Genomic DNA, 1,023,312 nt, shown 5'->3' with positions numbered 1-1,023,312 from the left:
CCCTAACCCTAACCCCTAACTCCTAACCCTAACTCCTAACTCCTAACCCTAACCCTAACCCTAACTCCTAACTCCTAACCCTTAACCCTAACCCTAACCCTAACCCTAACCCCCCTAACTCATTCTTTAATAAACAATAGATACATAAATAATACTACCTGATATTATAGAAAATAACAACCTAAACTAAGCTATCTACGTTAATTTATAATATATAACTCCAAATATTAAAAGAAAGGAAAATTAAGAAAAGAGAATATAATATAAAGAAATAAGAAAATCTAAAATTTAAAAAGAAAGAAAGTAAGTAATAAAAATAATAAAAAAGAAAAGTAAAATAAAATAAGGAAATTAAACTTAAATAAAATCCAGTTCCTAAGCCAGGATAATAATATACTAAATAAAGATATACTATTTATATAGTTAGAAAAGGAAAGGAAGTTAACCTTAACCTAGATAATGAACCTAATATATTAAAATTTAATTAGAAACTTAATAATATACTAGTATAAATATTCACTAAATTAAGAGTATCTATAAAAATATAAAGAAGTACTATCTAATATAATCTATATTTAGTAATAAATAAGATCCTAGTTAGAACTATTTTAAAATAACTAAATTAATATTTTAATAATCTAAACTATATATTAACTTTAAAAACAGTTTAAGACTTAAAAGCTATAAAAATCAGAAGACAAGTAGACTATAATATTTAGAATATAGATATTAAATTATAATATAATAAAAGAGAAAACTGTATATAGTATAGTAAGGCACTCAAGTATGCTAAACTTATAAGATAAAAAGCTATTATAAAATAAGATAATAATATCTATATTTAGTTATATATAAAAGATAAAGTAAAAAACCTAACTACTCTAAAAAAATAAATCTAGATTAAAGTAGACCTTTAAAGGTACCTAGATTATCCTAACTATTAGTAGATATTATAGATATCTTATATATAATACTATTACTAATAATATAAGTAAGATAAAGAAATAAATAACTATTTTCTAATATAAACTAAAGAATATAAAGAATAGAGACCTTACTTAATTATTAATACCTTAAGATACTAACTTACTAGAAGGTATAAAGGGATTTAAGTAGTAAAACTTATAATAAATATTAAAGTAAGAGAACAAGCTTTAAACTATATTTAAAACTTATATTATATAGCTTAATAAAGACTAAAAGTTTATAATAAAAAAGACTATAAGGAAAAAACTTTAAATAAAGAACTTTATAAAACTATTATAAAAATTAACTAATTAGAAAAAGTATAAAGTAAAACTTTAGATAAAGAAAAATTAGTATAATTAACTAGTAAAGATATTATAGTAAATAAATAAATTAAATAAATAGAAACTAAATACTAAAATAAACTAACTTACTAATGCCTAGATAATATTAATTACTATAATAGTAAATATAGCTATAATTACCCCTAGATAGGAAAAGATTATTACTATCTGTAATAAAGTGCTAAATAAGTGATAGAGTAAGAGAAAATAAACTTCCTATAAAAGCTTTAAGAATAACTATAAAGAATAGTTAATAAACCTGCCTTAAACTAAAAGTTAAAATTAAAAGTAAGTAGCTAAGTATACTTATAGATAGTAAAGCTAATATAAATTATATTTCCTTTAATATAGTAAATAATCTTAAGCTATTATAGAAAGATAAGGAAAAACTATATATAGTAACTAATAGAAAAGGAGGAACTTATAATTATAATAATAGATAAATAACCTAAAAGATTAATTACTTTAAGGTATTTATAAATAAAAAAAATTAAAGAATTAACTTTAATATTATCCCTATTAGTAAATATAACTTAATATTTAAATATCTATAGCTAAAATACTATAACTTATAATTTAACTAAAGAACTAGCTAGGTAACCTATAAAGATTACCCTTTAGATAATAAAAATAATTTAGATAATAATAATATAAGATCTTAAACTTTAATTAAAGAGAGCAGTAAAGTCTAAAGTAATAAGATATTACCTATTTTAAAAAAAATATAATATAAGTATTATAAAAGTAGAATAAAATATATTAAATAAATAATAGTAACTCTTAAAGGATAGTTTAAATAACTAAACTATAATCTTTAAAAGATAAAACAGATTACTAAGCAGGAAGCTAATAAATAACTTAAGAATATACTAACCTAATACTATATTTATAAGAAACTATTTTAAAAAGAACTTAATATTAAGTTACTATAATATATAAATTATAATATTAAAATTATATTAAAGGATAGAAAAAACCTGAAATTCTTCCCTATCTATAACCTATCCTGAGATAAGCTTGATATACTTAAGGAATAGTTAAATAATATACTATAAAAAGGGTATATTAGACTATTAAAATCCTTAATAAGATACCTAGTTATATTTATACTAAAACTTAATATAAATAAACTTTAACTTATAGTAAATTACTAATAGCTTAATAAGATTATTAATAAGAATAGAATACTATTACTACTTATTACTAAACTTAAGGATTGACTATTTAGTAAAAAATAGTTTATAGCCCTTAACTTTAAATTTATATATAACCTTATTTAAATTAAAAAAGGCAATAAATAGAAAATAGCCTTTAGAATAAAATATAGACTATTTAAATACTTAGTAATACCTTTTAGCTTAACTAATATACTTATAGTATTTTAATATATAATTATAAATATACTTTAAAAGTACTTTAATATCTTTATAGTTTACTACCTAGATAATATCCTTATTTTCTTTAATATAGAAAAAGAGTATATAGAATATATCTATAAAGTCTTAAAAGCACTATAAGATACTAATATACTTATTAAACCTATAAAAAGTTATTTTTATTAATTATAAGTAATATACTTAAGATATAAAATCTTATATAATAAAATTAAAATAAATAAATAAAAAATTATAGCAGTTATTAAATAGAAAATACCTACCTTAATAAAAGAAATATAATCCTTTTTAAGATTTATTAACTACTACTAACAATTTATTAAAGACTTTAGTAAGATTACTATATTACTTATAGAGATTACTAAAAAAGACTGTATCTTTTAATAAAATACTAAGGCTTAGAAAGCTTTTAAATAGCTTAAGCTAGCTATTACTAATAAACCAGTTCTAGTTATATTTAACCTAGAATAGCAAGTTAAACTTAAAACTAATACTTTTAATTTTACTTTAAGAAGATAAATTAGATAATGTAATAATAATAATATACTATACTTAATTACTTTCTATTTTTATAAAATATATAAAGTAGAACTTAACTACCTTATCTATAATAAGGAATTCCTAGCTATTATTAACTATTTTAAGGAATTTAAATACTACTTTAAAAGAAATAAATACTCTATAAAAGTATTTACTAATTATAAAAATATAGCTTACTTTACTATAATATAAAAGCTAAATTAATAATAATTACATTATACTAAATACCTATATAAATTTAACTTTATAATAGCATACTATAAAGGCACTAATAATAAACGCATAGACACTATTAGCCAAAGAATAGACCTTAATACAGGTACTATTAAGATAAAAAAGCAGCTCTTAAAACTTAATAAATAAGGAAAATATCAGTTTATATAACCTATAAAAACCATTATATAAATAGCTATTAATAGCAGCAACTAGTTAATATACCTAAATAAACTTAATAAATACTAGAAATAAAAATTTAACTTAGTAATAAATAAATATAAATAAAGAAGAAAAGCAGACTAATAAGAAAGGATTAAAAAATAATACTATATACCTTTTATTTATAATAAACCCTATATCTTAAATAAAGTATTAAAAGAGTATATTAAATACTTACACTAAACTATTAAACACTAAAACAAGCTTAATAACTAATAATTCTAGCTTTATATTTATAATAACTACTTTAAAAACTAGCTAGAAAAAGTCAATAACTAGAGGCACTATAAAATATATTACCTAAAATAATATATCTATAAAATAAGTATAATATTAAAGCAAAAACGTGACTTTCTTTATAAATTTTATTTATATCCTTTATATAAATACTAAAGTATTAATAAAATAATAAAAAGACTATAAGAATAAAGGTATAAGGTAAAAAGAAAAAATATTAAATATATTATTAAATAATATAACTTATATACTAAAATAAAAATATAAAAACATAAACCTTACAGATAATTATAACCCTTACTAGTATTATAATAACCTTAAGACTTAATTATAATAGACTTTATTATAAAGTTACCCTTATTAAAAGAACCCTTAACTAGAATTTTCTATAACAGTATTATAGTTATAGTTAATTAATTTATAAAATTCTTATACTACCTACTATATAAAGAATCTATAGATATAAAAGAACTTTCTTATATCTTTTACTAATATATTATTAATATATACAGGTTACCTACAGAAATTCTTTTTAATAAAAGACTTATATTTATAGTAAACTTTTAGTAATTACTTATAGCATAACTTAGACTAAACTATTAACTTATAACCGCTTTTTAACTATAAGTTAATAGATAAACTGAATAAATAAATTAAGTACTTAAATAGTACCTATAGTATTATATTAATTATAAATAGAATAATTAAATTAAAAAACTCTTAATAGCCTAACTTGCTTATAATACTATATATAATAAAAATATAAAGCTTATACTAGCTTATACTAATTTTAAATTTATACTAAATATATACTATAATATATAACTAGAAAAATCAATTAACCTAGCTACTATACTTAAAAGTAATAACCTTAAAAACCTATATAAAGAAATAAAGATAGAACTTGAATTTATTAGGAAATATATAAAAAACTACTATAACCTAAAACAGTTAAAGGGACTAACCTTCTTAAAGGAAAATATAGTCTACTTAGCTATAAAAAATATCAAGATAGACTAACTAAATTATAAATTAGACTATAAATTTATTAGACTTTATAAAGTACTATAAAAAATCTTAAAAAATAACTATAAACTAGACCTACTACTAAAGGTTAGGCTCTATCTAATTTTTTATATTTTATTACTTAAATCAGCAGTAGATATAATATAAATTAAAATAAGTAATAAATTATAAAAAATCTCAAGACTAAAAATCTATAAAGTAAAAGTAATTAAAGGCATATATAAAATTAATAGTTAAAAAGAATACTTAATAAAATAGAAAAACTACTTAAAAAGTAAAAATATATAGAAACTACTAAAACACCTTATTAATACTTAACAACTCCTAAAGAAGTTTTACTAGACCTAAAATAAAGAATATTACTAAAAACAGAATTCTAGTTAATAATATTAACTACCTTATAAGACTAAGCCTTAAAAATAACTAAAAATTCAGCCTTATTAATAAAAAAACTACCTTATTCCTTTAGTAACTATATACTATAAGTAAATAACTTATTACCCTATTCCTTAAAATAACGCTTTATTTTTTATATATAAGCAAGACAAGCTATAGCCTCCTTAAAAGCCTACTTAGCCTTAGCCTTATCTTTTTCTAACTTTTTATATTCTTTTATATTCTTAAAAACTATAAAATTAATATAAAGTTAACTAAAAAACGCTTTACTATATAAAAAAACTTATAAAAAGTTATAATACTAAAACTATTATAAACTACCTTAGCCTTAATATAATTTCTATATTAATTAGCTTAATTTTTATTAGCTTTATAAATAAGACTATAATAAAAATAATAAAAATATAGTATAATATAATTACTAAATATATAAATATATTAAGTAAAAAAACTAGATTTAGAGGTTTTAGTATATTTAGCTTTAAAAATATAACCTAATATAATAATTAGTAAAATATATAGGAAAATAATATAAGTCTAAGTTAGCATATATTAAGATAAATTAATAGATAAATAGATAAATATAGTCTTAAGGATAAAACTTAAAAAAAAGGAGAGATTATATTATAACCCTAGCAGTTATATTATATATTATCTATAAATTTCTTACTAATTATTAAAGACTAATAACTTCTATCTTAATCTATAATAGAAATACTAATTATACTAAGACTAAGGATCTACTATTACAGTCTAGGACTAATATTTAAATATTTTAATCTTTAAACCTTAATATATTAATATATTACAGTAGCTAATATATAAAGATACTTATTTAGCACTTCTATAAATTCTAGCTTACTAAGCTATTAATAAAACTTCTTTATTTAATTAAGCTTAATATATATTAAATCTACTATTAAGAGATATAATACTTTAATAAGCTTAGTATCACGCCTTATATAATCTGCTAATAATAAACCCAAATACGGCTTAGTTTAATATAATTAGACCCGACTATCACATTCTACTAAACTTATTAAGGCCTTCTTTATATTATTATTAATACTTATAATTTAAATAGTTAAGTAAAAAAATAGATATAATATTAATAAAGTTAAAATAATAAAAAGGATAGGACTAAATAGTCTATTTCTTAAGTTAAAAGACAAAAAGTCAGTACTTATTTATTAGCCTAGTTTAAAGTCTTAGATTATAATCCTTAAGTATATCTTAGTAATAAGGAAAGTCCTAAAACTTTTAATAATCTTTAAAAGGAAAATAATCTAATAATAGCATTTTCTAGAGAATTTAAACTTCCTAAAAGCCTAGAAATTTACTAGTAGTAAAAAAGGCTAAATAAATAACTATATAGCACTTATTTAGCTTAAAACAGTATTTATTCTATTAATAAAGCCTAAAAAGCTAAAAAAACCCTATTTTCTTATCCTTAATAGTTATAGAAATTATATAACTAAAGACTTCTTATTTAAGTATTATAATAATAATATATTTATACTTTTCCTTCTAGTACACTCTTTTTATATCCTTTAGCTGCTAAATATTACAGTCTTTAAACTATTAAAAAGGGTATATAGGAAATTCCTCTTAGATCTTACTTCTATTACTAATTTAAGCTATATTAGTAAGATTACCTTCTTATATACTTATAATAAAGCTTAGGAAAAAAGCTATTATAAAATTAAATACCTTAGCTAGCTAGAAAGTAACCAGACTATAGCCAGTTAATCTAGTAAAAGTCCTAATAAACCTAATAGTCACTCAGACTCTTAAGATACTAGCTCTTATTATTATAGCTATTTCCCCAGTAAAAGGAAAGAATTCCTATTTTCTAATAATACCCTAATTATCTATATAGCTTTATCAGGCCCTCCAAGCTATCCTAAGCATTATCTCTAATAACCTAGCTATTAAACTACTTTTCTATAAAATTAGCAGTTAATTAAATAATTATAACTTCCTTATTAAATACTAAAAAAGAAATTATAATAATATAGTTAAAATAAAAAGAATATCTATTAAAAAAAAGAAAGAAAGTTATATATAACAGAAACGCTAAGTTTATAAAAGTTCTAGCGATTTTAAAAGCTTATAAATAGATATAAAAAGTATTATAATTAAGAAAAATATTAAAATATATTTAAAGAATAAAATTTAAAGATCTTTATACTTAGTTTTATCTAAATATTTACTAATATAAATTTTATTTAATTAGAAAAATATAATAGTAGTTAATTAATTATATTTCTAATAATATCTTGTTTTTAGTATTTTATAGAGGGTGGCCGGTTTCTGGGGGTGGCCGGTTTCCCTATATCCGACATTAGCTAAAAAGTACAAGTGGGCCAATATTGGACACATCTGGCTAGATCGGGCATCGGGAGGTTCTTTCCTTTTGCGGGCTAGGCTATGTATGTTGTGTATGTTATCTTAGACCAGCGTTGTCGTCGGCCGCCCATGCGGGGTGATTGTGACAGGATTACATTAGTGTGCTTAGATTGTCAATTCCTTAGATAGTCAGGCGCCGCTCTGATGCTTCTGTTAGTCAGTATGTGTTGGAACTTGGCAGATGGGATTGGGAATAGTATTCAGCTGTCACATAGCAGCTGCACCAACACGGCAAAATGGATTGGATGACGCTTACATACTGCTCATGCATATGCTATCACATCGTGGATTAACTTGGCGAACAACCTACCGCTGGCTGCTATTTAGAACTTCACAGAATTGGCAAGGTCAGTTACCTGAGAGCAGTATTACTTATTCTGAAGACACATTCCACGCCTCGACATCTGTCCGAGACTCTACCTTTAGCTTTAGCTTTACACAGTCTTCCTTCATAGATTCAAGTCCTAGACCTACGACTCGCCCACGGGCAGAGCTGTTAGGACTACTCCAACTGTATGAAGAGTTAGAAATAGTGAATTTACAATATTCTGATAAGAAATATCTCCTCTATAACGAAATCCATCTTTAAGTAGTAAGCTGTATCAGAGACAGCCAGCCACGAAGCCCTTTAGCTGTAGGGAGATTCTTTAGAAAGCTCAATTGGGGTCCAGTGTCTTAACACTTTTCCACTAGTTTCAACCCAGCGTGGCTGTCTTGTAGGGCATGAAGTCGAAGTTATCACATACCATCACTGTCACACTGCTGGACAACAGCGCAGTAATGATAATTCAGCTGTCCACTATCAAGTAACATCGATCGGAGCGCAGTTGGATGATGTACGGCGGTATACTGTACGTTCGCTGCACATATCTGCACCCACGCTCGCTAGAACAACCACTAATTCTTCGTTAGTAGCGGCCTTAGCCGCTGTGGCAATGGCCATTTTGGGCCTAAACGCGCTAGTGATGTCTCAAACGAGCAGCTGAAGTGACGGAACGGGCTAGTCTAGTGGCTTCCCGCGGCGACTAGTGAGTCTAGATCGTTTAAACTTAGGCAGTGGCTAGCTGATGGCTCTAAAAGATCCAAATATGGCTTCATTGAAAGACATTCAGCACAGCGCCGTGAATGTTGGCAAAGCGAGACCTCCGATGATCCAGTCACGACTCGTATCAATGGCCGTCACATGGCTTAGTCTCAGTCAGCGCCGGCGCGAAGAGCTTCTGGCTGCAGATACCTCATTTCTACCTCCGAATTCCAGTTTTGCGCAAGCGAGGCTTTTGATTAATCTCGGAGCCATAAATACCGGCGATACAACCATGAATAAACTGTTCATCACTCATATCAATCTTCACATTTAAGCAAGAATATTTCTTATATCATCATGGATTTCACCGGCGAGACCTTTCCCATTACGGGCATCCCCTCAGATGCTAAGCGTAAGACCAACAATATTCCCTACGCTCCGGGTCTTCCTTGCCGCCGTGAGATATCCCACTACTTCCCCTCCGATAATGCCTTCACACAGAAACAGTGGACTCTCATGGTTCTCGCCCTTAATCGCTTCCAGGAGCTTGAAGTTGATAAGAGGCTGTCTTACTTCCAGGTCGCGGGCATCCACGCATACCCTCTGAAACCATGGGATGGCGCTGCACCTCCTAACCAAGATCCCGAAAATGCCAAGAAACTGCCTCCTGGTGCTAATCCCTACGGGGGATACTGTGAGCACAACACCATCACCTTCGCGACGTGGCATCGACCCTATATGCTGCTGTTCGAGGTACGTACAATAATTTCTCTTGCCTTTACGACCGTCCGTTGCTGATTTGTAATTTAAGCAACTTGTGTGGACTCATATGAAGGACCAAATCAAGGACTGGGTGAAGGAGCGGAAGCTCGACCCCAGTGACGCTCCTGAGTGGGAGAAAGCAGCTAATGAGTGGAGACTTCCATATTGGGACTGGGCTGGTAAGAAGTACAGCAAGAAGCACGGACAAAAATACGCTCTCCCAGAGATCTTTCGCTTCCCGGTAATAACTACCTATCCTCCCTACGACACCAGAGGAGAGACAGGAGTCACGAATCCATTCTATGAGTTTAAGAATCCCATGAAAGACGACAAAGGTAACGCAAGAGCATTTGGAGACATGCCAGCAGGCATGACTCAGTGGAATATCCCGGACAATGTTGAAAAGGGAGATGAGGGAAAACCCGATGTCATACTGCCAGTAAGGCTCCGTTCCATTTCTATTGCCTCCAACTCATCTAAATAATGTCTTAGTGGAGCAAATGCTCAGCGACAAGTCGCTATGGTCTACGAAGCGACGATGGCGTAACTTGGACGGGCCTTACCGGTTTCAATAACTTCGACGAAGCCAACAAGACTTTGAGCACGTTTGAGGAGGGCTGGTATCCTCCCTATAAAGAAGGAGATGAAAGGCGGAAGAATTTTCGGGGTCCCGGCACACTGTCCGATGCTGTCAATCGTCTGTTCTCCCCAGAGTATACGGACACCTGGGAGACCTTTTCCAGCACCAAATGGTGGAATGAGAGTGCTCGTGAAATAAGCACTGGCTATCTTTCGCTGGAGTATATCCACAACAACGTACATGTAGGTTATCACCGCTCGCAACCGATTGATGAGGTATTGACTTGTTGAACAGAACCTTACCGGCGGTTCAAATGCCAAGCTTCGTGATCCAAAGAAGCCTGACCAGAAAGGAGGATGGGGTCTTGGTCACATGTCAGATGTTCCAGTGTCGGCATTTGACCCCATCTTTTGGCTCCATCATTGGTGAGTAGAGCTTCTCGGACGAAACTCACTACTTGCTAACACTACTCAGTAATATCGATCGCTTGCTTTCCATGTGGCAGTGTTTGAACTGGGAAACCTGGTTCAACGGGGTCCGTACCCAGCAGTATGTTAAGGACAAGAAGAAGGATGATCCTCTCCTCCCTTTCCACCGCGAGAAAACCAATAATCCGGCGACTGGGTACTGGACGTCAGATGATGCCCGAGACTGGACTAAGTTGGGCTACCAGTATGATGATCTCATCCCTCAGCCAGGCGCAATTGATCCTGAAAAGGAGGTTTTAAAGGAGGATCAGTTCAAGATTGACCTTAAAAAGCATATCGAGGACCTCTACCCCAGCCCTCAGAAGTATTCCAGGAAAGTCTTCGAAAGCAAAGACAAAAAGGAGCAGATCGAGTTCTTCGGGCGCGATAACGTTAAGCATCAGACCTGGAACGACTACCTTATCAATGTGGTTTACGATCGGTATGCTCTGAATGGAAGTTCCTATTCTATCCAGTTCTGGCTTGGCGGCAACGGCGATGATCCCGACACGACGTTCCGAGACGAAGAAAACTTGATCGGCCAGGTGTACTCATTCGCTGGAATGGCTCCCTCCGCTGAGACTTGCTCCAATTGCGCTTCCCAGAAAGACAAAAAGGTACTCTCCCGGGCTCAAGTTCTTCTCACCATTCCCATCATTTCCCAGGCGCTCGACAGCGGCTTCAAACACATCGATACAACTGAGGTAGGCAAAGTCAAAACTTATCTCCAGAACCACCTGCGATGGAAGTTTGTGCAGATTGGAGGTTTTGAGAGACCTGCCGAGGACTTCCCGAACACTACTATCTCTGTCTTTGGAGGAACTGGCAAGCCTCAGACTTCTCCAGACAACGACGAAAAGGGGATCCCACCTATCTATGCTGATTATGAAATCTTGTATGAGGCCACGCAGGAAAAGACTTGCGGACTGACTAAGAAAGATCCTGTGCTTGGAGCTTCTCAGAAATTGAACTTTCGGACTTTTAGCAATTAGTTAATTTAAGGCAGGGTATTTAAAACTGTTTAAAGAAAGTAATAAAGTCTGTAGCTAGTTATATCTTTTTATATATAACTTTTTATATATAAAAAAAGCTAATAATATTTTTTATTAAAGTAATAAAATTAAAAGTATTTATAAGTTTTTATATAATTATTTTATTTTAAGAAAGTAATATTACTTTATTTTTTAAATAACTTTAATAATAAGTAATAATTCCCTTTCTTTAATATAATTTTATTAATTTCTTTATATTACAGACCAGATCTCAGACCTGAACATCTGTGCCAGGAAGCACTATAGGCAGACTGGTTAGCTTATTGATTTGTGTTTTATATAAACGTTTGTCCGATACTTTTGTCTAACCACATTAGGGTCGCTATTGTCAGGAGAGTAAGGAACAGCTAAGCATGCAGTCAGAGCTGACGGGGATAGTCGGCAGATAAGCCCGCTGCGCTGTACAGAACCCCGCAATCCTCTAACGTCACATTGCGGATCTGACTTCCGCATTCTCATCGCCATTAATGGGACAAGCTATAAGCTCTTTAAAAGGACCCTCATTGTTACAAAATGATTTATAAAACAAATTGTAGGTTTCAACCTTGAAAAACCAGAACCATCCTTTCTACGCCGCTACAATGCCATCCTCAAAGACGCCGTTAGAAGTTGATGATGTCACCATCACCAGCTTCACCGTTACCGACATCAGATTCCCCACTAGTCTAGACGGAGTTGGATCAGACGCTATGCATGTTGGCACGAATGGGTCGCATCCATACATCCAACTTCATACCAATCACCGTGATTTGATCGGTGAAGGCATTGTCAGTCCTGTTATGGTCGACACCTTCAGAAATGCTACTAATGGTCACATAGGCTTTCAGCAACGGTCGCGGAAGCGAGCTTATTTGCATGGCTCTTGACATCTTCGCTAAACGCGTAGTTGGAAACACAATGCATGAGTTGACTCGGAACATGGGCAAGACCTGGCGATATATGGTCTCCGACTCCCAATACAGATGGATCGGTCCTGAGAAGAGCGTGACGCATTTGGCTGTTGCTGGCGTACTAAATGCCGTCTGGGATCTCTGGGGCAAGATATTAGGTCTTCCTGTGTGGCAGATCGTATGTGAGATGAATCCTGAGGAGATTGTCCGCTGCATCGATTTCAGGTATATCACCGACGTCATCACACCAGAAGAGGCTATCGCTATGCTTCAAAAGACTGCTAAAGGCAAAGAGGAACGCTTGAAGGAGGCATTCGACAATATTGCCGTACCAGCCTATACGACATCCGCCGGATGGATGGCGTTCTCTGGCGAAAGGATGAAAGAGGTACTGCATGAGACATTGGCGCAGGGTTATAAGGTCTTCAAGTTCAAAGTCGGGACCAGCATCGAGGCTGATAGAGAAAGATTGTCTGCTGTGAGAGACGTCCTGGGTTACGGTAATGACTACCAGATCATGATTGATGCTAATCAGGCAAGTGATCACTCCGCTTCATGACAGCTATCACTGACGTCGGAATAGGTATGGAGCGTGCCTGAGGCCATTGAGTACATGAAGCATTTGGTGGAGTTCAAGCCTGTTTTTATTGAAGGTATGCCTCAACCTCCCTCAGTCAACTAGACATACATTCCTGATCCCTTATAGAGCCAACAAATCCAGACGACGTGCTCGGACACGCAGCTATTCGCAAGGCGCTGAAGCCGTATGGCGTTGGTGTTGCAACCGGCGAGGCAGCACAAAACAGAGTCACTTTCAAGCAGTTACTGCAAGCTGAAGCAACTGACGTTGTCCAAATCGATGCTGTTAGACTTGGTAGCGTTAACGAATGTCTTGTGAGTCCCCAATAGTTACAGTTGATTCACGTCCCAAGCTAATGATTCTCGTTCTAGGCGGTCATGCTGATGGCCCTCAAGTTCAATATCCCATGCGTTCCACACAATGGTGCAATGGGCTTGACAGAACTCACGTCCCATCTCAGCACGATTGACTATGTTGCTATCAGTGGGCGCAAGTCAATGCTGGAAAACGCCGACAGCCACCGCGAGAACTTGCGACATCCCTCAAAAATTGTCAATACTCACTACGTCACGCCATTATCACCAGGCTACTCTACAGGCTACACTGATGAGGCGCTTGAAAAGTATACTTATCCTGATGGCAAGTTCTGGTCATCTGAAATTGGGTTGAAGATTATCGCGCAGCCCACGGGTGGCGAGCTCTAACATTTGATTCGTGACTATCATCTATTCATTGAGATGTTTTCACACCTTGGTCTCTTTCATAGCAATGTGAAATAAAATGCGGACGACCAGATAAACAACCGATATCAAGATCATGAATCTTTCAGACTCTTGTTCGAAGACGTGTCTTCCTCCTTATCTCCTTAAGTATTGCCAAAACGTCAGAGATACTGGAAACATTCCATTGACTCAAGTTATCGATGGCCAGAGTTTGGAGACTCTCTATATCAGGAACAAAGTGCCGGAGGTCAGGATTGAGCGATGATAATGTCAGTATGATCACCGCCCCAAGCGACCTGATTCGGTGATTTAGTATAAGACATTGTGACCTGATAGAGGATACTTACGACAGTGCGAAAGTCCATGTGTATTGACTTGGAGCGCGAAGAATCTTAGAGGTGTGGTAAAGATATAAACTGCAACTTTCGATGCAAATCCCTGCCTTTTCGGCAATCACACTCGAGACGTGTGGGCTCGTGTGCGTTGTAACATGAAGAACAAAAGGTCGGTAAATAATATGCTTGGCGGCATAATAACGAATTCTCAATATCGATATCCTATCATTCTCTATTTCTTCAAAATTCAGTGGTGGTCGGAACGGCTCGGGGATGGCTGCGTGCCATAGGTCGAGTTGACGGTGCAGTTCTTCACAAACAGAGGTGATTGAAGTTAGCTCGTCGATAGAGAACTCTTCTGGTGTCATAAGTGAGGTTGATGAAAGAGACGTGTTGAGAGTATTTGGTCTTCTTGGGTACAGGGAGTTGTGTATACGGTTCAGAAGCCGTCGAATGGATATCTCGGCTAAATAGGCTGTCATGTGAAGATCATCTAAGTTCCCACATTGCGGTAGGTTTGCATCATCTGTCAATTGCTGAAGACTGCTTCTGGGGAGCTCTAGCTCAGCAAGTCTGTCGCATTCAACGATGAAGCAAGACCAAAACAACCGCAGTATATCGACCTCTGTATTGAGTGTTTGCTTTTGGCAATCCAAGCTGGTTTTCTTAGCGATTAGCTAGTTTATGGTACGTAGTACTGACCTTGAAAGCTTGAGTTGTAAGAGATTAGTAGCCAAGTATATGAGTCGCCAACTGTGAAGCGGACGGACAATATATGCAAAGTAGACACTCGCCAAGACAAGTGCCTGAGCTAATGTGAGGTCGAAGGAAAACAACCATAATGAGCGAAGCATTAGCGTTGGTAGAGCATATCTCATATATTCTGTACTATTGGGTGAAGTTTGTGGATGGCATGATCTTATCGGTTGACCGGAGACGGCACCTAGAGCAAAGACTGTCATGCATAAAGCTGACTCAGTGCTCGAGTTTGCTCCCTTATCCAGGAACCTTTCGTAGATTTCTGTAAACTCTGCCTGGTCGAGTACTGGATGGCTAACGTGCACCGACGAGAAGAAGGTGGCAACTAGGTGGTCAAGCACCGATCGATCAACCTGAAAAGGTGGCAGCGGATTCTGCGACTGTTCTGGAGACAGCTCCGGTGGCAGAGGAGTCTGGGTCTCTAGGAGGAAGAATAGGTTTGTTGGATACTCACCCACTAGCATTTTCACGGCTGGGAGACCTAGGAGGTAACTTGAAGAGGTCTTGTGCTCGGCCGGAATATTCATCGGTTCGGATGCTACGTCCAGCGGCTCTCTTAAAACCGAGGAGAAATGCAGAGGCTCGTCTTCGGCGGCTTGGGTCCCAATCGCGGAAGCACTGATTATTGATCCACAGTTTGCATTTGATACAGCGCCTGGCGATGAACTGACCCGAGACGCTGGCTGAGAATGGTTCTGGGATACCAAGGCTGTTAAGTGCTGTTGTTGCTCACCCAGCATGTCTTTAATATCTTTCAACCGACTTATGATTTCTTTTGTGCCCCCAGAAGCATCGATTCTGTAAAGCAATAGTTAGACTCTACGTCTGGAGCAGGTGGTAGCATGGCTATACCTTTGTGAGGGGCCATCATCGTAATGACAGTCCGCTCCTGACCTGGTGCAATTATTGCATCTTGGCTTGGTGGCGTCACATCGCCGTTTCCTACTGCAGCTCAGCAACTTACGCCTCCGTCTTCGATGGCACACAGCTTACCGATGGCGGCAATAAGTACATGCCAACGCGACTCTCTGCCGATTGAAGCTCATGTTCAATTATGGAACGTGAACACGGTTGACAAAAAGAATAATACAGTAAATAATGTATGGTGAAAACAATTGCACCCCGCACTCAGCGGGGCGGATTTACAATACACCGGTTATGCATCAGCAGTATTGACTGTTATAAATTCTCTTTTGTGTTTATATGAGGAATGCATAGTGAGAACGATAATGGCCTATTGGAAAGACTAACAGGACTAAGATGCTGGACGTTGAGCAATATAGAAATGGGAGATCTGAGTGGAAGGACTGATTGCGATGTGCCAGAATTTGATACGATCCTGATGAGCTACCTTGTCGCCAAATTTTACATTCAATGCAGGCCTTGGCAAAATCGTTTATTAGAACAGGTTATTGCCCTTTTTAAATCTGAGCATATTCTGTGTCTTTCTCACCAAGTGCCAGTAGGTTAAGTATCTTCTTGTCTTGTGTTATTATTTAACTGCTCAGATAGGGTACCCTATATTACAATTACTAAACTCACTCCAGTCACTAAATTGCTTTAGGCCAGTTAACACCGTTCCGGTTACTAATACCGCCTATACCCGCCTGTACCCGCCTTCTGCTTGCGCCGGCCTGTGTCGAGTTATCTTCTAAGCCTTGAACGTGTTAAACGTTCCCTATCAAGCAGTGCTGAGGTTGAGGACTTTCTTTTTATTAGCAAGATATTTAGTATCTCAGTGTATTACATGTAGAAGATTAGAAGTAAGTTACGCTCTTGTATTAGAAGAAAACTGGGCTAACATAAGGAGGGAGACCCTTATAAATCCCATGGGGCAATGTCAAACACAGGCTGGACTATGGTTTGTACCTTTAGCGGGTTTTCTCCATTTAGTGTTATGTCAACCAGGTCGAATAATCATGACTTGTGTATACCCCTAACTTGCGTAATCAAGTCGATAACAGTCCTTGTAAAAGGTATATAATCAAGACCTAACTCCCGCCCAGCCGTCTCCCCATCCACACCATGAGACTCATCGGGAGCCTGCACCTCACTCGATACATTATCTGCCCAGGCATAATTCCATGTAATGATGCTGGCAGCCTTGCTGTATGTAAATCTCTCAGGAGATGCTGGAATGTATCGCTTCCCGCCGGCCTCAGGCCGCAAAAGTGCCTCCACGTGAGCTTTCGCAAGGTCGCGAACGTCGATCCAGAATGGCACCCTCGCAACTGGGAGCGGACTCTCGCCGCAGGCTATTTTGAAGAGCATTTTGTTTGACTCATTCAGCGCGTCGACGTTCGTAACGGGATGTCGTATGGGACCAAACGTCATAGGCGGGCAAAGGGTGACTAGGTCGAAAGAAGGGTTCTCTTTAGCCATGAAGTCCCAAGCTTTGAGTTCTGCAAATTTCTTGGATCCACGGTATGCTATTACAGCACTTGTTTCCGGGCCAATCGACTCTTCGTATGACAGAGGGTTCCAGTCATCGCCGGTATAAGTGAAGTACGGTGGTGCCTTGCGCCCAGCATCAAGGACGGATGCAAAGGAAGACGTGATGACGACGCGCTTTACTTTCGGCGAAGTAGCTGCCGCTTTGAGGATGGAATCAACACCATTGATGGCTGGTATAACCAACTCCTTCTCATTATCTCTGGTGTCATACGTGAAAGGCTAGATGAGATCAAAATCTGCGCAACAATATGCTGGTCTTTTATAGCACGTACACTTGCAACATGAATAACCGCATCAATGCCCTGGATGGCCTCCACAAACCCTCCCGGATTCTCAAAGTCGTCAATCTGAACGAAATCAAGTTTCCCTTGAAACTCAGGCCTCGCATCAATCATCGCCTTGCCTTTAGATAATGATCGAGTAGCCCCGCGGACTTTTATACCACGCGAAAGAAGTTGGTCGACGACATGCGCGCCAATGAACCCGGTGGCACCAGTGACCAACACGTATTGTCTAATGAGTCAAGGTCAGTCAGTCGTTTTATAATAGTGTGAGAGAACTGTGTGTTTCGACGAACATTGCAGGAGGCGAAGACATCATCTTAGACAGGATTTGCTCAATAGTATCAATGATAAAGGAAGAAAGGATTGCAAGTTATCATTATAATTTTACATAATGTGGCTTTATTATCTTTACCGTGCCACTATCCGTATTACTTGTGTCTCACCACATGATGAGCTCTCATGTCTTGACTTTCGGTTCAATGTGCCGCCTTACCCCGCCAGCTAGCCGATAATAGAGACGCGGGAGCTCTGCCGCCTATCCCCGCCGCCAATAACGCTTGCCCATACCGAGACTAATACTAGACTAGCTTGTGTCGAAGCGGTTAATGCTAGCCGGATTTCGTTCCTCCCTCGCTACTATCACGCAGTCTACGCCGAAGCGTGTATCAGCCGATGGGTTGTCCGATTAATTTCCCCGCACAACGCCTCATTAGCTCAAGGTTCCCCAGATCATACCCCAGACCCCAAACTCAATCGTCTGGAAACCGGCAAAGGCGCCTGATATAGAGATGGCGTCCCTGTGATTATTATAAATGACAACAGATCATCGCTTCCTCTGTTATTCGATCTCATCGTCGTCCTCTCACAACTCTCTTCTCTTCACAAGACTGATACTCAATGGCTTTGGGTAATCTCAGGGGCACGCCACTTTTGGTGTGCGTGACACTTGTCAATGCTGGTCAGTGACCCGGCCACTCTATGATGAGCTCTATGCTGATGCGTTAACGTAGTCTCCATGTCATGGTTTGGTTACGACCAGGTAAGCTTGCCCATGTAGTATCAGGTCCATGGAGTCAGTCATTGACGGTCCATCAGGGAGTTTTCTCATCCGTTCTCATCTCAGCCGACTTCAAGTACTGGTTTCCCGAGACTAAGGTCGCGAGTATCTCTGGAATCGTTTCCAGTTGCTTCGCAGTAAGTAACAGGCTTACCTCTGAACCAGTGCATGTGCTCAACTACACGATAGCTGGGCGCCTTCTTTGGGGCAATCTTTGCCTTTATTTGCGGTGACAAGTTGGGGCGCAAGAAGACCATCTGGGTCGGTCTCCTCAGCAACCTAATCGGCGCTGTTCTACAAATCGTGTCATGGCATCTTCCTCAGATGATAGTCGGGCGTGTCATCAACGGATTCGGTATGGGTATGTCTCCAACGTTAATCTTCTCCACGCAAGTTGAAACACAATCTCACGTCTTGGCTCGCAGGCGTTACCTCATCAACCTGTCCCGTCTATCAGGCTGAGTGCTCTAAGCCTCGCGTTCGAGGTAAACTCGTTGTCGTGCAGTCCCTTTGTAATACCGCCGCCTTTTGCCTCGCCAATTGGATGAACTACGCCCTCGGTGTTCGAAGCGGCCCTATCCAGTGGCGTTTCCCCCTCGGCTTCCAGCTTCTGTTCCCCTGCGTCATCGCCGTTGCGCTGCTCTTTGTCCCCGATTCTCCTAGATGGCTGATGCTCAAGGACCGACACGAGGAGGCTCTTGTGGTCATAGCACGACTTGCTGGCAGTAACGCGACCCCCGAGGATGTCGAAGTCGTGACAGAGTTCAGATCAATCCAAGCGACAATCCAGCAAGAGCGCAATGAGACCGTATCCATGATTGATATGCTCAGGTGTCGTGACAAGACTCAAAACCTTCGCAGGATCCTACTGTCGTGTGGTACACAATTTATGCAGCAGTTCTCGGGTGTCAACGCTCTCGGTTACTACCTCCCTACCATGTTACAGCAGGTTCTTGGCTACAGCGCACGCCGAAGTCGCCTTCTCACTGGCGTTAATGGCACGATCTACCTATTTGCCGCTATCTGCTGTCTGTTCATTATTGACCGCTTCGGTCGCCGAAAGCAAGCCTATACCTAGCCCAGGAATACCGTTAACTTACTGACCCTCCTAGGATGATGCTTTATGGAGCAGCGACAATGGGCTCGTGCTACATGATTGTATCCATGACTCTTCTCGGCGCTAAGCATAACCCAAGCATGAAGGAGAGGGTACGTCGTGGATCAGAGACACCCAAATTGAAGATAAACAGCTAATATCTTCCGTAGCTCGGTGAAGTCACCACTGCCTTCTTCTTTATTTACTACTTCTGTTATGGTACTAGCTTTGCCAAAGTCCCGTGGGTGTTCAACTCGGAAGTCAACTCTCTCGGCTGGCGCACGCGGGGAGCTGCAGCGGCCACAGCCACTAACTGGATGGGTGGCTTCATCGTCACTCAATTCACCAAGACTGGCGTTGACAATCTCAATTGGGGCTTCTTCCTCTGTAGGTGTCTAGTAGCTGTGCCACCGAACAAACAGCTGATTAAGGACAGTATTTGCTGGCTTTTGCTACTCCTACTTCCCGATCGTTTATTTCTTGTATCCCGAAACCGCTCGTCGTACCCTCGAGGATATGGACCAGATCTTTATACAGAACCCAGGTCTGATCGTTTGCCGCGTTCCAGAACTCACACAGCGAGAGCGTCCTGAGACACTGATTACTCTTGAGCAAAAGCGAGTTGAAAAGGCAGAGGTGGCTCATGTATCCTATGTGGAGTAAGTAAGTTACTAAATACAGGACTCTTCTACTGTGGAGAGGCTATCTCATTTAGTCCCTAAAAGAGATATACTTTGCAGGACCAAATGTAGCCGTCCAAGCACGAATTCTCTTCCCAAACATATACATAGGTATCACGATAAGAATCAGAAAATACTGCAGCCCAACCATCTGTCCAAATGCCTAGAACGACGTGTTAGCAGCAGGTCGTAATAAGCTGATAGGGATATTAGATAGGCATCTTACATTCTGTACGCCTGTTCCCTCCTGCCACTTTGTTGTGTAAAGTGCCAGAATCGTTCCAACCGAGTTTCTGATGATGAAGATGACGACGAGAGCCTCACCTGCAAGCTAAATGAACATGAATCAGCCAAAAGATGTAGATTGAGTTGCCTTATTATCACTAACCTCTGGGTAGCAATCCACAGCATATGTCACAGCCACATTGGACACAGCGGTGAGGCCAAAGCCCTCCATTGCATAGCCAAATGCGGAACCAACCCAGTTGGTGTGGTGTGCTATACAGAGACCGAATGTAAGAACACCCATGGGGCCAATTACGGCTGGGACAATGATCGCTGGCAGTCGGTATTCTGGTTCATGTCGACCTCGGTTACGTTTTGTCATTCGAATTGCAATGATGTCAATGAGTTTGCCTCCTATGAAGAACGCAAACACGGCACCAATGAATCCAGACACTCCCAGCATACCAACCATGCCAATATGCCAATTGTATGGCGGTTTTGTGAAGGTTGAAGATGCCGTCAGTTGAACAACCAGGTTCCTGTAGGATATCGTATTAGTTCTAACAAATACCCCAAGTTCATTCAGCTTCTTTAAAGACAAAATAGAAATGAAGAGAAACTCGGAACATATGAACGTTGTTAGGTGAGGCCTACCAGCCAACGAAAGCACCAACTGTTAGTCCTGTCCATAAAACAGGTGGATAGGCTACCAAGGTGAGGATTCGTAGAAATGTACCGACAAAAGAAGCGTTCGAGTCATAGCCACGAGTGAGACTCAGCTGAGATAAGAGGCCTCTCTTGACCTTATATGATTCAATCGGAAGACTAAAATCCACCTTGTCACGAGGATATTGTGACTCGCGAATCGTGAAAACACCAACGATGAAGGTCAGTCCCGCTGCGATGCTAAGAATACCGCAAGTCCACCGCCAGTCGATATCCTGCGTCACCCAGGAGCAGATAAGCGGACCGAGGAAGAAACCTGAACTCAGCGCCATATGAAATATCATCATACAATGGCCGCGCTCATGGATGAAGAACAGGTCTGTGACAAGCGAAGGGACTGTTGCGTCGGATGCCGAAGCTGCGAAGCCAGAAATGATTCGAGCTGCAAGAAGGCTTCCGTAGGAATGCGTCTCGAAAGACCAAATATTACAACCCATCAGGAGCAGAAGCGATACAAGATATACCGGGCGCTTTCCAATAACACGCATCAAGGGAACCCAAATAATGTTTCCGACTCCCAGCCAAAGCACATTGAAGCAAACGAGGTATCCCGCTTCGGTGGGGGTTCGATGAAACTCTGCAGAAAGAGGCTTGATGGCGACGGTGAAGTTGGATGCGTTCATGGTGGCAAGGAACGTGAAAAAGCACACCGTCAAGTAAGTCGAGTACTTCTCAAGAGCTGACCAATTCTGTATAGTTTGGATCGCATGGCTGTCAGATACAAATTTCCTAAAGTTTCAAGCACAGGATAGACATACAAGGGGGTCATTGGGATCATTGGTAGGTCGAGGAAACAAGACAATACCACGACTGTTTGACTTGACAGAAGAGGCCGCGGCAGCTAGAGTCTTGAGGTCGTCCCCTTCACGGTGTTCACCATGAGCGGTTTCGTTATCTTTCTCCATGAGTCCCCCAGTAGAGAAAAGTGCACTGGTATCGATGTCTGAGTTGTGGGCTAGAAGTGTTATTTGCAGTTGAGACTTGTGGCTGTGAGCTTGTCCCTGCAGAGAGAGCCTGGAGAAAAGTGCACTCGAGTATAGAAATATAATCAAGATGAGAGTGTAATGTTGTGAGTTGCGTAATGTGAATACAAGTAGGACGTCAGGGAGGGGCCAATACCCTGTTTTTAACTGCGACCGCTGGAGACCATATCTGCCTAACACAACGCAAGTCAACGAAATAACAAAAGCTTCAAGGAGCCCCGCAACTACCGCCGTGATCTCCCAGACATCCAATCTGGGGAAATCCGGGGAAGCGCATTCCCGGATTGCGGGGAAGATTAGATTTGCAACCGGAATATCCGCGTAGGGTGCCACTTAACTTACCTCGATAGTGAGCCGGGCCACAAAGGTTTTCGGAAATCCCGACCTGACTCTCTTCCACGTCTAGAGCCTTGTAGCTATGTTAAGCGGAGTAGGTTTCCTCGTTATCTTTTTTTATATTGATGCCTGTGTGACCATTGGCCGTAGTCACAATCTTTATTTACCTTTACGTCGACTTCTAGGGATAAAGACCACTGTTCTTTACAGTCTAGAATCTATTTCGCCCAGCCTTTAAACCATGCCAGAAGACATCGAGATGAATCACGGTAGTAACAATACCAAATTTGGCCTTATTATTAATGGACAGAGGACGCCTGTGCCGCGCTCATTTCCTGTTCTTGACCCAATCAGCCAGAGAGAAATTCATTTAGCTCCTTCTGCAGATGAGAGCGATGCCCTCGAAGCAGTCAAAGCCGCCGAAGTGGCCTTTGAGACATGGCGGGACAGTACTCCACTTGAGAGACGTACAATCATGCTCAAGGCCGCCGATATTATCAGAGAGCGCAGTGACGAGATCGCTGCGGCAATGGTGCAGGAGACAGGCGCCAAAAAGAGCTGGGCATCATTCAATATCGAAACCTGCGTTCAGCTCATCCACGAGGCTGCTGCGATGGCAACGCAAATTAAAGGCGAGCTTTTGCAAAGTAACAGCAGAGGTGTGTCTCCCATTATTCCAAGGCTGCCAGTGATCTATTCCGCTTGTTGAGATCATGTTCTGAGCCCGGGTTCAAATTCAGGAACTACTGCCATGATATTCAAAGAGCCGTGCGGTGTGGTTCTAGGAATCGCACCTTGGAATGCTCCGATTGTGAGTAAATCAATATGTGTCATGATGGTATTCTGACTAGAGCCACCTAGATTCTAGGAACGCGAGCTTTCGTGATCCCGATTGTCTGTGGCAATACAGCGGTGCTGAAAGCATCTGAAGCTAGCCCATACACGCAATATCTTATAGTAGATGCTTTTTTGGAAGCGGGGCTGCCTGACGGTGTCCTGAACTACATATGTTGTCCACGCAACGTGGCGCCATCGGTCACGGAGACTATGATCGGCCACTCAGCTGTTCAACGCGTCAACTTCACTGGCTCAACAGCCGTTGGTCGAATGATTGCTACTGTGTGCGCAAGATATCTGAAACCTGCCATTCTCGAAGTGAGTTAACAATACTGGTTTCTGTTCCAGAACGGAATCTAATGCTTTGATTCCTGGCAGCTCGGAGGCAAGGCACCGATGGTGATTTTGAAAGACGCAAATCTGGAAGAAGCTGTACGAGCAGCCGCCTTTGGTGCAATGCAACACCAAGGCCAAATTTGCATGTAAGAGAACAAAAAACGAGCCTCCTCCTCTCCTCAAACGCTGTACTCAGACTTGCTTTTAATTTTAGGTCTACTGAACGAATCATTGTGCACAAATCGATATTTGCAAAGTTTTCAGAACTTTTCGCTATCAAGGTCAGTGATAGCAGCTCTGAATGTGATGTCTACCTAGCTGACCCGTAATGTCATAGATCAACTCAATGCGTGCTGCTGACCCATCCAAAGATGGCACCGCGACCCTTGGCTCTCTGATCAGCCCGACAGCCGGAACCCGTTTCGAGAAGTTGGTTACAGATGCACTCTCTAAGGGTGCCAAAGTGCGAGGCGGCAAACCCGGGTTTGAAGGTGCAGTCGTCCAACCCATCGTGCTTGAGGGCGTAAGCAAAGGGATGGATGTCTACTACCAGGAATCTTTTGGGCCCATGGTGTCACTTTTTGAGTTTGAAACAGCCCAAGAGGCTATTGATCTTGCTAATGACACAGAGTATGGTCTCGTTTGTTCTGTCTTCAGTGAGAATATCTCCGAGGCTTTGGCAGTTGGCCGCAGGATCCGCAGCGGATCCTGCCACATCAACGGAGCAACCGTTCATGGTGAGTCTATAAAGACTCGATTCAAGAAAGCCTAAAGTACTGACAATTCCTGACTTAGATGAGCCTCATCTCCCACTTGGAGGGCAAAAGGCTTCTGGCTATGGCCGTTTTGGGGGCTCGGCATGCATCAATGAATTCACTGAGGATCGAGTGGTAACAATTAGTGCAAAGGGCGGCTTCTTTCCTATCTAGATTCTAAGTTTCTCTTACCTAACTGCTTTTTACAGCTAGCTAAGCATATAATTAGTAAGACATCATAAAGGAACAAGCAGAACCTAATCCTCTATTATTAATTTATCTTTATATTCCTTAGTTCTTAATAAGTTTTCAAGTAGAAGTAAAGAATTAAACTGTTCATAAGCTGGTCTCTTTACAGCTTGGCTTACAGGTCTATGGGGAACAGATCACTAATTCCTCGGATTCTCCGAAACCAGACAGGTTTGCTTTTCTTGTCGCTCCTTATTATTAAGCCGAAATCGCCTGACTAGTCCGCCTGGCATCGTTCGTAGCTTGCCGCTGTAACCGAGCCCCCGCAATCCAACACCACACTAGTCAACATAATGTAGAGGCTTACCTGGACTCTGGCCATCGTTCACTTGACGCGTGTCTCTATCGTGGTTCTTGGGCTCGGAATTTCCGGATTACGGGGAACTGGACGAACTTATGGTCCGTGGTTGCTTGACTGGCTGGAATTCCGGTAGAAGCGAGCTATCGGCTCATTGGCCTTTGTGAGGCACATGCGTAGCATACCAGCCATTTTGTTTCCATTATGGCCTACATGGGTCGCAAGTAGGTATACGTATTTGTATATATATGTGTGTTGACCGATGCAGACAGGCCATCTCACGTGAAAGCGTATTATTACCCTAAGTTGATCAGTTGGTTTACTTGACTTGACGCAAAGACAATGAGCGACTACACGACAGCAACGGCCATTCTTGAAGCTCTTGAGAGCGCTGGAGTTACTCATTTATACGTCAACATCGGCAGTGACCATCCGGCATTCGTGGAAGCTATCAGCAAGCGCCAAACGGAAGGGACACAAGGAAGCTTGCAAGTATTTACAGCGCCCAATGAGTTCGTGGGCCTTAGCGCAGCCCAGGGCTTCTTCCAAGCCACAGGTCGTATGCAGGCCGTGCTAGTCCATGTCGATGCCGGTACTCTGGCTATGGCTGGCGCTATACACAATGTTTCACGGGCGCGAATTCCCGTGATTATGATTGCAGGCACTAGCCCAGTCACGGAAGAGGGAGAATTGACGGGCACACGAAATGTTAGTATAATTCACTTCCGAAAAGGCGTATCCATTTACTAAGTGGCATGCTTGCTTCTGCACTTACAGGAATTCATTCACTATCTTCAAGACACGATTGATCAGCGCGGCATCGTCCGTGGCTACACAGTCCTAGATCAAGAGATCAGGACGGGGAGAAACGCCAAGCAACTTGTGCTTCGTGCGGCACAATTCTCCAAGAGCGATCCGCAAGGGCCTTCTTATTTGATAGCCTCGCGTGAAGCGTTGGAAGAGAATATCACACCATATACCGTGGATGAGAGAATGTGGAAGCCACTGGCACCTCGTGGTCTTGCGCCGGTGGTTGTGGATGAGATTGTCGCAAGTTTGATCTCGGCAAAATCTCCGGTTGTCGTCACTACTTATCTTGGCCGTGATACCGAGGCTGTAGCAGAGCTCATCAAGCTTTGCGAGTCGCTCGGAGTAGCTGTACTGGTATGTCACACCTGCTTGGAAATTAGAAGCCTTCACTGACTGGTATTCGTTGCATGAAACAGGAAGCTTTGCCCGCTTATATGAACTTCCCGCATGACCACTGTCTCTATGCTGGTAACCACTGGAGTGAAGGGCTGCCCAACGGTATCCTGGATAATGCAGATGTCGTGCTTGTCCTAGACTGCGACGTTCCGTGGATCAAATCTGTGTTCCGTCCTTCCAAGGATGCAAAGGTTTACCACATTGACTGTGACCCTCTCAAGGTCAACATGTCTCTGTTCCACATCGATGTAGAACTCTCCTGCCAAGCAGACATGACTACAGCATTACGGCAGATGAATAGTGCCATTTCTACATCCAACTCTATATCCGCACAAGTGGTTCAGGCTCGGGTTAGTAACGTCACCTCCATACATGACACCTACATCGATAAAGTCAGGTCATTGGAAGTACAGCCTGCCACGGCCATCACTCCCCACTTCGCCTTGTCCAGGCTGCGCGAACACCTCACTCCGGATACCATTGTCCTGAGTGAAGCCATTTCCAACTATCGGCCTACATGTGATGCGCTCATGCGCTCGCAGCCTGGGACGTACCTGACCTCGGGGGCCACCGCTCTTGGTTGGCACGGCGGCGCCGCCATTGGGGTTGCTATGGCTCACCCAAGTCGACTGGTTGTGGCTGTGACAGGTGATGGTAGCTTCATGTTCAGCATTCCATCCACGGTGCACTGGATGGCGAGGCGGTACAATGCGCCATTTTTGACTGTCATTCTGAACAACCGAGGTTGGAAGAGCCCGATGCTGAGCGCCTTGGCGGTTCACAAGGACGGGTACTCAAGCAGGATGGTCCAGGCAGACGATCTACATGTTACGTTTGACCCCAGCTGTGATCACTCACAAGTTGCGGTGGCAGCGGGCGCTGGTTGGGGAACAGTTGTCAAGGAACCGAATGAGGTGGATGCAGCAATCGCTAAAGGCATTGAAGTTGTCCGTTCTGGCAGAGCAGCTGTTGTCGATATCTGGCTGCCAAAGTTCAACATTGTCGACCGAGTTGGTTAGTTTGCCTTCTGTCTGGAAAATGTAGATATGATAGATAGAGTCAGAATAGGCAATGCCCTCAAAGTGGCTGTAAGAGGTCATAGTGGAGCAAGAGCCCATTGAGACAAGACCAACAGTTGAAGCCAAGCCAAGACAGTAGAAGGAACTGGTGTTCTGAGTTACTAGGTTCTTAGTTATACTTATATAATTCTTCAGATCGTCAAGTTGTGTCGCTATAAGGTGTCTGAATATTGAACTTATCACCACTGGAAGCTTTCCTCAAAATACTCAATAGGCGGCAACGATGGCACTGTCCTTGCCGCCACCACGCATCTGCTTTCATCGGCCATCTTGGCAGGGCCGCTTGTGACTACTGCGATGCTTCCTTCATAGTCATCCTCCAATGCTCCGTCAATAATCTCTTCGACGTTCAATCGCTTGGACCTCCATTCCGCGAGTCGGTATATGGTTTCATCGCATGCTATTCTGCCATCAACATCGCCGGCTGTCAGATAGATGTTAATCTCTACCCGATCGTTACCAAGAATATCACTCAAGTCAGTGTTCAGAACATCAACGGCGAAGGCTGACTGTCGCACAGCCCAGTGTACTTCGATCCTTGATGGCTTGCTCGAGAGTGTCGCGAGTTTGTGAAGATATGACAACGGGACCGCTATTCCGCTTCCACCGACGATGAATAGAGCTTTTTCGAAGCCTTGAAGAGGCAGAGTCTTTCCGTACGGGCCGTCAATAGCCACACGGGCCGTCGCCGGTTTCGGTCGTTCTTCTTCGGCATACGCCCTTAGTCGCGAAGTGAAGCTATCATATGGCCGAATCAAGAAGGTCATTTCTCGTTGGGACTTCCCGGATGCAGGTCCCACTTCACCAGAGGATCCATGGTTCAGCAGCGGTGCGTCTTCTTCTAAAGTATCTGTGTCGCATCGACCGGATCCCGAGATAGTCGCTACTGTGAAAGGATGGCTTTCCCAAAAGTTCCGTTGATTGAGCACCATGATATAGTAGAATGTGCCTGGCTCAATACTGTAAAGACTTGAACAGGTTGGAACTGTCACACGGATCATGTGTGCGTCTTCGTTGTAAGTGATGAGAGCCTTGGTGTCCCAGAATTTCGGGTTAAAGGCCATGATGCGCATGCCACGAATGACCCGATCAAGGAGCCAAATTAGTGCTGGAACCCACACAAGAGGATCATAGGCACCACTAAATATCGACACGTGTCTGGTAATCCGTTAGTCTGTGATGTAGTCCGAGTTATCACTGTTGAGCGTACCCGAGCATAGTGACGAGGATCCAAAATGATAAAATGATGTGCGTGATGAGAAAGAATTCATAATTTCCACGCCGTACACAAAACATCGATAATGCCACTAGCAGACAGATGAATATTGTGGCCTATGGAGTCGTGAGTTAATGGCAGCGTCGTGGGATAGACTACTTACAAGCTCCCCAGTCCACCAAAAGGTAAATGTCCATATTTGACAAAAGTACTTCCACCCACCACCTTCAAGAGTCAGTAAACATATCTACGAAGCTGTTACATTACCTTACGTTGCAGAATTATTATAGTATATCCGATTGAGTGTATCACAGCCTGTACTGTAGCGATTCGGCCAACCCATCGATGGAAGTTGTTATAAGTCTTGAAATCCCAGTCTGTTAACCAGATAACGAGATTATTCCTCATTCCGAACAGCCATATAAATGGAAAGTTAGCGAAGGAGAGTATCCCAGTTCTATCAGATACGTGTCGCAGTACTTGTGTCCAGATAGAAGGGTAGCTAGGCATTAATAGGTCAATATGTCTTTCCAAATCGAGCAGTTGGGAAACTTACTAGCCATAACCTTCAAATATCTCGTATCCGTGTATAGTACATGCTATGTTGAGGACCACGAAAAGAATCAGAGTTAATGTCTGTATCCTGGGAGGCAGGGTACCCCAGCCCCCATAGTCTTGTACACAGCGTCTGCCAAGAGTTGCGGGTAGAAGGATATGACGCTTTAGCCAAGACGTCTTTCGACCTGGACTGGAGAACGATTGCCCCAGGGCCCGGTTCGTGATACCTACTCCGACTACCAACGCCCAGAATATCCCCATGGCCCAGCCGTAATAGTTGTGGTAGTCCCATATGTAATCATGAGTGTCCTGTTGGATCCGTTTAGTAAAGAATAACTGCCGCTTTGGGTTGGTATACTAACCAGCGTTCTGACCCATAGATCATAGTATGACTGCGATGGAAGCATCGAAACTCCATACACATGGGATCGATCCGGGCTTGTGGCATTGAATCTTGTGATACCCTCGATGTCGTGATCTGTAAGATTATTGATGATGCTATGTGGTAGAAGATAAGAACCGCTGATATCGTGACAGGTCAGGTTCATTGAGGCTGTCTCCGCCCGCCAAACATCCTCAGTGCAATGTATTTCCCAGCAAAGATGAAGCGAAGTCTGATAAATGAGACTGGTGCATTCCTGCACCGTGAAGAAAACACCCGGAGGGGCATCGGCAAATCGGAGAGTCCGAAATGTTTGTCGACAAGCTTTTCCGCAATGGTCTGGGGTCGCTAAACCCTTAGCATGGCAGAGGAAGCTGATAGAGAAGAGACATAATGTGTTGCGTCCCCAATACCGCATCTTGGGCTTTGGGTTGGTTGAAGGTTTTAGAAATCATGATAGTCACATTGACCAAATCGTTATCAGATGATCAGATAATCAGCTCAGTGGGTCGGTATCACGGGTTTATCAGTTATTCCGATAGTCTTGGGTTCGAGGCGCTAAAAACAGGTGATCAACTCTTGGCAGCATGGAGTGAGAGCTTATTGCACCCTGACTTCTGTTGGAAGCTATTGAATACAACAACTATTGCGCCAAAAGATCACCACATTCGTCACATTAAGTCACATCAAAGTCAGCACTGAGGACGCATGTAACTGGTTGAACTTGACACCAGCCTCACGTAGTCTGAGACGAGCTATAATGATTGTATTAAGGCAGTTGTAGCTATGCTTTCGGGTAATAATATGGTAGCAGGCAATTTTTGGAGACCAGGGAAAGAGAATGTCCGAGTGGCAGTATCATCCCCGAAGCCGGGAACTTTCTGTCTGACCTAGCATAAAGGTCTTACATTCTCAGTTGGCATTATCTACTTTCGGTACAGAGCAGCCAGCTTCTGCAGGAATGTTGCAGGCTCTTGCTGAGTCGCATTTGCGTCTCTTGGCCCAGTCTGGTCTGGAACATCGACAACCTCGCCATCAAGTCCCTTGTTGTTGACGGCGTTCTGCTGCTTGCCAAGGTAGAAGTTGGGCATGAAGAGAGAGGCGATGAGAGGAATGCAGGACAGGCAGATTGAAGCGATGGTGATATGGCCGTTGACGATGGCGTAGGCGCGGATAGAACCTTGACGGATGGGATCGAAGAAGTCATACTTCTTGAGAGTCTTGATGTTGCCGTAAATAGTGGCGATGGTGGTATCATCAACATCGGGCATCTCGACGTGCATTTGAGCAACCATCTCTTCAGTCCAGATACTTGTCGCAACAGCACTACCGATACTGGATCCGAGAGTAGACCACAGAGTAATGATGGAGATGAGAGAAGCAACGTCATCGTGGGGAACAGAGGCCTGGACACCAACTCGAGCACCGACGACGTTGAGGGAAGAAAGGCAGAAGATGAGCTGAGCAGCGACAAGACGAGCAGTGTCCTGGGTCATCATACCATTAGGGCTGATGAGAAGACCGTAGCCGAGAATTCTGGCAGCAGCACCAAAGATCATGAGGCCCTTGTAGCGATGGGATACCCGATGGATCAATCCAACGACGGGGCCGACCAAGCAGAGACCCATGGTAGTGATACCAAGGAAGATGGTCCATTGATATGTAGTCCACTCCTTGATGATGAGGATATATGACGAGAAGTAGGTGTTGCGAACAGAAGAGGCCATCTGGTTAAAGATATGAATGATGACACCAGCGATAAAAGCACGGTTCTTGACAATGCGCTTGGTCATCATTGGCTTGGGAGCAAGATACATCTCGTACAGACCGAACAAGATAAGAATAACAAAGCCGACGACAATCATGGCGATCATGCTTGGGTTGTTCCATCCTCCCTTTGCGCTCTTGGCCAGTGTGATGGGCAGAAGGATCAAGGAGAAGGCAAAGCCAAGCAAGATGAGTCCAACGATGTCGATGTCAATTAGACCACGGTACGCGAGCTTGGCCCAATAGGTCAGGTTCTTGGGCGTGGCCTCGGAGCGACCCAATCGAACGTCCTTGGAATCAGCCATGGTGACCATTCCAGCCTTCTCACCACGTCGCTGCATGGTGTAGAGAGTAAGAATGGCGGGAATGAGAAGGGCGGGAACAAGGATGGCGAACATGCCGAGACCCCAGCGCCAATCTTCATAGAAGCCATCAGCGATGAATCCGTTGACAGGCACAGTGACAATGAAGGGCAGAGAAAGGCAAGCACTGAAAAAGCCTCGCCATTCGAGAGGAGTCAAGTCAGCCACGATGATGTCGCTGAGAAGATCAAGACCAGACTTTCCGACTGAGGTGAAGCAGATACCAACAGTGTAGGCAGTGAAGCCCGAGGCGCTAGCAGCGACAGCAAAGCCGACAGCGTAGAAAGCAAGGACCACAACGTAAGTGGTAGGTCGAGAAGTAATATCAGCAAGCTTTCCAATGAAAGGCTTGCTAATAGCACGAATGATCTGACCAGCCGTATTGACAGTACCGAGCTGACTATGAACACCAAAAGTCGAAGCCGCAAGCGTTCCAAAGATAGTAGTCGTAATACCCATGTCAAGGGCGTAGGCGAACATAGTAAGACCAATGGAGATACCAAGAAGCCAGAGAAGGATCTTGCCCTTCTTGCCAGACTGGTAGAGCACCTTGTTGAAGGCCTCGACCCTTCCTACACCGATCTCCTTATGGGTATCATCGTCGGAGATGGGCGAGTTGGACGCGTCGTAGTCTTTTTTCTCGTTGAGCTCGAACATTTGCGACGGCGTGTTTTGGGCGGCGGGGGGCTGCTCAGTGCTGCCCTCGGGGTGCTTGGGTGCTGACATTTTTGGGGGACGGGACAGAAAGAAATGAGCTGTAGATCGCTCCAAGACGGCAGATCAACGTAGCATTAAAAGAAGGGGGAAAAGTGAAGCGGGTGGAAGAAGAGAATGAAAAGTCTCCAACCTGCGGCGGTAATGTCGTCTGGCCTGACTTTTTTACAAACAACTGCCAGAAGCTGTTTGGTCGCCCCCATTTCGCAGAGGAGGAAAAAGACAGAACCAACAGACAGTGTGCAGTGCAAGGTACCGACAGATTACAGGACCCCTCGTTCGCCGGTCCTCGGCTCGCCTACAACGGCCGATAATAGTGCTGATTCTTGGGCATGAGTGGGGTATAGCGTATAGCCAAGGCGTGGGAGGACCAGAAACAGGTGAGTCTTTTTTTCGTTTGTCCGGCGAGTCGAAGAAAAATTATCAGATCTTGTTCATATCCACTTGTGTTGGTTGGTAGCCAAGATTATCAACTGGTCGCCCATCTAATCAGATGGTCGCGTGCAGTAGGGATCGGCCGTGGTGTGGGACGGGCTGCAGATCTCTACCCTGCCGGGGTAGAGGCACAGTGTATCACATATTTATACAGACGGTAGAATATCCCTGGCCCCATGTGGTTTCTGGTCAAGATTCCAAGAAGAGGGATCGCGCCGACGCTTCACATGCCTTGGTTGGTTCACGGGAGAGGCAAAGTTTTCTTGACAAATCAGGGGGTTCTATCAATCACAAGCTAAGATTCTAAGAGTGGCCAATTGCTTGTCCATCATGAAGATCTCTTGATCCGTTCCTTTCCGATGTTCCAGGCTTGAACTCAATTAGAAGACATCCCGTTCATGCTTCAGCTCGTGACGTGTTGCTTCGAAGCTATGATGCATTAACTTTTACCTAAATTGAGACCCTATACCTAGATCAATACCGACGACTTGGCAGCGGTAATGATTCAGGGTTGCAAAAATAACGTTTACGCCGTTCATGTAACATCAGTACGCCATTTTCCGACAGTCTTCGCCTTGGCAAATGCAGATCTTTGTTCACTTATCAATCTATGCACGTAAATTTCATCTAATCATCAGAAGATCTTATCAATCTATGCTACTCACTCCGTTGTCGCAGTGGCAATCCCAAGTAAATGTAACGTCCTGGTCGCGTGACTGGAAACCTGAGTGAAGAAGCATCAAATTAAGTAGATTTAGGTAGGAAGTCTATGGATATGAACTGAAGGATTTGCTTGTAAAGACTATGACTAGATGGAAATCTTTGCTGCATCGCACAAAGATCTAAACACACTGCCTTGACTGGAATACAGCTCCGAGATAGTGTCAAACTCAACTACTCTGCCGCTGTCCATCACGACAACTTTGTCACACGTAGTAACAATTGTATCTAGTCGATGAGCTACGGTAAGAACAGTTGCGTCTCCAACCACTTCGTTCAGCATGGCTTGAAGCTTCGCGTCTGCTCTACCATCGATAGAGGCCGTTGCCTCGTCCAGAATAACAATCTTGGACTTGCGAACGAGCGCTCTAGCAATAGAAACGAGAGATCTTTGTCCTTGAGAGATGTTGGAACCGTTTTCGTTGACCTCTGAGTCTAGATTCAGACTTGATCCCTCACTGCTGGACTCAGAATGGTGCTTCTCGCTTTCTCCTGATTCTTTGTCTTGTTCTTTCGAGGATTGGCCTAGGCCCACGCGGTCGAGGCACTGTTGCAGCCACGCGTCGTCGTATTGTTGGAAGGGGTCGAGGTTGTAGCGGATGGTACCGGCTAGGAGAACGGCATCTTGGCTGATGACTGAGAGGCTTGATCGGAGGAGGTGCAGTCCGACGGTGTGAATGTCGACGCCATCGATGAGGACTCGACCACTCGTAGGTTCCGTGATTCGCAGCAATGCAGAGATTACTGTTCGAAGGTTAATACTTGGTTAAAAAGGAATATTCGTGGCACTCACCCGTTGTCTTGCCAGCGCCTGTACGGCCTACAATGCCGACCTTTTCACCAGCCTTGATGTCCAGGTTGACATCCTTGAGTGCAGGCTCCAGACCGGGACGATGACTGAGGGTGAAGGATTGAAACCGAACATGGCCAGCATGCGGCCATTGGCGGGCCTTGAGCTCCCTGTCAACGTCGTTGACCTGATGCGCTGGCTCTTGCTCAATATTGTAGGCGTAGTGCAGCATTCTCTCCACCGAGTTCATGTTGTTCTCGATCTCGGCACTCTGACGAATCATGTTGCCAAACACAGCCTGAGCCGTGACGATGTAGGACAAGACTACACCACCAGACGAAGGATCAATAGTCCCGCGAAGTCCAACAACCAATAAACCAGCAGCCAAAACAAGAGTCGCACCACAAAGGTCCAGACGGAGGTTCAGCCACCGCTGACACGATACGGATAGCCAATAAGCCGTGTTTTCCGTGTCAATCTTACGCGCGTTATCGTCAACGAAGCGAGGGACTGCGCCAAAGGCCTTGAGAGTGGGAAGACCCGATAGAGACTCGCCAAAATGCTCATAGATACGACTTCGAAGCAGATTGTTGAGGCGACGGAGTTCCCGTGATGATGGGCGGTAGTACATGCCCGTCCAGGTGTAGATGAGAAGTAAGGTGGCTGCGATAGCTAGAAAGGCCGGTACAATGATGCTGACGACGATGATTGTGCCCAAAACCTGGACAAAGGTTGAGATAAACAGACGCAGAGTCTCACCGACCACGTTATCCACTGCATCAACGTCTTTGCTGAATCGATGCGTGATACGGCCTTGAGGCGTAGTATCGAAGAAGGCTACAGGCGCAAGAAGAACCTTGGACATAGATGCATGATGAAGCTTGTTGGAGCACCAGAAGCAGAAGAGTGCAAATGTCGCGCTCATGCAGAACAGACCGAGAGATTGGCCAGCGCCAAAGGCGGCGTATCCTCCCATGTATGCATCCTCAGTTATGGTGGTGTACTGGTTCTTCTGCCACCAGCTGAGCCAGAGCGGCGAGACGACGCTGGTTCCTTGGTAGATAGCGATTGAAAGAATGAGGAGAGGCCCTGTGAGCCAGGCGTTGCCGAATTGCGCGTAGCGGATGTAGGTTCTGCCGCTGACTGAGCCGACGACTCTTTCTTCAGTTTGCATCACTTCTTTTCCGCGAGTCTCGGTGACCTGCTTGGCTTTGGTTTCGGATTTGGCTGTATCAGTCGGTTTCCCCTCCATGGCGGATTGATCAAGAGCCGCCTTCTCTGAATCACCACTACCAGCAGTTTCGGAGTCGGAGTCATGCTCCAAGACTAGAGAAGAAGACCCTGCGAATTGAGAAAACGCTCCCTTCTGGCTGTACAAGTGCTCAAATGAGCCCTGCTCAGCAATGCGGCCCTTTTCCATGTATACAATGTGATCAGCTTGTCTAGCAAAGGGAATCGAGTGTGTAACCAGGACAATAGTGCCCTCATTATTACGACGTGCCTGGTTGACAACCATGTCAAATACGCGAGCACCAACGTGAGCATCGAGAGCTGAGAAACAGTCATCAAGGAAGAGTAGTGGGCTTCTGCCGTATATAGCTCTCGCAAGACTAATACGCTGCTTCTGGCCACCAGAAAGCGAAACACCATTCTCGCCCACGACCGTCATGTCGCCATCAGGTAAAGCTTTCATGTCCTGATGGAGACAGCAGCGTGTGAGAACTTCATTATACCACGCGAGGTCGAGAGGTCTACCAAAGACGATGTTCTCTCTCACCGTTTCGCTGAGAAGCCATGCTGTTTGAGGGGCTAGGGCAATTTGAAATGAAGAAGTCGTGAGGCTGAGCTGATAGGAACGTGCTTGGATGAGATGCATGTCGCCGAGAAGTGCCTTCAAGACGGAAGTTTTCCCTGATGCGACGGCTCCAACAATGCAGACCAACTGATTGCGCTTGACCAGCAACGAGTCGATCAACAGTCTTTGGCTTTGACTGAGCGCTTTGCTCTCTGACTGTTCCTGGGCTACATCTTTCTCCTCTTCGGCTGCCAGGAGCTGCGAGTCATCGTGATAAGCGAAAGTGGCATTCTCGATCTGGATCACGGTATCTGACACTTCTTTCTCTTCCGAAGAGTAGCCAAAGCTTGTTTGAGGGCTGGATGAAGGTGCATCTGGGTCCACATCAGAAGCAAGCATGAATAATGCCAGTCGCTCCAGTGCAGCCCGAGCATCAGCAATAGCCGACAGCGCAGTTGGAAGAGCCTGAAGCGGTGTTCTCAACAACATGAAATATGCGAGGCCAGAAAACACAACGCCTGCATCCATGCCATTTTTGCTAGTCGCTCCGTAGCAAACAATGCTGACGACCGAGGCAAGAGTCGGCGCCGTGTAAGAGACCGCAGTGTTGAGAGCCCTGAGCAGCATTCTCTTGCGGATATATACTACCTCGTCAGACCTCAGCTTTCCGATCTTTGAGAGCAAACTCTCCTCGTAAGCGTTTGTTTTGACGAGGCGGATAGCGGCAACTGCTTCAACGACTGCTTTGACTCGGGCATCTGTGAACGGCATGCTGCCTCGTCGCAGTCGAAGTAAGCGGCCCATCATGAATGACTGGAGAGGGTACAGCAACGCAAGTAGACCGAATCCCGGCAAAGCGCTGTACCCCATGGTCCAGACAGTTAAGGCGAAGCAGAGCAGCATTTGGAAGATACTTGTCCACGCGACGTGGAAGTAGCCACAGCAAAAGTCAACTCGCGTCACATCAGCGCTGATGAGACTCATAAGCTTTCCAGTACCGAGACCATGTTTGAGCTTGGCCTTTTCGGTGAGCTGTGTCGTAGCTCTGCGATAAATGACGTGCATCAATGCACCGCGGAGCAAGACGCCAGTCGTGTAAGATCGATAGAAACCATGAACGTTTGAGGTGACTGAGAACACGAGAAGAAGAAATAGCCCAACGACGTAGCCAAAGCCTGAGCGAAGACCTTTTTGCGATGAGTCTGATAAAGTGGCGATGAGATACCGGATGAGAAGAGGTGATAAGATTTGCGACAAATCTCCAGCGACTTTGAAGAGTCCTCCAAGCCAGAACCATTTGAAGCATACATCGTTGAGAGCCAATGTCAAGACAGTTGTGTCAGTGGTATGTCTCGCCCAGAACGGCCTCCATGAGATCGGATTTGATGAAGTGACAGGCTTTCGTCCCCGATTTGTAGCGAGTCTTGCAGCCCAAGCTTCTTCCAGACGATTTGCATGATCTTCAGCCAACCTGTCGCTCGGCATGTCATACAGATCATCTGCTTGAAGAGGTCGTGTGTAACCCGTTCGCAAAAGACGTCCTAGCCAGTTGAAGGTCAAAATCGACAGCCAGTTTGCCTGAAGCTCTGGCGTAGGAAGCTTGTCTTCATTTTGATGCTCGACATTGCCTGCTGTAGGGACTTTTGGCGCAGTGATTCTCTGCTGTATTGGCTTGGCTGATAGGAAGGGCACTCTTCTGTACCACTTCCTTGGGGGGAAGCTCTTCCCGTCGTTGTTGGTCATGGTGGTTGAGACCAAACTTGCTTCTCGAACGAGTCTCACTCGGCAGATGGCTCTGTCACCAAGGTCTAGGCCGGCTAAGAGCCAGCGTGCACTTCATGCTTGTAGGTCCGTATTCGGAGGGATCTCCTAAAGCGGGATCCAAAAAACTGTGTGGATACCCGCTTGTGTAGGAAGGTGTGTAGATCAGCAATAATTCCATTCAGGGTTACATCGCAGGTTATGCGCGATGGGGCTACTGTAAGTGGATGCAAAAAACGGACGACGCTGTCTTTGCTTCCATCACCTTCCTCAAGCCGTTGATCTAAGTGGCTGCCTCTTAGCATCAGAACCTGTTTAGCCTGTTTCGTTCTCACATTGAAATACGTAACCGCTTTCCGATTACATAACTTGCCGCGGTGGGTTCGAACCGAGGAAATTAAATAAGCTTACGGTCGGCTTCCTCATTCGGGTTTAACCCCGGCACTTGATCCCACTTAAAAGGGGAAGAGAAATGCCGATCTCCACACAGTTTTGGGGCGAGTCCTGCCTGTTACGAGTCGACCTATCAGAGGCGGCGTGTGAGAAGCACGGCTCGGTGCGGTGAAACAAGCATAAAAGTTTTGGTGGCATATGACGTTGGTGGGGTTTTCGTTCTTGTTTAGCACGGTTTCCCTACCGAGGATCTTCGTCGGTTCCTGTGTACCTGTCATTCTCATAAACATCTCGTGCAAAATCAGTGTAAATATTACAATTGAACTGCCTGAACATGGCACATGGTAGGGATCATCCGCGGCCATGTAGACAGATGTAATAATGCATGTGAGACACAGAAGCTTAAGCTTGGCTAATGAGCTACCCTGGATTGAATCATCTGGGGGCACGCATGTCATGTCACAACGAACTGCCTCATCGGCCGCAGTTGAATGAGATTTTGAATGAAACGTAGAAGGGAGACTAGTAACTCTTTTGAGCATGATCATCGTATCGAGCCGGCCAAACAGAGTGAAGGTAATTAGTATTAAAATTCCTTGTCTACTTCCATCTCTTTGTTGATAAGACTTCTATGCACTCGTAAATCCAGCAATCACTCCTCATAAATCATCATCGTTATCTTTGTGAGTCCACTTGGTTATCTTGTTGTTGTCTTGGCTTCCTTCTAACAGCACTTATAGACGTTGTCGCCCAGCATGACTACCGACCGCATCACTTCCGTTGCTCCCCCACGTAACCCGACGCCACCAAAAGAGGCTTGGGATACTTCTAAAGAGACCTCGTTCAGACTCCCCGACGGCGAAACCAATATCTGGATTGCTAATACTGGGCATGGCGATGGAAATGACTATCTCGTTGGATCTGGCGACACGACATTGGCGCGGTGGTCAATGGATGGCCGAGAGACCAGAATATCGCCAGCCATGGTCAATGACAACAGAGCTCAATTCGGTCCTGTCTTTGAGCTAGAGATTCTGAACTCTGACGTCACTGATCCTCGTTCGCCTTTCGCATCTCACGGCAGACAGCAAGACCTCGCATTGACCTGGGCATCTATCTACGCTCTGTGGCTGCACCCAGATCACAGAGACGATGATTTGATAGCTATCTCTGTTGACAGCCAAAGAGTTGGCGAATACATCAAGTGCACGGGCTTGGGTGTGCTATCGCCATTCTCACCTACTACAACTCCTCGCGAGACTATTTACTGGCTCTCCCACGATGCATTCTGGCAAGGCGCTGGAGCACCCGACTCACAGCACTGGCTTCAATCACGACCTGAAGTGACATCATTCCCAGGCTTCAACGGCACAATGGGCGTTTTCGCGAACCAATTGGGCTTCACGCGCAAGGGCAACGTCTGCACCGTTCATCCCGTTCGACCTCCCAAGCCCAAGCCTGGCACTGTCATCTACTCCCGCTTCATCGTCGAGCTTGGTCAGCAATTACAAATCCGACACATCGACGCGTCCAATTCCGTTCACTTCGAGACATACAAGCAATGGCAAAACTCCGACCGAGTCAACAAGGCATGGAAAGAGCGTGGACCAGACGAGCATCATCGAGCATACCTTGCCAAGCAACTCGAAGACCCCCATACCATGTCATGTGTGTTTGAGTGGGACGGAGAACTCGCAGGCTACACCGAGATTGGATGGGTCTTGGAGGACAACGCAGCCTGCTTCTTTAGGTCCAACTGCAACATCACTGTGGGCGAGCACGACCAGAACTCACACATTATAGTCGGTGAAGAGCGCTTCCGCGGCGGCAAGCGGTATCAGGCTGTCGCCACGTCGATCAAGCACTGCTGCTTCCTGCGCGATCCTCGCACTAAGCAGGTGATAGCCGAGCCTGAGTACGATCTTAACCACGTTCAGATCCAGGACAGGTTTTTGCCGCAGGAGAGGAAGAAGCGTTTCCACCTGCCGCACAAGACGGCCATGCTGTTCGCCCTGCAGCGTGAGCGATTTTTCCAGGAGGCGCATTTTGTCTAAAATTGGGGGGCGGCGCTTTAGTTCAGTTAGCATGGTAGATCGACAGATCGGACCGTTCAAGAATTGAGACATTCTCGTTTTTGCAATTGTCATTTCCATGACGTAACTTCGCATTTGCCGTGATGAGTAAGAATTATCTGATGCAGCTATCGCGATTGTGGCCAAGATCTTCGGAGAGATAACGTAAAGCTTGTTAAAGTTGGCGTGGCTGCATTGAGTCACCGGGGCTAACCGAGCTTATTTTTGTTTGCACTGTAGGTAACCGTAATCTTATCAGATCATCAAACCCCCACTGCGTTACGCTGACCGAGATGAATTATGGGTGTCAGCAGGGATCGGACGTTTCACCGAATGTGGACACTGTAGCTACCTACCACTTTTGGCTCCATACGCCATGACACACTGTGCTGAACGAAGGTTCCTAGCTTCATTGAGATGGACATCGTCATCAGTCTGGTTGACTGCCGTGCTAAGATTGCCGAGCGATAACGGCCGACGTAATTTGGTGGTTTGCGACAGAGACCCTGTGTCTGTTTGATGACCTGGTAAACACCACGGCAGAGTATCACGAACTACCAGACAGCTGTAACACGGTGTAAGACAAGGATACTATCAACATCATGGATGACACAATGTCCATGACTCGGCCTCCCGTTACGCAGCTTCGGCCACTGCATACTCACCAGCAATCGACAGAGGCTTCTCAGCCAATCAGCTGGACCAGCTCTGTTGAGCCAAGACCTGATGAAGAAACCGCCATCAAGGCATTTGTGAAGCTTGTATCTCATCTTGTCGTTCTCGATGAAGGGGAGAACTTTTGCATTCAAGACACTAAGCGAGGTGGTTTCATCTTTGCTCAGTATTCGAGTTCCGAGGGAAACGACCTTGGTAGCTTCCGTTTTGTTAAACTTGAAAGTCATCAGGATATTCCATCTGATTTCTCTATCGGCGACGGCAAGGTGAGTTAATGCTAGTTCAATAAGTCAGCGGTCATTTGTATTCTGATGTTCTGGACAGACCCTTCAACTTCACTTTGAAAAACACCATGCCCAACTTAAAACGGATGCTAGTATCATTCCCGAGTCTGCTCTGAGGTTTCTTGGTTGCATGCTAGATGACATTCTTACCGAATCCGAATGGACCCAACCTTCTGTCCTCAACTTCCCCCCACGATCCGAGCCCCTCTCCCTCACTCACGAAGATGAGACTTTGACAAACCATGGTGCGAAGGCTTCACTTCTTCATCACCAGTTTGAGAGGCGCGCGTCTGAGAGTCCCGAAAGAGTCGCTATTGACTACCTGACGGACCTCGAAAGTGGCAAGCGCGTGATCTTTACATATCGTCAGATCGCAAACGCAGCAACAGCGTTGGCGGGCAGGATAGCGAAGGCCTGCAAGGAATCGACGCAGTCTCTCAAAACAATCGCGGTGCTCATTGGCCCATGTCCAGAACTCTACATCTCCTATCTAGCAGCTCTAAAGGCGGGAGTAGCCTTCTGTCCCATCGCCGTGGACGCACCCAGAGAGAGAAAGGACGCTTTGATGGCAGATTTGAAGCCATCTGCATTACTCACAACAACGAATTTCTTGGGATCGGAGTCGTCATGCTTCGTCGATTTCTCGTTAGAGGCTATCGATGTGACTCCTTTCCTGCAGTCTTGCGATACTGAACCAGAGCAGCAGCCAACACCGGTACCAATGAGTGCGAACAACCTAGCATACATTCTCTACACATCAGGAACAACTGGACTGCCCAAAGGAGTGGCTGTCAGCCATCTCTCAGCCTCATGCACTGTCTCTGCCTTGAGCGCTCACTACGGTTTTCCCCTCGCGTGTTCTACATCAAAGCCTGTCAGGTGGTTCCAAGGTGCTGCACCGACCTTCGACATCTCGCTATTCGAGATCTTTTGGACCCTTAGTACGGGCTCAACGCTTTGCTGTGCGCCTCGAGAATTCACTCTACAAAACATCGGCAAGGTTGTTTCTACCTTGGAGGCTGATATCACCAATATCACGCCTAGCTTCGCCAGCTTACTAGATCCCTCTTCAATCAGTGGACTCATGGTCGGTGGTGAGACCTTGAATGCTCGGCTTCTCCAGAACTTTGCTCCCTACAACTCAATCGCGAAGGAGGCAACTAGCCAAGTGCCAAAGGGCATTTACAACGGATACGGACCTACCGAGACGGCTATCTACTGTATTGCACAGCCTCATGTGCCTGAAGGTCAGCGCGGGTCTGTCATCGGAACGCCATTAGCAACTTGCGGTGTTCTCATTGCCCAGAACCAGTCAACTCCTCAAGCTGGCGGTAGCTTGATGCCGCTCCCCATGGGTGCAGTGGGAGAACTTATCATCACTGGACCTCAAGTGAGCAAGGTGGGCTACCTGAACCGGCCAGATGAAACAGACGCAGCATTCCGAGATGACCCTCGATGGGGCCGCGTCTACAAGACTGGTGACAGGGCTCGAATTGTCTGGGACAAGACCGGTTCTCCCATGGTGGAGTTCTTGGGCAGACTCTCTGATGATCAAGTTAAGCTCAGTGGACGACGTGTGGAGTTGGGTGAGATTGAGAGTGTTCTGGCCACTAAGGTCCCTACTGTCAAGGAGACTCTGTCCTGCGTGTGGAAGCAGGGTGCAGAAGCGGGTTCAGAGAAGGTCGTGAGTCTGGTTGTCCTTAATCCAACTGAGGACTTCGAGTCTGTATACCAGGCGTGTATGGAGGCGTCTCAGCATCATCTCCCTGACTACATGAGGCCTTTCAAGATCTTGCACGTCGACGCTCTTCCCAGATCTACTTCCGGCAAGGCAGATCGCAGAGCAGCTTTGGCGTTGGTCAACGGGATGCTAAAGACCGAGCTTGATGACCGAGAATCTACCAATCGCGGTATGGTCGAGAGCATTGAGCCTCTGACAGATACTCAAGATGCAGAGCTTGAGCAGGATCTCATCTCAATTGTGGAAAATGTTCTGAGTGACTCGTCTACCTCAGGTCCATCCATCACCGCAAGGACAGTCCTTGCTAAAGCAGGAATCGACAGTCTTCGTGCGATGAGGATCTTGCGGGACATCAGGAAGCGCTGGCCAGGTTCCGAGGACCCTCGACTTCAGCCGTCACTGGCACTTCTCCTCGACAACAGCGCGACCATCCGTTCTGTTTTCTTCCCCGGCAGTCAAGAGACCGATGCTTCAACCACCAAAGCTGGCAAGCAAGCCAGGACAAAGGCTCAACTTGAGGCATTCTCCACGAAGCACACATCCGAGGTTCTGGAAAAGCTTGGCCTCAATGGGTCCGGAATAGAGATGATTCTGCCTGCAACTAGTACCCAGAGTCAACTGGCAGTGAGCTTTGCCATGGACAAGCGCAACTACATCAGCCACACCACACTTAGACTCAAGCCTGATGTCTCAGTACAAACTCTCAAGGACGCCGTTGAGGCGACGATGTTGAGACAGCCCATCTATCGAATGGCAATGCTCCCTTGTGACGACGACCTTTCACCGTTCCTGCAAGTAGTTTTGACGCCAGACGCATGGCAGAGATTAAGCAGTAACTCTGGTCGGATCACCCACAGGAAAGCCAGCCCCGGCAGTATCTCTGGTGATGCGCAAGCCTGGCTGGACCTTGCGGAGGAAGATCTCAGCCTCGAGTCGCATAGGATGTACCATGTACAGATCATTGATCCCGAAGAGGCTGGAAGTGGTGGTCTTCTGATCTTAAGCGCTGCGCACTGCATCTGCGACGGGCCTTCACTTGAAGTGCTTATGACAGACATCGCCCGTCAATACCATGGCCTTCAGCCGCTTCCACGTCAAGGGATCTTCGACGCTGTTTTCGATTGGGCATCCAATGTCAATCTAAAGACAGACCAGCTGTGGCAAAAGGGTCTGGAAGGATGGGAAACTGAGCCGCTTGGAGCCATCAGCGGTAACAACGTCAAGCCAACTTCAACCAAGACTCGTCAACATGCTATGGTACAACACACCAGTCCGATTCTTTGGGAGCTTCTTGAGAGTAAGAGCAGATCACTGGGAGGCTCTCCGCTCACGACTCTTCAAGCCTCTTGGGCCATGCTTCTGCATATCCTCTCCGAGGCAGACACTGACGATGTCACCTTTGGCAGCGTTCTTTCAGGTCATGATCAATTTGTCCACGGCCCAACATTTTCTGTTGTACCCTGCCGAGTTGCCTTACCTGAAGTGCAGACTCTTAAGCAGCTCGTCAGCAGCTTGATGGACCATTCCAGATTTGCCCAGAGTCACAGGCACACATCTTTTGGCCTCTTCAACACACTCCCATACAACACCGCACTAGCCTTGCAAGCATATCCCCAACCGGAAGATGATGGATCAGATAAGGCACCCTTGCTCTGGACTGAGATCTCAAACCCTGCTATACGTTACGACTTTGCCATGTTTGCTGAAGTCTTCCCCACGAACCCGAACTCGCCTGATAGGGATGGGAGATTCGATGATGTCGTCTTCAAGCTGACGTATCGCGACGAGACATTCTCAGAAACTTCTGCAGCATGCATTGTCAAGCAGTTTGCCGCACTCACCGAGACTATTTTGAAGTCACTGCCTGATGACCTGGTACAGAGTCTGCCGGCGCGCATTGACAAAAGCCTGTTGTCTGCTGAGGGGACGATCCCAGTTGTGGAAGAAGGTTTGGATGAGGCAGCCAGAGAGGTTGGCGACAGGGCTCAGCTTCTGCACGCTCAGTTTGAGGATCAAGCTGCATCAACGCCGGATCTTCTTGCACTGAGCTTCTACTCGTCACTCAACTCTGCTCCCGTTGAAATGGGCTACGCAGAGCTTGATGCCAGAGCCAACGGTCTGGCGAACATATTGCGCGAGCAAGATATTGACATCATTCCAATCTGTATGGAACGCAGTGTCGAGTTATACGTAGCTGTCCTGGCCATTCTTAAGGCTGGATCTGCATGGTGTCCAATCGACACAACATCTCCAGTTCAACGTCGAACGTCTCTCATCGCTCGAGCGCAGAGCAAGGTGATCCTTACAACAACTGAGTCTCTTGCCCTCGTAGAGCCTTGCCTTGCTCAAGACGCCCTCAAGGATGTACAAGTCATTCTAGTTGACAAGTACAATGACCACACCACATCTGTTCGAGCCAAACCACGCGACGGTGTCTCCAAGATCACAGGGCAGGACTTGGCATATCTTCTGTGGACTTCCGGAACAACAGGTGAGCCCAAGGGTGTCATGATTCAGCACAGTGCTGCAGCCCAAGCGATGCGCGACCTGCAAGTCCTCGTCGAGCACGATGATCGTGAGCAGGTCAGAACCTTGCAGCTCTCTGCCTACAGCTTTGATGTCTTCGTGCAAGACCTCTTCTATACCTGGGGCCTGGCTGGAAGTGTCATCAGCGGTACACGAGAGCTGGTCTTGGGCACATTTACGGAGTTCATTTGGAAGTCTCGTCCCACTCACGCTCATCTGACACCTTCATTCGGAGCCAGTATTGCAGTACAGGAACTCAAGGGTTCAACTCTTCAGTACGTGACGTTTATTGGCGAGAAGCTGACGGAAGACGTCGCTGAGGCCTGGGCACATCCTGACGTAACGACTCGCGCATACAATACGTATGGCCCAGCTGAGAACGCCGTTGTATCTACGATGAGACAGTTCTTTGGAAGGAGTAGAGACACGGCTAAGGCTGCCAATGTTGGCTTTCCACTGGGTCACTGTACAGCGTACGCTGTTCGTGAGGTTGAGACCTCCCAGGGCACCAAGCGATGGGAGCTTGTTCCTCGGTACGGAGTTGGTGAGCTTGCTTTGGGCGGTGCACAAGTAGGCAAAGGATATCTTGCAAATGAGGCCAAGACTACCAAGGCTTTCATCCAGGGCGGCCCGGGCATCGACGAGCGTATTTATCTCACTGGAGATCTTGTGCGATTGAACGACCATGGCTTCGAGTTTCTTGGTCGAAACGACGATCTCGTCAAGATCACTGGCATCCGCATTGAACTCAGTGAGATCAGTGCAGCGTGTGCAAGTCTGAAGGACGACAACGCCGCCGTTGAACATGTCGAGACATTGTATCTTCAGCGTCCGGGCGCACCCGCTGGTAACAACAACAAAGTCGTTGTCACGTTTGTCTCTGTCAAGGCTAGCAACGTCGACACTTCTGAGATCAGATCCCAGGTGTTCAAGCGAGCTAAGGACCTTCTTCCTGCGTACATGGTGCCTGGACACGTTGTTGTTCTGGATACAACCATGCCGAGAACTGCCTCTAACAAGGTTGATCGCAAGGCGCTGCAGGCTATCTACGCCGAGTCAGATCTGAATGTGCTGGCTGGCAGAGATGACTCGACACAATCGCAAGGGCAGAGAAATCAGGCCAAGCGACAGTGGACGAAGGATCAGTTACCTATTCTGCAGACAATCGCCGAGCATTTCAACATCCCAACGGAGAAACTCTCTCCGGATGACAGTTTGGCAGGTCTCGGTCTCAGCTCCTTACAAGTTACGAAGCTTGCTTGGTTGCTGAGGCGAGAACTCAAGTGTCAAGTTGGAGTTCTGGATCTCATGAGATGCGAGTCACTGGGAGAACTGGTCGACGTCATACTCAGCCGGATGCCAAAGAAGGCTGAAATAGACCAGTCTACTCAAGCAGGCGAGGCAGAAGCATCATGGCTCGCGTCTATGAAGAATGCGCTTACTGATAGCATTAAGGGTGACATGCGTCCGCCTGATACTCAGTTCATCCTCCCCGCAACACCCATGCAAGAGTCCCTCATTGTTGAGACCATGCTCGAGCCACAAGCCTACTGGGCCCATCGTATCTTCGATCTCAGCCACTTAGACGACGTCGATGAACGCCAGTTGAAGAGAGCTTGGACTGCCACAGCTAAGCGCTTCGACATCCTGCGAACAGCCTTTGTGCCCTTGACGCAACTAGACATCGATGGCAGCGACAACACGGTTTCTTGGGCTCGTGAGAAGGGTGTTCACTCTACGATCCTCCAGTTGATTCGCGAGAATCCGAGCTTGCATTGGTATCAGATTCGCTCTGAGGAGAACAAGGGCCTCGGTGAACTGGCTAAGAAGCTGCAGCTTGAATTGTCTCCAACGACTACCATTGAGACACCATGGGCTGTTACCTTTATCGAAGACACCAAGAAGATGATGCTCAGTATGCATCATGCCCTCTACGACGCCGTAGCTTCCGATGTCTTCTTGGAGACTGTCACGAGCTTGTATCAAATGGAGTCTGTCGAGGATGTTGGCCGAGTTGTGCAGTTTGAGGCTGGCCTCAGCCTGGGGCTGTTACCGACTCCGCTGAAGAGAGACGAAGCAGCTGCGCTGTGGAGTCGTCGACTGGACGAGATCAGTAAGACGGCCAGTGGAAGCATGTTGAATGCACCTTTCCCTGATCTCACACAGTCCCGGCAGAAACAGGTTCAGAAGATACTCATGTCGAGGAAAGACATTTCCGCTCCATTCCTCCAATCTAATTCGGTAGTTACACTTCCAACACTGCTCCAATCCGCCTTTGGCTGCGTTCTCGCCTCATACCTTGAACTCGATGCCGTTGTCCTCGGTCACACTATCTCTCAAAGAGTCCTCCACCCAGATCTCGCACGAGTTGTTGGTCCCGCGATAGCAACCCTTCCTCTCATTGTCCGCTCCAACGCTCCTTCATCCGAGAAACTGTGGAAGGAGATGGCCTCCGAGTCAGCACAGATGTTCCAGAGCACACACAATCTTCATCCCGTGGATATCAAGAAGATGCTCAATCGAGGAAGCGGTAGTAGCAACGCACCATTCCCAGGTCTTTTTGTCTACCACCCTGCATCAGATGACAACCAAGCTGAAGCAAGTCAGTCCATGTTCAAGGAGGTTGGCCAGGCATTGTCGCTCAACGTTGAACATCCCCTTGCGCTGAACATCTTTGAGGCGAATGGAACGATTGAGCTCACTGGAGATGGACGTCGCATTTCTCAGGCTCAGTTGGACCTTTTGTTGGATCAGATCCTTGCCCAAGCGCAAGCCATGACCGAGGCTCCGAAAGCACCTTTGACTCAGCTACAGAACAGAATGAGCAAGAGTCTTCTATCCATCAGTGGCGAAGCTTCCAGCGAAGAGACCGAAGCTGTCAATCCGTCGGAACACGTTTCCTTTCACGCATCAGAGCATCCAGATTGGATCGCCGCTGAGGAAGTTATGTTTCAATCCTCAGATGACGAAGAGGAGATTTCTTCAAAGACCATCACGTATGCCCATCTCGACAAGCTCACCAATACCATAGCTTCGAGATTGATCCAGCATGAGGCTCGTCTACAGCCTGATGACCCTGTAGCTATGTGCCTTGGTAGAGATATCAATTCCTTGGCAGTCACTCTGGCCATTTTCCGTGCTGGATTCGTGTATCTTCCCGTCGATGAGGAACTGCCTTCAGCTCGCAAACAGCTCCTTATTCGAGATGCGGGTGCCAAGCTTGTCATTACAACCGATGAGCTTTTCAAAGACTTGGGACTCGGCGATGCCAACGATCCTCCTCTGCTGTTGCTCCCTGACGCGAATGATGACATCAATACCATTCTGTCTTGGCCGGTATCTGAGATCCCATCGCCAACCAGCACTGGCGGTTATCTCCTCTACACCTCTGGATCTACTGGTCGTCCCAAGGGCGTTCGAGTTTCCAACAGCAACCTCTGTCACTTCATCTCTGCATTCAGCACTCGATTGATGGAACACTCGCCTGCTACTGCAAGGCTAGGCGGTACTGGGAAGTATCTCAACCTGACTTCCCGCGCCTTCGATCCTCATCTGACACAACTGTTCGTGCCCTGGCATCTTGGCCACCGGGTCGTCATTGGAAAGGACCGCACGGCTATGATGGCGAATCTGAAGGAGCTGATCAATGAGCTGAAGGTTACGCACTTCGGATCTGTTCCCTCGGTGTTGAGCCAATTGAGGCTACGACCTGAGGATGTTCCATCTGTGAGAGTAGTTACTACTGGCGGAGAGAAGGCTTCGAATGAGCTTTTGAACACCTGGGCCCAGACGCGAGTCTCAGATACAGCGGACGATCGGGCTGTTCTCTTCAACTTCTATGGTCCTACAGAAGTAACCATTGGATGTTTGGGCCATGCTGTGCATCAAGACTCCAACGCTCGGAATCTTGGCCTTCCTCTACAAGGCCTTGAAGCTCTACTTCTATGTCCCAACACCGATGATGACAATCTTGTCATTGCTAGAAGAGGTCAGCCAGGTGAACTCTGCATCGCTGGTCCTCAAGTGGCAATGGGCTATCTCAACCGTCCTATCGAACAGGCCAAGAGCTTCCAGACTATTTCTCTCCCCCACGGCACCAGCAAGAGAATCTACCGAACAGGCGATATGATGAGGATGATGAACGACGGATCGCTTGAGTTCCTTGGCAGAGCTGACCAGCAAACTAAGATTCGCGGACAGCGACTTGAGCTTGACGAGGTCGTTGGCTTCCTGAAGCAAGTTGCCGCTGACAAGGGTGACTTTGACTTTGCAGCTGCGGTTGCTTCCACTGGAGGTGATAGCTCGAATCAACAACAACAGCTGCTTGGCTTCATCGCTAGGACGACTAGTAGTCCCAAGAGTCCGGCTGAACAGGAGGTTGAGCTACTTGAGGTCCAAGATGAGGAGTCGGCTTCACTGCTCGAGATGATCGAGCACGAGTGCCAAGATAAGCTCCCTGCTTTCATGGTACCAACAATGGTCTGGGTTTCCAAGATCCCATACCTCGCCGCCTCTGGCAAGGTCGATACCAAGATCTTGGCACGTTTGGCAAAGGACTTCGTAGCTAGTCAGCAGGATCACGAGACTTATGGCAGCACCTCGGGAGACGTGTCTGGATCTGCGGCTGGCTTGACTGTAAAGGAGTCGATTGTGGTCGCGGCGATTGAAGAAGCCGTTGGTGGCAGTGTCAAGGCGTCAAGCACCAGCGGCATCCAACGTCTTGGTGTCGACAGTCTTTCAGCGGTGAACTTAGTCTCTCTTTTGAGAAAACGCGGCTTTTCTCAGTTGAGGATGACACACCTCCTCTCTTCATCGTGCACAGTTGCAGATATTACAAGACTTGCCGATGAACAAGAGAGTGGCAGCCCGAATAAGAGCACAGCTCTGTCCACACCTCCATCCACGGACGATCTACACATACCGACTTTCAGCGCATCAGACCTCGGTCCCCTTCCAGGAGGTCTAGATTTAACTAACATCGAAGCCGTTCTTCCTTGTCTTCCTCTCCAGTCTGCTCTCATCGCGCGCTCCCTCGTTTGGCTTAGTGCCTTCAATGAAAGAGAGAACACCGAAGGACACAACGTACCATACGTGGCACAGTTCAGCTACCGCCTCAGTCCCAACACAGACATCAACAGATGGAAGAAGATCGCTGAAGAAGTCATCGCATCGGAAGCGATGCTCCGAACTTGCTTCCTTCAACGTGAAGATGATGGCCAGATCTTCCAGATCGTTCTTCGGTCGCTGCCATCTTCTCCTCTTGGTGATCATGGGCATCCAGCGGATATTGTGTCTCAGATGAATACACGACCTCCCATCAGACTACAGCTTTCCGAAATCAATGGAGACGAGACCATCGTGACACTCAACATCCACCATGCATTATTCGACGGTGTTGCTATCGAGTCCCTCAAAAGCAAGCTTGAAGCGGCCTACAACAGCCAGACGTCTCCAATTGCTGCAGCCAGTAGCTTAGCAGCCTTGTCCTCCATCTCGAATCACTGCAGCCTATCGAACGAGCAGCTCGATGCTACAAGACGATCGTGGCAACAACAATTGCAGGGTGTTCAACCATGCCGAGTTGGAGCTATTGATGATAACAACGCGAGTAGTACCATGGCTCGTCAGACTCTTTGTCTTGGGTACACTACTTCCGAGCTTAACGCCAGACTCAAAGCTCACTCCGCCGGGCCTGAAGGAACGGTATCGGCGTCTTCCGCGTTCCAGCTGGCTGTCACCTTGTGCCTCGCCCAGCTCACCAAGAAGTCGTCTGTTGTCTACGGCTTCATTATGTCACTTCGGCCATTGCTAGATGGTGTTGCCAAAGATGTTGATAACTTTGTTGGCCCATGCCTCAACACTCTCATTCGAGCCGCTACCATCAACAGCATCGATGAGACTCTGCCCCAGCTGGCTCAGCGAGTTCACAAGTCTCACCTTGATGTCTGCCACGGTGCCATGCCACTTGCCAGCGTCGACAAAGTACAGCGCTGGTCGGGATCAGAGGACAAGCTTTTCGACAGTCTCTTGAGTATCAATATCGTGTCTGCCAATGAATCCAGTGGCGCCAAGCCAGGACAGATGACCGCTTTGCCTACTAGTAGCAGTACCGACATGGCTTTAGCGTTTGACGTGGATCTCCATGCTGATGGAAGGATCATGTTAACACTTTCTTCTGCTGGAGCTTTGAACGTGGAGCAGCTCAAGGATGTTGGCCAAATTTTTGAGAAGGTTGTGTACAGCTGCGCTGACAAGACTGTCAAAGTGTCGGATGTTGCTACTTCACCTCTCACTGCAAAGACTGTACCAGCCCAAGTTTCTAATGGCTCTCGAAGCGAGAATACCTCGACAGCTACACCAAGTTACAATCAGGCACTATCTGATGTAAAAGCTGCCCTCAGTCGCTTCGTCCATCTCAATCCATCTGACCTGTCATCCAAGCCCGATTCAACATCACTGTATCAGCTCGGTCTTGACTCTATCACCGTCCTTCCATTTGTCAAGTCGATCAACAAGTCACACAATACCAAGCTGTCTTCTCATGCCGTGATCAAAGCACGAACCATCAAGGGCGTCGCCCAGCTTCTGCAGGATGCAAAGGCAAAGTCTGCTTCAGCTGACACCATCAAGTGGCAATCCAGCAGCGAGCGTACCGGCAGCAAGTTAAGTGACACTGAGCTCTATGACAGAAGCATTGAGCGTCTAGCTAAGAGTCTCATGTTCATCGCAACACCGCTTCAAGAGGGCATGCTTAGTGCATCTCTCGCCACTAATGGCGATGCATATACGTATGTCCATGCCGTCCAACTTTCGAACTATGCTCTTGCGCATGATACACCCAGTCTTGACAAGTTCTTCGCTGCTGTGAAAGACACTGTCCAAGCATGTGAGATCCTCAGGACCCGATTCATTTTCACCGATGACGATGAGTCGCCTTGGGTTGGTATCGTTTCTCCTACTGAGCAGAGCGACCGTGTCAACTGGGAGGTTCAACCAACAGTGCCTGGTCGAGTTCATTTGCGAATCCATCATGCTCTCTATGATGCAGCATCTATCCAGTCTGTCTGGAGTATCCTCCAAGACCACTACCGTCGACATCTCAACAATGATCTCACTGAAGGCGTCGACGAGCCCAAGCATCTGTACAGACCGTTTGCAAGGACTGTTGCCTCTGCACAGCGGACTTCAATTGCCTATTGGACAGATTCCATTCGCGACTACACGTATACACCCCTCGACTTCCCCAGCGATGATCTCAAAGCATCATCTGCGGTCCATTTCAGCTTGGATACGAGCAAACTGTCGCTTCTCCAGTCTAGATGCCAAGATCTCGGCGTGACCGTCAAAGCAGCACTTCAACTGTCCTGGATCAAGGTCTTGTGCGAGTCCCTCTATAGACAAGGTGACGTTGTGTATGGAGAGGTTGTTTCAACGGATGCCGATGATGATGTTGGCATCGTTGGCCCCGTCATCAACACGTTGCCTATGAGAGTGCAACTTGGTGATCCCGACGGCTGCATCAGTGTCTCGCAGGCCTTAACACTTGTGCAGAAGCAGATCGACAGTGCAAGAGGCACCAATTCAATGGCTTCACTGAGGAAGGTCCAGGCGCTCTGGAGATCCGGGCATGATAAGGCAGATGCACCAGCAGCCCTTTTCCAGAGTCTGTTCGTATTTGACGGAGTTCTTGGGTCTTTTAATGCCAGCGATGACTCAGAGAAGCTGTTCAAATCCGTGCAGGTTGAAGATGGTGACGCGACTGGGCCAGCCTATGATGACTACCCTCTGATCGTGAGCTTCCATATCAGGGACAATATCCTCAATGGAAAGCTCAGGGCCAAGCTACTTCAAGAACAGGTTGATTCACTGGGCAAAAGTCTGAGTGCAGCCTTGGACCACGTTCTGGATGAACTTGACATGCCTGTCGTTGACACCAAGTCCCTCAACACAGTCAACAACGCGCCACCTCAAGAGTCAAAGATCGATGCGACGGAGCCTGATATGAATGGCTCGACTCCAACAGCGGATGCAGCATTGAAGCTTGTCGAGGCGGTTGTTGGTACAAGGCGAGGTGGGAAGAAGATCGGTTACAACACGAGACTCATCAGTGTTGGACTGGACTCGATATTGGCCATTCGACTATCGAAGCTTCTGAAACAGCAACTTGGACTTAGTGCCAGTGTCCTTGAGATCATGAAGGGTGCCAGTGTTCGCGACATCATCACCCGCCCAGCATCTTCGCGCAAGCCAACAAAAGATGGCGCCCGGCATCAACCGGAGCCTCTTCGAGAAGGTTTGAAGTCGGCGATAGCTAAGGCCCTTGGACAGCCGGAACATCTTATCAAGTCTATCGTCCCAGCTTTGCCCGGTCAGCGCTCCCACCTTGAGCTTTGGTTGCACAACGGGAAGAGATTCTTTGAGGCCCCGTGGGTTTACAGACTACCGGATGCCTTCGACAAGGAACAAGTTGCGGCCTGTTGCTCTGAGCTTGTCAAGGCCCACGATATCCTCCGAACCACCTTTGCAACAGGAGCGACCGCTACCGAACTGTACCAAGTCACTCTGTCAGAGCAATGGTCAGCCCGCTCGCGCTTCAGAGCCCTGTCAGACTCGTCGAAGGCTGTCGAGGAGCTGATCGCGGAGCATGTGAGCCAGGAAAATGCCAAGGCATCTGAATTGAAGGAGCCTCCAATCCGCTTCTCTTTCTTGGAAGCTGCAGACGGCAAAGCGGTTGTCTTGAGACTCCATCATGCACTTTACGACGCATGGAGTATCAAGGCGATTGAGCACGACATCAACGATCTTCTCAGCAGGGGCAAGATCCTACAGCCGCGTCAATCACTGGAGCAAGTTGTTCAGAGTGTCAGAGCAATCAGACAACCTGACGTCGAGGAAGCATACTGGAGGCGACATCTTTCCGGTGCTCAAGAGACGGTATTGGGTCACAGCGCTCAGCATACTGTTCTATCAGCGCATGGCCCTCAGTTCAAGACGAGCTCCAACACCACCCCTCAGAATAGCATCAAGTCGCTGTTGCAGAAGAGTAGCTCAGAGGTCTCTGCAGCTCTCATTCTGTCCTACGCAAGGACCCTCCAGCACTTCACTCAGCGAACCAAGCCTACTTTTGGTCTCAACCATGCTTCTCGATCTCTTTCATCACCTGATGGCACGCAAACCCTAGATCTGACTGATGCGAGCATCCCAACTCTTTCTGTAACGCCATTCTCTATTGACTTGGAGTCCTCGACTGAACAGCTACTCGGCTTCATCCAGGGCCATCTCGCGCAGCTCAATTGCTTCAGTCAGGCAGATGGTGTTCGAGAGCTGGGTCCCAAGTTCAATTCGCACTTGAACATCATCTACCGACGCGACCATGTAGTATCTCAGAACGGGGATTCCACAGATAGGCCTAAGGTTCTGGAAAGGTATAGGCTCCCTGGGCCACTCGCTTCTGACTACTTCACCGCTACAGAGCCGTCATCTACGGTTTCTACCATTGACGGACTTGGCATTGCTCATTTACCTGATCACCATTGCTTCTTTAATGTTATTGTTAGCGAAAGTGGTGATGTCACCGTTTCTGCGAGTGGCGATAAGTTACAATTCAAAGGGGAATCTACAAAGGCTGCTGCGTTAGTGGATTATTTTCTTACTGAGCTTTCTAAAGTTTTAGCACGAGAGGGTTGATTAATAATTCGGTTCCATGTAAACGTCTTTAATGTAATTTTATTTCTTTTTTCCTGTCAACATCTAGATTAGTTATTTATTTACATAAAAGCACAGCTGTTCTAACACAATTATTGTCGTCATACCCTATATCTGACGCGTCCTTAACGCGTTGACGCGCTCACCGCTTAACGAAAAAGGCTGACATAATGGCAGCCGACAGCCTAATTGGCCATACTGCCAACGCTAACCGTTCAGCCGGTTATTCACGGCAGATTTCCCCACACTCACCAAACACGAATTCGGTAGTCGGAGGCTCACACTCCGCGTCGATCATCGTATTCATCCCCAGGCGCGATCCGAATACCGCATCAATAACAATTAAGCTTCAAAGTCTCATGATCATACCCCGGACATGATCTGGTCTGTTGTGGGGAGTCAAGGATTTTGGTATTAGCCTGTAATTGAAGGGTCACTTGGCATCTGGAATTCATGGCTCTTGGTTCAGCTAGCCTCGGCTCTCATGGAGTTGAGTCGAGGCCATTATCCGGGGAAAGAGAATATACTGATAGATGATAATGAGACTCCAGTTACTGAAGTGGTACAATCGCTCTTCTATAATATAAGTAGACTAGTTGTTGAATTACAAGCTCGTTGCTTTGCACGAATTTGACCTGTATTCAAGCACATATCCAATTCTTGCACGCGTTTCTTAGGTCTTGACTGACATCAAACATACGGTCTAATTCTTTTAATCTACCGTATTCATGCAAGGAACAAACAAATAGCATATGCTTGCATAGAAACACGTTTTCTGTCTGCTGATTTGGCTATGCCGAGCCGGCTAATAACCCCGGACCTGGTTTTAGCCATCTAGGATAAGAGAGAGTGCCGCGAGATGTGAAACGACCAAGACATCGATTTAGCCGGGAAACATTAGGTAATTGACATCATGAACAGTTTTGATATATAATATGAGTTGAATCGCTGAATTTAGAGAGATGTTCTGGCTCATCGCAGACAGATCTAAGTCTCGTTCTTCAGTCACTATCACAAGCTGCAAAAATGCGTTTCAGTCTCATCCCCACAGTGGCCTTGGCCGCTTTCAATGGCTTCGCCGTTGCCAACCCCGTTCCGTAAGTCATATACTATGAGAATGGCCATAGCATCGCTCACATACAGCCAGTGATGTCGAGGCACGACAGGCCACTGGCCTCCATGCTGCCATGAAGGCCGCTGGCAAGCAGTACTTCGGTACTGCTCTCACCGTGCGCAATGATCAGGGAGAGACCAACATCATCAACAACAAGAATGAAATTGGCTCCATCACCCCAGAGAACGCTATGAAGTGGGAGGCCATCCAGCCCAACCGTGGCCAATTCAACTGGGGTCCTGCTGATCAGCACGCTGCCGCCGCCACCTCGCGAGGTTACGAGCTGCGATGCCATACTCTTGTTTGGCACAGCCAGCTCCCATCGTGGGTTGCTAACGGCAACTGGAACAACCAGACTCTGCAGGCTGTGATGAGAGATCACATCAACGCCGTCATGGGACGTTACCGTGGAAAGTGCACTCACTGGGATGTTGTCAACGAGGGTAAGTTAAACTTTCATGATGAGGCTCTTAGACACTTTGGGAAGGCTAACCAATCATTTAGCTCTCAACGAGGATGGAACCTACCGTGACAGCGTCTTCCTCCGCGTCATTGGCGAGGCCTACATCCCCATCGCCTTCCGCATGGCCCTGGCAGCAGACCCCACCACCAAGCTCTACTACAACGACTACAACCTCGAGTACGGCAACGCCAAGACTGAGGGAGCCAAGCGTATCGCCAGACTCGTTAAGTCCTACGGTCTTCGCATCGACGGCATCGGTCTGCAGGCTCACATGACCAGCGAGAGCACTCCTACCCAAAACACCCCTACCCCCTCGCGAGCCAAGCTGGCTTCCGTCCTCCAGGGCCTCGCTGATCTGGGCGTCGACGTTGCCTACACTGAGTTGGACATTCGCATGAACACTCCTGCTACCCAGCAGAAGCTCCAGACCAATGCCGATGCATATGCCAGAATCGTTGGCTCTTGCATGGATGTTAAGCGATGCGTTGGTATCACCGTTTGGGTATGTTTATCGCTTCACATGCTTGATTTCTTTCGTACTAATCGCTTGCAGGGTATCTCTGATAAGTACTCTTGGGTCCCCGGAACTTTCCCCGGTGAGGGATCTGCTCTCCTTTGGAATGACAACTTCCAGAAGAAGCCCTCGTATACTTCCACCTTGAACACCATTAACCGCCGCTAAGGATCAGTGGAAATACAGCAGCTAGATACCGTACATAGGCCCTTTATATCAGACTGCTATTTCTCCAATGTCCGTGGCCAATCTAACTTAGATACAGTCTTGTCCTAAAAGAGAACTTATTTCCGATTCTTCTTACCCTTGCTGGTTTATTGGGCTCTTGCGGGAAGTGGAGCCCACTCGAAGTCTTGGTTCTAAGCTTTTCCATATCCTGTTTGTTATGCATGTTGGTCCTCCCTTACATACCCACTCACACCAAAATCCCCCCAGCCTCTAATAGCGAGCCACGTATTTGTAAATGCACACATCGGCTGTTGAGTTCGTAAGATCAGTCTTTGGAGAGTCAACCCTTGTCTAGTCATAAATGATAAGAGAATCTCAGAAAATGATGTTGACAACGTTAAAAACGCGCTAGGCATGCAATGGGGAAGCGGGGATCACATTATTTTCCATGAGTTCCGATTGCAGTTCAATAAAACCTCACCAAGATCGGTTAGCTGGATGATCTACTGTTCTCGTTCTCATGCTATCGCCAGTAAAAGCATTGCTTCATTGTAGCCACCATGCTTAGTGTCTCGATTCTAGCTGGAGGCGTCGCTGCTGTATGTCTCAGACACGACGGCTTTTCCTCTACGTTCTAAGCTAATTATCGCCTAGACGACAGTCCTCTGCATTGGATACGTGGTGTATAACATCTTCCTGCACCCGCTGCGTAACTTTCCTGGTCCGCTTCTCTGTCGGGCTTCGCCATTGTACCGTCACTACAAGTTCTTGCGTGGAGAGCTTTTGTTCGAGACTGAACGTCTTCACAAGCAATATGGCCCTGTTGTGCGCATCCGGCCTAACGAGCTGTCTTTCATAGACCCAGAGGCATGGAGAGACATATATGTCGCTCATGGAGGCTCAGCTCGGCTTGGCGATTTCGCCAGATATGACAGATTCTATCAATGGGCTGGCCCAAGCGCTCCAGAGACCTTTGTCTCGTTAGATAGGCCGTATCATGATTCTATGAAGCGGCAGCTCTCGCCAGCCTTCTCAGAACGATCGCTGCAGTTCCAGGAGCCCATTATCCAAGGATATACGGATACACTCATCCGCAAACTGACTGAGGCCTCCAAGGATGGAAAGCCTGTCAATCTGCGCGAATGGTTTAACCACTACACTTTCGATATCATCGGAAACCTTGGCTTTGGATCCGACTTTGGGGGCCTTGAATCTGAGCAATACCATCCTTGGGTCAAAGCAGTGAGCCAGAATGTTAGAGAGTTTGCCATTATGCAGGTATTGATGTACCTGGGGCTTCAACGAATTGTCCATGTTTTGTCAGGCAGTTCCCTTCTGAGGGGAAAGATACTGCACGAACACCTTACAAGGGAGAAGGTCGAGGCTCGCATCAAGGTGGAAAAGCCAAGACTGGACATCTTCCAACCCCTTCTTGACCGAAAGCCGCCTCTGGTATGTCTTTCACCTTTCTTGTCATTTTACAATCGGCGCACTAACGAGACTGCCATTGAAGACATTTGCTCAGCTTATGGAGAATGCCACGATATTGATCACAGCAGGCTCCGAGAGCTCTGTTACTTTGTTGGTAGCCGCAGTCTCTCTGCTGACTGACAATCCAGCCAAATTGCAGAAACTGTCTGAGGAAGTTCGATCAACCTTCAAGAACGAGGAGGATATCACAATAGTGTCTGTCAACCAATTGCCCTACCTCGCTGCCTGCTTGAATGAGGCCCTACGATGTTTTCCTGCAGTCCCGCCTGCGTTACCAAGAGTCGTCCCCCATGGGGGCGCAGTCATCGCTGGCCATGCTGTGCCAGAGAATGTGAGTCAAGAATGTGTCTGTTACTTATCCATGAAAGCTGATCGAGTTAGACGGTTGTCGCTGTTGCTTCGTGGGCCACCAACCACTCTGAGCGACACTTCAATAAGGCTCTCGAATATCATCCTGAGCGTTTTATGAAGGACCCCGAATTCTCTGAAGACCGTTTTGATACGTTCCAGCCCTTTGGTTTGGGGCACGGAAATTGTCCTGGTCGCAAGTAAGTGTCCTTATCTTAACTCACCATCCGATCGTTGAGCTGATCTTGTAGTCTCGCCTGGGCTGAAACACGCCTGGCATTGGCGCGCCTCGTTTACAATTTTGACATTGAGTCAGTGCCGGAAGGCCGAGGGTGGACTACTAAACAGAAAGCGTACATGCTGTGGGACAAGCAGCCGTTTTGGGCAGTACTCAAAGCTATTCGGTAAGACAGATTGGCCATAGAGATCCAACATCGCATAAAAAATCATAATGGCCAAACAAGGCAAATTTTTCTTGATTTTCGTGATTTTCTCCTTGTCTTCAAAATTGTACTTTTATATGTTACCTGGTGAATTGGTGATAATTGTAAATGGCTTCTGTAATTATTTTACCTTGGTGTATCAGAAGAAGCACTTGACATGTCACGTTTTCACCCCTGCAGATTTGATCGACCTCGGTATGAACATGTGATATTTAATGCAAACTTCAGTAAACTAATTCAGTCACGCTAGCCGCCCAATGTCGTTATATGTCGTGAAATAAAAATGAAATCTCTACCACCATGGTTTCCAATCCCGTGTATTGGATTACATCTCCGCAAAGATCTGTCTGCCTCCAACCGGAACATAATGAGACCACAAAGAAGGCCATAGCCAGAGAATAAGAACAACAGCCAGGAGGAGCCCACAGATGATGATCGCAGCGATCATTGCGCTATAGCCGTGACGTCGTGACTGGGTCTTCTTGACGTATCTGCGACCGCGCATAAGGTTGAGCCAAGCGATGCTGCCAGCGTGAACATCCTCCAACGCTTTGGCGAGTCGGGGGCTCAAGGTAGCCACGTTGGCGAACTCGACGGCAAGCTTGTCCTCGTACTCATGGAAGATCTCAGCCGAGGCGTCAACAGCTTGCTGGAAGTCCATGCGGGTGTCGGAGTTCTGTTGGATAATTGCAGCGATGTGGCTGTACTCCGTGATTTGGGCATGGTCCGCATTGAGCTTGTAGAGGTCGAGAATTACGCCCATATTTCGGCCGCTGTAGCTGAAAATGTTCTTCAGAGTATCCGGTGACCATTTGCGCAGACGGAGTAGGTCGTCGGTAAGGTCTGGTCGCGTGAATGGCACGATGAGAAACATGAGACCCATTGCGGCGTTGGTTTGCCTGTAGGTCAAGTATTCCTCCACAGAGACCGGTTCTTGTTCCACTTCAATCTTGCGAAGAGCCTGGGTACAATGGAGCCAGAGATCTATTTCAGCCTTTGCGAGCTGGAGGAGTTCGCTGTTCCAGCCCTCATGGCTCCAGAGCCTGAACAAATGGTCGAGGCCTTGATCTCCCTTGAGAGGACCTGTCACCCGGGCCTTGATGTCGTCAAGCACATCGCATGTATACTTCATGTCAATGCTATTGTCGATGAGATCATCTAGAAAGACCCAGGCCGAATAAAAGTCGGCAACGACTTTGATCCTCTCAGCGTCGCCACCGGGGTAGACCCAGCTTCCGTAGAGACCTCCGCATGCGGCAAATTCGCCATTGCGCGAGATAACTTCATTTTGAGAGACTTCCTTGAGTGAGCGGTCACAGCTCTGTCTGGAGTACTGGAATATGTGGGCCGTCTGAGGATGCTTCCAGCTAGTAAAGCGGGTAAGCAGCTCGGGTACCTCACACTGATCTTCGGAAGATGCCATAGCGGAAGGTATAATTAAGTGTGAAGTGGACTGCAAATGGATAGTCGATCTGGACTGAAAAGCAAAGTAGAGAATAGTGGCTGAGAACGATGAGTTTTAGGACCTGGGCACGGACAGGAATTCCTTTATCTGGCCTAGATAGCTCGGCCAGCTAAACCCTCTTTTATTCTGGTGATATTCCCGGCCCTCGGTGTTTGGAATCATATCATATTCCACGACATATATCAACTAAATGACACGTATCAAGGGAGACTATAATCGGCTCCCTTCTGTTATGTTGTATTGCTAAGTTTGCAAGGAATAAATGCCGCTACTGACTGTCTGTTGGTGATCGCGTATGGACCTTTGGTACAAGCGAAGCCAGGATGGAGCGCACGTTGAGCCAGATGTGGGAGGTTTGCCCGCTTGCCGCCAGAAGCGTAGCGGGCCACGCTGTCACGCATGTCTAGATCATTTTCTTAGCGTGCCTAGAGCACTCGTGATATGACCGGTCATCAGTAAGCGGGAGTTACTGGCGAGGTAACCATATCTAAAAGTTGTAGCGGTGACGTTAGATTGCCACTCGGATCAAGCAACTTGACTACCCTGAAGCGGAGCGGGGGCTGTTAGTACAGAGCATCTTTTACAGTCTGTCATTCCACCGTTTTTGCCATTGGTGATCTCAGACTTGCTTTGATCAACAGGCCAGGTGTTTTATCACGTGTAGGCAACGGTCTGCGCCATTTTCTGAACGTGTTGGCTGTGAAGTGCATAAGCATCCTTGAGGGTACGGTAACAGCCGAAGCATGCATCCACATCAGGCCTCACGAACAGGTCTCAAAAAGATGGTCCATGCTCCGTTGAAGCCGGGCCAATCCGAGGCCGTCGGGTCCCCCCTCTCCTTTTTGCGTGACGTGTTCGTCTCAAGTACCAGGGACTTGGACCAAGTGTGACAAGACATTACCAGAGCCACGGAACCGGTAGAATTCCCGGCCAAGCGGGACGAATAACATGCCAGACATTCGGGTAGCAGTTTAATCTATAGAGGACTCCTACTATATCTCTTGGTGAGAGTTTAATCTGGCGGTTTTACTTATCCTGACATAGAAACTCTGTATACTAACTAGTTGCAGCATTTACTTTACGTAGGAAATCCTTTTTTGCAAGAGCTAATCTCATTCAAGACTGAGCTGCTCTTGTCGCAGCGCGAAATGGCTGTTTGCAGAAATATTAACGCTAATATCGGAAAAGGAGGAATTAATTTCCAGTCAGCCACTAGTCTCTTCGCCAACCACCACGATTTGCCCAAAGGGCCTGAGCCACATTATGATCAAATTTCTTCCCATATCAAACCGAGCCAACCAACATACACACGACCACGTCGTCGTGTCGATACATATACTGGATGGTGGACCAACAGAGCCAACAGCCCTTGGAAGGCCAAGACCGAGATGCCCGCGGTGGAAACGAGGTCAATGCCCGAAGTGGGGAATTCACTTTCAACTGCCCCTCGATGACTGACTTGAGGGCGACAGACGGTCTTCCCTTGGGAGCTAATGTAGGCTAAACTTGTCCCATGTCAAGAGCACGTTGCAGCGAGCTGACTTGGTGTTTTTTTTCTCCTCTCAGTCTCAGGCTCAGTCTGCGGCCAGGTCGGTCTCTTCAGCAGAACATGCCTCATCAGCGACGTCGAGTTTTATCCAGGTCGAGGATTGGGATGATTCGGCTTCTTTGACCGACAGTGTGCAGACGTTTCCTGAAGAGTTTGGCCGTACCTATCATGCTTATCGTGCTGGATGTAAGCAACCCAGATTCCTTTGCAGTTTTACAACATTTGACTGACCATTCACTCCCATATAGCATATCTGTTCCCTAATGACAATACAGAGCAAGAGAGACTCGGAATTATGGGCGAGTGCTATAAGATGATTATGAAAGGCAAGCTGTACCTGGCACCGCTCTCTACTAGAAGGCCACCAAAGAATATTCTCGATGTCGCCACTGGGATAGGCGACTGGGCTATCCAGATGGGTGACATCTTCCCCAACGCCACAATTATCGGCACAGACCTATCTCCCATTCAACCAAACGACGTGCCTCCGAATGTCTACTTCTACGTCGAGGACTCGTAAGTCTCTTTCTGCAACATCCGCCCTACCCGATCAATCATTCTGACCAAGATACAATAGAAGCGACGAGTGGATGTTCAATCAGAAGTTTGACTATATTCACACGCGTAGCACTTCTGGATGTTGGTCGGATTTTGAGACGCAGATAGCCCAGCAAGCCTTCAATGCGCTTGAGCCCGGCGGCTGGTTTGAGTCGCAAGAGACGGACTGCATTCCCCTGTGCGACGACGACACTCTTGATCCTCAAGGCCCAGTTGCGACATGGTGCAATGACTTGATAGCGGCGGCGGATAAGCTAGAGCGCCCGGCCATCTTTGGCAAGAATCTCAAAGAGATCTACAAGCGGGTTGGCTTTGTGGATGTCCACGAACGTATTATCAAGATGCCTATCAACGGCTGGGCCAAGGACCCACGGCTCAAGCAAGTGGGATGGATGTGGGCTGATCACATGCTCGATGGACTATCTGGGTTCTCTTATCAGCTCTTGAATAAGGCCTTTGAACGGACCAGTGCTCAGATTGAGGTAAGCTAGCCACATAGCTCAGCAGGCTATAATGCTATTCCAGACGATGCTTTCAACTGCTAACTTGCTTATAGGTGTCTCTAATTGATGTTCGGCGAGATCTGGTGAACCCGCGCATTCATGCCTATATGCCTCTTTATGTCGTCTGGGGAAGGAAGCCGAAGAAATGAATTATAAAATGCAAAGTGGATAAGGTTATATCAGGCGTTTGAGTCTCGTTTCTCTCGGCGACACTGGAGTTTGTGTATCAGTTGTGTTCAGTCTGGATCTATAAGTATTTAGGTACCGCTACTGCTAGATTGATGCTGAAAAGATGTTTTTATATCCGCAGGGAAGAGCCCTATTTAACACCGTTAAGAACAATATTTAAATTTATTAGTGTATAGGCTAGAAGACATAATTACGAAAAGGCTCAGTCTGAAGGCAAGCCTTGAGATACAGGTTGTCCAAGACTCGCCCGCACCTGGCTTGGGGAAGATCAAGACATAAATATGTTAACATCAGGACGCTTCCTCATGCTGTGTAATCATTCGTTGTTCTAGTAATATATGGATCTATTTTAGCCTCGTGTCTTTTATAATCTATAGTCTATGCAAAAGCCACTGATTCTCTAAACCTTAAACAAAAGCACCCCAATTCCCAATGTGTAAACATCTAAGAGTCAAAGATGGCTCCATATGCTGGGACACCTCGTGTTTGCATACCAAAAACAACCTTTTCAGTGACCTTGGGGTTCGAGATGATATAAACTGCCTCTGCGTCAGACTCCACCACAAGTTGGTAAGTCTCACGGACAATATCCGGGTAACCTCGCTCAGTGGTGTTCCATATAACTGCATTTGGATCAGCTCGCTGAACTGCACCGACAACAGTTGGTCCGTATGTCTTCTCAGGATCGCGAGTAGACCAGAGAACACGGCGAGGGGTCTCATCGGCATGGAGAAGAGAAAGACAAGGCCCGATACCAGATCCAGTAGCGACGATGACGATTCGACGAAATAGCTTTGATGTATAGAGAAGCCCATGAAGAGGCGCACCGCGAACCCAGAGCTTTCGCTCACTGTCATTCATGATCTGTTTCTTGGTGAAATCTCCAGCATTGGAAACAACAACGCTGAAACCTTCAACCTTGCCAGACTCCGGCTCGATATCAGGAATAGTAGCAAATGCATGCCACTCTGTCATGGGCTTGTCGCTGATCTTGAGACCATAGAAGGGCTTCATTCCTCGGTACTTGAAGTGAAGACGAGTGGCGTGATCGCTAAGTTTCTCGGGGTACACAACCCTGCGGCGCAGTCGGGACCATGATGCGATCGTGCATGAGGTCGTAACACAGATGCACCAGAAGTTGGGAGATCGCACAAGAGCATAACCAATAGACTGGTTCCACTCATGTGCCGTAACACGAGCTGACACAATGTTGTGTACCCAAAAGGCGAGCAAAGATACCCAGCCGGCGAATCGATGGAAAGATTCGAAATGATTGTGGAACTTTCGTCGATTACTGGGATAAGCTGCGATGAGAATGATGAGGAACATGGCAACCACGATCCAACTGGTGATCATGTTGACGAGTTTGTACTTTTGTCTGTCCCCAGCCCATTCCTGAGTGGCAAGGATGGTATAGGCCATGTACCAAGCAGTAGCAGCAACTCCAGCACCACTATGGAAACCTCCGTAGTGAAAGACCTTGGCTAATCGTTTCCGAATAGAGAGCGGCCACGAGTGAGGAGCCAGCACCACAATTTCGTAGCAAAGGTTCACGAACTCCTCTTGTCGAAATAAGATGCATACCATGAGGTTTGCAGAGGCTGCGCTGGCGGCATCTCTTGATAAGATACTAGCTTTAGAGGTAACGAGAAGGGCAATGAATACTGCCATGTTGGTGATGAAGATGAACGCGAAGATTCTTCGGTAAGTAGAAGCGTGTTTGTCTGACGAGAATTAGTACGGTTGCTTGACAGATGGTGAGCCGAAGCACTTACATCGAAGGTCGCGTGTCATTTCTGAGCCCTTTTGATCTGGCAGGGTGACTGGAGGTAGAGTAACCGACACATTCTCTGTTTTCCCACCCAAAGGTTCTTGGGCGTTCGTATCGTAGTGTGAAACTCTCTGTAAAGAAAGATCAGACATTGAATCATTGAGCGAAAGAACTGTCTCAAGTTGAGGAGACATGGCTGTGAACGTTATTGAGGAAGTGATGTGTTGTTGATGGTGATGCCTTCGGTTTCACGAATGGAACTCCGAGTTATATAATGGTCATCAACGTCAACTTACCATGCTTCATCTGCTCGAAAAGAACGAATATTCCAACAAACGATTGTTACGTTTCACGCAATAGACTCCATTATGGTCAGTCGTATCCATAGCTCCATTACGGATTGTGCGTGGGAGTCCAATTGACAACGTCATTAGTGAAGCTACGGGTTTGAGCGATCTAAGCTTTGCGCAAGAGACAGACTTGACAAGAGCTATGGCTAGCATGTGTGTCCAACAATAGCAACGTGGCGTATGGGATCACCGAGCTCGCATTCGCTCTGGGTTCAAAGAGCACAGCCCCAATACGTTTTGTGATTGGATGATGGCATGTTGAGCGCTTGAGTTGGCCAAAGACATTAGCCTTTTTGGCACTTAGCGCTTATACAAGTCTGCGAGCTTCACCTTCTTCTAATGCCCTCTAGGCTCTAGACCCTCAAGCCTCAGTGGAAACTGTCTGGTGGCTGAAAGAAAGCATCGTGACGCAAGCAGTAAGGAGCCCCTCCTTTCACTCAAAAACGGAAAGGTGTAGGTCATCATCTGACCGTTACCTCTTAATGTGTTGCTGCTAGCAGAGATTGGAATGCCAGCTAAGCTTGTAGTAGCTAGTGATTCAATGGTCGAGCGCCACAGATACTAGCGAGTAGCCCCAAGAACTACGCGAGTTACGTTACTTGACTTTATCCTGAAGCAGAGATGTTGTATTAGCAGATGGATTATAGATTGGGTGTTCTAGAAGGGGTAGAGAATAATCGTTCGTGCCGTGCTCTACGAAAGAAATAAAATCTGTTGCAATATGCCACGCTGAATCACGGAACCCTCGTACTGGTATGTGGCGTTTCCACTATAAAATAAGCACCGAGGATGTGACGTCAACATCAACTATAGCTTTGACACATAGCTCTGCTGCGGTCGAATGGATTCCGTAAAACTTCATACTATTCTGCACCCACCGAGGTCTACTATCAGAACTAATGTAACCAGGCTACTATTTTGCTTCCTAAGCGTCATGTCGTCGTCTACAGGAGGGACTGCCATTCTCGACCCGCATCTGCTTCTGAAAGGTTTAGAAGACCAGCCATGGTTCGAGAAGAACATTCCCCTGCTGAACATACCCGATAAACAGACCCTGGAGGCATACTACTACCGCTGGCAGACCTACAAAGAACACCTTGTCTACACCGGAACAGAGTATGGTTACATGGCCAGTGAGTTCTTGTACCCCGTCAGCTATGGCGCACCGTATGGTGGTATCGTGGCTGCTGCAGGTCATCATATCACCGAAGGCCGGTGGATACATGATACGAGATATGGTCAAGATATCGCAAAGTATTTGCTCGTTGGACCAGGCCAGTTCCCAAAACCAATGAGAGACGATGTCAACAAAGATACCTCCGACTGGGCGCACGAGTATAGCTGAGCGAAGAAGCAAGTAGTTCATGTATGAGGCAGAGAATTGCTGCCGATGGGATGGTCCTTCATGGCCGTTTGCAACATCGCAGACTCTAACTGCGGTTGAAAATGTTCTCCACGATTATCTAGCGCAGAAATACACCACTGCAGAGGACTACTATGAAATGCTGCATCGATATGCTCGGACATAATACAAAAACGAGCAACCTTATGTGGCTGAAGCTCATCATCCTGACGAAGACAAATGGATGTATGATGGCTACGATCACAGCGGAGATTATAACCACTCGACCTTTGTTGATAATGTTTTAGTTGGCCTGATCGGGATAAGAGTCCAGTCTGGTGAAACAGTAGTGGTCAATCCCTTGACTCCGTTAGAATGGGTTTATTTTGCAGTTGAGAATGTGGCGTACAACGGCCACTCTATAACTGCATTTGGGACAGAACAGGTTCAGTCTACGACCGAGACGAAGGCTTGAAAGTTTACGTTGATGGTCAGCTTGCTGGGAGTTGCGAAACAATCGGTCTTATAAAGATCAAGGTCGGTCCATCTGTTCCAACACCAGTTTCCTCCCAAATAAACATAGTAGCAAATAGCCAGCGAGATCCTCGACTTCCCCTCGCTTTTGCCTCATACACGTCTCCAGCGGATGATCCTATGCAGGCCATCAACGGAATGATCTTCCGAACAGGGATTCCACAAAACAGCCGCTGGACTTTGTATAATAGTCCAAATTTGAAAGATCATTTCGGAGTCGACTTACGCAAGGATCAAGCTGTCGATAATGTGCTGCTCTTCCTCTACGATGACTCTGATGGTGTTCGGAAACCCTACCAGTTACGACCTTCAGTACTGGACAGGTAATGCGTGGGTGAGATTCCCGACCAGGCTCGTACTCCGATAACAACCAGCTCAAATGTCGAGACCAAGATCGTCTTCTCTTCCATATTGACTTCTCGACTGCGTGTTGAGGCACCTAATGCTGGGTCAGGTGTTGGATGGGGGCTATCCGAATTTGAGGTTTGGACATCAGGGGAATAGTCAAGCTAGCAGCGTAGTTGGCCTTTGGAAACCTTAGAAGCTATTTTATTCAAAATAATTACTTTACTTTTGAACTGCTGTTGAAAAGCACATGGTTGACTTAATGATGCTCTTTTGCTCGCCCTGCACATGAGATTGGCGCAAGATAAGATCTGATTATGCTTATCTTAGCGCGATTATCCTTATCTGAAGCCAGCCACCAAATTAATCTGACTTCAGCTGGCTTATGTTCATCTCTTACTACACCGTACCTCGTTATCATGCTCCCTTCAGCGCCATTAGCCTATCGTCTCATCAGGCTTGAATAGACCTGTGATAAATTAGCCCTAGTTGGAATTTTCCATCGGCCGACCGCTGTCCCGTGCCAAGCCGCCTGATCGGCTCAGCCCGCCCAACAGCTAGCCTAATGAAGCCCTTTCTTTGAATCATGCTCAATGCACTTGACATGAGCGAGAACCTTGCCGATGGCATTGCCAGTGGCTCAAATTCTCTCAGTATCGTATCGAGTACTGTAGATCTAAAAAGGAAACGCGAGAATAGCACTGCTTCACTAGCCATATCAAGGGAGCCTAGTGTGTCATTCCATGTCGGCAGCGAATTGCGACAGACCCCACAGTCTTCATTCTTATCATACGTATGGGGTACTGGCCTTGATTCTGATTGCGTGTCGTGCGGAAAACAATTCCTTCCGGATGGTGAACCTCCAATACGAACCATAGCCGCCGGGAACAGCAACCAACAATCATCTGTCATTGATATCACTCAGGAGCCAGTATCACCGTGGAATCTGAGAATCTTCAACAGACACCTGTCTTGTATTAAGGCTAAAAAGATCAACTATGTACCCATTTCACATGCCTGGCACCCCACAGTGGCTACTGCGCAGGACCTTCGTCTAGAGAGCATCGAAGTTTCCAGGGTGGTTTACCAAATTCCTTCCAGAACCCTCCTGGCACTTACAGCCAAGTTTCCCGGTTGCGAAGTCTGGCATGACTACTTGAGCGTTCCACAATGGCGCCTTGAGGTTCAGGAACAGCTCCTTCTTCTGATACCGGAGATATATAACCATGCTGCGAAAACAGTCATCCATCTGGACGACGTCAAGGCAACCCATCTCGCAGACCAAGTAAAGGACTCTCCCTACGATAAGTTTATTGTCGATCTTGCAGCCATCATTCGGTCTCGGTGGTTCGACCGTATGTGGGTGACACTGGAGTACATTCAGAGCAATGACGTCCTCATTCTCACGGAGGACTACACACTATCTCAAGCCTATGCCAGGGATTTATGTCATCATCTAGACACTGCGCACTCGAAATGGGTCAAGAAAAGAAGCAATTCGATTGTCACAGAGGACATTTGGAGCCAAAATACGACTTTAAAACGGATGACTTCATGGATAGACATGGAAGCATGGAAGAATGAGCGGGAAATGCACCGAACTCTCGGGTGGGCAATCGGAATTCTGGGCCATAGGAAGTGCCAGTACACAAGAGACTACTTCTTGGCTCTAGGGAAGATGCTTGACTTCCGACCAGAACAAGATCCTCTTGTTCTCATCGAGAACCGCTTTGTATACTTCTTTTCTTTGGCGACATTTGCGCTACAGCAAGGCGATTACCCCCCCCTATTGTTCATCCCGTCACCAAGTGAAGAGATAGACCCCCGAGCACCATGGCTACGTGGATATTCGACGGGAACATGGAGGCTCTGGGACATGGGCAGGTGTCATAGGAAAGCGATGTCTCAGTCAATCATTCGGGACGACAAGATCCAGCCGCAACTCCAGACGGTTGGTATCATCGAAACCTTTGAGTACTACGACTTCGGAGGGGACGCAGAATCAGTCGTGGACTATATTTTGTCCAAGGTAGTCCGGGCTAGCGGCCAGGAGCCCCAAGCCTTATGTGAGGCTATGGAACGCATATTCCCTCGGAGCGAACATAAAGCATTAAACATGGAATGGAAAGATGAAAGACCTGGGGATGCTTGTACCTCGACAGCCAAGTATCATATTGATAAGATACAGGCATATTTGGAGAAGTACGGGCCGTTGCTAGAAATCAAACCAGGGGAAGACGTGACTCAGCAGAGGTTAGAGATTGCAAAGAAGCTCATAAGGGTCTTGAAGTTGAGCAAGGAAGGGAAGCACGCGCGAGAGTCACGTCTGGAGCTTGCAGCCGGAGAAGCAGACTGGTTCCTGCGAGAGTACGGAACTCCAATGGAAGGTATTAGTCAGATCAGATGTAAGATTTGTGGGCGACGGGCTGTGTTCCGACTTGTTGTGTGGGGGGAGCCTACCCCAGGCGTGGCCCAAGTTTATAGGATTCCTGGGCTGCTTTATGATGAGAATGTCCCTGATGGTATCGGAATGGTGGTGGAGCATGATAGGATACTTGGAAAGATGATATATGGGACGCCGGCTTGTGCATGTAGTAAGTTCGAGTTTGTTGAACTAGGCTCAGCGAATCTTTAGCCGACACCGATTAATACACAAAAACAAATTCACTTAACGTATAGGCGCGATAGTTCATTATAGTAAGCTTGGATTCCTGGACGTTTAACTATCAATGACTATATAATTATTCATTGTATACAAGGTACTTTTCTCGGGCGACAATCCTCTACGGTCTGAATTTAAATGAGCTTAAAGTCAAGCTCTACAGAGGGAACTCCCTGAAAGCCGGAAGGCATCGTGTACGTGAAGTTCCAAAACTCAAAATCCCGAATAAGACTGTCCGCACCACCATACCCTCCAGCAAATGAAAGTGCGTATGTAGAATTGATGTTGCCGGAAACCTTCACCTCCAGACCCTGGATGTCATCCCAGCTAGCGACAGTACGCTTCTTCTCAAAGGTACCGACGACAAAGGTGAATACAGAACTGGCATTGCCGTAGGGGTACGATAAACTGAGCTTGCCGGGCTTGACGCGGGATTGGAGAGCCATCTCGGTTGGGTATAACTGTGATCTTGTTAGCTTTGGGTTTCTGCGATAAGGCTCGGGACCCATACAGAGATGAATGAGATCTCGTTTCCAGTATTCCACTGGACCACTGCAGGGTTGAAAGACTCCTGGGACTGAGATGGACCGCCAATAACAATTTCGTCATAGGACTCTGCGCCAATAGTAAGATCCTCGGATAACCAGGTAGTAATGTTGCGCGATGCAGTATCGAAGGGAGGATAGTAAGCGCTTCCCGTAAAGGTATGCTCGCCCTGGAACTTTGAGAGCTTTCGGAGTGTCTTCTTCGGGATGAGTTTCTGATGTGTCTTGTCGAGAGCGGCGAAAAGAGGCGCCCAGGCGTAGTCAGCCATGTGCGACATGACTTGAGGCTATACACTACGTCAGTAATCCAGCAGCCGCCGTAAGGACCAGGGATTGAATACGTGAGAAGTCAGGGAGGAGCTCTCTTTTCCAGTCAAAGTCCAGAACCACAGAGCCATTAAGCTAAGGTAGCGGTTCATATCGTAACCGTAAGCTCGATCCCAGGGACCAGCTATGTTCTTCATACCGGGGTGCCACAGCTGGGAAACAGCATCCCAGGTTCTCTCAACCATTCGTGGCCCGTTCTTAGTCATTACTGAGTCCTTGGGTAAGTACTTACTCCACAAGATGAGACCGAAAAGAGACACGCCGGTGTAGGTTCCCGAGTTGAACTCGGAGAGGGTGTTGTGCTTGTTGAAGAGATCGATGATATCTTGAGCGTACTTCTCGCCACCAACAGTCATGTTTCGGTCATTGAGACGACGGCCGGTCCAGCCAGAAACAAAGGCACGCATGATAGACTGGTATCACCGCGGTTAGAGAACGTGTAAAGCAGAAAGTACCTGGCCAGAAATACTTACAGGGTTACTGTAGGAGGGGTAGAGGTTGTCCTTCGTCTTGTCGAGGTGTCCGAAACGGTACTCGTCGCCCTTGGTCGCGTTATGCAGGGAGTGTAGAATCAGATTCTGAGTGCTCTTGCTGAGCAAGTGAGGAAACTCTTCCATACACATGACTAGAGTCGTGCCAACGAAACCGCGCCAGTTGGGGTCCCAGCTACCGTAGATCTTGGGAGGATAAGCTGGGCTTCCAACGTAAGGCTCTTCAGGCTCCTGCTGATAGTCTCCATACCTAAAGCAGTGTCAGAGTTACACGAGTTACGCGATTGGCTGCTAGACATACCATTCATCAGCAGGGACCTTATACTGAGCATCAATGGTGTTTCTGATGATCTTCTCAGCCTCGGCGGCATCTGACCCCTCGTTTCTTGCCAAAAGACCAAAGGCATACCAGACTGAGCTGCGTGTCTCATGGCGGAGAGCTACCGAGGCGCTGAAGTCGTATAGGTAACCTGCTTTCTTATCGTAGAAGGTATCCATCCATTCCATTGACTCAGTGAAGAGCTGTTGCGCATTCGGCGACATGGATTTGACATAGCTACTTGCAGCATCTCCATGACCAATTGCAAGAGCTGCAAGGCTTATGATGGATGAGAAACGCATGACTGCAACTCTGTCTTAACCTGTATGAGTGGATAGAGACAAAAAAAAGGTGCGAGGAGGCCATGCCATGTTATAAGCCATACTATTATACATAGATAGAGGCTAGTTGCGCGAGATATTAACCCCATTCTACCATGAAAGCCGAGTTCGGCATCATGCCATGCGAGGGTCTGCCGATCAACATCTTCGAGTTCAGACCTTCCAATTTCCACGTATCGCAATGATAAACCCAGCTCGGTTCCCCGATGCTAGTACATGAACCATGTGGAGGGGCTGGTTACCCCGCATAGACTACGGCCTTATCTGGCTCACAAGACCGGTCTCTTGATTCAAGATATCCTATCTAATCACGGCGTTCACCGGCGCTTTAGCCGAACCGGTCCGCAGTTGGCCGTTGATTGTGCATCTGTATTATCGCGCTTGTATCCGACCTGTCTCCGCGATTGGAGAGGCAGGAAATATGGGGTTACAAAGACCCGTTCTGAACAGGGGATCTGCATATCACAATGCTTACACAACATGTGAGCGTTGTGCCGACTTCCCGATAAGCTATCGTTCGAGAATTAAGATAACGTGCTAGGGTATGAATATGCTTATATCTCGCGTGACCCCAGAAGCAATGATGAAACATCTGCAGGGCTGGTTCATATCCTGACATTTGCGAGCGTGACATTACAGGGAAGAGAATCGCGACTTTTGCTCGGCGACAATGGCTGCACCAGAGGATCAAGGTATTACCAGCGTGAAGCGGAGTCTGGATATTTCGGACACAAAAGCCGAGATCAACGCCGATGAACTTCGTCTGGCGCAAATGGGTTCGTCGAATAACCATTATTTCTGAGGCTCGGCCACACTGACTCTTTCAACCAGGTCATACCCAAGAGCTCAACCGACATTTCAGTACCCTGAGTCTGATCGGTCTCGCCTCTACGACAACTATCTCATGGACAGGATTGGGTCTTGGACTTATCACCGAGATTGGAGCTGGAGGCCCTGGCGCGGTCATCTACGGCTTCATCCTCGTGACGATCCTGCAATGTTTTCTTGGAGCGTCACTCGCCGAGTTTGTGTCGTCTTATCCTACTGAAGGCGGCATGTATCATTGGATTGCGGCTGTGGCCCCAAGAAGAGCAACTGGTATTCTAAGTTTTCTCACTGGTTGGTTCAGTGTTCTCGGCTGTAAGTCATCTCCTGCGATTAGCAGAGTTTTGGCCACTGACAGTCCCTAGGGATCTTCACTACTGCATCCACCAACATCATTTACGCCCAGATCCTCATGGCGTTGATCGCGCTATACATATCCGACCTCGAGATCCAGGCCTGGCAGACTTTCATCGTCTACCAAGGCTTGAACTTACTTACCGCTGGCGTTGTCATGTTCGGCAACAAGATCATCCCCGCCCTGAACAAGTTCTCGCTTTTCTACCTGCAAATCGGCTGGCTCGTTGTGCTGGTCACCGTTGTTGCGTGCGCCCCAACACACCGTGATCCCGAATTCGTCTTCAGGACTTGGATCAACACGACTGGGTGGAACAACAATGCCATTTGCTTCATTACTGGTCTGGTCAACCCTTTGTACTCTCTTGGCGGTCTTGATGGAGTGACGCATATCACAGAAGAGATGCCCAACGTAAGTTCTACTGATCCTTCTATATTCAAGAGCAGCCACTGACTGGAAGCAGCCTTCAAAGAATGCTCCCCTCGCCATCGCCATTACCTTGATCATCGCCTTCTGCACTGGTCTTACGTATCTCATCAGTCTGATGTTCTCGATTCAGGACTTTGACCAGCTGACATCTGGCAATACCGGCATGCCACTCGCAGAGCTCTTCCGCCAGGTCACCCAGAAGACTGGTGGTGCGTTCGGCCTATTGTTTATCCTATTCATTGCTCTCGGTCCCTGCGTAATCAGCTCGCAGCTCAGCACTGGCCGGATCTTCTGGGCCTTCTCCCGCGACGGAGCTATTCCGCTCTCTAAGGTGTAAGTATATAAGAATGCGAATTGAGAGATTCATTACTAACCTTATGTCAGCTGGTCCAAGGTCCACCCAAGCCTGAAGATCCCGTTCAACTCCCAGCTTGCAGTCACAGCTGTCATTGCTGCTCTGGGATGTTTGTATCTCGGTTCATCGACCGCATTCAACTCCCTTCTGGGAACAGCCGTCACTATCAACAACATTTCCTACATGTTCCCAATTCTCACCAACCTACTTACAGGCAGGAAGAACATGCACAAGGGTGTATTCCACATGGGTTCAACGATCGGACCCATTGTCAACACCGTGACAGTTTGCTGGCTTACGTTTGCCATCATCTTCTTCTCATTCCCTTACGTTATGCCAGTCGAGGTTGCGAATATGAACTACACTTGCGTTGTCGTGGGCGGTCTGGCAATCCTGATTGGTGCATGGTGGTTAAAGGCCGGCAAGGAGTACACTGAAAGAATGATGAAGGCGAAGGAAGTATAGAGTATAGGAACCCTTGGGCTTTTGTTACTAGTAGTGTAAGGAATTACAAGGAATCGGCAGCAGGCATATTATTCCCTGTATATGACTACCCAGGAACACGTCAGGACAAACTTTAAAAAGTGCAGTAGTTGTGAAACCTGAAACCTGCTTGAGTACTTAGTGCTTTAGGTATTCTGCATATATTCTGCATATCCTGGAAAGGCGTTCTCTAGCGGTCCCGCTTCCCTCGGCATTCCGGCTAATAAATCTCTGTACTCCTGCCCAAGCCCTTCTTCTTCAACAAGTGGATGAAGTTGAATGCTGTAACCCGACTCAGAGTTCCAAAATGAATCACGACAGAGCTCTCTGGGCGTTACCGCATTCTCAATCCCGGGCCAATGTCCCTTTGCCTCCAAACTCTGACCTGCCTCAAGATATTTCTTGATTCCTTCGGCATACATCATAGAGTATGCAATGTGGAGTTCGCTGATACCGTCAAATAGGCCGTCGCTTCGTGCCAGATGCCATTGCAGGAGCTCTGTAGCAACCTCCATCGCCAGATCCATACTTGTGTATTCAGTTCCTGGTATGGGGTCAGGACTATCAACTTTCGCCTCCTGTAGTAGTCTACCTTTTAATACTGCGAGTTGTAGTGGCAGTATCGAAATATTACCATGGCTGAATGGTCGACTTGCATCGGCCCCTGCATCGAGCAGCAGCCGAACGGCGGGATGGTGCACTATGCTTGCCGCCTGCTGGATCATTGTAGAGCCATCGGGATGATAGGTTTCATCGACGAAGCAAACGAATCTAGGGTCCATCAGCAGCCGACGGAATTGTTCCAAATAGTGTGTCCGCAGCTGAGGTTTCTTCGTCTCTTGGCTACTGGGCGATGTCCCTAAGCCATGTCTAACGGTCATGTAACAGAACCTAGTAAAGCTCCTGTACAGAGTTTCAATATATACCTGATCCGGCTGCGAATGACTGGCCAGGATATTCAATATGTCGTCTACTTGAACTGGACCGACAAGGAGGAGTTGTAGTGGTGTTAGCCTCGTCATAGAGCATTTGGCCAGAAGGTCGGCACCATATTCGACCAATAGCGACAGCATCTCAGGCAATGGTCTCCCAAAAAGACAAGTTTGGATCGGGTTCATGATGGAAACACCACCAAGCGTGTATGATTTGTTGACATCAACTCCTCTTTCGAGTAAGATACGTGCCGCCGTCACATTGTGACGAGCAACGGCCACCCCAAGAAGATTATAGTCATCGGCCAGGCGGCCATCTTCCAATTCATCAAGTGTATAATATTCGGTCAGTCGGGACAGAGTGTCGCGAAGAGCTTCCTGGTGGTTGGTGCGCCCGAATGCAGAGACGATTAAAGGGGAACTAAAAGGTTCCGGCCCTCTGTACCGTATGTAGTCTGCCGAACATACATCCAAAGCATAGTTGAACATCAAGAAGTCGGTTAATGTACGCGTGGAGGTCATTATGAGATCGAGCTGAGATAGACCGTCAGCGGTAAAGCCCAAAATTCCGTTATCATGACATAGCCGGACAGTCCTTTCGATGGCTAGGCCATAGTCTCGACCGTGAGCAATGTACCGAGTAAATGGCCTCTCTGCTGCTTGCAATGTAACAACATCATCTATTGGGCCTTGGAAATAAGGCAGAAGATCCTCCAATAGCTCCCAGTAAAAGTCCTGGATAACGTTATGTAGCCACTCAGGACTAGGTGATTGCGCTTGTAATGGTAGTAGAATACGCGCAAGGGTCCTATTTCGTGTCTGTAACGCCCATTGCATTGGCGTCCCATAAACTGAAAGGTCATGAGCATCCCATTTGATTGCATGCGTGCGTGTTTCAAGCGAGCAGCCATGCTCGACGAGAAGCTTCGCAACTGTGGCGAGGTCATCAGCCTGGAAGAAGATTGCCAAGTGTAGAGGCGTTATCAACTGGAGACTAGCCGCTGACAGAGGCACTTTATGTTTGCTCAAGAGTTTGAGAATCGAAACGTGGCCTCCGAGACATGCAAAGTGCGCGGCGTTGAAACCCAATGCTGACTGTGCATCTGGAGGAGTGCTTGACAATAGCTCCGCCACAAGGGCCTCCTCCCCAAGCCAAGAAGCTGCATGCAGTGGAAGTAAAGTATCCGTTTTGGCTTCACTAAAAGCAGAGATAAAGATCCCCTCTGCCATTGAAAGGAGTGATATGGCGTCATGGCCAAGGATTCTTTGTCGCGCATCTTCCAGAGCGCTCCGGCTGTGGTGAAGGATTCTTTCCGACAAGTACTTCTCAGTGGGGACCCCTTTCAGAGCCATCTCTAAGGTCTTTCCTTCGTCGGCGCCGCTCAAGTCTTGCGGTTGAATGTCAACAGCCTCGCAAACTCGGTGATATACAAGCCCTGCCTTCTTGAACCCTTTCGAAGCTGCAGTTCCCAGCCACTGGACAACCTGAGCAATGTCGTGTGACCCTCCAAAGCCAAGTGTATAGCACTCAGCGACGGTCATAGCGGAGTGGCCCGAGGAATGAGTTTCGGTGCTATCAGATATTGCCATGCCTTTGAGCTCGGCAAGGATTTTCCGCTGCAGCAACATCGGTACCTGAGATAACATAGTGCAGTATCCAGAAATGTCTGCCTGTTCAATTAACTGTTTTGAGTATCTTAGTCATGGTTGCTTCATATATCTCCTTAGGAGGGAGTCGCATCACTTACATCGTAAAAGGACTTGCTGGTTCCCCATGTTCCTATTGAAGAGTCGTCATCAACATCAAAGCCCAGTTTGGCGAACATGGCCCCAAGATCTGTAGGTGAATCTGTTGTTACTTGCTTTTCCTCGCATCTGCACGTGTCAGTACGTCTTAGTAGTGTGGCATCGTGTCTCAAAGGATAGAAGTGTGGCCACTCACTTGTCACATGAGAGCCCAAACGCTTCCACTAATTCGCTCATAGTACTCCTTGTTTGCGGCTGGTCCCTCAATGAACCCTCAAATAACCGTAGAAGCCTCTGGGAAAGGTGGTGTTGGTTCAAGCTGTTTGCAAACTCGGTCCCATAAGTTAAAAGGGCATCGCCAGGCAAACTGTCAAGAAAGTCCTCCATCATATCGGCATTATATTGCCTTCCATTTAGCCCTGCCCACGCCGGATCAAAGTATCCCTGGCCATTCTTCATCACTTCCCATACAAAAAGGCCAAATGAGAAAACATCTGTCCTCAAGGCAGCCTGTATATTATAGCCGGGGTCTTGAAACGTCTGGCCTCGCCTGATTTCGGGAGCCTCTCGGAGACGTGTCCCAGGTCGACAAGGCACTCTCCCAGCAGGATCGTCACGGGATGCAATAATAGATTGTCCAAAATCCGAGATCTTCACCACCCAGGCATTCTTGCCGTTAATTTTCGTTGAGGACTCGAATACAAGTGCATTGTCGATTTTGACGTCAGCATGGCAGACTAGCAGCTTATGAAGAGCATCTAAGCCACGGGCGCCCTGCAACGCAAGGTCGAACAGCTCATCATACGAGAGGGCATCATTGTTCTGGACCAGAAATTCACGCAAAGTGCCGAGATGTGAATACTCTATGACGAGAGCTAGCGAGGGTACCCCGTTGATCTCGTCCAGGCAGAAGCCCTCAAGGCTCACTATATTGTCATGGCTCCTGACCTTTTTGTGTCCAAGAATGCGCAACTCTTGAACAACCTGCTCAAATCCTTTGCCCAAGATCCTTTTTGAATCTTGAGTTTGAGTCGGTTGATGGTTCTCCCATTGCATCAGACTTCGTTTAACCGCGACGAGGTTCTTGGAACGTCTGATGGTGCCAATCTCGACAGTGGCATAACCGCCTCGTCCAGCAACCCTGGTAGTAGTACCATCGAAATACAGTTGCGCAGAAGTATAGAGCTCAAAATCAACTGTCGACAGAGCATAGACAAAGTCCAGTGCCGTCGAAGATATGCTCGCTTGGTTAATTGGCTGTTCATGACTCGGGAGGGCGGAAGTGGAAGAGGTGCGGAAAGAGAGGGCCATTTTGCGGTATTACAGAGCGGACGAGAAATAAATGCAGAGCATTGGGTAGAGACACGGTCATAAGCGCTTCTTATCTAGTTATCCACGACATGTGGCTTGTTGGACCAACGTGCATTGGGCAGTTCAACATCCAAGCCACCACCCATCCTGCTTGATTTACCAATTATCTAGACTTCTTGACCGCTACTTAGATATCACGCCTTAAATACTTGCCCTCCACTAAATCTGGGTGCATGACATTGTTTGCACAATCAACAAGCTCAAACAAGTCGTCGGGGTGCACCTTTGTAATGCGGAATTCCCCTCGTGGTGCACGGTAGCCTGGTTGTACAATCCAGACAGTCTCTCCAATTTCGAAAGGAAACTTAGGCAAAAGTGAGCGTCTGATAGGTAACTAGTGATACGTAGCGCTTACGGGAACATTGTTATTGTAACGAGCCACATGGGCTTTTCTGTCATCATCATCGTCTTCATCCTGGACCTGTTGCACATTTGAATCCTCCTCTGATTTGCTGGGTGCGTCTTGAATTGGGGCTGTGGTGAGGCGAGCCCCTCCACCTGTTTCGGGCTCGGCTGTCTTGTCTGCGTTTTCAGTCATGATGATCCTGTGGGGACTATCACCGCTGGCTATTCTGTCATAAGGGCCAGAGGTACGGACTTTTGCTCCTATATATCTTCACCATCGCATCAAAAGTCCTTTATACAGATAGACAGAATATTAATTGCAACACAACAGGCAGCTCAAACGAGAAAATCCCTCAGTAACCCCGCTCCTTGGCGCAGACATGGAGAACAGGGCGACAAAGTGCATTGCCGAGAACCAACGGTAGCCTATTGTGTGAGACAAGGCAACGGTGGTGTTGATGGTGTGGTTGCACAAGGCCTGGGGGCTGAGTCGTAACCAGGCTCCAACCCGCAGCTTGCAGGTCTGAGGCCCTCTACCATCCTATGATTGCTTAAGCCGCAATCTGGATTTCGTTTCTGTCTTTTATTCCTGGTAGGTGTCAGCACGTTTGAACAGCAGTACATATCATCACTTCCTGGAGCTCTGGGTTTGATATATTCAACCATTGTATTGAATGATGAGCAGTACCATGTGTAAGTCCGCTCTGCCTACTGTACCATTTAACCCTATTTCGGTGTCCCTTGTTATCTTATCAGCCAAGAAAGTAGCTCACCGATCGTACTATTGACTCTTTCCCCTGCGGGGCAAATGCTGACATGGACAACAGTAGAGGATTATCGCCAGGGTTACCCTCGCCTGGCCAAGTTCTTGACGTTAGATAAAAACTTCTCTATTCTCAAAAGATATGACTTCTTGCACATGAGAAGTATTCTAGACCTACAAGATCAATTGTCAGAGCTTGAAGATCGGCTGAAAGCCTGTGATGACGTCGACCGGGTACAGCTAGGGCTCTGCAGCCGTAGGCAAGATGCCAACACTACCAGACGTGACATCCTACAGCAGATCCGCTCAACATTAGAGGTCTATGGTTGGTCTATAACAAACCTGCCGCCATGCTTGAGTACTAACAGGCCTCAGACAAAGCCATCCAAGACTACAATAGCATGCTTCAGCTCCCCGAACCACAGAGAGCACAACGGCAAAATGTAGAGAACTGGGTTTTGGGAAATAAACCACTAGTTCGGTCCGAGAGCGGATGTTTTCTCAACATGTCCAACGACACAGACTATGTGGCTCTTGGAGTGGCCCAGAGAAGTGACAGATCTGGGCTGGAGACGCTAGCGGAATTGGCATTGAGGACCTTTCCCAGTGTCAGAAGACTGGTATGTTTACCTAGGGACTGACGGAGTGAAACCAAATTGCTGACATTACAGTAGTTCTCTACTAGTGAGGTAAGCAGTGCCAGACTAATTGACCTCAGGCTCTGCGAGACTAACAACATGACCTAATGATACGTATAGACCAAGACTCAGGACCCCAACATCTTCCTATTTTCCACTGTCCTTCTTGATCGCGTTATCAAAGCCTTTGTGGCCCTGTTTGTTCCTCTATGGTTGGTTCTTCCCACAATTATCCTCCAGGCTTCCTCTGGAAGCCTCCCTAGATCTATAGTTTTCGCCTTCTTCATTTTTGGGACGTCTATCATGCTCTTCGCTGCTGTCGACTTGACAAAACACAACTTTCTAGTTGCTCTGATAACGTAAGTCTACTATGTTACTTCTCTCGCATTGCTGTGGAAGCAAGTGCTCACTAACATGATACTTTCTGGCCAGATACGCTACACTCCTCGGTGCATTCTTAGCAGAATCCCGCTAGAAGGGAGAATCCTTTAACTCGGCGTGCATGGCATGATTTTAGCAGATAGTGTCTATAACAGACTAGTGTGGCGGCCTGAAAGTGCATAGAGACACTAAAGACACAGTTTTGACATATCTGCTATTTTAGCTACTTGCAGCAGCACATTCCCTTAGTGGACACAGAACTCTCTCTCGCACCAGCTTTTGTGATTCCCAATCTTCGAGAGTCTTCCAGGATCTATTCTCTATACAGACTTTAACTGCTTCAGCATACCGCGTACCTGCTGCATGCGCAACTTTAGAGGATGCAACCTTGAGAAATAAGCTGCGAAGCATTTCGGGGTTACTGATATGCGTAAAGTTGTTCTTCTTCGTATCCAATGTAGGGATTTTGAGCCAAGAACCTATTTCTAGTAGGAGGATGCCCTGTACCATCAAGGGAATTTATTAGACAGAGGTAATTAGGCTGAGCAATCAACATTCTAATGTACTTACCAGTGCATATATGTCATGATGTTTTTCGAATCGTGCCGATCTCCCCCATCGCTCTGGGTGCCTGTAGATATTGTTTTCCGTCGCGAAATCTACTGTATTTCTTGTTTCTGCATCTGCCGGACGAGAGCAGTCGAATCCAACCAGAAACGGGTTCTCAAAGTCCCACTTGCTAGCTGAAGAATTACTTCCATCGCCCTCTGGTAGATCAAATAGAATGATATTCTCACTCTTGATGTTCTTGTGATACCAGCCAATTGAGTGTAGATGTAGGATAGCTTCGCAGATGATTTCAGCCAGCCGCATCCGGCGATCTAAAGGAACGTACTTGACTTGTCCAATTAACTCTGCAAGAGGTATCCACCTTCGGTCCTTGAACCTCTCAGCGATAAGATGAACAAGTCCAAAGCGAGGTCCAAAGAGCGTTTCGTGAGTGAAGCCGGAGATCTCGAAGCAGCGGAATGCTGGGCTCTTAGATTCGGCGAGAAGCGCTATGATGCGCTTGATTTGATGTGACATACGCCCACAGGCATCGGGGTCTTCATCGAGGTAGTAGATATACTCGACCAACACGTCACGGCCGGCCTGTGTTCCATGTCTTATCCGCTGGTTTAAGCTTGCTGTGTCGCTAAAGCTCACGCGAGTAGGATTACCCAGCACTTTTTCGTCGTCAAGCAGAGTAAGGCGCATGGCAATTTTGCTCCGGATGTCTTCAAGAGCAGTAGAGCCGGTGTCACCCAAATTACTTAGCGTGCATGTGTCCATCGTCGCAAGTGAGTCTCCCAGAAAGTCTACCAGCTTGGAAGAAGCTGCCCTAAGTCCTTCCAGGGCAGCATGAGATGTCCCGGGCCTTACCGAAAATGCGTCTCCTGAGGCAAAAACAGCAAGCTTGAGCTCAGCGAGTAGTTTCTGAGCTTCAGTCCGCCCATCTTGGGAGAGGAATGGTAAGGCTTCGGTTCTCTCCTGTTCATACGCCGCTTCACAGACATATGTTCCCATCTTGCTTATGTCTCGTGCCTGCGAGGTAACACGGTCAATAAGCTGTATATCTTCGACGGATGCTGGTGAGTCTCGGGTAAGCCACCGAAGTAGACTCGGCAGCATTGACCCATCGAGAGGATCGAAGAGACATAACCGAAGATACACGGAGTTGATGGATTGCGAGACGGTTTGAGGGACAAGCTCTGAGGCCTTGTCACCATTAGTCAGTCTTGTCAACTTGATTGGGCCCTCTGAAGCATCTCCACTTAGAGAGACCAGGAACGGTTGTCGCTTCAAACCAGCTTCGGCTATTACCATACGACTCTGGAGGGCGGCAAGTGTTACAAGCCCTTCGTTAGACATTGCAAGATTCATCTCTCGCATGAGAACCTTGGTGAATGACGGCCATTTCTTCATTCCCGTCGGCGTCCAGTTATCCTTGTCCGTGGCAGCCAAGAACTCGATTTTATGAGAGGTGTGAGGTCGCGCAGCTTGCCCAGCATAGCAACAGTCGAGAATAATGGCCACGTCGCCCAGGGAGAGAAAAAGTTGGGGCTGAATGTTGGACCAATCGAGCGTTGGACCGCCGGATATCTTGCTTCAATATGTACATGGTTAGCTAGTGTCTGTTAGGTGCGGCCGATTACCTACGCTGCCCAAATACAAGGACTTCTCGCCTGTGTATTGCTCTCTCCTCCGCCATGCCCACTGTAGAAGACGATGAGGAGATCGTCTGACCCTCCAAAGTTCTTGATGAACTGAGCGACACATACATTGAGCGAAAGTTCGGGGTCTTGAGATGGTATTTTGAAAGGCCATATGGCGTAGTTGAAAGTCTGGCTAAACATGTCCTTGACTTCTGTAACTTCCCTGTCAAAGTCGATTCCAAGGTCATGATCCTTCCATGTAATTATTAGCACATTTACAGTGGCATATCTCTGTGTCCTGAGAGGTCGGTATTCAGTCAGCTTGTCGCCGATGGTCTGCTGATAGGTATTTAATAAAGCCATTGATGAGATGCGCGTTTGGGTCGATATTGAATGGTGTTTGTTCTTAATGTACTTTGTGCGATAGCTGGTGAGAATTGACCAATTGCAATCTTTATTACAGCTTAAGGTTTATTAATATGGGTTGCATTGGAACTTAGTCTCCCTCGTGCCAAACAGCCTGATTTATGCCCGAAATTCTCCTAGGACTAAACGGCACGGAAGATTGTTGCTTCCGCAAGCCACCTAAGCCGATGTCATCTAACTCAAGTATGACATTAGGTAGAAAAGACCCGACATCTCTTATTGGGCAACTACTTTACAGTAACATTTCAATAGACCATGTCTTGCAATATATAAATCCTATCCAACTAATGGTAGCACTTGATCATCGCGCTCTTTGTTGTCAACCCAGCTAAATTTACTTGACCATTTTCAAGGTCGTTTCCATTGGAGTCTCAAATGTTACGGGTCGTGCCAAGCCATATACAACAAGCAGGAGACGCGCGTGATGGTTTTGGGCTCGTATTCAGCCAGCCACGAGGCCTCAACTTGATAAGGATTCATTTACGTCTGCCCATTAAGTCAAGTGCCCTTGACATACTGGAGTAAACTGTCTTACCGCTGTTGCCAGCCAGCCACTTCAGTCGAGACCAGTCCATGACATCTCGAATGGGGAAACTGCCGTGGCAATATATTAATGCAAGTCAAGGATTGTGACATGTTTTAGTTTCAGCATACCCACAACGACTCTCGTACTAAGTTATATCGCGCTATGATACGCTCCTTGGTGAAACACCAATCAATAGCCTCATGCAGGTTCTAGCACTAGGCTATATTGGGTCGTGTTCGTGGGTAATAATCCCTGCAAACGCCTGCCAGCTTGCCATATATAAGTCGAACTCACGAATGCAAGATGGATGTGTTATTTGCAGTTGATATTTGGGGCTGAGAGCTTAGTCCGGCAGACAGAACATAGTAAGAAAATGGCAAGGACTTATGATACTGGTCATTCTAAGAATGCAGAAGGGAGAAATGACGCAAATGTAAATCGAAGAGAAGCCACAAATCAGGAGATTCCAGGTTAATAATACCCTTAAAATCTTGGCATACTCGCTAAACTAATTCGAAATAGCCTTAAGCACATGTTGAAGACTCAGTGCAAACGGTTTAGTGTTGTATCCCTTTGCCCGAAAGTCTGGCACGGCAGTCAACATGCCATGAATGTTATCCGCCGCGTCCACCCATTTTCCTTGGTTCATGTAGTTCTTGGTACTCTGCCACCAATCCTCCATTGGAATTATTCCGGTGTTGAGCTTCACGCTGAGGCCCTGCACGCCCTTGTCGATTTCGCTTATGGCCGCGTTGAAATCAGCGATGGCGGCTGCCTCCTCAGGTGTGAGAATCTTGATTGCCTTTTCCAGCTTGGGGCCAAATTGGCCAGGGTTCAAGGGCTTTTCTCCACGATGGGTTCTTAGTGTTTCTTCAGCCGCTTCGTTGGCATCTTGGATTGTATTGAGGGTTGCTGGCCCTTCTTCAGCCAGCTTCTGTGCGATCTTGATCATCTCAGACATGGTTGCTTTGTATCTGGCGATGTGAAAAATGTTAATGGGCCTTGGTCAAAGTAGGTAAGTGTAATAGAGGGGACTAAAGATGGTGACGTACAGTGGGCAGGTTAGAAGGCAAGAACATCAAGACAGGCTTTCATCCACGGGATTCAGCTTTTGACTAGACTTGTAAAGTACGTTAGATTTGCAATGGCAGCAATACAAAGAATCAAGTGGAATGGCATGGCCCTTATATATCTAACTCTGCCGTACTCTCTATGCCTCTAAAAGGAACGTTAGACCATTCCTTCATGTTGCTTACCTCTGATTCAAGTTCAGAACATCTGCCCACCTACCTCAGAAGCCACATTATGCGTGTGTAATTAGGTTGCTCGAGACTAAGCCTTAAGAAGATAATTTAAACGAATCACAAGAGGTGGAATCGGTAATCATTGCATTGAATGGACTTCGAAAGGTATTCGCTGATTCAGTGTCTCACTTCAGCAACTCAATGGAGTCTTGCTAAGCTACACACGCGCTCTTGACACCTATGAGGTGTGTCAGCATCGTACGCTTGCAGAACAAAACGGCATGCAAATCCAATAATTATACAAACATATGACTCGTCGCTGCGGATTGAACAGATTGTCATTGGTGAAGACGGTATCATCAGCCAGCCACCTTGCGACTTAACAGGAGAAACAACAGCCAGTGTCTCAACTCCACGGACTAAGCTAGTTTAGATTGCTGTATTGCGTCTCTCAGCTAGCCACTAATAGAAGGGTTTATATGTTTTAATTCTCACTAATCGGGTTATGAAATTGGCCTTTGGTGTAAGTTATACGCATGTGGCACGCTGCGTAGAAAGATTAGACGCCTGACCAATCCTCTAACCTAGCATGTAGTTTAATCAATAAACATAGAGACTTTTATGCTTACTACTTAATATAGAACGGTATGGCGATCCGTGACTTAACTTAGGTACCTGAATGTATATTGATGTATAACAGGGTTTATTGTCGAAGTCGGAACTGAGACACGCTTATCTATTCGAGCAATATATAGATAGAGCATGCAGCTAGCTGAGAAACTGAAGACATTTAATTGACTAGGACCAGGCTATTACGTTTATATTCTCGCCAGTCCTACAGCGCAATGTGATAGAACTTGCACACGGCTAGTATAATAGTGACTGCAGTAAGCCACAGCGGCTAAATAGCCTGGTGTCAGCCTGGTAAGAAACGATAGCCTACCTTGACGTTTTTTTCCAGATATTATACAGGTAACTTAAGAAGTATAGGCATTTAACAGAATTTAAGAAACTATTAGTTATTTCCTATACTAAGTAGAGTGGCTTTTATAAACTACGTTTACTTAAATGGCAGCTATATTTAATACCTCTTATACAATTCCTAATTAGGTACTGGGCAGAACAGTACACCTACCTGCAGTGTCTTGGACCTATTGACAATAGTCTGTGTCCTTCAGGCAATTTCTTCTATTTTAAGGCTATATCACATAATGGATACGGGCCGCTTTGACTCGGCTGCATCCGATAGTCACATTCAGTACCGACAATCTGTGGGGTCAAACAGGGGTATCAATAATCATCTGACAGCTACGCCACATAACGACCACCTAGCGTTAACAAGGGTTCAAGCTGTCCAGCTTTGCTATCGGTGGTTGGACCTGTTAGGGAGACCATAAAGGTGTCACGCGGTTAGTGAAGAACCCGGTCTTGGAGAAGAACTATTGAAAATACCCTACCTAGTTGGAGAGAGAATACTGACAATTCGACATGTACGGAGATGGTGAGGATGCCACCAGGGCGGTGGACACGGACTTTACTTCCTAATTTCTCGCAATGATAGTATTACTTCTACGTATAAAAGACACCTTTTTGGGCTCAGTTTACATTCCCTCTGTACAAGAAGCCATCCAAGGCCTTCTGGAAACTGATACCAGCCCATTCTATCAATCTGCACTTACTTCTATCTCTACTAAAGATAAACCCATTCTGATATAGCTCCATCGTTTACAATGGATGAAGAGTCGGCAATGAAAATGGTAGCGCAGGCGGCGCTGGTGTCTCAGGTATGACAGGCCCTATCCCACGATGCGATGCACAGCATTGACTATAAGCAGAAAGTTCGAGAGGCACTTCAGGCTTCTCTGCCTGTTGCTACCGAGCAATTGATGACGGTCCAGATTCCTGGTACTATTATCGATACAACGTATGTTGGTCACTCACCATGCTACGCAATTTAAGAAGAAGATTAACAATCAACAAAGTGATCCAGGTCCGTTCGTTTGGAACTCGAAGGAAGAATCTGATACGCCGCATCGCATCAAAGTCAACGAGTCTCGGCTGGTGGACAACATGGTTCCCCTGAGCAAAGTTATGGTTCGTTTGCATCACTATTACCAATAGAAAACAACAATACTAATCATAGACCGAAGATGGGCGTGACTGGAAAGAGCGTCTCTAGAAGTTATGCTGCTGCTCTTGACATGCTGATTCCTGAGGATGCTCCAATCGAAACCGACAAATCGACAGCTACAAAGACTGCTGCTGCCGATCGATATGTTGCAGCAATGAGATATCTGACATCAACAGCTCCTAACTCCAGCAAGTCTGTGATTGACGTCTATGTTGAGAAGCAACAAGCCTACTCTGAAGCGATGAACAAGTGGGAAGCAGCCAAAGCTAAGGCTCGCTGTAAGTGTTTCCGTGATAACGATGTCATTTGAACTTTCAAGAACGCTTTGCAGTCTAACCTATTTTGTAGCTGATGCCAAGGAACGATTTCCCGGTAACGTCAAGGAGCAGCAGAGATTCTATGACGATTGGAATCAGGAGACTTTTCGCAACGTGAGTTGAGCTTGATGACTCATTGTCATCGTGTTTCACCATATCTGACGAATCAACAAAGTTCAAGAATAATGCTCAGGCCAAATACATGGACTGTGGGTTGATTCGACAAGAAGTCTTTGCCTCGCGATATACTGATCTGCTAACCAGGGATCGTAAACGGTAGCAAGTACAAAGTATGCTGCATCCTCTCCACAGCTTATCTGATTTAGTCTGCGCTTCCCTATCGTGTAGCTTACTGATTGCCTAGGTCGATTACTACTTTGGCATCGTCGACGTCTCATCCGCAATGAAGAGGGTGGAGTCGAGCAAGGAAGCTGCTCGTAACCTTGTGGTGATCGACCCCGATGGCTCCACAGAATGGCAAGAGGTTCACCTCACGCCCGCCAACTGGTAAGCACATAAAGGCAATATCTTCAGGGGCCTAACCCGGTCCAGGGCAACACTTTGTAAGGAGAAGGTCGATCAATGGCAGGCACAGAACGGCCAGCTGAGTCGCAAAGACTTCGAGTCTGAGATCAAGCGCTTGAACCGACTGTTACTGTCTTACGAAGGCCTTAAGAATGCAAGTCATTTCACTAAGCCCATGCGGTAAAGTGGTCAAGACTAACTTAACTCCAGTCTGTCGACCCGGATGAGACGATTCGAAAGCAGATTAAAGCAGCAGCAACAACCCAAAACGGAACCGAGAACAAGACTGAAGGAACTAGCGACGGAAATACCGAAGGTGGTAGCGAGGGTTCCAAGTCGATTGACAAAGCGGCCGCCGATACAGAAGGGAAGTTGACCAAAGCCTACAAGGAACTTTATGATGCACAGAACGCATTCCCACCAGATCCTCTCGTAACTCGAGCAAAGCAAGATCAACTTCAGGATGCCCTTGAGGAGAATGGGAAGGAAAATCTGCAAAAGAACAAGGATCTTGCCTCTAAATTATCCAACAAGAGCAAGAAGGAGAAGGTTCTTTGGATTAACAGCATGATTGCTGACGTTAACAGCCAGCTTGAGCTACTCAAAAAGGGACTTGAGGAGTTCCACAAGGCTAGCACATCGGCGCCAGCCATCACTGAGATTATCAATAGAGATGTTAAGGACCCCGGCCAAGACAATGGGGGAGAGCTCATCTCAACACAGTACGCAGAAGCTGATGGCCAGTATGCGGATCCTAGTCAGTGTATCCTTAAAAGTGTCACCCGTCGTATACTGACCATGGATCTCTAGAATTCAATATACCTCGCAAAGGAGTCGCCGTTGCGCAGCCAAACAAAGTTGAACCAAACAAATGGACAAAGGTATATTGACTACATCACTCTCAAGTAAAGGAAGACATCTTTGACCTTCATGCAGATCAGTCTGAGCGTCTCTTCATCCTCCCAGTCGAGCTCCAAGGAAACATTTGCTTCCACCACGTCAGCCAGCGCTAGTGCTTCCGGATGGTGGTGGAATGCTTCCGCCAGCTTCAACCACTCCGAGGCGTCCATGTAAGCAATAAAAACCTGACATTCAGTAACCTGGTCCAATTACTCACCTTATCGCAGGAAAGCTTCCAACGCAACTTCCAACTGCGCAGTGGACATTAAGTTCGAGGCTCTTCTGGTGACAATTGACCGTGCTTGGCTGCATGGCGAACTGTTCTCAGACCCCGAACTTAACACTGGCGATGACGTGAAGCTGTCGCCTGGCGCCCTCGACCTACACAAGCTTATCGATCAAAAGAACGACAAGGCTTTGGCCAACTATCCCTATTTCCCGTCGTACCCTACTGCTTTCATCGTGGCGTCTAATGTCGAGCTCGAATTCCGGGGCGACACCTCGGCGCTGGAAGAGGCCGTCGAGTCCTCTCACACTGATGCCCAGGTCAAAGTAGGCTATGGACCATTCAGTCTCAGTGCTAGTCACAGTCAGGACAAATCGAGTGCCAAAACAAAGATGGAGACTACAGCGACGGGCACACGCATTACTTTGGAGGCCCCCGCCATCATTGGCTGGGTTAGCCAGCTTGTGCCCCAGTTGCCGCGCCCTAAGGGAGGAAGTTCGTTGATAGGCCCGATGGTTTGAGTGAAACTTCCAAATAGGTTCATATTATTTCTGTTGATGAAATACATCTTTGACTGTGCCTTATGAGACTGTCTGCACAAAGAGAATATAATAAATTGGCACGGACGACATTTGGGATGAGTAAGCTACTTCGATTGACTGAGGGCTCATCTAACTAATGGTAGTATGTTCCCATCGCGCTCTTTAGTGTCTACCCAGTTACCGTGAATCTGGTTCTTAGTCCGGAATGGCAATTGAATAACAGCGACGGGCTTTTCAAAGTGTCTCGTATCCAACACAATCAGGTCACTGCGGTTGACGTCCGTTCTCTGAACCATGGCCAACACCCAACCATCTCCCTCTTTCGCACTCTCAGAACGAGGTATGAAGATTGGTTCTTCAGCTGCAGCATAAGGTCCAGGATCAAAAAACGTACGTCGGTTGCTGCCCTTCTCAAGCATGACATAACCATTGAGGCATAGCGGTACAACTGGCGGTGCAGTATTTGGTCGATTTGGTAGCAACACTGGTATGAACATGCGGTCGTACGGACGCGTGAGAAACCTTTCATCGATACGCGCAAACTCGCTTGGAAGATCAAGGATGATTTCAGGATCTTTCACCTTGGTCCCGGTCGGTTGGTTGACATCGATCTCCCAGCGAACATAGTCGGCTTTCAGATCTTTCATGTCGGGCTCTCCTGGGGGTTCAAACCAGGGAAGGGTATTATAGAAAACGCGAGAGCTTTCAAAGTAAAGCTTCCCATCCTCGTCTTCCCAAGATCCAGCGGTGTGTATGGCAACAGAATTTTCCCAGTGATAGACCCGTGACTCGCCCTTACTCCAGCCCGATGGTAGATCATTAGGCCTTCTTGGTACGACGATGAATGTCGCAGGGCGATCGTAGCTGAACAGCCAATGCTGACCGCCTGACTCAATTCTGTCCAAGTTGGCTTCAAATGGCCACAGGACTAGAATTAAGTAATTGGCTGTTATAGCGCAGTCATGGATAAACGCGCACCAAGGCGATTCAATCCACTGCTCGTCTTTGATCTTTCCACTTTGATCAAGCGAGAAGATTACGATTTCCTTTGTAGCTAAGCCCTTTGCTTCATAGCCGAAGCAGGCCAGCTCATTGGTAAATGGGTCGACCTTTGGATGAGCAGAAAATGTTTTCCCCGGAAAGGCGAGGGGGTCGAATCCAAGGGTTTTGAGTGTATCGGGGTGAATCTCATATGGCTGAGACACTTCTTTGAGAGCAAGAAGTCGACCAGCCCAATAGATTACATTCGTGTTTGCTGTAGATTCAATGGCTGCACGTACACAAGGATGGTGCGTAAAGGGATTTCGGTAAAGACCAAAGAGTCTTTTCTTTGCCTGCCTCTCTAGCTTGAGACGCTCCGTTTCGACATACCTGTTCTTCATATCGACGCGGCCATCTTGAATGCGCAGCGCACAGATATTGCCATCACCCTCAATAGCGGGATTATTGGGCATCAAGGGATATAGGGGATCGACCATCATACGGTAGAAGGTGCCGTTGATCTCCTTCGGTATGTCTCCATAGACTACCATATCAGCTACCTCGCTCTCGAATCGGCCTGGCACGCCATGCTGCGAAAACTCCAAGACCTGTCTCCATACCGAAGGCAAGCCAAAGAAGGTATTTTCGTTGTTTGTTTGAGCGTCTTGCGTCATGTTTGAAAGGTTCAAGGGGTAGAAGAGGTATGTAGAAGCGGTTGAAAAGAAGTGTCCGATATGGAGAAATTCGATGTTCACTGCGGTGATCTATATGTAGTCAAAACACGTAAAGAATACAGCTGTTAGTTTTCAGGTTAAGCTGTGCAAATGCCGTACTAAAATGCCGATCAAGTTTCTGCTACAGTATGGTTGCATGCATAAGACTGACGCCGGTATGGAATGTGCTTACGGCTTCCCCCAGAATGCTAATCACAATTCGTTATTGGCTCGGCTCTGCCTACGCGGATAGCACTATGGAGCATCCGGCCGGAACATATCATATATCGGAAACCTTCAGAGTCGAATTCGAATCTTCCGCCTTCCGGAGTTTTTGCAAGTGCCGCTTGACCAGACAGTCCAGGGCTATCTCTATATGTTATAGGGGCAATTCTCCATTGCCGCGCCCTTCTACTAGAGCCTGAGGATTAATCACGTTGATGATAGAAATTCTGGAGAGTGATATGAAGTTACAGTAGATTGTGAAGTCTACACTCTACAGTATCGTCTGCTTATTACGATGCTATTAAATATGTATCTTATTGCTTGAATACACTATTACGCAGCGGCAACTGCACTTTACGCGGCAATTGAGTTCTTTCCCCAGGTTCTTTCCCCGCATTCTCTTCCGATTTCTGATCCACGACTTACGATTTCCGGTTTCCGGTTGATCGTCACAGGTCTCAAGTCTATATGCATCCTTGATACCGATGATTGATGTCTCGAAAAGGAAAATCTGCCTCGGGAGCTATACCAAGTCAGGCATCGCTCCCTCGGCAACGGGCCCATTTTAACCCCAATAGTACGTAGTAGTCGTCAAAGCTTAATCGTCTCAATATCGCGGGGAAGGTCCAATTATCCGACATTAATTACTGAAACCTTATTTCCCCAGACTTCTCGATTATTACCAGCGATTGGGAGTCCAGAGCGTTGGTGGCGTTGCCTCCCTTATTACAACAGAAGAGGACATTTACAAACAAGAGACCTGCATCTCTTTACCTATATAAAAGCCTCTTCATGAATAGAATCTGAGCAAAGTCACCATTCATTCCAATTTATTTTCTTGAATCGAGCTGTGCTGCCATCAAGGCAAGAAGTGAACACAGAATGCGGCAACATGAGAGCCCAAGGCATGTCCAATACCCAACCCTGGTATCAAGTTCTGGAAGCAAAATCGGGCTCTAATACAACCCAGTGGCATCGAAGAGCCAAAGGTGCCTGGCACCATTGATATGACAGTCACAGGTATGAACCGGTGTTCAGAATCCATCATGTAGAAACTAAAGTGAATGAATGTTCAGACGACAGTCAAACTGCATACGGTCTTTCTTTGACACCGACTCCCTCCGCGGACCTGAATGATCCGCTCAACGTATGTATCATCTTTTGTCAAATTATAACGACGATGTATACACGGAGTAATGACATTTTCCCGTTAGTGGACCCCAAAAAAGAAATACACGATCCTATTCCTTGTCTCAGCGTACTCATTTCTAGCAAACGGTGCTTTGATCGGCCCGAGTGTCTATGTCAACCTCCTTGCTCAGCAGTTTGATAAAACACCCAGTCAGACATCGCAGCTGGTGAACAATCCAAATCTTCTCTTCGGCTTGGGTAAGAGCAATCCATTCGAATCGGTAGCCATGCTAATGTCAGGACTTTGATCTTTACTGAGTAGGCTCCCTCGTTTTCGTTCCCTTGTACCAGAAAATCGGCCGCAGACCCACGATGCTATTATCGATCATTATCGTGAGTTCTGAGGCTCCCGACACGAAATAAAATACCTGACACGTGGAATAGTTCTGCGGTGGCCTGCTAGGCTGTGCTCTGTCCAAGTCAGACAATGTCCTAATGGGCTTCCGAATGGTTCACGGTTTCGGCTCATCAGTTTGCGAAGCATTGCCAGCGCAAGCTGTGGCCGATGTTTTCTTTTTCCATGAACGAGGAAAGGCCCTGGGCTGGTATACCTGTCAGTACTACTTTCCCTTTTAGCTGTTCGTCTTCATCTCCAAAGCCACCACCGCTGACATGTTGGGTCAAAAGTTGCGCTTGTTACCGGATCTCTAAGTGCTACCGCTGCTAGCTACATGTTATCTGGTGGATTGTCGTACAATCTATTCTTCTGGAAAGAATTTGCTCTCGGATGTGTTCTCTTCCTGCTCACCCTGGCGTTCTTCGAGGAAACAATGTATCTTGAGGAACGGCAACCTCCTTCACTGTCCAGTCAGCGATCAATTGACGCCGATTCCATCAAAGACGAACCCCAAGCAACCTCGGAGTGTATGGAATCTAGACTTGAGGAGTCTGTTACAATTCCACCAAGGAAGACCTACTTGGAGCAGTGCAAGATCTTCGGAAAGACAGACCCCAATAGCCCGGTGTTCATGATGATGGTAGGACCCATTCAACAAGAACTGCCATAGATCAAGTGCTGACAGGGTATTTCCAGATCCGATCCTTTACTTACTTCATTGTACCCCAGGTGTTCTGGGTCTGCGCTACCTATGGTAAGTACTTCCTCAGTAACAAAGACACATTTAGCTGACTTGGTATAGGGATGGTCATTGGGCTTGCTGGTCTCGCCTTCACTTCCACTTTCCCAACTATTGTTACCGCTCCTCCATACTCCTGGCCAATTGTAAGATACCCTTCAGTCAACTCTTTGTTCCTGCTGCCCTTCAGATGAATGGGCTGATACTAAATATGACAACAGGAGAATACCGGCCTCGTGGCAATATCGGCATTCATTGGCTATTTGTTAGCAGCAGGACCCTTTAGTACTGTCCCGGATCGAGTCTCTGCTTGGCTTACCCGCAAGAACAATAACATTCATGAAGCCGAGTACCGACTTTGGTGTTTAGTGGTTGTTTTTTTCATCTCCCCAGCAGCACTTATACTATATGGATATGGTGCAGGAAACCACTTGCATTGGTTCGCACTCATATTTGCTGTGGGGATGTTCCAGTTTGGTATGTGTAATGAAATGGCTTTCGAGCGCAAGCACTAATAAGACGTGTATAGGAGCTTTCTTCTATCTCACTTACACGCTCGCATACGCTATGGACTCTTATGAGGCCAATATGCCTGAGATGCTGATCGCGATGAACATTGGCAAAATGTCTATTTCTTTTGCCTTTGGATACAAAGTGATCGATTGGGTCCAGACCGAGGGCTATATTACGGTTTTTGCAGGCATATTTTGTGGCGCACTCACTATCAACAATTTGTTCGTCTTTGTCTTCTTAATTTTCGGAAAATGGTTCCGACGATGGCTCAGCACCACTGCTCTTTCGAAGATGCACAGGGAGAGTCTGGGATAAGATGGCGAAGCTATGGAGATGTCAATGAACAAGATTGGTTGGCATAAGTGATTTCTCGGTTAGTCTTCATCTTTAGGTTTCTTCAGCTACACCAACATGACTATGTTTTGAACATATCTATGATGCAATGACTTTTTAGCCTCTTCGTCTGGAATATTAATAGGCGTATAACATGACTCGTGCATACAATGTAACCATATTGACAGGGTTCGACCTCGTATCACGACTCTTGGCAAGGAGTTCATTTCTGTTATGGGAACACTCACCGTATAAGGGGCTCGAGCGCTATCTCCCCTTTGACATATTAAAGCACGATCAGCTGAAATAACATATACACAATCATTCTTCTCTTTAATTACACTTCAAAATGCGCTTCAATCCGACATTGGCTTCTGTGGCCTATCTTGTCTCTGGCGTTCAGGCGCATTTGCCCCACTACGGGCATGCGCGAAACGCCAACGCTTTGACCGTCTCTTTGGAGCCTGTGTCTGGGCAATCGGCTCAAGTCAATGTCTCTATCAAGAACGACGGACCTACGGATCTGAGTCTTCTCAAGATTGGTACCATTTTTGACGAGCGACCTGTCAAGAAACTATCATTGAAGGACCAGAGCGGCATGTAATCATCCCAACACGACAGCCAAGTTCCTAACACAAGGCAGGAAATGAGGTACCTTTCATGGGTATTGAGTTGAGCCTATACTATGATGGACTCAATACCAACCACTTTGAGACGGTCGAAACTGGGTCCTCCATCTATAGAATTGTGGACTTGTCCACCATGTACGATTTGAGTGTAGGTACATACTCTGTATATGCCGAAGGTAGTCTCCCCGCTGCTTCGAAAGAATCTAGCAAGCAAATACCCGTTTTCTTCAAGTCCAAGGCTCTCTCGACGACGATCACCAAAGCTTCGTCAGCTGAGGCGAAGCAAAAGGCATCGAAGCGTGCCATTCTCCAGGAGGACTCTTGCACTGCTGAGAAGCTTAAACTCACTGCCAACGGTATAAAGAACTGCGAATCGCTTGCCCGGGCCGCAGCGAAGGATGCATCTGACGTTCACTCCGCGAGGTTCGTTGAGTACTTCAAGTCAAACGAGACCAAGACTCGCGAACATGTCACAGGCCGACTCCTTGCCGTCGCTGAAGAGTGCTCCACTTCAGACAGTGGCAACACAAGAGTCTCTTGCCGCGATGAGATTGGATACTGTGAGAGCGACGGCCCTTTGATCGCTTACACTACCTGGGTCAACGGCTATGTCACCATGTGTCCGCTATTCTACGATACGCTACCCCCTTTGCCGCAAAGGTGCCACAAGCAGGACCACGCCACTACGACGATCCACGAGATGACGCATGCTAGAGCCGTGTATGAGCAGGAGGTTTCGACTCAGGATTATGCTTATGGCTATGAGAACTCTACTGCATTGGATCCTCTGTCTTGTCTTTACAACGCTGATTCGTATTCTCTTTACGCCAACGGTACGTTCACTATGCTCCACGGTCCTGTTCCTGAATTAGATGTGCTGACAGTCCTCAAGCGGTTTACATGGATTGTTAATAGTGTCAGGTATGACACAAAGCGTTCCACCAATGGCGGAGCTAATTCCTGTCTGCTAGGGTCATAAATAAGCACCAATTATGCAATGAGTGAAGTTTCTTGAGGGAAAAGCTATGTCACTATTTCTAATATGATAGTAAAATCCAAACGCGAAAAGATCATGAGGAGACTGAAGGCCATGATGCCAATGTGTCTTCATTATACACACAAGTCTGACCACTCATCGTCCTATCCAAATATGTGAGGGGGTAACTGCCTCGTATTTTGCCGCTGGTATTGTCATAGAGTCACGAAGAGCTTGACGAGCCAATGTCACACAGTAAACAGTTCAAAGTAGTTATGATAGCCTGCTATTGAGTGTGATATGTAAAAAGAAAATATGTAACATAGAAGTATAAAAGTCCTTAGTTTTTCCCTTTCACCCCAGATGATTGATCCGGCAATTTAGTTTAGTTGACGTGGGCGTTGAAGTTCGTGACAGTGAGCTTAGCATTGCTTCCACTATTGATTGGTTAGTATATGTCTATCAAGGTGAAGCAAGGTTGGCTTACGTGAAAGGCTCGGTACCGAATTGGAAGGCTGTAGTTGCAACGTTAATGAATGGGTAGGTAATAGAGTGCGGAGATACATACTGAGAAGATACTGCCTGCTGGCGGGGTAGCTCTGGCTGTTGGCAAGGTAGTTGAAGAATTGCTTAACATCAGAGTTGAAGTTGTTGACGGGGCTGGGGGCGACGAAGCTGAAGACCTTCATGCTTCCGTTCATGCCCACCCAGAGATCCCAGCTACGACCCTCAATGGTGACGGTGGTCTGCTTAGATCCAATAGGCTGAACGTTACCATATCGGCCGAGCCTATCCCAAAACGTATTAGTCACCCTCCAATATCCGATGTTAGTCAGGGGCACTCACCAGATCATGAGCTCATAGTCACCACTGGAGGTGCTATGGTTGGGGTCAGAAGCCGTGAAGAGATCGTAGGCAACGTTGGCGCGGACGTTGGTGCCGCTGTAGGACCAAGCCGCAGCAGACTGCATGTTGCTGATGGAGCTGACGATGCGCTTGGTGCCGATCTGGAGAGCAGAGTTGGGGTACGCCTTGACGTTGTCCTGGCCGCCGGACCAGGTCCAGTCAACGTGCCATCCGGCGCCATTGCTGTTCGACCAGTCGATGTAAGTGCACTGAGATCCAGAGCCGGAACCCTGACCCCAGCGGTTGTTGTTGAACTCATAGCCGCCATTGGCGTAGTAGGAGTATTGGTCGCACAGAGACTGGGCGAGGGCGAGGGGGGCGAAAAGCCCGGCGAGGAAGACAAGAGAGCCCTTCATTGTGAGTTTGGTCTGAGATAGAGTGGTTGTTCTTGGAAGATGGACAATGAGTTACTATTGATTTGAATCTCTGATGAAGGACTATATTCTCGACATCTTATGCCTTCCTCTATACTCATCTCCCAATGGAGAATTTCTTTACATGCTATACCGAATTGAATCACGGAAGTTTCTCCGTGAACATATCAAGGCCTCGATCTGGAGCTCATTCATCTCAACTCACAGTAGTGGCCAGTTACGATGAAGCTGTCGTACATTCAAAGAACATAGTCGGTCCTTTTCCAAAGCGCAAGGCTCACTTTCTTGCAGACTAACGGAGCTTTTTAAACATGAGCCGACGGAATTCTCACCATCTTGGCCATAGCTCTGCTACCTACGCTGGAACCGAGAGACACCGAAGTGAGATGGACCCCTGCGACTGTCAGTCTGAAACGAACGCAGATTAGTACACCATTTGTCATCGCCCTGGCTTCTTGGTAGCGTTCTCCACTAATCTCGGCACTCCTTGGTGGAATCGGGGGTTGCATCCGGAGCTCTGGATAAACTAACATGCTCGTTCCAGCTCGTTCATGGCAGTTTTCCCGCGGGAGTGATGCCATGGAGAACAAGCCCCCCTGGCTTATATATGGGACTCCTGCCAGACTTGGCGGTCGACTCCCTAGTCGGCCTATCACGAGGTCTACCAAACGGAGGTTAGACTCCGTTCTGGAATGGGACAAGTTCAGAGTGTGGGGAAGCGAGAACAACTTCAGGAACAGGTTTGGGAAACGGTCCAACGGGCCGGGAAAAACGTCAATCATCCTGTATTTGGAGGTCAACCCAACTTCATAATCGGCCCATTTATGCCAGGTCAAAGTCTATTCTGCTGTTCCTTGTATGGTCGCTGATATGATAGTTGGGATGACGATAAGGCTTATCATCAAAGCCACGCAGCCACGTTTCAAGCCACGGAATGTGGGGGATTGCGTGCTCTACCCGGGAGCAAGAATTAAGTTATATATTCCAGAGGAACGCTTCTCTTGTAGACACTGTTGAAATCACCCTATACTCGTTTTATCAGCTGTTACCAACTCTTTGCCAAGAAACGGTTAAATTCACAAAATGTTAACGTAGCAGTCTATTTCACCTCCGCACCTATTTGCATCTGGTATGTAGATCGTTGTTGTCATTGCATTCAAAAACTTAATTCCTACAGGCGCGCATAGACTCACAACACGAGCTCCGGAAAAACACTGTTACCATGATTGGCAAATACTTGGTCGTGTTATACATTTCAAGTATGCTATAGCCATCACGCCGTCTTTAACAATTCTCCCGTTGCAGCCTCGCCCCATCAGGAAAAACTCCTCCGAAAACGAGGCAGCTTATCGATAAGCACAAGAGAGCATTCAGCTCGGGGTAATCACCCAAATGGTACGCAGTTTGCGATGTCAAAAGTTCCCGGGAGAATTTAAGGTAATGCCTCTAATTTTACGCTTGTTTGGCAAAGATTGCAGGCGAAATTTCAGTGCCAGCGTCCAAGAAACAGACCTCCTCAGCAATTGATGGAAAATGATCTACCGGCTAATAATGAAACTATTGCTGTTTCGAAACATCCCCATGCAAGTCTCAGTGTGACAGGGGATGTAGCCCTCGGACCCACAGACTCCGGATCCCTCATTCGACCATTGATGGACATTGTCGGCTGTTTAGAGAAATAGATTAACTACCGGGTGAACTTGTTTGGAACACGCATGACAATGATCTGTGCAGGATGGCTCCTTTGGGAAACCCCTGGTGAGGAGTCTTCAGGGCTGGCACGGGTGAAGCTTCGGCAGCTGGAAATCAGGGCAACGTCTAGTGATACGAGAAGTAGTATATAATGATCTTCAATTCTTCACCTTCAAGAGATTCAATCCTTCTTCTTCATCACACAAGGATCTGCTAGACAGAACCAACTACTCTCTTCTCTTCTTCTTTTTCTTCTCCACCAGGAATCCCCAAGAATAGGCTCGGTCCTTTCGTTCACGATGAAGTCTCTTCTCACCCTCACCCTCGCCCTCTTCGCCTCTGCTGGGCTCGGCGACGCTGCCTCAGCTGGCTGTGGCAAGCAGCCTCCCTCCAGCGGCGTCAAGACCATGCAGGTCAACGGCAAGAACCGCGAGTACACCCTCCAGCTGCCCAACAACTACCAGAACAACAAGCCCCACCGTCTCGTCTTCGGCTACCACTGGCGCAGCGGCAACATGGGCAACGTCGTCCAGGGCGGTTACTACGGTCTTCGCAACTTGGCTGGCGACTCTACCATCTTCATTGCCCCCAACGGTCTCAACGCTGGTTGGGCTAACCAGGGTGGTGAGGATATCACTTTTACTGATCAGATGCTTGCTTTTGCCAAGCAGAACCTCTGCATTGATGAGAAGCAAGTTTTCGCCACCGGTTTCAGCTACGGTGGTGCCATGAGCCACAGTGTCGCTTGCTCCCGACCCAGTACGTCATCACCCTCATACCCTCCTAGCCCTATATATACTAACTCTTTATAGACGACTTCGCTGCTGTCGCCGTCATCTCTGGTGCTCTCCTCTCCGGCTGCAACGGCGGCAACACTCCCGTCTCTTACCTCCACATCCACGGATCCGCCGACAACGTTCTCAGCATCCAGCAGGGCCGCCAGCTCCGCGACAAGTGGATCGGTACCAACGGCTGCCAGCAGAAGCAGGTCAACGATCCCGCTCCCGGTGCCCAGAACTACGTCAAGACCTCTTACACTTGCAGCCGCAAGCCTGTTACCTGGATCGCACACGGTGGTGGCCACGTTGCCGACCCTACTGCCAACGGCCAGAAGTTTGCCCCTGGTGAGACCTGGAGCTTCTTCAACGCCGCTGCTGGCACTAGCGCTAAGCTCCGCTGTTAAATAACCTGAGTGTTTGCAGACTCTGAGGACAGCCAACGTGTTGGCTATCTGCAAGTCTTACACTCGAGAAATGGGGAGGGAGATCTTACATTCCTTGTACATTGCAACCTGGTGGAAGTATTATTATATACAAATGGTCCAGTCCTACCGAGGGATCCGGCACATCCTTCACTGTACATAGTTTAAGCACCTTGGTGGACTCGGATGACAATACATCACAGTATATACTCGCACAACATGAAGACCCGTGATGATGAGATTTAAGAACATGTATAAGTAGTGTGAAGCATTGTGTTCAGCGACAAAAGAAATTATGCAATTTGAGGCTTGATGCCTGTTGCTCTTAGTCCATCCCGAAAGTCCACCCTGCTACTTTGAACATTCACTAAACGCGTAGCATTTCCTGTCATAAAACACCGAGGCCTGTTTCCCTTTACCTGACGTGACACCAAGGCTCTTGAGGTTCTTCCCATACAGCTGACACGTCATATCCTCGCCATACCCAAAGCTCAAACACTGCTTACTCTTCAGGCAAGTTTCGGCGCAAGTGCTCACATTCTTCACGAAAGAAGCAGTCCCGATGATGGACTTGGAGGGGACACGGGCCTTTGCCACATTTCTCTTGCAAACTGAGCGTGGTGGGGTCTTGGAGTTGGCGACAGCTGAAGGAGTGCATGCTGCGGCAGACTTCTTGGATGTTGTGGTTGCTTTGGCCGGGCTGACTTTATTAGCAGCAGCTTGGGTAGCTTTGGTGTTCTTTGTAGTAGCAGTTATAACACTCGAAGTCTTGGTTGGCTTCTTAGCCTTGGTGGTGGTAGGTTTCTTGCTGGTAGTTGATGTCTTGGGCTTCTTGTTCGAGTTACCCTTCTTATCACTGCCACTGGAATTGCTCTGGGCCGTGCCCTTCTGTTTAGTGGACGTCTTCTTGTCAGTATTCTTCTTGGATGTTGGGTCAGACACGGGCGCTGGCTGCGACCCAGCACAATCAGCGAATAGACCACTACCACCGCAGTCCATTCCAGATCCAGACATACCGCCCTCGTCATCAGATCCATCATCGCCAGTTCCGTCATTGACGTAGCCAATGCAGCCTTCAGCGATGGGGTCACTCTCCATGGGATCAATGAGAGGAAACTTGTTTGTGTTGTCACCAAGTGTGATAAACGCCTCGAGGGTGTTTTCGAAATGGATGTTCCAAGCGATGCCGTAGCACTCGCCATCAACATCAGTGACAATCTCGCCGTCATCAGTGACTGTTGCGCTGACCTCGAAACTCCCTTCTAGTACCACTGACGGCGTATCGACAACTCCTCCCTTGGCTGTCCACAATCCTTTCAAGACATTGAGCTTGACGCCAACACTAGCAGGGAGGCCTAGAGAGGCTTCCATCTTGAGCTCACCAGTAGCTTCAGTTCTATGCGTAAACACCGGTGTCAGACCATTGGAGTGACTATTGCTTGAGTCTAGCAGATCAATCAAGATGTCAATGTTTTCCCACTCAACTGAAGCTCCGATAAGTAGGGTGCCAGTTGCTTCAATAGTCATCCCAGCTTGAACATCGAGACCGATATAAGGCCCAACAGTGCATAGAAGCGGAATGCCAAAGTTCCAGGGAGAGAATTCGGCGACAGGATATGTCCATTCCTTCTCATACGTGACGAAAGCCTTGAGTCCAAGGTTGAGTCCAGCTTTGAACTGAGCGTTGAACTGGATCTGAGCTTTTGTTATACCATGGATAAGGCTGGCTTCAATGGTTCCGGTAAGTGAAGCCTTGCCGCCAAATCCACACTCTACGCAATAAAGGATCAGACCGTAGGACAAGTCGCGCTCTGAAAGCGTGGCGTTATCCCAACGCTTATGATGACCGTTTGGGTCGGCGACTTCGCCTTTTTTATATGAATCATCCTCTTCTCCGCCTTCTGAACCCCATTCAATGAGCTTCGCGGCATTTGGCCATGGCGCGTCTTCATCTGTCCCAAGGAGCTTTTCGTTATTGAGATACTGAGACCATTCGTGGGACCAAGTCTCGCTCAGGCGCTTTTCAAGCTTATGTGGCTCAAACATCTGTATCAAGTCAGTTCAAACTCGAACAGTTGGCAGCGATGATTGCAACTCACGGCTCTTTTATCGATCGCCCGCCGGACATTTAGTGTTCCGATTTTGCCGAAGTCGAGCTTGAAGCTCTCGTATACATCTCCATATTCAGTGGTAGAGCCCTTAGCAGTGAATGCTTTTGTGGTATCGTTGAACGTGATGGATTGAGAGAGAAACAAGTCATTGGCATGATCTTCGCCGCACCCATCCACAGATGTGATGAAGATGATCTTCCCAGCGCCCTTCCACTGCCCCTTGGCATAATTATAGGCAGCGGAGTTCGATATCACACCGCTCAATACACCCTTGGTACAAGATACACTCGAGATAAAGACGGAGTGGTCAAGAGGAATGACGGGGTATCGAAAGGTAAAGTTGGCCTGAGAGAAGATGGCGTTGTCGCGCTTTCGCATGCGTTTCGACCCGGGCTCTGAGTCTGGTGTCCCAGCCCAGGCTAGAGTGACTTGTTTATCGAGGTTGAAAATTGAAAAGTCCTTTGGGTCAACCTCTGGGGGAATGATGGGTTCGAGAGTTGTGCTGTTATCGCTAGTACTTGTAGCGTTGGCATCATCTCGACGGTTGAGAATTGGAAGGTCGTAGCTTGGAGCGGCAGACGCAGTGAGGATGAAGAAAGGAAGGACAATACAAGAAGCGAGATGCTTGGTGAGGATCATGATGAGCAAATAATGCTTGGATGCACCAAAAAGCTGATGCACGGGGGTGAAATGGAAGAGAAAAGGAAATATTACGGGCAACATGCAGAACAGCGCGAGACCAGGACGGGGGAGTCTAATAGCACCTCAGGAAGCCAAGGTCATTCCGTCACATCGCGATGACCCCTGCAATATTGCTGAAGTGGTCAGAATCACAGTGACCAGCATTGTGACTATTCCCAAAGCCCATCACCAGTTCCATTCGTATTCATGAGCGGTACGAGTACGGTGTGACGGACAAGCCACCTCTGAACAACCCGGTCACTTCGTTCTTCCTTGCGATAACTATACAAGTTAATATCCATCAAAGTCTAGACTCCAATATGCATTTTGAAAGCAGCATCTTCTAGTTCAATCTTCCTACTTTAGCTTTCACGACCCTAATGCATATCTACTTCACAGTCAGAGTGTGGCCAAAGAAAATGTCACTAATCGAATTCCAAGCGTTCCCCTGTGTGCAGCAAAGCCATCCCTGATCTGAGACTGGTCACTACGGACGTTGGTATGCATGGCTGAGCTAGCATTGTCCCGGGCCGCCACGTGCGGACCGTGCCCGAGGCAAGGACCTTTATCGCCGAGCCCGAGTTCGCCTACGAGTGGCTGAGATCGAAAACAACGAATCGGATGTATCGACGAAGGGTATTTATGCATATAGCGATGAACTATCGATGTAATAAATGGTGGCCGTCAACGTGGCGCAACTATTTTAAGGTTGTCTAGTCATTGCTTGGGACGGGAGGTAAGCTTAACTACTCCCAGTCTGGTGCTCACCTGGAATGGGACGCTGAACCGGGTAAGTCAAAAAGTTGGTTTGAATAAGCCATTGCTTTATTTGCCAAGCTTGATCGTTTACGGAATTTGGTTTGCTTTGTAATGGTCGTAGACAAGACATTGTGCTGGGTAGCTGGTATGCAGCCCGAACTAACTTTATAAGAGTGTTATTTTAAATTTGATAGTCACCACAGCTGATGGCTCACATCACGCGCCTCACACACGTGAAAATGCATGCGACCTAGAAAGTCACTAATGAAGACTAACTGAGCTTCTTATCATATCGTAGATAAAACTACACTTCTTGTTGGAGAATATCTGTAGTCTCCGGTGTGAATGGACAAGACCTGGGCTCGACTCAGGCTCGATGCCCGTTATAGATGATATTTACAGGGAATCATAGACTTCACAGACAGTAGAAGAATAGTTATTTACCATTAAGATAATGGGAGACCTTATCTATTGTGTTCTCCAATAAATTGATGCGAACCTTTGAGCTGGTGGATTCCTTGATAGGTCTGATTCCTTGATAGGGTAGCCGACCCTTTGCTATCATGCCGCTAATCACTGATTGGCTCGCAGTTTATTTCTAAATCTGGCCAAGACACGAAACGTGGCTGACCACATTTTGAGAATATGGGGAAAATCGAGCTAGACGAGGTATGGAAGAAAGACTACTTTCCCATGTTCACATTCCGAGGCTAGGGGTATGGACAACGCCATCGCGGCCGACCCTTCTTCTCGAGAAATTTTGCGCTAATGTACTTTTGTCTATAATATTTCTCTCCGTTCTTTGGAAAAGGGGCATTGCCGTTTGCAGATCGCCGTAACCGTGTAAAGGCTGCGAGTCTTAACATTCTGGACTTCTAGACTGCGTTTTAGGGAGTGGCGAAAACGGCATTCATATACATGGAAATCGTAAGTACTAAATGCTCAGTTTCCAGATAAACTCCTTGTATATAATGACTGGTGCTAGGTAATTCTTCTATATATTGAACAGCACACGAATACTTCCCCTCTCCCCAATCATCACATATTTGCGATCCGCCATGAAGACCACTCTCCTCTCCGCACTCCTTCTCCCCCTTCTCTCATCATCCGTCTTCGCGGTCGACGACGATGATGTGACCTGCCAGACGAAACTCGGCAAGGAGTCAGTCGCAGATGTCCAGACTGTCACTGTCACCAAGACAGACAGTGTAGCCCCTACAACAACCAACACCATAATTCCAACAGTGGTCAAGAAAGCCAATCAATGGTCAACAATCACAGTGTTCTCTACAAAGACCTTTACCGTCACAGGCAAAGGCGGCACCGACACTTTCAGCACTACCACTACGCTGTTCAAGGTGGCCACTGTTGTCGTGACATCTACTTCTACTAAAACCAGCACAAAGACAGGCACAAGGACTTCAACGTCTACTACTCAGATTCCAACTACTGCCGGGTTCAAGTTCATCTCAGACACCGTGAACTCGAGATCCCTGAATGCGCAAAAGCGTGACAGATTGTTCCAGAAGCCTCATGCTCGTGCAATAATCAAGCCAGGAATAAAGGCTTTCAAATTCCCTTCAAAAGTTCAGTGTAAGTTCTCTCCATCGTTCATCCGAATCTCTACGGACATTTGATTGACCTCTTTGTACAGGCACCAAACTCCTTCCAAATGCCAACACAAAGGTTGTCCAGAAAACTGGCACTCCAGTTACCAAGACTGTCAATAGTATGCAGACAACGACTATCGTCAAAACAATCTCTACCACTACAACTCTCATTCCCAAAGATGTATCTGTCACCAAGTCCTTCACCACTTCCATGAAAGTCACCACCTACTCCACCAAGTGGAAGACAACAACAAAGTCTGCCACCGCCACCAAAACAAAGGTCATTTCCGGTCCCACCCAGTACGCAGCCTGCAACGAAGCCAACATGTTTGGCCCCGACTTCAACAGTGCAAGCACAGGCTACTATGTCACCAACGTTCTCAATAACGGCCCAGGCATCCCATCTGACTTCCAGATCGTTGCGAATGGTGCCAGCAGCGCTGAAGAGTGCTGTGTCTCTTGCATGCAGTTCACTGGCTGCGAGACTTGGAGTTTCCGTGCTGCTAACCGGAACTGTTTCCTTTTGTACCACGCTGGCTCGACGTGCAAGTCACAGAGCAATCATCCCAACTACTTCATGTCTAAGAAGGGCGCTGATACTGGTGCTGGTTTCGTTGTAGGTAATGGGAAATGTGGTTTTACTTATAGTGGTAACAGCGATGGCTCGGTGTTTGCTGTTGATGCTTAAGTTCACATGTAGATCGTTTCCTTTGTTATAACAATGAGGCATGGCCAACATATAATAGCAAGAATAAATTGAATTCACTCAAGTATACCATATCTACTTGATATCATCGAGTAACCCGAGTCTTTATACACCAGTGAGAACATACAGCTCTCCAGTAGAGTCACTGGTTAGGAACAGCCTTCCGGACTTGTCAAATGCTAGGCCTGCTGGTCTGAAGCAGCCTGAAGGACACTTGGTATTATCCGTGTTCCACATCAGCGGCACTTCAGCTTTAGGGTCGTTAGATTCCGGCACTGGCTCGCCGTTGGCAAAGTCCACCTTGCTAAGGCGATAACCATCACCAGGGTTGCGGTTCCTGAAATCAATTTGTGAGTACTTGTGCAACATGAATCATATCTGGGGCACTTACCAGCTTCCGTGGAATGCAATATATGCCGCACTACCGTCAAGAAATTTGATGTCCAATGGCGCGAGATGGGATCCGAATGTAATTCTTGGGGCTTGCTTCTCCTGGCACTCCTCATCTGTGAATCCCAGATCTGTCTCGCCGTCTGGTGTACCAGCAAACTGCTTGCCGACCTCAGCTCCGCCGGGGTAGTCCTTAATATTGGAAGTGTCGTAGATGGAGAAGCATCCGGGGTATCCGTAGTTGGCGCCATACCGAGCGCTGGAAGTGTCGTTGGGAAGGCCGTGGAAGTTGAGTTCCTCACCAGGATTGGTGTTGTGAACATCGACGTCGCCGCGGTAAAGGTTATCGACTGAGTTCTCAACGGACCACTGCAAGCCGAGTCAGTCAACAGCCTGTCACTAAGCCAAACATGATGGCTAAGAGAATTTACTTACGACGTTGCCCGTAGAAGGGTCCTCTGCCCAGCCGACACTGTTTCGAAGACCCCAGCCAAGTACCTCCGCCTCACCATACACAAGAGGAGCATCCGCCGCCAACAGCTCGTCAATCTTGAAGACTCTCACCTGACTGCGCACAACATCTTTATTCACAGTCTCGACGTCCAAATTGCCATCGGATCCGCCAGCCACGAGCAGCAAATTAGGATTTGCAGCAAGAGGGATCGTGAGAGTGCGGGTGGAATGAGTCGAAGTAGCACTCATACCCGTGATGACGGTTCGACGAGACCCTACAGTGCCTTTGGAGGCATCGTAGTCGTAGGCATACACCTCGCTGGGAGTAGATACGAGAATGGTTTTACCATCGGCGGTCAGAGCGATGCCGTGGTTTAGCTATGTTTAAGCCTTCTTGTTACTATTACATCCTCGCTGCTGAAGAACATGCAAGGTTGGAGAAACGTACATTCGCATTGGAGATTAAGGCTTTGTCAGAGTCGATGCAGACATCTAGGTCTTTGCCATCGTCGAGGACAACCCTCCTCACGCCCTTGCTGCCAGCCTCGGCAATCAAAAGATTTCCCTCGGTATCGACAACGAGGTGTCGAGGGCGCTGCAGGCCGGTGCGTAGGAGCTTGAACTCGACGCCATCAGCGGTAGCGATGCTGGCCGTGGGGGTGAGGCTGCATTGTGCAGAAGTGAGGCCAACAAGAGTGGCACCGGCTGCTAGGAGTAGCTGCGATAGACGTGTCATTGTGGTCCTTTGAGGGAGTATTCGGTGTCACAAAAAAAGGGTGCGCTGTTTTGCCGGAGGAGGGCGACTAGTTGAGAAATATATATTGATGGGGGTCAATCACTGCCTTATGCATCACCACTAGCATCCCGCCCTCCCCTACCATTCACGGCAACAAATCCATGAGTGACATCATCCCATTCTTCAGAGACCGAGACGGGGCGAGAGAGAAAAAAAGTCCCTACTCAATTCAACACTTTGTCCCGTTCCCTACCCTTGCAAGACGTGACATCGTCCAGATATTGCCAAGACCACCTTCCTAGCCCTTCCCTTGAGGATTCTCCACTCGGGCGATAGTGAAAGCGAAGCAAGCGGCGTGCGATATAAGCTTAAATGCTTATAATGTTAAGCTGTCAGCCACCCGAACCCCCCCAGCCTAGCGCTGCTAAAATCGCACCCCAAAGACACCTTTTCTCGACTCGACAGCTCCACATAGTGTGCGAAAGAATTGTATTTATACATGCATCCAGAACTTGGCCTTGGAACCCGCTCCATTCTTTGCTTTATCTAACTTCTCAAGATTGCGCTAATCCTTGTTCACTTGCCAAATCAGGCAACTATCGGCCGGTGCTCCGAGAGCCCAATCAGGCAGGCATTAACCACGACTCCGGTGGAAGCTTCTCTATTAAAGTTTTTGACTCCGGCTATTCTCTTGCTTCCCGGCAATATTCCTTAATATGAGACTTAATCTACGGATAAAGAGAGTATTATACGTCACCACATCCTCGGTAATATTGTCTGACAATGCCTGTCTCGACTAAGTTCTCACTGCTGAGTCAAGCTCTCAGCCACAAGCCTCAACTGCAAATAACGCAGAGTTCTAAAGTAAATCAACCGGCTCAACGAGTTATACCTCATAGTGTACATATACTATCCAATCAGGCCATCATTCTTCTTCGTCACATGGCACGATATCTCTCATACTCACACTCGTCGCGTTCTCCTGTCCACTGTTGATCATTTTATTCCCAGACTTACTCCTACCCTATGCAGTATGGTTGAGTAATTCACGTCATTGGTGGACGAGCTTCCATTGCATGGTAACTGAGATCTATAGAGGTCTCAAGGTCTGCCATGGACTTGTCTCGTTCGAAACGATGGACCAGTGCTGTAGACAGTCTGTGGAGATAGCTCGCTTGGCTTTCACTCCCTTGTTGACAACTTTCAAGTGCATTTTGTGCCAGGTCAATGGATCGTGCCAAGTCAGAAGCTTTTCCCAATCTTTAATATCTATTGGTGAATATGCTTCCGGTGCACGATACGACTTCTATCCGCATGCGATCTCTTTCTGGAGTTTGGCTCAGTACTCTCTTCAAGATCCTGATGGCTTCGTCAAGATTTGCCAATCGTCCTGTCTGCCGATATTTTGTAGCAAAGCTAGACCCTAGAGTGGCTAGGCATCTTGGCTAATCTGTGGATGCCATCGGTGTGGCCTTCACAGCCTTTTGGGCAAGCTTGATAGAATCATCAAGACCACCCACTGACCCTGACATAAAATAGCAATTACCTATGGCGGTACTGAGATTTTGGAAAGCATGTTCTCGAGATGCGTCATCGTATTGGGCCAGTGGAAGATTAGTTTTTACAACCTTTATCGCCTCCTCATGGTCTGATACTGATCTAGTTCTCACGTACCGCTGGCTCAGTCGGTTTGCAAGATGAAGAGATCTCCCTAATCGTCGTTGGTGATCGTGTACTGGCAATGAAGCATTTCCGCAAGAGTTGATAGGTACTGCGCTTTATGGGAGTAACCGTCTGGTAGGCTGTTGACGGACTGTCTCACATGCCCTAAACTAAGCTCAAGTTCTTGGACAGTGACGGAGCCAGTAAAAGCGACCGAACCAATCAGAACACGGCCGAAATGGTCTACGTACTCTGGTATATCCGGGTGAACATCTGGGCATTCTTTGACAGCTTCTTCAATGGCCTTGTGAGAATTTCTCCAGGTATCATGATCGTTTATATCAACAGGTCATATAGCATCTAGGATAGAGTATCGAGATAAAATAGCCGGCCTAAGCAACCCTTTGGGGCTAGCTCCGAGGCTCGACCAGCTGCTTTGATAGCATGCTCAATTGTGTCAGGGAGACCTGAATGGCAAAACTGATCCCCCAGTGTTAGGGTAAGGCTGTAGTCATAGTGCGGTAAATTGGTATCGTGATCTCATGCGACAAGTATGACAGTTTCAGCCATATCCGCTGCCTCTTCAATTGTATGTTTCTCTCTGGTATCGTGGAAGTGGTTTCGCAACACCAGTGCGATGCTGTGCATATACATTGCCAGACCAAGGTCATGCTGATCTTCGGGGCTGTTATCCAGCTCTTGCTGCACCGTGTTGCCGTACACTGCCATCGTCAGCTCAAGCATCAAGAGCTCAGAGTTAGCAGTGAGTAAGCGCAAATATTCAATCAAAGGTTTTCCAAGATATCAAGTCCTAAGATGTAAGAAAGATACAAGAGGAGAGTCTTCAGTCAGAACGCATTGCAGCCTAATGTATCGTATAAATTGATATCACGTGTCTTACTCCTACCAATAGAAAGCACAAGCTATAAATAAGTATCCTGAGAGGTTATGTAGCCAGGACTCTGCTGTAGTTTACTTCTCGTGGTTAACATGTAAGACTCAACAAAAGATCTTCCTCCAGCTCAGTTCAATACTGTATACATTAACTTAACCTGATGGGTCTGGTGAAAGAAGGCTCTGCAGTGACCGCTTGGCCTCAGCGACAATGAAGGCCTGGATCATAGTACAATTGCACTCTGAATGCTGCAGTAATAGACTTCTGAGATCCAGGACTTCCTCGCTCAACCTATTGCAGCGGGCCCTTAACATGGCATTCTCCCCTTGCAATTTCTCCACATAAGTTTCCATTGCCTCTGCTTCATGGTGTTTACGGTTTCGATATTTGCGCGCAATGTTTCGATTCCTCTCTCGAATACGTGAGGCTCTATCTTCTTCAGAAATCTGGCTCTGGTCGCCATTGCAGGAGTAGCTTTTCTTTTCGACAGCTGTAGACTTGCGTGACTTGGGCTTTGCTTGCGGTTGGGGTTTGGACGTTTCGCACGAATATTCTTCTTGAGCAGGCTGGACATTGTCGTGAATGCCGTATTCTAAATATGGTGTTGCTGAGGAACCCTGGCTGTGGACTGAGTTTGCGGGAGCTTCTGTTTGCACGTCCCCAGAATTATCTAGCCATCTCTGACAGAACCAAGGATCGAGCTGAGTCATATCATTTGGAACATTGACTAGTGCACTTGATGGATCAAGGCCTTGGAAGCCGAGATGAGTATCGGGCGGTGATGGAAAGGCAGGGTACCCCGAGGACTGATGCCACGTATTTTCGACAAAGCCAGACGGAAAAGGATCCATGGTAGTCGCTATTTAGCCAGCTCTCTTAGTTTCCATCCAAACTACACAGAGATAAAAGATATACTTACTATATGATGTACTTTGATACTGTTTGTGTTCCATGTATAAGAAACTTGCAGCTGTGTAGATCAGATATTCGCAATGCTCTGCTAGTGTCCGCGCAGCCACTAAGGCCAGCCCTTTTGTATTCCCTCCATTACGCTCCCCATCAGCAGTCATGTTATCTCCTTACTCATCTCCGGTATCTGAGATGGAACGTCACACTAAGCGCAAGGGCTATGCCAGGGGTTGGTGGTCTAGACCGTCGCTTTTCCCGACTCGCATCTCAGGACGCATTCTGGACAGAAAGCGGAAACATTTTTAGCTTGCAGCTGAGAGAACCTGTCTCACTGTCATATGATGATGGCAGTAAGCCACAAATTTTTGTCTTCAACGATTCCACTTCCGAAAATGGACAGAGTCCGATGCAGTGTTGCCAATGAAGCTAAATCCCCGTTTAAACTCTGAAGTCAACCACGTACTCGGGATTCAGGCAACGATTTAGGGGTAGTCATGGCGTTATAACCATAAGCAGCCACATGCTCACAGGGAACTAGATTATTCGGCGAACAGAGCACTGCCGCAAAGTCGGGGTTTAGGCTATCACGCCACCCGGTAATTGAGATTTCGATCCTCACATGACTTGTCACTTGATCAATCGCTTGATAAGAATAAAATGCTCAATTTTTCGGAGTTGCGACTCCGTTGTACGGGACTCGGCGATGCAGGAAGCTTGAGAGAAGATACTGGAACTCAAGTATCCATAGCAGTGAAGCAATTATGCCTCCTTGGGCTTGCCCCAACGACATCAATTGTGCCACGTTAAGTGACAGAATCGGGAGTTTGGCGATACTCTAATTAAAGTCTTACGATGCTTTCAAGTGGCTTGGCTCTACTGCACAGGGTCATCTTGGGACGTCCAATCATCGTTTTAGTATTAGCACTCAGCAAAAAATCAGCTACTCCCGGCAAAGCTGAAAAGGCCAAGATACGCACTCTTTACAACAGTAAAAGAGTCAGCTTGAAGCATAAAGACAAGGGAATTCAGAGCAACTCAAACCGGGCATAAGCCCACGCATACAGTCCTTTATATAGTTCTTCATACAGCAAGCATATGGCTCTTAGACGTGTTCTGAGTGACCATCCTTGACTCATAACTATCCGATCCTGGGCAGAGGTCAAAGCTTCACCAGTGCCTCGATCTTAGGTGAAAGGAACAACAACAGGAATCGGGAGCTATGGTATGCTGGGCTCTTCAAAAGCAATGCCGAACATGAGATCGCAGCACCCTGAACGCCTCAAATGAGAATAGTCGTCAGCTCCGCCATGCCTGGGGATGACTCGACAGGGATGGGAAGTGTGGCGGTCGGCGATGGAGGGGAGCCTGGGAAGCAACGGGCAGTTAATAGGTATGTAATTGGTTATAGAGGACTGGAGTGAAGGCTACGTTTAATCTGCACAGATCAAATAAGGTCACTGAGTTAATCTGGCTAGATCTTGATTTCCATAGCTAGCACTTGTTGTAAGGCCATTTTCGATGAAGGAGAGGGCATTCCCAGTTGGATTTCGCTGTTTAAGCTTTTGGGTCCCGCTTCGTGATGACGTGTCCTACGGCCCGGTCTGGACCTCAGCCCAGCACAACCCAAGGACCGGTCTAGACCTCTCTTCACAGCCAGAATTGATTCGCTGAAGCGGGGAGACGGAACTTGCCGCAAGCCCGGCTCCCCGAAGCCCTCATGTTGAAATACAATAAGCATACTTGTAGGAGGATTAACCCTGTCAAAGGGTCGCGAACGTACGATCGATCGCCAAGTCTCAAAATCGGTCGACATGGCACGCGGTAGACTACGCCACTATCTCGGGACAGGGCTGGGCCATTGAACTGGGTATTTTAATTGCTGCGGTGCTTCAAGTCGCTGCGCACCACTACAACGATTCATTTAATAGCCAGGCGGTGCCTGTTGTCTTGAAATCCGAACCACTAGCAAACCGATTCATCTGGCAGAGGGCCATACCAGTATAAACCGCTTGATCAAACCAACAATCAACCCAGCAACTACCACCTGCAGCTCCAAATGGCCGCTCTGGAATTTGGTCGAGCCTCCAACACCCTGCATCAAAGCGCTGATGAAAATCAGCCGCTAGTAGGTCATCCCTCAGATCCTTACCGTCATCTACCCAGCACTGCTTCTGCTCTAGCTCATGATCGTGCCACCCATGTTGATCAAGAACATGAACTATACTGACTCACACCAATCAGATGCCTCTTGACCTAGCAACTGAGCAGGGTAAGTGGCCACCTCCTTCCAAGTTGACACTTGTGTCCTTACTCTTTAACAGCAACTGCCCAAACCCTCCCGTGGGACGTGGATGAGTACTTATCTGAGTACTTATCCAACTCGTCCAGTTCACCTGAGCTTCCTGATTATGTGCAAGCTTGCTACCCTTTCAACTACCTGCCGAGCCCTACAACAATGCCAAACCACGACACCGACATGTTCTCTTATACCAACAGAACGATTGAAGGTTCCTCTGCGATAGACCAACGGGCTATGTCAGCAACCCAAGCGGTTCAGGTCCCACAGATGACCGATATCCAACTTCGAGCCGCTTTACGGAAGCCTAAGAACCGCCGATACAAGGTGACCACGGACACACCAGCACACATCCGAGAATGCCATCACCTCGCCGAGAAGCAGTACCGCACCCGACTCAAGGCGCAGTTCGAGAGTCTTCTAGCAGTGCTGCCGGCGTCCAGAACAAACACCCTAGCTGATAGAGACAGCTCGCCAAGCTCAGGGCAGGTCTTGAGTAGGGGTCAAGTACTTGACCTTGCACGGGAGCGTATTCTCGAGTTGGAAGAAGAGATTGGAATCATGAGGAGCATCACATCTAATGGATATCCCCTAGCGTGATGTGTTCTGGTATAGCACTTCTCTCAAGTAAGGGATTCAAAGTCTTCATAGATTGGATGTTAGGGATCTTTGGACAAAGGCTTTTGGTAGTGGGGGATTACTATCTGTTCCCGCAAGTCTAGAGGACTTGTATGACTGCTTTTGTGATATTAAGGCTGGTTGGACTAAACAGAGCGATGCCTACGATACGGATGAGGAAATACCTGGAAACAACATGGGAGATTTTAAGGAATATAATTAATATGTCAATGAGGGACCTCCTCTAGAATCCAGGAAAGTTGAACCTCTCCTCCGGCTTTTGGGCAATTGCACCCTCTTCTCGCTCCAATGCCCCAAGCATACTGATATTCAGACGGTGAAGTAGCGGGTTCTCCTTCAGCAACGCTGCCTAAGCAATTATATCCTCCAAGTCCTGTTCAACATCATAGTACCTGCCCCTCAGCACATCCTTTGCAATGCCCGTTGCGAGAGCTACACATGACATGCCAGCCAAGTGTGGCGAGCCAGTAAACCTTTTCATCCACTCTTCAAAGCGGCCCATAATTTGAGAGAACTCTCCAAGCGCAAAATCTTGATGGTCATCTAGTGGTGTAACGCGTTCCGTCAGCATATGTTAAGAAAATTTGATAGGACAAAGTGTTCACTGACCTGCTGTCTTCATGCCCGAACGCACCGCGCCTGGATGGATCGCGTATAGATTGATGTCAGATGATGGAGCAACTTCATCAACCTCGGCCTGGAGGACGCTCGTCAACTTGATCAGAGCAGCCTTGCTGGTGCAATAGCTAATGTTGAATGGGAAGTCTACAGTAGCCGCCTTGGAAGCAATATTAATCACGCAGCCTCGGCGTCTCTCAATAAAGCTAGGTAACACCAAGCGCATCAGGACGAGTGGTCCGTTGAAGTTGATCGCCATGTCCCGAAAGAAGAGAGCAGGATCCTGCTTATTGAACTGTGCATACACTTTAGCTTAGTTCTTATGTCTGGGAAAATACTTGGGGCAGGACACATACCACGCGGACACCAACAACTCCAGCACCATTGATTAGAACATCGATGTCGCCTACAGTGGAAACGGCCTGTTGATATATATTAATGACCATCCCGTGGCGCATTGCTGGACACAGCATACTTGTTTCACCAGCTCCTCGCATTCATTGGGGTTCCCGACGTCGCAGCGATAATAGTTCACTGCATCAGCACCAAGATACAAAAGACGATCTTTGGTAGAATCTGGTAGCGAGAGCTGTATGTCGGATAGGAAGAGGCGGGCACCAGCAGTAGCAAAGCATTCAGCGGTCGCACCAGCAATGGTGCCCAGAGCACCTACTAAGAGTTAGATAACAAGAACAGTTTTTTTTCGACGAGCATAGCCTGTTTCCAAGCCGTGTACCGGTGATTAGAACATTCTGTCCCTTTAAGGAGTTTCTGAATTTTTCTGGATGAAGGAAAGGATAGATCTCATTGTGAATGCGGGGGGGCTGCTGTCCTGGCATGTTGATAGCAATTGTAACGTTGGAAGCTGAGAAGTATGGGGACAGTCTGAAGGCCTTCACATTACATTAGAACAACCAAGTCAGGTCTTTATAGCTTGTGCATCCCTAATCTAGTGCTGACAGCTGGGTTACTTAGCAGTTACGGATGGTGTTCACGGGGGTAGGATGCAACCAGGTAGAGTTTCCGAACACTGGGCCAGATCCGATAACCTTCCGACCCGGCGATACACCATCTTGACGAAATGACAGGTGATGGGCGGATAGGGTGTAATCTAGGCAAATTCACAACGCGTATCAGTGTACGTGATTTGAAAGTACCTTGTTTATCTAGACGCGTTACTTATCTAGTCGCCTCGGGTTTGCCTCGGCCTTGCCGTTGCCAACCAAGATTACCTCCTCGATATTCTGCACATTAATCCTCCCTTCTTCATTACTCTCCAGCGATTATAGAACACATACGCTTGACGGCTGGATGCTGCGATTTTTGATACAATACTCGCTTCCTCTTGAAAAGAAGGAACTTGCACCAGTAACCTCCGGTATGGATCTTGACATGGATAGCTTTGCAGCTCGTGCTCAAGAGGTCAATGGACAAGGCAGATACACTCCATTTGATGTTGAGGCCCTGACTTTGGATGACGTAAGCATGTATAATATTGACGAAAGTGCTGCGATTTAAGAGAAGAACAACATGGCAGAGACAAAGACAGGGACATAAAGGTTCGCCAGATCAGGTTAGTTGATAGGTAATTTAATGATATGAACGGTCTTGAAAATTTCTAAGCTACTCGTGAACAGAATAAAACGTTACCTCGGCAATCATCGTCCTAGCGGGAACAGTGACAGATATAGGAAAGCCGCCATAGTCAGGATCCTCGTTAGGCATCATGGCAAGGCTGCCACTCCTAGTCTCATCCCCATTCAACACACGAACTGTTCGCAAACTACCATTCTCTTCATCATCGACAGCCTTTTCCTCGAATTTGAGGATCCCGGTAAACGCTGCATTCTGCGACGTACTCTTTGCGCTGACATAGAACCCCCACCCGATCAAAAGGAAGTTACCTATCCCTCTTCGAATGACCATACCTGACCCTGGTCCTGCCTTTCCAAAGACAAATCATCGATCGATTGTGATGTCGAAGGGCCAGCTGATGCGCTTGATCTGATGCAGGTAACGGCAAGAGATTGAGTTTAAAGGGCCTAATTTATATAAACAATCTATCATCATTCCTTGAGCTTAAAGTATCGCGCAAAGAACATGGAGTTGGCAGCAAGAATGACAGGGACCACGCTAACCATTTCTCCTAAACCAGCATACCGAGGCGGAATCCTGAACTCAACCCAAGCGCCGCTAGCCATCGTGATCGCCAGGATATTGTAAACAGCAGACCATACAAAGTTGAAGTACATGCGCTGGAATGAGACTTTGCTGATATCAAGAAGGAAGGGAATCCCTTCAAGACCGTTCAGAAGAACGACATCTGCTGCACCCTGTGTCACATCGCTGCTAGTCAAACCACCTCCCATCTGAGCGCCAACATTGGCTTGCGCTACGGCGATAGCGTCATTCGTGCCATCGCCACAAAAGAGGACACGTTTGCCCTGATCCATCAGTGAAGCCACATAGTCTCTCTTCTCAGGCGGAGTACGCTCACCAACCACGTTCTCGGGGGAGATACCAACAGATGCTGCCACAGCTTGGACAGCCTTAATCTGGTCCCCGGAAACAAGGTGAACGTTGATGTTGCGAGACTTGAGCTCAGAAATAACTCGCACTGCTTCTGGGCGGATCTGAGCTGAGAGGCCAAAGACGATAAGAGGAACAGAGTTGCGAGTCACGACAAGAGTAGTGAGACCACCATGCTGAAGGCGCGACACATCGTCCAGTCTATCAGCTCCAGTCCATCGAGCATTGCCGGCTCTGAGGGTTGAGTCCAAGTAGTCAGCCTCGACTCCAGCGCCTGGAACAACTTGAACATTGACCACCTCGGGCATGGCCTTGACGGACTGTCCTTCTAGATGCTTCTCGACGGCAGCTGAGACAGGATGTTTACCTCCAGAAACAAGAGCCTTGGCCAAAGCAAGGTTATCTGCCATATCCCCACTTAGATTAACCTGCTCAGTCACAGCAAGCTCGGCCTCGGTGATCGTACCAGTCTTGTCAAAAACAACATCGGTAGTCTTGCGTGCTCCCTCGGTAGTATCAGCCGATTTGATGATGATACCACCTCGAGCTGCGATACCACCAGCGACGACGAGAACCATGGGAACTGCAAGACCAAGAGCGCAGGGGCATGCGACTGCGAGGGTAGCCACTGCGTAGGTGATAGCGTTGCCGACACTCTTTCCAGCATCGTAGTTGAGAACCTCCATACCACAGGCGATCCATATGATAAGGACAAGAACAGCTACAGTAGCCATAGCGGGGACAAACCAGCCAGCGACTTTGTTAGCGAGGTCTTGAATCTCAGGTCTTGACTTGGCAGCCTCTTCCACAAGCTGAGCAATGTCGGTAACGGTGTTCTTCCCAGGAAGACGCGTCAACTGAACAGTGACAGTACCATCTCCATTAACAGTACCCGCAATTAAGTCACTGCCCTTCTGCTTAACAATAGGCAGTGTCTCTCCCGTAAGCATCGACTCATCTACCTCAGTCTTGCCAGAGAGCACAACACCATCAGTAGGGACTCTCGAGTGAGGCAGAACCTTGAACACGTCTCCGTACTGAAGAAGACGAGCGTCAATCTCACGATCCCCTTCCTTCTCGACGAGCACAGCAATGTTGTTCTGCTTAGACCTGAGAGATACAGCTGAAACAGCTTGGACACGAGCGAAAGCTGCGATGAGGCGACCAACGAGGATGAGCGTGATAAGCATGGTGCTAGTCTCGAAGAATTGCCCCTCGTCAAGAGGTTTACCCGCCATTTCAAAGCTAAACGCAACAACAGAGTAGACGTAAGCAGCGGTGATACTAATAACGACAAGCATGTCCATCTCAACCGTTCGACTGTACCAAACAGCAGATATAGCAGGGCGGTAGAACTCGGGGATAGCGATGCATTGGACAAGTGTACCCAGGATTAGAGAAACGATCCCCTCGGTCTTGTTGTCGACGAGGTTCTCACTCCATGAGACCACTGCGACGGGGATAGTGAGGGCAGCGGCGAGGAGGGTCTTTGTGAGTTGATCCCAGAGACGACGGCGGCTGTTTTCGAGTTGAGGGTCTCCACGGGGTTCAGCCAGGCCATCGCACTTGTCTTTAACTGACTCCAACAGGTCTCGGGCTCCGATTGTAGTCGGTTCATAAGAGAGACGCACTGTCTTCTTGTCAAGCGACTGAACATCCGTGACGCCCAAAGGTGGATTGTCGATAAGCCCCTTGCTCTGTGCAGTCGTAGCCAAAACGTCGACGTAGTAATTCCCGCCGATGATCTTGCTAAGCATAAAGCCACTTGCCCCAGATACAAAGCTGAGTACCTCTCCAGCATTGGTGATAGATGCATCAACGTCGAACTCTCCTTTGCCCATGACAAAGTTGACCTGAGCATTAGAAACACCAGTCATACTGCCAAAGATCCGGAGCAACTTGTCTGCACAAGAGGTACAGTCCATACCACTAACAAGAAAGCCCACTGTCTCAAGATTCGCAGCGTTCTCAACATCAACCTGCTTACTCCCTGCCCCAGAGGGTTTGAAAGTGGGGATAACAGGTGCAGCCTTCTTCTTTGCATGTTTGCTTCGATGCTTTTTGGTTGGGGTCGTTCGGGTGCTCATGCAGCATGTTTCGAGGGATGTCATTCCCTGCTCGATGGCGCTTCGGCAGATGCAGCGGATTTGTTCGAGGTAGCTGCTGTACTGGTTGAAAGCAGCTTCGAGATGGGTACCGCAGGCTGTGTCGGTCTTGTGAAGGCCATGGTCATGTTCATGGGGCTGGTCCTGGGAGCCTGTTCCTGTTAGGTATCCGGTGACGGTGTGCTAGGGAAGTAAGGTACCTTCGTGGTCGGGATTGTCGTCACAGGCTTTCTTGCACTCGAGGGCGGCAATGGCATAGATGCACTTCTCTACAGTGATAAAAGTATCAGATGAAGTTGAAAGGCGTCGTAATTGGGGGAAGAGATCCTACCACTGCAGTGTTCCTCGCTGCCGCAGCAAGTCGAAGCTTGTGAAGTGATGCTAGAAGCATCGGAGTGACTGTCACAGCATCCTCCATGTTCGTGCCCGTGATCTTCGCCTTCAGCATGAGTATGGCCATGTTCATGTTCATGGGATCCATCATGCTCAACCGAAGGAGAGTCGATTCCATGATCAGTATGCGTGTGGCCATGGTCCTCTAAGCCGGCACTAACACGCTCAGCCTGAGACCCGCAACAAGATGCACCCATGGTTTCGTAAAAGATGGAGTTTTTAAAAGGGAGTAGTAAAATACAATACAAGGTGTGATTCTAGAGAACCACAAACTGGAGAGAATTTTATCTTCATTAAATACTCGAAACATCGTGAGTTGCAACTCACGCTGAACCTGTTTGTTCGTGTTCCGCGGATGGCTCCACCACCGCTTAAAGTCGCCGCGCTCCGTTTCCGCGCCGCGATACTCCTCGCTAAGCCATTTTGGATTGTGAAACAGGAGGCGCGGGGACTTTTTGTTTCCAATCAGTCATTTCGTACAACATGCTGAGGATAACCTCGTCACTGCATTTACGTCATTGAAGCATTGGAAGGGTTATTGAGAGAGACAAGCGCTGGGTATATTGCTAAAAGCTTGTCGGGCGTTCATAAGTCATAATCATATAGTAATCATCACGCTGAGATGATCCGTTGCGCCTCTGCTATCGCGGCCTTGACTTGATCGACCGTCCTGAAGCATGCACAAGCAGTCGTCATGTCGACTTCCTTCGGACACACCTCGGTTGGATGTTTCGTTGTCGGTAGTGACTCTGTATTCGAGCAGCTCGTCCCCGTCTCGCAGTTTTCGTGACCTTCGGTGTGAAGTTGACTCTGTCTCGCCGCCAACCCTTCACCCAGTTTCACAAGACAATCCAACTCCCCTTTCAGACTCGCTTGAAGAAAAGCAATGTAACTCGGCCCCTCGAGGGAAAGCTCTACGATGTCCCGAGCATCTGGTTGTTGTCCGACGACAAGACGGATCGGTGTACCAACTGAGGACTCGGTTCGTTGCTTCTGTACGTAGAAGAAGTCGCCGTATGAGGAGCCGATGCTGGATAGAAGAGAGCCCAAGAGATAAACGTTTCGTGATGTACGTGGGCTCTTGATGGACTGGAAGCAGACTGTGCATTCAAGGATGGTCCTTGCTGAGGCGAGAGACTGCTTCAAGACTTTGAGGGTCTGGAAGGTCTCCAATGAGCTCTCGATGTCGGAGAAATGCTGGTTGACCAACTCGATACAAGAGCATTTCTGAGAAAAGGTCCCTGGTGTCGCTATTCTCTCAGTGTTTTGAGATGTCAGCGTCATGTCCATCGTCTTCTCCGTGGTTCCTGGGTAAACCCCATTCTGGTCCTGCTGCATCGCCGTCCCATTAAACAAATCCGACGGCAACGCTTCCTGTCCCTGCGCATTGTCCTTCTCCGTCGAAAAGCCCATATCAAAAGACGGCAACGGCGTCCCCAAGTCATCAAGAAACTGATCCATAAAGTTCCCCGTATCCATAACCTCCGGCGACGCAGCCATGCCCACCACGCCACTCCCTCTATACCCCAGCGGCTGCCCTCTTCTCGGCCTCCCTATAGTCCTCATAGGAGAGTATTCGCACGTCAAAGCAAAGTGAGAACATCGTTCGCATAAAGGAGTGTGGCGAGAACATCGGACTTTTCGCTTGCCTATACGTCATTTCATCAGCTGATGATGGAGGTACAAAGAGGGGAAAGAGAGAAAGAGACTGACGGCAGGGATCGCAGGCGCGGTGCTGGGTCTTGTCACTTATACTATGAGGGTTCATGCCTGCGGTACTAGACTAGGGAGCAGATCATATATAGTATAGTAGCGCGTGTTGTGCGTTTGCGTTTGCTGGTTGGTTTTTTTGGCGACAGGTGCGGCCATCAAGGTTCTCTCCCGAGCTACTTTTGCCAAGCGGAAAACCTGGGAATTGAATCCACGCCGCGGGGCGGACACTTTTGACGGATGTGATTGGTGGTGTGTCCCACTTTTCTTAAACTGCTATAACTTCCTTACCCTGTATTCCCACTTCCCTTCTTCTTCATCAAGCATAAGGTACCTAGCGATGGAACATGGTTTAATTTAAGGCTATGTTATGAGGGTCTGTTGTAATGTAATTACTACTGCTTTTTAGATACAAACCAAATGTCTTAAATACTATTGCCGGGCTGGACTTGCGGCAATATCCCAGCCTTGACAAGGTCGTTGACAAGATCAAGCAGCATACCATCACATCCCCCCGCTGCCATGATCCTAACAGAGACCGGCAGATACTCTGCATGTCTGTTGATGCTGCTATGATACTTGACTTGCCCAATTGGGATCGAAAAGTCGGGATTCCCAGCCATTGGTGAGATGAAGCCTGTGTTCAAGCCAAGCAGCACACCAGTCAAATCGCCAGAACCCATCGCGCTACCATAATCACTCCTGTATTCCGGCGTAGCATCTTTAAACATATAAAGCATAAGACTTTCGGAACATGTTTCAGAGTTCTCAGGGAGCATGACCTCATCCCACCAAGTCTTGAAAATGGTCTTGTTTGCGATTGCTTCGTCAAGAAGCGGAGGCAGAGTGTCGGACCAGCTCCAACTACCATTAGTAGAAGGATTAACAAACGGTGCACGTCCATCGTGCGCAGCTGCATAGTCCTTGAAGAATGGATCCCGAACAAGACGAGTCTGTTGTTTGGCTGAGATTACTGCCCATGTTGAACCGACAAACTCCTGCAAGTCGCTGGGTGTACCAGCCGGATGACTGCGAGTCCACTCTTCCGTGTGATTAAACGTTGAGAGGTCGGCTGAGAGAAACTCGACTAGCCTATCGACAAACTGAGCGATAACGCGGTCCGAGTCTGAAAGATCGACGTCCTTTACCGACGGGAGACCATACGTAAGAACCCGTTTCGGATATCGTGTATAATTTGTCGTGAGATTCGAGTACATAACCCTGCAAGCAGTCGCCCAAATCTCTGTATCGCGAGCCAAAAACCCAGCTGTATCAAACTCAGGACCCAACGGTATAGCACGCGACAAGTCCACTAAACCGTGCGTCGGGCGGTTTCCGAAAATTCCGTTGTCCTCGGCTGGTACCCGAATGGACCCTCCCGTATCAGACCCCAAAGCTAGGTCCAACCAATGGTAGGAGGCCATACCTGCCCCCGCTCCAGACGAGGAGGATCCAACTTCTTGATACCCGTCGCCTCTGGGGTTGAACGGAGCTTGATAGTCGATGGCGTCTCTGGCATTTTCCGGTGCAGCGAATTGAGTTGTCTTCATTTTGCCGACCAGGATGGCCCCGGCATCAAGTAGATGTTGCACTGCGGGTGCAGTGCCTTTGGGTTCGGGGTAGAGGTCATAGTAGGCGCGGCTTCCAGCTCCAGTCTTGAGGCCTTGGACGTCATAAATATCCTTCACGCCGATACGCACACCGGCAAGCGGGTATTTCTCACTTGCAGTGTAGTAAATCCTTGAGGGAACACCGATCGTTATAGATGAGGAGCCAGGTAGGGCAGCGGGGAGTGGAGCGAAAGATCCGCTCGAGAGGGGTATAACGCCCTGGGTGAAGGCACCTTGAGTATCGAGATATAGGCGGTATGGCGTATGTAGAGATCCAGTTGAAGGATTCAAGATGTAAGGACCGCTGGGAACGTCGAAGGAGGGATCGATTTCTTCCCACAGTGATGACATGTTGCCCTGATATTGGTACTTCAATAGACCGGGAACATCTGTCAAGTCTTTCTTCACGTAGATTGCTTCAAGCTGCGTGAGCCCACGTTTCCACATGAAAGAGGAATAATAACGCACCTTCCAAGAAACCCTTGTTGAAAACATCGTCCTTGGCTAGCCATGCCTTCACGATGTTGTTGAGAGTAGACTCATCGAATTGATTATCTTTTGCCTCATATATCGTGACCGGGATAAGGTTGACATGGCCATGGTTGTGACTGGAAGACAACGGGAGAACTGCCACCGGCTCAGGGTGGACGAAGTAATAGACCCCATTGACAGTCACGGTCGCGCCAAGGTTGGCAAGGATGGCACGCGCAACCCCATAGAAAGTCGCGAGGATGAAGAATGACAACGCATGCATGGCTTTTACTGTAGAAGGTATGTATCTCAATTGCAAGTGAGGTCTGTGGTTGAAAGTGTCTCAAGGCCTGATAACAAAGGCGGTCGAAGTAAGGAGGGCGGTAACTTTTTATACATCTGATTGGAGCTCAAGTTCCACTTTCTTGTAGCTAATAAGCCTCCATTCACGAGCAGTTCCATAAACCAGAAGATCTCAATTGGCCCTATTCCGAATTATTACGTGCAAGCTGAGTTTCTGAATTGCTTCAATAGCAACAGCAGCATTCTCAATTCCTAAGGAAACTCAGGACTCTCAGAGCAATTCTAGTTAAGCTATCTAACCGGTAATTGCGCCTAGATAAGATATCTCAAGGCGCAGATCTGGATCCTTCATAATCACTAACCCCAAACGCGTAACGCGGCGGGGTTAGTAGCTGATGAGCCGCTGAATAAGCCGTCAGCATTACGAAGTAAAGTCGAGTATTTAAACATAGGATATGGACTGAGCGAAGTGTTTTACGAGGACTCATTCGATTACTACTACTCTCTCTATTATTACTCCTGTTTGTCAATATGTCATCAGAACGTCGCTGGGATCAACGCCGCTTTCGGCTCGAGGAGTCGACAACCCTCAACGACGGCAAGCGCACTATCTTCATCGAAACCATGACTCCGGGAACTACTGTACCGCCTCACTTCCATACACGCTTCTCAGAAACATTCGATCTCATCGAAGGGTCTATCTCTGTCTATAAGAGCACGGATCCCAACCTGGACGCCCTAGAAGCCTCCGCTCAGTCACTAGAAGTGGGCAAGCCGCAGACTGTCACACCAAACCTCTTTCACAAGTACCTTGTCAATGATGATGGAGGCGCTGTCTTGCGAGTAATCCTTGAACCAGGCGACGCGGACTTTGAGAGGCTGCTGAAGATCATGAACGGGCTGGACGCAGACGGCAAGCTGGCGAAGATGGGAGATAGCTTGGTGCTCATGGCAGTTGTTATGGAGCTTAGCGACGCTCACCTTGTTGGTCCTGCGAAGGGTATGTTGGATGGCGTGAGAAGGGATAATAAGGACGAGATTGAAAAGCTCAAGGCTGAGCTGTTGACGGCATATGACACTGAAGAAGCACTGCAGGGGCTACTCCAAGGGCAGTAGTAGTAGTATTGTAGATTTTCCCATTTATCTATGTCGCATATCGATGACTTTAATGACCCCCACCATATCCCCCTCCGTCATAACCTTCTCCGTCATAACCTCCTCCGCCAAAACGTCTTGGAGGGCCACTGCCATCAGCAGGAGTAGTACGACCGGAAGCAAACTTTACTGTAATACAATTTCCATCAATTCTAAATTTTGGTTGTCAGATTTTACGTATGTGATAATGTAGTATGCGATACTCACTCCTTTCCGTTCGCACCGCTTATTGCAAGGTCAGCTTGAGAAGGACTATCAAAGCTCACATAACCAAAGCCTCGAGAGCTGCCAGTGTCCCGATTACGCATGACGATCTATTTCATGGGTTAACACATTGTATGGTTATTTTCAAGAGGTAATCAAGCCCTTACCACATCTGTGACGATGCCAAACTGTTCAAAACAGGAGCGCAGAGTGTCATCAGTGGTGTCACTTGATAGGTTTCTAATATTATCATCAGGTTAATAAGGCGACATTTTCAATTTGGGTGGGTCTTACCCAACATGGAGAGACATTTCGGCTCTTACTGGGAGATGGTAGTCCGTAATTTATGTGTTCTTTTGGTTCTGGGAGTGAAATGCTTCCGGTTCTCTGGTGCTTCGTCTTCTGGTTTATATACATAAAATATGAATAGCAGCAACTCCTTGTCCTCTTCCCAGGCATGAGGAAAGACCGGATCTCTTACGCCAATAAGCCTGGCACGACGCAAAGTCACTAAGCTGGATCTAGTATGACTGACCGTGGCTCATAAATGAGCCAATAGTCTAGCGTGGATGGTTTCCATCCGCGGTTAGCTTGATGGCCTCCATGCACACCCCATGCATGTCTCAGTCCAGCTGAGGACGGAATGTGAATCTTTAACTATTAGAGAAGCTTGAGTGGCGAGATTCATGATCGCCGACCAACTTTGAGAGTCAAATGACCCTGTGGCTGACATCCGAGCGCTTGATTGCTTCAGAGACCTAATGTTGTCCGTTAATATGCTGATTAAATAATTGATCGATCCCAGATAAGTAAATGCCTCTTTCGATGCAACAGTGAGGGAATTTTAAGTTTACTAGCACCCCTTGAGAGGAAAGAGATTGGTTATACTATTGAAATAGCGTTCCAGTCAGCCTTGGTGAAATGAGGTAGTAATGAGCATTAGACAGACTCTTCGTCTTTCTAGGCAAAATTGACCACTGGCAAGGTTTGATTCAGCGCGTATTCTCGCAAGTTCGAATCAAATACCTGCTCCATTTCCGTAAGACCTTCAATACTTTTCCATCCTCCCTCTCCAATGCCTTGATTGACAATAGTGTTGTTGATCATAGGCCCAAGCTGGGACGAACAACTCCAGTCTTCCTGCCACATCCCAACCCTGATAAACTCGCGCTATCCATCACAGGAGCTTTCTTCAAGAACAAGTCCAAGGCCGACATTGTCAGGACTAAGCTTTTGGGGTTCAGCCGCATTCTCTTTGCGCAGGTACAGTGGGGCAAGGAAGTACTGCGAGGATGTCTTTATCGGCTTGCTGAAACCAACCCTGATCTCTCTGTACTTCCTTCGACCGCTCAGCTTTCCGGGGAAAATGACATCTCGCGTCATCAGGTACAACACGGCATAATAACTCAAATTAATGCTGCATGTCTGACCGTGACGCGTAGCGGAGCCAATAATGTAGCATCGCTGGAGTCCATCTCTGGTTAGCCTACGCATCCCGCTCGTGTCTCAGCCCGGCTGAGGATTTGCTGTAGATCCTCTACTATCAGGGCTAACTATCACTATAGCAATGGCGATTCTGAGTTCTTGCATGGGTTGAGATTAAGCTGTGGCTGGGCTATCATTCAATCCGCAACAGTTTTCAACTGGTTGTCATCCAGATGACCTCTCTGACAAGTCGTTTTTCTTACCGTGAACTCAATTCTCTTCATCCAGGGATATGTTAATATAGTTTGAGGAGTTTTAGTTTATAAACAGGCATCACTAACACTATTTTAATACTCTTCTTTACAAATTTGCAGTATAAGTAACAGCCATGAATATATAGGCCCATTAAGCCGTGAATAGCCTCACCTGAAATTCACCAATTTATTTCTACCTCGACCCCCCCTGTCGCTCTGGTGCAAAGGTCACCTTGATCCTACGACCATTGATTCTAGTTTTCCGTTTTATTAGCTAACTATCTATTCCCTCGGTATAATTGAACTCACTCAGTGTTGTCTAAGTACTGCTTAGTGATCGCGGCGGCTTCTGGGCTATCGAAAAACACGAATGCGTATCTTCTGCTTCGGCCGGTAGTGGCGTCGCGTATAACCAGCTAATCAAACAGTTAGCTTATGCCTGCTCGAAAAGCCTCGGTGAACTGGCCGCCTTTTCAACCTCATAACGCTCACTAAACGCATCCAGAAGATCATCCTCTGTAGTATCCCAGCTCAAGTTACTGTAAAGCGACAAGTTAGAGAGTTGTTTGTGTCATTACAGGGATAACTGACGCGACGTGGAGTTTCTTGGCAGCCATGGCATTTGTTGGACTTGCGTTATTGATAAGATATGGAACGCCTTCTGACTGTGAATAGACTACTTACTACACTAGAGAGACAGAAGACCACTCAGCATTCGAAAAGTGAGGTAAATCCGAGCATTTAACAGAGTCGGCCATGATCTGTTCCTTCTCTTCCTGCAACTCTCCTCTCAGGTTCTCACCTAACCGCCCGTTTTCGTCTGCGCCAATGCCATTCTGCTCTTCATCATGCACCCCGTATTGGTCCAGCTGACTTGTGCAATTCCTGGGAAAGTTGACCATTGAGGATGCATGCCGTACAGCATATTCGTGCATCTTAGAGTCAAAACTTCGTTCAAGCTCCGTAATATCTTCGGTACTGTTATTGACCGTCTTACCAGTTCCTTGCTGTACGATGGTGTTACTGATCAATGGACCAAGTTGAGAGGGCAAGCTATTATCTTCTTGCCACCTCCCAACTCTGATGAACTGACGTTCGCCGTCTGTGACTGTCTCTTCAACAATAATTCCATGGCCCTCAGTGTCGTCGGGGCCGAACTTGATCACTTCTTGATACTTATCTTTGCGAAGAAATAGTGGGATAAAGAAGTAGCGATGGGCTTCGTTCAATGGTTTGCTGAATGACAAAGTGAACACAGCATAGCCATCTTCTCTCTCTCTGCGTGGTATAAGGCTCAAGTAATCTAGGTCTGCTGAGTTGGACTCAATGTTCTGAGTGATCCGGAAGAATGATGGCAACTTGTGCATATCCGCAATCCCTGTAAATTCCACAGGAATGAGGAGACATCTGACTCGGAGAATGGCCCGATGAAACGAAACATAAGGATCAGTCTCTGGCGGTGTAATAGACCGCTGACTCAACAGAGCCAGGCAGTCAAACCTGTCGGATTTGAATGAATCCGGTTCTGTCATGGAAATTCTCGGTCCCTCGCCATTAGCTACTAATAGACCAGGAATCATCGATCCCGAGAAGCTCATCCAGGACCACGAAGGCAGTACCATACTCTGCGTGCCCATTGTGGCGGGCTTCACTCGAGCAGGTTGTTCCCTTGCTATGTCCGGCACCCAGAGGAGATCCTGCATCCATGTCTCAAGCCATATGCCAGCAAGATAAGTATCACCAGTCGACTCCGCAACAGCCCTCGCAATTCCGGAAAATGCAACAAGTCTGTCTTCCTCGAATGTCAGATGGCAAGCGGAATACTGCTCAACAAGCAAGTTCCAATACTCGCCACCATCGCTGCCTGTAAGACTGTCAAAGCCATGGCGACGTGATATGTGCGGGACACCTAAAGGAGAGGTCTCACTTGCAATGAACGGGCCTGACGAGTCGCCCTCGCACTCCCAGTACAAATCCTCATTTCCGAGGCAGAGAATTCGTCGTGACAGACATCGCTCTTGCACAACCCATGCCCTTTTGTTGATAGGTGCGTTGTTAACGTCAAAATTGTAGCTTCCTGTGTTTTCTACCCTGACAAATGCGTAGTTATTCGCACCGGACATAGAGTCTTGACTCGACGAGTCTCCTTGGGATACCACAAGACTCTTTAAATAGGTAAAAAGGGAATTTGGGCCATTTTCTGTCAATGCAGGGCGCTTATACGACTGTGGCCGAGGTCGTGCTATGGTGCTGGGTCGGCAGTCGCGAAAGACAGTGGAATCGGAGAATTCCCAAAGTATCATTAACGTGAGAAAGGCATAACGGTAGACATCGAGCATGATGGGAGCTTCATGTCGGAAATCGGCGCCGTTATCGTCTTGTATGATACAGAGGGAGTCAATCCATATATACCGCATCGACATCGCACGACATATATCAAGCATGTCTCTATAGTTCTGGGGTAAGATGCCATCTGGCTGAGAGTCACAGTACGCGTCATAGTTCTTTCGCAGGAGCGTCGGGGTGTTCTCAGCCCATCGATGTGAGAGCGCAACGTAAGGAAGTCGTTCTTGCCGAGTCTCGATTATGCGCCACGTTGTTGAATCGCCGGTGCCAAGATCAAGTAACCTTGTAGGCATTTTTGCATCTAAAGGCGGTGTCGCTCGAGCCAGGCATGAAGGGTGGTTCTTGTCGCAGACTCCAATCCACCGATTCGCTACCTCGGCTGCCGATTGAGCAGTATGTTGGGCTGGAATGGGGTTCTTGCTTTCTATCTCTGTGTTTCTTTAGTCGACTCTCCACTAATACCCAGGATAACTTTATCACTCACCTTCAAAGAGTTCTCTTGATGTCTTTGTGATATTCAGCCGAAGCCTCGTCGCTTTCAATCCAGTACCCTCGAGGCAGACCCAGATGTTAAAGAAGTCGTCTTCGATATCGAAATGGGCATAAGTTATCGTCGCTTGAAAGTCGGCTACTCTTTCATCGCTTGGAGACGCGATTGGCGATGATCGGATCGCCCGCCAGCAGCTCCAACAGAGAGGACAATCAGCTTCCAAGGACGCCACAAACGTGTCCCAAGACGAGTGTAGTGAGAAACGCCCTTTCATGAACCATTGTGCTTGCGATAGCTGTTTGGGGTCTTTTCTCTTTTCCCACGTGCCGGGCTTCGATGATGGTCCATTATGAACTATAGGAGCATCACCAACCCCATCTAAGGATGGGAAGTCAGGTAAGGCTTCTTGACAACTTTTGCAAAGACTCATAATGATACTAAGGAATTCAGAGACTTAATTCGAGATCTTACTCATTACACAACAACGAGAGGGGTCATGGTGGGTGATTCTGTTATATATCATCTCAACTCGGGATCAGAACTCATGATATGACCCGATTTCCGCCATGCTGATCGGAAGGATCTGTCGCTGTAACACTGCAGCTAGGCGCGCGCTTATCACAGAACAATACCTTCGATGCCGTCGGTCCATTTCGGCCTGCCAAAGCTACCCATCGCTCTTCCTTCACCATATACTAAGAGGGTAAATTGCCGGAGGCAGATGCAGAGGCATGCAACAATTACAAGATCACTTGTCGCTAGGAAGACTTTCCATTTTCACCCTTGTCAAGATCCCCGACGTCTTTTTATCGGTAAGCCATCGCGGGGCTGCCCTGGCCAATCAAGCCCTTCTAGACTGGATGCATGAATGCGACCCTGTGGCGCGTCCTGGTCGGGAATAACGTATCATGACGCGATATGCCCGAATGGACTGAATGCGTTGCAGAGGATTGCCTACCCTGTATGAGAACACTGAGGAATTCATTGGCTGAACGTGACGCGATTCCGGAAACGCGACAGAACAATTCCTACAGAGGATTATCGGTTGCAAATTATTCCAGGAATCAAAATGATAAGCAAATGATCTGAAACTGTCAATAATCGAGATAGGCACTGGCAATGCATCTTTGCGAGCAACACTTCATAACCCCACAAAACCACGCGACAGCACAGCCATCCCCAGAAGATGACAAACAGCAAGCACAACTAGAGCGCATCTTTGAGATAAAACTTTAGAAGTATTCATTGAAACACGCCTATTCCGATGTCAGGCATCAATCTGCCCATAAGCTACAAAGAAACTCATGCATGGGGCAGGCGTTACAGCGCTTGGCGAAAAGGAAATCGAAGAGGATCAAGATAATAAAAGTGATAGTTAATCGACAAGCATGCTGCACGGTTGTCCACAGTCGATAAGAGGCAGTCTTGTGGGGCGTCTAAAATAACCAATTAAAGTGACTCAGCGTCTCACGACCCACTCTTCTCAAGAACAGGAGGTCTCGGCCTAAAATGCCCCGAGCCGGCCGAGTACGCTGTGGAGGATCGCCAACCCTGCATATTTGCTCTGAGGATCTTGGTAGCTGGATGGAAAGCGATTGCTGCAATGCATTATCTGTCGCTGATGATTATAATGATCGAGTTGTTCCAGTAATAGGAAGTGATCATTATAGTCCAGCACTGTCAACAATGGAGATCAATATCTTGTCATGCATGCACTCTTATAGATATATAACTAGATCCAGCCCGCAGAAACAAACCAGGGTTTAAAGCAGATAATGTCACATCGATTTGATTTACACTCTATCCTGGATCAGTTTTTAAGCATAGATAGTATTTTATTTATAAGGAAGACTAATTATAGATACTAGTCCTTGTCCTTCTATCTGTGCTTACCTATCATTAACTTATACTTAAAAAGTTTATATAAAAGAGTTTAAATAATCTCACTATACTACTTAAGGCTTGTCTGACTAGTAACCCAATACTCTTGTTTCCTGTTATGATTGACCAAGCTAACTAATTGCTGTACTATAGTATAGTAGGTCTGTCCCACGCCATCGCTTAGCAGTTAAAAGCCCTCTTGCACTGATCGACTATTACATTATTGTCAGCAACTACTCTCACGGGATATCAGAATAAGGGGACTTACTGGCTCTGTTGAAGCAGCTAGCACAGCGGCAGCTCAGTGCGCAACCAGTGTTCCAGACAGCAAGGCAAAGGTGATAGTCCTTCTGGTTACAGGCTCTGGTCTCAAGGACAGGCGCAACGGATCGCGCCTCAGACGAGCTGTCGTCCTCGAAGCCGATGGCATCGTTCCAGATCTTCTGCCACACGGGGTCAGAGGTGTCGACTACTCCGGAGAACATGGAGAGGGAGGGCTCTTCGTCGGTCTTGGGGGCGGCCATGGCCAGGGTGGCAAGGTTGAGAAGATAGATGAACTTCATGATGATAGCAGTAGTGTTGAGTCTTGGGATGATGTGCTTGTTGAGTTGTGAAGTACTTGAGTGATCTGGAAGACTACGAGCGACAGCTTGACTCTTTTATACCTTTTTTTACTCTTCTTTTTACCCAAGACCCTCGTTGCTTGTTAGGTCATGGCAACTCTATTATCCATGGGAATATCCACTTGAGGACTGTTGGTTCTGTCTTTTTGATAGTATTCACACTCCCCTGATACGAGAAACTGTGAAAAGAGCCTGTCTCTGCATATAAAATGTTGTTGGCTGTGATCGTGCGGCGTAGTCTATACTCCCCAGCCTATCCTACGCCACTTTTCACTGCGAGGCTTTTATAGTTGTCGGACCAGCAGGTTGACTAAGCAGAGAAAGTTTTTATTTCAAGGTGAGTATATATATCAATGTTCAACGCCTTCTCTCAGAGTGTAGTCTGTGATACTAGAAAGGGCTTGAGTAGGTTGTCAGTCGTCACGACACCCCTGCTAGTCATAAATGACTTTGAGTGGCCAGTTATGCTTACATCCTGTTGTGCCTCTGGCCCCTGCCATGCATATCTCATACCACACTTCCATCAGCATGGATTTTGCTCCTAGCCAAATGTTTCTGGGGCCTGCATGCCCAAATAGGCTGGAATTCGGATACACACGCCCCGGTTCTTAAATCAAACCCTCGCCAAGAACATATACATTTTCATTGCGGCGTTTATGTTCATAGCTGCCAGCACCAACAGAGTTGAGTCACGGTAATATCATCGCGATGATCAGATCATTTTGTCATGGACTTTAATCCGGCTAGCTTTTCCACATGCCATTCACTCACACTTGGACCTCGGATACAGCAAACGACCAGCGTCGTTATTTTCGGGTCATTAAGTTCCTTTTCCAATGCGAGATACATGCCGCGTACCGATGGTGACCCAATCAACACTACGGACGTCAAGAGTAAGAAACGGCATAGCGCCATATCGACCAACGGTCAGCTGAAACCCCCGCATTACAACGCGACAATCCAAGCCCAACAAGGCCAGGAAACCCGACAGCACTGACTCACAATAGGTGGGCATTCCTGTTCTCCACAGCATCTTGACACTTAGGGTAGTCCCCCCGACTTTAGTTCATACCAATGAGAGACTCGTTTGGACTCGGTTCATGCTGGCTTGTTGCGCCCCAATCACCGCGCAGCGCTTCTATAGAGCAGTCACGCGTTGTTGGGGAGGCTGACCTTTAGCGTGTTTTCGGTTCTGGCGTCTGTTTTTCGGCGAGGTTACAGTTTGCTCCTTTCCCCATGGGGACCTTTTCCGCCATGTGAATGATTCTGGGGATAAGCTAGCAGATCCTTAGCATTTTTAGAGTGGTGGAGCCCCAGAGTTTCCATTCGAGCGGCAGCAGACAATCGGTATCAGCTAACTACGTTAGATCTGGATCGCGAGACTGAGATAAAGTATTAAACCTCCCAAAGTCGCTCCTGTCGATCAGTTCAGATCATCAATCGGTCTGCATATCCAGTTTCAAGCAGTCATCATGAAGCCCAAGGTTTTCCAGTTCCTCGTGGGAGTGTTTGCGTCCTTTGGATCGCTGCTCTTTGGTTATGATTTGGGTGTCATCGCCCAGGTTATCGCCTCTGGGTCGTACCAGAGAGAATTCAACACAACTCCTACCGATTCTGATACGTAAGTTCCAGTGTTTCCTCATTCCGCGACCTCGATGAATCTGATTTTGCAATTCTAGAGGTGCTGTGGTCGCGCTCTTCACTGCCGGCGCCTTTTTTGGCGCCATGTTTGCCGGCCCTACGACTGAATACACCGGACGACGATGGACCATCACCATTGGCTCTTTGATCTTTATTCTCGGTGGATCTCTGCAAACCGCAGCTCCCGCGATCTCATACCTCATGGCCGGCCGATTCTTGGCCGGCCTTGGCGTCGGTTTCTTGACCATGATCATTCCTCTGTACCAAGCCGAGATTGCTCACCCCTCCATCAGAGGCCGAGTCACCGCTCTCCAGCAGTTCATGCTGGGCATTGGTGCTCTGATCGCAGCGTGGACTGGTTGGGGAACCTTCACAAACTTCAGCGACAACCGGCAGTGGCGCATCCCCCTCGGCATCCAGATCATCCCTGCCATCATCCTCGGCGCCCTCATCTTCGTGTTCCCAGAGTCTCCCCGCTGGCTCATGGACCAGGGTAAGCAGGACGAAGCGCTCAAGACCCTTGCGCGCCTCCACTCCAACGGGAACGTCGATGACGCCTGGGTTCGCGCGGAGATCGAGCAGATTCAGGAAAGCATCGCCGACGAACATGCCAACGGCGCCAAGTCGTATCTTGAGCTTTTCAGGGATGTTTCTTGCTTCCGTCGTCTCTTGATTGCGTGCGGTCTCCAGGCTTCGATTCAGATGACTGGTGTTTCGGCGATTCAGTACTACTCTGTTACTATTTATGGACAGGCTGGTATCAATGCCGCTGATACCCTCAAGTATCAGGCCATCAACTCTATTATCGCGTTGATTGCCCAGGCTCTTTGCATCGTTTATATCGATCGCTTCGGTCGTCGATGGACGCTTATCTGGGGTAATCTGTTCAACATGCTCACCTTTATCATCGCCACCATCATGCTTGTTGTGTATCCCCCGGGTTCCGGTAGCGCTGCTCAAGGTTGGGGATTTATTATCGTTACTTGGGCGTACAACTTCTCTTTCTCAGCCACTTGCGGACCTCTCTCCTGGATCATCCCCGCCGAGATCTTCGACACCCGCACCCGAGCCAAGGGCGTTTCTCTTGCTACAATGACCTCATTTGCCTTCAACACCATGATCGGTCAAGTCACTGGTATTGCGATGGGTGCTGTTGGCTGGAAGTATTACCTTCTCTTCGTCATCTGCAACTTCACTAACGCCCTCTGCGTCTGGGCTTTCGTTCCTGAGACCAAGCAGCTTCCTCTGGAGGAGATGAACTATCTCTTCACCAACGCTCCTTGGTTCATTCCCTTCGTCGACAAGAGCGAGTACACTGCAAACTTGCAGGCTGATCTTGCTCGCAGGGCTGAGGCTATTGACGAGAAGCTTGCTGCTCAGCATGAGACTGGAGAGCACGTTGACAAGATCTAATGTGGAGTGTTGGACGGGATGGATAGTTAGACTTAGTTCTTGGCTTTTCATCAACTAGGATTGGCAGTAGAGTTGTCCATGCAATATAATCTATGATTAATGCTCATGCTTATGACAACGCTATGGTAAACTGTCGCGGTTCAAATGCCGTTTCACCTCTTCCGCTCTATCAGCTCCAATAAATCTCCAAGCGCCCCCCGTCTTTGTAAAATCGAGTATACTTAATTTCTCAGGAACCCTTGACACTAAGGACTCAAGCGTCTCGTCGCCCTTGGGGATTTGAGTAAAGAACAAACGATTCCATTGCTTGCCCGTTCTCTCCTCTTCAATTCGTCGCCTTCTTTGAGACTCTTCTAACGTGCTCTTGTGAGCATATACCTTTTCGATGTTATGTTGCTTGATGGCTTGTGTCACTTTGAACCAGGCCCGGCGTGATTCCCATGGTGTTTGCTCTTCTACGGGCGCGACCTTGAGAGGTGAAATTGGGATCTTGTCGACGTGAAATTCTTCGAGAGTCGTTTTGGATGAGTCTTCAACTTTGATCTCGCCGGTCCATTGACCTGTGATGCGATACAACGGGTGATCCTTGTCATTCGGAGCAAATACCTCAGCGACGACCTGGTTCTTCTGACCATAGCCAAGTCTTCCTTTGCCGTGGAATCCGATTTTCGTCAAGTAGCCGCTCGAGCTGGCGATGTATGCTGGGCCCTCCATCTCTGGATATGGATTGCCGGTCGTAACGCCCTTGACCAATATTGTTGGCATGGTCATGAGGCTTTGCTCTTTATGCTTATGGTCTTGGATAATTGCACATCCTGTCGGGCGCACGGTGACGCCATTGACGAGACTGAAGGATGTTTCCTGGCCTGCGAAGCCAATCGATGACATGCCACGCTCCTTATTGTATACAGAACACGCTGTTACAGGCGGGTGATGTGATACCTGCTCAATGACCAGTTCCGACTTCGACCCAGACTTGTCGGAAAATGAGCCGAGGAATAATTCACCAAGGAACGGGTTCAGTGGCTTCTTGGCGGCATCCGGAGAATCCGCATTGACAAGCTGTTTGAGACTGCAGATGTAATTCTTTGCCAGTAACAGAGCCCTCACTCCAGCATCGGGTTCATCTGCAGGTTGAAGAAAGAGGTCATGATGACAAGCCCAAGCAGCTGGAATCTCAATGGCTGATCTGGGAGCGAGGATGAAGGGAGGGGCAGTGACGTTTGACAGGTCCCCCTTGACAGCGGCGAAATAAGTGAGCACGTCTTTGAGACGGAAAAGATTTCCGGAATCGGTACCGACGTCAGCCATTGATCTTGGAGAGAAAGGTGGTATATCCGGTGGTGTTTCTGGTGGTGGTGATGCCAAGGAATTATCTGGTTCGTTAGATTGATGCATTCTCTATAACAAAAACAACTTCAACAATGGGTTATTAAGATGAATTGGAAGACAGATCATGGAAATAACGGGATCTGAGATTAGGTGCTGGATATCGATGATCAGGGTCTTGACGTCATTGACATTGGCCTACGTATCGAGAAGCGGTTAACGGCACAGCCCACTATCGCACTCGCTAAGGAAGAAGCGAAGTGACCAATCACGCGCTAGAGAGTTAGGTTGGGCCCCGCTGTTTGCGCTGAAGGAGGCCATCATTTCATGTGCTTTTGTTCTTCTCTACGTAGTGACTCTTTCTCGAGCATGTGCAATTCGTCACACAGCCTCATTTACACGCAAGCAGAGATAATTCTGCCTTCGCGGCAATGCCACATTCAGAACTACGTAGTTGGCATAACTAAAATGCTCATCAAAATACCTTACTTTCTCGTAAATCTTGACGTAACCCACGCGTCTCAGATCTCCGACGGAACAGACTTGACTCCCGGGATATCCAGCTTGTTGCTAGAACCAGGTCATGCTTACATCTCGCTACACGCCTACAGTGATGGCTGAGGCTATCCAGATTCATATATGTTTGACAGGCTCAATAATGCGTCCGCAGGATAAGATTTGTCGCTGATCAATCTGTCGGCAAGCAACGCAGTTTGTTCTGTAGCTTCCGCTGCGGATGCCAGTGTGTAGGCGGATCAGATAGTGTCATGATAGGGTGCTTTACATCGCGCTCATACTTATTTCAGCCTTTCCGCCTATCTCAGCTTGGCCGCGATAGACATGAAGATTGGCGCAAGCGGCATGATAATCGGGATAACTGTAGCCCATGGTGATAGTAGATACCAGTGATTTTGCTACACTCAGATGCACAGTACGCCTATTGAACCGAACAGAGGGATGAAGATATGTCACACAAGTAGGGCCATGAATTTGCATAGCTGCAGTAAATGATTAAGACATGGCCAACGATATTTTGTGGTTCCTAAGCCAATGCCTGTTGAATGCGTAGATCATAAGATGAGGTGTGTTAAGAGGACAAAACCGGTACGCAAATGAGTAACAAAAGATCTTCATTATAGCTAGGTACTCTAAACATAGCAGCTAGTAAGTAAGTTGTGGAGTTTCTAATATTTGCTACAAGTAGTGAGCCCCTTGAAAGAAACTCTTAATTAATGTACTCAAAAGGCGATAGAGACAGAACTAAGAGACAACCACGCCTCAGTGGTCTCAAACTCCACCTCAATCGAGACCGTAAGCCCTTCCTCTGTAGAACTAATCTCCCTAGAACACACAGAAATACCAAAAGTCTCTCTCTTTCCAAGCTCCCGCTCCTCCAATACCTTTTCGCTGCCATCATACACCGCCACAGTCTTGATAGTTGCAGCTTCCGATGCGAAATCGACCATGAGCTGGTCTAGAGACTTGCCAGGAATGTCGCCATATATGGGCAAATACATCCAAGCGGATAGATCAGTGGCAGATGGGGGCCTTATGGTCATGCTGCCTTGAGTCTGAGATTTCTTGTAAGAGGTGGTGACGGCACTGTCGCCGCGAGCTGAAAGCACAGTAGACATGGTGACTTGCTGATTTTGTGTTGGCGGTTTGGTCTTGTTCACCATTGTCGGGGCTTTCGGTATGATACTTCAACGTACTGAGGTTTCTTGAATAATAAAGAAGAACTGTAAAGTGAAGAGTCTATGTACTATCTTTGTTGAATACTCTGAGTCATCTCTGCAAATCCCGCAGCCCTTGTATGTGACTACTGCTTAAAGGGGGCGCGCTAGGGGCACTTCTTCCTTCAGCTTCGGCTAACTAACCTGGCCTTATCATGACTCCCCGCTTCTGGAAGAAGTAAGCAATGCGGCTGATTTTAGCGCCACAATCCAGAACTGAACCTCTCAACTCTAGATACAATTGCCAACGGTCGATTCTTACAGGAAGACTTTGGGAGTGCTGCGCTTCCTAGAGATAGATTAAAATAATTTGCTGATCGTGGTTATTGGGTTTAATTGATAACATGACCAGACATCCAGGTTTCGAAAAATCATCTTCAACCTCGGCTGTTTTCCAAGGTAGAGTTGCTTCTTTTTCTTGGCGTTTAGGTTCTAGTAAAAGTTTCAGGACTTGGTGGCGTTTCAATTTAAACCAAACAGAGAGCATAAGCATAACCGCAACTTTACTTGATCTGGAAACATTCGCGAAGAGTGTTCAGTCCAAGACTAGCCAGTCGCATCTCAAGCAGTCAATGATGATCCTCTCATTACCAATCGTGAGACTGGCTGAGCCGAGGATCTCGGTACTGATGATGCTTTGCGGTTTCTATTTCTGCTTCTTTTCTTCCCTGTGCAGGAATTGAGATTGTCTCCTTGTGTAGATGAAACGAGGATGGTGGGGAGAGGCAACAGTCGTGAATGTAAGAAGTGCGAAGTGATGAGTATATAAGACACGGCATGGTGCTCTGCTTACCACGGAAAAGCCCCAGTATCAAGAGGCTCAACACCGGGTTTGCTTTCTTTCTGCATAGACCTTTATTCTCCTTCACTATGAAGTTCTCTTCCTTGATTGTCGTCACCAGCGCGGCGGTGCACACGCTCGCCCATCCCCAGTTTCTCTCCACCCGCGAGTTTGTTCCTCAGGAGTGGATTGCTCCAACTGCAGACGCCTGTGAGTTCCCACAATGGAGACTATCACTAGCATCTATGTCTTATACTGACTGTTCGACAAAGCTCGTGGTCCCTGCCCCGGCCTCAACACTTTGGCCAACCATGGGTACATCCCTCGCGACGGCAAGAACATCACACTCGACATTCTCAAGGACGGTATGCTTACCGGCTATAACATTGAGAACTTGGATGCTGTTATCCTTTTCACGCAGGCTATCAAGACCAGCCCCAAGTACCCCAACACCCGCAGCTTCGATCTAGCTGACCTTGGTCGTCACAACATCCTCGAGCATGACATCTCTCTCAGGTACATCATTTTCATTCTCCTACTTCAACAAGTACTGATCTTCGCAGTCGTTCCGACGCATTCTTTGCCGATCCGAACCCTTTCAATGAGACCGTCTGGGCCGAGTCCCTCACATACTTCCCCGACGATCTGATGACAGTTGAGCAAGTCGCGAAGGCGAGAATGGGCCGCCTGGCTACATCCAAGAAGACCAACCCAGAGCACTCCCTGTCTAAGCTAGCTGACGGCTTTAGCTGGGGCGAGATGGCGTCCTTCTTTGAGATTATGGCTGATGGTACCACCGGCACGGTGGAGAAGAAGTTTATCGAGTACTGGCTGAGTATGTTCTTTCCCTCTTTTGGTATAACAAGGCTGACAAGATGTTTTTTTAGAGAACGAGCGCATGCCGACCGAGATTGGGTGGCAGCGACGACCTACAATCATGCGAGGAACTGAGCGTATCGAGTTCACGAGGAAGCTCATGCAGGCCGCTGGCGTTGCCCGTCGCGATATCAAGACTGATGCCTATGGCCGCAAACTGGTTTTGTAGATTAGCTGTCAGTGGTATGTGAGCGTAGGACGTACAAATGGGTTCAAGGGCGCTGGCTCACCCCTGGCTCAATTGGCAAAATAGTAGCGAAAGTTTATGCAGGTGGTATGACGGTGGTTAAGTAGAAGCTACATTCTATATACACTACAATTTTCTTATACTTTATAGAACGGACCAAGTATGTTGGAAAGATCACAGCTATTCTTGTCTCACAAACGCTTTGAGGTAACAGAATTAGCTAGTGGAAAGTCGTCGACCGAAACAAAGCCCCTGCTATGTCCAAGTATTTACAGAAAAGTTCATAAACACCGTTTGAAGAAAGAAAACAAGTAAAGGCACCTAAAATCAACTGAATATCCAGCTTCACAATGCCGAAAAGCATCGCAATGGCGTCTTCGTTACTCAGAAGCTAATCGAAGGCGGGCCAAATGAAATGCCAATTCCCTCCCTTTCAACATGTACTTGGTCAGCCTGTGACTCAAAACTTAGGTGGAGGCTGCTTCATCATGACTGGGCCATTATCATTATCGTACCAGCATTTCCGCTACTCAGTAGACAACACCTAGGCCATCTGGCGAGTGCGGATCATTGGAGTGATATCGATGGAAGCCAGGCCAGCTGCACTATGATCAATATGTCTCACCTTGAGTACGTTGTCGTACCCATTGAGGGCATCCAAAAGCGAAGCTTTCTTTCGATGGGGAACAGTGGAGGTCTCGAGCTGGAAGTCGAGGCTGGACGATCCCTTCTGGCCGGTAGCATTAATGAAACGGGGCAGGTAGCACTTTGACGCTTCCTTGGTGGCATCGAGAGCAGAAGGGCCCAGCTTATAGACTGTATCCTTGATGAAGTCAAAGATGCCATCGGTGTCACCTGTCTCGCCATTGATGGGACTCAGCTGCTGTAATTTATACAGAGGCATAGACATCAAAGCCTGTAGAGCTGTATCGACTATAACAGCACGCTGGAGGAGAATCTTGGTAGCTTGCTCGTGCTCGCTGGATACTTCGAAAACAGTAGAATCGGCGGCCAGTTCACCTTTGATCAGGCTTTCGATTGCCTGAGTAGTGATGGGCTTGGCCACGTTGACTGCAATATTGAGGATAGGGCCAAGCCAGTCGAAGTTACCCTCTTCCTCATTCACTTGTCGTGTTGGACCCATAAAACCCTCGGTGAAAGCAGCTTCTTCACCACCAAGTGAACTCTCCAAGATGTCCACTCCCAGGCTTCGGCGCGGCCGATTAGAGGGAAGCCCCTGCTTCTGAGTAGGTCGGGGTCCCTGTTCTGTTGTACAAGTCTTGAACTGTACTCAGCAAACGTAGTAAACAATTTCACCAGCAGCATCAACAAACACCCAATCCGCCAAACAATCTTAGTGACTATAACTGGCTTGCCAATCGAGACCCTATCAATCTTGGCACGTACAGGTTAAGAGGTATACGCGAACAGCATCATAACAGCAATAGGGTAGCGTACTGTTAATTCCGCCCTTAAACCCCTGTCTATGGCTACTGGCGCTACTGATAGAACTGGGATAGCTCGGCTTAACATCTGATACGGTAGCGAATTAAAGGCCAACACTGTGTCCAGGAATGACAGCGCGTAAAATCGATAGTCTCAATGCAGGCGAGCTTTTCTGGAATAGCAGCAGTGGAAGTTACACTGTAGACTTTATACCATGTATTTGCACGAACACCTTGACTTCCACCAAAACTTTAGCCTTTACAATAGCTAAAGAAGCACGCCAACACGGTGTTTCGATATATTCTGCTTCGTACTTGACCGTCTGCCCTCTTTGCTTGAACCTCTTAGAACTAATGTCTGCCCCTACGCTTCACGTTATCTATGCCGGTCGTGGCGATGCTATGATCCTAGAACATTCTGTCGGCAACCAGCGGAACTTTTTCCTCGTCGACGGTGGTCCAAGAAACTATGAATTTGGTGTCAATACCGAAGCTCCATATCATCGATACCTTGCGTCCGCATGCCGCGAAATCATGGGCGATGGCAAAACCTTCGCTGGGGTTGTTTTCTCGCATCCCGATGAAGACCATTTTGGCGGATATCTTCAGGCGTTGGATGAGGAGCAAATTCCATTCACGGATAATGTCTTCATACCAACTCCCAGTTCTGAGGCAGAGACGGCCAACGCGCGAATACACAACCTCTGCATTAATAAGAATATGGACTCGGCAACTATTAGTCCTCAAGATTCACTGGGATCATACTTAATCCGTCCCATAAAGGCTCTCTTCCCAGACATGCCAAGAATTCTCTGGTACTATAGAACAGCAAATCGGCTCATCACAGACCAGGGGGAGTACAACGAGAATCTGTCGACAAACAAACGCAGCATTCTGATGTATACCGCCATAACTAACTCCAACAATGAAATGGGAATATTCTTTACGGGAGATAGTCACGCCGACATCATCTCTCATCACATGTACCAACTGTTTCCGCACGAGGCGAATCGCCGATATGCAATCTACAAGATCCAACACCACGGGAGCCGTGACGACAACATGAAAGATCTATATAAGCCGTATTTCTCAAAGGGTGCCAGGGCCCTGAGCTTTATCTACTTTCTTTTGAAGGTACAAAAAGGGACTGCTCATATGCCTTTTATACAAAAGAGCAAGACGATGGCCAACGCCGCGGCCACACATCTGTCCACTCATATAAAGAAATTTACCAAGAAGGAATTTTCAGATCTCGAGACAAAGGTGAAGCGGATTCAGGAAACGCAACTGAAGTATTTGTACAGGCCAGCCGAGAATCAATTAGTCATTGTTGATGCGGATGACGACCGACCTCCGTTTCTTCCTCATATACAGAAGTATTACGACGCACTCGACAATGCGATGAAGCCAACTGCGGGGTGGGACTATTTCTTGACCAAGCGGGCCACTACCGAGTTCCTTACATACATTCATGTCCGCAGGGCTTGCGACTTCTATTCATTTTTCTCTTCAGACGTGTATGTGGTGAGCGCCAATCGAAAGTATTTTCACCCACGGTCTGAGACACTTGTTGGACTAGCTCTGGCAGTTCTTGAGAAGAACCGTACTGCCCGGCTGTATGTTACCAATGGGAAAAGCCTCGACATGGACGAGCTTTCCAGGGTTGCCAGCGTCATGGGTCCAGCATCAGTTCACGATCTTTTTTGCTCAGAGAATCTCAGGGTCTCATATCTGAGTCACAGTACCTACATGTCTCTCAGTGGCGCGTCGCAAGGCAAGAATAGCACCATGATTGTGACTGAGCGTGACATGAACGATTCCACACAGGAGATTCAGTTCAACGACAACGATGCCCAGCACAGAACGGATCTGCATGTCCTGCTGGAACAGACCGACCCTCATCGCGTACTCGACACTCACGAGTACCAGCTCAAGGTCTTTGCCAACTTCTCTTGGTCTTACCTTTACCTACAACATGATGCGAATGGCTTCAACTGGGCCATCTCGGATCCCAATAGCCCAAAGTCCGTCTGGATAGACGAAAGAGATATGAAAGTCGCCAAGAAGTTCACAATCAATTGTCGAGCAGAAAAGTTTGGTCTCGCCTCCCGATGGGTCACAGTTGAATTCGTTGGTCGTGATGCTGCGCAAGCGAACTTGTTTGGCATCACGGATATCCTTTCCGGCATGTCCTTCTTCGAAGAGAACAGCGGATCGATACGATTCGACAAAAGGCCTTCCTATGCTTTCTTAGTAGGAGTGTCTTTCGTTCTTCAAACAAATTCCATGCAATCAGGGACTTGGTCTGGGGAACCGAAGCTAAGCCCAATAAGCTCCTTGCACCAGACCCAAATACCTTATTCTCCACCCCAATCCACTGAGCCAACGATGGTTTCCCGCTCTGAAATGCCTCTTCGACAGGCATTCGAAGTTCTTGGTGACCCAATGAAGGACGGCAACAACCCGGATATTATCGATACGCTGAGCAGGCTGTTGCGAGACAGAGCTACTCTGATAGCCATAGTCGAGAGAATTCCCGCAGTGCTTATCAAGGCTGGATTCACTAGCTTCAAAGCCGATCTCGATAAGTCCAGAGCCATCGTCGACGCTCACCCACTTGTTGGAAAAGCTGTCGTCAGTGCCGTTCTGTATCAACCAATGGCTGGAAATGGTGAACAAAACTTCTTCGATATCAATATGGCTGGACTTGACTTCGAACTGAGAAACATAGCTATCAAGATTGACAAATGCTGCTCATCACAGGTTCATCTCACTGTGGAATCCGAGGCGGTCATGAAGAGAACAGGTCTGGAGATGAGGATGGCTTGGAAGTCGTTAGAGAACGACACAATCGTCTCTTTCAGTACCGGTCTTACATCTATCGAAGATCTCGCCATGGCTTTGGTCAACGATGAGGGAATAGTAGAGAAGATCTTACAGGGGAATATTCCGTTAAAGACCAAGCCCCTCTCTGGCACTTCTGCGCCGTCCATGGGGACTTTTCAGGGGCCTATAAAAGAAATCGGCTTCACTGTCCGGCAGCCCATTGACCAAACTGATATGTACGATCTAGCAGACATCTGGGTTCGCACCGGGTTCCCAGACTGGAAGACCTTCTTACCAATACCTGATTCGTCGAAGGAGGTCAAGGGGGATGTTATTGTTCGGATATTGAATCCCTTTCGCGTCAAAGCATCAAGAATTACAACGAGTGTGCACTTGGATATCCCTGTTCGAAGCGAGCCAGAAACGACAATCACAGCCCAGTTTGACGCCATTCCACTCACACGATTGGGCGATTACGACTATCGATTCCGGATTACATCTACCAGTCATGGGGTAACCATATCCGATATTGTCAAAGTTATTGGCCTTACCAGCTTATCCGACAAGATCAGCAACATACCCTTCTTGGGTAATGCATTCAACTCCGTGCAAGTCAGACAGGCCGGTCTTTCTGTGGACAGGGTCAAGGGCAAGTGGGAATTCCAAGAATGGGACTTTGAGCTTTACGTTCCGATCCTTGACCTTTTACCTGGCTCATTGTCATTGGTAGATATGGTTGTCAAAGTTGAAAACTTTGGAAAGCAAGAGATCCAAGCGAAGGGAGAAGCCACCTTTCGAAGTACGGCATTGCAGAAGGAGGTTGAGGTCTCGGTTGGCCTTCCAACGGCACAAGACCTCGGCTTCATTGTTATATCGTCTCCCGACTCCCTTACTTTGGCCAATGTATTCTCTATGTTTGGGCTAGGCGACTTGCCAGAAATTCCATTCCTATCTGGTAGTACTGCCTTTGAGCTGTCATACTGCGATGCAATGTTCAAAAAGCCTAAGGATGGTCCCATCACAATGTTAGCCTCCACTGCCAAGTTTCGAGTCAAGGAGTTGGTGGTTGAACCTTTTAACATGCAAGATATTGCGGTCTCGCTATCCTGGCAACGAGGCAAAGAGAATAACACCGAATCAGCCGTTTCCTTTGAGCTTTCGGCCTTGCTGCTGAACATCAACTCAGTGATAACGGTCAAGTATGACGGTGGAAAGAAGGAAATGGCAGCTTCCATCACCCCTATCGCAGAATCACCTATGAAGGTGGCGGATGTCTTGCGTTTTCTGATTCCTGGCGTCGACAGTCCGCTTCACTCAGCATTAGCCAGCCTGGAAATCAAGATTGTAGAGATGTCTCTGGATGTCAGGACAGGCTCCCCGTCTTCATTCAAGCTAGAAATGAAGAAGGATGCAACTCTCCAACTTCCCTCAGCGGCAGACACAGATACCTTTACTGTGGGCTCTATCACAGTAGAGTATAGCAAAGTGGCGAACAAGCTCGATATCTTTGCTGCGTTTTCAATTGGAGGTATTGAAACAAATATCAGCCTTGGTGCCTTCACAAACTCAACGACCAAAGAGCGTTCTGTCGAATTCGAAATCACGTTACAGAAGGGCCAGAGAAAACTCGGCCTCATGACTCTCCTCGCCGCAGTAGGAATCAACGACGTTGAGATACCGCGACCAGAAGGATGCCCGGAATTTACCACTGGCATGGCCAGCATCAATGGAAAGTTTGTTGATAAGGATAAAATAGGCCTCAAGTTTGCAGAGCTGGCCGTGCATGTTGAGATGGCCAGTGTTACTCTGTCTGATTGGGATATGTCTATGGACTACATCTACGTTGACGTTGACTATAACAAGGCACGCATTGAGAAGCCTTTCTCAGTCTTGGTTTCGAGCAAATTCATAATTGCTGGTTCTGCAGAGATGATGATCAACTACGCTGATGATAAGGATGCATTGGAGCTGGATGCCAAACTGCGTCACGCCAAGGAGGGGGAGGAACTCAAGATCAAGTCTATTTTGGAGTGGCTAGCTGGCGAATCGATCGAAGACGCTTTACCCACCTTCGTTTCGGAGGCAGCGATTAATCTCGAGAACTCAAAGTTTGGAATGTCTCTGAGTCGCCACAAAGGGGAGGGAAATTCCGTCATCGCTGTCTCGTTGAGCATCACCTTGGGGTCTGTTACTCTGCAACTTGCAAGAACCAGGACTCGACCACATGATGCAAAGAAAGAGGATAAACTGCCATGGAAGACGATACTCAGACTTGCAGTCAATACCCTTCCGCGACCACCTCCATTGCCACTTATCGGTCAGATGGAACAGCCATTTTCTACTCAGATATACTGGACCAACAGTGACATCTCGCTTGGGGAGGTTGATAAGTTGAATAGTCTCGCTACTTTCAAGGATCATCAACTCCTCCAGTCAACCCGTGCTACGGCAGCTTCCGCTTTTGGAAATGGCCTATCATTCATGCTGCTTGAAAATGGAGATGTCATACTTGCTTCAAAACCCAGGAAGAGCAGGAAGAAGGACGACCCTTCAGGCAAGATGATGGCGATTTCGGAGGAAGAAGAGAACCCGGAGGCCCCGGAGATGAAGAAAGTCGACAAGAGAGTCAATGGTGTCAACATCACAAACATTGGCCTCCAATATGATGCCAAGCGACAAAGAATCAAAGTCAAGTTCACGGCACGTATGACTGTTGGGCCTTTCGATGGGGAGCTGATCAACTTCAGCATGTCCGTCAATCTACCACGTGGAGAAAAAATAGACTTGGGCGATTGGAAGAATCTCGACATCGATATGGGTCTCGATGGACTATCTCTTGCCATGACCGGGTCCAACCTCAATGTCGCTGGGACCTTGCACCGCATCAAGGTCGAAGAGGAGGACATCTCCATTACAGGATTCGAGGGTGGTGTCAGCGTCAAGCTCAAGAAGTACCAATTCGTCGGGTTTGGCTCTTACAAGAACGTCAAGAGGCAGCAGGAAGAGTTTGTCTCTCTCATGGCCTACGCGATGCTTGATGGGCCCATGGTCAAGACAGGTCTTGTTGAACTCTCGGGCATCAGCGGCGGCTTTGGATTCGGTTCGAAGCTCGAGATACCATCTATCACTGACATTCACAAGTTCCCGTTGCTTGTATCCCCCGATGTCGATCCGATGATAATGTTTGAGAGGCTTCGAGGGACAGGAGACACAAAGTACATGACCGAGACAAATGGTGCAAACTGGGTTGCAGCTGGTGTCACCGGCACGGCTTGTGAACTCATCGCCGTCAAAGCTGTCTTGACTATCCCACTTGATCCTAGTGCCGGTGAGCTGGCTATCGTGGGTATAGCGTCGGCTCAGTTCCCCCGCGATGCAAAGCCCGGTAAGGCACTTGCAGCCATCAGGATCAATTTCCAAGGCAGCATCGATATATCGCGAGGCTTCATGCTTTTTGAGGGAAGGATTGCTGATGGCTCGTTCATCTTATTCGATGACTGTGTCCTTTCAGGAGGATTTGCTGTCGGGGCGTGGTTCGGCCCGAGTCCCCAGGCTGGAGATTGGTGCATCACCATGGGAGGCTGGCACCCCAAGTTTCAAGCTCCAAGTCACTATCCATCCGCCCCTCCTCGAATGAGACTCCAGTGGAGTTACGGGGACACTAAGTATCTTACCCTCGACGGCCAGGCTTATGCAGCCGTGACTCCCGATGCTATCATGGCAGGATTGGCAGTGCAAGTCAAGTTCGAAAAGTGGTCGTGCGGTGCTAACTTCGACTTCCGTACTGACCTTATCCTTTGGCTGCATCCCCTTCACTATGATGTTTACTTTCATGTATCCGCAAGTCTGTGGTACGAGGTTGATGCCTGGATTGCACGCAAGAAGCTTCACATTTCCATGGGTGCCGACTTGTATATCACCGGACCGCCATTTGCTGGCACAGTCGAGTTCGACGTAAGCGTTATGGTCATCAAAGTCAAGTTTGGTGATCATAGAGCCGAGGACGATGTGCTGAAGTTTGATGAATTCATGTCAGTCGTACTCAGGAACGACAAAATCAGCCATGTCTTCTCACTTGAATCTGGAGGTATAGTCCCGACACAAGCTCCGACACAGGCACAGACTCCAGACTCTACTTGGATAGTTCGTGGAGGGACGTTTGCGTTTAGTATTGCCTCTCGAATGCCTACGACCAGGATAGAATTTACTGGGGCAAAGGATCATGATAGAAAGACTGGTAAGACGATTTTCGCTCGACCTATGCAGCTTCCTGCAACTTCAGCCGGTCTCAAAGCCAATATGGATGTTTCTGTCACCAATAGCAGCGGATCTTCGGTGCACGGCTTCACCTTCGAGATCATATACGAGCAGCTACCTAAGTCACTATGGGGCCCGTTCAACAGCAATCCCAATAACATGCTGTATGGAGCTTCCGAGAGCACAGTGACGCATGCAACGGGGCTGAGTATCCAGGCTCCAATGGCTCGATGGTCGAGCAATAACCCTCGAGTCATACAGTTCAGCAAAGTCGGGCGGTCGGAGCCTGTCCATTCTTCCTTCAAAAATGACCCAACTCGAGATAATGGCCTGGACGCAACACCGAGAACGAGCGGAGAAAATCCGGAAGCGCAATTCTACAACGCTAGAGAGGCACTTATGGGAAGTGGTGAACGAGAGGAGGAGCTAGAGGCTGTCAAGAAACGAAACGCTCGGAGGTCATATATTGTCGGTCAATGGATGGCTATCCGGAAGCTCAAGACCTCGGCTAGTCTCAGGAGTGGCGTACCTTTCAGATACGCCAAAGACTTGGCTCACTTCTCACATGTTGCTCCGAGAATTTCACTAGAATAGGCCCTATTATTGATGCATTGTACCAGTAGCTCTGAGTTTAGAAAAGTGATGAAAAGGTAAACCTGCATTCAGAGCTCAAGCCAAGTTCTATCTCTTGATAGAAAATTCAAGTCACAGGTCTCTCTCAACTACAAACAACAACTCTGGCTCATACACCATCGAAAGATTTCCAGCGGCCGCAGTAACCAACCCCGATCAACCCATCATCAAGCTTCATGGCCATGACTAGCTTTCCACCATATACAGAGAGTCCAAATGGACTTCCTCGTCGAACCCCATTGCTATCGAATAATTGCCTAGGAATCAACCCCCAGTAACACAGAAACATCTTGCTGTCTTCGTCCTGCCACAAAACTACGTCATCCCATTCTCCCATATCATTCCACCCGAGAGCCTTGATGTCGGAATCTGGTCGGGATGATGGCTGTTTAGTGAGATTTAAACTCTCGTTGCGGTGACCGAGTTTGCCGTGTGTTGGATCGCCATCAGCAGATATGATGGCATAGTCCTTTTTCATTTTTCCATCTGGAGCAGCAAAGTGGACAGACATGAATCTATCGTTCTGATAACCATAATGGACGGCCGATATACGCGAACTCAGGCGGGCCACATTTGCTGGTCCTTTCTTAGCCCATATATCTACCCATTGATTGGATCTCGCTATCATCTTGCCATCTATTGATCCATCAGCGGCGATCCAAACGACTACCTCTATCAAGCGGGCGGAACTGTCAACCCCACGGTGATCGCCATCAACCACGGCTGAGAGACTCGTGCATCGATAGGCAGTTCCGGGGCCAGAAAGAAGCGTGGCTGTATCTGTCCCTGTCCAGCTTCTTGTTGTGCTAATGTGCTTGATAGAGCCATCAGGCCCAACGCAATAAACGTTGATAATATCTTCAAATGGAGTGTTCCTCCGACCAATGGTTGCGGCTAACCCAGCTCGAGGTTCAGCTATACCGTCTTGCTCCTGCAGAATCCGTCTTGTGTACCATTTTGGCTCAACCTGTTGCCAGGAACCGTTGCATACTGCTCCATTCTTGGTCATCCAAAAGATATCAAGCTTGTCTTCGTGTGCCGATACAGCGACTATAGCACCCGGTAGCGGGGTTTCTTCCGACTTTATAGGCACCGTCTCTTGTTGCCACTTCCCATCAGACGGATAACGATATGATCGCTCAACGGTACATTGCTCCGAAATCCAGAACATGTCAAGATGTCCCTCTTTCCGAGAGACGAGGGCAATTGAACTGTTGGGAGCCTGGCTGACAGCGGAGGACTTTGGAACGCGCTCCAAGGTCCATAAACCTATCTCTTCCCACTTACGCCATGTATCATTGGAGGCCTTCTCCATCACCGGTCTGCCTTGTCCCCGTATTCCCGAGTTCCTGAGCATCCAAAAGCTTTCCGTAGCCCGGAAATTGATGATCCATTCATACGGCATCCAAAAGAATGAAATCGACTCCATCATGCTTTGGACCAGCACTCGTCTCTTGATATGATCAAAGGCTACTATGAGTGCAGCCTGTGTCGTGTGTTCTTTTTGCGGACCAGCCAGTCGTCTCGCTCTTGGGATCATTTCTATCGTTGGGTATCCCTGATCTCCAGACTGTGCGGCTTTGACGAACTTGAACGAGTCCCAGAAAAGATGAAAGGCAAAGATGACTGGATACCCTTCTGCAATACATAACCTGACCTTGGATAATGTCAGGGCTCCCAGGACTGCCAACTCATGATCTTCCAGCATGTTCACCTCTTCCGATGGGTAATGGTCGAGACGATAGGGCTCAAGAAGAGGGCCGTGAGAAGCTTCATCGTAGGTAATATCTGAGGGCCGTTCGTTTATGGCCCAGCTCACATCAAAGCCATAATCAAAGTCCTCCTCAATTACCCAAGGAAACTTGGATTCTAGACAGGCCCCGTAGAGATTCACAGCTCTCAAGGCCTCGCGGATGCCCACTGGCCTGTTATAAACCCGGCGCGGCCATTGCGTATGGTTTCCCGCATCGTACATTTTCGTGACGGCTCTGGCATTGTAGTAGATGAACCGTCTAGACGGCTCGGTGACGAGGTGGCGGTTGTCGCCAGAGAAGGCCAGAAACCGAAATGCGGCGCAGACAGCATCGAGAACAGGGATCTCAGTGGGCGTCGTGTATCTTTTCAGAGCCACTGAGTCACTGGCTAGGAGGCTGATAGACGTGAGGGCATTTCTGTCTTTTGGTGGGCCACTGTAGACGTATGGCTTGTCTTTGGCGTCGAAGCCATCAGGCTGATACCAGTTTCTGACCATAGCTATCGAGTGTCGCTGAATCTAAGGTTTACGATATGGCTAAGGTGGATGAGTCGGTAGTACGCCATTCTCAATAAAAATGCAGAGAGTTTCAGTGCTTCAGTGGCCTTCGGATAAGATGACCAGGGTCTTCTGCAGTGAATCGATAGTGTGAGAGTCTGGACCATGAGCACCCCTCACAGTGCGCTCACGGGGGTTCTTACACATGGCAAAACATCCTGTTCAGGCTGCGTGCATTTGCTACGGGAGATGGGGAAGTCCGAGCGCGCGACCAAGTGTAAAGATAACATCCGAGCACATACTGATCTAGTCTCTTGGCGACTACTCGGCGATCTTGAGGCCTCCAATCGAACATGTCTGCTTTACCAGTCTTGTCTGCGGCCCCCGGCCACTCAGATTATGCCCTTCCATGCCGTATTCCTCCTCGACCCTAACCGAGACATCATCACTAATCTGATCCGAAAGCACGACATTGCTCAGAAGAAACCCAAAGTTTACCTTCCTTGCCAGATCTGGTACCCGCAGCCGTAGCTTGACAGTGAAGCAGGGTTTGTCCCCCGTAACGTAAGCGTTGCCTGACACCCAGCGAGCAGAATCCTGGCCAAACAATGTTACCCTTGGTGGAGTGACTGCTTTTGTATCCACCAGCTCAGCGAGTGGGAAGGACACATTGATTCCTTGGAAGTTGTCGCCGCTTAGTGGCTCAACTTCTGTAGGGTTCAGAACAACGATTAGATCAACAACTCGCGATCCATTGTCTAAAGAATGCTGTTTCAAAACCCTGCAAGATGCCATGATGGTGCTTGTATGAGCGTCTTGAGATACCTCCTGTGTAGACGTCGTAGTGCGGACAGAGAAATGAGTTGCTTTGTCTGAGCTCTCAGCGACCATCGGCCTCACTGCCAACGTCTCCTTCTTATCGAAAGCCCTGAATCCAAGCTTGATAGAGCCAGCGCTGGGCTTCAGGTTTGTCACATTCATGGCCGTAAGGTTTTTTGACTCCTCTGTGCGAGACTTCAGACTCAGCTGGAACGGCTCTAGTGGTTTTTCTCTTCCTGCATCAGCTTGATCTCCTGTCATCGTGATAGACAACTCTTGAGTCTTATCGCCTAATGCAAAGGATAGAAGAGCAGACGATCCAGTTGCAGGATAATCGCCCCCTTGGCTCTTAGCAGCCGGAACATATATTCTCATGACCTCGGATGGATTCAAACATCTCGTCTGAAAGTTGAACGCCTTTGATGACCCTAGTTCCTCCACGATGGGCGGAACCTGTACGTCTTCAATACCAGTATTGGAATTCTCCGGAAGAACACCAACTGGCTCAATCTCAATCCTTTTTGCCTCTAGGATCTTGCCTACAGCGAAGCACTGCTGGTGAGGCGCTTGAGTTATCGTCAGCCCCGAAAGCAGGTCGCATGGCCTGCAGTTGAAGATGAGCAGCAAAGCTCTATCAGTGAGCTTCTTATTCACTAGGAATTGAGGAGATGGTGCCTCAGAACTCCCGGTCCTGACGCGAGGATCGTCAAAAGTCTTGAGAAGCGTGCCGCAAATGATGACTCCCCATCGAGGAATCCTTGGATGCTTGTACCGAAGCTCCACCCTGCGAAGGTAAAGGTTGATGGCCCATTTAATCTCGCTTCTGGTGTAGTCTTCATTCACAGTGCTGTGGCTCCCGATGCTCAAAGCGCCGTCGACGAGAGTATCAACCCAGAGCGGATCAACATGGAATGTGAGGATGGCTTCAGTGTCGAGGATGTCAGGCTCGGGAAACATAAAGCTGTGTGGGACAGCCTGAAGTGTGAGAAGCTGATTATAGACAAAGTCGAGGACTTTGGCAAGAAATAGTCCTTCTTGTGTAGGTTCCGCGAGTTCCCTTGCGTACCAATCCTTGTCATCGACCAAGATATCAACCTCTTTTTCTAGAAACTCGCGTACGGCATCGCCATCTGTCTCTGCGTCAGAACCAGGCATCGTCGTCTCAAGGTTCGACCTATCGAGCTTCTCTCGCGCTCTCTTCCATCGAGACTGGGACTCAATCGCCAGTACAGACTTCGAGTCCACCGGACCCTGGGAAATCCGCTTGAGCTTCTCATACCAGTCAGGCAGGGTATTTTCCTGCGGAGCCTCAGAGTTTCCACCCAAGAATGCTCCCGATGAACCTTTTCGCTGTAGTTGAGCGATCTTCATCCGTAATGCAGATATAGCCATGGTGAATGCCGAATTCTCTATCGCCAACGATCGGCCAAGACTCCATGCAGCCGAGTACGTGATGTCGATGATACCAGTTGTTTTGTCGATGATTTGCAACCCGGAACCATGACCTGATGCTTCAGCATTGTCCAGCTCATCTCCTCGAGGTTGCTGAGGTATCAGCGGACCCCGAAAGAGAGCTGCAGTCTGCTCTCCCGTTTGGGTCCGGTGTTTGACCATGGTGTAGCCAGCTTCCAGACGTCGTCTAAGCCATTGATCTGTTGACGGTTCAAGAATTCGCGACAACGGCCTGACGTTTTTCGATATTTTTTCGATCACACCTTTAATTTCAGCGTCATTTCCTTTTACCCATGTGAACGACCACGAGTACAGTGAGACCAGAGCTGTCAGGTCGGACTCGCCGGGCATACTCAAGCCTGGGACTCCCATGAGAGAAACAAGATGGGCATATGCAGTGGTAGGAGATTCAATATCCAATGGGCCAGATCGGTGACCTAGAGCAATGCTGAAAGTATCTGTGGTCGAATCGCGTGGTTTTGTAGAGCGTGATCGTCGGATATGCGATAAATATGAGTACCGCGCAATGGCTGGCTCAACTTCACGGTCACCCATCTGCTTGGAGAAATACGCCCGGAATGCCGACGAGCTAAGGAAAACAGTATTGATGCCATCATCCAAATTTGTATCGAGGTCTTGGCTGGATAATGGGACTCGAGTGGATGAAGACTTCAACTCTTTGACCTGCTTCTTACTCAAACGAAGTGACAGAGTTGGAGATGGCGCAGGTCTTGCCTCCATGGTGGGGAAAGTCTTGATCTCATCTTCCGTAAAGACCAGCAGAGCAAACCATGGTATAAGCGATCCATCGAGATGCTTTTTGGAGATGTCTTGATCGTTGTCTGGATTCAGCTCCCATGGTATATGAGGGTCATTGAGCGTGACTTGAGGCAATACTTTGGAAGGCACAGACTCTCCTTCTCCAGGGTAAATGGAGTGGATTGAGCCAGCAGGGAGTTGATATTGACTTGGTCCTTCGACTCTGAACTTCTTATCTGTAGAGAGAGTCTTCCTCCCTTCCCCATCCTGCACGATGACCTCCTGCGTGACTGTTACTTTGTAATCCCCTGGGGCAAGAGAAGGTTGAAAGGAGGAGAATAATTGTGCCTGGCCAGGCTTCAATTCCACCAAACTCGTCATTGTTGCAACTTTGCTCCGTTTGCAAACTGGTGATTTAGTAAAATGTTCAAGACGACTTGAAGGCAATATGATCCCTTCACATGTCGCAGCGTTGACCTCCGACTCTTGAGGATAGCTCTTGTGACGTGTCACACGTTGACCGTATAGACCCTGTTTCAGCCCCCCCACCAAAATCAATAGTGCGCAAGCTATTGAATGACAACATATCCACTAATATTGACACTGTGCTTCTAGACTCGACATTCGTACGTATACACGAGGCCGCATGTGAGTTGTGAGGAAGAACCAGCTGATGTGAGGTAAATGTCAACGTTGAGCCATTGGTACAGTCTGCGGAAGGCTTCCAGCGAAAAGAGAGTCCTCAGGTAATTATTCTCCCAGCCATCGAGACTCGTTAACATGTCGCGGTCAATCAATTGCATTGGCATGAAAGTTGATGCCTATATCCTGAACAATTCAGTCGTAGGAGATAGCTTCTTTCTGGCCCCGGTTCATCCACCACGCTATGAGAGCCTGTCGTCGGGCGATTTCCACTCGCGGCCAGACGTTGAGGATCCCATTGAGCTGAGCAATGCTTCACCCTGGAGCGTCAATCCGCGGATAGCAAATATTGAAACGGGCCAAGTTCTCAAGTCCAAGCTTGGTATATATCTTCACTGGTGTCTGCCAAAGCAGTTCAGGCTAGGAACCACAGATGGAGATGTGAACCAAAGTCTGGATAGCACTGGGCCAGTGCAAGTGAGTCAGAAGCATCTGTACTAATACACCACTCGCTAATATGTACAGTATGAAGCGGTGCCCGACAGATGGCTTATTTTCCGCCACATCGCAGAATCCCAGCCAGATACTCCGGCTCTAGAAATATTTCTAGTAGAGGGTAACAAAGTCCGAAGTGTCAGCCAAATCCTCGACGAAGGAGGCAATCCCCAGTCAGTTTCATCACCATTCATTGATAGGGGCCTTCCAGCGGAAGATCAAATCAAAACAGTTTTGGGGCAGGTCTCACGTCTTCCGCAAGATTGGATCGGTGTAGAAAATGATCCCGCCCATTATCGCAGTCCCCTCACCGTGTTGGGATCGGGCAACCCTCTGTTCGCAGACTTCATACCTTACAACTCAGCTGTCTTTAGCTTCCATGATGACTTGACAAAGGAGGGTGGCGAACCCGGCTCAATCGAGAGCGCAAAGATCAATTATTCTGTCTACGGCTTTTTCGCCAAAGACGCCCTCGAACTTGCGTCTGACTCCCAAAGCCAGTCATCAACGCCGGTCTTGGTATGCTGGGGATCGCTTCATTCTGTCCATTATCAGAGGGATGTTGCACCTAGTAAGATCAAGGCGGCAGAGAAGGCCCAGTTATTTGCGGACACGCAGCCAGTTGGCGTAGGAAACGACGTGATGGATGCTTGCGTTGCCTTGTTAAGAGGTTCTTCAGCAGAAGAAGCATCCATGGCCGAAGCCTTCGAGAGTCTCAAGAGCGATGCATCTCTACAGCAGTCCAACTCACAACTTGGCCGCGCATCAATAGCTGCTACTAACTTCAAAGGTACACATGGGGGATTTTGCTGGCGTGTCAAGAAACAGGAAGAACAAGGAGCTTCGTTTGGTAGTCACTCGTCTTCACAAGTACAGCAGCCAATCATACCAAATGCAGAGCAAAACGGAGTGCTACGCCAGCTGAACGTGATGCAAGACTATCTGGATGCTCTCTGTCGTCGGACAAGGTACACAAGACATCTGGTATTTTGTGAATGGTGGAAACACCGCAGCCTAATCGGTAACCACGACGGTCTTTCTGAGCTGCGCAGAACTCGATGCACTACAAGAGCTAAAAGGCTACTAGAGGAGATGCAAAGCCTCACCGTCTTAATAAGGTCAGCAGAGATCCAGATCCTGTCGGTCTCGGATAGGTCACTGCCCTATGGACCGTTTGAAAAGGAGGAGACCAGCAAGTTCTTTTCCCATACCGACCCTGCATTCGTCCTCAGAAACATGGGCAGCGGGTGGCCAGAAAAATGGGATTCTAAACCCACCACCATCGACACTGAGACTTTTAACTCGTGGCTTGCTACAAACGCCGAAACCCTCAGAAAATGGACAGAGGCTACACCTTTTGTGAAGGAAGGGGCGCCAACTACCGAAGCTCGTATTACTGATCTCTGGGAGGACATCAACGATCATCGTGGGCTCCGCAAGCTTCCGATCGAGCTTCGTCAATGTTTGACCAATACTATGCTGGCTTTTATCAAGGAGATAGTAGCAGAGACACCAGGCAAGCATACGCTGTTACAGAACCCTTCGTGGAAAGAATGTTGCTGGGACGGTCAGCCATGGCTTCCGCTGTTTGTGGACTGGGAGGTAGAGTACGTCAACATCCCCAGCAGAATGTGGCAATTGACATACAACGATGACGGCACAGTGCAGTATGGCCTCGACGCTGACCAGAAGCTATCGGATCTGACACTAGGCTCTCGTAAGTTTTCTGGACGAAGCATTCTGCAGCCAGCTGGTCAGAAGCTTATCCTGGGGCTACTTGATATGATGCACCGTACAGTCCCCGTTGCATCTGGCGATGTGGATCCGGTGAAGGCCTTTGCAGAAGAGTTCCTCAGTGGCCAGAATTTGCTCTTTGGTCGACTTGACGGGTTCACCGATCATCTTCTCACTCTTTGCCAAGGAGCCCATGCTATACCCACGAGAGAGGGGGCGCCTACTCCAGAGGAAGAGATATTTGCAGAGGCAGAATCTCTCAATATCTTTTACGGGGGTCCAGCGGACTCCTCATCCGGTGGTCTTGATGTTACCCCCTACGGAACCTGCCACGAGGGCTTATCGTATGAGACCTTGATCAGCACTGATGCCGTAGATCACAAGAATCGGTTCTTTCAACCGGTGACCCACGGCCAAGCACGACTGACGCAGTTCAACATTGTTGACCGTTTTGGACAGGTCATATGTGCCCACGACCCGCGACCAGAACAACCAAAAGCAACCCTATATCCTCACATTGGGTCTTCGCTACTGTGTGAACCAGACGGTGATGCTTCACCAAACACAGCATTTGCGACCGAGAATGAAGCAGATGATTGTGAATGGTTTCAACTTGGTCCACGAATCAATCAAGATGCTCGGATGCACGCTGAATTTCTGTGTGGAGGAGCCGAAGGCGACACTGCTGTTTTTGCATGGCTGCTCATCAACTTCCATAATCAATCTATACAGGTCTATGATGGGGACAGGACTTTCAAGGGAGAGGCCATGCTTCCCTCTGGGCCCAACGAATCGGTCCATTGGCATTCCCTCATTGGGGTTGACGTTTCTTCTGACATCCTTCCACATATGATGCGCGACGAACATGACTTCCGGCTTCAGGCTCGGCTGGATAAAGTTGACTTATCGGCACTGAAAGGGTCCCAGCAGCCGATGTCGTTGAATGATCTGATCGCATCAATGTCACATGCACCCTTCATCATTGGCCTCTGGGAGACTATAGTTGCTGCTCAGGATCATATTCAAGCACCCCCATGGCAGCAATTCGCCCAGTTCCCTTCAGCTCTTGTTGGCCGTCCCGTTGCTCTCGCACACCTTTCATTGGGGATCGAGCTTGCAACCCCACCTATGCAGAGCCAGGCTTTTGCTGATTATGATGAAGATAACAACGACAGCGTTTCTGGGGTTGGCCTGCCTGAGACTGGAGACGCCGAACTCACTCGATACGAGTTTGGTATCAAACTAGGCGACATGCTGGGTCACCAAGATGGATTGATAGGGTATTTCACAGCTCCAGATACTGGCAAGGCTTGGAACCTTGTCACCGACTATGCCATCAACGATGCGACCTTGCCAAACGTTAGGCACTCGGGTGATGCACCTCCTCTCACGCTGTCCCCGAGCTATCCGCCCGTGCTGTCTTCGGGTACGCCCTTGCCCTTCAATATCACCAATGAGGCAAGTAATTACCAGAAGCGGAAAGCTGAGGCCTTAAAGTCCTCTCTCGTCACTGTACTCCTGGATCCCTTCCTTCCAATCCATGTACGCTCAGGGATACTTCCTGCAGTTCAAGCCCAGCTCAACCGCAATGACGTAGAGCAAGATCTTCGAAATCTCGGCGTTTGGTTCCGCTCAGGCCCTGTTATTATCGGATCTCGTGGCTCAGATCCCGTCTCCTCAAAAGACGGCAAAGTGCGAATACAAGTTATCAGTGATGGAACCGATCCGAAGGCCCCTCTTGTACCCGTGCATACCATGCCGACCACGACGTCTGGTGCCGAGTGGCAGTGGGTACAGCCTGTAGTGGATGAAACCAAAGGGGAGAGGGATGTTGATGATTTGACTGGTGAAGTGAGATATGTGCATTTGGGTGTCACGAATCCACTGAGAGAAGGATTCGATGCCACAGTAGGAGCGGATAACGAGAAGGCTAAAGAAGATGATATCGAGGTGGCTGTTGCTTTGGATGGATATCTACTGCTAAGGCCGAGCAAGAATAGCGTCTAGAAGCGGACATGGGGTTGTGGTTCAGTATGAAGAGACTTGACCAGCTCTTTAATGATCCTCTCAGCGTCGGTTACACCTGACTTGAAGATACTTGGCCAGAGAAGGCTTAAAGTAGCCCTCATAATAATCCTCACTGGGTTGTAAAAAGACGATAACAGCAATATCATTGCCATCGCCTATCATTATCAATGAGTTCATATACAAGTATACAGGGAATAGGCAGTTATTGATCTGCGCTTGTGAGTTAATTACTTATGAGGAAGTCTCAGTCATGCTTGAGAAGGTATAAAACAAAACAACCACTATTGTCAGTCTCAAACTTATCAACAACCCATACCAGCATCAAATTCTCATCAATTAATCGGCAACAAATATTGAACTCGCCATGAAATTCTTGTTTTAGTTTTCGCATTCACCTCCCGAAATGGCGCAGCATTTTTTGTTATCCCCTGAGTCCTGTCTCTGTCAATACCAGGACGAGCGCAATGCGTACTACGGGGCATTTTTACCCCCGTCCCTACGCCCATAGTCCCCACGCCGTCGCACGGCGAGCGTATAGGGCATACAAACGACGGGATATGGCAAATCGCCGCCTGCAGGATCAGCTGTGGGACTTTGGCGTAGGACTTGGCCACTCATATGAACTCTCTCGCGCAGAGGTTAGAGCCCTGAGGGATATCGTATCGCGACTAATTGCCACGCGAGTGAGATTCATCCGCAATTTGCCTTAGGCATTTTGCACCTTAGCGCGTCGACAAGAGGTTGAGGACTTACTCAAGCCACACGTTGCCAGACTCGAGACATAGATTGAGCTCTTTTTGGGGTGTCAATCCTTCAGCGAGGCGGACCTTTTTCGGTAGCTCAGAAGGCGAGCGCACGGTGCCCGCGTGACGACGTGGTACTATACACTACTTTAAATTACCATAAGTTATCATAAAATGTATAAAGTTCTTCATTGCATATCATAAAAAGATGAAGAGACTTAGTTAAAATTATTGTAAAACCAGTTCGAGTACCAATTCCCTCCTACAACCCTCTTGAGCTCCTCCTCTGTAGGCTCAGTCGCAACCCCGCAGTCCAAAAGCTCCGTTTGGAACGCAGTAACATTCACACGACCAAGTTGCTCAACCTTACCCCCCGTGAGCGAGTTCATGACTGTCAGCGATGTCTCGAATCCTGATCCAGCTTGGGCACTGTTGAGAACAAGAACAGATCGACTGGTATCTCCATAGCTCAGTGACCAGCAGGAGCCACACAACGAGGAGTCAGGGCCATCAACACCTTCGTAACCAGCTATTTGGTAGGTTACTTCGCCCAGTATTGCCCAGTCTTGACCTTCGACGATCCGCCCGCCTTTCCAGCATGCTAGCTCGGTGACAGAGGCGGTATCATCATCGTAGAATCCGCTGTATGTAACTTTGGAACTGAGCAGGAAAACAAAGACGCATGGATTGTCCCTTACCAATAATTGCAGTGCTTAAAGATACGCAGGACGTAATCGTAGCCAGTTTGGAGATATGTAAACTCCAAATATTGCAACAATAAAGATCTGCATCTGCAGAGGCCATCTCCTGATCTATCTTTAAGAGCTGGCTCGGGCCCTGCAGCGATATGCATTCCTTTATTTCTTCAATGGAGCGCAAGCAGCGGTAAGCTTTGGGCCATCATCACCAAAAGTTGTCGACGTTGAGCTAGCTGCATAAAGCTCGCTTCTCTCATCACATTGGATCCACAATGTTTCCATCTCTACAAACAACTCCTCAATTCAATACCAACTTTCATCTTCCAGATACAAGTCATCCTGAAGTACTTCCATCACGCATTCGCCACCCTTGCCTATGCCACATTGGCCTCCTCCGCAGCAACACCCGCATAACCTGCCGCTGGTGCAGTAGCCATTTGTGGCGATCTTGGCATTCTTAGTATTGCACCAGGAGACCTGCCCGAGGGCGTAGCGCCTTCTGAGCTACGCTTCTGCGCCGACCATCCTATGGGCTGTAACCGAACCTTGGATCCTCTTGAGGGAGCATCTCTGGCCCCAATGGAAGAGGAGGACTTGGATCCTGACACGACGGCTGCGCCTTCTGCCAGCCTATTTGAAGAAAGAGCTTGTTACTACCAAGCGCCTTATGGTTGCTCTTGGGGCTATTGCCGGAAGCAACGTGGAAAACCGAGGAGTGGCAAGTGGTGCTGGACTGCCTCAGGTATGGGAGGTGGTCCTTGAAGAACATGTGACAACAGGCTTGTCAAGTCGCTTTCATTCGCGGGCCCTACGCCAGTGGTGACAAGGAGAATCACATGAGAAGCTGGTATCCCACCCCCCTGCCTCTACAGTTCTATTGATGACAAGACTATCCACTACAGCCCTTAGCACAGTCAATATCGCCACAAAAGGTAAGCCCACAAGTACTTCTGACGAAGTACATAGGATATTGCATTTATCAAAGCCGAAGTCTCAGATAGAATGCCGGCCCAGGTAAGAGATTTAGTTTCGTGGAAGTTTGATCAACGTCCTCATGTGATGATATATAGTTATTCCATGAACAGGCGGGCTGAGAACTTAATAGTCTCGACGCCAACACCAGAACCAAGCCACAGGCTGGAACTTAAACTCATGCTGTTATTAAACCCTTGACAAAGTTTATGCTAGTTCTTAGTTAAATGTCCAAGCTGAGAATGATCCTGGACCATTGAAATAAAAGGAAGTAATGTAGGAGGTACGGTTTAAGGCTTATCAATCACTAGATCGCATAAATAATTCGATATAACGCCCATACAGAAATATCTGAGGTTCAACATATAATAGAAACAGCATGACTGATTTGAATTGCTTTCCTACGCCGAGGTCTAGGCTTGTTCTCTGAGACATGGCGCTCTAGTGTAGAGCTGAAACTCCAAGTCTAGAAGCGGGACAGGCCGTACAAAGGGAGCTAGTCAAACTATAGATTCACAGCGAATTGCCATTGGACGATTAGCGAGCAATGTGATGTGTGGCAGAATCTTTGGGCCTAACAGCGACGACTTATCGGTTTCTCTATTGAAGGTACTCGGCTTTAGGCTCCGTATATGAACAACCTTCACGCGATAGAGGGTTCACGCTAAGGACATGCCATCACCGCGATTTTACCTCAATGCTCCTAGCTCTATGCAGGCTCATGAGGCCAGGCGGCCTCAATTCCTATCAAAGGACATCTGGCGCCCACAGCCCTTATCTTATTCACCGCTGTGTCAGCCATGTTCGATAGATCGATTGCCTCTTCACGCAGGTCTTACTTCGATGTGATAAGAACGATCCAGAACTTATTACCCCGCTCATTGATATTGTAGGGTGTTCTTATTAGGGAATAGAAGCATAAGTCGACATGGTCATACCCAATTACCAGTTATCAGCCATGTTCGATAGCTCAATCTTGTCTTCACGCCAGTCCCGCTTCAATGCGATAGAGCGGCCTAGAACCTATTCCCTCATGCGCTGGCATCGTAAGATATTTCTAACATAGAATGCAAGGGTAGGTCGACGTCGTGACGTTTACTTACTTATGAGTACATCCGCCCAGCCGGTGATAGAGAAAGACATAAAATGGTGCTTTATCCCTCTTGTAAGCATTTATGCTACCTTTAACAGCCACTTTATCTCAATTCAAAGAATTACCTTCATTACAATGTCTGGATTCTCTTCCTTTCCCATCACCGGAATCAAAGCCGACGGCCAAGTCCATCCGCGCCCTGAAATCAACGCTTGGGCAAGTAACAACCCTATCCAATTTTCACTCTACATCCGAGCCTTGCAAATCTTCCAGGCCCTACCCTTTGAAGATGTCAAATCCTACTTCCAGATCGCGGGCATCCACGGCCTTCCTGCTATTCCCTGGGACAATGACCCCGTCCCAATGGAAGCAAGCAAGTCTTACAACAATAACTACTCGTCGTCGGATGGTACCCCTGATTTCTACTGTCCGCATAACTCTATCCTTTTCCCCACTTGGCATCGCGTGTATGTGCTCTTGTTTGAGCAGCGACTCTGGGAGATTATGAACTCAGATATCGTGCCTCAGGTCACTGGCGATCAACAGGCTGTATGGCAGGAAGCGGCTGATACCTGGCGATTGCCATATTGGGATTGGGCTGCGGATCCCAGTGTGCCATCTGTTGTTCGAGGAGATACTGTCTCCATCGTTGAATTCGATGGCAAGACTGTTATGTCTACTTCCAACCCGCTCTACCAGTTCAGCACCGGTGCAATCTCAACCTTCAAAAACACGGGTTCGGTTCCTCTGTTCAATGATCGTTCTAGTCTTGGACAATGGACTATCTTCAATGACCCCCCAGTAAGTCGTCTACCCAGCATAACGCTCATCGGCCATTACTCATCTTACAGATGGACTATACCTCCGGGACCAGCCGCTGGGGCCTTCGTAACGATAAACATAGCAAAGATATCTTGACCAAAGAGGAGGCCGCTGGTATTCAGAACAATCACTTGGTTGATCTGGCCCTACAAGACCCCAATTGGGCAGTTATCAAAGCGACAGTCAAGGATCAAAAGGGCAAAACGATTAACATTCCTACCGGCCTCTGTGGTTCAATCTTGGATCAAGTCAGTCGCCTCTTCGTTCCATCCAACTTTGATAACTATGCCGAGTTCGCTACTACTGCACATAGTGGTAAGACGGAGCCAAATGGATGGCTGTCTCTTGAGATGATCCACAACTACATCCACGTCATGGTCGGAGGTCTCGGATGGACCTTGGACCCGACTCGGAAAATGTGTAAGGGCACTGCTCAGAATTCTTATGGCCATATGTCCGATCTTGGCATGGCTGCGTACGACCCCATCTTCTGGCTGCACCACTGCAACGTGGACCGTCAGTTTGCTATTTATCAGAACAACAATGGAAAAGATCAGTGGTTCACAGGGGCTACAAAGGGTACTGATCCGACCCCCTCGGATAACCTCTATCCATTCCATACCGATACCAAGTTCAACCACTGGAACTCTGATGGCGTTAAGGATTGGACCACGCTTGGATACACGTACCCGGATCTGGCGCCTGAGACTAACTCGTCTGGGCCTGCGCCTCTTGAGCTTGTTCAGAAGCGACTTACAGAGAAATACGGAGTCTTGCGAAGAGTTCTCCACGAGGTTGGTTCCACACAGAACATTGAAGGTCTCGAAAATGACTATGTCATCAACATCATCTACAATCGCTTCGCCTTGAACGGCGTCAGCTACAGTATCCACTTCTTCATCGGCAAGGAAAGTGACATTCCCGAATCTCCCGAGGACTACAAGCTTAGCGTCGATTACATCGGCGGCATCCACACATTTTCCTCCAACTACTGGACTCGCGGCAACGAAAACGGCGTGAACTGCGAGAACTGCCAGAAACAGCAGAAGGCTCATCAGCTGTCCAAGGGTCAGCTCCCCGTTACTCTTGCTCTCCTGCAGCGAGCGCTGCACGACGATAAGAGATGGGCGGAAATTAGCCACCTTGGAAAAGACCATGTTGTTGAGTACATGACTAAACATCTCCATTGGAGAGCGGTCGCTGTGAGTATCGCTAGTTTCCTGAGGTCAAGCTGGACTAACAAGAGTGCGCTCCAGGTGCCAAACCAACTCCTTAAGACAGATGATTTGCCGGACCTCAAGGTCTTCTTCAAGGCTGGAAAGGCAGAACATCCAGAGGATGCAGCAAAGCCATCCAAGTACTTTGGCTATGAGCATCAATGGGGGGTAACGAAGGACAAACTTGGAGGAGCCAAGCCTGAGTAGACATGTATAACGATGCCTCCATGGGAGCCATATACAGCAGTCTAGAAACCTGCCTTTGTCAACTATGTCCAGCGCCCCTGCACTTTGAAGGTATCTTTAAGATTATTATTAGATTCAGTATAAAAAAGTGAGAATTTTAAACATAACTTCATAAACGACTGCCCGATTCGGCATGACCAACCGCCACACGGCAGCCAGGTGAGCTGAAAATGCTACTACAACCACTTGTAGGCGTGGCCACAATCCCTAGTTACCTTGACGTACCGCCCAAGTCACCCGAGTCCCATCCAAAATTGAACGACCAACGCAGCTCGGATCTCATTCTTGTAAGCCGGGAGACCGGCAGCATAAGCCAGAGGCTCAAACGCCTTGCCAGGGACATTGCCCCCATATACGTAGACTTGATGGTAGGGAACAAAGTAGCGTTATTCAGATCAACAACGCGCTGCTTCAGTATTGGGGTTTATGTATTAGACGCCTCCACGCTTCATCTTGATAATGGCATCGACCACCCATCGGCCCTGAATCTACACTGTTGTCGGACCGTTACTGAGTAGGGTCGAGGCCTGGGCACTGTAGATGGAGAACATGTTTGGATAGCTGGGTCCCCTAGCTGGGTCATGGAGCCGGTAGACACGTCCTGCCAAAGTTAGGGGACTAATTTCATAACCCCATACGAAAGAACTCACGAATCCGGTGGCGACGGCGATGACGTCGAGTTCGTGATGAGTCCCGTCTTCAAGGGTGATACCAATCTCTGTTAACTCGCGGAGCGGGTTGTTCTTGATATCCACGACGTGTACTGAATCCCTATTAAACTGTTCATAGTATGTCTCTTCCAGACAAGGACGCTTTACATTCACAGATCCTTGTTCGCCGTGACCACGTTCGATAATCTCGTATAGGCATGCCTGTGAACAGGGCGTCAAGCCTCGTACGAACAACCAATATAAAACACTAATAATCGAGTTTCCGTATGTGGATGTTGGCTGAGTCTACCGTAGGCCATTTATCGCAACTGGCTCCCTTTTCGAAACTCCTTCATCTCGGGTCGTCGTTTAATGTATATTACTTCTTGTGCTGAACCGTCTCATAAGCCGACTTTCCTCACTCAGTCACTTACGTCTCTTTACCCGATGTTTAGATTTTCCCTCACTCTTTCGCTTGGCTTCCTCAAACTTCTTAGGCTTCAATGTAGTCTTGAGCTGACGATTTATGCTATATGATTCGAGAAGAGCAACCAAGCTGTTATAGCCTTCTGTGTGTTCAAGTTCTCGGCTGATGAATAATTGCAGCGGCGAAAGAGGCTTGAAGGTTTTGCCTGTTGTCATCGGATCATTCGGATCAATCCCCTTCTGAAGCAGAATCTCAACCATGCGTATGCAAGGATCGGGCCGCTCCGGTAACGGACATGGAACAATGGGCATCAACGCGGCGAATAGTGGTGATCTGTCGAATATTTCGAAATAGTCGGGGTCATGCTCAAGCTTTTTCTCGAGGTAGAAGGGGAGATTGTGCTTCAGTAGCTCTTCTCTAAATGGCAGTCTTCGATCGTATGGCGTTAATGCGTCCACAGTAACTTGGGATGTCTCTTGCATGTATTGGAGTGATCTTTCATACTCGTCCAAATATTTCACAACCTGACTGCCATCGTCTGGCGCTCGCGCTGCTAATGTTGCATATAAGAATGCTTCGTGGAGATCCCGGATACACTGGCCCGTGTTTTGTCCTGCAGCGTGTCTGACGATTCCTGCCAATTGAGTAGTGGCGTATGTCGTGGTTTTCATGTGGGCGAGGAATGCTCCCAGGATTGATAGCCAGATGCTATGTTTGGGCCTTATGCGCTCATCGATATAGTTGCTTCCCTCCTTAGTGCCCAGATAATCCTTCACTGTCCGATGAAGAAACTCGACACGTCCATTCCTCACTTCGAGCAGGCCCTTTGTCATGGCATTAATCCTCCTGCCGGCTTGTTCCCGCAGCGTCAAGATCTGCCCGTGGGAATAAGGGTATATCGGGCATAGAATGGCGTACTGAAGTTTCTCAAATCCCTTTTCATAATGCCAGTAATGGTCGAGTAGCAAAGGGTTTACCGCTTGTGCAGTAACCCTCAACATACCAGCCATTTTAGGATGGTAAATCGGGTCCACGGTTTCCAGAATGTGCTTGAAAAGGTCCTCGAGACTCCTCGGCAGGCTGTCCAGTCGCTCTTGCATGTCCGAAATAGTGTCGTCATTGGATAGACCCTCTCTCAGCGACTTAGTAACGAGAAATGCCCAAAGGAAAACACCTTCCGCGCGGATAGCGACGGCTTCAATAAGCGCCTCTCTCTCTAATGCGTCCGTTCCACAAGTACTTGTGATCCACCGCGGATGACTTTGCAGCTCGTCTCGTGCAAAATTGTGAATGTCGTTGTGTGTTAGTTCGTGTATGTATATCAGTTTCGATAGCTCTGATCCAAACGCGTCCTTGAAAACGTTCCATGGACGACTAGATAGACAAAGCTTAATGTGTGATGAACGAGAGAATGCTTTGAGAATCTCGCAAAGCTCCAGCATGTCGCCGTCGAACTCGTCCATACCGTCGACACAGATGCATACCTTTGCAGGAAGATCCCTAGATTTCGCCAAGTTCTGCAGAGCCGCCGACAGTTCTGCCAAGTTCCATGGTTCGTCGTGATCAAGTAGCCTTTCCTGAGAGGCGTACAAGACGGTGGCCCATCGTTCTGGGGTGGCAATAGGGATACACGACGGCAGTCTCCGAAAGATGTCGTAGAGCAAAGATCGGTAAAGACCCTGCAGGGACTTTTGCATTGGGGTTCCGGCCGCCCAGAAATAATGCGACGCGGTGACGATGGGTTGAGGGTAAGCCCACTTTTCTAGATATCTTCTAGTATTTCGATGGTCGGCAATAAACTTCATCAGTGTTGACTTCCCAGAGCCAGGTTTGCCGGAAATCCAGAAGATACCGTCTCCTTTAAGTAACCAACTTGCGACTTTTGATTTAAACGCCCATTGAAAAGTCTCTCTGTGTGCTTCGTGAATCGTGTCATGCCGCATAGGCCAAGAATCGTAGCGCACGGTCTTGATGATTGCATGCTGTGCCGAAACGTTTCGTTCAATAGTCAGAATTTCTCTGACTGATTGACTCAAAGCCTCTATCTGATCATCAGAAAAGACAGATTCTCGACTTTGGCCATCTCGGCCTTTGGCTTTGATGAGGTCGGTCTCTCTCAACTTCAAGTTGTTGAGCCTTTCCGAAATATCGTCTAAAGCATGCGAGATGGACTTCATGTTGGTTTGTTGATCTGTTTTTAACCGATAACTTTCCAGGGTCAATGATTCCATAGTTGTGTTGGTATCTGAGATCTGTTGGCTGAATGGAATATCATTAGCAACGTAAACAGGCAACTAATCATGAAAGCCCACATTCATACACATTAAGGGCGGGAACTTGTAAGAGACTACTAACCAAATGATTGCATTGATCTGCAATGACATTATCCGTTGTGCATACTCGAGTCGGTCTTTCATGGCAGTAATCTTTCCCTCTCTGAGTTGTTTCCTGAAGGCGGCCTTGATAGCTCCACGAAGTCTGGACTTTGAATTCTTCGTTTTATAACTCTGAAGATGCTGAAGGAGTTCTTCAGAATCGGTTCTGCATTTCTTAGAAATATCTTGAAGCTCTGCAACATCGACAGTATACTGTTTCCTGCTCAATATTCCACTTGCCTCCCGAGGCTTTGACAAGCCTTTGGCTTGGTTTTCTAGTCTCGCGCTGAGATTGCGGAGCCTCTCACAAACGTCCTCGAGGGTGCAATTGTCAAGCGTAGCACATTGCGTGGACTGAAATATTTCTTTGCTGGTTGATATGACTTTCGTCGCAAAGTCAACAAAAGTAATCACCCCGCTCGCAATGCCAAGCACAGAGACAGGATCCATGGTATATGAGCTAAGAAGACAATATAAATGAAGGCTCTATAGGAGTATTAATTTGAGAAAGTCGATTAAAATATTAGGGCTCTGATTAACCTATATGTAGATTTTGTGTTTGCTTGTGAATTCACAAGGCAGATTTCTGAGGCTATGGGTTGCATCAGCTGCTCTTTTATCCACGTGGACAGATATTACTGGCCAGACGTCATTACTGCGATTTCAAGTGCCTTATTGTTAGAGGTGCTAGATGCCGGAGACAGTACAAACTGTCAGCACTACCTAATGTACTGTAGTTTGCAAACCCTTGCTCTTGAAAAGTCCAGACAATTTACTATCTCAAATGTGATATCTTAGAAAAAAAGCCCAATACAGTATAATCAGTTGCCTTAATGTTGTGAAGCGACCTGAAGGCCCTGATGATATGACCTGTTTTCGCTAGGGCAGCAATAAATGTGCACTTTCTCTAGTCACGACCTGAGGCGTTCTTATCATGTACTTATCTATCTGCGTCTGTTGGCCTGCCACCCACGCATAAAGTAAGCACTATCATTGTCAACTGCTAATTATAATAAGTAGCAAAGCGCGATAGATATTTGGCTCATTATAGTGTCTTGCGGGCGGCTCATGATTACAGTTCAGGTAGTCTAGCTTTCATAGACTACTGAACTACTTTTTCTAACATTATCCTTGATCTCGCAGCTCTATTAATAAACTGTGACTTCTTTTTCGTTTTATCTATCTTTATTCTATTTCTAATACTAAACATTATATAAAACCTGTAGATTATATAACTATATCCTCTTCTTAGGTATTTTTTTTTTTAATTACTATTAGCTTTATTTAAGGCTATTAAGCTTTTAACTTTTTATATAATAGCTTAAATAGTAAGGCCCTTATAATAAGCTAGAATTATAAAGCTTTAAATTAGTTAAGGTTTATTTACCTTAAGTAATATAACTGCTGCCTTAACTAAGCAGTATAAGTACTGCCTATAGGTTTACCCCTTAGTAGCTATATCAACCTTCTTCCTTTACCCTAGTTAAAAGACTAAGATATCTTTAATTAACCCTTATAACCGGGCCTAGTATACCTATTATAAAGTATATTCCCTGACCTAACTTTCCTTTTACTATTAGTTATAGTTACTAATATCTATTATAGCTACTAATATAATGCCTATATAAAATAGCCTGTAGCTATATAATTAAGCCTATTATATAACTTACTATAACCTTAATATAGCTATTAAGCCTACTATAAAGGTAGCTAATAGAAAGGAATATTATTATAACCCTAGCAGTTATATTATATATTATCTATAAATTTCTTACTAATTATTAAAGACTAATAACTTCTATCTTAGTCTATAATAGAAACACTAATTATACTAAGACCAAGGATCTACTATTACAGTCTAGGACTAATATTTAAATATCTTAGTCCTTAAACCTTAATATATTAATATATTATAGTAGCTAATATATAAAGATACTTATTTAGCACTTCTATAGATTCTAGCTTACTAAGCTATTAATAAAACTTCTTTATATTAATTAAGCTTAATATATATTAAATCTACTATTAAGAGATATAATACTTTAATAAGCTTAGTATTATACCTTATATAATCTGCTAATAATAAACCTAAATATAGCTTAGTTTAATATAGTTAGACCTAACTATTATATATTAATAGCTTCTTATTTAAATTATATTATATAATACTAAGTAATATAAATATAATAGCTATTAATATTAACCCTACCTAGCAGTATACTATACCTAATAATAATACTCCTACTTTATAGGATATAAATATAAATAATAATTTTAATAATAGCGTTAACTTTAATATTAAATAGCTATATTAGTAAATAACTAATATAAATATTAAAATAAATAACCTTTAATAAGTACTTACTAAAGTAACCTAGCTATAGGCTTAGTAGGCTATTAACTAGTAGAATGCTATTTAGGAAATATATTAACTTATTACTACTGCTACTAGTAGTAAAAAAGCAGGTAAAATCCTTAAACTTAATATACCTAAACCTTTTAATAGAAACCTAATAAAACTATCTATATTCCTTACTTAGTACTAAGCCTTTATAAGCTACTTTCTAAACTAGTTTAATAAAGATAGTAATAGAGTTATATATACCTTAAGATAACTTAAAGGGAATATAGTTTAATAATTTTAACCTATATTAGAAGATATAACTACTAAACTAGAATATAAACTATTACTATAAATATTCTAGATTTATAAAAGCTACCTAGCTTTTAAAGAGATACTATAATAGGCTTTTAGATTAATTAATAAGAAAAGCTAGGTAGAATAAAAAATTAAGATCCTTAAATAAACTAAGTTAGTATCTAAGTATAGAATTAAGTTCCTTTAACTTATTACTAAGCTAGGATAGAATTAGGATCTGCTTATATTATTATTCTTTAATAGACTTAAAGAATCTATTTAAGTAGAACTCTATAAAGAAGAAAGACTTGAAATACTAATTAACTATATTAAATAAGCTATTTATATTAATAATATATAATTCTAATAGAGAATCTATAATAATTAAAGTAATTAAAGATAATAAGGAAATAAACCTTACTATAATACTAACTAAAGGAGATAATAAAACTATAATACTTTATATAGAATTAAGTTAAAGCCTATAACTATTAAGGTAATTAAGAAAGATAAATCTAAGATTACTTACTAAAACTGTAGTAAGAAGAGATACTATAATTAAGAATATAAAAACCCTATTAAGATTAACTAGAAATACTAACTTATACCTAAAGGTAAGAAATATATTAATAGTATTAATAAAAAGAAAAAACTATAAATAGTAACCCACTCTATTAATATAATAAAAAAAGATAAATATAATATATAAAGAATACCTTATATATAAAACCTAAACCTAGGTATTACTATATATAACCTATTCTTTAATAAATAATAGATATATAAATAATATTACCTGGATATTATAGAAAAATAATAACTTAAACTAAGCTATTTACTAGTTAATTTATAATATATAACTTAAATACTAGAAAAAAGGAAAATTAAAAAAAGAAAATATAATATAAAGAAATAAGAAAATCTAAAATTTAAAAAAAAAGAAAATAAGTAATAAAAATAATAAAAAAGAAAAGTAAAATAAAATAAGAAAATTAAACTTAAATAAAATCTAGTTCTTAAGCTAGGATAATAATATACTAAATAAGGATATACTATTTATATAGTTAAAAAAAGAAAGAAAGTTAATCCTAACCTAGATAATAAACCTAATATATTAAAATTTAATTAGAAACTTAATAATATACTAGTATAAATATTTACTAGATTAGGAGTATTTATAAAAATATAAGGAAGTACTATTTAATATAATCTATATTTAGTAATAGACAAGATCTTAATTAGAACTATTTTAAAATAACTAAATTAATATTTTAATAATTTAAACTATATATTAGCTTTAAAAATAGTCTAAAACTTAAAAGCTATAAAAATTAGAAAATAAGTAGACTATATTATTTAAAATATAAATATTAAACTATAATATAATAAAAAAGGAAACTATATATAATATAGTAAGGTATTTAAATATACTAAACTTATAAAATAAAAAGCTATTATAAAATAAGATAATAATATCTATATTTAATTATATATAAAAGATAAAGTAAAAAACCTAATTACTTTAAAAAAATAAATCTAAATTAAAGTAAACCTTTAAAAGTACCTAGACTATCTTAACTATTAGTAGATATTATAAATATCTTATATATAATACTATTACTAATAATATAAGTAAAATAAAGAAATAAATAACTATTTTCTAGTATAGACTAAAGAATATAGGGAATAAAAACCTTACTTAATTATTAATACCCTAGGATACTAACTTACTAAAAGGTATAAAAAGACTTAAGTAATAAAACTTACAGTAAATATTAAAGTAAAAGAATAAGCTCTAAACTATATCTAAAACTTATATTATATAGCCTAATAGAGATTAAAAGTTTATAATAAAAAAGACTATAAGGAAAAAACCTTAAATAAAGAACTTTATAAAACTATTATAGAAATTAATTAATTAGAAAAAGTATAAAGTAAAACTTTAAATAAAGAAAAATTAATATAACTAATTAGTAAAAATATTATAGTAAATAAATAAATTAAATAAATAAAAGCTAAATACTAAAATAAACTAACTTACTAATACCTAAATAATATTAATTACTATAATAATAAATATAGTTATAATTACCTTTAAATAGGAAAAGACTACTGCTATCTATAATAGAGTGCTAGATAAATAATAGAATAAAAGGAAACAAACTCCTTATAAAAGCTCTAAAAATAATTATAAAAAATAATTAATAAACCTACTTTAAACTAAAAGTTAAAATTAAAAGTAAATAGCTAAGCATACTTATAGATAGTAAAGCTAATATAAATCACATTTCCCTTAATATAGTAAATAATCTTAAGCTACTATAAAAAGATAAGGAAAAACTATATATAGTAACTAATAGAAAAGGAGGAACCTATAATTATAATAATAGATAAATAACCTAAAAGATTAATTACTTTAAGGTATTTATAAATAAAAGAAATTAAAGAATTAACTTTAATATTATCTCTATTAGTAAATATAACCTAATACTTAAATATCTATAGCTAAAATGCTATAACTTATAATTTAACTAAAGAACTAACTAAGTAACTTATAAAGATTACCCTTTAAATAATAAAAATAATTTAAATAATAATAATATAAGATCTTAAACTTTAATTAAAAAAAGTAGTAAAGTCTAAAGTAATAAAATATTATCTATTTTAAAAGGAATATAATATAAGTATTATAAAAGTAAAATAAAATATATTAAATAAATAATAGTAACTTTTAAAAAATAGTTTAAATAACTAAATTATAATCTTTAAGAGATAAAATAGATTACTAAGCAGGAAGCTAATAAATAACTTAAGAATATATTAACTTAATACTATATTTATAAAAAACTATTTTAAGAAGAACTTAATATTAAGTTACTATAATATATAAATTATAATATTAAAATTATATTAAAGGATAGAAAGAACCTAAAATTCTTCCTTATCTATAACCTATCCTAAGATAAGCTTAATATACTTAAAGAATAGTTAAATAATATACTATAAAAAGGGTATATTAAACTATTAAAATCCTTAGTAAGATACCTAGTTATATTTATACTAAAACCTAATATAAATAAACTTTAACTTATAATAAATTACTAATAGCTTAATAAGATTATTAATAAAGATAAAATATTATTATTACTTATTATTAAACTTAAGGATTAACTGTTTAGTAAAAAATAGTTTATAGCCCTTAACTTTAAATCTATATATAACCTTATTTAAATTAAAGAAAGTAATAAATAGAAAATAGCCTTTAGAATAAAATACAGACTATTTAAATACCTAGTAATACTTTTTAGCTTAACTAATATACTTATAGTATTTTAATATATAATTATAAATATATTTTAAGAGTATTTTAATATCTTTATAGTTTATTACCTAAATAATATCTTTATTTTCTTTAATATAGAAAAAGAGTATATAAAATATATCTATAAAGTCCTAAAAATACTATAAGACACTAATATACTTATTAAACCTATAAAAAGTTATTTTTATTAGTTATAAGTAATATACTTAGGATATAAAATCTTATATAATAAAATTAAAATAAATAAATAAAAAATTATAGTAGTTATTAAATAGAAAATACCTACCTTAGTAAAAGAAATATAATCTTTCTTAGGATTTACTAACTATTACTAATAATTTATTAAAGACTTTAGTAAGATTATTATATTACTTATAGAGATTACTAAAAAAAACTATATCTTTTAATAGAACACTAAGGCTTAGAAAGCTTTTAAATAGCTTAAGCTAGCTATTACTAGTAAACCAGTTCTAGTCATATTTAACCTAGAATAGTAAGTTAAACTTAAAATTAATACTTCTAACTTTACCTTAAGAGGATAAATTAGATAATATAATAATAATAGTATACTATATTTAATTATTTTCTATTCTTATAAGATATATAAAGTAAAACTTAACTACCCTATCTATAATAAGGAATTCCTAGCTATTATTAACTATTTTAAGGAATTTAGATATTACTTTAAAGGAAATAAATACCTTATAAAAGTATTTACTAATTATAAAAATATAGCTTACTTTACTATAATATAAAAGCTAAATTAATAATAACTATACTATACTAAATACCTATATAAATTTAACTTTATAATAGTATATTATAAAGGTATTAATAATAGATATATAGATACTATTAGCTAAAAAATAGACCTTAATATAGGTACTATTAAAATAAAGGAGCAGCTTTTAAAACTTAATAAATAAGGAGAATATTAGTTTATATAACTTATAAAAATTATTATATAAATAGCTATTAATAGCAGTAACTAGTTAATATACTTAAATAAACTTAATAAATACTAAAAATAAAAATTTAACTTAATAATAAATAAATATAAATAGAGAAAAGAAGTAGATTAATAAAAAGGGATTAAAAGATAATACTATATACCTTTTATTTATAATAAACCTTATATCTTAAATAAGGTATTAGAAAAGTATATTAAATACTTATATTAAATCGTTAAATACTAAAATAAGCTTAATAACTAATAATTCTAGCTTTATATCTATAATAACTACTCTAGAGACTAGCTAGGAAAAGTTAATAACTAGAGGTATTATAAAATATATTACCTAAAATAATATATTTGCAAAATAAGTATAATATTAAAGTAAGAATATAACTTCTTTTATAAATTTTATTTATATCTTTTATATAGATACTAAAATATTAATAAAATAATAAAAAGACTATAAAAATAAAGGTATAAGGTAAAAAGAAAAAATATTAAATATATTATTAAATAATATAACTTATATACTAAAATAAAAGTATAAAAATATAAACTTTATAGATAATTATAACCTTTACTAGTATTATAATAACTTTAGGACTTAATTATAATAGACTTTATTATAAAGTTACTCTTATTAGAAGAACCTTTAACTAGAATTTTCTATAATAGTATTATAGTTATAGTTAATTAATTTATAAAATTCTTATATTACTTATTATATAAGGAATCTATAGATATAAAAGAACTTTCTTATATCTTTTACTAATATATTATTAATATATATAAGTTACCTATAGAAATTCTTTTTAATAGAAGACCTATATTTATAGTAAACTTTTAATAATTGCTTATAGTATAACTTAAACTAAACTATTAGCTTATAACCGCTTTCTAACTATAAGTTAATAGATAAACTAAATAAATAAATCAAGTACTTAAATAGTACCTATAGTATTATATTAATTATAAATAGAATAATTAAGTTAAAAAACTCCTAATAGCCTAACTTGCTTATAATACTATATATAATAAAAGTATAAAGCTTATACTAGCTTATACTAATTTTAGATTTACGCTAAACATATATTATAATATATAACTAGAAAAATTAATTAACCTAGCTACTATACTTAAAAGTAATAACCTTAAAAACCTATATAAAGAAATAAAGATAAAACTTGAATTTATTAGGAAATATATAAAAAATTACTATAACCTAAAACAGTTAAAGGGACTAACTTTCTTAAAGGGAGATATAGTCTACTTAGCTATAAAAAATATTAAGATAAACTAACTAAGTTATAAATTAGATTATAAATTTATTAGACTTTATAAGGTATTATAAAAAATCTTAAAGAATAACTATAAACTAGACTTATTACTAAAAGTTAGGCTCTATTTAATCTTTTATATTTTATTACTTAAATTAGTAGTAGATATAATATAAATTAAAATAAGTAATAAACTATAAGAAATCTTAAGACTAGAAGTCTATAAAATAGAAGTAATTAAAAGTATATATAAAATTAATAGTTAAAAAGAATACTTAATAAAATAAAAAAACTACTTAAAAAGTAAAAATATATAAGAATTACTAAAATACCTTATTAATACTTAATAACTCTTAAAAAAGTTTTACTAGACCTAGAATAAGGAATATTACTAAAAATAGAATTCTAGTTAATAATATTAACTACCTTATAAGACTAAGCCTTAGAAATAACTAAAGATTTAGCCCTATTAATAGAAAAACTACCCTATTTTTCTAGTAACTATATACTATAAGTAAATAACTTATTACCCTATTCCTTAAGATAATACTTTATTTTTTATATATAAGTAAGATAAGCTATAGCCTCCTTAAGAGCCTACTTAGCCTTAGCCTTATCTTTTTTTAACTTTTTATACTTTTTTATATTTTTAAAAACTATAAAATTAATATAAAGTTAATTAAAAAACACTTTACTATATAAAAAAACTTATAAAAAGTCATAATACTAGAACTATTATAGACTACCTTAGCCTTAATATAATTTCTGCACTAATTAGCTTAATTTTTATTAGCTTTATAAATAAAACTATAGCAAAAATAATAAGAATATAGTATAATATAATTACTAAATATATAAATATATTAAATAAGAGAACTAGATTTAAAGGTTTTAGCATATCTAGCTTTAGAAATATAACCTAATATAATAATTAGTAAGACATATAGGAAAATAATATAAGTCTAAGTTAGCATATACTAAAATAAACTAATAAATAAATAGATAAATATAGTCTTAAGGATAAAACCTAAAGGAAAGGAGAGATTATATTATAACCCTAGTAGTTATATTATATATTATTTATAAATTTCTTACTAATTATTAAAAACTAATAACTTCTATCTTAATCTATAATAGAAATACTAATTATACTAGGATTAAGGATCTACTATTACAGTCTAGGATTAATATTTAAATATTTTAGTCCTTAAACCTTAATATACTAATATATTATAATAGCTAGTATATAAAGATACTTATTTAGTATTTCTATAGATTCTAGCTTACTAAGCTATTAATAAAACTTCTTTATATTAATTAAGCTTAATATATATTAAATTTACTATTAAGAGATGTAATACTTTAATAAGCTTAGTATTATACCTTACGCAATCTGCTAATAATAAACCTAAGCATGGCTTAGTTTAATATAGTTAGACCTGACTGTTATAAATATAAAGAGTTATATATAATAATAATTACTATTAAAAAGAACTTCTTATTAAAGTACTAATTTAATTTTATTAAAATAGCTATTTTTAATTATAATTTAATTAAGTTAATTTATTATATAAGCCTTTTTAATTTAATTAATATAACCTAGGTTAATAATAAGCTATTAACTTTTAAGGATTTAAAAAAAGACTTAAAAGAAAGTTATTTCCTTTAATTAAATTAAGTAGCCTTTTTTATTGCCTTTATAGGCTTAAATATATATAAAGAGTAGCTTCTTAATATAGCTAAAAGGGTCATTATAGTAAAAGGAGAGCTGCTTTTAAATTAATAATAGGCTAATTATAGTCTAAGACTATAATAGTAAAAGGGCAGTATATCTATATATAGAGTTAAATAAAGGCAGGGTAATAGCAGGGTTTTTTAAAGGTTCTATAAAAGTCAGAATTAAAGGAATAAGGTTAACTTTTATATAAGTTAGTTAGTAAAAGCTAAATTAACCTAAAGTTAATAATAACTCTATTAATTAAATGCATATACCTAGGCATATAACTAACTGCCCTTATATCTGAACTGCAGATAAAGTGAAATCAATAATGAAACAGTGGTTAAACTAAGGCTCGGGCATCTATATATGAATCTTCTCGGTGAAAACGGCGAGACATGCGCTTCATCGAACTTGGCTAGCCGTCGCAATACCTCTTTTGATCATTGAACACCTAAAAGATTACATTTTAGGCTGGATTTGTGCCATTAGCACTGGACATGTCGCAATTAGGGCATTTCCGGACGAGGAACACGATGTACCTGAGCGGGCGCTTTAAGGGTAATACTGTATATATACTAGGGGGAACAGGAAGCCAGAAAATAGCTTAAATCAAAGCTATTCTCCCTCTCTAAAAGTAAAACCCATTAGTAAATCTCCCTCTTTTGAAAAGACCGGATCCTTCATGTCGAAAGTTCCGCCACCAGGAAAGATAAACCGCCCCTGCTGATTCAACGCGTCCTCCAAACTATACGCCATGCTCCCTAACCAATGCTCAAACATCTCAATGCGAGATGAAATCCTCTCTTCCAAAGGCCACTTCTTCCTATCTGCTGCCGCCTCTTGGATCCATTTCTCCCCCTCCTCAGCTATCAACCTTGGCTATATCTTTAACAATATCGACATCGACAAGGGGCTTCTTTGATTCGACGCTGACTAGCAATCTCGCATCTGTCTCGATCGCTCTTAGCTCGATGGCGGTGCTCCATTGGATCTTGCATGCAAGTTGAAGCTCTGATGATCCTACATTGGATTTGACTGTACGTTGGGTATCCGTCTTGAGCTCCATTGTGATATTGATCTTACCAGTGCCGACTTGTGGCTCGACAACACACGAGAGCTCAGCCTTGTTATACCAATGTTTCTTCACAACCAAAGGCCTGAGATCTTCCAGTTTATCACCCCCCATTCCGCAAAGTTTTCGTCCACGTCATGCTATGCCAATTGAGCCCCAGTACCTCTCTCCATGTTCAGGCTCGCATCCTGCGGTCTCTTCAAGACCCACTCCTTATCACCCCTGAATTGGACCTTGAGGGTGTAACCATCGGATTCGGTGCAAGTGTTTCCAATGTGATTGGCCATTCTCCAGGGACCAGACATAGCGGGCTGAAGCTTCTCAGCTAGATATTGGTCAAGGAAGATCCCTCGCGACATTGCCAAGGTACCGCCGATCCCGCCGTAGAACCAATCGCCTGACCACTGAAGGTCTTGGTTGGGCATCTTTCGGGAATGCGTCATTTCTGTGAAGAGAAAAGCGTTGTGGTCACTCCTTTCACCTCCGTCTTGGATTTTCTTGCCATCAGGTCGATAATTGATGGTCTGCAGTCTGACTGAGGTTGGAGGGAAATGAGGCGCTTTCTCGGACATGTCCTCGAGACGTTGCTCTGTCGTCTTCCCATCAGATGGTGCATCTATTTTTACAGTGTAACCAAGTATATTACGATCATTCCCCTTGAGGAGAACTGATTCCAAGTGCGTACCCAAAAACATGCGTATTTCGGCCCGGCACGTAGCCTTTTGGGTTTCTGGCACGCCAGGGGTATTGCAGTGGTCCCAAGCAACGTTGAGTATCTCAGGAGTTCCGAAGTCAATCAATAGCTGACTCACACTGTAGGATCCAGGAAGCTCAATCGTGTTCCTTATCTTATCTGGTACAGTAGCCATTCTCTTGAAGGGAAAGTCCACAAAGAACGCCAGGGACCATCCAGATACATCAACCTTGACTTGCGTGGGTTGGCCAACGGGGAGCGGGAAGCCGTCTTCATCAAACTCGGTCTTGCCGCTGGGCTGTTCGGAGTAGTAATACGTACCGCTCTCGAAATTGAGGTAGAAGATGAGGGGATGGGCAAGACGAAGCGCCTGGATTCTGGTGTAAGCATTTATCCCTGAGCAGATTGGAAAGTCAAATCTCTGGGCCATGTCTATCTTCGCAACGAAGTAATTAAACGGGAAAGCATATGATTCATGAGGGTACTGGGCCCTGGCCAATGAGTTGGCCCTATCAAAGGCCCAATAATTAACACCGTCCTTGTTTTGGTAACAGGCCTCCGTATTACAACGTCACTATTCCAACTTCGGGATCTCTCCGGCCGAGAACGGAGCAGATGGAAGATCGCCATCCAAAAAGCTTCCAACCAGTCCTGCATAATACTCTGCATACTGAAACAAGTGTCCATGACCACTACTGGGAAACATGACAAAGTTGGCTCTCGAGAGCTGCCTCGCAAGAACAAAAGAGTTCTGCGTCGGGACAATGAGATCATTGTCACCACAAGTAACAAGCGCGTCCTTCTGGATAGTTTGTAAAAGAGCATATGGAATCGGGTCTGCATCCCAGGTAAGATACGCCTGAGTCAGATTGAGAAGAGGCTTTCCTGTAGTGAATAGCGCGATTTCGGGTTCGCCATTCTTGCCAGCGACGCTAGCTCGTGATGAAGTACTTCTGTTGAGCCACGCAGCGCCTTCGTCTCCTGTAGTGGGAGGAAAGAAAGCACCAATGGTGGCTGGGCCAGGAGTCGGGCTGAAGACGATAGACTGGATCTCATTCATAGGACGCACCAGGCCAGGTCCAAGACTGGGACCAGTACCAGCGAGGATCAATTTGCGGATAATGTCAGGGGAATCGAGGACAAGTTGTTGCGCAATATATCCTCCCATAGAGAAGCCCAAGACGTCAACTTCCTTGACACTAAGCTTCAAGAGGAGAACGTTAAGGAACGCGAGGAGATTGGTTGCAAAGCCCTTGATGCTTGTTGCGACAGGTCCCTTGCTATGACCGAGTCCAGCGTAGTCATAAGTGATAAGCTGGCGACCTGATGCGGTGATGTTGTCGATAAGCTCAGGATCCCAAGTATCGATGGTAGATCGGACATGGTTCAGCATGAGAAGTGGAGGTTGAGAGCTGTTTGACTTGCCGATGAGACGATAGGCGAATTCGATCCCATCGGCAGTAATGAATAAAGTTTTAGCAGATTCTTGGGTCGACATATTGTAATGATTCGTTTTCGGCAATGCAAGAAACTAATACCACCATTAGGGAGGGAGCTCTGGGTCTTTAAATACGCTCATTGTCGTGCCGCTGCTGTCGTAGGTCTAGTGCTTGCTAAGTATTACTTCGTTTTCCACTTACATGAACGTCCGTGCATAACAGCTCCGTCAGCTTGCGGTGAGACATGTAAGAGGCCGCGTTGCTGACATGCCGGATTATATGCGGGACTCTCACTAAGCATATCAGTAATCAGACCGATGCCCGGTTACTTATTTACTCGGCATATGGAGTTTTTATCTAATGCCCCGATATCTGGACTTTTGCGCCGTGGAATTTCCCTGGTTACTTTGCCACGAGATACGACCAATGCGATTGATAGATAGACGGTTCATACAAGCTTCCAGTGACTACGCAGTCAAGGTTCACCCCTTGATTGGTTGTCCAGGAGCAAAGCGCTGTCAAACCCTTTCGATCAACTCCTAGTAGAACTGATGATTAAAATCCTCGCTTCCATTGACTCCCCTGAGGATATCCAGTACCTAATTCGCGCCGATCCCCATGCTTTGTACGTTTTCCTCGAACACAAGCAGCCTATCCCCCAGTCGCTTCGACGGAACTTTTACCAAGTGTCTTGTAGTCAAAACCTTAAACAGGCGCTCATTGTATATCGTTTACGGAGAAATGAGTACGATTCACGTTGCCAAACACGGCCTCAAGGTGAGAGGATAACAAAACCGCTCTTGGCATCACCACCAGAACGATGTACAGGAAAGAGGTTAAATCTAGGGGCCTTCAGTAAGCTGTCTCGGCTGACTCGTGAATCATAGAATCTTGAGGAACATTACGGAACATTACTGCACGAGAGCAAGGGAAATGCACCCTGGAAGTTCCCCAAGCGGTCACAAGCATTTACGCATGTTGAACCTAGACATTGGAATGCTGCAAGAGGCATATCTACTTTTCGAAGCATATCGACAAACCCTCTGGTTCAGCACCAACCTGCTCCAAGATTATGGTTCTAGCGACAATAGATCCGACTTCAACATTCCCTGGAACTTCGCCTATCGGGATAAGCTTCTTTGCGTCAGGACCTTTCAGACATTCTTTGTATTCATATTTCGAGAATACGAGAATCTCTTGAGTCAGGTCCATAGCCGCGTCAGTGGCTAATACTATCTTTCTGGTTTGACTCGGATTGGTGCATCCAGCGACGGGAATTCTTGCACAGGGGCCCACGAGATCGACTTCAATTCGCAGCTTATCTTTCCTCGCTGGGCTGTCTCTGGCTGCTGAACATCCAAAACATGAGTTAGGTTGCACAAGAAAAATATATTTCGTGTTTTTCTATGTAGTATCTCGACCTTAAAGCAGGCTGCCAGAATTGCCCGATGGTGGTGGGTGCTGATCTTGAACACTCGCTCAGGACACTTTGCTACAGGGAATGGCGAGGAAGATTACGAGCACTTTACTAGACGGTAGAAGTGCCCATGGAAGCTCAGTACAGGCTTACTGTCTATTTTGATCAGTTTCTCCCCTGAGCTATTGGTTGTATGAGACCCTGTGGTGCTGGTTGAGCTAACAATATCTAGTCACAATTTCCCTCTAGCTCTGATCGAAGGAGATTTGCTTTTTTTTCTTTTCTTAATTGAAGCTGGCGATCGAATTGACGCTCATGCCCAAGAGAAGTGTTCAGAATGCAAGTACACACCCGCGGAATCTGCACCCCCAAGGATATCCAAGTTGAGAGATGCCACAGCGTTTCGAACATCATTCTGCATCGTATCCGGACCACAGACATATACACCTAGCGAGTCAGTCGATATCATACCCCTTGCCAGCTCTTTCAGCATTCCTGGCAAGTCGGGTCGCCCGTATAGTTCGTCAAATGATATCAGACCTTCTGTCGCTCTTTCATTTCCCGACTCTTTGTTGCCAGGCGCGACGCTACTGATAGACGGGAGGCTTGACTCTGCTATACCTCCGCTGGTGCGATGGATCTGCACTTGCAAGTCCGATATCATTTTGTCTGAGTAGTTGAGCAGCATGTCGCTCACAACTTGTCGATACCAGCTGCAGCTCTCAGCATCTCGACTTGCCAGTATCACGTGAAGTGATGAGAACGGAGATCCCCCTCTTTCGCCCTCTTTACACTCTTCATCGGCCCGACGTGTCTGGGACGCAATATACTGCTCGATGAAAGGCAAAGTCCAGCCAGCTCCTGACCCTCCCGCGATGACAACAAGATGGTTGCTGTTCACAAGGTTCTGTGTGTTGACGCCACCATATGGTCCATCAACCAGCACCGAAACTTGAGCTCCCGGGTTCTGTAAGGCATACTCATAGAGCTTCGCTGTGAAACCTCGATGTCGCTTGAGGTAAAATACTAGGAATGACTGATCGTTTGAGGATATTTCTGGTAGGGAGCAGATGGTAAATGGGTGCGCTGACAAGGCTTGTATAAGTCCGAAATCAGTGAAGCGCAGGAAGCAGTGCTGTCCAATTTCCCATGTGAAGTTAGCGGGGATAGTGACACGGACGAAACCGTTGTCCTCCACTTTGATATGAGCTTTTGTTCGAACTCCATACTCGAAGCAGGTTCGTAGCCATGGGTAGAGGTAACATGGAACATATACAGCAGCTGTTCCTATGAAATAGTGCCTGCAATCGAGTCAGTAACAGTTATTGGCAAGGGCAGATGTAAAAAGCTTACCAGGATGTTAGAGTGTAGTCGCAGTGCCAAAAGAAAGTAAGCATGAATATTACAACAGCAAGGAAGTGCGTTGCCTTGAAGAATTCATATCCCAATAGCTTTCTAATTTCTCTATAAGCCAGTTGTCAGATCGGTCGCCGTGGTAAACTTACCGAATGGCACTGTGCGACGCAAACGTCAGCCAGGCCTGGAAGATCAAGGCGACGATACCAGTCCAATAGAACAAGAGGCTCATCTTAAAATGCATCTGCATATCGTGAAATCTGATATGATACACAATAAATGGGAATGTGTGCATGAGAGCAAGTACAAAAAAAGTATACGCTATCCATCGATGGAACACTTGGAGTCTCTCGTGTGAGACGCCTGTTAGCAGGGTAATCCAGTTTGTCTTGGTTGCAGTAGCACTATGGTGCACCCGTCAGTAAAGTAAGAGGTCAGATCAAGTGATTCTGGACTAACAATACAAATGGCATGCAGCCCAAAGCCAGCCAACCTGATCTTGTTCCCAGCGGTGGCGAGCCGCCAAAGTCTAGCGATGGCCAGTAGTACGGCTGAGGGATCAAATCCATGCCTATCTCACGTTAATAATCGCTCCTGTTCGAGACTGTTCGTTTCACCTACAGAAAAAGAAGACGGCTCCAGCCAGACCCAATAACAGCACCCCTACGGAAGCCGAGTTGAACCCAAGTGATGCAACATGGAATCCACGATACGAAAGATATCTGATGGTAGCGATCAACATACGCCAGAGTCTCGGTCCACGGAATCCCGGAGACGCAAGGCCAAGAACATAATATGATATAAAGTGACCAATTGTGAATAGTCCAATGCCAGTCATGAAGAAGGCTACTGTTGGCAAAGCGTAGACATGGTCTGCGATGTACCTTCTTGTTGTTAGACAATAGGTCTTAATGAGGTGTCCAATCAGTTTAAAGGGCTGAGCTTACCAAAAGTGCCATCTTTTCATGTACCATGTGCATTGCGCTTCGGTGAAGCCATCACAGGTGAATGCACGACTCCCAGTCAACTGGACCGGAGCCGTGAGCCAGGCTGCTGACTCCATAGAAGAAAGAGTTATTGCAGAGGACTTCCAGCGAGCAAGTCAAAGATGACTGGCCGAAGCGATGAAGGATTGTCGTGAGGGATGACGATCTTTTGACTTCTCGTCAACGAAGAGAGTCGATACAAACTGTTGTCCACAAGCCTAAGATGTACTAGTTGAATTACTATATGAAGGCGACTGAAGGGATGTAGGAAAGTTTATGGAAAAGAATATGGTGGAAGCATGTGGCCAAGACATCTATCGCTCGCCTGGCTGATACAAAGTGATGTAGATATGTATTACCCTTGCCCGAGTTGCTGTTTTATCGTATACAAGGGTCCTGTGCCGAGTTCCGTAAGCATTAACTCTCATTGGACGATCTCTCAATAAAACATCAACTATTCCCACGCTATCATCGCATAAATCGGCACTTGAGTAAGTTTGAGCAGGCTTGAGCAAGTTTATTTGCGGCGATAAGATTATTCCCGACCGCACTATACCCGCGACCGCGGTGATATAAGCTTCATTGAAGTAATCGTAGTTTTACACATCTGACTACAAGCAAGCTATTGTTTTATTACAAAAAATGAAAATGGACATGACTACTTCGACGGGCAGTTCAATGCCCATGTCAACTTCCAGCTCCAGCGCTATGGACATGGAGCAAATGAACATGGTCTTCTTCACTTCCACGACGACACTCCTTTGGACAAAGTCTTTCGCACCCGAGACAACAGGACAGTATGCAGGTGTCTGCATTTTCCTCATTGCCTTTGCCACTATTTTACGCATGTTGCTTGCGTTACGCGTCAACTTTTACAGTGTCAGGGATGGTCTCAGACGAAGGCGAACGAAAGGTCTACTAGTGGAATCCCGAGGTAGTGAGACTGTCAATCGGCCATGGAGAGCGAATGAGGCGATAATATTGGGAGCGATAGATGTTTTGATCGCCGGCGTGAGCTACTTGCTGTAAGTGCTTTTGGTCACTAAGCCAAGACTCTGACTAATATTTGTCTAGCATGCTCGCAGTCATGACTATGAACGTTGGCTATTTCCTTTCCATCTTGGCTGGGGTGTTTATCGGAAGTGTTTGCTGTAGTCGCTTCTCAGTAAACCTGAGTCTACATTAGACCTGATCTTGACAGAAATGAGAATCAGAAACACGAAAGAGTTTTACGCGTCACGGATAGCATCTTTCTCAAATGGCATGGAGCGTGAATCAGTGTTAGACCCGATTTTTCTCTTTGTGCAACCGCGCATTGCATTTCTTTGTGGTAGGCTTCGCTACCTCAGCCCTCCCACTGTTCCTTTCACAATCACATCGCACACCAATCTCCCTCATCCCGTCAGCTCATCCCTCTCAGAATGAGCAACGCCTCTGCTGATCCCGTTGGAAGCACCTCCTGGATCGGAACTGATGCCTACGATCCAGGCGACGAGCTGCACGATCGAGCCCTGGCAGCCCTCGACAAGCTCAACTGGGATCATCTTTTGTCCCTTTCCTCAGCGCTCAACAATGGAGTTCCTTGCACCTTCAGCCAGAAGTTTTCCATCGGCCACTTCAACATGGTTCGCCGCATTGACTTCACCGACGGCACCAGCTGGGTTGCCAGGGTGAGACTCCCAGAGCTCCGCACCGTGTTCGGCGACCGCGAAGTCCTCGATGTGGCCAGCACTCTCAATGTTGAAGTCTCGAGCATGAAGTTCTTCAAGTAGGTACGCTCGAGCCACGTATTGGGAAGTCATACTAATAGAGACTCGCAAATAAAAAGGGCCAAGACCTCGATTCCCGTCCCTGCAGTTCATTCCTACAGCGTTGATACGAACAACGAGGTTGGCGCCCCGTACATCCTCATGGATTACATTCACGGAACTGTCGCCACGGAATTACGAGATGCAAATGAATACGAGGGTGGACTCTTCGGCATGCCAGACCAAGATCGGGCTTTCAGAAAGCAAATGGCTGAGATTCAAGCAACACTTTCTTCCTTCAAGTTCAGTCAGATCGGGAGCCTCTATCAGAATAAAGAAACGTCCGACTTCTTCATCGGCCCAGAGACAGAGACTGGCAAGGGACCTTGGAGCTCCTCACTGGAGTATTATCAAGATCTCTCAAACCACGCTCTCCAAGTCTGCGTTCAGCACGCGTCGCCCGAAGTCAAAACAGCTTCTTCATTCGCAAATCCGATCCTCTTCAGACATCTCATGTCCCTATATCGTCAACAAAAGCCCAGCAAAGAATCCTTCAGCCTTGTCAATCGCGACTTCGGAGCCCACAACCTTCTGGTCAATGAGAATTTCCAGATCGTCGGCGTCATCGACTTTGATGGCGTGATGGCGGCCCCCATCGAAGTTGTCGCCCAGTACCCAGTCTTGACGGGGCTGAATCGAGAGCCCCCAGGGTGTGTCGAGACGAGACCCGCGGCTATCGAGCGCATCGAGAGAACGAAGCCGAAGCTCATGGAATACAAGGAAATGCTGGCGGCCGCGGAACGCAAACTCGGGAATGACGATAAGGGAGCCACGCCGATTGCGGACCTGTTGCTGTCAGATGCTGCGAGTGTGTTTCAGGGCCTGGTGAGATATCAGGGCCACCAGGTTTTTGTCAACGATCAGTGGATGGAAGCTTACCTAAAGCTCATCCGAGACCATTTCCAGAAAGATGGCTCTGCAGGTAAATGAGGCAAGAGAGTCGCTAGGTTTTGGCCGGGTTAGGGCGTATGTTCGATGAGTAGCATACTGTTTTCGAGGTGATGTACAGTCAAAATGGTCACTTGGACTGGCAACAAGGTACCGACCACTGTAAGTGGAGCATCATGTCCCAAGGCAGAATTTTAGACAGGCGCTGTGTCCTCTATCACGGGGATCATGGAGCCAGTCCCTAGTCAGTCTAGCAAGCATTAAGAGAAGCTACACATTATCATGCGGTGCAAGGTTTGGAAAGCGAAAATGCTGCCTCGGCGTTTGTGTATAATTTCATGCCCGGTCACTATGTATAGCTGGTTACTTGGCTGTATAAAAGCACGGGAACATTGGGATTTAAATAGACATGCTGTCTCAATGTCAAGGCCTCGCTGAACTGGCTATTGTGGTATCACCACCCCACAGCTCTTGTGCATTTTCCTTAAACAGCTGATCTCGTAGCTGCACGTTTCCGTTTGTCAGATCAAGAAGATGAGAAGTCCAAGGCTTGATATCGAGTCCCTCGAATCTAGTATGTGGCCAATCTGAGGCATAAACGAGTCGAGACGGCGCTGCTTTGAAGAGCTCAAGGATGACAGGATCAAGGTCAGTGTACAAGGGTCCTGGGGCTTTTGAAAGGCGATAGACGGCAGACACCTTGACCCAGGCGTTATTTCCCTCCAAGAGTCGCAGCATTGAGTCAAATCCAGATAGAGAGTGCGGATCGAGCGCAGGCCCAGAGTTGTTCGTTTTTGGGGTATCTGGGTGGCCCAAGTGATCAATGGCAACTTTAACACCGATATCTGGAATCACGGGCTCGATCCCAGGTATATCTTTCATGGCGATGTAGATCTGCAAAACCCAGGGAAAAGGTCGAATAGCATCTGCATACCTCTGCATCATATCTCTGAGCTCTCTGGCCGGCGGTGCATCGCCCGTCGACTGAAAGTTTAACCGAACGCCACGAACGCCGAGGTCATTCCATTCTTGAAGTTGTGCAGTTGAGGTGTTGGCGACGTCAAACACGATGACACCGAGGGCCCTGTCCGGCCCGAATGCCTTGAGAGTATCAATGAGCAAGGTATTGTCATTCCCGTAGACCGACGGCTGAATCAAAACCATGTGTGAACAGCCGAGTCGAGTTTCTTCGATGGTAGCATCCCATGCTGTGTATGTACTGAACTCGTATGATCCCGGGATAGGCGGGAAACGAACTTGGTCCAAGACGTGGAGGTGAGAGTCCCAGGACCCATTTGGCATGCGGCTGTCAGGCTTGAAGTCGCACGCCTCAGAAGAGATGGTCCGAGCCGCGACTTGTGAGATAAATCAGCAATACGCAAGGAAGGTCAGGATCCGATTGAGACCGTACATAGTGAGCATAGCTAAACGGTAATAAAGTGATAAAGCGGTGACATCGGAATTCTAGACCTCGCAAAGAACGAGGTATTTAATATGCATCAGTCAGCGTAGCAACGACCCTCGCAAATCCATTATTCCAAGCCGTCGTCCGCCGCCGTCGAATAGAGTTGATCTTGGTGGCAGTTGCAGTATGGTGGAAACAGTGGGGATCTCCACGGTAGTTGAGGACGGGGTCTAGATCTGTCTTCCGGCTGCTGTGACGCCAATTCGTCAAAGAACGGTCAATCATAAGCCTTCAGTACTGGGCAGCCAATAAGCAAGGCGCAAGGCTCCGGGGAAGCATTATTTGAACCTATAGCAAGTCAATCCCTGTGGTATTCACAGGAATCTGCTGTTAAATTGTCCAGTTCTGGTGCTCGGCATATTCATACGATCTGATGATCAAAACCGCAATAGCAGAGCAAACATGGCGAAAGTACATGTTCGGCGAGCTTTCTAGGGAGTGGAATTTCCAGAAATAGCCTCCTTTATATCTTTACGTGTGCAAGAGATGCATACCACTAGCCACTATTGAGTAGGCCAATTTAGCAATTCGAGAGAGTCTAGGTTATCATCCCATTTCCTCCCGCGACTCTCCGATTGTGGAGTTACGAGTTCAAGTAGGTGATTGGCCAGATAAGAAGAGCTTATCTATTGGCTGAGGACTAACCGCCTGTAAGCTTTTTGCTCCTTCGTGTGACGCTAGGGCCTCCTGTGTCCTGTCAGACCAGATTCTCACTCGGGTACTGCACACGAGATGTCTTTGGAATCTTCCAAATTTGTCATACAATTCCTTGATTTTAATTTATAACTATCCCGAGCTGATCTGACTAGTTTCTATAGATGCTAAGCCCAAGAAGATGTATCTGTATATATTAATAGTTAACTCAGTACCAAAGATCGTTTCTTAGAGACAACTACTCCACAAGACTAGTCCAGAAACTGCACGTTACTCTCCGCTAGTCTTCAGCCCTAAATTGCTGACTCGACCCCATCCCAGGTGCCGATATAAGAATCCTGCTCGGTAATCACTGGGTCGACCCTCTTGACACTGCCGTACTCTCCTCCCTCCCTTCTCATGGCGACCAATCATTCCCCTCCCCTCGTTTCTGCAGGGCCCTTGCTCCTCCCCGTCCAACTCATCCCACGACGAAACGCAAGATCCAAGCAGCGTTTTTATCGCCGCAGCAAACCGAAAGTCCGCAGTGGTTGCTTGACGTGCAAGACACGACGCGTCAAGTGTGACGAGGGAAAACCAGCGTGTGCGCGGTGTATTCGTGGGGATTTTGTGTGCGATGGGTATGAGACGCAGCCTACAAAGCATGAGGTTGTTGTCATACCACCCGCCCAGGTCGTGCCGGTGAAGTTCCTGCCGCTGGCGCCGTCTACGCTGCCTGGGCTCGATAGACACAGTGTACCGTACCTCGATGCCTTTCGGTATCACGTGGCGCCGGAGCTCTCGGGGAGCTTTTACATGGATTTCTGCGAGGGGACGATTCTTACTGGTGTGCATCAGGATGACTCCATTCGTCAGCTTGTGCTAGCACTTGGCGCCTTAACCCTTGCCATCGCCGATGACGCGCGAGACACAAAGCAGTCTATAGCCCAATCGAAACCTTCACCGCTAAAGGTTTGGGGCCCAAGCAGTATCAAGAACAGAAATCACGCTGCGTCGTTGAAGCATTACCTCAAAGGCGTTCAAAGCCTTCGTGAGCGATTAAAGCTTGACCCAGCGCATGTGTCTGTACGGACCATGACAGTCATGACTATCCTGATGGCCTTGTTTGAGATCTTGCAAGGGAATCACCGGTCAGTGGACAGTATACTGAAAAGTGTTACCGCTTTGTTGAACGAACATCTTGCACAGCAAAGGAGCACTGAAGGTAGTAAGGATGAGATCACGTCGGTTCAGCATACGTTCCTCTGCTTTTCGATGATGTGTCAATACTCCCGCCAAATAATATCAGCCATACCGATCTACAGGCAGATAAATACAGTCTCTGCCACAGAACCGCCAGTGTTTGGGGTAGATTTGCCAAGGTCCCTTCTTGGTCGGTGGAGATTATTTAACAGTGCCATGATGGCGTATATAGGTCAAGCCCACGACGTAGTGGCACTGAAAGACCCTGAATTCATCAAGTCATTTCATCTACGCGGCCGAATTCTATACAAGCAAGCGCTGTCGTGGCGTGAGGTGATCCGGGCATATCTCAAGAGTGACCTGGACGAGGACCATCTTCACCGGCTGAAGCTACTGGAGATACACTGCATCATATCAGAGATCCACTTGGATTGTATTCTTATACCGTGCGACTTGTCTTATGACCGGTATGAGGAGACGTTCAAAGCTCTGCTTGACGACTGTACGGCATGGTTGAAGCAGCAGGTACGAAATGGTGTTCCTCGTCACATCACTTTGGGAGAGGGTATACTGCTTCCACTGTCCGGTATCGCTCGTCTATGCCGAGTCCACGATGTTCGTATGGAGGCACTCTATCTCATACAGAGTGTCACCTGGCAAGAGGGTGCTTGGGATCCTCAGTTTCTAGCACTGGGGGAGCTTGGTACAGTGTTAATGGAGGAGCGAGGGCGGGAAGAGACTGGTTTCATACCAGCGTCTTCAAGGTGGCTTTGGGTGAGCAACGTGGATGGGGAGAATGAAGGTGACGGTCCTCTTGGGCTTTATATTTCCCGGTTTTTGGGCGAGGATGGGCAGCCACTGGTACGGGTGATATCATATGATATCTCATGGTGGGATGAGGTATGTGACATTTCGGGCTGTAAGAAGGATCATGCTACAAGATCAAGAGGGGTTTTTCAACCTAGGCCTAACACAGTACAGAAAGTATTCATGTCAGAATAAGTCTGGGAAGTGACTACATTAGGAGAGCAAGAGCATACGGGCTGTACAAAATGGATAAGATTACTAATAGACTAAGGGCGTGTTTAGTAATTATACTCTGCTGTGCTGTGATCTGGTGAAGGCCGGACTGAAGTGATCTAGGTTCAGATGGACAGGGCGCTCGTTAGAAATAAAGAGAAAGTGGTCATTATTAGACTTCTGTAGCCCTTTCTGGATAACTCGGACTACGAACAATCCGTTGTATCTATGCATGGCTTGACTCTCACGTGAATATCCAAGAATACACTATCTTCAGATTTCATATTGATAAACAGAGCCGCCATGTTCGTAGCTAACGCGAAACTCTAGGTAGAAATAATTCTCTATTTAAGTAGCATCCTTTCAATGTGTGTGAGGCGCGTGATGTGAGCCATCAGCTGTGAGGACTATCAACTCAAAGTAACACTCTTATCAAAGTCTGTCCGGGAAGTATACCAGTTACCCAACACTAAGTTCTGTCTTCCAGAATAAGCTCTCAGCCACAAGTCTCAACCGCCAACAACACGTCTAGCTCACAACGTTTAGATTGGTGAACAGTGTGTCTAACTGCCCGCTTTAAAGAACATACCACCACATTCACCTTCGCACTGGAAGAACAAAGACGCTGTGTCATGAGTTAATACAGAACTACAAGTAACTTACCGTTACAAGAATAATTATTCAAAGGCCCCCGTGCCTAAAGCCAGTTCCTTCTTTATCTCACTTCAATTACCACAACATATCTACAGCCATACACCGTTGTCTCTCCCAATACTTCCCAACACTACTACCAATTAAAAGACTAAAAAATGTCCGACGAACCCTATCTTAACGCAGTCACCGTGCTTGAACGCTTCATGCCATATGAGCTTGGACGTCAGCTGCAGCGCTTCCACGACGACCATCCCGGTTCGCTTCCCATGCTCACAGACAAGGACTGGGAATGGATTCGCGACGTGTGCACAAAGCCACCAACCCAGCCAGGCGAAGAACGATACCCTGCTGAGTGGGTTACTAGCGCAGAGCCAATCAAGCATTTTCTGCCTCGTTGGCGCAGATATATGAGATATAAACATCCTTATAAGGGATATAGGTTTGGGTATCGCAGGAGATTCAAGCGTAACAAAAACCAGGATTCTAGACTGAAACCGGACGATAACCTTGAACCCGAAGGACATAAAAGTCGCCAGGATGAAACTACCGAGATGAATCAGGATGCGGGAAGTGAGGTTGCACGCGAAGCTGACTCTGAGCAGGAGGGCGTGGGTCAGTAGGAGTGACATGATGCTGCGGCACGCTGGGAGGTATATCAGCTGTAACTCCAGCTCTGGGGAGTTCATTCAATATGATGCTTGTACAAACGAACGATGAATACTATCGCCAAAAATCTGCCAGCATGCGACCATCAAGACTGGCATCACGGGTTTAGGCTTTTATTCAGGACCATGCTGCGTTCAACAGAGGCGATGTTCTCCTAAGCGTATTGAGAATTTGAGATAGACGGAGAAAAATACTAGAGCTTTTTGTTCTCGACCGCAGACAATGTATTTATTATGTAAGATCTTATTTATCTCAGTCAAACATGGCAAGACAAGAAGCATTCATATGCCCACTTTCTTTGCCAACTGTCTATGTGACTCAAATCACCGTTCCGCATCCTCTTTCAGACTTCTCAGGCTGAGTACCATGTACCTGGTACTCAAAGATCAAAGTAGCAGATGTTCGTACGGTACTTATTCCCAGAGTGCGTCACGACAGATCGTCCACACGTCACAGTCTGCGACTTTCCATTGAGAACGCTCCCTTTCACCGTAAGACTCTGTCCACTGCCAGACTGAATCTGGAAAGCAAGCGTGTCGCCGAATCTCAACGTCTGGGGACATCCGAACCGCTGACAGAAGTTCCTGAGCTCTGAGTTGGGGCACTCGTCGCTTCCTTTCATACCGGTGGGACTCTTGGTAGAGCCATCGACACCTGTGGCCAGTGCCCATGGACCACAGCCGATACCAGGTGTGTTGCCAGTGGTGGGGGGGATGACGAGGGAAAAGTAGCCGATTTCGAGGTTGATCTTCGCAGCGCCTACGGTGGATGCTGCGAGGGCGAGGGTCCCGGCGAGACTTGGGAAGTGCATGATGAAGATAATCTTGAGATAATTAGCTTGAGACTTTTCCAGTTGGGGAGATGGACAAACTGGGGAATTCTCTAGAGGAGTATGATAAACTGTAAGGTAAATGGAGCTGGTGTTGAGCGTAAGGACGAAGAAGCCGAGAGTCTCATGGGTTTGTGACGGCCTTTTATAACCGTCTGGGCCTCTGCAGTGCCTACGTCTTGCCCAAATAAAGACTCAAGGGAGAGAATGGACCGAGCTGAAGCGGCCGACTGAGCATCATGCCAAGCTTCACAACACATAGAGTCATGCTCCCGAGAATGCAGAGCATCATATGCACTGCATGAGCTCCACTATGGGGAGGGTATAGACCATTATAGAGAAATGCTCAACCCAGTAGGAGTTTATCTTTGTATTTTATTGACTCTCTAAACCTGTCCAGACTGAAGACCCAGTTGTTCAGGAGATTGAAGATCTTTAGGGCAGTTGTCTAAATAGAAGGGAATATCCTGTCGACGATTGGGACATCGATAAACATGCCCATTCAATTCAGTCAGTTGAAGGAAGGTTAACTGATGGATACACCGCTGACTCACCTGCACTGTCAGCATTTCACGCGGTTATGTAAGGATGCCAAGCCTCGGCACGGCTCGATGCATCTCTAGAATCCAATCATGAAGGAATGACCAGAAAATAAAGAGGGACTCGGAACAATTCACCATAACACTTCAGCATGAACTTTAGCCTATAATTTATTATCCGGGTGCCAGACGTTCTAGACCGTCTCTATTCATATCATGCCAGGTCTGTGGCAAATCTTTGCCCAACCGCTTCTTCACTCACTTCCCAACAGACCTCTGCTTTGCTAGCATTTTGCGCCCAAGCCGCAACAATCTCAGGATCTTTAGTAACTTGACAGTCATTCATGAAAACACCATCAGGCAGGTCTGGTGCCAACGCGGCAGTAATACCAGTTGCACAACCTCCTTCAGCCGTCTTCGTAAGCGCCTCATTTGCATCTTCAAGACTCCTCCCCGTAATTCTCTGTGCCATATCCATCAATACTTCAGGCTTCATATGACTATACATCCCACTGTCCATGTTCCCTGGCTGCACGGCAAAGGACCGAAGTCCCTTTTGCGCATACCGCCGGTTAAGTGCTACGGAGAAGAGAATCTGAGCTCCTTTGGACTGAGCATATGCCTCAGCTGGGCTGTAGCTCTTGGGGTCTATGTCCTTGAAGTGGGGATCATGGAATGTTGGTTCGGAGTATTTGTGTCCGAGGCTCGAGATGTTGACGACTCTTGGGGAGGACGATGTCAACAGTCGAGGCATAAGCATGTTTGTGAGGAGAAAGTGCGAGAGATGGTTGATTGCAAATTGACTCTCAAACCCATCTACCGTCCGCACAAGATCATTGGTGATGACACCTGCATTGTTGAACACTCCGTCGATTGCCGTGATGTCTCTGTCGGAAAGTATAGCCTCAGTAGCGTTACGAACGCTTGCCATAGAGGCTAGATCTGTTTCAATAAACTTTACATCGATTGAGGCGTCAATCTCGTGGATCTTGTCGATTACAGGTTGGTACTTGGCTTTGGAGCGGGCGATTAGAATGAGAGTTCGGGGAGACGCGGTTGCTAGGGCGTAGGCTGTCGCTGAACCAATGCCATTTAGAGAAGGTCCTGTGATAAGAACTAGAAACGCAATCGGTCAATGAATAGATCGTCAAGCCGAAGACTGGGAAGGCTTACATGTTTTGTCTTTAACACGTTCCGGGAGGGCTGTGACAACCTCTCGTCCAGTTGTTGCTGCACCGAACTGCGCCATGACACTTTGACAAAGGGATCTCTTGGTCCGCTGCTGAGCTCTCTGTGCTAATACAACAGGTTCCGGGCATCCGATTCTTATTTATAGCCTCCCGAAATACAGGTTCCGGTCAACTGAGCGCCTGTCAGACCTGGCTGAGTACCCCATATTATTCTTCAACGGCCGGATCTAACGCCGGAGCCGCATTGCTAAGTCCGTTTAAATCCCCAACCTGCATTCTACATAAATAGCATCAAGACTTGATAGCTTAAGTGGTTTCTCTTTTTAATTAGGAAAATAAGCTAGCCCTTTTAAAGACAGAGAAGCCCAGTAATAATAGACTACACTGGAAAACCTGCAATAGAAGAAGATTACATCAATAATGAGAATTACTAAGTATGTTCTTCTGAATAATCAGCTTACCTCCTTCTCTTGTCTCTTACATCTCATTGATTTGCTTAGCTGGCAAGTCGGCGTCTCGAAAAGACCTCGGGATCTCGTCACAGCTTTGCATCTTTGTAACTGTCAGCTTACGGTATAATATGATACTCAAGAAATGGCCAAATCGCTCTGTATATAAGTCTGCAGAATCCTTCGTTCAGGTCAAACAATAGCAGCAACCGCATCTTCATTCAGACTACCATCATTCAAACTCCCATCGCAATCTCAAGAGATTATAACAAACCTCTTAAAATTACTCCTTATGGCGACCTCAACACCCATTCTCATTCTCACTATTTCCCTTGCTCGTTATCTCCACGGATACGGCGCAAGCGAAAGTCTTGCAGAACAATGGTCCGAGAGCAAAGTCCCTGCCTCGACATCATCCCGCTTCACCAACATCGGCTTTGACCTCGACGAGCAGGGCGCCAACCTTGGCGAACTTGAGTCGCAGCTCAGAGAGAGGGAGTGGAGCGGAATAATTTTCGGATGGTGTTCTCGTGGTAACATTGAGTTCACCGAGCTATTCGAGTCAGTCGTTACTATCTGCGTTGATTACATCGTCGAAACAAAGAAGGGGGATACATCGCAGAAGGAACCCAAGCTGATCTTCTGTCGCGGGCCGGATGACTTTGTTAACGCGACGCTGCGCAATTTCCCAATTAAGATCAAGGGATCAGACTAGTCCTTTGCTTAATACACTCGTTGATTCGCATTGCCAGAAGACCAGTCATCCACTCTCTAGGAGAGTGTCAATCGATATGGTTGAATTGAGTGTGAGGTGCATTACCTATATAATCCAAAAATACGGAGACCCAATCGCAATTCCCTCACTACAGCAGGCTTGAGCCTGTTCGTCTTCCGTAGTATAGTGGTCAGTATGCAAGCTTGTCACGCTTGAGACCCGGGTTCAATTCCCGGCGGGAGAGATCCAGCCACCTGCGATACGCAGGTTTTCTTTTTCTCCTTTTCGTCAATTAAGTAATTCGCATCATGTCAATAGTTGTGATTTGTTTTTGCAAGGCCATAGGAACGCCGCTGCCGCCATCGGCCTAGTGCCTGGCAAATTTGGAATTGCTCTTACTAATACTCGAGCTTGTGTTTCTTAACTGAAGAGCTCTAACCTTTTAGGGGGTTCTTCAGGCTGACCACGTTTATAATACTTCCTGTGCTGTCCTTCTTCAATTTGATCCTTGTGATATTTAAGATAACTAGCGATAATCTGGTTGCGTGTGCTCCGGGATCTTTTAACTGCTGCCTTATAGTCCTTCTTACATTTTACAGCTCGACTGTTTTCATGTCTGTAGATCTAGCCAAAGAATGTAACTTTATCCCAGTGCGTCTTATCATTAAAATTGAATGTCTGATGAGGCGAAAGAGCTGTCGCAATCGGCGCCAAGTACTTGCCATCTCACCACATGTTCACAGAGCAACAGCCACGTTATGATCACCGATTCTATTCTTTGTTCCTAACTGTGAACCTGCCAGTATACCTGCGCGACTCAGACTCGTATACTGGGACAATATTATTACACAACCAAGCTTCCTCCTCTTATCATCATTGCCAGATCTAGGCTGCCATTCCTGCAAGGGCGTTGGGCTCACCAAGAGCACCCTGGGGGAATCGAGAGTTGAAGCCAATAACGGACTGAACGCTGTGGAAGGTGGATGTCTTGATAGAGAGCTTCTGGTCAGAAACGAGCCATCGAACACCCTCGCTGCAGGGGGGAGTTGTGAGAGAACCCTCATATCTATATCGTTGTTAGCGTGGCACAGATGGAAGTAGCAGTGTTAAGACTCACGTCTGGAAAGATCCTGCAGCAAGAGTGCTGACCAGCTCAGCCATGTTGAGACCCTTGGTCTTGGTAAGAGTTCCAGGCTCAGAGATCTCACCAACCGAGCCAAAGACAGTCTCGAGAAGGTTGGAGGCAGTAGTAGCAGCGGTAGTGGGAGCATTGACATGGAAGAAAGAACCTCCAACACCCGGAAGTTGTCGCTTATCCTTCTTCTCGGTCTCACTCTTGCGAACGACCTTTGTGAAACCATCACGCTTGCGAGCAGCAGGTGTCGCAGTAGGAGGAGCAGGAGCAGTAGCGTTACCAGCAGGGCTTCCACCAGTACCATCGTCAACATCAATAAAGACACCAACGACAGCGATCTTGGCATCAGCGCTCTCCCAGACCATGTGCATCTCCATAGCCATACTCTTTCCAGCATCGAGATGTTCACTAGGCAAGTGGAAGTGGAACTGCTGTAGAGTGAAGCTGTTGTTCTGGAAAGACATTGTGCCCTTTCCAGCGACGACTTCGACGGTTGTGCCGAGGTTCTCGAATTCGGCACCCTCGAGCATATCGGGGATTTCGAGACTGAGCTGGCTGGCGGGGACCATGGCGTTGGCGCCTGCGACCATGTCGATGGGAGATTGGTTCACGCCGGTAGAGCAAAGGGCGTTGGCCTGAGGGTCGAGAGCATTCCAATTGGTAGGGCCCTATCATTGTCAGCATTGTCACCAATATTTTGATCTCAAAGACTTACGATCTTGCCAGTGTAACCGAAGGTGTTAACCTCAACCTTGCCGCCCTCAGCTCTCGGCTGCAAAAGCGTACCATAAGCACAACTCGCAATAGCCTCCGAGGCAAAAGCACTCAAGAGAAGAGCCCTCAAAGAAATGGAACCAGCCATGATGATTATCCTTGACTAACAGAAAAAAAAAAAAAGAGTAAAGCTCGGCTGTAAGTAGTGACTGAAACAAATAATATTATCCACTTAACAAAATAGAGGCCAGCCTCAAAGAAGAGAAAGAATTAAACAGTCTAGGAAACAAAGAACAGAATAATCGAACGATGATGAGTAAAAATCAGCAGGTTGCGCGGATGCATTGTTTTAATAGAAGATCAGGGTGAGGTATAGTAAACAGGCTCTAATGGTCGAAAATAGCATCGGCGTGTTAGTGTTGTTTCGTGAGGTATGCTTAAGGTAACCTTAAACCTTGACGTGTGGAGGTGGGGAATAGCGTGATTCACGCCGCAGGTCTTGTCGCGACGAGGAGGGTGAGACTCTCCCGGTCTCGGATGCCAAGAATGGGAGGAAGCCTTGGGAAACACACCAAGAGGGATGATGGGGACAATATATACCTTACTGACGATATCATCATGGTCTGGTGATGATGAAAGCCAATTGATGAATAGCAGAGATCAAGACACGCATATAACAACTCATCAAATTGACTCTAGTCATCCCATGTCATAGCTTCAAGTCATGATGAACCCGCCAAGATGAAACATCCCTTCTCTTATCGCCCGGATAAGAACAAACCTCCCAGCGCTAATTAAAAAAAAAGACTCGCGTCTAGACTCTCCCCTCCAACCATAAAAGTAGCAGGTCCCGTTGCAAGGGGCGCAACCTCAAACGGCCTCGCTTACCGAACTTTTTAGTGGCGTACCATTCAGGGCACGATGACACGCTAAGCCCAGGGGCCCAGGGGAAACATTATGGTTATGATTATAGTTAAAGATAAGAATCACGGCAATCGGTACGATTTCAGTTAGGTGTGAATGGTGTTTGTTGTAATTATAGCTACTGTCGAAACAGAAGTGATGCTCCGATATAAACGCTATCCTGTTTTGATTGCCGAAACAGTGAACGGTGTTTGGTACGGGAAATTGGGGGTTTCTGAATGAGGTCTCGACTTTTTAGTATCTCACTGGGCGGGGTTGCGAGGCTTCTTTTGTCTTGTTGTCCGGATAATGGAAATACTCAAATGCATGTGCTAATGGTATCTTGAGCTTATCGAACAGGTAGCACTCTGCCAGGCACACGATCTTCCGATCGCCAGGAACGCATAGCCCGAGAGATCATGGAGGACGAAAAGTATGCAAGATAGAGAGGGTGGCTTAGCAATCGGCAATCGTATTACCTGCATCCGATATCATTCGCGTCTCCGGGTTCATCTGTTCCGATCATGACCGCGCGTCATCCACAATCATCTTCAGAATCCATATCTTATACCCTATACTATTACATCAATTTCTGGCTCGTGACCTGACCTTTGGCTTTTATTTACAGTCCTGAGTAACATATGCCAGAGTAATAATAGTTCAATCATATAGGGCCTGCCATTCCATATATTCCTTTTTGATAATGTAAGAAGGGTTCTCCATTACCGGCGACCGTATATCAAGACAAAAAATATCCCAAACGAGGTTAAGATTTCCACCACTGCATGTAGAAACCTGACTGGACTTTCCGATATCCCAGTCTGATTAATTAATACACGCCTCATTCTGATCAAGAATCATTTCCCAGAGTATTACATCGAAAGTAGCTGCGACCATGCTATTGGAATTGGATTTGTCACGCGTTCCTGCAGGAATTGGCCAGTAGCAGCCCCCCAACGCCGACAGACAAATGTGATAACTTAAACTCATCGCATCGCACTCCTCGCTGGATAGATATCATATGTACTGAAGCCAAATTGCTGTCGTCTTCCTGCCGCTCAATCAGTCGCATCGTATGCCGGCGATCATAAGCTCAATTTCGTGCGGCTGAGACATCAAGAACCTTGTCGGTGTGGCTCAGTTGGTTAGAGCGTTGGTCTCATAGCACAAAGCTGATGATTTAATCACAGATTAGAGTAATCCAAAGGTCGAGAGTTCGAGCCTCTCCACCGACAACTCTTTCTTTTGTCTTTGCTAAGACTTGATTCATTTTTGATCAATACGCAAATGACTTTTTTATCTCATTCGCTGATTGTCAGACGCTTATCCCATTCTAGTTTTGTTATCAGCTCTGTTTGTTCTGTCGCATATTGACAGGACTACCAATCCCTTATGTGTTACGCTTAAACCTCAACGCGTAACTGTATCTTGTAGACAATCCACCTGCCTGACCTAAGTTGCTGCTGACGCAGGCAGCAATGGCCTTGTTCACTCGTGAAAAAGGAGAAACTGGGGTGAGGAAGAGAATGCCAGGACAAGCCAGCCATGGCATGGATTTGACAGGGATACATCAATGCGACAGTGACGCTAACACTCATCAGCCAGGAATATGTTATGAACTGCTAAGGTACCGGTAACTAAAGGTCGCTTTGCGGAATTCTTGCGTCCTCTCAATTCCGCGTTCACGACGCCACATAATACTAAACCTCAATTGTATAAGCCCGCGTTTTAAAAGCAATCAACACCTTTGCCGCGTTTCCAAGTCATCAACGTTCATCCTGACTCCCATCTAGTTACAGTTGCTCGCTACGGAGTACAATGCCTTCATTCCAGACCCTCCCACCGGAAGTCACCGTCGCAATCCTCAGATATCTCAATCCATTCGACCTACTCTCCGTCCTCCAGACTTTCAACAAAGCACTATTCAGCGCAGCAGAAATCGCATTCAAACCGTATAAAGAATGGACTCGCAACGCCTGGAAAATGGTAGCATTGTTTCCCCCGCAAAGCAGCCATAGCACCCGCCGCCTTTGCCCCTCGTATCCTTCCTACATCCCGCCCTTGGACCATGATAATGTCTCAGAGCGCGAGGAAATTCCCAGGAGGGATTATGAGGATCTTTCACTGGATCGTGAAGGTGGACCGTATATTCGATGCTCCCCGCCTGATCTAGTAACTTGGATGAAGCTCAATGGCTCATTCGAGTGGCTTGAGCCCCTGGATAAGGAAATGGCGGAGGAGATGCTGCCACATACCGGAGTTGAAGGCGATCGGCCTGTAGCGCCAAAAGCTGACGTCGATGCTCTCGTCAAGCAAGTCAGCGATTTGGGTCTTGTGCTCCCCACAGGATTCGAGGCATTTGTCCGAAGCAACAGACTGCACCACCGTATTCCGAGCACTTCGGCCTGGTACTTCCGGCTCTCAAAGCTCATCAAATGTCCAGCCGCCATTGACGATGACCAAGGAGGCTATCTATGCCGTTTTCATTTCGACCAGCAACACTGTGCTTTTGCATACCTGTATCTGAGCCCATCGGGTGGTCATTGCGTTTTGCTATCGCAGGTTGACGTGTACGCATGCTTCAACGATGACGACGAAATCAATGGAGGGCAAGCGGATGGGGATAATGCTGTGGACGAGGGAGGAGATGCGCATGACGACAGCGAGCTTACAAAGGAATACTTCTCCCTCGCTGGCCTTTCATTTGAGGAGTATCTTGTGACAGTCTACTTTGAGGGACTGCTCAGTTTTGAGGCTGATACTTTTGAGGGACTGAAGGATTTTGTTAAGCATGTTTATCGCTCGCCTAGGGACGTTGAACATCTGCGTGAAACGAGTAAGTCGTACAAAGAATCTTGTGAGGACAATATGCTGATCAAGTCCAGATGAAGCGATTAAGGTGTTCCTCGATGCGCAGAAGTGGAAGGGTGTAGAGCATTACAGGCAAAGCATTAGCGATTAAGCTCCCGTCCTCTTTCTCTTCTTCGCTCATCGCTCTTTGGTGATCACGCAGGGACATCGCTGATGAACTTCAAATACTACCGGCTGGTGAATTTTAATATTTGAAGAGCAAAGTTGCTATCACAAAGGTTACAAGACTTTCTGACTTTGTCCTTGGACTCAGATGTGCAGCGAAATCGGATGGGACTATTCCCAACGTCTTAGCTTGTATCGGAAGTAAACCCAAGCTCGAATCCTTTGAATTGCAATACTATGAGGCAGTAGGAGTTTTGAAGACCACGCGCATGTTGTTGTCGCCGTTTTCAGTCGCATGTGATATTGAGTGCTGATTGTGATTGTTGGTCGGTGGCTTGCTGATCATTTGCTACAAGTTTTCTTGTTGGTTGTTGGTTCTACCCCCCCTACTTGCTGCCTGGCCAGGATGTTCCATGTTCCATCGAGCGGTTACATCAGCTGACTCTCTGTCCTAGAAGTGTAAAAGGTTGCTGAAACGCGGGCCGCACGGTCAGAAAGGCATTGATTGAGGTGCCTTGGCGGTTGCGGCGGCCATGGGGTCGATGGCATTGCAGCCTTCACAGAAGCTGGAGATATCATTGGAAAGACAACTAACACATGTTTTAGAAGCATTCTAGTATCTAAGCACTAGTCGCTAAAATGGCAAGCTCTGCGATAATGGCGTTGATTCTCGACTTAATATTTTGTATGTGCTAATTTTATATGTTTGAGTACACACTTCATGTAGCCGCCGATGGACCAGCCTCAGCATGTTGAACGCCATGAGTATGGCGGTAATAAGAAGCGGTTACCCATTCAGTTTGGATGCATATTGGAGAGTTGTATCATCCAAATTCCTCTCTTTTCCTGTTATTGTTGTCTACCTTGTTTGAGTCTCTATTCACGATCCATAGACTGGATTGGTAGTTGTCTGTATACAACCCCCCTTCAACAATGGGCAACTCAACCATTTGTATGACTATATACATATTCAAAGGAAACCCAGTCGACGCTTGGTACAAGCGGCACGTTCTCATGTACTTCACGTCGCCCGAGAACAAGAACTTCCACGAGACCGTCCATGCTCAGCGTGACGATGAGCTGAAGCCTTGGAGGGTCGACAGAATCCATAAGAAGGTTATCTGGGCCGACAGTGCGACGTACATCACCCACGTCAACGCTGGGGCTGTCAAGGTTCGGAAAGGTCACGAACTTGATCCAGTCAACGTCATGGCGGCCACTCCGTTGACGGGTCGAGATGCTGACTGGAATTGTCAGCATTTTCTCCTCGAGGGGCTTCAAGCACTTGTTTCTCATGGATACCAGACACAAGAGTGGTATGACTGCGTTGAGGGGGATCTTATGGACAAACTGCTGGATACTAATGTTGCCTAGCTGGGGATAAAGAGAACTAGACCCGGTTTGTTGGATACACCGTTAGATGTTCTGAGTGTTTCTTTGTAAGTGAGGAATTGCATGTTGGAGACGGGATCACTTGTACGGGATGTCATTCTAGTTAGAGCGCTTTATCTAGGAGAGTGAGACTATAAAGCAGACTAGTATGTACTCCAGATCATACCGCTCGTCAAACAGAGACGGAACGTGACTCCCCAGTGTTTTCCAATCAACATTATCCAGACCACGCAATGCAAACACATAATCCCAGTACACAGGGTACCACCCTGCCCACTCCCAATCCAGAATAGCGACTATCCGACCGTCGCGTATCATAATGTTTCTCGACGAGATATCGCCATGTGTGAAGACGATGGGATAATCTTCACCAAGCTGCTTCGTCATCTGAGCCCAGTGTAATGACTGCTCCTCGATTCGTTTCGGAGGCCGAACAAGCCACTCCTGAAACGATTCAAGATTTGTGAATGGGCCACCGGACCGAGTCATCATGCTGGGAACGACCGCGCCTTGTCCGTCGAAGCGACCGATGTAAAACCCCTTGAGAGCACGCAGTTGTCCCAGGTAGTCTTTCAGCTGACCTAAAATTGCAGTGCGATCATGCGGTTCGAGGGATGGCCAGGCCTCTTTTAATGTCTGGCCCTCGATATACTCCAGTTCGATGCGATCCCAGTCGCTGCTGATGACCTCGGGGACAGGAATGGTGGTATTTTCCTTAATGAACTGTAACACCAGCGCTTCATTTGGCTTTTCGTTGACGCCCATACCGTCAGGGTGAATTGCGTACTTTGTCACGGTATTGCCATGCCGGACGATATAGCGCTCGGTGCACTTGTATATCACTTCGCCTTCTGGATATGGCGCTGCTGTTCTTTGTGGCGGTGGAGAGTCGCCGTACATGGCGATTAGTTTATCCCGCCTAAGCATTTCTTGCAGTCGTTTTGACATTGCTTTTGCTTACAAAGCTTGCGCAGGTCAGAAGTGATTTATGCGATTAAAGATGGCGGTTGTCAAAAGAGGCAGAGTGAGTGAGGAGTGGAGTTTATGATCATAGAGGATTACAACCAACAGCAGAAAATCGGGTACGTTCCTGCTAAGTGAATTAAACGGGTTACTTGCAAACAGCTACAAATTCGGCTCTGTACTCAACGATAATACAGTAGAGAAGGTCAAATCGGTCCATGGTGTTAAAACGGATTGATAGATTATAGACTTTCTCTACAAGAAGAACAAAAAAGAATATTGACAAGACTGGGATTCGAACCCAGGCCCCTTTCGAGACTGCGAATCGTCACTGGTTTGAATGAAACCTGAACACAGCGCCTTAGACCGCTCGGCCATCTTGCCTTGTGATTGGATAGTACTCGACTTCCAACATGGGTACATAGTGCTACACTAATGTAGCCAGGTAACTGCTAACATTGAGCATTACTTGTCTTTAATGACTTGAAATGTTTCAAATGCTTAGCATGACTTAAATTAAATAAACCTATGGGATTTATATAATCAGTCTTTTTTTTAAGCTATAATATTAAAATATTATTTTATATTCTTATTATTATTACTAGAGCATGAATGAAATCTCGACTTTGCTTGATAACCCTTCCCAAGCAAGCGCTCAGAATATGCCTACTTATAGCTACTAATATTATAACTTAAATATACTAAACTATAAGAAATTTTAAGGATTATAATAAACACACTCACTCTGCACTGTCTATCGTTGAAATGCTGTTACAATATTGATTATAGTCGAATGTCGACCAGAATTACCCTACAGTAAGCGACAGGGAATCGTGCACGCGATATTCGCGCTATTTTCGCGTCTGAGCACTAACGCGAATCGCGCGCGACCACGCCATCTAATGAGACAGTCACTACTTGCCTCCTTTACGGTTGCATCTGTCGCTGGCGACAGTCGGCAAGTCGCCAGAGTCATATTTCCACGCGTTTATTGCAGGTCAATTTCACTCTGGCGTCTTGCTGAGAATGTGAATCATTTCGCTCACTCTGAACACATTTATTGATCAACACGCGTCAACATGCAATATGAGAATCAGATAAAATATGTATAATACATAATGAAACATTCCTGTGCAACGCTGTTATACGCGTGCATAATGCAGCCATAGTAGCTAAAGTCATAGGCATATCGACCCAAGATGAGAAGAATAATTAAGAAATAATGCAAAGAAATCGCGCGCTTGATGTGATGATTATCATCGTATGTTCCATGATTGATCATACTCTCATAGAAGCAAGTGCTTCTGATTACATGGCAGATACAGCAGCGACCTAAACACCAGGAGGAGTGAAGCCAGGAAGCTTGGGCCAGTTACCAAGCTCTCCAGGATCACCACCAATTCGGACCCAGATGGCGTGTGAGGGAGTAGGCCCATCGAGCACAAACATCTGGTACCAAGAAGGAGGGCTGATGAAGGCATCAGGGGGAGCTGTCACGGTGCAGGTCTTGCCACTGCAGGAGAACTCAGGGAACAGGGTGCGCTGACCCATGCTGACACCATGAGTAGCACCAACAGAGGCCATGAGAGAGACACGCATGTTGGTAGCGCCCTCCTCAAGATCAGAGGTGAGAGTGAAAGTGTAGCTCTCACCGTAGACCCAATCACGGTCGGTGAGAGTGAAGTTGGGCTGAGCAGCACCAGAGAGGAGATAATCAGGCCAGAAGTACTCGATACGCTTCTCCTGAGGGTGCTTGCCCTCATCCTGAGGGTCAGAACCAGAGACAAGAATCTTTCCATTGCTGAGCAGTACAGCTTCAGAATGGTACATGCGGGCGATGGTGGTGTTGGCAAGGACTGTCATGCGCTGACCGAGAGGCTCCTCGGGGTTGTACATGACAGCGTTGAGGTTGGAGTTGTCAGCAAGACCGAAACCACCACGACCGACTTGGGCGCCACCGAGGATGAGGTAGCGGCCGTCAGGGAGAGCGACCATGTTGGGCATGACACGCTTGGAGGGCTGTGACAGTTAGTATGATTGGCAGAGACGAGGGATAGAGAATGCTTACCATACGCTCAATGACCCAGTCAGCATCAGGGGTATCAGGAGCCATCAGGACACAGTTGTCGAGAGCCTCATTGCCAGGCTCATGAGTAGTACCACCGCAGATAAGAACCTCGACAGGATCGGTATAAGGAGCCTTCTGGGGTAGAACCATCATAGTACCCTGAAGAGGATAGTTACGACCAGTCAAGGGGTTGTCAACCTGACCAGGCATATCAGGCAACTTCTTGATAGACTGGAAGTCGACCTGAGAAAGGATACGAGACTCATTGAACTGGGTGAAGAAGATACCACCAGAAGGCAGAATGGCCATGTGAGGGTATGAGTTGGTTCGGCCAATGTTCTCAGCACGCTCAAGGTAGTCAAGGTAAGTCGACTTGGTTACACCAGCAGGGTGAGGTAGAACCTCGGCGGAGGGAACGATGGGAGCATCAGAACCAGACTCTCCACCCATAGCAAGAATGGAACCGTTGGAGAGAACAATGGCAGTGGGGTACCAACGGGGATCAAAGAGACGCAGCTGCGTGTAGTCCTCTTCCCAGACGTTGGTGCCATTGTCGACTCCTTGGGGTGAATCAGGAGTGAAGAAGCGAATACCGTAGACGGACTCAGCAGACCATCCACCAATGTTGATAATACGACCAGCCTTATCAGGAAGAGTAAAGGAAGCAGAGCAGAAGACATCAGTCTTGAGAGCAAGCTCACGGTACTTGTTGGTAGAGTAGTCAAACTCAAAGGAGCCCTCAGTATTATCCATAGACGTACCATGCTTCTCCACAAAGACAACCTTGTCGTTGATGCCAACGGAGCTGATGAGCGGGATGATGGGGGAGGTGGAGAAGTGATCATACCTACCCGCTGCAGGCCCAGAAGCGTAGTGGAACGTGTTGAGCGACGTGCCCGTCCACTCGTAGTAGCTGATGTGATTGCCCGCGCCGCACGTGTAGTTGCGATTGCCGGGACAGGCCATGCTGCAGAAGCTATCATCCTTCCAGATATCGCCTTTAGCCTCAACTGCCTTGAGATCGCCGCAGACGCACTGGCGACCGTATTCAACGCCACCAGCGGAGTAGCCGAACTTCTGACAGCGCTTGAGGCACGTTGGGACGGTCATGTTGCTGGTGGCGTAGCTGCCCGAGTCTTCGTACAGCCACTCGAGCACATAGGGGTTGTTGTTGTCAAAGACACAGCCCTTGTACTCCCAGTCTCCTGGGAGGTCATCTTCTTGAGCGACGGGAATGGGGTACACTTCAAAGTCACCGCTGGAGTAGAGGGATAGACGATTACCGGCACCGCACATCTGGCTGTCATCGCCCTTGCAGGCCATGTTGCAGTCAGATTCCTTAGTCTTGGACGCAGCATTGTTGAGGGCGTTACCGCAGTAACACTCCTCAGCGTACTCAAGACCAGCGATCTTGAAGCCGTTCTCAATGCAGGTGGCGATGCACTTCTGAGGTGTCTGGGAAGAGGAAGTGCCGAATGGGGAAAGGGCACGGCCGGGAGGGTCAATGTAGCAACCGGCGTAGGACCAGTCGTCTGGGAGATCAGTGGCGACGGGGCCGGTAGTAGCGGTTGCAGTACCAGTGACAGAAGCAGTCTCTGATGGTTCACCGGAGGGCACAGCGGTACCTCCGGCAGAGGACTTGCCAAAGACAGTGAGTCTATCACCAGCTCCACAAGGCTGATCGGCATCGCCAGTGCAGGCCATGCTGCAATCGGCCTCGGGAGCTTTGGTAGTAGGCCTCTTGCTACCGCAGACTAAAACAGTCAATCACCATTCACAGACAATTCACTTATCGGAGGACTTCACTTACAGCACTCCTGAGCATACTCCATGCCAGCGAAAGCGTAGCCAAGGCCTACGCAATGGGCCACGCACGTCTCAGCGGTCAGACCCTCAGTGTCATAGTGCACAGGCCCATCGAGCGCACGCTTCGAGACGCTGTCGACATAGCATCCTAGGTACTCCCAGCCGTCTCTGGGGGTTTCAGGCGGTGTCAGATCCCTGCGGACGATGACACTCGCGGAGGAGGGCAAGTGAAGGAACGCTGCACCGAGTGCAGCAAAACGCAAGAGTGACATGGTGGAAACAAGGCAGCGAAGCGGCGTATAACGAGAGACTGTAAATAAACAAGAACGAATGTGGTTTTTTCCAAGGATTAATTACCATGCGGAGACATAGAACAATGCACAAGTGAGATTGCGGCACCTTGACGTTATATCACCTTCAGACCGGCCGCTGGGCGACAGCGGAAATATTCTCAGGTATATCACCTGCCCACATCCCTTATTCCTTTCCCTTACCCCGTAAGGGTATCTCGTGTTCATTAGCTTACTGTCAGACCATTTCCCTCTCGCTTTTGCTTTCCAAGAGTAATAAGATGCTGACTGCTAAGACGAGAAACCACATGCAAAAAGATGTGAAGTAACGGTGGGTGCTGCAACAGAGCTGAAAAAAAGTTGCATATGCACGTCTACGGGCGCGTCGAGGACGGCCTTGTGATTAGGAATATTGGATACAATCAGGCCAGTCTGCACCCACGGGGTCTAGATTGCCGAGCCAGACTTGGCAAGAAGCCGAGATAACCTTGGCAGAAATGGTGAATCAGACATGATAATGGAGGAGGCTGCCTTGCTGGCCAGCGCATCCACAAAGTCTGACTCTGGCCCTTTTGATCGACAGGGTCAGGGCCAACAGATCGAAAAGCGGCTGACAGTGGAGAGTTGCGTGTGTCTGTCTGTCTGCTCCATACGTTTGCTTTAGTCTAATCTCCCCGATCTGGTGTGGCTTGCGGTCAACAAGAGTGCATCGAACCCCTGCTGTGCACCTCGTTCTTTATCTTGGCGACCCTCCGAGATGCTCGAAGTGGACGTGCCGATGCTACGCTGTCCACTAGCCGAGGACTAATAATGTAACCCCCCCATTGACTCTAGGGCCTCTTGGCTACAGCGTTCCAAGAGTGTAAACACGAGAACGCAATCAAAAGTTCTGCTGCAGAGACAAGGGGCAAAGACGCTGCATTTTCTTAGCTGCAGCGTTATCAGACTTTTCCCAGCGCGTAGCCATTTCGCTTGGCGGATATGATCCAATATTTCGTGTGATGTCCTTGTAGTGGTTGTTTCTGATTTTAGTGATTGCTAGCGCCTGCGACAGTGCCCTACCTAAAGCCGACGCTAAACCGGAGATTTTCGCCTTGTGAATCAATATTTGCTTCGCTCTATGAACTATATGCCCGTTCACATATACACTTCACATCAGTGGCTTGATGACCCGGGCGTCCATTACCGCGTGGCTTATCAAAGTGAGATTTCTCAGTTTATCGCATATTATGCCATTGGGCTAATTCATCCGCTCCCCTAATGCACGCAGTCAGCATTTTCAGGGGCCATGTAAGCACGGTCTGCACGAGCGTATCTGGAACTCTATCCGATGCTGACCCCGAGATCGAGAGAGCCACGTTTGAAATAAAATACAAGTGATAGATAACGAATTTTCGCGATACATCTAGAGTGCGAATTTAGACTCAAATGATCCCCCCCGTTCGATGTAAGATTATAGGTCGAACACAAAGCATGAAAAAAGATAGCAACTATAGACATTATTCCGTAGATTATGACAACACGTGTCGGCGATGCAACCACTCAGCATGCTCCCTCCTGCCACATCCTAACCGACTTGACAACCATACCGCGATCCTTGACGGGTCCCCAGGTCGGAAGCCATGTATCATTCGCCTTCCAAAAGTCACGCATAGGGGTCTCGCTGCTATCAGCCCAGGGCTTATCACCGATTGCATCTCTGGGAAAAGTGGATTGGTTAGCCGAGACATTGTCTTGCCCCGCACGTAAACGAGAGATCGTGAGCGAGATCAAAAAGTGGTTCTCGGTGTAGGGAAAAATTGGGGAGAGAGTAAGACTTACGGGAACCAGCCGTTGGTACCGCCGACTGCGACGTTGAGGATGAGGTAGAAGGACTCGTCGAAGGGAGTGTTTTTGCGACCGGTGCTGCTCCATGGATCAACGGGGATGGAGCCGTTGATGGACTCGCCGGCGAATTCGCCGTAGGTCCAGAGGTTCTTGTTCTTGGTGAAGTCAAAGAATTGCACTTGCTGTGAAGCGTCAGTATCGTCAATTCACTGAAATTTGCGAAGTGACTTACTCTCAATCGACCATCGAGCCAGGTAAAGAGATACTTCTCACTCCACTCAAGACCGTAGACGTGAAAGTCCTCGGAGTAAATGACCCTCTTACCTCCCCATTCACCATACGCTCTCCTCCACCGATCATTCTCCGTAGCAGTGCCCCAATGCAGCGCCGACGAAACAAGATTATTCCCCATGGGATACTTCCTCGCGTCATTGCCTCTACTCTCCGCAATGTCAATCTCACCTGACTTGGGCCACTCACCGTAGACATCATCCTGCGGCATCATCCAGATGGCAGGCCACATCCAATCACCCTTTGGCATACGCGCTGTGACCTCAACGCGACCGTACTTGATCGTCTTCTTACCCTTGGTGTTGAGACGAGCAGAGCGCACGGGGTTGATGATTTGACCGAGGGTGGCGTTGCTGCGTGCTGCGCAGGGCCAGCGGTCGTTGGACTTTTTGATGTCTTTGGCGGTGCATTTTCCCCAGGTTTTGCTGTTGGTGGTCATGTTGACGGTGAAGCCGTTGAGGAGCTGGTCGCGGGTTATGTCTGTGCTTTCGAGCGTCATTGTAGGGACGATGTGAAGGCCTTGAGCGTCGACGTATGAGTTTGCCTCATCGTCTGTTGTCCAGTCAAAGGCGCCGTTTCTAAAAAGGTTAGTAGGCGATTAAGTAGTAGTGAGGGAACATACCCGAAACCGTTCATTTGAACTTCATGATTCCAGTTGTTGAGGTTCTGGAAGGTATCGTCCATGACGAGACAGTACTGCATTTGTTAGTGGTGATCGCCTCACTAGGTGAATCGTCTCAGTGAATGGAGACTTACTTCATGATTGGGGACGCCGGTGGTCTCCTTCCAGCAGAGATAACCACCAATTCCTGAAAACAAGTTAATAATTGAAGGTCTGTTATGATGAACAAACTCACCAAGACCGATGAAAATGCATGTGTAGAAAATGGTGCTGTCCCAATTCCACTGCTTCTTCTTGTCCTCTAACCAAGGCTTCTCAAACTCGCCCTGAAGACGACTACTCTTGAAGCGCCGACGCGGACCAGTAACTAAAAGGCGTTAATCCCGATACAACAACAAATGTGAAATGTACTCACTCTCATAAGAAGATGCATTTCTCTGCGTCAACCGTCGCGAAGCAACAGATTCCGCAATAGGCGTCGCAGCAATGGGCGTCGCAAATGGATTCTCAGTAGACTCAGCTCCAGGCGTCGCAAACGGATTAACCCGCTGAGACGAAGAGTCCTCAGCGGTCGTAGCAGTCCTCGAGCCTTCCATTACAGCGTGTCAAAAAAGTGGAGTATGCCAATGTTTGAAAAGGGAAAAAAAAAGACCAGGGAAGTATGTACGAGGAGGTGATTCAATTGTTCAGTTAAATGAGCCTCATGAAACTTTTATTTTCTCTTTGTCATTATCCCGACTCTGATAGAGCTGAGACAGAGACTCTGTTGACTACAATACAATACGAGTACCAAGACGAAGGCGATGCAGGGATCGTTACATCTGGGTCTGGAACGAGAGAGTAAGCTCATATCTCCTGGGGTGATTATTGATTATGCATCTCGTCCTGATACCAGCCGCGCTGAAATGCACGTACAGCGTGGCAATCATGAGCAACAAATTCTAAATCTGTTGAGACATAACGGCATCGCCAAAGGTTCTCACGTCTTTGAGCACTAGCCTAGCACGTTGATATCTCTCCGAGCGCTAGGAGATAACATTGTGTCATGCCAAAACGCCACATTTCGTGTCTTACAACCATGATTCGTACGTAGACTTGTTAATAAGGCTCTGCGGGCCGCAAGCCTCAGCGGTCAAACTAACAAGAACCTTCCGCAACGGTCTAAGTGGTCCGTTTGTGAAGGCAGGTTTTTCACCCATGCGATGCTACCCCTACAACATGCCGCTAGACATCAAAGCGGAAGCTAGATCGTCTGCCCCTAGAACAACATCCATGGAAGCCAAACGTTAAAACCCTGGCACCCCTGTTAAGATTTACAGGGGACGGGACGTTATCAAGATTTTTCCCTCATCCTTCGAGATTAACCGCCCTCCCCCTTCGCTAACGGGTTACGGCCCGCGGATAACGCTATTCCCTAAACATGAGCACCCTCTGTTGCTATCTTGGCCCTGAAACGTGCCTTTGCTTACACGTTACAATCTCCAAGAGTTGATCACTGCTTCCCATTGGAGGCTCGGCTTGGCGATATCAGGATGCCTAACCTTATTTTCTAATATTAGACTTAACTTTTGACTTGTCTTGTCTTGGGTGGCGCCGGAGAAAAAATCGCAGCCTAGTTTAATTAGACGCCGCACTGATACAGGACGCTTCTGCGACCTTGCTCGTAAAAGCATCTGGATATTATCCACTCTCCCTGTTCCCCTGGCCTCTGATATCGTGGCCACGGGCTTGTCATAATCACAGGCCCCGTCGTCAGCTTCACTCTGTAACATAGAGTTTGCTTTCACTTCTGCTTTCTAATCACGGTAGCGGGTACTGTATCCTGTTGCTCGGTCGTGGATGACTTGGCATCAGCTCGCTAGAGGTGATTCAAACGGAGTCTTCTCGGACCCGGGCGAGGGGGGCGAAGGGGGGCTGGGATTTAGATTCTGCAGCAACGGACAAGGTGCATGAGGGTTTTGTGTTACGTGCTGGCAATCAGGAAATGCATGGTCCCAACAAACGTGCTACGAAAGATACGAGGATAATGGGCCAGCTGAAAAAAACAAAAAAAAACCAATATTGTGTTTGAAGTTGCAGTAGCAGTTCTTGATCGGGTCAGATTATTGTCTGACGCTTACAGGAGATTCGAGACTCGAGACTTACAGCAGAGGTTTCATCTAGGTCGCCGGATAAGCCGTGTGTAGGAAGTATTCATAACTTAGTTTTCCCACGGCTAATTCTCTCTGCCTCTGCCTCCTCCTCACCTTGGACAAACAAACATCCCTTCTTCTTCTACCACTCCCCTCCCCACCCTCTTCCCCTGTAGAAGCAGAGAAGATCTTCACCTTCGCTTTTCCCCCTTCACTCTCGTTATTTTCCCCCTCTGTTCCGTGAGAGAGAGAGAGAGAGACAACTCCCACGTGAACCATGACTTCCGAAAAGTCGCCAATAGCTTCGGAAAAGTCTGCCTCTCGCTTCATAGAGACTGGTGTTCTCCAACCGCCGAGTCCTACTACTGATGCTGCTACGCTCAAGAGGCTTGAGGCTGGTGATCATGGCGCCGTCAAGACGACGGAGTATTTCACGAGGAAGAGTCCCCCGTCGAGATCCGCTCATAGCTCATATTCGGGTACGCCTGCTGCAATGCAGATTCCCGACGCCGCGGCTTCGGATCTACCTGTTGTAAGTTTTTTGCTGTCCATTTGAGTGGATTTGTTTCATATTGTTGGCATCATTTTTCATCCCTTGCATACCGATCCTACTTATCCCGATTCATTCATGTCGTGGCACGGTAAACATCGTGCTACCCGCAGCCTGCAATGCATCATTGTCGTCACAATACTAACACAATAAGGTCGCGAGGTATATCGCCCGTCGCGCAACGCTTCTAGGATGGTTCGATGAACCTGCTGCTACTGCCATCACAAGCGGCTGGTCGTCAACATGTATTGCCCTCAAGAAGCCTGATGGCACATACATCTACAACCCAGATGACCCCAGCCCAGACTTGGCCGCTGCTGTCAATCGCCTCAATGAGAGTGCTATCGTGTCGATGGCCTCTGAGGTCACCAACTCGGTGCTTGACAGCATCAAGCCTGACCAGGCGAGTCTTGTGAATGAAGACACTGGCGCTCGCATCCCCATCATTCCCAGTCTTGCAGATGTTCATGAGACACTTGTGCACTTGACAAGTTCATGCATTGTTGTTCAAGAACGATGTGTCCTCATCTGGGCTCACGAAGCGAGGACTGTTCTTACAGTGGCTCACAATGTTGAGAAGCAGATGCTCGGATTCGTAAGTATACCTCTCCTTCAACAGTGAATTCTCTAACATCTGTCGCAGATCGTTGGCCCCAACATGCCTCGTGGTCTTCACGCCCAAACAGAAGATCAATCCGTCAATGGTATGCCAACTCCCGTCCGCGGTGCCATTGATGAGAGAAATGAGGTTTACCAAGCCGCCATCAAGGTTGAGGAGGGCGGTGAAGGAGATGAAGACGTCGAGGGCCAGGAGCTCAAGCGTCCGACTCTTCTTGTTCACTCGTTCCGAATTGGTATTGTCATCTTGCTGGTCATTCTCACGCAGAGCGTGGGTGTTTCAAGGGTGAGTTGAAACAATAGGCTAAGTGATGAATACGGACTGACATTGAGTAGTTAATTCGGCAATGGTCTTGGGATGGCGATTTTACGCGCTTTGCCCTGGTTGCTGTCATTCCGCCTCTGTGCGTTTTATCATTGGTAAGATCGCCGCTTCAATCTGAAACTAGTGTTTTGCTAACCATCTTAGTTCTTCTTCATCGTGGTCGTCAGTAGTGTCTTCCAACTACTTCTGCCCGCTGGAATCTGCTTGAGGAACTCGAAATTCCACTCTGGTAAGTCTTTCACTCACGCGACATACATCAAGTCTGACCTTTGCAACAGCCATCAAGCCCAACCCTAAGCGCTACAGGGACTACCAACTTCCTCACATCACCGTTCAGATGCCTGTCTACAAGGAGGGTCTCCGAGGGTAAGTTCAATCTTCCTCAACTGGTAATCTCACTCTGACTCACTCCCCAGTGTCATCGTCCCTACCATGGTCTCCGTGATGGCAGCAATCCAACATTACGAAAACCAAGGCGGCACCGCCTCAGTCTACATCAACGACGACGGCATGCAATGCATCCAACCCGAGCTCGCCGCCGCCCGCAAGCAATACTACCGCGAAAAAGGCATCGGCTACTGCGCCCGCCTGCCCAACAAGAAATCCCCCAAGTCCAAGTCCTTCTTCTCTTGGTTCAAGCGCTCACCCCCCGTCGACCCTGAAGTCGACAATCAAGACGAATCAGAAGTCAGTCCCCAAGGCCGCGCCAACGAACTTGGTTTCGTGCGCAAGGGCAAGTTTAAGAAGGCTAGTAACATGAATTATTGCCTTGCTTTCTCGAATAGGGTCGAGGATGAGATGTTGAGGCTTACGGAGTTGGAGTGTGAGAGTAGAGGGTGCTCGTATGAGGATTTGAGTGCGGAGGATGATGATCGGTTGTATGACCAGGCGTTGCAGAACATGGTTGATGCTGATGAGGGGAAGACGTGGGCGGAGGGGAATATCCGAATGGGTGAGATCATTCTTCTCATTGACTGCGATACTCGTGTCCCCATCGATTGTCTTCTCTACGGCGCTCTCGAGATGTACGAATCTCCTGAAGTAGCTATCCTCCAGCACGGTTCAGGCGTTATGCAAGTTGCACATAACATCTTTGAGAACGGTATCACCTACTTCACCGACATTGTCTACACAGCTATCAAGTATGGTGTCGGCACTGGAGATGTCGCGCCATTTGTTGGCCACAATGCGTTCTTGAGATGGAAGGCTATTCAGAGTGTTGCCTTTGTTGACCCGTCCGACAAGGTCACTAAGTGGTGGTCTGACTCGCATGTCTCCGAGGACTTTGATATCAGTTTGAGAGTGCAGATGGCTGGTATGGTATGTCGATTGGCGACGTATCATAATGGTGGCTTTCAGGAAGGTGTGTCGTTGACGGTTTATGATGAGTTGAACAGATGGGAGAAGTATGCTTATGGATGCAACGAGCTTGTCTTCCATCCTTTGTAAGTCTGACAGTTCCAACTTGTCCCGGATCTTTACTAACTCTTTCGCAGCTACAAGTGGCCATACAAGGGTCCCGTTACTCGACTCTTCCTCCGCTTCCTCTGGAGTAACATGCCAGTCACCAGCAAGGTCTCCATTCTGGCCTACATCTTCACTTGTAAGTCCTCAACCTTCACCTCACTTTGGTATCCTTCTGATGATTTCATAGACTACGCTATCGCTGCTGGTATGCTCCTCACTCTGGTCAACTACGTCCTTGTCGGCCTCTTCTTCCAAGACCTGGACCAATTCTACACACCATCATGGGGTATCTGGGTCTCCCTCCTCGTCGTCTTCAACGGCGTCGCCTCCATCGCCACAAGCATGACCCGTCACCGTCTCAAAGAAAAGTCCTTCTGGGTCGCCATCCTCGAAGCCTGCAAGTGGCTTCCATTTCTTCTCCTCTTCTTTGGTGGTATCAGTATCAACTGTGCAAAGGCTCTTCTCTGCCACGCCTTCTCGGTCAACATTGAGTGGGCGTCGACATCCAAGGAGCTGGGTCCTACAGGTATCTACATCGGATTGAACAAGATGATGCACCGATTCAAATGGACTTTCCTTATCTGCATTGTTCTTGCAGCTGGTATGATGTATATGGCATTTGGTGCGCCTTGGGGTTGGACTATTGCTCCTGGAAAGTTCTCTGCTGGTACATATGCCATTGTCCCTTTGGCTGTGCAGGTCTCCTGCGCATTTGCTCTGCCGCTTTTCCTCGGCTTGACTTAATGGAGTATATATGAATGGTTGGATGGATGGGTTATGGTAACGACTTTAGATATACGAACTAGTTAGCTTAATAGATTTGTCGTCAAACATGTCGACTTGGTAATGCAGACTCTGTGCCATGCTGAATTACTCGAGTCAGAGGTATCGATGCCTGAAACACTGCCAAGTTTCGAATACCGCGCGCTCTCGAATGCTTGAGTTGCACTAGCGTGGTGATGATGCATCAATAAGAAGCGTAATTGGTTTAGTGGTAAAATTCTCCGTTGCCATTCGAGTAACGTCGGGGAGCCCAGGGTTCGATTCCCTGATTACGCATTGATAACCACGTCTGAGACGTGTCAACACTTTTGCCAGTGTTGCCTTTTGCCTTTGTTGTTGATTTCTGGTATATATTATTGGCGATGGTTGCTTGTGCTATGTGCTGGTTGTGTTGTGGCTGGTAGCTTCTATTTTAGCATTCCTTCTTACCCACAACCCTTCCCTCCTGGATAAGCAATAGCGTAAGAACTATCGGACATACAGTCAGTGTTATTTATTACTGCTTTTTCAACCTGCCCGTGGCCTTTAGTGCTCTCTTTAGTATGTTGTACCTGAAGTTTGTTTACGCCCTGTCTTCAAGCAGTATGTCACGGATATATTGAACTCTTAGTGCCACTATAAATCCTGCGCTACTGCCCCCTAAATAGAGATGCCAACATATTACATATTATTATAAAGAGTCTCTTGTTAGGTTAGGAACTCAAGAGGCTCCCGGCCTGGAGACTATCCTTTCCCAATGACAAGCTGGGATCAACCCTGCTATTAACCACAAAGGTATACAGGCCGCGCTGAAATGCTTGACTGGCGTGGCCAATACATTAAATGAACTTTTTTGGCTTCGTGAATCCTCAAGTGAATCTGGCAATTTGTAAGAATGGCATCTTATCAGACTCAACGGGATAGAACTTAGCATTCCAATTCCCTTATACCCTGTCAATCACCTAGCAATTTTCTCCAGCCATATTGAAGAACTGCTTCAGCAAGCCATAAACCTAGCTTGAACTGGTTGTATCTAAGATCTTACTATGACTGAAGAGAGCTGGTATCTCTTTCTGTTTCCTTCCTCCCATATGCTTCTGGCAGAATGAGAGGCTTGCACTTTGTCCTTGGTCACCTTTTCTCATGCAGGTAGAATATTTGAAGGCCGCTATGACGATTAATAGCGAGACACGTGGCTACAAGATCGCAGTCTCGTCTTGGACATTTGAGTACAGCAAGCCCTGCCTCTGGGAGCAAGAAGACACGAGACCTAAGTTTAGGGTAACAAAATAAACTCTATAAAAGGTATCCTAGACTTATCTTAAATTTATCTTAAATTTATATTAAGTTACCTAAGTCTTTTTATCAGTTAGGTTCAAGGTCCCGAGTTTTATTTCCTCTCCTAGCACTGATATTCTAGTTGGGTTAGATAATGGAATTTGGGGGCCAATTTGATTTTACTGGCCCGATAAACAGCCACCACTGATAATCGTCAGCATGCAGAATGACGTACAAGCCACGAATGCATAATATATATAAGGCTTGATCTGACTGTCGTTTTTAGCTACTCTACGGCATCTTGAATAAAAGTCTTATTGCTAAATCTGTTCATTTTCAGCCATACTATAGCCAGCAAGTCGTTCTACAAGGAAGCCAGGTTAGTCTAAGAAATGTTTCTGTCTTCTATCAAGGTTGATAAGATCTCGCTGACATCTCCAGACCACTGTCCTGCGAAAGTCTTAACTATGTCTTTTCGACCGCATCCCTTGCCCTTTACTAGCAAAGACCCCAGAATGAACGACGCAACGGGGGAAAGAGAGGCTGCGATTAGTGACCCGTGTCTTTTCCCGTGCTATGTTGCCTCGGAACCAGCATATGCTCTTGCGAGAAAGATTAAAGAGAAGAAGCATAAGAGAGATGAGGCCAAAGCGGCTGAGAAGAAGCTGAACGACGTGGAAAGTTCTAAGGGAAAGGAATAGCCTATAGCAGGAATAATTTGCTTTAGTATGACTTGTTTAATTGATGTGTAATTGTTGTTCTCGAGAAAAGAGAGAGAGGAGCAAGCAACCTTAAGTCTATGTTAAGTTTCTGGCATATCTCAAAACAGGGAATTCGTGAAACATGTAAGACATGACGTGTGAGACCTCTGCATCGGGCTTGGGCCAATCTGCAACCCCGCTTTCTTGCGTGACTTGAGATAAGCGATATATGAAGACTAATTCGCGTCAACTCAAATGTCGCGTAAGTAAACGTATCTTGCCTCTGCCCTTAGTAACCTATAAATTAAGTATGTGCCTATCAGTCCGTGTTATATGAATAAAGGCCACCAGCTGGGTACACCATTCGTCTTCAGACCCTACAGGCCTCAGTGTCATTTTGTCACCTTGACAGGTATATATAGCCTTACCGTTAAAGAAGCACCCTCCACCAGGTACAAGATCAAATTTGATGTCGACACCCAGTGACAGTACGTTAGCCTCGGCCGCCCCTGACCCCTTGGCGAAGGTGAGGCACAATGTCCCTGAACCACCGCCTCCTGAAGCCATTGAGATGACACCCGTCGGTTTCCCGTTCACGACAACGCTAACCAGTGTTTCCCTGTCCAGAAGCGTCTGGATGGATGTACGCGATTGTGAAGCCGTCATACGTAAAGGTGGTTTATTTGCCGTGGAATTCGAGCGTGACTGTTCCGCTGACCCGCATATCCTTAAAAGCGGCTCGTAGGATAGTTGTTACAACATCTTCCATGAACTTCGGAGTCGTCGGGATATCGAGACTCCAGGACTTACTCAAGCGTGAGTCCATAGGAACCTCCGAGCCCTTGCAGGAGCCTTTGGCTGTTGGTGGGCTAGGACGCCAGGTTGGGCGGGGATACTTAGCAGTGGTTGTTGAGCACTTCTTCTTATTGTCCCCCTTTCTAGGCCGTCTCTAGCAGCATTTATTATCTTCATATTTATATAAAAAGCTGATCTCAACTTTGTCTTTGTCCTTGTCCCCGGTTAAGTGAAGAGTATAAAGAATGCGACCACGTCTGAGGCATAAGGAATGGTAATGACACCTTCTGATCCACTGTCTGAGCATCGGTAGGGAACTCTTTTCAAGTGACCTGATCTACAAGATTCAGGCCAACTCCTGATTCCCCTAGGTGGATGCATATAGCTTGATATTCTGACCTGGTTCAAAGGATGTTGACAACTCCCTTATGGTAAATGGAGAAGTACCTCCCAGTTAGAGTTCTTCCCATATAGGAAATGAACAATACAGTTAAAATAAAGTATACTGTCAGACTCTCGACTTAATACAATAAAGTCTTACGCAGCATCATTAGGATAGTACAACTAGTCAGTAAACTAGCAGAGCTCTACTGTTTCCGCAGTTTTGCCTTTCTCCCTTATGTATTCCGACAAGTTCCTCGCGCTTGATAACCCGCTGACATAACACGTTCCGACAAGGACATAGTGGTTGTCAACCCGTCTAAGAACTGTCGGTTGATTAGCTCCGTTTAGCAAGCACACCAGGTCCCCGGTTGCGGTATGGAGCGGAAACACGCCAACATATCCACCCTGCGTTTCTGACAGCAGCTGTTGCTCAAAAAAAACGTCGTTTACAATTTCGATGAGAGTCTCATCCCAGTCAGATACCTTGTGTTTTTGATTAATATTTTTAGAGGTAAACAAGTTATAGGACTTACGTTGAGATCTGTTAAGAGTGCATATAGATATTTCAATCTGTTGCCTTTCAGTTGACTTTCTTCCGGGGTTCCGGTATTGCTTTCTGTAATCAAGTGATGCATCAGCATTCTAGCAAAGCTAGTGTGATCTTGAAACATCATATCTGTCGTTATATCGGATTCTTCATTATCTTTATGCCTCCCAATGGTCCCATACCGCAGTGCAGTATACAGCCCTTCAAGAGGATGGCACCCCGTTGGGTACTTATCTCGGCCCATTATATATTCCATCGTCCACGATACGGCATGTACCGCTTCTTTGGAAGTACTATTGCGGTAAAGTTCGGCAAAGTGGCTTCGCAGCGGGCCACCTGCTACTATCTCGTCAAGGAGGATACCGGACACCACTAATTTGCTTCCTATGATCTCAGCTTTTTGCATTCCACCAAATATCTCATCCAGGTCTCGCCCATTTTGCGGGAACGTTCGGATTGGATGCCCAACCTTGTCAAGGTCCTCCAAATGGGTCATCCCTGGATAGTTGGGGGCCCAGGATGGAGTATCAGGGTACATAAACCATCCATGCCCAATACCCGCATCGGTTAGAGGCATTAGCTCTCCTCTTTCAAGTTCGACGTGGCCAGATCCTTGCCGATGCGCTTTCAAATACTCTGTCAGGAAGTCGACGCATACGTGGCCAATTGACTTAGATTGCCGATAGTCAGGCACAAGGCCAAGAGGGCAGATACCAAGGAAGCCATAAAAATGGTCTTTGGGGTTTGTAGCTCTGAGCGCACTTGAGTGCCCCCAGTTGTGAGTGGCTTTCATGTTTATGTTTCCTCTTACTGAGATGCCCATTGTATCATCCAATATTTCTAGGCCCCTCACTTTTGCTCTGCTTGAAGCCAACTGTCTCAGATGACCAAGATAGTGCTTATAGAGACGTTTTAGAAAGCTCCATTGCTCTTGCAGCACAAAATGTGGCCGCTGTTCAGGAACGGCGTTGAGCAGCCTATAGGCCCAGGAAAGAACTGAATGAAGAGACGACCAAGACATGGAGCGGTCCCCACAGGCAAATATAGGTCGACTGGCAAGAACCATCTCCTGGAAAGTCCATACTCGCAACCAGTATGACTCAGTCAACATCCTCACCGTGAAATATGTGCCAGTCTCAGTCCAAACGGTACCTGGAATTTCCTGATAGAGGAATGTATGATCTTGTAGCCATTGAAGATTCGCGGTATTTCGAACCGATAGAACTTCCTTCTCTAGCCTCTCTGTAAGGTCTTGAAATCGTGGAACCGCACCCTCTGACTCATCTATCTTCGTGATGATGTCCCGTAGAGTTCGCGTCAGACGGGCGGCAAGTTCTCCAGTAATAAGAGGCAGATATTCCTCTGTTTCATCAATTATGCGTAAATACATTGCACAAAGGTACTCGTGGAATGTTTCGATCTTCAGGGACAAGAGCCTCAATTTTGAAGACCATGACAAATGATCAGACCTTATGCGTCCCGGAGTTCTCAGTACGCCAGCAATGCCATCGCTTGCATCATGTATGCATTTTGTCGGCCATGCATTCCACGATCGGGCTAGTATCTCAAACAGAATACTCGCGTCGCTTGTATTCCCAGCCTCCAATTCATTTGTAGCTTCGTCGACGACAGAGCCAAGCATGTCAAGTTCTGTATTGAGAGAATCTGCCACCTGGCAAAGTGTGGCATCCAGTAGAGGGTCCTTGCGGTCAGCCCCATGAATACTGCGGTTATAGGCTATGGTCTGGACGGCTTCCATTCCTCGCATAACTGTTTCAGAGGGCAACCCTAGCCAGCAGAGTACGACATCGGCCAGAGAATATATGTCGCCCATCAAAGGAACTTGGTGGTTCTTTTCTTCTTCACTCTTCTGATTGATGCATATCGCATCTGCCCAAATTCTCAGTCTTCCTTCAGTAGACTCTATATGCATGGGGGCGTATCTTAGGGCGTTTGCTAGGTTTCGCGTGACTTGTATGGAGTGGCCATTGACAGTAATGGCCTCGGTGACTCCAGGGTTACCCCATTCATAAGAAAGCGCATGGAAATGCAGTGACTGATCCAAATCTACCACTTCCAGGCGGAATTCTGTGTCTGGCTCTGTAGAACAAATGTCAAGTAGACGAATTTGACGTCCGTAAATATTGAGGTTATCATATATAGAAGAGCTTGGCAACAAAGCCATAATGACCAATGTCAAGGCCAAAGAGAGAAATACAGTATAAAAGTTTAAGAAATATTCAAACTGGGAATTTATCAGGAAAGATAGTGATATCAGAAATAAGGGAAAGCATGTGAATTATAAACAAAGCTCTGAGTGTTTGAAACTGCCTTATGGGGAAGCCTTGACTAAATGGTGGTGGCGAAGTGCATAAAAGGCAGCAAATGGAAAAATGGCTTAAAAGTTAGAGGTTTTAATCTATATCTATGTCTCAGAAGCGCTGCTATAATATGCTAAATATATACATAATTATTATAAAGGTAGCCTTAGACTAACTTAACCTATTACTCAGTTTCTTAATTATTAACTGCTTCATGCTTGAGGATAAAAAAGGTCAAGTGGGGATCACTTTAGTAAGTGTAGCGTGCTAATTCCGCATCAGGTGGAAAAGGGTGACGAAATATGAACGACTTGACCAAACACACACTTCGATTCTTACCAGGTTTGGAGGCGTCTAAGCTCGCACTCGCTCTCGTCAGCGCTAACAAAAAGTCCGTAGGACACAGCTAAAGTCCGATCGCTCAGTAGGCCAAAACTCCGTTTTGATTGGAACGTTTTTTGTTGAGCGTGACTTAGCGACTTGGAATTATAACAATCTTACATCTTCCCCAGATACAATCTCATATCATTCTTTTTCTCTTCTTCAAACTATCACTATTCGTTATTGGGAATCGAATATGGAGTCTTTTAAAGTTATCGTCGTTGGCGCTGGGCCAGTCGGCATGGTCTTGGCTCACGCGCTACAGGTCTCTGGCATCGACTACGTCCTCGTTGAGCAGCGCTCCCAAATTCCCCCTGATCCTGCTTACGGGTTATTTTTGTGGCCTCATATTATGAGAATCTTTCATCAATTAGGCATTATTGAAGCCGTCACAGCTGTCGCGCAGCCTATGGTTGAAGCGGTTCATAGATCAATTGACGGCAGTGTCATTCATCGCTCCAGAGGTTTTGAAGAGCTCGGCGCATTGTAAGTACTGGTTTAAATGCTGCTGGGAACTTACTGATTACTGCAAGATTCGGATACCCTATGGCTATTTTTAACAGAGGTGATTTTGCCTCAGCGCTGATGAGCAAGCTTGAAAACAAGGACCAACGCGTCAAGACAAACAAGCGCCTCACCAACGTCATACACCGCGACAATGGTGTAACAGTCGAATTCGCAGACGGTACCACAGAAGATGGATCCATCATTATTGGCTGCGACGGTGTCTGGAGTAGTGTCCGCGACCAAATGAAAGCTAAGGCACCAAAAGGTCTTTTCGACGAGAACCCCAACCCATTTCAAGCCCTCCACGCCGGCGTATTCGCTAAAGCTCTCTGCCCCAAGGAACTCGAGCATGGAAGAAATATCAATGTGTACCAGGAAGGGTCTCACGTTCAGGTCTTTACTGGTCTGAAAGAAGCCCAGATTATTGTGTATCATCGCATTCCGACTTCGAGAACGAAAACGTTCTTTGGGCAGAATGACGCTGAAGAGGCGGCGAAGCCTTGGATGGATGTTCCGGTTGGAGATGGAATTACATTCGGTGATTTATGGAGGAATAAGATTGCTGGAGGTAGTGCCAACTTTGATGAGGGTGTTTTGCCATGGTGGCATTGGGGACGCATGGTTCTTGTCGGTGATGCTGCTCATAAAGTAAGTCGCATATCATTTTGACTGACTTCAAGCTAAAATTGTACAGATGAACCCCATCAGAGGTGCAGGAGCATGCTGCGGCATCGAAGACGCCATCGCCTTGATCAATGGCCTCAGTCGGCTCCTTCACTCAGACGCCAACCCATCAGACCGCAAGCTCCGTCAAGCTTTCCTCGCATATCAGTACGAGCGAGAAGCTGCCGCGAAGCTATGGAATGACATTTCAGCACTGAACCTGGAGCTCTGCATCGGTGCTAATCAGCCTGCACTAAAAGCTCAAGGCGTTGCTGATTACAGAACTATTCCTCTCGTTGCTGACGGACCTATCTTGCAGAACATTCCGTTTGACGAGAAGAAGGGTTTCGTGCCATGGACGAGAAAGATTCGCAAGTTTAGTGATAAGCCTAAAGCGCGCCTGTAGTCTGGAGTTGGCGGTTATGGGGCTGCAGAGTATACCAAGAAGCGCGCGCTTAGGAAGATTTGGCAAGACATGTTCAATCACTTCTATATACGGATTAACAATGCAACTATATGAGATGTTAGGGGCTTAGACCGGATGAACACGTACCTCGTGATAAAAAACACCAGAACATTTTCACTCTCTTGGTACCTATAATTAGATAATGGTACATGAAACAACGCATGGCCATCTGTGGCTTGAAAGGACTCATTCGATAGGCTTATCTTCAATTTCATGCGCAGTACAAGTCAATAGTCTGTCTTGGCACTGAGGCTCAGTGGTGACGCCTCCGGATTCGGACCAACCCGAGGCCGGAAAACAGTTAAGCCACACAAAGCTGAAAAGCAGGCTGGCGGTAATCAACAGAACGAAACGGGGGAAGAGGAAAGATGCAGGTATTTTAAGGGGCATTTGTCCTGCAATCAGCCTCGGGGTGATTTCTTTGTTTGTTTGACATCTTGTTGGAAAGCCCGGTATGGCTCTTTTCACTATGCAAAGCCTCATCATCAGCGCCATTTTCTCAGGTGTCGCCCAGGCAGAAACCAACAGCACTTCTGGTAATACCACCATGGTCGGATGGGTATCCCCTGCGCCTCGCCGAAGCACCTGGAGCATAATCTGGAGCTGCCTATCAATCTTCATCGTCTGTTCATGGAAATGCGTGCACCTCAATATCCCCACGCACGAAGAGATCCAGGGCGAATGGCATACGATGCAAATCTGCAAAGGCATTCCCGATATTTCTTTCTGGCCCAAGGCACCCCTCCGACGTAAATGGAGACGCAAGATTGTCTGGATGACATTCATTGCCCTGGCGCCTGAGTTTGGAGTTGCACTGGCCGTAAAGCAGTACATGGAAGCCCGCCAGGAATTGAAAGAGTTTACGAAAGCTCTGCCTAATGAAGTGTTGGTGAAGCTGCTTCTGACAAAGACTATGAGGGTCTAATATGAGTTAGCGCAAAGAAATATACCATGACTCACGCATTTTATGTTCACATGGGGGGTATTGTTATTTACGGACCCTCACCACAATCGTCAACAGCGGAGCAGGATTCTGCTACAAATGTCCAGCCAGGCAATCAAGCCCAAGGAGCGAGCCAGGAATCTGGTTCCACGGGGCATAGATCTCTTACAGCTAGGATGGCTAAATCTCTATGTGAGTCATCGTGATTCCTATATTCTTTCCCCCACATTCCGTGTACTTCTGTCGACACAGACTTATCTGAGCCAACGAGCTGACTCCCTCACAGCAGATATTCAGCCTGATATGTTCCGAATTCCTGAGTCTGAGATCAAGGATCTAAGCAAAGCTGATATCATCACAAAGGCGTTTGCTATCATCCAGTGCACATGGCTCGTTGCGCAAAGCATTTGTCGAGTCGCACAAGGATACGCCATATCTCTACTGGAGTTGGTGACGTTGGCATTCATATTTTGCGCCTTTATTATGCATATTTTCTGGTGGAGCAAGCCTTTCGATGTTGAATCGAGACGGATCATCATAACGATACTGCCTAATCCGGAAGACACAACAGGCCTAAACACTTTATCCATGGATGACATGACAGTTTTAAATAAGAAATTGTTTCAGAAAAGAATCAAGGATTTATCCATGAATGGCTTTTGGCAACTCATTCATGATACAGGGGAAATGGTCTTTTACCAGCGGGATCGTCCTTTTGCATTTCTACCGTCGATCTTGCTTTACATCGCCTCGACTACATTCATCGCTATCCACTTAACCGCTTGGAATTGGGAATTTCCCTCAACAGTAGTCAGATCTCTCTGGAGGTGGCTCAACCTCGGGACGCTAGTGATTTCATTCTCCCCGATGGTTACTCCGTTTATCTTATGTGCCATTGTTATCTTGATTGACTTCCGCTCGGGGTCTGACTCTGACTTGGCCCAGGCGCCTTATGAATGGGTGGGAGGGATGCTCACTGCAAGCAGCATGATAATTTACATTGTGTTAAGGCTCGTGGTTCTGGGGTTGATCTTCTATTGTCTATCGTCGATGCCAGAGCATGCATATGCCACTTTGGACTGGCTGGCGTGGGTCCCGCATTTCTCATAGGATCCTACGATTGAGAAGCTCGATATAGGCAATGATGGCGCAGTGGAACTCGGGGGTTATAAATACCTAAGCCATGTGATGGTGGAACTGAACCGACAAGTGATAAGACTCTATCACTATCAATTCAAAAATAAACACAAAAGAACAAAGTTCCTTGTCTCCACCAGGTCCTGCCAAGCGGGGACATTTAACATGACGATGTTCCGCCTGACGTTATCACCGCGGCAGATCAACAAACCTTCGCCATAAAACACGCCAAGATCGTCACCAGACTCAAATTGCGATGCTGCCAAAAACCCCATTTTAAGTGCGTATCACATCCAATATGATGCCATCTGCAGTGGCACGTGGGGACGTTGCAGCAAGGGTCTTGCCTGACGGTGAGTCCGTAGCCGGTTTCACATTTCCACCAACGAGTCATGTTCAATCCGGCGATTACAAAGATTCGGTATCTCCACGAGCACAATGACCTTCCAGAAAAAGAATGCCAATGAACTTTATTCATCTCTAAAAGTGATTTATGCTCGGGCCGACAATTGACTTGCATGGGTGAAACTCCAACCCGCAATCGATCATAACCATATCTGGAGATGTTACAGGGGTATTCACAATACGAAGCGCCTTTTTCGAAACTCTGCAGGGGCCATAGTTTCAAGATCTGGTTCAACGTCATGCATATTCCCTTTTAGTATCCGATAAGACCAGTTCCCCAGTTGTTAAAGTTCAGCTGCCTCAACCTGAAGCCCTGCCAAGGCGGTTACTTCCTATGAGAAGACAAGACGAACGTCTTGCTTCTATTGGAGCGAGTTTTGTGTTCCGGTTACGTTTTGGTAATTCATTAGAGTTCAACTGCCGACTATAGTATGTCTAGTATGATATCGGCCCCCACGACTTGGTGGCCTGTGGTTATATAGTCTTGCGATGTAGGCTGATTGAGTTTCGTCTGAACCATCGACCATCTTGTAACATTCATTTTTCGCTGCTGGTCACGCACAGTCTTTTCTTTATTCTTTGAGAAGTCATTCTTTCATCATGTCTATCCTTGCAACAGCGTTGCTGTCTCTTTCCTTTTCCATGGTCATTTCTGCGATTCCGTTGGTTGAGCGTCAGGATAATGGCACGGCCCCGGAACCGGCTCCGGCTGACCCTGGAGTCGACTGCTCTCCATCGTCGTCTACTGGTCTGAAGCCAGAATGCTGGAAGGCTTGTGAGTAAATGATGATATTGTGGAGTGGCTATGAAGCTAATGGGAGTAGTGGACATGGAGAAGTACATCAATGACTGGGTCACCGAGAATGGAACCAAGGCCAACTGCGACGAACTTGGTTTCGCTCAGTGCTACCTTCAGTTCAACGTAAGCCCACAGAAGACTATGGCAAGTACAAAAGGCTGACAGAATAGGGCTTCACTGGCCTTACCTGCAACTTGATCACCAGCGACACCTGCCCCCCCTTCAACACCAAGGATGTTTCCAAATACGACTCCAACCAACAATTCTATGTACGTCACCCACTTCCCTTCCTCTTCCTAAACTCACAGATACAGGCCCTCTGGAACATCTACACCGTCTACCAATTCTTCAACCAATACTCCCGCGCCCTCAGCAACGGCGCCTCCCTCGCCGGCCAGACCATCGACGCCATCGTCGCAAAGGTTGCTCCCCCCGTCGAAGCCAACACCCCCACCAGTGGCCTCATGAACATCCTCGGCTCCACCCTCGGCATCGTCTCCATCTTCACTGGTCTCGTTCCCGGCGATGCTGGTACAGCTGTTGGTTTCATTCGTGCTGGTCTCGGTGCTGCGTTTGATCTCTCCGGCAAGCTCGGTGAGACTTTGACAAAGACTCAAACAGCAAATGACCGATTCATTCAGCTCGGTGATATCGGCTCTGGTCTTGCTAAGCTTGTTGAGGCATATCAGAACAACCTTCTTGAGACCGTTAAGCTTGTGCAGGGCGATCCTGCTATTTTCATCGCTGCTTGCCAGGACGGTGGATTCTCTCAGCGTGTTACTACCTCTCTTACCATTCAGGCCAATACTCTCTACCACCAGCTCCAACTCTTCATTCTTTCCAGCGCCCTCAAGGCCAACGGTATTGTCTCGGCCAAGAGCACTGGCCTCAACGCTCAGACTCGTGCTAGTGAAACTGGCGGCGCCATCTCCTGCGATGCTCTTGACCCAGCCGGTAACTGCAACCAGTGGTGGATCGACGGTGCCGACACTTATGCTCTTCACAACCCCAATGACTGGCGAAACAACCAGATAGAGCTCACCAAGGCTATTGTTGATGAGGGCTGGGCTACTCTTGCCGATGTCTTCAAGGTCGAGGACTGTGCTGGCAAGGAGCCTACCTTCAACGGCAAGGAGCTTGGCGTTACCTGTCTCGTAAGTAGACATACAACGTGTGAAAGACCGGATTATTAATAATATTGACAGGCTACTCACAACTGGTGCGAGTGGAACTACCAGGACTCTCCTTCACTGTCGCGATCTGAGCCCCAGTGGAAGAATTGTGACAACGATGACAAGTGGGGAACGCTCTGCGGAAGCTTCCAGAACGGACTCGAGAGTAAGTCAACCGGGTTCCTGATTGTTTGCATTAAATGTGACTAACAAACCTTGAACAGTTCCCGAATCATACCTCGGTCCTCTCCTCAACAGCGACCAGACCTGGTGCAAGCGATAAAATGCACATCGCGCAACTCAGCAATCACGACGATAGTCATGTCATGTGCCCAGGCCTGCTTTCAAGGAGGCCTTCTCACATGGGGTAGTTAGGCGACCGTCAGTCGCTGATGGACGTTCCGTGATGTAAGATAGAAGGGGGTCAGATGTAAATGGCGTTTAGTTGGAGTTAGTAGCTGTAAATTTCCACTTTGCAAGTTGGTCAAACAGAAACCCGAAGCTCAGTCATATCACCCTTTGAAGGTCGTAAAATATTTAACCCTGTCATAAGTTTCTTAGCCTGCGTAGCCCACTTCACAAGGTGCCGATATACATATGCAACAAGCGTGGGTATTGACCTTAGACCAGCTTGACTGAATAAAGGTTCAAGGCCCTTAACCTCCTTAGAGGTAAGTATTGCTTGATGCTCAAAGCTCACAATGTCTCAACGAGACATATCAAGAGAGGTAAGTATATGAGAGGATCCCGGCTTCTGCAAGTTTACACGGAGTAAGTCTCAGCACGAAAGAGATCACTGGTAAAAACGACATATATATGTTCAGTTGTCTAAGTAAATAATATACAGAGCATGGGAATAGACGACAAAGTGTCGGCCCTAAGTTCCAACCAGCCAATTAAGAACGTGAAACACACTTGCTACCAGAGCAATGCCAAGCCGACAAAGACATCTAGCACTTGCCAGCCTTGGTAGGCTCACACTCGCCGTTGGACTTGTCGCAACCGTTGTAGCCCTGGCACTGGGTCTTGGGGTAGCAGTTGTTGGAGTAGGTGGCCTGTCAGTCTTAGTCAGTATCATTACTCTGGGGTATATGTCGAAATGACTTACCTTGTCGCCGAGGTTGGTGTTGATGCCGATGAGTTCACCGCCATTGACAGCAGTGACGCCCTCCATGTGGACGGATCGCTTGCAGTTGGAGTTACCCTTGCAGTTACCGCAAGAGCGGTAGACTTTGCCGTAGTCGTTGGCATCTGCAAATGTTAGTGCGAGTCAAGCAGGCGATGGACTTGACTTACAGAAGTTGACAATGTTAACATGGCCGCATCCATTGTGCTGGATGATCTTATCAGCAGCCTTATAAGCACCGCCACCAATAATGTTGGCAGTTCCACTACCCTTGATAGAGATAGCATCCTCGCAAACATCCTCAAACCAGACAAATTCAAGGTTACAAGCACCAAGACAGTGCACACCCTCCTTCTGGTTCGCACCAATGACAACGTTGCGCAGAGTAGCACCGTCCTCGAGAACAAACACAGCGTCCTTCTCGCCGCCTTCGCTTTGGCCGGAGCACTTGACGCCGCGGTCGTAACGAACCCACTTAGCGTCGAAGACTTGGCCCTTCTTGAGGTATTGGGGGGCGCTGAGGGACTTGGTGCCTGTGGCTTTGGGGACGCCACCTGTGTAGCCGAGGCAGGCCATTGCGGCGGGGAGGGTTGTGAGGAGGGTGAGAAGGCTGGAGGCGTGCATTTTGGCGGTGCTGAAGATTGGAGAGTTGGGTTGAAGAGAAGCCGGTCAACGGTTGGTGAATGGGAATGATGGAAGCGAATGGCAATGCAAAGAAATGAAACTGAGCTGGTTGGATAAGAATGACTTAAAGGGAACTTGTTTCTCTTCTTATACACGATTCGTCATCTAGTGTTCGCGATCAATCCGCCCGAGTACGATCTACCCATGCCATCCCAACACCACGGTCCCAGCAAGTCACCGACCAATTCTAATTCGCCTATCCTCCTCCCTCAATCTCCATCAATCAGAACAAAACAGCATCGTCCGCTTTACACAAATAAAATAAGGTGCTCAGCTCCTTGTTTCAGGACAATCCATTTCCTCCATTTAGGTGACGGACAGCCCAACTCTGATAGGCTAGTCCCCCCGGTCGCATGTTTAGGGATGCGCGTATCTGACTTAAGCTTATTTCGGGTTCGGGTGACTTAACCGCTTTGAAGAGTTGATGCCCGGAGATGGAGGCTATGCTGGCGAGATAACTGCTAAAATCCGTCATTTTGTGGAGTGCAGGTGTTGAGTTGTTTCGAATCATCCGTTAAGCTTATTGGAGCGGGAGGTCCTAACGGAGATGACTGCGAATTTGATTGGTGGTGAAATTTGTAGTTCTGGCACCGTTGAGAGCGCGACTTCCGATACGAAGCGGAAGGCTGGCTCCGGTGATGTTTTTAGGGAGTCAGAGGAAGATCATGCTCGGTGAGCTCTTCGCCGAACAATGAACGCGAGATGGTGATATGAAGTCATGGAAAAGGCCACCTGGAGAGCACCTGACCAAAACCCAGGACCGAGCTGCAGAGTGGCCCATGAGCTCGCAGTATTCACAAGTCTACCAACAAGGCTGCAGCAATTTGTGAGCGATAAGCCGGTCTCAGAGCGGACCGGTCCGAGGAATTCACTTCGATAATGTCATCACTACGCGTTGAATCGGGGAATAACTGACACTAAAGCGACCCAAGAATGTCTCGATCACGCTACCAAGCGCCCGGGACGCTCCTCTATGGCGTCAAGGCTGCGCCCGAAGATACGCTTACCAAACGGCTCACCTCTTGAAATGCAAAGATTTGAGGTAGAAATGCACCACTTACCCGGTTTGCCGCATTCCTGATGATGAGGCTTACAGTGCCGCATTTCATTCGCAGATGAAGATCATCTGGGCAGGTCTGGACAGCAACTTCGGCGAATCAGCGCCATGCTCACACCACAGCATTCCAGTGCCTGACTCTTGCACCGGACCTTTGATCAGTGTGACCTCGAAAGTCAGCTGTCCAGAAAAATATAAGGGAACGAGATATCGTCTTCTGCGATCTTACAAGAACACATCTGTCATTTTGATCTAGCCCTCTTAGATTTCACGAAAGTCGGAATACTGATATCATGGCACTCTTGCGTACGAACCCGACACCTATTCACCAAGTTCATCCGTATTTCCGGATCATACTCCTAGTCACTCTTCTAAACTGCGGCTTGACAATCCTCTTTTTCTCTCATTTGATCTTCTTTACAAACCTTACTAGATCTCATATTCCCCTCGATTCAATCCCATCTTCAGTCAAGCATGCTTTTCGACCATTGGCCAGAAGACCTGATATCTCGAAGTCATGCGTTGAAGGACACCGAGAAACCCTTGCTTCTGGATTTACCATCGAGATCAAATGCAACATGTATCGACGAGGAGTTACATATGATGAAGTGTCCTCGTACAGAGAATGCGCGGCGATCTGCGAGTCACAAGATATTGATGTATGCTCATACCATTCACCGTCAAGACGCTGCGTCGTATCAAGCCTTCATGGAAGAGATATTCCCCGAGACGGTGTCTATTACATGGTAAAGGTCACTGAGAATGATACGGAAGACGATACTATCGACCATGAGGACCCCTTCGAAGAGGAGCCAGCTGAACACATAGATGACTGCCTTGACCGCGTGGCTCGTCTTGAAGCTGAATTGGATCATTGCCGTTCTGAGACCAACCCATCAATGCCCTTGTGCGGTGTCCAAGGCATTGCTATCCACGGTCGCATCGATATGGTAAAAGCCACTGGCGTCGATGCCTGCAAATCTATTTGTCTCGCCAACCCATCATGCCATGCTTACTCTGCGTCCGACGACCCGGGAGATTGGTGTTATATCTTTGACAGACCGCACGAGGGGCTAACGACAAATTATCATCGCCATTTGCATACATATGATCGCGATTGTTAAAAGATTTACATTTGTACACATAGAGAGCAACTTGTTTCAATTGTCGGTGTCGGAATGCGTTAGCCGAAACCGCAGCCGACATCCGCGGAAACGGAAATACGGCATCGTGGTGGAGCACGCCTGTCAAAGTTTGGGCGATTACTAGCGAAAACCCCGCAGTATAATAGATCAAGAACACTTAATTGATCAATTCTTTCTGGAAACATTCTGTCCAAAAGACACATACTGTAACCAAAGCCATCTCGAAATCATGTCAGCCTCGGATTCAGTTGTCTATCACTACCTCGCCATCGGCAAGCTTGGCCGTGGTGAAGTCGTCAAGTAAGTCTGGCCAGGTCACGCTGGTCCCGTGGCAGGCGTGGATATACATTGATAGCTACTAACATTTGTGGTCAGGCTGTTCATGATTGACGCGGGCATCAAGTTTGAACAGCGCTTATACGCCCGTGATGCTACTTGGCCTGAGACCAAGGAGAAGCTGAAGAAGCAAGGTCTGACTCGCACCGGACAGCTTCCTTCGGTAGAGTACAAGGGAAAAGTCCTCACTGGAGTCAGTCGCCATCTGTCATTCGGATTATTATGAAAGAAGCTGACTGCATCTGGGTAGCACGTCCCGATCCTACGATATCTCTCACGAGAACTCGGTGCATACGATGGCACAACCAATGACGACAAGTACTTGGTTGATTTAGTGTCGGATATCTACGTTGACTGGAGAGTAAGTCCACTTCCAATGTCTACGCCTTTCATAGATGAAGCTAACAGGGCAATTAGGCCCAATGGGTAGCCAACCTCAAGGGCCTCAACCCTGATTACAAGGAAAAGGACGCTCCTCAATACTATGAGCTCCTCGGCCAGTACTACGCCGAGCGTGAAGGGCCATATCTTCTTGGAGACACTGTCAGCTACGCCGACTTCGCGGTCTATGTTTCTCTTGACAACGATATTCGAACAAAGACACTTCCGGTATGTTTTGTGATTGTTAAGTGAATAATGTCGATCTGACATGAGGTACATAGGAAACCCTCCCCGAGTCCATCGTCAAGTTCCGAAATGCATTCGAGGCTCGACCCAACATTGCCGATTACATCAAGCAGGGCTAAGGCATAGATGATCCTTAGACAATTTTTAGATAGTCCTTAGAATAATATTTAGATAATCTTTAGACAGAAGACATGCGGATGCATCTTTTGCTTCAAATTTAAGTCGTGAAGTCGCTAAAGTCCCTGAGAGCCCAAGTAGGCTAACATGACTTCATAACCCGCCGTAGCATTGGTAGAAAGAGTAAGACCATGGCCTGTGTCGGGCTGTAGGTGAACCCCGATATGAGACGCTGCGGGATTAAGGCCCTTAAGCGTCTCCATATCGTAGGTGTTGTTGCAATCACCATCGCAGAATGGGTAATCATTCTCGCCGATGAAGTACTAGTAATATCCATCAGCCTAATATCTATACTCCAGTAAGTGAGGATTACTTACCTGGAGGGGACCCTTAAACTCAGTAGAAGGCTGTGTAAGAAGACCAGAGGATAACTCCCCAACTGTACCAGTCTGCTTGATCTTCTCAGCATACTCAAGGGCCTCAACTTCAAAAGACCCCTTCTTGAGGAAGATCTGCTGGATGCTGCTCAAACTGGCCTGCACGGCATATCCAGCAGGACGATCGCCAAAGCGCTTGGGGTCATGCTGTCGCGCAAACTCAAAACCGAATGTATTAGCACCGACCTTACCACTTTGGTTGTTGGGAAGGAAGCCAGTTAAAATGGCGCCGTCGCTGAGACTACCGTGGAGAGAGAGAAGACCGCTTGTTGTGGCGGAACCAAATGAATGTCCTACGTGAACGACTTTCTTGGGCTTGTAATCGTAGAAAGACTTCTGGGGACGTTTGCCGGTAGCTTTGGACGACTCAAGTAGCTTTCCATCTCTAGCGAGAATAGTGAGCTCTTTCAGGATTGCGACCTGCAATCCAAGCTGGACCTCGTTGTATCCGTCGGCTTTGGTGGACTTGCCAGTTCCGAGACGATCATAAGTCAGGATAGAGTACCCCTTTGCGAGAGCAGCATCAACATAAGAATACTTCTCAGGCTTGAGTTCAGGGTCCCAGTATCTGTCATCGCGGTTAGCTAAGGGTCTATCAGCATATCTTCGGGCGCTACTTACCGCTTGTCGAAACCTAGACCATGGGTGGCGATCTGCAAGACATCCGACTTCTTGCCATCGGCAGGAATGCAGAGCTGAGCGCTTATAGAATAAGTCCCGTGAACGGGAAGGACTTCAACGCTCCTGTTGGCGTGGGACCAGGTCGAAGTGTCCCAAACAAAGTCTACAAGGTCGATGTTGCTTTCGACTTTGACGGAGTTGTAGTGGGTGTTGTTGGCTGAGGCCGTAACGGGAATCTGGAGTTGGACACAGTTCTTGGCGTGGCCTGTAGGAGTTGCGAGTGCAGTCGAAAGGGTAGAGAACCCGACCAGGAGTCCAGTAACCTTATGCATTGTTATCAATGTGGCTGTCTTGGTAACAGGTGTGGTGTTTGTTGAGTGACGATGTCCTAACGTATGCGAAAGTTGTTATTTTATAGCTGTTGAAAACCATCATGAGCTCCAAAGTGCGTCATCTCAATCTCTAGCGAATGTAAATGGAATTTGGAATAATGATCTAGCCGTATTCTGAACCTGGCGTATTACAGCGTATAGTGGGCGTAAGTCAGACGTATCTCCACCCTGGGGGTTACATATGCAGCTCCGCCCCCCTGGACTGCATGACAAGACCGGAAGATCCGGGGAACACAACAAGGCCACTGCCTCCTAAAGAGCTTGAAGGGAGGAGAGGAATAGCAGCTGACACTAAAACATGGTGAAATATTTAGGATAGATCGAATGCCAGGACGTCTTCTGGAATTATGTTCTTGCCTCAAGCTTACTTCTCCACCCTCTTCATCTCAACATCAAACGCCTTGACTTGATACTAACAGCCTTCCCATCATTTCCATAATTGAACTCAAAGTGATTCATAGAAAGGCCCTTGTAAATAAAGCGATTGAGCATATGCCAAGTAATGCACGTCACATCCTTGACCTTAGTCAAACCTTCAATCATCTCTGCTTCCTTGTCACTGAGTGTCGGGAACACAGATCTCCATGCAGCCCGAGAGCTGTTCTGAATACCAGTAGGGTATAGCCGAACACTCTTGATGCCCGAATCAGTGGTATCGCTGTATCTTCCAGGCTGGAAGCGGTTCAAGTTGGGTAGGACGTCGAAGCCTCGGGCGGTCCAGTTACTCAAGACTAGACCAGGTTCCTCATCCAATGAGAGGGTAAGCCAAGACCCCGTGTTCTGATCGATATAGTTTCCAGAGAACCGATCCTTGGCTTCATCACGAGCTGCCATGTCCATAGCTGGAATCAGCGCCTCGACGATATTGAGAGTCGCGAGCTGCGCCCAAACACTCGAAACCTCTGGCCCCGCGCCAAGGATAGAGACAACAAGGCCAGTGTCAGGGATCATAGCCATAGCGAACTGATAGCCGCTTAAAGTACCGCCCTTGGTGTATAAGTCGATGATGCGTCCGTCGGAAGGTAGGTTGTCGACACGATGAATCTCTCAAGGCGACCCGACTGAAGCGCTCCAAGTTGATGTAAAAGTGTCCGGCTTGAGCTGGCGGCGAGTGTTTGATGGAGAGAGAGCTTTGTTTTTGAGGATACTGGTCATGAAGGAGAGCATATCGGCGGTGCTAGAGCCCACGGCGCCGGCACTTAATTGTGTTAGCGAGGACGGTGCTTCTGGAAGGGAAATACTTACGAAGCAAAGACCCCAATGTCGGCGCCCCAATCAGTGCTTCCCGTAGGAATCAACATATTTTCCCAGTTCTCTGGGGCGGTACGGGAGTATGTTTGCTTCAGGCCTAGAGGCTTCAGGACCAAATCTTTGATGGCGGTGTCAAAGGTCTTGTTAGATGCTGCCTCGAATACAAGGTTGACCAGACTGATTCCTGCATTGGAGTAGCCTGGTTATTGGCTAGGTTGGTATACGGGAGGACGGTAAGACCCGAAGATATCGAGGAAGTCTGTAATCGTTAGCCACGAACAGCCGAGGACATGATTGTGGACATACCCTTGCGGGTGTAGACCTGAGCTCCAGGGAGACCTTTGCAAGATGGGACCTTGTTCTTCCTCGACAGCTTGGGTGGGCCAAGAGCTTTGCAGTCAAACGGAAAAGCAGAGATATCAGTCGTCACTACTATCATTAACACCTAGGGTATTGCGTTTCTCAGGTGAACTTACTATCCTCCAAGGCCAGAAAGATGTGCCGCAGCGTCACCGACAGTTATGTCAGCCCAGTCAATAACATCAAACTCCTCACCAGAATGGGAGCCACTTTTATGAGCAAGCTCTGGGATCCACTGAGTCACAGGATCATTCATGCTCAACACCCCGTCCTCTGCCAGACGCAGAGCCGCCAGGACGGTGATTACTTTTGTAATGCTCCCAATACGATAGACCGTACCAGCATTGATCTTCTTCACACCTTTCTTACTGTTCATGATGGTAGGCGTATAGTGAAAGTCGAGCAAAGGTTCATCCTCTTAAGTGGACTTAACGCCAACAGATACACCAGAGACATTGAACCCAGCAGTTTGTCCCTTCAGAACAGTATTGATGGCATCGACGGCATATTGGACAGTAGGATGTTGACTAGCTTGTCGCGGCGCAGGAAGAACAGGTCTATAAGGTGGACAATATCATGGCGTAGCGTTAACGACTTGCTGAATCAGAGAGTAACGAGCGTAGGTAAAGACTGAGAAAGAACATTGTGAGGTATCTTTCTAGGCAAAGGAGTAGCTGCCACGGTGATTCGATCATCTTTTGAAGAGATGTAGTAGGCTCTCTTTATTTATCTCCATGATTTTAAGCAGACGCCGTTGTCTTTACCGGAATTCCGTCAGCTCAGGTGGTCTTAGTGAACACAGCCCAAAGCACGCATTTACAATATTCCGGTGGCTAGGTGGCATGATTCTCATGATCCCTGTCCATTACACGCTTTGTCGTTTTCTTCCGTAGTCGGTCAATCTTGCCACATTGTGGCTCTTAGAATCAAGTAACGTTATATTGGCACAGGAATACATGGATGTCGCTGGCCCTTGGCCATTTCCTCGTATCCTTGTTGCATCTGTTATTTCATCATATTTCCTTGTAGAGGATAGGAACGAGCATCACAAGCGAGGACGTCGCCTCTTCATCGTTCTCACTAAAATATGCCGTTTAGACGTGGCTATCAGAATTATCAGGGCTTTTGTTCTCGCTATAATAGTGCAATCAATCCAGTGTTGACATGTACTTAAAACGGTAAGGGAATCTAACTGGCTGGGCCTTGAAGTATGTACTTATGCCTCTATATTCAGAGGAAGAAACGAATGTATACGCATATAGTATGGTGCTGGAGATGGTTCAATCCAAAGTATACCCATCGGGCCTCTTACGGAGCATCAGACACCAGAATGGAGTCCAGGTGGTAGCCTGTCGAACCAATGGGACACCTATTTGAAAAGTCAACGCCAGACTTGACCAGCACCAACCGTGCATCACACGTCCAAAAGTCTGCTGTTCCCTCGTTGCCGAACTGGCACTGAAGTGTTTGGATGCCACCTGAACTGACGATAGCGCAATCGATAGGAACAATACCATTCTCTTCGCCAACCGTAGCCTCAACAGCAATGACCGAGCTAAAGTCGCCCCCTATGCCGTACTCAAGGACTTTCCCAGCTTCAGGGCCATTGCCTATCTTGACTTGGCCGGTACGTTGGCTGAAGGTGAAGAATAGGGTAGAGCTGACGTCGGCGGTGAAGGTTAATTCTTCTACGTCGGGCAATGCCGAGTCTCGGAGTACTGCGAAGCCTATGCCGCCGGTGTCTGCGAGGGCAGGGTCATCGTTGCTACGGGAGTATAAATAGATCGATTGGAGTGTCTCAGGCCCCTCGGTGGTGGTCGTAGCTGCAACAGTGGTGGTTGTGGCCTCGGTCGTGGTCTCAGCAGAGGTAACAGGGTTTGTGGTCGTGGTGATATCGACAAGCGCCGTAGTTGTTGTTTCGACCGAAGAAACGCTGGAGGTTGTTTCGACAATCGCAGTTGTTCCAGTCTCGGTCGAGGACTCAGACTCGGTCGGGCCGGTAGTGGTCTGCGTGGCATCGATAGAAGCAGTGGATGTCGCGGTCTCACTTTCGGTCGCTGTCTCGCTAGCGGATGCCACAACAGTTGACGAGGAAACAATCGATGAAGGACGACATGGGCCAGCGTTAGCCAGACAGGCAGACAGCAGGACAACTGTCCCAGTAAGAAGAATGCGCATTGTAACGAATGACGAGGTTAAGGCTGAAATGAGCGACAGAAAGTGAGCAAAGATGAAAACGAAGACAAATCGCAGAAAAATACATTCTCCATTTAGTCTTATACGAAAATTGCCCCCTTTGTTTGTTGACTTAGGCTCAAGGTTGATCGCCCTAGTGCCAATCTAGTTGAGGCTACTGATTGTGGCGGCCATTCCAGCCAGTCAATTGCAGTGTGACTGATAGTGGTAATTACCCTGAATGCACTAATTGGCGCTATCGAATAACTATAAGTAACCCTAAACCACAATGGCCATCGCTCCAACATCAGGTCCTCCAACTAACCGACATCAGTTACCAACTCATTCTTATGTTAATCATAAGTCTCTGAACGACAATGGCCACGGAAATATAACCGACTGCGGAGAACAACCATGATAAAAACACAAGCCGTGAATCCAGCGCCTTGTATACAACCGAGGAATTCGTATGTCGCTCCTCCCAGGATCGTAATCGACTTCCAAAGAGACATGTTTGTCGAGATCATTCTGGTCAAAACCCCCACGATCAGTCTGCGCACGCTGAAAAGACGTGAACACGTAACAATCTTCATCACGATTAAGGCTCATTTCAGAATCAGTCTGACTGCTTTCGTCATCGGAGTCTTCCGGCTGGACAAAAACAGCAACGCCTAGAGGTCCAGGGCCGAGCAAAGTTGCAGTGCAGAGTAGTTTGCCCTGCACTATGGCTTCTTCTACCTTATCGACCATACTGAGCAGCCATTCTTCTGCAGCTGTTGAGGGCACTTCAAGGTCGAGGATTTCGTCCAGCCTGTCTGATAGAACCGGGTATTCAGATTCCAGTTCCTCTGCTAGCCATTCAAGTGGTCGCTTTGTTTGCTGCCGATGCCTCTTCTTTCCGCGAGGCTGAATATATCTGTAAAAGCTAGTCGTTGGGATCTCGTCATCGAGCCGCCATATGTAGCCCTTAGTTTGTACACCCTCTTCAGTTATCACAACATTTGCAAAACGACAACCCTTATTAAAGGTAAGTTTCGCATTTTCCCAAGGACAATCCAACCCGTAGAAGAAGTGCTTGTGTAAGAACTCGGTGATGGTCATTTCCCTGACATCGAGCTTGTCCCGAGGATGATTCCGCAAGATTTCTCCGTTCATCAGAACAAGTGTAAGCAATGATAGACTGAGACTGTGGTTATCGCGTTGGAGCTGCGTGCTGTTCAGGCGTTTTGTATACTGGCAGCAGTTCGCGATGATGGCTAGTCTATCCCACTCCCGTTCTATTTGGCGACTTGTTATATCCTCGATAATGGTCGGAGACATCGACACCGGGGCTGAACCATCGCTGATACGGAGCGAAATCTTATATCGCTTAGCTCGGGAGATAATAGTCGTTAGATGCGGGGGCACAGGCTGGAAATTTGAATAGGCTAGGCAAAGCTCCGTTGATTTTTCATAGAGGTCCTTGGAACTAATCAAAAGTTCTCCGTCCAAAGATTCAAAGTGGTCAGATGACTTTTGATGGTTGAGTGACGACGAGTGGGTAATGAGGAGCTTCATATCATTGCTCGCTCGATAATTCTCTTGATAAGTCCATCCTCTGGAGAACCAAGTATCGGAAGTGATATAATGTAGAAGTTCAAAGGCGTCTCGAGTGCTTTTCCGATATGCCCATGATGACGGCAAGTATCTACCCCGTCGTCTCGTCACAAACCTTCCCGAGAGAATGTCTTTCAGTAGCTGGAGTTCCTCCAAGGTATTGATGTTCCGTGACAGTAGCGCAACTGGGTACTCGCTCAGGCTATAGACTCGGTCCATTGCCTGCATACCTATCTCTTTCTCTTCGCCTTCTTCTTGAATAATGCAGTGCTTGTCTATCCAGAGATACTTGCAGTTGACATAATTCATGTATTGCTTGATCCGGCTGAAGACCGTGTTTCTCACGGATGACGGTTCCAACTGGCCAGACTGAATATTTTGAGCCAAGTACCCGCCATGAGGGACACCGACTTCTTCCGGTGACGACTTCCAAGTGTACGACAGAGCTACGTACTTTCTCGGTGCAAAAGCATTAATTGTTTCCAGATGTAATGTAGGTTGTGTTGAGCTGCTGGTATGATCTTGATCGGTGAAATACAGGCACTTGAGTTTCTTGAGGAACTGCAGAGACTTCTGCTGAGGTACATTGGCAGATTGAATGTGAACTAACTGTGTCGTAATTCTTGGATGTGCGTGCCGCGCTTTGATTTCTAGAAGCGATTTATCCAAGTCGTTGCCATCCCAGAAACCTTCATTGGAACTTAAAGTGTTGGTCTGTGACATTGTCCAATAACTTTCATGAAAGCCGCAATTATGGTGCTAAATATTGTCGAGCAGTGGACATAATTCTTTATCTTTGACTTGAATTTAAGAGTGACAGAATGACAGTTGGAAATGTGATTTGCCTAAATATGTAGTGGCTGTGCAATTAGGCAGCAGTGGGTGGCCTCAAAATCCGATCGTGATACGGATTGGTTGGCAATTGTGGCTTCTGACAATGCATACAATGCCTAAGTCAGATCATGACTAGTTGGATATACCACGAGAAATTGCGAATCTGCGGTGAAATATATCAGCGGCGTTGCTATGAATTTTGTCATTATGGTATGAGCTTCATAGAGGTAACAGGCCCAAGTCCGTGGTGCAACTATTGATTGAGCTGCCACCTCCTATGAAACACCGCTTCCAAGGCCTTCAGATAACCAAGACCATCTAATAGACTCTTACATACAAAGCCATGTTTACACCGATCTTCAATATGTCTTATCGCTACCCGTAGATTACATGCGCAACAGAAAGCCAAGCTATCAACACCGGAACGGGCAATATAGTCCAAGTGATGTTTCGCAACATCAATCATGATATTGGAAATCGTCTCCAGCGCGGCCTCAGAGCTCTTCACCCATCCCTCTCTGTCCACCTCTAGAGAAAACGACCCCGCCGTTGTTAATATCTTCTTGTGTAGAATGTACAGAGACCTATTCATGAGTAAGAAGGAGGATTGCATATGCTGAATTTGTTCATACCTGATCACTGTTGCAATAGTTCCACAACGCAGACCCGGTTCATGTGGTGTCTGTGTCATGAACACAGACATCCGCTCTTGCAGGTCTTTGTCCAAATACTGTAATTTCACAAGTCGCGCTTCAGAGTCGCCTTGTTCAGACTGAACCGTCTCTTTCAGGCAGCGGTCAAGCATATAGATGACTTGCGCCTGTCGACCGAAACTGCTCAGACCGGAAGAGTTCTGAATGGTTGAAGAAGACATGGTGCAGTACGTTGGAATGTATTCACCGTTGGATTCTGTGTCAGATGGTAAAGGAACGTCGGGAGTGGGGCAAGCTGCTATGGGATGTCGACATCCGGTATTGCTGTATTCTAGCAAGATAAATCTGAAATATGTCAGCGCGTTATCTATCACCAATGAGTTACCGGCTGTTCTATATGGAGACACTATACCTTTCCAGCACGATAATGGACCACCATAAATTCCATTCTGACGTGGCTTGCAATCTCGTCTCTTCCTGAACAGTGCCTAGCTTCTCATATGCAGCATCAATGCCAACAACCTGTGCCATTCTGATGCATGCAGCAATAGAGATGTAAGCTGGGTCAATCTGGCCACTAGCATACTCATAAGCCGATAAGATAACGCCGGCCTGAATCAGAGCAACGCTGGCATGCATCATAGCCTGAACTTGAGCGTACAGTGTTTTCACTGTCACATGTACCGCAGAATGGTGGAACAAAGGATCGCCCAAGTCTCTACCAGACTGTAGAGTGACAAGACATATCGCGAGCAGCAGAACTGAAACGTCAGCTCCTGGAAGTCCTCGCCCGCTTAACTCGATATGCTCCTGCAGCCGCCGTGGTGCTATGATAGGTAACCACCTCTGGAAGTTGTCAAGGAAACGTTTCCCGGCCTGAAGGGGAGATTGGCCGACTACTTTGTACACGTAGTGCATGTGATAAGCCATCGTCTTGTCTAAAGTGATAGTGGAGACGGTCATAGGGAATAACGTAAGAGACCATGGCTTGAACACCTCTGCTACATCGTCACTCATTGGCGGTGTATCGCTCTCGGTATCGTACCCGCAGTCGAAACCACGTTTGAAGCAGTAGGAGCAGGTAGGTAGCTCTTTGCCGCATGCTTTCTTCTTTGCTTTGCATATCCGGCAAACCCGGGGTGCTCGTTGCGGTGAAGTCATGGCCTGCGCGGGACTTAAACGCTCAGCAAGATGAGAAATCTGTTTTCGGCCGCCGCTATCACCGTCTTCGGTCTTAAGAGACAATATTTGAAAGGATTAGAAATTGAGTTAGCGAAGGAGGTTCTTCAGCTCCAACATGAGACCTTATGATAGTGGAGACCTGCGGCCGCCGCTTTGCCCACGTCTGGTTTAGTGCAAATGGTCCCGACGATCAAGCCCGGATATAAACTAGGAGACTCTTGGCAACGAGACTGTTTCTTCGGCTTACAGTGCCGAATACTTGCTCATCAACTGAGAAAGATCTTAGAGGCTTTCAACAAAAAGCCAGCTAGCTGCGTAAAGTGAACAACACCAAGACCTTCTATCAAGGTACTCATGAGTAATAAACCGAAAGAGTCAAGATATATCAGGAGGCTTAAATATTGCGATCATGCTGTTGATAGAATTGAGAGCAGTTCTTCATTGTACCAATCGACATCAATCGAGTCACTAATTTTACACCTATTCTCCCAAAGTTTCAACGAAGACACCTGCTTGGATCTCCCACTATGGTGACCTTTAATAAGAATCAGCCAGACTCCGAGCAAAGCGTAATGGCTACTGAACCATTGGCGGTTAAAGAACCGGATTCAACCCGACAATGGTGGCATTGGCACGAGCCTGGTGCCAGCAAAGAAGAGAAGTGGCTAATCTTCAAGCTAGACGCCGCGATTCTCACTTACACTTGCTTGGTAAGGCAAAGCCACTTCTAGATCAACGAATTGTCGCTAACGCACACTAAAAAGACGTTCTTCGTCAAGTATCTGGATCAAACCAATATCACGAATGCTTATGTATCTGGAATGAAAGAGGACTTAAAACTTCGTCAGTAACACACTACTGCAAAATCACCGATATTTAGAGGCTAATGGTTTTCTCAAGATGGAAACGAACTCAACTGGCTGACGACCGTACTTCAACATCGGCATTATCATCGGGGCACCGTTCTCAACAATGATGCTCACCTTTATCAAGCCGCGCTGGTGGCTCCCTGCTTGCACGATGGCTTGGTCACTGCTCGTACTGGGAATGCACAAGGCTGATACTGTCAAGACTCTATATATCTTGCGGTAAGATCCAGTATTATAGATGTCGTAGTAGGGTCACTTATGCCTAAATCTAGGTTCTTCACTGGTCTTTGCGAGTCGGGTGCTATGCCTGGATCATTCTTCATTGTATGGCAACTGAACATCCAAAACGAAAATGCTTACAAGAACCTCGACAGATCGGGAGTTGGTATCGCAAGTCGGAGATCAGTAGGCGGACTACTCTCTTCTGGTTCTCATCGGTGGGCGGACAGATGTTGTCTGCACATATCCAAGCTGGACTGTAAGACTCACTTCACCTGACGGGTACAGACTAACATACCTCAGATATAGGAACATGAATGGTCGTCTGGGTTTAGCTGCGTGGCGATGGCTGTTCATCCTCGACTTTTTGATCAGTGTCCCAGTCGTCATTCTTGGCCTTATTGTTTGCCCTGGTAAGACAGAAGCGTACATCATACTATTTGCGCTTGGCCTAACACGTCACTGGACAGATGAACCGAAGTCCAAGAAAGTCTGGTGGATTACTGAACAGGAGAGGCAGCGATGTATCCAGCGAATGGCCGATGAAGGCCGAGACGCTGGAAATTTTCACTGGGATCGTGCACTTATCAAGCAGGTTCTGACATCTTGGCAACTTTATGCGTTTTGCCTTGCATGGGCGTGAGCAACCCTCCTCTTGTTAACTTGATTGACACTGCTAACTGACCATAGGTTCATGGAACTCACTTGTGGTGTAAACCTTCAGCGATGGATGACACTGTGGATCAAGTCTCTCCGAATTGATGGAAAGCCCAAGTACAGCACCGAGAAAGTCAACGCGATTCCTACGGCGGTCGGATGTACAGTACGTCATCTCATTCAGACTCATCTTCTTCATGCTAACCATCATTCTGCTAGGGCCTTGTCTGGATGCTTCTCAGTGCATTCATTGCAGATAGCTATCAGAATAGGGCTCTCCCGATCTGCATTCTGGGCTGCGTGCAGCTGTTCAGCTACATCGTGCTTTTAGTTTGGCCAGACAACGAGTCCTTCTTGATGGCAGCTTATTACCTTGCCAGTGCATACAGCGCGCTGTCCCCGCTGATATCTGCCTGGTTGAACTCCAGTTGCGGCGGGAAGAGGCAGCTTCGCGCCCTAACAACGGGACTGATGATCTCTATTGGATAGTGAGTTTCAATGACATCCCAACCAATTGGTCAATCATCAGAGTGACAAGTGACAGCTGACAACCATATCCAATTAGTGCCGTTGAAACTGTTGCTCAGCAAGAGATGTTTCCTATTTCACAGGCCCCGGAGTTCAAGCAGACTCACGGATATGCATTTGGGGTTGCATGGATAGCCGTCATGATTGTCTGGTGCTCTGCGGGTCTCCCGCTATTAGAACGATATTGTTCAGCTGGCCAAATGAGATCCTCGAGTTAAAAGAAGAAAATGAATTAACGCTTGTTGAATTTCATATGCTCCTCAGCTTCCTATGCTTCATGTGTATTCGCCCTGGTCCTCCTTCAAGCATATCTCCATGGCCCTACTTGCTGATTGGAATGCTCTAAACGAATTCAACGAAGACCCTCGGGAAGACCCTGAGGCCAGCGACCGAGTCATCGTGGGGTTGCTGCTCAGTATGGCGAGATACTGCTGATGGTTTAAGTACCTCGAAGAGTACGATGGCGAGTTGGTCGATCTGCTTGACGCTAAACTGCCCAGATTGTTTATCCGAAAATCGCCATGCAATGGAATGGCCTGCGGGAGCTTTTGAGTCAAGTTATCTCTTTGCTCTTTGAATACAAACTTTTCAGCTGTCCTCTGATAAAGTTGGACACTCTCGAGATTTCCGTTCTCCTCTGGATGCGAATCAAGCCCCGCGTGACGGTTGAAAAAGTAGGTGATAAAATCTTTTTTGACGGTTCGTGCTGGACTTATTCTGATCTTGTCGATTGTCTGCAGATAGAGCCCGCAGATAGGTTCACCACCATCATTTCCTGTCTTTGAGACATTCCGGAAGACCGGAGATGAGCGGGCAGTTATATGGACAATCATCTCACAAATAACAGCTAGGAAATGCGTAGGAGATAGTCCGGATATCTCGTTTTCGTCCAACCAAGACCGGAGGTTTGCACCATTTGATTTCACATTGCTCCAGAATTTCTCATTGCTCGAGAATTTCTCATTGCTCCAGATAAAAGCAAAGAGAAATCCAGCCTCTTTCCATATATCATAACGCCCCTGTTGATGCAGGGGTCGGCAAATGTTCTGTACAGCTTTACTGACATTCTGATGTAAAAAGAGGCTGTCAAACTGAAGAGCACCGCTTGGCAGCCCTTTTCCAACCAGCTCAATCCACGTCTTACATAACCCCAAGCATGCCCTCATTGCATTCATAAACAGCAGATCGTTTGTGTCTAACCTGTCGACAAGATCATCCGGCTCGCCGGTCTGTTCTAGGAGGCGAATAATAGACCACATGTCGAGAGAATTGCTGGGGTTTTCTGATAGTTTGTTTTTATCTCTGCGATGTTGTGGGAAAAGCTTGTCAGTGTTGCTTCTTGGAACTCGATTTTCTTGTTTATCGAGGGTCTTGCCCGATCTTTCTAGCCAGTAAATGGCGTCCTCAAAGAGGTAACAGCAAGTTAAATACCCAACTCGCGACATGTTGATATAATTTTCAAAAGAAGCCCGGACGAATGTCTCCGAGCGTATATGAACTGGCCCTGCTCCATACAGTTTTGTGGTCTCCAGTGTCTGCAGTCGGCTAAGAGAGATCTCATGAAGGCTTCTTTCTGTGTCGCATGGAAAGCCATCGCTTACGGTCTGTGGCTCCGAATGGTTGGTTGAGGGAGGCACTTCAGAAACAAATCTTCTCCCAGAGTATGAACGCTGCTCATGGCTCTCAGGATCCGTAGCACACTCTCTGCCAGTCTGAAAGCCGACTTCAGTCTCGTCAATCGTGTCGAGAGCATCCGGCTCGAAATCAAAGAGTTCTTCCAGTGGAATGAGTGAATTGGGTGGATTGGTTGGATACGGGGCCTCTGCCTCCTCAGTGATGGATCCAGGAGGCTGTATCCTCTGTTGGACTTGTCGAGGTTGCTTGTAAAAGCCCCAGCGTTTCATGGCTTTGGAGAATTGGTTGATACTAAATTACCTTTGGTCAGGAACACCGGAGATGATACTAAGCTTGACTTACGACAACGAAAACCCATGAGAATCTTGAAGATAGTCCAGCACTTCTGCGCGCGTCTTGTTTTGGTCTAGATAAAGCTGCTGAATGATGCGTTTGTATGCGTCAACAGCCTCATTTGGCACGTCTCGGGCCCGATGCGTTGGCCCGTAAACCCATTTCAAGTCAGAGAAACCCATATTTCTACAAGGAAAGAACTATAAACTGAGGCGCGAGGCCAGAAATGTACAAATGAAGTGTGTGTATGATCACGGTGAGGGAGAGATAGGGAAAAGAAACCAGAGCCCAGGTCACTTCAGCTCGCTTTATGCTGGATGATTTGCCCATTGAAGCTACGTACCGACGGATCACGTTCTTCAATGTCGATTGGTTTGGGAGGACAACTGAAGGCCGCTATGCCAAAAAGAGGAAGTTCCAATGATGACGCCAAGAGGGTTGTTGGTGAATTGACGGCGCTAATCCTTAAAAGGAGATTCAAAACTCATCATTCTATTTTATGAATCGTGCACATTTCCTTTATGCAACCTCAATCCCATTATGACGCCCAGCATCTAGGTTGCCAAGTCAATGCCTTACCTCGTATCGGCATCTAAAGTCTGCTGTATCCTCTGGCTAGGTAACCACTTCTCTGCCGGGGTAAACCACCAAGTTAACAAGGCTAGGATCGTAGTGCCAGCCATGATGATGGGTGCATAATTCAGCGACTCGGCCGTGACTGGAAAGACATATGGCGAGTACAGTACAGCTACCACCCAGCCATTCCAAAAGACCGCAATGACTTGAAAAGGTTTGCTGAGACGCCCTAGACTCCATGCTGGCTTGGGGAAATTCTTGGGTGTTAGGAAGAGTCGCGCAAGGGCGATGAGACCGTATGCAGCTGCTGATGGCACGCCAGCGGCGGATACCAGGGAGGTGAATGCTACCGCCGATGGTAGGATGGTGCAGGTGATGATTGAGGCGACACCCCAGACGACGTAGACAGCGTTACGAGGTTGGCCCCCTTCTACCTTGGACACCCAACTAGACCAAGGCAGAACTCCATCTCTTGCCACCGCAAATACCAGTCGAGAAGCTGCTGTGACTGCGATTGCGGTGTTCTAGTACGAGTAAGCTACATCGTTTTCCTGTATGGTGTGACCAGGAAGACTTACAAACCAGAGTGCCAGTATGCAAACAATGTTCATGACGATATGTCCACCCTCACCGAGGATTGCAGCATATACTGAGACGAATGGCTGAGGACCGCCATAAGAGAAGAGTGTTTTCGCATCGGGCTGTAATGGTTTTAGCAAGCAGCCCATACACTCCAAATGAGCGATCACTTACCACGCAGAACAAGAAGAGAATGACCACGATAAAGCCGCCGATACCACTCACGACAGTACTCCAGAAAATGCCCCTAGCGGCTGCAACTGAAGCGTTCTTGGTCTCTTCAGCTACATGACCAGATGCATCAAAACCAATCAAGACGCCAGCAGTAGCAAGGTACGAAAGACACCAGTTCCAACCAGGTGGGGCTCCAGTGCCGTTATACGTCGTCATGAAAGCATCGTGTGTTGATCGGAAGCCAAGAGTGTTGCTTGTAGCGATGGGGAGCCAAATTAAGTTGAGGATGAAGTCGAGAATCACAATGCCACTCGACAACCCGAAGATCCACTTAAAGTATCGAGCTGCTGGGGTTAGAAGTGCTACAGAACGTGGTGAAAAGAGACTTACGGGGGAGTAGGTTCCAGATGCAGGCTAATGCGAGCATTATCTCGGTAAGGATCCATTGGACCGCTCGAAACTTGACGCTTGAGGAGTCGGATGGAAAGTCTGTGTTGAAGACGACAATTTCCTGAGAATGTCAGGCATATCTCAACCTGTTGTTCCAAAGTGACTTACCGAGAGCATGTAGTTCACAGCAGCTTGTGTGTTGCCTAAGTATCACAAATGTGAGAACCCATCAAAGTGGCATAGAGATTCATACTCACTAGCGCAGAAGGTCGTCCAAGCAGTCGTAGACCACCAAGCAACAACAAAGCCAAACAACCTGCCATAGCGAGGACCGCCAGCCTCAGCAGCCCAGAGATAGATGGACCCAGCTAGGGGCAGGGAAGAGCAGATCTCGGCGATGACTGCGGCGGTTATGAAGGTGAAGACACATGTCACGATGTAACTCGTCCTTTCGGAGGGATTAGTTGAGTGACGGAGACGTGCGGAGCAGGACTCACCAGTATGCTAAATTACCGCCTGCCGCGATGCCAGTTGAGAAAGTAACGCGCACGCCTCCGATGAAGTAGAGGGCAGCTGTGTCGTATTAGAGTCTGTTGGCGCGGTTCATTGGTTGGAGGGACTGACCAAATGTGGTGGCGAAATTGTGAAATTGATTGAAGCTGCGTTGTAGAACCTGGTATCAATCAGTCACTATTTGTTGAGCATGGCGTTCTTCCATTAAATACAGGTTTGTATCCTAGTTTTTCCTAAAACTTCTGGGTCAGCGTTGAGTGTTCTATCTGACGGAGCGAATTGCTGGATCACCAACCAGAAGAATATCGTCGGATGCGTTGTCGCTTGAGTTGCCTCCTGCATTTCCGCCCGTGTCGACGGGGTTATCCTGGACATCCTCCCGTATTATCGACATCGCTGCTTTCAGTGAATTTGTCAATTATAGGTGTTGATTCAGTCCGACGTGAATTTTAAAGGAATAAAAGTGTGAAAACCTTTAGGGTACCTGAGGTATTTAGCTCGCGTATGACAGCCGGCTCATCCGGCACAGCACCCTTGCTAGTAAAACTCAACGTGAACGCATTCTTCCAAGCGAAAATCACTCCACTAATAAGACATCGAGTTCCATAATTACTTTACAGCTTCCACCACTGATAACTGAATGATAACACTGGTGCTAGGATAATATTTTCTTAGGTTCGTTTGCTCATTTAAAATAGCCGATGCCAAGCACGTCATCCCACTTATAACCGTTTGATCGAAATTCTAGACTCGGCGAATGAGACCATGTACGGAGTAGCCAATGTTGTGATAGGATGAGTTTGCCTGATGGTTTATATGCTATTTATTAGCCAGTCTACGGATAACATGTATCGCGATGAAACGCACCAATGAGGTATATATAAATAAAGACATTGACTGATTAAACTACGGCTGTTAGCTACTTTGATTGGTTAGCTAGAGTTAAGTTACTCAGCAAATGATAGTGAGCATTTATGGAATCGTTGAAATTTAAACCGCTTCGTTCGTTTGAGATATGGTCTAGCGCTAATAGCTATTTCCCTCGTTACTAGCTGATTTTATCGTCGCTGATAAGCTAACTCCAAGCACTGAGAATACCACCGACTCCGCTCCTTGCAACTATACAGCGAAGCACGAACCCAATCAACGTGTTCTGATAATGAGACACATACCTTTCAACTGACACAGAAGACGTTATTGAGTAGCAAATGATATAGTCAGATCATACCGGCAGTGAGGAGTGTAGAGCACAACATGGAACTGCTAGTTATAGAAATCAATAATCTGCCCCGTTATCTAATCAAGGCTAAGGATATCGAAGTGAATAAATGTTGAGTTTTATCATTTGGCATGCTGTATTTATGCCTGTAATTAACTCTCACGGCTACAGATATCTTAGTACGTGTAGATCTATAGGGAAATGACATACAACAATGACAACATTATCACTGGCTGCTGGCTGTCAATTGCAGGTGCTAATATTATCACGATAAAGTTTACTGAAGAATACGAAATTACAAGAGGGAGTGTTATAAAAGATACTTAAGGTATTTACTTTATCTAGCAGTCTAGCTTAAAGCTTTTTACTAATTAAAGTAAATATATATACTTTTTAATAGAAATTACCTTAATAATAAGCTCGGTTTTAGTATATAGAGTATATTATTAATAATAAAGTAATAAATATTCTATATACTACTAAATAGTATATTAAACTAACTTGAGGAAAAACAGTATAATCTATCTCTACTTTAAATAAAGCTTAAATATCTTTTTAAGATCAAATTTCTTAAAGCGCCCTTATTATATCCTGAAGTTACCCTTTATAATGTTATTACCTTATTCTCAGTTAAGACTTATAGCTGGGATCCTAAATTAGCAGAGAGAACTTTTGGTGACATTTTCCAATAGCGCTTGCACGTTAGTCTGCGGCTGAAAACAATGTCTTAGGCGCCCAAAATCGATGCGTTATTGGGACTGCTGCAGGGCGTTGGCGAACCTCAGCCAACCATGTTGCCTCTTTTCCCGCGTCTTTGGGTGAGACCAAAGAATGAAAGAGGCTGCTTATTCCCCCACGCAAGCTATTTGCTCATAAAAGATGTGCCACGCACCCCGCTACAAGGCTCTGGCATTTTCGCCTTGATCTTCTTTCACGTTACTCGCAACCGCAGACCAATTGTTTGCGTTGTCTCAGCGTCTGCGATGGCGAAACCCGATTACGCGGAAATATGTCGCGACATACGATTGCAATTTACTATCAAGTTCGAAAAAGCAGAAACAAAGGACAAGTTCGCGACAAGAGCAATGGTCAGAGATGTTCTATCACAGTCTGTGCTGAAAACGCTGTACGAATCCACTTGGGATGAGGAGGACACTTCGGGGACAGGCCCTAACACTGTTGACACCTTTGTTCGAAGTATAGAGAAGAAAATGCTGCACGACTTTTTAGCTGTTTTATTATACGCAAAATGCTCAATCGAGGCCGCAAAAGTATTTACCAAAAAGCTTGTATTCGGAAACATGGCACAAGAACAGCAACAATATAGCGAAACTCCATATCTGCTCCCAGCGACCGAGGATTATCTTGAACGTCTCTTCGACCGTTTCGACACCTACGATTTCTTCTCTGAGCAACGCCCTTTCTGTACTATCGTACTTGGTGGACCAGGAGTCGTCACGATTGATCAAGACGATAAGCGGTCTCTCCCATGGCTAGACGAGAGGCATATCGGTTCCGGTGCTTTCGGAAGCGTGTATGAGGTCAAGATACCTAAGAACCATTTGACCATGCAACAAGACTTCAATCAAACCAACTCAATGGCCAAGCTGGTCGCCCGAAAAGACTACATAGTCGCCAAAAACATGGAAGAGAATTTTGAGAAAGAGGTGAAATCTATTCGAGACATCTTCAGTGCCAGCTCCAAGCACAATAACATTCTCGAGAGCTTTGGCACTCTTGTCATCAGAGGGCCAGAGCCAAAGTTCAGTCTACTCATGCCACTAGCGGACATGGACCTACAGAAGTACATGGAAGACAATCCAGAGATCCCAACCGATGACAGATGGGCCCGACAGCGTATAATTAGCGCCGCTATAGGACTAGCAGGTGGACTTGAGTTCCTCCATAGCCAGATGACTACGGTCAGAGGCGATAAACTGGTTTGTTACCATATGGATCTCAAGCCTAGCAATATCTTGGTGTTTCTACATAAACCACGAATGAATGGTACTGGCACAGAGGACAGAGACTATGGCATGATTTGGAAGCTTAGCGACTTCGGCCTGTCAAGAGTCAAGATCAGAACACAACCGGAAAAGAATTTAGACAGCCTCTTCGAAAGGAAAATCATTGACCAGTCCACCGAAGCATCACCGACCGAAAACCTGCGAGGAAGCGGTACATACCTACCAATTGAAGCTCAAGACAAATCAAAGACGATGAACCAAAAGAGTGACATTTGGTCTTTGGGCTGCGTTATTAGCGTCTTATTTACCTACATGGAAGAAGGGTACTCAGCTCTGGAGGGATACAGCGATTCCCGACGCAAGTATAACAAGCCTCACAAGATGGTCGACGTCTTCTACCAGGAGAACAGGCCTCGCAGAGGTGCCAGTTTGAACGAGGCTGTCAAGGCCCAACACACCAAACTTATTGAAGCCGCAAAGAAACGAAACACGGCTGAAGGCGAAGCGGTTTCGTATATACTCAGGTACCTGGAAAATAATGTTTTGGTCATTGATCAAGGTGACAGATGCAAAGCAGAATCGATAGTTCAATGCCTAGGAAAGACATTGAAGAAATGTCAAACTGCAGAATCGTCAGTCAGGCCTAAATCTCCCGCAGAAACACCATATTCCTTACGCCAAAAACTTAAAGGGTATGCACATGAATTCCAACTTCAAGTCATCAAGACTAATAATATCTAGTGTCATTTCCCATGGTTTTCGCAAGGAGCGTTCTTCTATGCCGGTAGATATCCACTGCTGGCGACTGGACATAGACAAGTCTACTCGTTTTAAAGACTGTCGGAGTTCGCCAAATGGTCGATTGATAGCGTACTGGAATCTTAAAGTCATCATGGTATTCGACAGAGACACCACGATATCTAGAACCAATTCCAGCAGTACCTCCCTCATGGGCTTTAGGACAACCTCGACGGAAATCGAGCAAGATCGGGCTCTGAGAAACGTCGGACAACATCTACTAACCGGAGTAAGCTCCTGGAAGGCTCTGGGGATGACAGACTCATACTTAGTTGCTGTTACAACGGAGGCCAAGGCATCAGAAGTAAGTTTAGAGTTGCAAGAATACTTACATCAGAGTCATATGGCTAACGCAGCCTGTCAGTGCTTTGTGTTCGATATTCAATCAGATCAAACGCTCCGAACGTACAAAAAGTTCACGTTGCCATATACTGGATTTCACAGTTTGACAGCATCACCAAACGAAGACGCGATAGCTTGCATCCTGAATAATAACAATCAAGCATCATTACTGACCACAGCGATCGATACGGGTCTACCTGGATCAACTGCCCCGTCAGCTAGGTGAGTAAGCTACTCTGCCATTTCATACTCTGCTGATATGATTGCCAGTCTATCGGAAGCAGAAACTCGTGTCAACGAACGAAGGCCAATCGTTTTGGACTATCCCACGTCACAAATCGAGCATATAGCCCTAAGAACAAAGAATGAAGGTTATATTATCGTTCGCGGCTCATCGACCCTGTCGGTGAGTTTATTCACAATCAGTCCCCCGAGGATGGTAAAGCAAAACTTGCTACTTGGAGTAAGTTATTCGTCGGCAGTCTACTACATAACCTAACAGCGTCGCTCCTAGTCTATGGGTAGCTCTATGGAAAGACTGTTTACGGACATGGTGTTTTTCCGAAGCGGAGCAGACGAAGCTAAATCCGAAATCATTGTGGTTGCACAAGCTCAAAAAATCTTTCATTTGAAGTTCACAGGCACCAGCACAGCCGCCTCGAGCGTTGCATATCTCCCAGTTGCACGCTATCGTATTCTTAAGATTGCGACAAATGGACAAGTAATGGTGGCTCTAGGAGCACATTCGGACAGCAGCTACTTTGTTCTGCTAGAGGTAAAGCTCTTGAGTCCCACAGTTCGTCCGCAACTTCGGAAGATCGCTGAGCTTAAAGAGGTCTCGACATCCTGCCAGCCTAAGCTGAGTGTAATTGGAGAATGGAATGAGCCAATCGCCTTGATCACGACCGCGACACCTGATGGACAATATCGTGTGTATCACAAGAATCTGATTACTCTAGCCAATCATAATACTTAAGATATGTGGTCAATGCCACGCTCTTGCTATATGCTACCTAACTCCATGTCATCACACACCTTTCTCCTTCTTACTTGCATGAGGTTCTTGAAGCTTAGAAACTTTTCTTTTACACGACTGAGAAGAGTCTTATCTAGAAGAACATGATATAAGATGTATGTGCCGATAGTAAGAGCAGCAGACGATAGAAAGTATATCCAGATCATGGAGGTCATCACGATCTGATGTCCGTTATCGTCAAGATCGAAGAAGTTCATCCCGAAGAACGTCTGTCGTCTGTCAGTACAGCAAATATTGAATGGCCCGAGTTGGGACTTACTGCTACAAATGATGCAGGCAAGTACAATAGAGTCAAGGTCGTAATAAATACAGCAGACTTGTTTAAATGAAACATGCTGTCATTTTGAGCTTTAACGTACAACTGCTCCCGGAATGACAGACTGTTTGCAAGAAGCTGTGTGTTCTTTTCAGCCAGTTTCTGTAGAAACTCCGCCACTCTAACATAGGCACGGCAGTTTAACTGATGATTCTGAAATTCTGTCATGGCCAATATGGCTGAGTCTCTGTCATGCCCAGTCAAATCAAGAGACCAGTTGCGACAGAGAGAGGATAAACATTCCAGCAGCTCGTTCGAACTTCCCAGGATGACTTGTGTTTGGAGTAATCGGCTCTCCAGATAGGTCAAGTCGGGGAGAGTACGATACTCGGCTTCTGTCAATTCCTCGATCCGCGTAGCTACTGCTTTGTTCACCTTGGAAGCTGTTAGAAGGGTAGTATATCGTGAGAGGTATACATACGATAGGGAGAACCTTTTTCTCCAGGTGCAAATTGTACAGCCTCCAAGAAGAGAAATATGTGTTAAAAACTTCCTTGTGTAGCCAAAAGAAGTCCTTCGGGGCGTTTCTGGAGACATCAGACACACAGTCCTGAACGGTTTGATGCAACCTGGAATCCGATATAGGATTAAATACAATACAAAGGTTCTGTTTAGTTTCGTTGTTGAATCTCTGGTGGATACCGGTCTGTCTAATGATCCAAGTACTCACAGCAGCCTTGAATTCAGGATACCGAATTGTATATGATACCTCTAGATCAATGGTGAGTTACTCAAGCTGTCCACTATAGAATTGCTTACCAGTAACTGGCCCATCCCGAGACAGTGTGAAAGGAATACAAAATGTAGATTCAACGTCGAAGTCTTTCGCGTAAAAGCAGGAGGCCACATCCCAAATCGGAGGGCTCAATTTGAACTTGTCAACAAGAAAGCTAAACATGAGCTTGGTGCATTCCAACGGCTTCCAAGATTGGCGCTGGCATATCGATCTGGTTGCCCCGCATCAGCACGGTATCTCCCACGGAGGTAAAGCTCCTACAATACTGTACGTACATAAAGTGGTAGGGCTGCTCAAGGATTGCAGTGCGGCTGAAGTGGGACTGTATCTGCTCCAAGGTCGAGAACTGATGGACCTCAGCCGCAGAGGATTCTTCGTCCGATACCCCTGCACCTGTGCTGATGACCCTGATTGGCTCAGTGACCTCATGGATGAAGCATGAGTGAGACACTTCCATTGAGAGAAGAGATAACGGGGCAGTTTGCGAGGAATTTTGATGGAAAGACAACTATACGAACTGTTGGAATAGAGGAACTCAAAGTCTTTACAATTTATATCAAATCCATAGAAAACTAGGCGTTCAATTATCTGAATCACTATAGCCATTGTGCCTCACAGCCTGATCGTGCCCGATCATGCCCATCAAGCCCGCTATAGCCGCCACGCTGGGGTCAGCACACCCGATACGTTCCTTGTCAGTATCATCAAGATCGAAGAATCATGGCGGGCCTTGTCGTCGTCAGCTATCGCCACAATCGATCTCGCAATTACGCTTACTCGAGTTCACTCTGTGATTTTGTCAATAACAAATAGGCATCAAGTGCACATTCTCGAACCACCATACCCGTGTTACTTGTCTCGGGGCTTTAAATGCCCACTGGTCGTTAGTCATCTTTAAGCGCAAGTCAGTCGCGGAAAGCCCAGGGGCAAAGGGACCGACGCTTACACGCAGCCCAAACTCGCCATTCTGCTCGGGAAAGAGTTCTTTGAGTATTCTCTGCAACTTGACTCCATCGTAGTAGCGACTGTCGAAGACTTGATGTACCTCGTCCTGTTTGGGGTTGGGCATAGTTGCTTTGCTTTGCTATTGAGGTGAATCGCTTTTTACGTATTGATCAAGATTGGCTCCTTTGGAAGGGTTTTTCTTAGGTTGCATTTGTGAAATCTCTAGTTTCTATAAGTGCTTACTTCGCGCCCGCGCGAAGCATTTGAGCAGCTTCCGCCGACACAATCGCAAGTGACACAGGACTGGACTTTCAGCCCTTGTACAACCTGAGTGCGGGGTTGGATATGATAAGAGGGACGAAAACTCGTATTTACACTTGGCGAACCGCCCGATCATAGTGCTTTCATGCATCAAGAGCTTTGTTTGGTCATTACTGCAAGTGTGATAAGCCTCTTATGCATGTTTCATCACAAGCCACCTGCAAGAGGCCAATATTTCGATCTCGATCATATCACTATTGGCTAGGCAGTCGTGGACTAATCATCAATATTATGCATCTTCTTCCAGTTATGGTATTCCAGCTGCCCAGCTAGTGTAAACTCATGCAGCCCTCCTTGAAAAGCAATCAGAGGCTTGCGGCAGAAAATGACCGGGCCCAGACCTGGCTGCCAAGAGGGGGCTTGAAAAATGACGACACTCCGCAATCAGGCACCAGGAAGCCTTTGGCAAGATATGGAATTCAGGTAGTCCATCGCAGTGGTTTACTGCCTTCGTACCCTTTTGGTGCTATTGATTGTTAACAGGCGGCTCAACACATCCCTCGTTCAACATGATATGCCGGCGCTACGCTGTGAAAGGATTTCTTGCCATTGAACTCTCATACTGCTAGGTCTTGTTTCTTGAGATTACTCCTGGAAGCTTATGCGGGGTTTTGGGGCTTAGTCCCTCTGATCTGCCTCGCTTCTTGTAACCGCCAGTCTCACGCCTCGGCGCTTCGGTAGGCGAACCACTGCACCAGACATAGCCCCATCAACATTCATTTCTCTCTTCTTAAATGAAGATCCCCAGCTCGCCGTTCCAATGATCTATCGTCTTTAAAGAAATATTCTTGTCAACAAAGATGTCCCAAAACGCGCGGGGTCTGGGAGACACGCTCCCAGCTATTCCTTTCACTGTGTTCTCTTCCAATCATGAGCTTCTTGACAGCGGTTCAACAGCCAGCAACGTATGTCGTGCTAGGGGTACCTCTGATCAGCCCGACTCTGCCGGTGATGTTCAAGATGCTTCAAACAGATTTGAAACAATTGATGGAGGAAACACAAAAGCACCTCAGCCTCCTATTCACACAGTTCGCCGCAAACTTGAGGGTATTCATATCTTTGTAAGTCATCATTATTGTTAGAAAGTAGATTCGAATGTCTTAGACCTAACATTAAAATAGATGATTGCCGTAAACGGCACACTTGGCACAGGTCTGTATGTTCGAAGTGGTCAGATCCTCGAGCTTGGAGGACCCCTGGCTGTAATATTCTCATTTTTGCTTCTTGGCATTTTGACTTGGGCGGTGATGCAATGCATCGCCGAACTTCTTTGTCTATGGCCAGTCCCAGGAGCAGCCCCTTTATTTGTGAAGAAGTTTGTGGATAAAGAACTAGGGAATACTGTTGGCATCGCGTATTGGTATACACAGAAATATGAGCCATAAGAATTGGACCACGACTAACTCATCGCAGGTATACATACTCTATAGGGTTCGCCGCCCTGATCGCCACATCTGCGACTGTCCTCAACTACTGGGCCGCAGGAATTACCGGATTCAGTGAGGGATTCGCCTACGTTGCACTACCATTGATACTTGTAATGATAAATTCGGTCAAAGTCGAGGTATGTCGAGTCACGCACGGACATACTTTAATATGGTGTCTGACCTTTGACAAGATCTACGGCTGGATTGAAGTTGTCACCGGAGTCATCAAACTCACCTTCTTAGTCATCATCATTATCTGCCTTCCTATAGCCATATTCAAGTTTCCCAAAAGTACAGAAGATGGTTCTGAGTCAACAGGTGACTTGATATCTTACACGACAGAGGCATAGATGCTAATTCCCACGATAGCTAAAGCACCCAACAGCACAAGGTCAAGTAAGTATTCAAAGCAACGAATCTAGATCTTGCAGAAACATGAGCTAATAAACTCCACCATATAGGTTGGGACACCCCCTTCAGCGAATACAATGACAAGGTTGCCGATAATTGGTTTGAAGCGTTCATGCAAGCATTTCTAGAATACAAGCAGCAAGGGGAACCCGCTAATTCTCATCAGGATGTGCCTGTCACTAGGTATCTTTGCATACGCCGGAATCGAGAACATTGCGGTCTCCGTGATTGAGGCCCGCTGGTTTCGTGAACCATCATCGAAAGCCTCAAGTAGAGGCTCTTCAGGGATAATTGGGGGTCGGGCTGCAACATCACCGCAAAGAGAAGAAGCCTTGCCTCGTAAACACAACTCAGCTCGAGACTACGTCAAACGAACGGTTGGGTTCACTGCAGTTGCTCTACCAATACTGGTAGCTTTTGCGTACACCATCAGCGGGTTATTCGTGTCCTTAGGTCTCAAAAGGGACGACTGCGGTCTTCAAAGGCTTAGTTGGTTGAAGGACGAAAAGTGCGACGAGCCCGAGACTAACAAGGAGGGCTTTACGTACTCGCCTTTCATTCTCATCGTAAAAGCGTCAACGATTCCCAATCTTGACCATGCTTTGAACGCTTTTATACTTTTTACAGCGCTCACGTGTGCTAATACTAATCTGTATGTCGCGTCTAGGACACTTTTCGGCATAACGCGGAACATCTGTTCTGATAAGTCGATGCCAGTAGCTTTGGCCTGGTTTGGTGTTACAAATCGTGACAGGGTACCACTGCGGGCGATGGTGGTCACTGCACTTGCTTTCTCTTGGGTGCCATTTCTTCGAGGAACGAAAGATATCCACTCTGGCTCGGGTGCTGGGAAGTTTCTCGAGATTCTTGTCCAGATGGGTTCCGTCAGCATTATCATTATCTGGGCTTGTTTATGCTTGGCATACATCCGGTATCATTACTGGTAGGTCATTTGAGTGTTCATAGTTGGAAATATACTAACGGGTAGCAGCATTAATGAGTTTCGTGATGAGCTAGCCGAGGACGGCATATGCCTAGCGGAAGATCGTGAAGCTGAATCCGATACCTATCCCTATCAATGCCACTGGCAGCCGGTCCTGGCGTACGGAGCGCTCGGAATCTGTCTTTTTATACTCCTAGTATGTAATGGGGTTTTCATTTGGAAAGAATTCCATGTCTTCCCGTTTTTGACGGGTTATCTGACGGTAAGGGTACTGAAGCTGAGAATCAGATCACAGAGAACTAATCCAACCACAACAGACTATTTGTTTCTTCGGAGTTTGGGTATCATTGAAACTCTATAAAAGGGATTGCTCGCTTTGGAATACGCTTGACGCGGGAGTCATCAAGGATTTGATAAAGGACCTTGATGAGCTACGAGATAGATCCTTGGAACAGCCTGAGGATGATTCAAAGACTACACGGTGGAACTGGCTTAAGAAAATGATTGGGAAGAATGGATCTAGTAACACTGGGGATACGTGAAATAAAGAGCTTATATAGGTACGGTGGCGTGGTCCACCTGGCGGGCTCATAGCAAGAAGAGGTACAAGGGGAAGGCTTCAAGGCCAAGCTAGGCAGAGGAATGGTTTGCCTCACCTAAATCGATAGTCTGTCATCATATAGGGCCTTGCATTTGCTGCTGAATTGCTTGTTGCAATTGGATATGCCTGTGATAAATATATCCTGGAAAAACATAAGGTATCCTACTAGATCCTTATCCTGACGAAGTTACTACAAACATTGAGAATACCACTGATTCTGCTCCTTGCAAGTATACGGCGAAGCACAAACAGTAGGTCCAGTCCACGAAGCACCACCACACTGCCCATACCTCGGCACGCTAGGTCCTCCAGAAACAGTCGGCTTGGAAGTAGTCGAGAGGGTCGTACTCGGCTTAGACGTGGCTGTAGCGGTGGCAGTAGGCTTTGTTGTCACAGCTTCTCCGTTAGCGGCATTAACAGCAGCAGCATGCTCATACACCAATGGCTGAGCCTCGTCGTCCTCAAGATAGATCGTGTTGCCATCATCGTGGTTCTTTCCGTAGGAGAACTTGCTGGTGCCGAATTGCCAGTACATGTCGCTGACTTGAAGATCAAGAGAAGCCTTTTGCCATTTGCTCAGGGTAGGAATGCGAGTCGACTTGTCGGTCCAGCCGTATTCTTCGTGAAGAACGGGCTTCTTAGCTGTCACACCGGCGGCCGCGTGATCCTTGATCCATTGGACGACCCAGTCTGTGGTCTTGCTCCAGTACTGAGGGTATGAGTGGAAGGTGTTGAAGTCGATGTTGGGGAGCTTAATCTCAGCATCAAAGTCAGTTCCGTCAGCGCCGTTGTAGGTCCAGTCGTCTGATTGGCGGTTGAAGCCGCCTTCGCTTCCGGTGGTAACGAGATGGTTTGCGTCGAGGGACTTGATGTACGTGCTCATCTCACTGACCCAGGATGTGATGGTTGCGGGGGTGCAGTCGGGTCCACGGGGAAGGTTTCGAGTTCCATCGGCCCCGCAACGGGGCTCATTGGCGATTTCCCATGCAAAGACGGCGGGCGAATCCTTATATCGGCTCACAACGGCGGAGATGTAGTTCTTGAAGGCCTTCTTGATAGCAGGAAGACGGTAGAACTGCACCCTTTGTTAGATACGATCCTAGTCAAACGCTATCGGGAAACTCACATCATCATGGTACCGACCACCGAGATTGACGGTATAGACGTCCATACCACCATAATCAGCCCAGTTGTTGGTCAAAGCCAAAATGAGCTTCATATTAGTGTCTTCGGCAGCCTTAATCACAACATCGAGTTTGCTCAGATCAATCTTGACAGTTCCATCCTTCTCAAAGAACTGCATGACGGTGTTCTCAGCACCAGTGCCGTACTGAGGCAAGCCACCAGAGACATAAGTCCTGTTGTTGTCATGGAAAGCCCAGGTGCGCATAACCTTCAGACCAGCGTCTTTTGCAAGTTGAAGACCCAGCTTGACGTCTGAGTAGTGATCTGTTCCCCACTGAAAAGGTCAGTTCTGATGTGAATGTTCTGTTCTAAGGGCACTCACGACATTGAAGGGGAGGTAGTAGGCATTGCTTCCAGCGAAGAAAAAGTCCTTTCCATCAAGTTGGAACTTTGTGCCGTCGGTAGTGACAAAGCCAGCTGGGACAGCCAACGCTGGGACGCTAGCAAAAGCGGCCGCGACAATTGAAGCAAACTTCATCTTGAGATCTGAAGAATGACTGAACTTGATCAATTCTACTAATCATGATAACTAGCGATTGACCAAATCTTATATATGTGTTACATTCGGCATACCAAATGCACATGCCATTCCCCTCATCCCCATAGGGTGATTAATGCAGCATACCGGAGGTCAACACCCCGTGATATCCGGATTCGGAACGGCACAGGGTGATCTTCTTGATACTGGTCGGAACGCCGCGATAGTCGAGCCGTTATGCTTTGGGAAATTGAAAAGTGTTACATTTCAATTCCTGAAGCCTTGTCACGCCATGATAGTCATTTGTGGATTAGCGGGCCTGTGCCGTCGGGTGGACAACCTCAAGGCACAGATCTTGCATGATCAGAAGAGATTCACATATACCCCCAATATAGTCCACCAGTTGGAGCGATGCAACCTTACTGCATGCTGACCCCGCACGATCAAGGACAATGCATTAACCCTAATCTAGAGGTTTGCCTGCCTCCGTGATACCGAATGCTATATAGTCAAGGCCAAAGAAGCTTAATATCACTCACGTATGATATCATCGTGGGTTATTCTCTCAGCACTGACCCTCCAAAAGCTGTTCTCAAAATCCGAGGACGCACGTGCTCTACGCGTATTCGCGTGGAGTGCCTATTCAGGCAAGCAAACTACATACTGACGGCGGCATATACGACAACGTGTTGTCTAATCCGCACTCCTCCATCTGAACGTCACTGGCTCCAAAGGATTAAAATCGCCTTGCCCTTCATATCCTTCAAAGCCCATCCAAGGCGCATAGAAAGTAACACCATAATCATCCGTACTCTCCTCCGTGTAGAAGTTCCGAAAAACGCCAGTATCCGCTTGACAATCCCAAGCATCGTTGTCTCTGGGAGGGATGGTGTAGTGTCTACAGTGGCCAGCGGGAATTGAGCAAGAGAGCTCCCCGCCACTTTTGAGGTCGCATGTGATAGGCGCGCCGAAGTATGCATCTGACGCCGAGCAATCAACGAACCAGCCTGGGTTAGGTACTGTACCTGAGGCCCAGCGGATGCAGACGAGTGGGAAATTGGGGTTGTATGGGTCGGCGCGGCGGAGATAGCCTGTGCCTTGTTCGAGGACGAGGGCGGCGGGTTCCCAGGCTGAGTTGGAAGAGAATTGGAGATTGTAATAGTTTTCTTTCTGTCCCATCACTATACCATCTGCCGGTCCGCCTTCGGCAATGATGTTGAAAGTTGTGACTGCGGCTTCTTCCGAGGTCGTTGTTGTAGGTACGAGCATTGTAGTCTCTGTTGTGTCGAGTGATGTTATGGAGGCCGTAATGACAGATTCAGTCGATGTCAACGCGAATGAAAAATCAGTGGCAGAAGTCTGAGTGGTCTCTGTTTCAGTTGTGCTGGCTGTCTCTGTGGAGGCGACTCCAGACACTGTCGCCAGAGTTGAAGTCGTCACGACCGCGTCGCTCGATCGGGAAGCTACAGAAGCTCATTAGATGGTGTAGTTGACTCATGCGCTCATATAACTTACTAGAACTGGGTTTGCAAGGGCCTGCTCTAGCCGCTGGGAGCCCAAAGGCAAGTAAAAGAATTGAGTTGAAACGCATAACGAGAGACTGGCCAAAAAAGTTTGGCTTGACAGCGTCGAAGAAAAAAGGCAAGGAAAAGGAGAGCGTAGAAAATGTCCGGGTGGCGGCTGTCAGAAGTAGGATTTAAAAGGAGACCCTGACAGTTGGCCCACATAAGGAATCGATAGTTTTGAAGCTATCGACACTGCCAAGATGTTCTAGAGCTGTTATTTGCTGGCGACCCTAGGTCACAAACAGGGGCAGGCAAGCCACTAAATTAAGTGTCGCGGAAACAGCGGCTTTAGCGATAGAACAACTTCTAGAGCATGGAAAGGAAGAATTAAGTATAAAGTATGTTCTGTAATGACTTTAATAGTAGGTAGGCATCAATTTCTGCTTACCAGTTTCATTCTTTAGGGGTTCAAAGTGCAGAGATAGAGGCTACTGATTGCTTCTGAATTGCTAGTGAACATGAGTCAAGGTTTTGCTTTGAGCCATTATGTAATCATCGGTGAGATGGCCGAGTTGGTTATGGCGCCAGGTTAAGGTTAACCTTAGCACTAATTTCCTGGTGGAGCAATCCTCCTGGGTTCGAGTCCCAGTCTCATCAGTTTATCTTTTTGCCTTTTCCATCTCGAATTCTTGACTCATTAGTCGACAGACTGAGTTTGGAGACGCATTGTTCTTTTTTGCTCCTACTGGTGGCACTTGTTATGCTCTAGTCACTCAACTTGGCAAGGGCCACTAATCTAGACATAGCTCCAGGTGACTATACACTCTATCAGGCGACCATTGCTACTAAAGATAATATACACGCGCGCAATTTTAATGAGTTATGCAGCTGCAACTGCCCCGGTCGTTTTCTTGTTCGCCTTGACGTTCTTCCACTCAAACCCAAAAGACGTAATAAGGGCGAAGCAGCCCATGCCCAAGCCAAGATACCAGATTGATCTCATCGAATCGTTGTAAGCATTCAATACCAAGTCAACCTTGTCAGAAGGCACCAGGTTCCAAAGATTAATCGCTCCACTGTTCGCAAGTGTATTAACGTCAACCCCAGGAACATACTTGGCAATTTTGCTCTCAAGTTGTCCTTCGAGGAGAGTCTGCGACACGGTGACAAAGACTGTTCCACCAAGAAACATGACAAAGTTGAGGATGGATAGGCCAATGGGGCTATCGCTGTCTGAGAGGGCAGTCTGGATGGCGATGGCGGGCTGCTGCAATGTCAAACCCATGCCTGCTCCAGTAATGATCTGCAATCCCTGGTCAGCGGCACTCAACACTATGTGGACTAAACATACCTGATAACCAATCCACTTTGCCTTACTAACATCCGCCGTCCAGGTACTGATCAGCGCCGATCCAACAATAAACACAGCACATCCAGCGATAGCAAACGGGGTGTAGTATCCAATCTTGCTGACCAAAACACCGCCGAGAATAACGCAGAACACATTGCTCAGTAAAAGTGGTATCAGAGCTAATCCTGAATCTTGAGGTGACTTTCCTTTGACTACCTGGAACCAGACAGGAAGGTAAAACGCGTAGATTACCAGTACGGAACCAATAGCCAGGGCATTCAGGCAGGCAAAGAATGTGGTTCGTTGGAAGAGGATTCGTGGAGGCACTGTCGCCTTTTCTTTCCTCCAAGCTTGGTAGCCAGCGAAGACGAGGAACGAAACGCCAAAGACGACAAAGAGAGCGATAACGCGTCCACTTGTCCATTGTTGCTCCTCTTTTCCAAACTCGAGTGCGAAGAGAAGGCAAACAATTGATCCAGCAACCATGAGAAAACCCAATGGATCAAGGTCCAGGAATCTTTGGCGCCATGACTGGGGCGGTTCACTGGGCGGTGGTCTGTTTGGAGCCAAGATGAACAGAAGGATAAGTGAGAGCCCACCGATGGGAACGTTGATCCAAAAGCACCAACGCCATGTAACAGAGGTAAGATAACCGCCAAGGATCGGCCCCAGGATCGATGAGATTCCAAACGCAGAGCCCAGTGATCCAAGGTACTTCGGTCTCTCCTCCAAAGGAAACAGCAGTGTGACGTAGATAAACACCCCAGAGCCAATTCCCGCACCTCCAATGCCGGTGATGGCTCGTCCAACGATTAATGCATTCGAGTTCGGTGCAGCTGCACAAACAATAGACCCGATCTCGAATATGGCGGTTAAGATGAAAAGAACCCATTTGGTGGAGTAGTATTTGAAGACGAGACCGAAGGAGAGCTGGAAGACGCAGAGGGGGAGGAGGAAGGCGGATTCGTACCAGGCGATATCGCCGAAGCTGTCGAACTCGGCGGAGATGGTGGGAATAGCTGTGCCGATAATTGTGCGGTCCTTGGAGGTGTTAATATGTGAGGTGAGTGAGTAGGGGGCGGCTTACCAGTGCGACGAGGAAGAATACGAGGAAGAGAGCTAGCATTGTTGGAAGGACGACTTTCTTTGGTGGGTATGTCTTTTCGGTATTAGCGTCCTCGGAAGGTGTCTTTTCCATGACGGCGCTTGACCTGTTGGTTGGCGTCTCATCTCTGGTGTCTTTCTCGTCCATCATGACAGCTCTTATTGAGTAGCGAGACAGGTGCTGCGATGTCTAGTGTTTTGTTCAATAAGGTATTGGTCCAAGAGAGCTTCAACAGTCTGCAGTAGCGAATAAGAAGCTTGGTAGAAATATTATTCTGTACTGAAATAGAATGATAAATATCAAAGCGAAGTATCAGCATGTTCTTAAATAAAGCAGAAATTGCTGTTGGCATTCCAAGTCAATTACATATCTCCCTGCCAGATCGTCAAGCATCATGCCAATCAACCAATGAGACATCACCCTCAGAATCTCGGGCTCGGTACCGAGCCCGAGCTAACCAGTCTCACCACCAAAAAAACTCGTGGGGTCGCCCGAGCTTTTAATTACACAACGTCATGGATCGCGACACGACCGATCATCAACCCTCGATAACACCACGACGATCACGGCGTAATACCCCCCAATATGAGAAGCCAGGCCTGCGAACCATGTGCGAAACGCAAAGTCAAGTGCGACAGGGCAGAACCCCCATGCTCCAATTGTAAGCGTCGCAAGGGTGATGTTTGCACTTACCCTGAAGTCTCGCCTTTCGAGAGGATTAGAAAATTGGAGGAGGCGGTGAGAGCACTGGGTGGTGATCCGTTGTCTGATACACCTGAGAGATTGAGGGGACAGAGTGTGAAGAACAGTCCGAGGGAGGGGAGTCATGCTGTAACGCCTATTATTGTACAGGAGGAGGGGAAGTCTGTTTATCACGAGTCGTAAGTCAGATCAGAGGTTTTCCTGGTACGCATTATGAGACTGAATTCGATAATGTAGAGAGGGTTGGCATACTTGGATCGACGTATCGCGCCTTTACAAAGGTTCCAAACCAAAAACTAACGCTTCGGACCCCCGAGGTTCAGCCCTATCACCAGGGAAGCATCTCCCGCACGCCTTCCACGGCTCACCATGGCGAGATAACACCATCCTCTCGGAGAAACTCGACTTTTGCCCGATACCCCAAGAAGAAGCTCTCCAGCTCTGGGACTTCTTCATGGAGCGAGTCGAGCCTATTGTCAAGATAAGCTTCAGCTGGACTCTTTCTCATCTTAGAGCCGCTTTGACGGATGTTGAGAAGTGGAGGAGTCTTGACAATGGAGATCATGTGCTCATACTGGCCACTTGTTTATTCGGCTCTACGAGTCTGACGAACACCGAGTGCTTGGATCTGTTCGGTCGCACGAAAGCATCTCTTACAAATGAATGTCGCGTTCAGTGTGACATGGCCTTCTCAAGGATAAGTCTGCTTGCTATTGACACCATCTCAACACTGAAAGCCATGTGTCTGTACATCGTGAGTCACGTTTCCAGACCCCACCTATCACGTACTGACACACTAGTAGAAAGCAAATGTCGACGTGCTCACGTCCCGCAGCATGTGGACTTTAATGGGTCTGATCTCCCGAAGCGCAGAGCAACTCGGTATGCACCGCGACGGCACGGTACTAGGTCTTTCGCCCATCGAAACAGAAGAACGTCGTCGAGTCTGGTGGCAGCTTCAACATCTAGATCTTATTCTTTCACTGAAAAATAACGTTACTCCATTGTCATTTGGAACCGGCTGGGACGTCAAGCTTCCTCTCAACATTGAAGACGACGACATCGATCCAAGTTCGACAACACCGCCAAAAGAACGAACTGGTCTCACGAGTTTCTCGTATGCGCTGTTTACATACTGGAAAATGGAGAGGCAGCGCAAGTTTCGAATGACGACAGCAAGCCAAGCCACAGCGATTGATACATCTCTCCTCGGCTGTTTGGCTGACTCCGTCATTGACGACCTTGAGGCTGGCCTCAACGAAAACTTTCTGCAGTATTGTGATCCAATCAACCCGTTGCACACGATACTACAGATCTCTGCACGGGCTGTTGTCAACGTCTTACGGCTGAGAAAGCTGCATGAGGCTCGTATGCGATCTCAGAATAGTGATGACCCATGTCATGTTGAGCACTTTAATGCTTGTATGCAGGGCATGGGGTATATCGTCGTCTCACATTCAAATATCCAGCTGAAGCCATTTATGTGGCTTGTCGAGAGCTCATTTCTCTGGTATGCTTGTAAGTGGCAGCCCTATATCTGGCTTGGTCGTATCCGGCTGATTAATCCGTAGTCATTGGAATCTTGGTCGACATGTCGAACTTGAAAGACGCCACCCTTATAAAATCAGCCTGGACGCTACTCTCTCAGCTCTACGCTGTAGCAGATCATATATCTGATCTTGAAGACGACAGGAGAAAGTCACATGCTGCGAGATCAGTAGTTGCAACATGGTATGAGTGCAGCCAGAAACCAGGTCTGGCTGGTATGCAGAAGCCAGGGTTTGTATCGAAGCTTGAGAAGGACTTGGCAGACTTGGAAAATAAGATGAATGAAGACAATGGAGGCCAAATCAGTGTCGTACAGGAGGTCTGGCAAACCCAACCTGTAGAGACCGAACTACAGCCGTTTGGGTTTGAGTTCACGGACATTGACTGGGCGTTTTGGGACAGTATTAATTAGACCCCCTTTGCTGTGTATATGCCACTTGCAAAGTTTGAGTTCAGAATGTCAAGATGCGCTGGAGTAAAAAGAAAATCGAGGGAGTTTAAAGAGTGTGTATAAGCAAAGCAAAAGAGTCTAGTCAGGGAACCATATGCCAGAATTTTTACATCCCCAGTTGGAATTTAGCAAGGAAGGGAAGAATACAAGAGAATGGGCATGAAGTACTATTGTGTTGATAACGGCCACGTTTCTTTTGCGAACCCTATAGAGCCGGACGCCGAAAGCCTAACTCAACGCCAAGGCCCTATCACATAAAGTTTCATTTCAGAGAGGCCGAGTGCCGCTATATGAATGACAACTCGAAACCTTCAAGGTTCAGTCTCGTAATCAAGCCACCAGTTTGTCCAAACGCCCCCTTCTCCTCATGAACCTTTGAATAAGGGTGCCAGAGTCAGTAACAAGGCCTCCTTCTCCCTCTGAGTCATGATTTAATTCCCGGGATCGATGCTTGCTTGGCCGCCGACGAGACGACGCTGATTCGCGGGCACCATATTAAACAGTCTATACGGGAAAGACTCAGAAGAATTCTTTTCTTGAGCAGCTTGGGCCTTCGCAGCCCTTTTCCGTTCTTCCTTCTGCTTCCGGCGCTGGTCTTTGAGGTACTTCTCAATGTTGTCATATTCCCGAATACATTCGTGCAGAAGTTCCAGCCTTGCTCCCATGTCGTCGCGAATGGCTCGCCTCTCGAATGCTTCTGCTTTTATCATTGCTCGCCGGAAATTGACTCCGTCCAGCTTGTTTCGCTTCTCCGCGTCATCGGAGGTCGTGAGACATATTATCGCGCGCCTGATGCGGTCGAACATGTCTGACTTCTGTGGAGTTGGTAGACTTGATGGCTGGCTTGCGTCGTGCGCCGTTTGGGGTGTTGACAATACGGCGGATAGCTCTTGATGGCTGCTGTTTCTGCGTTCAGTGATCCAGATCGAGGGGACCGTAGGAGAAGACGTAATCGTTGGGTATGCGGTCAAGAAGGGTTTGTCTAGCATACATTGATCTAGGCGTTGCAGACTCGTTCCAATTCCACACGTGACTTGGGTGTACAGCAGTACCAATGAAGGAAATTAAACAAATGAGATATCAGTGATGTCGACAGCTGCCGGATGAGAACGATGTTGGTGAAGAATTGAGGGGAGGGCCGGAGGGCCGGAGGTTTATGTGCTCAAGCCTGCCACATCCCCTCAGTTCACACTCTGGGACTGTAGCAAAAGCATAACTTAATTTCCTGGTTCGATGTCTCAAACCATACAAGAAGGGCCGGAACCTAAAGGGCCACATGCAGCTCCAGCGATGAACCTTCTATGTGAAAAGGCCGAGCTTGTCCGTTACTGATGACTTGGGGGCTTCAGCCTTGGAACTCATGTTCAAGCCACAGCCTCAAGTTGACCGTTCCCAACTTGGTGGCATTGGCCCTGCCCCTGTGACTATGGCAACCAGATGTGATTTTCGCAGTTGAGTCTTTTGGCTGAGAGCTTAAACCAGCAGACAGAACTTGGAAAATTGTCCAAGACTGGATAGGCATGGCCATCCAGGTTGGACAGATGGGTCAGGTTGGGCCAGCAAAACCTCCCATTCCATCGGCTTCTCTAGGTTCTCTCTGCCAGAATAAGCTCTCAGCCACAAGTGTCAACTGCAAATAACACTTCTAGCCGACAACTTAGACATCAATACCCCATCGGCTTCTCAATCAAGCATACGCGTCAAGGGCAACCATATTGCTAACGATATAATGTAGTTGGACTTAATTAATTCCCTGCACAATCAACTTTTTCCAATCGCGGCATTAGGGGTTGATGTTCTTAGTCTGACTAGTTAGTGAATATATAAAGCGTTCAAACGCTTATCCTCTATCGGTACTTCTCGTCTGGAGCATAATACTTGCTGTATATTTCGTACTTCGTGCATGACCTGTCGCTTGTAAGTCGTACTCATTGACCTGCAAGAAGAGGGGCGGTTTCCATAGACTAGTCTAGGCTATAGTAAGCATTAGAAGTACTGCATCGTTCCAGTATTAAGCGAGTCCCGTAAGAGTACGCTCAGTCCCTGCCGCTACTACATAACCATCTGCCGAGAGCAGGCGTCAGCGGTAAGGCTAACTCGTTATGTATACATTTTTGGGTGTTAATGCAGGGAATTAATTCGCGCCAGTCCAAATAGACTACATATACATGGATGAAATACCCATGCAGCAGTAAGTTACATTTTTGGGCTCTTGCAAACTCGTAGGACCCCGGCTTCTAAAGATAAGCACAAGAGCTATTGCTTTAAATGATCTAATCTCGTCTGAATCGCCAGCTGCCAAGGCTTTGTATCTATCGGAGGCAGACGTCCCCGAGGAACTCAGGCGGTTTATATGTCTGAACTATAGCTCATCGTTCGTATTCTTTTGTCATTCTCTTTTTATTTGCGCCAAGACTCCATCTCGACACTTCCCAAGCTCTCGGCACACACACCTCGCCAGTGGCGAATCCCAAGATAAAGAAAGATCAGAAGGGTGATGTACTCCGCAAGCAGACACATCAAAGCAAACGCGACAGCTGATCCTACCAGTGAATTCCAGATGGTCGTCACATTTTCAATCGTGAAAGCGCAAAGGAGACCATAGACTGTTCGGAGTACAAGGGTCGGAATGCTTCCCAGAGTGAGCTGTATGAACTACCACCTGTCAGTATATCCACCAATAGGCATTAAGGAATAGGCACGCGTACTATGTGACTTTCGGGAGCGATCCGATGCTTTTGTGTGTAGAGGTGAAGTAACTCGACTGTCATTAAACCAATGACAGCAGCAAGAGTCACATAGCCAGCTTGTGTCAGGTGTCTTGAGAGCTGTATGTTGGTACCACTGAAAGCTCCGGCAACACAGAGAAGAACTATAGCGGCAATGAAAGCAATGCGAATGATCTTAATTAGGAAGAAAGCGCGCTTATTCTCATCAAGACTCGATTTCATGCTGCACGATTAGCAAATACCTTGTTGACGAGGGATGCTTGCTTACATCAAACGGATGAAGCCAACCATAGAGATCATCAGTGGAATGAGGCCGACATTGAGCAGCACTGTAGTCGCGATGATGAGTCCAATACTAGTAGGGTTGGACTGACGCAGGATGGTCAAGATGCCGCCAGCAAGACGAGCTAAAAGGACCAATTGTTAGCACAATATTTGCTTCAGACGGGGAAGCTAGTGACTTGCCCAAAGAGAACGTGACAAGAGGATACGAGGCAAGACGAAGTCCATGCTTCCAGTTCCGGACAAGAACGAAGATCGCGATAGGCAAGACAAGTGCGTAGAACACGACTTGGGCGATGCCAACAGAAGTATGTGGGTTGATCATGACGGAGATACGGTGGAATGAATTCTAGCGCAGCAGGAAACAGATCAATCTATTACTGGAGACGAGTCCTCTTCCTTTATAGTCATTTTCGCACGGGCTCTGAGTCGTATGGCATTTTCGCATAGCCATCAAGACTCGCGGCATGATACCCAAAAAGTGATAGCGCCATCATTTGCCGGAGCTCGGCATCTCGACAAAACTCAGCTGCATCGTGGGGACCCATTTCTCGCGCAATGATCCCAAAGATGGCTTAGCCTTGGCATGAAGAACGCACAATCATTGGACAACTTTTGCTTCTAGCTTGATCCACTATTGAGGACTCCATCATGACAATCATTCCAGGGCGATTGAACTCAGACGATGCAAATCTCGACAATCCCAGCAATGCCCCAATTTGAGTCCTTCGAGTGATTTCAGCGACGAAGAAATCTGTGCTGACATGGTTGGAGTAGCAGGGCGGTCTAAAGCATGTCACACGTGCAGGCAGAGGAGGATTAGGGTAAGTCGACCCACCATCCATGAGATCTACAGCATGCGCCCTATGATTGACAAGCCGGGAGCTGACTTGGTGATTTTCTCATAGTGTGGCGCTGAGAGGCCAAGTTGCGGTAATTGTCTCAAGTCCGGCCGTCCCTGCGCAGGCTATCAGAGAACACAAGTCTTCATATCATCAAACTACATGCAATCTGGTGGTGGGCAAGCGACGAGGCTGGAGGTAACTACGTTATTCTCGCAGTGCAAACAACAAACACACATCAACCGACAGCATACGATAGCAGCATTACCACAGACGGTATCAGCACGTAACACAGCCAGAGATCAGTTCTTGGCCAATTTTATTGACCGCCAGCTTCCATCATGTATCCTCACCAGCCATCTCAATGACCATCGGAAATGGCTTCTTCGCCTACCGGACATCGTATCACTGACTCCAGCTATGGAGTACACCATCTTAGCACTAAGTACTGCGGCCTTGGAGCGAGATGGCGAGCTCGGTCACGGAAGAGGTCAAAGCCTAAAGCTATACACTAGAGGGCTATACGAGCTACAAAAAGCCATCGACGACCCAAAAATGAGACTGGATGATCAGACTCTTGCAGCTTGCGTCTTGCTAGGCATGTTCGAGTTCTCAGAATGTCCAGGGCGAACTGTCAGCGCATACATGAGACATTATCAGGGAGCGATGGCTCTCTTGCAGCTTCGCGGACCTGAGCAGCATATTGGTGGTCTGGCGCATGATGTGTTCCAAGTGCTGAGAATGCATACTGTGAGTCGACTGATGCCAAGTCATACAGCTTCTGACCTCAAGTAGGCGTTTCAAGGTCTGAGTCAAAGCTCCGGAAGCCAATTAGCTAAGTCCGTATGGATGAAAGGACCATGGATGTCGAAGTCCAAGACTATGCACGACCTCCTTCTCGATATCTTCCTTCAGATTCCGGAACTTATATCTGCAGCTAGAGCTGCCATAACGTCACAACCCTCTCAGTCTTCACTAGCTGTCGGCCTAGAAGCGTTATCCGCGTTGCTAGCTCTGAATGGAGAACTCAACAAGTGGCTTGAGTCATACCAATACACATACCCTACCCTTTACTGGCCAGATTTGTCAACAGCTAGTAGCTCGACAGACAGTGAAGACCTGGGAAGACTTTACCCAGTGTCATTTCGGTTCCCGTCGTACCATGTAGCGGAGACTATGATACTTTACTGGACGGTTCAGATCTTGATACATGCCAGTGCCTCCTCCACCTGCACCATGTTAACATCTAGCGGGACTAAGGACATCACAAGATTTGAAGATGAGCGTGTGTCACTCGCAGATTTGCATCATACAATCGAGACATCAGAGTTCGTGTTATGGCCAGAGACATCAGCTCGCTACATATGTCAGTCCGTGGAATATTTCTTCCAAGATGAGTTTCGTAGCATGGGCGCTGGAGTAGTTCTATCACCGTTGTTGGTAGTCAAAGCGTGTCTATCCAGATCAGCACGCAATTTCTCTAGGGAGATTACATGGATTGACGAGGCAATTGGGCGCATTCAGGCCAATGGGGCAGAATTAGCGGCTTGTGTTTAATTAAAGATGTAATTCAACATAGTCCTCGGCTATCGCTTTCTCAAGAATCACTCTCATCATCCTCATCCTCTGGTTCCCATTGACCCATACAGTACAACAGAGCCTTGTTCTCTCCAAGAGGCACCTCTCCGTAAAAGTGAGCTTCCATACCGTAATTCAAATCTTTCCAGAGTTCAAGACTCATATCACGCTCATGTCTCTTTGTAGCAATGCTAGCATCCTTGCAGATGACTCCGCTGTAAGAAACGTCACCCTCCATGTGGAGGTCATCAAGGTCAACCTTAAGGCCGTTGGGAGTGTCGCCTGACACGTTGGGGTGTTGGCGTATCGCACTAAAGACAAAGCGCCAGTCGAAGTCGGCTGGTCCTCGGCATACCTTACCAGATACCTCGAGATGCTGCAGACTCTTCAGGTGGAGAAGCCAGTGTGCTAGGGCCTGGGGGAAATGGTTGCCCTTTTGGGTTAAGTGAGTAAGCTCTGGAAACTCATGGCTGGGCTTTCTTACTGGCCAACAGAGAACACCTTTCCCAACATGGTCTATGCCATATGCGAAGTGCTGTATGCTGGAATGGCACTTGTCCAGCAGATCGTGACAAAAGTCGCCGGCCTTGATCTTCATCTTCTCGGCATGTGAGTTGGACATAGCCCAGAGGTGTCTCTCAACGAGACCATTCTCGCCAGAAGGGATCTCGGGAGAGATATGGAGTATCTTGAGCTTGTTGAAGTCGAGGTCTTCCCAACCAGGAATATCTTTGCACTCGAGATCACCGGTCATGAACACCTGGATGTTCAGATTTGGGATAGCAACGCCCGACGCTGCCAGGCATGTGAAGACCATGGCGATGAGTTTATCGCCTGCGACGGCTGTAGCGTGCTTGCAATGGTACTCGACAGTAGGCTCGGAATTCTGATCTCTGAGCTCAAAATGGGCAAATCTATCTTCTTGATGATCATGTCGAGGAAGCCGCCATGGCATCCCGATTTCCTCCTTGTCGACCGTGTCAAGATATTTGACCTGACGGATCTTCTCACAGTCGTAGCTTAGAAGCTTTAACATCTTAAGACGCTCTCCCAAAGTCTTCAGGATCTCTGTCCATGCTTTCTTCAGTTCACTCTCTGGATCCTCAAGTAGTCCCTGCGTATCTCGAGCGTCTCTCATGTAAGCATCATACGCAGACTTCAGCCCTTCAGGCAAAAAGAGCACGGAAGATTCCTGTGAACTGCGAAGGACCTTTTCATACGCCTTGTAAGGAAGGGCCCAGCTCGGTGGTGTCGTGAACGTGATAGAATGGACATGCTGGGCGACGCGCGAGAAGTCACCGCGCTGAAGACTCGTGAGACCAGCACGAGTGGGCTCGAGACAGATGTTACTGAAGAGGATGCTATTCAGGTCATCGCAATCTGCGAATGTTCTGTGCGCTAGTCTCAGAGATTTGAGGTTCTCATGGGTCTCTTTCTCGACCTTGATGTTTCTGGATAACAAGATTAGTACAGAGGTGGAATAACATGTAACGTTACTGGGTTTACGTACGGGTACTCAGTGCTAAAAGGAACACTGATGAAACGTAGTTCTTTCACAATCTCTGCGAGAATTTCGGCGGGTAAGCTGAGCAAGATGCTCTGGTTCTGTCGCAATTGAGAAGCCATTGCGATCATAGATTAGTGGAAAATGAACAGTGATATCTGACAGCAGACAAACAGCAGAGTCTGGGATATAAGAAGCGAGACAGAACCAACAGAGAAGTTGAGAACACCTGAATATGGAGATTGGACCCTCCACTATGGTAGCGCTGATTGGGCATTTGGTGGGAATGGCCCGATGCTGCCTGCAAACGCCCCGCTACAACTGGAAGACCCCATTTTCACGAGTCAACCAACAGCTCTCGGAGACTACCGGACTTGATCGGACGAATAAGGGAGAATTGACATGGAAATGGGGATGGAAAAACAAACATAGCTCAGACAATAGTTGAACCCAACAGAAGTCATTCTTATGGAAACCTGTAACCAGTTGTTAATAGATGCACAAGGAGCACTGCCTTATACAGACATAATAGACTTATCAATTTAAAACAGTTCGCTCAACCTTATTCTGGCTTTTATTACTGAGGCACACAGTGATAGGTCAGCAAGCATATCGTCATGCGAGATGCGCATAGATAAGCAGCATAGCAATAGAATTACATTACATTATTACTGAGGCACGCAAACGTTTATAGGTCGTTACAGTGTATACATATCTTCATTCACTCTCCTCATCCGTATCTGCACTCTCACTTCCTTCATTGTCATCCTCTGAATCGGTCTCTATCATCCCCACATCCCAATCGTCCATCAAGTACCGTAATCCATGATTATCCTTGAATCGCATTTCGTTATAGAAATGCTTCTCCAAGGAGTAGTTCTCATCTATCAGGCCCTCAGGATCTATGCAATGAGTGTGTCTCTCCGTGGCAATACTGCTATCCTGGCAAATCACTCCTCTATATGTCATCCTGGTCCAATCAGCTGACTTTATAGATTCAAACTCAACAGAGAGACCTTTTGGGCGTGAACCTATGATACTTGGGTGGTCTCGAACAGCATCGAAGATATGGCGCCATTCGACAAATGGAAGTCCTCTGGATAGTCGTATACCGCCGAGCTTTAGATATTTCAGGTTTGGCATGTTTCTCAGCCATGAGCTCATGAGAATGGCGTTAATGGCGTCAAAGGAATGGCGAAGACTCTCAAGAGCCGGTAAGGAGGCGGGTGGCGGTCGAGTAGGCCAGTCTAGGACGCCAGTCCCGTCGAGAACAAGGCTCTTTAAAGTTAATTGTGACTTGTTGACCAACTCATGGACAATCTTGGAAGCATTTGACTCGATTTCTTCCGCTTCTGGACATGGCAGAACCTTCAGGACAGTCTTGCTGGCCCAATGATTTTCATCGTGCGGGATATCCGGACCAAACTCAAGCTTTTCGAGTGATGTGAGGTTTAGAAGATCCCACCCAGGCACTTGGATGCAGTTAACGGCTCCTGTCATTGCATGCTTGATCGAGATCTGCGGTATGGCAATACCGGAAGCAGATAAGCACGATATGACCGTTGAAAAGAGCTGATCACCTGCAATGGCAGAAGCATACCGACATCCATACTCGACACTCCTGTCTTTGTGGTGATGAGGGCCAAGCTGGTGAAATGTTCCTTGATCTACCTTCCCAAGGTAGGTGCTATAGTCCACCTGGCACAACTCATCGCACCGGAGGCTGAGCAGACAAACATCCCGTAAAGTTCCACCAAGAAGCTTGAGGGCCTTTGTCCACGAGTTTCGAAGATCACTTGCTGGATCTTCAAGCAACAACTGTACGTCTGTTGCATGGCGTATATATGAGCCATATGCACTAGTCAACTCTGGCTTTGTCACTGAAGGGTCGCCTTTGGGGATAGTCTCAATCAAAATCTGCTCGAAAGTCTCGAAAGGAAGTTTCCAGCTTGGAGGATTCATGAAGCTAACAACAGATACGAAGGTTGCAATTCGTGATATGTCGCATTTTTGAAGGTTGAGTAATCCTGCGCGTGATGCCTCAAATTGGATGGAGTCAAATAATAAAGCATTGATGCAGTCCAGGTTTGAGAATCGCCGATGTGTTAACCTTAGGTTCTTGAGCTGGGACCGCATGCCCCTTCACAGTGGTGTTAGCTTAACTCATTTCTTGTTATGCGATGATCTGAAGGCAAACCTATCTAGTTGCAAATGCGAGTCGTTGATTAGCTCGGTTACCACCTGAGTGGTGATTTCGGCGGGTAACCCAACAAAGGTGCTTGAATTGGTCATGTTGATCTATGCGTGCTGATGAAGTCTTGCGGAGGAATGAACACATCCATCCTCAAGCGTCTTTTCTTGTGTTTTATAGACCCTGTGCTGTAATCGCGGTGGCCAATCGGCGCAGAGCTGTTTATGCCGTGGCGTGCCGTCCATCCCAGGGGTAAGACGTAATCCACGCCATTGGACCGAAGCTTGGGATAAACATGTGATGCCATTTGTTCTTGGATAAAAAAAAAGAATAAAAAAAACACGAGAGGTCAGCTTGTGGCAGGAAATCTAAAAATCCTGTACATGGTATGCTAACTGAAGTATTGATTACTAGCCAATTTTCTTACTCCACCAGGAAAATTTCGGTACGGTTCCTCAAACACCAACGCAAACCCAGTATTTGGCCCAGAGGGACTTGCAGGAAGAGCCAATCGCTGGGTTCCACTTGACCAAGTTTGCTAAAGTAATTCTATACTGGCTCTGGATCGAACTGCATGTTATCTTAAAATCCACAAAGTGGAATTTCTTGCAGCTCTTGGTCAAGCCATTCTGGATAGGCGGTGGCGTCTTGATGCCTTTAGCCGGTTTGGTTGGCGTAGGCTTCTGCCCAACTACGCCAACGCAGATATTAGTGTCCACCCAAAGGCCGCTACATTTAGCTCCTACTGCTGGATTCCATTTGTATATACCCGCCATCGTAATCTTGTAAGACTCTTGGATAGACGAGCAAGCTGTTGTTGCCTTTACCGGATGGAACTTGTTGCAGTTCTTTGTCATCCCGCTCTGGATGGCGGATGGGGTCGAGATGCCGTTGCCTTTGTCGGGATTTGTCGGTGTAGGTTCGTACACAAGCCTAGTAGCCCGTCAAAAGAGATTGGCATTTATTCCCGACCGGAGGTTTCCACTTATAGAAGGTCTCCAGTACGACCGGACGATCTCCCTTTAAGCCTGGGAAGAAGATCAACAAGGGAAGCGGAAAGAAGGGGGATGCTGACAACCCAAAGTCCGCCCCTGGGCCTCAAGAGCCGCCAACAGGAACCGGGAGTGGAAGTAACCCGAAGCCCAAGACGAAGAAGTGTCAGGTTTCTCCGAAGCAAGCAACGCAGAGATTGGGGGGCGGTAAGAACACACTTCGACTTGTGGGATTCCAACGACGTCATGACAACAACGCACCTGGTTGTGACAACGTTGACATACGTGCCCAACGCAGCAGCAACACACTACACAGACACATGCGAGCTGGGCTGGAGCCAGGCTTGCTACCACTACAGTTCTGCACGAAGCAACAACCCGCATTGGTCGACCTTGGACTGTCCACAGGCAGCAGCCACGAATAACTATCGGAACGATGCAGCTGCAACGGCAACTTGGAACCTGGAGCATAAGGGAAGTGAGTGGACTGATACAGCTAACTACAAGGTCACCTGCGATAGAGGTGAGTATCCGCCAACATATCTGCTTGCCGAGACAGATGGCGCATTCACTGAGGCTGGTAAAAGTTGAAAAGGCCAACTTCTTCGATTTCTTCCTGGACCCTATAACCGTAGAGCTGGCAGCATGTGGAAAGGCGTCTGCTTCACAAGCCCTCTCGAAGTCTTGTTGCTGAAGTTAAAAAGTAATTTACTACTTTTACTTTATATTTTATTAAGTATAAAAAGCTATTACTATATTATATTTTATTATATTAAGAATTTTATTCCTAGTTTAAATAATATTATTTTAATTAATAATACCTATAACTCTTTCTTTAAAGTATTTTTTTTATCATTATTTATAGTATTTAAGAAAGTTTAAATAATAAAAAAAGGTTTATAATATAGTTAAAGCCTTATCTAATTATTATAAGGCGAGGTCCCTTTTAATAGAGTCAGTCTGGTATAACAATAATAGTAATAGATATTTATTCACCTTACCCGTTAACTATACCGCCAGACCTCGTATACCACCAGTAGTAACCTGATAATCATTCCTGGAACTCATACTGTAATACATATCAGGCTACCGTTGCTCACTTGTCGGGTCAGATGGAGGACTTGTATGTCACACTTGTCCTCCGGTAAAAGACGGAGCTACAAGGGACAACCGGCCGGTTGCGGCTATATCATTCCGAGGTGATGGTGGCGCCGCCACATATCGATCATGGCTATAGTACTTTCAGAGCTGTTAGGAGAAACGACACATTCCTGCTATCAATTCAGCTCCAAACTTTAAAGATAGCTTGATTATGTGTAATGACGGCGCTATCTTTGTGATACTTGTGTCAGTTGGGCAAGTCACATTCCTCATGCCCGACCCCGCTGTCCTCTTCATCTAAACAGACAAAGCTGGGGCGTCGGATCAGATGACGGGTGTTATATTAGTAGATTTGGCGAGAATGAGAGGTCAAAAGAGGCTTTAGTACCATTGACGGAACTACCTCCAACAGCGGTTCTGATGTGGACGGGCACGATGCGTTGAACCGCATTAGTCAAGTTCTCAGTGAATTTCTACCCAAGCACGTTGGAGGTGGAAAAGGCAAAGCCACCTGATATATTCCTTTTTATATATAAATGGTAAATTGCAGAGCCACAAGAGAGAGGGATAAAAAAGTTTAGGCTTTTATGAAAATTGTAGGCAGCGTATCGTCTGATAATAGGAACTGCATGCAGGCTAGTCATATAATAATTCTTAGCCACAATTACTATATGATCTGATGTTTCAAGCCTTGGCTATATAGACTTTTCCTCTCTATCTGTTTTTACTTTATCTCAAGATGCAAATAGATTAGTTAAAATATAAATACTCTTAGATATCACAGTGATGCCCTCTAGTAACTAAGACTGTAGATCATATTACCGAGATCTTTACCAGATTACTTACTTAAAAACACTTTACAAATGGATATCTCTTTCTTGTTCCAGCTCATCTGCCTTATATCTTATACTCCGATGTTTGGTTATTGCTCTCAACCTACCATTCGCAACCCTAACGATGTTGACTGGGCCTCAATTACAGACTCACGTGGCAATAAATTTCCAGACTTCAGCTTCTGCGGCTATCACAACTCAGATATACCTATTCCAGATATTAACCAGCGCGATGTAAACATTTCCCTGCCGAGAATAACATCAAATGATTTCTCGCCAATGATCCAAGCGGCAATTGATGCTGTCTCTGCAAGCGGTGGAGGCGTTGTCCAACTGCCTTCTGGGAGAATAAATATTACAGCTGGGATCCAACTTCACTCAAACGTTGTTCTCACGGGCACCGGTAATCGAGCTACTACCTTAGCCCTGATCAACCAGCCTTCAAAGCCTGTTTTCAGGCTCGGAACGCCTAGTGATGCCGCGCTAACTCTAAACGCTATATCGAAGATAACGGATACTTACATCCCGGTTGGTTCACGCATAATTCATGTTACCAGTACTACACGCTTGAGAGTTGGCCAGGATGTTTATGTGTCGCGTATCGTTACGGAGCCCTGGGTGCGCTACAATGGAATGAGTGACTTATTCCGATATGGCCTGCGACAACAATGGATCCCTGTAGGTTCCCAGATAACCTACAACAGAATTTAACCACAATGACTGACCAGTGGCAGACTGGTAAACGAATCATGTCGCCGAACACGATTCAGGCCATCAATGGAAACACAATTACGCTAAAAATCCCGATTACTGATAACTTGGATGCTACGTATATGGATCCAGAGCTGAGGGCTTATACCTTGCCACAACAAAGCACGGAGATTGGAATTCAAAACCTTCGCATTGAGGTCCCCAATACCTGCTCTGGTAGGCAACTACTTGATCCGACCTGCAACAACGCTGCAATTGAGATTTCGTCCTGGACAAATGATTGTTGGGTGAGCAATCTAATGCTAGTTGGTTTTAATCGCTTCATTGATATCAAAACCCATTCTTCTCGAATTACGATACAGGATGTCATTATGGACCGAAATAAAGATATCTTTGGGGTTGCTCTACCTATTGATATTTTCATACAGGGTCACCAAGTCGTCATCCAAGACTGCCATCAAGTTGGGATCGATAAAGCAAGGTCATTCTCTGTTTCTACTGATTCCCTTACGCCAGGACCAAATGCTATCCTCAGATATAACACGAACTCTAGCATTCAGACACTAGCACCACATGAACGATGGTCATGGGGTCTACTGATTGAGCAAACAACAGCACCGACTATAATCGAAAACCGAGGAAACAAGGGGACAGGCCAGGGTTGGACCATGAATGCTGCGGTCGGTTAGAATCTTCGTACAAATGTTACATTTCAGACACCTCCACTTGGAATCAATTGGTGTGTTGGATGTGGAAAGAACCAAGGGCCAGTGGGTAATGCTACCTTTATACGCTCAGGAAGCCATGTAAGGCCTAGAAGCCTTTTTCATGCGCAACTCATTGCACGTGGAGTTGAGTGGTCAAATAGGGGATCTGATGAATAAGATAGTAGATATATTGTAAGACAATCAAATAGTGCCCGTGAACATTGACATTTCTGTCACCCACGAGCAGATACTTTGAAAAATCAGGCATTACTTCAGGTAGTCCTTCTGTGTGTATGACCTGTCTCAGTTAACTGTAAGCAGCGTCGCCTGGAACTTATAACAAGTGGAGGTAACCTTTGAGATTCAAGCTTTGACTAGTTACAGCTAATCTAGGCCTTAGCCCACTGATGCCAATTGTGACCATATTTGAATATTGCACGACATTTGCCATCTCAGGTTACTCATCAGCCTCGGTCGAGCTTTCCAGCGATGCTCTTATTGCGGATCGATCTCTCTGCCGAATGGCTTGAAAGGCCCTGATAAGGTCTTGGAATTATACAGCCCGAAGTTGGTCACGGACTTTGTCAACGACCCTGTCTGTTGTCTCATCAGGTGTAATCATTATCATTATAAACCTGGCTACTGTTTAGCTCGAGCGGTCCGGGAAGTAACACAAATCTAGGAGTATATTGTATCGCTGTTGCAACGTTACCCATCATAATCACCTTCCCAATTCATCCATCTGTATTAAATAGCAGTAGTCGGTTCACTCCAATCAAACCCGTCCTTCCTCTTCATTCGCTCTCTGATACCATTTCTCCTCTCTCAGGAGAATCTGGTGATGAATATCCTCGGCATCGCGAGCAACTGTAGCAGTCTTTTTCCATAACTCAGACCTCGAAACCTGTTGAGTGAGATCATTTGTGCCTTCTGGTGGCTTGGATGCAAGAGCAAGAACCAACATGTCTCCAAAATTATCCCAATCAGAGCCTAGCCACGGATCCTTTGATCCTACAATCGTAATCAAGTGTATCAAAACCAAGAGAACATGTGCAAGAAGGAAAGAGAAGGCCAATGGGATGCCGAAACTACTCTCAAAGCGATAAGCGTATGTGTAGTGATACCGAGTGTAAACTATCTTGTCCTGTGTTGCATCGTCTAATCGTGAAGTCTCGGCATGATAGTTGGGCCATGAGACATTGTTTCCCGCTTGAGAGATCGCGTCGGTAATATGCAGACCCAAATACCGCTCCTGGCAATTCCTTCGAACATCACTTCCACAAAACTCTGCAATTGACCGAAAGAATGACCCGTTGGAGAACGAAGATATGCCATCCAACCATTTATCATCCATATAGATAATATCAGTGGAGTTCTTCTCAAAGCTTTCTAGTATTGGTTCTTCTTTGACGTGGCTGAAGGTGCGTGAACGCGTGGGTTCCTGAATCCACATGCTCGCCTCGGACCAACGTGCAAATATCAGACAGAGTGTGTAGTGTCGCTCGGGCTTTTCGTCATGAGGAAGCTCTACTGTCGTAGCGAATAGTACGTTGCCGCTCACTAGCCAATCTTCGTATTGTGGAAAGTCGAGTACGCGATAGTCGCTGGAATTGCTGGCACGCAGTTCCGTAAAGGCCGAGGACTCTTCGTCAAGTGTGAACGTTATCATGGAGTTCTTTCGTATGCCAGTCGAGAACGGGTAGGAAAGAGAAAACTGGAGCTTGGTCTTATTGTGGACCGAGCCTCCAATGCATTGTGTGGCGACAAGAGGCTGTTTCCAACGATGTTCAGCTCCAGATCCCTCGATTTGTTGATTGGAAGAAGTAATCCAGGGTATAGCCGCATCTTTTACATCTCTTGAGGAAGCCTTCCCGAGCTCTGACGCCACAAACGACAATGGGCTAGTAGCAACAGTAGGCAACCCGAAATTTGCAGTCGATATATAAGAATAGAAAGAGCTATTGAAATTGGTATAGCTGATGTTTTGCCACTCAGGCCCATGCGTCCCAAGGACATAAGAGTCGGCCCTGAGAAGAGTATATAGGGGTATAGTAGCAGGCCCTATGATGTCTCTGAGGTAGGGTCCAGACTTCGAATCAAGCCTTGTTCTGTATTCCATATGAGGGATCCTATGGGCAGGCTCGAAATTCATATCACCGAGAAAAGTCCAGTCGTAATCATGGTCCTCCCACCAATCCTGTCTAGGGATCATAGCAATGGCAGACAGTGGATTCGCGGCAAGGCAGAGAATGGATATCAATACGATCAGAGCTGCTGTGCCCCGTCTATACCCCGCTGCTTTGCCAGACTGCAGCGTTGGAGCCCATAACTGACGGCTGATGAGGTACCGCAATGGCGCTGAGAGGTTCAACGCAGATGACAAAAAGCCAACCGGGACACCGACTTCCTGGCGTTTCAAGCCGTAGGATATTTGGTGCAGAAGAATATCTCCCAGGGACGCTAGGATCAGCGCCTCGTGACCCTTCGCTGCAAACTGAAGGCCGTTCAAGGATTCTGTGGATGGGTTCGCCCAGCGAACTTGAGTGATGTAGAGCGACAGAAGGGTCATGGTGATTGCGACAGGGGGTAGATGCACAAGTGCAAAATAGCGAAAGGCCAAGGATCTGCTGCTTTTGCGCGGCGGTTTCTTCGATTGGCTACTGAAAGTCATCAATGAACCGGGAAAAGAACGGAAAGGTTTCGATTTCCGTCGACTCTCGAAAAGGCTTTCGGTCGGTGGGGATTTACTGGCGTCGGGTTCATCAACTGGTTGCGTTCCTTGCCATGACGGTTTTGGAAAGCTTGAGATGCTTTGTTCATCAACCTGCTCTCAGTCAGAAAATTGGAGAGGTCCTTCATAAGAAGCTAGTACCAGTGGTGCTGAGGCACCATTGCCCATGTCGACATTCCTCAATGTCTCCAATTCATGGTCGCGCTCGCGAGACATCGCCTTGACTGTAGTAGGCGACGCAAGAATAAGGGAATATGGAAGCGCTCAAACAGTGGTCAGGGTGCGTTAAGGAACGTTGTTCTTATCTTTCTTGTCGCAGCTTTAAACTGACGTAGTTGCCAAGCAATATTGGATCGAGGTGCATAATCAGGTTGTGATATTGTCAGCTGTGATTGGTTGATGAAGGGCGCGAGCATGGTGTTTTGGCCCCCAATGTAAGCAGAAGATTTAAGCCTGATTTTGGATATTTATCAGTTGTGACGTTGAATTTAGGCATCGCTACTCTCTTTCAATCGGGCTGCATAGCATACGCTGTGATAAGTAGCCAGATTGATAACTTTAGACATAAGCTAACACGCAAATGATGCCAATACGAATTGCTTCCACGTAACACAGCAAAAGGTCCTCTGCCAGGATTTTCTGACTTAATTGATAAATCGCATATCTGTCTATCAGGATGTCATATGGTACTGAGCTCTACTGAAAGGATGTCAAGCATACAACAAGCGATAGTCCAGATATGCAAGGAGACTAGACGTGATCTACCTCGAGAATGGAGATACCAGGGGGCCCCAAGCTCAGAGCCAAAAGACATTCATCCCCAAAAGGACCAATGGTGCCCAATGGCCTCTCAGCCAACCATTTCCAAGGCTATCAGCCGCGTTACTCTCAGCCGGCGCAGTGGCAGAAGGAGCTTCAGTCGTGGTTGAAGAAGCAGTCTCGGTACTCTCCGGAGTTGGAGTGGTCTCAACTTCACTATTGACATTGCTCGGAGTCTGCGTGGACTCTAACCAAGGCTGCGCCATCGTACCCGTGTGCGGCAGAATAGTTGACGCCTTTTTCTCAACCAGCACTGACTTGGGACATAGCTCGTCCATACGTTCCCGTTGGGTGACGATCCAACTGTTGGCGGGGCTGTAATTGCTGATGTCGAACCCCCAGAGACGTCGGACGTAGCAAGGCTCGCAGAGGTACTTGGCAGGAAGTTCTTCATCATCGTCCAACTCGGGGAATGAATCGATGATAGCTGAAAAGAATTAGCAGTAGGCAATTAGAAGTGTCTCTTTACGAACCGTTGCAGTATTTTCCGGTCTTGGCATCCTTGTCGCAAATCTGTCTTCGGCCCTCCACCATATTGCCTGGGCGTAATCCTTCTGGCTCGCAGTATTTGGCAAAGGACGCGGTCCATTTGTTCAGGGAGTCGCCGCACCTTTTGGCGCAGATACTGTCGGTGATCTTGAAATCGTCATCCTCTTCAATTGAGCCTTGCCATCCGGTACTTCCCGCGTCATCGAGGCTGGCATCGCAGTCGATGTCCGTCAACATGACCTTTGCGCAGGCCTCGGGTAGGTCATACTCCTCCACTAACCGCTTGACCGCAGATTCCTCGTAAGCAAGGAAGGCCCTCGCGCTCCAAAGGAGATGAGAGGTGAAAAGGAGTGTGAATAACTTCATGGTATAGTATAGTTGATCAGTAGCCCAACAACTGAAAGAGTGAAATTGCAAGGCTTCGAAATGAATGACTGAAGCAATGACTCTCATAATAGTGCGGAGGGCGGCTTTGCTCGCTATATGTGGAGAGAAAATAATTGCGCATGGTCGTGACCGAGGCGGAATCATGTGTCACTCGCATTGTTTTAATGAGCCTGCCAATAGGACTTCATGATTAAAATTGTAACTTGAGGGCCAAGGACGCCAAGTCGGCTGAACACACACTGCAACCGAGCTCAATCCCTGTCTAGCGCAGCTCACGACCCTTATTTGATGTAACAAGCTGTTGGTTGCCATCGTTATGGTCTGGTTTGAACGCGAAGTGGATATTGCATTACATAAACAGCGAGTCAGGAGTTGATTTAAATTCATGCTTAAAGAGTAGGCTACATGCAACTAGCAATTATCCTAAATTATTTATTCCCTTGATGTTTTTTTTTAACTCTATAAGGCCATAGTCTGTATGTTTATTTCTTTTCTTAACTATACTTGATAGGCATGTTTGAAAACAGAGGTAGGCTGCTATGAGAAACCCCAAATCTGGATTGGGATATCACTGTTGAGAGATGGCGGTATTGCTGTTGCACCTTTTGCAATGCCAAGGTTAACCCGAAGAAAATGCCTCATCCTAGCAACCCATTCTCTTCTCGTCGACAGATCGATACCAATGATATCAACTTGCTCGAGACATAGGCCAATAGTGGGCAAAACCTGTAGAGTGATGTAACCTAACACATTTGGGATAGCTTCAGCGCTGTAATATTGAGGATCTTGCTTGACGATACTTATGAAAGTCGAGAGGCAAGATTCACATAAGCTATCAGTGAATGAAATAAGCTTAGATTCCGTTTCTGTCGGGCAGAGTATCGGGCTCGGCCTTACTTTTCCTTGCTCGAATAGGGTGTTGGTGAACAAAAGGGCCTGGTTAAGGATAGCCCGAACCATCCAGTAGAATCTCCAAAGGATCTGGTTCGAGAGAGATGAGTACGAATGCAAATTGAGAGGACTCCACCGCGTATTGAGTAAAGGTTTCAACCACTCGAGTTGGGTATCGGTCAACATAAGTTCCACCGCATATTTCGCAGAAGAAGGCACGCTCTTTGCCCAGTCCTCAAGCTGTTTATCTAGAGCCAGGGCCTGAGAAATAATAGCCGATAGTTGTGTGACATCTTGACCCTTTTTGTAAGTCAACAAAGCGGTTCTCCATTCCATGCAAAGACATGCAGATTGGTAAATCAGCTGTGTATGGGCGTAGAAGTAAGGCAGCCTCGGTAAACATAGGTCCTTCACGGATGCCCATGGTATCGAAAGTCCTTGGCCAGTCACAAGACCAATATGAATCTACAGTAATATGAGCCGCATTGTTCACACATAAAGTAGATACGGAAGGTGGGACTCACCATTTGCATAAGGATAAATATAGATACCTCATACTCTGCCGAAGAGTCTAAGATATTGCCTTGACCCCGTAATTCTAACAAGGTACAGCCTCCGCTAATATGGGACACCCAAGAGCCTTCGAGCGCGATGGACTCATCTACCAAGCCCTAATATAAATCAGCAAATAGTTTTTCTACAGCTACAAAGAGCCAACCAATTCAGTGCTACTTACCTCATATATGCCAAGGACCATAATCGCGTTCATAACTTCGCAGTAGTGAGAGGAATCAACAATGTCATGCATTTTATCTCTCAGCATATGTATTGACTCTCCATATAGCTTAGTTGCATCCTTTAGTGCTTGATAGGAGTTGAATCTCTGCCCGTAGCTAGCATTGGCCAATGCATTGATCGACTTGTGCAGTAGGCTGTCTACGCTGGAGTTGGCGTATATCTGAGGAAGGCGGCTATACCATGACAAAGTGTGTCCAGATGGGATGTTCGCGTGAGTCGACCAGTCAAAGAAAAATCTTTTCAGTATCTGCGCTTGCGAGGCAGGCTATAGTGGAGTGATCGGTTAATATAGAGTTGACATGATAGATTGGTGTGGGTAACATACCGTGGACAGACCGGGCTTCGTCATTGCCGATCCAGCATCAGTGTTGGAATTGGTATCCGAGCTATTATCAGAGCAATTTTGTAATTGTGCCTTGCCGGGTTCATCTTCATCGGGCCAGATACAAGTCTGAGCAGTTCGAATACAATATCGGCAGTAAGGCTTTGTCTCGTCACACTTTTTGTGCTTTGAGCGGCAGACAAGACAACCAGTTCTGGACCGAGGGTAGTGCCGGCGATGTTTGGTTGGATATTTTGCTCCCTTAAAGGATGGTCTCTGTTGGCAGTCCATGGGTATAGAAGAATGAGACTTTAATGGCTGTAGTTATTGTGACATATGGTGTCGTGGACATAACAATGGTGTTGCACTGAAACACAGAAATATAAAGGAGGTCTGGCTACTTATTAATCGCGAAGAGGATCACCCCAGAGTGTGGTTGGTCAAAGCTCCTTTAAACGCAAAACCTGGCAGAGATAAATATTAATTCGGCACTTGTTAACGCCTCTACAGTTTTAGCTCATCGCGATTGCAGAAAAGAACTCAGGTGTGCACTAGTACCCCCGCAAACACGGCAAATTCCACGAAGTTTAAAAGGAATATTCCGTTCGTCAGGTAAAGGACAGGGCTCTTCTTATCTAAGCGCTTATCGCTGACGACCGTGTGACTGAGAGCTGCCTGAATGTTACATTTTAGCCAGATTGGTATCCACTCATAGTGGGTCCTCAAAACAAGGATTAGACATCATTATGTCGAGAGACGGCCGCCCTTAAACAAGTTTATCTTTGAGAATATCAAGAACTAATATTTTACACATTGTCATTTTGCAGCTGCATACTTTAAACTGCCAGACATCTATATTAGTTCTTGTAGAGAGAGAATTGCAGCCTAAAAGATATTGGCTGTTAGTCTTGATCGCCAAAACATGGAGGCTAGTAAGTATACATCTTGCGTTCTTTGTTGTTGTGACATTAACGGACATGGCCACTAACGGCTCTAAGATAGAAACACAACACTCCTTGATCTTCATGACTCCAGTCGTAGTGTAGCCTTTGCAGCGAAGCGTCTCAAAGCAGTAGATTTTCCCTCCCTCACAGTCACTATTCCGTCTCTTTTCACCTCACGAGGACAGAAAAGACGTCATGACCAGCGATTCCGGCCCAGCAGCAAAATCGTGATGCCATTCATCACCGCCTTGCCTGTCTGACTCTCCCTTCCTAACCATCGTCTCCCTCAACCCTCTTCACACGAAATGCGGCATCGGAAGTCTCTACGAGATCTATTGCAGAGGCAAAGACAATTTATGGAGACCATACTCGTAGGGCAGGGGGGCACTTTGCATTTTAGCAGCAGCAGGGAAACTGAGGTCAATTGGCTGTCGCCACAGTCATCCTGTCCGATGACCAATAGTCAATAGTCAATCCAGTATTAGGGAAACATTGAACCTAAGCATTTTTCTTTCTCTCTGTATACTACTCGAGACATTGTAATAGTATTGGAGTGTCAAATGCCGTTGTCACTACCAAAAAATGGACCAGGCCATTTTCTCACTCTTTTGTGAATGAGTGTCGAACAGACTGCACTCAAACCCGCATTGCAGTTCATAACTAGTCCTTGTATAGTAATATAGTGACTACAACCAAGAACAAATCGACACAGACGTGTCCTTGACAAAATATGATAGCTATCACGTACCCTAGAACGAAGGTTTGACGTACAGGCAGGGCGCCAAGTATATGCAGTACTGCGATGATGAATCCCACCGATTGTCTACAGAAACAGTTTTGCTGAAAGTGCCATCGAGGAACGTGATGCAACTAGTCCGACAATAACCTGCATCTACACTGTCGGCACCAGAATCGGCAAACATATCAGCACAGCCGCTCTAGCGCTGTTTCTTTAAGTAGTTAATATCGACCTAAAATAAAGGCAGTATGTTTAAACGCTAGACATATCTATGCTATACGCAGTTGAGCTCGGAAAACTGAGTATAGAACATATATATATATATACTATATTTACTAGTAACTAGGTAGTGCTGTAAGCTATATAGAGTCCTAATTGCCATTAAAAACAGTACATTCTCATCAAGGTCCTTAAAACTCTTGATAAACTCTGAAGTTAAAGTAGGGAGATATATTTTAGATAGATTCCAGAATGTGTTAGTATGCCAGATAATGAAACAGCAGATAAAGTTGCTAAAGAAGCCGCATAAAGTAATCTCAACTTATCCACTCAGCCACGGAAACGACATACCTAGGCCTAGAGTAACTAAATAATTAGTCATTATAGTATAATGTCTAGAATGCTAGGTAGATTTATTATCTGCAGTCCAGGCTTGTAGTTAAAAGCCTAAATCACTATAGAGAACTTGGGCCTAGAGCAGCCTGAATCACTAGATAGCGGAAGAAGTAATACCCCCAACATAGTAGATAAACATGACTCTAGCCGGTTATCCGTGAAGTTCTTCTTATTACGTTTATCGTTAAGATTTAACTGGTTGAAGAAGTTCGTATTGTGGCTTAAGAGTTTGGAATGCCAGGTGCGGGGAAGGCCTCCTAGATCCATTGCACCGGGCAAAGCCATCCAGGTGACTGCATCGGTTCCCTCTGTTTGGCGGTCTATAAATTATACTTTGGCAACCAGACTCTATCACGCTTTAGACCTACCAGCCCCCCCTATGTATGTCCTGTATCGTCGTATCCCATTACTATTTTTTAACCTTCCCCGTCCTCAAGATCAATAAGTCGCGATGCCATCCGAGTCTCCCAATACCATTTCTATAAAGAGGAGCAGTAAGAACAACACGCCAAGCAATTTATCCTTTGGAGAAATCAGCATTGCTAAAGTTAATGATCAAATGGTGTACGCTCCTGGTGTTGTCAAATCTCATATCCAGCGATCGGATACCCAGCGGCCCGCAGGAGGGACCGAAAACCGAAAGGAAGCGGCTGTTCCCGACCATAATGCGGCCGATGAGGCCAATAGTACCGCTACTGGTATGGCTTCGCTTTTTTGCGCTTCAAGGGGACACCAGTCTTACTCTCAATTACAGGCAATATACAAAAGAGAATACACAGTTAAACACCACAGGCTAGCCACTATCTATTGCAGCTTGTAGTATATATTAAAACACGAATATGCTGGTTTATTGTATATAATATCTTAGGAAAGAATGATAACTAGAATGAGCACGTGGAATATGGTCTACGCAATTCCTTGCAATATCGAAGTATGAAGGAAATATGGGAATTCAGTAACTGTGCTAAAATGCCATAGTTCAGCCTCTACATTCCATCCGTTGCGATTACGCGTATTCCCTTTCTCACTGTAACTCTCAAGAGATATGAGGCGATGACTCAAAGCCACCCGCCACGCCATGTTCTCGATGTGTAGGGAAATTGGCATCCTCTACGGAATAGGTAGTTTGTTTACACTGCTATATACACAAGGCTAACAGGCTTGCCAAGAATGACCATCAGCGGGGAGGGCTAGGAGACTTTGTCTCGGTTTAGTTAGTCATGCCCTCGGATCAAGATTCAATAGGGAAATCGATAAACGAATTTCGGACGCGCCGCTAGGTAAGGCACTTCTATTAATATGCAATTACCGTAATGCATACCTCAGAAAAGTCCAGTCGCTGTACGAGGCTACTTGTTCTTTTTGGCGGGAGTACCGTCACCCTAGCCGGTCGCTTCGAGGCCTTCGCAGCCGGTATAACTAGTTTAAACGTCGACTCTTGGCTCAAAGCTTCGAAGATCGACAATTATTACCATGGAAGATTGGCTTGATTTCAGAACCCGGTTTCTCGAGAAGGCTTTTTTTTTTCACTTCAGCTATAGAAAGGAAAGCATCAAATTCAATTGACTGACTACCATAGCAACTAGCAAACGAATGATCCAGCGTACGTATCCTTCCCAACAGAGTCTCTACCAATCCCAGACATAACCCAAGACAAAAAGAACTCAAGCTATACCCCGCAGCTTCACTAATCCAACTTGTTCCTAGTCGCAGTTCACCGCATGTGCTGGGTACTTGTTAGGCTGAGACGTGAGACGCAGATGGCCTTTCCAAGTTCCGCCGTGAGACAGCACACAACAGCCCATAATAGCTCCATGTTTATGCTGCCAATCAGCACAGTCCTTGACCGCCGCCAGGATAGTTTTCGTCTCGGCCGTGGTCTTGCAATCATGGCCACTGGTGGTCGCCAGGTACGCATAGCCCTCAATCATATGTCCGTTCGAGTCGGTGCCAGTTGTCATGGAGCAAGAATTATGGTTCGACTTGCTCTTGATAATATCAGCGATCCCCTTGTAGATATTCATTGCTGACTCGGAAGCCATAATTGTAGCGCCAGCGGCTCCGGCCACCGTAGCCCATGTCAGAAGGTCGATCTGGCGACGTTTCTCGAAAACGGAGACGTAGCTAGGATCAACGAGGTGCAGGGTTGCGGTGAGGTTCGAGTCGGGGCCGTTCCATTGCTTGACGAGGGGGTTGTAGCCTACGCGTTGACTCTGCTTGTCATACAGCCCAAGACTCGGTTCAACAAAGCCAAGTGCGAGGTAAGCAACCCAAGTTTTGCTGGGGTTGACCATGTTCCTGACGATAGGCGGATTACAACTGCGGAAGCGTCTATAATGAAGATGACGATTAAGAACTGAAGATCTCCCATGGTATTGGATAGAGAGGTGGCAGAGGATATGTGTGTTTGGGGATCAAATGAGCTTTTTATATTTGAGATTGCAGTCCCGTCGCTCGGTACCCGCGTCCGAAGGTTCTTTTGCTTTTGTTCCTTTGACCTGCGATTCCGTGTTTTCGAAGGGCGAAGAAATTTGATCGTGTTGGTTGTTGGCTCTAGTCGTTGGTTGTTGGTTGTTGGTTGTATATAAATGGGTTGGACAAGGGCTTTCATGCGGGGGCACGGATGGAACGGAACAACTCGGCATGTGATGACTGTTGGCTCTAGTTAGTAGAAACAGCGCATCGAACCTTTCTCACAATCCGACCTCCTATATCCTAAAAACCAACCCATAGCAAGTCGCTACTACTTGAACACAGAAACACGCGCTTAGTCACAGAAAATGGAGTATACAGCTAAGCGCGCCGTAAGCTTAACTAGACAGGCGAGTTTCCCTAGTATGGGATGGGCCTTTAGGCTCTGCTAAGCGCTGGCTGCGGCCAGTCGTGATTTTGAGTTTATCTCGGAAAGAAAAGTGCCGGCTTATGCGATAAATCTTTCGACTCTGCGCTTTGACCGGCAAAGCGGCACAACCCTTTGACGCTACGCGACAAATAGCATTCCTTCCACTACCTACTTCAGGATATTGCCGATTTTTAGTCAGAAAGCCCTCGGCAATATTTGGTCGCCATATGTTGGCGCTCTCTTTGGTGGTATCCGTCGATTTAGCGGTAAACAACACCTCTTACTTGTGTATCTGTTTCTTGTACCCTAACCAGTCATCCTTTCTCGGAAAAGGTATATTCTCAGGGACAGGTGTCTCTAGGAAAGCACATAATGGCTCCCAACCATCACCTACTGTGTACTCTAGGAACTTCCTCTCTTTGGCTGTCAATTTAACTTGCTCATTATGTCGTCGAAAAAGAGCCAGACCATTCTTCTCAAAGTCGTCGTCCCAACAGAACTTGCTGTAGGTTCTAGACATGACCGCCATGGGAGTTGTTTCGTCAATCACTCGATGTTCAAGATAGTGCACGATGGTTTGCTTCATGCTCTTTGCCCATGAATCTTCAGACCGCGCTGTCAAAATGACGGCTGCTTCAGGATAGGCTGCGAGCAATTCATCGACGAATATGGCGGCAGGGTAATCCGAGACGCCTTCGTAATTCGACAGAATTGTGACAAGATCTCCCAAAGGCTTTGAGGAACCACCTTTATCGAACTTTTCATACATAAGGGCTGTCCAGAGATCCGCATGGTTTTTTTTGCCTACTTCTCGCGTGTGGTAGATCGGAGAGATGCCAAGTATTGCCAGTGCATCAGCGAGGGCTGTAGCGGTATAGTTATTCAATAAGTGGCAGGGAGAGCAATAAGCGTTTGCATGGAGACTTACATTGTGTACCCGTCCGGGGCAATCCAAGAACTAAAATTTGCATCCTCGCAAGCTGAGATTCGCTGTACTTTGAAGCTTCGTACATTTCACAGCCATATATGTATACTAAATCTCAAAATCAGGAGCATGCGCCTTCTTTAAGCAACAACAACTCGTTGAAACCCCATGACTCCATGAATCATGTTCCGACTTTTCCGTGATCTCGAGGCGAGCTACGCTTTATTGAGCACGACGCGATAAGGGCGATATATACATAAATCCCTCAAGCACTGTAACAACTCAAGAGATCCAGTAGATTAGCGCCCGTAAAGGCAAGCTAGCCTATTTTCAGCAGTTGGTTATCGGGCTAACATGATAAGCGCTACTGACAAAACATCCCGTGATACTGCTTACACTTGGACTGAGCGGCAACATGTGGCCGAAGATCATCTTCGGGTCCCATCTGTGTCATGCTATCGTATTTCTGCTTATAGCTTTCTACACACTGCTCTACGATCAACGAACCCCCGCCTATATACCGGGTCCACGCAGTCAGGAAAATGGCTACCATTCGTTGGCCTTCTACTTCGACAGTTACCGATTTAGAAATAAGCAATAGATGATGGGGTTTGATGATTGATAACCCAACATTTGGGTACCTCATCTCAATCGATTTTAAGTCCAGCACTGCTATTCTCAAGATAACTCATGAACAATACTAGCCACTACTTTTGCCGTCTGAACCCGTTCAACCTGTCCAGCAACCCACTTACTCCCATTAAAAACATGTCTGTATGCGCTCGAGTCATCCACCTTCTTGTATAGTACATACATCCTATCTTCATACACAACAGAAGAAATATCCCCCTCGACATCATTGCAATCCGGTACGCATGGCTCCGGTCTCCTTAGAGAACATTATCCAGCGCACCACATCAAATACATTATACCACAATTGCCTAAATTCAGCCCCAACTTGGCCTCGATGTATCAAATACAGCTTGTTCTGGTAAACTGCTGCTGCAATACCGGATGTCACAGCCTGACGAAGGGTAAGTTCCTTTTCCCAGTGCATTCCGTCAAAAGTAACATAGGAATACCTCCAGGGGGAGGGGCCGTATCTAACGAGATAGAACAGGTACAGTTTATCTCTGAATGTGACGGCACACATGCCTGGTGAGGTTACGGTATTCGGAATAGCCGAAATACCTCCTGCTGTCCATTCGTTCCTTGATACATGTCACTCTCAAAACAGTTTTGACCCGCCCCAGGGGATTAGATGGAAGATGAAGAGCCTCTTCTGGAATGAAGCTAGGCAGAAGCCATCGGTGATATGCAGTCTAGAAGACGAAACCTTGTACTCCTTGGTCCAACTCTGGCGATCAAAAGTGATCCAGTATGGCCAACGTGTGTCGTTATTCGCGCCGCGGTGTATCAGATGGATTTTCGCTTTGTGAGCTGGATCTTGTGGCGCAAGGTCCGGCTTTGGTGTCGTCTTTGGATCAAGCTTTGGATCTTGTGGTATAAGTTCTGGTTGTGGTGTCGGCGCAGGAAGAGCAGGAAGTTCATCCTCATGCCGCCAAGTAGCCAACTTCTCAGCAGCCTGCGAGTAAAGAACAGAAATACCCTGATTCGGCGCCCACTCGACATGAAATATTCCTTGTTTCTCCATCCACACAGCCTGGATCTCGAACGTCAGAGGTTTATCCTCCGCAAACGCCCTGTTGCTAGCCCTGACGATAATCTTGGTGACTCGCGGAATTCCCTTCTTCAAGGTATTCACAACATCCTTGCTTGACTTTGAACGTTCCATCTCCCAGCTTCATCTCCGCTGAAAGTTCCAGCTTGACCGTGCTGCGAAAGTCGCCCTTCTCAAATGACGCCTTGAGCACCGCATCTTTCATCTGGCACACGATATTAGCAATATTCTAAAAGCAGCCTCTGGACATACCGTAACGTTCTCGATACCGTAGATATTCTCTCACTTGTCTGGCTTGATGAGCAGATTCCAGCTTCTTTTATGCTTAGATTTGTCGTTCTTCTTGTCGGTTTCCTTGCCCTCCTTGTCATCACCCTTAGGACTTTCGTCCATCGTCTTGATTGCCTGTTCTTTTGCATCTCCTTCTCCGCCTTCATCGTCACCATCGGCATCACCCTCTTTGTCATCTTCTTTCTTCTTTACCTTGTCAACAGCAACAAAGTCCCTCGCAATCATATAGTTCACGTCCAGTGGGACATTTGCATGGGGAACTTTGGTGATAAGCACGGTTCCGAAAAAGGCAAAGCCGAAGAACCAAGACTTCTTTGCTTTCGCTTTGTCGTCGGAACCTCCTTCATCATCTTCCCCTTCCTCATTCTCGTTGCCACAATTTTCCGAATTCTCTACAGTTGCTTGGAATTTGCCAAGCTTGGCCGCCTCGGTATCTCCGCTGCCAGTGTCGTGATCGCCATCACTCTTCCCATTTGGCTTTTCATCCTCAGGCTTATCGTCGTCGGTTTTCTCTTTCTAATGGCTTGTTCTTGGACGCCTTGGTAGCTGTAAACTCAATACCCAGCGTCCTAAAGTTCAGAAGATCCCAAACCTTGAGAGCAAGTGGTAGAAAGTACCCTGAAGCACCAAGTTCTCAATCTTGGGCCTCTTTGACCAACCACGAGTGTCCGCCAAATGGACACTTAAATGAATGGACTTGGGAGGGTCTTTGGGTGAGCACTGCGACTTTTCTAAACGTAGAGGAGCAATAGTGTAATCTATCCGGCTCTACTCTGTCAGCATATGTTTGAGCTGCTTGAAGTTTTTGAATGGGTTTTGAAGAACATCCCGGATGCATGTTGACGCAATGACGATTTGGGAATGATTAAACATAGCCATCACGATAAACGCGCCTTTTCGTGCTGTCACAGCAACTACAAATTCCATTCTGCCAAGAAATACTCCTAGAGATGAGTAATGAATTTATTCAACACGAGAATGAACATAAAAGCACCCATGGACGAGATTCACGGCGTGGCTACAGAAATAAGGCAAGTTTTGCTCCTCTAGGGTAATTGTGCTATCGTTATCGCGATAAGGATAAGCTGGGAGAAGCATGTCATTCCATCCCCCATTACGTCGCGATCGGCAGTCAGCCCGAAGCTGTAATGCCACTGTAAATGGAGTTCTCCAAATCTCAATGATAAAGATAGAAAGATTGCAGGCATTTTGACGGGAACACAGGATGAAGCGAGTGCAAAATAGATCTCTCCGCTGAATATTGGATGACGATATAAATAGAAAGCTTGGCGTAGAAAAGGAGAATTGCTGCTTTGTCATTCCCAGCCTTAAAATAACACCCGAGGCCCCATCGCGGGCAGGGCTCACCCCAATTGATTAGCGGAAAATATCATGCTCCGATTTTATCTATACGAGGTTTTTTGCCCCGCGAGCCTGCAAAGTTCTGGGCCCAACTTTCCCCTGGTCCATTTACGAGAAGCTGCCCGTCTCTCTACAATAAGCTTTACAAGTGAAAACTCTGTTCAATTAGAACTTTGGTATCGAGATGAGAGAGGTTAAAATACGCAGTCATCAAATTTGCATGGAACAATGCAGACGTTAAGAAGAATACCACCAAACTGAGAAGTCTGCTGAAACCATCAGCGTTTCTAAAATTATCCGAACCCTGGCTTGAGCCAAAGTCCCAAGACTTGGGATGAGAGACGAAGAAAAGGGGGGGATGGGCCAGTTAAGCCTCAACGCGCTATGTAACGGTCTCTCCGAAGCATAAAAACGCATGTCATCAAAGCGCTAAGCGGAACCCGGACGTTCCGACCGTCAGCAAACACAAGAATACGTGGACAGATACGAAGACAGTGAGGCAACGGGTATCTGTTGGGAGGAAACGTTGCTTCTGTAGAAACTATTTAAACCACACAGCCAGCCACAAACGTTTCTGGTTGCGGCTTTGGATCATGAATTATTGGGGGAGGAGTGCACAGGGAGGGAGCCATACTCGCTTTGGTCATCAATCTGACGTTAGCTGCGGGGCGCTAGTACCTGATTGTAAACAGGGATGAGCCCCGTAGAAGCTAGCAAAAGCCCCGGCAGTTCTATGACATTCTCCGTTACGAACTTTATACAAGAAGGACAGCACAGCAGCGCCTCAAAAAACGCTGCCTTCTCTGTCATTCTATCCTTCAACTTGTGGTGACCTTGTGATAACCCACAAACCATTCCCCATCCATTCAGTCTTTACTGTACACATCGTTACCGCCAAAATGCCAGGCCGTACTTCCCCAACACCAAGTGTCATGACACAAGAAGCCTACCGAAAGCGAAAAGAGGAACAGAACAGCGAAGACGAAGAAGAAAACATCAACTACGATTCCGACGACGATAACAAACCAAAGAAGCAAAATGATCAGCGGAAACGTCAAGAAGCGCACCTCGCTGGGTACCGACAACAAATGATGAAGACGACCGAAGGACCCCCCTCAATAGAACACTCTCGCATTCCCTCTATACAAGGTCCATGGATGAATATCCCCGATGATGATAGCGACGACGACGTCCCGCTAGCGATGCTGCAGGCCCGAAGTCAGCGCGATCGCATGTCTCGCTTGGCGGGCGTTCGATCAAACCCTAATCTCCGAGCTTCCGCACAACAACACATGATGAGACCTGGTTCGGCGCAGGGAAAGCCCGATAATGGCTACCATCTGCGCTTACCATCTTTCGCAACAAATCTTCCCCAAGATCCTTTCCAAGATCCGTTTCAAGATCCCTTCCAGACGAAGAAGCCAATGTTTACGGGCGGTTTGATCAGCGTGATTGCGAATGAGGAACGCGCTAAGGCTTCCCGCCGAGGGACGCCGAGTGCTAGTTTTCAAGCACCGCAGAATCCGTTTGCTTTGACGGGTGCATCACCATATATGCCTTCACCATATGGCGCGCCAATGCCACATCAACTATCTCGGCCGCAAACGCCTTCTGGGCAAATACATCAGCAAATACCACAAGGCATTCAGGACCAAATGCAATTTATACAAACGATGACGTATGGTGCGCAGCACCAGTCAAATAATTCATGGGGCAGCATCCCGCAACGGCCGGGAACGAGTGGAAGCATGGCTCCGGCGGTGAAGCCTGCGCTGCCGGCTTATGGCGGTTATGCTCAGAGCATCCCGCCGGCGGAGAGGAGTAATGTCGGGTTGCCTAGTCGATACAGGGCGGTGTCGAAGCAGAAGGCGTGATGAATGGAAGACTGGGGGAAGCGATATGATACCTGATGCGAGGAATAATGCGACTTGAAGATGTACTAAATATTTTATTTGTCTACTGGGTATTTGGCGTTCAAAATGAATGATTAGACTACACGGCCTGCATATAATATAATCCTTTGTCATTGATTATAAATGATTTCCAATTGCCACCAACAATCATCACGATCTGTATGATGTGTCCGAAACCCATTATTTAGTTTCATAAGATAAAGACAGTCTGGCCTCTCAGCGCACCTCATGTTATTTTAGCGGGAGCCAGTCAATCGCCTTCCATTCCCTTCCATCACCCATTTTCTAACGTCCCGCCCTAATTGACCTGCGAAACATTGAGCATGAGCCTTCTCCCGCGCGGAGCTATATTGAACCGATCCTCCATCTCCATCTCCCAATCCTTCATTTCCTCCGCAACTCTAAACCTTGAACCGGAGCGCATGACCTCGCTTACAGCCCAATAAAGCTCCTGCCACGCTAGATTCTGCCCGATACAATTTCTCTTACCAAGACTGAACGGAGTAAGAGCGGATTTCATCTCGGGAGTCTCGTTAAGCCATCGTTCGGGTATGAATTTCTCTGGATCCGGGAAGACTGAGGTATCATGGTGGTGAAGCCAGTTCTGCATTCCAATAACGGTGCCAGATGGGAGAGTGTATTGGCCGAGTGTTAAGGGCTCGGTTAGTAGGCGGGGAATGGTCGAGATGATTGTTGGATGAGCGCGGAACGTTTCCTTGATTACTGCGTTGATGTACGCGTTGTTTCTGATAGCCACGATATCATGATCGCGTATGGCCAGCACTTCAGCTCGCAATCGCTCCTGAATAGCGGCGTTCTCCGACTTTGAGAGCTCGTACAGTAGATATGTCAATGTCGATGATGTAGTACCCGATCCAGCAAACATATACCCCATCGCTTCCTCAACAAGCTCCTCATGAGTAAGTTTGCGTCCCAAGTATCCATCAACACCAGTAGCCAACGGCGTAAGCAAGTACTTCTCATCATCAGCACTCTTCTCGAGAAAATGATCGACCATCTCATAAGACTTCTTGCGCCAATACTCTCGCTTAAGATATGAGTCACCAATGGCACCTGGTAATTTGGTCCCGATGTCAAACCTGGCTACAAAAGGAAGAGCGCCGTCGAAGAGCAGGGTGAGTGCGCTTCCGTCCATTGCTTGGAGGAGCTTGAGAGCTGCTGCGCCGTTGGTGTCGTTGGAGAAGTCTTTCGCGAAGCCAGCTTGGCAAATTACCTCGAGGCTGAAAAGACCGCAGAATGTGTAGGCATCGACGGGAGATGATGTGCCGCTTTTGAGTCGTTGGGCGAGACGTCGGGCGTTGCCCTTGATCAAGGGGTCTAGCAGCGCAACGGACTGCAGTGAGTATGGAGGACTGCTCATCTTTCTTCGTGCGGCATGCTGTTGGACATTTCTGCCATGTCAAGTCAGCTATCAGGCCATCCAATATGAAGCCAGTGCAGAATCCAGGAAGGAATGACATGAAGGACAACTATACTCACATCATCTGGAAAATATTGTCTTTACCGACAAAGGTAGCAGCTTCATAGAAGTCCGGGTTTTTGATCATTCCCTTGTTATTGAGATAGATGGTGCGCAAGTGTCGCCAGTCACTGATGGATACTTCATTCGGGCCAGTTCGTACAATAGGGCCGTACTTCTTGTGTAATTCCTCCAGTTTCTACATTTCGGTTCTGGTGTCAGCATAAGCTCGAATGGGATAGCCGAAGATGCACCTACGTAAACGCGACGGCCTTGTATGGTACTCAGCCAAACTGCTGCTCCACTGAGCTTGGTAGAGGATGGTCCAGGGACATGTCGAAGGGGACTGAAGAGTAAACGGCCGACGATCTGCAAAACTGTCGATTAGACGGTGATACCAGCAGAGATACGGTAACTGACTTTGATTGACACATAAACCAGACATAGCGATACAGAGAGCACTGCGAGGAGAGCTTCTCGAGAGAGGCCCAGAATGTTATCAAATAAGCCGCTCATAGCGACAAGCAGGAAGATGGCAAAACGGTAAATCGAGACTACTATTGAATTCTATGCCCAGACTTTCAATGGCGAATGCATATGTGAATCCAACATGGCTATTCGTCTTCTTAAATAATCGGAAGCCCGGGGGGCATTGCGGGGTCAAACACCGTTAGCTAGGGGCTACTCGGCCCCTCATGGCCGTGAAATAATCGGGATGTGGAGTGGAGTTCCGTTCTCACGAACAAGTCAGTTCACTTCGATCCAGGCATCGTAAAGTTTCTGTGTCCATGCTCTCTACTATTTCTATCTCGACTTTTGTTAGATCTATTAGAAAATGATTTCTACTCATTCTGACTCTATCTGGCATAAACTTCATCAGAGAATAAACAACGAGTGACGCGGCAGACCACGGTAATAGACAACGCCGCCTCTAACTACCCCGAGTCCCGTCTACCCCGCAACCCCGGCATTCAGCAAACGCCGGCCCAAGCTCAGTACATTTATACTGACATATGAGTCCTTCGTGTTAGGAATTAATTGAAGTAGCCACCTACGTTCAATGTCTCCAGTCTCGTGCCTACTCATCAACTGAGGTAAGATGAATACTGATCCTAAGAAAGTCTGCACCCGCAACTGCACACTACAAGCAGCCAATTATTTCGTACTAAGCCATGGATAATCTAGTAATAAACAGATGTCTTGGTAAAGACCATGGCATAAGAGATCTCGAGACGAAATAGCGGTCCGACGCTAGATCCGATTCAAAACACTGAGACTGCTAAATATAGACCACATCCCTGAATGGCCGGAGCGCTAGCACGAAGCTAGAGCACAATCAATGTCTGATCGGCTCAAAAGTCATCGAATACGAAGAGCTACTTTTCCCTGGTTATCAATCTGGAATTCGGCGACGCCGCTCACAATACCCACATCAATGCGCAATAAATATAAGAACACAGCGAGCCAAGCTCGATAACTGACTCTTGGGTTTCTATGCATCTCGATTTCTCATCAACATGAAGTTGGTAATATTCACCATTGCGCTGCTGGTCGCATTTACTATCGCAGCACCAAGCCAGTATGCGGCGCCTTCCCAAGTACAGACCAGAGTCGAGTGGCGGAAGTTGTCAAAATCAGCTCAAGCAGACTACATCAGCGCCGTGAAATGTCTGGATAAGCTTCCTTCCAAGATTGGCTTGAACACATCTCACTACAACGACTTCCCTTATGTTCATACAAAGCTCAATATCCAGAGTGAGTTCAACATCCTTCATCTTTAGGCTCATGATGCTGACCCTGCTTAGTCCATTTCGTGGCTCAATTCCTCCCCTGGCACCGATATTTTGTGCATCTCTACGAGACCTCCCTACGAGAATGCGGATATCGCGGTTCTATGCCCTATTGGGACTGGACCCTCGATTCTAAAGACATGTCCAAAAGCCCAGTGTTCTCGAACGACAAGACGCGTGGTTTTGGCGGTAACGGCCTGAACGGAGGCTTTGTTAGCCCAGCACGACCGAACCCTTTAACGATGTGTGTCCTCGACGGCGCATTCAACAACTTCACTGTGCAATACTATGACAATGCGCCGAGGCCGCATTGCTTGAATCGCGGATTCAACGACGGCTTAGGCCAGGCCGGCAAGTTTCAAGGCGACTCTTATTCGCCACAGGTGGTGTCGAAGATAATAAACACCTCCCTGAATTTCAGTACTTTTGCCACAGATCTTGAGAATGGACCACATGGTGCTATCCATCAAGCCGTTGGGGGAGACCTCATTCCATCCACATCACCCAACGGTAAGCTTCAAACGAAAGAAATAGAGCCTCGGCTTGTTTTGTAACTAACATACCCTCTCATCCAGACCCTCTCTTCATGCTGCATCATACACAGATCGATCGTTTGTGGTGGATCTGGCAGCAGAAGAGCCCCAAGCAGCGAAACTCGGACTATTCGGGCATACGCATTCTTGCGTCTGGTGCAGTAGATGAGAAAAAAGCAAGCCTGAAGGACAAGATGCCTATGCTCGGCCTTGGCCCTGATAAGCTTGTCTCCGAGCTGATGACAACGTCGTCGAACTTGCTAAATTATCGCTATGGATGATTGACACGAAGGTCGACGGCGCTCTTTGGAAGCATCGGATTATGCAGTGCTTCTAACTGAAGCTTGTTGGGAACATTTCCCGCGACCAAGATATCTTATAACGCTTTGTTTAAAATAGAAATATAGAATATGAATTGCTTGTTACGTTTGTGTTAAGGCTTGAAAGACTACTCTCTATAGCTTTTATAAGATTACAAATCACCCTAACAGTTTCATAACATAATAAGTAAGATGTATCTTGTTTAGTAAGCCTTTAAGAACTGTATCTCTTATCCAAAGCTATAATGGAACTCCCCCATCCAACTCATCTTCTGAAATGATTTCCTCAGCATCATAACCCTGATATTTAGTGGCTGCCTGACCTGACGGTAACTGTTCATCTTCAGATTCGTCGCTAGAGGACGAAGCGTTGTCGTAATCAGGGTTCTGATCATCCGAGTCTAAATCTGAACCGCTCTTCGGCCTGAAATAATAGTGGCCACAGGTTTCGAAACGCTCCAAATACCCAACTCGGGAGCGTGGACAACCCGAGTGGTGTGCATGATCAACGTCAAGTTTCTCAGTACAGGAGTACTGAAAGGTCAGAAGACAAATTCCACAATTATAACAAGGACCACTATAGCCACCAGCAAAGCAAATACTGCAATTTGTGCACAAGAACCGGGCTAGTGTCCACTCAAAAGTGGACTCCGCCTCTTTATTTGAGAACTCTGGCCAAGGCTCATCATTCCAATAAGGGCAACGCTCCTCCCGACCGCGCCAGAGCTCTTCGAATATTTCACGGCTATAGCCATTCCTATACCTGGCTTTCCGCGGATAATTGCGACGGAACGTTGAAATGTCGTAGCCACAAATATCCAGAACAGTGTCCCATAGATCACCCATCAAAGAGGACTGCGACATAGAGCAGGGCTTACACATGCTTCCATACGCGAGGTATGAGGGTGTTACGCTCCTGAGAAAGGCCATGCAATGGTCGGCGCCCCTAGAGATGAGATAAGTTAACAGATCGCGTCGCTCCGTTACCCTTGAGAATGATTTTCTCCTGCTTGAAAAGAACCCGTGAAGGCCCGTGTTTCCTTTGAAAGTCGGTAAGTTGTAGCTGTGGCTGATTAGAAGGTCCAAAGTTTGCCGCTCCTGCCTTGGATTGAAGTCCTCTGCCTTGAATTCTGGCCATGCGTGACAGAAATTAAACATTAGTCTGTAATCATGAGACCGAGGGCCTGGAAGCACGAATGGGCTAATACAAAAGGTGCGGTAAAGTATGTTCCTGCTCTTTTAAATTTACCAATGAGCTCGTTCCTGATCATGCAATGATTATCTCACCTCAATGTGGGGCATGACGGTCAAGGTATGGGTCAATATTCCTTCACCCTCCAAGTCAACAGTCGGATCAGCTCCAGCACATAGGAGAACTTCTGAAAAGTTGATATTATCATAGTGATGATGGCATTTATAGTATGCTATCGTCAGAGGGTTCCTTCAGTTGATAACCATTAGTTTGAGTTCTATTGAGGGACTTTGGAAAGAGAATACGTTTTCCTGGTGTAATCTTGGTTATTGTCTTGTGCAACCTCGTCAACATCTAACCCCTCCTCGATAAGAAATCTCATCATTGGAAGATTTCCAACCGCGTGCTGAGATGAGGGGAAGGATAGTTAGCTTAATACATTACATATTGTAGACCATAGATCAGTGCATAGGGAATGCTTACATGCAGTAAAGACCAGCCATTTTCATCGTGGTCATGAAGGCTAGCTTTGTTCCCAACTATCAATCTCATAAGATCTTGAACCGAGCCATTTGATGCCACTTGGAAAACGTGCGAGTTGTTGGGGAGAATCTGGCAAACTATTACTCGTGGCAACACGTTTGTAAATTGGTCGAACAAAAGCTGGCTCCGGTTCACAGATACGGTGATCATTTTCTTCTTGGTCTTCGACTTTACGGTTAGATTTCCACGGAACCCCCATCCGCTTACTGTGCTGTGCGGTCCGTCTTGTGACTCTGGCAAATTTAGTCTCCGTCGTTTTGCTGTCGTGACTGTAAGGACATTGTCGCCGGTGTCCATTTCTCTGCGCTTTCTTTGTTGAAGGATACCAACTCTTGGCTCAGTAACCTCGAAGGAGTTCATCGGTTCTTTTCAAGTTAGGCACTAGTTTATTATATGGCAGATAGACTTACCGGCTTGGTTGACTCTCAAAGATTGGGCCGAGAAAATCAGACTTGTAAATAGCTTCATCTCCTTTGAGACGTCTGTATCTTTATCCTGATCCCCTTCCCCGGCTTTTGTAGACTGTGCATCATCCCGAATAGACTGCAATAGGCGCTCCAGGTCGTCGAATATTTCCTGTGCGTCATCGAACTCAATAGTGCAGGGCTTCTTTTCCAGTAACTGCATCAATCGACCGATGGTATCATCCAGAGTGGTCTGTTGCGAAATTGGTGAATTCTCGTCGTCGAGTTCTACAACCCTTGGTGAAATGCCTGACGACCCGATTTGAGTTTGAGCAGCTGTGCTGGATACTTGCAATACTGCCATATCTTGTTGAAGCTGTTGGAGAGAAACAAGCACTTCATTTAGTTGTGTTGCTGTAGGAGATGTGTGCTGGAGTTCTTGGATACGAGTAAGTATCTCGTTTGACTGTGTGGCTGCAGGTGATGACTGCTGGAGTTTTTGGACACCGGCAAGTATTTCGGTTGATTGTGCTGCGATGAGCGACGCCTGCTGGTCCTGCATGGTGCCCAAATAGAGTGTGAGTAGTTGGACATGCCTCCCGATCACATGACGGATCCGATCGAGGTCTTTCTCTTCAAAGCAGATCTTGAACTTTCGCCATAATTGGCCTCTTCGGCCATCGGCTCCTGCGACATCGAGTTGGCGAAGCTTGGCCTCAAATCCGAGCAAATCATCTCTGCATTTCTTGACCATTTGCTCAAGCTTTGATCTATCGGCAGGTCTCGCTGTTGATGACACCACTTGCAATATTCTCTGAAGAATACTCTGGAGCTGGGAGACTTCATCGCTGATAGAGCTAAGGATTTCGGGACCGTCTTTGATTGCTGACAGGGCGCCGTAAATTGACTTGGTAGCGGAAAACGCGACAGTCACAAACGTGAGTATGCTGGCGGTAGCACCCACGGGCTCCATGGTCGCTGATACTGGCTGCTGACTATGGGACGAAGGCAGTAAGGAAGAGACTTTTCATGGAAGACTCAACAGGATATTCCAACGGTAAAGAGCTGATGAATGAGGGAAGATTGCCCGGAGGGTCTTTGCGTTTTTACTCAGAAAACAGACACAGCCTGATTTGTGACATTGAATGTACATTTCACCACAGCCCCAAGGGTCTGTTCACGGTATGACATGGCATCATTTCATTGGTGCGTGTTCAATGCGCGATTGCGCAGAACGTTCCCAGTGGCCAAGAGTCGCAAATTACCGAGCCAAGTTACGTGCATTGCAAACAGATGAAACACAAATACGTTACGCCTTGGGTAATGCCTAGCACATGAATTTCTATATTGTAGCCGTCGCTGGCCTCAGAGTGGAATAAGCCAGCCACCAAAGAAGTGTTGGATAGCTTTTCTAACCCAGACACACCTTTAATAAAACTCGGGACCTTAAGCCTAGCAAATTAAAAGATTTAGGTAACTTGGTATAAACTTAGGATAAGTTTAGGATTCCTTTTATAGAGTTTATTTTATCACCCTGAAGTTAGGTTCCATATTTTCTTACTCCCTAAACGTACTTGAGCTAGAACAACCTTCCAGTTAACTTCCCTTAGTTTTCAAGACTTGGTAACAGACTGGTCTTTAGTAGAATGGTAAACTGATTGGCCTTATCTTCTTAGTCTGGCTGCATAGCTCTCCGAAGGCAAGCCAATCTGTACAATACGCTCTAGCTATAAGATTACATACTATAGCCGGCTGCAGTTACCGAATAGCTTGAAAAAAGAATATGTGCATCCGATTGGGGGCTTATCTGATCTAAATCATTTCTTAATAGAGCATAAAAGTATAAATCTTCTCTTTAGCTATGGATTTCAAGTACAGCTGCTCATTCTTATCCTTATATATGCGTGATAAACTTCAAGCCCTATAAGTCGATCCAAAACACGTGCTTCCACATAGTAAGGACTATAGTCAACACCCTCACCGCTCTCATCTAAAACAGCTATATACAACTTCTGGATTTGCATCGTCCCTCTCAGTGCCATTTCGATTGTACTGGCACCCTATCGTTTCTCCGCAAACTAACTCTGCGGCGCTTTGAATTCGTTGTAAATGGATAGTGGTTTCGGCAGGAAGGATTAGTGCACGTCCCAGGAACGCCTGACGGTCCAGAACATGCATATGATTCTGGGCTGATTGCATGGTACCAGTCGTGACTAGGTCCATTCCAATCGGATTTTCTGACATCTATTGTTCTCTCATACCGAAAGCAAAGACGAGTGATCGATTTATCGGACCCGCAACGACGAGGTTCACAAAATACCGACAGGCCGTGAGCACGATTCCCCAATCGTCGCGGTCCTTGAGCTCGCCGTCTTTGGGCCATTTGCTGATGGGTGTCCACATCCTCTCTTCTGATCCAGGGTTGTCTGCGGGGAAGAAAGCGTCCATTTCAAAAGGAGTTTTCGTGCTGCGCTCTGGGATGATACACTGCGCTCCCTGCCGGCGAACGGACTAAATAGCCTCGAGTACTTGGTCGGCTGCTATGTTGCTATTCTGACCTGGCACAAGATTCCGACATTTCTCCGCCGAGACGACAGTGAGTGACAGGGACAGGCCAAGCCTGCCGTCATTAGAGCCACTTATCTTGGCCCTGGGGACTTCGTAATGACTGAGATCGTTTTCCAAATGACTTGGATGTCTGCAGGTATGAACCTCTGTCAACCCACCCACTCGCATAGCCTGGTGTTTTATGTCATGCCAAAACAGGACCTTGTGTTGGCAAAGACGAACGTAACCCGTTTTGGCAATGCATGCTCGCTTTGATTTCTTTTGCAATTCTTCACGGGAAAAACATGAAGATGGATGGTCAACATGGCAGATACGGCAGTAAACCCAATCTTGGTCGTCCCGGGCGGCAAACTTGCACGTCAATGAAACACCACGTCTCTGTCTCTTTTCGACTTCCAATTGGCAAACTTCGCAGATCTTGCCCTTTCTGACAAGATTTGCTAGTTCTGTTGTGTCTTCACATCCTATCCTGCGCTCGAAGCAATGGGCTTTTCTGTATATCAAGTTCCTGTGCTTCGATCTAGCAATAGTAGAGTCAGTTTTATAACCGACACACCATGCACAGCACTCTCTGTCTGAAAAAGGATGGGATAGAAAAATCTTTTCTCTAGCCAGACGTCTGAATTGCCGGGATACCTGCCGAAGGATAAAGAATGCACACCGAGACTGTTGGTCAGTGCCTTCATATATTTGGCGAATGATATGTAAGATGATCTCTTCTGGAAGAACGGCCAATTTCGATGCAGTCCAAGGTTTGTCGAGCTTTTTCTTTATGGCAAGCTGCAAGCTAAATGTGTTATTTGCAGTTGAGACTTGCGGCTGAGAGTTAATTCCAGTAAGGAGAACCCCTTTTATGGTCTTTGGTTGTGTAAATAATCTAGTTAAGCCCTCAAACTCGTCTTGTATAATAGTGACTGGACGTTCGATATGTGGTTCTTCCGATCCCGCCAGGGTCTTTGGCGAAACTAAGCCATCCGGTTCAGGCTTAACCTGTTTTGTTTGATCGTTGTCCAAAGTCGTCTCCTGGATTAGCGAATGCGTCGAGGTTTTGGCGGTGCCTATCGTGGGCATCTCCACACTCATCGGGTTGTTTACCTCATCCGTTCTCATCGGATGACCGCTTTCCACCTCACCTTCCATTTGAGTTAGTAGCAATGGTAGAAAGCGGTTCTGAGTCTTACCTGGACAGTCTGAAGGCATACCTCTGCGGCAGCAGCTAAAGAGAGGACATAGCCAGAGTTTCAACATCTTGGATATCTGCGTACGGTCTCCCCTCTTCCTTTCTCAAACGCTATTGTGTACAGCAACATGTTTGGGGCAAGACTCCAGTTTTCGGGAAAGCCACTTATTTAAATAATGGGCCAGCGCGAATATTGAAGCTCCATGATGTGTGTCTTCAGAAATGTTAATAGAAAGGTTGAACTTCATAAACTTTATGATAAAAGCCAGTCTTTAAACTTAAAGCCAGTGGGCTTTGCGCCTAGATTAGGGTTTGAACTTTACAAGGGCCCAGTGGCCATACGTGGTCTCCGAAGGCAAAAGCTAACATTGTCCGTTACTCTAAGGTTGATAGGTAAAGTGTAATATATAATACAGGATTTCGACGACCGTGGAGTCTGGGCAGCACAACAAAAATAACGCAATAGGCTTTTTGGAATGCTGAGAAGCAAATGAAAGATGTCAGCGAGATATTGAGACTGTTTGCGAAGCTTCGAATGAACCACGAAAAGTAAACTATATACGCAGCTTGTCAGGCGGAGCGTTAGGTTCTTCGTTCATAAAAATGCTTCCAGCCCCCTTATCTCAAGCAGCAATGACATCACGTTCTGCAGTAAGGTTCGGGTTATAAAAGAATCTTCAGCCTCCAGGCCACAAAGGTAAAGGACACCAATAAACACATACGGGCAATATACTCATTACCCTCACAATCGCCTAAGGTCTTGCTTTTGGCTGGAAAGCTAGATGGTCTGATGACTGACTCCAAAGGTCAAAACTGTACCCGACCCAGACTAAAAGGAATGGTTCATGTCTTGGTCACCCATCAACATTCTGGAGCTTTCACGAAGCTTTTAGACGCAACCCAGCCAGTGGACACTAGAATCTAATCAAATCACGGCCTCACGGCGTCGTCAGCATGGTACTCTCCCTAGTCAACTTGGATAATGTCTGCTAAATCTACCCATGAGACTATGAGTCGCGGTTGGCGGTGGCTGAATTTGAATAGCTTCATATAAAATGTGCGCTTCTGGCCTGATCGAAGTCGGTGTTTCAGATGCCTTTACGATGTCCGGGCTGACTGTTCACCCGTTCCGTACAGGGATCAGAGGAGGGGTATCGGAAAAGATCATGAAGAACAAATCTGACTCTATGAGCTTGTTGGTAGCGACCTATCGTCTAAATAGGTTGTAATGTCTACACCATCAATCTCGCAGCTATGCAAGAACTGCTCACGAGTTCTTGATATAGACTTCTTGCTAGATCATAACCCCATCAACAACAAAGGTTATCGTCCGTACGAGACAAGCAAGATTCTGTACCGGTTTAAAGACACTTGGCCTGAACTACCAGGCTTCGCGGCTTCCGCCGAATCTGGCTGTGGCTTATGCAAATTAACTCGAGACACTTTGGTCTCACAGTATCCTTCGACCGAGTACAAAGGGCCTGTTAGTGGTTATGTGTCAAGGTCCGCCACACCGATTCATGTGGAGCCGAGAAAGGTTTCCGATTACTCCGTCACCATATGTGAAGGCACGGATTTGAATGATACACTAGCGTATGCACAGCTCTTACCATGTTCCGACGACGGTATGTATAACTTTGTCTTTGGAGAATGAGGATGCACTAACTATGAGCAGATAGTATGCCGTTTCTGCGCCCTCCTCTTACAGAGGTTCTATCAGACCAAACGTTAAATTTCGCAAAAAAGTCTATTGATCATTGTGCATCGACCTGCCATCCATGGGAGCCTTCAGGCTCTACTCCTGCGCGATTACTGGATATCGGCGAATACAAAGCGAATGGACGCATAAAGCTCATGCAGACGGAGGGGTTGCCAAGGGTGAGATACGCAGCATTAAGCTACTGCTGGGGAAATGCAGATGATGCAGCGTATCAGCCCAAGACAAATTCCGCAAACCTATCAGAGAGGCTCGGCGGATTTGGCATTGACGCAATGTCCCCCGTCGTTCGCGATGCTATCATAACTTGCGACGCGTTAGAGATGCGTTACTTATGGGTCGATGCGCTCTGTATTTTGCAGGGTAAGGCTGATATAGCGGACTGGGAGGTGGAAAGCCAGAAGATGAACGACATCTTTCGCAACGCCTACGTTACGCTTTGCCCCTCGTCGTCGAACGGCTGTCGAGAAGGCTTTCTTGGTCAACGCAAACTTCACCCTGGAATCCGTGTCAAGACGCCAATAACCTCAAATGCCGTATTCCAGAACGAGAGTCGAGAATATTCCATCATCCCATACGACGTCAAGGCGATCACACCCTCTTTCATGTTCACCTTTGAGTTCACAGACTCCAAGTGGTACAGCCGCGCGTGGGTATGGCAGGAAGTCAACTTCTCCGCTAGACTGGTCATCTTCGGCCCGACGTTTGTCTTCTTTCGGTGTCCGGAGATTCTGATCTGCGAGAACGGCGCAAGAAATGATACGGCAGTTATCCAGAAAGGACTGAATGAGTACCATAGTAAGCGATACCAAGATGCACAGCCATTTGCGTTCTTCAGAACGTGCGTGGAAAGCATCTCGACCATGGATATCAGCTTTGAATCAGATCGCTTAGCTGCAGTGGCAGGTGTTGCCAAGCAGGTTTCTCAAGCGACGGGTAGTCAATATGCTGCAGGCCTATGGGTCGATGACATCTTCAAAGATCTAATATTTGAGAGAAATACTCGTGACAAGGGGGGGCTTGAGAAGTACGTTGAGTCGCTGCGGGATAGGCACCTGGCCATAGGGCCTACATGGTCGTGGCCTGGGCACAGAGGTGGAGTCTCTTGGGATTCGAACTTCTCGTCCGTGAATCGTGAGACTTTAGAGTTTGATGGTGGAGACTGGGAGTACGAGTGCGAATACCTCGACATCACCACTGACAAAGTTGGCGACAACTTGTTTGGCCAAGTAACCCGCGGCACTTTAGCTGTGACAACAAAAGTGACATCTTTGAAAGAAGTCGCAGCACACCACGAGGGAGACGACGATGAGCTGATGAAGGAAATGTTGTTTACGCCGGAGTATAGCAGCCAGATTGCCTGCGGTATCAAATGGAACTGGGACGTTGATGTCACGGAAACGCCGAGGCTTCTCGCTGATAAGATTCTGGTCATAGCATTCTCTACTTGTTTGTATGAGCTACGCAGTGAGATTGAAAACCTGTACGGATTGATGGTGTATCCGGCGGAGAAGGAGGGCGAATATTACAGAATAGGCTCCTTTGAAGCACAAAGTTCGGCTGATGACGATGAGGAGAAGGATACTGGGTATCTCATAGCACAAAAGTGGGAAGAGAAAGAAATTGCCATCATTTAGAATAGAACTTTATTACTTGTTGGATATAGAGAGCATAGGCGCTGAAATGACTACCTGGAAAACTGCTACTGAGCGCCGAGGAACATGTATCGTACACAGCCAGCATCGATGTATCCTCCAATACCGCCATTGTCACCTACAAGCCAACAGATTAGTACACATTTAGTGAAACATAGGACGGAGTACTTACAGCCTGCATAAGCTTTGACAAATAAATCTTTGCAAAGCGGGCCATCCTTTCCAAGCGGCCAATACGGATCCTGTGACTCGACAGTCGTCTTGCACCCTTCAACCCAAGAAACCTCGTAGTAATACAGATCACTCTTGGTGATACCAGCGGCAGGGCTGTCTGACTTCATGTCGGCGGGCACATTGGCCTCGCAGTAGGCATCTGCTAGAGATTTCACGGCGCCTGGGCTGACATCCTTATGGTCACCGCCTCTGTTCTTGCAAAACACTGGTCCCAGCTCCAAAGGTGTGATCTTCTCCTCTGGTGGTTCTGGGGCTTCTGTAGGCTGAGTTGAGACCCATGATGCGCAGTATGTGTTCTCAACGCAGGCTTGGCCTCTACCACCGCCGCCCTGAGCGCACTGGGTGTTAGTCGCTGTCTCGGCACATGAACTACCGTCAGGTGTAGAGATAGGTCCTGGAACGTCGGTGAGAGTTGGGAGGCCAGTCAAGTGGAATGGTGGTGCTGTTGTTGATGTTGTAGGCATAGCGGTGTACTTGTAGGTGCCGCATCCTACATCAATGGTACCCTCGAGAAAGCTGTTCTCAGAGTCAAAGCACTCGTCACCAAAAGCGTACATTGAGTCACCACATGGAATCTGGCAATCGCCCTGTGCACCGCTCCAATCGTATTCGAACACCCAGCCCTCACAAAACTCAGCTCGCTCGCGAAGCATATGTCTTCTCATATTCAGCGACGCACGCTTCTCTTGAGACCCGCTTTCGGCATCAGCGCCAGTGAGGTTCTTGCTTAGCTCATCGCCCTCGTGTCCGTTAATATCAGCGCAGAACTTGGAGTAGACCGACATGAAACAATCGCGAGGAACGTCGTCGCTACTCTGTTGTTGGCATTGAACATCTGGGTGTTGAGCATCATTAATAGAGATGTTTTCGTCATCAAAGACTTGCTGGAAGTATCGAGAGGTGTCGTCTTCGATAGCTTCCATTGTCGGAATAGCTTCGTTGTCCGCTGGGACTTCGCCGAAGAGAACGGACTCCTCGGGGAAGATGCTGGTGGTGACGGTGGGGGTCTGTTTGGCGGGGCAGTCGATAGGCACAGGGCATGTTACGTAGACGGTACTGTATCGCTATCGTTAGAACATAGTCGGGATAAGGGCTGGGGCCGGAGACTTGCCTGGTATACGTCTCGCTCTCTGAAAAGAAAGACACGGTCTTTGTGCATGGTGCCGGATCCTTTTTCTCACAATCATCTGGCTCATTGGGGTCTTGAGGATTTTGAGGGTCCTTGGGATCTTCGGGATCTTTAGGATCAGGATTCTCTGGATCTTTGGGATCCGGGTTCTCAGGGTCTTTAGGGTCTGGGTTCTCAGGATCCTTCGGGTCTTTAGGATCTTTAGGGTCATCGGGATCCTTGGGTTCTTGAGGGTTGCCAGGTTTCTTAGGATCGTTAGGCGTGTCGGGAACCTTGGGTACATCAGGAATCTTAGGGACATCAGGGAGATCTGGAAGGTCCGGAGTCTTAGGACCCTCGGGCTTTTTGGGATCATCAGGCTTGTCTGGATCGTCAGGGTTTTTAGGATCATCAGGTTTGTTCGGAACTGGAACCGGTACTGGTACAGGCACAGGAGCTACATCTGTTGTTTTCGGATTCTCTGGGTGATCAGGGTTCTGTGTAGTAGCTGGAGGAGGAGGGTTCTCAGGCTCCGTTGTTATCTCTGGCTCGGGTGCCGCTATTGTTGTAGCTGGATCGGGAGGATTCATGGGCTCAACTGTTGTCTCTGGCTCAGGAACAGGTACAGGCGTGTTTGGGCTTCCGGCCTGATTTGGTTGAGGGTTTGGGATGATTGGAGGAGGGTTGCGGTCCTCAGCTGGGATCTCTTGTTCTTGCCTTGGAACAAATACCCTGGGATAGACTGGGTGCGTGAATACAGCTGCACCAGAGGAGGTTTCTTGTTCAAGGCTTGCACCAATTGCTGTAGCACCTAGCCATAATGCTGCAATGGCGCTGACCTTCCAGGGTACCGTCATGATGGCGGTCGTGTTGACAACGAAAGATAAGAAGACAATGCACCAAGAACAGCCGCGAATGGATAGAGATGAGAAGAGTTTGATGCCAAGTCAAGCCTGATATTATTTGGTAACTAGAGCTTTAGTAACATGATATATACAGCTCGGAAGGAATGACTGAAAGGTCTGGTAGTCTTGTAACTATTGGTGGATAGAAAGTCCCCTTGCATGACCTAGACTGCCTCACCCAAAATTATCCAAGCTCAGGGCAGGGCAAACAAGTAAGCTGTAGGATCTGAACAGCCGGCGGAGCACTATGGACCAATTGTGGCGCTTATTTCGGAAGTACAACCCATTTCGGCATGTAAACTCCAGTTCATAATCGATTTTCTTCGCTTCGGGAGTTTATCTCCCGCCCGCAGCAGGATTCCGTGCTGAAGGATTAGAATGCATGAGCATGCTTACATGTTTAAAATTAAAAGTAAGCTTTTCTACAACAGTGCTCGTGTTAGCGTCAAACGTTAGCTCTAAGAATAATCCGATAGAGCTACTCGAGGCATTTCTGATAGACGAGCCAATCAGATCCTACAAGGTTGATGATGAGCCGTAACAAGGCCAATCATACAGATCTAGGCCCGAGCCGCACAGCCTCGGCATAGCCCTACGGATCCATATCTATCTGTAACGCTGGATCTGTTTACGGCAATTTCCGTGCTATGGGATAAGCGCTCAGTAGGACCGATACGAGGATCTGAATGAATCGGGTTTCTTAGGTCAGAATGAGAGTTAATTACAGTGATCTTGAAGGGTTGTCTGTGCCTTTTCGCAAGGCTTAGACGGAGACATTGCTTGATTGATAATTCTCGTTATCCTTACGATTTATCGGAAAGCATCTTCCCTACCCAAAAAGCATGGAATACTGCAGGCTCTTTTCATTTACTCCATCAAGCATATCTTAAAGTCTTTTCTCTTCCCCTGACGGTGTTTTACTTCTCTATTCTGACTTGGTCTCACCATTACCTTTTACCGCTTTCTACCGTTTGCTCCCTGCCTACTTACTCTCCACCATGAAGGTCTTCTTACCTATCATGGCCCTCGCTGGGCTTGGCTTAGCCGCAGACATGAATGTCTGGGACCTCGACGACTCTTGCCAAACACCCGAACGCAAAGGTGCTTTCGACGAGGCGTACAGCGATGCAGAAGTTCTAGCAGTCAAGGCTCAAGAAGACCTTGAGAAGCTCAAAAGCGCGCGTCCAGACTTTGTGTCAAACATGCGAACCAATTGGGACCGCATCGCAAGGGCTGCGACCAACATGTTTGGCTTTGTGCCAAATAAAGATGGCCATGATCCCAACGAGGAGCATTACTCGAATGTTAGATGTAAGTTAACACTACCAAACCAGATATGGCGTTGCTGATCAATCCTTAGATGTATATGATCGCATGGTCAAGACCCTTCACAACGACGAGATGACTCCAGCCAATGGCTACGGCGGACTTAAGCCTCTTCTCCTATGCGACGAAAGCAAGTTTGTCTGGGTCGGAAGAGACGACAAGGATCCCCATGATCCAGCAGGACGCCCCCTCCGCGAGTCTAGACCCAAGGAGATGGCGGATAACAAAGCCGGAGCTTGGGTCTACAAAAAGCGATACCTGGTGAATAGCGTCAAGCAAGCCAGCACGGGCCTCTGCAGACCAGGCGTGTTCGCCATCACCCTGACCAGAAACGACTTCATCATCTTTTGTCCTCCATCGTTCAGTGACGAGGTGGCTGGTACAAAGTCTGCTGTTGATGCTAAAGACAGCGTTCAGAAGGACGATATGCTGGATACATACTCAGCCACTAGCCTTTCTCGAGTCATGGTCCACGAGCTTGCCCATTGGTTTGGCGGTGATAAGACTGGTGGACCTGAGAACCGCAATAGTACGTGTATTGCTAATGATGCTCTTCTTTTTATTCTGTCCAGCGCTAATCTGCTTCGTATCTAGTTCCTGATCAACAAGCTGTCGGAAAGGAGGGAGCCCTCGTCTGGCAGAAGCCCGACGGCAAACGCACCACTGATGCGAGTCTCGCGGACCTCAAGAAATACCTGACATGTAAGCCCCTCTGCGCACTATTTTCAGTTCCGACTTCCTACGAAAAATCATTGTTGCTGACAATATAATTACAACAGACAACTTTATGTGGGTTTCCAACTTGGCGCGTTCCCACGAGGGCCCCAACGCAGGAAATTGCGGCCCGAGCAAAGCCACTTTCACGGCTGAGTCTTATGCACTTTTCGCGCTAATGTCGTAAGTTACCCGGGAAGTCTCAGACTGAGTTGGTGCTAATTGCTTTTTTTCTAGTTACATGGATAACTGGGATTGGGCTAATGATGGGAAGGCAAAGCCATTTGTTGACGAAATGATCCCATATGAGAGACTTCCCAACAGTAAGAAGGTTCGGTTGGGGTAGATAAGAGCCATTATTTTATCATTTGAGTTAGCTATTAATGGTGCTTGAACATTTTCTAAAGTGTACTATTCTGCGAAGACGAGCTATGCTGCGTATGGTGCAGTGAATCATTGACGATGTGCCAGCGGCATTGGCATTATGAACAAACGGCCATTGAACCTACGACTCATTTGGCGTTCAACCATTGAAGAATGAAATCAGGTAGATATATCAAATGTCTCACAACCTTTCGTGATGATCAGTGCACTAGAGGTTGCGGCAAGGAAACCGTTGGAAGTCTGTGGAAGGTTGGCGTTGATATATCGTTCAGGTAGGATGTTCTCTTTCATATCTGTAATCTCCTCCCTTTTTGCCTAGGTCCAGAGCAAACAGTTGTGCATTGCGGGGTCTCGTGAAACGTGTCCTCGAGCAGCTGTGAGAGGTTGCACACCGCTAAAGCAGCCACTGAAGTTTTCTCGAGCGTAGATCAAAGGAAGAAGGCAAGCCATCTCCTGGGATCACAATACGAGAACATACCTGCAGCCACATATCCTATATTCCTATGCACTCGGCTGCCAGCGGCTTCAATTCCAGCCCGATGATGAAATCAAACAAGAAACCTTCACATGCTAGGCACGAGCCGTGTTTGTTAGCGCCGCTAATACCCGGATAACCAGGTTCATGTCTTGTCAGTGGCGGCGGCAATCTTCACCGCAATATGCATCGAGACTAAAGAGACAGATCTGCGGCTGCAAGATGGGACGGGACGGGACTTCACTCCGACCCTCCGATAGCTTGCTCTTAGGCAAGCCTTGTTGTCATAAGTAACATGTGCCGGGCAGATGTGCCTCGAAGATGCATCTGCGGCACCTTATGCTGCATGTCTCACTACCCCGCCTCGTTGAGCTGTGAGCTTCACAACGGAGTCTAAAGAGTCATCGCGGCACCATACTTGTCTGTGAATGTCGGAGCTTGGAACTACCATTACATAGGAGTAGCGGGTGCATCATTGACAGTCACAATGCTTGTCGGAACGGAGAATGTGGATTCTGGTTGCAGGTTGCATAATAAACAAATATGAATCCGACCAATGACGTCGCTAATTTCCGATCCAAAAAAAGACCGAGTACTGAGACACGGGAAGTTCTGTGGCGGGCTGAATCTCAGACATTAGAGAGGGGTTCGGACGGGCCGCTGCTCTTTTAGGTGAGACATACAGACTATGCAACCAGGCACAGCACAACCTGTCACAAATTCACAATTGATATCTGCTCAAACCCCGCTTCCCCGTTGACGGGTCATCACAAGAGAAAATGATCTGTTTTCTGGCTCCAGCCCAGTCTCTGGTCGGTATCAATGTAGCATTCAACTAAACGAAGTTTGCTCAATAACATGACTGGCCAGTAAAATATTTAGGGGAACGCTACAGGGATCTAGACATGTGAAGGAAGGGAAGAGAGGTATCCAGGTCTTCGCCGGAGCCATCGTCACGATTGCGTAACCCAGGCCTACAGCCAGATCAGCAGTCCGCCCAACAGGATGATGCAGATGGTATCTCTTCTCTCAGAGCACATCACGGAGGACTGACTTACCGCTAGATCACCGTCTTACCGTGTCTCAGTAGGTGACTGGAATTTGATGTGCCGATGGCCCGGAGAGGAGAAGATCATGTCAGTATCCTGTAAACTGCGACTGATACGTGCAACTACATCATGCGTGGTGACATGGGGCAGTAATTCTGCAGATAATTGGACAATGGGGGTGGATTGTGGATGACAGTTGTGAGACAGGATAACAGTTGTACGCATAGGCTGATCCACAAGGTATTCACTCATACGTTTTCCAAGGTCAGGTCTTTGTCTATAAAAACCCACCGATGTCCCTCATCCTGAACACAAACTCTCAACACACATCAGCACATCTTCACTCATCAACTCTTTTGACCCACCACTTAATATCACTCACTCACAATGGGTTACGGCACTCTCGACAACGGCGACTGGCTCATGGTCGGCATGAGCATCTTCAGCAAAGATCGCTCCGTCGAGCTCCGCATGCAAGATGATGGCAAGCTCGCCATCTACTACGACAACCGCTGCGCCTGGCAGAGCACCGACCAGCAGATCAGCAACGCAAAGGGCGCCATCATGCAGGGCGACGGCAACTTCTGCATCTAGTAAGTCCAGCTCTTGTCTATCAAGTTTTCTCTGAGGAAGTATTAACGCTGGCTTTTCCGTAGTGACAAGAATGGCAAGGCCACTTGGCACACCAACACTGCTGCCCCCAAGGGTGACAACAAGACCTTTGTCGCTGTCCAAGACGACGGAAATCTTGTCCTGTACAGAGATGGTGGAGCTACTCCCATCTGGTCTTCCAAGAGCAACAAATAAGCTGGATGAGTCGTTAGATCGGCATGTGAATTTGGTTGATGGCGGGTACAATTAGGGACTTAGAGACCTAGACAAGTTCTACTTGCCAAATGATGTATCCCTTATATCACAGATAGCCACGAATAAAGTTCAATCCGAAAGAGATGTCGTCTTTTGCAATAAGTTTCTTCAAGCCCATGAAAGTGAGGCGGGCCTGCACGGATACCCCATCTTTGGGTTGTTAACTGGAGTCAGTCAGCTTCAAAGGTTGTTGGACTGGCACGTCCAAGGATCCACCCCAGCTAATTGTTTTCTGATTATGATATGTCGGGTCTGACAACTTTATTTAAATATAAACATGAGAAGTTAAATCTTGAAAAGTCTTGGGAAGCCTAAAGTGATATCCCGAGAAAGCTCTAGGCGCGGCAAACGCTCGTGAATGCACAGCTGTCGAGATCGATTTTGATTGTGCCCTAGCCTCATCTACAGTTCATGGTAAGCTCCACATCCGTCTGCCCAATATCATGGCTTGTCCCTTGTATACAGCTACACTGGAGAACAGGCAAGTCTCCAGTCGCTTGAAACAGTGCAAAGTACACGATCCTCCGCCAGTCGTGTCATACCCTGAGGATTGCTACGCGCATGGTTGTAGGTGAACTTGACCGCATATTGCTGAAGATTACGTCCATCTTTGCTGACGCAAGTGAGTGCCTGTTGATTCCACCAACCAGCCTTGAGATCCAACTCGTCCCTTCTGTTTTTGAGAGCCCATTCGATATCGCCAATCGACAATGGACTGCCGCTGTTAAAGCCTGCACAGGTGATGCTGTACGGGGACACAGTTGCTCCGACTGAAGCAGGTTCGGGGGCTGGCGCCGCCACAGTGCCGAGGACCAGGCTGCTTGCCGTAAAGATGAGAGCTGAGAAGGCTATGCTGCTGGTGAGTAGTGCCCTATAAAAGTGGTTTTCGTGACCTACATTTCATTGCTGCCGCGCAAAAGCGAAAGAATTTGAGTTGAATTCGGGAAAGAATCAAGCAGCTGATGCAGCAGGGGAATAATCAGACAATGTCTAGGCTCTCCTGTGGTAAGATGACTGATGTGTTGTTGTTGGGCTTGGTTAAGGGCGATCAGCCTGTCGGTATTTATATCTGGCGTCAGCCCATGACTTCATTGGCATGCCATACTTCCCTATGCCCAGGTCTATAATGTAGGGAACGCAAAAGACCCGCAGAGTGCCCTTAGTCAAGCGACGCTGGCTATACTTAGGTTAAAGTTTGCTTAAGGGGCGCTACTGAACTCTATAAGTTGCTGCGGTATTTCTTTTACTAATCCGCTTGGTATTAAAGGTAAATAAAGTGAAGTTAGAGCTCGTTTCTTGCATTCCTTATTTGCATGTTAAAATTAGTCACTGACCACTCGGTAGTTCTTTATAGTTTCATTCACCGCTTGGTTAAGGGTAGTAAATACCTCAGTATGGAGACGGCAGATGAAATATACACATTAACCAGAAGCTTTTCCCAATTCCGGTAGCCCGACGCTTCCCTGTAGATAGGCTTGTAAAGCTTATCTTGGGCAATTGTGTTGAGTAGCTGGTATACTGCCCGGACTGATTTTGATAAAAGTTTTAGTTCGAGTTCATAGACCCTACAGCTGATAGCTCACATCACGCGACCCTTCCCTGTATTTCGAATTGAAATCAAATTGTGGGTTGATATCATGTCATGGAGGTTCCGTTCATAGGCTATGTGATAATACTGTGCATCTTTCGCGAAACCCATTCCGCGACCATTATGATCAGCAGCGCTCTCGGTCATCACCGATGGGAAAGTTTGACAGGGGTAGTCCCAGGCATAGTAGGTACCCATCGCTCGTGGAATACTTAAATAGGAAGCTCAATAAACTGAGGTGATGTGAGACTTCTCGGCCTATTGGCGTTATATTATTAATAATGTTAATGATATCTATGTCTTGCTTGTACCTGACCTTGGAGTGTTGTGTCAACTGGCTATTGCTTACTATACTTAGTATAAGAAAGTCACTGTTCTTTAGATAAGCACTTCTGTTAATAAGATTTCGCTATTTTGACCCAGGCATAGCTGATGGAGGGCTTTTACAAAAGAACAGTTAGCTGCTGTGCTGTTTATGAGATTCCTTGGCTCCGTAGTGGTCGCCGCATAATTTCTCGAAGTACTATAATGTTCATCGTCAGACGTATTTACATTGGTGGAATGTCTACCGCCTTGGGGGCCTTTGAGCCTGGACTGGAACCGGTCCCGTGCACGACAGGCCTGAAAAGTTGGCGTTAGGTAACGCAAAGTCTACTCTCCATACGGATAGAGCTTCGGTAATTCAAACATCATTAACAGGGTCAGAAGGCTCAGCGTACCTTCAAGGCTATTAGAGGCCAGGTCTCCCAGAAGTAATCGATAATACTACAAAGTCAACAGGATTTATGGAAAGTTGGCCATGCGCAGAAAGATATTTTGCCTCTTTCCACCCTCAGGCAAGTAACGTTAAAATTATACGGTATTGGTTCGCTGTTGGACTTGCGGGTTGCAATCTCTGCGTGAGCTTCAGCACAGATATTACTTTAACTAATTAGCAAAGCTCGGCCCGGTCAAACACTACCGACTATTTGACTTGATAGTTTGCCTTGAAACTTTAAAAATGACAAAACATCTCTAGGACTGATTCGTCAGCCGCCTCTTTGGTATAGATAGCTCCCATGAGGTCAGCGGAATCTCCTGCTTCAGGATGTGCAGTCACTAGTGGCCAACAATTGTTCCTGAGTCCCTTTTTTGGCATCAAATGTGCGTTTATGAAGTATCATTTGTTGGTGTTTCCCACCATTTACTATTCTTACTCAAGAACCCTGTTCAGGTATAGCTTCTGTACCGTTCAAATCTGTAGCGGTCCTGGCTTTTGCGGCCGTGCAACCGGCTTTCAGTGCCGTATTCCCAAGCAACATCTTTAACTAAGCAGAGATTGAGGATATGTCTTTTGAAAAGCGTGACTTCATGTAACCCAACACGCTTTAGGACTTGGCTGAGATCTCGCTATATTTTGTAAAGTCTTCCCCACGACCTCTCAGCGTCAATTTGCAGTGCCATGTGAGAATGGAGCAGTCTACCTGCATCCGCTTCCTGCCCAAAACCACCCAACCCTCCTACGTAAACTTGAAAAAAATGAGATGCTTGCTGCTTTAGTCCAAAAGCCCCCGCTCACGGATAAGTCTCACAAGTTTACATACTTATTATCTATCACAAGTTAAGCCTCAACGCCCCATGACCCCTAAAGCTGCTCTAATACTGCAAACTCCTAAGCGTCGCAAACTCGCGTAAACGCAAGCGTATCCACGTCGACCTCAATTCCGGTGAATTCGCCATAACAGGTCAAACCAAACTGCACCTCTGCCTGTGCAACCGTAGCAGCACCCATATCCATGATGACGCTGTATGTCTTCCAGCCACCGACGCTGTCATATATTTCGCCATAAGTACTTACAGATCCAGCCGTGAGCTGAATGTTGCAACTGTAATCAGCATTCTCGCTGACGCTGACGACTCGGTAATAGTAGGAGAATTTGTACTGGCCGCTCAGATTCTGGAGGGTCTGCTTGATGTAGTAATCGGGTACACCGTTGACAAATGTCATGGAACTAGTTTCGTGACTTATTAGCATGGAAAGATAAAGATGCTGATTTGAACTAAACATACAGTGCGTTGGTGCCGGATTGAGGTTGGTTTTGGGTGAGGGCGGCGTTGCTGGTCCAAGGCGCAATATCGTTGTTACTGTCATCGAAATTTGGGTTGATAAACAGCTGAGTTTCGACACAGCCTGCCGCTTCACTAGTTGTAGTAGACTCTGCCTCAGTTGTAGTAGTAGGCTCCGCCACGGTCGTGACAGCAGTCGTCTCGATTGATGTAGTAGCGGTAGTATCAGCAGCAACCGTCGATGTGGTCTCGTCAAGGCTTGTCGCAGCGGTCGTCCTTGGCTTACAGGGACCGGCTTCGGCGCCGAGGAGCAGCGTAGCAATGGCTGCTAGGTTGAGCAAAGAAACACGAACCATGTCGAAATTGTTAAAAACGAGTGGATACGACTGCAGATATCGCAGCGTGAGGTTAACGAATGTAATTATTGAGATGTTGCAAGAGACAAGTCTAAATTGCAAATGCCAAGTACCAGGCGCCCCCTTTTACTTTGTTATTGGCTACCAACAAATATTGTTAGCTCTTCTTTCTGGCCGCAGTAGGCCTGGCGCTAAAGAGGCTATTGCCAATAGTTCGTGACGCTATTAAGAAAATGATCAAGTTAAGCATAAGACACTAACCGACTTTGGAAAGCTTATGCTTATAACAGATATGTCGTACAGGCTCATGCAGGTCCTTGCAACGGACTCAGCAAATGATGTTGTTTTAATTGACAGCGAAAGATCCACGTCACCAGTCAACACTAACAATTTTTAGCTGCACAACACGGAGCTTGTAGCCTTCTCCCTCTGTTTTTGAGGCCCAAAAATGCACAGTTTCAGATGACTTCTAAAGTAAATTAAAGTTGTATTTCACTGGCATATAATTGAGCGCGATTCTGTTCAATGGCGTAGACGAGGAACTTTACAGGATTGACTTTGAGTTCTAAACAAGACAACAGAGATTTATAAAGCAAAAGTCTTAGTGTCGGGTAAGCTTACTGATAACATGCATAGCACTGGATGTAATATCTGGGTTTGGAATATAAGTCCTTTATTATTAAAAGTTCTGAGCCTGACTGTCCCCATTTTAGATATATATTGTATAATATATAATTAAATACTTAAATCTTCAGCTAATACAGTAAGTCAATAGGTCAGTAGTAGATATAATAAGCGTAGGATCTGTAAATAACTATAATATGCCAATTACTAAAACTGGTATCAAGCATCTGCTTTAGTGATCAAGATATTTAGGGTTTTAATCCTCAAAAATAAGGAAAATTGGCTCAAGTTTATTTAAGCTCAGGAAGGCACTTCTTGAACTTGTATTTCCTAGTCTCAAGTTTACGTGCCCCCCAGGTTTGCGCTAGCTGTTCAAGTTAATGGATTGAATAGTGAGAAAGCAACGCAAAAAGATGACTTATCACAATAAAGAACAGTCACGTCTCCCTTTATTGCCGTCTTGTCGCGGATGAGTTGGTCTGTCACTTCACGTGACAGATGACCGTTAGTCATCCGTGTTCTCCCGCGACGCTCTTTGTTCTCAGTGTCGGCTGCCTAAAGCTCAATCTCACCTCTCTCAATCCCCCCATAGCTTTCTCTTCTTCTACAACATCATAATGTCGCTCAAACGAAAGGCGCAAAAAGCGACTATTGACCTCAGAAACATCGTCAAGCGTGATTTCTCGTATCTTGCTACCAATCCCGATAGCGCTAACCGTCCATTATGGATTGATCCCGACAAAGGATATATCATTCTTGAACGCTTTCATCCGTTGGCAGACCTAGCAACTGACTTTCTCGTCACTATCGCGGAGCCTCAATCCAGACCTGCTTTTCTCCATGAGTACAAGATCACGCCGCATAGTCTCTATGCCGCTGTTTCCGTCGGTCTGAATGGCGAAGATATCATCAGCACGCTTGACAAGTTTCTCAAGACAGAGCTTCCACAGAGTATCAAAGAGTTCATCAGGTCGTGTACCAAGAGCTATGGAAAGGTCAAGCTTGTTTTGAAGAGTAACAAATATTTCGTCGAGAGCAGCGATGCAGATGTACTTCAGACTCTGCTCAAAGACAGCATTATCGGACCTCTTCGAGTGATAGGGTCTGATGAAATTACTACGACGCGCGCTCCAGCTTTGGGTGGCTTGGTCATTCCGGGGACAAAGAACGCGGCGGGGGCTAAGCAAGCCAACCTCCCACAAAATACGAACAAAGACGCTTCAGAGCCGGACCAGATTGAAGCCGTTCTCAACGATGAAGACAACGATGACGAGCAAGAAGCGGTCCATGCCTTTGAGATTCCCGACAGCGCTGTTGAAAGCGTGCAAAAGCGCTGCTTGGAGCTGTCCTACCCCATCCTAGAAGAGTACGACTTTCGCTGTGACAACATCAATCCCGACTTGGACATAGACCTTCGCCCAAACACGCAAATCAGACCGTACCAAGAGAAGAGTCTCAGCAAAATGTTCGGCAACGGTCGCGCCAAAAGCGGGATCATCGTTCTCCCCTGCGGCGCCGGCAAAACCCTCGTTGGCATCACAGCAGCATGCACCATCCGAAAAGGCGTCATCGTTCTGTGTACAAGCTCAGTCTCCGCTGTTCAATGGCGCAACGAGTTTCTCAAATGGTCAAACATTAGCCCAGAGGACATCACTACTTTTACATCTGACAGTAAAGAGAAGTTCTCTGGGAGTACTGGCGTCATTGTGACCACGTATTCAATGGTTACGAATAGTCGCGAGCGCGCTCATGACTCAAAGAAGATGATGGACTTTCTAGCGGGACGGGAATGGGGGTTGATGCTTCTCGACGAGGTACATGTTGTTCCAGCTAATATGTTTCGACGTGTTATCTCGTCGATTAAAACGCACTCTAAGCTTGGACTCACTGCTACATTGCTTCGTGAGGATGACAAGATCGATCATCTCAACTTTCTCATCGGGCCGAAGCTGTACGAAGCGAACTGGATGGAACTATCGCAGCAGGGACATATCGCAAAGGTGCAGTGCGCGGAGGTCTGGTGTTCGATGCCGACTGTCTTTTACGAGCAATACCTCCATGTTTCGTCTCGGATGAAGCGGACTCTAGCCGCTATCAACCCTTCCAAATTTCAGGCTTGCCAATATCTTATCAACTATCATGAAGCACGCGGCGATAAGATCATTGTCTTCTCCGATGAGCTCTACTCCTTGAAACTCTACGCATACAAGCTGAAGAGATACCTTATTTACGGGGGAACAAGTCAAGAGGAGCGACTCAGGGTTCTTGATCATTTCCGCCACAACCCCGAGGTGAATACGCTATTCTTGTCCAAGATCGGCGATACATCGCTTGACCTCCCCGAAGCAACATGTCTCATCCAAATATCCTCACAATTCGGCTCCCGCCGTCAAGAGGCACAGCGCCTCGGCCGCATCTTGCGAGCAAAGCGGAGAAACGACGAGGGCTTCAACGCCTTCTTCTACTCCCTCGTCTCTAAGGATACATCCGAAATGCACTTTGCGTCAAAACGGCAGGCATTCCTTATTGATCAAGGCTACGCGTTCAAAGTCATCACCAAGCTAGATGGCATCAAAAAAACACCCGATCTCGCATTTGCTACTCCTGCTGAACAAAGAGAATTGTTGCAGGGCACTTTGGTTGACAACGAAACCGCAGTTGATGATGAATTTGCTGCGGATGATCTCTGGGGCGGGGAGAAGACTGGTGGAAAAGGTGCAAAAGCCAAGGGGAAGAATACGGTGAGGCGCGTCGCGGGTTATCTTGATGAACTTAGTGGTGTGCAAGACATGGCGTACATTGAACGGAACTCATCTGCTAATAATGGCCTAGAGAGAAAAAAGGTTGAAAAGAGTGGTTTCTTCAAGAAGATTGATCGAGAGAATAAGCGGCAGAAGAAGTAATAGGTCTCTTGTCTGCCACTGATAGCATTCATCTCAAATAAGAAGAGTTTAGGTAGATTTAGATAAATAGAGGCGAATGAGAATATTCATCCAATGGTCCTCTACCTAACTAAAATCCTTCTGTCAATTAGGGTCTATATCTCAATCTAGGTGTATGAAGCTTTGATATATTCACCTTCAGGCATTGAATATTATTTCAGAACTCTTAGCACTCCTTATTGTCATGTCCTTGAATGAAAGGATAAGAAGGCATTAGCAAGATAGCTCATTGTTAATGCCGAGAAAAGGTTCGCTGTTTGTAATGTTTGTTCTATTCTTAATCCATTCCTTTGTCCAAGTTCTATGTCGTTGGTGTCTTTAATAATGAGAATGAACAAAAGAATGAGAGATAAATGATACCTACTGATAATGTCAATAAATAACATTGCGGTATAATTATCTACTAGTCCCTGGTTCCTTGTTGTTTTACCTATCCTCACAAACTGCTTTCAACATATTATCATCAACATTCCTTATTCACAACACCCGGAAACGTATATTGACACCTTCGCCTTAATATATCCTTTCTCACTAGAGTCCTTTTAACGAACCGTTCTTGTGTAGGTGGCTACCATTTTCGATCTCAGTCAAGTCTGTGCCAGCCTCGGATGCCCTCAACGTGAGTGACAACTCCCCATCATTCTGATTCTATGGCTGATTAACATATGTTAGACAACCAGAATATTATCCTGCAAACCAAGGCGTACAGCAATCCTAGTAAGATACTCACTGCGAAAAATCTCTCTGTTTATATGGATAAGAAAGCACTCTTGACATTGATCAAAAACTGCCAAGGCAGGTTTCATTACATCATAGGCTTCTTCTATTGTATCTGGCGTTTGCTGGCGTGGGAGTCTGGAGGGTTGCTGTATAGATTGGCTGTTTGAGAGAACACGCCTATGAATGCATGTGAGCTAAACCTGCTAGATTAACAACAGCGATGGGATAAAAGATTGAGTAGTTGACTTACTTGCAGCAACTTAGCATCACACAAACTGGGCTAGCGCCTCACTGGCCTCCCAAGGAGTATCCGTAAGTAGCATGTCTACTACAGCCTTGGTACGAGTGTGAGGCGCGTGATGTGAGCCATCAGCTGTGGGGACTATCAACTCTAAATAACAGGCCTGGTACAGTTGAGTTGCTCGACAGCCTCTGAGCCACGTGCATGGCCAGCCTGGAAATTGACTCCTCATATACTCTAAGTCTAAGTCTTTGTGTGAAATACAACGTTTATCGGAGTCTCAAGCCATCTAACCATAGCTGCCCCGTTCTTGTCATCCTGGTTCTTCCGTAACTCATCCTTTGCCAGCTTCAACGGGGCGATCCCCTTCTTATTCTGCTTCCTCACGTCTGCACCATGCTTCACCAGCCACTCTACCGCGCCAGCTCTTTTCTTAGTCACAGCATGGAGCAAGGCCGTGCTTCCATCATTGTCAACCGCGTCTATGTGCGCTCCGCGCTTGACCAAGTACTCCATGATGGCGGTCTGCTGACTCTGAGCTGCTGTAATCAGAGGCGTAACGCCATTACTGCCATTCCTGTCAGCATTGATGTTCCTTTCCTCGATCAAGTATTTGACAATGCTGAGCTGTCCTCTTTCGCATGCGATGATGAAAGCATCCCAGCCGGGAATACCATCTGCGGAATCGTCATCACAGCCATTCTCAAGGAGATACCGAACGACTTCTATGTGGCCCTTCCCTGCAGCCATAGTAACAGGCGTTCCCATAGTGCCAAAGGACAGTGGTCTTTTCGCGCAGAAATTTGATTTGGCTCCTTTCTCAAAGAGTATCTTGACGACGTCGAGGTAGCCACCGTAAGCTGCCCAGTTGATAGCACTGCCGTCGCCGGGGAGAAAACCGAAACCAACATCCATTCGTATGTCCATATCAGCACCGTGAAGGAGGAGAGCTCGGACGGCATCCAATTGTCCTTTGTGCGCTGCACAACCAAGGGCAGTCCAGCCGCCATGCTTGATATCAATGGGAACCCCTTGATCAAGGAGCTCCAGCAACTTCATTGTATCATTCTTTGCTGCAGCTGAAACCAGATCCTCCACGGTCTTAGTGTTGATTTCTGTTGGCCTGGTCTGTTTAACGTTAGCTGTCTGTGTAGATAGGGCTTCTCTTGCATTAGCGTTTGTATTAGTTGACAAATCAGTCGCTATTGCCTGCTTTAGATATGTGCTTTGATCTGAATGTTCGAAGAAGACTGGTCAGTCACGATACTGTGGAGAAACAAATTTGCAGTTAGTAGTTGGACTGCTTTACCTGGATTCGGTTTAGCAGGAGGAGCAGAGTCGCTTGGATTGCTCTCTGTTTGTGCCAGTGGCACTAGTGCGGAAGAAGTCGTTCGTTGTTCCGCATGGGCGAACAAAGTCTAAGGTAATTATTAATGACACTATTTAATAGCTCTAGTGTATTAGTCACCTTCAAGGTCAGTGGGAAGCCACTGATAGTCGTTGAATGTGTAGCCCCAAAGTTCACATCAATGCGAATCGGCTCATCGAGATGCTGGTGCTGAAACTCAACTGCAAATCGAAGCGGTTTGTCAATCGGAATTCTCTTGAACTCGTATGCCTTCCCTCGAACAAGGAATTGCAGAGTTCGAGATAGAAGCTCTTTGAAACCCTGGTCATTCGGCATCAAGCGACAGCAAATCCACCCATGAATTACTGTGACGGGACCGTGTTTAGTGACACTCCCAAGGTCAAAGAAATAGAGGCTAGCTCGTAGTTTGTCGGCCATGCGATCAAGTGCGTCCCCTTGAATAATGCCAGAAGTTGCTGAGAACGGTGATCTAGAAGGTCTTTCATAGAATTTGGCCTTTTTCGCCGCCGTTTCCATGCTCGTAATAGCATTTACATCGTCAAGCGCCGGCTCAGTGCTCCCGTCGAACCGCAAGTTGAATCGCGAAGCACGGTCTAGTATACGCCTATCCTGGCTGGAGCGAAACCTGTCCCATGCGTCCTCGCCGTTCATGGTGCTGACAAGGGTTGAGAAGAGATGAGCAAGCCACTTTGGTATGATGGCGGTTGAAACTGGCTCCGTTGCTGGATACCTAGCCTGTCCTGATCCAAGAGATAGGATCACGTCGTAAGTGGGATCTTCCCATATCTTTCGTGACTCGTTGAGCGCTACTTGGATGGGATTGTTCTCTTTTAGGCCGCCGTCGCGACATTCATGCCCAGCGTGGGAGACATGTTCGAAGTACATAGGAGCAGCTGACGTACATCGAGCACTGGAATACTAGTTAGCCGAGCCCCAGAAATTGGATGAGCATCTCTTACGCTTTCCAGAGCGGAAGTTTGGAGTCAAGGTACCGATCTTTACCACCCGTGTTGTAATTCGCGATCAGGTGACAGTCTTCTTTAGCTGTGGTCGTGACGGCAACTCGGCATGAGCTGTTCAAAGCATAGAGGGACTTTGGTTCTTTGTTCTCAAATGCCTCCTGGAGGGCCGTCTCTAGGACATCCGTCTTGTATATCGAACTGCGGAACCATCGGGCGGCCCAACCGAAGAATCGAGACTTGGTGAGTAATTTGGCCTCAAAGCCTTCTCTGCAAATGTCTCGGAACAAACTTATGCACTCAGTAGCACTCCTTCGTTGGACACCTATACCAAGTGCGATTATGCCGCCTGCGAAAGTCAAACAGATGCCCTACACAGCTTCATGTGTGCTGTCCAAGTTGAGAAACTCACCTGTACTTGTACCAACAATAAGATCGAAGAAACTTCCAATCGGAATGCCAAGCCCGATCTCCTTCTCCAAGCGGTTCAGGACAGTTAATTCAACGATGCCCCGGACCCCTCCTCCATCAAGCGACAGAACTCGAAGGCCGCAAAGTGGCGGTCTGATGGTAGTGACGAATGGCCACTTGCCGGATGATCTACTATCGCATATTATGCAGCGTTTATGCATAACCCGCCCCGGATATTTTTTATCAACAGCTGTGTCATCGAAATCTTCCACGCATGTTTCGCAGATGACATGTTCGCAGGGAAGACGATATTCCGGTCTTCCGAACAGACAACCGAGACAAAATGATGTATTTTCTTCGGTTCCGTGAAGCCAAGTGCCCGTATATATAGACAAAAACGACATTGCAAGTGTTAGCGGCTTTTCCTTGGTGTTTTTGCCCCAAGGGAATAGACGGTCCTCGACATGAAGTGCCGGATAGCCACCTCGCCGTCTGAGGGCGTCAATGTTCAGACGATGATGAACCGCTGCCAGGCGTCGCCAGTCGCAATGATTGGGGGGGCCGCTTGAGTTGATCTCTCGCATGGTGGCTTCAAGTTCTGACTGAACCGCAAGCAGAAACTTGGCAGAGTTAAAGTCGCCTACTACAAAGTTGCCATCGCGTAAAAGATCGCCCGACGCACTCTGGTGGCCTATACGATGACCCGATTTTGTGTTTACGCATTTCTCGCCAGAGTCGGGGTCGATGTATGCACATGGCAATTTACTATCCAGGAACTGGCTGATGGCTCGTGTGCAGATAGCTTGGGTGTCTTTGTCAAAGACGACTGAGGGCAGGAGCACGATATCTGATGAGACGAGAGGAAATGTAAGTTATGGAAACAAGTAGAATTCTCATATCAGGCTAGAACTACGTACCATCTTTATTCGCGCTCAAGGAGTTCCTCAACAAGCTCGTCGCGATGACAGCGGCCGTGTCATCGAACCGCGCCTCCATCTCGTTCTTCAGCGATAATCCAAGAAAGTCAGAGAAGTTGCCCTCGGTTGTATCCGGAACCGATATCTGTCGTCGGCACTGGCCGAAATCAAATGGCTCTGGGCTTCCAGATGCGAGATGGGCGAAGGCGTAATGCACCACCTGAGACATCTGCGTCGTGTCGAAGCGGGTCCATGATTCGGCTCTCTGGGCTTGGACGCGCTCTGCGTCTCTCCTGACTCGCTTTGCCAAGCGATTGGTCTGATTGATGATTTCTAGACTAGTCCCGAGGGATCCAAAGCCTTCAAGTGGGATGTAGTGAACGTAGACACTAGAGAAACTCCTTGCAAACAGCTGCCTCATTGTCTTGTCTCCATGCTAGGAATGTGTCAGCATAACAACTCAGCTGTTCTCATTGATTAAAGACACGAACCTTTTGGGCAAGTTCTCGAAATTCAGTTGTCTCGCTTATTTCCTTCTCAATGGCTTGGAAGAAAGCATCAGTGACAACTTCATGGTCATCCCCAAGCCACGCCTCATTCTCCAAAGTAGGCCCGTTGAGAACGATGATCAGGGCAGGTAGTGCATGCTGATTGATGGTGTTCTGCACACCAACCTTGCTCCAGTCCAAAAGCCGCAAGGCAGATTCAGCCCACGCTCTGTGGTTTCTGGTGACATAGCAGATGACATCGCTGAAGATGTACAGAAAGCGAGGATAGATGGTCTTGACGGCCGTTCGTCGATCCACTGGCTTGCCATCCTTGGATTCAATGAGGTAACGCTGTCCGTACCTTGCCCACTCAGTCTGATGCTCTGCTGCAAGAGGCTCAGTCCCGAGAAGACCTTCACAATCTGCATAGAACATTGGCGCGACTGTGCCAAAGGTTGAAGGGTCTAGGTAGAGATTGACCTCTCCGGTGGTCGATCTAATGGCAGATGATCCAGTCTGAGCTCCAGGAACTGGGGCGTCAAGAGGATCAAAATCCAGTGACCGCTCGGAGTCAAAGATCAGACTTCGGACTGTATTTGTTATCAACCTACCATTAAATGAGGTGAAAAAGAGCGGGACATACTCAGAGTCGACTTTCCTGCGCCGGTATCTCCGACAAACGAGCAAATACTGGGATATTGTCGCTTAGGGCTGCGCTTGTTAAAATGAAGCGACTCTTCCAAAAGGCTCGAGAATCGTGTAGTCTCAACCAACGTCGCAATACGATCCTTGCGTCCAGGGGGTGACGAGATATGGAGGCCAAACCATTTAGTGGTCTCATCTCTCTGGAAGTGCGAGGCAGGAGAAAACGAACTCGCGATGTTAGAAACTACCCCCTTGATCTTATTCCATTTGGTCTCGGTTTTCTTCGAACCACCGCGTTTATGGGTTTGATTGCGCGGTAAATGTTTCTTAGAAAAGCAGTGTTCGCAAAACCGTTCACCGCAGGAGCAGCGGACATCGCCCGGCTTTTCTTCACACTTTGCACATAAATCGTCGTCCATGATGAGATCCATGTGGAACTCAGCTGCAGTGGAAATGAAGACATGAAATTGAAGAAAACGCCATAGAACGTGCCATGGGCAGGGACTTAAAGGCTTTCTTATCATTCTGGTTCGCACAAGGCTCGATAAGGCGATTCTCAGCCGCAGTTCCAAGAAACGGCAAAACGCCCAGCTGCAGTTTACTAAAAAGCGCCATTTGAGATAAAGGCCAATAGTTTGGTGCTAGTGTTCAGCTCAGCCGTCTGATGGAGGGCTGCATTTCTGGCGCTGTCCAACCAGTGAGTGGCATTGCTCAGCCGGCTTTGGTACTTCCAACATGTTACTGTTACCCCTCATTGGGCTGAAATATCATTGTGGTGTTCTAGACTTTTGTACATCTGCACGCCGCCTCATGGAAACAGCCCAAGGTCAACTGGTGCGTTACGCATTTGATCCTCCTGTATTTCCTGGATCAAACCTTCAGGATAATCCTCGATATTAAGATCGATGTATCCCCGAGGAGCCCATTTTCGCGCGCAGACAAAGAGCGTCCTTCCATTAATATTGGTATCAGAAAGGATCCTTAACGCGCATTCACCAGCATCTTCAGCTGTTGCGAACTCGACTCCTGATTTCTCAACTTGATCGAACTGGTCGTTGGAGAGAATACCTGTGCGTATATACCTGCAGAACGAATTAGTCCATGATTTCAACAGCCACCGAATGGAGAGTGATTTACCAGGGTGCAATGATATTCACTCTGCTCCCGTAGTAAAAAGCCGTCCTTCGCAAAGCATGCATTATTCCGCGGACCGCCCACTTCGTGCTGCTGTACTCGGGAGATCTAGGAACGTCAAGAAAGCCAGCGCCTGAACTGATGAGGATCAAGCACGTATCTTCTTGCTCCTCGTTGACTTCGGTACCATTCTGAGACACAAAATAGTGCATGGCCAGTTTGGTGGTATAAAGCGCCCCCTTCAGGTTCACATCGATGATCTGCAAGTTTGGCTTCTGCGGTTCTTGGTGTTTACCTGCCCGAGTGAGTATCAGAGAGCTGGCTGAGGCACCGTAGGTAAAGAGCTCTTACCGTCGAAAGTGAAGGTCTGGTCGTCTTTCGTCATCCCTGCATTGGCTATCACGTAGTGAATCTTCCCAGACAAAGATAGCCGAGTAGCCTCCTTGAACAAGTGAATTTGATCTTCCCAAACGGTTGCATCGCACTGGACGAACTTGGAGCCGGTCATTTCAGAAGCCAATCTCTCGCCAGAGTCAGCATCCTTATCGCCGATTACAACTTTCGCTCTGGTAAATATCAGTATTCATGACATGTGGAGTTTTATGGAACTCTGCTTACCCTGAGTTGTGCAGGACACGTACATAAGCCTCCCCAATGCCACTGGCACCTGAGAAGTTAGCTACCCTATACCTCGCCATCATTTTTGCTGACGCTCACCTCCAGTGACGATGGCAACTTTTCCAGCGATTTGGTCTTTGGAGAAACCGATGTCGCAGTTTACTGTGGACGACCCATGATATGGAGGCATAACGACAGTAAACTACGTGTTAGTTGAACGATTGTAAGCTTCTTCAAGTGTACGGTAACGGTAGGTGTGAAGACGCTGGTGAGCATGGGTTATGACGGAATTGTTTTTTCGCAGATGTTGCCTTGTTATCTTATTAAACCTTATAGATTACTTCTTGAGCGCCATTTCGCCACTATCTAGCATGCACTTAATGCGTACTTATGCGAGATGATATCGTCAAACCTCAAGCTCTCACGCTCCCTCATCGGACCGACTTCCCCAGCCGTCAGACTCCTCCAATGAGCAGCCCGCAAGGTCAAACTAGACCTATCTTAGACGCACTAATGCAACCTGCTGACAGAGTGGAGTTAGCCATTTACGCTCCGATGGAGGGATTCACGTGCATGCCGTGATGACGCCTCCAGCGTCCAACGAATTTCTCTCCTGATTTATTCCCTTCGATTCTCGAGTGGTATCACATAATTCTCTCATAATCAGCCGTATACATTAATCTATTAGCAACCGGCATACACAGCACAATGTCAGATCCACAAAAGATTGCCATTGAACCAATGACCCAGCAGCTCCTTGTCCAGAAACCTGGGGAGGACTGGACTGGGGTCACTAGTACTGCACAACGACGAAAGCTGCAGAATCGACTGAACAAGAGGTCACAATGTGAGTGTACCCTTCTAGCCTGCTTTCTGGGGAGATATCTTACATAATATTCGCTTGGCAGATCTCAGAAAGCGTCAACAACAGGAACAAAACCGGCTTGCTTCCAACGTCGTCGGCCAAGCTGGCCTACCCGCCGAGTCCATGCCTTCAATAGCCCTGACTCTGCAAGGTCTGCCCGATGCCATGTTCGAAGTCATTCGTCAAACATGCGAAGTTTACGAGAGACCAGATAAGAGCGAAAGGGTGTTTGCAATTGCGTGCAAAACGTACATGGACTATACAATGAACGCACCTCGAATATCACAGCTTCCACTACTAATTAGTCTCAATGTAACAATAGCGGTAGCTAACAATGCTACACTATTGGGATTTGATCGTGGGCTTATGTGCATTGAGGAAGCTATATCACCTTTTAATATCAATGGTCCTGTTGGTGCAGATTATAATCCTCCTAGGGCACTTGAGCCTACAGAGGTGCAGAAGGCGGTGCTGCATCACCCCTGGCTCGACATATTTCCCTTTCCTAAGTTCAGAGATAACGTCATTCTGGCGGCGGATGCCGAGTTACTGGATGATGGGGAGCTATGTGAGGATATATCAGAGATTAACTGGGAGAATGTTGAGAAGCCAAGCCTGATTGTATGGGGAGATTCGTCTGTGCCAAACTCATGGGAAGCGTCGCCTTGGTTTCTGAGGAAATGGGGCTGGTTGCTCCAGGGTTGTCCTGAGCTTATAGAGACGACGAATAGATGGCGGCAGAGTCGAGGGGAGAAGTTACTGAAGTGGAATAATCATTAGTATGAAGTCTCTTTAATAAAGACTCTTCAAACGATGTTGAGATGAATCCGGTGTGAGATTGTGATACAATGTGGGCAACGAAGCTATCAGCGCCTTGCATTAGTGTAGCCAACCACGCCGCCAAACAGTACTGCATGCATCAATGCCTGCACAGAGCTCCAAAGCAAAACTCGCTTTAAACTTGAGCATTTTTAGTCCCTTGACTGAATGACAAAGCTCTCCTACTGCTTTCATAAAATGATTGTTCCAAGAGAAAGAGCGTCGCCGTAGCAAAGTTGGCAGCGCACAGAGACGCCGTTGAGGATCTGGACGGTCAACAATTGGATACGGTCGTGTGGCCCAATGGCAAGGCGTCTGACTACGAATCAGAAGATTCTGGGTTCGATCCCCAGCATGATCATATTTTTGCCCACTAGTGATCATGACATACTCCACTTGGTTGGCTTGAAAGACGGTCAGATTGCAAGGCCATCACTTACCAAGATTATCCATATCCTTTCCCTGAACTAGCGCCGGGCTGTTCAGGTATGTTTTAGTCACGGCTGTCTCTTACCTCCATTCATGACTGAGCTTTCGGCCTTGGACTGTCACATACGATCATACCCACTGGAGAATTCGGGATCCCGTCTGCTCTCCCATAGACAAGCCAGTGAGGGGCGGATTAGTAGTTGGCTCGGTGATGACCAGCGAATACCCGCTGTTGTATGTTTTTGCTTATGAAACCTATGTTCATTTTTGGCTAGATCTCACTTGTAGTGTCATTTGCCATCCATGGCACAGCATAACGTTGTAGAAGGTGTAAGAACATGTTGACACAGCCGAGGACTTGCTTCCTGTTGTACTGCGTTAGAAGATGTCATATTGTTATCTAACTTTCTAGTTCTATTCTAACCAGTCTCCGCGTTACGGCGAGTCCATCGGATGACGGCTGGGTTCATAGGCCGAGAAAACATTGACTGGAGCAACGGTCAGCCAGAACACTTTAATAACGGGAAGAGTACTTACAGAATAATCTGGCGCAGGAAGAGGTGCCTTAGGATCAGGCTGCTCAATATGAAGCAATCTCACAAACGATGCAATAATCGCACCAAGCTGTGCATATGCGTAGTTCTCCCCAACACAACGATGTCGCCCTGCACCAAAAGGCAGATACGGACTGCTAACAGACTTGCTCATCATACCAAAGCCGTAGTCAACTGTCTCTCCATTCTTGGCGTCATCAAGAGACTCGATCTTATCCCAGCGATGAGGATCCCATTCCATAGGTCGAGGGAAGAACTCTTCAGATCGTGCTTGTGTACCGGGTGAAGCAAGGAGAGTGTGCGATGGAGGAACTACCCAGTCTGTGCCGGGAACTCGCATAGGTGATTTGACCTGTCGGAGAATAGAATGAATTGGACTGTGAAGACGTAGAGTTTCCTTGATGACCTGTCCATTGAGGGTCAATTTCTGTAAATTCTCCCACGTCAAGGGCTCCTGCGGTGATCCCAAAACCTCAACTTGTTCGTCATACAATTCCTTGACCAGATGCGGTTTATGCGCAAGGTTGAGAAGTAGCCAAGCACCACTCGCAGCAGTGTTATGCTGTCCACCCATAAGAATAGCAATCAACATCCTCGCGGCATGATGATCCGGCAGATCCTCACCATCCTTGTATTTAGCATTCATAAGCGTCCAAACCATATCAGTCTCATCACCTTGATTGCCCATCTCACGACGCTTGCGAATGATATCGCTGAAAAGCTCTTCCATGACCTTTCGCGCATGATCGCGTCGGAAGTTCTGTGGTAAGGGAAGACCTGGCATGACGAAGTTTATGGGCTGGAAACCATCATCGAGGTGGCGGTAGAGCGTTGCGAATGTGCTGTCGAACATGGAGCGGACTTCGTTACCGAGGAGGGAGCCGGCAGCTGTGTAGATTGTGATCTCGGCCATTACTTCGGTGATGTTGACGATGCCGGTGTTACCTTTGAAGTATGGTGATGTGGCGATGTAGTCTTCTACTTCTTTGACGAATTTGGGGATGTAGCATCGCAACGACTCAGTCGTGAGACCGAGCTTAAGAAGCTACCGATGAACCATTAGCATTTCGCTCTCGACATCGCGAAGACTAGCCTACCCTCTTCTGATCCATAAACCTCGCATTAGAGCAATCATAAACAACCTCCTTTCCGAAAACAGGCGTCGTAAGCTTCCCATAAACATCCTCAGCATTAAGATCCGCGTGCTTCCCATTCAAGATGAAATCATTCCCCTTCGGCCCTAAAAAGACAGTCGTCGATTTACCCAGCAGAATAAACGTGAAACAATCTCCATACTTGGCTTGACAGTCGAAGAAGAATTTATACGGATCGATTCCATACTGGACTGTGCTGCCGATGAGTGGAAAGATATGAAAAACGACTGGAGGGCGGTGAGGGTTCGGGAACCAGAGCTGTTTGATGACGTTTGTGATTGTCGCGATGAGGATGATGAGAAAAGCTGTTATTGGGATTGATAATGAGAGCGGGAGAGACCGCCAGTTGGTGTAAAGCGCGTCCATGATGATGCCCTCGATGAGAGGTTGTGATGAAAATTTGGAGGTTACTCAACAAAACGAAATTGGTGGTCAGCACTGTCGAACGATCAGGAACCAATCTGGGTCGAGAACAGGTGATAATGAGTCAGCCTTATCGGAGTCCGTCGGCAGATCATCTTGTTCCTGAGAACAGCGCTAATAATAAGATGTCCCCTCACTAACGTTAGTGGCGATCCCTGTCGCGAGAGGCTCGATTGGCTGTTCCGTACACAGATCAGCCTCAACATCCGAATATGCATGTGATACAAGTGCCTTGACGTTGATGTCAACATTGAAAGAAATACCTTACGAATGCATTTCGCGAATTCAATAGCAACAATATGAGTTTCGAGATAAACGAAAGCTGAGGGCGCTGGTCAGCCTCTCTGACTCAGTTCCATATTGCCCGATCAGCACTCTCCATTGGCCATATAGATAGCAACGATCCGCTTCTTGAATGTATTGCTACAGATGTTCCCGGTTCAAACGTATAGGGTCTCAAATAGCTGTCTAATTTGTTACATCCAAAGCAAGAGGGATACTGCTGTTCATTTCCAGAATATACTTAAGGAAGATGCGCCCAGGAGGCAGTGCAGTAAAACATTCAACACCATCCACTCTCAGTCTCAATTGTTTCCCATAGAAAGCCTTTTTTAGATTCATTATCATTCACAGTAGACAAAATGGCAGGCACGCACTCCATCATCACGCCCGCCATCATGTACTGGGGAACCCCAGTCGCCCTCATAACAACCTCCAACGAAGACGGCACCGCCAACATCGGCCCAATCTCCTCAGTATGGTGGCTCGGCCACCGCTGCCTCCTAGGCTTCGCCTCAGGATGCCAAACAACCCTCAACATCTTCCGCACCAAACAATGCGTCATCAACCTTGCCAGCGCCGACATGGCACACTACATCAACCCCATCGCCAAAACCACCGGGACACCCACCGTTCCTCCCAGCAAGAAGGACCGCGGCTACACACACTGCAAAGACAAATTCGCCGTTTCAGGTCTCACCCAACAACCCTCTGATCTTGTGCAGCCGCCTAGAATCTCAGAGTGTCCTGTGCAGATGGAAGCGGAGGTTACGAATAGTATGGATTTGATGCAGGATGTTCCAGACAGAAAGGGGATGTTGATAGCTATTGAGGTCAAGATTCTTAGAACGCATGTTCAGAATGATCTGAGGATGGCGGGGTATGAGAATAGGATTGATCCTGATCGCTGGAGGCCGTTAATTATGAGTTTCCAGGAATTCTACGGTCTTGCACCGGAAAAGGTCGCTGAGTCGAGTCTCGGTACTATTGATGAGGAAAAGTATCGCGCTTTTACTCGCTCGGATGTTGTCAAGCAGGGAGGAGATATGGATACATTTGACAGTGAGGCTGGATGATAATGCCAAGCACCCCTCTTTAGCGATCATCCCTGCAGAATCACCAATTCAGCCTGTCAGTCAGCCTGTAGGCATGTTTCACAGCACAGCCGCAGTGGACCTAAATAAATGCCTCGATTCTTCATTTTGAGCTTTCAATAATTCATTCCTCTTTATATAAACTGTGAAAACGAGTGATACTTTGCCGCGATGGATACCGATATTTGTCCCGATGGCGATACGCGCACTGAAAAAGAGATGGTCGTCAAACTCATAGTCGCTCATTTCACTGCTGTCGTCGCATTCTGCAATTGGCAGTCCCTACGCAATGAACGGCTGGACACCATCGAGCCAGTACTATTCCTTCTATCGCCCTTGATAGTAACCACACAAACAGCTCTCGGTGTCGTTATTATCAACCTTTCATTTATCTACGACGCCACTCTATCGCCTAAACCCCTTTCTCCTCATCTTGAAACCTACGCTCGACGATGGAATACACTATTCGGAAAGAAATCTTCATCACGTCGAACGCCCACTGGCTCATTGGAAGCTGCGCAATCTCGCTTTGGAAGTGCTTGGATACGACTTGGCAGAGCCATCGCCATCTTTGCAACACTGTTCCAGTTCGCCGCTACGGTATTTCTCTACCAGCGGCGAAAGAATCTTCATGGCTGGGATGCACTTACAGTCCTTGATCATCGAACATTCGAGCTATCCGTCGGCGGCGCCGCTGTTTCGATACTATCTCTCGCCCTGCTCCTCGAACTTCCCGGCTTTGGACAGATGCCGGAAACGCTGTACATCCCAGAGTACAAACCAGACCCAGCTGTTATCTTCTGCCGCGGTGATTCGCGCCGTTGTCCGAGCTGGTATCAGATCCTCTACGCTTCAGATATTGGCTCCGCTACATCAGCTGCTACGTGGCTAGCGTGCGTTTTATCGTCAACATACAAAGGCGAGTCTATACCGTTGAACTTCCTGTCCGAGGCATACCAAGGGATCTATAGAGAATTCACCGGCGTATTCTCACTCCAGATTTCATTGCCGGTATTTTATCTGCTCGTTGCAGCCTATTTCGCATTATTCTTCATTATCTCGAATACGTACAAGGGACCAGGCTTTAAAAGTCTGCATACTCTCTGGACCATCATCCCAGCTGCCCTGGTAGTGCTGGCTTTTATGATTGTTCTTTTCATGATGTTTATGCTCATGATTATGCCGACTATTCTGGTTCTTATGCCTTCTCTTATCAGCGGGCCCGGGTCTATTTTTACGATGGAGGGGTATGAGACTCGTGCGATCTTTTCGCAGCCGCCGTTTACACCAGTGATTAATGAGACGGGTTGTCTTTTGGTTTGGAAGGATCCTGTGGCGGAGTACTTATGGTCACTTGTATAAATGTTGGAGGAGTTGTCTGTATAGAGGATTGATGCATATCATCTCGATGGAGACTATGACATGTGAACGTAGACCACTTAGATCTTGACTAGATTGAAATAAAATCACGTTCAGCTGATTTGACTATCCACACTGATACACTGGAGTTTCTGTATGCCAATAAGCATACAGATTCTTGTTCCCCTTGCGATCAATCCTTCGCTGCCTTCGACTCTCCTCCTTCTGAACCTTTTCCGTAAATCTGTGCTGAGTTGCGATCAATGAACGCTGCTCGGATGCAGACAGGTGCATCAAAGCGCTACGGTCGCCGGCACTCATATTGGCAAGCTGATATGTAACAGTAGCCTTCTGCCGTCTTTCTCGTCTCGATAAAACCCTTGTGTCGGAAGTCTCTGGTACAGACTCCTCATGCATAGGACCTTCGTCTCCGGCTTCGACAGAAGAGTACTCGAATTGAGATCTAGACGTCCGCTTGCGCTCGCGTATCTGTGAGACTGATGGCTCAACTTGCGCTGATAACTTTTTGGAGATGAGCCGGCCGGATGGAAGACGGATCGAGTCCCGATCAACCTGTAGGGGCTTCCGGTCCAGCTTCGGTCCTGCGCCCTCAAACTCGTCTTCATCATCTTCACTCAGAAAATCATCTTCTGTATCAAGATCTTGGCGTGAAAAGTCGTAAAAGTCGGCAAATTCTGATCCTTCCGACACGTCAAACTTGCAATGGCCTTTACCCATCATATGCTGCTGCACTGCCTGGGCTGTTGTCCTGCTTGTTCCACAGTGTATGCATTCTCGATACCCATAGATAACAAGATGTAGATATCTAAACAATGTCTCGAGATCTACCAAGAGGTGTTGCTTATATGGGACGAAGAGGCCATGTGAAGTTTGCATGTGAATGATGCTCTCGGCTAGTGTCGGGTAGACAGAGGGGCAGAAGAGGCATTGCCCTGGTGTGAACGATTGAGGTGCCGGAGCAGAGTCGTTGATAGACATGATGTATGGTGTTAGAGGGCTGATTTCTTCGGTGAATAAGAGGGGCATAGAGGTAGTAGTTGTTGCAGTAGTGGTGGCTGTTGCTCCTAGCATGAGAATGGGTAGTCGAGTGTTGAAAATGAAGGCTGTTTGATGCTTTCTGACACTTGAGTCTTGCGAGTGTTCTTGCTGATTGTGTTTTAATGACTGGAATGACAGGCAGAGCATGCAACCTTTATAGAATCATGTAATGTAGCCTGTAGGTATTGTCGCAAGTGCAGCTCCAATTCGGCCAATGTGATTGGGCAATTGAGGTGAGTCAAAGGAATGGATCTAGGCTGTTTTAGGGTAATCGCCTTGATGATTCATAGTGATTAGATTCCCCGCGGCACCGAGACTCTACCTCTAACAGAAATCAGCCCATATTACGTGACGTGCTGTTAAGGCGCATGTAGACATCCCGCGCCACCGTGGTTCCTCGGCATCGACTCCACGGGCCCCCGGACCCGAAGGGCGACAATCTCAAGTGTCGCCATATTGTTTAGCAAACTGCAAACAGCTAATGTAGTTCATTCCAGATTGCATTACTTGACAATTCTAGAGACTGTGTTACTCGTATGTATGCAAAGGAGAATTCTAGAAGCCAGTACTGTTATTATTGCTAAGTAAAGAAAATTCATTCTAATTGCGCCTATGATATGATCCAAACTCCATCACTCCCAATCATCATTCTCCTCCACAAATCTCTTCTCACTATTCCTGAATCACTCTCTCAAAGACCGAGTCCACATGAGCCCGTACCTTCTCAGCCATCTCCTCCCTCAACCCAACCAAAACCTTCTCATTATCTGCAGCCTCACTCTTATTATCAACCAAAAACACACCACCCGCCGATCTCGCCGCCTTACTCAACCCCTGAGGAATAGGTGTCGCTCCCTTCTCACTCTCATCAACAGTATATCTCGCATTAGTCGCATAAAACAACGCCCTCGCACCAACATCCTCAGGACTAGCAAAAAACAACCCTCCAAGCGGCGTAACAATCCACTGGAGCAGAAATCCAATTATACCACTTGAACCACGAGAGAGAAGTGGTGTAGCTGTCAAACCGGGGAAGGCGTGCACGAAGCTGATCTTGGGGTTTTCTTTGGCGAAGCGCTCGAGGGTGAGGGTGAGCATGGTGGCTGCTTGTTGAGCGGCTGACGCGACACCAAAGTTGCCTGGTTTGGAGAGATCGAGATCATCTTCAATGAGGGGACCTTCTTGGCCTCCTGCGAGAATGTTGGTGACGTGGGGGTTCGGGCTGTTGTTGAGGAGAGGGAGGAGGACTTGGATGGCTCTGACGCGGCTGTAGAAGCGGGTCGTCAGAGATGGTTCTAGCCTTTCCTTGGTTTCTGGAAAATGTTAGTAAATGGCCATTGTGATTGATTGAGGAGGTTATTTACCTTTTCGACCTTCAAAAGACATGAATCCAACAGACATGAACAAAATATCAACCTTGGTCTCACGCTTGGCAATCTCCTTCACCGCGGTGTCTGCTTCCTTGACGAGAGAAATATCGCGTTCAATGAATTCAATTGTGGCGGATGAGTTACTCTGTCTCAGTTCTGCGATAAGTGGCGTAGCGGCTGAAGTGCTGCGACCGACGATGTAAATTGTTGGTGATTTGTTATCGGTAGCGATGGCGAGCTGCTTGATTGTGCTGCGGCCAATACCGGATGTGGCGCCGAGGAAAACCGCTGTGAGATTCTGGGGAAGGGACTGGGGGAGGACTGATCGGTTGGATTTCTTGATTGTGTTGATTGCGACCATTTTGGATAATGTTTCACTGCTGTGAATATGTTGATGTATTAAATTGGTAGTTATAAATAGTAAAGTTTGGTGTTGAGTCTCGTTGTAGATGCTGAATGTCGATGAGGTTGTTGATGATGATATTGATTTCGATGAAGATACCCCTCACTTTAATACCACTTCACTCGCACTCATAACTGTCACTTCTGACAATTATCATCTTAAAGTCAGCCCTATTCGCGGGAATCGGATATCCGTCGAACAGCGTAAGCACAGATTCCTCTAGCGCCCGGGGAATGCTGTCAGAAACGTCAGCTTCACTTGATTGGCCACGGGAGAATCCTTTCGGTCTTCTTGGCGTTTCCCGAGACTTTAGTGCGTCATGATAAGCTTGTGATTGCTGACTCCCTCGATACTACGGATATCCGAAAATTCATTTTACGCATGTTGAAGATCACCGAGACTGTTGATTTGCGCCAGAGTGACAGCCTCAATGTTTGGCGCTAAGCTAATGCAGATTTATTCATACATAATCTTTATCCGTATTCTTCCATTTCTCCATTTCATACCCCTGAACATTCCATCTATCAAAGCCATCATGCTTCATCGGCTTATGCCATTTATCACCCTTCACCCCGCCAAACTTCAACTGTCCACACGGCCCATTACTAAGAATAAACCACGGCTCAACACTCGAGTCCGACACCTGCTTGTCGGCCAAGTACCTTGCATACAGCGGCTGAGCCCTGTCCATGCACTGCTCCCTTCTGATGGTCACGTATACGTAGCATGAAGGCGGTGCTACGCGTTTTGCGCCCGGGGGTCGTCCCCAGAAACTGACGCGGCAGTATTTGCGCTTCATACACTCGTTGCAGCAGGCGATGGCGTCGTCGACTTTTATTTCGGTGGGGTTAAATTCGTGGTCTTGGCGGGAGAATTCGTTGATCATGCGTTTGTCTGACTGACTCGATCCTGGCACCCAGGAGAGGTAGTTGGAACCGTTCCGGTCGCAGACTTGGTAGTGCGTCTTTTGGGGAATCCATCTCTCCAGTGTTACTTTGCGCACATTAGCTATGCAGAGGATGATATGTAATGTCATACTTACCAGTCCCATCGACTGTGATAGTTTTAGTCACGTTGATAAGTGCAGTCTGGGTGGGATGAACAGTAGTAGTCACCGTGGTAGCAAGGCCAGGAGGATATTGCGTCTCGTTGATATTCGTCCAGACCATCACCGTGGTTGTCGAAGTAGAAAACTTAGGAAGCCTTTGAGTCTGCGCTCTGAAGCTCGTGGTGGTCACGGTCTTCTTTATCGGTAGATTATCAGTGCAGGTTACTGATACAACATGGGAGAACAGCTTAGCGGCAAGCCCGACCGATGTAGTAGTCTCCTGTAGCTCAGAAGATATCCTTTCCATATTATCTCTAATGGCGGTAAAGCCAGGCCGTCGTCCGATCGTCGTGGTAAAATATGTCGTGGCCGTGACGGTATTCCTGTTCGTCTCTGTCTTTGTCACGGTTTCTGTTCGGTTGATAAAGTTCGGATCTTTGATGCGACGTCAGTAATAATGAGCAAAAGTGTAGACTGTAATATGTACTGGTAACCGTGATGGTGGCTATCTTGGCTTCATGGCTTGCAGTGACTTTAGCCAGCTTCGTAGATGTCACTGTGATGGTAGATGTAGTGGTGATAAAGACAGTGCTGTTACGTTGACTGGCAGTCCCATCCGTGACATTCACCCGGGTCAGTCTAGTATTAGGCTTCGTGAGAGAAAAGGTTTCAATGATAATCTTATCCGTTACTGTTATCGTTCCCTTCCGAGTCGTCGTGCTGGTACGAATGATATCAGTGGCACTTGATCCAAGATATGTTTCGCAGGGGTCGTTGGCAGTGCTCCCTGCGATTAGGGCGAGAAGGCCCAGGAGAAGCCACAGGGCTACCATACTGCTGAGGATCGCGGCAAGGTCGAGAATGGCAGAAGGATGGTAAACTGAGGGGCATGAGGCGAGTCATTTATTGGGATACCCCTCTATGGCGCATTGCAGCCACTCTACCAGTAAGGTTTGGGCGAAATGTATCATTGACGAGATATGCTTAAAATCGATTGCGTTGAGACTTCAAGCCTCTTTGCGCCGCCGTGACCTTACTGCCACTATTTTGGGAAACATCAGCAAATTGGATAAAAAGACTCTGATAAGTGATATCTAATTGCATGGTTCCATAACATCCGGGCTTTGCCCAGTCTCTTGATCATTCTCCCCTAACCTCGAATCCATATCCTCGTCCTCACTTGACAAGTTGCTTTCGTTGCTATCGTCCAAGTCATCTTCAAATTCCTCACAGCGCTCGCAGTCATCATAATGGGCTTGTTCCTCCTCCTCAGTATAGTGATAAACGCACTGAGTATCGCCGTCATGGTATTGGTCGCAACAATACGCCCTGATGCATTTTCCCACAGGATAATCAGCAGCGGCGTCAACAAACAACAAATGATGCTGATCTTCGTCAGACCAACCGCATTCCTTCTTCAGCCAATCAGCTGCAGTGTTATGAGCCTGCTGCTGGGCAAAGACCACTGAATTGATCAATTGTTGACGACCAATACCAGTCGTAACAGCGCCATAATGGACAAGTAGTGCCAGCATGTCAAGCCTCCCATGTTCCGCTGCTCCCTCCAAAGCAGACCTGCCGAATCTGATCGACCCTCTGGCGTTTACATTGGCACCGAGCTGGATCAGATGCCGTGCAAAACCAATATAGCCGTGTATGGTGGCATATTGAAGAGCAGTTGCGCCTTTGTTGTATGCTGGGGGGGCATTTATATTTGCTCCATTGTCAAGAAGATATATGGCCATATCTATATTCCCTTCCATCGTAGCGCACTGAAGGGGAGATACGCGTGCAGCTGTATGTATGTCAAATTCGTTGACATCTGCTCCCATTTCCACCAAATATTTCACCATGTCAGTCTTTCTCCCTCTGATTGCCTTGCACAATGCCGATTCCAACTCTGAGTCGTATTTCGTGGAAGACCCAAGACCGCAGCCAAACTTTCTCAGTAGTTTCACATAGCCAGAAGACTTATCACTGTCCACGATAACATCCCAGGCCACTCTATCCATACGGCAACCACGGCGAAGGAGTTCCCTGAAACCACATGTATCACCATCAAGAGCGGCCAACGTAAGAGGGCTTGCCTCGATAATAATCGACCCAGAATGATATTCTGCTGTGCGCCAATAACCAATACCTAGGCTGAACAGCCCACATCGTGTGATATGCCCTTCATAGAGCTCGAAGGGCAAGATTGCGGAAAATAATACGGACGAGTGAGTGAATCGGTTGAGAAGCCTGCCCAGGATCTCAAGTTGGCCCGCCCTGGCGGCCAAGCCTACGGCAGTTCCCTCCAATACGTGGCAGCTTGTCGGCTTATGAGTCCGTTCAAAGAGCCTTCCAACAAGTGCCCAGTCCTTTACACATATCGCCGCACAGAATGGCCCGGCGTCAATAGCGAAGTCTTGCATTTCAAGAGCTTCCTGCAGGAATGGATCATTTCGTGCTTTTATCTCGGCTTCGAGACAACCTCTTCCAGCTCCGTCAACATCAGTCAAAGTTCCACCGTGACGTAAAAGATACAGTATTAGATCTTTATTTCGAATTTCAATAGCTCTAACAACTTCTCCGCCACTGAGCTTCGCTCCTCTTTGGATCAAAAGCTCAACAACGGGAAATTCCGTACCATTGAACCGCAAATCGTCCAAAGCACATTGAAGTGCGGTGCGCTTACCTGCATCTTCATCGTTCGGATTGCCACCAACAGAAAGGGCAGCTTCTAAACATTCATGAAGACCAGAAAGTGAAAGCCCCGATACGTCGCCCCGCGAAAGACAGGCTCCATTCTGGATCAGTGTTAGGATGCTTTTATTCACAGGAAGTTCTTCGATGCTCTCATGAATCAAAATACTGAGTATGGTGCTCGGCAATTCGTATTGGCCAAAAGGCAGGTCAAGAAAATGGTACAAGTCGAAGTTGTATTCACAAATTGGGTTGTTGGGGTTGCCTCCATAGTCGATCAGTAATTGTAGCACATCTGTGTGCAGACTTTCCACCGCGATAAACAACAACTCGGTTGATAAGCCCCCGTATCGCTCGAGGAGATGTTCACACACTCTTAGATTGCCACCAGCTACCGCTACCTGTAGAGGCGTAATTCCTTTCCTGTTGCAGGGTGCTCCAAAAGAATTCAACTCGTCCAGTCGCAAAATGATGGAATAATGGCCCCCATAGGCTGCGGCTATATAGGCGTCTGCCAATGTCGCAGGTGTAGGCTGGCCCATCAACAGCAAGTAATCTAGCATCACATCCGCCATTCTACCTCCAGCTTCAACGGCCATCATAAGAGCTGACGAGTCTGTCAAGTAATTATAGTCGTGGGCTTGTCCCAATCGGTAAGCGCAGCGCAGCGATGCCGTTTCGTAACTCGTAACATCGGGATCGTACTGCAGTATCTGACACATCAATGCCGTATCACCCAATTTAATTGCTGCTCGGAGCATTTCATCTTTGTTGAGGAACTGATGATCAAACAACAAGTTCAGCATCCGTAATCTCCCTGCATCGCTACCTTTGCTTTCGAGAACCAGGTTGACGAAAGCTGTTTCATTCGTCCTGCATTGAGGTATATCAGCCCGAGCGCGATAACGTAGAAGCAATTGGACAAGCTCTATTGAACCGGCTTTGACTGCTTGCTGGATAGGCGTGGCCAAGACTGAGCTTTGACGGAAGACGCCACGGCAATGGCAATTAGGGTCTATCCCTACTTCTAAGAGCCATTCGATGAGAGCCAGGGGTTTTGAGAGGCCGATACCGTCGCTAGTTATGGTGGCTAATGTGACCTCTCTGATCGCTGATTGAAAGAGCTTTTCAAGAAATGCTCGGATGGTTGGGCTCTCGTTCCGGAGTTTCTTGAATTCGGCCAAGGTGTCTAAAATTCCATTTCCCACGAGGCTGTAAATGAATTCTAGGTGTTTGCTATCCTGAAACAGCATCGAGTTTGACATCATATATACCATGAGTTTGAAGCATTCAGAGGCAGACTTGGACGAGGGACCAGCGAGCATATTCTGAACAGTCTCTTCGTGCTCTCCAGGGTACCATTCCGGTATCGCATTGTTTGCACCCGCTATCAGCTTAGACAATGCGACAGAGTGGTTAGCTTCGGCAGGTGCCAACATTGACATCATCAGTGACGTCGCAATATCAGCCTGATGATTATGTTGCAATGCCATACACTTGGAAGCGACAGAGTTGATCGTGACTATTACAATAGCTATAAGATAGATTCATACGCTGCTTCTGAGATGACTCACTGTTCCACTTGCTATTTTGCAAGCTGATCCACGGGAGAGACAACGGCCAGTCACAGCTCATCTGCAATGCCGGTGGAGTGCAAATGCTAAGCTGTAGATTTGTAGGAGAAGGCGGAGCTGCGGCATATGATTAACTTAAAACTTGATGATCAAATGCGGAATTTACTAACGCGTTTTGAGTCGAGCGAAAATATTGGTTTCTCGATGACGATTCGTCTCTTTCGTGACCTTGAGCTTTTTCAACCTCTTGCCACAGTGTATGACATCACTGTCTTTTCCTTCATCTTTGCGCTTTCTAATCTTCCGATCAATGTATTGCCATGTCTCCTTGTCGATGTTCTTGCTGAGATTCCAGCTCTTGAGCCTATATTCAAGCTGCGCTTTTCTAGTATCTGGTCAGAGACATTCCTATAAATCAAGGCTATAATAAACCAACGTTGCATGCAATCCCTGAGCTCTCAGCAAAATCACCAAATCTTTGAGCGACGTGTCTTTGACCAGATATTCATATCTGATCATGTTTTGGTGTTTCAGCCAGTCCCCCTCAGCGGGGTATGATGTTGTTGTCGCACCCATGGGAATGTTGACGGGGTTGAAATACTGCGAAAGTGCTAGGGATGAGCACAATTGAGGTATAGCGAAACGGTAGACAGAGTCTAGTTGATGAAGGAGGAAGATTGGAGATTCGGTGAAGGAATTGCTGCCCCTTATATGCCTAACGAGGCTTTGCGTTCGCTGTTCTGATTCGTCTAATCCAGAATCTGAGTGGCTTGCCAAGTTGGCAAGTCTCGTTCCAATTTTAGTGCTTGGCCCAGTCTTCTTTCATTGGCTGTGTCCAGAATCTCATCAGCTGGGGCTTACTTTGCATACGGCAGCGTGACCTGACCGCTCTCATTCGTCCAGACCAGAATCTTGCAGCCATAGCTTCTACTTGGACAGTACGTCACTTGGCCGTCCGTATTTCAATTGGATCTGTCCGAAATCCGACTCCACTGTGATTTCCTGCCTCCATACGATAGGCTATTACCAAAATCCGACATCTTGGATCGTTTCACTTATTTCAATGAACTTTGATCGGGTGTAGTGTAGATTTACAAATGAGGCTTCACGTTGATCTCCGCCGTTGACTTGGCATATAAGCAAGCCAGACTCACCCTAACTACTTCATCTAAATGAATACCATAAGTTAGCTTTTTTAAGACTTTGGTTATTTCGATCACACACTTATCAAAGCCTTCTCCAAAATGAAACCTGAGATTATTGTGGCAATCGTCAGCTTGGTAGTTGCTCTTCCGCCAACCCTTTACGCTCTACATGCATGGTACCGAAGACGGTCACAATCAACATGTGAGTGATTCAAGAATCTCTGTATTCTGACAGAGCTAATCAGAGCCCTGATGCTTGGTCTAGGGTACCCATCTCACCGGACACATCTCTCCAGACGCCGTTCAGAACTGTTTTGCTCCGTATCTGAGCGCTGCATCACGCTGGCACTGCGGGTCGAAGACGATCTACCAACTACCTCACGAGAGCCAACTCTCAGACTATCCAACTCTGGCATGGCCTTAGGCTGTTGAGTTACGGGGAGACGTCGAAAAAGAATTTAGATTAGCCCTTAGAATCTCCAGCCAACAAAGAGACATCCGGTCGTTATTCGTCATGAATGATCAGCAGAATAATTGACCGGCGCATAAAATGAGCACACTCTTAATGGTACCATCATATCCGTGACTTGGGTATAATATTATCGCGGAAACCTGCTCCAAGCCTGCAAAGCATTGTTGGTTAGCATCGGGATCGACATACCTATACCGAAAAGAGGTTCATGGCTTATCAAGCGGTGATTATCAAGCTGACCGGACCTTCAGATGACCATGAACCATTTAAGACGAAGGAAGATATCTGCTAGAACTGTGATGTAGTTTGAAAACGGAGAGAGTAGTTGCATGTCGTTGCATGCTCATGAAATGCCCCCAGTGTCCACTAATAGGTATGACACTATCACCAAATAGTCAATTTGCGGGGTCAGCATGAGTCACTTACGCCCTTAAGATGATATCTTGATAACTAATAAATACTTTTCGTCAGTCATTCAATTTTCATCCATCAGTTCCAGTTGAATACCCTTACAAGCAAATCGCGATGACTTCTCTTACGAAAACTACGTACCAAGCCTTTGCATCGGCGAGGGCGCAGGGCAATCCGGCAGCCGTGATCATCCTGCCGAAGCCCGGATCGGTCGCACAAGATGGGAACGGAGAGTTTCCGTACGACCTGTTCCCTCCCGCCTCAAAGCTTCAAGAAACGGCGAAAGGCATCAATCTCCCAATGACAGCATTTGCGCTCCCTCTTGACCCAGAGAATGAGTCGGCGAAAGCTCACTACGCCGTTCGATGGTTCAATCCCGTCAACGAAGCGCCGCTTTGTGGCCATGCGACTCTCGCCTTGTCGCAGCACCTGTTCAGTACTCTTCCCAATGCGCCGCAGACGCTGAGGTATCTTACTAGGCTTCATGGTGTTGCCTCTGCATCTCTCAATCAGAGCCCATTTGAAGATGCGAAGCTGGTTGGTATTGAGTTTCCGGAACTACTTGACCTTCCTGCCGTATCACAGGATAGCAAGCGATGGGATGAGTTGAAGGGCTTGTTTGAAGCGGCTTCTGCTTCGAAGTGGGAGGGCACAGGAGAGCCAGTGGCTGTATTTGAGCAAGATCAGTACTTCATGCTTGAGTTTAGCCCTGAGCTTGACTTGAAAGCTTTGAAGTTCGATGCTTCCAAGTTGGTCAGTACATCGCTATCATTGACAGCGCACAACTAACTACTGTAAGCAGGCTCCACTGAATGGTTTCATCTACATCTTCCAAGTCTCGACAAGCCCTTCGGAACATATCCACACTCGAGTTATTAATTGCATAGCAGGTAACAATCATGAAGACGCGGCGGTAAGTACCTTCGTCTTCCAGAGGGGCATTACTAATAGCAACAGACTGGCTCTGCTCACCGCGCCATCATCCCCCATGTCCTGTCAAACGCCGAGACTACTACCCGGCTCAAGCAGCATCACCCAGACTTTACTGGAAACACGCTGCGATCTTTGCAGCAGTCGAAGGAGGGTGGTGAATTGACTGTTGAGTGGCTTCGGGATACAAAGACCGTGAGGATTATGGGTAATGCTTCTCGTACCGGCGAGACCAGCATCGAAATATGAGCTGACCTGAATGGATCGGAAGTGACCGACCGTAAGCTTGAGCGGGATAAATAGCCACATTCAGTAATCAAGGTTGGCCCAAGACTTCATCAGCCGCATGGGGTGAATAGTGGTCCGTTATCCATGATAGACTCAGTCCCAGCCTTTTCACAAGGTTCTCACTCTAATAATGAGAGAATGCCGTTATGAGGCCCTGGATTTGAAAAAGGCCTTGGCAATCAATCTGACAGCTTATAAATCGCATGATGACAGCCTGACTCACGCCGGTCTTTACCTTTAGGCTAATTCCTTCAGTGTCTCCTCGGTGTTCAGAATTGACCGAGCACAACTTGCAGCTCAGTGTATAAGAAGCGAAAGACATTTCCTATTGCTTCCTAAAATTTGATTGAACAATCCTCTTATTAGTCGTCAACCAAAGTTAGACATAATAGCTAACAATGAACTTCAGTCCAATTAGAAGCATTGTCCACAACGAAGGATGTGACCTTCACTACTGGTATCAAGGTTCCGGTCCTCTCATCATCTTCATCCCCGGTGGAAACGGCCACGGAATGCAGTTCAACAACATAATAGCCGCCCTCTCAGACCGCTTCACCTGCGCGACCTTCGATCGTCGCCAAATGTCAGCAAGTCAAGTCCCCGTCAATAAGCGCCTAAGCCCTCCCCAACAAGCTCGCGATATCCGCGCTGTCATCCAGGCTGTTGGTTTCGATAAAGCTATTCTCTTCGGTAGCAGTTCCGGTGGTATATTCGCATACCAATTCGCCCATGACTTTCCCGAAATGGTCGTTCACTTGATCGCTCATGAAGCCGGTCTTGCAATGCTTCTACCAGACGCAACGCAGATTCTTGAGTGGATGTACGGTCTTCTAGACCTTTTTGAAACTCAGGGCCAAGAAGCTGCGGCGAATGAGTTTGAGAAATGCCTCATTGGGTATGATGATGAGGGTGTTCCCAAAGCTGGACCGCCCGACCCAAGAAATCAGAAGAATTTTTGGGAATATGAATGGGCGCCGTTGGTTGGATACTGTCCTAATATGTTTCGGATTAAGGAGCACGGTGTCAGTGTTGGTGTGATGAGAGGCGTACGATGTAAAGATGCTTTCTACGCTAGAGCGATTGAGGAACAGGCCAAGATCTTGGAGTGCCCTAGGATGACGGTGCCTGGGCATCACGAGGGGTTTCGATGTGAGACGGAAGAGTTTCTCCCGTCACTATTGGAAATGCTTGATATTCTGGAGAAGAGAAAGTAGGTAGATGTTTCTCGACGCCTTCCGAATCAATCAGTTGTAGTCCTCCTTGCAAGCATCATATTGAAGCTGAACTGCCAAGATCTCACAATACGTCGAAGCATCGCAACCAGTAGCCAAAAATACTCCGATCAAATAGGGTTTAGTTGGTGAATACACATGTCACATCAGGAAGTTTCAATAGAGACTTCTGCCTACTAATGTACTCGTAAAGTGAGCCTCTCAATTGGCCGAAGGGCCTCATCTACAAACTCATCTGCTGGACCTCGGCTCCTTGTGGCGGACCTTCATTGTCTGATTATAGACAGCGTAAATCGCAATCATTTATCTGTCTGTTTCTGAGATGCTGTAATCCTCGGATCTAAATGTGGCGAGCCTGCTGCGTCAATCGGTGAAACTCAAATGCCAGGCATCAAGAACTCTTTGCCGACAGGACTCACTTGGTGATGCGTGGTGTAGCCCAGTGACTACACTCCGCAACTTTAATCACTGCTACTGAAGCTGCACTGCGTATCCCTTCTGGTTTCTATGATACGATTTAGAGGCTTAAAGGTTATTTGCTGTTGACACTTATGCCTGAGAGCTTAAAGCAACAGAGAGAACTTAGATGCCCCCTCCAACAAATAAAGATAAAGAACATAGATTCATACACGCCTGGCCCCACCTATCTGGCTTCTGGCAAAAAAGCTAAATGCTATGAGAGCTTTGCCAAATGGTGTATAAATAAGTCCCCGCTGCTCTTCCTTAGGATCCAGCTCGGGGGACACAAAACGCATACCAACCCTGGATTCACCTCACCAAAGATTCCATCTCACATGAACCTCTCGAATTCGGATTCTACACGACCTCCCAAAACAGAAATCCCCTCGCTGCCTGCACCATCGATACCATGGCTCCTCGATCCTTTCTCAGTCTTTCGTTCGAACTACGGCACATGATCTATAAATATTACTTCACCACGAAGCAAGGCTACCATTTCAATCCTACCTCACGCAAGCTCACTGCCGCCCACGGCGAGCCTATCGACCTCGCCCTCATGTATACATGCCGCTTCATTGCTGGAGAGACCAAAGAAATGCCTTTTCTGTACAATCACATCTGTTTCAAGACATTCTATCAAAAAGATCTTAGCGTATGGCTATGCCGTTTCGATTGGCTAGTCGCTGCCCAGTTCCAAAAGCAGATTCAACTCCTCGTTCAGTTAAGCCCGTTTATCACACCAGAAATTCACTTTCGTGTTAAAGAAAGGTTTCCATGGTTTGTTGCCAGTCTCTCCAGCGCACTTACCTACCACAACAACCCAGGACTGGATTGGCGAGATCGATTCGATATCTGCCCCAACAACCGAGTTCGATCTGCGCATCGAGAAGCTATCGAGTTCACTTTGCGGCTTCTTTGTGAAGGCTCGGGTGAACAATTTATAGACACTACCAATGAGAGCCTTGTCGGTTGGGAGTATAGCGGCGGTGCACGGCTCTCGAACTTTCTCGACAGATGCTACGAGCCCTGGCGTTTCCCTTCATTATTGTCCGATCTTGAAGAGATGGGGCATAGGCTTGGAGATCACAAGGCATGGCCTTCAATGACTTCGTGGGAGACCAGCGGACTCCATAACATGCAGTATCGCTCACGCTACCGCTTCTCTGCAGTTTCAACGGCTATAGGTTTCCTTGATGCCCTACCTATCAACAAGAGGTCATCTCTTCGCAATATTACCATTAGCGAAGATCGCACATCCGCAGGCGAACCAGATGGCCATGCTATAGGTCTTATTCCATTCTGCCAAGAAAACGGGCGGTTGCGGATCAAACACAAGTTTAGCATGGTAAGAAATATTTTCCAGCGTGCTTACAAGTCTGAATCTGAACCGGAGGACAATTGTTCTTCAGAGATCATGTTCAGATTCGCTGGTATGAATCTGTACGCCGTGGTTGGTAATTGCCTGGCAGAAGCCATGTATCTCCCAGACGCTGGTATGCCTGATGGTTCCTACACCCTGCTCCTGGATGGGGAAGATGCCGGGGATCTGTGCTCTGCGTTCTTCCAACAAGAGGTCCTAAAGAAAGAGGCTAGGCGGCTGGTCCTGGACCGTGCTCTAAAAGAAGATCCCAATAGCGCTTGGGCGGACGATTACTTATACGAGACGAGGTTGCTCCTCGAAGGGCATGCCGGCGCCCTGGGGCATCTCTGCAATAAGACGTCGTTCTTCGAGTCGAATTTCTATCCTGGGCATCTGGATAACGTAGACGCATTGATGGCGCACTACAGGAGAGTTGGGTTGGAGCGCTGCATAGATGAACTTGTCTTTGGAGATATGGAGTATGACTACGACTTTGAGTCATTCAGTCATGTCCCCAGATGGGGCCCGATGGTGATGGAGAACTTTGAGTGGCGGAAACTGCCTGAGGACCGGCCTATACCATACGGAGAGATTCGAATATAAGCATTGCCTATTAGATCTAATAGTTTAAAGAAATACTTCACTAAGTTGATTTAGGTTATATATTGACTACGGAAGATGAGCATTCTAACTCCTTGCTTGTGGAAGAGGCGGTCCTCCGAGATGAAATGTTCCGTCTGAGAAGCACACCACACGTAATCAGATTAAGGGCAAGACGGCTGTTGAGGATCAATGCTACGAGAATTAGAACTTTGCATTACCCCTTCTCCTACAGTCTATGTGTACCTCAACCTCCTCCGTCTCCTCAAATTCTATGTATGGCATACGCTTTGTCAACAATGGGCTAGTCTTGCTAATCCTCTTCCAATTATGTGCATCAAGACAAGCTCGCCTAGAAGCCAACACTGCTGGACGCGTCCGCGTAATGACTGCTCGTTCATACTCATCTAGCGCGGATCTAAGATCGCCATCGCCATCGAGAGCAGGAACAACTCGTTCCACAAAGTCTTTGACATCAAAGATGACATGGTTTGCGCCCTCTCCCCGGTCTTGATTGTTAGCCATAGGTAAGCAAGAGTGGGCAATGAGTCTTACACATTGCCATTGCATGGAGAGCGTCTCCCATTAGTACAGCCCGACCAGTGGTTTGGAAGTCTTTCGGCGGTGTCAGGTCTTGTATCTTGAGTCCTTTCATCTCGCTGTCTAGCGAAACGGCGGATGCAAGTGGACCAAAGCACTCAGCCCAGGTTGAAGTCAACTCTTGAACCAACTTGTACTGCTCCTCTGGTGTATCCGGGATCTCGATAGGGGAAGGTCTATTCAGGAAGCCTTCGCGAAACGGCCACGAGATACAAAGTTGTCCGATGTACGGGCGGTTCGTATCGGCGTGATTGCCTGGCGCGTCGAGAACTAATTTCCATAAGCAACGCTTTTAGGAAGAACCAAGTTGGCTTACCGCTGAAGTATACGAAGGTGTCATTCCTCGAGTTTGTGCTGTGAAAGAAGTACGGATCAAGGTCGCGAATTGGTTTGATCTGCGAAGGCGACATCTCCATTTTGATGCCTAGCATTCGAACGGGAATGTCTTTGAGCTTCCACTCAGAGAACAGTGAGCGACGCACTCGAGAGTGACTTCCGTCACAGGCGACGAGTAAACTACCAGTCGCTGAGCTTCCATCCTCGAATGAAGCAGTGACAGAGTCATTCGTCGACACGATTCCAGTAACACCTTTACCCCACTAATATCCAGAAGTGTCAGCAGAACGAAACTAGACTCGGCAAAGCAACGTACCTCAATATCAATCCCGGTGGCCAGCAAGGCTCTGAGGCTCTGTCTAGTCACTCGGACACGTTCTGCCTCTGGCGCTTTAGGTACAGAGGCCTTGAGCTCTCCTGTACTCAAGTCAAAGAACGGGAAGCTCGACGACAAGCCCTGGGTAACAGCTTCTCGATCAACATAGGCCTCTGGCAACCGATCGAACAAATCTTGAGGCAAAAGATCTTTCAAGACGGGCAGCGTCCAGAGAAGGGTGAGACCCCATCCAACACCACGTGTTTCAAGATCCGTGTCGCGTTCAAATACTCGGAAGGGAATGCCCTGGCGTGATAGACTCTGTGCAAGAAGCAGACCGCTTATACCAGCGCCTATGATGAGGACAGGCCGATCTTCAGTTGGGATCATTTTGGTGAAGTTTGATTCTGGATGAGATATGCTTGCTGGGAGAAATGGCTAAGCGCTTCTTTATTAATTCTCTCATTTGCGCGCCAGATCGCTTATTCTCACATCAGATCAGATGCAAGGCAATTGCCGTGCCTGACGCGATGACTAACTCGGCACGAGAGCGGGGTCGTAAGCCGAAGGGCGGAGGCTCTGCCAACATTGTAGTCGGTAGTTGCACATACTGTATCTTGGCACTGACACACGCTGCAGCAAATAGAAATAGGGCATTGGTGCTCTCTAAACCTTATTACAGCCGAGAACCTGATTCCTCCGCATTGGCCAGGCTCTGGGGTCGAGTACCTCTGCCGAAAAGGCCTGTCGTTTCAGAAACTTCAAGAACCTTGATCTTTGTCTTCATTATACAACGTGCTTTCCGATAGATCTACCGGCGCATTGAATCCGATCGATGGGGGTGCACAATCATTCAGCGTTATTCGAGCAGGGGCGTAGGGCAAAGAATCCTATTTGCCGTATACCCGCATCTGAATTATAAATAGAATGCCGTTTCCCAAGTTCGTATTGCGACCCTTGTTATCAGCATTGATCGCTATCTACCTTATATTAGCCTACCAATTACTGCTCTTAAGTCATTTTGAACATGTGTCCGACTATCCGGAACCCCGCTTCATCACAGCAGCGTTGTAACGATTGTGGGTACTCCTTATAATACGGAGTATGAGAGACAAAATGTGCAAGGGATACGGATAATGCGGAGTAGAACTGGTTTGTACGTAGATAAAGCAAATCTATAACTAGAGAATGATACGATCCAGTAACCTCGACTCACAAGTTCTAGGTGATCGCTACCAAGGTCTCTGAAAGCAGACTTTCAATATGCATCCACTTCTCCTATTGTTTCTGGCTACTCGAGTAGTAGCCGGCACAGCTAAGTTGGCATCGAGAGCGAGTGCATCCGACCATGACTCTGCCTATTCTAAGGCGGCCAGTTCTGCTCTCACGCCACTCGGATATGCTGCGGCATTTATTAACACTGATGTATTAGCTAGCCGAGAGGGTTATCTGGAAGATTTCACATTGGTCGACTACGACGTTGACGATTGTGCGGAACGGTGTAACGGCAACAAAGAATGTGTTGCTTTCAATATCTACTTCAAGCCCGATCACCCCGAAACTTCGTCAAATGATAAGACAGCGGTCATCAAGTGTACTCTCTGGTCTAATCCACTAAGTCTCCCGGATACAGAGATTGGCAGCGATGTCGTTGCCGGGAGTAATGCCTACAATCAAGAAAAGGCTCTAGCTGGTCCAGGGCCTGGATCAGTGCAGACACTGCCAATCAAGTTTCCCAGCGTGACGCAACTTGGGGATACTTATTATTCCGTGGAGCTGACGTGCGATGGCCAAAAGATGCCTGTCATGCTTGATACTGGCTCCGCAGACCTGCTTATTGTATCCAACGCGTGCCCGAACACTCCAACCAGTGGATGTTACAACAGCACGCCTTTCGAGATCCAGGTATAAGTTCCTCTCTGAGAACAAGGAACCATGTTTGTCTGGCTGGTAACCGATAAACTTACATGTCTATAGCCAACGACAAATATGCCAGCGAACCAAAGTTTCTTTACAATTGTTGGGACTGGGCCAGTATTTGGCAATCAGTCTATCTTGGATGTCCAATTTGGTACAAAGGACATTGTTGCGAAAGACTTAGGTGTCGGTAAGCTATTTCCTTGTTACTTATACAGAGAAGAAGGATGAAATGACGAAATCTGATATATGATAATAGGTCTTGTTTATAATGCTGTGAAAATGGAGTTTCAGAATGGAAGCTTTTCTGGAATACTCGGCATGGGTCTCCGAAATGTTTCTCGGCAGTTCTACCAGTATCAAAACTTGCCACCATTCGACACCTTGGTAGCACAAGAAAGGCTACTTGCACCCAAGTTCTCAACAGTATTTCCGCGATACGCGGATCCGAACAGTCCGAAAGAAGGTCGTCTGACCATGGGTGGCATTGACAAGGAAGCGTCGAACGGACGGATGATAACATACAGCGATATAGTAGACAGCCCCAAGTAAGTATTTACTGCTTGTTTTGGAGAAAATGACTTGCTAAATACTATCAGTTATAATTATCCAGGGGCCCCTCCGGCACCGCAGCTCTGGTCTATCACGGTTGATGGGATGAGGTTCAATGGCAAGAACATTTCCCTACCGGCAAGTGGTACGTCCCCTACAATCTCCCAGTTGGTCTGATGACATGCAAAGCCAAAACTAATACGAAGAAGGTATTGTTTCAGGATCGCCGTATATTGCAGCTATAGACAGTGGGACTTCATTTATGGCTGTCGGTGGCATAGTGTTCGACCAGATCGCAAAAAATATCATTGGCCCATCGCAATCATCGGGTCTAGTTGTCTCATTCGACTGCTCGAAACCACAGCATTTGGAGATCAAAATAAATGGCCAATGGATTGATATAGATCCCCTCGACTTGATCACTCCAGGAGACTGGTTTACCATAAATGGAACACAAATGTAAGCTTGCACTATGTAATGACGACTGACCAAGCCTAACATTGCTTCAGGTGTCGGGCTTCCGTCAACGCACAGAGCCTTTCATTAGCTGACTCGATATTGGGCGTTCCGTTTCTCCGTAACGTTTTGGCAGTTTTTGACTACGTGTCGGATGATATGTACTCCATACAACCGAGGATTGGCATCGCTCCTTTGACAAATTGGTCCTTGGCTTTGGAAGGATATGCAGTGTCGCACAAGGCGAGAGTTGGCGAGCAAATACCTTTTCCTGGCTTCTGAGAACTCAGAATAGGGCCAATATCGGAGGCTATAGTTCGCTGAGATTGATTCGGGCTTAAATAAATTGAGACCTAAAGGTTAACTCGCGCCATGGGCTTTCCGAGTCAGATCATCCTTTTGCTGTACAAATTTGCACACTGGTCCTGTGACGTAGGCATTCCAGGCATAATCAAGCCCTTGTAACATAGAACTTGTCACATTTTCAAGAACCAATTAGGAAACCAGATCGTAACATGACTCAGATGAACGGCATAAAATTCATTACACTCCTACCACGACTCAATGATCAAGCCACTTCGCCAATCCACCAGTCAGGTCGTAGGTAATGTGATCCGGATCAAACAAACAATAGAAGCTATGCCAGCTCATCTCAAGATCGAACCTCAACTTTTCTGTAAGTTTGTTCGTAGCGTGCTGAAATGGCCAATCAAATGTTCCCCAGCAAGCCAGTTTGTTGGTCGGCGACACTAGTGCGGGCTTCATGTAACACAATCAGATGGCAGCGCTATGTTAGTGGAAATGTTTGTCTGCAAAGCTGACCTGGCGCATGGTTCACCGTCACTTCAAGCAGGAACCCCGTCATCGTGGGGCAGTTGATTAGTCTTCGTTCATGCGGTTGTTGGTTGATGGTATAACAGCCTAATCGAGCATTCTTCAGATTGCTAGTGTCTGCGGTAAAGAGACTACGCTTCTGTGTTAGATCTGATGCTATTAAAGGTCCGGGTTCACCAGATCTCAGCGGTTTTCACGTTCACTGTTAATTCCCTTAACAAATTTAATTGCCTTACCTTTCTGGTTCTTGGACTTCTGTGACCATGGAGCTCGCCTCACTAATTACCTATACCTGCGTCATAACCCTCGTGATCATATGCGTCACCAAGCTCATTGCCAAGACATCACGTAATGCGCAGCTTCCTCCTGGACCCCGGGGTTTTCCTCTTATCGGCAATGTACTAGATCTCCCACGAGCTGGACAGTTCGAGGCGCATCACTGGGCCAGGCATAAAGGCTTGTACGGTATGGTTGCTTCAACCCAATGTCTCCTCACGTATTAATCAGATTAATGTCAGGAAATATCAGTTCCGTTACTGTCTTCGGCCAAACACTCGTCATAATTAATGATGCGAAGTTGGCTCAGACCACCCTCAATGATCGCTCAGCCAAACATTCTAGCAGATCAAAGATGACTTTTGCCGGTGAAATGTGCACACATCTCAATTCCCATACCACGAACTCGCCTGCTCACAGATATCAGGGTTGGCTGGGACAAGACCTTGAGTTTCCTGCCATACAACGAACAGCTTCGTAGACACCGCAGAAAAGCTAACCTTTGCCTCAAGTCCGAAGCGAGCATCAGGTCCAACGACACTCTACAGGAGATTGAAGTCGGACATTTCCTGCTTCACTTACTGCGGGACCCTGGCCGTTTGGTTGAGCACATTCAAAAGTATATCTTGGTTCAACCGTATCCGGTGACAGTGCTGATATTTCCTGTAGACAAGCTGGTTCTGTGATCGTGAAAGTGGTGTATGGATACACCGCTGAGCAGTTCAAACCTGATCCTCTACTCAGTACTGTACGAAAGGTCGTAGATGAGTTTGGCATCGCGGCTAAGCCTGGGGCCTTTATGGTTGACCTCATCCCGATTCGTAAGTTACCAAAATTCCGATAAGAGATTGTGTTTTAATACGTTCATTCAGTGAAACATATCCCCGACTGGTTCCCTGGAGCTGGTTTCAAAACTACGGCAAAGCAGTGGAGGTCTAACCTCGAGAGCTCAGTTGAAGACCCCGCAGCTTTCGTGGAGCATCAAATGGCAAATGGCAAGGATAACAAATCATTCTTGTCTCAGCTGATGCAGAATGAGGGCTTGACAGATGAGGAAGCTTCTGAGAATAAATGGCTAGCGGCATCTCTTTACGCTGCAGGTGCTGATACGGTATGTTGAGTCTCAAGTAGGGTGTATCACCGAGCTGAGCTTGAACTAGACTGTCTCTGCGATCACAACATTCTTCCTCGCCATGACACTTTTCTCCAAGGCCCAGAAGAAAGCGCAGTGGGAAATTGACGAGGTCATCGGGAGTGAGCGCTTACCAGCGCTATCGGATAGACAAAGCTTGCCATACGTCAATGCGCTTGTGAAGGAAGTTCTTCGATGGCATCCCGTCGGACCAATGTGTCTTCCGCATACAACCTCCCAAGACGACATCATCGACGGACATCTCATCCCAAAGGGCGCAATGATTCTTCCGAATATCTGGTAAGCTCATCATCCACGCATATTCAGAGAATAACTAACGCGGCTGAGGCAAATCTGTCATGATCCAGCACTCTACCACGATCCAATGGCCTTCAAACCAGAGCGCTTTCTTGGTCCAGAGGCTGAGACAGACCCGGGTCGTTTTGTCTTTGGCTTTGGGCGAAGAATTTGCCCGGCGCAAGGCATGGCTGACAAGACGCTGTTTCTCAACATGGCGCAGACTCTGGCTGTATTTGAGATTACAGGGAAAGAGGGAGGTGAGATGCCCAAGGCTGAGTTTACATCTGGAGTTGTCAGCCATCCGAAGCCCTTCGAAACTGCAATCACGCCGCGATCTTCTCAACATCGTAAATTGATCGAGTCAATTGAGCGGATGCATCCATGGCAGAAGAGTGACGCAGACACTCTAGCAAACGCTCACAGATAACGAGAGCAATTGAAGAAGAAAGTCAACGCATAATATTAAAATATCTAGTCATCCATAATAGTCATGACATCACCCCTGGTGATCGAACCGCCAACGCCTGCTATTCTCCTTAACAAACCACCTCGTAACAAACGCCCCCTCCTCCGCCCACTCCGCAACATCCCTCCCAAACCTCCCCTCTACACTCTCAATAAACTCCACAAAGTCCAGCGCCTGCACGGACTCATGCTCATGCGGATCCGTCTCCAAATCCGATAATCTCCAATCCACGTTCTCTATCACCGGCACAACGAGATGTCTGTTCGGAAACCTCGCGTCCCGAACCGTAAGCATCGCGCGTCCGGGGTTCGTCACTGTGAACTGCCACTGACCCGTGCTGTTGTCGCTGGTCTGTGTGCGTAGTGGTCGCAGGAGCGACTGGCCTTCGTAGTTGGTTATCAGGGATGATGCTGCGGCGTGGCTGCTGGGGCTGAGGGAGTTGGTTTCAAGAAGGATGTCGAGAATCGTGGGGAGGACTTGTGTCGAGTGGACTGCGTCGTCTACGTTGAACGGGGGTAATTGAGGATGTGACAAAATCAACGGGACGTGATCCACGCCGATGTTGGGGTTGTAATACGGTGAAGCGTAGTCGTTTTCTGGAAGCGAAGTGCCATGATCGCCCTGGAAAATAACCAACGTCTCATTCGCAATGCCCTGCTTGTCTAGAACGTCGAGGACTTTACGGATCCAGCGATCGTCGTAGCCTATCGTGTTGACGTAGCGGGACATCATGTCTAGACCCTTTGCCAAAGGCGTGTATTTCTCTGTCTTGGGCATGTGAAATCGATGATGGCTCGTGCTCGTCAGATGAGTCAGGAACACACGGCTCTTAGCCTTGGCTGCGTCTTCGAAAATGTCGGTGATGTAATCCTCCAACGGATCCTCCTCGAATGCAAACTCGTTGATGTTCGGTAGTGTAACGGGTCCATGTTTCGCACTGTCGCTTCGCAGATACTCCCTTCCAATCGTGTTCTTCATCGGAAATCCCATCGCAGACATGAGATTGTACTGGTTGTCGTAATCGAGCGTCGCAGCTTGGAAGTAGTAAGAGTTCCACTTGTCCTCCTTGTTCATGTTGTCGTTCCACTTCAATTTCGTGCCTGAATGTCCAGCGCGCTTGGTGTTTTCGTTTAGTGCCTCTGCTTGGTTCATTGCCTCGAAAATATGCGGTAGACAGGGCTGATAAATGTGGTGACTGTGCTCGAGGTTAAAGTCGCCGACCAGAGGGGCGATACCGCAGACTGTGCCGGTCATGCTCTTGAGAGTATACGTCCCAGCTGTGTGCGCATTCGTAAAGTGAATTCCACCGCGTTTCGGTTTTTCCGCATGTTCAAATCCATCGTCGTAATCTCCAGTAATGAAATTCGCGGTCGGTGTCAGACTTGCCAGCTTGTCTTGCACTTCTTGCGGGAGCTTCTTGTCGGGAAATGTGTCGGCGAATCGATTCCAGATCAACCCGTCCTTCTTGATGGGAAAAACGTCATTTCTCGTGCTCTCGAGAAAGAACATCACCACGTGACGAATGTTGATGTTCTTCAACTTTCCGCGAAGGGATTCTCGCAGAGGTTCATCCAGGTTCGAAATCTTCAGTGGGTCGGATTCAGCGTTGTAGTGAGTCTTTTCTTCGTACCAGTCCTCGAAGCCTCTTGGCAATGCATTCTTTGGGAGCCAGCTCAAAGACGGAGGCTGAGCAAGAGCAGTGCGCTCATCCCAGCTTCGTTGCATGCCTTTACCGAAAACAGAAGGGAGATCATCGAGGAATGGCGATGTTGAAGCAAAGTCGACAAAAGGTAAAAGGCCGCTGGTCCATGAGAGGAAAATCAGAGACGGATCCTTGGGTCGTAGAAACGTGAGTGTGAAAAGCGCTGTGAGGAGGATGCTGACGACGGGATACGGTAATATGCGTAGAAATCGGGTACATCTGGATCTTCGGGCAGGTGAATCGCCTTTGAGCGCTCGGGCCGAGTGTCGCGGTGTCTTGGATGACGATCTCGACCTGTCCTTGTACTCATCCTCAGAGTACTCACCATTACTCGACCCGCTCTCACTGTCAATCCACTGCACGTTATCCCTCTGCGACAACTGATCGTAAGCGTTCCTCCTCCCAAAACAACAGCAACAAAGCTTCCTCGCAAGAAAGTTAATCGGCCAATTAACAATATCCCCTCCCCACCCAAAAAGCCCATAGCACGCTGTTTGAAGAACGCCACTAAAACAAGCACAAAGACACAAAACGCCCAAAAACGCAGTGAAGCCCGAAAAGATAATCGCCCGCGCCGACGGATCAGCTATGAACCCAATGTTGCGCCAGTGGATCTCAGATCCAGCGACGATGTAGAAAGAGACGGAAACAACGCAGAGGGCGACATTGTACGTTATCAGCAGGAATGCAAGCGCTGTGATGAGTGTGCGTAGCTTGCCGGGGAAGCTGGGGACCCAGTGGCTCAGAAGCAGGCGGATGAGGAGCAGGAGAAGAATGTCTTGGGTGAAGAAGGAGAAGAAGAAGAGGAGCATGCGCTTGGGGGCGACGCTGGATCGGTGGTTGTGCAGATGGACGCCCTTTGCGGCGCATACAGCTAGCGTCGTGAGAGCGAATGCGAAGCGTCTGTTGGCGAGCTTGGAGTAGATGAGCGAACCGATCTTCTGAAACCAAACCATCGTGAACCGTGTTTTGTTTTATCCGGAAAGGGAATAGTAGAAGAAGAAGAGGAAGAGAAGGCGGAGGTTCCTGTTGAGAGGAGCGCGTGGAAGGTAGGTAGGTAGGTAGGTAGGTGCTACCACGCAGTCGGCCCTAACACTGTTACACCCAGTTTTGATTGCTACTTTTATTCACAGAACATGGTCAGAACTGTCAGGCAGGGGAATACGACGGCGGACACAAGAGCAAAAAACTGGGCGTCTCCCCGATAAATAACGCTCCCCCAGCCCGCGCCGCAAAAAGCGCCCCCCGTTTCCCACCAACGACCTAACGTGTAACAGACATCCGCCTCGACTCAGGGTCCATTTCCACAGGGCCTTCCTGTTTCGCCCCTATCTCAAAGTTAGCACTTGGTCGGCGGCATAGCGGCTAGGCGGGCTTGTGTCGTGCTGCGCCCTTGAGTCTGTTGGGTAAGGATCCATTTTCGTTTACCGTATATCGACTCTGCGGGTGGAGTCTTAATCTCGAAAATGATGCCTCGTTACGGATTAGCCAATCCCAACCCCGGCACCAACAGCGAAGATCTAGCCAAGGCTGGTTAATCGTGGGCGAGACGTGGAGTCTGGACTGCGAGCAAAGCCCCTGAGTTTAGGGGTCCAGTGCTTCTGCTTGATTTTTTTGACTCAGTTAAGCTTCGAGTCGAAAAGCTTAATTGACCTGACATTTTACGCGTTCAAAGTGAGGCTTGGACGTTGCATTTTCATGCGGTGCTGATTAAGTTTACTCGGTAGATGCCGATCAGGAAATTAGAGTTTTCCAGCATGTGCAGAGACGTTGGGAGCGTTTTTTGAGCATCGAGATTGTTGAGGTTTGGTCTCTAATGAATTATGGACCAAGGTGGTGATCAACGCAAAGTGAAGCGGAATTGCAGTGACATGTTTTATTGCCGTCGCTCATCTCCCCGCAATTATCCCATCGCCACTGTTCTCTTTTTCGCTCACCGAACAAATCAAAGAATTATCGCGTGCCACTTGCACTCGCGCCGTCGCTTCCCCTCACCAACGACAAGTCTCGCCCCGTTCGATACCTCGGGTAAAAATCACAAAATGTCAATTGAGGCTGTGTGCATGCCACTTTACCTACCCTGGAACGCCGGCAAATTGAAACAGCATCGCTTGGAAATTCGGCAACTGAGCCATTCGGCTACCAACACACAGGTCACACTTCATGTTTCCTAATGCGATGTTTGTATCGCGTGACTTTTTTTCTTTGGTGCGCCTGAAATGACTCGCAAGCTTGTGAGGGCTTATTTGGCGCATGTCGCCATTTGAGTTTATGCTAGCATTTCGTGGTTGGCCCCAGTAGGGCTGATATCCCCGGTAGTAGCATAGATCAGATAACGATAACGCCTGATCTTGTGCTTATTGGCTTTCTGAAGTGTAAGATAAGCCACGTAAAGTCGTCAGCATGGAACGGGATGACGGTAAATGTGAATGTCACTCTTCCAATGAATTAACTGCCGTGTCGCATAGTCGCTGAAAGACCGGCATTTAAGTTAGACTAATTTTTAACCTTTAATTTTGCTTTCGGTGCGCTAGCGAGACCATATTACATGCTCATCAAATCACTACTTGCCCTTCCAAGATACGCGCAATGCTTTACAGCGGATCAGTACCTCATCAGGCCAATTCAATGCTCTAAACTTCATCGCCCCCCCAAGTGTGACCTCGCCACGCAAGACTTGATCCCAAAGCTGTCGTAATCTTCACATCGCAGCTTTTACTGGTCCAGCATGTCAAAGATGGCCTTGACCTCCGGGACCTTCGTCTCAAGCTCCTCCCTCGTCTCCTCCCAAACACGCGCCTGAGCAGCACGCCCACTCTTCCTCACCATGAAAGGAGGATACCTAGAATCTCAAATCAGTACCCGGAACGCGTCATATCATGCAGATCACTTACTCAGCAGTGTCAAAGTCCTGCATAATCTTGCCATGCGCATCCTCCGTCGCCGAAACACCATTCACCAAAGCCGTCGCGCAGATCTGCGGGTCTCTCGCTCCAAAGTTCATAATCAGTCGTGGGATGAGCTTCGCCTGGTTGGGATTCGTAAGAGGTGTCCATGCAGAACCCGGATCAGCGCTGTTGATGGTGACTTTGCGGGCAAGTTTCTCGGTTGCGGAGACGCGGGAGGCGAGTTCGCGGGCCCAGTAGAGGAGAAGACCCTTGGAGCGACCGTACTGATGAGCTTGTTCCATGCCTTCCTTGTTGTTGCTGAGCTTCTTGAGGTAAGAGCCTGATTTGGGTACGCCCATTGTGAAGGAGGAGGGGTAGATGCCAAAGGTCGTGACGAAGGTGAGCACGGGAGGGGAGGGGTTGGATGGGGATGACTTGAGGAGGGGGAGGAAGAGAAGAGAGAGGAGTGCACCGGAGAGGAAGTTGACTTGGATGGCTGTCACAGGTTAGTATATCTCCAAGCTAGAGTCAATTGAACTCACAAGTTTCCCAGCCCTCGGGCGATTCACGACGATTGAACGCCAGAATTCCCGCAGTCATCAAAACATGATCCAGATGCTCCAAAGTCTTCGCCTTGGCCCCAAGTTCCTGACACCCCTTGAACGTCATCAAATCAGCCTGCCAGACCAGAATCTTGGGCACCGGCTTCCCTGCCTCACCCAACTCCTTCTCAATCTCCTCCTTTACACCACTGCAATCCCTCACATCAACAAGCACAAGCGTCTCAACATCCCTCTCCGCAAAAATCTTGGCCGCTCGCGATCCAAACGCTCCATTCGCACCGGTGATGAGCGCAGTGCGTCCCTTGTACGACTTTGTAGTCACGGTAGGTCTCCCGTGGCGCTGCTTGTAGAGACTCTGCCAGGGGAAGTACTCCTTCAGAAAGAGGGGTATGCCGTAGGTGAGGAGTAAAACGACGAGTGTCGAAACAACCGCGAAAACACCCAGATTGGCCATTTTGACGGTGATGTTTGGAGGGGGAGTTGTGTCGCGTGCGGCAAGGAGTTGATAAATGGTCTGAGAGAACGTACGGTTTGTGGGGTAAGGAGGAGGGCGGAGCGGAACAAGGTTTTGCCTGTGTTCACCGACTCTTGTGCGGCTGAGACATTTGGGCTTTTGGGGATGGAGAGATGAGCTGATGAGATTGATAAGATTGGCTGAGATCAGTTGATGAATTCGTATTCGTGATGTTTAGGTAGTGGGACGGTTATTCTCGCTTGGTGATGGAGCTGGTGGAGTTGCGACGTCATGAGGGTTTGACGCGTTGGGGACGCGTAGAAGCGCGTTATTCAATGATTTCAATGATGGGTGAAGAAAGCAGAATTGAGCCGCGATTGATCTCATATCAATATAGGTATGACGTGTTACGTATTCAGGATTTACTACGGAGTATAATTGTTTTCTTCAATTGAGTCTTCAATTGAGTCAGGCTGGCGATGCATTTAATCTGTCTTCCATCACTCATTTCCCCACAGTCATTCGAGACAATCTGCATAAGCATAATGTCAATTATCATTTCTACCCTCAAGCATCACTTCATTATAACTACCATCATGATTCTTCTCTCGTCACTCCCTATATACTCAATCTGTAGTCTTGCTCTCTCACCTCGTTGTCGAACCCTGTAACGTTTCCTTATCAATTCCCGTGTGGGGGCAAGCCACTCGATTTCTGCATCTCCGGAGCTGACGGAGCCTCAACCAATTACACAACCCCATTCTCTGCATCAAGATAAAACCCCTGGTCTCAAACAGGTACAACCACCAGCTGAAGCAAGCCACCAACGTATTTATCTTCACTAACGGTTCTTTCTACAGGGGCTAACGACTCGAGATTCTCGAGATTCCTATTTGGGTGACGTTCAGTACTTGACCTGCCTGCCAGCTCTGGTTAAGAGCAAAGTCTTGACAGGTGATAAGAGATACTGAGTAAGCACGACAAGATAGCTGTCCATTGGCACGTTGCGGTTAGAACGCTTTTGACGTGCCGTTATGTCTGTGCATCGTGCCATGTCCGGGGATATCTGGACATAAGAGCTGAGTTGGGATGATAACGGAAATGGTACCCGCCGTAGCAATCAACGACCCTTAAGATCAGCGTTTCACCCTCCTGAATTTGTAACCTTACTCTGCGTCCGTCCTGCCAAGCTCGAAGTCTATCGCGGCATCTAATTTTCCCAGTCGTAGCGCCTCGCTAGGCGTCTGATCATCGACAATGGAGTCGCCAATGCATATCTATCGTCGTGAGGCACTAGCCGCTCCGGCTGATCGCTCAGAGATGGTCCTGCAAAGTATTGTTATCCTGGTCGTGTCGATTCTTTCCATCCTTGGAGCTGGTTGGATCATCGTTAGTTTTTGTGTAATAACCCAAGGCACCTCTCCGTGAGACAATTAGCTTACGATGTACAGGTCTTCAAAAGTCTCCGGTCATTCCGCCATCAACTCATTCTGTTCGTACCTCTAGTATCACTTTCTCAATCTGTTATGTGCTGATAAGCTCCAGTGGACTCGCCGCCAGTGACTTTCTCATGGCTCTCAACTTTCTCTCATCGACTGCCATGAACATCAACGGCAACGAGATCGGCGCCCCAGAACACCAAACATTCTGCAGTTTCAACGGCTTCATGACCCAAGTCTTTGTCATACAGACCGACTACTGGGTATTGACTATTGCGCTGTGCACCTACGTCATTCTAGCAGGCTACAAATCCTTATCGTCGTGGGTCCAAGATCAACGCATCTTCCTTTCGTGTCTACCATGGGCCCTCAGTTTGCTATGGGCTGGTCTTGGACTGAAACTGGCGGGATATGGTGATATTGGAGCCTGTACGTGCACAAAACACTAAAGTGGGGGGTTGTACTGACTTTATCAGGGTGCTGGTTCACTTCTGATGAAGTCCGCCTGCTCGCCAACTTCGTCCCGCGATGGGTCATCATCATCACCATCCTCTCCATGTACGCCCGTCTGTACTTCATTCTTAGGAAATCACACAAGAGCTTCATCTCACTTGGAAACTCAAACTCGACATCAGAACCTTCTCGAGAAAGGACTATCACGCGGTCGAATCATGATATCTGGCGGTATCACGAGTCAGATGCCGCTGGTCGTCGAAGACTGCAAAGGGTTTGTTACTTCTGTTTCCAATAGCGCACGAAAGAGTGCTAACTAAGAGATAGATTGCACGATTGATGATTATGTATCCTGTTGTGTATATGCTGGTCTGGACACTGCCTACTGCTATTCGGCTATACCAGACTATCAAGCATACTCCAGCTCCATTTGCGTTGCAGACGGTCGACAAGGTTAGTAATTTCACCAACAGCCTGTGACAGAACTGACAATTGTAGGCCTGCATTGTGTCACAAGGTCTCGTCGACGCGATAATCTACGGTGTCAATGAATCTTCACTCAGTCGATGGCGCGAACTCCTCTTCGCGTCCAGCGATAAAGACGTTACAGAGACCGTTACAGCCAGAAACATGGATACTAGAGTATCAACGCGTGTGCACTCGAATGCAGCCGTTATGTCTTCCGCGTCTAGTAGCAAAGTCATAATCACAACGTCCATTGAGCAGGAGACAAGCAGTCTTGATAAAGACGATGGACTGGAGCTCACAGAAATGAGGCCGGTTTTTAGACCAAACTCAGGCTCAAGATAGAAGTGATATTTATGGATATATAGATACTTAGTGGCTTAGATATGTATTATAGATTAATGGCATGCGCGATGACCTCTTCTACCCATTTGACCTTTTCTCACGCAGGAGGCTGGTCTTTGGTACGTACCTGTGGCTCGCATCTGTTATCTTCTTTTGTTTGTCCATGAAGAGCTCCGCCTCGACCCCATTTCGAACACTATGAGTCTAAGTCTAGGAAGTAGTTTCATTTCACCCCCAGCACTTGCAAGCTTAGATGCTGCAGGGCATTCTCCATAACTCACTAATAACCCTAGCCTATAAAAGGTGTTTGATCCTCTCTCAAATCGCTATGCAAGCTGTCGTATCAGCTGTATAAATTGAGCCGTTTCGCATGCTCTATCATACACATGAAGGGATACTGTTCCACTCATATTCACTCATGGTATGAAGGGATTCTACAGTCCTAATTTAGATCAGGCGGACGCATCAGGATTGTGTATGTAGTTTGCCCAGTCAATAAATTAGATACAGACAACGTACCTTTATGTACCCCCAGACTACAAACGCCAAGTTAGGGGCTATGGTTGGTCAGGAGTGTTACTTAAAATAGCATATTTGGCAACTCAGCCGTAGAAACACATGTGGTGTGAACCGTAAATGATGATTGGGCAGCGAATGACACCACTCCGGAACAAAACTGGAATGCCAGCCGTGTCCAGTACGGAATGTATTTTTGGACGGATTGAGCTTCCCTAAAGTTAGTGAGCTCAGAACGCTTGTAGGATTAAAGGACTATTAACTTCTTTGATCCACGTAGGCTAGTAGTGGTTGTCAAAGATAGATATTCACATTGATTAAATGTCATTGTAACTGCAACATTACATACTGATAGCTTGGCGAGTGGGACTTTTAGACAATAAGGCTGGCGTCTAGACTACGGCGATGTAGGTAGCAGAGACTACAGTTATTCGCATAGGCAGCAAACAATAACTCGATTTGAGATTGTCAAGTGTACCACAATATACTCGGTTAGTAATATGTTTCAGTTTCAACTGTATTCTGGCCTGGATATTGGCCTAAGTCAGACCAAGCGCGTAGTTGTGCAATTATACGGAGCCTTGTTTCAATACTCAGCCTATGAGCTCCTATGAACAGAATATCTATTAATAAAACCTCCAATGTTTGCTTACTCCGCATATGTGTGACGTGGAATAGAATGCTCGATTGGCTGGAGCTGAGCGGCTGTGATGCATTTGGGTGTGGAGGAAAATGCAATTCGGACTTGGCAGCTGAAACGAGCCACAATTGTCAAGTCCTGGCTTGCCTACTTATACTAAAGCCAGCTGCGCCTAGAAAGAGCAGAGCGCTCTCAATCGCACAATCCGCCTTGACACAATTATTCCACTATCTTCTTATCTATACTCCATGAATTCATCATGCCGCTACCACCGAACGTAAAGCAGTCTCACTTTCTTGTCGGATGGGTTTGCATTCTCCAGGAAGAATATTCTGCAGTTCGGCATGTCTTGGACAAAAGATATGGTACGGACCACGAAGCCGGCTTCATATCAGGCAAGGGCGACTCGAATACATACGAATTGGGCCGCATTGGTGAGCACTATGTGGTTATCAACCTTCCTCCAGCTGGGATCTACGGTCAGATCTCGGCTTTCAAGATCGTGAGCGGTATGAAGAGTACATTTCCTCACATGCGCTTTTGGATGCTTGTTGGAATTGGCGGAGGAGTTCCATCCCAGAGGGCCGATATTCGACTGGGTGATGTTGTCCTCGGCACGGCAGTCCTTCCCTACAAGACGGGCAAGCAGCTAGAAAAAAGCTTCAAAATCACCGGCAAGACAAGGCAACCCCCGGTTGAGCTTTTGAGTGTTGTTACACAGCTTAGGCACAAACTGGACCATGGATTATCGTTGGAACAGAGCATGGAGGATGTGCTTCAGCGGCGACTGATTTCGCAGCATGACCCCGGGAGGAAATATCGCCGCCCAGCAATCGATCACCTATGGAGGAGCGATTATATACATCAAGACGGCGAATGTGCCTGCCTCCACAAACAGCCAAATGATACTTCCAGATCAATCCAACGTGAACAGCCTTCTACTGGGCAGCTCATACAAACACACTGCGGTATCATTGGATCAGCGGATCAGGTCATGAAGAATGCGAAAAAGCGAGATGAAATAGGCCGTAAGGAAGACGTGATCTGTTTCGAGATGGAAGCCACGGCTGTAATGGAAGCAGCAGCTGGCAACCAAGCGCTAAACCGCTGCATCTCGATTCGAGGCATCTCAGACTACTCTGATGGGCACAAAAATGATTCATGGCACGACTATGCAGCTTTATCGGCAGCAGTTTGTGCTGCGGAGCTGTTGAAGTGTCTTGCGTTAAGTTCTGTTCGCAGAATGACAATCGAGATGGCTCCAGACGAGATAGCAGACCTTATCCAGGGCGCTGTTAACGCCGCCGAAGGGAGGATCAGTCAATCCTTGAACTCGCTTGGGGGAGACTTGGCCAACCTGAGGAACGGATCGAGCTCCTCAACAATTTCACAGACCAACAGAAGCAATTCGCTGAAGATGAAATGAAACTCATGCGGGTCACCTGCCAGAAGCTGCTGGATGAAACAATCCATGGTCTGAAGGAGCAGGCTGAGCTTGAAGCTGCCAGAGCTGACTACGTGACTCGATTTGAGTGGGAAGAATTCACAAAGCAAATCGAAACTACAGCAAAGAAGTCAAGCAAATTAGCTACAGCTGAAGAAATTCTCGATACAGCTGGCGAACTTACCGACAACATTATCCAAGATGCAAAGGGCAAAGGGGACGGTTCTTATGCGAAATACTTCAAATTCGGATCGCGATTCACCAAACTTGCCATGAACTTCAGAGGGGCTGGAAGTAAGACCACAGCCACAAACAGCGTGACCATTTCTCCATCATTCATACCGCCAACTCCTCCAACATCCTCGCAGTCTAGCCATAAAGACACTCAGTCTGGGCCGGCTACCCCCACACGACCGGCACCTACAGTGCCTCGGTTCGGATATGAGCAACCTTCAATTCCGCCACGGCCTCAGAGAACCTTACTCAGTAGGGATAGACTACCAAATGGGTCTCCCTCAGGCCCTCCCGCTCAACTAGCAGAGATATTGACCGGTGGCTTGCAAGAAAGAAGCACTGGGGAGACACCAAGGTCTGCCTCTCTGCTTCATTAAGACTCCCACACGAAAGGCTCCTGGTCTGCCTGAGTGCTTTCAGAGAAACTAGCCAGATTTGAGACGGATTTAGGGTTGTGTTTTCTTTACGTTGTTATCTATGTATGCCAGAGTGAGACTCAAGAAGATAGTGTTTAGCTAACAGCCATTACATCTTGTACGAAATTCAGAGTAAAGCTTATGAACCATCGGTGGATCGCCCTGAGATAGAGACTAAACACACTCGATCCAGCATTCGTATAAACCTCATGAAACAGAGAGACAAAATACTCATGATAATTATGACGTGGTAGTTTCTTCATAGGCAATAGGATTGAGTAAGTCGCCAATCTCTTTAACCGCTTTCGGATCCAGGCTATCGTAGCTAGTACATGAACCGTCTAACACGAATTCCAGATACACTGAGGGCAGTTGCTGTAACAATACCCACCGCAACCAGCCTGTCCATTAGGGCATGTGCAGCAAGTGCCGCGTAACTCTAGGCCTCTCACGATGAGCTCGTCGGCCTCGGCATTCCTCTTCTCCGACGGAACAGCCAAAGCGACTGATGCGGACATCATAATGTACGTGATGGCGGTGGTGAATCTCATGATGACTCCTTCGGGTTAGTAAGTTGGAAATGTATGGTGCTCAAAAGGTCTCACCTCGTCTGGAGATTAGGGCTCAAAGAATCTTTAGATGGCGTAGTGTTGATGTAATTGAGGAGACTGAAGTTAGGCAATGGGAATGATCAATGGGGGATACAAGGTGATCTTATATCCTAACATCACGCAGTGTGTATCAGCTGCACTTTGCCACTTACAACTACCGATTCGCTACTTTACGATACCGTCCTATCCCCATATTTCGACCCGGCGCCGCGTCATGTTATACGCACTGGACCTCGAATGAAGTGATTTGAACAATGAACAATGCCCCTTTATCCGAACTCTAGCCTGCGAGGATTGTCATTCCGAGTTCCGAAAGTCCTACGGTATACCTAAGTACGGTGGTGGGCGGACCTGCGGCTAAGAAATCTGGAATCTCGGTGAGCTATTAATTGTAGACCCCAGAGGTCCTAACATTTCTCGTCATTGGATGTAATCCGAAACCTCGTATTTCGTCTCTCTCTGCCGCTGTGGGGATCGGCTACGACGGCTCGTGCCGGTATCCGAAACCAGGCTGGTCCGAAGAAACCTGTTTGTATAATATCATGGTCGAAAGCTTACGTGCGCGGCAGCAGCTTTCAAGTCCAAGTTTCCGCGATGATCTAAAATCTCGCTCGACTCGACGTTCGTTGATGCACTCATGAAGGCTCCTTAAGGACGTGATCGTCGTTAACTCTTTAGAGGAAGCGGTTCATTGCCATAGCGACCCTCTGAATCTTGAAACAGAACATGCCATTGTCCACCATCTTCGGCAGATTACTCAACCATATTGTGGCCTGTTGGAGCAGGCTGAGTTACCTGAGTATGTTCAAACTGAGAGCTTCCCTGATCCGCAAGGGCGGCATGTAGTTATCGCATCCTATGGATGAAGGACGGGAAGAGAGTGTCTTGAAAACGACTTGACTAATCGAGACTGCAATAATATGTTTGCAGCTGTGCAAGCACTCCAATTATGGTCGCTAGACTGTGTGCGGCTACACGTTAAAGCTGACATCAGGTAAAGCACGAGATTAGGTCATATCTCTGCTTGTTATGCTAGATTAGGAATCCTAGCTGAGACTTCAAGTACTAGTATGGAACTATTACCAGACACTAACCGGGTTAAATTACTGAGTTGCATTTGTTCCAATCCAGCGATGAGACGCGTTTCGGTTAAGACCTTCAGGTGGGCGGAACTCTAGCTTGACCTTAGAAGCTCTTGACACCGCGGTGATCATTCTGTAAGATCTTCTGAAGGATAATTTATTAAAGAGATGACTAAGTATGTAGATCAATTATATTTAGCTATAATTCTTCGCCCATCATATGTTGCGGATACGCTCTCCGCATCTAGCCGGCAGTGGGCACGCGTGTCTTTGAGTGTAACTATTCTAAGTAATGAACCTAAATCCATTCAGAACCGCTCTCTGAGAATCCTTATCCAGTCTGTTCACACTCTCCTCACTACTCTCATCCACAGTTGCACTGAGTTCATCAAAAGCTTTGTTAGCCCGCCGGAGAGAATACCTCAACCCCATGATACAAGCAAACCCCAGTCCTTGGAAAGCCAAGATACAGGCCCAAGATACGCGAAAGTCAGGGCCATACTGGTCGAGCCAGAAGTAGTTTGCAAACAGTGAAGCGCTGTTCGCAAGTGTGTTGGCGATGCCGATTGAAGCCGCACGCTTGACTCGTGGCTGAACGATGGTCGAAGATAACCAAGGATATGTCGTAGAGTAAATCCCAAATGTTCCAGCGCTGACGAGAAAGGTCAAGGCATAGCGAGGCCATTTTTGGTCTGTTATAGCGACGAGTGCGACGGTAGCGGCGATGGCTGCGAGGCCGGAGACAGCAGCGTGGGGAGACCGCTTCTGTCGTCAATCGGCATCCCATGCGAAGCTAAGGGCCCAGATGAAGGAGAAGAGATACGGCGGTGCGGTGAGAAGAAGCACTATGGTGTTATTTTTGAAGCCGAGTTGTTTGATCAGAGTAGGGAAGAAATGCGAGAAGGAAATAGATGCGGTTGTAGACATTTGAAGACAGGCAAACAACCATACTCTGTAGTCACGAACGGCTGAGAGTATGGCTTGTTTCATAGTGATCTCCTCTTCACCTAGGATCTCTTCACTTCCAGCATCAACAGCCAATCGACCCTGCGCGACAACTCTTTCTTCCTCAGTCAACCAGCTCGTAGTACCAGGGTAGTCAGGCAGAAGAAAGAATGCGACAACACCAATGACGATAGTAGCAAGGCCTTCAAGGATGAAGAGCCATCTCCATGCAGCGAGATGTCCCTTGCCAGCCATGCCTGAGAGAATACCTGCTGAGATCAAACCGGCGAAGCAATTGGATAAGAGGATGCCACAGACTAGCAACGCCATTCGAATACCGAGTTCCTTTTTGGTGTACCACGTACTCAGGTAGTATATAGCTCCAGGGAAAAATGGCGCTTCGACAACACCGAGGATGAAACGAACGACGAGAAGGCCCGCTGGACTGGACGTTGCAGCTGTACATGCACTGACACAAGCCCAAAGAATAATACAACCAGGCTATACAAATTAGCCACGTCACAAATCCCACAAAAGGAGGCCTACCAAGAAGATATGAGGCTGCATCTTTGTCATAATCATTGTAGATGGAAGCTGCATCATGATGTATCCCGCAGAAAAGATAGAAATGGCCGTCTGGTACGTCGCGCCCTTAACATGCGTATCTTCCTGGAGGCCATAGAGACGAGCTTGGGTGATGGAGTTGCGATCAAGGTAGTTGAAGAGGTAAATAGTGACGATCAGGGGAAGAAGCCGAAGATCAATCTTGCGCACGAGTTGAGCTTCTGTTTCTTTGGAGAATTCGGGGGTGTAGGAGCGGTAGGTGTCCAGGAGGGTGAGTTGTTTGGTAGGCACATTTTCGACTTCTTCACCTGTGGATTTGAGAACGGTGACGTCGTCTACTTGGAGTTTAGAATTATCCATCTTATGAATGAGTTGTTAGAAGAAAGATTGGATTTGAACTGTAATGAATCTGTTGATGATGCTCATGAGGATGTCACTCTTTATACATCAAACTCCCCAACTTCTTCCCCGACTCAAAGACTATCGGCCCCATCCCGACCCCAGATTCTCCCCACACTCACTAGCCTTATGCTCGCGTGCCGAATACCCGTTCGGGGTTCAAAACAAGCATACGCTCCCACTGCTCATCCGTGAGCCAATCCCTCAAAAGCCCAAGCTCCAGGTCCGTGTCTACTTCAAGCGGAGGCGTCGGGGTAAGTCCTCGGATCGCAGCGTTGCAGTGCGGCCAGTCGCTTCCCCATACGATCGAGTCAGGCGCGGTGTTTGCGATAGTTTTTATTATGTGTTCCATTTGAGACACTTGCTTGCTTCTTCGGTGGAGGGCGCCGAGTTTGATGTATATGTTTGGGGAAAGGAGATTAAGAAGGGATGCGAATTCTGGGGTGTTGATAGAGGATGGTGTTGCGGAGGCGTTATGATCGATGATGATGGGGATGCCTTTGAGGTTTGGATGGGAAGATAGGGTTTCTGCAATTGAAGACCATGTTGCGAGGGGTAGTTGGGCTGAGATACTCCAGTTGTATCTACGTAGAGGGCAATGAGAAGCAACGTCCAGGAATTGCTGAATCACCCAAGACATATCGTCCCCAGAACCGCCATAAGATCCATGAATCCTCACAGAACGAACCCCTGCGTTATGTAGCTTCTCAAACTCAGATTCAGTGAGGCTCTTCAATCCCGAATTTCCAGGATCCCAAAAGATAGTCCCACGGACATGCTTAGCAGGATACAGGTCCCGGCACTGCTGCAGATGTTCAAGCAAGCCTGTATACCCATCTTCAATAGTCGCTTGTACAAGCATCACATTATCAGCCTTTGAGTTCTGGATCAGGTCCTTCAGTACTGCTGGCTGCGGGGTATAAGCGCGCGTTGTTTTGAAACGGTAGTGCTCCGGGTCGAAGCAGTGCATATGGGAATTCCATGCGCCGGGCGGTAAGATAGGTACATCCATTGTGATTGCATGCGTAGTCGATAATCGCGTGTCAACGACCTTTTGCAGGAATGGGCATGTTTTTGAGCTGTAGTGCAGATCAGGAGAGTGTCCGATAAGACCGGTGTGAGTCCGGCGCTAGCTCAGAGCTATCGGACAACAATTACCGGTGGAGTCTTATTAGCTGTCTGAACTAACCAGGGTATACGCCCTGCACAATTTGATGATGAATGTACAAATATTGGAATACGTAGTTTAAGGGCAATTGTTCCGCTTGAATGAATATAGCTTCCTTCATTCAGTCGCTTGCGATCAGTTACAGCATCTTGGCTTCAGAGAGCGCGCGAGTCCATATTGCTGACGTACTGTGTGTGATAAGCCAGGTTCCACGAATCCCTATGTACCCTGCAACTAGAGGTGGACTAAGGATATAAAAATACTTTGGAAAAGCTCGTTGAATCAGAGGGAAAATAGATCGATGGCTAACAATTTTAACTATTTCTGAGATACTGTATTTGCCTATGAGTAAACGTGACCTCTTCTCAAGTCATATAACAGTTTTCGTCTCCATCCAAAAAGCCAACCCCACAAGACCACACTGCCTCCCCAGCTCAGACTCTTTGTGTCCCCCAAAATTTGTATCAAGAAACAAGCGACTAATACAGTTGTTTCCAAACATCTCAGCCTCAAACTCACCCGCAGCGCGCAGAGCTCGGTTGATAACGCGCGAGAAAACACTAGCAGCTAATCCATACTCACTGTTATTCGCTCGAGCAATGACTTCGTCCTCGTCCTTGAACTTCTAGATAACAGGCACCGGGCTAAAGATCTCTTTGGTTGCGATCTCAGATTCTCCGGCGCCTTCGATAAAAGCTGCAGGAGGGAACGAGAAGCCCTAAGCACTTTTAGTATTAGTTATAATGATTGGTTATCCAGTTGACATACCTTGTCGCCTACGGGTTTTCCGCTCGTCAAAAGCTTCATATCACCTTGCTCCAAAGCTCGGTCCACCATCCCCTTCGCCCTCGCCTCCATCGCATCCCGATAAGCTTCAACAAACTTATCATAAACACCCTCCTGCACATAGGCCCCACTACAAACCATACACCCCTGCCCTGCATTCTACAGAATACTCTCCACCGTCTTAACAACAGCCTTCTTCAAATCGGTATCATAAAATAACAGCGGGATTCTTACCGCCTAGCTCTAAACTAACCCGCCTAAGGTTGCTAGTCGCAGCAGCGGCGAGAATCTCCTTCCCGATAGCCTGTGAAGGAGACTTTCTTGACGCACATATGGTGTAAGAGCACAGAACCGGTTGACTCATCGCCGGCGAGGATTGGAATACGCCGGGGGGAAGCCAGCTGCTTTGATGAGCGTGCCGAAGTTGAGAGTGGCGAAGGGCGTCTTTTTGGAGGGTTTGCAGATGTAGCAGTTTCCTGCTGGGAGGGAGGCGGAGGCTTTGTAGATTGCTATTGGGAACGGGGCGTTCTATGGGATGATTCAGACGGTGACGCTTAATCGTTCGCACAATCTTCATCTACAAACCTCATTAGTGTTCTGTTACCGAGTGATTTGAGAGATGGACTTACATAACCATCGTCCACTGGCTACGAGTCTCCATGGACTTTATCAATCTACCAAGCCAAATAGCGCAAGAGCGGCGAGGACACTGTATAGTCCAAGTAATCGACTTGGGCGCTCCAAGCCTCAAAGTCATAAGAGCCAAGATAGCTTCGGCGTTTTCTTCAATCAACTCAGCGAGCTGAAGCATCAGCGCCTTGCAAACCTTTGGGTAAATCTTCTTCCAGGTAGGGAAGGCCTTTCGGCGGCGTCGACTGCGGCGTCAACGTCTTGGGGGCCGGCGATCTGGATGCCGTCTGCGATGAGGGAAACATCGGCTGGGCTGTAGACAGAACATCTAGAAATTCTAGTCGGGCATCAATTTTGTGATGCGAGAGAGAATGAAAGAAAGGTTGTTTACGTTTTGTTAAACTTGGAATGGACGTATGCGTTGTTGATGAAAAGCTGCTTGAGCTACTCGGTAGCTGAAACTGCGGCCCTTTTGATGTTGATGATTGCTGAAGTCAATTCTTTTAGATGTTGTTAGTCGATTACATATTAAGCCCATAAGTTAAGCTACTTTTATATTAACTCATTCAGAGCTCCTACTGCCGTTTCATCTTCGCGATCTCATCACTTACATCAGATGTCGCTCGCATCTCAAACCACTAATGCGGGTTCCGCATGCGAATACTACGGTGACTCATGCACGGTCTAGAAGTTAATGTCTAATTCCTTTAAACTCCTGACGGGCTTAAGATCGTTCATGCAGGTCCAGGTTTGCCCATCGGACTTAGGATCGGAGTTGACCAAACATCGTGACTGGTGTAGTGGCTCCACGTATAAGTTGTCCTTCACCACCTGCATCTTATTGAGCACGGATCATAGGTTGTGGACTTTGCTGGATATGAGGATGATTCATTGAATGCGCAATGTACGATGGACGTTATCGATTTTAATCATCTTTAGCAATGAGTGAGTACGGCCTACCAAGGAGTCTTCAGAACTCACTAGCCCATTCACCCAAAATGGCCCTCGAAATTGAACAATCTTCAATCATGCAAGTCATTCTATTCAAACGCAATTAATTCCATAACTTTTCCCTACATCTAAAATCCTCACCCCTCGTTACTCCCTCCCTTCCCCGAATTTAAGTTCTCATCACTAACCCCCTCCTCCGTATACCACGTACTCGGCTGTTTCTTCGTCGTCTGCACCAACGAGATCTCACTATCCTGATCCCTCGACTGAATTCTACTCTGCCCCGACCGAAATCCACTCGAGCTCGGTACTCTAAGATTTCTCGACGCCGATGTTGATCGCGGCATTCCCCCGTACGACGATCCCTTTGTCGTTCCGCCTTCGCGGAAGAAGTATGCGAATATCGAGCGGCTGAGGGCGAGGTTGGCGCCGACGACGCCGAGGTAGAGTTCGAGGTTTGACCAGATTGCTGTTATGGCGTAGACCCCTAGATTCTGTTAGGATTGGGTTTGAGAGGGATAGTTGGAGGTTGACTTACAGCTTAGGTCTGATGTTACGACGCCGAGGGAAGTGGCACGGGCGATTCCGAAACCGGTAGCTCTACTGAGTGTTAGCGACTCAATCATAATGAGGAAGAGGATAAATGGGCCAACGTACACTAGCCCCAAGCTCATCAGGGCCCAGACAGAGATCTTTGTCTTCAATGGAAGGCTGGTGTTCCATATCACAAAGACTGGTAGTAGTGAACATATCAAATCTGTGAGAATAGAGAATGCTGCCCGGTTCCGTTAGCCAATTTCAGACTATAGCACTCGCACTCGAAATACATACCAATCGTAGCGTAAATGTAGTAGATTCGAATCCTCGGATTCCAACACTCCCCAACACCAGTCCAATACGCACTGATAGGTCTGCACTCCGAAAGCAAAATAATAATGCATCCAAAGTTCGTAACAACTAACCCCGCCATGATCCCCCACGCCGCGTACCTCACCCTCCTCGAGTCCTTGATCCTCAACAACAGCAACAATATCGAAATCTTGAGCAGACAAATACTCGCAAAGAGCAAAATCTGCGCTACCCATCCCAACTTATTATTCTGCACATAATCCTCCGGCTCAATGTACCATCTATGTCTTCCATTCCCTATACTGACCTGTCCAACCTGCACGCCGTACCGCGCGATGCCGAGGAGCGTTACGATGACGATGGTGTAGTCGTCCCAGCCTGACGATCGTAGGGCTGTGCGGACCCAGATCCGGACGCTAGTGGTGATGATCACCAGGGCGAGACATGTTCCTGATATTCCGAGGAGGATTGGACCGACGTTTTGATCGGGCGGTAATGGGTTTGGTGGTTGCACGGATGCCATGATCAGCGGATATGACGAAAGGATCTGAGTGCAAAGAAAAAAAAAGAGGGGGAAAGGGAAGAGGGGAGTGCATGAAGTGCGTAGTAATTAGTAGCGTGAGGTTTTGTTTATGTACGGTCTGCGCGGTATTTGTCGACGGGACAGGGGCTGTTGTGAGATCTGTCGTCCCACACGGCGCAGTCGCTGCCGAAACTTTAATTCTAACAAGGTAGCATCAGGTTCTGCCACCTGCTGCATTCATCACGAACTTTCCACTGCTCGAGTCAGTGGCTTTGACTGTTTGGGTTTATACGCGGTTCTCGCATCAGACCATGGCATTATTCAGGCCTGTATAACCACCCCCCGCAGCACTATTCCCCATTCTCTCTCGTCTTATTTGTCGTCCTAAGCGAAGGACCCCGTGGTCCCTGGTCTAAGCAAAACCTTATAGTGTGCATTGGCGGGGTTTCATCGCCCGCCAAGGACGTATTGGTCGCCCTAAACAGGCCTCGCTCCGCTCCCTGTCGCGGATGAGTCTTCCGCTTGTCAATTAAATTTACAGTTAAATACTACCTTATTCTGCAGGGGCGAGATGCAGGAGCGGACGACGCAATAAAGGGTTTTTCCTCTGCTCCCGGGCGGATGTTCCTCTTTTTCTTCTTTTGTCTGTGTTCTGCAGCTTTGTGGCGATAACCGTGCATTGCAGTTTCTGTCACCATGCTTGTCAAGTTGCATTTGTGGTTTAGCCTTGCTGCAGCTGCAGTAGCGGCTCCGTCAAAGGACACCTACGATTATGTGAGTTTCATCGTTTGGAGTCAAATTCTGTCGCCAATCCAACACGGCATTTGTCTCATACTACATCGATACGTTTTGACTCCAATAAAATGTCGCATTCCTCATCTTACATCGATCAATTCCTCGGATCTCTCGGCTAATCTTAGACTCTCTTTTAGATCGTCGTCGGAGGTGGCACAGCTGGTGTCGCAGTCGCTGCCCGTCTCAGCGAAGGCCTCCCATACGCCAACATTCTCCTCATCGAAGCCGGCCCCGCTGTCGACAATGAACCAAAGATCAACATCCCCGGTATGAAGGGCTCGACCCTCGGCACCAAGTACGATTGGAACTTTACGACTGTTCCTCAGGCGGGCGCGAATAATAGAGTTTGGCCGATCAACCGGGGTAAGGTCTTGGGCGGGAGCTCGGCTCTTAATCTCATGACCTATGATCGTGCTGCAGTCGCTGAATACGATGCTTGGGAGGCGCTTGGTAACCCGGGTTGGAACTGGAAGACAATGATCAAGGCGATGATGAAGTCTGAGACATTTACTGGCAAGAACACTGCGACGTACGGTTCAAAGGGCGTTGGCGACAGCGGCCCCGTCAAGGCTGTCGTCAATCGGATCATCCCCAAGCATCAAGAGTCTTGGATTCCAACTCTCAATAAGCTCGGAGTTCGCAAGAATCTCGAGTCGCTGGGTGGCAACCCTCTTGGTGTCATGTACCAGCCCAGCAGCATTGATCCCTCGAACTACAACCGCTCTTACAGCGCCAACGCCTACACGGAAATCTCGGGTTCTAACCTTGAGATTCTTGCCGACACCATCGTCGCCAAGATCAACGTCTCTGGCCCTGCTGCGAAGAAGAAGGCCATCGCTACTGGCGTGACTCTCCAGGATGGAACCTATGTCAAAGCGCGTCGTGAAGTCATCCTCTCTGCTGGTTCAATTCAGAGCCCTGGTCTTCTCGAGCAATCTGGCATCGGAAGTAAATCGGTCCTTTCTGCCGCTGGTATCAAGCAGATCATCGATCTACCTGGCGTTGGAGAAAATCTTCAGGATCATCTCCGCGTCATGACTTCATACCAACTCAAGCCTGAATTCCTCTCATTCGACGCCCTTCGAAGCAATGCTACCTTTGCGGCTGAGCAGCTTGCTCTCTGGAACACTGGCAAGCGCTCTCTGTACGACTACACCGGCAGCGCATACACTTTCTCAACATGGAAGCAAGCTCTCGGTAACGATGCCAAGTTGGTGTCGCTTGCCAAAGACGCTGCTGGTAAGGATGCTAGCAAGGTTGACAAGAAGAAGTTGGACTTCCTCAAAGACACCTCTGTTCCTCAGGTCGAGGTCATTTTCTCTGATGGTTACACTGGAGTAAAGGGCTATCCCGCCGCCACATCTCCCCTCTTCGGCAAGGGCTTCGTCACTCTCATCGGTGTAGTGATGCATCCTCTCAGCCGCGGCAGCGTGCACATCAATCCCTCTGACCCAGCCGGCAAACCCACCATCAATCCCAACTACCTCAGCAACTCTCACGATGTCGAAGCTGTCCTCCAAACAGTCAAGTACAACCGAAAGATTGCAAACACCGAACCCATGCGCTCAATCTGGGTGGACGAGTATGAACCTGGTCTGGATGTCAAGACTGATGAGCAGCTCAAGGATTATGTTTTGAGAACGACGCTTAGCATTTTCCATCCTAGCGGTACTTGCGCTATGCTTCCTAAGGCGGATGGTGGTGTTGTTGATGCTAAGCTCAAGGTTTATGGGACGGAGAATCTTCGTGTTGTTGATGCTAGTGTTATTCCTCTGTTGATCTCGGCGCATATTCAGACTGCGGTTTATGGCATTGCTGAGATTGCTGCTGAGCTTATCATCAAGGATGCGAAATGAGTATTATTAGTTAGACTTAGATAAAACGGCGTGTATTCTCAATGCCGTTTGGATTAATTACTTGCCATTCTGAAGTGAGTACCTCCGAGCACTAAGTTGTGAGACTCAAATGCTCATTCCGCCCTCTCAACGGAATAATGCTAGATTTGAATGTATCTTTGTGTCACTTGCGTGGGTCAGAAACGTTTTACCCTGAGCAATCTTTCGTTGTCGACTGAAGCGCAAAGAATTAGTGAATCGCTGATGCCCAACGTCACCCAACCAAGTTCCAGAGGCACCTTCGCTCTGTGATTGAAGTGCATACCCCCTTCGGTCGGTGATTTCACTGACTAGCGGTATCTACATCGAGTCAGCTTCCTTTGTGGACACGCATGACAGTCTGAGTATCACGCACCTCGCACCTCAGTGAATAAAACACAATCTCGAGTGTGCAGCATCATCGCCCAAATGGCCGCCGACAACATGCTCTCCACCACCGTCCCTTTCCGTCTTCATGTATCGCAAAGTCGAGAGCACGATCCTCATCACATCCACCACAAATCCAACGCCCCAGGACCACACTATCGAGGCTTTCACAATGGCGATTCAGTACGTACACAATTTCTTTCGTCGGGATCCGAGCCGTCCACCCAACGACAAGAGGCTCGACCGCTTCGTTAAAAAGTCACAAGGACAGTACCAAGCCAAGTTTCTGGATGAAGAGAAGAAGTTCCTTCAAATCACGCGGGCTTTTGTAGAGAGCAACAGCGTGGAGGATACAATCGACGACGTTTTCAAGGCGATGAGAAAGAGAGGGTTGAAGAAATACTGGCGGCGAAAGCTCACTGTGACTGGCTGCCATCCAGATCGTGTCGAGGTTAACCTTGCGGACCTGGAGGATTGGGAGATTTGATGGCCACAAGGAAATCTGGAAAGAAGATGAACTAGACATCAATTGCGACGGCCTTTGGATGATTGACTGGTATCTTTTGGGTTTGGTGGATGTCCCGGATTTGGACTCATCCAAAGGACGCTTGGCGAGGAACTCGTGGTAGTGAGAATCGACCAAAGATTAGTAGTTCTTGAGAGTCCACTCAATACAGTTAGTGGCTCGCGGCATGCATTGTCTCAGTCCCCGTATGACACTTGTGTTGACTGGCCGTGCTGGCGTCAGAATCGGAAGAAAGTTCATTTCGCAAAAAGCTGAAAGAGCTCAATTGTGCAAAGGCAACGGAAATTCATGAAGAACCAGAGCATTTGGCGCTAAACTGAACAGCGCTGGAAGAAGGCCCCATCGTCTTTTGATGTGTGACAAAGACGATTGTTTGCTTGTGATTGTTCACCCGCCTCGTCGAGACCTCATCACAGATGAAGCCAGCGACAGTTCCATATATAGCTACGCCTCCAGCCATCTCAATCCGCTCGAAGCTCTCTAGGCCGGTTTAAGGTCTTAACAACAAGTCTCGACTGCAAACAACACTACCAAATATTCCAACACAATTCTCAGAAACCATGTCACAACCACCCACCGCGAAGTCCACGCATATCCATACAATATGGGGCCGAAGGCCCATGAGCAGAATCAAAAACCTGATCGCTCTGTTCGTTCCCATGGAAGAATTTCAGCTTCAAGAGTTCATCGAGAAGCACAAGCTCCGCCATATAGGTGTTTGGGATGATGGAATACGATTGACGATACCATTGCACAACAAGACGCCGCAAAAAGCGCTTGCAGATCTGGCTGCTCTGATGGAAATTGGGAAACTCGACAAGTACTACGAATTTGTCGCGTATGCGCCCACGAACGATCCGGAAGAATTCGATCGAGGGGTGTGTATCATCGACTAGTCACGTTGGTTTGACATGAGGTCTCAAAAGCGCACAGCTGATGGCTCACATCACGCGCCTCGCACGCACGAGGTCTCAGAAGCGGTTTCTGAATTTATTCACCACGATTCTCTCCTAACTTACTATCGTTTTTCTTACATTCGATAGGAAAAAAGAACCGGTAAGTCGTTGAGAACATTCCTTAATTTGCAATTCGCGATCAGGGCGGGTGATTTCGATGCGATCCGCTGAGCACCAATAACGATTGAGGAGGTAGTTCTTGCCACATTTTTTAATAAATTTTTATCTACATATCCTTCGAGGTGTAAGCCGTAGGATAACGGAGAAGAACCCGTTGTGCAAAACGTCAAAAGAGCATTCGTGCAGATCAAAGCTAAACGAAATTCGTTAGTGAGTCTGAACAGAGCTTGGATACTCAAGGTTGCTCCTTGATTTGTGAACAAGATATGGTTTCTTCAGGCGTCATCACTGTTCAGAAGCTGTGAAGAGAGTATTCTAATCACAGTAATTGTCTAAGATTTCAATATATATAATTGACCGCCATCACCCTCTCAGCCTACCGATCAAACCCACCCTACACAACTCCAAAAGACCATGTCTGAACCAACTTCCGTCACCAGACCCACGCATATACATACCGTATGGCGCAAAAGGAAACTAAGCACATCACAAAAATTCCTCAGCAAGGCCACAGAGAACCCAGAAAAGAAACTCAACCAATTCATCGTGAAGCATAAGATCTGCTGGAACAGCAAGTGGGATGACAAGCTTCGATTGACAATAAAACTGCCCAGCAACAAGAGCCCAGAAGAGACAGTTGGGGACTTTTGTGCTCTGATGCAAGATGAAGGATTGGATAAGTACTGGGAGTATGTCACGCAGGCTCATACCGACGATCCGAACAATGTCGACCCAAGGGTGTACAAGAATGATCAAGATTTGCAAAAGGAAGCAGTCGCAAATAATTCGTAATTTTTTCTACTACACAACCCGCGCGGCGTATTAGTTTATCTGGGTAATGGGCCGTGCGGACAAGGAAGAGGATCGCTTTACCGGACAGGCAGTCAAAGGCATTGGCTCCAGTGACCACCAATAGTGATACCGCGGACAGCTCTTCTGGTCATATTGAAAGTGAACTCAGTTGAATTCTCATCATTTATATTTCTTTTTAAGTCACAAATAACTCATAATGTCCCTGTACCGTCTGGTCAAGTGTTCAACTTGAGATGCAGATATCTCTGCTAAGGTCACTCACAATCTCTGTATGCCCATCAATGGACATGATTCCTTGCACTTAATCAGTCGATCTGTAGCAAAAGTTCAGCAACTACCTATCTTCTCTGTAATCTGCGCCTCTGAAAGCCCAGAGATTTACGGCAGTGATGATAGCTCTGATATGTATGTGATACTTCGCATACCTTCCGGTCTTGACATCACTGTTTAACAATGAACCGTATCACAGAGAACCTCCTAGCGCCCACTGGATGGTATAAGATAGCAGACAGCAACCTAGGCATTGCACGTCAGTTCAATCAACAACCGCGTTACACGAACATATTTACAACAAACGACTGCCAACACCATGGGTGCAATGACTGCCAAGAAATTCCGAGAATGGTCTGAAAGATGGAACGAAGACTTCAGACACTACTACTTCGTTAAACAGAACAATGGTTATTATTCATCATTATGCCAATTTGCTTCGAAGTATAAAGGCAAATATGAAGTCAACTTCGACAATGTGAAGGAGACTCTGCTCATTGTATTGCCCAAGGACGATTACTATCACAAAGACGTAAAGACTCAAAAAGCAATCAGAAATGAGCTTGAGAGAGCTATATCAAAGGAAATGCCTCGCTATTGGATGAAGGATGAGGCGAAACACCGAGAAATGGAAGATCGCTTTACACGTGAGGTGGAAGAGTACTACCAAGAGGAAGAGGCCGAAGTCCAGAGACGAGGGAAAAGATGAATTTCACGAAAGCTGGTCTGAACAACGAAGGGAGAAGCATTAGAACTCACTATAATTCTCAACTTTAATAGCGTATCCAGACGAATTCCCTTCCTCAGCATGGTTCTTGACTTTATGGCACAACCCCACGATAGCTAAGATCATCTCAAACTACTTCAAGACTGGCCTCCCCAGTGAGAGACTTAAATAACCAGTGTAACAGAAAGACCCATCTATTGACTAGAGTCACAATGTCTTTGGAGGATATTTAGCTAAGAGGGAAACCCAAAAAGAAGGCATCCGGGGCTCAAGTAAGCTACGTACAGCAAAGGAAATCCTCCATAGTTACCAAAGTTGTAACCGGAAGGACCTGTAAGAGTATGAGCGGGTGCGAGGGGTTCCTCTTGTTTGAACCTTCGGCGGAGCCCTTCTATTTGTGAATCAAGGAGGCTCAAGTGATTGAATTGCGCATTGGATCCTCTTATTCACTACCTTTAGTTCCATGGGCATCCTTATATAGAAGGAAATTCCAGCCCGCGCTTTCGGTCGACTGATCACACCATGCCACAGACAACTTACGACAATACATCTGATCAAAAACACAATGAAACCTCCTCAGTCCAAACAAGGACCGCCAACAAATTCTAGCGACCCAGCGCCGCCATATACAGAGATCGCATCACCCCCTCCATATCCTGAAGTCCCATCTGCAGAATATCTCAACGAGATGTTCAGATACTTCTACCTTCGCGACTGGAAGGATAGCTGGAAGGCCACTCTTGCCGATTTCCTTGCCAAGAATGAAAATTACACGTTTGAGCTTCACGACGATGGTAAAAATCTTCGCATCATGCTACCCAGCGCTTACTACAAGTCGATGGAACTTGAAGAGCTTCGGAAGGTACGCAAAAGGCTGGCAGATGCAGCGGTAAGGGGAATGCTATTTCGCTACTGGGAAATTGATTTGGAAAGAAATGATCACGCCAAGCGGGTAATCGTAGAAGCTAAGCTGAGGAACGAGTACCAAGAAAGGCTAGGGAAGGACGATGAGTTCAGAATGGTGGAGGCCACGAAGCCGGCCTCACTCATATCGGCAGAGCTGGACGTACGTGTAGCTAGTTTGCCCCTTCGATGGTGAGGCTACCTCGTGGCAACTACCTCCGCCTAGACACGCGTTATGTTACTCGCCGGGATTTGGAAAAAACGATGCACAAAACTAAGCTCTCCATTTTCGTCGAGGAAAGGAAGTCATTACATTCAAAGAATTTGGAGAAACTGGCGAACATTACTAAACGGATTGTTGAGGATTATGCAGCTCTTGAGGCAGCAAGAAGGGAAAGACTATATTTGGAATTATGCCCATAACGTTGTAGATAAAGATCATAGCCGGTCGTTAAATCTTAACGAAATGAATGGACTATAACAGACAACATATGACTCTTATTCGTGATTGGAATAGCAAAGAAGAATCAAGGTAGAGATCAATCATCGTATTAGTGCAGGGGACAGCTCGTTTGAATACTACTAATTGGCAAATATGTAATTTGAGAACAAAACCAAAAAGCCTTTGTTCCATTGGCCACAGTTGCTCCAACCTATTAATCACTTCGGAGAGTTGCAGAGACCAATCGTCATAGACAACAGAGGTCAGCACTGGTGCGATGTTTATTGTAGAAGTTTTTTCATGCAGACAACGGCACAGATTCACACGTTCACAGATCGCGCTTATCGTGATGCTGACAGATTTTCCTACGAGAGTCACAGTCTGTTGAATCTGCTAGGATCCCTTCATCACAAACTATGCGTACATCCTTATCTCCCTATATAATAATTATTAACCATCCTCTCTCTCCTGCTCAGTCAAAACCCATAAACAGGCCACCTTACAAACTGTCAACCTACCTGATCAACACCAAATCCACTATGCGCTCCCCAGACTCTGAAGAAGTGAAAAAGAATCGCAAGGAAATGAATAAGGAACTCGATGGAGCATACAGACACTACTTCTACGTCAGAAGCAAAAACGTTCCTCTCACTGCAGAAGCCATGGGCGCCCTCGAGTTCTCTATCCAGGAACACATGGCGAAGTTCAAAGTGGAATTTTATAGCAACGATGAGAGGATCCACATTAAGCTCCCAAAGGTTCAAGATCGTATAGCTTGTGTGGGGTACTTTCGCATTACTCGGGAACTTCAAGCGGCTTTGGATGTAACAAAGATTTCCTCATACTTCGTCATTGATACAGCTAGGCGCTATAAGACTCTGCTGAAGCGGCTCCTGTTGCAGACACAGAAGAGACACCAGAAATGTGGGGCTTGGAAGAAGACATCAAACATCAACAACAAATCTTGTCAATATTTGAGGTGGCATTGAATGAGATCCTTGAGAGTCCCTGAGGATAGAGCTTGTAACTCTGTGTATATAGATAGGGATTAGAAGGATCAGATTCGGTTTTTACCTCCGTATTGAAGCTCTATCACTTTCAATATGCTAAGCGCCAATGTTCTTTTTGCGATAATCCACATGAGCCTATGTCGCCTCGCACCGTGATCGTAATAGATCTCACTGGCTATGAACGTATGATACTGTGGTGCACTGTTCGCAATCGCCTGTTTCCGGGAATCACCTTGATCGCGCGTAGAGACAGACAGTCATGAACAGTACATTGCACAACTGGTGGGTTTTGTTCAGCGTCGATGTACTTCGACATGGATAACAGGCGCATGTTCATCGAAGACCTTATGAGAGCTATGGATTACGGTGGCCCATAAGGTGAAACTTTAAGCTGCGAACACAGGTGATGAATGAGCATGTAGACTGAAGCATATGCGCGCTCACGATTCAGGATCCGTACTTCTAACACGATTCTTGCAGTTGAGACTTGTAGCTGAGAGCTTGAATCAGCCAAGAGAAGTTAGTACTTATACACTACCCTTTCTTGCAATAATCCATATAAACCTGTCATCTGCATCTTCTTCCAAAACGGCATGTTGAACTTCCAACCCAGCTTCCTGAGTCAACGCCTTCATGACCCCTTCCTTCCCAAGTCCACTCCAAAACATCCAGCCTTTATCATCTAGCCACCTCTCATCAATAATAACTGACGCCTCATCAGTACCAAAAGTAGACAAAAAGACACCACCCGGCGCAAGCCATCTACCAATTCGCTGTATTATCTCTCTCTGTTCTTCTTGTTGCAAGTGAATAATGCTGTACAGAGCCACGGCTGCTGTGAGGGAACCAGGTTCAAAGTCTAGTTTCATCATGTCGCCGGGATGGAACTCGACACGATCCTGATACACAGCTAGGTTTTGTCGAGCAAGATCTAATTGAACATCTGAAAGGTCATTGACGTGTACGTGGATTGACGGTGCTCGAGCAAGCAGAGTTGACGTGAAAGGAGTTCCAGAACCGCATCCAAGCTCGAGGACTTGCTTCTTCGCCGTATCACCATTTAATTCTAGTTCTGGGCAGGAATTCAGAAGTTTGTCGAGATATTTGAGACGAAGTTTGTGGTGGCGCGCTGTCCAGGTGTTGTATGCTGGTGCAATCGCGTTGTATGATGCACGAAGGCGGTCTTTCATATCAACAGGCGGCTCCGTGATTCCTCTTGGTGGGATATTCGGCTTCGTGAGATGTTACTGGTATATCAGAGATTTACAAACGTGAGTTTAAAGACTATTGAGAAGTAGTCAGTATGATGAGTCACGCCGAACGCCAATGTAAGACAACCAGAAGGAGCGTGTTCCGCCGCCACCAGTATCGGTCCAACGTCGGCTACACCAAGTCTCAACCACAATGATAGTGCTACCAGCATTCTTGGGGTTAACTTGAGGGGGGATTTGGGGTCAGATTGTCGACTATGGCAATTCATACTGAACTGTACATACTCCTCCGGAAGACTTTTTTGAACTGCTCGAATAGGATTGCCAACGCAGATCTTAGCCTCTCGCGGTAAATGCATCGTCATATCTGCCCCTGTCTTCCCCGCGTCCTGCGGCCCAGTGGTGGGACTCAAGCGGCTAAATTATCCCATCCATACAAACGACGAGATCTTCTCCCTGGTGCATTTACCGCCGAAGTCTTCGGTATAATTGAGCCGAGTGACAATGCTTATATTTAAACCCTCTGAGGTATCTTTCCAAGTGGACATCGGCACACAATCATGATGGCGTTCCTCTCGTTGAAGTCGTTAGCTTTGGCCGCTGGGCTAATCAGCCATGCTTTAGCCGAATTGACCACTGCTGAGAACTCTACCCACATCTCCCTCTCCAACATACGCTTCGCAATTGTTCTCGCCAAGTCTAGTGGACACATCATCGATGCTACACTCGATGGTCAAGATCTTCTCGGACCGCTGAGCGGGAATAGCGGCAAGGGTCCATATATTGACTGCTCTTGTATCCCAACTGGTTTCTGGACACCTGGTAGCACCGCAGATCTCCGCCTCGTTAAAGGTACTGATTCTACTGGAACGAAGTATGGCGGCATTATTATGAGCGACACCTACAAGCCGACCAACCAGACTCTGTCGCAGTACTTCTTCCTCAGGGGTGAGGAAACAGGTCTGCATACGTTTACTCGTCTTACCTACTTCAATGCGTCGAAGCCATTCTTGCGAGACCTCGGTGAATTGCGTACACTGTTCAGGCCAAATACCAAGCTTTGGACTCATTTTTCCACCAGTGAGGGAAACTATGGTCCTTTGCCTGATGCTTCGGGTGCTTTGACAGTCCAAGATGCTACTTGGTATGTCGGCAATAAAACCGATGATCCGTACGTTGAGCAATACTCCGACTACTGGACAAAGTACAATCTCTCGGAGAGTTGGCGCAACCATGATGTCCACGGCCAGTTCAGCGATGGCTCTACCAGTGCAGATGGAAGTACATTCGGTGCATGGCTTGTTCACAATACGCGAGAGACATACTATGGCGGTCCATTGCACTCTGATCTCGTTGTTGACGGTATCGTGTATAATTACATCGTATCTGGCCATCATGGCGCGCCAATGCCAAACATCACTCATGGTTTTGATCGGACCTGGGGTCCTCAGTTCTACTACTTCAACAAAGGCGATAAAGACGCAGCACTTGCCGATCTTAGAGCTGATGCCGCCAAGTACGCAGATCCAGAGTGGAATGCAAAGTTCTATGACAGCATTGCCCAATATGTTCCTAATTATATCCCGTCATCGAGGCGAACTACTTACAGTGGCAAAGTGAAGCTTCCTAAGGGCGCAAAAAGGCCGATCATTGTTCTTTCAGAGAACAAGCAAGACTTCCAGCTCAATGTGTTCAGTACAAAGTCACTTCAATATTGGGCTGAGATTGATGAGTCTGGTGGCTTCAGCATTCCTCAGGTCGTGGACGGAGTGTATAGAGTCACCATCTACGCTGATGACGTCTTTGGATGGTACATTAGAGACGACATTAGCATTTCCAAATCCCACAACAAAGGCAGCTTCACCTGGAAAGAGGAGAACGCTGGCAAAGAGCTCTGGCGTATTGGTACACCTGACAAGTCTTCAGGCGAGTATCTACACGGATACGCCCCTGATACTTCAAAGCCTCTTCGGCCCGAGCAATACCGCATTTACTGGGCCAAATACGACTTTGTCGAAGATTTCCCCAAGGGCGTCAGCTTCCACGTCGGAAAGGATCAAGAAGCCGAAGATCTCAACTACGTTCACTGGTCCTTCATCGCCGCAAAAGGAAACCATCTCCGATCAGAGAATTATTACGACAACGTCAACAACTGGACCATAACATTCGACCTAACGAAACCACAACTCAAAAACGTCAAGACCGCAACTTTCACAGTGCAACTCGCCGGCGTACGCACCGGCAACGGTAACGCGAAGTGGACGCCCGTCAACGATCGCTTCAATAGTGACTTACCCTGGACTATTAGCGTGAACGGCGGGTATGAGGATACATGGGTGATTCCGTACTGGCGAAGCGGCTCGTGTGCTGTTCGTAGTGCGGTTGCGTGTCAGAACATTGAGCACAAGTTTGAGTTTCCGGCTGAGAGGCTGAGAGTGGGGAAGAATGAGTTTGTGTTGAGTTTGCCGTTTAATGCTTCTAGTGTTGAGACGGCGCTATTGCCTGATACTCTTTATGTGCAGTATGATGCGTTGAGGTTGGAGGTTAAGTAGTAGTAGATACAAACTTGGTGTGAGTTGCTCGGCAGTTCACTTATCATGGCGGAATTTGTCACAGTTGTAGTAGTACAAAGATCGAGGCACCATAGATCTCAAATCGTAACGAAAAATGTTTGTCTGTGTTCAATTCATTTTGCCTACGGAACCTGTCGGTCCTTTCCTACACAAAGCTAATTATCGTTGAATTCCCAATGCTCGATCCCAGTAGCTTCAACCTTCTTCAACTCTCCAATCTTCTTGCCATCTTCATTATTAGCGACTGCTCCAACGTCTCTCTTCAACCCACATTTCTCACAAAGCATTTGCGCTGGCTCTGTTGCCCCACGGCATGTTGTCCCGTCGGGGTTTGTTCGCATGCACTTCCAGACCTCGGTGTCTTCTCGAATTCTGTTTACCATAGGCATTGTTGATGATTTCCTTGACGATGAATTATTGCGTGTTGTAGTTGATATTGTAGGGTTCTTTTCTGTGGTATTTATAGTTATTTGGCTAATGACCCTTGTATCTTGGCTGAAGTTCACTGCGATGCTGGGATGGTGTCACTTACCCTGCGACGAGCGCCTCACAGTAATGGTGGTGTCACTCTGACCGGTGATCGGAGAAAATATAAATCACTTCATGAGGACGGCGATTCATTACGTAAATAGAACCCCACATGAAGAAGAGACGCGTTGATCCTGTTTATAAACCAGTCTTCTCTGTTCCCACCCGTCACTGATTACCCTGGAACCAACCGCAGTCTCTTCCACACTACCAAGCTGAGACATCCACGTCAATAAACTCCCAAAACTCCACTAATCCTTCCACCTTCTTCAGCTTGCCAATGACTCGCATTCTTCCGTTACAGGCCAAGTCTCCCTTATCTCGTCTCATCTTGCAATCGTCACATTGCTTATCCTTTATATCATTGAGATTACCGCATTTCTCTCCCTCACCCTTGTACTGGTTGCATACCCAAAAGGCACTCTTTTCGGGAGGTACGTTGTACGTCTCGGCCATCGCTGTCGCGTTTCGGATGTTGCTTTTAAGTTGTAGAGTAATTGTTGAGGCGTTTGGTGGATGTTCGTAGGAGAAGCTGCTACTTTTATTGCTGTGCTTGGTGTCAGTGAAGGACTCAACATGTATCACTTGATGGCTGTTTTCACTCACGAGCATTTACACTGACAAGGGGAGTTGATCAAAGAAGGAAGTAAACTTAAGAGCTGAATCGAAAAGAGATGTCCTGTCATTTTAATACAGCTTTGGGTCAGTCACTAGGATAACTAGCTTTCCAGCCAAACGCAAAATACTGGGCAACAGTGAGCGCCACATGTATGTTGCCTAAATGCTATGTGACCTTTGTGCGCTGTGGCCAATTCCCTTTTTAAACTCTTCAGCTTGATTGATATTGAAAGCTTATAGCATCTCAACGAGATATATCAAGCAACACACTGAAAGCTCCTGATTAGCTTTAGATTTTGAAGGACAATATCCACATACCCTACAGCCTTTCAACCTTACCAAAGCACAGCCTTTCGCAAAGAACATTCCAATAAAGTCAAAGTCGTTGCGTACTGCGCTGGGAATAGACATCGGGTTCTTGGTTCCTTTTGCCCTGGAGCAAGTCTCGCTTGTATTCCTATTACAAGGCTGCTGGTCTTCTCTGCATTGTCCACCTATACGGGTCCAGATAGGACCTCGACACTTGGGATATAGGCCCGAAGGTTTCGCCGCCAACGACACTTGATTATGAGTCTTCCCAGTTCAAAACAATCACCATCTTGCTCCATCAAATCACACTCCAGTCCCTCCCTCTTGAACCGAGTCCTTTGGCTCCAAATGCTCCCAATACTCCACCACGCCTTCCACCTTCTGCAGAACACCAACTTTGCGTTTATACTGATCAAGGGCAACATCTCCTTTGCCCCGTTTTGATTTGCAGCCGTTGCAAGTCATGTTTCCCTTGTTATTGAGATATTTGCATTTTGTTTTCGTGTCGATCCGCTGCCTGCACTGCCAGAACAGGATCGTCTCAGGAGGTTTGTCGTATGTCTCCGTCATGGTGGAAGTTTGCAGGCTTAATATGTTTTGGGGTTGTAGATCTCGGTGCCAATGCAGTTGACTTGTTTGTTTGTTTGCTCGCGTGTTTACCATCTCTGTTTGGGGGCGATACCACTACTTTTGTATCCATTCTCCATAATGTCCACGTCTCAAGTCACTGTTAGGAAGTGTTGCTTCAACTGAGGTGATTCAGCTCAAAGTTACCCTACGTCGCTGGCAGTAAACTGACTGTCCCAGCATGCATCACAAATCAGCGACTTTTACTACAAACACTCACGGTGATCGAACGGGTTATGCTAATCACAATGCAAAGATGATACTGTGAATGGTAATGTCTCTCTGGTTGATTCACTTTAGCCAAACCTGACCTTCATCAGTTTTTGAACTCCCAAAACTCCTTGCCGCCTTCAACTTTCTTCAACTCCCCAATCTCAACTCCGTCTTTATCAAGAGCCTTGTCTCGCTTGTCACGCCTCGCCTTACACGCCATGCACACCTTGTCCTCTTTTTCGTTAATCTTGAAACATGTCTTGCCGTCACCTTTGGTCTGGCGACATTCCCAGAATTCAGTTTCGTCGGTGAGTTCGTGGAGTGTTCTCGTCATTTCTACTTTCAAATTTTCGTATTAGTTCGTTAGTTTACAGCTGGCGGAGTGGTTTGTTGTCCCTGTCTGCAAGAAGACTTCCTATTATTTATAGTCATCATGCGTGGTGATTAGTTGCTCGTCGACTCCTGTCACTCCATTCACGGATTCTGTTTCTTACCTTACCACTGCCATCGTCGTAACCTCGGCGACGTTATACAGTTGGTCAAATTGACATCTACGTCAGACTTGTCTCGTCCAGCTCAAGTGTTCACGGCGGCAAAGTCGATATATGAATCAGTACTCATTAATTTTAGTATTCCTGAATCTCAGTCGCTCCCAATGCCTTTTTTCCCAGCCGACCCAAAGAAAAATAAATTACATAGATTATCATGACCAAAACTTGAGTTTTCCCGCCCAACCCGACGCCTGTCCCCGGCTCTCATTACCACCACCACCACTATTATTCCCAAACGACACCTCCCTCGGCTTATGATAATACAAATCCGTTTCCCTAAACGAATAATCCACATTCGTGTTCGACGGTAATATTGCCGACCACGCAGACGGTGCCTCTCCGCAATCACCACTATCCGTACTCAAACTCGAACCTACAGAATTCCTCTCGGCAGGATTTTCATAAACTGTCGGTGGGCGCGTGGTGTCAAAAGATGGGAATTGTTGGTGGCGTGGTGAAGAGCGTGATGCACGTGGTGAGTCGAATTGACTTCTGCCAGAGAGGCTTGATACGGATCGCTCGGGGCGGGGAGAGCGGAAGTATGTGCGAAGGAGTTCGGGGGATACGGGTTCTGAACCACGGGAGGATCTGTTGGCGGAGTCGGAGGAGGAGTTTGCTGAGCTTGAGAGGCTGCTGCTTCTGTCGTGATTCATGATGCTTTGGCTCGTCAAGTCTGTTCTTGTCGTTGGGCGTCTTGAGAGTTGGCGAAGGCCGTAAACCTGTAAGAGTTAGTGCTTGTACACGTCGGTGGAGGTAGTGGTGATGACATACCTGAGGTCGCTCGAGCGAAGAGTCGCCAGCAGTTTGTTGAGGAGTCTGCCATTCATTGTAACAAGTGACGCCGAGACGGGTAGACTCGTAGGCTGAGGGGACGAGAAACATGCCAACCAAGAACAGAGCATGGAATGCTAGCAAAACATAACCAAGCGCACTCGCAGCAATATGAGTCCACAAATCAGGAATCATTCCCAAACAGAGAAGAAGCACTGAAAGTCGCGCGCCAGCGATCAAGACTGGTTTAGAAAGCAGCTCAGATGTCGCGCCAACCCAAGCAAGGAAACCCAGTTGAATGACCTCACAAGCCATGAGCGAAAACAACTGAACGGTTCCGAAACGCTGCAATCCACCGATTATAACGCCCCGAGCGAAAAGAAGAATGAAGGTGACATAACTGTAATAGTCCTGCGTTCGTGACGGTTCCTCGGGTGTCTGCTTGTGAAGATTGTCGACCAGTAAATACCCCATGTCTTGGGGACTCCGCGACATTCCCCACCAGCACCCAATAATCAACAACGCAACCACCACGATGACGAGGATTGTATAGTAAACGGGGCGAGCGCTCGCGCTGTCAAGTTGATATGTCGTCCAAGCCGTGAGCGGGAGAAGTAGATAACTCAGGTAGACTCGTAAAGCGACCCAGATCGTAGCTTTATGCGGTTTCGAACTCCTGTCAATCATCCATCTTCCTGACTGCTGAAACCAATCGCGCGTCCATCGTAAATGAAGACCAGCCTGAATTACCGCGTACAACAGCACGAGAATGACCGCCGCCAGCGTCGCGATGTTTGTCCAGGTTTCCACTGTCACTGGGGCTCCCATCACCTGCGTCATGTGCTCCAACCCCGAAGTCCCGCCAAACGTGCCGTTGATCTCGTGGATCCCGTCGCGAATGCCATAGTACAGCGAATGTCGCCAAACAATACCCCGTCGGGTCATGAGGGTAGACCAGCTCGTCGAACTAACCACCGGTTGCAGAAATCCAGGCTGTCGGAGGCTGAGCGCGCTGGAAAAGAAGATGAATTGTATATACGCCAAACAATCGGCGATGCGCGTGAGATGAGACCGGCTTATACTCCTCTCCTGCCCAGACTCATCATCTTCTCGTAAAGGATGCACGAGATTATACCATTCTTTCCCGACAGCTGCCAAAACAACCAGAATAAAGGTAAGCGCCGGTATCCAGAATGAAATCTCCTGGGCACTGTATCCAATATCCGGCGTCAGGAAGCCGTTCAGGCACGCCACTGAGAAATGATCCGGAGCATCAATGTTGATCTCAAACTCATACGCCGCCAGCGGTTTCGGATCATTTATCCAGAACAGGACGTCAAGATACTGCAAGTGCCAAACCCTGTTGATCTGCTTAAACTCCCTGGTCCGACACGTCGCATTCCGAACCTCGCCGTTGTAGCGCGTCGTCCCGCCCAGGGCCTCGAGGCTCAACTCGACAGAGGCGTTGCCAAGCAGCGATCTCCGACACGAAGCCAAGTCTGGATAATTCCCGGCTATTGCAAGATTAAGCGTTGTAGCTCCATTGCTGTGCTGGTCAAGATAGACGTCTAGACTGTCTGGGGAGTAGGAATATGCTGATGAGGATGGGACACTGCAGTCCTTGAACTGAACGTATGAGGCGTGCGCGGAAGAGAAAAGAGTGAAAAAAGACAATATTGGTAACGAGTGCATTTGCGATTGAATTAAAAATGATAAGGTGAAGGAATGGAATGGAATGGGGTTAGACGAGGTCTCGGCTGAGGATGAGATCTCGGCTGTTTTGGGAAGAAATTGAGAAAGGGAAAATTGGATTATTGTTGATGCCTGAGGTTGGAGGGAGGCGCAAGCATTGACGGTGCGTTACGTGGGTCGAACCATTTAAGTTGCTGGTACTTGCCTGGTCTGGGATGGCCTGGGATGGTCTGGTCTGGGATGGTCTGGGTAGACTTGCAGACTTGGTCTCGTTATCCGTAGTGTTGCAACTGAAACGCTATCATGGTCCCAGCGTAAGTGCCGAGGCAGACTCAAAGACATTGAGTTAATTCAAGCCGCGTATGTACATTCAGTTGTTAAATTACGGATAGACGCTATTACTTCTCAGTACCCTATAATACACGTCTCTTGGTTATTGCAATGCAATTGCATTCCTTGATGAGAATTATGGTGAACCGCCACTCGGCGTCCCCGAAGTTTTGACTTCTAAAACGCCCTACGGACCATGAATTATCCGGGTGTCGCAGCTAAATTCCCCCCTTTTATTTCCGCCCCTTTACTAGCAGCGCACAAACGTCGCAATGCTCAAAACTCAATACCAATCAAGTCGCATTGATCACTTCTCATCAATCAGTCGCTCGTCAAAGCGTTGTCACCTCAATGCAGCCGTATGACCAATTGAGCAACATGATTGGTCCTTCGGGAATAATCACTCTTTGTACCTGAGGCTAGTCTGGATACGGCTAATTTGGCACTTGATGGATGCTTCACTTTGCAGCCAATCTCGAAACTGCAACGACTTGGGAACTCTGTCAGTTTGTCTACTGTGGGTTAACATGGGATTGAACAGGGGGTGGTTAAGGATATATACAAAACATGTTAATTGATGAAGCTACATCAGCTACTGGTCGGTGCTTTGGCGTAACCTCGTTGAAGTATGTCGCCATTGTCCCTGATGAATCTTCACATCTCTCACTCTGATTTGTCAATTGGTTCAACCACCTGATATCATTCCCATCATCTGACACCTGCCGACAAAGAAACCCGAATGCTAGCGACAAACACTTCACCCATTTTTTTCCAAGTGGCGCCCTTCAACCGCTAAAAAAACTAGCCCTACCCTGAAAAGCCCCCCGTTCCTAAAAATACCCACTTCCCTCCTCCGATCCTCTTCCACCGCCTCATCCATCACTTCACCCCAACCCCATCAAACAGACGCCCATAATGTCCCCCTCGTGCTTCTCATCCCTCCCCGCGCAACCAACAGACGAGATCTTCGATCTCCTCGCCCTCTACCGCGCCGACGCCTCCCCCGACCGCGTCAATCTCGGCGTCGGCGTGTACTGCACCGATGAGGGCAAGTCATGGCCCTTGGATGTAGTCACCCGCGTGGAGAAGCAGCTCTTTGAGGAGGCTAGTCTCACCAGACATGACTATCTCCCCATTGAGGGCGATCAGCAGTTTTTGAAGGTTGCGAGGGATTTGATTTTTGCAGAACAGGATGATTTGAGCATCGCCAGTGTGCAGACTGTCTCCGGAACCGGAGCGAATCACATCGGTGCGAGGTTCGTGGCTGATTACTTGAGACCGCAGAATATCTGGGTGTCGGATCCTACGTGGGCTAACCACCATATGATTTGGGAGTCTGTTGGTATGAAGCCGAAATTGTACCCGTACTACAAGAAGTCAGACTGTTCGTTGGACTTTGAGGGTATGATCAAGACCCTGGAGGAGCAAGCTCAGCCCCGCGATGCTGTGTTGCTGCACGCTTGTGCGCATAACCCAACTGGTCTCGACCCTACCAAGGAGCAGTGGAAGGCCATCGCAGAAGTCTGCCAGCGAAAACAGCTCTTCCCCTTCTTCGACGCAGCCTACCAAGGTTTCGCATCCGGATCTCCCGCCGAGGACGCATGGGCGATTCGATATTTCTATCACCAGCAGCCTCGTCCCGACATGATCGTCGCGCAGTCCTTCTCCAAGAACTTTGGTCTGTACGGCCACCGCACAGGCGCGGTTCATCTTGTTCTCGCAGAGCCGTCCAAGGAGATCCGCGATAACGCATACTCGACGTTATCGTACCTGCTCCGATCTGAGATTTCGATGGCGCCCAAGTATGGATCTACTATTGTCAAGACCGTTTTGGATAGTGAGGAGTTGACTGCGGCGTGGATGGCGGATCTGCAGGTTATGAGTAGTCGCATTAAGAGCATGCGACAGGCTCTTTATGATGAGTTGGTGAGATTAGAGACACCTGGGACATGGAACCATATTGTCGATCAGGTAAGCCGAAGATCTACGGTGATAGCGAGGAAGTGCTGACGTTATAGATTGGTATGTTCTCATACACTGGTCTATCTCCGTTCGAGGTCAAGGTTCTTCGTGAGCGATTCCACATCTACCTGCTCAACTCGGGACGTATTTCTATCTCTGGATGTGAGTCTGTTTCCGTATTTCTGGCAGACAGTGCGCTAATGATACGATAGTGAACAAGAGGAACGTACAGTATGTCGCCAAGGCAATTCACGACGTCCGAACCCAGGGCCATGCACTTAACGGAACCAACGGGACAAATGGTACAAACGGCGTCAACGGGCACTAGAGTTTATATTTTACATATAGATCATAAGAGCTAAAATACCCTCCCGGGCCAAAATAGAGATATTCCTTTACGACAATTGTTATGCTTCGCTCAATCCCGAGTAAGATGAATAGTCGAATTGCTTATCTGACTGGAGACACCCCTGATCCTTTTTCTTCTAATCCGGCAGAGCTTTTTGTCATTGCATTTTTGTTTTTTTCAGTGGTTTCATCCACTGAAGAGAAAACGCGGTCTAAAGCTCACTCGGAGTAAAAACAACATGATCTCCGATGCCGGGCCGAGCTCGGCCATAAAAATTCACGTCTCAACGCCAAAGGACGACAGGTCCATCAACAATCTGCGACTGAACAAGAGACTTAAAATTGAGGCAGCCCAGTTAGTCCCAAATTGAATCGACAGATGAAGTTCACGTGCACCAAGCTCATATCCTGTTGACGACCCAAGGCAGCGCATTGAGAGACTACGTGATAAATTGATCCTGTCGCGTTGTCAACTCAGTCGCACTATAACACTCTAAAGATAACATCGCAGTAGACTTTAATCAATTACATCAGGCCAAGTGAGGTACCTTGTCTCAATCATGAAATTCACTATCAGATGGCTCCTTATACCAATATCATAGCCATCTTTATCGTCGTCTCTGCTCTCCTAGCCGTACTCAACAGCCTGAAGATACATACTAGCATGCCCGTGGTGGACGAGACAAGATAATCGCATCTTGAAGTGGATAAGTACGCACATATCTCTGGACGGCCGACCAACTGTGACAACTAAACAGTAAGGCGTGCCAGTACGCGTTAGCCATGTAACAAAACTCGGTAAATGATTCGCTCAACACTGTCGCGTCGGCATTGTTGAGGATTGAATTACTCAGCTGGACCAATTCAACAACAAAATAAAGCCATGACCGAACTTCTACTTCTAACACCATCGTGCACAACAAGGTCAAAGCAAGGTTTCTGCTTCTCAGGCTCCATAACTCGTATCATTAGTGGCCAGTGTCCGGTGGGGCATGAGACACCATTTTCCTGATTAGGCAATTCTCAACTCTAGGATTGCCAACGGATAACTCGGGAACTCAGTGACGAACTTTTTCAGAGTCAATGATAGGCTACCGCAATGTCTTGTCGTGGACAACACGCCGTCGGGGTCCGACTTGGCTATTCGGATGAAAGATGATGATATGGCACGAGAGGTATAAATACAGCGAGCTTCCAGTCTTGAAATTTCTACATTATCAGCATCTTCTTTACAAGCTTCAGACTCTCTCTTCTTAAACAATTTCATCATGCCCGATACCCTCACTCTCCAAGGCAAAGTCGCCATCGTCACCGGCTCAGGCCGTGAAAATGGCATTGGCGCTGGTATTGCCCTCGCCCTCGCTCGAAACGGTGCCTCAGTCGTAGTAAACTACGTCTCCGACTCTTCCAAGCATCGCGCCGAAAACGTGTGTGCCACTCTTCGTCAGGCAGGAGGAAAGGCCATAGCTATCCAGGCTCCAGTAGATACTACTGAGGGAGCAAAGTATCTCGTTGATAAGACGCTTGAGGGGTTTGGGACCGATCATGTTGACATTCTTGGTAAGTTCCTCGTGTAAACTCTGCCTCCGGAACTGACTGTTGTAGTGAATAATGCTGCGACGGCATTTTTCTGCCCTATTACTGATGAACCGAACGTCGAGCAATTGACGAAGGTCTTCCAGCTCAATGTTCTTGGAGCTTTTTACATGGTCCACTACGTTATTGCTCACATGCCTCCCGGCGGCCGTATCATCAACATCAGTTCCACCAACGCCAAACGAGGAAATGTCGCTGTCTCTGCGTATGCAGCTTCCAAAGCCGCTCTTGATAGCTTGACGTGGACATGGGCTGGAGAGGTGCGTACCCCAGCATATTCCCTATTTCTGATAGATATTAACAAACATGTATAGCTTGGTCGCAGTAAAGGTATCACTGTCAATTCAGTGGCTCCCGGCCCCGTGAGGACGGAGTTATATCCCAAGGGACACGAGGATGAGTTGATGAGGGCGGAGGTTGAGATTACTAGAGCTGCTGATCGGCCTGGAACGCCTGAGGATATTGGTGATGCTGTTCTCTTGTTGGTTCAGGAGAAGTCTAGGTGGATTACGGGGCAGTATGTTGGTGTTAGTGGCGGCGTCACTTACTAGGCCGTTCGTATTAACTTGTGAAATGTCGTACTAGGATAGCCATTCTCCAATATCAGACCGAAGTTGCGTCATCTCTAATGGAGAGACTTTTTCTACCCAGACCACTTTTCGCAAACAATCCATCAAGTCTTCCCATGCACATAGCCGAATACGTGACATGGTCTGAGTGATCTGATCCAGATACCAGGGCTTCAAAGAACCAACACCCATACAGACCTGGACAACCAACACCCAAAGCTTCAGCTCCTCTTTCCCCTCCCAGAACTTGTCACCTAATTGCGCCATAAGTTGTTCAACCGAAGTATTCCTTCTAGCTGCAACGTACAGCGCATCACCAGACGACTGTGTCATGACCAATGCGAACAGAGAAACAGCCGAGATGCGCACTACCTCTGCGATAATTCCAGTAGATTTCGCTTGTGAAAAGCCGTCGTGTTTCGGTATAGAATTAATTCTTTGTAGCGATAAGACTCGATGTGCGAGAGCGCAGACTGGAATGAGGAGATCGAGGGCGAATGGGCTGTCGAGCCATACTTCGTTTAGTAAGACGGCGACTTGACTCGCGGATGCGAGAGCGCCATCGATGATAGAAATTGGTTCTCTGCTTCCCTGATCATCACTTCTCAATGAAGTACAAAGCTTCTGGACATATCGCGATCTGGTAGCTTCGGGCAAGGTCGGTAAGTCTCGAGGCAAAGGGAATCTCGGTTCGGCATCCTCCACCATTGAGCCCAAAAGGTCACAGCTGTAAAGGTCAGTAGATAGATCGCTCCGTGGGAGATAACTTACATAAACAGAGATTGTCGGATAACGGGGCGTGAGTCCATTTCTTCAACGCCCCCAGCCATCTCAACTATTCTTTCCAGGCCTGTCATATGAACCATCCACGATTCCGAATTCCCGGAGCGCATCTGTCTCATTAGCTCATGCTGAACTCTAAAACTGTTTCGGGGACTTACATCAAAGGTCGCGAGACAAATAATCGTCCCGATAACAGCATTTTCACAAGCTTTACTCTCCACCTCAATCCCCTCCCTCACCAAGCTCAACGACTCAGTATACTGCTGAACCTCCTCCAGCGTCGGCGGACTCTCAAATGTCGCTGTAAATTTCTGTCTCCATCTCAAAACAGGGTCGACAATAGCTATTGATAGTAATCCTTCAGAGACCATATCCATCGCCCGGAATAATCTTCGGAAGTTATAGCAGACTTGCGCGTCGCCCCAGTATGTGGGGATGAATATCAACTCGCTTGTTGGATGAGGTGTGCGCACTGTGCCCATTCGTCGGGAGAGACCTATGTCCTTCATTACATGTTGGCGGATTTTCCGTTGGGCTGCTTTATCTTTTTTCGCGGGGTTGACTTGGACGAATGCGAGTGCGGAGGGCTGTGTGTTGTTGCTCGGGTGAAGTTCCGGAATTGTAGGGACTTTTTGGACCTTGAATTTGATCTCCATTATTGCAATAGTATGTCATCAATTCTGAGAATGAGAATGTTGAGATGCTTTGATGAGGCTGAACTCATCTTGGCTTAGTAAACGGGTCAAATAATTACCCGATTGTCGGTTGAGATGAGATGGCCAATAACTGGTTTGTGGGACGAGATGCAGGGACTGAGATAAGCTTATCCTTATCCTTATCGCATCTTGTTCTCATCAGCCAACATTTAAACGATGACGCTCAGCAACATAAGCTAGTTACCCTGCACGTCAGTGGCTGGCAGCGGAATCCTCTTCCTCTTTATGCAATTGAACAATTTCTAAGTCAATTGAGAAGAGATTGGTTATCTTATACTGACTATAATGCGCTCGGCTTTTTTTCCATTTGACCCTGTGAGATATGTACCGTATTTTGGGCATAGCATTGTCGGATTTCTCGTGATAGACTCTCTTCGGCTTGACCAATAAAAGTAGTGCCATCCAATCTCAATTGGCGACTCATCATGATATGTTTGACAGAGCCTTTCCCCGTCGAGGCGCCATCTCCTCATTTAAACCCTCTTTCCGCTATGCAATTATTGCTTTCCTCGGATAGTAAAGTAAACCCCTCTGTTCAAAGCTGTCAAGCAGATCAAAGACCCCAGACGTTCCCCCGGAAGCGAATCTGACTGGTCTGATCGATCCCTCAACCGAGATCAATCCAGACCTCCCTCCCAACCACGTGGCCCACCAAACAAGCATCAAAATAAACACTCAGATTAACATTACGCAACACTCTAATAAAATAGATCAGTCTGGGCACATCATCATCCCTCGGAAGGCAGCGCATTCCAACTCATCTTCCTCGGAACACCAACCTATCAGCTCCCTCCCCCCACGGCCCCAAGTCTCACCTTGGCATAGTCGCAATCTTCGCAAGGAACCCTAATCCTACTCTGAACCAATCATAGTGCTTCTAAAGCCGACATCATATGCCGGCAGCTGCTAAGAGTCTCCGTTCTCCCCCAGATTTGCTACCCCAGGTAAAACGGCGAACTCCAGTACCCCGGATCCGATAAGGACTAAGACACACAAACCCCGCTCCCACTAGCGCTGGGGGAGAGAGAGCTGAATCGAGAGATTGGGTATAAAGGGGGTGAGACCGATGTCGATCTTGGGCTGTCTTTATTTCTGCATCATCGTTTCTTCATCAGCAAAATGGATACCAGCGCGCAGAACGAGAAATTGCAGAATGGCGCTGATACTGCGTCCAACATGACCGACACTCCCGGCGCGACTGTTGAGAGGTACGCGTCTTCCGTGCGCTGTTTCAATTAGATGGCTCACGGTTTGCAGCATTGAGAACGCGCAGTTCTCCATTGATCCTAAAGCAGAGGCTCGGCTGCGTCGAAAGATTGACTGGATGATCGTTCCGACCGTTTGTCTACTCTATCTCTTCTGCTTCATTGACCGCGCAAACATCGGTGCGCGATCCCTTCCCTACTCATTGAATGTTCCAAAATTAACACGAGTCAGGAAACGCCCGTCTCGCAGGCCTAGAAGAAGATCTCGGGCTCACGGGCAACGACTACAACCTCGTCCTATCAGTATTTTACATCAGCTACATCGTCTTTGAGATCCCCGCCAACCTTTTGTGCAAATACATGGGTCCCGGATGGTTCATCCCCTTGACATCGTTAGGTTTTGGTCTGTGCTCTATTTTTACAGCGTTTGTGTCAAATGTCCATCAGATTTGTGGTGTGAGATTTGTGCTGGGGATTTTTGAGGCGGGTATGTTACCCGGTATTGCGTATTATATGTCGCGATGGTATAGACGATCAGAACTCACCTTTCGGCTGTCGCTGTATATCGTCATGGCGCCGCTGGCGGGTGCGTTTGGCGGTCTTTTGGCATCGGCGATTTTGAAGCTTCCTAACTTTGGACGCTTCACCAGCTGGGAGATGATCTTTGGTAAGTCGTCTCACGTCTCGTCGCATGATCAAACACTGACTTTCCTCCAGCCATCGAAGGTATCATCACCGTCGGCCTGTCCATCATCTCATTCGGTAGGCTTCCTACTTCTCATGCTCTGGCATCGCTAACATGTCTCAGTCACTCTCACCGACCGTCCCCAATCAGCCGCCTGGCTCACCGAAGAAGAAAAAGCCCTCGCCCTCAACCGCATCAAGGCCGAACGTCTCGGCACAACCGAAGTCCTCGACAAGATCGACACCGCCAAGATCATCGCCGGCATCCGCAGCCCCCTCACGCTCTCGACATCCATCATCTTCCTCCTCGACAACATCACCGTCCAAGGCCTCGCCTTCTTCCTGCCCACCATCGTACGAACGATTTACCCCGAGCGAACAACTATTTCCCAACAGCTCTTCACTGTGCCGCCATATGTCGTCGGTGCTTTTTTCACGGTGCTTATTCCGGGAATCAGCTACAAGTTAGATAGGAGGCAGATCTTTATTATTCTTTGTGCGCCAATGGTTATGGTGGGTTATGCGATCTTTTTGGGGACGACGAATGGGCATGCGAGATATGGTGCTACGTTCCTCGTTGCCAGTTCGGCGTTTGCACTGGGGCCTTTGACGAATTCTCATATCAGCGCCAATGTTCTCAGCGACACAGCGCGCAGTGCAGCCATCGGAACAAACGGTATGTCCATCAAGACATCACTCTCGCAATTGAAAAGACACTAACTATTCACAGTCATGTTCGGTAACATCGGTGGTCTCATCTCCACCTGGTCTTTCGTCAAGAGTGACGCGCCCAACTATCCCATCGGCAATGGGTTAAATTTGGCTACCTCGAGCACGATTCTTGTTCTTGGTGCCGCAACTCTCTGGTGGATCAAGCGCGATAACCGGAAGCGGGCTAGTCGACCGGCTGAAGCTGAATTGGCTGGTCTGTCGCAGCAGGAGATTCAGGACCTTGATTGGAAGAACCCTAACTTCCGATGGATTGCTTGAGCGACGGTCTTTGGTTGATAGTATAGCTTTCCATATCAGAAGTGATTCAATGCACTTGGCATTCTCTAAATATGGTGTTTGTATACTTTGGCGTTCAATCGAGAGGCTGTGATGTTTTGCAGACCGAGCGCTGGGTGTCTCAAGCTTTGGCATTGAGTCATCAATAGTTTCAGTGTCATATTGATTGAATATCAATTCTGCGTCACTACGGAGTAGTCGACTTGGCTACAATCCTTAGCTTAACACTAACAGAAGACCTGGTCCCCGTTTTGCCGGCATCAGGGCTCCCCTATTCAATTACAAGAGCCTGTCAATTGCCAGCCTACGGACGCAAAAGTCTGCTAATGATTTTCTGGCTTGGCTCGACTGGCAATTCGGCGACAGCAACGTTTTGATCAATGACGGTTCTTTTCGCCGTAATGCTGGTCTCCGTCGTTGAAATCGCTAGCAACAAAATCCTGCCATTTGCATTGTCGGGTTCAGTGGTATCGGGTAGTGGGGCAATTATTCGTGCGGCCGTGATGTTCTGGAACCTAATTGTCTTAGGGTTTGTCTTGCACCGATAACCCGCAGAAGATTTTAATGAACTCATTTTAATCCATAACCTTAAATTGACGTCGTTCAACTCCGATAGCTCTGAAACTAATGAAAGTGATTTAGAAACACGTTTATGCCCTGAATGATGTCGTACTGTCAGAGATAAGACCCTAAATTCTGAATAACATGATTCTGTTTATTTAAGGTCTATTTCAGAGCGATTGTTCAAGTATAGGAGTTGCTGTCACTGCAAATGAATTATAATAATGAGTGATGGACTTCATATCTTTGAGTATAAAATACTACACATCCTCGCAGTCCCCTCCCATTTCCTTAAGGTCATATCTCTAAATTCTCCTCCTCTGTTACAATTACACACCAACAACAGCTCCCTAGTAAAAGACCTAACCTACAACCGAAATTATGTGCCAGATCAGAATCATTAGGAAGCAATGCCAGAAATGCTACGTCAACTTCCCTGCCGAGGTTTCCGTCAGTCGTTGCCAGAAAGCAGTAGATAACAAGGTCGTAAAGTGCGACCCATCGGATTGCTATGAGGTTGGGTCAATGGCAGTTGGCAATTGGAGGGATTGTAAGAAGTGCTGGGCAAAATATGAAGCGGAGCTTGAGGCCGAGCGTGAGAGACAGAGGCTTCTGTTGTTGCAGGGAGCGAAGTGATCGTGGGATTCAAAAGGCTGAGGAATGAGGGGTTTGGTATATCTTAGATTTTGAGGCTTACCTATATATGTTTTGAGAACGTTCACTCTAGTGTTGGCCAAATATCAAGGATAGAACCGAAACCGCATGTTACGAAACTGCGCTTGGAACGTGGTTTGTCACTTGAGGAACCCGGCAGGCTTCTCTACTTCATGCGCCGACACTGTCAGGCAGATTCACCGCTATGGCTTCCCTTATCGGAAGTTGATACGGCGATGGGCCACAGGCGGTTAGTCTCATGAAAAGCGCCGAAGAAATAATACTATAAGGTGATGCCACATATCTTGTTTGCATAGATGAAGTTAAAATAAACTTCAACACACCTGATGGGGGCCCCAGAGATTAATGTCATTCACGCAAGGGATACGAGAAAAATAGGGGTAACCAAGGGAGTGGCCTAGAATCGGCAAAACTACGGATCGCGATAATATGAACCACAATTTCGTTTTCAAGAGCAAAAGTCAATAAACAAAATGCATTCGCTTGATAGAGTCAGAAACTGAAACCTTGATATCATTAACTTTCCTTTGTTATGATCTTGATGCTAACGACTGTTCATAACACTTGCGAAGTCCATTGAGGCCCCTAGCTATGGTGTCTTTGCTAAGGCTTTTGGTACTCCATTCAGGACGGGACTCACTTCACGATCACTAACAGCACTGTTTTTTCCTTGGTGCTAAAGACCTTGTGGGGAAATGGTTATTAACAGCTAGATAAATTCTCATAATTGCATCATTGGTCCAACTTTATCCTTTTTGCTAAACGCAAGCCTAGCTTTCGCGACAATGCCAAATACTGGAATTTGGACCGTCTTGGGCGCATTTATTGACAACCAAAATGAAAACGCAATTCGCGGGATGGCAGCGAGTAGTCACTCCTCGAACTCACGCCGTGTCTTGGGAGACATTCCAAAAGGATTGCCGTCTTCGGTCGATCAAGGTAACCCATGCTGCAAGACAGGTCTAGTCCAGATCAAGGCTCATGACAGTGTCAGAATTTGAGGGGTGCCTCTGAGACTCCTTAGAGACTCTGGCGTCCCACGGAATATGGATATCATTCCAGAAACCCATGTCAGCGTTCACATCGCTTGCCATGACCTCCTTCTTAGTGCCAGCCCAGATACCATACCAGCTTCCATACATCTCCATCGTGACAGTGCCGGACATTTTGAGCATCCTGAGCCACGGATCGCTGGGCAGCTTGATCCTTGAGCTCACCGACCAACCAGGTGCGACCTCGGTGAGGAAGCTGGAAAAGACTGGTCGGTAGCCGCTGGCATCATCTCGAGAACCCTCGCCAAACAAAACACCGGGCGTGTCTGTATGAAAGTGGGAGTAGCTGAGGTCAGAGGCGTCGCTGCTAAGGGGAGAAAATTCATTCCAGAAGGTGATGGGGCCGGTGCCGTTGTTGGTGATGGTGACTTCGATGGTGAGGGGTTGACCTCGCGAGATAGAGGGCTGACCTACAGTCGCAGCGCCTCACGGGCCCGGAGAGTTCATCAGCCAAGTACTGATGCAAAGGCCCAGTTCAAAATCATATGTAAAATCGCCGATTCACTCCCCGAAGCTTTATACGCTCAGTTCAATATTGAATCTTTAAAGGAAAGTAGCACCCAATCAATTGCATTTGCTTATCTCCTCCTGGTTTCGATGACAGAATACAATAAAAGAACAGATACATGCAAGTTTTGCCCTCCAGCTAGCCTGCTCCGTGAAGGTTTATTGAGGTCACGGGCAACTTGATAGCTTTTCCGACAGGAGGTCCTCCCATTTTGACAACTTCACTCTTGCAAATGCTGAGAGAACCGCTTCAATACTCAACTAATCGTGATCATGGTGGAGCTAGGCGCACTTCTATCCTACATTGACAACCTTGAAACTGAAGGGGCTAATGTATGTGTTTACCAGTAGATAACAATCTTTATCCAGGGAATCTTATGCCCCTCTGGGTCGTGCGAGGAATTAGCAAGACAGAACGCTTTAAGTTACACGGTAAATATATGATATTTTGACCACGATACCTCGCCATGGTATGTTCACCAGGATGGTCTTACATCAGATAAGGCTATCTGAAGACATTATTGATTAGATAAAACCGCCAAAGTCTTGGCAAGATTATCGATAAAGATGTCACAGCGGAACAACAGCGGAGCGACCACTCTTCTTATCAGTGGCTTATCTCCGACTCTTGACAACTGAGTCACACTTATCCCGCGGCTCGTGGATTACGTCCCCACACGATGATCCAACTCGCGCTGAGCGGAGCGGAATTGCCGATCAGCGACATCCCGCCTCTTCACCGGCGCAGCCATGATATTCAGTGATCATATCTGCAGTTTTCACGATCGGGACTGATTGTCTTTGAGTCTACTCCAGTGAGCCTGACGAAGATTTTGAACAACCTGTCTGGCCTCTCAAATTATGTCAACATGATATTCTCGTGATCAGCGAGATTGGGAATGGCAAAGGTGGATTCATCCATTCTTTGATGGAGCTTTGATGTCATTTACCCTAAATCTTTTCCTTGAAAATTCTGAGTCACTGATCATCAGGAAGACAAAGACAGATTACCTGATTTCATCATCAAAAGAATTCCATTATCTTACCAGTATTAAGGACATATCTGGAATTCTATCAATAGCATTCCAAGTAGCCGGCAAAACAACCGGCAATCTGTATTTCCGTCTTCAATCCTCGTAAGCTTCATCTTGGTCGGTATCACCATCCTCTAGTCCAACAACTCGTGCAACAAAGCCCGACCGCTCCCCAGCGTCCGATAAAACACGACACATAATCACCAGCCGGTCTCCCTGTCTCCCGACTTTCTCATCCATAACCTGTTCGCCCTCGCAGTCTGCTTGGCGGCACCACATGCCCACTTTAATTAAGCATAACGCGAGCATGCTTAACAAATAACCTTAAACGCCAAGTAGCCGCCAAGCGCCAAGCGCCAATCTCAACGCTCCGCCAACCTCGAGCCAAGAAAGCCGCCCCCTTTTGCAATATCTTGGCCAGGTGACTTGGCCACACACTCATATGGCGATGATTCGCTTTGGCCGAATCATTCTCTACAGCCAAGTGCACCAAATACAGCCAAGGTCTTGGTGCACTTGGCCACCGTTTGGGGCTTACGACTGTGAAGCGGCCTGTGTCTCCCCATCCCTCGCTGTCTTTTCTTTTGCCCTGCCGATCTTATTTATCTGTTTCTTTTTTTAATTTTGATTGTTGTGAGAAATGCTGAGGCTGATTAAAAACATTACGCGTTAGAAGGGACGATCGAATCGTCGTAAGCGTTCAGCCTCGAGATTAGCGCGAGCTGTCGTAAACGCCATGACAATCCCACTCAGCTGGATATCGTCATCGGCATCAGAAATCCCGCAGCTTGCACTCTCGGAGCGGAAAAAGCGCCTGACACATTGGCAGGTGGCGTGTATTCCTTCCCTCTTAGGCTTTCCCTCACCTTCTTCCGCGGCGGTAGTGGAGCACTTGAGCACCTGTTCTCAGTCTTGGCTTACAACCTCCCTCGATATTCCTGTTATGAGCTTCCGCCTTGGGCAGCTTTGACCTGCTTGAATCACCCACGCAGATCTCATGTTTTAGTACTGTCTCTCATCATCTCCCCTTGTCTTCTGCCGTCAGTAAATCTTGGCTTCTGTTTAGAAGAAGCGTCTGAGGCATTTCTCCTTCCCCAGCTTCCCAGCCTTAAACTTGATCACTCGCTTTTCTCCCCCCGCGCTCCTCTTTGTACAAAAGGCTTTCTGCGCCCTACATACTGTATCCCAAACGCCACTATTGTAGAACCTCTTCCTTCTGATCTTGACCTGACTCTGCGCTACCTTTTTCTTTTCTGCTTGCTTCCTATGTTCTTTTGGTGAAGAACATAGTCGCTGTTGCAGAGTTCTCGTACTCGAAGGGCTTGTTGACTTTTTCTCTGGATAGTGTCTGGTACACATCCTCCCCAAATCTTCTCGGTCATCAAGCCTACAGCACCATCACCAACATCTCAGCAAACAAACCGGCAGACAGCAAGACTATATACTTCTGAATCCCCAACATTTAGTTACGTGATTCTGCATATATCCTTGACGCCAAAATGCCAGTCCTCAACCTCAGTGAGCTCAACATCGTGTTGGGCGTCTTGGGTCAGTACGATTTCTTCCTGGGCATTTCTTGGTGGTGATTTGCCCAGATCTTGGCGAACCTTGGCGTCTAACAGAGTTTTCACAGGTGGCTTCATGGCGTTGTACGGTATCATCTCTGTAAAGATCAAACAGTCATGGTACCTCGGAGAAGCTCGTAAGTTATACTGATCATTCTCTGTAGATGGTCACTGATGGTGTTGCGTAGTACCTGCTATGGTGTTTGGCATCATTCTTGGACCCGTATCAGCCAAGTTTCTCGATAGTGAGAGATGGGGTTCGGCAGAGCCTGGCCAGACTGAGGACATCGCTCTGGTACGTGACACCGAAGCTGCTATGATGCCCTGTGACTGACCTCTATAGGGCCTGATGCGAGTTGTCATTGGTGTTCAGCTTGTCATCGCTGGTTACTCGCTACCGGCAAAGTACAATGTGACTCGCTGGAAAGAGTTGCTCATGTGCCTGCTGCCAATCATGACCCTCATGTGGCTTTTGACAACAGGCTGTATTCTGGCTACCGTCCCCAAGCTTAGTCTTCTGGCTGCACTGGCCCTCGCATCATGCGTTACATGCACCGACCCGGTCCTTTCACAAGCTGTTGCCAAGGGTCCTTTTGCGGACAAGTATGTTCCTCGACATCTTCGGGAGATTATCTCGTCTGAAGCTGGAGCCAACGATGGATTCGGTATGTTCATTTCGTTGTGGTGACTAATCGGGTTATTGACGGGCTGTAGGCTTCCCGTTCCTCATGCTCGCTGTTTACTTGATGCGGCATGCATACGAGCACCCTGAGCAAAGTGGTGCCGAAGCCGCGCATCTTGCTGTACGCGCCAGTGCGGAAGTTGGTCGTCTTGGTGGTGGCATTGGTGAAGCCATGAAGAACTGGGTCGTCGAGACTTGGCTCTACTACGTCGCCATGGGTATCGCCTACGGTGCAGTGGTTGGTTTCACCTCATGCAAGGCCATCAAGCACGCAATGCGTCGGTAGGTCTCAATCACTCACTCCATCAACAGTGAATAAGCTTGCTAACAGCTCACAGAGGATGGGTCGATGAAGAGTCTTACCTCCTCTTCCCCGCAGCCCTCGGCCTCTTCATCATCGGCACGACGGGCGCCATCGGCACAAACGATCTCGTCGCCTGCACCGTCGCGGGTAACATGCTCAACTGGGACGGCGAATTCCTCGCCGAGACACACCGCCGTCACGATGAAGTCAACCACTGCATTGACGTGCTTCTCAACTTTGGCGGGTTCATGTTTATCGGAATGGTTCTTCCCTGGCAATCATTCCATGACCCTGACGGAACCGGTGTTACGCTGCCCAGACTCATCGCTCTTGGCTTCATGGTCCTTGCGTTCCGACGCATCCCAGCAATTCTGCTGCTGTACAAGGCTATGCCTGCTGTTGTCAAGGATTACAAGGAGGCACTCTTCATGGGTTATTTCGGGCCTATTGGTGTCGGTGCCGTTTTCTACCTTGAGCACATGAAGCACTTGTTTCCTCATCCCGAAGACGCAGACCAAGAAGAGCGCGACCTTCTCGCCGCTCTCGGTCCAGTCATCTACTTCCTCGTCTTCTTCTCCATCGTCGTGCACGGCCTTTCAATCCCTCTCCTCGACTTTGTCTACCGCAAGAGAGGCGTTGAGCCCATCCAAGACGACGCCATTTCCATCCGCCGCAAGTCATTCACCTCAGCGACGCCCGTCAACGCGATTGCCGCTGATGAAGACAACTTTATCGCGTTCAACCGCTTCAGCAGGCCTGTCGACGAGAATGGGATACTGCCTGGTGAGATCCCACCTGCTGTTCTGGCGAGGAATGAGTTTGCTGTGTTTTCGGGGGATCATCTATCCGAGGATGATGAGAGGGAGAGGGAGGAGCAGGAGAAGAGACGACAGAGACGGACGATTCAATACATGGTATAGAATTAGCGGAGCATCATAGATTTGTGTATAGCGTTGCGTTTAGAATCAAGCATGGAGTTGGTGTTTTACCTGTCGTCGCTGCGCATCGTGATTTGTTGCTTTACCCCGAGTCGCGTCTCTTGCGTAAATGTTTCTTCGCGCAAATGGTGCCAAGACTGACGTACGTCACTGAGAGCATGAGATAAGATAAGGAAGCATCCATCTTTTACAGTGCAGATGTACCTTAGGGTAGTTAACTGCAAATCGAGATTATTTGTGCACGGTGCATAACTATCGGCTTCCACACGTTGCCCTGCATAACGTGCATAATATACACAACTCCTCGTCAGTAAACATAAAAGTTCGTAACCTCAGGATGATCCCTCCTCGTCTTCTTATTCAAATTCTTCAGATGGAACCTCAACCCCCACGCAATAACAACAACACCAAGCGAAAATGCAATGCTCGAAACCCAAGCAGTCGTGTATCGCGGCTCATCAGAAGAAGGCCAAAGATAAGCCGTGTAAACATGAGCCAAATTCCCAAAGGTATTACAAATCGCAAGAGACACAGCTTTCTTTTCGCTCGTCTGTCCGACAGTTGCACTGATCCACGCAAGGATGATGTTATTGATACCAAAGCTGAAACCGACGAAGAGGTAGATGCTGAACATCCGAGCTGCTATGTTCAACGTTGAGACAGCGATGATGAAACCGACCATGACGATGCATTTGCAGATGGTGATGTGCAGCGTGCGCTCATTCCAGCGCCCCGATGTCCACGCCATAGCGATTCCAATCCCAGCGGCGAGGAGATACGGTGGGCATGTCAGGACTAAAGCGATGGTGTTGCTGTCGGTGAGAGTCCTCATGACAGTTGGCAGGAAATTCTGGAAGCCGACTGATGAGAGGTGAAGATTGTACATAAGGCATAGTGCCCATGTGCGCCAATCAGAGGCAGATTCTTTGAGGCCGACCCAGACGCTTGTCTTTTCGCGGACATCTGTTGTATCTGTGTAGATGCGGTTATATGCCAGCTGTCGTTGCTCTTCCGAGAGCCAGCGGGTGGTGAGGGGATGGTCTGGGAGGAAGATGAATGCTAGAATGGCGGTAAGGATAGATAAGGCGCCTTGGATGATAAAAAGCCTGTTGTATTGGGGTGAGCGTAGCCAAGGGATGGTGAATGTGCTACTTACCATTGCCAGCCAGCCAGACCATGCTTTTGGTCAAGACCAGCAAAGACTCCAGCGGCGATGAGGCCCGCAAAGGAACTAGCTATCATGTTACCCGTATAGAAGATGGCCAGTCTGACAGCAAGTTCCTTGCGGGTATAGAACATGCTGAGAATGAATAAAGCTCCAGGATAAAACTGCTCATGGTCAGACATGATTCTCGAATGTACATGGCAATACTCACCGGTGCCTCGGTCACTCCAAGGATGAAGCGAAGCGCAACCATGCTTCCGTAACTGTTCGCCAAGAAAGTCACTAGACTGACGACAGACCAAGCGAGACAGAAGCCCGCCATGTACCAAGATGGCTTGACTCTGTTGATTAGCATGTTGCTTGGGACTTGACCGGCACTGAAACCGTTAATTATATTTTTCTTTTGAGTGACGGTGATTGAACTTACATGTACCCGACAAACAGAATTGAAACGCAAGTGTTATACTGCGTCCCAACAAGACCAAGGTCTTCCTCCAGGCTGTTAAGCCGCGCATTGACGAGGGCGTTGCGATCGAGGTAATTGAAAAGGTACATGAACCATAGCATAGGCTAGATCACAAGTCAGAACAAACGAACAATCATTGGACTGGGATGCTTACGAGAATGTACTTATCCAATTTCTTGACAAGCGCAATCTCTCTCGGGTCCGTTTTCGCATGGGCTCCAAACTCATCTACCTTGTCCATCTTGGGAAACTTGGAAAATATGGCGTCATCGTTCTGTCTCGACTCAATGTTGTCAAGCGCACGCTCAATATGCTCGTTGCGCGCTGCATCATCGGGTTTGTGGTCATGACCACCTGGATTTTGAGAAATTGATGTCGCCATTTTCTTCAAAAACTTCTAATCAAAAGTTACAAAGAGTTTCTGTAAGATCTCGAGTCAAAAGACAGAAGCAGAGGCCAGTTTTTATGCAAACCGGCTCCCACGCCAAGACTCCCCCACGGGGAAACGAGATGCGGGGGATCGGCGTAGTTTAAAAAACAAGGTTGGCAAATGACGATAGTAACGCTCAATCTGACGATTGTGATTGGTGATTTTGGGATTAGAGTGGTAGGAGCTTGTGCGGACAGGCAGATAGAGTAGGAGATCTTCCGGTGGAATTGCTAGAAACCGGTATGACGGCCGTGGCGGAAAAGCACCAGCGTCTTGGGAGGTATTTGGCTAGCGAATCAGGGACAGTTTCTTTGGGTTGGAGGGGAGAGGTTCATCTGCCGTGGATGACGCGGATTGAGATCGGTCTTCTGCCCGTGTTTCTGGGCATGCTATTGATTGCTTGTTCGGGGTTCGTGACCCCGTTTACGAACGTAGTCCCATGAGATCTTGTAGATTCGCCAAACTGTTTAGCACACAGATCTGCCAAGTGTACTGCTGTCTATCCAGAACTAAATACCAGAGTCACCTTCAAAGAAATCCTTCTCCCCATCCATCCACGTCTCCCAAACCTTACAAACCCTCTCCGCCTCAATCATATTTGGCGATCCAACAGGGAACAACTTATTCGCATCTCCCTGTCTCTCTAGGACCTGCATAGCCAACCCTTCAGAGGCATGGCGCGCAATGTGACAGTGCATCAGCCAGATACCCGGGTTATCGGCCTTGAACGCAATCACTACAAAGCCATTGCGGGGTAGCAGAACGACATCACGTCTTGGTGGATTATCAAGCTTCAAGTTAAGCCTGCTTGGGTCGTAGGTTTGGTTCTCTTCTTGTTGCAGAAGAGCGAAGTCATGGCCGTGAAGGTGAATCTGATCTGGTTAAGTGGGGTTCATGTCGCCGGGATTGGGTACTTACCGGATGAGCGCCAGTACGCGCACTGATTCCTTCTATCGTGAGAACAAAGTACACCTACGATAGTTAGTCATGTTATCTAATAAATTTTGAAGGCGCTGGACTCATACCCATTCTTTCTCAGTATAATCTTCCGGGATCACCACCCACTTCGGCGGGTAAGTATCCCTCGGTTCGTCCAAGTGAAACATAACAGGGTCAGAGTAATTAATCTGCAGGGGTCTAAAGTTCTGGCCAGGCCTTTGAAGACCAAATGTAGCGACTGGGTACTCTTCCTGAAACTCAGGCGTATTCTTGGCGTTTGGATCAAAAGTAACATTGAACCTCTCGCCATTCTGAGCATTGGCCGCTGGGCCGATATACCACGGAATCTTGGGTCTCAGCGAAGTATACGTCTCATCAGAACAAGCCTTGCTGATGTTGACCCAAGGTTGAGAAGATGGAAGAGCTTTGTCGGAGTGGTTGTATCGTAGGATACCGGTCTTTTCATAGCCTTCTCCTCCTGGGGCTATACCGCATGCATCAGCGACCCATGTCCTTATCCAGAAGTTTCCATCATCTGGAATCTCATTGACATCACCGCCCAGAGGATTAGCTTCAACAATGACGTTGTATCTTTGTCCAATACCTATCAACACCGACGTATTGAAGTACGGCTCAATGGGAACGAAATCTGAAGTGACGATCTGAAGCCAGTGGTTATCAATGGAAAAGACGAGTGTTGAGTCAAATGAAGTATTGATCAGGCGGAGCAGGTATCTCTTGGGGCGAGTTGGCTTGTCGGTTGGAGTTTTGTTGAAGTATAACTCATAGTTATCAGGGATAGGCAGAGTTGGGGTGTAGCCGTAGTGGGAGACATTGCCTGCGCCGTTGAGAAGGATGGTCTTGTTGGAGAATTGGGAGCCTGGGAAGAGCAGTCTGAATGCGCTCTCGTGAGCTGTATCATTGGTCAGTATGGGACATTTGACAAGGGCTAGGAGGAACGTACACCAATCTGTCATGAGCAGCGGCCTCTTGGTGGCATCATAAGGTGCAGATTGAGGGCCATGAATTGTCTAGGTCATTAGCGGAATATCCCTTGGGCGGGTTGTGAACGGCTTACGATGGGGCCTTGGAGACCATCTGCATACTGCACAGAGTAGTGGCTATGATACCACGACGTCCCGTACTGCGTCGTGTTGAAGATATAGCTGAAGCTATCACCTGGCGCAATAGGACACTGAGTGATGCCATTGACACCATCCATGTCCATGGTCTGGTTCTGACGAATACCGTGCCAGTGAATACTTGTGCCATTCCTATTCATACTGTTTATGACGGTAATGTTGAACGTCTGTACCATAGTTAGTCAACGTGGGTACCGCGATTGTCAAGGTGTAAACTCACATCTCCCCAACAAGCCTCAAGCCAAGGCCCAGGATACTCCCCATTAAACAACTTCGCCTCCGTAAAGTTCTGCCCATCAGCATTATACCAACTCTCCGTAATATTAAGCGTATAATGCCTCATAATCCCCTTTGGCGCAAAGTTCTCATAGTTAGTATGAATGTTGAACTCTCGCCCATCAGGATGTCTCAGCCAACATTCTCTGTTCTCTGGGATTGAACATTGCACAAAGCCTGTCATTTCGGGGTACTCGCAGAGGAACTCATGATCACCTGGCGGGGGATGAAAGATGGGGAAGCCAGGGCTGGGGTCTTCAATGTGAGTGTGAGGATGGTTGGGACGGAGGGGATGTTGGTAGGAGTTGGATGGGGATGTGGGCCACATTGTAAGCCATGCGACTATACTGACGCAGGCGTGCCATACTCTCTCGATGAGAGCCATTTGAGAATGTTTTTTTGGTGGTTTGGGGTCAATGGTTCTGTGCTTTGTGAGACGGGATTTAAATAAGAACGCCTCGTCGTTCGTCACGCGGTCATCTCAATCCTGTTATCGGCGAATATGCAAGCTTCTGACGGCAATCACATACCAAGTTCCCGTCACAGTCATTGAATCCAATCATGTTCCCATTTTCAAGCCACGCTGCGATACGAGTTACAGCTGGCCAAGGATCACGGTCTTGGCACTGGAATGTTTCAGCCCTAGGACTTATAATCTCACCCAACGATCCAATCCGAGTCTTTGTACAGATGACTAACACGATTAGACTCCGTCATGTCTCACCGCGGCTCACAATCACAACGCCATCATTGCAGAACTTCACCCCGTGATTACGCCGACGGTCGTACAACTTGGTAATGAATTAGGTGAGACCAATCGACCGCCCAGAGGCGTTTCTTGGGCACAGTCAGGCTTGAGGTAGACCAATTGGATAAGGGCGGATGTTGATCCAATCACTCCCTTGCTTACGGCTGAGGAACTGAGGCTGAGCATGACTGATACGAGGTGTCACGGGTTGAGATAGGCTATCCAGGAGAGCCGTGCTCGTCGAGCTCCCGTCAATACCGGCGCGCGGTATAGGCTTGATAATGAAATCTCTCTGGGCGGTGAGCGTGGGCTCCGTGGTCGTTATCATAGTAGGCTTACTCAGGTTGGTGAGACGCTGCGACCCGGCGTCCGAGGGCTCTTACGTGAGAATGGCGGTCTCACGTCTGTATCGCGATCGAACGGTTTCAGCCTAGTCATAAATGACTGTGATTAGTACGTAAACGTTATCTTCCGAGCGGTCGCATGAACTGACATCGAACGGGAGACGTCACACGGTAATATCCCGGCTATGCCGAACGTTGCAGTCATGATCAAGATGGAAATGATTTCAATTATTATACACAAGCAAGATTTATCTAGAGTTGCCTTATCGCCACTTCGCTGACTGTCGCTGGTACCTTCAAGAACGGATATTCAATACCACTTGAGCGCATTCGCCCATACCAGCTCCCACATCCTCGGAACATCCCCTTGAGCCTCCACGGCCTCAGCCCACTTGACGATATGCTTCAAAACGGCGACATCGTCGCAAAACTGCACTGCAAAGTCAAAGTCCCTGAGCAATTGTGTCTTTTTATGAATGTCCATCCATCGCGGGTCAAGCCGCTCCATTTCTCCCAAGAAGACATCTCGCAAGCGCGTGGTTTCGTACTGGTGTAAATGCTTGTAGTATAGTTCTGACATTTCGCCGTTCGCGTCCTGGCGGTATCGCCTGCGGTCAGGTTCGCTCCATCGGGGTTGTTCGAAAAGGAATTGGGGGATGCCGCAGGCTTTCCATAAGGGAACGATGGATACACACTCCCAGTCGACAATACCTGTGACATTGCCTGTATCATCGACAAGAATGTTGTTCCCATGTAAATCATCGTGGTAAAGAACGGTAGTCTCTCTTTCAGCGTGACATGGAAAAATGTACCGGATCAGATGCAGCAATCTCTCGGCGATGCCAAACGTTCGAGCAGCATTATCAATCTCCTTTACGGCAGCGCAAGCAAGGTCACCCTTTCCACACCACTTTGCCATCGTCGCTGTCGCATCCCTCTTGGTCGCCTCAAGCCGTGCAGCAAACCACTCGCTGCTGTTCCGAAAGGGTCCTCGCTTAATGTCGGATTTGTTGATGAGACCGTAGAAAAAGCAAGTCGACACGATCGGGCCAGGCCTCGGTAGTTTGCTTGCGTATACAGGCGGGTAAATATTTCCAATGCTCGTGAACCTTTGGCGAAAAAGAGACGCTATAAAAGACGCGATCTGGCGGACTGTGTCGGTTTTCTGAGGGAGGGTGAGATGCCGCCATGTCTCCTGCATCCGCGCGCCTGGAAGCTTGCTCATCAAGATCCATTCGTAAGTGACGGGAGAGTCGCGCGACGCATCGTAATGAATGACTTTAGGGATCGGAAGGTCTGTGATCGTGGAGACCCATTGGATCGTCGCGACTTCGCTCATGGTCTTGTTCTGCGGATCGACGGGGAGCGCCACGCGCAGCAACAGTGGGGCCTGATCGTTGACTTGCACTTCGTAGAGTTTGTTGAAGCAACCCTCAGCAAAATGTTTGATGCGGACGTTGTCGGTATGGAAAAGCGCTTGGATCGTCATTCTCATCTTGTCAAGATCGGGCTGGAAGTCCCATCGCGGGGTGAAGCCGAGATTGCAGTCTTCCAAGTAAACGTCGGCGAGAAGTGAGGCTCCGGATCCTGAGGCCGGCATCGTCGCGCGCAAGAGACAGAATCAAGTCAATCGGGTTCAAGATCAAGTTTCGCTGGAGTCTTCAAAAGCGAGGCGGTGATGGAGGAGGGAAAAATGAGGAATGGAAGGAATCATGGACGAGATAATGCGTTTTCGATGGGCAGTTGCTTTCGGCGGGTGACTCAGTGTAGACCAACTGACGTTTGCGAGACAGTGCATCGCGTCTGCATCTGTTTGAGTAAACAGATTCAATTATTGTCGGTTTGTCACCGCCGAAGTGAAAACTCTGATGTACTGAGGTTTTTTGTTCCCGTTTGTGGTCGCGTGAGTCAACGAATGAAGAAAATTAGCCCTCGTGTATTTGACGTTTTATAATTGGCTGCAACTATATTCGTCTCAATAGCGAGTGACTAAATGCCGGTTTAATAGATTGCCTCAACTTTCAAGTCACGATACATCCTTAATTCTCATCCTGGGGATACTTCAGCCCATTCGCAGCTCTAATGTCATCCATCAACTCCATCAAACGAATAGTCTCATCCAACGGAACAACATCGCTCTCCGTCTTCCCCGCTGCGATATCCTGCGCCACAGCATCAGCTTCCCAGTAGAATCCCAACGTTCCCTCGTGGCGCTCCACGTTGAACACGCGCGTGGTTCGGGTATCGGCTGCAGGAGGTCCCGGGCGCTCTCCCTCAGTGACGCGGAATCCACCGGGGACACTAACTGCGGGACCAAAGAGGGTGATACTTCCGTTGGTACCTTGAATGTAGCCGAATTCGTCGGGGCTTCGATAGCGAAAGCTTGATGTGCAGACTCCTGTTTTGACACCTCCATTGGCGGAGGGGTATTCGACAATGACCGTATTCGCTGCGTCGATACCATCCACAATGTCGAGAGACGATAGAACTTTTGTTGGTTTCGGATGATCTTTCCCAACTTTCCAATCACCAAGAATGATCGAAGCAAACGTTAGTGTGTAAAATCCAATGTCAAGTAGAGCACCGCCTCCAAGCGCGGGGTCTTTGAGACGATGAGTGTTGGGCAGGCTGCCAAGATCAAACTTGTTTCCAAAGTCAATAGAAAGTCGCTGCACTTCACCGATTGACTTCCTGACGATGATCTCTTCACGCAACGCCTCAAACAGAGAACAGAATCTCACCCAGGCAGCTAACAAACATTAGCAAGCACTCAATCGAACGCGGAGCTGAACAAACCCTCCATAACAAAAACACCCCTCTTCCTCGCCGCATCAACAATATCCTTTGCTTCCTTCGCATTAATCGTAAAAGGCTTCTCGCACAGAATATGCTTTCCCGCTGCGATAGCATCAAGGCAGTTCATCCTGTGCAGTGAGTGCGGCGTTCCGATGTATACAATATCCACATTTGGATCATCATAAACACCCTGATAGTCCGCGTAGACATGTGGTTGGGGCTTATCCGGCGCTTTCTCCCAGAGCTTCTCCACGAATGAAGTACCTTTCTCGATGGAAGAGGACCCGATGGCTGTGATGGTGTGTGTTGCTTTGGCGTCGGGGCGGGTGGTGAGGAGGTCGCGGAGAAACATTGAGGAGACCCATCCTGTGCCTAGATGGACGGTTAGCCTTGGAGAGTGAAGTGAACGCGACTCGTACCTAGGATGCCCCATCGCAGGTGAGGTAGAGAGTCTGCTGAGCTGGTCATTTTGAAAAATGATATGAAAACTGCTGTATTACTCAGAGTCTCAGAAATGCGCGATATGGAGTGAGTGGTCAATTTAAAGTCGTTGTCCCGGACCCGCAAATACTGATTTATTCGGGATAGTGGTCACCGAAGTGCGGCAGTTGGGTGTTCAAAGCCTTGGGACGTTAGACAATTCAATCCGCTTATGCATTAATTCATCCAACCTCGGAGCTTAATAGCCTGTGGCCGTTTAAGAGCGAAGATTTATATACTCAGGCAATTTGTGCTGCTCTTTGGTCTCTCGCGGAGTAGCGGATCTATCACCGATACTCCCCGAAGAGCGGGGTTGTGTCATGATACCATCTCCGATCCACCAAGGATAAAATCAATGCGGGGACAAGCAATCAATGACGCTATAGCCGGGTGAATAACAAGATGCGGTAAAAATGGAGGGTTGATTTGTAAGTCAACGTTAGATCGAAGGTCCCAGCGATCGGTCAAATAAAAGAAGTCTCCTTAATCTCGTAAAGTAAAGGTAGTGTAAACAGCTCTTGAATCATGGCACCTATCAAAGTTGGTGTCGTAGGCTACGGCAACTCAGCCAAGAGCTTCCACTTGCCATTCATCACTTCTATCCCAGACTACGAAGTCGTTGCTATTCTTCAGAGAAAAGAAGCACCTGCCGATCCATCGTCCGCTGAGAAGGGCTCGCACTGCACCGTTGATTTTCCTGGCATCAGACATTATCGCACAGCCGAGGAGTTCTTCGCCGACAAAGATATTCAGTTTGTAGTTGTCGCTACGCAGCATGATACACACGCATCTTTTGCAGAGCAGGCGCTTAACGCGGGAAAGCATGGTGAGTAGCCTTTCTCGGGGCTGGGATGAAACTAACATGAGATTAGTGATTGTGGACAAGCCTTTTGCTGTTTCAGCTGAAGAGGCTGATAGGGTGATCAAATTGGGTGAAGAGAAGGGTCTCATTCTTACTTGTTTTCAGAACCGACGATGGGTACGCTCCACATCTAGTTCTTCTGTATCGAATTCTAATCCTGTGGTAGGATGCAGACTTTCAGACCCTTCGCCACCTCATTAACAAAGGTGCAGTGGGCGACATCAAAGAAGCTGAGCTGCACTATGACTTTGAGTCACCACCGTGGCTGTCCAAAATGGGAGCCAAATACACTCCAGGCTCCGGCATGGCCTTTGGTCTCGGTAAGTCTCCTGTGACAATTTCCTTCAATGTTTTAGCTTACAGTAGTCTAGGTACGCATAGCATCGACCAGGCGCTTGTCCTCTTTGGCCGCCCCAAGTCAGTGACGGGGTTCTTCCGCGTGCAACGTGACGCCGATAGTGAAGTTGAAGATTCTTTTACTATTATTTTACAATATGATGGTGTGCAGAAAGATCTGCTCGTTACCGTTAAAACAGCTGTGACGACGCCGATGGCACAGCAATTGAAGCAGCTCGTTCGCGGAACAAAGGGATCATTCATAAAGGTGAGAATCAATGAGTTTTATCAATCTATTTTACTGAAATTTTCTTAGTTCCAAAAGCATAGCTTTTGCGCAACAGAGGACGGTATCGCTGCTGGTCTCAAGCCGCTTGATGAAGGCTTTGGCGTTGAATCCGATGAACTGCGGGGTATTCTCACGACATACGAAGAGTTCGACGGTAAAGTTCAGAAGTATGATCCTGAGATCAAGAAGTACTCTGGCCGATATCCAAGTTTTGCAGGTCGATGGATGGGATTGTATGAGAATGTCGCCGATGCAATTAATGGCAAGGCAAAGCTGGAAGTGAAGCCAACGCAATCACGTGATGGTTTGAGGGTCATTGAGCTTGCAAGGGAGTCACACCAAAAAGGTGCCACAGTTCTTTGGTCATAAGGAAGTTACATCATCTTTACTGTACTTAATAAAAAGTATGTTGTCTATCTGCATTACTGGTCTGGAGGTGTAGAGTTGAAGGACGAAACTGCAAAAAGGGAGGATAATAGCGGGATTTAACCGCCGAAGTTGGACGAACAGGGAATCGAACCCTGGACCACTCCCAGATTTCTTCAGAAGACTGAATCATGCTAAGGGAGTATTATACCACTAAACCATTCGCCCGGAATGGGATTTGTTGAAACATGCCATTCGAATTACAGCTTACGTTCGCATCATCGTACCTACAGGAAGTTCGATTATTGACCAGATTGTAATCATTCATTTCGTGTTCCTGGAGCATACTTCAAGCCGTTGATTGAATCGTGTGCAAAGTCAACAATATTGTCATATAGAACGGTCGCGGGTGAATTACTGCCGATCGTGCAGGCTTGTGGTCAGCGGTCATTGTGAACTTTGTAGGTAAAGTCGTTAGTCAGAGCGAGCTTTGATCGTGATGGAAACGAAACTCTGAGCTGGTATCAATTACTGCCAGTCAATGCACAGCATGCTTATCACGGGCAAAAGAGACACAAGAGGTCCAAGCTATCTGAATCACTCTAGTAAATCGCAAAGTAACCATACCTGAGTCACAGTCAGCATCAGGCGCGAGCTTTTAGTGGGTCCAGCGCTGTCGCTCCCAGCACTGAACCGCGCCACCAAAACCAAACGTCGGCAACTTTCGCGACAACAACAGATTGTAATTCTAGCAAAAGATAAATACAATCATAAATGCGAAAAGATCAAAAAAACATCGACAACGGCAGGATTCGAACCTACGCGTGCGAACACAATGCCTATGATGTCTCGGAAGAGATAGCAGGGCATCGCCTTAACCACTCGGCCACGTTGTCTGAGCTTTCTGATTATGTCAGACGGTTTCAATCTTTGCCCTATGTACTACATTTTCACTCGAGTTAATGTCGCTTTGATCTGCAGAACGAGAGATGTTCTTAATAATATCAAGACATCAGTTTGTCACATCACTATTTATCCAGCACTGGTCTGGTTAGTTTCTTGACTCCTTGAACGTTTACCATACCCGTAAACCATCGCGACTGACCCGGCTCCATGACAGCGTCAACTTCTTAGGCATGACTCAGGTACCGAGATGGTCAGCCTTGCTTTTCTTCATCACACAGCAATTCGCTAGCTAATTCTCGATTGGTGGTAGACGGCATGGGCCCATCCCGTCACTTTACAGATTTCTTTTTGTGTTGCATTCATTACATAATGATCTTCGATTAACAGCTCATCCACAGCCTCCGGCAGCAGTTGGAGGTCGCTCAGCATTCAGAGACTCACTCACATGACGAGATTCACCTTCACAATTGAGAGTTTGTCTGACATTGATAGAGTTCATGTATTCCTCTTGATAATGCAATCAATGTCTACATAGTCGAGGCAGGAGAACAATTCTCTCTGGGCTCGGACCGCCCGGCTCAGCTCGGATCAGCCCCACGAGCGGATCTTCATCCTTCGTTTCACTATTTAACTTTTCCAGGGAATTTCCATTGAAGATCAATAGTCATCTGAGACTGTCTACACTTTGGCCCCCAGCGGAAGCTGCCTGTTCGAGACAAATATACGTGATCAGCGCCCTATTTTGGTTCTCAGCTTCGACGGTCCCATCCTTCAGCTCTCGGCAAACAAGATATACCCATGTCTGAAAGCAATCATGGCGACAAAAGTCTTGTAACTCAATAGATGATAGGACCAAGATGACACAAGGCTTGTAGATGCAACGTGTGATTGTTTTGGTGTCGGTGGATAAGCTATATAGTTCTTCTCACTCCCATCCCACTAGCTCGTCGTCTCACCCTTAACATCCTTCTTAATTAGAAGCATCTTTGTTTGCCGATAATGAAGCTCTCAATTGTAACCATCGCTACTCTTGCTGCTACCTCGCCCGTGACAGCGTGGTATGGTAAGTGGTCCTTCGTCCTTTCTCGTCCTTCTAACTAAACTCTTCCAGTGACATTCTACGACAACACAAACTTTTGCAAAGTCGACGACAATACAGAGTACCAGATTCTCGAAGGTGACCAATTCGACTGCAACACCTTTGGCGCCAGCATGGACGGTGTGGACTGCGTCCACTTCGTCGAAGGTGGACGTAACAGAAAAGGCTGCAAGGGTTTGTTCAAGGCTCATTCGGCAAGGCCTAAGCTAGATACAAACTCCTATTGCACATTTTATCCCGCACCAGACTGCAATGAGCTCAGTATCAGCAAGAATCCTGGAGAGTGTGGATCTATATTGGAAGGTCTGAACCCGGACTACATTATGTCTTTCAGATGCGTAAGTTGATTGACTGTCTCGCATTGACTAGTTTAGCTAACAATATTATTAAAGCAAAACAGTGAGTAGAGGGGAAATTGGCGCTGTATTGAAGTTAGGTAGTTGCAAACCACTTAGCAGCAACACCCTCAGTGCTATGTAATTGCCGACTAGCGAGTACAAGAGAATCGCCAATTTGCTGCTTTTGATGGAAGAGGTTACCTTGTTCATCATTGGACAGTAGGATACGTACTTACTTAGCATTATTATAATAAATGCTAGATATTAAAGCAGAGAAGAAACAAAAAATTCTTACTACTAAGTGTTAGAGGTCCATCATCCGAACTCACATCTCTGGGTGAATAACCAACTGCAGAAGTTACCCTACAACATCCACATTTCCCCCACTAGTTTACAGCCCCAGCCCGGACTTTCTCTTATTCAGATCTTATCTTATCGCGCCCCAGCAAACAATTAAAGCGCCGAGCAACAGCCCACGCATAAACCGGCTTTCCACAGACCGGCGAACAATTTCTCATCCATCAAGCCTTGGCAGATCCATTCCCCGCTGTTGATTGCAACATAGTCGGGGCTAAATGAGCCAATTCCCATAGCTACCTACTATAAACGGTTTAAGCTTATCATCGGCTAACTTTGCTACTGATAAGCTATGCGGATCGGCGGGGAAGTTTGTTCCCCATGTATGATGATCGTCACGGACTAGGAAGGTTGTTTAAAAGATGAAATGCCCGCATGATCTGGTTCCAATGTCTCTTCTTTATTCTGTAGGTCCACTGGAAAAATGACGTTTCGCACTGCTTTTGTTGGCCTTGTTTGCGCTGGCTTGGCCACTGCAGTTCGGTACAACGATAATCAAGTTGCTCTTACGAAAGACGGTGAAGAAGCTGCCAAGAACTTTCCTGAGGTCAAGCAGATTGATCTTCAGTCGACTGCTTTCCTTGATCCCAAGAGCATCCCCGCTGGCTTTGACAATGGAACGAGCGGGCCAACAAGCGACGCTGGTCTGAGTATGTTGCTAAAACATCTTCAACATCCATGAACTAACATCCCTAGACTACTTCCTCGAGAGTCTTGCATCGCGCAATGACTGGTTGACGTACAATAACCCGTCCTTCAAATCCGACGAAGGCCGCTCAATTCCCTATGTTTACTTGTCTACGTCGTCGCAGCCTGAAATCAAGGCCAATTCATCTTCATCTGAGAAGCTCCGCGTCTACCTCCAAGGTGGCGTCCACGGAAATGAACCCGGCGGCGACCAAGCTCTTCTCGCGCTGCTCGGCAAATTTGACGCCAACTCAACATGGGCAGCGTCAATCCTTGAGAAAATGGACATCATGATCCTGCCCCGCTACAACCCCGATGGCGTCGCTTACTTCCAGCGGTTCCTGGCAACGGGATACGATCCCAACAGAGATCACATTCGTTTCGCAAGTCAGCAGACCCGTGAGGTCAAGGCGCTGATTATTGACTTTGCTCCTCATGTCATGGTAGACGCGCATGAATACAGCGCCAATCGCGCTTATGGCCTCAAAGATCAGTGGGCGCAAGCAGTGGATGGTCAATTCGATCCAATGAAGAATCTGAACATTCACAAGGATATTCGGGAATACTCCGAGGAGGTTTTCGTGCCTAGAATTGCTGGGGCGATGGATAAGCTGAATCTGCGATGGAGTCCTTATATCACTGGAAACGCTAGGGAGGAGCCTCTGGTATTTACCCAGCTTGATACCCAGGCTCGAGCTGGTGATGTGTCATTGGCGCTGACTCAGGTTATGGTTTTCCTCACTGAAACCAGAGGTATCGGTCTTGGAAGCCAGCACTTCCAGCGACGTGTTGCTTCAGGATTAACCATGATCGAAGCCATCATTCAAACAGCCGCCGATAAAGCTGAAGAGGTGTACGAAGTCGTCGAAGGTGCACGTCAGAAATTCATCGACGGCGTAGACGAAGTAGTCGTTACAGATTCCTTCCAGCACACCAACCGCACCTGGGACTTCATCGACCTCACAACCGGCAAACTCGTCGAAATCCCGGTGCAATTCCTCAGCTCAACACCCGTAAAATCCAACCTCACCCGTTCTCGCCCCGAAGCGTACATCTTCCCACAAGCATGGAAAGAAGCCGCTGATCGTCTTCGCCTCAACGGTGTTACCGTCGAGAATATTCGCTCCGAGTTCCGTGGCGAAGTTGAGGCTTATAATGTTACGAGCATTGAGTTGGCTAGTACTGTTTATCAGGGCACTGTGTTGAACAAGGTCACTACTGAGCTTAAGAAGAAGGAGATTACGATGCCGGCGGGGAGCTTTTGGGTGCCGACGAGACAGGCTGCTGCGGGCTATGCGTTCACTGTCCTTGAGCCTGAGAATATCGATTCGTATGCTACGTTCAACATCTTGCCGGTCAATGTCGGGGATGAGTACCCTGTGTATAGAGTCTTGGGTTAGTTTGTAGCTATGTCGCTAGATAGAGAATCTGCAATGGGAAATACTCACGTCTAACCCCATTTCACATGCACAAACGTCGAGCTGCTTATATTAATGTTCAATAACTTTATTGTACTTAAGCTTCTTATACTAAAATGCAAGTACTTACTTTTTTAATTACCAAAACACTGATACTCCACTTGGAGGCTTCCCTATCTAGGATGCCCTACTAGTTCTTCACTGCCAAGAGTCTGAGGTATGCTCATCAGGCGACTCGACGATTGTCTCAAACAACGGCTCAACAAGCCTCTCATAGCACGTCTGACTCATCTCACTCACCTGGATAGCTCTAGCCATTGAATCGACATTAAGGGTCCCAAGCTGCTCGGCGATCCTTGACATGGAACTCTCAGCTAGTCTTCTCAGCTGTTTTAGGTAAAAGCGCAGCTCACGCTCCAGCGTTTGAATATGCCCCCAAGACTCACGAAGTTTGCAAAGCTGAGTTTGACGCTCTTCGCCTCGAAGACCCGATTCAAGACGATTGACAACATCAACAGCGAGTTCAGAATACTTTTCTTCTTTAAGCTCGAGTCGAGACTGGAGTGAGCAGATGAGGTCTTCAAGATCCTGCCAAATTCGACCGACCTCGAAAGGTTCAGGGAGAGAGGTAAAGCGGACACCTGAAGACATAGTTTCTAAGAGTGATTGTTCCTGGTGGGTTGAGGGTTCTGATGAAAGAAGACCTGTTGGAGTTAGGTTGAGGAGTGGTTGGAACGTACCTTTAAACCCTGAATTCTAAATAATAAAGATGGAAAAAATGGCCATCATCCAGGGATATTGTATGGCTTTATAGCTAATATGCTTTGCCTGAGTAGGAACTACTGATTGGTTGGTCACCCAAAACGCACAGCGTGTCATGAGTTCCAGTGCAACAGGACTACTGAACATGTAAATGCCTGACACTTCTTGAACACCAATCTTTGTTGACCGGGATCTCATAGTCAGTAGAAGTGAACAACAGGTCATAGCGTCACTGATATGCAGACGAAAGAAAGTAATACTACGATGTTCATTTCTAAGAGCTTTCAATTCGTCCAATGGAAGATAAGGCTTTGATGGAGGACTGGTCCCAAATGAAACACTCAAGATGAGTTGGTAAACAACGACACCCAAGATTACCGCATGGCTCAGTTACGATACGAGTTCATTTTTAGATTTAGCATCATTTCGGTAATCAGTTGGTTAATAAAAATAATATTCCATGCTGAATTGTTTGTAAGACTCCCCAAGGTAGCCAGCCGCTATCCCCAAATCGGAAATCGCCGGATCGGCGGTTACTCGATCCGTATTCGGGCATGAAATCTGACAAAAACCGTGCCGTGAACGCGTGAGATCAAGTCAATTCCTCTTTCAACACAACAAGGCTGCTGCCTAAGCTAAAGCTGGAACTAAAATACTCAAACTGGCCTGCATTCCCACCATCTCTTGGTACTTCCACTCAATCTCGCGACCATGGGCAATCCTCCGTCGCCAAAGCCTTATCGGGATGACCCTGACGCCGTGTCGCTTCACACGACTGCGGGGGAACCCTCTTACGCTCACATAGAGGACGACGTTCTCAACGGCGATGACGCACCACCGCCTGCATACCATGATACACCGACTCTGGGTTCAAGCACTCCAGCGATGGCTCCCATCGGCAGCACCGACATTGAAGAAGAACTTCTTCAAACAGGTGTCACCCAGCCCGAGTCTCACATCGCCTTCACTTCCAACCGCATCGGTCAGAAGCGCACTCGCATCGGCAACGAAGTGAATGCAGTGCGCGATCCTCGCTCAGATGCAGATCCAGAATTTCTCGAGAACTGGGTCAGAACCATGGCAAGGTTTCCTCCTTCGCCGTATATCAACATAACCGGAACTCACAAGGAAACCAAGCGCGATAGCGATGGCAAGAGCAAGCGTGAGGAAGTCACTGACTTCAGGATCATGGTGAATTTGCAGAATTATCTGTATCCCAATTTCATCGTAAATCCTATTGGCAACTCGACGCTCAAGACTGTCGAGAGTGGTGAGAAGACATATCGCGGCACGGTGTTGAAGAAACGTCAGGACGGCGTGAAAGGCGATATCGAAGTTGGTCATGCGAAGCCGACCCTGAAGGAATGGTGTCACCGATACTGTGCGAAAGCAGCTGGCACCAAAGTGTATGTTTCACCTCTTGACTTGAGGCCCTTTCTAATGAGTCGCAGGTTCCGTTTAACTAGAACAGTCACTGGCATGGATGAGACCTTCTTCCGCAACAGTCTGAAAAACTATGTCCGAAGCTCCAACTACAAAGGAAATCTCACCATCGAATTCCCGGTCGCCGACCGAGCAGTCGACATCTACTCGTCCAACCGCCTAAATACGTGGCGCCTGACGACCTGGATCTGCTGGATCTTCTACCTCACGTTTCTCTGGATCTTCTCATGGCCAATCCTCTTTTTCATCACGAAGCGGTATCAAGTCGTCTGTGCTGAATGGCCATTCTCTCTGACTGATGCAAATGGCCAGAAGCGCTATACCACTGTTAGTGAGCAGCAATGGGTGGACTTGTATGGACCCGCCATCAAGCAGCTTTGTCTGGACCGGTATGAGGGCTTGGCAGGTGATGCATTTCTGAATCAGGTTCTAGAGAGGGGAGATGCGAACACGAGAAATGAAGGTGTTGATACGAGGGCTGCTATGGGAGTTGCCGCCGCTGCCTTCCAGGGCGGAAGATTCAATGCTGTTAATGGTGCGAGGAGTCTGATGCGTATTGCTGGGGCGTCGAGTGATCAGATCGGTTGGGGCTTTGATACGTGAATATAGAAGGCTACCGGAAAGCAAGGCCAAATGCTTTTCACATCGACTGTTGAGCCTTTGATCTGAGATGTTAGGGTTCTATGGCTGAATACAATGCCTTCTATCGATTTCAATGATACCATGGCAAGGAAGTGTAACTGCGACGGAGAAACAAGGACTTGGAACTCATGAATTCTTAAATATGAGTTTTTGCTAGTAATATGACCTTTACTTGGTTCCCCCAATACCCGATTTGCCAGGTGACAGAATCCCATTAGGATCCATCACGGCCTTGAAGCTATCAATCAGCTTGGCAAGGGCATGTCCGTTGAATGAGAAGTGACCTCTGATTTGATCCATAAATTCAACGTGAGTTCGATGTGTGGTGAATACACGATGGACAGCATCATCAATGAGTTTCTGGCAGAGTTCGTTTGCCTGCTCCTTCTCCTCAGGGGCATACACAACTAAGACGATCGGAATGATATACCGAGAATAAGCGTGGAAATATGCGAAGAAGTCCAGCTTTTCCGCAGAGACCATCTCCTTCGCTGCTAGGTACCATTCTAGCAATCATGTGCCTGAGGTAGGGACGACTGGGGAGAAGTCTGTGTGTCCGCTTCCAGGCGTCAAACGGTACGTCTGGTAGTCACATACCAGACATAGCGGGCATGAATCTAGACCAGTGCGAGGAATGTCAAGCAGAATGATCACAACAACACAAGGCCAGACTAAAGCTTAGCCTTATAGACACCTGTATACAGTGCCACGCTGTTCCATGCCTTGATAGCTTTACCTATAGCCAGTACTCAGTGACAGTGTTATCGACGGTCGTGCTAAGATGTGTATGAGCATGAAATACACGCAAAATCTACATGTATTCAGGGCAGTTCCTTTCAGATATGGCTCCGTAGATTGAGGACTACGTAATGACAATGCCAACTGCAGTTATGCGGGTTGCTAAGATCAGCTAATTCGCCTACACGACTTAATACACAAAAGTCAGTCAATGAAACCTATGCCATCCTATCTCATCTACCATGTTTTGCGATCGATAGTGTACCATTGCAACACCCAGCCTAAGCCCTCTCAGTAATATCATCTTCCTGACCGCTCCTCCACAGGTTCACCAAGAGCTGATACTCATACTCCCCACCTGTATGCGGCCTATGCCGCCCAACGTTGTAATTCACCAGATGCTCATTCACACTATCAAGATCCTGTAGAATTTGGCCCTGGCCCGCAAATTCAAGCCTCATGGACTCTCCAGGATCAAAGATTATACCCCCGGGCCAGAGACTAATGTCGAGCTCGACAATTTGATCGCGGCGCAATGGTTGTGTTGCTGTATGTGGATGATATACGTACGCGGGTTCTATTAGCTTCTCGTATTCATCTGGGCCACGGTCTTCAAGCGACTCATATATGATGGCGCGATGCGATGCACGAAGACGACCGTTGGGTCCGATGTACCGCCTGTGCAAGGTTTGTTACTACCGGAGGCGATTGATATATTGGAAGCAGTTGAATCTTACTAGACATTATGCCTCGGAATATCTTCGACTATTGTACTCTCTGGGAGGTCTTCCATGGTGATGTTCTTATGCGACAAGTCTCTTCTGCCTTTGTCAAGTTTACGTAGCGCGACGTACACGTCCTGAGAGAATTGGGTTGGGGACAAATATGTTCAAGTACACACATAGGAGGCCTGAGGGGAAGAGAATTACCATATTTTCATGATCTGGTGTCGACATGACTACTCTGGCCTTGGAGATACCACAGAACTCGGTGTACTCCTTGAAGGTGTAGGCGAACGAGCATCCATTGTCAGAGGGCGAATCCGCTTGGTACTCGAGCACGCTCTCAGTCAAAGGCTTGCTGTGCCCTAGACTTCCACTGGCCGCATTAAGGAAGGTTTCGTACCTGACCTTTGCTGGTGGTTACTCATCAGCCGGCATGTGGATTATGCTTGGGCTCGCCCAGAAGCGTGTATCGAACGCGAGGTGTCTTTTCCCAGCCATTGTCATTGTTGAGCATGTACTTATCAAAGAATCGCTGCAAATCGTCAACACTTTCTGGCCGATAAAGACCTGGCTGCTGCTGCCGTCTGCTGCTACGAGAATGTCGCCGTCCTCTGGGTCGTGACCATTGAAATGCAGCCGCGCACCACATCTTTCACCCAAAATGAGTTAAAAGCGCTGGAAATTATGACTGAAGTGAAGCCTCACTTGGGCGAGCATCGGCTCCAGCAACGTAAGACGAAGTCCGAGTCTTGGCAAGGAACGGCTCAGGGGATACCTCTTGTGCTCGCCTAGTCGTAGGAGAGCCTTGAAGGTAACAGGGTGAACAAGCGTAGGCACCGTCTCTTTGTCTTTGGACCAGACCTTGCGGACTTTGGGCCATACTTCAGGGCTGGACACTTTCTTGATGGCATTCAGGCCACTGAGGCCGATGCGAAGCTAATAGCCGCCCCGCTCTGAGCTAAATGCAATCGTGTCTCGTTCGAAGATCTGGACATCAACTCTCATGTGGGTCCTTCAGTAAACCGTTGGCGACAGCAAGTCCAGCGAGACCTGCACCAATGATTGCGACTCGAATTTCTCCTTTATTTTCCTCGCCAGGAAGAAACTTGGATGTGGCCATGATGGATGCCGCAGTAGTCTAATTGTATAAGCGACAGATAGACAAGTGTGGAATTGAGCATCCCATTTCCGAAATCTCAACATTTATGTGACATCTCACTTTTATCTTAACGTCACTTTCGGTAATGGTGTAGTGCGTTGGCTGGGCCGACGGCATAACACCACATCGGGGCCGATCTCACCAAAGCGGTTAGAATTAGCACCCGCTACGGAAGCGATGGAGAAAGAGACAAGTTCCAAGGTCACTACGCTAGAGCCGGGTGCATCGGACGGGCTCTTCTAACATAGTGTTTGCGGCAATACATACATGACGACGAAAGGGGAGCATAAATAAACTTTATGCACGTTGCTGTACTTGATTCTCTGTCTCCTCCAAGTCCATCACTCATCTCTCCATCTTCTGATGATACACCCATTCTTGCCATCTCGCCTCTATCATAGAGGAGGACTGCAATAGCTGTTAAAAAACCTTCTACTCATTAATCTGCCCAACCAAGAATTCCGCACCGGGACCCGCCGCATCAGCACCGTATAGAAAATGAGCAGGAAGAATGAACAAAGTTCCGTCACACACTAGATCCGTAGGCAGACAGAAGATCTTAGTTTTGTCTGTAGGATAGTTGGGGATACGGCCCCCGAGCTGCTCGTTCTTGGTATATCCAAACAAGGCAGCCCCAACAACTTGATTCTGGACCGCGCCTTCGAGTTCACTCAATGCATATCCGACGACAACCGTGCCTTGACTGTTTAATGGACAGAATGAGCAAAGAAACAGTAAATTGATGAAGAGAATTACTTGCCTATAACCAGCCGTCACGACGGGCGTATCTGGGCACTTATCGTGGGCCATTTGGAACAGCCTTTTAGCTTCATCAATGGAGGCATCAGTAGTCCCCTCCGGAAGAAAGTTGGGCGCGAGATCAGCCGTATAGGGCCCACCAACACCTTGTATCCAGATGTCTGGGATAGCGAGCTGCATGGCCTCTGCGAGGATCGGCCCAACCGTGATTCCCTAACTGGATTAGCTTTAACAATCTGGAGTATGGGTCTCATGCAACGAACAAGGTTGCCAGGTTCTGTGCTACCACGCGCATAGATCAGAATTGCTGGGGGACAACTGGAGGAATCCCCATCCTCAAGATCATTGCGGTTGAGAAGGTCTCGGGCTTCAAGTAGGTTGACATCTTGGGCAGCAACGGCTCTCTTTTTGTTTGAGGACGCTGTTGGGAAGGCTGTAGCACCAGCCAGGAGGAAGGAAAGGATGAATGAGACACGCATGGTGAAGAGCGAGATATAAAGACTGAGAACAGTATGCTATTCCTTAGAAGCAATCGCTTTGTCTAATGAACAGAAAGATGGAGTATGAGCATACAGGCTTATATCTAGAGAGCTGCCTCCTTTTTATAGACGATCGATCTCCTTCAGTATTCCTTAAGATACTTATAGTGTTATCCAGTGTATAATTCTCCTTCCTCTTCTTGTCTAGTTCGCATAGCTTGGATTCCTACGCTTGATCGGCTATGCGGAATTCACATGGCTGCGTAGTCTCGCTTGTCAGAAGTGCAGTATAGTGTTGTTCTTTTCTTATCACGTGTTAAGCGCCAGACTTTTGCTGGACATGGTTGAGCTGTATAGCAACGGGCAGAACTTGATTAATTCATTTCTAAGCCAAGCGAGTCCAGTACTATATAGTGTGTTGATGATGGGGACGATCTTTATTCTTCTCTTGAGCCCCTTCATCAGTATTTCTTCGAACAAGGGACAAATTGAATGCCTCCACAACGTCGCAGTCCAAATTGTGATGTTCACAAGTCACACGACCCCATTTCATGTACGTATCGGGCCTTCTCTGCGAATTGTACCTCAGAGCCACGAACATTGGTTAATGGTATTCAAACAGAGTTCAGCGAACCCCAGAAAGGATGCTTACCCCAGGTTTTGAGATGTATCCCGCAAAGCCTGGCCAACCAAGAAGTGGGGAAGCCGAGGATCAAGAATGGCATCTTGATGCTGAGATGCAGGATCAAAGTGTGGGGTATGCATGCAGCTTGTCAGCCAACCTCGGGTTCAGGGTCCTTCTCTTCCTTGTGATATGAAACATGATTTGACTTGTCGCGACTTTTGCATCTGTGGTCTTGATTAATGGTAGTTGGGCCTGTTCAAAATGGCCTCGGCAAAGGCTGGGTCTAATACTAAGAAGAAGATATCTCGTGGTTGTAAAGTCCTCAACGCGGGGAAGAGATGAGTGAATAAATGAGCGATTCATTTTCTGAGGACATCACAAACGGCGTTTCGTAACTATTTGTGTACGAGTAGGCCACAGCTAAAAGAAAAAAGAGGATGATTAACCTTGAATAGGATTCTAATATGATATAAGGATTGAAAGACAAGCAGTCACAAACTTCAAATTAATCTTGACTACCCTAAGCTTTAGAGTAGCATTATAGTATTTAAAAATACAGGATAATGATACCTCTAGTAATTGCAGCCTTATATTTCTGTTTCTTATTGGGGCCAAATTGTACATAACATCAACTGGATCTGGAAAGTCATGTCCATGAAAAATAAAATACCGTAACCTCAGCGGACAACGAATTTTCTGACCCTGCGATCCATCCACTATCCTTTGGCACATCGATTACGTACACGTGAGCCACTGCAACTCGTGCCGAGACTCCGAAAGTAAATGGCGTAACCTGAGCCCGGATGCGGCACGAAACCAAACATTGCCTCACTTGGACAAACGGCGGTATATAGCGGCCCGAGACTGGCAATCTCGTCTGAACATGCCACCACCAATCATTCCTGTGAGGCACAACCCTCATCTGGTAGGTGGAAAATCTCCAAGTGCCGTAGATTAAATACACTGATGAATAAAAAAACCCCTCGCAATCCATTCAATTTTGAGCATGTTCGGGGCTTGGTGAGCCTTGTACCCCTGCGTCATCCTGTTTCGTCACGGAGGCTTCGTATCCGAAAAACTGCAAAGGACAACGGAACCAGACTATCACGTCACCTCAAAGCGCTTATATAAAGTAGGCCTATAATTCGCCAAAAATGATGCTCAGACCTTCTTTGAATACAGTGTCATTCGTTATTTGCTGGAATTCACCATGAAATTGCTCTCTCTTCTCGCTGCTTCGGCAAGCGTTGCGCAAGCTGCTCTTAAATGGCAGAATGTCCGTTTTGGCGGTGGAGGCGGCTTCGTTCCTGGCATTGAGTTTCATCCTACTGCCAAGGGCGTTGCATATGCGAGAACTGATATCGGTGGACTTTACCGTCTCAATTCGGATGACTCTTGGACGCCGCTGACTGATAGCACTGGTGTTGATGCCACATGGTATGTTGAGAATCAGCAATTAGTAGAACGTACTGATACTTTCGTAGGAGCCGTTGGGGTATCGATGCTTTGGCCCTTGATCCAAGTAACCCTAACAAGGTTCTCACTGCTGCTGGATTGTACACAAACTCATGGTAACTCACCTCAAGCAAACTTTCCCATGTTGGTCGGAAGTCTAATGCTGTTATAGGGATCCCAACAAGGGAGCTATCGGTATCAGCAATGACAAAGGCGCCACTTGGTCCTTCACCGAGCTCCCCTTCAAGGTAGGCGGTAACATGCCCGGCCGCGGTATGGGCGAGCGTCTCGCCGTTGACCCCAAGAACTCCAACATCATCTACTTCGGAGCCCGGAGCGGCAACGGCCTCTGGAAGAGTACGGATGGTGGCAAGAGCTTCTCCAAAGTCACATCGTTCACCAACGTCGGCACTTACATTGCTGATCCGAGTGATAGCTCTGGATACAACAGTGACATTCAGGGTTTGTCCTTTGTCACATTTGACTCTACCTCATCTCTTGTCAATGGAGCTACGTCGCGCATCTTTGTCGGCGTTGCTGATACAAGGACTGCTTCTTTGTATGTCACCACTGATGCGGGTAAGACGTGGAAGCCCGTGGACGGCCAGCCTGTGAAGTATCTTCCCCACAAAGGTCAGTTCTCACCAAAGGAGAAGGCCTTGTACCTTTCTTACAGCAATGGTGGTGGACCTTATGATGGTACTGCTGGTGCCGTTTACCGCTACGATGTTGCCGCCAACACTTGGAAGGACATCACTCCACCTGGAGATATCTACTTCGGCTTTGGTGGTCTTGCCCTCGACCGCCAGAAACCGGGTACTCTTGTCGTTGCCTCACTCAACTCTTGGTATCCCGATGCCCAATTCTTCCGATCAACTGACTCTGGCAAGACCTGGTCTACGCTCTGGAACTACAACGCCCAGGGCAACCTCGATCTTCACTACAGCATCTCTACACCAAAGGCACCTTGGATCTACAAGAACTTCATTTCCGTTGACACCAAGAAGCTGGGTTGGATGGTTGAAGCTCTGGCTATTGATCCCTTTGACAGCAACCACTGGTTGTACGGCACTGGCCTGACACTCTACGGTGGCCATGATCTCACCAAGTGGGACACCGTTCACAACATCACTATTGAGTCTCTTGCCGACGGTATCGAGGAGACCGCAGTTCTCGACGTCAAGTCTGCACCCGGAGGAAGTGAGCTTCTTGCGGCCGTCGGCGATGACAGCGGTTTCACCTTTGCGTCCAAGAGCGTTCTTAGCAAATCTCCACTCTCAGCCTGGGACAACCCAATGTTCACGACATCTACTAGTGCTGACTACGCTGGCAAGAAGGTTGGCAGTGTTGTCCGAGCTGGAAATAGCGACAGCAACCCCCAAGTTGCGCTATCATCCGACGGCGGTAAGTCGTGGAAGCTTCATGGCGCGGCTGAGCAAGGTCCCAAGGGAGGTTCCATCTCCTACTCTGCGAATGGAGATACAATTGTTTGGTCTCCCGAGAACCGAGGTGTCTTGAGGTCTCAGAACGAAGGCAGCTTCGCTTCTGTCTCCAGTCTTCCGAACGGCGCTCTCGTTGCTAGCGATAAGCAAGACAATGACTACTTCTACGGTGCATCAGGGTCTAAGTTCTACGTCTCCAACAACACAGCATCCAGCTTCTCCACTGGTGGATCTCTCGACGGAGCAAACTCTGTCAAAGACATAGCCGCTCATCCTACCAAGGCGGGCGAGGTCTGGGTCTCTACAGACGCTGGTATCTTCCGCAGCACAGACTACGGCAGCGCATTCTCCAAGATTAGCGGTCTTAGCAAGACTGAGCAGATTGCTCTCGGTAAGGGCTCGGGAAGCAACTGGAATGTGTACGCTTTCGGAACAGGGTCTGCGGGCCGCAAGCTTTATGGCAGCTCTGATCTTGGCAAGAATTGGACGGATCTCCAGGGTTCCATGGGCTTTGGTGCTGCGGACAGTGCTAAGCTGGCTGGAAGTGGAAATGAGGCGGGATTGGTCTATGTTGGAACCAACGGGCGTGGTGTCTTCTGGGGCCAGGGAACTATCTGAGTATATAGATCTATTCTAGAGCCCCTTAGTCGCGCTTACTATTATGTTCCCTATTTCCGGTCACTGGTCTTATACGCTATTCCTAAGCCTAGCAGATAATCCTTCGATGTGAAGCTGTTACAATTAGCGCCCAAGTCCACTGTTCAAACATGTTCAATCTCAGTTGCCTTCATTTTCCCCTCATCTTGCTCTTCTAAGGCCCTCGCAGCGATACCCTGTAAATAGTTATCCCTCGCCCGAGACGCGAGAATGGGCACGTCAAGTCTGAAGAGCAGATCCATGTCCTCCAGCTGTACGCCCTTTGTCTCTGGGATAAACAGCCACGCAAAGATGATTGCGAGAACAGTGCAAGCACCGAAGAAGAGGAAGGTTCCATAGGTGATACTAAGCAGTTAGCTTATACCGATACTAGGTCAAGATCCTGACTTACCCAATCACCATGTGCGGCAAGCTGTAGACCACAATGAACTGAGTCACCCACTGAACACAGATACAGAACGCCATTCCAAGAGTACGGACTCTGTTTGGGATGATCTCGGACGTGAAGAGCCATGGGATTCCATTCCAACTCATACCATAAAACAAAGCATATATGTATACCATCGCCACGGCAGTTTTCGCTCCCGAATCCATCGGTGGAATGTGTTCAAACGAGCCTGACACCTTGGAGTAGCCGGCCAGGTAGAACATTGCGATACCAGAGCCGACGCCACCTATCAGTAGCAGCGGTCTTCGTCCTAGCTTGTCGACCAGGAACGCAGCATAGAGCATGGTCGCAGCCATCTTCACGATGCCGAAAATGCCGGTGGCGAGCAGGCCAACAGAGGTACCAGTGAATCCGATGGACTTGAAGATGGTCGGGGAGTAGTAGTTTATGGCATTGATACTGCTCTTATTAGCTGTGCCTCCTATAATGAGCTTCATGACTCACCCTGTGAAGTTTTGGAAGGACACAAGTCCGCAAGACAAGACTATCCTACCTCGAACTCCAGGCTGGAATAGCTCTGAGAATATCTGGCGCCAATTACCTCTCTGTCCTGTCGATGACATCTCATGTTCAATGGCCACCTCAATCATAGACATCTCTCGGTTAATGTAGGCATGATCTTGAGGTAGGTTGCGAACCCAGCTGAGATTCTTCCTGGCGTCTTCAAGTTTGCCTTTGGAGACCAACCATCGAGGTGACTCAATCATGGGTATCATGAAGATGACCAACAGGCCAGCTGGCACAAACTGAACAGCGACAGGAACGTGCCATTGCATATTACCTTCTGGACTGATGTTCTTATTAACACCGTAGTTGACCCAGAATCCACAGACCAATGCAGCCTGAAGCATGACTTCGAATGTCCCGACCAGTCGTCCACGGATCAGGGCAGGTGAGCATTCAGAGACATAGATTGGGAGGATCATTGCACTGGACCCAACGCCCCAGCCTGTAAGTGCGCGACCTATATATAGACAGTCGAGTCGGCCAATCATCTGAAGGGCCGCGCCGATGGAGAAAATTATAGCTGCGAGAATAAGGGTTGGGCGACGTCCAAAGCGTTCAGCAACAAGGAAACTTGATGCACATCCAAAGAAAGCACCGCCTTGGAAGGTTGATACAATATTGGACGACAGATTTGCTTTCGCAGAGGCACTGGCTGTGTCTAGACCGTAAGTTCGCTGAAAGGAGGGTAGACTGAGAGTACCTCCAATGAAAGCGCTGTCGTACCCGTACATAGCAGCTTACAATGTTAGTGTTGGCGATAGAGATGGGGAAAATACTGCAAATACTTACAAGCCCATGATGCCGAGATGGCAAGGAGATAAGGCCGGAAGCCATAGATCTCGCGAGGAATGTCTTGACCCTCAAGCGACGAAGCCCTTACTGCCAATGGATTGCGCATGATGACTGTTTGACACAAGACCACTGAATACAGGGATCGTTCCCGTCTTAAATGCGAGCAAACAGATCCTCATCCTCGGCCATGCACGACCCGAGGATCTGGCACGCGACATAAAATTCTGCGGATTATTTCCGTTATCTGATCCAAACATTCATCCACCACTGCATTATCCCCGCATGGCGTCTGGCTGCCCTCTGCAATTTAGGTCTTGGCATACCCCGGAAAGGGATGGACGCGGGGAAGCTGGGGTAGATGATCAGCATCAACTCACTGATTGGCATCACTACGATAACTTGGGTAAATTATCTTCCAGCCGATGCCCTGCTCATGCTTTTTGGTGTTTTTGGTCTCCCGTGGCGGGGCTAGTTTTTGATTGTATCTGAGTCACGTCGGCGAACTTCTAGCCTGTTATACAAGGCTCCAGCAATATCCGTCGGCCAAATATTGTGAATCGACATCCTCTCGCAGATCAGTATGACCCCGATGAAGCTCCCTACGTTCGATGACTTGCCTTTGGACAAGAATGGTCCTCCAGGCAACGCATGGGGTCTGTGGGGGCCGGACGATCAACTCGGTAGGCTCAACTTGCTGACACCAGAGACCGTTCGCGCTGCAGCCAGTGAGATAAGAGAAGGCATCCGAATATCTTTGGACTGGCCACTTGACAAGATTTCACATCCCCCTTTTGGGAGACAAGCTCTCGAGCACCATATACTCAACAAAGCTCCCATGACGATGAATGACGACGTCATCACGCTGAATACGCAGAGCAGTACACAGTGGGATGGTTTCAGGCACTATGGTTAGTACGAATGCTCTGTGAATTGACAGCGCTGACTGTTAGAAAGGGTACCAAAGGACTGGGCAGTTCTACATGGGCCACAAACAGGAGGAATTCGTTCCAGGATCACAGTCTCTTGGGATCGATGGTAAGCCTACGAGCATCAATCTATTCTAGTCTCTGTCTCATAGTCTGCTCACAGCTTATGCCAACAACGGCGGCATCATCGGCCGTGGCGTTCTCATAGACTGGTACTCCTGGTCCCAACGCAACAACATCTCACTCTCCCCATTCCAAACCAACGCTGTAGAAATGTCTCACATCCATGCTATTATCGCTGAAGAGAACATCGAATTCCACCAAGGCGATATCCTCTTCATTCGCGTCGGTTTCACTGCACACTACAACGCGCTCTCCCGCCAAGAGCAGCAGAGCTTTCCCAACCGCCAGCCTGGAGGTCTTTTGGGGCTTGAAGCCACGAAAGAGTCCCTTAAATGGCTTTGGGATAGCGGTTTCGCAGCTATTGCTTCGGATGCGGCTGGCTTCGAAAGAGGCCCTGCGACAGGAGCGTATAATCATCCTGATATTAGTATACATCAATGGGCTCTGGCAGGATGGGGAATGCCAATTGGTGAGCTCTTTGACTTGGAGGAGCTGGCAGAGAAATGCAGAGAGAGAAAACGCTGGGTATTCTTCTTGACGAGTGTGCCGCTTAAGGTGCCGGGCGGTGTTGCCAGTCCAGGGAACGCAGTAGCAATATTATAGACCGTTGAGTAAATCTATGAAATGCGCACAGCGGAATTACAAGCTTTGCTCTCTTACTTTTGGCGGTGATGTTCTTATTCACACCACAACTAATCTTGGTTGACTAATCGGTTTTAAATAGATAGGTACCTTATATTGAATGGAAGAAACGCATTAGTACCTTCTTATGTGTTTCTGAATATCAGGTTTCATAAATGTATAACCCTTCCATTGCATAACGCAAAGCTTACAGTGGCTTATGAAAAAGAAAACATTTTACTGAAAGGACACATCTCTTGAAGGTCCATGAGGTGCATACCTCGTATAACCGCTGGACCACCCGGTCCAAGAAAAGGCCTTAGCTAGGCACAATCAATACAGACACATCCCTCTCAACAAAATCAGTGTTTAACACGGCACGATACCCGCTTACGCTTGGGAACTTTGGTCGGGGTCGGGGTCGACTTCCGCTTGTTCAGAATCTATTGGAAAAGATGACAGGTCAAAAATATGCGGAGCCGATTGACTGGCAGTTGGTAATCCCCGCGGAGTCTCTAGCTCGGCCAGACCTTTGATCAGACCATAAATTTCAGCCGCAGTGGACCGCTGTGATTAGGCGCGTCCCCCTGTAGATGACGCCTGTGTTGTTTTTGGACGCCCCCGAGATAACTAAATTGCGGGCGCAGTTGCCCCTGGGAACGAAAAGCGCCCCCTGAGCTGGAAAACAACAACAACAGGGGCGCACTGGCCGAAATAGCACCAAAACAGAGCCCCAGGTTGGCTCTTGATGAATACCTTGGGTAATTTACATGTAGCTAGGTAACTTGAACAAAATAATGCGTAAAAGCCTCCGCAGTGCCTCTGAATTTCTCTGTTTCTATCAGCAATTTGTTCATTCGTTCCCGACTCTTAGCTGGCCATTATGGCCTCCAATTCGTCTTCACCACTCTTATTTGTCCCCCTACACGTTGTCGGATATATTCTCGGGCACTTAGATTCACTTGGGCAGCTTGGTCGAGCCATCTCGAGTCATCGCATCTTTTACAATGCATTCAAAGAATACCCTCGCTGCGTTGCCCAGGCTATCATTACTACGCAGATTCCCGAGAAAGTTTTACCGTATGCATTGCTATTAGTCGAGATCAACCGATTAGGGCCTGGAGACTTTCAAACTCTGAAAGAGATAATCGCCCGGTTCTACCCAACTAACGGTTATGAAGGTAACAGTCCGCCTAATGTGAGCTACTACCAGGACGAGGTCTCAGAAGCAGCCCTTGCCAGCCCTCCCTTGTTGCTAAACAAACTCTCGTGGTCTGAATATGTCTCCTTAATCCAAGACTACGAGGCAGTTTCGCTTTTACGTCAGGCAATGGCTGAAGAGTCCGTTGCCAAATTGAATGAGTTTGGTCTCTTTCGTAAAAAAAGGTCCACTCACGACTGAGGAGAGATTTCGCCTGGATAGATCCTTCTACCTTTTTCAAGCAATCTGCGATACCTTTTGTACTGAGGTATGGCCTAGCGGAGGCTGGCTATTCAACCAGGAAGAATATTTGATGCCACATGAAGACTGGCATGGTAGATATCCTGCAGAAGTGCTTTCCTCCTGTTTCTCGCCGTGGGTCAATCAGCAGTTGCAGAGTGTATACCGCTTTCTTGAAAGTAATATCGTGACTGGCAAGTACACTTATGGAGCCTTCGTAGGAGCCAAGTTAACCGTACCAACTGCATAGCCTTTCGTTACATTGCTGACAATGATGTCGGATATGCTGGCTGGAAGATTAGACATTGGAGTCTTTCTCAGGGTCGTCTCGAACACGATCAGCTGGTTCGTCACTCCTTTCCTTTTTGTATTTTGCGCTTCACACCTTCTCAATGAAACGCATGGTGTTTGTGTGATACGCTCGTTGTCTGACATATCTCTGCCATAGTTCACCCGAGGTCTTTGTTTCCACTCAAAGGTGAAACAAGCAAAGGACTACGAGACCAGATCGAAGCTACTGAAACCGCCCTCAAATCCCCGTTTGCGATTGGACGTGGATCGAGTCTCACAGGTCTTCAGAGACTTGACTTATCCATTAAACGCAATTGTGAAAATGCTATACGACTCGGACATGCAGGTCGGAGAGCTCGGCGATTCCATAGGTTTTCTTCAGGGGTCACAGGATGGAGAATTTGATAATCTGGAGTCGGAGCCATGTCGCAGTTGGAAGCTCGCTTACCGCCACCGTGACTTCGACGATTATGGACTTACTACACATACATCCCGGCTTCTGGAGTGCGCATACGTCATGTGGGACTACTCTGGGACTAATGATAGACTGTTGTCTGAACGACTTGATGTGATAATGATGGCCGACTTGCCTCCCGAAAGAGACCTGTATGGCGAGGAAAGAAATGAATTTATTCGTTCTCGGACGCAGCGGGAGCAGATCTATTCGCGTGGTGGCGAAGGCTGGTGGCCTACCAAGGGGGTTGACTTCAGCAGGGTTACCGGGCTTACAGACCAAGACAAGGAAGAGCTACTCAGTGAATGGAGGGAGAATGGTTGGGTGGAACCGCTGAAGCGTAAGAGAAGCGGCAGCTCTAGCTCTTGTTCTTCAGTCCAGTCTACGGTAACTGTCCGCCGGCGTTACACTTAATGCCTATCGAGACATCAATATGTATGTAATATTAGTGTATAATAGTTAGTTAGTGAAAGAATGTCAGTTTCTCGTGTCAAAGGAGTATTGTTAGCTACCTGACCTTGTCTAGCGTATCCGTCCCGCACAATTGGATCTGAGATAATTCCCTGTCACCCCTTACACCTTCGCCGTTTACCCTCTCGGGGGAGGAAATTCGGTCTTTATTTGAAACGGAATAATCGCAACTCTTCGTGCCGGCACACCTCTGTAACTCCCTCTGAATTAGCTTTGCAGCCAATCAGACCCTCTGTAATCCCAGGCAAGCAGTTGCTACAGCGCAGCAAAGTGCTAATTTGCCTCAGTTTCGATTAACAGCTTGGACAGAGTAGCATGGCTGGAGGTGATGGTATGGAAAGTCATATCTCAGATACCGTTCGACTGCAACCATTTGTTGAAGTCGGCTTAAACATGAGACATAATGGCTTTGGGAAAAGTCACGCAGAGGACAGCAACGATATGGCTGCAAATAACACACGAGCTTCATTGGGGACCGTTCTTGGTGAAGCAAACGATAGATAAATACGTCAAACTAAAAAGCCCAGGAGTACAAAATAAGAGTTACAAGGAGATCAAATACGAAACAACACCGTACAGGTGCCCCTCAATCGCCCCGAGACATCCACCCCACCATCAAAAGAATAGGTCTCCATAATTGCCTAGTTCCCCCTACGTCTCTTGGAAGCATTGTTTCTCTCAGACCCTCCCCGAGGGCGTCCGCGTCCGCGTCTGCCCGATCCATGTCCGCCGTTCGCCTCGTCCAACTTGCGCTGATTCTGTTGAGAATATTTCAAGAAACTGGGAGGGTCCTCTTTCGTTACATTACGGCTATCCCAATCCCGCTTGCGCTTTGTCGCGTTCGTGGTGGGCTTGGTAGCAGGCTGAGTGACAGTGGTGGCTCCGGCGTTGGCTGATGCTTGATGGCATACAAACTGCCTAGGTTCCGGATCCGGCTTATAAGCATCCAAAAATGCTCGTCCGGCTGGCGTGTTTCTGTAGGCTCGCAATTTGTTCAAGAGGAGCTCGTCGGGTAGCTGAGGCTGTTGAACATCCCTGGCCCATGAGGGGCCAGCCTTTCGCCACTTTGCGCACAGCCTCAACATCTTCACAACTTCGGAGTTCTTACATTCTGTTGAGGTGGAACGATGTAGCTCGGGACAGTTGACACATTCATAGGGCCCGGATTCTTTTTTGCACTCGCTTGTAAGGTGGCTTGCCCTACACTTACCGCACTGTACTGGATTGTTGCACTCATTCTGTAGATGCGAAGGCTTGTTGCACCTGTTGCACCAGAGATCGTATGCACGCAGATCGACCGGCCTGAGAAGTGTCAGGTAAAGATGGCTTCGGACCAGGATGAATACTTACGTAACCTTTCGCAAACGAGGAGACCCGTCCACTATCACACCACTGCCCTTCCAGAGCTTCTCTGCATCCTTTCGGGACTCCATGGACAGTACGAGTGCATTGCATCGTCTGAACACATCTGTAATGGTAACTCCATTCCATTGAGACCAAGTTCCCTTTTGCGATCTTGGATCCTGGTTGTGCCGAGAAGCATAATACCCTACGATCTCGACACAGTACCGCTTACTCTTGACCATGAAACCCGGGTCAAGTTCAAGGATAGAGCCGAACCTGCCAACCTCGAGACGAATCTTATCCTCCCAGACCTCGTCGACGACAGTCAACAACAGGGTGTTGTCTCCAACAGCCCGGATATCTGTCACCATATTCCAAGGGGATCCTGCAAAACGTAACCTCCTCATGGCGAAGTCGCATTCCGTGTCTTTTTGAAACTTATTGAAATTCCCGTTGCCCAACTTGATTCTGATCTTACCCCTGGTGTCCAAGACCTCATCCGGCATCTGATGCAAGTGCGCTTGGAGGATCTCGTGCATCATCATACCAGTTTGCATGTTTTGCGTGATGACCATCTCCAAAACACCTTTGAGTAGACCATTGATGTTTTCGAGGGAAGTGTTGACATTTGCGAGCATGGCCTCTATGGGTGGCGAGGTTGCGGGGCTCGCAATACGACCAGGGCTGGTGGTATTGACTGGAATGATTCCGGCGGGGGGAAGATTGACGGGAATGATGACATCTTCTTGATTTGCGTTGGTCTGAAGGGCCTCGCTTTCTTCTCGATCTTCGTTCTCTGGAAAGGATGCATCATCGTCCATCTCAGAGTCTGACTCCCTCAAGTTTGGCGGGGATGGGGCGTAGGGACTGTCAGCTCTGTCATTGAGAGGCTGGGTAGATTCCCGAGACTCTGGCTCTGAATCGGACATTTCGCAGAATGAAACGTTTGTGTAAGTGAGTCAAGGAATGATAGAAAGAAGCAAAGAGATGTTGGAGTTGATGAATGCTTGTAGTTTGGATTATTGATTGATTGTTTGAGTATAATCACAAAATATAAATACTTGACAAGTGGCACAAATTGAGAAGTGAGTTGTAATTGCATGCAAAGAAGTCTTCTGTTGCAGTCATTGATCATCATCGCCATTGTTTTGTCAACATCTCTTCACCTATCTCTCCAGGTCGCTAAGGTTACTGGACGGTCGATGGCTGCGCACCGCTTGCGAACCGAAAAGACTGAAAATGGACATTGGCCAAGGCAAATTATTAGAGACCATGTTCTAGACTTGGGGCTGTAAGACAATGTGGCCATAAAGATAGCCATTTGAAAGCCCCGAGGCCATGCATGGAGTGTAAAAAGAAACAAAACCGGTCTAAATCCTGCGAGATTTGCCGGTATCACTTGAGTCCGTCTGTATTACGCGTTGTTCAAGAGACGATAGTGGGCTTGCAGGGTTTAAGGGTTGAACAAAGAAATTGTGTCCTGACTAGCAGTCAATGGCTTATTACAATATTGTTCAGCTGTCTAGGATCTCGGCCCCGAAAAACAATAATTGCGCCTATGGTTGAGGGTCCATTGAGCAAAAAGCAAAATGTGTCTCGTAATTAGCTGTATGTACATGCTAACTAGTCACATTCTGGAAATTACCTAGGTTAACCTAAGGTAGTCTCGGGAAACTCCACTACTCCTTGAGCCTTGAGCAGCTGAAACTGGGCCCTGGTAGCTACAGATAGCTCCAGCCGCTTGTTGGTGGTGGCTGATGAGCCTCTTAGCGCGATTCGTACTTTTCTCGACATCAATCTGACTGTATCCCAATTATATTCGCAATAGCGCAGCGGCCGATGCCTTCCAGCATGGCAAAGAAAAAGAAAATCCGCGGGATTGTTGGTCATAACTCTCAAGTGGACGAGGCTTGAGAAGTTTGGCCCTGCAGAGATGTAACCATTTCTAAAGACTCTAGACTCCAGAGTTCGGATATGAGGCAAGGAATAGTCAATAGCGTATTCACGGTGGGCTGATCAATCCTGGCACGGAAAGGTTGCTGGGCAGAATGCCATGTTTTCTCGAGTGGTGAACAATAACAACTTTGTAGTCAGATTTGCTAATTAGATGTCTGTTACATCCCGTCCATGAATGTCCAGATTGATGCATACAAAGTCTTTCATTATGACTACACCGAATCTCAATTCTGTCTTCTCGATGTATCAACTAAACCATCAATTCATACACTTTATTATACACTTTCCCTCTGGGCGTTATGACAAGTACCGTCCCGATGGAGAAGCCACGCTCAAAAGGCCAAAAAAAGCGACTCAAGTCGCAGCGGAGAAAGCAAACGCTGACTCGTCTGATCGACAGCCCCTCAGATCTCAACATCGTCCAAATCAACGTCAAGGACGCTGGAGAAAGAGTCCAGGCACTCAAGAATTGGATTTACAGTTGCGAGCACAGGGTCGACATCCTCTGCCTCCAAGATATCCCATCCAATATGAGAGCCTTCCAATTTCCTGACCATATTCTTGCGTTTGGTCCCAACAACCCTGAGCTTCTCCCTCCAAAGGGCGAGGAACAAGGCAAGACCAGGAAAAGAAAGGCCATCCACATCACGAACAAGTATCTGGAAAAGGAGAAGCTACACAAAGTTGCTTACCTGATACACAAGTCGATCCCAATTGCCGATTGGGACGTGGAGTTCCATGACGATGTGAATTTTGGTTTGGCCGCCACGATGCTGCTGCGGATCAGTGACGATCAAACCATAGCGATTCACAACGTCTACAATCAGTTGAAGCATGTCCATATCCCGGATCTTCTCCAGAAGGTCACTGCAACAGGTGAAGACTTCCTTGTCGGCGACTTCAACCTTCACAATCCGGTATGGGGCGGCAACGAAGTAACCATGATCGAGCCCGAGGCCATCCAGCTCGCCAACGGCCTTGATCATGCGGGTATGGAACTCTTGACTACCCGTGGCTTTCGCACCTACGCCCGAGGAAAATGTTTTGCTGGGGAGTACAGCAGTACAATTGACCTTACCTACGCCAGCTCATCTCTTGTCCCGTTTGTTCGCAAATGGCAGTCTCCAGACGTAACAGGCTTTGAGTCCGATCACCGTGTCATTATGACCACAATGAACCTCGAGCTCAGCCGAGTGCCCAGCACCTACTACATCTGGAAGCGCGCCGATCCCGACAAGTTTCGTGCGTGTGTTGGCGCGTCCCTGAAACCCCTTGGGTTTCTGGCACTTACAAGCCCCGCCATGATCGACAACTACGCCCGTAAGATCGTTCAGGCATTTGGTCCAGCCATTGAGACGCTGGTACCTCTGGCGTCCCCGCCAGGCTCGAAGCGTCCCAAGTCCCGGCCAAACCTCGTCGCTCAGCGAGCGCAGAATCTTCTGAGACTGGCGGAGGAGAAAGAACGCAGCTCTGACATCGCCACAGAGGGCCAGCAGCATTACAAGGTCAAACGCTTTGCGCAAAACGTCATTCGCAAAGAGCGTTCCGCCTCTTTCCATCGCATGCTCTCCCAAGATATCGCAAAGCGCAAAAGACTCTACTTTTGGGCGAGGCGGGGCGCCAGCTGGAACAAAAAGGCGCTCATGCCCATCCGGCAGGTCAGGGCCGACAATGTTACCCATCGTACGCCCGAAGGTATGACTGGCTGCTTCAGACAGGCCATGTGGCCAGACGGAACCACTGACGAGCAGCAGGTCCCTCCCGACCGGCCACCCAACGACCCGGAGAGAGTTCCCTTGGTTGTTTCGCAGGACTTGGAAATGTCCGAGGTCAAGAGGCTTATCGCAGGCGCGCCTACTGGCAAGGCAGCAGGGCCAGACCTGCTAGCCTACGAGGGCATGAAGATGGCCCAGGAGGAACTTTTACGCTACCTTCACCACCTGTTTGCAGCCTGTCTCAAGTTCGGTCATCATCCCGCTGCCTTCAAGCAGGCTTGTACAGTCATGCTGCGAAAGGCTGGCAAGGATGACTACGAGCAGCCCAAGAGCTGGCGACCTGTCGCCCTACTTCCTTGTATGGGAAAGCTTCTCGAAAAGATCTTCACCTATCGGCTCAAACAGCTTGCTGTCGAGCACAACCTTCTCCCCGACGTACAGTTTGGCACTCCCGGCAAGTGCACCACCAAGGCGCTCCAGTATCTGCTCAACAACGTCTACTCCGCCTGGACCGGCAACTTTCGGCGACTGGCTACTCTCATGGGACTTGACATCACGGGCGCGTACGACAGAGTCGAGCGTTCCAAGCTCATGAAGATTCTTCAGGATGCTGGCCTACCCGAATGGATGCTCAGTTTCATCTGGTCGTTTCTTACCGATCGCAGCACCGACATGAGGCTCCCGGGCTTCACCTCACCCAGCTTCTGGGTCAACATGGGCATTCCCCAGGGCAGTCCCTTGTCTCCCATACTCTTCCTCTTCTTCTCGATGCCCATTGTTGGTGCAGCCAACGAGTACACCAACAATAGGGTAAAGATCTATCCCTTCGCTTACGTCGACGATACCTACTTACTCGCCGTCTCCAACAGTTACGGAGACAACTGCCAGGCGCTCAAGGAATGCCACGACAGGATCATGGAATGGGCCGACTCCGTCGGAGTTTCTTTCTCGCCTCACAAATACCACGTCATGCACTTCTCTCCACCAGGAAGCAAGACTGCCCCCTCCAAGCTAATGCCAAAGATTCCCGGGCTGGAGGGTAAGGAGCCCGAGCGCTCGGTGAGAATCCTGGGCGTCGAGGTCGACAACAAGCTCAACTGGCAAAATCACGTTCGAGAGGTAAGATCAACACATTGCAGGACCTGTTTGTTGCATACTAACTCGTCGTCACAGCTGGCTGCAAAGGCCAACACGAAGATGAACGACATCGCACGAATCTGCAATACCACTGCAGGTCCTGACATGATATCCCTGAGACAGCTTTACATCACCACCGTTCGACCGATTATATCACACGGCTGCGGCGCTTGGTTCATCTACGGGGACGAGGATATTGTCAAGTACCAGGTACCGGGCAAGGTCTTAGGGTCTCTGGTCAGCATTCAGAACCAGTGCCTGAGGATAGTCACTGGAGCATTGGATCGTACTTCGGGGCGAACAGTCAACAAGGAGGCATACGTCGAAGACATCCTTGTCTATCTGGATAGGGTCGCGACCTTGCAGAGGGCTCGCGCTCTAGACACTCCAGATCACGAAAAGCTTCGCAGAATGCGACGGATTGGCAAGAGGCCAGCCGAATTCGAACTTCATCCATACCACTCGCTGGACTACCCAGCCAGATCCCTTTTGGAGAGAGCTAACGAGTCGTGTAGGGACAGGAAAGCCAGCAGCATGTCACTCAACGTTGTGAGGAAGGCAATGACGAGGATTGCCAAGCAGGACGCGGAAGACATGTCGCGAAGGATGTGGAACCGACACCTCGAAGATTGCTATGCTGACTCTCGGCACTCTCCGAGTTTTCGCAGCGCAGCCCTGATGGACAAGGCCAAATGGGGACCTCACAACCTTAAGCGCTACCGCGGCCTATCTCGCGCACAAAGCACCATGCTGATACAGTGCCGAACCGGTTACATCGCCTTGAATACTTTCTTGTACACGCTCAAGGTGAGCCAAAGCCAACCCGACCAGCCTCTCCCCAACGAATCAACACTTCTAACCATGGTTCAGGCATACGATACTACACTTTGCGATTGCGGACGCGCCCCCGAGAGCGTCTTCCACCTGTTCATCCAGTGCGACATCCTCGCGTCGGCCCGAATACACCTCTACACTGCACTCGGCCACAGAGACTTCTACAGGATGCTGTCCGAGAAGCCCGAGATCGCTGCCGACTGGGCGATAATGTATTTCGATATCCCCCAGTTCGAGCACTGCAAACTTGAGTCCCGATTCAATTCGGTTGAGTTATCTTCCTCCGCCTCCCAGCCACTCAATGTCCTTGATGAACTCAAGGCGTGGATTTACGGGAGCGCTTCATGATTTACATGACCCAAGTGTTCATTAGCTGTGTTTACCCTCAATTTGTGTTCCGTAAGTCTACCATTTGCCAATGCCTGTCCCTCTCTGTCGCACTCATGCTAACCGCGTCTAGTCATACTGCTCTGCGTTGCCTTGCGACCTGATCCAATCTATTACTAACCCACCGAGCCAGCTTCGGCCCGCTAAGTGAGCCATTCCCCAATTCATTCCTTTGGTGGTTTACCAACTAACATGCCCCGCCAGCATTTACAGTTTTTCCCCCAACGCCAAAAGTGAGTCCATTCGTCATTGATCCATTCCCGTACCATCGCGCATCAACTAACAACTTCTTCTTGCAGCCTTCATTTCCCAATTTGCCTTTTTACCCCTCTTTCCCCCCTCACTTCCCCTCCTTCACGCTGCGATAGCCCTCGATTCCCACGATACAAGTAGGTGCTTGCCTGTCCTCGTCGTCAATTCATTGCTGACCCAAGCACCCGCAGCATTCACATCCACGATTCGACCACTGCGACCGCGCATCTCAACTCCATGAACCACAGCCAATATCGACCGTAAGTTTACTGCAGTCACATACTAGCAAACTCTTGCTAACCGCCATTTATAGGTTGCCGCCGCCCGATGTGATGCCGTTGACGAAGGCCTGCTGTTGCCTTGACAGGCGTCGACCCTGTTCTAGGCGATTTGCCAAGTCCTCTAACGCGTGCATCTGATCTGCGATATAGTCGCTAAGGGCTTCGTCTTCAGCTCTGTCTCTGTTGATACCAAGCAGCCGTACTTGGCAGCCGAAGATTGCGAGATGTTTGTCTTCTCTATTTCCCGGCTGCCTTCCTAATGCTAATGATGATCTCCAGTGACTCGCTGTATTGTTGATAGTTTATCGACATGCGGCAGGTATTTTCTTGTGATTTTACGACGCCTTAGGAAGGATTGGAGGACTGGTATAGTGTTGAGCTTGAGGCTATGGATTTCGGTTGAAGGGCCGGTAAGCAGTTATGACATGAACTTATTTACACTTCTTGTTCAGAAAGCTAAAAAAAAAAAAACACCATAGGATATGTAGGCATTGACTGCCTCGATCGGATGGTTGTGGCCGTTGTTGATGTCAATCACGCAGCGTTGCATCTGTGAGTTTTCCTTACTTGCTATCCGAGTCATTGCCGCAATGAAATTGACTGATGCGTCCTACAGTGTGCTGGTTTTTGCGATCTTCGGCTTGTTTGGAATTGGGCCTTTGGGGTTGGAGCCTTGGTGTTGATCGCCTTGACCGGGTGACGATGGAGAAGGCATTCGGCCTGCCAAGGCCGGGGGAAACAGTAAGTGTCCAGTCGCTCTCTGTTCTAGAACCTCCCGATTAACCATGCTTGCAGTCTTTTTATGCTCGTGGATTGAGGCCACTTGTTCAGTTGGATCATAAGGTTGAAGGCAGCAGCGCCGTATGACCTCGAGACTTGCTTTTAAAGTTATTGTGTTTTTTTGGCGTTGTGTATAACGCCTTATATGTGATATGCTGAAAAATAAGCATTATATTGTGTTATTCTTATTATGAGACCTTATTGGCTATACCTCGCGTATTGCTGCAGAGACATTTTTACTTTTTAATAAAAAAGAATACACCAAAAGCCTTCTGTCCTCTTGCGCCAACTGTGACATGTTTACGTGGCCTCTTCATTCATCCTGCCGCGTCGCGTACCTTGGCCTCAGATTCCTTACGGCGGGGCTGCTGCCTAAAGTTCAGCCCCAAACTCAAATCTCCAGGCCTCGTGTCACTAAGTCTCAGTGGCCAACTTATGTGACGTGGCCTGATTATAAAGCCCTTACCCCCGCTCGAAAGTCCACCTGTGACAGAACCGCGAAATACGTTGCCCCAGCCTCAGTCTCAGTCATTCTCTTTCTCAACTGGTACAGTTGCTCCGTATCAAGCACGACTCTGTCATACTATTTTCTGTTGACTTGACTAACAATCTTTCTTGCCCGATAATCCCCCTCCAAATCGCTCTCACTCTTCCACTGGCTTGACTTGAACCCCGCTGTCATGTCTTCGTTCTCGTTCTTGAGTCTGCCCCCCGAGCTTCGTCATATGATCTACAAATACTACTACACTACTGCCGAGGGCTATTTCCTCCAGCCAGCTTCCCGGAAGCTCGCTGTCGCTAATGGCAAACCAATTGACCTCGCCCTGACGTATACCTGCCGCTTGGTAGCTCAAGAGACCGAAGGCCTACCTCTATCATTGAATAGCATTACCGTCTCCACAGTCTACGATCCCGAATTGCGTCCTTGGGCTGGCCGCTTCGACTACCTTCTCTTTGCCCAGTTTCGGAAACAGATCAGGCTTGTTCTCGTCTTAGGCGACTGGTTTCTCACTGAAGAAATGTGGGTTTGTATTGAACAAACCTTTCCCTGGTTCGTGCCGCAACTCAGAGATGCCCTGCACCAACGGCAACGTGGATACCAACTAAGCAACCTGTCATGTTTTCGTCATTGGCATCTATCAGATTCCTTCACCTATCCGGCAGAGCCTTTTTGGCGGGAGTCTTGTGGAATGTCCGCGCTTTCTGAAGCCCTCGAATTCACCCTACGTACCATTGCTCACGGAGCAATTGGGGACTTTGATAGGATTGTTAACGAAGAACTTGTATTCTGGGAATATAGCGGTAGGGATCGGCTCTTGAACTTCCTCGACCAGTCCTTAAAGCCTTGGGACGAACCCAACCCCGATGTTCTTACAGAAATGGGGTGGAGGTACACCGATGATCACCTCTGGCCTAAGCTCGAAGCCTGGGGGCCCAATGAACACCAAACAAAAGAGTATCATGCGAAATTTCGCTTCTCCGCTGCTTCCGCAGCCATACACTGGCTCAAAAAGGTTCCCGCAAAGAAACGAGTGTGCATTCGTGGTTTGACGATCATCGAGAATTACCCAGCTGTAGGTCGTCAAGAAAGCCACGCTGCAGGCCTTGTCCCTTTCTGCAAAGAGAATCCACAATTGCGTATCAGCCACCAAGTCAGTATGCTGAATGTCATTTTCTCTCGGGCGTTGCTCCGCCGCGCTACTTCTTTTGCAAGTTTGCAAGCATACGCAAGGCATGAGATTGGAGAAGAAGCCTTTAAGCAGGCAAGCTCTGTATCATTTTCTGAGGTAGCAAATTGGTTAGCAGATATTGTATCTCTACCCAAGGCGGGAATGCCCGATGGTTCCTATACTTTTACCCTAGATGGTGAACCTATCCCTCTCATCTGCTCCAGGATCTTCCAACACGTTGTGCTTCGCAAGGAGGCCATGCGAATCACTATAGAGCAGTCGCTCCCATCACTAGATAGAGCTACTCAGTTGAATATGGCCCCCCAGTTGCACCGAGGACATGGCAACGCATTTGCCCAACTTATTGATAACAACTCATTCATCAAAGCCAACTTCGACCCTGGTCAGCTTGAAGACCCAGAGAAAATGCTTGCTGAGTTTGAAACTGGAGCTCAGCGATTTTTACAAAACTACAGACGTTTTCAATTCGACTTCGAGCTTCTTCGCCCACCATCGGTTTATAACCTACCAAGGCTGGGAGCACTGGTCATAGAGAATTACGAAATCAGGCCTTGCCAACAACCCCGCGAAACATATTGGTTATACGCGCCACCTCCAGCGGCTGTGCACACAGAGCCAAACGTGTGGAACTAGGCTACCTACTCAACACTACCCATAGAGCGAAACATCCTGTGTAGGTAACAATTGCGTTTCTAATTTCGTCGGAGAAGGTAGGCTAGATGCGTTGACTGTCGAGTGCCATTTCGATGTGCTCGATAACAAGGTGGGCAATTTAGACAACACTGTGTACTTTAGTTCTTGGAATTGTCATCGCTAGTAATGTGTAATTAGATCCTTTTCATCCAGTCAACGCTAGTACCAGAAACGAACTTGGATTTCAACCTGCCAACGGGTGACACGGTGCTGGACATTGTTTAGAAAGTTGACATAGTGCTCACATCACGAAGTCACGACGCAACAAAAGTAAGACATCCGTGCTGTTAATCAATGGTTGAGCTGGGCTAAGCAATTCTCCTGTGAAAACCAACTTCTCGCACTGAAGGCTACCCGGGAGGATCGAAAGGACGAAACACATTTTTATCCCCAATTAACCAAAGTTATGGCCGGATTCTTCGTCATCTTGCGCCTGGGTTTTTCTTTTAAGGACAATGCAATACATACGCCCTCCATTATCAGTCACTAGTATACATACATGTTTAAAACATTGATTAGGAAATAAGCTTTATATAACCAACGACAAGATAAGAGAGCAGTCAATTTAAGTGCTGGTGTCTCTATGCAGGGTAAGTGCTTTATCAGTAAGAACTCGGAAAAGCACGCAGCCAGGGTTTTTGGTTCCGCCAATAAGATGCTTCGTAACGCTGTGTTGGAGTCATGACTTTTCCGACTTGGCAATGGGGAACTTGCACATGATTGAAGGTTTGGGGGTTAAAAGATTAGCAATGAATTCAGTTGATACCCCAATAGGCTTCAAACTATCGGCAAAGTCGCAATGATATCCCGAGGTAGCGTGTATGGTGTTGCGGGTATAAAGATAGGCAGAGCCACGAGAATCGCAATTCAGGTCTGAAGTGCCTCGAAATTCACGTTTTAAAAACATCTAAACTCTGGCATCACTAGACCATGCGAGGTTCGCAAACCATCTTCGTTCTCTGAGCACTGCTTCTAACTACTGTTAGTGCCGTGTCCCTTCCAGCTGGAGTACCCTGCGACATCTCAGAGTTTAGAGACAAACATCCCTACGCTCCACCCAAGCATGAACACCGTGAAATCGTCCAGATTCATGCATCTAAGAATGACACAGATGATGTGTCGGATAAGTTCAAGATGGGCGTACGTAAAGCCAATGGCGGAGGCACTTTGCATCTAGCCAAGGGAAAGACATATGTCATTGGTAAAGCTCTAGACTTGACCGGGCTTGAGGACATTCACATTCATCTTGAGGGGGAGATCAAAGTAAGTACTTGTGATGCATTCCGAAGGGGTGCGCTTTTCTGACAGCTATAGTTTCCGGATGATGTTGAGTACTGGCAAGAGAATGCCTGGTACCATCCCTTTCAGAAATCGATCATGTTTTGGAAGTGGGGAGGAAAAGACATTAAAATTTACGACAATGGTGTAATTGAAGGCCAAGGGTCCGTGAATCTCGTCCGTCCTTATGAAAAAAAGCTGATGCCATTAGACAACGGTGGTGGAATGAGTTCGAATCTGGAACTGGCTCGTAAGTGAACCTCTATTATCGAATAAACTATTCAGATAAGCTTACATTTACAGCATTCTGAACCCAAACAACAAATATTACCGCCCAATCCTCTTCTTTGCCGAGAACACGACTAACCTCGATGTCTCGGGTATCCATCTCAAAGACTCGCCTTGCTGGAACAACTTCATCGTCAGCTCCAAGAACATCAAGTACACAGATGTTGTAGCGACTGCCCTTTTAAACAACGGAATTATCATTCCCAAGAACATTGATTTCATGAATACCATGAACACATCGACGGTCCGGATAGAAAGGACCTGGGTGAACATCGATGATGACTGTTTCTCACCGAAGCCGAATAGCTCAGATCTTTATGTAAATACCATGTATTGCAACGGCATACATGGGCAGGTCAGTACTGGGCTGCCTCGAAGAGAGTATGCTAACCGAGATAGTCTATCGGCTCTCTGGGACAGTACAGGGGCGAGGTCTCTAATGTCTACGATGTGCACATTGAGAACGTCTGGATGATGAATGGAGACGTAAGTGGCAAACTCCTCTATTGTGATTATATCTGATTACTCTAGTACTCGGCAGCTCGTATCAAAGTTTGGGCCGGTGAAGAAACTGGCACAGGATTTGTCAACAACGTGACCTTCAAGTAAGTCTCCCCAACCATATCACCAACGACTCCTGCTCAACAGATACCAGAAACTTCTGGGTCGCGCGAATGGACTGAGGCATCTTCCTCGACTCATGCTACTTCAACATCTCTTCCCAAGAATGCAACGCTCACCCATCGGGTATGCAAATCACCAACATACACTTTGAGAACTTTACTGGGTATACCTCTGGTGTCTATGGAAACGCTGTTGCAAGGCTGTCGTGCTCAGCTGTTGAGGATGCTGTTTGTGCAAACATCACTGTCAAAGACTTCAATGTACGGACGCCGTGCAGGGGAGAGCCCGTCATCATTTGTGATGGGATGCACGGTGATATTGGCGTTGATTGTGTGCCGTATGATAGTGATGAGGCTAAAGCTGCGCTGAAGGCGAAGTGTACGACTCCGATGGCCGCGACTGCCACGGATCCGTGGGGCGATGGATTCGTTGAGAAGAAGAAAGGAGCTTTTCATCCACAGTAGAGGTTGCGATTTGGGCCCTTAAAAATCGCTCACAGTTATCTGCAATGGCAAAATAGACCTCGATCGATGTACACTAAATACTGTTTCCTTATCCGACTCTGTCAAACAGTAAACTCATGGTACCCCGATCCAATAGTCTTTGTCTTTTGTGACCCCGGCAACGTAACCTTGGCCTTTGTGTTCGGCGGAACCCTGATCCTGAGATGAAACTTCCCATTCGACAGAGTCCAATCCGTTGAGATGGTTCCATACTGACTAACATACGTAGCACTTGCATGGGAAAGATTGCCGCCAGGAATAGGCGCAATAGAAACAGTCTTGTACCCAGGCTCCAAAGGTGCAATTCCTCCAATGTACTGATGCATCCAATTGGCAACCGACCCAAAAGAGTAATGGTTAAAGCTGGTCATCTCACCGGGGTTAATAGTGCCATTGGGCAGCATACTATCCCATCGCTCCCAGGTGGTTGTGCCGCCCATGACAACCTGGTACAACCAAGACGGAACCTTCTCCTGAAGAAGCATGCGGTAGAAGACATCTGTCGAGTTGATGTCTGAGAGTGCAAACCCAAGTTGAGATGTTCCTGAAAAGCCTGTACCAACAAGATAGTCGTTGTTCTTGATGATGTCTCGCAGGGTGTCGGCGGCTGCTTTTTTCTGCTTATCATCCTTGAGAAGGTCGAAAGCCAGCGATAAGGCGTAGGCGGTCTGAGTTCGGTTGGCTAATTTGCCGTCGGGTGCCCAGGCACTCTGGAACTCGCGCTTGAGATCAGAGTGCTGGGTTTGGTACTTCCTGGTTAGTTTGAAGTTACCAAGGGCTCCGGTGATCTGTGATAGTGTTTCGGTCATCTTGACCAAGTACGCATCCGAGACCAAGTACTTGTCTGTCGTTGCGGCGCCAGGGTCATCGGGGGGTGAAAGAGGGTCGAGCCAGTCACCAAACTGAAAGCTACTTCGGTTCCAGAGGCCAACATCATTCCGAGAGATACCTGTATCAATCCAGTTCTGAGCCTGAGGGAGGTGTTCCTGGAGTAGTGCCTTGTCACCGAACGATTGGTAAATGTGCCATGGATTGCCCACCACCACGTCTCCCCATACTGATGCTGGTTTGGGAGGTCTGTCCAGAAACCAAGGTATTGAGGGGACATAGAATGGCGGGACCATCTGGTTCTGGGACATCTCAGACCAGATATCCTTGTGCCAGCCCTTCCAGAAGGCCGATGTATCGTATAGGTAGTTGGATGTAGGGCCGAAAGCGTGTGCATCGCCCGTCCAGCCAAGTCGCTCATCTCGTTGAGGGCAGTCGGTCGGAATGCTCAGGAAGTTGCCCTTCATGGACCACCGGACGTTGGAGTGGAACTTGTTGAGAAGCGAGTTGGAGCAGTTGAAGTATCCTGTTTCTTCCAGATCTGTATGAACAACAATGGCCCTCACGCTATTCGCGTCCAGGGATGTTTCTTCAGGCCAGCCATAAAGTTCAGCATAGCGGAAGCCGTGAAATGTGAATTTGGGCTCCCACTCGATAGGACCTTCACCACTGAGGGTAAGGTAGTCCTCAGCCTTGGCTAGTCGGAGAGGTCGAAGAGCCAGTTCACCATCCTCCAGAACCTCGGCGTGTCGCAGTCGGATAGTGGTGTTCTTGGGACCATCAACGTTCAGTCTCAGCCAGCCAACAAGGTTCTGTCCAAAGTCGACAAGTTGCTTTCCAGAAGCGGATTTGAAGAAACGCTGTGGCTTGACCTCTTCAACGCGTCGCACAGGTGGCTGCTCAGCAGGAACAAGCTCGCCATCCGGAGAGGGCAGAAGACGAGTATCGTTCCAAGAAGAACCCTTGAAGCCAGGCTTGGACCATCCCTTGATATCGGTTTCGAGAGTTGCATTGTATTTGTCCCCATCATAGATCTCTCCGGCGGTAGCAGGACCAAAGCTGGACTTCCAAGTGGTGTCAGTGACGATCTTGACTGTCTTTCCGCTCTTGGACTTGACGTGGAGCTGTGCCAAAAGACCAGTAGAGTTGCCGTAGATGTTTCGTTGACCGCCTGCGAAACCCAACCGTCCAGCGTACCAGCCTTCACCGACAAGAGCGCCTATCGCATTCGAACCTGGGGTGAGGAGCTTGGTCACATCATAAGTGTCATAGACTTGGCGATGGTGGAAGGACTGCCAGCCGGGGGCCAAGACACTGTCGCCAACCCGCTTCCCATTGATCTCTGCTTCGTAGATGCCCAGGGCCGTGATGTAAAGCCTAGCCGAGATAATATCATCAGGAAGCTTGAACTCCTTGCGGAAGTAGACAGGACGTTTGGGCGCGGTGACGTTGATCTTGATCGTTGAAGCGATGGGCTTCACGTTCTCCCAGCTCTTCTTGAATAGTCCTGTCTCGACAGAGACCCAATCAGACCAGGGCGTCGAGGGCTGCTTTGAGCGGCCATGAGCACGGATCCTGACGGAGACGGGTTGGGCTTCTTCGAGTGGAGCATCGGGCCATGGCTGGTAAAGAGAGTCGGAGGACTTGCAGGAGAAGGAGTTGGGCTTTTCACTGGTGCTGCGAGTGACTTGGATGTCGTAAGAGCTCTGTTCCCAATCGTGAGCATCACCGTCAAACCTCCATGAGATTCTTGGTGCTGTCTCTGCGATACCCAGGGGTGAGGCGTAATGCTCAAAAGAGACTCGAGAGATTGACAGAGCCATCCTTGCTAAGCTTGCTTGCATCGAGTCTAACATTAAGGTCGCTTGGTCCCTCATTTTATAAACGTGTACGATCATACACTAATCCTTTTTGATGTTGAGCATTTCGGACCTTCCAAGTACCGAGGTCTATTGATCACCACCGGAAATGCCGTCCTCAGCCTTCTCGCTGATTGATAACCCGAGAGTCTTCGATCATCTTTACCGAATGTTACATTGCGGGGAAGAGCTAGATGAACTGGCTGGGGTAAAACGCGGGGAAATGCAGATGGACATCTCATGACGGGTCAGGGTTTGTCATCGCTGTAACATAACCCGTCGATCTGAAAACATACGCCGCCATCGACACAAGGTTGCTATCGTCGCAATAATACCCCAAGTAGTTGGCCATCGAGACATGATTCTCGAGATCAATGTTCCAGACATCGAGGAAGAGAGACAGTTCTTTATTATCCAGGCAACCTTCTGCTACTCTAGTCAGTTTGCGTGTTCTCTGTGATATATGTCGTTGAGTAAGGGTGGATGATTGTGCGGGCAGCGCTTTTCCACATTAGGACAAGATAAGCCATAGGAAGCACAGATATCTATTTATCCTCGGAATTTCCGGACAACAGTATCGGAAAACCCATTCGCATCTCCACACCATCACCAAACAATGGTCTTTTCTGGTCAAGGGTTGGGAATGCCGCGAGATGTTTTTTTTTGCTTGAGGATTAAAAATCGCCAGGATGCCGATATAAATTTAAGATTGACAATAAGTTCTTTGAAATTTCTGCAAAGGATATTTAGCGTCACAACCGCACCAAAGATTACCACGCCTGGCAGCCACTGAAAGTATGTCTTTCGTCCTATCGAGAAATGAATTGCAATTATCTCTCAATGTTAAAAATCAATACAATGTTGCTAAATGTTTCCTTCTGTCAAAGGAAATTCATAACTATTTAAGCAAGATCGTCGCCCAGCCTAGAGTAACGAGGACACACAAATAAAAACAAATGAAAGATATATTCTTGTCCTCCCACCGTCCACGGTATTATTCTTTATCCTGCACGTATAAAGCCAGTCTAACGAAGTACTGACAACGCTAAGATCATGTTCCCGAAAAGCCCAAAGAAGAGTTGGGCCGGGACACAGAATCCTATGATGTCTTCCACAGATGCCGTTTCCGACAGTCCACTATCCCAGTCTGCTCCGAGTAAGCAGTAAGCCGGTGTATACACAGCTCAAAACTGGACTTTATCTCTTCCAACTTCGAGTTGTTCTGGTTCACGCAGAACTTGCCCTTGTCAATCTTGACGAATGAAAGGTAATCCATCGGAAAAAGCCAGTATCCAGGAACAACCTCTTTCCCCTTTGCTCTGAAGTCCTGGATGAATAACTCTGCTGCACATTGCCACTTCTTGGTTCTGTTTGGAAGACATTGGTGTAGTGTGTCTCTTTGACTGAACAGGCAGCTATAGTTGACATCGGGCGACAGCGTGATTTCCTCTCTGGACAAGAGACGGAACCAGAACAGAGCGCTCAGCCTCATACCCTCTATTGGGAGGTACTGAGGTGAATTGGCTTTGACCCATTTGTCCTGGAACCCAGGGAGATGGAGATCGATGGGTGCCAAGGGCCCAGAGAATGTGCGAAGGTCCGCCCATCGTGGATCCACACATCCTGGTATGGTATCCTGAAAGCTGACGTCTGTCAATCTTCCCAGGCCCTCCTTCCACAGCTTTACCTCAGCAGGATCTTCTGGAAACGAATCATTCTGCCAATTTAAACCATTAAAGCCACGAAACTGAACTTTAAGGTCGGGGGCTAGGTTGACGAGCCCAACGTGCCGATGATCCGTTGCCCAAACACAATGAGCGAAGCGACCAAACCCTTCGGTAAGACCCATGCGTATGGTATCCGATTCCGGCCGAAGGTACAGCGTTCCCTTCTCATAGAGCCCTGGTTTCATATAAGTACAGGGAATGTGTACCCTGTAAACCCTTTTCGCAGCCTCGCGCGACTCAGCGTTGACGCGGAACAGTTTGCTTATGGCTACTTTATCATCAACGAAGACACCATATTTCTTCTCCGATCCTGCATTGACTTCCGTCTCCTGTCTGTTGGGAAGCTGGGGAGTAGTTGGAGAACCAATAACGGCTGCAACCTCTTTCTCCACAGGTCTGCCATGGAGCACATGCATAGTTCGTGCCTCATCCCTGTTATTCATTAGCTTTACATAGGCTGTGCTGAGAGCATGGTGATATACTTACCAGCATTCCTCTCCGAGGGTCCAAACATGCATGCTAAGAACTCTGTCTTTGATGAGAGCCTTTTCCCATATCAAGTCCCGAATCTCGATAGGGAGTCTAGCGAATTGAGGAAAGGTTGCCATTTCGTTGATCTTAGTGGTGGTAAGAGCAGGGCTAAGTTTAGACATGTTGGGGTTGATAAGTCTTGTGATTATTGAGATGAGGTATGTGAGATAGAGAACAGGGAAATTGTGATTCTTCTGCAGTTGGGGTCTCTGTCTTTATACTCTCATTCGGCGTGAAACTTTCGCCAACTAAAGTTAAATGACATGGAGAATCTTGGTATCAAATCATGCGACGACGTGTGTGCGTGGTCTCTTATACTTAGAGTGTTGAAGGGGGCAAAAGAGAAACCTTGTTCTCATTCATCACGTAAATCCGCCGCCGAAAGGTTAACCATATAGGCGGAAGTCATCCCATAGTTAAACGTTAAAGAGTAACTTTTAAACTACAATCCTGTCATAGCCACTGAGCGCTACGCTGTATGAGAATGCTAAACTTTTGACCGTCATTCATTTACGTCGTAAAGTATCTCTGGAACTATACCATAGTCTATAGATGACAAGCACAATTACTTCTGTGCACATGTCTATCCAAAACCTTCCTCGCTGGTACCCAACATCCGTTCTATGAGTATAGTTAAGTTGCACGTAGATCTGCATTATAGTTACTAGTCACTGAGTCAGCGAGTAACATTCTCTCGGTAGGTTGGTATGTTACATCACACGAACTATGGCCTCAATAGTTACTGGTTGTGAATCCACGTCGGTCCAAGGCAATTTTGGATCTACTTATTGTTTATTTGAGCCTTCATATGTTCTCTTTTCGTCAAGCAACACTATATTGAAGCGTCTACTGGTTCTTGAATAGCAGGGACAAGGACATGCTTGCTCCCAGGTAATACGTCCAGTACTCCTTGATCTAACTAACCAGTCACGTGTATTCAGTTCAAGCACCTGGAATTGTTCAGCCATGATTTTATATATTGCCAGTCTACAGCTTCGCGAACCTATTGACTATGTGCTTCATTGTTGTCTTGTGTCATATCTCCTATGAAGACTTTTGTTTCTCAGTCATACAAATTACTAGGTTCTCTCTGCCGGAATTAGCTCTCGGCCACAAATCTAAACTGTAAATAACACTTCTAGCCCACCACTTAGACATCGATACCACGATGACTGACCAATGGCTACAACATAAGGCTGACTGAGTCATACAAGAAGCAACTCGACCCTTCCAAAACAGAATTTCGAAAGTGAAAGAAACAATGAGGGTTCGGCACAAGTTTTGATTAGCTCGTCAGTGCCGTAAAGATTTATCTTTCAATCATAGGCTTAGCAGATAAAAAGTTTATTCATCCTTCAACTTTCTTTAGCCACTCATGAAATGATCTGCTGACTCACCTTGCGACCTCGAGAGACCTGAACATTCATGACCTTACGGTACCTTGTCTCGAAGGAGATGGCGACAATGAGGTGGACTTCGCCATCAGTTTGAGCCTGCTACACCAGAAGCTGCAGATGGTCATCATCCGCGCTCGTCTCTGTATATGGGGTATGCGTTCTTCCGACGGTATCGCCAGTCGCGTGAAAATACAGCGGCCCTGTTGTTGTTCTCGAATTTCCATTGAATTCTCCACGTTTAAAAGGCAAATTGGCGAGTTGAAGCTTGATACGAGAGCATATTCCAATCAGTGATCTGCGGCGGAGAAATTGATGCTACTCTACGAAACTTGATTGGCTCCTAAGCTTTTTTCTTTTGGATTCGAGTCATTCTAAACACAGAAAAGCCCATGGGTGCCTACAATTTTAACTTCAACATTCGTATCAGGTAACTGTTGTTAGCCTTTGTATTTACCCTAACCATGGGATCGTATAAGAAGGCCGTTAATCTGCCTTACTACAGAGGCTACTAAGAGATAAATAATATTAATCTTAATACCCTTAATTTAGCAAATATTTAAAGCTTTAAAAGTATTTAAAAGAAAAAGAATAATAATATAAATATATAAGGGCAGTAAAGGTATTTATATTATTATTTCTCCTCTCTTAAATACTTACTAAATTAAGGGTACTAAGACTAATATTATTTATCTCTTAGTAGCCTTGTATAGCGCGCTAGAGCCGACATTTCTGTGACTTAAGATGCTGCCTTGTTGCATGATATAACTACCTGCGACCCCGGACTTATTCACCCGCAGGCAACAGCACGGACTATCTGCAATCCTCAGTATCAATGTTTTACTAGAAAGCGGGGGATTAAACTTACAGCCATTATTTCTGCCCGTCGCAGGCATGGGTATTGCATTTCAATTATGTTGCTTCAAATACAGGGTTCGATGGGGAATGACTCCAGACAAGTATGATTCGTGGCAATATGCTCAGAGCTTTGTTATGAGGAGCGCCTAAACACAAAAAGGCAGCCATAGAGTCAACAAAAATATTGAATGTCATTAAGATTTTATTTATACTTCCGCACTCTTTTAAAAGATCGCCATTTTCCCCTCTCCTTCTGCAGAATGATCTTTCTCCTCTTCTGTTCATAAAGAAACTTTTTTTCACATCTTATCTGATCTTATCTTAATTACATCATCAATCATTACCCTTGACAGGTGTAGGAAAGACTTCCATATAATCTTGGAATTGATCTAAGTGACGAAGGGTCATTTCCAACTACGGGTCTACACCCAGCAACACCACCACTCCCAACGAGCTTTAAGTTGATGCAACGACCTGCTTGTAAGCGCTGCAAATCTCTTGAGGACACCAAAAATGTTCCAGAGAAACGACCGAGAATGGAACATGACCGGATCTGGAGCCATCAGCGGAATGTTTCTCCGCCTGACAGCCCTCGAAGTCCCAATGATGGGGCCAGACCCAGGTCTCGCAAGCCGCCTCTTCATGACCGCGATTTCTCCAATCGAACGGGTGGGACGGTTCGTGGAAAGAATCCTTCCGGACTCCGCGTGTTCGGCAATCTTCGAAACCGTCGTCCACCGTCGACTGCACCATCCGAAACTCCACCGTCTGTGGGCAGTGATGCCGGGTCAGTTACTCAGTTCAATCCCGACTCTCGATCTCAAAGTCCCGCCTCTAGTGCTACAAGCTTGGAGCAGGATTGTCAGCCAAATGGGTCAGGAAGACTCCATGCGTGGAGCATATCACCTAGCCCTCTCTCGGCATCCCCGGAAACGTATTCAGAATCTCCATCCTGCTCCCTCCCATCAGAAAGTTCTGACGTCCATCTGCTGTTCGAGCCCAAGCTCGCTTCTGCTATTGCAGAAAAGAGTCCAGCCCCCTCTCCTATGTATACACTCTCTGAGACATCTTCTGAGGTGGAGCCGAACGCTCTTAACTCCTTTGAACAACCGCGTCTGGCGATCGGGGACACTGTTATTCCCGACCAAAAGGAACGCATTCGTGATTGGCTCCTGTCCTCTCACAATCCTGACGTGGCACCTCACGGATCCAGCGAAACCTCTCCAGACCATCACACTAAGGAAGAATATTCTGCAACCGAAACTACCTGCAAAGATAGCTGTAGCAGCGATGTAGACAATGACTCTATTCTGCCTGAGTGTGACGTCCAGAGGCCCTCGAAGATTCGTACAATGCACATACCTATGGAGACTGATCCTCGCGACTTTGGTCCCAACAGTACTACTATTGCAAGCTTACCAGAGAGCATTCTCGCCATGATCATGTCGTTCTGCATTGAGCCAAAGGACCTCCTTGCCTTGATCCGCTCGTCACCAGTCTTCCTTCAACCCTTCTGCAAGAGCCGCGTTGCCATAGTCAGCCCAATGATCAAACATATGAGATTTCGCTTCGGTGGTGATATGCCTCGCAGCGGTCTTATGGCAGCTCGGCTCCAAAATATGCAGTCGAAAGGCGTCGCCATGAGCTCAGTGCGTAAGGCCTCTGCTAGGAGAGTTGTTCAATCAATCTTGAGCTTCTCTCCAAAGGGACCTTTGCTCCATCCTTATTATAGTCTTCGACAGCTCAGGTTCATCACAAATACCCTGGATAAAGCCGAGACCGTGATGTCAAGCTACACAGGTTGCGCATGGGAAAGTCTAAAGACAGTCCGCAAACTGAGAACGTCTGATACTTTTGAAGAGCCAGTGCTCTCTAGGACTGAAAGGAAACGATTCATGGATGCTATCTGTCTCTACTATGCCTATTGTACGGTTTTCTTCTCTGAAAATGCGATCTCAGCTGATGGTGACACTGTCGTGTGGCAGAGCCTCCTCGAAGAGGATGGCATATCAAGTAAAATTACCAAGCGATTCTACAGCATCATGACCTACCTGTATGTGTTGTATCGCGGTTGGATATATATGGCGATAGAGAAACGATATGATGATATTCCTGCTTTGGAAAAACACATCGAGCCGCTCATCGAATATCTTATATGTGGCGGGCCAATTGTTTTACAAGCGCTGCAAGACAAGGGAGCTTCCGAACGCTACGGCTTCCTCTTAAAACTGCTCAACCGCTGCGAGACAAACGCGGCATTTTGCCAGAAGATAACATTCGCGCTGGACAGAGGGGACAAACTGCTGGGGCCATATCTCGAGATAACGGCAGGCCTTACCGAGGAGGAGGTACTGACAGCAGAGCATTTCTGGGACACAGCTACTTTGTATCGTGTGGGGTACATATCAAAGCTCCGTCTCAATCTACCCCACCAGGATCGTGTAAATAGAGTCTCATTGAGCTACCTGAGCTTAATCTAGGGTTACCACCCTGCACCAGGCTCTCTCTGCCGGAATAAGCTCTCAGCCACAAGTTTCAACTGCAAATAACACTTCTAGCCCACAACTTAGACATCAATACCATGATAACTGACCAATCTGCCCCACGGCGGACCTAAAGTTGCAAGACAGGTCCGATGCCTAGCCTTAGTCAACATCTGTGCTGTCTATTAACTCAGAATAGCTAGCATGCCCGCGTCCCTACAACTACAAAACCCCAGACACGTCATTTCTGAGAAAGCCAGAAATGGGTTCAAAGATCACTAGCCAGAGCCTCAGTCATTTCGTCTACTTTACATCTCCATGTTGTCACCGCCATCATAGCTTTTTTAATCAGAGTCTGAACTACTGCTCGAATCGTACTTCCCACTTCCCTTCCCAAACTTGGGCTCCGGCATATAAAGATGCCTCAGATTATGGCTCTACCCGCTCTCCCTTCCACGACACGTGTTCCCCGCATCGAAGCACTTCTGACACGTATCCCAATCCCCATTGTTGCAAATACTGCAGTAGTAAAACCCGCCCTTGATCAAGAGATTGCACACATCGCAGTAGTACTTGGGATACACCTTAACCAAATTATGCTTGCCCTTGCCTTTGCAAACTTCTCCTTGGGCAAGGCAATCTCGACAGATATCGTAGTCGCCGTCATCGCATTTCTTGCAGTGTGCGTAGGGACCGCTGATTACCTGGTCGCAGATGTTGCATTCCAGATCGACCTCCCATGCTGGAAAATGGGCGAAGTCGGAGAAATCCTCTGCCGTGCGGCCATGCTTCTTGGCTTTACGTTTGTCTTAAAACAGGTTAGTATCATGTGAGAAAGGCATCGTATGTCATGTTCGCCTCACCAATTCGTTCTTTGACAAAATATCCCGCTGCACCACCAGCAGCAAAGCCTCCAGCTGTAGCCAGGAAAGTAGATGACTTCTTTTCCCTCTCAGGCAGACTTGGTCGTGAGTCTTGCGGATTAGCGTACTGTGGCTGACCCGCATGGCTCATCCGACCATTATAAACTCTATCATCAGCGTTTAAACTTCCTGGAAAGGCTGGCATGCCTGGAAGTGGCGGAAGATCCAGGGGAATCTTCCAAGAGCTTCTTCCAGAAGTTTCGACGTAGCACCATTGCTGTGACTGTTCAGACCAATAAGGCACCCATTCAGGAGGCGCAGGGCATGGATGGCCATGACCAGCAGCGCCAGGTGCCACTAACGTTGCAGGCAATGGGATAGAATGATTGTGTGAGGTTGCAGGAACGCCGTAAGGCGAATGTTCTGCAGGGGCTGACTGTAGAGATTGGCTGGGAGGTGCCGGTGATGGGGGTCGTTGCTGATTCTGAGGCTGATGCGGGGTCTGGTAAGTATTGTATGGCGGCGGCTGTGGCTGTGGGCTGTGACCTTGATGTCCAGAGTACTGTTGGCCTGCATACGATTGCTGTGATTGTCCGTTGTAAGATTGATAACCGGAGCTCTGTTGGTTCTGTCCAGGGTATGGAGGTTGTGCATATCCTTGTTGCTGATTCTGGTACGGATTGATATTGTAAGACTGGTAGCTCTGTTCAGTGCCCTGGGCTGGTGAGTGCGCTATACTCTATTGGTTAGCGAATATTCCAGTGAGTGAGCTGAACCATGGTGAGCTTTACCTCCTTGCTGTTGTCCAAGGCGCTCTCCCAGATTGAGGCCTTCAAATTCTTTCTTGAACTTGTTCAAAAACGACATACTGCGAATATTTCTGTCGTTGAAATAAGAATCAAACAGGGGAAATGACCGAGACGCCGCAGCTGGTCTTTTAAGATAAAGATCCTTGCAACGTCAATGTGTTAGTTAAAGAATGAATCGGCGTAAGCGAGGTCTTGAAGGAATGGTTTTTAAACGTTAGACTTTATAATTCAAAGCCTGCACTTCGTCATCAGAGGATTCACCGAGCCATTACCAAGGCTCAGAGCTGGTCCTTTTGCTTAGCAGGATCAGATTGCTTGTTAGTTGACGATCCTACACTAACTGGCGCAAGCGTTGGAGTAGTGGCGAGCTAGGCAGCCCCTACAGGGAATCGATCATTAGGCCACTGTACGCGATAGCTCGAAAGATTGGTCGTTTTTGAGACAATGATATCATCATTCTGCAGAGAAATTCTTAGCTGAAACGGGTTCGGTATTTGCATCCAATACTTACGAGCAATTGACATGCTGATCTATTTTGAGAGGCCTCCTTGATATTCGTGGGAAGAAGCGGGGAATTTACTCAGCCCTGTGAGTCTGTGCTCGATTTTGTAGCAACATCCTTGTCCATGGCCGTAGGATCTGAGTGTCCTTGTTATTACCAGTGGGTTAGTCGAAATTACAATCCTGAGTTCCCACTGTCATCATTTTTAGGTTGTTTGAGAACTAGAAGCTTATTAATGATCAGCCACGATATCTCGCACATCGGTTAAAAGACCATTATTTAATATCTTTTGTTTATACAATCACTACCCTGATAATCCACCTATCTTCCTTTCCCATCTCTCTAGTCTCTTGACTGCAGATCTTGTTATTGGATGCTCAGATCCATGTACCTCCCTACAAAGGTCTACATAAGCTTGCATCAGCGATAGAGCATTTGCGTGTTGACCCATATCTTTCAAGATCGTTGCCCCAAGTTGCATAGTGTCCAACGTCCTCGGATGATGTTCCCCCAATACCCTTTTTCTCGCCTCTAACACTTGCGTCTGGAGCTGAATTGCTTCGTCAAGCTCTCCTTTCGCCCAGTATATCCAAGCCAAGATGTTCATGCACTTCAGCGTATCTGGGTGCTCTGAGCCTGACACTATCTTTTGTGACTCGAACACTTGTACTCCCAACTTTCTAGCCTTATCATATTCCTGTTGCTCCAAATATACTACCACAAGGTTAGCCCCCGCTATGAGAACGTCTGGATGTCTGTCTCTCCCGATCCCTTTTGACCTTTCCAGTATCCTAATGAGAACTTCTTCGGCCTGAGCATATCGACCCTGCTGAACATACAAAGGCGCCAGATTGTTCCTACTGCTGATGGCCAACTCGTGCTCCTCTCCCCAGAACCTCTCGCTGTTGTTGACCAGCTGAAGTCGAATCTTTGCACCTTCGTCCAAATTCTTTTGCCTCATATAGGCCGTAGCTAACATACTCAAACACTTATACATCATCATATGCCCTTCCCCAAGACTTGGCAAACCTCTCGCGATTACTTTTTTGCCAACCTCTTCTGCTGCTTTGTGCTTACCAGTTTCAAGCATATATTCTGAATACCGATACAGTAACTCTGCCCACGGTTCAACATCTTCCGTTAGTAGCTCCTCCTGTATCACAGACTCTAAGTGTGGCAGCAGCACCTGGCAAGTAGGCCAGTTCTCAAACTTGAAGGGATCGAAAATGTGACCCATTGAGTATATGAACAGACTCTTCAATCGTAGCAGTTTACCCGAAGATGATGTCCAAACTCTGGTGCAGGCCTGTACCGTAGCGTGCAATTCGAAAAAGTCTCGATTGGTAGTCACATAAACGAGAGAATAGCTGCGAAGCACGTCAAGATCGTCTTCGAACCCGAACGCTTTGTCTTTCCAATGCTTAAGCTTCCCGTTGTAGTAGTGAAGTGCGAACTCTGGAATGCCTTTGTGATCAAAAAGACTCATGAATGACAAGAGATTGGCTGCAGACGGCTTTTCGTGACGGATCTTCTCGAATGTAACTTGCCATGTTGTGATCACCGAATTCGAAACGGTCTCGTCTCTACGGAGATCACCAAGGTCGACCTCTAGAAGGCTTTTCCTCTTCTGATCACTCTCTTGGAATGATTTCAAGTAGGTTTCAACAGATTCGCGGGGTGAACGACGGTTGATGTAGGCTGCAGCTTGCGTGATTGCGAGAGGAATGTAATCCAAAGCCTGAAGGAGCTTAACAGTAGCATCATGCTCAAATTCAACGGCAAGCTTGTTTCTGATAAGATGCAGGCCTTGAGCCTCGTCCATGGTAGACACCTGGAAAATGTTCTTCCGACTACCTGTCAGCCTCTCCGCAACATCAAGACTGCGAGAGGTGACGAGGATGGTGCCATGCTGAGCCTTGGGTAAGAAAGACGCTAGGGGGCGCTCATCGGTGCCTTTGGGGTAGAAGAGGTTGACGTCGTCGGCATTATCGACAATCATCAGCCAAGAACCAGATTCATCGTTCTGTAACCAGTCGCGAACAAGAGCAAGGATGTCCGTGGTTGGCTCGTCACGCTTGGGTAATTTCATCCTCTGTGCTATCGCGCGGTAGGCTTCTTCTAATCTCGGTTTTGAACTTGCATGGACCCAGAATACATTGACGTTGGGATCCTCGTCGTGAATAGAATAGGCAAGGTTGATGGCAACCTGCGATTTCCTGGGTTACGTTAGCGAATAGTACCCTAAATCCACAGAGATACATACCCAAACCCTCCCATGCCTACAAGAGCCATGCGACCTGTAGAACTGCTGTACTTGTCTCTGAGCCACGCCGTCATATCAGGACGTGCGACGAAGTCTTGATCTCGATCAAATGGGATATTGAAACATGGTGGGCGTGCTACTGACGTCGTGCTCTGTTCTTGTAGCGATAAACCCTCCACCCTTTGCGACATGTCGAGCAGAATTGTCCTATCGGGGTTAACAGAGCCCACAGTCGTTGTGATTACCGACTTACGTTTGGTCAACTTGTAGGCATAACGTGACTGTCTGCTTGTAGTGCTCAAGATTTGATATAACTGTACCGATTTCCTTGCTATCGAACGGCCATTTGAGCGCGCGGAGACCAAATCGACGCATGGCCTTCCGCGCGCTCCCAGGGTCGAGCTTGTCCTGCACCTCTGATAGCTCTCTTTTGCAGGCATTTAATGAATCAACTAGCGATCGCGATGTCGCAAGCGCCGTATTTTTCGGATCGCCGAGGAGTCGCTGGGCCGCTTCGAGGCATACATTCAGGTCCTTCAGCCTGTTCTCGAGTCGGCTAATGTCAGCCCTCGCATTTCCTGCCTCGGTCGAGTACTGGACGCAGAGTTTCCCGATTTTGGCGGAGAGTTCGACGATGGCGATAATACTCACGACAAGTCCTACGGCCTCGGCCATACTGAAAGATGTTTTATTCTCAAAGTTGGATAAAGGTTGATGGGCTGCCGTGTTGTACTTTATCAAAAGCGATGAGTGGAATCAATTTCAACCCTGTCTGCCCAATGAGGCTGTGGTGTCAGCTGAACCCGACGTGGCTTTCACGGTCCAACGACCATGGGCTTTTGACGTCAAGGTGCATTCACTGGCACAGCCGTGCGGCCCATTCGAGTGTTGGGCGCCTGATTCCTCTAAATGCTGGGCATATTCCAATGGTAGAAATATCTCATGGCTGAATTTGCGGACGGCGTCTAAGAACGATAAAAGGCATGATATTTGACTGTCAGTGATAATCCAAGGGGTTCTATCCCTAATTTGTTTATTGGTAAATTTCGCTGAGATGTCATATTCTTGAGCTATGAATCAATCGTAACTGGCTCGCTATGCAAACTGTGCTGAGCTCTCTCATTTGACAATCTAGTAGTCATAATCCCATGTATGTTGTTTCCGCTTTGAGGTTGTATCTGTGCCATCCGTCTAACGCCATGCCCAAAACGCCTTTGAAATGCAAAGCAAATATTCGTATCCTCTCAACTTCATGCAACAGACTCTGTTCTTCGTGATCGTCGACGTCGTCGACCTTCATGCAATGGTGTAGATCGATGTTTATTCACTGCCGCCAAATCAAGACTTGACTCAGTAGCAGCTCTCTTGACAACTTCCATAGAGCCATCTTCTTCGATAGTCTGGATAGTCATCTCTCTCTTCTCATCCTCAATCATCTCAATCTTTTCTCCTACACCGAGAAGTCGCGGTGTATCCGAGATCTTGGGCTTTTCTGACAGACCCATCCAAGCTAGAGTCTTTTCCCATATTCCCGGTGGGGGAGGACTCCACATTCCGACATCAAAGGTATAGTGTTGTTGCTCGTCCGGGAGATTGAGCCATACAAAGGGTCTGTTGCTGTTGATCCGTCCTTCGATGACAAAATCGCCAATCTCGTCGGGTATTCGGATCGGCTCGGGAATGAGAATTGTTTGGTAGGCTGGCACAATGAGGTGAAGCTGCACAGGTCGACAGAATTGTTTTCGTCGTGCTTTTGACATTTCTCGCTTAGTGATGCGCTCTCGGGCTGCGAGCATGAACATGAAAACGGTGTCGAGCTGGTTGGTGTAGCCGCAGAACCGAGGGCTTAGTGGCTTTTCCTCGACGAGATGGAAGAACTTGGGATACCAATCTGTGTCGGGATGGTAGAGAAAGAACCAATGATCGCGTTCGGTGTCGACGCTGGACTGACTTAATCGTTCTCGAATCATATCAAAAACATATTGCGGAAAGTCTCGCTGAGCCGTAAGCGCCGCCTGGGCCTCAAGACTCGTCGAAATCTCTCCAAGCTTGGCCGCAATAAGGTTCAAAGCCTGAACACCCTGATACGTCTGAATGACATTCGCGCCCATGCCCAACGTGGTAGCGACAATACTAAACTGGTGAAACAATCTCGTACTATCAACTAACGACTGGCCCATGATATGCATCTGCGGCAGAATACTCTGCGCGCCTTTGATGGTCTGCGACGCGCTAGAGAGGAAATCGTTGGCATGTTGGATAACGTCTCCAACCTTGGAGATCTTATTCGCAGCCTGGACGATCTTGATGACGGGCGCTGCAGAGGCGCATGTGCTTGCCACTTCGAGGGCTGCTGCTTGGAATTTTCTGTCGCGGACTGCTTTGGTGAAGAATTCGTCGAGGCCCATGATGTGAGTTTCAAAAGAGTGTGTCGAGAGAGTGAAGCACGTAGGATGCGGTTTGGAGGAGGCCGTAGAAAAAGGCGGTAACTGAAGATGGATACGGCTTATCGATGTGGCGAATGTGATTGGTTTAGCGACGGTGAGGTAGCCAATTGGAGGTGGACAGCTGGTGAAGTGGATAACTTGCGGCCCAACGTGAGACGCGTATCATAACAAAGAGGAGTCATCGTCTTAGAATCAGGGACGAAGATTATGACGCAGATGATCACGATAGAGGTCGAGCTAGAGAGATCCTCTTTGTGGGCTGTCTCGGTTATGTGAGCCTGGTTGCCGGATCGTACAGTAGCCATGAGCTGAGGGAGCTAAGAATAGCTTCAGGGGGAGCTTTGGAAGTGGGCCGCCGGCCGCCAAGGTCTGCAGAAGAAAAGCTCTGATGCACAATTCATCAGATCGTTTTATGCAAGCTTGTGAAAACGACACGTTATGCCTAGGGTAGTCTGAGAGTGTTTCAATTGAGATCGTGAAGAGTCATGAGGGGTAGGATCAAACAACTCATGATCTGATTAAGGATGAATAGTATTGATTGCAGAATTAGAAAAACTATCATCAACATCAGTAAGGTCGATGATATGCAAAGGACAAGCTTCCGAACTGACCCTTCACCGGATACCGCTCACTGCTTCTGCATCTTAGCCCAAGCAATCGTCGCACCTAACCTATCCCCAGACTCATAAAACATATAAGTATTCCCCCCAGAGCTCGCAATATCCGGCGCCGCAACTCTCCCAACATCCTCTCTCTTCCCTCTAGACTGATACAGCAAAACCGGCTCAGCCCCCACATCCCGCAACGTCTGATCAATAGTTCTCGCGTAAATCTTCCCCGAAGACCCATGATAGATCACATACGCCTGCCCATTCCACGTCCAGTAGTTCGCACCCGAGACATCTGTCCCCTCAGGTCCGCCAGGCTGCACAACATAATCTGAGTCCACAGTCCATTTACGACCGTCCACAGATTCAGCGAGCCGGATCTTGCGCCTGTTGTCCTTTTCGTTGGCCATGTAGAACATTGCGTAGTTGTACTTGGACGCTGAGTTGGGATGCGCAAAGACACGAGCGTAGCTTGACTCTGTGGTGTTGGAACCGCTCATTTGGTTATTTACTGCTACGCCGCCGTAACGGAAGTCAACGCCGTTGCTTGATTCTGCCCAGCGGGTTTGTGTGTTATCGCCGTGGAAGTAGAGAAACATTCGTCCAGCGTCGGAGTTCCAGCTTGCGTCTGGGCTTGAGACGTGAGGGACTGAATAATATGAGTCCCATTTGTTGGCGATGACAGGATTGTTTGGATACTCTTTCCAAGGTCCTTCGAGACTATCAGAGTACACGAGGGAGATGCCACCAGGATTCTCGTGTGGTGCGTAGTAGAGATACCATTCTCCGAGAGGGTCATCTAGATATTCTCCTGCGTGGAAGATACTTGGGAAGATGAACTCATTTGTTGGGTTGTACTCAAAGGTAGCTTTGTTCGTAACATGTCCTTTGTACCAGAAGTTTGGCCAGCCATCAGGTGCAGGAGCAAGTTGTGCACCTGCAAGACAAGCCAAAAAGGCCACGCCCAACAGGCGAAGAGTCGTACTGAAGCGCATGGAGTATATATAGAAAAGAGCCGCTGATTTTCATAGAAATACAGAACAGATAAGATCAACAGATCATCACAAAATTCCCTAGCATTTTTCTCCCTTTTTATAAAAAATCATTTCCATCTGCTGTATAACAAACACCCATTATCATCGGCATCAAACCGACACTCCCCGAAAGGATGTGAGTCGTGCCAGCGCATGACAAGACCCAAAAAGAAAAGCATGACCCATCCTCATCTCGCTAGTGTCAGCCTTGCAAGTAATTATGCGAGAGTCAGGGCAGCGCCTCGACTGGCCAGAGGGAAGGGCGCAGTGTAACATTGGAAAACAAGCCTGTACGGCAAACCTGGGGTCGTGACTTGCATCTCCCCTCAGTTTTGGTGGAGGGGTCGGGTACCGTGTTATTCCCGGCGTTTCAGCGTGTGACGCGGGCATGTGACTTCTGCCGCTGTAGGGATGGATGCTGACCAGTTTCTGCATATTTTTATGAGTAGTTGGACGGTAGTTGGATGAGCTACACGTCATTGCGGTGAGGTTATTGGTTGTTTCAGTTGAGGATGCGGTATGTCAATTTCCTAACGTGGCAGTATCTCGTCCGATGTAGCCGATGCTCAATTAAAAGAAAGGATATCAGCTAAGGATGTGGCTTGGCGATATTGTGGTTGTCGGCGAGGATGCATAAATATTCGGTGTGAGATCGCCCTGCGTGAAGGAACAACGCTCCTGTGCTACGACCTTAGCGTTAGGTGAGCATTCTGGAAGCAAGAGGTCATAGTGTAAGTGAAGCGGGTAGAGTTGTAAACTGTTGAGCGGCTCTCTGAGAATCTGAACTACCGTGGTCAAATTGATCTCATGCCATGGGCTCATGCATCTCAACGTCTCCATACGACTCCAGCCAGGTGCTCAAACATTGCAACCCAATATTCAACATTACATAGCAGTCAAGGGACCTCCTGTTTCAAGCATGCAAGGCTGGCCGTTTCTTATAGTGCACCCAATGAAACGTCGCGTCAATGCAACAGAACCTGTTTGTGAGCCATTGTTTAAGATGACGAAACAAAACTACCTTATTACACCCATTGAAGCAACATTGCCTTTCCATGATCAAATGCCCCTGGAACTGTCACAACTCATCGGTTTTCTTTTTGAATGCCCGTTGGACAACTGGAAATGACGTGGGCACCTTTCTTTTGTTCTGACGTGTTTATATGTATGACATCCACATGAAACGCCTTGAGAGCCTATACTTCGATGACATATATCAAAGCGCATAAGCCTCAAAGTTGAGAAACCTGCTGCACAGCGTCATTTCTACTTATCAAGCTGAAAAATTAAAAAATGCTTGGGCTGTAACATACCGCATAAATGTTAGCAACCGTTGTTTGGTCAAAAGTCAATTAACATTATCAGCACCACGTCATTGGCGGCTTTTATAGCGTTGTAAAGTTTATGCAAACGCAACTTTGTCAAGCGAAATATTTTCCATACTGCTGCTGATGTCATAGCTGAGATATTAGATACTTGATCAAACAAAAGGTCGTATTAGAAATCATGTTATAATTATCATTAAATCAAAACTCATTACACATCATCGTCATCAGTCTGCCACCATCCTCACAGCAAACAGATCATTAAAACCAGTCCAGCGGTTATTTGAGACCACAGTTGCTAATAGCAACCTGAGTAGCAGTTGCATCAACCCTTCCAAGCTTGACAGCCTGATTATTCGTAAGCGCATTCATCGCAGCAGGCGAGATATTGAACCCAGCATCGGTATGATCAATTGCGAGAACGTTAATGCTCTTTCCCTTGTAGGTGAGCTTCCAGCAGGTACCACAGTTGGGAGAGTTCCAGCCCGCGACGGCTTGCGCACCGCCGATGTAAGGGAACTTGGGGATTTGGCCTTGGGTCTGCCACTTGTACTTTGTGATGAGCCCGTTTTTGCCGTCGGAGCAGGCGACGGCTGTGAGGGCGCGGCCTGATTCTCCGTAGCCGGGGTCGTAGGAGACTGCAGAGTGTTAAAGGGGGAGACTCAGGGTGATGGAGATGGGGGACTGACCGGTTGTGGCTGAGACTGAAGTCAGAGCTGCGGCGAGGTAGAAGAGGTTGGTCAGCTGCATGATGAATCGTATCGATGTATTAGACTATTATTGATTGATGGATGGATAAGATGATGGATTCAGAGAAAAACAAGGGGCACTTGATCCTCTTTATATGTTTCCTCGCATCCTCTCCTCCTCAGACCGCCGAGCCATCCGATCATAAACTTCGTGTTCAAAAGCCACAAGCCTTCCCCGCAACACCTCTGTCCTCCGTGTTCTGATCCCTCAAACGATATGTGGATGTAACGGATCGGTCCGCAACGCTCAAGAATCAAAAGTCTAGAGTTTGCGCCATGATAATCAGCTGAGTGTGACTAACCGAATGCAGCATAATCCTCCAAAAAATGATCGTGTTCGAGGGAAATGGAGGGGTAGAAAGGGTGTCAATTGGTTGGTGGGGCATTGAGTTCCGAGCGCTCGTGTTAAGCGTTCTCGTATTCATGGGACGGGAGGATATCAGATGATGATGCTCGGATCAAAGGGTCCAACAAGGTTTGGAGGTTTCTGACGTCAGAAGCCACTCAAACCTTCGAATTACGGGAAATTGCATCAAATATCGTGGTGTTTGCACGGGTGAGGATCGACACCTTCGTAAGCGGATGATCCGGGTTCTGTCGGCTCTTCATCGCAAAGTGGCTCGTTATGCTGCAGTGAAATTCATGATGCTACATCGAAAGGATCTCGGCACTCAGGATAAATCAATCCCCGCGCCATGAACCTGCAGCACCGATCTCCGCTTCAATACGGACTATCCATCCAGGGCTCGTATTTACCATTAAAATAAAGCACGTGTAGCCTGATTAATTCCACTCACACTCGTATAAGAGTTGACGATACTACTTTATCATCTCGATTCCCTCGAAACTCATGATCACTGAAAGGAGACAAGTCGCCGACGAGCCGTTCGAACATCAGATAGTCAGTACCTAGTCGAATAGAAAACATCCAGTATTTAGTCGCAGCTTTACTGTAACGGGTGCAATCGGAACACCAGACACACTTTGCACGAAGCCATACTAGAGGCACTGATCTCCGGTTTGTGACGGTGCGGAAAATGTTTATGTGAGGCTGTATTGGAAGAGGCTCTTCCCACGTGGTCCAACAACCTTCTTATCGTATTCTGGAAACATTCAATCGCTATAGTAGGTACAGCATGCAGGTAACTAACTTAGGATGGGCCGTGGTCAGAGCGGCCTTATAAGATCGGGCAACAATCCAATGCGCCACCGAAACACCATGATAAGACGACACTCACAGCTGACCGGGGGGATATCTTGATGGGATGCTAACATCGAATGATGCATGTGTGCACCTTTTAAGTTCAATATCATGTGCGTGGTGAGTTAAGAAGCGAGGCATCAACGAAAGAATGGTATTGTACTGATAAGATAGGTAAAAAGAAATGTCCGACGCCGATTCATGAAGGTTCCCCAGTCATTACGTAATACAGATTCATAAGCTCAAGCCTCGACCTTCTCCTCATGCATGGTATGACCCTTATCATCACTCAACACAGAGCCTCTTCTTCTCGGTGCTGACACTGCAGCCTGTGCGTCCCAGTACAGGTAAATAGAATCAGTATCGCCATCATACTCATCATCAGAGCCAACTTCAATGATGCGCCACTTGGCACGGCTTGCGCGCTCGCGGCAGACAGCATTCATGTTGGCGAACCTGACCTCAGTATCTTCTCCGCCGTAGCTCTTAATGTTTTTGACCAGGTTCTTGAGGTATGTAACAGCAGTTGTATCTAACATATTGACACGAGAGAAGTCCAAGACAACGAGACCGATGCCTGGAAGTGATGAAGGATCACTAATATTTGCTTGTTTGCGAAGACGGGCGACTCTCTTCTCTCCGACAACAGACCAGTTGCGCTCTGTCTCAGGTCCATGGCTGCCGTTGTAGAAGGCTGCATGGTAGGTCTGAATCTCATCAAGAACCTTGGATGTGTTCGAGAAAGCGTTGGGGAAGATAAGGGACTCATTGAAGGTGAAGATCCTGGCGTCTTCTGGGATATGTGTTGATAAGAGGTGGTTGCTTCCAGGCCAGTTTGATCTAGGACTTGACTCAACGTCGGCTCCAGTCGATGAAAGCTTGGTAAAGACTTGACGAAGGAGAATGTACACAATGTTAAAGCCAACAGCGCATCCAATGCCGACCTCGCTGGAGTGGAAGAGGGTAACCCAGAGTGCAAGCATGGAAGAGATAAAGTCTGCCAAGGAGGTCTTCCAGTAGCGATAGAAGGTCGAAGGAGGCGAGATGAGACCCCAGACAGCAGTGATGATGATGGCTGCTAGTGTTGCCTTGGGGATCCAATAGAGTGTACCAACAAGTTCGTAGACACAGACCAAGACAACAGCCATCGTCACAACACCAGAGAGGGGAGACTTGACGTTGCATGAAGAGTTGACAGCTGTTCGGGACATGGCACCACCAACGCCCATAGCATGGAAGAAACTGTTGAAGAAGTTGGTGACACCGAGGTAGCAAAGCTCTTGACTCTGATCAGAAGTGTAGTGATTCTTGACGGCGAATGCTCGTGCAATAGCCAGGTGTTCAACGGCAGAGCCAATGAAGACAGCGATACTGCGCGCAGCCACTTCGGGGATGAGGTCAGCCTTGGGCATTGTCGGTGCTTGCTGACCCTTGGACTGAACCTTGACAACTTCAAAAAGAAAGTTATGTTGGTCTCGGCTCTTGTTGACAGCATAACTGACACCAGTGAAGAGCACCAAAGTCAAGAATGCCCTAGTTGTGGAGAGTAGCCAGATGACTTTGTTGTCTTTGCTCCATCTCTTGCCAGACTTCTCAAGAATAGTAAGAAACAAGATTCCAGTGAAGCCAATGAGACATGCCCAGCCATTGGCATTGGGAAGTTCATTGAAGATGTCGTGGATCTGCTTTGCCGCACCATCACGGACATTGTCTTCACCAAGCAGTGAGTCCATCTGGTTAAGGATGATAGTGATGGCGATTGCAGTAATGAATCCACTGAGAACAGGGAGAGATATAAATTCGAGGAGGAACCCGAGCTTGAGAAAGCCAAGGATGAGGCCGTAAACACCCATCATGAAGGCTGTTGCGGAGGCGATCTCAGATGGAGTCCATCTGTCTTGGAGGGCGTGCACGTTTTCGGAGGTGAGGAGGCCGATGAGTGAAGTTGGACCGGTTGAGACATCTAATCATAGTTAACACAGATCTGTTGTTGAAGGTGATCATTAATAGATTACCCTTAGTAGATCCCATAAAAGCGTAGATAACAGCTGGAAGCCAACTTGACATCAACCCATACTCAACTGGGATGTCTGCAATCTTTGCATAAGACAGACCCTGAGGAATCAACATGAGACCCAGAGTAAGTCCAGCAATGAGATCATTAACGATCCATCGTGGATTGTACTTCGGCAACCATCCGACAATGGGCACCTTATCGCTAAGGTACTGCACAGTTCCAGATGGCAAAGCTTTAACTCCTTTGACTCCTAGTCTCGCTGCCCGATTCCAAGTGACATCGTTGCGAACGTCTGACTTGGCTTTATCGAGCAGTTTCATACTGGTGTGATCAAGATGGCAGAGTATTCAGCAAAGGTGTGGTTTTTTCGAGTCTGGAAATTCGAGTCCAGAGCTGACGTTTTGCGGATTAATATAGCCATACGCTAAAAATAAGTCTATCTATCTGAAGCTACCGAATCGAGGCAGCTCTATCTCAGGATCAACTAACTAGTCGTCATGTGTAAGTTACACTGACAGACGTGAATGCTTCAGAGGGCATCACATCAACCCCCTCTACCGGTGACCATTCGCCGTACACCCTCCCCTCATCACCACTGCACCGCGGATTGGGCACGTATATAAATGCGACACTCTGTCTTACGGGCGTATATCCCCATGCAGGAATCATCGACAGAAGGATGTGCCTCGATACCGAACACCGACAGATATCCATTCAATCCGAGAACAAATCAATTCAATTGAGTTCGACCGTTGTATCACACAGATTGCTTACACGGCGTGTGTTAGCAGCCAGTAAGCTGACCTTGGGCTTCTGCCGGAGTCGCTTAGCCGGGTCTGGGAGGGTTGCGTGCAAGGGAGGACAAACATGTCCGCTGACCACATGATGATGGGGGTACCAAGATCGACGCCTAATAAAGTCCGGGGGTGAAGATCAGTGGTGGAAGTTACATCGATACAACTACGCTTGCAATGGGGACTCCAGGGTCTGCTGGACTTTGGTACATAGGATGAAAAGCCTGCATGACTAGGATACCACGAAAGAGGCTAGGTTCTCTCTACCAGAATAAGCTCTTAGCTATAAGCCTTAACTATAAATAACACTTCTAGCCTATAATTTAGATATTAATATTATAATAATTAACTAATAGTTATAATATAAAGCTAATATAATATAAACTTAAATAATAACTCTTTAACTAGCTTTAAAAGTATATAAAGCTTTAATTTTTTAGCTAAAAAAAGTTAACTTAATATTATATATATTTTAGATTTTTAAAATAATAGCTTTTATATTAATAAAACTAGTTTTTTATTAATAATATTTTACTTAAAGTTATATTTATAATTATATTAATAAAGCTATAGTTATACTTTAAGTTATATTAATATATAAAAAGAACTTTAAAAAATATAATAACTTTAAAAAGCTAAAATTATATTATAAAGCTATTATAGCTTTAATCTTTATATAAGATTTTTATTAACTTAATAATAGATTTTTTATTTAATTAGCTTTTTTTAATTATAAAATTATTATTTATATAGTAATTTAATTTCTTTTAAGTATTATTAATATTATTTAATAAAAAAAAATAATATTATTTTTTTTAAAAAACTTAAAAAATAAAAAAAAAATTAAAAAAAATAAAAAGCTATTTTAAAAAAATTATATTTAAATTATATTTATATTTATTATATAAATAGTAATTTACTTAAAGGATTTTTTAAATATAGTATATAATTATTAAAATTATTAAGAAATATTAATATATAAAAAAAGCTTAATAAAAAGTTTTATAATAATATATATATTAATATTATTAAAGAGAAGGTTTAGGGTAGTTAAAAGGTAATAGTAGTATTAAGTTTATAAGTTAGTTATAAGGTTAGAAAATACACTTCGGTTTTAATACAATGCCACATAAGAGGCGTATACATTATGAGTCATAACATGGCGTATAGTGCGCATCTGCTTTGTAATTTCTGAACTTCCTAAAGTGCTCTGGTGTAATACTAAAAAGTCTAGACTCTAAAGATAGGACCCTGTCAAACAAGCGGATTGTCGAATCACACAAGTAGAACCGATAGCTTCGTTCAAGACCCCTCTTCTGCAGGCCACGCCGCCCAACCAAACATGACAGTAATCTTGAGTACAGCGGCTACCCACAGCGCACCAGAAGTCCCCAGCTCGCTCTTCGCAATGAGTCCTCCAATTATAGCGCCGATGAGGAGGAGCACCGGTGCTGCGACACGCCTGTTTCTCTCCGCATTGACGAAAATGCTCTCAAACAGTTCCGCGTCGGAGAACAAGTCGCAGTAGATGCTTGTGAGAACAACACTAGTCAAAGCGTTGAACTTGAGCGCACGGCTCGCGACTGCTTGTCCGCAGCTTTGGAACGCCACGAGAGCTATTGGTACGATGACGTACCAGGGTGTATCATCTGGGCCTGCGCCTTTAGGGCCCCAGGTAACGATACAAGCAGCTGCAACGATGAAGACTGTTTGAATGCCAAAGGACAAGCAAAACACCCATTTTCGTCTAGGCGTTGGTGTAAACACCCTGTGCAGACGGCTAAAAAAGAATGAACCGATACAAAAAGCCAGAATTGAAGATCCTGACTTTTTCCAGCGATTAGTCCCAGCCGTAGGTCCAAGACCCAGATAAACCGTATTTCCTACAAACGTCAGATCAGATCAGATTCGACGAAAGGAAAGATTTACCGGTCTGCATAGATACAAAGGCACCCCATGTTGATATGGAAGCACTGTCGAGAATGCCTGTTATGATATAGCACGCCAGAAGCATAACATCAGCCCAATCTCGGCGGACATCAGAACCTAATCTCTCGCGCAACCAAGATCTAGATCCTGGCTTCGGAGTGAGCAGAGCCTGCGTCTCATCGCTCTGTGCGGAGATGCCGTTTTCAGCTCTGCTCTCACCGTTGGTGATTGCGCCGTATGGTTGAGACATTGGTGGTGGTGAGATTGCTTGCTGTGTTGGGATGATGATGTGAAAGTGGTTTGAGATATGCGTTTCTTTGTAACGTCGGTTAGAAGAGGGGCATAAATAAACGAAAATTATGATAAAAGTCGAAGCACCAGCCAAGCAAAAAAGATCAACGAAACAAGGCCCCTTCCCCAGACTCTCCGCGTCTTCACCGAGCTAAGACAAGGTTATCAAACAAAGCCAAGCTTAGCTCCGCCCTTAAAAGATAGTGCTTGACTTGCTTGGCTTGCTTGGCTTGCTTGGCTTAGTTCGCTCCCGATCGTTTACATACTTGCAGGGGGAGAGGCACCTATTCTTGGCATAAGCGGGGAAATCTCGCCCAAATCCCGGGTCTAGTTTTATCTCCGGCTTACACCTTACCCCACGACCCGGATTCTTCTTTTGATTCAATTGCACGCTATCACGGCGTCATCTTTACACACCATCTTGTCTTCCCCTCCTTTTTACCACGTTGAGTATACGGCTCGAGCTGATCACACCGCAACAGGCTACGCGCCAGCATGTAACGCCCTGAGAGCTTGTTACATGTGCTTAGTGATACGCCGCATCCATACATATTGGGACTTGTACAGTGATACCATGTAGGCAGGGTTGGTTACTTGTTTGACTTGGAGGGGGCCAATGTGCCGGATAACCGATCCCCGCGTTGGCAAACGGCAGTCATCACCATCATGCGCTGTTACCCCAGACGGGATTGCATACCAAACTAGACGTAACTCGGTGATTCGCCGGTGATCGCTTTCTCGGCGTCATGAACTTCGTTTCGCGCTGTATCTTGGCATTCTCCACCCTCAACTCTGAGAAGCCTACTTAACGTGAGTGACGATTGAGCAATTGGTGCCCCCCCATCCATCATTCATCAATGTCAACCAGATATTCATCCTGCCCAAATTAGCATTCCCTCTCTTTCCAACACGTCAAATTGTAACACTGTCTGTGGCAGCCCGGCAAATATGCATCTCCCTCACCTTGCCTATCTCGCAGCCCTTTTAGACATCTGCGCGGGCGTCCCCGTAGAGGACAGTCCTCGACAGAGGCTCCTCAAAGGTCTGGGACTACCACCCAACTATCGCGGTGTGACGGGCGGCAAGAAAGTGCCGTTCACGCCGGGCCACAGAGACCCAATTGATAAGCCCGTCGACTCTGTCGGCGAAGAGCTCGATCCTCTGCCCTGGCGCAACGGTCTCGGAGCTTCTGTTTTAGGACCGTGGAATGAGGCGCGCTCGCGCCAGAATCCTGATCTCGTTAGACCACCTAGCACTGATCATGGAAATCTGGCCAACATGCGCTGGAGCTTTGCGGACTCGCATATTCGCATCGAGGTTCGTGCAGATAAATGTGATTTGCAATAGATTTACTAATTTGAGAACAGGAGGGCGGATGGACCCGCCAGACCACCATTCGCGAGCTGCCAACGAGTGTTGAGCTTGCGGGCGTGAATATGCGACTTGGTGAAGGCGTGTATCGCGAACTTCACTGGCATCAGGAGGCCGAGTGGGCCTACGTGCTGGACGGAGAAGTCCGAGTCACGGCTCTTGATTACGAAGGTGGAAACTTCATTGACGACTTGAAGAAGGGAGATTTATGGGTAAGTAAGCGGGTTCTGTGCTGATCGTTATCTAACAATGTGCAGTACTTCCCCAGCGGAGTTCCTCACTCCCTGCAGGGTCTGAGCCCAAATGGAACGGAATTCCTTCTTATCTTTGACAACGGGCACTTTTCTGAGGAATCGACCTTTGTTCTCACAGATTGGCTAGGTATGTTTCCACCCGATTCTGAGAACACACGTAGCTAACACTAGCAGCTCATACGCCAAAGTCTGTGATCGCCAAGAACTTTGACCTGGATCCTGAGGTCTTTGCTCGTCTTCCCGAGAGTGAGAAGTACATTTTCAAGGGTCGCACGCCCGGCCCCATCAAAGACGAAACTCCCAAGGGCAAGAAAGCCAAGAAGTCCAAGTACAATTTCACCCACCGCATGCTCGACCAAGAGCCTCTCAAGACAAGTGGAGGCCAAGTCCGCATCACCGACTCCAAGAACTTCCCCATCTCCAAGACCGTGGCTGCAGCCCACGCCATCATCGAGCCCGGTGCCATTCGCGAGATGCACTGGCATCCCTCCGCTGATGAGTGGTCATTCTTCATCAAGGGACGCGCCCGCGTGACAATCTTTGCTTCTGAGGGTAATGCACGAACATTTGACTACGTTCCCGGTGATGTCGGCATCGTTCCCAAGAACATGGGACACTTTGTTGAGAACATTGGAGATGAACCCATTGAGATGCTGGAGATCTTTAGGTCTGATGAGTTTAGAGATATTTCGCTGTTTAAGTGGATGGGTGAGACGCCAAAGAAGCAGGTCATTGATACCCTGTTTGCGGATGATCCCAAGAACGCTGCCAAGTTCTGGGATAGAATCAAGGATGCGGATAATGATGTTATCACCAAGCCTGACTTTATTAGGTCTAAGCCTGAAGCTGATGAGGAATTGTAAGCTCCTTCATAAAGATTGCATAAGCAACTGGTTTGGAAGAATGTATAGAAGACAGATAAATATGTCGGTTCTCATGATTCTTGATACAAGTGACATATCGAGAGTGAGGCCAAAATTAACAGATTTGAAAGCTCCACGACAGTAGACAACGTCGTAGGGTCAGTACAAGTGGTATGTCAGATTGAAACATGTTGTTGTCTTGAGAAGTGGTGAGTTAAGCGGGATCCTGATTTGCCCCTCGTATTATGTATTTGGCGTTTGGCACTTTAGCAAATCGAGAATTAAAGATACAGAATGTTAACACTCTAAAATAGAACTTATAGAGTTAATAGATAGTCGAAGTTTAAGCTCGATCGAAAAGCAAGACATTTAATTCATGCAAAGTCGCTTATTAAATCGTCGCTCTCTTTATCCTCTTGTCTTACCCTGGAGATTGGCAATTTCATTGTGAGACATTGAGTGGCCCCACCCGCGATTTGAACATTCACTAAGCCTGCGAGCGCAAACTCGGGCAGGCGAACTTCGTACGCTCAGAAACTTCTTGCTTGCAGCGCTTCCGACATCCGGAGCTTCTGCGTAGACGTTCAATAGCTAATGTGCCCGAGCGACGCGCACGATCATTTCGCGCAGTAGCTGCTATCAATGACTAATCATACCTTGGTTGCGTGGTCTAGTTGGTTATGGCATCTCGCTCACACCGAGAAGGTCCCCGGTTCGATCCCGGGCGGAACCATTCTTTTGCCAATTGTCATTGCTATTTCTTTTTTCCTTCAGCAAAAACATACAAGTGATCGCAAGATCCAAAAGCGTCATCATGTTTAAGTAAGTGTAAATGTCAATTGAATAAAAAGCGGCTTTATCAAGAGGAGTCATTTGAATGCATGGCATAATGTATCCAAACTCTGACATACAGTTCTTTCCCAATACCAGTCGTGCACCCTCCAGTCGTGCAGTCTCATCATCATTAAACCTCCTTACAAAGCGCTACTGTAGGTCAAGCTCTATTTCATCATCTTCATGTCATTCCCTTGGCGGAACCAGTTTTGTCATGACGCGACCCATCCACGCAATAATCTCCCAAACTCCTCCCTCAAGGATCAGCAACTGGAGCTGAACTTCCGTCTCCACACCTTCTATGATCTCTCCAACTGATCGCCCGGGAGTCTGTGCGACGGTCTTGGCAGGTTTGGTCTCGGTAGGCGATGTCGCATCTTGCGGCGTAGCTGCATGAGGTACAGGCTTCTTAGACTCATTCGCATAATACACGCTGAAAAGGGCAGCGCGAAGAGAATACGGATATCCACCACAAGGTTTCCTAGCCCATCGAAAAGAAAACATTTCTTCTGGAACGCGATCAGGAGAATGTTTCGGCACGGTAGCGTTCGTGCAAACACATTGCTTGTCGTACATCATCAATGTCTTCGATTTCAGATATCTGCAAGCGCGCTGACAGCTCTGAACACCACTGCCCTCACCTGGAAATACGGCATCACTGGGCAACTTGAACGTACAGCCCAAGCAATCTGGTATCGGATTATCAGGCAACGGATCCTGATCAGGCCAAAGCTCGCTCTTCAGACCAGTATTGATAGCACTGTAGCTTCCGAATCTTTCGCTGCCGCAAGCGACAAGATCAGTTGGTTTGCCTGGGCAAGGGTCCATACAATAATGATGGAAGCCCCCGACAGACGCAGCCTTTGACCAATCATCACTTGAACCTGCCCTTTATCACGCATCTTACAAGGATCTTCACATCCATCTGGGTTCAGATGGCAATTAAAGCCACCATCCAACGCTAGGAGCCTATTTCCTTCTTATGGTAAATGGAACCGGAACACACTTCCAGATATTGCCCTAACCTTTACCTTTCAATCTACCACTCCTCCAATAGGCAGATCTTTCCAAGACGCTCGATGAGATTCAAATAAGTCTTGATATCGACGAGCGGTCACTACTGCCGCCCAACTTACTAGACCTTCTATACTCAAATTCTCTGCCTTGCCTCCCGGCACTTGGCTATCAGAGTTACTTCGTGGCGGATCAACCTTGCCCATCATCCCCGGCTTTAACTGCAAGGCGCAGACTTCCATGGACACAGCCTACCAGCATGTAGACATTCTGCAAAGTATGTCATGGCGCAGGCTGCTCTGCATTACTTAGAGATTGCTGGTACCAGTTGACGATCCTAACCGAGCTAATGGACACCCCCTATATCGAGTCATTTTTGATGCAGGTGTGGACGGGTGTCTTGCATCTAGTATCAGTCTCTCACCAGTCATCAGTAAACTAATATAGGATCTGCTTTACTTTATATTTAAAACCTTTATAACTTATTTAGTAAAGCTTTATTTAATAAAAAACCTAATCTTAATTATAACTAAATCTCTAATAAGCTTTTTTACTTAATATTACTAGCTTATTTAACTTTTCTTTTTATAACTTTTTAATTAATATAATTATTACTTATTACTTAACTTATTATTAAAAAAAATAAAAAAAATATACTTTTTTTTATAAATTTATTATCTTAAGTATTTATTAGCTATATTTACCTTTAATTTATATTCCTTATACTGCTCTATATTACCTTATAATCTAATTTAATCTATTATTAACTTATTAAGCTAGCTTTAGCCTACTAATATTTATAGTTTTTCCCCTAATACTAAAACCTTTATTTCTTAATTTACTTTTTTACCTCTCTTTTCCCCTTTACTTCCTTTCCTTTATACTATAATAGCCCTTAATTCCTATAATATAATATTTATATCTATAAGTTAACTACTATAACTATATATCTTAATTCTATAAACTATAGCTAATATTAACTATTACTACTACTTAATATAATACTATTAATAAAAGCCTGCTATTACTTTAATAGGCATTAACCTTATTTTAGGTAATTTACTAAGTCCTTTAATATAACAGTTAAGGTTTCTAAACAAGTAAACTAATCTATACTAGGTTTATATTTACAGAATATATAAGGCGTTATACTAAGCATATTAGGGTATCACGTCTCTTAATAGTTAATAGTATAGGTTAGGCTTATTAAGGTAAAGAAGTGTTATTAATAGCTAGTAAGCTAAGTTCTATCTAGTGCTAAATAAATATATATATATATTATAGTAGCTTACAGTATAGTAAGTCAGGCTTATAGTAAGTTATAAGTTAGATTATAAGTCTAATATATAGCTTATAATAGTTATCTCTTAGTATATTATAAGTTATATACTAGTTAGTTAAAAATAGTAAGGGCCTATATAATATAAGCGCTTTTTTTAAGTTAGGTTATAATATAATCTCCCTCCCTTTATTAATCTTGCCCTTAAGGCCTATATTACCTATTTCTTTTTTTATATTATCCTTATAAGTATAACTTAGTCCTATAATCCCCTTATTTTTATACTAATAGTATATTAGAGTCTAAGGCTACTTGTAATCGCTGTGCGTAAGTAACCTTAATTAAAAATACCGGTTTTCTTATACTATATAGCTACTGTATATTACGACCCTAGCGGTTATATTATATATTATCTATAAAGTTCTTACCAATTATTAAGGACTAATAACTTCTATCTTAGTCTATAATAAAAACACTAATTATACTAAAACTAAAGATTTACTATTACAGTCCAGGATTAATATTTAAATATCTTAGTCCTTAAACCTTAATATACTAATATATTACAGTAGCTAGTATATAAAAATACTTATTTAGCACTTCTATAAATTCTAGCTTACTAAGCTATTAATAAAACTTCTTTATATTAATCAAGCCTAATATATATTAAATCTACTATTAAGAGATATAATACTTTAATAAGCTTAGTATTACGCCTTATATAATCTACTAATAATAAACCTAAGTATAGCTTAGTTTAATATAGTTAGACCTAACTATTATATATTAATAGCTTCTTATTTAGACTATACTGCATAATACTAAGTAATATAAATATAATAGCTACTAATATTAACCCTGCCTAGTAATATACTATACTTAATAATAATACTCTTACCTTATAGAATATAAATATAAATAATAACTCTAATAATAGTATTAACTCTAATATTAAATAGCTATATTAGTAAATAACTAATATAAATATTAAAATAGATAACCTTTAATAAGCACTTACTAAAGTAACCTAGTTATAGGCCTAGCAGGCTACTAACTAGCAGAATACTATTTAAGAAATATATTAACTTACTGCTACTACTACTAATAGTAAAGAAGCAGGTAAAATCCTTAAACTTAATACACCTAAACCTTTTAATAGAAACCTAGTAAAACTATCTATATTCCTTACTTAATACTAAGCCTTTATAAACTACTTTCTAAACTAGTTTAATAAAAATAGTAATAAAGTTATATATACCTTAAGATAACTTAAAAGGAATATAGCTTAGTAGTTTTAACTTATATTAGAGGATATAATTATTAAACTAAAATATAAACTACTACTATAAATATTCTAGATCTATAAAAGCTACCTAGCCTTTAAAAAAGTACTATAATAGGCTTTTAGATTAGTTAATAAGAAAAGCCAGGCAAAACAAAAAATTAAGATCCTTAAATAAACTAAATTAATATCTAAATATAAAACTAAGTTCCTCTAACTCACTACTAAGCTAAGATAAGATCAGGATTTACTTATATTATTATTCTTTAATAGACTTAAAGAATCTATTTAAACAGAACTCTATAAGGAAAAAAGACCTAAAATACTAGTTAATTATATTAAATAAGCTATTTATATTAATAATATATAATTCTAATAGAAAATCTATAATAATTAAAGTAACTAAGGACAATAAAGAAATAAACCTTACTATAATACTAACTAAAGGAAATAATAAAACTATAATACCTTATATAAAACTAAGTTAAGGCCTATAACTATTAGGATAACTAAGAAAAATAAATCTAAGATCACTTACTAGAACTATAGCAAGAAGGGATACTATAATTAAAAATATAAGAACCCTATTAAAACTAACTAGAAATACTAACCTATACCTAAAGGTAAAAAACATATTAATAGTATTAATAAAAAAGAAGAACCACAGATAGTAACCCGCTTTATTAATATAATAAGAAAAGATAGATATAATATATAAAAAATACCCTATATACAAAACCTAAACCTAGGTATTACTATATATAACCTGTTCCTTAATAAACAACAGATACGCAAATAATACTACCTAGACATTATAGAAGAACAATAACCTAAACTAAGCTATCTACCAGTCAATTTATAACATATAACTTAGATACTAAAAGAAAAGAAAATTAAGAAAAAAAAATATAATATAAAAAAATAAGAAAATCTAGAATTTAAAAAAAAAAAGAGCAAGCAATAAAAATAATAAAAAAAAAAAGTAAAATAAAATAAAAAAATTAAACTTAAATAAAATCCAGTTCCTAAGCTAAGATAATAATATACTAAATAAAGATATACTATTTATATAGTTAAAAAAGGAAAGGAAGTTAACCTTAACCTAGACAATAAACCTAATATATTAAAATTTAATTAAAAACTTAATAATATATTAATATAAATATTTACTAGATTAAGAGTATCTATAAAAATATAAGGAAGTATTATCTAATATAATTTATATTTAGTAGTAAATAAGATCTTAGTTAAAACTATTTTAAAATAACCAAATTAACATTTTAATAATCTAAACTATATATTAGCTTTAAAAACAGTTTAAGACTTAAAAGCTATAAAAATTAGAAGACAAGTAGACTATATTATTTAAAATATAGATATTAAACTATAATATAATAGAAAAGGAAACTATATATAGTATAGTAAGGCACTTAAATATACTAAACTTATAAGATAAAGAGCTATTATAGAATAAAATAATAATATCTATATTTAGTTATATATAAAAGATAAAGTAAAAGACCTAACCACTCTAAAAAAATAAATCTAGATTAAAGCAGACCTTTAAAAGTACCTAGATTATCTTAACTATCAGTAGATATTATAGATATCTTATATATAATACTATTACTAATAATATAAGTAAAATAAAGAAACAAATAACTGTTTTCTAATATAGACTAAAAAATATAGAGAATAGAGACCCTACTTAATTATTAATACCCTAAGATACTAACTTATTAAAAGGTATAGAGAGACTTAAATAGTAAAACTTACAGTAAATATTAAAATAAAAGAATAAGCTCTAAACTATATCTAAAACTTATATTATATAGCCTAATAAAGACTAAAAGTTTATAATAAAAAAGACTATAAAGAAAAAACCTTAGATAAGGAACTTTATAAAACTATTATAGAAATTAATTAATTAGAAAAAGTATAGAGTAAAACTTTAAATAAAGAAAAATTAATATAATTAACTAGTAAAGATATTATAGTAAATAAATAAATTAAATAAATAAAAGCTAAATACTAAAATAAACTAACTTACTAATACCTAGATAATATTAACTACTATAATAGTAAATATAGCTATAATTACCCCTAGATAGGAAAAGACTACCACTATCTATAATAAAGCGCTAGATAAGTAATAAAGCAAAAGGAAACAAACTCCCTATAAAAGCTTTAAGAATAACTATAAAGAATAGTTAATAGACCTGCCTTAAACTAAAAGTTAGAATTAAAGATAAGTAGCTAAGTATACTTATAGATAGCAGAGCTAATATAAATCATATTTCCCCTAGTATAGTAAATAATCTTAGGCTATTATAAAAGGATAAAGAAAAACTATATATAGTAACTAATAAAGAAAGAGAAACCTATAATTATAATAATAAATAAATAACCTAAAAGATTAATTACTTTAAGGTATTTATAAATAGAAGAAATTAAAGAATCGACTTTAATATTATCCCTATTAGTAAATATAACCTAATACTTAAATATTTATAGCTAAAACGCTATAACCTATAATTTAATTAAAGAACTAGCTAGGTAACCTATAAAGATTACCCTTTAGATAATAAAAATGATTTAGATAATAATAATATAAGATCTTAAACTTTAACTAAAGAAAGCAGTAAAGTCTAGAGTAATAAGATATTACCTATTTTAAAAGGAATATAATATAAATATTATAAAAGTAAAATAAAATGTATTAAATAAATAATAGTAACTCTTAAAAGATAGTTTAAATAACTAAACTATAATCTTTAAAAGATAAAATAGATTACTAAGCAGGAAGCTAATAAATAACTTAAAAATATACTAATTTAGTACTATATTTATAAGAAACTATTTTAAGAAAAACTTAATATTAAGTTACTATAATATATAAATTATAATATTAAAATTATATTAAAGGATAGAAAGAACCTAAAATTCTTCCCTATCTATAACCTATCTTAAGATAAGCTTAATATACTTAAGGAATAGTTAAATAATATACTATAAAAAAGGTATATTAAACTATTAAAATCCTTAGCAAGATACCTAGTTATATTTATACTAAAACCTAATATAAATAAACTTTAACTTATAGTAAATTACTAATAGCTTAATAAGATTACTAATAAGGATAGAATACTATTACTACTTATTACTAAACTTAAAGATTAACTATTTAGTAAAAAATAGTTTATAGCCCTTAACCTTAAATCTATATATAACCTTATTTAAATTAAAGAAAGCAATAAATAGAAAATAGCCTTTAAAATAAAATATAGACTATTTAAATACTTAGTAATACCTTTTAGCTTAATTAATATACCTATAGTATTTTAATATATAATTATAAATATACTTTAAGAGTACCTTAATATCTTTATAGTTTACTACCTAGATAATATCCTTATTTTCTTTAATATAAAAAAAGAGCATATAGAATATATCTATAAGGTCCTAAAAGCACTATAAGATACTAATATACTTATTAAACCTATAAAAAGTTATTTTTATTAGTTATAAGTAATATACTTAAGATATAAAATCTTATATAATAAAATCAGAATAGATAAATAAAAAATTATAGTAGTTACTAAATAGAAAACACTTACTTTAGTAAAAGAAATATAATCCTTTTTAAGATTTACTAATTACTACTAATAATTCATTAAAGACTTTAGTAAGATTGCTATACTACTTATAGAGATTACTAAGAAAGACTATATCTTTTAATAAAACACTAAGGCTTAAAAAGCTTTTAAATAGTTTAAGCTAGCTATTACTAGTAAACTAGTTCTAGTTATATTTAACCTAGAACGGCAAGTTAAACTTAAAACTGATACTTTTAACTTTACCTTAGGAAAATAAATTAAATAATATAATAATAATAGTATACTATACCTAATTACTTTTTATTCTTATAAAATATATAGAGCAGAATTTAACTACCCTATTTATAATAAGGAATTCCTAGCTATTATTAACTATTTTAAGGAATTTAAATACTACCTTAAAGGAAGTAAATACCCTATAAAAGTATTTACTAATTATAAAAATATAGCTTACTTTACTATAATATAAGAGCTAAATTAATAATAACTACACTATACTAAATACCTATATAAATTTAACTTTATAATAGCATACTATAAAGGCATTAATAATAGATATATAGACACTATTAGCTAAAGAATAGACCTTAATATAAGTACTATTAAGATAAAGGAGTAGCTCTTAGAACTTAATAAATAAAAAGAATATTAATTTATATAACCTATAAAAACTATTATATAAATAGCTATTAATAGCAGTAACTAATTAATATACCTAGATAAACTTAATAAATACTAAAAATAAAAATTTAACCTAGTAATAAATAAATATAAATAGAAAAAAGGAGTAGACTAATAAAAAGGGATTAAAAGATAATACTATATACCCTTTATCTATAATAAACCCTATATCTTAAATAAGGTATTAGAAGAGTATATTAAATACTTACACTAAACTATTAAATACTAAGATAAGCTTAATAACTAATAATTCTAGCTTTATATCTATAATAACTACTCTAGAGACTAGCTAGGAGAAATTAATAACTAAAGGCACTATAAAATATATTACTTAAAATAATATATCTGTAGAATAAGTATAATATTAAAGTAAGAATGTAACTTCTTTTATAAATTTTATTTATATCCTTTATATAGATACTAAGGTATTAATAAAATAATAAAAAGACTATAAAAATAAGGGTATAAGGTAAAAAGAAAAAACATTAAATATATTATTAAATAATGCAACTTATATACTAAAATAAAAGTATAAAGATATAAACCTTATAGATAATTATAACCCTTACTAGTATTATAATAACCTTAGGACTTAATTATAATAGATTTTATTATAAAGTTACTTTTATTAAAAAAACCCTTAACTAGAATCTTCTATAATAGCATTATAATTATAGTTAATTAATTTATAAAATTCTTATATTACTTACTATATAAGGAATTTATAAATATAAAAGAACTTTCTTATATCTTTTACTAATATATTATTAGTATATATAGGTTACTTATAGAAATTCTTTCTAATAGAAGACCTATATTTATAGTAAACTTTTAGTAATTGCTTATAGTATAACTTAGACTAAACTATTAGCTTATAACTGCTTTCTAACTATAAGTTAACAGACAAACTAAATAAATAAATTAAGTATTTAAATAGTACTTATAGTATTATATTAATTATAAATAGAATAATTAAGTTAAAAAACTCCTAATAGCCTAACTTGCTTATAATACTGTATATAATAAAAGTATAAAGCTTATACTAGCTTATATTAATTTCAGATTTATGCTAAATATATACTATAATATATAACTAGAAAAATCAATTAACCTAGCCGCTATACTTAAAAGTAATAACCTTAAAAACCTATATAAAGAAATAAAGATAGAACTTGAATTTATTAAGAAATGCATAAAAAACTACTATAACCTAAAACAGTTAAAGGGACTAACCTTCTTAGAGAGAGATATAGTCTACTTAGCTATAAAAAACATCAAGATAGACTAACTAAGTCATAAATTAGACTATAAATTTATTAGACCTTATAAGGTACTATAAAAAATCTTAGAAAATAACTATAAACTAGACCTATTATTAAAGGTTAGGCTTTATTTAATCTTTTATATTTTATTACTTAAATTAGTAGTAGATATAATATAAGTTAAAATAAGTAATAAACTATAAGAAATCTTAGGACTAGAAGTCTATAAAGCAGAAGCAATTAAAAGTATATATAAAATTAATAGTTAAAGAAAATACTTAATAAAATAGAAAAACTACCTAGAAAGTGAAAATATATAGGAACTACTAAAATACCTTATTAATACTTAATAACTCTTAAAGAAGTTTTACTAAACCTAGAATAAAAAATATTACTAAAAATAGAATTCTAGTTAATAACGTTAACTGCTTTATAAGACTAAGCCTTAGAAATAACTGAAGATTTAGCCCTATTAATAGAAAAACCACTCTGTTCTTCTAGTAACTATATACTATAAGTAAATAACTTATTACCCTATTCCTTAAGATAATGCTTTATTTTTTATATATAAGTAAGATAAGCTATGGCCTCCTTAAGAGCCTACTTGGCCTTAGTTTTATCTTCTTTTAACTTTTTATACTCTTTTATATTCTTAAAAACTATAAAATTAATATAAGGTTAACTAAAAAACGCTTTATTATATAAAAAAACTTATAAAAAGTTATAATACTAAAACTATTATAGACTACCTTAGCCTTAATATAATTTCTGTACTAATTAGCTTGATTTTTATTAGCTTTATAAATAAGACTATAGTAGAAATAATAAGAATATAGCATAATATAATCGCTAAATATATAGATATACTAAGTAAGAGAACTAGATTTAGAGGTTTTAGTATATCTAGCTTTAGAAATATAACTTAATATAATAATTAGTAAGATATATAGGAAAATAATATAAGTTTAAGTTAGTATATACTAAGATAAACTAATAAATAAATAGATAAATATAGTCTTAAAAGTAAGACCTAAAAGAGGGGAGAGATTATATTATAACCCTAGTGATTATATTATATATTATCTATAAAGTTCTTACTAATTATTAAGGACTAATAACTTCTATCTCAGTCTATAATAGAAATACTAATTATACTAGGACTAAGGATTTACTATTATAGTCTAGGACTGATATTTAAATATCTTAGTCTTTAAACCTTAATATACTAATATATTATAGTAGCTAATATATAAAGATACTTATTTAGCACTTCTATAGATTCTAGCTTACTAAGCTATTAATAAAACTTCTTTATATTAATTAAGTTTAATATATATTAAATCTACTATTAAGAGACGTGACACTTTAATAAGCTTAGTATTACACCTTATATAATCTGCTAACAATAAACCCAAGCACGGCTTAGTTTAATATAGTTGGACCTGACTGTTATACTGTGAGCCTCGAAAACTGTAGTATTAGGCCTTACCTGGTTATAAATACTGCTCTTAGTGCACTTGCTATAGTTAAAAGTGTAATAGAAAAGGCATTACTTCTATTAAAAGTTTATAGTTATTCCCTTTTCTTTATATAATTTTACTAACTGCTATAGCTAATTATTTTACTACTAAAAAATATTATCTTAAAAAAGAGGAAGAGGTAGCTAAAACTAAGCTACTAAACTTATAGTAATAAGTAAATAAGCATTTAAATTATTTAATATATTTATATTATTAAAAATAATAGTTAAATAAGTATAGTTTTAAGATACTTTATTAGAATATTATAACCCTTAATAAACTTAAGGCTATTAAGAATGCTAAGTCTTTTACTATTATAGAGGTATAGTTAGCAGGTACTTCTAATATTATTAATTAAAATAAGATCTTCCTTATTAATATTCCTAATAGAAATCCTTTAATAGTTATTAGGTATTAATAAAGTGCTTTAGTAGTTCCTATATATTTTTATTTTCTAGGTAGTTTTTCTATTTTACTAAGTATTCTCTTTTACTATTCTTTACCTATATTTTCCTAATTACCTCTGCTTTATAAAGTTCTAATCTATTAATTTCTTCTAGTTTATTACTAATTTTAATATATATTATATCAGCTGCTAATTTAAGTAATGCTATATAAAAAACCTTATAAAGCCTAACTTTTATTAATAGGTCTAGTTTATAGTTATTTTTAGAGATTTTCCTAGTGATCTTATAGGGTCTAATATACTTAAAGTCTAGCTTATAACTTAGCTATTTTATAGTAATATTTTTAGTAGATAGGTATACTATATCTCTTTCCTTAAAGGTTAGTCTTTTTAACCTTTTAGAATTATAGTACTATTATATTTATTTATTAATAAACTTTAGTTCTATTTAGAGTTTATTATAAATATTCTTTAAATCCTCACTTTTAATTATTACTATAAGGTTAATAATTTTAGTTTCTTATATATTATAATATACTTTTAGTATATATCTAAAGTTAGCGTTTAATAGTATAAGCTTAGTACTTTTATTATAAGCAGTATTATAAGCTAATTAGGCATATAGTAACTTTTTAACTTAATTATCTTATTTATAGTTAATATAGTACTATAAGTATTACTCTACTACTTAGTTTATCTATTCTATCTATCTATCTGCTTAAAGTCTGAATACTATTATAAGTCTATAGTTAATTCCTAGATATACTATTAACGCTTACTAAAATTTACTAGTAAATATTATTCTTCTATTAATAAGGATTTCTCTAGGTAATCCTTATTTTTATACTATCTTATTATAAAAGATATAAGCTATCTTCTTAGTATCTGTTTATTCTCTATAGGGTATATAGATTAAAAATTTTATAAGTCTTTTAATAATAACTATAATACTATTATAAAAGATTCTAGTTAAAGGTTCTTTTAATAATAGTAGTTTAGTAATAAAGTCTATTATAATTAAGCTTTATAATGCCTTTATAACTAGTAATAGTTATAGTTCTCTATAAGGCTTATATTATTATACTTTTATCCTAGTATAGATATTATATTATCTAATAACTTTTTTTACTATTAGTTACTTAACCTAGTATCTATATTATTAAAGTCTTTTTAAGGTCTTAGTAACCCCTTAGTATTTATATACTAGGTATCTATAGAATTCTTATATAAACTCTTCTAGGTTACCTAGTATTTTCTTAGTAGTTATTACCTATATCTATCCTAGTATTTATACTTACTAGGTAAGTTAATATTCTCCTTTTTTATTTATTTCTAGTACTTATTCTTTTACTTTTATAGTACTAGTATTATAGTCTAGTTTTTAACTAATTATATCTACTTTTCTATTTTCTAATCCTTTTCTATAAATAATTATAAAGTTAAATTTATATAGGTACTCTATATAATATAGCTATTATCTATTAAGTTTATATATTATTATAAAGTATAAGATATTTTAATAGTTAATATAGACCTTAACTTAGTATTTACTTCCTATAAGGTAGTATTTAAACTCTTTAAAGCAGTTAATAATTACTAAGAATTCTTTATTATAAATTAGGTAATTAAGCTCTACTCTATATAGCTTATATAAATAAAAGGCAATAAGGTGCAGTCTCCTTATATTATCCTATTATCTAATCTATCCTCCTAAAATAAAGTCTAATATATCTATCTTTAGTTTAATTTCTCTTTCTAGGTTAAATATAGCTAAGACTAGTTTACTAGTAATAGCCTTTTTAAGTTATATAAAGGCTTCCTAGGCCTTATTATTTTATTTAAATAGTTTACTTTTCTTAGTAAGTTCTATTAATAGGTTAGTAATCTTACTAAATCTCTAGATAAACTATTAGTAGTAATTAGCTACTTTTAAGAAAGATTATATTTCCTTTATACTCTTAAGTTCCTTTTAATCTACTATTACTATAATCTTTTTTAGTTCTATCCTGATTTTACTTAGTATAATAATATATTTTAAAAAATCTACTTTTATAATATAAAAGTAACTTTTCTTTAATTTAACTAATAGTTTAGTATCTTATAGTATTTTTAAGACTTTATAGATATATTTTATATATTCTTCTTTATTATTTAAAAAGATTAGGATATTATCTAGGTAATATACTATAAAGATATTAAGGTACTATTAAAGTATACTATTAATTATTTACTGAAATATTATAGGTATATTAGTAAGACTAAAAGGCATTACTATATATTTAAATAATCTAAATTAAGTCCTAAAAGCCATTTTCTATTTATTTCCTTTCTTAATATAGATAAGGTTATATACTCCTTTAAGGTCTAAAGCTATAAAGATCTTTTTACCTTATAACTAATCTTTTAATTCTATAATAAGCAGAAGTAAGGTTTAGTCTTTAATAGTATATATATTAACCTATCTATAGTTAATAACTAGTCTATCTTTCCTATTCTTTTTAAGTATAAAGAACATTACTAATACTACTAATAAGCTAGATTCCCTAATATAGCCTTTTTCTAATATCTTATTAATATATTCTTTCTAAACTTATAATTCTTTTTAGTTAAGTAAGTAGAGTTTTTAAAAAGGTAAGTTATTATCTATAAGGTTAATTTTATAGTCCTATTTACTATATTTAGGGATCCCTGTTTCTAGTTCTTCTTTAAATAGTTTATTATATACTTAATACTATTTTAGAATATTTTTAAGTTAATCTTAGCTTATATTTATATCTATTTCTTCCTTTTATAAGTTATATCTCTTAAAGATACTTAAGATTTCTATTTTATTTCTTATACCTTTCTTATACTTATATTATACTCCTTTTAGAAGTAATAGACACTCTATTCTATACTTACCTATACTATCCTCTTTAATTAGGGTTTAAGATCTCTTATTATTTATTATAATTATTTCTTTCTTACTATTAGAGTTACTAGGGAATATAACCTGGCCTATCTTCTAGTTAATAAGTAGATTTTCTTATATAAGCTATAGTATACCTAGAATAATATATATATCCTTTCTTAAAGGTATAATATTAAAATCTATTCATTAACTTTATCTTTTAATAAGGATTTTAAGATAATTAGTCTTTTAATCTATAATACTATTATTATAGTTAAAGAGCTATCTTTCTATATTAACTAGCAGGTAGGGCAATAATTTCTTTCTTTAAGGCAGTTATTATTCTATAACTATTTTTAAATTAATAAAGTTCCTTCTTACTCTATAATTAATCTAAGCATTTAGCTATCTCTCTTTAATTTAAACTTATAGCACTAGGCTATCTATTAAGTTTACTATATATAATACTCTTAGTATCTTTATTATTCTAAGTTATTCTTATTTATAATTCTAGCCTATCTATAGCCTAGTTATAAATAGTATATAACTTTTCCTAAGGCATCTCTATATACTTTTTTACACTTACTATTATAGTATCCTTTACTATTAGTATAGTTATTAAAAAATTTATTATTAAATAATTATTATTAGAATCATTCTTTTAATTCTTTATATTATTTTACTAGGGTTTTAAGACAGTTCTTATATTTTTCTTTTTCTATTATTTATCTTTTATATACCGCTCTTATATCCCTTAGCTAGTCCTTATAGTATTATTTAGGATTTATATATCCTTTCTTATTTAAGTAATAGTAGTTTTCTTATTCTTTTTTATATATAATTTCTTCTTTTACTTATTTATAGCTTATAGGAGTATTAATTGCCTTTTATTTCTTTTAGATTTCTTTAATCTTTTTAAGGTTAGTATTATCTTTTAAATATAATCTATCTGCTTCTTATTATCCTTAGAGTTCTTCTATACTTTCTAAACTAATATTATTAACTAATAGTACTTTCTTTAGGTATATATATTTCCCTTAAGTTACTGCTTTAAATTCTTTTTTTACTTCTTTAATTAGGTATTAAGACTATTTAATCCTGTTAAGTAGATCTTTATTTTTATAAATTTATTAGTAATAAGCTATATTAAACTATAGTTCTAGTACTTTAAGATTATTATATTATATAAAAAGTAGGTATCTTTCTATTTCTTCTCTAAAGTATAGGTTATTATTAAGAGTTCTAGAAATTATAACTAGGAAATAATTATTATTAAGTTTCTCTTATTTATATATATTATACTAGTAGTTCCTATATAAAACCTATAAAATATTTTAGTATTATTTATATATAAGTAGTATTTATATATTATCTTAAGAGTTAAACTCTTTTTCCTAGTATTATAAGTTTATAATATTACTAATATAATATATTTTAATTATTACTAAACTAATTATATTAGTATCCTTATATTCTCTAGCTCCTTATATATAAAAGTCTTTATAGCTTAAATATATCTTTCTAATCCTATTTCTTTTATAAAACAGTTTATACTTTTTAATCTATTTTTATTAAATCTTCTTATCCCTATAGCAGAAGTATTATATTACTTATCTAGCTATACCTCCTTTATATCCTATACTTTAATTATTCTTATATTATTAAGTATAAAGTTAGTCTCCTGCCTTATATTCTATTTTCTATATTTCCTCTATAGCTTAAAGTATAATTCTTATTAGGATATTATTAATAATTTATAAGGTTTCCTTTTACTTATTTTTTTTAAAGGTAGTTAGGCTTCTTTATCTTATTATTCCTAGAACCTATAGTTCTTTTTCCTTATATTATTCTTTTAATTCTATAAGCTTCTTTTCTTTTACTTCTTTCCTTTTTCTTTACTAAGTATTATAAATATATACTTATTTTTCTAGGTCTACTATATATCTATAATAATTATTATTTTATATCTTATTCCTTTATTCTTTTTATTACTTTTCTATTAAGGATTTATCCTTTTTTTATCTTAAAGTATAATCCTCTAATTTAACCTATATAACTAATAGATCTCTATTAAATTATTAATTATAGCCACTTCTTACTATTCCTAAAGTTTAAGTCCTCTATATTATTTAAAGTTCTTATTATTAAGTTAGTCCTAGAGTTTACTTATTTTAGTTAAGGTCTCTTAGTTTTTTTAGTTCTAGGCACTGCTATACTATATATCCTAGCTAGTTATAATTATAATATTTATACTTAGATATATCTTATAGCTTATACTATTTATTTCTAGGTTATATTACTCTAAGTAATATAAGTCTTAAGTATATTCTATATAAAGTATTATTATAATAGTTACCTTATTATTATCCTTAATTTTAAAAGTTACCCTAGTTATTATATTATTAATTAAGGTAATATAAGTTATAATTATTCCCTTTTTCTATTTTACTTACTCTCTCTTTTCTATATTTATACTATCTTTTATTAATTTTAATTACTATTATAATATACTCTATAATATTATTTAGTTAATCTACCTTATATAACTTATCTTTAACTTCTTTTTTTAGCCCTTTATAATAGACTTCTATAAGGGCTTTATTATCTTACTAGGTCTTAAAAGCAAGTTATTAGAATTTAGTAAAATAAGCAATATATAAATAAGTCTATTTAAGTAATATAATTTTAATAGCTACTTATTATTCTTTATTAACTACTTTAAAATTATCTTTAAGTATATTCTTAAAATTATTCTAATTAGCAAAAATATTCTAGGTCTCTTAGTCCTATATAATTTCTATATTCTCTAGGAAATCCTTAAAGATTAATTTAAACCATTCCTTAGCATTTCCTTAAATAAGTAATATAGTAAAGAGTACCTTCTTAGTAATAATATCTAGCTTAATTAGGAATATATAAAAATAGCCTTTTATTTAAGTTAAGAATAAAACTATATCTATAGCTTATCCTTTAAATAGTTTTAGCTTAAGTAGTTTAAGGGCTTCCCTAATATCTCTTTCTCCTTAAAGGTTAATATTATTATTAATTATTAAGGAAGTTTCCTAGTTATTAACCCGGTTCTATAAATTATAAATAGTATTTTATAGCTAATAGATTTTAGCTATTATCTCCACTATACTAAGTAGTTCTCTAGTATAAGAAGGTGCTAGGCTAGTATTACTAGATATCCTAATAGTATAATATTACTTAATATAAACGCAGTATAATCTAAATAAGAGCTATTAATATATAATAGTTAGGGTTTCTAAATAAGTAAACTAGTCTATACTAGGTTTATATTTATAAAATATATAAGGTATTATATTAAGTATATTAAGGTATTATATCTCTTAATAGTTAATAGTATAAGTTAGGCTTATTAAAGTAAAGAAATATTATTAATAGCTAGTAAGTTAAGTTCTATCTAGTACTAAATAAATATATATATATATTATAGCAGCTTATAGTATAGTAAGTTAGGCTTACAGTAAGTTATAAGTCAGATTATAAGTCTAATATATAGCTTATAATAGTTATCTCTTAATATATCGTAAGTTATATACTAGTTAGTTAAAAATAGTAGGGGCCTACATGACATAAGCGCCTTTCTTAAGTTAGGTTATAATATTTAATATATATATCTAATTTATAATATAGTTACTAAAGGCTTTATTTTTAGCTCTATTTCTATTAATATTAAGTAGCTATATTTAGTAGCTAAAGATTATAAAATTAACTTATTATATTATTAATAGTTTATTAATATATAGTAGGTATTTTCTTATAATTTTATAATACTTTAGGAAAGATTAGAGGATTAGTATAGTATTAAGCTTAAGGCTATAGATTTTAGTTAAAGGGCTAAATATATAGGTATTAACTGCTTTAATTAGATAGTTATAGCTATTATTAATATTAATTATATAGTATTATATCTTATATTAGTTTTTATAATCTTTAGCTTATTTAGAATTAGGCTTTTAAGGCTAAAGCCTTAGTATTAATTACCTTAACTAGGTAATAATAAAGAAGGCATTTAGCTTACTAAGGCTAAAGGAAATATCTTTTTATACTTATAAATTAAGGCTACTTATTTAGTTAAATTATAAAGTTAAAGGTAATAGCGCTATATAACTTTAAGACTTGCTTTTAAAGTTATTATATTTTTTTAATATTATATATAATGCCTTATATATAATATATTAAAAAATAAGTATTATATTATATTATTTTTATTATAAGACCTTATTAGCTATACTTTATATATTACTATAAAGATATTTTTACTTTTTAATAAATTTATTATATAATATATTTAAACTTAATTTTAATTTATTTTATTAATTATTATTATTTTATTATTTAATAATACTTTTAAATTATATTAAAAAATTATTTTTTAATAACTTTAACTTTTATAGCTATTTTTATAAATATTATAAGTAAAGTAAATAAAGCTTATAAAAATAATATCTTTAATATTACTTTTTAAAATATTTTTAAAAAGTCTTTTATAGCTATTTTTATTATTAATATTTAATTATAACTTTTAAAATAAGTTTATAATATTATATAATATAAAATATATTAAAAAATAAAAAAGTAATTAAAACTATTTACTAATTACTTATTATATAAATATAATAAAAGTTATTTTAAAAGTATTATTTTAAATTAATAAATTTACTTTTAATAAATAGCTTACTTTATATATATTTTATATACTTTAATTTAATTATTTTTATAAATAAGTAATAAGTAATTATTTCTTTATATACTTTTAAAGTTAATTATTAAATTATCTAGCTTTTTAATTAAAAGTAAGACTTTAAGTAATTATAAAGATAATAAGTATATTACTTATATATATTTATTAATATCTTTTACTTTTATAGCCTGGGGGCTAAAGCCTCTTCTAAAACCTGAACCTTAATGTAGTAGGATCTGCTTTAGCGTATAATGATCTGTTGTAAGGGATTAGTGCATATAAGGTAGCCTGAGAATATGCCTTGAGTAACTTAACTGAGCAATGCGCCGGAAAAGGCTGTCACCGAACAGTACCTTCTCAACTGTATATAACGCATGTGGCTCACAACTTAGACACTGTACCAAAATGCCGAAAGAATTACGACAGTAAGAAGCTGGGCACCTGAACGTAGCTTGGCAGTGCTGCCTTTCTCAGCTTAATCTAGGGTACACTCGTTTTCACAAAGAGTGTCTGGGTGGTCAGTGCCAAGCTCACTAGGCAAGGAAGCATCGCGTTTATGCATCTAGACCCATGCTATTCTCATGATGATACCTTTGATCGCGACTACTTCTTCAAACTAGACTAACTGTAGTCCGGGCGTCCCCTGGCCATGGTGGAATCATATTCGCTCTCGTAGCTCATGGCCGGGTTTCAGACGCTGACGTGGCTGTTAGTTTTACAAAGAATAACTGTGGTCACAACTATACGCTTCTCGTTGCCGCTACGCCAATTAATGCTGTCTATATCAGCTTTTCCTGTGGATCGATGGGCTGGCCGAGGAGCGTGGTGCCAGGCCGCCGTCCCACCACAACCGGCACTGCAGCTTCCGGAATGATGCCCCCCACGATATGAAATGGCATGACGATGCGGGTAGAGAGTCTTGCAATTATTGGAAAAGCCCAAGACCAACGAGTCGTCAAAGAACTTGTGTCAGTTACAATACCGATAGGCCTCTCAACCGGGCATCTCGATTTCCTGATAGACAGCAATTCGCCACGAATGCTCGATCTCAGACGTGTCGTTAAGCGAATTAATGAACTGATGGACGAGAAGGACGAGCGAGCGCATCATGAAGACCACAGCCGATGCTGAGCTAAATACTAAGTATGAAAGCGTCCGAGATCCCAAAAGGGAGTTGCCCAAGTTGCTAACTACTTAGTCGTGGAGGCATTGGAATTGTTACCTACCCAGGATCCGCCTCTTTGGTAGCATAAAAGATTGGGATATTATCGGGAGGTAGATCGCGCCCCTCTGCTAGAGGTGAGAGGTCTCTTTGCATATGCAGGACCTCCTCAAGAACATCAACACTATGGCTATGGCGGCGAAAACCGAGCGGCTCAGGATGTTAGTCAATTTAAACAATAAAAGGGATTTAGTGGATAAGATTGACCACTTCTCTCTTTTCATAGAATGAAAGAAAACTATAGCCTCTGTTTTATATATAGTGAGAATACAGCTGTATTTATTTAATACCTACTTCACTCGTTCAGTACATAGTCATCGCTTCTAAGTGTGGCGATCATCTTGGCTGATGCCCTTTGTAACTTGGAATCGAACTGGTTGTAAGTCCAGACCTATACTTGTGCTAGTCGGTATACCCTCCAACCTCGTCCAAGAACTTATAGTATCTCAGGCCCTTGGCGATCCTCCATCTCTTTCCAAATAGCAGAAGAGGAATAGCGGCAAGGACCGACAACAATACCATGACGCCATAGCATGTCATGGTCCAGCCGTAGCCAGAGGCTTCGATAAACGGCTGGACAGAATACGAGATGGCGAAATTGACCATTGAGGAGCACATAGCCAGTACAACGACTAGCTCTCCAGATATCTAGGATTGTCAGTCTTCTTCTTGATATAGGATCGGTTCAAAGACTCACTCCTGGGAAACAGTCCATTGCATATGCAGTCGCAATCGTGCAAGCCCCAACCTGATGTGAGATCATGGCGCCGATACCTATGGCGATGGTGATCCAATGGGCCTCTGTCTGGGCACCCCAGCCATAGAGCATGTACCCGACCGCAGCGAAGACGAAGCAAGGAACAAGCGTGTAGAGTCGCATCTCAGGTTCTTTGAGACCACCATTTCGTCGCGCCAAAGCAATAACGACTTGATCGCTTAGCACACCGATACCCCAACCAATGATGTCTCCTATCAAAGCGGCAAAGAACACAAGCCCGGTATTGGTGGTACTAAAGTTGTAAGGGGGTTCTGTCAGGATCTCAGATATGGTGTTGAAAGAGACGATACCGGCGGTGGCCCCGAAGGCATAGATGAACGCGGCCTAGGTTTGTTTATCAGTGAAGGATATTGGGGAGTTGACAGAAATACTTACGATGACGACGTTGGGAAAGCCCCAGAGAAAGAAGGGACGGCGGAAATACTGCCAGAAAGTCGTCTTGTTCTGAGGAAACCTCACCCACGGCTTCAAGATCTGTTGGTAAGACCGCTTGGGAAAGTCATCAATCATGCCGTTGGCCTGGCTCGGAACCGGCCTGAGCTCCAACCTCTTTCCTTCGGTAGATTTCTCCGCTGTCTCTTCATCCTTCTGAGAAGGAAGGGGAGCCGCTTGCAACCCAGCGAATAGGAAGCGAGGGAACAGTGTCTCCTCAAAAGTAAACGTGAAGGCAATTAGTACGAACGCAAAGATGAAGCCAACGATATTCTGCGACCATCTCCATCCGACGGTGTCGGACATGCTACCACCAGAGATAAGGCCCAAACTGCGATGAGGTCAGTAAAAAGCCTTTACAGGCGTCAGTAACGGATACTCATACATAGAGCCAAGCTGCTGGGCAAAGAGATATACTGAGAGCATGCGACCACGTTCATGAACAAAAAACATATCGAAGATCTACATCTCAAGTCAGTGACACTGCCAGAGATTACACCGATAGGCACCCTACGGTAAGTTGAATGATGGCTTGATACGCAGAAGTCCCGATTCCGTTTACAATCATATTAAGCATCCACTGAACTGTTCCCTCGATGGCAGCAAGCCAAAAGCCTGTGGCGAGACACAGGCATGTTGTCGCGAGGAAGACTAACTTTCGGCCAAGGATGTTGGCGGTGGGCATCCACCAAATATTGACGAATCCCTTGAACGGTGAGTGGTATAAATCAAGAGGGGACGAAGTCTGACATACGAGAAGAAGATAGTTCAAGGCGCTGCCGCCGTTCATGTTTGTCAAAGTGACGCCTGTGTCTTCACTGACAGTAGTCCAAGCCGCTATTGTCTTATCAGCAACGTTGATTGAGGAGGAGTGTTAACACTAACCTCCGAGAGTATTTTCACCGAAGGAAAAGGCGCAAGCGTAGAGTGCGACTAGGAGCAACTGATAATATTTCTTTCGCTTCGACCACGTCTGTACCGCCGTCAGCAATGTATGGAGAAGGGCACCGAACGCGACTCACGAGCGGATCGCTTCCACAGCTCGTCGGTTGTGGAATGAGAACAATATCAGATTGTCCAACATGATCGCTGTTCTCCAACTTGTGATTCACTTTCGCTCCTGTTAGCTGCTGTCAAGGCCAGAATGAATGTGCTTGCATACCGTCAATGAGTTGTTCAGTCCCTGGAACAGTTTCACCATCTATCTGCAGAGCCATGACTAAGATTATATTGCGCTGATAATCTGTAATGGCTTGTCGATGAAAACGAATTGAAGGTGCCACGAGGGTGATTTATAATTCTAGCAATGGATTTGCTGGTTGCAGTCTCCGGATGTTTCATTCCGACGTCGCTTATCAGTTAGTTAAATGTTGATAGTAGCTCGGATACAACCTTGAAGGTCCAAGCGAGGGAGGCAGCTCACCTGATAACAGCCACATCGGATAGTCGCCGAAAAGCGCCTCTCTAGAATCTGGGGTAACGACTAGTGAAGATGAAGGGCGTCTTAATCTCTATCTTTACCCCACCTTTACAATGGAGTCTGATCCTTCGAAGTTCACTAGTCTTTCGCGAACGTAGTCCGCTTACAAGATGGCCATTGTCACGTAATAGCGCGGTGGGGAATGCAAAATGACTTGGATAGCGGAACATCGAATTGGGAAATATGCAACCTACCTTTTAAAAGCAGTAAGATCCAGGCCAATCTCAAGATGATATTGGTATCTCTGATAACAGAACATCGATGTCAAGCGACGATTGATAGTCTGCCCCGCGTTCGGCTGGACCTTCGCTGCGCTAAGCAATTGAAACTTATCTCGATGGCTACCTCAAGTGCCTTATCAAATTCACGCTTAATTTCCATCTCAACGCCATGTGCTTATTAGATTCTGAGTGGTTCAACCTTAAGCCCGCTCCGGTTACATACAGACACAATGATTCCACATATTACGTCTGTCGAATGGCAGCAGTTGCACTCGCTAATCTCAGCTCCGGGTGCTGATAAGTGGAATGTTCAACTCATAGATAAAGCTGCAAGCATGCACAGTGCCAAATGAGAAAGAGAGGGGCACAGGTTTGGCAGATAATTAGAGATATCGTATTATATACTATGAAGTTGGATATAATGGATCCGAAGGATACGGCCGGCAGATCATCACTGCCTTGTCTCAATAGACTGAGACGAACGCGGTGCTTCCAAGCAATCGCCAATCAAGAGTGGTCGTCCAAGATTTAACACTTCCCCTTCTCGAGAGTAGTCCTGCGAGATGTTAGCATCAGTCATTTTAGTAGATATCAATGGGGAAACTTACTCTGTGTGCCAGCTCTTCATGCGTCCCTGACCTCCCTCGGGGCACTTGGAGATAGGAAGAAGGAGGTTTCGCTGACACTCCTGAGAAGGAAGACCCTGACGAATTCCCCACTCATTGTAGATCTCAAAGATAAACTTGCCGTCACCGGACGGCGCGTTGACACACTTGGTCCTCTTCTCACCAATATTGTAAACGCCTTGCGCGCCATTGCTACACCATTCAGTAGCAGCCTTCGCAGCAGCAACCTTGTTACTTCCCCAAGGGAGAACATCCTCGCTACCGTAGCAAGCTGCAATCTCAGGGTACTCAAAGCCAATGGTGCGAACACACACGTTGGCGTCGGCCCAGAGGCTGAGGCAGTCATTGCCGACGGTGGGGTTCCATTCTTTGAATTGGTCAAAGGAGATGCCGAATTGGGCGGAGATCTGGAGGCAGTTGTCGCCGGGCTTGACGTAGTAGAAAACGTCGCAGTTGTCGACCATGCCGGGCTGGATGGGGAGGGGAGTTGTGATGCCGTTGTCGCCCTTGATAGACTCAATGGCCGTGGCCTTCTTGGCTGTAGCGCTGGGGCCGGCAGCGAGGGCACCTGCGCTGGTGGAGAGAAGAGTTGTGATGGTAGTAAACTTCATTTTGACGGTCAAGTCTGGATATGGAATTTGTTGTATGGTTGTTCCTTGAATGGCTGATTGAGCTTGAGACATTGTCTACTATTGACGGAGACGTCTCTGCTTTATATAGATTTTCATCATCAGTATCACCCTCCGATTCAACCTTGCCGAGCAAAAAGTATCTCTCAAAGCCTTCGGTGTATACCCATAGCCATACCATCTTCATAGGACTAATGCAGGGCAAATTAGGCTGCTGCCGCCCGCGCCGACAAAAAGTCCCCTGAAAATCACATTCTCACCAATAACGACCATCGCCAAGGTGAGGTTGGTTCGTTTGTAGAAATAACCGAACGTCTTGGCGTGAGGCACGGAGCGGCACGGGTGGATCGGTCAAATATTTCCGCATCCCGGATGACTCGAAAAGTCGTATCATTAGAGCCCTATGAGGCCTAAGGCTGACACCCGAGGGCCCGGAGAATTCTTTCACGATGTGGAGATTTGGAGTCTCTTGCGGTGTGAAACGGACAATGCTACCGTTGCGACCCCACCAAGGTCGGGGATTGCCTGCTTGGGAAGGCAGTGCGAGGTTTTTGGTATGCTACGTTGTATTCAAGGTAAGCTTCTATTCAGCCGCAGACTAGTTTACGAGGAATGATCCTTAGAGCTGCAATTGACCTCGTATTGAATAGATATATAACGGTACTTAAGAACGCTAAACCAATAGGACAACACACGTGTGTCGCCAGAGTAAGATCGTAACGTTCAACATTCGGTCAGCCATTCAGGGAAATCCACGACACGACTCAATGCTGCCATGCCGCCTAATCCTCCTTTACAATCTCTGAACTTCGAAGGGCATGGTATTCCGCCGTTGGGCGAGTGCCCTCCAACGTCTGAACAGCCGCCAGCCGTCGAGCATTTAGAAGATCCAAATTGATCTGAGGCCCCGTGAAGGAGCCCTTTTTAGTTGTGAACCAGAGGGCTATGACAAACGCTACCAGTCCGGTGAAGACGACCGAGACATAGCTCATGTTCTCGGGCGTGACGGGCATGGTAGTCGGGAAACAGTACAGGATATCGAGAAATACTACCCATGCGACTGAGATGCCATTGATGGCAGCGCCGTATCTACCGAGACTGAAGTACCGAATTGGCAGGACACGATCACGCCCTCGGTAAAGGAGAACAGCTTGGGGAATGACGCAGGAGGTTTGGAGAAAGATGATGGCCGCACTGACCATGGCAGAAAATGCGGTCGAAGAACCGAGGAATATGAGACCGTATAGCTAAAAGATGGGGTGAGTGAGATGGAAAGGGCATAGTTGGTAGATATGGACTAACAGTAATGAAAACAGCAGAAAGAAGCAATGCGTTGACCGGAACTTGGAACCTGGAATGAACGCGGCCCCAAAACTGTGAGTATGGCAAGGCGCCGTCACGTGAAACGGCCCAGAGCGTACGAGACGAAGTTGTCGCTATAGGGTCAGCGTGAGCTTGGTCGTGGGAAAGAAACGTACCATTGGCCACCAGATTAGCAAAGAAACAGAACGCGAACAGCGACATCAGTACCGACGCAGCTGGTCTAGACCCCGTTCCTTGATAGTAAATCTCAAAGAGCGGCAACCCAGTTGTTGTGTTGAGCACAGCTGGCAAATCGGAAATGGCATACATCAGAGCCGCTGCAAAAGGGAACGCGGTTAGTAAACCCATGAGTAACGGATATATCATGACTTTGGGCACGTTCTTGGCTGGATTTGGTATCTCTTCACAAAGATGAGCTCCGCAATCACTGCCTAGAAATGCATAAACTGCATTACCCACTGCCAACATGAATGCAAACCCGTCACTTGACCAGCCTGTTCGGTTGGTAGTATCGTTGAAGATAAATTCAGCTGACGAATGTTCTTTCGTTACGACAAAGAGCGTAATCGTAGTCGCGCTGAGAGTTAGGACAGATAAGATGAAGACCATCTTGTTGAAAAGAGGAATCCACTGCGCTGTGAAAATATTGGCGGCTGTGGCGATCCATATTAAAGCGACGTATATCAGATACTGGTGCCATCGCTTTTGATCCCAGTCTGGATGCCATGCACCAACGATATCGAGGATCATAGATGAGACGAAGTTGGAGACTGAGCTTGAGGCAAGCCACCAGCCGATAACGCTCATCCAACCATTTCTGTCGATAAAGTCAGGATCTCAATGTTTCACTAAACTTTGGTACTGACAGATAGGATGCGAAAGGCTTGTAGTCGTCTCGCGCAACCATAAAAGACCAATAGTACTGCGCCCCAGCAACAGGATACGCCGATGCAAGCTCAGCCATACCCAGCGACACGATGGTGGTCATCACGCCAGCGATAGGCAGCGACCATAAGGTCCCAGCGGAAGACGCCTCAGTCAAACTGATTCCGATTGAAGATCCGGTTCCGAGCCATGTACATGTCAGAGTAAATGACAGTGCGCCTAATGACCAGAGCGAGAAGCGGCGCGGCATGGCTTGGACGTAGCCAGCGGCTTCTAGCTCGAGGGTATCTTCATTGCTAGCTGTGCTTGAGGAGGCACGCGACATTTCGGCGCTTTGTGATACGAGGGACAAGAAATGATGAGCCGTCGGATGAAAAGTCGGGTGATGGTCGCTACGGGTGTGCACAAGAAGCTAAACTGTAACACTAGCGCTTGAAGTCACTTGACGGAAGAAATTGAGAATTACGATACAACGCGGGAAGGAAAATGAAGACTGGGAGATCTGAACCCCCTCATTCTGATGCGCTGTCGATCACGAGACAATGTCTCACTTGAGTTGCACGAGATGTCCGAGTGACGCCCAATGAGAGTCTTGAGAGGCGTTGAATTGTGCAGAGAGATAAGAGATTAGGAATTATGCTTATGCAGCTTCAGCCAAGTTTTCATAAGCAAGTTTCTCAGGTCGCGTGACGTAGCCAGTCACAAATACCTGCGTTCAGCAACAAGGGTATGGGGTTCCGATGCTGCAATATCTGATGAATAAAGCAGCTCGATTGTGTAAGATTAATCTCAAGATAAAAGCGACAACTTAGTACGGATAGTAGCCTCCCCCAGGATATCCAATCCAGCCACGCAAAAGACCGTTCAAAATCGGAAAAATGATAGATATAGCAGATACAGTTCCGATGGCAGACCCAGAGATACAAAAGTCTCCATTCATGACAGCGTAGTCAAAGCCTATTAACCTCATTAGCATTCAATCCCCTCAGCATGATTGGCGGTGTTACCGATCCAGAGAACCCAAGCAGACACGAATGCGCCCGTGCAAGGAATCATAGCTAACAGGCCGAGACGTCTCTTGAGAAAGCGCCGTTTCCAAAGCATGGAGATACCAACAAACAAAAGGATCGCACCACATGCGACAAGGCTGCTTGAGCCACTGCGCAGGAAAAGATTGGCATCCCCATTCGTGCCCATCGCATAAGTGTCGTACATGTCATATGTATCACAACCATCAGGCATCTCCCCAAACCCGCTGACTCTCAAGAACATAAGCGCGCCAGGAAGTGCCAAGACACCCAACACACAGTCTTGGAAGAGCACATCGGTGGCTGTATCGGTGAGAGGTTCGTAGAAGCAAGCCGATAACATGACAACTACCCATCCAACTCGAGGCTTGGTCAAGTAAAACATGATGAGCGGTCCAATGCTGACATTCAGACCAGAGGCCTTGACAGCCACCGCGCTAACAACGCATTGTACTACCGTCATGGCGATGGTCGCCAGAGTGTTGTAGGGTGTCCATGATAGAGCCTCTTTCGGTGGTCCATTGAGATGGTTATAATCCCAGAACTTGAGCTTGTTTCTTGCTTTGCGATTACCAAGGGTGAGGTGCGTGACTATTGCGGAGAGGTGATTGACGATAAAGGGTAGGAGGATGAGAATAGTGGCATTGCAGTCTTTGCGGGGGAGTGAGCTGAGTCCAGTTGGGACTTGGCAATTAGGTGCATTTTTATCGCCGTAAACCATTTTGTCAGCAAGGAAAGGACTTGAGTAACGTTTCACAGAATACGGCTTTGTTAAAAATGTCCTTGGCTTTAAATGTGTTTACAAGTCGCACGACTCCAAGGACTGATTTGTTTAGCTCAACATGCCCATTCAGCCCTGCGAACAAAACGCCTGTGCATATCGCGGCAAATGATCATTTCTCCCAAGCACAAGGCCTGGACGCAGCCAATATTGACGCCAGTTCGTCTGTCGCTGATCATGATTCGTCGGGGGGTGATAGTCATGGTGCCAAGACGCGGCATTATTACAGGGGTTGGCGGAGCTGAAAATTAGGGGTTGGAGATGTCGCATTCAGCCGCTTCTTGAACTGATTTAGCATATTCATTGGAGGTATTGGGCAGGGTCCTTGTGAGAAGTGGTAGGGTCTCTGGTTTTACTTGGTCTGGATGCTGCTCATCGTCACATTGAGAAGATAAGTGATTTGATGGTGGTCTGAACGTGGCAACCTTGATAAAGCACCTCCAGTACCTGGCTGTTAGTCGGCTCCAACATATCTCATCGAGACCTTAACATCATACCCCGGTTCTGGAGAGATGATACCCAGCATCCGCACTTTATCATTCGCCTCCGGAAAAGGCTGACTCTCGCAACGCTGGACAGGCTGAATCTCATACAGCGTGACAAGGGTCGCGAGATAAACCGAAGCCGCACTGAGAGTCATCCCAGGACATAACGTCGTACCTCCGCCGAATAGTTTGCACTCTCTCGTCGAGTATAACTTCGGGTTGTCAATGAACCTGCCAATATCAAGGTGTTACGAGTTCTCACCCCAATACTTCTTATCAAGTTGGAGTTGCCGATAAGGCATTATTACATCGTTGCCAGTTTTGAGCCGGAGGCCCGCGATTGTTATGTGAGTGTCTCGGACCAGACGCCGAAAGCCGGATGAGCCGCTGTGGAGTGGCTTTGTCTCGTAGTATGTCGTGTTCAGCTTTGAACATTCTTTTAGTTATTCTACGTCAGGTTGGTGGTGAATGCCTTCTTGGGAGCCGGAGCGACCTCTCTTTTGATGTCCTCCACGAGATGGGGGTGCAAAGACTTCGAGCTAGGAGCCAGAACGCTAGAACAGATGAATTTTCATTGATGCTGCAAAATTTTAGTTTGAGGTTTAATACTTTCGCCTGGTATAGCTTACACAGAACAGCAGAAATATGTCCACTGCTTACCCCAAGCTTTCGCATCTCATCCTCAGCCTTTATCACAAACAGAGCCGCATCTCGTCTTCAGTCCTGCGGCTTCTCGAAACACCACTCTAGAGAATCGATAGCAGCGTCTCTGGAGCCTTAAACCGATCTCGATCTTGGATATTGGTACAGTAGCTTCCATTATTCCATGCCTGGCAATTGAACGTGCGAAAGTCATCGATGAGTCTAGGGGAGTTCTTGACAAGAGCAGTACCGAAGAAACTATTTGTAGAATCCTTGACTATAATGTCGCTAGTCCTTTTAAACATGTCTTTCTCATTGCTTTTTCACGTGTTGAAAGGGCTGCGCCGATGCATAATTCTGTCAAGTTCTAATATGAATCCAGCGTGGAAGTTTCGGGATGAGGTTTGGGTCATGTCTGCCCGTATCAGATGCGCAATGTAGCCATAAACTATCAAGTCTATCGACCAAAATCAGCACTCTCATAAACCGAGTTCAGGCAGCATTCTGACTACTGGATCAAAAGGTGCAGGGCGGAGACCCTAGATTAAGCGCAGGTGGCCTAGTAATGACTTCATTCACACTGACTCCCCACACAATCGCTCAAATTTCGTTAAGTGACATGAATGGGTAACAATCCAAACTTGAAATTGTTCACGAAAGATTCTAACAGCTTAAGGCACAAAGCATTGGCACAGGTAGTCGATGACTGGCAAGGTTCACCGGATGCACTGAAATTGAGGATTATGCCTAGGTTTGCTACGCCAAATGGCTACGTACGAGGCGCGTGATCTGAGTTGTCAGCTGTAGGGTCTATCCACTCATATGACAGGTAACTTGTTGCCAAATTTAATTGTGGCTTTGCTAATGAGACCCTTCTAAGGACATCCATTTGCTGTAATCTTTGTCCTCATCGAACACTAACTATCCTTTCGCGTACGGATCTTAACCAAACTTCTATCTTCCTGGACATCTACTCCCCCTCTATGATGTATCATTTTATTCCTTAGGCAATTGTGTCGGGTAGCTGGTATACTGCTTGAAGTGACTTTCCAAGAGTGTTATTTTGAGTTGATAGTCCCCACAGCTGATGGCTTACATCACGCGCCTCACACGCGTATCACTTTATTCTTCCTTCTTTTTCTCCCCTTACTTTGACAGTACACCAACATCTCAGCAACAACATCACTCAGCTCTGAACAGCCACACCACTTCATCATGGCTTTACAATTCGCTATAATCTATATCTTGGTCGTCGGACTCTGCATCCTCAGCACTTACCAGGGTGGCATATTCAATGAGTTCGTAGAGGAGGTCCACAATATAGGTATGCAAGCAAGTCCATCCTGGGGACAAGTGTTGACGAGCAGAAGATCACTGGAATCTTGATCCAGAAACAGATGACGAGGATTGGGACTCCGACGAAGAAGAAGATGATGATGATTATGATGACGATGACGATGACGATGACGATGACGATGAATTGGGTGAGTATGCTTACTCGTGTGAATCTAGGTATATATACTAACCAACTATCCACAGATGACGGCGGCTATGCTTCTGGGGCAGTCAGTCAGCAGACTGGGAACTCTGATAAAGCCATATCCAGCAAATGAAGCTTTTCAGGCACAAAAACATTATTCGACAATAGCAATGCAGGTAAACTTGGAAACCTTTCCTACACTGCAAATGCTAACAATCTTTCTAGATCCCACTTGAACCAAAAGTTCGGCGGTAATGCTCACTCTTCGGGCGCCAGGCTCCAGCTTTGACAACTTTGCCTCGGGTGCAAGCCTGGTAATGTCTGCAAGCCTCGTTCATATGGCCAGAGCAAAATCTTTAGGCAGTCTTTCATGCGACCGTCAAGGATCGTGGCCATGAGTTATTATTTTTGTTGCGCGATTACATCAAGTCACTCACATCTACTAATTCAGTACCAATTTACTTTGAACCACCATCTCAGATTAATTAAGGCAGCTAATAAGGCTTCGTTCAAAGGTAGAAGAACCATCATCTGTCGATCTCCATCAATATACTCTCTGTGAATATCAAGGTCAAGATGCAAATATGGGGGTAGTGATTAAAATGGATAAGATTTTCATGTTGCATCGAAACTCTCGTGGCCCATTCACAATGTCACCTCCTCCCCACAGAACACTTCACCCATGCATGAAATAGGTGGGGGAGTCAGGCAATGCGAGATAAATAATTTGACCGCCATCTGAGTTTTCTTCTGTCACAAACCATTTTACCTTTCTGCATGCAGTCAGACTGAGACCAACAGATTCTTACCTGTCAGATCTCTTGGCCTTTTTCGCTTATCCTCACGATGTCTTCGCCAAAATCTCCCGACAAGTCACCTCAGTCTCCGCCTGACGCTGTGGAGGCTTCTGAAACCCCCGCGCGAGATGGATTCATTCAGCCTGTCAGTTCATAACCTTTTGTGTGGTTTCTACTACCCTGCTTTTGTGTGGTTTCTACTACCCTGCTGATGTACTCTTTCAGGATAATGATTCTGACTCTGCGTATTCTTTGGCGTAAGATGGCATGCACTGACACTAGGGTAGGCTTCGCTAATGTGGCCTAGAACGGATGTCAGTGATACTGAGTCCTTGCGTTCGTCTATTTTGAACTACAAGTGGGTTCATGGTAGACGCTTCCATGCATATGGCGATGGAACCTATTGGTGAGAACTCAGAATCCACAAGCTGTTTAGGATACTCATAGAATTAGGGGAGCGAATGACGATCGCCAGCAAGAGGCTGAAGATTTGATGCAAGTCTCACTTCTAAACGGTTTCAATTTCATCATTTCTAACAGAACTCAGTCATGAGTTGTTTCGGGCAGTCCTCGACGGCAAGTTGTATGAAGCTCCGATCGGCAAGAATCCACAGGTTTGTTGTTTACTATCTAGCTAAATGTCCATTGACTGACTATCGCAGAATGTACTTGATGTCGGCTGCGGCACAGGTATCTGGGCCATGTGAGTCACTTCGGTACTGCGAGAGTGCCTCATACTGATGATACCAGCGATATGGCAGACCTGCACCCATCAGCTGAAGTCATCGGTGTTGATCTCTCGCCGATCCAACCAAACTTCATCCCGCCAAACTGCAGATTTGAAGTTGACGACATTAACAAAGAATGGACATTTCCCGAAAACAAGTTCGACTTCATTCACATCCGCTACATGACAGGAACCGTGCCAGATTGGACAGAACTTCTCAAGAAGGCTCAAAGGTAGACCACGTACTCCGTCTCATCTTTACAGGTCATTCTCTAACATCATACAGGCATCTCAAGCCCGGTGGCTGGATCGAGCATGTTGAACTCTGGGGAGACGCCAGAGCTGACGACGACACCATGAGCCCCGAATCTCCGCTCAAAACTTGGGTCAAAATCTTTAATCAAGTAGCAGAAAAAGTCGGCAACCCTTTCTTCTGGAATCCCGCCGAAGAATTCGAGAAGGCTGGCTTAAAGAACATCACTGAGAAGAAGGTTAAAGTACCGATTGGTACTTGGGCGAAAGACAAGGATCTCAAGCAGTGGGGTGCATGGAACCGACAGTTCCTGCTACAAGGATTGGAAGGCTTTTCTATCCGCGGCTTGACGGAGCTTCTAGGAGTATGTCTTTTAGTTCTTGTTATGTTGTGAATGAGCTAACATGGGAACTTCAGTGGGAGTACGAGAAAGCGCAGGTCTTCCTCGTGGAGATGCGTAAAGAGCTGTTGAACCCAAAGCTTCACTCATACGTGTTGGTGTACGTTTTTAATAATCCTAAAACATAATCTGTTGAGGCTAACATATATCTGTACAGAACCACTGTATACGGTCAAAAGTCCGAGGAATAAATCAGGGGGCCTCGAGAGGTTGACGACATTGTCTGTTGCGAGGTATCATCAAGTTTATCAAGACTATGTATAGTTGCTCTTTTGGTGCATCAGCATTGCCTGCGACTGCAAAAACGATTCCGCTTGCGACGATTCCAGGATTTCCCAACAATTTAGCTTGATTAATTAAGATCTCAGCCTGCCCACTCTGCCAATATTGCAACATAGCCGTCGCCAAAGCCTAAACACTAAATTGGGCTGATTCTTCTCTTGGGACGGGAGCTTCTTCTGAGTCCTCCGTCTCGCGACCCTGTCATGTGTCAGGTTCGTGATGTTGGCATGAGCTGGGGTCCTCAATTCTATCATTGCCCCTGACTAAGAGCAGCTTGTTCACTTCAGGGCAGAGTTTCTTCCAGATCTTCCATTTTATCGCCCTCCCGTGATCTAATGATTTTATTATCATCCCCGCAACGTTGCTTCTCCTGGGCTACCAATGTACATGTCCTGTCCCAAAACCTGTTACTGTCCTTTCGACAGAGCCAATTGACCGTTTGTGGCCACTGACCAATCTAGTCTTCTTTACCTACGTAGCTATTGCGACAGGCGTCGATATGGTAGGTCTCAGGCACACCGGTAGGGCCATTGTATACGCATGACTCCCTGTCAATAGCATCAAACCAGTCGTGAGGCGCACAGCTCAAGCCCCAATCCGAGAAGCGTATCTTCCAATGGTAGTGGACAACAATACAGCTCTTGTCGTATTTGCAGTGACCACATGCTATCTCCTCACGGCCTAGAAGAGCCAGGTTATGCACCCGTGAGCGATTCAGGAAACCCCAACCACCGCGGAGCCTGATAAGGTCTACTTCTGAAAGCAATACCTCCGAGCGATCGAATTCGGATATTGCTTTCCATCCAGGTAGGATATTGGGGCCACGTTGCGGCAACAGAAAGTATCCTCCATTCTGTCTGATATTTCGGAGTGAGTCATTAGCTGATGTCGGTTTAGATAGCCACTTTGGTGGAGGATAGATCGATCACTGCCCGAATGCACTCGCCATAGGACATGTAGCATCAACCCACTGCCTCCAGGGTTTGTGGCAAATATGCTTTGTGTCTGATCGGTGTAGTCGGAATTGTCGCTACATGGTGTTTTGTGATAGGGATGATCGCAGCTCGTCACGAATCCCAACCCATCTCCAGGCACCCCTTTTGGCAAAAGAAGCTTTATATCGGCTCTGGTGAGGTTTTTGTGCTTGCAAATTCGGATATATCCTTTGTTTGCAACACAGGCTCGTCCACTAAGCAGCTTCGCTTGGTCTTTCGAAAAGCACAATGGAGGGTGATCCATCTCTTAGGAGTGGCAATGAAGGAGCTCTTCAGAATGAGAATGCGAAAACTTGCAAGTCGCCGAGTAACCGGCCTTTATTCTGGCCTCCCGGTTTTCCTGGCAGTTTTTTTCAGGTGGTGGAACTTCTGATGAACTCCCCTAACCGCCCAGGCCTCCATCTTCTCTTGATCCCGAGATCTCCTCCTATGACTTTCATCTCTCGAACGGACGTATACTGAAAGCAATGGGGGCCATTTAGCTGAAATTGAGATGTATGTTTGTCTTTGAAACCGTCTGAGCACATTTGACAACACCGCTTACGGGAGAAAGGATGGGTAATCAAGTCCTCTGCTTGTAATAAGCGTCTGAATCGGCGAGAGACCCGACGGAGGGCGAAGAAGGCGAATAGCGATGCTTCGTCCCTTGGACCCGATATGTAGGAGACGATCATCAAGCGGACCTCATCGGGGAGTCTTTGCAACATCGACGGTTCGGAACGGCTGTAAGATGCTTCATCTTTTTGAAGTCGCGCAAGCATAGAAAGACTGATTCCTCGAGTTGGTATCAATGGTTCGCCTGCCATTTGCCTCTCCATTTGCGACTCATGGTGAAACTCTCATCTCGGCTTCCCACGGTAATATATCCCAAACCATGCTCAAACCCGCCGCGCGTTGTGACTTGATGTTTACATCTAAAGCGGGGTGACTTGGAATGGGTTGCGAGTTGACAGTACAGCCACCTGACACCGGGCGGTACGTGAAGGCAGTACGTGATAGCTATGATCTTGCTCTGTACCTCCGGATATAAGAGTTGAGTGGAAATGAGAAGGAGTCGAGGGAGGTGAGAAAGAAAGGCCGAAGGAAAAGGACAAAGTGTCAGGATCCTGATCAAAGTCTACATGCAATATCAAGCTTTTGTGGCTAAGCTCAGTGTGTATAGGTGGCAGGGCTTCAATCTCAAACCTTGAGTTAGGATTTCAGGTTGGACTTCAGGCAGCCAACACGTGCAACGAATACACAAACCTTTCTACTGCAGTTTAACTTTCTGTCCTGAATCTATGACAGCTGAACTTATTACACTATAATTATTTAATCTCTTTGCAGCCCCTATCTTTTTCCGTCTCTTTCAACAATGGCTAAAGCTCATGACATCTCAGCCTCCTCTTTATGATAATGTTTTTTTTCGAATCTATCTATAATATTATGCCTGCATGGGCTTGGATATGAATCATAGTGTGGGGATTCTTAGTTTTTGCCGCTAAACATGAAGAATCAGGTATAACGGAATATACACTACAGTGACACAGCAACTGACACCTAAAGCAGAGCGCGCTGATACGGTCCGCATCCTGAACAAATCACGCGATCTAAGAAGTATGAATAATTCTTACTATGAACTATTAAAGTACTGATTCAAGCCACCTAGTGTCTTGACTTTCCAAAAGAGCGGGCACCACTTGTAAGCGTTGCCAGACGCGCCGAGTCGAAAGGGAGCGCAGCACAATTCACATTACTTGCAGGTTTCAGGCCCCCGATTCCTCCCGCTGGTTGTATTGTGCGCCCTGCCGCGTGGCGCATCCCGAAATGTGTTTTCCTTCCGCACGCAACACGCGGGGATCCTGCATCGGGAATCAAGGTTCTATCAGACTATGTTCACACAAATCGCTAAGCGCGGGTTATATAAACACTATTATTACCATGCGTGTTAACGGAGAGTCGACGGGTCAAGACGACGTATTCATAGTGGGCTGTGACCACGAGGATCACGTAGCACCGTGCAGCAAAGGTCGAGGACCATACAAGACTGATTTCTTGTAAACTTAAGACTATATTATGATAGACAGCAATTATGTTCCAGATGACTATGTTAGCATTCTGCTTTATTATCTTCATTCACATCTGTTCCTCACTCTGGCGCAGAATGGCGATAAATGCAACTGTTACGTCAATAACGCAGCTGCTTACCCATTCATGGTGCATGTCATCAACAGGTTCGAGATAACTGTGCCGCATTCTCCACCAAGTTTTCAATTGACATGTTGGTTCTTACCCAACTACGCCGCTGGGCATGTCCCACTCACTATTGGGTCGCATGGAGACGTCCCCGCTCCATCTAGAGATCTCACTCGCAAGCCTGGGGTAATTGACAGCGAAGCATGTGGCACGAATCTCCGGGGAAGTCTGTGCCACATCAAACGTTGCAGTGCAGAGGAAGTGATCAACCTTTTCGGTCCTATTAGACGCCAATCAATCGTGGTAACTCTACAGATTTTGGTGGGTCGGTTCGAGATCTGCTGGTTGATCTTTCGGGTACGGGGTGCCGAACGTTGGGAAAGTGGACAGACTGGATGATCTTCGGAATTGCGGGTAACAGGCCATATACTAAGTCAAAAAAGACTGAAAGATGCTTTTAGTGTTCTTGTGAAACACAAAGGCGATCAAATAAGAGCAGATACTACGGTTAAACAAGTGGCCAATCGTGCTACCTACCCTGCACAGTGGGATTTTATCTACTTATATAGGCTTGCTATTACGGTAGCTAGTTATTTCAGGAACTGCCAGGCCTCTCAAAGACCGGACAGGGAGCCCCTGATGGTTCAATGCGACGTTTCTCCATAATCATAACCTAGACCACGGTATCGTGCAGCTACTGCGAGCTGTCAAGATCGTTTGAGGCTCAAACTTGCAGCATGTTCGACTAGATAGCTTGTGCCAATACAATGGCCTTGGGATGACATATAAAACCAGGACCTATCTGGTTTTGGCCCTTGTTAAGGATACGCATTCGCCAGGCCAACCTTGAAGAGTTTAAAATTAGTCTATCGGCTACAAGTGCGCATACCCAACAGCTTGCCGCCTAACAGTTTGGCACGCCTCGCTGTTTTTCAGCTTTCGAGTTTAGATGCCAATGTTCAATTAGTTGATGTTCGAGCCGGAGTTTCTACTTTCACGTCTCTCGGTCCTTTCTGAAGCGAGCAACCTCTTATGTCTCCCAAATCTCAAGATCTCAATCTGCCAAGTGCGGGGGGCAAGATCCAGGAACCCCAAAGCCAATCTTGGCTTCCACCACCACAATCACCGTCCAAAAGCATCACGTACGCGTACTAATTGAGATAAACATCGTTGTCAACGCACAGGCGCGGCCCAAACCCTCGGATTCAGCATAGAGTTTCGATTTGGCTGCTTGGCGATGCCAGATGCAACGACGGAAAGGTTAGGCGAGAGATACTTTGGGGGCTCCAACCCCAATATGTCATCAAAAGGCGGCGCGGACTTGACCCAAACGGTTGGAGAGCGCATGGAACTCGACCGAGATGCCGAGGATCAGCCAGGGTTGCATTCGAGACAGTTTCAGGGCGTAATAATCTGGGCAACATCAGGCGAGTTTCGGTATTATCCTTGGACAATCATTTATCCCCACGAGGTTCAATATCACGATGAAAACCTGCAATGTCACTAATAACGGCAGTCGTATCGGCATTGACAAAAACTTGCTGAGAAAAGCGTGAGGAGAAAGGCGTACGATACCGTTCGTGGCTTGCATAAGCCAAGCTAGACTCAATTTTATGTGCTTGGGCCTCGTTTAAAATAAGCTTGTGCAGGAAAAATCGGGGGCAAACTTTGGGGTTGGCCGCTGTGGGGAAGCACATCTTGAGTGACTGAGTGACACAACCTTGACGACAGAAAAGGCAACGTCGAATGGGGGCATCAAGGCTCTGCCATTGGTTAACGCGGCATCCTTGTCCTGCTGCTCTCTGAGTCTTTGAGCTGAGAGCACTTCGGCGAACCTTTCTATCGGTGCGTCGTATCAAGTCATGCGGAGATAAAGAAAAGAAAAAAGCATCGACCGTTTTTCGGCTTTGACAGCGAATTTTCTCCATTGTTTTAGTCGAGATGGTGTCTCATGACTCAGTCGAGGGAGCTGAGAGCTCAACTTGGTCTAGACTCGCGGGCCAAGAGAGTCAGACACGGAGAGTCGGCCAATGGGATATGACACGGCATTTGCCGCGCCGTCGCATGGAGGAGGTTAACCGAGGCCTTTTAGCTAGCGACCAGAGGAGTCATTGCCAGGGAATGGGGGGTTGTTGAGATGCAGCATGCAAGGCATCATCAGTGAGGAGACAGCACAGTTTCTTCATCGCTGAGAGTAACAAGCATCAATATGATTTCCATGGAACAGAGATGCAATACTTTTGGCGGAACAAATACCCATCTCAACCTGTCAAACCTCTCATCTCGTACCCCAGAAATGGACCCCGAGTCCGCGTGGGTAACCCCCATGGGCCATGGGGACACTATAACGTTAATAACAGCTTAACCTTAATCGACCCCAAAAAGCCTTGCCATTTCAGTGCTGTCACTCGGATTTCTCTCCGTCGAATTGCCAAGGAACCAGGACATTCGATCCTGGATCAGGAATGGCGCGTCACCTCGGGTTATCGACACCGAAGCAGCGAAGTCATTGAACCAGTTTCGCTGCCAATGCGGGGAAGATACGACTGATTGAACCAGTGCCCCGTGGGGAAGTACCACCGAGATATCCCTGCCTGATCATCGGACTGGTGTCCATAGAACGAAATGCGGAGTCTTTCTTTATATTTATCCTGCTCCTCCTCCCTCTCCATTCATTGTCTATCCTTCCCCAGATCTGCATCTCTTTCCTTCTTCATTCTTCCCTTTGACAGACTCGAAGCAATGGCGCCTCCGAATGAAACTTCCAACGTGGAAGACGGGCAGAAAGCTCCCGTGCACCACACTGAGTTCTCCGGCTACAACTCACAGGTCGAGCTCATCGAGGCCGCCGTGGCTGCCAGTGATGCAGAGTGTCTCCTCCCCAAGAAGGAGCTGTTCTCGCGATACTGGCCTGCTGTGACGTTCAGTATGCTTCTGAGTGTTGCTTTGGTCATGGAGGGTATGGATGTTGGTCTTATCAACAACTTCTTCGCCCATCCTGCTTATCTCGCGCGTTTCGGTTGGCCTGACGCCAATGGCAAGCAGCATATCTCTACAAAGTGGCAGGGTGCTATTGGTGCTGGAAACAACTGTGGTTCTATCATCGGTCTCTTGATCAATGGTTACTTGCAATCACGATTCGGTTCTCGACGTGTTTACATGGTATATCATCTCTCACCGCGTCTCACTGATCCCTGCTAATCTCACTAGTTCGCCATGTCTCTCATGGCCTGCACCATCTTCGTCCTCTTCTTCGCTGTCAACGTCGAAATGCTCCTCGTCGGTAACCTCCTCTGCGGTATCCCCTGGGGTATCTTCCAGACCCTCACCACCGCCTACGCCGCCGAGATCTGCCCCGCCGCCCTCCGTGGCTACCTCACCGCCTGGGTCTCCATGTGCTGGGGAGCCGGAAGTTTCCTCGCCACTGGTGTCCTCCGTGGCTCTCTCGACCTCAAGGGCGACGCTGGATGGCGAGTCCCCTACGGTCTTCAGTGGATGTGGATTCCTCCTCTGATCACCGTCGCTTTCTTCGCCCCCGAGTCTCCCTGGTACCTCGTCCGTCGCGGTAAGCTCGAGGCTGCTGAGCATGCTCTCCGCCGTCTTGCTCGCAAGGGTCACTACACTGATGAGTCTATGGCTCAGACTCTTGCTCTCATGAAGCATACCAACGAGATGGAGAAAGTTGAGGCTGAGGCTGCTAGCTTCAAGGACTGCTTCCGAGGAACTAACCTTCGCCGAACTGGTATTGTCTGCATGGCTTGGGTCATCCAGATTCTCAACGGTCAATCCATCACCAGTTTCGCCGCTATCATGCTCAAGTCTATTGGTATGAGCAACACCATGGCTTTCAACTACAACATGATTATTCAGTCCGTCAACATCGTCGCCACTGCTGTCGCCATCTGCCTTATGGGTAGAATCGGACGTCGAACCTTTTACTTCTATGGTTCTTCTGGTATCGGTGCCTGCATGTTGATCATTGGTATTCTCGGCTTCGTTCCCAAGGTTGACAGTGTTGCCATCGTCACAGCTGCCTTCCTTGTCGTTGTCCAGTGTATCTTCAAGGTCTCTCTCGGCCCTACCACTTACGTCATTGTCGCCGAGACTGCTTCCAACCGTGTTCGCGCTCAGACCATCGTCATCGGTCGTGCTGTCTACGTCTGTGGTCAGATCATTGTTCAGCAGCTCAACCCCCGTATGCTCAACTCCAGCAGTGATGCTTGGAACTGGGGAGCGAAGACTGGAATGTTCTACTTCGGTCTCTGTTTCATCTGGGCTGTTTGGATCTTCTTCTTCCTGCCTGAGACCATGAACCGTAGCTTTGCCGATCTTGACTACCTCTTCCAGAAGAAGGTCAACGCTCGCAAGTTCACCTCCACTCCTGTTGACTGTAAGTTATCTCTAACCTCCAGTGATCGATCATCACTAACTTGGAAACAGTGTTCGAGATTGTCGGACCTGACAGGACTACCGATAAGCTTCAGGGTATTGAGGCTGTCACTCCCGTCAACACCAACACTGCTGGCCCTGAGATCGAGGGAACCAAGAAGCCTTAATTGTTTGACGATACTCTGAGTTGATGTAATGGTTATTTGGTGATGATTGGCATGACTAGCAAGCGATGTTGATGCATGGGTCCAGCTTATAGCGCTACTCTAGTACCTGAAGAGACTTTGGATACCTAAACATGACATGACTAGCCTTGGTAAAACGTGACATTCTTTTGTAATGGTGACGGTCTATTGGCCATGCGTTTCAATTTTAAGCAGCCGATACACATGGCACGTGTGCAATAATCGTTTCCCCAACGTCAGCGTAGGTGCTATAGCTCATCAGTCAGCTCTTGCCTTTCAGTGTAGTGCTGCAGTCTTATGACTGCCGTGGGCTTTACACGACTACAATCAGCATCATACCGTCACCTAAATTTAGTAGTGCCTTTCGTGACTTCAGCCTATCTCCGTGGAACTCATTCTACCGCCCCTTTGCCTCCGCACACCTCCAGGTTACTAAGAGGTCGTACCTCCGAGAACAACAACAGGTATTAGGTTACCAACATGGACATTTCACTGTCGTTAAAGTTCAGGCTGAGGCCCAAGATGCCAAGCAGGTGGCGGCTTAAACAGCGAGTACTTAGGATAGTGGGGTCGAAGGAAAACGCCATAGGTCTTTATTTCCATGTTGTACTAATCTCTCACAGTCAGGTCAAGGAGTGTTTTGCCCGTATGTGTTTATTGTTGCCCTTTACCATGGTGCCCTGGGAGCTGAAGACTCTCTTGGACCCTAACCTTACTACATACTCATCTCTCTAACGCACTTGCCGCCATTTACTGCCCAAAAACAGAAAAGGAAAAAGAAAGAAACCATGATATACTCCTCACTTTCAACGCACTCAGAAGTCTCACTGTAACCTTCTCACCAAATAGCTCGAATTACCTAGGTTGTCCTCCTTTCAACCCGTCTCCAAACCAGTCCTTTCTCCCACCAGCGTTGCTTTCGAGCCGTCAGCACCTGCTGGGTGGGATCTGTAGACCCCTTTCTTTGGAAATGTCGCTTCCGATAGCCGTCCCAGATTTCCTGTCTGTTTCTCTCGTCAATGCGAGCTTGGTCCTGCTGTTCCGGAGGAAGAGCGTTGATCGCGTCCCGAATCAGGTCGCGTCGCACGCGTTCAGCTTTGATTGCCTCCGGGCTGAAAGAACCGGGTGAATTCACTAAGCAGTAGTATTAGCACTCCGTTCTCGGGGTCGACATCCGCTAGGCTTTCTGGTGGTCTTACTATCAGCGATGGAGGAGGCCTCCAGGTGCTTCAATGCAGAGCTGTAGTGGCTAATAACCAGCCGAATGTTGTAAATGTCTCCGAAATCTCGGCCAGGCATGAGACTCGTATCAATGATATCCTCCTCGAATTGCGAAAATACTTTGTGTTCGAAGATGAAATGACTGCTCAATATGATATCTGCTTTGAGATCGTCAAGGACATAGAAGTTACAGGGGATCGAATCCCAAGAACTACTAAACTGCCAAGTGGAATCGTAAACGATACCAGTAGTGGTATCTAAGGACCCATCGGCATACTCGATAGTACGCCTGTGCTCAAAACTCTTATCAATTTGCAGGGAGTGCCGCCTAGCAAAGTCTGCTGATATCAGCATCGCGTCACATCCTGTGTCCGCCAGGGCAATCGAAGGTATGTTGTCAAATTTTCCCTGCAAACAGCATGTATCATCCTCGATGAGGCTGAATCTTAGTCGAGAAGTAAACTTTCTCAACGATTTCGTGATACGACCGGTAAACTTGGTTAAAGTGCCTGTCGCTTTGAGAAACGCTTGACACAGGATGAGATCTTGTGTGCATTTGGGGAGGATGCAACAATCAAGCAGATAATTCTCTGCTTCTCCCAAGAAAGTAAAAGGGACGTCTACGGTACCGGAAGACTCGACTGTAGCCCCCGTTGGCAGCCGGAACCTTTCTTTAATCCGGACTTTAGGCACGAGCCCAGGCTTCTCAACAAGTTGCTGAGACACGAAGTTGCGTTTCGCACCGGTGTCTGGCAATGCGTCGATCTGATGTCTCAGGGAGCCTACCAAACCTTTCACTATGTAGTCCATCGAGCCACTAGAATAGGTCTCAGCCGAGCTTTTGCGGGCGCGGAGCGGCAGGCTTTTCTTGCTGATGTTGGTCGCAGGTTTGTATGTGGCGATCTCTCCGGACGCTTGCGAAGCGATCAAGTTATTGGTCAATGCAGCATTGGAGCCGCGAGCGGCTATGAACTGATTTACTAAACGAGCCGAGGCCTCGTGAAGCAGCTCGAGTGCACGGTCGAGTCGAGAGGCCTTCTCCTCGAGATATATAGTGCGTTTTCCGCCTTCTGTCCTAAGAACGGAAGCATACCACTGTCGATTTAGGTCAACCCGAGTTATAAGTTGGAACTCGGCATCTGAGCTCTTATCGGAAAAAATGCAGTTCTGTAAAATGAAACCTTCGGATTCATGAGATGGGAACCAAATGCTGATAAGCTTCTCTCACTGTGCACAAATTGTAGCAGATTGCTTTGGTTCTGTAGCGTCCCGGGGCAGCTAACTTCATCCCGTGACAAAGGCCCCCCCGGACTCCCTGAGGAGGATTCCATTGGGTTCGCGATGTCTCAGACAGGCAAACCGTGCCTGTTGATATCCGTAAGCCTATTCAGATGATCGGGAGCAATTAGTGATGGTGCAAACAGGAAACCTCGGTGGAGAAGAATACCATGCGCAAAGAAAGCAAGAAAAAATATAAAGAAAACAGAAATTGGCCTGGAACTCGGAAAGTGGTGGCTCGCGATTACGGTAATCAATTGCTGCATGTCAGGGCTACATCGCTGTCAGGCTCCTCGCTGGGCCAATTCACCTTTTTGCCAATCATCGTCTCCAAACAGCTCTCAGTCTTATGTTGTGTAACTGTGATTTGCAAATTGCCACGTCATCACTAGGTGGCGGGTATCAGGCTGCAAGCCCAGTTCCGAAAGATAACGGAACAGCCCATCTCGTGATTTTTTTTAATTGTGTGTTTGTTTGGGGCTCTTGACTCTCTTTACTTCTCATCTATATTAACTTCATACTGATGCGAAACCTTTTCGATATTGAGATGAATGCAGGTCAGGCCGCGACTCCACCATCCCTAGGATTCTCAGCACTCTCCTCTTGGATAGTTTCAGACCGAGATCAAGAACTGCTAGTTTTCCGGAAGTTTGGAGAAATCAGTGCTCGAAATCTTCTGTACTTACAATGTGAATTATTGAGCATTGAAAGCAGGCTGAAGGCCTGGGATAAACAGGTCGAAAGTAGCAACGACACTGCCTTAGAGCAGGCTGCCGAGACATGGGAAATGATGAATGAGCAGGCCGAGGCGGGTAAACCAGAAGCAAAAGAAATGCTGGATTTAGTAAATCAGCTTCGCGTCAAGATTAAAGAATATTGTATGTGGTATCGACCAGGGTACAAGCTTCTGCTTACTCTCGTTTAGATGAAGCTCTTGATTTACAGAGCAAGATATCTCAGCTCAGCAGTCCTGATGGGAGGGCACTTAAAGTGGCTCGCAACGAACTTCATGGGGGCCCTTTACGACGAGACGGGACAAAGCCAAACCCAATACTAGGAGGGAGAGGAAAGGACTTCCTGGATGAAGCGGAAGATCTCGTCTCGCTCAAAACGCCAACGGCTGTCGATCCATTATCAAAACTGCTCCGGGCCTACTGGCCAGGCCGAGTGCGTTTCACCAGTCTAACTACTACCATTGCAATATTCCGAGAACATTGACTGATGCGAAGATCTCGGAAACAGGAGGAACTATCCCGAGATGGCCGACGTCGAATTAGCCGCTTTGACGAACGATCAATCACAATAGCCGTTGCTCTCGTCAACATCTTGCTCGCCATGATCTTGTTAGTTGGCTCGATAAGCAGTCTCTACTACGTAAAGTCCGCACCAGCGATTCTTGGTACCATATGCGGCTTTACAATACTATTTGCGTTGAGCATGGGCTTGATCACAAACGCGAAACGAGCAGAAATATTTGCAGGAAGCGCAGCGTAAGCAGCATTCCTTCTTCATTTTAAGATTTACAGGAAGTGGATGGGTATACTAATATGTATGAGACCAGTTATGCGGCTATCTTGGTGGTTTTCGTTGGAAATGGGGATCAATCGGGCTGTAAGTGTAGCTAGAGGTTGGAATGATCCCCAGAGGAATTTAATAAGACGGGCTCTTATACAATATAGTATCAGACTACCCGGATTAATGCAACTTTTATTAGATGGGCGAAAGTCGAGCCTCGTAATATGCCGAAATGTACCATGTATTGCCAAGCCTGATGTCGTTGATCGCGAGTGGCTTATTGCGGCATATTTGCGGCACGTTTCTCCGCGCGCGGCTCCATGCTTAGCCTAGGTTACAAAAATGAGGTCATATTTATCAGCAAGACTGCTACGCCCTACTGACTACATATCAATCACTGACTTCTTAAACCCCTCCGAGCGCAACTAAAAGAAACAAAAACTCTCACTTGAAAATAAGTTACACTTTGAACATGTCAGACGGTTTTGCAAAGGTTCCTTCGGGCGCTCAGGTCAAGCCAACGCCTTACAAGGTCTCCATTTCGGACGACAAGGTTGATGAGCTTAAGCAGCTTGTGAAGCTGGGAAGAGTCGGACCGCCGACCTATGAATCTACGCAGAAAGAACATAATTATGGAGTTAGTCATCAGTGGTTGACTGATGCGAAAGCTGCTTGGCTTGATTTTGACTGGTATGTCCATCCTCTTCTGAAGTTACAGTGCGGAGGCTAACCTTCGGAATAGGCGCGCAGCAGAAAAGCACATTAACTCATACAATCACTGGACTGTACCCATCAAAGATGAGAAGTGTGATTTTACAATCCACTTCACGGGTCTTTTCTCCTCTAAGCCTGATGCTGTCCCCGTGGTAATGCTCCATGGTTGGCCGGGTAGCTTTCTAGAGTTTCTCAAGATCCTCTCCATTCTCAAGGAGCGCTACACCCCCGAGACGCTCCCCTACCACGTCATTGTGCCATCTCTTCCCGGCTATGCTTTCTCAGATAAGCCGCCATTGGACAAGGACTTTGGCATCAGAGACGTTTCCCGCATTGTGAACACTTTGATGGTTCAGTTGGGTTTTGGAGGCGGCTATATCGCTCAGGGAGGCGATATCGGAAGCAGGATTTCTCGTGTACTCGCAGCTACTTATGATGAGTGCAAAGGTAAGTGATCAAGATGCGAATCGTCCGTGGGTTAAAGAGAACAACTGACAAGCTTGTCTACAGCGGCTCATCTCAACTTCTGCCTCATGGCGGAGCCGGCAACTGCACAGGGTGAAGTCTCAGAGGCAGAAAAGAGAGGCCTCGAGCGTGCAAAGGACTTTGACAAGCTAGGTACCGCCTACGCTCTGATGCACGCCACAAGACCAAGCACAATCGGCCTCATCCTCTCATCGTCGCCTCTCGCGCTTCTAGCCTGGGTCGGCGAGAAATTCCTGAGCTGGAGTGACGAAGATCCTCCCCTGGAGGAAATTCTCACCTCGGTTTCACTTTACTGGCTAACAGACAGCTTCCCTACTTCGATCTTTCCATACCGTCAACGCTTTGACCCAGATTACCCCGGCTCACACGATCACCCGAAGTGGAAGATCAGTAAGCCATTAGGTTACAGCTGGTTTCCGTTTGAGCTTGCTCCTATTCCTGTAAGCTGGGTGAAGACGACGGGCAATCTGGTGTTTTGGAGGGATCATGAGCGGGGTGGACATTTTGCTGCACTAGAGAGACCGGAGGATTTGTTGAAGGACTTTGGGGAGTTTGTAGAGCAGATCTCCAAGGATGGGTCTTTGAAGATCCAGTGATCGATTTGTAGATAGCGGCGCCCATTCCGCTTCAAGCTCCATTGAGGATCACGAACCGATTGAAAGATGATTAATCTTATTAGATATTCGAATCCAACATTGTCTTCTTGCTTTATTGATGCCTCCTGATTATTGAGGTATCCTTTATTGCATCGAAGTGCTCAGCCAATTGATGGTCTCACATGACTGAACACGTGATGCCAGTCCGCGATTTTTGGCGGTCGATTCAGCGTGCTGTCATATTGACCGGCGCGCACCCAAGGACCGTTAGCTATGGCCATTTCTTTTGTTATATTTTAAGGCTCGATTTGCGCGGCAAACAAGGGCTATTGAATCCCAGCAACGAAATCCAACCGCGAAACCGTGGACGTGCCCACTGTGCCCGTGTCGGTACAAAGCGCGCCATGCCATCACCATGAAGCCGCTCTACTCGATGCGCCCCGATACAATGAGCACAGCGCTGCCGCTGCAATTGCGAACTCGGCCGTCACTTGGTACGGCGCATCGCAGCTCCACTCCCCCTGAACCAAGTCTTTGGCCTAAAGTGTCCCTCACGCACCCGCCCGATTGATGCCGCGTCAATTCCCGTCCGTTACCTGACAATGCCGAGCGGGTCTACAACATGCTGGGCGCTGCGACCGATCGAGAGAACATGGAGCGAGGAGCAGTCGAAGACCGTCGCGGCTGACGTGGTTGAGCCCTGAGTTGTGTCTTCAGCCAACGCCATTGCTTTTCGTGTTGTAACTGGTATGATGCTTTTCGTCGATGCGCCTCTTCCAAGCGCCATTGCAGAAGTGCGAACGCGTCGTCCCCAGTTCACTGCGCGCCGTATCTTGTAGAGTTTGCCCGGCTCTCATCATCATGGAACAGGCCGAGCGCTTCGCACACGCGCGACGCATACCTTGTTCCTCGAGTCTCATACAAGTCCAGTCGATCGCGCAGCCTCTCGAGTGCCTCGTAGCAGTTCATCGTCCAAGCCAGCCCGCCAATCCCTCACCCGTTTGTGATGTCGCTCTGAAGCAGCGCATGCACCGCGACCTCGGCCGCGTGAAACCGCTGTAGATACATGCAAATCGCTGGGCATTCCACCCTCGCTCGAAGCTCGACCCACCATATACTCCGTCCTGCCTTGCGATACCATATATATAACAACAACAACGCGACGGGGTCTCTCGCAAGGAGCAGTTCCTTGAAGGGTCCTTCAATCCTGTGCGTGAAGAGCTGCGTCTGCCCTGTTGTGACTTGGCTATCCGGTAGATAAAGGATGCGCGAAACAGCATGCGCAGCGTAGAAATAAGGGTTATGTGGCGTAGATGTCTGGTTCAATTGGCAAACAGCAGCCAAGGCCTCTGGTATACCGTCTATCCCGGCCTCTGGTAAATGCGCTTGCATCTGTGCGATCGTAACAGCCATGATGCGAAACAGGCTATCATTTCGTAGAGGGTCCACCATATTCCACAGGGACATCTTTCCACTAATCATAGACACCCAATCGAGGTCGTCGTCACCAGTTTTTAGAGGCCAAGAGTCTTCCGGTCTGTATGCATCTGGCGACGAGAACGTTAGGACAGCTAGAGCTGCTGCTGTGCCCCATATCGGGTCCTTGTCGTTGGTCTTGACAGGTTCACGTAACTTCTTGTTGAAGAGCGCTGTGCTTTGTGACCAGTGATAGCATTCTTCTAGACTCCGGGGAGAGCTTGATGAGGTGTTTAAATAGCGATCGTATGTAAGTGCCACTGCTAGAGAAGCGTGCATCAAGCAAGGGTTCTATACCAATTAGCTTTGTTGAACTTGGAGACATTCGGGGTGTCGCTCGTACAGTGAATGCAAGTTTGAACAATCTCCGATTGACGTCGATCATGTTCCCATCATCCGGCGTCAAGAGACTTCTCGCATAGTATCTCGTCACAAAATCTTGACATTTTGCATTGAGCTGATAGATGGTATACTCATCAGATGTCCATACAGCGCTCGCGACGGGTCTTTGAGGCGATGGCTTGCAACGAACCACGGCCCTCACGGCGTCGGGAGTAATTGGAAGAAGGTCGGGTATGTTCACTCCAAAATTACACAAGACCCCAAATGAGCTGCATTTTTTACAGCGCGGTTTGCTCTCATCGCACTGACAAACGTTAGTTGAAGCACGAATGAGTTGAGGGGAGACTCGCCTTGAGTTTTCTCAGCTTGCAATTACGACAGCCATATCTTGACCGTCGCGCCGGTTTCTTTGGGCGCATTTGTTCCACACAATTCGTAGACATTTCCACAACGCTTTATTAATCACCACAAGTCGTGGGATGTTGTCATCTTTGAGAGAAATTGAGATCAAGCTGACAGGATCTGGAGGTATGATCTATTTTCGCGATACGCTAACCTCACCTTAGTTGGAGGATCTCTCACGCTAGCTGATTTGCGGATACACAGCGATTTGATTGGCGGGCTCATGATCCAGGAACTCTGGGTATTATCGTGAAGAGATCGATATGATTTGAGGAAAGCTTCATGCAATTGCTGTGATTTAAGTATAAAGAAGACACGTTCTTCGGTTATTTTAAACCCTTTCATCTACTGTTGCCCACCAGAAACCCTTTATCAAGAGAGAGAATGCCTACTCATCTCGCCGCTATCTGCCCAGGCAAAGGCCAACCCTTCCAAGTCCAAGCACGATCCACTCCAAAGCCAGGACCAGAAGAACTTCTCATTGTAGTCAAGTCTGTCGCTCTCAATCCAGCAGATGTCATCATGCGCGATCAAGGACTATTCATCGCAGGATATCCCGCTGTTATTGGCTTCGACATGTCCGGCTTGGTACTACAAGTCGGCGAAAATGTTCCAGCTGGCGATGATGGCTTCCAGCCCGGCACTCGTATTGCTGCATATTCTGCTTCTGCTTGGAGAGGCTGCGCTCCCGATTACGGTCCTTTCCAAGAAAAATGCCTTGTCCCGTGGCAACATGCTGTGCGTCTGTCAGATCAGGAGATGTCGTGGAACCATGCTGCGACACTGCCTGTGTCTGTGCAAGTACCTCTTAGCGCGTGGGATATGATGCGTATTCCAAGATCCTATGATAAACTATCTTCTCAAGATCTCAATCAGGCCGAGAAGAAAGAAGCGCTTCTTATCTGGGGTTCATCATCCAGCATCGGCACCATGGGCGTACAAACAGCTCATCTGATGTGCCAAGATCCCAAGTCGCCCTTTGCAGCTGTGTATGCTACTGCTGGGCCAGCGAACCACGATTATATACACTCACTCGGCGCCAGTCGTGTATTTAACTACAAGGATCCAAACGTTGTCGAGTTAATTGTCGCCGCTGCAAAAGAAGATGGGCTCGTCATCCGACATTGTTTCCTCGCGACCGGAAACCTTTCTTTTTGTCAGGCTGTGCTCAAAGAATTTATTGATGTTGACCCTATTGAGAGGAAGATAGCTGCCAAAATTGGGTCGGCTCCTTGGATTCCAGCAGATGCTGAGAACGTTGATGGAGTTGAGGTCGTTTTCGTGATGCCATCGGCGGTTGAAGAGGAAAGACTGGAGCAGTTCAAGTACTGGATTGGTCATTATTTGAGTAAGAAGTTGTCTAATGGTAATATTAGACCAAGTCCTGAGCCTAGAGTTGTAGGGAAAGGTTTGGAGTTCATCAACAGTGCTTTGGATAAGATGTCTGAAGGCGTCAGTTGTACAAAGTTAGTGGTGGAAATTGGGGAATGAGATGACATCCTGGGGAGCCTTAACGGGCAGTCGGAAAATTACTATGTGACTGGAACTGATGATTGAAAAGATTCTAAACAGAAAAAAACGTCTAGAACACACCATGGAAAGCTTTGCGCTGTGTTGGAATCATCTGCATTATCTGTCTCTATCATTCTGACACTACAGGGTAGTTGAAATGAATGGTGTTGTTGTTCTTATTTGTGAAGAGGTTCAATGGCGACAACCCCAGCAGCCTTCAATTGCGTTTCGGAACTTCCCGTATTCAAAAATCTTGTTTCATGGCGCTTGGCTCTCATTAACAATATTTTCGCATGGTTCCGTGGATAAAAGAGGCTCACCTGGTGATACTACGGCTCCGATCCTCAGGAGACTAATTACCCAAAACGGACATTTCTACCTGTGCCCACTCAGCGCCAATTACCAAACAGAAAAACCCCTGTACAACTCACATTACCGTGTTGTCACTCTCCAAAGCGAATATCACCTTGAATCATACCACGCGATCGGGTGAAAGGGTGGGTCAATTGGTTCCGTAGTCTCGATCGCTCGCTTCCTGACACGACATCGCCATGTATCCCATTGACCAATCAAGACGCCTTCTCATCAACCAGGTCACGTTGCCCAACATCGATGATGAAATGGCACTCGCTCGACACCCTCTTTGCTCAATAAACATAAGCATAATACGCCATGAAAAATAGAGTTAAAACTCTCCGCCAAGCTAAGCTCACACATCAATGGCGAGACAAGTTCCCCTTCACGAGCTAGATGAATCAATGATGTCTTGCCAAAGTCAGGGGGACGCAAAATTCTCGGTCTTGGCCGACTAGTCTAAACCTACAGGAGTAAAGATCATCCTCCCTCCTTTCGCCCCGGTCTGGAGTAGAAAATCCGGGGTGAGTTTGTTCTTATCGGACCGACACGACACAAAAACCTCCACGATCTCATGACCCCGTTTCCCCATACAAATTCCTCTTGGAATTCCATGGTCTGACGAGAAATCGAAGATCATGTCGGTCCGACATAGAAGATCTCGAGAGATTTGAAGCCATCACAAGGCTCAGCTCTTGGCGAAGATGAGCTCAGTCTCGCGTTGAAAAACATGTCGGGCCGACGTGTTTCTTGGCTAGACTGGTCTGGGGGGTCCGGGGTGACAACCCAAGCCAATACTCCAGAACCTGGAGAGAACGGGCTGTTTGTGGAGATTTAGCATAAGAATCCCCGGATTCCCCAACTTCTCTTCTGTTTTCCTCCCAGCATCAGCTTCACTTCACTTCCTCCTCTCCATACAAGGGATCCCTCTTTATAACATCTCTTACCTTGGACGACAATGTCTCTAACAAAGGATCTCGCTCAGGTTGAGCACGTCGATCCCGACAAGATGGCCTTTGAAGAAGTTGAGCGCCCTGCTGCGCGCGAGGCCAATGATCGCGAACACACCCTCACTATTCGCGATGCCCTCCGCCTATACCCCAAAGCCATCGCCTTCTCCCTCCTTTTCTCAACGGCCATCATCATGGAAGGTTATGATCTTAGTTTGTTGGGTAGCTTTTACGGCTATGACGCGTAAGTTGCAGTTAGCCTGGTATCGACACCGTCGGCCATGAAACTGACAACCCCCCCAGATTCAAGCAGAAATTCGGTAACGAAGTCGACTCGAACGGAAACCCTATTGTCTCGGCCGATTGGCAGACTTATATCCAAGTTGGTGGCATGTGTGGTCAGATCATCGGTCTTTACATCAACGGTTGGGTCTCTGATGCTTTTGGTTACAAGAAGACCATGTTGGCGAGTCAGGTTCTCATGATTGGACTCATCTTCTTCCCCTTCTTTGCACCAAACCTTGAGGTCCTCTTGGCTGGAAACATCCTCCTCGGTCTGCCATGGGGTATTTTCCAGACTCTCACTCTCGCCTACGCTTCTGATGTTGCGCCCGTTGTGCTGCGACCGTATCTTACTGCCTACGTCAACCTTTGCTGGGTCATCGGTCAGCTCATCGGTGCAGGTGTTCTTCGAGGGTTCAGCACCATGGGTGGTGATTGGTCTTACAGAATCCCTTTTGCTCTTCAGTGGGCTTGGCCTCCTTTCATCATGCTCGGTACCCTGTTCGCTCCCGAGTCTCCTTGGTGGCTTGTGCGAAAGGAGCGATATGAAGATGCTAAGCGATCTATTCTCTCGCTCACCACCCAGTGCGACATTCCTTTCGATGCTGATGCTCAGGTTGAGCTTCTCAAGGCTACCAACCAGCTGGAGATTGAGAACTCTGCTGGAACCAACTACTGGCACTGCTTCATGCGCAGCGATCTTCGACGAACTGAAGTCGCTTCCATCAGCTACACTGCCCAGGCTCTCTGCGGTAGCTCTCTCATGGGCTACGCTGTTCAGTTCTACCTCGAAGCTGGTCTCTCCTCTGAGCGAGCTCTTGACTTTAACGTCATTCAGTACTGTGTCGGTGCTGTCGGTGTTGTTCTATCCTGGTTCCTCATGGCTCGCTTCGGTCGTCGCCATATCTACATCTGCGGCATGGCCTCTCTTTTCTTCATCCTCATCGCCGTCGGTGCCCTCGGCTTCGCCAAGAAGACTGAGCAAACCGGCTGGGCCATCGGTAGCTTGCTCGTCGTATACACCTTCGTCTACGACATGACCATCGGTCCCATCGCTTATACCATCGTCGCCGAGATCTCCTCCACCCGTCTCAAGGCCAAGACTATCGTGCTGGCCCGTAACTTTAGCAACATCGCCGGTCTCGTCACCAACACCCTCATGCCCCGCATGCTCGGTCGCAACTCGTGGAACTGGGGTGCCAAGACTGGTCTCTTCTGGGCTGGATGGTGTCTGTTGATCTTCATCTGGGCCTTCTTCCGCCTTCCCGAGCCCAAGGGCCGAACATATGGTGAACTCGATCTTCTCTTCGAGCACAATGTTCCTGCGCGCAAGTTTGCTAGCACCAAGGTTGATCAGTTCCCTACACATGGATCAGCAGAGAAGGTCCAGGAGGAGTAAAAAGTTGAAAGAGTTCTTTTAGTTAGGAAAAGAGCCTGGAGAGGTTGAAATAAGTCACTATTTGTATTTCATAGCAATTTAGCGCAATGACTGATATCTAACGATACTGCACATTATCTTTACTTCCCTCGCGACTGTGTTTCAGCTCAGGATCTTTATCCAAAACAATGAAGAGTCTTAGTCTAAGACTTAGGCTAGTTTAGTGTTCTTTAGTGGTGTTTTAGACTAACTTAGCTCAAGGGTTTAAACCATTCACTGCTGTAGTTGTCAAGCTTTGCGCGCCGGGTTTGTCGCGACCGGAAGACGCGTAACTTAGATTTTGCAGGGCATCTGTCTTAGTCAGCAGGCGTGCCGTGATCTAATTTCTGTCAACAACCAGACCATTCGTCAATCAACCCATCTTCATCTCCACCACGATTCTTAAGTCCGATAATGTACATCTTGTTACGCACTCCATCAATCACTCCAGGTCTTGGAAGTCAGTCAATCACCAAGACTTTGTGAGCTCAGCGAGCGATGCGGGCAATTCGGCTCCCCTCGTCTACACCATGTCAACAACAGGATACGTCCCTCCGCCCAATCAAGCAGCTACTCAACATGAAGGAACATCGTCCTTGGCTATCAATAACACATTCCCTCGACGCTTAATGACACTCATCGCACTCAAAACATCCGCGCGCTTCTACAAACATGATGGGCCCTGTATCCCCATCTCAAAGTCTCTCATCGTCAAGAAGGGGCCATTTGTCCACCTCACTGAAGCAGCTACTATGCAATTCGTAGCAGCTAGTACTTCTATTCCTGTCCCGACTGTTCACTGCTCGTTCGTGCACAAGAACAGAGCACATATAGTCATGCAGCGCATTTGCGGCAAATCTCTCGCAGAAGCCTGGAGAGGTCTTTCTGAAGCCGATCTGGCGAGCATCTTCGCTCAGCTTCGACGTATGCTGGAGGAATTACGGGCTATTATTCCACCAAGTGGCGCGGGAGTTGAGAGCTGTATAGGCGGTTCATTGCGCGACTCCCGAATACCACGTTCAAGACCACGATTTGGGCCTTTCAAGACAATTCAGGATTTCCATCGGTGGTTACGGGAAGGCCTTGAGCCAGAAAGCCGTCCAGATCACATCGAGGACCAGGATTGGGAACATGTAAAAGAGATGGCCACCAAACAGGACGGTCCGTGGCCACTGCCGGTGTTTACTCATGGCGATCTAAACCCGTTCAATATATTGGTTAAGGGTGATCAAGTTGTCGGTATCATTGATTGGGAGTTTGCCGGCTGGTATCCGCACTACTGGGAGTATACTTCTGCATGGTATGGAAATCGCATTCGACAGGGCTGGCAAGAGTCGCTCACCAAGTTCTTGGATCCATATCCTGCAGAACTGGAGATGGAGAAGACAAGGCAAAGATGGTGGGGCGATTTTTGAGGTTTCGTTCTCTATAAAGAACTAAAAATCAGGTTTAAAAAATTTATAATGAATTTAGATTAGTTCCTAAAGCTATTTCTTAGGATGATCAGTCAGTATCATTTCAATGCGAAGGATTTCGCGGCATTAGACATAGGGCAGAAACTGCCACTGCTCACAGTGTTGGTTCTGGGGCTCTGGGGGTTGGTTCCAGAAATACCTACAAGTAACCACCAACATCGACAGTTTGTAGGCGCGCGCTTCAATAAATGCAACACTGAACCCCGAGAGTAAGTATTTCGATAACTTAAGCGCCGGGCTATTCTTGGATCAATGCTATGTTTACTGAAGCAGGGCCGTTTGTCAAAACGATAATAAGATGGAGCTTGATATGCCGACTGAACATTTTACAAAATTTTACCATTCCAAGCCCATACTATTTCTTGTCGTTGACTATATCCAGCACCACATTTTATCCTAGACTATCATAAAATTACCATAATGGGTTTTAACAAGAACCGACTTTATATCGCATTGTATCCGAGTGGGGTCGTTAACAACGAAGAGCGTCGGTAAGTAGCATTCATCATTCCTCAGTCGCGACTCGAGCCTAATTAAAACATGTAACTAGCTATCATTGGGGATTTCTCATCGGTCCTAAAAACGAGTCCGGAACCGAAGTCCCGGGCATGCGCTACCATGTCAAAAACCACCCGATGCACGGCTGGGTCTATGAAGAGATCGATCTTCCTAACGTCCGGAGCACGAACAGTCTGCTAGCCCGCATCATCATCGCCAAAGTAGAAGACGAGAAGCGGCTTGTCGAAATATTTCGTAGCGCGCCGGTTGTTCAGAGCGACCCAAATTGGCGTTGTCGCACCTGGGTTGCGGACGTCCTTTCGAGGATAGCATCAGACGGCGGTAGGGCTGTTGGCACGTCGGAGCTAGACTGGGCAAAGATTGAGAGGGTTGCTCGTGATTACGTAGCGAACAAGACGGCGACTGGAAGATACATGGACCCGGCGGTCATGCCGTTGCCAAAGCCAACTTGGGATATGCTACAGGGAAAGGAGGTTGTACCTTGACTTAGATTATTGCTTATAACAGTGATCAAAAGGATGTGTAATAATAGAGACAGATAACAATTAGACCTAAGAAGTGTAATTACACCTATAATGTGTAACATGAATAGGATCCTTGTGAGTTGGACTTCCGATAGGCTCAGAACCAACCTTCTGCTGCATCCTGTAAGCGACCGTTCCCCAGGCAAGACCCCTAAAGAATCCATCGCCTCCTAACTCTAGCACTCGACATTCTCATTGCCGGTACTGCAGCCTGTGTTTAGGTTCTTGCCAGGATCAGACCTAGATCTTGTTAGCATTGTGCTTGATAGAAATCCATATTCAACACACCCGTCAGTAGGAGCTTTGACGAATCCAGCTTCTTCCCAGTCACCAAGACACTTTTGGCCAGAGGCACCGCATGACTGGCACATTATTTTCCACATATGTGCTATTCCAGTTAGTAGTTTCTCAAAAGAGACAAGAGCGTACCTATACCTTCTCCCAGATACTTCTGCGCCCAGATCTGGCCGACTGATCCAGCAGGGATGTTGCAGTCGATCTTACCACCATCAGTCCAAGTGTTTGTAACAGCAAGGCCGAGAGAGACACCCAAGACATCCTTGATAGGGTTCCAATCTAAGCCACCTGAGACTTCAACCGAGACTGATTTGGACCAACTGATGGTTCGGGTACCCGAACCCTCACTCAAGCCGGTGTACAGGCAGCCAGAAGCTGTCTCCCACGGGCCCCAGTAGGACTGAGAGTCGCGGGCCTGCCACTGGTCATACACATAGCAAGGGGCAGTATACTGACGCTTGGATATGTCGTCTTTAGCTTCTTTGTCTTCGACTTCTGAGACGCTTGACAATGGAACGAAAGACTGTTTGTCCTTTAGATAGACGACGCTATCAGAATTGGGATGTTTCTTGATGTAGTCATTGAGATCCTTTGAGTCAATGATGAGGTCTTTGGGGTGATTGGCAAGGGCGCGGGAATGAAGTTCATCAGCATGGATCTCTCTAGCCTGTAGATGATGGGAAGTGGTAAGAAACCCAGTTGGAGAGGCGCTAGTTAGTCCAGCGAGAGCCAAGAGAAGAAGGCTTGGAAGCATATTGACGATGGTAAGTAAAGTATACGAGTTGAAGTGATGATTTGCTTTGGTGGTGATATCAGACGTAGTGAGGAATCAGTGAGAATTTATACTTGAAGCAATAAGTACTGTACTCCGAGATGGGTCGCATCTCGACAATTCCTTTCAAAAACCTGCTCATTCGAAGGATTTACCCAACTCGAGCAATTTTCACAAATATCGCACTGAAGCCATCATCAATTACATCAGTCGACAGACCAATGTAATCCACTTTGACTCTAAAAGGAAGTGATCTCATTCTCTCAGGAGATCAACAGCGCTTGCACAACTGCCGATACGCATAATTGCATATGTTAGCCTAGAAGGATTTTTAAACTTGAGGACTCTAGGCGCTCGCATTTTGTTTAGGCTTATTGGATTCACTAGCGCAGTGCACTTTACGAACTACTAGAATAGGAAGCCTGTGCTAGCACGGAATTACGGAATTCCGGCATATTTTGCATGGTGACTAAAATCCTTTGCGATCCTGCTATGCAAAACATGGCATGACTGTTTTGCATGCTTGCAGTAAGCGGGCACTAGAACGTGGCGATGTTGTCAAATGGGGCGATGGTCGAACGAGTCAAGTGCGAAATCAAGTTCAACCTCCTTAAGCCAGAAGAGATCGCACACTGTTTTTGCGTATGTCGCTTTGGCGTCATGGACTTGTAGAGCATGTAGCGCGAGATAGAAATGGCTTTATTACGTATTCTAGCAAGACATATGAATTGAACTGCAACGGTATCTCCATATTAGACCACACAGACAGCCTCCTAGAAGACCTGCCATTCTAAACTACAGATGGTTATTTCAAGGGACGGCCAAAATCTCGAATAACACATCGAGTTATAAGACTCGGGAGCTATACACTTACACAAGTCCAGTAGTGATCCGCTTTAGGATCGTGCCAATGATGTCAACAGCCAAGGACATGGGTTTGCGGCATTTAGAACTGGACCACTCAGAGACTGGGGAAGGCTGTGGAGGAATGGGGGCCGTCCAAGAACACGAAATTTGCAACCCGAAGATGAAAGTAAATTAGCATAGCTTCGCTTAGGGCTGACTGATCTGCATGCACTACAAGCTGAAACATGAACTGGAAGTAGAGTCTCCAGAAGACCAAGGGCGCCAGTGGAAAAATGCCGAGCTCAAGAAAAAGCGTCATTATAGCTGGGCGACATTAACTTCCTGCTTGAAGGGTCAGCCACATGCCATTACCAGTAGAGTCAGAACAACAAATTGGAGGTGCACAGCCTGCGTCGACCTACGCCGACTCGTTAAGGAGGTAAAGACAGCTGGTCTTAGTGATGAGAAGATTTATGTAAATTTAGGATAATTTAGGTACACTTAGTATAGACTTAGTGGGTCTTTAGACTACTGATTCCCTAAGTTTAGGTAAGAACCTTCGGGCTAGCAGCAAAAGTGAAAGATAATGGCTTCACACACTATACAGCAATCATGGCAGGGTGTCATATTGCTGCCAGGTTATTTGTTGTGTCAGGTGGCTGCGCAAGACCTGATTCCCAAGTGGAGCGAACCAAAGGAACGCTCTATCGACACCATTCGTGGACAAGAATTGATGACTTATCCCCGTAAGTCAGTCGAGATTGGCGAAGACATAGAATGTAATGGCAAAGGATACGACATTCTGATGATCGTGGGCCGCCGACCTGATGGACAGTCCCTCTCTGGAGGAGTGACAGCTTGTGAGCCCATCACAATAACACGGAACAGAAAGGGGATTCCCGTTGCGAAGCGAACTCCGGTACTGCCAAGCGGCTTGTCAGTTATAGGGACTTACCGTGAGGTGCAGCCGTATCCGTATCCGGAGAAAAGGTTTCCAGTCCCTGGCAAGGTTGTGCGAGAGGCAGATTGGGAGTGAGACAATTCGCACTGGCTCAATCGTCTTTCAGACCGATATGCTGACCCGGAGGTCTTGCTGGAACATATCAAGACAGAAGCCACTCAAGAACTAGTGCCAATTATAAAGGAGAAGTGACGAGATAAGCTCTACTTTTTCGCCAAGTTGAATTATCCTGAGTTCAAGATTGAGCTCGACGTGACCCGTGAAAGCCAGATCGTATAGTATAAGACTACTTGGGTTGAACGGTTCTCCGGGGGGACTGATGCGACTAGAAAGGTTGTCCACTGGATTGAGGGAGCCGTCCTCAACCTGAAACTGGATCCTAGGTCCTGTGAGGAGACCGAAAGGATTGTGAAAGAGAGAATAGACACTCTCTTCACCTATCACGACTACGAAATGGGGAACTACCGCCGAATGCTAGATTCAATGAGCGTACATCAGTACGCCACTACAGTCACCCACTAAGAACTCCGGTATTCCTTTCTTCAGAACGAAACCCTCCGCGAAGAGGAGGACCACAAGCGACCGGTTGAGAAGCCAAAGAGCATGGAGGCGTTGGCAACCGACCTCGCGAAACCGAAGCAATACTTACCAACCAAGGATGCACAAGGATTTGAGTTACAATCATTAACTTCCGACGAGAAAAGGTCTGAGTATCTCGAAACGCAACGCAACATCTCGGTTGAAGAGCAGAATCAATGGCCCCAGCAGCTATTTACCCTCGAATCGGCCGCGCTCGCGACCAGTGTCCCCAATAATCGGAGGCTTGGTCAACGTACTCATGAAATTCGAGATAAATGGACTTCTGAAGCTCGCCGAAATTCACGGAAGTAAGCCATTGATATGTCTCTCCGGTCCGTCTAGCCCAGCCTATTTCAGCCCTATAATTGGAAAGTACAGAACGTTATACATGAGCGGCTTATGCGGGTCACAGGGCTATGCTTCGCGAAAGCACCAAAGCATGAAATGGGAGTAAGCTGAAGCTATCAAAAAAACAGGCCCTTCTCAAAGTTCTTCCACTTCGTGCCAATTGGCTGAACAAGTGTAAAAGCTGCACCAGTCTGTTTCATCTCTTGCACCCCATTGGTCAAATACAACGGCGTCATCTCTCCGTCATCACTAAAGAACAGCTTCGGCCTCTCCCTTCTTTTGAACACCTGCCAAGATCCATCTGTAAAAGTGATATTGGAGCTGAAAGCCTCTTGGAGCTTGAAATGCCACGGCCCTGTGAGCTTCCTTGAGAAGAGATGAGATCCAATACGGGCCATTGCTGTTTATCGTTTTCAACTTAGCCTATCATCCAGTGGTTTATGGAGTGCCAGTTGCCTCGCTTGTCGCGCCATATAAAAGGGTCTTCGGTCCATTCTGGGTTTTCTTGCTCTGTGACATTCCATGTTGCTTGGTATTTGAGCTTATAATTCCCATTCCAACGCTTGGCGGTGAAGATTGAATAGTCTTTGATCCCAAGAACTATTTCGCTGAATGGGTTGTTGCGCGTCCAGAGAGGGAATGCGGAGGGGTTGGTAGCGTGGATGCCAGCTGGACGGTCACTATCAAGAATTATCTTGAATGGGGACCATGGCCCACGAATATCGTCAGCAGCCGAAACAGAAATATTGTTAGGCCACCTGGTGTAGCTAATGCTTTCGCACTTCGTGAACTTCTTATCATATTCCACGCCAATGCTGTACAGGAGGTACTTCTTATCAGCAGGGCTCCAGATGACGTCTGGATTATGTGCGAAGTTCCTGGAAACATCTTGGACATATTCATATGGCCCTTGAGGCCCGTTTTGCGATTCGGCACGGATGATGTAAGAATGAGGGCGCCAACCCTTCAGACCGTAGCCATGACTGAACTGCACTGTGAATAGATGGAATAGCCGCTTGTTATCACGATCTTGAACAATCCGACCTCCCTAAGAGGTATTAGGCTAGATACCAAAATCTGTGGGACTGGGAGGCTCGTATGTCTGGTTGTAGCTAGGGTATCGCGTCGCCGGAGCAAGATCAAGACGACCGCAATCGTTGCCAATCCAGCCTGGATCACAACGGCAGACCTTTTTCCATCTCGAACATATTCCGTTCAGACTGCAGTCCTCGTCATTTCTGCAAGCATCAGCAAGTCAGCGACTCAATACCTCAATATCACAAGTTGACCTCGCTGATGAGCCGATGGGCATAAAGTTATTATCCTGCTCCTGATCAGAATTTCGTGGCAGACTGATATTCTGGAACATCCACATCTGATAGGAGGATTATCTCACGCCTCAATCATGCATACGCATGCAGAGGATCATCTTGTTGTTTACTCTCAAGGGAACCCACCCCGCAATGACTGAAGATCAATGAATCAGCTCGGTATAAATCTCACCGAGATGCCTCAAGAACGTCATTCCCAAGGCAAAACAGGAATGAATCGAGGGTCGGCTATCTCAACTAAAGCAGGTACCTAGTCTAAACTCCACTTATCCTACGCTAAATTTATACTAAATTATCCTAAATATGCCTGAGACTTTGCTGAAAAAGAGTGTTGTTTTGAGTTGATAGATGCCACATCTGACGGGTCACACCACGTGTCTCGCACGTTCTCCTGCAAAGTCTTCTCGTTCCCGGTGCGGAATGGTGAGAGGAGATATCCCCAAGTCCGATCAAGTGCGCGCCGACTAAGGGTACAACCTTGAGGATGAAAGAGGAAGCACACGATGAACCAATCGAGTAGTCGAATGGTGAGCACGGGTATTGTCCCGGGTGGCTTGAGGATTACGAAGCAGAAGGCTTTGAAAGCCGCCCACGGATCCATGGCGATAGTCAAGGGGACCTGCCCGAGCCAGCACATGACATGCTAATACAAGAACGCGGTGATGTGGCAGACCACGTCGAAAAGGGTCTTCATGATACGCATCGCGGATCCATTTTGCAGCGAGGTCGAGCTCCTTCCGAACATCAGGGGATGTGGCAGGTCGATATTTGTATTTCTTCTAGAAAAAGCGGATTGGGCTTCCTACATCGAGTCGATGACGGAGCTGGGCGGCGTAGCCTCCAGCAACAATACAGGCAGTGCCGATCCTTTCCTCCAAGAGAGATAAGATAGAGATCTAGCGCCGGGGAAAGCAGGCAAGACAAACGACCGGATATCTCGCAAAGTCGCAAGCAGATCGTCAATTTGGTCCTCAAGGGACTTCTTGGCGCTGGCTCGTCCGGGTTCCAGTTTGCCGTTGTCTGTGGGAGAGGGCTCTTCGTGAGTACTGGTTGTCGTGGAATCCTGAGGAGACGTCATGCTACCGTAGGTTTTGGGCAGATCTTCCGAAGGAGCAAACATGACGCGAGAGATGTAGCTGTTCGTGATCTCGAGCGCGAACTCGGAGTCCGGATCCGGTGGATTGGCGGGGAAGAGACTGCTATCGCCTCAACAGAGGCAGAAGAGAGAGGCCACAAGGGCGGCGAGCATGGGGAATGAGCTGTATTGATATTCTATTGCAGAGTGGGACATATTTTACACACCTCTCGTTCGCCTGGCAGTGCATTTTTCTATTATAACATCTTATTCTACAACACCCATATCCTAATTCAATTACGCAAAAACTAGATATCTCTAATCGCCAGACCCAGACGATTCTATCTGTACTTATTTCTAGTCTTCAAGGTATCGTGCGCTTCATACACGAGTAGGGTGGCAAACCAATCGATGTGGGACTCTTGAGTACCATATAAATGAGCTAGACTATCATCACTGTCCCGATTTTTCCAATAGCTCCCCTACTCGTGCCTTGACCTTGTTCAACTCTTGCTCCAGCTGCTCACCTTGAAACTTACCAGGCAACCACCAAGGAGCAATCTTCTCAACCAATTCTTCCAGCAATGCCATCTGCTCCCAATGATCCTTCTTGATTCCTGCCAACGGTGTTGGTACACCATTGCTCTCCAACCGCTTTAAATACACCTCGTACATATCTTTAGGCCAGTCGCCATTGTTGGCGATGCAGTCATTCAGGAACTCATCGAGCGGTGGAAAGAAGCCGGAGAATTCAAAGTCCACGATGCCTGTGACCTGGGGAGGTAGGCCGGATACAAGAATGTTTCGTGGGGATAGGTCGTAGTGGGTGAATACAAACGAGTCGTCTTTGGTGTTCAGGCTGCTGATGGTAGGGAGGTCTTGCTGTATGAATGCCTCCAGAGGCTGTATGAGATCTCTATTTGGTCCAAATGTCTCGTTCGTCTCCAAAGTTCTCATCTTGTTCTCAGTTCTGAGTTTGTAGTACTCTGCCACGGAAGTGATGCCGTCTTTACAATAGAGCTCCTCTCCAAGCATGCCTCTGATAACAAACTGCATTTCGCTGGTGCCATCCGAGCTTGGGATTTCGATGTCAGGCTGGCATCCCATTTGATGAAAGGAAATGTTTCCAGTAAAGCGCTCAGGAGGGACGTTGCGCCGCCAATTGGTAAAATAATCCGCCAAATGTGTTGCCAGACGAAACTCGTCATCGTTGTTGAGCGCAGCTAAGTTGATGGGCTTTCCGGGAACTCTCGTCATTAATATCCAACCACTCGCAGTCTCGTCTACACCGCTGAGCTTCACCTCCTTGCGCTGTGCGTCCTTGGTGCCGATAGTCATTCCGTCTTGGGACCAAGCTATCGCACAAGGTGCTGGAATTTGAGGGCAAAAGTGTTCCAGCAGGAGGAGACAAGAAACCTCATTCTCAATCTTGTCTGGCCCAAAACCTCGACCATTGATCTTGAGCACAAGCTTATCGACTGCGGTTGCATCGTTACGAGTCTGCGATCTTCTGCGGCATTCTAGATGATAGATTCGGTTGTTAAAGGACTTCAAAGCTGAAAGAGCCTCCACTTCTACGTCGGTAGTGTCGGGGAGCATATGGCGCACTAAACGGCCGATGTTCTCGCGGGACATGCGCACACCAAAGTTTGGATGATGCGGTGGTGTTGACGGTCGGGGATCAGATGACATCTTATTTGCTTGTAGATACCGAGAGTTGCATGAAAGAACAGAAGGTTTATTGTCATAGCGATAGCAAGAATCACAATTGAAGATCGCTGCACATTTTTGCGGCAATGCGGGGTGACTCATCCCCCGGCGACAGGTCTCAACACGATGGTCTGGCCACCCGGCCTCTGAAGCTATTTCACAAACATCATCATAAAAAGCAATCCTCTCGTAAAGAACAAAATCCTTCAACATACTTGCTCAGCCCCCAGAACCATCTTCGGTGACTCTCGCATTAATCGTCCGAGATGCGAGAATAGAACCCTAGTCTTCTTCCTCCGCATGACTAAACGCAGCGACGCACGCCTTCTCCAAATCCTCAACGCGCTCACCTGTCTTGACCAAAACAGCACGCAAATTCTCTCGAAATCCCTCCATCTCACTGTAGTTCTCGTGTACCTCTCGTGCCTTTTCAATATGATCCAGGGCTCGGATGTGCTTCTTTGCTTTCTCGACCTTGTCAATCGCTTCGGTATGTCGTGCCCGCAGCTCCTCGACCGTAAATCCGCCCAGAGAGGCAGAGGACGTCCGGAGAAAAGAGTCGAGTAGTCTGTTCATGCCGTTGAAGTACACTTCTCCCATGTTGGCTAGAGTTCCGGCCAGGATATCGTGATTGGCTTGTTCTCTCAGCCCATTGCTCGTGGTATCGATCATTTTCTTGCTGTGCTCGCGGATTTGTTGGAGTTGGTCTTCTTTGGCTTTCAGGGTTACCAGTGCGTATTTTGTAGCTGTCTTTTCAGACTCTGCTCGTTCCAAATTCCCCATTGCTTCTGCTCGAAGCTGAGCGAGTCTTTCCGGCTTGATGCCCGTCATGAGTGTCTTGTACTTGTCATACATCGAGTTCCCTGTGTTGTTCATCTGCTCGAAAGTCCGCTTTCTCGTCACTGGTGGAGCGGATTGCGTTTCACCGTTTGTGGGCTGAGGCTGCGTCGGTGTTGCATGTTCGTGAGCGGTAGGCACTTCAACAGTTGCTGGGACATTGTCGTTGTCATTTGCGGAAGGTGCCTCATGGCCAGGAACTGTCTGAATAGATGTAGGCTCACTTTGCTCGCTCGTCTCGACTTTGATGCCATTGGGCTTTTCGCTTCCACCCTCGATATGAACAGCAGTCGAGCTTTGTCGTCCTTGGACAGAAGCCTCTGGGGCTGTAAGCGCTCCCTCATGATTGATCTGGCCGATGATCTCTTGCTCCAGTGCTTGGGAGAGACAATGCTCCCCACCATCGCCCACGGCCGTTCTGAGGGCGCCATCTTCAGCCCAGAGAGAGTCGAGGTCGATTCCATAGGTCTGCGCAGCCTGTGTAATTGAAACCAAGATTCCCACATACGATGAGGGCACTGGAGTACCAAACGACCTTTCAAGGCCAGCCCGAATATCAGCGGGAAGCCAATTCGGACCACCCCAGTTGTTGGTCAGCCACTGAGTGTCGGCGGTAACCATCCTGAAGTAGCCTTCCCAGTAGCCGCTGTGGAACCTCCCTGCTTCCCTCGTAGCTTGTTGATGAAGCGCCCCGCGGTCCTGGCAGTAGCTGATAATGTCGGAGAGAATAGATGTGATATCCGCAGCGCAATTTGACACGATCTTGAGTCCACGAGTGAACTTTTCCGAGATATGTTGTGGCGTGGTGCAATCTTGGATGTAAAAAGTCAGGAACCGGATCTTCTACGATTTGTTAGCCTCTCAGAGGACCGAGTGTGATAGTCACTGATAGGGGACGGACAATATTGGGGGTGGAGGGTGCGGATCGTCGGGCGGGTACATGCTGAGGAGGTGTTTGGTGAGCGGGTGCAACTGGAGGCTGAACGATGGAAGTGATGAGCTGTCGTCGCGGGTGACTAGTTCGCTGATCGTCTGTTGACTGAGAATTCATCTCTGCAGCTCGAGCGGCTCTCGTGATTCTCTTCATCTTGTCAGAATAGAAGTCGGATTGAAATGTATTGATGAAGATGGACACCAGAAGGCGAAGGCGCAGGCTGCAAGGTCCAGGTTGTAGGCTCCTGCCTTGTGTAAAAAACGGGGCAATAAAAAAGACGCCCGGCTGCAAGAACGAGGCAGTGATTACATAAAGAGCTACTGGAAACTGCCCGTCGCTCGAGGTAGGTATAGAATACTTGAGCCTTCGTCTCGCATCAGCTATAAGGTGTCGACTCCTCTGGATTTTACGATCAACGAGAAGTGGAAGAAGAGAGGTTTGATGTCAAGCAAAATCACTTGCGTGTTTAATAAAGTAAATACTATGATCGCGGCAGAGACGGTACAATTTGGCTAACCCAGCCAATAATCTGCGGTGCCCCAAAACTGATCTTGCAGCCAGTTGAAGTTGATTCAACTCTGGTCTGCCGGCCCGCAGCACTGCCTGACACTGACCACGGCCCATACCCAAACAGCTCACTGCCAGCTTTCCAAAACTCCTCTATAGCCTTCACTCGTCCCCTGAATTCAATCGTTGTGTCAGCAGCAATGACAAATGAGGTCGGATAAGCAGGAAAAGCCCATTCACTGCTCCTCTCCTCTTCCTGGGCCTCGAGCACGAGCATCTCATGGATGCGACTTGGGCCAGGGCTAACTTTGACTCCTCTTTGAGCATCAAGGTCCGTGTCGCTGAAGAGCTCGCTGTGCAGCCATGGGCGGCTGATGTTGACAACGAGGGCAGAAAATGAAATGCCGACATCGCAGGATGCCATCTCCTGGCGCAGTTCCTTAGGCAAGTTAGCATCTCCCAAGGTCCAGAGGCCATAGCTGGCGCTTCCACCTCCGTAAGTCTGTATATCAGATGCAGAGTAGGATATCGTGACTTTACTCCATGTAATTTCGTCACTGCCGTTCAGCTGCCCAAGATCATTGCCATGCCACTCCGCGGCCTTAGCTTTGCAGGCCGTAGCCCAGGCCTTGGGCGCGAGACTAACCCCGTAGACTTCCTCTCCATCGCCGCTTGGATCGTCTATCGCAGAGCTCCTCATCGCCTCCTTACTGTTTTCGATGCGCGCCATAGAATCCACCTGAACCATACCAAAGATCATATCGACCTCCATCTTCTTTCCATTGATAACCCAATCCATCCATGCAGCTTGAATAGCATTCTTGTAGGACTTTGCTTCACTCTTCATCCATTTATCAAAATATTCCTGTCGCTTTTTGACGTAGTCCTTGGTCCCCTCTTCAATGGCATTTTCCGCCTTACGAGCAGCATTGATCTTTGCCTGTTCCCAAGCCTGCTGCCGTTCAGCCCACTTCATCTCCTTGTCGCGATAAGCTTCAATGAAGGTCTTTGAGGTTCCGGGTATTTTCTTTTTGAGAAGCTCCATTGACTTTGCGTAGTCCATGTTTCCATGGCTGGGGATGCCTGGGCTGGGAGTGAATACCGGACTTGCGGGAATTAAACTGTCGATGGCGCGAGCATAACTGTGTGCGACACTCTTTCTTTCGATGCCCACCTTATGATGCGTCAGCACTGAGGTCTGGGTGAGATGGTGCTCTGCATACTGCGCATTTGGCTACCGGCATCATTCGGTCAACTAAGCTGGCTTCGGCCTGTCTGACATTTGCTGGAGGGAAATGATGTTTGGATTCATTATACACAAATGAGTCATCGCGGTCCGAGTTGACCAGATCAATCACAGTTCCAGGGGCGGTGATGGTCAGGTACTGCTCTGGCCCGATGGGGAGAGATGCGGAGATGGCATCGCTAACCTGTGCGCTCACGCTCGCAATGGAGGTGAGAGCTTCTCTAGGCAGTTTATCAAAGTTGGAAGGCATAGTATTTCGCAGGTAGGTAGATGTTCAAGCCCAGAAGACTTGGAAGTTAGATCGATATTGGATGGAAGGCGATGATAAACTCTCGCGCTTTTAGGCCTCGTGTCACTTGCTCCCAGTGTTTGGTAGACTTCAGCAAGCCACATTTTACACGGCTGCGGGCCTTGCATGGGGACAACAAAAACAATTCTTAGTGACAAAAACATTCAGGCGCGTTCGGCGTAAATTTAGTGGACTCTTGAAACAGCACTTCTGGCACCTCGAATCACTGTGGGAAGTTTTCTTGCTCCATGTGAGCAGTTCAATCGATAGCGCGCTGTATCAAGTGGGCTGACAGACCAGGAATGGTAAAGACGATTGATAGTTTGCTGCAGGTTTTAGGTACAACTGACCAATGGAACGAACCCTTGTGATTGTGGGATGGCCAAGTCACCTTGGCGATATCGCTCATGCGCTGGAGGGCGGCATAGGAGTGTGCCTGCGAAATGTGCGTAATAGGGCAAAAATAGTTCATGCACTGCGCATATAGACAGAGTTGAAGGTTTCGGCAAAAAATTAAGACTTGCGGTTTGTGTGGATCGAACACACGACCTTCAGATATCAGTGGATTGAAGTTTGACTTCAGTCTGACGCTCTCCCAACTGAGCTAAACCCGCTGACTAATATTGTTTTTTTGCCGCTTCTCAAGGTATAGATAGTCGTAACGTCGGCAAGACGTACGTACAGTATGCTTTCTCAGCATCTGCGATCAAATCCAATTGGATATTGAACTGAGAAGCAGGTTTTGGATTGTTGTTCACATAGATTACGTACTGCGTACAGTGAATTTCTACAGAGTTTTGTTTTAAAGTTCGTAGACCTAGTAGGCTATGGTTATGTCGTGCGCCTGACCTCGCTCTGTACGTCTTTGAGTTCTCTAAACCTAACCTTGGAGCAACCACAGGAAATATACTTCAAGAACATAATTGACTTACTCTCTTATCGTGCGAGTAAGCGGGCTTGTCACACTTGAGGGAAAATATTTAAACCTCCTGTTGCCCTGCGCCGCCTTACTGTTTTTTTCTCTTGCAGATACCTCGCTTTCCTACATATCTATACCATGGCTGCTACCTTGATCTTGGCAGAAGGGCCTTGCCCTGCAATTGCTGTGGTACATCTCGTGGTAATTTTCATGGCAGAGTTATACAGAAAACTGATGAGTACGAAAGCTGGTCTTGTATAGCAATGTTATAACTGACTATTGTCGTAGGCGTAATCTGCCGAATCACCAGGTGGGAAAACACACCCGAAAGTGGAACAGGTACGAGGATATACTCGCAAGAGAGTTCGAATTACTGATCAATATCGATTAGACTATGAATACTCGATGAGAAGTGCGGATGCCGAAACAAACAGCAAGGAATCTGCGATCGAACTAAGCCTCTGGATGAAACCACCTTCTTCAACACTCGGAAACGGACTTCCTCATCACACACAGCTTATCCATGACCACGCCAATCCTAGCTCTCTTGATGCTTCTAGACTGCAGAGACTTCCTGATGAAATACTGTCGATGATCATCTCCTGGCTCTCAAAAGGGGATAGCGAAGGCGGGCTTGCTTTCTTTGCCTTGCGGCACGTGTCTCGGCGCTTCCGACGCCTGACAGAAGGCGCTGAGTTCCAAGACCACTATTTCTCAACCCGGTATTGTTGCAAGTGGTGTTCTGGCGGCTATGAAGATCTGTCGAGTCCTGGAAGATATCCGTGGCAGGTACGCCATTGCTTCGAGTACAACGTGCCATTCCCGGATTTGAAGGCTAAAGTTGGGAAGCTGATGCGAAAGGACTATGCTTGCAAAACTTGCCAGAGGCTTAGAAAATCAGATTCTCTGTGGAAAGATCCTGTCACTTGCAAGTTTCAAGCGCTCGACCCCTGCTCGCGGTCGTCATGGTCAAAGTGCGACCCCTGTGGCGTTGAGCACCCTAACGCGTGCTTTGCCAGATGGCAACGCGTCAAGCCCAAGAGTGTCTGCATTGGGAGAAAAGGCCATATCAGACTTTGTGATCATAAAACACTGACCTGGGACGATATAAAGAACCGCATCGACGGGGGGCAGAATGGCGAAGGGCGGATATTGGTGGGGCGCTGCGACCATGAGGATCACTCTGAACCTTGTAGCGAAGGCAAAGGTCCGCAGGCATTTGCTACAAAGCTTCCGGGCGGGATGACTGTGGTACTCATCTTCTGGAGAGGACATTCTGGCGGTGACTCATCCGTTTTTCATCCGAGTGGCTATTTGTATAAGACAAAGCTTAGGGAAGCCATTCAGAACATCCGATTACAGGGAGGCCGACATATGGTATCGCAACGAGGAGTCAACTCTATGGCAGAATGGGACTCTATCGCCGAAATCGATGGATCAGAGTCTATCTCGCCGGACCTGATCAAACTTCGTGGTGGCTGGGCATCCCAAGACCCAGGTCGCCCGCACGCCTGCAGCCCATTCCGCACCTTAAAGACGGCTTGCGGTCATTGTGAGAAAGAAAAGGGCTGTATCGTTGTGACGTATCTCAGAAGGATATGCTTTGACATGCCGGAGACAAGCGGGGGAGGCCTACCCCATGATTGGTTCCACGCCATGCATACAGCTTCCTATGAATATTCTGGCCACTATGGTGTCCCTGAGACTTGTCGTCATACGAGCTGTCGTTATCACTACGACGAGGGGATGGTGACTAGTTACCCTGTGCTTAATATGGCTGTATCTGCAAGAAAGACCGTATAAGAGATAAGGGTTCCGCCGTCCTGATTGATTCAGGATAGCTCGTCGCCTAGTGCGAAAAGGCTTTGCGAAAGGATCCAAGCTCATCAGATGCTCTGCGCCAATGCAAAGATTTCTGTGGTCAGGATATTAAGCCTATCCGGGCCTGTGAAGGTGAAGGTGATAAAAACAAAATCTGCTTTATCGCATATACATGGATAATTGAACCCCACTCTAGTACGCATTTATTAACGCTGTTTGCAATGTCTCTGAGCTTTTTGCTTTCCTCGTGAAAAAGGACGATTATCTTCGCCTGGCATAATAGAATAATTGAGCACTCAAGAAGGTAATTGTGCCAATTTTCAGTCAGTCCGATCTTGCAATCATGAGATAAAAGAAGATACTAAGATGGTAGATGAATACAAGCACACAAGACACGGAGTTGCTAGAGCAACTATTCCTCGACATCTCAATAAGCGATGTCCTCCATCCTAGGGAGGGCGCTCCCGTCTTCGAGCCCTGGGCGAGCGAATACGTGAACGCAATTCGCGAGTGCAGGTTCGGCGACGCAATCTGGGCGCGGTACCAAATGCTTGGACAGACAGTTAATGGGTTGTGCAGAGGGAAGACCATCATTGAGAGAATCACTGAGGATGCGATGGGCTACAAGAAATACTCATCAGAATTTTACGATGAGGCCGTCGCTTTTTACAGGGCTAGTAACAGCGGCTCTGACGGCCATCCTGAGGTAATTGAGATTATCTTGCGGATCGACACCGAAGACCTTACCGGGAAGCATATCCCTGAGGATGGCTGATAGGCTCTGTTTTATTCGTTCTTGTGGATGGTCTGTTGGTTCTGAGTCATGTCGTCGTATTCGATGTCGATGAGGCACTTCGGATGTCACGGCTCATCCGGAGAATCCGGGAAAAGACCCCCTCAATTAATTCTATCTATTTTACTTTGACATCTGTTTCAACCTGCGTGACAACCACTCCCCAGCAGTATAAACCCTCTCCTCACCAACTTTCCCGCCGACAGTAACGACAGGTTCATCCTTGTACTGCTCAACAGGCTCCATCAACACATCATCAGCTGGTCTGACAAAATACACCAAACTGTACCGATCTAGTTGTCCTGACGGTCCAGGTAAAGGCACAACGCGATGCTTTCCCGACTTGAGGCGTCCATTGCTGAACTTTACCATTGCATCGCCGAGATTGATGATAGCGTGTCCGGGTAATGGTTTGACAAATGCCCATTCTCCTTGTCTTGCGGGGTCGTGAGATTGGATCTGAAGACCGCCGACCCAATTGAACAGCACGGTGATGCTGCCAAAGTCCGTATGGGATGCAAGACCAATTCTTTTACCATCTACCGAGTCACAACCTGGCATCTTGGTCATTCTGATATGATCTCCAGAAATTGAAGAGATGTTATTTCTCCTGGCAAACTCGTCGGATGGTAGGTCAAGTTGCTGGGCTAAAATGCGAAGGATCATGAGTCCCAAAGAGTGACAGTTTTCAGCAAACTTCCCCAAGTACGTCCACTGGTTGGTGATCTCGGCAGGATAGTTTCGCGACTCAGAGTTTCCCAATAAGTGATCTTTGCTCACGTTGAAGAACTCTGTTGTATCAGGTCGTGCATCTTTATCAGTCTGCTTGACTGCCCCGGCGGGTTTGTAGCCGAACATTTGTTTGCCTCGCGCAGCGAGACATTCCATCTTTTGGTTCAGAGGGATGTTCAGAGCGCGTTTTGAGATAGCGAGGACATCTTCGGTGTCGTTCAGAAGAGATTGTCCCGCGGGGTCATCGGTGAGGTCAAGATAGAAGAAGCCATCTGATTGAGAAGCTTTGAGAACTTTGTTCATCTCATTTTCATCAGAGCACTTTAGCTTGGAGTATGAGATTCGGGCGATTGGCACCGTAGGCACATCATCCGGGAATGGAGGAATGGTGTTGTCAAGACTGCCCATGCTGGTAGTTGGTTTACTGTAAGATATGTGATGAACTAATTGGAGACCTCTAAATGATCAATTGAAGCTGGCCGGTTCGACTGTTAAGTATTGAGTGGCTATTGTTAGTGGACGGGAAGATTCATGAGACGATGACGCCGCTCAGCATATATACAGTCAAAGCGCAACGACATGGAAAGCTCCGTCTTTCGGCAGTTTGCTGATTGGAGAAGAGAACATGGGGAAATTTATGCTGCGTCACATGCCAAGAAAAGAAATACCACGTTGAAGCAGCTAGTTTGTGTGTTGGCGGTAAGAGAGAGAATAGGTGACAATTGACTTGCCTTATCATCTGTGCCTCCGCAGGAGTTCTGACTAGTACCTAAGCTTAGGATCTTTATCCTAAACATTGATGAGACTTAGGTAAGTTTAGTGTATCCGTAATTTAGTGGGCAATTATGACTAGCCGCAGGCAACGGTATCTATCATGGTAGTCGTCCACCTCTGTCCGTCCCCACGGCATGGCTTCATCTTGGAGCAAAAGACAGTCGCTATGTATTTATTCTATGTTTCGTAAAATTTATCCAACTCCATCAATCTATACAACACCAACCTTCTATTCATCATCATCTTCTAAATCCCCTCCAATGACATTCAAACACAACTGCTCCTGCTTCTTAACCGCCTCCACAATCTCCTTCGGGACCGGATCCTCGTCAACCAAAACAATCAACTCCTTCAATTTCCTACAACTAAAATGCATATTCTCAATAGCACTAACAAATAAATCCGTAACTTCTTCATCTGTACCCAACGGATTAAAAAACTCTAATGTTTCTAGTTCAGGCGGTAGTCCAACAGAGTGCAGCCGTGGCTTCTTTGTACTCTTTCCAAAAAGTTGATAGTCCCAGTTTAGGCGTAGTGTTTTTAGCGCGGTGAACTCGCGCAGGGCGAGGGGGCGTGCGCTGGCGAGCATGGGGAAGTCGATGGTGATGGTTTCTAAGGAGTGGCATTGTTCTTTGAGAGAGAGGATGTAGTCGCGGATGCTGGCTGAGCTTTCTTCAAGTTCGGGCTCGGGCTCTTCTCTTTGGGTGAGGACGAATTCTTTGAGGGCTTCGGGGAACATGAGCACGTCTGAGAGCGCGTCGTCATTGATATCGCATTCTATCAGGTGGAGCTTGCTGAGCGCTGTGTTGTGCGGACGCTCGATTAGCTCGAAGCCTCTGTCGTCTAGTTTTGCTCGCTTAATGACCAGTGTTTCGAGGGTTGGGTGTGTGAAGATGTGGATGTTCTCTTGGAGATCCCAGTACTGATCGGCCTCATCCTGGTAGAACAGGGTACAGGATTGCAGACAAGCGAGATCGAAGGGTCCGTTGAAGAGATTTCCTATACTGTGCAGAAGACCAACCGGTACAGCAATATCCAATGTTTTGAGATTCGACATGGTTGAGATTGTATGCGATACGGAATTGGTTGGCTCTAGCGTGTCGGAGATGAGACGTGTTAACTCTGAAGCCGGGTATGCCAGCTTAACCCCCTCGATAGCAGATCCGCGCCTTGGCCGTCGACTAAGCGATTGACTAAAGATGAGATGAAGTTCCGGTTTAAGCCACTGAACCGTATTATACAGCACAGCATCCGCAAGGGCATGATAGCGCTTGTTCAGCCGCGACACACTGCAGAGGTCGTGCTTGGGCAGTATTTCGAGTATCGACACGAGAATCTCATCTGTGAGGCGCGCAAGGCTATCGCAGTGAGCGCCATGGTGAAGAGGAATGGCGACCATGTCTGGAACGTCGAGTAAAGATAGTGAGGAGAGATGTGATACGATGTTTAGAGTGGTGTGTTGTGCTCTCGAAGTTGGAGCGATTAGCGCGTCTAGTGACGTAGCGGATTGAGCCATTTTATGTGGAACCGTATGGGGTAAGCCGGGTTACGTAAGCGAGAATTGGTGAGGCTTGGCGAGGTTAGGGCGATCAAGACAGATTTCAGAATGCGGAGAGGAGAGCACAGACGCGGATCATGCCGGGGTAGGAAGTATTTATAGATTCAGGGAGAGGTTTGTCTATTTGTGTACGGGAAGGGATTTATTCTGTGTCCGAGGACAAGATATAGGTGCCTGGAATGAGTCAGATACAAGGTTTGTCATTCACCGAGCATGAGCAAGGTTGGAAGGCTAAAATGCCAGTTGCGAAATGTTAAATTCAAGGACCGTGAATCTTGATGCGAGTTTGACGCGAGACCAGGTGACTTTGCATCACTGCGAGTGGCCTTGACGCGCTGCTACGCCGCATCGAATTCGTCCTTTGCCCAGCATTGAATAAAAAGATAACCAAGACTGCAGAAATCCTTTTATATAAGCTCATTAATTGGTGGAAAACCTCGACGCTGGGGTCCCATTGCATCTGTTTTGACTACCCTGGAGAGCTTGACGATCAACCATGTTTTTTTTTAGAGGAAAGGACCATGATTTTGGCGACGGCATCATCAGGTCTCGTGACCCTACCTCGTATGAAAGTATTTTCATACCTCAGACAGTCTCTATGATGCTGAAGCTAATTTTCGCTTTTAATCTGTTCAATAAAATCTTGCCTACAAAAATCGCTTGGCATCACCATTTTCGCCAATCAATCTGTCACAATGAGCACGTGGAAAAGCTTGCGCCTCACCAGATTGCTTGGCAAATCGTCCGTTTAAAAGATTTAATCAAGGTTCATCCATTAAAATAAGATATTATCTATTTATTCCTTCTTCTGTAAACTTAATCATGGATGAACGCGTTCATGCCACAGTACGATGGATTGAGGCGTCAGTCAAAGCCTCACCTTACATCTGGAGTGCCGCTGGTCTCACATTTCTTCTCGGCGTGCAATTACTCTTGGCGGTAGCTATTCTTCACGGAGATGAGGCCACCGTGAGAAGACAATTGATCTCTTTACAACGTATCGATTTCGACAACGACGCAGCGTCGACTGAGACGGAGACAAATGGTACCAGAAAGAAGAAATCCACGAGCCAATCAGCAGAGCAGATCATTGAACTTTCTCCAATCGCTTCATGCGCAGCTATCAAAGTCAGCCCAAATCAAAATCTTGACGACCAAGATACATACAATAACTGTTACATATTTGCCATCGACTCTCACCAAGCAGACGAGCAGGGTTTCGCAATCTGGAAATCTCTCGACCAGCAGACCAAACCTGCATTATCGCAAGTCAAGACAGAATTATGGCTGCCAAAGCCAAATGCCGACAACAGCGATTCATTGGTTCAGGCCGGTGGCTGCATCGTCATGTCATTCGCTGATCCCGCAGTGCCAGGTTGGCTGGAGCGCATCGCTGGAATGATTGGCAAGAATTTCAAGACGCCTCAAGTTACTTGCATTCTGCCACTGCACTTTTCACTGGAGGACATTGAACAGAACAAGCTCGTTATGAGACCTTTCAGGATTGACGGGGAGAATGGGAAAGGGTTGGACCTGGAGAAGTTCCCCGCGTTTTCGGATATTTTGCCGAAGCTGAGACTTTTCCTTGGGTATTCTGAGCAGCAGGGCATCACCATTTTCAAGCAGCTGTGAATACACAACAAGAGGGGAAAAAGATACGTTCAATGTAAATTGTGGTGGAATAGCATGTAAATCCTCGAAACGAAATTTATGCCTCTAGCTGCTGCCGATAGCTGTAGATATCACGTTGCAATCGCCCCTCCGCCAGATCTGCAGCAGCATTACTCCCCCAAACTCCATCAGTGAACCGATGTTGCCGTAAAACATCTATAGCCTGCTGTCGCAAGTCCCAATCCTCGCTGGTGACAGCGACAAAGTATAGTGCCTCCACAAGACCATTTGCGAGAAAAAAGCCAGCCTGGGCTGGTCGGAGGCCGAGGTCATGGATTAGCTGGAGGGCGAGATCTAGAATGGTTTTGCAATTTTTATCGACGGTGCTTTCTGCATTATCGCTTGTGTTGGTTGCCAGGTTGAGGGTAACTTCGACCATTATGCGTCTCATTCTGAGAGCAGTCACATGCTTCTCTTCTTCTTGAGATATAACGTGTAGGCTCTCAAAACGCCAGTCCCAAAGCTGTAGAGAGTACTCAGTGGACAGAATTGAGGCTTCGCTATCGGAAGGCTTGAGTAATTTGGCGTGTATCGCATCGAGCTGGCGTAATAATGTGCACACGGACGGTGTATCAGAAATACCCTGCAAAGCTTCTCGAGAGCGACTGATCCAGCAATGGGACGTGCTGTCGGTTGTTGAGATGACGCGAGTCTGTGTGTCTAATCTCATATACAGCCCTAGTATATCCGTCATCATATGTTGGCCCTGACCTCTCAAATCGCCCCATTCATGAATGAGCGCCAAGCCATTTCTCAGATGAACGAGAGCTTCTTGGCGAAGACCTTGCAAAGAGCAAAGATACGTGAACAAGAAGTTCGCAACCAAGGCAGCCAACTTTGCAGATGTGGAGAGCACGTTGGTCTCCTGAAAGCAAATGGAGAGGGATTTCATGGCCTTTTGGTACTGCGAGAAGATAAACATATCGCAGCTTGTGGACTTTATGCCCAGGAGGATAGACTTCTGGTACGCTGACGCGAGTGCTGCCAGGGCGTGTCGGACGGGCGTGTATGTATCTGAGTTGTGTAATACATCATATGTCCAAAAGTGAGCGTCGAAAGAAGAGGCGATGAGTGCTGCGATCCTGGTTCGGAACTGGTAGATGGCTTGACTTTCGGGATCACTGCCTCCAGAAACTATCGGTTGAAGTTGAAGTCTACCGCCCAAGGTGAGGGGAGTGAGGTCATAACCATCGCACTTACGGCCAGTGGACACACAGCGATTACAACTTGGCTTGTCTTCATCACATTTGACTCGACGAATGCTGTCTGGTTAGTTACTGGCTGTCGTTGCGAGGGTCGCCACTGACCGACAGGTGATACAGCCGGTTTTGCGCTTTGTAGCGTATCTTTTCTTCCGGGGCTCCGCAGTATTCATGTTCAGAACTTTCTTCGAGATCTCAGCGAAATGACTGAATCAACACCTTCTAAGGCTCGAGAGGTGGAGGATTGTGATATGACCACGACAAGTATTACTAATGGGGCTGTTGTCGCATTATGGAGTCTCGTCCGTGCGGCCCATTGGTCGTCTCGTTCAATTCAATGCGCTAGTCCCAAAGTGTTAAGCCGAGAGTCGTGTCTTCGATGGATGGAGGGATCTTTTAATATCAAGACTGACGATCAGAAGGTGCTTGGTAATACCATGAGGTTAATCCTGGAAAAGGAGATGTTCAAGCTGACTGTTGTTTCGTGACTTTGGAGTATAAATCTGGCCTCTTCCGCCATGATGGTGAATGTTTGCATCATGCTTCCAACCTCAAAGACACGACACTGAAAACGCCATCTCAATCATACCATTCCCCTTAGAAAATGCCATTTCAGAAGAAAATCCCATTATACCCTCATGTGGCACCCGCGCCCGGGACGCCACTCGTCGAAAACGAAGTCAACTCGACCCTCTTCTCCCCTCTTCAAGTCCGAGGATTTACCCTCCAAAACCGCATCGCCGTCTCTCCCATGGGAATGTTCAGTGCCAACGAGGGACATCTGACTGACTTCCATCTCGTCCATTATGGCTCCTTTGCCACCAGAGGTGCCGCACTCGTCATTGTTGAAGCTACAGCTGTAGCTCCCAATGGTCGCGTCTCAACTGGAGATTCAGGTCTTTGGCAGGATAGCCAGATTGCACCTTTAAAGCGGGTAGTTGACTACATTCATAGCCAAGGACAGAAGGCGGGTATTCAGCTCTGCCATTCTGGTCCCAAGGGTTCCATGCTTCCGCCGTGGCTTGCTAAAGGCGACCCGATGGTGCAATTCCCACTTGCAAATGAGGAAGCTGGCGGATGGCCGGATGATGTCTGGGCACCGACTGCGATTTGCCATGGCCCTGGGTATCCTATGCCAAAAGAAATGGGACACAAGCACATCGATCTAGCGATTGATCAGTTTGCTAGTGCCGCCAGAAGAGCTGTCGAAGCTGGCGTTGGTAAGTCGTTTGTCTCTAGTCGTGGGACTACAACTAATTGTAGAAGACTTTATCGAACTCCATGGCGCACATGGGTACTTGATCAACGCCTTCCTGTCCCCTCTCACGAACCATCGGACAGATGAATATGGGGGCTCTTTCGAGAATAGGACGCACTTTTTGTTCCGTGTCCTGAAAGCCGTCCGGGATGCCATGCCGGACTCCATCGTTCTCTCGTTGCGGATTTCAGCCGTTGAGTGGATGGAGTGGAGTGGCCAAGACTGTTGGACCCTTGAGGAGTCCATAAAGCTTGCCAAGCTTCTTCCCGAGGCCGGGGTTGACATTCTTGATGTCTCATCTGGCGGCAACCATAGTGACCAAAAGATCGACGTTCATCCGTACTATCAGGTTGATCTTGCATACCAGATCCGACAAGCCCTCAAAAACGATGGCATCGAACTGCTGATCGCTGCAGTGGGGTTCATCGATAACTCTGCCATGGCTGAGAGTGTCGTTCGTGGTAATATTATTGAGGCAGCACAGAAGATGAACAGGACAAACGGAGACGCTGACAGGGGAAAGTATGAAGAGCCTCAGGCTGACTTGGTTATGGTTGGGAGACAGTTCCTACGCGACGCAGGATTTGTACTTACAGCTGCCAAGAGTTTGGGCGCGAAAGTCCAGTGGCCCCTCCAGTACTCTAAGGGGAAGTGAGGAGACGTCTTGATATTCTATTCGTTGCAAATGGCTACGAGGACTAATATAATTCGTGACGGCTGCAATAGAAGTAAAGTTCAATTGATCAAGGGCTTTCAAAATATTGAACAAATGCAACACAAAACTCAGAATTTCCCAGTATATCCAGCTGGCCAGGCCGGATATAAATGAATGGCGCAATCTCATCAGATTGCTTCAGGTCTCCCCTCTAATTCCACGGTACTCGCTAACATCCTGGAATCTATCGCTCAGTCGGAAAGCTGATAGGTAAGCCAGATTTCCTGATCAGGACCCTCCCAGAAGACATAAGTCGTTTTGTCATACTTGAGCCCACAAGCACTTGACATCTTCTTCAAATGCTGCCCGCCAATCTCATTACCCAGGTTTCTCTGACCAGTCCAGGAGTACGGGTTCAATTTGTGGTCAGAATACCAGAGTCCCTGATCAGGTCCACCAGAGCCAACCCAGAACAGCCGAAGGTGTTTATCGTCTTCCACAATAGCCGTGGGATTCGTGCCGGGATAGTAACCCTGACCTCCAATCTGGGCTGACACAGAGTGCTGCTGACTCCAACCACCGTCTTCCCTGGTGCAGTACCAGGTTTCGTTACCGCCACGGCCACTCCAGAAGACATGCAGCTTTTTGTTGAAGAAGACAGCGCACGGGCTGGTCCCTGGGGCTATGCCGACATTGTCGATATGGCCAACTGGACCCCACTTATCACCATCAAACCTGGCATGGAAGATACCGTCATTACCAGCGCCACTCCAGAAAAGCTGGATGGCATCCTGGTCAACAGTGGCGTTTGGCGAGGTTCCAGGCAGAAATCCCATACCGCCGACTTCAATGCTGACAGAATGGAGCTTTGACCAGCTAGAACCATCAAAGATGGTATAAAAGGTGCCGTCATTACCTTTTCCATTGAAGAAGAGGTAAAGTTTGCCCTCGAAGGCAACAGCAGAGGGAGAGGTGTTGTTCGCGACACCGATGTTCCTGTCGCTGATATGTTGGATGCGCTCCCACTTCCAATCTTTCATGGAAGTATAGAAGATACCGTCATCTCCTTTTCCAACATAGAAGACAAAGAGTTTTCCTTGGAAAGTGACGACTGCTGGAGATGAATGGTCATAAAGACCGATACCTGTGACGAAGTTGGACAGGTTCTGCTGCTTGTTGAACGGCATGTTCGTTTATTGAGTTTGGAGTATTGGGTATAGGATGATGTGTTAACTGATAGTAATGAAGATATAAGGCTTGAGTGAAAATTCCCCTGGGGAAGAGGACCACTCTTTATACATCGATGGCCAGTAACTGCTATCTCACATTTCATGCTGAGAGTCCTTTCAGGTCGAAAGCTTTGTGCATCTTTCTGATCATGTAGCGAGGCTGCACAATACTTGTTGCTTCTCGATATGTGATCAAGATGCATGCTCAGAGTGGGGCGTATTAAAGCGTGACACATGAGAAGGCGTCCTATAAGCCACTGAACCTTGGGGCGGCCCAATATGGAATATCAGCTCTCCACGTTTTTTAAATATGGTGGTACGTTTTCAGACTAAGCGACAAATTACATTCCATGAAAAATCCAAGACGAATCAACAAGAGCAATGTTTCTTTTCAGTGTTTTGACGGCTCGTGACTATACTCAAGTTCTGCTGAAGGATTCCCGAATGAGCAATGACAAGATAAGAGAAGGAAACTTACAATCATAAAGGTTTAACTTGTCTAATGAGTTCGTCCAGGTAATTAGAACTATTAACTTGCTTTTACCTTCCTCTTAGACATTTGAATTGTAGTATATCAATAGCATTAGTATTGTGTACTCTCAGTGGCGTTTTTCTACTCAGCCAGCCTTTTAGCCGCCCAGACAACTTGAGGCCTTATAGTCCCTGACCTACAGGCTTGGTGGCTGAAGTTTATTGACAAGATACAGTAAACATTGTGAGAACTAAACTTAGCGATGAGGCCAAAGTCTGTTTTTCTATGCCAAGAGACTTGGCTTAGCTTGTATGATGAAAGTCAGTCAGCGTCCTCTTGTCGGTTTCTACCAAAGACATTATGTAGTAAAAATAACTACTGCACCTGAAGTTATCCTCAAAATTTACTGATATGACTATCCGACTGCAGAAACAGTTATTAGTCTCACTGAAGATGCCTGAGTATCAGCTGGGTCTTATTATCGGACAACTCATCAACTTAAATTTGCGGGGAAAATGTGATACGTCCATGTGGCTGTATTCACATACTTGTGGCTAGCTGAGTGATCTAAAGCCTCGTATACAACAGGAATTCTCAATTGCGGACATCCTAGATAGAGCTTGAAAAAGCGGTCCGTGAATTGCTAACGGGAACGGGACGCTTCAAGGTCAGAGTCCGATTAGTCAAAGGGTTGATCAGCCCATACAAGAGGCTGGCTGATACCCAAAACAGGCCATAGAGCATGTTATTTTAGGTCTTCTGTTTCTGCAAGGCGGCTGATGAGTCTCAGAGCTTAACTACTCCAGGTCTTCCAGCTCTCCTCACGTGGCGCCACCTTTCGCTTGATTGCATTGTCTCGTCGCAGTCGCGTATCAAGTAGTCCAGTAGCTCCCTGTATAACCTTTATAGAGTGAGGGACAAGGTAGAGCCATGTAAGGGTCTTCTGACTCAACATCATCTTGTAGGTTAGGCACCACCCAATTAAATAGTGACTTTTTACTGAGAACTCTAAAATCGTCGTTGAGAAGAGTGCTTTATGTTGAATATAGTTCACGCGTACATTGTATCAAATACTCACAATGCCAGGGTTGCCATGATCCTTTGCGACCTGTTGCTACGAGGGTATAAACGTATATAATTTATACTTGCTAATTAAGAATGAATAAATGATTTCTGACTGGGGGGTAGATTTAAAGGTTGCACTATTTCAGAGGCGAGTACGTCCAATACCCTTCCCATGGAAGGGATCTTTTCGCTAGTCCTGTGTTCAGATACGATCCAGTCATACACATGTTAATGGAGGTTGGCTGCAAAAAATGTTTGGCGGCCAGTGTCCCACTACACTAGCGTTGGTCGTCTACACAGCTGGGTTCAGTCTCATCGTACGCTGTAGTCTATTGCTGTCCATAAGGTTAAGCTATAGGATGAGAACACGGGCGAGAGCACAAACCTCTTGTTTCCGACAACGTTGCTAACGTTGGGTGACGTGACGGTCAACCAACCAATGACATGTCACAAAGGGATTCTGATCCGGCATCACCGGGCTTAAGGAGTCCCAGAAAAGGAAATCTTTTAAGCTGATATCCAGTGAGGTTTAGCGGTCAGTCAATAGTTTCTTTTGGAATCAATAGCGTCTTACAACAAAGCACGACGCTAGGATAAAAATTCAGGGGTTCACAATTTTAATTATGCAAGGCACAGCAGCTAAACGCCCCCAATGTCTCGAAGTAGCTACTCCCGATCCACATTCAGTATTCTACCCAATCTCAGTGCTACGCTAGATAAAGTCAACCAAACTATTGATCCTTCACGAGCTCACTAAAAGCAATTCAGCTGGCCAACAGTTACGGTTAATGACTGATTTAGAATCGTGTTGGTTGTTTAGGTCTAATAAATTCTCTGAGCGCGACTTGGCGTGATACGGGGTATTTTCTCCGACTTTCCCGTGGAGGTTATATGTTCTGTGGCTGCTCCCTTGTCAAGCCATCTTTCTGGCACTACAACCCATTGTTCACCAAGTCGTGGACTAGTCACTCGTTTAATAGTCATTCTTTTAAAATGGTGTCGCTCAAGACTCTTGGAGTCGCTTATGCGGCCGCGAACATCCTGGGAGTCAACGCTGGTCTATGTCGCCCCTCGACCAGGACTTCGTTGAGCGCTTCGGTCACCGAAACCAAGACCTCGGCTCCCGTTGTCTCGACTTCTGCATCTGGTAGTAGCTTTGCCACATCAGTATCCATGGACAAAGCATCTTCATCTGAGGAGACAAGTGCTACCAACCCTACGACATCTGGAACTCAATCTGTGTCTAGCAGCGAGACTGTCATTCCCTCAAGCAACCCGACAACCTTGATTGTCTCAACCACCCAGACCTCGAGTAGTCACACGATCTCTGTCGACCTCACCACATCTGGCAGCCCTTCCTCGAGCGATGATGTGACCTCTGCCGAGTCCACGACCTCCGGTGCTTCGACCACGTCTACTGAGACATCGGCTTCCGTCGACTCCACAACATCAGGCGTCCCGACTACTACTGCTCAAACCTCAGCCTCTACTGACGCGACATCCACCGAAGCTACTACATCGGATGAATCCACGACTGCTGCTGATGCTACGACAACTGCCAACCCTACCACCACCACCGACGCCACGACGACCTCGTCAGAGCCTACAACGACAACCTCGGTCTGTGTTGAGCCCACCGAACTGCTCAGGCGGCCTGGATTTGAGGACCCAGATGTCGGAGATGTCTGGGGATTCTACTGGAACGGCGGCGATGTTGAATACGACCCCGATCAAGCCCGAACTGGCGATTACATAGGGTACGTTGTCATTCTCACTTTATTGGAACCGCAAGCTAATATGGTCAAGTGTTCTACCTGTTCCTGACGGAGAAGAACGACGTATGGAGCAGCGTGTTCACGTAACTCCAGGAAGAGAGTATACCATCAGCTTCTGGTATGCTTTCATAAACCCTCCATCAGTCGATACCCAATGCACCGTCTTTGCAACTTTCGACTACTACACGACATTGAAGCAGGTGTCGCTTCCATCTGACGCCGGATACCACCAGTACACTTCGAGCTTCATTGCACAGGATAACCTGGACCCAGCTATCGAGATCGGTGTCTCTTGTCCTGGTGTAGGCAATGGGTACACAGCTAATGTTAACATTGACGATGCTTCAGTTATGGACTCTAACAACGAGTGTGATGCTACTCCCGTGGACCCCAACGATCCCCCAAAGTCGACGCTCCTTGTTCCCGCTGAGCCAGAGACACCTCACTGCCCTGTCAACCTGATCCAAGTCCCTGGTTTTGAGGCTGATGTAGAAGATCAGGCCTGGGCCTATGACGGCAGGGGCGACTTTGTACACGACCAATCCAACGCTAGAACTGGAGAGTGGGAGGCGTATGTTCCCACAAAACGTTTTCAATCTCGGATAATTCAAACTGACAGTTAGCAGACTTTTCCCCAGTGGAACTGCGGACGACGGCATCTTCCTCCAGCAAGAAATCGACGCATCATTGCTAGTAGAAAACGAGCTCTACGATTACCATTTCTTCTGGAAGCCCAAGACTCTGCCGGATGCCGGAGAGTGCTATATATACGCTGGCTATAACGATCTAGGATTCCAGGCGAGAACTCTCGACTTTGGGGCAACTTCATCGACTGGCTACACTATCTACTCGGTTCGCTTCGCAATGCCGGCCGGAAACATGCTAATGCAGATTGTCTTCTATTGCGATTATGAGGATGACAACACACAACTTGGATCAGTGTACGTCGATGACACGGCACTGATCAGGGTCAGTGGCTGCGAGGCATATCCCGTGACTGGGGCGCTCATTGAGAACCCCAGCTTTGAGATCCAAGCTACTGATGATAGTACCTATGCTTGGTTTGGCACAAATGGCATGAAGATCAGAGCTGGAAGCACGGCCGACGGCCCATCACCTAACTCAGGTGACAACTTCCTGTGAGTACCTTGAACCTTGATTCGCGTGTAGCGATATACTAACTGAGCCTAGATATGTTCAACTGGAATCTACCAAGAAGTCCGCCACACTCACCAAACCGCTCGCTAGCTCCCTGAACGCAGGCTCGACGTATTCTCTCCAGTTCAACTGGGCTGCTGGATCTGCGTACGTGCCAGGCACTTGCTCATTCAAGATTGTCTTTGGATCAGTGTCTCAAACTCTCGACCTTGAAGACGGCCAAGTAGCTGCCTATCAGTATCAGTCTTATGCCTACAGTTTCACAGCCGGCGACTCGGCTGAGTCCATGTCCATCACTGTTGAGTGCACGGACGCAAGTGGGCTCCCCGACTTCGTATTCGATGACTTTTCTCTCCAGGAATCCCAGTGATGGGGGATTCTAATGCTGAGAGCGGCACTATTCATTTCTCCGCGTATTACATATTTTAAATAACCTTATCTTGTTTATGTTCACTATAGTGCCTCTGGGCTAGTACATAATATACCTTGAGAACGCCTCGTCATACTTGCTGCCACCGGATGATGCGTGCCAGTGAGGGAGAGTGCAGTAGTCTAAGGACATGCCTCGGAGCACTAAGCCTCGTTTCAGACTTAATTGTTGGTATTAACTTGAAGACTCAACGGTGAACCGCAGCTTTATCCGACTATATAAATACTGGGGTCTCGCATCGGGAGAATCTCCAATCGCAGAATACTCAACATTAACAACCTCGACTTGCGTCAATATCTTACCGAAATACTACTTTAGAGCTCACAAAAATTGGCAATCGTGAAAACCTTGAAGATGTGTTACTACTATCAGTTGTCGACTCTCTGTTCGACCTGCCGCCATGCGTACAAGACTAGCAAAACGACTGACACTTGCAATAATTTACCACCAATGGCGTTGTGGGGAGAGTGCGACGCGGGAGTCATGCAAGTAGAACTGGAGGAGGAGGGAGGGGAATGCAATGAGTGTCGGCTGAAACGTGAGGAATTGGAGAGACTCGCAACTATTCAGGAGGAGTAGGTACAATTGGCGTAGCTGTGGAGGATGGGCTAGAGGTTACAGTGAATGGGACAGGGCCTAGTCGTATCCATAGCAGAATCAGTAACATGAGCACCCGCTAATCATGCCTGATGGTGATCTGTGAACATGCCAGGTGAACGATGAAAAGTGAACTGGGGCTATATTTCACGAGTTCATCACTGAACGTGAGGGACTGTACATCGTATCACTGCTAGATTTAACCAAAAATGAGTATAAAAACCGTCGCATTCGTCCCAATGGCTGTCATTAATGTTCGATTCCACCAACATCTGCTACAAACCATCTCCCCGAGACCATATGTATCCCCAAACCTCCCATCACCACTGAAAACGGTATTAGAACAGAAGCCTATTCTTTGCAAAATGTGTTCTCAAACCTTTAAATCACTTCTTTGTAAAGCCTGCGGAGTCAAGTACTCAGGCAGGTTCGACATAACCTTATGTGGAATTGTCAAGGAGCAGTCTGATTGGGGACAGTGTGGATCGGCTCGGGTCATGCCTGAACAAGAGGAGAAAGGAAAAGGGGAATGCACCAAGTGTTCGACGAAGGCTAGAGAGCTTGCAGAAGAGCGGAGACTGCTGGATACTCTGTTAGTTGATGACGAAGATTTGTGGCTTCAGTAGTCGTTTCTGAAACATCCCTACGAACAAAGTCAAATTCACTTACAAGGGTGACTGGAAGTGGGAACAGGTACTTGTTTGTATGTATCACCATCGTGAAAGCTTCTAGGTAAAAGTTTATATCGGGGGAAAAAAAACTATATCGTGTTCTCATTCATCAACTGTGTTCGCAGCCTAAAGCTTAACCTTATAGGTTGCAGTCATCCCATAGCTATATGTATCACCGCACTTGTCACAGACCTCATTAAATCACTACGAACACTGTGACAGGGGCCTATAAGATCCCCTTCGTGGCAACAAGAATACGGCCGTCTTTCCCTTCCGAACTTCAACGAACTCGGCATATCTTCTCCAGTATTACAAACTTCAAGTTTATACCGCAACCCTTAATTCTATTTACAACCATCAACGCGTAGTTACCACGATGTGCCGGCTTGTTCGCACGTCTGTTCAATGCATCTCATGCACAACGGAAATGTCACATCGAATGTTCCTAGACAGGTGCCGCGAAGTCAACGGGCACGGAAAGGATGCAAAATGCTCAATCGGAATATGTAAGGATAACGACACTGAAAAGGGAAAAGCAGAATGCGATCCATGCCGCATCAAACGGGAGGAAAAGGAGCGGCAGTTAAAGCTTACCATACGCTAAGAATGCGTGGCTAACAAGATGGGCTCATTTGCATATGGAAAATCCTTACGATGTGGCCTTTATCAATACTACCGTCATCATTTACATACTACCTTATGATTATTGAACCTGTCTGGATACTTGGGGATGGGCGCTTCTACAGCAGGTATGATACAATCTTTGGCTATCGCGGTCATTCAATTCTGTGACTGCCTTCTTACTCATGCCACGTCTTCTAGAGCTCCCACAGATCAGCGGTCGTATAAGGAAAAAACATCACATTGACTTACAGACCTCACTGTCAGTGAAAAAGACTGCCTAACCATGCTGATCAATGGTTATACATTGAATCAGTAGACAGGTAGTCCACGCTTCGGTACATGACTATAAAATCCAACTCGTAACAATAAAAATGAATATATTCCTCCACAGTCAAACCTCAATAACTCTCCTATATCTATATCTATCATTTAAATTAATTCCATCCAAACTCTAACGCTCACAGAACTGTGTGTTACTGACTCCGTACCTCTGTCCAATGTATAACATGTACATGGGAATGTTCAGTTAGAAACAGGCTAACCACTTGTGATGAAGCCAAGTCGACAGGAGGCCTCGCAAGTTGTTCAATAGGCATAATCGACTGTTTCGATTTTGTAAAAGGTACTGATGAACGCTCGGGATGCCGGCGCGCACGTGAAGAAAAGGAGCTTCATGGAAAGCTAAAATGAGGAAGACCGCTGTGGTGGCATAGGCCGCAGAATCTGGTGACGTTAGTACATGGTCGCTATTGATAATATATCCATTGAATTTAGTGGGCCCTTTAGGGGGCAACGAACATAGTCTCATTTCATAGTTCCAGATATATAATTTCGTGTCCAACACGGCTGATCTGTTCGTTCATTTCCTTGTCACGTGTCCCATGTTTTCTAGATCTCCCAACTCAGTAAGTGACACTAAAGACCTTCCAGAAGGTCTGGTTCTTCTGCCAACCCAACTTCTCTTTTCGCCCACTAGCTAGATACTCCCCTGACTTCTGATCCCTGAACGAGTGACCCTTGCTTGGCTTGAAGTCCACAACAAACACAGTGGCCGAGCCAGAGTCCTTGCAAAGCTTGTGGTTCTTGCAGATGTACTGTCCGTTGTTGGCAGAGCTGATGGTGAACTGGTTACCGCCGATTTCCACGGCATGAAGAACCCATCCATGCTGCATGTTATCGTGGTTCTTTGATGCCTTGCTCAGTGAGACCTTGCTACCGTACGATGGAGCGCTGACAGCCTGGCCGGAAGACTCAAATACAAGGGTACGACCTTCAGTGAGCAGTCCGCGAACAGGTTTAAATCCAGCCTCAGCAAGACTTGCGGTATCATTGTTGACACCCACACCAGTGTAGGGAACAGGAGGTCGACCGTTGCCATACTGAGAGGAACAGTAAGATGAACCATCATAAACACCCTTGCTGTTGGTATGAGGTTGAGGAGCTTCAGGAAGGTTGGGAATGCTGTAGTCAGGGTTCTTGAAGTCAAAGGCGTTGACGAGATCAGCCATGTTCTCACGACGCCAGGGAACCATCTCATCAGTGGTGACATCACGACCCTTGGCAGCTTGCCACTTCTCAATGAAAGACACTTGAGAGGTGTGATCGGCGTGCTCAGTATAGACACCGCCTTTGCGAGTGAAGGGTGAAATGATGTAGAAGGGGACACGGAAGCCTGGACCAGTGGCAGTGCGGCCAGCTGCGCCATAAGGGTCATCAATCCATTCACCAGCAGTGCCATCAGGTGATGTGTAAGGGCTAACGTGATCTGCCCAGCCACCTGTCTCATCATATGAGATCATCAGAACGGACTTGGAGTACTTGGGTGAGTTGATGACAGCCTCGGCAACCTTTCGCTGGAGCCAAGATCCATCGTGAGGGGAATAAGGGGGGTGTTCTGAAAGCTGCATGGGACCAACGATGTATGAAACCTCAGGTAGAGTTCCAGCAGCAGCCTGAGCATAGAAAGCGTCCAATGATTGCCCCTTCATGCCCTTCTTGTTCAAGTCAGACCCTGCCTTGGAATCTTGGAACTGCTCAAACCAAGCATAAGGGTTATCATCAAAGTTATCAGCGTCCTGGAAGACACTCCATGAGACACCAGCAGCCTCATACTTCTCAGCAGCAGTAGACCACTTGAGAGGGTAACAGTTGATACCGTTCTTATCACAACCAGGTGTCTCATTGTTATCAATGTAGGGGTATCCACCCTCATCCTTGGTCTGAGGTGAACCAGGGACGTTGATGGATCCACTGATCCACATGACACGGTTGGGGTTGGTAGAAGCGATGACGGACTCTTGGTACATGTCTCCAACAGTCCACTCTTCAGCAAGAGCAAAGTGAACAGGAAGATCATCGCGCTTGTAGTAGCCGATACTATAGGGAGTGTTCTTGACTGCCCACTGGTTGTTGGCGCCGTGGTTCCAAGCAGCTTGGTTGGCATCCCAGCCGTTGGAACCGGCACTCATGCACTGAGTGGCTTCAGGCCATGTTCCACCGAGGTAGTTGATGTACCAGGGTGTGATGTAATCAGTGTCTTTGCTCTGTTGAGGGGTGACTTGCTGTTTCCAGACAGGGATGCCGTTGTTGTACTGGACGTTTGGATCAGCAAAGCCACGAACTCCGGGCATGGTACCGAAGTAGTGGTCAAAAGCACGGTTCTCTATCGACACATTAGATAGCTGGTATGAGAAACTGTTTAAGTGATCTTACCTTGCATAAACAAGATGACATGGTCGATATCAGCCAGACTCTCAGTCCTGGCCGTTTTCGAAGCCGCCAACAGAGCCGTGAGGGCCCAACGAAGTCTGGGAGAGAAGATCATGTCTGATAACCAAGGCCAATCCTTAACCAGCTTGTAAAACCAGAGGAGCCAAGACTCAAGACACTGCCACATCTTGGCAACTTATAGATCCCTATTCTTATCGGAAATAATCGTACGAAAAAAAAACCAGAATCGAAAAAAAAAGGACCTCGTCAACAGGTGGAGTAGCGTAGCCCCGCAAGATCTGGCGATGATCACAAGATTCTCTTCTTCAACTCACACGTTTCAAATCATATCCATCTGATTAGCAAGAAGCAGATGATCATGCACCGGATGTAAATTGCAACCTTGAATATCTTTCCCAAGTTGGGAGTGTCTTGCTTTAATACTAGACTAATTCGCTGACCGATGGTGGTGAGCCAATCAGCGGGTGGGGATTGATCTCGTGGGGGATCTTTGTGAGATTGGGGATCACAAGCGCTCGGGACTTTTTCTTATCGGGATGCGGATGTACGGCACGCAAAATGGGGACTCGCTTCTTTCACAAAAGAGCAGACAGAGATCATGCTCTTTTTGAGAGGAGATGCAAGTCAAAATGGTTGCTCATGATGAAGAAGCTGATGCTTTGCTTGAGGAGTTTGAACTGAGAGAGGAGGTCAAGGTGCGAGATGATCGAGCCCTACCTTTGGTATGTTGCACGTGCGGTTGGAGATGGATAGCAGCTCTTATCATGGTCGCGCTACTATCGGCAATCGGGGTCGTAGTGGCATTGCATGGTCTGTCAAGCAGCCGACCAAGCAATGATACCACCGGACATCTTGGGTACCGACTCCATCCTCAGAATCATACATCGCGTCCCCCAACAACACTCTCATTCAACTGGACTATTACAGCTGGAACCAGATCACCAGATGGAGTTGAGAAACAAGTGTACCTTGTCAACGGTAAGGTCTTCATCAAACATGAGGCATACTGTTACTGACTTTGGTAGACGAGTTTCCAGGGCCGCTCATAGAGGCCCGGTCCGGTGACAGAGTTGTGATTCATGTTCACAACGGCCTTCAAGATGAAGGTATATCTCTTCATTGGCACGGCCTGCGCATGAAGGACCAGAACAATATGGACGGTGCTGTTGGGTTTACACAATGCCCTACCGCTCCTGGTAGAACCTTCACTTACAATTTCACTATTGGCGCTGAAGAACATGGGACCTTTTGGTGGCATTCCCATTCCGATGTTCAACGCGCTGATGGACTATGGGGAGGTCTTATCGTTCACTATCCAGATGAGGTTGATATCCCCGAAGAAGATTACCTGGTCATGATCGGTGATTGGTTTCACCAAAACCAGACGGAAGTGCTACGCTGGTATGCCGATGCGAGTACTCGAGGGAATGAACCTGTCCCAGATTCGTTGCTTGTCAATGGAAAAGGACGCTTCAACTGTTCTATGGCTGTTCCTGCGAGACCAGTCGTCTGTTCGCAGGTCCAGTTCAGTGACCTCAAACCCCTCATGACGTCTAGGAGCCAGAATAAAGTCAGACTCAGAGTTGTTAACACAGGCTCCGTCGCAGGTCTTTCTTTGGGAGTTAGCAGAACAATCCTTCGACCAGTTCGCATGGATGGAGGCTTCGCTGTCAAGTCTGAAGCTGCTGAAACAGTCGGTATCCTGTATCCTGGTGAGAGAGTTGACCTCGAGGTTGAATGGAAGGGGAACCACCCGGGAGACGATTGGCTTACCATTTACATGGACGATGAGTGCGTATCCATCTATTACAATCCCAATGGAAACCAGGACTAACAAGTTTGGGCAGGAACTTTGGCTATCCCAACCTAGCGCTGAACCCAACCCAAAGCTTCCCAATGTTCAGCTCAAGCACAAAGGGGTTATTCAACGAACCTGTCCCTCAGCCTTTGGATGAAGGTGCGATCCAAGTCCTTGACTCGCAGAATCTCAGAGCTGCCGCCAAGGTATCGGATCTCCCACCAAAGGCAGAACAGACTATTCTGTTGTACGCTAAGGTTGAGAAGCTGGCGCACATGGACTATGCACCAGTCGCATTCATCAACCATACATCCTGGACGCCACAAACGCCACCTCTACTGGCTCAAAATCGGACTTCATGGGACGATAATCAACTCCTCCCATTTATCGGAATATCAGACCGCAAACCAAAGCGAGTTGACCTTATCATCAACGATCTAGATGATGGCGCGCACCCGTTTCATCTTCATGGACATTCATTCTACGTTCTATCATCATATAGAAATCCAGGTCGCGGGAGCTGGGGCAGCTATAACCCCTACACGGATGAAGCGCCGCCAAACAATTTAAATATTGAGTTTCCAGTGCGAAAGGATACCGTCAGTGTACCACGGCGCGGCCATGTCGTCTTGGCGTTGGTCGCTGATAATCCGGGAATATGGGCGTTGCATTGCCATATGCTTGTTCACATGGCGCGGGGTATGGCGATGGGGTTACATGTTGGTGAAATCGAGGATGCAGAGCATGTTAGCTCGGTAGATCAAAGGGCGGCAGAGTTGTGCACATAATCAATTGATTTTAGGGATAATCGCATGAGGATGATATCTTTTCCAGGTGCTGCGTGGCCTGTCAAATGGTGATTAGCCTGATCTGGGTGCTGGCCGGAGCTAAGAACCCCACTGTCGCAAGCTCCCAGTCGTTAATTCTTGAGACAACATGCTGGAAATCGCATTACAGTCAATTATTGCAACGCCATTAGACCTATTGGTCATAAAAAAAGGTCGGTAGTGATCCAAACATACATAGAAACTGGCTTCATCGACTTTATAACCATTTTCCCTAGTGCTTTTATCCTTCAGTGCCACGAGTCTAGACCCAAGGGATGTTCCCATTCAGGAAGCTCTCAAAACTTACCAGGCCAATGGTGAGAGTGGCACTCACATGGGTTCTCCCGGAGCAGTATTTAGTCCGTACTACCCTGCCAACCGAATCAGTCCACTTCTCTCTGTGTTTAATCCCTCAAATGATTCCACCTACTCCGTAGCTGACGCTTTGATTCATTTTTTGTTTCTTTGAGTCATTGCGACTGTAGATCTGTTTGCTCTGTTTTTAGTGCCAGCCTTACAAACAATGTCGGAAACGCCTGAGCCAACCCGCCAAGCTTCGGCTGCTCCCGAGGCCCCGGCGGCTCCTGGAAGGTCTCCAGCTCCTGCGGCTGAGGCTGCCACTACCGAGTCAACAGCCTCTCCACCCGCTGCCACATCCGGGCCAATTCTTGACCCGCAGCATTGGGCACAGGTCAATGAGGTGTGTGAAGGATACCTAATTAGATGTGATTGAGATGCTCATTGGATACTGCAGGAACAAGCACAGGCTGAGGCTGACGGGGCGGATGATGACAATGCCGATGCCGACTCAACCCTCGACCCGGATAACGCCTCATCCACTGCCTCCATCACCTCTAGCATTCTGGAATACAGAACTATCCATGGTCGCACCTATCACAGCGAGCAGGGCAATGCTCAATACTGGTGTGTTGATATTACAACGATCTAATCTCTGCCTATCTCTGACATTTTTAAGGGCCTCCAACGACGAGCAGCAAAATGATTTAATGGACCTCACGTAAGTTACCTGCACGAGCAAATAGTTAAGCACTAACATGCCGTCAGTCACCACATCCTTACCCTTGGTCTTGGAGATAAACTTCACTTGGCTCCTCTCAAAGAAGAGAAGCTTCATGCAAGTTCCTCGTCCATGCCTCTTCCATTCAATATTATACTAACCTGCTACATAGCAAGCTATTGATATCGGTACCGGTACTGGCATCTGGGCCATGTAAGTCGCGCCCTTCAATTCTCTGGATTATCTAACAGATATTTAGTGATTTCGCCGACCAATACCCTGGCGCTGAGGTTATCGGAACCGACCTCTCTCCCATCCAGCCCTCTTGGGTTCCCCCGAATGTTCAATTGTACGTACCGTCCCCTTCCTCAAAGCCCCACTAACCCAGGTCCAGCGAGATCGAAGACTGTACTCGCGAGTGGACTTTCAAGTCCGACTTTGCCGATTACATCCACGTCAGATGGTTGATGGGTAGCGTACGTGATTGGGACGCCTTCTTCTCTGAAGCCTACAGAGTCTGCAAGCCCGGCGCCTGGATTGAAAGCCACGAAGCTTCCTGCAATGTAAGCAGCGATGACGGTACTGTCGCTCCCAACTCTGCTATGGGTCACTGGGGTGAATTCTTCAAAGAGGGCGGTAAGAAGATCGGTACAAGCTTCAGCGTCGTTGAAGACGGTACTCAGCGCAAGGCCATGGAAAAGGCTGGTTTCATCAACATCCAAGAATTCGACTTCAGAGTGAGTTATCCCTCTGCGCTTTTGACATGTAGTGCTAACCAAAGTGACAGAACCCTGTTGGCACTTGGCCCAAGGACCCCGTTGAGAAGCGCATGGGTGCTTACTCCAAGTATGGTCTTGAGACAGATAGCGAGGGCTTCATTCTGTTTATGGCGCACACACTTGGATGGACAAGGGAGGAGATTCTTGTTTATGTTGCTCAATTCCGAAGAGAGATTCGCTCTGGAAAGCATCACGGATACTTTGCTCAAAAGGTTGTTTGGGGACAGAAGCCTGAAACTACGACTGCTTAGATGGCATTAACGCGGGGCTCACTCACGATGCCGGAATGGCAATCACGACTATCAAATGACAACACTTTAATAAAGAAGATATTCAATTTAGAGCTATCATGCAGATACGTTCTAATGCTATCACGACTTCACGATTGAATACGCTATGATAGATCATACCTACCTACCCTAAAGAGATCGGTTTGATGTGACATCACATATTAACTGTGTAGGGTGATGTTGTATTCGAATGGTTGTAAACGCCGAAGAAGTAGGGAGGCAAGTAAAGAAAAGAAAACTCAGGACCTTGATCCTCCGTGATAAAAAGCTTCGGCAACCTAGTATAAGTTTATGATAAGTTTAGGATGGGGTTTAGTGCAGACTCAGATTAGCCTTTGTGAGTCTTGGTTTAAAACCTTTATCGAGGACTGATGTTCACTTGTTTTTGGGGGAGAGGATTAGAATTATCACAAAGAAATTGCTCCCTAGTTGTAAGTTAAGCGGGCTAATCGGCTTGATATTCTACAACGGATCATTCTGACTTCTCACCCGCACGGTCCTGGGTGTTATTCTCATTAAGGGAAGATCTCCGCATGTTCATCCGCACCTCTCACCATCGTATTCTCGCTCCCAAATGCTCCGAAGCCCAAAATTTCCTAATCTAGCGCCTCCAATGCCGAGGATCCCTCACCCTACTCACACTCGTGACAGCCACCCCGCATCACTAACCAGGATTTTTGCGGGGTCGGGGATACCGGAGCCGAAAGCGCACAGGGTCGCATCGACGCTGGATGGCCATTGTGCGGGGGATACAAGCATCTGAATAACGTCGAGATCGACAGACTTGTTTCCCTGGATTGGGGGAATATCTGTCTTCCCCAGCTTTTAACCCCTGTTGCTCGTACCATTAGTTCAGGAGGACATACGTCAGGTGTTGCTGCACGAGATGAGAGCTGCCAAGAAGCTCGGTCCGCTCCGGAGCGTCGGTGGTTTTGAGTTTAATTAGGTGTCGTATTGGAAAAAGTATAAGGTCTGCGAGATTCTCATGCAAGTTTGCTCCTTCGAATCAGGATCAAACTCCCAGATTCGTCGTCTTCCTCCATCATGAAGCTATTCGTCAGCCCTCTCCTGGCACTAAGCTGCCTTATCGGCAATGCTGTAGCAGCATGGCCTAACGGACCTTTCAAGACAGAGGGTCGTTGGATCGTCAACGCCAATGGCGACAAGATCAGCCTCGCTGGAGCCAACTGGCCTGGCCACGGCGAAGTCATGGTCCCTGAAGGTCTGCAGTACCAATCCATCAAGGATGTTCTCTCCGATATCAAGAGCATTGGCATGAACGCTATTCGTCTCACCTTTGCCACTGAGCTTGTTGACCAGATCTATGCCAACAATGGCAAGGATGTCGATCTCAAGACTGCCTTTGAGGAAGGCCTTGGAAAAGAGAATGGTACAATTATTCTTCAGAAGGTGTTGAAGAACAACCCTTCTTTCACCGCTCAGACGACACGTCTTGAGGTAATTATCACTAAGGCACCTACAATTGGCACAGTATTGACCGGCTGCTAGGTTTACGACGCCATTGCTGCCGAGTGTCTGCGTCAACAGATCTACATTGACCTTGACAACCACATCTCCGAGGCCAAGTGGTGCTGCGGCGGTACAGATGGTAACACTTGGTGGGGAGATACACAGTTCAATGTCGACAACTGGGTACGAGGTGGCAAGTACATGGCTGCTCACGTATGTTCCTTCACCACTTCCTGTACCCGATGCCATCATACTGACTATAAATAGAGCAAGAAATGGCCCGCCAAGATCACCCAGTCCCTGCGCAACGAGCCCCGTGAACCTACAAACAACAACGCTCTCCGTGACAAGTCATACAACTGGAGTGATCTCTACAAGTACATGCGCCAAGGTGCCGATGCAGTCCACGAGGCCGACCCCAATGCAATCATCGTCATCTCCGGCATGAACTACGACACCTACGTCACTCCCCTCTATTCCGGTGAGAAGCTCCAACCAGGAGGTGAAGTCTTCAACCGAGATGACTTTGTCGGCTACGGCAAGGATAAGCTCGTTCTTGAGATTCACAACTACGAGAACAGTGGAACCAGCTGCTCTTCTCTTCGCTATAACCTCTACAACAAGGGTTTCCAGGCCATGAACGAGAGCGACCCTAACGTCGCCGAGGTCTTCCCCGTCATGCTGACTGAGTTTGGTCAAGCTATGAATGGTGCTGATTACAATACCGCCAATACTTATGTGAGCTGCTTGTCGGAGTATCTGCCCGAGGTTAAGGCTAGTTGGTTCATCTGGGTTATTGTTGGTCGCTACTATACTCGTCAGGGCATTCAGGAGTTTGATGATTCTTGGGGACTGAAGAAGGCTGATTGGTCGGGCTGGAAGAACGATGACTACATTGCGAAGTACCTAAAGCCTCAGATTGCGGGTACTTTGAAGAAGTAGACGACCGTAGCATAAGCTAGTTTTAGTGCAATTTCAAGGATACAAGTTTACTTTCGCGTCTTCATCTGGTACGATGATTGTGAGAGCGTCGTTCTGAGTTGACTTGTTTGACAGCTGATGTTTGCATCACACGCCGTTGGATATATGAAAGAGAAAGGAAATTAGTTGATCTCTGAAACAAGCTTTGAAGACCTTTACATTATATGCCTCCCACACTTTGCCTGCTTTTGCCGACTCGGTGGCGCTGAACATGTCATGATCTGTTACATGGCAACAGGGCTAGTAGTCTGGATTACCACATTCGGCAATTCAGCTACCTAGCCCTGAACGCTAAGCCCCTCAGCTACGCTGATCACATTAAATAGCTTCACTAGAGAGAATTGAGTGTCTCGCTAAACAGTTTTCCAGTGCTTCCACGGCCGTCTTGTTCCTCGTCCAATCTGGGAACGGCCACTGCATCAGGATGTAGGAACTGATCACGGCACCACGGTATGTCAAAGAAGTAATCGAAATCCTTTTGAGCACCAGGCACAATCGTTGGGCCAGACATCTTTAGTGCAAAGTCGATGAACTCAATCAAGTAACAAGTGATAGGTTGTGAAGCAGTAAGTACAGCAGTTCAAGAGAGAAAGTGATGCAAAACGGGGGAAACAGAGGCAAAAGACTCTTTGAGATTTTGTGGCAACCTGATATAGCCGAAGACAAGGCATCTCTCATCGCATGGTGCTGTTCCACGACCCTTCATCCGCGCCGACTCTGAATTCCGAACCCAAGACGCGCTGGCTCCCCCTTGAGACTTGCACTGTATTCTTCGCCTTGGGCGATGGTGTCTGCGGATTTGGAGACATTTGCCATGGCGGTGTTCAAGCAACACTTCTAGACGATGTCATGGGCGTTCTGGGCATTCTCAACGCTCGCTTGCAAAATGGCATGATACCTACCAAAGTCACCGGGAGATGTTCGCCTAAAACAAACCCTGGAATGCTCGACTTGGTAACGAATATGATAGCCACCCAAGGCATAGAAGTTCAATATCTCCGACCGCTACGAGTTCCCAAGGTCATCCAAATCACCGCGAGTATGGGAGATATATCAGATGACGGAGCTTCATTCGTGGCTTACGCGGTAATTAAGGATGGGAATGGAAAGTAATATGCAAGAGCAAAGGCGAGTTGGGCAGTCTTCCCGTTAAAGGGGAAGTTGTGAATAAGAAATATCCGATAAGTATTCACTCTAGCTCTGGTACTTTCCCCCTAGCAACATCCAGTGATCGTTCTAGCATCTCCATGTCTTCATCAAAGACACCCACTTCGAGAAATGATTGGAATGCCCTTATGAACGATAGAGGAGCGTTCTCACCCATAGACCACATGAATATTCCTGTGTCCACTGTTTCAATCCACAAGCAAACATTTATAGCCCAGTTGCGAATCTGACGGACCAGACTTGCGAGAACCTCCCTGCCCTCAGCACCGAGAAAGGCTGCTTCGAGAGTCTCAGGCATAGTGGAATGGTCGTCAAGACGATGTGCAAGCCCTGGGTACATGTCAATCATTCCAGGCAGGACCTCAACCATACTACCCATTTCTACTAACAATTGCTCAGTAATATTCCACTTTGTAAGCAGCCCTTTGTTGAACATGACTCCCAAAGTCCTTAGCCATTGAATGCGGAGAGCCATGTAGGTTGGGTTGGACAAGAGTCTTCCTGAAAACTGTGGCCATTCGTAGGGTTTCGACGGAAAGGATAGTCCTACCTCGTCCACGGCGTCTAGGGTCGATCCAGGCGGTAGATTCGAAAACAAAGCAAGGCATTTGCTTAGAATTTGTAATCCCCAATGGGCGTCTTCGTCATTTCTACGCGTCAGATACCTACGCTGTTCAACGAGTCGCCGAATCTTTGGAGTGTCCCAGAATGAGTCTGGCAGCAACCAGCGACCGAAGTCATTGTTTCGACTTATGCTATCCCAAATCGGATAGTAATTCTCATAATGGGTCATCATGACGGAGTTTTCGTCGGTATCCAGCAAGGCAAGGCTGTCCGATATTGATTGCCATCTTCTGGTGAGTGCGGAAATAACTTCGAAGCTGCTTGGGGTACTAAGTCTCAAGCACGGGGTCTGGGGTCGTAGTGGGTTTTGTAGACCCGTCATGAATACAGTTGTCTCAACAGCCAGTGTCATGTCGCTCCGGTTGTTTTTAAATTGGCTAGAGAACCGCGCATTACTGGGGTCCTGCGTCGTGGTGAGCTGTGAATGTATGTTGTCGGTAAGGCCGCGGGTTTGAGCACCAAGCGCTCCCCAGTACCCATCTCCAACAAATGGAGGTCCGAAGTAGAACTGCCATTTCGCCCAACCATATGTTTGCACGATAGGCAACTGACATTGCTGTGGTATGTCAATATGCAGGTCCTTTTTGAGCTCAGCATTGTTGAGGAATGAGTCGATGGTAGCTACCGAATCGCTAGTGGTAGCAGAGTACAAATAAGGATACGAGAAATTAGGTTTGATCTTTGTGAGGAAATGTAATGCAAGGTTCCAATATCGTAACTCCAAGGCTCGGTCCACTACTTCAGTAGTTGCCTGAGCACCGAAATTAAGAAGAGTCCAGATGAGTTTCCTTCGGTCTTTGAAAGGACCACGAAGTGCAATGTCGAGACAGCCTCTTCCCAATGTACTCGCATCAGTAGTATCTAAGAATTGAAATAGAGTCTCTTCCTCATGTTCCCATATGCATGCCATGCGCAAAAGGATATCCTCTTTTCGGCTAGATATGCGGCTACTCGAGGCCAACACCTTTCGAAATGTATGGGACACGTTTTGGAGGCTGGTACGATAACGAAACAGTGCAATCGCTCCATAAAGCTCGTCTTCTCCAAGGGTACCTACGTCGAAAGCAGTACGAAAAAGACCATTTACTAAGCGAAACTTGAGTTCATCTGGAACGTTGAGTTTCAACGCTTGAGTAATGCCACGCCCGTTGACGATGGGATCTGTAGCTAGGCCTTTGCCTACGAGAAGATAGAGCATTGTTGCGTTTCCAGATGATATTGCCCACTCTATTAGATATGCATTGTTTTTGAAATGCTGAACATCCTCCGTCGTGAAACGATTCAGGAAAAAGGTAAAGGCTTCAGCGTCAGAAGAAAGTATAGCTTCGCGAGCGAATTCAATAAAGCAATCATCAGAAGCTGAAAGCCGACGTAAAAGGAGCATCTTCACTGGCTGACTTGTACCTAGGCGAATAGCCATCAGACATAACCACCTAGCAAGATGATAGTCTAGTTGATGTGAAAGGGCATGTTCTGGAAGGTTCACTAAAAGAAGCCAAAGCGTAACAAAAGCCTGTAGCTTCCTTACTCCACGATACTTGATGATCTCGTGTCTGAGAAGAAGAATGTGGCCATTGAAAATTGCCCAAGCCATCCGTGGGTGTGCATATAATAATGAGTTCCAAGGGGATAAGGTTATGCTACTGCCGATATGATCGGCAAATTTTCGCACAGCTTCATCAATATCATTGCTTTTGATCCCAAAGGTAGCATGATCCAGCAAATGATACCAATGGGGCAGCGACGGAAGACTCTCTAATTGCGCAGTATGCCGAATCCAGTTACTCTTGGCATATGAAAGCAAGAAGAATTCTTGCACATGGCTCTCTTGATAACTGGGGCCAAGTTCAGCGAGAGTTGGGCCGATATTCTGTTGAAGTTGAGGTTTGAATCTGAACAGCTTGCTTGTGACGCGACTCCCAATCTGGCGTTTTGTCATTGTGCTCAACATAACCTTTGCAGGCATGCCGTTGGCATCAATTTTAGGGATGACGTTCTTAGACAGCCTGGTGTCAAAGATATTGTAGCTGAGATAGGTCACCAATGTCTCAGCAATGGCAAGATTGGCTTCCCTCTCAGTAAAGGTCCATTCTGCTGCATTTCTGGGTGAGTTGAGGCAGAAACTTCGAGCACTGTGATGGATGAACCTGACTGTGTCATCCTCTTCGTCAACCATCACGAGACAGCCACAGAACCTCAGAGCTGCCTGGATGTTGCTGATCTGCTGCTGTTGACTCCAAATGGTGTGTCCGGTCTTGACACTGGCAGCCTCTCGTAGCTGCTCTGTCTTCAAAGGTTCTCTAGCGCCAACGAGTAATTTGAAAACTCTAATGTGGTAGCCCTTGCAGTCGCTTGAGCTGGACTTGAGTAGGTTCCGTTCATACGTTTGCGTGAGATCCCGCGGAAGGTCGCGAATTGCTTCACGTATTGCATTATCAGACATTTCGGAACATATCGAATCAAGTTGTAGTGCAACCCACAGGAACCTGTCAGAGAAAGCTTTTAGCAGACAGTGAGGAAATTGCAGCTTTCTGGGTACTTACATTCCACACGCGCCATCAATGAGCTCCTGTTTGATGTCTTGGACCAGCAACGGGTCCAGAGTAACTAGTCGTTTATTTCGCACTCTTTGATCGACTTCAGCTTGCACGAAGTCGGCTATGTCCTGATTTTCTTCTGGTATAGACTCGTCAAGTTCAAAATGCTGGTCTTCCCATACTGAGCTTTCTGTAGGAGTCCTGACTGACATGCAAATCTTATAACCATTGGGCTTGAGGGATGATAGACAGCGAAGTACAATTTCTTGTTCTTCTGTGGAGCATTCATCGAGTCCATCGAGTACGATATATACAGGTCTACCATGCGATGGGATGATTCGGAAGATCTCAATGATATCATCGAGGTCTAGTTGAGATAAGCGCTCCGCGAACATGTGATCGAACCTGCTATCGTTGACGAAGCTTTCCAACAGCTGTCGAGCCAGAGACCCAAAGATGGTTCTAGAGCTGAGAGAGTCGGGAGTGTCATGGCGCACAAAGAAGTATAGCGTAATGGCGTTTTGGAGGAGGTTTAGATCATCGATGATATTCGCGAGGAGGACAGATTTCCCTGCCCCCAACTTTCCACGGAAAAGAATTGAAGCACCGACATACGGAGTGCTTTTCCATTTCTGATATTCACTGTATGAAGGTAGAGTGCGAGTTGTCCCACGCTTGCGCGTCTGCTTCCATGTCGTGCGATAATCATGCTGTGAGCAAGCGTCCAGAAAGCGAATGCTTCTATCCATCTTTTGTCGATGATGGATATATTCGGATCGATACGATATTATCGATCTGAATGTCGCGTTTTCTTTGGCTTCCTCTTGGAAACGTTGGCTGAGCAAGAGATCGGCCTCTTCCTTGATGGACGCGGACCATGTTTCCAGGTCTGCCTGAAAGCCTTTCATGTCAGGGTCTCTGAGGGAAGTTGAAATTCGATTCAAAGCTGGCTTTTGGACCCAGGTAACCAGTTCATAACACAGTTTGGTGACAATGATAAAGTATTCACAGAGATATCGTTGCAGGTTCTTGGACTTCGGATATATGGCAGCCATTGCTTGATATCGGGGTGCGTTTCGGCCGACGGTCATAAACAGGACTGAAAGCTTCTCTAGATGCGTCAAGTATCCGGTCATCACCTACAACAAGGACATTAGTGCGATTCAGGTAATAGTTATCATCTCTTGGCTCTCACATGAACAGTCATTCTCGCAGCGGACCAGACTCCACATGCGATGAGGTTCTGGGACCCGCCGACGACGATGTCACCCAGGGCTGCAAACTGCTGAATAGCTTGAAGCATGTTGGTTAATCGCGGTCCAAAACATCGTATGCGACCATGCTTGCTCGTGGCCTTGAGATCCATCTCTGCTGTGAGACGCATGACGTCGGACATGGTTGGTGCTGTGCTGATCGCTGCAGTTCGCGAGGCTCTGAAGGTGACTTTTTGTTCAGCTGTAAGCGCTGCTTCAAACTCTGATACCGCCTGAGCCAGACGGATGTCCGGCTTCAACGCGGAGACATCTCGTATCACTAGAGCCATTTGCAGTCGATTATCAAAACAGTAGTGAATATGATGAAATGAATGAGGGGTTTCGACGTGCGGCTGACATTTCCTGCAGGTTGAACAGAATCAGGCTGCGGACATCATAACATGGCGTTGGTTTTCTCATTGGCTGATATCGACGAATCAAAACAAGCAAGTAAATCTTACTAAACGGTCAATCAAAATCGATGTATTGTTTTAATTAGAGGATGTCTTCACCTAAGCCTTTCTTATACCACTCAGCGCTTGAACCACCAACGATTTGGTCTCCTCTGGGACATCTGCTTCTTTCAAAGTCGACAACCGATCCAGCCAGACCTTCCATCTGTCATTGTTGAAGCCCCTCCAACCGGCTTCGTCCTTAAACTCCGCCAGGCTAGCACCCGGTTTGGCGACTTTGCCGTCGAACTGCTTTCCATCCTTGCTCGCCTTCGCAAGAGCATCGGCAGCGTAGATGAACCATACAGAAGAGGCCTTCAATAGCTTGGGCGACGTCTCCGAGATCTTATCAGTAGCAGGGTCCTCAAGCGCCTCGCGCAAAGTCCAAATGGCGAAGAGGCTAAGGTCATCAACCCCAGCGGCAGTTGCGCGCGCAAAGAAGCCGTTGATATTGACAAAGGCTTCATCCGACTTTTCTTGTGCTTATCAGAGTCAGTATGTCTTGGAGATTGTCGGAGAGCGGAGCTTACCGATGTCGAGCTGCTCGCGTGCCTTGCCCCCAAACATGGGTAGCTCATCCCAGCGCTTCTCCTCACCCCAAACGACAACCTTCTTGGCTGCCTCTGCAGATTGCGGAATGCTCTTTATCGCATGCAAGGTTTCCACTAGCTTCCCTTGCTTGTCGTGGGGGGTCTGCTCGGCAGCGGAGAGCACCGAAGACCAAAGACCGTCAAAATCCCCCTCAATCTTTGAAGCGTCTTCATTCTTCTTGATAGCTTCCAGACAAGGGCTCGCGAGCTTTTCAGCAGCTTGTTGAGCCGATACGGAGCTGTCGCTCAGCAACTTTGTAAGGTCGGTCATTTTCCGTGCGGAGATGAATGAGAGAGATGAGAAGCGAAGGAGAAAGAGCATGAAATGAAAGCAGGATGAAGGGATTGCGCACAAGAAGCGGAATTACAAGATAGACGATTGGGCGCTAACACGGCGTATCACATCCGATTTCCGAGGATGAAATACAAAAGGGCTCCAATGGTTGCGATAAGAGCAACACATGGGCGCTGGCTGAGACAATTATATGCCGATCACGACCCGCTCTTGGTGCGGGATTTTGATGTGACTGGCCAGACTACGCCCAGCTACATCTGCCCATCTGCCGGACCTACATCCGAATTAAGCAGGTGGTGATACTATCTCGAAACTTAGTGAATTATGCGGCCAATCGGACTCATGCGTTCATCCACCTGCCTCTCTCTCTGAAGATCTACATGTTTTGGGACACCGAGGTTTCAACGGACTAATATGTTTGGTGTTCCGTGTATACACAGGACATAGAGATCATCAGCTATAAAATCTGTGAGGGAGCTCTTAACAATGATGTAACTATTCCTACACGCTCTCATCCATCGTTGGTTGTTGTATACTCATTGACAAGATGCTCTTCTTCAAGGTACACCATACCCTCAAGAACACACTGGGACAAAATCAATGCTGACCCCGTTCTTAGTCTATCGCTGCTCTCGCTGCTCTTGTCAGCCTGGCTGTCGCCGGCCCCATTGAGAGCCGTCAGTCCGCCACCACCTGCGGCAGCACCAACTACTCCGCCTCTCAAGTTCGCGCTGCTGCCAACGCTGCTTGCCAGTACTACCAGAACGACGACACTGCTGGCAGCTCCACCTATCCTCACACTTACAACAACTACGAGGGCTTTGATTTCCCTGTCGACGGTCCCTACCAGGAGTTCCCCATCAAGAGCGGTGGTGTTTACACTGGTGGTAAGTTGAGAAGTAGCTACGAATCAAGATTATTTTCTGACGTGTCTTCAGGTTCCCCTGGTGCTGACCGTGTTGTCATCAACACCAACTGCGAGTATGCTGGTGCCATTACTCACACTGGTGCTTCCGGCAACAACTTTGTTGGATGCAGCGGCACTAACTAAGCTGCCATGCGATTAGATGCTGGCCGCTTAGCCTTAAGTTACACGTATATAGTTATCATCTGTCTTGAAGACATTAAAATACATACTATGACTTACTTTACCTTCTGCCGTCTATATTTGGGCCTGCTATTCCGTGGCTCCATGCCACTGAGAAGCTTCTCAAATGCCCTGTTTCAGAAAGCCCGCTCATACTTAATGAGACAAGAGATGAACTCGAATTAAGAAATGCAAAAGTAAATATCTCCCCATGCTGAATAGTCCAAAGAAACCCTAGCAATACATGACCCATTTATCCAGATTCATCTTCTTGATGACCTTACTAAAGTCATCTGATCCTTCTGCGGCACCACTAGTGGAACAAATCTTCTTCTTATCCTTAGGCTTCACCTTTGGTGCGCCCTTGGGGTACTCGATATTAAAGACTGGCTTGCCCGCGTCGATGTAGGGCTGATACAAGTCGCACTCGGAATATTGAATGCAAGACTCGTTGATGCAGAAGGCGACATATGGAAGAACCTCTTCTGTGACATCTCCGCCGTTCTTCATACCCATAACCATGTTATACTTGGCTGCTTCTGCAGAGAGGAACTTGACATATGAAATGGTGTCTTGTTCGGTGAGGCCTAGACCGTTGTCGTTTTGCTGTAGTGGTGATTAGTGGGTTGTCCAGTCGCTTTAATAGGTGACTTACATATCCATCCATGTTGTCAGGATCAATAGCATCGCATCCCTTCTCCGCCGCCAACTTGATCCGTTGCGCCATGATAGCTCTCACACCAACACTGCTGATATTCACCCATCTCTCATCAGGCCAGCCGTCCATGACCTTACCAAGGTCTTTCTTCGGAAAACTATCTTTGTCTTTACGCCAGTTCTCCCACGAGCCAGCGCTAAAGTAACAGATAATTTTCTTCCCTCCCTTCTGCATACCGGTGATTGTGCTTTTCGGGGTCTCGAAGAGATCCATATCCCAGATAGGTACATCTGGAGTCATGGAGCTAACGCCAGCCTTAGGAACTTTGACGACCTCAGAGAGGATGATCTGCCATGGTGTACCAACTTCTGGCTGCCATAGTTCTTTGCGCTTGGGTGTTGTGAAGCCACGGGGAGTGAAGGCCTGGGCTTGGGATAGCTCGGTGAGAGAGGCTGCAGCAAGCGCTGCAGATTGTAAGATGGTAGTCAGCTTCATTGCTTGCCTTTTGAGTGATGATGCGTTGATGGTCTGGTGCGGAGAGCCTTATGCTTGATCCGAGTCTCTGTTTCTATACAACTTAAGTACATGGCCGCGACTGCGCTTTAAGCAGATTTATGTGTGATCGGGCTTGCCACTTGTGGCACTATTACAAAACCCATTCCGTTACGCAAAGTTGTTCCAGCCCATTCCAGCATAGAGTAGCGGACTAGACTGGGCCGATTAGGGACCCAAGATCCAGTTTTGGTCGGCTTCGATTAGTCTGAAGCCTAGTAATTGAACTAACGTCACTGATTCCGTTGATGTCGTTTTCTCTTGTTACACAAACAATAGCAGAACAGCATAGTATGAGCTTCGTCAGTTGATGTCAAGACTACTCTATGTGCAATTCGCTATTCTTTCCTTTTACTTTAGTGATCATTACTGTCTTTTTGTGAACCGATACGTGGTGCATTGCACAGTCATGCCGGGACGGACCATCGGGCGTGAGGAATGTGTCAAGCCAAGATCCAATCCCGATGCGGCCAACAATTCCAGGCGACATTCTTCAAGTGATTTTTGGCTACCAAGATGCCTTCATCAGGCGGATCTATATGGTCAAGATTTGTCAGAAGCCTATGAAATGCTGAGACAGTCGGATTCAGCCAAAACTCATCCGCAATAAATGTTACTAGCGATGTCAAATACTTGCACGGAAGCGACTTTAGATGAATGCGATACTCAGGCCCTTTTTCTTCCGATTCAATCAAATTCAGATGTGTTATAAAATCCCAAATTCGATGCATCCGACATACGTGAGCCTCTCCGTCTTCGTATCTTCCATCTGAGCTCGCGTCGCCAGTTGAAAACAGTCGCGTCACACAACGAAACTTCCATCAATCCGAGCCACATCAGTCTCAGTAATGCCTCTTTCGGGTCTTCCTAGCCGCTTGCTGGCCCAGCTCAACAGTCCATCTCATCAACTTCCCATCATACTCAGCAGTATGTTCGCCCTTTCCACGTCCAAACCATGCCTTCTTCAATGCATCAGCCCTATCGTTATCCTCAAGATGGACTAGCCATCGCAGCATGGTGAGGTATCCGCTATCCAAGGATCCAGAGATCCACGCGTGATGAGGACTAAGAGCCTCGCCGCAGATAGCGAACTTACCATCGCAGAGGAGCTGCTGGAACTGGGGGTAGATAAAACTGAATTGGCCAGGGCCGAAAAGAGCGAAGGCACCGCCGGTGTAGGGATCGTGAGACCAAGCGAAAGCGTGGTGCTCGAGATACTGGTCTCTAAGAAACTCGACGGTAATTTTCGGGTCCTCGCTCTGTCCCCAGAGCTTGACGAGATCTTGGAAGCACTGAGTAACGACAGCGTCGTCGATATGCGGTTTCTGCTTCGTGTAATCAGGAATCAGCGATCCCATTCGCGTAGCATCCTGGGCCCAGGTATAAGACGTCATAAGCACTGCAGAGTTCTCATCTCCATCATCCCAGGATGGGTAGACAATGTTGCTGCTTGGCAGGTCCGAGCCCGATACGCCGCCAAAGGTGCTGCCGTTCTTGGAAGCTTTGTACATGTTCTTCCACCAACGGCTCTTGAACTTCACTGCGACCTTGCAGGATCGATCATAGCTAAGTGCTCTAATACCGGTGAGAATGTTCCTCTGAGTCTGAGGAAGGCCAAAACCGGGGACGAGGCCAGAGATGTCCATGCGCTGGAGAGGACCCATGGCGGTGGTGTTGAAGACCATGTCGTATGCCACTGTCTTGGTTCCCCCAGCCCCGTTGACAGTAACCTCGATCTTATTCTCCTGATGGTTCTCTGTCATAGCTTCGACAGGCGTATTTTTGGTGACTTTAAGAGAGACAGGGTTGTGGGGAGCCCACTTAGGATCTTCGATGCATTGGTTCATCTTCTCGGTGACGACTGTCATGCCGCCTTCAAGACGCCACCAGGGCTTACCATCCGTGGCCTGAAAATCGCTGAAATCACATAGGGATTCGACGAAGGACTGCTCGAATAGACCAGTAGAGCTGCATGGTGTTAGTACTAGACGGTGTCACTAGATCCCAGGACTCACGTAGAAGCGGATTCAGCTTCTTCAGTCTGGTCATAAGTCCACCTTGAAATGGCATTAGCAATTGCAAAAGACTGTCAGCGAGATACCTACTGGGGGTCGGTGAACATGAGCCATCCTCTGGTAGAATGGTTATCCTTGCCAGTTTTGATCCATTCCGCGAACCTCTCGTCCCAGTTTGACCCGATACTCTTTATGATCTCGTTCATCCGATCATCATATGGTGTACCGCTACTCAAGGTCAGGTTTCTTCTCCTCGAAGTGGAACGTAGGTCTCCTTACTCTGGCGATTCGGTGTTGGAGTACCAATGCATCTGGGGCTCGCACTTAGCATTAAGAACGTACTTCGTTTTCGGAAGATCCAGCTCTTCGATGAGGGTAAGTGTCCTGTCATACTTTAGTATGTCGGTCATTTAGATTATTTGGCGAACTAACGATTGCATTGCGTCAATCTCGGGGATACGCATGGCCCCAATGTCATAGTAATTATGAGGGGATGCGTTTTCCTGCTCAAAGGGATACGTATATACGCGACCACCAATCCTGTTTGACGCCTCATAGATATCCACATTGGGGATCTTGAGGTACTTGAGCATCATAGCAAGGTACAAGCCGGTGACGCCAGCACCAACGATGGCAACGCGACCCTTGTACTCGGAGAGATGCTCCAAGGGATTTTCATGCCCCTTATATGGTGCATGGCCTATTGCGGGAAGAGGTTCATTGCGACTGACACCATCGTTCAGTTCAAATCGTAGGCTGCGGAGATGTTTGTCAAGAAGATGCTTGGCGTAAGCAACGCGCAGACCGCTTGGGACCTGCAGTGAAGGGTCCTGGGGCGGCATTGCCGGGAGCTGCTCAGCACGTTTAGCCATTTTCGCTAAGTGACAAGTAGAATTCCAGATGTTTTTCTGATCAGAAGATTCGGGACTGAAATCTAAAACCTGTCGAAGTTCAAAGAGAAAAAGACACTCCAGTTGAGGAAGTAAGCCATATTTCTTATACCCATTGTCAGTCAGCAGTCCCTCCCCTCTCGACGCAGTATCTCATGCAGTCTCACAAAAGTGAACATATCACATTCCTGCCATTGGCTTCCCCTCACTTTGGCGCAGCAATATTGCGAATTGGGCATATTGTGGCGAGCTGAACCATCGAGGTTTGGCTGGGGAAACGGCTCAGCGTGCCACTAGATGCATGAGCTAGTCGGCCCGCCCGGCAACCCGCAACTACGCAGCCACCATACCGTACCGCTTTTTGCCGTGTCACGGGCAGATCTCCCTTGCATTCGGTGTGCAATGTAACGCAGATGCTGAGGGTCAATCGTGAACAAGCCAATGATTCTTAGAAGGCGAACTGAGGGGTTTAGGTTGGTGTTCTGAGAACCTTCATGTGTTGCTGCCTGTTTTTTTTTTCTTTTGGCGAAGCGAAGAAAGCCAGCTATCAAAACTCAGAATAGAATACGAGGGCACTAGCTAGAGACCAGTAAGCAGCTGAAACCCCATTCTGGACAACGGTGAGCGAGCGAGTTGGTCTGGTTGGGCCAGCAATTGCTATTGGACCCAAACCCCTTCTCGCAATATTTGATATTCCAGGCGAGTAGGTGCGTACGTTTCTAGTTGAGCATGATGCTGTGCCAAGTGTACAAGATGCAGTATCTCGCAGACACAGAAGCTGTTCAAATCGCCAGTCCTTGACTGTCCCAATCTTTCTATCCTTCTCTCTAGTTTTTTGAAGGATAAAGCGAAACTCCTACTGTATCTGGGGTCTTGAAGTTGTTGTCGTCTCTTGTTGATTGAGCTGACCTCCCTCATTTCTGATGACGTCTTGATCCAGAAGTCGTCACTTGATTGGACTCTTTAGACCCCGCATTCGTGCAACTTTCTCAACCAAGGACAAGTTGTGCCTCTCACTCACGCAACACAATCTCACATCTCACATCACCCGCCAAAAATGCCATCTAATCACCTCTTCCAATATTCCGTTGTCTCAGCTCTTATGGATGGAGTCGCCGAGACAGGAATCAACCTTTCGGAACTCCTCACACATGGCGATCACGGCCTTGGCACCTTTCGACACATGGTCGGCGAAATGATCATTCTCGATGGGGCTATTTATGATATGAAACCTGATGGTTCTGTCATAGCGCTGGATGAAGATTCGTGCGCTCAGCAGACGGCGCCTTTTGCGATGATCACGGATCTTATACCGACTGTTACTGCTTCGAAACAAATACCGAGCAAGGATGACTTGACAGAGACTCTGTCTCAGCTTCTTCCTGCGACGAATAATCACTATCTGGTCTATAGAATTGAAGGCACATTCAAGTCGGTCACTGTACGGACGGTCGGAGGACAACAATCACCAGGTGAAAGTCTTGCCGAGCTTGGAAAACGACAGGCTTCACATACGTTCCACGACATTAACGGTACGATCATTGGGTTCAGATCGCCTGCTTTCATGCAAGGTATCAGCGTCGCCGGCGACCATCTTCACTTCCTGTCAGCAACTAGAGACTGCGGTGGCCATGTTCTCGCATTGGAAGGCGATGGTGACTTGGAAGTCAGCGCAGCTAGGATTGCAGCTGTGAACCTGCAATTGCCAACAGATGATGATGCTTATAATCAAGCCAAGTTAGTTGGAGATGATGAAGGAATAGCTGCAGTTGAGGGCTAAGTCTCGAAGATATGTCTACCTTTCGCTGACGTGGCTTGGAAAATCTTGCCTTTGCTGTAGACTTAGAAAGTCCAAGAGGTTCTAAGTATGCTTGCTCTTCCAGATTAGATTTACCTAGATCATAGACAGACAGTTCTTCCGTATTACAAGCAGCTGTCGATCTTTTCCCTCCATCTACGATAAAGTTGTAAAGATCTTCATTGCAGAGTCATCCTTGTCCAGTAACACCAATAGTTCTCCACCTGCACATGCTTGGCTGACAGGGGCGGCAAAAGAAACGAAAGGACCTTTGCGGGGAAGAGTAAGACGACCACCTCATGCATCTTTACCGCCAATTCAGTCGATGAGAGGCTTTCACCATTGCTTATCACAGGCAATAATGCGCCGCCTTCTCGTTCCGTCTCTGCTACTCGGTGCAGCTGGCTGTAAAGCCAAGGCACCAGACTGCAAATGCTTTCCCGATGACTCTTGTTGGCCTTCTGCTGAAGACTGGGCTCACCTCAACAGTACGGTTGGGGGCCGCTTGGTAGCAACCGTTCCGCTGGGAAGTCCATGTCATGATCCGAATTATGATGCTGAAGAGTGTGAACGACTGCAGAATGAATGGCTCTATTCCTCAGTTCAGTAGGTCCTCCCCTGTTTTATCTTGCCTCATTAGCTGCAGTACCATGAGATGCTTCAATGAATCTAATTGCCTACCAATATGTATCAGTTCGAAGTCGTCCTCTTCTATGATGGCCCCTCTGTTCGCCAACCAGTCTTGCGACCCATTCCAGCCCAGGGACAAGCCATGTAAGCTCGGCAACTACGTCAGATATGCCGTTAATGCCACATCTTCCGAGGATGTCGCAGCGACTTTGAGCTTCGCCAAGGAGAAGAACATACGCCTTGTCATTCGTAACACAGGTCATGACTACCTCGGCCGTTCGACTGGCGCAGGATCTCTCGCTGTTTGGATTCACTACCTAAAGGGCACAGAAGTCATCAATTGGAAAGACGATCACTATAAAGGGAAAGCCCTCCAAGTGGGCGCCGGTGTTCAAGGATTCGAAGCGCTCGCGGCTGCTCATGCTGAGAATCTCGTCGTCGTTACTGGAGAATGTCCTTCCGTTGGCCTTGCAGGAGGATATACCCAAGGAGGCGGTCATTCAGCCCTAAGCACTAGTTTCGGCCTAGCAGCAGATAACACCCTCGAATTCGACGTCGTTACTGCTGATGGAGAGCTTGTCAAAGCGAGCAAAAGTGAAAATAGCGACTTGTACTGGGCATTGAGTGGAGGTGGCACGGGTAACTATGGTGTCGTTATCTCAGCTACTGTACGGGCTCATCCAGAAGCTCAAATCAGTGGAGCCAAGTTTCTTGTCACTGCGCCTGAAGGACAACCAGAGCTCATATATAATGTCATCGATGCTTTCCATGCTGCTCTGCCGAAGATTATTGACTCTGGGGTTATGATCATCTACTTCTTCTCAGACTCATTCCTTCAGATCCCAGCTCTAACGGCGTATGACAAGACCGAGGCCGAGGTCAAGCAGATCCTTCAGCCATTCGCCGATTCTTTGTCTGATCTTGGTATCAAATTCGAGCCTAACTTTACGCACTTCCAAAGTTATCACGAGCATTACGATCACTACTGGGGTCCCCTCCCGGCAGGTAACATCCAAGTAGGGACACAGCTCTTCGGAGGTCGTTTGCTGCCGCGTAATAAGCTGGAAGACTTCTCTCCAACAGCTCAGAAGCTCGCTGAGATGGGAGTCATCTACATCGGCGTCGGTCTCAACGTATCCAGATTCGGGGGCAACAACGTCAACTCCGTACTACCCCAATGGCGAGATTCCATCGCGCAGGTTTCTCTGACTCTTCCTTGGGATAACGAAGCTCCATGGGAGGAGATGCTGGCTACTCAGAAGAGAATGACAGAGGAGATCCAACCCATCATCGAGGCAGCGACGCCTGGTGCTGGTGCGTATGCCAACGAAGCAGACTTTCAACAAAAGGATTGGCAAAAGACTTTCTACGGTGTCAATTATGATAGGCTGCTGAAGATAAAGAAGAAGTACGATCCTGAGAACTTATTCTATGCGACAGTCGCAGTCGGTAGTGAGGCTTGGTCTGTTGCAGATGATGGGCGTATGTGTCGGTCTCAAAAGTGAGCACTTGACTTTGGGAGACATCGAAGTTAGTCTAGTAAGATTAAGCTTATCACAGGTAGCTTACAGTCATCTTACAAGCTCTCTCAGCTACTCTAAATATACATCAGGCTACACTAAGCTTACCTCGATCAATTGGAACACTGGTCCTTGATTTCTTGCCTCGTCTACGCTGTTCATCGCTGTGACTTCCAAAAACTTGCAAGGTAGCATTTTTTGCACAATTATGTATTAAGGAATCTATGGTATTATTTAGCGTGGCATAGGTATTCAAACCACTATGTGACTGTAACCTCAGTCGTCTTTCTGATAACGAATCCCTCGACATCCATGTCTTCCATCTCAACTTCCGATACTCCGGAGCGAGTGGATCCATTGGCTGGGACAATCTGCTCTTGCGAAGCATTTCTATCTCCCGGGGTATCAGCCCCATACATTTTCGAGGCGTAGTTGGACTTTGTTGTCGTATAGCATCTTGTTTGAGTGCTCAGGCCGTAGCGGTTGCCGGCAGCAGCTTGGTCACTATGGGTATATATCGATCGGTCCTCGTTGAAGCGGAGCTTGGACGCAAGTGTATCAAAGCTGCACTAGGTTAGCTCTAGAACGATAGAGTATGTTGCGCGATACATACTAAAGAACAATTGGGTATAAACAGAAGAGAGCGTAGAGGAAGCGATCCAATTGACTGGCGATGTTGACAGCCTTCTGACCCGGTGTTTGGAACGGATGGATGATAGTTCGCACGACTCCCAGTACAGCCAAGAAAGCGACACGCATTTCAGTACTGCGTGTCAAATATCGGAGAAGACCGACTTTGAGAGCAGCGCTCATACTGGCTGTCTTGGCTGAGGCGAAAATGACGACAAGGAAATAGGCGCTGAGACATTCGGAGATGGCCATGGAGGTGAAGTAGCCAATATGAAGATAGTTGATGATGACTTCGAACTCAGCGACACCTTCAATCAAGAACTTGGCACGATAGATCGCGATAAAGACTCGAGTGATTGCCGTCAAGACCATGAGAGTCCAGAAGAGAATAGAAAAGACGCGCCATTGCTTCGGTCGGAGAACTCGTTGGAGGATGATATAACTGTACAGCAACAGACTAGCTTCTTGTAACTATTGATCCAGTCAGTAACATTCACTTTCAATTGACCTAGAAGGTATCATACAAGCCAGAAGAAGTCCGAGAACACAGCAGCCACCACCTCGTTGATGACAGGATTCTTCAGGTAGTAAACATAATAGCAGAGCCCATTCGCAATAGCCCCCGCCGCAGACGAAAAGATCGGCACAGCAGCTAAAACAGTAAATGTAGTAATCTCACAGACCAAAATACCAAAAACAACATTGACGAGACAGATGGTGCTGAAGATCGACCAGCATACCTCAAAGTAATCCATGGTCGAGTCGAGTCAGCCTGCCAAGAGAAAAAAGACTTGTGAGACAGCGCGAGGAGGGGGGAGAGACAGTCGCGCTGATCTTATGTGCATAAAAGGGACTGGAGGCAGGGGACCATGGAGATGGCGTTTTCTGCGTGTTCCTTGACCCAGTCTGCGTGTGGTTAGGCTTGGCTGGGGTGGGCTGATGGTTGACACGCGAAGGATTGTTCCACTACCGTCACTGGGGAAGGAGACTATTGCCGGGGAAGAGGGCTGGAGACTTGGATGTTCGATTCATGGTCAGCTGGTATGCATCTCAGTCTGGAACATGTGGCTGAGCCTCATCACCGTCCCAAATCGAAGATCTCCCCCATTGTCTCACCCATCTACACCCACGAACAATACAAAAGAACCCCGACGATCCTCCCTTACCCCAACCCTTCATCTCCCTCAAGTCCCCTCCTTCCATAAAGACAATCACGCATTTTTGACTTCGTCAATAAAGTTTGGCTAAAGTTTTGAGTCTGGGGCGCTGGCATGAAATTCGTTCTAGACTAAGTCTCAAAGGGGAACTAGGCCAAGACAGGGATGAGCGCGATCTACCAACGAGATCTCAGTAATGTCGTGGCCTGTGCCTCGACTGACTCGCTCCATCGCGAGGGAACGGGCGTAGACGGTTGCGGAAGAGGGAAATGGTTGGCGGATAATCCTTGGGCCTTGGACGTTCAGCTCCGGATCCATTTTATGGGGTTCCCTCGGGGACGACGATGATTTATTATGGTTCTTATATGTCACCAGTTGCTTCATTTTCGTCTCTAATACATAATAGCTTGGTCGTTCTCGTTTATTGACCCCATTTTCAATTTCTCGATTTTTGTAACATGTTTCCCGAGTCAAATGATTGAAGTTTCTGTATGCTTTCTTGCAAAGGGCTTTTTGCCTTGATGTTTGGCCTGACTTAAAATCGATGATGCAGTTGATCTGTCAGACAAACTATTTGAGCTAAAAAGCCTCCGAGTCAGCGCTCTAATCTGCACAAATGTCCGCCAAAGCAACTATAGAATTCTTTTCTCCGGCTAACAGTATCGGAATTTCCCGATCACTGAACCCGCAATCATAAGACTTTTGATCGTCCTGACTCACACCAAAACGGTAATAATCGGGTAACTCGTATCGAGGCCAGCCGTGCGCCGTTGAAAAAGAAAATCCACGTGCTCCCGAAAAAGGGGTCTCATCAATAGTCTTCCGAGTTCGCACTGACTCGATATCCACATCTTGGAGACCTCGTCTGATTAAGGAGAAGCCTTCGGGTGCAGTTTTCCCGGCTGGTGGCATCACTAATGAGGATCGGCCGAAAGATATTGACAGGCAGATGATCCTTGTTCGGGAAGTTGCCCGATCGTTACATCGTTTCGTCTCAAGAAGCTGTCACGATGGTCAGTGCTAAGCGAGCTGAAAATACCCTTGAAGCCATCGTCACGCGTCATGCATGGATGCCGCTGAAGGTTTTGCAGGCATCGGCTCTCTGCCCGAGGTTAATGCATGTTTTGAACAAAGAAACTGTTAAATCCAAGCGATCCCCGCAATCAACAAGACAGTACCAGACTTTAAAGCGATACACGGAACGAAACCGTTGATGGAGTGCAAAAATAACTCGGCAAAACATCGTAACAAAGCAGCTTGGCGCAGTGGAAGCGCGGTATGTGATTTCGCATCCTCTCATCTCGAACGTGCACTAACAATTCCCGTAGCCGGGCTCATAACCCGGAGGTCATCAGATCGAAACTGATAGCTGCTAGCTAGATAATTTTTTGACATTTTATTCGCCATGTTGCGCTTTTTGCCTTTCAGATCCAGTGCTTCCATTCGCATTCAATTCTGTCTCTCCGCTGTAGATGCCATCGTGACACTAGAGAGAGACCAATGCCTCGCTCCATTAGCATCGGAACCATTCACGGCTACGTAGCCCTCCTGGCGTCTCAAAATCGCACCCGAAGTAGAAGCGCCGTCGCCAGTAGCAAGCATCAAACATGGCGCGAACCGCAATCGTCAATGTCGCGTGTCGAGATGTCGCCAATTTGCGGCGCCTTTCCACCAACAATCCCCGAATAGCTCAGCTGGAAGAGCGTTCGGCTGTAATTGATACCACATCTCACCGAAAGGTCACTTGTTCGATCCAGGTTTCGGGGATTTCTTTTTGCATTTTTGGCCACTTTTATCTTCGCGTATTGTTTTGTCTCGCTTAACAATTTGAGGTCATTTTGCCGCAACAGATGGTACTTGTTGATTACCCGAGACTTAGCCGCAATGACCCTGTAACTTGGTAAAGGTAAGAATTATCATTTTAATCAATGGCTAAGATTTTGAATACTCAAGTCATTCAATCTTTTATGTCAGAGACAGTCACTCATTTTATTCTTGTGATATTGGATCTGCGGTATTGTTCTTGGGTTGGTAATCTCTGGAGCCAGAATGTATGTGATCCCGCTGCATGCTGCTGTCTTGCAGAAAAACACCTGTACAACAGGAGTCGCGTTCAATTGCACATGTCAAAAGTGCTTCAAGATTAGTCACTGTCTTTCTTTAGTCCTCCATTCTAAATCGAGACCTTTTTGTCTCTCACAAAGCCCGATTTCTTTACTGGTTGCTCAACTGTAGGCTATTCCACTCAAAACATGTCCTGCCTGACAGGGATCAGTAGGACCATTGTATATCCTTGTGAGACATAAAGTTATGCAACATAACTAGAAACGTGGTTTCAGCATTCCGAGGCCCTATTTATATATCAAGATATATGGCTGCTCTGATGATGTCTTCTCGACTACTCCAGCACCTCGAATCCAACCAAATCAGGCGCCCAACTGCCCGAGCTGGACGTAGTAAAAGTCACTTCGTTGCTATCTTCCTTCTTGAACCCATCAACAAGAATGGTGAGCCGGTCGCTCTCAAACCAATCACCTCCAGCATTCGGGAATGCCCATCGCTTCGCATCTCCTCCGTTGACCGAGATTGACATATTCCGGGAGTTTGTCTCCCAATCGCCGATCGTGTGATGATACTCATGATTGATGTAATCGATGCCAAGATAGACTGAACCGTCTTTGGGTGCACTGACTGACTTGAAGGTCACTTTGGCATCGTTGCCGATTGATCCGACCTTTTTGTGAGTTGGAAGGCATTCTGTGTCTTTGCAGTCGATTAGAGAAGCCGAACCGGAGAGAGTCGCGTCTTGAGCTGTGTAGTAGCCTGCGGCCTTGGGGAGTGAAGCTGGAGTGATGTCGGATAAGACGAGCTGTCGTAACTCATGAGGCGCGAGTTTAAATTCCTGGATTCCAGAAATGCTGAGATCCTCATGAGCCCATACGTCTCGAGCAGCCGCCTTGTCAACTCCAATCAGCGACAGATCGACCTTCACTGTCTGGGTTTCGTTCTTCCAGTTCAAAACCCCGAGGACTTTGCGGTCGGAAGAGAGATTTCCAGCCCAGACATCCCACTCTTCCTCGGTATATCGGATAACGAGTTTCGCCGCTTCTGCCAGAGGATCCTGATTGATAGCTATGACCTCTTTGTTGGACATGATCTCGAGAGATTCGGCAGGGATCTGCTTGGCGTCCATTACACCGCCGATGATGAGAGGTGATTTCATCATGGCCCAGAAGCCGAAGTGAAAGCGTTCTTCATCGTGCGAAAGTGCACCAAGACCGATGCTACAGTGGTTAGCAGATGTAGAATGGATTGGCGTTATAGCTCACATTAGCATGTCCATATCCGCGAAAGCGCCTGGCCCATTGTATTTCGCGTGAGCGACAACCTGGTTAGTAATGCGCCAGATAGCTCTCCAAGCATTGAAGATATCATTACTCATTCGCCATGAGTTGCCTAGTGGAGCAGCCCTGGTGCTTGTTAGGAGACGAACTGCAATTTGTTGTGATACTTACCATTGAGGAACATCTTCGCCAATACCCCATTGACAGAGGAAATACTGAATGTCACGATCAGTCTCATTGATCGCCGCGGCCATCTTGATAAAGCGGTTAGGGCTCTTTGCTTCAGCTGAACTGGCGTCGACCATGTTGGTCTTAGATGTCGCGTAACAGTTGTCATATCTGGATATTGTCAGTAACGGGATTTCGTAAGTTACAGACGATCATCTTACTTGAGAGTATCGCCTCCCCATTCGGCAAATGACTTTGCGTCAATCTCCTCGTAGTCTATTGAAGCAGTTAGTGCACTGGCAAGTTTATAACCAGCTGTACGATGCACATACCAAGAGAAGCAGGAATGTCAGTTGAACCGCACTGTAAATATCCAGCTCCCGAGTACAGCCCAAACTCAAGACCCAGATCATGGATATAATCTCCGAGGGCTCTGGGGCCTGACGGGAACAGAGTCTCATTCCATTGGAGCCTTCCTTCGCTATCCCGGTCTCTCGAGGGCCACCCGCAATCAACTGTGACGATACTGTAGCCGAGATCCTTGAAACCAAGATCAACTAGCCCTTTAGCATTGATCTTGATGATGTCCTCAGAAGGCCGACAGTTGTAGTGATTGTAGCTATTCCATCCCATTGGTGGAGTAGGAGATTTGACTGTCTTGCCATATGCGCTGGCAATAAGCGTGGCAAATACAAGGGAAGCCATATTGATGATGAGAGAGCTATCGATACATGTTGGAAAGCACCTGTTTATACAGAGTAATCCAGTACTTTTTTATACTCGCTTTATCCATGGAAGCGCGTATTCAAAGCATTTAACCATTAAACTTTCGGGTCTTATATGCAGACGGGACGAGAATGGAAAGTCATGACACCATACTCACGATTCGATAGGTGCGGCTACCCCACGAGCTAACATACGATCACAGATTTGACTGCTCATAGGTGCGCATCTTGATCTTGCGTTAAGGTATGTCGATCACCGACGCATAGGGTATTTTACCTGCGGGGAACCCTTCCTTGTTTTTGTTTGACGTTGCATCCCGAAACGGGTAAAGACGATCGATTATACCGGTATTGAAAGAGACCGAGAGAGATGCATAGCGTTCGCTAGGCGACCGAATGGTTGTGTCTTCGATGAAGACTCTTCATTGAGGCGCTGCATCTGTCCAGCGCGTGTAGAATCGCATTGGCCATCCCCAATGAGATATCCACTCCGTGTTCAAGACCAAAACAAACAACAAGTGTCGATTTTACAGTGTATACTTTGTTCCACCAAATATAGGAGCCATTTGACCTGGCATTTCCCTCTCAACAAGTCCCTTGAACCTCCATCCAGTACAATGTCCCGGCATCAGCAAAGCCGGCTCGAGATCCTTGAGATCCTCCATGCTCTGCTCCATCTTATCAGGTGACGCATCTGCGAGGTGATAGCCGCCGACGATGGCGTAGATAGGGCTATCGTCGATGGTTTTCGCATGTCTGGCAATGTTGATGAGGCCTGCGTGACTGCAGCCAGTGAAGATGACCAGGCCCTTGTCTGCAGAGACTTTAGGCACGTTGATTGCTTGACCGATGAGAGGGACTCACCTTTGAGCTTGCACATGACAAACCTCTCTTCCATGATCAACTCGTCCTTGATCCATTCATCCTTGGCTGGGTCATATCGAACACCACCCGGGATGCCACCTTCATAGTCTGTCTGGCGTGGAATCTCTCCAGATATGAGAAAGCTATCATTGAGGATAGTAAGTGTTTCATCCAACATAACTGTCTTGCCACCAGCACTGTTGATCTCATCCGTGGTGGGGTCTGCCTCTAGCGAGATGGGTTGGTCGAACATGATTCCTCTGAACGCTGGCTTATCTGGAGGAAGCGCAACAACAACGTTATCGCCGCCTAACCTCCCTTTGCTAGCGAGCCGAATCGCCGAGAGAAGCCCGCCAGAGTGATCTCTGTGCCAATGCGAAAGAACAATAGCACCAATCTCAGTCATCGGCAGCTTGAGCCTCTGGACGTTTTTCTCGAAAATGTCTTCCTCGGGCCCGGCATCGAAAAGTAGCGTGTGAGATTTATCGCCCTTTTTCGTCGTCTGTCAAGAGTTTAGTACACAGTACTGGCAGTAACGAGGACCATCTGACAATAAACAAGGACAGACCATGAGCGCCACAACAGATATTTCGCATTGGCATTTCCAACCCAGCTCCTCCTCGAGAGCTGGGGTCTGACACGGGGCTCAACGGGACACCGGCGAAGGATTGGGCATGCTGGACCCGAGGGCTTGGGCTCGGCGAGATTTGGTCAATCTCATCATTGATCAAGACATGAATGTCAAGGCTGTCAACTTCAATTAGTTTTGTTGTCATACTGAGAGAAAAGGCACTGGATCTGGTATCTAGCTCTCATGTTCAAACGGGGAGAGTGTGTTTTATGAGGACTTTCTAAAGCCAGCGTACCATGCCAAGTCCTTTCTGAGTCATGGAATACGATGATTGCGGCGTTCGGCTGGCTATTCACAGGGTCCGAGAACAGGTAAAGCCCGTGGTGTTTTCCATCTGAGCAAGATTGTAAGAGCAGCCCAATTAATGACCATTCTGTTACAAATATTGAAGTGGCCTAAAGAGAAGACGGAGAATAAACAATGGGCCGAGGAAGAGAGCTTCTCGGCGATCCCTCTAGTCCCTCATGCGGATGATCGGGCTGAGTAAGACTCATAAGGCCCTGCAGATGCCGAGGCACAAACAAATTACCCCCTCATAACTCCGAATACCTACAGCAATTTAATTAATTAATTATACACCGACCAGTCTCGCGTATACCAATTGTCAAATATCATTTTTTCAACTTCCAGTAAGCAATACTGACATCATGTCTCCCTCACCTCAAGACCCAATTATTATCGGCGTCGGAGATATCCGCCAAAAGAGCTTCACCCTCGAAAATACGCTCGAACCAGCAGAGCTTATCTTATCAGCTATTCGAGACGCTGCCAAGGATACAACTGTCGATGTTATCAAACACGTAGACAGTATTTCTGTTGTTCCTCCCTGGTCCTGGACATATGATGATCTACCAAAGCATCTTGCTCAGAAACTTGGTGTTGAACCTTCGCATCTTGAGCTCTCAAGCCATGGGGGTCACACGCCTGCGTTGCTGTGCGACGCGGCAGCTGCACGAGTCGCGGCGGGGGAAACGAAGGTAGCTATTATCACAGGAGGAGAGGCGATGGCTTCATGTAAGTTGAGGTCCGACTGAAATGAGAATCCTTGGGCTAATGTCTGCCAGTGCTTGCGTGTCAGAAAGCTGGACGTCTTCCTCCACCAGGATGGACTGAGATGTCTCCCGGCGCAAAGCTATATGGTCCGAGTGACCCTGCACTCTTGAAGGGTGAGCATCAACCCAACCTTTCATTAGAGACTGACTGATATGATAAAGACGTCGGTGCCTCGCACGGCATTGGAATGCCAATCCAAGTCTACCCTCTATATGAAAATGCATACAGAAAGCATAACCGGCAAACGTTCCACGAGAACCATCATGAATCAGCAGTCCTTTACGCCGAGTTTGACAAGATTGCCTGTGAGCATCCGATCAGCTGGCGAGCAGGCGAAACACCACGAGACATTGATGCTATCAAGACGGTAACCAAGCAGAATCGCATGATCTGCACACCTTGTATGTATAATTGCCATTGGTTCCGACTGTCAGCTAACTATTCAGATCCATTGTTGATGAATGCCTTCAATGGTGTGAACTTGGCGGCAGCTTGTATCATCACTTCTGTCGAGTATGCTACCAAGCTAGGCGTCCCCCAGGATAAATGGGTGTACATCGCTGGCGGTGCTGGTTCGAACGATAGTTCGCATTGTCAGTAAATCACCTCCTTTGAAATGAGGTTACTGACATCAAGCTAGTCTGGGAGCGAGCCAACTACTTCTCTAGTCCTGCTATTGAGTACTCCATCGACAAGGCCCTCGAATCCGCTGCCATCACTAAGAACGAGATTGACTGCTTTGACTTCTACTCGTCAGTTGAGTAAACATGAAAGTTGAAGTGGAACTAACATGTTTACAGGTGCTTTCCCATTGTCCCGAAACTCGCTTGTAAGCACGTTGGTCTAGATGTTCAGAAGCCAGCCAAGCCTATCACTTTACTTGGTGGCCTTACTTCCTTCGGCGGTGCAGGCAATAACTATTCTCTTCACGTAAGTTTCTCTCAGAATCTGAATGATCGTTTTCTAAAGTTCTCGATAGGCAATTGCGGAGATGACAAGAGTCATTCGAAACCGAAAACATCAAAATGGCCTTGTACTCGCGAACGGAGGCATTCTATCCTGGCAATATGCTCTTTGCCTGTCGGCTGGACCACGGCGCAACACCTCTACTTATTTGAAAAGAGAAGTTCTTGACAATGGTGATGTTTCTCAAGGTCCAGCGTTTGCCTCTACAGCGCAAGGCGATGCTGTCATAGAGGTTTGTGACAAGTCCTGGTCGCTTGCATCTATCTAACATTTCTATAGACTTATACTGTGGACTATGATCGAAAAGGACCCAAGCTTGGCCATATAATCGGTAGGCTTGTTGAGAATGGACAGAGATTCATTGCAAACCATGGTGACGAACATACGTTGGCGACTCTTGTTAGTGCCAATGGAGAACCGATTGGTATGAAGGGTCATGTGAGCAGGTCTGAGGACGGCCGAAATTTCTTTACTCTATCAGCAAGTGCAAAGCTCTAGAGAGAAACGGCAGATAGACAGACGGTTATGGAGTGCAGATTAACTTTAGACTGAATCATCGACGTAACATTGAAGCTACCAACCACTGGCGGTCTCTGTTTGTTTCCGATAGCGTTTGCTTGAAGCGACCCCACGTTTCATGCTCGTGATTGATGAGTCGGTCGGCATGGAGCTATAATAATCCGAAAGCAAAACCCTACCAAGACATCGATGACGCTGATCCTTACTTTTTGTCAATCTTGAATGCATTTATGACGTCACATCTCATTCCGTCGAAATGGCATTGGCAACACGACTTCTCCTCGTCGCCTTCGTATGCCTCCTCTTGGCCGACCGCGTCTCAGCCTTTGGAGCAGGCGAAGTAGCAGGCACTAGCGAATTCAACGGCTACGTCTGGCGTCATGGCGACATCGTCGAGGCCCTGCGGTACCTCCCGGCCAGTTTCGTAACGCACTACAGGTTTTCAACGCTCGAGCGACGACAGATTTACTTTGGGAACTGGCTGCGCGACTTTTCACAGATCATCGATACAACAGGTCTTGATAATGTCCCTGAACCGGTTCTCAGAGCTATCGTTAGCATTATGGGGTTCTTGGAGTTTGGCTTCGCGACGGATGAGTTTGAGGTGACGCGCGAGCGCTTGGGATGTTACACTCATGTGGAGCATATCGACAACCCCAAGGGATACCCGAGTAATGCCAAGGAGATTGACGAGAGGTTGAGAGGGCCTTTGGATCCACGCGAACTCGAGTTTGATCCCAAGACGGGCATGAAGAATTATATCGCAAACTCGGGCAAGGGCTGGGATACATCTGCTGATTACGTCACGCGAGAGCTACGCGAGTGCATTCGACTTGGCCGCGAGAAGAACCCAAAGTCCAAAAAGGAAGCGTTCATCCATCTCGGCGCTGCACTTCATACCCTCGAAGACTTCTCGGCGCATAGCAACTTTACAGAGCTCTGCCTGCATGAACTCGGCGAGCACGACGTCTTTGCCTTTGTCGGCGAGGCCTGTCGCGTCAAGACTCCACGATGGAGAAGTCGCATGGTCCCGCCCATCGTAACCGGCACTTTCGGAATGCTCGACATCTTCCACAGTATTCTAGGTGAAGCCGACGACATGGCCATTCTCCAGTGCAAAGGCTCACTACAGAACCTCGAGAACGTGCGCAAGCCGACCCCCTCCTTTCACATGCCCGTGCTGACAGCCAACAGGAACTGAACCTCGGCGAGATCGCATTCCAGCACATCTTCGATCTACTCAAAGCCGCGATCCAAGCGATAAGCAAATTAGCCTCCAAGACGAACGACCCGATTCTCCAACAGCTCGAGACCGTCGGCGTGCTCTTCAAGAAAGCCGAGGAAGACAAAGAAAGCTCGACTGCCGCGAGTAGCCTCGACGCCAATCAGCTTTGGCAGACCATCGAGCCGATATTCTACCTCCACGATCGAATCAAGAAATGGATACAAGAGCGCACGGAACAACATGATGCTGAGCCGCTGTCGGAGGAGTCTAGCACGCAGCTGGGTAAATACACGGATCAGCTTGTCTTCAAATACCTGTCGCTCATGATTGAGAGCTCCATCATGCAGTTGCGCAATGCGCTCAAGGCTGCGAAAGAGCGTGTTGATGCTGAGGCTGCCAAGTCGACGTCTGCTGAGGTATATCTCGATGGCGATGGGTCTGATCCCAGTCATTCGGACATCTCAAAGGATCACTTCAGCAATGTCCTCAACCAACCCGCAGGCCTTGTCTCCTCCGTTACGACAAACTGGACAACGCAACAGGTGGTCAAATGCTGGGATGATCCCTTCCGCGACTCAGAGGAAACAATCCGCCAGATCCTCACAATCATGCATCATCCCGCCTTTCCTCGCCACAAAACTCCCATCCAGAAATACATGTTCACCGCCGTCGAAGAATGGTGGAACCACAACACGGCTTCTGAAAAAGAGACCATTCGTGGTATGCTCACAAAGGAGAGCGTGCGCAACCGCCAACATGAGAATCACACCCTCACCCTCAAAGATCTCGAGGGCAAGAGAAAAGGCGTCGCTGATTTCCCTGGCTCACGGCCCAAGCTCAAGGAGAGACCTGCTAAGCCGTCGCCGTTGACGTGGGCTGTCGGCGAGGCGAAGAAGGATGCAAAGTGGATGTTTGGCGCTGTTAGAAGAGGCGCTGGCGATCCTGTTGCGGCGGTTTGTTTCATCGGTGAGGGTTTGTATATGATGGTTGTTTATATCTTCGTGATGCTTTTGGGTGCGTTTGGATTGAAGACGAAGGCGTCGAGGGTTTAGGATGTTTTGTTATATAGACGTGATACCTAGTAGATCGAGATACATGAGATACACGAAATGTACACTAGACTCATTGCTTAGGAGCCTTGACAGCCTGTTTAAGTTTGCTTTGCATATATATTGTTTACGAGTGCTGTCGCTACTATCGATATCGTTCTCGAGTGAGACGTTGCAGCGCGTTCCTCCGGGAGCAAGAACCTCAAGACTTAAAAAGAGGATGCCAGAATAAATTTAGGAAAGAGTTCCCTAAGTTTAGGCTAGATTTACCTAAATAATTTTATTTTTAGGGTCATGATCCTTAGTTTCCCTGCCTCTCCTTGGTGTTCTTACTGAGTTCACAGCTTGAAGCCACCCACTCTCCTTTGCAAGATTTGAGCAGGATCATACTTCTTGCTGACGAACTTGAGAAACACCCGCTCATCATCTCCGTATGACTCGAAAGGCCTTTGATATGGCGCAGCATAGTTGAGGTATTGAAACTCCTGCAAAAGACCCTTTGAACGAGCATCCTCTTCCCATACTGATAGCACCTTCTTGGCTGTCTTTTCAACGTTGGAGTTGACAGCTGAGTTCGGCCACAGAGCTGAGATAAGAACAACTATATTTGTCAGCAAAAGCTCCTAATATGATGCAATGAGTACATACTGTAGCCATCATGCGCTGTTTGAAGGCCAAGGACATTGGTGTGCTTGGAACCCTTCAGCATCGCTGCTACCAATGGCTCAAAGGCGATGCTCCATGTCACGCCATCTTTGGGGTTGAAGGAATTGATCGTCTTATTGAGAATCTCAAACATATGTTGCATGTTCTGGGCGGAAGGCTTGAGAGTCAACGTTGCGAACAGCCAGTTCCTATGTCTGTCAGAGCTTGTTTGATCAAGCTCAAGGTCGGAACTCAGTAACTTACAATGGCGGTGTATCTTTCTCATCCGCAAATTCTGCCAAAGTCGTGATGTTATTGACCAGCTTCGTATGAGGCACATCCGAAAGACCCTTGAAGATCTTTGGTTGGGAAACGGGCTTCGTGTATACAGCCGAAGCTGACAGTGACCAAGCTTTGGAAGCGGAGCTGTAAAGAAGACTAGTAACTAGAGACGCTGCAGGATCGTATGTAGATGAGTCGAGTAAGTTAGTAAAAGCTTCGAAGACCTTATCCCTTTCACCAATATCGTAGGAGATGCTTGTCGTGGAAATGTCGCCCTGCGGAAACGTCTGAATGTCAAAACGCGTAACAACACCAAAGTTGTTTCCCCCTCCTTTCAAAGCAAGGAGTAAGTCTGAGTTTTCTTTCTTATTTGCGTTGGCAATAGTACCATTGGCGAGAACAACCTCATAGTTAATCACTCTGTCACAAGCCCATCCGACCTTGGTGGTAAAATGCGAAATTCCTCCACCAAGGAGCAACCCTCCAACACCGACATTTCCGTTTCGACCGCCAGCAACTTGAACACCTGAGCCATCGAGACGCTGATAGACATCTAGCCACTTTGCGCCTGCGCCGATGCTTGCAATGGTTGACTTCTTGTCGAGAGATACTGACGAGAGAGTTGTCATGTCAATGGTCACGCCGCCGTTGGAGTTGGCGAAGCCTGCTGCAGGAGCATGGCCATGACCCTTGATTGAGAATTCGCAGTCTTTGTGTGCGCTGATTATCTTCAGGGTAGTGGCAACATCGTGTGCGCTGTCAGGCTGCAGGATGCAATTGGGGTGAAGTGCAGATTCTTGTTTCGACCAGTAGCTGGCTAACGTGGCGTTGTAGCTTTTGGTATCAGGAAAGCTGATTTTATCGCCGAGACTCTCTTTCAATTGATGATACTGGATCTGTTAGTCACCGTCATGCTACATCGCTTGCCCTTGGGCACCTACACATGGTGATGCTGAGACGTAGGACAGTAATGCAGCGACAAAATGAGCGATGACGATCCTCATTTTGAGGTATTAGTAACTGAGAACTTGATAATGAAGTAAAACCTGGGGTCCCCAGACTTTCTTCGCTTAAGCTTGAGATCTTTTATTATTGTCTCATTCGGACCGACTTGCTGGTTTCATGGCACTAGGACGCTTTTGATGTTGATGTTCGGTCATAGTATGCAGTAGCACGGCTCTTCGGCATCGAGAGGATGAGAAGCAATTACTATTCAGCCTAAAGGCAGACTTGAGAAGACATAAAAGACGAAAATGTCAAATTGAACTTGTTTCAAAGGAATATGTTTCTTGACGCCATATATAAACAGTAGAGTTACATGATGCCCTTTGCAAGATCGTTCTATAGCCATACCAGCACGCCAGTACTCAAGCCCACATCCCAGTTGTCGGCCCAGAGATGGTAATCTTTCGAGTATATTGAACTCTTTGCGATGGATGTCGAGGTTGACTTGTCGTGATCGTAGGGACGTCTAGTGCAGACGCTTATTTCTTGCACTTCTTCTCAATGTGGTGCCACTTCTCGCCCTTGGGGCACTTGCACTTGTGGTGCTTCTTGGTGTAGACCTTGCCGGAGTCGTGGCATACACACTCGCTCTTGGCGTGATCCCAGGAAGCGTGCTTGCCGCAGTGGTGAAGGATGCTGCGATCCTCGAGATCAACGGGCTCAGCGTCGGGGTTGGGGAGGGCGGTGACTGTGCCCATGGCGAGGAGGGCGCCGAGGAAAGCCTTGTTGAGAAGCATGATGAAGGTATGAGTTGGTAGTTGAGTTTGTGTATTGAGTGAATGGATGAGAGAGTTGTTTGTGAATGATAGGATAGAATGCTCGGGAGCTCATATGGTTATATACCTCATGGCCTATGCAGACGCTCCCCAAGTTCTCTTAAACTTCAAGCACATGTATAATGTGAATATTGGAACTTCCCGTCTCGGATATCGGCCTCTGAGTCAAACACTGGGGTTGTACGGCTGATCGGCAACGAATCTGACAGGGCTGTCATAAAAACATGGGGCACTGGCACTGCTAAAGCCAGCTGTGCCTTTATGTCAACCTTGTATAAGTGGGGAAATATCCCGTCACTACCGAGTTGCCTTGCATTGTTCGTATTCACGATTCGATTCTTTTGCCAATTAGCAATACAATACCCCTTTCGCCCTGTATTACCCCAGATTTGATTGAAGCCGCTCATGGGGCTATGCTTCAGCCCGTTTACGGGTGGTCCAATCAAACTCACCACGCTTCAAGCTGTCAGCCCGTTATTTCCATTGGCTTTAACAAAGACGTTTTTGTTCCAATTGGTAAACATAATTCTGTTGCAGTCACTGGAATACACAGGGATAAACTATATCATAGATGGACAGAAGACATTGCACTGGTCAATTCACTCAGAAGCCTTACGTTGCTGGCGGAAGTCCTGAAGCTCGACGTAAGACAGCTAAATGATGGAGTCGACACAAACAATGGAATCTTGGATAAGCACTCTCATACCTTAGACTAGGAGCTTTACCGCCGAAGATCAACAAGAGCTGTGAGTTTTTAGAAGCTATAAGCTGACGCGTCTCCCTCAAACCCGGGCGACCGCCCTTCGGAACGTCTGGGACTTCTGATGCTCTCAAATCGAATAGTCCAGATCCAAACAGCGCATCATGATACTCCCCAGCAAAAGCGGCTAAAACGGGACGGATATCGCTGCCGAGCGTCTCCCTCGAACAGGGCATTGGAACTACCGGCACGTTCCGAAAGTCAATATCGAAAATAGCAGTCATCATCATGAGGCTTAGACATTGGGATCTCCACATATAATAATGGCCCGAGGCAGATTACAGCACGGCAGCCAATGATACTGCAAAAGTTGGTCCTTTGGGGCAGACGATCTAGAGCGGCGATTTAATCCCCGGCTCTTGGAATGCTTGTTTTCGGCACTCGCGCTGATCGGAAGTGCCATTCACGTGCAAGAGCCTGGCGATACGAGGCAGATATGGGGCTGACTTGATGACCTTCTCGAAACAGACGCAGGCCGAAATAACTCGCTTCTGGTCTCTGATTTGGAAGATTGCTGCATAGACAAATAGGAGGAAGCCAGTATGTCCGATGTAAGCTGGAATTGACCTGGTTGCCTTGGAGCCTCAAATTTCGAAAAGGGGGTTATAGGAAGGGAGAGGACAACCGGTGCTGGCTATGAAACCACTACTTCGGATGAGTCGGAAACAAATAAACTTAGTTGTATAGATCTCACAATTTTTACGCCGAAACCAATCGGACAAATTCAATGTGGTGACTTAGGATTTTTGTTACTCCTCACCTAAACAGCGAGTTCAGGCAGGTGGATGAAGCATTAACTTGGATGTCCTCTTCGAGGCCAAAGTGTTGAGTTGTTTTCCAAAAGTAATTGCTGAAGTAATGCTACAAATGGCGCTTGACGTAGTTGCCTGAATATTCATAGAGAAAGTTGTGATGTGCAGACAATGACGCAGAAGAGCATTGTAAAGAAACAGTGGTCGGTCGGTAAACAAATTCAAGTCAGTTACAGAAGTCCTCGTAAGATGTTCACATTTTAATATCACAGAATACTCTTAATAAAATCGTGTCTAGTGTATTAAAGGACTTCTGCGTAGCGATATCAAGTGAGATAACCTGGTGCTCATGTAGCCAGCCTTTGGGGAAAATGAAATGGATAGCGATGAATTACGACGGCAGAGTAAAGTCTTTGTAGACAGATACACCTGGATAGATGCTGCCCTTATTTGTATTCTTTGCCTTTGTGCGTTGGGGCTCTCAACCCTATCACAACTACAAAGTGTATGGTCGGCCTCCTGCTTGCACAGCATCCAATGATATGTGTACAGCCAGGCCATGACCTTACCCCTCATTTCGTGGCGTTGCTGGCATCGCGACATTTCAAATCTGTTTCATCGCTTCTCATCAAACTTCCAAACACGAAATCTCATTTTGACACTCAACCTTAGTAACCTAGCGCAATCATGACCTCCTGCTTCAACTTCAGTCAAAAGGTCTCGGAATGCCAGTCCATCATCGCATACGAGTTTACTTCCAAGACACTCTGCGCAGAAGCGTTGAACAGAGCTGCAGCCTGGAACTGTCAGATTGTCATCAACGGTTCTACCAAATGGATGCACAAGAACGACCGTCTCGCCGTTTATGGCGATTCAGCGGCCGCATTTTACTTGTGCAACCTTTGGATCAAGCGAGGACTCTCAAACCGTTAGTGCCGGGTCACAAAAGCAACTTGAATTGCATTGAGCTGACAGATAAGATTGCTGGACTACGATCCGTGGCGATCTAATTAGTAACAGCAACCTCGCTAAAATTGGCAAGGAGCGTGGTCTTGATAAGTGCATCAACATGAATGGAGGACCTCGTTCCCCCAGTCCAGCAATGGTTGCCACTGCAGTCGAGGCCATTCTTGGGGCCGTGCAGATTTACGGTGGTCACGAAGCTCTCGCTCGAGTCATGAATCATCTTGGTCTCACGCAGCATGCTCTCCTCGCATCGGTAGTGTTCAACTTCTCCCCTTTGCATATGATTGAATAGGTTGCATGTAACTCACTTGGTCTCTGTAGGTGCCTCCGCAGGTGCCATGAGGGTGTCGCTGTAATCTCAGCGCATGGTTCTCGGGGTTTGCCACAATAGCTTCCTAAGAAAGGCCAAAAGCGGTTCTCTTATCACTTAAACTAGCATTTAAACTTACTCTTTGACACTCTTGAGCCGCCATTTGGGCAAGTCCTTAGAAACTTGGGCCTAGGGAATAGAGCAGGGATCCTATAGCACTTGCAGAGCTAAGGCGGCTTGCCCTCGACAAACTCAACTTGTATCTGCTTTGCCAAAGAGCAGGTTTGGGGATGTGTGGGCTTTCTACCTAATTGAATCTACGCGAACGTGACCTAACAACTGTAAGATTGCACGTTAGGGTTCTGACTCATGAACTCCAGGACTAAATCCGATCGCTTCCTAAAATGGCTATGACACGGTGGTTATCCCATGTAAGTACATTACAATCTGCCATTTCTTGTGTATTCAACAGCAGGTGAGATGGCTTAAAACTTGCACAGGTTTGGGATTGTGAGAAACAAGGCAGGTTCTGGTGCAAAGAGAGGAGGTGAATGTGAAAGAAGAAACAGGGAGGTATGAAGAGGAGCGTGAACCTTTGTCACCCATTTGGTATCTTGAACAGGGAGTTCATTCTCATGGGACAAATCTACACAAGATGGTCATTCATTCAATAAAACTAAAAACTATTAATTAAATGCCTCGAGGTTTCGGCAATATCTCAGTCCCTCCATCGTAGTACCACTGGTCTACCTACTTGCGAGGGTCACTGCCTTCAGCATGGACGACACTGGTAGCATAAAGCTTTTCAATATTGGCATGCATATCCACCGCTACAGCATCACCAAAGAGTTCTGTAATTTCCTCTCAGGTCTTACCGCCGGTCTCAGGCAGGCAGAAGAAGTACAGAACAGCGGCGGCAGTGCTGCAGGCGATGAACAGGGCATAGAACCTCAAGGTGACCTCCGCGAGAGCCAAAGGAGTAATCTGGCTAAGAACGATAGCGACGACAGACTTGGATGACACAGCAAAGGCAATGCCATTTGATCGAAGAAATGTTGGGAACAGCTCTGATGGTACAACCCAGATCACGGCGTCGAAGAAGATGGCAAATGTCGCAGAGTAAATGAAAATGAAAGCGATGCTTGCTCTTGATCCAGCCATGTTACTCTCTCCAGCCTGGCCGTAGGTTGCACTCAAAGCCACGCAGATGGCGATTGAGACGGATAAGCCGAGCGAGCCAGTCCACAATGTTCGAGCACGAGGCCCTCTGTCTGCAGCGATGCCCAAATAAATGATGGTTCCGATAACACCCATGAATCCATGTATACCGGATACCAACAGCGACTGTCGACCGGCGATACCAGCAATGTCATATAATGTGTTCTGGAAGCTCTGGATGACAGAAGCGGCCGAGAGCTGGGAGTGAGAGACGATGAAAGTCGCCACGAGCGTGCGGTGGACATCTAGCTGACACGTACGATGCTAAGGTTCTCCATCTACCGCCGTTATTCTAGGATCGACACATCACGCCTGCAGGCAACTTGATGGCGAACACCCAAACAGGTATCGCGCTGGCGATATGCTTCTCACTATACCGTGACGGTGAGAAGGAGTCACAAGAAGTCACGAGAAGTCACCACTGCAGCAAAAGCTTTGTCGAGATCAGTGCGAGCTGCTCAGTTCAATATCAGGACAGGGTTCGCAGGCACTCCACTCATCGCCCACGCACTTACACAGACTGCGCAACCACAATTAGCATACCGAATGCTCTGTGAGAAGTCCTGCTCTAGCTGGATGTACACTGTCACGATGGGCGCAACAGCAGTCTGGGAATGCTGGAATAGCATGTTACCTCATGGAAATATCAACCCAGGCCGCATGACAAGCTTTAATCATTAGGCTTTGGGTGCTGTGGCAGATTGGCTACATGGTACTGTTGGTCGTATCGCACCTATGGCTTCTTTGCCGGATTGGAAAGTTGTCCGTGTGAAGCCAATCTCAGTAAGGAATGCGACTTGGACTGAGATGAGCCTCGATGGACCTTACGGTAGAATCGAGGGCAAGTGGACGTGGATGCCGGACACTGGGTTGTTCAGGATGTCTCCCCTCGTGCCGCCTAGCTCATCGGCTCTTGTCACTTTGGCTTCCGAGCTGAGTGATGACGCCGCCCAGTCATACAATGACGCGCAAATCAGGGGTAACTCGGTTGGCTCAGGACTGCACACTTTTGAGTGTCATCATATGGCTGGGAAATGGCTACAGAAGCCTATCCTAATGCCTAACATACTATGGCAACCAGAGGATAAGGACTTGGCCTACTGAAACAAGTGTAGCTAGTAAATAAAGAAAAAATGGTTTATAAGTCCCCCAAGTAACTAATTATATTAATTTACCTGATATTTTCTTTTCCCTCCTGATTAAATTCTAAAAGTTCGATGATGATGATACGGGACGTGGCTTGCATGGTAAACCCCTCATAGGTGATTCACTCGTTGTCCCGGCTATAATCGATCCAGACTGGCATCGGCAGTCTGTCCCTAAAGGACAGGTTGATTTCGTCTTATATGTTGACCCTTCTCGCGACCCGATGGCACGTAACAAATGCTTAGAAAGACGCAACCGCCTTGGGTCAGTCAATCATACTCAGTTTGTGTCCACTGCAGAGTTCCCCGTTGCTGTGAGCATCAAGACAAAGAGTCGCCAGGGAAGCGGCCAAGACGCCGAGGTTCAATTAGCAGCCTGGCAGGCATCGCAGTGGTATAAAATGGACACTACTATTAGTGACCAAACCTCAGAGCTTGGTTTCCTGCTGGGCATTATCATCGATGGGCACGAATGGAGGTTCCACGTAACAACGTATCAATCTAACAAAACCGTAAGCTTAGGCTTCGTCCGTTAGCCTGAGAATGTGTACTAATATTGAGAATAGACTTTTTGGTCCAGCCATGTTCTTGGTTCTACAAGCACTACTGTTGGTGTTTTTCGCATCCCGGCTGGCATTCGGGCCATTAATATCTGGATCAGAGACACTTTTTGGCCGTGGTATAAGAAGTATGAGCTTAGCCCAAAGAGAGCTCAAGTAACATGCCTGGGTGACGGGCGAAAAGATAAACGAGGGAATATACTAGTATTAAATATATTTACAAAGAATTTCTAAAGTAGCATGCCTAAACGCAAGAGAATCTAGCTGTTGTCTACCAGGCGCGGCAAGCTATCGAGTCCAGCGCGAACCAGTTAGGTCGGTGAACCCAGTCAGGTGTACAAGGGTCATCGCTATTGTTGATCCATTCACCCTGAGGACTGCTAGCAACAAACCAAATCCTCGTTTTGCCACTACTTGGCATGGTGAAAGTAAACTCGGCGGGCATCCACGTTTTCGTCTCGGATTCATTTTCAGGCCATCTGTTCCCAACCACGTTGGTGTCACCTTGATAAACGCGAACATACGGAATCAAATAATTGCCATTCCTCTGTCGGATGGCGTAGTACTCATTCCACCACCAGGCGTAGGAGCAGGTGAATGTGGTACCACCGCAGGCCTCGATGTCTTGATACAACCAGAGGCTCTTGTCGTAATCAAATTGACCGGTTTGGAAGTGATACGAACCGCTCTCGCCGCCACGAACGACTTTGGAGTACACGGGGTCATAGCCACCAGGGTTAGGATCCTCTACCCATGGAGACAATGTGCCGTCCTCGAAACCACCGTTGCTGAAAGGGTCAGCATACGAGCAGGTCGGAGCTGGGTCAATGCCGGTGTCGCAGAAGCAGCTCGTCTGATAACTCTTGGAACCATTAGGGTCTGGCATGAGCTGAGTGATAGTACCCATATAAAGAGTGCACTGTGCGTTCTTCTCGTAAAAGAATGTCACACAGTTACTTTTCCCCTGGCAAGATGCGTAACACTCCATAAGAGAGGAAGATACGCCTTCGCCCAAGTATCTCCAATCATCTGAGACGCCTTGAATAGAGCCCCTTGTTCCGCAGACGGTACCCTCGGGTGTTGGTCTCTCCATGTTGTTAATGCAACCAATAGCAGTCTCGGAAGCAGTAGTGGTAGCCTCTTCTGTTGTGGTGGTGGGAGCTTCGGTCGTAGCAGTGGTGTCTTCAGAAGTGGCAGTTGTCTCGCCAGTAGTTGTGTCTTCCCCAGAAGTGGTTGCTTCTGCAGTCGTAGTAGTAGCATCCTCGGTAGTAGATGTAGCCTCTGCAGTAGTAGTGGTAGGATCTTCCCCATTGACAGGAACGGCTTCGCTGGTGGCATCCCTGACAAAGATCTCTGGGTGACCTCGTCGAATGAAGTTTCTGGGAACGATGGTCACCGTAGCACCTTCAGTGGTGGTAGCTGCCTCAGATGTAGTCGCGGGAGCCACCTCAGTATCAGTGTGAGTAAAGGGGTCATCATAGACAGGAGGCTCTGGCTCTGGACACTCAGTTGAGGTAGTGGCAGCGAGGGTGGTGCCGGTGGATGACTCGCTCTCACTGGCTGAGGTGGTAATGTCAGTTGAGAGAGCAGAACCCGACGTGGTAGACTGCTCGGCAGTGGTGGAACCAGACTCAGTCTTGCTGGTAGCGAGAGTGGTCTCGGTGGAAGTGCCAGTGCTTGAGCCACTTTCACTAATGGTGACAGAGGTCTCGGTTGAGGTACCAGACAAAGATTCAGTCAAACTCGACTCTTTGGTGTGAGTCGTAGCAGAACCCGTTGCGACACTCGTCTCAGCAGTAGTCGACACGACGGCTACAGAGCTCGAAGCGGGGCGGCATGGCCCAGCATGGACGAATGGGCTGAGCGCCGCAGCAATAACAAACGAGCGGACGAAATGGCGAGCCATCTCTACGACAATCGTGATTTTTCGGTAATAAAAAAACGCAACAATCTGGAGAAAAGAAAAATTGGGGGGAATCTGGGTTTAATCAATCTCTTCCCCTGACAAATTATACCCTACTGACCTCGTGTTGGGCTTTGTTGTCATTATTTAGTGTAGATCCTTTTGAAGCTATTGATAACTAGTCTTCCCAAACAATGTCAAGCGCCTCGTTAGTTGAGTGTTTTTAGAAAGGTTTTATCGATAGTGCCAACGCGATTCGAGCTGAGACCGTTATTTTTACAGGGGTCTTCAGGGGGGGCGCCACGGTCATTGGCTCTTGGGGCTCAGCTTTTGGCGAGGGAAATTGGTGGCGTATATCGCAAGTGGAATGACCAACAAACACCGTATTCTCTCTTACCCTGTATTCAAGGCATATATCAATGATTAAGATGGAGATTGTACAGCGTCAATTGTCTCGTTCACTCAGAAATGCTTAGTTATTCGTATTTGTGTTTTACAATGTTTATGCCAGGAGTAAATCAAGTCAGTCGTGGAATCCGCAGCTGATCGTAGTCTTCACATCAAGACTGCTGAATGCTTAGCCTGTGAAAGAAAGCTTAGGATTCTTCTGCATGATTTATGAACTCATCACAACGCATGGACGTTGTGTCACGTAACATTAAGTGGCTATTTTAAAACAAGGTTCCAGCAAAGCCGCGTTAATCCCAAGTGATTTATTACTAACTACAACTTTCATTCCGCATTCGAGTCTATCAATTCACTATGGTGTCTAGCTATGAAATCTGACCAGTTCCGTGTGGAATCAGTCCGTCTTTATTAACGTGCACATCAAGCTCTCAGTGTTGACTGAATATGCTCAAGCTTTATCAAACACAAGGCGTCTGAACATTAATACATAGCCAAACCCACGATTTATATCCATACATGAGCAATCTGATCTGCACACGCGTGACTCTGGCCTCAATTATTCCCATCTTAGAAAGTCGATATGTGAGCTACGCACCAAAACCCCTTCGGAGGAACTTTGATCAAAGAGCCGAATTCTTACCACCCGCCAACAGCGGAGACTTCCGACACAAAGCGATGCTTTGAAGATACGGTGAGCATCAGATCATGAACTTCACTCATCTTCACGTCCTTCCTCTTTCAAACTATGCAAAGTCCGTCTAGCACTCCTCGAAACTTGATTTACGCGCTCTCCAATCAAAAGTACCTTCCAAAAGTGATCTACCTCAGCTCTAGATCAGGGCATCTATTCGCGAAGATCTACAAGCTGAACTGGCAAAAGCATAGCGGGAAAATATCCCGCAACATTCGAGAAGGCCTAGTAGGATCGACAAGTAAAAAAGATAAGACGGAGGTAGATGCTATGTTTGGAAGGTAGGCGATGGAATAGGATGCAACAGGTATTGGCATAAGCGCTGCCATAGGTGCATCTGACAGAACTTGGCCACGGAGGTTGTATCGCATGCAGGTTGATGCGTGCGTTATCGCAGGGCTGCTATTGCGTGGTGGTGGCTACAAAAGTTCTATACGGTTTCCAGTTTCAGAATATTGGGCCATTGTGATTGATGGCGCATGACCGAATTATAGCAGTGAACCCCGCCCAGAGTAGTAGTGCAGATGCGCTTTGATGCTTGGCGATTCCCTCGGGCTAAATAACTCCGGTTGGTCTATACGAATGCTGACGCGATGATCCTTCGGCATTCATCGTAGATCTTGGGGGGAATAAGCCGATCAAAGACATACCGTGTATCGGCTCTTCAACTACTCTCACCAGCTCTATAATTACATTCATCTTGAAGCTCTTTTTCGTCCAATGTTTACCGTTCGTCCTATTTATCCGTCATATCCACAGCGTTATTGGCGATAGAGTTATCGACTTTCCTCATCGGGATACTGACCCCTGCTGCCAAGGGCCTTATATGCCGATCACTTTCACGGGAGAATGATAAGGTTAATGCTTCTTCTAAATGCCGAACTAGACTACGGAACAACGGAGCTTAGTACCAGAAAGGCAGGTCCGCCTATTCGCAAACTCCAAAGATACTACCAAGCAAGCTTATCGCGGGATAGTAACCAGAGAGGCAGGTAAGAAGACACAACAATGACTATAGCTATGTTGATTCTCGAATATAAAAGGATCGCGATGGTCTATTCAAAGTAGTTCTACCATCAACCACTCTTCACTCTTCAACTCTCATCTCTTGGATATCTATCTCTTCATCATGGTCAAGTTTGCTTCCGTCGTTGCACTTGTTGCTCCCCTGGCTGCTGCCGCTCCTCAGGAGATCCCCAACATCGTTGGTGGCACTTCTGCTAGCGCTGGCGACTTTCCCTTCATCGTGAGCATCAGCCGCAACGGCGGCCCTTGGTGCGGAGGCTCTCTCCTCAACGCCAACACCGTCTTGACCGCTGCCCACTGCGTCTCCGGATACGCTCAGAGCGGTTTCCAGATCCGTGCTGGCAGTCTTGTAAGTCATCTACTTCTCGGGAGATCGGAGCGACATCACTAACCTCTGAATAGTCTCGCACTTCTGGTGGTGTTACTTCTTCGCTTTCCTCCGTCAGAGTTCACCCGAGCTACAGCGGAAACAACAACGATCTTGCCATCCTCAAGCTCTCTACTTCCATTCCCGCCAGTGGAACCATCGGCTATGCTCGCCTGGCTGCTTCCGGCTCTGACCCCGTCGCCGGATCTTCTGCCACTGTTGCTGGCTGGTAAGTTCTTCTCTGACATCCAAGATACTATGTGCTAACTACTATCCAGGGGCGCTACCTCTGAGGGCGGCAGCTCTACTCCCGTCAACCTTCTGAAGGTTACTGTCCCTATTGTCTCTCGTGCTACCTGCCGACAGCAGTACGGTACCTCTGCCATCACCACCCAGATGTTCTGTGCTGGTGTTTCCTCCGGCGGCAAGGACTCTTGCCAGGGTGACAGCGGCGGCCCCATCGTCGACAGCTCCAATACTCTCATCGGTGCTGTCTCTTGGGGTAATGGATGTGCTCGACCCAACTACGCTGGTGTCTATGCCAGCGTTGGTGCTCTCCGCTCTTTCATTGACCAATACGCTTAAACGCCCCGTTGGATTCGCTGAGATGTTCCTTGGATATTCTCTAGCTTGAGTGTTGGATACGGAACCTGTTTCTCAAACAAGTTTCAACGAGTTAAGAAGATATGAGTTGGTTTCAGTTGGATTTTAGTCCTGGTTGCTCGTAATACAGCAATCTAGATAGCTCAATTGAATATGAAATTTGATGGAAAAGATCTTCCAATAGAAGCAGCGTGAAATGTTTAGCAGTACAAAAACTAATTTAAAAACTGTTATGTTCCCCAATCTACCCACATTGATGTCTGTCCGCGAGTCGTATCCAGCAACGCAGAATGGTGCATTAACTTCATAATGTTCTGTTGTCGAAGTCTCAAGAACATGAAGTTCATTTACTCATTATCTATGCTGGGAGCCTAAAGTCCTAATCGGTCAACTTTTTGCGAATGAAGGATTGTTCAAATTAGAACGTCAGTAGCGTTTGATACCTGGAGAATGATGTAAGACAATCGATGTTGAAATGACAAAAGAAAGGAAAGATGAATTAAGCATATAGTTAGGTGGTCGAGTCGACCCTTCCGGAGACACATATAGACCGAAACCCAACAGGATACAATTTATAGACAAGTATAACTACAGTTATCAGTCTACCGAACAAATAATCTTTTGCGAAACGACTGAAGAGCCAATACGCTACAGTTCCTCAGGAGGGGCATCTTTTACAATAACACCCTTGACTTCCTTCAGCTTCTCAATAGCCTCCAAAGTCATCGGCCTGCCATCAGATCGCGTCAGTTCTGGCTTGAGAATAGGAGAGCTATACTTACGGAGGATAGGAAGTGGGAGGAATGGTTCGTGTCTGCCTCCAGAAATCGGCACCAGTGTCCTTCTTCACAATGCTGATATAATGATTAGCTTGGGGATCTATCCATAATGATGCATTACTGACTCGAGGACGGTTTCATTTCTCTGTTGATAATCCTCCAACTTCTCGAAGTCATAAATAATAGCCTAGATGAGGTCTCAGTAAGAAATGCTTTCTCTTCAAAAATTATACCTTATTTACCTTTCGATCTGCCATGGCTGCCAAAACTGCTGGGATGTTCAAAAGCGCAGCACAAGCAGCAAGAGTGAGAGGCACGACGTGATATGTTGACAAAAGCATTAGTATCAATAAGGTCCACTCAGAAACGTGCAGAAGCAAGACGTGGTATATCGACCAGTTAAATAACCTTTTAAGCATTCGACTATCTTCGGAGATTCTCGAATTGGGAAGGTGATGATGCGTCCATGACAGGGATAACACGCCAACAAAAGATCCTAAGGGACCTAAGCTTGGCTGCGGGGAAAGCCTATCAACGATAAGCGTGAGCCCACCCACTTGATAGATAAGTCGCGCACTATAGGCTTGGCCTTAGGGGAGAGGATTGGTCAATAATGGGTGATGGATGGGAGTGACCTGCGTTAGTGGTCGGCTGATGCACCCGGATGAACGCTGGAAGGCATCGTTTGGTGCGATGATCGACAGATGGTAGTATGGTTGGGTGGGAAGCCTAAAGGCATGTGAAAATGCCGAATCTCATGACTGGGCAGTATCCCAGACTGGTCTCGCCGGTCCAAGGAACCAGCCGGTCGTCACAGCTCGCAACACCAAGACCTGGTTATCAGCCCGAAACCAGATCGATAAGATTAGATAAGAACTGAACCATAAATGGGATAAGGACTCACCACTTGGAATGGGCTTGTCGTAACTCTTATATATAGTATGGGAAGACGTGCCATGCAAAGCATTATCTATCGTCATGACACTGGAAATGTTTCCATACCGGGACATGGATGTTTATCTCAGTCTCGAGCCAGGTAGCATACCTCGATCATCGATGAAAGCCCACGAGTCTAAACAACTATCAAATGCAATGTATTTCAAGAAAGATAACCACCACAAATAGACCCAACGGTTATGAAGTTACAACGTCTCTGAACTTCTGAATCTCATGCCTCATCAACAGCCTTCGCCTACGCCAAGCCATGTCAAACCCCCATTACCCCACAATCACGATCCCGATTCAGAGTGCGGAAGAAGGACTTCCGAGTGATGTAACTGTCCCATCTTCCAGCAGCTCATCAAATACCACAAGAGCAGTTTACTTCCAGGCGATTCACAGGAAATGTAGACCGCAATTAGTGTTTTGCATTGACTTTGGGGGAAGGCATCAACGAACGGAAGATCTCGTCGACATGTTCCACCAATCAGCAGAACTCGTCAAAGTGCCTACATAGTATTGCTGAAACGCAACGACTCATAGGATAGTCAATTAGAAGGGAGAATAGATGTACATTGGGGGTAATTGTGCAGTCCCAAACTTGTAGATCACTACTAATGCTCTTTGTGTGGATGTGAAGCTGTATTTAAGACCAAGTATATCCTCAACTTGGCAGTTCTCTCATCCAGCAACATCTCCGGAAGCCACTCCATCCTATCCAAAATGAAGCTTCTTAATATACTATTCTTCTCCAGCTTTGCTGTTGCAGCACCTGGTGCCAACCTCCAAGCCAGAGCTGCGGCCAATGACCCGTGCAACATTGGCTACTGCACTCAGAACGGAGGGTGAGTTAATCAGGTCAGAGCTTCCACAAGCATATTTCTGATGCGTATAGCACAACTGGAGGTGGAAGTGCTGCACAGGTCACTGTGAAGTCCCTCGCTGAGCTCACTGCTGCCGCCGCAGCTGACGGCCCTTCTGTCATCTTGGTGCAAGGCAGTATCTCAGGCGCAGCAAAGGTCCAAGTTACCTCAAACAAGTCCATCATTGGCAAGACCGGTAGCTGTAGGTCAACAGTGTTGTCTCGCTGATTTAGTACTGACAGTTTTGTATAGCCCTAACCGGCATCGGTTTGACCATCAACGGACAGAAGAACGTCATTGTCCGCAACATGAAGATATCCAAGGTTGAAGCTGACTACGGTGATGCGATTACCATTCAAAAATCGACTAATGTCTGGGTTGACCATTGTGATCTCTCTGCTGTTAGGGGCGACGACAAGGACTTCTACGATGGCTTGGTCGATCTGTCGCATGCTGCTGACTGGGTCACTATCTCGTATACCTACTTCCATGACCACGTTAGTAAACCCCATTCTTATCTAAGTGCTTGAAGAAGATCAAGCTGACTGTAGTTAGTCCAAGGGATCGCTCGTAGGACACTCCGACAAGAACGCAGCTGAAGACGTTGGCACCTTACGCGTTACATACGCCAATAACCACTTCAACAACGTCAGAAGCCGAGGCCCTCTTCTGCGCTTTGGAACTGCCCATATCTTCAAGTACGTTTCCAAATGACCCCAAACTTAACCTGCTACTAAGAAACCTATAGTCAGTACTACGATACCATGGACACTGGTCTCAACAGCCGTATGGGCGCCCAGGCTCTCATCCAATCATCCGTGTTCACCAACGTTGGAAAAAAGGCTATCTTCAGCGAGTCAAGCTCCGAGGTCGGATATGTTGTCGCGGAAGACGTTGTGCTCGGTGGTGAGAGTCAGAACACCGCTCCAAAGGGGACGTTGAGCTCAAGCAAGATTCCGTATCAGTTCACCCTTCTGGGATCTGGAAAGGTTGCTTCAACGGTTCCGGGGCAGGCAGGCCAGAAGCTCAGCTTCTAGATAAGGTTCATGACTGAGGGAAAGATCTTTGGAGGTAACTCTAGGTCAACTTTCATACCACTGGTATAGTAATCGCCATATCTATTCGAAGTCTTCTCCTATCAATAAATTGTGTCATGTTCTGTCTCATTCACTTCTGACAAGATGTGAAATCCTTGAGCCCTGCGTCGGGAACCTTGTTCTTGGGGAGACAGAACTCGATATCCTCGCCCTTGAGCTTGTTACCAAACACCCGAATATGCTCACGCTGTAAATATCTTGTTAGCATAGAAATGAATAGTATATCTTGGCGAACTTGCCTCTGTAATCTTTAGAAACTCGTTGTAGATGCCGTCGGACTTCATTCGCTCGCGAACAAGATCCACAACACCATTCATGAGGGAGAGCACGGTAGTGACCTTACTATCCCAGGTCACAAGTGCTGAAACACCCTTGCCGTCGACACGGGTCGACTCTGTGCTGCCATAGGGATCTATTTTATTCTGGTCAGCGATCTTTCCCAGTGTGATGATTTGACGACTTACTCTGCATCTTCTTTCCAACGATCATGTTCCTCCACCAAGCCATGCCGACAGCCTTGTCGAACAATACAACGGGGAAGACGCCATAGGGAGTGATGACATCCAGCTCCTGATCCTTCTGGCTGGCAATGGAGGGGATACCGGCGGGTGAGATGTAGCCGATGATCTCATCGGTCTTGGGGTCGGTAGAGTTGTTGACTGAGGCGTAGAGGCCCGGGGTCTTGGTGACCATGGAGTTACAAGTACGAGCACGTTCGCCATTTTTGAAGAGGCGGCTAGGCGGTCAGTTTACTGCTTCTGAAACAAATAGGTGTGCGTACCTGACAATGTCGACGTCGTGGTATGGCAACTCAAGCTGGTTCCAGATCTCATGGCTAGAGAACCAAAAGCCCTTACGAACAGTGATAGGACCAACGCCGCCCTTGTTATACTCAGCCTTCTCCAGCTTAGCTCTCTTGTACTCCCAAAGCGTCTGCTTATCCTTCTTGGACAAATCAGTGAAGAATTGGAAGAAGTAAGTCAAAAGCTCTCCCTCGTAAGGGTCATCGAGATAAGTCTCTGATTCGCACTTGTAAGATTGCTTCTTGTCATTGACCGGAAGTGTCTGGTCACCGATTGCTGTGACAGCACAGACCTTTCCTTCGCCGATGTAGAAGATCTTGGGGGCAGTTGAAGCGACGTAGTTGAACCATGTCTGCCAGCCGTCGGCGATCTTGTGGAACTTGGGGTTGGACTGCTTCTGTAGGGCTTCAATGCAGGCGTAGACAGCCCAGATGAGCTCTCTTAACAAATCTTGTTAGCGCGAGCAAGGAGGTGAAAGCCAGATTACTTACCCATTGTCCAGACCAGGGACACGGTCATCCCAACCATCTTGGGGAGAGATGGTCGTGGTGTCAGTCTTGATCCAAGGAAGAAAGCCACCGAAACCAGGATATGTCTGGTTGAACTGGCTGTAAGTCTTGAGCTTTGTCTCCATGATTGACGCAGCGAAGCCTGGTGCGGCCTTGAGATTATTTGGGGTCAAGAAACGGGCAGCTTCTTTAGATCCAGAGATAGCCTGAGCGTAGAGCATGATTTGCAGTGCCTGAATAACATCGTTAGAGGATATGTCAATGTTTGAGGTAAATCAAGACTGGCCTCTTTGCTGGCTGCACTGAAGGTATGCTTATTAGTGCGTTTGCCAGTTTTCCAATCAAGCTGGGTTCCATCATAGGACATGCCATTCTGAGTATTGTAGGCTACATCGTTTTGATGGAATTTACCTTCCCAGTAGAGAAGATCCCAGATAAAGTCGTCAGTATGTTGAAGGACGTCCTTTTGTGACCATTCTAGGCCGAACCGACAAGATGGAGCTTTGGGGTCGGAATACTGAGGTGAGGCCGCTGTCAGTGGCAAAGACAGGGCTAAAGCCAGAACAGAGCTTAGCGAGGACTTCATGATGACTGTCTCCGAGCTCAATTGGTGTCTCGATGCTGATTGAAGAGGCAAAGAAGATGACGAGGCTGTCTTTATATAATGGGAAATGAAGGCTTGCACTACATTTCCAGGATCTTGGATGAACCAATGCCGACTTGGGTACGTATTGAGCCCAGAAACAAGGTTTCTTTCCCCAGACTCAACCCCGCTTGTTGGCTCACCACTATCAAAAGGGGGATAGATCTTCACGGGGAAATGGAGAATCACCTCACGACAAAATCTATTTTACCGCTGCATTTCCCCGTCTCAATCTTTCCGTTCTTTGCCTCCTCACTCTCACACAATGACAAGCTCCACGCCAGATTCCCCTCAATCTCCGGGGACAAATACCCCAGCCCAAAAGAACAGAGCGTGTGACCGCTGTCGTCGGCGAAAAGCAAAGGTACTAATCTCCTCTCTCTCCCATCGGCGAAACTCCCCTGATTCACTCACTGACCGATTCTTAGTGCGACTTTACAGAAGGCGAGCGTTGCACCAGCTGCAGGGAGTCAGGCACACAATGCACCTTCAACCTCCCCCTCGCCCGTCGCGGCCCCAAAATCCGCTCCAGAAAATCAGCCAGTTCCACAGCGGAATTACCGCCTCCCCAATGGGAAACCAACACTGTCGATCTCGGACTCTCGCCGCCTTTGCTCGTCAGCGGTGGAGATGTAACAAGTCACCAGCGCTGGCAGAATTTATCGCGAGCGCTAGCGTTCATTACGAATGATCTACAGCAATTTGTGACGCGTTGCTTTGATCTCTTTTTTGAGTACCTCTACCCGCTTACGCCGCTGGTTCATGAGCCGAGTTTGAGGGACTCGCTGTCGTATTTTGGGCAGTACCCTTCCGAGAATTTTAGTACGGGGGTTTTGGAGCTTTGGCCCGAGACGACGTTCACGCTCATCACTGCTGTTTGCGCCGAGGCAGCGTTTCTATTACCGAAGGATCTATTCCCAGAGGGTCAGTCAGTGGCTGATATCTTTCTCAATGCCTCAAGATCATGTCTGAACCAATATCTTGAGGCAGAGTTGGAGAATCCGAATGCCAACTCAATCACCATCCGGTACTTTCACTCAAATTGTCTTCATGCAGCGGGAAAGCCTAAATATTCGTGGCACATCTTTGGTGAAGCAACGCGACTAGCGCAGGTCATGCAATTGAACCTTGAGACATCTTTGGAAGGCTTACAACCGATTGAAGCTGAGCTGCGACGTCGAGCTTTCTGGATCGTGTACATGGGCGATAAATCAGCTGCGATACTCAATAATCGACCCATCACGATCCACAAATTCTCATTCGAGTCGGGAATAACCACGTCGTATCCTTCTGGCATTGAAGACGAAGCGCCTGTTCTCTCGCCTGGCAATCTCGTAACAAACTCCGATGTTGTACGAATAACTTGCATCGAAGGCTTCAACGCCAATCTACGACTCTGGCAGAATGCATCTGATCTGCTGCTGGAGCTGAGACTAATGCAGGACCGAAACCAACAAGATCTCAGCATGTCGAATCTTCAGCCGTTGATCAGCGCGCAAGAAAAGGATCGACTGGATGCTCTTTATGTCCGCTTCATCACATGTCTCGATGATCTACCACCGTATCTGCAGTCGTATACGTTCGCGGCATTGGCCGATGAGTCTAGGGAAACAACCAAGCAGTTCCTGATCCAGTGCGCTAATCTTCAAGTCTCTATCCATTGCTTGCGAATGGTGATAACGCAGAAGTTGGAGAACCTCCCGTATTATAAATCGGAGATAGGGCACTCGGATTTGCGCAAGACGGAGATTGCGAGAGATATGCTGCGGGTGATTCAAGAAGCTCCGTTTTGGTCACTCCAAGTCAACGGTGAGCCTTATGTAAGTCCACAAATGAATGCATCACATAGTCAATGAAGCTAACGAGGCTTTCTGCCAAGGTCGAGAAGATTCGACTCACCGGTGCGAGTCTTCTGGAGATCATTCACCGAAATGGGTCTTCACCTATCGCTGCTAGAGCACGTAGCGACTTTGCTGTTCTTCTTGATCTTCTCACGAGACTGGACTCCAAGGCCTCTGATGCATTGCGAAATACTTCTTCAATGATACACTAAATCTTTGTAATAATACTATCACATATCTGCTATCCTCATACGACTCTTCAGACTCCCTTCTCGTGAATGAAATCGTGCTCCTCCTTCTTGACTTCAATCTCCTTGACCATCTCCTGCTTGGCATCCTTACCCTCAAAGAGATACGTGAGCTCCTCCAGCGTAGGTCCCGACGTCTCAACAAAGAAGAAGTAGACGACCAAGAAGATGATGGCGACCCAGACACAGTAGTAGATGTAGAATTTCCATCCTATAGCCTCCAGACCAATCGGATTGACGTAGCCACCAAAGATGGAAGAGACTTGAATGGTTAGGAGCACGAATGCCCAAGTCTTGGCTCGCATCTGATAGGTGACGATCTCAAGAGGATAAGTGACGACCAGGTTTGTCCAGCCAAAGGTGTAAAAGCCTTGGAAGAGGAAGATACAAGCCAGTACGACTCGGCCGCCGGCCAGTGATCCCTCAAGGTACTGCTTGGCGGCGATGGTCCACATGATGAAAGTGACAAGAACACCACCAGATCCCACAAGGAAGAAGGTGCGGCGCTTGAACTTGTCAACCAGAAGCGTCATGGTGATAGCAACGATGTACTGCCAGAGAGTAACCATGCCGTTGACAAGAGTGATGTCCTTCTCCGCCTCGATGCCTGTATCCTTGAGGATCTGAGTCAGATAGTTCGAGACAAGCAGGTTGCCGGAACTCTGACTGAACAGCGCAGTAGCGAAGCAGAGTGAAATGCGCTTGAGGTTGGGAATGGACGAGAAGAACTCCTTCCAGGTCATGTTCTGCTCGGCTTCCTCCGCGATGACTTGCTGAATCTCGGCGCATTCGAACTTGACCAGTTCGCTGTCGGAATCACCTTCACCGTGGTACTTGATAAGAATCTCGCGAGCCTTTTCAACCTTGCCCTTTGCGATCAGCCAACGAGGCGACTCGGGGCAGAAAAAGATGAGAATGAGTTGGTATGCCGATGGAATGACTTGAACAAGAGTGGGGAGCTTCCAAGACCATTGGTTCGGAATGCGAAAGCATCCGTATGTCGCCCATGCGCCAATCACATAGCCCAGCACGATGTTTGTGTTGTAAAGCGTCGTGATCTGTACACGCTCCTTGGGATGCGAGAGCTCAGTGACCAAGACTGGAGCACCCATCTGGATAAGCGAGGAGCCAATTCCGAGGACAATCTTGCCGCCGATGAACATATTGAGCGAGGTCGCAAAGAGTTGAACCATAACACCAGCAATGATCACGATGGATCCCATGGCAGTTGGGACGCGACGGCCAGCGACATCACTGATCCAGCCGAGGAAAATGAATGGTATAACACCTCCAATGGCGTTGGAAGCGCCAAAGAAGCCAAGTTTGGAACCAGTAGGATGTCCGAAGCGATCTTGCCAGCTCTCGAGGGTCTGGAGGGCGTTGGTCATAGAACTTCACCATGAGTCAGTATGCGTGGCCACTTGCCGGTTGGGAGTGGACTTACCCGTCAATGCCAAGAGCCATACTGGCAAACAGCGAGGAGGTAAGCAGAAAGTATAAAAGTACACCATTCTTGCGCTTCCAAAACGGCGGAACGGTGGTGAGGTCAATGGGAGACTGAATGTCTTCAGTGGCGTGCGCCGCTTTCGGAGCCATGTTGACGTTACTACCGCGAAACTGAAACAAGGTAAAAAGAGTCGCCAAGAGTGACTGATGGTGTGTTTACAGTCTTGTAATAAAGCTCGGCGATCTCTCGCATACTTATATATACACGATGCAACACTGAAGAAAGAGAAAGATTCGGTCCAGAAACATGCCATGAACCAAGGTTACAGCGAAAAATCCCCATTTCGAGCTAGCCTCCAAACTTCCCCGTGGGGAATGGTCTGCTCAATGAAGCTACGGGAAAACGGCGAAATAGAGCATCGCGCTATTCGAAGAAACCCCTCACCATCGGGGAAACTACCCAGTGGCTCAACTGAATTTCACCGTGATCGACAATCACGACGAGTTGGGTATTATCTTATCGGCCCGTAATTCCACGGTATAAAGAATGCCGAAGTATGTAACTTGTTTTGGTCACTAGAGACTTTTGTGTTGACTTTACAGACGACAATGCCTTCTCTTTCTAAGGACTTCAAACTTGGTTTCGCTACGGCGTCTTACCAGATTGAAGGTGCCGTCGCAGAAGATGGTCGCGGTCCTTCAATCTGGGATACCTTCTGTCATCTTGAACCGACACGAACAAAAGGTGCAAACGGCGATGTCGCCTGTGATCATTATCACCGCCTTGAAGAAGACCTCGATCTTTTGAAGCGGTATGGTTCTGATATGTATCGCTTCTCGATTTCGTGGTCTCGTGTTATTCCTCTTGGTGGACGGGATGATCCTGTTAATGAAGCTGGTATCGCTTTCTATAATAGGGTTATCGATGGGTGTTTGAAGAGAGGTATCACGCCCTGGGTCACGCTTTACCATTGGGACTTACCGCAGGCATTGCATGAGAGATACGGTGGATGGTTGGATGTTGAAGAGTCGCAGAAGGACTTTGAGAGATATGCGAGGCTTTGTTACGAGAGGTTTGGTGATCGAGTGAAGCACTGGATTACACTTAACGAGCCTTGGATCGTCTCAATATTCGTAAGTTATTCTTTTAAAACAACAGCCAATTCCTAACAATACGTCTAGGGCTATGCAACTGGAGGAAATGCTCCAGGACGAAGCAGCATCAATCCTCAGTCTACAGAAGGCGACACTTCAACGGAGCCATGGATCGTCGGCAAGGCTCTCATCATGAGCCACGCTCGTGCTGTTGCAGCCTACAACCAAGACTTCCGCGCATCACAAAAAGGCCAAATAGGAATATCTCTGAACGGAGACTACTACGAACCATGGGATAGCAGCGATCCGCGAGATAGTGAGGCTGCTGAGCGGCGTATGCAGTTCCATATTGGCTGGTTCGCCAACCCCATTTTGTGAGCCTCTCCTGACTTTCTCAACCGCATGACGACGGGAAATGGCTAACCTTGTAAAGCTTGGGACAAGACTATCCAAAGTGCATGCGCGATCAGCTCAAAGACCGCCTCCCACAGTTCACATCCGAAGAACTTCAACTTCTACGCTCAGCGGAGAGTGACTTTTACGGCATGAACTACTACACCTCTCAATTCGCTCGGCACAAATCCACTCCTGCACCAGACACAGATTACATCGGCAATCTGGATGAGCTCCAAACCAACAAGGCTGGTGAGCCTGTCGGTTTAGAAAGTGGTCTACACTGGCTCCGATCCTGCCCCGACCTCTTCCGCAAACATCTCACACGTGTGTATCGTCTCTACGGCAAGCCTATCATCATCACAGAGAACGGGTGTCCTTGTCCCGGCGAGGATAAGATGACGCGTGAGGAATCGGTACAGGATGAGTATAGGATCAAATACTTTGAAGATCACCTTGACGCTATTGGCAGGTCGGTTGGTGAAGATGGATCTGTTATTGAGGGATATTTTGCATGGTCGTTGATGGATAACCTTGAGTGGTCTGATGGATATGGACCGAGATTTGGTGTGACGTTTACGGATTACGAGACGTTGGAGAGGACGCCGAAGAAATCGGCGTTGGTGCTGAGGCAGCTGGTTGATCATCGGAAGGGAACTCAGTTGAAGCTGTAGACGAGGCTCATTGACGCGACTATTAGAAATCCGAAATTATATAGAGCTCAGATATCACATCAAAATGCTGAAAACGCCATCGCAGCGCAAAACCAATCCTGAAGGGAGGCTTCCTTATCTATATATCTCGGTGAGCAAAATGATCCGGCAGACCCATAGCCGCATCTCGGCGTTGGGTTTCATCCGCCAGACCCATTCCCGGCAGCGTTCAAAGTCCGGTATATCCGCTATCTACAGCTCGCGCGGAAATCGTCAACTGAAACGAGTTTAGCATCGCCGAGGTTATACGTCAATGCGGGACGCTAGGAGCCAATTTGGATATTTGAAAGCCGGCAGTTGACGTGGTGCCAAGTTTCGAAGAATTTTCTCGTATTCTCATCGAAGTTACAAATTGGCGGTGATACCCTCAAACGTTTTGCTTAAGAACTAAATTAAATTTTGATTTACTTTAAAAAAAAAAAATGGCTCGCATTCTCATTACTGGTTCCGCTGATGGCCTGGGCCTCGAAGCTGCTCGTCAACTCGTCAAGCGCAATCACACCGTTTATCTTCATGCGCGCAACGCTCAACGCGCAGCAGAGGCCAAAGCAAAATGCCCTGGGGCTGCTGGTGCCTTCGTAGCGGACTTGACACTCGTGTCAGAGACAGAACGACTCGCCAAGGAAGCCAATGCAGTCGGAACCTTTGATGCCATCATTCATAATGCTGGCTTGATGGCTGGACCATTCCGCAAGACTCCCGACAACGGCATCCCAGCTCAGACCGCCGTCAATGTTCTCGCACCTTATATTCTTACTTGTCTCTTGACGCCTCCCAAGAGGCTCATCTACATCGCGTCTATGCTCCATGCTCAAGCCGATACAAGCGTTAAGGATATTTTCTGGCTTGAACGAGGCGAATCTCATTTCAAGGACTTTCCCGCGTACTGCGACTCAAAGCTCCATGTTATGTTGCTCGCAAACGCAGTTGCCAGGCGTTTGAAGAACACATCAGTCATGTCGGTTCATCCCGGATGGGTTGCGACGAAGCTCGGCGGTGAAGATGGGCCAGATAAGATGGAGGATGGAGTTGATACATATGTCATGTTGGCTGAAGGAGACTATGATCAGAGCTTGACAGGGAAATATTTTGAGCCTAAGAGAAAGCTAGCAGAGCCAACTCCCCAGTGTAGTGAGGTTGAGTTGCAGGAGCAGGTTGTTGATGCTTGTGAGAGATTGGTGGGTTTGAAGCTTCCTGAGAACTGAGCTCGATTGATAGACATACGAATAATTATATACTCACGTATCAAAGAAACTTTTAGTATTGATAGAATCTGGAAACTGAGGCATCACTTTGCTCCAGGATAATCACGCTATATCATGGTGAAAGACTCATGATAGCATAACATCGAAGTGGAATGAGGGAAACCCTCACAGGCAGAAAAACTACAAATGAAGGGCAAAGAAAGGATATAGCCCAAGATAATCCTCTATGATTTCATATAGAAGGAGACACTGCAGAATTGTTGGGATTGAGAAGTCTCAGAGCATCAGGGACAAAATCATAACATTTACTACCCTGCAGTAAATGGAGATAAGATAAGGTCCGTCTATCTTATCACACCAACACACTGAATTTTACTGAGCCGGGAAATAGATGGACCGAGCGTCGACAGTCAATTAACCAATGACAGAGCGAAAGATGTCCCAGCCAAATCCTTGATCTCGCGTTTGTTTCGGCATTTTCTCGTGCATTTGTGCGAGCCAATCAACGTCTCTTCTAATCCAGTCATCGGGCGAAGCTCGCCCTACGGACCCGAGAATGCAGCGTAGAGGCACGAGAGTAATCATAAGCATGTACGCAAAGGACATGAGTCTTACTATATATATCTCGTGTAGCTCTGCTTATGGTTGGAAATGTTCATTATCAGGAATCATATAAATACATCATTTTCAACACTTGCAGGCTGAAATTCGCAACGCTCAATAATTAATCTCTACTTACACTTACGACATAACTCACCAATCACATTCATAATGCCTGTCACATTTATTGAAACAGATGGAGGTAAACTCGCCGTCGATATCGCTGGCGACGGACCTCTTGTCATCTGTTCCCCCGGCATGGGAGACTTTCGCGACGCATACGACGCTTTAGCTACAGAGCTTCGTAAATCGGGCTACAGAGTCGCTATGGTTGATCTGAGAGGCCATGGCGACAGTAGCACGACCTTCAACCGCTATGGCGATGAGGCTACCGCTGACGATCTCATTACCTTGATCGATGCTTACGGTGGTGGACCCGCTGTCTTAGCAGGCGCCTCTCTTTCCGGCGCTGCTGCTACAATCGCCGCTGGAAGCCACCACGAAAAGGTCGCAGGCCTTATTCTCTTTGGAGCTTTTCTTCGACCTGGAACTGGAAAGCTAGTCGCCAGTCTCTTCCGCCTTTCCATGCGCCAACCCACCGGACCTATGATCTGGAAGTCATACGCTCCTAAGCTCTGGCCCGGTCTTGGCGATAAGATCCAAGAACGAGTTGACAGATCCATCGCAATGTTGACAGGCCCTGGTCGCTGGAAGGCATTCCACGCTACACTATCTACCGACCACGCCGTTGTCGCACCATACATTAGCAAAGTCAAGGCTCCAGTACTAGCTGTCTATGGAGATGCTGATCCTGACTGGACTGACCCTATTGAGGAAGCTCGATGGGTCGTGTCGAATTTTGAGGATGGCGAGGTTGTTGCTGTCAAGGGTGTTGGACATGCGCCTATGATGGAGAGGCCTGAGGAGGTCACACCGGCTGTTCTCAAGTTTTTGAACAGGATCCGGACAAACGGTGGTTTTAACCGTGCTTGAAGATGTACAATATCGAGATGGGCATTTTGACTAGTAGTGGGAGAAGGGAAAGTGATTGATACCATAGTGAGGCTATAAAGAGGCGACCGATTTATAAGTTCATCATAATAGGATAGATATAATGCGATAGAGATCATAAGGTTATTTCCACACTTTACTATAAGCTTTTCCATTTGCTAGAGATGATTGATTAAGCTGATGGCAATAGCCGATGATAATTTGTCCTTGAGCTTAGATCTAGAGTTGCTTCTAGAGACCACGAAATAATGCATCAAGAGTTGCCGATACTTGAATGAGCTCTTCATCCTCGAAAGGACGGCCGACCACTTGTATGCAGATTGCTTGGTTCTCAAAAAGGTTGGGATCGTCTACAAACAGTGCATAATTAGAATCCGGATGTGTATGATTATAAGGGTCATACGTACAAATCTCGTGGTTGGGTTTATCGTAGGGATTTGTGTCCAACGGTACGTATTCCGAATCAAGAGGATCCTGCTCCGCGTTGACCTTGAGTCCTGGTACCGGCAAAATCGTAGCAGGATAGTCGATCAGGTTGAAGAGCGAGGTGTATCCCCAGTATGTATTGAAGTCATGAGGATAGCCTACGCCAGGTGCCGGAGGGCATATCAAGGCATCAATGGGATGGCCGTCGATGGCCGCTTGTTTCCATGCTGCCAGGAACTGCTCTTTATAGTCTCGTACCTTGCCACTCAACTACTAATAGTCAGACTAGAAGTAACAACCTTTTGTATCTCGGCTTACCTGTATAATCTCCGAAGCCGGAAGCTTTCGAACATTGAAGACCTTGAGCAGGTCGGCAAATGCTGGGATCATGGGTTCACCAGATTCTTCAAGTGCGGCGACGGCAGCATCAGCTCCGCCTTGGTAGTAAATGTCGAACTTGATTTCTATTAGTCATTGTACCAGGTTAGATTAGGGGTACTTACGGTAGTCCTCAAAGCTTGCCAGCAGTCGAACGGCGGCTCAAAGTCAACGACTTGAGACAGAAGTTAGCTTTGAAAATCCACAGTCCACAACGAGCCTGACTTGCCCTCGTGACCAGCTTCTATCAGTAACTGTTTGGTATGCTCTAGTACTCGAAGAACTGGTGGGTGAGGCATTACGACGCCATCCCATTTCATTAGCCCGATCTTCAGCTTCCCCTCTAGAGAATTGATCGCCCTCCAGGGAACAGGCACGCAAGTCACATCAAATCTATTATAAGGATGGGCATTGATGACCCGGGTAAGTAACTCCATGTCCTCGATGGAATGACAAATAGGTCCAAAGGAAACTTGAATTAGACTCTGGCCAAGGTCTGGCATCCCGCCTTTTGGGATTCGTGCAGCTGTTGGTTTGAGAGCATACAGCCCATTGAAAGCAGCTGGTACACGAATCGAGCCGCCAAGATCAGTCGAGGGCGTGAGTGGTGTACCCTTCATAGCTACGAGGACAGCGTCGCCTCCAGAACTACCTCCAGCGTTCAGGTTCCGACTAAAAGGGTTCAACGTGCGACCCCAGAGGTTACTGACAGTTTCGATTGCCATGGCTGATTGAGGCATAGTGGTCTTGCAGAAGAATATGGCGCCTTCAGCACGGAGAGCAGCTACGACTGCAGAATCCTGACTGACGATATTGTTCCTGCCTGAAACGAAAGCCATAGTTGAAGCATGGCCTGCAACGCAATGGATATCCTAGTGGCGAGAGTGAGCTGGGTGAGGGAGTATGGCTGGCAGAGGGCTTACTTTGAGAGCAATGGGAACACCATGCAGTAAACCCTTCAGTTGACCACCCTTCTCTAGCGCTTCATCAAGCTCTCTCGCTCGTGCAAGACCTGCTTCATAGAACCATTCAGTCAGACAGTTGACCTACTGCTGTCAGCCAATTATCATCATGTACTCAAATTACTGACCAATTGATGCGCGATAGCAGCGCGCCCAGCAAATGCTTCCAGGACCTGCACTGCTTTTAGCTCGCGAGTCTCGACTTTCTCGACTATTTCTGTGGCTGTAAGTTCAGTGATTTTGAGCTGCTCTTCATTGAGCAGGCCGCAGGTGTACGGCACATCCGTGACGTCTTTGAGGCCTCGATACTGATTGACATCCAATCGCCAGTGTTTGGGGATGGAATCAAGCACTTTGGCTTGAGATTCCTTAGCTATTTCTTGCCAATTCATCTTGTGTGATCGAGACAGGATGGTGTTGTATGTGACTTTGTCTGCTGCGAGTGACTGATTGGCAATGTGAAAAAGAGTTCTTGATAAGTTGTGCCATTTAAGGTTATACAAGAAATGCATCAAGGCTCCCGGTGTATTGTAGGTGTCACGTAGGTAACGTTATGAACAGCCATCGGTGGGCCTAGTCCCCAACGATTGGTAAGATCATGGCGATTACGTTACTTATGTTTCTCCACATCGAATGACCAGCTTATGTGAAAAGGAACTCCGTGGAGGTCGAAACGAGTATAAGATTAGCAATCCACGTTTCTTTTGAACTAAAAGTTAAAATAATGGAATCTTTATACCCGTCACCAACAAAGTGAACTGGATACATGATTGACGCCAACGCCCAACTACCAGATCCCGACCCATGATGCGTCCTTAAGCTGAGCTACCCAATATCGTCTTCTTAACATGATTGAGCGCACTTCCAGCTCGTAACCACGCAAGCTGGTGCGCATGATATGAGTGATTCAACTGCGTCGTCCATTCAGTACCAGCTTTATTCACCACCTTCATTGTAACCTGCTTCTCCGGCTGAAGAGCATCCCCATCAACATCCAGTAAACTTATAACGTCACCCTCCTGTACCTTATTATAGTCCAAGTGGTCTGCAAACGTCAACGGAAACATTCCCTGCTTCTTCAAATTTGTCTCGTGAATGCGGGCAAAGCTCTTTGCAATGACCGCTACACCACCTAAGAACCTGGGCTCTAGTGCAGCGTGTTCCCGGGAACTGCCTTCGCCGTAGTTGTTATCACCGATGATGCACCATCGAATACCAGCGTTCTTCATTTTTCGTGCTGCTTTGTGGATGAATTTGATGGTGCCGTCTGTAGGATCTCGTGTTTTGCCAGTCATGCTTAATGAGTTGGCATTAGTGAGGAACCCGTTCGTTGCACCGAGGAGCATGTTATGACTAATGTTGGACAGATGACCGCGATAATTGTACCATGGTCCTGCGGGAGAAATATGGTCTGTTGTACACTTTCCAGAGACTTTGATGAGGACTTGCATGTTTTCTGCTTGACCTGGCTTCCAGGGCTCAAAGGGCGTCAGAAGCTCCAGACGATCGCTACCTTCATCGATATTAACCTTGTAATCTGACGTATCTTCTAGCACAGGTGGCTGGAAGAGATCACTACCAGCTACAAAGCTTCCAGGGAGCTCGTTGGCGACGGGAGGGGTAAATCGGAAGGTAGAGGTACCCGACTCGTCGATGGGAATGGCATCAAGCATGGGATTGAAGGATAGATCACCAGAGTAAGCAAAAGCAGTTGCGATCTCGGGGGATGTGACGAAAGAATGCGTAGCGGGGTTTCCATCATGACGACCAGTGAAATTGCGATTGAAGCTAGAGATAACAGAGTTGTTCTCAGCTCCAGCAACGTCAACATCCTTCCTGTCCCATTGCCCAACGCACGGTCCACAAGAGTTGCTGAGGACGACAGCTCCAGCCTCTCTCAGACTCGGTAAGATGCCACTCACCTCCGCAGTTGCACGAATCTGCTCACTACCGGGGCTCACCATGAAGGGTGTTCTGGGCCGCTCGATACCTGCCTTCTTGGCTTGTTGGACCAGGTCGTGGACCTTTTCGAGATCCTCGTAAGAGCTATTGGTGCAGCTGCCTACCATACTATGACTGATCTTGGAGGGCCAGGAGCTCTCCTGAACTCGTGTCTTGAACTGGGACAAAGGATGTGAGAGGTCTGGAGTGAAGGGGCCGTTGATGTGAGGTTCAAGCGTTGAGAGATCGATCTCAATGACCTCATCGTAATAGTCCTCACTGCCACGGTCGGCAGTAAGCAATGTCTCAGTGAAACCGTCAGCGTAGCGAGCGATGTCTCCTCGCTTAGTCACTGTAAGATACCGTGCCATGGCCTGCGAGTAAGGGAAGATACACGAAGTTGATCCGACCTCAGCTGACATGTTGCAAACAGTGGCCATGGCCGTGGCTCCCAATGTCTCAGCGCCTGGACCAAAGAACTCGATGACCTTGCCCTTTCCACCGGAGACGGTCAATATGCCGGCAAGCTTGCAAATGATGTCCTTGGAAGAGGCCCAGCCCGATAAGCGTCCTGTCAGACGAACGCCCAAGACCTTGGGGCAGACAAGTTCCCATGGCATTCCAGCCATAGCATCCACAGCATCGGAGCCGCCAACTCCGATACCGAGAACTCCCATTCCTCCAGCATTGGGGGTATGAGAGTCTGTCCCAATGAACAAACCACCCGGAAAAGCGTAGTTCTCAAAGATAGTAGTGTGAATAATACCCGCACCGGGTTTCCAATACCCAATACCATATTTCTTGGCAGCACTACTCAGAAAAGCATAGACCTCGCGATGATCACCCGCAGCTCGCTGGAGGTCTTTTTCGGACCCGTACTCTGCGACAATGAGATGATCACTGTGTACCGATGTTGGTACTTGAACGCGTGGCAGGCCTGCGCTGATGAATTGAAGAAGAGCCATTGTCGCTGTCGCATCGTGGCAAGCAACACGGTCGGGCCGTAGGCGGAGGATTGTCTTTCCTCGCTCTATTTGGTCGAGTACCCAATCGTCATTGTCGTGGATTAAGTGGCTGTAGAGGAGTTTTTCGGAGAGCGTCAAGGGTCGCTTATTAGCGCCTTGGACGCGGCGGAGGGATTCGAGGCGCGAGGTGTAATCGAGGGCATTGTACTGCGACTCAATTAGCGATTGCTATCAAGAAATGAGCCGTGGTACCAACAGGTTCAAGAGGGCTCAGTGCGACATGGGATGAGTGCGTTGCTAAGCATCGTCGCGCTTGTGCTAATGGCCTCTGTCGCGCGGAGCAAACCCGCCGCAGATTGAGTCGTGTTGCTGTCAGCGCCATGCTTGCGATAATTGTAGAATATGCATAGTAGTTGCGACAAAGCAATTGTTGTGCCCTCGCATGATAATCAGCATGTTTTTATTAGTTATCGCACAAACCTGATCTACGAATCTGGATTCCGTAGCCGAGGGAGCTTGGAGTAGTCCGCACTCCATTTTTTCATTTCTCGCTGCTGACGGACTGCTCCGTTCCCCCACAAGCCACTAACGCATCGTGATACCCCAAGCTCAGAAGCCGGGGTTAAGATCGGGTCCCAAGAGGTCCAGATCTTGATTGCCATTCAGTGGAAAGCTCCAGGTAAAATCGGATCTGTTGAAGTCCTCCAGAAACATCTCGATCTCCGGATCAAATCCGCCCTCAATTGCTGGCCAGTCAAATTGGTCGGGATTACTTCCGACATCCAAGTCTAGATTTTGCCACGCTGCATTTGTGTCAATCGCTGCTGACTGACCAGTATCGTTTGAGAACTCAGGCTCATGCTGAGTTCCAGTTGCACCAATATCGCTTACGTCTCTTGGTCTGACAGACGCAGTTTGTTGTAAAGTCAGTCGAGGAGCTTTGTTGGACACATCCGCCATGTACAGCCTCTTCATGGTCAAATCTGCGACCGACCCAAAGCTGGCTTGACCATTCCTTACAGACGGCCACCATTCGCCACCAATTGTGAGGAGGGTAGAGCAGCTTCGCAAATTCTTCGACATTGTCTCTGGTGATGCCCTTTCCCGAACAGCCTGTGACGTCCAGAATGAGTAGATCAAGGTCGCACCCGCCGCGAAAATATTCTGCACTGCTCTCCATCCAAAGTGAAGGCCATGGAGATCGTGCAGCCGCTGGTAGCCATCGAGGATGCCAGCCGCACTATCAAAACAGACTCGGAGCGCCTCTGAAGCGGGCTGCCGGATAACTTGGGATGGTTGGAAGAGTAGAACCATCGTTGTATAGTACTTCAGTCTGAGCTTTATCTTCCAGACTTCCCGTTGCCGGTTATCAAGACTGGGATACTCGAAGGCGTCGTTAGAGACTTCCTGCCACCAACTTTGCAAAGTCTGCCGAATCCTGGCCTGCTGTTCCGTGGGATTGTCCGGCCATGGGAAGAAGCTAGAATCACCGGGTAGGTGATACAGGTGAAGCTTTATGTCGGACACAATACGGTCCAATCTGAAATGATATGACGAGTAATGCGTTACTGCAGTAACGAATGATGGTGGCAGTGGTCCCTGCATGTTCTCATCGGGGTTAGACGACACTTCTGGTATCTTCACGTCGAATGTTTCGTCCCTAAAGCCAAGGGGTCTTCCCTGTATTGATGAAATGGATCTGGTATAGTCAGTATGATCTCACATATCCGAGCTTATGCAGTATTACCTATCCAAAGAGTAGATGGTAAAGAAGGTGAAGCGTCTGACTTGTAGCATAGCAAAGTCGTCTGAATTCGACTGGCTTTGTTCCCGATGTATACCTGTCTCGACACAGTAGGCCAACCCAAGATGCACTAATGTCCACAAGTTTACCTCTGCTGGCGTAAGCATGCCATGCATAACTAGCATCATCAAAGATTGGATAGAGGACAAAGTAATATGAGCGAAGGCTTCTTTTGAGAAGTGGAGGGCAGCACGGTAAAATCGTTGCGGCGGAAAGTCGTAGTTTCGTGATCGCACCTTGACCAGAGCGCCAATGTTGAAGACCATGAAGAGTATAAAGGCGACTGCTGACAAGGTAACGCCTTCTTCATTGGAAACTCCTGGGATTACCACTCTTCCATTCCATCGAAACGGCGGCATATTAGAGGGCCAACCATGGGAGGAGACATCGCATTCCAAAATGCCCTCAAGGGAGGAATATATGGCTTCGACGGCACTGAATAGAGAGAGCGGCTCTAGGAAGGGGAAGTCGGGATGGATCCAACGGATGTATGTGTGTATTAGAACAAGGGCATTATGCTTTGACGGTAGCTCCTGTCGATGATCAGAGATCAAATTAACGCACCACAGGTGATGGACTTACTTGTTTCAGAAGATTGTACAGTTCTTGATGGTACTTCCTGTTTTGATCTCGAGCAACAGCGTCATCACTCCATTCAAGCTCTCCAGCATACTTATCCCCTTGAGGGCACTGGGACGTGGATTCCACACTTGGCGGGGACGCCCCAATGAGGTTTGCGAAGAGAAGTCCTGAGCTTGAGCCAAGGTAGTGCCTTTGGGGTGAATCGATATTGAGAGAAAGCATGCCAAGGTTGACGGCAACAGAATGAGCGCTTTCTGGAAAAGATTCATCTTGATCGGACCGTCCTGATGCCTCTGCTGACCGTTTGCGAGAAACTGTTGGTACTGGTGGAATTGAGGATATTGTGATATCGGAATCTTCGGGGATTCTCTCATCCTGCGAGGGGGCCGTTGGATCAGACGAAGGATCGACCTGAGGACCAGAACGTAGGTCTATGTCCGGTAGACGCTCTCTAATGATATCTTCCAACCATCGTATCCTTTCACGGGCAGCAGACACGAAACTTAGAGCTGTCAATGAAGGCTCCGCGACGCCGTGACGCGTACTCACTTGCGGGGAATAACAACGTCTGAGTTCTGACTGTCCACATCCAAGCAGACCTGCCCAGCCTTTGCGCAGTTGGTGCAAGCGGGTACTTGACCATCGCACTAACACAGACCAAGGAGGAAAGATTTTAGCTTGAAGGGTCGAGTTGTTGGTAGCAGACAAAGGTTCTCACCTTAATGCGACGGACCCGACAGCGTCGACAGGCCAGGCGGACCTTTTTGGGGGGCATTGATACGCGTAGCCATGAGATTTCGTAAGGATACAGGGGTGACTACAGGCAGACGACGTGGTTGGCTGGTGTCGCTGGATGTTTGGTGAAGCTGACAATTGCTCATGATGAGAGTGGATGACCCCGCTGGGGAGTGTGTCACGTGTGAGAAACAGCAGACAGCTAACTACAACGACTAGCTTGATGCAATTGACATTCTCATGCAGACATTGGTCTGAAAACATGATGTTGAAAATTATTAGATCTTCTAAAATATATACAGTGTGCTTCCATGCTTCCTATAAGGATCCCCATCCATCATGTCGATCAATGATGTTGAGATGTAAGAGCACTGGAGCAGTGACGACCTATGGTTCAAGGAGGAACAACATGACATTCTAGAGAAATATTTGGGTATATTATGATTGGATATCCCCGATAGACTACTCTCAAAGCGTCAGCGAACTTAAGACCGTGATAGAGTGCCAGAATAAATCCCGGAAAAAGGTATCCTAGACTTAGGTATGCTCATTCAACTAGATCTATTTGCCACTTAGAATCAAGGCCCGAGTTGTCAGGACTTTCCTCTCCTAGCCTAGGCTATTGATGGAAAGATTTGTCTTTAAGTGTGCGCTGTGGCGATACGTCCGTAAACATGGTTGATAACGGATGATCAGACTCTTCGGGTAAAGGTTGACCGGCTCATTGACCATTTCAGGCCGATGATATAAATGCCCATGAGAATATTGATAAGAATTAAGCGGGCTCATGTCTACTATTTAATATGGCTAATAGACACCAGGGATAAGAGGTCTAACAAGACTTCTGCACTCTTGGGACTCGAGACATGGACTTTTGTTATTCTGACGAAATCAAGGCCCCGCTCTATGAGACACACGGCTTGGGTCATGACATACCTTTACGAATGCACAGGGACTCGCTGAAGGAGATCGATGGAGCACTTCGAGCCCAGAAAGATTGGACTCGCTACGTACGGCCAGTGCATGGGTACAAGGGCGGCCTAGCCGACCCGTACGCCTTCATAAGCGTAACGATCCCCGAATGTCGCCCGGAAAGGCTTGAGATTGTTTCGTATGCGAACGAGTTTGCATTTCTCTATGACGGTATGAGCCTTTAACTTATTGCGTCATTGGGCTATATTGAAATTTGACAGATGATATGGAAATGCTTGAACTCAAAAACCCGACGAAAGATCTCGATAGTTTTCTTCAGCCGTTTGTAACCCCTGCACTTGAGGTCAATGCCCGAAGCCGTCCCGAGAAAAAGCTCCAGGCACAAATATTCTTAGAAATGATGGCCATCGATAAAAGGCGGGCAATTACGACGATGAAGGTATGGGCAAGCTTTGTTCAGTTAGCATCTCGAACAAGAATGACGTCTTTTGAGACCTTGGAGGAGTATATTCCAGCACGAGTTATAGACGCAGGCGAACTGTAAGAAAATAGCAAAGAAAGTGATGAGATGTGCATTCGGCCTACAGCAATAGGATCTGGTTCGGGTCGTTAACCTTTGGTATGGGACTTACCATCCCCGACGAAGAATACAATCTATGCATGAGCCTAGCAAGGCCGGGATATGCCGCACTAGGATTGACGAACGACCTCTACTCATGGGATAAAGAACGAAAGGCAGCTGAGGATATGGGGCAGGACTACGTCTTCAATGCAATCTGGGTCATCATGAAAGAGAGTGCTATCGGGGAGGAAGAGGCGAAAGAGGTTTGTCGACGTGAGATTGTACAGAACATCGACGAGTTCCGTGATATTGTGGCAAAGACAAAGGCCGACCTTAGTTTGTCTCGAGATCTTCGCGCATATATCGAGGCGGTCATGTGGTCATATATTGGAAACCTAGTATGGAGCATCTACTGTCCCAGGTATAAGTGAGGACCGGCAGAAGGAGTAAATGCGCACCAAATTGACTTAGTAGATCTTACGCATTTCTCTTCTGAATATTGTTGGCGTATTATCACCCTGAAAGCCCGCGCAGTCCGCCATAACTGCCCGGATCAAAGATCCCTGTAAGTGAACAGTCGCCGACTCTTGGGTTCCCCTGATCGCCGAACAGACAATCCGCCGACCAAAAGACGCACCACGACTTCCAAAATATTCTTTTTAAGAGTGATAAACTGAATTAATCCGTTTTCATATAAACATTCTATCTTTCTCGGTGACATTGTTGATATGGAAGAGCCATTTACTGACCCTCAAAGATTAGGGTATACAAGGCGGACCGGAGGTCATGCGACGATGACCGAAGCAAACATAAAAGATGCAATAGAGAGCAAAATCAAATACCCATTCTGGTTTGGTGGCAGTGCCAGCGCTTTAGCCGCTTGCGTCACTCATCCTCTTGATCTTGGTACAGGACAACGTCTTTTTCACGTGAAGTGGAACTAACGCAAGTCTATCAGTCAAGGTCCGTTTGCAGACACGTACAGTTCATATGGCCCCGTCGTTTGCTTCCGCCGTTAAGATCATCATCAGTAATGAAGGTGTATCGGGCTTATACAGTGGTCTAACAGCATCCGTGGTACGCCAACTCACATACTCAGGCATTCGCTTTGGAATCTACGAGGAACTCAAGTCGAAAGCTGGCCCTTCTTCCAGCAGCCAATTTCTCCTGGCCACTGCGTGGTGTTCCGGGTTTGCGGGCGGAATAGCCGGCAACTTTGCGGATGTTCTAAATGTGAGAATGCAGCATGATGGGTCACTCCCAGCCCACCAACGGCACAACTATCGCCACGTCGGTGACGGTATGGTGCGACTGGTACGGGAAGAAGGTATTGGCGCTTACATGAAAGGATGGCTGCCAAACTGCACACGCGCTGCGACACAAACAGCAGGGCAGCTTGCAAGCTATGATATTATCAAAAAGTCCATCCTCGAATACCAAAAGTCCGAAGAAACACCCGCTGTACAAGCTACTTCTGCATTTCTAGCCGCTGTAATCGCGGTAACAGTTACTAATCCTCTAGATGTTTTAAAAACAAGGGTCATGTCTTCCACGTCTACAGCTGGGACAGGTATGGTAGCTACTGCAAGGGAGGCATTCCGTGTTGAAGGACCTGCCTGGATTTTCCGGGGATGGGTACCAAGCTTTCTACGGGTTGGACCGTAAGTATACCGACAAGACTCTGTTTCTAAGTTGAAGTCTAATGGTATATAGGCATACGATGTGTATGTTTGCCTTTTTGGAGATTCAACGAAGTCTCTATAGAAGGACTCTCAAGTAGATATGTGTCCTACTCGATCGGAATGGGCTTTCAGTGTTGTCAATGGAGTCACGCCTCCCCCCCAGCCCTAAGACTTTCGGTGGTTGACCGGCCTCCCTACCAGTGGTAGTAGAACTAAGCGGTGAGGATTGGAGGCTCCATTCTAGAGATGCCGGATTTCTGCTGTACTTGAGACCATATAGACTTGTAAATTTTAGAATCAATTAAGACTATCAATCCATCAATTGGCCGGCAGCCCCCCATGCCGCTCCTGTGGAACTCACACTTTCAGCACAGGGAACAGCCCGTTCCGCTCCAGTGCATGTCTGATCGGGCTGCTCCGACGCCCGCCACTGCTGATCGGGATGGTTCCATGACCGACGCGTTACCGAAGAAATGATCCTTATTATTAACTAAAAAGCTCAGAAGGGGCCGGAGTAGGCCCATAAGCTGAAGTAGTCTCTCTATTCTCCCTGTAATGATCTTTCGTGGGATCTGTATCACCCAACGCAGAAATATGGCTACCCAAGTTCTGACCAAGTCCATCAAAGCTGAGCTGTTCCCTAACGGCGGTTGGGATACCCACCATCATATTTTCGAGCGTATGGTCTCTTTGTATCATATCGTCTGAGACCTGGACTAACATTATGCCAGCATCAACCTTTTCCTACAGTCCGACCCGCCACCTGACGCCCCCCCGCCGCAACAGTCCAGTCCTTCAAGACGTTCCGTCAGAAGCTGGGCATCACCAACTCCGTGCTTACCCATGGTCTATCGTATGGCGATGACTGCACTTCTCTTAAGACTTTCGTCACCGAGCTGGGAAAGTCTAGTACATCAGGCATCGGCGTTATCGATCCCGAAAATACTACCGACGATGAGATACGAGATATGCAGGCTGCAGGTATCTGTGGTCTCCGTGTGAATCTCTATCACTATAACGCAATGGAAGATGTCGAGCTTCAGAAGAAGACTCTCCGTGCATACCTTGAACGGGTGACTCGTCTATCCCTTCCTTGGAGTCTCACAATGACAACTATCCGCACGGACTTCTGGGATGCCCTGGAACCGTTTGTTCGAGAAGAGGTGGCTGCAACAGGCCGGCCCCTCATCACAGATCATTTTGGGCTGCTGAAGGCACCCAGTATGCTTCCAGCTCAGTACCGACAAAACCCAACTCAACAGCCAGGATTTGTACCCATCTTACGGCTCGTCAAAGATGGTCTTCTCTGCGTTAAGCTTAGCGCTCCATACCGCGTCAGTGAGCAGAGCCCAAGATATAGCGATCTGAAGTTCCTTGTGCGAGCTCTTGTAGATACGAACCCGCGTCAGGTCATTTGGGGTAGTGACTGGCCGCATACACCAAGGATGAAGGTACGAAGTCATGAAGAAGCTATGAAGGAGACGCCATTTCTGGAGGTCGATGATGAGGCATGGCTGTGGAGTTTGAGGGACTGGCTGTCAGATCAGGAATGGCACATGCTGATGGTTGATAACCCAAGGAGATTATTTGGCTAGGTAATGGCTGTAGATTATTTTATGGAGAGATTCAGAGCAGAACATAGTAAATTTGAGCTCGTCTTTGAGCCTTATCTCTACACCTTACCATCGTTCATTCATTTCGATACCCGCGGAATTACTATAGCATAGACTAAAGAGCCATTAATACTTATTCTGACAACCGATTTGTTGTAGGAATTGTCAATTTCTAACGTGAAGTCTATTTATCCTTACGGATAGTTCGAATCAGATCCCCCATGGCCGCACCGTTACGTAGCTCGGCAAACATCTTCTCATCAATCTCAGCGCGCTCCTGACACAAAGCCACGACTTGCTCTATCAGAGACGGAGGAACAGATACAACACCATCAGCGTCTCCAACAAGAATGTCGCCCGGGTTGATCCACAAATCACCGCCGTCCCGAATTGGAACATTGATCTCCGAGGCACGTGTGAAAGTGTTTGATCCCAAGATAGACACGCCCCGCGAAAACACCTGCGCCTGGTTAGCTCAATCATAGTAAGAATGAAGAAGCGATATGTACGGGGAAGTTGAATTCTTTATGCTCGTTGATATCTCTCATTCTTCCGTTGATGACAACGCCCTCTGCACCTAGATACTTGGCGCGGGTGGACATGAGGCCGCCCCAGCAAGCAGAGATAGCATCAACGGGCTGATGGATATACATGACTCCACCTTTCACGTTATGGTCGACGAAGTGCGTATCAAGCGTGGGCTTATCCTTGTTCTTTGTCCTAACCATCTTGACAGTGACAGCTGGGCCGAAGATGCGAGTCTTCGAGTCGACAGACCGCAATTGGATGTCTTTTAGGAAGCCACCCCTGGGATACTTGAGCTTGACCAGCGCATCACCAATCTGCGAGACGATCAGGGGTTTGGAATGGGCACTTGCGGGGGTTGTCTTACGTCGCATGATGTAAACTTGCGCAGCAGCTCGCGAGCTTGGGATGACATGATGGCTAAATTCCGTAAGTCAAAGAGCCAGTGGGAGCTTGGCTTGTAACGTTCTGCTGAGAAGTTGAATCTTGACTGTTTTGATGCGAAGTGGAGAGGACAGCTCCGCGCTCCATGGAGTGAAAGACGCGCTACTTACGCCCCGTGGGGAATAATTCAAATGGACTAGTTCCTATTGGTCAACCACTCGAGGGGGACTCTTCCGTCTCACGGATTGCTCCTCGAGTCGAGATCTCTCAACGAACGAGTCTGGGGAAATGCGGGGTATGAACTTTGGGGAACAGGCTGGTGAAGCCCAGCATCAAAAGCTTTGGCTGAGAACTAGCGAAGAGGTGAAATTGATATAAGGATGGACTGATGCTCTCGAAATACCTTCAAACAATCTCACAGCAAAGTCTTCAGCTTGGCTCAGAGACATCCATTTCAAACCATCAGTTCTTGTATCATATTTGTGCAGAATGACTGTCGCCATGAACGAGCAGAAGCAAGATCTTTCCCTCTCTTCAGAGCACGTCGACGATATGCCAGTCAAAGCTGAAGAGGCTGTTAGCAATGGACTTGGCATGACTGATAAGCAGTACGACACCAATGAGAAGAGTCTGGTCCGTAAGCTGGACTTTACTCTCCTTCCAATGGTCTGGCTGCTTTACTTCTTCAACTATCTCGACCGAAACAATATCGCGTGCGTTCTGACCAAGTAGCCTGAAAACTTAGCAGTGTCGCTGATTGCCGTGTTTAGTCAAGCGCGTCTCAGTACATTTGAACAAGACCTTGGTCTCAAGGGCAATCAGTTCAATGTTGCAGTGTCCATCCTGAACGTCGGATACATGCTTATGCAGCTCCCCAGGTAAAACAGCTCCATCATGTTAGAGGCTCAAAGGCTGACGCGTATTAGCAACATGCTCCTTACTCGAACCCGCCCGTCGATGTACATCCCAGCCTGGACTGCTCTTTGGTCCATTGTGTCTGCCGCTACTGCTGGTGCTGGTACTTACACTCACTTGATCATCATCCGATTCTTCCTTGGTATTGCTGAAGCGCCCTTCTTCCCAGGCATGTCTCCTCCTTTTTCTCAATGCGAAAGTATCCTCTAACTTCGAATAGGTGCCATGTTCCTGCTCAGCTGTTGGTATCCTCGCAAGGAGCTTGCCCTTCGAACCGCGATCCTATACTCTGGTGTTCTCCTTGCCACTGCCTTCTCGGGTCTCATTGCTGCTGGCGTTCTGTCAGGTCTTGAAGGTGCTCGAGGTATGGCTGGCTGGCAATGGCTGTTCATCATTGAAGGCGCTGGAAGCTTCATGGCTGCTATCATCGCATTCTTCGTCTTGCCTGACTTTCCCGGGCAGAAGACTGGAGCTATGAAGTGGCTTCTGTCTGATGACGAGCAGAAAGTTGCCGTTGAGCGTATCAACAGGGACCGTGTCTCTCTTCCAGATGCCGATCACGGTGTCTTTGCGGGTTTGATGATGGCTGTAAAGGACCTCCGAACCTGGGTCTTTGTAAGTTTCATTCTTGCAAGAGGACACACGGGAATACTAACAATAAACAGGTCATCATGCTTACAGCCAACCATAGTGCGTACGGCTTCAATAGCTTCTTCCCCACTATCGTCAAGGGATTCAAGCTTGGTAACACGACTCTGACGCTCATTCTGACTGCCCCTCCTTACCTCATCGCGACAGCCACTGCCTTTGCAACAGCATGGTCCAGCGATCGTCGCAAGAACCGAGGATACCATATCGCTATTCCCCAAGCAGTAGCTTGTGTCGGCTTCATCATCTCAGTTGCCACGCTCAATAACGCCGCCAGATATGTAGCCGCTTTTCTTTACATCTGCGGCTGTTTCTCATCCAACGCGATGGTCTTCAGTTGGGCTAGTTCAACTCTCAACCAGACGCCTGAGAAGCGCGCATGCGCCACTGCTATCATCAATCTTCTTAGCCAGCTTGGTAATATCTGGAGTCCGTATTTTTTCCCTGCTAGTGATGGGCCGCGCTACATCAAAGCCAATCTACTCATGATGGCCTTCTCGGCGTTGTCAGTCGCGACTTGTGTGTTTATGAGATTTAGCCTGCAGAAGGCTAATAAGAAGCTTCGGGAGTCGGGTGATGGTATCAATTTGTTTACTTTGTAAGGTTTCGGAGCATCATTGGGACGCGTCTGGGTAGCTAGTAGTTCGCAGCTTGGCCATTTCGAATGGATAACCAATCAAGAGCTTCTTCACGAAACATTGACGAATATTGCATGGATCGAGGCTCGGGTGCCAACATCCCATAGTGAATCTGAATATTGGCGGCTGTCTTCCGCAATGCGTACATTCACCAGCTTTACAGGGTAATCTCGGATGGTCCGAAGTTTGGTTCGCCTAAGATCAGTATTGGAATGGCACTAAACTACGGGCCACTCTTAGCTTAGCTTTGGCGAGTAAACTCGGGGAACGGTTCACTACAGTGCTCCGCCCGACATCCGAGAGCAACAAACCCACGAGTCAGCTACGCTTGACCATTTTCATCGAGGAGCAAAACAGAAAAGACTTAGGTCTATTGCCTCCAGTGATATGAGGGGTACTCATACCTTGAGCTTTGTCGTCTGTGTCTTATTCTAGCCTTGCAATCACCCGACAAAATGTATATTCTTCAAAGACAGCCTATTGATGTTGAGTCAACACTAGCGTCTTTGACTCTTGCTGAGAAGATCTCTCTTCTGTCTGGTACTTTACCATTAGCCAACTCCTCAGGACTTCACTTACTAACAACGAACAGGATCCGACTTCTGGCATTCTCAAGCCATACCGTCTCATGGCATCTCATCTGTAAAATCTACTGACGGGCCCAACGGTGCACGAGGAGGAAGATTCTTCAACCCCATTCCAGCATTATGTATCCCTTGTGGAACTGGTCTTGGTGCAACCTGGAATCCCGATCTTCTCTACTCAGCCGGTCAACTGCTGTCTCGAGAATGTGATGCGAAAGGGGCACATGTTTGGCTTGGCCCTACAGTCAATCTGGTTCGAGGGCCCCTCAATGGTCGTGGTTTTGAGAGCTTCTCTGAAGATCCGCATCTAAGTGGTGTGTTAGCGACGGCAATTATTCGTGGAGTCCAAAGCAGAGGTACTGCAGCAGCTTTGAAGCATTTTGTTGCCAATGATCAAGAAACAGCCAAGATGTCCACGGATATTTGCATGTCAGAGAGGGCGTTGAGAGAAGTCTATCTGAAACCTTTCCATATGGCAGTCAGGGATTCGAAACCTAAGATTGTTATGTCTTCATATAATAAGGTCAATGGCGTACACGTGTCAGAAAGCACGAAGCTACTGAAGGACATATTACGAAGTGAGTGGGGTTTCGATGGCCTAGTCATGAGTGACTGGTAAGTAGTTCAGTCCTCATGGTATAGCGGCATACTGAATGTTTAGGTATGGTACATATGGTTGCACCGATGCACTCAATGCGGGCGTGGATATTGAGATGCCAGGTCCCTCAAGACATCGCGCCGAGAAGGCCTTGATCGCAGTCGTTTCCGGCAAAGTCAGCCGCAAGACAATAGACGATCGAGCCAGAAAGGTTCTCGAACTAGTCAATAGCACAGTTTTAGCTCGAGTGTCGACAAAAGAGTCAACTCGTGACTTACCAGACGACAGAGCACTAAACAGGCGACTCGCAACGGAGAGCATCGTGCTTCTGAAGAACTCGGAAAACATCTTACCTCTTAACCTTGAAGACTGTGAGGACGTGGCCATCATTGGGCCAAACGCCAAGCTTCCTGCAGCATGTGGCGGAGGAAGTGCGAATCTACGACCATATTACACTAGCTCCGTCTTCCAAGGAATCAGCGACCAACTACCATCCAATGCAAAGGTGCATTTTGAACCTGGAGTATTTGGCCACGTCCTGCTGCCATATTTCACAGGTGACCACGTTACGGATGAGAATGGGAGACCAGGTGTCTCCATCTCTTTCTTCAACGAGCCAGAGTCAGCGTGGCAAACAAGGAAGCCCTTTGACCAGCAAAGCATTCCAGACACTACATATCAACTTATGGACTATCACCATCCGGATGCGAGTGAGACGTTTTTTATGTCCATGACAGCTTACTACAAGCCAGATATAGACGGGACTTATGAGTTTGGCCTCGCTAGCTATGGAGTCTCAAGGCTATACATAGACGAACATTTGGTCATCGACAATGCGACATCACAGACCCATGCTGGGATGTTCTTCGGACATGGATCGAGAGAAGAGCGTGGCACATACGAGATGGAAGCTGGTCAGACATATCGACTGCGTGTTGAAGCTGGCAGCGCATCGACTTCAATAACAACAGGCGGCTCCTTCATTCCCATACCAGGTGGAGCATGTCGCCTGGGCGGCTGTCTAAAGCTTGATCCAGAAGAGGGCATTAGACGTGCTGTCGCTGTCGCAAAGAAATGCAAACACACCTTTGTTGTAGTCGGCCTGAATGCAGACTTCGAGAAGGAGGGCAAGGACAGAGATTCTATGAGCTTACCACCGCATGTCGATGATCTTATCTCTGCAGTGATAGAAGCTCAGCCGAATGCTGTAGTGGTAACTCAAGCTGGAAATCCGATTGAGATGCCATGGCGCCACAAAGCAAAGACTATCCTGCATAGCTGGTATGGAGGGAACGAAGCAGGAAATGCAGTAGCCGACATTGTTTTCGGCAAGGTCAATCCCAGTGGCAAATTGCCTATCACATTCCCGAGCAGACTCCAGGATGGACCGACTTTCTTGAGTTTCGGAAGCGATAACGGAAGGATATACTACTCTGAGGATGTCTTTGTTGGGCATCGCTGGTTTGATGCTCGTGGCATTGAGCCAGCTTTCGAATTCGGGTATGTCATTCCTTGAAACTTCAACGTCTGTCGTTAACAGTATCTAGTCACGGTCTAACCTACACAACATTCTCAGCATCTAATATCCGAGTCGCGGAGGATGGTGTAAGCGTTGACGTCAGAAACACTGGCAAAAGAGCTGGCGCCGAAGTTGTGATGCTTTACGTCTCTTACGAAGCGGCAAAATCCGGCCAGAAGTCGAGATTTCACCGCCCGGTGCGAACACTTGTTGGGTTCCAGAAGGTGTTCTTGGAGCCAGGTCACCAAGAGACGGCATTTACGGCTCTAGACAAGTACAGCACTGCAGTCTGGGACGAGACATCGGATAGCTGGCTTTGCGAAGCAGGAACATACACCGCTTCTGTCAGGAGCTCGAGTGGCAGTTTGGAAGTTAGCTTTAGGGTGGAGAAGGATATGTACTGGAACGGTGCATAGCTTGCAAAGGAGATTATCTAGACAAGGCGAATCGTATTATTTACTACAGGGGCTAGCAAAAACTATAATATTACATACTGCCGACATCTGGCATGGTCCAATCCGTATCTGCAAGAGGCCAGAATGAATCCATGAACACATCAGGCTGTCCAGAGCCGTACTGGCCGTGGAGTCCGAAATTAAAGATACAGTCCAATTGAGGCTCAGCCTCCCCTAGGTATAGGCCAAACTCCGTTTGATGCTGAGTGCCTTGTTCGGGTCTTGGCGAGACGTTCATAGACATGAAGTTCGCCGCTGGTGCAGATCCTGGTTCGTTCCCAAAGGCCATATCGGCAGCTGGCTGTGCGGAGCTTCCGGGGTCAGCATCTTCTTGCTCGCCGGGCTGAAACTGAAGGTTTTGAACCGTCTCAGTGACGCTGTGCTTCGAAAACACTTCTCTGGCCCCAGAGCCACTGATATCTCTCGAGGCTCCAGTTGCGTTGTAGCTCTCCGACTCTTCCTCTTCCCAGATTGAAGGACAGGCGTAAGGTCCATGACGATCTCGCTGTGCATCATTTACCAGATCGCAAATGCCCTTCTTCAAGATCGCAGTTGTGGGGAGGATCACTGCCTGTTTTTCCAAAGCTTCAGCACAAGCAGTCAATCGAGCGACAAGCTCCGTCTGTGGCATGTCGCCCATGGGGTACTGTCCAAGCCTTGATATGATCCTTGCAGAGTGAAAAGCACACATCGCAATTGAAGGATCACTGATCAGCTCCGATCCTCCGACCGATTTGGGTATTTCGAGTATCTTAGAGACAGATATGGCGTGGTACAGACACTTTTCTCTGCATGCTGAGGTGTACTCTGGCGACAGCTGTAATATCTCAGCTGTTGGCAGGCCTTCTCGGAAGCCGGGAATGGTGAAGCGGAAGAGGTCGCAATGTGTTTGATGCCCCCCAAGCATGCAGCATCAGATATGGAGTACGAGAAGGCGAGAAGGCCCGCAGAGAAAAAGCTGCTGGGTCCCAATGGTATCGTGCCGGCAGACCAGCTGAGAATTGGCGCAATTCGTTTTCGATAGACTCTACTGCAAGGAGGCATTGATCGATGGGCTCTCGGTGATTCGTGATTGTAAGGGTAAGTCTAAGTCACAATTAATTGAGTGTATGTAGCAGCAAATCTTGGCTTTTTACCTTTGCACGCGATTGCGAATGTCCAAAACGCGAATGCAGTAGCCAAGAAGGCCAATATTAGACGTATCCTCATGTGCACTCGAGTGCAGCGGCACCGTTATCACTGGAGCGTCCATAGAAAACGACTTCTCCGCACATGGCAGCCGGATGTGAAGGGTCTCTGGCGTACAGGCAGTGAACTCCGTCTTGCCACTCGAATACAACGAGTCCATGATATAGATAGCCCACATCAGTCGTCGTCGACGCTCCTGCACTAGGAACTTCTGACGCGGATCTTCGTGGTTCAGTCGAAGGATATAGGCGAGCCTCGATGTCAAAGCCATTGAGACAAGCATCTTGCTGACGCGCTGCGAGAGGTAGTGGTCCAGCGTGACGAGAAGCCATGCTTCAATATCAGATAGCCGAGGCTGGGCAACTCGCCTGAGGAGGTATGCCTCTGCATCTTCAATCCACCTCTTTGCCATTATTCTGTGTTCAGCGCTACCTGGGTTGATGAAACGCGATGTGATACCGCATATGGCCGATAGCACGCATGGGTTCAGCTCGTTCTTTGACCACGATTGCAGCAGGGTTGCTCTATGGAGAAAGCTGTAGCAAGGTATCGGGTGTATAAGGTCGAAGTAGGCATCGATGTGTTGCTTGACGGTTTGTTTGTTTATTTCTAGGTCCCTATTCCCAGTCAGCTTTGAAACAAGGAGTAGCAACAGCGGTATGGCCTACCATTGTGAGGTCTGTAGCGGCGTTGGAATCGAGCCCGACGAAAGTTGACGACTGAGTTGTCTTGTGCCCTGTGAGGGTTGAGATTCATGGCGGTTGGAGTCTAGGCTTGTCGGGGTGCTGCCCGCTGCAATCGAGGGCTCGCGAGGTGATGGATCAGAATCATGACTGTTAGCCCTTGCGGCTAAAGGGTAGTGGCAAGGACTTCCTCGATCCGAACATCGTGAGCATGTCGGTCTCTGGCCAGAGCATTTCAGCTTGCGATCGCGACAAGGTATACACGCCCTGGATACGCGTCGTCTTTCCAGCACCTCTACCGCGCTGTCGGGATCCGCAAAAAGGAGAGAACAATTGAACTTGAGCCTCTTGCAATTGTTACAGCCTCTGGGATCTCCATCGCATCTAACCTGCAGTCAATCCTTTAGCCGACGTTCAGTTGTTTGGACCCTTCGCTTACCTTGCGGTTCCGACATTGCGCACATATCTCGGATGTCTTGCGATTTCGCATACGGGATCCATTTCTTGGCTCCATTGCGAATTCCATCCGATCAATACAGGCCAGGATGAGAAAAGGAAGTCGGGCGGAACAGAATAGTCAAGGTCTACCCCCAAAATCTCAGCACAGATTTCTCTCCGCCCGACATCCGAGCCCGGAAATGCACTAACCCTATGGAACTCCACTTACCCCAGACCTTTCCCTGGGGAAATCAGGAGAGAGGCCAGGCTAGCAGACTTTGCAGGTCTCGAACAGCGTTACCTTGACGCCGGGTCGACGCGTGATAGTAAAGTTTTGCGGGGGAGAGTCGCTCTGGGGTTCCGTGGCTGGCTATATCAACAGAGCATCATCCCGGTCAAGATCTTGACGATCAATCCAGCCCGACACCATCAAACTTCAAAGGCAGTCGCAATGGTGTCAAAGAACAGAATCCTCCAGCACTTTAATCGCCATCTGGCGATTGCTTTCGCAGTCATAGCAGTGTCAACCTTCAACTATGGCTTCGACAATGCAGCTTACAACAATACCCAGGCCATGGAGGCCTTCCAGGAGCAATTCGGTGACTGGAATGCTGAGACGGGCAAGTATGCTATCTCACCATCGTGGCTGTCTCTCTTCAACAGCTTGAACTATATCGGCTTCGGGGCTGGTGTCATTATTGGTAGTCTTGTAAGCGAGCGATGGGGACGACGGTGGTGTATGTTCGTCATGAGTGCTTGGGCTTTGGTTCCAGCTATCATGGCCGTTACATCGACGAGCAAGCACCAGATCATGGCTACGAGAATTCTCAATTGTAAGTCTTACACGGCCTCGCATCTCGATGGTTATAGCTGACACAAAACAACAGATATCTACATTGGTATGGAGCTTGCTGTTGTTCCTGTTTACCAATCCGAGATTATGCCCCGCGAAATTCGTGGCTTTGCAGTTGGCTCGTACCAATTCAGTCTGATGGTGAGTACTGCCAAGATCCTGCTTTAGAGACAAGCTGACACAGCATAGTCGGGTACTCTTATTGTGGCATGCGTCTGTCGAGGAACAAGTACGCTCTCTGGAAACCTCTCATTCCGAATTCCTTTTGGTCTGTTCTTCATCATCCCTGTCGTCGTCATGTGCGCCATCTTCTTTATCCCAGAGGTAAGTAACCCAAAGTAAAGCAAAACTGCTTCATACTGACCAACTACAGTCTCCCAGATGGCTGCTCACCAAAGACCGGACCGAGGAAGCTCGCGCCGCCCTTGGAAAGCTACGAGAGGGCAAAGAGACCGAAGCCGAGATCGATGAGAGTTTTGCTGCTCTTCAATACGCGTTGGAGCACGAACCAGAGCAGGGAAATTATCTCGAGCTGTTCCAGGGAAAGAATTTGAAGCGTACTGCGATTGTTGTAGCCATGAACTTCTTCCAACAAGCTACCGGCCAAGCCTTTGCCTCGACATACGGGGCTATCTTCATTCGAGATATCGGAACGGTCAACCCTTTCACCATGACCATCGTCAACGCGATTGTCAACCTCTGTTCAGCTTTTGCTGGCCTCTATCTCGTTGATCGAGCTGGCCGCCGGTAAGCCATTTTTTCCCTCCAATACATGATCATTGCTGACCTTTATAGACCTCTCTTGTTGACCAGCGCTGGCTGGATGTTCTGCGCCATTATCACGATGGGCGCTCTCGGTACAGTTCCAAACCCGTCTTTCGGTGTCAAATCAGGCATCGTAGCAATGCTCACCCTCTTCGGATCCGGCTTCACTTTTGCCTTCGCACCTCTCAACTACGTCATCACCACCGAAATTCCTGCCCTGCGACTTCGCGATGCATCTCAGCGAACAGCCTCCATCGTCAACGTTGTAGCCAACTTCCTTGTCAGTTTCAGCATCCCTTACATGCTGTATCCTCAATACGCCGGTCTTGGATCTAAGGTCGGATTCGTTTTCGCTGGCATTTTGGCTTTGGCTATTGTCTTTGTTGTCTTCTGTGTTCCTGAGTGCAAGGGCAAGTCTTTGGAGCAGGTTGATCGCATGTTCAATGAGGGTATTGCTCTTCGCAAGTTTGGCAGCTACAAGCCTGAGGATTTGACTGGGGATGTTGAGGAGATGGGAGGCAATGAGAAGGGAAATGCTTCAATTGTTGTGAACCACCGCGAACAATCATAAGCACCGTTAATCGAAGCCTACAATCATGAATCAGGATAGATTGGTAGATATTAGTCTTGGATGCATCAAGACCGAAATGATATTGTTCTCATTAATCATCATCGTGGCCTCCATCGCGGTGACGGCAGCCAGCAATTCGTTGTCAATTTGACAAGAGCACTTCATCCGGTCTCACTATAGAACTCGTGACTGTTTCTTCCGCATCTGTCTGGATCGTCTCTATCGTTCGCTCAATGAAGATATTCTCAGTGCTGGACCCATCGGGCGTGCTACTTCGTTTCACGCGAAGTATAATGTCTCGGACGAATTGACGTGATCCAGGCATGCATGCTACCATCATGCCTACGCAAATTTCGATATTTGACCAGATCATTATTCCGACTGAATCAGCTGCGTGGACATTTAGCTGGTCCCAGCGCGTTGAAGGGGGGTCCCATACCGGTTACGTTGCGTGATGTTGAAAATACTATCAGAGTTGGAATGCGAACGGAACTGACGATCGTGAGACTATATCATAATGATTAGCACGAGGATTACTGCACAAGCATCTGACACAACTTACAAGAGGCCGACTCCAAACATAGCAATAACTCCAATCTTCTTCTTCAGTTTGATCCCAATTTTTAGGAGCTGAGTCATTGGAAGAATCATCATCCAAATATCCAAAGCAACGTTCCATGCACCATGAGTTATCCCTATGAGATTTGCACTCAATATAACACCTCGCGGATGCTTATCCCTCCATCCATTCCAAAGCACATCGAGTGGCCTGCGTTGAACGAGGATAAGTACCAGGTATATAGGGCACATGACTAGGATAAAGATCGTCGTCCATCGGACGACGGTGCGGAACTTTTGGTCGGGGAATATGCGAAGGAAGAAGGCCAGAATCGATAATTTGACGAGGGCGAGTGCTATAGCGTATGACAGTTCGGAAGCGAAAATTAGCTAGATTTGTTAGATTTGTAATTACAGCACGGGGTAATGATCTCCTACGATGAGAAATGTGTGAATGTTATCTTCTTCCACGAACCAAATATCGAGTCCGAGACCTTTCGAAGTGACTAACATTGCACAACTTGTGTCAGCATTATAGATGGACGTCATTAGAAAAGATCGCCTACGTATTTGGCAGAAAATGTTAAATGCTATGATGAATGGCTGTTGGTCGTCAATGATCCGGTCATAAAGCGACAGACTGCACGACTTACCAAAGCTGCCAATATCAGACTATCGTCATGCCCATATGGCACAAATCCAATTATCTTTGAGATGGCTCTCATAGTAAAAAACACCATAGCCAGAATACCTATCGTCAAACAGCTGATTCGAATTTCTTGACGGCGGTCGGTGATCGGCCAGTCGCATGCGCGGGATGTTCTGTTCTTGAAGTCTAGCTGTTGCGTCAGCAATTGATAATGAAGCCACTGCACACAATTTGTATCATCCTACCCCATATCTGGGTGACGTTACAGTCGTGCTGTACGCAGATCTCAACATCATGATAAAGTGGCTTGTCTTTGCAGAGGTCCTCCGCTTGGCTGCCTTCAAAAGCTTCTGTGTCGTTCGTCTTCGTGAAACATGTTCTCTACACTCGTCAGCTTCAGGTTGATTCAATCAAGTCAATTGTACTGACCGCACACTCGGATGTTCCCACTAAAGGGTCGATGGCGCGTGTCACTAGCTCATGAGCTTGAGCTAAACTTCCAGCAGGTATCAAGCATAATGCAAGCGCGTATAATACTCGACGTACGAGCATCGTAGCATTCAGCAACGAGATGTTGCCCAAACAAAGCAAACAAACAAACCCCAGGACTCGTCCCTTAGAGTGCGGTCGTCATTCTTATGCAAGGGGGAGATTACATATCTGCCCTTGTGGCGCAGAAATCCCGAAACCTAAAGCCCTTTTTTGCATCAAATTACCTCTTTTAGGGATTGTACACGGCAAGTTCCAGGCATCGTGGCGTATGTGTAACAGATATGGCTTCGATCTGAGCAATGACGGCAGTCCAAGCATGCAATTATCGACCCCTGGCGAAGTTATATTTGTTTTCAGGGATGGTAGCTTGATCGGGGCCGTCGTGGTTGCCGCATCTGAACCTAGATGGCTTATATAGCATTCCAGATGCGCGGGGTCAACGATGGAAGGATATCGCCGCATACAGAGCCGTGAAGTCACGGATCGATGAATTAATTTCCTGCTATCTAGAATCAAGGATTTTTGAATGTAACATGGTAAAGATTGAGTATTTATACCTGTGGCAAGATATCTCGGCGCAAGTACGACATCTGATCGTCGTTGACACGACTATGGCACCCGACAAGCCACCAGTGAAATAGAGTCCGTGTCGCATAACTCCTAAAACATCTAGGGGTGGGAAAGAAACCTTAAGCCCCCTATAATAAGTGCTGAAAATACTCAGGCAACTATGGCCTTAGCTTAGGGGCTCTTGCTGAGTTTATTTCACTATCCTCTTTCCAAATCTTGAGCTTTGTTGCTCCTTGAGGAATACGCGGATCCAGCGCAGTGACCGAGAAACTCTGTTCTTAAACCCCTCGCGTTTTCAGCCACGGCTGCCTTTCTGCAAGGTACAAATAACGAGGCTTATCCCTGGATCCTCAAAAACGAATTATCTTGTTGCTTAGGCGCCACGCTCCCTGGATGATGCGATCCTGCACTTTTGGCCCCGGTTCGATGAATCTCACAGGGCTCAGAGAGTTCACTATCGGTGACTCCCATGGGCGATGTCGAAGCTCTAAAAATAAAATGGTCTGCGTTTTCATATACCGACGGTTGTCGGCCAAGATCATTGCTGTAGAGAACGAGGCTAAGATCGACGTGTAACGGGACGCCGTTTCTCGACCAATCAAAATATGCTGTAGGTTTTCTATGACTGCGAAAGGAACCTCGTGTATGCGGATAAGCAACAGGCCAATCGGACTAACTATCGTCCAGGATTACTTCAAGCTGTCCATATCGTGTATCTACAACGTTTTTTCATTGTGAGTATTGACATGAGCTAAAGGATCTAGATTTAAGGACCTGTCATTCCTAATACATTCTCTCTCCATACAAAGTGAACGACGGAGTACTACAAAGCTATCTAACAGAAGATTTCGCGTCTTCGGCTCATCGAAGCTCACAGCCGATGACTCACCCGTAGGGCGCGCCTCAGCTAAATTGGAACTGCTTATACGATAGCTGCTTAAAGTGTCCACTAGGCTTGCATACACATAATTCCGCTGGCCAGTACCACAAAGGAGTGTAACGTTGCTGCGTTAACTTCATGGACAGATGTTTAGTAATGTTAGGCTCGCTCGAGTGACCTCAGGTAACGTAGCAACGTTCTTCTGGCCATTAGTAAGAGGGCTCATCCAATTCCAGGCAATCAGCGCTCTATATAGTAATGACTTCTTAAACCATGGTCCTACATTAGGTCAAGAAACTCTGCATACCGAGCCCTGCTAACCAGAATCCGCCTTCAAATATGTCGCAACTTAAGATCGCTTCAGTTCAGTTCGAGAACTATTCCGGAAGCAAGGATAAAAATTTAGCCATCATCCGCCGAATGGCAAGTGATGCGGCAAATCGCGGATGCAAAGTTGTTGCATTTCATGAATGCTCGGTTACCGGCTATACCTTCGCTAGCCGTCTCTCCAAAGAAGAACTGCTTAATCTTGCCGAAGAGGTCCCTGCCGGTCCAAGCACAGGCTCTTTGATTGAAACTGCCCGTGAGCTTGGCATCGCTATCCTGGCTGGCCTCTTCGAGAAAGATGAAGATGGTCGCATTTACAATACATACATCTGCGTCGACAGCACCAGAGGCTTTATAGCCAAGTTTCGCAAACTTCACCCCTTCATCAGCCCCTATCTAAGTCCAGGCAATGAATATGTGGTTTTTGACCTTCTTGGTTGGAAATGCGGTATTTTGATCTGCTATGACAACAATGTTGTCGAGAATGTCCGGGCTACAGCTCTTCTCGGTGCAGAGATCATATTCATGCCGCACGTAACAATGTGCACTCCGTCAACTCGCCCTGGCGCTGGTTTCGTGGATCCATCGCTTTGGACTAATCGACATCAAGATCCAACATCTCTGCGGGCCGAGTTTAACGGTCTGAAAGGCAGACAATGGTTGATGAAATGGCTACCCGCAAGAGCCTACGACAACGCAGTATACGCCGTCTTCTCAAATCCAATCGGTATGGATGATGATCAATTGAAGAATGGCTGTTCCATGATCATTGACCCGTTCGGGGATATCTTGAGTGAGTGCTCTCTGCTTGGACAGGATATGGCTGTTGCGACTTGCAGCAAAGACAAGCTTCAATTGGCAGGCGGGTTTCGGTATAGACAAGCCAGAAGACCCGAGCTATACCGAAACATCATAGGCTCGGATCACAACTCCTCTCTGAATGTCTCCTGGTTGGGCAAGTAGGCCTCACTGGAAGTCTGGGCTGGCGATGATGAGGCTTGGCTGCCGACCGGTTAATTCATCAAACAGCACCGGTCGCGTGGCCCAATGGCAAGGCGTCTGACTACGAATCAGAAGATTCTGGGTTCGATCCCCAGCGTGATCAATCTTTTTGCTTGTCGGGCCGATGTCTAGTGTTTTAAGAATAAGGCTTAACCTTCATGCCATTCGCTCGGTCCCGGTGTTAGTGCGTAAAGTGTTTCGGTCCCGATACGAATTGTCTGCCTCATGCAGAAGGAATGTGAGAGAGTTGCGGGTGGCGGCGGTTAGTGGGACGAGGTTCCTGGATTAGTGGGCTTTTGATGAGCCCAGTGGTTTGTCACGGAGTAGTGGTGCTGATATGGGTAAGCCCTGTATCATGTTTTGTTTTAGCTTTGTCGGCCTTGGCGATAAAGTTGAGAATCTAAAGTGATCTATAAATGAACTTCCTGTATACAATAATCCTATAACGATGATCGAAGCTCCAAGCGGTTATCTGACCTCTCGATGGACACGGCTGACTATTAGGCGGCATTCGTCGTGATAGAAATAAGCTCAAGATAGAAAATAAACTCTATTTAGAAATAAATCAGAGTAATTAAGTTTCTAGCCACTACTGTGCAAGTAATACGATGTTGAAGGTAAACGCAAGCAGCATTATGTACATTAAGCTCGTCGACAGGCTCCCGTCGCTCCATTGTCTTCATCATCTCCAGCCGCAGTCGACGAAGCTGCCACCGATCCAGTACCAGACCCAGTCGCTGTACTGACAGGAGTTGCTGTAATCGTCGGCAACTCCGTTGGGATCTCAGTCACCTCAGTCTCTGCAGGCTGATCAAACTTCAAATACATTGTCGGGACGTCAGTGGCGAAGGAAGCGCCAGGCACATCTCGCACAATCTCATGAATATCGTCTTCAGCCTCCTCAGAGTTGTACTGAGCCAGAGAGATCTCCATGTTGCCCCAGTCGAAAACAACATAGGCACCTCGGAGGAAATCGTCAGCGAGGATGATGCTAGTGGAATCCTCGTAAGAGACGATTTTGCAGTACTCAACACCGTCGACACCGCTCTTGGCGGGGGTTTCTGAGAGGAAGTTGGCGAGGGGTATGTTCAGAGTCAGGTCGCCAAACATGAAATCCAGAGTTTCCTTGGAGCTTGTGTTGCAGGGCGCTACGGCACCCAAATGCTCATCCAGAGAGACCTTCATGGTCTTGATCAGATGCATGGTCATATTAAGACTCAGTCTGCTCTGTACAGTGCCCGAGTCGAGGAGCACAGGTCGAGCTTCAAAGTCAAGCTCCGAAGTCTTGCCATCAGACGTTGTCCCGAAGCCTGTCATAACCACCAGGGCTCTGTCCCGCAGATCAAATGTGTTGTCACCCGCAACAGGATAAGTGACGAGGGGGCCTGTATACTTGGCTTTGTTGACGCCACCAAACAGAAACTCTCCATTTGTCTCGTTGTTGAGCCATAAGCTGAATGTGGGAGTGTTGATCTCGCCTGCATCGGCCAGAGCATAAGGCAGGTTGGGGTATTTTGTGTGAGCATTTTCTAGGCTGTCGATACCGACGCCGAAGACGCTGATGATATTACTATTGGTGGCATTGTACTCTGTCACACCAACAAACTGGAAAGACTCGAGGGTGACTGAGCCAAGTGTAAACGTGTCGTTGGCGTAGTTACCTTTCCAGCTTTGGCCACTGCCGAAACTATTGGACACCTGCTCTTCACCCCACTCGAAACTGTCCGACTTTTCCGGGTCAAAAATACCACCCTGGCAGTCCTGTTCTTTGCAAGACTCGACCTGCTTAGTGAGAACAAGCAAGTCGGCGCTGCCAGTGTCAATTTCCGCGGAAAGCTTTTGCGGCGGATTTCCGATGGTGAAGTTGGCCCAGTAGAGATAGCTGACGCCTTGCCGGTCCACATTCATCTCAACAACGGCATCTTTGTCTCTTTTCTTATGGCTGGGGAAGACGTCTTTTGTTCGCTTCTCAAAGTTGACTGAGACGACGGATGGATTAAGGCGCTTATGGAGTTGAAGAGCGTGGGCGCAACTCAGGAGAGTGCTTGACAGAACAAGTGAGGATCCCTTCATTGCGAACTAAGTTATGGTCAGAAAGCAAAAGGATAGATGAAGGACGAGAAGAAGCTGATACCAAATTGATGTACTGTTGGCCATATTGTACAATTTCTGATATAGATATGATGTTTACTTGCTGGTCTCGGCCATCTTTCTCTCCTTCACGCCGTTGATCAATTACTTCGGGACCGAGGCGTTGGGACATTCGAGATGCACGTTAGATTACAGTGGAAATGGAGTCGTTCCAATTCTTTCTCATTAACCTCCGATCGTTCTCTAACCAGTCATGGCATGCGAAACCTACGGACGTGCTGGCTAATCCCCCGGGCCGATCCTTGCGATTTTAGCCCACAGCTGGAAAAAGAAGTTGGAAACGGATCTTCTCGGTCCCGAAGCATGAGTCTGTGTTTTCTCGGTCCCGATGTTATGATTTCAGCCTTACGAAGCAGGGATCATAGATGCAGCTTCGGGAGTGGCGACGGTTGGCGTTAGACCCCGGATCCAATTTTCTGCTTTATCCCGAGGTTTGAGGGGAGGTTTTATTTGGCTAATATCAGTAGGGCTTACTCGACTTGATTAACTCGCAATTTCTTTGAATGAACTTTTGTTTTGGAGTTGGCGATCAGCGACTGTGCCCCATGACGCTAGTGGCAATCGGTTCTCACGACCATGCCCTGGAGGTTGACATCGCAGCTAGCCGTTTGGCCCAATGAACCTACTACAAGGGAGCAGAACTGTATGTAACTAAAATGTTCAAGATAAGACACTAATAAGTCATACAGCTTGATTACATATTGACTTGTTGAATGGTGTTGGAAGTGGCTGGATTTTATAGTGGCTGATCGAGCTAGCCAGAGAACAACAATGCGCGATGAGTGATGAATCATCATTATCTATCCCGGAGAGTATGATGTAAAACAAAGGAGAAAATGAAAAATCTGCAGGCATGGAAGGACTAACTGTGAGCCCAGGAGCGAAATAAACTGCTCGAAATAGCTTAGTAGCCCTTGACGAGGCCCATTCTGCCAATATGGAGTGGAACAAACTTGCTGGAGACATCCAAACATCCGGTGTGGTGTATCGGTTATCATTCCGCGTTTTCATTCCGAAATAGTACCGCGGCGAGGAGGGTTCGACTCCCTCCATCGGAGTTTATTTTTGGATTTCTGTTCTTTTTTGTTGTTCGTTGTGATATTTATCATGCATTTCGGTGTTGTTCCATTCAGAGCGGCGGCTAGTCCTGGAACAACCCCGAGACACGCCAACAAAACTTGCCGTCACTCTGATCATACAGCCAATAAGACAGATCAATCCGCCAGCTACTTGCTTGCATTGGATGAGGGACTGAAGATTTCAGGAGTGAGCATTTACGATAAATAAAGGTTTATAAGAGGCTTTCGCCAAGGCATAAAAGGGAAAAAAGCGGTCCAATTATCCGTTGCGATACGCATGGCAGCGACGGAAAATGTAAAATGTCAATCGTTTGGAACCGCAAGAGATACAAGATGCTTTTGATCTTTTACAGTTTGCACCAAATGCAAAAATGGAGGCTGAGGGATTTGAACCCCCGACCTTTCGCAGGCATTCGAAACAATGCAAAGCGAACGTGATCCCCCTACACCAAGCCCCCGGTTGTATGCTGAGTCAGATGCTAATTAAGCACTATGATTATGAGGCAAATTCACCACCTTAATCGCACTACGGATAGTTGCAGCCCTACAGCAATGGCGCGAACAGTCACTCCGGAACAACTGAAGAATGGCTACAAGTTAGCCTTCTCACCAGTATACAGAATCGATCCATGGACAGTGGTCAAGACGCATACTCGCATGGCAGAAGCTGAGACGATGAGGTTCATCCGTGCTAACACCTCAATTCCTGTTCCAGAAGTTCAGAATGCATACCGCGACGATACAACGGGCCATATCGTTCTTATTATGGATTATGTGGAAGGGAAAATGCTCAAAGATGCGTGGCCTGCCTATTCTGAAGCGGAACGAGAATCGGTCATCTCTCAGCTTCGTGGCTACATGGCCCAGCTTCGCGGCTTCAAGGGTGACTTTATTGGGTGCATCGACGGTACAGCATGCAACGACCAGTATTTCTGTGAAGACCCAGAAGGGTATGGACCGTACAAGACCGAGCAAGACTTCAACCAGGGCATTGTGAAAGCGATGAAGAGGGACAACGAGAATGGATTTACCGAATGGAGATGCACCGTCTGGCTAAGCGTCATGAAAGATCATGATATTGTCCTCACGCATGGTGACTTTGACCCCCGCAACATTCTTGTTCAAGGTGATAAGGTTGTGGCTATCTTGGATTGGGAGATGTCGGGTTACTATCCCACTTACTGGGAATATGGAAAGGCTTTGTTACGGCCGGAGTGGGAGAGTGCGTGGAGCCGTAGCAAGGCTGTGGACAAAATTCTGGAACCGTTTCACAATGAGCTCGCAGTCATGTGGTCTTCAAATGATGTTCTGTACTGATGGAACAAATATTCTTCGCATATCTCAAATTCTCTCTTTAGCTCAGGCTGTGGCATTGACGGGTTCTCAACGGACCTTCAAAGCGATGAAGTTGCAAATGTCGTCTATTTCATCGTGGATCTTGTACCAGTCACCTTGGTTTTCATAGCACTTCCATTCAACCTGATACCCTGAATCCTGCAAAAATTGTACTGCACGCTCTCCCAACGCACATGGTACCTTCTCGTCTGCCTTCCCAAGGCCAAGAAGGACTGGAGTCTGGCACGCTGTCTTCCCTTGGGAAGGGTGGTGTAGGGAGCCAAGATCCAAAAGATCTCTTTCAATTCCTGGGCCTTGACGGCGCTCGCGTCCACAGTCGTGTCCTGCGGCTCGCTGGGATGCGAAAAAGGATTGTCACTGTCAACCTTGTCGTTGACAACACTCTTGAGATCATCTTGATACGTGAGGAAGCCACTCATATCAATATAGCCGCCGACTGAGTGGTCCAAGGAGAGTAGGACTGCAAGTGACATGGCGCAGCCCTGGCTGTGCCCTCCGATGATGAGGTTTTGAGGCAGCCCAATCTGAAGCTTAGCTGCTATAATCTTCTCACTCGGCGGTCACACGGATGCTAGAGGCCGGGTTCAATCAAAAGCCGACATTAATCCGAATACAAGGGAAAGAGTCCGATACATACGTTCCACCATACGAGTGTTTTCGATCTCGTCGATCATAGCATGGAATAAGCACAGACGGATGTTGAGCTCAGTATCCTGAGGCGCCTGCTATTCTACCGTCTGCCTGAACCGCAAATCCTAGCGCCAACAGGTCATTACCTGTGAGTTGTGGTCGTTGCAAACTTCTAACCGAGGGCTCGTGGTAGGAGATGTCATTCCCAACCGCCAGTGTGTCTCAGCGGATTACTAGTCTTGTGCCTTGGATAACGTTAGCTGATTTATGCAATGGCTCTAAAATTACGAGGTTCTGAATCCTCCGGCATTCCAGCGCATCCCGATCTAGACGGTTTGTAAGCAACAATCAGTCCTAGACACCTGGACAATGAAAACAATCTGGACCTCGGAGCAGTTTTATTGCCGACTGTAACATAGGTAGCATGTAAACGAGAATGACAAGAGTTATCGTATTTAATCCCTACTTCGCTAAAGCCCACATTGAGTCATCGATGCGAAGCAGCCAACCACCCGTGGGGAATGGTTTGTGAAATGGTGGCTGACGTGATATGGTTATTTGGAAGCTAAATCGATGTGTTTGTTGGTGGTGAACCAAGCTGTTGGTTCTGCCAAGTTGGAAGCGAATCAGAGCGCCTCACCATTGGCAAACACTGAATGGAGTTATCCATATGGCAGTGATTGCCCTCATCCAGGAATGCGGCTGTGGCTTCCTTCTTTGTTCTCGGCTTCACGGCATATATGCTACAAATCCGAGTCTATGGGAGTTTCCTTAAGAACTGTTCAAAATCACTTCATTGCTTCACCGTTATCTCAACTTGCTTTCAACTCCAAAAATGTCTTCATACCAGTCAATTCTGCTGCAAAACGCCACTATCCTTGTTCCAAAAGGCCCTGGGGACGATCATGTCATTCCACTCAAGAACCATTCGTTGCTGATCGAGGGTAACAGAATCGCTCGCATCGCGCCTCATATTGATCCTTCATCTAAGTCAACTGAGGTTATCGATTGCTCGGCAAAGATCATCTCACCTGGATTTGTCGATACTCACCACCATGTTTGGCAGACTCAACTCAAAGGACGGCATGCCGACCATTCGCTGTTAGAGTACATGGTACCGGGTTGGTGACATCTGACTGACACAGGAGACGGGCTAATAACTCTTTATGTATCAGGAAACATGGCGTCACATAGCTACAAGCCTGAAGATGTTTTCTGGGGCCAGCTTGGTGGATGTCTCGAGGCCCTCGAGGCTGGAACGACTACAATTGTGGACCACGCCCATATCTCATATACTACAGATCATAGTGAGTAAACCATAATGAAGGAAGATACCTGTGACTAACAGTGACCTGAAGACAACGCTGCTCTTTCAGCGACCCTCTCATCTGGTATCAGGTCTATCTACTGTTACTGTCCCACCGGCCGAGTCAAGACCTGGAAGCCATTCGAAATGGAGGAAGAATTCCTTCCAGCCTGGCTTTTCGAGCAGTTGACCTCAATGTGTAAAGCCGGTCCGTTCGCCAACGGTCGGGTGACGATGGGTTTTGCGTTCGACTCCTTCTACCTTCCAAAGGATGTCGTTATCAACATCTTCAACCAAGTCCGTGGACTGGGCATCAAGACGATAACTTCTCACTATGTCCCAAGCCTTCTCCGTAAGTCCACATGGATCTCCTCCCTTCCATGTGTCCTGTTACTAATCGAAGAAATTGCAGCGGGTTCGACCGTAGACCTACTTGAAAGCTATGGGCTTCTTGAGAAGGACATCCTTCTCTCTCACGCGACTCAATGAACGACTCTGATGCACAGAAACTACGGAGAGTCGGAGCATCAATCTCCTCGACTCCAGACACTGAGCTCCAGATGGGTCACGGCTGGCCCGTCTGCTTTCAGGAAATGCCAAGTCAATTAGCTCTCTCGGCATCGACTGCCACAGTAATAACACAGGCAGCATCGTCGCTCAGATGAAAGTTGGTCTTCAGGCTGAACGTGCTCGCCGCAATGACCGAATCCACGAAGCAGGAAAGATCCTGCCAGAGTTCAGGTTTCTGCCCAAGATGCATTCCAGCTTGGGACAATTGGCGGCAGCAAGGGCGATCAAGATGAGCGATCAAATTGGTTCCTTGGAGGAGGGCAAAATTGCTGATCTTTCAATATGGGATGCATTAGGCCCTTCGAGTGATCTGTGCTGCCGAGGAAGATCCAATTGCTGCTATCATTTTGCACTCCGCTGCCTCTGACATCGATGCTGTTATAGTTGATGGCCAATTCAGAAAGCGAAATAGACAATTAGCAACAACTAAGCTGGACTTGGAACTCATGCCTAATATGAAGCACGAGAAGTCTGACGTACAGTGGTGTGATGTTGCAACCGAGCTTTTGAAGAGCCGCCAGAGCATTTTGGAGGCAGAGAAGGCTAGCGGTGCTGATGATCGAAAGGCAGGGTTTGAGAACATAGTGAGAATATTCGGAACCGACAAGGACAAGTTGGTTTATTAAATAGGTGGAGACTCAAGATTGCTAGCTAGCTATAGAAGAGAATGACCCCGACTATTCTCATGGGATTGATCCTAGTGCTGCAACATCTTCTGAACGTGGTCCCAGTACCTCGGTGCAGCATGGCGTCGCAGACTCTTACCCTTCCAGATCATGAACAAAAAGGTGCTAGTACATCCAAGAGAGAGGAAACCCGCCATGATGAAACAATTCTGCAGACCCATGTTGACATACCAAGGCGTGATTCCGTACGAGATGGCAAAACCCAGTGTGTTGCGAATAATAATGATAGAAGTCGTGGTGTCGCCGCTGATATCCTTGAAACAATCGACGTTGTACGACAAAGCGATCGAGCCTCCGGTGACGCAGCTGAAAGTGAGTACCATCAAACCAATCGCCAGTCCAGCCCAGTGGATATCGTTATCAGCGCCAACGCCCCAAACGATGAGCCCAACGCAAGATAAGAAGGCGGATAAAGCCAACGGCCAAAGTCGCTGCTCAGGCTCTCGAACGCCATTGTTTCTTCGAGCGAGGGAGAGAGTAAGGCGATCGGCGATGGCACCAGCCCATAGACATCCGAGAACAGCGCCAATGATGGGGCCGACATAAATCAAGCCGACCATGCTAGTAGACCAGTTGTACGGTGATGCACTAAGGATAGGGCTAGTGGTGGCGTTCAAGACATTGTACCAGCAAAGGTTAATTCCGTAGATGAACCCTGCCCAAGCGACATTGGGGAAGAGGACCATGAGCGGAAGTGGAGCCAGCATGGACTTGAGCATGTTTGCTTTAGTTGGACGACCGTCCTTTCTAGCAAAGAGCTTGAGGTGAGTGGCGAGACTCTTCTTTGTGTGCACAGTGCCTTGCAGTTGATCACTGTTGACGATAGCGCCAGCACCCTCCTTCGTGGTCGGTCGTTCGGGACTGTTCTGCGCAGAGCCAAGATCATTCTCAGCTTGACCCTTGATCGGTTCATCCTGATCCTCAAGACCTTCAAAGGTTGGTCGGAAATAGATCGTCTCTTCCATAAAGAAGAAAAGGATAACGAAGCTGAATGCAGCGAAAATAGCACCGAAATGCATGGTCCACCGCCAACCGTACGCATCGGCGAAGAAGCCAGCCACGACTGGGGCTAAGAAATTGGATCCGAACAAAACGAAGACATACAAACTCATCCACGTTCCTCTCTCGTGTGCAAAGAAAATGTCAGGAATACTGACTTCGGGAAGAGATTCAATAGGCGAAACGAAGAAGCCGAGAAGGATACGGTGAGCGTACCACTCGCCAGCAGATCGCGAATAAGCAGTCCAGACCATCAAGGGCACAGCAGCGATGGTGGAAATGAGATAGACACCGCGTCTTCCATAGGTCAAGGCAATAGGCTGCCAGAACAGACAGCTCCAGCCGAGAAAGAGGAACATGACTCCTGTACCTTGAACTAAATCGGCGATGGAGATACCGGTGTCTTGAGAGATCTCGACAAGAACAGAGTATTGAAGAGTAGAAGGAAGACCGACGCCAAGAGTGTAGACAAACACCATGGCTGCGGAGATGAGCTTGCGGCGTCTGCTCCAATTGAGGGGATCTTCTGGATCGTCGCTGGGACGGGGAACAAGTTCAATGTCATTGCCACCGCTGCGACCAGCATCGACCAGATGAACTGTGCCGGGGACGACTTCAGAATATGCCTGAGCCATTGTGTAGCTGATGTTGTTGTGGTGAAGTTACAAGACTTGAAGGGAGATGGTATGTTCCACTGCTAATTGACATCAGAGCCCGGATATATATGCATGTGAGATGATAGGCACGTTGCTAATCTCAAGCTATCACTATCCACTCCACCATGGGATCGGTATCAGTCTCGGACGTAAGGAGCGCTTCCGGCAACGATCCCTCACGCGGCAGTTCCAGCCTAGATAAAAGCCACCGATAAACACCTCATCACTTCTGGAATAGACCTCAACCCTCTAGGTTATCTCCGTCCTAGTCGCGAAGCGAAACGCGGGGTAAAGCATGATAACCGCGCTCGTGGAGATTACCACTATCTCGGATCATCAACTACCGATGCTTCATCAGATAACATTCGGTCTAGAGTATGTCGCTTACGGCACAAGTTGACGAAATGGGAAAGTCTATGAGACCGCGATCATGAATATCATGCGGGGAACTTTATTGGTGGCCAAGGTGATCCGCGCTAATACATATCATTGGTTGCCGTCAAGCTAGGCATCATTCCAAGAATAGAGATCGGCAGGGATGCTTATCATGGTTCGTGAAGTGCTAGAGACGTCAGAGCGGGTGAGTAAAATGGGGGCTTCTTGATTGCTCATATTGGTATTGCCAGCTTCTACCACTCGAGTCGGCATGATGAAAAGTCCGCGGTTACGTATATAAACGCAGCCTGTCATGATACCCTCTGCTGCATCAGAACCCTTATCTATCATCTAACCAGAAGATAATCCCCATCATGTCATCCAAGATCGTCCCCGTCATTCAACCGGTTCCTCTCCAGACAGGTCCACCAGAGTATGAAGCTCTGCGGACATCCATCCTCGAGGAGTTCGGCAGCACTGTCCCAGACGAGTTCCGTCTTCCAAAAGGCCTCATCGACAATCCTCCCAAGAATGTGACCGACATCCCCAGAACCTGTGGTATCTTGACCGATCAAGAAATCGAAATCACAGAGAACTACGACGCTACAGCACTCGCAGCTGCAATCGCTTCACGAAAATTTAGATCCGTTGCTGTCGTCACTGCCTTTGCGAAAAGAGCGATCATCGCTCATCAGCTCACGTGCTGTTTAACGCAATGGATGTTCGAGAAGGCCGTTCTGGCTGCCACGCTTCTTGATCAATATCAAGACAACACCGGAATGACCTGCGGTCCTTTACACGGCGTTCCAATCAGTGTCAAGGAACACATGCCGGTTAGGGACCAATGGTCAAATGTTGGATACTTGGCGACTCGAAAGCTTGACACAGAGAGTTGTCAGATGGTTAAGATTCTGGGGGATGCAGGTGCAGTTCTGTACTGCAAGACAAACCAACCTCAGTCAATCATGCATCTTGAGACAACATCGCCTTGGGGAAGAACTCTAAATCCCCATAACATCAATCTATCGGCTGGTGGGTCAACGGGTGGCGAGGCCGCTCTTATCGCTCTTCGTGGTTCAGTCTTGGGAATTGGTACAGATATTGGAGGAAGTGTTCGTGGACCAGCTGGCTTCTGTGGCATCTACGGTCTCAAGACGACATCTTATGTGTTCCCGCAGAAAGACTTTTTACCAGGAGGTTTCGCCGCTGAATTGAACGTCTTGTGTTCAGCAGGGCCAATGTGTACCACTCTTCGAGATGTTGATCTCCTCATGTCGGTCGTCTCTGGTACTCGCCCTTGGCTGAAAGACCCTCGACTCGTCCCTCTTCATTGGACAGGAAGATCGACTGAGAACAAGCCATTGAAGGTTGGTCTCATGATCAATGACGGGCTCATCACACCCCAGCCTCCAGTAACAAGGGCACTTGAGTGGGCAGCCCGGGAGCTACGATCCAAAGGATTCGATGTCAAACCCTTCCAACCCTATGGGATGGCAGAAGCGATGAATGGTATTCGCCGTGCATACTGGCCAGATGGAGGCAAAACAGTCAAAGCGTATCTCGCCGCCACCAACGAACCCATGAACACCTTGACTAAATGGATCATCCAAGACGCTGAAGGTCCTGGACTCGATGCCAATGGCGTTCTCAAGCTCCGTGTAGAACGCGATGATTTTAGATGTCGCTTCGCAGAGCACTGGGAATCACAAGACGTGGACTTTGTCATATGCCCTGTCTTCGTTGGCCCAGCGTGTTCTCACGAGACAGCGCTTTACTGGAATTACACCGCGCTCTGGAACTACGTTGACTACCCTGGTATTGTGATCCCAACGCCCATAAAGGCTGGCGCAAAAGGAACTGAGAGCTATCCGCCGAATAGTACTCCTTTGAGTAAGGAAGAGGAACAGGTCCGGCAATTCTGGGAGGAAGGCGATTTTGAAGGGGCGCCTATCAATTTGCAGGTGGTTGCGAGGAAATATTATGATAACGATCTCTTTGCGGCGGTGACGGAGATTGACAAGGTCATCAACAAGCAATAATTGGATGGTTTATTGGACCTTTGAAAGAGGAGATGTGATTGGTAGATGAGTAGCCAACCAGAGTGATAAGCACATATGTGCGGTCAGCATGTGCCTCAGCATTTTTTCAGTTGCCCCAAATGATGTTGCCCATCTCAGTTTTCAGCTTACATATAGAAGAAGGGTTCATCTTCTAGTAATGTCACATCCGTGCTAATCGACTTGGATAATATACCTGGAAGCCAGCTGTTAACCGACAAGACTTTCGCCATTTCGAAAGCGAAATATTATTCTTGTGCTTTAACCAACTGCGAAATAATGGTCTACCGATTGGTATCATACACTACCGTCAACCATCTAAATATCCTAACCGCAAATTGCCTCAAATATGCATGGATCTCCGTCCAGCGAGGGACCTTCGACGGGAGAGTCGGGCCCATCCTCACAGCCTCAGTATTCTTTTCACGACCCCCAGCCACCATACAACCATGCTGTGGTCATTCAACCCAATCAACCGGATCCCTTCGGTCTACCTCTGCCAACTTCTCAGTACCAGTACCCACCTCCGCCTCCTGCACCCTTTGCCGCTCATGCATATCCCCCCGCTTCGTCATTTCCTTTTTACGAACCTGGTCTGGGGACTGCGTATGCTCCTAGACAGAGAACCCCAATTGGGTGCAGATATTGCCGCAAGCGCAAGGTATGTCTTATCATGAGTTGAAGTGAATTCTGCTTAGTATCATGCCACTGATATCCCTTAGATCAGATGTAGTGGTTTCGTCAGTGGGCCTAGTGGTAAATGTCAAAATTGTGCTAGAATGAACCAGGAATGCATATTCGCACCTGTCTCAACTTCTTCCTCTACTGCGTTTGTCCCCGAGAACATTCCGACGATCCCAGAGGCTATTCCACCGAGGGAGCGTACTTATGGTTCCTTCAGTCAATGGCTCAGCCAGGCACAATACCAAAACAATGATATCAGTAACTCTGAGTATAGATCCTACCCAAATCCACACCAGGATCATCATTATTATACCCAGCAGTTTACTTTTCCTCCTCCGGCTCCTCCTGCACACCAACAGGGGGGTTATGGTGATGATCGGCATAAATCATTTAGCCGAAGGCAAGAGGACTCAGACTCGGCTAAAGCCTACACAGCGCGAGGAAAGTTCTTCGGGGCCGATATCGCCATGCCTATCAATTCAGAGCCAATGGTCGATGGTTTCGGCGTTTCAGCTCCCTGGGAAAGTCGGAGTGCTTCAGGACCCGGAAAGTCTGTTCAGACACCACAAGACGGTGCGCTCCAGCCTCAACTGCCTATCCCGAGTTTATCTGTTCTTCAGAGCTTCGAACCTCGATTTCCGGCATCTTCACAGGCGATACGACAAGACAATGACCAGAAATACCCTAAACTGGGAGAAAACTCTGTTGACGACGTGAAGGTCAAGTTGAGAAAACCACCTCAGGTCTCAAAAGAATCTATAGAGCTACCTGATCCATCGAGGTTGAGAATAAGGTCCCTCACCCCATCATCTTCCCCGACTGTATCATCCGATATAGAGGTGGAGTCAATATCTGCAGATTCAGAAGGTCAATTTGATAGAAAGAGCCGAGGGTACTGCGTCTTCAGCCAAGTTTTCAGTCGTCTAGCGATTCTTTGTCAGAACGAAGTGATGACAAGAGGTGAAACAAGCAGCAGCAATTCGAAAGGAAAGCAAGTTGCTGAAGGTGTTTCTGCAAGCTCTTCTGGAGCCAGGGATACAGCGAGCTTAAGAGGGGGGCGGAAGAATCCACGCCAAGGCGGCGATGACGGAAATGAAAGCAGAGATAGACAAAGCGAACCACCAAAGAAGAAAGGCAAGACAAGTCAACCCCCCTGTGAGGAGCGATCGCAATTTCTAGCATGCCCATACTGGAAAGCAGATTCTAGAAAGTATTGGGATTGCTTCCTGAAGAAGAACGACACAATCGCACACTTGAAGCAACATCTAACGCGCCGTCATACACCGAAGTACTATTGCCAGATTTGCTACCAGACCTTTAGAGAATTTGATCTTTTCGACTCACACGCACTTGAAAGGTCGTGCACGAGAGGTCCCTCGGCAAGACTGGAAGGGATATCTCAGCAACAAAAGAATCAGCTGTCTCTAAAGAGTAAGGGGTCTGTGGAGCAACAGTGGAATACAGTATGGTCGATACTCTTTCCTGAAATGGAACCCCCTGCCACGATTTACATTTACTCGACACAGTCTGAAGACTTTTGCCGGATTCAGGAGTTTGTGCAACGAGAGGGAGTTGCTATCATGCTCGACGAGCTAAAGTCTAATGGACTAGTAGTCCGGCCGGATGCATCTAACCAACTGCTCCGATCGACCGTACAGAGAGCTATGGTGTCTATATTCAAAAGCTATTCCAACGGGGGCGAACCAAGTTCTGAAGCAGAAGAGTCGATCCTCAGCCAGGCTGCAGAACCAGATCATGGAGTATCGCTTCAGCAAGAATCAAATAGTGAAAGTCAAATGGGCCATGGTAACCATCTCACTAGCTGTACTGATGTACACCGGATGACGGAAGACGGGAGGGATAGTTCTATGGCTGGAAGATTGGACAGACCGAGCAGAAGTACATGCTCAAAATTGCCAGCCACGACTTCATGGCTTCCTAGAGGGGTTGTGCAGGACGACACCAAGGATGAGCTATGGGGAACAGCCTTTCTTGATGATACAGCATTTGGGGAAGGTTCGCCAGGGTGGAATATACCTCTCAACCTTGAGAATTCAGACATGTTGGACCTGGATGCCTTGTTGAGAGATGTGATAAGTACTGAAGCATAATCTGTATACCGCCGTATTTTGGTAGGACCGCTTCGGACTGAACCAATACCGAACATGATTCTTATATGATTCTTCTTGTTGTTGCGCATGGCAACTTCTATCAAAGTCAAAATCACCTTTACACAACGCAGATGACTAGATAATCTCTAAAGTCTAACTACTGTGTATGATTTATTATCTTCAAATACCGATATTGCACTGTCCTGCTTTGGGAACTATAAAGAACTCCCCAACTTGTGTCATCATCTCATTCGTCATACCATGGTGTAACTTTAAGCCTCTACATTCGCGGAAAAGCATGGCCAAAGTGACAAGGATCTCCATCCGAGCCACATGCATACCAACACACCTCCTTGCACCGATGTTGAAAGGGACATGCGCTCGTTTCATTTCTGGTGTTGGATTCAGGAACCTGGTAGCGATAAATCTGCTCAAGTCAGAAACTGCACTCAAAACTTGGGAAAAGTCACATACCTATCCGGCTCTGGAAAGACATCTTCAAGGCGGGAAACGAGCCATCCAGTAGTGTAGACCATTATACCTCCAGGGATGTCCCAGTCATGAACAGATATCCCACTCGGAGGTACGAGTCTCTCTACTAGTGCTCCTGCTGGATTATACATCCTAAGAACCTCTTCCAAGACACTATTCAAGAGGGGTAGAATATCAACATCCTTGGCAGTGAAATTCACAGGCAAGCTGCCCACCTCCTCCTCGATCTGTCTCCGGAGTTGAGGATCTCTAACGATCTCCCATGTTGCATATGTCAAAGTAGCTGCCGTACTATCCGAGCCCGCAACAAGAAGCATGCCAATCTCAGAGCTCAACTCATCGTCGTTCAAGCTAGATGTCTTGCCCTTCACCTCTTTACTCAACAAGTGACGGGCAATGCTGGGGCCGCAATTTGATGAAGCTCGCAGTTCTCCAAGGGCTGCTGTTACTCGATTGAAGATGGTCTCACTGACTTGGCCGACATCTCTCAGCCAGGTAACAGGAGACCACTTGAATAGAGATATGAGCCCTCGGGGGAGTACTGCTTGGAAAACAACACAAGGACCAGCGTTGCTCAAAGCTGTATAGAGTGGCAGGCCTTTCCCTCCCGAATGCAACAAGTTGAATGATTTGCCGAAAGACATTTCGCTGACGACATCAACAGCCAGACAGCGCCACCATTTGTAGACATCGGCCTGCCCATTCTCGGCCTCGTTCTTGATGTTCACTACCGCCTGGCTAGCCAGCCGTTGAATCTTCACTTCTTGCTCTTCCTTTATCGATGCGAAGCCTCTCCCAATGATGCGTTTGCGCTCAGAGTGGATACGAGGATCTCGCATGGTGAAGAGCATAGATGAATGGCTGAAGCGGATATGGTCAAAGACGGGTGCTTTCAGGCAGTGGCTACCCACACCGTGCACTTTGTAGTAGCCATCAACGCTGTTAATCGAGACCTCTTTAGGTCCAACCCGGACTACTGGACCGTGGACTTTGTGAATATGACGAAGATGCTGACGACTGGTGCCAACTGCCCTGGTGTATAGCAGTGGAAGACCAGTGAAGTGGGTGTACCATGGTCCAGGAAGGGGTGAAAGTGGACCACGGTAGTAGTTGAACGCAGCTCTGAGCACAAAGGCTAAGAGCACAATGGAGAGGATGGGTATCAAAGAGAGAAACATTGCTTCAGCGACAAGTGGTGGTGGTTGTCGTCAACTAGATCGTACAAAATTCTGTTGGTCTGTGGATTCAAGCTACTTTTATGTACAACACAGGAATCTGTGTTCCAGTCCAATATCCATAGTCACGAATTTGACCGTGATAACATCAGGTCTCGAACAGCTTCTAATCTTCGGGGGCTGACATGCTCAGCCTTGAGAGTCAAGGGTAAAGTCCCATAAGCGCCGCTGAATAAACTAACTCTGTCATGATACCCGCGATGTCACTTATCTCATGCACGATCGGGGTCTAAAATGCCAGCTGGCATGGTATCATGTGTACTATTTTAGTGCCTTGCGGACGGGCCAGGCCGCGTCTACTGGGTTTTCTTCACATGCCAGGACCTCAAAAAGCTTGGTATTGCCAAATCGAACGGGGATCTGAAACCTATAAGCCACTATATAGTACAAGAATAGCCACTTAAAATGAGGGAATTTCTCTCGGCCTTCTAGAGATGGTAGGACACCGAAGAAATCGATGATGTTGTTACTCCTTCCGGCCTGTATTCCGCAGATCCACTTCCTTTCTGCACGATACCTTGTAAATATTGGTTAATGCCCTACAGCTGCATATGCACTGCGCCTTGTAAGCCTTACGAATACTACAGTAGTCCAAAAATGGCCCGAGATATCCGAAACTGTCGAATTTTGAGGGCTTTCTATCATTGATATCCTGGGTGATGCAGACGTCTGGGGTCACTTTACGGGCGCTTAGTCAAAAGCTTTATGGCCCCTGCTGCATTGGCCTCGCATGGACACACTCGTTATTGGCCTCGTTCGGCTATTTGAGATAATGATGCTCCGCCACATGGTGCTGGAAAAGTCGAGATGCTGCAGAGTAAAATCTCTTCCGAAGACTTGGGTGTGGTTGAGAAAGATGGCATGTGAAACCACTCATGTAGCCTTCAATCTCAGCCGCAGCTGCTTTATCCTCAGGCATCATTTGCACTAGGGATTAGCAGATAATAAAACAGCCAGTACGGAGTATTCATATCTGGTGTGCCGTATTATGGCATTGCATTGCACCATCCGCTGCAAGCCTGATAACGGCAGCTGAAAGCTCGCCCTGGAGTCACGACAGCACATTATCACTGTTCAGAAACCCGCCAACAGCGCTGACGTTCTACGCAAGTTCTTCTTTCTCACTATTACAGAGTCATTCACCGTTTTCTGCTTGAGCCCGCTCATGTAAGAGAATGGGGACGAATCTGCAGGAGACACGAGCTATTTTCGCTCCACCGGAAAAATAAGCACTAAATCTGGTACGCGATTACACCCATGCAAACAGCACCCATCCTTGTTGTGGTCTTATCAGTACCTCTGAGGCTGAGTCATTATCGTGAACTATGGGGTCTGGCAGAAAATTTGTTGTCGCTGGGGGTTATTAATAGATATCCCTGTAGACATTTGTTCACAGCAAGACCTGATATAATTCCGTTACCATCTCCATCTTCATAGCTTCAATACCTGAATGTCGACCGAGTTTGAACATGGCATCCACTATTGCTAACAATTCGCCTACACACGCTAGCGCAGGCAAGATCGGTTTACACGGTCTTGGAACACTTTCCTTTTCCTATAGCTTTTACCTCCTGACAACCTGGGACTCAGCATACTCAGATTCTTTCGGGTGGTACTTTCAGCTGCTGACTGTTGTGGGACTCACCTTATCTCTCATCACATCTACCCTTGGCCTCATCACAGACCTTACGAGACACGATGGCTTCTCAAGGACCAAGGATACCATTTCACTTCTTGCGACGCCTCTCGAAGTCATGATCGCAGTCTTGTACTGGTCTATCAAATTCCACGATCCATCTCTGCTCATGCCAGCCGACCTTGTCATCAATCCTTGGGCTGATCTTGGATACCACCTGGTACCCGCAGTGCTATTGGTGCCGGACTTGCTTCTGTGCAGTCCCCGAGCGACTGTCACGACGAGGAGCATGATGTTCACCAGCACCATCTTGGCTGTCGTTTATTGGTGCTGGATTGAATCATGCTATTACCAAAACGGCTGGTAAGTATAGCTGTCGACATATGATCTTATTCGCCAGCTAACACTTATAGGTATCCGTATCCCATGATGGATCAGTTCAATGCCATTCAGCGGGTTGCAGTCTTCGTTGGATCATCAGGATTACTTACCTTGACATCCTCTTCTCTGCAATGGGTACACGGCAGGGTGCACGGTCTCGATGTGACGAAGGTCAAGTCGAACTAAAGATGTCAAATCAAGTAAGGTCAATAGGAAAGAGATGTCTAAGAGGATGTGGAGAGGCAGATTTCTACTCCAGCTTTGAGGTGGTCAACCTGGTGAGTCATTGCTCTGTAGTATTAAAGGGCTGTACAGGCCCTATTCAGCAAACGCCAGGCAGTGAAAGAAACTAATTGGCTGGCCATTGGGCCCATGGAGGCCGGTATTCAGCGTCCAATGAATCAGCTCAGTGAACTTGGAGCATTATGATAACATCAGATCAAACTTTAGAAAATAAACTGGAAATAATGACAGCATATCAGGCCCAGCCCCTACCCCGAATCATCAAAAAAACATGATAAGAGTTACTGGTTTACTTCTCATCAACATGGATTGGGTCACGTAGTACATGGCAAGGGTTCATATCATGAAGTACATATCCATGGCGAGTGGCTTCTACTAATCTGACGTTATCTGCGCGACTTGTCTGAACTAAAGCCAGCTAAGCTACTTCGACGAGCCATCGAGTGTCGTAAAGGTCTGACATTGGAGTGAATGGTCACTTCCAACAATTTCCATCAGACTATTAGAAGGCTTTTCACCAGCCTCCAAGTCTCTCTACTTCCACAAGTCCAAATGCACGTTATCTATACCTCTAATCATATCCACGACATGCTCTCCCAGATTCAGAAGAAATTTAAAGCTTTATCCACTACCACCTGTCGCAACCATCAGACCCTTCATACCGGTCATAAAATCAATAACAAAATGGTTATCATACGAGTCAGTGTACTAGCAAAGACAAGTGCTCATTTCACACTGGGCTAGCTCAGGGAGGAACTCTTTCAGAAAACCCTTAACGACTATCGCGCCGATGAGCGGAATTTGGCGGATAGACTCTTCCGTCCATCGAGTTTGCCCGCTTCCACACTATTAGACAGCTGCTAAGTTGAGCAACGCCTGTTTTCGGAAAAGTTAACCACACATTAATAACGGGAGACAGACTTAGTAAAGTTGCCAGGCCGAGATTGACTGCATGGCCATTGTCGAGAAAGCTGTGTAAGCCATCAAATGTTGAGCTTTGGGAGAATCTGGCCTCTAATGACATAGTGCTTCTCGTATAGCAAAGCCTCTCTATAGATATCTCGAAAGCGACGGAAGAAACAGGGAAAAAGTGAAATGGAAACTTTTTGCACATAATATTAAAGATGAAAACATCGATGCCCTTATCGGTGAAGCGATGTTGTAAGATTGGCGTCAGCATCATGTACCCACATTTGCGCCCTTTCACTGTCATTTTCCTACTTTGAGTCATAATTGCTGCAACTCTTACTCCTCACATTTCTCTATCGCACATCTTTCCACTCGAAAATTGTAAGATCGAGAAAGCAGACAAGTAAAGATGAGGACTCTTCTATTGCTTGGAGGCATGACACCAGATGTCACAGCCCTCTACTACAATATCATCAACAAAGTCGTCAGAATCAAACTCGGTGATCGAGCATCAGCCCCGTTATATCTGTACAGCGCCAACCTCGAAGAAATGATACAGCATGCCATGAAAGGGGACTGGGGCGAGTTCGCAAAAGTCTACAAGAAACCAATCAGATCCTTGAGTGACAGAGTTGATGGCATCGCAATCTGTGCCATTCTCGCACACAAGGTCGCCAAAAAGCTATTTGATGACTCCTCAGCGGCTCGTGTCCCACTGTTTCACATTGCGGACTGTCTAGCACTCCACATCACCAACAATCATCCATCGATAAAGAATCTTGGTCTTCTCGGTCCCAAAATTTCGATGGTCGATTCAGATGACCCAGATTTCTTTGTGGCCATGTTACAAAAGGCCGGGTTTGAGATCTCGATCCCGGAATCACCAGAGGATATTGAAGAGGTTAACAGAGGCATGCTCCAAGAAGTGGCGAAAGGCGTTGCTTCTGTGACAGACTCAACAAGAAAGATGTTTGTTCAACAAGCCAAGAAGCTCATCGACAAGGGAGCTCAAGGCATCATACTGGGTAGTACGGATCTAGGGTTTGTGCTAAAGCAAGAAGATGTTGGAGATGTTCCGCTGTTTGAACCAGCTGCTATTCATGCGCAGGAGCTAGGAATCTGGATCTGTGAAGGAGACGAAGACGAATCGCCTTAGTTTCTTGACACTGAAAATATGCATCGCAATTGAATTATTGCTACGCAGAAAAGACCACCAGTCATTTGAGCTTTTCTCATACTGGCATGAGAGAGTGACTCAAGGCTACGGGTATGCTGTCGGGAATAATGATCACCATTTGCGGGGCGACCTTCGGCCCCCGAAGTGTTTGTGAACAACCGAAATCCCGATTCATCACCAACGCTTCGTCTGGTCATCAACAAACGCGATTAATTTTATCTGCTAACAATCATGAGCGCTGTCGACGCTAGGTCTCCGCATCCAGGATCTGATGGCACTCTCTCACGTACAGCTTGTGAGAGATGCCGCAGGCAAAAGGTTCATCTTGTCCCTTCCGAAAAGCCAGCTGCTGACACTCGGGCCGACAGCTTCGTTGCAGTCGTCAACGTCCAACCTGTACGCGATGCAGCCGCTTCTCAGTCACCTGCACCTATCCTGAGTTGGCCGATCGTAGACATCTCGCAGCTCGCCGCGAATCTATGCGGGCCGAGCAGAATCGCCCTTTCTCTGATGCAGCTCCAGTGACTCCAGAGTCGACAGATCTCAATGTTGCCGTATTCAGAAGTCCTTCGGTGACTCCTAGAATCCACAGTGTTTGCCATGTTAACATTGAGCCACCGCGAACAGAACTTGCGGTCTCAAAATCTGCCGGCACTAACCTGGATGATCTACCGCCACGAGCCATTGGGCTCGCACTCTTGGATATCTATTTTGAACGGTTATACAATGCCACATTGCTTTTTAACCGCACTCAGCTCTTTGAGTCTTACCTTGATGGCAGTCTACCTCCATATCTACTGAGGAGCATATTTGCACTATCGTCATTGTAAGTATCTACCTCAAACATGGTCCTCTTATCCTGAAAATAGCATAGATTCCTTCGTAAACCACGACATCAACCGCCTAGACTAAGGAGTCATGCTGTCTCTACAGAGCTTGCAGCATTTGCTACATATGCTAGCTATGGGGATACTTGGGCCGAGTCAGCAAGACGTGAGGCATGGCTCCTTACAGATCGACCAACCGTTCCAGTAGTTCAAGCTCTTTCATGTCTCAACTTGTACTGGTTCGCGATAAGAGATCTAGACCGAGCTCGGATCAACGCCAGTATGTGCAACAACTATGAATTAAACATCGAATCTCCTGGGCTAACAATTCCTAAACTAGTTATGGCCTGTGCATCAGCCACTATATTTCGCTCCTTGAACGTATTAGACAATAGGAAAAGGATAAAGAACGAAGTGCAGCTTATGGAAAGGAAGCATGGTTGCTTTTGGGCATGCTGGGCGACAATGTGTATTTCTTTCCCAAAGCTTATGCGAAAAACGCTTGGGAAGAAGCTTGTAATGTGCCACTTCCTATCGCATCAGATCGGTTTTTCAGTGATGGGAACGTAGGGCATCACTACCACATGACGGTGGAGTGGAAGGCAGAAGGGCTCAACAACGAGCTTGATCCCCCTTCATCAATCATGGCGGAACACATGAGACTCGTGGGAGTTTGATAAGTTCCTAATCACTACATTTGGTGACAACACTAATATTGCATTTGCTCTCAAGGGTTAAAATCCAGCTTCTAAACAGACACAAGCGGGAAGATCCAGACGTCTCGCAAATCCTCCACTTATCCAGCTTGACGAAAGATATTTATGACTCGAGCCAGTTTTCCTCCTTACGTTACAGGCAACGAGAGTACTGGCAATATTGCACGTCTACTAGGACTACACTCACTATACCATCTTTGCCAGATAGTGCTTCTCTGTCCCCTAGTTTCACTTTCCTCTGGCCGACGAGGCATCGCAGGAGAAACAACTCAGAACCATGCAGAAACAATCATCAAGCATGCCATTCACCACGGGCATCTGATCCGGGACTATATTGCCAGACGGCAGGATGTATCGAAACTCAGTTTTCATGTCGGGTTTGCTAGCGGAGTATCCGAATGCTCATCTTGGCGTTACAGATAGGGCCGTGAAACATATGACTCAGAGCGTGGATGAGACTGCTGATTGGCATCATAATAACCTACTCGAGTGGTGCCAGATAGAGGGAATCCTCGACATTGGTGATGATTTCTTGGACATTGGCGCTTCAGTCGATTGGAACATGGACTTGGACCTACTGACGGGTTTCTCCTCGCCGATGGCGTGACCTTGTTATGTATAGATATACCTACATACATCCCGGTGACCCATAAGGCCCATCAAGGAAATTCCTTGGCAGACAAAATCTTGGCTGATACTCTTCCGAAGCCGATTGCACGATCTCCCGAACCAGCCCACCCTTCCACTCTAGCAGCCATATCGGCGCTGTTGTCAAGCTTCCAGGGGACAAGTGGTCGTACAATGACAACACCTTTGTTTGGAGGGATGGCGGTACTGGCGTAGTAGTTACGATGCCAGATGGAGTAAGGAGATCGATGAATAGGGTTCGTGCACTGCTAATATGTATTGAACAGTACCAAGAGGATTTTCATTCGTTCTCTTTTGAAGAAAGCCTAGCCTACTGTTTGTACCAATTCGCTCAGAGTGCAGAAGTACTTACCCTATTCCGGTAAACTTTCTCTCCTCTCCTCGAGTCCAAGTGTCCCATCAAGCTAATAACCTTTATCTTTAGTTTTGTGGATGAGCAAGGGAAACGCCGTAAGGGAGGCTACATAAAGTGGGTCATCGACGAAAACTGCCCGCGTCCAAGAGGACATCCACCCCGTGCGTACCTCGGGCTCAAGGACTGGAAGCATGATCCAAATCCTCAGCGAATTGTATGGCGAGATGGTAGGTCAGATTACCAGGATTGCAAAGGCACGCCGGTCACCAGCATTCAATGCTGGCTCGCGGTTGAAGACTTCGTGAAGAAATGGGAAGCTATGACACTATGGGGCATGGATGATTGTGACTTTGTTCATGGGGAGATCTGGGTTAACTTGGTTGAGCGTCATGGCTTCCCCGTCTTGAAACAGGGATACCTTTCCGATCCATGATATATTGGGTTCCTTGACCGAGGCAATAGTGACACGGATAGTGAGCCTTTGTCACGATTTCTTTTTATGGCAGTGTACTTGAAGGCCATGGAATAGGAGGTAAAGGGAGAGTCTAGCGTGCTACCTCTCACGAGAACCTTCTGAGACTCCAGTTTCTATCCCTCAGGGGCCACTCATGGTCTCGTATCTCTCGCTAGAATGGTCTCAAGTTTATGCTATCATCTTCTTAAAATTGCTCCCTGTTGTGGTTTCAGTTTAGGTGTCACCTTCATTACCCCTCCCCCTTAGAGAGCAAGAAAATATAAGGCCTAAGTTTAGGGTAATAAAATAAACTCTATAAAAGGTATCCTAAATTTATCCTACATTTATATAAAATTAGCTAAAGTTATCTAAATATTTTAATTATTTAAGCTTAAGGCCCTAAGTTTTATTTCCTACCTTTGCCCCCTTTACTGTCCTCTCGTCCTTCCTAAACAGAGAAATCTCTAACAGCAGTTGGCATAATGTTACTTTAAAGTACTTCATCGTCAACCACGAGCAAGCACATAATCCTTTAGTGAATGAATGGCGATTTCAGTAAATACATACTAAAGACTAATGGTTGAGTCAGGACAGAGAACTTAATGACTTAGCACAAATATGGGGGAATTACAATATGATCCTGCTTTTTTTTCCAGATAGCAACAACATATTGGAAATGCATGGAATGGGGAGAAAGGTTTCTGACTATCGTAGACAAGATAGACTAACCACTTTCAATCTTTCCACTTTATTTTCCTCCCCAAACAGCTGAACAACCCTCGCATACAAACAGTACGGCGTGCAGGTCATCGAAATCAACTATGCCTTTCTCCCTAAATCGTTCAACAACCCTCGCAAACTAACAGTACGGCGTACAGGTCATTGAAACCAGCTTCTCCTTTGCCAGCCCGTAATCTGTTTTTACCGTAACTGTTACAAGTTACAGTTGGTCTTCAGGGCATGCTTTGCTGGATTCCTTCGATTTACGAATCATTTCTTCTCTTCTGCGGCCATGAGCTTCATCACAGTTCTCCATGAGACTCAATACTTCAACCTCGGTACAAAAGCATTCCGACTTGTCATCTTTCAGTAGTTAGCAGAATGGACGCCAGAAGAAAGTCAATCGGAGAACTTACCGTATTCCGGAAACTCAGCATTGAACTCCTTATCAGACATGTCGAAAATATTGTCTGCTTTAGCCCGCCATTTCTTCAACAACTTCTGTTCCTCATCGGTCAGTTTCCAGTGAGACTCAAATTGCTCTTTTCGCTTCTGCCAGGACTCCAGGTACTCCTCCTCAGTCAAAGGGGGCCCCATACCGGGCCGAAGTGGGAGGCCGCTGCCATCACCGTTGCGCTGGGCGTAGCGGGGCTTTTCTTTGTTGTCCTCCTTCATTGGGTCTTCCACGAAACCTTCCTCGGTCTTGGAGGGTTCCTTGCTTGGCTGAAGCTGAGTTTCACCATCATCCCCATGGAGGCAAGCATAGTATTCATTGAGCAGCATCGTCTCGGTATCATCCTGTGCCATACGATGGAATTCTTCTTCGGTCCAGTCTTCATCGGATTCAGCTGTAGGTGGTTAGTACGAAGGTTTCCGGGACCCTTGTAGGGATGGACTTACGAGGATGCGGAGATCGGATATCAGAAATCTCCTGTTTCTGCTCGTCGGTCATAGGGCCCATACCCGGTCGAAGTGGGAGACCACTACCATCACCGTAGTAGTTAGCATAACGCTGAGTGCAGAGCTCATCGCTTTCCTTGGGCCCAGAGGGTTCTTGTTCTTCCTGCGGCATCGCATGCGCTTCTTTTGTGATCCTTTAGGAGGTCCCACTATAGCTAATTAGCAAGAGAAGTCACTAGATTCTTGACGCGTTGAACTTACAGTAATAAGGAAAGCGGGTGTCGAATTCTTCGGGAGACATGCGACCATAGATCCAATCACGTAGAAGCGACTTCTTTTCCCACCACGCCTCGGAGCTCCCGTCTTCGTCGGTCCAATGCATATCTGCAGGAAGCATGAAGCCATTGCTATCGAACAAGCGAAAAGTAAAACGCCGTCCGTTTACTTCCTTAGTTCTGGGCGGAGCCGACTCAGTTCCGGGAGTCTTGGTCACTTGGCCCGTCATGTCAGGCTTCCCGACAGACTCCTCGGAGAGCATCTCCCCTACGCTCTTGGAGGGCTTCTTGACAGCCACGTTGGTCTTCTCACTGGCCTTAGGTCTCATCGTTTCTTATTTCGAACGACTGTCGAGGGGTGAGTCAGCGCAACGCGTAACTGATATTGGAGGCTGTCGTGGGCCAATGCCTGGTAGTGATGAGAGCCTATGCCTCAGCAGAAGGCGCTGGCTCAATCTAAACAAGATACAGAGTGAGACGGCAGGGGAGACAGGAACCGAAGTCGCCACGTGAGTGTGAGAGGGCAGTAGAGATGGGAGCGGGAGAAGACAATAAGAAATCCGACGCAATATACCTCGGGGCTCAAGTACAAGGAATCGTGCGAGCAAATGTCTTCTCGTTGAGACGGCGCCGGCGGCGCAAAGTTGCTGGATGTGCTTGGCAAGATCAGTGCGACGTGCCTGCAACTCTAGGTTGGAAGGTCTGCACGATGGAAGGGGGTGCTGATGAAGGAATTTGTTGATGGAGGAAGAGAGTGAAAAGAGGATGATATTATATGGGAGGAAGATTGATGGGTGAAGTGTGTTGGAGTAGAGGAAGAGGTTGAGTGGAGGAGAGTTTTAGGGAGAACCGCGACCTTTATACGGACAGCGGGACTGTGCGTGCGCTGCTGCTGTGACTCCACCATCCATCTGACAGTGGTTCAAGCTCGTAGTACACTATGGATGACAGCGGCCTATAAGGTTAAGCTGTAGGCTGCGAACACAGATAATCTCGTAGTACACAACGTCGCTTACCATAACCTCCCACGGTCAGGTAGCATATCTTCTAATGCACTACGTAAACGGTGTTGCCAGTGGTACGAAGGATGCACAACGACAGCCGACCCTGGAGAAGTCTATTCATCCCGTGATATGTGTCGATTTTAAGTGGGAGGTAGCAAGCACGAGGAATTAGAGGACAAGATAGCTTTCTCCTCTTGATACAAGCTTCCCCCAAATCTTTCACGATATATGCGGAGTTAAGTATCTTAGGAAGTTAACGAAAAGTAGTTCAACAAGGAGCATGCATGGAGTGCCAACAATTGTGGTTGAAGAATCCGTGGTGTACAGAAGGGCTACCCCAGCCTCAATGCACAGGCCATAGATTCGAGGAACAATGCTCAAAGTGTTGCAAATTGCACCGGGACTAGAACCTTCCTGGTGTTCTTGTGCTTGTCGAGATGACATTTGTATCCTACGATATTGGTCTGAGCTGATTGTCCATGACTCCAACGAGAGTTTGAACCGTCGAACATTCATGAGAACACACGGGAATGGTTTAGGGGTATGAATCATAAGAAGGTACCCAACAGTCAGATCTTGTTGGAGGATCCAAACCTATCCCAGCTACTGCTTCTGATTGGGACTCACTTCGGAATGAAACCGCTCGGTGTTGCAGAGGGGTACTACTGAGCCTGGAGGCTTCAGGGTGTTCATACTCATGGGCGTAGCTTTGGTAGAGCTACTTGGAACTTGGGTGGGACTTCGTAGCGAAAGGGAAACAGGGGTTAGGTACCCACAGAGCTTCTGGGAGAACCTATTCTGAGCAGGAGCTGCATACTGGCAAGGAGTTCCTTCATTTCTCCATCCCAGCCTCCTATCTTCAAATACTTAACTACTACGAACAGCAAGTGAAGCTTTTCTCCAGCCAGAGATTGAATCCGACTTGCTAAACAAATTACTTGTTCATTCGTGGACCCAGACACGTCCATGGAACAATACAGAACACGCAAACTCTTGCCGCTCGGCAAAGGCAACCAGTCAATATTCCACTGTTCCAAGCACAACATCAGAACGGTCAAACAAGCCTCGACTTAGAGCACACTTTATGAACATCAAGTCCTCCTTCTTTCGCCAACACTCTCATTGTCTGGATTGGCTCCGACTCGGACTCTTGTACGTTCTCTTCATGTCAAGTCCTACTCCATGGCTCAACCACTGACTTCTATGAAGAGCCTCCGACTTGTTCGCTCGACCATCAGGACTACTGTTACTGCTTCCGAACCCCGGCCGACCGAGACTCTTACGTTGCTGTCGATTTTATTGAGAGCTTCTTGCTTGCAGACTCCGCACTATCTTCCGATGATTAAGCCTACCGAATCGAACTGTCGCAACGGGTCAGAAATACAAGTTGGCGGGATGACTTCCTCGCGAAACAGAGGCATGTAAGCTCCGTCAGCAGCCTCTTCAACGCGTAGTGGTTCTCCAAATCTACGGCTTTGCAGACAACGACGCCCAGTCGGTCATCTTTCTTTCTCGCATCCGGGAAGGAGGGACGACACTCGTGGAGAGGGTGTGCTCTTGGGAGAAGGGGACCTCGACAACGTCTTGCGGCATTCTTTACAGTTCTCATCGATATTATCGTCTGTCATCATGGCGCTAGACTTGACAAGTTTCATCTCGTGTCTGACTTTCCAAGGCCGACCTGAGCATCGCAACATCAACCAGGATCGACCCTGAGCCGAAAGAATCCGCATCTTCCCTGTTTGCAGCACGAGAACTACTTGAACCTAAAATAAAGGTCCTCCAATAGTCACTAAAAAAAAGCAACGCCCAAGTCTACGATGTTCCAAATATCGGTTGCTAGTCCCGCGGTGAGTATTAACATTGCAGTTCGTTGGTGATAGTATCACACCTGTTTCAGCAAAAATGTGGGTGGGCGCCGCAGCTAAGATCCGAGCTTATTCCCCTCCTCCGCTGGTTCCGCGGAACTCGGATGCCGATAAGATCTGCCGTAGAGATCCAACGGAAGCTCCACTTTCTTGAACTACCGTCCACCAACATACCAATATACGCCATGAAGATATAATGAATGAACGAGACCATGGAATAATATCACAAATCATCAATCAACAATGGAGTCCGAAAAAGTCCAAGTCATCATCTGCGGTGGCGGTTCCGCTGGCCTCACAGCAGCAATTTGGCTCGCCCGCTTCAACATTGACTTCAAGATCCTTGAACGTCGCCCCGGCCCTCTCGAGATCGGCCAAGCAGACGGTGTTCAGTGTCGCACTGTCGAGATCTTTGAGAACTTGGGTATTTCTGATCGGCTTTTGGAAGAGGCGTATCATGTCATGGAGGTTGCTTTTTGGTCACCTGACGATAATGAAGGGCTGGTGCGAAAAGATCTTGCTTATGATACAGAGGAGGGACTGAGTCACCAGCCGCATCTTATCCTTAACCAGGCAAGAATTAATGATTTGATGCTGCAGGAGATAATTAGGCTGAGGGGTAATGGGACGAGTGGGGTCTTGTACAATTCTCAGGTTGAGAGTGTGAGGATTATTGATGATGAAGAGCACCCCGTTGAGGTTGTCGCCATGCGCAATGGAGAACCTTACAGGTATCGCGCAAAATACGCCATTGTAAGTTCTCGCCCTCAATTTACCCAGTTTCTCCTCTAACAGACTGCGATCAGGGCTGCGATGGGGCTCACAGCACTGTCCGCAAATCTCTCGGCTTCAAAATGGTCGGCGACTCAAGCGACTCGGTCTGGGGCGTCATGGACATCTACCCCATCACCAATTTTCCCGACATCCGCAAAAAGGCCATGCTTCAGAGCAAAAACGACGGAAACCTCATGATCATTCCTCGCGAGGGCGACGAACTCGTACGCTTCTACATCGAACTTCCCGGAACCTCGGCTCGTGACGTCACCGAGCAGGACCTCATCAACAAGGTCAAGCGAATCTTTCACCCTTTTGATATCGACATCGCAAAAACAGTCTGGTGGTCTGCTTATGTCATTGGCCAGCGCCTCGCAGACCATTTCACAAAGGACCATCGTATCTTTTTGACTGGTGATGCTTGTCACACTCACTCGCCTAAGGCTGGGCAGGGTATGAACGTCAGTCTGCAGGATGGCTTCAACATCGGATGGAAGATGGCCCATATCCTCACCGGCCGAGCACCTCCCTCAGTGCTAGAGACGTATGTTCTCGAGAGGCAACAGACAGCTCAACAACTCATCGAGTTCGATCGCTCATTCAGCAAGTTATTCTCATCCGAACACCGAAAAGCCAACGGTATCACGGCAAAGGACTTTCACGACAAGTTTGTGGAAACAGGACGATATACAGCTGGCATGGCAACCAATTACAAACCTTCCATTCTGACATATTTGGATGAAAATGACAACAGCGTTGCATTGGGATTGACAGTCGGGATGAGGTTTCCAAGTGCACCTGTTGTGAGACTTTCTGATACAAAGCCAATGCAGCTGAACAAGAACCTTGCTGCAGATGGGCGGTGGCATGTTTTAACCTTTTGTTCGGGAGATTTCGCTAGAAAGGGATTGCATGAGGTAAGTCTTCCAACTTCAAGGTGCCTTTGACAACTAACAATTCTTCAGGTCGCCACAGAGCTTAGATACCTCAACAGGATGTTCACCCCTGCTGGAGAGCCTGCAGATAAAGTATTCAGTCATACCCTTCTTATCAAGGCGGAGCGAAAGACCATCGAGTTCGATCAACTACCGGAAGTCTTCTTCCCTCATACAGGTCCATATAATCTGCGAAGTAAGAAAACCGTCCAACTTCAACGTGCGATACACTAACAAGGCCTCCGACAGATGTTCACCGGGTCTTTGTCGACGATACAAGTCCATACATGTTGGGCTGCGGACAAGCCTTTTCGAAATATGGCATCGATGCGGAACAAGGCGCCATTTTCGTTGTTCGGCCGGACTTATGTGAGTCTGCGATGTCCAACTCTTGGCTCATACGATACTAATACCGTTCCAGATACTGCACGTATCCTTAGCCTGTCTCAAATCGCCGAACTGTTCACTTTCTTCAAAGGATGTTTGAACAGCATTGAATAAGTAGTCGAGATGTAAAATATCTCGACTTTACGTATTATTTCTCGCATTTTGTTTTCCCTGGGGCGGTCCATTACATCATGAATTCAAAGCCATCCTGTATTCATCAATAAAAGTCCGTCTTGTTCGTGTGCTCATGCGTATTACAAAATTCTATCTAACCAAAGACCTCGATCATGAAGTGATATTCTAGTTTACTCCCATCTTGCCAGCCTCTCAACGTGAGTTCCCGACACTTATCAGCCAGTATCTCCCCAACAACGGGCGCACCACAGTAAAACACACCAACCTTGAGCTCCTCATCCTCTTGATAGTTCTCGTCCTCTTTATCCTGTCTATTTTTCCTTTTGCTGGCCCTGAACTTTAGCATCTCCTCATAATGCTCATCCAGGATCTGGTCGAAGTCAGGCCTTCCGAAATGCGTTGGGTTAAGAAGACCGGTGAGAGGAGAGGCTGGGTGCTCATCTGTGCGATGCATTTCCAGTAGCCAGCGGTACACGTGGGTGGTGAGCTTCTTGCGTTTCGCGGTAACGTGGGTGTTGATGCGGATGTCGAGATGAGGGTGGACTTCATGCTCGCGATGCCAGTCTTGGCTCATTGATACGTCATTGAGAAGATCGGAAAGCCAGAGGAGGTAGTTTCGCTCTCTTACCATCCAGTGGAAGTCAACGCGTCGATAGTCATCTGCAAAAGTGGCGGCGCGGTCGGTTTGGAGCTGCTTCTCTTTGTTGATGAGATCCGGGCCAACACTCCCTTGCCTAGTGGGTGATTCAGGGACGTTGTCGCTGTTCTCAGCATCGGCACTAGTGATTGATGCTGAACCGTTGCGCTCTGGAGGGATAGCAGTGACATCAGAGTCATGGCGAGGATGGTCAACTTCGTGGTTCGGGCCACCGTGATCGAGATCATCGTTGTACTGCAGGTCGGCCAGAATTCCGGAGAATGGAGTTACTCCAATTCCAGCGCCAATGATGATTGAGTGGTTAAAGTCGTAGAACCGTTGGGCAGGTGCACCGAACGGCCCATTGATGCCGACCTCGATCTCAGACTCTCCAGACTCACCACCGAGTTCACGAAGCTTGGCAGTCCAGTTTCCGTCCGTCTTGATGTGCAGCATCATCTTGTTGCCGCGACAGAAAGACACAGTAAACGGGTGCCACTGGAAAAAGCTGATCTTGGGAACTTGAAGGAAGATGTACTGGCCAGCCTTGTACTTCCAGAGTCGCTCGCTGGGGATGACGGCGGTGATCTCGACGGTTTCTTTGTCGAGAACTTTCATGGTAGCTTTTATGCGATGAAAGCCAAGGCAGACACGGACGGCGCGCTCAACGAGGACGAGGAGAGTTGGGAAGGCGAGAAAGTATCCAAACATGGGCCACTGAAGCAATGCCGCTGTACCGTGGGCCATCATCAGACCAATAATGGGGAACATGAGTAGATGGCCGAGCTGGAAGATTTCGTAGTTCCATTTTCGCACTTGAGGAATGCTGAGTAGTGAAAGGATGTAGAAAAGACCGAGAGCAGTGATTCCCGTGAAGCCTGGCAGCGAGCGCACGTAGTCGATGTACGGGCGAGGAACCATGTCTGGTCCAAGAGCTTCTGCGACAGCGTCTTCATTCTTGGGATCGCTGCCGTGCACAAAGGACCCCGTCAAGTGGCCAATGGCATGCAGCGTCGCCAACAAAATCGCAACACAAGAGATTCGAATATGAAACTCCTGCGATAAATCCCAGTTGAAGAATCGCGAGATGTGATACGACCTGCGCAGCCATGTGGAAAAGTATCGCGACATGCTGAGAATCAGGAAGAAGAACGTCGGATAAAGCGCACCAGCACAAGTTTTGGCCATGACGACTCCCCAGCCGAATGCTTCACGGTATCCAGGCGTAGTCTGGTACTTGACCAGTTGCCAGATGCCAAACGCGCACTGCATACCAACAACGACCCCTAGAAACACAATCTCCGGCCCATGCACAGCCCAGTACGAGCGAATTCGTCTCCAGCCCGGCAACCGCTTGATGTAGCTCTTATCCTCGTCCTCCTCCTTCTTCGCCTGCTTCAAAGAGGGGATCTTCCACTCCTTGACCATCTTGGCAAACTCATCCCTCGGAATCTTCTCCGCGTCGGAGCCCATCATGCTGCGCAGGAACTGATGACGCGCACGGTCATCTTCGGTATGGTCCCGCTGTATGACGTGGTGGGCGCTCGGTTTGGGGATTAGCTCGGCGTGCTCTTGGTCGAGCTTGCGCTCGACTTCGTTGTAGTTTATGAATCCATCGTTGTTGTGGTCGAGATCGTCGAGAAATTCCGAGATCTCTTCGTCGGTTAGGTATTGGATGTTGTTGGAAGTGCGGATTGGATGGTCTGCTACGATGGATTTTCTGTGAGGGTTGGACTCTGCCATTGCAGGGGCTGAGTAGAGATGGGTTGATCAAAACAGATCTGAACAATGGAACAAGAACAACTTCACATCATTTTCAGAGGGGATTGCAAGAAATTTAGAGAGTGAACAGCAAAACACCAAGAACAGAGTACGTCAGCATCGAGCCACGCCAAGTCCCAAGCGTCGAACAACTCAACCCTAAAGGCAACTTTAATTTCACGGCGAGCTCCCGTTTCACATGCAGTTTCGCATCAGTACGCAGCCAAGACCTCGAATGCCCTGATTTCCGTCCCGTGGATGACGGCGCCCAGAAACGAGGCTTAATTGCACGCAACCAACTTGGCCAATTGGAGTTTTGCTGATTGCGCCCAGTTTCTTGGTTAAGCTTCTGGGCGACTTGGCGATCTTGGTTTTGTTTTGGCTTATCGTAGGGACGTGATTGGGTAAGAAAGGGCTTTGCTTATCGGGAACAAGGAGGGAATTACATCAGACTTGAACGTTGAGGATCGGGAAGGAACCCGTTGTACAACGGCTTTGTTCAGAGAAAATGCTTTGTTGAACAATCTTTGACAGATGGTTCTAGTTAAAGTCAGCAACAATGACTTTTTCAAGATTCTCTAAACTATGTTTTTTCTAACCTGGACGACGGCACTGTCAACTTCATGTAACGGCAAACTATGGGGCCTCTCACGGCCGTCTCGGGTAGCTCGTCGTCACAAAGCACAATAAGCAAACTTCATGAGATTGTTAAGTCAAGAAGCCTTCTGCCAGGTCTGGTTATGCTGGAAAGGTTGTCAGTATATAAATTTGGGCAGTCTATAAGTAAAAGTAGGGAGTGATCTCTGTTTGACTTGCGTTACTCGAAACAAAATAACTTGGATCCAGACTCTGTGTCTTGCCGCATCAAATTGATACAGTTCTCGTTGAGCAGAAGACTCAAGACTTGAAAGACGATGCCAAAATAAACTGAGCAAAGAGTTCATTAAACTTGTATTAAATTACTCCAACACTTTTGTCACTTAGGATCAAGATCTCAAGTGTTTTTGTCCATTTTCTCTATCGCGTGTAACATTCCCAATCAAACGACTCCCAAGCGCGGACGAACCGGCGGTGAAATAGTGCTACGACATAGTTATGCAAATTATGCTAGCTCGTTAATAAAAAACGGCGATCACAATCATTGTGGGAACAGCTGCTGGAAACACGAGTCGGAATTACATAGTGGCGGGGCTAATGAAGTCATGGAGAAGGCTAATTCTCGTATTGAAGATTGAGATCTCCAGTTTTCATGGTCAAAACAGATGAGAATGGCACTCCTGATTTGGCAATTGAAGATCCGTACCCCGGCTGTTTCATGCAACGTTTAGTTCCAGGGTTCTTTGTTTTTACTCCTTTTGGATCATGAAACCGAAGATTTCTTTTCTTCCATTTGACTACCTTTCAGCCTTTGATTCTGAAGGTGTTCACTTCTTTGAGGCATTGGCTTGTCTTTTTTTTTACTGGTACTATCGCTCTTTTGAAACACTAGCTGCCATCTCACGCTCCTTCGACCCATTCTTCTCTTGGTCTTCAATGCGGTACTTCTACCGCCAAGTCTAGCACTAATTCCCCCATAATGTTTGATAGCCAGAACATGGCCTCACCTTGGCCACTGAAGGATGAATTTATAAGTAACAGCGACCGCGACCGCGATAAAGCACCCTGGCATCGTCTCGAGAATCTCCCGACGCCGTTTGCGGAACAATATGCCAGACTCAGTCAGCCTTGGCTTCCCGGCTTCTGGATTCGGTTCCCCTATCGCGGCCTTGGCATGTGGCTCTTGGCGTTGCTGGGGACTATTGCCGCTGTTATGATCCTCGTCTATAGCGATGGAGTACCTGTTGATCATTGGGATGAGCGGATACAGCCTACAGTATGGCTGGCGTTGACGTCTGCGTTGTCAGGAGCTTTTCTTGCATGTGCCTTTACCGAGGGAGCGGCCATTTCGTATTGGAGAGCGGCTGGCAAGCCGGTAACTGTAAGTAAACTTATACTACCAGCAAGTTCATTACTGATGTAAGTCAGCTGCAACAACTACAAGCTGTTTATGGATCCTCGACTGGCATCATACAAGCAGCCTTGAACTTGTTCACTTGGAAGTCAAAGACACTAGGTCTAGGTATGATCAAAATATGGTTCTGTAATAAAGGTTGGGATACTGATTGGGATAGCATCCATTCTCATGACATTATCTGTCCTGCGCGGTCCCCTTATGCAGCGGGCCTCATCAACGACGAATCACTACCAGGCTCAACAAGGAGCCGTGGACTTTCACATCGCCAGAGAGCTTCCCGACAACTATGCGTGCATAATGACTGGCCGCACTCATTCCACTTCGCTACTCACCAAGAATTTCAGCGACGTCGCCCAAAACTACAGTCGTCGATCTGACATGGCTGTTTTCGATACTTCCTGCACCAACTGCACCACTGCAGTGCAAGGTTTTGGCTTCGACGTCAATTGCACCGACTCGACAAGGGACTTCAATCTCACAATTGGAACGGATACGGCAAGCATGCTGAGAGCTATGAACGGAACATATTTCTTCCAAGTGAATGTTACAGAGTATAGTGACTGGGGCGTCAATGACCTGGCCAATGGTTCATTCCTGCGATACACGACGCTCTACAAGGACACGGATAAGTGCAATGGAAAGATCAAAGTCCAGACTTGCGACCTTCACGGCGGAATTGCCAAGTTCCCAGTACGAATGGATGGGAAGACAGTCGAGCTTCAGGGAACGTGGAAGGACGACAAGTTTATTGAAAGGAAGTATGTACTACTTCCACCATGCTACTTAGATGTTTACTAACGAGAGCGAAGATACATGTTGCCCGCAGATTTGGTCATGCCCGGGTCAGGAAATATTCTGGGAGGCTTCAGCATGATTGCAAAATCGCTCTACGAGTCTCAAGCTTTCATGCGCTTCACAGGCGCTACTGGCTACGACGTCAGCTCGACCGGTTTACCGGCAACCCAATATCTCACCATGAATGGCACAACCCCGGGATGTGCAGATCGATGGGACAACCCGATGGAAGACATCATCGAACTCACCCGCGACATTGGCTTCCGAGCAAGTCTCCAGTACGCAAAGTACAACACGACAGACAAGCAGAAAGTCAAGTACGACAGCGGCACGACAACGCTGGTATACGTGACGAATTACGAAAAGATGTGGATAGCAATTGCAGTCTCACTGGTTGGCATTTTTGCCGTCCTGCCTACTTTCTGGGGCTGGTGGGAGCTCGGTCGAGATGTCAGTCTTAACCCGCTCGAGATTGCGAATGCGTTTGGAACTGTTGGGCAGGAATCGCATATTATGAGAAACGTGGATCCGAATCAGAACGTTGGAGGTATTGTGAACGCGGTTAATGATATCGGGCCTGTGAGATACGGTGCATGGGAGATGAGCGATGGTGTTGTCAGACTTGGGTTTGCGGGGGCTGGCTTAGTGAGGAACCCGTCCAAGGGGGAGAGATTTAATTATTAGTTTCTGCATAGAGTTCATCTTAATGTCTTCAATACTATTATCAGCCTGTCAATTTATCTTGATTCATCTGAAGGTTATTCAGATAAAAAATCTCATATCTTCATCTATCACCGGTGTTCGCAGGCCAAGGCTTATTCGTATCGAAAAGAAAATATGCTCAACCGTTCAGCATGCCCTTCTGAATCTCTAACATCAGTTTATAGCCCCATTTAAACTCTCGAGGAAAGAGATTAGTGGAAGAACTTCTCCAACTGCTGGAAACTCGACGCCTTGACCAGATGGGGATGTGAAGGCCACTCAGGATCGAGAAGAGTGCTTCGAAGACGCTTACAGATGGTGGTATCTTTAACTCGTGTCTTCCTGATCAAATGTCAAAGACTGATTCGTTCGGGCTTGGCATCAACGGGGATGTCATGCCGTAGTGACTATGAAATTATGCATTCCATGGTCAGTACAGCCTAGAGAAACCAACAGGGGACGTCTCGCAAAGATTACCATGGGGATAACCGGTTGACAAGAACTCTTGATAGATTCTTTCGCTCCTAATTTATTTCATTGTAAGTTGAAAAGGTGGCATGATTACTTCGCCATCCAAGAAGCCACCTCGAGGCTGAAGTATGATCTGGATAGGATATAAGAAGTATGCACATTGGTTGAGCTGAAGGTATAGTCCGTTATCTTGAGAGGACTTTAGGATATCTTATGATAACTTAGGATAACTTAGGGCATTTTAGGATATTTTAGAATATCTTTTATTGAACTTAGAGACTTACCATACAAACGGTGTATGGTCTTACTGGAATCTCGTAAGTCAATCATCCCCGGCCGTTTTCTAGGTTAGTTATTCTCAGACTTTGTTCGCGGTTAGGTTTAAGCTTGTGACGCGAGGGCAAACTTAAAAATACCACAGAGGATACTTGTAGAAGGTCCTGAACCTACGTGTTTCGTTCCATCAATCGTATCATATCAAATGTTCATCCGATGTTCATAACTTGATATCAGGGGTGCGTGCGCACTTGTGTTGGAGGCACTGTTCAGGACCTTGAGTTCCGACAGTGTGAGAGGCAACTGACGCGAACAATGCGTATGGCGCCGTGATTCATGCTCCAGTACTCCCAGTTCTTCGTGATCCAACTAAACAAGAGGTCCCACTGTCAGTTGGAGGCAAACGGCTTCTGTCATTCACCCGTGGTCCCGCTTTTCATGATGCCGGGCAGAGATGCGCTAACATTGGAACGTAGTAGGAGACTGAAGTTCTGACGCTGGAAACCCGTTTGCATAGACTAGCCCGAGACTGCCAGTGTCAAAACATCACGCGCCAGTTCCCCTCACTGTTGCTATTCCTCCCCAACCCTTCACCGGCTTCCCTCTCTTCAAACTTTCCTCTCTCTTCACCAACCACATCTACCCTTCTTATGAACCTTCATCTATCCTGCTTACGAACCTTCATCTGCCCTTCGCCTAACTTTACTTTAACCTTGATTTCCCCCCACAAAAGCCCGTCACCACTGCGTGACGCCCCAACACAGAACCTCTAGCCTTCAAATTTTGCGCAAAAGTCTTGCTTGCCTTCAAGCATAAGCATCGCCACCCATGGCTTTGGTACCCTACACCAAGCAGCAGCTCGCTGACTGCATCCTCATGAATCTCAGTAAGCCGACTGACAAGTTTACCTTGTTCAGCAAGCTCCCCGTTGAAATGCGCCTTAAGATCTGGGAGGACGCCCTTTCGCACTATCGACACATCAAGGTCATCGTGTCCGATGAGAACAGATGGGAGTTCTCAGTTTGGAATTGTCACTATGAACGGGTAGACTTCCAGGTCGACGATGTGGAAGGGCAGCCGTACACCGTCTTTGTCAAGAAGAACACGGCGTACCATCCACTTCTACACACAACATCGGAGTCGCGTGACGTCGCCAAGAAGTTCTACCGTGTGCAGCTCCCATGCCGACGACTTGGACCTGATGGAGGCAGCCTGGGCACCTTGTTCCTTTGCCCTGAACTAGACACAATACATATCGAAACAAACTCCTTGTCACTGCAGCACTTCGAAAAGTTTGCCCAAACTATTTTTGCCGCAGACAAGCTCAACGTCGGCCTCGTCAACTTGGCACTCGACTGCGAACTCCGCCACTCAGAGGACGAATTTCGCATCTCTGACAACGAGCGTCTTCTTTTCATCGAGGTAATTCGTCGACTGGAGGTCCTCACGTTTGTTGGGTTCGCACCCAACAAATGCACCCAGCTTTTGTTGTACGGAAGCGACCTTCGTGTCATCAACAAATCACCTTACCTCATGGACAAACTTGTCGAATCCGATGAGTACGATAAAGGTTACTTCAAGTATCAGTCGGGTTTCTACGACAACGAATTGACCGCAGTTCACATCGGCAACGAGGATCCTCGTCGTGGTTATTACTCCTTCTGCAACCTGTTGCAGCTGCTTGACATCCCCGAAGGTGTCTACACTGCCAAGGAGCAATTCATGCTCACCCACAACTATGAGCCGCATTATGTTTGCATCAACGGCGACCTAGATGAGTGTAGATACGCCCTCGCCTACGTACAGCGGAAGTACCGAGAGTACAGCCAGGAGCCCCCGGCTATCGGATTCTGGCTTTTCCCGCTCAGCGCCATCGGACCGTTCTACCTTGACGACATCCACCCCTTCTGGGGGCTTCCTCAAGACCCCGAGGAGGACATTGAGGTGAAAGACCGAGTCGTCGACCTCAGCGACTGCGACCCGAAGTTTTGCTTTTACCATCCCGCCTACTAGGCGACGCCAAAGAGTCCTGAGGAGCAAGAAGACAGTGATCGGTCAGACCTGGATGCGGGGCATCAGAATAAAGTCAGCATAAGGTATTCTAGACTTGTCCTAAACTTATACAAAGCTTATGCTAACTTACCTAAGTCTTTTTGTCATTTAGGATCGAGGTACCAGGTTTCTCTTCTCTCTTGAGGATTGACTAGACGTTAAATGTTTGACCCCTGGGTTGAGCACAGCGCATGGATTGATTGATACTTAAAGCTTGTGACGTCTCAGTGAGACATATCAAGCCAGTGGGCATGGAAGGGTGGAGTTTTGATCGTCTTGGATGAAAGACGTTTTGTATTGTATTGTAGTGTAGCAGACTTGATCACCAAATCCCAACTCTCAACTCATTGTTGCCCGTCCGGTACCTTGAAACTAAGGCTGAGGAAGAACTTCGAACGAACCAAGGAAACCCTGGCCAGAAAGCATAGCGAAGGCGACAGCCGTGCTGGAGTTAGATGGACCCGGGTTCAGTATAGTGATCAGTCTTCATATTGCATGAATTTATCCTGAAATGAAGAGATGGCAATTTCCGTGGCCCTTCAGCATATGGTCTTTGCGAAGCTTGTAAATACTGCTCAGATGACAAGTAGCGTATACTTTCTCACTCGTGGTCTCAGAGGGCAGGCATGAACCGTACCCAGTACTTACTGTCTTAGTCAGCCGAACTAATTCCAGGTTCCATCGATGACGATCCCCTCATCTGAATCCTGTCTTGATGTAAGCAATGCAGATGAACCACGAAACACACATGAAACTTGGAAAGTTTTATGATTAAGGTGGACCAAGATGAATGGAAATTCCGACTCGAGCGAGAGGAAAGAAATTTCCTTGCATTTCTTACCTGCGATAACAGCAGAGCCCAACAGCCGCCGCGAGGTTGAGCTCCGACAATCAAGTGCCAGGTCACATCTCGCCAAATCCATGCATCGCCGTAAAAGAGAGGACAAGAAACTGCCATCAGAACAGGACGATATCGAGTTACACAGGACCGATAAGAGTTGGACGGTGCTGGAGAGGAGAACCAAGAAAAATGACAGACCTCTTCTGCTTACCTCTGGACAACTCAGCGTGTGCGTTATCCCAGACCGGATAGTGGATACACACACCAGGATGCTGCTTCACTACTGTACACAATCGTTCTGGCCAGGGTTCGAGATCGGGTCAGCCGCGTTTCACATTCCACCGTTCGCTGTCGATTACAACACTCTTATTGCTCAAGGTCCAGCGTTGGTGCATGCTTGTCTCTGGCAAGCTGCTGTAAATCTCGCGTTCAAGAGAAACTCACAGGTTACCGATAAGCAAAGTTTGCTACACTACAACCAAGCCATTGCGCATATCTCGAAGGACATCACGAAACCTGTCGCAGAGATACCTGAGCAGACTCTTTATGCCATACTCAGTCTGTGTGGTCCTGAGATGTCACCCGGCGATGGAAACGGCATCACCGAAAAGGCGTTTAATCCGCCATTAGCGGAGCTGTCTTGGATCCATGTCTTTGGCAGCAGACTACTCATCGACTCGCACGCCAAGGCCTTGATGAATCTGGTAGATTTGAAAGGCGGTATCCATAACGTCAAGTACGCTGGTTTTCAGGCATCCTTCAACTACATGGACCTTGTACGCGCCACGCAAAAGCTTGTCAAACCTCACCTTCCTGTGTCTCGGCTTTACGGCCGTGTCAAGGAGACCCACGATAGGGTCAAGTTCTTTGGGTACGCTTCTGATTTCGTCCATCCTTCTCCCCTCGATGAATTGTCGCCTATTATCGACAATATGAGTGCGCTTGGATTATCAGATGATATCAGAGAAGCAATCTGTGACATGCGAGTATGGGTCAAGGTCATAGAGGCATACCATCACGGCGCGTTGGCAAACCCTGATCTCTCGCTTCTAGCTGCCCATAGGGATCTCATCCAACAGCGACTTCTCGCAACTCTCCCAGATGGGTATGATGGAAAGAAGCCCGTGCAAATAGAAGCGTCTCGGTCACCAGAAACCACTGCAGACCACTGGGTCAATGAGATTATTCAGACAGCCCTGCTGATATTCTCATTGGGAGTTACATGTCCCATCTCCTACGCACCTCCTTACCATCATGCTGCACAGAGGTTAAGGGAACAGCTTATCCTGTATAAGGAGCGAGCGGCACATCTAGGATTATCTGACTTGCTGATATGGCTTGGCATGATAGGACTTCTTTGTACCGAACAGGTCAGGTCCGGGCTTAGGGAGTGGTTTGTTGGATTCCTCGGTGTGATGGAGCAGAAGCGCGGAGTCGCCGGGGACATTCGAGATTGGGAAATGGTCAAGAAAGAGTCGCTCGAGCACATTTTGTGGTCTTCTGTCGCCTGCGATGCTGCAGCGGAAAAGGCGTGGCACGATGTCCAAGGAGCCGCGGACGAGACATCTTGGAATTGGGGCAGAACAACATGGTCAACGATGCTGGGAACTATATGTGGATAAATACAGAAGACTATTCGCAGCTCGTCAACCAAATTCGCGTAGAAGTTCTCGTTCAAGTGGTTCGGGCAAAGACAAAAGCAAGTCCAAGCATGGTCTTGGTTCCCCCCAGCAGTTCCAGAGTCACTTCGCGAAGCATGTATTCCCTTCCAGAGATGTCAGCCTCATCCGCGTCATTAAGGCTTCCTTATTTATGGGTTATTGTGTTAAAACCGAAGTGTATTTTCTAACCTTATAACTGACTTATAAACTTAATACTGCTAGTACCTTTTAATTACCCTAAACCTTTTCTTAGCCTTAATAGTACTAATATATATATTATTATAGAACTTTCTTTAAGTTAAGCTTTTTTTATATATTAGTATTTCTTAATAATTCTAATAACTTTATATTATACCTATTCCTTTTAATAAATTACTTTTTATATTTTAATTAAAGATTTAATTTACTTTTAGTTTTTTCTTTTAATTAACTTTATAGTCTTTTTATATCTAGCTTTATTATTAAAAAAGGCTTTTAATACCTCTTTTTTTTACTTAATAGCTTTTTTAATTTTTTAAAAAAATCCTTAAATAATATAAATAAAAAAATATATATTAAAAATAACTAATTATTAAATAAAGTTATTTAAAAGCCTTTTTTATTCTTTAAACTTAATAACTTTAAAAATTTTATTTTTTTTATTTTTAATAGCTTTAAAGCTATTTTTTTTTAAAAGTTTATTAATAATCCTTAATATTATTAAAGTTAAAGGAAATTCTATTAATATATTATTATTAGAATTTATTTAAATATATTATATAAATAAGCTTTTATTTAAATATATATATTATTATATTACTTTATTATTATTTTATATTTAATTATTTTAAAAAATATATTAAAGCTTTTTATAATTTATAATAGTAAAAAAATAAGTTATCTTTTAAGTTTTAATAATATTAGTATTTTACTATAGCTATTAGTTAGTTATTATAATATTAATATCTAAGTTATAGGCTTAAAGTATTATTTATAGTTAAGATTTATAGCTATAAGCTTATTCTAGCAGAGAGAACCTAGAACCTCATTCATAGGCGCTAATCCTTATCGAGTATATACACTAAATGTCCCTGCATGAGCTAGTGCTTACCCAAGGCAGGTCGCGCCGCTATCTCCGGGTTGTCAATCCACTGACCTGGAGAAACAGTCGGGCTGTTGATAGCCTTTGCGACGATGGGCGCCAGCATATGGGGAAAATCTGGTATCTCCGATATCTCTACACCGATGGGCAATGTGTTTCTGAAGGCTAACTGGTCTTGGTTGCGCTACGGGTTCGAAAAGATGAGGGGCTTGTCGACAGCATCGTCTATATATCTTGACGCTCGTCCTACGTCTCCAAGTTCTTTACGACATCTTCTTCCATCACTTCATACCATCAACGACACTTGAACCTTAACACAAATTACTATGTCTCCTAACGGAAAAGTAGTCCTGGTCACAGGTGGTTCCAAGGGAATAGGGAAAGCTGTCGTGGAGCGTGTCGTAGCTGACGGCGCTAGTGTTGTGATCAACTACTCTAGCGACAGCAAGCCCGCGGAAGAACTTGTCAGCAAGATAGGTCCCGACAGGGCCCTTGCTTTCAAGGCTGATGTCTCGAACATTGCTGAGATCGAGAAGCTTGTGCAAGCGACAATTGAGAAATTTGGCAAGATCGATTGCGTGATGGCAAATGCTGCATGCGCTCCCATGAATGATCTCGAGAGTACAACAGAGGAAGGCTTCGACAAGGCCTTCTATCTGAACGTGAAAGGACCTTACTTCCTTGTCCAGGTCAGTCTTCTTATCTGGCCAGTCCAGCCACAGTCCCACTAACAACTAGCAGAAAGCAGTTAAGCACATGCCACGAGATGGCCGAGTCATCCTCGTGTCAAGCGGCGTTCTTCACCAATCTCAGGTCGCACCTCGCTATCTTCTTTACGCATCCTCCAAAGGCTCCATTGAACAGATGACACGAATTCTCGCCAAAGACCTCGGACCCAAGGGTATCACTGTCAATGCCATCGCCCCCGGTCCCACAGCCACAGAAATGTTCTTCCAAGGCAAATCGCAGGAACTCATCGACACTATCGCCGGCTTTAGCCCTCTTGGGCGCTTAGGAAAGCCAGAAGAAATTGCTGGGCTGGCTGCCTTTCTTGCTGGTCCAACTAGTTCCTGGGTGTCTGGACAGGTGATTGGAGCCAATGGGGGTTCCTTTGTGTAGAATGGGGATTATGCGTCCTCATGTACTATTCAATTGGTTATGCATTTTGGTCTGATATCCAAGTTGTGAGCTAGATGGGCAATTTGCAGGAGACTGGTGGCTGAGAGCTTATTCCGGCACAGAGAACCTAGAGAACCTAGCTTGTCACACATGCAGGGCGCTTGAGTGTGATCCCAATGTGTCTTCCATACTATCTCGGTATTCTCGTAACTTACTGACAGCTTCTATAATTTCAGGGATCTCTGGGATCCCATCTGCCTATTAAGTCAGATCATTCGCTGATTACCCTTTCGAAAGTTTTGTGCCCTCGGCTCCGGCTGGAGCCATTGGCTTTTCGAGGTCAGACGTGAAGACTTGTCAAAAATCAAGAATGAGGCCCTACTTTAAACTTTAATTTACTCGAAAGGGAGGGAAATACGCGAAGTTGAAAGAGAAAATTACTGTCAGCGTTGAAGTGGAGTGAGTAAGCCGAGATAAGGAGGCGCGGAGGTGAGGCCGTCATTGTACCACTCATAAACTCAATTCCATCGCCACTTTCTAATTGCACCGAAATTTCTTTCCAACCTTGTTTCCCAATGGCACTGATATACGCGTTGACAGGAGACTTGTGTAATATTGTTGACAAAACACGGGCCTTGTTAGTGCGGGAGCTGCCATGTCAAAGATCTAGACTTTCTTAGCTAAATTGTTACACCACGCGCCTCTCTAGAGATTATGCTTAGATCATTAATGAACTCGGGATCAATATATAGAGCTGACTCCAGTAAATCGAAGTATATAAGTCGTCTCAACTCCGGTCAGCAGCACAAAGGATTCAAATCATTGACTGAATGTGCATACTGCGTTCGAGAAGCTAAACTTCACTGAAATTTCTTTCAGTATCTCATTATACCTTAGCAAAATGCGGGACTGTAGGCGTGTGAGGCGTGTCGTGTAAGCCATCAGCCGTGGGGTCTATCAACTCAAATCAACACTCTTACCACATCAGTTCGGGCAGTGGACAGTCTATGACCTCAATATAGAAAATTTGAAAGACTGACGCCGCATTTTGATGTTTAAAAAGCTTCTGGCATCTCCCAGTTAGCTTCAGTCTTTAGAGCGCAATATGCACGTTCATTAAAAAGAAAAAAAAAAGACTGATGTTGCAGGTGAGAGTAAGTACCACTCGAACGAGTACCAGAGCCATACCACTTGTTTGCCAGAATTGAAGCGTTTCCGCATACCCTTTGCGGTATTTTCTTACAAAATGGACAAATTTCTTCTATTCAGCATGCCATGGACCCCAATGGGCGAAGAGGTGGCCAGATCTCAAGCAATAAATTACGCCATCTTCCCCTTCTCCGATTTCCCTTTCCAAACCACTTTCCTCTTTCATCAATCTCACATATAATCTCTTAGACAATCTCTCATATACTCTCAACCATGCATCCTCTCAGGTTGTTCATCGCCGCGTTGGCGCCTGCGACTCTCATCAATGGTCTGGCCCCCCGAGGCAATCATGGACTAGACTACGGCTCCGCCCCGAACCGCACTATCGTGTCACTTGTTCACGTGAAGCGCGATGTTCCAATAGCCGCTCGAGATATCGAAGAAGCTGGTCAACACGGTGTCGATCTCAACAAAAGTAAGTCACACCTACACAGCATGGACTTTTACTGATCTTAACAGTGTACAAACACTCCATCCTAAAGCACTTTGATGGTAGTGACTACACTGTCTGGGTCCACAACTCATTTGACCCCAATGTCAAGGATCATGAGAAGGGAGCAAATGACACCGCTGCGTTGGGGAAGCGCTGGCAGAGGGATGGAACCACTAAGCACAGGATGCCCAACAGGTTTCGGTTGGCCAACCGAACGGATACTTGCGAAAAGTCAGACTGGAAAGTGCGAACTGACAAGCACTCGGCATTCTCTAACGGAGCTGATGCCATTGTTGAATGGACTTACCACAACAAGGGTGCCTGGAGACTTGCACCTGAGGACGCCTTCTACAGCACCGATCTTCTGATAAGCGGTACTAACACGGGTTCTAACATGAGATTCTCAGTCCGAAAGGAAGCAGGACGTGTTGTGGTCCTCGGGACTAAGGATGTCCGTGACGTCACAAATGGAGCCATTCATCGATTCACGAGGAAGATCAAAGGTGTGTTACGTCTGGCTGGCAAGGGAAAGATGAAGTGCTGGGATGAGAGCGAAGGCGAAAACATGCTTTGGTGGGAGTTTGACCGAAGTGATCGGGACATCGAGCCTTAAAGTTCAACATAGCACCAAGGGCCAACATACCAGCCAGAGCCAGAACCCGCTCTAAAGACAGTATACTTCTCTGCGATAATGCCCATTACCTAGTCTCACAAACAAACAAGATACTTCATATCCAAATATCACGATAGTCTAGACGCTGGAGCCATCTCCAAGATCACATAAAGGTCTGAGACGAGTTCATCCCTAGTAACATGACGATGTACGCCCAGCGATCACCAATGGACAAAGCATTCGCAACAAGGAATCAAGCATACGATTCTTACTCGCAGATAATGGCTGCCAACGAGCATGTTGCTGCAGCTAACCGTCTAACTAGGAGCTCTGGCCAGCTCGCGGAGATCGCGACAGTTGCTGTGCCTGCACCGTTGCGGCATCTATCCTGTCCATGAATGGTAACTTTGCAGCTGGGGAGCCTCTATTTTATGTCTATTGGTGTGTCGCTATGCCGCTTACCATAGTCTTGTTGGGTTGGCACGTGCAGAAGGATGTTCAGGCTTGGAGAGATAACCTGGTTAAGAATGCGAACGGTGAGAGGGGTGAGAAGGATGTGAAAACTAGCAGAAACAGTGGCTATTACTCGGACTGAAAGCAGTCTTGTTCGTGGAATTGGAATAGTATAATTCAACGCATGACTTCATTTAGTAATCACCTTCAGCCTCATAGTGATAGCAAATAGTTTCTGAACGTAGCATCAGTGCTTGCTATTGGTGGAATGAAAGAGGTTTCAGCCGACGATCAACAAGACGGACAGCCAAGTTTTTGCCGTAGAGGCAGGGTGTCACGAGTTTCCCTTTCTATTTCAAAAGCATAGCATTGCACGGAAATTGCCGTCATCCTCTCCCATGAAGTGTAGCTGCTGGACTCTGGGGTGTTCGTAAGGCGCACTTTTGGTGTCGGACCAACATTTTCAGGCTTTGTTTCAAGAACATGTTGATAACGAACACCACCTTCTAGAAGCAGTGTCTCAGTGATGCACTGGCCACATATTGAACCATTGCCTCAATATAGGAATAGTGGGTTGACAAGTTTCGATCGATATTAAGGAGAAACCTTAAATCTTACGAGAGGATCTTCACAATCCAACCAGATCGGAGGCAGGGATCATGTCACAAACTGTAAATGCTCGGCCGAATGTCGATCCCAAGTGAAAGCTGATGACTTCAGCTGGGATAGTCTCAGAAACTCCAATCATCATAGTGGCCGGCATATGTATTCCTGGATTTTACGGGTCTGGAACTGGATCAGTTTATGCGTTCGCAATGAAGTCAAGATCTGATATCGGCAGTTACTGATCAGAGGATCTATATAATCCGGTCAAGATGTCTTCTCAATCAACAGCGATAACACATTCATTTCACATTCGCTCCTTACACTACGCTCCTTACTCAACAACAACATGAGATTCACTCTTTCCAAGTTCATAGGCCTAGCCCTAGTTACTTCAGCCCTTGCATCTCCTGTGGGGAACGACGAGTTGGTAGTGAGAGATACAATTCTCGAGCCAAGTTCTGACTCCTCAATCATCGAGGGCCGAGCTCCCAGTAGCTCTGCCAACTACCTCATCTACCCAAAGGCCAATGCAGTCAAGAAGGATGTCGAAGCATTCACCAAAAGCCTTCAATCGCAGGCCGGCGAGGCCAAGGTGGACACTCTCACCGATGTGAATGGCAAGCTTCTAGCTTGGTACGCTACACTCAGCGCAAGCCAGGTTGCCGCTATCAATAAAAGCAGTGTTGTAAGTACAGTATATTTGATTAAAGGTCTCCGTTAACATTGCGAACAAGGTCGGATCAATTGCTCCTGATGCGCCGCTCAAGACCAAGGCGAAATCATCCGTAATTACCAAACGTGCTCTAAAGACCGATAAAAAGGCTCAGCCTGAGCTTCAGATGTTCTCAACTGCTCCTGGCAAGAAATCTTCTGGCTACATTTATGATGAGAAGGCCGGCCAAGGCGTCACTATCTATGTCCTTGACGAAGGCTTCAACCTCAAACACAAGGTAAGCAGCCACCGACTTGGCTAGGTATGCAATGACACGACTGATCAGCTTGGATGCAGGAATTCACCTCGTCTCCTGGTAGAAAGAGGTGGATCTTCTCCAAGGGCGCCTCCGGTGAGAATGACCCCGACGGCCACGGTTCCTGCTGTGCATCCAAGGCTCTTGGAAGCACGGTTGGAGTTGCGCGGAAAGCGGATCTCGTAGCTGTCAAGCTCCAGTTGACTTCTTGGTCGCTTCTCAAGGCATGGCAAGCAGTTGTCTTGGATGTTCAGCAGAACAGACTCCAAGGAAAGGCTGTTGTGAGCAACTCAAAGGCTTGTAAGTTCCCAGCACACATTCAAAGTGAAGATCACTATTGATAGGATAGCTATTGGTTGGACTGTCGATCGTAACGAAAAGTGGTTCCGAGATGCCCTCGAGACTCTCCTGAAGAACCTTGAGGCTCTGGATGTTGTTGTCGTGAGCTCGTCTGGAAACTTCGGGGTAAGTTTATGGGTAGTATACTCCTATTCGCCATATACTAACATCGGTCAGTCTCATATTGATGTCAGCACATATCCATCGCTTTTCTCCGACCGAATTCCGATCATTGTTACTGGAGCTGTCGATAACAAAGGAAATCTTGATCCGTTCTCCCAGGGCGGCCCTCTCGTCACCACCACTGCCCCTGGAGTCGCCGTCAAGTGCGCTGCTATGAGTGGCACATCAGCTTACCAGGCTGGTGAAGAGTCAACCGGAACCTCCTTCTGTAAGTAATGATCTTCTACCGGACATGAACTCGAGTGACATCTATAGCTACACCTGCTGTTGCTGGATTGGCAGCCTATTTCCTATCGCTTGACTCCTTGAGACCTCGACTTCAAGTCCCTGGTTCAGTAGCTAGGAAAGTCAAGGCACTTATTCAGGAGCATCACTACACACGCGTCTCAGGTGGACCCAAGGTTGCATGGAACGCGCAGAGTCTTCTGAGGAACTGATCAGTCTATGCACACTACTATGGTTAGTGACGCAGTCGGGGAAATGGGAGGCACCTTCAGTCGTTCTATGAAGTCCTCCAACGGAGTTTAAGCTCGGTAGGCTGCTGGTGGGTTGTGTCGCTGCAGAAGAGAAATGTTGTTCTTTCAAATTGCCAGTACTTAGATGAGGTCCTATACCAAACCAGAAGCTGAAAATTAATATAGTGCAAATTTATCAGAAGCATCGGTCTAAACTTTTGTTGCATCTAGGGAACTACTACAAAACAAACAACCGGCATTTTTCATAAATTACAACGACGTTCTAAGCGATCCAGAACCAGATGCGCTCAAGCCAGTTTCTTGGTTGGACGATGGGCCAAGTATGCTCCAGGCGATCAATCTCCGCTTTTCCAGACCAAAGATCCATCTCAGAGTACTTGACATACTTGGACTTCTTGATCCACTTGTATCCGAAGATCAAAACAAGAAAAATGGGAATGTTGATGTATGGGGGCAGGAATGTCTTTGCGCTGAAGCGCCCGGGAAAGAAGGCATCGAAGCCGTTGAAGATTGCAACGATGGTGCAGAAGCAGAAGGAGAAGTAGGCTAGGAATGGTTGAAAGGGTGATTTGAATGGTAGAGTATTTCGGTCAATACCGTGGTGGCTGAGGCAGTAGTAGAAACGGAGGTAGGTGAATGAAACACTGGCCCAAATGATAAGTGCTCCAACGCCGCTGAGGTTGCTTAACCAGAAGAAGACCTCGGAGCCGCTATTGCTAACATTGAGATACACCAACAGCCCAAAGATAGTGGTGACACCAACACAGAGATACGGAACACCGAATCTTTCCCATGTTAGGATGCGAGGTGCTTTACCATCAAGCGCCGCGGCATAAAGTACTCGCGTGGAGGCGTAGAAGAGAGAATTGCCGGAAGACCAAGCCGATGTAAGGATGACGGCGTTGATGATCGAAGGAAGAATCTTTATGCCACTATTACGGATAGCAATGACGAAAGGACTTTGGGCAGCACCAGGAGCAGACTTGTTGATGGCGTTGAGAAGGTTGGGGTCTTTGGATGAAACGCAAAGACCGACGAGGAAGATGGATAGAACGTAGAAGATGGCGATTCTCCAAAAGACACGGCGGATGGCCTTGGGAATGTTGCGACGAGGGTTCTCAGTTTCCCCTGATGCCATGACGACCATTTCACTACCACCGTAGGAAAACGTTGCAGTGATGAACACCTTGACAAAGGCGAGGAATCGGCCGAGAGCACCATCCTTGAGGTACTCGTTCATGGGGCCGGGGTGATTCCAATATCGGAAGCCGATTGCCTCACCACTTGGACCGCCGCCGACAGTGATGATGAACATGAGGATGATAAGACCGACAATGGTCAATAACTTGATAGCTCCGAAGACAAACTCGGCTTCTCCGTATATCCGAACAGGTAGACAGTTGAGAATGACCATGGTAAAGTAGAAGAGTGTGATCAATGCAACTTGGGGAATGTTATGGTGCCAGTAATTGACGATGACAGCCGAGACAGTGACCTCAATTGGAACACCAATAGCAAATTGGTACCAGTAGTTCCAAGCAAGAGCGAACCCAAGAGCAGGGTCGACGAAACGGGCAGCAAAGATGGGAACGGGGCCTGGGATGGGAAGCCATGATGCCATCTCACCAACACTATTCAACACACAGTAGATGTTGAAGCCCGTGATAGTGTACGCCAAAAACGCAGAGAGGGGTCCAGCAAGTGACAGAACCTGACCACTACCAACGAAAAGGCCCGTGCCAATGGCACCAGACAAAGCAAGGAACTGAACATGCCGAGACTTGAGCCTGCGGTTCAAAGTACCGACATTTCGGTTCTCGTAATCATCAGCCTTAGCATCGACGTTGTTGGTCGGCAGTGTTGGTTCGATGGTGGGCGACTCCCTGCCAGCTTCTACATCGGGGTTCTTCTTGTTGATATCCATGTTCTGCAGCAGTGGCTGTAGCTCTCCTGGCGATGCGTGAGGAGACATCGTGGAAAAGAGGAGGCTCTGAGGTATTAAGCATAAAAAGTCTCCCTCTACTCCGTCATTCGTACTGGAACAGCTCCGTGGGCAGGTTTTCCCAGATGCGCAAAATTGGTGCTTGAGCCGGTGGTGGTGATGAGTGCTCCCCACGCTATGACAAACGGTTGTGAGGGTTGGTCCAAGGGTTGGTCCAATGGATGGTGATGGACCTGCAAGAATTTTCATGTTTGTGCAGATGCATTTTTGGCGATAAGTTGATGATCACCCGATAATAATTGATTAACATGCTATCACCAAAGATACGTGGTTAAGTGTTAGTGCTCTAATAGCAAGATCTGCAGACTAAATGCCTCTTGGATGCGGGCCCATAACCTAAAAGGGAAGCTCGTCTCTCGGAACCAATGATCGATGGATTGAGCCGTAATAACCGGCTTGGCAACTGATCCGAGGTCGGTGATGCACTGATTGATAAGATGACGAGGTAAGGATCTCGCGGAAGATGCGTATCAATCTGCAGAGATCGAGCCATTGTTCCGCGGTTGGCTCCACTGTCTGCCGAACATGTTGCTTGTGATTTTAATGTCTCAAGCTCTCGATCTGATACTGCACGACAACGTGGGGTTTACTTGAAGGTGATCTCGGGAAATGATTCAGTTGATGGAAAACAATAGACAACAACCTACACCGTGGTGGCTATTTGGAAGCTAGGTCTCTTCTGTTAATGCAACAGGTGGAGAAAACAGAGTCGCGTTATCGCGTAGTTAGCCACCGCGTAACGAAGGCGGCCCCCATTACCCTATGGCCGGCCACAAATACAGTACTTGTAATCATGCAACAGCGTCCTCATGAGCATGGGTGTCAATGGCAAATGGATAATCAAATTATGTATAGATCCAGACAAGCCAGTCTACACAACAGTTAAACAATTTGAGCATTTTGCTTGTCACTATTCAGCCTTGGAAGGGTGGTTTTGGTATCAAACCACGAAGTTATCGTGGCCAACTTTATGCAAATGTGACCCAATTACAGTTCACGTTTTGGTTGCCAAGATCAGATGAGAACGATATCGGGTAAAGTAATTCTTAGTGAAATGATTTTATTACTCTAATCGGAGCAAATTGGAATAACAAAAATGAACCTGGAGGTAGAATCACCCTGGATGCAGTTGTGTCGCGTCCATGAGCCGTGACAGCAGAGGTGGATCTCAACCAATAACACAAAGCCCCGTTGGCTCAGTGGTAAAGCGTATCACTAGTAAACTTCCACGAAATGATAAGATCACTGGTTCGATTCCAGTACGGGGCAAGTTATTCATTATGATGTCAATACATGACTACTCTTTTTATCCTTATGGTAGTCAAGGCATGTCTACCAATATACATTGTGCCATCATTGGCCAATGACCTTTTTTGCAGAATCTGGAACTGCCTTTGCGCTTGGGGATAAATAAGAGTTTTTTATATTGAGTATGGATGACATATAATACAAATAGAAGACACAAGTAAAACTCCCAAATCCTCGTTGTTACAATTAAGCCTTCGCCAATGCGCCATCGACAACTTGCCAGGTATGATCTCTCACTTTCCGGATCTGCTCCTCACTCCAAGCCGGCTTCTCAAAAACCTTTCCCTTCCGACTCACATACGCGTAATTCTTGTCCTTGTTTTTCACCGCTTCATTAACGCCGTTCAGCATGTACTCAGCACAAGTGTCGGGCGAAACACCTAAGAGAGAGCCTGCGCCAATTAAAGGGAGACGCATGTACCAAGGGAGCCCGTTCATGATGTTTGTGTTGACAAAACCGGGCAGCGCATGGACGAAATGTCGATTCTTTCCTTCAGCTTTCTGCTCGGCTGCGTAGTTCTGAATCATGGCGTCTGTCATGGAGAGACAGTGAGCTGCTGCGTTTCCAAGGCTGAAGTTGTTCTTGAGATCAAGATCATCCCACTTGAGTTTATTTGGACTCCCACCAGTGCTATCAAGCACAATCAAAACCTTGGCGTCATCTGTGAGTGACGGAAGAAGTTCGCGGATGAGGAGTTGCCGTCCATAGTAATGAAGCGCCATCTTGCGATCAATGCCTTCAGACGTCTCTGTTCTTCCAGCGGTAGTGAAAATGCCCTGCGAGACAACTAGAGTACTGAACCGATCTTGTGAGGCCCTCAGTTCATCAGTGTAAGTTTTGATGGCGCGCATGGAAGACGCGTCTAATTGCTTGAACTGGATGTTTGAGTGGGGTATGCTCTTTGGCTCAGTGCGACCGCTGATGATGACGGTCGATGAGGGGGAGTTGGCGGCGAGGCGACAGGCGATGCCGTAGCCGATACCGCCTGTTCCGCCGACGACGAGAGACTTTGCTGCCATGATGTTTATTCTTGAGGTGACTATAGTATTGATGATTGAGGGATGAACTACGCGGGCCGTGTCTTTATGTAACTGATGCTGACGCCATAACAATTTCGGAGTTTGTGCTTTTACGCTAAACTCCGGATTTATCTGCAGCTCCGCTCCGCAACATGTCCAAGCCACTCCGCCGAACCAATCATCACCCACTTTGGTGGGAGGACAGTCTCCATTTTCGTATACCGTACAGATAAAGTTTCGTCTTGAAATAAGCATGTTTTACGCAGTCACCATTGCGATACATTAATTCTCATCACATTTCATGCTCCAAGACCAGTTCCTGGCGCATCTTCAGGACTCATCTTAACAGGCATCTTCAACCAACCCTTCTTATCAGCCTCTAAAATCGTCTTCAACCAAGCATTCGCCATCTTCTCATAACCATCATCATTCGGATGTTTGGAATCGCCGAGATCTTCCTTTTTGATATCGATCGGCACCTCGAGAATATGTTTTCCCTTCTTTTGCCTCGCTGAAATAAGTGACCGCACTTGAGGGTTGAATTTATCTGTATTCGCTTGCATCTTCTTATCGTTGGCCCAAATCACTGGCGCGAGACAGATTGTGACATCTGGTGCGACTTTGAAGATACCGTCGACGATATCTGCGAGGATGGATGCTGCGATGTCGAGATCTTTTCCTTGGTCCATGTTGTTTGTGCCGGCGTGGATGAGAACGACGTTAGGACGAGCTTGGATTGGCTTTTGCCAATAGCCGTTGATGTCGGCTAGCATTTTTCCACTGTGACCCTCGTGGTGTCCGTCTACCATGTTGCCGTTCTTCAATGTCCCAACCATGTTGACTTTGACGCCTTGCTTCAAAATCTTTTGTCGCAATGGGAGACGGTATCCAACTAAGCCTGTTGAGCCAGTGCCCTTTGTGATGGAGTCGCCCAGTGGTAGAACCCGGATGTTGGGAAGAGCAACGGCCGGCAAAATGGGCGTTGCCATAAGCACCGCCAAAAAGGCAAGCGTATTCCAAATCGGAGAATGCATTTAGAACAAGGCTGAAGTCAGCTGGGCTGTATGCTGGTGTTGAGATCTCGACTGCACGATAGAGCCTCGGGAACCCAGAAAGTGGCGTCGAATGAGAACATCAGTCAAATAAATAGCCTCGCCAGCAATCGTCATTTCCTTCCCTTGACATCATCTTAACAACCCTCATAAGAACGTAATGCAGGACGGTTGGCTATTAATGCAAGTAAGATCTCGTGGTGTAAGCTCATTGGTGTCTTTTTTCCCGGCAGAGCATTAATGCCGGTGACCACCGCAGAGTGCGCCACTATTCCATACGCCAGCTGCATTATACGAGAGGCATTATCTTGGCTCGCTTAGAGATTCACACGGGAATGGCGGACTGAGGGCCTTGCAGCTTATCTGACAGGGGTCATGGTTGGAGAAGCTTACTTTGTATGCTCGATGACGAAACTATTGATCGCGTGGACAATAGCGCTTGATGCTAAGTCCAATACTATGACACTGATATGAGTTGAGGGGTAGGTCATGAGCTTGTCCGGATTGATCACGGATTCCTTGTTTGAGATGAGTTTTGTTTCTGATCGTCGCTGTTGAGTTATTCCCATTGTTATCCCCAACCTCCCCATATATGATCACCAGCTGCAACTGTGCCGCATGAAGCTAACATGGATCGTCACCCTTTTCACCCTGCCTATTACTACTCTACTGTACTCTACTTAGTTTGCCCATGTTACAAGCGACCAGCGATTTAATCCCCCAGGATTTCTAGCAGATGGATTGACTGTATAGCCAGCCACCAATCCCATCCCAGAGACATTGTGGTATCATATCATATACTATCAACGATCAGAGTTGATCCTTATTACGGTAGAACCAATGACTCTGCCATGAGCTATCAATGTTTATTCTTCCCGTCATTTACGATGGCTTTTGCAAACCCAGTTAAGCTCTCTCCACTCGTGAAACAGTAGGTTCTTTATCGGCATCGTCTCCATCATCAAGCATATCATCCATCTTCGACTGATTATTGTGAAACTTGCTAGTAGCTGCCGCCGCATCACCCTTTCGTCCTGTGTCAAAGAGGACGGAAACCTCCTCAATAGTCATGTTTCTGCAGTTGTCAGTAAAAGACCAAGCGCACCGGCAAATGGCAACATACCTTGTCTCAGGGAAGAAGAATAGGATAAGAACAAGATACATGGCAATGACAGCAATGTAGACGATATAGCTATCTTACGTTAGTAGTGCTTCGAGAGAGGCTTTCTCAAATGACTTACTATTTCCACGCAATTGCCTCAAGTGCAACAGGGTTTACCCATTGATTGAAAGCTAATGCAACACTCTGAACACTTAGTTCAATACTCAAGCCCTTCAATCTCAGATTATACGGAAGGATCTCAGCGCCGTAGGCAAATGGTAACGGCGACCAGCTGATACAGTAAAAGGTCTTGAAGAGGTACATCATTGGGACCACAGCAATACCGACACCATGGGATGGGTTCTCAGCAAAGGAACCGCTAAGACCAGTGATGATTGTGTAAGCGACGCACATGCCAGCTGTGCCTGTGATCCAAAGCGTGCGTCTACCAAGACGCTCAGCACTCATGGCTCCCGCATATGCCCATATAAGAGACCAGATCGCCATGCCACCGTTGATGCCCGCGATCGCACTGGATGAAGTGATGCCAACGAGCTTGAGGGCTGGTGACAGGTAATAAGCGATGATACCATTGCCAACCCAGTTGGAGCCCGTGCCCATGGTAACTAGAACAAGGAGTCGCCGTCTGTTACCAGGTGTTTTGAGAAAGTCGCTGTACTTAGCATTATTGCTCTCTTTCTCCAACTGTAAAGCTTGGCAAATTTCATCGAACTCGTATCGAACTAACTCGTCGTTGAGGTCGCCGTTGGCATGTTCGTCTGCAAGAACCTTGAGGGCTTCTTCAGATCGGTCGTGGTCGATGAGCCATCGAGGGCTTTCGGGTACAAAAAGAAGGTGAACAAGGACAACGGCTGGTGCAAAGGCTTGGAAGAGGCAGGGTGCTCGCCATCTCCACTCCGTATCCGGCCAAAACAGTGTGCCATAGCAAAACCACGCAGCGACTATCTGGCCAACATAATAGTTGCTGTAATACGCCGTCGCAACATATGGTCTCAGACGAGGATGCGCCAGTTCCTGAAGAAGTGCAATGCCAGTGATCTTTCCGAAAGGTCCAGCCGCACCGATAATAACTCTACCGCCGATAAACGTTCCAATGTCCTTTGCAAAAGCGTTGAGGAAAGCACCAAGAATTAACAATACTGAACCAACAGCCAAACACCACTTCCTCCCCCAAAGTCCATTGATCCACGATGCTGCGAAGGGTGTGACGATGGCTGGGAGGAAAAGACTGGCTGAGATTAGACCCAGCGTGTTTCCAGATGGATAGTTGAAGTATTCTTCCCATTGGGGGATCGCTTGGAGACCGTTCATGAGGGAGGCGTCGAAGCCAAGGTAGAAGACAGCGAAGTAGAAGCCGACACAGTGCCAGACATTCTTACGCAGGCCCGAGTCCTTGTACCACGTCGGATGTGTGTTGTTCTTGAGATGAGCATAGTGCAAGGTCCTGGTGGCCTTTGGCCTGAAGAATTCGGTCACTGCCTTGAACATCTTAAAAGCTCACTGATGAAGCAGCAATGACCAGATAAAGCGCGGTTTGAAGATCAGTGCTCAGTCACTTATATATCCTCGCGACAGGACCCGTCGCCTTGGTTCGAAGCTCGAGTCTCTGCGGGGTAGACCTGGGGTAAACCTGGGGTAGCGGATAACCATGCCCATGGGCTGATCCTTTCTCGACATGGTTACAAGCTCGGCTATAGTAGTTGATCCGCCAGTCGGACGGATGACCGATTCATCGAACAGAAGTCCAGGTTGCTAGACGGATTGATGCCCGGGCTGGAAGGCTGTATGCTTCCGGGAATACGCCCACTATCACTCCCTTGCATCACAGTAGTCTTGTTAACAGTTACCTGAGACCAATGCGAGGCTATGAGAGAGTTGTATTGGAATGCCTTGAGGTGTTCGTCATTCTAGACAGGGGACCTTCGGTGGCCTTGGCCGGCTGATTTGGACCTACGTACTCAGACAGCTACATAAGAAAGCGTAGCAATCTCGAGGACATGTAAACAGTAGCTTTCCGTAAACATGTAATTGGGATGCTAGTGTTATTGTCTAAATAAGCCTACGAAGAAGCCAGTTCAAAGGCCTTGCGGTTCACTGCCGTAGTCGGCTCGCCGCAAAACTCTCCATTCTCGTCCACCACTCTTAGGATGTTTTCCATAGCCATTAGCTCAAAGTTAATTCTAGTCGTAATCGCCGCTCCTCCATTATGGCAAGTCAGCGTGACGTTGTCCATAGCTGCAAGTTCTTTTGACACTTGAGGTTCGTGGTAATGAACATCTAGACCCGCAGCTGAGATCTTGCCACTCTTGAGCGCTTCGATCAACGCGTCTTCATTGACAATCTGCCCTCTTGCTGTGTTAACGAGTCTCGCACCATCTTTCATTGCTGCAAATGCTTCTTTGTTGATGAGGTCTTGAGTATGAGCGTTGAGCGGGGTATGTAGAGTAATGCAATCCGCGATACCCAGAAGCTCGTTAAGAGATGAATGATATGTGGCTTGAAGTTCCTCCTCGACTTCTGGAGGTGAGCGAACCACATCGTAATAGTGAACCTTCATGCCCAGAGCAAGACCTGCTTTACGGGCAACTAGTTTGCTGATGTTACCAAGACCGACGATACCAAGGACGTGACCTCGAGGATTATAAGAGATGGTCGCAATGAGTTTGTGCATCCTTTGGAATTCATCTGGATCACATGTGCGTGCACCACGCTGTGAAAGCCAGAAGTTTCGGAAAACCGATAGGATCATGAACAGAGCAGTATCGGATACGGCTTCATCGCTGGCACCGGCTCCATTCGCATACCAGATGCGGCGACGACCGAGAGCATCGACATCTGCCCAGTTGAAGCCTGCACCAGCCGACGCAAAGATCCGGACTGAGGGTGGCAGAAGTGATATGAGTTCTTCATCCCATTGGCCCATCTCACCACCGCTTTGGAAGTGTGGACGATATATCGCCGAGAATTGGCCATATCTGACAACGTATCAGTGATTTCTTAGACAGCCTGCCATGACGCTCTGAGAGACTCACTTGTTCTCTTTTAGTGCTTTGATAAATGAATCTCTATCAGGTTCTTCGTTCGCGATAACGTCAAATCGTTTAGTAAAGACATTGTTGTAAAAGTCATGATTATACTTGATATCCTCGCCTATGCGGAGAACAATGGGTTTCTTTGACGCCATGACTAATACCAGAGAAGAGTCTTTCCTTTCAATGATGATTGATGATGAGTTCCTCGTACTTTGTTTCGTTGCCAAACTGCCCAAAATCAGACAGTTGTTTTCTGTCACAGACTCTCTGTTCACTTGGACATGATTTTATGTCCGATTACCGTTGTTCTCCCTCGACCAATTGGTTCGCTGATCCTAACACGGAAATGTCACCGAGGTTGTCGTAAGCCCGCGATAAATCCGCTAGCATGAGGGGAACTCCACGAGCGGTCTTCACTTTTGCACACCGAGCAAAATGCATTCTTTACATTATCCGAGATTTTCTCACTGGCCTCTTACGGCTTTGGAATTCATCTTAAAACTGATATACTAATAGTTAATGGAACATGTTATTACGACACAAGCAATTCATATTTGTCGCTATTCGCCTCGAAAGTGTTTGAATGAATTGTCGTGCCGATACCCGAGAGTGCGACTCATGCTTCGGAAAAGGGTGGTGAGGAAGACCGAAGGTATCGTCGATGTGACGTGAACGGCGAATAGGCATGAAGACCGAAAGGTCTACGGTTGATCCCTGAGCAGGATCCTTGCCTGTTTCCGACGAGAATGCATTCTCATTCGTTGTGGTCACCCTGACGAGATTGTAGTTCCAGAAATTTCCCGCGTCGCTCTACTGGCCGAAAATCAGGAGGGTTAACTTTTCGCGTATCTTGAGTCTGAAAAATTAATCGGAGTCAATACAACTACACAGGGATCTTGTGCCTGTTAAATGGATTGTAATACTGGTAATGAATTGATGTCCGAGCAGGAAATCATTTCAAGACCATGTAAAGAAGCCACTTTTGAACAATGTCCGCTCAGAGGTCAATACCGAACAAAGTGCAAGTCCTAGTAAAAGAAAAACAGAGTTCATCCTATTTTACTTGTCAGGAGGTTATGGCCTTCTTCTATAAGGGTATACTCTGCTGAATTATCATACTGTAACCATAAGGTTATAAAACATGCGATATTGAGCTATTAATATACTCAAAACGTGCTACCCCGGAACCCCTTTTAACATGGACCCGATATTAGCTTCATGCATATTTTCTTCTGGGCCCTAACATTAACTTGAGGAACACGGTCTTTTGTGCTGGGTCCAGTTTGGGGGGCACCGGTAGTGGTTGTCCACTCTCATCATCTTTGGAGTTGCTAACGTCATGCCACCTAGCAAGGTGTTGTTGAAGTCAAAAGACAGGAGTATCGTAATAAGCTTCAAATAGGGCATAAGAACCGTGTTATTGTCAATAAAAGGGTGAGAAACTACCCCTTGGGCATTGAAGCTCACGCACCTTCGAGGTGCTGTTGGTTTATCATTCCCCGTAGAGATGAGTCGATCACCGCTTATTCATTAAATTAATCTCAAGAAGCCATCTCTTAGAACGTCTATAATATGTGTTGACCCGACATCACGGGACATATAGCTTAACTTATGCCTCAAAACAGCTAGATACGCTGAGTGGCGTTCGTTCCAGAACCAAGCCGTTGGTCCCTTTCTGGCGTTATCTATCAAATCGCGGTCATTACATCTTACGAACTGTCAAATGCGCCCTACAGCGCCAACGTGGGAAATCCGATGAGAGGTGATATTGTCTGGGCCATGCAGTCTTAGAAGCCCCCGCTATACACATGACTCGCTCAGGCGGCACACCTTTTGGTTCCCCGACATTTGGCTCCCGAGGAACCCACACGGCAGACGGGTTCGGCTTCGGGGAAGAGCCCGGAAGACCATCAAAAACTGGATTTCCTCCTCGCAAGACGAACCCTTCAGGCTTAGTGGTCCTCCCACCAAGGAAGATCGGCGTTGCGGCATTTGGCAGTGCGGTTCCGGATCCTCAGCGCATAAGCCGGGGTTTTACAACGTGCTGACCGATCCTATCATTCCATCCTATGACATGTAAGTCTCCGAATATGAGATCAATAATCTTGGGAAAAAAAAACCGGATGAACAGTTCTGCACGCACAGATGATTTACCGCACGTGAACTGCTGCGTTCATCACAATGCATGGTGATTTCTTTCAGAGAAGGGATCGGCAGTCTGTGCTTTGCAATCACTGGTGATCAGTGGAACGACGCGGAACGACCCCGGGCCCTTAGCCCCGAGTAATATATGCAAGCTGAACGAGACGGGCTCTGCCGCTGCATAAGGCTCATAATTAGGCAATTTAATTCGACGTGCCAAGGTCGAAGCTGCAACACTGAATCCTTGTTATTGCTCAGAAACGTTGCTTGCATAGCTTCTAGTGGACTCCTCGCCCACTTTGTTGAAACTCTAAAGGACCGGACAACAAGCTTAGTTTGACCAAAACGTGTTGCATTCTCCCTTAGTACCATTTATTCTTGACTAACTTTAACTATTGTGAATTTATTGCAGTCCGCTGCTTGTCGTGGCAGCCTCTCGACCCTCCTTTTACGCATTGACATGACAAATAACCCTTGTCCATCACCGCATATTCCAGGACCCTGAGCTGAGACATTTATCTGGTCTTCTTATCACCGCTGACTCAGAAACCCTCCGACTTTATTCAGATCCTTCACTTTAGTTGACAAGTAGCGCCAACGCCGCGGGTCAGCACGGACTTTGGTACCAAAAATGATTGCGGGACGCTGTAACGTCCGCGGTGATATGACATTGGGCTACTAGGTAAATGCTTGATGCTTTTGACAGGCAGCTAGTGAAACCTAGTCCAAGTAGATATAAGAGTAGCATCAATCCCTCCTCGTTTCTGAGATCTGCACACAAACTTTCTCGTCCAGATCGTCTGTCATCATGCGCTGCAACGTCTTGTCACCTTCGCTCTTGGCGCTCAGCCTTTCGACCAGTGTCACTGCTCGTCCCGAGATTCCTTTTATCAGTACACTTCTCGACCCCTTGCAGCATATCGTCAAGTCTGCTTATGCTGGTGATGGACTTAAGGTCGGACACCTTGGCGAACTGGGTGGCATTCCGGGTGTCGACGCCGAATACGACTACGTCGTTGTAGGAGGAGGCACAGCGGGAAACACCATTGGCTACAGACTCGCAAAGGCTGGTTACAGTGTCGCTATTGTTGAAGCTGGTCCTTTTCTTGAGATCTCCAAGCCTATTCTTGCGACATCGCCTGGCGGAGTGACGGCCGGTAGTGGTGCAAGTCTTCTGGACTCTAACCCTCTGCGCGATTGGAGATTCACGACAACGGCGCAGAAAGGCGCTGATGATCGCGAGATTCACTATGCTCGTGGAAAGGTTCTTGGTGGCTCCTCTCAGCTCAACTTTCTGGTGTACCACCGACCGACCAACGGTACTATGGCCAAGTGGGCTGAAGATGTCGGAGATGATAGCTATACGTGAGTGATAACGCGAAAAAGTATCCGGAGTATCGCTAATAATAAAACAGATGGGAGCAGATGTTGCCTCACTTCCAGAAGAGCCCCTCGTTTACACCACCAGACAATGAGAAGCGCAACGTGACAACCGACTACGACGCTTCCGCATTCTCCACGGAGAAGGGCCCTCTTCAGATCAGCTACGCCAACTACGTCCCTTCCTGGGCTGTTCTCGTAGAGAAGGGTCTCAAGTCCCTCGGATTCAAGGGTATCGATGGTTTCAGCAGCGGTAGTCTTCTCGGCTACGCATACACCACAACAACTGTCCAGCCCAAGACCGCTACCCGAAGTGCTTCCGATGACTTTGTCAAGACTGCTCGAAGTGAGAAGCTCAAGACTCTCAAGGTGTACACCGAGAGCCTTGCCAAGAAGGTGACCTTCGATGATGACAAGAAGGCTACTGGCGTTGAGGTCAGCTCTGTCGGTATTGATTACACCCTCAAGGCTAAGAAGGAGGTCATCGTCAGTGGCGGAGCTTTCCAGTCACCTCAGGTTCTCATGGTTTCCGGTGTTGGACCCAAGCAGCATCTGGAGGAGCTTGACATTCCTGTAGTTGCTGACCTTCCTGGTGTTGGCCAGAACCTCTGGGATCACGTCCTCTTCGGACCCTCGTTTGAAGTCCAAGGTCTTGAGGACACTCTTAGCGTGGCTATCAACAACGACACTGTTTTCCAAGGCGCGCTTGATGCCTATGCTCAGCAGCAAGCTGGTCCCCTGACATCCAACCAGGTCGAGCTCCTGGGTTGGGAGAAGGCTCCTGAGAAGTATCGATCCAAGTTCTCTAATGAGACTCTCAGAGATCTTGCGACCTTCCCTGATGACTGGCCTGAGATGGAGATCATCCCCCTCAACGTCTACTCCGAGGACTGGTCATTTCCTATCCTGCAGCAGCCCACCGATGGAAAGAAGTACACCAGTCTTAACGGTGCCTTGGTCGCACCTCTGTCCCGCGGCAACATCACTCTTCGAACAAACTCAACCACCGACGCTCCTCTCATCAACCCCAACTTCCTCGCCAAGAAGGCCGATCAAGAAGTTGCCGTCGCGTTGTTCCGTCGTCTCCGAGAAATCGCCAAGTCTACTCCTCTGAAGGACACCGTGCTCAAGGAGGTGTACCCTGGAGAGGAGCACGAGTCAGACGAGCAGATCCTCGCTGTTCTTCGTGACACTCTCATGACTGTTTGGCACGCTGCTTGTACTTGCAAGATGGGCAAGAAGGATGATGACATGGCTGTTCTGGACTCCAAGGCTCGTGTTTATGGTGTCAAGGGTCTCCGAGTTGTCGATGCCTCTGCTTTCCCTGTTCTTATTCCTGGCCACCCTGTCGGTACAGTGTATGCGTTGGCCGAGAAGATTGCACATGATATCATTACGGAGGAGAAGAGTGGAGGCTCCGCATACCAGGTCGATATTGATGTCGAGGTTTCTTGAAGCATTCTTTAACTATTTCTTTAATTCTTTGTTAGACTTGCCTTATTCCTTTTAGACGTACATAGACATTCACTTAGAAACCCTGAACATGAACCGAAGCAATTTCTACCCCTCACCATTGGCCTGACAATCATCCCATCTCCATACCGACTTATCAGACTCTTTTTCTACCTGGAGCCTTAATCGACAAACAATACGCCGCACCATTCATCGCGTGTCTTCCCAACTGACCAAGCCCCCATCCGCCCAATGCAAGTGGAGTTGAGTGGGGTCTTGCCCTGATGCGAAAAAAAGAGTCGATGGCCAAAAATGAGGGACACCAGATTTGAACTGATAACCTTTAGGAGTCTCGATTTCTTCAAGGGGAACTTGAAGAGAATTCGCTGGAATCTAACGCGCTACCGTTGCGCCAGCCCCCCAATGTCGGTTGTCGAGCGGGTTCTTGATTGTGTTGATGCATCCCGAAGCCAACACGCCAACTATCTTGGCAGTCAATCTCAGTCACCCTTCGCATCTAGGAGCTTTACAAAATCGGGACTATTGAACTATAACTAGACTCTGCTATAGTGGTTGGACCGTGCTTACTTGCTACCTTGCAAGTTGGAGTCTTCGGTATACGCTCGACCGTCTGAGCAGATCGGGCATACTGTTCTCGTTCCCAACACAGAGTTAGCTACAGAATAACCAGCGACACAAAGGTTCACGGCAAAAAGGGAAGACAGGCTTAGAACACCAGTTAATAGCTCAGCTTCGCAAAAAGCGAGCAGTAGGACCGAGCGTGGATCGAACACGCGACCTAGGGATCTGCAATCCCTCGCTCATACCACTGAGCTATCGATCCTTGTAATCGCTGACTGTTCGGGTTCGGAATGAGCCCTCATGTTCCAGATCCCCCAAGTCGCAGGTGACAAGACCAAGGATTTTCTCAGGCGCTGATATGATAGATGCTGTCGACTTGAAGTTCTATTGCTATAACTACATGAAGGCACCAATCAATGTAAAAACCACACTATACATTGCCTGTAAAGCTGCACTGGGCTGCCCGCTACTGATACTTCCCTTTTGTTTAAACCTTTTAGAGAGTTATATTAAGTAAGTCTTAAAACACCATTTTACCTAATATTATAGAGGCTTTAGTAGAAGACACAATTTTCTATTATCTATATTAAATACAATATTATATTGAATCTTTACTATTATTAGTATATTTATTTATTTTATAAATACCTACTCAGCATCTGAGTTTATCTGTTTACTTATGCCTAAGAGCTTATTCCGGCAAAGAGAACCTAATTTACTCATGATTACTTACTGTATTGACTTTATTTTATTATCTACACTTTGTGGTCGTGATTGATGCTTGTGAGAGCTTTGGCCACAAACATGAGTGTCTGTCGAGTAATGGCAGTCCAATTTTGCTAAACATCCTGTGAATAATGCCACATCAGTGACTCACGGTGGAACGAACGAATCCCAGTGGCAACAACAGAACAATCACGGTTTCACGTACCATGATCCAGCTATTTGAATTCCTGAAGTCCCCACTTATTATCATCTTAATAACTCTTTCCTCCATCCTGTCCTGCCCGTCTTTCCTTTCTCTTCCCACCATTCATCCTCACATCTTTGAGCAACAACCTCACCGAAAATGGGCGAACTACCCGCCACCCCTCCGAGTAGAAAGGAATTCCGCAGCTACTATAGTGGGCTTCCAGACTGTCCATATCTTGTTGCGCGATCTACGATGACTCCATGGAATGGTCCAGTATATGATTGGGACGTCTATGACAGAATACTTGACCCTGTCGAAAAGCACGCTGTTGTTCCACTATGGAATGACTCTACAGGCCCAATGCGTCGGAAGATTCTCGAAGCTGTACAGGATATTGACTGGAACGCTATCGACATCCTCCGTTGCGGTTCCGCTGATTCCAACGATCGTCACCTTGTCCGACCAGTCATCCTTTTCGTATCAGTAAAGCCCGAATCGACAACATGGCTGGACGGAAGAGCCGTGACCCTTAAATGCCGCGACGTTCTACAAGAACACGGTATCAACGACGTTGAAGTTGAGATCAAGGAGTCCAGAATCACATAGCGCTGCTTGAGTGATCAGGATCAAACAGAAAGGTAAGACTCATAACCTCAAAATGAACTTTATGCTGACCAAAGAAGTGTAAGCCGTCGGCAGCGAAATTCGGCACGCACATTTCGACTTTTGAAGATCATTACAAAAGGGAGTGTATCCAGGTTTCCCAGTGCGTGGGTACCAAGATCGCCTCCTCTCGACATCCAACACGTGAAGGCATCAAAGGTCTTTACCTGCGAATTCGAAATACCGAAACGGTGGTTGCTTTGACCTGCCGACATGCCGTCTTCGGGCCAGAGCCAGCGAACATCGACTTTCGTCACGACACTCATAGTAGTCGAAAAGTTATCCAACCTGGGAGCAAGACATACCAGGACATGAAGGAATTACTCCGTGACCGAATCAGTCATGCCCAGTCCGTGATCGACCTTTATGAGTCCTCCACTCAAGTCCCCGAAAAGGAGATCCAACCCCTCAACCCCTACGAAGTAACAAGATCAAAAACAAGAGTAACCTACAGCAACTTGAGCCTTTCGAGTACATGGAATCGCGAACCTTTGGTCACGTTCTTTTTTCACCATACTTTGGGTTGAGCAGTTCCTCGCCTGCCCGCTTCCGCGACTGGGTTTTGATAGAGCTGGATCAGAAGAAGCACCAAACGCTGGTGAAGGAGTTTGGAAACACGGTACCCGAGACTCTTTCTCCAGTCTTTATGGAGCCCCAGTTTATGCTTTGGGACTATTTTAACCCGGGACGAAAGCGGACAATTTGCCTGGTTCCCGGGGCTCATATATACACTCAGACTGGTGTCATGCCGGAAGCTGAAATGAGATGCCCTGACTTTGGCTTCGCAGTGCCAGGAAAGACAGTTGTTGGGGAGGATTTCACGAGGATATGCATGTATGGTAGCGCTAGCGGAGCAAGGCACGGTGTCAACAATACAGCTAGGTCTGTTCGACGAATTATTGGAGACTTTCTGATAGTTTCTGAAGAATGGTGCATCCTGGACTCTATTGAGTGTGAAAAGAGGGAGCCTTTCTCTAGGCAGGGAGATTCGGGCGCCAGTGTCATGGGAGATGATGGTCGTGTCGCGGCAATTCTGACGTCTGGTGCCCAGGGCGGTAACCAAGGAATGCATCATGTCTCGTATGCAACGCCCATTGAGTGGCTGTTGGACGATATTAGAGGACACGGATATGACGTGGAGTGGATGGGCAAAGAAATCCCTCTGGATTATTTCCACAACCGTCTCTAATATAAACATTAATTTTCTGCGGCTTTACTGGGAGCTGCGACTAGGTACATATCAGCCGTGGATCATTCTGACGGAGGAAGCGCCATTGGTAAGAAGCAAGCAATGGAGAGAGACCGGAAAAGTCGCTTGTGAGATCTTGTCAAGCGACCATCAAGTGGAAGCGATGAAAAAGGGACAGGGAAAGGTTGGTAGTCAATGTAGATGCTGCTTAGGACAGACAAATGAACTTGATGTGAAATTGAATGTGCCGTTAACAACTAAAGTGAGCCGCCTCTATAGCTCAGTGGTAGAGCGTTGCACTTGTAATGCAAAGGTCCATCGTTCAATCCGGTGTGGAGGCAAGCAATTACTTTTTGTCACATTGGCGACAGATTTGTTCCGACGAGATGTCTGTTTTATTTTTCAACATTTTAGTTGCTCAATTGCGATTAAATCATGGATCCTACTCGGTTGTAGATCATACACAGAGCACGATACCAATTTCCTATCATGACAAGACCCTTCAATTGATTCAATTACCGTCCCACAATAACTAACACGCCCCCGCTGTCTCTAAAGCGTATTCCTTAATCGCCGGCTCTTCCTTTACCTTGGGCAAATACGTGACAAGAGAAATACCTGCAATCACAATCGCGTTTTCAGTGATTAAAAGATCTTCCAATCCAAGTCCCGGAGCCAAAGATGAGGCGCAGACTGTTCCCAAGTCCAGCCTGGAGACCTTTCCTGGACCATCATGAGTGAGCGCGTCTTTGGCCAACGCGAAACTGAGAGGATTTATGAGCATGCTCTCATGCGTATAAAATGAACCACCTGGCTTTCCGGCGCAGACATTTTGCACTTCGGCATTTGTGACGCCGACGTTTCTTTCGTCGAGCAAGTAAGCAGAAGCTCCGGTGCCCTCTTGCGGCTGGACAATCTCATCCAGGAAGCTGGAGTACAGGCTTGTTGTCGGTACATATCCGGAGTCACCGCCGTCCGAGCGAAGAGTCTTGATAAAATTGCTACCAGCTTCTTGCTGAACAACAGACGGCGTGTTGGTGATTCCTGAGAGGTCGACGAAATTGGCGAGGATAGTGCCCTTGTAATCTGCGCTGATGGCGACATGGTCGGTCGTGACTTTGCGAGTCGATGGCCAGTACTTGAATGCCCATTGAGTGTCAATGTTGCCCTGCGACCAACCGATAATAGCAACGCTTCGGTTGGTGAGAGAGGCGATGTAATTGAGCGCGTATGCAGCGTACTCGGCATTGACCTGCGCATCGCCAAGGAGAAATTCAGGCACGTTGACCCATACAGGATCAGCCCAGTCCACACCGGTAAGCAATGGGATGAAGCTGCCCCGAAATGAGGTCCATCCGGTAGCTCCGGTACCGGGGAATAGAATCACAGGTAGCTTTTCACCGTAGGTGAAAGTGTCTGGGATGAAGATGGCAGACCTGAGCTTGTCCTCGCTTACCGAATACGGCGCATCGCAGCTCGCCGCCTTGGGGTAGACGCTCTTTGGTGGGTCAGGGTTTCTACACAAGGTTAGGGAGCATACTGAGAATAGAAGATTTCGTTGACGTACTGGTTGTTGTTTCCATTCTGTGCAGAACCAAGGCCTTGGGCGTAGCTCAGTAGATCATCTGTTGATCCCGAGATGATACCGTTTGCTATCAATCGCGCGCTGTACTCGACGATGTTGTCGGGTTTTGACTTTACGACCTTTTCAGCGATAGATGATGCTTGGCCAACATTCTTTGGCTTTTTTGTGGCCTTCAGCTTCTGCAGCGTATCAAGTGTCTTTTCCCTATCTCCCTTGTTCAAGGCATCGCCGAGTTCATCGAGCAGACCGCTGACTGTCACAGCCAGGGCGTTATTAACGTCATTGACGAGACCATTCAAAGCCTGTCGTCTGTCAATAAGCGACGCTCCATTCGAATTGTATGGTGCTGCAAGCCCAGCGCCGGCCAATCCAAAAGCTACAAGCAGTGCCGAGAACCGCATCACAGATTAATGAGAAGGCGATTGACTGATAGATAGGAAAACAATGGTCAATGGGCTGACGAAAAATGCTGAAGCTTGCAGTTAATTAGGCAATCCCTATTGCGGGGAGACCTCCACCCATTACGAGAAGACACAACAGATTACACCCGTAATTTAAACTCAGCCCGCAATTGAGGTTACCTTGTTCCGGCTGTACCGCCTCAAGCGCTGTGCTCGGTTGTACACGCTTTGATCTATGACGAGAGAACCCGCCATTCATGTGACTATTCTCAGCACACCCTCTCATCTCCATGTTATTGAGTTATGAACGAGCTAAACGAGATGATCGCCATCTTGACATGGAGGAGTCGGGATCGACAGTGGCTTCGGCTTGTCCTTGTAGCCCCGTTGGCTGGTGTTAGTGCTACGGCGCTCGGTCCTTGGAACTATAGAACCCTAATAAGTCAAGTGCCTCGGCACGAGCATTCTACTCCGCAACGGCAGTTGGGATTTGCAGTGGAATTGTGGAAGTGAAGGGAGTAAAGCTTCCGAGCTGCAGAGTCCACGCGCAATGAACTGAGAACTTGTTCCCTGGATCACCACTATACGTCTTCCATAGACTCATTCGTAACGCATCGTACGTTGTGTAAGATCAGGAGTTGTCGTACAAAATTGGCAATGAGGCTATAGTGATTGATGCAGTGTAAACTACTCCGTAGTACAAACAGAACTCGTAAACCCTAAAAGTAACATCCAGTTTCACCTCTTCAGTCAGAGGTAGATTGTCACGGCAGAACTTAGTGCAGACTAGTCAACGACTAGACTCCGCCTTATTTCCAGTGGTAAACAGCTCTCCCACGATGCTGCCGACACCCTCGATCACACCGCGCAGAGGTTCTTGGAGACACCAGCATAGCTTCCGTACGATTCAGTGTAACCAGGGAACTTCTCAAACAACTTCGTGTTGACCTTCTGCAGCTTGGGACAAGTCTTCCCAGCAAGAAGCTGTCGAAGCTTGTCCGCCAACGGCGTCAGCGCCTTGGTCACATCAGTGAACTGGCTTCCAAGAACATCGGGTGCAGCAGCCATGATGATCTGCATAACAAAACACTCAAGATTCTCGCCTTTCAACAGCATCGCAGTATTGAAGACGCCACCAGTGAGATCGCCGATATCGACGCCCGAGAAGGAGTTCAGCTTGTCGGTGTTGCCGCCGATGTTCAACAGACGAGGATGCTTGACAGCATGCTCCAAGACATCGACGAGGAAGTCAGGAGTGGAGAAACCGTCTTCGACAGGTCGGTGGTACCAGTTCTCCGGGATACGCTTCCAGCCTTGGTTGACTTTGAAGTTGCTGCCTTTAACACCAAAGAGATTGGTAAAGACCTCACGCGAAAGATGGCCTTCAGGATACTTATCGGAGTGACTGGCCATCATGCGAGGACGGAAGGAATACGCAGAAGGTGAGACCAAAACTCCAGCAAAAGGCGAATAGAAGAAGTGACTATTGGTCTTTTCCGACTCCTGGAAGCTCTGGTAGTGGAAGGATGTAAGAGCAGAGTGTTGCTCAGGTGCAGGAATATTTTCGCGAATGGCACTCCAATACTCCACGAAGCGCTCGAGTATGACGTGGTAGTTGTTCCCAGTCACGTAGACATCTCCTCTCGTGGCGCTGACATCAGGCTCATACTTATTATGACTACCGCTTAGGCCAGATGGAGTACCGAAAAGACCGCCACCGTTGAGAATTTTCTGACTGAAGCGGCTTGGACCGCCAATGGAGTAGCCGGGGTTAAGGGAGACTGGGTTGCCGTTGAAGACGGTGCCATAGACGGCGAGGAAACCACCGAGGTCAAGGCTCATGCCGTAGACCTCGTTAGTGGCCTTGGTGATGGTTTGCATGTCTGCGACACCGTTTCTCGGAAGGTAGCCATGGTTGACCAAGGCATTGAGTCTAAGACAGAGTCCTTAACAACTCATTAGTATTGGCCCGAGGCTGAGCAGAAGATGACTTACCTCTTTGATCACCTGCTTTGAGATTGGGGGGTAGGAACTCATGCTTGCCAGAAACGCTGATGCGCTGTTTCTTGGCATCGAATTTTGCAGCTCGCCTCTCCTTCGCTAAGGGGCACTTGCCTGTATCCCTCTTCTCTTCGGAGTAAGGGCATGCTGCAGGGCTTCGCTTGGCGTGCTCTTGATAAGTCTTAAGCTGCTCGGCGCCCATTTGAGGGAATACAAGAGCTGCTGCAAACATGCAGGCTGCTGCGAGCCACGAAGACAAAGAGACTTTCATGGTGAATGGCAGGTGGTGAAGGAAGACAGAAGAGAATAAGGGAGGTTGCTGCAGATAGATACTGATGAGAAACAGGCCAATTTTATTTGGTTCCTTGCTCATGCACCTCCCCTTTACTTTCGTTTCTTCTTTCCCATGTTTTGCTCACAAGACTATCTCATTGCAGTCAATCTGCATTGATCACGTTCTGCATTGCTGCCATCTCTCAGTTGAACACTACAGCAACACAAATATCAGCCCGCCGAAACGATTCCCAATTTGTCTCACCAACTGCCGATCTCCGCAGCTGAGATCTTGGCTATTAGAGATCACCACCACTTCATTGGCTTGGAATAACTCAAGCAAGGAGCTACCAGATTAGATGCGAGCAGTTTCTGGACTTATGATCTTCGATGGAACCAAAATATGGGTATTGCCGGATTACCCGTTGTACTAGAGACAGTCTAATTGAGTTTATTGAATGCTAATATCATGCTTGCCATCAAGACTTCAGTGATTGGTGAGCGCGAGCCGCATGTCTATGCGATATTGGGCGTTTAGTGTTAAGTAGTAAGCAACAATATGGAAAATAATAGCAGAATCGCCGTTTCATAATATCAGTGTTAGCACAACGGTCTCGTTTCTCGTACCTGTTCAAGATCGTCTGAGCTAAGAGAAGGATCTTGTAGTTGCTAAACCTCATCAGAAATAGTCTCGTCTTCAAAGACCTCTTTGGGAATCTCAGCTGGGGATTGAAGACTTGCGTACACATGCGACCACTGTATTGCGTCACTTGAGGTTCCTACCTGGCTTCTCCTGGATAAGAAAATAGAGAAATCTTTCATGACTCACATTATGAGCATACTATCACAGACTTATAGACCCAGGAACTTGTGATTATGAGCAGTTCAGAGACTCCCATCGCGGCATCTTCATAGCATTAATTCTTCAAAGGCCATGGTACGGTTTTCCCCAACTTCGTAGATCCTCCGTTCGAGTTAGCGGACCTTATCTGCGGATCGGCGACAAGAATGATAGCTTACATCAGTAGTCCTTACTGATTGGCAATCCAGCCTACATCTCAGATACATGAATTCCCATTGGTGTGCTTATTCGAGCATAATGCGCGCTCGGCCCTGCAGCAGATTATACGTCGTAAAGTGAGTGTGCATAGGTGAAAGCTCTGCAATTGAACTCACTTTGATTGTGAACAGCTGTTCGAAGCTATATCGTAGGCTGATGCAGCTATGTAGATTGCAGTTTGGTTGTAACTCACGTGGATGATATAAAAGGCCGAAAATAGCGGCTCGCTCTTTTCCGAAATACAACCACTGTCTAAAATGCCGCCATAGACCCTGACTAAAAGCTGACACAGCAGCAGTAACACCATAGAAATGATTGTTCAAATTAGTTGATCAGTTAGTTCGGACAATTGAGATGCAACAAGCCGAGCAAACTTTTAGCCGATTCTCACAGTATAGTATCGAGGCGATTGACATATAAGTGAGCTCTTGATCTATGCCTCTGTCAAACTGTTTACCATATCCTTCACGGACTAAACAATCTTCCATTATGTCAACTCCATTCTATGTTCCGGTCTCGCTCAATCATACCGCCCTTCTTCTCTCCGATGTACAATCTCAAATCCTCCGACGCTTCTCCCAGGAAGAGCAGACTGCTTATCTCGGCAAAGTCCTGAAACTTCTAAACTTCTTTCGCTCAGAAATTAAATCTCGCCGTGCCTCAGGCAAGCCAAACGACTCTCGCTCCCTCTATGATGATGTACCGCTGATCATCCACCATACACTACCCTTCAACATCAACTCGAATGCGTTCGTGTCACCGTACAATAAGCTAGCAAGCTGGGTTTCCAAGCTCGAAGCAAGCGGTGCCTTCGCCAATGCACCTTCTGATCCCCATCGCCCTCACTATGGTGTTCCGGCCGAGCTAGTCCCTCCTGGTGGCTGGGGCGGGAAGAACGAAATTTTACTTGGCAAACTCCAGCCAAACTGTTTTGGATCCTCAGACCTGTTGGCCTATCTGAGGGCTCGCGGGATTAGGCATGTTGTATTAGTCGGTTTGACGACCATGGGTAGCATTCTGAGCAGTGCAAGGGCTGGTGCAGAGCTGGACTTTCATGTGATCTGTGTTGAGGATGGGATTATTGATGACAACCCCGAGGTTCATGAGTTCATCATGAAGCGTATCCTACCTAAGTTTGTTGACGTCGTCACGGTCAAGGATATTGTGACCCTCGGAAAGGAAAGGTCAAGCGGCTAAATGGCATCCGACTCGACGCTAAGACCATCGCTTCAATTCATAATACATATTCTTATACCAGTAAATATCCTAAGAGTATTGACCCAACCATATCTATCATAAAACATATCTCATAAACTCCAAACCAAACTATGCATATCTATGTACTAACCGCGGTGCACTCGGCATCTGGGTGACACCTCTCGTATGCTCGAGAGCAGGCGCATTCGATCCGTCACTAATATTCCCGCTCTGAAGTTGCGTTCCTTTCTGCCTTCTTCTCCTCTTCCGGATACAAGAGAATATCACGCAAAGCACCAAGGCCAGAATGACTCCCCCAACAGAAGCAGCGGTCGCAATAACAGCTGTTCTGTTCCTATCGAACCAGCCTCCTCCCGATCCCCCTCCTCCTCTGCTACCTGAGTCTTCATCATCATCACAGTTTTGCACGTCAACGGGGCATTGACTTGAACTTCCGTCGCATGTCTCTTCGGGATCGCAAGAGGCTGTGCTTTCGCGGCAGACTAAGCCACTCGAAGCGACTCGACATTCGTCAGTGCAGCATCCATCGGTGAGTGGATCGCACTCTGCGCCACTGCGGAGTTGACAGGTTGAAGGGTTGCAGCAGGAATCTGCAGGGCATCGGTCTTCACCACCACAGTCGCATGACTCGCCAGGCTCGACGATACCGTTGCCACATTGACTGTCGTTAATATCGGGGACCTCGTCCTCACTAACAAGACAACTCGTGTCAACGTGCTCCTCGCCAATGCCTGTGCAGATGGTTCCGATGGTACATGGTGAGAACTCCTCCAAGCCGGGAGAGCTTTGCGGGTTCATGATGTATTGGTTTCGGGCATCGCAGGTAGTCTCACTTCGGGGACAGCAATCATCAGAAGGCGAGTATCCTGACGTCCCGCAATCACCTGATGTACAGTCGTGAGAAGCTCCAAGGTTATGCGCCAGCTCATGCGCAAAGACCTGCCATTCCGAAGCAGTGCGCACAACAACGTTCGCAGAGGCTGTCCCACCGCGCCCCCATGATGATCCTCGTGATCGATTGCACAGACTTCCGATCCAGGCGATTCCAACAGTTGAGCCGCTTCGACAGGCGCTGAAGAGAGACCATACAGCGTTATCATCACGTAGTCTGCCCCTCCATTGCGTGAACAAGTTCAAGCGGTCGTTTATGTCGACGTTTGCTGTGCAGGGAAGGTTCCATGGCATTGATCGTGGTGCGTCAGAAGGACAAGATGAATCGCTTATAGTTAAATTTTGAATGGCTAGAGCGATGTTGAAAGTGTCTTCGTAGACTTGCGATGCGATATTCACTTGCGAAATGATGTTATCGCGAGCATCCTGCATATTGTCGAATTCTGCAGTGTATGAGCAGTCGGCGGCGATGCCGATCAAAGCAACTCTCCGGGAGTTGGGGCACCCATCTGTAGACCCAATAACATCTCTCGGGTCAAACCAATCGTTGACGTCTTGACGGGCCAGTAGAGGATGGTGTGTATCCTGTTCACCAGAGGTCTGGCGCCGTCGATCATTGTATCTGTGAGCCTGACATGTCGGCTCATCTGAAGATGATCTTTGCGACAAGGTTCCGTCGCCTTCATCCCTAGTTCGCTTCCATACTACCATTCGTTCAGATCTCTTTCTGAGTTGCCCGTCCTGAATTTGTCGTGCCTGGACGTAATTCGAATCCAGCGAGATATGGTGGTAAGTACCGTCATTTGTGAAAGTGCCCTCAATGACATGTCGGCCTTGGCGATATCGCACCATTACTCTTGCCCATCCTACTCTTCTTTGCGCCTGCTTGTCGATGTCATTTACAAAGGCTACGCCCTTGTAGAGTAATGGATGTTGACTCTGAATATCAGTGACGAAATCATGGTTGTCTGTGGAATTAATGTGCTGAACGGTAGTGAGGCGCGATACAACATTTCTCGAAGGCTGTAGGTTCAGTGTGATCCGTTGGCGCTCATAAGGAACCTCAAATTCGACCTGGAATGACGATGCTGAGTCGAGAGTATGTGCACTTTGAGAAAAGTCCAGTCTCTCAATTGTTGATGATCGATCAATAGTATCTCTAGCGAGAGACAATGCTAAATGCACATGTCAGTATTCCGTCATTACGATGCGATCTATAACATACCTTGAACAGAATAAAAGGAGCAGACCTGAGAAAGGATCAAGAAAATGGTCAAGATACTCATAGCTATTAACTGTCCACAGAAGTTCACCGTCACAGACCCTTTGAAACAGACCAGTGAGAGTGGAATTTTGGAGAACCATATATGAAGATCTGACGTCGGATTTAGCAGTTTCAGAGCTGGATGGCCCCCATCTATGACACGGGGACTGTACGCGTTCTCTTGGCCAGTTAGCAAAGCCAAGACCTAGGTGCGTCTGGGCGGGTTCGGCTTCTTCCAAGGCAGCTGAGCCACTCTGGCCTCGTAATTAAAGTAGGTAGTGTGATTTTTCTTTTTCTTTGTTACACAGATTTCGGAGTGCGGGTTGTGCGAGGGTTCTTTTTTTCACGGGTAACTCCATGGATATGAGTTTATGTGGTATTGATTTGGGTGGTACTGTCTCAGCCTTGTATTGCTCTGTTATACTGAAACTGTAGCTACTAACTGATCACTGTTCTGTAACTCTTTGGCATTCATGATGTTTGAGTTTATTGTTATTGACGATACCCGGATGGTCTCAGTTACATCCTCATATTAAGCTTAAATGTTTGTGTGCGGGAAGCCCGGGCTCCGAACCCCGCCATGGGGAGGATGACATCGGAGATGCTGACAAGGGCGACGCCTCCTAAATCCGAAAGGCGAGAACCTTATCCACTCACGGAGTTTCAATGACGCCTGAGCTGACGTATGCCATCTTGGCACTGAAATTGTCAGCATCACAAATTAAGGCCGCGTGGGCATCTCAGAAGCCACTTTTCCCCTTGGAATTAAGTCTAAAACGCATTTAAGCTTAATATCGGATTATTTCTTGTTTCATTGGTGATTCAAATGATCATATCGAAAAAAAGGATGAGGGGCAGACCAAGCTACCAGGTCAAATAAACGTGTCTATTCCACGGCAATGCAGCATAAAAGTATGGATAAAGAATTAAAAGAAACAGCGGTGAAACCGGCAGAGAGGCAGCCAAGTACCCCCGTAACATTCATCCTCCGGCAGTAGCATCATATGCAAGCTGCTGATGCGCTAAATTCTGCAAGCTCGAAGAAGCGTTAGAGTGTAGGCTTAGAAACGGCAGCACCCGGATGCGGGAGGGTCTCTGCATCGAAGAATGCACCGAAGGAATCCACAAAACTCTATGACGCCGATGAAGTGAAGTGAAGGGCCTATGATCCGCGGCTGGGTTTTCATGTACAAAAAGAATCCTTCGATGGCAACTTGCACTGCCTGACTGGACAATCGTCAAATAAGATATGGTCTATGGTGCTTGGCATGAATTCGTCGTCATTTTCTGGTGGAAGATGTCTCGGCGGTCTGAGCGGCCAAGGACGCTTTGTGTCATCAGTCTTCTTTTTGTAAGCAGGATAGGGAAAGGTCTCGGATACTCGGATGTAGCATCGCATCATTACCTGAGAAATCCATAAATCGTCTTCCCTCAGTACCAATCATTCTTGCAGTCAGACATGGCATCGTCAGACTCATCTCGGCCGGTACCATAACGGTTCGACCAGTCACAGAATAGAACTGATCCACTTCGTATTATCTTATCAGATAAGATAAGACGTTCAGTCAAACAATCTACCCTACATGTTCATTGAGATCAACTAGTCTGAGGTAAATGATAATGCATCACTTACGTCGACCACTAGCTCATTGACTAAATAATATACTTTGCAGTGCACCCAGCCAGAATAAGTTCTATATAGTATTCGAAACGGTTTCATTGATAGATCTTGAAGGGATATGATCGTTTCCAACTTGCTTACAAGCCTGATACGAAAAGCCTAAACAGAGCTCAAGGTGAAATGAGCACCTGCGACAGAGGGTTACTAATTTTGGCTGCCTTATCAAATGCCTCCGCGAACTTCTCCATGGGAAAGTTACCAACAGTCTGTACTGCATCAAGCTTCAGATACCCTGCCTCCACCAGCTTGATTATATTGCGCATATCATCCTTCGTATACATCCACTTCCCCTTGACCGTAATATCATTGATCACGATGAACATAGCCGGTAGTTCCAGTTCGTGATGTGCGCCCATCAAGCTCACCCGTCCACCGCGACGAAGTGACATGATGCAGCTCTTGAAGTGAGTGCTATTGATAGCTTTGCCGGGTGAGATGTCGAAGAAAGCATCCGCCGGACCATCCTTGGTCAGCTCTTTGACGTCATCCTCGACGTTTCCAGTATTTAGAACTGTTCTGATTCGCTCAGGGTTCAAAGCCTTCACCTTGTTCAGCGTTTCCTGGTTGCGACCGACGGCGATAACCTGAGCCCCCATGGTCAGAGCAGCGAGAACAGCAGCGCTTCCGAAAGTTCCAGCAGCAGGGCTAATGATGACCTTTTCGCCAGCTCTGACAGCTATATCTTGAAGTCCTCCAAATGGAACTGAGATGGTCCACAGGTAGGCCAAATCTTTCATTGAGTGTCCGAGACCCCCTTCAGCAGGGTTGCCTATGAGCCGGTTCTCGTCTAATGGGAAGCAATTCTCCAGAGGAACTTTGGCGTACTCCGCGTAGGTACCGTCTCGCCACTCACCTTCCATGAGCATATTACTCGCAGAGCCAAACCCTCCTGACAGACCATGGAGGATAAGGGCGCTGGGGTTGTCTCGCCCCTGGATAAAGCTGTCAAAAAAGACCAATTGTCCAAGGTTAAGAGAAGTTGCATCTGGGCCGACGGCGGCAACGCGACCGATAGCACTAGAACCAATGACGAAAGGCTCAGGATAGGGGTAAGGTTTTTGACCACTGTAAACTCGGTCTGCGTACGTTAAGACGCCAGCTGACAGGACGCGGATCACAGCACTTCCGGGACATGCCTGAGGAGTATCCTGGGTGACTACTGAGATGTCGTAGGGATCTCGAGTGGAATGAAGTCTAAGTGCTCGATGGGTCTGGGGAAGTGCTGCCCGTGGAGTTGCCATGATGACCAGAGTTGATTGTTGTCAAGCTGTTTGAGATAAGGGGTGCTTTGAGTTCTGTGTTTAAGAGAGCGGCTTGTTTTACTTGTTCGTGCGGGGCATATACTTATATGCATTCTTTCTCTGTTCCTTGAATATGGTCGTCCACATGGTCAATACCAGCTAAGTTGCTACTCAGGCCATCTCAGGCGCTGGAAACGACGGCCAGATCAGAAAGAATTAGCGGCAATCTACCAATTAGATATGGAGAAGCCGGGCCCGGGTTTAAAATCAGTCCACCGCCCGTCACTCCATATGCGATTGTCCCCGGGGAACACGGACTTAACAGAATTTTAAGCCCGGCGCCATATAGCGCATAAGTTCTGGGCGCTCTGTCATTCGGAGGCTGCTTCAGTCCTCTGCTAAGGTCCCCAAACAATGATTCTAAGTATCAATGGCCTCCAAAGCCTCCTCAATTAACGCCGGACCCGGACAGTCTCAAATTCGCTCTTGCAACACCTGCAAGAGTAAGAAGACGCGATGCGACAAGAGCACGCCATGTTCATCATGCGCTTCCTCGGGCAGAACATGCATTTACCCACCGGCTGGGAAGCGCGTGAGGCGAACGAAGAAAACAATACTGGCTGAGATGGCTGGCCGCATTGCAAGTTTAGAACGCAGCCTCGCCGAAGCAACAACGCATGTGAATCTGCATTGCAGCAGCTTCGAGCCAATCACGACTACGAAGGAGAAAGACTCACCCAAAGACTTACTAATACATAAGGACTCTGCCGGCCAATATCTCAATGAGATACTGGCGACCCGAGTTCTTGGTGAAGTACGTTTTGCCATACTAATGATGGCTGTACTAATATGTATCAGGACGAAAGCATTGCAACCGCTCTTACGACATCACACCACGAGCAAAGACATCTTCTGACCTCTCCCTTCGATACAATTGGGATTATGTCTTCTCCCTGCTATACCCAGCACCCTTCTGCATTTCACCCTAGCAAAGCCACTGCCATCGAGTTTTGGAACATCTACCTAAATAACGTTGAGATTATCCTCGGACTGAAGTTGACACACATCCCTACCGATGAAGTCAGAGTTTACTCAACTATAGCTGACCCTGCCAGTGCAAAGTTTGATGACCTTGCATTTTGCTATAGTATCTACTTTGCAGCGGCTGTGTCACTCGAAGTTTCGACATCGTCCTTCCTGGATAAGGCTACTGAGCTTCAGCATTCGAAAATGGGTATCGAACAGGCCTTTGCCCACGGAGACTTCTTCAATCAGCCAACATTGACTGGTCTACGAGCTTTAGCTATCTACCTAGTGAGTCTACTCCACCACCATCCTCGTGTGCTATTCCTAATTATCTGGAATTAAGTCCGCAATACGTGTTCATAATCGAGGGAAATCTGTTTGGATTCTTAATGGTCTAGTCATCCGAGTAGCTCAATCCCTAGGACTCCATAAAGATGGGACTAAGCTTGGGTTGCTACCTTTTGAGTCGGAACTCCGTCGAAGACTTTGGTGGCATATCATTACCAGAGACAGCCGGTCCGGTGAAGACTTTGGTTTGGAGGACCCCAATGAACTGCTATTGACATCAGATGTCAAACTACCCTTGAATATCAATGATGCGGACATCTTCCCTGAAATGGATGAGTTTCCAGTTGAGCAGACCGAATGGACCGTCATGACTTTCTCGTTAATCAATGTCGACTTAGCTAAGGCCATGGAAAGTCTGAAAGCTGGTAAACCCTCGAATTCAACGCTCAGCAAAGAAGGGAGGGACAAAATACTTCAAGATGTGCATACTAGAGTCAAGACAAGACTCCAGAAGTGCAACCCGATAACGCCGCACCAACGACTTACGGCTCACTGCGCAAACTATCTTTTACGAAAGCTCGACTTTGTCACAAACCAACAGTGGCTCTTATCACAGAAGAGGGAGGTCAATGACTCCATACTAAAAGAAGAGACACTTATCGCCGCGTTGGACATCCTGGAAGCGAGGACAGCTGGCGGTGATCCTTTTCTAGCGCAGTTCTCATGGGCAAAGAAGGTTCATCCGCAATACCATGTGACATTGTATGTTCTGTGGTATTTGTGCACTAAACCTCAAGGTCTGCACGTCGAACGCGCTTGGCGTGCTTTAGATAGTATATTTGAACAGGAGATGGCTTTTGACTTCATTGGCTGTACTGGAGCTAAACCAGCTGTTCTGGAGGCGTTGAGGACAAAGGCCGAAACACTGCGGAAGAATCTGGACGCGCCAACTGCAAGGGCTGGATATAGCTTAGAGCCTGCTACGTCGACTGAGCTAGAACACAGTGAGGACCCTTTGAAATTCATTGAAGGCTTCAACTTCGATGAAGAGGTTTTTGAAGATGGAGTTCCAGGGTCATCGTGGACCTTCTTACTTCAGGAACTTCAAGCGGATCAACCTTTATTTTAATAAGTTGATAGGTATTTTTCGTCTGACCTATGAGCCGCATCGATATGGCGGACACATGAAGTAAAAAAATATAAGACTTTAGAAAGGGTATTAAAATAAACTTAGTAAAGGATCCCCTAAGATTAGGCTAGATTACCTAAATCTTTTTACTACTTAGAAATTGAAGCCTTGAGTTTTCTTCTTCTCAAGAGTAGGTAAGAGAATAATAATTACTTGAACATGCGGAGCAGCACAGTGTGACAGACAGCCGTAGGCTCATTTCGGACTGTGGTCGTGACGGCGTTGCAGAACCACTTCCTTAAATCCGAAATCCGTAAACCCGACCTTTTACCTTATAAGGCGATGAACATTGGATGCACCCGGATACTGAACAGATCTTCTTGTGTGTGAGTCTATATGTCAGAAAAGATGACAATTATCCTAGTCACTGGTGCAAACCGCGGGATTGGTTATGCCATTGTGCAAGCCATCGCTACTCGCCTCCCTTCATCTACCATCGTACTCGGGTGTCGCCAAAAGGTTTCAGCACAAGCAGCGATTGAATCACTAATAGATAGTGGAATCAAGAGTAAACTTGGCTATACTGAGTTGGATATTGAGGACGACGCTTCTATCGAAGCAGCTGTGGCATCTGTGGAGCGAGAATATGGCAAACTAGACGGTATGTGTTCTGAGCATTCAGTCAAGCACAAAGCTGACAACGACAGTTCTGATAAACAACGCTGGCAAGGTTGAGCGAAGATTATCAGATAACCTGGCGGATATTCGAGCTGCATCCAATTCTTGCTATAACAACCTTATCACCAGCAACGCTGTTGTTACTCATGCCTTTAATAAACTGCTGAGAAAGAGCTCTGAGCCGAGGGTCATCATGATTTCGAGTGCTCGCGGCAGTATGGCCAGAACAGACAACAAAGAGGTGCGTTACCCAAAAGGCATCATGTACAGACGCTCATCTTTGCTAGCTCCCTCCTGTTGCCAACATTGACTACTGCGTCTCTAAAGCCGGTCTGAATATGCTTATGTTGCACCTGCAAGCAGCCGAGAACCACAGCGAGAGTGAACCCAGGATAAAGTTCTGGGCTGTGAGTCCAGGACACTGCAAGACGGCTTTTAACGGCTACAGGGGTAAAAAGGACCCCTTAGAAGGGGCTGAGGCAGTGGTGATGTTGCTTGAGTCGGCCAAAGGGGACATTGAACCTGGGACATTTTGGGAGTATGAGAATGGAAGCTTTCAGCAAGTTCCTTGGTAATTTGATTTGGGATTTCGATTGAAGAATATCAATACTTAAGTCTAGCTATCGCTTTCCAAGTCATCAAGAAGGCTCCAAACTGTTAAGGAACCCAATGAGCCAATCACGTCCGAATTTCACGTCTATCTCATGAGCACGCCTAGTCTTCATCGCCTCAACTGCTTCAACGCATATGTTCTCTAATACTTCTGTCTTCCGCGAGGGCAACTCCTTCGCAACTTCTCCAAACCATGCGAGAGCTCTCTCGATAAGGTTGCTGTCCCGCTCAAAGTCCGCGTGCTGGACATCATGTAGGTTATTGGCAGTCAGAAGTACCATTGAAGAGATGTAGGTACAAGTCGAGACCCTTACATATTAGTGTTAGGTAAGTCTCGTTGCGAAGGGATGACTTACCATTTTAGCCAGCAATATCTTGGCACAACGTACTCGAATAAGATCATGAAATCTCGTGCTTGTCCTACCAATGAGTTCCAATCGCTTGGTAGTTGTGATGTGCCCACTCCTCTGCCATGATCACGCAAAACACCGACCCATTGCTCATCCCAAGCATGTGCCCTCGTTATTAACATCAAGGATAGGAGACTATTTGTATGAAGAATGCAGAAGAAGGCACCGATTGTGGGGTTGTTACTCGTAGTTGCAACGACGGCAGCAGCGCCAAAGTCTGATGGCACCAAGGCTTTCCAGTTGTTCAGTGCGAGCACGATATTCTCTCTTTTCAACCTTCGTTCTTCGGGTGTCCGTTTCCAGGCGCGAGTTGAATAGAGGTGGTCGTAGATGTCACCCTGAATGCTGGCAAGCTGGACTCGGGCGAGGAAATAGTCCATAGTTGTGCTACCATCGATACTCGTGACTACACCAGCGTCAGAGTCACCGCTACCAAGAGTATCGAATGACATCGGGAAGTCAAGGTCAATGTCCTCGTCGTTTTGGATAGACGGCTGTTGGGCTCGGAGACTAAGATCCTTATCAACGATGTATGCTAGCCAGAAGACGCGAGCATGCTGATGTCTTTCAACGGGATCAAGATGTGCAGAATATGCGCGGTTATGTAGACCGATCTTGTGTACGAGACGCATCGCTGTTGAGATCAAGACCAAGGCCGGCGTAGAGTCGTGCCCAGTTTGCAGCAGCATAGCCATTCCAATTAGCGTCTGAATGTTGATGAGCTGAGTCTGACTGAGTGTTATGGCCCACAGAACCGATTGTGCGTGGCTCAGATAGCTTTCTGTAGTGCCATACGGAGTCCCAGCATAATTGCTCTCAGGCATCTGCTGCAGTGCCAAGGCTAGCACGACATTGATCGCAGCCCAGACGACGGGGTCGCGCTGTTTTGGTTCTAGAGCGTACGTCTCGCCAACAAGTCGTAGAAGAGTGTCGGGGTGAAAGAGGGGCAATAACGAGTTAACAGTATTTAGATAGACGCCAATCATGTGCATCGTCTGCTGTAGGGGCGGCAGTTTGAGAGAGTGGCGTATCTTTCTGACTTGAGCGAGGTCATCTTGGAAGTCTGCCTGGGGCGGCGCTGCGGACGCGACGGATACGCTCTCTATTGCTTGTTTGTATTGGGCCTACACTTTGGCATCAGTCTGTGTGCGCCGCAAGGTTCTGCAATATACTACCAGTTGCTGCTGTAGCTCTTGCATCTGGGCTTGGAGGCTCCGGATTTCATCCTCTTTCTGAGGTTCATCATTTTGCAGAACTTTAGGTTTCCACTTCCTGCTACGAGCAGTGTGTGTACAATTCGTCTTGTAATTGACACAATTTGAGCATTTGGGCTGCAGTCCATCACACTTGATCTTTCGTGTATAACAGAGGTCGCACGCCTGATCGCCAATTAGCAAGTTGTCTGTATATGCAGAAGAATATTACTTTTCTTGGTCGGTTGATCGGTTGCATATTGAGCTTTTGATAGCGAGAATCAGCTGCGAAAGGTATAAAGTGGTGACAATGCTTCCATGGAGGGAGGTTATAGTGGTTCAGCCGCTTCCGCGGAAGCGGAGCTGGCTGACAAACCGCATATTTCTAAGGATTAGCTTTCCCACGACTCCATTCTTTCCGCGACTATGCCATTTTCGGCTTCCATGGAGGTTTCACTTCCAATCCTCTTCTGCCTCAGTCATAATAGAGCTGATGTGTAATGATTTCCATGGAGTAGGCGGAATGATTCAACCGCTCTAGTAAGCGATCCATGGCAAAGAAAAAGCTCCAGCCGGAACTGGCATTCCTATAAAATCCCCGAATTACCATTCCATTGAGCATCGTCACAACTACTTCAATAGATTCATTGCAAGCAACCTTCTTCAAGAGCAACCATGGATAACTTGATCTCTTTCACTAAAATCTACCATAACAAGCCATACCCCTCCATTGACCCAACTCGCCCGGAGCTCAGTGCAGCCGGTAAATTTGTCACCATCACTGGCGGCGGGACAGGTATTGGCAGGTCAATTGCGATCGCCTTTGCACAAGCCGGAGCATCAACCATTGCTATCCTCGGGAGACGTCTCGATAGACTTGAGAGAGCTGCAGCCGAGATCGCAGAGGCCAGTGGGGGCAAAACAAATGTCATTTTTGAGGCCGTTGACATCAGTCAGCGCAGCAAATTAGATGCTGCGGTTGCAAACCTAGTCAAGAAAGCGAATGGCACCAAGATTGACATCCTCATCAGCAACGCCGGTGTTTCTCCCGATGTAGGAGCAGTCGTCGGTTTCGATGAAGTTGAGTTTCGTCAGGGCATTGAACTCAACGTCATCGGCGCCTTTAACACCCTCCAGTCCTTCGGGCCATTCCTGACCAGAAATGCCTACATCTTCAATACATCAACCGGATTGGTGCATCTGAGGCCGATCGCTCAAGGTTGGGCGTATACTGCAGTCAAAGCCGCCGTCTTCAAGATGTTCGAGTACTTGCAGGACGACAATCCTGAGTGGCACGTTGTTCAGATTCAGCCCGGCGTCATTCGTACTGAGCTGAATGAGAGGTTTGACATTGTTGGGCAAGATGATCGTAAGTCACCTTGAATATTTTTGTATCACTAGCTGATTGATTATATAGCTGCGCTTGCGGCTCAGTTCTATGTTTGGCTTGCGTCACCCGAGGCGGAGTTTCTGAAGGGCAAATTTGTCTGGGCGAACTGGGATGTCGATGAGCTAAAGGCTCGCGCTGATGAGATAAAGAACTCTCTTCTCTTCAAGATCATTCTCAACGGTGTACCCATGTGAGGGACAGGCATGTCACATGTCCCTGCGTTGCCGGTGGCCGATCTCAAATTTTGTTACGACAAGAACGATCAGTGTTATTCTTCACATAAAATTATACGATCGTGAAATTGAATCAATATCTATTCTCTAAATCTTTTATGGTAGGGTATCAACGTATAAAGGACTATCTCCAACTTTGCAGATATTTTCTTAGCGAGCTTCGGCTTTTGCCATAAAGCTTGCACGACCCGTGGACTCGTCGAAGACATTATATCCGATATCAGCTGCATTTGGCGGCGTGTATACTAACAAATGTTAGTCAGTAGTCCAATGCTAAGTTATCGAAGAATTGGAACTTACTGTGCAAAGAAACAGCCACTTGGGTAGGATGAGGGTTATGTACCCGGTGAAGACCAATGTCGTCTGAGATATATGTGACTTGATCGGCTTGGTGGGTATTGGCGCTCTTGATTGATAGAGGACGCTCCTCACAACCCTTCTCGGGCATGTTGTAGATGGTTTCTGTCAACTCGCCTGCCAGCACTTTGAGGATACAGTGGGCATTGGCGTGGTCATGAATTGGTGATCCTTTTCCGGGGTTCCAGACTAATAAGAGCTTTGTGGGGTTAGCATTGCAGACAGATGTTGATCTAGAATACTTACAATATTGGCCTTGTGGTTGATGTTGACAATTGCATTGCGTGTGTAGTTCTTTTCTGGGCAGTTGTGATAATAGCGTGCCCAGTCGTTAGGGTTTGATGTGTATTTCTTGGCCAAGGAAATGAGGTAGTCCTCATCTATATCCTCGCAGCCAATGCCACCCTCCTCACCGAGATGGGCTTTTACGTCCCGGACAAAGTCGTCGAGCGAGTAATTTTCGGGCTCTTCGAAGTCTGTGTAAGAAGTAAAAGCTTGGTGAGATGATTGACACGGTGTAAGTGGCAGAGGAGCGAATCGTGTAGATACTGCAGCCATTGTGATGGAATTCCAATGTTTCGTATTGAGTGGACCGGATAATAATGTTGGGCCTTGAGGTGCAGAAGTGTACCTGATTGTTGTGAATTGCTTAATTACAGTTCAGTCTGAACAATGTTATCAAGGTGCTATCTATAATAGAGCCGCATCTTCAATCGCCGAGCCGTCAATCCGTGTCCATTGTTTGCAAGTACCTTCGGGGTTTCAAGCGCTGCCTTGATTGGTCGGCAGCCAAGAGTTCAGATAACGGCAATGTCCGCCTGGGTCTTGTTCGGCGATTGAAGACCCTGCACCAAAATAGAAACATTCTAACCGCAAGTTGAGCCAAGCCACCTTGAGAAGCAACAAAAGGAATGTACTATGTTCGTTACAGATGTAATAGTCAAGAGTTCAAACATCCGTTCATTTTGACTTGTGTATGAGAACAATGCAGAATGATGAATGGGAAAGTGAACAATCAACAATGGGATTCTCGGCTTTGAGATTGTAGATCATGTGGATATCTTCGGCTTATCGGTTGTTATCGACTGGCCAAAAGGTGGCCAGGTGTCAGCTTATCAGAGCATTGACCACTCACAAATACGAGTCAGATCATCCTGTCTCCACTCAACATTCCTCAACTTCGTGTTTGCTTCTGCCATTGAGATAGCATGATACATATGCACATTCACTCATTCAATTATTTCACTATCTAATCTTATTCTGACCGCTGAAGACAAGATCATATGCTTGGGGTAATCTATCGATCCTACCTGAGGCTCACGCCGTGGTTGCGCAATCTGTCCTGATCAAACCCTGCATATCTTTCAATCGCCGACTCACCCGAATCCACCTCCTTCTGATATCCCATCCTTACCGACTCACCACAGATTATCATGACAGTCTCAACGAACGGATCAGTCAAATCAACCGGCATAGCAAGTCTCGCCTGCGTCGTCTGCAGAAAGCAGCACCTCAAGTGCGATGCGGGGAAACCCTCGTGTTCGCGTTGCAAAGAGGCGGAGCAAGTATGCTACTATGAACCATCGCGACGGGGTGGACGTCGCAAGAAGCATCGATCGCCAGCTGAGGAACTTCAGCAGAGGAATAGACAGCCCGTGATGCAGGCTTCCCAAGGCGATCAGCAATCTTCATATGTGGATTGCGTAACTGTGAATCCTATCAGCTTACCTATTACACCAACATCGTCTTCCCAGGAATTACCGCCATCTGGAATAAGCCAGAATACAGCTACCAGCAATGACTTGGTTGGAAGTGTCACCCGGCATACCCGTCAATCACCCCAGGACGAAAGTGTACAAACCCAACGACGGATTAGCGACGACCAAACCCCTGCTCAACAACCTCAACCCCAAAATGACAATGTCATGTCATATCTAACCCATCTTGACCCTAACATTATTGCACAAACCTTTGGCAGCAATAGCTTGGGAAGTCTCAACACTCCTGTGCAGCCTTGTTCAGATGGAGACCGTCTCCTTCGACTATACTACGAGAACTTTCACAATGCCCATCCATTCCTCGTTCCAAGTTCGGTGTTCACGTCGCGGAATTATCCCCCGTATTTGCGGCGCATGGTTGAGTTTGCTGGTTCTCATTATGCTTCATCTGGCCCAGACGCGCAACTACGCGCTGAAGTCGCGACTGATATGATGTCCGCCATCGAAACCTCTACTTACATGGTTCAGTCGCTTTTGATCTACTCTATCCTATTGTTCTTTAGCCGCGATCTCGACACCGCGAACAGAACGTTTGGACAATGTACACAAATGGCCATGGACTTGGGCATGCATCTCGAAGACTTTGCGTCATCGAGACAACTCGATAATCCGATTGAGGCCGAAAGTCTCAGGAGAACTTGGTGGGAGATTTACGTTACCGACATCTCCATGGCTATACCTCCCAAGACAATGATCCTCCGATGCAGTAGTACGCCGCCCAAGGTTCTTTTGCCGTGCGAAGAAGCATTTTATAATGGCCGATTGGATATTCCTCCGTCACACCACGTTCTTGAGTTCAAGAGGCGGGTACTCTCGACCGGCGACGTTGCCTTCTCATCGTTCAGTTATCGCATTGAAGCTGCGACGATTCTAGGACGTGTCTTGCTTCTAAATCAGTTGAAGAACACAAGTCACGACCATACACAGTCCATCGAAAATGCTCTTTTGAGCTGGTCAAACCACCTGCCCTCTGGAAAGCTGGAGATCGTCGACTCGTATGGAAACATCGATGAGATGATGTTCCAGGCACATATGATCATCGCCTTGGCCAGCATGCTATTACATCTCCCGCGCAGCAACTTGTACCCACTACTAGCAGACATCAAGGACCCCTTCCTACCTTTTGGCCAGAACCATCCTCTTTCATCGTCAACGAGTCTTATCCAAGGTATCAAAGCAACCGACGCTTCGAGAAGGATATCAGATTGTATATCGCTCTGCCCTAATGTCCCAAAACATACGCCTTTCGTCATTCCAGCGCTGGCACTATGCGGCTTCATCCAAATCGCAACCTCTCAAGGCCATCCCGACGAATGCTTTGAGCACCACTACAATCGCGTCACCCTCGTTCTCGGATGCCTCAAGAGCGCCCGGCGCATGTGGCGCATGGCAGAAGCAGAATACGACCGTCTTCGCTGCTGCGCTTCAGAACTCATTGCCGACGCCATGGATAGGATGAATGCACTGCCTTTGTCGCAGACAATACCCAACTCATCTTCTTCAATGCCTACAACATCTGATCAGGGAGGAGATCTAACATTAGTGTCGCCGGCGCGAGGGAACGCTGATTCGGGATTACCAAGGTTTGATCCTTTGTTTCTGGATCCTGTTTGTTATGATTATTCGTTGTTTAGTGCTTTGCCCGACTTTCATAGCTCTTAGATTACGGTTTACTGTTTGGAAAAGTGGAAAAAGGATACCCTGTAAGGCGAAATTGACTCTACTCATTTTTGGCGCACCCATGTGCGATCTTTTCTCAATAAATAATTTCTGAAGAATGTCTCAGAAAATGCCTTCCGATTGACCATCACGCAGCTCCCAAATTTTCAAGGTCGTTTCATTGGTCGTAGGGTACACCTAATAGTGCTAAGCGCCAGAAGGCATTCTGTCAGGCGTATTCACGGCCTCACTACAGCCCATTGTATTCGAAGATTTCCCGCAAGGCTCCTCTCTTCCTTTCGTATCGCGTAAAACAATTTAGCGAGCACCAACTCATCGTATAGTTCTTTAATACTGGTCTTGCTTCCTAGTGCTTCTTGATCCATCTTCGCCAATATGTCCACTCGAGACCTGTATCAAACCCCGCTCGACACCTCAAAACCCGAGATAAGGCTACTGGAGATAGTTGAGGACAAAGATGTCGTCTCTTGTAAATTACACACCGTCACTTTCAGCAAACAGCTTCATTTTGCAGCGCTGTCATATGTATGGGGCAGCGCAGCTGACAGGGTCAACATCAACATCAACGGCGTTGAAGTTCCCGTTTCAAAAAGTCTCGCCCGCGCCTTGAAGGAAGTTCGAGGCTATTGGAGGTATGAATTTCCCGAAAGAGATCAATCCAAGTTCAGAATCTGGGTCGACGCTGTTTGTATCAACCAAGCCGACGCTGCAGAACGAACTGAGCAAGTCAAGCTCATGCGCGACATCTACTCATCAGCTGATCTTGTACTCGGATGGCTAGGCTCTGATGAAAGTAATAAGGTCTTGAGAGCTGTCACAACCATTATGGTGTTGAGCAAAGCCTTCAGGGCAGCAAAGTGGGATGTTGATAAGCTGATGGATCTGGAGTGGCTAAGATCTTGTGGTCTTACAAATGAACCTGAATGCGACGAGTTCTGGTCATCACTAGATGACCTTGCGTTACTACCATACTGGCGACGCGTCTGGATCTTGCAGGAAAATGTCCTAGCCTCAACATTGTTCTACATTGCTCCACGAGTCTGTATCGAGTACAGCTCTCTCATGAACGTGTGCCACCTGTTCGAGATCCTTTCCATCAAGCTGAATGAGAAACAAGCTACGAAACCCAACTTTGTCCCAAGCCATATCTGGATGAAGTTTTGTCCACCAAAGGGTACCGGTTTCATCCAGCTACGAAACATTCTCCGATTCGATATCGCCAAGACGATGTATAAGGAAATACTTACAGAGAGCCAAGAAGAGAGACAGCGTACGGCGGTTCAACTTTCGGTATTTGGTGGCACGCTTGAAGCTACGGATCCGAAAGATCACATCTATGGCCTGCTGGGTCTCAGTTCATTGCCCCTCAGACCAGACTACACCAAGAGCGTCAGAGATGTGTACGTGGACTACTGCAAGGCAGTACTCGACGTAGTCGGGAACAGCGACAAGAGAGCATTGCAATTTCTACGAGATGCTGGCTCTGGTGTATTCAAGGATCCTCTTGGGTTGCCATCATGGGCTCCGCAATTTCCTTCACGAGCAACTGATAACCCGACCCTCATATTTGATGGAGAGTTCAACCTTGTTCGCATCTTCCCTGGCATTCCACGGCCAACTATCTCGGATGCCAAATTACATTTATCTGGCGTGAAATTGCAGACGTTGAAGAGGGTTGGAGGAAACCCAGAGATCCAAAATCTGCAGAAGGGAGGTAGTCTCGCCGATTGGATACAAGACTACATCAGTCGTATACCATTATATCCAACCAAGATTCCTTCAATTTGGGCACTTTTCTTAGTTGTTGCGAGGATGCAGAAACTGGCACTGGATACACCGAGCATGTTGCTATTGCTCAACTTCACGACGCGACTAGACCTCCAAATTCCAGAGAGCGATCAACCACGAGGTGTTGCAAAATACTTCCAGACACCTGAAGCTGACGGCCTGTCTGTAATGATAATTCAAGATGGGGGAAACAACCCTGAAATGATGGGGTGTATTTCGCCATTGTTGGGCGGGCCTGATGAACTAAAGGCTAGGATGTTTGACGTCGATGCCCAACAGGTGTTTATGATGAAGCGAAACTATCATACTCGATTGTTTGAGACTGACGCCGGATATCTGGGAATGGGGCCACAGAACTGTGAGGTCGGAGATGTCATTTGTATTGTGGATGGGTATGAGGATCTTGTTCTGTTGCGGAAGCGTGGAGATGATCATGAATACGTTGGACCTTGCATAGGTTATGGAATTACGGATATGTATATTAAGAGGAAAGGTGAGGATGGCGAGATAGCAGTTGAGACGTTTCATCTGGTGTAGGTTGAGCTTATTCAGAGTACTATCGACTGGAGCTTAGCGTGAGACTGGCTTGTCTTTATATACCCCGTGATGCCAATCTCCACCACAACCCACTACAGCAGGCTCTAGCCTGTTATCTTCCGTAGTATAGTGGTCAGTATGCAAGCTTGTCACGCTTGAGACCCGGGTTCAATTCCCGGCGGGAGAGATCCAGCCACCTGCGATACGCAGGTCATTCTTTTTGTGACTTTTTTTTTTTTTTTTTTTAAATTTTATCCTAAATACGTTCTTGCTTCCCGCCTAGGTATATGCTTCGAATTTGATGTAACTCTGTTCGCCCTCACATTTTTGCCAACATGATGGCTCTTGTTTGGCACTCTCTGTCTCCAGAAGCAAGCCTGGTTATGGCATCCCACAAAATCGTTTCTCCTTCATTGCCATGACCAGTCTGCTCCGACACGGTATATAAAAGCTTTGCAGCCATTGCATAGCCTTGAGTAGCTAAGCACCACTGCGGTTGGTCAATCCCAACTAACTCTGCTCGTTCGACCATTTCAGAGGCAAGATCCCAGGTCAAAATTTGGTTATTAGCATTATAGTATGCGGCGTAGATGCTACCATGAAGAATCTCAATCGTTCTGATCCCTGTCTTTGTGAAAGAGTTCTCGGCCTCTTGTAGTACATTCTCATAACGAGAAGTGAGTGCACTTGCATGCAACTCTTGGCCGTCGAATCTTTTGAGATACTTAGACCACATTGAAAGCACGACGGCATTGCCGAACCCAACGCGGCGTTCGAGAGAGCGAATTGTTCCTAGGTACCCAACTCGCAGGATCTCCAAGCGTTCTTCGGTCGGTGTCTGGCGTAGGACTTTCAGTAAGTTTGGAATTGGATGCCCACTGGGATAGTGTTGATGTGCCAGGAATCGAAGGAGGTCCAAGAGGTACTCAAGGAGGGCAAAGTTATTATGAAGCTGTCCAGTCTGGTGGAGTCTGATACAAATTGGCCATAATACTATGATCATTCCACAATCATTGCTTCCAACCACATTCTTCAATCTTTCACATAAGATGTTGAAGGTCTGCCGACTCTCTTCATATTCCCCATCCTCTAAGAAAGTAGTGACTCCAAAGCACTCATCGCTTATTTGCTGCCATACTGGCGAGTGATCAGGGACTCCCAAAGGGACAATGATATCGAACAAGTTTGAGGAGAAGTTAAAGGTATCAAACAAGCCGTATACAAAGACCTCTGAAAAGCGCATGATGGCTCGTTGCTTGGTGACTCCATCGGATAAATGTGCATCCGTAGATGGATGCGGCCGAAGTAAAGGCAAGCTAGATCGCGAGGGAATGTCGTCCACAAGGCGCCTGGGTCGCGTTCGGGGAGCATTGACTGTTGAATGAGCCATTTTCGCATCGTTCTCCCTCTTATTCTTGTTGAAGTTCGAACCCCACTTCTTGAAATGAGTGGTGTACATTTTCGGCCTGGGTTGATTTAGTTATAGACCTTCGTAATTCTTGGTCATGATACTGACGTTGCATCAAATCCAAAGCGAGTCTTCATCTCACATATGAGGGCTTTCAAAGGCTGCCCTTGGGTGATGTAGATCTTATAGATGTCGTCCCTCTTCTCTTCCCACTCTTCAGAACTCGGGCCTTGAGTAGTCTGCTTTGACTCTCTATTTTCGATTAATGCTGTTGCGCTTGCTGAATCCATGATGGAACGCTGAACGGGTGCTTCATAGAACTTCTACTCATCTGAGGTGAGGGGGGAAGATCGAAGATCAAAGACTAACAAGGAGCCTCAAAGATATGGAAAATTTATGCGCTGAAAACCAGGTAAATCATTATTGGCCTGCTTAAATTACCTTGCACTATGCACTGCTGCCCATTTGTTGTCCAGCAGAGTCATTTGTATCTGAACTCTCACACCTATTGGTCTGTCTATATTTCCATGCATTTAGTGGCACTGGCTATTACTTGCTGATAGGCCACTTCAAGTCGCATTGCGTTGTGATAAGCAGTGCAACAAAAGCGATTGGCGACGTAAGCAGCCACCATAGACAGCGCTAGCATAGCCATTCACTGGGTGGGTCAATCTACCTTTGAGCCTCCAATACCTTTCTCGTACTGACGAAGAAACATGCTTATTCTGGGGCCCCGACTTTGCCACTGGCCCTTCATGTATGCATTACAGTGACATATACAGCACCGGATTTGAATATTAGCTAATCCGGTCTCTGTCCATGACCTTCTCGAACTATATATTCATCTGGGTTACCCTCACAATATTGCCTATTCTTCACAATCTCAACATATCCTTCACTGCTATATTCTGAAGCATGAGTGGACTTGAAATTCAATCTTCCCATGATGACATCCACAATCAGGCCAAACCTGAACTCTGGGGGAAGCAGATACAACAAGCACCTCAATGCATTACACTCATGGCCAAGTGTAAGCTTCTTTTATCTAAAGCCTTGATGGAAGGTCTTGAGGTGTCACCCAATGGATCCGAGTACTTACTGCGATCTCCTCGCCTTACATGATATTATTAACAAATCAACAGGCACGAACCACTTCTGGTTGTGATGGGGCGTTTTTGTCGTATGGGCGAGTCAACATTCAGATCAACTGCAACACGCATGAAGGCAGTAGGTCGCCTTACCAACGACATGTGGAAGCCTGATGGCACTGTGAGTGATTCTATCCTGAGTCTTATTCTGCAACTGGCACTCACGATGATTTTATCAGCTTGATTCAGTAACGAAACATATCAATATAAAACCTTGCCGAATGAGAGACTTGCGTTTACAGTCTCATATGAAGTCGGGCCTATCCAAAATAGGCCAATCTGTCTCCGAAATCTCTACTGTGAAGGATGATTTCTCGAAATGGATGCAAACAACAAACAACTTATTAGACTGTCTACAAAAGAAGACTGGTGAGTATCTGCCCCGCGTACGAGATCCCTCAGGGGGCAACTGACTCGAACTCGGCCAAAACCGAAATCTTCAGCAAGAAACAGAAAGCAACATCAATATCTTGGAAAGGGAACTAGGAAGTCTCGAAATAGGTCTTGTAACCCTAATGGAATCTAGAGAAGCACTTCAGAGTTCTTTTGAAGAACCCTGGGGAGCCAATGGTGAATATTCAAAACACATCGGAACTATGTGCTTGATATCTGACCGTAACTATAGTTTCTGGGCAAGTCAGTCCCGTTATTCTTGCGACAATCATGGCGTCCAAAATCTTGGAACCTTCTTTGGGGCCTATTGTGCGACTGGCCTCACAGTGGTGGTTAGGATCGAATACCAGAAAACTGGAGCAACAAATTAGTGTTCTCAACACAGCACTGTGCGAGAACCGGAGTGAGAACGAGTCTCTGGTAAGTTGTGTTCTAATCAGCTATTTAAAGTCGTAATTAATTTCCCTGTTAGGAAGAAATGATAAAGATTTTGAAGGATACTGTAGAGGACCTCGGTGATCTGCAAAGAGAGATCGTAAGATTTATGGATTTTTTGATCGGCATACAGGACATCGTGGCGACAGTCAAAGATGGCGATGACCGTGTCTTGATAAAAGATCTTACTGCGCAAGACATTGATGACATGAACGACGACCCGCAGCTAAAGAACGTAAGCGTTAACCTATGAAGAAGTCGCTTGCTTTACTTACTCTCTCAGGACTATCTTCGCGATGTTTCCCTCATGAAGGAGAGACTTTCTATCGCATCCAGGGCAACAGAACTATACAATGAGCTATCGGATAAGCTCATAGTTCCTGCCATCGACTGGGTTGGGGGCCTGTCCACTCTCAACATGTCTAATGAGTCTTATGGGGAAATGGAGCTTGAAATCAAGGCTAAACGATTAGAGTTGTCAGAGGGAGCTGAGCAGTTGATCATGAAGGTATGCATCATGAGCTTCATGATGTCGTGTGATAGAACTGACTTTTCGTAGCGGGTTGCTAAAATTGGTATTGAACTCAAAGCCGACTATCCGCAGGCAAATGTAACTGAGCTCACAGAGGATATTTCAGAGGAATTCTAAGAAAGCGTTAACAACTAACCAAGAATGATCAGGCGTGTATGGCCTGACATTTTAACGGAGGCACTTTGTATCTTATGTTATATATTAAACCAAATTGACAATGTTTGTATGATCCGTAAGGGACAGGTGTTGATCGGTCATAACTTTTTATTTGGTTTCTTTATCATAATGTATCGCCACTGTTACTTATGAATGGCAGTGAGGCTGGTGGCGTGGCTTTCGTTAAATCCTGGAAATTACTAAAGTTTAGGATCCTCCTCGGCCTTTGCAACCGCTTCCACGTTAGACAAAATAGACTCCTCCAAGCTTGTCCAACCAGGCCGACCGAGCTCCTTCAGAAGCTGCTCAGCCTTATCTCTCGGCTCGATCTCATTGGGGTCCTCTCCGCCTGAGAAATTCTCTGGGAATGTTCTGTTGGGAAAGTTCTTTCTGAGAATATCGAGGATAGCGTCCCAACTGAAGCGACCGGCGAAACCAAAAATACGCTGTTCCTTGACATGATCGAAGACAGCAGCTGCAACATGAAGTCGGCCTGTGTCCTGGACATCAATGAAGTATTCTATGTCGATATTAGTAATTGATCTTTTTTTCATACATGCTCTAGACTTACGAGGGACGACAAAGCCGTGGAATGGTGTTACTTGGCCCTTGAATAGCAGCACTGGGAGGCCAGAGCTACTAGGATAGCCTTGATTCTCAACGTCGACCGATGGACCCCAGTTGAAGTTGGGAAGAACTTAGCATCAGTCAGTCAGTGATCGCAATATAAATTTCTGTTAGTTGTCTTACCGGTATTGACGACCAACTCAGGTTTCTCGCTATGGTGTTCCTTGTGATACTTCCAGATAGCCTGTTCCGCCTGTGCTTTGCTGGCAGCATACACAGCACCACGTCGGTCGGGGGTGTAAGGAGGATCAGCCCAAGCCTTCTTGATGGCACCTTCAGACCAGGTCTCTTCAGTCACCTTGATACCGGGGACATCGCGCTGAGAAACGACGGCCGCGGAAGATGATGAGGTGAAGACGAATCGCTTCACGCTGGGCTCTGCATAAGCGGCCTTGATTGCCGCGACGGCGAAGTCAATGACGGCAGGAATAACATTGTTAGGATCAGCGTCCATAGACATGATTGAGGCGGTATGCGCAATGACAGCGGTTCCTGTAGTTCTTGTTAGTTGCATATCACTTTACCGATGCAAAGAACTGGTTCTTACCCTTGGCGGCCTCAGTCAAAGCCTTGTCATCTGTCAAGTCCGCTACCGCAACAAGCTCAAAGTTTCCTTGGCCATATTGTTTATCAAACGCAGCTGTGAGCCACGAATTCTTCTCGACATCGCGAACAGTACCGCGGACCTTGTAGCCATACTCGAGGAATTGTTTGGCGACATGAGAGCCGAGAAGGCCGTTGACTCCAGTCACGAGGACTAGCGAGCCTTTGGGAATAGCGGGGTTATCGAGAGGAGCCATTTTGTGAGATGCCGTTTAAATGATGAGAGCAACTAGAACTGATTCTATCGTGTGGATACTTGGCGCATTTATATACCTCGCTCCTGAAGGAACTCACCGCATAGCCCCCCGCACGGCTGTTGATGCAATATGCCCTTAGTGTGACTTGATTGCCCGCAAGTCCGCTCAGAGTTTCTTACGTTCTGGAGCCCTATCGGCGGGCGTAATGCCTGATTTGTGCTGGTGCTGCGCGCTAAGTTTCAATTTATAATCTTCCTCGGTCGGCTAGATTGAAACACCCGGGACGGGTTTATGACTATATGAACGACAGGATTACTCATCAATCTCTTCTGGATCATCATGGCGATTAATTTGATCAATTTTGGCGACTCCGGCTTCTTCTCTCTGTATTCTTGCTCCTTCGGCATTCGCCCGCCGCGGGCTCCGCCTTTCCCGCGGCGAGCGAACAGTGACTTCATGCCTTGTAACAGGGATCTTGAGTCGTCACAAAAAAGCCAAAATCCTCGCACTAAAAACTCAACCGATACAACATACTGTTTCAACGGGCTGATACTGGAGGGCCTAGGGGAGGAAATAAAACTCATACCTTAAGCCTCACTGATAAAAAGATTTAGGTAACTTAGTATAAATTTAGGATAAGTTTAGGATACCTTTTGTGGAGCTTATTTTATCACCCTAAACTCAGGTCTTACGTTATCTTGCTCCCTCAGGAGGGCCTCGAGATATCAACGGCATCGCGTCCCCCCTAGCTTTGACTGTATTGCTGAAACCTTGGAGTATTTCCCAAGACTCCGAAGGCATGTGAACGTGGTCGAGTAGTAGCGTTCATCAGCCGTGGATCCAGCGCTCCCGGCTGCACCGTGTGCATTCTTTCGGCACTTCTTAGGTTCTTTATCTAACCGCTGATCAAACGTCATGCAAGGAAAGTCCAGTTATGAAGTGACATCGAACTTTATCAGCCTCAAATTCCAGACCACGCTCATCCAATCAAGCAGCTTGATACTCAATTGACAGCTCAGTCTGACAAGCCGTGCTCAAACTACGCTCTCTTGATCAAACTCCCCACTCGTGATCCCAGCTTCAGGAGATCACGATATCAGCTGATACATCTTTTAAAAAATATTAATAGCTCGCGACCATACTGGATCTAGGCCAGCCTCATTTCTCCGCATTCAGCGTCTTCTCCATTTTGCAGTTAGAGCTTTCCCCAATCTCGGATCGTAGGCGATTCCCCCGCAAGCCCCCCTTCAGGTCTTGGCTTTTGATCGTTTTCACGCTTATTTGCGCCGCTTTCATCATACCTCAAGCCACGACAATTTCCAAGACCGATACTGCATCAGGCCTTGGAGTTGATGTAATTTGTAACCACCAAGAAAATCACCAAGACATGGCTTAGGCTTCATTGCGTCATGGCGTGAAACGTTGCCACAGAGAAGCTACAGGATGCTGGAGGAGATGACGATGAATGCTTGGCGTTACATATGACCTGACAGCAAAAGTTGATATCGGAGTGATTGATTTCGCAAAATCACTTATGTTATCGGATAAACCAAATCAAGGCGCAAAACATAGGCACTCGACTTGTGGCGGACGAGGGTAACCCTTTTATAAAGCCATAGTCTGCCTGTGAAGGATAGCTATGAGTCGGTATTCGAACGTCAATCAACCCATGAACCTACTGATATCACTCTAAATGGTTGCTTTGCTAGTTCTCAGTCTTGGTCAAGTCTTTGTACGAGCATGTACGAGATTGGCCGGATCAACTAGTGCAAAATTGAGGTTCTCACCTATGCTTTCTCTGGAGGACTATAAGCTTGCCGCTTTATCTGAACATAAACCCATTTGCTTCAAAGACAATCATACGGCGGTGCTACGTATTTCATATGACGTGGTGGCACGGGAAAACATACAAGCCAGAGATTGGACAAAACTTTTCAAGCTAGATTGTCTATCTAGACTTCATCCACCAAATCTTATCCACAAATATGAAGATTGCAACTCCTTCAATTCAACTCGAGAGGGAAAGCAGACTGAAGTCTTTAGAGAGTGTACATGTATCGAGGGTTGTGTTCGCCGAGCTCAGCAATCTCCTCCTCAGTTTTGCCCTCCATGCGCCAGTCCTCCTGACCAGAAAGCTTTCTCTTATTGAGACGCTTGAAGTGGAGGTAGACGGTAGTGTGAATGCAGACAGCAAGGGCAAGCATGCCAATAGAGGCACCGTAGCCGGGACGATAATGGGGCTCGTACTCGTTGCTGAACAGGAAAGGGGCGGCAACACCAGCTGAGTTTCCAATAGTGATGAAGATACCACTAGCGAAGGCACGCTTGCCATATCGTGGCTGGTTGACAGTGATCCAAGCCATGCCAGATCCAGAGCCGGTCCAAAGACCAATAGCAACAATGAAGCATCCAGCATAGCTCATGGCAGTGCTCTGGTTGGCAATCAGAAGAATGTAGCCGATTATCATAGTCAAACCTCCTCCGATACAGAAAAGTCCTCGCTGTTGGGTTCGGTCGCTGATATTGGCACAGATCAGATAGGTGAAGAAGCCCACGGCGTACACAGGAACTGTGAGACCTTGGACTTGCTTATCAGTCCATGAACCCATCTGCTTGATGATGGTTGGCAAGAAGACACTGAAGCTGTACAGGACAGAGTGACTGCAGTACTGAGCAATGGAGAGGGCCCAAATCGTCCAGTCCTTGGCTCCAGCGATGACGTCTTCCTTGTGCATCTCCTGACCAGATGTTGTTTGACCAATCTCGGCTGCTCGCAGGTCCAAGAGGTTCTGTCGGTCCTCCTCAGTCAGGAACTTGGCGGTTGCGGGAGTATTTGGCAGGATCCATGGGATGAATACAGCTGTCAGGACGGTGGGGATACCGTTGATGGTGAGGATCCATCGCCAGGCTCGCCACCCAGCAGCACCCTCTCCTTCGCCATCCCAGTTGTCAAGCTCACCGATGCCGAGGGCAACAAGACCACCGACGGCTCCAGAGATAGCAGAGATGGAATAGAAGTAGGCGTTGCGAAGTGAGATGTGCTTCTTGTGATAGAAGGTGGTCAGGTAGAGCCTGCAAAGGTTCGCGGTTAGATGACTATCACGAAATGGAGAAGTCCAACACTTACATGATGCCTGGGAAGAGACCTGCCTCAAAGAAACCGAGAAGCAGGCGACAAGCAACCATTGAGCCAAAGTTGTTGACGAAGCCGGTGCAAATGGCGACAATACCCCAGAAGAAAACGAGACCGGCAATGTATCGGGCAGGCTGAAGCTTCTTGATGATAAGGTTGGAGGGAGTTTCAAACAGCTAAGAGCTAGTTAGTGGGCTGTCTCATGAGATGGATATGGTATTGATGCAACTTACACAGTAGGTAACAAAGAGGATGGACACGCAGATTTGGAATTGGTCCCTTGTCAGACCAAGCTCCTCCTCGAGACCGTAGAGACGAGCATTGCCAATACTAACTAAATCGAAATATCAGTATTGGTAGGGCTAGATGTTCCAGATCAGACTCACCTCGATCCATGAAGTTCATGAGGTAGATCCAGCAGACACAAGGAATGATTCGTCGATCAAGCTTCCTCAAAATACGCTTCTCCGTCTGCTCACTAACATAAGGGACAGATCGCTCGTTGGTGGGACCATCACTCTGAGTAGCAATGCCGCCCTCCTCCTCCTTGGAAGGAGAGTGTCGATCACTAGAACCGATCGACATGGTGAAGAGATGAGAAACAGAAAAGCTGGAGAAGAAGAATTGGCAAGGAAGGGGTCTGGAAGAAGAAAAGATGCAGGTGCAGAGCGAGACCACGCGACTGGGACATCGGGCTCCTTTTTTATAAGCAAGAACGCGTGCGTGTGTCGTAATGTAATGGTTGCAGCAAAGACCGCGCGGGGTATCAATGCCCAGACATTCTAATCCAGATTACGAAGGAAACCCGGTCCAAAGGGAGGATCCTGGAGTCTCCCCAGACCGCCAAGAAGAAGCAGTCATCGTCTGTGGATTCTTTGGGGGAGGGAGAGACAAGAAGTCGAAAGCTGGGGATACAATAGGGGGGGCTAAGCTTTTGCGGAGCACGCGGAGTAAATCCTGTTACGACGGGAATACCAATTTCGCCAAGCAATAGCCAAGGTGTTAGTGGGTGGGAACGAAAATGAATCTGATACCCACACAAAACATGAAGCATTGGAGCTCGTTATCAGGTGAGCATTACCCCAGCGACTTGGCGGAACTTGGCATCTTGTATGGGGAAGTCATAATAACGCATCCCAATCTTGGCGAGTAAGCTTGGTTGGTTCGTCGATGCTGTTTGTTGCTCTTGGCTGCCAATGACTCGGTCAAATGGAATGCACTCTTATTTAGGCAAGATGATTTCAATAAAACTTGGCGGTTATATGCAGACAAAAAGCCTGTCTCTGCTGTGTAAGTGATGACATCTCTTCCAAGAATGACAATCTTTGCCTCCACGTGCTGGGAAGGATTGTGATATTCCCTTTCCCCTCATCCCAACGATGCACGCTGATGCTTTTAGCCTTTAGATGACACGTGGAACTCGCGTGGTTTAGATTCTCTGTCCTCCCTGATCCTGGTTTGTCTCTCGTTAGTATTTTAGCTAATGAATTTATCTTTGTTGTATGTAAGAGTTTACAAGATCTGACTCCTCATAGGGCGGGCTAAAACAAGGCTCGGGTGGCAATTCTCCGATCACGTTTATGGCCTTTCTCCGCATCCGGCAATCAATGTCCGATGCGCTAGACGAGCCCTAAATTGAGCCTTAATTTTCTTGCTATGTTACTGTCGCTCTGCCCAGACAATCAATTACAGCATCACAGTTGGGGTTTGTCTTGGAAGCCAAGAGAGAGGCGCCCATCTTCCAAGACTTTGTTACCGAGGTTTTGGACAGATCTTGATCCCGGACGAGCGGAGCAAATCAAATCTGATTGAGTTGTTGGGGGTTGTTTCGTAATGTAATGCGCCCAGGCGCTGATGATGCTTGGTTGTCAAGATGTGAGATTCGCAACATTGCAGATTTGACAGATGTCACCTTTAGCAGATCATTACTATATAGCTATACATCAACAAATTAAAACTCCGAATATCATTTGTAATGGGAATGGGGAGTTTTCCATCAAAGTCCATAGCTGTTTTCTTAATTGCTGATTGAGCGTTTGATGATTCGACAGTGACGTTTATGGGAATAACATCGAACCCACTGGAAGCTGTTCAACCCGCCAGCTACCTAACAACCAACGCGCTTACCTTCTTTGCGCGAATACTGATTGGCCAAAGTAACAGCCTTTACCATCCATGTCTTCGGCTACCGGCGTTTTAGACCCCATCGCCGCCCGACGGCTCATTCACCGTTTCCGGGGCAAGCAAGGTCTGGGGTTACAGTTGTCAACATGGAAATCTTGATCCATGCGATGTCCCTTCGGATGTGATGATTCAGGACTCGGAGTTACGGTGAGCCAATTGACGGGCGCTTACCTCAGTCTAGAGAATGTCTTGGTAGGTGAGATATGCATTTCTCAACAAACCAAAGGTTACATGCGTTGCTTGGCAATAACCCCTACCATCAACACAGCCCCCGGGGTTCGTCATTGGCGGTTGCATGAGGTCTCATCTCCACTGTCCAAGCTGATGCAAAAGAAATGGCAATAAACTGATGAGATGGTCACTTATGCTCCGTAGCACGGCCCTCAAAAGGTCCACTATCACGGAATCCGCTTATCTGCCCCAGATTATAACGTTTAGGAGCAAGATGCTTTGTATCAAGATTAAGTTGCCGTATGAACCCCAAAAATGGGTACAGGATCTTGGAGAATGGCTTGGCGAAATGCTTATGTTGTACAGCGTGGCGTCAGGACTGGAAATGAAGTTATGTCTCACGAGCGAGGCTGAATCTGTGCAACATCCTAATTTCGATACGAATTTCCGGGCGCAAATCGCGAGAAACTATTTTTGAGCCTTTCAGCTTGTGTCTCGGTTCTTTATACACAGCAGCGGGCTTTGCTAGGCTGTTGTTTGAGCGCGCTTCGTGAGTTCAGGTCGACATTGCGACCGCACCAGCATTTGCCAGCATCTATCATGGCCCAACGAATGAGTCAGGGCGGTCTATCAAGACCTCATGAATGATCTGTGATAAGATACCGGGCCGTTACACAGATAAGCTATCGGTTCCGGGCCGGAACCGATATTTCCTTTTGAGGTTCGATCAGCGAAAGGGACTACACATGACAATCGCTAGCGCGACGCGTTACCTTTGGAGGCAAGAGGGGAACCGCGTTTTATAACCTCCGAAGGCAAGGCTTTGGTGACGTTTCCCCTCTCTTGGGTAATACATTGGGGCTTTTGGTGGGATATCATGAACAAAACTTAATAAACACCAACCGGGCCGGCCGTGAAGTTTATCTTGCATCGTCGATGTCATTAGAAGGCGCATCGTCATCGGTCGCTTACCACCGCACTTTGTCGACTTTCTTCTGTTCATATATAAACTTGGGAGTTCTTGGTGATATTTTATGGTCGTACAAAGTCACGCCGCCAGTAAATTTGTGCCTCATAGACAATCGACACCGCTACAATGACCGCTGCATCGCCTCATCCGTTTGACCCTCTGTCGCCCGAGGAGATCTTGAGGGTCAGTCTTTATCGATGCATAATCCCCATTCTCAGCAACGATAAGCTGAGATATCTAGGCTTCACGCATCGTGCGCCCCCACTTTGGCGATCATGACCCCAACTTCCGCGTCATCACTCTTCTTGAGCCCGCCAAGAAGGAAATGATCACGTATCTCGAAAAAGAACATCTCAATCAACCTACCGACCATACGCCAACTCGCCATGCTCGAGTGGAGGCATCCATTAAAGCTGAAACTGAAGGGAATCAGCTTTTTGAGCTTATCGTCGATCTTGACGCCGATAAAGTTGTCAAGAAGCAGCATGTCGAAGGGAAGCATTCTTACATCGATACTGATTATATGAAAGCTGTTGAAGCTGCTTGTCTCGCCAATGAAGAGGTTCAGGCTCTGATAAAGACTCTTGATCTACCTGAAGGAGCGACTGTTGTTGTTGAACCGTGGGCTTATGCGACGGATGGCATGAATGATATGACCCATCGAGTCAGCATGGTAAGCTGCTCTTTGCTTCGTGTGTTCTTGGTATACTAAACCAGAGTAGTGCTGGTTCTATGTACGGCTGTTGGAAAACCCCAATGCGAACTATTACGCTTATCCTTTGGATGTATGCGCCGAGGTATCCGAATCTCTTAGGGTCATGAAGGTATATCGTCTACCAACAACACCAGACGAAAGAGCGAACAACGTAAAGCGACCATTCGATCGCCGAAGAATCCACTCTGCTGCAACTAGCGAATATCATCCCGATTTGCGACCAAGCCCCAGGACTACTACCAAGCCACTGCATGTAACTCAGCCCGAAGGTCCGTCATTCCATATCGAAGGCAATCGTCTGACCTGGGAGAAATGGGAGCTCCGAGTTGGCTTCAACTACCGAGAAGGTCTCACTCTTCATGACGTTCGATATGATGGTCGAAGCCTGTTCTATCGCCTTTCGTTGGCTGAGATGTTCGTACCATATGGCGATCCACGAGCCCCATATCCACGAAAGGCTGCGTTCGACCTCGGTAATGATGGCGCTGGTATCAATGCCAACAATCTACAGCTTGGCTGCGATTGCCTTGGAACGATTAAGTACTTTGACGCTTATCACAACACGTCATCGGGCGAGCCTCTAAAACTACCCAATGTCGTCTGCTGTCACGAACAGGATGATGGAATTCTGTGGAAGCATACAAATTTCCGCACGAATGTTCCAGTCGTAACTCGTTCTCGAATCTTGGTCTTGCAGACCATAATCACTGTTACCAACTACGAGTACATTTTCGCTTGGCACTTCAGTCAAGATGCTTCCATCTTCTACGAGGTTCGGGCAACAGGCATTCTGTCCACTGCGCCAACCTCCATTGATCACAAAGGAACGTATCCTTATGGAAATATCGTGGCGCCTGGAGTTATGGCACCATATCATCAGCATCTTTTCAGTCTTCGCATTGACCCTGCGATTGACGGCCATGCCAACTCACTCGTGGTCGAAGAGAGCAAGCCACTTCCCATCGACGATCCTGCCATTCATAATCCCTTCGGCGTAGGCTATGTGACTGAGAGTAAGGCCGTCGAAGAGGAAGGCGGCTTTGATCTCGATTTCACAAAAGCGCGAACCTTCAAATTTGTCAACGAGAACAAGATCAACCCCATCACCGGTACCCCAGTCGGCTTCAAGCTCATGCCCTTCTACAGCCAAATGCTTCTCGCACACCCTGAATCCTTCCACGCCAAGCGCTCGGAGTTTGCGGAGCATGCGGTGTGGGTAACCAGGTATGAAGACAACGATCATTTCCCCGCGGGTAAATACACGATGCAATCAGCCGGAGGCGACGGCTTGGCATCTGTAATTGCGAGGCGCCGAAACACCGGAGTTGCTCATTCCGTGAGGAACGAGGATATTGTCATATGGCATACCTTCGGCTCCACTCATAACCCGCGTATTGAGGATTGGCCCGTCATGCCGAGTGAGAAGATGATGGTTGGCTTGAAGCCCGTGAACTTCTTCTCTGGAAATCCGGGGTTGGATGTCGCGCCTTCGACGCAGGAGAAGAATAAGAGTGTGCTTTATATAGGAGAGGATAAGAAAGACTCTACATGCTGCAGTTCGAAGCTCTAAAGGCTATTAATGGTTATATCATAGTTGTGACAGGATTCTTGACGAATAGAGGTCTCGGAATCGAAGTCGTTGGTTTTTCTACTTTCATCTACGTTAACTCAGGGCAACGTATTGTACTTGAGGATAAACTTGATATGTTCTATACGTGGCTTGTTTCCAGCTTACAAGTAAGCCTCAAATGAAAGACCACGAATGTTGCCCAATTGCTCAAGTTCTTAGCCGACCGTAGGTCTAAGCTTTTCCTTTAAGCTGATCAAGGGTTGGAAAATGTCGAGATATACTACCCTTCGGATAATATTTAGCGTGGTCGAAGAATGCCCATGCTCTTTGTCGGTAGATTCTCCTCTGTAGGTCAAAATAAGTAGACGAAATGCGCACCCCATAAGCGAACGCGATGCTACCATTGTCCCGGAGCGTTTGGCCGACCTCTGACCAATCGTCCCAGCATCTGTCATTTAGCGGGCAAGGGTATTCCCCTTCTTCGAAGATTTCAAAAGTTGCCAGAGCCCGAGTCCCTCCCGATATCTTTAGGTGCATGGGTATCTTCGCCATTAACTGCATCGGACATCCCCTGTCGTCTCTGGGAGTGCTAAGCAACAGAGTCATCAGACTGAATCCAACCAATCCAAGTTGTTGCGACATTGGTCTCTGAGGAAATTCGTGTTTCGTAAATGCGTCAGGTGAGAACCATATATTATTAGGGAATCGTATTCCGCCATCTGGAACTGATTTGCGTGTCTCCCCGGCTGTTTCGGCCGGTATGTCAGGAAGTTGAGAACTGGCATGATGGGCGAACACAGCACCATGAAGGTCTCTCATGTAATGGTAAACGCATCGAAGTGCTTCAGCCTCGCCGTGGCTGAACATTCTGAAATTTGGGGCAACGAGCCTCGCGACTCTCTGATCACGTATTTTGGATACCAGCTCATATCTGAAAAATGCTTGAAACAGACGATTTCTTTCAAGATCTGTGAGCGTATCGACCCTGAGGATATCGACGCCAATGGGTTGGCCTCTAAACTGCAGCTGATCCACATGGTAATAAGGACTTGGAATACACATGTAAGCGCGAGGCGGATAGATCGATGTGGCCTTTGTGATATAGTCCTCGATATATCTCGCGAGTTGAGCGTAGAGTCTGTCAAGACGATCGATGGTAGCCGCATCATGGTGCAGGAATGGGTTCGGAAGCTGCCCCTGGCTCCATTTCACGATGTGTAACTGTCGGTTCTTGGACGGGAAATTTGCAACGACCAGAGCGTCTCGAAGTAGGGCCCCCGACAGCTCAGCTTCAAGGTGAGCCTTCTGAATGTACTCTTTCGATCTTAGGTAATTTTGGAGTATTGTAGGTGATGCGGAGAGAAGCGGCTTGATGTTTGATCTGGTCTTGAGGCAAAGCATGATCATTACATTGATCTCGGGCGGAAGAGAAGAGAAACAATCCATGTTTAATAAGGTTTGCGGAGGCAGCGAAGTCTTGTACTGATACTTTCACGGCGTTGTACTTTTTGTTTCTTGTAATTCAAGTTGTTGTCTGGAGGATGACAGAATGAAAGGGTTGGCGCAGGATCGCCGGCTTTATAGTACTGTGGAGATTTGAGCTCAATAAAATACACCTTTGACAATTGCCCCAAAGGAAAGCTTAATGCGTAGTCGAATGAACTTATGGACAACAGAAACACAAACTTTCTCAAATGTGAAGTCAGTTTGGCTCGCTTAGTCCCGACTGGCCTCATGCTGCAGTGTCAGCCTCATGTGCGAACCACCGCCGCGAGGCAGAATGTGGCGTTACAGGCTACAGCTCAGTTGCAAAATCTGACAATAACTTACTTCCCCGCTTCCACTAAATGCTAAGAAGATGAGAAAGAACTCTGCCCGCAGAAATTTTGATACTGTTACCTGATCTCTCTTAACTTCCCAAAGATACGCCGCAGCCAAAATGTCAAGTTCAGATGACTCAGATAGCGGTATCACAGCCTCCTCTGACTCGGATACCGAAAGTATCATCAGCGAGTCCGAGGAAGATGACGAGGCTGGCTTCGACGAGATCGATCATCAGCTCTCTGATATTGATGATGGCAATCAAGTTTCTGAGTCTGTGTTCCTTGAGGGAACCGAAAGTGTTCTCAACTGTGTGTATATATCTGCTTAGCTTCACATAGTACGAGGGGAATTAATGGACTATAGTACTATTTTTCGGGGGCGGCAGTCTCGCTGGAGCTATTGCCCATACTTCCGACACCAATGGGACTACTCACCAGCCCAGGGCCCAGACTGCTGGTATGTCAAGCCTATTCTTGTACCTTTTTGTTAAACATGGTCTAATACTAGTTCCAGACACGGAGAACAACCTGGACACCTTGGATCTTGGTGGTGATGATACTTCCTCGGAGGCCAACACAGCCGCGTTGCATACAAACCAGGGATCCAATGCTGTACGGGCTTTGGAAGCAAGCGTTTACCGGGACATGTGTCGCGATTATTTGGACATGCCTTTTCCAGCACAAAACTATGGTACAACTTCCAACACATCTACTCAGCTTGTTAATGTCTCTCACAATCCCGGGTTCTTGGGATGGCTAGGTGGGCGGCTTCAACGTACATTCTTTCAGCCGAGTGTATATACCCCTTTGCCCTCTCACTCGCACATTCGCGTGCTTCTGATCCAGCCTGGAGTGAACGAGGACACCCTGGTGGCCTCGTTCGAACTCCTGGATCTGAACGCAGCAAGCATTCGCTTTGAAGCAATTTCTTATCAGTGGAGTGAGGGTGGTAATCAGAGAGCGTCTATGCGTCTTGGAGGTGAGAAAATATCTATCAACGCGTATCTTCGAAATATTCTACTGCATCTTCGGCTCGAGCAACAAATTCGGGTCGTGTGGGCCGATGCATTGTGTATCAATCAGTCCGACCACGAGGAACGTCTTCATCAAGTCAGTATAATGCAAAGGATATACTCCCAAGCATTTAGAGTCATTGGATTTGTTGGCAAGGACTATACCCATGCGAGTATGTGCTTCAATGCCATCAAAGCTTTGACCTCAGCATGGTTCGAAGTTCGGAAAAACCTTGATCAGAACGATAGGTCTTCGTCGTCATCCAATAACATTTATGGCTGTGTTCAGAACGAGGCCTCTATGTGTAAAATCGTTGAGGTATTTCAGAGTGGCTACTGGAAACGATTATGGGTGGTCCAAGAGTTAGTTTCCTCGCGTCGTGCGATCATTCGATGGGGAGACGCCGAGATATCCTGGACTTTGTTGGGGCTCGCAACGGCTCTGATCAGGAACAGTAAGAGCTTGATGACGATTTTCAATCGCGTCAGCAAGTCAAAGAAGTCTCCTGGTCCTTTCCACGGAGGCTTAGACGCTCGGACTGGTCTGATGAACGCTTATCTCATGTACCGAATGTCTTCGACTCAGTTTCGGGGCGATTCAATGTCATTTTTGGATGTCCTTCGACTGACCCGAAATTTCGACGTTTCAGAACGTTTGGATCGGATATACGCCATCTTGGGCCTTCCGAGTCAACATACAGGGCCAGGGCGCACCCCCATACCCCCAGATTATCGCCTGCCTCCAGATAAGTTATACAGTCGCGTCTTCTACTGGGTCTATCAGACTCACGAGAATCCCCTCGAAATCCTTTCTGCAGTCCGGCATACATCTCTATTTTACCCCGATTTCCCAACATGGATACCACGTTGGCATGTGAAACCGATTAGGAGCATTAGTATCTCTCATAGAGCCAGTATGAAGTTTAATGCGTCAGCTGGTTGGAAACCAAATCCTCCGGCAAAGCTTGCTTGGAGCCAAAACGAGCGGTGTCTAATCCTCCAAGGATTTGTCCTCGCATCTGTAATATCTGCTCACCGAGTATTTCCTACAGCAAACACGAAAGATCGCCGATCACGTCACAAGGGACTCATAAAGCAAAAGACGGAGCTCAACCATTGGCTGAACGTGCATGTGCGTAGCCATAATAGTATAGAAGCTGGGTTGTCTCTCGTCTTGACAGCTGGTCAGGATTGGTACGGTAACATCTTGAAGGAGCAGAAGGCGATGAATGAGCATATCTTATCATTTGTAAAGTGGATTACTTCAAAAACGCGAAGCCTTGCGATGAAGAGGCTGCTAGATATGGACAGGCCGTGAGCAACGTGTGTCACGACCGACAGATCTTCAGAGCGACGAACTGTTTGATAGGAATCGGACCTGATCTTGTTAGGAAAGGCGATATAGTATGTGTTGTTGCTGGAGGCCCGGTTCCTTATATTCTACGACCTTTGGGTGACGACACATTTTACTTTGTCGGAGAATGTTATGTGGCTGGATACATGTTTGGAGAGGCCGTGTTGGAATGGAGGTCCCAAGCACGGGCCTTGAGCTTGCGACGATTTACTCTGAGGTAGATTCAAAGTCTTGCCCGTCTGCTCTGCCCTCAAATGAAAATTCATCAAGTATATTTAGGCGTCTTGTGTAGTTACTTGCTGTAACAGTAGGTCCCCAGATACTCATCCTACACTTGGACACGGAAAGTCTGAGAGTGGAGAACTAGCAGCGAAGGAAATCTCCAGTAGCAGAGCGGAAGAATGAAAGCGGCGAATGAAAACAATCAACAGTCAGAAACCTCTAGAAAAAACTAAAAGAAAATAACAGGAAAAAGCAAGTTACCCAATAACGAGGCTCTGTTTGAGGAGAAACAGAGTTTTCACCACCGTGCACGCTGACTAGTCAGCCTCATCTCAATCTTGCTGAACCCAGCGAAAAAAACTCTGCACTCGCTAAACAAACCCGCTTAGTCACTGTATCCACAGCAGCTCTCTATAAAAGTCTGCTCTGCCGCCGACCATTTGGACTTTTCTTCTTTTCTTCTTCATGTCGACAATACTTCAGAGAATCATTTCTATAGTATTCGACCTTCTCTTGGTTCCCTAAAAGAGCCACAGATCCCACCCTGGTTGATGAATGAATATCCTCGATGCCCTGGAGTGAATACCCCTTTTCTGGTCCTCTCGATCTGTCCGCAAGGATGGCGGTGGTCTGCTCTTTTGAGTGGCTGCTGTATAGAGAGATGTTACTCTTGATGATCTCGGCCCTTGGGACGGTCTGCCTTCGGGCGCGTTCTTGGGGCGGGCATTGATGGACGTCTGACAGGCTTCTTTTTTCGTTGCTTTCTGAGGCTTGCCTTGGTAGTGAGGAAGAAATGTGAACATGATAAAATGCACGGAGACTCTTATACATCGGCCATTGCACCGAGTCACGACCAATCCACGAGACCGAGGTGTATCAGCTTCTGTCACTGACTGCCCCACTACAGTTGACCGCACTAACCCATGATAACAGGAATGATCAAATGGCTGTCGTACTTACCTCCTGTATGAACATGGTGCCTCCCGACATTCTCATCCTCTGGTTCTCTCAAGCGACACAAGTCAGTCTCAGGTAGGCACATATCATGCCCAGAAACGTTGAGCGCTATGCCTTCTCCAGCGGCGAACGCCATCCCAATCGGCCATATGGGGATCTCTAGGCGGACAATTGTACCAGGGTTGATGGGCCGTCGAACACGGTGGCTGTACAAAACGTCTGTCTCACGCGACAGATCGTGGGAAACAACGGGCCCGCCATGTCCCTTAAGAGAGACGCTATGCGAAGCTCGAAGGAAGCCCTGCGGACCTAAAGTTTTCGCTGTGTTTACATCGGGTACCTCGTCAATTGGAACAGGACAAGGGTAGTTGAGATGTGAGAGCTGCCGGCCGTTGCTATCGATCTTGCGAACCTGCACTACAACATCGAAATCGTCATGGTCGGGGCATGACATGTATAACACTGCCTTTGGGTAGCCAGCCAGCTCAGTTGCGACATCAAATGTCGCTGTAAAGGTCTAACAGTTCGTCAGTCACCCGTATGCTCCCAAGGCAATAAAGACTCACCAATCTATCAGTCAAACTTTTTCCTTCATACGACTTTATGGATTCCTGATCTGGTGTTGAATCTACTAGTTTTGCTTTTTCCCCGTCAAGGTATAGAGTTCGTAGCCTTTGTCTTGCAAGCAGGTAACTCTCCTCAGGCCTCTCGATAACAGTCGTGGCGGAACTCCCGTCTGCCTCAAAGCCAAGCAGTGAAAGCCGGACCCGAGGGGTTGAGGATTCCCAGTTTGTGCCTTTGACAATATCAGGCTTGCAATAGAAGTCGAAAAACTGCTGAAGTTCATCTGAGACGGATGGTCGATACATGTCATACCCTTATCAATCAACAGATCAGCGACGTTCAGCCATGAGTATATGCTACTACTACACAGATTGGCATGAGAAGGACTAAGAAACCAGTTTTACCTACATTCTTGATACGGATGGACACGAAGCCACTTCTTTTCTGTCTTGGCTTGTCGAAAAGTCTGGAACGAGCCATATGTATGCAGCATGCTTGAGTATGAAGCAACAACATACATAGGAATATTGTCGATGTTCTCAACAGGAATTCTCTTGGCCTCCCAGTAGTCGTCGTACAGCGGATGTTTCTCAAGCATGGCGACAACGTTCTCAGCACCTTCAGGCCCCGCAAGCCCGTTTGAGATCATCCGGTGGAAGCCAGGAATATGGGGACGTCCACCCCTGGCAACATAGTGGCGATACAGATCTGTATAACCTTCCCAGGGTGCAATCGCTTTCAATGCAGGATGGTGCATTCTGGAAACAAAGTTAATCTGCGATATAGCCAACCAGGAATTCCCGGCCATCACGACGGAGCCATTGCACCAAGGCTGTTTAGACAGCCACTCAATGACGTCATAAACGTCCTCTGCTTCTTGAATGCCCCATCGTGCAATGACTCCTTGACTATGTCCAGCACCACGAGCATCAATGTTCAAAACAGCGTAGCCACGCTCAGCCCACTCGGAAGGATCGGGAGCCTCGAACTTTTCATAGCCTGATGTGCGATCAAGCGCGATTCCAGCTCGATAAGGGGCCATGAAGTCGTAGTTCTGAGGTCCCGTACCAGTTTTACCGTATGGGCTCCACGGAAGGATACATGGAACAGGCTGTGTATCAGACGTTTCGGGGCGGAAGATGTCTGCGTATAGACGAGCGCCATCGCGAACCGTAATAGCTTGGTCTCGCTCATATACAGTTGGTACACCGAATGGCCTGCGACCCGGATAGCGAACATGGCCTGCTTCTAGAACTCGACGGCCCGGTTTGAAGCCGTCGTAATTGAACCGGGGATGGTCAGGTGCTGAGGTGATCTTTGATATGATGGCATCCGGGAATCGTTCCTGGATTTTCTGGAGTTTGACGGCTGGTAGGTGAATAGTTGCTGCCATTCTGGTATATTCCAAGGTGAGTTGATTTGATCCAAGGTTTTCTAGAGGATACAGATGGAATAGAGTAATGCATTGCAGGTAAAGACCGTTTCATATAAGGTGTATCTGAGTTAGATGTACTTATCCTGATAATACTTCTCCGCTCTGACACTGCCGGACCTGCCGGGCTGGTATCAAGGTTCTCGGCAGTTCTTGCTGCATATCGAAGCCGGGTCAGAGTTATTTTCCCCTTGCCCTGGCACTCGAGGTCGATCGGCAGACTTGACCAACTTTAGTTAGCGGCGGGGGAGATCCGCTATCGGGATACGGACGGAACGAGATCGGAAGTTCCGTACTTCATAAGAACGATTGCTTTTCTCCTTGACTTCTAATAATTCCCCAGATTTGTCCTTAGATCGATCAAGTTCGTTAATCCCGCTTCATATCTAGAAACATTAACCATACGCTCCATATATTTTGTCAATCAATCCTCATACACCGGCGCCATGGTTGCTTCAAGAGTTGATCCCGCCGGTTAGTGACCTTCAAACCGTCGGTTACTTTTAGTTCCGAGCAAACGTTAATAATAAAATAGATGCTCTTCAAGTTGCTGCAATCACTTTCGACTGGGGAGACAGCCTCGACGCAAAGGTTTGTAGAGTCATACTATGGGCAAGACCAGACTCATCTGACTGATTCGCAGGACTGGGATCGCTTGGCCAGCATCGTCGCCCCGGAACTAGTTGTATGAGTTCCCGAAGAAAACACTTGGCCATTGTCCCCGCTAATAGAATGTCCTCAAGGTTGATTATACCGCAGTGACCGGTGAGAAGTGGGATGCCATGCCGGACAAAGACTTTGTCGCCATGGTCTCAGACCCTGGATTTGTTGGTGACCCTCTTGTTGTCAGCCAACATTTCATCGGAGCTTCCAAATATGAAGCTCTCTCCGATGGCCGTATAATCGGTACTCACCAGCTCCGTGCTGCTCACCAGCGGTACACAGGACCCGACAAGAAGACAGTTGAGGCCAAGGGGCACTGCCATGCTGTTATGCAACATACTTATGCAAAGATCGATGGGGAATGGAAGTTGGCTGGTTTGAAGCCCACCATGTACTGGAATGAGCATGACTTTTCCAAGATTTTCAAAGGAAGCCAGTAAAAAGTGTTGATAGCACGCGATAGCTCGAATTGAGTCCAAGCACCTTTCTAATCAATGTTTTTCATGCCCTTGATGTCCAGACAACCCTCCAAGTATGACTGTCAAAGCGCGTTGCTTATCGCACGAAGATTACGCCCGCCCATGCTAGGAGGCATAACGCAATAGGCAAGTTTGCGCCATGACCTTTTCTGTTCGAAACATCAACATCATGAAACTAAGGATTAATGCGCCAAAATAAGGTTCAACACGGAAATACGACGTCAATGCGCAGGACCCTGCGTGCCGTGTCTTCATGGCTTATAACTACCAGGACAGATTTGCAGAAAAGTTCTTGGGCTAGATTTCCTCGACGACATTCATTTTGACCTATACGCTCTTTAAACATGTCTGATAGATCTTCGTGCGAGTACAGCGAAAGGGCTGGTGAAGCTAAGGGGAACAATAATGTGTCTATGAAGAGTCTGCTGTTGTTACTTGTAAGTACGACTTCATCCTTCCAACAATTCTGCTCTGACAAGCTGCGTCCAGTCGATCAGCCTTGTCTATTTCGTCCAAGTTGCCAATGTCGTTGGATCTGGGGCCTTGACCAGAGACATCTCCGCCGTTGTTGGTGGTTCCAATGACTCAGTCTGGTACAGTGAAGTCATCGCAATCTTGACAGCTCTTCTCGGCATCCCTGCTTCGCAAGCCGCCGATCTCTGGGGTCGTAAAAGGATACTCATTTTCTTAACGAGCTGCGGCTTTACCGGCTCTCTCATTATCGCTAAAGCTTCATCTTCCGGCACGGTCATCGCTGGCTTCGCGGTATCAGGCATTTCGTTTGGTGCACAACCGCTCCTTCACGCCATTTCCTCCGAGGTCGTCGCTCGCAAGTATCGTCCTTGGGCACAGGGAAGTATCAATGTTGCTGCTTCCTTGGGAGCAATTGTCGGTCTTTTGATCGGCGGGGTGTTGACTAGACATGAGCACCACGATGGCTTCCGAGCTTACTGGTACATGGTCGCTGGCATATATGTAGTCGCGACAGTCGCATGCCAATTGTTCTATAACCCGCCCTCGAGAGCCTTAGAAATCGTCCTCAGCGTAGCAGAGAAAATGCGTTACTTGGACTGGGTTGGGTACGGCTTCTTGACTCCTGCGCTCGTCCTTTTTTGCATGTCTCTGGCTTGGAGCGGGAACCTATATTCATGGACTGATGCCCATGTGCTGGCCACTTTCCTCATCGGCGTACTTTCGGGAGTTACCCTTATCGTATATGAGACATTGATCAAAAAGAACGGCATGTTTCATCATCGTCTCTTTCGCGATCGAAACTTTGCACTCGCTTTGGGTTGCATCTTTGCTGAGGGCATGGCATTCCACTGTGGCAACAACTATTTCGCCTTTGAAGTCAGTGTCCTCTTCGCAACTGATAATCTTGTCATCGGCGCCCAGTACAGTATGGCCTTCATCGCTCTGGGCATCTCTGCCATCGTGAGTGGTATATGGTGTTCTATGAGTAAGGCTTTACGTTTCCCCATTATACTGGCCTTTGGCTTCAAAATCCTGTTCATGGTCTTGATGGCTACTGTCTCCAAGTCGACACCTCAAGCCCTCATCTGGATATACCCCATAACTCTCGGTCTCGGACTGGGTGTTTGCATGCCAGCGCTGATTACAGTAGCTCATTTTGCAACACCTCGAGACTTGATCGCGATTACATCTGGTCTTATGATATCTATCAGAAGCTTGGGGGGGTCTATTGGTTTGGCTATCTTCAACGCCATCTTCTCTAATGGGTTTTCATCCAACTTGGGGCCTAAGATATCTCATGCCGTCTTGCCACTTGGCTTCCCCGAAAGGGAGTTGCCTCAACTCATACCAGCCCTTGCCCATAACGATACAGTGGCTCTCAAGCATATCAACGGCATTTCTCCAGAAATAATTCGCGCTGGCGCTGATGGTCTTCTGGAAGCTTACCGCGTAAGCTTTCGTGCTGTCTGGCTGACCACTGCGAGTTTATGTCTCGTCGCCAGCATCGGTGAGTGGATGGAAATGACAAGGGAACCTCATGGGGGATTTGATTGCTAATCATTCATCTTAGCCGCTTTCTTTCTACGCGATCCTAGAGAGAAGTTTACTTCCCAGATCGACGCTCCCATTACACCGGATACAGAGGTTGTAGAGACTGAGAAGAGGACGAAGAGTCCAGGGGATTCTGCTTAGTAGGCTAGCCCTACATCGTATGACAGGGACTTCTCAGAATTGTAGTTTTAATACCATATTGCAAGACATTAATTCCGATTATTTGTTACTAAGTACGGTTTTCCACAAGCGCAACGCCTGATTTAAGAAAACCTCACAAATGGTGCGACGTATGTTGTCATGTACACCCCCTTCTTCTGCGAGAAGTTGAATGATACAAAGGTATGCTCAGTTGGTGTCTCAACCGTATCATCGACAACATCGCTCCCACTAGGGTTGTTAGGTATCATGGCCGTCTTGTTCAGTAGGAACTTACTATGCATCCGACACAATCTTCTTATATGTGCCCTCTATGCCCCAAGTCCACCCTCTCTTCCGAAAGACCTTCTCCATGGCTTCTGCAGCATCCTTGTCGTTCTTGAAATATTGATTCAAAGGGACATAAATCTTGACCTCAGGGACGTCCTGGCCAGGCTTGAGTTCCCAGCTGAAGCACGCTCCGCTAACGTCAGGTTTGTCTTCTAATATTTTCTTTGAGAACTTCTCATCAAATTCTTTATCTTCTGGCTCGTTTATGAGTATATGCCACATATCGCGAAGAACCGCTAGACCTTCCATTGTTGTTTTGTCTGTGACTTGGCCTCCCAAGGTGACGTGCTGTACAACTGCTTCCCAGGTGTTGGATTGGGGTTCGATGTAGATCTTGACTCGAGCACCTTCTTCGGGACTTATGCAGTCAATACCGATAACCACAGTGAGCGGTGGATCTTGGTACAACTTGGTCTGGTACTTCTCGATCATGTCGATAGCTGGCCCGAACGATGGACCAAGGGGATCAAGTCGTCGGATGAGGTCAAACCCAGCTCTATCCGAGTTTTGCTTTGCTGTCATCCACTTGATAACAGGGTAGAAATACGCCTTCATAGTCTGGTTGTCCTCCTTGAGATCAAAGGCTAGAAACACTTTAGGTATACGAATAGTGTCCTTTGGCATCTTCTCCGCTAAAATCACAGCATCTTCCCCGGATGGATAGAATTCTGCGGCAAACTGATTGAACCAACGGAGATCAGCACCAGTCTTGTCGGCGATTATTGGAATGGGATCTTCAGTGACGCCATCTGAGCCTGGAAACACTGGTTCGTAGCAGAAACGGACGTATGACTTGCCGCTGTCACTATTGTTGAGACTGGTTTCGAATGGTGAGCCATTTGGGGTCAGAAGTGATCTTGCGCGGTCCTTTTCAGGCGCATGCCCCATGGTCGGGATGATATAGTTGTCAAGGAACTCGAGATGAGCATCTTGCTGTTCGGGAGTGTAGTCTCCGACTGATTTGAGAAGGGATGCCAGAACCGGTTTGGTGTGCTTCGTCCAGAATGCTATGCCATCTTCTTTAGCTTTGAGATCTGAGTGCTCATTACTAGAAGTCAATCAGGTCAGTATATGAGGTATGATCGGACTTTTCGACTCGCCTTTCTCCTGTGATTTGAAGAGCTTCTCTGTGGTCCATTGATGCTGCAGGTATTTTAGGAGTAAGATGCTCTAATGTCGATGCCATATTGCGAAGAGTTGTGATCTGGGTATCGGGACTTGGTTATGAGCCAAGGTTGTCAGCGCTGTCTGCTTTGCTGGAGACTGTTTTGTCACTGTAGTAATGCTCTGTCGGAGAAAGCCGTAGGGGCAAATGTCTGAGGGCGGGGCAACTGAATACCCTTGACAGTGAGAAGAACAGGCAACGGCTCACTGAGTTTTAGCGCACAGCTACCCGCAGCTTTTATAGCTCTGCCTTTCAGTGCTCTCGTGGCTCGGACAACGCAGTTCCAACCCAACAATCACAGTTCAGCAGGCGTTTTGGCTCTGATTCGCTAACTTCGTTGTTGGTGCTTACTTCTTTTCAGTCATGGACAATTTTGACAAGCGATTCACCACGAGTGATGGTGATACTTATGCCTATGACTGCATCCCAGCCAAAGACAACAAAGAAACATTTCTCTTCATCCACGGCTGCCCGTCTTCGCGCTACGACTGGCGATATCAATTCAAGGACCTCTCAGATGCAGGCTATGGAGTCATTGCCCCAGACTGTCTCGGCTATGGCGATTCCGACAAGCGCGCTGACCTTGAATCTTACAATTTGAAGCGTCTCAGTCGGCACTTTATAGGATTGCTAGATCATGAGAAGATTGACAAAGTCATTGGTGTCTCACATGACTGGGGATCTATGGTCATGTCTAGAGTTGTTGTTTGGCATCCTGAGAGATTTTCCAAGCTGGTGTTCATGTCTGCGGGCTATACAGCACCAGGAGTCTTCTTTGACATTGATGGATTGAATGTCTGGAGTCAGAAAGAGCTTGGGTATATGCAGTTGGGCTACTGGTACTTCTTCAACTCATATGATGCTGAGCGAGTTATTCTTGATCATGTATGTGCCTGGCCCAGTCCTGTTGAACTAATTCACTGACTTCTTGTAGCTAGAGTCATTCTTCCACCTCGCATACGCCGACAACAATGCCCTATGGATAACAGGACTTGCAGCTATCAACGGAACACGAGAATGGCTGACCTCCGACATGACATGTCCCCTCCCCCCATTCCTCACAGAACAAGACAAGGCCCGCTGGCTTGAGATCAACAGACGCAAGGACACCATCAAAGGCCTGCTCAACTACTACCGTTCCCTCATGCGTGGGATCCAAGCAGAGGACGAGGATCCACTGACAGATGAGCAACGCATGCTCAAAGTTCCAGTTCTTGGTATCTGCGGCGGTGGAGATATGGTTACACGGGCGGATCAAATTGGGAGGGGTATCACACCATATGCAAGCAAGGGCTACAAAGAAGTGGTTCTTGAAGGAGCAGGACACTGGGTCATGCTTGAGAGACGAGCCGAAGTGACAAATGCCCTGTTGGAATTTGTCCGGGAGGATTCATCATGAACTGCTAGGTTACAACACTGGTTACCACTGTGTCATGTAGATAGGGGAGGAGTAAGCGGGAATTTACAAAAGTACCAATTTACCTTGGAAACTTGGCTTGCATGATCCTACATTAACATCAGAAGTTTGAGGGATTAGATTACAATATGCATATGTCGCTGCATTCATCCTCTTCTGATGTTCTCTGCCAAGATTTTTATTCTGCTGCCTTGTCATATGCGGGGTGAAGGATCAACCTCCGTGGGTTATCTATGCGGGGTATCACTATTGTAAGTGGGGGATAGCTCCAGAGGCAGTAGAATTAGGATCAGGAAATACGCCATTGGAGGGGCTAATGCTCGACTAAGGAAGAGGAGTTGATCCTCTGAACCTTTGAGATGTTCATGCATGCCCGAGAGTTGGTTTAGTGAGACATTTGGCCTCTAGTTTATCATATTCGGTCACATCTTGCGATCCCACTTAAGATTCCCTTCACTCATTTTTGCATCAAGACTGGATTGAGACTAATTTCTGGCTGCAGTTTGCTCTACATACATGCCGAGATCTATCTATGCCGTTTCAAGCATGATTCCTCTTCTTCAGCGTAATCAGGAATCTTCCACATGGCTCGTCAATGGTAACCTTCCGAACATTCTCCGGTCTCTTGTCCAATCTCTCAAAGTCGTAATCCATAAGCAGATGCGTCAGTGTAAGCTTAAGCAAGTTACTGGTGAAGAACCTTCCAGGACAAGCCCCCCGTCCGAGTCCAAAATTCAAGAAATCCGGTGAAATGTCCGTCATCTTAGGATGCTCCGGATCTTCCATTGATCGTCGGGGATTAAACCCGCCAGGGTACATCCGCTCATCTCTCTGATAGGCCTTGATGGGTGCAGCAAGGATGGCACCCTGCGGCACATGGATGCCGTTGGAGAAAGTGAATCCGCCCTGCTTACCCACGGCTCGCTCAATGCCCGTCTCACCGATTGGGTTGTAGCGAATGCTCTCTCGGATCAGGGAATCCATTAGCGTCAGCCTTTGGAAGAATTCATGTGAAAAGGCATCGCTTTTGGCCATTTCCTGGCTTATCTCGGCACGCAAGTCGCTGACCATGGCTTCGTAGTCGCCTGCGGGGAGCGAGATGAGGTCATATACCAGATTGGTCATTGTGACGAGGTTAGTGTATGATTGGACAAAGTTGAGAACCATCATTCTGGCGACGATGACCATTGGTTCGTATTCTGATGGGCCGCTAGGGTCCTTTTTGGCGGCCAGGATGATGGCGCTCAGCATGTCATTCTGGGAGGCATCAGCCGCTGTCAAAGATAAATGGTAGATCTTGAAGCTTACAGGTAGATCTGGTTCAATGTCTTTTTCTTCGGCTGCATCAATAATGGCCATGCGCTCCTTCAGCACGGGCGTCGCGTGCTTGGCAGCAGTCTCAATGCATCGCATCAGCGGGCGGCACATGTAAGGCAGCAGAAGCCTGTAGAACATCAGCATCCTATCACAACAGCGGACAATAAATCAATGTATTGGGTCTGCTTACGGGCGAAGAAATGGTGGGATAAAGCGGGCGTACAGCGCTGACGCAAAGAATGTGGCGGCGTATTCAGCGGTAGCATCTCTGTACTCTTTGTTGTCACACAGAGGCTGACCTGAGATAATACGGTTGGCAGATCTGCTGAGAATAGCACTGGCTGTGTCCCACATATTTATCTGCACAACGCCATTGGAGTCGAGCTTTGAGGCGACATTGTCATCTAGAGCAGCCTTCATCTCCTCATTGACCATGGGCATTTTATCTGCGACCTTTTGGTAGAGCTCTTTGTGGACAACATTTCTGTAGACGGGATGAATGACGATGTGAGGGCCGAGGGTAGTGTAGTCTGGGACAAGGGCTTGGAGAGTATATCTCTTGAGAGAAATGTCATTTTCGGGTTGTTTGACATATTCATTGAGGAGCTGCTTGGGCACCATGAGCATGAAACCGGTGCTGCAGTGGGGGATTGGCACGAGCTGAATACCGCCATGGCCAGCTTCAAGGATCTAATCTTATAAGCTTTGAACACTAAAAGAGAAAAAGGTATAGCCTACCTTACGATGAGTCTCCTTGAAATATTCTCGAGACTTAAGGGCAACTTCATATGATGCTTTCATGAATGTAGCAACACCTTTCTTATCGCCAGCCCAGTTGAACTTCTGATAATCTTTGGAGAGTGCCGCTTGGAAAGCAGGTTGCATAAGGTGTAGCAGCCATGCCGCAGTGGTACCAATGATTGTGTACACAACAATGCGAGGCAGAAATGCCTGGACGGTGGTAGCGAGATCAACAGCCATTGTGACAAAGCCTGAGATTGGAAAGAGTGATGAATTGTCCCAAAGGTGGAGGCCAAGGCAGCTTGTAAGGGTCTCGCTAATATTAGGGATGAGGTCAAGGGTAAAAAAGAATCTTGACTGGAGCAAAGACTCGAACATCTTGTTGATTCCTGCCCCACCTCGAGGATGCGACCGTCACTTTTTAGGATCCAACCCCAAGAACCTAAGTAGCCAATGATTTCTGTGAGAATGCTGCCGCCTGATGACGATCAATTATCTTCTGTATGCAAGAGTCTGATTCAGGGTCAGATCGACTTCTTGGAAATATCTCGTCATGAATCAGAGCCTGCTGCACGAGCTCGCTTTACATGACGAGAACGAACAACATTGTTCGGAGATATCCTTGTCACACGGTATCAGTGATTGGATGACATTCCTGCCGCGTGCCCGTTGGGCGATGAAGTGTGAGTGATAACGTGAGAGGCTTGGGATGCATTAGTTACAAGCTCCTATGGTGGCCGATCGGAATTACTGATGGCTCTTGGTCAATGACGGAGCAGCTTGGCGAGAGGAGTGGTGTCGGAGTGGCCGTGGATCACTGGTAAACTAGCTGTCTGATACCTGGAGTCGACAAATGTCAGTGAGTGGGGGAGGAAGTATCGGCGATTGTGCGCGTGGAAGCATGGCAGCCCATCTTGAGTTGTATTTCTCTTCTCCTCTCGTCCTTATGACGTTTATTTACCTTGTACCTTTCCTTTGGCAACCGTTCCATCTGCTGATCACACTCTCGGCTTTGTTCAACCTCAAATATGTCCAGAACGAATACCTTTTACAGCCTCGGCGTAATGCCTGCATTGATGGGGCTGGGGCATCTGGCTCCAGCCATAGGTGCTATACAGGCTGCAACCGGCTCGTATCACTTTCCTGTGAGGCTACTCGGACTTATCGGTACCATATCAGCTGTCGTAGACTGTAAGTCATATTCTTGTCCCTATGAAACTTTATCTCAAGGAAATGTTACTAATCATCCTCCCCCTAGCTATGGACACATACAAAGATCTCTCGCCGTCCAACCGGCCTGCCAAGTGGATATGGAACCTTTGGGTATATGGCCTATGGGCCATTGTCCTAGCGTGTACTGCGACGTTAGACCTTCACACCGTATACGACATATACCGTGTCCTACCTCTTGGTTTGGCTTGGGGCATTCCCTGCGTACCATTGTACTCCATCTCGAAGGGCTGGGTTTTAAGCAAACCCAAGACTCTGGTAAGATCAGTCTAAACTTTCATATATGATCTATCTCTAATGCTGCCAGCTATTCGAGGCAAAGTCATTGGTTGTGGCCTTCTGTATGGCAAGTGTTTGTGCCGAAGCCAGCATGGCCTATTGCTGTCGACAGAAGGAGTATCACTGTCCAAACAGAGATTTACGGGCAAGAAGCTTCTATCTCGCCGTATTATACCAATTCTTCCGTGAGACGTCATGCGACATCAGGGATATTCCAGAAGACACGAAAGAGGGCCTAAAAACACTGCCTGTCAGGCTCGGCAAGCAGAACACGGTGTTACTCTTGGCTACGGTTGGCGTTTTAGCCGAATCAATTCTCACCCACGGCATCGACATAACAACCACAGGAATTGTTGTCAAAGCCCCATTGATTGCCCGTGCATTTCTGCGAGTTGGCATGACAATGTTGGCATATTGGCAAGTCTTGAGGTTTCCCAGGCAGAATTCGTGGGCTTGGGGATCTATGTCTTTACTGGGATTGACTCCAGTGCTTTTTGCACAAGCTGCTCTTCGTGAGTGAACGACATCTCAAGGGCGACTCTAAAGGTCTCGAAGTTTACGGAGCTCATATGAACATTGTGGTGCGAACAAGCGGGGAGTTTTGGGGATGCTTAGATATAGATAGCGTTTGAATAGAGTGCAACCTGCCAACATCTCAATATCTACTCGGATAAAGTGTCATGCTATATCAAGATCTCTCATTGGACAAAACAAAGCCGCTACCTCAAAGGCTCAATAGATGCTGTCCAAGCTATCGCGTCCTCTCCCAGCTAAAAGAAAAGATCTCGGTCAAAGTTTAGACTCTCGACCAGCATGACCGAACTGCTCAAGATATTCCATCAAGTCTACCCACATCTTTTGCGGCAACGAGTTGGAAAACCAAGTGTTCCCTTCGTAGTCCTTACCAACAACAACAAACACGCTAGATATGGCAGAGACAGTATTATGTCCGGGATCAGAAGCCTGATAATACACAGGATGTCCTCTCTTCCCCCTTCTAGACTCAGGGCTTACCTCTTGCTCTATCGCGGGGCTGAAGTCCAACTTTCCAGCAAGGTCACCCTTGCTCCAATTCGACATGAACTGGGCAGCCATGTTGGTGCTTCCAAAGACGACAGGCATATTGTTTGTCTTCATAGACTCCACTGAGAGCGCTGTTGAGGCTTTCAGCTGTTCCTCTGTGGTCTGTGCTTGTATGGCCTCTCGCACTTGGAGAGCAAGTTTCCCCAGTGGTAGGTCCAACATTTCGTTTGCACGACAGAACACAAAGGCATTGGTAGGAGAGTTCTGTACGTAGGCTTTGTCTGGTAAGAATATCGATCGGGCTCGACTTCGAGGGTCAACAGCCATGATAGTTGCCAGCTCTCGATTCGTGTCCTGACCTTGGTACTTGGCCAGCATGAGGCAAGAAAGAGCGGCGAAGACGTCACCTTCGCTGATGAAAGGCTTCCCATTATTCCAGTCCTCTTCCAGGTGGCCTCTCGCTTGCTGCATCATCCTACTAACTGTATGTTTCGGGATACACAGAGTCCGCGACTGAATGTCGCCGGATCTCCACGATTCATACAGGCTCCGTAGGCCCCAGGCTTTGAAACGCCAGCCATCAAGAATCTTGTCTGCAAGAACATGGTGTTCCATGGATGGCGACTTAAGCATGTCGTCAAACACATCTTTCCGGTATCCTGGCATGTGGATGACAGCTTCTGGCTTCCCAGCAAGGACTTGACTCCAACCCTCGAATATGGCAGACAACCCCATCAGGTCGGTTGTCACATGGGAAAACGTCAAGTTGACAAGAGTGCCATCGGTGAAGGTTTGCACATGGAGACAGAATTGAGGTATGTCAGAATGAACATAGTCATCCATGTTGCGAGGCGTCTCAGGGCGTAGTCCAAGGGCACAGAATTCTTTCGGTCCAGTATAAGTAGAGATACTCCCAGTGGGCTTGGGTAATCGTGAAGCCAGCGGATGTTCTGACATTGGGGTTTCATATTCTTCTTGGGTGAAATAAACTGCTGGCCGCTCTTCTGTAAATTCTTGCGGGACATGTATCTCGAGTCCGCCGTCTGACTGTATGCGGGTCAATATTGAGGAACTTCGGATAGTTATGAAGCCATACCCTTTGCCGAAATCTTCCACCCAACCTACGCCATCCGTCTCTTTCAAAGAGCTTGGACAAAGCATCGTTCAATTTATGGGGGTTCAATACGTCTTCGAACTGCAAAGTCCATACCAGCACGATTCCCCTCGCCGCTGCAGTATCGTCGAACAAGTGCACTGGAATGATGTCATCTGACTCAACAATGTTGGGGAGAGGACGTTGCTCTTCCTTCTTGAAGAAGGGTAAGTAATTGAGCAAAGCCGCCATTGTCGCCGATATCAGAGACTTTGAAAATTGGTGTAATGACTGCCATGATGCGGGGGGAAGTCGTTTGTCTGTACGAGTTGCCGCCATGGTAACAAGCGAGATGCCAAGCTGGGTGGATGGCAAGGTAGCATGCGGAGGATTACATTCCCTACGCTTCCCTCTGTGGTGCGGGGTTTTCAATGCCCCTCCTCAACCCGAGTAGGCAGCAGTTTAAGGATGAGCTACTCCGTAATCCTTTCCAAGATAGAGCTCCTAAGGCGAGGTGCTTTGAATGGCTGACTAGCTGGAGGAGCTGGTGGAATTGGCTAAGCGATGTTCACCAAGTCCAATGCGGAACATGAGTTGAAGCGGGGGCAGGCAGACACTTGCCATAGCTTGTTGTGCAGAGAACCATGAGACAACTCACTGTCGCTATGATTAACCTTTGAATAGCATCAGAGATAATTGCAGTGAATGTAGAGCTAGCCATGTTGTCCCGTGTTCTCTTATTCGCTGCCCTCCTTATTACGCCTCTGGCTTACTTCTTATCCCTCCAAACCTCAACAGATTATACGCGATATGTCAAAGGACGAAAAAAAACAGTGCTTTTCCTCACAAACAGCGAGCCCGGTCTTTCCAATGTGCATCTTGCGACTGCATCAGCGATACTAGAGAACTACCCAGATATAGAAGTTCATTTTGCTTCATTTTCAACTATCGAGCAAAAGCTGGAACGGGCTTCCTCCTTCGCCAGGATTAAATCTCCTCATGCTAAATCTATCGCTTTTCACGGTCTCGCAGGTCCGACATTTGTGCAGGCAATTGCCAGAGAAGGTCGAAGCTTCATATCCCCTCCCGGATGGAGAGGTATCGCTACTTTGGCCGAGCACATACAGCTTTGGATATCGCCATGGATGTTTGAAGATCATGTACACTTGTACAAAGAGCTTATTACTATCATTGACGAAGTAGATCCGGCTGTTATTGTGCTCGACAGTTGGTTCCGGCCAGCTATAGATGCCACCCGCAAAAGAAATAGGCAACACGCCTTCATCACGCCTAATACTCTTGTAGACCATTTCTTGGGTATTCAGCCGTTCTGGACTAGGCTCTGGAAATACCCTGCGTGAGTCTTTACCTCCGACAAAATAGACTGACACTAATAGCCATAGCCCATCATCAGGGTTTCCCTTCCCAGTACCTTGGCTCAAGCTTCCGGAGAATATATACATGAATATCCGTTATATTTACAGCGCAATGTTTACACCAGATATATTGGAAAAGAAAGGTCGACTTCAGCAGATTGGACTCAGAGAACCAATAAATTTGTTCGGGATACATCGACCGGGTGTTCAGTGGATCACTCAAAACACACAGGGCGCCATGATCCCAGTCGAGGTTCTTCCTCCAAATGTCACCTGTGCTGGGCCAATCATTCTGTCGGGGCCACCAGCTGATCAACAAGATCCTGGAACTGCAGCTTGGCTCAAGAAAGCTCCTACAGTGCTCATTAATCTCGGCAGTAATCTTGCTGTAGGTCATGAAGAATACGAGAATGCACGTGTAGCTAATGCTTGGCAGTATGACGAAAGTCGTGCTGGAGTCATGGCGACCTCCATCGCAGCGTTACTATCCACTACTGATTACCAGGTCCTATGGAAATTCAATAAGCTGGGAGACTTCTCTGATGAACTTTTGGTGAACTTGAAGCCCTACCTCGACAACGAGCGACTAAAGATGCCAAGTTGGCTTATGGCAGACCCGGCGTCACTTCTCGAGACCGGGAACATTGTTACTTCAGTACATCATGGTGGTTCGAACTGCTATCACGAAGCCCTTGCGTAAGTAAATGCCTGAGACTACTCGACATGCAACCACTAACGATTTTGAAGAGCCGGTGTCACGCAAGTAGTACTTCCCTTGTGGGCAGACCTCTACAACTATGCTGCTCTAGCTGAGACAAGAGGCATTGGGGTTTGGGGTTGCAAGGATTCAACGCCCAACTGGACGAGTGAGTGCTTGCTGGATGCCTTCATGAAAGGAATAGATGGTTGTGGTGAGAGTTTCTTACAAAGACGAGCAAAATGGCTGGGTGATAGGATCAAGGCAGGGAAGAAGGGGCGTGATGTTGCAGCTGACGAGATTGCCAAACTGGCATACGTGAGATGATCAAAGGCGTCTCAGCAGAGCTTCTGTGAGGCAAATAAAGGCAACAATGCTGCGTTTCCCCTTATGCGGCTAATCGTGTTTACTCGATAAAGGGTTTTACGTCAGTGCGTTTGTCCCTGTGGTGCTGCTCTGTGTTCACGGAGCTAACTTGGTATCTCATGATGGACTCAAGTACATAAAGTGGATGCGCCCCAAGCAGGGCGCTAAAGTGGTACGCCGTTTGATCCACCAATGCCCTGTAGGCAATACGCCTGCTATACGCTTGCCGCTAAAACTACGCCGCTAATAATACGCAATACGCCTACCAGCAGCGTATTCTTGACAGGAATAGAAGATACCGCAGTGATAAAAGAGATAAAATGTTGTAAATATGTGTCTCATCATTATTCTGTTTCTTACAAACTCGAAGAGTATTGTTTTGCAGAATGAAAGCTTTTCTTTTTCCCTCAACGTTGTTCGCAATCGTGGCCTCTGCGGTGTCTGCACTGCCGGATCCAAAGGGCCATGAGTTCCGCGCCGCAGGACCCTACGACAGTAAGTCTTCTATCAAATTGGAGCAGGTAGCCAAAATGCTAAGATTGGGTCTCACTACACTACAGGTCGATCACCATGCCCAGGCCTCAACGCTCTCGCCAACCACGGTTACCTTCCGCGTGATGGCTCAAACATCAATTATGACATGATCAACCATGCAGCCCAAGCCGCTTATAATTTCGAAGATGGCTTTTACATCGATGCCGTCAACATGGTGTTTCAGCTCAATATCTCCACCTCAGACCGACCCAGCGAAACTTTCCATCTCCGAGACCTGGCTCAGCACGACCAGATCGAGGTTGATGGCTCCCTCACTCGAAACGACATCTTCTTCGGCGATGATCTGCACTTCGATGCTACTGTCTTTGATCCCGTCGCACGCGACCTTGGGCTGAATAAGATCAGCCGTAAAGATAAATTTGTGACAATCGAAACTGCGGCCAAGGCAACTAAAACTCGGCTCGATCTCGCCAAGCGTGTCAATCCGGAGTTCAACGCTTCCGTACATCAGCATGAGACCGAATATGGCACTACTGCGCTCTATCTTTTGACTGTGTGGGATGAACAACAGAAGGCAGCACCAAAGTATTGGGTTAAAGCATTACTTGGTAAGACCGTTTGCTATAACTCAGTGCTTGATTTCATAGGCTAATGAATTGCAGGCGAGGATAGGATCGCTTACAGAGAGGGATACAATAAAGGCAAGACGGTCAAGACGAATAAGCAAGTAGGTGCTATGACTCAGGCTGTTCGAGCGGTGGTTGGGTGGAAGCCTTAGCTGTGCATGAAAGGACTGTTGTACTACCTTGCCTGGAATTGAATAACATGCATTAATGGACGACATGCTATGCACCGCGATAATAGATTATTACTGGCTATGAGGTGTATTTTTTAATATTATGTGAAAGTGTCTCATGGAAGTCCCTCAATGGAAGTGCTAATGGAAATGCGCTAATGGAAGTATGCTAAGGCAAGTAATACAATATTCAGTTTTGGTTCTATTCATTCATGCCTTGCGCATCCCAGAACTATGTTTCATGATCTTGGCAGTGTGCTGGCTCTATGTATCCCATGGTAATATGGTGTTGCCGGATGCCAGCATGAACAACGGGGATAATGTCGAGCCATCGGACCAACTAAAGCCATAACGCCTATGGCAACGATCCAGCTCGCAGCCGTGAAGCCATCTCCCATCCTATCGAAACGGACCGTATAGTAAATACCCAGAACAACACTTCCTATAACGACAAGGGCCATGATAGAACATATGATATAGCATGGCCTTAACCTGGAGGGCCTTTCTGTGGGTACATCAGCCGAGGCAGAATCCTCTGGTAGATGTCACGATAAGTTAGAGGAGATGCCCGGAATATTTATTAACGTAACCGTAGTTCAATTCATCGGGAAACTATGCCAAATGAAAATAGATTGTCCAAGTTCTATCCCCCTGACTCGTCATAAAACTACCCCATACGCCTCCTCATTATTACGAAATGGCAACCATACCACAGCCCCTCTCTACCACCATGCCTGAAGTGAATAATACGCATTAATCCAAAAAATGATATGCACGGCGATAAGAATTTACCGCTCTGCATTTTTCTTTAAATATCCAGAGTCAAAATGACGTAGCGTGACGTCTTCAGTACGTGCTCATGACGCCCGTATCTCTGACGATCTTACCACTCGACTTCCCTTCACATGAGCCAGATTAATCCTCACTACAACATCACCATCATGCCTAAAACAGCCGTTGTTAGCGGTGGAGCCCGTGGTATCGGGCGAACCCTCGCACGCTACTTCCTCGAAAAGCAGTACCGCGTCTTCATCCTCGACATAGACGAGCCAGAACTTACTCACACGACACGCACGCATCTCAAGTCCTATTACGATTCCAAGGCAGTTGACTCTTCCATCTGCGACTTGCGTAACACAGATGAGATTTACGAAAAGATTCAGCAAGCAGCAAAGTTTCTTGGTGGACATATCGACGTTGTCATCAACAATGGCGGCATTGCGTCACCGCATTGGAAAGATGGCAAGACTATGGTTGATAGAGATACGTTAAAGGAGTGGCAAGCGTACATTGAGACGAACCTCACAGCGCCGTTTGTGGTGTCACAGGCTTGTATCCCGTTCATGAAGAATGAGAAGGATACAGAGCCTGTGACGGATGATAGCCACAGCACTGCTGGACCTTGCATCATCAACGTTGGATCGTTCCGCGCAAAACAGAGCGATCCAAACCAAGAAGGCTATGCATCTGCAAAGGCTGGTCTGTTGGGACTCACGCATAGTATGGCTGTGAGCCTGCAACCGTTTGGGATCAGGGTGAACTTAGTGGCGCCAGGTCGTATCAAGGCAGGTCACGAGTCAAAGGAGGGTGATGAGAAGGGCGTTAAATGGGCGCATTTGAATGAGGATAAGGACGTGGAGGATCATCTTACGAATAGAGCTGGAAGACCGTTGGATATTGCTCAGGCTGTTGAGTATATGGTCAACGCTGGCTTTGTGACGGGTCAGGACCTCATCGTCGATGGAGGCGCAGTTATGATCAAGTAGTCCAAGTCATCACGTCACAGTCACGGGAGAAACCAAAGTGTTCGTAATCATTCATATTCATATTATACTCATACAGAGCATTAACGTTAAAGTATTTCTTTGAGTGGAGTTGCGACTGTTTCATCAGTCAGGGTATAAAGTAGGCTTCTTCCAAAGCCGCATTAGTCGGTTTGAACCATTTCAGGAATCCTTTCATCCTGCAAGTTCAAGTTCATATTTGTGAGTGGAGATGTTGTGTCATAGATCAAACATAAACCGCTTTGATCAATCCCGGAAAAAACCGAACGCCTCATGTACTGTTTGTTCCTCTCGCTTAGTCGACACCACTGTCGGAGTCGTCAACAATAGCCGGCTTCGGCTTGGTCTCTGTAGCTGGAACTGTAGCTGTAGCTAGTCGCAGGGGGCCTAGGGCAGGGCCGAGGCGTGCTCCTGGGGCGGGCCACTTGTTGGGGCCGAGAATCTGAGGCTTGCTTCTATGATGGTGTTAGTATATAGTGTACAGATGGTTGAGGGGGGGGAACGTACGCTTGCTCCTCGGCGGCAGCATCCTTCTTCTTTTGCTCTTCTTTCTGTTGCTTGCGGAGAGCACGACGAGCATCCTTCTCCTTGCGCTCAGCAGCGCGCTTCTCCTTCTCCTCGATACGCTTCTTGGCCTCGGCGAGCTTTCGCTCCTTCTCCTGGACATCAGCGCGTCTCTTCTCATCAGCCTTGCGCTTCTCCTCCAGACGCTTCTTCTCTTCGAGCTTTCGCTCTTCCTCGATACGTCGCTCCTCTTCAAGACGCTTCTCCTCCTCGATCCTCTTCTTCTCTTCAAGTCTCTCGCGCTCCTTCTCCTTCTCACGCTCCTCAGCGGCCTTTCGTCGACTCTCGGCCTTGAGCTTCTTCTCTGCAAGGCGACGCTTCTCTTCGACCAACTTCTTCTTCTCCTCGAGCTTGCGCTTCTCCTCGGCGCGTTTCTTCTCCTCAGCACGTCGCTTGTCCTCAGCTCTCTTCTTCTCTTCAAGCTTCTTTTGCTCCTCGAGTCGCTCTCTCTCACGCTCCTTCTCCATCTCCTCAATCCTCTTCTTCTCCTCAGCCTTACGCTTCTCCTCTAAGCGGATGCGTTCGCGCTCATTCTCCTTCTCGCGTTCACGCTCTCTCTGTCGTTCCTCCTCCCTCTCGCGCTCCTTCTCATACATCCTCAACTTCTCCTTCTCAGGATCTGATCCTGGACTTGGGCTCTTGATCTTCATTGAGGCTCGGGCTGATTCGTAGTCCTTGTACCGGTCCCTCCGGTTGTCGTTGTCAAGTTGGCTGAGATGTCGGCTATGGCGTCGCTCTCTTGCGCGTTCAGGGTCAACACTTCTTGTGTATGACCTCTCCTTCTCGCCGCGGTCAGAGTCACTGTGCTTGGGGGTAGCTGCCTTGCGCTCGTTGTGTAGTCGTCGGCGCTCTGCTCTCCGAGCCTCCCGGTCCTCATCGCGATGTTTGTCCTCTTCAGGAGCGCGAGGAGTGTGGCTATGTGAGACTCGTGAGTGCTCACGACTGCTCTTGTGTCGCCTCTCACCATCCACACGACTAGATCTCCTCTCGCGCTCGGCATACTCAGGGTCGCGATGTCTGATGGAAGCAGAGGTAGAGTGTCTCTTGTCAAGAGTAGGTCGTTCTCTCATAGACCTACGCTTCTCCCTCTCTCTCTCTCGTTCCTTGTCCTCTTCATCACTTCGTCCAAGGAACCTCCGTGAGAGGCGGCGAGACTCCTTCTCATCACTTCTCTCTTCTCTCTCCTCACCTTCGCGTCGCTTGTGTCGTCTGTGTCGCGTGCTTGGACTACCTGCCCGGCTTCTGTCACGAGTACGGCGGTCCTTCTCCGTGCGACCACGTTCTTCATGCTCCCTGTGTCGGCGGCGACGTTCTGATCTTCTCGCCTCCCGCTCCTCGGGTGTCTCGGTTTCAGAACGATGACGCCTCACCCTTCGGTCAGGACGTAGAGTCGGTTCATCCGCCGCCTCCGGGCTGACCTTATCCCTGTTGAGCCATTGTCGCCACGACGACTGACGCTTCTCCTGGACAGGCCGCTCAACAACAGGCCTGCCCAAAGTCGGTCTACCCAGCGTGGGTCTGTTGACCACCAACCCTGGATCGTCTACCTTGTAGGCAGGAGGGGGCTCAATGAAATCGACAGTGTTTTGAGAAGTGTCGCTATCAGACTCGTCATCAGTGAAGACCTCCCAGTCAGAGACGTCACGGACGACGGGCACGGGAGCGGGAGCTTTGGCGGCAGAAATCCCTGGACCTTTGACACGACTCTGATGGGCCATAGCAGTCTGTGAGACGATGTGTTAGAGGATCATTGAGTGAATGATACGATGATGAGTGGGGGGTTTATTATTACCTAGCCAACCCAACCCAAGAGACGTAAATAGTGCAGTGCAGTTCAGAGTTGAAAGATTTCAAGGGGGCAGGCGGGCGTGATGCCTGCTAGACGGGATAGTTAAGGAAGATTTGGTCACTGACGCGACACGACAAGGCCCGGAAATTACTCTTCAGCCACGTGGGGCGTTTTGTTCAAGGGTCTATGTAAATAAAGCGTCACCACTAATTTCTCGGCGTTCCAACGGGGCCTGTGCGCTATGTTTTGTCTGTTTTGTCTGTTTTTGTTTGTTTTTGTTGACCAAGAGACATGAGATATCTCGAGATCAGATTCTTTCAAGTTTTCCAACTCAACCTGGACGATGTCGAGTTAAAAATAATGTTGTTTGGAGAAGAGCGGTGAGCATTGACAAGTCATGGGATGTGGCTAGATGGGTCATGAGGTTTGACTGGAGGGTTATCGAGGGGGATGTGGCTGGTGATATCTGAGCAAGAGGGTGTGTGGCTGGGGAGATTGCGCAATTTAAACTGTCTAACGGGAACAATTCTCGTGTAATTCTCGTGTCTTTGCCTGATATCTGAGAGAGAAAAGAGGCGAAAACAAAGAAACTGAAACAGAGTGCTCTTATACCACTTGAAAAAAGAAGCGGTAAACTTGTTGAGTGACTCATACTGGGGTCATGCGCTGGTGAAGTTTTGGATCATGTACGTGTCAAGCCACATCGCCATCTGCCATAGGCTGCTAGATCTGAGCTAAATTCGGCAGTGGAGACAACGGTAACGGACGGGTTAGATCCCGTTTAGCTCCGACCCGAGGTGAGTCTAACTAAATCCCTCACCAAATCATTGACGACAGCTGTTTCAGATTGTTGCTTCGTTGTTCATGCCTCTAAGTAAATAAACACGATATTATGACTCTGGACGAGACACGTCGATAAGAGGGGTGACTCGGTCAGACAGGAGAGAGGGAGGGAGTTGGAGGTAGCAGACTTGAGCAACCTGCTTGAGATGATGAGACAAATTCTGCAGCATCAACTCAATGAAACAAGGCAAATGGTTCGATACATGCATGATTGAGACTCGTGACAACTTGCAGCGTCTCTGTTGATCAGTGGTCGCATGAACCGTCCGTCTTCATTGGTGAATGCCAACTTTGACTTCCAAAAGTGAGCACCCGTTAATGCCGTGCATATGCAAGCTTGCACAGACTTATCCACAGCGGGTGCTTGGAGGAGTCGTTGGGGCACGACATGGACATGCACGCGAGGACTGATCGAGTTCCTGTGGCTTAGTTATTGCAATCATTCCAAAAATAAAAACAAAAGTGTCTATTCTGGGATTCGAATACGCGAGCGTTGTGAACGTTGGACTCGATGCTCTTTTTTCTGCTTGACATCTTGGCTTGACATCGCAACTGGACAAAAGCTAAGGTAGTTCAAAACACTGAGCAAACATTGAACGCATCGCAGATCCTCTGAACCACAACTTCTTATGCAGATTCCTCTATACACTGAAGCTTGCGAATGAGAATTATCATCTCTTGACTTAGGCGACAGCTTTTATGTTATTAAATCGACGCTTCAAGTGTAAAACTGCAAAACCAATCTCTCTTCAGGGTAGCTTCGCCAGTGGATAAACGCGCCGCGCCGCGCTAGCGTCCGGATCTGGGAAAAGAGGCCCTGAGAGACTTGTAGAGGTCATCACGCCGTTCAAATGCTCAATGTCAGTCGGGTTTGGAAATGTATGATAAAAAAAAAAATAGATAAAGAGAAATCGGGTTCTGTGCCCATTCAATTGCTATATACTCTTCATTGCTCGACATCGAGGTGAGTAGATCAATGATAATAATTACAAGAAAAGTTCAACCGCGTCACGTCGCGTCGCGTTGCCATTTAACTGCAACCAACGCTCTTTACTGGACATAGCGACGAACACGGCTGTTTGAGCCAATGCACTGCGAGTAGTAATCGTTCATCTTCTTGCAAGAAGTTCCAGAGGGGCACGTGGTAGCACCAGTCCAGTTCTTGCCTCCGCATTGACCGTACATCTGAGCAGTGGAACCAGTGGACGAGGAGGACTCGGCGGCGGCCTCGGAGGTCTCTCCCTCATCACAATCTCCGGTGGCAACTGGCTTCGCCTCGGCCTTGGGCTCCTCGTCACACTCATCGTTGGATGAAGATGTCTGCTTGGAAGGAGTCGCAGATGCAGTGGTGTCAGCAGCAGCTTCAATCTCATCGTAACAGTCTCCGGTGGCAGCGGGCTTCGCCTCAGCCTTGGGCTCCTCGTCACACTCGTCGCTAGATGAGGATGTCTGCTTGGAAGGAGCCGCGGATGCAGCGGGCTTCTGCTCTGTCTCGGAAGAGCTGTCAGCAGCAGCCTCAATCTCATCGTCGCAGTCGCCGGGAGCAACGGGCTTCTCCTCAGTCTTGGAAGGGGTAGCGTCCGTTTCCTCCTCGCAGTCTTCGGAAGCGACAGGCTTGACCTCAGCGTTCTCAACAGGCTCAGTCTCGGTCTCCTTTTGCTCGTTCACAGCCTCAGGAGTAGTCTCAGGAGCAGTCTCGGGGGTGCTCTCGGGAGTGGTCTCAGGTGTAGTGGGAGTGGTCTCGGTAGCATCATTGCCAGACTCGGGGCTTTGAGATGGGGCGGAGTCAGAGCCAGATCCGGAGTTGGAGCTGGAACCAACGTTGGCTGGTCCAACGCTACCAAGGACAAGAGCAGTGACTTCGCTGGCAGAGACGGGGGCGATGATGTTGTCCTTGTTCTTGGCGACAGCGTTAAGGCCGCTCTCACCCTTCAGAGAGGGAAGATCACCGCTGCTGGTAGCAGAGTTGGGCTCGCAAGCACGGCCAAGAGCGGACTGACAAGCAGAAGCGCTGCTCTCATCAGCGACGAACAGAGTGCTGACGGAAGCAGCCTCCTTGGTGATAGGAGTGTCAACACCATCAAAGACGTTGCCCTCGATGATGGCGTTGGCTCCCTGGTAGGCATCAAAGGCATGGCCCTTCATGTTCTGGAAGTAGTTGTTGGTAGCGTGGAAGTAACCGTTGGTGCCAGGCTCACCAAGCTTGGGAGCTCGGCCAGCAACATCGTGGAAGTGGTTGCGGTCAAGAGTGACCTGGTCGCCCTCACCGTAGAACATCATGGTCCAGTAGTGGTTGCCGTTGCAAGAAGCGGAAGTGTCGGTGACACCGTCGAATTCGGAGTTGGAGATGGTGAGGCGGGAGCCATCGTAGTGGGAGACGATAAACATACGGCCGACCTTGGAGAACTTGCAGTGATCGATCCAGACACCATCGTTGAGACCCTTGAGCTCGAGAGCGTCACCACCCCATACGACACCGGGGTTGATGTCGGTGAACTCAATGCCCTGGACAATAACGTTCTTGGATCCCTTCTTGATCGACAGACCCTTGCCCTTGAGAACAGCCTTTCCGTTACCGATGATACTCTTGTTGCTGCCAACGGGAAGGGGCTCAGGACCAGCAGCGTCGTAGGTGATGGAGCTAACAGCGACATTGTCATCACCACCGCAAGAAAGATCACCGAGGTAAAGCTGACCACCATTGCTGGCACTGCAACTCTTGCGATCACAACCAGCACCAGTCTTGACATCTCCAGTAAAGTCAAACTCCTTGTTGAGGTAGATAACACGAGGCGTGTCATCAGCGAGAAGCGTAGCAAGTTCCTCGGCAGAAGAAGGCGTAACAGCCTCTCCCTCACCACCAGTGACACCAGCAGCAAAACCGTAAGCCTTGCCCGAAACACTCTGAGCAGAAGCTGTGGCAGCAGCAGCCAAGATGGCAGTGATACTTTGCAGACGCATATTGAATAGAGAAATGAATGACAAGCCGTGAAAAAGGAATAAACGAATGACTTAGGCCGGCCTAAGATGGAATGAATGAATGAGAGCAAAATGAAGGAAAGTGAAGAGCAGTACCAAGAAGTGAGAGAAAGCAATCATACTTGACGATGTTACTCCCTTTTAGATGTCTTGTTGCTGAAAACGGGCTAGGCCGAGATGGTATGTTGAGCCGATTGTCCGACACGAAGTGTCTCATGCCCATGTTGTAGTGACCCAAATGGCTGGCGCCAAGATGATCTTGAAACGGCGACGGAAAAATTATGCTTATTACCCAAGCTTATTTGGGAAGATGTTTAGTTTCGAGGTCTGTGTTTTATTCGTGGAATAGGCTATATAAACACTAATTAGACAATTGACACTTACCTTCATTTCATAGCAAGAACTCCATTACCAAATTGAACAAAATGTTTTAAGAGATTGCTTGACTGAAGACCGTTCCATCGATGACTTCGGATCCGGAGCGAGAATACGCGCTTCTTGACCGTTTTTGAGCCTTATTGGCTCACTTACGTTGTTCAGCTCCGCGAAACCCTAGCTTGAGGGTGGACCTGTTTGTGCCAAGGATTCTGTTTGTATCAGGTGTATGGCACAGCAATTCCTGGCCTGAATTGCGGATCATGTTTCTGCAAGTCGAGATGAATTTTCCGTTTATTGGGGAGTTAGGCGAGCCAATGTCATCTCTCTTTGTTTCAACAATGAACAATACCAGGGGTGTAAAGGGTAATTATGCTTGTCAGAATAAATGACGTGAAGGACATATGTTCGATGTGACGTGCTGATATGATCGACAAACTTATTTATCACCCGGATGAGGGTTTCATTCCAAGTCATAGGGCTACGATAAGTGCAAGGATATAACGAACCAGATGATATCGACTCACTCTTATTACAACGTTCACCCACAACGACTTGATCATAGATTATTATACATACTTGAACGCGCTGATAATATTGTATTTGAGCGATTAGCCATAGCGTCTGTCACGAAAGTCATATGTACGGCAATATAGATAGACTTGATAAGGCGGGCAAGATTAGATCTCGTTACACAGCCCAGCTCCGTTCTTGCTTCTTGCCTCTTAGGTTGCAGTTTCTTGTGGACTGCATCACATATAAGTATGTGTGCTGGGGAGCTAATTGCACTGAAGTAAGCTTAAGCATGAGGCTAAGAGACTTTCCATTGTCCGTGACGAACATGAAGTGAGGCTAGTTGATGTGGGCCATTCGGTGTAGATAAGGGAGATGAGATAAGATAAGACATCAGATTTCCCGACAGCATCCATCAAAAAGAAACAGATGAAATTGTACCTGAACAGATGTCACAAGTGAATCTAAGCTTACTTTTCCGAAAAAGTTTTTCGTAATGACTGCAGGAACCGGCTAAGCCAATCATGGAACTTCAAAAGTCGATAGCGAATTTTAATCGACATCCTTTAGGCGAGGACTCACGCGACTCATTCAACCTCAGCCCTGAAAATCAAGGCTTAAACCTAAATGACAAGATAATCTATAAGGCGCAACTTCCGATAGGTTGCCCTCAGAAATGGAGACAGTCTTCGGTTCCCGCGGCGTGAGTCTTTGACGAATTTGGGTATAGTTCGAGATCGGTTAGAGTGAGTGGCGGACTATCGCCTGGAAAACTGTTACCCGGAGTCTGTGCGTCTCCTTTACGCTTTATACAGAAAACAGAAAGCCAGGAACCAGACTTGATAGCAGCGGCGTATAATAAAGACCGACCCTGTATCTGCAGTTATACCCGTTAAAGATTCTCAACTCGCTTGGCGTGCAGTGCCCTTGCATGACTTCGACCCACTCGAAATGACTGCTGTACCAACGGTTGAGCCTCGCGGGCTCGGTTTGGCTCAACTCATTACCTCTATCATCTTTGGTATTCTTACTACCGTTGTTGTATTTCTGCGGACGTTTATCCGCGTCAAGAACCGTGTTTTTGGAGCTGATGATATGTTGATGGTTATTGGATATGTTGGTTTCACCACCGGAATCTCTACAGTAACTGTGTAGCTAATATCCAGTCGCAAGATTTTGTTTATGATACTTGTCGGTGTATGCTCTCAAGGTGCCTACTATGGAGCAGGTCAACGAGACGCCGTTCTTCCCGAGGGTATTTACCCTCATGGAAAGTTTGTATGCCATCCCTACCTTGTCCCCCCCATCTCCTTGTATCTGGCTAACGAACTGGCGTTCAGTATGTCTGGCTCTTCCAAATATTCTACTGCGCATCCCTCGTCTTCATAAAAGCCTCTATTTGCGACGCCCTACTAAGAATCGCAGTCATACCATGGCATAGAGTTGTTGCATGGATGACCCTTGCCATGGCTGTCATTTGCGCCATGATTGTCTTCATCGGTCTCTTCGTGCTTTGCAAGCCATTGTCAGCGACTTGGAATGGTGACGGAAAATGCTCACCACCTTCGGTTTTGGCCATTCTGGCTTGTTTTGTCTCGGCCTCATCGATATTGACTGACATTATCTGTGCAGCACTACCAGCGTTGATGTTGTACAAAGCGCAGATGAAATTAGCGACAAAGGTTTCCATCAGTATGGTGCTTGGGCTTGGTGCTCTGTAAGTCAAACTTCTGCGACATATGTTCGTTTTACTAACTGGTGTAGTGCTTCGGTTGCTACAACTATCCGAATGCCGTTTGTCCTGTTTTACTTCCACCCTAATCCGGACTATCTTTGTGAGTTATTCCTGTCACTGAAACAATTCAACCTATATGTCTCTGACAAGGCCCAAGATCGGCATTGCCACGTCGCTCTGTGGAGTACCATCGAAGCAGGAATCGGTATCATAGCTGGTTCTCTCCCTTCTTTGAGGAAGTTTGTCAAACGCTGGATTACATTTGACAGCTCAGCTCGCCAATATTCGCCCCCGAAGCTATACGGAGGTGGATCACGTGGGTTGGGGATCACCAGTCATATCGCTACCGCAAACCGTGTGAAAGGATACAACATATCACGAGACGTGGGGAATGACGGCAAGGATCACTGGGATGGCCTTGATGATGGCTCATCTAGGAAAGGAATTATGGTTACTGTGGACGTGGAGATGCACACATTGCAGAACAATGCGGAATCGATAGGATCGGCCCGATCTCGTGTCTCGGATGAGACATATGCGAGACCAGCTTAGTATAGTCACGGTCGAGTTGGGAATGCCCTATACTGGCAATATGTTATATTTCTTCATTCTCATAACACCAATACTTTGCTTAACCTAATAATACACCATCATAAATGTTTATATGTGCTGTAGTGTATCGATGACTAAGGATCACGGGTGTCATGTGCGATGTCATGCTGTGACTCATCAGCCCTCTTCTCAGCTTCAAACCTGATCTGAGTCTTGACGCCTACTAAAGTGCTTCTCTAATCATAGGTTTTGGGACACTCACACCATGGAATCCACGGAGGGAGCTCATTGCGTCCAATCTAAGGACATACCGGACCAGGCAAGTCGGAAGGAAATTAAGGTTTTGCAAGGCTGACGTTCACCTCAGCTCTGGTCTCGTCTCTTTCGAACAAGACAAGACGGCGCCCCCATTATAGTGATGACTTGCGGAATTGCTGGTAAGCCAGACGAACCATTCAACTACTTCAATACACAGATACGGCCGCTGATCAACAAGAACAGGCGCTGGAAAGTCAACTCTCGCCAAAGCTATTGTGACTCAACTTCCAAACTTTAAGCGACTTTCGAATGACCAGATCATCTACGAGTCTCACGGTCTTTACAAAATTGACTACCCCGCAGATCAGTATGAAACATACCAGGAAGAAGCAAGCCAGAAGCTTATCGCAGAGCTTGAACGTATCCTGCAAGACAAGTTCAACGATGTAGTACTAGACTTATCGTTCTATGATAAAGAGTACCGCGATGAGTACAAAGATATTATTGAACGTAACGGCGGTCGTTGGGTGCTGGTATACCTTAATGCTAGCCGAGATCTTCTGTGGAGCCGGATTCAACAACGAAGAGCCGAGAGGGACTCATTAGACGCGAAGGATCCTGAGAGAAATGGTGACTCAGCTTTTGATATCGACGATAAGACATTTGATATGTATTTGTGCGGGTTTGAGCCACCAAATGGCGAAGGAGAAATCGACATAAAGGTAGAATGATGTTGGAGGCTCCCATGAAGCATGCCCATGATGATGAAGTCGGCTTCCCTCATCCGCATCTACCCTCTAAAGCTAACTGTGGCTTGACAGTGGAGCTTCAACTCGCAGTGCAGTTCACAGTGGGATGGCTTTCGACATTATGCCTACCAAAATGAAGCAGTAGGTCCACCGAAGCATTCCCTACGCCAAGGCTGACAGCACAGTCGTTGGAAGTCTGGCCCTGTAAAGATCTGGAATGGCACTTGCATGAGTGGCCTTTGGCGGGCTGGGGTATGCCCATCGGAGAACTATTTTACCTGGAAGAACTTGCCAAGACATGTAAGAGACTAGGGAGATATATTTTCTTCATGTCAAGTTCGCCGATGCACGCGAGTCTATTCTTCAACAGCCGTGTTCGAAGCTGCTCACTTTGGATAGGTACCTGGGGTTGGCAATCAACCTTATCTTGTGCCAAGCCAGCCCAGACTGACAGAAAGGGCGTGTTGCGTCAGATCATCTGATTGGATGTCATAGCAATTCATTGGGCATAGGGTAGTTAGTGGGCACAGGTCACTGGGCTGTGCATTGTGGACCCTTGGGCTAGGCAGTCAGCCCTGTAAGTTGCAAGGATCAATGGAGAGGTCGGCCGAAAACTTGCTGGAAAACTGCGTATCCATCTAGAAGGCCGTTCGGTCGGAAAAGGGTAGCATTAAAGATAAAACAATTCAATTCAATTGGCTTGCGATCCGCCCTAAATCAATCTCTAGGTTCTTTCTACTAGAATAAGCTTATAGCTATAAATCTTAACTATAAATAACACTTTAAGCCTATAACTTAGATATTAATACTATAATAATTAACTAATAGCTATAATAAAATACTAATATTATTAAAACTTAAAAAATAACTTATTTTCTTATTATTATAAGCTATAAAAAGCTTTAATATATTTCTTAAAATAACTAAATATAAGATAATAATAAAATAATATAATAATACTTAAATAAAAGCTTATTTATATAATAAATCTAAATAAATTTTAATAATAATATATTAATAAAATTCCCTTTAACTTTAATAATATTAAGGATTATTAATAGATTTTTTAAAAAAAAAATAGCTTTAAAGCTATTAAAAATAAAAAAAATAAAATTTTTAAAACTATTAAATTTAAAAAATAAAATAAACTTTTAAATAATTTTATTTAATAATTAGTTATTTTTAATATATATATTTTTACTTATATTATTTAAAGACTTTTTTAAAAAATTAAAAAAGCTATTAAGTAAAAAAAAAAGATATTAAAAGCCTTTTTTAATAATAAAGCTAGATATAAAAAGACTATAAATATTATAGACTAGCTTTTTAGCTATAATTAAAAGATATTAATATAAATATATTATTAAACTTAAAAAAAAAAAAAAAAAAAAAAAAAAAAAAAAAAAAAAAAAAAAAAAAAAGAAAAGGAATTTCTTTTAAAAATTTTTTTTAAATACTTTTAATTTTAGCTTAAATTTATTTTAAATTTAAAAGTTATTTAATCTTATAAAAGCTTAAGCTAAAGCCTAAGCCTTTAATATACTTTTCTCTTTTTCTTTATAATTTATTTAGTATTTCTTAAAGAAATTAAAATTTTAATTTAAATTTATATAAAATACTTTATAAAACTTTTTTAATTTTAATTTAAATTTAAATATAAGCTAAATATTTATTTTTTTAAATTTATTTATTTATTATATTATATATAAAAAGAGTTTTATTTATTATTTAATTAATACTTATAATTCTTTTTACTTTATAATAACTTAAATTTTTTATTTAATTTTATTTTTTTTTTTTTTTTTTTAAATTATAATATTATAAGTTTAATATATTACTTATTTTTACTTATTTTTCTTTTCTTTTTATTTTATTAATAATTTTTATAAAAAGCTTTATTTTTTTATTTTATATATTTTTTTTTTTAAAATTCTTTTTTTTTTAAAATTTATTTTAATTTAAGCTATATTTAAGTTATATTTTAGCTTTTATTAATTTTAATTATAGCTTTATATTTTTTATAAATACTTTATTTTCTATTTTAAGTTCTTTATTATAATTATTATTACTATTCTTTTAAGTAATAAAAGTAATAAAAAGCTTTAATATTTTTTTTTTAGCTTTTAAGTTATTAGTTATTACTTTTATAAAAAGGATTTTAAAAATAAAAACTTTATATTCCTTTTAATTATTTTATTTTTATATAAATAATATATTAATTACTTATTAAATTATAGCTATATTATTAATTATATCTTTAATAAATACTTTATTTATATTTTATATATTAAAGTTAAATCTAATTATATATAATATAATAATCTATTTATAATAAACCTAGGTTTATATTAGCTTTTTTAAAAAATTTAAAATACTATTAAAAACTATATTTATATTATTAATAAAAAAATAACTTTAAATAAGTATATTATTACTTAATATAGCTTTTTTATTAAAAAAGGTTATAAAAAGCTTAAATTTTAAGGTTATTTTATAAGCTTTATTTAATAGCTTTACTATTTCTTTAATATAAACTATAATTTCTAAACCTTAAGCTAAGCTATATATATTTATAATAATCCCTTATATATACTTAAGTTTACTATTACTTTTATTTATTTTATATAACTTTAATTTAATAATAGCTCTTTTTTTTTTACTTTTTTTAATTTAAGTAATACTTTAACTAATTTTAAGCCTATTATTATTAATATATAGTTTTTTTTAAATATATAAAAGAATTCTTAAGCTATTTACTAAGCCTTAAAAGCTTAAGTAAGTAATACTTAAGCTTTTATAAAAACTATTATTAATTTTAAAAATATATTTACTTTAATTTATATTTTAACTTATATTTTTAATTACTTTTTAACTTTTTTAAATTAGTATTATTATAGTAATACTTTAAAAAGTCTTTTTAAATAATATTATAATAAGTTTTAATTTTCTTTTTTTTTTATTACTTTTTAATATTTCTTTTTTTTAAATATAATCTTTTTCTTTTAAATCTTAGTTAAGATCTTAAAAAGGTTTAAAGAATTTAAAAAATTCTTTAATCTTTTTCCTTTTCTTATATATTATAGTAAATATTACTATTTTTATAATTCTAGTACTTATATTAATAATAATTATAATAATAATAATAAAAATCTTAATAATAATAATAATAAAGTTAATAAAGATCTTAATAATAATAAAAATAAAACTAATAAAAATCTTAATAATAATAAAAATAAAACTAATAAAGATCTTAATAATAAAAAAAATACTAATATTAATACTTAAAGGTATTTTAATTTAAATTCTTTTATATTTTAAATAAGTAAAAGCTAAATTTAAGTTAAATTTAGCTTAAGTTTTTATAATATATAATTCTTTTTATTATTATTATTATATTTATTATAACTTATTATATACTATTAAATCTTCTTATTTTTTTTTATATTTTATAAATATTTTAATATTTATTATATTTTTTAATAGTTCTTAAGTAAAAGTTAGCTACTTTTTTTACTTAATAAATATATCTTTATTTCCTTTTATTTCTTTTATATTCTTTATTACTAATACCTCTTTTATTATATATTTTTTTATTAGTTTTTAATTATCTTTTTATAATATTAATTTTAATTTAAGTCTAATTTTTTATAGTAATTAAAATAAAAAAAAGTCTTTTATTACTTTTTTTATAAAATTAATATAAAAAATATTATAAATACTTTAAAAAATATTTAATTTAATTATTAATAAAAATAGAATTTCTTTAACTTTATATTTTACTATAATTTAATTTAGTTTTTTATAAAATCTATTTATCTTAAAGTTTTATAAATTTAATTATATTATATTATTAATCTTAAACTATTTTACTAACTATTATTTTTTATTATATACTTTTTAATATTATTATTAAATATAAATATATATAATTTATATTACTTTTAGCTTTTTTTAAAATTATATTATAAATTATATTACTTTTTTTTTATTTAATATTTTACTTTTAATATATTTATTAATATATTAAATAGCTTTTATTTTATATTTATAAAGTAAGTAATTTAAGTTAAATCTAATTATTAATAAAACCTTATTATTAAATAATACTTATATTATAGCTAAGTAAATAAGCTAATTAAATTAATAAAAAGCTATAAAAAATTATAATATTAATTATATCTTTTAATTTATTTATTTTATTTTTTTATTAATTTAAAAGTAATATATTATAAAAAAGTATTATTATATACTTATAAGTTTATAAAGTATTTTCTAAAACTTATTTAATTAATTTAAGCTTTTATTTAAAATTATATTTTTAAAGAATCTATAAAACCTTTATTAATAGTCTTAAAACCTTTAAGTATATACTTTAATTAATATAATTATTATTACTTTAAGCTAGATTAGCTTTAATAATCTATTAATAATAACTATAAAAAAAGTAAAGTTAGCTTTAATTTAAGCTAGTAATTTAATTATAAAGTTAATTAATAATATTAATTAATATTTATTTAAAATAGGTAATTACTATAAAAAGCTTTAATATTATTATTTATTTTTATAAGTATTATTATAGTAATAGTTTTTATAAAATTTATATATATCTTAAAATATACTATTTTAATAATAATCTTTATATAAAGCCTAAAAAGTACTATTTTTTTTTAAGTAATTTTATATAAGTAACTTATAAACTTATTAAATAACTATAGTAATTAATAGTTTTTATATAAATAATTAAATTTAGTTTTTATATAATAATACTTTTTATTTATTAATATTATAATTTTAAATTTACTTTTTTATTTTTACTTTTTTAAAAAAATACTATTCTTTTTTAATATAATATTTAATTAAATAATATATAAACTTAAGCTTTATATTAATTAATCTTAAAGTTTTTATAATATTATACTTATAAAAATCTTTTTCCTTTTTAATAAAGTCTTAACTAAAGTTTCCTTTTTATTAATTTATATCTTAACTAAATCTAAAATAAAGTTTTTAAATCCTTTAAGTAAAGTTTTAATTAAAATTCTTTTTTTATTAGCTTATATTTTAGCTAAATTTAAACTAAAGTTTTTTAATAAATATATTACTATTAATAATATCTTTATAAATCTTATAACTTAATTAACTTATTTTACTATTTTTTAATAATCTTAATTTTATTAAAATAATATATTAAATTAAAAAGCTTTTTTTTTTAATTAATAATAAAGCTTATAATTATAGTAAAATAGTAAATTTACTTATTATATTTACTATTTTAAGATCTTTTATATTATTATAAAGTATTTAAAATTTTTATAATTTATTAAAATTATAAATAGCCTTTAAACCTTTTATAGCTTTACTAATTATACTTTAAAGTAATTAATTATTACTAATAGCTTTTTATTATAGATTATATAATTTTATTATATTAAGCTTAGTAATATTAAGTAATATATAATTAAATATAAAATATTTTTTTTATTTTCTTATAATAAGTAGCTTTTTAAAGCCTCTTTAAAGCTATTAGCTTTTACTATAATCTTCTTATCTAGCCTTTATTATACTAAAATAAGACTTATTATAAAAAGCTCTTTTAATTTATTAAAAGCTATAAATTAATTTAACTTTTATTAAAAAAAGACTCTTTTTTTTATTAAGTAATTAAAAGAAATAGCTAGCTTAATAAAATCTTTAATAAAGTTATAATAAAAATTAATAAACTTTAAAAAGCTTTTAACTCCTTTTAACTATATTAAGGGTTTTTATAATTAAATTACCTTTACTTTTTCTAAGTTTAGTTAAATAAAAACTCTAGCTTTTATAATATATCTTAAGTATTTTATTTTATTTATTATAAACTTATACTTTTTAAAGTTAAGGTTTAACCTAGCTATTTATAGTTTATATAATATTTCTTTTACTTTTTTTATATAATTATTTTTAAATCCTTTAAAGTAAATTAAAATATTATTTAAATATATTATTATATAATTACTTAAAGATTAATTTAAAGCCTTATTTATATATTATTAAAAAGTTATTTAAGTACTTACTAACTTAAATAGTATTACTAGTTACTTAAAAAGCTTAAATTAAATATAAAATACTATAAAATACTTTTTACTTTTTATAATTTATATCTTATAAAAAGCTATTTATATATCTAGTTTTATTAATTATTAAGCTTTAACTAGTAACTTTAATATTTCCTTAATTAAAAAAAGTAAATAGTAATTTTATTAAATTACTTTATTTAAAGCTTTATAATTTATATAAAAATACTATCTTTTTTTAAGTTTCTTTATTAAAAGTATTAGTATTATTATAAATAAAAAGCTAATATAAATCTAGCTTTTATTTATTAAGTTAATAATCTAATATTTTACTTTTAATAAATAGTCTTATAATATATTATAAAATAGTTTTTATAAAAGCTTTAATTTAAACTTATTTAGGCCTTATTTTAGCTTAATATAATAATTTAATTTCTTTTAATAAAAAAAAAGTAAAAATACCTTAGCTAAATTAAAAAGATTTTAAAAACTATTAAGCTTTAATAGTAATTTAAATTAATCCTTATTTAGCCTAAAGCCTAGCTTTTTTTTTTTAAAAAGCTTAGATTTTTAAAATATAAGTAATTTCCTTAAAGTTAATAACTATTAATATATCTTATATATCCCCTTTTTATACTTAATATTATATTATATTAATAAATACTAAGCTAATTATTACTATTATTATATTTTTTAATATTACTTACTTATTACTACTTATAATAAGCTTACTTACTACTTTAATTACTATCTCTTTTTTATTTATATAAATATATATATTATAATATATTATTTATAATAATTTAAAGATTATATCTCTTACTAGGCTTAAGATAATATAAAATATAGCCTAGCTTTTTTATTTATTTATATTAATAGTTTTTTAAGTAACTTATATTATAAAAGTAATTAACTTTTTAAAAGTTTACCTCTTTTTAATTACTTTTATTACTATTTTAACTTTTTATCTTTTTAATAAATTTATAATTTCTATATTTAAGTATTATATTATATACTTATTAATTACTTTATAGTAATTATAACTTATATTAATTTATATATTAAAAAACTTTAGTAAATTAAATAAGACTAATATTAATAAAAGTAATTTATTTATTACTTTATTAATTTCTTATTAGTCTTTTTTAATTATTATTATATAAATATATATAAGTCTTTTATACCTTACCTTTAACTCTTATATAAGATTTTTTATAAAAGTAATTAATTTTCTAAGCCTAATATCTTTTTACTTAACTTATTATCTCCTTTACCTATTATTATATTATAAATATATCTATCTATTTATTAAAGTTATAAAAAGTAATTAAAATAATAGTCTTATACTTAATAAGCTATATTATTATAGTAAAAATATTATTACTTTTATTTTTAATCTTTAAAAATATTTATTAAAACTTACTAAGCTTTTTATTATTTCTAGGCCTAGATTTAAGTTAACTTTACCTAGCTTTTAAATATATCTTATTAAGCTAAAGTTATATTAATACTAGTTATTAAAAAGTTACTTTTACTATTTTTTATTAAAAGTAAAATAAATATAATATATATATTAAATTTATAAAACTTTTCCTTTAACTATTATAATTTAATATTTATAATAATATTATAATAATACTTAATAATTACTTTAAAGTTATTTTAAAAAATACTATAGCTAATACTATAATTTTATATAATATAGTTTAATATATATTAAAAGTAAATTAACTTTATATTATTATTTTAATTAAAGCCTTTTACTATTACTAGTTTTTAGCTAAAGTAAATAAAAAATTTTATAAATAGCTTATTATTATATTAGTAAATCTATTTTAGCTTAATTTATATAATCTCTTACTTATACTAGTCTTTATATATACTTTTTAAGTAAATTAAAAATATAATAAAGTTAAAGCCTTTTTATTTTTCTATTTTAAAAAATAATTTAATTATATAAAGTACTTTACTTTTTAAGTTTATAAAGATATATATTTATATATCTTTATTATCTTTAATTTTTATTACTTAAATAACTAATATATATTTTATTACTATCTTTTAAAATAGCTATATAATCCTATTATTATTAAACTTAAAAATAGTTAGTAATTATTATTAATATATTAATTTTAGCCTAGCTTTTATTATACTTAAAGCTAAAGTTAATTAAAGTATAGCTTAAATACTTAAGAGTTATAATAATACTATTTTAGTATTAAGTTACTTTTAAATCTATTTAGTAAAGTAGTTTTAAAAGGTATTAAAGTTATTTTAAAACTAGGTTTATATTTAAGCTTATTAGACTTAAATACTTTAAAAAATCTCTATTACTTATAAGGCTATAAGTTCTTTTAGCCCTAGTTTAACTACTATTTTATTATTAATTTTACTTTATCTATTTAGATATAAGGGCAGTTAGTTATATGCCTAGGTATATATATTTAATTAATAAAGCTAGTTATTATTAACTTTAAGTTAATTTAACTTCTATTAACTAACTTACCTAAAAGTTAACCTTATTTCTTTAATTCTAACTTTAATAGAACCTTTAGTCTAACCCTGCTATTACCTTGCCTTTACCTTAAAACTCTATTTATAGATATACTTTAATTTTATATAATTAAAAAGATATAGTATAGATAATTAGCTTTAATAATTATATTCTTAAGCTACTTTTTATATAAAGCTAAACTTATTAATATAATAAAAAAAGCTACCTTTTTTATATTAAGAAGTAGGCTTTTTTTTATAGCCCTTTTTAGCTTATTTAATCTAGCTAGCTCTTTAGCTAGCTAAACTAAATAAATAAAATAACTTAAGTAAGTTAGATCTATATAATTAATTAAATTAATTAAAATATAATTAAAAATAGCTATTTTAATTAAGCTAGATAAGCTTTTAAATAAGAAGTTTTTTTTAATAGCTATAATTATTATATAAAGCTTATAGTAATCTTTACTATTAGCCTAGCTTAATATTAATTTAATTATAGTAATAAGGTTATAGTTAATTATATAATAGCTTTAATTAGGCTTTAGGCTTTTATATATAGCAGGTATCCTGCTAGTAGCTATAATTAATATTAGTAACTATAATTAATAGTTAGGTTAGTAAATATACTTTATAATAAATATACTAGGCCTAGTTATAAGAGTTAATTAAAGATAAAGGTAAAGGAAAAAGGTTAATATAGCTATTAAAAAGCAGTACTTATATTACTTAATTAAAGCAGTAATTATATTACTTAAAGTAAATAAACCTTAATTAATATTAACTTTTATAATTCTAGCTTACTATAAGGGCCTTACTATTTAAGCTATTATATAAAAAGCTAAAAGCTTAATAGCCTTAAATAAAGCTAATAGTAATTAAAAAAAAAAATAAGTTCTTTTAGTTATTATTAAATTATACTTTATATAAGCTATATTACTTACTATTTTTTTATTATATTATTAATTCTATATCTTAAGGGTTTTATATTATAAGTAATAGCTAAAGAGTTTATTACTATTTTAAGCTAAAAGAAATCTAATAATTATTATAAACTAGCTTTTTAGCTATAATTAGAAAATATTAATATAAATATATTATTAAACTTAAAAAAAGAAAAAAAGAAAAAAAGAAAAAAAAAGAATTTCTTTTAAGAAATTCCTTTAAATACTCTTAATTTTAGCCTAGATCTATCCTAGATCTAGAAGTTACTTAATCTTATAAAGGCTTAGGCTAAAGCCTAAGCCCCTAATAATAAAATTAATTAAAAAAAGAAACTAAAAGTAAATTAAGTCTTTAATTAAAATATAAAAAGTAATTTATTAAAAAGAACTTTTAAATATAATATAAAGCTATTAAAATTATTAAAAAATACTAATATATAAAAAAAGCTTAACTTAACTAAAAAAAGTTTTATAATAATATATATATTTATACTATTAGGGCTAAGAGAAGGTTTAAGGTAATTAAAAGGTAGTAGCAGTATTAAGTTTATAAGTTAGTTATAAGGTTAGAAAATACACTTTAGTTTTAACATAATACTAAATCAATCTCAATCAGGGTTCTTAAGGCTGTTTTGCTTCTAAATTGTGGCGGAGTGAGCTTTCGAACTCAGCCCTGGGGCTCATTACTCCACTCAGCGGATAAAACGGAACGAATCCTCCAAGGCAAGAATTCATAAACACGTCCAAGACAACTCGTTCCCTGCCACAGCAGACAGATACCAAAAGAGAACATCATTCGAATCGATTCACAAGCCATGTCTTTCTTCACTTTATTCGTCGAGTTCTGTATTTTCGCCATGGGCCTCACTAGCCTCGCTGGTGGAGTCCTCGCCCTCTGCAACCCACGAAACCAGTATCAACTCAAGGGCATTTCAGAGAAGAGATCCTCAGACGATCCCGCCAGCTTCGCGCCGATATATATGCTAGCGGCTAGAGATATCTCATTCGGCATTTTTATCCTAGCACATCAATTCCACGACAACCATACCGCGATCGCTACCATCCTGGCTGTCATGAGCTTCATGAAATTCGGCGATCTTCTTACTGTTCTTGCAGTTGGAGACGGAAACAGGTCGCTCCCGGGTATCTTACACTTCTTTATGGGAATTGGGTATTTAGGCTGTGTGGTGTACCTGTCCAAAAACTAGTTCTATATGGAGAACAAATATGTGCTGAATCATCGTGCCATCGGTGTCGGGTTGTACTCATTTACTGATACGGAAGGTTAAACAACTAGTCGACATTCCGATTCGGCACTCCGACATCTAAGTATCATAAAGGGGAAGGTTTGAGATGAACTGGTGCCATGAGATGAAGCCGTTAGCAATCTGAACTTTGCGCCCGGCTAGGCGGTTCACCAGCGCCACTTTGATACGACATTGGTGGATAAAAGCCGATGTAGGATACCGAATCTGGGGTCAAAAGTGAACCAGAAGCTCGGAACCCGGCGGGATGATGGGTTGTTGGGGCCTAAATAGACTTTGGAGGGTGGTGCTTTTAGGTGGCATTGCTTGATCGTAATTAAACCTTGTTCGATTACCAACATACGTCAACGCCATGTGCCGAGAACGATAGAAGTCAAGGTTATTCGGGTGATACAACTGCAAAATATGTTGAGATGGTTCACAATAATCCAGTAGAAAGTATTTTACAGCTGGAATCACTAAGTAAATAGTTTCTCTTCCCGTAATTCGCCGTAGACAAGCCAGCGTACTTTGATTGACTGTCATCTTCTCTGAGACCTAGTGCCAAACTAGCGACAATAATCGAGCGCTGACGATCTAACTGCCGACGACATGGGTCCAAAACTCGCCCGCAAAATTAACACCAAATCGAGCGTCTTAAGATGAGGAATCTTTGCACGGAACCCTCGGCAGCCTAAGCAAGAAAGCTTATTCAGATGCGCCATGGCTTATGCTGTGTAACACCGTTATTCTCACCGGTCGATAAAACCCCGAGCTGCCCTACCATCACCATCTCACTCCTCCCTCACCCACGCGCCGCTCTCTTTTTTTCCCAGTCCCTCTTTTTCACAATGAAGTTCTACACCTCTGCCCTCGCTTTGGCCTCATGTGCCACCGCCATTGTTGTCCCTGCTGGCTCTGCGCCCAAGTATGACGTTGATGTTGCCATCATCGGCGGTGGATCTTCTGGCATTCATGCTGCCATCAACCTTAAGGATGATGGCCTGAAGGTTGCCGTTATCGAGAAGCAGCATCAGATTGGTGGCCACGCCCAGACATATATCAATCCGGTGACCAAGAAGCATACAAACATTGGAGTTACTGTTTTCGAGAATACCAAGACTGTGCAGAAGTACTTTTCTCGTCTTGGTGTGGCTACGGGCACCAACAACAACCTCTTGACTGCCAAGACCTCATACAAGCAGTATGACTTCACTCTCGGTATCCCCATCCCTGCCCAGTCGGATTCCCAGGCTGCTGCCACCAGTCAAGCTTTACAAGCCGCTTTGCAGGTGTATGCTCAGAACGTCCTCCCTAGGTACCCCTGGATTGACCAAGGCTATTTCATTCCCAACCCTGTTCCCGAAGAACTTCTTATGCCTTTCGGAGAGTTCGCCAAGCAGAACAACTTCAGCGCCATTGTTCCTCTCATCAGTCAGCTGAACTGGTATACGGGCAACACCACCGCTCTCCCAGCCATTTATGGTCTCAAGAACTTCGGGCCCGGCCTACTTCAAGCTGCTACAACCGGCTTCCTTGTCTCCGCTTCAGGTGATACTAGAGATCTCTACACGGCTGCTGCCTCTGTGCTCGGAGACAGCGTCTACCTGAACTCGGAGGTTATCAAGGTTCAGCGCAATGCTCCCGGCAAGGGCGTCGTTGTAGTCTTCAAGCAGAACGGCAAGATCATCACCCTCAAGGCCCGCAAGCTAGTTGTTGCCATTCCCCAGACTCGGGCCAACACCAGGGTTTTTGACCTATGCGACAAGGAAAGGGCGCTTTTCACCAGGTTCAAGGCTCTTGGATACGTTTGCGGCATTGCTCACATTCCAGGCGTCGAGACAGGCCTTCAAAACGTTGGCGCACTCACACCTTCCAACCTCCCTCTGGCCCCCGGAGCCAGCGGTTTCTTCCCAACTGGCTCACCCAACGACTTCCTCGTTGATGTGGGCTCCCCCGATGACGGTTTCACCCCTGCTGACGCCGAGGCTCTCATGCGCGAGGAACTCGCCACTATTGCTCGTCTCGGTGGCATACCAGCTGATGCACCAAAGAAGGCCACATTCCCCGTGCTCGAGTCTCATGCCCCCTTCTCTCTTCATGTCACTGGCCACGACATCGCTCAAGGCTTCTACCGTGATCTCATTGCGCTTGAGGGATACCGTAACACTTACTGGACTGGTGCTGCTTTTGCTGGACACAACAGCGGTTTGATCTGGAACTGGAACGACGGTACAGTTCTGCCCGCCATCAAGAGGGATCTTGAGCTTGAGACTTCACTGTAGAGTGGACTATGGATTATATATTACTTTCACTATAATCTTTTCTTTTTGAAACTTTCCTAGAAATACAATGATTTAATGCCAGGCGCTGCAATTGATGCACCATTGACGTCTTGCCAAAGTGATACTCATAATGAGGCTCTCTTGCAGTAGCCAGACCAATACCTACCAAGCTATTAATGAATATAGAGTAAATGCGTTGCATATTGCATTCCTACCCCACCTCAATTACTGTAGGTCCCATGAACTACCGAGACTTTCCACCTTGCTGGTCGCAACGGTCTGGGGCCATTGCCCTACGGCATGGACAAACCCCATTGCAAAAAGAAAGTGGACAACACTACAAACCACAAAAAGATGGTAAGGATGCTATTACAGCTTTTGAATGCGTAATCAGGGAATCGAACCCTGGGCTCCCCGACGCTGCTCGAATGGCAACGGAGAATTTTACCACTAAACCAATTACGCGGTGCGATTGTTGAAATGTGACGTTCTTCATAGTAGCTAGGAACCTTTTTGTGGAGTTGAGATGGCTCCATATGTGCACGCAGCCCGGGTTGTTTTTCCTTGTCCGTCCTAGTGTCAATTGACTACCGGCCCAATGCACTGAGACTGTTCGCCAACAGTGGGTTATCAATTTCCCTGTTGTGGTTTAGTCCTTGACAGCGGCACGTCATACTGAGTGTCCCTAAAAGCTACCGCATAGAGACGCTCTGTATATCAAGCTGCGGATGCCCCTCCGCTCCACCAACAACTTCCCCTCTCAACTCTGAAAGAAGAAAATGGATGACTATACTGCCCTGTCAATTGCTTTGAGCACCTTCGCCGTCCTTGCAGGTCTTTACCTGCTTATCTCCAGTAACAAGGCGCATGAAACTGGATTAGAAGTCACTCAAGTAAGTGAGCTCAAGCGAAGAAACTTCCGGCTAACAAATTCCCGAAGTTATATGTTTACCCCGTCAAAGGCATCCGAGGAACTTCTTTGACGAAAGCGCGTCTCGGCCCATATGGCTTCGAGGGCGACAGGACCTTTTCTCTGCAAAAGGTCAACCGAGATGAAAACGGCAATGTTTCGTATGAGACGATGTTGATCGGATATCATCTGAAACTCGCTCTCTTTTCAGCTTCGGTCGACTATGATAAGGGCCAAGTCACAGTGAGATGGACTGGAGATAAGGCGGACGACAGTGTTGACTTCCCTCTGAAGCCTGCTGTCGAAGGTCGAAAGACGATCGTAACCAGTCTGCATACTAGCAAGGCCAAGGCCTATGATATGGGAGACGAGCTATCGCAATGGTTCTCTGACCGCCTTGGCGATGAAGTCCGACTTGTCTACATCGGAAACCAGTCAAGGGCCGTCCTGGGTTCCTTGGCTCCTCACAGCTCAGACGCTCTGAAGAAAGCCTCCCTCACCGAGCGTATCAAGAACATCCTCCCTCCTCTGTCCCACCCACCTGAGCGACTTGCCTTCAACGATATCGCCCACTACCTAGTCGTCACAGAAGAGTCCAACAACGAAGTCTCATCTCGTCTTGATGAAGGCTACTCAATGGACATTACCAAATTCCGTCCCAACATCGTTGTCCGCGGCGCCTCCAAAGCATTCGCCGAAGATTTCTGGGGCGAGCTCACTTTTGCAGGTGGAATACGCATGCCGTTGACAGCAAACTGCTACAGATGCCAGAGTATCACTGTTGACTACAACACAGGAAAGACAGCTACTGATGATCGTGGCACGGTCTGGAAGAAACTTAACAAGGATCGAAGAGTAGACAAGGGCGCGAAATGGAGTCCTGTTTTTGGGCGTTATGGCTTTTGTTACGGTGATGCAACGAGCAAATCCTTGACGGTTGGCCAGCGAGTTGACGTCACGCGAATTAATTCTCAAAGAACGACATTCGGTGAGTTGTTATCTCGAAATTCACATTCAATACTGACCAGAGTAGATTGGCCGCATTTAAGTACGTTCGGTGTATCACAAAAGAAGTGATTGACATGCGCACTGGATTAATTAGGTGTTCATAGTGAAGGAACCGCGATGATAATATCCAATCTTTTATTGACTCTAGTTCTCCTGCTATTATACTGATCTTTATGCTGTTTTACCTACAAAGACTTTTCTTCTACTCTCCAAAGATGCCTTGGTCAAGCCCTGAGACATATCTGCCGCCCTTCGAGTTCATCCAAGACGTCTCGCCTCGGGCAATGCAAAGAATGGCGGAGGAGTAAAAAATCCACCATAAATCTCTGTATCTTCTTGTGTTTCCCTGTTCTTGATATAACTATTCGGGTCGACTTTCGTTTGGGAGTCCTTGTACCAAGGAGGGCTGGACCTTTTCTTGGCAAAATACTCCTCCCATTCCTTCTTCGCCTTCATTCTCCGTTCGATTTCCAGTCTCGCAACCTCTGTCTCTATCTCTTCCTCTGTAGGGAAGTGGGCTTCTTTTCCAGGGCACAATCTCGCGTCGTCGAAGAATGCCCGAGCTCTCTGTCGGCGGATGGTGCGCTGCTCTTTCTGGATCTGGTGGGCTTCTGCCTCGCTGGGACTGAAATCTCGTGAGCGTCGATTCGGTGGGGGTCTATCCAGCTGAGTCTCAACAATGTACTGAACCGATTCGTAGCTCCTCCGGTCATATCTTGAACACATTTTCGCAATCCACATGGGTTTGTGTTCTGTCTTCGCCTCCATCATCAGGTGCAACAACACATCAAACCCACACCAAGGTAGCGACATGGGGAAATCGGCTGCATACTGAGGAATCTTGCAGCAAAGAAAGGGGTAACGGGGATCGTAGCACATTGTCTCGACAAAGAATGCTGTCTCGCGGCTGCTCTGCCTCTGAAGATCACAAAACTTCTTGTAGTCCTTGAACCTCTGTGCGCCTACACACTGGGCAAACATAGCGCTATAGGATGCTCGCATGTACTCATATACGCACATCGAAGCCTCCTTCTCCCAGCTGCCCAGTTTCGGCACCTTCATTCGAATCGTGTCCCTTGCTTTATGGACTCGTGGGCTGTTTAACTTGCAGTGGACCTCGAACTTGATAAACACTTGGAAGAAACGAAGTCTCTCTTGCGGGTTCAAGTCAAGCAGAGTGATGCGCTGCGGGTCAACGGTATCGATGTATGTACGGCGCGGGCCCTGAAGATACGCCTCGGCAGTATTCTGAGCTGTTGCCTTGCTGAGGTAGTCATCGATAAACTCGCTCATGCGCTCAAACAGAAGCCGAAGCTTGGTGATCGTGCCGTCGTCACCTCGGCCAAAAGGTAATGGGAGAGTCTTGGCTTTCCATTCGCGCAAAATATCGCAGATATCGTCTTGGTGGTAATTCTCGCCCAACTCAACGATCGCTAGAGCGTCTTGGAGAAGTTCATGATCATTTACGTCGGTGCCGATGAGTTGCGACAGGTATTTGCGTAGATTACTTGACTCAGTAGTCGTATACTGGGCCAGCATGATTGGTGAGGCTCGAATCAATCGAGCGGTCGTCGCATATGAGTGAATAGATCCGAGGATCTTAATTCGGATCTCGGCAGGGAGGTTGTCGAAGGGATCCATCTTGCTTGTGGTTCGAGATAGATAACGAGGGCGTGGCAGATATCGTGTAGTGCTAGTGTGGTTGGAAGGTCAGCGGAGAGGTGTGAATGCTGGGAGGGGATGCGGAGGGAGCAAAGAAAGCCGAGGTCATTTATAGTAAATAGCTAAATGCGTTAGGAAGCCTGATACCTGTGAGCAAGTTATTAATATAACCTTTTTTGAAAGTTGGGAGTTCTTTCTTCTGCCAATGGGAAGGTGTGTGGCTACCTGCTGGACCACAAGGTTAGACTTCAGCCTGGTCAAAGAGGTGAATGAAGGTTTGCAAAAGGAAGAGACTCAAAGGTATATAACCTTAAACTTTCATCTCTGACCAGGGGATGGGAAGGAGAGTTGTCAAAAGACAAAAGTGTTCAAGAACTTTAAATATAGTGCCTATGATGTTCGCTCATTGTACTGGGTCGGTGTGCTCTGGTTGTGTTCAAAGAAACTTGCCTTTCGGAGACTGAACAACGGAGAAGAGGGCGTGGACGGAACACTCTTGTCTAGACTGTTCAGCATCAAAGACATTTTCCTCTCGAGCTTTTAAATCATAGATTCACTCATGTTTGCTCAGCTGAGAAACAGTGGAAAGGAAAAATCATGGCTCAAGGGTTTGAAGGTTGATGTTGGTCAATTGAACTCACTAAAGAATCCTTTGCCACTTGCCCAAGGCACTCGTACCTATCCATCCATGGTAAGAGACACAGTCTCCATCTGGGCTTTGACTCTTTGCAACAAAACTTTTGCGCCGCCCTCAACCTTTCGCTTCTCGGCTTGAGATGTTCACACTCCGTCCACAACCCTTTCCTACACCTGCGTCGCCTAAGACTCAAGCACCTCCGCCAGGAGGCGATCCGGAAAACTCGGGTAAGGGCCGTAAGCCACCTTCGAGTGAGTAATGGTCGGCCATGTGACTCCATTGAAACCGAATGTCGGCTTGTCGAGTGCTTTGAGAATATGCGCGTCAATCTCAGCCTGGAAGACGTGGGCGAATTCCGTGTCTCCGTCGACAGCCACGAGGAGTCGCACCTTTTGAAAGTCAGTAAAGACATCAGCGATAGAGTGGATAAACGTACAGGGAAAGTGTCCGGCTTTTCTTTTTCTCTCTTCTGTTTGATTGCCTGCGCTTGTGCGAGCGACAACAGAAGACAGACGATGTAAGGGTCCTCCTCCCATTTCTGTGGGTTAACCTTCCGCAAGAGAATCTTGCAAATCTCCTCGACTGGGCCGTTGGTTTTACCATATCTGGCCTTGGGGTGCTTTCGTGGAGTGTAGCGCCTGTCACGCTCCCAGTTGAAGGCCCGGTAGTAAGTGAACCCAACTACCGGGGCCTGCGCTCGGGTGGAAGTCCTGGTTACATGAAAGACATAGCACAGTGTTTCATGAGCGGCGCGTTCCGCGTAGAAGAATTTTGGGCTGTACACGTCCAAACAGACCAAGTCAGCTCTGGAGGTCGGGCAAGGGGAATGAAAGTCAACTTACGGCTTGGACCTGGGCCTCAGGGGGCTTCCTGGGACACAAAGAAGATAAAAGGCCGACTTAAGCTTGTCTTCAGGTTCCGGAACCGAGGCAAAGCGCATGATATGGAAAATAACCTTGACTGGGTCAAGCTTCACAGCGTTCTCTCGGCGAGGTTGTACTGCGTGTCGAGGACCATCGATGTGCACGAAGCGAATCCCCAGGAGATCGAGGTGCTGAGATGTCCAGAAGACTGGATGCACTGCGAACCACGAGTTCTCGACGCTCAGTCCGTGAAGGGACTGATGCGCCGAGGAAGGCATCGTGGGTGGTGAATCACTGATGAGCTTTGAGAAGTGGTGAAGATGAAGTTTGCGTTGTTGTTGATGCAGTGAGGGAGAGCTCCCGGGGCATGACTTTTTGCACGATTTGGCGAACCATCTCATGCCAGCCCCACTACCCAGTGATTCATGGGCCTCCTTATTGAACTTAAGGCAACGTAGAATGACCTCAGGGGGCAAGGGAACATCGGACCTTGCTACAGATTGTCAAAAGTCCTAAACTTAGCAAAAGCATCCTAAACTGAGTAAAGATATCCCAAGCTTAGTGAAGATATCCTAATCTTATGCTACGTTACCTAAGTCTCTTCATTATTTAGATCAAAGTCCTGAGCCTTCTTTTCCCCTGTGCCAAGTAAAACAGCAGAGAAGAACAGTGTCAAGCAGGCCTTAGATGAAAGCCCCGAACACGGAACAGCACCAGAGGAAGAGCACTTTTAGCCTTGATTCTCCCGGCACTGCCAAATCCCCGTTGCCAGGCTGTCTCTTCAAAGCTCGTCGTGAAAAGCTCTCACCACAAACAACCACAAAACCCACACTCCGACCTTCGTGAGCCCCGATACCTAAGCCAATTGCAGATGTCTGCCGAAAACATCTTTATGACCCAAGGTTGACACTATACAAACTCACAGGTAAATCCCACTCTGCCAGAACTTACAGCGATCAGGAATAGTCTCATCCGTCGCGATACCGAAGCCCTCATTACCGATGTAAAGCATACGCCTCTCTTCCCCGTACACCGGTACCCCCTGAGGAGCGGCCAGCGAAGTCGCGTTTCCAGTCGCCGCAAAACTCGTCAGAAGCTCTTGAAACCCGAAAGCAATGCCTTTGTAAACCTCTGGATTCCGGTCTGGACCATTGTAAAAGGTATAGTGCATCTCACTGCCGTGAAGACCGGGGTGGACGTTGAAGCGGTAACTCTTGGCCCTGTTTCCATACGCCGCCTGCAGGAATCCGTATTTGCAGGTGAACTCCGACTCGGCCTTGGTGATGGAGGCACGACCCGTTTGATTGGTGTACCCGTAGCTACCGTCAAAGACTGGCGGGTAGAGTGTCGTCTCGATGTGGTCAAGTGTCTCAGGACTGGTGTTAGAGTATGTCGACTCCAGAAACTTGCGATACCCGGCATCGTCATTCGCCTCTGGAGATGTGAAGATCAGTCCTTCATCTTCGTTGTATCCGATCAACAGATCTACATTCTGTATATGCCTCCCTTCTGCAAACAGCTTATCGGGGTTTTCTGGTACGTACAGCTCATCAACAAATGGACCTGTCGTACTTGTTCCCCAAGCAGAGGTTGTGATCAGAAGCCTGTTAGCCTCTTGAATCTCTTCAGTTGACAGTTTTCTAGCCGATTCCAGATCTGGAACATTTGCAAGAGCGAGGAACTTGTCGATCACATCATTCTCGAGTTTGTCATTCGCGATATGAACCCTGAGGTGCGTCAGCCAAGTATGCCACGAGCCTTTCGGTTCCTTACCAGCCAGTACTTTGGGGAATCGCCCGCTGGAAGAGTGTTGACCTATCCTTGCCTCCAAAAGCGATCAGGTGATTATGAATACTGGCGCCTGTCAAGTTCCGGTCAACTCTGAAGCTCGTCTCCATGGGCCAGAAAAGACAAACCTCCAACTGACTCGCCCATGATAGTCACACGAGCTGGATCACCGCCGAACTGATGGATGTTCTATTGTATCCACTCGAGTGCCAGTCGCTGGTCGTAAAGTGCCGCATTCGCTACCATCGTCTCTGAACTGTTCATCAGCTAACCATCATCAGTACCAAAGCAATTTACATCACTACCGGGGTCCAATTTCGATCCAGCAAGCCATCCAAGAGCACCAAGTTGTGAGTCGTCAGCCTTCTACCTTCCTTGAACCCAGCTGACGGCAACATACTTGATAGTTCGCAGAAACAAAGACCAAGCCTTCCGAACTCGACGCATAGCTCGCCTTGATGAGACCCGCGGGGTCAAACCAGCCCTTTCCACCAGTCGTATATCCACCTCCCGAAAGCCAGAATATGACCGGCGCCAGTTTCTTCAATGGGCTCTCGAAAGTCTCAATTGGCGTGACAACATCGAGAAAGAGACAGTCTTCTGTTTCCCTGGGATCTATCGGTATTTTCAGATCTGAGGGTTCTTTGAGGGCATGTCTTTGATCTTCAGTGAGAGCTGAGATCTAACCACCCAAGAAGTCTGGTCCTGTGAACGAAGTGTACAGTTCCCAAGCGGCCATCGCCTGGGGACAAATACGCCCAACATCCCCTTTATCTATTGTGACGTTGCGTCCTTTGGGAGCAACAGGTTTCGCGCTGTCGAGTCAGCATATCGGCAGTCGCAGGTTCGTTTTGCGCAGCGCGGTACGTACAATCGAAGATCCCCTATCGGAGGTTCACCATATCTGATGTTGGAGAAGTTGTACAGGTACGGCGATCCCTTCCCGCCAGTCATGTCAGCGGCGTCACATCATCAACCGTTTGCTTCGTACCTCTTGCATAGATCCTTGGTAAACAGCATAGCCAAGATCTATAATAGGAACTTCAAAAGCGACAGCGGTCTAAAAAGTGAGGAGAAGCGCAATAATTCGGCTTGCCATGATCGCACCATCGACCCACGAGATCGCACGCAGACAACTCGAATTATACAGATCGGTCTTTTCGGAAAACTTCAAGATTATCTCCCGATCTTTATATCAAGTGCATCTGCGGGATGAAGGCTATCTCGGCATCTTAGGGCTGACAGGATTCCGGGTAATGGCATTCGCCAATCCTTCATGCAAGCCCTAGACTAGCGCTAGGCGTTATATACCTCAGCGGGCTTAGCGGGGTGATGGGGAGGGTAACGGTATGGGTGGTTTTCATTTCGTCCTGCAATTCTTTTCACGATACATGGCGCGGCATGCTCTCCCCAACTAAAGGGTATACTTGTACAGCGGACTTCGCTCTCCCATAGCATCCAGTTCCTCCTGAGAATACTTTTGATGTATCTCTGCCTCAGAAAGCTGAGCCCTGGCTTTGTTCGACTTCCAGAGACAAAACTCCATGAGCAGAGCGCATGAAGCAGCCAGGGCGACGAGCAGTACCGACATGGGCCCGACAATAAAAGGCATACGCCACGACAAACGATCCGAGAATCTTCCAGATAACCATGCAGCAATACCGCCACCTACATATGGAGGCATTGTTAAAAGCTGTGATTGCGCAGTTGAGAATCCGAGCTGCTTGATGATCCGGGGCATGGTGAACTTGAAAGCCGCATTGGGAACAGAGTTGGCCCAAGCGAGGGTAATTCCCAGCAACACCTTCCAATCAGCCATGGTCTTGAAGAGTAGCTTCCACGAGAACTTGTCACCCTCTTCGGTATTCGATCTCACGCCGGAAAGACGCAAACGAAGGTCCACAAAGCGCTTCTCATCATCAGAAAGCCACTTAGCCCTTTCGGGAGTGTCAATGATGAGGAGCGGCATCACCAGACCAGCTGCGACGGTGACAGCCCCTTTAATGAGGAAGATCCAGCATCATCGAGACGAGCGATTCCGAAAGCCAAAAGACCGCTGAGTGCACCAGAAAATGCGGAAGCTGTGTAGAAGATGGCGAGACGTTGCTGAAGTTCGTGACGAAGGTACCAGCTCGAGACGATGAACACAGCGCCTGGGAAGAAACCTGCCTGACCTGCAAGTCAGCGTGGTGAAGCAGAAGAAGGAAGCGCCACTTGCCTCGAATACTCCCAGAATGACTTGGCACGCAACAAGACCTTGGAAGTTCTGCACCACTCCCATGCACGTCATGACAATTCCCCAGCATATAATCAAGAAAGACAGCCAGATACTCGCTCTAACCTTCTTGAGGACAATATTGGAAGGCACCTCTGAAGCTGGTCAGTAGATCACCCTGCAATCTCTTGTGAGGACTCACCGAAAATGATGTAGGGCACGAAAAAGATGGTGTTAGCAATGTTGTACTGGTTTCCAACAAGGCCAAGATCTTTATCCATCCCCTCAATTTTCGCATTTCCAATATTTCCTCGATCGATATGCGCAACATCGGGAGCGTGTTCGACGAACTTGTCGTCTACCTTGATCGGCTTAAGGGCTTTGTTGTTGCTTTGATCCATGGCTCGTTGGGGTGCGTCTCATGGATTGTGGAGTGGCCTTTTCCAATTTACTCAATCTTCCACGGGCCTAAGAGTGGTATATATATTGACCTGAATCATGGAGATCAAAGCAACTCTGTCCATCGGGTGCGCTCCGGTGCTACTGATCCCTGACCTCAACCCCGTGGGGATCCCGCATCTCACCTCACTAAGTTAGAGGGGACTTTGTGCTGGCTAGCTGACTAGGTTCTTCCTAGCCTGAGTCACGTCAAGCGAGTGAACCTCGCCTTGGTCGGAATGGTCTCGTTGACTCGACGGAACATGATATCCATCGGACATTCTCCAACCTCGGGAAACAACCTGGTTCCCAAGGAAAGACTTACTTCTTTGGAAAGACGATTTTGGTGCGAGTCCAATATTCATTTGCAAGGGACCTTGAATGTTTGTCATATTCGAGGTTCCCTTGGAGATAGACAGACAAAGAATTACGGTATCAAAGAAGTAAGTTCGGGAGACACGATACTGGATTAACATATCGCATGCATTTATCACTCCAACAAATATTCATCATTGCATCCATATACATTCAATTATAGCAGCTATGTTATCATTTTATCACAAACCGCCATCTCAAAAGAATGCAAGTGCATTTGTCGGGCTTGCAACAGAGGAGCTTATCCTCCTTGATCCGTCTTTGACGTGATCTGAGCTGACCAGGAAGTCAAGTGATAAGAGCGCAGGGAATGTACAGCATATAGTTCCACAGAATAACATCAGATCACAAAGCATGAGATAGGTAGAATTTGAATGTCTTGAAGGACGAAGTTGGTAGCTAGGATAACCCATCGTAAAGTCCCCTATACTTTGTTTTGCTCCCAATATCTACCCCTGGAACTGGAACAGGTGCTCCAGATCATCTTCCTTGAGATTCTCTACCGCCATGTTGGCGATGTTGTCCCACATCAAGAGCTTGGTTTCCACCGCAAGGAGCTCCTTCCTCTGTTTTTCGACTTGAATCTGCAGGTTGTCTCGTTTCTCAATTGCCTCTCGAGCATCTTTGATCATTTCCAGTCTCGCGACGTCCTTCGTCGCATTTGCCTTCCTGACCATGGCACTCGACAGTGTTTGATGAGCACCGGTCATGGCCTTTGTGGCATTCATGTAGGTCTCTAGCTTCTCGGTGCGCGCTTTTTCAGCGTCTTGGTACAGCTCCTCTGCTTTGTTGAGAGCGTCACGGGACTTCTGAAAGATCTGTTCGACGTCGTCGAGTTTCATTTCGGTGAATTTCTTGACGTGCTCGCTCTTGCGACGTTTTGCGTCGCTTGTTGCTGAGCTGGGCGCAAGACTGCGTTTTGGGGAGTTGCGCTTCGATCGAGAGGTCGACTTTTCCGACATGACTGAAGACATGATGGGCTGCTTGAGCGGATTGACACTGTTGCTTGGAAGTGTAGATTTTGATGTATGGGCTGAAGCCTCAGCCTTCGGGACTTGATACCGGGACTGGAGTTCTGTTAGTTGAGAAAAGACCAATGAGTGATTTGGCTGGGGACATACCGTCTGCCGGGGTTCAAAGTGAGTTGTAAAAGTTGAAAGGGGACCGTCGACGGGACAAAGGGCGACCAAGGAGAGAAGGATGCGATGCCAATGCACTAAAGCCTGTGCCATCGAGAGAAGACACGGAAGAGTGCACGCCTGGAGTGCGGAAGAAATCAGAAGGTGGATTGGATTCGTGAAAACAGCCGTGATTCACAAATCCTAGGGGGGCGAACCGCCTTGTAACCAGAGGAAGCGCTATTGTTTTCGGATGAAAACTCAGTCTCAAGGCCAAGATGTTGGGACGCTGTTATTCGTTTGTGATACTAACCACGACATACCTAGGATGATAATCTGATACCAAAATGCTCTTTCATCTCATGGGCCACTCGCAATACTGCTTTAGTTACATTAAGAACTTACTTAAGGGATTTGCTGTCACCGATTGAACCAGACGCTACCATTCGCCAATGGGAACTGACTACTTTCAAGTAGTTTCGAGCACCACTAGGTTTTTGCTCATATGATTTCATTGCTAAACTCTAGAGTAATTTCTGCTGGTCAGCTAATGATAGCGTAGTGATCTCGAACGTGAGGTTGTAGCTTCCATTGGCCTGGATTTCAAGACTGTTTTATATCACTGTCAGTCACGAAACGCCTTCTCTCCCGGGGAGTGACTTGCATACCATCCTGTTCCAGTTCTTTCATGCTCAAGCTTGAAGCAGGCTGTCGCATTTCTTGTCACAGCGTCGGGAGCTTGCGATTCGAGGGAGGAAATCCTTTAAGAGCTTCGGTGTCCATACGGTTCAAATGGGAACGATGCCGAGACGGCTGCCATTGCAAGAAACAACGCAGCACAAACATACAGAGGAGCAGGTGTGTCGGTGTTAGCTTCAGTCGCGACAACAGCTGATACAATTCCCATCACTCGGTTGCACGCGACAGCAATGGCACTTCCAGTAGCACGATGAGCACTCGGCAAGACCTCAGGGGTGTAGGCATAAAGAGTGCCGTAGTAGATGTTGATGCAGAAAGCGATCAGACAAGTGAAGGTAAGGTCTTGCACAGAAGTCTTCACAGAAGTGTAGGCGAAGAAGAAAGCCATGCTGATCAGAGCGCCGATGACCATGGTGTACTTGCGGCCAAGCTTGGTGTTACACATGAAGCCAGCAACAACGGGGCCTGGGATGCCGCTGATGTTGGTCAGGGCGTAGTTGCGCCAGATTTCGAACTGTGAACGGTTGAAGACTGCGCCTCTACTTGCCAGATACGACCTAGGACGATATCAGCACCTGCGTAACGGTATTTGGGGAAGGTTCCATGTCTCAAGTGCATGAATAAAAATGGCAACTCACGGAAGAAAGACGTAGAACAGAGGGTACGCAAGACCGATCAGAGTCCAGGACAGAAAGATGCTGGCGGTCGAGATGGTCATCTTCTTGGTGCTGAACAGGCCTCGAATATGGATCATTGTCTCGCTTATCGAGAATCGGTTCTTGCTGTGAGCTGAGGTGATATTTCCGCAAGCAACGAGATCCTGCAAAGTGAGAGAGCAAGTGCGATTGTACTTGGTCGCCAGGTATTGGAATGTCTCAATCACTTCCTCATCTTTTCCAACACCGAGGAGGTACTTGGGCGTCTCGCGAAGTCTAATAACGGTGACTCGAAGAAGCGATAGGAAGAAGACGAGGGCGCCGCCTGTGAACATGACGTATCGCCAACCCATGTTGTTCCCCCGCGTACAAGTCTCGACATCAACGCAATTCCAACGCTCAGGGACCATGAACCCCCAAGCAATGAAACCAGCGATTGCTTGGCCGAAACCCCACCAACACGCCATAAGGGTTAAAAGCCACTGTTTGTTACTTGGAAGATACTCGAGAAATACGGCTGTATCCATGACAAGGTTGCCGCCAGCGCCAAAACTAACCAGTGCAATAAAAAGTCCAAGGGACGGCCAATTAGGCATACCACCAGCGACGATGCAGCTGACCGAGCAGAGGAAGAGGGTGATGTTGAAGGCGTATTTTCTCCCTATGATGTCGGCGCTGAAACCCCAGAAGAGAGCGCCTGTCAACATGCCGACGTATGCTGCTATGGTCATGCCGTTGGCGTAGCCCTTTTCTCCGAACTCACGGAACGATTGTGTCGCAATGATGGACTGGAAGAGAAGGATCATTGAATCAACAGCATAGCTTCACAAAAAAAGGTCAGCAGTCAGCGAATTGGAGACGTTCTCAACGAGGTCTTACCCAAAGCCGTTCAAGAAGAATAACTTGAGGTGATACGGCGTCCAACCAATTTCGTCAATAGCCTGGTCCGAGTCAGCTTATAATTGTTTGCGCGAATTTGGTGATGTCTCTCACATCGTTGATGAGTCTCATCTTCTGATTGAATGCAGGGTCCAGATCTTGCAGGTCAAGAAGGTCCTGTTGAGTGCCAACCTTGACATCGACAGTGCCATAGTTGGGTCCATTCTGCTCCTCCACGTCCTGGTTCTTTTTCACAGAAGACATGGTTTCGAGCTTAGCTGAAAGGTTTGAATAATTAAGAAAAGATCTAAAAAGCGCAAGACGATCGTGAGAAAAGAAAGTCGCGTGGGCTTTATCTCACAGACCCGATGATCCTGGACGAATAGAGCATGGTCAGCGTCGATTTAGAGGTAACCTTCCGAAAACCTGCTAACTCCTGCCTCTAGCTGCATTGAGATCGTACCAAGACATAATGATATCCAATGGCAGGCGAAAGATTAATCACGCGCCAAGAATGCCAATGTTTGTGTGGCCATCGCATTTTCGCGAATCGTTACACGGAGGAAATGCCCATCGTTGATACTTTCGGGGAGCACGTGGGCGTTGGATACTTTCGGCGAATTGAGTTCACAACTTGACGGCTTTAACACTTGGTGGAAAATGAGGTATCATAATTTGGGTTGTCTCCGATAGCTGATTGTCTGCGGGGGCTCCGTAGGCTCAAATGGCAACCCCAGGGTTCAAAGAGGGGTTACAACAGGATCGGCATCTCCTGCAACTGGGGTTTCATCAATTGAACTTTTACATGTAACATTTTAATCTATCACCAGATAAGACCTCTCATATGTTACACTCAGCCAGGCATTATGCTCCTCTTCCACGGCATTCCCAGGTGCTAGATATGCGAGCTCTAACAATGCACTACCACCGCTTATTCGCATTCAGTCAAGTACATAAAGGGTGTTCCAATTAACGATATTCGTTCTATGTAATGAAATACAGAATTTAGACGCTAAAAAACAAGACCAGTCTATCCGTCGCATGCTTTTGCCCTCACTTCCTGTGTCGGTACTCCTCGGGGCTCTCGTACGAGGACAACTCCCTGTCCTCGACATCTGCCGGTTTGTGCTCCTTCTGCAAATGCTTGACATACCAAATCATAAAAATAAGCATAACCAGGGCCATCAAAACAGCATCAAAGATATATAAATAAAACTCATGAGAGATAAGGTATCCCTTGTTTCCTTGGAGGTACTCCACCACTCTGAAGATACTTCGGACAAGAATAAGGAAACTCGTGGCATAAAGAACGTAAAGGTATCGCGCCCAGGGTACATCGCCTCGCAGTGACTCGGGTGTTGGGGACTTGAGTAGTCGAGCATGGAAGAGGATCGAGGTGACGACGAAGAAGCCAAAGACGACGATTTGGACAAACAGACCGGCGATAATAATCTTCTCGCCCAGGTTGTAGAGATCCAGGGTACCAGCTGACTGAATACCTCCGCCACCAGCCTGTAAACTGAATGCGATAACGTCGCCGGTAACGAAGATGCGTGTCACCCACTTGACGGGTACAAGAGATAGGTGGGCGGCTCCGACAGTTCGGATCAGGCGACCGAGAATCATGTAGATCGAGGCGGCGAAGAGGGCGGGTGCGACGAGGATGGGAATGGCTTGTAGCACGAAACCACCGACGGAGAGCTTGTCAAAGTGACCCCATATTCTTCCAGCATATCCAATAGTTTCGACTGAAGAGAAGGTTAGCGATGTCGACAACACAATCTGAAGGAATCATGGACCTACAAAAACCGCCAACGACGAAAGGTGTAAAGTAATAAGCGCGAACTCGAATTAATCGCCAAGTATGTAGCACCGAGAGGACTGCGAAGACAACAGTGCTGACAACTGCCGCTGGAAGAGAAGGATCATAGCGATAAAGCTTAAAGTCAAAGCCTGCTGTTTCAGTGTCGGCCATGATGAAGAGAATGGAAAATGAACAACTCAGAGATTAAAGACCCGGTGGATGGAGATTCATGCCAGGAAGGGCGCTCTCTAAAACTATATACATGACAAAAGCTGGGGACACTAGGCTATGCCGAGCCGCAGTGGGCTTAACGGAATGCATGAGTAGGGAGGCGCGTAACGGGAACGAAGCTTAACGAAGTCGGAGAATAAACGAGGAGCGAATTCATCCCTGGTCGTCGTCTTTGGCAGGGCTGAGCCTCAACTCAGCGGATCTGCTTGTATCTTCAAAGACACCTGGATAAAAGGAAATAAATGTTAACTATCTCTTTGCTATGCACTGTTTCGGTGTCCAGGAACATTCACCAGTGTCGCATCATATCTTGCTTCTGAGATGGAGGAGGGGATTATTTTTCGTATTAAGAGTGTGTTCTAACGTCAAAGAGTCAGATCTCCTTAAAACTCAGTTCATGCGATTCATTCCTTGCCCTTCGGCCATGTCATGGCAGAGGAGAAGCGGATTTAATGCGTTCGGTGCTCCCTGGCGCTAACTATTCCCGGCCAAGTCAGTGGAGTAGTCTCGCCATCATCTCCAATCAGCAGAGTTTTCATGACCGAGGAACCTCGTTCAAGATCTCGTTCTCGTTTAAGTCTCGTTTATACCTCGTTCAGCTCATTGATCTTCAATCTCGGCTCTGTACAGTAATCGTACAGTACCTTCGTTCCATCCGTCGCCACCAGATTTCCTTTTTCTCCCTCGTTTACCTACCTACACAAACGATATCCGAAATCTTAATCTGAGCTTGAAAATCTCGTTCAGCTCCCAGCCTTGCTTCGCTGATCTGTCATTGGTCGTCATGGACGCCGAGGTTCATGACGTCGTTACCGTGAAGAGCGGATCGAAGCCCCGAAGGCCACACAAGAAAGCAAAGACTGGCTGTCTGGACTGCAGAAGACGGCGTGTCAAGGTGCGTGCCTGCGTGGCTTGAATGTGGCGGTGCTAATGCTAATTCTGGAACTGATTGATACTGCAGTGCACCGAGGAGCGGCCTGAATGCCGTGCTTGTCATCGTCGTGGAGTTGAATGTGAATACCCTTCATTCCAAGGAGTAGTATTCCCTTCACCGTCTACACAGCATGGCGACGAAACATCTCCCGAGTCAACTTCGTCACAGCCGCCGAAGCAGACCCAGACCCAGACGATTGCACCTGTTCCAGGTCTGGTCTCAAATGCATATCAGTCAGTTCTCGGGGTACAGCAACACGACAGACCAGCCGTGATCTTTGGAATGGAGGACATGGCTCTGCTTCACCATTGGACAGTCTCGACAAGTCTCGACGTTTACAAGAACTCTGCCATGTCGGCTATCTGCCAGGTCATATTCCCCAAGATCGCATTTGAGCATCCGTTCGTGATGCAGGCTCTCCTGGGCCTGACTGCTCTCCACATCGCGTACCTTGAGCCCCAGCAGAGGCTGAGATATACTGCAGAAGCAGCGCGTTACCATAGCAAAGGTCTGCAGGGTTTCAACGAAGCCATATCGCAGTCGAATGAGGAGACGGCTGAGGGGTTGTTTGTTTGGTCGTCGCTCAACCTTCTGTACGTGTTTGCGGCATCAGGTCGACTGGGAGAGGGGTTCTGGGACGAGTCTAGCTGGGGTGGTCGCAAAGATCGTATCTTGGGGGCGGGATGGATCCCCATGCTCCGAGGTATCCAGACAGTCATGATGCCTTATTTCGAAGTCCTATCGGCGGGTCAGTTAAAAGAGGCCATGAATATTGGCAATTGGGACGACGTCGATCCCAACTTGGTCGAGAATATTGACGACAAGCGATTCTGTCGCTTGAGGGAAATCTGGGAGCATAATCCAGATGCGTCAACTTATGAAGACATTCTGTACGTTCTCAGGAGGATCAGGATGTTCATGGCGCAGTTTTCAAACATGGATGTTGAGCCCCCTGGGTGTTCTGCAACCAATAGGGCCTGGCAGGGGGCTTTCTTGTTTGTACCTTTTGCATCAGAGCGGTACTTTTCTCTGTTGCATCAGAGACAACCGCCAGCACTCATTTTATATGCTTTCTACGGTGCCTTGCTGCACTCTCTCAACGATTCTTGGTTTATGGAAGGTTGGGGATACGATATTGTAGGGGTAGTGAATGATTTGCTTGGCTCTTACTGGGAACATTGGATATCATGGCCACTGGCGGTGGTTGGTTTAAGAGCAAGAGATATGGGAGGATCGCCGATCTCAGTCTTAACCAAGTAATGATTTGATGATATATAACTAAGCCACAAGTATTCTAGTCTGATTCCCCGTCCAAGTTTATCTCGCTGTCCTTCATGATGCACACCAAAACACTTTGTTTCCCTCTCAAGAGTGTTTCTCATCGGCATAAATGCCCTTCCTGCTCCAGATCCAAATGATCCAGATTCTCGCCATGCCTAAACCTCGGTAAATGCATGCATGCTGTAGCTCTTACCAGCACCCCTTCCATTCAAGATTTCAGTAATTTCAGATGGATGGAAATAGTTGAACAAGATCATGACAAAGAACATGAGACAGGCATCGAAGATGTACAGGTAGGCCTCATGTTTGAGCAGGTAGCCGTCGAAGCCCTGCAGATACTCGACGGCCCTGAAGATAGATCGCACCATGATAAGGAAACTTCCAATGTACAGAGCAAGCATGTGTTTCTGCCATGGAAGACCGCTTGAGGAGCGGGCAGTCGGGTTGGCGCTGATTGCACGATGAAAGGCGATCGCAATCACGATGAAAACGCCGAAGAAGAGGAGTTGGACGAAGAGACCGCCGATGATAATTTTGGATCCGGCTCTGAGAGCTTCGATTGTACCAGACGACTGATAACCACCGCCTTGATCGACTAGTTAGTATGTGAAGGCAGGACAGCATGGATCCAATGACTTACCTCCTGCCTGCATGATAAATGATAGCACATCTCCAGTAACAAAGATCTTGGTCATCCACTTCTTGGAGATCAAAACACGGCCTTCGCCGTCTATCATCAGAACAATTCTACCTAGCTCCATATATATCGTTGCAGCATAAAGCGCAGGGGCGACGAGAAGGAGAATGCTTTGTATGATATAAGGGCCGAGGGTCCAATTAGGACTCTCGTTACCAGACTTTGCTCGCGCGGCATATCCAACAACCTGGACTAGAAGAAGGGGTAAAATGTTAGACTCAATGGTGCGGTTGAAGGAGCAGGTAAGCTTACAGAAACCACCAAGGGTCAATGGGATCACGAACCAAGATCGTCCTCGAACAAGTTGCCATGAATGGAGGAGAGTTGTGGCGAGAAAGAGGATGGTGAAAATAACAGCACCGGCCACAGTCGGGTCATAATGATAGAGTTTGAACTCCTCTGCTCCATCGCCAGAACGTGCAAACATGTTCATTTTCAAAGAATGGATTTCCGATTACAAAAAGTAGAGAAGTAATGATCGAACTTGTGTGTGAAGGAACGACGTCAAAGGAAAGAAATTGTGATGAGAATGAAAAGAAAATAGTAAAGTGAAGCTAATGAATGATGGTCTGAATTGAAGCAATGAATGACCTGGACAACGAAAGTCTTTATACTGAGGTTGACACTAAAAGTGTCAGAGAATTTAAGGGAGACAAGAGCACTGCCTTGCGGCCAAGCCGGAGGACAAATTAAGGGTATGAATTCACTGATCACCCACTAGACAATGAACGAGTCTGCCTTACCGGGGTTATTATTATTAGACTTCAGAATGTTCTAAACGAGTAAACGAAGAATTCCTCAGTAGACGTTTGGCCAAACGGTCGATTGATCCTGAATCATTAGTGCGGCGGTCGGCGGGACTTCGATCTTGTGTTTTGACGCGGTCTGTGCCATGCTCGTTTAACCATCGTTTAACTTCGCTCTCATAATGATAGCCGGTTTAGAAAAAGTGGAGGGCCCTTGGGGAGCAATAAAACATCAGACCTAAGCTTAGGATGATAAAATAAACTCTACAAAAAGGTATCCTAAACGTATCCTAAATTTATACCAAGTTACCTAAGTCTTTTTGTCACTTAAGATCAAAGCCCCGAATTTTCTTTCCTCCCCTAGAAAGGAACCTCCCCCCTAAATATCTCGCAAGCCACTTGAGGACTTTTGCTGCCACTTAGCATGGTCGAGATATGGGGTTATGGGATGAGCTTTCGGGTCCCTTGACTCGATCTTGATAACAAACCCCTGGAGTCCACTCCGTTATATAGCCACACGCTGCAATGCAACAAGACTTCAAGAATTTAGTGCCGACAAAGCTAGCAGCTTCTCGTTCATCAACGATGGAAAACACGAGGTTTCTTAACAGTCCTGCATCCTCTGTGCATACAGAGGAGGCCTCTCCGATTGACAGGTCGCAGATTTCAAGGAGACCAACAAGGGTCTCGCATACAAAGTCACGCAAAGGTTGCCAGCAATGCAAGAGGAGAAAGGTCAAAGTCAGTATTTGACTTCACAATCAACATCACCATACCTATTCTGACATGGTAGTAGTGCGATGAGCAGCGGCCTGCGTGCTTCAATTGCAGTAGATTGCAAGAAGAATGCAAGTATTTACCACCTCCGCCGAAGAAGACGTATGTCAGGAGATCAGGGTCTCCTAAACCAGCGATAAGCAGCACTGGTGGTATCAACCTCAGAGATCTTGAATTATTTCACACATACACCACATCAACCTACTCAACTCTGTCAATATTTCCGGCGTTGCAGGACTTTTGGAGGATAACTGTTCCGCGGTTAGCGATACATAACAGCTACTTGATGGGCGAGATACTTGCGCTGGCAGCACTGCACCTTGCTTATCACAGGCCTGACCAGCGGCATGAACATCTTGCAACAGCCCTGACACTGCATCAGGAATCTTCGCAGCAAGCAATGGGACTTCTGAAAGAGTTACGTCCTGAGACTGCCGATGGGCTGTTCATATTTTCTTCCCTCACTATTGTTACGAGTAATATCTCCAATGGCATTCGGCCCAACTTTGTATACTAATGGTGAACAGCAATGGCTACGCCAAAACGGTCGCATCAAGATGGGATACCAGCAGGCGAGGGCGACTTTGAAGATTGGATATATCTCATACAAGGTACAGCTAAGCTCCAAATGACCTTCGAACAAGAGTGTTCTGAGAGCTGTTTGTCAGCATTGTTCGCATTCAGCCGTCAAAGATGGGCGTTACACAGTGTCTTTCATCCCTCCTACGACCGAAGGGATGAATTACTATGCCATCTAGAAGAGAGGATACGAAGCTGTGTTCCAGAAAGCGAGAAATTGAGTGTTTTGACCGAGAGGATTGACAGCTTTCGGTCTGCAGCATGTTACACTCCGAACTGGGAGAGTACTGACTTGTTCTTTTGGCTATACGCGGGTATCGATGGTTTTTTACCTCTTGTCAAAGCACGGGACCAGGAGGCTTGGGCGGTGCTGGCTCACTTTTGTCTTATGGTCAAGAGGGCGGAGACACAGTGGTGGCTGAAAGGGTGGGCGGATTGTATGATGAGAAAGATTCACATGCACCTTGATGAAGAGCATAAATCTTGGGTTCTGAGGCTTTCAGAGGAGATGGGATGGATCCCGCCAGCAACTCAATGATGAAGATGACTTTCAATAACAATATTGCAACCCTCCAGACGTCCTACAGACTTTGGGTTTTTGTGGTGGTCTTCCATGGCCTGCAGGCTTTGCCTCCTGATCAAGATTTCTGCTTCATAGCATAGATCTTGAATGATCCTCCAACTTCTATGTCAGCGTTGTATCATATTGATTCTTAGATCTTACATACCGGCCCATTCATTGAGATCTTGTCCCTCGAGATCATCAGCCATGTTCTCTGGGGCAGAGCAGCATCCGCCTGCTGCAGCACCAGATGACGCATCAAGGTATACATTCAGGTCACTCTTCGTATCAATGATGAGAATATCTACAGGTTCATCAGATCAGCTAACACTCCTTAGACGCGCAGAAATACTGACCAGTGAAGCCTGCAAGTTTCAGGTACTCTTCATACTCCTCGACTTGGCTTGCTCCAGCAATACATCCGACGTAAAGTGCCATGCTGTTTCTGATACCATCGGAAAATGGCTTCTTCGCCAAGATATCGGATATAGCGACTCGTCCTCCAGGCTTCAGGAGACGGTGCATTTCATTGAATGCTTTTTGTTTCTCATCATGAGGTATCAGATTGACCACACAGTTGGATATGATGCAATCGGCGATATTGTCTTCCAGAGCTATGTCGGTGATGCGAGACTCAATAAATTCAACGTTTTCCATAGATCGATCTGCCTTGAGCTTCCTGGCTTTGGCGAGCATGTTCTACTCCAGGTCAAAAATGATGCTTGACAAATCGTGCTACTCACCTCGTTCATATCAACACCGATAGCCTTGCCAGTCATCCCGACTTTGCTGGAGGAGAGGAAGACATCTAATCCAGCACCGCTTCCCAGGTCGATAACGGTCTCGCCCTAGAAACGTCATTTCTGTCTTTTGCAATACGGTAAACACGGGACCTACTTCCTTGAGTGAAGCAATCGCCAAAGGCGTGCCACAGCTCAGTCCCAGGTTAGCATCTTTGGGGATGGAGTCGAGGTCCTCGTTCGAATACCCAAAGGCTTTCGCGACATTAGTGCTGTATGCTGCATTGGACCCCTTCGCTGCACTTCCGTATCGCTCGCCAACTCTGGTATAAATATCTTGACTTTTCATGGCAGCCAGTCTTTTGGTGAAAGGAGATCCTAGATATTGAGGAAGCGAGGCTTGGGGAACTAGGGAAATATTTCAGTATGAGAAGAGAAGGTCAAGCCTGCATTTTTAAAGTGCCTAGGTCAGCACACTCCCAGAATCCAGCTGAAATGTTGGCATGCACAGGAAGTTTGATGATTCAGCAGAATTGAACCAATTAGGGATACCAAAGACGTAAAGAATCATGCCAGAAGAGGAAATTCCTCGATATGTCACGGTTTTTAACCACCTGGGGCAATAAAACGATTTGTCACTACCATGACCCGCCCGCCACCTCTGCGATCATTCAAATTCATTCCATAATACACTCACTGGTCTGTATCATGAAATCCACAGACAGAACCCCAAACGTGACAAAATGGACGCTGAACCCCAACCCCACTCGGGTGCGCGACAATCAACGTCGTCATCGTGCACGTGTCAAAGCCCGAACTGAGTCTCTTGAGGCTCAGTTGAACGCGACGCAGCAAGAGTTGCAAGCCGCACAGGCGCGCATCCATGAGCTTGAATCTTTTATTACTGCGAACCGGCCCTTGTTCTTCTCTGAGCAAGGCGAGCTTCCAGTCGGGCTGGGGGCATCCAATAGTGGCTGTGGTGAACCGACGCTCACAACCCTCGATGAGCGTTCCAGGCAACAGGATCCGGATAGAAATGCTGTAGCAAGATTTCTTGAGGTAGCACCAACTGATGAGATCGCGTCTGCTATGTTTTCTACGGTTCAGCATTACGATAAGGACGATAAACTACCCCCAGTCGCGGCTGGCGAATCGACAACCCTCTGTCGCGTGGCGTATGAAATCATCGAACAGCATAACATGGCTGGCGTTGAGCCATGTGAGATAGAGCATTGCCTCCAATCAGGCTTCAGGCGTCCGACAAAAGAGGGCGAGGGATGTAGGGTCGAGACCACGATTCTGTACGCGTTGATTGATCGCATCAGCCCTGTCTGAGCATTGTCTGGGGTAGGGGAGCGAGACGGGTACTTGAGTCAAAATTTGCGACTCTCTCCGCACCAATAGCTATTCCTCCGGATTCGGAGATCATCCCCGAATAGCTCAGCTGGAAGAGCGTTCGGCTGTAATTGTTAATCTGACACCGAAAGGTCACTTGTTCGATCCAGGTTTCGGGGATTCATTTTTGCATTTTCAGCGAAAGAAATGCTTTGTTAATCATGGTTTGCTGTTTGACTTGACTTTTTGCGTTGTCAGGGTGAGCAAGGGTGCAAGCATATTGTGTATGTTTGAGTGGTCTGTTATATCAGCAACATGAGTACATGTGCGACCCGCACCAAGCAGTTAAGCCGCTAATGGTGGTTGCATGGTCATGGTCGAGTTAACCAGCTTTGTTTGCGATGAGGCACCTGGACCCACACCACCGAACTCCAGGGTAAGCTCAACTGGAGCCTAAATCGACAACCATGGATCGCGATGTTGTGCTAGATGATGGTTTAATTACGTTGAGAGACAACTGCAGCATTATTTAACCCACTTTCTCATTGATAATAATGTCATGGAAAGTCCAAGCGGAAATTCTTGCCCGTTTAATTGTCGGTTCTAAGAGGCATCAAACTTACCTCAGTTGGGATCGATACCTAGTGGTGTCAGTGGCAATTCAAGGAAGATTACTCCGTAGGTCCGTCCCATTGACCCGGGTCCTGTAATCGAGAAGAGACCATCCAAAACTTAGGGTGACTTATCTTTCCAACTCGTGTTTAGTATCATATTCGTCATGATGTTATCGCCTGAACCTTCGCTTGGACCTTCCCTCCTATTATCGCAACACCTGGGACTTATCCGATAAGAGATAAAGACCTGATAAAAAAGCGGACCAACCCCGCGTCGAAGTCGGATAACCAAGTCTCGGCCAAGCACCGATTGGCTCAAGATACAAACCTTGATTGTCTTCGCTTGGACCTTCACAGTCGCGTTCTCAGACGGAGGAAAATGACCTACCCCGTGGGGAAGCCGCGATAGCGGCAGGAGGGGACTGTCAGTCCTGGGATCGGCATATATAAGTCAGTCACTCGTCGCCTTCAAGACCGACTTTCTTCCTTCCCTCCAGCAATTCAACTCAGTAACAATGGCCGACAACAAAACCATGGTTTCTCCCTCTGGCAGGGCTCCATCACCTCAGCCTTCGGTACGAGCTGCTGATATGAACATAACAAGAGATGTCCCAAGGTGGAAATATATATGGCACCACAGTTTGACCCAGATGATTCTTCTGAGCATTCAGGCTTTCTGTGGTCCTGCCATGTCTGATGCCATTGCTGGTTAGTCACTGCAGTCGAAGCTTCAACGTACAGTTACTGAATTCTTGCAGGCCTCGGTGGCGGTGGTCTCGCAACTCCTCAGGTCTCCAACATCTCGACAGCCCTGCGATATGCTGCCCTTGCCTTTAGTATGTATTCACCAGATGTTATCGGTACAGCACTAATACAAATGTCCAGCCTGCTTCATGGGAGGCCCCATCGTGAACAAAATCGGAGTCAAATGGGCTTTGGTGATTGGCTCTATGTCCTTCCCCATCCAGGGCTCTGCATACTACTGCAACAGCAAGTTCGGCAACCAATGGGTCAGTACCCCTCCGTGCACGACTCTCCAGATAGCTGACAGTTCATAGTATCTCATCCTTAGTGGCGCCATCGGTGGCATCGGTACGGGCTGTTGGTATGTCGCCGAAGCTGGTGCTATCATGACTCTTGCTCCTTCAGGAGCGCGTGGTAAATACTTGGCACTCTGGATTGTGTCGCGAAACCTTGGTCAGCTGGTTGGTGGTGCGATTAAGTAAGTATGCTCGGTATCTGGTCATGAAGTTTGCTCACATTTTATCCTTAGTCTGTCGAAGAACCATGAGAAAGGTGTTAGTGGTGGAGTCACTCCCGACACTTACATTGCCTTTCTCATCATTGAGTGTCTAGCGTGAGTAGAATTGCGTACAGTCATCTTCAACAAGTTTCTAACTTGATCATGTAGCCTGCCGTTTGCCTTCATGATCACCCCCTTTGAGCATGTCATTCGATCGGATGGTACCAAGATCGTTACTACCGAGACCCTCTCTACCAAGCTTGAGGTTAAGCGCATCGCAAAGACCATGACCTCGCGACTTATCATTCTGTCGTCGATCTGGGCGGTCTGGTCTTTCTTCTATAGGTGCGATTTCCTCAATATGAAAAAGAGAACTAGGATCTAACGCTTATGTAGCGGCTCCTGGTCAACCTATCTCGGGATCCACTTTACCGTTCGTGCCCGCGCACTTTCATCGCTCATCTCACCATTCTTCTGCATGTAAGTCAGTCGTGAGAGTAAATCTGGCAGTACTGATGTGGACACAGCGTTGGCTGCTTTGGTCTCGGCTTCATTCTAGATGCTAAGAAACTGGCACAACGTCGTCGCGCCCAGATCGGCCTTTATACTGTTGTCATTCTCAACGTTGGAGTCTACATCTGGTCCATCATCATGCAAGCTCGATTTGATCGCAACGACCCAGGAGCTATCGACTGGGACGACAGCCTCTTTGCTACCTCCTTCTTGCCATATTTCTTTGTGCAGACTACTGGACCACTGTCCCAATCGTACATGTACTGGCTTCTGTCATCGTTCGCGACCGATGCGCAAGGTGAGATATAGACAGCATGTACTCTAAGACATATAACACTGACGCCTTGTTCAGAGAACGTCCGGAATGGAGCTGCGTTCCGATGTCTTGAGGCCATTGGCCAGGCTATCGCATATGGCATGAACACTCAGACGAAGAGCGATCCGCTCGTTGGATTGTAAGTATTTGACCTTCCACATACAATTTGAAGGAGCGCTAACATAGTTCAGCTGTGTGACCTTTGGCCTGTTAGGTGCCTCGCTTCTGCCCATGATCATGCTGGTCAACACTACACCCGATAGGATCCCCGCGGACGAAATTGCGGAGCAACAGGCGGCACTCGGAGAGAAGTTCGCAGACATCGAAGGCCAGGCCGTGATCATCGACGGAAGCTCCACCAAGAAATAACGAGGCAGGTTAAAATCTTGTTATCAGTACTTGGGGAGCAAGAAAGCATCAGTGTGCTACACTAAACTGGTCTAAAGTTCTGCTAAGATATATTAAGTTTGCCTCAGCCTTTTCATCTTTAGGGAAAGAGTCCTCAGTTTTATTGTCTCCTCTTGCGAGTCCATAGAGGGGATTACGGAACAATGGTTTGAGTATCATGTATGTATTTTGAGTAATATGTACTTTCAATAAAGCCAGCAAGTCTTCTTGAGCCTTTTCAGGTAGCAATCTGCCCTTTCCCATCATGGCCATCCATCTTGATAAATATGTAACGCTACATCAACTTGGCTGGCAATTTACAGACCAGTCAGACCAGCAACGATACCAGCCCAAGTCTCACGGACAGTAGCCTGGATCTGGCTGGCGGGCAAGCTGAAGCCATAGGTACCGCGGTCACGGAGCTCGATGGTGTAGGAGTACTTAGCCTTAGCAACACCCTGGATGTAGTCGAGACTGTCGCCAGTGGTGGCATACAGAGCGCGGCAAGAGTTACCAGCAGTGTAAGTCTGTCCAGAGTTGCTGCGGATGGCGTTGGTGATGCGGGTACCGACGGTCTTGAGGGCGGCCTCCTCAGGGGCGACGAAGCTGCAGTCGTAGCCGTAGGCTGGAGACATCATTAGTATTGATCAAGAGAACTTAGGGAATTGCGGGAGAACTTACGCCAGAGAACGTACTGTCCATAAGAGTGGAAGTCAACGTAGAAAGTGATGCCCTTGCCAGCAGCAAGAGAGTCAATTTGACCCTTGATGGCCTTGAGCTCAGGGCTGTCACCAGCGGCTTGTCCCTTGTAGGTCTCGTCACAAGGGTTGGTAGAGGCACCACCAGTGAGCTCCCACTTGTAAGGCCAGTTACGGTTGATGTCACGGCCAACACATGAGTTTCCAGAGACAGTCTGTCGGTTCTTGCGCCAGAGACGGTTGGTGGTTTGGGTGTAGACGAAACCTGTGATTTGGGTTAGACGAGTTGGAGGAATGTCGGATGAATGAGGCTTACCATCAGGGTTGACAATGGGGGTGATGTAAAAGTCGAACTTGTCGACGATAGCCTTGACAGCAGAGTCGCTGCTGTACTTGGTCAAGAGCTGGTAGGCCATGTACTCGGCAGTCTACTCAACCATTAGCTATTGTTCACATTACAATTACCGTTGAAGCAAACTTACCATGGTGGCAATCCACTCGCGAGCGTGGACAGTTCCGTGGAAGACAATGGCGGGCTTGGATCCCTTACCACCGCTACCCCAGATGTGAATACCAGTAAGAGCACGACCCTGGAAAGAGTTGCCAAGAGTCACAATCTCGGACTGGCTAGGGAAGCTAGACTGGAGGTCCTTCAGGAACTGGAGGTGATCAGCGTAGCTGTGATAGGCGGTGAACCAAGATTCACTGGGGACTGCGTATATGTTAGCTCCTTGGCGTTTCATGCGTTACTTGGAATACTCACCAGCGTAAATCTCAGAAGTCTCCTCCTCAGCAAGAGCAGCACCGACATCCTCAACGAGGACAGTGGTGTCGGAGGCAATCTTAGTGACGGCATCGATGTTGTCAGGAGAAACAACAATGTCGAGCTCCTCCTTGGCACCAGGGTTGAGAATGGTAGCAGAGAGCTTGTTGATCTCGGCTACAGCATTCTTGGCGCCCTTGGGAAGAGTGACACGCAGGCTCTTGAAGCCGTTGTAGTCAACCTTCTTGGAGCTGGGAACAGCCGTGGCAATAGCCAGAGGGAGGAGAGCGAGGAGAAGAGAGGACCGCATCTTGTCAGTGAAGAAGGATGATTTGAGGTGCGGGGTGATGGGCTTCACAGAGCGGCCGTGGCCTCAAATTTATAGTTAGCCAAGACGAGATATCTTGATACTATAGTCCGATCAGCAGACCGTCTATCTCGAAGAACTTCTGTGAATGATGCCATGCGGACGATAGCTTCAAAAAAGGTAGGTGATATATGTGATACAACAGCCCAGGCACGGAAGCTCCCATTTGCCTTTCCCAAAGGGGCAGCTAGATTTGGCAGCACCCCTGTCGGTTGGTGCATTATCGCTGTGATGTTAGTTTGGCCGGCAGTGCAAAGGTTCCTGATCATCTCTACGCGCTGGGGAACCAGCGAATCGGGGCACAGTATGTATCGGGATTGGTGACTACTAAAGGAAAGTGATGACGATCTTCGGTAGTCTAGAAGCTTTTTTGATATGCTTAAAGTCCTAGTATGTGCGATGTCCCGATGCGGGCACGGACGGTTATAGTCGAGACCTTTTGCTCGCCAGTTTATTCGTGACGCAGTGTTTATTGGGCTTTAACTGTTCTAAGACGGTGCATTGAAGTAGAGTGACTTTGGTGATGAACCTTGACGAATGGAGATAACGAGGGGAGGCCAAGTGGTGGGTGGGAGCACTAAGAGTTCGTAAACGTGTTGCGAGGGGCAAAACTAATTGACTGTGAAAATTAGTAACATCTTTCATGATGTATCTATAGGTAGAGGTGAACTTTGAGGTTGGCTTAAGCTTATAGTATGGACTGAACCATAGCGTATAGCCGTTGGGAGATAAGATAAGAGAGACATCATCGTAGGAATCCAGAGTAACCCGAAACAGGAAGGCATGCTGACATTCTCCCCGCAGCTCATGGAAGTCAGAGAGCAGAGAGCAGAGAGCAAAGTATCCTGATCAAACAAACCTTAGTCTCTATCCCTTCCCCCGAAACAAAACATAGTCTCGACCTCCCATCTCGATCTTGCAGCGATAGCTCAGCGCCTGTTATAGGCCTTCGTTATCAGGTCCTGCTCGCCAAGAGGTACCCCGCCGACGCCACTAAACCATGTCCGTGTCACCCTCTCAATCTCAATCTCAATCTCAATCTCACTCCCAATCGCCACAGGCGCCCTCAAGCTCCGAATCTGACCTGGGCCCGCTGTCGCCGTGGTCGTGCCAGCGATGCAGAGTGCGCAAGTTGAAATGTGATAGGGTGTTGCCAATCTGTGGCCGATGCGTCAAGATTGGCGAGGTCTGCGATTATCCCTCGGCGAGGAAGAAGCCGGTTATTAATCCCGCCAACAGACCGCGACTTCGGGATATGCAGAGTCGCATCCGTAAGTGGGAGTGGAGACAGCTTCACTGAAACTCAGGTCATTGACAGTGTTTGTAGGAGACTTGGAGGCTAGATTAGAAGCACAGAGCAGTCCACCGGAATTGCAGCCATCCAGTACCAGCACAGAACTCGTCGACACTGGCCGATTCGAGGGCCTGCCGCCTCCTCATTTAGTGGATGAACTGTAAGCCTCACGGATGACCTATGAGGCTGAAGAACTAATTTGAGGTGTCAGAACATCCATATACTTTACCAAACTTCAGTCCGACTCTTTCATGATCCATGGCGAGAGATACATTGCATCACTCTACCGGCCCGCTCATATGCAGCCACCAATGTGCCTGCAGTATGCCATCCTAGCCGCTGGAGCAAGTGCATCGCCGACCTACAAGCACATGGCTGAAGCATTTTATGTGAGAGCCCGCCAGTACATTCAAGCCGATGAGATGAAGGTAAGCTATCCTAGGAGCGATCTCTCCAGCATGACATTGACCAAATCAGAGCGACAGTGATCAGATATCCCTGTCGCATTGCCAAGCTTGGGTTCTCATAAGCCATTTCGAAGCGCAGCATCTCTGGTTCTCAAGAGCATCAATGAGTATCGCCAGAGCCATCCGGTTAGCCCAAATCCTCGGGCTGCACCGACTAGATGGGAAAAACGCAGCTGGCCTGACACTCCCGATCGCGCTGGACTTCACTGAGGAGGAAGAGCGCAGAAAGACCTTCTGGGTCATTTTCACGACTGATCGTATTACAAGCAGCACAGGCGGATGGCCGACCATGATGGACTGGAGGAGTGTGAGTATAGCCAATCCCCCAACCTTGGATCCAAGCACCTGACCCAACTAGATACAAACGCGACTCCCATCATCTATCGATGCATTGCTATCAAATACCCCAATAGCCACGCTGACTCTGAGACAAGCCCTAGGACAGGGTATGTACGAGCTCTCTACAAGCGCCTGCAGAGTAGTCGCAGTCCATCTCTTCAACGAGTGCTTCAACTTCTCCCGAAACGTCGAAGAAGATGAGGACAACAATGACTGGCACCAACTGCAACAACTCGATGAAGCAGTTACAAATGCATTTGCGACATTGCCGTTAGATCTCCGGTGCCCAGAGAACATGGAAAGCCCTGAAGCTGTGCTCATCAATCTTCAGTTACATACGGCCCTGATATGTATTCATCAATCTGCGTTGACAAGATCGCAGGTGGATATGGCTGCGCTTCCTACTACGAAAGCGAGAGTGATGGAATCGGCAGTTCAAATAATGATCACTGTGGCGCTGGTCACGGACCTGAATACCAGGTTCCGCAATCCGCTGGTCTCGTTTGCATCGTTCATCGCGGCATCGTTTTTCTTGTCCGACTTCCTCACAACTGGCGATCTTCAAAGCGAGGCGAATTTTACAGCTCTCATGACTGTCATGGTCGAAGTAGGGAAGAACAACATGTTTGCAGCGTCTTTGGCTGTTCGACTAGCGCAGACGTTGAGAGCGTCTGGTGTTGATCAAGAGACTGCTGGAAAGGTAAGTTGCGACTTTAATTGTGCTGACTTTGCGCTTTGGCTGACACCATTCAGGTCCGAGTGATGATGGCTGATCTTAATATTGATCATCCAATTCCAGGCCAAGAGGATAAAGATAATGGGATCGTGATATTATGTCCTACTGCAAGTACGCCAGAGCAGGTCGATTTGGATCATGGAATTATTTGGCAGTAGGCTGAAGCTAGGTTGGCCGTTCACCAGCGCGCGCATTAACAAGATAAGCGATTAGATGCTAGTCGCTGGTCATCATGTAACGAAGTCCCGTAAGATGGTCAAGCCAGAAAGTCAAATTCTATTTGGTTGATATCGCTTTTCTATATACGCTTCCAATGCTAAGTGATTAATTCTAAGTATGGTCTATAAATGTGATGCAGTAAGGTCCTAAAACATTCTTCCATGCAAGAGTTTTTGAAGATTTGTCATATGCGAGGACAGCGATTAAACATGCTCCCGCTCAGTGTCATGGGCTGAGATGGCATCGTCGGATAAACGACCAGACCACAAGTCGATTTCGTGGGCTCGCAGAACCTTGGTGCGGTAATAAAGCTTCCAGGCGATGATGGGAACGATGAAGATTGGGATGCCAACGTAAGAAGCAACGAAATCAGCGGTCTTCCAGTTGCCCTTGAGGAAGACAGGGAATCCGGCAACGAGCGTGATGACGATGGAGCCAATGCCTCCGAACCAGGCAGTGTAGGGTTGCCAAGGGGCCTTCCATGGGAGGGTGTTACGGTCGATGCCTTGCACCTTCATGGCGCGATAGAAGCGGATGTAGCAGAAGCAGAGTGTTCCCCATGCAATGAGGCCCGCGACTGTGCTGAGGTTGAGAAGCCAAGAGAAAGCCTGAGCAGCGCCACCAGAACCAAGACCTATTGATTGTTAGTGCGACATTTAGAGATAAATATGGCAGATCGACTTACTCAGATAGGCCAAGGGTCCAAACAACCAGGCAGTGATAACTGCTACGTAAGGAACACCATTCTTGGTGGTGCGGGCGAAGAACTGAGGGAGCTGTCGATCGGTGGTCATGGCGAGGATCATACGTGAGCCAACCCAGCAGTAAGAATTACCAGCAGACCAGGCAGAGACCAGGATACAGGCGTTGACGATGGAAGGGAGGACCTTGATACCAGCGGTCTGGATGGCGATGACCCATGGGGAACTTTTAGCGTTACCAGACCCAGAAACTAGGTCAGCATTGCGCGGATCGACGATTAATCCAATGAGAAGAGCCCCAAGGACGTAGAAGAAACCGATGCGGTAAGTGACGCGGTTGGCGGCCTTGGGAATAGCCTTGTGAGGGTTGACGGACTCAGCGGCGGTGATGACGACGGTCTCAACACCAACGAAAGAGAAAGAAGCATTGACGAAAGCAGAGAGAAAGCCGAGGAAATGTCCAGTTGAGCCAGTGATGCCGTTGTAATCGACCCAAGCACCAGGGTTGTTCCAGTACTTGAAGCCAATGGACTTGTGATTGGGACCACCGCCAGCAGTGATGACAATCGCGACAATGACGAGACCGAGGAAGCAGAGGACCTTGATACCACCAGTGACGACTTCAGTCTCACCGAAGAATCGGACGCTCATCAAGTTGATCCATAGGATGAGAACCAGACTGATGGTGATGACGACGGCGGGAGTGAGATCGGTCCAGTAGCTGACGAGAACGGCGGCGGCTGAGCATTCAGAGGCAATGGCGATGGTGTAGCAGTAACCGTATGAGATGGCGAGTGAGAAGCCGACTGAAGGGTCAATGAAACGAGTGGCCCAGTGAGGGAATGAACCAGCAGTAGGAAACTATAGTTACAGGTCAGCACCATCACGACGAAAGCTGTCCGAGGGATCTTACCAGTGTCGCTAGCTCAGAGATACTCTGCATAACACACCAAAGAACGGCGCCAACGACGATGTACGCCAGAAGCAGGCCAGCAGGACCAGCGCTGGCATAAGCCGAACCAGTTCCAATAAACAAACCCGTACCAATACCACTGCAAAGACCAATCCAAGTGATGTGATAGTCCTTCAGCCTTCGCTGCGTAGGCCCATGACCTCCCGTGTTGAGAACAGGCTTCTCATCATCGGTATCATGGTTCTGCACCACGGGCGGAGCAGCCTGAATAGCATCAACGTCAAGACCCTTATTAGACGTCATGTTGATATCAGCAGAGAATGTGGAGAGAGGAGAAATATCCCATCCGCCAAGGAACACCAGATCTTTTTGTTTCTGTATTTAATCTCGGTACTATCCAGTTTTTTCTTCTTTTTCTTACAAGGCTCCGATTGCGCAATTCGAAGTTTTCACTGCTAGCGCGCGGTGTCCCCTAGAGCGTAGTGAGAATGGGGAAGAATATGGGGCTTGGGGACAGCTGATGTGGAGTTTCTAGCGGCGAGAGAAAAAGTCTAACCTCCACTTGTCGGCTTCTGGGCTCGTTAGGGGGCGAATGCAGTGGATACGATGGCGAATAATCACCTGGAATTGTCTCGCCATCTATTTGTTGGTACTTGGTAGCTGTTGGTCAGGGGTCCAGTGCGGCTCATTACGTAGGATATTGATGTTGCACCATTTCTATAGACGTTAATTGATGGGTAGGCCGATAAGGTTCATGCGGGTTTAAGTTTCACGAAAAGGTGTCATTATGCCTGAGGATGGTGTTTCAGTTGAATCGGGTGATGTTTGGTCGCATACATTTGTTCTAGAAGGAATGAGACAAGATTAGTGAACAGAATAGCTAGTCATTGACATGTTTCGTATCTGATAGACCCAGACAAGACATTCAGCTTGAACATGAATTGCGCCCATGTCTTGTGCATTTGGGGAATGTTCACTAATACCGCGGCATTTCAGGCAACAGGGTTCTCGAAAATCAGATCATCAATTTGGTCATCAAGGTAAACACAAGCACTCGACAAAGGAGACCTTCCCATCCAGTATAACCAGTATCTCAGTCGCTGTACTCAGAGCTGGAAGAGCTATAGCTCATCATGAACGATGCACAGTCCGAACAATCCTCTGTATGGGGATCAATAGCATCAGTCCACAGACGCAGAAGATCCCCCAGTCCAGACTTGACAGTCTCCTGGTCCGGGACACACTCTTCCGAGAGGCCGAGCAACTCGACCATCTCACGATAGGTCTCCTTCATCTCTTCGCGATACTTCTTAACCGGCGGAACGTAGCCCATGGGCGGCGGGGGTGGATACATTCTGGGCCGAGGTGGACCAGGTGGAACTGGAGGTGGCCACATCTTGAGGGTCAGTGTCATGCCGGGACGACGGACTGAGTCCCAGGTTCCAAGCATGACCGCTAGACCATCTTGGGTGCAGAGATCGTAGCGACCAGCCATGACCTGATGAGCAATGCCGGGGGCCCAGTTGGTTTGAGTCATGAGATCTCTCATCATCTGCCACCAAAGATTAGTTCTGATTCGTTCAAGTCATTCTTGTCAGGGCTATATACCTTGTAAGTGGCACAAGATGTGTAAGGCAACTCAAGCCTTCTATCTCCATCATCCAGATAGATCGGTTCAAACTCAGCACCCAGCTTGAAGTAGAGAGTAACATTGAGATCAGGAGCATAATGGAAGCCAGACCCTTTGTCAGCTGCCTTCTGCGAGTCTGACTTCTTGGCGATCATGGCGACAAGAGTCATCTCACGGGTGCTCTTGCGCTTTGCGACAATGATGGCATTGTCGACATCCTGGCGAACACTCTGATCGAGTGTTGAGTATTGCTCGACAAGATTAGGGCGACGTTTGAACAGACGACTCGAGGTTAGTTTGGAGAGGTTGGCTTTGAGTTCCTTGTCGTCTAGCTCGAGTCTCGTGATGAGTTTGTTTGCGTGGCTCATGTCAAGGACGAAAGCCATGATGTCTTCATTCTTCCAATCCTCTTTGGGACTAGAAGAGAAGAGACGTTGAAACCAGTTTCGAGACGAGTTGTCAGGCTCCTTTTTCTCGATAGTGTTCTCAACGGTAACTTCTGAAGACTCTTTCTCAGTTTCGACAGTTTCAGTCTTGGCCTTCTCATCAATGCTGTCTCCGTCGATCACTGTCACGCGGGGAGGAAGGACAGCGGTACTTGTCCTGTACGCGATATACAGTCAGTAAGATATTATTGCTAACGAAGGGAAGATACTGACGTTGACGTTGAATAAACACTTCTGACGTCGTCGAATGAGGGCTTTGGTGAAGGTGCCTTGTTGTAAGCAGCTCGTCTTCGGTTGTAAGACTTGTAGTACATCACGCGCCTTTCAGCGACGTTCTCAGCAAAACATCGCAGGGAGTTTTCATTCTCCCAAGCGCCTGGGGAACGTATCATAGTTCTGACTCGTCAGCAGCTGAACTGTAGAGGAAGAGAAGGGAGTTACTGACTCCATCTGAAGCCGAGCGATACTGCCAAGGAGATAACGCAGGACAAGCTCGAACTTGACTTGCTTCAACTCCTGCTGGCAAATCTTGAATCGCGGCTCCAGCCAGTTCCAAGCCTCGGTTCGCCAAACACTCATGTTGGCAAGGCAGGCCAAGAGCTCCTCAATCTGCTCAGCCGACACAGTCTTTATATCTTTGTCTCCACTGACGCTTTGTGTCTTCTTAGCGATAAGGGTTAGAACTCCAACATAGATAGCCCTGCATTTGGCAGCAAACAAGTTGATGTCCTTCACACATGCTTCGGTGAAGACCTTGTCGTTCTGCTGGATCAGATCATGAATCTGACGAATGGTCGAAGCAGTTGAGTTGATCAGAGACACAAGCTTTGGGAGTCGCTGGCGAGACTTGCGACATCCTTCAGAGTGCAAGTTGAGTTTACTCGCGAGACTTGTACCCAGCTGGGCAACAGCATCAAGGGAGTGGTCAGCCATCTTTAGACAATGGCTCTTGCGGCTCGACAGACCAAAGGAAAGTCACTCGAAAACTCGGGGTTTCAGCTCCCTTTTGAACTTCACTTTCCTCCGTCCTCCTGCGGGCTGACTGCACAATGGTGCGGTCTCACTGAGGCCCCTCGTCCACTAGTGTGGAGGCTTAGCCACTCAGAGAAGTCTTAGTTGCACTTCTGCCTTGATTACCATGCAGAGTTGATTGACCAGCGTGTCATGCATAAGCCACATAATTATTGATTGGTTTTGACAAGATTGAAATATGCCTTGTGTCAGCCGCACTGCTTTCCATGTATGGCAATAGCACTGATAAACTTGCAGCCACTGGTGGGTATAAGACATTGTATCGGTGAGTGGTAGCCAATCACTTTAGTAATTGCGCAGTAATCGTGATGTTATGCATTGAGACAGATTTGACTTTATTGGGGCGTAGAACTACGAAGGAAGGGAATAGGATGCCGGATCGGAATACATCCAGATTCGCTATATGAATCAGCCTGGACTATTCTCAAATCATGTGAGCAGAACTGATAAGTTCATAAGGCTTGATACGTATAGCATGGATAATCTGATTGCCATAACAATCAACTTCAAATCGTGTAATCGGGTCGGTCGCAGCTTGAAAAAGATGCCAAGGATAACTTTGTTGAATAGAAAACTATAGTGTAAGAGTGAGAACAGCCGTAAAATCATGGACAGCCAGGTTGAATAACCTGAAGAAAGCTGCCCCCTTGAACAAACGATGAAGACGTGATGACACTGTAAAGGCTTAGACGCGCCTGGAAGCTTTCTTTAGAACAGTAGTGTTATGAAAATGGACCTTGAAACTGGGTAGTAAAACTGAGTTGACGTCTGGCGAGCAGTGTCAGAGCAAGACTCTATGAACATGAGTGGGACATCAAGTGAATGCTGGCCAGCCAAGCAAGAAACCACAGAACAGAGAGGTGCCCAGTGCCAATTGAAGTGTTGTTGACAGGATCAGTGCCAGTGACAGTGGCAGATGCAATTCGATGCTTCAGTCTCTTCCATCTCATAAACAAATTCCATCTCTCAACTTGGACCTTCAACCATCTTCTCTTTTCACACAACCGCAACCGCAACCTTGACAACAACTCGTGAGTAACTTGACAATATTTCAACAACAACTCAATAACACCTTTCAATATAGTCAAACAGACAATTCGATTCCATCCACCTTACAGTAACGACAAAACCGACACACAGTCCACCCGCCCGTCACATCCAACATGGGTCGTGAGGAAATGCAGGCCCGTCTCAAAGAGCTGGAGACAGAAAAGTCTGTTCTCGAGTGGGCTCTTGAAGCAAGCCTTCACGAGAAGGACGTCGACACCGACAACGAAGACAACAAGTCCGAAACTTTGTCTACCTACACTATGGCAGACCTCCCAGCCTCGAACCCTCAAGTGGATGAACCCCTGGTTCATGTTTATCCAGATGGTCCCATCTCCGATTCCGAGTCTTCTATCTCGCTTCACAGCACTGACTCCGTAGCCTCTACTATGGCTCGTATCAAGTTCACTCCCACCATGCCGGCTCACCAGACCGTCCAGTCTGACCCTGCGTCTTACCGCTACGATGGTACTGGAGTGTCTGAAGATGGCTACGAGGATGAGGAGACCATCCGCGGCTCTACCATTGGTATTGAAAAGGAAAAGGAAAAGGAAAAGGAAAAGGAAAAGGAAAAGGAGGATCCGGAGGACACCACTGCCACTGATCCGAACTCTCCTCTCAACATCACCAACCCTCATCCGACCCTTTCCATCTCGACCAAGTTCCTTCAGAAGGCTATTCTCAACAGCCGCCAGCGTGGAAGTCCCTATCTCCGTTCATTCCTCCACCGGAAACCTGTCGACGGCAAAGCAGGTGAATGCACCGAGTGGAAGTGGATTCCCTTCCTTGTCTTTGGTGCCGCAGCTGAGCTTGTCGCAACCAACATTGCCGAAGGCGACATCGAGATGATCTGCATGAAGGACACTCGCTTCACCACCATGATTCAGAAGAACAAGGACATGTTTGAAGACCCTGGAAGCCTTGGTGCCAAGTCTGCTCTCCTTGAGGAGCTCAAGCCTGCCTTCAATCGTCCTGAGGCTTGGGGCTTCCGCGTCTTGGTCTGGCGCGTCCACTCTTCGGAGAACACTGTCTACATGGACCGTGAAGGCTACCCTGTCCCCGGAGAGGCCGGCACTCTGCCATTTGATGGGCCTGAGAATTGGAAATAAAGGCGACTGTGAGAAGGATGTAGACTGAACAGAGAGCCTGGACATCTCCGTATGGACAAGCTTTAGCTTGTGATGGCGCTGGAGGAGTTTTCTCCCAGTATGTATTTGACTGCGGACTTGACAGAGGAGTAATTGGAGCATGACCCATGAGGAGATCAGAGATACCCATGCCATGACAGAGATGCAGAAAACAGGTGTAAAAAACGGGGAGATTGGTGTCACTGAGACATCTTGGATTACTACACTGGCTAGAGACCAATTGATTCTTCCGACAAACAGAGTTCCCATTGCTTATACCCTTGTGAATGGCATCGTAGATTTCTTTTCGTATGTTTGAGAACAAACCTTGGTGGCATCAGCGGCTAGTTTGATCCTCCGCGCCATTTTCATAGAACCAACTGCTCAACAATTCCCAACTACCGTACGCAAGTCAAGAACAGGTAAGCAGTTCAGCATTCATCGTGACGTCAAAGAAATAACTCAGTCTTCCGATGTTAAACCTGGGTCGTTTGCGGGGTAGCGCGGGGTCCGGGGATGATACTCTCTTCGTATGCCCAACGTCGTAGCGAAGGTAAATGCAGCAGGGCTTTCGTGCATAGTCGAACGACGATCCCGGGTAAATGTCAAAGGGGGGCAAGAAAGCTTAGGACCTTTAGCCTAAGCGATGAAAAGTCTTGGACAGGTTTAGTACATTCTAGTAGAGCTTTAGATCAGCTTATTCTTGCACCCTAAGTCATTGTCGTGTGTTTTATTGTCGCCGAGGGTAGTCCACACAGCGTGACTCGTTCTGTCGTTTAGCACGCATGATTGCCAGGGCACGATATCCGCACGAATCTCCAACATGCTGATCACTGTTCACGGACATCGTATCGCGGCCCGTTTCGGTCCGGTTGTAGACTCCCTACTCGTGAGCATCAACGTTGCAATGCACGAGGTTGCAATGACTTTGTTGATCATGTGTTTTGCGCCTGGGAATGAAGTGTCTATGGCTAAATTGTGAGCTTTAAAAGAGCGCTTTGTGATCTCGATCGCTAGAATCGTTGGCTGTTTGCTCAACACTTCTTTGTAACCTCTCGGACAAAGCTTTAGAGATAAGGACATGATGACTCTATCTACCAAGTTGACTGCTGTTGCAGCGGCTGCGGGCGCCTTGTTTCCCATCGCGGCTGCAAAGACTTCAGGCCCGTACGAAGCAACATGGGAGTCAACTGACAAACACAACGCCTCACCTGAATGGTTTCGCGACGCCAAATTCGGTGTTTACTGGCACTGGGGTGCTTTCACGACCCCTCAGTACGCTAGCGAGTGGTATCCACGCAACATGTATGAGCCAGGCTCAGACCAACGCAAACACCATACCGAGACTTACGGGCCCCCCGAGGAATGGGGGTACTCGAATTTCATCAATGGTGCTGATGATCTCAAAGGAAACTTTGTTCAATTCAAGCCTGTTCTTAGCTCAAAGGGTGGAGAGTTTGACCCCGAGGCTATCATCAAAGCTGTCAAGGCTTCGGGTGCAAAGTTCGCGGGCCCGGTCGGTGAGCATCATGATGGCTACTCCATGTGGGATAGCAAGGTGAACGAGTGGAACTCGGTGAAGCGAGGTCCCAAACTAGACTTGGTCAAGCTATGGGCTGATCTTGTTCGCAAGAACGGTATGAAGCTCGTGGTGGCCATGCACCAAGCCTACAACTACAACGGCTTCTATGAATGGGCACCAAAGACCAACGACACAAGCTTGAAGAAGTTACTGGGTCAACTATCCCGAGAAGAATCAGATCAACTCTGGTTCGACAAACACCGAGAGATGCTAGACCACGTGCAGCCTGACATCATCTGGAACGACTTCTCACTCGACAGTCCTGGCTACTGTGCTAACTTTGATGGCCCATGTGCTGTTGCTGAGAAGAAACGGTTAGGGTTCCTCGCATACTACTTCAATCGCGCTGTTGAGTGGAACAAAGAGGTTGTCACGACTCATAAGCATTTTGACGTGGGATTCCGCGACACGTCCACCGTCAGTGATTATGAGCGTGGTGGGCCAGCTAACATCACGCGTCCCTATTGGCTGACTGATGATGCGATCAGTTCTTCAAGCTGGAGCTACACAGTCGGCATCAAGTACTATTCCTCCAAGGCTATGGTCCACTCGCTGCTTGATCGTATCAGCAAGAATGGCAACATGCTTCTCAACATTTCACCCACTGCAGTGGGTGTTCTGCCTGACGAGCAGCTCAAGGTCTTGCAGGATATCGGAGACTTCCTTGGCCGTTACGGGGAGGCCGTCTTCAGTACTCGTGCTTGGGATATTTATGGCGAAGGGCCTAACCAAGTCACTGGTGGGTCTTTCACGGCACCTTTACAGGGCAACAGCAGTGACATCCGTTTCACGCGTAACAAAGATGCCAGCGTTCTTTACGCCACGGTTCTTGGCTGGCCTGACGATAAGCAAGTCTCTATCGGCAGTCTTGGCTCCGATGCCTTGGTCGATCTTCAGAGCCTCAAGTCTATCGAGCTTCTCGGCGACAAGGCCGGCGAATACGAAAAGGTCTCTGATTGGAAGCAGACCAAGGATGCCCTTGAGATTTCGCTGCCAGCTCAGCCAGCTGAGTCACTCGCTTATGTCCTCAAGTTGACCTTTGATGGTGGAATACCCGTCCCCCAGCCCAACATTGGTGCCTCCGTGTTCTCTGCTACGAGTGCGACCGGTCGGGGTGTTAGTCTTGGGCTCGGTGACTTCAACGAAGAATTCTTGACTGAGGCAGGACTGAAGCCTGACGCTATTCGTTTTATCCGTGTTTCTTCTGGAACCAAGCTGACTGTGTATTCGGCGGGCGATTTGTCTGGTGATAGTAAGGAGCTTGATGCAGGCGAACATATGTTTGAGGAGGGGTCCGTAGGGTCCATCGCGATCTCCAAAGCTTAGAAGAAGGATAGCCAAGACCTGACTGTACATAGCTGAGAAACAAACGTTCATACAAGGACTTCCTATGGATTGAATCTCTCATTCTTGGTAGACGCCGGGATTGAAGTACAGCCATTAAGTTTGGCGACATATCTCGATCAAACAATCCAAGCTGCAGACATACTCGCTAGCCAATCAAGCGGCCAAGAAGCAAAAAGAATATTGAGATAAAATTGATACTTGAAGCAAAAGATAAACCAATCGACGCAGGCCTGATTCGAACAGACGCCTCCGAAGAGAATAGATTTCTAGTCTATCGCATTAGACCACTCTGCCACTGCGCCTTAGCTGATTGGGTAAGAAAATATGCGGCAGAAGGGCACTATGATGATGCTACTAGATTGCCCAGCCGTGACCGAGGGCCGTCAAGGGCAAACATGAGCTGCTTCTCATACCTCAAAGATGAATATAAAGATCTAGGGTATATTTCGTAGGTGCGCCACCTTCATAATCAGAGGGCCCATTGTTGATGAGGCAAGCCATCCAAAGCCGTAGGGTATTTTAAGACGATCAATTGTGCTGTCCCTTGACTTGTTCGGTGTATCATGGTTAGATAATCGTGAAATTGCAGAACCTTCAGTGCGAATATTAAGCGAACAACCGACCTCAGGATAAGACTCGTCAAAACTTGTTCTCCAGCAGATAATTGACTTCTTCCTGCTCCGCCTCCTTTTCAGATTCAAGGCCGTTGCATTCAAAGGCTTCTTCGAGTCATTCTACTCTCACACCTTGTTAGAAAGAACGCGAACACCTGAGTACCGCTCTCAACTGGCTGCATCAGACTGAAGTTAGTCCTTGACACTCTTTATAAGCCTCCCGTCGAGGATATCAAAGGAGACCTTTTCGTACTAGAGAAGATTGGCGGACTAGCTGGCGACTTATGGTTTGGCAATATAGGCTGACGGAAACCTTACTGCCACTGTGGTTCTTATGCACGTAGTCCTTGAGGTCCCGGAATAATTTGATTGTACTACATGCTGAAGGAGTGACCAACAGGACTGTTTGGTAGGTCAAGACACATGTCTTGGTAGGCTAATAGATGTCAACTCCTATGGGACACCTACTTGGGTTTCATAGAGGATCTCTTGCCATGCTTCACGTTCTGATCCTTTCGTAGACATTGGACCATGTCCACATCTCCTCTCTCTGCGAATGGGTCTGAAGAAATACAGCGTAGAGCAATCCAACACGGTCAGCAAAGCTAGAAGTGGTATTATTCGTGTCAGCGGTGTTTGATACTGAACAGAGTAACAAATTCCACCACACAAGAAAAGAATGTCTAGAAACCTGGTAAAGGATAGAGTTGCCAGTTTGCGCTTCTTGTGTGATAGCAGAACGATGATTGAATCACAGCAGCTCTCCGTAAATTTTATATGGGCGGCTACCAAGTATTGGGGTCCTACCTTGGCTCGTCTGGCATGGTCTGAAGCCAGTTCAGGATGAGCCGTGATGCCTTGGTAGTTGTGAAGGTGATAAGCGAAATAGGGAATAGGCTACCAGCTGATCTCGCACCAAGAGTGCTGAAAATTTATGCTCTCCCCTTCCAAAAGACTGCAATTCGTCGCAATTCGTCATCGGGCACTTCTCGGGCAAAAGATTGGAGGACACGTGAATAAAGTTGGTTACTAAAGTTTAGGTACCAGTCACCGCATCATACAGGTATACTCTGCCGAACCCGACATGGAGGTCTGGACGAGTTCTCCAAGAGGAGCTACGTACACCAAGCAAACCTTATTATCATCTTCGAATCACTTTTATTTAGTAATCATATTAGGTTACATGTCCTTTGATAATAAGAGTTAGTTCGAGAGGGGATTTATGTCTTCTAGTGTGAAAGTGGCCTAGTTAACTGTACGGCCTGCTCTCTATCTGTATTACTTGTGGTTTCATACATTCAGCGGATGTGGCCCAGGACCAAGACTACTCCTCCTTAACATGATGCGGACTGAAGACACCCCCTCAACGGCTGTAGCCCGTCTAGCTTCTTGCGAAGACAACATTGCCGTCCAGTGACAGATCCCGCCATCCTGCAGTAATTTACGGATCAGGTTGGCCCCAAAGATGTTCCTGAGAGCAGTGTCTGTGGCTTTGCACTGCTCCTGATTGTCGGTTCCTATTGGCTTGATGATCCTTCGCTTCCTCGTTACAGATGAATCTGACTTTCTGAGAACATACTGTTCCAGAGGAACTACATATTTGACACCTTCTATCTTTGCCGCGAGCGGTACCTGGTTACTTGTTGTATTGACTTTCCAGTGGCTGACTCCATAAGGCCCAAGTTCCTGAGGTTGCAATTCATCTTGGAAGATGTCTTTCAGTGAAGCATGGATGGCTAGGCACTGATCTCTGTCTCTGCGATTTGTCGGACGAACGACGTAAATCGTTCTGTTTGAATCATCCTCAGGTACTATTTCGTAGTCGGTGTCGTCCTCTAAAATTGTTCCTTCGATTGGCGTTAATCGTGCAATATCGGGATGGCTCGCGATCTTTTCTGCCTGTCTAGGCGTCGCTTCGATGATGTTGGACTTCAAATCGCAACTGGCATCTTCCCAAGGGGGAAAGCTGGTACACTGGATAGTGTTTCTAATAAACTCTACAGCCGCGATATCTCTAAGGTCCTTTCTAATAAAGACAAGATAGAGATGCTTGTCAGAAGCGGGGTAGTTTCTACTTAAGCAGTCTTTGTTAGCATCACTCATGATGCAGGCTGTAAAAGAAATGAAAAGGCTCTGAAGGAATACCCAATCATGTGATTTCTGCAAGTCCAAGCGCAGTCCACCTCCGGGGTATTTTATCTCTTATAGCCAAGATTCGGCAAGATGCAGTGTAGCAAATACAAGCAACGCTGTACAGTTACTCAGACTCTTGTGCTGACATGATCGAGAAGGAAGAAGGTAACGCTCGAGGTTATTAGGTCTGCTTCTGCTGCTGTTGGTCTTCTTTTTGTGAAGTTCGTTGACTTAGAGGTTCTCGATGATGTAAAACGAGAAAATGAAACCAAATAGTTCTGGTGGGAAAAGCCAGAGAACACCCTCTCGTCACGAGCCCCGTGTAGCCCCTTAAGTAGGCTTCAATCTAAGGTTTCCAGATGAGGAGCATGTGGCCCTCCGTGAACTTAGATCAGGACCGCAAATCAAGAGAGACGCCGTACATCATGCGTTACGTCTTCAAAAGCCACGAAAAGCAAGTTGATAACATCAGAAACAATGGTCATTGGCCGCAATTCATGGATTGTGGCAGCGGGTCATATATGTATTCGAGGCTTGCGGACAAGAGAATGGCTGCCTGATCTTGAGTAAAGGTATTGGAAGGATGAAATACAGGATCCTTGGGAGCGCCTAAGCCTTGGACAGGAGGCCTGAACCATGATACTTTGAGAAACAGGGAACCAGGGAGAAGAGTTCCCTGTATTGGGCCACGGCCTCATAGGCATACGATGGAAAGCCCAACATAACTCCAATTCGATTACGGGATGACAATATGTATTTATATCTCTTGTTCATAGAAAAACCTTTATTTACTTACTGCCTGTGAGTATTGTCCCATTGTCAAACTTTGAGACATATCATGCGCTCCACGCCACCTAGTCGATTTAGGCTTCAAACTTCAGTGGCTTTGGCTCAATCGTGTGATCGGCGGCAATCAGCCTCGCACAAGAATAGCCCGAGATATGATGCCATCTCCAATGAACTAGGTTCTCTCTGCTGGAATAAGCTCACAGCCACAAGCCTCAACTGCAAAATCCCGAGACGAAAGAGTTTAGTGAGAGACATTGGTTCACAACGCGTAACGTGCATCGGGATTTCGGGGTATCTGAGCCCGACCGAAACCCCGATCTTCAACGAGAAGGTTTGTAGCCAATGAAAGACAAGTAAGAAGCAGGATCGGATTATCCACGCGGATTGCCGATTTCATTGAAATACGAGCCGTGTCTAGTAATGATAGGGAAGGTCAGAAGTGCCGTTATTCCAGTCCCTGGTGATATTAAAGCCGAGCGTGCTCCCCACGGTCTCGGGAGAATTGATAACGCGGGGGCTCGGACGCGGGGTTGTAACCTCGCCAATTGAAAAGCAGCGGCTGTCGACAATATCTTGGCGAACAAGGGGTTTCAAGACCAATTCGTATACAGTCCGAACCAGTTCGCCAAGAATACACAGGTGAAAGCCTGGTATACGATCCTGCAAGAGTGAAATCGGTAAGATCTGCAATGCTCATATATAGCACGCCTCGAAGTTCCGGTCCTGTCGCTGGAGTATCCGTGCCCATCACTTTAGACCATTTCACTCACAATGCATCTGCATAGGATTGCAGTCGCATTTACAGGCCTGATGTCGGCCGTTTCAGCCATCACGGTCAAGTCCACCAAACAGTGGACAGTTGGTACCGATGTCCAAGGCTCCGAGCGACTTAATGGCGTGAGCTATCAAGAGGATGCTCTCATTACATACGGAGACTACCAATATATCACTTTCTATGAAACTGCTCCGGCGGGATATCTCCATCATTTCGTTAAGGTGGGGCGCAGAAAGGTTTCGCCTAGTGTCGGTGACTGGGAGTTTCTCACACTTGATGACTATACCCAAAAGACGATGGACGGTCACAACATGATCTCTATGGGTATTTCTGGAGATGGAAAGATTCACCTCAGCTTTGATCATCATGTAAGTTGAATCCAAAAATGACGATCCTCTCTTACTCGCAAAGGATGTACCGATCAATTACCGCATCTCGAGGACCGGTATTGCAAGAGACGTTCCCTCGCAATGGAACTCAGATCTCTTCGGCCCTGTAGTCCATGAGCTTGCCGGGTCTCAAGGACCTTACTCGCCACTAACGTATCCGCGATTCGAGCCTCTGAGTAACGGCGACCTTCTACTGGAATTCAGAATCGGACAGTGAGTATTGTGATTGTATGATCGACCGTGAACTGACAGTTGTAGATCTGGATCAGGCGATAGCTACATCCATCGCTACAGCTCTTCCACTGGCGAATGGCAGGCCTATGGAATGTACATCCAAGGTGATGACAACAATGCGTACATCAACGGACTAGATTACCAGGATGGAAAGCTGTATACTTCGTGGACCGTCAGAGAAACACCAAATGCTGACACCAATCATGGTGTCTATTTTGCCTACTCGAATGACGATGGCAAAACATGGTTCAACACAAATGGTACCAAGCTGGCGAAGCCTATTTCAACATCTGATGACAGCACTTTGATCTGGGATGTTCCTCAAAATAGTCGCATGGTCAACCAAGAGGGACAGCTCATCGACACCAAGGGCAGGTTCCATATCCTGATGAGAGACCTACTTTCCGGCGAGCATCAGTACCAGCACTATCTCCGGAAAGCTGATGGTAAGGCTATCAATCTCCCTTCAACCAATGTCGCTAAACCTCTGCCAGGAACATGGACCAAGAATGCCAACAACCCCGCTGGTCTCGACGGGCCTGACCTGTACGACCCCAGAGGCAAACTTGCCGGCGACGCGAGCGGGGAGTACTTATTCGGTATTCTCCCGGATCCTGTGAAGCAATCGACAGGCATTTACGTCGCTACCGCATCAAAGGATTTCAAGGACTGGAAGAGTTTAGCTGAGATCCCGAATACTTCGACCGAACCCCTCTTTGATAGGACAAGACTTCATGAATCGGGGATTTTGAGCGTATTTGTGAGACAAGCTGGCGGATTTCCTGATCGCAAGTTGCAAGTATGGGATTTTGAGCTTGACTTATAGTCAACATGAGCCAACTGGTTTCTCTGCCTCTTGTTTCATTCCAAGTAGATCATATCATCATATCTTGTTCCTGCATTCGTCCGTGCCTCATCTCTGTGGCTGGTAGCGTTTTTGCTCTTCGGTGAAGTCTTACCTCTAACGCCAAAAGCTTAAGACCAACTTATTTTATATTCGGACCTTATTATCTGTTTTGAGATGAGCTATTGGCTGCCGGCAGGATAAACTCATTGTTGCCTCGGGTCTTATGTCAGATGCCGGAATACCCCGCTCCGAGCGGATCCGTCACCGTTCATGACCAGATCAAACCGCGTCTCTGTAAACAATAATTCAGCGGCAGTATTTATTTCTTGCCCTTCCCATGATACGAACTCTACTCAAGATGCAGGCACTAATTCAGAAACATATGGAAAATGCCATCGCCCTGAGGAAACCAGCCTCTTCGCTTCCGTGGCGACTCGATGAGCCCTGGAAGCAGCCTCTGTACAGTTGGAGCAGCAACGCGGATGAATGGCAACCACCCCAAGCATCCGAGCCCTCACGAGGCCGACCCCAAGCAACCAAGTTGGCTATCTACAGTTGGAACATTGACTTTATGCTCCCTCATGGCGATAGGCGAATGAACTCGGCGCTGAAGCATCTTGAGGAGCTGAGTCGCCAGCATCGATCTGATGACAAAACAGCGGTTGTCTTCAACATTCAAGAATGCGTTCCATCTGATTTAGATCTCATTGGTGAAAAGAATTGGATTCGGGATGGCTTTTACCGGACAGATACGGATACTGAGAACTGGGCATCGGGCGCTTATGGCACAACGACGCTGGTCGATCGCCGACTTAATGTCCTGTCCTGTTTTCGAGTACATTACTCGGCGACTCAGATGGAGCGCGACGCCCTCTTCGTTGACGTAGAAGCATCCGGGCAGAAGCTTCGACTTTGCAACACTCACCTCGAATCACTTGCATTAGAACCACCACGCCGCCCGGCGCAAATGGAGGTCATCGCTTCACAAATGCACTCTGATGACGTCTCTGGCGCCGTTGTAACAGGTGACTTTAACGCCATCCAACCATTCGACAGAACTCTTCACACAGATAACAAGCTTGAAGACGCATACCTCAAACTCGGGGGCACAGAAGGCGACGGTAGGGATGATAATGAAGGGTATACATGGGGACAGCAGGCCCTCCCACAACTGCGACAGCAATTTGGCTGCTCACGCATGGACAAGGTGTTTTTCTGTGGTGATGGACTTAAGCTGTTGGAGTTCGAGAGGTTTGGTGCTGATGTTGAGCCGGATGAGTCGGAGGAGGATGTTCGGAAGGATTTGGTGTCGCTTGGCTTTGAGAAACCGTGGATCACTGATCATCTTGGTGTCAAGGCGGTTTTTGAGATCAAGCATTGAGCGAACACTGTAGTCATCTCGTCCGTACCACCACAATTAGACAGCAAAGAACAGGCGGACCGAGTAACCAACGCCCGCGTCACGATCAGAGATTCAGTCATAACGTGGACAATCGTTCAATATTCGTCAGCATCTCGCAATGGAGATCCTGGAGAGGACAGGAGGGTTACATCTCTCAGGCACAGTCGTTGTAGTGGTGGCACTCTCCACCAGCGATCCTACAGAGCTAGCTTGGCCAGGTTTAGCGGATACCCTCACTGTCAGCACTTGTCACGGATTAGCTCAAGCACTACAGTCCGTTCCATGCGAACCAGCCAGTTAGAAAGAGCTTATACCGATATTCTACCCTGTCGTATTCGTACGTTGCCAATCTTCTGGAGCTATAAAGTCTGAGGTCAACGCGATCGAACAAACTCTCTTTTCACTAGTGAAATCTCGACATTGACTCTTGATCGTAATGGCAAATCCGGTGCTGGAGTTCTTATCGCGGCCGGCTATTGTTGCGCCCCTCATTTTGTTCGTGTCATACATCATATACCAGCTTTTCCTGAAGCCTTCGAACTTGCCTGACCTACCAGTCATTGGAGCACGCAAAGGCGATTGGTTTCCTATTTTACAAGCCAAAATTCGCAATTCGCTCGATGTCAAGGCCGCGCTCAACTCGGCGTACATCCAGTACAGGAATCAAGCCGCCATTTTCCCTTTGATTGACGGTGGAAACATCATTTATCTTCCACGATCAGATACAAAGTTCGCGAGTGAGCAACCTACCAATATGCTCAGTATGCATGAATCGGCACAGCAAGATTTACAGACGGACTACACTACAATGGACCCGTCCCTCACGCATGATCCTATTCATCTGGAACTGGTGACCACCACGCTTACCAAAGAGGTCGGAAATCTCATCCCGGATCTCGCTGAAGAGATTGAGCACTGTGTCAGCAAGCAGTTGGGCAAGAGCACAGACTGGTCTGAAATCTGTATCATGGAATCGGCGCAAAAGATGCTCAGTGGTATCACCAACCGAGCATTCCTTGGCCTTCCACTTTGCCGAAATGAAGAGATGCTGAAACTGGGTATTGCTTTCGCCCAGGATATTCCACTGTCGTCAATGATGATGAAGCTATTTCCAAGCTTCGTTAAACCGCTAGTTGCACCTCTCATAACCCGACCCAACAGGATTCACACGCGTGAATTCGAGAAAATCCTTGTGCCGGAGATCAAGGCTCGCTTGGAAGAGTACGATTCTCCAGATCAACACATCAAGTCCGATCGGAACGATTACTTGCAGTGGTTGATTGAACAGGCCAAGGAGATCGGCAACCCGAAGAACTGGCAGGTTAGCGCGCTGGCTCAACGTGTTCTGCTACTCAACTTTGCATCCATTCACACCACGACATTTGCAGTCACTCATGCTCTTCTTGACATTGCTGCATCATCTCCCGATCTTATTCGTGAACTTCGCGACGAGGTAGAGAGCGTGCTTAAACAACACGATGGCAAATGGAACAAACGCGCCGTCGCGCAACTCGAGAAGCTCGACTCGGCAATTCGCGAAAGCCAGCGCAAGAACTCCATTGTCTCAATCGGAGTTTCTCGTACTGTCGTAGCAGAAAAAGGCGTCACTTTTCCATTGGGAACGCATGTCCCCAAAGGTCTAAGAATAGCTGTCCCAGGGTACTCGGTACTGCAGGACAGTGAGATCTACCCTGAACCAAAGACTTACAAACCACTTCGCTTCTACGATGCGCGACAAAACGAGGCCGATGAGTACGTGAAGAGTGCGCGTAATGCTTTGCCGACTGCGACGCAGGATTTCTTGGCGTGGGGACTTGGTCGGAACGCGTGTCCGGGGAGGTTTTTTGCAAGCAATGAGATCAAAATGCTGATCGCTTGCATTCTGCTGAAGTATGATATAGGGCACTTGACTGAGCGACCGCGAAATACTTGGATCGCACAGAACAGGATCCCTCCTATGAAAGCAACGCTGAGAATTAGGAAGAGAATTTGATCTTAAGTTGCCATCAATGATATACGTAGTATTGCAGACGAAGAATGCGAAGACGAGGGGGATTCGCTTGTTGATAGCCATAATATTCACGTGACACCGTGTTGTTTTCCTGACACGTCCGGCTATAAAGTCTCCCGTCTTCCTGCTGACGCGTCTTATGGTGATTTAACCATTCACTCCTTTCGTTAGGGTTCTAGGAAGCAAAGAAAGCTTAAGGCCTTGACCCTAAGCGACGAAATATTTAGGTAAATCTAGCCTAAGCTTAGGAGGTTCTTTACTAAGTTTATTTATAGTCTTCTGTTTTCCTGCTCCCTAACGGCGCTGTTAAATTTCTCTGCCACCATGAATTCAGGCTCTAGCGATACCTCGTACCTCTGGCAAAGGTCCCGCAGTGGCGTATGGGAGAGACAAATCGACGAATGTGAAAGCTTTTACTGGCTTTACACTAAAGAAGGTCACGGCTGTTATCCCATCACTGCTTGCGCATCCTTCAAACTCAAGCTCTCTCCCCACGGTACCCATCACCACGATATCGAGGCTCTCAAGAATGCTTGGCTGTTTCTCCGACACAAGCACCCGACATTGGGGTCCCGTATCGAACGAGATGACAAAACTGGCACGTCAAAAAGGATTCACAAGCCCTTTGAAAATGACGAGGACGTCAATACTTGGTTGAGCTCGACTTTCAACATCATAAGCACCGATAAAAGCGCGCTTGAGTGGTTCAACAATGATGCTCCCATCTTTACTACTCCAACCGTCTACATCGTCCATTCCAAAGAGGATACCAGCCACCAGACCTTGTTTTTGCGATGCCCTCACGATATCACCGATGGTGTTGGAATTCTACAGCTTCTCAACCAGCTGTTTACTCATGCTAGTCAGTTTTATAAACGACCAACAAAGTTTCACTACCCGTTGCCCGACAATGACCTCGATGCAAGACTTTCGCCGTGTCTTCGTGTCGCGGCCTCTATTCCTGACCCCTTGTCAGACACGCAAGTTCAGCGTTTCAATGAAATCTCTACCAATAATGGGGAGATGTACAATCGTCCTGGTCTGATGGGCTTGCCTCCAACCTCCTCTCCAGGGATCAAAGCCGAATTCAGGGCTAAGCGCATCGCGGTCTCGGTCCCCCAAGGCATATCGGTACAGATACTGGCTTATTGTAAGATGCTTGGCTCCGGAGTCAGTTTGACTCATGTCTTCATCTCGGCTCTGGCAATGGCCCTTGCTGAGTTCCAGCCTCGGAAGCAGGAAGCCTATCCTGTTCGATATGTCGATCGGCCAATGCTCAACATTCGCCCATTCTGCAAAGAACCATACAGCAGCCCTGATCATGCGGGCGCAGCGTATCATGCCGTGTGCGCACATGCTTTAGGTATTGAGTTGGAAGTTCCTGGGCAGGCAGTTGACAAAGATGTTGCGACAAAAACCTTGCCTCAAATAGCTACAGAAGTTCGAGACTTTTACAACAAGCACAAACCCACCTTATCGGAGGATATCCACGAACAGGTCCTCTTCGCACCTCTGACGTTCAGATCCCAGTTTCCCCCACCCGGGGCAGATCTTTGGTCTGCCTCAGATCCACCATTCTGTCCTGTTTCTCTCTCCTCAATCGGCAACCTAAGCTCTGTTGTGGCTACATCTAATGAAGTCGTCGAGCTCACAAATGTCTGGGTCGCCAGTCAATCAATCATTACTGGTGTTGCAATCTTTCTTGGCAGCTGGGATGGTGAGATTGAACTCTCTAGTGTTTTCAATTCTCAATTCCATAGTGAGGAGTATATGAAAAGGTTCTTGGAGTGTATTTTGAACCGTGTATATGAGTTCTGCACGTAAATCGCTGCAGACTAATAGGAAAGTTTAGATAATATTAGGGTACCTCAGGGTAGTCTATGATAAACTGAGTATACTGGCTTTTCGAACTCGATATGGCGCAAGCGCCGTAAGATTCTGATGCCCTCTGTGAGGTCTAAGACGTGAGGGCTATGGGTCGAACAGGCACAGCTCGGGTTGGGCAGCAGAAAGGTCATAAAAGCACTCAAGTTGGCGGTCGGAACGGTTTTGGGATCGGCTGAATTGATCGAGAGCCTCGGCTGGGAAAGACCAAAATCCTATTGCGATTTCGACTCCTCCATTGAGCTGCCCTGTGGCCTCCTCGAGATACAACAACCTTTGTGGTTGGCAGGGATATCTCCGTTCGCGAAGCTGCTGTTCCGGTCCTGCGCCTTGACACTCCAAATGCGTAACAGTGCCAGATTCATCACCGATCGGCAATTTGCTTCGATGGGTTGTGTAAGCAATTTTGCAGACACATGGCGTTGCCACTCCCAATCTCTCTACCAGACCCATCCATTCTTTGTATGGCTGTCCGAGCACTGAGCGGCTGGCAATGTCGAAAAAGATATTCTTGAATACTTCGTGCCCGATGACTCGTGGATCTTGCTGGCGTGAGAAGTTGCCAGTAGCCCCTGCAACAGGAAGCGAACAGCAATAGCTCAATAGGCCCTGATTTCCAGTGGGACATTCGTGGAATATTTTGTCGGCATTAGCATAGCGTATAAATGTGACACTTTGAAGCCGAGCCACGACTTGCCGCAGCAGTTCTTCTGAAGGGGCATAACGAGGAAGATTACGAAACGTGGAAGCCGAAAACCTGTATGGATGCAAGAAGGCTACGTGACGTAACCCTACTTTACGCGGGTCATGATCCCAAATATCATTCGCAAAGTTCGCAAACAGGGTCACGCCATCAATTTCCAGGGTATCCAGCTCAGGATTAAGGGCAAATGTCCCTGGTACGAGAACCTGGTCTCCTTTGGGAATTTTGGCACCGTATGGCCGAGCGTGGATCAAGCCCATCCCTTGCGGATTGTGCTCGGTGTTCTGACCACACATCTCAAGTGAATCTTTGGCCGAGGGAGACTTCGTGACGTAAAGACAAGGAAGGGCCACGCGATAAAATCGTTGGGCGCTCGTACGAGATTCGACACTTGTACTGAACAAGGCGCTTCGCTTTGGCGGATGGTGTAAAAGAATCCCATATGGCTCTGTGAGTCTCCAGGATTTGAAAGCTATTACATTGGAATACATTTTGCCAGTCCTCTTGTTCCTGGTGCAAAGTTCAACCTTAATGTATCGCTCGCCCGATAGGCTTCGCTCCCAAATCATAAGTCGTAGCTCTATAGGAAGTCTAGGAAACAAATGAAATATCGAATCTGAATTGGGGAACTTGTGATTGAGGAGACTCGGGAGTTCGCCGAATGGCTTGACCCGTAGGGATTGGTTGGCATCTTCCATGGCGAGGTAAAAAAGCGATTCTAATGGGGGAAGAAATTTCAAAGTCGAACCTGTTGGGCGGAATGCTATTCTTATACCACCGGGTCTTGGTCTCTTCCCTTTGAAATGCCCTAGGGCTTGCAATAAGATTCATTGGTGATTGTAAAAGCTTCTGAGTAAATGCTTATATCGGGGGGGGGGGGGGGGGGGGGGGACATTGTGTTATCATTCATGATCTGTGTTTGCAGCCTAAAGCTTAACCTTATAGGCCGCTGTCATCCATAGCAGAGTTTGTGAATCTAAGTTAACAAATGACTAGTGATCTCAAGCCACGCATGAGCTAAGAGAATCCTCCTGCCATGTTGAGCTATACCAGGCGCGCTGATCACCTACTGATTGGGAAAGTGAAACACACAAATTTGACGTTGAATACCGAGACCAGGATTTGGAAGATTAAAGGCTTTGACAAGATGTACCTTAACCCAGAGCCTAGTTTCCTTGGCTCGTCCTAAGCTGCCAATAGGCTTCACGTAGTGTCACCTAGGCTTCGAGTTTGGTAAGAGAGGTAATGCAGAGGATTTATAAGCTGATACTATATACTATAATTGTCCCTTGTTAAAAGGTAGATCAATTATTGCATGGAGGTTCGGCATGTCCATAGATGTGAAAAAGCAACAGCTAACCCTTGTACTCTGTTACCTCAATCTCATCCTATCCATCGATTAGTAGACTGATAATAGCCCTCAAGAGTTATTACTTACCTCGAACTCTCTAGGGATAATCAGACCCATAATCGCTTAAGTCTCTATAGATTTATTATTATATTAAACTTAAAATATATTTTCTAACCTTATAACTAACTTATAAACTTAATATTACTATTATCTTTTAATTACCTTAAACCTTCTTTTTAATAGTATTAATATATATATTATTATAAAACTTTCTTTAAATTAAGCTTTTTTTATATATTAGTATTTTTTAATAATTTTAATAGCTATATATTATATTTAAAAGATCTTTTAAATAAATTATTATTTATATATTAAATATAAATATAATTTAAATATATATTATAACTTTAATAGTTTTATTATATATACTTTATATTTTTTATTAATTAATATATTTATTACTAATAATAATTAATATTAAGATTTTATAATTATAATTAATTTAATTTAATTAATATTAATTTAATAAAATTACTATTAATTTAATAATAACTCTTATTAATTTACTTATATTACTTAAGTATATAAAATATTTATTTAATAGTAAATAAAACTTAGCTTACTAGCTATTAATAATACTTTTTTACTTTAATAAACTTTATATATATTATTAACTATTAAGAGATATAACTTTAAATTAATATATTTAATATAATACTTTATATAATTTATAAATATAAACTTAATATAAATTAGTTTTTTTATTTAAAACTTTAATTATTATATATTAATAGCTTTTATTTAAAATATATTATATTTATATTAAGTAATATTATATTATTAAGATATTTAATAATATTAGTCTAGTACCTCTTTATACTAAAACTTTATTTAATAATATTAAATATTATAACTTAACTTAGGAAAAGCGCTTATATTATATAGGCCCTTACTATTTTTAACTAATTAATATATAACTTATAATATTTTAAAAGAGACTATTATAAGCTATATATTAGACTTATAATTTAACTTATAACTTACTATAAGCCTAACTTATTATACTATAAGTTACTATAATATATATATATATTTATTTAGTAATAAATAGAACTTAACTTACTAGCTATTAATAATATTTCTTTACTTTAATAAGCCTAACTTATATTATTAACTATTAAGAGATATAATACCTTAATATACTTAGTATAATACTTTATAAATTTTATAAATATAAACCTAGTATAAACTAGTATACTTATTTAAAAACCCTAACTATTATATATTAATAGCTTTTATTTAAATTATACTATATTTATATTAAGTAATATTATACTATTAAGATATCTAGTAATACTAACCTAGCACTTCTTTATATTAAAGAATTACTTAGTATAATAGAAATAATAGCTAAAATCTATTAACTATAAAATACTATTTATAACCTGTAAAATTAGGTTAATAATTAGGAAACTCCCTTAATAATTAATAATAATATTAACCTTTAAGAAAGAAGAGATATTAAGGAAATGCTTAAGCTACTTAAACTAGAACTATTTAAAAAATAAGCTATAAATATAATCCTATTTTTAACTTAAATAAAAAGATACTTTTATATATTTTTAACTAAACTAGATACTATTATTAAAAAAGTACTTTTTACTATATTACTAATTTAAAAAAGTGCTAAAGATTAGTTTAAATCTATTTTTAAGGATTTTTTTAAAAATATAGAAATTATATAGGATTAAAAGACCTAAAATATCTTTATTAACTAAAGTAATTTTAAAAGTATACTTAAAGATAACTTTAAAGTAGTTAATAAAAAATAATAAGTAACTATTAAAATTATAATACTTAAGTAAATTTACTTATATATTACTTATTTTATTAAGTTTTAATAACTTACTTTTAAGACTTAATAAGATAATAAAGCTTTTATAAAAGTTTATTATAAAAAGTTAAAAGAAGAAGTTAAAAATAAATTATATAAAATAAACTAATTAGATAATATTATAGAGTATATTATTATAGTAATTAAAATTAATAAAAGATAGTATAAATATAAGAAGGAAAAAGTAAATAAAATAAGAAAAATAAATAACTATAACTTATATTACTTTAATTAATAATATAATAACTAAAGTAACTCTTAAAACTAAAGATAATAATAAAATAATTACTATAATAATACCTTATATAAAATATATTTAAGACTTATATCTTTAGAAGCTATATAATTTAGTAATAATTAAAATAAGCTATAAGATATATTTAAGTATAAATATTATAACTATAACTAGATAGGATATATAATATAATAATATCTAGAATTATAAAAACTAAAAAACCTTAATTAAAGTAAGTAGGCCCTAGAACTAACTTAATAACAGGAACTTTAAATAGTATAAAAGACCTAAATATTAGGTATAATATAAAGTAAGTATAACTAATACTATAATAGAGATCCTTTAATTATATAACTTAAACTAGATACTTATATACTAAAGTATAAAAAAGATAAAGTACTTACTAAAGAAAAATAAAAAAAATATAAAAATAAATTATAAAATAGAAATTATTATAAGAGTATATAGGATTTAGAAAAATAAAAGTATATTTATAAAAAATAATAAAAATAAAAAAACTAAGTTAAGGAAAGAAAAATAAAGGAATTTTAAAAATAATAAAAACTTAAAAAACTATAAATATTAGAAATAATATAATAAAAAAACCCAGTTTTCTTTAAATAAGATAAATAAAAAAAAGCCTTATAAACTATTAATAGTATTTTAATAAGAATTATACTTTAAGTTATAGAAAAGGTATAAAAAATAAAATAAGAAGCTAGGGATTAATTTTATATTTAGTAATATAAAAGTAAGTAAAGTATAAGATATAAAAGAGATATAGCTAAGTAAATAGTATAATACCTTTACTATAAAGATAAGGAAATTAAATAAAAATAAAAGTAAAAGTATAAACTACTTTATAATAAAAATAGAACTAGGATATACTTAAATTATAAGGACTTTTATATATAAAGGGCTAGAAAATATAAAAATACTAATAAAATTAATATAATATTAATAAAAGTATATTATATTAATAATATTATAAATTTAAAATATAAAGAAAAGTAGTTTAATACTAAAGATAATATATAAATACTCTTTATTTATAAATAATATTAAGAAATTTTATAAGTCTTATATAAAAACTACTAGTATAAAATATATAAATAAAAAAAGCTTAATAATAACTATTTTCTAATTATAATACTTAAAACTTCTAATAATAAATTATATTTTAAGTAAGAAATTAAAAGATATTTACCTTTTATATAATATAATAATCTTAAAGTACTAGAGCTTTAGTTTAGTATAGCTTATTATTAATAAATTTATAAAAATAAAGACTTACTTAATAAAATTAGATAATCCTAACTTATAATTAAAAAAGTAAAAAGAGAATTTAAAAAAATAACTAAAGGAAAATATATATACTTTAAGAAAATACTATTAATTAATAATATTAACTTAAAGAGTATAGAGGAACTATAAAGATAATAAGAAATAGATAGATTATATTTAGAAAAAGAAAAAGCTAAGAATTAGGCCTTTTATATAAATAAAAAATGTTAGTAAGAAATAAAAAAATATAAAGAATAGTAAAAAAGAACTTATAAATAAGTACTTAGGTATTTTATAAAAAACCTATAAATACTAATTACTAATAAGTTAAGTAATAATAATAAATATTACTAAGGACTTAATTATAAAGAGGAAGGTTATAAATTATAATATTTTACTATAATAAAAAAAGAAATCTAATTTATAAAAAAATAGAAAATAAACTTAAATAAATAAGAAAAAGATTTAAAATAGTTTAAGGAATTAAAGAAATACTTTTAATAATAACTATTTAATAATAAATTTATAAATAATTATATTAATAGTAAAGGATACTATAATAATAAGTATAAAAAGAACTATTATAGTACTTTAAGAAAAGTAATATACTATCTATAACTAAGCTATAAATAAGCTAGTACTATAGATAAGAATAACTTAAATTAATAAATATATTAGAAGTATTATATATAGTAAACTTAATAAATAGCTTAATATTATAAGTTTAGATTAAAGAGAGATAGCTAAATACTTAAATTAATTATAAAGTAAAAAGAAATTTTATTAATTTAAAAATAGTTATAGAGCTATAATTACCTTAAAAAAAGAAATTATTACCCTATTTATTAATTAATATAAAAAGATAGCTTTTTAATTATAATAATAGTATTATTAATTAAAAAACTAATTATCTTAAGATTTTTATTAAAAAATAAAGCTAATAAGTAGATTTTAATATTATATTTTTAAAAAAGGATATATATATAATTTTAAGTATATTATAGCTTATATAAGAAAATCTATTTATTAACTAGAGGATAGGCTAGGTTATATTCCCTAGTAACCCTAATAGTAATAAAAAAATAATTATAATAAATAATAAGAGATCTTAAACCCTAACTAAAGAGGATAGTATAAGTAAGTATAGAATAAAGTATCTATTATCTTTAAAAGGAGTATAATATAAGTATAAAAAAAGTATAAAATATAAAAAAGAAATCTTAAGTCTCTTTAAGTAATAAAATCTAAGAAAAGAAAAAATAAATATAAAGTTAAGCTAGGATAGATTTAGTAATATTTTAAAGTAATATTAAATATATAATAAACTATTTAGAAAAGAACTAGAAATAAAGATCTTTAAATATAGTAAATAGGATTATAAAATTAATCTTATAAATAATAACTTACTTTTTTAAAAACTTTATTTATTTAATTAAAAAGAGTTATAAGTTTAAAAAGAATATATTAATAAGATATTAAAAAAGGGCTATATTAAAGAATCTAGTTTATTAGTAATATTAGTAATATTTTTTATATTAAAGAAAAATAGAAAGGATAGACTAGTTATTAATTATAAATAAGTTAATATATATATTATTAAAAACTAAACTTTACTTTTATTTATTATAAAATTAAAAAATTAATTATAAGATAAAAAGATCTTTATAGCTTTAGACTTTAAAAAAGTATATAACTTTATTTATATTAAGGAAAGGGATAAATAGAAAATAGTATTTAGAACCTAATTTAAATTATTTAAATATATAATAATGCCTTTTAGCCTTACTAATATATCTATAATATTTTAGTAAATAATTAATAATATACTTTAATAGTACTTTAATATCTTTATAGTATATTACTTAAATAATATCTTAATCTTTTTAAATAATAAAAAAGAATATATAGAATATATTTATAAGGTTTTAAAAATACTATAAAATACTAAGTTATTAATTAAATTAAAGAAAAGTTACTTTTATATTATAGAAGTAGATTTCTTAAGATATATTATTTTATTAAGTAAAATTAAAATAGAATTAAAGAAAATTATAATAATAATAAATTAAAAAAAACTTAAAAATATAAAGGAAATCTAATCTTTTTTAGAAATAATAAATTACTATTAATAATTTATTTAAGGATTTAGTAAAATTATTAACTTACTAATAGAACTTATTAAGAAAAGTAAACTATTTAAATAAAATAATAAGGCTTATAAAGCTTTTATATAGCTTAAAAAGGCTATTACTAGTAAACTAGTTTTAGCTATATTTAACTTAAAAAAAGAAATTAAATTAAAAATAGATATATTAGATTTTACTTTAAGAAAGTAAATTAGATAATAAGATAATATAAGAAAATTATATTTTATTACTTTCTATTTATATAAGTTATATAAAACTAAGCTTAATTACTTAATTTATAATAAGGAATTCTTAGTAATTATTAACTATTTTAAAAAGTTTAAATACTATTTTATAAAAAGTAAATACTAAGTTAAGGTTTATATTAATTACTAAAATATCTTATACTTTATAATAATATATAAACTTAATAGATAATAACTATACTATATAGAGTACTTATATAAATTTAATTTTATAATTATTTATAAGAAAAGATTAGAAAATAAAAAAGTAAATATAATTAGTTAAAGACTAGATTATAATACTAATACTATAAAAATAAAAAAATAAGTATTAGAAATAAATAAAAAAAGAAAATATTAACTTACTTAATAAATATAAATATTTAAATAGATATAAGTAATAATTACTAAGGAAATACTAGATAAGCCTAAAGAATTTATATAAGAATTTTATAGCTACTTAGTATATAGATATTAGGGAATTACTAAAACTTTAAAAAGACTTTTATAATATAAATACTAGGTTAAATAAACTATAGTAAAAAAAGTAGTTAAATAATATAATATTTATACTAAGATAAAAGTATAAAGATATAAGCCTTATAAAGAACTATAATTACTATTAATAATAGAAATACTATAAAGCTTAATTATAATAGACTTTATTACTAAATTACTATTATTAAAAAAACCTTTAATTAGAATCTTTTATAATAGTATTATAGTTATTATTAAAAGACTTATAAAATTTTTAATTTATATACTTTATAAAAAAAATATAAATATTAAAAAAATAGCTTATATTTTCTATAATAAAATAGTATAAAAATAAGGATTACTTAAGGAAATCCTTACTAATAGAAGTATAATATTTATTAGTAAGTTTTAGTAAGTATTAATAGCCTACTTAAGAGTTAATTATAGACTTATAATAATATTTAGACTTTAAGTAAATAGATAAATAGAATAAATAAACTAGGTAGTAAAATAATACTTATAGTATTATATTAACTATAAATAAAATAATTAAGTTAAGAAGCTATTATATATCTAGTTAGCTTATAATATTACTTATAATAAAAGTATTAAACTTATATTATTAAATACTAATTTTAGCTATATATTAAAAGTATATTATAATATATAAAAAACTGAAATTATTAACCTTATAGTAATAATTAAAAGTAAAAACTTAAAAAATATATATAATAAACTTTAAATAAAACTTAAGTTTATTAATAAATAAATATAATAGTATTATAATTCTAAAAAGTTAAAAGAATTAACCTTTAAGGAAAGAGATATAGTATACTTATTTATTAAAAATATTACTATAAAATAATTAAGTTATAAATTAGACTTTAAGTATATTAGATTTTATAAGATTATTAAAAAGATCTTAAAAAATAACTATAAGCTAGACTTATTAATAAGGATTAGACTTTATAAGATCTTTTATATTATATTACTTAAATTAGTAGCTAATATAATTTATATTAAGATTAGTAATAAATTAAAAAAAGTTAATAGACTAGAACTTTATAAGGTAGAGGTAATTAAAGGAATATAAGTTAAAAATAGAAAAAGAAAATACCTAGTAAAATAGAAAGACTACTTAAAAAGTAAAAATATATAAAAACTATTAAAATACTTTATTAATACTTAATAACTATTAAAGGATTTCTATTAAAAATATTAATAAGAAAAATCTTATTTTAATTAATAATATTAAAAGTACTTACTAACTATACCTTTATAATAATAAAAGACTTAATATTCTTAATAGCTTTAAGCTTATTAAAGGTTATTATATTTTAATAAAATATCTTAAAACTATACTTATTTAATTATTATTTCTAATAATATAGATATATTAAATAACTTAAATACTTATTTACTTACTACTATAAATTTAATAATTTAGTTTTAGCTACTTTCTTTTCTTTTTTAAAATAATACTTTTTAATAGTAAAATAATTAGCTAAAAATAGTTAGTAAACTATATAAAGAGAGGAATAGCTATAAACCCTTAATAAAAGTAATGCCTTTTTTATTATACTTATAACTATAATAAATATACTAAGAGTAGTATTTATAACTAGGTAAGGCTTAATATTATAGTTTTTAAAGTTTATAATAGCTATATAGTATAATAAGAAAACTAGTATTTTTAATTAAAATTACTTATATATAATAGTTATAAGTAGCTTTAGACTTTAATATATTATTAGTATTAAAATAAAGGGATTATAAGATTAAGTTATACTTATAAAGATAATATAAAAAGAGAAATAAGTAATACAGGCTTTAAGGATAAGATTAATAAAAAGAGGAAAATTATATTATAACTTAACTTAAGAAAAGTACTTATATTATATAGGCCTTTACTATTTTTAACTAATTAATATATAACTTATAATATTTTAAAAGAAACTATTATAAGCTATATATTAGACTTATAATTTAATTTATAACTTATTATAAGCTTAACTTACTATACTATAAGCTATTATAATATATATATATATTTATTTAGTAATAGATAGAACTTAGCTTATTAGCTATTAATAATACTTTTTTACTTTAATAAGCCTAACCTGTACTATTAACTATTAAGAGATATAATACTTTAATATACTTAGTATAATGCTTTATAAATTCTGTAAATATAAACCTAGTATAGACTAGTATACTTATTTAAAAACCCTAACTATTATATAAAATAATAATTAAAGTTTAATAACTTTATAACTTAATCTAAACCTTATAAGCTTAAATAAATAATTAGTAAAATACTATAATAATTAATAATAGTAATAATAAGTAATAAAGAAAAGACTTTAATAAAGCTTTAAAGCTACTTAAGCTAGAACCCTTTAAAAAATAAGTAATTAATATAATTCTATTTTTTACTTAAATAAAAAAATACTTTTATTTATTTTTAAATAAATTAAATATTATTATTAAAAAACTCTTATTTACTATACTTTTAATTTAAGGAAATATTAAAAAATAATTTAAATTTATTATAAAAAATTACTTTAAAAATAAAAAAAACTTTTAAAACTAAAATACTTAAAATATCTTTATAAATTAAAATAACTTTAAATAAATACTTAAAGATAATTTTAAAGTAATTAATAAAAAATAATAAGCTATAGCTAAACTATTAATACTTAAATAATAAAAGTTATATATTATATATTTAATTAAGTTCTATTAGCTAGTAGCTAAGACTTAATAAAATAATAATACTTTTATAAAAATCTATTATTAAAGTTTTAAAAAAAAAGTTAAAAATAAATTATATTTTATAAATAAATTTAATAATTTAATAATTTATATTATTATAATAATTAAAATTAATAAATAATAATATAAATATAAAAAAAAAAAGCTAGCTATAAATATAAAAATAATTTTAATTTATATTACTTTAATTAATAATATAATAATAACTATTAAAGTAACTTTTAAAATTAAAAATAATAATAAAGTAATTAATATAATAATACTTTATATAAAATATAACTAAGACTTATAATATTAAAAGTAACTTAATTAAATAGCTATAAATATAAGCTATAAAATATATTTAAATATAAATATTATAATTATAATAATTATAAATATATAATATAATAATACTTAAAGCTATATAAATTATAAAACTTAAATTAAAGTAAATAAACCTTTAAATTAACTTAATGACTTAAATTATTTTTTTTTTAATTATTATTAGCTTTAATTAAGGCTATTAACCTTTTAACTTTTTATATAATAGCTTAAATAATAAAGCTCTTATAATAAGCTAAAATTATAAAATTTAAAATTAATTAAAGTTTATTTACTTTAAGTAATATAATTATTACTTTAATTAAATAATATAAGTACTGCTTTTTAATAGCTATATTAACCTTTTTCCTTTACTTTAATTAAAAAAATACTAGGCTTAATATATTTATTATACTTTTATTTAAAAGTTAATTAAACTTTAATTAAATAAAAAATTAAATATAAACTTATAAGTATATTTTTTAACTTAACTTTTCTTATTAATTATAGTTACTAATATTAATTATAGCTATTAATATAATACTTATTATATAAAATAGCTTATAGTTATATAATTCTTAATTTAATTACTATTTTATTATTAATTTTACTTTATTTATAATTTAAATATAAAAGCAGTTAGTTATATACTTAAGTATATATATTTAATCCCTAGTTTAAACTACTGTTTTATTATTAATTTTATATTATCTATTCTTAAATATAAAGGCAATTAATTATATACCTAGGTATATATAATTAATTAATAGAGTTATTATTAACTTTAGGTTAATTTAACTTCTACTAACTAACTTATATAAATAAAGTTAACCTTTTTCCTTTAATTTTAACTTTTATAAAACCTTTAAACCCTACTATTACCCTGCTTTTATTTTTTTACTATTATAGTTTTAGACTATAACTAGCTTATTATATTAATAATAGAACCCCTTTTATAGTAATAACCCTTTTAGTTATATTATAAAGCTACTTTTTATATATATTTAAGTTTAGGCTTATAAAGGCAGTAAAGAAGGCTACTTAGTCTAATTAAAAGGGATAACCTTCCCTTAAGACTCTTTCTAGGTTTAAGAGGCTTATAAGCTTATTATTAACCTAGCCTAGGTTAATTATACTAAAATAGGCTAAATAATCTATATAACTAATTAACTTTATTAACCTATAGTTAAAGATAGCTATTTTAATAAGGTTAAATTAATACCTTAATAAGAAGTTCTTTTTAATAGTAGCTATTATTATATAAATATCTTTTAAATCTTTTTTATTAGCTGCCTATAAGATAGGCCTAATAGCTATATTAAGGTTATAGCTAGTTATATAGTAGGCCTAATTATATAGCTACAGGCTATTTTATATAAGTATTATACTAGTAGCTATAATTAATATCAGTAACTATAACTAATAGAAGGAAAGTCAGGTCAGGGAATATACTTTAGAAGTGTAATAGGTATACTAAGCCTAGTTATAAAGGTTAATTAAAGATCTTTTAGCTAGAGTAAAGGAAGAAAGTTAATATAGCTACTAAAAGGCAGTACTTATATTACTTAGTTAAGGTAGTAATTACACTACTTAAAGTAAATAAACCTTAATTAATTTTAATTTCTATAATTCTAGCCTATTATAAGGGCTTTACTATTTAAGCTATTATATAAAAAATTAAAAAGTTAATAGCCTTAAATAAGGCTAATAGTAATTAAAAAAAAAAAAAAATATATATATATTTAATTAATAAAAGTTAATTTAACTTTTATTATTAAAGGCTTAGGTTTTAGCTTAAGCTTTTATAAAATTAAATAACTTTTAAATTTAAAATAGATCTAAGCTAGAATTAAAAGTATTTAAAGAAATTTTTTAAAAAAAATTTCTTTTTTTTTTTTTTTTTTTTTTAAATTTAATAATATATTTATATTAATATCCTTTAATTATAATTAAAAAGCTAGTTTATAATAATTATTAAATTTCCTTTAGCTTAAAATAATAATAAACTTTTTAGCTATTATTTATAATATAAAACCTTTAAGATATAAAATTCCCTAGTTTAATTACTGTTTTATTATTAATTTTACTTTATCTATAGTTTAAATATAAGGGCAGTTAATTATATACTTAAGTATATATATTTAATTAATAGAGGTTAATTTAGCTTTTGCTAACTAACTTATATAAAAGTTAACCTTTTTCCTTTAAACTTTTAGTCCTAGAACCCTACTATTACCCTGCCTTTACCCTAGAACTCTATTTATAGATATACTATCCCTTTATACTTATAATCTTAAACTATAACTAGCTTATTAATTTTATATAATTAAGAGGATATAGTATAGATAATTAGCTTTAATAATTATATTTTTAAGCTACTTTTTATATAAAGCTAAACCTATTAATATAGTAAGGAAAGCTGCCTTTTTTATATTAAGAGGCAGGCCTTTTTTTATAGCCTTTTCTAGCTTATTTAATTTAGCTAGCTCTTTAACTAGCTAAATTAGATAAATAAGATAATTTAAGTAGGCTAGATCTATATAACTAATTAAGTTAATTAAAGTATAGTTAAAAATAGCTATTTTAATTAAGCTAGATAGGCTTTTAAATAAGAAGTTCTTTTTAATAGCTATAGTTATTATATAGAGTTTATAGTAATCTTTACTATTAGCCTAGTTTAGTACTAATTTAATTATAGTAATAAGGTTATAGTTAATTATATAATAGCCTTAATTAGGCTCTAGGCTCTTATATATAAGTATTCTATTAGTAGCTATAATTAATATTAGTAATTATAACTAATAGGAAAAGTTAAGTTAGTAAATATACTTTAAAAGTATAATAAGTATACTAGGCCTAGTATTCTTTTAGCAGGGGTAAAGGAAAAAGGTTAATATAGCTATTAAAGGGTAATACTTATACTACTTAGTTAAGGCAGTAATTATATTACTTAAGGTAAATAAACCTTAATTAATATTAACTCTTATAATTCTAGCTTACTATAGGGGCCTTATTATTTAAGCTATTATATAAAAAGTTAAAAGCTTAATAGCCTTAAATAAGGCTAATAGTAATTAAAAAAAAAAAAAAAAAAAAAGATATAAAATTAATAATATAATAAAAAAATAGTAAGTAATATAGCTTATATAAAGTATAGCTTAATAATAATTAAAAAAACTTATAGTTTTATAAGTAATAAAAATCTTTTAAAATATTTAAGTTTAATAAGCTTAAATATAAATTTAATTTTAAAATAACTTTAATACTTTTTAAAATTACTTTATTAAATAAATTTAAAAATAATTTAATATTAAAATAATATTATTATAGCCTTTAAGTATTTAAGCTATACTTTAATTAACTTTAGCTTTAAATATAATAAAAACTAGGCTAAAGTTAATATATTAATAATAATTATTAACTATTTTTAAATTTAATAGTAATAAGATTATATAACTATTTTAAAAAATAATAATAAAATATATATTAGTTATTTAAATAATAGAAATTAAAAATAATAAAAATATATAAATATATATTTTTATAAATCTAAAAAGTAAAGTATTTTATATAATTAAATTATTTTTTAAAATAAAAAAATAAAAAAGCTTTAACTTTATTATATTTCTAGCTTATTTAAAAAAATATATATAAAGACTAATATAAATAAAAGATTATATAAACTAAGCTAAAATAGATTTACTAATATAATAATAAGCTATTTATAAAATTTTTTATTTACTTTAATTAAAAACTAATAATAATAAAAGGCTTTAATTAAAATAATAATATAAAGTTAATTTACTTTTAATATATATTAAATTATATTATATAAAATTATAATATTAACTATAATATTTTTTAAAATAACTTTAAAGTAGCTATTAAGTATTATTATAATATTATTATAAATATTAAATTATAATAATTAAAAAAAAAGTTTTATAAATTTAATATATATATTATATTTATTTTACTTTTAATAAAAAATAATAAAAGTAACTTTTTAATAATTAATATTAATATAACTTTAGCTTAATAAAATATACTTAAAGGCTAAGTAAAGCTAATTTAAGTTTAAGTTTAAAAATAATAAAAAGCTTAATAAGTTTTAATAAATATTTTTAAAAATTAAAAATAAAAATACTAATACTTTTATTATAATAATATAGCTTATTAAATATAAAACTATTATTTTAATTACCTTTTATAACTTTAGTAAATAAATAAATATATTTATAATATAATAATAAATAAAAGAAATAATAAATTAAGTAAAGAGATATTAAGCTTAAAAAACTAATTACTTTTATAAAAAGTCTTATATAAAGGTTAAAAGTAAAGTATAAAAGACTTATATATATTTATATAATAATAGCTAAGGATAATTAATAAGAAATTAGTAAAATAATAAATAAATTACTTTTATTAATATTAGTTTTATTTAACTTATTAAAATTTTTTAATATATAAATTAATATAAATTATAATTATTATAAAGTAATTAATAAATATATAATATAATACTTAAATATAAAAATTATAAATTTATTAAAAAAATAAGAAATTAAAATATTAATAAAAGTAATTAAAAAAAAGTAAATCTTTAAAAAATTAATTACTTTTATAATATAAGTTATTTAAAGAACTATTAATATAAATAAGTAAAAAAGTTAAGTTATATTTTATATTATCTTAAGCCTAGTAAAAGATATAATTTTTAAGTTACTATAAATAATATATTATAATATATATATTTATATAAGTAAAAAAGAAATAGTAATTAAAATAGTAAATAAGCTTATTATAAATAATAATAAGTAAGTAATATTAAAAAATATAATAATAGTAATAATTAACTTAATATTTACTAATATAATATAATATTTAATATAAAAAAGGGATATATAAAATATATTAATAATTACTAGCTTTAAAGAAATTATTTATATTTTAAAAATTTAAGCTTTTTTAAAAAAAAAGCCAGGCTTTAAGCTAAATAAAAATTAATTTAAGTTATTATTAAAGCTTAATAGTTTTTAAGACTTTTTTAATTTAATTAAAATATTTTTATTTCTTTTTTATTAAAAAAAATTAAATTACTATATTAAGCTAAAATAAGGCTTAAATAAGTCTAAATTAAAGCTTTTATAAAGATTACTTTATAATATATTATAAGACTATTTACTAAAAGTAAAATATTAAGTTATTAACTTAATAAATAAAAGCTAAATTTATATTAGCTTTTTATTTATAATAATATTAATACTTTTAGTAAAAAAACTTAAAAAAAGATAGTATTTTTATATAAATTATAAAGCTTTAAATAAAATAATTTAATAAAACTATTATTTATTTTTTTTAATTAAAAAGATATTAAAGTTATTAGTTAAAGTTTAATAATTAATAAAACTAAATATATAAGTAGTTTTTTATAAAATATAAATTATAAAAAGTAAAAAGTACTTTATAATATTTTATATTTAATTTAAGTTCTTTAAGTAATTAATAATATTATTTAAGTTAATAAGTACTTTAATAAGCTTTTAATAATATATAAATAAAGCCTTAAGCTAATCCTTAAATAATTATATTTTTTTTTTTTAATTACTATTAGCCTTATTTAAGGCTATTAAGCTTTTAACTTTTTATATAATAGCTTAAATAGTAAGGCCCCTATAGTAAGCTAGAATTATAGAAATTAATATTAATTAAGGTTTATCTGCTTTAAGTAATATAATTACTGCCTTAATTAAGTAATATAAATACTGCCCTTTAATAGCTATATTAACCTTTTTCCTTTACCTTTATTAAAAGATCTTTAATTAACCCTTATAATATACTAAGCTTAATATACTTATTATAAAGTATATTTACTAACCTGACTTTTTTTATTAGTTATAGTTACTGATATTAATTATAGCTACTAATAAGATATTATATAAAAGCCTAGAGCTTAATTAAGGCTATTATATAATTAACTATAACTTTATTACTATAATTAAATTAGTATTAAGCTAGGCTAATAGTAAAGATTACTATAAGCTTTATATAATAGCTATAGCTATTAAAAAGAACTTTTTATTTAAAAGCCTATCTAGCTTAATTAAAATAGCTATTTTTAATTATACTTTAATTAACTTAATTAGTTATATAAATCTAGCTTACTTAAGTTATTTTATTTATTTAATTTAGCTAGTTAAAGAGCTAGCTAGATTAAATAAGTTAAAAAAGGCTATAAAAAAAGGTTTACTTTTTAATATAAAGGAAGTAGCTTTTTTTATTATATTAATAAGTTTAGCTTTATATAAAAAGTAACTTAAAAATATAATTATTAAAGCTAATTATTTATATTATATTTTCTTAATTATATAAAATTAAAAGTAAAAGTAGGGTAATAGTAAGGTTTTAAGACTAAAGGTTTAAAAGAAAAAGGTTAACTCTATTTATATAAGTTAATTAATAAAAGCTAAATTAACTTAAAGTTAATAATAACTTTATTAATTAAATATATATATTTAAATATATAATTAACTGCTTTTATATTTAAATAAATAAAGTAAAATTAATAATAAAATAGTAATTAAACTAGGGTTAAGTAATTATATAATAATATACTTAAATAATATTTTAATTTACTTTAAAAAGTCTAAAAGTAACTATATAAAAAAAATAAAAAAGATATTATATAAGCTATAAGTAACTAGATTAAACTTTAACTTTAAAAAATATAAGTTTATAATAAATAAAATAAAATACTTAAAATATATTATAAAAGCTAAAGTCTTTATTTAATTAAATTTAAAAAAAGTAAAGGTAATTTAGCTATAAAAACCCTTAATATAATTAAAAAAAGTTAAAAGTTTTTTAAAGTTTATTAACTTTTATTATAATTTTATTAAAAACTTTACTAAACTAGCTATTTTTTTTAATTACTTAATAAAAAAAAGAATCTTTTTTTAATAAAAGTTAAATTAATTTATAGCTTTTAATAAATTAAAAAAGCTTTTTATAATAAGTTTTATTTTAATATAATAAAAGCTAAATAAAAAAATTATAGTAAAAGCTAATAGCTTTAAAAAAGCTTTAAAAAGCTATTTATTATAAGAAAATAAAAAAAGTATTTTATATTTAATTATATATTACTTAGTATTACTAAGCTTAATATAATAAAATTATATAATTTATAATAAAAAGCTATTAATAATAATTAATTACTTTAAAGTATAATTAATAAAATTATAAAAAGTTTAAAAGCTATTTATAATTTTAATAAATTATAAAAATCTTAAATACTTTATAATAATATAAAAGATCTTAAAATAGTAAATATAATAAATAAATTTATTATTTTATTATAATTATAAGCTTTATTATTAATTAAAAAAAAAAGCCTTTTAACTTAATATATTATTTTAATAAAACTAAAATTATTAAAAAGTAATAAAATAAGTTAATTAAGTTATAAAATTTATAAAAATATTATTAATAGTAATATACTTATTAAAAAACTTTAATCTAAACTTAATTAAAATATAAGCTAATAAAAAAGAAATTTTAATTAAGATTTTACTTAAAAGACTTAAAAACTCTATTTTAAATTTAATTAAAATATAAATTAATAAAAAAGAAACTTTAATTAAAACTTTATTAAAAAAAAAAAGATTTTTATAAATATAATATTATAAAAGCTTTAAAATTAAATAATATAAAACTTAAGTTTATATATTACTTAATTAAATATTATATTAAAAAAAAAATAATATTTTTTTAAAAAAATAAAAATAAAAAAGTAAATTTAAAATTATAATATTAATAAGTAAAAGGTATTATTATATAAAAACTAAATTTAATTATTTATATAAAAACTATTAATTATTATAATTATTTAATAAGTTTATAAATTATTTATATAAAATTACTTAAAGAAAAATAATACTTTTTAAGTTTTATATAAAGATTATTATTAAAATAATATATTTTAAAATATATATAAATTTTATAAAAACTATTACTATAATAATACTTATAAAAATAAATAATAATATTAAAGCTTTTTATAATAATTACTTATTTTAAATAAGTATTAATTAATATTATTAATTAACTTTATAATTAAATTATTAACTTAAACTAAAGCTAACTTTACCTTTTTTATAATTATTATTAATAGATTATTAAAGCTAATTTAGCTTAAAGTAATAATAACTATATTAGCTAAAGTATATATTTAAAAGTTCTAGAACTATTAATAAAAGTTTTATAAATTCTTTAAAAATATAATTTTAAATAAAAACTTAAACTAGCTAAGTAAGTTTTAAAAAATACTTAATAAACTTATAAATATATAATAATACCTTTTTATAATATATTACTTTTAAATTAATAAAAAAATAAAATAAATAAATTAAAAAATATAGTTAATATTATAACTCTTTATAGCTTTTTATTAATTTAATTAACTTATTTATTTAATTATAATATAAATATTACTTAATAATAAAGTTTTATTAATAATTAAATTTAACTTAAATTATTTACTTTATAAATATAAAATAAAAGCTATTTAATATATTAATAAATATATTAAAAGTAAGATATTAAATAAAAAAAAAGTAATATAATTTATAATATAATTTTAAAAAAGGCTAAAAGTAATATAAGCTATATATATTTATATTTAGTAATAATACTAAAAGGTATATAATAAAAGATAATAGCTAGTATAATAGTTAAGGTATATAGCTTTAGGTAAGAAGTCTAGCTTTATTAATAAAAATAAAAAACTATTTATTTTAATAGATATAAAAGAATAAGACCTTAAAGGGGATTTTAGCTTTTTTATACTTTTTTAAATTAAATTTTATATATTTTATCTTTATATTTAATACTATTAAACTAATTACTTAATTCTTTATTTAATAATAAAGATCTTATTTTAATTAAACTTTTATAGCTAGTTATATAAAGCTTATAATTAAAAATATATTAAGAAATATTATTCTTTATAGTCTTTTCTTTATTATTATTTTTTACTTTTAAATTAATTTCTAAAACTTAAATAATTTAATTTATTAATAATTATTAATTAAAAGGATTTTAAAATTAATTAATTAATTAAAAAAGAAAGTACTTTTATATTACTTAAAGTTATAAATCTTATTAAAAGAAAAAGATATTAAAATAAAAAAATAAAAAATAAAAAACTATAATAATAATAATAATAATAATTTACTTATAAAAGTAATAAAAAGTAATAGATTTTTTATATATTAAATTTAAAGTAATAAAATTAAATATTTTTTAAATATAAAAAGTAATATTATAATTAATAATTTAAAATTATTTTATTAAAAAGTAAAAATATCTTTATAGTAATATATAAAGTATAGCTAATAGAGTCTTATAATAAAAATAATATAATATAATACTTATTTTTTAATATATTATATATAAGGTATTATATATAATATTAAAAAAATATAATAATTTTAAAAGTAAGTCTTAAAGTTATATAATACTATTACCTTTAACTTTATAATTTAATTAAATAAATAGCCTTAATTTATAAATATAAAAAGATATTTTTTCTAGCTTTAGTAAGCTAAATACCTTTTTTATTATTACTTAATTAAAGTAATTAATACTAAAGCTTTAACCCTAAAGGCCTAATTTTAAATAAGCTAAAGATTATAAAAACTAATATAAAATATAATACTATATAATTAATATTAATAATAGCTATAACTATTTAATTAAAGCAGTTAATACCTATATATCTAGCTTTTTAATTAAAATTTATAGCTTTAAGCTTAATATTATATTAATCTTTTAATCTTTCTTAAAATATTATAAAATTATAAAAAAATACCTATTATATATTAATAAACTATTAATAATATAATAAGTTAATTTTATAATTTTTAATTATTAAATATAGCTACTTAATATTAATAAAAATAGAGCTAAAAATAAAGCCTTTAATAACTATATTATAAATTAAATATATATATTAAAAGACTTAATAAATTACCTAAAATAAAGTTAATACTTATTAAAGTAATAACAGGCTTTTATTAATAGTATTATATTAAGTAGTAATAATAATTAATATTAGCTATAGTTTATAAAATTAAAATATATAGTTATAGTAATTAAATTATAAATATAAATATTATATTATAAGAATTAAAGGCTATTATAATATAAAAAAGAGAAAGTAAAAAGTAAAAAGGTAAATTAAGAAATAAAGGTTTTAGTATTAAGAAAAAAACTGTAAATATTAATAAGCTAAAGCTAGCTTAATAAGTTAATAATAAATTAAATTAAGTCTTAAAATAATATAAAGTAATATAAAAAATATAAATTAAAAGTAAATATAGCTAATTAATATTTAAAAAAATTACTTTATATTTACTTTTTATTTTAAAATAGTATTATACTTTAATATTTAAGTATAACTAGTCTTAATTTAATAATATAAAAATAGTATTATAATAAGCTTTAAAAATACTTATTTAATTAAAAATAATATAAATTAAAGTCTTTATATTAAAAATAAGAATTTAAAAACCTTTTTTTTTTAAATAATTAACTTTAATAATATTTTAAAATTTTAATAAAAAATCCTTTAAAACTATTTAATTAAATAAATCTTTAAGACTTTATTATAAGATATTTTTATATTATTAATATTTTAAACTTTTATAAAAAACTTAATAATTATAATAGCTATTAATATAATAGTTTTATAAAAAATAAATATAAAAAATACTTTTAAAAGCTTATATAAAGTATAAAAAAGTAATATAATTATATTAAAATAATATAAATTAACTAATTATTATATACTTATTAAAATAAACTTTATTAATATTTCTTTTTTATTTAATAAAATAAATACTTTTTTTATAAAAATAAAAACTTAATTAATTATAATAACTTTAGCTATAATAGTTACTTAACTTTAAGCTTTTATTATAACTATTTAAAACTATTATAAACTATATACTATAATTAATAATATTACTTTATATATAAAGATCTTTAATAGTAATAATATTATTAAATATCTCTATTACTTTAAGTATTATATAAATAATTTTAATATATTTAAAGAAAAATAAGTAATAATTATAAAAGCTTTTATTATTCTTTTTTTTATTAAAAATATATATTAAGCTTATAAAAGCTATAGTTAAGAAAAAGTAAAGAAAAATCTTAAAGAAATATTTATAATTAAAGATAATACTACCTTTAATAGCTTAAAGGCTAAGCTTAAAAAGCTAAACTTAAAATAACTTTTAAATAACTATCTTTAAATAATTAAATAGTTAATATACTATTAGTTTAAATTTAAAAAGCTAAAAACTAATTATAAAAATATAATAATTTAATTTAAAAATATCTTAAATACTATATATTAAAAAGTCTTAAATAAAGTTTTACTTTAATTTAAAAAGAGTTAAAAGAAAATAAAAGCTATATTTTATAATAAACTTACTTAAATAATTAAGTAAATAGCTAATAATAAGATCTTTAAAGCTAAAAATTATTATTATTTTAAGGATATTAAAAATATTTTTATAATTTTATAAAATACTAAAGTAAAATCTATAAAAATAGTTTTTAAGTAAATCTTTAAAAAAAAGTAAAAAATAATTATAAAAGTTACTATAAATAACTTTATTAACTTAATAAAAAAAATATAAATTAATACCTTTAATAAACTTAAAAGTACTTTTTAAAAAATAATAAAAAAAATAATTATAAAATAATTAAATAAAAAGGCTATAAATTAAATAATAATTTAGTTATAATATATTATAATCTAAACTTATTTAATAGCTATTAAATAAAATAATTAAATAAAAAAGAATTATAATATAAAAGTAAATATAAATTATATTAATTAAAAGTAATAATACTTATATTAATATTATAATAAAAAAAAGCACTTTTTTAAAACTTATTATAATTTAAAGTATAATAAAAAAAATAAATTAATAAATTATAATATAATTAGTAAAATAGCTTAAATAAAATATTAAAAAATACTAATTTTAACTTATTTAATATATAAAGTAAAAAGTAACTTTAAAGTTAAAAAGCTAATTTATATATAGGTTTTTAAATTTCTTAAATCTTATTTTATTATAATTACTAAGTAAATAATAGCTTATAATAATATAAAAGTTAGCTAAAATATATAAAATAAAGTTATAAGTATTATTTAAAAATACTTAAAAAAATAGCTAAACTTTAAGCTTTATATATTACTATATATTTATTTAAGAAATAATACTTAATTACTTATAGAAATTACTAATAAATTATATAATAAAACCTAGCTTAAAGCTTTAAAGTTAATATAAATAAACTTTATTATATTTAATAATAGCTTAAATATAAATTTAAAAAATTAAAAGCTTTTATTACTTTTTAAAATATAAATCTTTAATATAAATATTAATATAAATATAAAAAAATAAGTATATATTAATAATAAAGAAAAAGTTAAAGCTATTAAAATCTTAAAATAAAAAATAATAATAAATAATTTAAAAAATCTTAGTTTTTTAAAATAAAAAAAAAGACTTAAAGGATTAAATAATCTTAAATTTTATTAACTTTAAATTTATAATAAAATTAAAATAAATCTATATATTAAAAAAATTAATATAATTATTTAAAATATAATAATACTTAATTTTTAATTTAATAAAAAAGTTATAGAAAAACTTAAAAATATAATAAATAATATTATTAAAATCTTATATTAAATAGTTAAGGGTATATAGCTTAATTAATATAACTTAACTTTAATAAATATAATTTAATTTACTAAATAAAACTATAGTAATAATTATTAAAAGTAAATAAATATAATAATTAAAATTTATATTATTTAATTTAAAATTAATAGTAAAGATATAATTAATTAATTAAATAAATATACTTAAAATTATAAAAAGTTTAAATTAAAAAAAAGAAAGTATATAATTATAAAAAATAAAAGTATTTTTTATAAAATAAAAATAATTATTTAAATTATAAATTAATATATAATACTTTAGCTAATTAATTTATAAAAAGGAAATAAAATTACTTATTAAAATATAATAGCTTTTTATAATAAGGATTTAAAAGATATAGTAATTAATAGCTTTAATATAAATACTTATTTTTAAAGTAAAAATAAAGTATTAATATAAAAATAAAAACTATTAAAAATTATAGTTAGGCTTAATAACTTTAATAAAAATATTATAAAAGCTATAATAAATATAAAGTCTAAAGAAAATATTATTTTAAAAAAAATTATAAAAGCTTATAAATTAAAAGTAATTAAAATTAAAGTTATAATAATATTTTATATAAAAAATAAGCTTAAAATAATAAGCTAAGTAAAAGCTAAAATATATTTAATAAATATATAAGTCTTATAATATTTTTTTATTACTTTAATAAAAGTTATTATTTTTTTTATTTTAAAAATACTATTTATAAAATTAACTTAAGTAATATTTAATTACTTATTAAAAAATAAATTAATATTATTAATTTATTAGCTAAATAATATAAAGTTTATTACTTTAATTATAAAATTAATTAAATAAAAGTTAATATAAATTAAAATTAAAAAATTAATTAATTTAAAATAAATATTAATTTTTATATTAAGCTAAAAGTTAAAAGTATATTAAGCTTAAAAAAAGATAATATTTTACTTTTAATTAAAATAATAAGCTAAAAATCTATAAATAAAGTTATTAAATTAATTATTAAAAAAAGTATAAAATAATATAAAAAAGTCTTTAAAGCTACTTTTTAAAAAATTAAATAATATTAAAATATAATTAATTAAATTAAAAAGAAATTAAATAAAAATAAAAATATAAATATAATAAATATTAAAGTTAATATAATATATAAATAAAAAGGAATTAAGATTTATTTTATAAATAATATATTATTAAATAAGTTAATTTTAAATAAAGACTTTTTATAAAAAAAGAAAAAATAAATAAAAATTAAAAATATATTAAATATAATAATAAAAGACTTTAAATAAATTATTTTTAAGTTTTTTAAAATAAAAAAAAAAGTAAATTAAAAAAAAAAGCTTTTAAAATTAAAAAATTAAATATATAATATACTAACTAAAGCTAAGTTAAATATATTTTTTAAAGTAATATATAATTAAAAAGCTATATTAATATAAAACTTTATAAAATATAAATAACTAAACTTAATTATAGCCTTTTTTTAAGTCTTAAAAGTTATATTTTATAAAGTATAATAAGCTAGAAATATTTTTATTTTTAAAAAATATAAAGTAATAATTATTAAGCTATTAAAAAAATAATTTACTTAAAAAGTTTTAGAAAAATCTTATAATATTTATTAAAACCTTTAATTTTTAATTATTAAAAAAAATAATAATTTTTAATTAATTAACTTTATAACTTTAATAAATAAAGTAATTATAAAAAATAGCTTATTTTTACTATATATAAATAAGTTTTTAGCTAATTTTATTATATATAAAGTTATTTTATTATTAAATTTCTTTTTAAAATATAATTAATTTTTTTTAAATAAAAAAAGTAAAGATATAATTATATTTAATATATTAATAAAACTATTAAAAATATATAGTTTATTTTAAAAAGTAATAAATTTAATAATATAATTTATAAAAAATATTATTTATATTTTTAAAAATTTTATTTTAAAAGTTTATAAGGCTTTTTTTAATAATATTTATATTAAAAGACTAATTATTATTTATAAAGATAAATAAATTACTTTAAAAATAAAAAAGTATATTTTTAAATACTTAATTAATATTAATAAAATACTTTTTAATATAAAGTTATTAAAATATATTATTATTAAAAAAAAGTTTTAATTTTATTAAAAAATAATAATAATAATAAAATATCTTTATAATATATATAAAAAAGCCTTTAATAATACTAAAGTAATTAAAATTATAAAATAAAAAAATTATATTAATATTAAAAAGATATAATCTTTTTTTAAAATAATTAAATATTATAAATAATAAATTTATTACTTTATTTAAATTATTAAACTTTTTATAAAATTACTTTAAAAAGATATTAAGTTTTATTAAAGCTAATTAAAATAAAAAGTAATAAATATTTTAAAAGCTAAAATAACTTAACTTTTTTTTTTAATTACTTTTAATTATATAAAAAAAATAAAAAAAGTTATTTTTATAGTTAATATAAGCTTAATTAATTAAAAAATAATATTAATATAAGTTATTAAAAGAAAATATTATTTAATATATTTTAAATTAAAGTTATAAAATAAAGCTAATTTAATATATAATATAATAAAAAAGAAATATTAAGTAACTTTATATATATTTAAAAGACTTAAAAAAATAATATATAATATTAAGTTTACTTTAAAAATTAATATATAAATCTTAATATATTAATTAAATAGTAAAGTAAATAATATATTAAAGTTTTTTATTTTTTAATAAATTAGCTATTTACTTTTTTTTAACTTTAAAGTAAAGTATATATTAAGCTTAAAAAATAAAATTACTAATAGGCTATTATATAAGCTAGTAAAGCTATTTAATTAATTAAATATAAAAGTTAAAGAAAATATAAAAGATTTTATTAACTTTTACTTTAATATAATTAAAATTAATAAATCCTTTAAAGTCTTAAATAAAAATTATATATTTAAATTAAAATACTTAATTTAATACTTATTAATATTAAAAAGGCTATTAAAAATAATAGATTTTTAATACTATACTTTTTAAAAGTAAAGTAAAGTATTTTTTATTTAAAATTACTAACTTTAAAAATACTTATAAAAGTAATAAAAGTAGCTTTTATTAATTAAAAAAGACTTAGTAATTTAAAAGTAAATAATTAAATAATATTATAAAATTAATAATTATAAAAAGTATAATATAACTATAAACCTTATTAAAAGAAAATATTATTAAAAAAACCTTTAAGAAAATATAATAATTACTATTAAGTCTTATAAGACTTATTAAAAATATTACTTATAATACTTAAAAAAGGAAATTTAATATATAATATTAAATAATCCCTTTATTAAAGTTTATTTTAATATTTAATATATATTAAATAATTAAAAATATAAGTATTTACTTAAAATATATTATAATTTAATAAACTAAATTAAAATTAAGCTATTAAAGGTATTATTAATAAAAGTAATAATATAATTTATTAAAAGCTTTATTTTATATTTTAAGATAATTATAATAGCTATAATAAATAAAGAATTTAAAATAAAAAAAAAACTCTTAAAAGTACTTTAGTAATATAATATAAAGATTATTAAAATATTACTATATAATCTTAAAGTTAATAATTTAAATAAATATAAGTATTATATACTTTAAAAAGTATTAAAAAAGCTTAAATATAAAAAGAAATATATTTAAGTAAATAATTTTAAATATACTTTATTTATTAAATAAATAGCTTTAAAAAAGTTATATAAATTTTTACCTTTTTATTTTATATATAGCTAAAAGCCTATATACCCTTTAAAAGTTAAGTATTTTATATAATAATTAATTAATTAAAATACAGTTAATATATTAAAAAAAAAGCTTAAAGTATAAATCTATATTTTAAAAATAAAAAAGTTAAATATAAAAAAAGCTAAAGTAAAAATTACTAAATATTAATAAAAAGCAGTAACTTAATATAATAATAAACTTTAATATAAAATATAATAATAGCTATTATAAATTAAAGACTTTATTTTTAAATATAATATATTAAAAATAAATAATATATTAATTAAATATAAGTTAATTAAAAAATAAAATAGCTTATTTTATATTATTAAATATTATTTAAAAGCTAACTTTTATATATTTTAAAAGCTAGGTATAATATTACTTTTAAGTAAATTAATTTATAAAAACTAGCTTTAAAAGTTTATTAAAAATAAAAATAAATAATAAACTTATAAAAAGGACTTAAAGCTAAATAAAAAAGTAAGAAATATTATACTTTTATAAAGCTTAATTTCTAGTATTAAAAGTATTAAATTAAATAATTAGCTAAAGTTAAAAGTAATTTAATTAATACTATAAATTAAAGTAATTTTTAATTTTAAAAATAAAATTAATAGTAATAAAAATAAAAGGGAAGATTTAAATATATTAAATTTAATATTAAATTTATATAAAAAACTATTAATATACTTTAAGATATAGCTAAAAGAGCTTTTAAAAGCTAAAAAAGATACTTATAAACTAATTAATTAATCCTAGGATTAATTAAAAAAAGTAAAAACTAAAAGCCTTTAGCTTTATAATAGCTAAAATATAAAAAATAAAGCTAATAATACTAAAAGTATTTAATATTAATTATATTTTTAATAAAAAAGAAAAAAGTAAATAATAATAAAAAAAAAAGATAAAAATAACTACTTTTATAAAAACTTATAATCTTTATAAATAGTTATTTAATTATATTAAAAAAAAAAAAGTAAAATTATAAATTATAAATTATAATAAAAATTATAAAAGCTTAAAAAAAAAATATAAAATTTAGCTAAAATAAAAAAAAAATATTAAATAAAAAAGCCTTAAAAAATATAAATAAAAGACTAAAAGTAAATAATTATTTAATATATAAGAAAAATAAGCCTTTAAATAGCTAGTATTTTACTAAAATAAAAAATATAAAGTTTAAATTTAAAAAAAATAAATTAGCTTTAATATACTTTAAAAACTTAAAATTTAAATTAAATATTACTTAAATACTTAAATAATATAAAAGATATATTAAAAATATACTTTTAATATCTTAAATAAGTATTAAATATATTTTAAATTCTTTAAATATAATATTAAAATTATAGATTTTTAAAATATAAACTTTAAAGAATTTAAATAAAATAAGATTTATTATAAAAAGAATATAATCTTAAAAGCTAAAGTATTAATTAATTACTTAATTTTATAAATCTTATATTAAAAACTTAATTTTTATTATTTAAAAATACTTTATTTTTTACTTTTTAATTATTTAATTATAAATTTAATACTTTTAATTATTATTATATTATTTAGTTTATTACTTTATAGTATTATAAGCTATTAATAAGTAATTTTTAAAAAAAATTAAAAGTTTAATTAATTTATAAATATTTAATAAAATTCTCTAGCTTATAAAAAAAAACCTACTTTAATAATACTATCTTTTTTTAATAAAAAAACCTTAAAAAAGCTAAATAAAAAGTTATTAACTTAATAAATAAAAAGAAAGTATTAATTATAATTAGCTTTTATATTTTAAATATAATTAAAATATTAACTACTTTAAAAACCTTTAATTAAAATATAATAATAAAAAAACTAAAAGAAATATTTATTATTTTAATTAATAATAAAAAAGTAAAAATTAATATAATTTTAATATATTTTAAAATTATAAAAACTAAAAAAACTAATTAAAAAACCTTTAAAGTAAAGCTTACTTTTAATAAGCTTAAAAAAAAACTAGCTTTAATAATAAGTAAACTTAATTAAAATATATATAAGCTAAAGTAATTAATAAATATACTTAATAAGCTATATAGTAAAAGTAATATTACTTTAGCTAGTAAATATAAATATTCTTTTTTAAAAAGTAAAAGCTAATTTAATAATTAATATTAAAAAGTTAAAAAAAGAAAAATATAAAAGCTTAATATATAAAGGATATTATATTTAATTAAAAGCTATATTAATATAAATTTAAATATTAAAAAAATTAAAAATTTAAAAAATTAATTAATATAAAAAGTAATATAAAAAATAATAATATATATAAATATATAAAAAGTAAAGTTTTTAAAATCTTTTATATTAATTTAAATATTATTATATAATTACTAGTAATAATTAACTTTATAAAAGAACTTAAACTTATAAATATAATAATTAATAACTATAATAAAATTTAAAATAGCTTTTTTTTCTTTTTTTTAAAAAGTTAAAGCTATTAAAAGCTTTAGTAAATATAATAATAAATATTAGTATTAAAAAGTTAAAGTAATAAAAAAAATTAATTAAATAAAAAGAGTTAAAGTAAAAATTAAAAAAATAAAAAAAAAAAAAATAAAAATAAAAAGTAATAAAAAAAAAGATTTTAAATTTAAAATAAAAGCTTTAAGTATTTAATTATAATAAATTATTAATATAGCTATATAAAGGGTTTTTATAAATATAAAAAGCTTTTTTTTTTTTTTTTTTAATTTTTTTTTAAAGGGTTTTTATAAATATAAAAAGCTTTTTTTTTTTTTTTTTTAATTTTTTTTCTTTTTTTTATTTAATATATTATTTATTTCCTGCTTTATTAATTAATTTACTTTTTTACTTTTATACTTTAAGGCTATTTAAAGCTATTTTCTTTTTATACTAACTTATACTTTTATTATTATAAATTTTATATTTATATATATATTTTTTTTATTATATTAAGATTAAAAATATTTAATTAATTAATTTTATATTTTTTAAATCTTATAAAAGCCTTATTATATTAATAACTTATTTTACTTTTAAAATAATTACTATTTTTTACTTTTAATTCCTTATAATAATATTTAATAATAGCTATTAAATTAATAAGTCTTTATATATATATAATAAAAACCTTAGCTCTTTTAATTAAAAAACTTAAATTACTTAGCTTATATTTAAAAAAAATAATAAGTATTATTTTTTTTATTTTATTAATTAAACTATATAATATTTAATTATTTATAATAGATATTATATTAAAAATAATAAAAAAGACTTTTATAATATTAAAAAATATAATAATATTAATAACTTTTACTTTAATATAGCTTTTATAATATAGCTAGCTATAGTTTATTTATAAAAAAATTAAAAAGACTTTAAATTATTTAATTTTTTAATATATAATATTACTTATACTTTTAAATAATATAAAGTAATTATTAAAAAAGCATTAATATTAAATAGCTTTAAAAAATAATTAAAAAATAATAAAACTAATATAACTTAACTTAATTACTATTTTTTATTAATTTAATTACTTAAGTAAATAAAGTAAAGCTAATATATTAGTAATAAGGCTTTAATATAGCTTTTAATAATAACTTTATATAAAATAATTAATATTTATTATATTTATAAGTAAGCCTTTATTATTTAAAGTAATAAAAGCTTTATTAACTTACTTTCTTTAGTTAATATTAAATAATTAAATAAATAATATTATAAAAAAAAGCTTTTAAATAAAGTATTAAAAGTTAAAATAAACTTTAACTTTTATACTTTCTTTATTAATTAAAAGCTTATAGTTATTAAAAAAAAGTTTATTAACTTAATAATTTACTTTAATAATATTAAATATTAAATTTTTATTTTATAAAATTAAATAAAAAGCTAATTTTATATTTTTAATATTTATAAAATAAGCTAAATATTTTATATTAAGGCTATAGTTTTAGCTTAAAAAGAATAGCTAATAATATATAATATTTTATATAACTTTAATTATTTTATATTTTTATTAATATATTAGCTTAACTTTAATAATTATAAATTACTATTTATTTAATTATTTAATATAATAATATAATTTTATATTAATTTTAAATATATAATTATAAAAAGATTTAAATTATTTATTATATTAAATATTAATAATAAAAAAGAGTCTTTTTAATAAAAAGCCTATTTATAATATAGTAATTAAATACTAATTCCTTAAAAGACTATAAAACCTAGTCTTATTATATATTAAAAAGATTTAATATATTTTTTAATTTAAATAGTAATTTTTAAAAAGCTTAAAGTAATATTTAAAAAATATTTTTATTAAAAAAAAGGAAAAAATAATAAGCTAATTAAAGCTATATTTTAAAAAAAAATATTTAAATAAGCTAAATTACTAAAGTAAAAGTAAAGTATTTTTTAAAACTTAAATAAGCTATAGCTATTTAGTTATTTTAAAAAATATAATTATATTTATATTAAAAAGCTAAACTTAAAAATAAAGCTAAATTAAAGTAAATATATATTTTAATAAACTAGATTTAAGTCTTATAATAATATATTTACTTAAAAAAAAAGAGTTTTATAAGCCTATTACTATAATAAAGCTAATTTAAGTAATAAGCCTTTAAATTACTAAGCTTATAAAACTTAAAGTAAATATTTATAAAACTATATTAAATTTTAATAATATTTCTTTTTAATTTAAGCTTTAATAAGTAATTAATCTATTTAATTAATTAAGCTTTTTTTTATAAAAGTTATTATTAATTTTTATTTATAACTAGGATTATAATTTAATAAAATTAATATATTTATTTCCTTTACCTTTAAAGACTTTTTTACTTTTAAAATCTTTTATATTTTTAAAAACTTAAATTTACTTAATTTATATAATAATTATAAAGCTAGCTTTAAAATCCTTTATAATAAGCTTACTTTTTTAAGTTAATAAAAAACTTATTTAATATTTTTAAATTACTTTTAATAAAAAAAAAAAAAACCTATTTAATATTTTTAAACTTTAAATAATTTTATTATTAATTAGTAATTAATTAAAGTTATTTTAATAAAGTAATTAATACTTATAAGCTTTACTTTATTATTAAAATTAAATAATTATATAAATCTTAAGTTATTTATATATTAATTAAAATATTAAAGCTTTAATCTTTTTCTTTTTTTATTTTTATTACTTAATATTAAATATACCTTAAAGCTAATTATATAATTAAGCTTATAATTAAAAAGCTAAAAACTAGTAATTTATTTAAATTTAATATTAAGTTAAATTATTATTATAGTTATAATTAATAAGCCTATAGCTATTAAAAATACTTTATATATAGCTTACTATAAGATAATAAATAAAAATAAAAAAGCTATAAAAAAGATAATTAAAAACTTAAAGATTTATATTTATAAAATAATTAAAGAATTAAAAATATAATATTTATTTATTTAAAAAATCTTTAAATACTTTTATTTTTTAATTTTAAAGATTTAAGCTAGTTTTATATTTATTAAGCTAATAAGCCTTAATTAATAAAATAATATTTAAAACATTATAATAATTACTTTTTATTTTAAAGCTTAGCTAAGTTAATTATATAAAAAATAAATAATAATAAAAAATTAAAATTAATATAAAAAAGTTAAATAATCTTTTAAAATAATAATTAATTAATTAATTAATTATAAAAAATATATTAAAGTAAAAAAGCTTATTATATATATATAATAGCTTTTAGTAAATTACTTACTTAATATAGTTTTTTAAATATAAAAGTATATATTAAAATTATATAAAAATTTATATAATAATTAAAGTATATAGCTTAAAGTAAAAAGTCTAGCTTTATTAATAAAAATAAAAAACTATTTATTTTAATAAATATAAAAAGATAAAATATTAAAAAGAATTTTAGCTTTTTTATATTTTTTTAAATTAAATTTTATATATTTTATTTTTATATTTAATATTATTAAATTAATTATTTAACTTTTTATTTAATAATAAAAATCTTATTTTAATTAAATTTTTATAGCTAGTTATATTAAGTTTATAATTAAAAATATATTAAAAAATATTATTTTTTATAATTTTTTTTTTATTATTATTTTTTACTTTTAAATTAATAAAATAATTTAAAGTTAATAATATAATATAATTAAACTTATAAAATTTTAAAATAAATAAATTTTATAAAAAATTAAATTAAATTATAATAAAATATAAAATTAAAAAAATTTTATTTTTATTAATAATTAAATTAAATACTTTTTAAAATATTTATAATACTTTTTATATTAATTTTATAAAAAAAATAATAAAAGACTTTTTTTTATTTTAATTATTATAAAAAATTAAATTTAAATTAAAATTAATATTATAAAAAGATAATTAAAAATTAATAAAAAAATATATAATAAAAAAAGAATTAATAATAAAAAATATAAAAAAAATAAAAAAAAATAAAAATATATTTATTAAATAAAAAAAGTAATTAATTTTTATTTAAAAATTATTAAAAAATATAATAAATATTAAAGTATTTATAAAATATAAAAAAAAATAAAAAGATTTAATAATATATAATAAGTTATAATAAATATAATAATAATAATAAAAAGAATTATATATTATAAAAATTTAAATTAAATTTAAATTAAATTTAATTTTTATTTATTTAAAACATAAAAAAACTTAAATTAAAATATTTTTAAATATTAATATTAATAGTTTTTTTATTATTAAGATTTTTATTAATTTTATTTTTATTATTATTAAGATTTTTATCCCCAGTTTAACTACTGTTTTATTATTAATTTCACTTTATCTACAGTTCAGATATAAGGGCAGTTAGTTATATGCCTAGGCATATGCATTTAATTAATAGAGCTAGTTATTATTAACTTCAGGTTAATTTAGCTTTCGCCGACTAACTTATATAAATAGAGTTAACCTTCTTCCTTTAATTCTGACTTTTATAGAACCTTTACAGAACTAGGCCCGGTTACAAGGGTTAATTAAAGATCTTTTAGCAGGGGTAAAGGAAGAAGGTTAATATAGCTGCTAAAGGGCGGTACTTATATTACTTAATTAAGGCAGTAATTATATTACTTAAGGCAGATAAACCTTAACTAATATTAACTCCTATAATTCTAGCTTACTATAAGGGCTTTACTATTTAAGCTATTATATAAAAAGTTAAAAGCTTAATAGCTTTAAATAAGGCTAATAGTAATTAAAAAAAAAAAAAAATTAAGATTTTTATTAATTTTATTTTTATTATTATTAAAATCTTTATTAACTTTATTATTATTATTATTAAAATTTTTATTATTATTATTATAATTATTATTAATATAAATATTAAAATTATAAAAATAATAATATTTATTATAATATATAAAAAAATTAAAAAGTAATTAAAAATATAAATTAAAATATAAATTAAAATAAATATATTTTTAAAATTAATAATAGTTTTTATAAAAACTTAAATATTACTTATTTAAGCTTTTAAAGCTTAATAAATAATTTAAAAATCTTTTTATATATTTAAAAAAAGCTATATATTAATAATAATAAGCTTAAAGCTAATTAAAGTATTATTTAAATTAAAAAAAATAAAAAAAAAAAAAACTATTATTAAATTAAAATTATATAAAATAAATAAAAATAATAATAAATTTAAATATATATAAAAAATTATTATAAATATATATAATTTAATTTAAAATTTAAAAATTATAATTTATATTAAAAAAATAATAAAATTATTAAATAAAACTTATAAAATAATTTTAAAATTTAAATTTTTTATAATTTTTTTTAATAAAAAAATTATATTAAATAATAATATATTTATTTAAAATTATTTTTTTATTAATAATATAAATATAATTTTTAATAATATTTTAAATTTTTTAAAAAATTAATATAAATTTAAATTTATTATAAATAAATTATTATATTATATATAATTAAATTTAATTTTAATATATAAAATATAAATAAAATATTTATTAAAAATATAATTAATAATATAATTATAATTTAATAAATAATTAATATATTATTTATATAAAAATAAAATATTTATAAAAAATATAAAATTATAATTAAAATTAATAAAAATTAAAATATAATTTAAATATAATTTATATTAAAATAAATTTTAAAAAATAAAAAATTTTAAAAAAAAAAAATATATAAAATATAAAAATAAAATTTTTTATAAAAATTATTAATAAAATAAAAAAAAAAAAAATAAATAAAAATAAATAATATATTAAATTTATAATATTATAATTTAAAAAAAAAAAAAAAAAATTAAATAAAAAATTTAAATTATTATAAAATAAAAAAAATTATAAATATTAATTAAATAATAAATAAAATTTATAAATATTAATTAAATAATAAATAAAAATTTTTTTATATATAATATAATAAATAAATAAATTTAAAAAAATAAATATTTAATTTATATTTAAATTTAAATTAAAATTAAAAAGATTTTATAAAATATTTTATATAAATTTAAATTAAAATTTTAATTTTTTTAAAAAATATTAAATAAATTATAAAAAAAAAAAATATATTAAAAATTTAAATTTTAATTTAAATTTTTATAAAATTAAATAATTTTTAAATTTAAAATAAATTTAAATTAAAATTAAAAATTAACTATATTTTATATATTATTATAAAAATATTTTATTTTTTTAATAATAGTATTTTAAAAAGTTTTTTTAAATAATATTATAATAAGTTTTAATTTTTTTTTTTTTTTTTAAAAATTTTAAAAAAAAAAAATATATAAAATATAAAAATAAAATTTTTTATAAAAATTATTAATAAAATAAAAAAAAAAAAAATAAATAAAAATAAATAATATATTAAATTTATAATATTATAATTTAAAAAAAAAAAAAAAAAATTAAATAAAAAATTTAAATTATTATAAAATAAAAAAAATTATAAATATTAATTAAATAATAAATAAAATTTATAAATATTAATTAAATAATAAATAAAAATTTTTTTATATATAATATAATAAATAAATAAATTTAAAAAAATAAATATTTAATTTATATTTAAATTTAAATTAAAATTAAAAAGATTTTATAAAATATTTTATATAAATTTAAATTAAAATTTTAATTTTTTTAAAAAATATTAAATAAATTATAAAAAAAAAAAAAATATATTAAAAATTTAAATTTTAATTTAAATTTTTATAAAATTAAATAATTTTTAAATTTAAAATAAATTTAAATTAAAATTAAAAATTAACTATATTTTATATATTATTATAAAAATATTTTATTTTTTTAATAATAGTATTTTAAAAAGTTTTTTTAAATAATATTATAATAAGTTTTAATTTTTTTTTTTTTTTTTATTTTTTAATATTTTTTTTTTTTAAATATAATTTCTTTTTTTTAAATTTTAATTAAAATTTTAAAAAAATTTAAAAAGTTTAAAAAATTCTTTAATTTTTTTTTTTTTTTATATATTATAATAAATATTATTATTTTTATAATTTTAGTATTTATATTAATAGTAATTATAATAATAATAATAAAAATCTTAATAATAATAATAATAAAGCTAATAAAGATTTTAATAATAAAAAAAATAAAGTTAATAAGAATTTTAATAATAAAAAAAATATTAATATTAATATTTAAAAGTATTTTAATTTAAGTTTTTTTATATTTTAAGTAAATAAAAATTAAATTTAAATTAAATTTAATTTAAGTTTTTATAATATATAGTTTTTTTTATTATTATTATTATATATATTATAGCTTATTATATATTATTAAATCTTTTTAATTTTTTTTTATATTTTATAAATATTTTAATATTTATTATATTTTTTAATAATTTTTAAATAAAAGTTAATTACTTTTTTTATTTAATAAATATTAAAAAAATAAAATATCTTTATAATAATATATAAAATATAGCTAATAAGGTCTTATAATAAAAATAATATAATATAATACTTATTTTTTAATATATTATATATAAAGTATTATATATAATATTAAAAAATATAATAACTTTAAAAATAAGTCTTAAAGTTATATAATACTACTTTTAATTTTATAATTTAATTAAATAAATAGCTTTAATTTATAAATATAAAAAGATATTTTCTTTAGCCTTAATAAGCTAAAGGCTTTTTTTATTATTATTTAATTAAAGTAATTAATATTAAAGCTTTAACTTTAAAGGCTTAATTTTAAATAAATTAAAAATTATAAAAACTATTTAAAGATATTATATTATATAATTAATATTAATAGCTATAATTATTTTATTATAGTAATTAATACTTATATAAATAGTAATTTAATTAATATTAATAATCTTAATATTAATAATATTTTTAATTTATATACTTTCTTTTAATATTTAAATATTATAAATAAAGACTTATTATATTAAAAAGATAAAATATCTTTATAATAATATATAAAGTATAGCTAATAAGGTCTTATAATAAAAATAATATAATATAATACTTATTTTTTAATATATTATATATAAAGTATTATATATAATATTAAAAAATATAATAACTTTAAAAGTAAGTCTTAAAGTTATATAATACTACTTTTAACTTTATAATTTAATTAAATAAATAGCCTTAATCTATAAATATAAAAAGATATTTTCCCTAGCTTTAGTAAGCTAAAGGCCTTCTTTATTATTACCTAATTAAAGTAATTAATATTAAGGCTTTAACTTTAAAAGCCTAATTCTAAATAAGCTAAAAACTATAAAAACTATCTAAAGATATTATATTATATAATTAGTATTAATAGCTATAACTATCTTATTATAGTAATTAATACTTATATAAATAGTAATTTAATTAATATTAATAATCTTAATATTAATAATATTTTTAATTTATATATTTTCTTTTAATATTTAAATATTATAAGTAAAAACTTATTATATATTAATAAATTAATATTAATATAATAAGTTAATCTTATAATCTTTAATTATATTATAAAGTTTTTAAATATATAAAATATATCTATTATACTAACTATTATAAATAAATTAAAGGCCTTAAAAAACCTAGCTAATTACTTAAAGCAGGATTAAGACTTATTAATAAAGTAATAGGCCTTTATTATAGCTATTAGATTAAGTAGTAATAATAGCTAATACTAGGTATAGTTTATAAAATTAAAATATATAATTAAAGTAATTAAATTAATAATATAAATATTATATTATAAAAATTAAAGGCTATTATAAAGTAAAAAAAAGGAAATAAAAAGAAAAAAAGAAATAAAAAAGTAAATTATAAAATAAAGGTTTTAATATTAAGAAAAAAACTATAAATATTAGCAGGCTAAAGCTAGCTTAATAAGTTAGTAATAAATTAAATTAAGTTATAAGGTAATATAAAGTAATATAAAGAATATAAATTAAAAGTAAATATAGCTAATTAATACTTAAGAGACTTATTATATATTAATAAATTAATATTAATATAATAAGTTAATTTTATAATTTTTAATTATATTATAAAGCTTTTAAATATATAAAATATATTTATTATATTAATTATTATAAGTAAATTAAAAGCCTTAAAAGATTTAATTAATTACTTAAAATAAAATTAAAACTTATTAATAAAGTAATAAGCTTTTATTATAGCTATTAAATTAAGTAATAGTAATAGCTAATATTAAGTATAATTTATAAAATTAAAATATATAGTTAAAGTAATTAAATTAATAATATAAATATTATATTATAAAAATTAAAAATTATTATAAAGTAAAAAAAAAAAAATTAAAAAAAAAAAAATAAAAAAGTAAATTATAAAATAAAAGTTTTAGTATTAAAAGAAAAACTATAAATATTAATAAGTTAAAGCTAGCTTAATAAATTAGTAATAAATTAAATTAAATTATAAAATAATATAAAGTAATATAAAAAATATAAATTAAAAGTAAATATAGCTAATTAATATTTAAGATTTAATAAATATATTTTTATTTTTTTTTACTTTTTTTATATTTTTTATTATTAATATCTTTTTTATTATATATTTTTTTATTAGTTTTTAATTATCTTTTTATAATATTAACTTTAATTTAAGTTTAGTTTTTTATAATAATTAAAATAAAAAAAGGTTTTTTATTACTTTTTTTATAAAATTAATATAAAAAATATTATAAATACTTTAAAAGGTATTTAATTTAATTATTAATAAAAATAAAATTTTTTTAATTTTATATTTTATTATAATTTAATTTAGTTTTTTATAAAGTTTATTTATTTTAAAGTTTTATAAATCTAGCTATATTATATTATTAACTTTAAACTATTTTACTAGCTATTATTTTTTATTATATATTTTTTAATATTATTATTAAATATAAATATATATAACTTATATTACTTTTAGCTATTTTTAAAATTATATTATAAATTATATTATTTTTTTTTATTTAATATTTTACTTTTAATATATTTATTAATATATTAAATAGCTTTTATTTTATATTTATAAAATAAGTAATTTAAGCTAAATTTAATTATTAATAAAACTTTATTATTAAATAATATTTATATTATAATTAAATAAATAAGCTAATTAAATTAATAAAAAGCTATAAAAAATTATAATATTAATTATACTTTTTAATTTATTTATTTTATTTTTTTATTAATTTAAAAATAATATATTATAAAAAGGTATTATTATATATTTATAAGTTTATAAAATATTTTTTAAAACTTATTTAGTTAATTTAAGTTTTTATTTAAAATTATATTTTTAAAAAATTTATAAAACTTTTATTAATAATTTTAAAATCTTTAAGTATATATTTTAATTAATATAATTATTATTACTTTAAGCTAAATTAGCTTTAATAATTTATTAATAATAACTATAAAAAAGGTAAAGTTAGCTTTAATTTAAGTTAATAATTTAATTATAAAATTAATTAATAATATTAATTAATATTTATTTAAAATAAGTAATTATTATAAAAAGCTTTAATATTATTATTTATTTTTATAAGTATTATTATAATAATAATTTTTATAAAATTTATATATATTTTAAAATATATTATTTTAATAATAGTTTTTATATAAAACTTAAAAAGTATTATTTTTTTTTAAGTAATTTTATATAAGTAATTTATAAATTTATTAAATAATTATAATAATTAATAGTTTTTATATAAATAATTAAATTTAATTTTTATTAAAAAGATAAAATATTTTTATAATAATATATAAAGTATAGCTAATAAGGTCTTATAATAAAAATAATATAATATAATACTTATTTTTTAATATATTATATATAAGGTATTATATATAATATTAAAAAATATAATAACTTTAAAAATAAGTCTTAAAGTTATATAGTACTGCCTTTAACTTTATAATTTAATTAAATAAATAGCTTTAATTTATAAATATAAAAAGATATTTTCCTTAACTTTAGTAAGCTAAAGGCTTTCTCTATTATTACCTAATTAAAGTAATTAATATTAAAGCTTTAACCCTAAAAGCCTAATTCTAAATAAGCTAGAAACTATAAAAACTATTTAAAAATATTATATTATATAATTAGTATTAATAGCTATAACTATTTTATTATAATAGTTAATATTTATATAAATAATAATTTAATTAATATTAATAATCTTAATATTAATAATATCTTTAATTTATATACTTTCCTTTAATATTTAAATATTATAAGTAAAAATTTACTATATATTAATAAATTAATACTAATATAATAAGTTAATCTTATAATCTTTAATTATATTATAAAGCTTTTAAATATATAAAATATATTTATTATACTAATTATTATAAGTAAATTAAAGGCCTTAAAAGACCTAGCTAATTACTTAAAGCAGGATTAAGACCTATTAATAAAATAATAGGCCTTTATTATAGCTATTAGATTAGGTAATAATAATAGCTAATACTAAGTATAGTTTATAAAATTAAAATATATAATTAAAGTAATTAAATTAATAATATAAATATTATATTATAAGAATTAAAAGCTATTATAAAGTAAAAGAAAGAAAATAAAAAAAAAAAGAAAAAGGTAAAAATAAATTATAAAATAAAGGTTTTAGTATTAAAAGAAAAACTATAAATATTAATAGGCTAAAGCTAGCTTAGTAAATTAGTAATAAATTAAATTAAATTATAAAGTAATATAAAGCAATATAAGGAATATAAATTAAAGGTAAATATAGCTAATTAATACTTAAGTTAATTTTTATATAATAATACTTTTTATTTATTAATATTATAATTTTAAATTTACTTTTTTATTTTTACTTTTTTAAAAAAATACTATTTTTTTTTAATATAATATTTAATTAAATAATATATAAACTTAAGCTTTATATTACTTAATTTTAAAACTTTTATAATATTATATTTATAAGAATCTTTTTTTTTTTAATAAAGTCCTAGCTAGAGTTTTTTTTTTATTAATTTATATTTTAGCTAAATTTAAAATAAAGTTTTTAAATCTTTTAAATAAAGTTTTAATTAAAATTCCTTTTTTATTAACTTATATTTTAATTAAATTTAAATTAAAGTTTTTTAATAAATATATTACTATTAATAATATCTTTATAAGTTTTATAATTTAATTAACTTATTTTATTACTTTTTAATAATCTTAATTTTATTAAAATAATATATTAAGTTAAAAGGCTTTTTTTTAATTAATAATAAAGCTTATAATTATAATAAAATAATAAATTTATTTATTATATTTATTATTTTAAAATCTTTTATATTATTATAAAATATTTAAGATTTTTATAATTTATTAAAATTATAAATAGCTTTTAAACCTTTTATAGCTTTATTAATTATACTTTAAAGTAATTAATTACTATTAATAGCTTTTTATTATAAATTATATAATTTTATTATATTAAGTTTAGTAATATTAAATAATATATAATTAAATATAAAATATCTTTTTTATTTTTTTATAATAAGTAGCCTTTTAAAGCCTTTTTAAAGCTATTAGCTTTTATTATAATCTTTTTATTTAGCTTTTATTATATTAAAATAAGATTTATTATAAAAAGTTCTTTTAATTTATTAAAAGCTATAAATTAATTTAACTTTTATTAAAAAAGAATTTCTTTTTTTATTAAATAATTAAAAAAAATAGCTAGCTTAATAAAGTCTTTAATAAAATTATAATAAAAGTTAATAAACTTTAAAAAGCTTTTAACTCTTTTTAATTATATTAAGAGTTTTTATAATTAAATTACTTTTACTTTTTTTAAATTTAATTAAATAAAGATTTTAATTTTTATAATATACTTTAAGTATTTTACTTTATTTATTATAAACTTATATTTTTTAAAATTAAAGTTTAACTTAATTACTTATAGCTTATATAATATTTCTTTTACTTTTTTTATATAATTATTTTTAAATTCTTTAAAGTAAATTAAAATATTATTTAAGTATATTATTATATAATTACTTAAAGATTAACTTAAAGCCTTATTTATATATTATTAAAAAGTTATTAAAATACTTATTAACTTAAATAATATTATTAGCTATTTAAAAAGCTTAAATTAAATATAAAATATTATAAAATACTTTTTACTTTTTATAATTTATATTTTATAAAAAGCTATTTATATATTTAATTTTATTAATTATTAAGCTTTAGTTAGTAATTTAAATATTTTTTTAATTAAAAAAAATAAATAATAATTTTATTAAATTATTTTATTTAAAGCTTTATAATTTATATAAAAATACTATTTTTTTTTAAGTTTTTTTATTAAAAGTATTAATATTATTATAAATAAAAAGCTAATATAAATCTAGCTTTTATTTATTAAATTAATAATTTAATATTTACTTTTAATAAATAGTTTTATAATATATTATAAAATAGTTTTTATAAAAGCTTTAATTTAAACTTATTTAAGCTTTATTTTAACTTAATATAATAATTTAATTTTTTTTAATAAAAAAAAAATAAAAATACTTTAATTAAATTAAAAAAATCTTAAAAACTATTAAACTTTAATAGTAATTTAAATTAGTTTTTATTTAGCCTAAAGCCTAGCTTTTTTTTTAAAAGGCTTAAATTTTTAAAATATAAGTAATTTCTTTAAAGTTAATAATTATTAATATATTTTATATATCTTTTTTTTATATTTAATATTATATTATATTAATAAATATTAAGTTAATTATTATTATTATTATATTTTTTAATATTACTTATTTATTATTATTTATAATAAGCTTATTTATTACTTTAATTACTATTTTCTTTTTATTTATATAAATATATATATTATAATATACTATTTATAATAATTTAAAAATTATATTTTTTATTTAGCTTAAAATAATATAAAATATAGCTTAGCTTTTTTATTTATTTATATTAATAGTTTTTTAAGTAATTTATATTATAAAAATAATTAACTTTTTAAAAGTTTATTTTTTTTTAATTATTTTTATTACTATTTTAATTTCTTATCTTTTTAATAAGTTTATAATTTTTATATTTAAGTATTATATTATATATTTATTAATTACTTTATAGTAATTATAATTTATATTAATTTATATATTAAAAAACTTTAATAAATTAAATAAAACTAATATTAATAAAAGTAATTTATTTATTATTTTATTAATTTCTTATTAATCTTTTTTTAGCTATTATTATATAAATATATATAAGTCCTTTATACTTTACTTTTAACTTTTATATAAGACTTTTTATAAAAGTAATTAGTTTTTTAAGCTTAATATCTTTTTACTTAACTTATTATTTCTTTTACTTATTATTATATTATAAATATATTTATTTATTTATTAAAGTTATTAAAAGTAATTAAAATAATAGTCTTATACTTAATAAGCTATATTACTATAATAAAAGTATTATTATTTTTATTTTTAATTTTTAAAAATATTTATTAAAACTTATTAAGCTTTTTATTACTTTTAAGCCTAGATTTAAGTTAGCTTTATTTAATCTTTAAATATATTTTATTAAGTTAAAATTATATTAATATTAATTATTAAAAAGTTATTTTTATTATTTTTTACTATAAGTAAAATAAATATAATATATATATTAAATTTATAAAACTTTTTTTTTAATTATTATAATTTAATATTTATAATAATATTATAATAATACTTAATAGCTATCTTAAAGTTATTTTAAAAAATACTATAGTTAATATTATAATTTTATATAATATAATTTAATATATATTAAAAGTAAATTAACTTTATATTATTATTTTAATTAAGGCTTTTTATTATTATTAGCTTTTAGCTAAAGTAAATAAAAAATTTTATAAATAGCTTATTATTATATTAATAAATTTATTTTAATTTAATTTATATAATTTTTTATTTATATTAATTTTTATATATACTTTTTAAGTAAACTAGAAATATAATAAAGTTAAAGCCTTTTTATTTTTTTATTTTAAAAAATAATTTAATTATATAAAATATTTTACTATTTAAGTTTATAAAAATATATATTTATATATTTTTATTATTTTTAATTTTTATTATTTAAGTAATTAATATATATTTTATTATTATTTTTTAAAATAGTTATATAATCTTATTATTATTAAACTTAAAAATAATTAGTAATTATTATTAATATACTAACTTTAGCCTAGCTTTTATTATATTTAAAGCTAGAGTTAGTTAAAATATAGCTTAAATACTTAAAGGCTATAGTAATATTATTTTAATATTAAGTTACTTTTAAATCTATTTAATAAAATAATTTTAAAAAGTATTAAAGTTATTTTAAAATTAAGTTTATATTTAAGTTTATTAAATTTAAATATTTTAAAAGACTTTTATTACTTATAAAGCTATAAGTTTTTTTAATTATTATTAAGCTATACTTTATATAAGCTATATTACTTACTATTTTTTTATTATATTATTAATTTTATATTTTAAGAGTTTTATATTATAAATAATAATTAAAGAGTTTATTATTATTTTAAGCTAAAGGAAATTTAATAATTATTATAAACTAGCTTTTTAATTATAATTAAAAGATATTAATATAAATATATTATTAAACTTAAAAAAAAAAAAGGAATTTCTTTTAAGAAATTCCTTTAAATACTTTTAATTTTAGCTTAAATTTATTTTAAATTTAAAAGTTATTTAATTTTATAAAGGCTTAAGCTAAAGCCTAAGCTTTTAATATTTTTTATTATTACTTAATTAAAGTAATTAATATTAAAGCTTTAACTTTAAAAGCCTAATTTTAAATAAGCTAAAAACTATAAAAACTATTTAAAAATATTATATTATATAATTAATATTAATAGCTATAATTATTTTATTATAATAATTAATATTTATATAAATAGTAATTTAATTAATATTAATAATTTTAATATTAATAATATTTTTAATTTATATATTTTTTTTTAATATTTAAATATTATAAGTAAAAACTTATTATATATTAATAAATTAATATTAATATAATAAATTAATTTTATAATTTTTAATTATATTATAAAGCTTTTAAATATATAAAATATATTTATTATATTAACTATTATAAATAAATTAAAAGCTTTAGAAAACTTAATTAATTACTTAAAGTAAGATTAAGACTTATTAATAAAGTAATAAGCTTTTATTATAATTATTAAATTAAATAATAATAATAGCTAATATTAAATATAATTTATAAAATTAAAATATATAATTAAAGTAATTAAATTAATAATATAAATATTATATTATAAAAATTAAAAGCTATTATAAAGTAAAAGAAAAAAAGTAAAAAAAAAAAAAAGTAAAAAAATAAATTATAAAATAAAAGTTTTAATATTAAAAAAAAAACTATAAATATTAATAAGCTAAAGCTAGCTTAATAAATTAATAATAAATTAAATTAAATTATAAAATAATATAAAGTAATATAAAAAATATAAATTAATATTTTATTTATATAAATTATATAAAATAAAACTTAATTATTTAATTTATAATAAAGAATTTTTAATAATTATTAATTATTTTAAGAAATTTAAATATTATTTTATAAAAAGTAAATATTAAGTTAAAGTTTATATTAATTATTAAAATATATTATATTTTATTATAATATATAAACTTAATTAACTTTAATTTAATTACTATTTTATTATTAATTTTACTTTATTTATTTAAATATAAAAGTAATTAATTATATATCTAAATATATATATTTAATTAATAAAGTTATTATTAACTTTAAGTTAATTTAGCTTTTATTAATTAACTTATATAAAAGTTAACTTTCTTTTTTTAAACCTTTAAACCTTACTATTACCTTACCTTTACTTTTAATTTTATATAATTAAAAGGATATAGTATAGATAATTAGCCTTAATAATTATATTTTTAAGTTATTTTTTATATAAGGCTAAGTTTAGACCTATTAATATAGTAAAGAAAGCTACTTTCTTTATATTAAAAAGTAAGCTTTTTTTTATAGCTCTTTCTAGCTTATTTAATCTAGCTAGCTTTTTAGCTAGCTAAACTAAATAAATAAAATAACTTAAATAAGCTAGATCTATATAATTAATTAAGTTAATTAAAGTATAGTTAAAAATAGCTATTTTAATTAAGCTAGATAGGCTTTTAAATAAGAAGTTCTTTTTAATAGCTATAGTTATTATATAAAGCTTATAGTAATCTTTACTATTAACCTAGCCTAGTACTAATTTAATTATAATAATAAAGTTATAATTAATTATATAATAGCCTTAATTAGGCTTTAGGCTTTTATATATAATAAGTATTTTATTAATAGTTATAATTAATATTAATAACTATAATTAATAAATTAGTAAATATACTTATAAGTTTATACTTAATCTTTTACTTAATTAAAGTTTAACTAACTTTTAAGTAAAAGTATAATAAATATATTAAGCCTAGTATTTTTTTAATAAAAGTAAAGGAAAAAGGTTAATATAGCTATTAAAAGACTTATAAATAGTACTTATATTACTTAATTAAGGCAATAATTATATTACTTAAAGTATAAACCTTAATTAATATTAATTTTTATAATTCTAGCTTATTATAAAAGCCTTATTATTTAAGCTATTATATAAAAAGTTAAAAGCTTAATAGCCTTAAATAAAGCTAATAGTAATTAAAAAAAAAAAAAAAATAAAAAAATAAACTTAATTAATAATAATTATATTATATAAAATATTTATTTTAAGTATTAATTAGCTATATTTACTTTTAATTTATATTCTTTATATTACTTTATATTACTTTATAACTTAATTTAATTTATTACTAATTTATTAAGCTAGCTTTAGCTTATTAATATTTATAGTTTTTCCTTTAATACTAAAACCTTTATTTTTTAATTTACCTTTTTACTTTTTATTTCTTTTCTTTTATATTATAATAGCTTTTAATTTTTATAATATAATATTTATATTTATAATTTAATTACTATAACTATATATCTTAACTTTATAAACTATAGCTAATATTAATTATTACTATTACTTAATATAATATTATTAATAAAAGCTTACTATTACTTTAATAAGTATTAACCTTATTTTAGGTAATTTATTAAGTTATTTAATATATATATCTAATTTATAATATAGTTACTAAAGGCTTTATTTTTAATTTTATTTTTATTAATATTAAATAGCTATACTTAATAATTAAAAATTATAAAATTAACTTATTATATTATTAATAGTTTATTAATATATAATAAGTATTTTTTTATAATTTTATAATACTTTAAAAAAAATTAAAAGATTAGTATAGTATTAAGCTTAAGGCTATAAATTTTAATTAAAAGGCTAGATATATAAGTATTAATTACTTTAATTAAATAGTTATAGCTATTATTAATATTAATTATATAGTATTATATTTTATATTAGTTTTTATAATTTTTAGCTTATTTAAAATTAGGCTTTTAAAGTTAAAGCTTTAATATTAATTACCTTAATTAAGTAATAATAAAGAAAGCATTTAGCTTACTAAAGCTAAAAGAAATATCTTTTTATATTTATAAATTAAAGCTACTTATTTAATTAAATTATAAAGTTAAAGGTAGTAATACTATATAACTTTAAGACTTACTTTTAAAGTTATTATATTTTTTTAATATTATATATAATACCTTATATATAATATATTAAAAAATAAGTATTATATTATATTATTTTTATTATAAGACCTTATTAGCTATATCTTATATATTATTATAAAAATATTTTTAATTTTTACTTTTTAATAAAATATTTATATAAATTTAACTTTATAATTATTTATTATAAAAAAAGAAAATAATAAAATAAATATAATTAGCTATAAATTAAATTATAATATTAATATCCCTAGTTTAATTACTATTTTATTATTAATTTTACTTTATTTATTTAAATATAAAGGCAGTTAGTTATATATCTAAGTATATATATTTAATTAATAGAGTTATTATTAACTTTAAGTTAATTTAGCTTTTACTAACTAACTTATATAAATAGAGTTAACCTTCTTCTTTTAATTCTGACTTTTATAAAACTTTTAGTTTAACTTTACTATTACCTTGCTTTTACTTTTAATTTTATATAATTAAGAATATATAATATAGATAATTAGCCTTAATAATTATATTCTTAAGCTACTTTTTATATAAAGCTAAACCTATTAATATAGTAAAGAAAGCTACTTTCTTTATATTAAAAAGCAGGCCTTTTCTTATAGCCTTTTCTAGCTTATTTAATCTAGCTAGCTCTTTAACTAGCTAAACTAGATAAATAAAATAACTTAAGTAAGCTAGATCTATATAACTAATTAAGTTAATTAAAGTATAGTTAAAAATAGCTATTTTAATTAAGCTAGATAGGCTTTTAGATAAGAAGTTCTTCTTAATAGCTATAGCTATTATATAAAGCTTATAATAATCTTTACTATTAGCCTAGCCTAGTACTAATTTAATTATAGTAATAAGGTTATAGTTAGTTATATAATAGCCTTAATCAGGCTCTAGGCTTTTATATAATATCCTATTAGTAGCTATAATTAATATCAGTAACTGTAACCAACAGTCAGGTTAGTAAATGTACTTTATAATAGGTATACTAAGCCTAGTATATTATAAGGGTTAATTAAAGATCTTTTAGCAGGGGTAAAGGAAGAAGGTTAATATAGCTATTAAAGGACCTGCAGGCAGTACTTATATTACTTAGTTAAAGTAGTAATTATATTACTTAAAGTAGATAAACCTTAACTAATATTAACTTCTATAATTCTAGCCTACTATAAGGGCCTTACTATTTAAGCTATTATATAAAAAGTTAAAAGCTTAATAGCCTTAAATAAGGCTAATAGTAATTAAAAAAAAAAAAAAAATAATATTAATATTATAAAAGTAAAAAAATAAATATTAAAAAAAAATAAAAAAAAAATATAAATTTACTTAATAAATATAAATATTAAAATAAATATAATTAGTAATTATTAAAAAAATCTTAAGTAAATTTAAAAAATTTATATAAAAATTTTATAAATATTTAATATATAAATATTAAAAAGTTATTAAAACTTTAAAAAGACTTTTATAATATAAATATTAAATTAAATAATTAATAATAAAAAAAATTATTAAATAATATAATATTTATATTAAAATAAAAGTATAATAATATAAACTTTATAAAAAACTATAACTTCTTAAAGTTATAAAAATACTATAAAGCTTAATTATAATAAATTTTATTATTAAATTATTATTATTAAAAGAATTTTTAATTAAAATCTTTTATAATAATATTATAGTTATTATTAAAAGACTTATAAAATTTTTAATTTATATAGCTTATAAAGAAAATATAAATATTAAAAAAATAGCTTATATTTTTTATAATAAAATAATATAAAAATAAAAATTACTTAAAGAAATCCTTATTAATAAAAGTATAATATTTATTAATAAATTTTAATAAGTATTAATAGCTTATATAAAAGTTAATTATAGATTTATAATAATATTTAAGCTTTAAGTAAATAAATAAATAAAATAAATAAATTAAATAATAAAATAATACTTATAATATTATATTAATTATAAATAAAATAATTAAATTAAAAAGCTATTATATATTTAATTAATATATAATATTACTTATAATAAAAATATAAAACTTATATTATTAAATATTAACTTTAGTTATATATTAAAAATATATTATAATATATAAAAAACTAAAATTATTAACTTTATAATAATAATTAATTCTAGTTTAACTATTATTTTATTATTAATTTTACTTTATTTATTTAAATATAAAAGTAATTAATTATATATTTAAGTATATATATTTAATTAATAAAGTTATTATTAACTTTAAGTTAATTTAGCTTTTATTAATTAACTTATATAAAAGTTAACCTTTTTTTTTTAAACCTTTAAACCTTATTATTACTTTACCTTTATTTAACTTTATATATAAATATACTGCTTTTATATTAATAATAAAATCCTTTTTATAATAATAACCCTTTTAGCTATATTATAAAGCTACTTTTTATATATATTTAAGCTTATAAAAGCAGTAAAAAAGGCTATTTAATTTAATTAAAAAAGATAACTTTTTTTTAAAACCCTTTTTAAGTTTAAAAGGCTTATAAGCTTATTATAAACTTAACTTAAGTTAATTATATTAAAATAAGCTAAATAATTTATATAATTAATTAACTTAATTAACTTATAATTAAAAATAGCTATTTTAATAAAGTTAAATTAGTATTTTAATAAAAAGTTCTTTATAATAGTAATTACTATTATATAAATATTTTTTATATTTTCTTTATTAGCTACTTATAAGACAGGCCTAATAGCTATATTAAGATTATAACTAGTTATATAATAAGCTTAATTATATAGCTATAAGCTACTTTATATAATAAGTATTATATTAATAGCTTTAATAGATATTAATAATTATAATTAATAAGTTAAAGAATATACTTTATAATAAGTATATTAAGCTTAATATATTATAAAAATTAATTAAAGATCTTTTAACTAAAGTAAAGAAAAAAAGTTAATATAGCTATTAAAGGGTAATACTTATATTATTTAATTAAAGTAATAGTTATATTACTTAAAGTAAATAAACTTTAATTAATTTTAAGCTTTATAATTTTAGCTTACTATAAAGGCCTTATTATTTAAGCTATTATATAAAAAGTTAAAAGCTTAATAGCTTTAAATAAAGCTAATAGTAATTAAAAAAAAAAAATAATAATAATTAAAAGTAAAAACTTAAAAAATATATATAATAAATTTTAATTAAAACTAGAATTTATTAATAAAAAGATATAATAATATTATAATTTTAAAAAGTTAAAAAAATTAATTTTTAAAAAAAGAAATATAATATATTTATTTATAAAAAATATTATTATAAAATAACTAAGTTATAAGCTTAACTTTAAATATATTAAACTTTATAAAATTATTAAAAAGATTTTTAAAAATAATTATAAATTAAATTTATTAATAAAAATAAAGCTTTATAAAATCTTTTATATTATATTATTTAAATTAATAATTAATATAATATAAGTTAAAATTAGTAATAAATTAAAAAAAATTAATTAACTTAAATTTTATAAAGTAAAAGTAATTAAAAATACTTATAAAGCTAATAATAAAAGAAAATACTTAATTAAATAAAAAAACTATTTAAAAAGTAAAAATATATAAAAATTATTTAAGTACTTTATTAAGGCTTAATAACTTTTAAGGAATTTTTATTAAAAACTAAAATAAAATTTAAAATAATAAATTAATTAATAAAGTTTATAATACTAGCTTTAATTAACTTTACTATAATAATAAAATTAAAAGATATAACTAGGTTTTTTATTTTTTTATTATTATTTATTATTTTAAAATTATATTTAAAAGCCTTTAAACTTTTAAATTAAATTAAATACTTTTAATAATTAAAATATATAAACTTTAAAAGATATTTATTTAATTAATATTATAATTAAATAAGCTTTTTTTTAATAGCTTTTTTATTAGCTTTAATATAGCTTTTCTTTTAAATTAAATAATTTATTATAAAAAATTAATATAAATAAAAAATACTTTATAAATAAAAAATAAACCTTTTAATAAAGTTATATTTTTATTATTATAAAAAGCCTTAGATTTTATATAAAGCTTATAATAATTTAACTTTATAAAATTTAAAATATAAGACTTTTTTATCTTTTAATAAATATAATTAAAATAAAATATAATTAGATTTTTAAATACTATAATAAGTATATAAAGGGATTTTTAGTTTTTAATAAAAGTTTTTTTATTTTTAAATATATAATTAAATATTTTAAAGAGTTTATAAAGCTAAAATTAAGCTTATTAAAGATATTTAATAAATAAATAATTTAATTAAGCTTTAAAAATAAAGCTTAAAAAGAAAAGGAAATTATATTATAATCTTAATAGTTTTATTATATATACTTTATATTTTTTATTAATTAATATACTTATTATTAATAATAATTAATATTAAGACTTTATAATTATAATTAATTTAATTTTATTAATATTAATTTAATAAAATTATTATTAATTTAATAATAACTTTTATTAATTTACTTATATTATTTAAATATATAAAATATTTATTTAATAGTAAATAAAACTTAACTTACTAGCTATTAATAATATTTCTTTACTTTAATAAGCTTTATATATATTATTAATTATTAAGAAATATAACTTTAAATTAATATACTTAATATAATACTTTATATAATTTATAAATATAAACTTAATATAAATTAGTTTTTTTATTTAAAACCTTAACTATTATAATATAATTTTTTTAAAGTAATTTTTTAATTTTTTTTAATTTTTTTTTTTTTTTTAAGGTTTTTTAAAAAAGATAATATTATTTTTTTTTTTATTAAATAATATTAATAATACTTAAAGAAAATTAACTTTAGTTTAATTACTATTTTATTATTAATTTTACTTTATTTATAATTTAAATATAAAAGCAGTTAGTTATATACCTAGGTATATATATTTAATTAATAAAAGTTAATTTAGCTTTTACTAATTAACTTATATAAATAGAGTTAACCTTTTTTCTTTAAACCTTTAAACTTTACTATTACTTTACCTTTACCTTTAATTTTATATAATTAAAAGAATATAATATAAATAATTAGCTTTAATAATTATATTTTTAAGCTACTTTTTATATAAAGCTAAATCTATTAATATAATAAAGAAAGCTATCTCTTTTATATTAAGAAATAAGCCTTCTTTTATAGCCCTTTTTAGCTTATTTAATCTAGCTAGCTTTTTAACTAGCTAAATTAAATAAATAAAATAACTTAAGTAAGCTAAATCTATATAATTAATTAAATTAATTAAAGTATAATTAAAAATAGCTATCTTAACTAAGCTAGATAGGCTTTTAAATAAGAAGTTCTTTTTAATAGCTATAATTATTATATAAAGCTTATAATAATCTTTACTATTAGCCTAGCTTAATATTAATTTAATTATAGTAATAAAGTTATAGTTAGTTATATAATAGCCCTAATCAGGCTCTAGGCTTTTATATATAAGTATTTTATTAGTAGCTATAATTAATATTAATAACTATAACTAATAGTTAAGTTAGTAAATATACTTAAGTATAATAAGTATATTAAGCCTAGTATTCTTTTAGCAAGAGTAAAGGAAAAAAGTTAATATAACTATTAAAAAGTAAACTTATAAGTAATACTTATATTACTTAATTAAAGCAATAATTATATTACTTAAAGCAAATAAACCTTAACTAATATTAACTCTTATAATTTTAACTTATTATAAAGGCCTTACTATTTAAGTTATTATATAAAAAGTTAAAAGCTTAATAGCCTTAAATAAGGCTAATAGTAATTAAAAAAAAAAAAAAAAAGGAAATTAAATTATTATATAAATAATAGTTTTATAATTAAAAAAAATTAATTAAATAAAAAATCTATTATTAAGCTAATTAAAGTCTTATATAAAAATTAAAATTATAATAACTTTATAATATAATTTTAGCTTTTTAAAGCTATTATATTTTTTAAAATTAATTTTATATATTAATATAACTTAAAGTATAATTATAGCTTTATTAATATAATTATAAATATAAATTTAATTAAAATATTATTAATAAAAAACTAGTTTTATTAATATAAAAGTTATTATTTTAAAGATTTAAAATATATATAATATTAAATTAACTTTTTTTAATTAAAAAATTAAAAATATTTTTATATACTTTTAAAGCTAATTAAAAAGTTATTATTTAAGTTTATATTATATTAGCTTTATATTATAGCTATTAGTTAATTATTATAATATTAATATTTAAGTTATAGGCTAGAAATATTATTTATAGTTAAGGCTTATAGCTAAGAGCTTATTCTAGTAAAGAGAACCTAGTAGCTCTATAGACTTATGTCCCTTAATATACTGTTTATACTTAGGTGCCCCAGGACAAAGGACATTATCTGCCATAATATGGCTCCCTATCTTGAGCAATCCTAGTGATTCGGCAACCTGTAGATCCGTGACATACAAGTCTTCAACGTGATCCAGAAACAGCATATCCACAGTTTCGAGCTTTCCTTCTTCCTTCAGTCGAGTAAGGGAATCAGCAGCCTTTCCCGTAATCACCTTTACGACATCTGATAGTCCTGCTAGATCAACAATGTTCATTATAATATCTGCGAAACCCGGATCGGCTTCCAGGCTCCAATAGACGACGTTGTTCGTAGCGTCATGGCTGTCCTTTTGTGCATTCCTCAACGCGTTTCCCAAGAATAGCGCCGAGTAACCAACATAAGCGCCCAGCTCAACAAAGACTCTGGGCTTGGTCTCGGCAATAAGAGCGGCGATCTTTTCTGCTTTGTCTGGGCCAATGTTGATCAGGAAGTCTCGCTGAGCGGCGAATTCATCCATGGCTTCGCAGATGACCAAGGGATTGTTGCGCATATTTGGGAAGTTTGGATGGTCGTAAAGCCAGCGTAGGAGAACAGCTTCACGACCATCATTCCACTTAAGCAACCAGTTAGCTAGTGATTGAACGGCAACTATAATGGGCATACCTCGACGTATGCGTCCCCAAGCTCTTCCAGCTTCCGCATTGATGGATACTTTTCATATAGCTTCCTGCGTTCTTCCATGGTAAGTCAATTGTTGTTGGTCCAAGATAATTAAGGAGCAGAAACAGGCGAGACATGTAAGCAAAGGAAATGCCCCTGTTATTGTCCATCCATGCTTACACGGCTCGGACGGCAAGGGCAAGATGTGTGACATACCCTTGTTGATAGATAAGCAAGTTGAAAGGCGGGGTTTGTCACAACTCAATATGGCACAAGTGTACCGAACATTTACTATCAGATAGAAACTACAGTAAAGTGATGTTCATATTAGTATTAGGTTAAAGATTCAAAAAGCCAAGAGAGAAAATGGTTCGAATATATTTATCTGGATCATTCATCCTCCAGATCCCGCACTGTGTCATACATTCCATTCCATCCAATAGAGTCTAATGTCCATTTTGAGCCGTCATGTAAGATATGTTGAGTCAATGAAAAGTTGGCTTGATTTTGCCTGTTGGGGAACCGCTTCAGGTGCTCGTTTCTGCAATACTCATCACGAAAGGAGCCGGACCCAAGTTCCGTTAGAGTTGGGGGTTGGTCAAGTGGTGCAGGGCTGCCCATCCACTTCGCGATCCCCTCTATCTCATCTCGTGATACTCTAGCTTTGAATAATGGGTCATGGATAGGATGATGCAATACCTGGGCAGTTCTTTGAATCCAGTAGTCTAGGACTTCTTTGTGACTCTTTGTCCCTTGACGTGCATTCAATTCGGCAAGAGGATAAATACCAGTCGCCTTGAGCTCATTCAACTCCTGCACGAGCTTTTTAAATTCAAGTACTGTTTCGGGAGGAAGCTGGGGGTTGTTGGGTTCGAAATTCGCCGCATACCTGAGGATGACATCTCGACATCGAGCTCCGATTCTGACGACTGATCGTAAAAGATCACCCTCGAATGGAATGACGTGAACACGTCGAAAGGCGGACACATCCACTTCTTCGTCGTCGGTGCTCCCAACAGGACTTCTGTCAAATGGCATGCCAGAGTTTCGTAATCGCGACAGCGCCTGTGGCTGTCTGAATCTTGATTCCCACAGCCCATTCCACGAGTCCCACTGTACGGGTTCAGGAGGGGGGAGAGGAACCGACAAACTACTAGAATCAGACGAGATGCCCAATTGCGCCCCATCTGCAATATCTGACCAAAGGAGGCATTTGGGGCTATTATGAAGTATCAACTATAATGTGCTATTGTGGCGGATCTTCAAGGGCGACGTACCACTGATACCCGCGGCTAGGACTAGACTTTCTTGACTCGAACACGTGGTCGCATCTGAGGCACGAAAATCTAGTAGACTGGATGCCAAGACGTTCCACTAGGATAGACATGTTTAGTGAATCCCCGGGAACAACAGATGTTGACCAGTTCTGTGGATTGATAGGCATATTTGTCTGTGATTGCATAATGACAAACCGTCGTTGCTCGACGAGGAGCCGTCCAGGCTTGTTGTAGAACATCACGACGAGCAGTCGGCACAGACCCTGGGCGTGTCAGTAAAAGCGCTCACTCAATGGAATGCCAAATAATACCTCCCAGGTGTCACACATTTGATAGGGAAGGGCCATTTTGATACCAAAGGGATTCTCGAATTCTAAGACCGGAAGGCTTATGGTGGACGTTCTCATTGCGGATTCCAATCGCATCACGATGTCGTGCAATGAAAGCAAAATGCGAGTGTTTCGCTGGACAAGACCAATGATCTCGTTACAATAACTCACGACAGTCTTAATCCATCGCTCGAGGTGCTCAGTGAGGGTGAACAATCTGACAAGTTGTGATGAGGCCGCCCCCATGGTGTTGGTGATAACATCCAGAACCATGCTTGACTTTTCAGCGTTCTGCTCCATCAAGCTTAGGGTCCTTTCTTGTTCGGCTTGTGCCGAGTTCGCAGCAACCACGAGTCTTTCGAGTCGCTCAGAGCCAGCCTTGGCTTCGATGAGGCAGCTTCTTATCTCACGCGAAGCGGTCTCTGTGGTTGTTATCAGAGCCTGCAAATGTTTGGCGAATGGATTATTGGCGGTATTCTCTGATTTCAGGCTATCCCTACATGCTGTCAGACGAAAGGTATTTGAGACAAACTGGTGGAAAGAAAACTTGCCAGTTCTGCATTGTCAATAGAGTATTGATCGCCAAAATCTCACTCGTTAATATCGCGCGAAGTTCATCAACTTCATGGCGCGCGATAGCTGACCAATGCAATCGCTTCTTGCAGGTCTGTATCCAACCCTTTTTACTCTTATCCATACAAGTTGCTGGTAGTAGAGTATTTTCGTAACTCCTCATCTTTTGTTCGAACGCCTGCAACGGGCCAAGGCAATGCAAGGCAATCGCCCGAACCCTCTCAAGCCTGGCTTGCTCATTGGCGCGAGTCGGTATAAGATGAAACGCCTGATGGCAAACTTTTGATAGAAAGTCTAACTCAATCGCTAGCCGCTGGAAGTGCTGCGGCGCATCTTTGTATGACTTGACCTCGACGACGATGCGTTCGATTAGCCCTGCGATGGCGATCAAGTCGCCGATACTATCTCAGTCAATGAACGTATCGCGAGGGATGCAGGCAGTTGTAGGTTGGTACCTATAGCCAAATGACATTGCACTAAGGTTGGGAAGGATTGAACCCCCCGGAATGGCGGCTTGAAATGGCTAACAGAAGATAATGCCTTGACACCGTTTCAGTAGCTGCATAGAATGTTGTTTCTTAGAAGGAAGAAGAATGAACTTCCTGCGGCCTGACACAAGACAATCATGATATGGTTGGGGGCTATGGACATCATAGCCAATCAGGACGTAACACAGAGTGAGGCTTACCATGAAGCAAGAGTCTGGATGCCTCTACCAGTTGGCCACTTTTCTTGTTGGCGGGGTCTTGCCAGGAGTTGCTTTAGTGGCAGACCTTGAAAACCGAGCCCCGACGGCTGACCTCAAGGCAGACAGACACCCTGCAGGGCAACACATTCAGCCGTCGTAGTGGGTGTTGCTTTTGCAGTGTGCGGGGTTGCTTGCTGATCACACACAAAGTCCAAGGCCATCTCTTCTCAATATCATCAAGTAAAAACGAACTACTCGTCTACCGGTAAAGAGAAGTCTGATAAAGCCGCCCAGTAACATCCCCCCGAACGATGTCAAACATAAAAAATAGTCGTAAAGATCAAAGATCAGACAGCCTTTCAAGATTCAGCGGAACACAAAGTTACCTGAGTTTCTCCTGTCAATATTGAAGCGAGAGCTGCTTTGTGCTTGCTGGATCAAAGACATCACGGTCGGTTTCCCGTCAGCCACAGCGATGTCTATATTTTCGACGCTGGTTTCATGGGCGGTCATAATATCATCGTAGCTCCTCTACAGCAGGCGAACGATACAGTAACGGTTCTGCAGCCGCATTCGCTGGTCAGCTTGAAAGGTCCGTTCCTAATCTTTGGCTTAGGCTTCTAGTTGGTGTGGTGGCGGGATTGTCCTCAGGGGGCAAAAAAACACCCAACTGTGATATAGGGTGTTAAAATAAACCTAGGGAAGATTCCCCTTAGCTTAGGCTAAGCTTGCCTAAATATTTTCATCGCTTAGGGTCAAGGTCCCAAGGTTTCTTTCCTCCCCTAGATTGCCTAACGTTAGCACGAATGTGGCTTTTCAACCCTGTAAATGGACCTATTAGAAGCAAGTGGCGAAGTCGTGGGTGCTTATGAGCTGACCATGCAGAGACGTTACAGAGCCTCGTCGAACTCTGGATCTCGTCACCTTGACAATGGCCATTGTAGTCCCCTCAAAATTGTGTATTACACCCAAATCATCGTACTTGGACTACATACTTATTGTGATGCCATCATGGTGCGAACAGAGACTCTTCTCAGCGAGTACATCAATTTTAGCGACCAGAATGCTGGATTGAGCGATGCAGAGCTCACCAACAAAGAGCTCATGTTCTACGGTGCTGCAGCAGTCAGTCATCTCTGCAACGAACAAGAGCAAGGTATCAACATCGATGAGAATCTTCATCAGAGTGATCGATTCCGATTCATCCGAGAACTAGACATTATCTCGTCGGTCTACTCAATTGCGCCGATTAGCAAGAAAGCGGGGATCAAGTCAACACCGCCGGTCATTGCCTGGTCGAATCGCCTTCAGACCGTCTTTCTAGGGTTCTGTTGTACACGTAACATGAACGATGTCCATTCTGATTTAGACGTGCGCTTGACAGCGTCAGATGACATAGGATCGCGATTCCATAAGGGCTTCTGTGACAGAAGTGAGGAGTTTGTGCCGCTTGTTGAATGGCTTATGAAGAGGCACAAGTTGGTTGTTTGCGGCCACAGCTTCGGGTGCGTTTGTACAAGCATTTTCCTCATCCATGCTAACCTCAGATCTTAGAGGCGCCCTGGCGACTATCTCGTCCTACCTGGCCATGGTTGGCCACGATCCTCTTCCGAACGCCTGGGAACAAAGGCAGGGCGGTGTATCCATAATCACATTTGGAGCACCTTCGTGCATGGTCGCTGAACCACTAGGAACCACGGTTTCCTTTCAAATGAACCTGAGCGGCAATTTCCACCACGTTATCAACCCTCACGACTACGTTCCCTTTGCACTCAACGATAGCTCGAGGAAGTTTAAGCAGACCTTTGATGCTCTAAGAACACCGCTGGGGAACCTGTCACCCACGATCCAGATGCTATGGCCTATCCTTGAGTATCTCTTAGATCTTTTGTTGCAGCACACGGGCAAGTTCTGCCACTTTGGGTGCATGTACTCTATCGCGGCTGAAATATCAGGGATCCAGAATTGTGTCCAAACTTTGCGACTCGACGACATTCCTCAGATACCTAGCGCGGGTCAGGTTGACCGATATCACAAGATGTCACACTACTTCCATTGTGTCAAGAGCTCTGTTGGTTCCAGATTTATTCAACAGGCCTCAAAAGAACTGCATCATGCAGTCTCCGATGTTTCATCGATGATACTTCCAATGCCTGGAACGGTAACAAGTTGCTCCTGCGTGGTTCACAGCGATCACATGATTGTATCATTGGATATCAATACGCCTGTGATGCAATATCTCTTGAAAGGAGCAACGTTTAGTAGCGATACCCGAGAAATTCCTCTCGCGATTCTTGGGTTTCCTGCCAAGTCTGACCGCTATCAGGTAGGCATTGACTTCTAGTTATGAGCCATTTTGTCCATTTCAACTGACCTCTTCGCCTAGAACTCTGTCAAACTTGAGTATAGGATCAAGGACGATGACCCCTTTGAGGACATTGGAAAAGCTTCAATCGCCATTCAGGAAGGCATCACCCTTCATGATATTTTCGGGCGATCTACAGACATCGATGTTGATACCTTGCGATCGATGAGTCTGGACAGAGCTAGCTTACCAGCGACCTTCGAAAGTATCAGACTGGCAATGATACGTGCGCTCGTTGCTCAGATGTCAAAGGTCCAGGCCCTCAGAACTGATAATACCTCTCGCGATGCCCATCCTCGAGAAGAGGTCATGTCGATTGTCGACAACATCAAACCTGTTGTGGGATGCATCGACGGTCTTGTTAGCGATGCTAGCCCCCATCTTGTTTTCAGTCGCCTTGGCCATGCTTTTACCATCCTGAAGGCGCTTTGGCCAAAGGACTTTGAGATTGGATCCGATTTCCATGCTTCTGTGCCTGGCGCGTATGGAGATGGAGACTCTGATACTGGCCTTCTTCATGATATCCCTGCCGCCTGCCCTAAAGTTCTTAGGAGGCTCATTACGGATATGGTCATCAGCCAGAACGCCCCAAGTATCACCCGAGCTCAGCTTCTTGTCCAAAATTGGGAAGCTGCCAAAAGACCCACGTTGACAAAACAATTCAACAAAGTACCGACATTTGCTGGAGCTCTCAAGACGTTCAGCCATGATCTATATCATCGTTCGACAGACCCTACAAGGCGCACAGAGCAAGCAGTGTCCCAGTTTCAAGGCGTCATGGGTGTCATTCAATTTTGTCATCTTGTCATCATCACTCAACTTGACGCGCCATATGAATGGTACTGCAAGTCCACCGAGGGCCACCGGATCACCTCAGCTGCTTTGGGTGCTTTGCCGTCTTATTTTTCTGGAGCTTCGTTATTCTCTAGAGTCCTAGCTCTGGGCCTTGGGGCGACTTCCGCTGCTGGACTGGGCGTCACTGGTGGGATAGCTGTGTTATTCACAAGCACCACTATCATCAATCATCTCCTTAACAGGCACAAAACATATCTAGATCTGTCGTTTCCTGGTGTCCTAGCCATTACTCTGCTGGCACTTGGCCTACCCATCGCTGAGTCCGATGACATAGTGGAGAAGACCCTCCTCGATCGCGTGAAGCAGGATATTGCGAGCTCTCATTCGGTGGAAACGATAGATAAATGGAGAGGCAAACTCGAAGAGGGCTTGAAAGAGTATCCCGGGGTCAAGGCCAACCAGTGGTGTATTACACCTACCTTCTTCTGGCCTAGGTGGCTTTTCAGTGTTGCTCAAGTCGCCCAGCTCCGAATCCAGCTTTCGGACAAGATCTGCATCGGAGTGCAGGGCTCCACAGAAGCTGGTAAGAGTCAAATGCTTACTGTTCTCACCGGTGCATCTGAGAACTACTTCAAGCCTGGCTCCAGTAGTCTCTGCAGAACTTTAGGCATTCAGTCTTACGACTCCAGTAGCCTCGGGGCCATTTTCCTCGATAGTCCCGGTTTCGACGACCAGAAGCCAGAGATCAAGTACATGGCCGATGTATTCCAGGAGCTGTTTGCCATCGTGATCATTGTGATCCCGATGGAACGAACACGATCTGAGGCAACCGAAAGTGCCTTGCACATAGCTATCAAACTGCTCCGCGACCAAGAAGATAAGCGCCCGCTGCGGATCCTGCTAAGCCAGGCAGATGGTCTAGACCATCATCGCAACAACAAACAGAAGTTTAGGGACACACTACGTGATGTCAAGGAGCAGTTTATGTCTAGATTTAGACAAGAGCTTGGCGAGAACTTCACTACCTTCAGACAGCAGCCTTTCCATGATGGAATCGTCTGCAAATCGGAGAGGCTGGAGGATATTGTCAAGCCGTTTTCAACGCATGCTCAAATGACTTTAGATGGCATTAGTGCGTTGGCAGATTGTCCTTCCAGAACGCCATGTAAAATCGAAAGGGAGAGCCACTTCGAAAATTTGTGCGAATTGGCTGATGCGGGAGAGATATGGGACATTGAGTCGCTACGCTCCTGGCTTCGAGATCTTTCACCCAACAGCGTGCCGATGTCGAGTGGCCGCGTGCGGGTATACTGTGATTAAGTTTGGCAATGCGATGTTTTCTCATTTGAATATCTCTGATAGTTGCTTTATATAGACAACGTGTTCCGTTTGTGTTATCTTTATCTCGCCTAAAAAGTACCTGCAGGGACCCCTGTTTGTCTGTTGGTTGCAACATAACATCCTGTATACATGCCCACCTTCCGTATCGGCTGATTACAAGAGGAGAACTTGGCTGACATCACATCATCCCATGAACCCCGCGGCGTTAAGTTCTAAATACCGCAGCCAGACCTAGATCAGACATCACGGTTCTTAGACTATGGATCCTTAGTCATTCATATTGACTGTCATGTCTGATCCACAAACCAGTGACAAGGCAGTTGACCAGCCTGCGCCGACATCAGGTGACGCGCCCCAGGAGGAAGCTCCCACAGGGCTTCTCCCCGGTCAGCATTGGACGCAGACCGTACGTCTTCAGCATATTACCATTTACACTTCATGGGATTAACATTCTGGCGTCCAGGAGCCAGATCAGAACGACGAAGATGACGATAATGACTCAACACTATCGGACAACGCAAGCTCAACCGCTTCGCTTTCTTCCGATATCTTGCGCTACCGAGAAATCAACGGTAGAAGATATCATAGCGAACAAGGCGATGCTCAGTACTGGTCAGTCATCATCCCCACAGTCTCACACAACTGTCATTAAGTCCAGCACATCAGCTGACCTATTGTCTAGGATTTCAAACGACAACCAAGCCAATGAAGCACTGGACATCAAGTAAGGATTTAGTGTACCTCATCAGTCTCTCTGCTCAAAGTTCTCAGTCACCATGTTCTGATTCTCATGTACAACGATAAACTCTACAAAGCACCTTTGAAAGAGGATATACAGGTACTTTTTTCTATCCAAATCGCAGCTTGAGCCATTTGCTAATTTGTCTAGGACGTTGTAGATATTGGAACAGGCACAGGTAAGAGGCCCGTTGCTGTGTCCCTCATGGATATTGACATCTAATGAACTACTCTTGTGCAGGAATCTGGGCAATGTAAGACTTTCATGAGCGGCTCTTAGGGCCACTAACTCACACTGATAGGGACTTTGCCGATGAGTTTCCAAGCGCAAAAGTGGTAGGAATCGACATTTCCCCAATCCAGCCAGGCTGGTTACCACCGAACCTTGAATTGTTAGTACAGCATCGATTACCAATATCATCATACTGAAACACTAATCTTTTAGTCAAATCGATGACTGTACCCAGGAATGGACTTTCAAAGAGAATTCACTTGACTATGTACACATGAGATTCCTGGTCGGCAGCATTGTTGACTGGCCTGGGCTGTTCAAGCAGGCATATAAATGTCTGAAGCCAGGAGGTTATATCGAAAGCCACGAGGCCTCGCCCTGCATTGGCAGTGACGATAACTCAGTATCTGAAGATAGTGCTATGGGTCAGTGGGGGAAAATCTTCATGGAAGGAGGTCGAAAGCTTCAACGGCCATTCTCCGTTCTCGAAGACAACGTTCAAGTTGAGAGCATGAAAGAAGCAGGATTCGTCAACATTGAGGAAGAAGAGATCAAGGTATTTACTATACCATGCCGTTCGTCTAACTCGTCGATTTTAACCGAGGCCAGGTACCTATCGGCGGATGGCCTGAAGATCCCAAGCTCAAAGAGGCCGGTCAGTATTTCCAGGCTGCAATCCTACAAGACGTTGAAGGCACTCTCATGTTTATCGCAAACCTATTGGGGTGGAGCAAAGAAGAGATTCACGTCTTTGCCGCTCGCTACCGCCGTGAAATCCGGTCGAAAAAGGTCCACGGGTACTTTCGTGGAAAGGTGGTATGGGCGCAGAAGCCTCTTGACGACTAAGACTCTGGCGTCGATTCGTTCTGCAATCTATCATCTATGTGGGAAAATACATGTCATTTCTATTACAGAGAATGGATGCCGCTTCTCTCATGTCTACTCGTCCCCAGTAGCAAACTCTCCCTTCGCAATCTTATCACTAAGCGCCTTGTTGGGTGTAAAATAAGACGAAAAGTCCTCACGCGCTTCCAGTAACAGGTCTGCTACCATTCTTCCAAAGACAATTTCTCCAGCTGGGTTCAGATGCGTCCTATCACCTTCTCCCCAGTTATAACGCTGTGAATCCTCATTTCCGATAGCGTTGACATAATCTGTGCTAGCTTTGTTGAGTTCCAGATATTGGGCGCCGACATCTCCAGCAGCGGCGATAGTCTCGGCAGCCCACTCCTTGAGGTTCTGGACGACCTCGCCGTTTTGGAACGTACGGCGTGTGAGTGAAGTGACAAAGATCTGATGTTCCTGTTAACAAGCGAAATACTCGCAGATCGGGCATGAGACTTACCGGTGTTCCGCCAGCTGCTTTGATCTGGTTACCAATGTCGACTAGGTTGGCATGGAACTCATCCAATTGCATGACCTTCTGATCATTGTGGCCAAATTGAATCGTCACAACAGGCTCAAATTCGGCCTTCGCTCCACTGACGTCTTTGATGAGAGTGTCCCAACGACCATTGGACTTCCAAGATACAGTAGTAGAGCCACTGACACCTCGATTATCGCCTTTAGCTGGGGCATTGAGGTATGATAAGAAACCGTTGCCCCAGCCACCGTCTACAGCGACAGTCGAGTCACCGATGAGGAAGAAATGCGGCGGTTTGACTGCTCGGGCAACCGGGCTTGACTGAACAGAGCCAATGACGGCGAGTGCCAGACCGGCAAAACAGAATCTCATTTTGAAGGTTTCTTGTTCAGTTTTAGGAAAGTCAATAGCCGAAGAATAGCGCGTCCTTAACTCTCAAATGATTATACTCGGAGATGGCTTAAGATCAGCTTAATATGTCTCCCTATTCTTCGGTCCGGCACTGGCAGCTTATATCGTGCACAATACACCATAGACCAGCGTTATGGTGTACGGCATCTTGGCGGGGTCCGCTACTCTCGGTGCAATGATTCCACGAACTCGCATATAAATAGCGCATGCGTTGATGTCGCCATTCCTTGTCGATACATCGGAGTGAGATATACCGCAGACATATTTGGAAAGATCGACATTGGCTTATCTCTCAGTAGTGGAAGAGATATTTCCAGCGGGGACCCTGGGTGCAAATCATGGATTGTTCCGATATTACTTGGTGGTATGGGCTACCCCTGCTGCGGCGGTCTCATGAACCACATTGGCAACTTAACATTACTAGAAAGTTGACGAATTCCAAAAACAAGTATATACAGTTCATCTGGGGTACATAAGTTTTCCCGTCATTACTAATTCAAGCCCAGAGTACATCCGTAATCTCCTCAAACAAATTCGCCGCCCATATTGCATCATAGTCAAAATGTGGCCGAGCAGATACCGCCTCCCTCTGAACAATTTGAGTGTTAAGTGCGGTCATGTCATCTGATAACTCAATATGCTCCACTTGCCCTTCATCGTCGGATAGCTTCTCATCCAGCTCAATAACCCTCGGCAGACCAGCAACACTTTCAGATGCGCGACGCTTTCGAGGCGTGTACAGAGTTGTCGCAGACAAGTTATGTATCGGTCCGTAGGCCAGCCTCTTCATCCCCGCGTCCTGAAGGATAAACATCGATAGGTCCAGTTCTGTTGGTGGCTTACCAGTGATCAGAGCGTAGTCGAGAGAAAGTCGAAGGCGCATGTATTGGCGTGTGATGAACAGTTCATCCCAGTACTTTGTGAGACTCTTCGAAGGTGCTGACAATGCACCTTCTGCTCCTGAGGACTGCCTACGTCCTGGTGGTTTCGAGTGCGGGCGCAGCGGTAGCTGAATGGGCGTTGATTGAACGATCTGGGTGATCATTCTACTGATATCTTCGGCACCTTCAAAACGCTTACTACACAGATGCATTGCTTGCGCGTGATATCTCGTTAACAGTTGATCTTCGTCACTTTCGAGGTCTTTCGGTGCTATTCTCTCATCTATGGAGCTCAGCATAAGCGGATATGCAATGTAAGCAATGCTAACCAAGGTTAGTTATAGCAAGTCCACTGAGAGCCGGTCACTTACGCAGATATAGGTAGGTGTTGAGTTAACCCTTCTTGAACGATGAAACCCACTAACTTGGTCGTTTCTGTCGTCGCATAACTTATGTCCTTTCCAATATTCCGGAGTACAGTGTCGTCAATGATGTTGACTCCTTTCTGTCGCTGCTCAATCATCATAGCTTCATGATTCCCAAGAGCAATTTGGGCAGCACTACATTCATTGTCAGTATGTAGAACGGCACTAGTAACTCAGGCTACTCACTAGGCATATATGTACACTACGCTTGATATCAAAGTGGTTGATCGGTGCGATCCCGTGCCCTTGAGGAATGGATGCAGCGCTTTGTCGGCTTCTTTCTTCCAACGCGTGAGGTTACATTTCGCGGCCCTGATTTGAGACAGTGTTTTCTCAAAATTATCAAGCGAATATGTAATGTCGAATGCGTTCGGGCCGTAGCAAATCGAAAGAGTCTCTGTCAGAATAACTGCCAGACGACATTGGAAATTTATGATGTCTGCTAGCTGACGCTTCGTTCTAGGGTCATACACGGCAGAGCTCTCTGCTTCATCAGCAAGATCCTCGGGAATGATCAGATCTAGAGTGACATTAAAGCTTGAAGGTGTTATCTGCAGAGGTTTTCGAAGACCGAGTGTTAAGACTCTGTCTCTCCAGAACAGAGACCACCAAAGCCTCTTGTTCCTCTTCTTGCGCGATATACTCGAACCGGGAGCTTGGAAAGTGTGGGCTTGGGCAACGATGGCGTTTTGAATAGCGATAGCTAGCCAGGTGCTTCCTGCGTGTGGTTCAAGGGCCGAGAATTGGAACGTCAAGAGTAAAGCTGCCTGGGATTTAGTGAATGCATCACTCTCCACCCCAAGGTCAAATAACAGCTTGAGAATGTCAGTGGTTATACGCGACCTGGGGTGAGTTTACTTACCTTGGCTCTTCTATAGAAGATATTCCGTGCCACCTTCACGTTTGTGTATCCAGCATTCTTGAGTACTACGGGCGATACGAACTGTGTCTTGTCAGCCCTGTATCAAGACAGTCAAAGGATCCTTACCGCTGATGCTGCGAAAAGCATCGCTTGGAAAACGAGCAAGGACATTGGTTTCCCTCTTCCACCGTCCGTCTCTTCCCCCATGTACATGTCCCAGAATTCCTTCTCGTCTACTAAAGGATAGTAGGGATGTAGGTACAGGAAATACTGGTTGATGAACTCCTCTTGAACGGTTCGTACAGGCAGGTGAAAGCACCGGTTGAGTTCGAGAAATTCAACATCTTCTTCGGGAAGGACTCTAAGATCAGGTAACACCAAGAATGGCTGTGTTGTGTACAGGACTTCAGAATGGGAATATGCCGCTGAGGGTCGGGGCTTGGACATGATGCCTCAGTCTGCGGATGCTGTGTTCTATGGGTAACACTAAAATAACCCAGAAATGAAGGTCTCGTATATCGCGTGAGATTCAAAGGCCTTGGTGTACTTTTTGGTCTTGGTTTGCAGGGTTCGAGTGATAGTCCGGTCATCCGTAGGACCGTAACCATCCTCAACATGGGATGAGCTGAGCGTTATCGGAGTCCGGGAACCAAACTTCCGTCTCCACTTTCAGCTGCCGAGATGACTCCACTCGCTGACACGGTTCATCAACTCGTGTCTTGCTGCCTCAGGCCTACAAACTAGCCCAAGACGGTAAACAGCTCCTTAAGCTTTGCTGCTTTTCTCCCACCTCAACGAATCTACCGCCACATACACAACGAAATCTGCCACGTTACAATCATTTTATTCTCTTCATCAATCAACTATCTGCCAGTCTTTACAACCATTTCTTATCTGCCTGAATGCCTCTTACCGCGAAAACTATGAGAACCAGATCAAGCTACTATTATGATCATTACGAGGGTCTCTTTTATGATGATGGTGAGGTCTCAGAGGATCCCGATTTTCCCAATGTCAATCATGAAGCGCAGCGCGAGCTAATGGCCTATAGTGAAGGACGATATGAGGGTCGCCCTTCAAGAGTAGATGTCCGTGAGCGAGCTCAGAACTAATCAAAAAATATCTATGCCAGCTACCATCAGCTCAACGAGATACTCGAGAGATATGAGGCCACTATCCAGAGAAGATGGATGAAAAAGCCCCGCCAACAGAGGCTTCAAATTCTCCTCAAATATTGGCCAGACAAACCTACCAGCCATCGCCCTGATTTCGCGGCTTTCCGGCAAGAGCATGCAGTAGATCGACATGAACATGGGTCCAAGCTGAAAGACCATTTCATGTGGCCCACTGTCAACTAGGAAGACTTGTCGGGACCTAAACTCATGCTCTTGTTGCTGAGTTCCAAGGGAAGACTTGCTCCTCCTGCCTTTGCTGCCGTTGATTATGAGGGGCTTTGGTTTGGCAAAGCGACAAGAGGCCTCCACCCCAAGTTTCTTCATTATCATACCATGATTATGCATGGTGCTACAAACGCCGAGGAATACGGAAAGCTTGTTCACTGGGAGTCTTACCCAGATGCCGAAGAGTGGGTGAGAACACGAAGGCAGCTTCTCCCTGGAGATGGCCTCTTGGTTCTCGAAGTTCAGGACCGTCTCATGAAATTTCTTGTTGTTTGCTGTCACCAAATTCTTCACGAGATTCCCCCAGGCGTGATTACCAAAGAGACAGTAGATAGAATGCGCCGAGCTGAAGCGAATCTGGATATAGTCTAGGCTAGGATCGACCGAATCACTAAAAAGAACGTTACAGGGTTCGAGGATGATGTTTCCATGGTCCACAAGATGCTGTCCAGGGTCGCGTACCCTCCGAAGGACGCCTTAGTGGGTTGAGCCCTTCAAGAGAGACTCGAAGGAAACGAGATCTGTGGGAGCTCAACAAACCATTTTCGAGACTGTTTCTAGACGAGCCTGCGCAGGAACCTAAGAAGTTCAAATCAGAAGTCAAGTTAAAGACCAAGGTTAAGACCAAGCGCGAACAGACAGAGCCTGCCACTGCGGCGGAGGTGAAACCGCCGGCTGTTGAAGCAAAACCAGAACCTGAAGCCACACAGCACATATTTGCTGTTGATGCGAAGGCGCCCAAGGTGTTGCGTACTCTGTTCTTCGATCCTGAGATAGCATCGACTCCTGGCTTGATCCCGTGGAACGGCTTCCTATATGCCATGGCAGCGGCTGGCTTCAAGATTGAGAAGCTGTATGGCTCGGTCTGGCAATTTACTCCCACTAAGCTGGACGTTGAGCGCAGTATCCATTTCCACGAACCGCATCCGATGGGTAAGATTCCTTTTGAGGCGGCTAGACGACATGGACGATGATTGACGAGAGCTTATGGATGGCATGGAGGTATGTTTGTACTGAAGGAAAAGTCATAGAGGTTGAAATATTAGAGTATATTTTGCTTGGATCTCTGTACAAATTCAGATCTCGGTATTCTCAGATACTCGCTTAATGTCTAGTATTGGCTTGGTTCTAGGCACGATGGTTGAGAACACAAAAATGTTCGTCATGAATCCTCTTTGTAAGCATAAACCTGAATTTGTGACACGCAGCTATCGAGATGCAAAAACGAATAAGATGTAATATCTGCTATTATTATATAGGAAAATGTATTTATCTCACAATTTGTACATTATGAGATTTTTTTGCTAGTAGATATAATGAAGCCCATTGAAGCTGTGATATTATCAAGGAAACTATCCACCCTAGAGCTGCAAAACGCACCCACAACTGTGGAGCAGAAGCAGAACCGTCGCCCATTGAAACAGCTCGGCTCTGTGGCACTAAGCCTCTTAGAGCTAGACCAGAGCCTGGGGCCTATCGATAACAGCAAGAAGCTCGCTTGAGGTTTGATTGGAGCGACAATGCGCGGAGATCTCCGCTGCTCCTTCCTGAACTTTTTAGCAAATGATTCACGAATTGGAAACTACCAGGATAAGCGAGCATGCCTTACGACACTGATCACCCAGAATGAAAACAACAACTCATGATACGCGATGGAGCAAGCGAAATGTTTATATATGATGAAGGAGACGGCCGACGGGCACGGCCTTTTCGCCAAAGAGCTCATCAAGGCTGGGACACGCATCATTCACGAAAAGCCGATTCTGACTGTCTCACAAGAGGAGACCAAGACGAAAGCCGAGTATAGATGTGTCGTTGATCAAGTCGCGGACCTGAGCGACTCAGACAAACAGCGATTGATGGATCTGTACCACAACGACAAAAAGCTGCGCGAATTTTCATTCCTCCAGGGTCAACCTTGTCCTGGGACGGATCTCGATGCAGGTATTGTCTTGGCAAAATTCTATACAAACGCTGCGAACATCACATCCGGAGGTCTCGAATGCGGGCTGTTCACAACTTTCTGTCGCATGAATCACTCATGCACACCAAACATATGCTGGGTATACGATGAGCCGACAGGGTTCATGGAAGTATACGCAGTGAGGGATATCGACAAAGACGAGGAGCTCACCAACTCATACATCGAAGTCGCGATTTCTCACGAGGCGAGGATGAAGGAGCTGTCGAATTGGGGCTTCACGTGCCGATGCACTGCCTGCGAAGGACCAGATGCCGCGAAACACGATGAGCGAAGGCGCAGGATTGCACAGATCAAGGGCATTCTCGACATGTATCAGGAAACGGGAAAGTCGGGCGACGTACCGAAGTTCGCTGAGACTCCAAAGACAGACTTGGAAGCATTGAGGTTGGGCGAAGAAAGTCTTGCACTGTTATCGGACGAGGGGCTCATCGAACAACTGGGTGTCATGTATGGGCTGTGTGCTAAGTTTGCCAAAGGCGCTGGGCTAGATGACTTTGCGCAGGATTATGAGGAGATGGAGTTTGAGATCCTGGTAATAACGACTGGGGAGTATATCGATTGAACTGGTAAACGTTGGAAGGGATCAAGAATAGTGGAAAGCCCTGTTATTCGGGGCTGTGGCGTTTAAATGGCTTGCAGCCCGCATGGTAACTAACAAAGAATTCCCAAGGCGACACTTTGAGCGGTCTTCTGCGAGATCTCTTTGGCACTGGGGAGCAGGTCTCTTTATAGCCTCACATCAGTCCGTGTTATGTGCCATGAGACGATCAATTTATGACATTATCATACTATAATACTCTAAATTACACGAGAAAAGAAGTCTTTGGAAGAGAATCATTCTGTAGAGATTTTGGGAGACAAAATAAAATGCGCCAGCAGCGTGACGACGGAGGAGAAAATGAAGAAAAACGGGGAGCTCTCGAGTCCTTTTATTGACAGCCAGGGCATGTCCAACACGCAGGATCATCCCAGATAGAGTTCATCGAAGGATCCTGGTTCGTCTCAAGCGGTATAGGCATACCGCTCAAAGCAAGCTTATAAACCGAAAACTTGCATCGATCATCCTTGTACCCAGAACCCTTGCATCCTGGATAAGCTCGGCAGATGGCAGCACACCGCCGAGGAGTAGCCTGGGCATACTCTGTATAGACTGTGATCAAGTTGGGATCATTTCCATCAACCCAGCCACCTCCCATATAAGCTTCGTAATTGCAGAGAGTACCTGCAGGTGGGTTGGCGACTGGTTTACACTCGTCGCCTAGAGTATATGCGCACATATCGGGAGGACCCTTCGGAACAGAATCAGGGACACAGGCTTCGCAGTCGGTGTAGCAGCGCGTGTCCAGCCAAACCTGTTTCTTCCAGTCGTTCTCTTCGGTGACGAAGTTCTCCTTGAGCAAGGGAAGCTCAGAGAAGTAGCATCGGTTTTCGAACTGTGAGTATCCAGCGGTCAAGCAGAGTGGATGGCCTTGACAGATGGCTATGCATTCTTCGGCGCGGTCTTGGTGGGGATATGACTCGCGAGTCTCTAGCCAGAAACTTCTGCTCGTCAATTTGTCGCCCCATGAACAAAGAACATCTTTGGGGTAGTTGAAGCGATCAAAGTTACACATTTCGCCGTGTGTATACTTGCATGTCTCTGTTGGGGTCGAAGAGGCGGTGGTGGTTTCTGATGTTGAAGTGGGCTCTTGCGTAGTAGATGTTGCATCTTCGGGCGCTTCGCTTGATGTATCTACAACAGGGGTCCGAGCAGACGTGTGAGTTGTTTCAGGCACAGTGGTGGTGCCCTCGATAAAGGTTGGCTCCACGTCAACGCTAGTCTCCGGTCGAGACGGTCGCATGCTTGTTGACTTGGTGCCTGGCGTAGGCTCTAAGCCTCCAGAGCTAGTCTGCGGCTCAGGTAGCCAACGGGTAGTGTTCTGGGGAACTCTGGTGGATGGCTCCGCTATGATAGTTGTCTCCGATTCTACCGGAGCTCCAGTAACGCCAGCAGTCGTTTGGGACTGTGATTCATCACAGAGCTGACAGTTGAAGCAAGCCAACTCAGACCATTCTAGAACACGGTTTGGGTCCCCAGTGGTCCAACCTTGAAGCCTCAATGGCTCAAGGATGAAATTGCAAGGGTACCTCGGGTTGTTGTTCACAGCGAATGCGAAACATCCATCGATGTAAGCACAAGTCAACGCGCACTTCTGGATATCCATGCCTTGCATGGGATATTCCGACAGTGGATATGCCACAGCCTGAGCATTAGGCTGGGAACGGTACTCGCAGAATGGCTCTGAAGGCTTTGGCCACTTCTGTCCACAAAAGCCCGGAGGCCTGTAACCATCGGGGCAGACCTCTTGAGATGGAATCTCTGGTCTGGTGTAGCCTGTCGTGGTAGCGGGAGGGGAGTTTGTGGTAGTAGTGACTGGCTCAATAGATGTGACTTGGTTGGCCGGTTCACTAGTTGGAGTGGATGGGAGTCTACTGGTAGTCTCCTCAGGAGTGTCGCTATCTCCAAAGTCCAGCTGGAACTGGTCGATGTTGTCGGGGGTGACCTGATTGGAGACAAAGACCGAGTCGACGTAGATCAGTGCCAGCCCATTGCCCGTGCAAGACAGAGAGATGCCAAAGCTGGCGCTTCGAGAGTCGGCGATGACAGTAGTAAGGACCCTGTTCCATGAGACACTAACGCCACCGCTGGTGAAAAGACCCATGGTGTAGAACTGGGTATTGCCAAGGTATCCATTGACGCTACACGCCTGGCTGCCTCCAGCGGTGATGACGACGTAATAGAACTGGACGGTATAGAGAACATTTCTGCTTGGAGCAAGGTTGGTAAGAAACTGTGAGATACTCGCCAGTCCGCCAAAAGCTCGCTTCTGTGAGTCGGAAGAGGACCCCAATGCAACACAGCCATTGTCGGAGCTTCCGTCTCCCTTGTAGCAGTCGCCGTTTCGTTGCTCGGCCTGACCTTCAGCATCGAAGCCAAATATGCCACTTGCTGAGTTGGGGTCCTTGATAGAGAATCGTCCGTTGGAAACGGCATTTGTGATCGCGACATCTCCCTGAGATTGTGTTGCAGTCGGTTCATCAGTCAACGTGCCACTGGCTGCCTCTGTCTCTTGGCTGGCGGAACTTTCGGATGATGATGACCCCATTGACATTCCAGAACCTTCAGTAGAGAATGTGGAGGCGATTGAATGCTCGATAACAGAGCTTTCGACAGATGCCCCCGCCGTGGAAAATGTTGTCATGGTCTCAGCAGATGCAGACACAGATGCCTCTTCGGTCGAAAGAGTTTCAGTGGAATGTGTTACAGTGGAGTCTATTTCAGCTGAGTGTGTTGAAATGGTCTCATCAGTCTTGGTGGATGTCGTTGTAGGGCCGAGGCCATCGATTCTACCATCAATACATTGTTCAGCTATCGACCGCTGTTAGTAAGGGACCGAAACGAATACATCAACACTTACCTCTATACACGTTCAGAGACACCGGTACGCAGCCAGATGGCTCGGATCCGAAAGTCATGTAAACCTGCCCATCAGAAGGGGTCTGGCAGAATGAAGCTCCGCGATTGGGCAGCGAGGGGTTTTGGAAGCGCAGGACCCCTCCTTCAGAGCTGAAAGTGGTCGAGATTGCACTATCGCTCGTTGGAGATGATGCCTGAAGTTTCTGGTAGCCGTCACCGAGGTATGACACTGGAACGCCCCCCTCGGCAAGCCGACCGTTACCAAGAGTGAAGACAGTAGCAAAGGTGCAGATGTCGGGATTTCCGTCACCAACAAATCCACCGATATCGCGCTTTGTGTTACCGCCCGAAGGGTTGACAAGAAGGATGATGCGCTCTCCGGTTGGCTCGAGAGTAGTCGAAGCAGCGGCGCTGGAAGCAACCGAGGAAGCGAGATCTGAACTTCGAGCAGCAGTAGTAGATGTCGATATCAATTCGACATCTGTGGTGTTTTCAGCTGGGCGCGGGACCCCCGTTGCAATTGATACTGGGGCGAGGTACGTTGAAAGATAGGTAATACAGTACGTCCCAGGGTCTTGATCCGCGTACTGGACGTCTCTCGCATCAACGGCAGCGGCACCACTGACAATGCCGCTTAGCAGCGCAAACGCCCCAATATTGCCCTTCATTTTGACGTGAAAACAGCAACGGCCGCAAGAATGGTAAATTGAAAATTTGCTACGACACCGACTACGTATAAGAATTAGGGCAAACGGACCGAGCGCAACTAAGCAATGCGAAATGTTGGTGGCGGTAAAATGGTCTGCTCGTTGAAATGACAACATGCAAAGGGGTCGATAGTGACAGACGCCATCATTTGAATTCAGGGTCTCGATTGCGATCTCTGGGTCCAAAGTCGTTCTAAGGCTGAGACTATTGACCCGAATTAGTGGAAATGCCGTTCAAAAAAAACATTAGGCTCGGTCTAGTCATCGTCTAGTCATCCCTTGCTTAGGCGACAGACTGCTCAGCCAGCCACTATCAACCCAAGGAATTGTCTAAACAGAACGAGATGAGAGATTTCTTAATCAACGGAAGAAGAGGCGTTTGATCCTAATCTTATCAATTAGACTCAGGGGATTCTTTGATTTGTTCCAATTTCAGGCATTCTCACACGTGGAAGGGGATGTCACTGAGCAAGGGAGAAGAGTGAGACCCACGGGGCTTATGCTTATTAGACATGCATATTTTAATGACATTTTAGTTATTTATTAGCTAGGCATAAAAAATTCGGTTGCATTGACTTTTGAGCAGCATCGGAGTGTCGGCCCTTCTGCCCATTTTACCCAGTCCATCAATAACATCTGCCCTCCTGGAGGAGACTTTCTAGAAAACATTTCCCTTGGTCTGTCTCATCTCCGAGACCTTCAGGTTCCTGATAAGAGCGACCCAGATAAACGACAATGCCATGATGGCCGTTCCAGCTGCCAACATTCGGGTCTGCGCATATCCGTATGCCTTCTGAATAGCGATGCGCTCTGGCGTGCCCTTTGCATAACTCAATTGCGTAGGGAGATCTCCGTAGATAGCATCGAGGTTCTCAAGCGCACTTGCGGGCAGATACATCTTCAGTGCTTTCTCAAAGGTATTCGTCCAGATGGCGCCAGAAATCGTGTCGCCGATACTGTCGCCCGCTGTACCAGTGACGCTCAACATAGCCAACGCCGCAGCAACGTGCTGATGATCGACAGCAGCAAGAACGGCGAGTTGCATGCAAATTGTGAAAACACTTCCGCCGACAGAAATGAAAATCTGGCACATAACCAAGTACCCAACGTAGCCAGTTGGGTTTCGGAAGTATATCATCAGTCCTTGGGCGAGGATATAAAGCGGCACGCCAGCCCAGAGGAGCCACTTGAAGTATCCAGTCTTGCGGATGCCCCAACCCACGAGGAACAACAGGAAGCCGGACACAACGTTGAAGGTGTTGTTAACGTAACCGGCTTCTGCGACTGTCAGATAGTTAACAACTTGCAGGAAGGACGTGAAATAGTTGTTCCAGCAGTAATACGAGATCTGATAAGTAAGATCGAGGAGACAAGCGCCAACGAGGGTTCTGTCAGTCAAGAAGTGGAACTTGAGGAAAGGAACAGGCGCAAAGTAGACCTCGTTGAGGGCGAAGCCCACGAGAAGGATGAAGCCGACGATGATCATGGCGATGATATACCCAGTTGACCAGCCGTGAGGTGCCATGGAAGCGATGGTGAATGGGAGAAGGAAGATGATTAAGCCAGCGGCAAAAAGGAACACGCCGAGGACTGCCAGATGTTTAGCTTTAGGGGTCTCTCAAGTACGGGTCGAACCTACCGTCAAACTCGAGTACATAGTGCCAGATGCTTTCCTTCAAAGTGCGGCCACTTGCCTTCTTTGGCAGAATATTCTTCTTGGCCTTTCGCAAGTTGATCTTGAGAAGAAGATACAAGGGTGCACAGACGACAGGGGTGATGAAGGCAAAGGTGCCGAAACCCCAAGGCCAACCAATGTCAGCAAGCATTCTGTCCGAAGCGTAAGATCCAGCAAAAGCAGAGATCATGTAGGGGGACGATGTAAAGGCATATGCCAAGGCTCGGTTCTTGAGGTTGGTAGCATCGGCAGTCATGACATCGACACTGTAGATCAGGCCCGTGAAACCGACTGAGTAGAAGACCTGCGATTACGTTAGCTCCGATGACCAACATGTGATTTCTGTTACGTACATTTGCGGCACAGTAGGTCGACAGGTCTTTGGATGTAGCCATCAGAATCAGGCCCAGTTCGCAGAATCCCACCATCAGTAGATAACCCTCAGCTCGGCCCCAAAGATCAAGGAGTTTGGCAAGCGGAATGAAGACAGCGGCAGTCATTGAGCTCGCGACAACACCAATGGTGTTGAGAAGCGAGTGTGCGCTCCAATCGCTAGTGACATACGGTAGTAAGTTACCGACGGTCGCGCTTTGGAAAGCATTGAGAAGGTACACGAGCCAGATGAAGATGAAGAGGCAGATCAGCGATGCCTTGCTCCATACGAGGGTGATGGCCTCCATGTCTTTGACACCCTCAGTGACATCCTCAGCGGGGAGGGCATCATCAGGAACAGCTGGGTGTCCATCTTCGGGGTGATGGTTCTTTTCGTGGTCTGTAGTCGTCGTGATGTCCTGAAGATCGACATCAGAGGTCTTGTTCGACCTGTTCCAGAAGCCCATTTTGGCGGTTCAAGCAAAGAAAGAGAGAATTAAGCTTGAAAACTTTTAGATTTCTCAACGAGAAAAAGGGTTACATTAAAAAGAAATGACATACTGTATGGCCCCGGCATGAATCTTCCGACACCGGTGGATCAAACAACGAAAAGAACGCATCAGATAAGATCATCTTGTCCCGTTGGTTCCGACTCTGTTGGTCGCGTCCCTGTAGAATACGGCAGGATCGGCAAGCTGAGTGGGATGCTTGGCAAATAGCGATGAGGCTCGTAAAGCAAAGAGGGTCTTTTCCACGGTAAACACGGCACGCTTAGCTCCACCGCGTACGTCAGTCAGATTATCTAGGGCCAAAGGTAGAGCAGAAGGATGTGAGGCAGAGTTTTGAAAAGGTAAAAACTTGTTTAATCAATCTAATCTAATCTGATTTTATTGATTCAAAGAGGGCGGTATCGGGCCGGATTGGAGGGCGTTGTGGAATTGTTACGGAATGGATATCATAGCGTGGAGGGTTCAGTATGGACTGCGACTGCATGGGGATAACACGACGCCACAGCGCATACAGAACGTGTCATTTATACTCTTCTAGTCCCAACACTGGTTAGAAATGAGCAACCTGCAACTCCGTAAAGTGGGCTCGTTGTCAAGCGAATGATCGTGATGGTCGACCCGGGAATATCACGGCCAACCGAGCTCACAATGTCCCCTCGGTAATATGATCAATCGTGAAGTTAAAACCCCCATCCGCATCCGGCTTTATATCGTGAAGACAATATCTTGGTGTTTTGACGCTATTTGGTCAGTTATGCGCTAGAATTGGACACGATTGAGACTTACCTCCAGAACCAACTGCTCAAACACATATTCTTGCAGTTCTTTGCCAGCAAGGCTATGTCGCGCTCAAAGATTTCACCAGCAAATCGACTCGCGGCGTCATCAGCAGCTTTATTCACTCTCTCAATCTCCGCTTGAAGCCTTTCGAGTGATGCATCAAGTCCTCGCTGCATATCGCCGTGTGCCAACAAGACCACGATGTTCTCGACGAACCCTTCACGTATCTCCTTGCGCACGCTCACCATGTCATTCGTGATCCACATGACTTTGACGGCGGCATCATATAGATCTTGAATCTCCTTAGATTCCATGACGAACTCAGGCAAGTCAAGTCCATTGGCGAATTCGATGTTGGCCGCCACTTGCTTCATACAGGAAGATGCATCCCGGTAGCCAAGATACTCCTCTAGAGAAGGAAGATGGGCATTCCTTCGATTGAAGGCTTCCTTTTGGTATGCTTTCAGGGTAGCAATGGCCTCCTTGGCGATGCGTTTTCGGTAACTCGGGTTGTCACTGTAAAGACTACGAACAGTCGAAGCATACTCCTCAAAAGACAGTACAGCGTCGTGATCTAGATAACGAGTCGATGGCTCAACCTCCTTGCTTGAAACGCCAAGGCCTTTCTCGACATAGTCCTCGCAGTCATCCAGTAGGGCCTGCAGCTTTGTGTAATCAAACTGTTTGACGATGGAATATTGATCGAGTAGGTCGTCGATGATGAACATCCAGACTTGGAAGGATGTCAAGACCTCTAGCTTTTCGCGGGAGGCGTACGGGTACCAGCCAGCCAGTTGCTCCGATAGGTTAGCTTTGGTGAGACGCGAGCGTACCGTTTCGTTGACAGCGTGTCTGAAGGATATGTTAGCGTCCTTCTTGGTGTTCCTAGGGTGATGTTCTCTGACGTTTCGATCAACTGGAGGATCTTCAAGTCTATGGCCTCCACGTGCGGATTCACGTCTTTCGGCCATCCAATATGCATCGGACCCAAGTCCGGGACTCTAAGGCTTTGACCTCTTAGGACGGACAATAAGTCCTCTCTCGTGCTGGGTGTGCCAGTTTGCGTTGAAGATGATGAAGCCATATGGTCAGATGTGCGGTTGCAGTCGACTCGAGAACAGACCGGGGGAAAGCTTCATATTGCGGGAAGCAGCGCGGGATTTAATATCTGAGAGCATTGCACCGCATAGGCTCACCCTTGTTGAAGCTAATAGAACTACTGTACAACTTCAATTAGAAATCGTGACTACTAAAAAGATTTTTTGCTGTGTTCGTTAGTACAATTATGGAAAGTTGGAGGTATTGTGCTACACTGATTAGCAATTATTTAGTGCAACGTTTGACCATTACAAGAGCAATTAGCAATCCTTACGCATACGGGCGGCGAAGCGCGCCTAGCTCAATTGGCATGAGCATCCTACCCAAGTAGTGCAGCGCAAACATGGGAGGACCCTTGGTACGAAGCTTAAGTTTTCAGCTCGCTTCTGGGGGTTCAGGGTAATCGATATTAAGAGCTGTCAGATAAGATAAGACAAGATAAGATTAGAAATGATAAGCCTTTGCATATGACCGACCGTACTCCGTGGAGTCAACAAGTTAAGCAACAAGCCAAGAGAGAACAAAAAGTATACTTGCTTTAGGTTCCGTGTCTTATGAGTTGTAGTTCGGATATATCACGCCTATGGAGGTCGTGACGCGACCTGCCTTGGTTGCCTTACAATTGAGGTAGTTGTTTCACAGTGTAAAGTGGTATACAGATGGGGGAAAAGGTTTGGCCATGTAATTACAACAATTCCAATGATGAAATTCAGATAGGTAATATCGGATATGCTTGAGTATCGGGAACCAGAGTCAGTAAAGTGATCGGGATAGACCCAGGCGAGATCGGCTTCTTTGCCTTGCCGACAATCTCAATTCATACCTGATCAGGAAATTATAAGACTCCCCGTACCCGTCGTCCACACGCGAAGTTATCAAGACATGTCGGGAGTCGGGTAAGGGGTTGTCAAGTATAGACGAGAATTAGATTGTATTACTGTATAAGAAGTGCAACATGTTGATACACATGAGGTGAAGATAGACTTCCGTGCGGTTGCGGATCGACGGATGGACGGGACGGAAGTTAGATGCGTTGCATGGCTGAGAGCTACGAAACGCCAGCAGGGTCTCTTAGTGTGAATCATTTCCCAAGAGGTCAAAACTCAAAACTGCGATTTGCTAACGGTAACGTCTTCGAATCGCCTATCATTGAAAGTCAATCGTTTCAGCTCGGTACCCGGATAAGCGAAACCAGTCAGTACCAGACACGATATCTCTCAAACTGCATAATGGATAGCTGTATCATTATCTACGACCGGAAAATATAACAAGTTTCCTATCTGCAACTTGACTTCACCAAAAAGGACCGAAGATCGGGGTTGTATGCGCGACACGGTCTCGGAATTTATGTAATAAGGCGTATCAGCCAACGCCCTTTCCCAACCATCACGTCAGGGTCTGTGCCAACCCCATTGGCCAGCCTGCCGAAGTCGCTCCAGCACGCGGAAAGCGATTGGGCCTCGCACTTCCGTGGTGGGTACGGAACGTTATCACCAAATTTTCAACCCTCTCTCCCTCTGCAATTGATTAGATTCGTTGGATCAGTAAATTTCCATACTTCCGTCCGCGGGGTAATATCTGGGGAACCCCGGATGCTCACTCATCACGTCCTGCATAATTGGTTTATCTCTCTTTGCTCTCGGCAGATGCGCTCCCGACGCCCGGGGCCGGTTTCTCAATACTGGGTCTGGGGGCGAGAGTGGGCTGAGTATGGAGCATGAGTCAAAGTTTTACGTATAAAGACGTGTCCGGCTGCTGTTCTTTTTCATTTTGCGGATCCCTGCTTTCAAGCAAGAACACATCATCATGAATAGTTATGACATCAGTTCGACTGCCGAGGAAGGTAATGACCTGGCTCTTACTCCCTCGCAGTTGAACAAGCCCGACAATGAGGCCTCGTTGCATCACGATGCTGTTTTCGGTGAGATTTCGGATGAGGGTCCTGACTACAGAAGCGTAAGTAGATTTCGCGAAAGAAAATGGCATGATTCACAGAATTGACGAATTTTTCCAGGTCGGACTCATCGGTACCGCTGGGTTGATGATGAAAACACAAATCGGTCTCGGCGTCCTCTCGATTCCAGCGACTTTCAACGCGCTTGGCATGATACCCGGCATTATCTGTCTGCTAGCTGTTGCGATTATAACAACCTGGTCCAATTGGATCGTTGGTCTCTTCAAGCTGCGACATCGCCATGTTTACGCCATCGACGATGCTGGAGAAATGATGTTTGGAGTCGTAGGCAAGGAGTTCTTTGGCTTTGCCATGTGGATCTGTAAGTTGTGATGTCAGTCATGAATAGCGAAATGCTGATTTCGTATTTAGACTGGGTCTTTGTATCCGGTGCTGGCATGCTCAGTCTCTCGATTGGCCTCAACGCTGTATCTAGCCATGGAGCATGTACTGCTGTCTTCGTCGCCGTCGCTGCAGTGCTTGGTTTCGGTCTCTCAAGCATCAGAACCCTTGCTCGCATGAGCTGGCTAGCATGGATCGGTGTCATCAGCATCATGATCTCTGGTGAGTTGCACATCGAACGTTGAGATTAATAACTAATGTCTATAGTGATCATGGTCACCATCGCGACAGGTGTTCAAGAGCGACCAGCAGCAGCCCCCCAAGACGGTGTCTGGGTCTCAGACTACAAGCTCTTCAACAAGCCCTCCTTCGTCCAAGCAGCTTCAGCAATCTGCTCCCTAGTCTCAGCGTTCGGCGGCACTCCAGGCTTCTTCGCCATCGTTGCTGAGATGCGACGGCCCGAGCAGTACACTAAAGCTCTGACCATCTGTCAGGCTATCGTGACCGTTACTTACCTTACGATCGGTTGCGTGATGTACTACTTCTGTGGATCTTATGTGTCGTCGCCTGCTCTCGGCTCGGCTGGTGATACCATTAAGAAGGCCAGTTATGGCGTCGCGATTCCAGGATTGATCGTGTCAATTACGCTTGTCACTCATGTATGACTCGTAACCCCCCCCTTCCTTCTATATTACTAATGAGATACAGCTGCCCAGCAAGTACATGTTCGTTCGACTGTTGAGAAATACAAAGCATCTTGCTTCCAACTCCGCGATTCACTGGAGCACTTGGTTAGGTTGCACATTCATCGTGTCAATCATTGCCTACATTATCGCCAGTGCTATCCCCATCTTCTACAGCCTCATCTCCTTGATTGGAGCTCTCGTCGGTACTCTCATGTGTTTCCAGACCATGGGCTTCATGTGGTTTTATGACAACTGGGAGAGGCGCGCTGTTTCGCCCAAGTGGCTATCCGCTTGTGGATGGAGTGTGTTTGTTATTGTTTCTGGCACCTTGTTGATGGTCGCTGGTACTTACGGATCAATCGTCGATATCATTCAGGCCTACAAAGCTGCTGGGGGCTCAGGCGCCTGGTCTTGTGCTGATAATTCCAACTCTTCTTAAAAGGATGTTGAAATTGAACACCTGTTTTAAGACGGTGACAATCCAGGATATATTAATAGTACTTCCTTATATGCTTGTGCATCTGTTCATTGTCTCTTCAGTTCTCTAAAGTATCTTCTCCGGCTAGATTAGACCGAGGCTCGCCACAAACAAGGTCTGAAGTCCAACCCTGTTGGCAGTGTACCAAGCGTGGCAGCCATATAAAGAGTTTCAATAATTCAAGTAATAAGGTTATCATTTACAGTCTCTTTTATATAAGGGATAGTTGGATTATACATCTATCTTAGACCTTGACCATTATATACATATATGTAAGGTACTATCTCATCATAGACAGCTGCTCTACGTGACCCTGGATCAAAGCTTGCTTGTCATCCCACATGCCGGTTTCTTCACCATACGACTCTGAGATTGTAATGTACTTGTCGCACTGCTCTTCCATGGCCGGAATCAACTCACCATCAAGCACCCACTTATCAAACGTAAAGTGGGCATTTCGACACGGCAAATCTAAGAAGAAAGTATTGAAGTACTTCAAGCCTGTTCGGGGGCTGACGCTAATATCGGAAGCCCGGCTCTTGGGACCAATTGGCAGCATTTCATGCCGGCCATTGGGGTGCCAGACAGACACCAAGGCGATCTTGGACACGCCATCGGGAGTAGGCTCCATACACCACGAAATAAGAACTCCAGTTTCGAGGTAAAACCAAAGGGTATAGTAGCCTTTGCCATATGGTAGTTACCCCATTGCCTTTAGAACAAGGCATATGACTGTTCAGTATCAATCTCCATTTCCTCTCCCTCAATAACAAGCTTGCCTGTCAGACGGGTTGTAGGGTTGGCCTAGGAAGTTTGTCAGTCATCAAGTCGCGTCAGAAACTCGACTTGCTACTTACCCAATACCACGACCATCCGGCCAGCGAGGTAGAGCCATCAGGATCCGGTCCTCGATTGACAACCTGTATGCCGCCACCGCCGCCGTAGTAGAAGTTTCCACCGGTAGGCCGCAGAGTGACATCCAATTTAATACCAACAAAATCAAGATCGAGATGGGTATTGGTCCATTGATCACCGTCCTCGGGACTAGTGATGTTCTGTGTTGCGCTCTTCAGCTCCAAGCGCTTGGTGTTTCCCGAGCCAGGATACAGAATGGAGGCTCCTCGTGAGGTAAGATCCTGGAGGTCATTGAGGGAAATGAAGGTTCCAAGAAGTTGGGATCCTCGCAAGCCTGCGTTGCTTATCAGGTGATATTTCTTGCCGCATTTGGTGGTGATCCAGTAGAACATAAAGACACTGTAGGGTTTACTACAATTATCAGAGTGACAAAAAGTGGGAATTATTGTTCAGCCTCAAAATTAGACCGACCCGGGCGAGCCTCGTACGATCCCTACTACTCAACTGGAAAGTGGAAAATGATGATCCGGTGATACATATCATCGCCTCGTGCCCGAATATCGAGTTCTTTTTCGTCGGTAATGAAAGTGGGAATCCAATGATGAGTCACGTCGATCAACTTAAGGGATTGCAGCTTATACTCTCTACCTGTACTCGCCTCACGTCACTTCATTACTTCACTAGTTGGGGGTCCAATCGTGTTGCCCAGAACAGAATAGGGGTAACTGAAGTGCAAATATATCTCTCTGATTGGATATCCGGCCACCTTCGGGTCAAGCAATCATTGGGACAGCTTGAGACCCTAGGCATAGATGGCCCGTCGTCGAGTTGGATACTTCAAGGTTTTCTTCAATACCTTTCCTCCATCTTGACCTCCCTACAGCTCAGGTGGGAAAACGCCTTGGACTTCAGCAGCACTCCACTCTTTGATATATCTCAACAATGCCAGAAACTAAAGGTTCTTGTGGTCTCATACAGACTCGTTACCACTGACGATCTGGAGAAAGCATGTCAAGCATGGGCTAGCACACTAGAAAAACTGAAAGTTGACTGGGGAGCAGAGGAAAAAGACTGGATCTCAAACGTCATATTCTATCTGAGAAAACTAAAAGTGCTATTCCTGGGGCGATATTGCTATGTCCCCGTCAACAGCATCAAGGCTGTTGTCAGGGCAGAGATGTCGTTGGAATGGATATCCATAATGAATGTGTAAGGCCTGTATTGGAGCTCCGGGGCTAGAACTCAAATGTCATCTGATGCAGCGAACGAGGCTCTCGCTGACATGATCGAAGCACACTCATCTACCTTTCGCCGGATCAGCATATACTCTGGTGTGGGTAAGCTCGTCATCCAGTGCTGCATGATGGCAAAGGTCTCAAATCTTTGTACATAAAGTTGCCTGATGAGACACCGCCTCGACTTATTGATGGCTCCTTGAAGCATTGCCTTGAGTTGGTCGATTTCCCAGAAAGTTTCGAGAAATATTCGGATCGACGACGTGAGTGGAAAAACCGAAAACAGTTTAGGACGGAGGTGCTACTGTTCCAACAAAGGCTCTTGAAAAGTCGTATTGTCGATACTGGAATTCATGATATACCAGCAATATACATGAATCTTTAAGGGAGAGTTCTATGCAATTCAAGGTTTTAGGAAGCTGCATAAAGTATCGACAAGAACAAATTTCACGGTTAGAGCGAACGACCTTTTATAGTCGTGTAGCATTAATAGAATTAGTTCTGTGTAGATTTAATGGTCTATCTCTGGCCTAGCTTCCCTACTGCTTCCTAAGTACCTATTATGTGATTTGTCTGCCGCCTTGAAGGTTAAGCTGTAGGCTGCGAACACAAGTTATGAATGAGAACATGATTTCTTTTTTCTCTTAATAGAAGCTTCTACCCAGAAGCGTTCACGTTGTTCTTAAGTGCTACTAATATCAGCTACAACTGCGTATTGAGCAAAGTCTCCAATAGGTGAGGACTTGGAATACTCCATTGGTAGTGTGAGTAGTACGGAAGGCTACCATAAACACTTTAATTATTGCATTGGTTTCCTGAGGTAACGCAGTACCTCGACAGACATACAAGAGTACGGTTGGCGAAGTGATGGCAATAAGACATCAATGCCTTTTATTCTATATACCTCTATTGTTATGTATCTATAATATGATATAAAAAAGACAAATGAAACAAACAAGAAACAAATTCTGACTTGGCTTCAATATTATAGAGAAAGACTCCAAGACCTGTGCATGATCCTTCAACCTTCCTTTCAGCTTCTTTCGATCAATATCCTGCACAGCGACATTATCCTCGATGGCCAGAACAGCCGCTGCTCCCGCACTCTGTCCCATGATCATATAGACAGGCTCCATGCGGATTGCAGACAGAGCAATATGCGTGGCGCTCATGGTCACAGGGTTGACAAAGTTGGTGGCGTCCTCCTTTCTAGGAACGATTGATCCGTATGGGACACTGAAAGGCCCGGGATTTGGAACGTGGATGAGACCCTCGTCATGTATCCGATCGTTGATAACGACACGCTCGACTTGATGGACGTCAAGAGTGTAGTATCCAACTGCAACGACAGTGTCGTTGTCATACGATTTTGGGTGCTGAATGTCGGCTTGTGTCATTGTGTACTCGCCGTCCATCCTTCGAGCCTCGCGAATATATATCTCGTAAGGCCAGTTGCCATTATCAGTCCACTCATCCTTCGCGTAGCCCCAGGCACTGGTATTCTTGCGAATGAATTCCGGTACATCTTTGTGGTTCGCCAATGTCCAGAGAAGTCCTTGCGCCCAGATCTTGTGCCTTTCCGCAGCCGCCTCCCGCTCCTCATACGAATACTCAGCATAGTTGGACGTCTTGTTGTAACTTCCGCCTATTAGATCAGTACTAATCTGGCCAGCTGCGTTGGTATCGGTTTTAAGATTCGGCATAAGTTGCGTCGTGAAGAATGGGCCCAGATAACCAGTCTTGATATATCGGATCAAGATCTTGTAGTGAGATTCATTGTAGCCATCTGGTTTGAAGAATTCCACCTTATTGTCATCTTCTCTGGTTAGAGATAGCCGATAGTTGAAGGCTTGAAGACGATGATCTTTCTTGCCGCGCGACTCTAAAGCTGCGAACTTGGTGATCACGCGACCAACCCCGGGGAGCAAACCGCTATCAGGATCATCAGGGTCGTTGTACGGGTCAATGGCAGCCAGTCTCCTGGGCTCGTTGAAGTGGATGCCAGCGGCGGACTCATCAAACTCCTGCTTGTCTTCCCGCCCAACGCGATATGATATACCCGCTGTCTCCATGAGGTCGCCTTCGTAGCCAGCATCGATAAACATCTTTCCAGAGAAAGTTGACCCGGACCGCGTTTGGAATGATTTGATGACGGTTCCATCCTTCTTCACGCCGCTGCTAGTACGACGGATGGACTCGTTTCGAAAGACAGGAATTCCCTCATCCTTGATCCATTTCTCCAATATCTCCTCTGCAACTTTGGGCTCAAAGGTCCATTGAACCTTGTTGCCAATGGCTGGTCCAGGCTGCGCCTCGATATGCTTTGCGAGATAATCGTCTCTTGTCTCACGCGTCCAGGCGTTGTCGTTGTCGTAATAGTCGTACACTTTGCCGTAAAACTCCCTAGCAATTCCACCAATGGTGTTTCCATCCTTTGAGTCTGTCCAGCCCAGTCCCGAAGTAGTAAGACCGCCGATTCGTGATGTCGGAAAGACTAACGTGGCGGTTCTGTTCATACGAACCGTTTGAATGGCGGCTGCCAGCGCGGCAACCGTGTTGCCATAGATGATCACGTCAGATTCATGAGAAGTCGCTGATAAGACGCCAACAGTGAAAGAAGCAATGATGTAAAGACAGACGATATGTACAGACGCCATGTTTGCGAGGGTTTACTTGGCTGCTTCACGCAGCTCAAGCAGTAGAATCATCAAAACACGTAAAAAAAAATAAGGAGTAAATAAAAGTGCGAAGATCTAATTTGGCGCGCATTTTGACTTTGGAATGATGCATTTGCTGACGTGCTTCTTATTTTACTTTAAGTGGGGCGGATACCGCGGACGGCGATTCCTTGATTCAGGAGTGAGGATCACAATCTACCAATCGGCTGAGCCCGATCAGCACAATGTTCCACTGATTGGCTCTCCAATCTCTCCCCAATCTCACACCGGCTGTCTGCCAAGATAAGGCTGTCCTTATCTCTCCCTATCCTACCCAAACAATCGGTAGTTATGATAAGGCATGCCATGCTACCCTGGAGTTACACTTAACATCTGTCTTTCAACGTCATCTTCATGACCTTGGATCCCATGATGTCCATATAGTGAGCTTATATCACCTTCCACTTCCTTGCTAATGTCTTAATAGTAAACAACAAATGTGTTAATAAATCAGGCTAAGATCATAAACTTTAGCCATAGTTTGTGTAGTTTTCAGAATCCCTTCCATCCTAAGCTGACTTATTTTTCTAAGATCCAATATGTAACTAAATTCGCTATTATACTAGTTTTCTATCGAAGAAACCACATTTTAGCAGGATATTCTTAGTACCTGGAAACTCACAGAGTGATAGCAAATTTACCCATGTTTTAAACCAGTCAAGCCGCTGGGAAACTGTCTCCTGGCAACCAAGTTCTCTGTATTGATTTAAGCTCTGATCCATGAGTCTCTCTGGCAAGTGCAGGTTGGATCTCGAAATAGAGAGTCTCGGTAGGCCATCCCTCAATGGTGGAGGAAATACTCATAAATATAGAGCTAAATGAATAATATTATACTGATAATAAATAAGAATCTCATGGGACTATGAATTAGGAAAACCGTTCCGTTTTGTGAGTCGGTCGGATGAAAAACCTAGGTTCTATCATAACTCGCAGTTTCCTTCTGATCTGGCCGTCCACTCAAACCATCCCAAAGACCAAACGGGATGGACTTCTCCTTACTGAATAAATAATTAAACGATGTTTCGTATAAGGAACTTGGTCTGTTGACTTACGTTGTTACCGACATCACCGCGGCATTTTTCGATGGCGCTGCAGCCCCGGTTATAGGGGTTGGCTTCAGCACCAGGATGGCAGTTCGCGGCCGACGCGCCCCTGACCGAGCAAGGGACATTGTCGTGGCGGAGAGCTCCATATGAGATCTCACCGCCCGGGTCGGCTACAGGAGCTGCAGTGGCGAGAGTGATGAGAGATAGTGTGATGATAGTGAACTTCATACTGGCCGTGGAGAGTTTATAGATAGAGGGGTGTTGTATACACGCTAGATGAAGAGGCTGCTGAGTGACAGAAAGAAGAATGGTTTTTGAACTTGATGCTAAGAGATGGTAGGGTATATATACTGTAGAGCCTGCTAGCAATGGCTAGAGAACACCGGCATGTGAAAGAACCTGGCCCATCTATACGAGGACTCAAAAACCTTGATGATTGAGAGTTCTGGCTAAGAGTATCAAGAGATTCAGATAGGCACTATGTCTGCAGTGCTGGGCCAAAATCCAGAAGCTTTGGAAATTTTAGCTTGGCGGACTAACCAAGGGACGGCTTGTTAGTGTCCCCCTTTCATATGCCAAGGAGATGATAAGGAACTTGGAAATAGGAAGCTCCAAGCCCAGACACATCTACTTTCGTTGGTATGCTTACCAAATCTTTCTGTTCGGATATATTACATCTTCTATGGCCGCTTCACATAGTACGTTGTCGGATCCTGTTTAGACTGCAAGTCTACTGAGATACATTAATGGCAGTAAGTATATAAGATAGTCTCCCATGAGTGCCTGTTGTACTACACAGTGGGTGATCCCCTTATTCTCTCACCCCCAGGAGGCTCTGTTCACTTACACCCAATGTTGCATAATCGGCCCGTTATTTTAGTCGTTTGACTACGATGACCATTGGTAACTGATCTCATTGGAGGCTTTGGCTATTGATGCATGGAAACTTCACCAAGCCTCGTAGTAGATCCCTGTGAGGTCTTAAAACTTCTCCTAACTGGGAACCCGGGAGGAAGCAAAAGACTGGGGTCCAGCGGGATGTAAATTCAACGACTAGGAACAGGTTTGGGGGATATTCTCCGCCCTATGCAATCCAATTGCCGAGAAACGCTCGGATGGGGGCTGTATTACAAGCCCACACGGAATTCCGGGAAGTCCATGGAATATCGTGCTGGCTCCCGGGTCCATAAATCAGGGATAAGCGATGGAGACTGGAGTTATTGCACAAGCTGAACTGAACATAGGTTTGACTTGGATTAGGTAACATTAACTAATGACTACGGGGTCTATGGCGCGATGGCAGGTCGCTAGCTAGTGAAGCCTTACACGCCAAACTGAAGCCATTTCGAGGTGACAGGTGAATAACGAAGAAGCATTAGGTACGGAACTCGGCACAGTGGCATACCCAAGGTCTTGGAACCCTGGACACGAGCCCCTAGACTCATAAGTGAGGATGATGTTTGTGCGGTTAGTCCCGGGAGCAATATCCATTTAAGGCTACAGCGATATGTCATTTTAGGCGCCGCTGATCCCCTACCAATTTCACTACAGTGATTGACGATGAACCCAGTCGAGTTCTTCGATGCCAATACATTGAATTTGAAAAAGAAAAGGTACAAGTTTTCAGCCTCAGACCATAAGGTCGTGTTGGGCATCTGCAAGAATACTTTCACGAAGGACTAGAGGATCTGGTCTTTAATCCTGAATATCATTTATCATCACAGCAACTAGGTCGACAAGAATCACATGAAACCACGCCATCTCACGCAGTAAAGCGCACAATTAAGCTTTAGTTCCCAAGCGAGTTCAACACTAATTCACACATGCGCACCGCACCATCCACGCCGTGGCTTGAGTTGCGAGGTTACCGAAGGTGCCCCATACTGCGGCTGACCTGTGGGGTTACCAAGCGGGATGCAGGGGTTCATTTCGGAGGCTCGTCCACTCATTCGACGGACTACAACTAGAACAGTCTCGTGCAGGAAACGGTCTCGTTTAGGCTCTTTCAGGGAAGTGTTAGCCACGTCAACACGTCAGCAAAAACGACTACGGTAAAGGATTCGGTAAGGCGCGTATCATAGTGAAAGCCAACGATTCGGTAGCTTATCAAGACCCCGAAGATGGGTCTTTATCTTTATTAGTCTTTGCGAGACATTAAGGTTTGTCTAACTAACATCATTGCTGGTCTTGACAAGTTTCGACGTTCCTGGAAACCGGCTACAGCGGATGGCCGCCTGGAGTTCGCTGGTCTTGGCTTCTCATGGTAGGCGTCGTCACAATGTGTGAAACTAATATGTACAGGAACACGCGGATCTTGTTACGGCGTCTAGGCGTTCATAACGGCTACCTTAAGCTATTTTGAGATAGATAGAAGATGCTAGGGAGAGTTACGATGTCACTGGTGTCACGAAGCACGTCGCCATTGGATGGCCAATGGTAGTTGTCCTTTCACCGAGCCCTGCAGGGTCACTCGGTTGCCAAATGTACTCGGTAATAAGAGGTTACCGAATTCAGAGCTCGGCAGTTGAGCTGCAACAAAAGTTCCACTCTGTAGGAATTATAGTTAAGGTGAGCAGTCGAAGTTTACCAGTCATAAGTCGCTCAGTTGCAGGTCTCCTATGACACAACTGCAGCGCCAGAAGGAAGGACAACATTTAAGTATGGTTAACACTTAATGCAGCGGGGGCTTCGAACAGTAAGTGTTGCTTCCTTTAAAGGGGGCATATTTGCTGCGACATTTGATAAGAGTTTGCTTCAGATGACGATGCTACGACCGCCCTGGTCTCCTCAAACGGCGTCTTAGAAGTAACCTTGTGTAACGTTACGCGGTAATGCCACTCAAGATTCATTTGTATGGGTTTCTCAATGCAGACGCTGTCTGTTGGACAACACATCATCGACATTTCTCTTCATCGAAAGGCTGGGATTATTGAGAGCTCGAATATTCAGTTTCTTCTACTTCATTTGCACCTCTGATTGAGGTCTAGAAGATATATATGCTGCTTTGGCCTCTGATGCACCTATCTGCGCTGAGTTTAAAATGTAGTGACTTGCGTGTAAATACTAAAGATACGGATACTTACTTGGTTCTGTAAGACGTCCCCCAGTACAGAGACTAACTGCAATAAGGAACAAATTCAGTAAGCCCTGAGTCGTTATGTGAAAGTCTCTGGTTACATATTTGAACAAAACACGAGGCATTGTTGGTTGTTTACGGAGAATGTAGACGAGTCTGAGACCTAGCTAGGCATGTTTTAGTATAATAAATCTCAGACGTTACTTATCTTTTCGATCTCCTTGGTGACCTTTTAAAAGACAGTTGAGCTCCGGGATGTCCAAGATCTAGGTCATGGTCAGCAATGCAGGAGACATGGATTTATTCTCAACAAGGGCAAATCTAAAAATAATCGATAATCAACGTAAAACTTGAGAGATACTCATAAATTCAGCTAGTTTTGACACAGACAATACTGCTATAGCCTGTATGAGCTTAGCTGTGGAACTTAAGTGCCTGAATCATGTCTTTGATACATCGGACTTTCAGGATTACGCAGTGCGTGCTTATCAGGAATATAGACAGCATTTTCGAGCCCATAAATCAACCACATCACGTGCTAATTCCTCCACGGTCTGGTGGTCTAGTGGTATGATTCTCGCTTAGGGAAAACCCTACAGCTTAGCTTGCGAGAGGTCCCGGGTTCAATCCCCGGCCAGACCCTTTCTTTTGTCAATCTCATGTCCCATCATTCTAAGACATCTTTCTTTTTGCGATTCTAGAGCTTTTTAATGCTCTCACAACATTGCATTACAATGAGATAGATAGACTGACGAAATAGAGCCTCTGTCTACATCCTCTCTTCCAATCTTCCAATTGTTAGTCTCTCACTACGTCTTCCAGTACTTGCTGATACCACCATTCTCTCCAGTAAATGGATCGGCGGTAGGATTCTTAACGCCCCATACTGCTTCAAAGTCGTCTGCACTATCGCCTCCTTCATCCCAGGTCCATGAAAATCCCCTCGGATAAGCCCCCATCATACAGAATCCCTCCAGTGGCACCTCTGCAACAGCAATCCTCGGGTTTTCGGCAGCGATACCACGAGCGTCTCCAGTCATACAACCGAAAGATGCCGTGTTAGCGGATGGATCGTATGATTTGTGTGCAATGCCGGCTGGGATGACAAAAAGATCTCCCACGTTGACCTCGAGCTCTAGTCCGCCGTCTTCATAGGCTGTTCCGGAAGTATGCTCTTGTGGGTCGTCGCTCAAGTCTGCAACACCCCAGCGGATGCGGCCAGGGCCAGAGACAACTACCATAACTTCATGGGACTGGGAATGATAATGGGATCGCTGATGTTGACCATATCTGACAACCCATTGTACGTCCCAGTCATTGCCGCGAAAAGTATCGAATGCTTTTGTACGATCGACCTGACCATCTTTGACAAAGGCGTTCTTGTAATGGAGTAGTGGTTTTGGTGAGTTGGGAATCAGCTTGGTTGGCTTCAAGTGGTACAGAATTGGTTCTGGTAAAGTCTCCATGTTGACAGTAGAATGACAGGACGCTTCAGGCCTTTGCAAGATGTGATTGGAGCAATGGAGTAAGATTAAAGATCAATGGACGAAAGTCGTAGCACCTGTCGCTCAATGACCCAACAGTAGATTGCGTGGGATATGGTTACACAATGCTCCTTTCTTACCAGCCACTACTTATATCTTCCAGATGGCAAATGGGGAGTAGCTCTATTCCAAAATTCTCAATGGTCGATATTACTTTGTCTTGCGTGTCAGTGGCTCATGAGACTAACGGTTAGACATTCCGAGAATTGCGGGGAGATAGCGCTCGGAGTTGTTAACCGCTGATAATCGGAAACCTTAACCGTGATATCCTTAACCTAATGAAGGACAGAATACGCGACACTTGCATCTAGAACCGCGGGGTAATGCATTGGGCTTATCTCCTTTCGTATCTACCGGTGTTTCTGTGGCATGAATACTATGATAACGAGCGGCGAGTCACCAATGCGCGGAGGGCCTTGACTCAGTAACTGGGTCCTGTGTTGATTTGCCATGGTTTGACCCCGTAATAATAGCAAAAAGTCTTGAAAGATAAGCACTGCTCATCCATATAAACCTTCCAACCGCAGAGCTTGTCTTCATACCAGACTTTCATCATACCAGGCCTATATCCCACAACTCACGATGCCTAACGCTCTTGGTGACAGTGGCAGCAAGTTGCCCAGCTTCCTTTCCAACGGCAACTTTACCAGCAGTACTTCATTTACAACCAAGGAAGGACATTATAACACCAGTGGCAAAGAAACATCACCGCCAGCGGTTAAGGAAATGCCTAAACCATGGGTCTCACAGCGATGTACAGATCAGGCTCGCCCACTCAAGGTCATCTACATTGGTGCTGGAATTTCTGGCATCTGCGGTGCCATTGAGTTTAGAAAGCAAGTCCCTAATATAGAGCTTGTCATCTATGAGAAGAACCCTGAGCTTGGCGGAACATGGTATGAGAATAGGTAAGTCCGAGCAATCAGAGCTACCGAAGGCTAAAGCTGACATGATCTCCTTTAGATACCCCGGTTGTGCCTGTGGTGAGCATCTATCATCAAGCGTGTATGTGTAATATCTTATTGACAAACCTTAGATGTCCCTGCACACGCATACCAGTTGACCTCTGAGTCTTCCCCTCGATGGTCCTCCTTCTTTGCCTCTGCGCCTGAGATCCTCCAGTACTGGAAAGACGTTGCCACTAAATACGACATCAGGAAACACATAAGATTTCAGCAGAAGTGTACCGGCGCTCGGTGGAGCGAGACCACTAACAAATGGTTTGTCCAGCTAAAAGACTTGACGACAGGTCTCGAGTATGAAGACTCTGCGGATGTGCTTGTTACAGGCGAAGGCGTATTGAACGAGTGGCGATGGCCGGATATCAACGGCATCAAGTCTTTCAAGGGCCAGCTCCTTCATAGCGCAAACTGGGATGCGAACGTTGATCTCAAGGTAAGAAATGATGCTCACGCAAGACTTTAGTGGCCCTTTCACTGACAAGAAGCCATGAAACAGGACAAGTCTGTTGCTGTTATTGGAAATGGCAGTAGCGGACTCCAGATTGTCCCCGCAATACTGCCAGATGTCAAGCATATGGATCATTACATACGCGGAAAATCCTGGATTGTTGGCCTCTTCGGAGATCAAGAGACCAGGCAGCGTATCAAGGAAGCAGGCGGTAACTTCCAGTACTCCCCAGACGAGATTCAAGGCTGGGAGACAGATCGAGAAGCATACTTGAAATACAGACGCTCCATCGAGTACAACATCAACAAGAACTTCGGTGTTGTCTTCAGCGGGACCTCAGCACAGACCAATCTTCGGCTTTTAGCTCAGGAGTCCATGACCCAAAGGCTCAAAGAGAGACCTGACATCTATGAGCACCTTCAACCTGACTTCTCGCCGTATTGCAAGCGCATGTCGCCCGGACCAGGATACCTTGAGGCCCTGGCATCTCCAAAGGTTGACACCATCACCTCTGGAATCACCAAGATTAACGAGACTGGAATCTTCACTGCGGATGGTCAGCATCATCCAGTTGATGTTATAATCTGTGCGACTGGTTTCCAAACCTCACCCGCTAGTCGAAGCTTTCCCATTTACGGTGTTGGTGGAGTGAACCTACGAGAGCGCTTCCAAAAACGCCCAGAGACATATCTGAGCGTCTGCACAGATGGCTTCCCCAATTTCTTCCAATCAATGGGCCCCAATTCTATGCCTGGTGCCGGAAGTCTCTTGCTCGTCATCGAGAAGACAAATACCTACATCGCCAAGATCCTAGCCCGAATGGCATACGATAACATCGCGCGCATCGAGCCAAAGCAAAATATGGTTCAGGCATTCACTGACTACTGTGATAACTTCTTCAAACAGACTGTCTTTGCAGAGGAGTGTAATTCTTGGTACAAGACATACGAGACTGGTGCCACGCGTGAGGAGCAGAAGCGCGGAAGAATCACGGCACTATGGCCGGGCAGCAGTCTGCACTGCGTTCGGACTTTGAGTCGTCCTCGTTGGGAAGACTTTGAGTACAAGTATTGTGATGATAATGAGTTTGGGTGGTTTGGAAATGGATGGACGCTGGCGGAGAAATTTGTTACCGAAGAGTTGGAGTCCTTGACGTGGTATCTGAATGACACCAATGTCATGGAGAAGATAGTGACATGAGATACTTAGACATATGTTAATTGTTAGAGATTTTAGCACGATTAAGAAGTCGAGGTCTTGAAGAAACCCTTCAATAGCCGGCTTCGTGTCCAAAACTGTCATGACCTCGGTCTCATGGAATTGGTCTAAATTTATAGATGATTAGTTGTCAATTGCCTAAATCTGTAAACTTACTAAAAGTTTTAGATATGTCTTAGGGCTATCTCATAAGTTTAAGACGAGTCAGCTGAAGCCTAGGCTCGGGTCCAGTCAGTCCGTAGCGATCTATGGCGGATTCCGCGAAACCCGTTCCCAGACTTGGGCTTGGCAAAGTGGCACATTTTCAACAGATAACAGTGAGTGGTTATGATGCCAAGACCTAGCTCGTGGTCCGTTCTGTTGATAGCGATGAGTCTGTGGCGCTGTCTTCTATAAAAGAGGGAGCGGTCCGGTGCTCGGACAGTCCGAGATACCGCAAGGCCCCACTATTTCGGTCCTCCGCTCCGTCCGGCCTTGAAGTCGATGTGTATCATGACGGAATTTCGAGGTCGGTACTGAGCGGCAGGTGTCCGTCGCTACGTAAGATTATGCTTGAAGTTAGTGACTCTTCGGTGTAAAAATCTGTTTAGTCCACGTCTTCAATATGCCTCTTGTTGCAACTTATAAGACGATCCAGCACAAAGCATGCCACTGACTTGACATCAACAATCCCATCACCATTATTCATTTGCAGTCACTATCCAAGTACCAATTATCTAAGACTTCTTCCGAGAAACCTACCAAAATTGCTTGACCCAAGGCCAGATGAACCCTCCAAACGATCCGCGTCCTAGCGACGCCCCTTCCATGTCTTCTGGCACATTGGGTGACAGAACACGGGACAAAAACGACCTATCTGATGAGCCTGAGTACGAAGAGGAAATTCATGACTTGGCGCGCAGATTCACCAGTCAGTCTGCTGCATCAGGTCATGGGCCACTGTTCCCCTTGAGTGATGGCGGTCCTCTTGATCCACAAAGCCCCCATTTCAACTCCACGAAATGGGCAAAGGCTTATTTCAAGACCCGAACCGAAGCTGCTGATGGTATTACTCCTCGCACCGCCGGTATCGCGTTCAAAAACCTCAACGCGTACGGCTTTGGCCAGGCGACTGACTTCCAGAATACTCTGACGAACATCGTTCTAAAGGCTTCGAGTTTCGCAAGGAAGGTGTTTGGGGACAAGGGTCAGCGCATTGATATCCTCCGCGATGTCGATGGGTACGTCGAGGCTGGAGAGATGTTATGTGTTCTCGGTCCTCCGGGCTCTGGCTGCTCGACCCTGCTTCGCAGTATTGCAGGTGAAACTCATGGCTTCCACTTTGGTAACGATACAGTCTTGAACTACCAGGGTATCCGCCCCGAGCAGATGAAGAAGGCTTACCGAGGTGAAGCCATCTACACGGCTGAGGTTGACCATCATTTCCCTCATCTGACTGTCGGTGATACGCTTTACTTTGCTGCTCGATGCCGATGTCCTCCCAAGGACAAGCTCCCCCACGGCGTCTCGGCTCGAGAGTATGCTGAGCATCTTCGCGATGTTATTATGGCTATGTTTGGCATTTCACATACCAAGAATACACGAGTCGGAGACGACTATGTCCGTGGTATCAGCGGGGGCGAACGCAAGAGAGTCACAATCGCCGAGGCTGCCCTGGGATACTCCCCTCTTCAGTGCTGGGACAACAGTACACGCGGTCTGGATAGCGCCAACGCTGTTGAGTTCTGCCGCGTCCTACGCACTCAAGCTGATACTCTTGGCATCGCATCTTGCGTCGCTATCTACCAAGCGCCTCAGAGTGCCTATGATGTAGGTGTAAGCTTCGCTTTGGGCTACTCTCTTGACTAACTTGATACATAGCTATTTGACAAGGTCACCGTCCTTTATGAGGGCCGTCAAATCTTCTTTGGAAAGACAGGCGAGGCACAACCCTACTTCGAGAACCTCGGCTTCATTTGCCCCGAACAACAGACAACAGCCGATTTCCTGACGTCGATGACCAACCCAGCCGAGAGAGTAATCCGCCCGGGCGCCAATCCACCTCGAACATCGGACGAATTCGCACGAGCCTGGCAGCAGAGCCAGCAACGATCGAGGCTTATCAACGAGATCGACTACTACATGGAACAACACCCATTTGACGGGCCGGATCTTCAGAAATTCTCGGAATCACGAAGGCTCGACCAGGCGGCTGCTCAACGAGAACGATCTCCCTTCAACCTTTCCTATTTGCAGCAGTATACTATCAACCTCTGGAGAGGCTTCACTATGTTGATCGGAGACCCTAGCATCACTCTCACGATGCTTATCAGCAACCTGTTCGAGGGTCTGATTATCTCAAGCATCTTCTATAACCTCCCCTTCAACACCACGAGCTTCTTCCGTCGAACCATTTTGCTATTTTTCATCGTCCTCATCAACGCGTTCGCGAGCATTCTCGAGATCATGACTCTTTATGCAAAGCGTAAAGTCGTCGAAAAACAGTCTCGATACGCTTTCTATCACCCGAGTGCTGAAGCCCTTTCGGCAATGGCAACCGATCTTCCCTACAAAGTCGTCAACTCAATCCTCCTCAATTGCACGTTATACTTCATGTGTAACCTACGCCGCGAACCAGGCCCTTTCTTCTCTTTCCTTCTTCTATCATTCTCAATAACCCTCTGTATGTCAATGATGTTTCGGTTCATTGGCTCTGCAACCAAGTCCATCGCGCAGGCACTGGCGCCCGCGTGCATCATCCTGTTGGCATTGGTCTTGTATTCAGGTTTTGCGATCCCGCCCGCTTACATGCAAAACTGGCTCGGCTGGATCCGATGGGTGAATCCTGTTTATTACGGACTGGAGACTGTGTTTTTGATCGAATTTGTCGGCCAACAGTTTCCCTGCTCAGACTTTGTGCCCCATGGTCCTGGTTATGAGAACCTGGGAAGCGGCGAATACGTGTGTAACGTGCCCGGATCCGTACCTGGCCAATCATTTGTCAAGGGAGAGGATTATCTCAAGGCCTCATTTGGCTTCGTCAACAGTCACCGATGGAGAAATTTTGGCATTATCATCGCTTGGACGGTTTTCTTTATGGCTCTTCACCTCTGGACTGCTGAGCATGTCGCTTCGGAGCGCTCAAAGGGTGAAGTCCTGGTCTTTCTCCGGGAGGCTATGCACAAGGTGTCTGGTAAGCGGGGCAGCGATGAAGAATCGGGTGTTCCCACGCCTTCAGGGAAGCAAGAGGCTTCTAGTTTGTCGAGCGAAAAGGTCGAGGTTGAGAAGCAAACGTCCGTCTTTCATTGGAAGGATGTCTGCTACGACGTCAAGATCAAGAGCGAGACGCGCAGGATTTTGGATCATGTCGATGGTTGGGTCAAGCCCGGGACTTTAACGGCTCTCATGGTGAGTGCCTTATACTTCCCTAACCTAGTATTTCTCTTTCACCATTCAGACTTGCTAACGTATTCACAGGGTGTCTCAGGTGCTGGCAAAACCACCCTTCTAGATGTCCTCGCCAGTCGAGTGACCATGGGCGTTGTGTCCGGCGATATGCTTGTCAATGGGCACTCTCGTGACTCTTCGTTCCAGCGGAAGACGGGCTATGTGACTCAGCAGGACCTGCACCAAGCCAGCTCAACGGTACGAGAAGCGCTACGATTTAGCGCCATGCTTCGACAGCCAGCCAAGTACTCCAAGCAAGAACGACTGGACTATGTTGAGACAGTTCTTTCGCTCCTCGGGATGGACGCTTATGCAGATGCCATCATCGGTGTCCCAGGTGAAGGCCTCAATGTTGAACAGCGCAAGAGACTTACGATCGCGGTCGAACTTGTCGCACGTCCGCAGCTTTTGCTCTTCCTCGATGAGCCGACTTCTGGACTAGACAGTCAGACTTCCTGGTCTATCTGCGACTTGATGGAGCAATTGACCAAGAGCGGCCAGGCAATATTGTGCACCATTCATCAGCCCTCTGCTATGCTTTTCCAACGATTCGATCGACTCCTTCTGCTCGCGAAGGGAGGAAAGACTGTCTATTTTGGTCAAATCGGTCAGAATTCGCAGATCCTGATGGACTACTTCACTCGCAACGGAGGCCCGCCTCTGCCACCCAAGGCCAACCCAGCGGAACATATGCTTGAGGTCATTGGGGCGGCACCGGGTACTCATACTGATGTCGACTGGCCTGCTACATGGAGGCAGTCTCCCGAGTACAGGGCAGTGCAGAAGGAGCTCCAGTCTCTCAATGCGTCACACCCGTCGCCGACACCTACATCAGGTGGCGCTGACCCCTCAGAGTATAACGAGTTTGCTTCTCCTCTGTCCACGCAGCTATGGGAGGTCACCAAACGTTTGTTTATTCAGTACTGGAGAAGTCCAGGCTATATGTACTCCAAGGCCATCCTCACAGTCGGCGCAGTTAGTCATATCTCATCATTCTTTACTCTTTTACAGGTTCTAACCTCCTTCTAGTCTTTGTTCATCGGACTTTCTGTCATGGATGGCGAAAACACAGTTCGCGGTCTACAGAATCAGATGTTTGGCGTTTTCATCTTCTTGACCATCTTTTCGCAGGTCGCTGAACAAATGATGCCAGCCTTTGTGGAGCAGAGGACTCTTTACGAGGCTCGCGAGCGTCCCGCGAAAACATATTCTTGGCAGTCATTTATGTTTGCCAATCTGACAGTTGAGATAGTCTGGAACTCGGTAAGCTCCATGCCACTTCCTCAGACGGGCCATCTCTAACATCACGCCTAGTTCATCGGTATCTTTGCCTTCATCTGCTGGTACTACCCCATCGGCCTCTACCGCAACGCTGAGTACACAAACGATGTCCATTCTCGTGGCATCACCATCTTCCTTCACGTTTGGATGTTCTTCCTACTCGCTTCTTCCTTCGCCCACATGATCATCGCCGGACTTCCCAACGCCGATACTGCAGGTGGCGTCATGAACCTTCTCTTTATCATGATGTTCGCATTTTGCGGCGTCCTCGCTGGCCCTGACTCCCTTCCCGGTTTCTGGATCTTCATGTACCGCGTCAATCCCTTCACATACGTGGTAGAGGGTTTCCTCGGCACTACTCTTGCCAAAGCACCTGTTGCTTGTGCCGGCAACGAGATCTTGGAGTTCAGGCCTGCGAATGGTACATGTGCGGAGTTTCTGTCGGATTACATGTCCAATATGGGCGGGTACCTTGTGGGTGAGAGTGCAGGCAGCACAACTCAGTGTCAATACTGTCCTATGGCAGATACCAATACTTTCTTGAAGGGGATTAACGTTAGCTTCGACAATCGCTGGAGAGACTTTGGGCTACTATGGGTTTATGTTGTCTTCAACTGTGCAGCTGCAGTTGCTATCTACTGGTTGGCTCGTGTCCCTAGGAAGAGAAAGGACAAAAACGAATAGTTCTGTCTCTTGTTGCAAGACATTGCGTTTGTATAGTACTATGCATTGCTTGGATTTCTTTTGTCATTTACCTTTAAGTCTAATAATCTTCTTACGTATGCAACAGATAGAGTTCTAATGTTATTAATTTATCCTTACATTTATACGCGCTCAATCCTGACCTAAGTCTAATCGTATTTCTTATGAAACTATGACTATATCTTCTAAGTTTTGCTAAAATCTCTTAATTGTATCCTAATAAGTGGCGAACCTTTGAGCTCATCTCCATGACCCTAAGGCAGGCGGAAACACAATAATACAAGTGATATCTATAGAAACCAAAGCCCCTGCCCAATTATCCCCAATGCCTTCTCGGTCCTTCATTATCTATGATAGTCCAAAACTATGATTGGTTGTTGTCTAGCATCATAAATATCTCCTGGTTTTGCTCAAACCAGTTCCCCAGCTCCATGTTATGGTCAAAGCCACCCTCCACCATATTCCCCCCTTGTCCTGTTGGTAAGCCCCCGTAATTAACCTCATTTGCAAGGTGTGTTCCATCATTAAAGCTCTGAAGGTTTGTCTGCATGTTCAGGTGACTGGGCACAGGAACTCCTGCCTCGAAGAACAGCATCTCAAATGGTGTATCAGGTATGCGCCCTGACACCTGGACTTGAGGATTATTGGCCCTCGAGCCCACATACTTGCATGCGACTTCATACATGAGCTTGAACAGATGAAGTTGCTTTCTGTAAACATTTGGAAGATCTGGGGGTATCATGTCGACTGTTTCAACCACGGCTGCGAGCGGCTCCAAGTGAGTCGGGTCGCAGGTCTCGATAGCATGGCAAAACAAGACTATGAATGGTACCAGAGGGACCGCCATAAGACCCCTGATCTTTGGTTAGTTTAAGCACTATTGTCTTGGTCGGAGGTCTTACCAGTGCATGTAGAACTCAAAGATGATGGCTTCAACGTTCTTGAGCATTGACAAACAAATCCTGTGTTGCTCAAGACCATTCTTTGCTGCTTCTAGGCATTCGTAGCAAAACGCAGAGGATGTCATAGACGCAGGTTTCACTGCTCTAAATACCAGACAGCGCGTGGAATAGTATGCTACCTTATCGGTCCTGCGGAAGACCTCGCTCTGGTTTTCGCCGATACTTGCCCCGATTGACTCAAATAAGTGCTCCTGTGAGTTTATTAGAGAATTCAGCCAATTCTTGTATGTATTCTGCGCTCACCTCTGCCACACTCTTTGTTTGGAACAACTGCTCCATCTCAGCCGCTAATCTCCTCGCATTCGTCTCTCTCTCAACATCTGGCTGAAGCAAAGACCCCGGACTGTAGAGGATATCATAGATTCTTCCTTGAAGGCTGCAAAACCATGCCCATTTCGCAATAATCGGGGTAGGTCCGTCTCCCCTATCCGTTTCTAAAGCCTCAAAGTTAATAGTAATTTCTCCATCTCGTATCAAGACTGGCCGACTCAGCCTCAAAGCAAGCATCTTGTCGCAAAGGTGGATATAGAAGATTAATTTAGCCCGTCGCTGCTTTGCTTCTCCAGACTCTGGCTTTGGGAGATTTTCACGGGTGAAGCCTAGCGTCTGGCACATCTGTACTGCCGCAGCAAGAGTATTCCAGGACATAGAAATCCGGCAATTCTCGAGATGGTAGGATGACTAGACTTCTGTTAGTCGCATGCATTTCGAAGGGACTTGTTGCTGAGGAACTTACGGCCATAAACAGGGCAAGTATGTAATCGGGTGTGCAGGGCATATTGAAGGGAAGACCAGCCAGGATAGAGTCCAGATTTTGCCGACAGAGCGTCGCCTGAGATGCAAACTCATTCTTGAGAACTTGTTCAGTCTCGACGTTGTCGCATTCGTGCAATAGGCTTACCAAGCCAACATGGGTAACAATGAGATCAGCAAGGGTAGGCTTGCCGAAGTAAACTGTCATGAGATACTCGACAAATTGACTGATGCTGTGAAACTCTGCACGCCAGAATAGCTGTAACCTGGGAGACTCTACAGAGGGTATTAGTATTTTTGTAACGGCAGGTGTCGCACAAATTACCTCTCAGTCTCTGTACAGCCATCATGGCCAGGTTGACAGGAGGAAGCTGAAACCCTCCATGTTCTTGAGGGGACAATATCCGTTGCGTATCAACGAGACGCGTCTCGTCAGCCGTGACATCCTTGCTCGCCAATATCTTTCGTAGTGCGTCTAAGTGACTCTTTATCTCCGGAAGCGTTTGCGATGGCTGGTTGCTGTCAACAAATTGTTGCAAGAAGTTCGTCGCAAATGTAGCTTGTGTCGTCAAAGTGACATCGCCTTCGAACTCTGGGCCTTTCTCCTGGCTTGTTCTGACATTACACGACGGGGAGCTCGCATGGGATTTTGGGGTGGCGTGTGAACTAATAGCAGTGTGAGCAGCTGACGAGCCTCCTTGTAATTGTTGAGGAGAAAAAGCGATGTTGTCGACAGCGAGGCTTATGCGATCAAGCTTTTGCGAAATGGCGTCCAGTTTGGATTCACTGTACCTTGTAAGCGCGATTACTTGTAATTCTCTCACTACTACTTACTAGCCATCTGATACCAGGACCTGCTGACGTTTTGCTCGAGGCTTGAAGCCAGTGGGGAACGAACAACGAATACTCTTTCGTTGACACGGTCCACAAGGATTCCCACGGTCGCATTTGATCTATGACGGGTCAGTGAAGGCGCTGATGAGATGCACGCATTCACTCACCTTTCTTTGTCTACACTGGTCACACTGGCAGTTGTCAGGTACCATCCGAAGTTACAACTCAGCATGCGATGGGTCTCAGCTTACAGAGAGCTTATGCTCGGGAACTCGACGCGTTCCCGAGACGGCGTTTTCTTCCCCATCGCTCTCGTTTGGGTCCACGTTCATCGTATCATTAGGCTCAATTGACCTGTCAAAATATTTGGCAAATTTTACAACACTGGGATTCGTCAAAGACTCATGGATATTGGCCTACAAAACGCCAAGGCCAAACCCTCATCCTTGATGATGGCATGTGTCTCTTTCGGGTAAAGGCTCGGTTTCTCGGAGCCCCGAAAGACCGCAGAGACTGGATTACCCATATCACGGGATGCGAGTGATTTGCAGCCACCAGAGCTACCCTAGAGAGAAGAATCCAGCCAAGTAATTAACATCATAATCAATAGAGCTCAGGTACATAGCTGGATATTCTATGGGGGATATAATTATTAATTGTTTTTCTCGGCATCCATTGAAGTTCTTGCAAATATAGCTTGCAGGCATGATGAGAATTTAAAATAACCTAAGGTTAAACGGTTGGGTTTTGGTTGCACTTTCGATGCGAGTTTCAACCGCGAATAGCGATGGGTCTGGGAGCTTGTCAGAATGTCTGATTTGTGGAAAAAGCAGCCTCAGTCTAACCGCATGCGGAGTAGACAATGACTATCTTGACGTCACTCCTTTTCTTCAGAACTTAACGCGTGATATCTTATCGATAGTACGCGACGACAACGCGTCTCAATATAGAGTAGTTATCAGTCACAAGACATACAATCTCGGCTTTCTTGAATAGGAAATACATTCCTCGCTGTACTCTTTGTAGTTCTATCATTGCTTGGCGAACAAAAATCTAACATCGACGTCATAATTACTCAATGAAAACCGAACGCTCCAGAACACCCAAAACATCATCCTGCCTCAACAAACCCCGCTCTACCACCACGTCCAGAAACGGGCGCTCTTCAGCCAGAGCCGATCTCACGATGCTTGACACTTTGGCGTACCCAAGGCTCGGGACAAGCGCTGTTGCAAGTGCACTCGCGCCAAGAAGATGCTTCTCTGACGTCTCCTTGTTTGCGACAAGGCCCTCGACGCATCGCTTGGCGAATGTCTTGGAAACACTCTTGAGAAGCTGTATGCTGTCGAAAAGTCGGTCGCAAACCAAAAGCTCATAGTGGTTGATCTCCAACATTCCCTGTTGGCATGCCATGGAAACAGCGGCATCATTTCCAGTGATGGCCAACGCTACTTGACAGACCGCGATTGGAATGACGGGATTGACCTTGCCGGGCATGATGGAAGAGCCAGCCTGCACGGGTGGGAGAGTAATCTCTGCAATACCGCCATTAGGCCCCGAAGAGAGCAGAATCATGTCGTTCGCGATCTTCCACAAGCTATTGGCAGTGTTGCGCAGCTCGGCTGAGAGACGTGCACAAGTGTCCATGTTCTGCATCCCATCAAAGGCGTCGCTACATGGCTGCACTGCAACACCCAGCGATGAGGAAAGATACTTGAAGACTGCTGCCTTGTATCCAGACTTAGAGCCGAATCCAGTGCCAATCGCAGTGCCGCCCATCGGGAGCACAAGAAATGAATCACGGATCATGCTGAGGTGTTGTCGGTGTCTTCGGATGACCGCCTCATGAGCACCAAGAGCCTGACCATAGGTCATAGGCTGAGCATCCTGAAGACAAGTCCGTCCAAGACGGAGAAGAGTTGAGTACTCCTGGCGCTTCACAGCAAATGCGTCTGCAAGCCCTTGGAGAGCACCCAAAGCACCCTCCATGGCACGGTACACAGCAAGCTTCATAGCTGATGGCACAGCATCATTTGTAGATTGTCCCATGTTGACATGATCGTTGGGGTGAACAAACGTGTAGTCGGAAAGAGCTCGGCCTGAATTCTTGGCAACGATGTTGGCGATGACTTCATTGACATTCATGTTGGTAGAAGTACCACCGGATCCCTCCATCATGTCAACTGCAAAATGCTTGTCATGGACCCCAGTTTTGACCTCTTCGCATGCCTCCGAAATAGCTTTGGCCTGCTCAGATGCGATGGTACCGATTTCATAATTAGCACGGGCTGCTGCTTGCTTGATCATAGCAAATGCGTAGATGAAGTCTGGCCAGCTGGCGATGGGTCGTCCTGATAGAGGGAAGTTTTCGATGGCGCGAAATGTGTTGATACCGTAGAGAACATCGTCTGGGAGTTCAAGCTGACCGAGACTGTCTTTTTCAAGGCGCTTTGTTGCGATGGTTACGGTGACTTGGTGACTGTTGGCTCCTTTGACGAGTAAGCCGTTCGTTGGCTTGGGCTCGCTAGGAATAACCTGACCAATGTAAGCACGTGAAGGTGGTTGCGTTGGGTAGGGATAAGCGGCTTACGGTCGAGATGATTTGAGTGACCGTCATCGTGTCGGCTGCTGGGCTGACAGTCTTTGAGATTATTTCAAGTGATGAGGATGCTGCTAGTATAGTGTTTGTGCTGGCTAGTTCTACTCTGTCGTGAGATTCGAGAAAGTCTGTTGCTGAGGGCGCTGACCATCTATATAGAAATGAGCGGTGTTGTTAATGAGGCCCCCAAGGCTGTTGACATAACCCGGTTTTCTCTCCAGTCCGCGGGGTGAGGCTTTCAGCGGAATGAACCGGTGAGAACAGAACCCAAAGTCGATGGTACCTCAAAAACCCATGGCTGCCCTACAAGAGGATGCAGTCGCGGGTACTTGACATACATACAGCCTTCTGTCTGACATACGGCTGACCAACTGGGTCTCTTCCCTTCCATGCTTCGGCCGCTAAACCATCTCAGCCGATGCTGAAAAAGCTCGCATTAGCGGCCGAAGAAAAAAGAAAGGGACGAGAATTTGGCCCGCGTGACATATGCAGTGTCGTGATACCTACCTACAACCAGGGATCCGCACTCGACGGATTTCCGACGTGGCAGATCCCTACTGAGTCGATAGTCAGCATTTCCGGTCTGTGGGGGAACATTTCCTGCCCCTCCATTAGCGTTGTTGTCACGTCCCCCTCCTTTTGGCCCAGAGACAACGTATGTGCATTTCTGGGCGTCGTACACCGTCGACAATTGCCGGTTGACCGGTGTGCTGGGTTGGAGCAAATCGAGCGATTTGCCACTCGACACTCGTCAGGCATAGCGTCAGATCTGGCAATAGCCGGGTCTCGGCCTGGAAATCTGAGGCCATATCAAGCTCGGGGAGGCAATGGCTTAGATCTCAACCCCAAGTGACAAAAAGACTGTTCCAAGTGTAGAAGCACCTTTGATGAGCTTATTATGGTACGTACCATCCGTCAGGCTCCTGGAACTTTTTTCTCCCCGAGGCCAAGCCATGTCATTATCGGCCGCGAGCTATCTCGACTCACAGTTGTATTTTGAGGTTACTTGTCAGCCACGTGGTTTCAGAACATAAGCATGCAGAAAGGGTAGTATCGGCCTTATCTATATAATGTCCGTCTATATTAACTTAGCCGAGCTTGCCAGACAAAATATTCTGTCGTGAAACTCTCAACAACGTCATTCAACATGTACAACCACACTTTCTCCAACATCTATCTTTATGCCCACTGAGAGCAATTATTCAAGAATTCTAGCCAATCAACATCAGGCCATAAGCTCTCGCAGAACTCTAATGACGGAACCTCAAATTCTGCTGGTCTTTCAATCGGTCCGGCATCTTCATTGGTTGTGAACATTTGGACAATGCTGTCCAAGTCGGCTAGCAAGGCATTGCGATCTCTGGCAGCCGGATTACCCGCTTCGGCCGTTTCCTTCAAAATGAGGCGGCATTGGGTGTAGAGATACTCATCATTAAGCTCCGAGGTTTCGGCAAGCTCGGGAGCGATAGCCTTCGCAATAGAGATGATGGAGAGGCTACTGAAAGCGTGCACTGAGTCCCAATAACCGAATCGCGCTGATCGAACAGTTAGGATTTATATTACCACTGGATCAAGGCCTGTTAAAGTGCTTACCATGTTTACCGCGATTGAAGAGGTCTATGAGATATATGAAGGTACCCTCTCCTTCCAAGACCGCAATGTATCGAAGCACGGCCATAGCTCGAATAGCATAGTTTCCAGATCTGAAACCTGTCGCAACTGACCGACAGATTCTATTATCTGGCACTTGATCTCGCATATTTGTGTCTGCAATGTCTGAACACTCGGATCGAAAGATTGATCCATTTCTGATTCGGGTATGTCTCGTGAAGAAGGCAGCCCAGCATCGAACTTATTCGCGGCGTGTGCTGGGGCCAGTCCTAGCTCTGCCACGACCATTCTCTCCATGCAAAAGGATGTCCACCATAAGCGCTTTCGATGTTCGACTATAACCTCTTGCCTAGAGGCAGATAGATTTGGATTCCTGTCCAGAAACAAGAGCTTGGCTACTGCTAAGCTCTGTGTTGCGTATTTGTAGGCCATTCTCCAGCGATTCAAAGAGTAAGAGTAGAAAGCCTGTTTCACGTCAGATAGCATCAAGATTGTCGGGGCTGACCGCTTACCATGAGATTCAACGCCTCGACATCTTCTGTTGTAGGCTCCTCTGATGAGACGTATAGCAAAGCAACAGCTTGTTCAAACAAGTCTGATCCGGGAGGTGTTGGGGTTTCAGCCTGTTCAGTCGCAATCTCACCCGAAGGCTGCGATCCATACATGAAAGTTGTAGCTAGGGCAGAAACAAGAGACGCCCTTGAAAGCCAGCTTCTATCTTGTGATTGCGTCCTAAGATCTGTCAATAGTAGCTGGACTCATTCTCTCAAGTCTCTTCGGAGGAACCAATGGTGATCGCAAAATATCTCTTCAAAGGTGTCCAGTAGCTTCATAGCCAGTGGTGCTGATGGGAGCTTTATCACTATCCTGGGCTCTGAGCAAGATTAGACTCCAGAATTTTCCTACTGCCAAAGTTGGAGATATATACCTATCAACTCCGATTCAAGTACCGCATATGAGTATCTACCTTGTTGCTGAAGGTCATCGGGACTCTCAGGCAATGCCATCTGCCAGAGGTCGTAGACGAAACGTTCTGCACTGCAGTCATCTGATATGAGAGCCCGAGCTGCGACTCTGCTTCTAGTCGAGGTACCCGGATCCGAAGGGCTCTGGGACTGTCTAGAATATTCTGGTATATCATCTGCGAAGCTGGGAGTCAAGGATGACGATGGTCGAGAGCCTACAGCTGCTCTCTCAAGGCCCCGAAGGTAGGCTTCTGGTACGGTCACGTATGTAGTCTTCACAGGGTATACGCAGTCTCGTTGGCGACGAGCGCAGCGTCCACATGGATGAGCTCGTTCTATCAGTACATGTGTTAAACATAAAAACGAGCAGTCTGCTTGACGCCGTCGCACTTCAGCTTCTGAGAGTGACAAACTGTACATGCTACTGTGCTTCGACCCTTGAATCTGCCCATGACTTACAAGGAGGATCGATATACAAGCTATACTCGCTAGCGACCGTTGTGATAGGTATTTTTCTGTGCATATACCCTGGCTATGAAGTTCTGGGAAGAAACGCCCCCTACCAAGTGCTTGAGGAATTGGGGGCTGGAAAAGCATCGTCGAACATCAGACAAACAGCAATTGAAGACTTGGTGGAGAGCATTGGCTGGAGCGCATTAGCGGCCGAACATGAATTTGACGTCGCACGATTGGTCTGTTTGTCACCTAGAAGCAGGTCGGCTTCCACTGCATTAGCGGCCGACAGTCCCAAGGACCACTCACTGGATTATGACACGTAGATAATGACGCAGGAGAAGAGCAGATCATAACCAGATGCATGCACCTTTGATCTAACTTAGTGGTCATAGTTGATACGAAAGCAACCACCGTGCGTCCCTGCATCTTGACCTTGATGTACATGCGTATGCCAGGTCCAGGTCCACGTCAGGCAACGTGTCGGGCACACTGACACCCAGAAGTGCAATTCGCCTAGTCCATGAACGGTATGAACTCAATTGTTGATTGAGATTTGATCTGATGCAAAGTTTGGTCGGCTGACGTGCTTATGCAGCCGAACTCTGCTGTCTACTCCTCACCAACCCACAATTACCGACTTGGAGACAGACAAGACCCCAGGCTTAACATCAGACATGGTGATTTACTTAATTTTTCATCAAAGGCCAGATCTAGCTAATGGGGAGGAGGGGTAAGCTAAAAGTGTCATGAATGACTCCAAAATTTTGATATCGTGATGCGGGGTGATCATCCAGTTTGCTGGAACGCGCTATCTTTAGCAAACTTTATTCTTTTCATGAGCATGCTACCGTCTCGCTTAATTCCCTTAATGTACTGAAAATATACAAAGAGGTAAAGAGTACTGAGGTCCTGGGCTATTCTCAGTGATAAGTTGGTAACAGATATCGTAATAGTCTTATCTGAAAACAGAGATACGAGGTCTTGAAGCTAAATGTTTAATGACGGCTGGCCCTTATCATGGCAAAGCCTGTGGAAAATCCGGGGAACTAACATAAGTTGCAACGCTAACGGTCGCTTTCGTTACCGAGCCGAAGCAAAACCTTCGATTCCCTAAACTTGCCTATCTCGTGGTTGAGCCAAGGGTTCCCCGTATGGTACTCCAGAACAGCATAAAATCTGGGGAATTGACTTCCTCCTGACGGCCTATTTGCCTACCGAGCCGACGACAAGTTTCTTGTCCTATCTCACTATCGTCTTTGTAGCGTCTCCCACAAGGCTACCCCATGCCAAGCGACTACACAGAGTCTGGGGAAGTTCTCCAGGCTGATAAGACACCAATGGGTTTGTATGCATTCGAGATGTATAAAGACGAGCGATGCCAGTCAGGGTCGAACAGCTTCTCATCATTCAGGGCAACAACTTCTATTTCAGTCAACAGCAGCATGTACAACAACATGGATATCGAGAAGACCCCTCACACCAGCATGGACGAAAACGAATCCTGCGACTCCAAGAGTCAGGGGCTGGCCATATCTCCTAAACCTGAAGCTCTTCAACACCTTTCTGATGAGGAACTCGCGGCTCTGGAGAAGCGTCTCAGGCGCAAGATCGACCTGCGTCTGCTTCCTTGCATGATCCTGATCTATATCATGAACTATCTGGATAGGTAAGATGCCTGATATAGCATGGGAAAAGACAGGATAACTACTCCTTTACTCACCGCACCTCCATAACTGTTGGCGTGCATGGTTTGTGCGGTAGTCGCATGGAACGCCGACAGAGTTCAAGAGCGCTTCTGGCACACCAGTTTGTCTATTGCCTCTGCAGTCGCAGGCTTCATCATCTCAGCGTCTACCACTGTTATTAGCCCTCGTTACTTCGGCGCCATGATCATGTTGCCTGGTATCTACTCCGGCTTCAACATGTCCATGGCATGGACTGCCAACACCAACTTCCGCCCTGTGTCTAAACGAGCTGCGGCACTGGCATTCAACAACGCGCTAGCGACTATCTGCAGTATCTATGGATCCTTCCTGTACCCCAATGGCGCCGAGCCGCGTTTCATCCTTGCTTTCAGCGTCAACGCCGCCATGGCTACAATCGCTATCATTGCCAGTATTGCTCTTTATTTAGTTTTGAAGCGTGCCAACCGGAAGTTGGAACTCAAGGAGGCTGAAGAAGAAGCTGCTGGACGACATCTCCCAGGATCTGGGTTCCGATACCTTACTTAAAGTAACGAAGTAATAGCAGCAATCCAGGAGACTTAGTGTCAAATAGTGAAAATACTCATGTATATATTGTGATAATTTAGAACAGGCCAAGTTGGCTAGATGTCTAGACATTTTCGGCTTGGTACAAGCAGACGTAACTCTCCACCATGTAACGAGCGGATGACATGAAGATACTCGGACTACGCAGATTTAACATACCCATCCACCATCAACATTATATACGGCGCCAGTCACAAATGATGCCTCATCACCGAGTAAAAACGCGATAACCCGAGCAACCTCGACCGGATCAGCTCTTCTCTTCTGCACAGTCCCTGAAAGACTGCGCTTCATGTGTTCTTCATCATCGTGCTCATTCATAGCAGTACTCACGGATCCTAAACACAGTTAGCCAGTATCGAGACGTGTAAAGCGTACAAGCATACCAGGCGAGACGCAATTGACTCTAATATGAGCATTTTCTTTCGCAGCTGTACGCGAAAGGCCGATGACAGCTGCTTTGCTTGCGCAGTATGCGACATGCCCCGGAGCACCAAATTGGCCAAACACGCTGGCGGCTGAGACCTGTGGGTGATCAGCAACTATTTAAAAAGTTGATCTTCAAGCTTACAATGCTAGCACCGGCGGACATGGCTCCGAGCTCTGCTCGTAGGCAGTTGAACACTCCGCGCGTATTGACTGCAAATATCTTATCCCAGACCTCATCGCTGTACTCGGTGAGAGGCACTGGCTCAGCAATGATACCGGCCATGTTCACAGCACCATGGAGGCCGCCAAAAGTGTTGAGAGTCGCTTTAATCCAAGAGTCCACCGAGTCGCTTTTGCTGACGTCTACCACTTGATAGATATGCTTGCCACCCGGCAAGGAGGCTTTGGCCCTTTTGAGTGCTTCTTCGTTGATATCGGCTAGAGAAATTGTAGCTCCCCTCTCAGCAAGGAGCTTTGCGGTGGCCAGGCCCATGCCGGAGGCAGCGCCGGTCACAGCGATCTAAAGTGTTATTCCTGCCCAATGTTGCACGGAGACAGAGTACTTACCACCTTTCCTTCAAAAGGCGCCATTTTAGAACTTGGTATGTTGACAGTGAAGCTTCTTCTACATGATGAAACCGTTACTACAGGCGGCCTTGGGAGAGTTTAAGTCCAGAGCAGCCTAGCCATAGCCAATATGTCTGTGTGACGTAGAATAATTGAAGACCATTGGAGACGGGCTTACCCCGCATGGTAAGCTGATAAGCCGTTCTGGAAGTGGAAAGTCATCCCAAGTGGCGGTTTGCTACGAAGAGCTCATTCTATTCCTACACTTGGCATGGATGGAAGGCCAGCCACCAATGAAGCAAGCGAGGTCGCGTCACATAGTCACATTTGCATGTATGCATGGCGAAGCCTGCCCGTTCATCTGTAGCTATTTGCATGGTCTCCGAATTCGCTTCATCCGAACCCAGTTTGTCTATCGGTGCTGTCCCTCCCGATCCATATCTGCTCAATACGTTCTTTTGTGTCCGTAAATATCCTCAGCCCGCTTCGCTTTGCAGCGCATTCAAACCATTGCACAAACGACGCCCGTATATCATTATCATCAGTCTCACAAGCTGCAACGAATGCAGGCCATATTAGTCTCAAAGATCCGTATCCCATTCCAGCATCCGAGGCGTCAAACTCCAGCAGTCGGTCGCGCACACCAAGAACATGCTTCTGAAGCATACTAGGATCCAGATCATAAATTCTACGATAAAAGTACACAGAAAGTGCGTGCTGCATCGTATCAGCCAGACTATTCAGCAGATTGACAGACTGTTGGTGTTCTGGATCAACGGGCGCTTCGACCATCCATATGGACTGGCGAAGCACATGGAGCTGCTTGATCCATCGCTCAACTGCTTTTGCGCGAGCCATAAACTCCTTCAATGTGAGTCCAGAGTTTATCAGTTCATCTTGGTTCTGCTCTTTCTCTCGCGCAAGCCGAATGACTAGCGAAAGCATAAAGAGGTGGAGCTCTGGTACGCCAAAGATCTCAGGATAAAGCGTAGCCGACCATATTCCGGGATGTTGAAGATGAAGATCGTTTTCTCCCTCTTCCTGACCTTTGACCTTGTGCATCTCCTGGTCCAGGTTACTCCACGTAGTGAGCCGGAAAGACAGGCTATCCTGGCTATAGGCACTGGCACCGCTCGCTTCTATCGCTTCACGGACTCGGTTCCGATGATCCAAGTTCAGTGTATTTTGTGTAAAAGTGCTCTCGTGCGACAGCCGCTCAAACACGTAGCAGTGATGTAGTAACCTGACTTTGCGAGACTTTCGTCGGTTCAGGCCTTTTGTTCGGATGAGCTTCTCCGTTTCCAGGAAAAAGTACTCTGCCTCATCTCGATTGCCAGAGAGTATAGCAATCTGGACCATCGTCAAGAGAGCCATGAGTATAGACTTGTATTTGGCAGTCTTGGGAACATCGTATGCTGTCTTGAGCATAAGACAAACATGAAAGTGGGCTTTTTGATAATATGCTGTGCCTTGGTCTAACCACTTGGTGGAGCCATGAATGCCACCCAGGCTAAAGGCACTGATAGATAGTGTGCCGTAAAATGCACATAGACTTGCGTGGTCCATCTTCTCACCGAGTGTCAAGGCTGCCAAACAGCTTTTGACATGGGGGAGAAAAAGCACGTGCCACGGCGTCTTGCTGTGACGGTATGGAGTCAGGCCTCGAAGCACGGTCGTTGCATAGTGTTTGACCAGTAATACAGCATCGCGGGGTACGTCCGTGTCGACTTGGGACGATACAGAGCCTGAGCTCGGCGATAAATGCGACAAGTAAAGCCTTGGAGATCCAAGCTCAATTGTGGAAGATCGTGCAAATGGTGAAGGAGGCTTCTGCGCAGACGCTGATTCACCCACCCAAGGCACGGCCGTTTCAATGCCCATGGCCACGGGATCCCACCAGTCGGGCAGATCGAAGTGCCCAGGGTCCAGCCAGCTGTTCAAGGGGAAACTTTCCAGGGTCTTCAACCAATCTGTACGGGGGATGAGCGCGTTGCCTTGACCCGATATTTGATGCTCAGCATCTTGATGGGCCGTTCCAGTCGCAAAGTCGAGTGTTGAGGGGACAACTTCCACGTCGTCATCGAAGTCAGGAAGTAGTAGCTGATCTTCTTCTTGGGCAGCGTCAATCCGTTGAACTTCTATCACGTCCTCGTCTATCTCATCCAAAGTGCTCAATGGATCTGAGGGCAGTTGCTGCGTAATGCGAAAAGCTCCAAAAGGTCCTCTCGAAATCTGAAGGTCCGTAGACGTCTTTTCGCATTCTTCGTCAATTTGAGAAAGATGCCAACCCGCCAGTTCTGGTGGGACGTCTTGCGCAATCTGTTCACTCAAACGCTCTCGTTCTTGTTCCGTCAATAATGGTCTTCGAAATCGAGCAACTCCCGTCAATGAGGGGTCATCAAAGTCGAAGAAGATGTCTTTGCTATAGCCTCCACAATCGAGGCCTGAGATGTTGCACATAGAACATCCGGGACGTCCTTCATCGCATTTCACACGACGACTGCGACACTGTGAAAGGTCAGTAGGGAATGGCTGATCAAGTGATTGAACATACGGTAACGCATCCTCCAAACGAACGAGTCCTCCGTCCTGGGACCCGCTTGACCTTTGCAGTGGACTTCCCTACAAGAGGAGGCATGATGAAGAGAAGCTGTCTCCTCGACGAGACCTTCTTCTCCGCCGGGAATGCCCACTTGTAAAGGGTCCCAAGATGAAAGCATCGGCACTCCCGCCGTGGTGGAGATGTGAGATAAGGCTAATCGTTCCCCCGCCTTTCGGGTATCGGTACCAATCCCTCTCCTGGGGAAACTTTCCTATCCCAACCAAGAGATTAAAAATCAGCAGAGATAGAAGCCTCCAGTTCGTGTCGGTAGTTGACTCCTGCAGGGCGCACTTTGATCTCGTGTCCTTCAGATCATCACGTTGATAAGGTTCTCGCCGCACTCTGCAACGGCTCGTTACTTGATCCAATCCTTTGATTGGGCGGCAATGTTCCACTATCGAAGCCACCATCGTAAAAGGAAAGTTATATCTAGTGGCAAGACACGTCGTTTTTCACTGTGTGATATCATGATAGGAAAGTCGAGCAGACTATCCTGTTCAGGTCATTGGCTGAGAAGAAAATATGAAGTCAACTCCGACATGATACGATCGAATCATTTATCTCGAGATATATAGAATCAATTCGGAACAACAAGACAATTCAATCCATCGTCACTCATCGCACTATTCACACTATCGGCATGGGTTCCGTACCTCAGTCCACCAGCACTTTCGACGTTCTCATCCTGGGCGCAGGTCTCTCGGGCCTGTGTTCACTTTATCAGCTCAAGAAGCGCTTCCCAGAATGGCGTATCAGGGTTCTTGATGCCGCTCCCGATGTTGGAGGCACTTGGTACTGGAACTCTTACCCTGGATGTCGATTCGACTCTGAGTCGCTGTCTTACTGCTACTCCTTCGACAAGGAGCTTCTGGATGAGTGGCATTGGAAGGAGGCATTTTCGCCTCAACCGGAGACTCACAAGTACATCACCTACTTTGCTGAGAAGCATAATCTCAAGAAGGATGTTCAGTTCAACACGACTGTTACAAAGGCTACATGGAGTGAGGCTGATCACACATGGACCTTTGTAGATGAAGCTGGTAACGAAAATGTTTCTACCTTCTTCATCAGCTGCATGGGCTTCCTCTCTGCGCCCACTCTACCCGCAATTGAAGGCATTGAAGACTTCGGCGGCAAACTATTCCACACTTCTCGCTGGCCCAAAGACCTCGATATCAACCGCGACTTTATCGGTAAGAAGATCGGAGTAATCGGAACAGGCGCGACCGGCATTCAAATCACAACGGCTGTCTCTAAGGTGGAGGGCGTCGAGTCTCTCAGCGTCTTCCAACGCACAGCCAATTGGTCCGCTCCGCTCCACAACTCGGAGATCACCATTGAGCAAATGGCCGAGCACAAGAAGAACTATGAAAACATCTTCAAGATCTGTGAAACAAGTTCCTCTGGTTTCATGCATCACGGCGACCCTCGAAAGTCTCTTGAGGTCTCGGAAGAGGAACGCCTAGAGCTCTGGGAGAAGCTTTATAACACTCCTGGTTTTGGGAAGTGGCTAGGCGTGTTCTCTGATACATACACCGATCGATACGCCAACAGTCTGTACTCGAACTTCATGGCTGAGAAGATCAGACAACGAGTTAACGACCCTGCGATTGCAGAGAGCCTTATTCCCAAGGATCACGGCTTTGGCACGCGTCGAGTCCCTATGGAGAGTGGATATTTCGAGGCCTTTAACAAGTCAAACGTTCATCTTGTTGATCTCAAAAAGACGCCAATTGACCGCGTCACACCAGCGGGCATCCTGACCTCCGACGGCAAGGAGCACAAGCTTGACGTTCTGATTTGCGCAACTGGCTTCAATGCCATCACAGGTGCTTTCAGTGCTATCGACTTTCATGGCAAGAAGGACCGACCACTGATCGCAACGAGCGACAGTCCCAAGGGCGACCAAGCAGTTTGGGTTGATCATCGGCCCCGAACATTCCTGGGCATCACTGTACCCTCGATGCCAAACATGTTCATGGTTCTTGGCCCTCATCAGCCATTCGGCAACGCTACACGCAACATTGAGCACGGCGTGCAAGCTATCTCAGATATGCTGCAATACTGTAAGGACAACGGCTACACTTCTGTTGAACCAACTGAAGACGCCGTTGAGCAATGGACCGAGCATGTGGTGAAGTGCAGCGAGAGCCAGGTGCTCATGAACGAGATTGACAGTTGGATGACAGGCGTGAACAAGAACGTCAAGGGCAAGAGTGTCAGAAGTGTTGCACGATATAGTGGTAGCATTGGAGAGTATCGTAGGCGATGTGCGGAGGTCAAGAAGTCGGGATACAAGGGTCTTGTTTTCGCATAGATAGAGGTAATCAAAATTCATTTTACTTGCAGCAGCACTTATTCTCCTCATCTTAGCAGTATCAACGGAGACTTTCAGCACTGGTATTGTTCATAACAGGATAGCCACCCAATTTGTAATCATGGGCCATATGATTGACGACGATACGATGGCTTGACAAAACACATTGCAACACTTATAGGAATGTTTTATCTAGAACTTATGCAACATCTAATAACGATAACAAGATACTATAACTTTATACTAACGAGCTGTCGCCAGCGCAAACTACAACACACATTGTCTGGAATCCCATGTCTAAAACATTTGAAACTTGGTCAGCAAACAAGTTACGCAGTAATAATTCGTGAAAAATTACCGGGCCACCTCCGTCCGATTCCGCCCTCCATCACGGAACTGCCTTCCCGTTATCCTCTGCTCATCAGATTGAGGCCATCCAACAAATACGTTATCATGCATTCCCCGCATTTGAAACAGGAAAGTTATATCTGGTGGCTGATCAGTGTGGGGCACGCCCAAGATAGCGAGAACGTCAAACGAGGAAAGCTTCTCCAGCTTAGCTTCGGGTATCGGTCGCCGAGTCACGGGCATGCCAACCATGGGACAGTTGGGATGCAATTGTTATAGGTGTATAAGAGTAACTCAATATTATAGAGATAGACATCAACATCAGTGATTATCATCTCAAGATTTTGTCTAATAACCAATCCCTCATCTCTAATACTTTCACTACAATGGATGTCCCAGGATACGCTTTGATCACAGGAGGTGCTTCAGGCATTGGCCGAGCATGCGCCAGGGCCTTCGCCCGCGATGGTAGCGCCGGTATTGCACTCATAGATCTCAATCTTGAATCTCTACAAGTCGTCAAGTCTGAGATTGAAAAAGAACAACTGTCACCTAAGAAGGACTTCAAGATCGAGATTTACTCTGCCGACGTCACGGATGAGAACCGCATCAACGAGATTGTCGCAGATGTTGCACAGAAGTATGGCCGCATCGACTATGTTGTCAATGCAGCTGGCATTGCCATGAAGCATCAAGGCGGTGCAGCATTTGCCCATACAGCTGATTGGAACCGTGTTGTCAGCATCAATCTCACTGGGACATTCTTTGTCCTCAGAGCTACAGCACAGGTCATGTTGAAGCAAGAGCCAATTCGTTCATCTATCAACGGAAGGGAATTACAGCGTGGATCCATCGTCAACTTCTCTTCCATTCAGGGCGTTGTTGGTATTCCGCTTTCTACATCCTACACAGCTGCCAAGCATGCCATCATCGGCCTCACACGGTCAGCCTCCGAGGACTACGCCAAGGAGGGACTTCGCATTAACGCCATCTGCCCGGGATACACGGAAACACCAATGACCACCAAGAACCCTGAGGTGCTAAAGGCTATGCAAGAGCGAATCACGACAGCTGTTCCTATGCAGAGGATGGGTGCGCCCGAGGAGATTGCGGATGGTGTTTTGTATCTTTCTGGAGGACGAAGCTCTTTTGTTACTGGGTCTGCCTTGGTGGTTGATGGTGGTTATACCCAAAGGTAATGATGAGCAGGAGGGGTCACTAAATGGGATATGCGGAATTGATATTAGGAGCTGGCATTCGGGTACCACAGAGCAAGCAGTAGGCTGATCCGTCTTATGTCTTAGATTAAGACGATGCAGACATCTCAGATAATAATCGATGCTGAAACGTCTTCCTATCCTCGTCTCTTTTCTTATGCCAAAGTTAGTGAGTGTACTCTCGGTTTTTGAAGCTGAACTATGCTAAGTTCTACAGGCCTCATTGCGTTAATTAGTTGGCACAACTCCTTGGATGAAGATGGCATTTGGGCCATACGATGTCTTTGTTACTTTCTTAGAGACCGATTGCCATGTTTCGGTCCATTCCCTACGTTTCCCTCACAAGGGGACAGACGAAACCGCAACACCAACTCATTAGTCAGCGGGTTTAGCTCAGTTGGGAGAGCGTCAGACTGAAGTCAAACTTCAATCCTCACCAAACCAAGTGACATCTGAAGGTCGTGTGTTCGATCCACACAAACCGCATCCAATTTCTTTTTGCCCTTTCCCACTACGACCTTGCCTCAGGTTTTGCATCAGCACTGCCACTTGGATGCTGACAAGCTACTATCTATGTACAATGCTTAGCAGCACAGCCTCAAACTGCGGCATTAGACCAGCTAATGTTGGCACCCTGGTTCAAGGTCAGAAGCGGCCTTGATAGTCTCTAATTTTAGAGCCAAGATCAGCCAGATCTCTGTTCCTTGACCCTAAAGCCTTAGGGCCTCTCCGCTAAAAGACATAAATATTAGGCAAGTTTTATATGAATTTAGGGGATCTTTACGGAGTAGACTAAGGTACTTAGGTAACTATTTCTAACACTTGGGGTCAAGATCCCCTGCTTTCTTGTCCCCCCTGGCCTGTTTAGCACAGCCTCTATCGTTTCAGCCCTAGGCAACATTCTTACAGTAGTACATGCCCCTCAATCTTACTCTTGAAATCACATTAATTCTGCGTTGCTTATTCTCAAACTACTCTGGAATACAAACCTAGAAATGACGGAGAAACTCGATCACGGCCCCAAGGTCATGTCCGTCAATGGCGAAGTATGTGCGGCGATCTACAAACCTCTCGATAATACTCGTCAAGAAATCCGACTTCTCACGCTCCTTCCGCCTCGAGACGGAGATGCAAATATCCATTGCACCCTTTCACACGCCGTACTCAACAATGCCTTATCCAAGAATCCCAAGTACGAGGCCCTATCGTATGTTTGGGGCGAGCCCGAGTTTTCGGAGCCCATCATTCTCAATGACCACACTTTCTTCATCACACCGAGCCTAAAGTACATTCTGTCGTGCCTGAGGCAAAGAGATGACCAGTCGCGAGTTCTTTGGGTTGACGCCATTTGCATCAATCAGTCAGACGTCGAGGAGCGGGGTCATCAAGTTGCTCTCATGCGCGAAATCTACTCAAATTGCCAACGAGATATCGCGTGGCTAGATCCGATGATCGGCAACAGATATGATGTCAACGCTCGTGATCTCTACAAACACCCATATCTTGACGATGAAGAAACTTGGTTGAAAAACGGAATTGACTTGATGCGCGAAATCGCCGAGAAGAACCCGCAGACTCTGAAAGAACTACAAGATCAGGCCCGAGAAGGACGTTATCGTCTCCTTGATTTCTCTCAGTCCATGCTATCTTGTGTTTTCAAGCGGCCGACGCTCTGGAGTCGGCTGTGGGTGATGCAGGAGCTTTCTCTCGCCCCGCGGCTGACGCTCATGTCAAGAGATGCTGAGCTGAACTGGGACGTTCTGAAAAACCTCTTCAAAGACGAACCATACTTCGATGCGTTCCACATGGGCCGCGATAGTAGTCATTCCCCGGAATACTACAAGGACTTTAGTGAAGTGTTCGTCCCCATCAAGCTTATCGAGGACCAACGTCGCCTAATGACGCAGGGCAAGGGGTCCAAGCTCATGGATGTACTTGTGCGCTTCCGTGAAATGGAATCGACAGACCCTCGGGACAAGATATTCGGGCTACTTGGGCTTGTGACGGAAGATCATGGTATAAATGTCGGCTATATGACGTCAGTGCCTGAATTGTATCAGCAGGCCACAGTCTCCTTGATCAATCTCGCCGGAAACTTGGATATTCTTTGCCAAAACCCATTTGAGCGTCCGAAAGGGCCTACAGCGCTGGATAGACAGCGTAAACTGCCATCTTGGGTCGCAGAATACGATAGCAAGCGTCGTCAATGTGCAACAATGCTATTTGCCCAGCGGGATATATTCAACGCTGGTATCAAGAAGTGTGAGACCCCATGTCGACTCATCGGCCCCGAAAAGGATATCTTGGTCACGAAAGGCACCATCCTAGGAACAGTAGCACCTGTTCTTCAGGATGGCGAAGACCTTGAGGCTCGGGATGTCATGAACCTTTACCTTGGCAAGGAAGTCCTTGAGCAACCTCAGGAGCATATGTATGCCCCGAAAGTCGGTGGTAAAGAGATACCAACTGGCGACACTGCCATTCGCGCATTCTGGCGGACGATGGTCAAGGATTGCACGCTACCCCCAAGAATGCGTCGGTTAAGGCCAACCGAAATTGAGAGATTGGACATCGAAAACCAAGAGCAACTGAAAAGTGAATGGAGTCCCCTGCAGACATACCGTTTACACTTTGGCAACAAATACTCAAGATCTGCATTCGGTTATCAGCCCGCTGACGACGAAGATCTGGCTAAACTTGACGTTGAGGGTCAAATCTCGCATCATTACAGCCCTGGTAGCTTCATGTTCGCGGTCACGGATAATGGACTATTCCTAGCAACGCGTTTTGCTGCGAAGCAGGGCGATGTCGTGGCCGTCCTTGATGGGGGAAAGGTGCCTTTGGTGTTACGCAAGGTTGAATCTAGAGATGGCGTTAAAGGAGAATCGTATATGGTCGTTGGCTCGACCTACGTGCACGGCTTCATGGACGGTGAGGCAGAGGCTGGTGTCACCGAAGGTTGGTTGGAGAAGCGGGAGATTCTAGTCGCGTAATCCTACAACTTGGATTGACGTTTCAACTATGACAAGCTAGAAGATCTCTGTTCATACGAATTACGGTACTCTATAGTAATATGTACATGCTGGGGACTACCTGAAGTTGGTCCGTCTTGGGTTTCATAGTTGGTTGCGAAAAACAAAGTACTCCGTTAACAGATAGCATCTTTCCCACCTTAAAATCAGCTTTTCCCACGAGCTGAATGTCTAATCGCAACACATGAATCACTATTCACTGTCCTCCGTCCTAGCCAGACCCTTCAAGAACTTCCAAAGTTGCCTGAAAGTCACAATCACCCGTCAAGTTGGACCTTAAAGCAGCCTCGTGGTTCGCTTGCGCCTGTTCCATTCTGCTCTTGGCAAACTGTACTTCTTTCTGAGCACGCTCAAGCTTGAGTGCACATAGAGCGCGAGCATCAAAGGTCTTCTTGATATCCCTCACCGCTCCCATGACTTGAATTGGACGATGGAGTCTCTGATAAGCTTGGTTGAAAGCCTCTTCTGCTTCATGTTTCCGAAGACGAGCTTGTACCCTTTCTGCTTCGCTGACTGCCCTTGAGCCCCTGCCATGCATCAGGTCCAGCAACCCTTTCTCAGCTGCATTTTTGGCCGCAAGGACGGTATCAAGTTTGGCGGTCCACTTGCGGTGAACGATTTCGATCTGCTCAGGGCTTAAAATCCCAAGCACCTTCTCTAAGGCCACTCGCTGACTCTTCAACATGGGTGGATTCAACGCTTCGTCTTCGTTGTCTTCCAAGGACCGCTTCATACCTCGTGGCGAAATTTTTAGTTCATCTTCTGCCGATGCAACCGTACCGTGGAGTGGAGGTGGGAGTTGCTGCTCGGCTGATGAATCAAGAGCAGAAGTACTCAATCGCGAAACCGTGTTGCTCTTCTCCAGTTCTTCCACTTCAGAGTCGCCACCTGTCGTGGAACCTGCATTGCCATCAGCGGATGCTCTACATGTCATTGTATCTTCAGAACTTGGGCCAGGCGGCCTCACTCAGTTGGCATGCATAACTTACCCGACGACGAACTGCAATCATTGCCCATCTCCGCCGTCGACGAACGCAAGATCTGGCGTGCGTGGCTCACCATTTTCCTGGTAAGGCGTCTAGATTGCGGATGCTTGTACCTTCCATTGCGACCGGCTTCCCTGATGGCCAGGTCTTGGTCGACAACACTTCTGAGGCATCCGCCAGGCTCCCAGAGAGAAGACAAAAGAATGTTCTTGGCCATGGCGATCTTGGTGATGTTCCTCAGGACTCGGACAACACTCGGACAAGGTTTGGAAGGCCGCAGCAGAGGGATAGGGAACCAGTCTGGCCCTTGCCACTGTTTGTTCAGCCAATCTATGTTGGCCTCGTGGAATCTGAGCCTGGCATCTCTTTTCATCTCCAAATTCGACTCCTTGATCTGCGCCGTGGGCATGTTGATCTCGACATCTTGATTGGGTGAAGCCATGTTCGGCTTGTTCGATCGATGTTTCTGAAAGACGGCACTTGATGTCGGGATGGTGCGAGCCTAGCCAGATAAATGTTAGCAAAACCCGCGACAAGTATCTAGGAGACTCACCGATGGCCCTTCGATGTATAAGATGTTTATCGAGTCTGGCGGGCTGCTGTGGAAATGGAGAGAATGCCGCCAAAGAGAAAACTGAAAGAATATTTCTGGTGTTGTTTTGGGAAGAACCTCAGACGCGAGCTTCATGCGCGTGATTCAGGAAGTTGACCTGTGACGTATTTGGCAGGTGCTGTTAGGCAGTGCCTGCCAGCTGTCAAGCCTTGACTCTTGAGTGTATCGCGTGTCTGCCTGACACTGGAGGTGACTGGCTCACCCAAGCAGCGCGCGGGTTTCTAGACAACAGCAACACACAGGTTTAAATTTCCATCTTTCATTGCAAGCAAACAAGTTCTTGCATTGCTTTGAGCACTTGTTTCGTTGTGTCAAAACACCAGCCAGAACACCTGCTTGATTGTGGCATCTTGCTGTAGAGTCAAAGGCGGCATCAGAACGTGGACACCCAGTGCTTACAAACTGGGCTAGATGCTGTCCGGAGATGACACTGCAACGACAATAAGGACGAATTACTTGGCTTTGTTTCTGACGCATAACATTTACCGCCTTAACTTGTCAATCTAGAGCTACAATCGCATGCAGTTCTCCAGTGGAGTCGTGGAAGCAAGCGCATTCATGGATGCGTAGGGCTGACTGCATAACAAAGCCACTAAATCTCCATCACCTCGGCTTAAAAAGTCCTGGGCCTTCTGTCAGTTGGTTGCCGTAATGTCACTGTGCGGCACACTCACTAGGTTCTAGGTTCTCTCTGCCAGAATAAGCTCTCAGCCACAAGTCTCAACTATAAATAACACTTCTAGCCCATAACTTAGAAATCAATACCATAATAACTAACTAATAGCTATAGTATAAAGCTAATATAATATAAACCTAAATAATGACTCCTTAGCTGGCCTTAGAGGCATATAAAGGTGCCTCCAATCCCTCGGCCAAGAAAGGTTAGCTCAACACCACAAACACCCCGGATGGAAGGTGGTGGCGGTATTGAGTTTATAAGTCAGTCATAAGGTGAGAAAATACACTTCGGGTTTAACACAATGGGAAACTCTCAAAGTAACCTTCTCAGCGGCCGAACAACACGCTAGTGAGCTTCTACTCTGACCCTGTCGACGCCTAACCCAAGGGGCGCAGACCTGTCCAAATCTCAATGAATCTACCTTGATTAGTTGAAAACCAAACAGTGTTGTATTCATTCAATTTCTCACCGAGGCCAGCCCGCACAAGTGCTAACAGATTTTTGCTTGAGAGGAAGAGTATTCTCAAATCTCCTGGTAAACTAGTCGATTGTTACACGCTGCCGCATTTTCACCATACGCGCTTGGTCCCAGAAGAATCGTCCTCGGCTCCATGGTTCATAGGCCGTATCGCCGGAGGAAAAATATCCCAGGCTGAAGTGTTCCAGATTTGACACTAACCTACCACGAGTGTCTGGAATATGATTCGTGCCATCTCTGCAAAACCACGTAAAGCTCTTGAGAACGAACTGGCGGAGTTCAGCATCAGAATACCGTTCTGCAACGGTGAGGCAAACGTAACCCTGCAGACAGAGCAGAGCAATGTAACGCAGCTCCTCATCCCGAGTCCTCATACGGAACCTTGTTATGCGTACGAGTTCAGAGACTTGAGGTTCTGAATCTTGGCATAATTCCTCAATATCGAGTTGTCGATCAACACGCCGTATGAGATTTTCATAGCATTGGAATATGAAGCCGAAGATGGACAGGCAGGCGCCGTCAAAGCTATTAGCAATAAAGTAACCCTCTGAGAAGGGATCTTTGTTATAAGTTGGCAAGAGCGCAGCTTGATGTAGCGTTGTCTCATACAATAGGCTTTTGTCGTAGACAAGATGGTGTCGCCTGTATTCGAAACCGAGGAATGCCTCCCGTAACCGTCTTGATTCGCCGTCAGTAAGGTCCACCGCTTGGTAAGGCTTGAACCTCGATACGCCGGCCCGTCGATATGAGAATTCCCTAGCACAGTCGTCTTGGATCTTGTTCCAAGCTTGTACTGAGTACCTTGAGATGAATCGGCCGATTTCATTGTTAAGGCTGGCCATTTCGCAGAGCAGCTTCAAATTGCACCAGTCCCCATAAAAGTCTGCTTTGCATACTTTTTGTTTCGCTTTTGCAGGATCTAAGAACGCCAAGTTTCGCAGAGCTAAGCGTAAGCGACAAGCACGAACGTCATATCCGGATATCTCTTGGATTGGAAGTTTTCGGTCAAAGCCCCGTAAAGCTGCTTGCAAAAATCGTTGGCGGTATCTCTGGAGTAAATGCAAGGCTCTGGGGTAAGAGAAGGCGAATGCCCTTATACTGGAAGGACACTCCAGGCTTTCCATAACCATGAGAATTATTTCGGTCGGAAGACTACACAAAGTCGATGTCGAGTTCATGTTGATGGGTGAAGATGACAAAGCGTTACCATATGTTAAGATTGTGATATAGCAAAAGTGAAGGGAATAAGGCACATTGTGGTGGTTATTTATAGGATCCGCTTTTTAATAAAGTTTAAGATAAAAACCTTTCTCTGTCTTTGCCGCGTCCCAAACTCAAGAGAATCAGGGATGGAAGTGTTATTTGCAGTTGAGACTTGTGGCTGAGAGCTTATTCCGGCAGAGAGAACCTAGAGTTGTGCCATCGTTTTCGTTTCAGATTTGGCAGAAGAATTCTGAGGATTAAGTGAAGGCGTGGGCTATCATCCTCTAGGCTCAGGCATCCATGCTACAACGTCCTCCCATCCCAATGATACCGTGACGTGAATGGTAGGGATTCACGGCGCTACAGCCCAAGAGCATCGTGGGGGAAGGTTTGTCAGTACCCGCATCATTTCTCAGCGATTTGATCTGGAAGACATTATCTTATTCTGTCCTCTGGTATGTTTGCTGGAAACGTGAGCTTCGATCAATCCATTTAACAGTTTGCACTGGACATCAAATTACGGAGGTTTTATACATCCTATGCTCCTGACTATGTATGGACCTTCAACGGGCCCTGGAGGAGCAAAAGAATATCTAGCCTTTGGATCAGATGCGAAGTTTAATCAGTCTATGGAGTAAGGCCTTGTTGGCCATACAAAATTTACCTCCATTATTTTGTCATTTAGGATACAGTGCTGATGTTTTCTTTCCTCCCCTAGCTTGCTCAGCTGCTGGGATTCGTCGTTTAGATAAGGTATCACCGCTAAGATAAGAACCAAACAATGCGAAAATCCTCTGAAGCCCACTGTAATTTGGGAGCACAGTCCAAGCATCGCCCTGTTTCAAAAGCAGAGTGGCATTGGCGGAACATTAGTGCTTATGATCTCGAAATGTAGCCAATAAAACTGGCTGAACATACTGAGAAACCTTGCCCGACAATCGTCTGATTAGAACGTAGGATTCTGTCACGTCCCTGATGTCGATACCAATTTCCAGCTTCCCACTCAATCCATGCATGGGCACTCTCCAGAGCCAAGAAAACAGCTGGCGTTGAATCAGGGTGCCAGAAATATCTAATATATGGTCTACTAAATCTACACTAAATTATTCTGCCTCGACCTACCCTTTTTTGTCACTTAGAAAAGACGTTTAAACTTTTCTCGGCTCCCGAGATTGTTGAACGTGCATATATAAATGTGACGGTCCCAGGGCTAACGGTTTCCCTCGTTTCTCGGCAGCACTCTCTTTTACACTCGTTTTTATCTTGACTTTCTCAGTATGAAGTTCTTGTCACTCTTTAGTTTCTCTCTGGCAGTCACTGCTTGCCGCAGTACACCATCACCCCAAAAGTCAGCCAAGATCGATGTTCATGCTCATTTTGTTCCGGATTTCTATGCGAAGGCCTTGAAAGAGGCTGGGCATGTACCTGGCCCTGATGGCATGCCCTTTACTCCTGTGAGTATTGCACAGGTAACCTATTCATGAGAAAGACATAAACTTACATCGCTAGGAATGGGATGCCGAGTCTCATCTGCAATTCATGAAGGAAAACAATATCGACAAGTCTATTTTGTCCATCTCGAGTCCTGGAGTCTACCTTAATGTTCCCTCGAAGGATGCCACCAAGAAAGCTATCAAGTTGGCCCGCCGTGTCAACCAGTATGGATCTCAGGTTAAGGCCAAATATCCCAAGCAGTTTGGCTTTTTTGCATCACTTCCACTGCCTGACATCAATGCTTCCTTGAAAGAGATCGACTACCTTTTTAAGCAGCTCAACCCTAAGCCAGATGGAATCGTCATGATGTCCAACTACTACGGGCAGTACCTTGGTGATCGCGACCTTGAGCCTATCTACGACGCGCTCAATGAGCTCAATGTCACTATCTTTGAGCACCCTACTACCCCATGCACTCAGTTCAACAAGATGCGGTTCGACATTGACAAGGCTGCTCCCTCAATTTCGCAACAACAATGGCAGGCTCTCAACCGGCCAGTCGCCGTACGACAGTTCGCTGCTCCTACCTTGGACTTCCCTTTCGAGACGGCGCGCACCTTTGCCGATTTATTCTACACATCGATGCCGACCAAGTTTCCTAACCTCAGGTGGATCATGTCCCATGCTGGGGGTGGTCTGATCCCAACCCTGGACCGCATCGTCACCTACAGCGCTCTTTACCCTGGTCTCAACTTGACAGAGGCTTCTATGAAGCAAACCCTCGCAAAGAACTTCTACTTTGACCTTGCCGGACCCTGGCCTGTCAATTTTGCCATTCCTGCACTGCTTCGATGGGTTGATTACACCAGGATCGTTTGGGGATCTGACACTGTCTTCACGCCCATGTCAGAAGCAGCGAAGTATGCTGCTGCTTTCGATAAGGATGTTGAAGAGGTTTTCCCGGATCCTCGAAAGGCGAACGCTATTCGAGCGACTAATGCTCGAGGTCTGTTCGGCTAAATGCGAGTCCCCGCTCCACGAAGACTTTGCCTGGTGGTGAGTCGATACAGCGGCAAAGCCGTTCCACAATGTAGTTTGTATGTATCATTCTCAAATACTTGTAATCCTTTCTTCACTCAGGAGTCTTCTCTCGGAGAGGCAACAAGACCCAGAACCTTGACCTTAGTGATGAAAATGTTTTGGTAATTTAGCCTAAGCTTAGAGGATGCTTTACTGAGTTCGTTTTGGCCTTCTCCCCTCAATTTTAGTTTTCTTATTCCTTCAGGGCTCTCTGTTCTTTAGGGGTAGTTTTATACACAGAAAAGGCGTCGTAGATGAAGGATGTACGACTGGTGGTGATTCATACATAGCCATGTAATTCATCCGGGAGATCATCCTTTTCCCGGCTACCGAATATTCTTATTGGTGGACACTACCCCAGATTCCCTGAAGTCTCGGCATTGATACCCAGAAAAGATGAGCTTGCGACCCATGCCATCGGGTCAAGACAGTCCGAAGTAACGTTTTAAGCTTCCCCGCCGGTTTCTCCAGAATTCATCCACGGCATCGGGGCTTAAGGCTGGTGGAATCTGCTGATCCGGGTAAATTGAACTTGCATATATATGTGGCCAGTGAATCCTGCGGAAGTACCTTTTATCATGTCAGACCAGATTGACTCTACAAACATCAGGATGAAGTCAGTTTGAATCCCAAGTTTATATCTTGTGCCGTGCTAACACTGTATTTAGGCTCGACCCCAAGCAACTTACAGCCTTTCTGGCCGCCAACTCCACTGGCGTTGGTGTTCTGGTATGCCCAGGTGGTGGCTACAGTGTGATGTCTATAAGCTACGAAGGGTTTGGCCCGGCAGAGTACCTCAGCACGCTTGGCATCGACGCATGGGTTCTTAACTACACAACGGCCAGCATCAAAACACCGCCACTGTATCCGACACCCATGGACGAAGCCCTAGCTGCTATCGACCTCATTCGAAAGCAAAGCCCTGGAACCAAGAAATTAGGTGTCATGGGCTTCTCGGCAGGCGGTCATCTCGCAGGAACAACACTCACGAATCCGAAGGCAAAGCTCGACTTTGGTATTCTGAGCTACCCGGTTATCACCATGGAGGACGACTACACCCACGAGAACTCACGATATAACTTGCTCGGAAACAACCCGACCCGCAAACAGATCGAAAGTCTATCCGTGCAGAATCGGGTTTCGGACAAGACCCCGCCGACGTTCCTCTTCCATACTTCTAATGACGAACTCGTCCCGGTTCAGAACACATATCTTTATGCAAATGCTATGGCTAAGCACGGTAGGAAGGTTCAGGTAGTGGTATTGCCGGATGGAAAACACGGCATTGGTCTGGGCGTTGATGATCCTGTGCGAGACTGGAGACCGGAGCTGGAAAGATTTCTCAAATACTCGATCTAAGTATTGGCTTCATGCTCATTCAGAACTGGGAGAGTTTAATATGCAAAATGAAAGCGGTTCACAAAGCTAGCTCGTTTATCTCAATATCTACTATTCGATAGCAGCAGCTAGACAGCGCTGTGAGTCTAAGTTCTGTCTGCCGGAATAAGCTCTCAGCCCCGAGTCTCAACTGCAAATAACACTTCTAACTCATAAGTTAAACATCAATACCATGATGGCTAACCAATTACTACAGCATAAAGTCGATATCATCAAAACCTAAATGATGATTTCTTTGCCGGCCTTAATACGGCTATCCTATCAAGGTTTATACGCATCACCAGTACCAGAATCACCATAGTTACCAGTTACTTCACACTGAATATATACCAGCACTCCTCTCGTCGATATATCTGCGACAGATATCATCTTTATGGCAACGTCAGGGGTTGCCCCACCAGAGCTGCTTTTGCGGCTCACCAGGCTTATAAAAGGTGTCAACGCCATGAAGATACTTATTATACGGCATCAAAGCTTTGCGAACTTCTCAGAGGTCTGACGCAGGTCACAAAAGCCACCAAGTTCTCTGTACTGATTCAAGCTCTCAGCCAACTGCTAACCTTTGGTTTTACATTAGTAGACTTTCAGATGAGTGTATGGTATCTTGCTCTAAGTCATAGATTATATATCAAGACATTAGTAAACCTAGTCACAAATTTGTACGTTCCATACTAATCTTAGAATACCTTTTCCCACGCTATCTGCCCGTTTTCCCTTTCGGCTTACTATTCATGTGACTAGTTGATCGAAAATGCGCTGGGCAAGAAGAACTCTGGCATCCTCACGGTGACCACCTCTGTCTTCCTACATGAACAAGCAGGCGTGGCCCATATCATTCTTCCAACGATTTTACCCCCCTGGATCAAAATTGCTAATCCGTCCTTCTCCGAGCATGCATACTTAAGACCAGGGGTACGATAAGCCCTCGCGTTCCGTAATTCTGTTGGCAAGAAAAAACTCCCGACCTTATGTGCGAACATTCTATCACACCCTGTACAAGTGATACCAACGGTGTAATCATACGGTCTGCAGTAGATGGTTCCGTATCTGGCCGCATTGTCTCCCAGCACAGTTTGATCATCGCCAGGCCTGAGTTTGGAGAATGATAGCACGCCTGCGAGCCATTCGATGTTATCTTTGCCATCCAATGGCCAGGTGAGTATTTCTGGGCTGTCGTAGAGCCTGTTCAGAACTCCCTGCAGACGATCCACTTGATTCTTCTCTTCCAGGATTTTCATGGTAGTTGATACACTCCCTCTATGAGTTCTCCCCAGAGCTGCAATAAAATCTTTGACGCCTGGTCCATCAATCTCCAAAACTAGCTTCGCGGCCCACGAGAAGGCTTGGATCATCAACCCCTACTCTGGTCTGCCGACTATCGAAACTGTTCCAATGTCTTCCACGTGAAGAGTAACACGTTGCTCAGAATCATCCAAAGTTGTGTATTTACCCAATGTTGGCGGATTCACTTCCTGTCCCAACTGCCAAGTGAAAACGTCACTGTAGCCAAATTCGGACCAGTGGCCAGGACCTCGTCTTTCGATAGCTCCCATAAAAGGGGTTATCAACAGCGGAGAGTAGTCTCCCACTTTGAGACATTCCCACGCAGTTCGATAGTACTCCGTCTTGAAATCAGAACTGTTTGGTCTGAAGGACCTTGCACGAACTATTCCTCTCAATGCATGGAGGAAGTCCATTCGGTCTCTACAACCTCTCTTGCAGAGCAGAGCAGTTGCCATGGCAAAGTTCATTCTCTTCAGTAACTTTGCCTGTCTGAGCGTACCGAGACTCCATGGGACTTGATTCTTGCCCATCTGGACCTTTCTTTCGAGATCGTGCACCTTTCTATGTTGGCGAACCTCATCTTTCCAGGCCTTGAAGATCTGGCCAAGGAATGCAGGGTCGTCGAGGTCGGGAAAGTAAGTATAGTTGCTAATCATAGTTCTGGCACGCTCGCTTCTGATGAACTCCATGGCAGTCCAGACGCGCTTGAAGTACTTGGAGTTGCAGACTGATATGACTGAGCTGAGGCGTTCTGGAGTCCGCTCGTCTTTGTAGAGCTCATTTACCACATTCGGAGCTACATCATAGAAGCACAGGACTGTTGTCTCCGCTGTGTTAAAGAGCTTATCCACGATGGGAAGAATATTACTCCTCAGAGCATCTGACCATTGAGGTACGTTGATGTAGTCCAGCCAAAGCTCCCTGGCCTCATACCCCGGTCTCTCGATTTCATTGGAAATCCTAGCCGAGATATCTAGAACACGGCGGGCTGCTTCTGGCGCCTCTGGTACTGCTTTTTGTTGCTGCTGTGCTTTTGAGATGTTGGGATCCCAGACATGGGAGACTGCTGAGAAGAGGATCTTTGAGCTGACTGCACAGTCCATATGTCGGTCGAAGAGGATAATATGGCCTCGGGACGTAGACACAACGGCGCTTGAACCTGGACGACGCGAGCCTGCCTGCTCAATGCGAAATGTACGAATAAGAGGACTCCCTTTGAACGACTTCTGGCACTGTAAGCACTGGAGATTTTCTTCTGTAGGCTCGCGCCATAGCTTTTCAAGAAGTCGTTCGCCTTCCATGCTTCGTAGATGAGTTCGTGGTCCCAAGTTTCTGGAGACAGCGAAAGAAGGTTGAGGAAGTCAAGGTGAGGCGGGGGGTTACAAGCTACACATTTTCAGCAAACAAGGCAAACAGTTACACAGTGACGCATCGGCAATCCGACATAACATGGCGATTGGCTAGTGCTGGCAGTTCCCAGTAAGCAGCTCGATAAGTTGCATCCAGACTTTCTAGTCGAATACCATATAACGGGATCTCTGGGGCAGGAAAGTTATTGCCCTGTGTACAATATTTTGCAACCGCGTCCCTGTTTTCTGTGGTGTTGGTGACTGAAGATATTCATGAGACCAATCGACTCAAGTTTCTCAAGATCGTAAGAATACCCCTTTACCCTGTCACCCTTCAGGAAATTACCGTACATTCAGAGTTGTGTTCACGTTCGCTCTGGCAACAATCAGATTCGTATTCTGTTCTCCCGCAAACATTACCGATAATGCGGTTTGACTGGCTGCTCTTAGCGTTCGACTGTCACAGGTTAGCCGTTATCTTAGGCTGTTAAACACCACGTCTAAGCCTGAGCTAGAAGAAACTACTGAACCCAAGGCTCGTATCTTGACCTTTTAAAGGTATTCAGTCCAGAACACTAGCCTCATTCGAGATGGGCTCCGAACTGAGGAAATTACCAGCTGTCAAAGAAAACAGCCCCTGGCCGGAATACAAAAAGTGCCGTTTGGGCAACATGTCACTCTGGTTCATTCAACGTCATTCTTATGCACAATGTCTCCCCGGTCTTTAAACGCGTTGATTGCTACGGCGTTGGCTGTGGCTGGCGTTTATGCTGGGCCCTGCAAGCCATCGCTGGCATCGTCATCTATCATCTCTTTCTCGAGTGCATCCTCCAGCGCGGAGACACTGTCAACTACTGAGGCACTGTCATCGACTGAGACACAGACTACAGCGGGCCTTCTGTCCAGCACTGAGACACCCTCGACTGCCGACGCCGATGCCACCGAGGCTCTATCGACCACTACAGCCCTATCGACCACGGAGGAGCAGTCGACTACTGTCTTTGAGTCGACAACATCGGCTGGAACTACCACGGCAGCGGCAACGACGACCACGGAGGCCGGATGTACAGTTGCTTGTACCCATGTCATCGGAAAGAGCGGCGCTTGTACGATTCCATTCCAGGTCAAATCATGGAATATCGACGAGTCTTGGCATATCGGTTCACCCACTGTAGCTGATACGGCAGCTTGCGCCGACGCCTGTGCTAGCGACTGTCGTTGCAAGTCCTTCGCCTCGTATAGCACTAGCTGCGACCTGTACTCGGGCACCCAGGCCCAAATTAATCCGCCTTCCTTCTATCTCGGTCCTTACTTCTTCGATCTGGCGGCCTGTTATGAATGCGATGACTGATGGGGAGGATAATAATAGAGGTTTTGGAAGAGGAGGCTGCCTCGGGGTGAATGAGATCAAGCCACAAGATTCGACTTTGGGACGATCCAAAGGCTGAAGCCACAGCTCTTGGAGGGTTCAGGCGGTGAAAAAGCTGAGGAAGCCAGCGATAACTTTTATAGAACTAGATTTAGAAACATGGGGTCGACTTGATCTACTACATGTTCCTTCTTGTAACAAAAGGCTCGCGAGCAGCCATGACCGAGTCGAACGTGCTTGCGCGCTACCGCTTGACTAGACAATGTGGGCTGGCAGCTTCAGAGGAGCTCAGCCAAATCTCGCTTCTTTTGGCTCCCAGGGCGCAGGCAAGTCAACGACTTTATCCTTGGCCTGTAGCCCAAGGGTATGAACCAGAAAAACACAACTCTGTATCACATACGACCATACCTACCAGAGAACTCGGGATCCCGTCCGCTCTCCCATAGATAAGCTGGTAAGGGGCGGATTAGTAGTTGGGTCGGTGACGACCAGCGAATCCCCGCTGTTGTATGTTTTTGCCTGTTATATAGAGCTTTGCTCTTTTTGCCCTTCCACCATTGTTGTCGCAGACGTGGTTGGTAGAAAGATGAATGATCGCTGCACGGGCAGACCGCAGTCGCGCGCGGGGACATGTCCAGGCGTGTGGCGCATGCATCTCAAGCAAGTCGATGCTGCCAGACAAGCGAGATAGAGAAATTTTGCTTCCAGTTATGAATAAGGGGGGGCAACCAGTGAGGTGGACGAACAAGAGTCGAAGGCTGGCATCACTGTCGGCGATGGACCTCTTGGCCTAGGCTTGGTTAATGGTGAAGCCAACGACACGAACTGTCCGAGCAGGTGTTGACCAAGAATCCCGCGATCCAAGCGTTGTTGAGAGAATGTAGCTTTGGGGCACTAGAACCTGAGCACTTGATCACTACCGAGATGTCCGGTCTTCGGTAGTGATGGATTCTGACAGGGCGCGATGTTCGCCGCAGGATGATTTGTAGGTGTGAACAAGGAAACGGGCAGCAGTGGACCAACAGGAGCCAAATAGGTAAGGAGTATGGATATGGTTCAGAAAGTGGGTAGCTGCGATTCTTGTAATTGAGGAGCGACTATGTACAAAACATTCACGGGTATCTATACAAAATGGCTTCTATAACAAAAAGACAAGATGTAACGCTCATAGCGAACATCAAGGTTGGGCGGCCACGGACGGCGTCGTTTGTAGAATGCTCGTAGGGACCGCTGGGCAAGATCGTGTTGCCCATGGCGAGGCCGTGGAAACCTTCGTTTGCGATCGTCGTGTCGGACCAGAGAATATGCGTTGCGACGAAGTTGTTTGTCGCTGTTATTAGGGACGAAGACTCATAGACGTAGGCAAATGTCTGTTTGGGCATCGAGTTTGGCGAGGACGTGGGGAAGTGCGTGTTTGGGTTGCGATCGTCGACGTGTGAAGAATGGTCCCATTACTGAGAAAATTAGTCAGAATATGCCACAACATATTGTGGTGCAAAGGCAAGACATACATTGCGAGGGGCGTGTCTGATGCAAACAAGCCCTCCAGACCGGTCGCGTCATTGCCAGTATCACAACGGAGTAGCATAGGTCCATTCAGCGAAGCCAAGCCCTGCCATGGCGCCCGGCGGTTTCGCGCTCGGAGGCAGAACTATCCAAGGCAAA

At 45.1% G+C, this 1,023,312-nt stretch overlaps 343 protein-coding genes and 25 non-coding genes across 368 annotated transcripts; 184 read left to right on the top strand and 184 right to left on the bottom strand.

Moving 5' to 3' along the window:
- Window positions 1-9,128: 9,128 nt before the first annotated feature.
- On the top strand, window positions 9,129-11,572 carry J7337_007845 (uncharacterized protein; the record flags this gene model as incomplete). Its single annotated transcript, XM_044825472.1, has 5 exons — window positions 9,129-9,524; window positions 9,583-9,972; window positions 10,026-10,355; window positions 10,408-10,538; window positions 10,588-11,572. 5 exons carry the CDS (start codon window positions 9,129-9,131, stop codon window positions 11,570-11,572), a joined length of 2,232 nt encoding a protein of 743 aa, XP_044681129.1.
- Window positions 11,573-12,213: 641 nt separating this feature from the next.
- On the top strand, window positions 12,214-13,806 carry J7337_007844 (uncharacterized protein; the record flags this gene model as incomplete). Its single annotated transcript, XM_044825471.1, has 4 exons — window positions 12,214-12,399; window positions 12,452-13,061; window positions 13,229-13,416; window positions 13,474-13,806. 4 exons carry the CDS (start codon window positions 12,214-12,216, stop codon window positions 13,804-13,806), a joined length of 1,317 nt encoding a protein of 438 aa, XP_044681128.1.
- A 3,029-nt stretch (window positions 13,807-16,835) lies between these two features.
- J7337_007843 (uncharacterized protein) lies at window positions 16,836-17,969 on the bottom strand (the record flags this gene model as incomplete). The annotated part of the gene is made up of 3 exons (XM_044825470.1): window positions 16,836-17,591; window positions 17,645-17,885; window positions 17,950-17,969. 3 exons carry the CDS (start codon window positions 17,967-17,969, stop codon window positions 16,836-16,838), a joined length of 1,017 nt encoding a protein of 338 aa, XP_044681127.1.
- A 707-nt stretch (window positions 17,970-18,676) lies between these two features.
- J7337_007842 (uncharacterized protein) lies at window positions 18,677-19,791 on the top strand (the record flags this gene model as incomplete). The annotated part of the gene is made up of 3 exons (XM_044825469.1): window positions 18,677-18,850; window positions 18,903-19,074; window positions 19,139-19,791. 3 exons carry the CDS (start codon window positions 18,677-18,679, stop codon window positions 19,789-19,791), a joined length of 999 nt encoding a protein of 332 aa, XP_044681126.1.
- A 1,044-nt stretch (window positions 19,792-20,835) lies between these two features.
- Window positions 20,836-22,063, bottom strand: J7337_007841 (uncharacterized protein; the record flags this gene model as incomplete). Its single annotated transcript, XM_044825468.1, has 2 exons — window positions 20,836-21,253; window positions 21,369-22,063. The coding sequence occupies 2 exons, from the start codon at window positions 22,061-22,063 to the stop codon at window positions 20,836-20,838; spliced, it is 1,113 nt and encodes a 370-aa protein (XP_044681125.1).
- A 937-nt stretch (window positions 22,064-23,000) lies between these two features.
- On the top strand, window positions 23,001-24,704 carry J7337_007840 (uncharacterized protein; the record flags this gene model as incomplete). Its single annotated transcript, XM_044825467.1, has 5 exons — window positions 23,001-23,418; window positions 23,718-23,914; window positions 23,975-24,078; window positions 24,147-24,213; window positions 24,270-24,704. The coding sequence occupies 5 exons, from the start codon at window positions 23,001-23,003 to the stop codon at window positions 24,702-24,704; spliced, it is 1,221 nt and encodes a 406-aa protein (XP_044681124.1).
- An 872-nt stretch (window positions 24,705-25,576) lies between these two features.
- Window positions 25,577-27,459, top strand: J7337_007839 (uncharacterized protein; the record flags this gene model as incomplete). Its single annotated transcript, XM_044825466.1, has 3 exons — window positions 25,577-25,942; window positions 26,012-26,398; window positions 26,425-27,459. 3 exons carry the CDS (start codon window positions 25,577-25,579, stop codon window positions 27,457-27,459), a joined length of 1,788 nt encoding a protein of 595 aa, XP_044681123.1.
- A 239-nt stretch (window positions 27,460-27,698) lies between these two features.
- Window positions 27,699-28,583, bottom strand: J7337_007838 (uncharacterized protein; the record flags this gene model as incomplete). The annotated part of the gene is made up of 1 exon (XM_044825465.1): window positions 27,699-28,583. One exon carries the CDS (start codon window positions 28,581-28,583, stop codon window positions 27,699-27,701), a length of 885 nt encoding a protein of 294 aa, XP_044681122.1.
- Window positions 28,584-30,601: 2,018 nt separating this feature from the next.
- Window positions 30,602-32,530, bottom strand: J7337_007837 (uncharacterized protein; the record flags this gene model as incomplete). The annotated part of the gene is given in 2 exon segments (XM_044825464.1): window positions 30,602-32,010; window positions 32,029-32,530. 2 exon segments carry the CDS (start codon window positions 32,528-32,530, stop codon window positions 30,602-30,604), a joined length of 1,911 nt encoding a protein of 636 aa, XP_044681121.1.
- A 1,231-nt stretch (window positions 32,531-33,761) lies between these two features.
- J7337_007836 (uncharacterized protein) lies at window positions 33,762-38,001 on the bottom strand (the record flags this gene model as incomplete). Its single annotated transcript, XM_044825463.1, has 2 exons — window positions 33,762-34,417; window positions 34,467-38,001. The coding sequence occupies 2 exons, from the start codon at window positions 37,999-38,001 to the stop codon at window positions 33,762-33,764; spliced, it is 4,191 nt and encodes a 1,396-aa protein (XP_044681120.1).
- A 1,166-nt stretch (window positions 38,002-39,167) lies between these two features.
- J7337_007835 (uncharacterized protein) lies at window positions 39,168-40,466 on the top strand (the record flags this gene model as incomplete). The annotated part of the gene is made up of 2 exons (XM_044825462.1): window positions 39,168-40,327; window positions 40,361-40,466. The coding sequence occupies 2 exons, from the start codon at window positions 39,168-39,170 to the stop codon at window positions 40,464-40,466; spliced, it is 1,266 nt and encodes a 421-aa protein (XP_044681119.1).
- Window positions 40,467-41,086: 620 nt separating this feature from the next.
- Window positions 41,087-55,397, top strand: J7337_007834 (NRPS protein; the record flags this gene model as incomplete). The annotated part of the gene is made up of 2 exons (XM_044825461.1): window positions 41,087-41,425; window positions 41,484-55,397. 2 exons carry the CDS (start codon window positions 41,087-41,089, stop codon window positions 55,395-55,397), a joined length of 14,253 nt encoding a protein of 4,750 aa, XP_044681118.1.
- Window positions 55,398-56,441: 1,044 nt separating this feature from the next.
- J7337_007833 (uncharacterized protein) lies at window positions 56,442-57,674 on the top strand (the record flags this gene model as incomplete). The annotated part of the gene is made up of 4 exons (XM_044825460.1): window positions 56,442-56,512; window positions 56,563-56,972; window positions 57,034-57,494; window positions 57,546-57,674. The coding sequence occupies 4 exons, from the start codon at window positions 56,442-56,444 to the stop codon at window positions 57,672-57,674; spliced, it is 1,071 nt and encodes a 356-aa protein (XP_044681117.1).
- Window positions 57,675-58,234: 560 nt separating this feature from the next.
- Window positions 58,235-59,717, top strand: J7337_007832 (uncharacterized protein; the record flags this gene model as incomplete). Its single annotated transcript, XM_044825459.1, has 4 exons — window positions 58,235-58,273; window positions 58,329-59,126; window positions 59,305-59,496; window positions 59,547-59,717. The coding sequence occupies 4 exons, from the start codon at window positions 58,235-58,237 to the stop codon at window positions 59,715-59,717; spliced, it is 1,200 nt and encodes a 399-aa protein (XP_044681116.1).
- A 564-nt stretch (window positions 59,718-60,281) lies between these two features.
- J7337_007831 (uncharacterized protein) lies at window positions 60,282-61,379 on the bottom strand (the record flags this gene model as incomplete). The annotated part of the gene is made up of 2 exons (XM_044825458.1): window positions 60,282-61,323; window positions 61,360-61,379. 2 exons carry the CDS (start codon window positions 61,377-61,379, stop codon window positions 60,282-60,284), a joined length of 1,062 nt encoding a protein of 353 aa, XP_044681115.1.
- A 1,886-nt stretch (window positions 61,380-63,265) lies between these two features.
- Window positions 63,266-64,180, top strand: J7337_007830 (uncharacterized protein; the record flags this gene model as incomplete). Its single annotated transcript, XM_044825457.1, has 3 exons — window positions 63,266-63,486; window positions 63,548-64,010; window positions 64,085-64,180. 3 exons carry the CDS (start codon window positions 63,266-63,268, stop codon window positions 64,178-64,180), a joined length of 780 nt encoding a protein of 259 aa, XP_044681114.1.
- Window positions 64,181-64,664: 484 nt separating this feature from the next.
- Window positions 64,665-65,891, bottom strand: J7337_007829 (uncharacterized protein; the record flags this gene model as incomplete). Its single annotated transcript, XM_044825456.1, has 1 exon — window positions 64,665-65,891. The coding sequence occupies one exon, from the start codon at window positions 65,889-65,891 to the stop codon at window positions 64,665-64,667; it is 1,227 nt and encodes a 408-aa protein (XP_044681113.1).
- A 1,384-nt stretch (window positions 65,892-67,275) lies between these two features.
- J7337_007828 (uncharacterized protein) lies at window positions 67,276-67,686 on the top strand (the record flags this gene model as incomplete). Its single annotated transcript, XM_044825455.1, has 2 exons — window positions 67,276-67,457; window positions 67,497-67,686. 2 exons carry the CDS (start codon window positions 67,276-67,278, stop codon window positions 67,684-67,686), a joined length of 372 nt encoding a protein of 123 aa, XP_044681112.1.
- A 1,462-nt stretch (window positions 67,687-69,148) lies between these two features.
- Window positions 69,149-71,197, top strand: J7337_007827 (uncharacterized protein; the record flags this gene model as incomplete). The annotated part of the gene is made up of 1 exon (XM_044825454.1): window positions 69,149-71,197. The coding sequence occupies one exon, from the start codon at window positions 69,149-69,151 to the stop codon at window positions 71,195-71,197; it is 2,049 nt and encodes a 682-aa protein (XP_044681111.1).
- A 161-nt stretch (window positions 71,198-71,358) lies between these two features.
- On the bottom strand, window positions 71,359-72,047 carry J7337_007826 (uncharacterized protein; the record flags this gene model as incomplete). The annotated part of the gene is made up of 2 exons (XM_044825453.1): window positions 71,359-71,685; window positions 71,736-72,047. The coding sequence occupies 2 exons, from the start codon at window positions 72,045-72,047 to the stop codon at window positions 71,359-71,361; spliced, it is 639 nt and encodes a 212-aa protein (XP_044681110.1).
- Window positions 72,048-72,068: 21 nt separating this feature from the next.
- On the bottom strand, window positions 72,069-73,208 carry J7337_007825 (uncharacterized protein; the record flags this gene model as incomplete). The annotated part of the gene is made up of 3 exons (XM_044825452.1): window positions 72,069-72,509; window positions 72,570-72,837; window positions 72,889-73,208. The coding sequence occupies 3 exons, from the start codon at window positions 73,206-73,208 to the stop codon at window positions 72,069-72,071; spliced, it is 1,029 nt and encodes a 342-aa protein (XP_044681109.1).
- A 709-nt stretch (window positions 73,209-73,917) lies between these two features.
- J7337_007824 (uncharacterized protein) lies at window positions 73,918-75,676 on the top strand (the record flags this gene model as incomplete). Its single annotated transcript, XM_044825451.1, has 5 exons — window positions 73,918-74,023; window positions 74,079-74,387; window positions 74,438-74,838; window positions 74,891-75,189; window positions 75,241-75,676. 5 exons carry the CDS (start codon window positions 73,918-73,920, stop codon window positions 75,674-75,676), a joined length of 1,551 nt encoding a protein of 516 aa, XP_044681108.1.
- Window positions 75,677-77,047: 1,371 nt separating this feature from the next.
- On the bottom strand, window positions 77,048-79,683 carry J7337_007823 (uncharacterized protein; the record flags this gene model as incomplete). Its single annotated transcript, XM_044825450.1, has 4 exons — window positions 77,048-77,065; window positions 77,095-78,261; window positions 78,375-78,501; window positions 78,569-79,683. The coding sequence occupies 4 exons, from the start codon at window positions 79,681-79,683 to the stop codon at window positions 77,048-77,050; spliced, it is 2,427 nt and encodes an 808-aa protein (XP_044681107.1).
- A 187-nt stretch (window positions 79,684-79,870) lies between these two features.
- On the bottom strand, window positions 79,871-80,281 carry J7337_007822 (uncharacterized protein; the record flags this gene model as incomplete). The annotated part of the gene is made up of 2 exons (XM_044825449.1): window positions 79,871-80,077; window positions 80,099-80,281. The coding sequence occupies 2 exons, from the start codon at window positions 80,279-80,281 to the stop codon at window positions 79,871-79,873; spliced, it is 390 nt and encodes a 129-aa protein (XP_044681106.1).
- Window positions 80,282-81,357: 1,076 nt separating this feature from the next.
- J7337_007821 (uncharacterized protein) lies at window positions 81,358-81,852 on the top strand (the record flags this gene model as incomplete). Its single annotated transcript, XM_044825448.1, has 2 exons — window positions 81,358-81,471; window positions 81,610-81,852. The coding sequence occupies 2 exons, from the start codon at window positions 81,358-81,360 to the stop codon at window positions 81,850-81,852; spliced, it is 357 nt and encodes a 118-aa protein (XP_044681105.1).
- A 331-nt stretch (window positions 81,853-82,183) lies between these two features.
- Window positions 82,184-84,428, bottom strand: J7337_007820 (uncharacterized protein; the record flags this gene model as incomplete). The annotated part of the gene is made up of 4 exons (XM_044825447.1): window positions 82,184-82,190; window positions 82,220-82,371; window positions 82,441-84,016; window positions 84,070-84,428. 4 exons carry the CDS (start codon window positions 84,426-84,428, stop codon window positions 82,184-82,186), a joined length of 2,094 nt encoding a protein of 697 aa, XP_044681104.1.
- A 1,097-nt stretch (window positions 84,429-85,525) lies between these two features.
- J7337_007819 (uncharacterized protein) lies at window positions 85,526-85,978 on the bottom strand (the record flags this gene model as incomplete). The annotated part of the gene is made up of 1 exon (XM_044825446.1): window positions 85,526-85,978. The coding sequence occupies one exon, from the start codon at window positions 85,976-85,978 to the stop codon at window positions 85,526-85,528; it is 453 nt and encodes a 150-aa protein (XP_044681103.1).
- A 2,094-nt stretch (window positions 85,979-88,072) lies between these two features.
- Window positions 88,073-90,044, top strand: J7337_007818 (uncharacterized protein; the record flags this gene model as incomplete). The annotated part of the gene is given in 7 exon segments (XM_044825445.1): window positions 88,073-88,185; window positions 88,405-88,670; window positions 88,741-88,823; window positions 89,074-89,216; window positions 89,262-89,392; window positions 89,407-89,414; window positions 89,445-90,044. 7 exon segments carry the CDS (start codon window positions 88,073-88,075, stop codon window positions 90,042-90,044), a joined length of 1,344 nt encoding a protein of 447 aa, XP_044681102.1.
- Window positions 90,045-90,164: 120 nt separating this feature from the next.
- Window positions 90,165-90,881, top strand: J7337_007817 (uncharacterized protein; the record flags this gene model as incomplete). Its single annotated transcript, XM_044825444.1, has 2 exons — window positions 90,165-90,304; window positions 90,362-90,881. The coding sequence occupies 2 exons, from the start codon at window positions 90,165-90,167 to the stop codon at window positions 90,879-90,881; spliced, it is 660 nt and encodes a 219-aa protein (XP_044681101.1).
- Window positions 90,882-91,027: 146 nt separating this feature from the next.
- J7337_007816 (uncharacterized protein) lies at window positions 91,028-92,298 on the bottom strand (the record flags this gene model as incomplete). The annotated part of the gene is given in 2 exon segments (XM_044825443.1): window positions 91,028-92,273; window positions 92,291-92,298. The coding sequence occupies 2 exon segments, from the start codon at window positions 92,296-92,298 to the stop codon at window positions 91,028-91,030; spliced, it is 1,254 nt and encodes a 417-aa protein (XP_044681100.1).
- A 3,985-nt stretch (window positions 92,299-96,283) lies between these two features.
- Window positions 96,284-96,584, top strand: J7337_007815 (uncharacterized protein; the record flags this gene model as incomplete). Its single annotated transcript, XM_044825442.1, has 2 exons — window positions 96,284-96,534; window positions 96,578-96,584. The coding sequence occupies 2 exons, from the start codon at window positions 96,284-96,286 to the stop codon at window positions 96,582-96,584; spliced, it is 258 nt and encodes an 85-aa protein (XP_044681099.1).
- A 112-nt stretch (window positions 96,585-96,696) lies between these two features.
- J7337_007814 (uncharacterized protein) lies at window positions 96,697-97,542 on the top strand (the record flags this gene model as incomplete). The annotated part of the gene is made up of 2 exons (XM_044825441.1): window positions 96,697-97,396; window positions 97,535-97,542. The coding sequence occupies 2 exons, from the start codon at window positions 96,697-96,699 to the stop codon at window positions 97,540-97,542; spliced, it is 708 nt and encodes a 235-aa protein (XP_044681098.1).
- Window positions 97,543-97,924: 382 nt separating this feature from the next.
- J7337_007813 (uncharacterized protein) lies at window positions 97,925-98,801 on the bottom strand (the record flags this gene model as incomplete). Its single annotated transcript, XM_044825440.1, has 4 exons — window positions 97,925-97,976; window positions 98,027-98,054; window positions 98,108-98,328; window positions 98,386-98,801. The coding sequence occupies 4 exons, from the start codon at window positions 98,799-98,801 to the stop codon at window positions 97,925-97,927; spliced, it is 717 nt and encodes a 238-aa protein (XP_044681097.1).
- A 2,009-nt stretch (window positions 98,802-100,810) lies between these two features.
- Window positions 100,811-101,694, top strand: J7337_007812 (uncharacterized protein; the record flags this gene model as incomplete). Its single annotated transcript, XM_044825439.1, has 2 exons — window positions 100,811-101,270; window positions 101,324-101,694. The coding sequence occupies 2 exons, from the start codon at window positions 100,811-100,813 to the stop codon at window positions 101,692-101,694; spliced, it is 831 nt and encodes a 276-aa protein (XP_044681096.1).
- A 369-nt stretch (window positions 101,695-102,063) lies between these two features.
- On the bottom strand, window positions 102,064-104,462 carry J7337_007811 (uncharacterized protein; the record flags this gene model as incomplete). The annotated part of the gene is made up of 2 exons (XM_044825438.1): window positions 102,064-103,758; window positions 103,812-104,462. The coding sequence occupies 2 exons, from the start codon at window positions 104,460-104,462 to the stop codon at window positions 102,064-102,066; spliced, it is 2,346 nt and encodes a 781-aa protein (XP_044681095.1).
- Window positions 104,463-106,321: 1,859 nt separating this feature from the next.
- J7337_007810 (uncharacterized protein) lies at window positions 106,322-107,561 on the top strand (the record flags this gene model as incomplete). Its single annotated transcript, XM_044825437.1, has 2 exons — window positions 106,322-106,856; window positions 106,918-107,561. The coding sequence occupies 2 exons, from the start codon at window positions 106,322-106,324 to the stop codon at window positions 107,559-107,561; spliced, it is 1,179 nt and encodes a 392-aa protein (XP_044681094.1).
- Window positions 107,562-107,684: 123 nt separating this feature from the next.
- Window positions 107,685-109,158, bottom strand: J7337_007809 (uncharacterized protein; the record flags this gene model as incomplete). Its single annotated transcript, XM_044825436.1, has 4 exons — window positions 107,685-107,916; window positions 107,971-108,338; window positions 108,405-108,800; window positions 108,871-109,158. 4 exons carry the CDS (start codon window positions 109,156-109,158, stop codon window positions 107,685-107,687), a joined length of 1,284 nt encoding a protein of 427 aa, XP_044681093.1.
- A 5,522-nt stretch (window positions 109,159-114,680) lies between these two features.
- Window positions 114,681-115,520, top strand: J7337_007808 (uncharacterized protein; the record flags this gene model as incomplete). Its single annotated transcript, XM_044825435.1, has 3 exons — window positions 114,681-114,749; window positions 114,866-114,893; window positions 114,946-115,520. 3 exons carry the CDS (start codon window positions 114,681-114,683, stop codon window positions 115,518-115,520), a joined length of 672 nt encoding a protein of 223 aa, XP_044681092.1.
- Window positions 115,521-118,243: 2,723 nt separating this feature from the next.
- Window positions 118,244-121,138, bottom strand: J7337_007807 (uncharacterized protein; the record flags this gene model as incomplete). Its single annotated transcript, XM_044825434.1, has 2 exons — window positions 118,244-120,963; window positions 121,012-121,138. Coding segments are annotated over 2 exons (2,847 nt in total), but the record flags the coding sequence as incomplete, so codon positions are not given.
- A 7,881-nt stretch (window positions 121,139-129,019) lies between these two features.
- J7337_007806 (uncharacterized protein) lies at window positions 129,020-130,975 on the bottom strand (the record flags this gene model as incomplete). The annotated part of the gene is made up of 1 exon (XM_044825433.1): window positions 129,020-130,975. The coding sequence occupies one exon, from the start codon at window positions 130,973-130,975 to the stop codon at window positions 129,020-129,022; it is 1,956 nt and encodes a 651-aa protein (XP_044681090.1).
- A 2,265-nt stretch (window positions 130,976-133,240) lies between these two features.
- On the bottom strand, window positions 133,241-133,616 carry J7337_007805 (uncharacterized protein; the record flags this gene model as incomplete). Its single annotated transcript, XM_044825432.1, has 2 exons — window positions 133,241-133,257; window positions 133,322-133,616. 2 exons carry the CDS (start codon window positions 133,614-133,616, stop codon window positions 133,241-133,243), a joined length of 312 nt encoding a protein of 103 aa, XP_044681089.1.
- A 1,532-nt stretch (window positions 133,617-135,148) lies between these two features.
- Window positions 135,149-136,730, top strand: J7337_007804 (uncharacterized protein; the record flags this gene model as incomplete). Its single annotated transcript, XM_044825431.1, has 2 exons — window positions 135,149-135,297; window positions 135,356-136,730. The coding sequence occupies 2 exons, from the start codon at window positions 135,149-135,151 to the stop codon at window positions 136,728-136,730; spliced, it is 1,524 nt and encodes a 507-aa protein (XP_044681088.1).
- Window positions 136,731-139,391: 2,661 nt separating this feature from the next.
- Window positions 139,392-139,693, bottom strand: J7337_007803 (uncharacterized protein; the record flags this gene model as incomplete). Its single annotated transcript, XM_044825430.1, is given in 2 exon segments — window positions 139,392-139,400; window positions 139,412-139,693. The coding sequence occupies 2 exon segments, from the start codon at window positions 139,691-139,693 to the stop codon at window positions 139,392-139,394; spliced, it is 291 nt and encodes a 96-aa protein (XP_044681087.1).
- A 969-nt stretch (window positions 139,694-140,662) lies between these two features.
- Window positions 140,663-141,618, top strand: J7337_007802 (uncharacterized protein; the record flags this gene model as incomplete). The annotated part of the gene is made up of 4 exons (XM_044825429.1): window positions 140,663-140,783; window positions 140,846-141,089; window positions 141,137-141,408; window positions 141,461-141,618. The coding sequence occupies 4 exons, from the start codon at window positions 140,663-140,665 to the stop codon at window positions 141,616-141,618; spliced, it is 795 nt and encodes a 264-aa protein (XP_044681086.1).
- Window positions 141,619-142,180: 562 nt separating this feature from the next.
- J7337_007801 (uncharacterized protein) lies at window positions 142,181-142,962 on the bottom strand (the record flags this gene model as incomplete). The annotated part of the gene is made up of 2 exons (XM_044825428.1): window positions 142,181-142,921; window positions 142,954-142,962. 2 exons carry the CDS (start codon window positions 142,960-142,962, stop codon window positions 142,181-142,183), a joined length of 750 nt encoding a protein of 249 aa, XP_044681085.1.
- A 473-nt stretch (window positions 142,963-143,435) lies between these two features.
- J7337_007800 (uncharacterized protein) lies at window positions 143,436-150,758 on the top strand (the record flags this gene model as incomplete). Its single annotated transcript, XM_044825427.1, has 2 exons — window positions 143,436-145,334; window positions 145,428-150,758. The coding sequence occupies 2 exons, from the start codon at window positions 143,436-143,438 to the stop codon at window positions 150,756-150,758; spliced, it is 7,230 nt and encodes a 2,409-aa protein (XP_044681084.1).
- A 148-nt stretch (window positions 150,759-150,906) lies between these two features.
- J7337_007799 (uncharacterized protein) lies at window positions 150,907-153,048 on the bottom strand (the record flags this gene model as incomplete). The annotated part of the gene is made up of 2 exons (XM_044825426.1): window positions 150,907-152,722; window positions 152,771-153,048. The coding sequence occupies 2 exons, from the start codon at window positions 153,046-153,048 to the stop codon at window positions 150,907-150,909; spliced, it is 2,094 nt and encodes a 697-aa protein (XP_044681083.1).
- A 321-nt stretch (window positions 153,049-153,369) lies between these two features.
- On the bottom strand, window positions 153,370-156,459 carry J7337_007798 (uncharacterized protein; the record flags this gene model as incomplete). The annotated part of the gene is made up of 2 exons (XM_044825425.1): window positions 153,370-155,519; window positions 155,583-156,459. The coding sequence occupies 2 exons, from the start codon at window positions 156,457-156,459 to the stop codon at window positions 153,370-153,372; spliced, it is 3,027 nt and encodes a 1,008-aa protein (XP_044681082.1).
- A 426-nt stretch (window positions 156,460-156,885) lies between these two features.
- On the top strand, window positions 156,886-160,956 carry J7337_007797 (uncharacterized protein; the record flags this gene model as incomplete). Its single annotated transcript, XM_044825424.1, has 3 exons — window positions 156,886-157,197; window positions 157,246-157,734; window positions 157,771-160,956. The coding sequence occupies 3 exons, from the start codon at window positions 156,886-156,888 to the stop codon at window positions 160,954-160,956; spliced, it is 3,987 nt and encodes a 1,328-aa protein (XP_044681081.1).
- Window positions 160,957-164,618: 3,662 nt separating this feature from the next.
- Window positions 164,619-166,729, top strand: J7337_007796 (uncharacterized protein; the record flags this gene model as incomplete). Its single annotated transcript, XM_044825423.1, has 2 exons — window positions 164,619-165,284; window positions 165,335-166,729. The coding sequence occupies 2 exons, from the start codon at window positions 164,619-164,621 to the stop codon at window positions 166,727-166,729; spliced, it is 2,061 nt and encodes a 686-aa protein (XP_044681080.1).
- A 1,115-nt stretch (window positions 166,730-167,844) lies between these two features.
- J7337_007795 (uncharacterized protein) lies at window positions 167,845-170,022 on the bottom strand (the record flags this gene model as incomplete). Its single annotated transcript, XM_044825422.1, has 1 exon — window positions 167,845-170,022. The coding sequence occupies one exon, from the start codon at window positions 170,020-170,022 to the stop codon at window positions 167,845-167,847; it is 2,178 nt and encodes a 725-aa protein (XP_044681079.1).
- A 10,972-nt stretch (window positions 170,023-180,994) lies between these two features.
- J7337_007794 (uncharacterized protein) lies at window positions 180,995-181,198 on the bottom strand (the record flags this gene model as incomplete). The annotated part of the gene is made up of 2 exons (XM_044825421.1): window positions 180,995-181,152; window positions 181,174-181,198. 2 exons carry the CDS (start codon window positions 181,196-181,198, stop codon window positions 180,995-180,997), a joined length of 183 nt encoding a protein of 60 aa, XP_044681078.1.
- Window positions 181,199-181,344: 146 nt separating this feature from the next.
- Window positions 181,345-182,328, bottom strand: J7337_007793 (uncharacterized protein; the record flags this gene model as incomplete). The annotated part of the gene is made up of 2 exons (XM_044825420.1): window positions 181,345-181,820; window positions 181,890-182,328. 2 exons carry the CDS (start codon window positions 182,326-182,328, stop codon window positions 181,345-181,347), a joined length of 915 nt encoding a protein of 304 aa, XP_044681077.1.
- Window positions 182,329-182,472: 144 nt separating this feature from the next.
- Window positions 182,473-183,396, bottom strand: J7337_007792 (uncharacterized protein; the record flags this gene model as incomplete). The annotated part of the gene is made up of 1 exon (XM_044825419.1): window positions 182,473-183,396. One exon carries the CDS (start codon window positions 183,394-183,396, stop codon window positions 182,473-182,475), a length of 924 nt encoding a protein of 307 aa, XP_044681076.1.
- A 1,671-nt stretch (window positions 183,397-185,067) lies between these two features.
- Window positions 185,068-186,342, bottom strand: J7337_007791 (uncharacterized protein; the record flags this gene model as incomplete). Its single annotated transcript, XM_044825418.1, has 2 exons — window positions 185,068-186,055; window positions 186,260-186,342. 2 exons carry the CDS (start codon window positions 186,340-186,342, stop codon window positions 185,068-185,070), a joined length of 1,071 nt encoding a protein of 356 aa, XP_044681075.1.
- Window positions 186,343-188,517: 2,175 nt separating this feature from the next.
- J7337_007790 (uncharacterized protein) lies at window positions 188,518-189,834 on the top strand (the record flags this gene model as incomplete). The annotated part of the gene is made up of 2 exons (XM_044825417.1): window positions 188,518-188,864; window positions 188,925-189,834. The coding sequence occupies 2 exons, from the start codon at window positions 188,518-188,520 to the stop codon at window positions 189,832-189,834; spliced, it is 1,257 nt and encodes a 418-aa protein (XP_044681074.1).
- A 381-nt stretch (window positions 189,835-190,215) lies between these two features.
- On the bottom strand, window positions 190,216-191,094 carry J7337_007789 (uncharacterized protein; the record flags this gene model as incomplete). Its single annotated transcript, XM_044825416.1, has 1 exon — window positions 190,216-191,094. One exon carries the CDS (start codon window positions 191,092-191,094, stop codon window positions 190,216-190,218), a length of 879 nt encoding a protein of 292 aa, XP_044681073.1.
- Window positions 191,095-193,312: 2,218 nt separating this feature from the next.
- J7337_007788 (uncharacterized protein) lies at window positions 193,313-194,095 on the top strand (the record flags this gene model as incomplete). Its single annotated transcript, XM_044825415.1, has 1 exon — window positions 193,313-194,095. One exon carries the CDS (start codon window positions 193,313-193,315, stop codon window positions 194,093-194,095), a length of 783 nt encoding a protein of 260 aa, XP_044681072.1.
- An 827-nt stretch (window positions 194,096-194,922) lies between these two features.
- J7337_007787 (uncharacterized protein) lies at window positions 194,923-195,387 on the top strand (the record flags this gene model as incomplete). Its single annotated transcript, XM_044825414.1, has 2 exons — window positions 194,923-195,119; window positions 195,207-195,387. The coding sequence occupies 2 exons, from the start codon at window positions 194,923-194,925 to the stop codon at window positions 195,385-195,387; spliced, it is 378 nt and encodes a 125-aa protein (XP_044681071.1).
- A 425-nt stretch (window positions 195,388-195,812) lies between these two features.
- On the bottom strand, window positions 195,813-196,244 carry J7337_007786 (uncharacterized protein; the record flags this gene model as incomplete). The annotated part of the gene is made up of 1 exon (XM_044825413.1): window positions 195,813-196,244. One exon carries the CDS (start codon window positions 196,242-196,244, stop codon window positions 195,813-195,815), a length of 432 nt encoding a protein of 143 aa, XP_044681070.1.
- Window positions 196,245-197,015: 771 nt separating this feature from the next.
- Window positions 197,016-198,050, bottom strand: J7337_007785 (uncharacterized protein; the record flags this gene model as incomplete). Its single annotated transcript, XM_044825412.1, has 2 exons — window positions 197,016-197,917; window positions 197,975-198,050. 2 exons carry the CDS (start codon window positions 198,048-198,050, stop codon window positions 197,016-197,018), a joined length of 978 nt encoding a protein of 325 aa, XP_044681069.1.
- A 682-nt stretch (window positions 198,051-198,732) lies between these two features.
- Window positions 198,733-199,155, top strand: J7337_007784 (uncharacterized protein; the record flags this gene model as incomplete). The annotated part of the gene is made up of 1 exon (XM_044825411.1): window positions 198,733-199,155. One exon carries the CDS (start codon window positions 198,733-198,735, stop codon window positions 199,153-199,155), a length of 423 nt encoding a protein of 140 aa, XP_044681068.1.
- A 172-nt stretch (window positions 199,156-199,327) lies between these two features.
- J7337_007783 lies at window positions 199,328-199,399 on the top strand. Its single transcript has one exon. It is a non-coding gene; the product is annotated as a tRNA-Asp (tRNA).
- A 641-nt stretch (window positions 199,400-200,040) lies between these two features.
- J7337_007782 (uncharacterized protein) lies at window positions 200,041-201,152 on the bottom strand (the record flags this gene model as incomplete). The annotated part of the gene is made up of 3 exons (XM_044825410.1): window positions 200,041-200,221; window positions 200,273-200,958; window positions 201,006-201,152. The coding sequence occupies 3 exons, from the start codon at window positions 201,150-201,152 to the stop codon at window positions 200,041-200,043; spliced, it is 1,014 nt and encodes a 337-aa protein (XP_044681067.1).
- Window positions 201,153-203,033: 1,881 nt separating this feature from the next.
- On the top strand, window positions 203,034-203,142 carry J7337_007781. The gene has a single exon. It is a non-coding gene; the product is annotated as a tRNA-Met (tRNA).
- Window positions 203,143-203,890: 748 nt separating this feature from the next.
- On the top strand, window positions 203,891-204,796 carry J7337_007780 (uncharacterized protein; the record flags this gene model as incomplete). The annotated part of the gene is made up of 1 exon (XM_044825409.1): window positions 203,891-204,796. The coding sequence occupies one exon, from the start codon at window positions 203,891-203,893 to the stop codon at window positions 204,794-204,796; it is 906 nt and encodes a 301-aa protein (XP_044681066.1).
- Window positions 204,797-206,392: 1,596 nt separating this feature from the next.
- J7337_007779 (uncharacterized protein) lies at window positions 206,393-207,223 on the bottom strand (the record flags this gene model as incomplete). Its single annotated transcript, XM_044825408.1, has 1 exon — window positions 206,393-207,223. The coding sequence occupies one exon, from the start codon at window positions 207,221-207,223 to the stop codon at window positions 206,393-206,395; it is 831 nt and encodes a 276-aa protein (XP_044681065.1).
- A 295-nt stretch (window positions 207,224-207,518) lies between these two features.
- On the bottom strand, window positions 207,519-207,622 carry J7337_007778. The gene has a single exon. It is a non-coding gene; the product is annotated as a tRNA-Leu (tRNA).
- Window positions 207,623-208,570: 948 nt separating this feature from the next.
- J7337_007777 (uncharacterized protein) lies at window positions 208,571-211,384 on the bottom strand (the record flags this gene model as incomplete). Its single annotated transcript, XM_044825407.1, has 3 exons — window positions 208,571-209,257; window positions 209,307-211,060; window positions 211,117-211,384. 3 exons carry the CDS (start codon window positions 211,382-211,384, stop codon window positions 208,571-208,573), a joined length of 2,709 nt encoding a protein of 902 aa, XP_044681064.1.
- Window positions 211,385-212,944: 1,560 nt separating this feature from the next.
- Window positions 212,945-214,738, bottom strand: J7337_007776 (uncharacterized protein; the record flags this gene model as incomplete). Its single annotated transcript, XM_044825406.1, has 7 exons — window positions 212,945-213,101; window positions 213,224-213,411; window positions 213,462-214,098; window positions 214,143-214,216; window positions 214,277-214,329; window positions 214,378-214,509; window positions 214,558-214,738. 7 exons carry the CDS (start codon window positions 214,736-214,738, stop codon window positions 212,945-212,947), a joined length of 1,422 nt encoding a protein of 473 aa, XP_044681063.1.
- A 1,813-nt stretch (window positions 214,739-216,551) lies between these two features.
- Window positions 216,552-219,978, top strand: J7337_007775 (uncharacterized protein; the record flags this gene model as incomplete). The annotated part of the gene is made up of 9 exons (XM_044825405.1): window positions 216,552-216,806; window positions 216,979-217,419; window positions 217,468-217,728; window positions 217,779-217,862; window positions 217,912-217,996; window positions 218,046-218,133; window positions 218,184-219,212; window positions 219,264-219,370; window positions 219,422-219,978. 9 exons carry the CDS (start codon window positions 216,552-216,554, stop codon window positions 219,976-219,978), a joined length of 2,907 nt encoding a protein of 968 aa, XP_044681062.1.
- Window positions 219,979-220,211: 233 nt separating this feature from the next.
- On the top strand, window positions 220,212-220,293 carry J7337_007774. Its single transcript has one exon. It is a non-coding gene; the product is annotated as a tRNA-Gly (tRNA).
- A 6,351-nt stretch (window positions 220,294-226,644) lies between these two features.
- Window positions 226,645-227,979, top strand: J7337_007773 (uncharacterized protein; the record flags this gene model as incomplete). Its single annotated transcript, XM_044825404.1, has 3 exons — window positions 226,645-226,889; window positions 226,967-227,558; window positions 227,605-227,979. 3 exons carry the CDS (start codon window positions 226,645-226,647, stop codon window positions 227,977-227,979), a joined length of 1,212 nt encoding a protein of 403 aa, XP_044681061.1.
- Window positions 227,980-231,124: 3,145 nt separating this feature from the next.
- Window positions 231,125-232,778, top strand: J7337_007772 (uncharacterized protein; the record flags this gene model as incomplete). Its single annotated transcript, XM_044825403.1, has 6 exons — window positions 231,125-231,299; window positions 231,349-231,446; window positions 231,494-231,592; window positions 231,632-232,477; window positions 232,529-232,661; window positions 232,720-232,778. The coding sequence occupies 6 exons, from the start codon at window positions 231,125-231,127 to the stop codon at window positions 232,776-232,778; spliced, it is 1,410 nt and encodes a 469-aa protein (XP_044681060.1).
- Window positions 232,779-233,445: 667 nt separating this feature from the next.
- Window positions 233,446-234,245, bottom strand: J7337_007771 (uncharacterized protein; the record flags this gene model as incomplete). The annotated part of the gene is made up of 3 exons (XM_044825402.1): window positions 233,446-233,550; window positions 233,604-233,746; window positions 233,792-234,245. The coding sequence occupies 3 exons, from the start codon at window positions 234,243-234,245 to the stop codon at window positions 233,446-233,448; spliced, it is 702 nt and encodes a 233-aa protein (XP_044681059.1).
- A 2,491-nt stretch (window positions 234,246-236,736) lies between these two features.
- Window positions 236,737-237,589, top strand: J7337_007770 (uncharacterized protein; the record flags this gene model as incomplete). Its single annotated transcript, XM_044825401.1, has 5 exons — window positions 236,737-236,807; window positions 236,883-237,036; window positions 237,094-237,204; window positions 237,261-237,452; window positions 237,506-237,589. The coding sequence occupies 5 exons, from the start codon at window positions 236,737-236,739 to the stop codon at window positions 237,587-237,589; spliced, it is 612 nt and encodes a 203-aa protein (XP_044681058.1).
- Window positions 237,590-237,703: 114 nt separating this feature from the next.
- Window positions 237,704-239,994, bottom strand: J7337_007769 (uncharacterized protein; the record flags this gene model as incomplete). The annotated part of the gene is made up of 4 exons (XM_044825400.1): window positions 237,704-237,910; window positions 237,965-238,592; window positions 238,646-238,968; window positions 239,455-239,994. The coding sequence occupies 4 exons, from the start codon at window positions 239,992-239,994 to the stop codon at window positions 237,704-237,706; spliced, it is 1,698 nt and encodes a 565-aa protein (XP_044681057.1).
- Window positions 239,995-240,556: 562 nt separating this feature from the next.
- Window positions 240,557-241,024, bottom strand: J7337_007768 (uncharacterized protein; the record flags this gene model as incomplete). The annotated part of the gene is made up of 2 exons (XM_044825399.1): window positions 240,557-240,717; window positions 240,988-241,024. The coding sequence occupies 2 exons, from the start codon at window positions 241,022-241,024 to the stop codon at window positions 240,557-240,559; spliced, it is 198 nt and encodes a 65-aa protein (XP_044681056.1).
- A 637-nt stretch (window positions 241,025-241,661) lies between these two features.
- Window positions 241,662-242,826, bottom strand: J7337_007767 (uncharacterized protein; the record flags this gene model as incomplete). The annotated part of the gene is made up of 2 exons (XM_044825398.1): window positions 241,662-241,728; window positions 241,961-242,826. 2 exons carry the CDS (start codon window positions 242,824-242,826, stop codon window positions 241,662-241,664), a joined length of 933 nt encoding a protein of 310 aa, XP_044681055.1.
- A 3,473-nt stretch (window positions 242,827-246,299) lies between these two features.
- Window positions 246,300-246,869, bottom strand: J7337_007766 (uncharacterized protein; the record flags this gene model as incomplete). Its single annotated transcript, XM_044825397.1, has 1 exon — window positions 246,300-246,869. The coding sequence occupies one exon, from the start codon at window positions 246,867-246,869 to the stop codon at window positions 246,300-246,302; it is 570 nt and encodes a 189-aa protein (XP_044681054.1).
- Window positions 246,870-248,489: 1,620 nt separating this feature from the next.
- J7337_007765 (uncharacterized protein) lies at window positions 248,490-249,105 on the top strand (the record flags this gene model as incomplete). The annotated part of the gene is made up of 3 exons (XM_044825396.1): window positions 248,490-248,815; window positions 248,867-248,999; window positions 249,094-249,105. The coding sequence occupies 3 exons, from the start codon at window positions 248,490-248,492 to the stop codon at window positions 249,103-249,105; spliced, it is 471 nt and encodes a 156-aa protein (XP_044681053.1).
- Window positions 249,106-251,904: 2,799 nt separating this feature from the next.
- On the bottom strand, window positions 251,905-253,085 carry J7337_007764 (uncharacterized protein; the record flags this gene model as incomplete). Its single annotated transcript, XM_044825395.1, has 4 exons — window positions 251,905-252,429; window positions 252,484-252,606; window positions 252,659-253,002; window positions 253,049-253,085. The coding sequence occupies 4 exons, from the start codon at window positions 253,083-253,085 to the stop codon at window positions 251,905-251,907; spliced, it is 1,029 nt and encodes a 342-aa protein (XP_044681052.1).
- Window positions 253,086-255,763: 2,678 nt separating this feature from the next.
- On the top strand, window positions 255,764-257,394 carry J7337_007763 (uncharacterized protein; the record flags this gene model as incomplete). Its single annotated transcript, XM_044825394.1, has 2 exons — window positions 255,764-257,259; window positions 257,346-257,394. 2 exons carry the CDS (start codon window positions 255,764-255,766, stop codon window positions 257,392-257,394), a joined length of 1,545 nt encoding a protein of 514 aa, XP_044681051.1.
- A 302-nt stretch (window positions 257,395-257,696) lies between these two features.
- On the top strand, window positions 257,697-258,863 carry J7337_007762 (uncharacterized protein; the record flags this gene model as incomplete). The annotated part of the gene is made up of 4 exons (XM_044825393.1): window positions 257,697-257,849; window positions 258,067-258,109; window positions 258,172-258,293; window positions 258,402-258,863. 4 exons carry the CDS (start codon window positions 257,697-257,699, stop codon window positions 258,861-258,863), a joined length of 780 nt encoding a protein of 259 aa, XP_044681050.1.
- A 3,178-nt stretch (window positions 258,864-262,041) lies between these two features.
- J7337_007761 (uncharacterized protein) lies at window positions 262,042-262,626 on the top strand (the record flags this gene model as incomplete). Its single annotated transcript, XM_044825392.1, has 2 exons — window positions 262,042-262,302; window positions 262,363-262,626. The coding sequence occupies 2 exons, from the start codon at window positions 262,042-262,044 to the stop codon at window positions 262,624-262,626; spliced, it is 525 nt and encodes a 174-aa protein (XP_044681049.1).
- A 2,187-nt stretch (window positions 262,627-264,813) lies between these two features.
- J7337_007760 (uncharacterized protein) lies at window positions 264,814-266,286 on the bottom strand (the record flags this gene model as incomplete). Its single annotated transcript, XM_044825391.1, has 3 exons — window positions 264,814-265,698; window positions 265,750-266,082; window positions 266,131-266,286. 3 exons carry the CDS (start codon window positions 266,284-266,286, stop codon window positions 264,814-264,816), a joined length of 1,374 nt encoding a protein of 457 aa, XP_044681048.1.
- A 2,062-nt stretch (window positions 266,287-268,348) lies between these two features.
- J7337_007759 lies at window positions 268,349-268,448 on the top strand. The gene has a single exon. It is a non-coding gene; the product is annotated as a tRNA-Leu (tRNA).
- Window positions 268,449-268,671: 223 nt separating this feature from the next.
- J7337_007758 (uncharacterized protein) lies at window positions 268,672-270,394 on the bottom strand (the record flags this gene model as incomplete). Its single annotated transcript, XM_044825390.1, has 3 exons — window positions 268,672-269,103; window positions 269,143-270,183; window positions 270,230-270,394. The coding sequence occupies 3 exons, from the start codon at window positions 270,392-270,394 to the stop codon at window positions 268,672-268,674; spliced, it is 1,638 nt and encodes a 545-aa protein (XP_044681047.1).
- A 1,391-nt stretch (window positions 270,395-271,785) lies between these two features.
- Window positions 271,786-272,909, top strand: J7337_007757 (uncharacterized protein; the record flags this gene model as incomplete). The annotated part of the gene is made up of 2 exons (XM_044825389.1): window positions 271,786-272,317; window positions 272,578-272,909. The coding sequence occupies 2 exons, from the start codon at window positions 271,786-271,788 to the stop codon at window positions 272,907-272,909; spliced, it is 864 nt and encodes a 287-aa protein (XP_044681046.1).
- A 5,489-nt stretch (window positions 272,910-278,398) lies between these two features.
- Window positions 278,399-280,005, bottom strand: J7337_007756 (uncharacterized protein; the record flags this gene model as incomplete). Its single annotated transcript, XM_044825388.1, has 2 exons — window positions 278,399-279,830; window positions 279,890-280,005. The coding sequence occupies 2 exons, from the start codon at window positions 280,003-280,005 to the stop codon at window positions 278,399-278,401; spliced, it is 1,548 nt and encodes a 515-aa protein (XP_044681045.1).
- A 595-nt stretch (window positions 280,006-280,600) lies between these two features.
- Window positions 280,601-281,845, bottom strand: J7337_007755 (uncharacterized protein; the record flags this gene model as incomplete). The annotated part of the gene is made up of 1 exon (XM_044825387.1): window positions 280,601-281,845. One exon carries the CDS (start codon window positions 281,843-281,845, stop codon window positions 280,601-280,603), a length of 1,245 nt encoding a protein of 414 aa, XP_044681044.1.
- Window positions 281,846-287,193: 5,348 nt separating this feature from the next.
- Window positions 287,194-288,987, bottom strand: J7337_007754 (uncharacterized protein; the record flags this gene model as incomplete). The annotated part of the gene is made up of 2 exons (XM_044825386.1): window positions 287,194-288,747; window positions 288,811-288,987. 2 exons carry the CDS (start codon window positions 288,985-288,987, stop codon window positions 287,194-287,196), a joined length of 1,731 nt encoding a protein of 576 aa, XP_044681043.1.
- Window positions 288,988-289,946: 959 nt separating this feature from the next.
- Window positions 289,947-290,823, bottom strand: J7337_007753 (uncharacterized protein; the record flags this gene model as incomplete). The annotated part of the gene is made up of 2 exons (XM_044825385.1): window positions 289,947-290,395; window positions 290,442-290,823. 2 exons carry the CDS (start codon window positions 290,821-290,823, stop codon window positions 289,947-289,949), a joined length of 831 nt encoding a protein of 276 aa, XP_044681042.1.
- Window positions 290,824-295,604: 4,781 nt separating this feature from the next.
- Window positions 295,605-296,038, top strand: J7337_007752 (uncharacterized protein; the record flags this gene model as incomplete). Its single annotated transcript, XM_044825384.1, has 2 exons — window positions 295,605-295,851; window positions 296,022-296,038. 2 exons carry the CDS (start codon window positions 295,605-295,607, stop codon window positions 296,036-296,038), a joined length of 264 nt encoding a protein of 87 aa, XP_044681041.1.
- Window positions 296,039-296,856: 818 nt separating this feature from the next.
- J7337_007751 (uncharacterized protein) lies at window positions 296,857-297,447 on the bottom strand (the record flags this gene model as incomplete). Its single annotated transcript, XM_044825383.1, has 1 exon — window positions 296,857-297,447. The coding sequence occupies one exon, from the start codon at window positions 297,445-297,447 to the stop codon at window positions 296,857-296,859; it is 591 nt and encodes a 196-aa protein (XP_044681040.1).
- Window positions 297,448-298,275: 828 nt separating this feature from the next.
- J7337_007750 (uncharacterized protein) lies at window positions 298,276-299,008 on the bottom strand (the record flags this gene model as incomplete). Its single annotated transcript, XM_044825382.1, has 2 exons — window positions 298,276-298,859; window positions 298,924-299,008. The coding sequence occupies 2 exons, from the start codon at window positions 299,006-299,008 to the stop codon at window positions 298,276-298,278; spliced, it is 669 nt and encodes a 222-aa protein (XP_044681039.1).
- A 1,875-nt stretch (window positions 299,009-300,883) lies between these two features.
- J7337_007749 (uncharacterized protein) lies at window positions 300,884-301,730 on the bottom strand (the record flags this gene model as incomplete). The annotated part of the gene is made up of 3 exons (XM_044825381.1): window positions 300,884-301,408; window positions 301,520-301,650; window positions 301,718-301,730. 3 exons carry the CDS (start codon window positions 301,728-301,730, stop codon window positions 300,884-300,886), a joined length of 669 nt encoding a protein of 222 aa, XP_044681038.1.
- A 1,423-nt stretch (window positions 301,731-303,153) lies between these two features.
- J7337_007748 (uncharacterized protein) lies at window positions 303,154-304,128 on the top strand (the record flags this gene model as incomplete). Its single annotated transcript, XM_044825380.1, has 2 exons — window positions 303,154-303,932; window positions 303,972-304,128. The coding sequence occupies 2 exons, from the start codon at window positions 303,154-303,156 to the stop codon at window positions 304,126-304,128; spliced, it is 936 nt and encodes a 311-aa protein (XP_044681037.1).
- Window positions 304,129-304,465: 337 nt separating this feature from the next.
- Window positions 304,466-305,548, bottom strand: J7337_007747 (uncharacterized protein; the record flags this gene model as incomplete). The annotated part of the gene is made up of 1 exon (XM_044825379.1): window positions 304,466-305,548. One exon carries the CDS (start codon window positions 305,546-305,548, stop codon window positions 304,466-304,468), a length of 1,083 nt encoding a protein of 360 aa, XP_044681036.1.
- Window positions 305,549-310,362: 4,814 nt separating this feature from the next.
- J7337_007746 (uncharacterized protein) lies at window positions 310,363-311,402 on the bottom strand (the record flags this gene model as incomplete). Its single annotated transcript, XM_044825378.1, has 2 exons — window positions 310,363-310,406; window positions 310,436-311,402. 2 exons carry the CDS (start codon window positions 311,400-311,402, stop codon window positions 310,363-310,365), a joined length of 1,011 nt encoding a protein of 336 aa, XP_044681035.1.
- Window positions 311,403-316,169: 4,767 nt separating this feature from the next.
- Window positions 316,170-317,531, top strand: J7337_007745 (uncharacterized protein; the record flags this gene model as incomplete). Its single annotated transcript, XM_044825377.1, has 1 exon — window positions 316,170-317,531. One exon carries the CDS (start codon window positions 316,170-316,172, stop codon window positions 317,529-317,531), a length of 1,362 nt encoding a protein of 453 aa, XP_044681034.1.
- A 65-nt stretch (window positions 317,532-317,596) lies between these two features.
- Window positions 317,597-319,748, bottom strand: J7337_007744 (uncharacterized protein; the record flags this gene model as incomplete). Its single annotated transcript, XM_044825376.1, has 3 exons — window positions 317,597-317,667; window positions 317,722-318,839; window positions 318,904-319,748. 3 exons carry the CDS (start codon window positions 319,746-319,748, stop codon window positions 317,597-317,599), a joined length of 2,034 nt encoding a protein of 677 aa, XP_044681033.1.
- Window positions 319,749-320,794: 1,046 nt separating this feature from the next.
- On the top strand, window positions 320,795-322,182 carry J7337_007743 (uncharacterized protein; the record flags this gene model as incomplete). Its single annotated transcript, XM_044825375.1, has 5 exons — window positions 320,795-321,107; window positions 321,157-321,651; window positions 321,717-321,824; window positions 321,902-322,019; window positions 322,074-322,182. 5 exons carry the CDS (start codon window positions 320,795-320,797, stop codon window positions 322,180-322,182), a joined length of 1,143 nt encoding a protein of 380 aa, XP_044681032.1.
- Window positions 322,183-324,131: 1,949 nt separating this feature from the next.
- On the top strand, window positions 324,132-324,551 carry J7337_007742 (uncharacterized protein; the record flags this gene model as incomplete). Its single annotated transcript, XM_044825374.1, has 2 exons — window positions 324,132-324,337; window positions 324,401-324,551. 2 exons carry the CDS (start codon window positions 324,132-324,134, stop codon window positions 324,549-324,551), a joined length of 357 nt encoding a protein of 118 aa, XP_044681031.1.
- Window positions 324,552-327,850: 3,299 nt separating this feature from the next.
- J7337_007741 (uncharacterized protein) lies at window positions 327,851-328,601 on the bottom strand (the record flags this gene model as incomplete). The annotated part of the gene is made up of 2 exons (XM_044825373.1): window positions 327,851-328,190; window positions 328,249-328,601. 2 exons carry the CDS (start codon window positions 328,599-328,601, stop codon window positions 327,851-327,853), a joined length of 693 nt encoding a protein of 230 aa, XP_044681030.1.
- Window positions 328,602-329,842: 1,241 nt separating this feature from the next.
- PTR8_2 (transcription factor TFIIH complex ERCC-3 subunit) lies at window positions 329,843-332,128 on the top strand (the record flags this gene model as incomplete). Its single annotated transcript, XM_044825372.1, has 1 exon — window positions 329,843-332,128. The coding sequence occupies one exon, from the start codon at window positions 329,843-329,845 to the stop codon at window positions 332,126-332,128; it is 2,286 nt and encodes a 761-aa protein (XP_044681029.1).
- Window positions 332,129-333,371: 1,243 nt separating this feature from the next.
- J7337_007739 (uncharacterized protein) lies at window positions 333,372-339,752 on the bottom strand (the record flags this gene model as incomplete). Its single annotated transcript, XM_044825371.1, has 11 exons — window positions 333,372-334,256; window positions 334,597-335,407; window positions 335,457-335,781; window positions 335,869-336,714; window positions 336,785-337,220; window positions 337,276-337,862; window positions 337,916-338,359; window positions 338,761-338,999; window positions 339,055-339,346; window positions 339,403-339,617; window positions 339,670-339,752. 11 exons carry the CDS (start codon window positions 339,750-339,752, stop codon window positions 333,372-333,374), a joined length of 5,163 nt encoding a protein of 1,720 aa, XP_044681028.1.
- A 1,890-nt stretch (window positions 339,753-341,642) lies between these two features.
- Window positions 341,643-341,714, top strand: J7337_007738. The gene has a single exon. It is a non-coding gene; the product is annotated as a tRNA-Arg (tRNA).
- Window positions 341,715-342,201: 487 nt separating this feature from the next.
- On the bottom strand, window positions 342,202-343,249 carry J7337_007737 (uncharacterized protein; the record flags this gene model as incomplete). Its single annotated transcript, XM_044825370.1, has 2 exons — window positions 342,202-342,270; window positions 342,320-343,249. The coding sequence occupies 2 exons, from the start codon at window positions 343,247-343,249 to the stop codon at window positions 342,202-342,204; spliced, it is 999 nt and encodes a 332-aa protein (XP_044681027.1).
- A 1,341-nt stretch (window positions 343,250-344,590) lies between these two features.
- On the top strand, window positions 344,591-345,268 carry J7337_007736 (uncharacterized protein; the record flags this gene model as incomplete). Its single annotated transcript, XM_044825369.1, has 1 exon — window positions 344,591-345,268. One exon carries the CDS (start codon window positions 344,591-344,593, stop codon window positions 345,266-345,268), a length of 678 nt encoding a protein of 225 aa, XP_044681026.1.
- A 189-nt stretch (window positions 345,269-345,457) lies between these two features.
- J7337_007735 (uncharacterized protein) lies at window positions 345,458-346,648 on the top strand (the record flags this gene model as incomplete). The annotated part of the gene is made up of 1 exon (XM_044825368.1): window positions 345,458-346,648. One exon carries the CDS (start codon window positions 345,458-345,460, stop codon window positions 346,646-346,648), a length of 1,191 nt encoding a protein of 396 aa, XP_044681025.1.
- Window positions 346,649-346,771: 123 nt separating this feature from the next.
- On the bottom strand, window positions 346,772-347,644 carry TRI15 (C2H2 zinc finger transcription factor; the record flags this gene model as incomplete). The annotated part of the gene is made up of 1 exon (XM_044825367.1): window positions 346,772-347,644. One exon carries the CDS (start codon window positions 347,642-347,644, stop codon window positions 346,772-346,774), a length of 873 nt encoding a protein of 290 aa, XP_044681024.1.
- Window positions 347,645-348,376: 732 nt separating this feature from the next.
- Window positions 348,377-349,435, bottom strand: J7337_007733 (uncharacterized protein; the record flags this gene model as incomplete). Its single annotated transcript, XM_044825366.1, has 2 exons — window positions 348,377-349,017; window positions 349,069-349,435. 2 exons carry the CDS (start codon window positions 349,433-349,435, stop codon window positions 348,377-348,379), a joined length of 1,008 nt encoding a protein of 335 aa, XP_044681023.1.
- A 7,491-nt stretch (window positions 349,436-356,926) lies between these two features.
- On the top strand, window positions 356,927-357,991 carry J7337_007732 (uncharacterized protein; the record flags this gene model as incomplete). The annotated part of the gene is made up of 2 exons (XM_044825365.1): window positions 356,927-357,565; window positions 357,770-357,991. 2 exons carry the CDS (start codon window positions 356,927-356,929, stop codon window positions 357,989-357,991), a joined length of 861 nt encoding a protein of 286 aa, XP_044681022.1.
- A 437-nt stretch (window positions 357,992-358,428) lies between these two features.
- On the top strand, window positions 358,429-359,244 carry J7337_007731 (uncharacterized protein; the record flags this gene model as incomplete). The annotated part of the gene is made up of 1 exon (XM_044825364.1): window positions 358,429-359,244. The coding sequence occupies one exon, from the start codon at window positions 358,429-358,431 to the stop codon at window positions 359,242-359,244; it is 816 nt and encodes a 271-aa protein (XP_044681021.1).
- Window positions 359,245-360,130: 886 nt separating this feature from the next.
- Window positions 360,131-361,684, top strand: J7337_007730 (uncharacterized protein; the record flags this gene model as incomplete). The annotated part of the gene is made up of 1 exon (XM_044825363.1): window positions 360,131-361,684. One exon carries the CDS (start codon window positions 360,131-360,133, stop codon window positions 361,682-361,684), a length of 1,554 nt encoding a protein of 517 aa, XP_044681020.1.
- Window positions 361,685-361,885: 201 nt separating this feature from the next.
- Window positions 361,886-363,323, bottom strand: J7337_007729 (uncharacterized protein; the record flags this gene model as incomplete). The annotated part of the gene is made up of 4 exons (XM_044825362.1): window positions 361,886-362,190; window positions 362,237-362,551; window positions 362,598-362,880; window positions 362,934-363,323. 4 exons carry the CDS (start codon window positions 363,321-363,323, stop codon window positions 361,886-361,888), a joined length of 1,293 nt encoding a protein of 430 aa, XP_044681019.1.
- An 873-nt stretch (window positions 363,324-364,196) lies between these two features.
- On the top strand, window positions 364,197-365,402 carry J7337_007728 (uncharacterized protein; the record flags this gene model as incomplete). Its single annotated transcript, XM_044825361.1, has 3 exons — window positions 364,197-364,838; window positions 364,911-365,040; window positions 365,110-365,402. 3 exons carry the CDS (start codon window positions 364,197-364,199, stop codon window positions 365,400-365,402), a joined length of 1,065 nt encoding a protein of 354 aa, XP_044681018.1.
- A 1,921-nt stretch (window positions 365,403-367,323) lies between these two features.
- J7337_007727 (uncharacterized protein) lies at window positions 367,324-368,827 on the top strand (the record flags this gene model as incomplete). The annotated part of the gene is made up of 6 exons (XM_044825360.1): window positions 367,324-367,336; window positions 367,389-367,587; window positions 367,638-367,789; window positions 367,841-368,079; window positions 368,129-368,400; window positions 368,449-368,827. The coding sequence occupies 6 exons, from the start codon at window positions 367,324-367,326 to the stop codon at window positions 368,825-368,827; spliced, it is 1,254 nt and encodes a 417-aa protein (XP_044681017.1).
- A 69-nt stretch (window positions 368,828-368,896) lies between these two features.
- On the bottom strand, window positions 368,897-371,524 carry J7337_007726 (uncharacterized protein; the record flags this gene model as incomplete). The annotated part of the gene is made up of 2 exons (XM_044825359.1): window positions 368,897-370,939; window positions 371,102-371,524. The coding sequence occupies 2 exons, from the start codon at window positions 371,522-371,524 to the stop codon at window positions 368,897-368,899; spliced, it is 2,466 nt and encodes an 821-aa protein (XP_044681016.1).
- A 1,759-nt stretch (window positions 371,525-373,283) lies between these two features.
- J7337_007725 (uncharacterized protein) lies at window positions 373,284-374,473 on the bottom strand (the record flags this gene model as incomplete). Its single annotated transcript, XM_044825358.1, has 3 exons — window positions 373,284-373,410; window positions 373,463-373,952; window positions 373,999-374,473. 3 exons carry the CDS (start codon window positions 374,471-374,473, stop codon window positions 373,284-373,286), a joined length of 1,092 nt encoding a protein of 363 aa, XP_044681015.1.
- Window positions 374,474-376,043: 1,570 nt separating this feature from the next.
- Window positions 376,044-377,175, top strand: J7337_007724 (uncharacterized protein; the record flags this gene model as incomplete). The annotated part of the gene is made up of 4 exons (XM_044825357.1): window positions 376,044-376,341; window positions 376,389-376,639; window positions 376,693-376,818; window positions 376,864-377,175. The coding sequence occupies 4 exons, from the start codon at window positions 376,044-376,046 to the stop codon at window positions 377,173-377,175; spliced, it is 987 nt and encodes a 328-aa protein (XP_044681014.1).
- A 1,415-nt stretch (window positions 377,176-378,590) lies between these two features.
- On the top strand, window positions 378,591-380,386 carry J7337_007723 (uncharacterized protein; the record flags this gene model as incomplete). Its single annotated transcript, XM_044825356.1, has 2 exons — window positions 378,591-379,650; window positions 379,725-380,386. The coding sequence occupies 2 exons, from the start codon at window positions 378,591-378,593 to the stop codon at window positions 380,384-380,386; spliced, it is 1,722 nt and encodes a 573-aa protein (XP_044681013.1).
- Window positions 380,387-382,889: 2,503 nt separating this feature from the next.
- Window positions 382,890-383,987, bottom strand: J7337_007722 (uncharacterized protein; the record flags this gene model as incomplete). The annotated part of the gene is made up of 2 exons (XM_044825355.1): window positions 382,890-383,564; window positions 383,610-383,987. The coding sequence occupies 2 exons, from the start codon at window positions 383,985-383,987 to the stop codon at window positions 382,890-382,892; spliced, it is 1,053 nt and encodes a 350-aa protein (XP_044681012.1).
- A 1,832-nt stretch (window positions 383,988-385,819) lies between these two features.
- On the bottom strand, window positions 385,820-386,052 carry J7337_007721 (uncharacterized protein; the record flags this gene model as incomplete). The annotated part of the gene is made up of 2 exons (XM_044825354.1): window positions 385,820-385,912; window positions 385,963-386,052. 2 exons carry the CDS (start codon window positions 386,050-386,052, stop codon window positions 385,820-385,822), a joined length of 183 nt encoding a protein of 60 aa, XP_044681011.1.
- A 3,577-nt stretch (window positions 386,053-389,629) lies between these two features.
- On the top strand, window positions 389,630-391,584 carry J7337_007720 (uncharacterized protein; the record flags this gene model as incomplete). Its single annotated transcript, XM_044825353.1, has 2 exons — window positions 389,630-389,707; window positions 389,866-391,584. The coding sequence occupies 2 exons, from the start codon at window positions 389,630-389,632 to the stop codon at window positions 391,582-391,584; spliced, it is 1,797 nt and encodes a 598-aa protein (XP_044681010.1).
- Window positions 391,585-392,077: 493 nt separating this feature from the next.
- On the top strand, window positions 392,078-392,476 carry J7337_007719 (uncharacterized protein; the record flags this gene model as incomplete). Its single annotated transcript, XM_044825352.1, has 1 exon — window positions 392,078-392,476. One exon carries the CDS (start codon window positions 392,078-392,080, stop codon window positions 392,474-392,476), a length of 399 nt encoding a protein of 132 aa, XP_044681009.1.
- A 599-nt stretch (window positions 392,477-393,075) lies between these two features.
- Window positions 393,076-394,383, top strand: J7337_007718 (uncharacterized protein; the record flags this gene model as incomplete). Its single annotated transcript, XM_044825351.1, has 3 exons — window positions 393,076-393,393; window positions 393,727-393,801; window positions 393,967-394,383. The coding sequence occupies 3 exons, from the start codon at window positions 393,076-393,078 to the stop codon at window positions 394,381-394,383; spliced, it is 810 nt and encodes a 269-aa protein (XP_044681008.1).
- A 610-nt stretch (window positions 394,384-394,993) lies between these two features.
- J7337_007717 (uncharacterized protein) lies at window positions 394,994-395,383 on the top strand (the record flags this gene model as incomplete). Its single annotated transcript, XM_044825350.1, has 1 exon — window positions 394,994-395,383. One exon carries the CDS (start codon window positions 394,994-394,996, stop codon window positions 395,381-395,383), a length of 390 nt encoding a protein of 129 aa, XP_044681007.1.
- A 583-nt stretch (window positions 395,384-395,966) lies between these two features.
- Window positions 395,967-396,294, top strand: J7337_007716 (uncharacterized protein; the record flags this gene model as incomplete). The annotated part of the gene is given in 2 exon segments (XM_044825349.1): window positions 395,967-396,263; window positions 396,283-396,294. 2 exon segments carry the CDS (start codon window positions 395,967-395,969, stop codon window positions 396,292-396,294), a joined length of 309 nt encoding a protein of 102 aa, XP_044681006.1.
- A 3,236-nt stretch (window positions 396,295-399,530) lies between these two features.
- On the top strand, window positions 399,531-401,519 carry J7337_007715 (uncharacterized protein; the record flags this gene model as incomplete). The annotated part of the gene is made up of 1 exon (XM_044825348.1): window positions 399,531-401,519. One exon carries the CDS (start codon window positions 399,531-399,533, stop codon window positions 401,517-401,519), a length of 1,989 nt encoding a protein of 662 aa, XP_044681005.1.
- A 3,293-nt stretch (window positions 401,520-404,812) lies between these two features.
- J7337_007714 (uncharacterized protein) lies at window positions 404,813-405,631 on the bottom strand (the record flags this gene model as incomplete). Its single annotated transcript, XM_044825347.1, has 2 exons — window positions 404,813-405,079; window positions 405,158-405,631. 2 exons carry the CDS (start codon window positions 405,629-405,631, stop codon window positions 404,813-404,815), a joined length of 741 nt encoding a protein of 246 aa, XP_044681004.1.
- A 2,463-nt stretch (window positions 405,632-408,094) lies between these two features.
- J7337_007713 (uncharacterized protein) lies at window positions 408,095-409,469 on the top strand (the record flags this gene model as incomplete). The annotated part of the gene is made up of 3 exons (XM_044825346.1): window positions 408,095-409,150; window positions 409,198-409,303; window positions 409,354-409,469. 3 exons carry the CDS (start codon window positions 408,095-408,097, stop codon window positions 409,467-409,469), a joined length of 1,278 nt encoding a protein of 425 aa, XP_044681003.1.
- A 1,288-nt stretch (window positions 409,470-410,757) lies between these two features.
- J7337_007712 (uncharacterized protein) lies at window positions 410,758-411,636 on the top strand (the record flags this gene model as incomplete). The annotated part of the gene is made up of 3 exons (XM_044825345.1): window positions 410,758-411,049; window positions 411,095-411,345; window positions 411,400-411,636. 3 exons carry the CDS (start codon window positions 410,758-410,760, stop codon window positions 411,634-411,636), a joined length of 780 nt encoding a protein of 259 aa, XP_044681002.1.
- A 2,636-nt stretch (window positions 411,637-414,272) lies between these two features.
- Window positions 414,273-416,032, top strand: J7337_007711 (uncharacterized protein; the record flags this gene model as incomplete). The annotated part of the gene is made up of 6 exons (XM_044825344.1): window positions 414,273-414,361; window positions 414,411-414,538; window positions 414,591-415,025; window positions 415,076-415,120; window positions 415,167-415,718; window positions 415,773-416,032. The coding sequence occupies 6 exons, from the start codon at window positions 414,273-414,275 to the stop codon at window positions 416,030-416,032; spliced, it is 1,509 nt and encodes a 502-aa protein (XP_044681001.1).
- A 2,216-nt stretch (window positions 416,033-418,248) lies between these two features.
- Window positions 418,249-418,823, bottom strand: J7337_007710 (uncharacterized protein; the record flags this gene model as incomplete). Its single annotated transcript, XM_044825343.1, has 2 exons — window positions 418,249-418,743; window positions 418,797-418,823. The coding sequence occupies 2 exons, from the start codon at window positions 418,821-418,823 to the stop codon at window positions 418,249-418,251; spliced, it is 522 nt and encodes a 173-aa protein (XP_044681000.1).
- Window positions 418,824-421,378: 2,555 nt separating this feature from the next.
- J7337_007709 (uncharacterized protein) lies at window positions 421,379-423,350 on the top strand (the record flags this gene model as incomplete). The annotated part of the gene is made up of 6 exons (XM_044825342.1): window positions 421,379-421,427; window positions 421,513-421,581; window positions 421,633-421,739; window positions 421,788-422,109; window positions 422,159-422,408; window positions 422,465-423,350. 6 exons carry the CDS (start codon window positions 421,379-421,381, stop codon window positions 423,348-423,350), a joined length of 1,683 nt encoding a protein of 560 aa, XP_044680999.1.
- A 325-nt stretch (window positions 423,351-423,675) lies between these two features.
- On the bottom strand, window positions 423,676-425,381 carry J7337_007708 (uncharacterized protein; the record flags this gene model as incomplete). The annotated part of the gene is made up of 5 exons (XM_044825341.1): window positions 423,676-424,474; window positions 424,525-424,697; window positions 424,745-424,910; window positions 424,961-425,103; window positions 425,154-425,381. 5 exons carry the CDS (start codon window positions 425,379-425,381, stop codon window positions 423,676-423,678), a joined length of 1,509 nt encoding a protein of 502 aa, XP_044680998.1.
- A 557-nt stretch (window positions 425,382-425,938) lies between these two features.
- Window positions 425,939-427,686, bottom strand: J7337_007707 (uncharacterized protein; the record flags this gene model as incomplete). Its single annotated transcript, XM_044825340.1, has 5 exons — window positions 425,939-426,301; window positions 426,348-426,401; window positions 426,455-427,281; window positions 427,333-427,399; window positions 427,447-427,686. 5 exons carry the CDS (start codon window positions 427,684-427,686, stop codon window positions 425,939-425,941), a joined length of 1,551 nt encoding a protein of 516 aa, XP_044680997.1.
- Window positions 427,687-429,188: 1,502 nt separating this feature from the next.
- J7337_007706 (uncharacterized protein) lies at window positions 429,189-430,478 on the bottom strand (the record flags this gene model as incomplete). Its single annotated transcript, XM_044825339.1, has 1 exon — window positions 429,189-430,478. One exon carries the CDS (start codon window positions 430,476-430,478, stop codon window positions 429,189-429,191), a length of 1,290 nt encoding a protein of 429 aa, XP_044680996.1.
- Window positions 430,479-430,917: 439 nt separating this feature from the next.
- J7337_007705 (uncharacterized protein) lies at window positions 430,918-432,142 on the bottom strand (the record flags this gene model as incomplete). The annotated part of the gene is made up of 3 exons (XM_044825338.1): window positions 430,918-431,627; window positions 431,675-432,046; window positions 432,094-432,142. 3 exons carry the CDS (start codon window positions 432,140-432,142, stop codon window positions 430,918-430,920), a joined length of 1,131 nt encoding a protein of 376 aa, XP_044680995.1.
- Window positions 432,143-432,679: 537 nt separating this feature from the next.
- On the top strand, window positions 432,680-434,010 carry J7337_007704 (uncharacterized protein; the record flags this gene model as incomplete). Its single annotated transcript, XM_044825337.1, has 5 exons — window positions 432,680-432,980; window positions 433,027-433,133; window positions 433,183-433,336; window positions 433,388-433,620; window positions 433,669-434,010. The coding sequence occupies 5 exons, from the start codon at window positions 432,680-432,682 to the stop codon at window positions 434,008-434,010; spliced, it is 1,137 nt and encodes a 378-aa protein (XP_044680994.1).
- A 130-nt stretch (window positions 434,011-434,140) lies between these two features.
- Window positions 434,141-434,235, bottom strand: J7337_007703. Its single transcript has one exon. It is a non-coding gene; the product is annotated as a tRNA-Ala (tRNA).
- Window positions 434,236-434,804: 569 nt separating this feature from the next.
- On the bottom strand, window positions 434,805-434,903 carry J7337_007702. The gene has a single exon. It is a non-coding gene; the product is annotated as a tRNA-Ser (tRNA).
- Window positions 434,904-435,912: 1,009 nt separating this feature from the next.
- Window positions 435,913-436,419, top strand: J7337_007701 (uncharacterized protein; the record flags this gene model as incomplete). The annotated part of the gene is made up of 3 exons (XM_044825336.1): window positions 435,913-435,976; window positions 436,025-436,350; window positions 436,405-436,419. 3 exons carry the CDS (start codon window positions 435,913-435,915, stop codon window positions 436,417-436,419), a joined length of 405 nt encoding a protein of 134 aa, XP_044680993.1.
- Window positions 436,420-437,131: 712 nt separating this feature from the next.
- J7337_007700 (uncharacterized protein) lies at window positions 437,132-438,794 on the top strand (the record flags this gene model as incomplete). The annotated part of the gene is made up of 2 exons (XM_044825335.1): window positions 437,132-437,357; window positions 437,404-438,794. The coding sequence occupies 2 exons, from the start codon at window positions 437,132-437,134 to the stop codon at window positions 438,792-438,794; spliced, it is 1,617 nt and encodes a 538-aa protein (XP_044680992.1).
- A 216-nt stretch (window positions 438,795-439,010) lies between these two features.
- J7337_007699 (uncharacterized protein) lies at window positions 439,011-439,463 on the bottom strand (the record flags this gene model as incomplete). The annotated part of the gene is made up of 1 exon (XM_044825334.1): window positions 439,011-439,463. The coding sequence occupies one exon, from the start codon at window positions 439,461-439,463 to the stop codon at window positions 439,011-439,013; it is 453 nt and encodes a 150-aa protein (XP_044680991.1).
- An 822-nt stretch (window positions 439,464-440,285) lies between these two features.
- On the top strand, window positions 440,286-441,620 carry J7337_007698 (uncharacterized protein; the record flags this gene model as incomplete). The annotated part of the gene is made up of 2 exons (XM_044825333.1): window positions 440,286-440,980; window positions 441,041-441,620. 2 exons carry the CDS (start codon window positions 440,286-440,288, stop codon window positions 441,618-441,620), a joined length of 1,275 nt encoding a protein of 424 aa, XP_044680990.1.
- A 207-nt stretch (window positions 441,621-441,827) lies between these two features.
- J7337_007697 (uncharacterized protein) lies at window positions 441,828-442,263 on the bottom strand (the record flags this gene model as incomplete). Its single annotated transcript, XM_044825332.1, has 2 exons — window positions 441,828-442,153; window positions 442,257-442,263. The coding sequence occupies 2 exons, from the start codon at window positions 442,261-442,263 to the stop codon at window positions 441,828-441,830; spliced, it is 333 nt and encodes a 110-aa protein (XP_044680989.1).
- A 415-nt stretch (window positions 442,264-442,678) lies between these two features.
- Window positions 442,679-444,242, bottom strand: J7337_007696 (uncharacterized protein; the record flags this gene model as incomplete). The annotated part of the gene is made up of 4 exons (XM_044825331.1): window positions 442,679-443,075; window positions 443,295-443,527; window positions 443,828-444,018; window positions 444,146-444,242. 4 exons carry the CDS (start codon window positions 444,240-444,242, stop codon window positions 442,679-442,681), a joined length of 918 nt encoding a protein of 305 aa, XP_044680988.1.
- A 471-nt stretch (window positions 444,243-444,713) lies between these two features.
- J7337_007695 (uncharacterized protein) lies at window positions 444,714-445,519 on the bottom strand (the record flags this gene model as incomplete). Its single annotated transcript, XM_044825330.1, has 2 exons — window positions 444,714-445,253; window positions 445,304-445,519. The coding sequence occupies 2 exons, from the start codon at window positions 445,517-445,519 to the stop codon at window positions 444,714-444,716; spliced, it is 756 nt and encodes a 251-aa protein (XP_044680987.1).
- A 1,835-nt stretch (window positions 445,520-447,354) lies between these two features.
- On the top strand, window positions 447,355-449,659 carry CEL74A (Xyloglucanase; the record flags this gene model as incomplete). The annotated part of the gene is made up of 3 exons (XM_044825329.1): window positions 447,355-447,581; window positions 447,629-447,715; window positions 447,772-449,659. The coding sequence occupies 3 exons, from the start codon at window positions 447,355-447,357 to the stop codon at window positions 449,657-449,659; spliced, it is 2,202 nt and encodes a 733-aa protein (XP_044680986.1).
- A 143-nt stretch (window positions 449,660-449,802) lies between these two features.
- J7337_007693 (uncharacterized protein) lies at window positions 449,803-451,551 on the bottom strand (the record flags this gene model as incomplete). The annotated part of the gene is made up of 4 exons (XM_044825328.1): window positions 449,803-450,043; window positions 450,090-450,545; window positions 450,591-451,389; window positions 451,443-451,551. The coding sequence occupies 4 exons, from the start codon at window positions 451,549-451,551 to the stop codon at window positions 449,803-449,805; spliced, it is 1,605 nt and encodes a 534-aa protein (XP_044680985.1).
- A 474-nt stretch (window positions 451,552-452,025) lies between these two features.
- J7337_007692 (uncharacterized protein) lies at window positions 452,026-453,097 on the top strand (the record flags this gene model as incomplete). The annotated part of the gene is made up of 3 exons (XM_044825327.1): window positions 452,026-452,353; window positions 452,400-452,480; window positions 452,535-453,097. 3 exons carry the CDS (start codon window positions 452,026-452,028, stop codon window positions 453,095-453,097), a joined length of 972 nt encoding a protein of 323 aa, XP_044680984.1.
- A 3,316-nt stretch (window positions 453,098-456,413) lies between these two features.
- J7337_007691 (uncharacterized protein) lies at window positions 456,414-458,045 on the bottom strand (the record flags this gene model as incomplete). Its single annotated transcript, XM_044825326.1, has 2 exons — window positions 456,414-457,074; window positions 457,123-458,045. The coding sequence occupies 2 exons, from the start codon at window positions 458,043-458,045 to the stop codon at window positions 456,414-456,416; spliced, it is 1,584 nt and encodes a 527-aa protein (XP_044680983.1).
- Window positions 458,046-465,138: 7,093 nt separating this feature from the next.
- On the top strand, window positions 465,139-466,782 carry J7337_007690 (uncharacterized protein; the record flags this gene model as incomplete). Its single annotated transcript, XM_044825325.1, has 1 exon — window positions 465,139-466,782. One exon carries the CDS (start codon window positions 465,139-465,141, stop codon window positions 466,780-466,782), a length of 1,644 nt encoding a protein of 547 aa, XP_044680982.1.
- A 1,194-nt stretch (window positions 466,783-467,976) lies between these two features.
- Window positions 467,977-469,017, top strand: J7337_007689 (uncharacterized protein; the record flags this gene model as incomplete). The annotated part of the gene is made up of 5 exons (XM_044825324.1): window positions 467,977-468,105; window positions 468,157-468,370; window positions 468,411-468,727; window positions 468,808-468,894; window positions 468,940-469,017. 5 exons carry the CDS (start codon window positions 467,977-467,979, stop codon window positions 469,015-469,017), a joined length of 825 nt encoding a protein of 274 aa, XP_044680981.1.
- Window positions 469,018-469,597: 580 nt separating this feature from the next.
- J7337_007688 (uncharacterized protein) lies at window positions 469,598-472,186 on the bottom strand (the record flags this gene model as incomplete). Its single annotated transcript, XM_044825323.1, has 1 exon — window positions 469,598-472,186. One exon carries the CDS (start codon window positions 472,184-472,186, stop codon window positions 469,598-469,600), a length of 2,589 nt encoding a protein of 862 aa, XP_044680980.1.
- A 1,135-nt stretch (window positions 472,187-473,321) lies between these two features.
- Window positions 473,322-474,602, bottom strand: J7337_007687 (uncharacterized protein; the record flags this gene model as incomplete). The annotated part of the gene is made up of 2 exons (XM_044825322.1): window positions 473,322-474,381; window positions 474,436-474,602. 2 exons carry the CDS (start codon window positions 474,600-474,602, stop codon window positions 473,322-473,324), a joined length of 1,227 nt encoding a protein of 408 aa, XP_044680979.1.
- Window positions 474,603-477,268: 2,666 nt separating this feature from the next.
- J7337_007686 (uncharacterized protein) lies at window positions 477,269-479,212 on the top strand (the record flags this gene model as incomplete). The annotated part of the gene is made up of 1 exon (XM_044825321.1): window positions 477,269-479,212. One exon carries the CDS (start codon window positions 477,269-477,271, stop codon window positions 479,210-479,212), a length of 1,944 nt encoding a protein of 647 aa, XP_044680978.1.
- Window positions 479,213-479,634: 422 nt separating this feature from the next.
- J7337_007685 (uncharacterized protein) lies at window positions 479,635-480,459 on the top strand (the record flags this gene model as incomplete). Its single annotated transcript, XM_044825320.1, has 2 exons — window positions 479,635-480,033; window positions 480,256-480,459. 2 exons carry the CDS (start codon window positions 479,635-479,637, stop codon window positions 480,457-480,459), a joined length of 603 nt encoding a protein of 200 aa, XP_044680977.1.
- Window positions 480,460-482,124: 1,665 nt separating this feature from the next.
- Window positions 482,125-484,327, bottom strand: J7337_007684 (uncharacterized protein; the record flags this gene model as incomplete). Its single annotated transcript, XM_044825319.1, has 4 exons — window positions 482,125-482,180; window positions 482,251-483,605; window positions 483,653-483,859; window positions 483,906-484,327. 4 exons carry the CDS (start codon window positions 484,325-484,327, stop codon window positions 482,125-482,127), a joined length of 2,040 nt encoding a protein of 679 aa, XP_044680976.1.
- Window positions 484,328-484,902: 575 nt separating this feature from the next.
- J7337_007683 (uncharacterized protein) lies at window positions 484,903-486,060 on the bottom strand (the record flags this gene model as incomplete). The annotated part of the gene is made up of 1 exon (XM_044825318.1): window positions 484,903-486,060. One exon carries the CDS (start codon window positions 486,058-486,060, stop codon window positions 484,903-484,905), a length of 1,158 nt encoding a protein of 385 aa, XP_044680975.1.
- A 667-nt stretch (window positions 486,061-486,727) lies between these two features.
- Window positions 486,728-487,702, bottom strand: J7337_007682 (uncharacterized protein; the record flags this gene model as incomplete). The annotated part of the gene is made up of 1 exon (XM_044825317.1): window positions 486,728-487,702. One exon carries the CDS (start codon window positions 487,700-487,702, stop codon window positions 486,728-486,730), a length of 975 nt encoding a protein of 324 aa, XP_044680974.1.
- Window positions 487,703-489,345: 1,643 nt separating this feature from the next.
- J7337_007681 (uncharacterized protein) lies at window positions 489,346-489,816 on the bottom strand (the record flags this gene model as incomplete). Its single annotated transcript, XM_044825316.1, has 2 exons — window positions 489,346-489,704; window positions 489,756-489,816. 2 exons carry the CDS (start codon window positions 489,814-489,816, stop codon window positions 489,346-489,348), a joined length of 420 nt encoding a protein of 139 aa, XP_044680973.1.
- Window positions 489,817-491,258: 1,442 nt separating this feature from the next.
- J7337_007680 (uncharacterized protein) lies at window positions 491,259-493,353 on the bottom strand (the record flags this gene model as incomplete). Its single annotated transcript, XM_044825315.1, has 2 exons — window positions 491,259-492,979; window positions 493,032-493,353. 2 exons carry the CDS (start codon window positions 493,351-493,353, stop codon window positions 491,259-491,261), a joined length of 2,043 nt encoding a protein of 680 aa, XP_044680972.1.
- A 1,776-nt stretch (window positions 493,354-495,129) lies between these two features.
- J7337_007679 (uncharacterized protein) lies at window positions 495,130-496,006 on the bottom strand (the record flags this gene model as incomplete). Its single annotated transcript, XM_044825314.1, has 2 exons — window positions 495,130-495,533; window positions 495,757-496,006. The coding sequence occupies 2 exons, from the start codon at window positions 496,004-496,006 to the stop codon at window positions 495,130-495,132; spliced, it is 654 nt and encodes a 217-aa protein (XP_044680971.1).
- Window positions 496,007-496,995: 989 nt separating this feature from the next.
- On the top strand, window positions 496,996-498,535 carry J7337_007678 (uncharacterized protein; the record flags this gene model as incomplete). Its single annotated transcript, XM_044825313.1, has 4 exons — window positions 496,996-497,364; window positions 497,415-497,630; window positions 497,676-497,799; window positions 497,847-498,535. The coding sequence occupies 4 exons, from the start codon at window positions 496,996-496,998 to the stop codon at window positions 498,533-498,535; spliced, it is 1,398 nt and encodes a 465-aa protein (XP_044680970.1).
- Window positions 498,536-499,194: 659 nt separating this feature from the next.
- Window positions 499,195-499,268, top strand: J7337_007677. The gene has a single exon. It is a non-coding gene; the product is annotated as a tRNA-Val (tRNA).
- A 287-nt stretch (window positions 499,269-499,555) lies between these two features.
- On the bottom strand, window positions 499,556-499,945 carry J7337_007676 (uncharacterized protein; the record flags this gene model as incomplete). The annotated part of the gene is made up of 1 exon (XM_044825312.1): window positions 499,556-499,945. One exon carries the CDS (start codon window positions 499,943-499,945, stop codon window positions 499,556-499,558), a length of 390 nt encoding a protein of 129 aa, XP_044680969.1.
- Window positions 499,946-519,652: 19,707 nt separating this feature from the next.
- On the bottom strand, window positions 519,653-520,913 carry J7337_007675 (uncharacterized protein; the record flags this gene model as incomplete). The annotated part of the gene is made up of 4 exons (XM_044825311.1): window positions 519,653-519,898; window positions 519,948-520,352; window positions 520,404-520,791; window positions 520,846-520,913. The coding sequence occupies 4 exons, from the start codon at window positions 520,911-520,913 to the stop codon at window positions 519,653-519,655; spliced, it is 1,107 nt and encodes a 368-aa protein (XP_044680968.1).
- A 1,776-nt stretch (window positions 520,914-522,689) lies between these two features.
- On the bottom strand, window positions 522,690-523,398 carry J7337_007674 (uncharacterized protein; the record flags this gene model as incomplete). The annotated part of the gene is made up of 2 exons (XM_044825310.1): window positions 522,690-522,717; window positions 522,770-523,398. The coding sequence occupies 2 exons, from the start codon at window positions 523,396-523,398 to the stop codon at window positions 522,690-522,692; spliced, it is 657 nt and encodes a 218-aa protein (XP_044680967.1).
- An 800-nt stretch (window positions 523,399-524,198) lies between these two features.
- Window positions 524,199-525,949, bottom strand: J7337_007673 (uncharacterized protein; the record flags this gene model as incomplete). Its single annotated transcript, XM_044825309.1, has 4 exons — window positions 524,199-524,663; window positions 524,719-524,852; window positions 524,895-525,556; window positions 525,606-525,949. The coding sequence occupies 4 exons, from the start codon at window positions 525,947-525,949 to the stop codon at window positions 524,199-524,201; spliced, it is 1,605 nt and encodes a 534-aa protein (XP_044680966.1).
- A 644-nt stretch (window positions 525,950-526,593) lies between these two features.
- Window positions 526,594-527,373, bottom strand: J7337_007672 (uncharacterized protein; the record flags this gene model as incomplete). Its single annotated transcript, XM_044825308.1, has 1 exon — window positions 526,594-527,373. One exon carries the CDS (start codon window positions 527,371-527,373, stop codon window positions 526,594-526,596), a length of 780 nt encoding a protein of 259 aa, XP_044680965.1.
- Window positions 527,374-529,775: 2,402 nt separating this feature from the next.
- J7337_007671 (uncharacterized protein) lies at window positions 529,776-530,173 on the top strand (the record flags this gene model as incomplete). The annotated part of the gene is made up of 3 exons (XM_044825307.1): window positions 529,776-529,884; window positions 529,952-530,044; window positions 530,100-530,173. The coding sequence occupies 3 exons, from the start codon at window positions 529,776-529,778 to the stop codon at window positions 530,171-530,173; spliced, it is 276 nt and encodes a 91-aa protein (XP_044680964.1).
- Window positions 530,174-531,591: 1,418 nt separating this feature from the next.
- J7337_007670 (uncharacterized protein) lies at window positions 531,592-532,408 on the top strand (the record flags this gene model as incomplete). Its single annotated transcript, XM_044825306.1, has 4 exons — window positions 531,592-531,797; window positions 531,851-532,181; window positions 532,235-532,317; window positions 532,375-532,408. 4 exons carry the CDS (start codon window positions 531,592-531,594, stop codon window positions 532,406-532,408), a joined length of 654 nt encoding a protein of 217 aa, XP_044680963.1.
- A 6,003-nt stretch (window positions 532,409-538,411) lies between these two features.
- J7337_007669 (uncharacterized protein) lies at window positions 538,412-540,225 on the top strand (the record flags this gene model as incomplete). The annotated part of the gene is made up of 3 exons (XM_044825305.1): window positions 538,412-538,831; window positions 538,880-540,059; window positions 540,110-540,225. The coding sequence occupies 3 exons, from the start codon at window positions 538,412-538,414 to the stop codon at window positions 540,223-540,225; spliced, it is 1,716 nt and encodes a 571-aa protein (XP_044680962.1).
- A 1,152-nt stretch (window positions 540,226-541,377) lies between these two features.
- On the bottom strand, window positions 541,378-542,274 carry J7337_007668 (uncharacterized protein; the record flags this gene model as incomplete). Its single annotated transcript, XM_044825304.1, has 1 exon — window positions 541,378-542,274. The coding sequence occupies one exon, from the start codon at window positions 542,272-542,274 to the stop codon at window positions 541,378-541,380; it is 897 nt and encodes a 298-aa protein (XP_044680961.1).
- A 2,455-nt stretch (window positions 542,275-544,729) lies between these two features.
- Window positions 544,730-546,053, top strand: J7337_007667 (uncharacterized protein; the record flags this gene model as incomplete). Its single annotated transcript, XM_044825303.1, has 3 exons — window positions 544,730-544,947; window positions 545,000-545,418; window positions 545,482-546,053. The coding sequence occupies 3 exons, from the start codon at window positions 544,730-544,732 to the stop codon at window positions 546,051-546,053; spliced, it is 1,209 nt and encodes a 402-aa protein (XP_044680960.1).
- Window positions 546,054-548,657: 2,604 nt separating this feature from the next.
- Window positions 548,658-549,764, top strand: J7337_007666 (uncharacterized protein; the record flags this gene model as incomplete). The annotated part of the gene is made up of 1 exon (XM_044825302.1): window positions 548,658-549,764. The coding sequence occupies one exon, from the start codon at window positions 548,658-548,660 to the stop codon at window positions 549,762-549,764; it is 1,107 nt and encodes a 368-aa protein (XP_044680959.1).
- A 1,333-nt stretch (window positions 549,765-551,097) lies between these two features.
- Window positions 551,098-552,770, top strand: J7337_007665 (uncharacterized protein; the record flags this gene model as incomplete). Its single annotated transcript, XM_044825301.1, has 2 exons — window positions 551,098-551,333; window positions 551,393-552,770. 2 exons carry the CDS (start codon window positions 551,098-551,100, stop codon window positions 552,768-552,770), a joined length of 1,614 nt encoding a protein of 537 aa, XP_044680958.1.
- Window positions 552,771-553,318: 548 nt separating this feature from the next.
- Window positions 553,319-554,203, top strand: J7337_007664 (uncharacterized protein; the record flags this gene model as incomplete). Its single annotated transcript, XM_044825300.1, has 1 exon — window positions 553,319-554,203. One exon carries the CDS (start codon window positions 553,319-553,321, stop codon window positions 554,201-554,203), a length of 885 nt encoding a protein of 294 aa, XP_044680957.1.
- Window positions 554,204-554,683: 480 nt separating this feature from the next.
- J7337_007663 (uncharacterized protein) lies at window positions 554,684-555,267 on the top strand (the record flags this gene model as incomplete). The annotated part of the gene is made up of 2 exons (XM_044825299.1): window positions 554,684-554,754; window positions 554,814-555,267. The coding sequence occupies 2 exons, from the start codon at window positions 554,684-554,686 to the stop codon at window positions 555,265-555,267; spliced, it is 525 nt and encodes a 174-aa protein (XP_044680956.1).
- Window positions 555,268-555,482: 215 nt separating this feature from the next.
- J7337_007662 (uncharacterized protein) lies at window positions 555,483-556,357 on the bottom strand (the record flags this gene model as incomplete). The annotated part of the gene is made up of 3 exons (XM_044825298.1): window positions 555,483-555,546; window positions 555,595-555,694; window positions 555,742-556,357. 3 exons carry the CDS (start codon window positions 556,355-556,357, stop codon window positions 555,483-555,485), a joined length of 780 nt encoding a protein of 259 aa, XP_044680955.1.
- A 2,278-nt stretch (window positions 556,358-558,635) lies between these two features.
- J7337_007661 (uncharacterized protein) lies at window positions 558,636-559,073 on the top strand (the record flags this gene model as incomplete). The annotated part of the gene is made up of 2 exons (XM_044825297.1): window positions 558,636-558,671; window positions 558,729-559,073. The coding sequence occupies 2 exons, from the start codon at window positions 558,636-558,638 to the stop codon at window positions 559,071-559,073; spliced, it is 381 nt and encodes a 126-aa protein (XP_044680954.1).
- Window positions 559,074-561,242: 2,169 nt separating this feature from the next.
- On the bottom strand, window positions 561,243-561,765 carry J7337_007660 (uncharacterized protein; the record flags this gene model as incomplete). The annotated part of the gene is made up of 2 exons (XM_044825296.1): window positions 561,243-561,636; window positions 561,743-561,765. 2 exons carry the CDS (start codon window positions 561,763-561,765, stop codon window positions 561,243-561,245), a joined length of 417 nt encoding a protein of 138 aa, XP_044680953.1.
- Window positions 561,766-561,968: 203 nt separating this feature from the next.
- Window positions 561,969-563,207, bottom strand: J7337_007659 (uncharacterized protein; the record flags this gene model as incomplete). Its single annotated transcript, XM_044825295.1, has 1 exon — window positions 561,969-563,207. One exon carries the CDS (start codon window positions 563,205-563,207, stop codon window positions 561,969-561,971), a length of 1,239 nt encoding a protein of 412 aa, XP_044680952.1.
- A 300-nt stretch (window positions 563,208-563,507) lies between these two features.
- J7337_007658 (uncharacterized protein) lies at window positions 563,508-565,149 on the bottom strand (the record flags this gene model as incomplete). Its single annotated transcript, XM_044825294.1, has 2 exons — window positions 563,508-564,905; window positions 564,964-565,149. 2 exons carry the CDS (start codon window positions 565,147-565,149, stop codon window positions 563,508-563,510), a joined length of 1,584 nt encoding a protein of 527 aa, XP_044680951.1.
- Window positions 565,150-565,477: 328 nt separating this feature from the next.
- On the bottom strand, window positions 565,478-566,999 carry J7337_007657 (uncharacterized protein; the record flags this gene model as incomplete). The annotated part of the gene is made up of 2 exons (XM_044825293.1): window positions 565,478-566,677; window positions 566,727-566,999. 2 exons carry the CDS (start codon window positions 566,997-566,999, stop codon window positions 565,478-565,480), a joined length of 1,473 nt encoding a protein of 490 aa, XP_044680950.1.
- Window positions 567,000-567,559: 560 nt separating this feature from the next.
- J7337_007656 lies at window positions 567,560-567,652 on the bottom strand. The gene has a single exon. It is a non-coding gene; the product is annotated as a tRNA-Phe (tRNA).
- A 3,042-nt stretch (window positions 567,653-570,694) lies between these two features.
- On the bottom strand, window positions 570,695-571,711 carry J7337_007655 (uncharacterized protein; the record flags this gene model as incomplete). The annotated part of the gene is made up of 1 exon (XM_044825292.1): window positions 570,695-571,711. The coding sequence occupies one exon, from the start codon at window positions 571,709-571,711 to the stop codon at window positions 570,695-570,697; it is 1,017 nt and encodes a 338-aa protein (XP_044680949.1).
- Window positions 571,712-572,306: 595 nt separating this feature from the next.
- Window positions 572,307-573,593, bottom strand: J7337_007654 (uncharacterized protein; the record flags this gene model as incomplete). The annotated part of the gene is made up of 1 exon (XM_044825291.1): window positions 572,307-573,593. One exon carries the CDS (start codon window positions 573,591-573,593, stop codon window positions 572,307-572,309), a length of 1,287 nt encoding a protein of 428 aa, XP_044680948.1.
- Window positions 573,594-574,457: 864 nt separating this feature from the next.
- J7337_007653 (uncharacterized protein) lies at window positions 574,458-575,267 on the top strand (the record flags this gene model as incomplete). The annotated part of the gene is made up of 1 exon (XM_044825290.1): window positions 574,458-575,267. The coding sequence occupies one exon, from the start codon at window positions 574,458-574,460 to the stop codon at window positions 575,265-575,267; it is 810 nt and encodes a 269-aa protein (XP_044680947.1).
- A 76-nt stretch (window positions 575,268-575,343) lies between these two features.
- Window positions 575,344-576,681, bottom strand: J7337_007652 (uncharacterized protein; the record flags this gene model as incomplete). The annotated part of the gene is made up of 2 exons (XM_044825289.1): window positions 575,344-576,568; window positions 576,614-576,681. 2 exons carry the CDS (start codon window positions 576,679-576,681, stop codon window positions 575,344-575,346), a joined length of 1,293 nt encoding a protein of 430 aa, XP_044680946.1.
- Window positions 576,682-577,112: 431 nt separating this feature from the next.
- On the top strand, window positions 577,113-578,421 carry J7337_007651 (uncharacterized protein; the record flags this gene model as incomplete). Its single annotated transcript, XM_044825288.1, has 2 exons — window positions 577,113-577,728; window positions 577,772-578,421. The coding sequence occupies 2 exons, from the start codon at window positions 577,113-577,115 to the stop codon at window positions 578,419-578,421; spliced, it is 1,266 nt and encodes a 421-aa protein (XP_044680945.1).
- Window positions 578,422-578,672: 251 nt separating this feature from the next.
- Window positions 578,673-579,608, bottom strand: J7337_007650 (uncharacterized protein; the record flags this gene model as incomplete). The annotated part of the gene is made up of 1 exon (XM_044825287.1): window positions 578,673-579,608. One exon carries the CDS (start codon window positions 579,606-579,608, stop codon window positions 578,673-578,675), a length of 936 nt encoding a protein of 311 aa, XP_044680944.1.
- Window positions 579,609-582,180: 2,572 nt separating this feature from the next.
- On the top strand, window positions 582,181-584,490 carry J7337_007649 (uncharacterized protein; the record flags this gene model as incomplete). Its single annotated transcript, XM_044825286.1, has 4 exons — window positions 582,181-582,944; window positions 582,994-583,533; window positions 583,589-584,101; window positions 584,154-584,490. The coding sequence occupies 4 exons, from the start codon at window positions 582,181-582,183 to the stop codon at window positions 584,488-584,490; spliced, it is 2,154 nt and encodes a 717-aa protein (XP_044680943.1).
- A 2,854-nt stretch (window positions 584,491-587,344) lies between these two features.
- J7337_007648 (uncharacterized protein) lies at window positions 587,345-589,338 on the bottom strand (the record flags this gene model as incomplete). Its single annotated transcript, XM_044825285.1, has 2 exons — window positions 587,345-589,104; window positions 589,155-589,338. The coding sequence occupies 2 exons, from the start codon at window positions 589,336-589,338 to the stop codon at window positions 587,345-587,347; spliced, it is 1,944 nt and encodes a 647-aa protein (XP_044680942.1).
- Window positions 589,339-589,801: 463 nt separating this feature from the next.
- J7337_007647 (uncharacterized protein) lies at window positions 589,802-591,006 on the top strand (the record flags this gene model as incomplete). Its single annotated transcript, XM_044825284.1, has 2 exons — window positions 589,802-590,150; window positions 590,198-591,006. 2 exons carry the CDS (start codon window positions 589,802-589,804, stop codon window positions 591,004-591,006), a joined length of 1,158 nt encoding a protein of 385 aa, XP_044680941.1.
- A 1,314-nt stretch (window positions 591,007-592,320) lies between these two features.
- J7337_007646 (uncharacterized protein) lies at window positions 592,321-593,845 on the top strand (the record flags this gene model as incomplete). Its single annotated transcript, XM_044825283.1, has 6 exons — window positions 592,321-592,497; window positions 592,552-592,721; window positions 592,774-592,815; window positions 593,075-593,164; window positions 593,204-593,552; window positions 593,603-593,845. 6 exons carry the CDS (start codon window positions 592,321-592,323, stop codon window positions 593,843-593,845), a joined length of 1,071 nt encoding a protein of 356 aa, XP_044680940.1.
- A 1,083-nt stretch (window positions 593,846-594,928) lies between these two features.
- J7337_007645 (uncharacterized protein) lies at window positions 594,929-596,296 on the top strand (the record flags this gene model as incomplete). Its single annotated transcript, XM_044825282.1, has 3 exons — window positions 594,929-595,342; window positions 595,394-595,567; window positions 595,622-596,296. The coding sequence occupies 3 exons, from the start codon at window positions 594,929-594,931 to the stop codon at window positions 596,294-596,296; spliced, it is 1,263 nt and encodes a 420-aa protein (XP_044680939.1).
- Window positions 596,297-597,524: 1,228 nt separating this feature from the next.
- Window positions 597,525-600,569, bottom strand: J7337_007644 (uncharacterized protein; the record flags this gene model as incomplete). Its single annotated transcript, XM_044825281.1, has 1 exon — window positions 597,525-600,569. One exon carries the CDS (start codon window positions 600,567-600,569, stop codon window positions 597,525-597,527), a length of 3,045 nt encoding a protein of 1,014 aa, XP_044680938.1.
- A 96-nt stretch (window positions 600,570-600,665) lies between these two features.
- J7337_007643 (uncharacterized protein) lies at window positions 600,666-602,206 on the bottom strand (the record flags this gene model as incomplete). The annotated part of the gene is made up of 2 exons (XM_044825280.1): window positions 600,666-601,802; window positions 601,859-602,206. 2 exons carry the CDS (start codon window positions 602,204-602,206, stop codon window positions 600,666-600,668), a joined length of 1,485 nt encoding a protein of 494 aa, XP_044680937.1.
- A 222-nt stretch (window positions 602,207-602,428) lies between these two features.
- On the bottom strand, window positions 602,429-603,229 carry J7337_007642 (uncharacterized protein; the record flags this gene model as incomplete). The annotated part of the gene is made up of 2 exons (XM_044825279.1): window positions 602,429-602,850; window positions 602,899-603,229. 2 exons carry the CDS (start codon window positions 603,227-603,229, stop codon window positions 602,429-602,431), a joined length of 753 nt encoding a protein of 250 aa, XP_044680936.1.
- A 571-nt stretch (window positions 603,230-603,800) lies between these two features.
- On the top strand, window positions 603,801-604,304 carry J7337_007641 (uncharacterized protein; the record flags this gene model as incomplete). The annotated part of the gene is made up of 3 exons (XM_044825278.1): window positions 603,801-603,815; window positions 603,873-604,140; window positions 604,192-604,304. The coding sequence occupies 3 exons, from the start codon at window positions 603,801-603,803 to the stop codon at window positions 604,302-604,304; spliced, it is 396 nt and encodes a 131-aa protein (XP_044680935.1).
- A 270-nt stretch (window positions 604,305-604,574) lies between these two features.
- J7337_007640 (uncharacterized protein) lies at window positions 604,575-605,493 on the bottom strand (the record flags this gene model as incomplete). The annotated part of the gene is made up of 2 exons (XM_044825277.1): window positions 604,575-604,946; window positions 604,996-605,493. The coding sequence occupies 2 exons, from the start codon at window positions 605,491-605,493 to the stop codon at window positions 604,575-604,577; spliced, it is 870 nt and encodes a 289-aa protein (XP_044680934.1).
- Window positions 605,494-606,392: 899 nt separating this feature from the next.
- J7337_007639 (uncharacterized protein) lies at window positions 606,393-608,437 on the bottom strand (the record flags this gene model as incomplete). Its single annotated transcript, XM_044825276.1, has 4 exons — window positions 606,393-607,518; window positions 607,656-607,793; window positions 607,845-607,949; window positions 607,998-608,437. The coding sequence occupies 4 exons, from the start codon at window positions 608,435-608,437 to the stop codon at window positions 606,393-606,395; spliced, it is 1,809 nt and encodes a 602-aa protein (XP_044680933.1).
- Window positions 608,438-609,512: 1,075 nt separating this feature from the next.
- J7337_007638 (uncharacterized protein) lies at window positions 609,513-610,235 on the top strand (the record flags this gene model as incomplete). The annotated part of the gene is made up of 1 exon (XM_044825275.1): window positions 609,513-610,235. One exon carries the CDS (start codon window positions 609,513-609,515, stop codon window positions 610,233-610,235), a length of 723 nt encoding a protein of 240 aa, XP_044680932.1.
- A 734-nt stretch (window positions 610,236-610,969) lies between these two features.
- J7337_007637 (uncharacterized protein) lies at window positions 610,970-612,388 on the top strand (the record flags this gene model as incomplete). Its single annotated transcript, XM_044825274.1, has 1 exon — window positions 610,970-612,388. The coding sequence occupies one exon, from the start codon at window positions 610,970-610,972 to the stop codon at window positions 612,386-612,388; it is 1,419 nt and encodes a 472-aa protein (XP_044680931.1).
- A 275-nt stretch (window positions 612,389-612,663) lies between these two features.
- On the bottom strand, window positions 612,664-613,788 carry J7337_007636 (uncharacterized protein; the record flags this gene model as incomplete). Its single annotated transcript, XM_044825273.1, has 3 exons — window positions 612,664-612,967; window positions 613,017-613,504; window positions 613,558-613,788. 3 exons carry the CDS (start codon window positions 613,786-613,788, stop codon window positions 612,664-612,666), a joined length of 1,023 nt encoding a protein of 340 aa, XP_044680930.1.
- A 1,653-nt stretch (window positions 613,789-615,441) lies between these two features.
- On the top strand, window positions 615,442-615,565 carry J7337_007635. The gene has a single exon. It is a non-coding gene; the product is annotated as a tRNA-Met (tRNA).
- Window positions 615,566-615,869: 304 nt separating this feature from the next.
- J7337_007634 lies at window positions 615,870-615,957 on the top strand. Its single transcript has one exon. It is a non-coding gene; the product is annotated as a tRNA-Tyr (tRNA).
- Window positions 615,958-616,588: 631 nt separating this feature from the next.
- Window positions 616,589-618,407, bottom strand: J7337_007633 (uncharacterized protein; the record flags this gene model as incomplete). Its single annotated transcript, XM_044825272.1, has 5 exons — window positions 616,589-617,474; window positions 617,520-617,660; window positions 617,706-617,873; window positions 617,924-617,978; window positions 618,035-618,407. The coding sequence occupies 5 exons, from the start codon at window positions 618,405-618,407 to the stop codon at window positions 616,589-616,591; spliced, it is 1,623 nt and encodes a 540-aa protein (XP_044680929.1).
- A 547-nt stretch (window positions 618,408-618,954) lies between these two features.
- On the bottom strand, window positions 618,955-620,067 carry J7337_007632 (uncharacterized protein; the record flags this gene model as incomplete). Its single annotated transcript, XM_044825271.1, has 3 exons — window positions 618,955-619,241; window positions 619,292-619,793; window positions 619,843-620,067. The coding sequence occupies 3 exons, from the start codon at window positions 620,065-620,067 to the stop codon at window positions 618,955-618,957; spliced, it is 1,014 nt and encodes a 337-aa protein (XP_044680928.1).
- Window positions 620,068-620,569: 502 nt separating this feature from the next.
- On the top strand, window positions 620,570-622,439 carry J7337_007631 (uncharacterized protein; the record flags this gene model as incomplete). Its single annotated transcript, XM_044825270.1, has 8 exons — window positions 620,570-620,936; window positions 620,987-621,088; window positions 621,137-621,376; window positions 621,422-621,568; window positions 621,616-621,727; window positions 621,776-621,905; window positions 621,955-622,173; window positions 622,221-622,439. The coding sequence occupies 8 exons, from the start codon at window positions 620,570-620,572 to the stop codon at window positions 622,437-622,439; spliced, it is 1,536 nt and encodes a 511-aa protein (XP_044680927.1).
- A 277-nt stretch (window positions 622,440-622,716) lies between these two features.
- On the top strand, window positions 622,717-624,737 carry J7337_007630 (uncharacterized protein; the record flags this gene model as incomplete). The annotated part of the gene is made up of 2 exons (XM_044825269.1): window positions 622,717-623,604; window positions 623,655-624,737. 2 exons carry the CDS (start codon window positions 622,717-622,719, stop codon window positions 624,735-624,737), a joined length of 1,971 nt encoding a protein of 656 aa, XP_044680926.1.
- A 335-nt stretch (window positions 624,738-625,072) lies between these two features.
- Window positions 625,073-626,665, bottom strand: J7337_007629 (uncharacterized protein; the record flags this gene model as incomplete). Its single annotated transcript, XM_044825268.1, has 4 exons — window positions 625,073-625,335; window positions 625,383-625,588; window positions 625,644-626,551; window positions 626,603-626,665. The coding sequence occupies 4 exons, from the start codon at window positions 626,663-626,665 to the stop codon at window positions 625,073-625,075; spliced, it is 1,440 nt and encodes a 479-aa protein (XP_044680925.1).
- Window positions 626,666-627,145: 480 nt separating this feature from the next.
- On the bottom strand, window positions 627,146-627,403 carry J7337_007628 (uncharacterized protein; the record flags this gene model as incomplete). Its single annotated transcript, XM_044825267.1, has 1 exon — window positions 627,146-627,403. The coding sequence occupies one exon, from the start codon at window positions 627,401-627,403 to the stop codon at window positions 627,146-627,148; it is 258 nt and encodes an 85-aa protein (XP_044680924.1).
- A 2,238-nt stretch (window positions 627,404-629,641) lies between these two features.
- J7337_007627 (uncharacterized protein) lies at window positions 629,642-630,212 on the top strand (the record flags this gene model as incomplete). Its single annotated transcript, XM_044825266.1, has 2 exons — window positions 629,642-629,882; window positions 629,935-630,212. The coding sequence occupies 2 exons, from the start codon at window positions 629,642-629,644 to the stop codon at window positions 630,210-630,212; spliced, it is 519 nt and encodes a 172-aa protein (XP_044680923.1).
- An 882-nt stretch (window positions 630,213-631,094) lies between these two features.
- Window positions 631,095-631,726, bottom strand: J7337_007626 (uncharacterized protein; the record flags this gene model as incomplete). Its single annotated transcript, XM_044825265.1, is given in 2 exon segments — window positions 631,095-631,697; window positions 631,709-631,726. The coding sequence occupies 2 exon segments, from the start codon at window positions 631,724-631,726 to the stop codon at window positions 631,095-631,097; spliced, it is 621 nt and encodes a 206-aa protein (XP_044680922.1).
- Window positions 631,727-633,424: 1,698 nt separating this feature from the next.
- Window positions 633,425-635,059, bottom strand: J7337_007625 (uncharacterized protein; the record flags this gene model as incomplete). The annotated part of the gene is made up of 1 exon (XM_044825264.1): window positions 633,425-635,059. The coding sequence occupies one exon, from the start codon at window positions 635,057-635,059 to the stop codon at window positions 633,425-633,427; it is 1,635 nt and encodes a 544-aa protein (XP_044680921.1).
- Window positions 635,060-637,284: 2,225 nt separating this feature from the next.
- On the top strand, window positions 637,285-638,133 carry J7337_007624 (uncharacterized protein; the record flags this gene model as incomplete). Its single annotated transcript, XM_044825263.1, has 3 exons — window positions 637,285-637,530; window positions 637,584-637,777; window positions 637,827-638,133. 3 exons carry the CDS (start codon window positions 637,285-637,287, stop codon window positions 638,131-638,133), a joined length of 747 nt encoding a protein of 248 aa, XP_044680920.1.
- A 666-nt stretch (window positions 638,134-638,799) lies between these two features.
- Window positions 638,800-639,187, bottom strand: J7337_007623 (uncharacterized protein; the record flags this gene model as incomplete). The annotated part of the gene is made up of 4 exons (XM_044825262.1): window positions 638,800-638,881; window positions 638,934-639,005; window positions 639,056-639,117; window positions 639,173-639,187. 4 exons carry the CDS (start codon window positions 639,185-639,187, stop codon window positions 638,800-638,802), a joined length of 231 nt encoding a protein of 76 aa, XP_044680919.1.
- A 1,405-nt stretch (window positions 639,188-640,592) lies between these two features.
- Window positions 640,593-641,769, top strand: J7337_007622 (uncharacterized protein; the record flags this gene model as incomplete). The annotated part of the gene is made up of 5 exons (XM_044825261.1): window positions 640,593-640,714; window positions 640,765-640,934; window positions 640,985-641,229; window positions 641,288-641,430; window positions 641,481-641,769. The coding sequence occupies 5 exons, from the start codon at window positions 640,593-640,595 to the stop codon at window positions 641,767-641,769; spliced, it is 969 nt and encodes a 322-aa protein (XP_044680918.1).
- Window positions 641,770-641,899: 130 nt separating this feature from the next.
- Window positions 641,900-643,362, bottom strand: J7337_007621 (uncharacterized protein; the record flags this gene model as incomplete). The annotated part of the gene is made up of 5 exons (XM_044825260.1): window positions 641,900-642,016; window positions 642,126-642,241; window positions 642,294-642,565; window positions 642,611-643,072; window positions 643,124-643,362. 5 exons carry the CDS (start codon window positions 643,360-643,362, stop codon window positions 641,900-641,902), a joined length of 1,206 nt encoding a protein of 401 aa, XP_044680917.1.
- A 274-nt stretch (window positions 643,363-643,636) lies between these two features.
- J7337_007620 (uncharacterized protein) lies at window positions 643,637-645,837 on the top strand (the record flags this gene model as incomplete). The annotated part of the gene is made up of 3 exons (XM_044825259.1): window positions 643,637-643,663; window positions 644,213-645,604; window positions 645,634-645,837. 3 exons carry the CDS (start codon window positions 643,637-643,639, stop codon window positions 645,835-645,837), a joined length of 1,623 nt encoding a protein of 540 aa, XP_044680916.1.
- A 47-nt stretch (window positions 645,838-645,884) lies between these two features.
- Window positions 645,885-647,469, bottom strand: J7337_007619 (uncharacterized protein; the record flags this gene model as incomplete). Its single annotated transcript, XM_044825258.1, has 2 exons — window positions 645,885-647,265; window positions 647,318-647,469. The coding sequence occupies 2 exons, from the start codon at window positions 647,467-647,469 to the stop codon at window positions 645,885-645,887; spliced, it is 1,533 nt and encodes a 510-aa protein (XP_044680915.1).
- Window positions 647,470-647,928: 459 nt separating this feature from the next.
- J7337_007618 (uncharacterized protein) lies at window positions 647,929-649,481 on the top strand (the record flags this gene model as incomplete). The annotated part of the gene is made up of 3 exons (XM_044825257.1): window positions 647,929-648,453; window positions 648,502-648,788; window positions 648,848-649,481. The coding sequence occupies 3 exons, from the start codon at window positions 647,929-647,931 to the stop codon at window positions 649,479-649,481; spliced, it is 1,446 nt and encodes a 481-aa protein (XP_044680914.1).
- A 461-nt stretch (window positions 649,482-649,942) lies between these two features.
- J7337_007617 (uncharacterized protein) lies at window positions 649,943-650,725 on the top strand (the record flags this gene model as incomplete). The annotated part of the gene is made up of 1 exon (XM_044825256.1): window positions 649,943-650,725. The coding sequence occupies one exon, from the start codon at window positions 649,943-649,945 to the stop codon at window positions 650,723-650,725; it is 783 nt and encodes a 260-aa protein (XP_044680913.1).
- Window positions 650,726-651,496: 771 nt separating this feature from the next.
- J7337_007616 (uncharacterized protein) lies at window positions 651,497-652,318 on the top strand (the record flags this gene model as incomplete). Its single annotated transcript, XM_044825255.1, has 1 exon — window positions 651,497-652,318. The coding sequence occupies one exon, from the start codon at window positions 651,497-651,499 to the stop codon at window positions 652,316-652,318; it is 822 nt and encodes a 273-aa protein (XP_044680912.1).
- Window positions 652,319-652,567: 249 nt separating this feature from the next.
- J7337_007615 (uncharacterized protein) lies at window positions 652,568-654,494 on the bottom strand (the record flags this gene model as incomplete). The annotated part of the gene is made up of 6 exons (XM_044825254.1): window positions 652,568-652,686; window positions 652,744-653,032; window positions 653,081-653,218; window positions 653,347-654,012; window positions 654,064-654,186; window positions 654,231-654,494. 6 exons carry the CDS (start codon window positions 654,492-654,494, stop codon window positions 652,568-652,570), a joined length of 1,599 nt encoding a protein of 532 aa, XP_044680911.1.
- A 423-nt stretch (window positions 654,495-654,917) lies between these two features.
- Window positions 654,918-657,545, bottom strand: J7337_007614 (uncharacterized protein; the record flags this gene model as incomplete). Its single annotated transcript, XM_044825253.1, has 2 exons — window positions 654,918-657,215; window positions 657,489-657,545. The coding sequence occupies 2 exons, from the start codon at window positions 657,543-657,545 to the stop codon at window positions 654,918-654,920; spliced, it is 2,355 nt and encodes a 784-aa protein (XP_044680910.1).
- Window positions 657,546-657,617: 72 nt separating this feature from the next.
- Window positions 657,618-659,078, bottom strand: J7337_007613 (uncharacterized protein; the record flags this gene model as incomplete). The annotated part of the gene is made up of 2 exons (XM_044825252.1): window positions 657,618-658,707; window positions 658,756-659,078. The coding sequence occupies 2 exons, from the start codon at window positions 659,076-659,078 to the stop codon at window positions 657,618-657,620; spliced, it is 1,413 nt and encodes a 470-aa protein (XP_044680909.1).
- Window positions 659,079-661,683: 2,605 nt separating this feature from the next.
- Window positions 661,684-662,055, top strand: J7337_007612 (uncharacterized protein; the record flags this gene model as incomplete). Its single annotated transcript, XM_044825251.1, has 1 exon — window positions 661,684-662,055. One exon carries the CDS (start codon window positions 661,684-661,686, stop codon window positions 662,053-662,055), a length of 372 nt encoding a protein of 123 aa, XP_044680908.1.
- A 559-nt stretch (window positions 662,056-662,614) lies between these two features.
- J7337_007611 (uncharacterized protein) lies at window positions 662,615-663,289 on the top strand (the record flags this gene model as incomplete). Its single annotated transcript, XM_044825250.1, has 1 exon — window positions 662,615-663,289. The coding sequence occupies one exon, from the start codon at window positions 662,615-662,617 to the stop codon at window positions 663,287-663,289; it is 675 nt and encodes a 224-aa protein (XP_044680907.1).
- Window positions 663,290-663,900: 611 nt separating this feature from the next.
- On the top strand, window positions 663,901-664,901 carry J7337_007610 (uncharacterized protein; the record flags this gene model as incomplete). Its single annotated transcript, XM_044825249.1, has 2 exons — window positions 663,901-663,985; window positions 664,093-664,901. The coding sequence occupies 2 exons, from the start codon at window positions 663,901-663,903 to the stop codon at window positions 664,899-664,901; spliced, it is 894 nt and encodes a 297-aa protein (XP_044680906.1).
- A 202-nt stretch (window positions 664,902-665,103) lies between these two features.
- On the bottom strand, window positions 665,104-665,818 carry J7337_007609 (uncharacterized protein; the record flags this gene model as incomplete). Its single annotated transcript, XM_044825248.1, has 2 exons — window positions 665,104-665,379; window positions 665,429-665,818. The coding sequence occupies 2 exons, from the start codon at window positions 665,816-665,818 to the stop codon at window positions 665,104-665,106; spliced, it is 666 nt and encodes a 221-aa protein (XP_044680905.1).
- A 511-nt stretch (window positions 665,819-666,329) lies between these two features.
- J7337_007608 (uncharacterized protein) lies at window positions 666,330-667,993 on the top strand (the record flags this gene model as incomplete). The annotated part of the gene is made up of 5 exons (XM_044825247.1): window positions 666,330-666,541; window positions 666,599-666,706; window positions 666,755-666,942; window positions 666,964-667,358; window positions 667,409-667,993. 5 exons carry the CDS (start codon window positions 666,330-666,332, stop codon window positions 667,991-667,993), a joined length of 1,488 nt encoding a protein of 495 aa, XP_044680904.1.
- Window positions 667,994-668,484: 491 nt separating this feature from the next.
- J7337_007607 (uncharacterized protein) lies at window positions 668,485-671,146 on the top strand (the record flags this gene model as incomplete). Its single annotated transcript, XM_044825246.1, has 4 exons — window positions 668,485-668,569; window positions 668,622-669,228; window positions 669,275-670,711; window positions 670,759-671,146. 4 exons carry the CDS (start codon window positions 668,485-668,487, stop codon window positions 671,144-671,146), a joined length of 2,517 nt encoding a protein of 838 aa, XP_044680903.1.
- Window positions 671,147-671,216: 70 nt separating this feature from the next.
- J7337_007606 (uncharacterized protein) lies at window positions 671,217-672,785 on the bottom strand (the record flags this gene model as incomplete). Its single annotated transcript, XM_044825245.1, has 2 exons — window positions 671,217-671,853; window positions 672,322-672,785. 2 exons carry the CDS (start codon window positions 672,783-672,785, stop codon window positions 671,217-671,219), a joined length of 1,101 nt encoding a protein of 366 aa, XP_044680902.1.
- Window positions 672,786-673,945: 1,160 nt separating this feature from the next.
- J7337_007605 (uncharacterized protein) lies at window positions 673,946-675,683 on the top strand (the record flags this gene model as incomplete). Its single annotated transcript, XM_044825244.1, has 5 exons — window positions 673,946-674,327; window positions 674,382-674,488; window positions 674,537-674,671; window positions 674,721-675,094; window positions 675,143-675,683. 5 exons carry the CDS (start codon window positions 673,946-673,948, stop codon window positions 675,681-675,683), a joined length of 1,539 nt encoding a protein of 512 aa, XP_044680901.1.
- A 3,488-nt stretch (window positions 675,684-679,171) lies between these two features.
- On the top strand, window positions 679,172-680,122 carry J7337_007604 (uncharacterized protein; the record flags this gene model as incomplete). Its single annotated transcript, XM_044825243.1, has 1 exon — window positions 679,172-680,122. One exon carries the CDS (start codon window positions 679,172-679,174, stop codon window positions 680,120-680,122), a length of 951 nt encoding a protein of 316 aa, XP_044680900.1.
- Window positions 680,123-680,192: 70 nt separating this feature from the next.
- Window positions 680,193-680,264, top strand: J7337_007603. Its single transcript has one exon. It is a non-coding gene; the product is annotated as a tRNA-Arg (tRNA).
- A 539-nt stretch (window positions 680,265-680,803) lies between these two features.
- Window positions 680,804-682,234, bottom strand: J7337_007602 (uncharacterized protein; the record flags this gene model as incomplete). The annotated part of the gene is made up of 1 exon (XM_044825242.1): window positions 680,804-682,234. One exon carries the CDS (start codon window positions 682,232-682,234, stop codon window positions 680,804-680,806), a length of 1,431 nt encoding a protein of 476 aa, XP_044680899.1.
- A 1,051-nt stretch (window positions 682,235-683,285) lies between these two features.
- Window positions 683,286-683,370, top strand: J7337_007601. The gene has a single exon. It is a non-coding gene; the product is annotated as a tRNA-Glu (tRNA).
- A 393-nt stretch (window positions 683,371-683,763) lies between these two features.
- Window positions 683,764-683,849, bottom strand: J7337_007600. The gene has a single exon. It is a non-coding gene; the product is annotated as a tRNA-Ala (tRNA).
- A 94-nt stretch (window positions 683,850-683,943) lies between these two features.
- Window positions 683,944-684,708, top strand: J7337_007599 (uncharacterized protein; the record flags this gene model as incomplete). The annotated part of the gene is made up of 1 exon (XM_044825241.1): window positions 683,944-684,708. One exon carries the CDS (start codon window positions 683,944-683,946, stop codon window positions 684,706-684,708), a length of 765 nt encoding a protein of 254 aa, XP_044680898.1.
- A 104-nt stretch (window positions 684,709-684,812) lies between these two features.
- J7337_007598 (uncharacterized protein) lies at window positions 684,813-685,220 on the bottom strand (the record flags this gene model as incomplete). Its single annotated transcript, XM_044825240.1, has 1 exon — window positions 684,813-685,220. One exon carries the CDS (start codon window positions 685,218-685,220, stop codon window positions 684,813-684,815), a length of 408 nt encoding a protein of 135 aa, XP_044680897.1.
- A 992-nt stretch (window positions 685,221-686,212) lies between these two features.
- Window positions 686,213-687,879, top strand: J7337_007597 (uncharacterized protein; the record flags this gene model as incomplete). Its single annotated transcript, XM_044825239.1, has 5 exons — window positions 686,213-686,498; window positions 686,553-686,684; window positions 686,736-687,035; window positions 687,244-687,498; window positions 687,560-687,879. 5 exons carry the CDS (start codon window positions 686,213-686,215, stop codon window positions 687,877-687,879), a joined length of 1,293 nt encoding a protein of 430 aa, XP_044680896.1.
- A 71-nt stretch (window positions 687,880-687,950) lies between these two features.
- J7337_007596 (uncharacterized protein) lies at window positions 687,951-689,573 on the bottom strand (the record flags this gene model as incomplete). The annotated part of the gene is made up of 1 exon (XM_044825238.1): window positions 687,951-689,573. One exon carries the CDS (start codon window positions 689,571-689,573, stop codon window positions 687,951-687,953), a length of 1,623 nt encoding a protein of 540 aa, XP_044680895.1.
- Window positions 689,574-690,343: 770 nt separating this feature from the next.
- Window positions 690,344-692,008, top strand: J7337_007595 (uncharacterized protein; the record flags this gene model as incomplete). Its single annotated transcript, XM_044825237.1, has 1 exon — window positions 690,344-692,008. One exon carries the CDS (start codon window positions 690,344-690,346, stop codon window positions 692,006-692,008), a length of 1,665 nt encoding a protein of 554 aa, XP_044680894.1.
- A 3,262-nt stretch (window positions 692,009-695,270) lies between these two features.
- Window positions 695,271-696,164, bottom strand: J7337_007594 (uncharacterized protein; the record flags this gene model as incomplete). Its single annotated transcript, XM_044825236.1, has 1 exon — window positions 695,271-696,164. One exon carries the CDS (start codon window positions 696,162-696,164, stop codon window positions 695,271-695,273), a length of 894 nt encoding a protein of 297 aa, XP_044680893.1.
- A 1,853-nt stretch (window positions 696,165-698,017) lies between these two features.
- J7337_007593 (uncharacterized protein) lies at window positions 698,018-698,751 on the top strand (the record flags this gene model as incomplete). Its single annotated transcript, XM_044825235.1, has 2 exons — window positions 698,018-698,547; window positions 698,598-698,751. 2 exons carry the CDS (start codon window positions 698,018-698,020, stop codon window positions 698,749-698,751), a joined length of 684 nt encoding a protein of 227 aa, XP_044680892.1.
- A 1,375-nt stretch (window positions 698,752-700,126) lies between these two features.
- J7337_007592 (uncharacterized protein) lies at window positions 700,127-700,873 on the top strand (the record flags this gene model as incomplete). The annotated part of the gene is made up of 1 exon (XM_044825234.1): window positions 700,127-700,873. One exon carries the CDS (start codon window positions 700,127-700,129, stop codon window positions 700,871-700,873), a length of 747 nt encoding a protein of 248 aa, XP_044680891.1.
- Window positions 700,874-704,834: 3,961 nt separating this feature from the next.
- On the bottom strand, window positions 704,835-706,118 carry J7337_007591 (uncharacterized protein; the record flags this gene model as incomplete). The annotated part of the gene is made up of 4 exons (XM_044825233.1): window positions 704,835-704,977; window positions 705,031-705,462; window positions 705,515-705,694; window positions 705,776-706,118. 4 exons carry the CDS (start codon window positions 706,116-706,118, stop codon window positions 704,835-704,837), a joined length of 1,098 nt encoding a protein of 365 aa, XP_044680890.1.
- A 2,786-nt stretch (window positions 706,119-708,904) lies between these two features.
- Window positions 708,905-710,871, top strand: J7337_007590 (uncharacterized protein; the record flags this gene model as incomplete). The annotated part of the gene is made up of 5 exons (XM_044825232.1): window positions 708,905-709,414; window positions 709,468-710,352; window positions 710,401-710,566; window positions 710,620-710,739; window positions 710,792-710,871. 5 exons carry the CDS (start codon window positions 708,905-708,907, stop codon window positions 710,869-710,871), a joined length of 1,761 nt encoding a protein of 586 aa, XP_044680889.1.
- Window positions 710,872-711,025: 154 nt separating this feature from the next.
- On the bottom strand, window positions 711,026-713,272 carry J7337_007589 (uncharacterized protein; the record flags this gene model as incomplete). Its single annotated transcript, XM_044825231.1, has 1 exon — window positions 711,026-713,272. The coding sequence occupies one exon, from the start codon at window positions 713,270-713,272 to the stop codon at window positions 711,026-711,028; it is 2,247 nt and encodes a 748-aa protein (XP_044680888.1).
- A 1,594-nt stretch (window positions 713,273-714,866) lies between these two features.
- J7337_007588 (uncharacterized protein) lies at window positions 714,867-715,373 on the top strand (the record flags this gene model as incomplete). The annotated part of the gene is made up of 2 exons (XM_044825230.1): window positions 714,867-715,262; window positions 715,332-715,373. The coding sequence occupies 2 exons, from the start codon at window positions 714,867-714,869 to the stop codon at window positions 715,371-715,373; spliced, it is 438 nt and encodes a 145-aa protein (XP_044680887.1).
- Window positions 715,374-715,472: 99 nt separating this feature from the next.
- J7337_007587 (uncharacterized protein) lies at window positions 715,473-716,783 on the top strand (the record flags this gene model as incomplete). Its single annotated transcript, XM_044825229.1, has 2 exons — window positions 715,473-716,062; window positions 716,114-716,783. 2 exons carry the CDS (start codon window positions 715,473-715,475, stop codon window positions 716,781-716,783), a joined length of 1,260 nt encoding a protein of 419 aa, XP_044680886.1.
- A 1,593-nt stretch (window positions 716,784-718,376) lies between these two features.
- On the top strand, window positions 718,377-719,561 carry J7337_007586 (uncharacterized protein; the record flags this gene model as incomplete). Its single annotated transcript, XM_044825228.1, has 1 exon — window positions 718,377-719,561. One exon carries the CDS (start codon window positions 718,377-718,379, stop codon window positions 719,559-719,561), a length of 1,185 nt encoding a protein of 394 aa, XP_044680885.1.
- An 825-nt stretch (window positions 719,562-720,386) lies between these two features.
- On the top strand, window positions 720,387-722,063 carry J7337_007585 (uncharacterized protein; the record flags this gene model as incomplete). Its single annotated transcript, XM_044825227.1, has 1 exon — window positions 720,387-722,063. One exon carries the CDS (start codon window positions 720,387-720,389, stop codon window positions 722,061-722,063), a length of 1,677 nt encoding a protein of 558 aa, XP_044680884.1.
- Window positions 722,064-723,509: 1,446 nt separating this feature from the next.
- Window positions 723,510-724,302, top strand: J7337_007584 (uncharacterized protein; the record flags this gene model as incomplete). The annotated part of the gene is made up of 2 exons (XM_044825226.1): window positions 723,510-723,872; window positions 723,925-724,302. 2 exons carry the CDS (start codon window positions 723,510-723,512, stop codon window positions 724,300-724,302), a joined length of 741 nt encoding a protein of 246 aa, XP_044680883.1.
- A 1,422-nt stretch (window positions 724,303-725,724) lies between these two features.
- J7337_007583 (uncharacterized protein) lies at window positions 725,725-726,557 on the top strand (the record flags this gene model as incomplete). Its single annotated transcript, XM_044825225.1, has 2 exons — window positions 725,725-725,926; window positions 725,971-726,557. The coding sequence occupies 2 exons, from the start codon at window positions 725,725-725,727 to the stop codon at window positions 726,555-726,557; spliced, it is 789 nt and encodes a 262-aa protein (XP_044680882.1).
- Window positions 726,558-727,962: 1,405 nt separating this feature from the next.
- Window positions 727,963-729,543, top strand: J7337_007582 (uncharacterized protein; the record flags this gene model as incomplete). The annotated part of the gene is made up of 6 exons (XM_044825224.1): window positions 727,963-728,301; window positions 728,327-728,566; window positions 728,626-728,884; window positions 728,934-729,049; window positions 729,101-729,314; window positions 729,362-729,543. 6 exons carry the CDS (start codon window positions 727,963-727,965, stop codon window positions 729,541-729,543), a joined length of 1,350 nt encoding a protein of 449 aa, XP_044680881.1.
- A 301-nt stretch (window positions 729,544-729,844) lies between these two features.
- J7337_007581 (uncharacterized protein) lies at window positions 729,845-731,554 on the bottom strand (the record flags this gene model as incomplete). Its single annotated transcript, XM_044825223.1, has 1 exon — window positions 729,845-731,554. One exon carries the CDS (start codon window positions 731,552-731,554, stop codon window positions 729,845-729,847), a length of 1,710 nt encoding a protein of 569 aa, XP_044680880.1.
- A 1,215-nt stretch (window positions 731,555-732,769) lies between these two features.
- Window positions 732,770-732,853, top strand: J7337_007580. The gene has a single exon. It is a non-coding gene; the product is annotated as a tRNA-Thr (tRNA).
- Window positions 732,854-733,078: 225 nt separating this feature from the next.
- J7337_007579 (uncharacterized protein) lies at window positions 733,079-733,912 on the bottom strand (the record flags this gene model as incomplete). Its single annotated transcript, XM_044825222.1, has 1 exon — window positions 733,079-733,912. The coding sequence occupies one exon, from the start codon at window positions 733,910-733,912 to the stop codon at window positions 733,079-733,081; it is 834 nt and encodes a 277-aa protein (XP_044680879.1).
- Window positions 733,913-734,211: 299 nt separating this feature from the next.
- J7337_007578 (uncharacterized protein) lies at window positions 734,212-734,901 on the bottom strand (the record flags this gene model as incomplete). Its single annotated transcript, XM_044825221.1, has 1 exon — window positions 734,212-734,901. One exon carries the CDS (start codon window positions 734,899-734,901, stop codon window positions 734,212-734,214), a length of 690 nt encoding a protein of 229 aa, XP_044680878.1.
- Window positions 734,902-735,870: 969 nt separating this feature from the next.
- J7337_007577 (uncharacterized protein) lies at window positions 735,871-737,575 on the bottom strand (the record flags this gene model as incomplete). The annotated part of the gene is made up of 3 exons (XM_044825220.1): window positions 735,871-736,039; window positions 736,088-736,156; window positions 736,206-737,575. 3 exons carry the CDS (start codon window positions 737,573-737,575, stop codon window positions 735,871-735,873), a joined length of 1,608 nt encoding a protein of 535 aa, XP_044680877.1.
- Window positions 737,576-738,146: 571 nt separating this feature from the next.
- Window positions 738,147-739,271, bottom strand: J7337_007576 (uncharacterized protein; the record flags this gene model as incomplete). The annotated part of the gene is made up of 2 exons (XM_044825219.1): window positions 738,147-739,062; window positions 739,120-739,271. 2 exons carry the CDS (start codon window positions 739,269-739,271, stop codon window positions 738,147-738,149), a joined length of 1,068 nt encoding a protein of 355 aa, XP_044680876.1.
- A 2,798-nt stretch (window positions 739,272-742,069) lies between these two features.
- Window positions 742,070-744,096, top strand: J7337_007575 (uncharacterized protein; the record flags this gene model as incomplete). Its single annotated transcript, XM_044825218.1, has 2 exons — window positions 742,070-742,626; window positions 742,677-744,096. The coding sequence occupies 2 exons, from the start codon at window positions 742,070-742,072 to the stop codon at window positions 744,094-744,096; spliced, it is 1,977 nt and encodes a 658-aa protein (XP_044680875.1).
- A 310-nt stretch (window positions 744,097-744,406) lies between these two features.
- J7337_007574 lies at window positions 744,407-744,515 on the bottom strand. The gene has a single exon. It is a non-coding gene; the product is annotated as a tRNA-Trp (tRNA).
- A 349-nt stretch (window positions 744,516-744,864) lies between these two features.
- J7337_007573 lies at window positions 744,865-744,937 on the bottom strand. The gene has a single exon. It is a non-coding gene; the product is annotated as a tRNA-Cys (tRNA).
- Window positions 744,938-745,744: 807 nt separating this feature from the next.
- On the top strand, window positions 745,745-746,194 carry J7337_007572 (uncharacterized protein; the record flags this gene model as incomplete). Its single annotated transcript, XM_044825217.1, has 1 exon — window positions 745,745-746,194. One exon carries the CDS (start codon window positions 745,745-745,747, stop codon window positions 746,192-746,194), a length of 450 nt encoding a protein of 149 aa, XP_044680874.1.
- A 368-nt stretch (window positions 746,195-746,562) lies between these two features.
- J7337_007571 (uncharacterized protein) lies at window positions 746,563-747,440 on the top strand (the record flags this gene model as incomplete). Its single annotated transcript, XM_044825216.1, has 2 exons — window positions 746,563-746,673; window positions 746,694-747,440. 2 exons carry the CDS (start codon window positions 746,563-746,565, stop codon window positions 747,438-747,440), a joined length of 858 nt encoding a protein of 285 aa, XP_044680873.1.
- Window positions 747,441-747,709: 269 nt separating this feature from the next.
- On the top strand, window positions 747,710-747,781 carry J7337_007570. Its single transcript has one exon. It is a non-coding gene; the product is annotated as a tRNA-Thr (tRNA).
- A 191-nt stretch (window positions 747,782-747,972) lies between these two features.
- J7337_007569 (uncharacterized protein) lies at window positions 747,973-749,426 on the bottom strand (the record flags this gene model as incomplete). The annotated part of the gene is made up of 2 exons (XM_044825215.1): window positions 747,973-748,957; window positions 749,008-749,426. The coding sequence occupies 2 exons, from the start codon at window positions 749,424-749,426 to the stop codon at window positions 747,973-747,975; spliced, it is 1,404 nt and encodes a 467-aa protein (XP_044680872.1).
- An 858-nt stretch (window positions 749,427-750,284) lies between these two features.
- On the bottom strand, window positions 750,285-751,698 carry J7337_007568 (uncharacterized protein; the record flags this gene model as incomplete). The annotated part of the gene is made up of 2 exons (XM_044825214.1): window positions 750,285-751,372; window positions 751,422-751,698. 2 exons carry the CDS (start codon window positions 751,696-751,698, stop codon window positions 750,285-750,287), a joined length of 1,365 nt encoding a protein of 454 aa, XP_044680871.1.
- A 1,551-nt stretch (window positions 751,699-753,249) lies between these two features.
- Window positions 753,250-753,957, top strand: J7337_007567 (uncharacterized protein; the record flags this gene model as incomplete). The annotated part of the gene is made up of 1 exon (XM_044825213.1): window positions 753,250-753,957. The coding sequence occupies one exon, from the start codon at window positions 753,250-753,252 to the stop codon at window positions 753,955-753,957; it is 708 nt and encodes a 235-aa protein (XP_044680870.1).
- Window positions 753,958-754,387: 430 nt separating this feature from the next.
- On the bottom strand, window positions 754,388-756,234 carry J7337_007566 (uncharacterized protein; the record flags this gene model as incomplete). Its single annotated transcript, XM_044825212.1, has 4 exons — window positions 754,388-754,460; window positions 754,523-756,044; window positions 756,095-756,157; window positions 756,207-756,234. The coding sequence occupies 4 exons, from the start codon at window positions 756,232-756,234 to the stop codon at window positions 754,388-754,390; spliced, it is 1,686 nt and encodes a 561-aa protein (XP_044680869.1).
- A 1,690-nt stretch (window positions 756,235-757,924) lies between these two features.
- Window positions 757,925-759,055, bottom strand: J7337_007565 (uncharacterized protein; the record flags this gene model as incomplete). The annotated part of the gene is made up of 1 exon (XM_044825211.1): window positions 757,925-759,055. The coding sequence occupies one exon, from the start codon at window positions 759,053-759,055 to the stop codon at window positions 757,925-757,927; it is 1,131 nt and encodes a 376-aa protein (XP_044680868.1).
- Window positions 759,056-759,997: 942 nt separating this feature from the next.
- Window positions 759,998-761,498, top strand: J7337_007564 (uncharacterized protein; the record flags this gene model as incomplete). The annotated part of the gene is made up of 2 exons (XM_044825210.1): window positions 759,998-760,369; window positions 760,425-761,498. The coding sequence occupies 2 exons, from the start codon at window positions 759,998-760,000 to the stop codon at window positions 761,496-761,498; spliced, it is 1,446 nt and encodes a 481-aa protein (XP_044680867.1).
- A 408-nt stretch (window positions 761,499-761,906) lies between these two features.
- On the top strand, window positions 761,907-762,751 carry J7337_007563 (uncharacterized protein; the record flags this gene model as incomplete). The annotated part of the gene is made up of 3 exons (XM_044825209.1): window positions 761,907-762,159; window positions 762,206-762,417; window positions 762,464-762,751. 3 exons carry the CDS (start codon window positions 761,907-761,909, stop codon window positions 762,749-762,751), a joined length of 753 nt encoding a protein of 250 aa, XP_044680866.1.
- Window positions 762,752-762,814: 63 nt separating this feature from the next.
- J7337_007562 (uncharacterized protein) lies at window positions 762,815-764,190 on the bottom strand (the record flags this gene model as incomplete). Its single annotated transcript, XM_044825208.1, has 2 exons — window positions 762,815-763,097; window positions 763,145-764,190. 2 exons carry the CDS (start codon window positions 764,188-764,190, stop codon window positions 762,815-762,817), a joined length of 1,329 nt encoding a protein of 442 aa, XP_044680865.1.
- An 876-nt stretch (window positions 764,191-765,066) lies between these two features.
- On the top strand, window positions 765,067-765,975 carry J7337_007561 (uncharacterized protein; the record flags this gene model as incomplete). The annotated part of the gene is made up of 2 exons (XM_044825207.1): window positions 765,067-765,760; window positions 765,809-765,975. The coding sequence occupies 2 exons, from the start codon at window positions 765,067-765,069 to the stop codon at window positions 765,973-765,975; spliced, it is 861 nt and encodes a 286-aa protein (XP_044680864.1).
- A 189-nt stretch (window positions 765,976-766,164) lies between these two features.
- J7337_007560 (uncharacterized protein) lies at window positions 766,165-766,929 on the bottom strand (the record flags this gene model as incomplete). Its single annotated transcript, XM_044825206.1, has 3 exons — window positions 766,165-766,259; window positions 766,315-766,570; window positions 766,618-766,929. 3 exons carry the CDS (start codon window positions 766,927-766,929, stop codon window positions 766,165-766,167), a joined length of 663 nt encoding a protein of 220 aa, XP_044680863.1.
- Window positions 766,930-767,804: 875 nt separating this feature from the next.
- J7337_007559 (uncharacterized protein) lies at window positions 767,805-769,811 on the top strand (the record flags this gene model as incomplete). Its single annotated transcript, XM_044825205.1, has 1 exon — window positions 767,805-769,811. One exon carries the CDS (start codon window positions 767,805-767,807, stop codon window positions 769,809-769,811), a length of 2,007 nt encoding a protein of 668 aa, XP_044680862.1.
- Window positions 769,812-770,204: 393 nt separating this feature from the next.
- J7337_007558 (uncharacterized protein) lies at window positions 770,205-772,154 on the top strand (the record flags this gene model as incomplete). Its single annotated transcript, XM_044825204.1, has 1 exon — window positions 770,205-772,154. The coding sequence occupies one exon, from the start codon at window positions 770,205-770,207 to the stop codon at window positions 772,152-772,154; it is 1,950 nt and encodes a 649-aa protein (XP_044680861.1).
- A 115-nt stretch (window positions 772,155-772,269) lies between these two features.
- Window positions 772,270-772,341, top strand: J7337_007557. Its single transcript has one exon. It is a non-coding gene; the product is annotated as a tRNA-Asp (tRNA).
- A 3,032-nt stretch (window positions 772,342-775,373) lies between these two features.
- J7337_007556 (uncharacterized protein) lies at window positions 775,374-776,187 on the top strand (the record flags this gene model as incomplete). The annotated part of the gene is made up of 4 exons (XM_044825203.1): window positions 775,374-775,523; window positions 775,576-775,773; window positions 775,822-776,046; window positions 776,098-776,187. 4 exons carry the CDS (start codon window positions 775,374-775,376, stop codon window positions 776,185-776,187), a joined length of 663 nt encoding a protein of 220 aa, XP_044680860.1.
- Window positions 776,188-776,426: 239 nt separating this feature from the next.
- Window positions 776,427-777,653, bottom strand: J7337_007555 (uncharacterized protein; the record flags this gene model as incomplete). Its single annotated transcript, XM_044825202.1, has 4 exons — window positions 776,427-776,746; window positions 776,798-776,923; window positions 776,977-777,345; window positions 777,401-777,653. The coding sequence occupies 4 exons, from the start codon at window positions 777,651-777,653 to the stop codon at window positions 776,427-776,429; spliced, it is 1,068 nt and encodes a 355-aa protein (XP_044680859.1).
- A 2,039-nt stretch (window positions 777,654-779,692) lies between these two features.
- On the bottom strand, window positions 779,693-781,371 carry J7337_007554 (uncharacterized protein; the record flags this gene model as incomplete). Its single annotated transcript, XM_044825201.1, has 4 exons — window positions 779,693-780,725; window positions 780,781-780,962; window positions 781,020-781,120; window positions 781,173-781,371. The coding sequence occupies 4 exons, from the start codon at window positions 781,369-781,371 to the stop codon at window positions 779,693-779,695; spliced, it is 1,515 nt and encodes a 504-aa protein (XP_044680858.1).
- A 2,866-nt stretch (window positions 781,372-784,237) lies between these two features.
- J7337_007553 (uncharacterized protein) lies at window positions 784,238-786,396 on the top strand (the record flags this gene model as incomplete). The annotated part of the gene is made up of 3 exons (XM_044825200.1): window positions 784,238-784,294; window positions 784,353-784,784; window positions 784,834-786,396. The coding sequence occupies 3 exons, from the start codon at window positions 784,238-784,240 to the stop codon at window positions 786,394-786,396; spliced, it is 2,052 nt and encodes a 683-aa protein (XP_044680857.1).
- Window positions 786,397-788,335: 1,939 nt separating this feature from the next.
- J7337_007552 (uncharacterized protein) lies at window positions 788,336-789,481 on the top strand (the record flags this gene model as incomplete). The annotated part of the gene is made up of 4 exons (XM_044825199.1): window positions 788,336-788,528; window positions 788,584-788,676; window positions 788,734-789,405; window positions 789,474-789,481. The coding sequence occupies 4 exons, from the start codon at window positions 788,336-788,338 to the stop codon at window positions 789,479-789,481; spliced, it is 966 nt and encodes a 321-aa protein (XP_044680856.1).
- A 2,243-nt stretch (window positions 789,482-791,724) lies between these two features.
- J7337_007551 (uncharacterized protein) lies at window positions 791,725-793,722 on the bottom strand (the record flags this gene model as incomplete). Its single annotated transcript, XM_044825198.1, has 3 exons — window positions 791,725-792,272; window positions 792,349-792,612; window positions 792,738-793,722. The coding sequence occupies 3 exons, from the start codon at window positions 793,720-793,722 to the stop codon at window positions 791,725-791,727; spliced, it is 1,797 nt and encodes a 598-aa protein (XP_044680855.1).
- A 485-nt stretch (window positions 793,723-794,207) lies between these two features.
- J7337_007550 (uncharacterized protein) lies at window positions 794,208-794,864 on the top strand (the record flags this gene model as incomplete). Its single annotated transcript, XM_044825197.1, has 4 exons — window positions 794,208-794,235; window positions 794,297-794,352; window positions 794,405-794,446; window positions 794,493-794,864. The coding sequence occupies 4 exons, from the start codon at window positions 794,208-794,210 to the stop codon at window positions 794,862-794,864; spliced, it is 498 nt and encodes a 165-aa protein (XP_044680854.1).
- A 383-nt stretch (window positions 794,865-795,247) lies between these two features.
- On the top strand, window positions 795,248-797,069 carry J7337_007549 (uncharacterized protein; the record flags this gene model as incomplete). Its single annotated transcript, XM_044825196.1, has 3 exons — window positions 795,248-795,340; window positions 795,393-796,884; window positions 796,948-797,069. The coding sequence occupies 3 exons, from the start codon at window positions 795,248-795,250 to the stop codon at window positions 797,067-797,069; spliced, it is 1,707 nt and encodes a 568-aa protein (XP_044680853.1).
- A 294-nt stretch (window positions 797,070-797,363) lies between these two features.
- On the bottom strand, window positions 797,364-798,603 carry J7337_007548 (uncharacterized protein; the record flags this gene model as incomplete). The annotated part of the gene is made up of 2 exons (XM_044825195.1): window positions 797,364-798,465; window positions 798,506-798,603. 2 exons carry the CDS (start codon window positions 798,601-798,603, stop codon window positions 797,364-797,366), a joined length of 1,200 nt encoding a protein of 399 aa, XP_044680852.1.
- A 342-nt stretch (window positions 798,604-798,945) lies between these two features.
- On the top strand, window positions 798,946-799,981 carry J7337_007547 (uncharacterized protein; the record flags this gene model as incomplete). Its single annotated transcript, XM_044825194.1, has 2 exons — window positions 798,946-799,467; window positions 799,517-799,981. The coding sequence occupies 2 exons, from the start codon at window positions 798,946-798,948 to the stop codon at window positions 799,979-799,981; spliced, it is 987 nt and encodes a 328-aa protein (XP_044680851.1).
- A 558-nt stretch (window positions 799,982-800,539) lies between these two features.
- Window positions 800,540-802,297, bottom strand: J7337_007546 (uncharacterized protein; the record flags this gene model as incomplete). The annotated part of the gene is made up of 3 exons (XM_044825193.1): window positions 800,540-801,443; window positions 801,507-802,006; window positions 802,055-802,297. The coding sequence occupies 3 exons, from the start codon at window positions 802,295-802,297 to the stop codon at window positions 800,540-800,542; spliced, it is 1,647 nt and encodes a 548-aa protein (XP_044680850.1).
- A 2,058-nt stretch (window positions 802,298-804,355) lies between these two features.
- J7337_007545 (uncharacterized protein) lies at window positions 804,356-805,934 on the bottom strand (the record flags this gene model as incomplete). Its single annotated transcript, XM_044825192.1, has 2 exons — window positions 804,356-805,636; window positions 805,686-805,934. 2 exons carry the CDS (start codon window positions 805,932-805,934, stop codon window positions 804,356-804,358), a joined length of 1,530 nt encoding a protein of 509 aa, XP_044680849.1.
- Window positions 805,935-807,296: 1,362 nt separating this feature from the next.
- On the top strand, window positions 807,297-808,082 carry J7337_007544 (uncharacterized protein; the record flags this gene model as incomplete). Its single annotated transcript, XM_044825191.1, has 2 exons — window positions 807,297-807,754; window positions 807,806-808,082. The coding sequence occupies 2 exons, from the start codon at window positions 807,297-807,299 to the stop codon at window positions 808,080-808,082; spliced, it is 735 nt and encodes a 244-aa protein (XP_044680848.1).
- A 425-nt stretch (window positions 808,083-808,507) lies between these two features.
- J7337_007543 (uncharacterized protein) lies at window positions 808,508-809,394 on the top strand (the record flags this gene model as incomplete). Its single annotated transcript, XM_044825190.1, has 3 exons — window positions 808,508-808,616; window positions 808,643-809,224; window positions 809,279-809,394. 3 exons carry the CDS (start codon window positions 808,508-808,510, stop codon window positions 809,392-809,394), a joined length of 807 nt encoding a protein of 268 aa, XP_044680847.1.
- Window positions 809,395-810,353: 959 nt separating this feature from the next.
- J7337_007542 (uncharacterized protein) lies at window positions 810,354-811,178 on the top strand (the record flags this gene model as incomplete). The annotated part of the gene is made up of 1 exon (XM_044825189.1): window positions 810,354-811,178. The coding sequence occupies one exon, from the start codon at window positions 810,354-810,356 to the stop codon at window positions 811,176-811,178; it is 825 nt and encodes a 274-aa protein (XP_044680846.1).
- Window positions 811,179-811,491: 313 nt separating this feature from the next.
- Window positions 811,492-813,478, bottom strand: J7337_007541 (uncharacterized protein; the record flags this gene model as incomplete). The annotated part of the gene is made up of 2 exons (XM_044825188.1): window positions 811,492-811,651; window positions 811,704-813,478. The coding sequence occupies 2 exons, from the start codon at window positions 813,476-813,478 to the stop codon at window positions 811,492-811,494; spliced, it is 1,935 nt and encodes a 644-aa protein (XP_044680845.1).
- A 1,964-nt stretch (window positions 813,479-815,442) lies between these two features.
- J7337_007540 (uncharacterized protein) lies at window positions 815,443-817,353 on the bottom strand (the record flags this gene model as incomplete). The annotated part of the gene is made up of 1 exon (XM_044825187.1): window positions 815,443-817,353. One exon carries the CDS (start codon window positions 817,351-817,353, stop codon window positions 815,443-815,445), a length of 1,911 nt encoding a protein of 636 aa, XP_044680844.1.
- Window positions 817,354-819,923: 2,570 nt separating this feature from the next.
- On the top strand, window positions 819,924-820,546 carry J7337_007539 (uncharacterized protein; the record flags this gene model as incomplete). The annotated part of the gene is made up of 3 exons (XM_044825186.1): window positions 819,924-819,976; window positions 820,024-820,094; window positions 820,152-820,546. The coding sequence occupies 3 exons, from the start codon at window positions 819,924-819,926 to the stop codon at window positions 820,544-820,546; spliced, it is 519 nt and encodes a 172-aa protein (XP_044680843.1).
- A 418-nt stretch (window positions 820,547-820,964) lies between these two features.
- Window positions 820,965-821,535, top strand: J7337_007538 (uncharacterized protein; the record flags this gene model as incomplete). The annotated part of the gene is made up of 2 exons (XM_044825185.1): window positions 820,965-820,983; window positions 821,048-821,535. 2 exons carry the CDS (start codon window positions 820,965-820,967, stop codon window positions 821,533-821,535), a joined length of 507 nt encoding a protein of 168 aa, XP_044680842.1.
- An 11,603-nt stretch (window positions 821,536-833,138) lies between these two features.
- J7337_007537 (uncharacterized protein) lies at window positions 833,139-834,572 on the top strand (the record flags this gene model as incomplete). The annotated part of the gene is made up of 1 exon (XM_044825184.1): window positions 833,139-834,572. The coding sequence occupies one exon, from the start codon at window positions 833,139-833,141 to the stop codon at window positions 834,570-834,572; it is 1,434 nt and encodes a 477-aa protein (XP_044680841.1).
- Window positions 834,573-834,955: 383 nt separating this feature from the next.
- On the bottom strand, window positions 834,956-835,037 carry J7337_007536. Its single transcript has one exon. It is a non-coding gene; the product is annotated as a tRNA-Gly (tRNA).
- A 314-nt stretch (window positions 835,038-835,351) lies between these two features.
- Window positions 835,352-836,725, top strand: J7337_007535 (uncharacterized protein; the record flags this gene model as incomplete). The annotated part of the gene is made up of 3 exons (XM_044825183.1): window positions 835,352-835,465; window positions 835,513-836,470; window positions 836,706-836,725. 3 exons carry the CDS (start codon window positions 835,352-835,354, stop codon window positions 836,723-836,725), a joined length of 1,092 nt encoding a protein of 363 aa, XP_044680840.1.
- A 23-nt stretch (window positions 836,726-836,748) lies between these two features.
- J7337_007534 (uncharacterized protein) lies at window positions 836,749-838,131 on the bottom strand (the record flags this gene model as incomplete). The annotated part of the gene is made up of 1 exon (XM_044825182.1): window positions 836,749-838,131. One exon carries the CDS (start codon window positions 838,129-838,131, stop codon window positions 836,749-836,751), a length of 1,383 nt encoding a protein of 460 aa, XP_044680839.1.
- An 840-nt stretch (window positions 838,132-838,971) lies between these two features.
- On the bottom strand, window positions 838,972-839,930 carry J7337_007533 (uncharacterized protein; the record flags this gene model as incomplete). Its single annotated transcript, XM_044825181.1, has 3 exons — window positions 838,972-839,178; window positions 839,226-839,499; window positions 839,632-839,930. The coding sequence occupies 3 exons, from the start codon at window positions 839,928-839,930 to the stop codon at window positions 838,972-838,974; spliced, it is 780 nt and encodes a 259-aa protein (XP_044680838.1).
- Window positions 839,931-840,571: 641 nt separating this feature from the next.
- J7337_007532 (uncharacterized protein) lies at window positions 840,572-842,440 on the bottom strand (the record flags this gene model as incomplete). Its single annotated transcript, XM_044825180.1, has 7 exons — window positions 840,572-841,379; window positions 841,426-841,513; window positions 841,569-841,629; window positions 841,841-842,055; window positions 842,128-842,255; window positions 842,312-842,379; window positions 842,432-842,440. The coding sequence occupies 7 exons, from the start codon at window positions 842,438-842,440 to the stop codon at window positions 840,572-840,574; spliced, it is 1,377 nt and encodes a 458-aa protein (XP_044680837.1).
- A 414-nt stretch (window positions 842,441-842,854) lies between these two features.
- J7337_007531 (uncharacterized protein) lies at window positions 842,855-844,056 on the bottom strand (the record flags this gene model as incomplete). The annotated part of the gene is made up of 2 exons (XM_044825179.1): window positions 842,855-843,438; window positions 843,858-844,056. 2 exons carry the CDS (start codon window positions 844,054-844,056, stop codon window positions 842,855-842,857), a joined length of 783 nt encoding a protein of 260 aa, XP_044680836.1.
- An 861-nt stretch (window positions 844,057-844,917) lies between these two features.
- On the bottom strand, window positions 844,918-845,700 carry J7337_007530 (uncharacterized protein; the record flags this gene model as incomplete). Its single annotated transcript, XM_044825178.1, has 2 exons — window positions 844,918-845,535; window positions 845,590-845,700. The coding sequence occupies 2 exons, from the start codon at window positions 845,698-845,700 to the stop codon at window positions 844,918-844,920; spliced, it is 729 nt and encodes a 242-aa protein (XP_044680835.1).
- A 649-nt stretch (window positions 845,701-846,349) lies between these two features.
- On the bottom strand, window positions 846,350-848,084 carry J7337_007529 (uncharacterized protein; the record flags this gene model as incomplete). Its single annotated transcript, XM_044825177.1, has 4 exons — window positions 846,350-846,842; window positions 846,924-847,763; window positions 847,821-847,882; window positions 847,935-848,084. 4 exons carry the CDS (start codon window positions 848,082-848,084, stop codon window positions 846,350-846,352), a joined length of 1,545 nt encoding a protein of 514 aa, XP_044680834.1.
- A 789-nt stretch (window positions 848,085-848,873) lies between these two features.
- On the bottom strand, window positions 848,874-849,795 carry J7337_007528 (uncharacterized protein; the record flags this gene model as incomplete). Its single annotated transcript, XM_044825176.1, has 2 exons — window positions 848,874-849,568; window positions 849,624-849,795. The coding sequence occupies 2 exons, from the start codon at window positions 849,793-849,795 to the stop codon at window positions 848,874-848,876; spliced, it is 867 nt and encodes a 288-aa protein (XP_044680833.1).
- An 844-nt stretch (window positions 849,796-850,639) lies between these two features.
- On the top strand, window positions 850,640-851,943 carry J7337_007527 (uncharacterized protein; the record flags this gene model as incomplete). The annotated part of the gene is made up of 3 exons (XM_044825175.1): window positions 850,640-850,750; window positions 850,817-851,679; window positions 851,931-851,943. 3 exons carry the CDS (start codon window positions 850,640-850,642, stop codon window positions 851,941-851,943), a joined length of 987 nt encoding a protein of 328 aa, XP_044680832.1.
- A 282-nt stretch (window positions 851,944-852,225) lies between these two features.
- On the bottom strand, window positions 852,226-853,200 carry J7337_007526 (uncharacterized protein; the record flags this gene model as incomplete). Its single annotated transcript, XM_044825174.1, has 2 exons — window positions 852,226-852,656; window positions 852,711-853,200. The coding sequence occupies 2 exons, from the start codon at window positions 853,198-853,200 to the stop codon at window positions 852,226-852,228; spliced, it is 921 nt and encodes a 306-aa protein (XP_044680831.1).
- Window positions 853,201-855,597: 2,397 nt separating this feature from the next.
- J7337_007525 (uncharacterized protein) lies at window positions 855,598-856,520 on the bottom strand (the record flags this gene model as incomplete). The annotated part of the gene is made up of 4 exons (XM_044825173.1): window positions 855,598-855,735; window positions 855,788-856,130; window positions 856,175-856,279; window positions 856,329-856,520. Coding segments are annotated over 4 exons (778 nt in total), but the record flags the coding sequence as incomplete, so codon positions are not given.
- A 1,080-nt stretch (window positions 856,521-857,600) lies between these two features.
- J7337_007524 lies at window positions 857,601-857,686 on the top strand. The gene has a single exon. It is a non-coding gene; the product is annotated as a tRNA-Tyr (tRNA).
- Window positions 857,687-858,635: 949 nt separating this feature from the next.
- On the top strand, window positions 858,636-860,561 carry J7337_007523 (uncharacterized protein; the record flags this gene model as incomplete). Its single annotated transcript, XM_044825172.1, has 9 exons — window positions 858,636-858,828; window positions 858,879-858,956; window positions 859,006-859,130; window positions 859,179-859,342; window positions 859,394-859,477; window positions 859,532-859,708; window positions 859,891-860,174; window positions 860,229-860,331; window positions 860,384-860,561. The coding sequence occupies 9 exons, from the start codon at window positions 858,636-858,638 to the stop codon at window positions 860,559-860,561; spliced, it is 1,386 nt and encodes a 461-aa protein (XP_044680829.1).
- A 335-nt stretch (window positions 860,562-860,896) lies between these two features.
- Window positions 860,897-862,350, bottom strand: J7337_007522 (uncharacterized protein; the record flags this gene model as incomplete). Its single annotated transcript, XM_044825171.1, has 5 exons — window positions 860,897-861,204; window positions 861,261-861,542; window positions 861,594-861,705; window positions 861,760-861,989; window positions 862,041-862,350. 5 exons carry the CDS (start codon window positions 862,348-862,350, stop codon window positions 860,897-860,899), a joined length of 1,242 nt encoding a protein of 413 aa, XP_044680828.1.
- A 1,312-nt stretch (window positions 862,351-863,662) lies between these two features.
- Window positions 863,663-865,401, top strand: J7337_007521 (uncharacterized protein; the record flags this gene model as incomplete). The annotated part of the gene is made up of 6 exons (XM_044825170.1): window positions 863,663-863,678; window positions 863,735-863,850; window positions 863,941-864,129; window positions 864,179-864,475; window positions 864,614-865,207; window positions 865,261-865,401. The coding sequence occupies 6 exons, from the start codon at window positions 863,663-863,665 to the stop codon at window positions 865,399-865,401; spliced, it is 1,353 nt and encodes a 450-aa protein (XP_044680827.1).
- Window positions 865,402-865,665: 264 nt separating this feature from the next.
- J7337_007520 (uncharacterized protein) lies at window positions 865,666-867,379 on the bottom strand (the record flags this gene model as incomplete). The annotated part of the gene is made up of 3 exons (XM_044825169.1): window positions 865,666-866,096; window positions 866,148-867,024; window positions 867,077-867,379. The coding sequence occupies 3 exons, from the start codon at window positions 867,377-867,379 to the stop codon at window positions 865,666-865,668; spliced, it is 1,611 nt and encodes a 536-aa protein (XP_044680826.1).
- Window positions 867,380-868,169: 790 nt separating this feature from the next.
- J7337_007519 (uncharacterized protein) lies at window positions 868,170-870,085 on the bottom strand (the record flags this gene model as incomplete). Its single annotated transcript, XM_044825168.1, has 4 exons — window positions 868,170-868,628; window positions 868,685-869,309; window positions 869,366-869,473; window positions 869,598-870,085. The coding sequence occupies 4 exons, from the start codon at window positions 870,083-870,085 to the stop codon at window positions 868,170-868,172; spliced, it is 1,680 nt and encodes a 559-aa protein (XP_044680825.1).
- Window positions 870,086-871,347: 1,262 nt separating this feature from the next.
- On the top strand, window positions 871,348-872,340 carry J7337_007518 (uncharacterized protein; the record flags this gene model as incomplete). Its single annotated transcript, XM_044825167.1, has 1 exon — window positions 871,348-872,340. The coding sequence occupies one exon, from the start codon at window positions 871,348-871,350 to the stop codon at window positions 872,338-872,340; it is 993 nt and encodes a 330-aa protein (XP_044680824.1).
- Window positions 872,341-873,442: 1,102 nt separating this feature from the next.
- On the top strand, window positions 873,443-875,266 carry J7337_007517 (uncharacterized protein; the record flags this gene model as incomplete). The annotated part of the gene is made up of 1 exon (XM_044825166.1): window positions 873,443-875,266. One exon carries the CDS (start codon window positions 873,443-873,445, stop codon window positions 875,264-875,266), a length of 1,824 nt encoding a protein of 607 aa, XP_044680823.1.
- Window positions 875,267-875,507: 241 nt separating this feature from the next.
- Window positions 875,508-875,589, bottom strand: J7337_007516. Its single transcript has one exon. It is a non-coding gene; the product is annotated as a tRNA-Ser (tRNA).
- Window positions 875,590-879,594: 4,005 nt separating this feature from the next.
- Window positions 879,595-881,047, top strand: J7337_007515 (uncharacterized protein; the record flags this gene model as incomplete). The annotated part of the gene is made up of 3 exons (XM_044825165.1): window positions 879,595-879,966; window positions 880,010-880,200; window positions 880,246-881,047. The coding sequence occupies 3 exons, from the start codon at window positions 879,595-879,597 to the stop codon at window positions 881,045-881,047; spliced, it is 1,365 nt and encodes a 454-aa protein (XP_044680822.1).
- A 379-nt stretch (window positions 881,048-881,426) lies between these two features.
- On the top strand, window positions 881,427-882,449 carry J7337_007514 (uncharacterized protein; the record flags this gene model as incomplete). The annotated part of the gene is made up of 1 exon (XM_044825164.1): window positions 881,427-882,449. The coding sequence occupies one exon, from the start codon at window positions 881,427-881,429 to the stop codon at window positions 882,447-882,449; it is 1,023 nt and encodes a 340-aa protein (XP_044680821.1).
- Window positions 882,450-882,906: 457 nt separating this feature from the next.
- J7337_007513 (uncharacterized protein) lies at window positions 882,907-884,463 on the top strand (the record flags this gene model as incomplete). Its single annotated transcript, XM_044825163.1, has 1 exon — window positions 882,907-884,463. One exon carries the CDS (start codon window positions 882,907-882,909, stop codon window positions 884,461-884,463), a length of 1,557 nt encoding a protein of 518 aa, XP_044680820.1.
- A 342-nt stretch (window positions 884,464-884,805) lies between these two features.
- Window positions 884,806-886,305, top strand: J7337_007512 (uncharacterized protein; the record flags this gene model as incomplete). Its single annotated transcript, XM_044825162.1, has 1 exon — window positions 884,806-886,305. The coding sequence occupies one exon, from the start codon at window positions 884,806-884,808 to the stop codon at window positions 886,303-886,305; it is 1,500 nt and encodes a 499-aa protein (XP_044680819.1).
- Window positions 886,306-941,982: 55,677 nt separating this feature from the next.
- J7337_007511 (uncharacterized protein) lies at window positions 941,983-942,470 on the bottom strand (the record flags this gene model as incomplete). Its single annotated transcript, XM_044825161.1, has 2 exons — window positions 941,983-942,004; window positions 942,055-942,470. The coding sequence occupies 2 exons, from the start codon at window positions 942,468-942,470 to the stop codon at window positions 941,983-941,985; spliced, it is 438 nt and encodes a 145-aa protein (XP_044680818.1).
- A 500-nt stretch (window positions 942,471-942,970) lies between these two features.
- On the bottom strand, window positions 942,971-944,096 carry J7337_007510 (uncharacterized protein; the record flags this gene model as incomplete). The annotated part of the gene is made up of 2 exons (XM_044825160.1): window positions 942,971-943,799; window positions 944,053-944,096. 2 exons carry the CDS (start codon window positions 944,094-944,096, stop codon window positions 942,971-942,973), a joined length of 873 nt encoding a protein of 290 aa, XP_044680817.1.
- A 2,362-nt stretch (window positions 944,097-946,458) lies between these two features.
- On the top strand, window positions 946,459-949,927 carry J7337_007509 (uncharacterized protein; the record flags this gene model as incomplete). Its single annotated transcript, XM_044825159.1, has 3 exons — window positions 946,459-946,952; window positions 947,002-947,773; window positions 947,834-949,927. 3 exons carry the CDS (start codon window positions 946,459-946,461, stop codon window positions 949,925-949,927), a joined length of 3,360 nt encoding a protein of 1,119 aa, XP_044680816.1.
- A 310-nt stretch (window positions 949,928-950,237) lies between these two features.
- On the top strand, window positions 950,238-951,764 carry J7337_007508 (uncharacterized protein; the record flags this gene model as incomplete). Its single annotated transcript, XM_044825158.1, has 9 exons — window positions 950,238-950,354; window positions 950,412-950,560; window positions 950,631-950,672; window positions 950,720-950,786; window positions 950,838-950,865; window positions 950,928-950,940; window positions 950,989-951,078; window positions 951,132-951,474; window positions 951,528-951,764. The coding sequence occupies 9 exons, from the start codon at window positions 950,238-950,240 to the stop codon at window positions 951,762-951,764; spliced, it is 1,086 nt and encodes a 361-aa protein (XP_044680815.1).
- Window positions 951,765-951,857: 93 nt separating this feature from the next.
- On the bottom strand, window positions 951,858-952,653 carry J7337_007507 (uncharacterized protein; the record flags this gene model as incomplete). Its single annotated transcript, XM_044825157.1, has 2 exons — window positions 951,858-952,211; window positions 952,264-952,653. 2 exons carry the CDS (start codon window positions 952,651-952,653, stop codon window positions 951,858-951,860), a joined length of 744 nt encoding a protein of 247 aa, XP_044680814.1.
- A 535-nt stretch (window positions 952,654-953,188) lies between these two features.
- J7337_007506 (uncharacterized protein) lies at window positions 953,189-955,307 on the bottom strand (the record flags this gene model as incomplete). The annotated part of the gene is made up of 5 exons (XM_044825156.1): window positions 953,189-953,897; window positions 953,999-954,133; window positions 954,185-954,813; window positions 954,861-954,941; window positions 954,987-955,307. 5 exons carry the CDS (start codon window positions 955,305-955,307, stop codon window positions 953,189-953,191), a joined length of 1,875 nt encoding a protein of 624 aa, XP_044680813.1.
- Window positions 955,308-956,368: 1,061 nt separating this feature from the next.
- J7337_007505 (uncharacterized protein) lies at window positions 956,369-957,234 on the top strand (the record flags this gene model as incomplete). The annotated part of the gene is made up of 2 exons (XM_044825155.1): window positions 956,369-956,587; window positions 956,713-957,234. The coding sequence occupies 2 exons, from the start codon at window positions 956,369-956,371 to the stop codon at window positions 957,232-957,234; spliced, it is 741 nt and encodes a 246-aa protein (XP_044680812.1).
- Window positions 957,235-957,939: 705 nt separating this feature from the next.
- Window positions 957,940-958,806, top strand: J7337_007504 (uncharacterized protein; the record flags this gene model as incomplete). The annotated part of the gene is made up of 1 exon (XM_044825154.1): window positions 957,940-958,806. One exon carries the CDS (start codon window positions 957,940-957,942, stop codon window positions 958,804-958,806), a length of 867 nt encoding a protein of 288 aa, XP_044680811.1.
- Window positions 958,807-959,173: 367 nt separating this feature from the next.
- Window positions 959,174-962,369, bottom strand: J7337_007503 (uncharacterized protein; the record flags this gene model as incomplete). The annotated part of the gene is made up of 2 exons (XM_044825153.1): window positions 959,174-961,653; window positions 961,703-962,369. 2 exons carry the CDS (start codon window positions 962,367-962,369, stop codon window positions 959,174-959,176), a joined length of 3,147 nt encoding a protein of 1,048 aa, XP_044680810.1.
- A 697-nt stretch (window positions 962,370-963,066) lies between these two features.
- Window positions 963,067-964,922, bottom strand: J7337_007502 (uncharacterized protein; the record flags this gene model as incomplete). The annotated part of the gene is made up of 3 exons (XM_044825152.1): window positions 963,067-963,998; window positions 964,048-964,387; window positions 964,437-964,922. The coding sequence occupies 3 exons, from the start codon at window positions 964,920-964,922 to the stop codon at window positions 963,067-963,069; spliced, it is 1,758 nt and encodes a 585-aa protein (XP_044680809.1).
- A 794-nt stretch (window positions 964,923-965,716) lies between these two features.
- On the bottom strand, window positions 965,717-966,715 carry J7337_007501 (uncharacterized protein; the record flags this gene model as incomplete). Its single annotated transcript, XM_044825151.1, has 2 exons — window positions 965,717-965,723; window positions 965,751-966,715. 2 exons carry the CDS (start codon window positions 966,713-966,715, stop codon window positions 965,717-965,719), a joined length of 972 nt encoding a protein of 323 aa, XP_044680808.1.
- Window positions 966,716-968,648: 1,933 nt separating this feature from the next.
- J7337_007500 (uncharacterized protein) lies at window positions 968,649-970,263 on the top strand (the record flags this gene model as incomplete). Its single annotated transcript, XM_044825150.1, has 5 exons — window positions 968,649-968,798; window positions 968,857-969,118; window positions 969,169-969,360; window positions 969,406-969,797; window positions 969,847-970,263. The coding sequence occupies 5 exons, from the start codon at window positions 968,649-968,651 to the stop codon at window positions 970,261-970,263; spliced, it is 1,413 nt and encodes a 470-aa protein (XP_044680807.1).
- Window positions 970,264-971,016: 753 nt separating this feature from the next.
- On the bottom strand, window positions 971,017-971,549 carry J7337_007499 (uncharacterized protein; the record flags this gene model as incomplete). Its single annotated transcript, XM_044825149.1, has 2 exons — window positions 971,017-971,106; window positions 971,160-971,549. The coding sequence occupies 2 exons, from the start codon at window positions 971,547-971,549 to the stop codon at window positions 971,017-971,019; spliced, it is 480 nt and encodes a 159-aa protein (XP_044680806.1).
- A 1,500-nt stretch (window positions 971,550-973,049) lies between these two features.
- On the bottom strand, window positions 973,050-975,049 carry J7337_007498 (uncharacterized protein; the record flags this gene model as incomplete). The annotated part of the gene is made up of 2 exons (XM_044825148.1): window positions 973,050-973,081; window positions 973,366-975,049. 2 exons carry the CDS (start codon window positions 975,047-975,049, stop codon window positions 973,050-973,052), a joined length of 1,716 nt encoding a protein of 571 aa, XP_044680805.1.
- A 1,070-nt stretch (window positions 975,050-976,119) lies between these two features.
- Window positions 976,120-976,383, bottom strand: J7337_007497 (uncharacterized protein; the record flags this gene model as incomplete). The annotated part of the gene is given in 2 exon segments (XM_044825147.1): window positions 976,120-976,149; window positions 976,162-976,383. The coding sequence occupies 2 exon segments, from the start codon at window positions 976,381-976,383 to the stop codon at window positions 976,120-976,122; spliced, it is 252 nt and encodes an 83-aa protein (XP_044680804.1).
- Window positions 976,384-979,782: 3,399 nt separating this feature from the next.
- J7337_007496 lies at window positions 979,783-979,873 on the top strand. The gene has a single exon. It is a non-coding gene; the product is annotated as a tRNA-Pro (tRNA).
- Window positions 979,874-980,040: 167 nt separating this feature from the next.
- Window positions 980,041-980,697, bottom strand: J7337_007495 (uncharacterized protein; the record flags this gene model as incomplete). The annotated part of the gene is made up of 1 exon (XM_044825146.1): window positions 980,041-980,697. One exon carries the CDS (start codon window positions 980,695-980,697, stop codon window positions 980,041-980,043), a length of 657 nt encoding a protein of 218 aa, XP_044680803.1.
- A 660-nt stretch (window positions 980,698-981,357) lies between these two features.
- Window positions 981,358-983,385, top strand: J7337_007494 (uncharacterized protein; the record flags this gene model as incomplete). Its single annotated transcript, XM_044825145.1, has 4 exons — window positions 981,358-981,683; window positions 981,739-981,758; window positions 981,812-982,170; window positions 982,234-983,385. The coding sequence occupies 4 exons, from the start codon at window positions 981,358-981,360 to the stop codon at window positions 983,383-983,385; spliced, it is 1,857 nt and encodes a 618-aa protein (XP_044680802.1).
- An 825-nt stretch (window positions 983,386-984,210) lies between these two features.
- J7337_007493 (uncharacterized protein) lies at window positions 984,211-988,794 on the top strand (the record flags this gene model as incomplete). Its single annotated transcript, XM_044825144.1, has 5 exons — window positions 984,211-985,212; window positions 985,264-986,790; window positions 986,860-987,804; window positions 987,859-988,092; window positions 988,144-988,794. The coding sequence occupies 5 exons, from the start codon at window positions 984,211-984,213 to the stop codon at window positions 988,792-988,794; spliced, it is 4,359 nt and encodes a 1,452-aa protein (XP_044680801.1).
- A 382-nt stretch (window positions 988,795-989,176) lies between these two features.
- J7337_007492 (uncharacterized protein) lies at window positions 989,177-990,874 on the bottom strand (the record flags this gene model as incomplete). Its single annotated transcript, XM_044825143.1, has 5 exons — window positions 989,177-989,666; window positions 989,715-989,965; window positions 990,018-990,455; window positions 990,511-990,803; window positions 990,853-990,874. The coding sequence occupies 5 exons, from the start codon at window positions 990,872-990,874 to the stop codon at window positions 989,177-989,179; spliced, it is 1,494 nt and encodes a 497-aa protein (XP_044680800.1).
- A 1,558-nt stretch (window positions 990,875-992,432) lies between these two features.
- Window positions 992,433-993,978, bottom strand: J7337_007491 (uncharacterized protein; the record flags this gene model as incomplete). Its single annotated transcript, XM_044825142.1, has 2 exons — window positions 992,433-993,896; window positions 993,952-993,978. 2 exons carry the CDS (start codon window positions 993,976-993,978, stop codon window positions 992,433-992,435), a joined length of 1,491 nt encoding a protein of 496 aa, XP_044680799.1.
- A 1,161-nt stretch (window positions 993,979-995,139) lies between these two features.
- On the bottom strand, window positions 995,140-996,236 carry J7337_007490 (uncharacterized protein; the record flags this gene model as incomplete). Its single annotated transcript, XM_044825141.1, is given in 4 exon segments — window positions 995,140-995,495; window positions 995,554-995,670; window positions 995,685-996,036; window positions 996,084-996,236. The coding sequence occupies 4 exon segments, from the start codon at window positions 996,234-996,236 to the stop codon at window positions 995,140-995,142; spliced, it is 978 nt and encodes a 325-aa protein (XP_044680798.1).
- Window positions 996,237-998,275: 2,039 nt separating this feature from the next.
- On the top strand, window positions 998,276-999,223 carry J7337_007489 (uncharacterized protein; the record flags this gene model as incomplete). Its single annotated transcript, XM_044825140.1, has 2 exons — window positions 998,276-998,658; window positions 998,773-999,223. 2 exons carry the CDS (start codon window positions 998,276-998,278, stop codon window positions 999,221-999,223), a joined length of 834 nt encoding a protein of 277 aa, XP_044680797.1.
- A 95-nt stretch (window positions 999,224-999,318) lies between these two features.
- J7337_007488 (uncharacterized protein) lies at window positions 999,319-1,000,282 on the bottom strand (the record flags this gene model as incomplete). Its single annotated transcript, XM_044825139.1, is given in 5 exon segments — window positions 999,319-999,402; window positions 999,422-999,600; window positions 999,649-999,787; window positions 999,834-1,000,211; window positions 1,000,259-1,000,282. 5 exon segments carry the CDS (start codon window positions 1,000,280-1,000,282, stop codon window positions 999,319-999,321), a joined length of 804 nt encoding a protein of 267 aa, XP_044680796.1.
- A 369-nt stretch (window positions 1,000,283-1,000,651) lies between these two features.
- Window positions 1,000,652-1,002,896, bottom strand: J7337_007487 (uncharacterized protein; the record flags this gene model as incomplete). The annotated part of the gene is made up of 2 exons (XM_044825138.1): window positions 1,000,652-1,002,766; window positions 1,002,813-1,002,896. The coding sequence occupies 2 exons, from the start codon at window positions 1,002,894-1,002,896 to the stop codon at window positions 1,000,652-1,000,654; spliced, it is 2,199 nt and encodes a 732-aa protein (XP_044680795.1).
- A 604-nt stretch (window positions 1,002,897-1,003,500) lies between these two features.
- J7337_007486 (uncharacterized protein) lies at window positions 1,003,501-1,005,177 on the top strand (the record flags this gene model as incomplete). The annotated part of the gene is made up of 1 exon (XM_044825137.1): window positions 1,003,501-1,005,177. The coding sequence occupies one exon, from the start codon at window positions 1,003,501-1,003,503 to the stop codon at window positions 1,005,175-1,005,177; it is 1,677 nt and encodes a 558-aa protein (XP_044680794.1).
- Window positions 1,005,178-1,005,911: 734 nt separating this feature from the next.
- Window positions 1,005,912-1,006,724, top strand: J7337_007485 (uncharacterized protein; the record flags this gene model as incomplete). The annotated part of the gene is made up of 1 exon (XM_044825136.1): window positions 1,005,912-1,006,724. The coding sequence occupies one exon, from the start codon at window positions 1,005,912-1,005,914 to the stop codon at window positions 1,006,722-1,006,724; it is 813 nt and encodes a 270-aa protein (XP_044680793.1).
- A 400-nt stretch (window positions 1,006,725-1,007,124) lies between these two features.
- On the top strand, window positions 1,007,125-1,007,228 carry J7337_007484. Its single transcript has one exon. It is a non-coding gene; the product is annotated as a tRNA-Phe (tRNA).
- A 509-nt stretch (window positions 1,007,229-1,007,737) lies between these two features.
- Window positions 1,007,738-1,009,735, top strand: J7337_007483 (uncharacterized protein; the record flags this gene model as incomplete). The annotated part of the gene is made up of 1 exon (XM_044825135.1): window positions 1,007,738-1,009,735. One exon carries the CDS (start codon window positions 1,007,738-1,007,740, stop codon window positions 1,009,733-1,009,735), a length of 1,998 nt encoding a protein of 665 aa, XP_044680792.1.
- A 250-nt stretch (window positions 1,009,736-1,009,985) lies between these two features.
- On the bottom strand, window positions 1,009,986-1,011,202 carry J7337_007482 (uncharacterized protein; the record flags this gene model as incomplete). Its single annotated transcript, XM_044825134.1, has 2 exons — window positions 1,009,986-1,010,674; window positions 1,010,764-1,011,202. 2 exons carry the CDS (start codon window positions 1,011,200-1,011,202, stop codon window positions 1,009,986-1,009,988), a joined length of 1,128 nt encoding a protein of 375 aa, XP_044680791.1.
- Window positions 1,011,203-1,015,010: 3,808 nt separating this feature from the next.
- On the top strand, window positions 1,015,011-1,016,187 carry J7337_007481 (uncharacterized protein; the record flags this gene model as incomplete). The annotated part of the gene is made up of 2 exons (XM_044825133.1): window positions 1,015,011-1,015,187; window positions 1,015,243-1,016,187. The coding sequence occupies 2 exons, from the start codon at window positions 1,015,011-1,015,013 to the stop codon at window positions 1,016,185-1,016,187; spliced, it is 1,122 nt and encodes a 373-aa protein (XP_044680790.1).
- A 638-nt stretch (window positions 1,016,188-1,016,825) lies between these two features.
- On the top strand, window positions 1,016,826-1,017,606 carry J7337_007480 (uncharacterized protein; the record flags this gene model as incomplete). Its single annotated transcript, XM_044825132.1, has 2 exons — window positions 1,016,826-1,016,863; window positions 1,016,916-1,017,606. The coding sequence occupies 2 exons, from the start codon at window positions 1,016,826-1,016,828 to the stop codon at window positions 1,017,604-1,017,606; spliced, it is 729 nt and encodes a 242-aa protein (XP_044680789.1).
- Window positions 1,017,607-1,019,003: 1,397 nt separating this feature from the next.
- J7337_007479 (uncharacterized protein) lies at window positions 1,019,004-1,020,230 on the bottom strand (the record flags this gene model as incomplete). Its single annotated transcript, XM_044825131.1, has 1 exon — window positions 1,019,004-1,020,230. One exon carries the CDS (start codon window positions 1,020,228-1,020,230, stop codon window positions 1,019,004-1,019,006), a length of 1,227 nt encoding a protein of 408 aa, XP_044680788.1.
- Window positions 1,020,231-1,020,987: 757 nt separating this feature from the next.
- On the top strand, window positions 1,020,988-1,021,457 carry J7337_007478 (uncharacterized protein; the record flags this gene model as incomplete). Its single annotated transcript, XM_044825130.1, is given in 2 exon segments — window positions 1,020,988-1,021,384; window positions 1,021,402-1,021,457. 2 exon segments carry the CDS (start codon window positions 1,020,988-1,020,990, stop codon window positions 1,021,455-1,021,457), a joined length of 453 nt encoding a protein of 150 aa, XP_044680787.1.
- Window positions 1,021,458-1,023,312: the final 1,855 nt, after the last annotated feature.

The sequence above is a fragment of the Fusarium musae genome, chromosome 5 (genome assembly GCF_019915245.1).
Source record: "Fusarium musae strain F31 chromosome 5, whole genome shotgun sequence".
Taxonomy (NCBI): Eukaryota; Fungi; Ascomycota; class Sordariomycetes; order Hypocreales; family Nectriaceae; genus Fusarium; species Fusarium musae.
This window is presented reverse-complemented; position numbering and strand designations above follow the sequence as displayed.